General features: G+C 36.2%; 3 protein-coding genes, 3 long non-coding RNA genes, 1460 other non-coding genes and 606 pseudogenes across 1466 annotated transcripts; 932 read left to right on the top strand and 1140 right to left on the bottom strand.

Moving 5' to 3' along the window:
• Positions 1 to 218: 218 nt before the first annotated feature.
• On the bottom strand, positions 219 to 337 carry LOC149643611 (5S ribosomal RNA; annotated as a pseudogene).
• Positions 338 to 460: 123 nt separating this feature from the next.
• On the bottom strand, positions 461 to 563 carry LOC149643610 (5S ribosomal RNA; annotated as a pseudogene).
• A 137-nt stretch (positions 564 to 700) lies between these two features.
• On the bottom strand, positions 701 to 819 carry LOC149643609 (5S ribosomal RNA; annotated as a pseudogene).
• A 362-nt stretch (positions 820 to 1181) lies between these two features.
• Positions 1182 to 1300, bottom strand: LOC149643608 (5S ribosomal RNA; annotated as a pseudogene).
• A 357-nt stretch (positions 1301 to 1657) lies between these two features.
• Positions 1658 to 1776, bottom strand: LOC149643607 (5S ribosomal RNA; annotated as a pseudogene).
• A 362-nt stretch (positions 1777 to 2138) lies between these two features.
• LOC149643606 (5S ribosomal RNA) lies at positions 2139 to 2257 on the bottom strand (annotated as a pseudogene).
• A 122-nt stretch (positions 2258 to 2379) lies between these two features.
• Positions 2380 to 2482, bottom strand: LOC149643605 (5S ribosomal RNA; annotated as a pseudogene).
• A 136-nt stretch (positions 2483 to 2618) lies between these two features.
• Positions 2619 to 2737, bottom strand: LOC149643604 (5S ribosomal RNA; annotated as a pseudogene).
• A 362-nt stretch (positions 2738 to 3099) lies between these two features.
• Positions 3100 to 3218, bottom strand: LOC149643603 (5S ribosomal RNA; annotated as a pseudogene).
• Positions 3219 to 3578: 360 nt separating this feature from the next.
• LOC149643602 (5S ribosomal RNA) lies at positions 3579 to 3697 on the bottom strand (annotated as a pseudogene).
• A 362-nt stretch (positions 3698 to 4059) lies between these two features.
• On the bottom strand, positions 4060 to 4178 carry LOC149643601 (5S ribosomal RNA; annotated as a pseudogene).
• Positions 4179 to 4539: 361 nt separating this feature from the next.
• Positions 4540 to 4658, bottom strand: LOC149643600 (5S ribosomal RNA; annotated as a pseudogene).
• A 360-nt stretch (positions 4659 to 5018) lies between these two features.
• LOC149643599 (5S ribosomal RNA) lies at positions 5019 to 5137 on the bottom strand (annotated as a pseudogene).
• A 359-nt stretch (positions 5138 to 5496) lies between these two features.
• Positions 5497 to 5615, bottom strand: LOC149643598 (5S ribosomal RNA; annotated as a pseudogene).
• Positions 5616 to 5976: 361 nt separating this feature from the next.
• LOC149643597 (5S ribosomal RNA) lies at positions 5977 to 6095 on the bottom strand (annotated as a pseudogene).
• Positions 6096 to 6457: 362 nt separating this feature from the next.
• Positions 6458 to 6576, bottom strand: LOC149643596 (5S ribosomal RNA; annotated as a pseudogene).
• A 361-nt stretch (positions 6577 to 6937) lies between these two features.
• Positions 6938 to 7056, bottom strand: LOC149643595 (5S ribosomal RNA; annotated as a pseudogene).
• Positions 7057 to 7417: 361 nt separating this feature from the next.
• Positions 7418 to 7536, bottom strand: LOC149643594 (5S ribosomal RNA; annotated as a pseudogene).
• A 122-nt stretch (positions 7537 to 7658) lies between these two features.
• LOC149643593 (5S ribosomal RNA) lies at positions 7659 to 7761 on the bottom strand (annotated as a pseudogene).
• A 137-nt stretch (positions 7762 to 7898) lies between these two features.
• Positions 7899 to 8017, bottom strand: LOC149643592 (5S ribosomal RNA; annotated as a pseudogene).
• Positions 8018 to 8618: 601 nt separating this feature from the next.
• LOC149643591 (5S ribosomal RNA) lies at positions 8619 to 8737 on the bottom strand (annotated as a pseudogene).
• A 360-nt stretch (positions 8738 to 9097) lies between these two features.
• On the bottom strand, positions 9098 to 9216 carry LOC149643590 (5S ribosomal RNA). The gene has a single exon (XR_016372162.1). It is a non-coding gene; the product is annotated as a 5S ribosomal RNA (ribosomal RNA).
• Positions 9217 to 9334: 118 nt separating this feature from the next.
• On the bottom strand, positions 9335 to 9437 carry LOC149643589 (5S ribosomal RNA; annotated as a pseudogene).
• Positions 9438 to 10005: 568 nt separating this feature from the next.
• Positions 10006 to 10124, bottom strand: LOC149643588 (5S ribosomal RNA; annotated as a pseudogene).
• Positions 10125 to 10501: 377 nt separating this feature from the next.
• Positions 10502 to 10620, bottom strand: LOC149643587 (5S ribosomal RNA; annotated as a pseudogene).
• Positions 10621 to 10981: 361 nt separating this feature from the next.
• LOC149643586 (5S ribosomal RNA) lies at positions 10982 to 11100 on the bottom strand. The gene has a single exon (XR_016372160.1). It is a non-coding gene; the product is annotated as a 5S ribosomal RNA (ribosomal RNA).
• Positions 11101 to 11218: 118 nt separating this feature from the next.
• On the bottom strand, positions 11219 to 11321 carry LOC149643585 (5S ribosomal RNA; annotated as a pseudogene).
• Positions 11322 to 11889: 568 nt separating this feature from the next.
• On the bottom strand, positions 11890 to 12008 carry LOC149643584 (5S ribosomal RNA; annotated as a pseudogene).
• A 376-nt stretch (positions 12009 to 12384) lies between these two features.
• LOC149643583 (5S ribosomal RNA) lies at positions 12385 to 12503 on the bottom strand (annotated as a pseudogene).
• Positions 12504 to 12864: 361 nt separating this feature from the next.
• On the bottom strand, positions 12865 to 12983 carry LOC149643582 (5S ribosomal RNA). Its single transcript, XR_016372159.1, has one exon. It is a non-coding gene; the product is annotated as a 5S ribosomal RNA (ribosomal RNA).
• A 789-nt stretch (positions 12984 to 13772) lies between these two features.
• Positions 13773 to 13891, bottom strand: LOC149643581 (5S ribosomal RNA; annotated as a pseudogene).
• A 377-nt stretch (positions 13892 to 14268) lies between these two features.
• Positions 14269 to 14387, bottom strand: LOC149643580 (5S ribosomal RNA). Its single transcript, XR_016372139.1, has one exon. It is a non-coding gene; the product is annotated as a 5S ribosomal RNA (ribosomal RNA).
• A 5702-nt stretch (positions 14388 to 20089) lies between these two features.
• Positions 20090 to 20162, top strand: TRNAT-UGU (transfer RNA threonine (anticodon UGU)). Its single transcript has one exon. It is a non-coding gene; the product is annotated as a tRNA-Thr (tRNA).
• Positions 20163 to 21275: 1113 nt separating this feature from the next.
• TRNAT-AGU (transfer RNA threonine (anticodon AGU)) lies at positions 21276 to 21348 on the top strand. Its single transcript has one exon. It is a non-coding gene; the product is annotated as a tRNA-Thr (tRNA).
• A 133-nt stretch (positions 21349 to 21481) lies between these two features.
• Positions 21482 to 21554, top strand: TRNAT-UGU (transfer RNA threonine (anticodon UGU)). Its single transcript has one exon. It is a non-coding gene; the product is annotated as a tRNA-Thr (tRNA).
• Positions 21555 to 21720: 166 nt separating this feature from the next.
• TRNAT-AGU (transfer RNA threonine (anticodon AGU)) lies at positions 21721 to 21793 on the top strand. Its single transcript has one exon. It is a non-coding gene; the product is annotated as a tRNA-Thr (tRNA).
• Positions 21794 to 21926: 133 nt separating this feature from the next.
• Positions 21927 to 21999, top strand: TRNAT-AGU (transfer RNA threonine (anticodon AGU)). The gene has a single exon. It is a non-coding gene; the product is annotated as a tRNA-Thr (tRNA).
• A 133-nt stretch (positions 22000 to 22132) lies between these two features.
• Positions 22133 to 22205, top strand: TRNAT-UGU (transfer RNA threonine (anticodon UGU)). Its single transcript has one exon. It is a non-coding gene; the product is annotated as a tRNA-Thr (tRNA).
• Positions 22206 to 22371: 166 nt separating this feature from the next.
• Positions 22372 to 22444, top strand: TRNAT-AGU (transfer RNA threonine (anticodon AGU)). Its single transcript has one exon. It is a non-coding gene; the product is annotated as a tRNA-Thr (tRNA).
• A 133-nt stretch (positions 22445 to 22577) lies between these two features.
• On the top strand, positions 22578 to 22650 carry TRNAT-AGU (transfer RNA threonine (anticodon AGU)). Its single transcript has one exon. It is a non-coding gene; the product is annotated as a tRNA-Thr (tRNA).
• A 133-nt stretch (positions 22651 to 22783) lies between these two features.
• On the top strand, positions 22784 to 22856 carry TRNAT-AGU (transfer RNA threonine (anticodon AGU)). The gene has a single exon. It is a non-coding gene; the product is annotated as a tRNA-Thr (tRNA).
• A 371-nt stretch (positions 22857 to 23227) lies between these two features.
• Positions 23228 to 23300, top strand: TRNAT-AGU (transfer RNA threonine (anticodon AGU)). Its single transcript has one exon. It is a non-coding gene; the product is annotated as a tRNA-Thr (tRNA).
• Positions 23301 to 23433: 133 nt separating this feature from the next.
• TRNAT-AGU (transfer RNA threonine (anticodon AGU)) lies at positions 23434 to 23506 on the top strand. The gene has a single exon. It is a non-coding gene; the product is annotated as a tRNA-Thr (tRNA).
• Positions 23507 to 23639: 133 nt separating this feature from the next.
• Positions 23640 to 23712, top strand: TRNAT-UGU (transfer RNA threonine (anticodon UGU)). Its single transcript has one exon. It is a non-coding gene; the product is annotated as a tRNA-Thr (tRNA).
• A 372-nt stretch (positions 23713 to 24084) lies between these two features.
• On the top strand, positions 24085 to 24157 carry TRNAT-AGU (transfer RNA threonine (anticodon AGU)). Its single transcript has one exon. It is a non-coding gene; the product is annotated as a tRNA-Thr (tRNA).
• Positions 24158 to 24529: 372 nt separating this feature from the next.
• Positions 24530 to 24602, top strand: TRNAT-AGU (transfer RNA threonine (anticodon AGU)). The gene has a single exon. It is a non-coding gene; the product is annotated as a tRNA-Thr (tRNA).
• Positions 24603 to 24735: 133 nt separating this feature from the next.
• Positions 24736 to 24808, top strand: TRNAT-AGU (transfer RNA threonine (anticodon AGU)). Its single transcript has one exon. It is a non-coding gene; the product is annotated as a tRNA-Thr (tRNA).
• Positions 24809 to 24941: 133 nt separating this feature from the next.
• On the top strand, positions 24942 to 25014 carry TRNAT-AGU (transfer RNA threonine (anticodon AGU)). Its single transcript has one exon. It is a non-coding gene; the product is annotated as a tRNA-Thr (tRNA).
• A 166-nt stretch (positions 25015 to 25180) lies between these two features.
• TRNAT-AGU (transfer RNA threonine (anticodon AGU)) lies at positions 25181 to 25253 on the top strand. Its single transcript has one exon. It is a non-coding gene; the product is annotated as a tRNA-Thr (tRNA).
• Positions 25254 to 25386: 133 nt separating this feature from the next.
• TRNAT-AGU (transfer RNA threonine (anticodon AGU)) lies at positions 25387 to 25459 on the top strand. The gene has a single exon. It is a non-coding gene; the product is annotated as a tRNA-Thr (tRNA).
• A 133-nt stretch (positions 25460 to 25592) lies between these two features.
• On the top strand, positions 25593 to 25665 carry TRNAT-UGU (transfer RNA threonine (anticodon UGU)). Its single transcript has one exon. It is a non-coding gene; the product is annotated as a tRNA-Thr (tRNA).
• Positions 25666 to 25831: 166 nt separating this feature from the next.
• On the top strand, positions 25832 to 25904 carry TRNAT-AGU (transfer RNA threonine (anticodon AGU)). The gene has a single exon. It is a non-coding gene; the product is annotated as a tRNA-Thr (tRNA).
• A 133-nt stretch (positions 25905 to 26037) lies between these two features.
• TRNAT-AGU (transfer RNA threonine (anticodon AGU)) lies at positions 26038 to 26110 on the top strand. Its single transcript has one exon. It is a non-coding gene; the product is annotated as a tRNA-Thr (tRNA).
• Positions 26111 to 26276: 166 nt separating this feature from the next.
• On the top strand, positions 26277 to 26349 carry TRNAT-AGU (transfer RNA threonine (anticodon AGU)). The gene has a single exon. It is a non-coding gene; the product is annotated as a tRNA-Thr (tRNA).
• A 133-nt stretch (positions 26350 to 26482) lies between these two features.
• On the top strand, positions 26483 to 26555 carry TRNAT-AGU (transfer RNA threonine (anticodon AGU)). Its single transcript has one exon. It is a non-coding gene; the product is annotated as a tRNA-Thr (tRNA).
• Positions 26556 to 26687: 132 nt separating this feature from the next.
• Positions 26688 to 26761, top strand: TRNAT-UGU (transfer RNA threonine (anticodon UGU)). Its single transcript has one exon. It is a non-coding gene; the product is annotated as a tRNA-Thr (tRNA).
• A 133-nt stretch (positions 26762 to 26894) lies between these two features.
• On the top strand, positions 26895 to 26967 carry TRNAT-AGU (transfer RNA threonine (anticodon AGU)). The gene has a single exon. It is a non-coding gene; the product is annotated as a tRNA-Thr (tRNA).
• Positions 26968 to 27338: 371 nt separating this feature from the next.
• On the top strand, positions 27339 to 27411 carry TRNAT-AGU (transfer RNA threonine (anticodon AGU)). Its single transcript has one exon. It is a non-coding gene; the product is annotated as a tRNA-Thr (tRNA).
• Positions 27412 to 27544: 133 nt separating this feature from the next.
• On the top strand, positions 27545 to 27617 carry TRNAT-UGU (transfer RNA threonine (anticodon UGU)). The gene has a single exon. It is a non-coding gene; the product is annotated as a tRNA-Thr (tRNA).
• Positions 27618 to 27783: 166 nt separating this feature from the next.
• Positions 27784 to 27856, top strand: TRNAT-AGU (transfer RNA threonine (anticodon AGU)). Its single transcript has one exon. It is a non-coding gene; the product is annotated as a tRNA-Thr (tRNA).
• Positions 27857 to 27989: 133 nt separating this feature from the next.
• TRNAT-AGU (transfer RNA threonine (anticodon AGU)) lies at positions 27990 to 28062 on the top strand. Its single transcript has one exon. It is a non-coding gene; the product is annotated as a tRNA-Thr (tRNA).
• A 132-nt stretch (positions 28063 to 28194) lies between these two features.
• Positions 28195 to 28268, top strand: TRNAT-UGU (transfer RNA threonine (anticodon UGU)). Its single transcript has one exon. It is a non-coding gene; the product is annotated as a tRNA-Thr (tRNA).
• Positions 28269 to 28845: 577 nt separating this feature from the next.
• Positions 28846 to 28918, top strand: TRNAT-AGU (transfer RNA threonine (anticodon AGU)). The gene has a single exon. It is a non-coding gene; the product is annotated as a tRNA-Thr (tRNA).
• Positions 28919 to 29051: 133 nt separating this feature from the next.
• On the top strand, positions 29052 to 29124 carry TRNAT-AGU (transfer RNA threonine (anticodon AGU)). The gene has a single exon. It is a non-coding gene; the product is annotated as a tRNA-Thr (tRNA).
• A 133-nt stretch (positions 29125 to 29257) lies between these two features.
• On the top strand, positions 29258 to 29330 carry TRNAT-UGU (transfer RNA threonine (anticodon UGU)). The gene has a single exon. It is a non-coding gene; the product is annotated as a tRNA-Thr (tRNA).
• A 166-nt stretch (positions 29331 to 29496) lies between these two features.
• On the top strand, positions 29497 to 29569 carry TRNAT-AGU (transfer RNA threonine (anticodon AGU)). Its single transcript has one exon. It is a non-coding gene; the product is annotated as a tRNA-Thr (tRNA).
• Positions 29570 to 29702: 133 nt separating this feature from the next.
• TRNAT-AGU (transfer RNA threonine (anticodon AGU)) lies at positions 29703 to 29775 on the top strand. Its single transcript has one exon. It is a non-coding gene; the product is annotated as a tRNA-Thr (tRNA).
• Positions 29776 to 29908: 133 nt separating this feature from the next.
• TRNAT-AGU (transfer RNA threonine (anticodon AGU)) lies at positions 29909 to 29981 on the top strand. Its single transcript has one exon. It is a non-coding gene; the product is annotated as a tRNA-Thr (tRNA).
• Positions 29982 to 30114: 133 nt separating this feature from the next.
• TRNAT-UGU (transfer RNA threonine (anticodon UGU)) lies at positions 30115 to 30187 on the top strand. The gene has a single exon. It is a non-coding gene; the product is annotated as a tRNA-Thr (tRNA).
• A 166-nt stretch (positions 30188 to 30353) lies between these two features.
• On the top strand, positions 30354 to 30426 carry TRNAT-AGU (transfer RNA threonine (anticodon AGU)). The gene has a single exon. It is a non-coding gene; the product is annotated as a tRNA-Thr (tRNA).
• Positions 30427 to 30559: 133 nt separating this feature from the next.
• TRNAT-AGU (transfer RNA threonine (anticodon AGU)) lies at positions 30560 to 30632 on the top strand. The gene has a single exon. It is a non-coding gene; the product is annotated as a tRNA-Thr (tRNA).
• Positions 30633 to 31004: 372 nt separating this feature from the next.
• On the top strand, positions 31005 to 31077 carry TRNAT-AGU (transfer RNA threonine (anticodon AGU)). The gene has a single exon. It is a non-coding gene; the product is annotated as a tRNA-Thr (tRNA).
• Positions 31078 to 31210: 133 nt separating this feature from the next.
• On the top strand, positions 31211 to 31283 carry TRNAT-AGU (transfer RNA threonine (anticodon AGU)). The gene has a single exon. It is a non-coding gene; the product is annotated as a tRNA-Thr (tRNA).
• Positions 31284 to 31416: 133 nt separating this feature from the next.
• Positions 31417 to 31489, top strand: TRNAT-AGU (transfer RNA threonine (anticodon AGU)). The gene has a single exon. It is a non-coding gene; the product is annotated as a tRNA-Thr (tRNA).
• Positions 31490 to 31622: 133 nt separating this feature from the next.
• Positions 31623 to 31695, top strand: TRNAT-UGU (transfer RNA threonine (anticodon UGU)). Its single transcript has one exon. It is a non-coding gene; the product is annotated as a tRNA-Thr (tRNA).
• Positions 31696 to 31861: 166 nt separating this feature from the next.
• Positions 31862 to 31934, top strand: TRNAT-AGU (transfer RNA threonine (anticodon AGU)). The gene has a single exon. It is a non-coding gene; the product is annotated as a tRNA-Thr (tRNA).
• A 133-nt stretch (positions 31935 to 32067) lies between these two features.
• On the top strand, positions 32068 to 32140 carry TRNAT-AGU (transfer RNA threonine (anticodon AGU)). The gene has a single exon. It is a non-coding gene; the product is annotated as a tRNA-Thr (tRNA).
• Positions 32141 to 32512: 372 nt separating this feature from the next.
• Positions 32513 to 32585, top strand: TRNAT-AGU (transfer RNA threonine (anticodon AGU)). The gene has a single exon. It is a non-coding gene; the product is annotated as a tRNA-Thr (tRNA).
• Positions 32586 to 32718: 133 nt separating this feature from the next.
• Positions 32719 to 32791, top strand: TRNAT-AGU (transfer RNA threonine (anticodon AGU)). Its single transcript has one exon. It is a non-coding gene; the product is annotated as a tRNA-Thr (tRNA).
• Positions 32792 to 32924: 133 nt separating this feature from the next.
• On the top strand, positions 32925 to 32997 carry TRNAT-AGU (transfer RNA threonine (anticodon AGU)). Its single transcript has one exon. It is a non-coding gene; the product is annotated as a tRNA-Thr (tRNA).
• Positions 32998 to 33163: 166 nt separating this feature from the next.
• TRNAT-AGU (transfer RNA threonine (anticodon AGU)) lies at positions 33164 to 33236 on the top strand. Its single transcript has one exon. It is a non-coding gene; the product is annotated as a tRNA-Thr (tRNA).
• Positions 33237 to 33369: 133 nt separating this feature from the next.
• TRNAT-AGU (transfer RNA threonine (anticodon AGU)) lies at positions 33370 to 33442 on the top strand. Its single transcript has one exon. It is a non-coding gene; the product is annotated as a tRNA-Thr (tRNA).
• A 133-nt stretch (positions 33443 to 33575) lies between these two features.
• On the top strand, positions 33576 to 33648 carry TRNAT-UGU (transfer RNA threonine (anticodon UGU)). The gene has a single exon. It is a non-coding gene; the product is annotated as a tRNA-Thr (tRNA).
• Positions 33649 to 33814: 166 nt separating this feature from the next.
• On the top strand, positions 33815 to 33887 carry TRNAT-AGU (transfer RNA threonine (anticodon AGU)). Its single transcript has one exon. It is a non-coding gene; the product is annotated as a tRNA-Thr (tRNA).
• Positions 33888 to 34020: 133 nt separating this feature from the next.
• TRNAT-AGU (transfer RNA threonine (anticodon AGU)) lies at positions 34021 to 34093 on the top strand. The gene has a single exon. It is a non-coding gene; the product is annotated as a tRNA-Thr (tRNA).
• A 132-nt stretch (positions 34094 to 34225) lies between these two features.
• Positions 34226 to 34299, top strand: TRNAT-UGU (transfer RNA threonine (anticodon UGU)). The gene has a single exon. It is a non-coding gene; the product is annotated as a tRNA-Thr (tRNA).
• Positions 34300 to 34671: 372 nt separating this feature from the next.
• On the top strand, positions 34672 to 34744 carry TRNAT-AGU (transfer RNA threonine (anticodon AGU)). The gene has a single exon. It is a non-coding gene; the product is annotated as a tRNA-Thr (tRNA).
• A 133-nt stretch (positions 34745 to 34877) lies between these two features.
• TRNAT-AGU (transfer RNA threonine (anticodon AGU)) lies at positions 34878 to 34950 on the top strand. Its single transcript has one exon. It is a non-coding gene; the product is annotated as a tRNA-Thr (tRNA).
• A 132-nt stretch (positions 34951 to 35082) lies between these two features.
• TRNAT-UGU (transfer RNA threonine (anticodon UGU)) lies at positions 35083 to 35156 on the top strand. The gene has a single exon. It is a non-coding gene; the product is annotated as a tRNA-Thr (tRNA).
• A 166-nt stretch (positions 35157 to 35322) lies between these two features.
• On the top strand, positions 35323 to 35395 carry TRNAT-AGU (transfer RNA threonine (anticodon AGU)). The gene has a single exon. It is a non-coding gene; the product is annotated as a tRNA-Thr (tRNA).
• Positions 35396 to 35528: 133 nt separating this feature from the next.
• Positions 35529 to 35601, top strand: TRNAT-AGU (transfer RNA threonine (anticodon AGU)). Its single transcript has one exon. It is a non-coding gene; the product is annotated as a tRNA-Thr (tRNA).
• Positions 35602 to 35734: 133 nt separating this feature from the next.
• Positions 35735 to 35807, top strand: TRNAT-UGU (transfer RNA threonine (anticodon UGU)). The gene has a single exon. It is a non-coding gene; the product is annotated as a tRNA-Thr (tRNA).
• Positions 35808 to 36179: 372 nt separating this feature from the next.
• Positions 36180 to 36252, top strand: TRNAT-AGU (transfer RNA threonine (anticodon AGU)). Its single transcript has one exon. It is a non-coding gene; the product is annotated as a tRNA-Thr (tRNA).
• A 131-nt stretch (positions 36253 to 36383) lies between these two features.
• Positions 36384 to 36456, top strand: TRNAT-UGU (transfer RNA threonine (anticodon UGU)). Its single transcript has one exon. It is a non-coding gene; the product is annotated as a tRNA-Thr (tRNA).
• Positions 36457 to 36589: 133 nt separating this feature from the next.
• On the top strand, positions 36590 to 36662 carry TRNAT-AGU (transfer RNA threonine (anticodon AGU)). The gene has a single exon. It is a non-coding gene; the product is annotated as a tRNA-Thr (tRNA).
• Positions 36663 to 36794: 132 nt separating this feature from the next.
• TRNAT-UGU (transfer RNA threonine (anticodon UGU)) lies at positions 36795 to 36868 on the top strand. The gene has a single exon. It is a non-coding gene; the product is annotated as a tRNA-Thr (tRNA).
• Positions 36869 to 37001: 133 nt separating this feature from the next.
• TRNAT-AGU (transfer RNA threonine (anticodon AGU)) lies at positions 37002 to 37074 on the top strand. Its single transcript has one exon. It is a non-coding gene; the product is annotated as a tRNA-Thr (tRNA).
• A 166-nt stretch (positions 37075 to 37240) lies between these two features.
• TRNAT-AGU (transfer RNA threonine (anticodon AGU)) lies at positions 37241 to 37313 on the top strand. Its single transcript has one exon. It is a non-coding gene; the product is annotated as a tRNA-Thr (tRNA).
• A 339-nt stretch (positions 37314 to 37652) lies between these two features.
• Positions 37653 to 37725, top strand: TRNAT-AGU (transfer RNA threonine (anticodon AGU)). The gene has a single exon. It is a non-coding gene; the product is annotated as a tRNA-Thr (tRNA).
• A 405-nt stretch (positions 37726 to 38130) lies between these two features.
• On the top strand, positions 38131 to 38203 carry TRNAT-AGU (transfer RNA threonine (anticodon AGU)). The gene has a single exon. It is a non-coding gene; the product is annotated as a tRNA-Thr (tRNA).
• A 133-nt stretch (positions 38204 to 38336) lies between these two features.
• On the top strand, positions 38337 to 38409 carry TRNAT-AGU (transfer RNA threonine (anticodon AGU)). Its single transcript has one exon. It is a non-coding gene; the product is annotated as a tRNA-Thr (tRNA).
• Positions 38410 to 38542: 133 nt separating this feature from the next.
• TRNAT-UGU (transfer RNA threonine (anticodon UGU)) lies at positions 38543 to 38615 on the top strand. The gene has a single exon. It is a non-coding gene; the product is annotated as a tRNA-Thr (tRNA).
• A 166-nt stretch (positions 38616 to 38781) lies between these two features.
• TRNAT-AGU (transfer RNA threonine (anticodon AGU)) lies at positions 38782 to 38854 on the top strand. The gene has a single exon. It is a non-coding gene; the product is annotated as a tRNA-Thr (tRNA).
• A 133-nt stretch (positions 38855 to 38987) lies between these two features.
• On the top strand, positions 38988 to 39060 carry TRNAT-AGU (transfer RNA threonine (anticodon AGU)). Its single transcript has one exon. It is a non-coding gene; the product is annotated as a tRNA-Thr (tRNA).
• A 133-nt stretch (positions 39061 to 39193) lies between these two features.
• On the top strand, positions 39194 to 39266 carry TRNAT-AGU (transfer RNA threonine (anticodon AGU)). Its single transcript has one exon. It is a non-coding gene; the product is annotated as a tRNA-Thr (tRNA).
• Positions 39267 to 39638: 372 nt separating this feature from the next.
• Positions 39639 to 39711, top strand: TRNAT-AGU (transfer RNA threonine (anticodon AGU)). The gene has a single exon. It is a non-coding gene; the product is annotated as a tRNA-Thr (tRNA).
• A 133-nt stretch (positions 39712 to 39844) lies between these two features.
• Positions 39845 to 39917, top strand: TRNAT-AGU (transfer RNA threonine (anticodon AGU)). Its single transcript has one exon. It is a non-coding gene; the product is annotated as a tRNA-Thr (tRNA).
• Positions 39918 to 40050: 133 nt separating this feature from the next.
• On the top strand, positions 40051 to 40123 carry TRNAT-AGU (transfer RNA threonine (anticodon AGU)). Its single transcript has one exon. It is a non-coding gene; the product is annotated as a tRNA-Thr (tRNA).
• A 133-nt stretch (positions 40124 to 40256) lies between these two features.
• TRNAT-UGU (transfer RNA threonine (anticodon UGU)) lies at positions 40257 to 40329 on the top strand. Its single transcript has one exon. It is a non-coding gene; the product is annotated as a tRNA-Thr (tRNA).
• Positions 40330 to 40734: 405 nt separating this feature from the next.
• Positions 40735 to 40807, top strand: TRNAT-AGU (transfer RNA threonine (anticodon AGU)). Its single transcript has one exon. It is a non-coding gene; the product is annotated as a tRNA-Thr (tRNA).
• A 133-nt stretch (positions 40808 to 40940) lies between these two features.
• Positions 40941 to 41013, top strand: TRNAT-AGU (transfer RNA threonine (anticodon AGU)). The gene has a single exon. It is a non-coding gene; the product is annotated as a tRNA-Thr (tRNA).
• A 133-nt stretch (positions 41014 to 41146) lies between these two features.
• TRNAT-AGU (transfer RNA threonine (anticodon AGU)) lies at positions 41147 to 41219 on the top strand. Its single transcript has one exon. It is a non-coding gene; the product is annotated as a tRNA-Thr (tRNA).
• Positions 41220 to 41352: 133 nt separating this feature from the next.
• Positions 41353 to 41425, top strand: TRNAT-UGU (transfer RNA threonine (anticodon UGU)). Its single transcript has one exon. It is a non-coding gene; the product is annotated as a tRNA-Thr (tRNA).
• Positions 41426 to 41591: 166 nt separating this feature from the next.
• Positions 41592 to 41664, top strand: TRNAT-AGU (transfer RNA threonine (anticodon AGU)). The gene has a single exon. It is a non-coding gene; the product is annotated as a tRNA-Thr (tRNA).
• A 133-nt stretch (positions 41665 to 41797) lies between these two features.
• TRNAT-AGU (transfer RNA threonine (anticodon AGU)) lies at positions 41798 to 41870 on the top strand. Its single transcript has one exon. It is a non-coding gene; the product is annotated as a tRNA-Thr (tRNA).
• Positions 41871 to 42003: 133 nt separating this feature from the next.
• Positions 42004 to 42076, top strand: TRNAT-AGU (transfer RNA threonine (anticodon AGU)). Its single transcript has one exon. It is a non-coding gene; the product is annotated as a tRNA-Thr (tRNA).
• A 372-nt stretch (positions 42077 to 42448) lies between these two features.
• On the top strand, positions 42449 to 42521 carry TRNAT-AGU (transfer RNA threonine (anticodon AGU)). Its single transcript has one exon. It is a non-coding gene; the product is annotated as a tRNA-Thr (tRNA).
• Positions 42522 to 42654: 133 nt separating this feature from the next.
• TRNAT-AGU (transfer RNA threonine (anticodon AGU)) lies at positions 42655 to 42727 on the top strand. Its single transcript has one exon. It is a non-coding gene; the product is annotated as a tRNA-Thr (tRNA).
• A 133-nt stretch (positions 42728 to 42860) lies between these two features.
• TRNAT-AGU (transfer RNA threonine (anticodon AGU)) lies at positions 42861 to 42933 on the top strand. Its single transcript has one exon. It is a non-coding gene; the product is annotated as a tRNA-Thr (tRNA).
• Positions 42934 to 43066: 133 nt separating this feature from the next.
• TRNAT-UGU (transfer RNA threonine (anticodon UGU)) lies at positions 43067 to 43139 on the top strand. The gene has a single exon. It is a non-coding gene; the product is annotated as a tRNA-Thr (tRNA).
• Positions 43140 to 43305: 166 nt separating this feature from the next.
• Positions 43306 to 43378, top strand: TRNAT-AGU (transfer RNA threonine (anticodon AGU)). Its single transcript has one exon. It is a non-coding gene; the product is annotated as a tRNA-Thr (tRNA).
• A 133-nt stretch (positions 43379 to 43511) lies between these two features.
• On the top strand, positions 43512 to 43584 carry TRNAT-AGU (transfer RNA threonine (anticodon AGU)). The gene has a single exon. It is a non-coding gene; the product is annotated as a tRNA-Thr (tRNA).
• A 166-nt stretch (positions 43585 to 43750) lies between these two features.
• Positions 43751 to 43823, top strand: TRNAT-AGU (transfer RNA threonine (anticodon AGU)). The gene has a single exon. It is a non-coding gene; the product is annotated as a tRNA-Thr (tRNA).
• A 133-nt stretch (positions 43824 to 43956) lies between these two features.
• On the top strand, positions 43957 to 44029 carry TRNAT-AGU (transfer RNA threonine (anticodon AGU)). The gene has a single exon. It is a non-coding gene; the product is annotated as a tRNA-Thr (tRNA).
• Positions 44030 to 44162: 133 nt separating this feature from the next.
• TRNAT-AGU (transfer RNA threonine (anticodon AGU)) lies at positions 44163 to 44235 on the top strand. Its single transcript has one exon. It is a non-coding gene; the product is annotated as a tRNA-Thr (tRNA).
• Positions 44236 to 44368: 133 nt separating this feature from the next.
• TRNAT-UGU (transfer RNA threonine (anticodon UGU)) lies at positions 44369 to 44441 on the top strand. Its single transcript has one exon. It is a non-coding gene; the product is annotated as a tRNA-Thr (tRNA).
• A 372-nt stretch (positions 44442 to 44813) lies between these two features.
• On the top strand, positions 44814 to 44886 carry TRNAT-AGU (transfer RNA threonine (anticodon AGU)). Its single transcript has one exon. It is a non-coding gene; the product is annotated as a tRNA-Thr (tRNA).
• A 133-nt stretch (positions 44887 to 45019) lies between these two features.
• TRNAT-AGU (transfer RNA threonine (anticodon AGU)) lies at positions 45020 to 45092 on the top strand. The gene has a single exon. It is a non-coding gene; the product is annotated as a tRNA-Thr (tRNA).
• A 133-nt stretch (positions 45093 to 45225) lies between these two features.
• Positions 45226 to 45298, top strand: TRNAT-UGU (transfer RNA threonine (anticodon UGU)). The gene has a single exon. It is a non-coding gene; the product is annotated as a tRNA-Thr (tRNA).
• A 166-nt stretch (positions 45299 to 45464) lies between these two features.
• Positions 45465 to 45537, top strand: TRNAT-AGU (transfer RNA threonine (anticodon AGU)). The gene has a single exon. It is a non-coding gene; the product is annotated as a tRNA-Thr (tRNA).
• Positions 45538 to 45670: 133 nt separating this feature from the next.
• On the top strand, positions 45671 to 45743 carry TRNAT-AGU (transfer RNA threonine (anticodon AGU)). The gene has a single exon. It is a non-coding gene; the product is annotated as a tRNA-Thr (tRNA).
• A 133-nt stretch (positions 45744 to 45876) lies between these two features.
• TRNAT-AGU (transfer RNA threonine (anticodon AGU)) lies at positions 45877 to 45949 on the top strand. Its single transcript has one exon. It is a non-coding gene; the product is annotated as a tRNA-Thr (tRNA).
• A 133-nt stretch (positions 45950 to 46082) lies between these two features.
• On the top strand, positions 46083 to 46155 carry TRNAT-UGU (transfer RNA threonine (anticodon UGU)). Its single transcript has one exon. It is a non-coding gene; the product is annotated as a tRNA-Thr (tRNA).
• Positions 46156 to 46321: 166 nt separating this feature from the next.
• TRNAT-AGU (transfer RNA threonine (anticodon AGU)) lies at positions 46322 to 46394 on the top strand. The gene has a single exon. It is a non-coding gene; the product is annotated as a tRNA-Thr (tRNA).
• A 133-nt stretch (positions 46395 to 46527) lies between these two features.
• Positions 46528 to 46600, top strand: TRNAT-AGU (transfer RNA threonine (anticodon AGU)). Its single transcript has one exon. It is a non-coding gene; the product is annotated as a tRNA-Thr (tRNA).
• Positions 46601 to 46733: 133 nt separating this feature from the next.
• Positions 46734 to 46806, top strand: TRNAT-AGU (transfer RNA threonine (anticodon AGU)). The gene has a single exon. It is a non-coding gene; the product is annotated as a tRNA-Thr (tRNA).
• Positions 46807 to 46939: 133 nt separating this feature from the next.
• On the top strand, positions 46940 to 47012 carry TRNAT-UGU (transfer RNA threonine (anticodon UGU)). Its single transcript has one exon. It is a non-coding gene; the product is annotated as a tRNA-Thr (tRNA).
• A 166-nt stretch (positions 47013 to 47178) lies between these two features.
• On the top strand, positions 47179 to 47251 carry TRNAT-AGU (transfer RNA threonine (anticodon AGU)). Its single transcript has one exon. It is a non-coding gene; the product is annotated as a tRNA-Thr (tRNA).
• A 133-nt stretch (positions 47252 to 47384) lies between these two features.
• TRNAT-AGU (transfer RNA threonine (anticodon AGU)) lies at positions 47385 to 47457 on the top strand. The gene has a single exon. It is a non-coding gene; the product is annotated as a tRNA-Thr (tRNA).
• Positions 47458 to 47590: 133 nt separating this feature from the next.
• Positions 47591 to 47663, top strand: TRNAT-AGU (transfer RNA threonine (anticodon AGU)). Its single transcript has one exon. It is a non-coding gene; the product is annotated as a tRNA-Thr (tRNA).
• A 133-nt stretch (positions 47664 to 47796) lies between these two features.
• TRNAT-UGU (transfer RNA threonine (anticodon UGU)) lies at positions 47797 to 47869 on the top strand. Its single transcript has one exon. It is a non-coding gene; the product is annotated as a tRNA-Thr (tRNA).
• A 166-nt stretch (positions 47870 to 48035) lies between these two features.
• Positions 48036 to 48108, top strand: TRNAT-AGU (transfer RNA threonine (anticodon AGU)). Its single transcript has one exon. It is a non-coding gene; the product is annotated as a tRNA-Thr (tRNA).
• Positions 48109 to 48241: 133 nt separating this feature from the next.
• On the top strand, positions 48242 to 48314 carry TRNAT-AGU (transfer RNA threonine (anticodon AGU)). Its single transcript has one exon. It is a non-coding gene; the product is annotated as a tRNA-Thr (tRNA).
• A 133-nt stretch (positions 48315 to 48447) lies between these two features.
• Positions 48448 to 48520, top strand: TRNAT-UGU (transfer RNA threonine (anticodon UGU)). The gene has a single exon. It is a non-coding gene; the product is annotated as a tRNA-Thr (tRNA).
• A 133-nt stretch (positions 48521 to 48653) lies between these two features.
• Positions 48654 to 48726, top strand: TRNAT-AGU (transfer RNA threonine (anticodon AGU)). Its single transcript has one exon. It is a non-coding gene; the product is annotated as a tRNA-Thr (tRNA).
• Positions 48727 to 48892: 166 nt separating this feature from the next.
• TRNAT-AGU (transfer RNA threonine (anticodon AGU)) lies at positions 48893 to 48965 on the top strand. The gene has a single exon. It is a non-coding gene; the product is annotated as a tRNA-Thr (tRNA).
• Positions 48966 to 49131: 166 nt separating this feature from the next.
• TRNAT-AGU (transfer RNA threonine (anticodon AGU)) lies at positions 49132 to 49204 on the top strand. Its single transcript has one exon. It is a non-coding gene; the product is annotated as a tRNA-Thr (tRNA).
• A 133-nt stretch (positions 49205 to 49337) lies between these two features.
• On the top strand, positions 49338 to 49410 carry TRNAT-AGU (transfer RNA threonine (anticodon AGU)). The gene has a single exon. It is a non-coding gene; the product is annotated as a tRNA-Thr (tRNA).
• Positions 49411 to 49543: 133 nt separating this feature from the next.
• On the top strand, positions 49544 to 49616 carry TRNAT-AGU (transfer RNA threonine (anticodon AGU)). Its single transcript has one exon. It is a non-coding gene; the product is annotated as a tRNA-Thr (tRNA).
• A 133-nt stretch (positions 49617 to 49749) lies between these two features.
• Positions 49750 to 49822, top strand: TRNAT-UGU (transfer RNA threonine (anticodon UGU)). Its single transcript has one exon. It is a non-coding gene; the product is annotated as a tRNA-Thr (tRNA).
• A 166-nt stretch (positions 49823 to 49988) lies between these two features.
• On the top strand, positions 49989 to 50061 carry TRNAT-AGU (transfer RNA threonine (anticodon AGU)). The gene has a single exon. It is a non-coding gene; the product is annotated as a tRNA-Thr (tRNA).
• A 133-nt stretch (positions 50062 to 50194) lies between these two features.
• TRNAT-AGU (transfer RNA threonine (anticodon AGU)) lies at positions 50195 to 50267 on the top strand. Its single transcript has one exon. It is a non-coding gene; the product is annotated as a tRNA-Thr (tRNA).
• Positions 50268 to 50400: 133 nt separating this feature from the next.
• Positions 50401 to 50473, top strand: TRNAT-UGU (transfer RNA threonine (anticodon UGU)). The gene has a single exon. It is a non-coding gene; the product is annotated as a tRNA-Thr (tRNA).
• A 133-nt stretch (positions 50474 to 50606) lies between these two features.
• TRNAT-AGU (transfer RNA threonine (anticodon AGU)) lies at positions 50607 to 50679 on the top strand. Its single transcript has one exon. It is a non-coding gene; the product is annotated as a tRNA-Thr (tRNA).
• Positions 50680 to 50812: 133 nt separating this feature from the next.
• Positions 50813 to 50885, top strand: TRNAT-AGU (transfer RNA threonine (anticodon AGU)). The gene has a single exon. It is a non-coding gene; the product is annotated as a tRNA-Thr (tRNA).
• Positions 50886 to 51018: 133 nt separating this feature from the next.
• Positions 51019 to 51091, top strand: TRNAT-UGU (transfer RNA threonine (anticodon UGU)). The gene has a single exon. It is a non-coding gene; the product is annotated as a tRNA-Thr (tRNA).
• A 166-nt stretch (positions 51092 to 51257) lies between these two features.
• TRNAT-AGU (transfer RNA threonine (anticodon AGU)) lies at positions 51258 to 51330 on the top strand. Its single transcript has one exon. It is a non-coding gene; the product is annotated as a tRNA-Thr (tRNA).
• A 133-nt stretch (positions 51331 to 51463) lies between these two features.
• Positions 51464 to 51536, top strand: TRNAT-AGU (transfer RNA threonine (anticodon AGU)). Its single transcript has one exon. It is a non-coding gene; the product is annotated as a tRNA-Thr (tRNA).
• Positions 51537 to 51669: 133 nt separating this feature from the next.
• TRNAT-UGU (transfer RNA threonine (anticodon UGU)) lies at positions 51670 to 51742 on the top strand. Its single transcript has one exon. It is a non-coding gene; the product is annotated as a tRNA-Thr (tRNA).
• A 133-nt stretch (positions 51743 to 51875) lies between these two features.
• Positions 51876 to 51948, top strand: TRNAT-AGU (transfer RNA threonine (anticodon AGU)). The gene has a single exon. It is a non-coding gene; the product is annotated as a tRNA-Thr (tRNA).
• Positions 51949 to 52081: 133 nt separating this feature from the next.
• On the top strand, positions 52082 to 52154 carry TRNAT-UGU (transfer RNA threonine (anticodon UGU)). Its single transcript has one exon. It is a non-coding gene; the product is annotated as a tRNA-Thr (tRNA).
• A 133-nt stretch (positions 52155 to 52287) lies between these two features.
• TRNAT-AGU (transfer RNA threonine (anticodon AGU)) lies at positions 52288 to 52360 on the top strand. Its single transcript has one exon. It is a non-coding gene; the product is annotated as a tRNA-Thr (tRNA).
• Positions 52361 to 52493: 133 nt separating this feature from the next.
• Positions 52494 to 52566, top strand: TRNAT-AGU (transfer RNA threonine (anticodon AGU)). Its single transcript has one exon. It is a non-coding gene; the product is annotated as a tRNA-Thr (tRNA).
• A 133-nt stretch (positions 52567 to 52699) lies between these two features.
• On the top strand, positions 52700 to 52772 carry TRNAT-UGU (transfer RNA threonine (anticodon UGU)). The gene has a single exon. It is a non-coding gene; the product is annotated as a tRNA-Thr (tRNA).
• Positions 52773 to 52938: 166 nt separating this feature from the next.
• Positions 52939 to 53011, top strand: TRNAT-AGU (transfer RNA threonine (anticodon AGU)). The gene has a single exon. It is a non-coding gene; the product is annotated as a tRNA-Thr (tRNA).
• A 133-nt stretch (positions 53012 to 53144) lies between these two features.
• TRNAT-AGU (transfer RNA threonine (anticodon AGU)) lies at positions 53145 to 53217 on the top strand. The gene has a single exon. It is a non-coding gene; the product is annotated as a tRNA-Thr (tRNA).
• Positions 53218 to 53350: 133 nt separating this feature from the next.
• On the top strand, positions 53351 to 53423 carry TRNAT-UGU (transfer RNA threonine (anticodon UGU)). Its single transcript has one exon. It is a non-coding gene; the product is annotated as a tRNA-Thr (tRNA).
• Positions 53424 to 53589: 166 nt separating this feature from the next.
• Positions 53590 to 53662, top strand: TRNAT-AGU (transfer RNA threonine (anticodon AGU)). Its single transcript has one exon. It is a non-coding gene; the product is annotated as a tRNA-Thr (tRNA).
• A 133-nt stretch (positions 53663 to 53795) lies between these two features.
• TRNAT-AGU (transfer RNA threonine (anticodon AGU)) lies at positions 53796 to 53868 on the top strand. Its single transcript has one exon. It is a non-coding gene; the product is annotated as a tRNA-Thr (tRNA).
• A 133-nt stretch (positions 53869 to 54001) lies between these two features.
• On the top strand, positions 54002 to 54074 carry TRNAT-AGU (transfer RNA threonine (anticodon AGU)). Its single transcript has one exon. It is a non-coding gene; the product is annotated as a tRNA-Thr (tRNA).
• A 133-nt stretch (positions 54075 to 54207) lies between these two features.
• TRNAT-UGU (transfer RNA threonine (anticodon UGU)) lies at positions 54208 to 54280 on the top strand. The gene has a single exon. It is a non-coding gene; the product is annotated as a tRNA-Thr (tRNA).
• Positions 54281 to 54446: 166 nt separating this feature from the next.
• TRNAT-AGU (transfer RNA threonine (anticodon AGU)) lies at positions 54447 to 54519 on the top strand. The gene has a single exon. It is a non-coding gene; the product is annotated as a tRNA-Thr (tRNA).
• Positions 54520 to 54652: 133 nt separating this feature from the next.
• On the top strand, positions 54653 to 54725 carry TRNAT-AGU (transfer RNA threonine (anticodon AGU)). The gene has a single exon. It is a non-coding gene; the product is annotated as a tRNA-Thr (tRNA).
• Positions 54726 to 54891: 166 nt separating this feature from the next.
• TRNAT-AGU (transfer RNA threonine (anticodon AGU)) lies at positions 54892 to 54964 on the top strand. Its single transcript has one exon. It is a non-coding gene; the product is annotated as a tRNA-Thr (tRNA).
• A 133-nt stretch (positions 54965 to 55097) lies between these two features.
• Positions 55098 to 55170, top strand: TRNAT-AGU (transfer RNA threonine (anticodon AGU)). Its single transcript has one exon. It is a non-coding gene; the product is annotated as a tRNA-Thr (tRNA).
• A 133-nt stretch (positions 55171 to 55303) lies between these two features.
• TRNAT-UGU (transfer RNA threonine (anticodon UGU)) lies at positions 55304 to 55376 on the top strand. Its single transcript has one exon. It is a non-coding gene; the product is annotated as a tRNA-Thr (tRNA).
• Positions 55377 to 55542: 166 nt separating this feature from the next.
• On the top strand, positions 55543 to 55615 carry TRNAT-AGU (transfer RNA threonine (anticodon AGU)). The gene has a single exon. It is a non-coding gene; the product is annotated as a tRNA-Thr (tRNA).
• A 133-nt stretch (positions 55616 to 55748) lies between these two features.
• TRNAT-AGU (transfer RNA threonine (anticodon AGU)) lies at positions 55749 to 55821 on the top strand. The gene has a single exon. It is a non-coding gene; the product is annotated as a tRNA-Thr (tRNA).
• A 133-nt stretch (positions 55822 to 55954) lies between these two features.
• On the top strand, positions 55955 to 56027 carry TRNAT-UGU (transfer RNA threonine (anticodon UGU)). Its single transcript has one exon. It is a non-coding gene; the product is annotated as a tRNA-Thr (tRNA).
• A 133-nt stretch (positions 56028 to 56160) lies between these two features.
• On the top strand, positions 56161 to 56233 carry TRNAT-AGU (transfer RNA threonine (anticodon AGU)). The gene has a single exon. It is a non-coding gene; the product is annotated as a tRNA-Thr (tRNA).
• A 133-nt stretch (positions 56234 to 56366) lies between these two features.
• On the top strand, positions 56367 to 56439 carry TRNAT-UGU (transfer RNA threonine (anticodon UGU)). The gene has a single exon. It is a non-coding gene; the product is annotated as a tRNA-Thr (tRNA).
• A 166-nt stretch (positions 56440 to 56605) lies between these two features.
• Positions 56606 to 56678, top strand: TRNAT-AGU (transfer RNA threonine (anticodon AGU)). The gene has a single exon. It is a non-coding gene; the product is annotated as a tRNA-Thr (tRNA).
• Positions 56679 to 56811: 133 nt separating this feature from the next.
• Positions 56812 to 56884, top strand: TRNAT-AGU (transfer RNA threonine (anticodon AGU)). Its single transcript has one exon. It is a non-coding gene; the product is annotated as a tRNA-Thr (tRNA).
• Positions 56885 to 57017: 133 nt separating this feature from the next.
• Positions 57018 to 57090, top strand: TRNAT-AGU (transfer RNA threonine (anticodon AGU)). The gene has a single exon. It is a non-coding gene; the product is annotated as a tRNA-Thr (tRNA).
• A 166-nt stretch (positions 57091 to 57256) lies between these two features.
• On the top strand, positions 57257 to 57329 carry TRNAT-AGU (transfer RNA threonine (anticodon AGU)). Its single transcript has one exon. It is a non-coding gene; the product is annotated as a tRNA-Thr (tRNA).
• A 133-nt stretch (positions 57330 to 57462) lies between these two features.
• On the top strand, positions 57463 to 57535 carry TRNAT-AGU (transfer RNA threonine (anticodon AGU)). Its single transcript has one exon. It is a non-coding gene; the product is annotated as a tRNA-Thr (tRNA).
• Positions 57536 to 57668: 133 nt separating this feature from the next.
• TRNAT-UGU (transfer RNA threonine (anticodon UGU)) lies at positions 57669 to 57741 on the top strand. The gene has a single exon. It is a non-coding gene; the product is annotated as a tRNA-Thr (tRNA).
• Positions 57742 to 57907: 166 nt separating this feature from the next.
• Positions 57908 to 57980, top strand: TRNAT-AGU (transfer RNA threonine (anticodon AGU)). The gene has a single exon. It is a non-coding gene; the product is annotated as a tRNA-Thr (tRNA).
• Positions 57981 to 58113: 133 nt separating this feature from the next.
• TRNAT-AGU (transfer RNA threonine (anticodon AGU)) lies at positions 58114 to 58186 on the top strand. Its single transcript has one exon. It is a non-coding gene; the product is annotated as a tRNA-Thr (tRNA).
• Positions 58187 to 58319: 133 nt separating this feature from the next.
• On the top strand, positions 58320 to 58392 carry TRNAT-AGU (transfer RNA threonine (anticodon AGU)). The gene has a single exon. It is a non-coding gene; the product is annotated as a tRNA-Thr (tRNA).
• A 133-nt stretch (positions 58393 to 58525) lies between these two features.
• Positions 58526 to 58598, top strand: TRNAT-UGU (transfer RNA threonine (anticodon UGU)). Its single transcript has one exon. It is a non-coding gene; the product is annotated as a tRNA-Thr (tRNA).
• A 166-nt stretch (positions 58599 to 58764) lies between these two features.
• TRNAT-AGU (transfer RNA threonine (anticodon AGU)) lies at positions 58765 to 58837 on the top strand. Its single transcript has one exon. It is a non-coding gene; the product is annotated as a tRNA-Thr (tRNA).
• Positions 58838 to 58970: 133 nt separating this feature from the next.
• Positions 58971 to 59043, top strand: TRNAT-AGU (transfer RNA threonine (anticodon AGU)). The gene has a single exon. It is a non-coding gene; the product is annotated as a tRNA-Thr (tRNA).
• A 166-nt stretch (positions 59044 to 59209) lies between these two features.
• TRNAT-AGU (transfer RNA threonine (anticodon AGU)) lies at positions 59210 to 59282 on the top strand. Its single transcript has one exon. It is a non-coding gene; the product is annotated as a tRNA-Thr (tRNA).
• A 133-nt stretch (positions 59283 to 59415) lies between these two features.
• Positions 59416 to 59488, top strand: TRNAT-AGU (transfer RNA threonine (anticodon AGU)). Its single transcript has one exon. It is a non-coding gene; the product is annotated as a tRNA-Thr (tRNA).
• Positions 59489 to 59621: 133 nt separating this feature from the next.
• On the top strand, positions 59622 to 59694 carry TRNAT-UGU (transfer RNA threonine (anticodon UGU)). Its single transcript has one exon. It is a non-coding gene; the product is annotated as a tRNA-Thr (tRNA).
• Positions 59695 to 59860: 166 nt separating this feature from the next.
• On the top strand, positions 59861 to 59933 carry TRNAT-AGU (transfer RNA threonine (anticodon AGU)). Its single transcript has one exon. It is a non-coding gene; the product is annotated as a tRNA-Thr (tRNA).
• Positions 59934 to 60066: 133 nt separating this feature from the next.
• Positions 60067 to 60139, top strand: TRNAT-AGU (transfer RNA threonine (anticodon AGU)). Its single transcript has one exon. It is a non-coding gene; the product is annotated as a tRNA-Thr (tRNA).
• A 133-nt stretch (positions 60140 to 60272) lies between these two features.
• TRNAT-UGU (transfer RNA threonine (anticodon UGU)) lies at positions 60273 to 60345 on the top strand. Its single transcript has one exon. It is a non-coding gene; the product is annotated as a tRNA-Thr (tRNA).
• Positions 60346 to 60478: 133 nt separating this feature from the next.
• TRNAT-AGU (transfer RNA threonine (anticodon AGU)) lies at positions 60479 to 60551 on the top strand. The gene has a single exon. It is a non-coding gene; the product is annotated as a tRNA-Thr (tRNA).
• A 133-nt stretch (positions 60552 to 60684) lies between these two features.
• TRNAT-UGU (transfer RNA threonine (anticodon UGU)) lies at positions 60685 to 60757 on the top strand. Its single transcript has one exon. It is a non-coding gene; the product is annotated as a tRNA-Thr (tRNA).
• Positions 60758 to 60923: 166 nt separating this feature from the next.
• On the top strand, positions 60924 to 60996 carry TRNAT-AGU (transfer RNA threonine (anticodon AGU)). Its single transcript has one exon. It is a non-coding gene; the product is annotated as a tRNA-Thr (tRNA).
• A 166-nt stretch (positions 60997 to 61162) lies between these two features.
• TRNAT-AGU (transfer RNA threonine (anticodon AGU)) lies at positions 61163 to 61235 on the top strand. Its single transcript has one exon. It is a non-coding gene; the product is annotated as a tRNA-Thr (tRNA).
• A 133-nt stretch (positions 61236 to 61368) lies between these two features.
• TRNAT-AGU (transfer RNA threonine (anticodon AGU)) lies at positions 61369 to 61441 on the top strand. Its single transcript has one exon. It is a non-coding gene; the product is annotated as a tRNA-Thr (tRNA).
• Positions 61442 to 61574: 133 nt separating this feature from the next.
• Positions 61575 to 61647, top strand: TRNAT-UGU (transfer RNA threonine (anticodon UGU)). The gene has a single exon. It is a non-coding gene; the product is annotated as a tRNA-Thr (tRNA).
• A 166-nt stretch (positions 61648 to 61813) lies between these two features.
• On the top strand, positions 61814 to 61886 carry TRNAT-AGU (transfer RNA threonine (anticodon AGU)). Its single transcript has one exon. It is a non-coding gene; the product is annotated as a tRNA-Thr (tRNA).
• A 133-nt stretch (positions 61887 to 62019) lies between these two features.
• On the top strand, positions 62020 to 62092 carry TRNAT-AGU (transfer RNA threonine (anticodon AGU)). The gene has a single exon. It is a non-coding gene; the product is annotated as a tRNA-Thr (tRNA).
• Positions 62093 to 62225: 133 nt separating this feature from the next.
• On the top strand, positions 62226 to 62298 carry TRNAT-UGU (transfer RNA threonine (anticodon UGU)). Its single transcript has one exon. It is a non-coding gene; the product is annotated as a tRNA-Thr (tRNA).
• Positions 62299 to 62431: 133 nt separating this feature from the next.
• On the top strand, positions 62432 to 62504 carry TRNAT-AGU (transfer RNA threonine (anticodon AGU)). Its single transcript has one exon. It is a non-coding gene; the product is annotated as a tRNA-Thr (tRNA).
• A 133-nt stretch (positions 62505 to 62637) lies between these two features.
• On the top strand, positions 62638 to 62710 carry TRNAT-UGU (transfer RNA threonine (anticodon UGU)). Its single transcript has one exon. It is a non-coding gene; the product is annotated as a tRNA-Thr (tRNA).
• Positions 62711 to 62876: 166 nt separating this feature from the next.
• On the top strand, positions 62877 to 62949 carry TRNAT-AGU (transfer RNA threonine (anticodon AGU)). The gene has a single exon. It is a non-coding gene; the product is annotated as a tRNA-Thr (tRNA).
• A 133-nt stretch (positions 62950 to 63082) lies between these two features.
• On the top strand, positions 63083 to 63155 carry TRNAT-AGU (transfer RNA threonine (anticodon AGU)). The gene has a single exon. It is a non-coding gene; the product is annotated as a tRNA-Thr (tRNA).
• Positions 63156 to 63288: 133 nt separating this feature from the next.
• TRNAT-AGU (transfer RNA threonine (anticodon AGU)) lies at positions 63289 to 63361 on the top strand. The gene has a single exon. It is a non-coding gene; the product is annotated as a tRNA-Thr (tRNA).
• A 133-nt stretch (positions 63362 to 63494) lies between these two features.
• On the top strand, positions 63495 to 63567 carry TRNAT-UGU (transfer RNA threonine (anticodon UGU)). The gene has a single exon. It is a non-coding gene; the product is annotated as a tRNA-Thr (tRNA).
• A 133-nt stretch (positions 63568 to 63700) lies between these two features.
• On the top strand, positions 63701 to 63773 carry TRNAT-AGU (transfer RNA threonine (anticodon AGU)). The gene has a single exon. It is a non-coding gene; the product is annotated as a tRNA-Thr (tRNA).
• Positions 63774 to 63906: 133 nt separating this feature from the next.
• Positions 63907 to 63979, top strand: TRNAT-UGU (transfer RNA threonine (anticodon UGU)). The gene has a single exon. It is a non-coding gene; the product is annotated as a tRNA-Thr (tRNA).
• Positions 63980 to 64145: 166 nt separating this feature from the next.
• Positions 64146 to 64218, top strand: TRNAT-AGU (transfer RNA threonine (anticodon AGU)). The gene has a single exon. It is a non-coding gene; the product is annotated as a tRNA-Thr (tRNA).
• Positions 64219 to 64557: 339 nt separating this feature from the next.
• On the top strand, positions 64558 to 64630 carry TRNAT-AGU (transfer RNA threonine (anticodon AGU)). Its single transcript has one exon. It is a non-coding gene; the product is annotated as a tRNA-Thr (tRNA).
• Positions 64631 to 64796: 166 nt separating this feature from the next.
• TRNAT-AGU (transfer RNA threonine (anticodon AGU)) lies at positions 64797 to 64869 on the top strand. Its single transcript has one exon. It is a non-coding gene; the product is annotated as a tRNA-Thr (tRNA).
• A 133-nt stretch (positions 64870 to 65002) lies between these two features.
• On the top strand, positions 65003 to 65075 carry TRNAT-AGU (transfer RNA threonine (anticodon AGU)). Its single transcript has one exon. It is a non-coding gene; the product is annotated as a tRNA-Thr (tRNA).
• A 166-nt stretch (positions 65076 to 65241) lies between these two features.
• TRNAT-AGU (transfer RNA threonine (anticodon AGU)) lies at positions 65242 to 65314 on the top strand. The gene has a single exon. It is a non-coding gene; the product is annotated as a tRNA-Thr (tRNA).
• A 133-nt stretch (positions 65315 to 65447) lies between these two features.
• TRNAT-AGU (transfer RNA threonine (anticodon AGU)) lies at positions 65448 to 65520 on the top strand. The gene has a single exon. It is a non-coding gene; the product is annotated as a tRNA-Thr (tRNA).
• Positions 65521 to 65653: 133 nt separating this feature from the next.
• TRNAT-UGU (transfer RNA threonine (anticodon UGU)) lies at positions 65654 to 65726 on the top strand. The gene has a single exon. It is a non-coding gene; the product is annotated as a tRNA-Thr (tRNA).
• A 166-nt stretch (positions 65727 to 65892) lies between these two features.
• Positions 65893 to 65965, top strand: TRNAT-AGU (transfer RNA threonine (anticodon AGU)). Its single transcript has one exon. It is a non-coding gene; the product is annotated as a tRNA-Thr (tRNA).
• Positions 65966 to 66098: 133 nt separating this feature from the next.
• TRNAT-AGU (transfer RNA threonine (anticodon AGU)) lies at positions 66099 to 66171 on the top strand. The gene has a single exon. It is a non-coding gene; the product is annotated as a tRNA-Thr (tRNA).
• A 133-nt stretch (positions 66172 to 66304) lies between these two features.
• Positions 66305 to 66377, top strand: TRNAT-UGU (transfer RNA threonine (anticodon UGU)). The gene has a single exon. It is a non-coding gene; the product is annotated as a tRNA-Thr (tRNA).
• Positions 66378 to 66510: 133 nt separating this feature from the next.
• TRNAT-UGU (transfer RNA threonine (anticodon UGU)) lies at positions 66511 to 66583 on the top strand. The gene has a single exon. It is a non-coding gene; the product is annotated as a tRNA-Thr (tRNA).
• Positions 66584 to 66716: 133 nt separating this feature from the next.
• TRNAT-AGU (transfer RNA threonine (anticodon AGU)) lies at positions 66717 to 66789 on the top strand. Its single transcript has one exon. It is a non-coding gene; the product is annotated as a tRNA-Thr (tRNA).
• A 133-nt stretch (positions 66790 to 66922) lies between these two features.
• TRNAT-UGU (transfer RNA threonine (anticodon UGU)) lies at positions 66923 to 66995 on the top strand. Its single transcript has one exon. It is a non-coding gene; the product is annotated as a tRNA-Thr (tRNA).
• Positions 66996 to 67161: 166 nt separating this feature from the next.
• Positions 67162 to 67234, top strand: TRNAT-AGU (transfer RNA threonine (anticodon AGU)). Its single transcript has one exon. It is a non-coding gene; the product is annotated as a tRNA-Thr (tRNA).
• A 133-nt stretch (positions 67235 to 67367) lies between these two features.
• On the top strand, positions 67368 to 67440 carry TRNAT-AGU (transfer RNA threonine (anticodon AGU)). The gene has a single exon. It is a non-coding gene; the product is annotated as a tRNA-Thr (tRNA).
• Positions 67441 to 67573: 133 nt separating this feature from the next.
• TRNAT-AGU (transfer RNA threonine (anticodon AGU)) lies at positions 67574 to 67646 on the top strand. The gene has a single exon. It is a non-coding gene; the product is annotated as a tRNA-Thr (tRNA).
• A 133-nt stretch (positions 67647 to 67779) lies between these two features.
• TRNAT-UGU (transfer RNA threonine (anticodon UGU)) lies at positions 67780 to 67852 on the top strand. Its single transcript has one exon. It is a non-coding gene; the product is annotated as a tRNA-Thr (tRNA).
• Positions 67853 to 67985: 133 nt separating this feature from the next.
• On the top strand, positions 67986 to 68058 carry TRNAT-AGU (transfer RNA threonine (anticodon AGU)). The gene has a single exon. It is a non-coding gene; the product is annotated as a tRNA-Thr (tRNA).
• Positions 68059 to 68191: 133 nt separating this feature from the next.
• Positions 68192 to 68264, top strand: TRNAT-UGU (transfer RNA threonine (anticodon UGU)). Its single transcript has one exon. It is a non-coding gene; the product is annotated as a tRNA-Thr (tRNA).
• Positions 68265 to 68430: 166 nt separating this feature from the next.
• On the top strand, positions 68431 to 68503 carry TRNAT-AGU (transfer RNA threonine (anticodon AGU)). The gene has a single exon. It is a non-coding gene; the product is annotated as a tRNA-Thr (tRNA).
• Positions 68504 to 68636: 133 nt separating this feature from the next.
• TRNAT-AGU (transfer RNA threonine (anticodon AGU)) lies at positions 68637 to 68709 on the top strand. Its single transcript has one exon. It is a non-coding gene; the product is annotated as a tRNA-Thr (tRNA).
• Positions 68710 to 68842: 133 nt separating this feature from the next.
• Positions 68843 to 68915, top strand: TRNAT-AGU (transfer RNA threonine (anticodon AGU)). Its single transcript has one exon. It is a non-coding gene; the product is annotated as a tRNA-Thr (tRNA).
• A 166-nt stretch (positions 68916 to 69081) lies between these two features.
• TRNAT-AGU (transfer RNA threonine (anticodon AGU)) lies at positions 69082 to 69154 on the top strand. The gene has a single exon. It is a non-coding gene; the product is annotated as a tRNA-Thr (tRNA).
• Positions 69155 to 69287: 133 nt separating this feature from the next.
• TRNAT-AGU (transfer RNA threonine (anticodon AGU)) lies at positions 69288 to 69360 on the top strand. Its single transcript has one exon. It is a non-coding gene; the product is annotated as a tRNA-Thr (tRNA).
• A 372-nt stretch (positions 69361 to 69732) lies between these two features.
• On the top strand, positions 69733 to 69805 carry TRNAT-AGU (transfer RNA threonine (anticodon AGU)). The gene has a single exon. It is a non-coding gene; the product is annotated as a tRNA-Thr (tRNA).
• Positions 69806 to 69938: 133 nt separating this feature from the next.
• TRNAT-AGU (transfer RNA threonine (anticodon AGU)) lies at positions 69939 to 70011 on the top strand. Its single transcript has one exon. It is a non-coding gene; the product is annotated as a tRNA-Thr (tRNA).
• A 133-nt stretch (positions 70012 to 70144) lies between these two features.
• TRNAT-AGU (transfer RNA threonine (anticodon AGU)) lies at positions 70145 to 70217 on the top strand. Its single transcript has one exon. It is a non-coding gene; the product is annotated as a tRNA-Thr (tRNA).
• Positions 70218 to 70350: 133 nt separating this feature from the next.
• TRNAT-UGU (transfer RNA threonine (anticodon UGU)) lies at positions 70351 to 70423 on the top strand. The gene has a single exon. It is a non-coding gene; the product is annotated as a tRNA-Thr (tRNA).
• A 166-nt stretch (positions 70424 to 70589) lies between these two features.
• On the top strand, positions 70590 to 70662 carry TRNAT-AGU (transfer RNA threonine (anticodon AGU)). Its single transcript has one exon. It is a non-coding gene; the product is annotated as a tRNA-Thr (tRNA).
• Positions 70663 to 70795: 133 nt separating this feature from the next.
• Positions 70796 to 70868, top strand: TRNAT-AGU (transfer RNA threonine (anticodon AGU)). The gene has a single exon. It is a non-coding gene; the product is annotated as a tRNA-Thr (tRNA).
• Positions 70869 to 71034: 166 nt separating this feature from the next.
• Positions 71035 to 71107, top strand: TRNAT-AGU (transfer RNA threonine (anticodon AGU)). The gene has a single exon. It is a non-coding gene; the product is annotated as a tRNA-Thr (tRNA).
• A 133-nt stretch (positions 71108 to 71240) lies between these two features.
• On the top strand, positions 71241 to 71313 carry TRNAT-AGU (transfer RNA threonine (anticodon AGU)). Its single transcript has one exon. It is a non-coding gene; the product is annotated as a tRNA-Thr (tRNA).
• Positions 71314 to 71446: 133 nt separating this feature from the next.
• TRNAT-UGU (transfer RNA threonine (anticodon UGU)) lies at positions 71447 to 71519 on the top strand. Its single transcript has one exon. It is a non-coding gene; the product is annotated as a tRNA-Thr (tRNA).
• A 166-nt stretch (positions 71520 to 71685) lies between these two features.
• On the top strand, positions 71686 to 71758 carry TRNAT-AGU (transfer RNA threonine (anticodon AGU)). Its single transcript has one exon. It is a non-coding gene; the product is annotated as a tRNA-Thr (tRNA).
• A 133-nt stretch (positions 71759 to 71891) lies between these two features.
• TRNAT-AGU (transfer RNA threonine (anticodon AGU)) lies at positions 71892 to 71964 on the top strand. The gene has a single exon. It is a non-coding gene; the product is annotated as a tRNA-Thr (tRNA).
• A 133-nt stretch (positions 71965 to 72097) lies between these two features.
• TRNAT-UGU (transfer RNA threonine (anticodon UGU)) lies at positions 72098 to 72170 on the top strand. The gene has a single exon. It is a non-coding gene; the product is annotated as a tRNA-Thr (tRNA).
• A 133-nt stretch (positions 72171 to 72303) lies between these two features.
• On the top strand, positions 72304 to 72376 carry TRNAT-AGU (transfer RNA threonine (anticodon AGU)). The gene has a single exon. It is a non-coding gene; the product is annotated as a tRNA-Thr (tRNA).
• Positions 72377 to 72509: 133 nt separating this feature from the next.
• On the top strand, positions 72510 to 72582 carry TRNAT-UGU (transfer RNA threonine (anticodon UGU)). Its single transcript has one exon. It is a non-coding gene; the product is annotated as a tRNA-Thr (tRNA).
• A 166-nt stretch (positions 72583 to 72748) lies between these two features.
• TRNAT-AGU (transfer RNA threonine (anticodon AGU)) lies at positions 72749 to 72821 on the top strand. Its single transcript has one exon. It is a non-coding gene; the product is annotated as a tRNA-Thr (tRNA).
• A 133-nt stretch (positions 72822 to 72954) lies between these two features.
• Positions 72955 to 73027, top strand: TRNAT-AGU (transfer RNA threonine (anticodon AGU)). The gene has a single exon. It is a non-coding gene; the product is annotated as a tRNA-Thr (tRNA).
• A 133-nt stretch (positions 73028 to 73160) lies between these two features.
• TRNAT-AGU (transfer RNA threonine (anticodon AGU)) lies at positions 73161 to 73233 on the top strand. Its single transcript has one exon. It is a non-coding gene; the product is annotated as a tRNA-Thr (tRNA).
• Positions 73234 to 73399: 166 nt separating this feature from the next.
• On the top strand, positions 73400 to 73472 carry TRNAT-AGU (transfer RNA threonine (anticodon AGU)). The gene has a single exon. It is a non-coding gene; the product is annotated as a tRNA-Thr (tRNA).
• Positions 73473 to 73605: 133 nt separating this feature from the next.
• On the top strand, positions 73606 to 73678 carry TRNAT-AGU (transfer RNA threonine (anticodon AGU)). The gene has a single exon. It is a non-coding gene; the product is annotated as a tRNA-Thr (tRNA).
• A 133-nt stretch (positions 73679 to 73811) lies between these two features.
• Positions 73812 to 73884, top strand: TRNAT-UGU (transfer RNA threonine (anticodon UGU)). The gene has a single exon. It is a non-coding gene; the product is annotated as a tRNA-Thr (tRNA).
• A 166-nt stretch (positions 73885 to 74050) lies between these two features.
• TRNAT-AGU (transfer RNA threonine (anticodon AGU)) lies at positions 74051 to 74123 on the top strand. The gene has a single exon. It is a non-coding gene; the product is annotated as a tRNA-Thr (tRNA).
• A 339-nt stretch (positions 74124 to 74462) lies between these two features.
• On the top strand, positions 74463 to 74535 carry TRNAT-UGU (transfer RNA threonine (anticodon UGU)). The gene has a single exon. It is a non-coding gene; the product is annotated as a tRNA-Thr (tRNA).
• Positions 74536 to 74668: 133 nt separating this feature from the next.
• On the top strand, positions 74669 to 74741 carry TRNAT-AGU (transfer RNA threonine (anticodon AGU)). Its single transcript has one exon. It is a non-coding gene; the product is annotated as a tRNA-Thr (tRNA).
• Positions 74742 to 74874: 133 nt separating this feature from the next.
• On the top strand, positions 74875 to 74947 carry TRNAT-UGU (transfer RNA threonine (anticodon UGU)). The gene has a single exon. It is a non-coding gene; the product is annotated as a tRNA-Thr (tRNA).
• A 166-nt stretch (positions 74948 to 75113) lies between these two features.
• TRNAT-AGU (transfer RNA threonine (anticodon AGU)) lies at positions 75114 to 75186 on the top strand. Its single transcript has one exon. It is a non-coding gene; the product is annotated as a tRNA-Thr (tRNA).
• A 133-nt stretch (positions 75187 to 75319) lies between these two features.
• On the top strand, positions 75320 to 75392 carry TRNAT-AGU (transfer RNA threonine (anticodon AGU)). The gene has a single exon. It is a non-coding gene; the product is annotated as a tRNA-Thr (tRNA).
• Positions 75393 to 75525: 133 nt separating this feature from the next.
• Positions 75526 to 75598, top strand: TRNAT-AGU (transfer RNA threonine (anticodon AGU)). Its single transcript has one exon. It is a non-coding gene; the product is annotated as a tRNA-Thr (tRNA).
• Positions 75599 to 75731: 133 nt separating this feature from the next.
• Positions 75732 to 75804, top strand: TRNAT-AGU (transfer RNA threonine (anticodon AGU)). Its single transcript has one exon. It is a non-coding gene; the product is annotated as a tRNA-Thr (tRNA).
• A 133-nt stretch (positions 75805 to 75937) lies between these two features.
• Positions 75938 to 76010, top strand: TRNAT-UGU (transfer RNA threonine (anticodon UGU)). Its single transcript has one exon. It is a non-coding gene; the product is annotated as a tRNA-Thr (tRNA).
• Positions 76011 to 76143: 133 nt separating this feature from the next.
• On the top strand, positions 76144 to 76216 carry TRNAT-AGU (transfer RNA threonine (anticodon AGU)). The gene has a single exon. It is a non-coding gene; the product is annotated as a tRNA-Thr (tRNA).
• A 133-nt stretch (positions 76217 to 76349) lies between these two features.
• TRNAT-AGU (transfer RNA threonine (anticodon AGU)) lies at positions 76350 to 76422 on the top strand. The gene has a single exon. It is a non-coding gene; the product is annotated as a tRNA-Thr (tRNA).
• A 133-nt stretch (positions 76423 to 76555) lies between these two features.
• Positions 76556 to 76628, top strand: TRNAT-UGU (transfer RNA threonine (anticodon UGU)). The gene has a single exon. It is a non-coding gene; the product is annotated as a tRNA-Thr (tRNA).
• Positions 76629 to 76794: 166 nt separating this feature from the next.
• On the top strand, positions 76795 to 76867 carry TRNAT-AGU (transfer RNA threonine (anticodon AGU)). The gene has a single exon. It is a non-coding gene; the product is annotated as a tRNA-Thr (tRNA).
• A 133-nt stretch (positions 76868 to 77000) lies between these two features.
• Positions 77001 to 77073, top strand: TRNAT-AGU (transfer RNA threonine (anticodon AGU)). Its single transcript has one exon. It is a non-coding gene; the product is annotated as a tRNA-Thr (tRNA).
• A 133-nt stretch (positions 77074 to 77206) lies between these two features.
• TRNAT-UGU (transfer RNA threonine (anticodon UGU)) lies at positions 77207 to 77279 on the top strand. Its single transcript has one exon. It is a non-coding gene; the product is annotated as a tRNA-Thr (tRNA).
• A 133-nt stretch (positions 77280 to 77412) lies between these two features.
• On the top strand, positions 77413 to 77485 carry TRNAT-AGU (transfer RNA threonine (anticodon AGU)). Its single transcript has one exon. It is a non-coding gene; the product is annotated as a tRNA-Thr (tRNA).
• A 133-nt stretch (positions 77486 to 77618) lies between these two features.
• Positions 77619 to 77691, top strand: TRNAT-UGU (transfer RNA threonine (anticodon UGU)). The gene has a single exon. It is a non-coding gene; the product is annotated as a tRNA-Thr (tRNA).
• Positions 77692 to 77857: 166 nt separating this feature from the next.
• TRNAT-AGU (transfer RNA threonine (anticodon AGU)) lies at positions 77858 to 77930 on the top strand. Its single transcript has one exon. It is a non-coding gene; the product is annotated as a tRNA-Thr (tRNA).
• A 133-nt stretch (positions 77931 to 78063) lies between these two features.
• Positions 78064 to 78136, top strand: TRNAT-AGU (transfer RNA threonine (anticodon AGU)). The gene has a single exon. It is a non-coding gene; the product is annotated as a tRNA-Thr (tRNA).
• Positions 78137 to 78269: 133 nt separating this feature from the next.
• TRNAT-AGU (transfer RNA threonine (anticodon AGU)) lies at positions 78270 to 78342 on the top strand. Its single transcript has one exon. It is a non-coding gene; the product is annotated as a tRNA-Thr (tRNA).
• Positions 78343 to 78508: 166 nt separating this feature from the next.
• Positions 78509 to 78581, top strand: TRNAT-AGU (transfer RNA threonine (anticodon AGU)). Its single transcript has one exon. It is a non-coding gene; the product is annotated as a tRNA-Thr (tRNA).
• Positions 78582 to 78714: 133 nt separating this feature from the next.
• TRNAT-AGU (transfer RNA threonine (anticodon AGU)) lies at positions 78715 to 78787 on the top strand. Its single transcript has one exon. It is a non-coding gene; the product is annotated as a tRNA-Thr (tRNA).
• Positions 78788 to 78920: 133 nt separating this feature from the next.
• On the top strand, positions 78921 to 78993 carry TRNAT-UGU (transfer RNA threonine (anticodon UGU)). Its single transcript has one exon. It is a non-coding gene; the product is annotated as a tRNA-Thr (tRNA).
• Positions 78994 to 79159: 166 nt separating this feature from the next.
• TRNAT-AGU (transfer RNA threonine (anticodon AGU)) lies at positions 79160 to 79232 on the top strand. Its single transcript has one exon. It is a non-coding gene; the product is annotated as a tRNA-Thr (tRNA).
• A 133-nt stretch (positions 79233 to 79365) lies between these two features.
• Positions 79366 to 79438, top strand: TRNAT-UGU (transfer RNA threonine (anticodon UGU)). Its single transcript has one exon. It is a non-coding gene; the product is annotated as a tRNA-Thr (tRNA).
• A 166-nt stretch (positions 79439 to 79604) lies between these two features.
• TRNAT-AGU (transfer RNA threonine (anticodon AGU)) lies at positions 79605 to 79677 on the top strand. Its single transcript has one exon. It is a non-coding gene; the product is annotated as a tRNA-Thr (tRNA).
• A 133-nt stretch (positions 79678 to 79810) lies between these two features.
• Positions 79811 to 79883, top strand: TRNAT-AGU (transfer RNA threonine (anticodon AGU)). Its single transcript has one exon. It is a non-coding gene; the product is annotated as a tRNA-Thr (tRNA).
• Positions 79884 to 80016: 133 nt separating this feature from the next.
• TRNAT-AGU (transfer RNA threonine (anticodon AGU)) lies at positions 80017 to 80089 on the top strand. Its single transcript has one exon. It is a non-coding gene; the product is annotated as a tRNA-Thr (tRNA).
• Positions 80090 to 80222: 133 nt separating this feature from the next.
• Positions 80223 to 80295, top strand: TRNAT-UGU (transfer RNA threonine (anticodon UGU)). The gene has a single exon. It is a non-coding gene; the product is annotated as a tRNA-Thr (tRNA).
• Positions 80296 to 80461: 166 nt separating this feature from the next.
• TRNAT-AGU (transfer RNA threonine (anticodon AGU)) lies at positions 80462 to 80537 on the top strand. Its single transcript has one exon. It is a non-coding gene; the product is annotated as a tRNA-Thr (tRNA).
• A 133-nt stretch (positions 80538 to 80670) lies between these two features.
• TRNAT-UGU (transfer RNA threonine (anticodon UGU)) lies at positions 80671 to 80743 on the top strand. Its single transcript has one exon. It is a non-coding gene; the product is annotated as a tRNA-Thr (tRNA).
• Positions 80744 to 80909: 166 nt separating this feature from the next.
• Positions 80910 to 80982, top strand: TRNAT-AGU (transfer RNA threonine (anticodon AGU)). The gene has a single exon. It is a non-coding gene; the product is annotated as a tRNA-Thr (tRNA).
• A 133-nt stretch (positions 80983 to 81115) lies between these two features.
• On the top strand, positions 81116 to 81188 carry TRNAT-UGU (transfer RNA threonine (anticodon UGU)). Its single transcript has one exon. It is a non-coding gene; the product is annotated as a tRNA-Thr (tRNA).
• A 166-nt stretch (positions 81189 to 81354) lies between these two features.
• Positions 81355 to 81427, top strand: TRNAT-AGU (transfer RNA threonine (anticodon AGU)). The gene has a single exon. It is a non-coding gene; the product is annotated as a tRNA-Thr (tRNA).
• A 133-nt stretch (positions 81428 to 81560) lies between these two features.
• On the top strand, positions 81561 to 81633 carry TRNAT-AGU (transfer RNA threonine (anticodon AGU)). The gene has a single exon. It is a non-coding gene; the product is annotated as a tRNA-Thr (tRNA).
• Positions 81634 to 81766: 133 nt separating this feature from the next.
• TRNAT-AGU (transfer RNA threonine (anticodon AGU)) lies at positions 81767 to 81839 on the top strand. The gene has a single exon. It is a non-coding gene; the product is annotated as a tRNA-Thr (tRNA).
• A 133-nt stretch (positions 81840 to 81972) lies between these two features.
• On the top strand, positions 81973 to 82045 carry TRNAT-UGU (transfer RNA threonine (anticodon UGU)). The gene has a single exon. It is a non-coding gene; the product is annotated as a tRNA-Thr (tRNA).
• Positions 82046 to 82211: 166 nt separating this feature from the next.
• TRNAT-AGU (transfer RNA threonine (anticodon AGU)) lies at positions 82212 to 82284 on the top strand. Its single transcript has one exon. It is a non-coding gene; the product is annotated as a tRNA-Thr (tRNA).
• A 133-nt stretch (positions 82285 to 82417) lies between these two features.
• Positions 82418 to 82490, top strand: TRNAT-UGU (transfer RNA threonine (anticodon UGU)). Its single transcript has one exon. It is a non-coding gene; the product is annotated as a tRNA-Thr (tRNA).
• Positions 82491 to 82656: 166 nt separating this feature from the next.
• Positions 82657 to 82729, top strand: TRNAT-AGU (transfer RNA threonine (anticodon AGU)). The gene has a single exon. It is a non-coding gene; the product is annotated as a tRNA-Thr (tRNA).
• A 133-nt stretch (positions 82730 to 82862) lies between these two features.
• On the top strand, positions 82863 to 82935 carry TRNAT-AGU (transfer RNA threonine (anticodon AGU)). Its single transcript has one exon. It is a non-coding gene; the product is annotated as a tRNA-Thr (tRNA).
• Positions 82936 to 83068: 133 nt separating this feature from the next.
• TRNAT-AGU (transfer RNA threonine (anticodon AGU)) lies at positions 83069 to 83141 on the top strand. Its single transcript has one exon. It is a non-coding gene; the product is annotated as a tRNA-Thr (tRNA).
• Positions 83142 to 83274: 133 nt separating this feature from the next.
• TRNAT-UGU (transfer RNA threonine (anticodon UGU)) lies at positions 83275 to 83347 on the top strand. Its single transcript has one exon. It is a non-coding gene; the product is annotated as a tRNA-Thr (tRNA).
• A 166-nt stretch (positions 83348 to 83513) lies between these two features.
• On the top strand, positions 83514 to 83589 carry TRNAT-AGU (transfer RNA threonine (anticodon AGU)). The gene has a single exon. It is a non-coding gene; the product is annotated as a tRNA-Thr (tRNA).
• A 133-nt stretch (positions 83590 to 83722) lies between these two features.
• On the top strand, positions 83723 to 83795 carry TRNAT-UGU (transfer RNA threonine (anticodon UGU)). The gene has a single exon. It is a non-coding gene; the product is annotated as a tRNA-Thr (tRNA).
• A 166-nt stretch (positions 83796 to 83961) lies between these two features.
• Positions 83962 to 84034, top strand: TRNAT-AGU (transfer RNA threonine (anticodon AGU)). The gene has a single exon. It is a non-coding gene; the product is annotated as a tRNA-Thr (tRNA).
• A 133-nt stretch (positions 84035 to 84167) lies between these two features.
• Positions 84168 to 84240, top strand: TRNAT-AGU (transfer RNA threonine (anticodon AGU)). Its single transcript has one exon. It is a non-coding gene; the product is annotated as a tRNA-Thr (tRNA).
• A 133-nt stretch (positions 84241 to 84373) lies between these two features.
• TRNAT-AGU (transfer RNA threonine (anticodon AGU)) lies at positions 84374 to 84446 on the top strand. The gene has a single exon. It is a non-coding gene; the product is annotated as a tRNA-Thr (tRNA).
• Positions 84447 to 84579: 133 nt separating this feature from the next.
• On the top strand, positions 84580 to 84652 carry TRNAT-UGU (transfer RNA threonine (anticodon UGU)). The gene has a single exon. It is a non-coding gene; the product is annotated as a tRNA-Thr (tRNA).
• Positions 84653 to 84818: 166 nt separating this feature from the next.
• Positions 84819 to 84891, top strand: TRNAT-AGU (transfer RNA threonine (anticodon AGU)). The gene has a single exon. It is a non-coding gene; the product is annotated as a tRNA-Thr (tRNA).
• Positions 84892 to 85024: 133 nt separating this feature from the next.
• Positions 85025 to 85097, top strand: TRNAT-UGU (transfer RNA threonine (anticodon UGU)). The gene has a single exon. It is a non-coding gene; the product is annotated as a tRNA-Thr (tRNA).
• A 166-nt stretch (positions 85098 to 85263) lies between these two features.
• Positions 85264 to 85336, top strand: TRNAT-AGU (transfer RNA threonine (anticodon AGU)). The gene has a single exon. It is a non-coding gene; the product is annotated as a tRNA-Thr (tRNA).
• Positions 85337 to 85469: 133 nt separating this feature from the next.
• TRNAT-UGU (transfer RNA threonine (anticodon UGU)) lies at positions 85470 to 85542 on the top strand. Its single transcript has one exon. It is a non-coding gene; the product is annotated as a tRNA-Thr (tRNA).
• Positions 85543 to 85914: 372 nt separating this feature from the next.
• On the top strand, positions 85915 to 85987 carry TRNAT-UGU (transfer RNA threonine (anticodon UGU)). The gene has a single exon. It is a non-coding gene; the product is annotated as a tRNA-Thr (tRNA).
• Positions 85988 to 86153: 166 nt separating this feature from the next.
• On the top strand, positions 86154 to 86226 carry TRNAT-AGU (transfer RNA threonine (anticodon AGU)). Its single transcript has one exon. It is a non-coding gene; the product is annotated as a tRNA-Thr (tRNA).
• Positions 86227 to 86359: 133 nt separating this feature from the next.
• Positions 86360 to 86432, top strand: TRNAT-UGU (transfer RNA threonine (anticodon UGU)). Its single transcript has one exon. It is a non-coding gene; the product is annotated as a tRNA-Thr (tRNA).
• A 166-nt stretch (positions 86433 to 86598) lies between these two features.
• On the top strand, positions 86599 to 86671 carry TRNAT-AGU (transfer RNA threonine (anticodon AGU)). The gene has a single exon. It is a non-coding gene; the product is annotated as a tRNA-Thr (tRNA).
• Positions 86672 to 86804: 133 nt separating this feature from the next.
• Positions 86805 to 86877, top strand: TRNAT-UGU (transfer RNA threonine (anticodon UGU)). The gene has a single exon. It is a non-coding gene; the product is annotated as a tRNA-Thr (tRNA).
• A 372-nt stretch (positions 86878 to 87249) lies between these two features.
• On the top strand, positions 87250 to 87322 carry TRNAT-UGU (transfer RNA threonine (anticodon UGU)). Its single transcript has one exon. It is a non-coding gene; the product is annotated as a tRNA-Thr (tRNA).
• Positions 87323 to 87488: 166 nt separating this feature from the next.
• Positions 87489 to 87561, top strand: TRNAT-AGU (transfer RNA threonine (anticodon AGU)). Its single transcript has one exon. It is a non-coding gene; the product is annotated as a tRNA-Thr (tRNA).
• A 133-nt stretch (positions 87562 to 87694) lies between these two features.
• On the top strand, positions 87695 to 87767 carry TRNAT-UGU (transfer RNA threonine (anticodon UGU)). The gene has a single exon. It is a non-coding gene; the product is annotated as a tRNA-Thr (tRNA).
• A 166-nt stretch (positions 87768 to 87933) lies between these two features.
• TRNAT-AGU (transfer RNA threonine (anticodon AGU)) lies at positions 87934 to 88006 on the top strand. The gene has a single exon. It is a non-coding gene; the product is annotated as a tRNA-Thr (tRNA).
• Positions 88007 to 88139: 133 nt separating this feature from the next.
• On the top strand, positions 88140 to 88212 carry TRNAT-AGU (transfer RNA threonine (anticodon AGU)). The gene has a single exon. It is a non-coding gene; the product is annotated as a tRNA-Thr (tRNA).
• Positions 88213 to 88345: 133 nt separating this feature from the next.
• Positions 88346 to 88419, top strand: TRNAT-AGU (transfer RNA threonine (anticodon AGU)). The gene has a single exon. It is a non-coding gene; the product is annotated as a tRNA-Thr (tRNA).
• A 133-nt stretch (positions 88420 to 88552) lies between these two features.
• On the top strand, positions 88553 to 88625 carry TRNAT-UGU (transfer RNA threonine (anticodon UGU)). The gene has a single exon. It is a non-coding gene; the product is annotated as a tRNA-Thr (tRNA).
• A 166-nt stretch (positions 88626 to 88791) lies between these two features.
• Positions 88792 to 88864, top strand: TRNAT-AGU (transfer RNA threonine (anticodon AGU)). The gene has a single exon. It is a non-coding gene; the product is annotated as a tRNA-Thr (tRNA).
• A 133-nt stretch (positions 88865 to 88997) lies between these two features.
• TRNAT-AGU (transfer RNA threonine (anticodon AGU)) lies at positions 88998 to 89070 on the top strand. Its single transcript has one exon. It is a non-coding gene; the product is annotated as a tRNA-Thr (tRNA).
• Positions 89071 to 89203: 133 nt separating this feature from the next.
• TRNAT-AGU (transfer RNA threonine (anticodon AGU)) lies at positions 89204 to 89276 on the top strand. The gene has a single exon. It is a non-coding gene; the product is annotated as a tRNA-Thr (tRNA).
• Positions 89277 to 89442: 166 nt separating this feature from the next.
• On the top strand, positions 89443 to 89515 carry TRNAT-AGU (transfer RNA threonine (anticodon AGU)). Its single transcript has one exon. It is a non-coding gene; the product is annotated as a tRNA-Thr (tRNA).
• Positions 89516 to 89648: 133 nt separating this feature from the next.
• On the top strand, positions 89649 to 89721 carry TRNAT-AGU (transfer RNA threonine (anticodon AGU)). The gene has a single exon. It is a non-coding gene; the product is annotated as a tRNA-Thr (tRNA).
• A 133-nt stretch (positions 89722 to 89854) lies between these two features.
• Positions 89855 to 89927, top strand: TRNAT-AGU (transfer RNA threonine (anticodon AGU)). Its single transcript has one exon. It is a non-coding gene; the product is annotated as a tRNA-Thr (tRNA).
• Positions 89928 to 90093: 166 nt separating this feature from the next.
• Positions 90094 to 90166, top strand: TRNAT-AGU (transfer RNA threonine (anticodon AGU)). Its single transcript has one exon. It is a non-coding gene; the product is annotated as a tRNA-Thr (tRNA).
• A 339-nt stretch (positions 90167 to 90505) lies between these two features.
• Positions 90506 to 90578, top strand: TRNAT-UGU (transfer RNA threonine (anticodon UGU)). Its single transcript has one exon. It is a non-coding gene; the product is annotated as a tRNA-Thr (tRNA).
• A 166-nt stretch (positions 90579 to 90744) lies between these two features.
• On the top strand, positions 90745 to 90817 carry TRNAT-AGU (transfer RNA threonine (anticodon AGU)). The gene has a single exon. It is a non-coding gene; the product is annotated as a tRNA-Thr (tRNA).
• Positions 90818 to 90950: 133 nt separating this feature from the next.
• TRNAT-AGU (transfer RNA threonine (anticodon AGU)) lies at positions 90951 to 91023 on the top strand. Its single transcript has one exon. It is a non-coding gene; the product is annotated as a tRNA-Thr (tRNA).
• A 166-nt stretch (positions 91024 to 91189) lies between these two features.
• On the top strand, positions 91190 to 91262 carry TRNAT-AGU (transfer RNA threonine (anticodon AGU)). Its single transcript has one exon. It is a non-coding gene; the product is annotated as a tRNA-Thr (tRNA).
• Positions 91263 to 91395: 133 nt separating this feature from the next.
• Positions 91396 to 91468, top strand: TRNAT-AGU (transfer RNA threonine (anticodon AGU)). Its single transcript has one exon. It is a non-coding gene; the product is annotated as a tRNA-Thr (tRNA).
• Positions 91469 to 91807: 339 nt separating this feature from the next.
• On the top strand, positions 91808 to 91880 carry TRNAT-AGU (transfer RNA threonine (anticodon AGU)). The gene has a single exon. It is a non-coding gene; the product is annotated as a tRNA-Thr (tRNA).
• Positions 91881 to 92013: 133 nt separating this feature from the next.
• Positions 92014 to 92086, top strand: TRNAT-UGU (transfer RNA threonine (anticodon UGU)). Its single transcript has one exon. It is a non-coding gene; the product is annotated as a tRNA-Thr (tRNA).
• Positions 92087 to 92219: 133 nt separating this feature from the next.
• TRNAT-AGU (transfer RNA threonine (anticodon AGU)) lies at positions 92220 to 92292 on the top strand. Its single transcript has one exon. It is a non-coding gene; the product is annotated as a tRNA-Thr (tRNA).
• A 165-nt stretch (positions 92293 to 92457) lies between these two features.
• Positions 92458 to 92530, top strand: TRNAT-AGU (transfer RNA threonine (anticodon AGU)). Its single transcript has one exon. It is a non-coding gene; the product is annotated as a tRNA-Thr (tRNA).
• Positions 92531 to 92954: 424 nt separating this feature from the next.
• TRNAT-AGU (transfer RNA threonine (anticodon AGU)) lies at positions 92955 to 93027 on the bottom strand. Its single transcript has one exon. It is a non-coding gene; the product is annotated as a tRNA-Thr (tRNA).
• A 133-nt stretch (positions 93028 to 93160) lies between these two features.
• TRNAT-AGU (transfer RNA threonine (anticodon AGU)) lies at positions 93161 to 93233 on the bottom strand. The gene has a single exon. It is a non-coding gene; the product is annotated as a tRNA-Thr (tRNA).
• A 133-nt stretch (positions 93234 to 93366) lies between these two features.
• On the bottom strand, positions 93367 to 93439 carry TRNAT-AGU (transfer RNA threonine (anticodon AGU)). The gene has a single exon. It is a non-coding gene; the product is annotated as a tRNA-Thr (tRNA).
• Positions 93440 to 94701: 1262 nt separating this feature from the next.
• TRNAT-AGU (transfer RNA threonine (anticodon AGU)) lies at positions 94702 to 94774 on the bottom strand. The gene has a single exon. It is a non-coding gene; the product is annotated as a tRNA-Thr (tRNA).
• Positions 94775 to 94907: 133 nt separating this feature from the next.
• TRNAT-AGU (transfer RNA threonine (anticodon AGU)) lies at positions 94908 to 94980 on the bottom strand. Its single transcript has one exon. It is a non-coding gene; the product is annotated as a tRNA-Thr (tRNA).
• Positions 94981 to 95113: 133 nt separating this feature from the next.
• Positions 95114 to 95186, bottom strand: TRNAT-AGU (transfer RNA threonine (anticodon AGU)). The gene has a single exon. It is a non-coding gene; the product is annotated as a tRNA-Thr (tRNA).
• A 372-nt stretch (positions 95187 to 95558) lies between these two features.
• Positions 95559 to 95631, bottom strand: TRNAT-UGU (transfer RNA threonine (anticodon UGU)). Its single transcript has one exon. It is a non-coding gene; the product is annotated as a tRNA-Thr (tRNA).
• Positions 95632 to 95764: 133 nt separating this feature from the next.
• TRNAT-AGU (transfer RNA threonine (anticodon AGU)) lies at positions 95765 to 95837 on the bottom strand. Its single transcript has one exon. It is a non-coding gene; the product is annotated as a tRNA-Thr (tRNA).
• Positions 95838 to 96654: 817 nt separating this feature from the next.
• On the bottom strand, positions 96655 to 96727 carry TRNAT-UGU (transfer RNA threonine (anticodon UGU)). The gene has a single exon. It is a non-coding gene; the product is annotated as a tRNA-Thr (tRNA).
• Positions 96728 to 96860: 133 nt separating this feature from the next.
• TRNAT-AGU (transfer RNA threonine (anticodon AGU)) lies at positions 96861 to 96933 on the bottom strand. Its single transcript has one exon. It is a non-coding gene; the product is annotated as a tRNA-Thr (tRNA).
• A 578-nt stretch (positions 96934 to 97511) lies between these two features.
• Positions 97512 to 97584, bottom strand: TRNAT-AGU (transfer RNA threonine (anticodon AGU)). Its single transcript has one exon. It is a non-coding gene; the product is annotated as a tRNA-Thr (tRNA).
• Positions 97585 to 97750: 166 nt separating this feature from the next.
• On the bottom strand, positions 97751 to 97823 carry TRNAT-UGU (transfer RNA threonine (anticodon UGU)). The gene has a single exon. It is a non-coding gene; the product is annotated as a tRNA-Thr (tRNA).
• A 133-nt stretch (positions 97824 to 97956) lies between these two features.
• On the bottom strand, positions 97957 to 98029 carry TRNAT-AGU (transfer RNA threonine (anticodon AGU)). Its single transcript has one exon. It is a non-coding gene; the product is annotated as a tRNA-Thr (tRNA).
• A 786-nt stretch (positions 98030 to 98815) lies between these two features.
• TRNAT-AGU (transfer RNA threonine (anticodon AGU)) lies at positions 98816 to 98888 on the bottom strand. Its single transcript has one exon. It is a non-coding gene; the product is annotated as a tRNA-Thr (tRNA).
• Positions 98889 to 103677: 4789 nt separating this feature from the next.
• On the bottom strand, positions 103678 to 103750 carry TRNAT-AGU (transfer RNA threonine (anticodon AGU)). Its single transcript has one exon. It is a non-coding gene; the product is annotated as a tRNA-Thr (tRNA).
• Positions 103751 to 103883: 133 nt separating this feature from the next.
• TRNAT-AGU (transfer RNA threonine (anticodon AGU)) lies at positions 103884 to 103956 on the bottom strand. The gene has a single exon. It is a non-coding gene; the product is annotated as a tRNA-Thr (tRNA).
• A 372-nt stretch (positions 103957 to 104328) lies between these two features.
• On the bottom strand, positions 104329 to 104401 carry TRNAT-UGU (transfer RNA threonine (anticodon UGU)). Its single transcript has one exon. It is a non-coding gene; the product is annotated as a tRNA-Thr (tRNA).
• Positions 104402 to 104534: 133 nt separating this feature from the next.
• On the bottom strand, positions 104535 to 104607 carry TRNAT-AGU (transfer RNA threonine (anticodon AGU)). Its single transcript has one exon. It is a non-coding gene; the product is annotated as a tRNA-Thr (tRNA).
• Positions 104608 to 105869: 1262 nt separating this feature from the next.
• On the bottom strand, positions 105870 to 105942 carry TRNAT-AGU (transfer RNA threonine (anticodon AGU)). Its single transcript has one exon. It is a non-coding gene; the product is annotated as a tRNA-Thr (tRNA).
• A 133-nt stretch (positions 105943 to 106075) lies between these two features.
• Positions 106076 to 106148, bottom strand: TRNAT-AGU (transfer RNA threonine (anticodon AGU)). The gene has a single exon. It is a non-coding gene; the product is annotated as a tRNA-Thr (tRNA).
• Positions 106149 to 106281: 133 nt separating this feature from the next.
• Positions 106282 to 106354, bottom strand: TRNAT-AGU (transfer RNA threonine (anticodon AGU)). The gene has a single exon. It is a non-coding gene; the product is annotated as a tRNA-Thr (tRNA).
• Positions 106355 to 106726: 372 nt separating this feature from the next.
• TRNAT-UGU (transfer RNA threonine (anticodon UGU)) lies at positions 106727 to 106799 on the bottom strand. Its single transcript has one exon. It is a non-coding gene; the product is annotated as a tRNA-Thr (tRNA).
• A 133-nt stretch (positions 106800 to 106932) lies between these two features.
• Positions 106933 to 107005, bottom strand: TRNAT-AGU (transfer RNA threonine (anticodon AGU)). Its single transcript has one exon. It is a non-coding gene; the product is annotated as a tRNA-Thr (tRNA).
• A 372-nt stretch (positions 107006 to 107377) lies between these two features.
• Positions 107378 to 107450, bottom strand: TRNAT-UGU (transfer RNA threonine (anticodon UGU)). The gene has a single exon. It is a non-coding gene; the product is annotated as a tRNA-Thr (tRNA).
• A 133-nt stretch (positions 107451 to 107583) lies between these two features.
• TRNAT-AGU (transfer RNA threonine (anticodon AGU)) lies at positions 107584 to 107656 on the bottom strand. Its single transcript has one exon. It is a non-coding gene; the product is annotated as a tRNA-Thr (tRNA).
• Positions 107657 to 108028: 372 nt separating this feature from the next.
• Positions 108029 to 108101, bottom strand: TRNAT-UGU (transfer RNA threonine (anticodon UGU)). The gene has a single exon. It is a non-coding gene; the product is annotated as a tRNA-Thr (tRNA).
• Positions 108102 to 108234: 133 nt separating this feature from the next.
• On the bottom strand, positions 108235 to 108307 carry TRNAT-AGU (transfer RNA threonine (anticodon AGU)). Its single transcript has one exon. It is a non-coding gene; the product is annotated as a tRNA-Thr (tRNA).
• A 372-nt stretch (positions 108308 to 108679) lies between these two features.
• On the bottom strand, positions 108680 to 108752 carry TRNAT-UGU (transfer RNA threonine (anticodon UGU)). Its single transcript has one exon. It is a non-coding gene; the product is annotated as a tRNA-Thr (tRNA).
• Positions 108753 to 108885: 133 nt separating this feature from the next.
• On the bottom strand, positions 108886 to 108958 carry TRNAT-AGU (transfer RNA threonine (anticodon AGU)). Its single transcript has one exon. It is a non-coding gene; the product is annotated as a tRNA-Thr (tRNA).
• Positions 108959 to 109775: 817 nt separating this feature from the next.
• On the bottom strand, positions 109776 to 109848 carry TRNAT-UGU (transfer RNA threonine (anticodon UGU)). The gene has a single exon. It is a non-coding gene; the product is annotated as a tRNA-Thr (tRNA).
• Positions 109849 to 109981: 133 nt separating this feature from the next.
• Positions 109982 to 110054, bottom strand: TRNAT-AGU (transfer RNA threonine (anticodon AGU)). Its single transcript has one exon. It is a non-coding gene; the product is annotated as a tRNA-Thr (tRNA).
• A 578-nt stretch (positions 110055 to 110632) lies between these two features.
• On the bottom strand, positions 110633 to 110705 carry TRNAT-AGU (transfer RNA threonine (anticodon AGU)). The gene has a single exon. It is a non-coding gene; the product is annotated as a tRNA-Thr (tRNA).
• Positions 110706 to 110871: 166 nt separating this feature from the next.
• TRNAT-UGU (transfer RNA threonine (anticodon UGU)) lies at positions 110872 to 110944 on the bottom strand. Its single transcript has one exon. It is a non-coding gene; the product is annotated as a tRNA-Thr (tRNA).
• A 133-nt stretch (positions 110945 to 111077) lies between these two features.
• TRNAT-AGU (transfer RNA threonine (anticodon AGU)) lies at positions 111078 to 111150 on the bottom strand. Its single transcript has one exon. It is a non-coding gene; the product is annotated as a tRNA-Thr (tRNA).
• A 133-nt stretch (positions 111151 to 111283) lies between these two features.
• Positions 111284 to 111356, bottom strand: TRNAT-AGU (transfer RNA threonine (anticodon AGU)). Its single transcript has one exon. It is a non-coding gene; the product is annotated as a tRNA-Thr (tRNA).
• A 166-nt stretch (positions 111357 to 111522) lies between these two features.
• Positions 111523 to 111595, bottom strand: TRNAT-UGU (transfer RNA threonine (anticodon UGU)). The gene has a single exon. It is a non-coding gene; the product is annotated as a tRNA-Thr (tRNA).
• Positions 111596 to 111728: 133 nt separating this feature from the next.
• TRNAT-AGU (transfer RNA threonine (anticodon AGU)) lies at positions 111729 to 111801 on the bottom strand. The gene has a single exon. It is a non-coding gene; the product is annotated as a tRNA-Thr (tRNA).
• A 1655-nt stretch (positions 111802 to 113456) lies between these two features.
• TRNAT-UGU (transfer RNA threonine (anticodon UGU)) lies at positions 113457 to 113529 on the bottom strand. Its single transcript has one exon. It is a non-coding gene; the product is annotated as a tRNA-Thr (tRNA).
• Positions 113530 to 113662: 133 nt separating this feature from the next.
• TRNAT-AGU (transfer RNA threonine (anticodon AGU)) lies at positions 113663 to 113735 on the bottom strand. The gene has a single exon. It is a non-coding gene; the product is annotated as a tRNA-Thr (tRNA).
• A 405-nt stretch (positions 113736 to 114140) lies between these two features.
• TRNAT-UGU (transfer RNA threonine (anticodon UGU)) lies at positions 114141 to 114213 on the bottom strand. Its single transcript has one exon. It is a non-coding gene; the product is annotated as a tRNA-Thr (tRNA).
• A 545-nt stretch (positions 114214 to 114758) lies between these two features.
• On the bottom strand, positions 114759 to 114831 carry TRNAT-AGU (transfer RNA threonine (anticodon AGU)). Its single transcript has one exon. It is a non-coding gene; the product is annotated as a tRNA-Thr (tRNA).
• An 818-nt stretch (positions 114832 to 115649) lies between these two features.
• On the bottom strand, positions 115650 to 115722 carry TRNAT-UGU (transfer RNA threonine (anticodon UGU)). The gene has a single exon. It is a non-coding gene; the product is annotated as a tRNA-Thr (tRNA).
• A 133-nt stretch (positions 115723 to 115855) lies between these two features.
• On the bottom strand, positions 115856 to 115928 carry TRNAT-AGU (transfer RNA threonine (anticodon AGU)). The gene has a single exon. It is a non-coding gene; the product is annotated as a tRNA-Thr (tRNA).
• Positions 115929 to 116063: 135 nt separating this feature from the next.
• Positions 116064 to 116136, bottom strand: TRNAT-AGU (transfer RNA threonine (anticodon AGU)). Its single transcript has one exon. It is a non-coding gene; the product is annotated as a tRNA-Thr (tRNA).
• A 372-nt stretch (positions 116137 to 116508) lies between these two features.
• TRNAT-UGU (transfer RNA threonine (anticodon UGU)) lies at positions 116509 to 116581 on the bottom strand. The gene has a single exon. It is a non-coding gene; the product is annotated as a tRNA-Thr (tRNA).
• An 817-nt stretch (positions 116582 to 117398) lies between these two features.
• TRNAT-AGU (transfer RNA threonine (anticodon AGU)) lies at positions 117399 to 117471 on the bottom strand. Its single transcript has one exon. It is a non-coding gene; the product is annotated as a tRNA-Thr (tRNA).
• A 166-nt stretch (positions 117472 to 117637) lies between these two features.
• On the bottom strand, positions 117638 to 117710 carry TRNAT-UGU (transfer RNA threonine (anticodon UGU)). Its single transcript has one exon. It is a non-coding gene; the product is annotated as a tRNA-Thr (tRNA).
• Positions 117711 to 117843: 133 nt separating this feature from the next.
• TRNAT-AGU (transfer RNA threonine (anticodon AGU)) lies at positions 117844 to 117916 on the bottom strand. Its single transcript has one exon. It is a non-coding gene; the product is annotated as a tRNA-Thr (tRNA).
• A 166-nt stretch (positions 117917 to 118082) lies between these two features.
• Positions 118083 to 118155, bottom strand: TRNAT-AGU (transfer RNA threonine (anticodon AGU)). The gene has a single exon. It is a non-coding gene; the product is annotated as a tRNA-Thr (tRNA).
• A 372-nt stretch (positions 118156 to 118527) lies between these two features.
• Positions 118528 to 118600, bottom strand: TRNAT-UGU (transfer RNA threonine (anticodon UGU)). The gene has a single exon. It is a non-coding gene; the product is annotated as a tRNA-Thr (tRNA).
• A 1294-nt stretch (positions 118601 to 119894) lies between these two features.
• LOC149643220 (uncharacterized) lies at positions 119895 to 120386 on the bottom strand. The gene is made up of 2 exons (XR_016372106.1): positions 120228 to 120386; positions 119895 to 120137 (listed from the first exon to the last, which is right to left on the bottom strand). It is a non-coding gene; the product is annotated as an uncharacterized LOC149643220 (long non-coding RNA).
• A 1597-nt stretch (positions 120387 to 121983) lies between these two features.
• On the bottom strand, positions 121984 to 123510 carry LOC149643219 (uncharacterized). The gene is made up of 2 exons (XR_016372105.1): positions 123419 to 123510; positions 121984 to 123341 (listed from the first exon to the last, which is right to left on the bottom strand). It is a non-coding gene; the product is annotated as an uncharacterized LOC149643219 (long non-coding RNA).
• A 1171-nt stretch (positions 123511 to 124681) lies between these two features.
• TRNAT-UGU (transfer RNA threonine (anticodon UGU)) lies at positions 124682 to 124754 on the bottom strand. Its single transcript has one exon. It is a non-coding gene; the product is annotated as a tRNA-Thr (tRNA).
• Positions 124755 to 124887: 133 nt separating this feature from the next.
• On the bottom strand, positions 124888 to 124960 carry TRNAT-AGU (transfer RNA threonine (anticodon AGU)). Its single transcript has one exon. It is a non-coding gene; the product is annotated as a tRNA-Thr (tRNA).
• A 166-nt stretch (positions 124961 to 125126) lies between these two features.
• On the bottom strand, positions 125127 to 125199 carry TRNAT-AGU (transfer RNA threonine (anticodon AGU)). Its single transcript has one exon. It is a non-coding gene; the product is annotated as a tRNA-Thr (tRNA).
• Positions 125200 to 125571: 372 nt separating this feature from the next.
• On the bottom strand, positions 125572 to 125644 carry TRNAT-UGU (transfer RNA threonine (anticodon UGU)). Its single transcript has one exon. It is a non-coding gene; the product is annotated as a tRNA-Thr (tRNA).
• Positions 125645 to 125983: 339 nt separating this feature from the next.
• TRNAT-UGU (transfer RNA threonine (anticodon UGU)) lies at positions 125984 to 126056 on the bottom strand. The gene has a single exon. It is a non-coding gene; the product is annotated as a tRNA-Thr (tRNA).
• A 373-nt stretch (positions 126057 to 126429) lies between these two features.
• TRNAS-AGA (transfer RNA serine (anticodon AGA)) lies at positions 126430 to 126502 on the bottom strand. Its single transcript has one exon. It is a non-coding gene; the product is annotated as a tRNA-Ser (tRNA).
• Positions 126503 to 126875: 373 nt separating this feature from the next.
• TRNAT-UGU (transfer RNA threonine (anticodon UGU)) lies at positions 126876 to 126948 on the bottom strand. Its single transcript has one exon. It is a non-coding gene; the product is annotated as a tRNA-Thr (tRNA).
• Positions 126949 to 127081: 133 nt separating this feature from the next.
• Positions 127082 to 127154, bottom strand: TRNAT-AGU (transfer RNA threonine (anticodon AGU)). The gene has a single exon. It is a non-coding gene; the product is annotated as a tRNA-Thr (tRNA).
• Positions 127155 to 127732: 578 nt separating this feature from the next.
• TRNAT-UGU (transfer RNA threonine (anticodon UGU)) lies at positions 127733 to 127805 on the bottom strand. Its single transcript has one exon. It is a non-coding gene; the product is annotated as a tRNA-Thr (tRNA).
• Positions 127806 to 128178: 373 nt separating this feature from the next.
• Positions 128179 to 128251, bottom strand: TRNAS-AGA (transfer RNA serine (anticodon AGA)). The gene has a single exon. It is a non-coding gene; the product is annotated as a tRNA-Ser (tRNA).
• A 578-nt stretch (positions 128252 to 128829) lies between these two features.
• On the bottom strand, positions 128830 to 128902 carry TRNAT-AGU (transfer RNA threonine (anticodon AGU)). The gene has a single exon. It is a non-coding gene; the product is annotated as a tRNA-Thr (tRNA).
• Positions 128903 to 129068: 166 nt separating this feature from the next.
• Positions 129069 to 129141, bottom strand: TRNAT-UGU (transfer RNA threonine (anticodon UGU)). Its single transcript has one exon. It is a non-coding gene; the product is annotated as a tRNA-Thr (tRNA).
• Positions 129142 to 129274: 133 nt separating this feature from the next.
• On the bottom strand, positions 129275 to 129347 carry TRNAT-UGU (transfer RNA threonine (anticodon UGU)). Its single transcript has one exon. It is a non-coding gene; the product is annotated as a tRNA-Thr (tRNA).
• A 167-nt stretch (positions 129348 to 129514) lies between these two features.
• TRNAT-UGU (transfer RNA threonine (anticodon UGU)) lies at positions 129515 to 129587 on the bottom strand. Its single transcript has one exon. It is a non-coding gene; the product is annotated as a tRNA-Thr (tRNA).
• Positions 129588 to 129720: 133 nt separating this feature from the next.
• Positions 129721 to 129793, bottom strand: TRNAT-AGU (transfer RNA threonine (anticodon AGU)). Its single transcript has one exon. It is a non-coding gene; the product is annotated as a tRNA-Thr (tRNA).
• A 578-nt stretch (positions 129794 to 130371) lies between these two features.
• TRNAT-UGU (transfer RNA threonine (anticodon UGU)) lies at positions 130372 to 130444 on the bottom strand. Its single transcript has one exon. It is a non-coding gene; the product is annotated as a tRNA-Thr (tRNA).
• A 373-nt stretch (positions 130445 to 130817) lies between these two features.
• On the bottom strand, positions 130818 to 130890 carry TRNAS-AGA (transfer RNA serine (anticodon AGA)). The gene has a single exon. It is a non-coding gene; the product is annotated as a tRNA-Ser (tRNA).
• Positions 130891 to 131263: 373 nt separating this feature from the next.
• TRNAT-UGU (transfer RNA threonine (anticodon UGU)) lies at positions 131264 to 131336 on the bottom strand. Its single transcript has one exon. It is a non-coding gene; the product is annotated as a tRNA-Thr (tRNA).
• Positions 131337 to 131469: 133 nt separating this feature from the next.
• TRNAT-AGU (transfer RNA threonine (anticodon AGU)) lies at positions 131470 to 131542 on the bottom strand. Its single transcript has one exon. It is a non-coding gene; the product is annotated as a tRNA-Thr (tRNA).
• A 578-nt stretch (positions 131543 to 132120) lies between these two features.
• Positions 132121 to 132193, bottom strand: TRNAT-UGU (transfer RNA threonine (anticodon UGU)). Its single transcript has one exon. It is a non-coding gene; the product is annotated as a tRNA-Thr (tRNA).
• Positions 132194 to 132566: 373 nt separating this feature from the next.
• TRNAS-AGA (transfer RNA serine (anticodon AGA)) lies at positions 132567 to 132639 on the bottom strand. Its single transcript has one exon. It is a non-coding gene; the product is annotated as a tRNA-Ser (tRNA).
• Positions 132640 to 133217: 578 nt separating this feature from the next.
• TRNAT-AGU (transfer RNA threonine (anticodon AGU)) lies at positions 133218 to 133290 on the bottom strand. The gene has a single exon. It is a non-coding gene; the product is annotated as a tRNA-Thr (tRNA).
• Positions 133291 to 133456: 166 nt separating this feature from the next.
• TRNAT-UGU (transfer RNA threonine (anticodon UGU)) lies at positions 133457 to 133529 on the bottom strand. The gene has a single exon. It is a non-coding gene; the product is annotated as a tRNA-Thr (tRNA).
• A 133-nt stretch (positions 133530 to 133662) lies between these two features.
• TRNAT-UGU (transfer RNA threonine (anticodon UGU)) lies at positions 133663 to 133735 on the bottom strand. Its single transcript has one exon. It is a non-coding gene; the product is annotated as a tRNA-Thr (tRNA).
• Positions 133736 to 133902: 167 nt separating this feature from the next.
• Positions 133903 to 133975, bottom strand: TRNAT-UGU (transfer RNA threonine (anticodon UGU)). The gene has a single exon. It is a non-coding gene; the product is annotated as a tRNA-Thr (tRNA).
• A 133-nt stretch (positions 133976 to 134108) lies between these two features.
• TRNAT-AGU (transfer RNA threonine (anticodon AGU)) lies at positions 134109 to 134181 on the bottom strand. Its single transcript has one exon. It is a non-coding gene; the product is annotated as a tRNA-Thr (tRNA).
• A 578-nt stretch (positions 134182 to 134759) lies between these two features.
• TRNAT-AGU (transfer RNA threonine (anticodon AGU)) lies at positions 134760 to 134832 on the bottom strand. The gene has a single exon. It is a non-coding gene; the product is annotated as a tRNA-Thr (tRNA).
• Positions 134833 to 135410: 578 nt separating this feature from the next.
• TRNAT-UGU (transfer RNA threonine (anticodon UGU)) lies at positions 135411 to 135483 on the bottom strand. The gene has a single exon. It is a non-coding gene; the product is annotated as a tRNA-Thr (tRNA).
• A 405-nt stretch (positions 135484 to 135888) lies between these two features.
• On the bottom strand, positions 135889 to 135961 carry TRNAT-UGU (transfer RNA threonine (anticodon UGU)). Its single transcript has one exon. It is a non-coding gene; the product is annotated as a tRNA-Thr (tRNA).
• A 340-nt stretch (positions 135962 to 136301) lies between these two features.
• TRNAT-UGU (transfer RNA threonine (anticodon UGU)) lies at positions 136302 to 136374 on the bottom strand. The gene has a single exon. It is a non-coding gene; the product is annotated as a tRNA-Thr (tRNA).
• A 1057-nt stretch (positions 136375 to 137431) lies between these two features.
• Positions 137432 to 137504, bottom strand: TRNAT-AGU (transfer RNA threonine (anticodon AGU)). The gene has a single exon. It is a non-coding gene; the product is annotated as a tRNA-Thr (tRNA).
• Positions 137505 to 137876: 372 nt separating this feature from the next.
• Positions 137877 to 137949, bottom strand: TRNAT-AGU (transfer RNA threonine (anticodon AGU)). Its single transcript has one exon. It is a non-coding gene; the product is annotated as a tRNA-Thr (tRNA).
• A 340-nt stretch (positions 137950 to 138289) lies between these two features.
• TRNAT-UGU (transfer RNA threonine (anticodon UGU)) lies at positions 138290 to 138362 on the bottom strand. The gene has a single exon. It is a non-coding gene; the product is annotated as a tRNA-Thr (tRNA).
• Positions 138363 to 138735: 373 nt separating this feature from the next.
• On the bottom strand, positions 138736 to 138808 carry TRNAT-AGU (transfer RNA threonine (anticodon AGU)). The gene has a single exon. It is a non-coding gene; the product is annotated as a tRNA-Thr (tRNA).
• A 166-nt stretch (positions 138809 to 138974) lies between these two features.
• Positions 138975 to 139047, bottom strand: TRNAT-AGU (transfer RNA threonine (anticodon AGU)). The gene has a single exon. It is a non-coding gene; the product is annotated as a tRNA-Thr (tRNA).
• Positions 139048 to 139419: 372 nt separating this feature from the next.
• TRNAT-AGU (transfer RNA threonine (anticodon AGU)) lies at positions 139420 to 139492 on the bottom strand. Its single transcript has one exon. It is a non-coding gene; the product is annotated as a tRNA-Thr (tRNA).
• Positions 139493 to 139832: 340 nt separating this feature from the next.
• Positions 139833 to 139905, bottom strand: TRNAT-UGU (transfer RNA threonine (anticodon UGU)). Its single transcript has one exon. It is a non-coding gene; the product is annotated as a tRNA-Thr (tRNA).
• Positions 139906 to 140278: 373 nt separating this feature from the next.
• On the bottom strand, positions 140279 to 140351 carry TRNAT-AGU (transfer RNA threonine (anticodon AGU)). Its single transcript has one exon. It is a non-coding gene; the product is annotated as a tRNA-Thr (tRNA).
• Positions 140352 to 140517: 166 nt separating this feature from the next.
• Positions 140518 to 140590, bottom strand: TRNAT-AGU (transfer RNA threonine (anticodon AGU)). Its single transcript has one exon. It is a non-coding gene; the product is annotated as a tRNA-Thr (tRNA).
• A 339-nt stretch (positions 140591 to 140929) lies between these two features.
• Positions 140930 to 141002, bottom strand: TRNAT-AGU (transfer RNA threonine (anticodon AGU)). The gene has a single exon. It is a non-coding gene; the product is annotated as a tRNA-Thr (tRNA).
• Positions 141003 to 141374: 372 nt separating this feature from the next.
• TRNAT-AGU (transfer RNA threonine (anticodon AGU)) lies at positions 141375 to 141447 on the bottom strand. The gene has a single exon. It is a non-coding gene; the product is annotated as a tRNA-Thr (tRNA).
• Positions 141448 to 141786: 339 nt separating this feature from the next.
• On the bottom strand, positions 141787 to 141859 carry TRNAT-UGU (transfer RNA threonine (anticodon UGU)). Its single transcript has one exon. It is a non-coding gene; the product is annotated as a tRNA-Thr (tRNA).
• A 166-nt stretch (positions 141860 to 142025) lies between these two features.
• On the bottom strand, positions 142026 to 142098 carry TRNAT-UGU (transfer RNA threonine (anticodon UGU)). The gene has a single exon. It is a non-coding gene; the product is annotated as a tRNA-Thr (tRNA).
• Positions 142099 to 142643: 545 nt separating this feature from the next.
• Positions 142644 to 142716, bottom strand: TRNAT-UGU (transfer RNA threonine (anticodon UGU)). Its single transcript has one exon. It is a non-coding gene; the product is annotated as a tRNA-Thr (tRNA).
• A 166-nt stretch (positions 142717 to 142882) lies between these two features.
• TRNAT-AGU (transfer RNA threonine (anticodon AGU)) lies at positions 142883 to 142955 on the bottom strand. Its single transcript has one exon. It is a non-coding gene; the product is annotated as a tRNA-Thr (tRNA).
• A 133-nt stretch (positions 142956 to 143088) lies between these two features.
• On the bottom strand, positions 143089 to 143161 carry TRNAT-AGU (transfer RNA threonine (anticodon AGU)). Its single transcript has one exon. It is a non-coding gene; the product is annotated as a tRNA-Thr (tRNA).
• A 785-nt stretch (positions 143162 to 143946) lies between these two features.
• On the bottom strand, positions 143947 to 144019 carry TRNAT-UGU (transfer RNA threonine (anticodon UGU)). Its single transcript has one exon. It is a non-coding gene; the product is annotated as a tRNA-Thr (tRNA).
• Positions 144020 to 144358: 339 nt separating this feature from the next.
• On the bottom strand, positions 144359 to 144431 carry TRNAT-UGU (transfer RNA threonine (anticodon UGU)). The gene has a single exon. It is a non-coding gene; the product is annotated as a tRNA-Thr (tRNA).
• A 372-nt stretch (positions 144432 to 144803) lies between these two features.
• On the bottom strand, positions 144804 to 144876 carry TRNAT-AGU (transfer RNA threonine (anticodon AGU)). Its single transcript has one exon. It is a non-coding gene; the product is annotated as a tRNA-Thr (tRNA).
• Positions 144877 to 145217: 341 nt separating this feature from the next.
• On the bottom strand, positions 145218 to 145290 carry TRNAT-UGU (transfer RNA threonine (anticodon UGU)). The gene has a single exon. It is a non-coding gene; the product is annotated as a tRNA-Thr (tRNA).
• A 373-nt stretch (positions 145291 to 145663) lies between these two features.
• TRNAT-AGU (transfer RNA threonine (anticodon AGU)) lies at positions 145664 to 145736 on the bottom strand. The gene has a single exon. It is a non-coding gene; the product is annotated as a tRNA-Thr (tRNA).
• A 372-nt stretch (positions 145737 to 146108) lies between these two features.
• Positions 146109 to 146181, bottom strand: TRNAT-AGU (transfer RNA threonine (anticodon AGU)). The gene has a single exon. It is a non-coding gene; the product is annotated as a tRNA-Thr (tRNA).
• Positions 146182 to 146520: 339 nt separating this feature from the next.
• Positions 146521 to 146593, bottom strand: TRNAT-UGU (transfer RNA threonine (anticodon UGU)). Its single transcript has one exon. It is a non-coding gene; the product is annotated as a tRNA-Thr (tRNA).
• Positions 146594 to 146759: 166 nt separating this feature from the next.
• On the bottom strand, positions 146760 to 146832 carry TRNAT-AGU (transfer RNA threonine (anticodon AGU)). Its single transcript has one exon. It is a non-coding gene; the product is annotated as a tRNA-Thr (tRNA).
• A 133-nt stretch (positions 146833 to 146965) lies between these two features.
• On the bottom strand, positions 146966 to 147038 carry TRNAT-AGU (transfer RNA threonine (anticodon AGU)). The gene has a single exon. It is a non-coding gene; the product is annotated as a tRNA-Thr (tRNA).
• Positions 147039 to 147616: 578 nt separating this feature from the next.
• On the bottom strand, positions 147617 to 147689 carry TRNAT-AGU (transfer RNA threonine (anticodon AGU)). Its single transcript has one exon. It is a non-coding gene; the product is annotated as a tRNA-Thr (tRNA).
• A 340-nt stretch (positions 147690 to 148029) lies between these two features.
• On the bottom strand, positions 148030 to 148102 carry TRNAT-UGU (transfer RNA threonine (anticodon UGU)). The gene has a single exon. It is a non-coding gene; the product is annotated as a tRNA-Thr (tRNA).
• A 373-nt stretch (positions 148103 to 148475) lies between these two features.
• TRNAT-AGU (transfer RNA threonine (anticodon AGU)) lies at positions 148476 to 148548 on the bottom strand. The gene has a single exon. It is a non-coding gene; the product is annotated as a tRNA-Thr (tRNA).
• A 372-nt stretch (positions 148549 to 148920) lies between these two features.
• On the bottom strand, positions 148921 to 148993 carry TRNAT-UGU (transfer RNA threonine (anticodon UGU)). The gene has a single exon. It is a non-coding gene; the product is annotated as a tRNA-Thr (tRNA).
• Positions 148994 to 149366: 373 nt separating this feature from the next.
• On the bottom strand, positions 149367 to 149439 carry TRNAT-AGU (transfer RNA threonine (anticodon AGU)). Its single transcript has one exon. It is a non-coding gene; the product is annotated as a tRNA-Thr (tRNA).
• A 578-nt stretch (positions 149440 to 150017) lies between these two features.
• TRNAT-AGU (transfer RNA threonine (anticodon AGU)) lies at positions 150018 to 150090 on the bottom strand. Its single transcript has one exon. It is a non-coding gene; the product is annotated as a tRNA-Thr (tRNA).
• Positions 150091 to 150430: 340 nt separating this feature from the next.
• TRNAT-UGU (transfer RNA threonine (anticodon UGU)) lies at positions 150431 to 150503 on the bottom strand. The gene has a single exon. It is a non-coding gene; the product is annotated as a tRNA-Thr (tRNA).
• Positions 150504 to 150876: 373 nt separating this feature from the next.
• On the bottom strand, positions 150877 to 150949 carry TRNAT-AGU (transfer RNA threonine (anticodon AGU)). The gene has a single exon. It is a non-coding gene; the product is annotated as a tRNA-Thr (tRNA).
• A 372-nt stretch (positions 150950 to 151321) lies between these two features.
• Positions 151322 to 151394, bottom strand: TRNAT-UGU (transfer RNA threonine (anticodon UGU)). The gene has a single exon. It is a non-coding gene; the product is annotated as a tRNA-Thr (tRNA).
• Positions 151395 to 151767: 373 nt separating this feature from the next.
• TRNAT-AGU (transfer RNA threonine (anticodon AGU)) lies at positions 151768 to 151840 on the bottom strand. The gene has a single exon. It is a non-coding gene; the product is annotated as a tRNA-Thr (tRNA).
• A 372-nt stretch (positions 151841 to 152212) lies between these two features.
• TRNAT-AGU (transfer RNA threonine (anticodon AGU)) lies at positions 152213 to 152285 on the bottom strand. Its single transcript has one exon. It is a non-coding gene; the product is annotated as a tRNA-Thr (tRNA).
• A 340-nt stretch (positions 152286 to 152625) lies between these two features.
• Positions 152626 to 152698, bottom strand: TRNAT-UGU (transfer RNA threonine (anticodon UGU)). Its single transcript has one exon. It is a non-coding gene; the product is annotated as a tRNA-Thr (tRNA).
• A 373-nt stretch (positions 152699 to 153071) lies between these two features.
• On the bottom strand, positions 153072 to 153144 carry TRNAT-AGU (transfer RNA threonine (anticodon AGU)). Its single transcript has one exon. It is a non-coding gene; the product is annotated as a tRNA-Thr (tRNA).
• Positions 153145 to 153722: 578 nt separating this feature from the next.
• TRNAT-UGU (transfer RNA threonine (anticodon UGU)) lies at positions 153723 to 153795 on the bottom strand. Its single transcript has one exon. It is a non-coding gene; the product is annotated as a tRNA-Thr (tRNA).
• Positions 153796 to 153961: 166 nt separating this feature from the next.
• On the bottom strand, positions 153962 to 154034 carry TRNAT-AGU (transfer RNA threonine (anticodon AGU)). The gene has a single exon. It is a non-coding gene; the product is annotated as a tRNA-Thr (tRNA).
• Positions 154035 to 154167: 133 nt separating this feature from the next.
• On the bottom strand, positions 154168 to 154240 carry TRNAT-AGU (transfer RNA threonine (anticodon AGU)). Its single transcript has one exon. It is a non-coding gene; the product is annotated as a tRNA-Thr (tRNA).
• A 339-nt stretch (positions 154241 to 154579) lies between these two features.
• TRNAT-UGU (transfer RNA threonine (anticodon UGU)) lies at positions 154580 to 154652 on the bottom strand. The gene has a single exon. It is a non-coding gene; the product is annotated as a tRNA-Thr (tRNA).
• Positions 154653 to 155436: 784 nt separating this feature from the next.
• Positions 155437 to 155509, bottom strand: TRNAT-UGU (transfer RNA threonine (anticodon UGU)). Its single transcript has one exon. It is a non-coding gene; the product is annotated as a tRNA-Thr (tRNA).
• Positions 155510 to 155881: 372 nt separating this feature from the next.
• Positions 155882 to 155954, bottom strand: TRNAT-AGU (transfer RNA threonine (anticodon AGU)). Its single transcript has one exon. It is a non-coding gene; the product is annotated as a tRNA-Thr (tRNA).
• Positions 155955 to 156977: 1023 nt separating this feature from the next.
• Positions 156978 to 157050, bottom strand: TRNAT-UGU (transfer RNA threonine (anticodon UGU)). The gene has a single exon. It is a non-coding gene; the product is annotated as a tRNA-Thr (tRNA).
• A 373-nt stretch (positions 157051 to 157423) lies between these two features.
• TRNAT-AGU (transfer RNA threonine (anticodon AGU)) lies at positions 157424 to 157496 on the bottom strand. Its single transcript has one exon. It is a non-coding gene; the product is annotated as a tRNA-Thr (tRNA).
• Positions 157497 to 158074: 578 nt separating this feature from the next.
• TRNAT-UGU (transfer RNA threonine (anticodon UGU)) lies at positions 158075 to 158147 on the bottom strand. The gene has a single exon. It is a non-coding gene; the product is annotated as a tRNA-Thr (tRNA).
• Positions 158148 to 158313: 166 nt separating this feature from the next.
• Positions 158314 to 158386, bottom strand: TRNAT-AGU (transfer RNA threonine (anticodon AGU)). The gene has a single exon. It is a non-coding gene; the product is annotated as a tRNA-Thr (tRNA).
• Positions 158387 to 158519: 133 nt separating this feature from the next.
• Positions 158520 to 158592, bottom strand: TRNAT-AGU (transfer RNA threonine (anticodon AGU)). The gene has a single exon. It is a non-coding gene; the product is annotated as a tRNA-Thr (tRNA).
• Positions 158593 to 158931: 339 nt separating this feature from the next.
• On the bottom strand, positions 158932 to 159004 carry TRNAT-UGU (transfer RNA threonine (anticodon UGU)). Its single transcript has one exon. It is a non-coding gene; the product is annotated as a tRNA-Thr (tRNA).
• Positions 159005 to 159376: 372 nt separating this feature from the next.
• Positions 159377 to 159449, bottom strand: TRNAT-AGU (transfer RNA threonine (anticodon AGU)). Its single transcript has one exon. It is a non-coding gene; the product is annotated as a tRNA-Thr (tRNA).
• Positions 159450 to 159788: 339 nt separating this feature from the next.
• Positions 159789 to 159861, bottom strand: TRNAT-UGU (transfer RNA threonine (anticodon UGU)). Its single transcript has one exon. It is a non-coding gene; the product is annotated as a tRNA-Thr (tRNA).
• An 816-nt stretch (positions 159862 to 160677) lies between these two features.
• On the bottom strand, positions 160678 to 160750 carry TRNAT-UGU (transfer RNA threonine (anticodon UGU)). The gene has a single exon. It is a non-coding gene; the product is annotated as a tRNA-Thr (tRNA).
• A 579-nt stretch (positions 160751 to 161329) lies between these two features.
• On the bottom strand, positions 161330 to 161402 carry TRNAT-AGU (transfer RNA threonine (anticodon AGU)). Its single transcript has one exon. It is a non-coding gene; the product is annotated as a tRNA-Thr (tRNA).
• Positions 161403 to 161979: 577 nt separating this feature from the next.
• TRNAT-AGU (transfer RNA threonine (anticodon AGU)) lies at positions 161980 to 162052 on the bottom strand. Its single transcript has one exon. It is a non-coding gene; the product is annotated as a tRNA-Thr (tRNA).
• A 340-nt stretch (positions 162053 to 162392) lies between these two features.
• On the bottom strand, positions 162393 to 162465 carry TRNAT-AGU (transfer RNA threonine (anticodon AGU)). Its single transcript has one exon. It is a non-coding gene; the product is annotated as a tRNA-Thr (tRNA).
• A 372-nt stretch (positions 162466 to 162837) lies between these two features.
• TRNAT-AGU (transfer RNA threonine (anticodon AGU)) lies at positions 162838 to 162910 on the bottom strand. The gene has a single exon. It is a non-coding gene; the product is annotated as a tRNA-Thr (tRNA).
• Positions 162911 to 163902: 992 nt separating this feature from the next.
• On the bottom strand, positions 163903 to 163975 carry TRNAT-AGU (transfer RNA threonine (anticodon AGU)). The gene has a single exon. It is a non-coding gene; the product is annotated as a tRNA-Thr (tRNA).
• Positions 163976 to 164314: 339 nt separating this feature from the next.
• Positions 164315 to 164387, bottom strand: TRNAT-UGU (transfer RNA threonine (anticodon UGU)). Its single transcript has one exon. It is a non-coding gene; the product is annotated as a tRNA-Thr (tRNA).
• A 166-nt stretch (positions 164388 to 164553) lies between these two features.
• TRNAT-AGU (transfer RNA threonine (anticodon AGU)) lies at positions 164554 to 164626 on the bottom strand. Its single transcript has one exon. It is a non-coding gene; the product is annotated as a tRNA-Thr (tRNA).
• A 338-nt stretch (positions 164627 to 164964) lies between these two features.
• On the bottom strand, positions 164965 to 165037 carry TRNAT-UGU (transfer RNA threonine (anticodon UGU)). Its single transcript has one exon. It is a non-coding gene; the product is annotated as a tRNA-Thr (tRNA).
• A 1262-nt stretch (positions 165038 to 166299) lies between these two features.
• TRNAT-UGU (transfer RNA threonine (anticodon UGU)) lies at positions 166300 to 166372 on the bottom strand. Its single transcript has one exon. It is a non-coding gene; the product is annotated as a tRNA-Thr (tRNA).
• Positions 166373 to 166951: 579 nt separating this feature from the next.
• On the bottom strand, positions 166952 to 167024 carry TRNAT-AGU (transfer RNA threonine (anticodon AGU)). The gene has a single exon. It is a non-coding gene; the product is annotated as a tRNA-Thr (tRNA).
• A 577-nt stretch (positions 167025 to 167601) lies between these two features.
• Positions 167602 to 167674, bottom strand: TRNAT-AGU (transfer RNA threonine (anticodon AGU)). The gene has a single exon. It is a non-coding gene; the product is annotated as a tRNA-Thr (tRNA).
• Positions 167675 to 168014: 340 nt separating this feature from the next.
• On the bottom strand, positions 168015 to 168087 carry TRNAT-AGU (transfer RNA threonine (anticodon AGU)). The gene has a single exon. It is a non-coding gene; the product is annotated as a tRNA-Thr (tRNA).
• A 372-nt stretch (positions 168088 to 168459) lies between these two features.
• On the bottom strand, positions 168460 to 168532 carry TRNAT-AGU (transfer RNA threonine (anticodon AGU)). Its single transcript has one exon. It is a non-coding gene; the product is annotated as a tRNA-Thr (tRNA).
• A 992-nt stretch (positions 168533 to 169524) lies between these two features.
• On the bottom strand, positions 169525 to 169597 carry TRNAT-AGU (transfer RNA threonine (anticodon AGU)). Its single transcript has one exon. It is a non-coding gene; the product is annotated as a tRNA-Thr (tRNA).
• A 339-nt stretch (positions 169598 to 169936) lies between these two features.
• Positions 169937 to 170009, bottom strand: TRNAT-UGU (transfer RNA threonine (anticodon UGU)). The gene has a single exon. It is a non-coding gene; the product is annotated as a tRNA-Thr (tRNA).
• Positions 170010 to 170175: 166 nt separating this feature from the next.
• TRNAT-AGU (transfer RNA threonine (anticodon AGU)) lies at positions 170176 to 170248 on the bottom strand. The gene has a single exon. It is a non-coding gene; the product is annotated as a tRNA-Thr (tRNA).
• A 133-nt stretch (positions 170249 to 170381) lies between these two features.
• On the bottom strand, positions 170382 to 170454 carry TRNAS-ACU (transfer RNA serine (anticodon ACU)). The gene has a single exon. It is a non-coding gene; the product is annotated as a tRNA-Ser (tRNA).
• A 372-nt stretch (positions 170455 to 170826) lies between these two features.
• On the bottom strand, positions 170827 to 170899 carry TRNAT-AGU (transfer RNA threonine (anticodon AGU)). The gene has a single exon. It is a non-coding gene; the product is annotated as a tRNA-Thr (tRNA).
• Positions 170900 to 171238: 339 nt separating this feature from the next.
• TRNAT-UGU (transfer RNA threonine (anticodon UGU)) lies at positions 171239 to 171311 on the bottom strand. Its single transcript has one exon. It is a non-coding gene; the product is annotated as a tRNA-Thr (tRNA).
• Positions 171312 to 171683: 372 nt separating this feature from the next.
• TRNAT-AGU (transfer RNA threonine (anticodon AGU)) lies at positions 171684 to 171756 on the bottom strand. The gene has a single exon. It is a non-coding gene; the product is annotated as a tRNA-Thr (tRNA).
• A 339-nt stretch (positions 171757 to 172095) lies between these two features.
• Positions 172096 to 172168, bottom strand: TRNAT-UGU (transfer RNA threonine (anticodon UGU)). The gene has a single exon. It is a non-coding gene; the product is annotated as a tRNA-Thr (tRNA).
• A 372-nt stretch (positions 172169 to 172540) lies between these two features.
• Positions 172541 to 172613, bottom strand: TRNAT-AGU (transfer RNA threonine (anticodon AGU)). The gene has a single exon. It is a non-coding gene; the product is annotated as a tRNA-Thr (tRNA).
• Positions 172614 to 176339: 3726 nt separating this feature from the next.
• TRNAT-UGU (transfer RNA threonine (anticodon UGU)) lies at positions 176340 to 176412 on the bottom strand. The gene has a single exon. It is a non-coding gene; the product is annotated as a tRNA-Thr (tRNA).
• An 818-nt stretch (positions 176413 to 177230) lies between these two features.
• TRNAT-UGU (transfer RNA threonine (anticodon UGU)) lies at positions 177231 to 177303 on the bottom strand. The gene has a single exon. It is a non-coding gene; the product is annotated as a tRNA-Thr (tRNA).
• Positions 177304 to 177436: 133 nt separating this feature from the next.
• TRNAT-AGU (transfer RNA threonine (anticodon AGU)) lies at positions 177437 to 177509 on the bottom strand. The gene has a single exon. It is a non-coding gene; the product is annotated as a tRNA-Thr (tRNA).
• Positions 177510 to 177641: 132 nt separating this feature from the next.
• On the bottom strand, positions 177642 to 177714 carry TRNAT-AGU (transfer RNA threonine (anticodon AGU)). Its single transcript has one exon. It is a non-coding gene; the product is annotated as a tRNA-Thr (tRNA).
• Positions 177715 to 178532: 818 nt separating this feature from the next.
• TRNAT-AGU (transfer RNA threonine (anticodon AGU)) lies at positions 178533 to 178605 on the bottom strand. Its single transcript has one exon. It is a non-coding gene; the product is annotated as a tRNA-Thr (tRNA).
• Positions 178606 to 178738: 133 nt separating this feature from the next.
• On the bottom strand, positions 178739 to 178811 carry TRNAT-AGU (transfer RNA threonine (anticodon AGU)). Its single transcript has one exon. It is a non-coding gene; the product is annotated as a tRNA-Thr (tRNA).
• Positions 178812 to 178944: 133 nt separating this feature from the next.
• TRNAT-AGU (transfer RNA threonine (anticodon AGU)) lies at positions 178945 to 179017 on the bottom strand. Its single transcript has one exon. It is a non-coding gene; the product is annotated as a tRNA-Thr (tRNA).
• A 372-nt stretch (positions 179018 to 179389) lies between these two features.
• Positions 179390 to 179462, bottom strand: TRNAT-AGU (transfer RNA threonine (anticodon AGU)). The gene has a single exon. It is a non-coding gene; the product is annotated as a tRNA-Thr (tRNA).
• Positions 179463 to 180660: 1198 nt separating this feature from the next.
• On the bottom strand, positions 180661 to 180733 carry TRNAT-CGU (transfer RNA threonine (anticodon CGU)). The gene has a single exon. It is a non-coding gene; the product is annotated as a tRNA-Thr (tRNA).
• A 546-nt stretch (positions 180734 to 181279) lies between these two features.
• TRNAT-CGU (transfer RNA threonine (anticodon CGU)) lies at positions 181280 to 181352 on the bottom strand. The gene has a single exon. It is a non-coding gene; the product is annotated as a tRNA-Thr (tRNA).
• Positions 181353 to 182550: 1198 nt separating this feature from the next.
• On the bottom strand, positions 182551 to 182623 carry TRNAT-CGU (transfer RNA threonine (anticodon CGU)). The gene has a single exon. It is a non-coding gene; the product is annotated as a tRNA-Thr (tRNA).
• Positions 182624 to 183169: 546 nt separating this feature from the next.
• Positions 183170 to 183242, bottom strand: TRNAT-CGU (transfer RNA threonine (anticodon CGU)). Its single transcript has one exon. It is a non-coding gene; the product is annotated as a tRNA-Thr (tRNA).
• Positions 183243 to 183820: 578 nt separating this feature from the next.
• On the bottom strand, positions 183821 to 183893 carry TRNAT-UGU (transfer RNA threonine (anticodon UGU)). The gene has a single exon. It is a non-coding gene; the product is annotated as a tRNA-Thr (tRNA).
• Positions 183894 to 184026: 133 nt separating this feature from the next.
• On the bottom strand, positions 184027 to 184099 carry TRNAT-AGU (transfer RNA threonine (anticodon AGU)). The gene has a single exon. It is a non-coding gene; the product is annotated as a tRNA-Thr (tRNA).
• Positions 184100 to 184232: 133 nt separating this feature from the next.
• On the bottom strand, positions 184233 to 184305 carry TRNAT-AGU (transfer RNA threonine (anticodon AGU)). The gene has a single exon. It is a non-coding gene; the product is annotated as a tRNA-Thr (tRNA).
• Positions 184306 to 184438: 133 nt separating this feature from the next.
• Positions 184439 to 184511, bottom strand: TRNAT-AGU (transfer RNA threonine (anticodon AGU)). Its single transcript has one exon. It is a non-coding gene; the product is annotated as a tRNA-Thr (tRNA).
• Positions 184512 to 184883: 372 nt separating this feature from the next.
• On the bottom strand, positions 184884 to 184956 carry TRNAT-AGU (transfer RNA threonine (anticodon AGU)). The gene has a single exon. It is a non-coding gene; the product is annotated as a tRNA-Thr (tRNA).
• A 340-nt stretch (positions 184957 to 185296) lies between these two features.
• On the bottom strand, positions 185297 to 185369 carry TRNAT-AGU (transfer RNA threonine (anticodon AGU)). Its single transcript has one exon. It is a non-coding gene; the product is annotated as a tRNA-Thr (tRNA).
• A 166-nt stretch (positions 185370 to 185535) lies between these two features.
• TRNAT-AGU (transfer RNA threonine (anticodon AGU)) lies at positions 185536 to 185608 on the bottom strand. Its single transcript has one exon. It is a non-coding gene; the product is annotated as a tRNA-Thr (tRNA).
• Positions 185609 to 186806: 1198 nt separating this feature from the next.
• On the bottom strand, positions 186807 to 186879 carry TRNAT-CGU (transfer RNA threonine (anticodon CGU)). The gene has a single exon. It is a non-coding gene; the product is annotated as a tRNA-Thr (tRNA).
• A 546-nt stretch (positions 186880 to 187425) lies between these two features.
• On the bottom strand, positions 187426 to 187498 carry TRNAT-CGU (transfer RNA threonine (anticodon CGU)). The gene has a single exon. It is a non-coding gene; the product is annotated as a tRNA-Thr (tRNA).
• Positions 187499 to 188076: 578 nt separating this feature from the next.
• TRNAT-UGU (transfer RNA threonine (anticodon UGU)) lies at positions 188077 to 188149 on the bottom strand. The gene has a single exon. It is a non-coding gene; the product is annotated as a tRNA-Thr (tRNA).
• Positions 188150 to 188488: 339 nt separating this feature from the next.
• Positions 188489 to 188561, bottom strand: TRNAT-AGU (transfer RNA threonine (anticodon AGU)). The gene has a single exon. It is a non-coding gene; the product is annotated as a tRNA-Thr (tRNA).
• Positions 188562 to 188727: 166 nt separating this feature from the next.
• On the bottom strand, positions 188728 to 188800 carry TRNAT-UGU (transfer RNA threonine (anticodon UGU)). The gene has a single exon. It is a non-coding gene; the product is annotated as a tRNA-Thr (tRNA).
• A 372-nt stretch (positions 188801 to 189172) lies between these two features.
• Positions 189173 to 189245, bottom strand: TRNAT-AGU (transfer RNA threonine (anticodon AGU)). Its single transcript has one exon. It is a non-coding gene; the product is annotated as a tRNA-Thr (tRNA).
• Positions 189246 to 189617: 372 nt separating this feature from the next.
• Positions 189618 to 189690, bottom strand: TRNAT-AGU (transfer RNA threonine (anticodon AGU)). The gene has a single exon. It is a non-coding gene; the product is annotated as a tRNA-Thr (tRNA).
• Positions 189691 to 189823: 133 nt separating this feature from the next.
• On the bottom strand, positions 189824 to 189896 carry TRNAT-UGU (transfer RNA threonine (anticodon UGU)). Its single transcript has one exon. It is a non-coding gene; the product is annotated as a tRNA-Thr (tRNA).
• A 578-nt stretch (positions 189897 to 190474) lies between these two features.
• Positions 190475 to 190547, bottom strand: TRNAT-AGU (transfer RNA threonine (anticodon AGU)). The gene has a single exon. It is a non-coding gene; the product is annotated as a tRNA-Thr (tRNA).
• Positions 190548 to 190952: 405 nt separating this feature from the next.
• On the bottom strand, positions 190953 to 191025 carry TRNAT-AGU (transfer RNA threonine (anticodon AGU)). The gene has a single exon. It is a non-coding gene; the product is annotated as a tRNA-Thr (tRNA).
• Positions 191026 to 191637: 612 nt separating this feature from the next.
• Positions 191638 to 191710, bottom strand: TRNAT-AGU (transfer RNA threonine (anticodon AGU)). The gene has a single exon. It is a non-coding gene; the product is annotated as a tRNA-Thr (tRNA).
• Positions 191711 to 192288: 578 nt separating this feature from the next.
• On the bottom strand, positions 192289 to 192361 carry TRNAT-AGU (transfer RNA threonine (anticodon AGU)). Its single transcript has one exon. It is a non-coding gene; the product is annotated as a tRNA-Thr (tRNA).
• Positions 192362 to 192527: 166 nt separating this feature from the next.
• On the bottom strand, positions 192528 to 192601 carry TRNAT-AGU (transfer RNA threonine (anticodon AGU)). Its single transcript has one exon. It is a non-coding gene; the product is annotated as a tRNA-Thr (tRNA).
• A 1055-nt stretch (positions 192602 to 193656) lies between these two features.
• Positions 193657 to 193729, bottom strand: TRNAT-AGU (transfer RNA threonine (anticodon AGU)). The gene has a single exon. It is a non-coding gene; the product is annotated as a tRNA-Thr (tRNA).
• Positions 193730 to 194100: 371 nt separating this feature from the next.
• Positions 194101 to 194173, bottom strand: TRNAT-AGU (transfer RNA threonine (anticodon AGU)). Its single transcript has one exon. It is a non-coding gene; the product is annotated as a tRNA-Thr (tRNA).
• Positions 194174 to 194306: 133 nt separating this feature from the next.
• Positions 194307 to 194379, bottom strand: TRNAT-AGU (transfer RNA threonine (anticodon AGU)). Its single transcript has one exon. It is a non-coding gene; the product is annotated as a tRNA-Thr (tRNA).
• A 1305-nt stretch (positions 194380 to 195684) lies between these two features.
• TRNAT-AGU (transfer RNA threonine (anticodon AGU)) lies at positions 195685 to 195757 on the bottom strand. Its single transcript has one exon. It is a non-coding gene; the product is annotated as a tRNA-Thr (tRNA).
• Positions 195758 to 195890: 133 nt separating this feature from the next.
• TRNAT-UGU (transfer RNA threonine (anticodon UGU)) lies at positions 195891 to 195963 on the bottom strand. Its single transcript has one exon. It is a non-coding gene; the product is annotated as a tRNA-Thr (tRNA).
• Positions 195964 to 196096: 133 nt separating this feature from the next.
• On the bottom strand, positions 196097 to 196169 carry TRNAT-AGU (transfer RNA threonine (anticodon AGU)). The gene has a single exon. It is a non-coding gene; the product is annotated as a tRNA-Thr (tRNA).
• A 371-nt stretch (positions 196170 to 196540) lies between these two features.
• Positions 196541 to 196613, bottom strand: TRNAT-AGU (transfer RNA threonine (anticodon AGU)). Its single transcript has one exon. It is a non-coding gene; the product is annotated as a tRNA-Thr (tRNA).
• Positions 196614 to 196746: 133 nt separating this feature from the next.
• Positions 196747 to 196819, bottom strand: TRNAT-AGU (transfer RNA threonine (anticodon AGU)). The gene has a single exon. It is a non-coding gene; the product is annotated as a tRNA-Thr (tRNA).
• A 1326-nt stretch (positions 196820 to 198145) lies between these two features.
• Positions 198146 to 198218, bottom strand: TRNAT-AGU (transfer RNA threonine (anticodon AGU)). Its single transcript has one exon. It is a non-coding gene; the product is annotated as a tRNA-Thr (tRNA).
• Positions 198219 to 198351: 133 nt separating this feature from the next.
• On the bottom strand, positions 198352 to 198424 carry TRNAT-UGU (transfer RNA threonine (anticodon UGU)). The gene has a single exon. It is a non-coding gene; the product is annotated as a tRNA-Thr (tRNA).
• Positions 198425 to 198557: 133 nt separating this feature from the next.
• On the bottom strand, positions 198558 to 198630 carry TRNAT-AGU (transfer RNA threonine (anticodon AGU)). Its single transcript has one exon. It is a non-coding gene; the product is annotated as a tRNA-Thr (tRNA).
• A 611-nt stretch (positions 198631 to 199241) lies between these two features.
• TRNAT-AGU (transfer RNA threonine (anticodon AGU)) lies at positions 199242 to 199314 on the bottom strand. Its single transcript has one exon. It is a non-coding gene; the product is annotated as a tRNA-Thr (tRNA).
• A 339-nt stretch (positions 199315 to 199653) lies between these two features.
• Positions 199654 to 199726, bottom strand: TRNAT-UGU (transfer RNA threonine (anticodon UGU)). The gene has a single exon. It is a non-coding gene; the product is annotated as a tRNA-Thr (tRNA).
• Positions 199727 to 199893: 167 nt separating this feature from the next.
• On the bottom strand, positions 199894 to 199966 carry TRNAT-UGU (transfer RNA threonine (anticodon UGU)). Its single transcript has one exon. It is a non-coding gene; the product is annotated as a tRNA-Thr (tRNA).
• A 133-nt stretch (positions 199967 to 200099) lies between these two features.
• On the bottom strand, positions 200100 to 200172 carry TRNAT-AGU (transfer RNA threonine (anticodon AGU)). Its single transcript has one exon. It is a non-coding gene; the product is annotated as a tRNA-Thr (tRNA).
• Positions 200173 to 200380: 208 nt separating this feature from the next.
• TRNAI-AAU (transfer RNA isoleucine (anticodon AAU)) lies at positions 200381 to 200453 on the bottom strand. Its single transcript has one exon. It is a non-coding gene; the product is annotated as a tRNA-Ile (tRNA).
• Positions 200454 to 200586: 133 nt separating this feature from the next.
• TRNAT-UGU (transfer RNA threonine (anticodon UGU)) lies at positions 200587 to 200659 on the bottom strand. Its single transcript has one exon. It is a non-coding gene; the product is annotated as a tRNA-Thr (tRNA).
• Positions 200660 to 200792: 133 nt separating this feature from the next.
• On the bottom strand, positions 200793 to 200865 carry TRNAT-UGU (transfer RNA threonine (anticodon UGU)). Its single transcript has one exon. It is a non-coding gene; the product is annotated as a tRNA-Thr (tRNA).
• A 167-nt stretch (positions 200866 to 201032) lies between these two features.
• Positions 201033 to 201105, bottom strand: TRNAT-UGU (transfer RNA threonine (anticodon UGU)). Its single transcript has one exon. It is a non-coding gene; the product is annotated as a tRNA-Thr (tRNA).
• Positions 201106 to 201238: 133 nt separating this feature from the next.
• On the bottom strand, positions 201239 to 201311 carry TRNAT-AGU (transfer RNA threonine (anticodon AGU)). Its single transcript has one exon. It is a non-coding gene; the product is annotated as a tRNA-Thr (tRNA).
• A 187-nt stretch (positions 201312 to 201498) lies between these two features.
• On the bottom strand, positions 201499 to 201571 carry TRNAI-AAU (transfer RNA isoleucine (anticodon AAU)). The gene has a single exon. It is a non-coding gene; the product is annotated as a tRNA-Ile (tRNA).
• A 133-nt stretch (positions 201572 to 201704) lies between these two features.
• On the bottom strand, positions 201705 to 201777 carry TRNAT-UGU (transfer RNA threonine (anticodon UGU)). Its single transcript has one exon. It is a non-coding gene; the product is annotated as a tRNA-Thr (tRNA).
• Positions 201778 to 201910: 133 nt separating this feature from the next.
• On the bottom strand, positions 201911 to 201983 carry TRNAT-AGU (transfer RNA threonine (anticodon AGU)). Its single transcript has one exon. It is a non-coding gene; the product is annotated as a tRNA-Thr (tRNA).
• A 405-nt stretch (positions 201984 to 202388) lies between these two features.
• Positions 202389 to 202461, bottom strand: TRNAT-AGU (transfer RNA threonine (anticodon AGU)). Its single transcript has one exon. It is a non-coding gene; the product is annotated as a tRNA-Thr (tRNA).
• A 133-nt stretch (positions 202462 to 202594) lies between these two features.
• On the bottom strand, positions 202595 to 202667 carry TRNAT-AGU (transfer RNA threonine (anticodon AGU)). Its single transcript has one exon. It is a non-coding gene; the product is annotated as a tRNA-Thr (tRNA).
• A 133-nt stretch (positions 202668 to 202800) lies between these two features.
• On the bottom strand, positions 202801 to 202873 carry TRNAT-AGU (transfer RNA threonine (anticodon AGU)). Its single transcript has one exon. It is a non-coding gene; the product is annotated as a tRNA-Thr (tRNA).
• Positions 202874 to 203006: 133 nt separating this feature from the next.
• TRNAT-AGU (transfer RNA threonine (anticodon AGU)) lies at positions 203007 to 203079 on the bottom strand. The gene has a single exon. It is a non-coding gene; the product is annotated as a tRNA-Thr (tRNA).
• Positions 203080 to 203417: 338 nt separating this feature from the next.
• On the bottom strand, positions 203418 to 203490 carry TRNAT-UGU (transfer RNA threonine (anticodon UGU)). Its single transcript has one exon. It is a non-coding gene; the product is annotated as a tRNA-Thr (tRNA).
• Positions 203491 to 203655: 165 nt separating this feature from the next.
• TRNAT-UGU (transfer RNA threonine (anticodon UGU)) lies at positions 203656 to 203730 on the bottom strand. Its single transcript has one exon. It is a non-coding gene; the product is annotated as a tRNA-Thr (tRNA).
• A 133-nt stretch (positions 203731 to 203863) lies between these two features.
• Positions 203864 to 203936, bottom strand: TRNAT-AGU (transfer RNA threonine (anticodon AGU)). The gene has a single exon. It is a non-coding gene; the product is annotated as a tRNA-Thr (tRNA).
• Positions 203937 to 204068: 132 nt separating this feature from the next.
• Positions 204069 to 204141, bottom strand: TRNAT-UGU (transfer RNA threonine (anticodon UGU)). The gene has a single exon. It is a non-coding gene; the product is annotated as a tRNA-Thr (tRNA).
• A 405-nt stretch (positions 204142 to 204546) lies between these two features.
• On the bottom strand, positions 204547 to 204619 carry TRNAT-AGU (transfer RNA threonine (anticodon AGU)). Its single transcript has one exon. It is a non-coding gene; the product is annotated as a tRNA-Thr (tRNA).
• A 133-nt stretch (positions 204620 to 204752) lies between these two features.
• On the bottom strand, positions 204753 to 204825 carry TRNAT-AGU (transfer RNA threonine (anticodon AGU)). Its single transcript has one exon. It is a non-coding gene; the product is annotated as a tRNA-Thr (tRNA).
• A 133-nt stretch (positions 204826 to 204958) lies between these two features.
• On the bottom strand, positions 204959 to 205031 carry TRNAT-AGU (transfer RNA threonine (anticodon AGU)). The gene has a single exon. It is a non-coding gene; the product is annotated as a tRNA-Thr (tRNA).
• Positions 205032 to 205370: 339 nt separating this feature from the next.
• TRNAT-UGU (transfer RNA threonine (anticodon UGU)) lies at positions 205371 to 205443 on the bottom strand. Its single transcript has one exon. It is a non-coding gene; the product is annotated as a tRNA-Thr (tRNA).
• A 133-nt stretch (positions 205444 to 205576) lies between these two features.
• Positions 205577 to 205649, bottom strand: TRNAT-AGU (transfer RNA threonine (anticodon AGU)). Its single transcript has one exon. It is a non-coding gene; the product is annotated as a tRNA-Thr (tRNA).
• A 132-nt stretch (positions 205650 to 205781) lies between these two features.
• Positions 205782 to 205854, bottom strand: TRNAT-AGU (transfer RNA threonine (anticodon AGU)). The gene has a single exon. It is a non-coding gene; the product is annotated as a tRNA-Thr (tRNA).
• Positions 205855 to 205987: 133 nt separating this feature from the next.
• On the bottom strand, positions 205988 to 206060 carry TRNAS-AGA (transfer RNA serine (anticodon AGA)). The gene has a single exon. It is a non-coding gene; the product is annotated as a tRNA-Ser (tRNA).
• Positions 206061 to 207105: 1045 nt separating this feature from the next.
• Positions 207106 to 207178, bottom strand: TRNAT-AGU (transfer RNA threonine (anticodon AGU)). The gene has a single exon. It is a non-coding gene; the product is annotated as a tRNA-Thr (tRNA).
• A 339-nt stretch (positions 207179 to 207517) lies between these two features.
• On the bottom strand, positions 207518 to 207590 carry TRNAT-AGU (transfer RNA threonine (anticodon AGU)). Its single transcript has one exon. It is a non-coding gene; the product is annotated as a tRNA-Thr (tRNA).
• A 166-nt stretch (positions 207591 to 207756) lies between these two features.
• On the bottom strand, positions 207757 to 207829 carry TRNAT-UGU (transfer RNA threonine (anticodon UGU)). The gene has a single exon. It is a non-coding gene; the product is annotated as a tRNA-Thr (tRNA).
• Positions 207830 to 207962: 133 nt separating this feature from the next.
• TRNAT-AGU (transfer RNA threonine (anticodon AGU)) lies at positions 207963 to 208035 on the bottom strand. The gene has a single exon. It is a non-coding gene; the product is annotated as a tRNA-Thr (tRNA).
• Positions 208036 to 208819: 784 nt separating this feature from the next.
• TRNAT-AGU (transfer RNA threonine (anticodon AGU)) lies at positions 208820 to 208892 on the bottom strand. Its single transcript has one exon. It is a non-coding gene; the product is annotated as a tRNA-Thr (tRNA).
• Positions 208893 to 209025: 133 nt separating this feature from the next.
• TRNAN-AUU (transfer RNA asparagine (anticodon AUU)) lies at positions 209026 to 209105 on the bottom strand. Its single transcript has one exon. It is a non-coding gene; the product is annotated as a tRNA-Asn (tRNA).
• A 133-nt stretch (positions 209106 to 209238) lies between these two features.
• TRNAT-UGU (transfer RNA threonine (anticodon UGU)) lies at positions 209239 to 209311 on the bottom strand. Its single transcript has one exon. It is a non-coding gene; the product is annotated as a tRNA-Thr (tRNA).
• Positions 209312 to 209444: 133 nt separating this feature from the next.
• Positions 209445 to 209517, bottom strand: TRNAT-AGU (transfer RNA threonine (anticodon AGU)). The gene has a single exon. It is a non-coding gene; the product is annotated as a tRNA-Thr (tRNA).
• Positions 209518 to 210096: 579 nt separating this feature from the next.
• Positions 210097 to 210169, bottom strand: TRNAT-UGU (transfer RNA threonine (anticodon UGU)). Its single transcript has one exon. It is a non-coding gene; the product is annotated as a tRNA-Thr (tRNA).
• Positions 210170 to 210919: 750 nt separating this feature from the next.
• Positions 210920 to 210992, bottom strand: TRNAT-AGU (transfer RNA threonine (anticodon AGU)). Its single transcript has one exon. It is a non-coding gene; the product is annotated as a tRNA-Thr (tRNA).
• A 166-nt stretch (positions 210993 to 211158) lies between these two features.
• Positions 211159 to 211231, bottom strand: TRNAT-UGU (transfer RNA threonine (anticodon UGU)). Its single transcript has one exon. It is a non-coding gene; the product is annotated as a tRNA-Thr (tRNA).
• Positions 211232 to 211364: 133 nt separating this feature from the next.
• Positions 211365 to 211437, bottom strand: TRNAT-AGU (transfer RNA threonine (anticodon AGU)). The gene has a single exon. It is a non-coding gene; the product is annotated as a tRNA-Thr (tRNA).
• A 784-nt stretch (positions 211438 to 212221) lies between these two features.
• On the bottom strand, positions 212222 to 212294 carry TRNAT-AGU (transfer RNA threonine (anticodon AGU)). The gene has a single exon. It is a non-coding gene; the product is annotated as a tRNA-Thr (tRNA).
• A 133-nt stretch (positions 212295 to 212427) lies between these two features.
• On the bottom strand, positions 212428 to 212507 carry TRNAN-AUU (transfer RNA asparagine (anticodon AUU)). The gene has a single exon. It is a non-coding gene; the product is annotated as a tRNA-Asn (tRNA).
• A 133-nt stretch (positions 212508 to 212640) lies between these two features.
• TRNAT-UGU (transfer RNA threonine (anticodon UGU)) lies at positions 212641 to 212713 on the bottom strand. The gene has a single exon. It is a non-coding gene; the product is annotated as a tRNA-Thr (tRNA).
• A 1196-nt stretch (positions 212714 to 213909) lies between these two features.
• Positions 213910 to 213982, bottom strand: TRNAT-AGU (transfer RNA threonine (anticodon AGU)). Its single transcript has one exon. It is a non-coding gene; the product is annotated as a tRNA-Thr (tRNA).
• Positions 213983 to 214115: 133 nt separating this feature from the next.
• On the bottom strand, positions 214116 to 214195 carry TRNAN-AUU (transfer RNA asparagine (anticodon AUU)). Its single transcript has one exon. It is a non-coding gene; the product is annotated as a tRNA-Asn (tRNA).
• A 133-nt stretch (positions 214196 to 214328) lies between these two features.
• Positions 214329 to 214401, bottom strand: TRNAT-UGU (transfer RNA threonine (anticodon UGU)). The gene has a single exon. It is a non-coding gene; the product is annotated as a tRNA-Thr (tRNA).
• Positions 214402 to 218614: 4213 nt separating this feature from the next.
• Positions 218615 to 220016, bottom strand: LOC149643025 (uncharacterized). Its single transcript, XM_089850522.1, has one exon. It carries the CDS (start codon positions 219572 to 219574, stop codon positions 218801 to 218803), a length of 774 nt encoding a protein of 257 aa, XP_089706648.1. The 5' UTR covers positions 219575 to 220016; the 3' UTR covers positions 218615 to 218800.
• Positions 220017 to 220387: 371 nt separating this feature from the next.
• On the bottom strand, positions 220388 to 220460 carry TRNAT-AGU (transfer RNA threonine (anticodon AGU)). Its single transcript has one exon. It is a non-coding gene; the product is annotated as a tRNA-Thr (tRNA).
• Positions 220461 to 220593: 133 nt separating this feature from the next.
• Positions 220594 to 220666, bottom strand: TRNAN-AUU (transfer RNA asparagine (anticodon AUU)). The gene has a single exon. It is a non-coding gene; the product is annotated as a tRNA-Asn (tRNA).
• Positions 220667 to 221275: 609 nt separating this feature from the next.
• On the bottom strand, positions 221276 to 221348 carry TRNAT-UGU (transfer RNA threonine (anticodon UGU)). Its single transcript has one exon. It is a non-coding gene; the product is annotated as a tRNA-Thr (tRNA).
• A 133-nt stretch (positions 221349 to 221481) lies between these two features.
• On the bottom strand, positions 221482 to 221554 carry TRNAT-AGU (transfer RNA threonine (anticodon AGU)). Its single transcript has one exon. It is a non-coding gene; the product is annotated as a tRNA-Thr (tRNA).
• A 578-nt stretch (positions 221555 to 222132) lies between these two features.
• On the bottom strand, positions 222133 to 222205 carry TRNAT-AGU (transfer RNA threonine (anticodon AGU)). Its single transcript has one exon. It is a non-coding gene; the product is annotated as a tRNA-Thr (tRNA).
• Positions 222206 to 222782: 577 nt separating this feature from the next.
• TRNAT-AGU (transfer RNA threonine (anticodon AGU)) lies at positions 222783 to 222855 on the bottom strand. Its single transcript has one exon. It is a non-coding gene; the product is annotated as a tRNA-Thr (tRNA).
• A 1466-nt stretch (positions 222856 to 224321) lies between these two features.
• Positions 224322 to 224394, bottom strand: TRNAT-AGU (transfer RNA threonine (anticodon AGU)). The gene has a single exon. It is a non-coding gene; the product is annotated as a tRNA-Thr (tRNA).
• Positions 224395 to 224971: 577 nt separating this feature from the next.
• Positions 224972 to 225044, bottom strand: TRNAT-AGU (transfer RNA threonine (anticodon AGU)). Its single transcript has one exon. It is a non-coding gene; the product is annotated as a tRNA-Thr (tRNA).
• Positions 225045 to 226510: 1466 nt separating this feature from the next.
• Positions 226511 to 226583, bottom strand: TRNAT-AGU (transfer RNA threonine (anticodon AGU)). The gene has a single exon. It is a non-coding gene; the product is annotated as a tRNA-Thr (tRNA).
• Positions 226584 to 229112: 2529 nt separating this feature from the next.
• TRNAT-AGU (transfer RNA threonine (anticodon AGU)) lies at positions 229113 to 229185 on the bottom strand. Its single transcript has one exon. It is a non-coding gene; the product is annotated as a tRNA-Thr (tRNA).
• Positions 229186 to 232748: 3563 nt separating this feature from the next.
• TRNAT-AGU (transfer RNA threonine (anticodon AGU)) lies at positions 232749 to 232821 on the bottom strand. Its single transcript has one exon. It is a non-coding gene; the product is annotated as a tRNA-Thr (tRNA).
• Positions 232822 to 233704: 883 nt separating this feature from the next.
• Positions 233705 to 233777, bottom strand: TRNAT-UGU (transfer RNA threonine (anticodon UGU)). Its single transcript has one exon. It is a non-coding gene; the product is annotated as a tRNA-Thr (tRNA).
• A 133-nt stretch (positions 233778 to 233910) lies between these two features.
• On the bottom strand, positions 233911 to 233983 carry TRNAT-AGU (transfer RNA threonine (anticodon AGU)). The gene has a single exon. It is a non-coding gene; the product is annotated as a tRNA-Thr (tRNA).
• Positions 233984 to 235450: 1467 nt separating this feature from the next.
• Positions 235451 to 235523, bottom strand: TRNAT-AGU (transfer RNA threonine (anticodon AGU)). Its single transcript has one exon. It is a non-coding gene; the product is annotated as a tRNA-Thr (tRNA).
• Positions 235524 to 235895: 372 nt separating this feature from the next.
• On the bottom strand, positions 235896 to 235968 carry TRNAT-AGU (transfer RNA threonine (anticodon AGU)). Its single transcript has one exon. It is a non-coding gene; the product is annotated as a tRNA-Thr (tRNA).
• Positions 235969 to 236340: 372 nt separating this feature from the next.
• TRNAT-UGU (transfer RNA threonine (anticodon UGU)) lies at positions 236341 to 236413 on the bottom strand. The gene has a single exon. It is a non-coding gene; the product is annotated as a tRNA-Thr (tRNA).
• Positions 236414 to 236546: 133 nt separating this feature from the next.
• On the bottom strand, positions 236547 to 236619 carry TRNAT-AGU (transfer RNA threonine (anticodon AGU)). Its single transcript has one exon. It is a non-coding gene; the product is annotated as a tRNA-Thr (tRNA).
• A 372-nt stretch (positions 236620 to 236991) lies between these two features.
• On the bottom strand, positions 236992 to 237064 carry TRNAI-AAU (transfer RNA isoleucine (anticodon AAU)). The gene has a single exon. It is a non-coding gene; the product is annotated as a tRNA-Ile (tRNA).
• Positions 237065 to 237197: 133 nt separating this feature from the next.
• Positions 237198 to 237270, bottom strand: TRNAT-UGU (transfer RNA threonine (anticodon UGU)). Its single transcript has one exon. It is a non-coding gene; the product is annotated as a tRNA-Thr (tRNA).
• Positions 237271 to 237403: 133 nt separating this feature from the next.
• Positions 237404 to 237477, bottom strand: TRNAT-AGU (transfer RNA threonine (anticodon AGU)). Its single transcript has one exon. It is a non-coding gene; the product is annotated as a tRNA-Thr (tRNA).
• A 165-nt stretch (positions 237478 to 237642) lies between these two features.
• On the bottom strand, positions 237643 to 237715 carry TRNAT-UGU (transfer RNA threonine (anticodon UGU)). The gene has a single exon. It is a non-coding gene; the product is annotated as a tRNA-Thr (tRNA).
• Positions 237716 to 240938: 3223 nt separating this feature from the next.
• Positions 240939 to 241011, bottom strand: TRNAT-AGU (transfer RNA threonine (anticodon AGU)). Its single transcript has one exon. It is a non-coding gene; the product is annotated as a tRNA-Thr (tRNA).
• A 372-nt stretch (positions 241012 to 241383) lies between these two features.
• On the bottom strand, positions 241384 to 241456 carry TRNAT-AGU (transfer RNA threonine (anticodon AGU)). Its single transcript has one exon. It is a non-coding gene; the product is annotated as a tRNA-Thr (tRNA).
• Positions 241457 to 241795: 339 nt separating this feature from the next.
• TRNAT-AGU (transfer RNA threonine (anticodon AGU)) lies at positions 241796 to 241868 on the bottom strand. The gene has a single exon. It is a non-coding gene; the product is annotated as a tRNA-Thr (tRNA).
• Positions 241869 to 243130: 1262 nt separating this feature from the next.
• TRNAT-UGU (transfer RNA threonine (anticodon UGU)) lies at positions 243131 to 243203 on the bottom strand. Its single transcript has one exon. It is a non-coding gene; the product is annotated as a tRNA-Thr (tRNA).
• A 133-nt stretch (positions 243204 to 243336) lies between these two features.
• TRNAT-AGU (transfer RNA threonine (anticodon AGU)) lies at positions 243337 to 243409 on the bottom strand. Its single transcript has one exon. It is a non-coding gene; the product is annotated as a tRNA-Thr (tRNA).
• A 1262-nt stretch (positions 243410 to 244671) lies between these two features.
• On the bottom strand, positions 244672 to 244744 carry TRNAT-AGU (transfer RNA threonine (anticodon AGU)). Its single transcript has one exon. It is a non-coding gene; the product is annotated as a tRNA-Thr (tRNA).
• Positions 244745 to 245561: 817 nt separating this feature from the next.
• On the bottom strand, positions 245562 to 245634 carry TRNAT-AGU (transfer RNA threonine (anticodon AGU)). The gene has a single exon. It is a non-coding gene; the product is annotated as a tRNA-Thr (tRNA).
• A 1023-nt stretch (positions 245635 to 246657) lies between these two features.
• On the bottom strand, positions 246658 to 246730 carry TRNAT-UGU (transfer RNA threonine (anticodon UGU)). Its single transcript has one exon. It is a non-coding gene; the product is annotated as a tRNA-Thr (tRNA).
• A 166-nt stretch (positions 246731 to 246896) lies between these two features.
• TRNAT-UGU (transfer RNA threonine (anticodon UGU)) lies at positions 246897 to 246969 on the bottom strand. The gene has a single exon. It is a non-coding gene; the product is annotated as a tRNA-Thr (tRNA).
• Positions 246970 to 247547: 578 nt separating this feature from the next.
• On the bottom strand, positions 247548 to 247620 carry TRNAT-UGU (transfer RNA threonine (anticodon UGU)). The gene has a single exon. It is a non-coding gene; the product is annotated as a tRNA-Thr (tRNA).
• A 133-nt stretch (positions 247621 to 247753) lies between these two features.
• On the bottom strand, positions 247754 to 247826 carry TRNAT-AGU (transfer RNA threonine (anticodon AGU)). Its single transcript has one exon. It is a non-coding gene; the product is annotated as a tRNA-Thr (tRNA).
• Positions 247827 to 249088: 1262 nt separating this feature from the next.
• TRNAT-AGU (transfer RNA threonine (anticodon AGU)) lies at positions 249089 to 249161 on the bottom strand. The gene has a single exon. It is a non-coding gene; the product is annotated as a tRNA-Thr (tRNA).
• Positions 249162 to 250216: 1055 nt separating this feature from the next.
• Positions 250217 to 250289, bottom strand: TRNAT-UGU (transfer RNA threonine (anticodon UGU)). Its single transcript has one exon. It is a non-coding gene; the product is annotated as a tRNA-Thr (tRNA).
• An 816-nt stretch (positions 250290 to 251105) lies between these two features.
• TRNAT-UGU (transfer RNA threonine (anticodon UGU)) lies at positions 251106 to 251178 on the bottom strand. The gene has a single exon. It is a non-coding gene; the product is annotated as a tRNA-Thr (tRNA).
• A 133-nt stretch (positions 251179 to 251311) lies between these two features.
• TRNAT-AGU (transfer RNA threonine (anticodon AGU)) lies at positions 251312 to 251384 on the bottom strand. Its single transcript has one exon. It is a non-coding gene; the product is annotated as a tRNA-Thr (tRNA).
• Positions 251385 to 251517: 133 nt separating this feature from the next.
• On the bottom strand, positions 251518 to 251590 carry TRNAN-AUU (transfer RNA asparagine (anticodon AUU)). Its single transcript has one exon. It is a non-coding gene; the product is annotated as a tRNA-Asn (tRNA).
• A 166-nt stretch (positions 251591 to 251756) lies between these two features.
• On the bottom strand, positions 251757 to 251829 carry TRNAT-AGU (transfer RNA threonine (anticodon AGU)). The gene has a single exon. It is a non-coding gene; the product is annotated as a tRNA-Thr (tRNA).
• Positions 251830 to 252201: 372 nt separating this feature from the next.
• Positions 252202 to 252274, bottom strand: TRNAT-AGU (transfer RNA threonine (anticodon AGU)). Its single transcript has one exon. It is a non-coding gene; the product is annotated as a tRNA-Thr (tRNA).
• Positions 252275 to 252407: 133 nt separating this feature from the next.
• On the bottom strand, positions 252408 to 252480 carry TRNAT-UGU (transfer RNA threonine (anticodon UGU)). Its single transcript has one exon. It is a non-coding gene; the product is annotated as a tRNA-Thr (tRNA).
• Positions 252481 to 252613: 133 nt separating this feature from the next.
• On the bottom strand, positions 252614 to 252686 carry TRNAT-AGU (transfer RNA threonine (anticodon AGU)). Its single transcript has one exon. It is a non-coding gene; the product is annotated as a tRNA-Thr (tRNA).
• Positions 252687 to 253057: 371 nt separating this feature from the next.
• Positions 253058 to 253130, bottom strand: TRNAT-AGU (transfer RNA threonine (anticodon AGU)). The gene has a single exon. It is a non-coding gene; the product is annotated as a tRNA-Thr (tRNA).
• Positions 253131 to 253502: 372 nt separating this feature from the next.
• Positions 253503 to 253575, bottom strand: TRNAT-UGU (transfer RNA threonine (anticodon UGU)). The gene has a single exon. It is a non-coding gene; the product is annotated as a tRNA-Thr (tRNA).
• A 133-nt stretch (positions 253576 to 253708) lies between these two features.
• On the bottom strand, positions 253709 to 253781 carry TRNAT-AGU (transfer RNA threonine (anticodon AGU)). The gene has a single exon. It is a non-coding gene; the product is annotated as a tRNA-Thr (tRNA).
• A 133-nt stretch (positions 253782 to 253914) lies between these two features.
• Positions 253915 to 253987, bottom strand: TRNAT-AGU (transfer RNA threonine (anticodon AGU)). Its single transcript has one exon. It is a non-coding gene; the product is annotated as a tRNA-Thr (tRNA).
• Positions 253988 to 254565: 578 nt separating this feature from the next.
• On the bottom strand, positions 254566 to 254638 carry TRNAT-UGU (transfer RNA threonine (anticodon UGU)). Its single transcript has one exon. It is a non-coding gene; the product is annotated as a tRNA-Thr (tRNA).
• Positions 254639 to 254771: 133 nt separating this feature from the next.
• On the bottom strand, positions 254772 to 254844 carry TRNAT-AGU (transfer RNA threonine (anticodon AGU)). The gene has a single exon. It is a non-coding gene; the product is annotated as a tRNA-Thr (tRNA).
• A 372-nt stretch (positions 254845 to 255216) lies between these two features.
• On the bottom strand, positions 255217 to 255289 carry TRNAT-AGU (transfer RNA threonine (anticodon AGU)). The gene has a single exon. It is a non-coding gene; the product is annotated as a tRNA-Thr (tRNA).
• A 578-nt stretch (positions 255290 to 255867) lies between these two features.
• TRNAI-AAU (transfer RNA isoleucine (anticodon AAU)) lies at positions 255868 to 255940 on the bottom strand. The gene has a single exon. It is a non-coding gene; the product is annotated as a tRNA-Ile (tRNA).
• Positions 255941 to 256074: 134 nt separating this feature from the next.
• On the bottom strand, positions 256075 to 256147 carry TRNAT-UGU (transfer RNA threonine (anticodon UGU)). Its single transcript has one exon. It is a non-coding gene; the product is annotated as a tRNA-Thr (tRNA).
• A 133-nt stretch (positions 256148 to 256280) lies between these two features.
• TRNAT-AGU (transfer RNA threonine (anticodon AGU)) lies at positions 256281 to 256353 on the bottom strand. Its single transcript has one exon. It is a non-coding gene; the product is annotated as a tRNA-Thr (tRNA).
• An 817-nt stretch (positions 256354 to 257170) lies between these two features.
• Positions 257171 to 257243, bottom strand: TRNAT-UGU (transfer RNA threonine (anticodon UGU)). The gene has a single exon. It is a non-coding gene; the product is annotated as a tRNA-Thr (tRNA).
• Positions 257244 to 257376: 133 nt separating this feature from the next.
• TRNAT-AGU (transfer RNA threonine (anticodon AGU)) lies at positions 257377 to 257449 on the bottom strand. The gene has a single exon. It is a non-coding gene; the product is annotated as a tRNA-Thr (tRNA).
• Positions 257450 to 257582: 133 nt separating this feature from the next.
• Positions 257583 to 257655, bottom strand: TRNAT-AGU (transfer RNA threonine (anticodon AGU)). Its single transcript has one exon. It is a non-coding gene; the product is annotated as a tRNA-Thr (tRNA).
• A 578-nt stretch (positions 257656 to 258233) lies between these two features.
• Positions 258234 to 258306, bottom strand: TRNAT-UGU (transfer RNA threonine (anticodon UGU)). The gene has a single exon. It is a non-coding gene; the product is annotated as a tRNA-Thr (tRNA).
• Positions 258307 to 258439: 133 nt separating this feature from the next.
• On the bottom strand, positions 258440 to 258512 carry TRNAT-AGU (transfer RNA threonine (anticodon AGU)). Its single transcript has one exon. It is a non-coding gene; the product is annotated as a tRNA-Thr (tRNA).
• Positions 258513 to 258884: 372 nt separating this feature from the next.
• TRNAT-AGU (transfer RNA threonine (anticodon AGU)) lies at positions 258885 to 258957 on the bottom strand. The gene has a single exon. It is a non-coding gene; the product is annotated as a tRNA-Thr (tRNA).
• Positions 258958 to 259535: 578 nt separating this feature from the next.
• Positions 259536 to 259608, bottom strand: TRNAI-AAU (transfer RNA isoleucine (anticodon AAU)). Its single transcript has one exon. It is a non-coding gene; the product is annotated as a tRNA-Ile (tRNA).
• Positions 259609 to 259742: 134 nt separating this feature from the next.
• On the bottom strand, positions 259743 to 259815 carry TRNAT-UGU (transfer RNA threonine (anticodon UGU)). Its single transcript has one exon. It is a non-coding gene; the product is annotated as a tRNA-Thr (tRNA).
• Positions 259816 to 259948: 133 nt separating this feature from the next.
• Positions 259949 to 260021, bottom strand: TRNAT-AGU (transfer RNA threonine (anticodon AGU)). Its single transcript has one exon. It is a non-coding gene; the product is annotated as a tRNA-Thr (tRNA).
• Positions 260022 to 260188: 167 nt separating this feature from the next.
• On the bottom strand, positions 260189 to 260261 carry TRNAT-UGU (transfer RNA threonine (anticodon UGU)). Its single transcript has one exon. It is a non-coding gene; the product is annotated as a tRNA-Thr (tRNA).
• A 133-nt stretch (positions 260262 to 260394) lies between these two features.
• Positions 260395 to 260467, bottom strand: TRNAT-UGU (transfer RNA threonine (anticodon UGU)). The gene has a single exon. It is a non-coding gene; the product is annotated as a tRNA-Thr (tRNA).
• Positions 260468 to 261251: 784 nt separating this feature from the next.
• Positions 261252 to 261324, bottom strand: TRNAT-AGU (transfer RNA threonine (anticodon AGU)). The gene has a single exon. It is a non-coding gene; the product is annotated as a tRNA-Thr (tRNA).
• A 166-nt stretch (positions 261325 to 261490) lies between these two features.
• TRNAT-UGU (transfer RNA threonine (anticodon UGU)) lies at positions 261491 to 261563 on the bottom strand. Its single transcript has one exon. It is a non-coding gene; the product is annotated as a tRNA-Thr (tRNA).
• Positions 261564 to 261696: 133 nt separating this feature from the next.
• On the bottom strand, positions 261697 to 261769 carry TRNAT-UGU (transfer RNA threonine (anticodon UGU)). Its single transcript has one exon. It is a non-coding gene; the product is annotated as a tRNA-Thr (tRNA).
• A 4100-nt stretch (positions 261770 to 265869) lies between these two features.
• Positions 265870 to 265942, bottom strand: TRNAT-UGU (transfer RNA threonine (anticodon UGU)). Its single transcript has one exon. It is a non-coding gene; the product is annotated as a tRNA-Thr (tRNA).
• A 2148-nt stretch (positions 265943 to 268090) lies between these two features.
• On the bottom strand, positions 268091 to 268163 carry TRNAT-UGU (transfer RNA threonine (anticodon UGU)). Its single transcript has one exon. It is a non-coding gene; the product is annotated as a tRNA-Thr (tRNA).
• A 166-nt stretch (positions 268164 to 268329) lies between these two features.
• On the bottom strand, positions 268330 to 268402 carry TRNAT-UGU (transfer RNA threonine (anticodon UGU)). The gene has a single exon. It is a non-coding gene; the product is annotated as a tRNA-Thr (tRNA).
• An 816-nt stretch (positions 268403 to 269218) lies between these two features.
• Positions 269219 to 269291, bottom strand: TRNAS-AGA (transfer RNA serine (anticodon AGA)). Its single transcript has one exon. It is a non-coding gene; the product is annotated as a tRNA-Ser (tRNA).
• An 817-nt stretch (positions 269292 to 270108) lies between these two features.
• On the bottom strand, positions 270109 to 270181 carry TRNAT-UGU (transfer RNA threonine (anticodon UGU)). The gene has a single exon. It is a non-coding gene; the product is annotated as a tRNA-Thr (tRNA).
• Positions 270182 to 270553: 372 nt separating this feature from the next.
• TRNAR-UCU (transfer RNA arginine (anticodon UCU)) lies at positions 270554 to 270626 on the bottom strand. Its single transcript has one exon. It is a non-coding gene; the product is annotated as a tRNA-Arg (tRNA).
• Positions 270627 to 271682: 1056 nt separating this feature from the next.
• Positions 271683 to 271755, bottom strand: TRNAT-UGU (transfer RNA threonine (anticodon UGU)). Its single transcript has one exon. It is a non-coding gene; the product is annotated as a tRNA-Thr (tRNA).
• Positions 271756 to 272366: 611 nt separating this feature from the next.
• Positions 272367 to 272439, bottom strand: TRNAT-UGU (transfer RNA threonine (anticodon UGU)). Its single transcript has one exon. It is a non-coding gene; the product is annotated as a tRNA-Thr (tRNA).
• Positions 272440 to 272605: 166 nt separating this feature from the next.
• On the bottom strand, positions 272606 to 272678 carry TRNAT-UGU (transfer RNA threonine (anticodon UGU)). Its single transcript has one exon. It is a non-coding gene; the product is annotated as a tRNA-Thr (tRNA).
• Positions 272679 to 273050: 372 nt separating this feature from the next.
• On the bottom strand, positions 273051 to 273123 carry TRNAT-UGU (transfer RNA threonine (anticodon UGU)). Its single transcript has one exon. It is a non-coding gene; the product is annotated as a tRNA-Thr (tRNA).
• A 166-nt stretch (positions 273124 to 273289) lies between these two features.
• TRNAT-UGU (transfer RNA threonine (anticodon UGU)) lies at positions 273290 to 273362 on the bottom strand. The gene has a single exon. It is a non-coding gene; the product is annotated as a tRNA-Thr (tRNA).
• A 1260-nt stretch (positions 273363 to 274622) lies between these two features.
• TRNAT-UGU (transfer RNA threonine (anticodon UGU)) lies at positions 274623 to 274695 on the bottom strand. Its single transcript has one exon. It is a non-coding gene; the product is annotated as a tRNA-Thr (tRNA).
• A 166-nt stretch (positions 274696 to 274861) lies between these two features.
• Positions 274862 to 274934, bottom strand: TRNAT-UGU (transfer RNA threonine (anticodon UGU)). The gene has a single exon. It is a non-coding gene; the product is annotated as a tRNA-Thr (tRNA).
• A 166-nt stretch (positions 274935 to 275100) lies between these two features.
• On the bottom strand, positions 275101 to 275173 carry TRNAT-UGU (transfer RNA threonine (anticodon UGU)). The gene has a single exon. It is a non-coding gene; the product is annotated as a tRNA-Thr (tRNA).
• A 1260-nt stretch (positions 275174 to 276433) lies between these two features.
• Positions 276434 to 276506, bottom strand: TRNAT-UGU (transfer RNA threonine (anticodon UGU)). The gene has a single exon. It is a non-coding gene; the product is annotated as a tRNA-Thr (tRNA).
• Positions 276507 to 277117: 611 nt separating this feature from the next.
• Positions 277118 to 277190, bottom strand: TRNAT-UGU (transfer RNA threonine (anticodon UGU)). Its single transcript has one exon. It is a non-coding gene; the product is annotated as a tRNA-Thr (tRNA).
• A 166-nt stretch (positions 277191 to 277356) lies between these two features.
• TRNAT-UGU (transfer RNA threonine (anticodon UGU)) lies at positions 277357 to 277429 on the bottom strand. The gene has a single exon. It is a non-coding gene; the product is annotated as a tRNA-Thr (tRNA).
• An 816-nt stretch (positions 277430 to 278245) lies between these two features.
• On the bottom strand, positions 278246 to 278318 carry TRNAS-AGA (transfer RNA serine (anticodon AGA)). Its single transcript has one exon. It is a non-coding gene; the product is annotated as a tRNA-Ser (tRNA).
• Positions 278319 to 279135: 817 nt separating this feature from the next.
• TRNAT-UGU (transfer RNA threonine (anticodon UGU)) lies at positions 279136 to 279208 on the bottom strand. The gene has a single exon. It is a non-coding gene; the product is annotated as a tRNA-Thr (tRNA).
• Positions 279209 to 279580: 372 nt separating this feature from the next.
• TRNAR-UCU (transfer RNA arginine (anticodon UCU)) lies at positions 279581 to 279653 on the bottom strand. Its single transcript has one exon. It is a non-coding gene; the product is annotated as a tRNA-Arg (tRNA).
• Positions 279654 to 280264: 611 nt separating this feature from the next.
• TRNAT-UGU (transfer RNA threonine (anticodon UGU)) lies at positions 280265 to 280337 on the bottom strand. The gene has a single exon. It is a non-coding gene; the product is annotated as a tRNA-Thr (tRNA).
• A 133-nt stretch (positions 280338 to 280470) lies between these two features.
• Positions 280471 to 280543, bottom strand: TRNAT-AGU (transfer RNA threonine (anticodon AGU)). Its single transcript has one exon. It is a non-coding gene; the product is annotated as a tRNA-Thr (tRNA).
• Positions 280544 to 280676: 133 nt separating this feature from the next.
• TRNAT-AGU (transfer RNA threonine (anticodon AGU)) lies at positions 280677 to 280749 on the bottom strand. The gene has a single exon. It is a non-coding gene; the product is annotated as a tRNA-Thr (tRNA).
• A 133-nt stretch (positions 280750 to 280882) lies between these two features.
• On the bottom strand, positions 280883 to 280955 carry TRNAT-AGU (transfer RNA threonine (anticodon AGU)). The gene has a single exon. It is a non-coding gene; the product is annotated as a tRNA-Thr (tRNA).
• Positions 280956 to 281327: 372 nt separating this feature from the next.
• TRNAT-UGU (transfer RNA threonine (anticodon UGU)) lies at positions 281328 to 281400 on the bottom strand. The gene has a single exon. It is a non-coding gene; the product is annotated as a tRNA-Thr (tRNA).
• A 372-nt stretch (positions 281401 to 281772) lies between these two features.
• On the bottom strand, positions 281773 to 281845 carry TRNAR-UCU (transfer RNA arginine (anticodon UCU)). The gene has a single exon. It is a non-coding gene; the product is annotated as a tRNA-Arg (tRNA).
• An 826-nt stretch (positions 281846 to 282671) lies between these two features.
• TRNAT-AGU (transfer RNA threonine (anticodon AGU)) lies at positions 282672 to 282744 on the bottom strand. Its single transcript has one exon. It is a non-coding gene; the product is annotated as a tRNA-Thr (tRNA).
• A 133-nt stretch (positions 282745 to 282877) lies between these two features.
• Positions 282878 to 282950, bottom strand: TRNAT-AGU (transfer RNA threonine (anticodon AGU)). Its single transcript has one exon. It is a non-coding gene; the product is annotated as a tRNA-Thr (tRNA).
• Positions 282951 to 283289: 339 nt separating this feature from the next.
• On the bottom strand, positions 283290 to 283362 carry TRNAT-UGU (transfer RNA threonine (anticodon UGU)). The gene has a single exon. It is a non-coding gene; the product is annotated as a tRNA-Thr (tRNA).
• Positions 283363 to 283939: 577 nt separating this feature from the next.
• On the bottom strand, positions 283940 to 284012 carry TRNAT-UGU (transfer RNA threonine (anticodon UGU)). The gene has a single exon. It is a non-coding gene; the product is annotated as a tRNA-Thr (tRNA).
• A 1262-nt stretch (positions 284013 to 285274) lies between these two features.
• TRNAT-AGU (transfer RNA threonine (anticodon AGU)) lies at positions 285275 to 285347 on the bottom strand. The gene has a single exon. It is a non-coding gene; the product is annotated as a tRNA-Thr (tRNA).
• A 133-nt stretch (positions 285348 to 285480) lies between these two features.
• On the bottom strand, positions 285481 to 285553 carry TRNAT-AGU (transfer RNA threonine (anticodon AGU)). The gene has a single exon. It is a non-coding gene; the product is annotated as a tRNA-Thr (tRNA).
• A 133-nt stretch (positions 285554 to 285686) lies between these two features.
• On the bottom strand, positions 285687 to 285759 carry TRNAT-AGU (transfer RNA threonine (anticodon AGU)). The gene has a single exon. It is a non-coding gene; the product is annotated as a tRNA-Thr (tRNA).
• A 133-nt stretch (positions 285760 to 285892) lies between these two features.
• TRNAT-UGU (transfer RNA threonine (anticodon UGU)) lies at positions 285893 to 285965 on the bottom strand. The gene has a single exon. It is a non-coding gene; the product is annotated as a tRNA-Thr (tRNA).
• A 577-nt stretch (positions 285966 to 286542) lies between these two features.
• TRNAT-AGU (transfer RNA threonine (anticodon AGU)) lies at positions 286543 to 286615 on the bottom strand. Its single transcript has one exon. It is a non-coding gene; the product is annotated as a tRNA-Thr (tRNA).
• A 133-nt stretch (positions 286616 to 286748) lies between these two features.
• On the bottom strand, positions 286749 to 286821 carry TRNAT-UGU (transfer RNA threonine (anticodon UGU)). Its single transcript has one exon. It is a non-coding gene; the product is annotated as a tRNA-Thr (tRNA).
• A 577-nt stretch (positions 286822 to 287398) lies between these two features.
• On the bottom strand, positions 287399 to 287471 carry TRNAT-AGU (transfer RNA threonine (anticodon AGU)). The gene has a single exon. It is a non-coding gene; the product is annotated as a tRNA-Thr (tRNA).
• Positions 287472 to 287604: 133 nt separating this feature from the next.
• Positions 287605 to 287677, bottom strand: TRNAT-AGU (transfer RNA threonine (anticodon AGU)). Its single transcript has one exon. It is a non-coding gene; the product is annotated as a tRNA-Thr (tRNA).
• Positions 287678 to 287810: 133 nt separating this feature from the next.
• Positions 287811 to 287883, bottom strand: TRNAT-AGU (transfer RNA threonine (anticodon AGU)). Its single transcript has one exon. It is a non-coding gene; the product is annotated as a tRNA-Thr (tRNA).
• A 133-nt stretch (positions 287884 to 288016) lies between these two features.
• On the bottom strand, positions 288017 to 288089 carry TRNAT-UGU (transfer RNA threonine (anticodon UGU)). The gene has a single exon. It is a non-coding gene; the product is annotated as a tRNA-Thr (tRNA).
• Positions 288090 to 288461: 372 nt separating this feature from the next.
• Positions 288462 to 288534, bottom strand: TRNAT-UGU (transfer RNA threonine (anticodon UGU)). The gene has a single exon. It is a non-coding gene; the product is annotated as a tRNA-Thr (tRNA).
• Positions 288535 to 288906: 372 nt separating this feature from the next.
• TRNAR-UCU (transfer RNA arginine (anticodon UCU)) lies at positions 288907 to 288979 on the bottom strand. Its single transcript has one exon. It is a non-coding gene; the product is annotated as a tRNA-Arg (tRNA).
• A 1056-nt stretch (positions 288980 to 290035) lies between these two features.
• TRNAT-AGU (transfer RNA threonine (anticodon AGU)) lies at positions 290036 to 290108 on the bottom strand. The gene has a single exon. It is a non-coding gene; the product is annotated as a tRNA-Thr (tRNA).
• Positions 290109 to 290241: 133 nt separating this feature from the next.
• On the bottom strand, positions 290242 to 290314 carry TRNAT-AGU (transfer RNA threonine (anticodon AGU)). Its single transcript has one exon. It is a non-coding gene; the product is annotated as a tRNA-Thr (tRNA).
• A 133-nt stretch (positions 290315 to 290447) lies between these two features.
• Positions 290448 to 290520, bottom strand: TRNAT-AGU (transfer RNA threonine (anticodon AGU)). Its single transcript has one exon. It is a non-coding gene; the product is annotated as a tRNA-Thr (tRNA).
• Positions 290521 to 290653: 133 nt separating this feature from the next.
• TRNAT-UGU (transfer RNA threonine (anticodon UGU)) lies at positions 290654 to 290726 on the bottom strand. The gene has a single exon. It is a non-coding gene; the product is annotated as a tRNA-Thr (tRNA).
• Positions 290727 to 291303: 577 nt separating this feature from the next.
• TRNAT-UGU (transfer RNA threonine (anticodon UGU)) lies at positions 291304 to 291376 on the bottom strand. The gene has a single exon. It is a non-coding gene; the product is annotated as a tRNA-Thr (tRNA).
• A 372-nt stretch (positions 291377 to 291748) lies between these two features.
• Positions 291749 to 291821, bottom strand: TRNAR-UCU (transfer RNA arginine (anticodon UCU)). The gene has a single exon. It is a non-coding gene; the product is annotated as a tRNA-Arg (tRNA).
• Positions 291822 to 292193: 372 nt separating this feature from the next.
• On the bottom strand, positions 292194 to 292266 carry TRNAT-AGU (transfer RNA threonine (anticodon AGU)). The gene has a single exon. It is a non-coding gene; the product is annotated as a tRNA-Thr (tRNA).
• A 133-nt stretch (positions 292267 to 292399) lies between these two features.
• Positions 292400 to 292472, bottom strand: TRNAT-AGU (transfer RNA threonine (anticodon AGU)). The gene has a single exon. It is a non-coding gene; the product is annotated as a tRNA-Thr (tRNA).
• A 133-nt stretch (positions 292473 to 292605) lies between these two features.
• On the bottom strand, positions 292606 to 292678 carry TRNAT-AGU (transfer RNA threonine (anticodon AGU)). The gene has a single exon. It is a non-coding gene; the product is annotated as a tRNA-Thr (tRNA).
• A 133-nt stretch (positions 292679 to 292811) lies between these two features.
• TRNAT-AGU (transfer RNA threonine (anticodon AGU)) lies at positions 292812 to 292884 on the bottom strand. Its single transcript has one exon. It is a non-coding gene; the product is annotated as a tRNA-Thr (tRNA).
• A 133-nt stretch (positions 292885 to 293017) lies between these two features.
• Positions 293018 to 293090, bottom strand: TRNAT-UGU (transfer RNA threonine (anticodon UGU)). Its single transcript has one exon. It is a non-coding gene; the product is annotated as a tRNA-Thr (tRNA).
• Positions 293091 to 293223: 133 nt separating this feature from the next.
• On the bottom strand, positions 293224 to 293296 carry TRNAT-AGU (transfer RNA threonine (anticodon AGU)). The gene has a single exon. It is a non-coding gene; the product is annotated as a tRNA-Thr (tRNA).
• Positions 293297 to 293429: 133 nt separating this feature from the next.
• TRNAT-AGU (transfer RNA threonine (anticodon AGU)) lies at positions 293430 to 293502 on the bottom strand. Its single transcript has one exon. It is a non-coding gene; the product is annotated as a tRNA-Thr (tRNA).
• A 133-nt stretch (positions 293503 to 293635) lies between these two features.
• Positions 293636 to 293708, bottom strand: TRNAT-UGU (transfer RNA threonine (anticodon UGU)). Its single transcript has one exon. It is a non-coding gene; the product is annotated as a tRNA-Thr (tRNA).
• A 372-nt stretch (positions 293709 to 294080) lies between these two features.
• Positions 294081 to 294153, bottom strand: TRNAT-AGU (transfer RNA threonine (anticodon AGU)). The gene has a single exon. It is a non-coding gene; the product is annotated as a tRNA-Thr (tRNA).
• Positions 294154 to 294286: 133 nt separating this feature from the next.
• TRNAT-UGU (transfer RNA threonine (anticodon UGU)) lies at positions 294287 to 294359 on the bottom strand. The gene has a single exon. It is a non-coding gene; the product is annotated as a tRNA-Thr (tRNA).
• Positions 294360 to 294936: 577 nt separating this feature from the next.
• TRNAT-UGU (transfer RNA threonine (anticodon UGU)) lies at positions 294937 to 295009 on the bottom strand. Its single transcript has one exon. It is a non-coding gene; the product is annotated as a tRNA-Thr (tRNA).
• Positions 295010 to 295826: 817 nt separating this feature from the next.
• TRNAT-AGU (transfer RNA threonine (anticodon AGU)) lies at positions 295827 to 295899 on the bottom strand. Its single transcript has one exon. It is a non-coding gene; the product is annotated as a tRNA-Thr (tRNA).
• Positions 295900 to 296032: 133 nt separating this feature from the next.
• TRNAT-AGU (transfer RNA threonine (anticodon AGU)) lies at positions 296033 to 296105 on the bottom strand. Its single transcript has one exon. It is a non-coding gene; the product is annotated as a tRNA-Thr (tRNA).
• Positions 296106 to 296682: 577 nt separating this feature from the next.
• TRNAT-AGU (transfer RNA threonine (anticodon AGU)) lies at positions 296683 to 296755 on the bottom strand. Its single transcript has one exon. It is a non-coding gene; the product is annotated as a tRNA-Thr (tRNA).
• Positions 296756 to 296888: 133 nt separating this feature from the next.
• On the bottom strand, positions 296889 to 296961 carry TRNAT-AGU (transfer RNA threonine (anticodon AGU)). Its single transcript has one exon. It is a non-coding gene; the product is annotated as a tRNA-Thr (tRNA).
• Positions 296962 to 297094: 133 nt separating this feature from the next.
• On the bottom strand, positions 297095 to 297167 carry TRNAT-AGU (transfer RNA threonine (anticodon AGU)). Its single transcript has one exon. It is a non-coding gene; the product is annotated as a tRNA-Thr (tRNA).
• A 133-nt stretch (positions 297168 to 297300) lies between these two features.
• Positions 297301 to 297373, bottom strand: TRNAT-UGU (transfer RNA threonine (anticodon UGU)). The gene has a single exon. It is a non-coding gene; the product is annotated as a tRNA-Thr (tRNA).
• A 577-nt stretch (positions 297374 to 297950) lies between these two features.
• On the bottom strand, positions 297951 to 298023 carry TRNAT-UGU (transfer RNA threonine (anticodon UGU)). The gene has a single exon. It is a non-coding gene; the product is annotated as a tRNA-Thr (tRNA).
• A 166-nt stretch (positions 298024 to 298189) lies between these two features.
• On the bottom strand, positions 298190 to 298262 carry TRNAR-UCU (transfer RNA arginine (anticodon UCU)). Its single transcript has one exon. It is a non-coding gene; the product is annotated as a tRNA-Arg (tRNA).
• Positions 298263 to 299318: 1056 nt separating this feature from the next.
• On the bottom strand, positions 299319 to 299391 carry TRNAT-AGU (transfer RNA threonine (anticodon AGU)). The gene has a single exon. It is a non-coding gene; the product is annotated as a tRNA-Thr (tRNA).
• Positions 299392 to 299524: 133 nt separating this feature from the next.
• On the bottom strand, positions 299525 to 299597 carry TRNAT-AGU (transfer RNA threonine (anticodon AGU)). The gene has a single exon. It is a non-coding gene; the product is annotated as a tRNA-Thr (tRNA).
• Positions 299598 to 299730: 133 nt separating this feature from the next.
• Positions 299731 to 299803, bottom strand: TRNAT-AGU (transfer RNA threonine (anticodon AGU)). The gene has a single exon. It is a non-coding gene; the product is annotated as a tRNA-Thr (tRNA).
• A 133-nt stretch (positions 299804 to 299936) lies between these two features.
• On the bottom strand, positions 299937 to 300009 carry TRNAT-UGU (transfer RNA threonine (anticodon UGU)). The gene has a single exon. It is a non-coding gene; the product is annotated as a tRNA-Thr (tRNA).
• A 578-nt stretch (positions 300010 to 300587) lies between these two features.
• On the bottom strand, positions 300588 to 300660 carry TRNAT-UGU (transfer RNA threonine (anticodon UGU)). The gene has a single exon. It is a non-coding gene; the product is annotated as a tRNA-Thr (tRNA).
• Positions 300661 to 300793: 133 nt separating this feature from the next.
• TRNAT-AGU (transfer RNA threonine (anticodon AGU)) lies at positions 300794 to 300866 on the bottom strand. The gene has a single exon. It is a non-coding gene; the product is annotated as a tRNA-Thr (tRNA).
• A 132-nt stretch (positions 300867 to 300998) lies between these two features.
• Positions 300999 to 301071, bottom strand: TRNAT-AGU (transfer RNA threonine (anticodon AGU)). The gene has a single exon. It is a non-coding gene; the product is annotated as a tRNA-Thr (tRNA).
• A 133-nt stretch (positions 301072 to 301204) lies between these two features.
• On the bottom strand, positions 301205 to 301277 carry TRNAT-AGU (transfer RNA threonine (anticodon AGU)). The gene has a single exon. It is a non-coding gene; the product is annotated as a tRNA-Thr (tRNA).
• Positions 301278 to 301410: 133 nt separating this feature from the next.
• Positions 301411 to 301483, bottom strand: TRNAT-AGU (transfer RNA threonine (anticodon AGU)). Its single transcript has one exon. It is a non-coding gene; the product is annotated as a tRNA-Thr (tRNA).
• Positions 301484 to 302061: 578 nt separating this feature from the next.
• Positions 302062 to 302134, bottom strand: TRNAT-AGU (transfer RNA threonine (anticodon AGU)). Its single transcript has one exon. It is a non-coding gene; the product is annotated as a tRNA-Thr (tRNA).
• A 372-nt stretch (positions 302135 to 302506) lies between these two features.
• On the bottom strand, positions 302507 to 302579 carry TRNAT-UGU (transfer RNA threonine (anticodon UGU)). The gene has a single exon. It is a non-coding gene; the product is annotated as a tRNA-Thr (tRNA).
• A 133-nt stretch (positions 302580 to 302712) lies between these two features.
• On the bottom strand, positions 302713 to 302785 carry TRNAT-AGU (transfer RNA threonine (anticodon AGU)). Its single transcript has one exon. It is a non-coding gene; the product is annotated as a tRNA-Thr (tRNA).
• A 372-nt stretch (positions 302786 to 303157) lies between these two features.
• On the bottom strand, positions 303158 to 303230 carry TRNAT-AGU (transfer RNA threonine (anticodon AGU)). Its single transcript has one exon. It is a non-coding gene; the product is annotated as a tRNA-Thr (tRNA).
• Positions 303231 to 303363: 133 nt separating this feature from the next.
• On the bottom strand, positions 303364 to 303436 carry TRNAT-UGU (transfer RNA threonine (anticodon UGU)). Its single transcript has one exon. It is a non-coding gene; the product is annotated as a tRNA-Thr (tRNA).
• Positions 303437 to 303775: 339 nt separating this feature from the next.
• Positions 303776 to 303848, bottom strand: TRNAT-UGU (transfer RNA threonine (anticodon UGU)). The gene has a single exon. It is a non-coding gene; the product is annotated as a tRNA-Thr (tRNA).
• Positions 303849 to 304187: 339 nt separating this feature from the next.
• On the bottom strand, positions 304188 to 304260 carry TRNAT-AGU (transfer RNA threonine (anticodon AGU)). The gene has a single exon. It is a non-coding gene; the product is annotated as a tRNA-Thr (tRNA).
• Positions 304261 to 304632: 372 nt separating this feature from the next.
• On the bottom strand, positions 304633 to 304705 carry TRNAT-AGU (transfer RNA threonine (anticodon AGU)). The gene has a single exon. It is a non-coding gene; the product is annotated as a tRNA-Thr (tRNA).
• A 133-nt stretch (positions 304706 to 304838) lies between these two features.
• Positions 304839 to 304911, bottom strand: TRNAT-AGU (transfer RNA threonine (anticodon AGU)). Its single transcript has one exon. It is a non-coding gene; the product is annotated as a tRNA-Thr (tRNA).
• A 133-nt stretch (positions 304912 to 305044) lies between these two features.
• Positions 305045 to 305117, bottom strand: TRNAT-AGU (transfer RNA threonine (anticodon AGU)). Its single transcript has one exon. It is a non-coding gene; the product is annotated as a tRNA-Thr (tRNA).
• A 133-nt stretch (positions 305118 to 305250) lies between these two features.
• TRNAT-UGU (transfer RNA threonine (anticodon UGU)) lies at positions 305251 to 305323 on the bottom strand. Its single transcript has one exon. It is a non-coding gene; the product is annotated as a tRNA-Thr (tRNA).
• Positions 305324 to 305456: 133 nt separating this feature from the next.
• On the bottom strand, positions 305457 to 305529 carry TRNAT-AGU (transfer RNA threonine (anticodon AGU)). The gene has a single exon. It is a non-coding gene; the product is annotated as a tRNA-Thr (tRNA).
• A 372-nt stretch (positions 305530 to 305901) lies between these two features.
• Positions 305902 to 305974, bottom strand: TRNAT-UGU (transfer RNA threonine (anticodon UGU)). Its single transcript has one exon. It is a non-coding gene; the product is annotated as a tRNA-Thr (tRNA).
• A 133-nt stretch (positions 305975 to 306107) lies between these two features.
• TRNAT-AGU (transfer RNA threonine (anticodon AGU)) lies at positions 306108 to 306180 on the bottom strand. The gene has a single exon. It is a non-coding gene; the product is annotated as a tRNA-Thr (tRNA).
• Positions 306181 to 308299: 2119 nt separating this feature from the next.
• TRNAT-UGU (transfer RNA threonine (anticodon UGU)) lies at positions 308300 to 308372 on the bottom strand. Its single transcript has one exon. It is a non-coding gene; the product is annotated as a tRNA-Thr (tRNA).
• A 133-nt stretch (positions 308373 to 308505) lies between these two features.
• On the bottom strand, positions 308506 to 308578 carry TRNAT-AGU (transfer RNA threonine (anticodon AGU)). Its single transcript has one exon. It is a non-coding gene; the product is annotated as a tRNA-Thr (tRNA).
• A 577-nt stretch (positions 308579 to 309155) lies between these two features.
• TRNAT-AGU (transfer RNA threonine (anticodon AGU)) lies at positions 309156 to 309228 on the bottom strand. The gene has a single exon. It is a non-coding gene; the product is annotated as a tRNA-Thr (tRNA).
• Positions 309229 to 309600: 372 nt separating this feature from the next.
• TRNAT-UGU (transfer RNA threonine (anticodon UGU)) lies at positions 309601 to 309673 on the bottom strand. Its single transcript has one exon. It is a non-coding gene; the product is annotated as a tRNA-Thr (tRNA).
• Positions 309674 to 309806: 133 nt separating this feature from the next.
• TRNAT-AGU (transfer RNA threonine (anticodon AGU)) lies at positions 309807 to 309879 on the bottom strand. The gene has a single exon. It is a non-coding gene; the product is annotated as a tRNA-Thr (tRNA).
• A 133-nt stretch (positions 309880 to 310012) lies between these two features.
• On the bottom strand, positions 310013 to 310085 carry TRNAT-UGU (transfer RNA threonine (anticodon UGU)). Its single transcript has one exon. It is a non-coding gene; the product is annotated as a tRNA-Thr (tRNA).
• A 372-nt stretch (positions 310086 to 310457) lies between these two features.
• On the bottom strand, positions 310458 to 310530 carry TRNAT-UGU (transfer RNA threonine (anticodon UGU)). Its single transcript has one exon. It is a non-coding gene; the product is annotated as a tRNA-Thr (tRNA).
• A 1880-nt stretch (positions 310531 to 312410) lies between these two features.
• On the bottom strand, positions 312411 to 312483 carry TRNAT-AGU (transfer RNA threonine (anticodon AGU)). Its single transcript has one exon. It is a non-coding gene; the product is annotated as a tRNA-Thr (tRNA).
• A 339-nt stretch (positions 312484 to 312822) lies between these two features.
• TRNAT-AGU (transfer RNA threonine (anticodon AGU)) lies at positions 312823 to 312895 on the bottom strand. Its single transcript has one exon. It is a non-coding gene; the product is annotated as a tRNA-Thr (tRNA).
• Positions 312896 to 313061: 166 nt separating this feature from the next.
• On the bottom strand, positions 313062 to 313134 carry TRNAT-UGU (transfer RNA threonine (anticodon UGU)). Its single transcript has one exon. It is a non-coding gene; the product is annotated as a tRNA-Thr (tRNA).
• Positions 313135 to 313267: 133 nt separating this feature from the next.
• On the bottom strand, positions 313268 to 313340 carry TRNAT-AGU (transfer RNA threonine (anticodon AGU)). The gene has a single exon. It is a non-coding gene; the product is annotated as a tRNA-Thr (tRNA).
• A 577-nt stretch (positions 313341 to 313917) lies between these two features.
• On the bottom strand, positions 313918 to 313990 carry TRNAT-AGU (transfer RNA threonine (anticodon AGU)). Its single transcript has one exon. It is a non-coding gene; the product is annotated as a tRNA-Thr (tRNA).
• Positions 313991 to 314362: 372 nt separating this feature from the next.
• On the bottom strand, positions 314363 to 314435 carry TRNAT-UGU (transfer RNA threonine (anticodon UGU)). The gene has a single exon. It is a non-coding gene; the product is annotated as a tRNA-Thr (tRNA).
• Positions 314436 to 314568: 133 nt separating this feature from the next.
• Positions 314569 to 314641, bottom strand: TRNAT-AGU (transfer RNA threonine (anticodon AGU)). The gene has a single exon. It is a non-coding gene; the product is annotated as a tRNA-Thr (tRNA).
• A 577-nt stretch (positions 314642 to 315218) lies between these two features.
• Positions 315219 to 315291, bottom strand: TRNAT-AGU (transfer RNA threonine (anticodon AGU)). Its single transcript has one exon. It is a non-coding gene; the product is annotated as a tRNA-Thr (tRNA).
• Positions 315292 to 315663: 372 nt separating this feature from the next.
• On the bottom strand, positions 315664 to 315736 carry TRNAT-UGU (transfer RNA threonine (anticodon UGU)). The gene has a single exon. It is a non-coding gene; the product is annotated as a tRNA-Thr (tRNA).
• A 133-nt stretch (positions 315737 to 315869) lies between these two features.
• Positions 315870 to 315942, bottom strand: TRNAT-AGU (transfer RNA threonine (anticodon AGU)). Its single transcript has one exon. It is a non-coding gene; the product is annotated as a tRNA-Thr (tRNA).
• Positions 315943 to 316075: 133 nt separating this feature from the next.
• TRNAT-UGU (transfer RNA threonine (anticodon UGU)) lies at positions 316076 to 316148 on the bottom strand. The gene has a single exon. It is a non-coding gene; the product is annotated as a tRNA-Thr (tRNA).
• A 133-nt stretch (positions 316149 to 316281) lies between these two features.
• On the bottom strand, positions 316282 to 316354 carry TRNAT-AGU (transfer RNA threonine (anticodon AGU)). The gene has a single exon. It is a non-coding gene; the product is annotated as a tRNA-Thr (tRNA).
• A 166-nt stretch (positions 316355 to 316520) lies between these two features.
• TRNAT-UGU (transfer RNA threonine (anticodon UGU)) lies at positions 316521 to 316593 on the bottom strand. Its single transcript has one exon. It is a non-coding gene; the product is annotated as a tRNA-Thr (tRNA).
• Positions 316594 to 316965: 372 nt separating this feature from the next.
• Positions 316966 to 317038, bottom strand: TRNAT-UGU (transfer RNA threonine (anticodon UGU)). The gene has a single exon. It is a non-coding gene; the product is annotated as a tRNA-Thr (tRNA).
• Positions 317039 to 318918: 1880 nt separating this feature from the next.
• On the bottom strand, positions 318919 to 318991 carry TRNAT-AGU (transfer RNA threonine (anticodon AGU)). The gene has a single exon. It is a non-coding gene; the product is annotated as a tRNA-Thr (tRNA).
• Positions 318992 to 319330: 339 nt separating this feature from the next.
• TRNAT-AGU (transfer RNA threonine (anticodon AGU)) lies at positions 319331 to 319403 on the bottom strand. The gene has a single exon. It is a non-coding gene; the product is annotated as a tRNA-Thr (tRNA).
• A 1022-nt stretch (positions 319404 to 320425) lies between these two features.
• TRNAT-UGU (transfer RNA threonine (anticodon UGU)) lies at positions 320426 to 320498 on the bottom strand. Its single transcript has one exon. It is a non-coding gene; the product is annotated as a tRNA-Thr (tRNA).
• Positions 320499 to 320631: 133 nt separating this feature from the next.
• On the bottom strand, positions 320632 to 320704 carry TRNAT-AGU (transfer RNA threonine (anticodon AGU)). The gene has a single exon. It is a non-coding gene; the product is annotated as a tRNA-Thr (tRNA).
• A 577-nt stretch (positions 320705 to 321281) lies between these two features.
• On the bottom strand, positions 321282 to 321354 carry TRNAT-AGU (transfer RNA threonine (anticodon AGU)). Its single transcript has one exon. It is a non-coding gene; the product is annotated as a tRNA-Thr (tRNA).
• Positions 321355 to 321726: 372 nt separating this feature from the next.
• On the bottom strand, positions 321727 to 321799 carry TRNAT-UGU (transfer RNA threonine (anticodon UGU)). Its single transcript has one exon. It is a non-coding gene; the product is annotated as a tRNA-Thr (tRNA).
• A 133-nt stretch (positions 321800 to 321932) lies between these two features.
• Positions 321933 to 322005, bottom strand: TRNAT-AGU (transfer RNA threonine (anticodon AGU)). The gene has a single exon. It is a non-coding gene; the product is annotated as a tRNA-Thr (tRNA).
• A 133-nt stretch (positions 322006 to 322138) lies between these two features.
• TRNAT-UGU (transfer RNA threonine (anticodon UGU)) lies at positions 322139 to 322211 on the bottom strand. The gene has a single exon. It is a non-coding gene; the product is annotated as a tRNA-Thr (tRNA).
• Positions 322212 to 322344: 133 nt separating this feature from the next.
• On the bottom strand, positions 322345 to 322417 carry TRNAT-AGU (transfer RNA threonine (anticodon AGU)). The gene has a single exon. It is a non-coding gene; the product is annotated as a tRNA-Thr (tRNA).
• A 166-nt stretch (positions 322418 to 322583) lies between these two features.
• Positions 322584 to 322656, bottom strand: TRNAT-UGU (transfer RNA threonine (anticodon UGU)). The gene has a single exon. It is a non-coding gene; the product is annotated as a tRNA-Thr (tRNA).
• A 372-nt stretch (positions 322657 to 323028) lies between these two features.
• Positions 323029 to 323101, bottom strand: TRNAT-UGU (transfer RNA threonine (anticodon UGU)). The gene has a single exon. It is a non-coding gene; the product is annotated as a tRNA-Thr (tRNA).
• Positions 323102 to 323473: 372 nt separating this feature from the next.
• TRNAT-UGU (transfer RNA threonine (anticodon UGU)) lies at positions 323474 to 323546 on the bottom strand. The gene has a single exon. It is a non-coding gene; the product is annotated as a tRNA-Thr (tRNA).
• Positions 323547 to 323679: 133 nt separating this feature from the next.
• Positions 323680 to 323752, bottom strand: TRNAT-AGU (transfer RNA threonine (anticodon AGU)). Its single transcript has one exon. It is a non-coding gene; the product is annotated as a tRNA-Thr (tRNA).
• A 1435-nt stretch (positions 323753 to 325187) lies between these two features.
• TRNAT-AGU (transfer RNA threonine (anticodon AGU)) lies at positions 325188 to 325260 on the bottom strand. Its single transcript has one exon. It is a non-coding gene; the product is annotated as a tRNA-Thr (tRNA).
• Positions 325261 to 325426: 166 nt separating this feature from the next.
• TRNAS-ACU (transfer RNA serine (anticodon ACU)) lies at positions 325427 to 325499 on the bottom strand. Its single transcript has one exon. It is a non-coding gene; the product is annotated as a tRNA-Ser (tRNA).
• Positions 325500 to 325871: 372 nt separating this feature from the next.
• On the bottom strand, positions 325872 to 325944 carry TRNAT-UGU (transfer RNA threonine (anticodon UGU)). Its single transcript has one exon. It is a non-coding gene; the product is annotated as a tRNA-Thr (tRNA).
• Positions 325945 to 326077: 133 nt separating this feature from the next.
• Positions 326078 to 326150, bottom strand: TRNAT-AGU (transfer RNA threonine (anticodon AGU)). The gene has a single exon. It is a non-coding gene; the product is annotated as a tRNA-Thr (tRNA).
• An 817-nt stretch (positions 326151 to 326967) lies between these two features.
• TRNAP-AGG (transfer RNA proline (anticodon AGG)) lies at positions 326968 to 327040 on the bottom strand. The gene has a single exon. It is a non-coding gene; the product is annotated as a tRNA-Pro (tRNA).
• Positions 327041 to 327206: 166 nt separating this feature from the next.
• Positions 327207 to 327279, bottom strand: TRNAT-UGU (transfer RNA threonine (anticodon UGU)). Its single transcript has one exon. It is a non-coding gene; the product is annotated as a tRNA-Thr (tRNA).
• A 132-nt stretch (positions 327280 to 327411) lies between these two features.
• Positions 327412 to 327484, bottom strand: TRNAT-AGU (transfer RNA threonine (anticodon AGU)). Its single transcript has one exon. It is a non-coding gene; the product is annotated as a tRNA-Thr (tRNA).
• Positions 327485 to 327617: 133 nt separating this feature from the next.
• TRNAT-UGU (transfer RNA threonine (anticodon UGU)) lies at positions 327618 to 327690 on the bottom strand. Its single transcript has one exon. It is a non-coding gene; the product is annotated as a tRNA-Thr (tRNA).
• Positions 327691 to 327823: 133 nt separating this feature from the next.
• Positions 327824 to 327896, bottom strand: TRNAT-UGU (transfer RNA threonine (anticodon UGU)). Its single transcript has one exon. It is a non-coding gene; the product is annotated as a tRNA-Thr (tRNA).
• Positions 327897 to 328029: 133 nt separating this feature from the next.
• Positions 328030 to 328102, bottom strand: TRNAT-AGU (transfer RNA threonine (anticodon AGU)). Its single transcript has one exon. It is a non-coding gene; the product is annotated as a tRNA-Thr (tRNA).
• Positions 328103 to 328235: 133 nt separating this feature from the next.
• On the bottom strand, positions 328236 to 328308 carry TRNAT-UGU (transfer RNA threonine (anticodon UGU)). The gene has a single exon. It is a non-coding gene; the product is annotated as a tRNA-Thr (tRNA).
• A 372-nt stretch (positions 328309 to 328680) lies between these two features.
• TRNAT-AGU (transfer RNA threonine (anticodon AGU)) lies at positions 328681 to 328754 on the bottom strand. The gene has a single exon. It is a non-coding gene; the product is annotated as a tRNA-Thr (tRNA).
• A 371-nt stretch (positions 328755 to 329125) lies between these two features.
• On the bottom strand, positions 329126 to 329198 carry TRNAT-AGU (transfer RNA threonine (anticodon AGU)). The gene has a single exon. It is a non-coding gene; the product is annotated as a tRNA-Thr (tRNA).
• Positions 329199 to 329364: 166 nt separating this feature from the next.
• On the bottom strand, positions 329365 to 329437 carry TRNAT-UGU (transfer RNA threonine (anticodon UGU)). Its single transcript has one exon. It is a non-coding gene; the product is annotated as a tRNA-Thr (tRNA).
• A 372-nt stretch (positions 329438 to 329809) lies between these two features.
• TRNAT-UGU (transfer RNA threonine (anticodon UGU)) lies at positions 329810 to 329882 on the bottom strand. The gene has a single exon. It is a non-coding gene; the product is annotated as a tRNA-Thr (tRNA).
• Positions 329883 to 330015: 133 nt separating this feature from the next.
• TRNAT-AGU (transfer RNA threonine (anticodon AGU)) lies at positions 330016 to 330088 on the bottom strand. The gene has a single exon. It is a non-coding gene; the product is annotated as a tRNA-Thr (tRNA).
• A 133-nt stretch (positions 330089 to 330221) lies between these two features.
• On the bottom strand, positions 330222 to 330294 carry TRNAT-UGU (transfer RNA threonine (anticodon UGU)). The gene has a single exon. It is a non-coding gene; the product is annotated as a tRNA-Thr (tRNA).
• Positions 330295 to 330633: 339 nt separating this feature from the next.
• Positions 330634 to 330706, bottom strand: TRNAT-AGU (transfer RNA threonine (anticodon AGU)). The gene has a single exon. It is a non-coding gene; the product is annotated as a tRNA-Thr (tRNA).
• Positions 330707 to 330839: 133 nt separating this feature from the next.
• On the bottom strand, positions 330840 to 330912 carry TRNAT-UGU (transfer RNA threonine (anticodon UGU)). The gene has a single exon. It is a non-coding gene; the product is annotated as a tRNA-Thr (tRNA).
• Positions 330913 to 331284: 372 nt separating this feature from the next.
• TRNAT-AGU (transfer RNA threonine (anticodon AGU)) lies at positions 331285 to 331358 on the bottom strand. The gene has a single exon. It is a non-coding gene; the product is annotated as a tRNA-Thr (tRNA).
• A 371-nt stretch (positions 331359 to 331729) lies between these two features.
• On the bottom strand, positions 331730 to 331802 carry TRNAT-AGU (transfer RNA threonine (anticodon AGU)). Its single transcript has one exon. It is a non-coding gene; the product is annotated as a tRNA-Thr (tRNA).
• A 166-nt stretch (positions 331803 to 331968) lies between these two features.
• TRNAT-UGU (transfer RNA threonine (anticodon UGU)) lies at positions 331969 to 332041 on the bottom strand. Its single transcript has one exon. It is a non-coding gene; the product is annotated as a tRNA-Thr (tRNA).
• Positions 332042 to 332413: 372 nt separating this feature from the next.
• TRNAT-UGU (transfer RNA threonine (anticodon UGU)) lies at positions 332414 to 332486 on the bottom strand. The gene has a single exon. It is a non-coding gene; the product is annotated as a tRNA-Thr (tRNA).
• A 133-nt stretch (positions 332487 to 332619) lies between these two features.
• TRNAT-AGU (transfer RNA threonine (anticodon AGU)) lies at positions 332620 to 332693 on the bottom strand. Its single transcript has one exon. It is a non-coding gene; the product is annotated as a tRNA-Thr (tRNA).
• A 577-nt stretch (positions 332694 to 333270) lies between these two features.
• On the bottom strand, positions 333271 to 333343 carry TRNAT-AGU (transfer RNA threonine (anticodon AGU)). The gene has a single exon. It is a non-coding gene; the product is annotated as a tRNA-Thr (tRNA).
• Positions 333344 to 333476: 133 nt separating this feature from the next.
• On the bottom strand, positions 333477 to 333549 carry TRNAT-UGU (transfer RNA threonine (anticodon UGU)). The gene has a single exon. It is a non-coding gene; the product is annotated as a tRNA-Thr (tRNA).
• Positions 333550 to 333955: 406 nt separating this feature from the next.
• On the bottom strand, positions 333956 to 334028 carry TRNAT-UGU (transfer RNA threonine (anticodon UGU)). Its single transcript has one exon. It is a non-coding gene; the product is annotated as a tRNA-Thr (tRNA).
• A 372-nt stretch (positions 334029 to 334400) lies between these two features.
• On the bottom strand, positions 334401 to 334473 carry TRNAT-UGU (transfer RNA threonine (anticodon UGU)). The gene has a single exon. It is a non-coding gene; the product is annotated as a tRNA-Thr (tRNA).
• Positions 334474 to 334606: 133 nt separating this feature from the next.
• On the bottom strand, positions 334607 to 334680 carry TRNAT-AGU (transfer RNA threonine (anticodon AGU)). The gene has a single exon. It is a non-coding gene; the product is annotated as a tRNA-Thr (tRNA).
• An 817-nt stretch (positions 334681 to 335497) lies between these two features.
• On the bottom strand, positions 335498 to 335570 carry TRNAT-UGU (transfer RNA threonine (anticodon UGU)). The gene has a single exon. It is a non-coding gene; the product is annotated as a tRNA-Thr (tRNA).
• Positions 335571 to 335703: 133 nt separating this feature from the next.
• Positions 335704 to 335777, bottom strand: TRNAT-AGU (transfer RNA threonine (anticodon AGU)). Its single transcript has one exon. It is a non-coding gene; the product is annotated as a tRNA-Thr (tRNA).
• A 132-nt stretch (positions 335778 to 335909) lies between these two features.
• Positions 335910 to 335982, bottom strand: TRNAT-UGU (transfer RNA threonine (anticodon UGU)). The gene has a single exon. It is a non-coding gene; the product is annotated as a tRNA-Thr (tRNA).
• Positions 335983 to 336115: 133 nt separating this feature from the next.
• On the bottom strand, positions 336116 to 336188 carry TRNAT-AGU (transfer RNA threonine (anticodon AGU)). Its single transcript has one exon. It is a non-coding gene; the product is annotated as a tRNA-Thr (tRNA).
• Positions 336189 to 336354: 166 nt separating this feature from the next.
• TRNAT-AGU (transfer RNA threonine (anticodon AGU)) lies at positions 336355 to 336427 on the bottom strand. The gene has a single exon. It is a non-coding gene; the product is annotated as a tRNA-Thr (tRNA).
• Positions 336428 to 336560: 133 nt separating this feature from the next.
• On the bottom strand, positions 336561 to 336633 carry TRNAT-AGU (transfer RNA threonine (anticodon AGU)). The gene has a single exon. It is a non-coding gene; the product is annotated as a tRNA-Thr (tRNA).
• Positions 336634 to 337211: 578 nt separating this feature from the next.
• On the bottom strand, positions 337212 to 337284 carry TRNAT-AGU (transfer RNA threonine (anticodon AGU)). The gene has a single exon. It is a non-coding gene; the product is annotated as a tRNA-Thr (tRNA).
• A 133-nt stretch (positions 337285 to 337417) lies between these two features.
• TRNAT-AGU (transfer RNA threonine (anticodon AGU)) lies at positions 337418 to 337490 on the bottom strand. The gene has a single exon. It is a non-coding gene; the product is annotated as a tRNA-Thr (tRNA).
• Positions 337491 to 337623: 133 nt separating this feature from the next.
• Positions 337624 to 337696, bottom strand: TRNAT-UGU (transfer RNA threonine (anticodon UGU)). Its single transcript has one exon. It is a non-coding gene; the product is annotated as a tRNA-Thr (tRNA).
• Positions 337697 to 338069: 373 nt separating this feature from the next.
• Positions 338070 to 338142, bottom strand: TRNAT-AGU (transfer RNA threonine (anticodon AGU)). Its single transcript has one exon. It is a non-coding gene; the product is annotated as a tRNA-Thr (tRNA).
• Positions 338143 to 338275: 133 nt separating this feature from the next.
• TRNAT-UGU (transfer RNA threonine (anticodon UGU)) lies at positions 338276 to 338348 on the bottom strand. The gene has a single exon. It is a non-coding gene; the product is annotated as a tRNA-Thr (tRNA).
• A 612-nt stretch (positions 338349 to 338960) lies between these two features.
• On the bottom strand, positions 338961 to 339033 carry TRNAT-UGU (transfer RNA threonine (anticodon UGU)). Its single transcript has one exon. It is a non-coding gene; the product is annotated as a tRNA-Thr (tRNA).
• Positions 339034 to 339166: 133 nt separating this feature from the next.
• On the bottom strand, positions 339167 to 339240 carry TRNAT-AGU (transfer RNA threonine (anticodon AGU)). Its single transcript has one exon. It is a non-coding gene; the product is annotated as a tRNA-Thr (tRNA).
• Positions 339241 to 339372: 132 nt separating this feature from the next.
• On the bottom strand, positions 339373 to 339445 carry TRNAT-UGU (transfer RNA threonine (anticodon UGU)). The gene has a single exon. It is a non-coding gene; the product is annotated as a tRNA-Thr (tRNA).
• A 133-nt stretch (positions 339446 to 339578) lies between these two features.
• On the bottom strand, positions 339579 to 339651 carry TRNAT-AGU (transfer RNA threonine (anticodon AGU)). Its single transcript has one exon. It is a non-coding gene; the product is annotated as a tRNA-Thr (tRNA).
• A 166-nt stretch (positions 339652 to 339817) lies between these two features.
• TRNAT-AGU (transfer RNA threonine (anticodon AGU)) lies at positions 339818 to 339890 on the bottom strand. Its single transcript has one exon. It is a non-coding gene; the product is annotated as a tRNA-Thr (tRNA).
• Positions 339891 to 340262: 372 nt separating this feature from the next.
• Positions 340263 to 340335, bottom strand: TRNAT-UGU (transfer RNA threonine (anticodon UGU)). Its single transcript has one exon. It is a non-coding gene; the product is annotated as a tRNA-Thr (tRNA).
• An 818-nt stretch (positions 340336 to 341153) lies between these two features.
• On the bottom strand, positions 341154 to 341226 carry TRNAT-UGU (transfer RNA threonine (anticodon UGU)). The gene has a single exon. It is a non-coding gene; the product is annotated as a tRNA-Thr (tRNA).
• A 133-nt stretch (positions 341227 to 341359) lies between these two features.
• Positions 341360 to 341432, bottom strand: TRNAT-AGU (transfer RNA threonine (anticodon AGU)). Its single transcript has one exon. It is a non-coding gene; the product is annotated as a tRNA-Thr (tRNA).
• Positions 341433 to 341598: 166 nt separating this feature from the next.
• TRNAT-AGU (transfer RNA threonine (anticodon AGU)) lies at positions 341599 to 341671 on the bottom strand. Its single transcript has one exon. It is a non-coding gene; the product is annotated as a tRNA-Thr (tRNA).
• Positions 341672 to 341805: 134 nt separating this feature from the next.
• On the bottom strand, positions 341806 to 341878 carry TRNAT-AGU (transfer RNA threonine (anticodon AGU)). The gene has a single exon. It is a non-coding gene; the product is annotated as a tRNA-Thr (tRNA).
• A 166-nt stretch (positions 341879 to 342044) lies between these two features.
• On the bottom strand, positions 342045 to 342117 carry TRNAT-UGU (transfer RNA threonine (anticodon UGU)). The gene has a single exon. It is a non-coding gene; the product is annotated as a tRNA-Thr (tRNA).
• Positions 342118 to 342250: 133 nt separating this feature from the next.
• Positions 342251 to 342323, bottom strand: TRNAT-AGU (transfer RNA threonine (anticodon AGU)). The gene has a single exon. It is a non-coding gene; the product is annotated as a tRNA-Thr (tRNA).
• Positions 342324 to 342489: 166 nt separating this feature from the next.
• Positions 342490 to 342562, bottom strand: TRNAT-AGU (transfer RNA threonine (anticodon AGU)). Its single transcript has one exon. It is a non-coding gene; the product is annotated as a tRNA-Thr (tRNA).
• Positions 342563 to 342695: 133 nt separating this feature from the next.
• TRNAT-AGU (transfer RNA threonine (anticodon AGU)) lies at positions 342696 to 342768 on the bottom strand. Its single transcript has one exon. It is a non-coding gene; the product is annotated as a tRNA-Thr (tRNA).
• Positions 342769 to 342901: 133 nt separating this feature from the next.
• Positions 342902 to 342974, bottom strand: TRNAT-UGU (transfer RNA threonine (anticodon UGU)). The gene has a single exon. It is a non-coding gene; the product is annotated as a tRNA-Thr (tRNA).
• A 373-nt stretch (positions 342975 to 343347) lies between these two features.
• TRNAT-AGU (transfer RNA threonine (anticodon AGU)) lies at positions 343348 to 343420 on the bottom strand. The gene has a single exon. It is a non-coding gene; the product is annotated as a tRNA-Thr (tRNA).
• A 371-nt stretch (positions 343421 to 343791) lies between these two features.
• Positions 343792 to 343864, bottom strand: TRNAT-AGU (transfer RNA threonine (anticodon AGU)). The gene has a single exon. It is a non-coding gene; the product is annotated as a tRNA-Thr (tRNA).
• A 578-nt stretch (positions 343865 to 344442) lies between these two features.
• On the bottom strand, positions 344443 to 344515 carry TRNAT-AGU (transfer RNA threonine (anticodon AGU)). The gene has a single exon. It is a non-coding gene; the product is annotated as a tRNA-Thr (tRNA).
• An 804-nt stretch (positions 344516 to 345319) lies between these two features.
• On the bottom strand, positions 345320 to 345392 carry TRNAT-AGU (transfer RNA threonine (anticodon AGU)). The gene has a single exon. It is a non-coding gene; the product is annotated as a tRNA-Thr (tRNA).
• A 546-nt stretch (positions 345393 to 345938) lies between these two features.
• On the bottom strand, positions 345939 to 346011 carry TRNAT-AGU (transfer RNA threonine (anticodon AGU)). Its single transcript has one exon. It is a non-coding gene; the product is annotated as a tRNA-Thr (tRNA).
• A 578-nt stretch (positions 346012 to 346589) lies between these two features.
• Positions 346590 to 346662, bottom strand: TRNAT-AGU (transfer RNA threonine (anticodon AGU)). Its single transcript has one exon. It is a non-coding gene; the product is annotated as a tRNA-Thr (tRNA).
• Positions 346663 to 347238: 576 nt separating this feature from the next.
• TRNAT-UGU (transfer RNA threonine (anticodon UGU)) lies at positions 347239 to 347311 on the bottom strand. The gene has a single exon. It is a non-coding gene; the product is annotated as a tRNA-Thr (tRNA).
• Positions 347312 to 347683: 372 nt separating this feature from the next.
• On the bottom strand, positions 347684 to 347756 carry TRNAT-UGU (transfer RNA threonine (anticodon UGU)). The gene has a single exon. It is a non-coding gene; the product is annotated as a tRNA-Thr (tRNA).
• Positions 347757 to 347922: 166 nt separating this feature from the next.
• Positions 347923 to 347995, bottom strand: TRNAT-AGU (transfer RNA threonine (anticodon AGU)). The gene has a single exon. It is a non-coding gene; the product is annotated as a tRNA-Thr (tRNA).
• A 372-nt stretch (positions 347996 to 348367) lies between these two features.
• Positions 348368 to 348440, bottom strand: TRNAT-AGU (transfer RNA threonine (anticodon AGU)). Its single transcript has one exon. It is a non-coding gene; the product is annotated as a tRNA-Thr (tRNA).
• Positions 348441 to 348768: 328 nt separating this feature from the next.
• Positions 348769 to 348841, bottom strand: TRNAT-UGU (transfer RNA threonine (anticodon UGU)). Its single transcript has one exon. It is a non-coding gene; the product is annotated as a tRNA-Thr (tRNA).
• A 579-nt stretch (positions 348842 to 349420) lies between these two features.
• TRNAT-AGU (transfer RNA threonine (anticodon AGU)) lies at positions 349421 to 349493 on the bottom strand. Its single transcript has one exon. It is a non-coding gene; the product is annotated as a tRNA-Thr (tRNA).
• Positions 349494 to 349626: 133 nt separating this feature from the next.
• Positions 349627 to 349699, bottom strand: TRNAT-AGU (transfer RNA threonine (anticodon AGU)). The gene has a single exon. It is a non-coding gene; the product is annotated as a tRNA-Thr (tRNA).
• Positions 349700 to 350027: 328 nt separating this feature from the next.
• Positions 350028 to 350100, bottom strand: TRNAT-UGU (transfer RNA threonine (anticodon UGU)). Its single transcript has one exon. It is a non-coding gene; the product is annotated as a tRNA-Thr (tRNA).
• Positions 350101 to 350473: 373 nt separating this feature from the next.
• On the bottom strand, positions 350474 to 350546 carry TRNAT-UGU (transfer RNA threonine (anticodon UGU)). Its single transcript has one exon. It is a non-coding gene; the product is annotated as a tRNA-Thr (tRNA).
• A 133-nt stretch (positions 350547 to 350679) lies between these two features.
• On the bottom strand, positions 350680 to 350752 carry TRNAT-AGU (transfer RNA threonine (anticodon AGU)). The gene has a single exon. It is a non-coding gene; the product is annotated as a tRNA-Thr (tRNA).
• Positions 350753 to 351124: 372 nt separating this feature from the next.
• On the bottom strand, positions 351125 to 351197 carry TRNAT-AGU (transfer RNA threonine (anticodon AGU)). The gene has a single exon. It is a non-coding gene; the product is annotated as a tRNA-Thr (tRNA).
• A 545-nt stretch (positions 351198 to 351742) lies between these two features.
• Positions 351743 to 351815, bottom strand: TRNAT-AGU (transfer RNA threonine (anticodon AGU)). Its single transcript has one exon. It is a non-coding gene; the product is annotated as a tRNA-Thr (tRNA).
• A 339-nt stretch (positions 351816 to 352154) lies between these two features.
• TRNAT-AGU (transfer RNA threonine (anticodon AGU)) lies at positions 352155 to 352227 on the bottom strand. The gene has a single exon. It is a non-coding gene; the product is annotated as a tRNA-Thr (tRNA).
• Positions 352228 to 352360: 133 nt separating this feature from the next.
• On the bottom strand, positions 352361 to 352433 carry TRNAT-UGU (transfer RNA threonine (anticodon UGU)). Its single transcript has one exon. It is a non-coding gene; the product is annotated as a tRNA-Thr (tRNA).
• A 133-nt stretch (positions 352434 to 352566) lies between these two features.
• On the bottom strand, positions 352567 to 352639 carry TRNAT-AGU (transfer RNA threonine (anticodon AGU)). Its single transcript has one exon. It is a non-coding gene; the product is annotated as a tRNA-Thr (tRNA).
• A 372-nt stretch (positions 352640 to 353011) lies between these two features.
• Positions 353012 to 353084, bottom strand: TRNAT-AGU (transfer RNA threonine (anticodon AGU)). Its single transcript has one exon. It is a non-coding gene; the product is annotated as a tRNA-Thr (tRNA).
• Positions 353085 to 353629: 545 nt separating this feature from the next.
• On the bottom strand, positions 353630 to 353702 carry TRNAT-AGU (transfer RNA threonine (anticodon AGU)). Its single transcript has one exon. It is a non-coding gene; the product is annotated as a tRNA-Thr (tRNA).
• Positions 353703 to 354041: 339 nt separating this feature from the next.
• Positions 354042 to 354114, bottom strand: TRNAT-AGU (transfer RNA threonine (anticodon AGU)). Its single transcript has one exon. It is a non-coding gene; the product is annotated as a tRNA-Thr (tRNA).
• A 339-nt stretch (positions 354115 to 354453) lies between these two features.
• TRNAT-AGU (transfer RNA threonine (anticodon AGU)) lies at positions 354454 to 354526 on the bottom strand. Its single transcript has one exon. It is a non-coding gene; the product is annotated as a tRNA-Thr (tRNA).
• A 339-nt stretch (positions 354527 to 354865) lies between these two features.
• On the bottom strand, positions 354866 to 354938 carry TRNAT-UGU (transfer RNA threonine (anticodon UGU)). The gene has a single exon. It is a non-coding gene; the product is annotated as a tRNA-Thr (tRNA).
• A 166-nt stretch (positions 354939 to 355104) lies between these two features.
• Positions 355105 to 355177, bottom strand: TRNAT-AGU (transfer RNA threonine (anticodon AGU)). Its single transcript has one exon. It is a non-coding gene; the product is annotated as a tRNA-Thr (tRNA).
• Positions 355178 to 355310: 133 nt separating this feature from the next.
• On the bottom strand, positions 355311 to 355383 carry TRNAT-AGU (transfer RNA threonine (anticodon AGU)). Its single transcript has one exon. It is a non-coding gene; the product is annotated as a tRNA-Thr (tRNA).
• Positions 355384 to 355755: 372 nt separating this feature from the next.
• Positions 355756 to 355828, bottom strand: TRNAT-AGU (transfer RNA threonine (anticodon AGU)). The gene has a single exon. It is a non-coding gene; the product is annotated as a tRNA-Thr (tRNA).
• Positions 355829 to 356374: 546 nt separating this feature from the next.
• On the bottom strand, positions 356375 to 356447 carry TRNAT-AGU (transfer RNA threonine (anticodon AGU)). Its single transcript has one exon. It is a non-coding gene; the product is annotated as a tRNA-Thr (tRNA).
• A 339-nt stretch (positions 356448 to 356786) lies between these two features.
• TRNAT-UGU (transfer RNA threonine (anticodon UGU)) lies at positions 356787 to 356859 on the bottom strand. The gene has a single exon. It is a non-coding gene; the product is annotated as a tRNA-Thr (tRNA).
• A 166-nt stretch (positions 356860 to 357025) lies between these two features.
• Positions 357026 to 357098, bottom strand: TRNAT-UGU (transfer RNA threonine (anticodon UGU)). Its single transcript has one exon. It is a non-coding gene; the product is annotated as a tRNA-Thr (tRNA).
• Positions 357099 to 357264: 166 nt separating this feature from the next.
• TRNAT-AGU (transfer RNA threonine (anticodon AGU)) lies at positions 357265 to 357337 on the bottom strand. The gene has a single exon. It is a non-coding gene; the product is annotated as a tRNA-Thr (tRNA).
• A 372-nt stretch (positions 357338 to 357709) lies between these two features.
• Positions 357710 to 357782, bottom strand: TRNAT-AGU (transfer RNA threonine (anticodon AGU)). Its single transcript has one exon. It is a non-coding gene; the product is annotated as a tRNA-Thr (tRNA).
• Positions 357783 to 358122: 340 nt separating this feature from the next.
• TRNAT-UGU (transfer RNA threonine (anticodon UGU)) lies at positions 358123 to 358195 on the bottom strand. Its single transcript has one exon. It is a non-coding gene; the product is annotated as a tRNA-Thr (tRNA).
• A 373-nt stretch (positions 358196 to 358568) lies between these two features.
• TRNAT-AGU (transfer RNA threonine (anticodon AGU)) lies at positions 358569 to 358641 on the bottom strand. Its single transcript has one exon. It is a non-coding gene; the product is annotated as a tRNA-Thr (tRNA).
• Positions 358642 to 359221: 580 nt separating this feature from the next.
• TRNAT-AGU (transfer RNA threonine (anticodon AGU)) lies at positions 359222 to 359294 on the bottom strand. The gene has a single exon. It is a non-coding gene; the product is annotated as a tRNA-Thr (tRNA).
• A 340-nt stretch (positions 359295 to 359634) lies between these two features.
• TRNAT-UGU (transfer RNA threonine (anticodon UGU)) lies at positions 359635 to 359707 on the bottom strand. The gene has a single exon. It is a non-coding gene; the product is annotated as a tRNA-Thr (tRNA).
• Positions 359708 to 360080: 373 nt separating this feature from the next.
• TRNAT-AGU (transfer RNA threonine (anticodon AGU)) lies at positions 360081 to 360153 on the bottom strand. The gene has a single exon. It is a non-coding gene; the product is annotated as a tRNA-Thr (tRNA).
• Positions 360154 to 360525: 372 nt separating this feature from the next.
• TRNAT-AGU (transfer RNA threonine (anticodon AGU)) lies at positions 360526 to 360598 on the bottom strand. The gene has a single exon. It is a non-coding gene; the product is annotated as a tRNA-Thr (tRNA).
• Positions 360599 to 361177: 579 nt separating this feature from the next.
• Positions 361178 to 361250, bottom strand: TRNAT-AGU (transfer RNA threonine (anticodon AGU)). The gene has a single exon. It is a non-coding gene; the product is annotated as a tRNA-Thr (tRNA).
• Positions 361251 to 361590: 340 nt separating this feature from the next.
• TRNAT-UGU (transfer RNA threonine (anticodon UGU)) lies at positions 361591 to 361663 on the bottom strand. Its single transcript has one exon. It is a non-coding gene; the product is annotated as a tRNA-Thr (tRNA).
• A 373-nt stretch (positions 361664 to 362036) lies between these two features.
• Positions 362037 to 362109, bottom strand: TRNAT-AGU (transfer RNA threonine (anticodon AGU)). Its single transcript has one exon. It is a non-coding gene; the product is annotated as a tRNA-Thr (tRNA).
• Positions 362110 to 362687: 578 nt separating this feature from the next.
• Positions 362688 to 362760, bottom strand: TRNAT-UGU (transfer RNA threonine (anticodon UGU)). Its single transcript has one exon. It is a non-coding gene; the product is annotated as a tRNA-Thr (tRNA).
• A 166-nt stretch (positions 362761 to 362926) lies between these two features.
• Positions 362927 to 362999, bottom strand: TRNAT-AGU (transfer RNA threonine (anticodon AGU)). The gene has a single exon. It is a non-coding gene; the product is annotated as a tRNA-Thr (tRNA).
• A 133-nt stretch (positions 363000 to 363132) lies between these two features.
• Positions 363133 to 363205, bottom strand: TRNAT-AGU (transfer RNA threonine (anticodon AGU)). Its single transcript has one exon. It is a non-coding gene; the product is annotated as a tRNA-Thr (tRNA).
• A 372-nt stretch (positions 363206 to 363577) lies between these two features.
• On the bottom strand, positions 363578 to 363650 carry TRNAT-AGU (transfer RNA threonine (anticodon AGU)). The gene has a single exon. It is a non-coding gene; the product is annotated as a tRNA-Thr (tRNA).
• Positions 363651 to 363784: 134 nt separating this feature from the next.
• Positions 363785 to 363857, bottom strand: TRNAT-UGU (transfer RNA threonine (anticodon UGU)). Its single transcript has one exon. It is a non-coding gene; the product is annotated as a tRNA-Thr (tRNA).
• Positions 363858 to 364641: 784 nt separating this feature from the next.
• TRNAT-AGU (transfer RNA threonine (anticodon AGU)) lies at positions 364642 to 364714 on the bottom strand. Its single transcript has one exon. It is a non-coding gene; the product is annotated as a tRNA-Thr (tRNA).
• A 166-nt stretch (positions 364715 to 364880) lies between these two features.
• On the bottom strand, positions 364881 to 364953 carry TRNAT-AGU (transfer RNA threonine (anticodon AGU)). The gene has a single exon. It is a non-coding gene; the product is annotated as a tRNA-Thr (tRNA).
• A 166-nt stretch (positions 364954 to 365119) lies between these two features.
• On the bottom strand, positions 365120 to 365192 carry TRNAT-AGU (transfer RNA threonine (anticodon AGU)). The gene has a single exon. It is a non-coding gene; the product is annotated as a tRNA-Thr (tRNA).
• Positions 365193 to 365325: 133 nt separating this feature from the next.
• Positions 365326 to 365398, bottom strand: TRNAT-AGU (transfer RNA threonine (anticodon AGU)). Its single transcript has one exon. It is a non-coding gene; the product is annotated as a tRNA-Thr (tRNA).
• Positions 365399 to 365770: 372 nt separating this feature from the next.
• On the bottom strand, positions 365771 to 365843 carry TRNAT-AGU (transfer RNA threonine (anticodon AGU)). Its single transcript has one exon. It is a non-coding gene; the product is annotated as a tRNA-Thr (tRNA).
• Positions 365844 to 366182: 339 nt separating this feature from the next.
• TRNAT-UGU (transfer RNA threonine (anticodon UGU)) lies at positions 366183 to 366255 on the bottom strand. The gene has a single exon. It is a non-coding gene; the product is annotated as a tRNA-Thr (tRNA).
• Positions 366256 to 366421: 166 nt separating this feature from the next.
• TRNAT-AGU (transfer RNA threonine (anticodon AGU)) lies at positions 366422 to 366494 on the bottom strand. Its single transcript has one exon. It is a non-coding gene; the product is annotated as a tRNA-Thr (tRNA).
• Positions 366495 to 366627: 133 nt separating this feature from the next.
• Positions 366628 to 366700, bottom strand: TRNAT-AGU (transfer RNA threonine (anticodon AGU)). Its single transcript has one exon. It is a non-coding gene; the product is annotated as a tRNA-Thr (tRNA).
• Positions 366701 to 367073: 373 nt separating this feature from the next.
• TRNAT-UGU (transfer RNA threonine (anticodon UGU)) lies at positions 367074 to 367146 on the bottom strand. Its single transcript has one exon. It is a non-coding gene; the product is annotated as a tRNA-Thr (tRNA).
• Positions 367147 to 367930: 784 nt separating this feature from the next.
• On the bottom strand, positions 367931 to 368003 carry TRNAT-AGU (transfer RNA threonine (anticodon AGU)). The gene has a single exon. It is a non-coding gene; the product is annotated as a tRNA-Thr (tRNA).
• A 166-nt stretch (positions 368004 to 368169) lies between these two features.
• On the bottom strand, positions 368170 to 368242 carry TRNAT-AGU (transfer RNA threonine (anticodon AGU)). Its single transcript has one exon. It is a non-coding gene; the product is annotated as a tRNA-Thr (tRNA).
• A 166-nt stretch (positions 368243 to 368408) lies between these two features.
• On the bottom strand, positions 368409 to 368481 carry TRNAT-UGU (transfer RNA threonine (anticodon UGU)). The gene has a single exon. It is a non-coding gene; the product is annotated as a tRNA-Thr (tRNA).
• Positions 368482 to 368647: 166 nt separating this feature from the next.
• On the bottom strand, positions 368648 to 368720 carry TRNAT-AGU (transfer RNA threonine (anticodon AGU)). The gene has a single exon. It is a non-coding gene; the product is annotated as a tRNA-Thr (tRNA).
• Positions 368721 to 369264: 544 nt separating this feature from the next.
• Positions 369265 to 369337, bottom strand: TRNAT-AGU (transfer RNA threonine (anticodon AGU)). Its single transcript has one exon. It is a non-coding gene; the product is annotated as a tRNA-Thr (tRNA).
• A 166-nt stretch (positions 369338 to 369503) lies between these two features.
• TRNAT-UGU (transfer RNA threonine (anticodon UGU)) lies at positions 369504 to 369576 on the bottom strand. Its single transcript has one exon. It is a non-coding gene; the product is annotated as a tRNA-Thr (tRNA).
• A 166-nt stretch (positions 369577 to 369742) lies between these two features.
• Positions 369743 to 369815, bottom strand: TRNAT-AGU (transfer RNA threonine (anticodon AGU)). Its single transcript has one exon. It is a non-coding gene; the product is annotated as a tRNA-Thr (tRNA).
• A 544-nt stretch (positions 369816 to 370359) lies between these two features.
• TRNAT-AGU (transfer RNA threonine (anticodon AGU)) lies at positions 370360 to 370432 on the bottom strand. Its single transcript has one exon. It is a non-coding gene; the product is annotated as a tRNA-Thr (tRNA).
• A 166-nt stretch (positions 370433 to 370598) lies between these two features.
• On the bottom strand, positions 370599 to 370671 carry TRNAT-AGU (transfer RNA threonine (anticodon AGU)). The gene has a single exon. It is a non-coding gene; the product is annotated as a tRNA-Thr (tRNA).
• A 166-nt stretch (positions 370672 to 370837) lies between these two features.
• On the bottom strand, positions 370838 to 370910 carry TRNAT-UGU (transfer RNA threonine (anticodon UGU)). Its single transcript has one exon. It is a non-coding gene; the product is annotated as a tRNA-Thr (tRNA).
• Positions 370911 to 371076: 166 nt separating this feature from the next.
• Positions 371077 to 371149, bottom strand: TRNAT-AGU (transfer RNA threonine (anticodon AGU)). Its single transcript has one exon. It is a non-coding gene; the product is annotated as a tRNA-Thr (tRNA).
• Positions 371150 to 371282: 133 nt separating this feature from the next.
• On the bottom strand, positions 371283 to 371355 carry TRNAT-AGU (transfer RNA threonine (anticodon AGU)). Its single transcript has one exon. It is a non-coding gene; the product is annotated as a tRNA-Thr (tRNA).
• A 372-nt stretch (positions 371356 to 371727) lies between these two features.
• TRNAT-AGU (transfer RNA threonine (anticodon AGU)) lies at positions 371728 to 371800 on the bottom strand. Its single transcript has one exon. It is a non-coding gene; the product is annotated as a tRNA-Thr (tRNA).
• Positions 371801 to 371934: 134 nt separating this feature from the next.
• Positions 371935 to 372007, bottom strand: TRNAT-UGU (transfer RNA threonine (anticodon UGU)). The gene has a single exon. It is a non-coding gene; the product is annotated as a tRNA-Thr (tRNA).
• Positions 372008 to 372791: 784 nt separating this feature from the next.
• TRNAT-AGU (transfer RNA threonine (anticodon AGU)) lies at positions 372792 to 372864 on the bottom strand. Its single transcript has one exon. It is a non-coding gene; the product is annotated as a tRNA-Thr (tRNA).
• A 166-nt stretch (positions 372865 to 373030) lies between these two features.
• TRNAT-AGU (transfer RNA threonine (anticodon AGU)) lies at positions 373031 to 373103 on the bottom strand. The gene has a single exon. It is a non-coding gene; the product is annotated as a tRNA-Thr (tRNA).
• A 372-nt stretch (positions 373104 to 373475) lies between these two features.
• On the bottom strand, positions 373476 to 373548 carry TRNAT-CGU (transfer RNA threonine (anticodon CGU)). Its single transcript has one exon. It is a non-coding gene; the product is annotated as a tRNA-Thr (tRNA).
• A 339-nt stretch (positions 373549 to 373887) lies between these two features.
• Positions 373888 to 373960, bottom strand: TRNAT-AGU (transfer RNA threonine (anticodon AGU)). Its single transcript has one exon. It is a non-coding gene; the product is annotated as a tRNA-Thr (tRNA).
• Positions 373961 to 374126: 166 nt separating this feature from the next.
• Positions 374127 to 374199, bottom strand: TRNAT-UGU (transfer RNA threonine (anticodon UGU)). The gene has a single exon. It is a non-coding gene; the product is annotated as a tRNA-Thr (tRNA).
• A 339-nt stretch (positions 374200 to 374538) lies between these two features.
• On the bottom strand, positions 374539 to 374611 carry TRNAT-UGU (transfer RNA threonine (anticodon UGU)). The gene has a single exon. It is a non-coding gene; the product is annotated as a tRNA-Thr (tRNA).
• Positions 374612 to 375635: 1024 nt separating this feature from the next.
• TRNAT-UGU (transfer RNA threonine (anticodon UGU)) lies at positions 375636 to 375708 on the bottom strand. Its single transcript has one exon. It is a non-coding gene; the product is annotated as a tRNA-Thr (tRNA).
• A 133-nt stretch (positions 375709 to 375841) lies between these two features.
• Positions 375842 to 375914, bottom strand: TRNAT-UGU (transfer RNA threonine (anticodon UGU)). The gene has a single exon. It is a non-coding gene; the product is annotated as a tRNA-Thr (tRNA).
• Positions 375915 to 376938: 1024 nt separating this feature from the next.
• On the bottom strand, positions 376939 to 377011 carry TRNAT-UGU (transfer RNA threonine (anticodon UGU)). The gene has a single exon. It is a non-coding gene; the product is annotated as a tRNA-Thr (tRNA).
• A 578-nt stretch (positions 377012 to 377589) lies between these two features.
• TRNAT-AGU (transfer RNA threonine (anticodon AGU)) lies at positions 377590 to 377662 on the bottom strand. The gene has a single exon. It is a non-coding gene; the product is annotated as a tRNA-Thr (tRNA).
• Positions 377663 to 378479: 817 nt separating this feature from the next.
• Positions 378480 to 378552, bottom strand: TRNAT-AGU (transfer RNA threonine (anticodon AGU)). The gene has a single exon. It is a non-coding gene; the product is annotated as a tRNA-Thr (tRNA).
• A 1296-nt stretch (positions 378553 to 379848) lies between these two features.
• TRNAT-AGU (transfer RNA threonine (anticodon AGU)) lies at positions 379849 to 379921 on the bottom strand. Its single transcript has one exon. It is a non-coding gene; the product is annotated as a tRNA-Thr (tRNA).
• Positions 379922 to 380054: 133 nt separating this feature from the next.
• TRNAT-AGU (transfer RNA threonine (anticodon AGU)) lies at positions 380055 to 380127 on the bottom strand. Its single transcript has one exon. It is a non-coding gene; the product is annotated as a tRNA-Thr (tRNA).
• A 133-nt stretch (positions 380128 to 380260) lies between these two features.
• TRNAN-AUU (transfer RNA asparagine (anticodon AUU)) lies at positions 380261 to 380333 on the bottom strand. Its single transcript has one exon. It is a non-coding gene; the product is annotated as a tRNA-Asn (tRNA).
• Positions 380334 to 380466: 133 nt separating this feature from the next.
• TRNAT-AGU (transfer RNA threonine (anticodon AGU)) lies at positions 380467 to 380539 on the bottom strand. Its single transcript has one exon. It is a non-coding gene; the product is annotated as a tRNA-Thr (tRNA).
• A 373-nt stretch (positions 380540 to 380912) lies between these two features.
• Positions 380913 to 380985, bottom strand: TRNAT-AGU (transfer RNA threonine (anticodon AGU)). Its single transcript has one exon. It is a non-coding gene; the product is annotated as a tRNA-Thr (tRNA).
• A 1296-nt stretch (positions 380986 to 382281) lies between these two features.
• TRNAT-AGU (transfer RNA threonine (anticodon AGU)) lies at positions 382282 to 382354 on the bottom strand. Its single transcript has one exon. It is a non-coding gene; the product is annotated as a tRNA-Thr (tRNA).
• Positions 382355 to 382487: 133 nt separating this feature from the next.
• Positions 382488 to 382560, bottom strand: TRNAT-AGU (transfer RNA threonine (anticodon AGU)). Its single transcript has one exon. It is a non-coding gene; the product is annotated as a tRNA-Thr (tRNA).
• A 133-nt stretch (positions 382561 to 382693) lies between these two features.
• TRNAN-AUU (transfer RNA asparagine (anticodon AUU)) lies at positions 382694 to 382766 on the bottom strand. Its single transcript has one exon. It is a non-coding gene; the product is annotated as a tRNA-Asn (tRNA).
• A 133-nt stretch (positions 382767 to 382899) lies between these two features.
• Positions 382900 to 382972, bottom strand: TRNAT-AGU (transfer RNA threonine (anticodon AGU)). Its single transcript has one exon. It is a non-coding gene; the product is annotated as a tRNA-Thr (tRNA).
• A 373-nt stretch (positions 382973 to 383345) lies between these two features.
• TRNAT-AGU (transfer RNA threonine (anticodon AGU)) lies at positions 383346 to 383418 on the bottom strand. Its single transcript has one exon. It is a non-coding gene; the product is annotated as a tRNA-Thr (tRNA).
• A 339-nt stretch (positions 383419 to 383757) lies between these two features.
• Positions 383758 to 383830, bottom strand: TRNAT-AGU (transfer RNA threonine (anticodon AGU)). The gene has a single exon. It is a non-coding gene; the product is annotated as a tRNA-Thr (tRNA).
• An 883-nt stretch (positions 383831 to 384713) lies between these two features.
• On the bottom strand, positions 384714 to 384786 carry TRNAT-AGU (transfer RNA threonine (anticodon AGU)). The gene has a single exon. It is a non-coding gene; the product is annotated as a tRNA-Thr (tRNA).
• A 133-nt stretch (positions 384787 to 384919) lies between these two features.
• On the bottom strand, positions 384920 to 384992 carry TRNAT-AGU (transfer RNA threonine (anticodon AGU)). The gene has a single exon. It is a non-coding gene; the product is annotated as a tRNA-Thr (tRNA).
• Positions 384993 to 385158: 166 nt separating this feature from the next.
• TRNAT-AGU (transfer RNA threonine (anticodon AGU)) lies at positions 385159 to 385231 on the bottom strand. The gene has a single exon. It is a non-coding gene; the product is annotated as a tRNA-Thr (tRNA).
• A 404-nt stretch (positions 385232 to 385635) lies between these two features.
• TRNAT-AGU (transfer RNA threonine (anticodon AGU)) lies at positions 385636 to 385708 on the bottom strand. The gene has a single exon. It is a non-coding gene; the product is annotated as a tRNA-Thr (tRNA).
• Positions 385709 to 385841: 133 nt separating this feature from the next.
• Positions 385842 to 385914, bottom strand: TRNAT-AGU (transfer RNA threonine (anticodon AGU)). Its single transcript has one exon. It is a non-coding gene; the product is annotated as a tRNA-Thr (tRNA).
• A 166-nt stretch (positions 385915 to 386080) lies between these two features.
• On the bottom strand, positions 386081 to 386153 carry TRNAT-AGU (transfer RNA threonine (anticodon AGU)). Its single transcript has one exon. It is a non-coding gene; the product is annotated as a tRNA-Thr (tRNA).
• A 405-nt stretch (positions 386154 to 386558) lies between these two features.
• TRNAT-AGU (transfer RNA threonine (anticodon AGU)) lies at positions 386559 to 386631 on the bottom strand. Its single transcript has one exon. It is a non-coding gene; the product is annotated as a tRNA-Thr (tRNA).
• Positions 386632 to 386764: 133 nt separating this feature from the next.
• On the bottom strand, positions 386765 to 386837 carry TRNAT-AGU (transfer RNA threonine (anticodon AGU)). Its single transcript has one exon. It is a non-coding gene; the product is annotated as a tRNA-Thr (tRNA).
• A 133-nt stretch (positions 386838 to 386970) lies between these two features.
• TRNAT-AGU (transfer RNA threonine (anticodon AGU)) lies at positions 386971 to 387043 on the bottom strand. The gene has a single exon. It is a non-coding gene; the product is annotated as a tRNA-Thr (tRNA).
• Positions 387044 to 387448: 405 nt separating this feature from the next.
• TRNAT-AGU (transfer RNA threonine (anticodon AGU)) lies at positions 387449 to 387521 on the bottom strand. The gene has a single exon. It is a non-coding gene; the product is annotated as a tRNA-Thr (tRNA).
• A 133-nt stretch (positions 387522 to 387654) lies between these two features.
• TRNAT-AGU (transfer RNA threonine (anticodon AGU)) lies at positions 387655 to 387727 on the bottom strand. Its single transcript has one exon. It is a non-coding gene; the product is annotated as a tRNA-Thr (tRNA).
• Positions 387728 to 387860: 133 nt separating this feature from the next.
• TRNAT-AGU (transfer RNA threonine (anticodon AGU)) lies at positions 387861 to 387933 on the bottom strand. Its single transcript has one exon. It is a non-coding gene; the product is annotated as a tRNA-Thr (tRNA).
• Positions 387934 to 388577: 644 nt separating this feature from the next.
• TRNAT-AGU (transfer RNA threonine (anticodon AGU)) lies at positions 388578 to 388650 on the bottom strand. Its single transcript has one exon. It is a non-coding gene; the product is annotated as a tRNA-Thr (tRNA).
• Positions 388651 to 388989: 339 nt separating this feature from the next.
• Positions 388990 to 389062, bottom strand: TRNAN-AUU (transfer RNA asparagine (anticodon AUU)). The gene has a single exon. It is a non-coding gene; the product is annotated as a tRNA-Asn (tRNA).
• Positions 389063 to 389195: 133 nt separating this feature from the next.
• On the bottom strand, positions 389196 to 389268 carry TRNAT-AGU (transfer RNA threonine (anticodon AGU)). The gene has a single exon. It is a non-coding gene; the product is annotated as a tRNA-Thr (tRNA).
• Positions 389269 to 389401: 133 nt separating this feature from the next.
• On the bottom strand, positions 389402 to 389474 carry TRNAT-AGU (transfer RNA threonine (anticodon AGU)). The gene has a single exon. It is a non-coding gene; the product is annotated as a tRNA-Thr (tRNA).
• A 644-nt stretch (positions 389475 to 390118) lies between these two features.
• On the bottom strand, positions 390119 to 390191 carry TRNAT-AGU (transfer RNA threonine (anticodon AGU)). The gene has a single exon. It is a non-coding gene; the product is annotated as a tRNA-Thr (tRNA).
• A 339-nt stretch (positions 390192 to 390530) lies between these two features.
• TRNAN-AUU (transfer RNA asparagine (anticodon AUU)) lies at positions 390531 to 390603 on the bottom strand. Its single transcript has one exon. It is a non-coding gene; the product is annotated as a tRNA-Asn (tRNA).
• Positions 390604 to 390736: 133 nt separating this feature from the next.
• Positions 390737 to 390809, bottom strand: TRNAT-AGU (transfer RNA threonine (anticodon AGU)). The gene has a single exon. It is a non-coding gene; the product is annotated as a tRNA-Thr (tRNA).
• Positions 390810 to 391213: 404 nt separating this feature from the next.
• On the bottom strand, positions 391214 to 391286 carry TRNAT-AGU (transfer RNA threonine (anticodon AGU)). Its single transcript has one exon. It is a non-coding gene; the product is annotated as a tRNA-Thr (tRNA).
• Positions 391287 to 391419: 133 nt separating this feature from the next.
• TRNAT-AGU (transfer RNA threonine (anticodon AGU)) lies at positions 391420 to 391492 on the bottom strand. Its single transcript has one exon. It is a non-coding gene; the product is annotated as a tRNA-Thr (tRNA).
• A 166-nt stretch (positions 391493 to 391658) lies between these two features.
• Positions 391659 to 391731, bottom strand: TRNAT-AGU (transfer RNA threonine (anticodon AGU)). The gene has a single exon. It is a non-coding gene; the product is annotated as a tRNA-Thr (tRNA).
• Positions 391732 to 395169: 3438 nt separating this feature from the next.
• Positions 395170 to 395242, bottom strand: TRNAT-AGU (transfer RNA threonine (anticodon AGU)). Its single transcript has one exon. It is a non-coding gene; the product is annotated as a tRNA-Thr (tRNA).
• Positions 395243 to 395375: 133 nt separating this feature from the next.
• Positions 395376 to 395448, bottom strand: TRNAT-AGU (transfer RNA threonine (anticodon AGU)). Its single transcript has one exon. It is a non-coding gene; the product is annotated as a tRNA-Thr (tRNA).
• A 339-nt stretch (positions 395449 to 395787) lies between these two features.
• TRNAN-AUU (transfer RNA asparagine (anticodon AUU)) lies at positions 395788 to 395860 on the bottom strand. The gene has a single exon. It is a non-coding gene; the product is annotated as a tRNA-Asn (tRNA).
• Positions 395861 to 395993: 133 nt separating this feature from the next.
• Positions 395994 to 396066, bottom strand: TRNAT-AGU (transfer RNA threonine (anticodon AGU)). The gene has a single exon. It is a non-coding gene; the product is annotated as a tRNA-Thr (tRNA).
• A 405-nt stretch (positions 396067 to 396471) lies between these two features.
• TRNAT-UGU (transfer RNA threonine (anticodon UGU)) lies at positions 396472 to 396544 on the bottom strand. Its single transcript has one exon. It is a non-coding gene; the product is annotated as a tRNA-Thr (tRNA).
• Positions 396545 to 396676: 132 nt separating this feature from the next.
• Positions 396677 to 396749, bottom strand: TRNAT-AGU (transfer RNA threonine (anticodon AGU)). Its single transcript has one exon. It is a non-coding gene; the product is annotated as a tRNA-Thr (tRNA).
• Positions 396750 to 396881: 132 nt separating this feature from the next.
• TRNAT-AGU (transfer RNA threonine (anticodon AGU)) lies at positions 396882 to 396954 on the bottom strand. The gene has a single exon. It is a non-coding gene; the product is annotated as a tRNA-Thr (tRNA).
• A 405-nt stretch (positions 396955 to 397359) lies between these two features.
• Positions 397360 to 397432, bottom strand: TRNAT-AGU (transfer RNA threonine (anticodon AGU)). The gene has a single exon. It is a non-coding gene; the product is annotated as a tRNA-Thr (tRNA).
• A 133-nt stretch (positions 397433 to 397565) lies between these two features.
• Positions 397566 to 397638, bottom strand: TRNAT-AGU (transfer RNA threonine (anticodon AGU)). The gene has a single exon. It is a non-coding gene; the product is annotated as a tRNA-Thr (tRNA).
• Positions 397639 to 397977: 339 nt separating this feature from the next.
• On the bottom strand, positions 397978 to 398050 carry TRNAN-AUU (transfer RNA asparagine (anticodon AUU)). The gene has a single exon. It is a non-coding gene; the product is annotated as a tRNA-Asn (tRNA).
• Positions 398051 to 398183: 133 nt separating this feature from the next.
• TRNAT-AGU (transfer RNA threonine (anticodon AGU)) lies at positions 398184 to 398256 on the bottom strand. Its single transcript has one exon. It is a non-coding gene; the product is annotated as a tRNA-Thr (tRNA).
• Positions 398257 to 398900: 644 nt separating this feature from the next.
• On the bottom strand, positions 398901 to 398973 carry TRNAA-UGC (transfer RNA alanine (anticodon UGC)). The gene has a single exon. It is a non-coding gene; the product is annotated as a tRNA-Ala (tRNA).
• Positions 398974 to 399105: 132 nt separating this feature from the next.
• TRNAT-AGU (transfer RNA threonine (anticodon AGU)) lies at positions 399106 to 399178 on the bottom strand. The gene has a single exon. It is a non-coding gene; the product is annotated as a tRNA-Thr (tRNA).
• Positions 399179 to 399789: 611 nt separating this feature from the next.
• On the bottom strand, positions 399790 to 399862 carry TRNAT-AGU (transfer RNA threonine (anticodon AGU)). Its single transcript has one exon. It is a non-coding gene; the product is annotated as a tRNA-Thr (tRNA).
• A 133-nt stretch (positions 399863 to 399995) lies between these two features.
• On the bottom strand, positions 399996 to 400068 carry TRNAT-AGU (transfer RNA threonine (anticodon AGU)). The gene has a single exon. It is a non-coding gene; the product is annotated as a tRNA-Thr (tRNA).
• A 372-nt stretch (positions 400069 to 400440) lies between these two features.
• On the bottom strand, positions 400441 to 400513 carry TRNAT-AGU (transfer RNA threonine (anticodon AGU)). Its single transcript has one exon. It is a non-coding gene; the product is annotated as a tRNA-Thr (tRNA).
• Positions 400514 to 400646: 133 nt separating this feature from the next.
• TRNAT-UGU (transfer RNA threonine (anticodon UGU)) lies at positions 400647 to 400719 on the bottom strand. Its single transcript has one exon. It is a non-coding gene; the product is annotated as a tRNA-Thr (tRNA).
• A 782-nt stretch (positions 400720 to 401501) lies between these two features.
• Positions 401502 to 401574, bottom strand: TRNAT-AGU (transfer RNA threonine (anticodon AGU)). The gene has a single exon. It is a non-coding gene; the product is annotated as a tRNA-Thr (tRNA).
• Positions 401575 to 401979: 405 nt separating this feature from the next.
• On the bottom strand, positions 401980 to 402052 carry TRNAA-UGC (transfer RNA alanine (anticodon UGC)). The gene has a single exon. It is a non-coding gene; the product is annotated as a tRNA-Ala (tRNA).
• Positions 402053 to 402184: 132 nt separating this feature from the next.
• On the bottom strand, positions 402185 to 402257 carry TRNAT-AGU (transfer RNA threonine (anticodon AGU)). The gene has a single exon. It is a non-coding gene; the product is annotated as a tRNA-Thr (tRNA).
• Positions 402258 to 402868: 611 nt separating this feature from the next.
• On the bottom strand, positions 402869 to 402941 carry TRNAT-AGU (transfer RNA threonine (anticodon AGU)). Its single transcript has one exon. It is a non-coding gene; the product is annotated as a tRNA-Thr (tRNA).
• Positions 402942 to 403074: 133 nt separating this feature from the next.
• On the bottom strand, positions 403075 to 403147 carry TRNAT-AGU (transfer RNA threonine (anticodon AGU)). The gene has a single exon. It is a non-coding gene; the product is annotated as a tRNA-Thr (tRNA).
• Positions 403148 to 403519: 372 nt separating this feature from the next.
• Positions 403520 to 403592, bottom strand: TRNAT-AGU (transfer RNA threonine (anticodon AGU)). The gene has a single exon. It is a non-coding gene; the product is annotated as a tRNA-Thr (tRNA).
• Positions 403593 to 403725: 133 nt separating this feature from the next.
• Positions 403726 to 403798, bottom strand: TRNAT-UGU (transfer RNA threonine (anticodon UGU)). Its single transcript has one exon. It is a non-coding gene; the product is annotated as a tRNA-Thr (tRNA).
• A 782-nt stretch (positions 403799 to 404580) lies between these two features.
• TRNAT-AGU (transfer RNA threonine (anticodon AGU)) lies at positions 404581 to 404653 on the bottom strand. Its single transcript has one exon. It is a non-coding gene; the product is annotated as a tRNA-Thr (tRNA).
• A 371-nt stretch (positions 404654 to 405024) lies between these two features.
• On the bottom strand, positions 405025 to 405097 carry TRNAT-AGU (transfer RNA threonine (anticodon AGU)). The gene has a single exon. It is a non-coding gene; the product is annotated as a tRNA-Thr (tRNA).
• A 133-nt stretch (positions 405098 to 405230) lies between these two features.
• Positions 405231 to 405303, bottom strand: TRNAT-UGU (transfer RNA threonine (anticodon UGU)). Its single transcript has one exon. It is a non-coding gene; the product is annotated as a tRNA-Thr (tRNA).
• Positions 405304 to 405675: 372 nt separating this feature from the next.
• On the bottom strand, positions 405676 to 405748 carry TRNAT-AGU (transfer RNA threonine (anticodon AGU)). Its single transcript has one exon. It is a non-coding gene; the product is annotated as a tRNA-Thr (tRNA).
• A 339-nt stretch (positions 405749 to 406087) lies between these two features.
• Positions 406088 to 406160, bottom strand: TRNAT-UGU (transfer RNA threonine (anticodon UGU)). Its single transcript has one exon. It is a non-coding gene; the product is annotated as a tRNA-Thr (tRNA).
• A 168-nt stretch (positions 406161 to 406328) lies between these two features.
• On the bottom strand, positions 406329 to 406401 carry TRNAT-AGU (transfer RNA threonine (anticodon AGU)). The gene has a single exon. It is a non-coding gene; the product is annotated as a tRNA-Thr (tRNA).
• A 133-nt stretch (positions 406402 to 406534) lies between these two features.
• TRNAT-UGU (transfer RNA threonine (anticodon UGU)) lies at positions 406535 to 406607 on the bottom strand. Its single transcript has one exon. It is a non-coding gene; the product is annotated as a tRNA-Thr (tRNA).
• Positions 406608 to 406978: 371 nt separating this feature from the next.
• Positions 406979 to 407051, bottom strand: TRNAT-AGU (transfer RNA threonine (anticodon AGU)). The gene has a single exon. It is a non-coding gene; the product is annotated as a tRNA-Thr (tRNA).
• Positions 407052 to 407630: 579 nt separating this feature from the next.
• Positions 407631 to 407703, bottom strand: TRNAT-AGU (transfer RNA threonine (anticodon AGU)). Its single transcript has one exon. It is a non-coding gene; the product is annotated as a tRNA-Thr (tRNA).
• Positions 407704 to 407836: 133 nt separating this feature from the next.
• TRNAT-UGU (transfer RNA threonine (anticodon UGU)) lies at positions 407837 to 407909 on the bottom strand. The gene has a single exon. It is a non-coding gene; the product is annotated as a tRNA-Thr (tRNA).
• A 133-nt stretch (positions 407910 to 408042) lies between these two features.
• TRNAT-AGU (transfer RNA threonine (anticodon AGU)) lies at positions 408043 to 408115 on the bottom strand. The gene has a single exon. It is a non-coding gene; the product is annotated as a tRNA-Thr (tRNA).
• A 613-nt stretch (positions 408116 to 408728) lies between these two features.
• Positions 408729 to 408801, bottom strand: TRNAT-AGU (transfer RNA threonine (anticodon AGU)). The gene has a single exon. It is a non-coding gene; the product is annotated as a tRNA-Thr (tRNA).
• A 372-nt stretch (positions 408802 to 409173) lies between these two features.
• TRNAT-AGU (transfer RNA threonine (anticodon AGU)) lies at positions 409174 to 409246 on the bottom strand. The gene has a single exon. It is a non-coding gene; the product is annotated as a tRNA-Thr (tRNA).
• A 372-nt stretch (positions 409247 to 409618) lies between these two features.
• TRNAT-AGU (transfer RNA threonine (anticodon AGU)) lies at positions 409619 to 409691 on the bottom strand. Its single transcript has one exon. It is a non-coding gene; the product is annotated as a tRNA-Thr (tRNA).
• A 133-nt stretch (positions 409692 to 409824) lies between these two features.
• TRNAT-UGU (transfer RNA threonine (anticodon UGU)) lies at positions 409825 to 409897 on the bottom strand. Its single transcript has one exon. It is a non-coding gene; the product is annotated as a tRNA-Thr (tRNA).
• Positions 409898 to 410474: 577 nt separating this feature from the next.
• Positions 410475 to 410547, bottom strand: TRNAT-UGU (transfer RNA threonine (anticodon UGU)). The gene has a single exon. It is a non-coding gene; the product is annotated as a tRNA-Thr (tRNA).
• A 167-nt stretch (positions 410548 to 410714) lies between these two features.
• Positions 410715 to 410787, bottom strand: TRNAT-UGU (transfer RNA threonine (anticodon UGU)). The gene has a single exon. It is a non-coding gene; the product is annotated as a tRNA-Thr (tRNA).
• A 133-nt stretch (positions 410788 to 410920) lies between these two features.
• On the bottom strand, positions 410921 to 410993 carry TRNAT-AGU (transfer RNA threonine (anticodon AGU)). The gene has a single exon. It is a non-coding gene; the product is annotated as a tRNA-Thr (tRNA).
• Positions 410994 to 411593: 600 nt separating this feature from the next.
• TRNAT-AGU (transfer RNA threonine (anticodon AGU)) lies at positions 411594 to 411666 on the bottom strand. Its single transcript has one exon. It is a non-coding gene; the product is annotated as a tRNA-Thr (tRNA).
• Positions 411667 to 411799: 133 nt separating this feature from the next.
• TRNAT-UGU (transfer RNA threonine (anticodon UGU)) lies at positions 411800 to 411872 on the bottom strand. Its single transcript has one exon. It is a non-coding gene; the product is annotated as a tRNA-Thr (tRNA).
• Positions 411873 to 412450: 578 nt separating this feature from the next.
• On the bottom strand, positions 412451 to 412523 carry TRNAT-AGU (transfer RNA threonine (anticodon AGU)). The gene has a single exon. It is a non-coding gene; the product is annotated as a tRNA-Thr (tRNA).
• Positions 412524 to 413497: 974 nt separating this feature from the next.
• On the bottom strand, positions 413498 to 413570 carry TRNAT-UGU (transfer RNA threonine (anticodon UGU)). The gene has a single exon. It is a non-coding gene; the product is annotated as a tRNA-Thr (tRNA).
• A 372-nt stretch (positions 413571 to 413942) lies between these two features.
• TRNAT-UGU (transfer RNA threonine (anticodon UGU)) lies at positions 413943 to 414015 on the bottom strand. Its single transcript has one exon. It is a non-coding gene; the product is annotated as a tRNA-Thr (tRNA).
• Positions 414016 to 414148: 133 nt separating this feature from the next.
• Positions 414149 to 414221, bottom strand: TRNAT-AGU (transfer RNA threonine (anticodon AGU)). Its single transcript has one exon. It is a non-coding gene; the product is annotated as a tRNA-Thr (tRNA).
• A 133-nt stretch (positions 414222 to 414354) lies between these two features.
• Positions 414355 to 414427, bottom strand: TRNAT-UGU (transfer RNA threonine (anticodon UGU)). The gene has a single exon. It is a non-coding gene; the product is annotated as a tRNA-Thr (tRNA).
• A 133-nt stretch (positions 414428 to 414560) lies between these two features.
• TRNAT-AGU (transfer RNA threonine (anticodon AGU)) lies at positions 414561 to 414633 on the bottom strand. The gene has a single exon. It is a non-coding gene; the product is annotated as a tRNA-Thr (tRNA).
• A 133-nt stretch (positions 414634 to 414766) lies between these two features.
• On the bottom strand, positions 414767 to 414839 carry TRNAN-AUU (transfer RNA asparagine (anticodon AUU)). Its single transcript has one exon. It is a non-coding gene; the product is annotated as a tRNA-Asn (tRNA).
• A 340-nt stretch (positions 414840 to 415179) lies between these two features.
• TRNAT-UGU (transfer RNA threonine (anticodon UGU)) lies at positions 415180 to 415252 on the bottom strand. The gene has a single exon. It is a non-coding gene; the product is annotated as a tRNA-Thr (tRNA).
• A 372-nt stretch (positions 415253 to 415624) lies between these two features.
• Positions 415625 to 415697, bottom strand: TRNAT-UGU (transfer RNA threonine (anticodon UGU)). Its single transcript has one exon. It is a non-coding gene; the product is annotated as a tRNA-Thr (tRNA).
• A 133-nt stretch (positions 415698 to 415830) lies between these two features.
• On the bottom strand, positions 415831 to 415903 carry TRNAT-AGU (transfer RNA threonine (anticodon AGU)). The gene has a single exon. It is a non-coding gene; the product is annotated as a tRNA-Thr (tRNA).
• A 339-nt stretch (positions 415904 to 416242) lies between these two features.
• On the bottom strand, positions 416243 to 416315 carry TRNAT-AGU (transfer RNA threonine (anticodon AGU)). Its single transcript has one exon. It is a non-coding gene; the product is annotated as a tRNA-Thr (tRNA).
• A 133-nt stretch (positions 416316 to 416448) lies between these two features.
• On the bottom strand, positions 416449 to 416521 carry TRNAN-AUU (transfer RNA asparagine (anticodon AUU)). The gene has a single exon. It is a non-coding gene; the product is annotated as a tRNA-Asn (tRNA).
• A 339-nt stretch (positions 416522 to 416860) lies between these two features.
• TRNAT-UGU (transfer RNA threonine (anticodon UGU)) lies at positions 416861 to 416933 on the bottom strand. The gene has a single exon. It is a non-coding gene; the product is annotated as a tRNA-Thr (tRNA).
• A 133-nt stretch (positions 416934 to 417066) lies between these two features.
• Positions 417067 to 417139, bottom strand: TRNAT-AGU (transfer RNA threonine (anticodon AGU)). The gene has a single exon. It is a non-coding gene; the product is annotated as a tRNA-Thr (tRNA).
• Positions 417140 to 417478: 339 nt separating this feature from the next.
• Positions 417479 to 417551, bottom strand: TRNAT-AGU (transfer RNA threonine (anticodon AGU)). The gene has a single exon. It is a non-coding gene; the product is annotated as a tRNA-Thr (tRNA).
• Positions 417552 to 417922: 371 nt separating this feature from the next.
• TRNAT-UGU (transfer RNA threonine (anticodon UGU)) lies at positions 417923 to 417995 on the bottom strand. The gene has a single exon. It is a non-coding gene; the product is annotated as a tRNA-Thr (tRNA).
• A 133-nt stretch (positions 417996 to 418128) lies between these two features.
• Positions 418129 to 418201, bottom strand: TRNAT-AGU (transfer RNA threonine (anticodon AGU)). Its single transcript has one exon. It is a non-coding gene; the product is annotated as a tRNA-Thr (tRNA).
• A 371-nt stretch (positions 418202 to 418572) lies between these two features.
• On the bottom strand, positions 418573 to 418645 carry TRNAT-UGU (transfer RNA threonine (anticodon UGU)). The gene has a single exon. It is a non-coding gene; the product is annotated as a tRNA-Thr (tRNA).
• Positions 418646 to 418778: 133 nt separating this feature from the next.
• On the bottom strand, positions 418779 to 418851 carry TRNAT-AGU (transfer RNA threonine (anticodon AGU)). The gene has a single exon. It is a non-coding gene; the product is annotated as a tRNA-Thr (tRNA).
• Positions 418852 to 419190: 339 nt separating this feature from the next.
• On the bottom strand, positions 419191 to 419263 carry TRNAT-AGU (transfer RNA threonine (anticodon AGU)). The gene has a single exon. It is a non-coding gene; the product is annotated as a tRNA-Thr (tRNA).
• A 371-nt stretch (positions 419264 to 419634) lies between these two features.
• On the bottom strand, positions 419635 to 419707 carry TRNAT-UGU (transfer RNA threonine (anticodon UGU)). Its single transcript has one exon. It is a non-coding gene; the product is annotated as a tRNA-Thr (tRNA).
• Positions 419708 to 419840: 133 nt separating this feature from the next.
• TRNAT-AGU (transfer RNA threonine (anticodon AGU)) lies at positions 419841 to 419913 on the bottom strand. Its single transcript has one exon. It is a non-coding gene; the product is annotated as a tRNA-Thr (tRNA).
• A 339-nt stretch (positions 419914 to 420252) lies between these two features.
• TRNAT-AGU (transfer RNA threonine (anticodon AGU)) lies at positions 420253 to 420325 on the bottom strand. The gene has a single exon. It is a non-coding gene; the product is annotated as a tRNA-Thr (tRNA).
• Positions 420326 to 420458: 133 nt separating this feature from the next.
• On the bottom strand, positions 420459 to 420531 carry TRNAN-AUU (transfer RNA asparagine (anticodon AUU)). Its single transcript has one exon. It is a non-coding gene; the product is annotated as a tRNA-Asn (tRNA).
• Positions 420532 to 420870: 339 nt separating this feature from the next.
• TRNAT-AGU (transfer RNA threonine (anticodon AGU)) lies at positions 420871 to 420943 on the bottom strand. Its single transcript has one exon. It is a non-coding gene; the product is annotated as a tRNA-Thr (tRNA).
• A 339-nt stretch (positions 420944 to 421282) lies between these two features.
• On the bottom strand, positions 421283 to 421355 carry TRNAT-AGU (transfer RNA threonine (anticodon AGU)). The gene has a single exon. It is a non-coding gene; the product is annotated as a tRNA-Thr (tRNA).
• A 405-nt stretch (positions 421356 to 421760) lies between these two features.
• On the bottom strand, positions 421761 to 421833 carry TRNAA-UGC (transfer RNA alanine (anticodon UGC)). The gene has a single exon. It is a non-coding gene; the product is annotated as a tRNA-Ala (tRNA).
• A 133-nt stretch (positions 421834 to 421966) lies between these two features.
• On the bottom strand, positions 421967 to 422039 carry TRNAT-AGU (transfer RNA threonine (anticodon AGU)). Its single transcript has one exon. It is a non-coding gene; the product is annotated as a tRNA-Thr (tRNA).
• A 545-nt stretch (positions 422040 to 422584) lies between these two features.
• On the bottom strand, positions 422585 to 422657 carry TRNAT-AGU (transfer RNA threonine (anticodon AGU)). The gene has a single exon. It is a non-coding gene; the product is annotated as a tRNA-Thr (tRNA).
• A 405-nt stretch (positions 422658 to 423062) lies between these two features.
• TRNAA-UGC (transfer RNA alanine (anticodon UGC)) lies at positions 423063 to 423135 on the bottom strand. Its single transcript has one exon. It is a non-coding gene; the product is annotated as a tRNA-Ala (tRNA).
• Positions 423136 to 424158: 1023 nt separating this feature from the next.
• Positions 424159 to 424231, bottom strand: TRNAT-AGU (transfer RNA threonine (anticodon AGU)). The gene has a single exon. It is a non-coding gene; the product is annotated as a tRNA-Thr (tRNA).
• A 371-nt stretch (positions 424232 to 424602) lies between these two features.
• TRNAT-UGU (transfer RNA threonine (anticodon UGU)) lies at positions 424603 to 424675 on the bottom strand. Its single transcript has one exon. It is a non-coding gene; the product is annotated as a tRNA-Thr (tRNA).
• Positions 424676 to 424808: 133 nt separating this feature from the next.
• TRNAT-AGU (transfer RNA threonine (anticodon AGU)) lies at positions 424809 to 424881 on the bottom strand. The gene has a single exon. It is a non-coding gene; the product is annotated as a tRNA-Thr (tRNA).
• A 339-nt stretch (positions 424882 to 425220) lies between these two features.
• TRNAT-AGU (transfer RNA threonine (anticodon AGU)) lies at positions 425221 to 425293 on the bottom strand. The gene has a single exon. It is a non-coding gene; the product is annotated as a tRNA-Thr (tRNA).
• Positions 425294 to 425426: 133 nt separating this feature from the next.
• On the bottom strand, positions 425427 to 425499 carry TRNAN-AUU (transfer RNA asparagine (anticodon AUU)). The gene has a single exon. It is a non-coding gene; the product is annotated as a tRNA-Asn (tRNA).
• A 339-nt stretch (positions 425500 to 425838) lies between these two features.
• On the bottom strand, positions 425839 to 425911 carry TRNAT-AGU (transfer RNA threonine (anticodon AGU)). Its single transcript has one exon. It is a non-coding gene; the product is annotated as a tRNA-Thr (tRNA).
• A 339-nt stretch (positions 425912 to 426250) lies between these two features.
• On the bottom strand, positions 426251 to 426323 carry TRNAT-AGU (transfer RNA threonine (anticodon AGU)). Its single transcript has one exon. It is a non-coding gene; the product is annotated as a tRNA-Thr (tRNA).
• Positions 426324 to 426728: 405 nt separating this feature from the next.
• TRNAA-UGC (transfer RNA alanine (anticodon UGC)) lies at positions 426729 to 426801 on the bottom strand. Its single transcript has one exon. It is a non-coding gene; the product is annotated as a tRNA-Ala (tRNA).
• A 133-nt stretch (positions 426802 to 426934) lies between these two features.
• Positions 426935 to 427007, bottom strand: TRNAT-AGU (transfer RNA threonine (anticodon AGU)). The gene has a single exon. It is a non-coding gene; the product is annotated as a tRNA-Thr (tRNA).
• A 545-nt stretch (positions 427008 to 427552) lies between these two features.
• Positions 427553 to 427625, bottom strand: TRNAT-AGU (transfer RNA threonine (anticodon AGU)). Its single transcript has one exon. It is a non-coding gene; the product is annotated as a tRNA-Thr (tRNA).
• Positions 427626 to 428030: 405 nt separating this feature from the next.
• Positions 428031 to 428103, bottom strand: TRNAA-UGC (transfer RNA alanine (anticodon UGC)). Its single transcript has one exon. It is a non-coding gene; the product is annotated as a tRNA-Ala (tRNA).
• Positions 428104 to 428920: 817 nt separating this feature from the next.
• On the bottom strand, positions 428921 to 428993 carry TRNAT-AGU (transfer RNA threonine (anticodon AGU)). Its single transcript has one exon. It is a non-coding gene; the product is annotated as a tRNA-Thr (tRNA).
• Positions 428994 to 429365: 372 nt separating this feature from the next.
• On the bottom strand, positions 429366 to 429438 carry TRNAT-UGU (transfer RNA threonine (anticodon UGU)). Its single transcript has one exon. It is a non-coding gene; the product is annotated as a tRNA-Thr (tRNA).
• Positions 429439 to 429571: 133 nt separating this feature from the next.
• On the bottom strand, positions 429572 to 429644 carry TRNAT-AGU (transfer RNA threonine (anticodon AGU)). Its single transcript has one exon. It is a non-coding gene; the product is annotated as a tRNA-Thr (tRNA).
• Positions 429645 to 429777: 133 nt separating this feature from the next.
• TRNAT-UGU (transfer RNA threonine (anticodon UGU)) lies at positions 429778 to 429850 on the bottom strand. Its single transcript has one exon. It is a non-coding gene; the product is annotated as a tRNA-Thr (tRNA).
• Positions 429851 to 430701: 851 nt separating this feature from the next.
• TRNAT-CGU (transfer RNA threonine (anticodon CGU)) lies at positions 430702 to 430774 on the bottom strand. Its single transcript has one exon. It is a non-coding gene; the product is annotated as a tRNA-Thr (tRNA).
• A 132-nt stretch (positions 430775 to 430906) lies between these two features.
• On the bottom strand, positions 430907 to 430979 carry TRNAT-CGU (transfer RNA threonine (anticodon CGU)). Its single transcript has one exon. It is a non-coding gene; the product is annotated as a tRNA-Thr (tRNA).
• A 404-nt stretch (positions 430980 to 431383) lies between these two features.
• TRNAT-AGU (transfer RNA threonine (anticodon AGU)) lies at positions 431384 to 431456 on the bottom strand. Its single transcript has one exon. It is a non-coding gene; the product is annotated as a tRNA-Thr (tRNA).
• A 339-nt stretch (positions 431457 to 431795) lies between these two features.
• On the bottom strand, positions 431796 to 431868 carry TRNAT-AGU (transfer RNA threonine (anticodon AGU)). Its single transcript has one exon. It is a non-coding gene; the product is annotated as a tRNA-Thr (tRNA).
• Positions 431869 to 432034: 166 nt separating this feature from the next.
• Positions 432035 to 432107, bottom strand: TRNAT-AGU (transfer RNA threonine (anticodon AGU)). Its single transcript has one exon. It is a non-coding gene; the product is annotated as a tRNA-Thr (tRNA).
• A 372-nt stretch (positions 432108 to 432479) lies between these two features.
• Positions 432480 to 432552, bottom strand: TRNAT-UGU (transfer RNA threonine (anticodon UGU)). The gene has a single exon. It is a non-coding gene; the product is annotated as a tRNA-Thr (tRNA).
• A 167-nt stretch (positions 432553 to 432719) lies between these two features.
• On the bottom strand, positions 432720 to 432792 carry TRNAT-UGU (transfer RNA threonine (anticodon UGU)). The gene has a single exon. It is a non-coding gene; the product is annotated as a tRNA-Thr (tRNA).
• A 133-nt stretch (positions 432793 to 432925) lies between these two features.
• TRNAT-AGU (transfer RNA threonine (anticodon AGU)) lies at positions 432926 to 432998 on the bottom strand. Its single transcript has one exon. It is a non-coding gene; the product is annotated as a tRNA-Thr (tRNA).
• A 133-nt stretch (positions 432999 to 433131) lies between these two features.
• Positions 433132 to 433204, bottom strand: TRNAT-AGU (transfer RNA threonine (anticodon AGU)). The gene has a single exon. It is a non-coding gene; the product is annotated as a tRNA-Thr (tRNA).
• Positions 433205 to 433337: 133 nt separating this feature from the next.
• On the bottom strand, positions 433338 to 433410 carry TRNAT-AGU (transfer RNA threonine (anticodon AGU)). Its single transcript has one exon. It is a non-coding gene; the product is annotated as a tRNA-Thr (tRNA).
• A 133-nt stretch (positions 433411 to 433543) lies between these two features.
• TRNAT-AGU (transfer RNA threonine (anticodon AGU)) lies at positions 433544 to 433616 on the bottom strand. Its single transcript has one exon. It is a non-coding gene; the product is annotated as a tRNA-Thr (tRNA).
• A 373-nt stretch (positions 433617 to 433989) lies between these two features.
• TRNAT-AGU (transfer RNA threonine (anticodon AGU)) lies at positions 433990 to 434062 on the bottom strand. The gene has a single exon. It is a non-coding gene; the product is annotated as a tRNA-Thr (tRNA).
• A 579-nt stretch (positions 434063 to 434641) lies between these two features.
• Positions 434642 to 434714, bottom strand: TRNAT-AGU (transfer RNA threonine (anticodon AGU)). The gene has a single exon. It is a non-coding gene; the product is annotated as a tRNA-Thr (tRNA).
• Positions 434715 to 434847: 133 nt separating this feature from the next.
• Positions 434848 to 434920, bottom strand: TRNAT-UGU (transfer RNA threonine (anticodon UGU)). The gene has a single exon. It is a non-coding gene; the product is annotated as a tRNA-Thr (tRNA).
• A 133-nt stretch (positions 434921 to 435053) lies between these two features.
• TRNAT-AGU (transfer RNA threonine (anticodon AGU)) lies at positions 435054 to 435126 on the bottom strand. Its single transcript has one exon. It is a non-coding gene; the product is annotated as a tRNA-Thr (tRNA).
• A 610-nt stretch (positions 435127 to 435736) lies between these two features.
• On the bottom strand, positions 435737 to 435809 carry TRNAT-UGU (transfer RNA threonine (anticodon UGU)). Its single transcript has one exon. It is a non-coding gene; the product is annotated as a tRNA-Thr (tRNA).
• Positions 435810 to 436386: 577 nt separating this feature from the next.
• Positions 436387 to 436459, bottom strand: TRNAT-UGU (transfer RNA threonine (anticodon UGU)). Its single transcript has one exon. It is a non-coding gene; the product is annotated as a tRNA-Thr (tRNA).
• A 167-nt stretch (positions 436460 to 436626) lies between these two features.
• TRNAT-UGU (transfer RNA threonine (anticodon UGU)) lies at positions 436627 to 436699 on the bottom strand. Its single transcript has one exon. It is a non-coding gene; the product is annotated as a tRNA-Thr (tRNA).
• A 133-nt stretch (positions 436700 to 436832) lies between these two features.
• Positions 436833 to 436905, bottom strand: TRNAT-AGU (transfer RNA threonine (anticodon AGU)). The gene has a single exon. It is a non-coding gene; the product is annotated as a tRNA-Thr (tRNA).
• An 806-nt stretch (positions 436906 to 437711) lies between these two features.
• Positions 437712 to 437784, bottom strand: TRNAT-AGU (transfer RNA threonine (anticodon AGU)). The gene has a single exon. It is a non-coding gene; the product is annotated as a tRNA-Thr (tRNA).
• Positions 437785 to 437917: 133 nt separating this feature from the next.
• TRNAT-UGU (transfer RNA threonine (anticodon UGU)) lies at positions 437918 to 437990 on the bottom strand. The gene has a single exon. It is a non-coding gene; the product is annotated as a tRNA-Thr (tRNA).
• Positions 437991 to 438568: 578 nt separating this feature from the next.
• Positions 438569 to 438641, bottom strand: TRNAT-AGU (transfer RNA threonine (anticodon AGU)). The gene has a single exon. It is a non-coding gene; the product is annotated as a tRNA-Thr (tRNA).
• Positions 438642 to 439510: 869 nt separating this feature from the next.
• Positions 439511 to 439583, bottom strand: TRNAT-UGU (transfer RNA threonine (anticodon UGU)). The gene has a single exon. It is a non-coding gene; the product is annotated as a tRNA-Thr (tRNA).
• Positions 439584 to 439955: 372 nt separating this feature from the next.
• On the bottom strand, positions 439956 to 440028 carry TRNAT-UGU (transfer RNA threonine (anticodon UGU)). Its single transcript has one exon. It is a non-coding gene; the product is annotated as a tRNA-Thr (tRNA).
• Positions 440029 to 440161: 133 nt separating this feature from the next.
• TRNAT-AGU (transfer RNA threonine (anticodon AGU)) lies at positions 440162 to 440234 on the bottom strand. Its single transcript has one exon. It is a non-coding gene; the product is annotated as a tRNA-Thr (tRNA).
• Positions 440235 to 440573: 339 nt separating this feature from the next.
• TRNAT-AGU (transfer RNA threonine (anticodon AGU)) lies at positions 440574 to 440646 on the bottom strand. Its single transcript has one exon. It is a non-coding gene; the product is annotated as a tRNA-Thr (tRNA).
• Positions 440647 to 440779: 133 nt separating this feature from the next.
• TRNAN-AUU (transfer RNA asparagine (anticodon AUU)) lies at positions 440780 to 440852 on the bottom strand. The gene has a single exon. It is a non-coding gene; the product is annotated as a tRNA-Asn (tRNA).
• A 339-nt stretch (positions 440853 to 441191) lies between these two features.
• On the bottom strand, positions 441192 to 441264 carry TRNAT-UGU (transfer RNA threonine (anticodon UGU)). Its single transcript has one exon. It is a non-coding gene; the product is annotated as a tRNA-Thr (tRNA).
• Positions 441265 to 442115: 851 nt separating this feature from the next.
• TRNAT-CGU (transfer RNA threonine (anticodon CGU)) lies at positions 442116 to 442188 on the bottom strand. The gene has a single exon. It is a non-coding gene; the product is annotated as a tRNA-Thr (tRNA).
• A 132-nt stretch (positions 442189 to 442320) lies between these two features.
• TRNAT-CGU (transfer RNA threonine (anticodon CGU)) lies at positions 442321 to 442393 on the bottom strand. Its single transcript has one exon. It is a non-coding gene; the product is annotated as a tRNA-Thr (tRNA).
• Positions 442394 to 443687: 1294 nt separating this feature from the next.
• Positions 443688 to 443760, bottom strand: TRNAT-AGU (transfer RNA threonine (anticodon AGU)). Its single transcript has one exon. It is a non-coding gene; the product is annotated as a tRNA-Thr (tRNA).
• A 166-nt stretch (positions 443761 to 443926) lies between these two features.
• On the bottom strand, positions 443927 to 443999 carry TRNAP-AGG (transfer RNA proline (anticodon AGG)). The gene has a single exon. It is a non-coding gene; the product is annotated as a tRNA-Pro (tRNA).
• Positions 444000 to 444132: 133 nt separating this feature from the next.
• Positions 444133 to 444205, bottom strand: TRNAN-AUU (transfer RNA asparagine (anticodon AUU)). Its single transcript has one exon. It is a non-coding gene; the product is annotated as a tRNA-Asn (tRNA).
• Positions 444206 to 444371: 166 nt separating this feature from the next.
• On the bottom strand, positions 444372 to 444444 carry TRNAT-UGU (transfer RNA threonine (anticodon UGU)). The gene has a single exon. It is a non-coding gene; the product is annotated as a tRNA-Thr (tRNA).
• Positions 444445 to 449521: 5077 nt separating this feature from the next.
• On the bottom strand, positions 449522 to 449594 carry TRNAT-UGU (transfer RNA threonine (anticodon UGU)). Its single transcript has one exon. It is a non-coding gene; the product is annotated as a tRNA-Thr (tRNA).
• A 133-nt stretch (positions 449595 to 449727) lies between these two features.
• TRNAT-AGU (transfer RNA threonine (anticodon AGU)) lies at positions 449728 to 449800 on the bottom strand. Its single transcript has one exon. It is a non-coding gene; the product is annotated as a tRNA-Thr (tRNA).
• Positions 449801 to 454365: 4565 nt separating this feature from the next.
• On the top strand, positions 454366 to 454468 carry LOC149642540 (5S ribosomal RNA; annotated as a pseudogene).
• A 121-nt stretch (positions 454469 to 454589) lies between these two features.
• Positions 454590 to 454707, top strand: LOC149642539 (5S ribosomal RNA; annotated as a pseudogene).
• Positions 454708 to 454828: 121 nt separating this feature from the next.
• Positions 454829 to 454947, top strand: LOC149642538 (5S ribosomal RNA; annotated as a pseudogene).
• Positions 454948 to 455084: 137 nt separating this feature from the next.
• Positions 455085 to 455187, top strand: LOC149642537 (5S ribosomal RNA; annotated as a pseudogene).
• A 122-nt stretch (positions 455188 to 455309) lies between these two features.
• On the top strand, positions 455310 to 455428 carry LOC149642536 (5S ribosomal RNA). The gene has a single exon (XR_016372163.1). It is a non-coding gene; the product is annotated as a 5S ribosomal RNA (ribosomal RNA).
• A 448-nt stretch (positions 455429 to 455876) lies between these two features.
• LOC149642535 (5S ribosomal RNA) lies at positions 455877 to 455979 on the top strand (annotated as a pseudogene).
• A 122-nt stretch (positions 455980 to 456101) lies between these two features.
• LOC149642534 (5S ribosomal RNA) lies at positions 456102 to 456220 on the top strand (annotated as a pseudogene).
• A 137-nt stretch (positions 456221 to 456357) lies between these two features.
• LOC149642533 (5S ribosomal RNA) lies at positions 456358 to 456476 on the top strand. The gene has a single exon (XR_016372137.1). It is a non-coding gene; the product is annotated as a 5S ribosomal RNA (ribosomal RNA).
• Positions 456477 to 456838: 362 nt separating this feature from the next.
• On the top strand, positions 456839 to 456941 carry LOC149642532 (5S ribosomal RNA; annotated as a pseudogene).
• Positions 456942 to 457063: 122 nt separating this feature from the next.
• LOC149642531 (5S ribosomal RNA) lies at positions 457064 to 457182 on the top strand (annotated as a pseudogene).
• A 136-nt stretch (positions 457183 to 457318) lies between these two features.
• LOC149642530 (5S ribosomal RNA) lies at positions 457319 to 457437 on the top strand (annotated as a pseudogene).
• A 136-nt stretch (positions 457438 to 457573) lies between these two features.
• LOC149642529 (5S ribosomal RNA) lies at positions 457574 to 457676 on the top strand (annotated as a pseudogene).
• Positions 457677 to 457798: 122 nt separating this feature from the next.
• LOC149642528 (5S ribosomal RNA) lies at positions 457799 to 457917 on the top strand (annotated as a pseudogene).
• Positions 457918 to 458053: 136 nt separating this feature from the next.
• Positions 458054 to 458172, top strand: LOC149642527 (5S ribosomal RNA; annotated as a pseudogene).
• A 135-nt stretch (positions 458173 to 458307) lies between these two features.
• LOC149642526 (5S ribosomal RNA) lies at positions 458308 to 458410 on the top strand (annotated as a pseudogene).
• A 122-nt stretch (positions 458411 to 458532) lies between these two features.
• LOC149642525 (5S ribosomal RNA) lies at positions 458533 to 458635 on the top strand (annotated as a pseudogene).
• A 122-nt stretch (positions 458636 to 458757) lies between these two features.
• Positions 458758 to 458876, top strand: LOC149642524 (5S ribosomal RNA; annotated as a pseudogene).
• A 138-nt stretch (positions 458877 to 459014) lies between these two features.
• Positions 459015 to 459117, top strand: LOC149642523 (5S ribosomal RNA; annotated as a pseudogene).
• A 347-nt stretch (positions 459118 to 459464) lies between these two features.
• Positions 459465 to 459583, top strand: LOC149642522 (5S ribosomal RNA; annotated as a pseudogene).
• A 136-nt stretch (positions 459584 to 459719) lies between these two features.
• On the top strand, positions 459720 to 459838 carry LOC149642521 (5S ribosomal RNA; annotated as a pseudogene).
• Positions 459839 to 459975: 137 nt separating this feature from the next.
• On the top strand, positions 459976 to 460078 carry LOC149642520 (5S ribosomal RNA; annotated as a pseudogene).
• A 122-nt stretch (positions 460079 to 460200) lies between these two features.
• LOC149642519 (5S ribosomal RNA) lies at positions 460201 to 460303 on the top strand (annotated as a pseudogene).
• A 122-nt stretch (positions 460304 to 460425) lies between these two features.
• LOC149642518 (5S ribosomal RNA) lies at positions 460426 to 460544 on the top strand (annotated as a pseudogene).
• Positions 460545 to 460680: 136 nt separating this feature from the next.
• LOC149642517 (5S ribosomal RNA) lies at positions 460681 to 460799 on the top strand. The gene has a single exon (XR_016372113.1). It is a non-coding gene; the product is annotated as a 5S ribosomal RNA (ribosomal RNA).
• Positions 460800 to 460935: 136 nt separating this feature from the next.
• LOC149642516 (5S ribosomal RNA) lies at positions 460936 to 461038 on the top strand (annotated as a pseudogene).
• Positions 461039 to 461160: 122 nt separating this feature from the next.
• On the top strand, positions 461161 to 461263 carry LOC149642515 (5S ribosomal RNA; annotated as a pseudogene).
• A 348-nt stretch (positions 461264 to 461611) lies between these two features.
• On the top strand, positions 461612 to 461730 carry LOC149642514 (5S ribosomal RNA; annotated as a pseudogene).
• A 137-nt stretch (positions 461731 to 461867) lies between these two features.
• Positions 461868 to 461986, top strand: LOC149642513 (5S ribosomal RNA). Its single transcript, XR_016372136.1, has one exon. It is a non-coding gene; the product is annotated as a 5S ribosomal RNA (ribosomal RNA).
• A 137-nt stretch (positions 461987 to 462123) lies between these two features.
• Positions 462124 to 462226, top strand: LOC149642512 (5S ribosomal RNA; annotated as a pseudogene).
• A 122-nt stretch (positions 462227 to 462348) lies between these two features.
• Positions 462349 to 462451, top strand: LOC149642511 (5S ribosomal RNA; annotated as a pseudogene).
• A 122-nt stretch (positions 462452 to 462573) lies between these two features.
• Positions 462574 to 462692, top strand: LOC149642510 (5S ribosomal RNA; annotated as a pseudogene).
• Positions 462693 to 462827: 135 nt separating this feature from the next.
• On the top strand, positions 462828 to 462946 carry LOC149642509 (5S ribosomal RNA). Its single transcript, XR_016372112.1, has one exon. It is a non-coding gene; the product is annotated as a 5S ribosomal RNA (ribosomal RNA).
• Positions 462947 to 463307: 361 nt separating this feature from the next.
• LOC149642508 (5S ribosomal RNA) lies at positions 463308 to 463410 on the top strand (annotated as a pseudogene).
• Positions 463411 to 463532: 122 nt separating this feature from the next.
• LOC149642507 (5S ribosomal RNA) lies at positions 463533 to 463651 on the top strand (annotated as a pseudogene).
• A 137-nt stretch (positions 463652 to 463788) lies between these two features.
• LOC149642506 (5S ribosomal RNA) lies at positions 463789 to 463891 on the top strand (annotated as a pseudogene).
• Positions 463892 to 464238: 347 nt separating this feature from the next.
• LOC149642505 (5S ribosomal RNA) lies at positions 464239 to 464357 on the top strand (annotated as a pseudogene).
• Positions 464358 to 464493: 136 nt separating this feature from the next.
• Positions 464494 to 464612, top strand: LOC149642504 (5S ribosomal RNA; annotated as a pseudogene).
• Positions 464613 to 464749: 137 nt separating this feature from the next.
• Positions 464750 to 464852, top strand: LOC149642503 (5S ribosomal RNA; annotated as a pseudogene).
• Positions 464853 to 464974: 122 nt separating this feature from the next.
• Positions 464975 to 465077, top strand: LOC149642502 (5S ribosomal RNA; annotated as a pseudogene).
• A 122-nt stretch (positions 465078 to 465199) lies between these two features.
• Positions 465200 to 465318, top strand: LOC149642501 (5S ribosomal RNA; annotated as a pseudogene).
• Positions 465319 to 465454: 136 nt separating this feature from the next.
• Positions 465455 to 465573, top strand: LOC149642500 (5S ribosomal RNA). Its single transcript, XR_016372111.1, has one exon. It is a non-coding gene; the product is annotated as a 5S ribosomal RNA (ribosomal RNA).
• A 136-nt stretch (positions 465574 to 465709) lies between these two features.
• On the top strand, positions 465710 to 465812 carry LOC149642499 (5S ribosomal RNA; annotated as a pseudogene).
• A 122-nt stretch (positions 465813 to 465934) lies between these two features.
• On the top strand, positions 465935 to 466053 carry LOC149642498 (5S ribosomal RNA). The gene has a single exon (XR_016372140.1). It is a non-coding gene; the product is annotated as a 5S ribosomal RNA (ribosomal RNA).
• A 136-nt stretch (positions 466054 to 466189) lies between these two features.
• On the top strand, positions 466190 to 466292 carry LOC149642497 (5S ribosomal RNA; annotated as a pseudogene).
• A 122-nt stretch (positions 466293 to 466414) lies between these two features.
• Positions 466415 to 466517, top strand: LOC149642496 (5S ribosomal RNA; annotated as a pseudogene).
• Positions 466518 to 466639: 122 nt separating this feature from the next.
• On the top strand, positions 466640 to 466758 carry LOC149642495 (5S ribosomal RNA; annotated as a pseudogene).
• A 138-nt stretch (positions 466759 to 466896) lies between these two features.
• Positions 466897 to 466999, top strand: LOC149642494 (5S ribosomal RNA; annotated as a pseudogene).
• Positions 467000 to 467346: 347 nt separating this feature from the next.
• Positions 467347 to 467465, top strand: LOC149642493 (5S ribosomal RNA; annotated as a pseudogene).
• A 136-nt stretch (positions 467466 to 467601) lies between these two features.
• Positions 467602 to 467720, top strand: LOC149642492 (5S ribosomal RNA; annotated as a pseudogene).
• Positions 467721 to 467857: 137 nt separating this feature from the next.
• Positions 467858 to 467960, top strand: LOC149642491 (5S ribosomal RNA; annotated as a pseudogene).
• A 122-nt stretch (positions 467961 to 468082) lies between these two features.
• On the top strand, positions 468083 to 468185 carry LOC149642490 (5S ribosomal RNA; annotated as a pseudogene).
• Positions 468186 to 468307: 122 nt separating this feature from the next.
• Positions 468308 to 468426, top strand: LOC149642489 (5S ribosomal RNA; annotated as a pseudogene).
• Positions 468427 to 468562: 136 nt separating this feature from the next.
• Positions 468563 to 468681, top strand: LOC149642488 (5S ribosomal RNA). The gene has a single exon (XR_016372110.1). It is a non-coding gene; the product is annotated as a 5S ribosomal RNA (ribosomal RNA).
• Positions 468682 to 468817: 136 nt separating this feature from the next.
• Positions 468818 to 468920, top strand: LOC149642487 (5S ribosomal RNA; annotated as a pseudogene).
• Positions 468921 to 469042: 122 nt separating this feature from the next.
• Positions 469043 to 469145, top strand: LOC149642486 (5S ribosomal RNA; annotated as a pseudogene).
• Positions 469146 to 469267: 122 nt separating this feature from the next.
• On the top strand, positions 469268 to 469386 carry LOC149642485 (5S ribosomal RNA; annotated as a pseudogene).
• A 135-nt stretch (positions 469387 to 469521) lies between these two features.
• Positions 469522 to 469640, top strand: LOC149642484 (5S ribosomal RNA; annotated as a pseudogene).
• A 136-nt stretch (positions 469641 to 469776) lies between these two features.
• On the top strand, positions 469777 to 469879 carry LOC149642483 (5S ribosomal RNA; annotated as a pseudogene).
• A 122-nt stretch (positions 469880 to 470001) lies between these two features.
• On the top strand, positions 470002 to 470104 carry LOC149642482 (5S ribosomal RNA; annotated as a pseudogene).
• A 122-nt stretch (positions 470105 to 470226) lies between these two features.
• Positions 470227 to 470345, top strand: LOC149642481 (5S ribosomal RNA; annotated as a pseudogene).
• Positions 470346 to 470482: 137 nt separating this feature from the next.
• On the top strand, positions 470483 to 470601 carry LOC149642480 (5S ribosomal RNA; annotated as a pseudogene).
• A 137-nt stretch (positions 470602 to 470738) lies between these two features.
• Positions 470739 to 470841, top strand: LOC149642479 (5S ribosomal RNA; annotated as a pseudogene).
• A 122-nt stretch (positions 470842 to 470963) lies between these two features.
• On the top strand, positions 470964 to 471066 carry LOC149642478 (5S ribosomal RNA; annotated as a pseudogene).
• Positions 471067 to 471188: 122 nt separating this feature from the next.
• On the top strand, positions 471189 to 471307 carry LOC149642477 (5S ribosomal RNA; annotated as a pseudogene).
• Positions 471308 to 471442: 135 nt separating this feature from the next.
• LOC149642476 (5S ribosomal RNA) lies at positions 471443 to 471561 on the top strand. The gene has a single exon (XR_016372109.1). It is a non-coding gene; the product is annotated as a 5S ribosomal RNA (ribosomal RNA).
• A 136-nt stretch (positions 471562 to 471697) lies between these two features.
• On the top strand, positions 471698 to 471800 carry LOC149642475 (5S ribosomal RNA; annotated as a pseudogene).
• Positions 471801 to 471922: 122 nt separating this feature from the next.
• Positions 471923 to 472025, top strand: LOC149642474 (5S ribosomal RNA; annotated as a pseudogene).
• A 122-nt stretch (positions 472026 to 472147) lies between these two features.
• LOC149642473 (5S ribosomal RNA) lies at positions 472148 to 472266 on the top strand (annotated as a pseudogene).
• Positions 472267 to 472403: 137 nt separating this feature from the next.
• On the top strand, positions 472404 to 472522 carry LOC149642472 (5S ribosomal RNA; annotated as a pseudogene).
• Positions 472523 to 472659: 137 nt separating this feature from the next.
• Positions 472660 to 472762, top strand: LOC149642471 (5S ribosomal RNA; annotated as a pseudogene).
• A 122-nt stretch (positions 472763 to 472884) lies between these two features.
• Positions 472885 to 473003, top strand: LOC149642470 (5S ribosomal RNA; annotated as a pseudogene).
• Positions 473004 to 473140: 137 nt separating this feature from the next.
• On the top strand, positions 473141 to 473259 carry LOC149642469 (5S ribosomal RNA; annotated as a pseudogene).
• A 137-nt stretch (positions 473260 to 473396) lies between these two features.
• On the top strand, positions 473397 to 473499 carry LOC149642468 (5S ribosomal RNA; annotated as a pseudogene).
• A 122-nt stretch (positions 473500 to 473621) lies between these two features.
• LOC149642467 (5S ribosomal RNA) lies at positions 473622 to 473740 on the top strand (annotated as a pseudogene).
• Positions 473741 to 473875: 135 nt separating this feature from the next.
• On the top strand, positions 473876 to 473994 carry LOC149642466 (5S ribosomal RNA; annotated as a pseudogene).
• Positions 473995 to 474131: 137 nt separating this feature from the next.
• On the top strand, positions 474132 to 474234 carry LOC149642465 (5S ribosomal RNA; annotated as a pseudogene).
• Positions 474235 to 474356: 122 nt separating this feature from the next.
• Positions 474357 to 474459, top strand: LOC149642464 (5S ribosomal RNA; annotated as a pseudogene).
• Positions 474460 to 474581: 122 nt separating this feature from the next.
• Positions 474582 to 474700, top strand: LOC149642463 (5S ribosomal RNA; annotated as a pseudogene).
• A 135-nt stretch (positions 474701 to 474835) lies between these two features.
• On the top strand, positions 474836 to 474954 carry LOC149642462 (5S ribosomal RNA). The gene has a single exon (XR_016372172.1). It is a non-coding gene; the product is annotated as a 5S ribosomal RNA (ribosomal RNA).
• A 136-nt stretch (positions 474955 to 475090) lies between these two features.
• Positions 475091 to 475193, top strand: LOC149642461 (5S ribosomal RNA; annotated as a pseudogene).
• Positions 475194 to 475315: 122 nt separating this feature from the next.
• LOC149642460 (5S ribosomal RNA) lies at positions 475316 to 475418 on the top strand (annotated as a pseudogene).
• A 122-nt stretch (positions 475419 to 475540) lies between these two features.
• LOC149642459 (5S ribosomal RNA) lies at positions 475541 to 475659 on the top strand (annotated as a pseudogene).
• Positions 475660 to 475796: 137 nt separating this feature from the next.
• LOC149642458 (5S ribosomal RNA) lies at positions 475797 to 475915 on the top strand (annotated as a pseudogene).
• A 137-nt stretch (positions 475916 to 476052) lies between these two features.
• Positions 476053 to 476155, top strand: LOC149642457 (5S ribosomal RNA; annotated as a pseudogene).
• Positions 476156 to 476277: 122 nt separating this feature from the next.
• Positions 476278 to 476396, top strand: LOC149642456 (5S ribosomal RNA; annotated as a pseudogene).
• A 137-nt stretch (positions 476397 to 476533) lies between these two features.
• On the top strand, positions 476534 to 476652 carry LOC149642455 (5S ribosomal RNA; annotated as a pseudogene).
• A 137-nt stretch (positions 476653 to 476789) lies between these two features.
• Positions 476790 to 476892, top strand: LOC149642454 (5S ribosomal RNA; annotated as a pseudogene).
• Positions 476893 to 477014: 122 nt separating this feature from the next.
• On the top strand, positions 477015 to 477133 carry LOC149642453 (5S ribosomal RNA; annotated as a pseudogene).
• Positions 477134 to 477268: 135 nt separating this feature from the next.
• Positions 477269 to 477371, top strand: LOC149642452 (5S ribosomal RNA; annotated as a pseudogene).
• A 122-nt stretch (positions 477372 to 477493) lies between these two features.
• Positions 477494 to 477612, top strand: LOC149642451 (5S ribosomal RNA; annotated as a pseudogene).
• A 136-nt stretch (positions 477613 to 477748) lies between these two features.
• LOC149642450 (5S ribosomal RNA) lies at positions 477749 to 477867 on the top strand (annotated as a pseudogene).
• A 137-nt stretch (positions 477868 to 478004) lies between these two features.
• Positions 478005 to 478107, top strand: LOC149642449 (5S ribosomal RNA; annotated as a pseudogene).
• A 122-nt stretch (positions 478108 to 478229) lies between these two features.
• LOC149642448 (5S ribosomal RNA) lies at positions 478230 to 478348 on the top strand (annotated as a pseudogene).
• Positions 478349 to 478483: 135 nt separating this feature from the next.
• On the top strand, positions 478484 to 478602 carry LOC149642447 (5S ribosomal RNA). The gene has a single exon (XR_016372171.1). It is a non-coding gene; the product is annotated as a 5S ribosomal RNA (ribosomal RNA).
• Positions 478603 to 478738: 136 nt separating this feature from the next.
• Positions 478739 to 478841, top strand: LOC149642446 (5S ribosomal RNA; annotated as a pseudogene).
• A 122-nt stretch (positions 478842 to 478963) lies between these two features.
• LOC149642445 (5S ribosomal RNA) lies at positions 478964 to 479066 on the top strand (annotated as a pseudogene).
• A 122-nt stretch (positions 479067 to 479188) lies between these two features.
• LOC149642444 (5S ribosomal RNA) lies at positions 479189 to 479307 on the top strand (annotated as a pseudogene).
• Positions 479308 to 479444: 137 nt separating this feature from the next.
• LOC149642443 (5S ribosomal RNA) lies at positions 479445 to 479563 on the top strand. Its single transcript, XR_016372170.1, has one exon. It is a non-coding gene; the product is annotated as a 5S ribosomal RNA (ribosomal RNA).
• A 136-nt stretch (positions 479564 to 479699) lies between these two features.
• On the top strand, positions 479700 to 479802 carry LOC149642442 (5S ribosomal RNA; annotated as a pseudogene).
• A 122-nt stretch (positions 479803 to 479924) lies between these two features.
• Positions 479925 to 480027, top strand: LOC149642441 (5S ribosomal RNA; annotated as a pseudogene).
• Positions 480028 to 480149: 122 nt separating this feature from the next.
• On the top strand, positions 480150 to 480268 carry LOC149642440 (5S ribosomal RNA; annotated as a pseudogene).
• Positions 480269 to 480405: 137 nt separating this feature from the next.
• Positions 480406 to 480524, top strand: LOC149642439 (5S ribosomal RNA; annotated as a pseudogene).
• Positions 480525 to 480661: 137 nt separating this feature from the next.
• Positions 480662 to 480764, top strand: LOC149642438 (5S ribosomal RNA; annotated as a pseudogene).
• A 122-nt stretch (positions 480765 to 480886) lies between these two features.
• LOC149642437 (5S ribosomal RNA) lies at positions 480887 to 481005 on the top strand (annotated as a pseudogene).
• Positions 481006 to 481140: 135 nt separating this feature from the next.
• Positions 481141 to 481243, top strand: LOC149642436 (5S ribosomal RNA; annotated as a pseudogene).
• A 122-nt stretch (positions 481244 to 481365) lies between these two features.
• On the top strand, positions 481366 to 481484 carry LOC149642435 (5S ribosomal RNA; annotated as a pseudogene).
• Positions 481485 to 481620: 136 nt separating this feature from the next.
• Positions 481621 to 481739, top strand: LOC149642434 (5S ribosomal RNA; annotated as a pseudogene).
• A 137-nt stretch (positions 481740 to 481876) lies between these two features.
• On the top strand, positions 481877 to 481979 carry LOC149642433 (5S ribosomal RNA; annotated as a pseudogene).
• Positions 481980 to 482101: 122 nt separating this feature from the next.
• On the top strand, positions 482102 to 482220 carry LOC149642432 (5S ribosomal RNA; annotated as a pseudogene).
• A 135-nt stretch (positions 482221 to 482355) lies between these two features.
• On the top strand, positions 482356 to 482474 carry LOC149642431 (5S ribosomal RNA). Its single transcript, XR_016372169.1, has one exon. It is a non-coding gene; the product is annotated as a 5S ribosomal RNA (ribosomal RNA).
• Positions 482475 to 482610: 136 nt separating this feature from the next.
• Positions 482611 to 482713, top strand: LOC149642430 (5S ribosomal RNA; annotated as a pseudogene).
• A 122-nt stretch (positions 482714 to 482835) lies between these two features.
• LOC149642429 (5S ribosomal RNA) lies at positions 482836 to 482938 on the top strand (annotated as a pseudogene).
• A 122-nt stretch (positions 482939 to 483060) lies between these two features.
• Positions 483061 to 483179, top strand: LOC149642428 (5S ribosomal RNA; annotated as a pseudogene).
• Positions 483180 to 483316: 137 nt separating this feature from the next.
• Positions 483317 to 483435, top strand: LOC149642427 (5S ribosomal RNA). The gene has a single exon (XR_016372167.1). It is a non-coding gene; the product is annotated as a 5S ribosomal RNA (ribosomal RNA).
• A 136-nt stretch (positions 483436 to 483571) lies between these two features.
• LOC149642426 (5S ribosomal RNA) lies at positions 483572 to 483674 on the top strand (annotated as a pseudogene).
• A 122-nt stretch (positions 483675 to 483796) lies between these two features.
• LOC149642425 (5S ribosomal RNA) lies at positions 483797 to 483899 on the top strand (annotated as a pseudogene).
• A 122-nt stretch (positions 483900 to 484021) lies between these two features.
• On the top strand, positions 484022 to 484140 carry LOC149642424 (5S ribosomal RNA; annotated as a pseudogene).
• A 137-nt stretch (positions 484141 to 484277) lies between these two features.
• Positions 484278 to 484396, top strand: LOC149642423 (5S ribosomal RNA; annotated as a pseudogene).
• A 137-nt stretch (positions 484397 to 484533) lies between these two features.
• LOC149642422 (5S ribosomal RNA) lies at positions 484534 to 484636 on the top strand (annotated as a pseudogene).
• A 122-nt stretch (positions 484637 to 484758) lies between these two features.
• On the top strand, positions 484759 to 484861 carry LOC149642421 (5S ribosomal RNA; annotated as a pseudogene).
• Positions 484862 to 484983: 122 nt separating this feature from the next.
• LOC149642420 (5S ribosomal RNA) lies at positions 484984 to 485102 on the top strand (annotated as a pseudogene).
• Positions 485103 to 485237: 135 nt separating this feature from the next.
• On the top strand, positions 485238 to 485356 carry LOC149642419 (5S ribosomal RNA). Its single transcript, XR_016372135.1, has one exon. It is a non-coding gene; the product is annotated as a 5S ribosomal RNA (ribosomal RNA).
• A 136-nt stretch (positions 485357 to 485492) lies between these two features.
• LOC149642418 (5S ribosomal RNA) lies at positions 485493 to 485595 on the top strand (annotated as a pseudogene).
• A 122-nt stretch (positions 485596 to 485717) lies between these two features.
• Positions 485718 to 485836, top strand: LOC149642417 (5S ribosomal RNA; annotated as a pseudogene).
• A 137-nt stretch (positions 485837 to 485973) lies between these two features.
• Positions 485974 to 486092, top strand: LOC149642416 (5S ribosomal RNA; annotated as a pseudogene).
• A 137-nt stretch (positions 486093 to 486229) lies between these two features.
• On the top strand, positions 486230 to 486332 carry LOC149642415 (5S ribosomal RNA; annotated as a pseudogene).
• A 122-nt stretch (positions 486333 to 486454) lies between these two features.
• Positions 486455 to 486557, top strand: LOC149642414 (5S ribosomal RNA; annotated as a pseudogene).
• A 122-nt stretch (positions 486558 to 486679) lies between these two features.
• LOC149642413 (5S ribosomal RNA) lies at positions 486680 to 486782 on the top strand (annotated as a pseudogene).
• A 122-nt stretch (positions 486783 to 486904) lies between these two features.
• Positions 486905 to 487023, top strand: LOC149642412 (5S ribosomal RNA; annotated as a pseudogene).
• A 135-nt stretch (positions 487024 to 487158) lies between these two features.
• LOC149642411 (5S ribosomal RNA) lies at positions 487159 to 487277 on the top strand. The gene has a single exon (XR_016372165.1). It is a non-coding gene; the product is annotated as a 5S ribosomal RNA (ribosomal RNA).
• Positions 487278 to 487413: 136 nt separating this feature from the next.
• On the top strand, positions 487414 to 487516 carry LOC149642410 (5S ribosomal RNA; annotated as a pseudogene).
• Positions 487517 to 487638: 122 nt separating this feature from the next.
• LOC149642409 (5S ribosomal RNA) lies at positions 487639 to 487757 on the top strand (annotated as a pseudogene).
• Positions 487758 to 487894: 137 nt separating this feature from the next.
• LOC149642408 (5S ribosomal RNA) lies at positions 487895 to 488013 on the top strand (annotated as a pseudogene).
• Positions 488014 to 488150: 137 nt separating this feature from the next.
• On the top strand, positions 488151 to 488253 carry LOC149642407 (5S ribosomal RNA; annotated as a pseudogene).
• A 122-nt stretch (positions 488254 to 488375) lies between these two features.
• LOC149642406 (5S ribosomal RNA) lies at positions 488376 to 488478 on the top strand (annotated as a pseudogene).
• Positions 488479 to 488600: 122 nt separating this feature from the next.
• Positions 488601 to 488719, top strand: LOC149642405 (5S ribosomal RNA; annotated as a pseudogene).
• Positions 488720 to 488855: 136 nt separating this feature from the next.
• Positions 488856 to 488974, top strand: LOC149642404 (5S ribosomal RNA). Its single transcript, XR_016372164.1, has one exon. It is a non-coding gene; the product is annotated as a 5S ribosomal RNA (ribosomal RNA).
• Positions 488975 to 489110: 136 nt separating this feature from the next.
• On the top strand, positions 489111 to 489213 carry LOC149642403 (5S ribosomal RNA; annotated as a pseudogene).
• Positions 489214 to 489335: 122 nt separating this feature from the next.
• Positions 489336 to 489438, top strand: LOC149642402 (5S ribosomal RNA; annotated as a pseudogene).
• Positions 489439 to 489560: 122 nt separating this feature from the next.
• On the top strand, positions 489561 to 489679 carry LOC149642401 (5S ribosomal RNA; annotated as a pseudogene).
• Positions 489680 to 489814: 135 nt separating this feature from the next.
• On the top strand, positions 489815 to 489933 carry LOC149642400 (5S ribosomal RNA; annotated as a pseudogene).
• A 136-nt stretch (positions 489934 to 490069) lies between these two features.
• Positions 490070 to 490172, top strand: LOC149642399 (5S ribosomal RNA; annotated as a pseudogene).
• Positions 490173 to 490294: 122 nt separating this feature from the next.
• Positions 490295 to 490397, top strand: LOC149642398 (5S ribosomal RNA; annotated as a pseudogene).
• A 122-nt stretch (positions 490398 to 490519) lies between these two features.
• LOC149642397 (5S ribosomal RNA) lies at positions 490520 to 490638 on the top strand (annotated as a pseudogene).
• Positions 490639 to 491000: 362 nt separating this feature from the next.
• On the top strand, positions 491001 to 491119 carry LOC149642396 (5S ribosomal RNA; annotated as a pseudogene).
• Positions 491120 to 491706: 587 nt separating this feature from the next.
• On the top strand, positions 491707 to 491825 carry LOC149642395 (5S ribosomal RNA; annotated as a pseudogene).
• Positions 491826 to 491962: 137 nt separating this feature from the next.
• Positions 491963 to 492081, top strand: LOC149642394 (5S ribosomal RNA; annotated as a pseudogene).
• A 136-nt stretch (positions 492082 to 492217) lies between these two features.
• Positions 492218 to 492320, top strand: LOC149642393 (5S ribosomal RNA; annotated as a pseudogene).
• Positions 492321 to 492442: 122 nt separating this feature from the next.
• LOC149642392 (5S ribosomal RNA) lies at positions 492443 to 492545 on the top strand (annotated as a pseudogene).
• A 121-nt stretch (positions 492546 to 492666) lies between these two features.
• On the top strand, positions 492667 to 492769 carry LOC149642391 (5S ribosomal RNA; annotated as a pseudogene).
• A 122-nt stretch (positions 492770 to 492891) lies between these two features.
• On the top strand, positions 492892 to 493010 carry LOC149642390 (5S ribosomal RNA; annotated as a pseudogene).
• Positions 493011 to 493147: 137 nt separating this feature from the next.
• On the top strand, positions 493148 to 493266 carry LOC149642389 (5S ribosomal RNA). Its single transcript, XR_016372134.1, has one exon. It is a non-coding gene; the product is annotated as a 5S ribosomal RNA (ribosomal RNA).
• A 136-nt stretch (positions 493267 to 493402) lies between these two features.
• LOC149642388 (5S ribosomal RNA) lies at positions 493403 to 493505 on the top strand (annotated as a pseudogene).
• A 122-nt stretch (positions 493506 to 493627) lies between these two features.
• LOC149642387 (5S ribosomal RNA) lies at positions 493628 to 493730 on the top strand (annotated as a pseudogene).
• A 121-nt stretch (positions 493731 to 493851) lies between these two features.
• Positions 493852 to 493968, top strand: LOC149642386 (5S ribosomal RNA; annotated as a pseudogene).
• Positions 493969 to 494105: 137 nt separating this feature from the next.
• On the top strand, positions 494106 to 494208 carry LOC149642385 (5S ribosomal RNA; annotated as a pseudogene).
• A 122-nt stretch (positions 494209 to 494330) lies between these two features.
• LOC149642384 (5S ribosomal RNA) lies at positions 494331 to 494433 on the top strand (annotated as a pseudogene).
• Positions 494434 to 494555: 122 nt separating this feature from the next.
• Positions 494556 to 494674, top strand: LOC149642383 (5S ribosomal RNA; annotated as a pseudogene).
• Positions 494675 to 494811: 137 nt separating this feature from the next.
• LOC149642382 (5S ribosomal RNA) lies at positions 494812 to 494914 on the top strand (annotated as a pseudogene).
• Positions 494915 to 495036: 122 nt separating this feature from the next.
• LOC149642381 (5S ribosomal RNA) lies at positions 495037 to 495139 on the top strand (annotated as a pseudogene).
• A 121-nt stretch (positions 495140 to 495260) lies between these two features.
• Positions 495261 to 495363, top strand: LOC149642380 (5S ribosomal RNA; annotated as a pseudogene).
• Positions 495364 to 495710: 347 nt separating this feature from the next.
• LOC149642379 (5S ribosomal RNA) lies at positions 495711 to 495829 on the top strand (annotated as a pseudogene).
• A 136-nt stretch (positions 495830 to 495965) lies between these two features.
• On the top strand, positions 495966 to 496068 carry LOC149642378 (5S ribosomal RNA; annotated as a pseudogene).
• Positions 496069 to 496190: 122 nt separating this feature from the next.
• Positions 496191 to 496293, top strand: LOC149642377 (5S ribosomal RNA; annotated as a pseudogene).
• A 122-nt stretch (positions 496294 to 496415) lies between these two features.
• Positions 496416 to 496518, top strand: LOC149642376 (5S ribosomal RNA; annotated as a pseudogene).
• A 121-nt stretch (positions 496519 to 496639) lies between these two features.
• Positions 496640 to 496758, top strand: LOC149642375 (5S ribosomal RNA; annotated as a pseudogene).
• A 137-nt stretch (positions 496759 to 496895) lies between these two features.
• Positions 496896 to 496998, top strand: LOC149642374 (5S ribosomal RNA; annotated as a pseudogene).
• A 346-nt stretch (positions 496999 to 497344) lies between these two features.
• Positions 497345 to 497447, top strand: LOC149642373 (5S ribosomal RNA; annotated as a pseudogene).
• Positions 497448 to 497568: 121 nt separating this feature from the next.
• Positions 497569 to 497687, top strand: LOC149642372 (5S ribosomal RNA; annotated as a pseudogene).
• Positions 497688 to 497824: 137 nt separating this feature from the next.
• Positions 497825 to 497927, top strand: LOC149642371 (5S ribosomal RNA; annotated as a pseudogene).
• A 122-nt stretch (positions 497928 to 498049) lies between these two features.
• On the top strand, positions 498050 to 498166 carry LOC149642370 (5S ribosomal RNA; annotated as a pseudogene).
• A 137-nt stretch (positions 498167 to 498303) lies between these two features.
• Positions 498304 to 498422, top strand: LOC149642369 (5S ribosomal RNA). Its single transcript, XR_016372132.1, has one exon. It is a non-coding gene; the product is annotated as a 5S ribosomal RNA (ribosomal RNA).
• Positions 498423 to 498782: 360 nt separating this feature from the next.
• LOC149642368 (5S ribosomal RNA) lies at positions 498783 to 498885 on the top strand (annotated as a pseudogene).
• A 121-nt stretch (positions 498886 to 499006) lies between these two features.
• On the top strand, positions 499007 to 499123 carry LOC149642367 (5S ribosomal RNA; annotated as a pseudogene).
• Positions 499124 to 499260: 137 nt separating this feature from the next.
• Positions 499261 to 499379, top strand: LOC149642366 (5S ribosomal RNA; annotated as a pseudogene).
• A 137-nt stretch (positions 499380 to 499516) lies between these two features.
• LOC149642365 (5S ribosomal RNA) lies at positions 499517 to 499618 on the top strand (annotated as a pseudogene).
• Positions 499619 to 499740: 122 nt separating this feature from the next.
• On the top strand, positions 499741 to 499843 carry LOC149642364 (5S ribosomal RNA; annotated as a pseudogene).
• Positions 499844 to 499964: 121 nt separating this feature from the next.
• On the top strand, positions 499965 to 500067 carry LOC149642363 (5S ribosomal RNA; annotated as a pseudogene).
• A 122-nt stretch (positions 500068 to 500189) lies between these two features.
• LOC149642362 (5S ribosomal RNA) lies at positions 500190 to 500292 on the top strand (annotated as a pseudogene).
• Positions 500293 to 500414: 122 nt separating this feature from the next.
• LOC149642361 (5S ribosomal RNA) lies at positions 500415 to 500533 on the top strand (annotated as a pseudogene).
• A 137-nt stretch (positions 500534 to 500670) lies between these two features.
• Positions 500671 to 500789, top strand: LOC149642360 (5S ribosomal RNA). Its single transcript, XR_016372131.1, has one exon. It is a non-coding gene; the product is annotated as a 5S ribosomal RNA (ribosomal RNA).
• A 136-nt stretch (positions 500790 to 500925) lies between these two features.
• LOC149642359 (5S ribosomal RNA) lies at positions 500926 to 501028 on the top strand (annotated as a pseudogene).
• A 122-nt stretch (positions 501029 to 501150) lies between these two features.
• LOC149642358 (5S ribosomal RNA) lies at positions 501151 to 501253 on the top strand (annotated as a pseudogene).
• A 121-nt stretch (positions 501254 to 501374) lies between these two features.
• LOC149642357 (5S ribosomal RNA) lies at positions 501375 to 501491 on the top strand (annotated as a pseudogene).
• Positions 501492 to 501629: 138 nt separating this feature from the next.
• On the top strand, positions 501630 to 501748 carry LOC149642356 (5S ribosomal RNA). The gene has a single exon (XR_016372107.1). It is a non-coding gene; the product is annotated as a 5S ribosomal RNA (ribosomal RNA).
• Positions 501749 to 501884: 136 nt separating this feature from the next.
• Positions 501885 to 501987, top strand: LOC149642355 (5S ribosomal RNA; annotated as a pseudogene).
• A 122-nt stretch (positions 501988 to 502109) lies between these two features.
• LOC149642354 (5S ribosomal RNA) lies at positions 502110 to 502226 on the top strand (annotated as a pseudogene).
• Positions 502227 to 502363: 137 nt separating this feature from the next.
• LOC149642353 (5S ribosomal RNA) lies at positions 502364 to 502482 on the top strand. The gene has a single exon (XR_016372158.1). It is a non-coding gene; the product is annotated as a 5S ribosomal RNA (ribosomal RNA).
• Positions 502483 to 502619: 137 nt separating this feature from the next.
• LOC149642352 (5S ribosomal RNA) lies at positions 502620 to 502721 on the top strand (annotated as a pseudogene).
• Positions 502722 to 502843: 122 nt separating this feature from the next.
• On the top strand, positions 502844 to 502946 carry LOC149642351 (5S ribosomal RNA; annotated as a pseudogene).
• A 121-nt stretch (positions 502947 to 503067) lies between these two features.
• On the top strand, positions 503068 to 503186 carry LOC149642350 (5S ribosomal RNA; annotated as a pseudogene).
• A 137-nt stretch (positions 503187 to 503323) lies between these two features.
• On the top strand, positions 503324 to 503425 carry LOC149642349 (5S ribosomal RNA; annotated as a pseudogene).
• A 122-nt stretch (positions 503426 to 503547) lies between these two features.
• Positions 503548 to 503650, top strand: LOC149642348 (5S ribosomal RNA; annotated as a pseudogene).
• A 121-nt stretch (positions 503651 to 503771) lies between these two features.
• LOC149642347 (5S ribosomal RNA) lies at positions 503772 to 503888 on the top strand (annotated as a pseudogene).
• Positions 503889 to 504024: 136 nt separating this feature from the next.
• On the top strand, positions 504025 to 504143 carry LOC149642346 (5S ribosomal RNA). The gene has a single exon (XR_016372157.1). It is a non-coding gene; the product is annotated as a 5S ribosomal RNA (ribosomal RNA).
• A 137-nt stretch (positions 504144 to 504280) lies between these two features.
• Positions 504281 to 504382, top strand: LOC149642345 (5S ribosomal RNA; annotated as a pseudogene).
• A 122-nt stretch (positions 504383 to 504504) lies between these two features.
• Positions 504505 to 504607, top strand: LOC149642344 (5S ribosomal RNA; annotated as a pseudogene).
• Positions 504608 to 504728: 121 nt separating this feature from the next.
• On the top strand, positions 504729 to 504847 carry LOC149642343 (5S ribosomal RNA; annotated as a pseudogene).
• A 137-nt stretch (positions 504848 to 504984) lies between these two features.
• Positions 504985 to 505087, top strand: LOC149642342 (5S ribosomal RNA; annotated as a pseudogene).
• A 121-nt stretch (positions 505088 to 505208) lies between these two features.
• LOC149642341 (5S ribosomal RNA) lies at positions 505209 to 505310 on the top strand (annotated as a pseudogene).
• Positions 505311 to 505432: 122 nt separating this feature from the next.
• Positions 505433 to 505535, top strand: LOC149642340 (5S ribosomal RNA; annotated as a pseudogene).
• A 121-nt stretch (positions 505536 to 505656) lies between these two features.
• On the top strand, positions 505657 to 505775 carry LOC149642339 (5S ribosomal RNA; annotated as a pseudogene).
• A 137-nt stretch (positions 505776 to 505912) lies between these two features.
• Positions 505913 to 506015, top strand: LOC149642338 (5S ribosomal RNA; annotated as a pseudogene).
• A 121-nt stretch (positions 506016 to 506136) lies between these two features.
• On the top strand, positions 506137 to 506253 carry LOC149642337 (5S ribosomal RNA; annotated as a pseudogene).
• A 134-nt stretch (positions 506254 to 506387) lies between these two features.
• On the top strand, positions 506388 to 506506 carry LOC149642336 (5S ribosomal RNA). The gene has a single exon (XR_016372156.1). It is a non-coding gene; the product is annotated as a 5S ribosomal RNA (ribosomal RNA).
• Positions 506507 to 506643: 137 nt separating this feature from the next.
• Positions 506644 to 506745, top strand: LOC149642335 (5S ribosomal RNA; annotated as a pseudogene).
• Positions 506746 to 506867: 122 nt separating this feature from the next.
• Positions 506868 to 506970, top strand: LOC149642334 (5S ribosomal RNA; annotated as a pseudogene).
• Positions 506971 to 507091: 121 nt separating this feature from the next.
• On the top strand, positions 507092 to 507210 carry LOC149642333 (5S ribosomal RNA; annotated as a pseudogene).
• Positions 507211 to 507347: 137 nt separating this feature from the next.
• On the top strand, positions 507348 to 507450 carry LOC149642332 (5S ribosomal RNA; annotated as a pseudogene).
• A 121-nt stretch (positions 507451 to 507571) lies between these two features.
• On the top strand, positions 507572 to 507674 carry LOC149642331 (5S ribosomal RNA; annotated as a pseudogene).
• Positions 507675 to 507795: 121 nt separating this feature from the next.
• Positions 507796 to 507914, top strand: LOC149642330 (5S ribosomal RNA; annotated as a pseudogene).
• Positions 507915 to 508051: 137 nt separating this feature from the next.
• LOC149642329 (5S ribosomal RNA) lies at positions 508052 to 508154 on the top strand (annotated as a pseudogene).
• A 121-nt stretch (positions 508155 to 508275) lies between these two features.
• LOC149642328 (5S ribosomal RNA) lies at positions 508276 to 508392 on the top strand (annotated as a pseudogene).
• A 134-nt stretch (positions 508393 to 508526) lies between these two features.
• Positions 508527 to 508645, top strand: LOC149642327 (5S ribosomal RNA). The gene has a single exon (XR_016372154.1). It is a non-coding gene; the product is annotated as a 5S ribosomal RNA (ribosomal RNA).
• Positions 508646 to 508782: 137 nt separating this feature from the next.
• Positions 508783 to 508885, top strand: LOC149642326 (5S ribosomal RNA; annotated as a pseudogene).
• A 121-nt stretch (positions 508886 to 509006) lies between these two features.
• On the top strand, positions 509007 to 509123 carry LOC149642325 (5S ribosomal RNA; annotated as a pseudogene).
• Positions 509124 to 509257: 134 nt separating this feature from the next.
• LOC149642324 (5S ribosomal RNA) lies at positions 509258 to 509376 on the top strand. Its single transcript, XR_016372152.1, has one exon. It is a non-coding gene; the product is annotated as a 5S ribosomal RNA (ribosomal RNA).
• A 137-nt stretch (positions 509377 to 509513) lies between these two features.
• Positions 509514 to 509615, top strand: LOC149642323 (5S ribosomal RNA; annotated as a pseudogene).
• Positions 509616 to 509737: 122 nt separating this feature from the next.
• LOC149642322 (5S ribosomal RNA) lies at positions 509738 to 509840 on the top strand (annotated as a pseudogene).
• A 121-nt stretch (positions 509841 to 509961) lies between these two features.
• Positions 509962 to 510080, top strand: LOC149642321 (5S ribosomal RNA). The gene has a single exon (XR_016372151.1). It is a non-coding gene; the product is annotated as a 5S ribosomal RNA (ribosomal RNA).
• Positions 510081 to 510217: 137 nt separating this feature from the next.
• Positions 510218 to 510320, top strand: LOC149642320 (5S ribosomal RNA; annotated as a pseudogene).
• A 121-nt stretch (positions 510321 to 510441) lies between these two features.
• LOC149642319 (5S ribosomal RNA) lies at positions 510442 to 510558 on the top strand (annotated as a pseudogene).
• A 134-nt stretch (positions 510559 to 510692) lies between these two features.
• Positions 510693 to 510811, top strand: LOC149642318 (5S ribosomal RNA). Its single transcript, XR_016372150.1, has one exon. It is a non-coding gene; the product is annotated as a 5S ribosomal RNA (ribosomal RNA).
• Positions 510812 to 510948: 137 nt separating this feature from the next.
• Positions 510949 to 511050, top strand: LOC149642317 (5S ribosomal RNA; annotated as a pseudogene).
• A 122-nt stretch (positions 511051 to 511172) lies between these two features.
• LOC149642316 (5S ribosomal RNA) lies at positions 511173 to 511275 on the top strand (annotated as a pseudogene).
• Positions 511276 to 511396: 121 nt separating this feature from the next.
• On the top strand, positions 511397 to 511513 carry LOC149642315 (5S ribosomal RNA; annotated as a pseudogene).
• Positions 511514 to 511650: 137 nt separating this feature from the next.
• On the top strand, positions 511651 to 511769 carry LOC149642314 (5S ribosomal RNA). The gene has a single exon (XR_016372149.1). It is a non-coding gene; the product is annotated as a 5S ribosomal RNA (ribosomal RNA).
• A 137-nt stretch (positions 511770 to 511906) lies between these two features.
• Positions 511907 to 512009, top strand: LOC149642313 (5S ribosomal RNA; annotated as a pseudogene).
• A 122-nt stretch (positions 512010 to 512131) lies between these two features.
• Positions 512132 to 512234, top strand: LOC149642312 (5S ribosomal RNA; annotated as a pseudogene).
• Positions 512235 to 512355: 121 nt separating this feature from the next.
• Positions 512356 to 512474, top strand: LOC149642311 (5S ribosomal RNA; annotated as a pseudogene).
• Positions 512475 to 512610: 136 nt separating this feature from the next.
• Positions 512611 to 512713, top strand: LOC149642310 (5S ribosomal RNA; annotated as a pseudogene).
• Positions 512714 to 512835: 122 nt separating this feature from the next.
• LOC149642309 (5S ribosomal RNA) lies at positions 512836 to 512937 on the top strand (annotated as a pseudogene).
• A 122-nt stretch (positions 512938 to 513059) lies between these two features.
• On the top strand, positions 513060 to 513162 carry LOC149642308 (5S ribosomal RNA; annotated as a pseudogene).
• Positions 513163 to 513283: 121 nt separating this feature from the next.
• Positions 513284 to 513400, top strand: LOC149642307 (5S ribosomal RNA; annotated as a pseudogene).
• Positions 513401 to 513534: 134 nt separating this feature from the next.
• LOC149642306 (5S ribosomal RNA) lies at positions 513535 to 513653 on the top strand. Its single transcript, XR_016372148.1, has one exon. It is a non-coding gene; the product is annotated as a 5S ribosomal RNA (ribosomal RNA).
• Positions 513654 to 513790: 137 nt separating this feature from the next.
• Positions 513791 to 513892, top strand: LOC149642305 (5S ribosomal RNA; annotated as a pseudogene).
• Positions 513893 to 514014: 122 nt separating this feature from the next.
• LOC149642304 (5S ribosomal RNA) lies at positions 514015 to 514117 on the top strand (annotated as a pseudogene).
• Positions 514118 to 514238: 121 nt separating this feature from the next.
• On the top strand, positions 514239 to 514355 carry LOC149642303 (5S ribosomal RNA; annotated as a pseudogene).
• A 136-nt stretch (positions 514356 to 514491) lies between these two features.
• Positions 514492 to 514610, top strand: LOC149642302 (5S ribosomal RNA). The gene has a single exon (XR_016372147.1). It is a non-coding gene; the product is annotated as a 5S ribosomal RNA (ribosomal RNA).
• Positions 514611 to 514971: 361 nt separating this feature from the next.
• On the top strand, positions 514972 to 515074 carry LOC149642301 (5S ribosomal RNA; annotated as a pseudogene).
• Positions 515075 to 515195: 121 nt separating this feature from the next.
• LOC149642300 (5S ribosomal RNA) lies at positions 515196 to 515314 on the top strand (annotated as a pseudogene).
• A 122-nt stretch (positions 515315 to 515436) lies between these two features.
• LOC149642299 (5S ribosomal RNA) lies at positions 515437 to 515539 on the top strand (annotated as a pseudogene).
• A 121-nt stretch (positions 515540 to 515660) lies between these two features.
• LOC149642298 (5S ribosomal RNA) lies at positions 515661 to 515777 on the top strand (annotated as a pseudogene).
• A 137-nt stretch (positions 515778 to 515914) lies between these two features.
• LOC149642297 (5S ribosomal RNA) lies at positions 515915 to 516033 on the top strand. The gene has a single exon (XR_016372146.1). It is a non-coding gene; the product is annotated as a 5S ribosomal RNA (ribosomal RNA).
• A 137-nt stretch (positions 516034 to 516170) lies between these two features.
• On the top strand, positions 516171 to 516273 carry LOC149642296 (5S ribosomal RNA; annotated as a pseudogene).
• Positions 516274 to 516395: 122 nt separating this feature from the next.
• Positions 516396 to 516498, top strand: LOC149642295 (5S ribosomal RNA; annotated as a pseudogene).
• Positions 516499 to 516619: 121 nt separating this feature from the next.
• LOC149642294 (5S ribosomal RNA) lies at positions 516620 to 516738 on the top strand (annotated as a pseudogene).
• A 136-nt stretch (positions 516739 to 516874) lies between these two features.
• LOC149642293 (5S ribosomal RNA) lies at positions 516875 to 516977 on the top strand (annotated as a pseudogene).
• Positions 516978 to 517099: 122 nt separating this feature from the next.
• On the top strand, positions 517100 to 517201 carry LOC149642292 (5S ribosomal RNA; annotated as a pseudogene).
• A 121-nt stretch (positions 517202 to 517322) lies between these two features.
• Positions 517323 to 517424, top strand: LOC149642291 (5S ribosomal RNA; annotated as a pseudogene).
• Positions 517425 to 517545: 121 nt separating this feature from the next.
• LOC149642290 (5S ribosomal RNA) lies at positions 517546 to 517662 on the top strand (annotated as a pseudogene).
• Positions 517663 to 517799: 137 nt separating this feature from the next.
• LOC149642289 (5S ribosomal RNA) lies at positions 517800 to 517918 on the top strand. Its single transcript, XR_016372145.1, has one exon. It is a non-coding gene; the product is annotated as a 5S ribosomal RNA (ribosomal RNA).
• A 137-nt stretch (positions 517919 to 518055) lies between these two features.
• Positions 518056 to 518158, top strand: LOC149642288 (5S ribosomal RNA; annotated as a pseudogene).
• Positions 518159 to 518280: 122 nt separating this feature from the next.
• Positions 518281 to 518383, top strand: LOC149642287 (5S ribosomal RNA; annotated as a pseudogene).
• Positions 518384 to 518504: 121 nt separating this feature from the next.
• LOC149642286 (5S ribosomal RNA) lies at positions 518505 to 518623 on the top strand (annotated as a pseudogene).
• A 136-nt stretch (positions 518624 to 518759) lies between these two features.
• LOC149642285 (5S ribosomal RNA) lies at positions 518760 to 518862 on the top strand (annotated as a pseudogene).
• Positions 518863 to 518984: 122 nt separating this feature from the next.
• LOC149642284 (5S ribosomal RNA) lies at positions 518985 to 519087 on the top strand (annotated as a pseudogene).
• A 121-nt stretch (positions 519088 to 519208) lies between these two features.
• Positions 519209 to 519327, top strand: LOC149642283 (5S ribosomal RNA; annotated as a pseudogene).
• Positions 519328 to 519463: 136 nt separating this feature from the next.
• On the top strand, positions 519464 to 519566 carry LOC149642282 (5S ribosomal RNA; annotated as a pseudogene).
• Positions 519567 to 519688: 122 nt separating this feature from the next.
• Positions 519689 to 519790, top strand: LOC149642281 (5S ribosomal RNA; annotated as a pseudogene).
• A 122-nt stretch (positions 519791 to 519912) lies between these two features.
• Positions 519913 to 520015, top strand: LOC149642280 (5S ribosomal RNA; annotated as a pseudogene).
• Positions 520016 to 520137: 122 nt separating this feature from the next.
• On the top strand, positions 520138 to 520240 carry LOC149642279 (5S ribosomal RNA; annotated as a pseudogene).
• Positions 520241 to 520362: 122 nt separating this feature from the next.
• Positions 520363 to 520464, top strand: LOC149642278 (5S ribosomal RNA; annotated as a pseudogene).
• Positions 520465 to 520854: 390 nt separating this feature from the next.
• On the bottom strand, positions 520855 to 521401 carry LOC149642277 (uncharacterized). The gene is made up of 2 exons (XR_016372104.1): positions 520988 to 521401; positions 520855 to 520895 (listed from the first exon to the last, which is right to left on the bottom strand). It is a non-coding gene; the product is annotated as an uncharacterized LOC149642277 (long non-coding RNA).
• Positions 521402 to 521548: 147 nt separating this feature from the next.
• On the top strand, positions 521549 to 521667 carry LOC149642276 (5S ribosomal RNA; annotated as a pseudogene).
• A 137-nt stretch (positions 521668 to 521804) lies between these two features.
• LOC149642275 (5S ribosomal RNA) lies at positions 521805 to 521906 on the top strand (annotated as a pseudogene).
• Positions 521907 to 522028: 122 nt separating this feature from the next.
• Positions 522029 to 522131, top strand: LOC149642274 (5S ribosomal RNA; annotated as a pseudogene).
• A 121-nt stretch (positions 522132 to 522252) lies between these two features.
• LOC149642273 (5S ribosomal RNA) lies at positions 522253 to 522369 on the top strand (annotated as a pseudogene).
• A 137-nt stretch (positions 522370 to 522506) lies between these two features.
• Positions 522507 to 522609, top strand: LOC149642272 (5S ribosomal RNA; annotated as a pseudogene).
• Positions 522610 to 522730: 121 nt separating this feature from the next.
• Positions 522731 to 522847, top strand: LOC149642271 (5S ribosomal RNA; annotated as a pseudogene).
• A 137-nt stretch (positions 522848 to 522984) lies between these two features.
• LOC149642270 (5S ribosomal RNA) lies at positions 522985 to 523103 on the top strand. The gene has a single exon (XR_016372144.1). It is a non-coding gene; the product is annotated as a 5S ribosomal RNA (ribosomal RNA).
• Positions 523104 to 523240: 137 nt separating this feature from the next.
• LOC149642269 (5S ribosomal RNA) lies at positions 523241 to 523343 on the top strand (annotated as a pseudogene).
• A 122-nt stretch (positions 523344 to 523465) lies between these two features.
• On the top strand, positions 523466 to 523568 carry LOC149642268 (5S ribosomal RNA; annotated as a pseudogene).
• Positions 523569 to 523689: 121 nt separating this feature from the next.
• Positions 523690 to 523808, top strand: LOC149642267 (5S ribosomal RNA; annotated as a pseudogene).
• A 136-nt stretch (positions 523809 to 523944) lies between these two features.
• Positions 523945 to 524047, top strand: LOC149642266 (5S ribosomal RNA; annotated as a pseudogene).
• A 122-nt stretch (positions 524048 to 524169) lies between these two features.
• Positions 524170 to 524272, top strand: LOC149642265 (5S ribosomal RNA; annotated as a pseudogene).
• Positions 524273 to 524395: 123 nt separating this feature from the next.
• On the top strand, positions 524396 to 524498 carry LOC149642264 (5S ribosomal RNA; annotated as a pseudogene).
• Positions 524499 to 524619: 121 nt separating this feature from the next.
• On the top strand, positions 524620 to 524738 carry LOC149642263 (5S ribosomal RNA; annotated as a pseudogene).
• A 137-nt stretch (positions 524739 to 524875) lies between these two features.
• Positions 524876 to 524977, top strand: LOC149642262 (5S ribosomal RNA; annotated as a pseudogene).
• Positions 524978 to 525099: 122 nt separating this feature from the next.
• On the top strand, positions 525100 to 525202 carry LOC149642261 (5S ribosomal RNA; annotated as a pseudogene).
• Positions 525203 to 525323: 121 nt separating this feature from the next.
• On the top strand, positions 525324 to 525440 carry LOC149642260 (5S ribosomal RNA; annotated as a pseudogene).
• Positions 525441 to 525577: 137 nt separating this feature from the next.
• On the top strand, positions 525578 to 525696 carry LOC149642259 (5S ribosomal RNA). The gene has a single exon (XR_016372142.1). It is a non-coding gene; the product is annotated as a 5S ribosomal RNA (ribosomal RNA).
• Positions 525697 to 525833: 137 nt separating this feature from the next.
• On the top strand, positions 525834 to 525936 carry LOC149642258 (5S ribosomal RNA; annotated as a pseudogene).
• Positions 525937 to 526058: 122 nt separating this feature from the next.
• LOC149642257 (5S ribosomal RNA) lies at positions 526059 to 526161 on the top strand (annotated as a pseudogene).
• A 121-nt stretch (positions 526162 to 526282) lies between these two features.
• On the top strand, positions 526283 to 526401 carry LOC149642256 (5S ribosomal RNA; annotated as a pseudogene).
• Positions 526402 to 526761: 360 nt separating this feature from the next.
• LOC149642255 (5S ribosomal RNA) lies at positions 526762 to 526864 on the top strand (annotated as a pseudogene).
• Positions 526865 to 526987: 123 nt separating this feature from the next.
• LOC149642254 (5S ribosomal RNA) lies at positions 526988 to 527090 on the top strand (annotated as a pseudogene).
• Positions 527091 to 527211: 121 nt separating this feature from the next.
• Positions 527212 to 527330, top strand: LOC149642253 (5S ribosomal RNA). Its single transcript, XR_016372129.1, has one exon. It is a non-coding gene; the product is annotated as a 5S ribosomal RNA (ribosomal RNA).
• A 137-nt stretch (positions 527331 to 527467) lies between these two features.
• LOC149642252 (5S ribosomal RNA) lies at positions 527468 to 527570 on the top strand (annotated as a pseudogene).
• Positions 527571 to 527692: 122 nt separating this feature from the next.
• Positions 527693 to 527795, top strand: LOC149642251 (5S ribosomal RNA; annotated as a pseudogene).
• A 121-nt stretch (positions 527796 to 527916) lies between these two features.
• Positions 527917 to 528035, top strand: LOC149642250 (5S ribosomal RNA; annotated as a pseudogene).
• A 137-nt stretch (positions 528036 to 528172) lies between these two features.
• Positions 528173 to 528275, top strand: LOC149642249 (5S ribosomal RNA; annotated as a pseudogene).
• A 122-nt stretch (positions 528276 to 528397) lies between these two features.
• LOC149642248 (5S ribosomal RNA) lies at positions 528398 to 528500 on the top strand (annotated as a pseudogene).
• A 121-nt stretch (positions 528501 to 528621) lies between these two features.
• Positions 528622 to 528740, top strand: LOC149642247 (5S ribosomal RNA). Its single transcript, XR_016372127.1, has one exon. It is a non-coding gene; the product is annotated as a 5S ribosomal RNA (ribosomal RNA).
• Positions 528741 to 529100: 360 nt separating this feature from the next.
• LOC149642246 (5S ribosomal RNA) lies at positions 529101 to 529203 on the top strand (annotated as a pseudogene).
• A 122-nt stretch (positions 529204 to 529325) lies between these two features.
• On the top strand, positions 529326 to 529428 carry LOC149642245 (5S ribosomal RNA; annotated as a pseudogene).
• A 121-nt stretch (positions 529429 to 529549) lies between these two features.
• Positions 529550 to 529652, top strand: LOC149642244 (5S ribosomal RNA; annotated as a pseudogene).
• A 122-nt stretch (positions 529653 to 529774) lies between these two features.
• LOC149642243 (5S ribosomal RNA) lies at positions 529775 to 529877 on the top strand (annotated as a pseudogene).
• Positions 529878 to 529998: 121 nt separating this feature from the next.
• Positions 529999 to 530101, top strand: LOC149642242 (5S ribosomal RNA; annotated as a pseudogene).
• Positions 530102 to 530223: 122 nt separating this feature from the next.
• On the top strand, positions 530224 to 530326 carry LOC149642241 (5S ribosomal RNA; annotated as a pseudogene).
• Positions 530327 to 530447: 121 nt separating this feature from the next.
• On the top strand, positions 530448 to 530550 carry LOC149642240 (5S ribosomal RNA; annotated as a pseudogene).
• A 122-nt stretch (positions 530551 to 530672) lies between these two features.
• On the top strand, positions 530673 to 530775 carry LOC149642239 (5S ribosomal RNA; annotated as a pseudogene).
• Positions 530776 to 530896: 121 nt separating this feature from the next.
• Positions 530897 to 530999, top strand: LOC149642238 (5S ribosomal RNA; annotated as a pseudogene).
• Positions 531000 to 531121: 122 nt separating this feature from the next.
• Positions 531122 to 531240, top strand: LOC149642237 (5S ribosomal RNA; annotated as a pseudogene).
• Positions 531241 to 531377: 137 nt separating this feature from the next.
• Positions 531378 to 531480, top strand: LOC149642236 (5S ribosomal RNA; annotated as a pseudogene).
• Positions 531481 to 531602: 122 nt separating this feature from the next.
• On the top strand, positions 531603 to 531705 carry LOC149642235 (5S ribosomal RNA; annotated as a pseudogene).
• Positions 531706 to 531827: 122 nt separating this feature from the next.
• On the top strand, positions 531828 to 531930 carry LOC149642234 (5S ribosomal RNA; annotated as a pseudogene).
• A 121-nt stretch (positions 531931 to 532051) lies between these two features.
• Positions 532052 to 532170, top strand: LOC149642233 (5S ribosomal RNA; annotated as a pseudogene).
• A 362-nt stretch (positions 532171 to 532532) lies between these two features.
• LOC149642232 (5S ribosomal RNA) lies at positions 532533 to 532635 on the top strand (annotated as a pseudogene).
• Positions 532636 to 532757: 122 nt separating this feature from the next.
• On the top strand, positions 532758 to 532876 carry LOC149642231 (5S ribosomal RNA; annotated as a pseudogene).
• Positions 532877 to 533013: 137 nt separating this feature from the next.
• LOC149642230 (5S ribosomal RNA) lies at positions 533014 to 533116 on the top strand (annotated as a pseudogene).
• Positions 533117 to 533237: 121 nt separating this feature from the next.
• LOC149642229 (5S ribosomal RNA) lies at positions 533238 to 533340 on the top strand (annotated as a pseudogene).
• Positions 533341 to 533462: 122 nt separating this feature from the next.
• On the top strand, positions 533463 to 533565 carry LOC149642228 (5S ribosomal RNA; annotated as a pseudogene).
• A 121-nt stretch (positions 533566 to 533686) lies between these two features.
• Positions 533687 to 533789, top strand: LOC149642227 (5S ribosomal RNA; annotated as a pseudogene).
• A 121-nt stretch (positions 533790 to 533910) lies between these two features.
• Positions 533911 to 534029, top strand: LOC149642226 (5S ribosomal RNA; annotated as a pseudogene).
• A 362-nt stretch (positions 534030 to 534391) lies between these two features.
• Positions 534392 to 534494, top strand: LOC149642225 (5S ribosomal RNA; annotated as a pseudogene).
• A 122-nt stretch (positions 534495 to 534616) lies between these two features.
• LOC149642224 (5S ribosomal RNA) lies at positions 534617 to 534735 on the top strand (annotated as a pseudogene).
• Positions 534736 to 534872: 137 nt separating this feature from the next.
• Positions 534873 to 534975, top strand: LOC149642223 (5S ribosomal RNA; annotated as a pseudogene).
• Positions 534976 to 535096: 121 nt separating this feature from the next.
• Positions 535097 to 535199, top strand: LOC149642222 (5S ribosomal RNA; annotated as a pseudogene).
• A 122-nt stretch (positions 535200 to 535321) lies between these two features.
• On the top strand, positions 535322 to 535424 carry LOC149642221 (5S ribosomal RNA; annotated as a pseudogene).
• A 122-nt stretch (positions 535425 to 535546) lies between these two features.
• On the top strand, positions 535547 to 535649 carry LOC149642220 (5S ribosomal RNA; annotated as a pseudogene).
• Positions 535650 to 535771: 122 nt separating this feature from the next.
• On the top strand, positions 535772 to 535874 carry LOC149642219 (5S ribosomal RNA; annotated as a pseudogene).
• Positions 535875 to 535996: 122 nt separating this feature from the next.
• Positions 535997 to 536099, top strand: LOC149642218 (5S ribosomal RNA; annotated as a pseudogene).
• Positions 536100 to 536221: 122 nt separating this feature from the next.
• Positions 536222 to 536324, top strand: LOC149642217 (5S ribosomal RNA; annotated as a pseudogene).
• A 122-nt stretch (positions 536325 to 536446) lies between these two features.
• Positions 536447 to 536549, top strand: LOC149642216 (5S ribosomal RNA; annotated as a pseudogene).
• A 122-nt stretch (positions 536550 to 536671) lies between these two features.
• Positions 536672 to 536774, top strand: LOC149642215 (5S ribosomal RNA; annotated as a pseudogene).
• A 122-nt stretch (positions 536775 to 536896) lies between these two features.
• On the top strand, positions 536897 to 536999 carry LOC149642214 (5S ribosomal RNA; annotated as a pseudogene).
• Positions 537000 to 537121: 122 nt separating this feature from the next.
• LOC149642213 (5S ribosomal RNA) lies at positions 537122 to 537224 on the top strand (annotated as a pseudogene).
• A 122-nt stretch (positions 537225 to 537346) lies between these two features.
• Positions 537347 to 537449, top strand: LOC149642212 (5S ribosomal RNA; annotated as a pseudogene).
• A 123-nt stretch (positions 537450 to 537572) lies between these two features.
• On the top strand, positions 537573 to 537675 carry LOC149642211 (5S ribosomal RNA; annotated as a pseudogene).
• Positions 537676 to 537796: 121 nt separating this feature from the next.
• LOC149642210 (5S ribosomal RNA) lies at positions 537797 to 537899 on the top strand (annotated as a pseudogene).
• A 119-nt stretch (positions 537900 to 538018) lies between these two features.
• LOC149642209 (5S ribosomal RNA) lies at positions 538019 to 538121 on the top strand (annotated as a pseudogene).
• A 123-nt stretch (positions 538122 to 538244) lies between these two features.
• LOC149642208 (5S ribosomal RNA) lies at positions 538245 to 538347 on the top strand (annotated as a pseudogene).
• Positions 538348 to 538467: 120 nt separating this feature from the next.
• On the top strand, positions 538468 to 538570 carry LOC149642207 (5S ribosomal RNA; annotated as a pseudogene).
• Positions 538571 to 538692: 122 nt separating this feature from the next.
• Positions 538693 to 538795, top strand: LOC149642206 (5S ribosomal RNA; annotated as a pseudogene).
• A 121-nt stretch (positions 538796 to 538916) lies between these two features.
• On the top strand, positions 538917 to 539035 carry LOC149642205 (5S ribosomal RNA). The gene has a single exon (XR_016372125.1). It is a non-coding gene; the product is annotated as a 5S ribosomal RNA (ribosomal RNA).
• Positions 539036 to 539172: 137 nt separating this feature from the next.
• LOC149642204 (5S ribosomal RNA) lies at positions 539173 to 539275 on the top strand (annotated as a pseudogene).
• A 122-nt stretch (positions 539276 to 539397) lies between these two features.
• LOC149642203 (5S ribosomal RNA) lies at positions 539398 to 539500 on the top strand (annotated as a pseudogene).
• Positions 539501 to 539621: 121 nt separating this feature from the next.
• LOC149642202 (5S ribosomal RNA) lies at positions 539622 to 539740 on the top strand (annotated as a pseudogene).
• Positions 539741 to 539877: 137 nt separating this feature from the next.
• Positions 539878 to 539980, top strand: LOC149642201 (5S ribosomal RNA; annotated as a pseudogene).
• Positions 539981 to 540102: 122 nt separating this feature from the next.
• LOC149642200 (5S ribosomal RNA) lies at positions 540103 to 540205 on the top strand (annotated as a pseudogene).
• Positions 540206 to 540328: 123 nt separating this feature from the next.
• LOC149642199 (5S ribosomal RNA) lies at positions 540329 to 540431 on the top strand (annotated as a pseudogene).
• Positions 540432 to 540552: 121 nt separating this feature from the next.
• On the top strand, positions 540553 to 540671 carry LOC149642198 (5S ribosomal RNA). The gene has a single exon (XR_016372124.1). It is a non-coding gene; the product is annotated as a 5S ribosomal RNA (ribosomal RNA).
• Positions 540672 to 540808: 137 nt separating this feature from the next.
• Positions 540809 to 540911, top strand: LOC149642197 (5S ribosomal RNA; annotated as a pseudogene).
• Positions 540912 to 541033: 122 nt separating this feature from the next.
• On the top strand, positions 541034 to 541136 carry LOC149642196 (5S ribosomal RNA; annotated as a pseudogene).
• A 122-nt stretch (positions 541137 to 541258) lies between these two features.
• On the top strand, positions 541259 to 541361 carry LOC149642195 (5S ribosomal RNA; annotated as a pseudogene).
• A 137-nt stretch (positions 541362 to 541498) lies between these two features.
• LOC149642194 (5S ribosomal RNA) lies at positions 541499 to 541617 on the top strand. Its single transcript, XR_016372138.1, has one exon. It is a non-coding gene; the product is annotated as a 5S ribosomal RNA (ribosomal RNA).
• A 361-nt stretch (positions 541618 to 541978) lies between these two features.
• Positions 541979 to 542081, top strand: LOC149642193 (5S ribosomal RNA; annotated as a pseudogene).
• Positions 542082 to 542203: 122 nt separating this feature from the next.
• On the top strand, positions 542204 to 542306 carry LOC149642192 (5S ribosomal RNA; annotated as a pseudogene).
• A 122-nt stretch (positions 542307 to 542428) lies between these two features.
• Positions 542429 to 542531, top strand: LOC149642191 (5S ribosomal RNA; annotated as a pseudogene).
• Positions 542532 to 542652: 121 nt separating this feature from the next.
• On the top strand, positions 542653 to 542755 carry LOC149642190 (5S ribosomal RNA; annotated as a pseudogene).
• A 121-nt stretch (positions 542756 to 542876) lies between these two features.
• LOC149642189 (5S ribosomal RNA) lies at positions 542877 to 542979 on the top strand (annotated as a pseudogene).
• Positions 542980 to 543101: 122 nt separating this feature from the next.
• On the top strand, positions 543102 to 543204 carry LOC149642188 (5S ribosomal RNA; annotated as a pseudogene).
• Positions 543205 to 543325: 121 nt separating this feature from the next.
• On the top strand, positions 543326 to 543428 carry LOC149642187 (5S ribosomal RNA; annotated as a pseudogene).
• Positions 543429 to 543549: 121 nt separating this feature from the next.
• LOC149642186 (5S ribosomal RNA) lies at positions 543550 to 543668 on the top strand (annotated as a pseudogene).
• Positions 543669 to 544030: 362 nt separating this feature from the next.
• LOC149642185 (5S ribosomal RNA) lies at positions 544031 to 544133 on the top strand (annotated as a pseudogene).
• A 122-nt stretch (positions 544134 to 544255) lies between these two features.
• Positions 544256 to 544374, top strand: LOC149642184 (5S ribosomal RNA; annotated as a pseudogene).
• A 137-nt stretch (positions 544375 to 544511) lies between these two features.
• LOC149642183 (5S ribosomal RNA) lies at positions 544512 to 544614 on the top strand (annotated as a pseudogene).
• A 121-nt stretch (positions 544615 to 544735) lies between these two features.
• LOC149642182 (5S ribosomal RNA) lies at positions 544736 to 544838 on the top strand (annotated as a pseudogene).
• Positions 544839 to 544960: 122 nt separating this feature from the next.
• Positions 544961 to 545063, top strand: LOC149642181 (5S ribosomal RNA; annotated as a pseudogene).
• Positions 545064 to 545184: 121 nt separating this feature from the next.
• LOC149642180 (5S ribosomal RNA) lies at positions 545185 to 545287 on the top strand (annotated as a pseudogene).
• Positions 545288 to 545408: 121 nt separating this feature from the next.
• LOC149642179 (5S ribosomal RNA) lies at positions 545409 to 545527 on the top strand (annotated as a pseudogene).
• A 362-nt stretch (positions 545528 to 545889) lies between these two features.
• Positions 545890 to 545992, top strand: LOC149642178 (5S ribosomal RNA; annotated as a pseudogene).
• A 122-nt stretch (positions 545993 to 546114) lies between these two features.
• On the top strand, positions 546115 to 546233 carry LOC149642177 (5S ribosomal RNA; annotated as a pseudogene).
• A 137-nt stretch (positions 546234 to 546370) lies between these two features.
• On the top strand, positions 546371 to 546473 carry LOC149642176 (5S ribosomal RNA; annotated as a pseudogene).
• Positions 546474 to 546594: 121 nt separating this feature from the next.
• Positions 546595 to 546697, top strand: LOC149642175 (5S ribosomal RNA; annotated as a pseudogene).
• Positions 546698 to 546819: 122 nt separating this feature from the next.
• Positions 546820 to 546922, top strand: LOC149642174 (5S ribosomal RNA; annotated as a pseudogene).
• A 122-nt stretch (positions 546923 to 547044) lies between these two features.
• On the top strand, positions 547045 to 547147 carry LOC149642173 (5S ribosomal RNA; annotated as a pseudogene).
• Positions 547148 to 547269: 122 nt separating this feature from the next.
• Positions 547270 to 547372, top strand: LOC149642172 (5S ribosomal RNA; annotated as a pseudogene).
• A 122-nt stretch (positions 547373 to 547494) lies between these two features.
• Positions 547495 to 547597, top strand: LOC149642171 (5S ribosomal RNA; annotated as a pseudogene).
• A 122-nt stretch (positions 547598 to 547719) lies between these two features.
• LOC149642170 (5S ribosomal RNA) lies at positions 547720 to 547822 on the top strand (annotated as a pseudogene).
• A 122-nt stretch (positions 547823 to 547944) lies between these two features.
• LOC149642169 (5S ribosomal RNA) lies at positions 547945 to 548047 on the top strand (annotated as a pseudogene).
• A 121-nt stretch (positions 548048 to 548168) lies between these two features.
• On the top strand, positions 548169 to 548271 carry LOC149642168 (5S ribosomal RNA; annotated as a pseudogene).
• A 122-nt stretch (positions 548272 to 548393) lies between these two features.
• Positions 548394 to 548496, top strand: LOC149642167 (5S ribosomal RNA; annotated as a pseudogene).
• Positions 548497 to 548618: 122 nt separating this feature from the next.
• On the top strand, positions 548619 to 548721 carry LOC149642166 (5S ribosomal RNA; annotated as a pseudogene).
• A 122-nt stretch (positions 548722 to 548843) lies between these two features.
• LOC149642165 (5S ribosomal RNA) lies at positions 548844 to 548946 on the top strand (annotated as a pseudogene).
• Positions 548947 to 549069: 123 nt separating this feature from the next.
• On the top strand, positions 549070 to 549172 carry LOC149642164 (5S ribosomal RNA; annotated as a pseudogene).
• A 121-nt stretch (positions 549173 to 549293) lies between these two features.
• LOC149642163 (5S ribosomal RNA) lies at positions 549294 to 549396 on the top strand (annotated as a pseudogene).
• A 122-nt stretch (positions 549397 to 549518) lies between these two features.
• LOC149642162 (5S ribosomal RNA) lies at positions 549519 to 549621 on the top strand (annotated as a pseudogene).
• A 123-nt stretch (positions 549622 to 549744) lies between these two features.
• Positions 549745 to 549847, top strand: LOC149642161 (5S ribosomal RNA; annotated as a pseudogene).
• Positions 549848 to 549968: 121 nt separating this feature from the next.
• On the top strand, positions 549969 to 550071 carry LOC149642160 (5S ribosomal RNA; annotated as a pseudogene).
• A 122-nt stretch (positions 550072 to 550193) lies between these two features.
• LOC149642159 (5S ribosomal RNA) lies at positions 550194 to 550296 on the top strand (annotated as a pseudogene).
• Positions 550297 to 550418: 122 nt separating this feature from the next.
• On the top strand, positions 550419 to 550521 carry LOC149642158 (5S ribosomal RNA; annotated as a pseudogene).
• A 122-nt stretch (positions 550522 to 550643) lies between these two features.
• Positions 550644 to 550746, top strand: LOC149642157 (5S ribosomal RNA; annotated as a pseudogene).
• Positions 550747 to 550869: 123 nt separating this feature from the next.
• Positions 550870 to 550972, top strand: LOC149642156 (5S ribosomal RNA; annotated as a pseudogene).
• A 121-nt stretch (positions 550973 to 551093) lies between these two features.
• LOC149642155 (5S ribosomal RNA) lies at positions 551094 to 551196 on the top strand (annotated as a pseudogene).
• A 123-nt stretch (positions 551197 to 551319) lies between these two features.
• LOC149642154 (5S ribosomal RNA) lies at positions 551320 to 551422 on the top strand (annotated as a pseudogene).
• Positions 551423 to 551544: 122 nt separating this feature from the next.
• Positions 551545 to 551663, top strand: LOC149642153 (5S ribosomal RNA; annotated as a pseudogene).
• Positions 551664 to 551800: 137 nt separating this feature from the next.
• Positions 551801 to 551903, top strand: LOC149642152 (5S ribosomal RNA; annotated as a pseudogene).
• Positions 551904 to 552026: 123 nt separating this feature from the next.
• LOC149642151 (5S ribosomal RNA) lies at positions 552027 to 552129 on the top strand (annotated as a pseudogene).
• A 121-nt stretch (positions 552130 to 552250) lies between these two features.
• Positions 552251 to 552353, top strand: LOC149642150 (5S ribosomal RNA; annotated as a pseudogene).
• Positions 552354 to 552475: 122 nt separating this feature from the next.
• LOC149642149 (5S ribosomal RNA) lies at positions 552476 to 552578 on the top strand (annotated as a pseudogene).
• Positions 552579 to 552700: 122 nt separating this feature from the next.
• On the top strand, positions 552701 to 552819 carry LOC149642148 (5S ribosomal RNA; annotated as a pseudogene).
• A 363-nt stretch (positions 552820 to 553182) lies between these two features.
• On the top strand, positions 553183 to 553285 carry LOC149642147 (5S ribosomal RNA; annotated as a pseudogene).
• Positions 553286 to 553407: 122 nt separating this feature from the next.
• LOC149642146 (5S ribosomal RNA) lies at positions 553408 to 553526 on the top strand (annotated as a pseudogene).
• A 137-nt stretch (positions 553527 to 553663) lies between these two features.
• Positions 553664 to 553766, top strand: LOC149642145 (5S ribosomal RNA; annotated as a pseudogene).
• Positions 553767 to 554100: 334 nt separating this feature from the next.
• On the top strand, positions 554101 to 554219 carry LOC149642144 (5S ribosomal RNA; annotated as a pseudogene).
• A 136-nt stretch (positions 554220 to 554355) lies between these two features.
• Positions 554356 to 554458, top strand: LOC149642143 (5S ribosomal RNA; annotated as a pseudogene).
• A 122-nt stretch (positions 554459 to 554580) lies between these two features.
• LOC149642142 (5S ribosomal RNA) lies at positions 554581 to 554683 on the top strand (annotated as a pseudogene).
• A 122-nt stretch (positions 554684 to 554805) lies between these two features.
• LOC149642141 (5S ribosomal RNA) lies at positions 554806 to 554908 on the top strand (annotated as a pseudogene).
• A 334-nt stretch (positions 554909 to 555242) lies between these two features.
• On the top strand, positions 555243 to 555361 carry LOC149642140 (5S ribosomal RNA; annotated as a pseudogene).
• A 136-nt stretch (positions 555362 to 555497) lies between these two features.
• LOC149642139 (5S ribosomal RNA) lies at positions 555498 to 555600 on the top strand (annotated as a pseudogene).
• Positions 555601 to 555722: 122 nt separating this feature from the next.
• LOC149642138 (5S ribosomal RNA) lies at positions 555723 to 555831 on the top strand (annotated as a pseudogene).
• A 137-nt stretch (positions 555832 to 555968) lies between these two features.
• Positions 555969 to 556071, top strand: LOC149642137 (5S ribosomal RNA; annotated as a pseudogene).
• A 122-nt stretch (positions 556072 to 556193) lies between these two features.
• LOC149642136 (5S ribosomal RNA) lies at positions 556194 to 556296 on the top strand (annotated as a pseudogene).
• Positions 556297 to 556418: 122 nt separating this feature from the next.
• LOC149642135 (5S ribosomal RNA) lies at positions 556419 to 556521 on the top strand (annotated as a pseudogene).
• A 122-nt stretch (positions 556522 to 556643) lies between these two features.
• Positions 556644 to 556746, top strand: LOC149642134 (5S ribosomal RNA; annotated as a pseudogene).
• Positions 556747 to 556868: 122 nt separating this feature from the next.
• LOC149642133 (5S ribosomal RNA) lies at positions 556869 to 556987 on the top strand (annotated as a pseudogene).
• A 137-nt stretch (positions 556988 to 557124) lies between these two features.
• On the top strand, positions 557125 to 557227 carry LOC149642132 (5S ribosomal RNA; annotated as a pseudogene).
• A 334-nt stretch (positions 557228 to 557561) lies between these two features.
• Positions 557562 to 557680, top strand: LOC149642131 (5S ribosomal RNA; annotated as a pseudogene).
• A 136-nt stretch (positions 557681 to 557816) lies between these two features.
• Positions 557817 to 557919, top strand: LOC149642130 (5S ribosomal RNA; annotated as a pseudogene).
• Positions 557920 to 558041: 122 nt separating this feature from the next.
• LOC149642129 (5S ribosomal RNA) lies at positions 558042 to 558144 on the top strand (annotated as a pseudogene).
• Positions 558145 to 558266: 122 nt separating this feature from the next.
• Positions 558267 to 558369, top strand: LOC149642128 (5S ribosomal RNA; annotated as a pseudogene).
• Positions 558370 to 558491: 122 nt separating this feature from the next.
• Positions 558492 to 558610, top strand: LOC149642127 (5S ribosomal RNA; annotated as a pseudogene).
• Positions 558611 to 558746: 136 nt separating this feature from the next.
• LOC149642126 (5S ribosomal RNA) lies at positions 558747 to 558849 on the top strand (annotated as a pseudogene).
• A 334-nt stretch (positions 558850 to 559183) lies between these two features.
• On the top strand, positions 559184 to 559302 carry LOC149642125 (5S ribosomal RNA; annotated as a pseudogene).
• Positions 559303 to 559438: 136 nt separating this feature from the next.
• Positions 559439 to 559541, top strand: LOC149642124 (5S ribosomal RNA; annotated as a pseudogene).
• A 122-nt stretch (positions 559542 to 559663) lies between these two features.
• Positions 559664 to 559766, top strand: LOC149642123 (5S ribosomal RNA; annotated as a pseudogene).
• A 122-nt stretch (positions 559767 to 559888) lies between these two features.
• On the top strand, positions 559889 to 559991 carry LOC149642122 (5S ribosomal RNA; annotated as a pseudogene).
• Positions 559992 to 560113: 122 nt separating this feature from the next.
• On the top strand, positions 560114 to 560232 carry LOC149642121 (5S ribosomal RNA; annotated as a pseudogene).
• A 136-nt stretch (positions 560233 to 560368) lies between these two features.
• LOC149642120 (5S ribosomal RNA) lies at positions 560369 to 560471 on the top strand (annotated as a pseudogene).
• Positions 560472 to 560593: 122 nt separating this feature from the next.
• On the top strand, positions 560594 to 560696 carry LOC149642119 (5S ribosomal RNA; annotated as a pseudogene).
• A 122-nt stretch (positions 560697 to 560818) lies between these two features.
• Positions 560819 to 560921, top strand: LOC149642118 (5S ribosomal RNA; annotated as a pseudogene).
• Positions 560922 to 561043: 122 nt separating this feature from the next.
• Positions 561044 to 561146, top strand: LOC149642117 (5S ribosomal RNA; annotated as a pseudogene).
• Positions 561147 to 561268: 122 nt separating this feature from the next.
• Positions 561269 to 561371, top strand: LOC149642116 (5S ribosomal RNA; annotated as a pseudogene).
• A 122-nt stretch (positions 561372 to 561493) lies between these two features.
• On the top strand, positions 561494 to 561612 carry LOC149642115 (5S ribosomal RNA; annotated as a pseudogene).
• A 137-nt stretch (positions 561613 to 561749) lies between these two features.
• LOC149642114 (5S ribosomal RNA) lies at positions 561750 to 561852 on the top strand (annotated as a pseudogene).
• Positions 561853 to 562199: 347 nt separating this feature from the next.
• LOC149642113 (5S ribosomal RNA) lies at positions 562200 to 562302 on the top strand (annotated as a pseudogene).
• A 122-nt stretch (positions 562303 to 562424) lies between these two features.
• Positions 562425 to 562543, top strand: LOC149642112 (5S ribosomal RNA; annotated as a pseudogene).
• Positions 562544 to 562680: 137 nt separating this feature from the next.
• Positions 562681 to 562783, top strand: LOC149642111 (5S ribosomal RNA; annotated as a pseudogene).
• Positions 562784 to 562905: 122 nt separating this feature from the next.
• On the top strand, positions 562906 to 563008 carry LOC149642110 (5S ribosomal RNA; annotated as a pseudogene).
• A 122-nt stretch (positions 563009 to 563130) lies between these two features.
• On the top strand, positions 563131 to 563249 carry LOC149642109 (5S ribosomal RNA; annotated as a pseudogene).
• A 136-nt stretch (positions 563250 to 563385) lies between these two features.
• On the top strand, positions 563386 to 563488 carry LOC149642108 (5S ribosomal RNA; annotated as a pseudogene).
• Positions 563489 to 563610: 122 nt separating this feature from the next.
• On the top strand, positions 563611 to 563713 carry LOC149642107 (5S ribosomal RNA; annotated as a pseudogene).
• Positions 563714 to 563835: 122 nt separating this feature from the next.
• On the top strand, positions 563836 to 563938 carry LOC149642106 (5S ribosomal RNA; annotated as a pseudogene).
• A 122-nt stretch (positions 563939 to 564060) lies between these two features.
• On the top strand, positions 564061 to 564163 carry LOC149642105 (5S ribosomal RNA; annotated as a pseudogene).
• Positions 564164 to 564285: 122 nt separating this feature from the next.
• Positions 564286 to 564388, top strand: LOC149642104 (5S ribosomal RNA; annotated as a pseudogene).
• A 122-nt stretch (positions 564389 to 564510) lies between these two features.
• Positions 564511 to 564613, top strand: LOC149642103 (5S ribosomal RNA; annotated as a pseudogene).
• Positions 564614 to 564735: 122 nt separating this feature from the next.
• Positions 564736 to 564838, top strand: LOC149642102 (5S ribosomal RNA; annotated as a pseudogene).
• A 122-nt stretch (positions 564839 to 564960) lies between these two features.
• On the top strand, positions 564961 to 565063 carry LOC149642101 (5S ribosomal RNA; annotated as a pseudogene).
• A 122-nt stretch (positions 565064 to 565185) lies between these two features.
• LOC149642100 (5S ribosomal RNA) lies at positions 565186 to 565288 on the top strand (annotated as a pseudogene).
• A 122-nt stretch (positions 565289 to 565410) lies between these two features.
• LOC149642099 (5S ribosomal RNA) lies at positions 565411 to 565513 on the top strand (annotated as a pseudogene).
• Positions 565514 to 565635: 122 nt separating this feature from the next.
• On the top strand, positions 565636 to 565738 carry LOC149642098 (5S ribosomal RNA; annotated as a pseudogene).
• A 122-nt stretch (positions 565739 to 565860) lies between these two features.
• Positions 565861 to 565963, top strand: LOC149642097 (5S ribosomal RNA; annotated as a pseudogene).
• Positions 565964 to 566085: 122 nt separating this feature from the next.
• LOC149642096 (5S ribosomal RNA) lies at positions 566086 to 566188 on the top strand (annotated as a pseudogene).
• A 122-nt stretch (positions 566189 to 566310) lies between these two features.
• Positions 566311 to 566413, top strand: LOC149642095 (5S ribosomal RNA; annotated as a pseudogene).
• Positions 566414 to 566535: 122 nt separating this feature from the next.
• LOC149642094 (5S ribosomal RNA) lies at positions 566536 to 566638 on the top strand (annotated as a pseudogene).
• A 122-nt stretch (positions 566639 to 566760) lies between these two features.
• On the top strand, positions 566761 to 566863 carry LOC149642093 (5S ribosomal RNA; annotated as a pseudogene).
• A 122-nt stretch (positions 566864 to 566985) lies between these two features.
• Positions 566986 to 567088, top strand: LOC149642092 (5S ribosomal RNA; annotated as a pseudogene).
• Positions 567089 to 567210: 122 nt separating this feature from the next.
• On the top strand, positions 567211 to 567313 carry LOC149642091 (5S ribosomal RNA; annotated as a pseudogene).
• A 122-nt stretch (positions 567314 to 567435) lies between these two features.
• LOC149642090 (5S ribosomal RNA) lies at positions 567436 to 567538 on the top strand (annotated as a pseudogene).
• A 122-nt stretch (positions 567539 to 567660) lies between these two features.
• Positions 567661 to 567763, top strand: LOC149642089 (5S ribosomal RNA; annotated as a pseudogene).
• Positions 567764 to 567885: 122 nt separating this feature from the next.
• Positions 567886 to 567988, top strand: LOC149642088 (5S ribosomal RNA; annotated as a pseudogene).
• A 122-nt stretch (positions 567989 to 568110) lies between these two features.
• On the top strand, positions 568111 to 568213 carry LOC149642087 (5S ribosomal RNA; annotated as a pseudogene).
• A 122-nt stretch (positions 568214 to 568335) lies between these two features.
• On the top strand, positions 568336 to 568438 carry LOC149642086 (5S ribosomal RNA; annotated as a pseudogene).
• Positions 568439 to 568560: 122 nt separating this feature from the next.
• On the top strand, positions 568561 to 568663 carry LOC149642085 (5S ribosomal RNA; annotated as a pseudogene).
• Positions 568664 to 568785: 122 nt separating this feature from the next.
• LOC149642084 (5S ribosomal RNA) lies at positions 568786 to 568888 on the top strand (annotated as a pseudogene).
• A 122-nt stretch (positions 568889 to 569010) lies between these two features.
• On the top strand, positions 569011 to 569113 carry LOC149642083 (5S ribosomal RNA; annotated as a pseudogene).
• A 122-nt stretch (positions 569114 to 569235) lies between these two features.
• On the top strand, positions 569236 to 569338 carry LOC149642082 (5S ribosomal RNA; annotated as a pseudogene).
• Positions 569339 to 569460: 122 nt separating this feature from the next.
• On the top strand, positions 569461 to 569563 carry LOC149642081 (5S ribosomal RNA; annotated as a pseudogene).
• A 122-nt stretch (positions 569564 to 569685) lies between these two features.
• LOC149642080 (5S ribosomal RNA) lies at positions 569686 to 569788 on the top strand (annotated as a pseudogene).
• A 122-nt stretch (positions 569789 to 569910) lies between these two features.
• On the top strand, positions 569911 to 570013 carry LOC149642079 (5S ribosomal RNA; annotated as a pseudogene).
• Positions 570014 to 570134: 121 nt separating this feature from the next.
• LOC149642078 (5S ribosomal RNA) lies at positions 570135 to 570253 on the top strand (annotated as a pseudogene).
• A 137-nt stretch (positions 570254 to 570390) lies between these two features.
• Positions 570391 to 570493, top strand: LOC149642077 (5S ribosomal RNA; annotated as a pseudogene).
• A 122-nt stretch (positions 570494 to 570615) lies between these two features.
• LOC149642076 (5S ribosomal RNA) lies at positions 570616 to 570718 on the top strand (annotated as a pseudogene).
• A 122-nt stretch (positions 570719 to 570840) lies between these two features.
• Positions 570841 to 570943, top strand: LOC149642075 (5S ribosomal RNA; annotated as a pseudogene).
• Positions 570944 to 571065: 122 nt separating this feature from the next.
• Positions 571066 to 571184, top strand: LOC149642074 (5S ribosomal RNA; annotated as a pseudogene).
• A 137-nt stretch (positions 571185 to 571321) lies between these two features.
• Positions 571322 to 571424, top strand: LOC149642073 (5S ribosomal RNA; annotated as a pseudogene).
• Positions 571425 to 571546: 122 nt separating this feature from the next.
• On the top strand, positions 571547 to 571649 carry LOC149642072 (5S ribosomal RNA; annotated as a pseudogene).
• A 122-nt stretch (positions 571650 to 571771) lies between these two features.
• Positions 571772 to 571890, top strand: LOC149642071 (5S ribosomal RNA; annotated as a pseudogene).
• Positions 571891 to 572027: 137 nt separating this feature from the next.
• On the top strand, positions 572028 to 572130 carry LOC149642070 (5S ribosomal RNA; annotated as a pseudogene).
• A 122-nt stretch (positions 572131 to 572252) lies between these two features.
• LOC149642069 (5S ribosomal RNA) lies at positions 572253 to 572355 on the top strand (annotated as a pseudogene).
• A 121-nt stretch (positions 572356 to 572476) lies between these two features.
• On the top strand, positions 572477 to 572595 carry LOC149642068 (5S ribosomal RNA; annotated as a pseudogene).
• Positions 572596 to 572733: 138 nt separating this feature from the next.
• Positions 572734 to 572852, top strand: LOC149642067 (5S ribosomal RNA; annotated as a pseudogene).
• Positions 572853 to 572988: 136 nt separating this feature from the next.
• On the top strand, positions 572989 to 573091 carry LOC149642066 (5S ribosomal RNA; annotated as a pseudogene).
• Positions 573092 to 573212: 121 nt separating this feature from the next.
• Positions 573213 to 573331, top strand: LOC149642065 (5S ribosomal RNA). Its single transcript, XR_016372123.1, has one exon. It is a non-coding gene; the product is annotated as a 5S ribosomal RNA (ribosomal RNA).
• Positions 573332 to 573692: 361 nt separating this feature from the next.
• LOC149642064 (5S ribosomal RNA) lies at positions 573693 to 573811 on the top strand (annotated as a pseudogene).
• Positions 573812 to 573945: 134 nt separating this feature from the next.
• Positions 573946 to 574048, top strand: LOC149642063 (5S ribosomal RNA; annotated as a pseudogene).
• A 122-nt stretch (positions 574049 to 574170) lies between these two features.
• On the top strand, positions 574171 to 574273 carry LOC149642062 (5S ribosomal RNA; annotated as a pseudogene).
• Positions 574274 to 574395: 122 nt separating this feature from the next.
• On the top strand, positions 574396 to 574514 carry LOC149642061 (5S ribosomal RNA; annotated as a pseudogene).
• Positions 574515 to 574651: 137 nt separating this feature from the next.
• Positions 574652 to 574770, top strand: LOC149642060 (5S ribosomal RNA). The gene has a single exon (XR_016372122.1). It is a non-coding gene; the product is annotated as a 5S ribosomal RNA (ribosomal RNA).
• A 136-nt stretch (positions 574771 to 574906) lies between these two features.
• On the top strand, positions 574907 to 575009 carry LOC149642059 (5S ribosomal RNA; annotated as a pseudogene).
• Positions 575010 to 575356: 347 nt separating this feature from the next.
• On the top strand, positions 575357 to 575459 carry LOC149642058 (5S ribosomal RNA; annotated as a pseudogene).
• A 122-nt stretch (positions 575460 to 575581) lies between these two features.
• On the top strand, positions 575582 to 575700 carry LOC149642057 (5S ribosomal RNA; annotated as a pseudogene).
• Positions 575701 to 575838: 138 nt separating this feature from the next.
• On the top strand, positions 575839 to 575957 carry LOC149642056 (5S ribosomal RNA; annotated as a pseudogene).
• A 135-nt stretch (positions 575958 to 576092) lies between these two features.
• LOC149642055 (5S ribosomal RNA) lies at positions 576093 to 576195 on the top strand (annotated as a pseudogene).
• A 122-nt stretch (positions 576196 to 576317) lies between these two features.
• On the top strand, positions 576318 to 576420 carry LOC149642054 (5S ribosomal RNA; annotated as a pseudogene).
• A 122-nt stretch (positions 576421 to 576542) lies between these two features.
• On the top strand, positions 576543 to 576645 carry LOC149642053 (5S ribosomal RNA; annotated as a pseudogene).
• A 122-nt stretch (positions 576646 to 576767) lies between these two features.
• LOC149642052 (5S ribosomal RNA) lies at positions 576768 to 576886 on the top strand (annotated as a pseudogene).
• A 137-nt stretch (positions 576887 to 577023) lies between these two features.
• On the top strand, positions 577024 to 577142 carry LOC149642051 (5S ribosomal RNA). The gene has a single exon (XR_016372121.1). It is a non-coding gene; the product is annotated as a 5S ribosomal RNA (ribosomal RNA).
• Positions 577143 to 577278: 136 nt separating this feature from the next.
• On the top strand, positions 577279 to 577381 carry LOC149642050 (5S ribosomal RNA; annotated as a pseudogene).
• A 122-nt stretch (positions 577382 to 577503) lies between these two features.
• On the top strand, positions 577504 to 577606 carry LOC149642049 (5S ribosomal RNA; annotated as a pseudogene).
• A 122-nt stretch (positions 577607 to 577728) lies between these two features.
• On the top strand, positions 577729 to 577831 carry LOC149642048 (5S ribosomal RNA; annotated as a pseudogene).
• Positions 577832 to 577953: 122 nt separating this feature from the next.
• LOC149642047 (5S ribosomal RNA) lies at positions 577954 to 578072 on the top strand (annotated as a pseudogene).
• Positions 578073 to 578209: 137 nt separating this feature from the next.
• On the top strand, positions 578210 to 578328 carry LOC149642046 (5S ribosomal RNA). The gene has a single exon (XR_016372120.1). It is a non-coding gene; the product is annotated as a 5S ribosomal RNA (ribosomal RNA).
• A 136-nt stretch (positions 578329 to 578464) lies between these two features.
• On the top strand, positions 578465 to 578567 carry LOC149642045 (5S ribosomal RNA; annotated as a pseudogene).
• Positions 578568 to 578689: 122 nt separating this feature from the next.
• LOC149642044 (5S ribosomal RNA) lies at positions 578690 to 578792 on the top strand (annotated as a pseudogene).
• A 122-nt stretch (positions 578793 to 578914) lies between these two features.
• LOC149642043 (5S ribosomal RNA) lies at positions 578915 to 579017 on the top strand (annotated as a pseudogene).
• A 122-nt stretch (positions 579018 to 579139) lies between these two features.
• On the top strand, positions 579140 to 579258 carry LOC149642042 (5S ribosomal RNA; annotated as a pseudogene).
• A 137-nt stretch (positions 579259 to 579395) lies between these two features.
• On the top strand, positions 579396 to 579514 carry LOC149642041 (5S ribosomal RNA). Its single transcript, XR_016372119.1, has one exon. It is a non-coding gene; the product is annotated as a 5S ribosomal RNA (ribosomal RNA).
• A 136-nt stretch (positions 579515 to 579650) lies between these two features.
• LOC149642040 (5S ribosomal RNA) lies at positions 579651 to 579753 on the top strand (annotated as a pseudogene).
• A 122-nt stretch (positions 579754 to 579875) lies between these two features.
• LOC149642039 (5S ribosomal RNA) lies at positions 579876 to 579978 on the top strand (annotated as a pseudogene).
• Positions 579979 to 580100: 122 nt separating this feature from the next.
• Positions 580101 to 580203, top strand: LOC149642038 (5S ribosomal RNA; annotated as a pseudogene).
• Positions 580204 to 580325: 122 nt separating this feature from the next.
• On the top strand, positions 580326 to 580444 carry LOC149642037 (5S ribosomal RNA; annotated as a pseudogene).
• Positions 580445 to 580581: 137 nt separating this feature from the next.
• LOC149642036 (5S ribosomal RNA) lies at positions 580582 to 580700 on the top strand. The gene has a single exon (XR_016372117.1). It is a non-coding gene; the product is annotated as a 5S ribosomal RNA (ribosomal RNA).
• A 136-nt stretch (positions 580701 to 580836) lies between these two features.
• On the top strand, positions 580837 to 580939 carry LOC149642035 (5S ribosomal RNA; annotated as a pseudogene).
• A 122-nt stretch (positions 580940 to 581061) lies between these two features.
• On the top strand, positions 581062 to 581164 carry LOC149642034 (5S ribosomal RNA; annotated as a pseudogene).
• Positions 581165 to 581286: 122 nt separating this feature from the next.
• Positions 581287 to 581389, top strand: LOC149642033 (5S ribosomal RNA; annotated as a pseudogene).
• Positions 581390 to 581511: 122 nt separating this feature from the next.
• LOC149642032 (5S ribosomal RNA) lies at positions 581512 to 581630 on the top strand (annotated as a pseudogene).
• Positions 581631 to 581767: 137 nt separating this feature from the next.
• On the top strand, positions 581768 to 581886 carry LOC149642031 (5S ribosomal RNA). The gene has a single exon (XR_016372114.1). It is a non-coding gene; the product is annotated as a 5S ribosomal RNA (ribosomal RNA).
• A 136-nt stretch (positions 581887 to 582022) lies between these two features.
• Positions 582023 to 582125, top strand: LOC149642030 (5S ribosomal RNA; annotated as a pseudogene).
• A 345-nt stretch (positions 582126 to 582470) lies between these two features.
• On the top strand, positions 582471 to 582573 carry LOC149642029 (5S ribosomal RNA; annotated as a pseudogene).
• Positions 582574 to 582695: 122 nt separating this feature from the next.
• LOC149642028 (5S ribosomal RNA) lies at positions 582696 to 582814 on the top strand (annotated as a pseudogene).
• A 138-nt stretch (positions 582815 to 582952) lies between these two features.
• LOC149642027 (5S ribosomal RNA) lies at positions 582953 to 583071 on the top strand. The gene has a single exon (XR_016372166.1). It is a non-coding gene; the product is annotated as a 5S ribosomal RNA (ribosomal RNA).
• Positions 583072 to 583431: 360 nt separating this feature from the next.
• Positions 583432 to 583534, top strand: LOC149642026 (5S ribosomal RNA; annotated as a pseudogene).
• A 122-nt stretch (positions 583535 to 583656) lies between these two features.
• LOC149642025 (5S ribosomal RNA) lies at positions 583657 to 583775 on the top strand (annotated as a pseudogene).
• A 136-nt stretch (positions 583776 to 583911) lies between these two features.
• LOC149642024 (5S ribosomal RNA) lies at positions 583912 to 584014 on the top strand (annotated as a pseudogene).
• Positions 584015 to 584135: 121 nt separating this feature from the next.
• LOC149642023 (5S ribosomal RNA) lies at positions 584136 to 584238 on the top strand (annotated as a pseudogene).
• Positions 584239 to 584360: 122 nt separating this feature from the next.
• On the top strand, positions 584361 to 584463 carry LOC149642022 (5S ribosomal RNA; annotated as a pseudogene).
• A 122-nt stretch (positions 584464 to 584585) lies between these two features.
• LOC149642021 (5S ribosomal RNA) lies at positions 584586 to 584704 on the top strand (annotated as a pseudogene).
• Positions 584705 to 584841: 137 nt separating this feature from the next.
• On the top strand, positions 584842 to 584960 carry LOC149642020 (5S ribosomal RNA). Its single transcript, XR_016372153.1, has one exon. It is a non-coding gene; the product is annotated as a 5S ribosomal RNA (ribosomal RNA).
• A 360-nt stretch (positions 584961 to 585320) lies between these two features.
• On the top strand, positions 585321 to 585423 carry LOC149642019 (5S ribosomal RNA; annotated as a pseudogene).
• A 122-nt stretch (positions 585424 to 585545) lies between these two features.
• Positions 585546 to 585648, top strand: LOC149642018 (5S ribosomal RNA; annotated as a pseudogene).
• Positions 585649 to 585770: 122 nt separating this feature from the next.
• Positions 585771 to 585889, top strand: LOC149642017 (5S ribosomal RNA; annotated as a pseudogene).
• Positions 585890 to 588073: 2184 nt separating this feature from the next.
• Positions 588074 to 588604, top strand: LOC149642016 (uncharacterized). The gene is made up of 2 exons (XM_089850521.1): positions 588074 to 588114; positions 588181 to 588604. The coding sequence occupies exon 2, from the start codon at positions 588237 to 588239 to the stop codon at positions 588585 to 588587; it is 351 nt and encodes a 116-aa protein (XP_089706647.1). The 5' UTR covers positions 588074 to 588114; positions 588181 to 588236; the 3' UTR covers positions 588588 to 588604.
• A 416-nt stretch (positions 588605 to 589020) lies between these two features.
• LOC149642015 (5S ribosomal RNA) lies at positions 589021 to 589123 on the top strand (annotated as a pseudogene).
• A 121-nt stretch (positions 589124 to 589244) lies between these two features.
• LOC149642014 (5S ribosomal RNA) lies at positions 589245 to 589347 on the top strand (annotated as a pseudogene).
• Positions 589348 to 589468: 121 nt separating this feature from the next.
• On the top strand, positions 589469 to 589585 carry LOC149642013 (5S ribosomal RNA; annotated as a pseudogene).
• A 137-nt stretch (positions 589586 to 589722) lies between these two features.
• On the top strand, positions 589723 to 589841 carry LOC149642012 (5S ribosomal RNA; annotated as a pseudogene).
• Positions 589842 to 589977: 136 nt separating this feature from the next.
• On the top strand, positions 589978 to 590080 carry LOC149642011 (5S ribosomal RNA; annotated as a pseudogene).
• A 122-nt stretch (positions 590081 to 590202) lies between these two features.
• LOC149642010 (5S ribosomal RNA) lies at positions 590203 to 590305 on the top strand (annotated as a pseudogene).
• A 121-nt stretch (positions 590306 to 590426) lies between these two features.
• On the top strand, positions 590427 to 590529 carry LOC149642009 (5S ribosomal RNA; annotated as a pseudogene).
• A 121-nt stretch (positions 590530 to 590650) lies between these two features.
• Positions 590651 to 590767, top strand: LOC149642008 (5S ribosomal RNA; annotated as a pseudogene).
• A 136-nt stretch (positions 590768 to 590903) lies between these two features.
• On the top strand, positions 590904 to 591006 carry LOC149642007 (5S ribosomal RNA; annotated as a pseudogene).
• A 122-nt stretch (positions 591007 to 591128) lies between these two features.
• On the top strand, positions 591129 to 591231 carry LOC149642006 (5S ribosomal RNA; annotated as a pseudogene).
• Positions 591232 to 591352: 121 nt separating this feature from the next.
• Positions 591353 to 591471, top strand: LOC149642005 (5S ribosomal RNA; annotated as a pseudogene).
• Positions 591472 to 591608: 137 nt separating this feature from the next.
• LOC149642004 (5S ribosomal RNA) lies at positions 591609 to 591711 on the top strand (annotated as a pseudogene).
• Positions 591712 to 591833: 122 nt separating this feature from the next.
• LOC149642003 (5S ribosomal RNA) lies at positions 591834 to 591952 on the top strand (annotated as a pseudogene).
• A 361-nt stretch (positions 591953 to 592313) lies between these two features.
• LOC149642002 (5S ribosomal RNA) lies at positions 592314 to 592432 on the top strand (annotated as a pseudogene).
• A 137-nt stretch (positions 592433 to 592569) lies between these two features.
• On the top strand, positions 592570 to 592672 carry LOC149642001 (5S ribosomal RNA; annotated as a pseudogene).
• A 346-nt stretch (positions 592673 to 593018) lies between these two features.
• Positions 593019 to 593137, top strand: LOC149642000 (5S ribosomal RNA; annotated as a pseudogene).
• Positions 593138 to 593274: 137 nt separating this feature from the next.
• On the top strand, positions 593275 to 593377 carry LOC149641999 (5S ribosomal RNA; annotated as a pseudogene).
• Positions 593378 to 593499: 122 nt separating this feature from the next.
• Positions 593500 to 593602, top strand: LOC149641998 (5S ribosomal RNA; annotated as a pseudogene).
• Positions 593603 to 593724: 122 nt separating this feature from the next.
• LOC149641997 (5S ribosomal RNA) lies at positions 593725 to 593828 on the top strand (annotated as a pseudogene).
• Positions 593829 to 593948: 120 nt separating this feature from the next.
• Positions 593949 to 594067, top strand: LOC149641996 (5S ribosomal RNA; annotated as a pseudogene).
• A 137-nt stretch (positions 594068 to 594204) lies between these two features.
• Positions 594205 to 594307, top strand: LOC149641995 (5S ribosomal RNA; annotated as a pseudogene).
• Positions 594308 to 594653: 346 nt separating this feature from the next.
• On the top strand, positions 594654 to 594772 carry LOC149641994 (5S ribosomal RNA; annotated as a pseudogene).
• A 137-nt stretch (positions 594773 to 594909) lies between these two features.
• LOC149641993 (5S ribosomal RNA) lies at positions 594910 to 595012 on the top strand (annotated as a pseudogene).
• A 122-nt stretch (positions 595013 to 595134) lies between these two features.
• On the top strand, positions 595135 to 595237 carry LOC149641992 (5S ribosomal RNA; annotated as a pseudogene).
• Positions 595238 to 595359: 122 nt separating this feature from the next.
• On the top strand, positions 595360 to 595478 carry LOC149641991 (5S ribosomal RNA; annotated as a pseudogene).
• A 137-nt stretch (positions 595479 to 595615) lies between these two features.
• On the top strand, positions 595616 to 595718 carry LOC149641990 (5S ribosomal RNA; annotated as a pseudogene).
• Positions 595719 to 595840: 122 nt separating this feature from the next.
• On the top strand, positions 595841 to 595959 carry LOC149641989 (5S ribosomal RNA; annotated as a pseudogene).
• Positions 595960 to 596544: 585 nt separating this feature from the next.
• On the top strand, positions 596545 to 596647 carry LOC149641988 (5S ribosomal RNA; annotated as a pseudogene).
• Positions 596648 to 596769: 122 nt separating this feature from the next.
• LOC149641987 (5S ribosomal RNA) lies at positions 596770 to 596888 on the top strand (annotated as a pseudogene).
• A 361-nt stretch (positions 596889 to 597249) lies between these two features.
• Positions 597250 to 597352, top strand: LOC149641986 (5S ribosomal RNA; annotated as a pseudogene).
• Positions 597353 to 597473: 121 nt separating this feature from the next.
• LOC149641985 (5S ribosomal RNA) lies at positions 597474 to 597576 on the top strand (annotated as a pseudogene).
• A 345-nt stretch (positions 597577 to 597921) lies between these two features.
• Positions 597922 to 598024, top strand: LOC149641984 (5S ribosomal RNA; annotated as a pseudogene).
• A 121-nt stretch (positions 598025 to 598145) lies between these two features.
• LOC149641983 (5S ribosomal RNA) lies at positions 598146 to 598248 on the top strand (annotated as a pseudogene).
• A 121-nt stretch (positions 598249 to 598369) lies between these two features.
• LOC149641982 (5S ribosomal RNA) lies at positions 598370 to 598472 on the top strand (annotated as a pseudogene).
• A 122-nt stretch (positions 598473 to 598594) lies between these two features.
• On the top strand, positions 598595 to 598697 carry LOC149641981 (5S ribosomal RNA; annotated as a pseudogene).
• A 121-nt stretch (positions 598698 to 598818) lies between these two features.
• LOC149641980 (5S ribosomal RNA) lies at positions 598819 to 598921 on the top strand (annotated as a pseudogene).
• A 121-nt stretch (positions 598922 to 599042) lies between these two features.
• LOC149641979 (5S ribosomal RNA) lies at positions 599043 to 599161 on the top strand (annotated as a pseudogene).
• Positions 599162 to 599522: 361 nt separating this feature from the next.
• On the top strand, positions 599523 to 599625 carry LOC149641978 (5S ribosomal RNA; annotated as a pseudogene).
• Positions 599626 to 599746: 121 nt separating this feature from the next.
• Positions 599747 to 599865, top strand: LOC149641977 (5S ribosomal RNA; annotated as a pseudogene).
• A 361-nt stretch (positions 599866 to 600226) lies between these two features.
• LOC149641976 (5S ribosomal RNA) lies at positions 600227 to 600329 on the top strand (annotated as a pseudogene).
• A 122-nt stretch (positions 600330 to 600451) lies between these two features.
• Positions 600452 to 600554, top strand: LOC149641975 (5S ribosomal RNA; annotated as a pseudogene).
• A 121-nt stretch (positions 600555 to 600675) lies between these two features.
• LOC149641974 (5S ribosomal RNA) lies at positions 600676 to 600778 on the top strand (annotated as a pseudogene).
• A 121-nt stretch (positions 600779 to 600899) lies between these two features.
• On the top strand, positions 600900 to 601018 carry LOC149641973 (5S ribosomal RNA; annotated as a pseudogene).
• A 361-nt stretch (positions 601019 to 601379) lies between these two features.
• Positions 601380 to 601482, top strand: LOC149641972 (5S ribosomal RNA; annotated as a pseudogene).
• Positions 601483 to 601603: 121 nt separating this feature from the next.
• LOC149641971 (5S ribosomal RNA) lies at positions 601604 to 601706 on the top strand (annotated as a pseudogene).
• Positions 601707 to 601827: 121 nt separating this feature from the next.
• On the top strand, positions 601828 to 601946 carry LOC149641970 (5S ribosomal RNA; annotated as a pseudogene).
• Positions 601947 to 602530: 584 nt separating this feature from the next.
• Positions 602531 to 602633, top strand: LOC149641969 (5S ribosomal RNA; annotated as a pseudogene).
• Positions 602634 to 602755: 122 nt separating this feature from the next.
• LOC149641968 (5S ribosomal RNA) lies at positions 602756 to 602874 on the top strand (annotated as a pseudogene).
• A 135-nt stretch (positions 602875 to 603009) lies between these two features.
• LOC149641967 (5S ribosomal RNA) lies at positions 603010 to 603112 on the top strand (annotated as a pseudogene).
• Positions 603113 to 603234: 122 nt separating this feature from the next.
• On the top strand, positions 603235 to 603353 carry LOC149641966 (5S ribosomal RNA; annotated as a pseudogene).
• Positions 603354 to 603489: 136 nt separating this feature from the next.
• On the top strand, positions 603490 to 603592 carry LOC149641965 (5S ribosomal RNA; annotated as a pseudogene).
• Positions 603593 to 603714: 122 nt separating this feature from the next.
• Positions 603715 to 603833, top strand: LOC149641964 (5S ribosomal RNA). Its single transcript, XR_016372141.1, has one exon. It is a non-coding gene; the product is annotated as a 5S ribosomal RNA (ribosomal RNA).
• Positions 603834 to 604657: 824 nt separating this feature from the next.
• On the top strand, positions 604658 to 604760 carry LOC149641963 (5S ribosomal RNA; annotated as a pseudogene).
• Positions 604761 to 604882: 122 nt separating this feature from the next.
• LOC149641962 (5S ribosomal RNA) lies at positions 604883 to 605001 on the top strand (annotated as a pseudogene).
• A 135-nt stretch (positions 605002 to 605136) lies between these two features.
• On the top strand, positions 605137 to 605239 carry LOC149641961 (5S ribosomal RNA; annotated as a pseudogene).
• Positions 605240 to 605361: 122 nt separating this feature from the next.
• LOC149641960 (5S ribosomal RNA) lies at positions 605362 to 605464 on the top strand (annotated as a pseudogene).
• A 122-nt stretch (positions 605465 to 605586) lies between these two features.
• Positions 605587 to 605705, top strand: LOC149641959 (5S ribosomal RNA; annotated as a pseudogene).
• A 361-nt stretch (positions 605706 to 606066) lies between these two features.
• LOC149641958 (5S ribosomal RNA) lies at positions 606067 to 606169 on the top strand (annotated as a pseudogene).
• A 121-nt stretch (positions 606170 to 606290) lies between these two features.
• On the top strand, positions 606291 to 606393 carry LOC149641957 (5S ribosomal RNA; annotated as a pseudogene).
• Positions 606394 to 606738: 345 nt separating this feature from the next.
• On the top strand, positions 606739 to 606841 carry LOC149641956 (5S ribosomal RNA; annotated as a pseudogene).
• Positions 606842 to 606962: 121 nt separating this feature from the next.
• LOC149641955 (5S ribosomal RNA) lies at positions 606963 to 607065 on the top strand (annotated as a pseudogene).
• Positions 607066 to 607186: 121 nt separating this feature from the next.
• Positions 607187 to 607289, top strand: LOC149641954 (5S ribosomal RNA; annotated as a pseudogene).
• Positions 607290 to 607411: 122 nt separating this feature from the next.
• LOC149641953 (5S ribosomal RNA) lies at positions 607412 to 607514 on the top strand (annotated as a pseudogene).
• A 121-nt stretch (positions 607515 to 607635) lies between these two features.
• Positions 607636 to 607738, top strand: LOC149641952 (5S ribosomal RNA; annotated as a pseudogene).
• Positions 607739 to 607859: 121 nt separating this feature from the next.
• On the top strand, positions 607860 to 607978 carry LOC149641951 (5S ribosomal RNA; annotated as a pseudogene).
• A 361-nt stretch (positions 607979 to 608339) lies between these two features.
• On the top strand, positions 608340 to 608442 carry LOC149641950 (5S ribosomal RNA; annotated as a pseudogene).
• Positions 608443 to 608563: 121 nt separating this feature from the next.
• On the top strand, positions 608564 to 608682 carry LOC149641949 (5S ribosomal RNA; annotated as a pseudogene).
• Positions 608683 to 609043: 361 nt separating this feature from the next.
• Positions 609044 to 609146, top strand: LOC149641948 (5S ribosomal RNA; annotated as a pseudogene).
• Positions 609147 to 609268: 122 nt separating this feature from the next.
• LOC149641947 (5S ribosomal RNA) lies at positions 609269 to 609371 on the top strand (annotated as a pseudogene).
• A 121-nt stretch (positions 609372 to 609492) lies between these two features.
• LOC149641946 (5S ribosomal RNA) lies at positions 609493 to 609595 on the top strand (annotated as a pseudogene).
• A 121-nt stretch (positions 609596 to 609716) lies between these two features.
• LOC149641945 (5S ribosomal RNA) lies at positions 609717 to 609835 on the top strand (annotated as a pseudogene).
• A 361-nt stretch (positions 609836 to 610196) lies between these two features.
• LOC149641944 (5S ribosomal RNA) lies at positions 610197 to 610299 on the top strand (annotated as a pseudogene).
• A 121-nt stretch (positions 610300 to 610420) lies between these two features.
• Positions 610421 to 610523, top strand: LOC149641943 (5S ribosomal RNA; annotated as a pseudogene).
• Positions 610524 to 610644: 121 nt separating this feature from the next.
• LOC149641942 (5S ribosomal RNA) lies at positions 610645 to 610747 on the top strand (annotated as a pseudogene).
• Positions 610748 to 610869: 122 nt separating this feature from the next.
• Positions 610870 to 610972, top strand: LOC149641941 (5S ribosomal RNA; annotated as a pseudogene).
• Positions 610973 to 611093: 121 nt separating this feature from the next.
• Positions 611094 to 611212, top strand: LOC149641940 (5S ribosomal RNA; annotated as a pseudogene).
• A 361-nt stretch (positions 611213 to 611573) lies between these two features.
• On the top strand, positions 611574 to 611676 carry LOC149641939 (5S ribosomal RNA; annotated as a pseudogene).
• Positions 611677 to 611798: 122 nt separating this feature from the next.
• On the top strand, positions 611799 to 611901 carry LOC149641938 (5S ribosomal RNA; annotated as a pseudogene).
• Positions 611902 to 612022: 121 nt separating this feature from the next.
• On the top strand, positions 612023 to 612125 carry LOC149641937 (5S ribosomal RNA; annotated as a pseudogene).
• A 121-nt stretch (positions 612126 to 612246) lies between these two features.
• On the top strand, positions 612247 to 612365 carry LOC149641936 (5S ribosomal RNA; annotated as a pseudogene).
• A 361-nt stretch (positions 612366 to 612726) lies between these two features.
• Positions 612727 to 612829, top strand: LOC149641935 (5S ribosomal RNA; annotated as a pseudogene).
• Positions 612830 to 612950: 121 nt separating this feature from the next.
• Positions 612951 to 613053, top strand: LOC149641934 (5S ribosomal RNA; annotated as a pseudogene).
• A 121-nt stretch (positions 613054 to 613174) lies between these two features.
• On the top strand, positions 613175 to 613277 carry LOC149641933 (5S ribosomal RNA; annotated as a pseudogene).
• A 121-nt stretch (positions 613278 to 613398) lies between these two features.
• On the top strand, positions 613399 to 613517 carry LOC149641932 (5S ribosomal RNA; annotated as a pseudogene).
• A 584-nt stretch (positions 613518 to 614101) lies between these two features.
• On the top strand, positions 614102 to 614204 carry LOC149641931 (5S ribosomal RNA; annotated as a pseudogene).
• A 122-nt stretch (positions 614205 to 614326) lies between these two features.
• On the top strand, positions 614327 to 614445 carry LOC149641930 (5S ribosomal RNA; annotated as a pseudogene).
• A 135-nt stretch (positions 614446 to 614580) lies between these two features.
• On the top strand, positions 614581 to 614683 carry LOC149641929 (5S ribosomal RNA; annotated as a pseudogene).
• A 122-nt stretch (positions 614684 to 614805) lies between these two features.
• LOC149641928 (5S ribosomal RNA) lies at positions 614806 to 614924 on the top strand (annotated as a pseudogene).
• Positions 614925 to 615060: 136 nt separating this feature from the next.
• On the top strand, positions 615061 to 615163 carry LOC149641927 (5S ribosomal RNA; annotated as a pseudogene).
• Positions 615164 to 615285: 122 nt separating this feature from the next.
• LOC149641926 (5S ribosomal RNA) lies at positions 615286 to 615404 on the top strand. The gene has a single exon (XR_016372128.1). It is a non-coding gene; the product is annotated as a 5S ribosomal RNA (ribosomal RNA).
• Positions 615405 to 616228: 824 nt separating this feature from the next.
• LOC149641925 (5S ribosomal RNA) lies at positions 616229 to 616331 on the top strand (annotated as a pseudogene).
• A 122-nt stretch (positions 616332 to 616453) lies between these two features.
• Positions 616454 to 616572, top strand: LOC149641924 (5S ribosomal RNA; annotated as a pseudogene).
• A 135-nt stretch (positions 616573 to 616707) lies between these two features.
• LOC149641923 (5S ribosomal RNA) lies at positions 616708 to 616810 on the top strand (annotated as a pseudogene).
• A 122-nt stretch (positions 616811 to 616932) lies between these two features.
• LOC149641922 (5S ribosomal RNA) lies at positions 616933 to 617051 on the top strand (annotated as a pseudogene).
• Positions 617052 to 617188: 137 nt separating this feature from the next.
• On the top strand, positions 617189 to 617291 carry LOC149641921 (5S ribosomal RNA; annotated as a pseudogene).
• Positions 617292 to 617413: 122 nt separating this feature from the next.
• On the top strand, positions 617414 to 617516 carry LOC149641920 (5S ribosomal RNA; annotated as a pseudogene).
• A 569-nt stretch (positions 617517 to 618085) lies between these two features.
• LOC149641919 (5S ribosomal RNA) lies at positions 618086 to 618204 on the top strand (annotated as a pseudogene).
• Positions 618205 to 633442: 15238 nt separating this feature from the next.
• On the bottom strand, positions 633443 to 633561 carry LOC149641918 (5S ribosomal RNA; annotated as a pseudogene).
• Positions 633562 to 633697: 136 nt separating this feature from the next.
• On the bottom strand, positions 633698 to 633816 carry LOC149641917 (5S ribosomal RNA; annotated as a pseudogene).
• Positions 633817 to 633953: 137 nt separating this feature from the next.
• Positions 633954 to 634072, bottom strand: LOC149641916 (5S ribosomal RNA; annotated as a pseudogene).
• Positions 634073 to 637463: 3391 nt separating this feature from the next.
• Positions 637464 to 637582, bottom strand: LOC149641915 (5S ribosomal RNA; annotated as a pseudogene).
• An 804-nt stretch (positions 637583 to 638386) lies between these two features.
• Positions 638387 to 638505, bottom strand: LOC149641914 (5S ribosomal RNA; annotated as a pseudogene).
• A 359-nt stretch (positions 638506 to 638864) lies between these two features.
• On the bottom strand, positions 638865 to 638983 carry LOC149641913 (5S ribosomal RNA; annotated as a pseudogene).
• A 359-nt stretch (positions 638984 to 639342) lies between these two features.
• Positions 639343 to 639461, bottom strand: LOC149641912 (5S ribosomal RNA; annotated as a pseudogene).
• A 33453-nt stretch (positions 639462 to 672914) lies between these two features.
• LOC149641911 (5S ribosomal RNA) lies at positions 672915 to 673017 on the top strand (annotated as a pseudogene).
• Positions 673018 to 677534: 4517 nt separating this feature from the next.
• Positions 677535 to 677607, bottom strand: TRNAT-UGU (transfer RNA threonine (anticodon UGU)). The gene has a single exon. It is a non-coding gene; the product is annotated as a tRNA-Thr (tRNA).
• Positions 677608 to 677740: 133 nt separating this feature from the next.
• On the bottom strand, positions 677741 to 677813 carry TRNAT-AGU (transfer RNA threonine (anticodon AGU)). Its single transcript has one exon. It is a non-coding gene; the product is annotated as a tRNA-Thr (tRNA).
• Positions 677814 to 678391: 578 nt separating this feature from the next.
• TRNAT-UGU (transfer RNA threonine (anticodon UGU)) lies at positions 678392 to 678464 on the bottom strand. Its single transcript has one exon. It is a non-coding gene; the product is annotated as a tRNA-Thr (tRNA).
• A 133-nt stretch (positions 678465 to 678597) lies between these two features.
• Positions 678598 to 678670, bottom strand: TRNAT-AGU (transfer RNA threonine (anticodon AGU)). The gene has a single exon. It is a non-coding gene; the product is annotated as a tRNA-Thr (tRNA).
• Positions 678671 to 678803: 133 nt separating this feature from the next.
• On the bottom strand, positions 678804 to 678876 carry TRNAT-AGU (transfer RNA threonine (anticodon AGU)). The gene has a single exon. It is a non-coding gene; the product is annotated as a tRNA-Thr (tRNA).
• A 372-nt stretch (positions 678877 to 679248) lies between these two features.
• TRNAT-AGU (transfer RNA threonine (anticodon AGU)) lies at positions 679249 to 679321 on the bottom strand. Its single transcript has one exon. It is a non-coding gene; the product is annotated as a tRNA-Thr (tRNA).
• Positions 679322 to 679454: 133 nt separating this feature from the next.
• TRNAT-AGU (transfer RNA threonine (anticodon AGU)) lies at positions 679455 to 679527 on the bottom strand. Its single transcript has one exon. It is a non-coding gene; the product is annotated as a tRNA-Thr (tRNA).
• A 578-nt stretch (positions 679528 to 680105) lies between these two features.
• TRNAT-UGU (transfer RNA threonine (anticodon UGU)) lies at positions 680106 to 680178 on the bottom strand. Its single transcript has one exon. It is a non-coding gene; the product is annotated as a tRNA-Thr (tRNA).
• Positions 680179 to 680311: 133 nt separating this feature from the next.
• Positions 680312 to 680384, bottom strand: TRNAT-AGU (transfer RNA threonine (anticodon AGU)). The gene has a single exon. It is a non-coding gene; the product is annotated as a tRNA-Thr (tRNA).
• A 133-nt stretch (positions 680385 to 680517) lies between these two features.
• TRNAT-AGU (transfer RNA threonine (anticodon AGU)) lies at positions 680518 to 680590 on the bottom strand. Its single transcript has one exon. It is a non-coding gene; the product is annotated as a tRNA-Thr (tRNA).
• Positions 680591 to 680756: 166 nt separating this feature from the next.
• Positions 680757 to 680829, bottom strand: TRNAT-UGU (transfer RNA threonine (anticodon UGU)). The gene has a single exon. It is a non-coding gene; the product is annotated as a tRNA-Thr (tRNA).
• Positions 680830 to 680962: 133 nt separating this feature from the next.
• TRNAT-AGU (transfer RNA threonine (anticodon AGU)) lies at positions 680963 to 681035 on the bottom strand. The gene has a single exon. It is a non-coding gene; the product is annotated as a tRNA-Thr (tRNA).
• A 372-nt stretch (positions 681036 to 681407) lies between these two features.
• TRNAT-AGU (transfer RNA threonine (anticodon AGU)) lies at positions 681408 to 681480 on the bottom strand. Its single transcript has one exon. It is a non-coding gene; the product is annotated as a tRNA-Thr (tRNA).
• Positions 681481 to 681613: 133 nt separating this feature from the next.
• Positions 681614 to 681686, bottom strand: TRNAT-AGU (transfer RNA threonine (anticodon AGU)). The gene has a single exon. It is a non-coding gene; the product is annotated as a tRNA-Thr (tRNA).
• Positions 681687 to 682470: 784 nt separating this feature from the next.
• On the bottom strand, positions 682471 to 682543 carry TRNAT-AGU (transfer RNA threonine (anticodon AGU)). The gene has a single exon. It is a non-coding gene; the product is annotated as a tRNA-Thr (tRNA).
• Positions 682544 to 682676: 133 nt separating this feature from the next.
• Positions 682677 to 682749, bottom strand: TRNAT-AGU (transfer RNA threonine (anticodon AGU)). The gene has a single exon. It is a non-coding gene; the product is annotated as a tRNA-Thr (tRNA).
• A 166-nt stretch (positions 682750 to 682915) lies between these two features.
• TRNAT-UGU (transfer RNA threonine (anticodon UGU)) lies at positions 682916 to 682988 on the bottom strand. The gene has a single exon. It is a non-coding gene; the product is annotated as a tRNA-Thr (tRNA).
• A 133-nt stretch (positions 682989 to 683121) lies between these two features.
• Positions 683122 to 683194, bottom strand: TRNAT-AGU (transfer RNA threonine (anticodon AGU)). The gene has a single exon. It is a non-coding gene; the product is annotated as a tRNA-Thr (tRNA).
• A 133-nt stretch (positions 683195 to 683327) lies between these two features.
• TRNAT-AGU (transfer RNA threonine (anticodon AGU)) lies at positions 683328 to 683400 on the bottom strand. The gene has a single exon. It is a non-coding gene; the product is annotated as a tRNA-Thr (tRNA).
• A 166-nt stretch (positions 683401 to 683566) lies between these two features.
• Positions 683567 to 683639, bottom strand: TRNAT-UGU (transfer RNA threonine (anticodon UGU)). The gene has a single exon. It is a non-coding gene; the product is annotated as a tRNA-Thr (tRNA).
• Positions 683640 to 683772: 133 nt separating this feature from the next.
• Positions 683773 to 683845, bottom strand: TRNAT-AGU (transfer RNA threonine (anticodon AGU)). Its single transcript has one exon. It is a non-coding gene; the product is annotated as a tRNA-Thr (tRNA).
• Positions 683846 to 683978: 133 nt separating this feature from the next.
• On the bottom strand, positions 683979 to 684051 carry TRNAT-AGU (transfer RNA threonine (anticodon AGU)). The gene has a single exon. It is a non-coding gene; the product is annotated as a tRNA-Thr (tRNA).
• A 166-nt stretch (positions 684052 to 684217) lies between these two features.
• Positions 684218 to 684290, bottom strand: TRNAT-UGU (transfer RNA threonine (anticodon UGU)). The gene has a single exon. It is a non-coding gene; the product is annotated as a tRNA-Thr (tRNA).
• A 133-nt stretch (positions 684291 to 684423) lies between these two features.
• TRNAT-AGU (transfer RNA threonine (anticodon AGU)) lies at positions 684424 to 684496 on the bottom strand. The gene has a single exon. It is a non-coding gene; the product is annotated as a tRNA-Thr (tRNA).
• A 133-nt stretch (positions 684497 to 684629) lies between these two features.
• On the bottom strand, positions 684630 to 684702 carry TRNAT-AGU (transfer RNA threonine (anticodon AGU)). The gene has a single exon. It is a non-coding gene; the product is annotated as a tRNA-Thr (tRNA).
• A 372-nt stretch (positions 684703 to 685074) lies between these two features.
• On the bottom strand, positions 685075 to 685147 carry TRNAT-AGU (transfer RNA threonine (anticodon AGU)). Its single transcript has one exon. It is a non-coding gene; the product is annotated as a tRNA-Thr (tRNA).
• Positions 685148 to 685519: 372 nt separating this feature from the next.
• Positions 685520 to 685592, bottom strand: TRNAT-AGU (transfer RNA threonine (anticodon AGU)). Its single transcript has one exon. It is a non-coding gene; the product is annotated as a tRNA-Thr (tRNA).
• Positions 685593 to 685725: 133 nt separating this feature from the next.
• TRNAT-AGU (transfer RNA threonine (anticodon AGU)) lies at positions 685726 to 685798 on the bottom strand. Its single transcript has one exon. It is a non-coding gene; the product is annotated as a tRNA-Thr (tRNA).
• A 784-nt stretch (positions 685799 to 686582) lies between these two features.
• TRNAT-AGU (transfer RNA threonine (anticodon AGU)) lies at positions 686583 to 686655 on the bottom strand. The gene has a single exon. It is a non-coding gene; the product is annotated as a tRNA-Thr (tRNA).
• A 133-nt stretch (positions 686656 to 686788) lies between these two features.
• TRNAT-AGU (transfer RNA threonine (anticodon AGU)) lies at positions 686789 to 686861 on the bottom strand. Its single transcript has one exon. It is a non-coding gene; the product is annotated as a tRNA-Thr (tRNA).
• Positions 686862 to 687027: 166 nt separating this feature from the next.
• Positions 687028 to 687100, bottom strand: TRNAT-UGU (transfer RNA threonine (anticodon UGU)). The gene has a single exon. It is a non-coding gene; the product is annotated as a tRNA-Thr (tRNA).
• Positions 687101 to 687233: 133 nt separating this feature from the next.
• TRNAT-AGU (transfer RNA threonine (anticodon AGU)) lies at positions 687234 to 687306 on the bottom strand. The gene has a single exon. It is a non-coding gene; the product is annotated as a tRNA-Thr (tRNA).
• Positions 687307 to 687439: 133 nt separating this feature from the next.
• On the bottom strand, positions 687440 to 687512 carry TRNAT-AGU (transfer RNA threonine (anticodon AGU)). The gene has a single exon. It is a non-coding gene; the product is annotated as a tRNA-Thr (tRNA).
• Positions 687513 to 687678: 166 nt separating this feature from the next.
• Positions 687679 to 687751, bottom strand: TRNAT-UGU (transfer RNA threonine (anticodon UGU)). The gene has a single exon. It is a non-coding gene; the product is annotated as a tRNA-Thr (tRNA).
• Positions 687752 to 687884: 133 nt separating this feature from the next.
• On the bottom strand, positions 687885 to 687957 carry TRNAT-AGU (transfer RNA threonine (anticodon AGU)). Its single transcript has one exon. It is a non-coding gene; the product is annotated as a tRNA-Thr (tRNA).
• Positions 687958 to 688090: 133 nt separating this feature from the next.
• TRNAT-AGU (transfer RNA threonine (anticodon AGU)) lies at positions 688091 to 688163 on the bottom strand. The gene has a single exon. It is a non-coding gene; the product is annotated as a tRNA-Thr (tRNA).
• Positions 688164 to 688329: 166 nt separating this feature from the next.
• On the bottom strand, positions 688330 to 688402 carry TRNAT-UGU (transfer RNA threonine (anticodon UGU)). Its single transcript has one exon. It is a non-coding gene; the product is annotated as a tRNA-Thr (tRNA).
• Positions 688403 to 688535: 133 nt separating this feature from the next.
• TRNAT-AGU (transfer RNA threonine (anticodon AGU)) lies at positions 688536 to 688608 on the bottom strand. Its single transcript has one exon. It is a non-coding gene; the product is annotated as a tRNA-Thr (tRNA).
• A 133-nt stretch (positions 688609 to 688741) lies between these two features.
• TRNAT-AGU (transfer RNA threonine (anticodon AGU)) lies at positions 688742 to 688814 on the bottom strand. Its single transcript has one exon. It is a non-coding gene; the product is annotated as a tRNA-Thr (tRNA).
• Positions 688815 to 688980: 166 nt separating this feature from the next.
• TRNAT-UGU (transfer RNA threonine (anticodon UGU)) lies at positions 688981 to 689053 on the bottom strand. Its single transcript has one exon. It is a non-coding gene; the product is annotated as a tRNA-Thr (tRNA).
• Positions 689054 to 689186: 133 nt separating this feature from the next.
• Positions 689187 to 689259, bottom strand: TRNAT-AGU (transfer RNA threonine (anticodon AGU)). Its single transcript has one exon. It is a non-coding gene; the product is annotated as a tRNA-Thr (tRNA).
• A 784-nt stretch (positions 689260 to 690043) lies between these two features.
• Positions 690044 to 690116, bottom strand: TRNAT-UGU (transfer RNA threonine (anticodon UGU)). The gene has a single exon. It is a non-coding gene; the product is annotated as a tRNA-Thr (tRNA).
• A 133-nt stretch (positions 690117 to 690249) lies between these two features.
• TRNAT-AGU (transfer RNA threonine (anticodon AGU)) lies at positions 690250 to 690322 on the bottom strand. The gene has a single exon. It is a non-coding gene; the product is annotated as a tRNA-Thr (tRNA).
• A 114-nt stretch (positions 690323 to 690436) lies between these two features.
• On the bottom strand, positions 690437 to 690509 carry TRNAT-UGU (transfer RNA threonine (anticodon UGU)). Its single transcript has one exon. It is a non-coding gene; the product is annotated as a tRNA-Thr (tRNA).
• Positions 690510 to 690642: 133 nt separating this feature from the next.
• Positions 690643 to 690715, bottom strand: TRNAT-AGU (transfer RNA threonine (anticodon AGU)). Its single transcript has one exon. It is a non-coding gene; the product is annotated as a tRNA-Thr (tRNA).
• Positions 690716 to 690848: 133 nt separating this feature from the next.
• TRNAT-AGU (transfer RNA threonine (anticodon AGU)) lies at positions 690849 to 690921 on the bottom strand. Its single transcript has one exon. It is a non-coding gene; the product is annotated as a tRNA-Thr (tRNA).
• Positions 690922 to 691499: 578 nt separating this feature from the next.
• On the bottom strand, positions 691500 to 691572 carry TRNAT-UGU (transfer RNA threonine (anticodon UGU)). Its single transcript has one exon. It is a non-coding gene; the product is annotated as a tRNA-Thr (tRNA).
• A 133-nt stretch (positions 691573 to 691705) lies between these two features.
• Positions 691706 to 691778, bottom strand: TRNAT-AGU (transfer RNA threonine (anticodon AGU)). Its single transcript has one exon. It is a non-coding gene; the product is annotated as a tRNA-Thr (tRNA).
• Positions 691779 to 691892: 114 nt separating this feature from the next.
• TRNAT-UGU (transfer RNA threonine (anticodon UGU)) lies at positions 691893 to 691965 on the bottom strand. The gene has a single exon. It is a non-coding gene; the product is annotated as a tRNA-Thr (tRNA).
• A 133-nt stretch (positions 691966 to 692098) lies between these two features.
• TRNAT-AGU (transfer RNA threonine (anticodon AGU)) lies at positions 692099 to 692171 on the bottom strand. The gene has a single exon. It is a non-coding gene; the product is annotated as a tRNA-Thr (tRNA).
• A 133-nt stretch (positions 692172 to 692304) lies between these two features.
• Positions 692305 to 692377, bottom strand: TRNAT-AGU (transfer RNA threonine (anticodon AGU)). The gene has a single exon. It is a non-coding gene; the product is annotated as a tRNA-Thr (tRNA).
• Positions 692378 to 692955: 578 nt separating this feature from the next.
• TRNAT-UGU (transfer RNA threonine (anticodon UGU)) lies at positions 692956 to 693028 on the bottom strand. Its single transcript has one exon. It is a non-coding gene; the product is annotated as a tRNA-Thr (tRNA).
• A 337-nt stretch (positions 693029 to 693365) lies between these two features.
• On the bottom strand, positions 693366 to 693438 carry TRNAT-UGU (transfer RNA threonine (anticodon UGU)). The gene has a single exon. It is a non-coding gene; the product is annotated as a tRNA-Thr (tRNA).
• A 133-nt stretch (positions 693439 to 693571) lies between these two features.
• On the bottom strand, positions 693572 to 693644 carry TRNAT-AGU (transfer RNA threonine (anticodon AGU)). Its single transcript has one exon. It is a non-coding gene; the product is annotated as a tRNA-Thr (tRNA).
• A 133-nt stretch (positions 693645 to 693777) lies between these two features.
• Positions 693778 to 693850, bottom strand: TRNAT-AGU (transfer RNA threonine (anticodon AGU)). The gene has a single exon. It is a non-coding gene; the product is annotated as a tRNA-Thr (tRNA).
• Positions 693851 to 694428: 578 nt separating this feature from the next.
• Positions 694429 to 694501, bottom strand: TRNAT-UGU (transfer RNA threonine (anticodon UGU)). The gene has a single exon. It is a non-coding gene; the product is annotated as a tRNA-Thr (tRNA).
• A 133-nt stretch (positions 694502 to 694634) lies between these two features.
• TRNAT-AGU (transfer RNA threonine (anticodon AGU)) lies at positions 694635 to 694707 on the bottom strand. The gene has a single exon. It is a non-coding gene; the product is annotated as a tRNA-Thr (tRNA).
• A 114-nt stretch (positions 694708 to 694821) lies between these two features.
• Positions 694822 to 694894, bottom strand: TRNAT-UGU (transfer RNA threonine (anticodon UGU)). The gene has a single exon. It is a non-coding gene; the product is annotated as a tRNA-Thr (tRNA).
• A 133-nt stretch (positions 694895 to 695027) lies between these two features.
• On the bottom strand, positions 695028 to 695100 carry TRNAT-AGU (transfer RNA threonine (anticodon AGU)). Its single transcript has one exon. It is a non-coding gene; the product is annotated as a tRNA-Thr (tRNA).
• A 133-nt stretch (positions 695101 to 695233) lies between these two features.
• TRNAT-AGU (transfer RNA threonine (anticodon AGU)) lies at positions 695234 to 695306 on the bottom strand. Its single transcript has one exon. It is a non-coding gene; the product is annotated as a tRNA-Thr (tRNA).
• Positions 695307 to 695439: 133 nt separating this feature from the next.
• On the bottom strand, positions 695440 to 695512 carry TRNAT-AGU (transfer RNA threonine (anticodon AGU)). The gene has a single exon. It is a non-coding gene; the product is annotated as a tRNA-Thr (tRNA).
• Positions 695513 to 696090: 578 nt separating this feature from the next.
• On the bottom strand, positions 696091 to 696163 carry TRNAT-UGU (transfer RNA threonine (anticodon UGU)). Its single transcript has one exon. It is a non-coding gene; the product is annotated as a tRNA-Thr (tRNA).
• Positions 696164 to 696296: 133 nt separating this feature from the next.
• Positions 696297 to 696369, bottom strand: TRNAT-AGU (transfer RNA threonine (anticodon AGU)). The gene has a single exon. It is a non-coding gene; the product is annotated as a tRNA-Thr (tRNA).
• A 114-nt stretch (positions 696370 to 696483) lies between these two features.
• On the bottom strand, positions 696484 to 696556 carry TRNAT-AGU (transfer RNA threonine (anticodon AGU)). The gene has a single exon. It is a non-coding gene; the product is annotated as a tRNA-Thr (tRNA).
• Positions 696557 to 696722: 166 nt separating this feature from the next.
• Positions 696723 to 696795, bottom strand: TRNAT-UGU (transfer RNA threonine (anticodon UGU)). Its single transcript has one exon. It is a non-coding gene; the product is annotated as a tRNA-Thr (tRNA).
• Positions 696796 to 697132: 337 nt separating this feature from the next.
• TRNAT-AGU (transfer RNA threonine (anticodon AGU)) lies at positions 697133 to 697205 on the bottom strand. The gene has a single exon. It is a non-coding gene; the product is annotated as a tRNA-Thr (tRNA).
• A 611-nt stretch (positions 697206 to 697816) lies between these two features.
• TRNAT-AGU (transfer RNA threonine (anticodon AGU)) lies at positions 697817 to 697889 on the bottom strand. Its single transcript has one exon. It is a non-coding gene; the product is annotated as a tRNA-Thr (tRNA).
• Positions 697890 to 698022: 133 nt separating this feature from the next.
• Positions 698023 to 698095, bottom strand: TRNAT-UGU (transfer RNA threonine (anticodon UGU)). The gene has a single exon. It is a non-coding gene; the product is annotated as a tRNA-Thr (tRNA).
• A 132-nt stretch (positions 698096 to 698227) lies between these two features.
• TRNAT-AGU (transfer RNA threonine (anticodon AGU)) lies at positions 698228 to 698300 on the bottom strand. Its single transcript has one exon. It is a non-coding gene; the product is annotated as a tRNA-Thr (tRNA).
• Positions 698301 to 698433: 133 nt separating this feature from the next.
• Positions 698434 to 698506, bottom strand: TRNAT-AGU (transfer RNA threonine (anticodon AGU)). Its single transcript has one exon. It is a non-coding gene; the product is annotated as a tRNA-Thr (tRNA).
• Positions 698507 to 698878: 372 nt separating this feature from the next.
• Positions 698879 to 698951, bottom strand: TRNAT-AGU (transfer RNA threonine (anticodon AGU)). Its single transcript has one exon. It is a non-coding gene; the product is annotated as a tRNA-Thr (tRNA).
• A 133-nt stretch (positions 698952 to 699084) lies between these two features.
• TRNAT-AGU (transfer RNA threonine (anticodon AGU)) lies at positions 699085 to 699157 on the bottom strand. Its single transcript has one exon. It is a non-coding gene; the product is annotated as a tRNA-Thr (tRNA).
• A 578-nt stretch (positions 699158 to 699735) lies between these two features.
• Positions 699736 to 699808, bottom strand: TRNAT-UGU (transfer RNA threonine (anticodon UGU)). The gene has a single exon. It is a non-coding gene; the product is annotated as a tRNA-Thr (tRNA).
• Positions 699809 to 699941: 133 nt separating this feature from the next.
• On the bottom strand, positions 699942 to 700014 carry TRNAT-AGU (transfer RNA threonine (anticodon AGU)). Its single transcript has one exon. It is a non-coding gene; the product is annotated as a tRNA-Thr (tRNA).
• A 114-nt stretch (positions 700015 to 700128) lies between these two features.
• Positions 700129 to 700201, bottom strand: TRNAT-UGU (transfer RNA threonine (anticodon UGU)). The gene has a single exon. It is a non-coding gene; the product is annotated as a tRNA-Thr (tRNA).
• A 133-nt stretch (positions 700202 to 700334) lies between these two features.
• TRNAT-AGU (transfer RNA threonine (anticodon AGU)) lies at positions 700335 to 700407 on the bottom strand. The gene has a single exon. It is a non-coding gene; the product is annotated as a tRNA-Thr (tRNA).
• A 133-nt stretch (positions 700408 to 700540) lies between these two features.
• Positions 700541 to 700613, bottom strand: TRNAT-AGU (transfer RNA threonine (anticodon AGU)). Its single transcript has one exon. It is a non-coding gene; the product is annotated as a tRNA-Thr (tRNA).
• Positions 700614 to 700746: 133 nt separating this feature from the next.
• On the bottom strand, positions 700747 to 700819 carry TRNAT-AGU (transfer RNA threonine (anticodon AGU)). Its single transcript has one exon. It is a non-coding gene; the product is annotated as a tRNA-Thr (tRNA).
• A 578-nt stretch (positions 700820 to 701397) lies between these two features.
• TRNAT-UGU (transfer RNA threonine (anticodon UGU)) lies at positions 701398 to 701470 on the bottom strand. The gene has a single exon. It is a non-coding gene; the product is annotated as a tRNA-Thr (tRNA).
• Positions 701471 to 701603: 133 nt separating this feature from the next.
• Positions 701604 to 701676, bottom strand: TRNAT-AGU (transfer RNA threonine (anticodon AGU)). The gene has a single exon. It is a non-coding gene; the product is annotated as a tRNA-Thr (tRNA).
• A 114-nt stretch (positions 701677 to 701790) lies between these two features.
• On the bottom strand, positions 701791 to 701863 carry TRNAT-UGU (transfer RNA threonine (anticodon UGU)). Its single transcript has one exon. It is a non-coding gene; the product is annotated as a tRNA-Thr (tRNA).
• A 133-nt stretch (positions 701864 to 701996) lies between these two features.
• On the bottom strand, positions 701997 to 702069 carry TRNAT-AGU (transfer RNA threonine (anticodon AGU)). Its single transcript has one exon. It is a non-coding gene; the product is annotated as a tRNA-Thr (tRNA).
• A 133-nt stretch (positions 702070 to 702202) lies between these two features.
• Positions 702203 to 702275, bottom strand: TRNAT-AGU (transfer RNA threonine (anticodon AGU)). The gene has a single exon. It is a non-coding gene; the product is annotated as a tRNA-Thr (tRNA).
• Positions 702276 to 702441: 166 nt separating this feature from the next.
• Positions 702442 to 702514, bottom strand: TRNAT-UGU (transfer RNA threonine (anticodon UGU)). The gene has a single exon. It is a non-coding gene; the product is annotated as a tRNA-Thr (tRNA).
• A 337-nt stretch (positions 702515 to 702851) lies between these two features.
• TRNAT-AGU (transfer RNA threonine (anticodon AGU)) lies at positions 702852 to 702924 on the bottom strand. Its single transcript has one exon. It is a non-coding gene; the product is annotated as a tRNA-Thr (tRNA).
• A 372-nt stretch (positions 702925 to 703296) lies between these two features.
• On the bottom strand, positions 703297 to 703369 carry TRNAT-AGU (transfer RNA threonine (anticodon AGU)). The gene has a single exon. It is a non-coding gene; the product is annotated as a tRNA-Thr (tRNA).
• A 133-nt stretch (positions 703370 to 703502) lies between these two features.
• TRNAT-UGU (transfer RNA threonine (anticodon UGU)) lies at positions 703503 to 703575 on the bottom strand. The gene has a single exon. It is a non-coding gene; the product is annotated as a tRNA-Thr (tRNA).
• A 132-nt stretch (positions 703576 to 703707) lies between these two features.
• Positions 703708 to 703780, bottom strand: TRNAT-AGU (transfer RNA threonine (anticodon AGU)). The gene has a single exon. It is a non-coding gene; the product is annotated as a tRNA-Thr (tRNA).
• A 749-nt stretch (positions 703781 to 704529) lies between these two features.
• TRNAT-AGU (transfer RNA threonine (anticodon AGU)) lies at positions 704530 to 704602 on the bottom strand. The gene has a single exon. It is a non-coding gene; the product is annotated as a tRNA-Thr (tRNA).
• Positions 704603 to 704735: 133 nt separating this feature from the next.
• TRNAT-AGU (transfer RNA threonine (anticodon AGU)) lies at positions 704736 to 704808 on the bottom strand. Its single transcript has one exon. It is a non-coding gene; the product is annotated as a tRNA-Thr (tRNA).
• A 372-nt stretch (positions 704809 to 705180) lies between these two features.
• Positions 705181 to 705253, bottom strand: TRNAT-AGU (transfer RNA threonine (anticodon AGU)). The gene has a single exon. It is a non-coding gene; the product is annotated as a tRNA-Thr (tRNA).
• Positions 705254 to 705386: 133 nt separating this feature from the next.
• TRNAT-UGU (transfer RNA threonine (anticodon UGU)) lies at positions 705387 to 705459 on the bottom strand. Its single transcript has one exon. It is a non-coding gene; the product is annotated as a tRNA-Thr (tRNA).
• Positions 705460 to 705591: 132 nt separating this feature from the next.
• TRNAT-AGU (transfer RNA threonine (anticodon AGU)) lies at positions 705592 to 705664 on the bottom strand. The gene has a single exon. It is a non-coding gene; the product is annotated as a tRNA-Thr (tRNA).
• Positions 705665 to 706002: 338 nt separating this feature from the next.
• Positions 706003 to 706075, bottom strand: TRNAT-AGU (transfer RNA threonine (anticodon AGU)). Its single transcript has one exon. It is a non-coding gene; the product is annotated as a tRNA-Thr (tRNA).
• A 578-nt stretch (positions 706076 to 706653) lies between these two features.
• Positions 706654 to 706726, bottom strand: TRNAT-AGU (transfer RNA threonine (anticodon AGU)). The gene has a single exon. It is a non-coding gene; the product is annotated as a tRNA-Thr (tRNA).
• A 133-nt stretch (positions 706727 to 706859) lies between these two features.
• TRNAT-UGU (transfer RNA threonine (anticodon UGU)) lies at positions 706860 to 706932 on the bottom strand. Its single transcript has one exon. It is a non-coding gene; the product is annotated as a tRNA-Thr (tRNA).
• A 336-nt stretch (positions 706933 to 707268) lies between these two features.
• Positions 707269 to 707341, bottom strand: TRNAT-AGU (transfer RNA threonine (anticodon AGU)). Its single transcript has one exon. It is a non-coding gene; the product is annotated as a tRNA-Thr (tRNA).
• Positions 707342 to 707506: 165 nt separating this feature from the next.
• Positions 707507 to 707579, bottom strand: TRNAT-UGU (transfer RNA threonine (anticodon UGU)). The gene has a single exon. It is a non-coding gene; the product is annotated as a tRNA-Thr (tRNA).
• A 133-nt stretch (positions 707580 to 707712) lies between these two features.
• Positions 707713 to 707785, bottom strand: TRNAT-AGU (transfer RNA threonine (anticodon AGU)). Its single transcript has one exon. It is a non-coding gene; the product is annotated as a tRNA-Thr (tRNA).
• Positions 707786 to 707916: 131 nt separating this feature from the next.
• Positions 707917 to 707989, bottom strand: TRNAT-AGU (transfer RNA threonine (anticodon AGU)). The gene has a single exon. It is a non-coding gene; the product is annotated as a tRNA-Thr (tRNA).
• A 166-nt stretch (positions 707990 to 708155) lies between these two features.
• Positions 708156 to 708228, bottom strand: TRNAT-AGU (transfer RNA threonine (anticodon AGU)). Its single transcript has one exon. It is a non-coding gene; the product is annotated as a tRNA-Thr (tRNA).
• A 133-nt stretch (positions 708229 to 708361) lies between these two features.
• On the bottom strand, positions 708362 to 708434 carry TRNAT-UGU (transfer RNA threonine (anticodon UGU)). Its single transcript has one exon. It is a non-coding gene; the product is annotated as a tRNA-Thr (tRNA).
• Positions 708435 to 708770: 336 nt separating this feature from the next.
• TRNAT-AGU (transfer RNA threonine (anticodon AGU)) lies at positions 708771 to 708843 on the bottom strand. Its single transcript has one exon. It is a non-coding gene; the product is annotated as a tRNA-Thr (tRNA).
• Positions 708844 to 709008: 165 nt separating this feature from the next.
• TRNAT-AGU (transfer RNA threonine (anticodon AGU)) lies at positions 709009 to 709081 on the bottom strand. Its single transcript has one exon. It is a non-coding gene; the product is annotated as a tRNA-Thr (tRNA).
• A 133-nt stretch (positions 709082 to 709214) lies between these two features.
• TRNAT-AGU (transfer RNA threonine (anticodon AGU)) lies at positions 709215 to 709287 on the bottom strand. The gene has a single exon. It is a non-coding gene; the product is annotated as a tRNA-Thr (tRNA).
• Positions 709288 to 709453: 166 nt separating this feature from the next.
• Positions 709454 to 709526, bottom strand: TRNAT-AGU (transfer RNA threonine (anticodon AGU)). Its single transcript has one exon. It is a non-coding gene; the product is annotated as a tRNA-Thr (tRNA).
• Positions 709527 to 709898: 372 nt separating this feature from the next.
• On the bottom strand, positions 709899 to 709971 carry TRNAT-AGU (transfer RNA threonine (anticodon AGU)). The gene has a single exon. It is a non-coding gene; the product is annotated as a tRNA-Thr (tRNA).
• A 133-nt stretch (positions 709972 to 710104) lies between these two features.
• TRNAT-UGU (transfer RNA threonine (anticodon UGU)) lies at positions 710105 to 710177 on the bottom strand. Its single transcript has one exon. It is a non-coding gene; the product is annotated as a tRNA-Thr (tRNA).
• Positions 710178 to 710309: 132 nt separating this feature from the next.
• Positions 710310 to 710382, bottom strand: TRNAT-AGU (transfer RNA threonine (anticodon AGU)). Its single transcript has one exon. It is a non-coding gene; the product is annotated as a tRNA-Thr (tRNA).
• A 133-nt stretch (positions 710383 to 710515) lies between these two features.
• TRNAT-AGU (transfer RNA threonine (anticodon AGU)) lies at positions 710516 to 710588 on the bottom strand. Its single transcript has one exon. It is a non-coding gene; the product is annotated as a tRNA-Thr (tRNA).
• A 132-nt stretch (positions 710589 to 710720) lies between these two features.
• TRNAT-AGU (transfer RNA threonine (anticodon AGU)) lies at positions 710721 to 710793 on the bottom strand. The gene has a single exon. It is a non-coding gene; the product is annotated as a tRNA-Thr (tRNA).
• Positions 710794 to 710926: 133 nt separating this feature from the next.
• Positions 710927 to 710999, bottom strand: TRNAT-AGU (transfer RNA threonine (anticodon AGU)). Its single transcript has one exon. It is a non-coding gene; the product is annotated as a tRNA-Thr (tRNA).
• A 784-nt stretch (positions 711000 to 711783) lies between these two features.
• TRNAT-AGU (transfer RNA threonine (anticodon AGU)) lies at positions 711784 to 711856 on the bottom strand. The gene has a single exon. It is a non-coding gene; the product is annotated as a tRNA-Thr (tRNA).
• Positions 711857 to 711989: 133 nt separating this feature from the next.
• TRNAT-AGU (transfer RNA threonine (anticodon AGU)) lies at positions 711990 to 712062 on the bottom strand. Its single transcript has one exon. It is a non-coding gene; the product is annotated as a tRNA-Thr (tRNA).
• A 372-nt stretch (positions 712063 to 712434) lies between these two features.
• TRNAT-AGU (transfer RNA threonine (anticodon AGU)) lies at positions 712435 to 712507 on the bottom strand. Its single transcript has one exon. It is a non-coding gene; the product is annotated as a tRNA-Thr (tRNA).
• Positions 712508 to 712640: 133 nt separating this feature from the next.
• Positions 712641 to 712713, bottom strand: TRNAT-UGU (transfer RNA threonine (anticodon UGU)). Its single transcript has one exon. It is a non-coding gene; the product is annotated as a tRNA-Thr (tRNA).
• A 132-nt stretch (positions 712714 to 712845) lies between these two features.
• TRNAT-AGU (transfer RNA threonine (anticodon AGU)) lies at positions 712846 to 712918 on the bottom strand. The gene has a single exon. It is a non-coding gene; the product is annotated as a tRNA-Thr (tRNA).
• Positions 712919 to 713051: 133 nt separating this feature from the next.
• Positions 713052 to 713124, bottom strand: TRNAT-AGU (transfer RNA threonine (anticodon AGU)). The gene has a single exon. It is a non-coding gene; the product is annotated as a tRNA-Thr (tRNA).
• Positions 713125 to 713906: 782 nt separating this feature from the next.
• On the bottom strand, positions 713907 to 713979 carry TRNAT-AGU (transfer RNA threonine (anticodon AGU)). Its single transcript has one exon. It is a non-coding gene; the product is annotated as a tRNA-Thr (tRNA).
• A 372-nt stretch (positions 713980 to 714351) lies between these two features.
• TRNAT-AGU (transfer RNA threonine (anticodon AGU)) lies at positions 714352 to 714424 on the bottom strand. Its single transcript has one exon. It is a non-coding gene; the product is annotated as a tRNA-Thr (tRNA).
• A 133-nt stretch (positions 714425 to 714557) lies between these two features.
• TRNAT-UGU (transfer RNA threonine (anticodon UGU)) lies at positions 714558 to 714630 on the bottom strand. The gene has a single exon. It is a non-coding gene; the product is annotated as a tRNA-Thr (tRNA).
• A 132-nt stretch (positions 714631 to 714762) lies between these two features.
• Positions 714763 to 714835, bottom strand: TRNAT-AGU (transfer RNA threonine (anticodon AGU)). Its single transcript has one exon. It is a non-coding gene; the product is annotated as a tRNA-Thr (tRNA).
• A 133-nt stretch (positions 714836 to 714968) lies between these two features.
• On the bottom strand, positions 714969 to 715041 carry TRNAT-AGU (transfer RNA threonine (anticodon AGU)). The gene has a single exon. It is a non-coding gene; the product is annotated as a tRNA-Thr (tRNA).
• Positions 715042 to 715824: 783 nt separating this feature from the next.
• TRNAT-AGU (transfer RNA threonine (anticodon AGU)) lies at positions 715825 to 715897 on the bottom strand. Its single transcript has one exon. It is a non-coding gene; the product is annotated as a tRNA-Thr (tRNA).
• Positions 715898 to 716030: 133 nt separating this feature from the next.
• On the bottom strand, positions 716031 to 716103 carry TRNAT-AGU (transfer RNA threonine (anticodon AGU)). The gene has a single exon. It is a non-coding gene; the product is annotated as a tRNA-Thr (tRNA).
• A 372-nt stretch (positions 716104 to 716475) lies between these two features.
• Positions 716476 to 716548, bottom strand: TRNAT-AGU (transfer RNA threonine (anticodon AGU)). The gene has a single exon. It is a non-coding gene; the product is annotated as a tRNA-Thr (tRNA).
• Positions 716549 to 716681: 133 nt separating this feature from the next.
• TRNAT-UGU (transfer RNA threonine (anticodon UGU)) lies at positions 716682 to 716754 on the bottom strand. Its single transcript has one exon. It is a non-coding gene; the product is annotated as a tRNA-Thr (tRNA).
• Positions 716755 to 716886: 132 nt separating this feature from the next.
• On the bottom strand, positions 716887 to 716959 carry TRNAT-AGU (transfer RNA threonine (anticodon AGU)). Its single transcript has one exon. It is a non-coding gene; the product is annotated as a tRNA-Thr (tRNA).
• A 578-nt stretch (positions 716960 to 717537) lies between these two features.
• TRNAT-AGU (transfer RNA threonine (anticodon AGU)) lies at positions 717538 to 717610 on the bottom strand. The gene has a single exon. It is a non-coding gene; the product is annotated as a tRNA-Thr (tRNA).
• A 133-nt stretch (positions 717611 to 717743) lies between these two features.
• TRNAT-UGU (transfer RNA threonine (anticodon UGU)) lies at positions 717744 to 717816 on the bottom strand. Its single transcript has one exon. It is a non-coding gene; the product is annotated as a tRNA-Thr (tRNA).
• A 132-nt stretch (positions 717817 to 717948) lies between these two features.
• On the bottom strand, positions 717949 to 718021 carry TRNAT-AGU (transfer RNA threonine (anticodon AGU)). The gene has a single exon. It is a non-coding gene; the product is annotated as a tRNA-Thr (tRNA).
• A 372-nt stretch (positions 718022 to 718393) lies between these two features.
• TRNAT-UGU (transfer RNA threonine (anticodon UGU)) lies at positions 718394 to 718466 on the bottom strand. Its single transcript has one exon. It is a non-coding gene; the product is annotated as a tRNA-Thr (tRNA).
• A 133-nt stretch (positions 718467 to 718599) lies between these two features.
• On the bottom strand, positions 718600 to 718672 carry TRNAT-AGU (transfer RNA threonine (anticodon AGU)). Its single transcript has one exon. It is a non-coding gene; the product is annotated as a tRNA-Thr (tRNA).
• A 133-nt stretch (positions 718673 to 718805) lies between these two features.
• TRNAT-UGU (transfer RNA threonine (anticodon UGU)) lies at positions 718806 to 718878 on the bottom strand. The gene has a single exon. It is a non-coding gene; the product is annotated as a tRNA-Thr (tRNA).
• Positions 718879 to 719011: 133 nt separating this feature from the next.
• TRNAT-AGU (transfer RNA threonine (anticodon AGU)) lies at positions 719012 to 719084 on the bottom strand. The gene has a single exon. It is a non-coding gene; the product is annotated as a tRNA-Thr (tRNA).
• A 372-nt stretch (positions 719085 to 719456) lies between these two features.
• Positions 719457 to 719529, bottom strand: TRNAT-AGU (transfer RNA threonine (anticodon AGU)). The gene has a single exon. It is a non-coding gene; the product is annotated as a tRNA-Thr (tRNA).
• Positions 719530 to 719662: 133 nt separating this feature from the next.
• On the bottom strand, positions 719663 to 719735 carry TRNAT-UGU (transfer RNA threonine (anticodon UGU)). The gene has a single exon. It is a non-coding gene; the product is annotated as a tRNA-Thr (tRNA).
• A 132-nt stretch (positions 719736 to 719867) lies between these two features.
• TRNAT-AGU (transfer RNA threonine (anticodon AGU)) lies at positions 719868 to 719940 on the bottom strand. Its single transcript has one exon. It is a non-coding gene; the product is annotated as a tRNA-Thr (tRNA).
• Positions 719941 to 720312: 372 nt separating this feature from the next.
• TRNAT-UGU (transfer RNA threonine (anticodon UGU)) lies at positions 720313 to 720385 on the bottom strand. Its single transcript has one exon. It is a non-coding gene; the product is annotated as a tRNA-Thr (tRNA).
• Positions 720386 to 720518: 133 nt separating this feature from the next.
• On the bottom strand, positions 720519 to 720591 carry TRNAT-AGU (transfer RNA threonine (anticodon AGU)). The gene has a single exon. It is a non-coding gene; the product is annotated as a tRNA-Thr (tRNA).
• A 133-nt stretch (positions 720592 to 720724) lies between these two features.
• TRNAT-UGU (transfer RNA threonine (anticodon UGU)) lies at positions 720725 to 720797 on the bottom strand. Its single transcript has one exon. It is a non-coding gene; the product is annotated as a tRNA-Thr (tRNA).
• Positions 720798 to 720930: 133 nt separating this feature from the next.
• Positions 720931 to 721003, bottom strand: TRNAT-AGU (transfer RNA threonine (anticodon AGU)). The gene has a single exon. It is a non-coding gene; the product is annotated as a tRNA-Thr (tRNA).
• Positions 721004 to 721375: 372 nt separating this feature from the next.
• TRNAT-AGU (transfer RNA threonine (anticodon AGU)) lies at positions 721376 to 721448 on the bottom strand. The gene has a single exon. It is a non-coding gene; the product is annotated as a tRNA-Thr (tRNA).
• A 133-nt stretch (positions 721449 to 721581) lies between these two features.
• On the bottom strand, positions 721582 to 721654 carry TRNAT-UGU (transfer RNA threonine (anticodon UGU)). The gene has a single exon. It is a non-coding gene; the product is annotated as a tRNA-Thr (tRNA).
• Positions 721655 to 721786: 132 nt separating this feature from the next.
• TRNAT-AGU (transfer RNA threonine (anticodon AGU)) lies at positions 721787 to 721859 on the bottom strand. Its single transcript has one exon. It is a non-coding gene; the product is annotated as a tRNA-Thr (tRNA).
• A 372-nt stretch (positions 721860 to 722231) lies between these two features.
• TRNAT-UGU (transfer RNA threonine (anticodon UGU)) lies at positions 722232 to 722304 on the bottom strand. Its single transcript has one exon. It is a non-coding gene; the product is annotated as a tRNA-Thr (tRNA).
• A 133-nt stretch (positions 722305 to 722437) lies between these two features.
• On the bottom strand, positions 722438 to 722510 carry TRNAT-AGU (transfer RNA threonine (anticodon AGU)). The gene has a single exon. It is a non-coding gene; the product is annotated as a tRNA-Thr (tRNA).
• Positions 722511 to 722643: 133 nt separating this feature from the next.
• Positions 722644 to 722716, bottom strand: TRNAT-UGU (transfer RNA threonine (anticodon UGU)). Its single transcript has one exon. It is a non-coding gene; the product is annotated as a tRNA-Thr (tRNA).
• Positions 722717 to 722849: 133 nt separating this feature from the next.
• TRNAT-AGU (transfer RNA threonine (anticodon AGU)) lies at positions 722850 to 722922 on the bottom strand. The gene has a single exon. It is a non-coding gene; the product is annotated as a tRNA-Thr (tRNA).
• A 166-nt stretch (positions 722923 to 723088) lies between these two features.
• Positions 723089 to 723161, bottom strand: TRNAT-UGU (transfer RNA threonine (anticodon UGU)). The gene has a single exon. It is a non-coding gene; the product is annotated as a tRNA-Thr (tRNA).
• A 339-nt stretch (positions 723162 to 723500) lies between these two features.
• TRNAT-UGU (transfer RNA threonine (anticodon UGU)) lies at positions 723501 to 723573 on the bottom strand. The gene has a single exon. It is a non-coding gene; the product is annotated as a tRNA-Thr (tRNA).
• Positions 723574 to 723706: 133 nt separating this feature from the next.
• On the bottom strand, positions 723707 to 723779 carry TRNAT-AGU (transfer RNA threonine (anticodon AGU)). The gene has a single exon. It is a non-coding gene; the product is annotated as a tRNA-Thr (tRNA).
• A 166-nt stretch (positions 723780 to 723945) lies between these two features.
• On the bottom strand, positions 723946 to 724018 carry TRNAT-UGU (transfer RNA threonine (anticodon UGU)). Its single transcript has one exon. It is a non-coding gene; the product is annotated as a tRNA-Thr (tRNA).
• A 157-nt stretch (positions 724019 to 724175) lies between these two features.
• TRNAT-AGU (transfer RNA threonine (anticodon AGU)) lies at positions 724176 to 724248 on the bottom strand. Its single transcript has one exon. It is a non-coding gene; the product is annotated as a tRNA-Thr (tRNA).
• A 175-nt stretch (positions 724249 to 724423) lies between these two features.
• On the bottom strand, positions 724424 to 724496 carry TRNAT-UGU (transfer RNA threonine (anticodon UGU)). Its single transcript has one exon. It is a non-coding gene; the product is annotated as a tRNA-Thr (tRNA).
• A 166-nt stretch (positions 724497 to 724662) lies between these two features.
• TRNAT-UGU (transfer RNA threonine (anticodon UGU)) lies at positions 724663 to 724735 on the bottom strand. Its single transcript has one exon. It is a non-coding gene; the product is annotated as a tRNA-Thr (tRNA).
• A 123-nt stretch (positions 724736 to 724858) lies between these two features.
• Positions 724859 to 724931, bottom strand: TRNAT-AGU (transfer RNA threonine (anticodon AGU)). Its single transcript has one exon. It is a non-coding gene; the product is annotated as a tRNA-Thr (tRNA).
• A 166-nt stretch (positions 724932 to 725097) lies between these two features.
• Positions 725098 to 725170, bottom strand: TRNAT-UGU (transfer RNA threonine (anticodon UGU)). The gene has a single exon. It is a non-coding gene; the product is annotated as a tRNA-Thr (tRNA).
• Positions 725171 to 725739: 569 nt separating this feature from the next.
• Positions 725740 to 725812, bottom strand: TRNAT-AGU (transfer RNA threonine (anticodon AGU)). The gene has a single exon. It is a non-coding gene; the product is annotated as a tRNA-Thr (tRNA).
• A 611-nt stretch (positions 725813 to 726423) lies between these two features.
• TRNAT-UGU (transfer RNA threonine (anticodon UGU)) lies at positions 726424 to 726496 on the bottom strand. Its single transcript has one exon. It is a non-coding gene; the product is annotated as a tRNA-Thr (tRNA).
• A 133-nt stretch (positions 726497 to 726629) lies between these two features.
• On the bottom strand, positions 726630 to 726702 carry TRNAT-AGU (transfer RNA threonine (anticodon AGU)). The gene has a single exon. It is a non-coding gene; the product is annotated as a tRNA-Thr (tRNA).
• Positions 726703 to 726835: 133 nt separating this feature from the next.
• Positions 726836 to 726908, bottom strand: TRNAT-AGU (transfer RNA threonine (anticodon AGU)). The gene has a single exon. It is a non-coding gene; the product is annotated as a tRNA-Thr (tRNA).
• A 166-nt stretch (positions 726909 to 727074) lies between these two features.
• On the bottom strand, positions 727075 to 727147 carry TRNAT-UGU (transfer RNA threonine (anticodon UGU)). The gene has a single exon. It is a non-coding gene; the product is annotated as a tRNA-Thr (tRNA).
• A 569-nt stretch (positions 727148 to 727716) lies between these two features.
• On the bottom strand, positions 727717 to 727789 carry TRNAT-AGU (transfer RNA threonine (anticodon AGU)). The gene has a single exon. It is a non-coding gene; the product is annotated as a tRNA-Thr (tRNA).
• A 381-nt stretch (positions 727790 to 728170) lies between these two features.
• Positions 728171 to 728243, bottom strand: TRNAT-AGU (transfer RNA threonine (anticodon AGU)). The gene has a single exon. It is a non-coding gene; the product is annotated as a tRNA-Thr (tRNA).
• A 133-nt stretch (positions 728244 to 728376) lies between these two features.
• Positions 728377 to 728449, bottom strand: TRNAT-AGU (transfer RNA threonine (anticodon AGU)). Its single transcript has one exon. It is a non-coding gene; the product is annotated as a tRNA-Thr (tRNA).
• A 372-nt stretch (positions 728450 to 728821) lies between these two features.
• Positions 728822 to 728894, bottom strand: TRNAT-AGU (transfer RNA threonine (anticodon AGU)). The gene has a single exon. It is a non-coding gene; the product is annotated as a tRNA-Thr (tRNA).
• A 133-nt stretch (positions 728895 to 729027) lies between these two features.
• TRNAT-UGU (transfer RNA threonine (anticodon UGU)) lies at positions 729028 to 729100 on the bottom strand. Its single transcript has one exon. It is a non-coding gene; the product is annotated as a tRNA-Thr (tRNA).
• Positions 729101 to 729232: 132 nt separating this feature from the next.
• Positions 729233 to 729305, bottom strand: TRNAT-AGU (transfer RNA threonine (anticodon AGU)). Its single transcript has one exon. It is a non-coding gene; the product is annotated as a tRNA-Thr (tRNA).
• A 578-nt stretch (positions 729306 to 729883) lies between these two features.
• On the bottom strand, positions 729884 to 729956 carry TRNAT-AGU (transfer RNA threonine (anticodon AGU)). The gene has a single exon. It is a non-coding gene; the product is annotated as a tRNA-Thr (tRNA).
• A 133-nt stretch (positions 729957 to 730089) lies between these two features.
• On the bottom strand, positions 730090 to 730162 carry TRNAT-UGU (transfer RNA threonine (anticodon UGU)). The gene has a single exon. It is a non-coding gene; the product is annotated as a tRNA-Thr (tRNA).
• A 132-nt stretch (positions 730163 to 730294) lies between these two features.
• On the bottom strand, positions 730295 to 730367 carry TRNAT-AGU (transfer RNA threonine (anticodon AGU)). Its single transcript has one exon. It is a non-coding gene; the product is annotated as a tRNA-Thr (tRNA).
• A 166-nt stretch (positions 730368 to 730533) lies between these two features.
• On the bottom strand, positions 730534 to 730606 carry TRNAT-UGU (transfer RNA threonine (anticodon UGU)). The gene has a single exon. It is a non-coding gene; the product is annotated as a tRNA-Thr (tRNA).
• A 133-nt stretch (positions 730607 to 730739) lies between these two features.
• On the bottom strand, positions 730740 to 730812 carry TRNAT-AGU (transfer RNA threonine (anticodon AGU)). Its single transcript has one exon. It is a non-coding gene; the product is annotated as a tRNA-Thr (tRNA).
• A 133-nt stretch (positions 730813 to 730945) lies between these two features.
• TRNAT-UGU (transfer RNA threonine (anticodon UGU)) lies at positions 730946 to 731018 on the bottom strand. Its single transcript has one exon. It is a non-coding gene; the product is annotated as a tRNA-Thr (tRNA).
• Positions 731019 to 731151: 133 nt separating this feature from the next.
• TRNAT-AGU (transfer RNA threonine (anticodon AGU)) lies at positions 731152 to 731224 on the bottom strand. Its single transcript has one exon. It is a non-coding gene; the product is annotated as a tRNA-Thr (tRNA).
• A 578-nt stretch (positions 731225 to 731802) lies between these two features.
• Positions 731803 to 731875, bottom strand: TRNAT-UGU (transfer RNA threonine (anticodon UGU)). The gene has a single exon. It is a non-coding gene; the product is annotated as a tRNA-Thr (tRNA).
• Positions 731876 to 732007: 132 nt separating this feature from the next.
• TRNAT-AGU (transfer RNA threonine (anticodon AGU)) lies at positions 732008 to 732080 on the bottom strand. The gene has a single exon. It is a non-coding gene; the product is annotated as a tRNA-Thr (tRNA).
• A 372-nt stretch (positions 732081 to 732452) lies between these two features.
• On the bottom strand, positions 732453 to 732525 carry TRNAT-UGU (transfer RNA threonine (anticodon UGU)). Its single transcript has one exon. It is a non-coding gene; the product is annotated as a tRNA-Thr (tRNA).
• A 133-nt stretch (positions 732526 to 732658) lies between these two features.
• On the bottom strand, positions 732659 to 732731 carry TRNAT-AGU (transfer RNA threonine (anticodon AGU)). Its single transcript has one exon. It is a non-coding gene; the product is annotated as a tRNA-Thr (tRNA).
• A 133-nt stretch (positions 732732 to 732864) lies between these two features.
• TRNAT-UGU (transfer RNA threonine (anticodon UGU)) lies at positions 732865 to 732937 on the bottom strand. The gene has a single exon. It is a non-coding gene; the product is annotated as a tRNA-Thr (tRNA).
• A 133-nt stretch (positions 732938 to 733070) lies between these two features.
• TRNAT-AGU (transfer RNA threonine (anticodon AGU)) lies at positions 733071 to 733143 on the bottom strand. Its single transcript has one exon. It is a non-coding gene; the product is annotated as a tRNA-Thr (tRNA).
• A 578-nt stretch (positions 733144 to 733721) lies between these two features.
• Positions 733722 to 733794, bottom strand: TRNAT-UGU (transfer RNA threonine (anticodon UGU)). Its single transcript has one exon. It is a non-coding gene; the product is annotated as a tRNA-Thr (tRNA).
• A 132-nt stretch (positions 733795 to 733926) lies between these two features.
• On the bottom strand, positions 733927 to 733999 carry TRNAT-AGU (transfer RNA threonine (anticodon AGU)). Its single transcript has one exon. It is a non-coding gene; the product is annotated as a tRNA-Thr (tRNA).
• A 372-nt stretch (positions 734000 to 734371) lies between these two features.
• TRNAT-UGU (transfer RNA threonine (anticodon UGU)) lies at positions 734372 to 734444 on the bottom strand. Its single transcript has one exon. It is a non-coding gene; the product is annotated as a tRNA-Thr (tRNA).
• A 133-nt stretch (positions 734445 to 734577) lies between these two features.
• Positions 734578 to 734650, bottom strand: TRNAT-AGU (transfer RNA threonine (anticodon AGU)). Its single transcript has one exon. It is a non-coding gene; the product is annotated as a tRNA-Thr (tRNA).
• Positions 734651 to 734783: 133 nt separating this feature from the next.
• On the bottom strand, positions 734784 to 734856 carry TRNAT-UGU (transfer RNA threonine (anticodon UGU)). Its single transcript has one exon. It is a non-coding gene; the product is annotated as a tRNA-Thr (tRNA).
• Positions 734857 to 734989: 133 nt separating this feature from the next.
• Positions 734990 to 735062, bottom strand: TRNAT-AGU (transfer RNA threonine (anticodon AGU)). The gene has a single exon. It is a non-coding gene; the product is annotated as a tRNA-Thr (tRNA).
• Positions 735063 to 735228: 166 nt separating this feature from the next.
• TRNAT-UGU (transfer RNA threonine (anticodon UGU)) lies at positions 735229 to 735301 on the bottom strand. The gene has a single exon. It is a non-coding gene; the product is annotated as a tRNA-Thr (tRNA).
• A 133-nt stretch (positions 735302 to 735434) lies between these two features.
• Positions 735435 to 735507, bottom strand: TRNAT-AGU (transfer RNA threonine (anticodon AGU)). The gene has a single exon. It is a non-coding gene; the product is annotated as a tRNA-Thr (tRNA).
• Positions 735508 to 735640: 133 nt separating this feature from the next.
• On the bottom strand, positions 735641 to 735713 carry TRNAT-UGU (transfer RNA threonine (anticodon UGU)). Its single transcript has one exon. It is a non-coding gene; the product is annotated as a tRNA-Thr (tRNA).
• A 133-nt stretch (positions 735714 to 735846) lies between these two features.
• On the bottom strand, positions 735847 to 735919 carry TRNAT-AGU (transfer RNA threonine (anticodon AGU)). Its single transcript has one exon. It is a non-coding gene; the product is annotated as a tRNA-Thr (tRNA).
• Positions 735920 to 736052: 133 nt separating this feature from the next.
• Positions 736053 to 736125, bottom strand: TRNAT-AGU (transfer RNA threonine (anticodon AGU)). Its single transcript has one exon. It is a non-coding gene; the product is annotated as a tRNA-Thr (tRNA).
• Positions 736126 to 736291: 166 nt separating this feature from the next.
• TRNAT-UGU (transfer RNA threonine (anticodon UGU)) lies at positions 736292 to 736364 on the bottom strand. The gene has a single exon. It is a non-coding gene; the product is annotated as a tRNA-Thr (tRNA).
• Positions 736365 to 736521: 157 nt separating this feature from the next.
• TRNAT-AGU (transfer RNA threonine (anticodon AGU)) lies at positions 736522 to 736594 on the bottom strand. Its single transcript has one exon. It is a non-coding gene; the product is annotated as a tRNA-Thr (tRNA).
• A 175-nt stretch (positions 736595 to 736769) lies between these two features.
• On the bottom strand, positions 736770 to 736842 carry TRNAT-UGU (transfer RNA threonine (anticodon UGU)). Its single transcript has one exon. It is a non-coding gene; the product is annotated as a tRNA-Thr (tRNA).
• A 166-nt stretch (positions 736843 to 737008) lies between these two features.
• TRNAT-UGU (transfer RNA threonine (anticodon UGU)) lies at positions 737009 to 737081 on the bottom strand. The gene has a single exon. It is a non-coding gene; the product is annotated as a tRNA-Thr (tRNA).
• A 123-nt stretch (positions 737082 to 737204) lies between these two features.
• Positions 737205 to 737277, bottom strand: TRNAT-AGU (transfer RNA threonine (anticodon AGU)). The gene has a single exon. It is a non-coding gene; the product is annotated as a tRNA-Thr (tRNA).
• Positions 737278 to 737443: 166 nt separating this feature from the next.
• Positions 737444 to 737516, bottom strand: TRNAT-UGU (transfer RNA threonine (anticodon UGU)). Its single transcript has one exon. It is a non-coding gene; the product is annotated as a tRNA-Thr (tRNA).
• Positions 737517 to 738085: 569 nt separating this feature from the next.
• Positions 738086 to 738158, bottom strand: TRNAT-AGU (transfer RNA threonine (anticodon AGU)). Its single transcript has one exon. It is a non-coding gene; the product is annotated as a tRNA-Thr (tRNA).
• Positions 738159 to 738769: 611 nt separating this feature from the next.
• On the bottom strand, positions 738770 to 738842 carry TRNAT-UGU (transfer RNA threonine (anticodon UGU)). The gene has a single exon. It is a non-coding gene; the product is annotated as a tRNA-Thr (tRNA).
• Positions 738843 to 738975: 133 nt separating this feature from the next.
• Positions 738976 to 739048, bottom strand: TRNAT-AGU (transfer RNA threonine (anticodon AGU)). Its single transcript has one exon. It is a non-coding gene; the product is annotated as a tRNA-Thr (tRNA).
• Positions 739049 to 739181: 133 nt separating this feature from the next.
• Positions 739182 to 739254, bottom strand: TRNAT-AGU (transfer RNA threonine (anticodon AGU)). Its single transcript has one exon. It is a non-coding gene; the product is annotated as a tRNA-Thr (tRNA).
• A 166-nt stretch (positions 739255 to 739420) lies between these two features.
• Positions 739421 to 739493, bottom strand: TRNAT-UGU (transfer RNA threonine (anticodon UGU)). Its single transcript has one exon. It is a non-coding gene; the product is annotated as a tRNA-Thr (tRNA).
• Positions 739494 to 740062: 569 nt separating this feature from the next.
• Positions 740063 to 740135, bottom strand: TRNAT-AGU (transfer RNA threonine (anticodon AGU)). The gene has a single exon. It is a non-coding gene; the product is annotated as a tRNA-Thr (tRNA).
• Positions 740136 to 740746: 611 nt separating this feature from the next.
• TRNAT-UGU (transfer RNA threonine (anticodon UGU)) lies at positions 740747 to 740819 on the bottom strand. Its single transcript has one exon. It is a non-coding gene; the product is annotated as a tRNA-Thr (tRNA).
• Positions 740820 to 740952: 133 nt separating this feature from the next.
• Positions 740953 to 741025, bottom strand: TRNAT-AGU (transfer RNA threonine (anticodon AGU)). The gene has a single exon. It is a non-coding gene; the product is annotated as a tRNA-Thr (tRNA).
• A 133-nt stretch (positions 741026 to 741158) lies between these two features.
• On the bottom strand, positions 741159 to 741231 carry TRNAT-AGU (transfer RNA threonine (anticodon AGU)). Its single transcript has one exon. It is a non-coding gene; the product is annotated as a tRNA-Thr (tRNA).
• A 364-nt stretch (positions 741232 to 741595) lies between these two features.
• On the bottom strand, positions 741596 to 741668 carry TRNAT-AGU (transfer RNA threonine (anticodon AGU)). The gene has a single exon. It is a non-coding gene; the product is annotated as a tRNA-Thr (tRNA).
• A 133-nt stretch (positions 741669 to 741801) lies between these two features.
• TRNAT-UGU (transfer RNA threonine (anticodon UGU)) lies at positions 741802 to 741874 on the bottom strand. The gene has a single exon. It is a non-coding gene; the product is annotated as a tRNA-Thr (tRNA).
• A 339-nt stretch (positions 741875 to 742213) lies between these two features.
• TRNAT-UGU (transfer RNA threonine (anticodon UGU)) lies at positions 742214 to 742286 on the bottom strand. Its single transcript has one exon. It is a non-coding gene; the product is annotated as a tRNA-Thr (tRNA).
• Positions 742287 to 742625: 339 nt separating this feature from the next.
• TRNAT-UGU (transfer RNA threonine (anticodon UGU)) lies at positions 742626 to 742698 on the bottom strand. The gene has a single exon. It is a non-coding gene; the product is annotated as a tRNA-Thr (tRNA).
• A 569-nt stretch (positions 742699 to 743267) lies between these two features.
• TRNAT-AGU (transfer RNA threonine (anticodon AGU)) lies at positions 743268 to 743340 on the bottom strand. The gene has a single exon. It is a non-coding gene; the product is annotated as a tRNA-Thr (tRNA).
• Positions 743341 to 743473: 133 nt separating this feature from the next.
• Positions 743474 to 743546, bottom strand: TRNAI-UAU (transfer RNA isoleucine (anticodon UAU)). The gene has a single exon. It is a non-coding gene; the product is annotated as a tRNA-Ile (tRNA).
• An 817-nt stretch (positions 743547 to 744363) lies between these two features.
• Positions 744364 to 744436, bottom strand: TRNAT-UGU (transfer RNA threonine (anticodon UGU)). Its single transcript has one exon. It is a non-coding gene; the product is annotated as a tRNA-Thr (tRNA).
• Positions 744437 to 744559: 123 nt separating this feature from the next.
• On the bottom strand, positions 744560 to 744632 carry TRNAT-AGU (transfer RNA threonine (anticodon AGU)). Its single transcript has one exon. It is a non-coding gene; the product is annotated as a tRNA-Thr (tRNA).
• A 372-nt stretch (positions 744633 to 745004) lies between these two features.
• On the bottom strand, positions 745005 to 745077 carry TRNAT-AGU (transfer RNA threonine (anticodon AGU)). The gene has a single exon. It is a non-coding gene; the product is annotated as a tRNA-Thr (tRNA).
• A 133-nt stretch (positions 745078 to 745210) lies between these two features.
• TRNAT-AGU (transfer RNA threonine (anticodon AGU)) lies at positions 745211 to 745283 on the bottom strand. Its single transcript has one exon. It is a non-coding gene; the product is annotated as a tRNA-Thr (tRNA).
• A 364-nt stretch (positions 745284 to 745647) lies between these two features.
• On the bottom strand, positions 745648 to 745720 carry TRNAT-AGU (transfer RNA threonine (anticodon AGU)). Its single transcript has one exon. It is a non-coding gene; the product is annotated as a tRNA-Thr (tRNA).
• A 133-nt stretch (positions 745721 to 745853) lies between these two features.
• TRNAT-UGU (transfer RNA threonine (anticodon UGU)) lies at positions 745854 to 745926 on the bottom strand. Its single transcript has one exon. It is a non-coding gene; the product is annotated as a tRNA-Thr (tRNA).
• A 1516-nt stretch (positions 745927 to 747442) lies between these two features.
• On the bottom strand, positions 747443 to 747515 carry TRNAT-AGU (transfer RNA threonine (anticodon AGU)). Its single transcript has one exon. It is a non-coding gene; the product is annotated as a tRNA-Thr (tRNA).
• A 405-nt stretch (positions 747516 to 747920) lies between these two features.
• TRNAT-UGU (transfer RNA threonine (anticodon UGU)) lies at positions 747921 to 747993 on the bottom strand. The gene has a single exon. It is a non-coding gene; the product is annotated as a tRNA-Thr (tRNA).
• A 114-nt stretch (positions 747994 to 748107) lies between these two features.
• On the bottom strand, positions 748108 to 748180 carry TRNAT-UGU (transfer RNA threonine (anticodon UGU)). The gene has a single exon. It is a non-coding gene; the product is annotated as a tRNA-Thr (tRNA).
• A 583-nt stretch (positions 748181 to 748763) lies between these two features.
• On the bottom strand, positions 748764 to 748836 carry TRNAT-AGU (transfer RNA threonine (anticodon AGU)). Its single transcript has one exon. It is a non-coding gene; the product is annotated as a tRNA-Thr (tRNA).
• Positions 748837 to 749241: 405 nt separating this feature from the next.
• Positions 749242 to 749314, bottom strand: TRNAT-UGU (transfer RNA threonine (anticodon UGU)). Its single transcript has one exon. It is a non-coding gene; the product is annotated as a tRNA-Thr (tRNA).
• Positions 749315 to 749428: 114 nt separating this feature from the next.
• TRNAT-UGU (transfer RNA threonine (anticodon UGU)) lies at positions 749429 to 749501 on the bottom strand. Its single transcript has one exon. It is a non-coding gene; the product is annotated as a tRNA-Thr (tRNA).
• A 133-nt stretch (positions 749502 to 749634) lies between these two features.
• TRNAT-AGU (transfer RNA threonine (anticodon AGU)) lies at positions 749635 to 749707 on the bottom strand. Its single transcript has one exon. It is a non-coding gene; the product is annotated as a tRNA-Thr (tRNA).
• A 133-nt stretch (positions 749708 to 749840) lies between these two features.
• Positions 749841 to 749913, bottom strand: TRNAT-AGU (transfer RNA threonine (anticodon AGU)). Its single transcript has one exon. It is a non-coding gene; the product is annotated as a tRNA-Thr (tRNA).
• A 364-nt stretch (positions 749914 to 750277) lies between these two features.
• On the bottom strand, positions 750278 to 750350 carry TRNAT-AGU (transfer RNA threonine (anticodon AGU)). Its single transcript has one exon. It is a non-coding gene; the product is annotated as a tRNA-Thr (tRNA).
• Positions 750351 to 750483: 133 nt separating this feature from the next.
• Positions 750484 to 750556, bottom strand: TRNAT-UGU (transfer RNA threonine (anticodon UGU)). The gene has a single exon. It is a non-coding gene; the product is annotated as a tRNA-Thr (tRNA).
• A 569-nt stretch (positions 750557 to 751125) lies between these two features.
• Positions 751126 to 751198, bottom strand: TRNAT-AGU (transfer RNA threonine (anticodon AGU)). Its single transcript has one exon. It is a non-coding gene; the product is annotated as a tRNA-Thr (tRNA).
• An 817-nt stretch (positions 751199 to 752015) lies between these two features.
• Positions 752016 to 752088, bottom strand: TRNAT-AGU (transfer RNA threonine (anticodon AGU)). The gene has a single exon. It is a non-coding gene; the product is annotated as a tRNA-Thr (tRNA).
• A 569-nt stretch (positions 752089 to 752657) lies between these two features.
• TRNAT-AGU (transfer RNA threonine (anticodon AGU)) lies at positions 752658 to 752730 on the bottom strand. The gene has a single exon. It is a non-coding gene; the product is annotated as a tRNA-Thr (tRNA).
• A 175-nt stretch (positions 752731 to 752905) lies between these two features.
• TRNAT-AGU (transfer RNA threonine (anticodon AGU)) lies at positions 752906 to 752978 on the bottom strand. The gene has a single exon. It is a non-coding gene; the product is annotated as a tRNA-Thr (tRNA).
• Positions 752979 to 753383: 405 nt separating this feature from the next.
• Positions 753384 to 753456, bottom strand: TRNAT-UGU (transfer RNA threonine (anticodon UGU)). The gene has a single exon. It is a non-coding gene; the product is annotated as a tRNA-Thr (tRNA).
• Positions 753457 to 753570: 114 nt separating this feature from the next.
• Positions 753571 to 753643, bottom strand: TRNAT-AGU (transfer RNA threonine (anticodon AGU)). Its single transcript has one exon. It is a non-coding gene; the product is annotated as a tRNA-Thr (tRNA).
• A 133-nt stretch (positions 753644 to 753776) lies between these two features.
• TRNAT-UGU (transfer RNA threonine (anticodon UGU)) lies at positions 753777 to 753849 on the bottom strand. Its single transcript has one exon. It is a non-coding gene; the product is annotated as a tRNA-Thr (tRNA).
• Positions 753850 to 754938: 1089 nt separating this feature from the next.
• On the bottom strand, positions 754939 to 755011 carry TRNAT-AGU (transfer RNA threonine (anticodon AGU)). The gene has a single exon. It is a non-coding gene; the product is annotated as a tRNA-Thr (tRNA).
• Positions 755012 to 755186: 175 nt separating this feature from the next.
• On the bottom strand, positions 755187 to 755259 carry TRNAT-UGU (transfer RNA threonine (anticodon UGU)). Its single transcript has one exon. It is a non-coding gene; the product is annotated as a tRNA-Thr (tRNA).
• Positions 755260 to 756348: 1089 nt separating this feature from the next.
• On the bottom strand, positions 756349 to 756421 carry TRNAT-AGU (transfer RNA threonine (anticodon AGU)). Its single transcript has one exon. It is a non-coding gene; the product is annotated as a tRNA-Thr (tRNA).
• Positions 756422 to 758269: 1848 nt separating this feature from the next.
• Positions 758270 to 758342, bottom strand: TRNAT-AGU (transfer RNA threonine (anticodon AGU)). The gene has a single exon. It is a non-coding gene; the product is annotated as a tRNA-Thr (tRNA).
• Positions 758343 to 758756: 414 nt separating this feature from the next.
• TRNAT-AGU (transfer RNA threonine (anticodon AGU)) lies at positions 758757 to 758829 on the bottom strand. Its single transcript has one exon. It is a non-coding gene; the product is annotated as a tRNA-Thr (tRNA).
• A 405-nt stretch (positions 758830 to 759234) lies between these two features.
• Positions 759235 to 759307, bottom strand: TRNAT-AGU (transfer RNA threonine (anticodon AGU)). The gene has a single exon. It is a non-coding gene; the product is annotated as a tRNA-Thr (tRNA).
• A 746-nt stretch (positions 759308 to 760053) lies between these two features.
• On the bottom strand, positions 760054 to 760126 carry TRNAT-AGU (transfer RNA threonine (anticodon AGU)). The gene has a single exon. It is a non-coding gene; the product is annotated as a tRNA-Thr (tRNA).
• Positions 760127 to 761018: 892 nt separating this feature from the next.
• Positions 761019 to 761091, bottom strand: TRNAT-AGU (transfer RNA threonine (anticodon AGU)). The gene has a single exon. It is a non-coding gene; the product is annotated as a tRNA-Thr (tRNA).
• A 166-nt stretch (positions 761092 to 761257) lies between these two features.
• Positions 761258 to 761330, bottom strand: TRNAT-AGU (transfer RNA threonine (anticodon AGU)). Its single transcript has one exon. It is a non-coding gene; the product is annotated as a tRNA-Thr (tRNA).
• A 151-nt stretch (positions 761331 to 761481) lies between these two features.
• TRNAT-AGU (transfer RNA threonine (anticodon AGU)) lies at positions 761482 to 761554 on the bottom strand. The gene has a single exon. It is a non-coding gene; the product is annotated as a tRNA-Thr (tRNA).
• A 132-nt stretch (positions 761555 to 761686) lies between these two features.
• On the bottom strand, positions 761687 to 761759 carry TRNAT-AGU (transfer RNA threonine (anticodon AGU)). Its single transcript has one exon. It is a non-coding gene; the product is annotated as a tRNA-Thr (tRNA).
• Positions 761760 to 761925: 166 nt separating this feature from the next.
• On the bottom strand, positions 761926 to 761998 carry TRNAT-UGU (transfer RNA threonine (anticodon UGU)). The gene has a single exon. It is a non-coding gene; the product is annotated as a tRNA-Thr (tRNA).
• A 133-nt stretch (positions 761999 to 762131) lies between these two features.
• Positions 762132 to 762204, bottom strand: TRNAT-AGU (transfer RNA threonine (anticodon AGU)). Its single transcript has one exon. It is a non-coding gene; the product is annotated as a tRNA-Thr (tRNA).
• Positions 762205 to 763087: 883 nt separating this feature from the next.
• On the bottom strand, positions 763088 to 763160 carry TRNAT-AGU (transfer RNA threonine (anticodon AGU)). The gene has a single exon. It is a non-coding gene; the product is annotated as a tRNA-Thr (tRNA).
• Positions 763161 to 763906: 746 nt separating this feature from the next.
• Positions 763907 to 763979, bottom strand: TRNAT-AGU (transfer RNA threonine (anticodon AGU)). The gene has a single exon. It is a non-coding gene; the product is annotated as a tRNA-Thr (tRNA).
• Positions 763980 to 764871: 892 nt separating this feature from the next.
• Positions 764872 to 764944, bottom strand: TRNAT-AGU (transfer RNA threonine (anticodon AGU)). The gene has a single exon. It is a non-coding gene; the product is annotated as a tRNA-Thr (tRNA).
• Positions 764945 to 765110: 166 nt separating this feature from the next.
• TRNAT-AGU (transfer RNA threonine (anticodon AGU)) lies at positions 765111 to 765183 on the bottom strand. Its single transcript has one exon. It is a non-coding gene; the product is annotated as a tRNA-Thr (tRNA).
• A 151-nt stretch (positions 765184 to 765334) lies between these two features.
• On the bottom strand, positions 765335 to 765407 carry TRNAT-AGU (transfer RNA threonine (anticodon AGU)). The gene has a single exon. It is a non-coding gene; the product is annotated as a tRNA-Thr (tRNA).
• A 132-nt stretch (positions 765408 to 765539) lies between these two features.
• TRNAT-AGU (transfer RNA threonine (anticodon AGU)) lies at positions 765540 to 765612 on the bottom strand. Its single transcript has one exon. It is a non-coding gene; the product is annotated as a tRNA-Thr (tRNA).
• A 166-nt stretch (positions 765613 to 765778) lies between these two features.
• Positions 765779 to 765851, bottom strand: TRNAT-UGU (transfer RNA threonine (anticodon UGU)). The gene has a single exon. It is a non-coding gene; the product is annotated as a tRNA-Thr (tRNA).
• A 133-nt stretch (positions 765852 to 765984) lies between these two features.
• Positions 765985 to 766057, bottom strand: TRNAT-AGU (transfer RNA threonine (anticodon AGU)). Its single transcript has one exon. It is a non-coding gene; the product is annotated as a tRNA-Thr (tRNA).
• A 644-nt stretch (positions 766058 to 766701) lies between these two features.
• TRNAT-AGU (transfer RNA threonine (anticodon AGU)) lies at positions 766702 to 766774 on the bottom strand. The gene has a single exon. It is a non-coding gene; the product is annotated as a tRNA-Thr (tRNA).
• Positions 766775 to 767146: 372 nt separating this feature from the next.
• On the bottom strand, positions 767147 to 767219 carry TRNAT-AGU (transfer RNA threonine (anticodon AGU)). Its single transcript has one exon. It is a non-coding gene; the product is annotated as a tRNA-Thr (tRNA).
• Positions 767220 to 767352: 133 nt separating this feature from the next.
• Positions 767353 to 767425, bottom strand: TRNAT-AGU (transfer RNA threonine (anticodon AGU)). Its single transcript has one exon. It is a non-coding gene; the product is annotated as a tRNA-Thr (tRNA).
• Positions 767426 to 768003: 578 nt separating this feature from the next.
• On the bottom strand, positions 768004 to 768076 carry TRNAT-AGU (transfer RNA threonine (anticodon AGU)). The gene has a single exon. It is a non-coding gene; the product is annotated as a tRNA-Thr (tRNA).
• Positions 768077 to 768242: 166 nt separating this feature from the next.
• On the bottom strand, positions 768243 to 768315 carry TRNAT-UGU (transfer RNA threonine (anticodon UGU)). The gene has a single exon. It is a non-coding gene; the product is annotated as a tRNA-Thr (tRNA).
• A 339-nt stretch (positions 768316 to 768654) lies between these two features.
• Positions 768655 to 768727, bottom strand: TRNAT-AGU (transfer RNA threonine (anticodon AGU)). Its single transcript has one exon. It is a non-coding gene; the product is annotated as a tRNA-Thr (tRNA).
• Positions 768728 to 768893: 166 nt separating this feature from the next.
• TRNAT-UGU (transfer RNA threonine (anticodon UGU)) lies at positions 768894 to 768966 on the bottom strand. The gene has a single exon. It is a non-coding gene; the product is annotated as a tRNA-Thr (tRNA).
• A 133-nt stretch (positions 768967 to 769099) lies between these two features.
• On the bottom strand, positions 769100 to 769172 carry TRNAT-AGU (transfer RNA threonine (anticodon AGU)). Its single transcript has one exon. It is a non-coding gene; the product is annotated as a tRNA-Thr (tRNA).
• A 372-nt stretch (positions 769173 to 769544) lies between these two features.
• On the bottom strand, positions 769545 to 769617 carry TRNAT-UGU (transfer RNA threonine (anticodon UGU)). The gene has a single exon. It is a non-coding gene; the product is annotated as a tRNA-Thr (tRNA).
• A 133-nt stretch (positions 769618 to 769750) lies between these two features.
• On the bottom strand, positions 769751 to 769823 carry TRNAT-AGU (transfer RNA threonine (anticodon AGU)). Its single transcript has one exon. It is a non-coding gene; the product is annotated as a tRNA-Thr (tRNA).
• Positions 769824 to 769956: 133 nt separating this feature from the next.
• Positions 769957 to 770029, bottom strand: TRNAT-UGU (transfer RNA threonine (anticodon UGU)). The gene has a single exon. It is a non-coding gene; the product is annotated as a tRNA-Thr (tRNA).
• Positions 770030 to 770162: 133 nt separating this feature from the next.
• Positions 770163 to 770235, bottom strand: TRNAT-AGU (transfer RNA threonine (anticodon AGU)). Its single transcript has one exon. It is a non-coding gene; the product is annotated as a tRNA-Thr (tRNA).
• Positions 770236 to 770401: 166 nt separating this feature from the next.
• On the bottom strand, positions 770402 to 770474 carry TRNAT-AGU (transfer RNA threonine (anticodon AGU)). Its single transcript has one exon. It is a non-coding gene; the product is annotated as a tRNA-Thr (tRNA).
• A 166-nt stretch (positions 770475 to 770640) lies between these two features.
• Positions 770641 to 770713, bottom strand: TRNAT-UGU (transfer RNA threonine (anticodon UGU)). The gene has a single exon. It is a non-coding gene; the product is annotated as a tRNA-Thr (tRNA).
• A 339-nt stretch (positions 770714 to 771052) lies between these two features.
• Positions 771053 to 771125, bottom strand: TRNAT-AGU (transfer RNA threonine (anticodon AGU)). The gene has a single exon. It is a non-coding gene; the product is annotated as a tRNA-Thr (tRNA).
• A 166-nt stretch (positions 771126 to 771291) lies between these two features.
• TRNAT-UGU (transfer RNA threonine (anticodon UGU)) lies at positions 771292 to 771364 on the bottom strand. Its single transcript has one exon. It is a non-coding gene; the product is annotated as a tRNA-Thr (tRNA).
• Positions 771365 to 771497: 133 nt separating this feature from the next.
• On the bottom strand, positions 771498 to 771570 carry TRNAT-AGU (transfer RNA threonine (anticodon AGU)). The gene has a single exon. It is a non-coding gene; the product is annotated as a tRNA-Thr (tRNA).
• A 372-nt stretch (positions 771571 to 771942) lies between these two features.
• TRNAT-UGU (transfer RNA threonine (anticodon UGU)) lies at positions 771943 to 772015 on the bottom strand. The gene has a single exon. It is a non-coding gene; the product is annotated as a tRNA-Thr (tRNA).
• Positions 772016 to 772148: 133 nt separating this feature from the next.
• TRNAT-AGU (transfer RNA threonine (anticodon AGU)) lies at positions 772149 to 772221 on the bottom strand. The gene has a single exon. It is a non-coding gene; the product is annotated as a tRNA-Thr (tRNA).
• Positions 772222 to 772354: 133 nt separating this feature from the next.
• Positions 772355 to 772427, bottom strand: TRNAT-UGU (transfer RNA threonine (anticodon UGU)). Its single transcript has one exon. It is a non-coding gene; the product is annotated as a tRNA-Thr (tRNA).
• Positions 772428 to 772560: 133 nt separating this feature from the next.
• TRNAT-AGU (transfer RNA threonine (anticodon AGU)) lies at positions 772561 to 772633 on the bottom strand. The gene has a single exon. It is a non-coding gene; the product is annotated as a tRNA-Thr (tRNA).
• A 166-nt stretch (positions 772634 to 772799) lies between these two features.
• Positions 772800 to 772872, bottom strand: TRNAT-UGU (transfer RNA threonine (anticodon UGU)). The gene has a single exon. It is a non-coding gene; the product is annotated as a tRNA-Thr (tRNA).
• Positions 772873 to 773005: 133 nt separating this feature from the next.
• Positions 773006 to 773078, bottom strand: TRNAT-AGU (transfer RNA threonine (anticodon AGU)). The gene has a single exon. It is a non-coding gene; the product is annotated as a tRNA-Thr (tRNA).
• A 372-nt stretch (positions 773079 to 773450) lies between these two features.
• Positions 773451 to 773523, bottom strand: TRNAT-UGU (transfer RNA threonine (anticodon UGU)). Its single transcript has one exon. It is a non-coding gene; the product is annotated as a tRNA-Thr (tRNA).
• Positions 773524 to 773656: 133 nt separating this feature from the next.
• On the bottom strand, positions 773657 to 773729 carry TRNAT-AGU (transfer RNA threonine (anticodon AGU)). Its single transcript has one exon. It is a non-coding gene; the product is annotated as a tRNA-Thr (tRNA).
• A 133-nt stretch (positions 773730 to 773862) lies between these two features.
• Positions 773863 to 773935, bottom strand: TRNAT-UGU (transfer RNA threonine (anticodon UGU)). Its single transcript has one exon. It is a non-coding gene; the product is annotated as a tRNA-Thr (tRNA).
• Positions 773936 to 774068: 133 nt separating this feature from the next.
• Positions 774069 to 774141, bottom strand: TRNAT-AGU (transfer RNA threonine (anticodon AGU)). The gene has a single exon. It is a non-coding gene; the product is annotated as a tRNA-Thr (tRNA).
• A 133-nt stretch (positions 774142 to 774274) lies between these two features.
• On the bottom strand, positions 774275 to 774347 carry TRNAT-AGU (transfer RNA threonine (anticodon AGU)). Its single transcript has one exon. It is a non-coding gene; the product is annotated as a tRNA-Thr (tRNA).
• Positions 774348 to 774513: 166 nt separating this feature from the next.
• Positions 774514 to 774586, bottom strand: TRNAT-UGU (transfer RNA threonine (anticodon UGU)). Its single transcript has one exon. It is a non-coding gene; the product is annotated as a tRNA-Thr (tRNA).
• Positions 774587 to 774720: 134 nt separating this feature from the next.
• TRNAT-AGU (transfer RNA threonine (anticodon AGU)) lies at positions 774721 to 774793 on the bottom strand. Its single transcript has one exon. It is a non-coding gene; the product is annotated as a tRNA-Thr (tRNA).
• Positions 774794 to 774926: 133 nt separating this feature from the next.
• Positions 774927 to 774999, bottom strand: TRNAT-UGU (transfer RNA threonine (anticodon UGU)). The gene has a single exon. It is a non-coding gene; the product is annotated as a tRNA-Thr (tRNA).
• A 133-nt stretch (positions 775000 to 775132) lies between these two features.
• TRNAT-AGU (transfer RNA threonine (anticodon AGU)) lies at positions 775133 to 775205 on the bottom strand. Its single transcript has one exon. It is a non-coding gene; the product is annotated as a tRNA-Thr (tRNA).
• Positions 775206 to 775338: 133 nt separating this feature from the next.
• TRNAT-AGU (transfer RNA threonine (anticodon AGU)) lies at positions 775339 to 775411 on the bottom strand. The gene has a single exon. It is a non-coding gene; the product is annotated as a tRNA-Thr (tRNA).
• Positions 775412 to 775577: 166 nt separating this feature from the next.
• On the bottom strand, positions 775578 to 775650 carry TRNAT-UGU (transfer RNA threonine (anticodon UGU)). The gene has a single exon. It is a non-coding gene; the product is annotated as a tRNA-Thr (tRNA).
• A 133-nt stretch (positions 775651 to 775783) lies between these two features.
• On the bottom strand, positions 775784 to 775856 carry TRNAT-AGU (transfer RNA threonine (anticodon AGU)). The gene has a single exon. It is a non-coding gene; the product is annotated as a tRNA-Thr (tRNA).
• A 372-nt stretch (positions 775857 to 776228) lies between these two features.
• TRNAT-UGU (transfer RNA threonine (anticodon UGU)) lies at positions 776229 to 776301 on the bottom strand. Its single transcript has one exon. It is a non-coding gene; the product is annotated as a tRNA-Thr (tRNA).
• A 578-nt stretch (positions 776302 to 776879) lies between these two features.
• Positions 776880 to 776952, bottom strand: TRNAT-UGU (transfer RNA threonine (anticodon UGU)). Its single transcript has one exon. It is a non-coding gene; the product is annotated as a tRNA-Thr (tRNA).
• Positions 776953 to 777497: 545 nt separating this feature from the next.
• TRNAT-AGU (transfer RNA threonine (anticodon AGU)) lies at positions 777498 to 777570 on the bottom strand. The gene has a single exon. It is a non-coding gene; the product is annotated as a tRNA-Thr (tRNA).
• Positions 777571 to 777703: 133 nt separating this feature from the next.
• On the bottom strand, positions 777704 to 777776 carry TRNAT-AGU (transfer RNA threonine (anticodon AGU)). The gene has a single exon. It is a non-coding gene; the product is annotated as a tRNA-Thr (tRNA).
• A 166-nt stretch (positions 777777 to 777942) lies between these two features.
• Positions 777943 to 778016, bottom strand: TRNAT-UGU (transfer RNA threonine (anticodon UGU)). Its single transcript has one exon. It is a non-coding gene; the product is annotated as a tRNA-Thr (tRNA).
• Positions 778017 to 778148: 132 nt separating this feature from the next.
• On the bottom strand, positions 778149 to 778221 carry TRNAT-AGU (transfer RNA threonine (anticodon AGU)). Its single transcript has one exon. It is a non-coding gene; the product is annotated as a tRNA-Thr (tRNA).
• Positions 778222 to 778354: 133 nt separating this feature from the next.
• TRNAT-UGU (transfer RNA threonine (anticodon UGU)) lies at positions 778355 to 778427 on the bottom strand. The gene has a single exon. It is a non-coding gene; the product is annotated as a tRNA-Thr (tRNA).
• A 1286-nt stretch (positions 778428 to 779713) lies between these two features.
• TRNAT-AGU (transfer RNA threonine (anticodon AGU)) lies at positions 779714 to 779786 on the bottom strand. Its single transcript has one exon. It is a non-coding gene; the product is annotated as a tRNA-Thr (tRNA).
• Positions 779787 to 779961: 175 nt separating this feature from the next.
• Positions 779962 to 780034, bottom strand: TRNAT-AGU (transfer RNA threonine (anticodon AGU)). The gene has a single exon. It is a non-coding gene; the product is annotated as a tRNA-Thr (tRNA).
• Positions 780035 to 780200: 166 nt separating this feature from the next.
• Positions 780201 to 780273, bottom strand: TRNAT-AGU (transfer RNA threonine (anticodon AGU)). The gene has a single exon. It is a non-coding gene; the product is annotated as a tRNA-Thr (tRNA).
• Positions 780274 to 780929: 656 nt separating this feature from the next.
• On the top strand, positions 780930 to 786362 carry LOC149641607 (uncharacterized). The gene has a single exon (XM_089850553.1). The coding sequence runs from the start codon at positions 780930 to 780932 to the stop codon at positions 786360 to 786362; it is 5433 nt and encodes a 1810-aa protein (XP_089706679.1).
• Positions 786363 to 786805: 443 nt separating this feature from the next.
• TRNAT-AGU (transfer RNA threonine (anticodon AGU)) lies at positions 786806 to 786878 on the bottom strand. Its single transcript has one exon. It is a non-coding gene; the product is annotated as a tRNA-Thr (tRNA).
• Positions 786879 to 787283: 405 nt separating this feature from the next.
• On the bottom strand, positions 787284 to 787356 carry TRNAT-AGU (transfer RNA threonine (anticodon AGU)). The gene has a single exon. It is a non-coding gene; the product is annotated as a tRNA-Thr (tRNA).
• Positions 787357 to 788230: 874 nt separating this feature from the next.
• TRNAT-AGU (transfer RNA threonine (anticodon AGU)) lies at positions 788231 to 788303 on the bottom strand. The gene has a single exon. It is a non-coding gene; the product is annotated as a tRNA-Thr (tRNA).
• Positions 788304 to 788956: 653 nt separating this feature from the next.
• TRNAT-AGU (transfer RNA threonine (anticodon AGU)) lies at positions 788957 to 789029 on the bottom strand. Its single transcript has one exon. It is a non-coding gene; the product is annotated as a tRNA-Thr (tRNA).
• A 746-nt stretch (positions 789030 to 789775) lies between these two features.
• Positions 789776 to 789848, bottom strand: TRNAT-AGU (transfer RNA threonine (anticodon AGU)). The gene has a single exon. It is a non-coding gene; the product is annotated as a tRNA-Thr (tRNA).
• An 8845-nt stretch (positions 789849 to 798693) lies between these two features.
• On the bottom strand, positions 798694 to 798766 carry TRNAT-AGU (transfer RNA threonine (anticodon AGU)). The gene has a single exon. It is a non-coding gene; the product is annotated as a tRNA-Thr (tRNA).
• A 372-nt stretch (positions 798767 to 799138) lies between these two features.
• TRNAT-UGU (transfer RNA threonine (anticodon UGU)) lies at positions 799139 to 799211 on the bottom strand. Its single transcript has one exon. It is a non-coding gene; the product is annotated as a tRNA-Thr (tRNA).
• A 133-nt stretch (positions 799212 to 799344) lies between these two features.
• TRNAT-AGU (transfer RNA threonine (anticodon AGU)) lies at positions 799345 to 799417 on the bottom strand. The gene has a single exon. It is a non-coding gene; the product is annotated as a tRNA-Thr (tRNA).
• Positions 799418 to 799550: 133 nt separating this feature from the next.
• Positions 799551 to 799623, bottom strand: TRNAT-UGU (transfer RNA threonine (anticodon UGU)). The gene has a single exon. It is a non-coding gene; the product is annotated as a tRNA-Thr (tRNA).
• A 569-nt stretch (positions 799624 to 800192) lies between these two features.
• Positions 800193 to 800265, bottom strand: TRNAT-AGU (transfer RNA threonine (anticodon AGU)). Its single transcript has one exon. It is a non-coding gene; the product is annotated as a tRNA-Thr (tRNA).
• Positions 800266 to 800679: 414 nt separating this feature from the next.
• On the bottom strand, positions 800680 to 800752 carry TRNAT-AGU (transfer RNA threonine (anticodon AGU)). The gene has a single exon. It is a non-coding gene; the product is annotated as a tRNA-Thr (tRNA).
• A 166-nt stretch (positions 800753 to 800918) lies between these two features.
• On the bottom strand, positions 800919 to 800991 carry TRNAT-AGU (transfer RNA threonine (anticodon AGU)). Its single transcript has one exon. It is a non-coding gene; the product is annotated as a tRNA-Thr (tRNA).
• Positions 800992 to 801653: 662 nt separating this feature from the next.
• On the bottom strand, positions 801654 to 801726 carry TRNAT-AGU (transfer RNA threonine (anticodon AGU)). The gene has a single exon. It is a non-coding gene; the product is annotated as a tRNA-Thr (tRNA).
• A 175-nt stretch (positions 801727 to 801901) lies between these two features.
• TRNAT-AGU (transfer RNA threonine (anticodon AGU)) lies at positions 801902 to 801974 on the bottom strand. The gene has a single exon. It is a non-coding gene; the product is annotated as a tRNA-Thr (tRNA).
• Positions 801975 to 802857: 883 nt separating this feature from the next.
• TRNAT-AGU (transfer RNA threonine (anticodon AGU)) lies at positions 802858 to 802930 on the bottom strand. The gene has a single exon. It is a non-coding gene; the product is annotated as a tRNA-Thr (tRNA).
• Positions 802931 to 803326: 396 nt separating this feature from the next.
• Positions 803327 to 803399, bottom strand: TRNAT-AGU (transfer RNA threonine (anticodon AGU)). Its single transcript has one exon. It is a non-coding gene; the product is annotated as a tRNA-Thr (tRNA).
• A 166-nt stretch (positions 803400 to 803565) lies between these two features.
• TRNAT-AGU (transfer RNA threonine (anticodon AGU)) lies at positions 803566 to 803638 on the bottom strand. The gene has a single exon. It is a non-coding gene; the product is annotated as a tRNA-Thr (tRNA).
• A 414-nt stretch (positions 803639 to 804052) lies between these two features.
• On the bottom strand, positions 804053 to 804125 carry TRNAT-AGU (transfer RNA threonine (anticodon AGU)). The gene has a single exon. It is a non-coding gene; the product is annotated as a tRNA-Thr (tRNA).
• Positions 804126 to 804300: 175 nt separating this feature from the next.
• Positions 804301 to 804373, bottom strand: TRNAT-AGU (transfer RNA threonine (anticodon AGU)). The gene has a single exon. It is a non-coding gene; the product is annotated as a tRNA-Thr (tRNA).
• A 414-nt stretch (positions 804374 to 804787) lies between these two features.
• TRNAT-AGU (transfer RNA threonine (anticodon AGU)) lies at positions 804788 to 804860 on the bottom strand. Its single transcript has one exon. It is a non-coding gene; the product is annotated as a tRNA-Thr (tRNA).
• Positions 804861 to 805035: 175 nt separating this feature from the next.
• TRNAT-AGU (transfer RNA threonine (anticodon AGU)) lies at positions 805036 to 805108 on the bottom strand. Its single transcript has one exon. It is a non-coding gene; the product is annotated as a tRNA-Thr (tRNA).
• An 883-nt stretch (positions 805109 to 805991) lies between these two features.
• Positions 805992 to 806064, bottom strand: TRNAT-AGU (transfer RNA threonine (anticodon AGU)). The gene has a single exon. It is a non-coding gene; the product is annotated as a tRNA-Thr (tRNA).
• A 396-nt stretch (positions 806065 to 806460) lies between these two features.
• Positions 806461 to 806533, bottom strand: TRNAT-AGU (transfer RNA threonine (anticodon AGU)). Its single transcript has one exon. It is a non-coding gene; the product is annotated as a tRNA-Thr (tRNA).
• A 653-nt stretch (positions 806534 to 807186) lies between these two features.
• Positions 807187 to 807259, bottom strand: TRNAT-AGU (transfer RNA threonine (anticodon AGU)). Its single transcript has one exon. It is a non-coding gene; the product is annotated as a tRNA-Thr (tRNA).
• Positions 807260 to 807434: 175 nt separating this feature from the next.
• Positions 807435 to 807507, bottom strand: TRNAT-AGU (transfer RNA threonine (anticodon AGU)). The gene has a single exon. It is a non-coding gene; the product is annotated as a tRNA-Thr (tRNA).
• A 166-nt stretch (positions 807508 to 807673) lies between these two features.
• TRNAT-AGU (transfer RNA threonine (anticodon AGU)) lies at positions 807674 to 807746 on the bottom strand. Its single transcript has one exon. It is a non-coding gene; the product is annotated as a tRNA-Thr (tRNA).
• Positions 807747 to 808160: 414 nt separating this feature from the next.
• Positions 808161 to 808233, bottom strand: TRNAT-AGU (transfer RNA threonine (anticodon AGU)). The gene has a single exon. It is a non-coding gene; the product is annotated as a tRNA-Thr (tRNA).
• A 414-nt stretch (positions 808234 to 808647) lies between these two features.
• On the bottom strand, positions 808648 to 808720 carry TRNAT-AGU (transfer RNA threonine (anticodon AGU)). Its single transcript has one exon. It is a non-coding gene; the product is annotated as a tRNA-Thr (tRNA).
• Positions 808721 to 808895: 175 nt separating this feature from the next.
• TRNAT-AGU (transfer RNA threonine (anticodon AGU)) lies at positions 808896 to 808968 on the bottom strand. The gene has a single exon. It is a non-coding gene; the product is annotated as a tRNA-Thr (tRNA).
• Positions 808969 to 809074: 106 nt separating this feature from the next.
• On the bottom strand, positions 809075 to 809147 carry TRNAT-AGU (transfer RNA threonine (anticodon AGU)). The gene has a single exon. It is a non-coding gene; the product is annotated as a tRNA-Thr (tRNA).
• Positions 809148 to 809322: 175 nt separating this feature from the next.
• Positions 809323 to 809395, bottom strand: TRNAT-AGU (transfer RNA threonine (anticodon AGU)). Its single transcript has one exon. It is a non-coding gene; the product is annotated as a tRNA-Thr (tRNA).
• A 166-nt stretch (positions 809396 to 809561) lies between these two features.
• Positions 809562 to 809634, bottom strand: TRNAT-AGU (transfer RNA threonine (anticodon AGU)). Its single transcript has one exon. It is a non-coding gene; the product is annotated as a tRNA-Thr (tRNA).
• A 414-nt stretch (positions 809635 to 810048) lies between these two features.
• TRNAT-AGU (transfer RNA threonine (anticodon AGU)) lies at positions 810049 to 810121 on the bottom strand. The gene has a single exon. It is a non-coding gene; the product is annotated as a tRNA-Thr (tRNA).
• A 175-nt stretch (positions 810122 to 810296) lies between these two features.
• TRNAT-AGU (transfer RNA threonine (anticodon AGU)) lies at positions 810297 to 810369 on the bottom strand. The gene has a single exon. It is a non-coding gene; the product is annotated as a tRNA-Thr (tRNA).
• Positions 810370 to 810535: 166 nt separating this feature from the next.
• On the bottom strand, positions 810536 to 810608 carry TRNAT-AGU (transfer RNA threonine (anticodon AGU)). Its single transcript has one exon. It is a non-coding gene; the product is annotated as a tRNA-Thr (tRNA).
• Positions 810609 to 811270: 662 nt separating this feature from the next.
• TRNAT-AGU (transfer RNA threonine (anticodon AGU)) lies at positions 811271 to 811343 on the bottom strand. Its single transcript has one exon. It is a non-coding gene; the product is annotated as a tRNA-Thr (tRNA).
• A 166-nt stretch (positions 811344 to 811509) lies between these two features.
• TRNAT-AGU (transfer RNA threonine (anticodon AGU)) lies at positions 811510 to 811582 on the bottom strand. Its single transcript has one exon. It is a non-coding gene; the product is annotated as a tRNA-Thr (tRNA).
• Positions 811583 to 811996: 414 nt separating this feature from the next.
• Positions 811997 to 812069, bottom strand: TRNAT-AGU (transfer RNA threonine (anticodon AGU)). Its single transcript has one exon. It is a non-coding gene; the product is annotated as a tRNA-Thr (tRNA).
• A 175-nt stretch (positions 812070 to 812244) lies between these two features.
• TRNAT-AGU (transfer RNA threonine (anticodon AGU)) lies at positions 812245 to 812317 on the bottom strand. Its single transcript has one exon. It is a non-coding gene; the product is annotated as a tRNA-Thr (tRNA).
• A 166-nt stretch (positions 812318 to 812483) lies between these two features.
• On the bottom strand, positions 812484 to 812556 carry TRNAT-AGU (transfer RNA threonine (anticodon AGU)). The gene has a single exon. It is a non-coding gene; the product is annotated as a tRNA-Thr (tRNA).
• A 414-nt stretch (positions 812557 to 812970) lies between these two features.
• On the bottom strand, positions 812971 to 813043 carry TRNAT-AGU (transfer RNA threonine (anticodon AGU)). The gene has a single exon. It is a non-coding gene; the product is annotated as a tRNA-Thr (tRNA).
• A 175-nt stretch (positions 813044 to 813218) lies between these two features.
• TRNAT-AGU (transfer RNA threonine (anticodon AGU)) lies at positions 813219 to 813291 on the bottom strand. The gene has a single exon. It is a non-coding gene; the product is annotated as a tRNA-Thr (tRNA).
• Positions 813292 to 813457: 166 nt separating this feature from the next.
• TRNAT-AGU (transfer RNA threonine (anticodon AGU)) lies at positions 813458 to 813530 on the bottom strand. Its single transcript has one exon. It is a non-coding gene; the product is annotated as a tRNA-Thr (tRNA).
• A 662-nt stretch (positions 813531 to 814192) lies between these two features.
• TRNAT-AGU (transfer RNA threonine (anticodon AGU)) lies at positions 814193 to 814265 on the bottom strand. The gene has a single exon. It is a non-coding gene; the product is annotated as a tRNA-Thr (tRNA).
• A 901-nt stretch (positions 814266 to 815166) lies between these two features.
• TRNAT-AGU (transfer RNA threonine (anticodon AGU)) lies at positions 815167 to 815239 on the bottom strand. Its single transcript has one exon. It is a non-coding gene; the product is annotated as a tRNA-Thr (tRNA).
• A 166-nt stretch (positions 815240 to 815405) lies between these two features.
• Positions 815406 to 815478, bottom strand: TRNAT-AGU (transfer RNA threonine (anticodon AGU)). The gene has a single exon. It is a non-coding gene; the product is annotated as a tRNA-Thr (tRNA).
• A 1131-nt stretch (positions 815479 to 816609) lies between these two features.
• On the bottom strand, positions 816610 to 816682 carry TRNAT-AGU (transfer RNA threonine (anticodon AGU)). The gene has a single exon. It is a non-coding gene; the product is annotated as a tRNA-Thr (tRNA).
• A 387-nt stretch (positions 816683 to 817069) lies between these two features.
• TRNAT-AGU (transfer RNA threonine (anticodon AGU)) lies at positions 817070 to 817142 on the bottom strand. The gene has a single exon. It is a non-coding gene; the product is annotated as a tRNA-Thr (tRNA).
• A 175-nt stretch (positions 817143 to 817317) lies between these two features.
• Positions 817318 to 817390, bottom strand: TRNAT-AGU (transfer RNA threonine (anticodon AGU)). Its single transcript has one exon. It is a non-coding gene; the product is annotated as a tRNA-Thr (tRNA).
• Positions 817391 to 817556: 166 nt separating this feature from the next.
• Positions 817557 to 817629, bottom strand: TRNAT-AGU (transfer RNA threonine (anticodon AGU)). The gene has a single exon. It is a non-coding gene; the product is annotated as a tRNA-Thr (tRNA).
• Positions 817630 to 818291: 662 nt separating this feature from the next.
• Positions 818292 to 818364, bottom strand: TRNAT-AGU (transfer RNA threonine (anticodon AGU)). Its single transcript has one exon. It is a non-coding gene; the product is annotated as a tRNA-Thr (tRNA).
• Positions 818365 to 818530: 166 nt separating this feature from the next.
• TRNAT-AGU (transfer RNA threonine (anticodon AGU)) lies at positions 818531 to 818603 on the bottom strand. Its single transcript has one exon. It is a non-coding gene; the product is annotated as a tRNA-Thr (tRNA).
• Positions 818604 to 819265: 662 nt separating this feature from the next.
• TRNAT-AGU (transfer RNA threonine (anticodon AGU)) lies at positions 819266 to 819338 on the bottom strand. Its single transcript has one exon. It is a non-coding gene; the product is annotated as a tRNA-Thr (tRNA).
• A 166-nt stretch (positions 819339 to 819504) lies between these two features.
• On the bottom strand, positions 819505 to 819577 carry TRNAT-AGU (transfer RNA threonine (anticodon AGU)). The gene has a single exon. It is a non-coding gene; the product is annotated as a tRNA-Thr (tRNA).
• A 1131-nt stretch (positions 819578 to 820708) lies between these two features.
• TRNAT-AGU (transfer RNA threonine (anticodon AGU)) lies at positions 820709 to 820781 on the bottom strand. Its single transcript has one exon. It is a non-coding gene; the product is annotated as a tRNA-Thr (tRNA).
• Positions 820782 to 821416: 635 nt separating this feature from the next.
• TRNAP-AGG (transfer RNA proline (anticodon AGG)) lies at positions 821417 to 821489 on the bottom strand. Its single transcript has one exon. It is a non-coding gene; the product is annotated as a tRNA-Pro (tRNA).
• A 405-nt stretch (positions 821490 to 821894) lies between these two features.
• TRNAI-AAU (transfer RNA isoleucine (anticodon AAU)) lies at positions 821895 to 821967 on the bottom strand. The gene has a single exon. It is a non-coding gene; the product is annotated as a tRNA-Ile (tRNA).
• A 635-nt stretch (positions 821968 to 822602) lies between these two features.
• TRNAT-AGU (transfer RNA threonine (anticodon AGU)) lies at positions 822603 to 822675 on the bottom strand. The gene has a single exon. It is a non-coding gene; the product is annotated as a tRNA-Thr (tRNA).
• Positions 822676 to 824018: 1343 nt separating this feature from the next.
• TRNAT-AGU (transfer RNA threonine (anticodon AGU)) lies at positions 824019 to 824091 on the bottom strand. Its single transcript has one exon. It is a non-coding gene; the product is annotated as a tRNA-Thr (tRNA).
• Positions 824092 to 824726: 635 nt separating this feature from the next.
• Positions 824727 to 824799, bottom strand: TRNAP-AGG (transfer RNA proline (anticodon AGG)). Its single transcript has one exon. It is a non-coding gene; the product is annotated as a tRNA-Pro (tRNA).
• Positions 824800 to 825434: 635 nt separating this feature from the next.
• On the bottom strand, positions 825435 to 825507 carry TRNAT-AGU (transfer RNA threonine (anticodon AGU)). The gene has a single exon. It is a non-coding gene; the product is annotated as a tRNA-Thr (tRNA).
• Positions 825508 to 826851: 1344 nt separating this feature from the next.
• TRNAT-AGU (transfer RNA threonine (anticodon AGU)) lies at positions 826852 to 826924 on the bottom strand. Its single transcript has one exon. It is a non-coding gene; the product is annotated as a tRNA-Thr (tRNA).
• A 626-nt stretch (positions 826925 to 827550) lies between these two features.
• On the bottom strand, positions 827551 to 827623 carry TRNAT-AGU (transfer RNA threonine (anticodon AGU)). Its single transcript has one exon. It is a non-coding gene; the product is annotated as a tRNA-Thr (tRNA).
• Positions 827624 to 828497: 874 nt separating this feature from the next.
• TRNAT-AGU (transfer RNA threonine (anticodon AGU)) lies at positions 828498 to 828571 on the bottom strand. The gene has a single exon. It is a non-coding gene; the product is annotated as a tRNA-Thr (tRNA).
• A 156-nt stretch (positions 828572 to 828727) lies between these two features.
• Positions 828728 to 828800, bottom strand: TRNAT-UGU (transfer RNA threonine (anticodon UGU)). The gene has a single exon. It is a non-coding gene; the product is annotated as a tRNA-Thr (tRNA).
• A 166-nt stretch (positions 828801 to 828966) lies between these two features.
• TRNAT-AGU (transfer RNA threonine (anticodon AGU)) lies at positions 828967 to 829039 on the bottom strand. Its single transcript has one exon. It is a non-coding gene; the product is annotated as a tRNA-Thr (tRNA).
• Positions 829040 to 888357: 59318 nt separating this feature from the next.
• On the bottom strand, positions 888358 to 889119 carry LOC149641540 (uncharacterized; annotated as a pseudogene).
• Positions 889120 to 940163: the final 51044 nt, after the last annotated feature.

Below are 940163 nucleotides of genomic sequence, written 5' to 3'. Positions count from 1 at the left end.
CCAAGTACTGACTGCGCTCGACGCTGCTAACGTCGGCGATCGGACGAGAACCTGTGTTCTCAGCGTGATATGGCCGTTGTCGAGAGTGCTAGTTAATAATTCGAATTTAAATTAAGTGAGACAAATTAACCTTCATCATTTTAAAACAATAACAAAAAGAAAACATGTTTGCTTTTTTCATATCTATTAAAATTTAAAAGAGGAAAAAAAAGTGAAAAAGCCAACGGCACGCAGTGTTCCTAAGTGGTCTCCCTCCCAAGTAGTGACTGCGCTCGACGCTGCTTAACTTCGGTTATCGGACGAGAACCGGTGTATTCAGCGTGATATGGCCGTTGCCGAGAGTGCTAGTTAATAATTTGAATTTAATTAACTTTCATCTTTATAAAACAATAATAAAAAAGAAGATATGTTTGCTTTTTTCATATCTGGTGGAATTTGAAAGAGGAAACAAAAGTGAAAAAGCCAACGGCACGCAGTATTCCCAAGTACTGTATGCGCTCGACGCTGCTTAACTTCGGTGATCGGACGTGAACCGGTGTTTTCAGCGTGATATTGCCGTTGCCGAGAGTGCTAGTTAATAATTCGAATTTAAATTAAGTGAGACAAATTAACCTTCATCATTTTAAAACAATAACAAAAAGAAAACATGTTTGCTTTTTTCTTATCTATTAAAATTTAAAAGAGGAAAAAAAAGTGAAAAAGCCAACGGCACGCAGTGTTCCTAAGTGGTCTCCCTCCCAAGTAATGACTGCGCTCGACGCTGCTTAACTTCGGTTATCGGACGAGAAACGGTGTATTCAGCGTGATATGGCCGTTGCCGAGAGTGCTAGTTAATAATTTGAATTTAATTAACGTTCATCTTTATAAAACAATAACAAAAAGAAGATATGTTTGCTTTTTTCATATCTGGTGGAATTTAAAAGAAGAAACAAAAGTGAAAAAACAAACGGCACGCAGTATTTCCAAGTACTGTATGCGCTCGACGCTGCTTATTTTCGGTGATCGGACGTGAACCGGTGTTTTCAGCGTGATATTGCCGTTGCCGAGAGTGCTAGTTAATAATTCGAATTTAAATTAAGTGAGACAAATTAACCTTCATCATTTTAAAACAATAACAAAAAGAAAACATGTTTGCTTTTTTCTTATCTATTAAAATTTAAAAGAGGAAAAAAAAGTGAAAAAGCCAACGGCACGCAGTGTTCCTAAGTGGTCTCCCTCCCAAGTAGTGACTGCGCTCGACGCTGCTTAACTTCGGTTATCGGACGAGAACCGGTGTATTCAGCGTAATATGGCCGTTGACGAGAGTGCTAGTTAATAATTTTTATTTAATTAACTTTCATCTTTATAAAACAATAAAAAAAAGATATGTTTGCTTTTTTCATATCGGGTGGAATTTAAAAGAGGAAACAAAAGTGAAAAAGCCAACGGCACGCAGTATTCCCAAGTACTGACTGCGCTCGACGCTGCTAACGTCGGCGATCGGACGAGAACCTGTGTTCTCAGCGTGATATGGCCGTTGTCGAGAGTGCTAGTTAATAATTCGAATTTAAATTAAGTGAGACAAATTAACCTTCATCATTTTAAAACAATAACAAAAAGAAAACATGTTTGCTTTTTTCATATCTATTAAAATTTAAAAGAGGAAAAAAAGTGAAAAAGCCAACGGCACGCAGTGTTCCTAAGTGGTCTCCCTCCCAAGTAGTGACTGCGCTCGACGCTGCTTAACTTCGGTTATCGGACGAGAACCGGTGAATTCAGCGTGATATGGCCGTTGCCGAGAGTGCTAGTTAATAATTTGAATTTAATTAACTTTCATCTTTATAAAACAATAACAAAAAGAAGATATGTTTGCTTTTTTCATATCTGGTGGAATTTAAAAGAGGAAACAAAAGTGAAAAAACAAACGACACGCAGTATTCCCAAGTACTGTATGCGCTCGACGCTGCTTAACTTCGGTGATCGGACGTGAACCGGTGTTCTTTGCGTGATATGGCCGTTGCCGAAAGTGCTAGATAATAATTCGAATTTAAATTAAGTCAGACATATTAACCTTCATCTTTTTCAAACAATAACAAAAAGAAAACATGTTTGCTTTTTTCATATCTATTGGAATTTAAAAGAGGAAAAAAAAGTGAAAAAGCTAACGGCACGCAGTGTTCCTAAGTGGTCGCCCTCCCAAGTACTGACTGCGCTCGACGGTGCTTAACTTTGGTTATCGGACGAGAACCGGTGTATTCAGCGTAATATGGCCGTTGCCGAGAGTGCTAGTTAATAATTTTTATTTAATTAACTTTCATCTTTATAAAACAATAAAAAAAAGAAGATATGTTTGCTTTTTTCATATCGGGTGGAATTTAAAAGAGGAAACAAAAGTGAAAAAGCCAACGGCACGCAGTATTCCCAAGTACTGTATGCGCTCGACGCTGCTTAACTTCGGTGATCGGACGTGAACCGGTCTTTTCAGCGTGATATGGCCGTTGCCGAGAGTGCTAGTTAATAATTCGAATTTAAATTAAGTGAGACAAATTAACCTTCATCATTTTAAAACAATAACAAAAAGAAAACATGTTTGCTTTTTTCATATCTATTAAAATTTAAAAGAGGAAAAAAAGTGAAAAAGCCAACGGCACGCAGTGTTCCTAAGTGGTCTCCCTCCCAAGTAGTGACTGCGCTCGACGCTGCTTAACTTCGGTTATCGGACGAGAACCGGTGTATTCAGCGTGATATGGCCGTTGCCGAGAGTGCTAGTTAATAATTTGAATTTAATTAACCTTCATCTTTATAAAACAATAACAAAAAGAAGATATGTTTGCTCTTTTCATATCTGGTGGAATTTAAAAGAGGAAACAAAAGTGAAAAAACAAACGGCACGCAGTATTCCCAAGTACTGTATGCGCTCGACGCTGCTTAACTTCGGTGATCGGACGTGAACCGGTGTTTTCTGCGTGATATGGCCGTTGTCGAGAGTGCTAGTTAATAATTCGAATTTAAATTAAGTGAGACAAATTAACCTTCATCATTTTAAAACAATAACAAAAAGAAAACATGTTTGCTTTTTTCATATCTATTAAAATTTAAATGGGGTAAAAAAAGTGAAAAAGCCAACGGCACGCAGTGTTCCTAAGTGGTCTCCCTCCCAAGTAGTGACTGCGCTCGACGCTGCTTAACTTCGGTTATCGGACGAGAACCGGTGTATTCAGCGTGATATGGCCGTTGCCGAGAGTGCTAGTTAATAATTTGAATTTAATTAACTTTCATCATTATAAAACAATAACAAAAAGAAGATATGTTTGCTTTTTTCATATCTGGTGGAATTTGAAAGAGGAAACAAAAGTGAAAAAGCAAACGGCACGCAGTATTCCCAAGTACTGACTGCGCTCGACGCTGCTAACGTCGGCGATCGGACGAGAACCGGTGTTTTCAGCGTGATATGGCCGTTGCCGAGAGTGCAAGTTAATAATTCGAATTTAAATTGAGTGAGACAAATTAACCTTCATCATTTTAAAACAATAACAAAAAGAAAACATGTTTGCTTTTTTCATATCTATTAAAATTTAAAAGAGGAAAAAAAGTGAAAAAGCCAACGGCACGCAGTGTTCCTAAGTGCTCTCCGTCCCAAGTAGTGACTGCGCTCGACGCTGCTTAACTTCGGTTATCGGACGAGAACCGGTGAATTCAGCGTGATATGGCCGTTGCCGAGAGTGCTAGTTAATAATTTGAATTTTATTAACCTTCATCTTTATAAAACAATAACAAAAAGAAGATATGTTTGCTTTTTTCATATCTGGTGGAATTTAAAAGAGGAAACAAAAGTGAAAAAACAAACGGCACGCAGTATTCCCAAGTACTGTATGTGCTCGACGCTGCTTAACTTCGGTGATCGGACGTAAACCGGTGTTTTCAGCGTGATATGGCCGTTGCCGAGAGTGCTAGTTAATAATTCGAATTTAAATTAAGTGAGACAAATTAACCTTCATCATTTTAAAACAATAACAAAAAGAAAACATGTTTGCTTTTTTCATATCTATTAAAATTTAAATGGGGAAGAAAAATTGAAAAAGCCAACGGCACGCAGTGTTCCTAAGTGGTCTCTCTCCCAAGTAGTGACTGCGCTCGACGCTGCTTAACTTCGGTTATCGGACGAGAACCGGTGTATTCAGCGTGATATGGCCGTTGCCGAGAGTGCTAGTTAATAATTTGAATTTAATTAACTTTCATCATTATAAAACAATAACAAAAAGAAGATATGTTTGCTTTTTTCATATCTGGTAGAATTTGAAAGAGGAAACAAAAGTGAAAAAGCGAACGGCACGCAGTATTCCCAAGTACTGACTGCGCTCGACGCTGCTAACGTCGGCGATCGGACGAGAACCGGTGTTCTCAGCGTGATATGGCCGTTGCCGAGAGTGCTAGATAATAATTCGAATTTAAATTAAGTGAGACAAATTAACCTTCATCTTTTTCAAACAATAACAAAAAGAAAATATGTTTGCTTTTTTCATATCCATTGGAATTTAAAAGAGGAAAAAAAAGTGAAAAAGCTAACGGCACGCAGTGTTCCTAAGTGGTCGCCCTCCCAAGTACTGACTGCGCTCGACGCTTTTTAACTTTGGTTATCGGACGAGAACTGGTGTATTCAGCGTGATATGGCCGTTGCCGAGAGTGCTAGTTAATAATTTGAATTTAATTAACCTTCATCTTTATAAAACAATAACAAAAAGAAGATATGTTTGCTTTTTTCATATCTGGTGGAATTTAAAAGAGGAAACAAAAGTGAAAAAACAAACGGCACGCAGTATTCCCAAGTACTGTATGCGCTCGACGCTGCTTAACTTCGGTGATCGGACGTGAACCGGTCTTTTCAGCGTGATATGGCCGTTGCCGAGAGTGCTAATTAATAATTCGAATTTAAATTAAGTGAGACAAATTAACCTTCATCATTTTAAAACAATAACAAAAAGAAAACATGTTTGCTTTTTTCATATCTATTAAAATTTAAATGGGGAAAAAAGTGAAAAAGCCAACGGCACGCAGTGTTCCTAAGTGGTCTCCCTCCCAAGTTGTGACTGCGCTCGACGCTGCTTAACTTCGGTTATCGGACGAGAACCGGTGTATTCAGCGTGATATGGCCGTTGCCGAGAGTGCTAGTTAATAATTTGAATTTAATTAACTTTCATCATTATAAAACAATAACAAAAAGAAGATATGTTTGCTTTTTTCATATCTGGTGGAATTTGAAAGAGGAAACAAAAGTGAAAAAGCAAACGGCACGCAGTATTCCCAAGTACTGACTGCGCTCGACGCTGCTAACGTCGGCGATCGGACGAGAACCGGTGTTTTCAGCGTGATATGGCCGTTGCCGAGAATGCTAGTTAATAATTCGAATTTAAATTAAGTGAGACAAATTAACCTTCATCATTTTAAAACAATAACAAAAAGAAAACATGTTTGCTTTTTTCATATCTATTAAAATTTAAATGGGGAAAAAAGTGAAAAAGCCAACGGCACGCAGTGTTCCTAAGTGGTCTCCCTCCCAAGTTGTGACTGCGCTCGACGCTGCTTAACTTCGGTTATCGGACGAGAACCGGTGTATTCAGCGTGATATGGCCGTTGCCGAGAGTGCTAGTTAATAATTTGAATTTAATTAACTTTCATCATTATAAAACAATAACAAAAAGAAGATATGTTTGCTTTTTTCATATCTGGTGGAATTTGAAAGAGGAAACAAAAGTGAAAAAGCAAACGGCACGCAGTATTCCCAAGTACTGACTGCGCTCGACGCTGCTAACGTCGGCGATCGGACGAGAACCGGTGTTTTCAGCGTGATATGGCCGTTGCCGAGAATGCTAGTTAATAATTCGAATTTAAATTAAGTGAGACAAATTAACCTTCATCATTTTAAAACAATAACAAAAAGAAAACATGTTTGCTTTTTTCATATCTATTAAAATTTAAAAGAGGAAAAAAAAGTGAAAAAGCCAACGGCACGCAGTGTTCCTAAGTGGTCTCCCTCCCAAGTAGTGACTGCGCTCGACGCTGCTTAACTTCGGTTATCGGACGAGAACCGGTGTATTCAGCGTGATATGGCCGTTGCCGAGAGCGCTACTTAATAAATTGAATTTAATTAACCTTCATCTTTATAAAACAATAACAAAAAGAAGATATGTTTGCTTTTTTCATATCTGGTGGAATTTAAAAGAGGAAACAAAAGTGAAAAAACAAACGGCACGCAGTATTCCCAAGTTCTGTATGCGCTCGACGCTGCTTAACTTCGGTGATCGGACGTGAACCGGTGTTTTCTGCGTGATATGGCCGTTGTCGAGAGTGCTAGTTAATAATTCGAATTTAAATTAAGTGAGACAAATTAACCTTCATCATTTTAAAACAATAACAAAAAGAAAACATGTTTGCTTTTTTCATATCTATTAAAATTTAAATGGGGAAGAAAAATTGAAATAGCCAACGGCACGCAGTGTTCCTAAGTGGTCTCCCTCCCAAGTAGTGACTGCGCTCGACGCTGCTTAACTTCGGTTATCGGACGAGAACCGGTGAATTCAGCGTGATATGGCCGTTGCCGAGAGTGCTAGTTAATAATTTGAATTTAATTAACCTTCATCTTTATAAAACAATAACAAAAAGAAGATATGTTTGCTTTTTTCATATCTGGTGGAATTTAAAAGAGGAAACAAAAGTGAAAAAACAAACGGCACGCAGTATTCCCAAGTACTGTATGCGCTCGACGCTGCTTAACTTCGGTGATCGGACGTGAACCGGTGTTTTCAGCGTGATATGGCCGTTGCCGAGAGTGCTAGTTAATAATTCGAATTTAAATTAGTGAGACAAATTAACCTTCATCATTTTAAAACAATAACAAAAAGAAAACATGTTTGTTTTTTTCATATCTATTAAAATTTAAAAGAGGAAAAAAAAGTGAAAAAGCCAACGGCACGCAGTGTTCCTAAGTGGTCTCCCTCCCAAGTAATGACTGCGCTCGACGCTGCTTAACTTCGGTTATCGGACGAGAACCGGTGAATTCAGCGTGATATGGCCGTTGCCGAGAGTGCTAGTTAATAATTTGAATTTAATTAACCTTCATCTTTATAAAACAATAACAAAAAGAAGATATGTTTGCTTTTTTCATATCTGGTGGAATTTGAAAGAGGAAACAAAAGTGAAAAAGCAAACGGCACGCAGTATTCCCAAGTACTGACTGCGCTCGACGCTGCTAACGTCGGCGATCGGACGAGAACCGGTGTTCTCAGCGTGATATGGCCGTTGCCGAGAGTGCTAGATAATAATTCGAATTTAAATTAAGTGAGACAAATTAACCTTCATCTTTTTCAAACAATAACAAAAAGAAAATATGTTTGCTTTTTTCATATCTATTGGAATTTAAAAGAGGAAATAAAAGTGAAAAAGCTAACGGCACACAGTGTTCCTAAGTGATCGCCCTCCCAAGTACTGACTGCGCTCGACGCTGATTAACATCGGTTATCGGAGGAGAACCGGTGTATTCAGCGTGATATGGCCGTTGCCGAGAGTGCTAGTTAATAATTTGAATTTAATTAACTTTCATCTTTATAAAACAATAACAAAAAGAAGATATGTTTGCTTTTTTCATATCTTTTGGAATTTGAAAGAGGAGACAAATGTGAAAAAGCCAACGGCACGCAGTATTCCCAAGTACTGTATGCGCTCGACGCTGCTTAACTTCGGTGATCGGACGTGAACCAGTGTTTTCAGCGTGATATGGCCGTTGCCGAGAGTGCTAGTTAATAATTCGAATTTAAATTAAGTGAGACAAATTAACCTTCATCATTTTAAAACAATAACAAAAAGAAAACCTGTTTGCTTTTTACATATCTAATAAAATTTAAAAGAGGAAAAAAAAGTGAAAAAGCCAACGGCACGCAGTGTTCCTAAGTGGTCTCCCTCCCAAGTAGTGACTGCGCTCGACGCTGCTTAACTTCGGTTATCGGACGAGAACCGGTGTATCCAGCGTGATATGGCCGTTGCCGAGAGTGCTTGTTAATAATTTTAATTTAATTAACTTTCATCTTTATAAAACAATAACAAAAAGAAGATATGTTTGCTTTTTTCATATTTGGTGGAATTTGAAAGAGGAAACAAAAGTGAAAAAGCCAACGGCACGCAGTATTCCCAAGTACTGTATGCGCTCGACGCTGCTTAACTTCGGTTATCGGACGAGAACTGGTGTATTCAGCGTGATATGGCCGTTGCCGAGAGTGCTAGGTAATAATTCGAATTTAAATTAAGTGAGACAAATTAACCATCATCTTTTTAAAACAATAACAAAAAGAAAATAAGTTTGCTCTTTTCATATCGGGTTGAATTTAAAAGAGGAAACAAAAGTGAAAAAGCCAACGGCTTGCAGTATTCCCAAGTACTGACTGCGCTCGACGCTGCTAAAGTCGGCGATCGGACGAGAACCGGTGTTCTCAGCGTGATATGGCCGTTGCCGAGAGTGCTAGATAATAATTCGAATTTAAATTAAGTGAGACAAATTAACCTTCATCTTTTTAAAACAATAACAAAAAGAAAATTATTTTGCTTTTTTCATATCTATTGGAATTTAAAAGAGGAAAAAAAAGTGAAAAAGCTAACGGCACGCAGTGTTCCTAAGTGGTCGCCCTCCCAAATACTGACTGCGCTCGACGCTGCTTAATTTCGGTTATCGTACGAGAACCGGTGTATTCAGCGTGTTATGGCCGTTGCCGATAGTGCTAGTTAATAATTTGAATTAAATAACTTTCATCTTTATAAAACAATAACAAAAAGAAGATATGTGTGCTTTTTTCAAATCGGGTGGAATTTAAAAGAGGAAACAAAAGTGAAAAACCAACGGCACGCAGTATTCCCAAGTACTGACTGCGCTCGACGCTGCTAACGTCGGCGATCGGACGAGAACCGTTGTTCTCAGCGTGATATGGCCGTTGCCGAGAGTGCTAGATAATAATTCGAATTTAAATTAAGTGAGACAAATTAACCTTCATCTTTTTAAAACAATGACAAAAAGAAAATATGTTTGCTTTTTTCATATCTATTGGAATTTTAAAGAGGAAAAAAAAAGTGAAAAAGCTAACGGCACGCAGTGTTCCTAAGTGGTCGCCCTCCCAAGTACTGACTGCGCTCGACGCTGCTTAACTTCGGTGATCGGACGAGAACCGGTGTATTCAGCGTGATATGGCCGTTGCCGAGAGTGCTAGTTAATAATTTGAACTTAATTAACCTTCATCTTTAAAAAAAATAACAATAAGAAGATATGTTTGTTTTTTCATATCTGGTGGAATTTAAGAGGAAACAAAAGTGAAAAAGCCATCGGCATGCAGTGTTCCCAAGTACTGACTGCGCTCGACGCTGCTTAACTTCGGTGATCGGACGAGAACCGGTGTATTCAGCGTGATATGGCCGTTGCCGAGAGTGCTAGTTAATAATTTGAACTTAATTAACCTTCATCTTTATAAAAAATAACAATAAGAAGATATGTTTGTTTTTTCATATCTGGTGGAATTTAAGAGGAAACAAAAGTGAAAAAGCCATCGGCAAGCAGTGTTCCCAAGTACTGACTGCGCTCGACGCTGCTTAACTTCGGTTATCGGACGAGAACCGGTGTATTCAGCGTGATATGGCCGTTGCCGAGAGTGCTAGTTAATAATTTGAATTTAATTAACTTTCATCTTTATAAAACAATAACAAAAAGAAGATATGTTTGCTTCTTTCATATCGGGTGGAATTTAAAAGAGGAAACAAAAGTGAAAAACCAACGGAACGCAGTATTCCCAAGTACTGTATGCGCTCGACGCTGCTTAACTTCGGTGATCGGACGAAAACCGGTGCATTAAGCGTGATATGGCCGTTGCCGAGAGTGCTAGTTAATAATTTGAATTTAATTAACTTTCATCTTTATAAAACAATAACAAAAAAGAAGATATGTTTGCTTTTTTCATATCTATTAAAATTTAAAAGAGGAAAAAAAAGTGAAAAAGCCAACGGCACGCAGTGTTCCTAAGTGGTCTCCCTCCCAAGTACTGACTGCGCTCGACGCTGCTTAACTTCGGTAAACGGACGAGAACCGGTGTATTCAGCGTGATATGGCCGTTGCCGAGAGTGCTAGGTAATAATTCGAATTTAAATTAAGTGAGACAAATTAACCATCATCTTTTTAAAACAATAACAAAAAGAAAATAAGTTTGCTCTTTTCATATCGGGTTGAATTTAAAAGAGGAAACAAAAGTGAAAAAGCCAACGGCTTGCAGTATTCCCAAGTACTGACTGCGCTCGACGCTGCTAAAGTCGGCGATCGGACGAGAACCGGTGTTCTCAGCGTGATATGGCCGTTGCCGAGAGTGCTAGATAATAATTCGAATTTAAATTAAGTGAGACAAATTAGCCTTCATATTTTTAAAACAATAACAAAAAGAAAATAATTTTGCTTTTTTCATATCTATTGGAATTTAAAAGAGGAAATTAAAAGTGAAAAAGCTAACGGCACGCAGTGTTCCTAAGTGGTCGCCCTCCCAAATACTGACTGCGCTCGACGCTGCTTAATTTCGGTTATCGTACGAGAACCGGTGTATTCAGCGTGTTATGGCCGTTGCCGATAGTGCTAGTTAATAATTTGAATTAAATAACTTTCATCTTTATAAAACAATAACAAAAAGAAGATATGTGTGCTTTTTTCAAATCGGGTGGAATTTAAAAGAGGAAACAAAAGTGAAAAACCAACGGCACGCAGTATTCCCAAGTACTGACTGCGCTCGACGCTGCTAACGTCGGCGATCGGACGAGAACCGTTGTTCTCAGCGTGATATGGCCGTTGCCGAGAGTGCTAGATAATAATTCGAATTTAAATTAAGTGAGACAAATTAACCTTCATCTTTTTAAAACAATGACAAAAAGAAAATATGTTTGCTTTTTTCATATCTATTGGAATTTAAAAGAGGAAAAAAAAAAGTGAAAAAGCTAACGGCACGCAGTGTTCCTAAGTGGTCGCCCTCCCAAGTACTGACTGCGCTCGACGCTGCTTAACTTCGGTGATCGGACGAGAACCGGTGTATTCAGCGTGATATGGCCGTTGCCGAGAGTGCTAGTTAATAATTTGAACTTAATTAACCTTCATCTTTAAAAAAAATAACAATAAGAAGATATGTTTGTTTTTTCATATCTGGTGGAATTTAAGAGGAAACAAAAGTGAAAAAGCCATCGGCATGCAGTGTTCCCAAGTACTGACTGCGCTCGACGCTGCTTAACTTCGGTGATCGGACGAGAACCGGTGTATTCAGCGTGATATGGCCGTTGCCGAGAGTGCTAGTTAATAATTTGAACTTAATTAACCTTCATCTTTATAAAAAATAACAATAAGAAGATATGTTTGTTTTTTCATATCTGGTGGAATTTAAGAGGAAACAAAAGTGAAAAAGCCATCGGCAAGCAGTGTTCCCAAGTACTGACTGCGCTAGACGCTGCTTAACTTCGGTTATCGGACGAGAACCGGTGTATTCAGCGTGATATGGCCGTTGCCGAGAGTGCTAGTTAATAATTTGAATTTAATTAACTTTCATCTTTATAAAACAATAACAAAAAGAAGATATGTTTGCTTCTTTCATATCGGGTGGAATTTAAAAGAGGAAACAAAAGTGAAAAACCAACGGAACGCAGTATTCCCAAGTACTGTATGCGCTCGACGCTGCTTAACTTCGGTGATCGGACGAAAACCGGTGTATTAAGCGTGATATGGCCGTTGCCGAGAGTGCTAGTTAATAATTTGAATTTAATTAACTTTCATCTTTATAAAACAATAACAAAAAAGAAGATATGTTTGCTTTTTTCATATCTATTAAAATTTAAAAGAGGAAAAAAAAGTGAAAAAGCCAACGGCACGCAGTGTTCCTAAGTGGTCTCCCTCCCAAGTACTGACTGCGCTCGACGCTGCTTAACTTCGGTAAACGGACGAGAACCGGTGTATTCAGCGTGATATGGCCGTTGCCGAGAGTGCTAGGTAATAATTCGAATTTAAATTAAGTGAGACAAATTAACCATCATCTTTTTTAAACAATAACAAAAAGAAAATAAGTTTGCTCTTTTCATATCGGGTTGAATTTAAAAGAGGAAACAAAAGTGAAAAAGCCAACGGCTTGCAGTATTCCCAAGTACTGACTGCGCTCGACGCTGCTAAAGTCGGCGATCGGACGAGAACCGGTGTTCTCAGCGTGATATGGCCGTTGCCGAGAGTGCTAGATAATAATTCGAATTTAAATTAAGTGAGACAAATTAACCTTCATCTTTTTAAAACAATAACAAAAAGAAAATAATTTTGCTTTTTTCATATCTATTGGAATTTAAAAGAGGAAAAAAAAGTGAAAAAGCTAACGGCACGCAGTGTTCCTAAGTGGTCGCCCTCCCAAATACTGACTGCGCTCGACGCTGCTTAATTTCGGTTATCGTACGAGAACCGGTGTATTCAGCGTGTTATGGCCGTTGCCGATAGTGCTAGTTAATAATTTGAATTAAATAACTTTCATCTTTATAAAACAATAACAAAAAGAAGATATGTGTGCTTTTTTCAAATCGGGTGGAATTTAAAAGAGGAAACAAAAGTGAAAAACCAACGGCACGCAGTATTCCCAAGTACTGACTGCGCTCGACGCTGCTAACGTCGGCGATCGGACGAGAACCGTTGTTCTCAGCGTGATATGGCCGTTGCCGAGAGTGCTAGATAATAATTCGAATTTAAAAATAAGTGAGACAAATTAACCTTCATCTTTTTAAAACAATGACAAAAAGAAAATATGTTTGCTTTTTTCATATCTATTGGAATTTAAAAGAGGAAAAAAAAAGTGAAAAAGCTAACGGCACGCAGTGTTCCTAAGTGGTCGCCCTCCCAAGTACTGACTGCGCTCGACGCTGCTTAACTTCGGTGATCGGACGAGAACCGGTGTATTCAGCGTGATATGGCCGTTGCCGAGAGTGCTAGTTAATAATTTGAACTTAATTAACCTTCATCTTTAAAAAAAATAACAATAAGAAGATATGTTTGTTTTTTCATATCTGGTGGAATTTAAGAGGAAACAAAAGTGAAAAAGCCATCGGCATGCAGTGTTCCCAAGTACTGACTGCGCTCGACGCTGCTTAACTTCGGTGATCGGACGAGAACCGGTGTATTCAGCGTGATATGGCCGTTGCTGAGAGTGCTAGTTAATAATTTGAACTTAATTAACCTTCATCTTTATAAAAAATAACAATAAGAAGATATGTTTGTTTTTTCATATCTGGTGGAATTTAAGAGGAAACAAAAGTGAAAAAGCCATCGGCAAGCAGTGTTCCCAAGTACTGACTGCGCTCGACGCTGCTTAACTTCGGTTATCGGACGAGAACCGGTGTATTCAGCGTGATATGGCCGTTGCCGAGAGTGCTAGTTAATAATTTGAATTTAATTAACTTTCATCTTTATAAAACAATAACAAAAAGAAGATATGTTTGCTTCTTTCATATCGGGTGGAATTTAAAAGAGGAAACAAAAGTGAAAAACCAACGGAACGCAGTATTCCCAAGTACTGTATGCGCTCGACGCTGCTTAACTTCGGTGATCGGACGAAAACCGGTGTATTAAGCGTGATATGGCCGTTGCCGAGAGTGCTAGTTAATAATTTGAATTTAACTAACTTTCATCTTTATAAAACAATAACAAAAAAGAAGATATGTTTGCTTTTTTCATATCTATTAAAATTTAAAAGAGGAAAAAAAAGTGAAAAAGCCAACGGCACGCAGTGTTCCTAAGTGGTCTCCCTCCCAAGTACTGACTGCGCTCGACGCTGCTTAACTTCGGTAAACGGACGAGAACCGGTGTATTCAGCGTGATATGGTCGTTGCCGAGAGTGCTAGTTAATAATTCCAATTTAAATTAAGTGAGACAAATTAACCTTCATCATTTTAAAACAATAACAAAATGAAAATGAGTTTGCTTTTTTCATATCTATTGGAATTTAAAAGAGGAAAAAAAAGTGAAAGTGTTCCTAAGTGGTCTCCCTCCCAAGTACTGACTGCGCTCGACGGTGCTTAACTTCGGTGATAGGACTAGAACCGGTGTTTTCAGCGCGATATGGCCGTTGGCGAGAGTGCTAGTTAATAATTCGAATTTAAATTAAGTGAGACAAATTAACCTTCATCTTTTTAAAACAATAACAAAAAGAAAATAAGTTTGCTTTTTTCATATCTATTGGAATTTAAAAGAGGAAAAAAAAGTGAAAAAGCCAACGGCACGCACTGTTCCCAAGTGGTCTGCCTCCCAAGTACTGACTGCGCTCGACGCTGCTTAACTTCGGTGATCGGACGAGAACCGGTGTTTTCAGCGTGATATGGCCGTTGCCGAGAGTGCTATTTAATAATTTGAATTTAAAATTCAAATTCAAATTCAAATTCAAATTCAAAAAATGTTTATTTTTTACTTTTCATTACATATACAGTTTGCTACGGGGCTAAGTCACATTGTGACTTGTAAGCCCCGTGCCTATCTGCTTAATTTAATATAACAATTTAATTTAATCAAATAAAAAATAGATTTAACAATGGTGTCTTATAATAATTCGTGTTAAAGATTCATGAAAAAAGAATTAATGAATATATGTTATATCCACTTAAAATTGAACAGTGGCATGATATAATATAAAATATTTAACAATTGGTTATGCCAAAGGTGGCTTTATAAAAACAAATTAAATAAAAAAGTAAAGGTTTTATTATTTTTTTCTAATATTAGTGATTTTAAGGTCTTTTTAAATCTAGTTAAAGTCGGTTTTGCTTGAATTTCTGGTGATATTGTGTTATATAATTTTATTCCCGTATAAAAGATAGACGTGAATTTTTTTGAGGTGTTACATTTAGGTAAATCTAATAGCTCTAGTGATCTAGTATGTCTATTTTTCTGCTTCTGTTTTAGTAGGCTATTTTCCCGCCTAATGTTTGTGTATATGAAACATAAGCTATTATACTGTATACTCTCTTGTATGTTTAAAATTTTTGCCCTAGTAAAATACTCTTGGGTATGGTCTCTAAATGACAAATTATAAATTAATCTAATTGCCCTTTTTTGTAGGATATGTATCCTATTTTTATTAGCTTTTGTTGTGTTGCCCCAGAATTGTATTCCATAAGAGAACACCGAATTAAATAATGCGTGGTATATTTCAATTAGACTATTTCTGGGTACCATTTTTCTACAATGGTAAAGCAATCCATTCACTCGGGCTATTTTGAGCTGGTTATATTAACATGACTGTCCCAGGTTAGGTGTTTATCAAAGTATAGGCCTAGACATTTGTATTTATCTACTATTTTAATTTTTTCCTTATTAAGTTCGATACCATTTAGTACCCTACTGACATCTCTACCCCTATTATGGAATATTATGCATTCCGTCTTTTTTATATTAAGGAGAAGCCCATTATCTGTGATCCACTTAAATATCTTATCTAGGTAGTGGTTTGATTGATCTATTGCATTTATTGGGTTTGCGGATTTATATAAAAGGAGCGCGTCATCTGCGTACATGAACATGTGACCAGATGGTGCCTGTTTAATGAGGTCATTTATGAATAGATTAAATAAGAGTGGTGATATTATAGAGCCCTGCTGGACTCCAGATATTAATTGACTTGGCGCAGATAAATCCCTTCCCACTCTAGTGTAGCATTGTCTATTTTCTAGGTAGCTTTTTAGCCACGCACTTGCAGTTCCTCTGATCCCTTGTTTGTATAGTTTGTTTAGTAGATGTTCGTGATCTACACTATCGAAAGCTTTTCGTAGATCCAGAAAGACGCCCACACAGATTTCACTTTGATCAAGTGCCTCTAGTATATACTTGTATGCTCCCCCTAATGCTTCCATTGTACCATTCCCACTACGGAAACCAAATTGAAATTCCGATAATATGTTAAATTTCTCCACGAAGGAGTTGAGTCGCACGTGAAAGGCTTTATCAAATATTTTTGCTATAATAGATAGCAGTGAAATAGGGCGATAATTTGACGGAGTTTTTGGGTCGTCTTTTTTAAAAATTGGAACTATTATGGTTTTTTTTAGATTTTCTGGATAGATACCTAGATTGAAGGATAAGTTAATTAGGTATTTAAGAGGGGTTATTATGCTTTCGATCACTATTTTCAGCGGTTTAGCTTTTATGCCGTCAAAGCCAGGTGATGAGTTATTTTGTAGAGAATTAATTATGGTTACAAGTTCTGCTTCGTCGGTTTCGTACAGAGCCATTGTGTTGGGGTTTAGTTCGAGAAAGTTTAATGATTTAACATTAACTGGTTTAGATTCGTTGCTAGTAAAATATTCATTTAATTTATTAGGGTGTAATGTAATTTGTTCTGGGGTCATTTGACCTTTTCCCAATAGTTGATTTACAATTTGCCATTTTTCTTTATTTGTTTTTGAACCGTATAACTTACTCCTGAAAAACTCATTACGGCTATTTCTAATAATATTGTTTGCTCGGTTTCTAAGATGTAGGTATTGATCTTTGTTCATCTGTGAGGGCGATCTTCTAAACCTATTTTGTGCTTTATGTTTATTCCTCAAAATTTCTTTTATATCGTCTGTTATCCACGAGTCTTTTCCTAATTTTATTGTCTTGTATGCAAAACTCATATTATATTCGGCACTGATTTTTTCTTCGAAGAAATCGTAAGCAGTATTGATATCAGAGTTATTGTAAAGTTGTTCCCAATTTATATTGTTGATTCTTGATTTAAATTTTTGTAAATTGGTTTTACTGTAATCTCTTAATCTAACTGTATTGTCTTTTTTCAGAATTGTTGTAGAGGTAAGGTATAAGGGCATATGATCAGTTATATCCACGCTGGCTAGTACTTTGGTAATGCCCTCAAAATTTATAAAGATATTATCAATACAGGTGGCAGTGCTTATCGTTGTTCTAGTGGGAGTTTGGACAGTTTGTTTGAGACCATAGCTCAAACATAGTTCTATTAAGGCTTTCGAGCATGGGGTGGATTCTAGTAGGTTTATATTAAAATCACCTGCTAATATTTTCCTATTTTTATTAGTTCCCAGTCCCTCCAATATGAATTCCAGGGCATTTAAAAAATTCTGAAAGTTTGAGGAGTGGGGTCTATATATTATCGCATAGATTTCGTCAGTTTCTAAAACCTTTATAACATAACTCTCCACGTCTTGCGTACACATGCATAGGTTTGAAATTCTGATTATTTTTATATCTTGTTTACAGTAGAATCCCACCCCCCACCTAGTCTATTCCCTATTCCAAGAAAATTATAATTTTGCAAGTATAAAAATGTATTTTCTCTAAACCATGTTTCTGTTAAGGCTATTATATCCGGATCTATCTCTTTTGTCGCTAGCGTTGCAATCAGATTTGGTAAATTACATCTTGCGCTTCTGATGTTCGAGTAGATAAATTTCATTTTGGGTTATTATGGATAACAAATATAGAGTATTTTATTGGTATTTAATTTTAGTTCTTTACAAGAACTTTTTGTTCAAGTTCATTGTAATAATATTTTTCATCACCTTTTTGTAGCATGAAGTGGGAAATAAATTTAGTTTTCTCGTTTCCAGGGATTTTACAGAACTGTCTTAAAGGAAAAGTTCAGGGTACCTAACATTAGGCCTCAAATTAACGGCCTCGTTTAGAAGATATCGAAATGATTGATAAAAAAAATTATAATTTCCCTAATTACGATTAAAATCCAATTAATTGACCCAAAAATTGAAGAGAGCAGCCGCGCCATTTTTTAAAGTCACGTGAAAAACTCGCACACACGCCGTTATTGGCCAAATGGCTAGCGAATAGGAAGGTTAGATTTCTCTACTGCAGACGACGATATTTATTGCTATATTCAAGGTTGACTTTCAGCATAGCCCACTCGATCACGCGCATCACGACGTAAGCTGCTCGCGCTATAGAAGCCCGTTCAATCGGCCAAAAAGTGCAACTTTTGGATTCTTGGCGAGAAATTCGAAGTCAGCGAAAACTAACATTAAGTTCTATGTGATGAGGAAGGCTTTTTGGCCAGATCCTCTGTCCTATTGATCGAAATGACCTGAAATTTCAATGAGACGTGTCTTTTGACGTGTTGTATTAATCTTAAAAGGATTCAAGCTTCTAGAGTGGATAGAGTTTTTAAAAAAAATTATTTTCATAGCCAATATGATGGGTTCAGTGCTAAGACTGAATATATATATTCAGATCTACTGGTCCAAATGTCCTGAAATCTTAATGAGAGGTGTGTTACGATCGTTTCTATTATATTAAAAAGGATTCAAGCTTTTAGAGTGGATAATTATTTCAATAAAATTAATTTCCACTGTCATAATTGTAAATTAAGAACTTAATGCACTATATCTTCGGATCTACTGGCCCAAATGTCCTGAAAATTTAATGAGAGGTGTGTTAAAATAATTTAACTTTCACTCCCTTTCCAAGATTAAACGTATTGCTTAAACATTACGCTAAAAATCTTAGCATTAAACAAAATTATAGGCCCTAAAGCCTAAAACACACCTATTTTGGGGAAGTTCAGAAGAACCCCTGTTTTTCTGCCAAAAGCACTTTATTATGTAAACGCAATCTTAGTTCAAAAATGTATTTATTGCAAATATCACATATTTTACAAAAACCAAAAATTAAGCATAGAAAAATCATGATTAAGAAACGAACTGAAAAGTGTTGGTGAAAAGTATCATAATACCAGTTGCAGTTGGTAAAAAACAAAGATTTAGTGGAGAGATAGTTTTAAATTATAATTAATTGTCAAAGAGGTCCAAGAAGAAAAAGCTTCCTCGCAACGATCCTATGCTTGTTCAAAGACATTCTGAAGCTTCTTGAGTGGTGCTTGATCTTAGTTTTGAAGCTTTGTTTTAGCATTTGTCAACTTTTCTTATTTTGACGATATACTTTATATTTTAATCGATTAATCTTTTAAATGCCCCGCCCAACAAGTAAGGATAACAATTAAAAATCGCCAAGGGTTTTCGAGACATCTGCCCCTTTGCATGTTTACAAATCATAGAAAATTGGTTCAAGAGGTCTATGATTTATAATCTATTAATCCCCAAAAGGCAAGTTTTGGACAAGTAGAATGGGGCTGGTTTTTTTATCGCGGAAAAAGGTTGTCAGTACTTAATTTACAATTGTGACATGGGATATTATTTTTTTTTTAAATATAATCGATTGTAACATACCTCTAATTTAATTTTCGGGACATTTGGGCCATTAGATCCAAAGATATAGTGCATTAAGTACTTAGTTTAAAATTATGACATTGGAACTAAATTTTTATTAAAATAATTATCCACTATTAAAGCTTGAATCCTTTTTAATATAATATAATAGATTGTAACACACCTCTCATTAAAATTTCAGTACATTTGGACCAGTAGATCTAAAGATATAATCAGTCTTAGCACTGAACCCATCATTTTGGCTATGAAAATAATTTAAAAAAAAAACCTTTCCACTCTAGAAGCTTGAATCCCTTTTAGAATAATAAAACACGTCAAAAGACACGTCCAATTAAAATTTCAGGTCATCTCGATCAATAGGACAGAAGATCTGGCCAAAAAACCTACCTCATCCCATAGAACTTAATGTTAATTTTCGCTGACTTCGAATTTCTCGCCAAGAATCCAAAAGTTGCACTTTTTGGCCGATTGAACGGGCTTCTATAGCGCGAGCAGCTTACGTCGTGATGCGCGTGATCGAGAGGGCTATGCTGAAAGTCAACCTTGAATATAGCAATAAATATCGTCGTCTGCAGTAGAGGAATCTAACTTTCCTATTCGCTAGCCATTTGGCCAATAACGGCGTGTGTGCGAGTTTATCACGTGACTTTAAAAAATGGCGCGGCTGCTCTATTCAATTTTTGGTCAATTAATTGGATTTTAATCGTAATTAGGGAAATTATAATTTTTTATCAATCATTTCGATATCTTCTAAACGAGGCCGTTAATTTAAGGTCTAATGTTAGGTATCCTGAACTTTTCCTTTAATTTACTGAAATATTCTGCATTCATATCGCTTCAAAGCAAGGGCTCCGTGGCTTAGTGATTAAAGCGCCTGTCTTGTAAACAGGAGGTCATGAGTTCGATTCTCGTCGGAGCCTCGCTGTTATATTACTTGAACTAGATTTCGTAGCTATTAAACTTTGAAAAATTGAAAATAATTGTTGATTTAGATATGCATATATGCAGGGATAGATAGACTTTTTTAAGACGGAATAAACAATGTTTGGCCTTTACTTCAGTCCGACTCATAGACGAGTATATAGTCCCTTCCTTCAACACGTAACCAAAAAATTAAATTATCTTATTGGCTCACAAAAACTACGTATTGGTGACGTTGCTGACGGGGAGGGCCAAAAATACGTAATTCCTGTTTACCTCTGTCGCCATGACTACGACCCCTCTTGCGTTGTACCATAGCCCACTCGATCACGCGCGTCACGACGCAAGCTGCTCGCGCTATAGTTATAGAGCGCGGATCGAGTGAGCTTTGGTTGTACAGATAAGCGTCTTCAAAGGGGTTCAAAATGGAGCAGTCTAAATGCGAGGGTTCGGTAATTATTCGGGAATTGTTTGTAATTGCAATTAAGAAGGTAGTTAGTGAATTTGGTGCCGGTGTTTTGGATTTGGAGTACATCTGTAAGGGTGAAAAGTGTTCGCTAATTCTATCTTAAGCCAATCATGTCTACTATCATCATGATTTTGTAAACGAATTTGATGAAGTTAACCAAGGCTTAGTGAATGGTCAGGAGTTTTGTGAGCTTAGTGTTTGGTTAAAACCTGTTCGTGCTGTAATATCTATGAAGACTTTTACTCAATTCTAACTCACTTTTAATTTTCTTGGGTCTTCCCCGTTTTTTTTTTTCAGTTGCAAGCCCTATGTTTTGTGTAACTTCCATTTTTAAACAATGTTATTTCAAAAATTACAATCCGAGCCCATTCCAACTTGGCAGACGAAGGGGCAGACGACGTTTATTTGACCCGCCATTTGACAACGCCATAACAAAAATAAGACCCGCCTCTTCTTTCATAACCCCTCCGTCACGGGTAAGGGGGTCGTGGACTAGGACGCGCACCCGAATAACCCTGTTACCCATTCCGTCTTAAAAAAGTCTATCTATCCCTGATATATGCAAACAATAGTGTAAAAGTTCCGATGAGATAATTTAGTTAATTTACTGAAATATTCAGAATTCATATCACTTCAAAGCAAGGGCTCCGTGGCTTAGTGGTTTAAGCGCCTGTCTAGTAAACAGGAGATCATGAGTTCGATTCTCGTCGGAGCCTCGCTGTTAAGTTACTTGAACTAGACTTCGTAGCTATATAATTTTGAAAAATTAAAATAATAGGGCAAAAGTTCCGATGAGATAATTTAGTTAATTTACTGAAATATTCTGCATTCATATCGCTTCAATGCAAGGGCTCTGTGGCTTAGTGGTTAAAGCGCCTGTCTTGTAAACAGGAGATCATGAGTTCGATTCTCGTCGGAGCCTCGCTGTTATATTACTTGAACTAGATTTCGTAGCTATTAAATTTTGAAAAATTGAAAATAATTGTTGATTTAGATATGCATATATGCAAACAATAGTGTAGAAGTTCCGATGATATAATTTAGTTAATTTACTGAAATATTCAGAATTCATATCACTTCAAAGCAAGGGCTCCGTGGCTTAGTGGTTTAAGCGCCTGTCTAGTAAACAGGAGATCATGAGTTCGATTCTCGTCGGAGCCTCGCTGTTAAGTTAGTTGAACTAGACTTCGTAGCTATATAATTTTGAAAAATTAAAATAATAGGGCAAAAGTTCCGATGAGATAATTTAGTTAAATTACTGGAATATTCAGCATTCAAGTCGCTTCAAAGCAAGGGCTCCGTGGCTTAGTGGTTAAAGCGCCTGTCTAGTAAACAGGAAATCATGAGTTCGATTCTCGTCGGAGCCTCGCTGTTATGTTACTTGAACTAGATTTCGTAGCTATATAATATTGAAAAATTAAAATAATAGGGCAAAAGTTTCGATGAGATAATTTAGTTAATTTACTGAAATATTCTGCATTCATATCGCTTCAAAGCAAGGGCTCCGTGGCTTAGTGTTTAAAGCGCCTGTCTTGTAAACAGGAGGTCATGAGTTCGATTCTCGTCGGAGCCTCGCTGTTATATTACTTGAACTAGATTTCGTAGCTATTAAATTTTGAAAAATTGAAAATAATTGTTGATTTAGATATGCATATATGCAAACAATAGTGTAAAAGTTCCGATGAGATAATTTAGTTAATTTACTGAAATATTCAGAATTCATATCACTTCAAAGCAAGGGCTCCGTGGCTTAGTGGTTTAAGCGCCTGTCTAGTAAACAGGAGATCATGAGTTCGATTCTCGTCGGAGCCTCGCTGTTAAGTTACCTGAACTAGACTTCGTAGCTATATAATTTTGAAAAATTAAAATAATAGGGCAAAAGTTCCGATGAGATAATTTAGTTAAATTACTGGAATATTCAGCATTCATGTCGCTTCAAAGCAAGGGCTCCGTGGCTTAGTGGTTAAAGCGCCTGTCTAGTAAACAGGAGATCATGAGTTCGATTCTCGTCGGAGCCTCGCTGTTATGTTACTTGAACTAGATTTCGTAGCTATATAATTTTGAAAAATTAAAATAATAGGGCAAAAGTTCCGATGAGATAATTTAGTTAAATTACTGGAATATTCAGCATTCATGTCGCTTCAAAGCAAGGGTTCCGTGGCTTAGTGGTTAAAGCGCCTGTCTAGTAAACAGGAGATCATGAGTTCGATTCTCGTCGGAGCCTCGCTGTTATATTACTTGAACTAGTTTCGTAGCTATTAAATTTTGAAAAATTGAAAATAATTGTTGATTTAGATATGCATATATGCAAACAATAGTGTAAAAGTTCCGATGAGATAATTTAGTTAATTTACTGAAATATTCAGAATTCATATCACTTCAAAGCAAGGGCTCCGTGGGTTAGTGGTTTAAGCGCCTGTCTAGTAAACAGGAGATCATGAGTTCGATTCTCGTCGGAGCCTCGCTGTTAAGTTACTTGAACTAGACTTCGTAGCTATATAGTTTTGAAAAATTAAAATAATAGGGCAAAAGTTCCGATGAGATAATTTAGTTAAATTACTGGAATATTCAGCATTCAAGTCGCTTCAAAGCAAGGGCTCCGTGGCTTAGTGGTTAAAGCGCCTGTCTAGTAAACAGGAAATCATGAGTTCGATTCTCGTCGGAGCCACGCTGTTATGTTACTTGAACTAGATTTCGTAGCTATATAATATTGAAAAATTAAAATAATAGGGCAAAAGTTTCGATGAGATAAATTAGTTAATTTACTGAAATATTCTGCATTCAAGTCGCTTCAAAGCAAGGGCTCCGTGGCTTAGTGGTTAAAGCGCCTGTCTAGTAAACAGGAATTCATGAGTTCGATTCTCGTCGGAGCCTCGCTGTTATGTTACTTGAACTAGATTTCGTAGCTATATAATATTGAAAAATTAAAAAAATAGGGCAAAAGTTTCGATGAGATAAATTAGTTAATTTACTGAAATATTCTGCATTCATATCGCTTCAAAGCAAGGGCTCCGTGGCTTAGTGTTTAAAGCGCCTGTCTTGTAAACAGGAGGTCATGAGTTCGATTCTCGTCGGAGCCTCGCTGTTATATTACTTGAACTAGATTTCGTAGCTATTAAATTTTGAAAAATTGAAAATAATTGTTGATTTAGATATGCATATATGCAAACAATAGTGTAAATGTTCCGATGAGATAATTTAGTTAATTTACTGAAATATTCAGAATTCATATCACTTCAAAGCAAGGGCTCCGTGGCTTAGTGGTTTAAGCGCCTGTCTAGTAAACAGGAGATCATGAGCTCGATTCTCGTCGGAGCCTCGCTGTTAAGTTACCTGAACTAGACTTCGTAGCTATATAATTTTGAAAAATTAAAATAATAGGGCAAAAGTTCCGATGAGATAATTTAGTTAAATTACTGGAATATTCAGCATTCATGTCGCTTCAAAGCTAGGGCTCCGTGGCTTAGTGGTTAAAGCGCCTGTCTAGTAAACAGGAGATCATGAGTTCGATTCTCGTCGGAGCCTCGCTGTTATATTACTTGAACTAGATTTCGTAGCTATTAAATTTTGAAAAATTGAAAATAATTGTTGATTTAGATATGCATATATGCAAACAATAGTGTAAAAGTTCCGATGAGATAATTTAGTTAATTTACTGAAATATTCAGAATTCATATCACTTCAAAGCAAGGGCTCCGTGGCTTAGTGGTTTAAGCGCCTGTCTAGTAAACAGGAGATCATGAGTTCGATTATCGTCGGAGCCTCGCTGTTAAGTTACTTGAACTAGACTTCGTAGCTATATAATTTTGAAAAATTAAAATAATAGGGCAAAAGTTCCGATGAGACAATTTAGTTAAATTACTGGAATATTCAGCATTCAAGTCGCTTCAAAGCAAGGGCTCCGTGGCTTAGTGGTTAAAGCGCCTGTCTAGTAAACAGGAAATCATGAGTTCGATTCTCGTCGGAGCCTCGCTGTTAAGTTACTTGAACTAGACTTCGTAGCTATATAATTTTGAAAAATTAAAATAATAGGGCAAAAGTTCCGATGAGATAATTTAGTTAAATTACTGGAATATTCAGCATTCAAGTCGCTTCAAAGCAAGGGCTCCGTGGCTTAGTGGTTAAAGCGCCTGTCTAGTAAACAGGAGGTCATGAGTTCGATTCTCGTCGGAGCCTCGCTGTTATGTTACTTGAACTAGATTTCGTAGCTATATAATTTTGAAAAATTAAAATAATAGGGCAAAAGTTTCGATGAGATAAATTAGTTAATTTACTGAAATATTCTGCATTCAAGTCGCTTCAAAGCAAGGGTTCCGTGGCTTAGTGGTTAAAGCGCCTGTCTAGTAAACAGGAGATCATGAGTTCGATTCTCGTCGGAGCCTCGCTGTTATATTACTTGAACTAGATTTCGTAGCTATTAAATTTTGAAAAATTGAAAATAATTGTTGATTTAGATATGCATATATGCAAACAATAGTGTAAAAGTTCCGATGAGATAATTTAGTTAATTTACTGAAATATTCAGAATTCATATCACTTCAAAGCAAGGGCTCCGTGGCTTAGTGGTTCAAGCGCCTGTCTAGTAAACAGGAGATCATGAGTTCGATTCTCGTCGGAGCCTCGCTGTTAAGTTACTTGAACTAGACTTCGTAGCTATATAATTTTGAAAAATTAAAATAATAGGGCAAAAGTTCCGATGAGATAATTTAGTTAAATTACTGGAATATTCAGCATTCAAGTCGCTTCAAAGCAAGGGCTCCGTGGCTTAGTGGTTAAAGCGCCTGTCTAGTAAACAGGAAATCATGAGTTCGATTCTCGTCGGAGCCTCGCTGTTATGTTACTTGAACTAGATTTCGTAGCTATATAATATTGAAAAATTAAAATAATAGGGCAAAAGTTTCGATGAGATAATTTAGTTAATTTACTGAAATATTCTGCATTCATATCGCTTCAAAGCAAGGGCTCCGTGGCTTAGTGTTTAAAGCGCCTGTCTTGTAAACAGGAGGTCATGAGTTCGATTCTCGTCGGAGCCTCGCTGTTATATTACTTGAACTAGATTTCGTAGCTATTAAATTTTGAAAAATTGAAAATAATTGTTGATTTAGATATGCATATATGCAAACAATAGTGTAAAAGTTCCGATGAGATAATTTAGTTAATTTACTGAAATATTCAGAATTCATATCACTTCAAAGCAAGGGCTCCGTGGCTTAGTGGTTTAAGCGCCTGTCTAGTAAACAGGAGATCATGAGTTCGATTCTCGTCGGAGCCTCGCTGTTAAGTTACCTGAACTAGACTTCGTAGCTATATAATTTTGAAAAATTAAAATAATAGGGCAAAAGTTCCGATGAGATAATTTAGTTAAATTACTGGAATATTCAGCATTCATGTCGCTTCAAAGCTAGGGCTCCGTGGCTTAGTGGTTAAAGCGCCTGTCTAGTAAACAGGAGATCATGAGTTCGATTCTCGTCGGAGCCTCGCTGTTATATTACTTGAACTAGATTTCGTAGCTATTAAATTTTGAAAAATTGAAAATAATTGTTGATTTAGATATGCATATATGCAAACAATAGTGTAAAAGTTCCGATGAGATAATTTAGTTAATTTACTGAAATATTCAGAATTCATATCACTTCAAAGCAAGGGCTCCGTGGCTTAGTGGTTTAAGCGCCTGTCTAGTAAACAGGAGATCATGAGTTCGATTCTCGTCGGAGCCTCGCTGTTAAGTTACCTGAACTAGACTTCGTAGCTATATAATTTTGAAAAATTAAAATAATAGGACAAAAGTTCCGATGAGATAATTTAGTTAAATTACTGGAATATTCAGCATTCATGTCGCTTCAAAGCAAGGGCTCCGTGGCTTAGTGGTTAAAGCGCCTGTCTAGTAAACAGGAGATCATGAGTTCGATTCTCGTCGGAGCCTCGCTGTTATGTTACTTGAACTAGATTTCGTAGCTATATAATTTTGAAAAATTAAAATAATAGGGCAAAAGTTTCGATGAGATAATTTAGTTAATTTACTGAAATATTCTGCATTCATATCGCTTCAATGCAAGGACTCTGTGGCTTAGTGGTTAAAGCGCCTGTCTTGTAAACAGGAGATCATGAGTTCGATTCTCGTCGGAGCCTCGCTGTTATATTACTTGAACTAGATTTCGTAGCTATTAAATTTTGAAAAATTAAAATAATAGGGCAAAAGTTCCGATGAGATAATTTAGTTAAATTACTGGAATATTCAGCATTCATGTCGCTTCAAAGCAAGGGTTCCGTGGCTTAGTGGTTAAAGCGCCTGTCTAGTAAACAGGAGATCATGAGTTCGATTCTCGTCGGAGCCTCGCTGTTATATTACTTGAACTAGTTTCGTAGCTATTATATTTTGAAAAATTGAAAATAATTGTTGATTTAGATATGCATATATGCAAACAATAGTGTAAAAGTTCCGATGAGATAATTTAGTTAATTTACTGAAATATTCAGAATTCATATCACTTCAAAGCAAGGGCTCCGTGGGTTAGTGGTTTAAGCGCCTGTCTAGTAAACAGGAGATCATGAGTTCGATTCTCGTCGGAGCCTCGCTGTTAAGTTACTTGAACTAGACTTCGTAGCTATATAGTTTTGAAAAATTAAAATAATAGGGCAAAAGTTCCGATGAGATAATTTAGTTAAATTACCGGAATATTCAGCATTCAAGTCGCTTCAAAGCAAGGGCTCCGTGGCTTAGTGGTTAAAGCGCCTGTCTAGTAAACAGGAAATCATGAGTTCGATTCTCGTCGGAGCCTCGCTGTTTTGTTACTTGAACTAGATTTCGTAGCTATATAATATTGAAAAATTAAAATAATAGGGCAAAAGTTTCGATGAGATAATTTAGTTAATTTACTGAAATATTCTGCATTCATATCGCTTCAAAGCAAGGGCTCCGTGGCTTAGTGTTTAAAGCGCCTGTCTTGTAAACAGGAGGTCATGAGTTCGATTCTCGTCGGAGCCTCGCTGTTATATTACTTGAACTAGATTTCGTAGCTATTAAATTTTGAAAAATTGAAAATAATTGTTGATTTAGATATGCATATATGCAAACAATAGTGTAAAAGTTCCGATGAGATAATTTAGTTAATTTACTGAAATATTCAGAATTCATATCACTTCAAAGCAAGGGCTCCGTGGCTTAGTGGTTTAAGCGCCTGTCTAGTAAACAGGAGATCATGAGTTCGATTCTCGTCGGAGCCTCGCTGTTAAGTTACCTGAACTAGACTTCGTAGCTATATAATTTTGAAAAATTAAAATAATAGGACAAAAGTTCCGATGAGATAATTTAGTTAAATTACTGGAATATTCAGCATTCATGTCGCTTCAAAGCAAGGGCTCCGTGGCTTAGTGGTTAAAGCGCCTGTCTAGTAAACAGGAGATCATGAGTTCGATTCTCGTCGGAGCCTCGCTGTTATGTTACTTGAACTAGATTTCGTAGCTATATAATTTTGAAAAATTAAAATAATAGGGCAAAAGTTTCGATGAGATAATTTAGTTAATTTACTGAAATATTCTGCATTCATATCGCTTCAATGCAAGGACTCTGTGGCTTAGTGGTTAAAGCGCCTGTCTTGTAAACAGGAGATCATGAGTTCGATTCTCGTCGGAGCCTCGCTGTTATATTACTTGAACTAGATTTCGTAGCTATTAAATTTTGAAAAATTAAAATAATAGGGCAAAAGTTCCGATGAGATAATTTAGTTAAATTACTGGAATATTCAGCATTCATGTCGCTTCAAAGCAAGGGTTCCGTGGCTTAGTGGTTAAAGCGCCTGTCTAGTAAACAGGAAATCATGAGTTCGATTCTCGTCGGAGCCTCGCTGTTATATTACTTGAACTAGTTTCGTAGCTATTATATTTTGAAAAATTGAAAATAATTGTTGATTTAGATATGCATATATGCAAACAATAGTGTGAAAGTTCCCATGAGATAATTTAGTTAATTTACTGAAATATTCAGCATTCATATCGCTTCAAAGCAAGGGCTCCGTGGGTTAGTGGTTTAAGCGCCTGTCTAGTAAACAGGAGATCATGAGTTCGATTCTCGTCGGAGCCTCGCTGTTAAGTTACTTGAACTAGACTTCGTAGCTATATAGTTTTGAAAAATTAAAATAATAGGGCAAAAGTTCCGATGAGATAATTTAGTTAAATTACCGGAATATTCAGCATTCAAGTCGCTTCAAAGCAAGGGCTCCGTGGCTTAGTGGTTAAAGCGCCTGTCTAGTAAACAGGAAATCATGAGTTCGATTCTCGTCGGAGCCACGCTGTTATGTTACTTGAACTAGATTTCGTAGCTATATAATATTGAAAAATTAAAATAATAGGGCAAAAGTTTCGATGAGATAAATTAGTTAATTTACTGAAATATTCTGCATTCAAGTCGCTTCAAAGCAAGGGCTCCGTGGCTTAGTGGTTAAAGCGCCTGTCTAGTAAACAGGAATTCATGAGTTCGATTCTCGTCGGAGCCTCGCTGTTATGTTACTTGAACTAGATTTCGTAGCTATATAATATTGAAAAATTAAAAAAATAGGGCAAAAGTTTCGATGAGATAAATTAGTTAATTTACTGAAATATTCTGCATTCATATCGCTTCAAAGCAAGGGCTCCGTGGCTTAGTGTTTAAAGCGCCTGTCTTGTAAACAGGAGGTCATGAGTTCGATTCTCGTCGGAGCCTCGCTGTTATATTACTTGAACTAGATTTCGTAGCTATTAAATTTTGAAAAATTGAAAATAATTGTTGATTTAGATATGCATATATGCAAACAATAGTGTAAATGTTCCGATGAGATAATTTAGTTAATTTACTGAAATATTCAGAATTCATATCACTTCAAAGCAAGGGCTCCGTGGCTTAGTGGTTTAAGCGCCTGTCTAGTAAACAGGAGATCATGAGTTCGATTCTCGTCGGAGCCTCGCTGTTAAGTTACCTGAACTAGACTTCGTAGCTATATAATTTTGAAAAATTAAAATAATAGGGCAAAAGTTCCGATGAGATAATTTAGTTAAATTACTGGAATATTCAGCATTCATGTCGCTTCAAAGCAAGGGCTCCGTGGCTTAGTGGTTAAAGCGCCTGTCTAGTAAACAGGAGATCATGAGTTCGATTCTCGTCGGAGCCTCGCTGTTATGTTACTTGAACTAGATTTCGTAGCTATATAATTTTGAAAAATTAAAATAATAGGGCAAAAGTTTCGATGAGATAAATTAGTTAATTTACTGAAATATTCTGCATTCAAGTCGCTTCAAAGCAAGGGCTCCGTGGCTTAGTGGTTAAAGCGCCTGTCTAGTAAACAGGAAATCATGAGTTCGATTCTCGTCGGAGCCTCGCTGTTATGTTACTTGAACTAGATTTCGTAGCTATATAATATTGAAAAATTAAAATAATAGGGCAAAAGTTTCGATGAGATAAATTAGTTAATTTACTGAAATATTCTGCATTCATATCGCTTCAAAGCAAGGGCTCCGTGGCTTAGTGTTTAAAGCGCCTGTCTTGTAAACAGGAGGTCATGAGTTCGATTCTCGTCGGAGCCTCGCTGTTATATTACTTGAACTAGATTTCGTAGCTATTAAATTTTGAAAAATTGAAAATAATTGTTGATTTAGATATGCATATATGCAAACAATAGTGTAAAAGTTCCGATGAGATAATTTAGTTAATTTATTGAAATATTCAGAATTCATATCACTTCAAAGCAAGGGCTCCGTGGCTTAGTGGTTTAAGCGCCTGTCTAGTAAACAGGAGATCATGAGTTCGATTCTCGTCGGAGCCTCGCTGTTAAGTTACCTGAACTAGACTTCGTAGCTATATAATTTTGAAAAATTAAAATAATAGGGCAAAAGTTCCGATGAGATAATTTAGTTAAATTACTGGAATATTCAGCATTCATGTCGCTTCAAAGCTAGGGCTCCGTGGCTTAGTGGTTAAAGCGCCTGTCTAGTAAACAGGAGATCATGAGTTCGATTCTCGTCGGAGCCTCGCTGTTATATTACTTGAACTAGATTTCGTAGCTATTAAATTTTGAAAAATTGAAAATAATTGTTGATTTAGATATGCATATATGCAAACAATAGTGTAAAAGTTCCGATGAGATAATTTAGTTAATTTACTGAAATATTCAGAATTCATATCACTTCAAAGCAAGGGCTCCGTGGCTTAGTGGTTTAAGCGCCTGTCTAGTAAACAGGAGATCATGAGTTCGATTATCGTCGGAGCCTCGCTGTTAAGTTACTTGAACTAGACTTCGTAGCTATATAATTTTGAAAAATTAAAATAATAGGGCAAAAGTTCCGATGAGATAATTTAGTTAAATTACTGGAATATTCAGCATTCAAGTCGCTTCAAAGCAAGGGCTCCGTGGCTTAGTGGTTAAAGCGCCTGTCTAGTAAACAGGAAATCATGAGTTCGATTCTCGTCGGAGCCTCGCTGTTAAGTTACTTGAACTAGACTTCGTAGCTATATAATTTTGAAAAATTAAAATAATAGGGCAAAAGTTCCGATGAGATAATTTAGTTAAATTACTGGAATATTCAGCATTCAAGTCGCTTCAAAGCAAGGGCTCCGTGGCTTAGTGGTTAAAGCGCCTGTCTAGTAAACAGGAGGTCATGAGTTCGATTCTCGTCGGAGCCTCGCTGTTATGTTACTTGAACTAGATTTCGTAGCTATATAATTTTGAAAAATTAAAATAATAGGGCAAAAGTTTCGATGAGATAAATTAGTTAATTTACTGAAATATTCTGCATTCAAGTCGCTTCAAAGCAAGGGCTCCGTGGCTTAGTGGTTAAAGCGCCTGTCTAGTAAACAGGAAATCATGAGTTCGATTCTCGTCGGAGCCTCGCTGTTATGTTACTTGAACTAGATTTCGTAGCTATATAATATTGAAAAATTAAAATAATAGGGCAAAAGTTTCGATGAGATAAATTAGTTAATTTACTGAAATATTCTGCATTCATATCGCTTCAAAGCAAGGGCTCCGTGGCTTAGTGTTTAAAGCGCCTGTCTTGTAAACAGGAGGTCATGAGTTCGATTCTCGTCGGAGCCTCGCTGTTATATTACTTGAACTAGATTTCGTAGCTATTAAATTTTGAAAAATTGAAAATAATTGTTGATTTAGATATGCATATATGCAAACAATAGTGTAAAAGTTCCGATGAGATAATTTAGTTAATTTACTGAAATATTCAGAATTCATATCACTTCAAAGCAAGGGCTCCGTGGCTTAGTGGTTTAAGCGCCTGTCTAGTAAACAGGAGATCATGAGTTCGATTCTCGTCGGAGCCTCGCTGTTAAGTTACCTGAACTAGACTTCGTAGCTATATAATTTTGAAAAATTAAAATAATAGGGCAAAAGTTCCGATGAGATAATTTAGTTAAATTACTGGAATATTCAGCATTCATGTCGCTTCAAAGCTAGGGCTCCGTGGCTTAGTGGTTAAAGCGCCTGTCTAGTAAACAGGAGATCATGAGTTCGATTCTCGTCGGAGCCTCGCTGTTATATTACTTGAACTAGATTTCGTAGCTATTAAATTTTGAAAAATTGAAAATAATAGTTGATTTAGATATGCATATATGCAAACAATAGTGTAAATGTTCCGATGAGATAATTTAGTTAATTTACTGAAATATTCAGAATTCATATCACTTCAAAGCAAGGGCTCCGTGGCTTAGTGGTTTAAGCGCCTGTCTAGTAAACAGGAGATCATGAGTTCGATTATCGTCGGAGCCTCGCTGTTAAGTTACTTGAACTAGACTTCGTAGCTATATAATTTTGAAAAATTAAAATAATAGGGCAAAAGTTCCGATGAGATAATTTAGTTAAATTACTGGAATATTCAGCATTCAAGTCGCTTCAAAGCAAGGGCTCCGTGGCTTAGTGGTTAAAGCGCCTGTCTAGTAAACAGGAAATCATGAGTTCGATTCTCGTCGGAGCCTCGCTGTTAAGTTACTTGAACTAGACTTCGTAGCTATATAATTTTGAAAAATTAAAATAATAGGGCAAAAGTTCCGATGAGATAATTTAGATAAATTACTGGAATATTCAGCATTCAAGTCGCTTCAAAGCAAGGGCTCCGTGGCTTAGTGGTTAAAGCGCCTGTCTAGTAAACAGGAGATCATGAGTTCGTTTCTCGTCGGAGCCTCGCTGTTATGTTACTTGAACTAGATTTCGTAGCTATATAATTTTGAAAAATTAAAATAATAGGGCAAAAGTTTCGATGAGATAATTTAGTTAATTTACTGAAATATTCTGCATTCATATCGCTTCAATGCAAGGGCTCTGTGGCTTAGTGGTTAAAGCGCCTGTCTAGTAAACAGGAGATCATGAGTTCGATTCTCGTCGGAGCCTCGCTGTTATATTACTTGAACTAGATTTCGTAGCTATTAAATTTTGAAATATTGAAAATAATTGTTGATTTAGATATGCATATATGCAAACAATAGTGTAAAAGTTCCGATGATATAATTTAGTTAATTTACTGAAATATTCAGAATTCATATCACTTCAAAGCAAGGGCTCCGTGGCTTAGTGGTTTAAGCGCCTGTCTAGTAAACAGGAGATCATGAGTTCGATTCTCGTCGGAGCCTCGCTGTTAAGTTACTTGAACTAGACTTCGTAGCTATATAATTTTGAAAAATTAAAATAATAGGGCAAAAGTTCCGATGAGATAATTTAGTTAAATTACTGGAATATTCAGCATTCAAGTCGCTTCAAAGCAAGGGCTCCGTGGCTTAGTGGTTAAAGCGCCTGTCTAGTAAACAGGAAATCATGAGTTCGATTCTCGTCGGAGCCTCGCTGTTATGTTACTTGAACTAGATTTCGTAGCTATATAATATTGAAAAATTAAAATAATAGGGCAAAAGTTTCGATGAGATAATTTAGTTAATTTACTGAAATATTCTGCATTCATATCGCTTCAAAGCAAGGGCTCCGTGGCTTAGTGTTTAAAGCGCCTGTCTTGTAAACAGGAGGTCATGAGTTCGATTCTCGTCGGAGCCTCGCTGTTATATTACTTGAACTAGATTTCGTAGCTATTAAATTTTGAAAAATTGAAAATAATTGTTGATTTAGATATGCATATATGCAAACAATAGTGTAAAAGTTCCGATGAGATAATTTAGTTAATTTACTGAAATATTCAGAATTCATATCACTTCAAAGCAAGGGCTCCGTGGCTTAGTGGTTTAAGCGCCTGTCTAGTAAACAGGAGATCATGAGTTCGATTCTCGTCGGAGCCTCGCTGTTAAGTTACCTGAACTAGACTTCGTAGCTATATAATTTTGAAAAATTAAAATAATAGGGCAAAAGTTCCGATGAGATAATTTAGTTAAATTACTGGAATATTCAGCATTCATGTCGCTTCAAAGCAAGGGCTCCGTGGCTTAGTGGTTAAAGCGCCTGTCTAGTAAACAGGAGATCATGAGTTCGATTCTCGTCGGAGCCTCGCTGTTATGTTACTTGAACTAGATTTCGTAGCTATATAATTTTGAAAAATTAAAATAATAGGGCAAAAGTTTCGATGAGATAATTTAGTTAATTTACTGAAATATTCTGCATTCATATCGCTTTAATGCAAGGACTCTGTGGCTTAGTGGTTAAAGCGCCTGTCTTGTAAACAGGAGATCATGAGTTCGATTCTCGTCGGAGCCTCGCTGTTATATTACTTGAACTAGATTTCGTAGCTATTAAATTTTGAAAAATTAAAATAATAGGGAAAAAGTTCCGATGAGATAATTTAGTTAAATTACTGGAATATTCAGCATTCATGTCGCTTCAAAGCAAGGGTTCCGTGGCTTAGTGGTTAAAGCGCCTGACTAGTAAACAGGAGATCATGAGTTCGATTCTCGTCGGAGCCTCGCTGTTATATTACTTGAACTAGATTTCGTAGCTATTAAATTTTGAAAAATTGAAAATAATTGTTGATTTAGATATGCATATATGCAAACAATAGTGTAAAAGTTCCGATGAGATAATTTAGTTAATTTACTGAAATATTCAGAATTCATATCACTTCAAAGCAAGGGCTCCGTGGCTTAGTGGTTTAAGCGCCTGTCTAGTAAACAGGAGATCATGAGTTCGATTCTCGTCGGAGCCTCGCTGTTAAGTTACCTGAACTAGACTTCGTAGCTATATAATTTTGAAAAATTAAAATAATAGGGCAAAAGTTCCGATGAGATAATTTAGTTAAATTACTGGAATATTCAGCATTCATGTCGCTTCAAAGCAAGGGCTCCGTGGCTTAGTGGTTAAAGCGCCTGTCTAGTAAACAGGAGATCATGAGTTCGATTCTCGTCGGAGCCTCGCTGTTATGTTACTTGAACTAGATTTCGTAGCTATATAATTTTGAAAAATTAAAATAATAGGGCAAAAGTTTCGATGAGATAATTTAGTTAATTTACTGAAATATTCTGCATTCATATCGCTTTAATGCAAGGACTCTGTGGCTTAGTGGTTAAAGCGCCTGTCTTGTAAACAGGAGATCATGAGTTCGATTCTCGTCGGAGCCTCGCTGTTATATTACTTGAACTAGATTTCGTAGCTATTAAATTTTGAAAAATTGAAAATAATTGTTTATTTAGATATGCATATATGCAAACAATAGTGTAAAAGTTCCGATGATATAATTTAGTTAATTTACTGAAATATTCAGAATTCATATCACTTCAAAGCAAGGGCTCCGTGGCTTAGTGGTTTAAGCGCCTGTCTAGTAAACAGGAGATCATGAGTTCGATTCTCGTCGGAGCCTCGCTGTTAAGTTACTTGAACTAGACTTCGTAGGTATATAATTTTGAAAAATTAAAATAATAGGGCAAAAGTTCCGATGAGATAATTTAGTTAAATTACTGGAATATTCAGCATTCAAGTCGCTTCAAAGCAAGGGCTCCGTGGCTTAGTGGTTAAAGCGCCTGTCTAGTAAACAGGAAATCATGAGTTCGATTCTCGTCGGAGCCTCGCTGTTATGTTACTTGAACTAGATTTCGTAGCTATATAATATTGAAAAATTAAAATAATAGGGCGAAAGTTTCGATGAGATAATTTAGTTAATTTACTGAAATATTCTGCATTCATATCGCTTCAAAGCAAGGGCTCCGTGGCTTAGTGTTTAAAGCGCCTGTCTTGTAAACAGGAGGTCATGAGTTCGATTCTCGTCGGAGCCTCGCTGTTATATTACTTGAACTAGATTTCGTAGCTATTAAATTTTGAAAAATTGAAAATAATTGTTGATTTAGATATGCATATATGCAAACAATAGTGTAAAAGTTCCGATGAGATAATTTAGTTAATTTACTGAAATATTCAGAATTCATATCACTTCAAAGCAAGGGCTCCGTGGCTTAGTGGTTTAAGCGCCTGTCTAGTAAACAGGAGATCATGAGTTCGATTCTCGTCAGAGCCTCGCTGTTAAGTTACCTGAACTAGACTTCGTAGCTATATAATTTTGAAAAATTAAAATAATAGGGCAAAAGTTCCGATGAGATAATTTAGTTAAATTACTGGAATATTCAGCATTCATGTCGCTTCAAAGCAAGGGCTCCGTGGCTTAGTGGTTAAAGCGCCTGTCTAGTAAACAGGAGATCATGAGTTCGATTCTCGTCGGAGCCTCGCTGTTATGTTACTTGAACTAGATTTCGTAGCTATATAATTTTGAAAAATTAAAATAATAGGGCAAATTTTCGATGAGATAATTTAGTTAATTTACTGAAATATTCTGCATTCATATCGCTTCAATGCAAGATTCTGTGGCTTAGTGGTTAAAGCGCCTGTCTTGTAAACAGGAGATCATGAGTTCGATTCTCGTCGGAGCCTCGCTGTTATATTACTTGAACTAGATTTCGTAGCTATTAGATTTTGAAAAATTAAAATAATAGGGCAAAAGTTCCGATGAGATAATTTAGTTAAATTACTGGAATATTCAGCATTCATGTCGCTTCAAAGCAAGGGTTCCGTGGCTTAGTGGTTAAAGCGCCTGTCTAGTAAACAGGAGATCATGAGTTCGATTCTCGTCGGAGCCTCGCTGTTATGTTACTTGAACTAGATTTCGTAGCTATATAATTTTGAAAAATTAAAATAATAGGGCAAAAGTTTCGATGAGATAATTTAGTTAATTTACTGAAATATTCTGCATTCATATCGCTTCAATGCAAGGACTCTGTGGCTTAGTGGTTAAAGCGCCTGTCTTGTAAACAGGAGATCATGAGTTCGATTCTCGTCGGAGCCTCGCTGTTATATTACTTGAACTAGATTTCGTAGCTATTAAATTTTGAAAAATTAAAATAATAGGGCAAAAGTTCCGATGAGATAATTTAGTTAAATTACTGGAATATTCAGCATTCATGTCGCTTCAAAGCAAGGGTTCCGTGGCTTAGTGGTTAAAGCGCCTGTCTAGTAAACAGGAGATCATGAGTTCGATTCTCGTCGGAGCCTCGCTGTTATATTACTTGAACTAGATTTCGTAGCTATTAAATTTTGAAAAATTGAAAATAATTGTTGATTTAGATATGCATATATGCAAACAATAGTGTAAAAGTTCCGATGAGATAATTTAGTTAATTTACTGAAATATTCAGAATTCATATCACTTCAAAGCAAGGGCTCCGTGGCTTAGTGGTTTAAGCGCCTGTCTAGTAAACAGGAGATCATGAGTTCGATTCTCGTCGGAGCCTCGCTGTCAAGTTACTTGAACTAGACTTCGTAGCTATATAATTTTGAAAAATTAAAATAATAGGGCAAAAGTTCCGATGAGATAATTTAGTTAAATTACTGGAATGTTCAGCATTCAAGTCACTTCAAAGCAAGGGCTCCGTGGCTTAGTGGTTAAAGCGGCTGTCTAGTAAACAGGAAATCATGAGTTCGATTCTCGTCGGAGCCACGCTGTTATGTTACTTGAACTAGATTTCGTAGCTATATAATATTGAAAAATTAAAATAATAGGGCAAAAGTTTCGATGAGATAAATTAGTTAATTTACTGAAATATTCTGCATTCAAGTCGCTTCAAAGCAAGGGCTCCGTGGCTTAGTGGTTAAAGCGCCTGTCTAGTAAACAGGAAATCATGAGTTCGATTCTCGTCGGAGCCTCGCTGTTATATTACTTGAACTAGATTTCGTAGCTATTAAATTTTGAAAAATTGAAAATAATTGTTGATTTAGATATGCATATATGCAAACAATAGTGTAAAAGTTCCGATGAGATAAATTAGTTAATTTACTGAAATATTCTGCATTCATATCGCTTCAAAGCAAGGGCTCCGTGTATTAGTGTTTAAAGCGCCTGTCTTGTAAACAGGAGGTCATGAGTTCGATTCTCGTCGGAGCCTCGCTGTTATATTACTTGAACTAGATTTCGTAGCTATTAAATTTTGAAAAATTGAAAATAATTGTTGATTTAGATATGCATATATGCAAACAATAGTGTAAAAGTTCCGATGAGATAATTTAGTTAAATTACTGGAATATTCAGCATTCATGTCGCTTCAAAGCAAGGGCTCCGTGGCTTAGTGGTTAAAGCGCCTGTCTAGTAAACAGGAGATCATGAGTTCGATTCTCGTCGGAGCCTCGCTGTTATGTTACTTGAACTAGATTTCGTAGCTATATAATTTTGAAAAATTAAAATAATAGGGCAAAAGTTTCGATGAGATAAATTAGTTAATTTACTGAAATATTCTGCATTCAAGTCGCTTCAAAGCAAGGGCTCCGTGGCTTAGTGGTTAAAGCGCCTGTCTAGTAAACAGGAAATCATGAGTTCGATTCTCGTCGGAGCCTCGCTGTTATGTTACTTGAACTAGATTTCGTAGCTATATAATATTGAAAAATTAAAATAATAGGGCAAAAGTTTCGATGAGATAAATTAGTTAATTTACTGAAATATTCTGCATTCATATCGCTTCAAAGCAAGGGCTCCGTGGCTTAGTGTTTAAAGCGCCTGTCTTGTAAACAGGAGGTCATGAGTTCGATTCTCGTCGGAGCCTCGCTGTTATATTACTTGAACTAGATTTCGTAGCTATTAAATTTTGAAAAATTGAAAATAATTGTTGATTTAGATATGCATATATGCAAACAATAGTGTAAAAGTTCCGATGAGATAATTTAGTTAATTTACTGAAATATTCAGAATTCATATCACTTCAAAGCAAGGGCTCCGTGGCTTAATGGTTTAAGCGCCTGTCTAGTAAACAGGAGATCATGAGTTCGATTCTCGTCGGAGCCTCGCTGTTAAGTTACCTGAACTAGACTTCGTAGCTATATAATTTTGAAAAATTAAAATAATAGGGCAAAAGTTCCGATGAGATAATTTAGTTAAATTACTGGAATATTCAGCATTCATGTCGCTTCAAAGCAAGGGCTCCGTGGCTTAGTGGTTAAAGCGCCTGTCTAGTAAACAGGAGATCATGAGTTCGATTCTCGTCGGAGCCTCGCTGTTATGTTACTTGAACTAGATTTCGTAGCTATATAATATTGAAAAATTAAAATAATAGGGCAAAAGTTTCGATGAGATAAATTAGTTAATTTACTGAAATATTCTGCATTCAAGTCGCTTCAAAGCAAGGGCTCCGTGGCTTAGTGGTTAAAGCGCCTGTCTAGTAAACAGGAAATCATGAGTTCGATTCTCGTCGGAGCCTCGCTTTTATGTTACTTGAACTAGATTTCGTAGCTATATAATATTGAAAAATTAAAATAATAGGGCAAAAGTTTCGATGAGATAAATTAGTTAATTTACTGAAATATTCTGCATTCATATCGCTTCAAAGCAAGGGCTCCGTGTATTAGTGTTTAAAGCGCCTGTCTTGTAAACAGGAGGTCATGAGTTCGATTCTCGTCGGAGCTTCGCTGTTATATTACTTGAACTAGATTTCGTAGCTATTAAATTTTGAAAAATTGAAAATAATTGTTGATTTAGATATATATATATGCAAACAATAGTGTAAAAGTTCCGATGAGATAATTTAGTTAATTTACTGAAATATTCAGAATTCATATCACTTCAAAGCAAGGGCTCCGTGGCTTAGTGGTTTAAGCGCCTGTCTAGTAAACAGGAGATCATGAGTTCGATTCTCGTCGGAGCCTCGCTGTTAAGTTACCTGAACTAGACTTCGTAGCTATATAATTTTGAAAAATTAAAATAATAGGGCAAAAGTTCCGATGAGATAATTTAGTTAAATTACTGGAATATTCAGCATTCATGTCGCTTCAAAGCAAGGGCTCCGTGGCTTAGTGGTTAAAGCGCCTGTCTAGTAAACAGGAGATCATGAGTTCGATTCTCGTCGGAGCCTCGCTGTTATGTTACTTGAACTAGATTTCGTAGCTATATAATTTTGAAAAATTAAAATAATAGGGCAAAAGTTTCGATGAGATAAATTAGTTAATTTACTGAAATATTCTGCATTCAAGTCGCTTCAAAGCAAGGGCTCCGTGGCTTAGTGGTTAAAGCGCCTGTCTAGTAAACAGGAAATCATGAGTTCGATTCTCGTCGGAGCCTCGCTGTTATGTTACTTGAACTAGATTTCGTAGCTATATAATATTGAAAAATTAAAATAATAGGGCAAAAGTTTCGATGAGATAAATTAGTTAATTTACTGAAATATTCTGCATTCATATCGCTTCAAAGCAAGGGCTCCGTGGCTTAGTGTTAAAAGCGCCTGTCTTGTAAACAGGAGGTCATGAGTTCGATTCTCGTCGGAGCCTCGCTGTTATATTACTTGAACTAGATTTCGTAGCTATTAAATTTTGAAAAATTGAAAATAATTGTTGATTTAGATATGCATATATGCAAACAATAGTGTAAAAGTTCCGATGAGATAAATTAGTTAATTTACTGAAATATTCTGCATTCATATCGCTTCAAAGCAAGGGCTCCGTGTATTAGTGTTTAAAGCGCCTGTCTTGTAAACAGGAGGTCATGAGTTCGATTCTCGTCGGAGCCTCGCTGTTATATTACTTGAACTAGATTTCGTAGCTATTAAATTTTGAAAAATTGAAAATAATTGTTGATTTAGATATGCATATATGCAAACAATAGTGTAAAAGTTCCGATGAGATAATTTAGTTAATTTACTGAAATATTCAGAATTCATATCACTTCAAAGCAAGGGCTCCGTGGCTTAGTGGTTTAAGCGCCTGTCTAGTAAACAGGAGATCATGAGTTCGATTCTCGTCGGAGCCTCGCTGTTAAGTTACCTGAACTAGACTTCGTAGCTATATAATTTTGAAAAATTAAAATAATAGGGCAAAAGTTCCGATGAGATAATTTAGTTAAATTACTGGAATATTCAGCATTCATGTCGCTTCAAAGCAAGGGCTCCGTGGCTTAGTGGTTAAAGCGCCTGTCTAGTAAACAGGAGATCATGAGTTCGATTCTCGTCGGAGCCTCGCTGTTATGTTACTTGAACTAGATTTCGTAGCTATATAATTTTGAAAAATTAAAATAATAGGGCAAAAGTTTCGATGAGATAAATTAGTTAATTTACTGAAATATTCTGCATTCAAGTCGCTTCAAAGCAAGGGCTCCGTGGCTTAGTGGTTAAAGCGCCTGTCTAGTAAACAGGAAATCATGAGTTCGATTCTCGTCGGAGCCTCGCTGTTATGTTACTTGAACTAGATTTCGTAGCTATATAATATTGAAAAATTAAAATAATAGGGCAAAAGTTTCGATGAGATAAATTAGTTAATTTACTGAAATATTCTGCATTCATATCGCTTCAAAGCAAGGGCTCCGTGGCTTAGTGTTTAAAGCGCCTGTCTTGTAAACAGGAGGTCATGAGTTCGATTCTCGTCGGAGCCTCGCTGTTATATTACTTGAACTAGATTTCGTAGCTATTAAATTTTGAAAAATTGAAAATAATTGTTGATTTAGATATGCATATATGCAAACAATAGTGTAAAAGTTCCGATGAGATAATTTAGTTAATTTACTGAAATATTCAGAATTCAAATCACTTCAAAGCAAGGGCTCCGTGGCTTAATGGTTTAAGCGCCTGTCTAGTAAACAGGAGATCATGAGTTCGATTCTCGTCGGAGCCTCGCTGTTAAGTTACCTGAACTAGACTTCGTAGCTATATAATTTTGAAAAATTAAAATAATAGGGCAAAAGTTCCGATGAGATAATTTAGTTAAATTACTGGAATATTCAGCATTCATGTCGCTTCAAAGCAAGGGCTCCGTGGCTTAGTGGTTAAAGCGCCTGTCTAGTAAACAGGAGATCATGAGTTCGATTCTCGTCGGAGCCTCGCTGTTATGTTACTTGAACTAGATTTCGTAGCTATATAATATTGAAAAATTAAAATAATAGGGCAAAAGTTTCGATGAGATAAATTAGTTAATTTACTGAAATATTCTGCATTCAAGTCGCTTCAAAGCAAGGGCTCCGTGGCTTAGTGGTTAAAGCGCCTGTCTAGTAAACAGGAAATCATGAGTTCGATTCTCGTCGGAGCCTCGCTTTTATGTTACTTGAACTAGATTTCGTAGCTATATAATATTGAAAAATTAAAATAATAGGGCAAAAGTTTCGATGAGATAAATTAGTTAATTTACTGAAATATTCTGCATTCATATCGCTTCAAAGCAAGGGCTCCGTGTATTAGTGTTTAAAGCGCCTGTCTTGTAAACAGGAGGTCATGAGTTCGATTCTCGTCGGAGCTTCGCTGTTATATTACTTGAACTAGATTTCGTAGCTATTAAATTTTGAAAAATTGAAAATAATTGTTGATTTAGATATGCATATATGCAAACAATAGTGTAAAAGTTCCGATGAGATAATTTAGTTAATTTACTGAAATATTCAGAATTCATATCACTTCAAAGCAAGGGCTCCGTGGCTTAGTGGTTTAAGCGCCTGTCTAGTAAACAGGAGATCATGAGTTCGATTCTCGTCGGAGCCTCGCTGTTAAGTTACCTGAACTAGACTTCGTAGCTATATAATTTTGAAAAATTAAAATAATAGGGCAAAAGTTCCGATGAGATAATTTAGTTAAATTACTGGAATATTCAGCATTCATGTCGCTTCAAAGCAAGGGCTCCGTGGCTTAGTGGTTAAAGCGCCTGTCTAGTAAACAGGAGATCATGAGTTCGATTCTCGTCGGAGCCTCGCTGTTATGTTACTTGAACTAGATTTCGTAGCTATATAATTTTGAAAAATTAAAATAATAGGGCAAAAGTTTCGATGAGATAAATTAGTTAATTTACTGAAATATTCTGCATTCAAGTCGCTTCAAAGCAAGGGCTCCGTGGCTTAGTGGTTAAAGCGCCTGTCTAGTAAACAGGAAATCATGAGTTCGATTCTCGTCGGAGCCTCGCTGTTATGTTACTTGAACTAGATTTCGTAGCTATATAATATTGAAAAATTAAAATAATAGGGCAAAAGTTTCGATGAGATAAATTAGTTAATTTACTGAAATATTCTGCATTCATATCGCTTCAAAGCAAGGGCTCCGTGGCTTAGTGTTTAAAGCGCCTGTCTTGTAAACAGGAGGTCATGAGTTCGATTCTCGTCGGAGCCTCGCTGTTATATTACTTGAACTAGATTTCGTATCTATTAAATTTTGAAAAATTGAAAATAATTGTTGATTTAGATATGCATATATGCAAACAATAGTGTAAAAGTTCCGATGAGATAATTTAGTTAATTTACTGAAATATTCAGAATTCATATCACTTCAAAGCAAGGGCTCCGTGGCTTAGTGGTTTAAGCGCCTGTCTAGTAAACAGGAGATCATGAGTTCGATTCTCGTCGGAGCCTCGCTGTTAAGTTACCTGAACTAGACTTCGTAGCTATATAATTTTGAAAAATTAAAATAATAGGGCAAAAGTTCCGATGAGATAATTTAGTTAAATTACTGGAATATTCAGCATTCATGTCGCTCCAAAGCTAGGGCTCCGTGGCTTAGTGGTTAAAGCGCCTGTCTAGTAAACAGGAGATCATGAGTTCGATTCTCGTCGGAGCCTCGCTGTTATATTACTTGAACTAGATTTCGTAGCTATTAAATTTTGAAAAATTGAAAATAATTGTTGATTTAGATATGCATATATGCAAACAATAGTGTAAAAGTTCCGATGAGATAATTTAGTTAATTTACTGAAATATTCAGAATTCATATCACTTCAAAGCAAGGGCTCCGTGGCTTAGTGGTTTAAGCGCCTGTCTAGTAAACAGGAGATCATGAGTTCGATTCTCGTCGGAGCCTCGCTGTTAAGTTACTTGAACTAGACTTCGTAGCTATATAATTTTGAAAAATTAAAATAATAGGGCAAAAGTTCCGATGAGATAATTTAGTTAAATTACTGGAATATTCAGCATTCAAGTCGCTTCAAAGCAAGGGCTCCGTGGCTTAGTGGTTAAAGCGCCTGTCTAGTAAACAGGAAATCATGAGTTCGATTCTCGTCGGAGCCACGCTGTTATGTTACTTGAACTAGATTTCGTAGCTATATAATATTGAAAAATTAAAATAATAGGGCAAAAGTTTCGATGAGATAAATTAGTTAATTTACTGAAATATTCTGCATTCAAGTCGCTTCAAAGCAAGGGCTCCGTGGCTTAGTGGTTAAAGCGCCTGTCTAGTAAACAGGAGGTCATGAGTTCGATTCTCGTCGGATCCTCGCTGTTATGTTACTTGAACTAGATTTCGTAGCTATATAATATTGAAAAATTAAAATAATAGGGCAAAAGTTTCGATGAGATAAATTAGTTAATTTACTGAAATATTCTGCATTCATATCGCTTCAAAGCAAGGGCTCCGTGGCTTAGTGTTTAAAGCGCCTGTCTTGTAAACAGGAGGTCATGAGTTCGATTCTCGTCGGAGCCTCGCTGTTATATTACTTGAACTAGATTTCGTAGCTATTAAATTTTGAAAAATTGAAAATAATTGTTGATTTAGATATGCATATATGCAAACAATAGTGTAAAAGTTCCGATGAGATAATTTAGTTAATTTACTGAGATATTCAGAATTCATATCACTTCAAAGCAAGGGCTCCGTGGCTTAGTGATTTAAGCGCCTGTCTAGTAAACAGGAGATCATGAGTTCGATTCTCGTCGGAGCCTCGCTGTTAAGTTACCTGAACTAGACTTCGTAGCTATATAATTTTGAAAAATTAAAATAATAGGGCAAAAGTTCCGATGAGATAATTTAGTTAAATTACTGGAATATTCAGCATTCATGTCGCTTCAAAGCAAGGGCTCCGTGGCTTAGTGGTTAAAGCGCCTGTCTAGTAAACAGGAGATCATGAGTTCGATTCTCGTCGGAGCCTCGCTGTTATGTTACTTGAACTAGATTTCGTAGCTATATAATTTTGAAAAATTAAAATAATAGGGCAAAAGTTTCGATGAGATAAATTAGTTAATTTACTGAAATATTCTGCATTCAAGTCGCTTCTAAGCAAGGGCTCCGTGGCTTAGTGGTTAAAGCGCCTGTCTAGTAAACAGGAAATCATGAGTTCGATTCTCGTCGGAGCCTCGCTGTTATGTTACTTGAACTAGATTTCGTAGCTATATAATATTGAAAAATTAAAATAATAGGGCAAAAGTTTCGATGAGATAAATTAGTTAATTTACTGAAATATTCTGCATTCATATCGCTTCAAAGCAAGGGCTCCGTGGCTTAGTGTTTAAAGCGCCTGTCTTGTAAACAGGAGGTCATGAGTTCGATTCTCGTCGGAGCCTCGCTGTTATATTACTTGAACTAGATTTCGTAGCTATTAAATTTTGAAAAATTGAAAATAATTGTTGATTTAGATATGCATATATGCAAACAATAGTGTAAAAGTTCCGATGAGATAATTTAGTTAATTTACTGAAATATTCAGAATTCATATCACTTCAAAGCAAGGGCTCCGTGGCTTAATGGTTTAAGCGCCTGTCTAGTAAACAGGAGATCATGAGTTCGATTCTCGTCGGAGCCTCGCTGTTAAGTTACCTGAACTAGACTTCGTAGCTATATAATTTTGAAAAATTAAAATAATAGGGCAAAAGTTCCGATGAGATAATTTAGTTAAATTACTGGAATATTCAGCATTCATGTCGCTTCAAAGCAAGGGCTCCGTGGCTTAGTGGTTAAAGCGCCTGTCTAGTAAACAGGAGATCATGAGTTCGATTCTCGTCGGAGCCTCGCTGTTATGTTACTTGAACTAGATTTCGTAGCTATATATTTTTGAAAAATTAAAATAATAGGGCAAAAGTTTCGATGAGATAAATTAGTTAATTTACTGAAATATTCTGCATTCAAGTCGCTTCAAAGCAAGGGCTCCGTGGCTTAGTGGTTAAAGCGCCTGTCTAGTAAACAGGAAATCATGAGTTCGATTCTCGTCGGAGCCTCGCTGTTATGTTACTTGAACTAGATTTCGTAGCTATATAATATTGAAAAATTAAAATAATAGGGCAAAAGTTTCGATGAGATAAATTAGTTAATTTACTGAAATATTCTGCATTCATATCGCTTCAAAGCAAGGGCTCCGTGGCTTAGTGTTTAAAGCGCCTGTCTTGTAAACAGGAGGTCATGAGTTCGATTCTCGTCGGAGCCTCGCTGTTATATTACTTGAACTAGATTTCGTAGCTATTAAATTTTGAAAAATTGAAAATAATTGTTGATTTAGATATGCATATATGCAAACAATAGTGTAAAAGTTCCGATGAGATAATTTAGTTAATTTACTGAAATATTCAGAATTCATATCACTTCAAAGCAAGGGCTCCGTGGCTTAGTGGTTTAAGCGCCTGTCTAGTAAACAGGAGATCATGAGTTCGATTCTCGTCGGAGCCTCGCTGTTAAGTTACCTGAACTAGACTTCGTAGCTATATAATTTTGAAAAATTAAAATAATAGAGCAAAAGTTCCGATGAGATAATTTAGTTAAATTACTGGAATATTCAGCATTCAAGTCGCTTCAAAGCAAGGGCTCCGTGGCTTAGTGGTTAAAGCGCCTGTCTAGTAAACAGGAAATCATGAGTTCGATTCTCGTCGGAGCCACGCTGTTATGTTACTTGAACTAGATTTCGTAGCTATATAATATTGAAAAATTAAAATAATAGGGCAAAAGTTTCGATGAGATAAATTAGTTAATTTACTGAAATATTCTGCATTCAAGTCGCTTCAAAGCAAGGGCTCCGTGGCTTAGTGGTTAAAGCGCCTGTCTAGTAAACAGGAGGTCATGAGTTCGATTCTCGTCGGATCCTCGCTGTTATGTTACTTGAACTAGATTTCGTAGCTATATAATATTGAAAAATTAAAATAATAGGGCAAAAGTTTCGATGAGATAAATTAGTTAATTTACTGAAATATTCTGCATTCATATCGCTTCAAAGCAAGGGCTCCGTGGCTTAGTGTTTAAAGCGCCTGTCTTGTAAACAGGAGGTCATGAGTTCGATTCTCGTCGGAGCCTCGCTGTTATATTACTTGAACTAGATTTCGTAGCTATTAAATTTTGAAAAATTGAAAATAATTGTTGATTTAGATATGCATATATGCAAACAATAGTGTAAAAGTTCCGATGAGATAATTTAGTTAATTTACTGAGATATTCAGAATTCATATCACTTCAAAGCAAGGGCTCCGTGGCTTAGTGGTTTAAGCGCCTGTCTAGTAAACAGGAGATCATGAGTTCGATTCTCGTCGGAGCCTCGCTGTTAAGTTACCTGAACTAGACTTCGTAGCTATATAATTTTGAAAAATTAAAATAATAGGGCAAAAGTTCCGATGAGATAATTTAGTTAAATTACTGGAATATTCAGCATTCATGTCGCTTCAAAGCAAGGGCTCCGTGGCTTAGTGGTTAAAGCGCCTGTCTAGTAAACAGGAGATCATGAGTTCGATTCTCGTCGGAGCCTCGCTGTTATGTTACTTGAACTAGATTTCGTAGCTATATAATTTTGAAAAATTAAAATAATAGGGCAAAAGTTTCGATGAGATAAATTAGTTAATTTACTGAAATATTCTGCATTCAAGTCGCTTCTAAGCAAGGGCTCCGTGGCTTAGTGGTTAAAGCGCCTGTCTAGTAAACAGGAAATCATGAGTTCGATTCTCGTCGGAGCCTCGCTGTTATGTTACTTGAACTAGATTTCGTAGCTATATAATATTGAAAAATTAAAATAATAGGGCAAAAGTTTCGATGAGATAAATTAGTTAATTTACTGAAATATTCTGCATTCATATCGCTTCAAAGCAAGGGCTCCGTGGCTTAGTGTTTAAAGCGCCTGTCTTGTAAACAGGAGGTCGTGAGTTCGATTCTCGTCGGAGCCTCGCTGTTATATTACTTGAACTAGATTTCGTAGCTATTAAATTTTGAAAAATTGAAAATAATTGTTGATTTAGATATGCATATATGCAAACAATAGTGTAAAAGTTCCGATGAGATAATTTAGTTAATTTTCTGAAATATTCAGAATTCATATCACTTCAAAGCAAGGGCTCCGTGGCTTAATGGTTTAAGCGCCTGTCTAGTAAACAGGAGATCATGAGTTCGATTCTCGTCGGAGCCTCGCTGTTAAGTTACCTGAACTAGACTTCGTAGCTATATAATTTTGAAAAATTAAAATAATAGGGCAAAAGTTCCGATGAGATAATTTAGTTAAATTACTGGAATATTCAGCATTCATGTCGCTTCAAAGCAAGGGCTCCGTGGCTTAGTGGTTAAAGCGCCTGTCTAGTAAACAGGAGATCATGAGTTCGATTCTCGTCGGAGCCTCGCTGTTATGTTACTTGAACTAGATTTCGTAGCTATATAATTTTGAAAAATTAAAATAATAGGGCAAAAGTTTCGATGAGATAATTTAGTTAATTTACTGAAATATTCTGCATTCATATCGCTTCAATGCAAGGGCTCTGTGGCTTAGTGGTTAAAGCGCCTGTCTTGTAAACAGGAGATCATGAGTTCGATTCTCGTCGGAGCCTCGCTGTTATATTACTTGAACTAGATTTCGTAGCTATTAAATTTTGAAAAATTAAAATAATAGGGCAAAAGGTCCGATGAGATAATTTAGTTAAATTACTGGAATATTCAGCATTCATGTCGCTTCAAAGCAAGGGTTCCGTGGCTTAGTGGTTAAAGCGCCTGTCTAGTAAACAGGAGATCATGAGTTCGATTCTCATCGGAGCCTCGCTGTTATATTACTTGAACTAGATTTCGTAGCTATTAAATTTTGAAAAATTGAAAATAATTGTTGATTTAGATATGCATATATGCAAACAATAGTGTAAAAGTTCCGATGAGATAATTTAGTTAATTTACTGAGATATTCAGAATTCATATCACTTCAAAGCAAGGGCTCCGTGGCTTAGTGGTTTAAGCGCCTGTCTAGTAAACAGGAGAACATGAGTTCGATTCTCGTCGGAGCCTCGCTGTTATATTACTTGAACTAGATTTCGTAGCTATTAAATTTTGAAAAATTGAAAATAATTGTTGATTTAGATATGCATATATGCAAACAATAGTGTAAAAGTTCCGATGAGATAATTTAGTTAATTTACTGAGATATTCAGAATTCATATCACTTCAAAGCAAGGGCTCCGTGGCTTAGTGGTTTAAGCGCCTGTCTAGTAAACAGGAGATCATGAGTTCGATTCTCGTCGGAGCCTCGCTGTTAAGTTACCTGAACTAGACTTCGTAGCTATATAATTTTGAAAAATTAAAATAATAGGGCAAAAGTTCCGATGAGATAATTTAGTTAAATTACTGGAATATTCAGCATTCATGTCGCTTCAAAGCAAGGGCTCCGTGGCTTAGTGGTTAAAGCGCCTGTCTAGTAAACAGGAGATCATGAGTTCGATTCTCGTCGGAGCCTCGCTGTTATGTTACTTGAACTAGACTTCGTAGCTATATAATTTTGAAAAATTAAAATAATAGGGCAAAAGTTTCGATGAGATAAATTAGTTAATTTACTGAAATATTCTGCATTCAAGTCGCTTCAAAGCAAGGGCTCCGTGGCTTAGTGGTTAAAGCGCCTGTCTAGTAAACAGGAAATCATGAGTTCGATTCTCGTCGGAGCCTCGCTGTTATGTTACTTGAACTAGATTTCGTAGCTATATAATATTGAAAAATTAAAATAATAGGGCAAAAGTTTCGATGAGATAAATTAGTTAATTTACTGAAATATTCTGCATTCATATCGCTTCAAAGCAAGGGCTCCGTGGCTTAGTGTTTAAAGCGCCTGTCTTGTAAACAGGAGGTCATGAGTTCGATTCTCGTCGGAGCCTCGCTGTTATATTACTTGAACTAGATTTCGTAGCTATTAAATTTTGAAAAATTGAAAATAATTGTTGATTTAGATATGCATATATGCAAACAATAGTGTAAAAGTTCCGATGAGATAATTTAGTTAATTTACTGAAATATTCAGAATTCATATCACTTCAAAGCAAGGGCTCCGTGGCTTAATGGTTTAAGCGCCTGTCTAGTAAACAGGAGATCATGAGTTCGATTCTCGTCGGAGCCTCGCTGTTAAGTTACCTGAACTAGACTTCGTAGCTATATAATTTTGAAAAATTAAAATAATAGGGCAAAAGTTCCGATGAGATAATTTAGTTAAATTACTGGAATATTCAGCATTCATGTCGCTTCAAAGCAAGGGCTCCGTGGCTTAGTGGTTAAAGCGCCTGTCTAGTAAACAGGAGATCATGAGTTCGATTCTCGTCGGAGCCTCGCTGTTATGTTACTTGAACTAGATTTCGTAGCTATATAATTTTGAAAAATTAAAATAATAGGGCAAAAGTTTCGATGAGATAATTTAGTTAATTTACTGAAATATTCTGCATTCATATCGCTTCAATGCAAGGGCTCTGTGGCTTAGTGGTTAAAGCGCCTGTCTTGTAAACAGGAGATCATGAGTTCGATTCTCGTCGGAGCCTCGCTGTTATATTACTTGAACTAGATTTCGTAGCTATTAAATTTTGAAAAATTAAAATAATAGGGCAAAAGGTCCGATGAGATAATTTAGTTAAATTACTGGAATATTCAGCATTCATGTCGCTTCAAAGCAAGGGTTCCGTGGCTTAGTGGTTAAAGCGCCTGTCTAGTAAACAGGAGATCATGAGTTCGATTCTCATCGGAGCCTCGCTGTTATGTTACTTGAACTAGATTTCGTAGCTATATAATTTTGAAAAATTAAAATAATAGGGCAAAAGTTTCGATGAGATAAATTAGTTAATTTACTGAAATATTCTGCATTCAAGTCGCTTCAAAGCAAGGGCTCCGTGGCTTAGTGGTTAAAGCGCCTGTCTAGTAAACAGGAAGTCATGAGTTCGATTCTCGTCGGAGCCTCGCTGTTATGTTACTTGAACTAGATTTCGTAGCTATATAATATTGAAAAATTAAAATAATAGGGCAAAAGTTTCGATGAGATAAATTAGTTAATTTACTGAAATATTCTGCATTCATATCGCTTCAAAGCAAGGGCTCCGTGGCTTAGTGTTTAAAGCGCCTGTCTTGTAAACAGGAGGTCATGAGTTCGATTCTCGTCGGAGCCTCGCTGTTATATTACTTGAACTAGATTTCGTAGCTATTAAATTTTGAAAAATTGAAAATAATTGTTGATTTAGATATGCATATATGCAAACAATAGTGTAAAAGTTCCGATGAGATAATTTAGTTAATTTACTGAAATATTCAGAATTCATATCACTTCAAAGCAAGGGCTCCGTGGCTTAATGGTTTAAGCGCCTGTCTAGTAAACAGGAGATCATGAGTTCGATTCTCGTCGGAGCCTCGCTGTTAAGTTACCTGAACTAGACTTCGTAGCTATATAATTTTGAAAAATTAAAATAATAGGGCAAAAGTTCCGATGAGATAATTTAGTTAAATTACTGGAATATTCAGCATTCATGTCGCTTCAAAGCAAGGGCTCCGTGGCTTAGTGGTTAAAGCGCCTGTCTAGTAAACAGGAGATCATGAGTTCGATTCTCGTCGGAGCCTCGCTGTTATGTTACTTGAACTAGATTTCGTAGCTATATAATTTTGAAAAATTAAAATAATAGGGCAAAAGTTTCGATGAGATAATTTAGTTAATTTACTGAAATATTCTGCATTCATATCGCTTCAATGCAAGGGCTCTGTGGCTTAGTGGTTAAAGCGCCTGTCTTGTAAACAGGAGATCATGAGTTCGATTCTCGTCGGAGCCTCGCTGTTATATTACTTGAACTAGATTTCGTAGCTATTAAATTTTGAAAAATTAAAATAATAGGGCAAAAGGTCCGATGAGATAATTTAGTTAAATTACTGGAATATTCAGCATTCATGTCGCTTCAAAGCAAGGGTTCCGTGGCTTAGTGGTTAAAGCGCCTGTCTAGTAAACAGGAGATCATGAGTTCGATTCTCATCGGAGCCTCGCTGTTATGTTACTTGAACTAGATTTCGTAGATATATAATATTGAAAAATTAAAATAATAGGGCAAAAGTTTCGATGAGATAATTTAGTTAATTTACTGAAATATTCTGCATTAATATCGCTTCAAAGCAAGGGCTCCGTGGCTTAGTGATTAAAGCGCCTGTCTTGTAAACAGGAGGTCATGAGTTCGATTCTCGTCGGAGCCTCGCTGTTAAGTTACCTGAACTAGACTTCGTAGCTATATAATTTTGAAAAATTAAAATAATAGGGCAAGAGTTCCGATGAGATAATTTAGTTAAATTACTGGAATATTCAGCATTCATGTCGCTTCAAAGCAAGGGCTCCGTGGCTTAGTGGTTAAAGCGCCTGTCTAGTAAACAGGAGATCATGAGTTCGATTCTCGTCGGAGCCTCGCTGTTATGTTACTTGAACTAGATTTCGTAGCTATATAATTTTGAAAAATTAAAATAATAGGGCAAAAGTTTCGATGAGATAAATTAGTTAATTTACTGAAATATTCTGCATTCAAGTCGCTTCAAAGCAAGGGCTCCGTGGCTTAGTGGTTAAAGCGCCTGTCTAGTAAACAGGAAATCATGAGTTCGATTCTCGTCGGAGCCTCGCTGTTATGTTACTTGAACTAGATTTCGTAGCTATATAATATTGAAAAATTAAAATAATAGGGCAAAAGTTTCGATGAGATAAATTAGTTAATTTACTGAAATATTCTGCATTCATATCGCTTCAAAGCAAGGGCTCCGTGGCTTAGTGTTTAAAGCGCCTGTCTTGTAAACAGGAGGTCATGAGTTCGATTCTCGTCGGAGCCTCGCTGTTATATTACTTGAACTAGATTTCGTAGCTATTAAATTTTGAAAAATTGAAAATAATTGTTGATTTAGATATGCATATATGCAAACAATAGTGTAAAAGTTCCGATGAGATAATTTAGTTAATTTACTGAAATATTCAGAATTCATATCACTTCAAAGCAAGGGCTCCGTGGCTTAATGGTTTAAGCGCCTGTCTAGTAAACAGGAGATCATGAGTTCGATTCTCGTCGGAGCCTCGCTGTTAAGTTACCTGAACTAGACTTCGTAGCTATATAATTTTGAAAAATTAAAATAATAGGGCAAAAGTTCCGATGAGATAATTTAGTTAAATTACTGGAATATTCAGCATTCATGTCGCTTCAAAGCAAGGGCTCCGTGGTTTAGTGGTTAAAGCGCCTGTCTAGTAAACAGGAGATCATGAGTTCGATTCTCGTCGGAGCCTCGCTGTTATGTTACTTGAACTAGATTTCGTAGCTATATAATTTTGAAAAATTAAAATAATAGGGCAAAAGTTTCGATGAGATAATTTAGTTAATTTACTGAAATATTCTGCATTCATATCGCTTCAAAGCAAGGGCTCCGTGGCTTAGTGATTAAAGCGCCTGTCTTGTAAACAGGAGGTCATGAGTTCGATTCTCGTCGGAGCCTCGCTGTTATATTACTTGAACTAGATTTCGTAGCTATTAAATTTTGAAAAATTGAAAATAATTGTTGATTTAGATATGCATATATGCAAACAATAGTGTAAAAGTTCCGATGAGATAATTTAGTTAATTTACTGAAATATTCAGAATTCATATCACTTCAAAGCAAGGGCTCCGTGGCTTAGTGGTTTAAGCGCCTGTCTAGTAAACAGGAGATCATGAGTTCGATTCTCGTCGGAGCCTCTCTGTTAAGTTACCTGAACTAGACTTCGTAGCTATATAATTTTGAAAAATTAAAATAATAGGGCAAAAGTTCCGATGAGATAATTTAGTTAAATTACTGGAATATTCAGCATTCATGTCGCTTCAAAGCAAGGGCTCCGTGGCTTAGTGGTTAAAGCGCCTGTCTAGTAAACAGGAGATCATGAGTTCGATTCTCGTCGGAGCCTCGCTGTTATGTTACTTGAACTAGATTTCGTAGCTATATAATTTTGAAAAATTAAAATAATAGGGCAAAAGTTTCGATGAGATAAATTAGTTAATTTACTGAAATATTCTGCATTCAAGTCGCTTCAAAGCAAGGGCTCCGTGGCTTAGTGGTTAAAGCGCCTGTCTAGTAAACAGGAAATCATGAGTTCGATTCTCGTCGGAGCCTCGCTGTTATGTTACTTGAACTAGATTTCGTAGCTATATAATATTGAAAAATTAAAATAATAGGGCAAAAGTTTCGATGAGATAAATTAGTTAATTTACTGAAATATTCTGCATTCATATCGCTTCAAAGCAAGGGCTCCGTGGCTTAGTGTTTAAAGCGCCTGTCTTGTAAACAGGAGGTCATGAGTTCGATTCTCGTCGGAGCCTCGCTGTTATATTACTTGAACTAGATTTCGTAGCTATTAAATTTTGAAAAATTGAAAATAATTGTTGATTTAGATATGCATATATGCAAACAATAGTGTAAAAGTTCCGATGAGATAATTTAGTTAATTTACTGAAATATTCAGAATTCATATCACTTCAAAGCAAGGGCTCCGTGGCTTAGTGGTTTAAGCGCCTGTCTAGTAAACAGGAGATCATGAGTTCGATTCTCGTCGGAGCCTCGCTGTTAAGTTACCTGAACTAGACTTCGTAGCTATATAATTTTGAAAAATTAAAATAATAGGGCAAAAGTTCCGATGAGATAATTTAGTTAAATTACTGGAATATTCAGCATTCATGTCGCTTCAAAGCTAGGGCTCCGTGGCTTAGTGGTTAAAGCGCCTGTCTAGTAAACAGGAGATCATGAGTTCGATTCTCGTCGGAGCCTCGCTGTTATATTACTTGAACTAGATTTCGTAGCTATTAAATTTTGAAAAATTGAAAATAATTGTTGATTTAGATATGCATATATGCAAACAATAGTGTAAAAGTTCCGATGAGATAATTTAGTTAATTTACTGAAATATTCAGAATTCATATCACTTCAAAGCAAGGGCTCCGTGGCTTAGTGGTTTAAGCGCCTGTCTAGTAAACAGGAGATCATGAGTTCGATTCTCGTCGGAGCCTCGCTGTTAAGTTACTTGAACTAGACTTCGTAGCTATATAATTTTGAAAGATTAAAATAATAGGGCAAAAGTTTCGATGAGATAAATTAGTTAATTTACTGAAATATTCTGCATTACAGTCGCTTCAAAGCAAGGGCTCCGTGGCTTAGTGGTTAAAGCGCCTGTCTAGTAAACAGGAAATCATGAGTTCGATTCTCGTCGGAGCCTCGCTGTTATGTTACTTGAACTAGATTTCGTAGCTATATAATATTGAAAAATTAAAATAATAGGGCAAAAGTTTCGATGAGATAAATTAGTTAATTTACTGAAATATTCTGCATTCATATCGCTTCAAAGCAAGGGCTCCATGGCTTAGTGTTTAAAGCGCCTGTCTTGTAAACAGGAGGTCATGAGTTCGATTCTCGTCGGAGCCTCGCTGTTATATTACTTGAACTAGATTTCGTAGCTATTAAATTTTGAAAAATTGAAAATAATTGTTGATTTAGATATGCATATATGCAAACAATAGTGTAAAAGTTCCGATGAGATAATTTAGTTAATTTACTGAAATAGTCAGAATTCATATCACTTCAAAGCAAGGGCTCCGTGGCTTAGTGGTTTAAGCGCCTGTCTAGTAAACAGGAGATCATGAGTTCGATTCTCGTCGGAGCCTCGCTGTTAAGTAACCTGAACTAGACTTCGTAGCTATATAATTTTGAAAAATTAAAATAATAGGGCAAAAGTTCCGATGAGATAATTTAGTTAAATTACTGGAATATTCAGCATTCATGTCCCTTCAAAGCAAGGGCTCCGTGGCTTAGTGGTTAAAGCGCCTGTCTAGTAAACAGGAGATCATGAGTTCGATTCTCGTCGGAGCCTCGCTGTTATGTTACTTGAACTAGATTTCGTAGCTATATAATTTTGAAAAATTAAAATAATAGGGCAAAAGTTTCGATGAGATAATTTAGTTAATTTACTGAAATATTCTGCATTCATATCGCTTCAATGCAAGGGCTCTGTGGCTTAGTGGTTAAAGCGCCTGTCTTGTAAACAGGAGATCATGAGTTCGATTCTCGTCGGAGCCTCGCTGTTATATTACTTGAACTAGATTTCGTAGCTATTAAATTTTGAAAAATTAAAATAATAGGGCAAAAGTTCCGATGAGATAATTTAGTTAAATTACTGGAATATTCAGCATTCATGTCGCTTCAAAGCAAGGGTTCCGTGGCTTAGTGGTTAAAGCGCCTGTCTAGTAAACAGGAGATCATGAGTTCGATTCTCATCGGAGCCTCGCTGTTATGTTACTTGAACTAGATTTCGTAGATATATAATATTGAAAAATTAAAATAATAGGGCAAAAGTTTCGATGAGATAATTTAGTTAATTTACTGAAATATTCTGCATTCATATCGCTTCAAAGCAAGGGCTCCGTGGCTTAGTGATTAAAGCGCCTGTCTTGTAAACAGGAGGTCATGAGTTCGATTCTCGTCGGAGCCTCGCTGTTATATTACTTGAACTAGATTTCGTAGCTATTAAATTTTGAAAAATTGAAAATAATTGTTGATTTAGATATGCATATATGCAAACAATAGTGTAAAAGTTCCGATGAGATAATTTAGTTAATTTACTGAAATATTCAGAATTCATATCACTTCAAAGCAAGGGCTCCGTGGCTTAGTGGTTTAAGCGCCTGTCTAGTAAACAGGAGATCATGAGTTCGATTCTCGTCGGAGCCTCGCTGTTAAGTTACCTGAACTAGACTTCGTAGCTATATAATTTTGAAAAATTAAAATAATAGGGCAAAAGTTCCGATGAGATAATTTAGTTAAATTACTGGAATATTCAGCATTCATGTCGCTTCAAAGCAAGGGCTCCGTGGCTTAATGGTTTAAGCGCCTGTCTAGTAAACAGGAGATCATGAGTTCGATTCTCGTCGGAGCCTCGCTGTTAAGTTACCTGAACTAGACTTCGTAGCTATATAATTTTGAAAAATTAAAATAATAGGGCAAAAGTTCCGATGAGATAATTTAGTTAAATTACTGGAATATTCAGCATTCATGTCGCTTCAAAGCTAGGGCTCCGTGGCTTAGTGGTTAAAGCGCCTGTCTAGTAAACAGGAGATCATGAGTTCGATTCTCGTCGGAGCCTCGCTGTTATATTACTTGAACTAGATTTCGTAGCTATTAAATTTTGAAAAATTGAAAATAATTGTTGATTTAGATATGCATATATGCAAACAATAGTGTAAAAGTTCCGATGAGATAATTTAGTTAATTTACTGAAATATTCAGAATTCATATCACTTCAAAGCAAGGGCTCCGTGGCTTAGTGGTTTAAGCGCCTGTCTAGTAAACAGGAGATCATGAGTTCGATTCTCGTCGGAGCCTCGCTGTTAAGTTACTTGAACTAGACTTCGTAGCTATATAATTTTGAAAAATTAAAATAATAGGGCAAAAGTTTCGATGAGATAAATTAGTTAATTTACTGAAATATTCTGCATTCAAGTCGCTTCAAAGCAAGGGCTCCGTGGCTTAGTGGTTAAAGCGCCTGTCTAGTAAACAGGAAATCATGAGTTCGATTCTCGTCGGAGCCTCGCTGTTATGTTACTTGAACTAGATTTCGTAGCTATATAATATTGAAAAATTAAAATAATAGGGCAAAAGTTTCGATGAGATAAATTAGTTAATTTACTGAAATATTCTGCATTCATATCGCTTCAAAGCAAGGGCTCCATGGCTTAGTGTTTAAAGCGCCTGTCTTGTAAACAGGAGGTCATGAGTTCGATTCTCGTCGGAGCCTCGCTGTTATATTACTTGAACTAGATTTCGTAGCTATTAAATTTTGAAAAATTGAAAATAATTGTTGATTTAGATATGCATATATGCAAACAATAGTGTAAAAGTTCCGATGAGATAATTTAGTTAATTTACTGAAATATTCAGAATTCATATCACTTCAAAGCAAGGGCTCCGTGGCTTAGTGGTTTAAGCGCCTGTCTAGTAAACAGGAGATCATGAGTTCGATTCTCGTCGGAGCCTCGCTGTTAAGTTACCTGAACTAGACTTCGTAGCTATATAATTTTGAAAAATTAAAATAATAGGGCAAAAGTTCCGATGAGATAATTTAGTTAAATTACTGGAATATTCAGCATTCATGTCGCTTGAAAGCAAGGGCTCCGTGGCTTAGTGGTTAAAGCGCCTGTCTAGTAAACAGGAGATCATGAGTTCGATTCTCGTCGGAGCCTCGCTGTTATGTTACTTGAACTAGATTTCGTAGCTATATAATTTTGAAAAATTAAAATAATAGGGCAAAAGTTTCGATGAGATAAATTAGTTAATTTACTGAAATATTCTGCATTCAAGTCGCTTCAAAGCAAGGGCTCCGTGGCTTAGTGGTTAAAGCGCCTGTCTAGTAAACAGGAAATCATGAGTTCGATTCTCGTCGGAGCCTCGCTGTTATGTTACTTGAACTAGATTTCGTAGCTATATAATATTGAAAAATTAAAATAATAGGGCAAAAGTTTCGATGAGATAAATTAGTTAATTTACTGAAATATTCTGCATTCATATCGCTTCAAAGCAAGGGCTCCGTGGCTTAGTGTTTAAAGCGCCTGTCTTGTAAACAGGAGGTCATGAGTTCGATTCTCGTCGGAGCCTCGCTGTTATATTACTTGAACTAGATTTCGTAGCTATTAAATTTTGAAAAATTGAAAATAATTGTTGATTTAGATATGCATATATGCAAACAATAGTGTAAAAGTTCCGATGAGATAATTTAGTTAATTTACTGAAATATTCAGAATTCATATCACTTCAAAGCAAGGGCTCCGTGGCTTAGTGGTTTAAGCGCCTGTCTAGTAAACAGGAGATCATGAGTTCGATTCTCGTCGGAGCCTCGCTGTTAAGTTACCTGAACTAGACTTCGTAGCTATATAATTTTGAAAAATTAAAATAATAGGGCAAAAGTTCCGATGAGATAATTTAGTTAAATTACTGGAATATTCAGCATTCATGTCGCTTCAAAGCTAGGGCTCCGTGGCTTAGTGGTTAAAGCGCCTGTCTAGTAAACAGGAGATCATGAGTTCGATTCTCGTCGGAGCCTCGCTGTTATATTACTTGAACTAGATTTCGTAGCTATTAAATTTTGAAAAATTGAAAATAATTGTTGATTTAGATATGCATATATGCAAACAATAGTGTAAAAGTTCCGATGAGATAATTTAGTTAATTTACTGAAATATTCAGAATTCATATCACTTCAAAGCAAGGGCTCCGTGGCTTAGTGGTTTAAGCGCCTGTCTAGTAAACAGGAGATCATGAGTTCGATTCTCGTCGGAGCCTCGCTGTTAAGTTACTTGAACTAGACTTCGTAGCTATATAATTTTGAAAGATTAAAATAATAGGGCAAAAGTTTCGATGAGATAAATTAGTTAATTTACTGAAATATTCTGCATTACAGTCGCTTCAAAGCAAGGGCTCCGTGGCTTAGTGGTTAAAGCGCCTGTCTAGTAAACAGGAAATCATGAGTTCGATTCTCGTCGGAGCCTCGCTGTTATGTTACTTGAACTAGATTTCGTAGCTATATAATATTGAAAAATTAAAATAATAGGGCAAAAGTTTCGATGAGATAAATTAGTTAATTTACTGAAATATTCTGCATTCATATCGCTTCAAAGCAAGGGCTCCATGGCTTAGTGTTTTAAGCGCCTGTCTTGTAAACAGGAGGTCATGAGTTCGATTCTCGTCGGAGCCTCGCTGTTATATTACTTGAACTAGATTTCGTAGCTATTAAATTTTGAAAAATTGAAAATAATTGTTGATTTAGATATGCATATATGCAAACAATAGTGTAAAAGTTCCGATGAGATAATTTAGTTAATTTACTGAAATAGTCAGAATTCATATCACTTCAAAGCAAGGGCTCCGTGGCTTAGTGGTTTAAGCGCCTGTCTAGTAAACAGGAGATCATGAGTTCGATTCTCGTCGGAGCCTCGCTGTTAAGTTACCTGAACTAGACTTCGTAGCTATATAATTTTGAAAAATTAAAATAATAGGGCAAAAGTTCCGATGAGATAATTTAGTTAAATTACTGGAATATTCAGCATTCATGTCCCTTCAAAGCAAGGGCTCCGTGGCTTAGTGGTTAAAGCGCCTGTCTAGTAAACAGGAGATCATGAGTTCGATTCTCGTCGGAGCCTCGCTGTTATGTTACTTGAACTAGATTTCGTAGCTATATAATTTTGAAAAATTAAAATAATAGGGCAAAAGTTTCGATGAGATAATTTAGTTAATTTACTGAAATATTCTGCATTCATATCGCTTCAATGCAAGGGCTCTGTGGCTTAGTGGTTAAAGCGCCTGTCTTGTAAACAGGAGATCATGAGTTCGATTCTCGTCGGAGCCTCGCTGTTATATTACTTGAACTAGATTTCGTAGCTATTAAATTTTGAAAAATTAAAATAATAGGGCAAAAGTTCCGATGAGATAATTTAGTTAAATTACTGGAATATTCAGCATTCATGTCGCTTCAAAGCAAGGGTTCCGTGGCTTAGTGGTTAAAGCGCCTGTCTAGTAAACAGGAGATCATGAGTTCGATTCTCATCGGAGCCTCGCTGTTATGTTACTTGAACTAGATTTCGTAGATATATAATATTGAAAAATTAAAATAATAGGGCAAAAGTTTCGATGAGATAATTTAGTTAATTTACTGAAATATTCTGCATTCATATCGCTTCAAAGCAAGGGCTCCGTGGCTTAGTGATTAAAGCGCCTGTCTTGTAAACAGGAGGTCATGAGTTCGATTCTCGTCGGAGCCTCGCTGTTATATTACTTGAACTAGATTTCGTAGCTATTAAATTTTGAAAAATTGAAAATAATTGTTGATTTAGATATGCATATATGCAAACAATAGTGTAAAAGTTCCGATGAGATAATTTAGTTAATTTACTGAAATATTCAGAATTCATATCACTTCAAAGCAAGGGCTCCGTGGCTTAGTGGTTAAAGCGCCTGTCTAGTAAACAGGAGATCATGAGTTCGATTCTCGTCGGAGCCTCGCTGTTATATTACTTGAACTAGATTTCGTAGCTATTAAATTTTGAAAAATTGAAAATAATTGTTGATTTAGATATGCATATATGCAAACAATAGTGTAAAAGTTCCGATGAGATAATTTAGTTAATTTACTGAAATATTCAGAATTCATATCACTTCAAAGCAAGGGCTCCGTGGCTTAGTGGTTTAAGCGCCTGTCTAGTAAACAGGAGATCATGAGTTCGATTCTCGTCGGAGCCTCGCTGTTAAGTTACTTGAACTAGACTTCGTAGCTATATAATTTTGAAAGATTAAAATAATAGGGCAAAAGTTTCGATGAGATAAATTAGTTAATTTACTGAAATATTCTGCATTACAGTCGCTTCAAAGCAAGGGCTCCGTGGCTTAGTGGTTAAAGCGCCTGTCTAGTAAACAGGAAATCATGAGTTCGATTCTCGTCGGAGCCTCGCTGTTATGTTACTTGAACTAGATTTCGTAGCTATATAATATTGAAAAATTAAAATAATAGGGCAAAAGTTTCGATGAGATAAATTAGTTAATTTACTGAAATATTCTGCATTCATATCGCTTCAAAGCAAGGGCTCCATGGCTTAGTGTTTAAAGCGCCTGTCTTGTAAACAGGAGGTCATGAGTTCGATTCTCGTCGGAGCCTCGCTGTTATATTACTTGAACTAGATTTCGTAGCTATTAAATTTTGAAAAATTGAAAATAATTGTTGATTTAGATATGCATATATGCAAACAATAGTGTAAAAGTTCCGATGAGATAATTTAGTTAATTTACTGAAATAGTCAGAATTCATATCACTTCAAAGCAAGGGCTCCGTGGCTTAGTGGTTTAAGCGCCTGTCTAGTAAACAGGAGATCATGAGTTCGATTCTCGTCGGAGCCTCGCTGTTAAGTTACCTGAACTAGACTTCGTAGCTATATAATTTTGAAAAATTAAAATAATAGGGCAAAAGTTCCGATGAGATAATTTAGTTAAATTACTGGAATATTCAGCATTCATGTCCCTTCAAAGCAAGGGCTCCGTGGCTTAGTGGTTAAAGCGCCTGTCTAGTAAACAGGAGATCATGAGTTCGATTCTCGTCGGAGCCTCGCTGTTATGTTACTTGAACTAGATTTCGTAGCTATATAATTTTGAAAAATTAAAATAATAGGGCAAAAGTTTCGATGAGATAATTTAGTTAATTTACTGAAATATTCTGCATTCATATCGCTTCAATGCAAGGGCTCTGTGGCTTAGTGGTTAAAGCGCCTGTCTTGTAAACAGGAGATCATGAGTTCGATTCTCGTCGGAGCCTCGCTGTTATATTACTTGAACTAGATTTCGTAGCTATTAAATTTTGAAAAATTAAAATAATAGGGCAAAAGTTCCGATGAGATAATTTAGTTAAATTACTGGAATATTCAGCATTCATGTCGCTTCAAAGCAAGGGTTCCGTGGCTTAGTGGTTAAAGCGCCTGTCTAGTAAACAGGAGATCATGAGTTCGATTCTCATCGGAGCCTCGCTGTTATGTTACTTGAACTAGATTTCGTAGATATATAATATTGAAAAATTAAAATAATAGGGCAAAAGTTTCGATGAGATAATTTAGTTAATTTACTGAAATATTCTGCATTCATATCGCTTCAAAGCAAGGGCTCCGTGGCTTAGTGATTAAAGCGCCTGTCTTGTAAACAGGAGGTCATGAGTTCGATTCTCGTCGGAGCCTCGCTGTTATATTACTTGAACTAGATTTCGTAGCTATTAAATTTTGAAAAATTGAAAATAATTGTTGATTTAGATATGCATATATGCAAACAATAGTGTAAAAGTTCCGATGAGATAATTTAGTTAATTTACTGAAATATTCAGAATTCATATCACTTCAAAGCAAGGGCTCCGTGGCTTAGTGGTTTAAGCGCCTGTCTAGTAAACAGGAGATCATGAGTTCGATTCTCGTCGGAGCCTCGCTGTTAAGTTACCTGAACTAGACTTCGTAGCTATATAATTTTGAAAAATTAAAATAATAGGGCAAAAGTTCCGATGAGATAATTTAGTTAAATTACTGGAATATTCAGCATTCATGTCGCTTCAAAGCAAGGGCTCCGTGGCTTAATGGTTTAAGCGCCTGTCTAGTAAACAGGAGATCATGAGTTCGATTCTCGTCGGAGCCTCGCTGTTAAGTTACCTGAACTAGACTTCGTAGCTATATAATTTTGAAAAATTAAAATAATAGGGCAAAAGTTCCGATGAGATAATTTAGTTAAATTACTGGAATATTCAGCATTCATGTCCCTTCAAAGCAAGGGCTCCGTGGCTTAGTGGTTAAAGCGCCTGTCTAGTAAACAGGAGATCATGAGTTCGATTCTCGTCGGAGCCTCGCTGTTATGTTACTTGAACTAGATTTCGTAGCTATATAATTTTGAAAAATTAAAATAATAGGGCAAAAGTTTCGATGAGATAATTTAGTTAATTTACTGAAATATTCTGCATTCATATCGCTTCAATGCAAGGGCTCTGTGGCTTAGTGGTTAAAGCGCCTGTCTTGTAAACAGGAGATCATGAGTTCGATTCTCGTCGGAGCCTCGCTGTTATATTACTTGAACTAGATTTCGTAGCTATTAAATTTTGAAAAATTAAAATAATAGGGCAAAAGTTCCGATGAGATAATTTAGTTAAATTACTGGAATATTCAGCATTCATGTCGCTTCAAAGCAAGGGTTCCGTGGCTTAGTGGTTAAAGCGCCTGTCTAGTAAACAGGAGATCATGAGTTCGATTCTCATCGGAGCCTCGCTGTTATGTTACTTGAACTAGATTTCGTAGATATATAATATTGAAAAATTAAAATAATAGGGCAAAAGTTTCGATGAGATAATTTAGTTAATTTACTGAAATATTCTGCATTCATATCGCTTCAAAGCAAGGGCTCCGTGGCTTAGTGATTAAAGCGCCTGTCTTGTAAACAGGAGGTCATGAGTTCGATTCTCGTCGGAGCCTCGCTGTTATATTACTTGAACTAGATTTCGTAGCTATTAAATTTTGAAAAATTGAAAATAATTGTTGATTTAGATATGCATATATGCAAACAATAGTGTAAAAGTTCCGATGAGATAATTTAGTTAATTTACTGAAATATTCAGAATTCATATCACTTCAAAGCAAGGGCTCCGTGGCTTAGTGGTTTAAGCGCCTGTCTAGTAAACAGGAGATCATGAGTTCGATTCTCGTCGGAGCCTCGCTGTTAAGTTACCTGAACTAGACTTCGTAGCTGTATAATTTTGAAAAATTAAAATAATAGGGCAAAAGTTCCGATGAGATAATTTAGTTAAATTACTGGAATATTCAGCATTCATGTCGCTTCAAAGCAAGGGATCCGTGGCTTAATGGTTTAAGCGCCTGTCTAGTAAACAGGAGATCATGAGTTCGATTCTCGTCGGAGCCTCGCTGTTAAGTTACCTGAACTAGACTTCGTAGCTATATAATTTTGAAAAATTAAAATAATAGGGCAAAAGTTCCGATGAGATAATTTAGTTAAATTACTGGAATATTCAGCATTCATGTCGCTTCAAAGCTAGGGCTCCGTGGCTTAGTGGTTAAAGCGCCTGTCTAGTAAACAGGAGATCATGAGTTCGATTCTCGTCGGAGCCTCGCTGTTATATTACTTGAACTAGATTTCGTAGCTATTAAATTTTGAAAAATTGAAAATAATTGTTGATTTAGATATGCATATATGCAAACAATAGTGTAAAAGTTCCGATGAGATAATTTAGTTAATTTACTGAAATATTCAGAATTCATATCACTTCAAAGCAAGGGCTCCGTGGCTTAGTGGTTTAAGCGCCTGTCTAGTAAACAGGAGATCATGAGTTCGATTCTCGTCGGAGCCTCGCTGTTAAGTTACCTGAACTAGACTTCGTAGCTATATAATTTTGAAAAATTAAAATAATAGGGCAAAAGTTCCGATGAGATAATTTAGTTAAATTACTGGAATATTCAGCATTCATGTCGCTTCAAAGCTAGGGCTCCGTGGCTTAGTGGTTAAAGCGCCTGTCTAGTAAACAGGAGATCATGAGTTCGATTCTCGTCGGAGCCTCGCTGTTATATTACTTGAACTAGATTTCGTAGCTATTAAATTTTGAAAAATTGAAAATAATTGTTGATTTAGATATGCATATATGCAAACAATAGTGTAAAAGTTCCGATGAGATAATTTAGTTAATTTACTGAAATATTCAGAATTCATATCACTTCAAAGCAAGGGCTCCGTGGCTTAGTGGTTTAAGCGCCTGTCTAGTAAACAGGAGATCATGAGTTCGATTCTCGTCGGAGCCTCGCTGTTAAGTTACTTGAACTAGACTTCGTAGCTATATAATTTTGAAAAATTAAAATAATAGGGCAAAAGTTTCGATGAGATAAATTAGTTAATTTACTGAAATATTCTGCATTACAGTCGCTTCAAAGCAAGGGCTCCGTGGCTTAGTGGTTAAAGCGCCTGTCTAGTAAACAGGAAATCATGAGTTCGATTCTCGTCGGAGCCTCGCTGTTATGTTACTTGAACTATATTTCGTAGCTATATAATATTGAAAAATTAAAATAATAGGGCAAAAGTTTCGATGAGATAAATTAGTTAATTTACTGAAATATTCTGCATTCATATCGCTTCAAAGCAAGGGCTCCATGGCTTAGTGTTTAAAGCGCCTGTCTTGTAAACAGGAGGTCATGAGTTCGATTCTCGTCGGAGCCTCGCTGTTATATTACTTGAACTAGATTTCGTAGCTATTAAATTTTGAAAAATTGAAAATAATAGTTGATTTAGATATGCATATATGCAAACAATAGTGTAAAAGTTCCGATGAGATAATTTAGTTAATTTACTGAAATAGTCAGAATTCATATCACTTCAAAGCAAGGGCTCCGTGGCTTAGTGGTTTAAGCGCCTGTCTAGTAAACAGGAGATCATGAGTTCGATTCTCGTCGGAGCCTCGCTGTTAAGTTACCTGAACTAGACTTCGTAGCTATATAATTTTGAAAAATTAAAATAATAGGGCAAAAGTTCCGATGAGATAATTTAGTTAAATTACTGGAATATTCAGCATTCATGTCGCTTCAAAGCAAGGGCTCCGTGGCTTAGTGGTTAAAGCGCCTGTCTAGTAAACAGGAGATCATGAGTTCGATTCTCGTCGGAGCCTCGCTGTTATGTTACTTGAACTAGATTTCGTAGCTATATAATTTTGAAAAATTAAAATAATAGGGCAAAAGTTTCGATGAGATAATTTAGTTAATTTACTGAAATATTCTGCATTCATATCGCTTCAATGCAAGGGCTCTGTGGCTTAGTGGTTAAAGCGCCTGTCTTGTAAACAGGAGATCATGAGTTCGATTCTCGTCGGAGCCTCGCTGTTATGTTACTTGAACTAGATTTCGTAGCTATATAATTTTGAAAAATTAAAATAATAGGGCAAAAGTTTCGATGAGATAATTTAGTTAATTTACTGAAATATTCTGCATTCATATCGCTTCAATGCAAGGGCTCTGTGGCTTAGTGGTTAAAGCGCCTGTCTTGTAAACAGGAGATCATGAGTTCGATTCTCGTCGGAGCCTCGCTGTTATATTACTTGAACTAGATTTCGTAGCTATTAAATTTTGAAAAATTAAAATAATAGGGCAAAAGTTCCGATGAGATAATTTAGTTAAATTACTGGAATATTCAGCATTCATGTCGCTTCAAAGCAAGGGTTCCGTGGCTTAGTGGTTAAAGCGCCTGTCTAGTAAACAGGAGATCATGAGTTCGATTCTCATCGGAGCCTCGCTGTTATGTTACTTGAACTAGATTTCGTAGATATATAATATTGAAAAATTAAAATAATAGGGCAAAAGTTTCGATGAGATAATTTAGTTAATTTACTGAAATATTCTGCATTCATATCGCTTCAAAGCAAGGGCTCCGTGGCTTAGTGATTAAAGCGCCTGTCTTGTAAACAGGAGGTCATGAGTTCGATTCTCGTCGGAGCCTCGCTGTTATATTACTTGAACTAGATTTCGTAGCTATTAAATTTTGAAAAATTGAAAATAATTGTTGATTTAGATATGCATATATGCAAACAATAGTGTAAAAGTTCCGATGAGATAATTTAGTTAATTTACTGAAATATTCAGAATTCATATCACTTCAAAGCAAGGGCTCCGTGGCTTAGTGGTTTAAGCGCCTGTCTAGTAAACAGGAGATCATGAGTTCGATTCTCGTCGGAGCCTCGCTGTTAAGTTACCTGAACTAGACTTCGTAGCTATATAATTTTGAAAAATTAAAATAATAGGGCAAAAGTTCCGATGAGATAATTTAGTTAAATTACTGGAATATTCAGCATTCATGTCGCTTCAAAGCAAGGGCTCCGTGGCTTAATGGTTTAAGCGCCTGTCTAGTAAACAGGAGATCATGAGTTCGATTCTCGTCGGAGCCTCGCTGTTAAGTTACCTGAACTAGACTTCGTAGCTATATAATTTTGAAAAATTAAAATAATAGGGCAAAAGTTCCGATGAGATAATTTAGTTAAATTACTGGAATATTCAGCATTCATGTCCCTTCAAAGCAAGGGCTCCGTGGCTTAGTGGTTAAAGCGCCTGTCTAGTAAACAGGAGATCATGAGTTCGATTCTCGTCGGAGCCTCGCTGTTATGTTACTTGAACTAGATTTCGTAGCTATATAATTTTGAAAAATTAAAATAATAGGGCAAAAGTTTCGATGAGATAATTTAGTTAATTTACTGAAATATTCTGCATTCATATCGCTTCAATGCAAGGGCTCTGTGGCTTAGTGGTTAAAGCGCCTGTCTTGTAAACAGGAGATCATGAGTTCGATTCTCGTCGGAGCCTCGCTGTTATATTACTTGAACTAGATTTCGTAGCTATTAAATTTTGAAAAATTAAAATAATAGGGCAAAAGTTCCGATGAGATAATTTAGTTAAATTACTGGAATATTCAGCATTCATGTCGCTTCAAAGCAAGGGTTCCGTGGCTTAGTGGTTAAAGCGCCTGTCTAGTAAACAGGAGATCATGAGTTCGATTCTCATCGGAGCCTCGCTGTTATGTTACTTGAACTAGATTTCGTAGATATATAATATTGAAAAATTAAAATAATAGGGCAAAAGTTTCGATGAGATAATTTAGTTAATTTACTGAAATATTCTGCATTCATATCGCTTCAAAGCAAGGGCTCCGTGGCTTAGTGATTAAAGCGCCTGTCTTGTAAACAGGAGGTCATGAGTTCGATTCTCGTCGGAGCCTCGCTGTTATATTACTTGAACTAGATTTCGTAGCTATTAAATTTTGAAAAATTGAAAATAATTGTTGATTTAGATATGCATATATGCAAACAATAGTGTAAAAGTTCCGATGAGATAATTTAGTTAATTTACTGAAATATTCAGAATTCATATCACTTCAAAGCAAGGGCTCCGTGGCTTAGTGGTTTAAGCGCCTGTCTAGTAAACAGGAGATCATGAGTTCGATTCTCGTCGGAGCCTCGCTGTTAAGTTACCTGAACTAGACTTCGTAGCTATATAATTTTGAAAAATTAAAATAATAGGGCAAAAGTTCCGATGAGATAATTTAGTTAAATTACTGGAATATTCAGCATTCATGTCGCTTCAAAGCAAGGGCTCCGTGGCTTAATGGTTTAAGCGCCTGTCTAGTAAACAGGAGATCATGAGTTCGATTCTCGTCGGAGCCTCGCTGTTAAGTTACCTGAACTAGACTTCGTAGCTATATAATTTTGAAAAATTAAAATAATAGGGCAAAAGTTCCGATGAGATAATTTAGTTAAATTACTGGAATATTCAGCATTCATGTCGCTTCAAAGCTAGGGCTCCGTGGCTTAGTGGTTAAAGCGCCTGTCTAGTAAACAGGAGATCATGAGTTCGATTCTCGTCGGAGCCTCGCTGTTATATTACTTGAACTAGATTTCGTAGCTATTAAATTTTGAAAAATTGAAAATAATTGTTGATTTAGATATGCATATATGCAAACAATAGTGTAAAAGTTCCGATGAGATAATTTAGTTAATTTACTGAAATATTCAGAATTCATATCACTTCAAAGCAAGGGCTCCGTGGCTTAGTGGTTTAAGCGCCTGTCTAGTAAACAGGAGATCATGAGTTCGATTCTCGTCGGAGCCTCGCTGTTAAGTTACTTGAACTAGACTTCGTAGCTATATAATTTTGAAAAATTAAAATAATAGGGCAAAAGTTTCGATGAGATAAATTAGTTAATTTACTGAAATATTCTGCATTCAAGTCGCTTCAAAGCAAGGGCTCCGTGGCTTAGTGGTTAAAGCGCCTGTCTAGTAAACAGGAAATCATGAGTTCGATTCTCGTCGGAGCCTCGCTGTTATGTTACTTGAACTAGATTTCGTAGCTATATAATATTGAAAAATTAAAATAATAGGGCAAAAGTTTCGATGAGATAAATTAGTTAATTTACTGAAATATTCTGCATTCATATCGCTTCAAAGCAAGGGCTCCATGGCTTAGTGTTTAAAGCGGCTGTCTTGTAAACAGGAGGTCATGAGTTCGATTCTCGTCGGAGCCTCGCTGTTATATTACTTGAACTAGATTTCGTAGCTATTAAATTTTGAAAAATTGAAAATAATTGTTGATTTAGATATGCATATATGCAAACAATAGTGTAAAAGTTCCGATGAGATAATTTAGTTAATTTACTGAAATATTCAGAATTCATATCACTTCAAAGCAAGGGCTCCGTGGCTTAGTGGTTTAAGCGCCTGTCTAGTAAACAGGAGATCATGAGTTCGATTCTCGTCGGAGCCTCGCTGTTAAGTTACCTGAACTAGACTTCGTAGCTATATAATTTTGAAAAATTAAAATAATAGGGCAAAAGTTCCGATGAGATAATTTAGTTAAATTACTGGAATATTCAGCATTCATGTCGCTTGAAAGCAAGGGCTCCGTGGCTTAGTGGTTAAAGCGCCTGTCTAGTAAACAGGAGATCATGAGTTCGATTCTCGTCGGAGCCTCGCTGTTATGTTACTTGAACTAGATTTCGTAGCTATATAATTTTGAAAAATTAAAATAATAGGGCAAAAGTTTCGATGAGATAAATTAGTTAATTTACTGAAATATTCTGCATTCAAGTCGCTTCAAAGCAAGGGCTCCGTGGCTTAGTGGTTAAAGCGCCTGTCTAGTAAACAGGAAATCATGAGTTCGATTCTCGTCGGAGCCTCGCTGTTATGTTACTTGAACTAGATTTCGTAGCTATATAATATTGAAAAATTAAAATAATAGGGCAAAAGTTTCGATGAGATAAATTAGTTAATTTACTGAAATATTCTGCATTCATATCGCTTCAAAGCAAGGGCTCCGTGGCTTAGTGTTTAAAGCGCCTGTCTTGTAAACAGGAGGTCATGAGTTCGATTCTCGTCGGAGCCTCGCTGTTATATTACTTGAACTAGATTTCGTAGCTATTAAATTTTGAAAAATTGAAAATAATTGTTGATTTAGATATGCATATATGCAAACAATAGTGTAAAAGTTCCGATGAGATAATTTAGTTAATTTACTGAAATATTCAGAATTCATATCACTTCAAAGCAAGGGCTCCGTGGCTTAGTGGTTTAAGCGCCTGTCTAGTAAACAGGAGATCATGAGTTCGATTCTCGTCGGAGCCTCGCTGTTAAGTTACCTGAACTAGACTTCGTAGCTATATAATTTTGAAAAATTAAAATAATAGGGCAAAAGTTCCGATGAGATAATTTAGTTAAATTACTGGAATATTCAGCATTCATGTCGCTTCAAAGCTAGGGCTCCGTGGCTTAGTGGTTAAAGCGCCTGTCTAGTAAACAGGAGATCATGAGTTCGATTCTCGTCGGAGCCTCGCTGTTATATTACTTGAACTAGATTTCGTAGCTATTAAATTTTGAAAAATTGAAAATAATTGTTGATTTAGATATGCATATATGCAAACAATAGTGTAAAAGTTCCGATGAGATAATTTAGTTAATTTACTGAAATATTCAGAATTCATATCACTTCAAAGCAAGGGCTCCGTGGCTTAGTGGTTTAAGCGCCTGTCTAGTAAACAGGAGATCATGAGTTCGATTCTCGTCGGAGCCTCGCTGTTAAGTTACTTGAACTAGACTTCGTAGCTATATAATTTTGAAAAATTAAAATAATAGGGCAAAAGTTTCGATGAGATAAATTAGTTAATTTACTGAAATATTCTGCATTACAGTCGCTTCAAAGCAAGGGCTCCGTGGCTTAGTGGTTAAAGCGCCTGTCTAGTAAACAGGAAATCATGAGTTCGATTCTCGTCGGAGCCTCGCTGTTATGTTACTTGAACTATATTTCGTAGCTATATAATATTGAAAAATTAAAATAATAGGGCAAAAGTTTCGATGAGATAAATTAGTTAATTTACTGAAATATTCTGCATTCATATCGCTTCAAAGCAAGGGCTCCATGGCTTAGTGTTTAAAGCGCCTGTCTTGTAAACAGGAGGTCATGAGTTCGATTCTCGTCGGAGCCTCGCTGTTATATTACTTGAACTAGATTTCGTAGCTATTAAATTTTGAAAAATTGAAAATAATAGTTGATTTAGATATGCATATATGCAAACAATAGTGTAAAAGTTCCGATGAGATAATTTAGTTAATTTACTGAAATAGTCAGAATTCATATCACTTCAAAGCAAGGGCTCCGTGGCTTAGTGGTTTAAGCGCCTGTCTAGTAAACAGGAGATCATGAGTTCGATTCTCGTCGGAGCCTCGCTGTTAAGTTACCTGAACTAGACTTCGTAGCTATATAATTTTGAAAAATTAAAATAATAGGGCAAAAGTTCCGATGAGATAATTTAGTTAAATTACTGGAATATTCAGCATTCATGTCGCTTCAAAGCAAGGGCTCCGTGGCTTAGTGGTTAAAGCGCCTGTCTAGTAAACAGGAGATCATGAGTTCGATTCTCGTCGGAGCCTCGCTGTTATGTTACTTGAACTAGATTTCGTAGCTATATAATTTTGAAAAATTAAAATAATAGGGCAAAAGTTTCGATGAGATAATTTAGTTAATTTACTGAAATATTCTGCATTCATATCGCTTCAATGCAAGGGCTCTGTGGCTTAGTGGTTAAAGCGCCTGTCTTGTAAACAGGAGATCATGAGTTCGATTCTCGTCGGAGCCTCGCTGTTATATTACTTGAACTAGATTTCGTAGCTATTAAATTTTGAAAAATTAAAATAATAGGGCAAAAGTTCCGATGAGATAATTTAGTTAAATTACTGGAATATTCAGCATTCATGTCGCTTCAAAGCAAGGGTTCCGTGGCTTAGTGGTTAAAGCGCCTGTCTAGTAAACAGGAGATCATGAGTTCGATTCTCATCGGAGCCTCGCTGTTATGTTACTTGAACTAGATTTCGTAGATATATAATATTGAAAAATTAAAATAATAGGGCAAAAGTTTCGATGAGATAATTTAGTTAATTTACTGAAATATTCTGCATTCATATCGCTTCAAAGCAAGGGCTCCGTGGCTTAGTGATTAAAGCGCCTGGCTTGTAAACAGGAGGTCATGAGTTCGATTCTCGTCGGAGCCTCGCTGTTATATTACTTGAACTAGATTTCGTAGCTATTAAATTTTGAAAAATTGAAAATAATTGTTGATTTAGATATGCATATATGCAAACAATAGTGTAAAAGTTCCGATGAGATAATTTAGTTAATTTACTGAAATATTCAGAATTCATATCACTTCAAAGCAAGGGCTCCGTGGCTTAGTGGTTTAAGCGCCTGTCTAGTAAACAGGAGATCATGAGTTCGATTCTCGTCGGAGCCTCGCTGTTAAGTTACCTGAACTAGACTTCGTAGCTATATAATTTTGAAAAATTAAAATAATAGGGCAAAAGTTCCGATGAGATAATTTAGTTAAATTACTGGAATATTCAGCATTCATGTCGCTTCAAAGCAAGGGCTCCGTGGCTTAATGGTTTAAGCGCCTGTCTAGTAAACAGGAGATCATGAGTTCGATTCTCGTCGGAGCCTCGCTGTTAAGTTACCTGAACTAGACTTCGTAGCTATATAATTTAGAAAAATTTAAATAATAGGGCAAAAGTTCCGATGAGATAATTTAGTTAAATTACTGGAATATTCAGCATTCATGTCGCTTCAAAGCTAGGGCTCCGTGGCTTAGTGGTTAAAGCGCCTGTCTAGTAAACAGGAGATCATGAGTTCGATTCTCGTCGGAGCCTCGCTGTTATATTACTTGAACTAGATTTCGTAGCTATTAAATTTTGAAAAATTGAAAATAATTGTTGATTTAGATATGCATATATGCAAACAATAGTGTAAAAGTTCCGATGAGATAATTTAGTTAATTTACTGAAATATTCAGAATTCATATCACTTCAAAGCAAGGGCTCCGTGGCTTAGTGGTTTAAGCGCCTGTCTAGTAAACAGGAGATCATGAGTTCGATTCTCGTCGGAGCCTCGCTGTTAAGTTACTTGAACTAGACTTCGTAGCTATATAATTTTGAAAAATTAAAATAATAGGGCAAAAGTTTCGATGAGATAAATTAGTTAATTTACTGAAATATTCTGCATTCAAGTCGCTTCAAAGCAAGGGCTCCGTGGCTTAGTGGTTAAAGCGCCTGTCTAGTAAACAGGAAATCATGAGTTCGATTCTCGTCGGAGCCTCGCTGTTATGTTACTTGAACTAGATTTCGTAGCTATATAATATTGAAAAATTAAAATAATAGGGCAAAAGTTTCGATGAGATAAATTAGTTAATTTACTGAAATATTCTGCATTCATATCGCTTCAAAGCAAGGGCTCCATGGCTTAGTGTTTAAAGCGCCTGTCTTGTAAACAGGAGGTCATGAGTTCGATTCTCGTCGGAGCCTCGCTGTTATATTACTTGAACTAGATTTCGTAGCTATTAAATTTTGAAAAATTGAAAATAATTGTTGATTTAGATATGCATATATGCAAACAATAGTGTAAAAGTTCCGATGAGATAATTTAGTTAATTTACTGAAATATTCAGAATTCATATCACTTCAAAGCAAGGGCTCCGTGGCTTAGTGGTTTAAGCGCCTGTCTAGTAAACAGGAGATCATGAGTTCGATTCTCGTCGGAGCCTCGCTGTTAAGTTACCTGAACTAGACTTCGTAGCTATATAATTTTGAAAAATTAAAATAATAGGGCAAAAGTTCCGATGAGATAATTTAGTTAAATTACTGGAATATTCAGCATTCATGTCGCTTCAAAGCAAGGGCTCCGTGGCTTAGTGGTTAAAGCGCCTGTCTAGTAAACAGGAGATCATGAGTTCGATTGTCGTCGGAGCCTCGCTGTTATGTTACTTGAACTAGATTTCGTAGCTATATAATTTTGAAAAATTAAAATAATAGGGCAAAAGTTTCGATGAGATAATTTAGTTAATTTACTGAAATATTCTGCATTCATATCGCTTCAATGCAAGGGCTCTGTGGCTTAGTGGTTAAAGCGCCTGTCTTGTAAACAGGAGATCATGAGTTCGATTCTCGTCGGAGCCTCGCTGTTATATTACTTGAACTAGATTTCGTAGCTATTAAATTTTGAAAAATTAAAATAATAGGGCAAAAGTTCCGATGAGATAATTTAGTTAAATTACTGGAATATTCAGCATTCATGTCGCTTCAAAGCAAGGGTTCCGTGGCTTAGTGGTTAAAGCGCCTGTCTAGTAAACAGGAGATCATGAGTTCGATTCTCATCGGAGCCTCGCTGTTATGTTACTTGAACTAGATTTCGTAGATATATAATATTGAAAAATTAAAATAATAGGGCAAAAGTTTCGATGAGATAATTTAGTTAATTTACTGAAATATTCTGCATTCATATCGCTTCAAAGCAAGGGCTCCGTGGCTTAGTGATTAAAGCGCCTGTCTTGTAAACAGGAGGTCATGAGTTCGATTCTCGTCGGAGCCTCGCTGTTATATTACTTGAACTAGATTTCGTAGCTATTAAATTTTGAAAAATTGAAAATAATTGTTGATTTAGATATGCATATATGCAAACATTAGTGTAAAAGTTCCGATGAGATAATTTAGTTAATTTACTGAAATATTCAGAATTCATATCACTTCAAAGCAAGGGCTCCGTGGCTTAGTGGTTTAAGCGCCTGTCTAGTAAACAGGAGATCATGAGTTCGATTCTCGTCGGAGCCTCGCTGTTAAGTTACCTGAACTAGACTTCGTAGCTATACAATTTTGAAAAATTAAAATAATAGGGCAAAAGTTCCGATGAGATAATTTAGTTAAATTACTGGAATATTCAGCATTCATGTCGCTTCAAAGCAAGGGCTCCGTGGCTTAGTGGTTAAAGCGCCTGTCTAGTAAACAGGAGATCATGAGTTCGATTCTCGTCGGAGCCTCGCTGTTATGTTACTTGAACTAGATTTCGTAGCTATATAATTTTGAAAAATTAAAATAATAGGGCAAAAGTTTCGATGAGATAAATTAGTTAATTTACTGAAATATTCTGCATTCAAGTCGCTTCAAAGCAAGGGCTCCGTGGCTTAGTGGTTAAAGCGCCTGTCTAGTAAACAGGAAATCATGAGTTCGATTCTCGTCGGAGCCTCGCTGTTATGTTACTTGAACTAGATTTCGTAGCTATATAATTTTGAAAAATTAAAATAATAGGGCAAAAGTTTCGATGAGATAAATTAGTTAATTTACTGAAATATTCTGCATTCAAGTCGCTTCAAAGCAAGGGCTCCGTGGCTTAGTGGTTAAAGCGCCTGTCTAGTAAACAGGAAATCATGAGTTCGATTCTCGTCGGAGCCTCGCTGTTATGTTACTTGAACTAGATTTCGTAGCTATATAATATTGAAAAATTAAAATAATAGGGCAAAAGTTTCGATGAGATAAATTAGTTAATTTACTGAAATATTCTGCATTCATATCGCTTCAAAGCAAGGGCTCCGTGGCTTAGTGTTTAAAGCGCCTGTCTTGTAAACAGGAGGTCATGAGTTCGATTCTCGTCGGAGCCTCGCTGTTATGTTACTTGAACTAGATTTCGTAGCTATATAATATTGAAAAATTAAAATAATAGGGCAAAAGTTTCGATGAGATAATTTAGTTAATTTACTGAAATATTCAGAATTCATATCACTTCAAAGCAAGGGCTCCGTGGCTTAGTGGTTTAAGCGCCTGTCTAGTAAACAGGAGATCATGAGTTCGATTCTCGTCGGAGCCTCGCTGTTAAGTTACTTGAACTAGACTTCGTAGCTATATAATTTTGAAAAATTAAAATAATAGGGCAAAAGTTTCGATGAGATAAATTATTTAATTTACTGAAATATTCTGCATTACAGTCGCTTCAAAGCAAGGGCTCCGTGGCTTAGTGGTTAAAGCGCCTGTCTAGTAAACAGGAAATCATGAGTTCGATTCTCGTCGGAGCCTCGCTGTTATGTTACTTGAACTATATTTCGTAGCTATATAATATTGAAAAATTAAAATAATAGGGCAAAAGTTTCGATGAGATAAATTAGTTAATTTACTGAAATATTCTGCATTCATATCGCTTCAAAGCAAGGGCTCCATGGCTTAGTGTTTAAAGCGCCTGTCTTGTAAACAGGAGGTCATGAGTTCGATTCTCGTCGGAGCCTCGCTGTTATATTACTTGAACTAGATTTCGTAGCTATTAAATTTTGAAAAATTGAAAATAATAGTTGATTTAGATATGCATATATGCAAACAATAGTGTAAAAGTTCCAATGAGATAATTTAGTTAATTTACTGAAATAGTCAGAATTCATATCACTTCAAAGCAAGGGCTCCGTGGCTTAGTGGTTTAAGCGCCTGTCTAGTAAACAGGAGATCATGAGTTCGATTCTCGTCGGAGCCTCGCTGTTAAGTTACCTGAACTAGACTTCGTAGCTATATAATTTTGAAAAATTAAAATAATAGGGCAAAAGTTCCGATGAGATAATTTAGTTAAATTACTGGAATATTCAGCATTCATGTCGCTTCAAAGCAAGGGCTCCGTGGCTTAGTGGTTAAAGCGCCTGTCTAGTAAACAGGAGATCATGAGTTCGATTCTCGTCGGAGCCTCGCTGTTATGTTACTTGAACTAGATTTCGTAGCTATATAATTTTGAAAAATTAAAATAATAGGGCAAAAGTTTCGATGAGATAATTTAGTTAATTTACTGAAATATTCTGCATTCATATCGCTTCAATGCAAGGGCTCTGTGGCTTAGTGGTTAAAGCGCCTGTCTTGTAAACAGGAGATCATGAGTTCGATTCTCGTCGGAGCCTCGCTGTTATATTACTTGAACTAGATTTCGTAGCTATTAAATTTTGAAAAATTAAAATAATAGGGCAAAAGTTCCGATGAGATAATTTAGTTAAATTACTGGAATATTCAGCATTCATGTCGCTTCAAAGCAAGGGTTCCGTGGCTTAGTGGTTAAAGCGCCTGTCTAGTAAACAGGAGATCATGAGTTCGATTCTCATCGGAGCCTCGCTGTTATGTTACTTGAACTAGATTTCGTAGATATATAATATTGAAAAATTAAAATAATAGGGCAAAAGTTTCGATGAGATAATTTAGTTAATTTACTGAAATATTCTGCATTCATATCGCTTCAAAGCAAGGGCTCCGTGGCTTAGTGATTAAAGCGCCTGTCTTGTAAACAGGAGGTCATGAGTTCGATTCTCGTCGGAGCCTCGCTGTTATATTACTTGAACTAGATTTCGTAGCTATTAAATTTTGAAAAATTGAAAATAATTGTTGATTTAGATATGCATATATGCAAACAATAGTGTAAAAGTTCCGATGAGATAATTTAGTTAATTTACTGAAATATTCAGAATTCATATCACTTCAAAGCAAGGGCTCCGTGGCTTAGTGGTTTAAGCGCCTGTCTAGTAAACAGGAGATCATGAGTTCGATTCTCGTCGGAGCCTCGCTGTTAAGTTACCTGAACTAGACTTCGTAGCTATATAATTTTTAAAAATTAAAATAATAGGGCAAAAGTTCCGATGAGATAATTTAGTTAAATTACTGGAATATTCAGCATTCATGTCGCTTCAAAGCAAGGGCTCCGTGGCTTAATGGTTTAAGCGCCTGTCTAGTAAACAGGAGATCATGAGTTCGATTCTCGTCGGAGCCTCGCTGTTAAGTTACCTGAACTAGACTTCGTAGCTATATAATTTAGAAAAATTTAAATAATAGGGCAAAAGTTCCGATGAGATAATTTAGTTAAATTACTGGAATATTCAGCATTCATGTCGCTTCAAAGCTAGGGCTCCGTGGCTTAGTGGTTAAAGCGCCTGTCTAGTAAACAGGAGATCATGAGTTCGATTCTCGTCGGAGCCTCGCTGTTATATTACTTGAACTAGATTTCGTAGCTATTAAATTTTGAAAAATTGAAAATAATTGTTGATTTAGATATGCATATATGCAAACAATAGTGTAAAAGTTCCGATGAGATAATTTAGTTAATTTACTGAAATATTCAGAATTCATATCACTTCAAAGCAAGGGCTCCGTGGCTTAGTGGTTTAAGCGCCTGTCTAGTAAACAGGAGATCATGAGTTCGATTCTCGTCGGAGCCTCGCTGTTAAGTTACTTGAACTAGACTTCGTAGCTATATAATTTTGAAAAATTAAAATAATAGGGCAAAAGTTTCGATGAGATAAATTAGTTAATTTACTGAAATATTCTGCATTCAAGTCGCTTCAAAGCAAGGGCTCCGTGGCTTAGTGGTTAAAGCGCCTGTCTAGTAAACAGGAAATCATGAGTTCGATTCTCGTCGGAGCCTCGCTGTTATGTTACTTGAACTAGATTTCGTAGCTATATAATATTGAAAAATTAAAATAATAGGGCAAAAGTTTCGATGAGATAAATTAGTTAATTTACTGAAATATTCTGCATTCATATCGCTTCAAAGCAAGGGCTCCATGGCTTAGTGTTTAAAGCGCCTGTCTTGTAAACAGGAGGTCATGAGTTCGATTCTCGTCGGAGCCTCGCTGTTATATTACTTGAACTAGATTTCGTAGCTATTAAATTTTGAAAAATTGAAAATAATTGTTGATTTAGATATGCATATATGCAAACAATAGTGTAAAAGTTCCGATGAGATAATTTAGTTAATTTACTTAAATATTCAGAATTCATATCACTGCAAAGCAAGGGCTCCGTGGCTTAGTGGTTTAAGCGCCTGTCTAGTAAACAGGAGATCATGAGTTCGATTCTCGTCGGAGCCTCGCTGTTAAGTTACTTGAACTAGACTTCGTAGCTATATAATTTTGAAAAATTAAAATAATAGGGCAAAAGTTCCGATGAGATAATTTAGTTAAATTACTGGAGTATTCAGCATTCAAGTCGCTTCAAAGCAAGGGCTCTGTGGCTTAGTGTTTAAAGCGCCTGTCTTGTAAACAGGAGGTCATGAGTTCGATTCTCGTCGGAGCCTCGCTGTTATATTACTTGAACTAGATTTCGTAGCTATTAAATTTTGAAAAATTGAAAATAATTGTTGATTTAGATATGCATATATGCAAACAATAGTGTAAAAGTTCCGATGAGATAATTTAGTTAATTTACTGAAATATTCAGAATTCATATCACTTCAAAGCAAGGGCTCCGTGGCTTAGTGGTTTAAGCGCCTGTCTAGTAAACAGGAGATCATGAGTTCGATTCTCGTCGGAGCCTCGCTGTTATATTACTTGAACTAGATTTCGTAGCTATTAAATTTTGAAAAATTAAAATAATAGGGCAAAAGTTTCGATGAGATAATTTAGTTAAATTACTGGAATATTCAGCATTCATGTCGCTTCAAATCAAGGGTTCCGTGGCTTAGTGGTTAAAGCACCTGTCTAGTAAACAGGAGATCATGAGTTCGATTCTCGTCGGAGCCTCACTGTTATATTACTTGAACTAGATTTCGTAGCTATTAAATTTTGAAAAATTAAAATAATAGGGCAAAAGTTCCGATGAGATAATTTAGTTAAATTACTGGAATATTCAGCATTCATGTCGCTTCAAAGCAAGGGTTCCGTGGCTTAGTGGTTAAAGCGCCTGTCTAGTAAACAGGAGATCATGAGTTCGATTCTCATCGGAGCCTCGCTGTTATGTTACTTGAACTAGATTTCGTAGATATATAATATTGAAAAATTAAAATAATAGGGCAAAAGTTTCGATGAGATAATTTAGTTAATTTACTGAAATATTCTGCATTCATATCGCTTCAAAGCAAGGGCTCCGTGGCTTAGTGATTAAAGCGCCTGTCTTGTAAACAGGAGGTCATGAGTTCGATTCTCGTCGGAGCCTCGCTGTTATATTACTTGAACTAGATTTCGTAGCTATTAAATTTTGAAAAATTGAAAATAATTGTTGATTTAGATATGCATATATGCAAACATTAGTGTAAAAGTTCCGATGAGATAATTTAGTTAATTTACTGAAATATTCAGAATTCATATCACTTCAAAGCAAGGGCTCCGTGGCTTAGTGGTTTAAGCGCCTGTCTAGTAAACAGGAGATCATCATGAGTTCGATTCTCGTCGGAGCCTCGCTGTTAAGTTACCTGAACTAGACTTCGTAGCTATATAATTTTGAAAAATTAAAATAATAGGGCAAAAGTTCCGATGAGATAATTTAGTTAAATTACTGGAATATTCAGCATTCATGTCGCTTCAAAGCAAGGGCTCCGTGGCTTAGTGGTTAAAGCGCCTGTCTTGTAAACAGGAGATCATGAGTTCGATTCTCGTCGGAGCCTCGCTGTTATATTACTTGAACTAGATTTCGTAGCTATTAACTTTTGAAAAATTGAAAATAATTGTTGATTTAGATATGCATATATGCAAACAATAGTGTAAAAGTTCCGATGATATAATTTAGTTAATTTACTGAAATATTCAGAATTCATATCACTTCAAAGCAAGGGCTCCGTGGCTTAGTGGTTTAAGCGCCTGTCTAGTAAACAGGAGATCATGAGTTCGATTCTCGTCGGAGCCTCGCTGTTAAGTTACTTGAACTAGACTTCGTAGCTATATAATTTTGAAAAATTAAAATAATAGGGCAAATGTTCCGATGAGATAATTTAGTTAAATTACTGGAGTATTCAGCATTCAAGTCGCTTCAAAGCAAGGGCTCTGTGGCTTAGTGTTTAAAGCGCCTGTCTTGTAAACAGGAGGTCATGAGTTCGATTCTCGTCGGAGCCTCGCTGTTATATTACTTGAACTAGATTTCGTAGCTATTAAATTTTGAAAAATTGAAAATAATTGTTGATTTAGATATGCATATATGCAAACAATAGTGTAAAAGTTCCGATGAGATAATTTAGTTAATTTACTGAAATATTCAGAATTCATATCACTTCAAAGCAAGGGCTCCGTGGCTTAGTGGTTTAAGCGCCTGTCTAGTAAACAGGAGACCATGAGTTCGATTCTCGTCGGAGCCTCGCTGTTAAGTTACTTGAACTAGATTTCGTAGCTATATAATTTTGAAAAATTAAAATAATAGGGCAAAAGTTCCGATGAGATAATTTAGTTAAATTACTGGAATATTCAGCATTCAAGTCGCTTCAAAGCAAGGGCTCCGTGGCTTAGTGGTTAAAGCGCCTGTCTAGTAAACAGGAGATCATGAGTTCGATTCTCGTCGGAGCCTCGCTGTTATGTTACTTGAACTAGATTTCGTAGCTATATAATTTTGAAAAATTAAAATAATAGGGCAAAAGTTCCGATGAGATAATTTAGTTAAATTACTGGAATATTCAGCATTCATGTCGCTTCAAAGCAAGGGCTCCGTGGCTTAGTGGTTAAAGCGCCTGTCTAGTAAACAGGAGATCATGAGTTCGATTCTCGTCGGAGCCTCGCTGTTATGTTACTTGAACTAGATTTCGTAGCTATATAATATTGAAAAATTAAAATAATAGGGCAAAAGTTTCGATGAGATAATTTAGTTAATTTACTGAAATATTCTGCATTCATATCGCTTCAAAGCAAGGGCTCCATGGCTTAGTGTTTAAAGCGCCTGTCTTGTAAACAGGAGGTCATGAGTTCGATTCTCGTCGGAGCCTCGCTGTTATATTACTTGAACTAGATTTCGTAGCTATTAAATTTTGAAAAATTGAAAATAATTGTTGATTTAGATATGCATATATGCAAACAATAGTGTAAAAGTTCCGATGAGATAATTTAGTTAATTTACTTAAATATTCAGAATTCATATCACTTCAAAGCAAGGGCTCCGTGGCTTAGTGGTTTAAGCGCCTGTCTAGTAAACAGGAGATCATGAGTTCGATTCTCGTCGGAGCCTCGCTGTTAAGTTACTTGAACTAGACTTCGTAGCTATATAATTTTGAAAAATTAAAATAATAGGGCAAAAGTTCCGATGAGATAATTTAGTTAAATTACTGGAGTATTCAGCATTCAAGTCGCTTCAAAGCAAGGGCTCTGTGGCTTAGTGTTTAAAGCGCCTGTCTTGTAAACAGGAGGTCATGAGTTCGATTCTCGTCGGAGCCTCGCTGTTATATTACTTGAACTAGATTTCGTAGCTATTAAATTTTGAAAAATTGAAAATAATTGTTGATTTAGATATGCATATATGCAAACCATAGTGTAAAAGTTCCGATGAGATAATTTAGTTAATTTACTGAAATATTCAGAATTCATATCACTTCAAAGCAAGGGCTCCGTGGCTTAGTGGTTTAAGCGCCTGTCTAGTAAACAGGAGATCATGAGTTCGATTCTCGTCGGAGCCTCGCTGTTATATTACTTGAACTAGATTTCGTAGCTATTAAATTTTGAAAAATTAAAATAATAGGGCAAAAGTTTCGATGAGATAATTTAGTTAAATTACTGGAATATTCAGCATTCATGTCGCTTCAAATCAAGGGTTCCGTGGCTTAGTGGTTAAAGCACCTGTCTAGTAAACAGGAGATCATGAGTTCGATTCTCGTCGGAGCCTCACTGTTATATTACTTGAACTAGATTTCGTAGCTATTAAATTTTGAAAAATTAAAATAATAGGGCAAAAGTTCCGATGAGATAATTTAGTTAAATTACTGGAATATTCAGCATTCATGTCGCTTCAAAGCAAGGGTTCCGTGGCTTAGTGGTTAAAGCGCCTGTCTAGTAAACAGGAGATCATGAGTTCGATTCTCATCGGAGCCTCGCTGTTATGTTACTTGAACTAGATTTCGTAGATATATAATATTGAAAAATTAAAATAATAGGGCAAAAGTTTCGATGAGATAATTTAGTTAATTTACTGAAATATTCTGCATTCATATCGCTTCAAAGCAAGGGCTCCGTGGCTTAGTGATTAAAGCGCCTGTCTTGTAAACAGGAGGTCATGAGTTCGATTCTCGTCGGAGCCTCGCTGTTATATTACTTGAACTAGATTTCGTAGCTATTAAATTTTGAAAAATTGAAAATAATTGTTGATTTAGATATGCATATATGCAAACATTAGTGTAAAAGTTCCGATGAGATAATTTAGTTAATTTACTGAAATATTCAGAATTCATATCACTTCAAAGCAAGGGCTCCGTGGCTTAGTGGTTTAAGCGCCTGTCTAGTAAACAGGAGATCATCATGAGTTCGATTCTCGTCGGAGCCTCGCTGTTAAGTTACCTGAACTAGACTTCGTAGCTATATAATTTTGAAAAATTAAAATAATAGGGCAAAAGTTCCGATGAGATAATTTAGTTAAATTACTGGAGTATTCAGCATTCAAGTCGCTTCAAAGCAAGGGCTCTGTGGCTTAGTGTTTAAAGCGCCTGTCTTGTAAACAGGAGGTCATGAGTTCGATTCTCGTCGGAGCCTCGCTGTTATATTACTTGAACTAGATTTCGTAGCTATTAAATTTTGAAAAATTGAAAATAATTGTTGATTTAGATATGCATATATGCAAACAATAGTGTAAAAGTTCCGATGAGATAATTTAGTTAATTTACTGAAATATTCAGAATTCATATCACTTCAAAGCAAGGGCTCCGTGGCTTAGTGGTTTAAGCGCCTGTCTAGTAAACAGGAGACCATGAGTTCGATTCTCGTCGGAGCCTCGCTGTTAAGTTACTTGAACTAGATTTCGTAGCTATATAATTTTGAAAAATTAAAATAATAGGGCAAAAGTTCCGATGAGATAATTTAGTTAAATTACTGGAATATTCAGCATTCAAGTCGCTTCAAAGCAAGGGCTCCGTGGCTTAGTGGTTAAAGCGCCTGTCTAGTAAACAGGAGATCATGAGTTCGATTCTCGTCGGAGCCTCGCTGTTATGTTACTTGAACTAGATTTCGTAGCTATATAATTTTGAAAAATTAAAATAATAGGGCAAAAGTTCCGATGAGATAATTTAGTTAAATTACTGGAATATTCAGCATTCATGTCGCTTCAAAGCAAGGGCTCCGTGGCTTAGTGGTTAAAGCGCCTGTCTAGTAAACAGGAGATCATGAGTTCGATTCTCGTCGGAGCCTCGCTGTTATGTTACTTGAACTAGATTTCGTAGCTATATAATATTGAAAAATTAAAATAATAGGGCAAAAGTTTCGATGAGATAATTTAGTTAATTTACTGAAATATTCTGCATTCATATCGCTTCAAAGCAAGGGCTCCGTGGCTTAGTGTTTAAAGCGCCTGTCTTGTAAACAGGAGGTCATGAGTTCGATTCTCGTCAGAGCCTCGCTGTTATATTACTTGAACTAGATTTCGTAGCTATTAAATTTTGAAAAATTGAAAATAATTGTTGATTTAGATATGCATATATGCAAACAATAGTGTAAAAGTTCCGATGAGATAATTTAGTTAATTTACTGAAATATTCAGAATTCATATCACTTCAAAGCAAGGGCTCCGTGGCTTAGTGGTTTAAGCGCCTGTCTAGTAAACAGGAGATCATGAGTTCGATTCTCGTCGGAGCCTCGCTGTTAAGTTACCTGAACTAGACTTCGTAGCTATATAATTTTGAAAAATTAAAATAATAGGGCAAAAGTTCCGATGAGATAATTTAGTTAAATTACTGGAATATTCAGCATTCATGTCGCTTCAAAGCAAGGGCTCCGTGGCTTAGTGGTTAAAGCGCCTGTCTTGTAAACAAGAGATCATGAGTTCGATTCTCGTCGGAGCCTCGCTGTTATATTACTTGAACTAGATTTCGTAGCTATTAACTTTTGAAAAATTGAAAATAATTGTTGATTTAGATATGCATATATGCAAACAATAGTGTAAAAGTTCCGATGATATAATTTAGTTAATTTACTGAAATATTCAGAATTCATATCACTTCAAAGCAAGGGCTCCGTGGCTTAGTGGTTTAAGCGCCTGTCTAGTAAACAGGAGATCATGAGTTCGATTCTCGTCGGAGCCTCGCTGTTAAGTTACCTGAACTAGACTTCGTAGCTATATAATTTTGAAAAATTAAAATAATAGGGCAAAAGTTCCGATGAGATAATTTAGTTAAATTACTGGAATATTCAGCATTCATGTCGCTTCAAAGCAAGGGCTCCGTGGCTTAGTGGTTAAAGCGCCTGTCTTGTAAACAAGAGATCATGAGTTCGATTCTCGTCGGAGCCTCGCTGTTATATTACTTGAACTAGATTTCGTAGCTATTAACTTTTGAAAAATTGAAAATAATTGTTGATTTAGATATGCATATATGCAAACAATAGTGTAAAAGTTCCGATGATATAATTTAGTTAATTTACTGAAATATTCAGAATTCATATCACTTCAAAGCAAGGGCTCCGTGGCTTAGTGGTTTAAGCGCCTGTCTAGTAAACAGGAGATCATGAGTTCTATTCTCGTCGGAGCCTCGCTGTTAAGTTACTTGAACTAGACTTCGTAGCTATATAATTTTGAAAAATTAAAATAATAGGGCAAAAGTTCCGATGAGATAATTTAGTTAAATTACTGGAGTATTCAGCATTCAAGTCGCTTCAAAGCAAGGGCTCTGTGGCTTAGTGTTTAAAGCGCCTGTCTTGTAAACAGGAGGTCATGAGTTCGATTCTCGTCGGAGCCTCGCTGTTATATTACTTGAACTAGATTTCGTAGCTATTAAATTTTGAAAAATTGAAAATAATTGTTGATTTAGATATGCATATATGCAAACAATAGTGTAAAAGTTCCGATGAGATAATTTAGTTAATTTACTGAAATATTCAGAATTCATATCACTTCAAAGCAAGGGCTCCGTGGCTTAGTGGTTTAAGCGCCTGTCTAGTAAACAGGAGATCATGAGTTCGATTCTCGTCGGAGCCTCGCTGTTAAGTTACCTGAACTAGACTTCGTAGCTATATAATTTTGAAAAATTAAAATAATAGGGCAAAAGTTCCGATGAGATAATTTAGTTAAATTACTGGAATATTCAGCATTCATGTCGCTTCAAAGCAAGGGCTCCGTGGCTTAGTGGTTAAAGCGCCTGTCTTGTAAACAAGAGATCATGAGTTCGATTCTCGTCGGAGCCTCGCTGTTATATTACTTGAACTAGATTTCGTAGCTATTAACTTTTGAAAAATTGAAAATAATTGTTGATTTAGATATGCATATATGCAAACAATAGTGTAAAAGTTCCGATGATATAATTTAGTTAATTTACTGAAATATTCAGAATTCATATCACTTCAAAGCAAGGGCTCCGTGGCTTAGTGGTTTAAGCGCCTGTCTAGTAAACAGGAGATCATGAGTTCGATTCTCGTCGGAGCCTCGCTGTTAAGTTACCTGAACTAGACTTCGTAGCTATATAATTTTGAAAAATTAAAATAATAGGGCAAAAGTTCCGATGAGATAATTTAGTTAAATTACTGGAATATTCAGCATTCATGTCGCTTCAAAGCAAGGGCTCCGTGGCTTAGTGGTTAAAGCGCCTGTCTTGTAAACAAGAGATCATGAGTTCGATTCTCGTCGGAGCCTCGCTGTTATATTACTTGAACTAGATTTCGTAGCTATTAACTTTTGAAAAATTGAAAATAATTGTTGATTTAGATATGCATATATGCAAACAATAGTGTAAAAGTTCCGATGATATAATTTAGTTAATTTACTGAAATATTCAGAATTCATATCACTTCAAAGCAAGGGCTCCGTGGCTTAGTGGTTTAAGCGCCTGTCTAGTAAACAGGAGATCATGAGTTCTATTCTCGTCGGAGCCTCGCTGTTAAGTTACTTGAACTAGACTTCGTAGCTATATAATTTTGAAAAATTAAAATAATAGGGCAAAAGTTCCGATGAGATAATTTAGTTAAATTACTGGAGTATTCAGCATTCAAGTCGCTTCAAAGCAAGGGCTCTGTGGCTTAGTGTTTAAAGCGCCTGTCTTGTAAACAGGAGGTCATGAGTTCGATTCTCGTCGGAGCCTCGCTGTTATATTACTTGAACTAGATTTCGAAGCTATTAAATTTTGAAAAATTGAAAATAATTGTTGATTTAGATATGCATATATGCAAACAATAGTGTAAAAGTTCCGATGAGATAATTTAGTTAATTTACTGAAATATTCAGAATTCATATCACTTCAAAGCAAGGGCTCCGTGGCTTAGTGGTTTAAGCGCCTGTCTAGTAAACAGGAGATCATGAGTTCGATTCTCGTCGGAGCCTCGCTGTTAAGTTATCTGAACTAGACTTCGTAGCTATATAATTTTGAAAAATTAAAATAATAGGGCAAAAGTTCCGATGAGATAATTTAGTTAAATTACTGGAATATTCAGCATTCATGTCGCTTCAAAGCAAGGGCTCCGTGGCTTAGTGGTTAAAGCGCCTGTCTTGTAAACAGGAGATCATGAGTTCGATTCTCGTCGGAGCCTCGCTGTTATATTACTTGAACTAGATTTCGTAGCTATTAACTTTTGAAAAATTGAAAATAATTGTTGATTTAGATATGCATATATGCAAACAATAGTGTAAAAGTTCCGATGATATAATTTAGTTAATTTACTGAAATATTCAGAATTCATATCACTTCAAAGCAAGGGCTCCGTGGCTTAGTGGTTTAAGCGCCTGTCTAGTAAACAGGAGATCATGAGTTCGATTCTCGTCGGAGCCTCGCTGTTCAGTTACTTGAACTAGATTTCGTAGCTATATAATTTTGAAAAATTAAAATAATAGGGCAAAAGTTCCGATGAGATAATTTAGTTAAATTACTGGAATATTCAGCATTCAAGTCGCTTCAAAGCAAGGGCTCCGTGGCTTAGTGGTTAAAGCGCCTGTCTAGTAAACAGGAGATCATGAGTTCGATTCTCGTCGGAGCCTCGCTGTTATGTTACTTGAACTAGATTTCGTAGCTATATAATTTTGAAAAATTAAAATAATAGGGCAAAAGTTCCGATGAGATAATTTAGTTAAATTACTGGAATATTCAGCATTCATGTCGCTTCAAAGCAAGGGCTCCGTGGCTTAGTGGTTTAAAGCGCCTGTCTAGTAAACAGGAGATCATGAGTTCGATTCTCGTCGGAGCCTCGCTGTTATGTTACTTGAACTAGATTTCGTAGCTATATAATATTGAAAAATTAAAATAATAGGGCAAAAGTTTCGATGAGATAATTTAGTTAATTTACTGAAATATTCTGCATTCATATCGCTTCAAAGCAACGGCTCCGTGGCTTAGTGATTAAAGCGCCTGTCTTGTAAACAGGAGGTCATGAGTTCGATTCTCGTCGGAGCCTCGCTGTTATATTACTTGAACTAGATTTCGTAGCTATTAAACTTTGAAAAATTGAAAATAATTGTTGATTTAGATATGCATATATGCAAACAATAGTGTAAAAGTTCCGATGAGATAATTTAGTTAATTTACTGAAATATTCAGAATTCATATCACTTCAAAGCAAGGGCTCCGTGGCTTAGTGGTTTAAGCGCCTGTCTAGTAAACAGGAGACCATGAGTTCGATTCTCGTCGGAGCCTCGCTGTTAAGTTACTTGAACTAGATTTCGTAGCTATATAATTTTGAAAAATTAAAATAATAGGGCAAAAGTTCCGATGAGATAATTTAGTTAAATTACTGGAATATTCAGCATTCAAGTCGCTTCAAAGCAAGGGCTCCGTGGCTTAGTGGTTAAAGCGCCTGTCTAGTAAACAGGAGATCATGAGTTCGATTCTCGTCGGAGCCTCGCTGTTATGTTACTTGAACTAGATTTCGTAGCTATATAATTTTGAAAAATTAAAATAATAGGGCAAAAGTTCCGATGAGATAATTTAGTTAAATTACTGGAATATTCAGCATTCATGTCGCTTCAAAGCAAGGGCTCCGTGGCTTAGTGGTTAAAGCGCCTGTCTAGTAAACAGGAGATCATGAGTTCGATTCTCGTCGGAGCCTCGCTGTTATATTATTTGAACTAGATTTCGTAGCTATTAAATTTTGAAAAATTGAAAATAATTGTTGATTTAGATATGCATATATGCAAACAATAGTGTAAAAGTTCCGATGATATAATTTAGTTAATTTACTGAAATATTCAGAATTCATATCACTTCAAAGCAAGGGCTCCGTGGCTTAGTGGTTTAAGCGCCTGTCTAGTAAACAGGAGATCATGAGTTCGATTCTCGTCGGAGCCTCGCTGTTAAGTTACTTGAACTAGACTTCGTAGCTATATAATTTTGAAAAATTAAAATAATAGGGCAAAAGTTCCGATGAGATAATTTAGTTAAATTACTGGAATATTCAGAATTCAAGTCGCTTCAAAGCAAGGGCTCCGTGGCTTAGTGGTTAAAGCGCCTGTCTAGTAAACAGGAGATCATGAGTTCGATTCTCGTCGGAGCCTCGCTGTTATGTTACTTGAACTAGATTTCGTAGCTATATAATTTTGAAAAATTAAAATAATAGGGCAAAAGTTCCGATGAGATAATTAGGTTAAATTACTGGAATATTCAGCATTCAAGTCGCTTCAAAGCAAGGGCTCCGTGGCTTAGTGGTTAAAGCGCCTGTCTAGTAAACAGGAGGTCATGAGTTCGATTCTCGTCGGAGCCTCGCTGTTATAATACTTGAACTAGATTTCGTAGCTATTAAATTTTGAAAAATTGAAAATAATTGTTGATTTAGATATGCATATATGCAAACAATAGTGTAAAAGTTCCGATGATATAATTTAGTTAATTTACTGAAATATTCAGAATTCATATCACTTCAAAGCAAGGGCTCCGTGGCTTAGTGGTTTAAGCGCCTGTCTAGTAAACAGGAGATCATGAGTTCGATTCTCGTCGGAGCCTCGCTGTTAAGTTACTTGAACTAGACTTCGTAGCTATATAATTTTGAAGAATTAAAATAATAGGGCAAAAGTTCCGATGAGATAATTTAGTTAAATTACTGGAATATTCAGCATTCGTGTCGCTTCAAAGCAAGGGTTCCGTGGCTTAGTGGTTAAAGCGCCTGTCTAGTAAACAGGAGATCATGAGTTCGATTCTCATCGTAGCCTCGCTGTTATGTTACTTGAACTAGATTTCGTAGATATATCATATTGAAAAATTAAAATAATAGGGCAAAAGTTTCGATGAGATAATTTAGTTAATTTACTGAAATATTCTGCATTCATATCGCTTCAAAGCAAGGGCTCCGTGGCTTAGTGATTAAAGCGCCTGTCTTGTAAACAGGAGGTCATGAGTTCGATTCTCGTCGGAGCCTCGCTGTTATAATACTTGAACTAGATTTCGTAGCTATTAAATTTTGAAAAATTGAAAATAATTGTTGATTTAGATATGCATATATGCAAACAATAGTGTAAAAGTTCCGATGATATAATTTAGTTAATTTACTGAAATATTCAGAATTCATATCACTTCAAAGCAAGGGCTCCGTGGCTTAGTGGTTTAAGCGCCTGTCTAGTAAACAGGAGATCATGAGTTCGATTCTCGTCGGAGCCTCGCTGTTAAGTTACTTGAACTAGACTTCGTAGCTATATAATTTTGAAGAATTAAAATAATAGGGCAAAAGTTTCGATGAGATAATTTAGTTAATTTACTGGAATATTCAGCATTCATGTCGCTTCAAAGCAAGGGCTCAGTGGCTTAGTGGTTAAAGCGCCTGTCTAGTAAACAGGAGATCATGAGTTCGATTCTCGTCGGAGCCTCGCTGTTATATTACTTGAACTAGATTTCGTAGCTATTAAATTTTGAAAAATAGAAAATAATTGTTGATTTAGATATGCATATATGCAAACAATAGTGTAAAAGTTCCGATGATATAATTTAGTTAATTTACTGGAATATTCAGAATTCATAGCACTTCAAAGAAAGGGCTCCGTGGCTTAGTGGTTTAAGCGCCTGTCTAGTAAACAGGAGATCATGAGTTCGATTCTCGTCGGAGCCTCGCTGTTAAGTTACTTGAACTAGACTTCGTAGCTATATAATTTTGAAAAATTAAAATAATAGGGCAAAAGTTCCGATGAGATAATTTAGTTAAATTACTGGAATATTCAGCATTCAAGTCGCTTCAAAGCAAGGGCTCCGTGGCTTAGTGGTTAAAGCGCCTGTCTAGTAAACAGGAAATCATGAGTTCGATTCTCGTCGGGGCCTCGCTGTTATGTTACTTGAACTAGATTTCGTAGCTATATAATTTTGAAAAATTAAAATAATAGGGTAAAAGTTTCGATGAGATAATTTAGTTAATTTACTGAAATATTCTGCATTCATATCGCTTCAATGCAAGGGCTCTGTGGCTTAGTGGTTAAAGCGCCTGTCTTGTAAACAGGAGATCATGAGTTCGATTTTCGTCGGTGCCTCGCTGTTATATTACTTGAACTAGATTTCGTAGCTATTAAATTTTGAAAAATTAAAATAATAGGGCAAAAGTTCCGATGAGATAATTTAGTTAAATTAATGGAATATTCAGCATTCATGTCGCTTCAAAGCAAGGGTTCCGTGGCTTAGTGGTTAGAGTGCCTGTCTAGTAAACAGGAGATCATGAGTTCGATTCTCGTCGGGGCCTCGCTGTTATGTTACTTGAACTAGATTTCGTAGCTATATAATTTTGAAAAATTAAAATAATAGGGTAAAAGTTTCGATGAGATAATTTAGTTAATTTACTGAAATATTCTGCATTCATATCGCTTCAATGCAAGGGCTCTGTGGCTTAGTGGTTAAAGCGCCTGTCTTGTAAACAGGAGATCATGAGTTCGATTTTCGTCGGAGCCTCGCTGTTATATTACTTGAACTAGATTTCGTAGCTATATAATTTTGAAAAATTAAAATAATAGGGCAAAAGTTCCGATGAGATAATTTAGTTAAATTACTGGAATATTCAGCATTCATGTCGCTTCAAAGCAAGGGCTCCGTGGCTTAGTGGTTAAAGCGCCTGTCTAGTAAACAGGAGATCATGAGTTCGATTCTCGTCGGAGCCTCGCTGTTATATTACTTGAACTAGATTTCGTAGCTATTAAATTTTGAAAAATTAAAATAATTGTTGATTTAGATATGCATATATGCAAACAATAGTGTAAAAGTTCCGATGATATAATTTAGTTAATTTACTGAAATATTCAGAATTCATATCACTTCAAAGCAAGGGCTCCGTGGCTTAGTGGTTTAAGCGCCTGTCTAGTAAACAGGAGATCATGAGTTCGATTCTCGTCGGAGCCTCGCTGTTAAGTTACTTGAACTAGACTTCGTAGCTATTAAATTTTGAAAAATTAATATAATAGGGCAAAAGTTCCGATGAGATAATTTAGTTAAATTACTGGAATATTCAGCATTCGTGTCGCCCTATTGTTTTAATTTTTCAAAATTTAATAGCTACGAAATCTAGGTCAAGTAACATAACAGCCAGGCTCCGACGAGAATCGAACTCATGATCTCCTGTTTACTAGACAGGCGCATTAACCACTAAGCCACGGAGCCCTTGCTTTGAAGCGATATGAATGCTGAATATTTCAGTAAATTAACTAAATTATCACATCGGAGCTTTTACACTATTGTTTGCTTATATGCATATCTAAATCAACTATTATTTTTAATTTTTCAAAATTTAATAGCTTCGAAATCTAGTTCAAGTAACATAACAGCGAGGCTACGACGAGAATCGAACTCATGATCTCCTGTTTACTAGACAGGCGCTTTAACCACTAAGCCACGGAGCCCTTGGTTTGAAGCGATATGAATGCAGAATATTACAGTAAATTAACTAAATTATCTCATGGGAACTTTTGCCCTATTATTTTAATTTTTCAAAATTATATAGCTACGAAATCTAGTTCAAGAAACATAACAGCGTGGCTCCGACGAGAATCGAACTCATGATCTCCTGTTTACTAGACAGGCGCTTTAACCACTAAGCCACGGAGCCCTTGCTTTGAAGCGACATGAATGCAGAATATTACAGTAAATTAACTAAATTATCTCATGGGAACTTTTGCCCTATTATTTTAATTTTTCAAAATTATTAAGCTACGAAATCTAGATCAAGTAACATAACAGCGAGGCTCCGACGAGAATCGAACTCATGATCTCCTGTTTACTAGACAGGCGCTTTAACCACTAAGCCACGGAGCCCTTGCTTTGAAGCGATATGAATGCTGAATATTTCAGTAAATTAACTAAATTATCTCATGGGAACTTTTACACTATTGTTTGCATATATGCACATCTAAATCAACTATTATTTTTAATTTTTCAAAATTTAATAGCTTCGAAATCTAGTTCAAGTAATATAACAGCAAGGCTCCGACGAGAATCGAACACATGATCTCCTGTTTACAAGACTGGCGCTTTAACCACTAAGCCACGGAGCCCGTGCTTTGAAGCGATATGAATGCAGAATATTTCAGTAAATTTACTAAATTATCTCATGGGAACTTTTGCCCTATTATTTTAATTTTTCAAAATTATATAGCTACGAAATCTAATTCAAGTAACATAACAGCGAGGCTCCGACGAGAATAGAACTCATGATCTCCTGTTTACTAGACAGGCGCTTTAACCACTAAAACACGGAGCCCTTGCTTTGAAGCGACATGAATGCTGAATATTCCAGTAATTTAACTAAATTAACTCATCGGAATTTTTACCCTATTGTTTTAATTTTTCAAAATTTAATAGCTACGAAATCTAGGTCAAGTAACATAACAGCCAGGCTCCGACGAGAATCGAACTCATGATCTCCTGTTTACTAGACAGGCGCATTAACCCTTAAGCCACGGAGCCCTTGCTTTGAAGCGATATGAATGCTGAATATTTCAGTAAATTAACTAAATTATCACATCGGAACTTATACACTATTGTTTGCTTATTTGCATATCTAAATCAACTATTATTTTTAATTTTTCAAAATTTAATAGCTTCGAAATCTAGTTCAAGTAATATAACAGCAAGGCTCCGACGAGAATCGAACACATGATCTCCTGTTTACAAGACTGGCGCTTTAACCATTAAGCCACGGAGCCCTTGCTTTGAAGCGATATGAATGCAGGATATTTCAGTAAATTAACTAAATTATATCTTGGGAACCTTTGCCCTATTGTTTTAATTTTTCAAAATCTAATAGCTAAGAAATCTAGGTCAAGTAACATAACAGCCAGGCTCCGACGAGAATCGAACTCATGATCTCCTGTTTACTAGACAGGCGCATTAACCACTAAGCCACGGAGCCCTTGCTTTGAAGCGATATGAATGCTGAATATTTCAGTAAATTAACAAAATTATCACATCGGAGCTTTTACACTATTGTTTGCTTATATGCATATCTAAATCAACTATTATTTTTAATTTTTCAAAATTTAATAGCTTCGAAATCTAGTTCAAGTAACATAACAGCGAGGCTCCGACGAGAATCGAACTCATGATCTCCTGTTTACTAGACAGGCGCTTTAACCACTAAGCCACGGAGCCCTTGCTTAGAAGCGACATGAATGCTGAATATTCCAGTAATTTAACTAAATTAACACATCGGAATTTTTACCCTATTGTTTTAATTTTTCAAAATTTAATAGCTACGAAATCTAGGTCAAGTAACATAACAGCCAGGCTCCGACGAGAGTCGAACTCATGATCTCCTGTTTACTAGACAAGCGCTTTAACCACTAAGCCACGGAGCCCTTGGTTTGAAGCGATATGAATGCAGAATATTACAGTAAATTAACTAAATTATCTCATGGGAACTTTTGCCCTATTATTTTAATTTTTCAAAATTATATAGCTACGAAATCTAGTTCAAGTAACATAACAGCGAGGCTCCGACGAGAATCGAACTCATGATCTCCTGTTTACTAGACAGGCGCTTTAACCACTAAGCCACGGAGCCCTTGCTTTGAAGCGACATGAATGCTGAATATTCCAGTAATTTAACTAAATTAACTCATCGGAATTTTTACCCTATTGTTTTAATTTTTCAAAATTTAATCGCTACGAAATCTAGGTCAAGTAACATAACAGCCAGGCTCCGACGAGAATCGAACTCATGTTCTCCTGTTTACTAGACAGGCGCATTAACCACTAAGCCACGGAGCCCTTGCTTTGAAGCGATATGAATGCTGAATATTTCAGTAAATTAACAAAATTATCACATCGGAACTTTTACACTATTGTTTGCTTATATGCATATCTAAATCAACTATTATTTTTAATTTTTCAAAATTTAATAGCTTCGAAATCTAGTTCAAGTAATATAACAGCGAGGCTCCGACGAGAATCGAACTCATGATCTTCTGTTTACAAGACAGGCGCTTTAACCACTAAGCCACGGAGCCCTTGGTTTGAAGCGATATGAATGCAGAATATTACAGTAAATTAACTAAATTATCTCATGGGAACTTTTGCCCTATTATTTTAATTTTTCAAAATTATTAAGATACGAAATCTAGATCAAGTAACATAACAGCGAGGCTCCGACGAGAATCGAACTCATGATCTCCTGTTTACTAGACAGGCGCTTTAACCACTAAGCCACGGAGCCCTTGCTTTGAAGCGATATGAATGCTGAATATTTCAGTAAATTAACTAAATTATCTCATGGGAACTTTTACACTATTGTTTGCATATATGCACATCTAAATCAACTATTATTTTTAATTTTTCAAAATTTAATAGCTTCGAAATCTAGTTCAAGTAATATAACAGCAAGGCTCCGACGAGAATCGAACACATGATCTCCTGTTTACAAGACTGGCGCTTTAACCACTAAGCCACGGAGCCCTTGCTTTGAAGCGATATGAATGCAGAATATTTCAGTAAATTAACTAAATTATCTCATGGGAACTTTTGCCCTATTATTTTAATTTTTCAAAATTATATAGCTACGAAATCTAATTCAAGTAGCATAACAGCGAGGCTCCGACGAGAATAGAGCTCATGATCTCCTGTTTACTAGACAGGCGCTTTAACCACTAAAACACGGAGCCCTTGCTTTGAAGCGACATGAATGCTGAATATTCCAGTAATTTAACTAAATTAACTCATCGGAATTTTTACCCTATTGTTTTAATTTTTCAAAATTTAATAGCTACGAAATCTAGTTCAAGTAACATAACAGCGAGGCTCCGACGAGAATCGAACTCATGATCTCCTGTTTACTAGACAGGCACATTAATCACTAAGCCACGGAGCCCTTGCTTTGAAGCGATATGAATGCTGAATATTTCAGTAAATTAACTAAATTATCACATCGGAACTTCTACACTACTGTTTGCTTATATGCATATCTAAATCAACTATTATTTTTAATTTTTCAAAATTTAATAGCTTCGAAATCTAGTTCAAGTAATATAACAGCTAGGCTCCGACGAGAATCGAACTCATGATCTCCTGTTTACAAGACAGGCGCTTTAACCACTAAGCCACGGAGCCCTTGCTTTGAAGCGATATGAATGTAGAATATTTCAGTAAATTAACTAAATTATCTCATGGGAACTTTTGCCCTATTATTTTAATTTTTCAAAATTATATAGCTACGAAATCTAGTTCAAGTAACATACCAGCGAGGCTCCGACGAGAATCGAACTCATGATCTCCTGTTTACTAAACAGGCGCTTTAACCACTAAGCCACGGAGCCCTTGCATTGAAGCGATATGAATGCTGAATATTTCAGTAAATTAACTAAATTATCTCATGGGAACTTTTACACTATTTTTTGCATATATGCATATCTAAATCAACTATTATTTTTAATTTTTCAAAATTAAATAGCTTCGAAATCTAGTTCAAGTAATATAACAGCAAGGCTCCGACGAGAATCGAACACATGATCTCCTGTTTACAAGACTGGCGCTTTAACCACTATGCCACGGAGCCCTTGCTTTGAAGCGATATGAATGCAGGATATTTCAGTAAATTAACTAAATTATCTCTTAGGAACTTTTGCCCTATTATTTTAATTTTTCAAAATTATATAGCTACGAAATCTAGTTCAAGTAACATAACAGCGAGGCTCCGACGAGAATCGAACTGATGATCTCCTGTTTACTAGACAGGCGCTTTAACCACTAAGCCACGGAGCCCTTGCTTTGAAGCGACATGAATGCTGAATATTCCAGTAATTTAACTAAATTAACTCCTCGGAATTTTTACCCTATTGTTTTAATTTTTCAAAATTTAATAGCTACGAATTCTAGGTCAAGTAACATAACAGCGAGGCTCCGACGAGAATCGATCTCATGATCTCCTGTTTACTAGACAGGCGCTTTAACCACTAAGCCACGGAGCCCTTGCTTTGAAGCGACATGAATGCTGAATATTCCAGTAATTTAACTAAATTATCACATCGGAACTTTTACACTATTGTTTGCTTATATGCATATCTAAATCAACTATTATTTTTAATTTTTCAAAATTTAATAGCTTCGAAATCTTGTTAAAGTAATATAACAGCTAGGCTCCGACGAGAATCGAACTCATGATCTCCTGTTTACAAGACTGGCGCTTTAACCACTAAGCCACGGAGCCCTTGCTTTGAAGCGATATGAATGCAGGATATTTCAGTAAATTAACTAAATTATCTCTTGGGAACTTTTGCCCTATTATTTTAATTTTTCAAAATTATATAGCTACGAAATCTTGTTCAAGTAACATAACAGCGAGGCTCCGACGAGAATCGAACTCATGATCTCCTGTTTACTAGACAGGCGCTTTAACCACTAAGCCACGGAGCCCTTGCTTTGAAGCGACATGAATGCTGAATGTTCCAGTAATTTAACTTAATTAACTCCTCGGAATTTTTACCCTATAGTTTTAATTTTTCAAAATTTAATAGCTTCGAAATCTAGCTCAACTAATATAACAGCAAGGCTCCGACGAGAATCGAACACATGATCTCCTGTTTACAAGACTGGCGCTTTAACCACTAAGCCACGGAGCCCAATCTTTGAAGCGATATGAATGCAGAATATTTCAGTAAATTAACTAAATTATCTCATGGGAACTTTTACACTATTGTTTGCATATTTTCGCATATCTAAATCAACTATTATTTTTAATTTTTCAAAATTTAATAGCTTCGAAATCTAGCTCAACTAATATAACAGCAAGGCTCCGACGAGAATCGAACACATGATCTCCTGTTTACAAGACTGGCGCTTTAACCACTAAGCCACGGAGCCCATGGTTTGAAGCGATATGAATGCAGAATATTCCAGTAAATTAACTAAATTATCTCATCGGAATTTTTACCCTATTGTTTTAATTTTTCAAAATTTAATAGCTTCGAAATCTAGTTCAACTAATATAACAGCAAGGCTCCGACGAGAATCGAACACATGATCTCCTGTTTACAAGACTGGCGCTTTAACCACTAAGCCGCGGAACCCTTGCCTTGAAGCGATATGAATGCAGGATATTTCAGTAAATTAACTAAATTATCTCTTGGGAACTTTTGCCCTATTATTTTAATTTTTCAAAATTATATAGCTACGAAATCTAGTTCAAGTAACATAACAGCGAGGCTCCGACGAGAATCGAACTCATGATCTCCTGTTTACTAGACAGGAGCTTTAACCACTAAGCCATGGAGCCCTTGCTTTGAAGCGACATGAATGCTGAATATTCCAGTAATTTAACTAAATTAACTCATCGGAATTTTTACCCTATTGTTTTAATTTTTCAAAATTTAATAGCTACGAAATCTAGGTCAAGTAACATAACAGCCAGGCTCCGACGAGAATCGAACTCATGATCTCCTGTTTACTAGACAGGCGCATTAACCCTTAAGCCACGGAGCCCTTGCTTTGAAGCGATATGAATGCTGAATATTTCAGTAAATTAACTAAATTATCACATCGGAACTTATACACTATTGTTTGCTTATATGCATATCTAAATCAACTATTATTTTTAATTTTTCAAAATTTAATAGCTTCGAAATCTAGTTCAAGTAATATAACAGCAAGGCTCCGACGAGAATCGAACACATGATCTCCTGTTTACAAGAAAGGCGCTTTAACCATTAAGCCACGGAGCCCTTGCTTTGAAGCGATATGAATGCAGGATATTTCAGTAAATTAACTAAATTATATCTTGGGAACCTTTGCCCTATTGTTTTAATTTTTCAAAATTTAATAGCTACGAAATCTAGGTCAAGTAACATAACAGCCAGGCTCCGACGAGAATCGAACTCATGATCTCCTGTTTACTAGACAGGCGCATTAACCACTAAGCCACGGAGCCCTTGCTTTGAAGCGATATGAATGCTGAATATTTCAGTAAATTAACTAAATTATCACATCGGAGCTTTTACACTATTGTTTGCTTATATGCATATCTAAATCAACTATTATTTTTAATTTTTCAAAATTTAATAGCTTCGAAATCTAGTTCAAGTAACATAACAGCGAGGCTCCGACGAGAATCGAACTCATGATCTCCTGTTTACTAGACAGGCTCTTTAACCACTAAGCCACGGAGCCCTTGGTTTGAAGCGATATGAATGCAGAATATTACAGTAAATTAACTAAATTATCTCATGGGAACTTTTGCCCTATTATTTTAATTTTTCAAAATTATATAGCTACGAAATCTAGTTCAAGAAACATAACAGCGAGGCTCCGACGAGAATCGAACTCATGATCTCCTGTTTACTAGACAGGCGCTTTAACCACTAAGCCCCGGAGCCCTTGCTTTGAAGCGACATGAATGCTGAATATTCCAGTAATTTAACTAAATTAACTCATCGGAATTTTTACCCTATTGTTTTAATTTTTCAAAATTTAATCGCTACGAAATCTAGGTCAAGTAACATAACAGCCAGGCTCCGACGAGAATCGAACTCATGTTCTCCTGTTTACTAGACAGGCGCATTAACCACTAAGCCACGGAGCCCTTGCTTTGAAGCGATATGAATGCTGAATATTTCAGTAAATTAACTAAATTATCACATCGGAACTTATACACTATTGTTTGCTTATATGCATATCTAAATCAACTATTATTTTTAATTTTTCAAAATTTAATAGCTTCGAAATCTAGTTCAAGTAATATAACAGCAAGGCTCCGACGAGAATCGAACACATGATCTCCTGTTTACAAGAAAGGCGCTTTAACCATTAAGCCACGGAGCCCTTGCTTTGAAGCGATATGAATGCAGGATATTTCAGTAAATTAACTAAATTATATCTTGGGAACCTTTGCCCTATTGTTTTAATTTTTCAAAATTTAATAGCTACGAAATCTAGGTCAAGTAACATAACAGCCAGGCTCCGACGAGAATCGAACTCATGATCTCCTGTTTACTAGACAGGCGCATTAACCCTTAAGCCACGGAGCCCTTGCTTTGAAGCGATATGAATGCTGAATATTTCAGTAAATTAACTAAATTATCACATCGGAACTTATACACTATTGTTTGCTTATATGCATATCTAAATCAACTATTATTTTTAATTTTTCAAAATTTAATAGCTTCGAAATCTAGTTCAAGTAATATAACAGCAAGGCTCCGACGAGAATCGAACACATGATCTCCTGTTTACAAGAAAGGCGCTTTAACCATTAAGCCACGGAGCCCTTGCTTTGAAGCGATATGAATGCAGGATATTTCAGTAAATTAACTAAATTATATCTTGGGAACCTTTGCCCTATTGTTTTAATTTTTCAAAATTTAATAGCTACGAAATCTAGGTCAAGTAACATAACAGCCAGGCTCCGACGAGAATCGAACTCATGATCTCCTGTTTACTAGACAGGCGCATTAACCACTAAGCCACGGAGCCCTTGCTTTGAAGCGATATGAATGCTGAATATTTCAGTAAATTAACTAAATTATCACATCGGAGCTTTTACACTATTGTTTGCTTATATGCATATCTAAATCAACTATTATTTTTAATTTTTCAAAATTTAATAGCTTCGAAATCTAGTTCAAGTAACATAACAGCGAGGCTCCGACGAGAATCGAACTCATGATCTCCTGTTTACTAGACAGGCTCTTTAACCACTAAGCCACGGAGCCCTTGCTTTGAAGCGACATGAATGCTGAATATTCCAGTAATTTAACTAAATTAACTCATCGGAATTTTTACCCTATTGTTTTAATTTTTCAAAATTTAATCGCTACGAAATCTAGGTCAAGTAACATAACAGCCAGGCTCCGACGAGAATCGAACTCATGTTCTCCTGTTTACTAGACAGGCGCATTAACCACTAAGCCACGGAGCCCTTGCTTTGAAGCGATATGAATGCTGAATATTTCAGTAAATTAACTAAATTATCACATCGGAACTTATACACTATTGTTTGCTTATATGCATATCTAAATCAACTATTATTTTTAATTTTTCAAAATTTAATAGCTTCGAAATCTAGTTCAAGTAATATAACAGCAAGGCTCCGACGAGAATCGAACACATGATCTCCTGTTTACAAGAAAGGCGCTTTAACCATTAAGCCACGGAGCCCTTGCTTTGAAGCGATATGAATGCAGGATATTTCAGTAAATTAACTAAATTATATCTTGGGAACCTTTGCCCTATTGTTTTAATTTTTCAAAATTTAATAGCTACGAAATCTAGGTCAAGTAACATAACAGCCAGGCTCCGACGAGAATCGAACTCATGATCTCCTGTTTACTAGACAGGCGCATTAACCCTTAAGCCACGGAGCCCTTGCTTTGAAGCGATATGAATGCTGAATATTTCAGTAAATTAACTAAATTATCACATCGGAACTTATACACTATTGTTTGCTTATATGCATATCTAAATCAACTATTATTTTTAATTTTTCAAAATTTAATAGCTTCGAAATCTAGTTCAAGTAATATAACAGCAAGGCTCCGACGAGAATCGAACACACGATCTCCTGTTTACAAGAAAGGCGCTTAAACCATTAAGCCACGGTGCCCTTGCTTTGAAGCGATATGAATGCAGGATATTTCAGTAAATTAACTAAATTATATCTTGGGAACCTTTGCCCTATTGTTTTAATTTTTCAAAATTTAATAGCTACGAAATCTAGGTCAAGTAACATAACAGCCAGGCTCCGACGAGAATCGAACTCATGATCTCCTGTTTACTAGACAGGCGCATTAACCACTAAGCCACGGAGCCCTTGCTTTGAAGCGATATGAATGCTGAATATTTCAGTAAATTAACTAAATTATCACATCGGAGCTTTTACACTATTGTTTGCTTATATGCATATCTAAATCAACTATTATTTTTAATTTTTCAAAATTTAATAGCTTCGAAATCTAGTTCAAGTAACATAACAGCGAGGCTCCGACGAGAATCGAACTCATGATCTCCTGTTTACTAGACAGGCTCTTTAACCACTAAGCCACGGAGCCCTTGGTTTGAAGCGATATGAATGCAGAATATTACAGTAAATTAACTAAATTATCTCATGGGAACTTTTGCCCTATTATTTTAATTTTTCAAAATTATATAGCTACGAAATCTAGTTCAAGAAACATAACAGCGAGGCTCCGACGAGAATCGAACTCATGATCTCCTGTTTACTAGACAGGCGCTTTAACCACTAAGCCCCGGAGCCCTTGCTTTGAAGCGACATGAATGCTGAATATTCCAGTAATTTAACTAAATTAACTCATCGGAATTTTTACCCTATTGTTTTAATTTTTCAAAATTTAATCGCTACGAAATCTAGGTCAAGTAACATAACAGCCAGGCTCCGACGAGAATCGAACTCATGTTCTCCTGTTTACTAGACAGGCGCATTAACCACTAAGCCACGGAGCCCTTGCTTTGAAGCGATATGAATGCTGAATATTTCAGTAAATTAACTAAATTATCACATCGGAACTTATACACTATTGTTTGCTTATATGCATATCTAAATCAACTATTATTTTTAATTTTTCAAAATTTAATAGCTTCGAAATCTAGTTCAAGTAATATAACAGCAAGGCTCCGACGAGAATCGAACACATGATCTCCTGTTTACAAGAAAGGCGCTTTAACCATTAAGCCACGGAGCCCTTGCTTTGAAGCGATATGAATGCAGGATATTTCAGTAAATTAACTAAATTATATCTTGGGAACCTTTGCCCTATTGTTTTAATTTTTCAAAATTTAATAGCTACGAAATCTAGGTCAAGTAACATAACAGCCAGGCTCCGACGAGAATCGAACTCATGATCTCCTGTTTACTAGACAGGCGCATTAACTACTAAGCCACGGAGCCCTTGCTTTGAAGCGATATGAATGCTGAATATTTCAGTAAATTAACTAAATTATCACATCGGAGCTTTTACACTATTGTTTGCTTATATGCATATCTAAATCAACTATTATTTTTAATTTTTCAAAATTTAATAGCTTCGAAATCTAGTTCAAGTAACATAACAGCGAGGCTCCGACGAGAATCGAACTCATGATCTCCTGTTTACTAGACAGGCGCTTTAACCACTAAGCCACGGAGCCCTTGGTTTGAAGCGATATGAATGCAGAATATTACAGTAAATTAACTAAATTATCTCATGGGAACTTTTGCCCTATTATTTTAATTTTTCAAAATTATATAGCTACGAAATCTAGTTCAAGAAACATAACAGCGAGGCTCCGACGAGAACCGAACTCATGATCTCCTGTTTACTAGACAGGCGCTTTAACCACTAAGCCACGGAGCCCTTGCTTTGAAGCGACATGAATGCTGAATATTCCAGTAATTTAACTAAATTAACTCATCGGAATTTTTACCCTATTGTTTTAATTTTTCAAAATTTAATCGCTACGAAATCTAGGTCAAGTAACATAACAGCCAGGCTCCGACGAGAATCGAACTCATGTTCTCCTGTTTACTAGACAGGCGCATTAACCACTAAGCCACGGAGCCCTTGCTTTGAAGCGATATGAATGCTGAATATTTCAGTAAATTAACAAAATTATCACATCGGAACTTTTACACTATTGTTTGCTTATATGCATATCTAAATCAACTATTATTTTTAATTTTTCAAAATTTAATAGCTTCGAAATCTAGTTCAAGTAATATAACAGCAAGGCTCCGACGAGAATCGAACTCAAGATCTTCTGTTTACAAGACAGGCGCTTTAACCACTAAGCCACGGAGCCCTTGGTTTGAAGCGATATGAATGCAGAATATTACAGTAAATTAACTAAATTATCTCATGGGAACTTTTGCCCTATTATTTTAATTTTTCAAAATTATTAAGCTACGAAATCTAGATCAAGTAACATAACAGCGAGGCTCCGACGAGAATCGAACTCATGATCTCCTGTTTACTAGACAGGCGCTTTAACCACTAAGCCACGGAGCCCTTGCTTTGAAGCGATATGAATGCTGAATATTTCAGTAAATTAACTAAATTATCTCATGGGAACTTTTACACTATTGTTTGCATATATGCACATCTAAATCAACTATTATTTTTAATTTTTCAAAATTTAATAGCTTCGAAATCTAGTTCAAGTAATATAACAGCAAGGCTCCGACGAGAATCGAACACATGATCTCCTGTTTACAAGACTGGCGCTTTAACCACTAAGCCACGGAGCCATTGCTTTGAAGCGATATGAATGCAGAATATTTCAGTAAATTAACTAAATTATCTCATGGGAACTTTTGCCCTATTATTTTAATTTTTCAAAATTATATAGCTACGAAATCTAAATCAAGTAACATAACAGCGAGGCTCCGACGAGAATAGAACTCATGATCTCCTGTTTACTAGACAGGCGCTTTAACCACTAAAACACGGAGCCCTTGCTTTGAAGCGACATGAATGCTGAATATTCCAGTAATTTAACTAAATTAACTCATCGGAATTTTTACCCTATTGTTTTAATTTTTCAAAATTTAATAGCTACGAAATCTAGGTCAAGTAACATAACAGCCAGGCTCCGACGAGAATCGAACTCATGATCTCCTGTTTACTAGACAGGCGCATTAACCCTTAAGCCACGGAGCCCTTGCTTTGAAGCGATATGAATGCTGAATATTTCAGTAAATTAACTAAATTATCACATCGGAACTTATACACTATTGTTTGCTTATATGCATATCTAAATCAACTATTATTTTTAATTTTTCAAAATTTAATAGCTTCGAAATCTAGTTCAAGTAATATAACAGCAAGGCTCCGACGAGAATCGAACACATGATCTCCTGTTTACAAGACTGGCGCTTTAACCATTAAGCCACGGAGCCCTTGCTTTGAAGCGATATGAATGCAGGATATTTCAGTAAATTAACTAAATTATATCTTGGGAACCTTTGCCCTATTGTTTTAATTTTTCAAAATCTAATAGCTACGAAATCTAGGTCAAGTAACATAACAGCCAGGCTCCGACGAGAATCGAACTCATGATCTCTTGTTTACTAGACAGGCGCATTAACCACTAAGCCACGGAGCCCTTGCTTTGAAGCGATATGAATGCTGAATATTTCAGTAAATTAACTAAATTATCACATCGGAGCTTTTACACTATTGTTTGCTTATATGCATATCTAAATCAACTATTATTTTTAATTTTTCAAAATTTAATAGCTTCGAAATCTAGTTCAAGTAACATAACAGCGAGGCTCCGACGAGAATCGAACTCATGATCTCCTGTTTACTAGACAGGCGCTTTAACCACTAAGCCACGGAGCCCTTGCTTAGAAGCGACATGAATGCTGAATATTCCAGTAATTTAACTAAATTAACACATCGGAATTTTTACCCTATTGTTTTAATTTTTCAAAATTTAATAGCTACGAAATCTAGGTCAAGTAACATAACAGCCAGGCTCCGACGAGAGTCGAACTCATGATCTCCTGTTTACTAGACAAGCGCTTTAACCACTAAGCCACGGAGCCCTTGGTTTGAAGCGATATGAATGCAGAATATTACAGTAAATTAACTAAATTATCTCATGGGAACTTTTGCCCTATTATTTTAATTTTTCAAAATTATATAGCTACGAAATCTAGTTCAAGTAACATAACAGCGAGGCTCCGACGAGAATCGAACTCATGATCTCCTGTTTACTAGACAGGCGCTTTAACCACTAAGCCACGGAGCCCTTGCTTTGAAGCGACATGAATGCTGAATATTCCAGTAATTTAACTAAATTAACTCATCGGAATTTTTACCCTATTGTTTTAATTTTTCAAAATTTAATCGCTACGAAATCTAGGTCAAGTAACATAACAGCCAGGCTCCGACGAGAATCGAACTCATGTTCTCCTGTTTACTAGACAGGCGCATTAACCACTAAGCCACGGAGCCCTTGCTTTGAAGCGATATGAATGCTGAATATTTCAGTAAATTAACAAAATTATCACATCGGAACTTTTACACTATTGTTTGCTTATATGCATATCTAAATCAACTATTATTTTTAATTTTTCAAAATTTAATAGCTTCGAAATCTAGTTCAAGTAATATAACAGCGAGGCTCCGACGAGAATCGAACTCATGATCTTCTGTTTACAAGACAGGCGCTTTAACCACTAAGCCACGGAGCCCTTGGTTTGAAGCGATATGAATGCAGAATATTACAGTAAATTAACTAAATTATCTCATGGGAACTTTTGCCCTATTATTTTAATTTTTCAAAATTATTAAGATACGAAATCTAGATCAAGTAACATAACAGCGAGGCTCCGACGAGAATCGAACTCATGATCTCCTGTTTACTAGACAGGCGCTTTAACCACTAAGCCACGGAGCCCTTGCTTTGAAGCGATATGAATGCTGAATATTCCAGTAATTTAACTAAATTAACTCATCGGAATTTTTACCCTATTGTTTTAATTTTTCAAAATTTAATCGCTACGAAATCTAGGTCAAGTAACATAACAGCCAGGCTCCGACGAGAATCGAACTCATGTTCTCCTGTTTACTAGACAGGCGCATTAACCACTAAGCCACGGAGCCCTTGCTTTGAAGCGATATGAATGCTGAATATTTCAGTAAATTAACAAAATTATCACATCGGAACTTTTACACTATTGTTTGCTTATATGCATATCTAAATCAACTATTATTTTTAATTTTTCAAAATTTAATAGCTTCGAAATCTAGTTCAAGTAATATAACAGCGAGGCTCCGACGAGAATCGAACCCATGATCTTCTGTTTACAAGACAGGCGCTTTAACCACTAAGCCACGGAGCCCTTGGTTTGAAGCGATATGAATGCAGAATATTACAGTAAATTAACTAAATTATCTCATGGGAACTTTTGCCCTATTATTTTAATTTTTCAAAATTATTAAGATACGAAATCTAGATCAAGTAACATAACAGCGAGGCTCCGACGAGAATCGAACTCATGATCTCCTGTTTACTAGACAGGCGCTTTAACCACTAAGCCACGGAGCCCTTGCTTTGAAGCGATATGAATGCTGAATATTTCAGTAAATTAACTAAATTATCTCATGGGAACTTTTACACTATTGTTTTAATTTTTCAAAATTTAATCGCTACGAAATCTAGGTCAAGTAACATAACAGCCAGGCTCCGACGAGAATCGAACTCATGTTCTCCTGTTTACTAGACAGGCGCATTAACCACTAAGCCACGGAGCCCTTGCTTTGAAGCGATATGAATGCTGAATATTTCAGTAAATTAACAAAATTATCACATCGGAACTTTTACACTATTGTTTGCTTATATGCATATCTAAATCAACTATTATTTTTAATTTTTCAAAATTTAATAGCTTCGAAATCTAGTTCAAGTAATATAACAGCGAGGCTCCGACGAGAATCGAACTCATGATCTTCTGTTTACAAGACAGGCGCATTAACCACTAAGCCACGGAGCCCTTGGTTTGAAGCGATATGAATGCAGAATATTACAGTAAATTAACTAAATTATCTCATGGGAACTTTTGCCCTATTATTTTAATTTTTCAAAATTATTAAGATACGAAATCTAGATCAAGTAACATAACAGCGAGGCTCCGACGAGAATCGAACTCATGATCTCCTGTTTACTAGACAGGCGCTTTAACCACTAAGCCACGGAGCCCTTGCTTTGAAGCGATATGAATGCTGAATATTCCAGTAATTTAACTAAATTAACTCATCGGAATTTTTACCCTATTGTTTTAATTTTTCAAAATTTAATCGCTACGAAATCTAGGTCAAGTAACATAACAGCCAGGCTCCGACGAGAATCGAACTCATGTTCTCCTGTTTACTAGACAGGCGCATTAACCACTAAGCCACGGAGCCCTTGCTTTGAAGTGATATGAATGCTGAATATTTCAGTAAATTAACAAAATTATCACATCGGAACTTTTACACTATTGTTTGCTTATATGCATATCTAAATCAACTATTATTTTTAATTTTTCAAAATTTAATAGCTTCGAAATCTAGTTCAAGTAATATAACAGCGAGGCTCCGACGAGAATCGAACTCATGATCTTCTGTTTACAAGACAGGCGCTTTAACCACTAAGCCACGGAGCCCTTGGTTTGAAGCGATATGAATGCAGAATATTACAGTAAATTAACTAAATTATCTCATGGGAACTTTTGCCCTATTATTTTAATTTTTCAAAATTATTAAGATACGAAATCTAGATCAAGTAACATAACAGCGAGGCTCCGACGAGAATCGAACTCATGATCTCCTGTTTACTAGACAGGCGCTTTAACCACTAAGCCACGGAGCCCTTGCTTTGAAGCGATATGAATGCTGAATATTTCAGTAAATTAACTAAATTATCTCATGGGAACTTTTACACTATTGTTTGCATATATGCACATCTAAATCAACTATTATTTTTAATTTTTCAAAATTTAATAGCTTCGAAATCTAGTTCAAGTAATATAACAGCAAGGCTCCGACGAGAATCGAACACATGATCTCCTGTTTACAAGACTGGCGCTTTAACCACTAAGCCACGGAGCCCTTGCTTTGAAGCGATATGAATGCAGAATATTACAGTAAATTAACTAAATTATCTCATGGGAACTTTTGCCCTATTATTTTAATTTTTCAAAATTATATAGCTACGAAATCTAATTCAAGTAGCATAACAGCGAGGCTCCGACGAGAATAGAACTCATGATCTCCTGTTTACTAGACAGGCGCTTTAACCACTAAAACACGGAGCCCTTGCTTTGAAGCGACATGAATGCTGAATATTCCAGTAATTTAACTAAATTAACTCATCGGAATTTTTACCCTATTGTTTTAATTTTTCAAAATTTAATAGCTACGAAATCTAGTTCAAGTAACATAACAGCGAGGCTCCGACGAGAATCGAACTCATGATCTCCTGTTTACTAGACAGGCACATTAACCACTAAGCCACGGAGCCCTTGCTTTGAAGCGATATGAATGCTAAATATTTCAGTAAATTAACTAAATTATCACATCGGAACTTCTACACTATTGTTTGCTTATATGCATATCTAAATCAACTATTATTTTTAATTTTTCAAAATTTAATAGCTTCGAAATCTAGTTCAAGTAATATAACAGCTAGGCTCCGACGAGAATCGAACTCATGATCTCCTGTTTACAAGACAGGCGCTTTAACCACTAAGCCACGGAGCCCTTGCTTTGAAGCGATATGAATGTAGAATATTTCAGTAAATTAACTAAATTATCTCATGGGAACTTTTGCCCTATTATTTTAATTTTTCAAAATTATATAGCTACGAAATCTAGTTCAAGTAACATAACAGCGAGGCTCCGACGAGAATCGAACTCATGATCTCCTGTTTACTAAACAGGCGCTTTAACCACTAAGCCACGGAGCCCTTGCATTGAAGCGATATGAATGCTGAATATTTCAGTAAATTAACTAAATTATCTCATGGGAACTTTTACACTATTTTTTGCATATATGCATATCTAAATCAACTATTATTTTTAATTTTTCAAAATTAAATAGCTTCGAAATCTAGTTCAAGTAATATAACAGCAAGGCTCCGACGAGAATCGAACACATGATCTCCTGTTTACAAGACTGGCGCTTTAACCACTATGCCACGGAGCCCTTGCTTTGAAGCGATATGAATGCAGGATATTTCAGTAAATTAACTAAATTATCTCTTAGGAACTTTTGCCCTATTATTTTAATTTTTCAAAATTATATAGCTACGAAATCTAGTTCAAGTAACATAACAGCGAGGCTCCGACGAGAATCGAACTGATGATCTCCTGTTTACTAGACAGGCGCTTTAACCACTAAGCCACGGAGCCCTTGCTTTGAAGCGACATGAATGCTGAATATTCCAGTAATTTAACTAAATTAACTCCTCGGAATTTTTACCCTATTGTTTTAATTTTTCAAAATTTAATAGCTACGAATTCTAGGTCAAGTAACATAACAGCGAGGCTCCGACGAGAATCGATCTCATGATCTCCTGTTTACTAGACAGGCGCTTTAACCACTAAGCCACGGAGCCCTTGCTTTGAAGCGACATGAATGCTGGATATTCCAGTAATTTAACTAAATTATCACATCGGAACTTTTACACTATTGTTTGCTTATATGCATATCTAAATCAACTATTATTTTTAATTTTTCAAAATTTAATAGCTTCGAAATCTAGTTAAAGTAATATAACAGCTAGGCTCCGACGAGAATCGAACTCATGATCTCCTGTTTACAAGACTGGCGCTTTAACCACTAAGCCACGGAGCCCTTGCTTTGAAGCGATATGAATGCAGGATATTTCAGTAAATTAACTAAATTATCTCTTGGGAACTTTTGCCCTATTATTTTAATTTTTCAAAATTATATAGCTACGAAATCTTGTTCAAGTAACATAACAGCGAGGCTCCGACGAGAATCGAACTCATGATCTCCTGTTTACTAGACAGGCGCTTTAACCACTAAGCCACGGAGCCCTTGCTTTGAAGCGACATGAATGCTGAATGTTCCAGTAATTTAACTTAATTAACTCCTCGGAATTTTTACCCTATTGTTTTAATTTTTCAAAATTTAATAGCTACGAAATCTAGGTCAAGTAACATAACAGCCAGGCTCCGACGAGAATCGAACTCATGATCTCCTGTTTACTAGACAGGCGCTTTAACCACTAAGCCACGGAGCCCTTGCTTTGAAGCGATATGAATGCTGCATATTTCAGTAAATTAACTAAATTATCTCATGGGAACTTTAACACTATTGTTTGCATATATGCATATCTAAATCAACTATTATTTTTAATTTTTCAAAATTTAATAGCTTCGAAACCTAGTTCAAGAAATATAACAGCAAGGCTCCGACGAGAATCGAACTCATGATGTCCTGTTTACAAAACAGGCGCTTTAACCACTAAGCCACGGAGCCCTTGCTTTGAAGCGACATGAATGCTGAATATTCCAGTAATTTAACTTAATTAACTCCTCGGAATTTTTACCCTATTGTTTTAATTTTTCAAAATTTAATAGCTACGAAATCTAGGTCAAGTAACATAACAGCAAGGCTCCGACGAGAATCGAACTCATGATCTCCTGTTTACTAAACAGGCGCTTTAACCACTAAGCCACGGAGCCCTTGCTTTGAAGCGATATGAATGCTGCATATTTCAGTAAATTAACTAAATTATCTCATGGGAACTTTAACACTATTGTTTGCATATATGCATATCTAAATCAACTATTATTTTTAATTTTTCAAAATTTAATAGCTTCGAAATCTAGTTCAAGTAATATAACAGCAAGGCTCCGATGAGAATCGAACACATGATCTCCAGTTTACAAGACTGGCGCTTTAACCACTAAAGGCTCGTTTACATGTGCGCGAGAAATGGAAAAAGTCGAAGCGTAAAGCTGAGAGATGAGGCGTATTGGGGTTTGAGTTCCCTAGGCGTACCGTTTACAAACAAGCGAGAACTTTTCAAGTCGCGCTTGTTGCTCATAGATGAAGCGGGTGTTCCGAATAAGCTCCGATCTGCCGCAGTAGAATCTTCAGCTCGTGTTTGCTTCTCGCAAAGAGTCACGTGATTTTCCAAGCCAATAATATCCAAGGACCTAATATCGTTTGATATTTTTGCGTTTGTTTATCTCGCGAAATAGGCCTAGGCACCACCATTGAGAATGTCTTTAAAAGAACAAGATAAAATTTTTGAAATACGTGTAATCACATTGCCTCATCCTTTCAAGCTCGACAATTAAATCCAAATTATTCTCAAGCTCAAATAGAGAAAATATACGCTCCTTGACAAATTATAACAAGTAACGTTCCAAATGGCGAAAATAGCCATCTTTGTTTCTATTTCTCCATATAGGATGTACCCAAACAACGACGTTCCGTTCTAATTTTCTGTTGTTTTTTGTTATAAATGTCGAATGTTTTTCAAAAGCAATAGTTTCTTTTTAAGCAGAAGTAAACTAACGACAGTCGACGCCATTTTAGTTGTTTACTTTCGACTAAAAGACAACTCTGCAATCTAGGCTCATGATCCCGCCCAGCTCGTATGTAAACGAAGGAGCGGGTGGAGGAGCGGGAACAAACGCTTTTGGCAGACGCGATTTTTTTTAGGCGCGAGAAAAATATTCGACTTTCAACTTCTACTCTCCGCTTTAAGCTTTTTCTCGCTCACATGTAAACGAGCCTTAAGCCACGGAGCCCTTGCTTTGAAGCGATATGAATGCAGGATATTTCAGTAAATTAACTAAATTATCTCTTGGGAACTTTTGCCCTATTATTTTAATTTTTCAAAATTATATAGCTACGAAATCTAGTTCAAGTAACATAACAGCGAGGCTTCGACGAGAATCGAACTCATGATCTCCTGTTTACTAGACAGGCGCTTTAACCACTAAGCCAAGGAGCCCTTGCTTTGAAGCGACATGAATGCTGAATATTCCAGTAATTTAACTAAATTAACTCCTCGGAATTGTAACCCTATTGTTTTAATTTTTCAAAATTTAATAGCTACGAAATCTAGGTCAAGTAACATAACAGCCAGGCTCCGACGAGAATCGAACTCATGATCTCCTGTTTACTAGACAGGCGCATTAACCACTAAGCCACGGAGCCCTTGCTTTGAAGCGATATGAATGCTGAATATTTCAGTAAATTAACTAAATTATCACATCGGAACTTTTACACTATTGTTTGCTTATATGCATATCTAAATCAACTATTATTTTTAATTTTTCAATATTTAATAGCTTCGAAATCTAGTTCAAGTAATATAACAGCGAGGCTCCGACGAGAATCGAACTCATGATCTCCTGTTTACAAGACAGGCGCTTTAACCACTAAGCCACGGAGCCCTTGCTTTGAAGCGATATGAATGCTGAATATTCCAGAAATTTAACTATATTAACTCATCGGAATTTTTACCCTATTGTTTTAATTTTTCTAAATTTAATAGCTAAGAAATCTAGGTCAAGTAACATAACAGCAAGGCTCCGACGAGAATCGAACTCATGATCTCCTGTTTACTAGACAGGCGCTTTAACCACTAAGCCACGGAGCCCTTGCTTTGAAGCGATATGAATGCTGCATATTTCAGTAAATTAACTAAATTATCTCATGGGAACTTTAACACTATTGTTTGCATATATGCATATCTAAATCAACTATTATTTTTTATTTTTCAAAATTTAATAGCTTCGAAATCTAGTTCAAGTAATATAACAGCAAGGCTCCGACGAGAATCGAACTCATGATCTCCTGTTTACTAGACAGGCGCATTAACCACTAAGCCACGGAGCCCTTGCTTTGAAGCGATATGAATGCTGAATATTTCAGTAAATTAACTAAATTATCACATCGGAACTTTTACACTATTGTTTGCTTATATGCATATCTAAATCAACTATTATTTTTAATTTTTCAATATTTAATAGCTTCGAAATCTAGTTCAAGTAATATAACAGCGAGGCTCCGACGAGAATCGAACTCATGATCTCCTGTTTACAAGACAGGCGCTTTAACCACTAAGCCACGGAGCCCTTGCTTTGAAGCGATATGAATGCTGAATATTCCAGTAATTTAGCTATATTAACTCATCGGAATTTTTACCCTATTGTTTTAATTTTTCAAAATTTAATAGCTACGAAATCTAGGTCAAGTAACATAACAGCAAGGCTCCGACGAGAATCGAACTCATGATCTTCTTTTTACTAGACAGGCGCTTTAACCACTAAGCCACGGAGCCCTTGCCTTGAAGCGATATGAATGCAGGATATTTCAGTAAATTAACTAAATTATCTCTTGGGAACTTTTGCCCTATTATTTTAATTTTTCAAAATTATATAGCTACGAAATCTAGTTCAAGTAACATAACAGCGAGGCTCCGACGACAATCGAACTCATGATCTCCTGTTCACTAGACAGGCGCTTTAACCACTAAGCCAAGGAGCCCTTGCTTTGAAGCGACATGAATGCTGAATATTCCAGAAATTTAACTAAATTAACTCATCGGAATTTTTACCCTATTGTTTTAATTTTTCAAAATTTAATAGCTACGAAATCTAGGTCAAGTAACATAACAGCAAGGCTCCGACGAGAATCGAACTCATGATCTCCTGTTTACTAGACAGGCGCTTTAACCACTAAGCCACGGAGCCCTTGCTTTGAAGCGATATGAATGCTGCATATTTCAGTAAATTATCTAAATTATCTCATGGGAACTTTTACACTATTGTTTTCATATATGAATATCTAAATCAACTATTATTTTTAATTTTTCAAAAATTATATAGCTCCGAAATCTAGTTCAAGTAACATAACAGCGAGGCTCCGACGAGAATCGAAATCATGATCTCCTGTTTACTAGACAGGCGCTTTAACCACTAAGCCACGGAGCCCTTGCTTTGAAGCGACATGAATGCTGAATATTGCAGTAATTTAACTAAATTAACTCATCGGAATTTTTACCCTATTGTTTTAATTTTTCAAAATTTAATAGCTACGAAATCTAGGTCAAGTAACATAACAGCCAGGCTCCGACAAGAATCGAACTCATGATCTCCTGTTTACTAGAAAGGCGCATTAACCACTAAGCCACGGAGCCCTTGCTTTGAAGCGATATGAATGCTGAATATTTCAGTAAATTAACTAAATTATCTCTTGGGAACTTTTGCCCTATTATTTTAATTTTTCAAAATTATATAGCTACGAAATCTAGTTCAAGTAACATAACAGCGAGGCTCCGACGAGAATCGAACTCATGATCACGTGTTTACTAGACAGGCGCTTTAACCACTAAGCCACGGAGCCCTTGCTTTGAAGCGATATGAATGCTGAATATTTCAGTAAATTAACTAAATTATCACATCGGAAATTTTACACTATTGTTTGCTTATATGCATATCTAAATCAACTATTATTTTTAATTTTTCAATATTTAATAGCTTCGAAATCTAGTTCAAGTAATATAACAGCGAGGCTCCGACGAGAATCGAACTCATGATCTCCTGTTTACAAGACATGCGCTTTAACCACTAAGCCACGGAGCCCTTGCTTTGAAGCGACTTGAATGCTGAATATTGCAGTAATTTAACTAAATTAACTCATCGGAATTTTTACCCTATTGTTTTAATTTTTCAAAATTTAATAGCTACGAAATCTAGGTCAAGTAACATAACAGCAAGGCTCCGACGAGAATCGAACTCATGATCTCCTGTTTACTAGACAGGCGCTTTAACCACTAAGCCACGGAGCCCTTGCTTTGAAGCGATATGAATGCAGGACATTTCAGTAAATTAACTAAATTATCTCTTGGGAACTTTTTCCCTATTATTTTTAATTTTTCAAAAATTATATAGCTACGAAATCTAGTTCAAGTAACATAACAGCGAGGCTCCGACGAGAATCGAACTCATGATCTCCTGTTTACTAGACAGGCGCTTTAACCACTAAGCCACGGAGCCCTTGCTTTGAAGCGACATGAATGCTGAATATTCCAGTAATTTAACTAAATTAACTCATCGGAATTTTTACCCTATTGTTTTAATTTTTCAAAATTTTATAGCTACGAAATCTAGGTCAAGTAACATAACAGCCAGGCTCCGACGAGAATCGAACTCATGATCTCCTGTTTACTAGACAGGCGCATTAACCACTAAGCCACGGAGCCCTTGCTTTGAAGCGATATGAATGCTGAATATTTCAGTAAATTAACTAAATTATCACATCGGAACTTTTACACTATTGTTTGCATATATGCATATCTAAATCAACTATTATTTTTAATTTTTCAAAATTTAATAGCTTCGAAATCTAGTTCAAGTAATATAACAGCAAGGCTCCGACGAGAATCGAACACATGATCTCCTGTTTACAAGACAGGCGCTTTAACCACTAAGCCACGGAGCCCTTGGTTTGAAGCGATATGAATGCAGAATATTTCAGTAAATTAACTAAATTATCTCATGGGAACTTTTACACTATTGTTTTCATATATGAATATCTAAATCAACTATTATTTTTAATTTTTCAAAATTATATAGCTACGAAATCTAGTTCAAGTAACATAACAGCGAGGCTCCGACGAGAATCGAACTCATAATCTCCTGTTTACTAGACAGGCGCTTTAACCACTAAGCCACGGAGACCTTGCTTTGAAGCGATATGAATGCTGAATATTTCAGTAAATTAACTAAATTATCTCATGGGAACTTTTACACTATTGTTTGCATATATGCATATCTAAATCAACTATTATTTTTAATTGTTCAAAATTTAATAGCTTCGAAATCTAGTTCAAGTAATATAACAGCAAAGCTCCGACGAGAATCGAACACATGATCTCCTGTTTACAAGACTGGCGCCTTAACCACTAAGCCACGGAGCCCTTGCTTTGAAGCGATATGAATGCAGGATATTTCAGTAAATTAACTAAATTATCTCTTTTGAACTTTATCCCTATTATTTTAATTTTTCAAAATTATATAGCTACGAAATCTAGTTCAAGTAACATAACAGCGAGGCTCCGACGAGAATCGAACTCATGATCTCCTGTTTACTAGACAGGCGCTTTAACCACTAAGCCAAGGAGCCCTTGGTTTGAAGCGACATGAATGCTGAATATTCCAGTAATTTAACTAAATTAACTCATCGGAATTTTTACCCTATTGTTTTAATTTTTCAAAATTTAATAGCTACGAAATCTAGGTCAAGTAACATAACAGCAAGGCTCCGACGAGAATCGAACTCATGATCTCCTGTTTACTAGACAGGCGCTTTAACCACTAAGCCACGGAGCCCTTGCTTTGAAGCGATATGAATGCTGAATATTTCAGTAAATTAACTACATTATCTCATGGAAACTTTTACACTATTGTTTTCATATATGAATATCTAAATCAACTATTATTTTTAATTTTTCAAAATTTAATAGCTTCGAAATCTAGTTCAAGTAATATAACAGCGAGGCTCCGACGAGAATCGAACTCATGATCTCCTGTTTACAAGACAGGCGCTTTAACCACTAAGCCACGGAGCCCTTGCTTTGAAGCGATATGAATGCTGAATATACCAGTAATTTAACTAAATTAACTCATCGGAATTTTTACCCTATTGTTTTAATTTTTCAAAATTTAATAGATACGAAATCTAGGTCAAGTAACATAACAGCAAGGCTCCGACGAGAATCGAACTCATGATCTCCTGTTTACTAGACAGGCGCTTTAACCACTAAGCCACGGAGCCCTTGCTTTGAAGCGATATGAATGTTGAATATTTCAGTAAATTATCTAAATTATCTCATGGGAACTTTTACACTATTGTTTTCATATATCAATATCTAAATCAACTATTATTTTTAATTTTTCAAAATTATATAGCTACGAAATCTAGTTCAAGTAACATAACAGCGAGGCTCCGACGAGAATCGAACTCATGATCTCCTGTTTACTAGACAGGCGCTTTAACCACTAAGCCACGGAGCCCTTGCTTTGAAGCGACATGAATGCTGAATATTGCAGTAATTTAACTAAATTAACTCATCGGAATTTTTACCCTATTGTTTTAATTTTTCAAAATTTAATAGCTACGAAATCTAGGTCAAGTAACATAACAGCCAGGCTCCGACAAGAATCGAACTCATGATCTCCTGTTTACTAGACAGGCGCATTAACCACTAAGCCACGGAGCCCTTGCTTTGAAGCGATATGAATGCTGAATATTTCAGTAAATTAACTAAATTATCACATCGGAACTTTTACACTATTGTTTGCATATATGCATATCTAAATCAACAATTATTTTTAATTTTTCAAAATTTAATAGCTTCGAAATCTAGTTCAAGTAATATAACAGCAAGGCTCCGACGAGAATCGAACACATGATCTCCTGTTTACAAGACAGGCGCTTTAACCACTAAGCCACGGAGCCCTTGCTTTGAAGCGATATGAATGCTGAATATTTCAGTAAATTAACTAAATTATCTCATGGGAACTTTTACACTATTAATCAAAAATGTCTTGATTAGAATCAAGTCCTAAAAAGTATCGATAAGACTGAGGTTATCACTTGACTGAAGGATCAGATATTAACTTTTCTTTTTAATTGAAACTTAAAGGCATGCTTAAGAAAAAACAACGTTCCATTACCGTTTTCCGTTGAAATAACTTATTTTACAGGTAATCAATTTCAAAAATTTACTTATCTCGGGTTTTCGGGCACAATTCCATTCACCCAAAACATTTTATCATTACATTAATCACTTTTGAGAGAGTACGTGTATGACATTCCCTCATTTGTGCCCGGCATGCTTCGCAGTGGATACGTTTTAAAACAATGGCGGAAAATTAAGTAGGGACAGTTAGATTTTTACTCGTGGTTATGAAAAATGATGTAATGTCTAGTGTACTTCAGTCAACAGTCATACTGTTCATTCTCATAGCTCAGGACATGATTAATGCTGCTCACTATTTCTCTCTCTAGTTTCAAACAATGGTTAGAGACCATTCAGTGCCGCGGGTCGCACATGAATATATTTCAACTACAGTTTACATCAATTCTCCGTGGTCGTACTATTAGCGGGTTAAGCACTAATTTGTTCAGAACATGTCTCGAAAGTGTGCTTGTTGTAAGTTTTTAAAGCAGTGTTGCAAATGTGTGGGTAATTTCCCACATCGTGGGAGATTTAGGTTTGGTTTTAGGCTCTGTGGGAATTTTTAAAATGGAAGTGGGAAAATCCACTTTCTAACATTAGCAACACTGATTTGAAGGTTTTGGTCATGGCTAAACAGACCGCTCATTCAGTTTTCTATTGTTTTAAAGCTTATTTTGGCACGTTATCTCTCAAAAGTGATTAATGTAATGATAAAATGTTTTGGGGGAATGGAATTGTGCCCGAAAACCCGAGATAAGTAAATTTTTGAAATTGATTACCTGTAAAATAAGTTATTTCAACGGAAAACGGTAATGGAACGTTGTTTTTTCTTAAGCATGCCTTTAAGTTTCAATTAAAAAGAAAAGTTAATATCTGATCCTTCAGTCAAGTGATAACCTCAGTCTTATCGATACTTTTTAGGACTTGATTCTAATCAAGACATTTTTGATTAATATCTGCTCCTTCAGTCTTCATTTTAATTAAGATTGTTAAGAAACTGTTTTACATTTTCAAAATCTACACTAAGCAGAAACATATAAAAATGGGACCGTAACTTTTGCTCAATCAGTCATTTATTTATAATGATACTCCAAAAAATAAAAACGTAACTCATTGAAAGTTTGTATTCTTATTGTAATTAACATAATACAATTTTTTACAACCCTTTATTGAAACGCGAGGCGCTCCCCTAAAAATTCCACAAATAGGACCAAATTGACAGTTTTACACAATTTTTTAAAACGCTGATTTAGCCTATGTCTGTTTAACCTTTAGCTCAAACTTTTCATAAGCCCAATATGAAATTCGGATGTCCTTAAAACTTCTCAACGACGATCCGAGATTTTCAATTTCGAACTTTTTTGTAGCATTAACTAACGTCTGTTTGATATTAAGCTTATAAACCTTAAACACAATATAGTCAGGGCAATGCCGACTCAATTTTTAAGGGCTACCCTAAAAGTCCACAAAGGTGATCCAAGATTGTTAATAAATACGCCTAAAAAGTGCCCTCTTCAAAATATGTAGCCGGGGAAAAGAGAGCGTGATCGAGTGGGCTATGCTAGTGGGCTATGCTAGTGGGTATTTTGGTAGTAAGTAACGGGGGTTGGGACTCCAGGCATAGCCCGCTCCATCACGCACTCGACAACGCAAAGCAGCTCGTGCCAGCGTGGGAAATAAGGCGGTAACACAGGGCAAATGACGAGTTTAAAAATCGCCTGGTACAGTTCAAAAATTAAATCGGAGGGGGGGGGGTCAGTGGTCCACGAGACTACTAAAAAATTCAAGGGTAACCAGAGTCCACACATTAAAATTCTAATATTTTAATTATCCACTTCCTTAGCTTAGCAGACGACGTGCTCTGGCCAATGGTCACGGACCAGTTTATTTATTCCAAGTCAGGAGGGTCTCTGGTCTAATGTCCAGTTTAAAAAAATCCTTATTTCCCACCCTGACTCGCGCTATAGGGCAAGCAGCTTGCGACGTGTTGCGCGTGATCGAGTAGGCTATGGTCCGGTCAAAAGAAATCTTCAGTTCAGCCAAGAAGTTATATCAGTATCTCAGAGAGAAGATATAAGATGCCTTTGTATTCGCGCGCCATAGTCCCAGTCCCCCTTTCAAAATACAAGGGGGGACGTAAAAGGAGGCGCCGGGCTATTTCGCTCTAGTCAGTCGGAAATTTTCCTCACTCGCGTCGTCGCGCTGACGTGAGTTTTCAAGAACCAATGAGATGCTGGTTGTAATTTAGAGACGGGGATTGACTGCGGACCTACGTTAGGACTGGAAATAAAGCTGGAAATCTGGCGAATTTATATCTTCTCTCTGAGATACTGATATAACTTCTTGGTTCAGCGTTGTAAATAAGGCGGTGGCACAGGGAAAATGACCAGTTTAAAAATTAAATCGGAGGGGGAGCAGTGGACCACAGGACCACTAAGGAAATTCTAGGGTAACCAGGGTCCAGACATTATCTCAACTATTTTAATTACCCACTTCTTTAGTTTAGCAGACGCCGCGCCCTGGTCAATGGTCATGGACCAGTTCATTTATTCCTGGGCAGGGGGTCGCTGGCCCAATGTCTAGTTTTAAAAAAATCCCTATTTCCCACCCTGCTTCAGTTGGGAGTCTGACTCCTGGAGCTCCTAAAGTCCAGAGATGCATATGACAAGGATTCATTTCTCATAAGCGAGAATGGCCAACTCTGTTGTGTTAGAGACAGCCTGGCAGCCTGGTATTTTTTTACTTCTAAACAGCCTGGGAAATAAGGATATTTTTTAAACTAGTCCTTTGGACCAGTGACCCCCTAGTGTCTGAAATTATTTACTGGTCTCCGGACTGGTCCCAGCCTTTGCTCTCCAATAGATTTGCAATTAATAAACTGGTCCCGAGGACCAGTAACCCCCACTTCTTGAATTAAAAAACTAGTCCAAGCAATTAATAAACTGGTTTTGGACCAGAGGAAGTGTGCTATTTCCCAGCCTGCTTCTGAAGTTCTAAGTCAGCTGGGTTTTCACCTTTAAAAGTTAATACATCCCTTTAAAAATGTTATTAAATGAATGAATCTATACGGTTGCAGTTATGTCGAAATGAGAGCAATTAAATATGTGTCTTTGATATTTAGCTCTGATAATTTCAGAAACTTAGTAAAAAGTAGTGTTATGTATTTAACCAGAATTTATTTTATTGAAATTTATTAATAATTATTTAATTAAAAAAATTGTAATACTATTTTATGTTTTAAATTTCACAAATAAAATTCAAAACAGTAAACATAGGGCAAAGGTTATATTGTATTATAAATAGCCAGTGGGATTGATTTTAGCTATATCGCAATTAGAGCTCGACATTTTCTATCCATTATCCACAAATTAGTAATTAATTTGAATGAAAATAAGTGGATATCTTTTATTAATTGGGAAATAATGCACACACTTTACATTTAAATTTTAGAAGTTGAATTTATTATTTACTTTTTGTATGTAATATTCAGCATTAATTTGACTAAGACAATTAACTAATTACCTACGAGGAATTAACTAGTATATATGTTTAAAATTATAATTTAATCGTTTCAAAACTAATATGGTTTTGAACCGGTTTTAATAATTTAGTTATTAAAATTTGTGATTATCGATTGGTCAATATTGAAAATCAACCAATGGTGGAACTAATTTTTTTTAAACTCAATGAAACTGAAATATCAATGAATCATCTACTGAAAGAGGTATCAACCTATTATTTTTTTTCAAAAGAAGGTAAATAAGGATTAGATGGCTTGCTGCTTCAAACAAGATTTTTAACCATGAATAGAATATTTTGTTAATTTTAGTCAAATTTAGATATTCAGTAATAGAGTTGATATGAATAAAGCCGTTTTTGCTCATGTCCATTTTAAACTTTAATCACAGATTTCGCTATCCATTTCACAAGCATAATAAACACTACTGAAGGGCGCAAATCTATCTGTGATCGGTAATGGTGACCAAAATAGCAATTTGCCCAATTAATCAGTTTGAACTTCATTTGCACATTTCTACTCGTTAATTAGAAATGTTGCGAGAAATTTGAATGGAATATAAGTAGATATCTCTTTTAGTAGATAATTTTTGATGATTCATTGAGTTAAAAAATTGGTATCAGTATTTCAATTAAGCTTTGATATCAACAGCGGTTAATTTACGATATGGGCTTATGATAATAGTCTGTTTATAAGATAAAATCGTTACATCAAGTGTCACAAGACAGTATCTACCTCCAAAATCGAGTGTTAGTAACTTTAAAACCATCTCCTCGTCACAGGATATCCGAGGGTGAATTTATTATATCATTGATAGATTGACAAGATAATCTGACAAGGCGCAATAGCTCAGTCAAGTTTTGGCAAGGCCTAATACCGTTTTGCTTGACTGCATGGCGCGGTCAAATTCCTTTTAAAGCATAGATCATGTAGTATCCACCCTTGATTTTCATTTCGCAACACACGTTGGATTCGTAAACCTCGACGCGCACCACGATTTTCTAGAAGCATTAAAATGCAAACACAACAACACACTGAGCGCATACATTTTTAATAAATAACATTTCTAAATTCTCACTACAGCTGTTTTCGGGCTGAAGCGACCGAAAGACGGCGATAAATAAAAATTCTTCGGGGGGTAGTTTCGAGGGAACGAAATTCAAATGCAAGGCGCGTCCCATCAACAAACAAAATTGAATTCGTTTCATGCAATTATAATATTGAAATTTTATACAATTAAGTAATATTTAAGAAAACAAAGCACTACTTTCAAAGTCTAAACTTTAATTAAAAGTACGACGATACGAGAAGGCGAAGTAGTAAAGGGCAACGAGAGGTAAACATTTTTTTAAACGGCAAAAATGAACGTTAAGCCAAGGCTAAGCGCAATTTCACCGCCTTAAAAAAAGTGCCTAGTTTAGAAATAGATTGTGGGACAATCAAAAGGTGGAAAATTATGAAATTAGGCTTATATTAAAGCTTGAAACCTACTTTAAATTATATTTAAAATCCATCCATGAGCAAATCCTCAAAAAATATGAAAATGGCAACGAAAAAGGACCCACTCTCAAATTTTTTTCCCCTTAAAAAAATGGCGGCCACAAACGGGGTAATTTGTCACGGCGGCAATATTAAAGCAGTCTTATCTCACTATCGATAGGCCATTTCAACCAAAAGGCATTAAGAAAAAACAATCGGATTATTAAGACGCAACTATACGTAAAAAAGGCCAATATTGGTCTCGCTGATATTTACCAATAAAACAGCGTATCCATGCTAAAATATCGCAGATTGGGGTAGTTTTTAAAATTTAAAATTAAACATACTTAAAAATAATTTTTCTCAAAAACCTTAAAAATGGTCCTAGAAAAAGGTTTAAATTTTGATATAAAACCGTTCCCAAACGTAACAAACGAATATTTCATTTCAAAAGGGTTGCGACAAAATGGCTAAATTTGAAAAAAACTCCATGTTATTTCTATGGGAAAATTTAACTTTTTCACCAAAAGGGCTGAATCATTTTATGCAAATGAAAACCACCCTTAGCAACTTTATTTTTTATAAAATAAACTAATGAGTGGATCTTTTTGAAATTTTAACCACATATTGAGGGCCCGAATTGTAGTTCTGTGGAATTTTTTCAAAGCAGTTAATACGATACAAAAAAAGTTATAACCAATCAAAAAACCATCCTTATACATTAAAGTCGGTATGAGGTCTTATCTAAGAGAGCTATCGCTCTCCTAGAATTGTTTTCATATATGAATATCTAAATCAACTATTATTTTTAATTTTTCAAAATTTAATAGCTTCGAAATCTAGTTCAAGTGATATAACAGCGAGGCTCCGACGAGAATCGAACTCATGATCTCCTGTTTACAAGACAGGCGCTTTAACCACTAAGCCACGGAGCCCTTGCTTTGAAGCGATATGAATGCTGAATATACCAGTAATTTAACTAAATTAACTCATCGGAATTTTTACCCTATTGTTTTAATTTTTCAAAATTTAATAGCTACGAAATCTAGGTCAAGTAACATAACAGCAAGGCTCCGACGAGAATCGAACTCATGATCTCCTGTTTACTAGACAGGCGCTTTAACCACTAAGCCACGGAGCCCTTGCTTTGAAGCGATGTGAATGTTGAATATTTCAGTAAATTATCTAAATTATCTCATGGGAACTTTTACACTATTGTTTTCATATATCAATATCTAAATCAACTATTATTTTTAATTTTTCAAAATTATATAGCTACGAAATCTAGTTCAAGTAACATAACAGCGAGGCTCCGACGAGAATCGAACTCATGATCTCCTGTTTACTAGACAGGCGCTTTAACCACTAAGCCACGGAGCCCTTGCTTTGAAGCGACATGAATGCTGAATATTGCAGTAATTTAACTAAATTAACTCATCGGAATTTTTACCCTATTGTTTTAATTTTTCAAAATTTAATAGCTACGAAATCTAGGTCAAGTAACATTACAGCCAGGCTCCGACAAGAATCGAACTCATGATCTCCTGTTTACTAGACAGGCGCATTAACCACTAAGCCACGGAGCCCTTGCTTTGAAGCGATATGAATGCTGAATATTTCAGTAAATTAACTAAATTATCACATCGGAACTTTTACACTATTGTTTGCATATATGCATATCTAAATCAACTATTATTTTTAATTTTTCAAAATTTAATAGCTTCGAAATCTAGTTCAAGTAATATAACAGCAAGGCTCCGACGAGAATCGAACACATGATCTCCTGTTTACAAGACAGGCGCTTTAACCACTAAGCCACGGAGCCCTTGGTTTGAAGCGATATGAATGCAGAATATTTCAGTAAATTAACTAAATTATCTCATGGGATCTTTTGCCCTATTATTTTAATTTTCCGAAATTATATAGCTACGAAATCTAGTTCAAGTAACATAACAGCGAGGCTCCGACGAGAATCGAACTCATGATCTCCTGTTTACTAGACAGACGCTTTAACCACTAAGTCACGGAGCCCTTGCTTTGAAGCGACATGAATGCTGAATATTCCAGTAATTTAACTAAATTAACTCATCGGAATCTTTACCCTATTGTTTTAATTTTTCAAAATTTAATAGCTACGAAACCTAGGTCAAGTAACATAACAGCAAGGCTCCGACGAGAATCGAACTCATGATCTCCTGTTTACAAGACAGGCGCTTTAACCACTAAGCCACGGAGCCCTTGCTTTGAAGCGATATGAATGCTGAATATTTCAGTAAATTAACTAAATTATCACATCGGAACTTTTACACTATTGTTTGCTTATATGCATATCTAAATCAACTATTATTTTTTAATTTTTCAAAATTTAATAACTTCGAAATCTAGTTCAAGTAATATAACAGCTGGGCTCCGACGAGAATCGAACACATGATCTCCTGTTTACAAGACTGGCGCTTTAACCACTAAGCCACGGAGCCCTTGCTTTGAAGCGATATGAATGCAGGATATTTCAGTAAATTAACTAAATTATCTCTTGGGAACTTTTTCCCTATTATTTTAATTTTTCAAAATTATATAGCTACGAAATCTAGTTCAAGTAACATAACAGCGAGGCTCCGACGAGAATCGAACTCATGATCTCCTGTTTTCTAGACAGGCGCTTTAACCACTAAGCCACGGAGCCCTTGCTTTGAAGCGACATGAATGCTGAATATTCCAGTAATTTAACTAAATTAACTCATCGGAATTTTTACCCTATTGTTTTAATTTTTCAAAATTTAATATCTACGAAATCTAGGTCAAGTAACATAACAGCCAGGCTCCGACGAGAATCGAACTCATGATCACCTGTTTACTAGACAGGCGCATTAACCACTAAGCCACGGAGCCCTTGCTTTGAAGCGATATGAATGCTGAATGTTTCAGTAAATTAACTAAATTATCACATCGGAACTTTTACACTATTGTTTGCTTATATGCATATCTAAATCAACTATTATTTTTTAATTTTTCAAAATTTAATAGCTTCGAAATCTAGTTCAAGTAATATGACAGCGAGGCTCCGACGAGAATCGAACTCATGATCTCCTGTTTACAAGACAGGCGCTTTAACCACTAAGCCACGGAGCCCTTGGTTTGAAGCGATATGAATGCAGAATATTTCAGTAAATTAACGAAATTATCTCATGGGAACTTTTGCCCTATTATTTTAATTTTTCAAAATTATATAGCTACGAAATCTAGTTCAAGTAACATAACAGCGAGGCTCCGACGAGAATCGAACTCATGATCTCCTGTTTACTAGACAGGCGCTTTAACCACTAAGCCACGGAGCCCTTGCTATGATGCGACATGAACACTGAATTTTCCAGTAATTTAACTAAATTAACTCCTCGGAATTTTTACCCTATTGTTTTAATTTTTCAAAATTATATAGCTACGAAATCTAGTTCAAGTAACATAACAGCGAGGCTTCGACGAGAATCGAACTCATGATCTCCTGTTTACTAGACAGGCGCTTTAATCACTAAGCCACGGAGCCCTCGCTTTGAAGCGACATGAATGCTGAATATTTCAGTAAATTAACTAAATTATCTCGTGGGAACTTTAACACTATTGTTTGCATATATGCATATCTAAATCAACTATTATTTTTAATTTTTCAAAATTTAATAGCTTCGAAATCTAGTTCAATCAACATAACAGCGGGGCTCCGACGAGAATCGAACTCATGATCTCCTGTTTACTAGACAGACGCTTTAACATATAAGCCACGGAGCCCTTGCTTTGAAGCGACATGAATGCTGAATATTCCAGTAATTTAACTAAATTAACTCATCGGAATTTTTACCCTATTGTTTTAATTTTTCAAAATTTAATAGCTACGAAATCTAGGTCAAGTAACATAACAGCAAGGCTCCGACGAGAATCGAACTCATGATCTCCTGTTTACAAGACAGGCGCTTTAACCACTAAGCCACGGAGCCCTTGCTTTGAAGCGATATGAATGCTGAATATTTCAGTAAATTAACTAAATTATCACATCGGAACTTTTACACTATTGTTTGCTTATATGCATATCTAAATCAACTATTATTTTTTAATTTTTCAAAATTTAATAACTTCGAAATCTAGTTCAAGTAATATAACAGCAAGGCTCCGACGAGAATCGAACACATGATCTCCTGTTTACAAGACTGGCGCTTTAACCACTAAGCCACGGAGCCCTTGCTTTGAAGCGATATGAATGCAGGATATTTCAGTAAATTAACTAAATTATCTCTTGGGAACTTTTTCCCTATTATTTTAATTTTTCAAAATTATATAGCTACGAAATCTAGTTCAAGTAACATAACAGCGAGGCTCCGACGAGAATCGAACTCATGATCTCCTGTTTTCTAGACAGGCGCTTTAACCACTAAGCCACGGAGCCCTTGCTTTGAAGCGACATGAATGCTGAATATTCCAGTAATTTAACTAAATTAACTCCTCGGAATTTTTACCCTATTGTTTTAATTTTTCAAAATTATATAGCTACGAAATCTAGTTCAAGTAACATAACAGCGAGGCTTCGACGAGAATCGAACTCATGATCTCCAGTTTACTAGACAGGCGCTTTAATCACTAAGCCACGGAGCCCTCGCTTTGAAGCGACATGAATGCTGAATATTTCAGTAAATTAACTAAATTATCTCATGGGAACTTTAACACTATTGTTTGCATATATGCATATCTAAATCAACTATTATTTTTAATTTTTCAAAATTTAATAGCTTCGAAATCTAGTTCAATCAACATAACAGCGGGGCTCCGACGAGAATCGAACTCATGATCTCCTGTTTACTAGACAGACGCTTTAACCAATAAGCCACGGAGCCCTTGCTTTGAAGCGACATGAATGCTGAATATTCCAGTAATTTAACTAAATTAACTCATCGGAATTTTTACCCTATTGTTTTAATTTTTCAAAATTATATAGCTACGAAATCTAGGTCAAGTAACATAACAGCAAGGCTCCGACGAGAATCGAACTCATGATCTCCTGTTTACTAGACAGGCGCTTTAACCACTAAGCCACGGAGCCCTTGCTTTGAAGCGATATGAATGCTGAATATTTCAGTAAATTAACTAAATTATCTCATGGGAACTTTTTCACTATTGTTTGCATATATGCATATCTAAATCAACTATTATTTTTAATTTTTCAAAATTTAATAGCTTCGAAATCTAGTTCAAGTAATATAACAGCAAGGCTCCGACGAGAATCGAACACATGATCTCCTGTTTACAAGACAGGCGCTTTAACCACTAAGCCACGGAGCCCTTGGTTTGAAGCGATATGAATGCAGAATATTTCAGTAAATTAACTAAATTATCTCATGGGAACTTTTGCCCTATTATTTTAATTTTTCGAAATTATATAGCTACGAAATCTAGGTCAAGTAACATAACAGCAAGGCTCCGACGAGAATCGAACTCATGATCTCCTGTTTACAAGACAGGCGCTTTAACCACTAAGCCACGGAGCCCTTGCTTTGAAGCGATATGAATGCTGAATATTTCAGTAAATTAACTAAATTATCTCATGGGAACTTTTTCACTATTGTTTGCATATATGCATATCTAAATCAACTATTATTTTTTAATTTTTCAAAATTTAATAGCTTCGAAATCTAGTTCAAGTAATATGACAGCGAGGCTCCGACGAGAATCGAACTCATGATCTCCTGTTTACAAGACAGGCGCTTTAACCACTAAGCCACGGAGCCCTTGGTTTGAAGCGATATGAATGCAGAATATTTCAGTAAATTAACGAAATTATCTCATGGGAACTTTTGCCCTATTATTTTAATTTTTCAAAATTATATAGCTACGAAATCTAGTTCAAGTAACATAACAGCGAGGCTCCGACGAGAATCGAACTCATGATCTCCTGTTTACTAGACAGGCGCTTTAACCACTAAGCCACGGAGCCCTTGCTATGAAGCGACATGAACACTGAATTTTCCAGTAATTTAACTAAATTAACTCCTCGGAATTTTTACCCTATTGTTTTAATTTTTCAAAATTATATAGCTACGAAATCTAGTTCAAGTAACATAACAGCGAGGCTTCGACGAGAATCGAACTCATGATCTCCTGTTTACTAGACAGGCGCTTTAATCACTAAGCCACGGAGCCCTCGCTTTGAAGCGACATGAATGCTGAATATTTCAGTAAATTAACTAAATTATCTCATGGGAACTTTAACACTATTGTTTGCATATATGCATATCTAAATCAACTATTATTTTTAATTTTTCAAAATTTAATAGCTTCGAAATCTAGTTCAATCAACATAACAGCGGGGCTCCGACGAGAATCGAACTCATGATCTCCTGTTTACTAGACAGACGCTTTAACCAATAAGCCACGGAGCCCTTGCTTTGAAGCGACATGAATGCTGAATATTCCAGTAATTTAACTAAATTAACTCATCGGAATTTTTACCCTATTGTTTTAATTTTTCAAAATTATATAGCTACGAAACCTAGGTCAAGTAACATAACAGCAAGGCTCCGACGAGAATCGAACTCATGATCTCCTGTTTACAAGACAGGCGCTTTAACCACTAAGCCACGGAGCCCTTGCTTTGAAGCGATATGAATGCTGAATATTTCAGTAAATTAACTAAATTATCACATCGGAACTTTTACACTATTGTTTGCTTATATGCATATCTAAATCAACTATTATTTTTTAATTTTTCAAAATTTAATAACTTCGAAATCTAGTTCAAGTAATATAACAGCTGGGCTCCGACGAGAATCGAACACATGATCTCCTGTTTACAAGACTGGCGCTTTAACCACTAAGCCACGGAGCCCTTGCTTTGAAGCGATATGAATGCAGGATATTTCAGTAAATTAACTAAATTATCTCTTGGGAACTTTTTCACTATTATTTTAATTTTTCAAAATTATATAGCTACGAAATCTAGTTCAAGTAACATAACAGCGAGGCTCCGACGAGAATCGAACTCATGATCTCCTGTTTTCTAGACAGGCGCTTTAACCACTAAGCCACGGAGCCCTTGCTTTGAAGCGACATGAATGCTGAATATTCCAGTAATTTAACTAAATTAACTCATCGGAATTTTTACCCTATTGTTTTAATTTTTCAAAATTTAATATCTACGAAATCTAGGTCAAGTAACATAACAGCCAGGCTCCGACGAGAATCGAACTCATGATCACCTGTTTACTAGACAGGCGCATTAACCACTAAGCCACGGAGCCCTTGCTTTGAAGCGATATGAATGCTGAATGTTTCAGTAAATTAACTAAATTATCACATCGGAACTTTTACACTATTGTTTGCTTATATGCATATCTAAATCAACTATTATTTTTTAATTTTTCAAAATTTAATAGCTTCGAAATCTAGTTCAAGTAATATGACAGCGAGGCTCCGACGAGAATCGAACTCATGATCTCCTGTTTACAAGACAGGCGCTTTAACCACTAAGCCACGGAGCCCTTGGTTTGAAGCGATATGAATGCAGAATATTTCAGTAAATTAACGAAATTATCTCATGGGAACTTTTGCCCTATTATTTTAATTTTTCAAAATTATATAGCTACGAAATCTAGTTCAAGTAACATAACAGCGAGGCTCCGACGAGAATCGAACTCATGATCTCCTGTTTACTAGACAGGCGCTTTAACCACTAAGCCACGGAGCCCTTGCTATGAAGCGACATGAACACTGAATTTTCCAGTAATTTAACTAAATTAACTCCTCGGAATTTTTACCCTATTGTTTTAATTTTTCAAAATTATATAGCTACGAAATCTAGTTCAAGTAACATAACAGCGAGGCTTCGACGAGAATCGAACTCATGATCTCCTGTTTACTAGACAGGCGCTTTAATCACTAAGCCACGGAGCCCTCGCTTTGAAGCGACATGAATGCTGAATATTTCAGTAAATTAACTAAATTATCTCGTGGGAACTTTAACACTATTGTTTGCATATATGCATATCTAAATCAACTATTATTTTTAATTTTTCAAATTTTAATAGCTTCGAAATCTAGTTCAATCAACATAACAGCGGGGCTCCGACGAGAATCGAACTCATGATCTCCTGTTTACTAGACAGACGCTTTAACATATAAGCCACGGAGCCCTTGCTTTGAAGCGACATGAATGCTGAATATTCCAGTAATTTAACTAAATTAACTCATCGGAATTTTTACCCTATTGTTTTAATTTTTCAAAATTTAATAGCTACGAAATCTAGGTCAAGTAACATAACAGCAAGGCTCCGACGAGAATCGAACTCATGATCTCCTGTTTACAAGACAGGCGCTTTAACCACTAAGCCACGGAGCCCTTGCTTTGAAGCGATATGAATGCTGAATATTTCAGTAAATTAACTAAATTATCACATCGGAACTTTTACACTATTGTTTGCTTATATGCATATCTAAATCAACTATTATTTTTTAATTTTTCAAAATTTAATAACTTCGAAATCTAGTTCAAGTAATATAACAGCAAGGCTCCGACGAGAATCGAACACATGATCTCCTGTTTACAAGACTGGCGCTTTAACCACTAAGCCACGGAGCCCTTGCTTTGAAGCGATATGAATGCAGGATATTTCAGTAAATTAACTAAATTATCTCTTGGGAAATTTTTCCCTATTATTTTAATTTTTCAAAATTATATAGCTACGAAATCTAGTTCAAGTAACATAACAGCGAGGCTCCGACGAGAATCGAACTCATGATCTCCTGTTTTCTAGACAGGCGCTTTAACCACTAAGCCACGGAGCCCTTGCTTTGAAGCGACATGAATGCTGAATATTCCAGTAATTTAACTAAATTAACTCCTCGGAATTTTTACCCTATTGTTTTAATTTTTCAAAATTATATAGCTACGAAATCTAGTTCAAGTAACATAACAGCGAGGCTTCGACGAGAATCGAACTCATGATCTCCAGTTTACTAGACAGGCGCTTTAATCACTAAGCCACGGAGCCCTCGCTTTGAAGCGACATGAATGCTGAATATTTCAGTAAATTAACTAAATTATCTCATGGGAACTTTAACACTATTGTTTGCATATATGCATATCTAAATCAACTATTATTTTTAATTTTTCAAAATTTAATAGCTTCGAAATCTAGTTCAATCAACATAACAGCGGGGCTCCGACGAGAATCGAACTCATGATCTCCTGTTTACTAGACAGACGCTTTAACCAATAAGCCACGGAGCCCTTGCTTTGAAGCGACATGAATGCTGAATATTCCAGTAATTTAACTAAATTAACTCATCGGAATTTTTACCCTATTGTTTTAATTTTTCAAAATTATATAGCTACGAAATCTAGGTCAAGTAACATAACAGCAAGGCTCCGACGAGAATCGAACTCATGATCTCCTGTTTACTAGACAGGCGCTTTAACCACTAAGCCACGGAGCCCTTGCTTTGAAGCGATATGAATGCTGAATATTTCAGTAAATTAACTAAATTATCTCATGGGAACTTTTTCACTATTGTTTGCATATATGCATATCTAAATCAACTATTATTTTTAATTTTTCAAAATTTAATAGCTTCGAAATCTAGTTCAAGTAATATAACAGCAAGGCTCCGACGAGAATCGAACACATGATCTCCTGTTTACAAGACAGGCGCTTTAACCACTAAGCCACGGAGCCCTTGGTTTGAAGCGATATGAATGCAGAATATTTCAGTAAATTAACTAAATTATCTCATGGGAACTTTTGCCCTATTATTTTAATTTTTCGAAATTATATAGCTACGAAATCTAGGTCAAGTAACATAACAGCAAGGCTCCGACGAGAATCGAACTCATGATCTCCTGTTTACAAGACAGGCGCTTTAACCACTAAGCCACGGAGCCCTTGCTTTGAAGCGATATGAATGCTGAATATTTCAGTAAATTAACTAAATTATCTCATGGGAACTTTTTCACTATTGTTTGCATATATGCATATCTAAATCAACTATTATTTTTTAATTTTTCAAAATTTAATAGCTTCGAAATCTAGTTCAAGTAATATGACAGCGAGGCTCCGACGAGAATCGAACTCATGATCTCCTGTTTACAAGACAGGCGCTTTAACCACTAAGCCACGGAGCCCTTGGTTTGAAGCGATATGAATGCAGAATATTTCAGTAAATTAACGAAATTATCTCATGGGAACTTTTGCCCTATTATTTTAATTTTTCAAAATTATATAGCTACGAAATCTAGTTCAAGTAACATAACAGCGAGGCTCCGACGAGAATCGAACTCATGATCTCCTGTTTACTAGACAGGCGCTTTAACCACTAAGCCACGGAGCCCTTGCTATGAAGCGACATGAACACTGAATTTTCCAGTAATTTAACTAAATTAACTCCTCGGAATTTTTACCCTATTGTTTTAATTTTTCAAAATTATATAGCTACGAAATCTAGTTCAAGTAACATAACAGCGAGGCTTCGACGAGAATCGAACTCATGATCTCCTGTTTACTAGACAGGCGCTTTAATCACTAAGCCACGGAGCCCTCGCTTTGAAGCGACATGAATGCTGAATATTTCAGTAAATTAACTAAATTATCTCATGGGAACTTTAACACTATTGTTTGCATATATGCATATCTAAATCAACTATTATTTTTAATTTTTCAAAATTTAATAGCTTCGAAATCTAGTTCAATCAACATAACAGCGGGGCTCCGACGAGAATCGAACTCATGATCTACTGTTTACTAGACAGACGCTTTAACCAATAAGCCACGGAGCCCTTGCTTTGAAGCGACATGAATGCTGAATATTCCAGTAATTTAACTAAATTAACTCATCGGAATTTTTACCCTATTGTTTTAATTTTTCAAAATTTAATAGCTACGAAATCTAGGTCAAGTAACATAACAGCAAGGCTCCGACGAGAATCGAACTCATGATCTCCTGTTTACTAGACAGGCGCTTTAACCACTAAGCCACGGAGCCCTTGCTTTGAAGCGATATGAATGCTGAATATTTCAGTAAATTAACTAAATTATCTCATGGGAACTTTTTCACTATTGTTTGCATATATGCATATCTAAATCAACTATTATTTTTAATTTTTCAAAATTTAATAGCTTCGAAATCTAGTTCAAGTAATATAACAGCAAGGCTCCGACGAGAATCGAACACATGATCTCCTGTTTACAAGACTGGCGCTTTAACCGATAAGCCACGGAGCCCTTGCTTTGAAGCGATATGAATGCAGAATATTTCAGTAAATTAACTAAATTTTCTCATGGGAACTTTTGCCCTATTATTTTAATTTTTCAAAATTATATAGCTACGAAATCTAGTTCAAGAAACATAACAGCGAGGCTTCGACGAGAATCGAACTCATGATCTCCTGTTTACTAGACAGGCGCTTTAATCACTAAGCCACGGAGCCCTCGCTTTGAAGCGACATGAATGCTGAATATTCCAGTAATTTAACTAAATTAACTGATCGGAATTTTTACCCTATTGTTTTAATTTTTCAAAATTTAATAGCTACGAAATCTAGTTCAAGTAACATAACAGCGAGGCTCCGACGAGAATCGAACTCATGATCTTCTGTTTACAAGACAGGCGCTTTAACCACTAAGCCACGGAGCCCTTGCTTTGAAGCGACATGAATGCTGAATATTTCAGTAAATTAACTAAATTATCTCATGAGAACTTTAACACTATTGTTTGCATATATGCATATCTAAATCAATAATTATTTTTAATTTTTCAAAATTTAATAGCTTCGAAATCTAGTTCAATCAACATAACAGCGGGGCTCCGACGAGAATGGAACTCATGATCTCCTGTTTACTAGACAGGCGCTTTAACCACTAAGCCACGGAGCCCTTGCTTTGAAGCGATATGAATGCTGAATATTTCAGTAAATTAACTATATTATCTCATGGGAACTTTTTCACTATTGTTTGCAGATATGCATATCTAAATCAACTATTATTTTTAATTTTTCAAAATTTAATAGCTTCGAAATCTAGTTCAAGTAATATAACATCAAGGCTCCGACGAGAATCGAACACATGATCTCCAGTTTACAAGACTGGCGCTTTAACCACTAAGCCACGGAGCCCTTGCTTTGAAGCGATATGAATGCAGTATATTTCAGTAAATTAACTAAATTATCTCATGGGACCTTTTGCCCTATTATTTTTAATTTTTCAAAATTTAATAGCTTCGAAATCTAGTTCAAGTAATATAACAGCAAGGCTCCGACGAGAATCGAACACATGATCTCCTGTTTACAAGACTGGCGCTTTAACCACTAAGCCACGGAGCCCTTGCTTTGAAGCGATATGAATATAGAATATTTCAGTAAATTAACTAAATTATCTCATGGGACCTTTTGTTCTATTATTTTAATTTTTCAAAATTATATAGCTACGAAATCTAGTTCAAGTATCATAACAGCGAGGCTCCGACGAGAATCGAACTCATGATCTCCTGTTTACAAGACAGGCGCTTTAACCACTAAGCCACGGAGCCCTTGCTTTGAAGCGATATGAATGCTGAATATTTCAGTAAATTAACTAAATTATCACATCGGAACTTTTACACTATTGTTTGCTTATATGCATATCTAAATCAACTATTATTTTTTAATTTTTCAAAATTTAATAGCTTCGAAATCTAGTTCAATCAACATAACAGCGGGGCTCCGACGAGAATCGAACTCATGATCTCCTGTTTACTAGACAGGCGCTTTAACCACTAAGCCACGGCGCCCTTGCTTTGAAGCGAGATGAATGCTGAATATTCCAGTAATTTATCTAAATTAACTCATCGGAATTTTTACCCTATTGTTTTAATTTTTCAAAATTTAATAGCTACGAAATCTAGGTCAAGTAACATAACAGCAAGGCTCCGACGAGAATCGAACTCATGATCTCCTGTTTACTAGACAGGCGCTTTAACCACTAAGTCACGGAGCCCTTGCTTTGAAGCGATATGAATGCTGAATATTTCAGTAAATTAACTAAATTATCTCATGGGAACTTTTTCACTATTGTTTGCATATATGCATATCTAAATCAACTATTATTTTTAATTTTTCAAAATTTAATAGCTACGAAATCTAGGTCAAGTAATATAACAGCAAGGCTCCGACGAGAATCGAACACATGATCTCCTGTTTACAAGACTGGCGCTTTAACCACTAAGCCACGGAGCCCTTGCTTTGAAGCGATATGAATGCTGAATATTTCAGTAAATTAACTAAATTATCTCATGGGAACTTTTTCACTATTGTTTGCATATATGCATATCTAAATCAACCATTATTTTTAATTTTTCAAAATTTAATAGCTTCGAAATCTAGTTCAAGTAATATAACATCAAGGCTCCGACGAGAACCGAACACATGATCTCCTGTTTAAAAGACTGGCGCTTTAACCACTAAGCCACGGAGCCCTTGCTTTGAAGCGATATGAATGCAGAATATTTCAGTAAATTAACTAAATTATCTCATGGGACCTTTTGCCCTATTATTTTAATTTTTCAAAATTATATAGCTACGAAATCTAGTTCAAGTAACATAACAGCGAGGCTCCGACGAGTATCGAACTCATGATCTCCTGTTTACTAGACAGGCGCTTTAACCACTAAGCCACGGAGCCCTTGCTTTGAAGCGATATGAATGCTGAATATTTCAGTAAATTAACTAAATTATCTCATGGGAACTTTTTCACTATTGTTTGCATATATGCATATCTAAACCAACTATTATTTTTAATTTTTCAAAATTTAATAGCTACGAAATCTAGGTCAAGTAATATAACAGCAAGGCTCCGACGAGAATCGAACACATGATCTCCTGTTTACAAGACTGGCGCTTTAACCACTAAGCCACGGAGCCCTTGCTTTGCAGCGATATGAATGCAGAATATTTCAGTAAATTAACTAAATTATCTCATGGGAACTTTTGCCCTATTATTTTAATTTTTCAAAATTATATAGCTACGAAATCTAGTTCAAGTAACATAACAGCGAGGCTCCGACGAGAATCGAACTCATGATCTCCTGTTTACTAGACAGGCGCTTTAACCACTAAGCCACGGAGCCCTTGCTTTGAAGCGATATGAATGCAGAATATTTCAGTAAATTAACTAAATTATCTCATGGGAACTTTTGCCCTATTATTTTTAATTTTTCAAAATTTAATAGCTTCGAAATCTAGTTCAAGTAATATAACAGCAAGGCTCCGACGAGAATCGAACACATGATCTCCTGTTTACAAGACTGGCGCTTTAACCACTAAGCCACGGAGCCCTTGCTTTGAAGCGATATGAATATAGAATATTTCAGTAAATTAACTAAATTATCTCATGGGACCTTTTGTTCTATTATTTTAATTTTTCAAAATTATATAGCTACGAAATCTAGTTCAAGTAACATAACAGCGAGGCTCCGACGAGAATCGAACTCATGATCTCCTGTTTACAAGACAGGCGCTTTAACCACTAAGCCACGGAGCCCTTGCTTTGAAGCGATATGAATGCTGAATATTTCAGTAAATTAACTAAATTATCACATCGGAACTTTTACACTATTGTTTGCTTATATGCATATCTAAATCAACTATTATTTTTTAATTTTTCAAAATTTAATAGCTTCGAAATCTAGTTCAATCAACATAACAGCGGGGCTCCGACGAGAATCGAACTCGTGATCTCCTGTTTACTAGACAGGCGCTTTAACCACTAAGCCACGGCGCTCTTGCTTTGAAGCGACATGAATGCTGAATATTCCAGTAATTTATCTAAATTAACTCATCGGAATTTTTACCCTATTGTTTTAATTTTTCAAAATTTAATAGCTACGAAATCTAGGTCAAGTAACATAACAGCAAGGCTCCGACGAGAATCGAACTCATGATCTCCTGTTTACTAGACAGGCGCTTTAACCACTAAGCCACGGAGCCCTTGCTTTGAAGCGATATGAATGCTGAATATTTCAGTAAATTAACTAAATTATCTCATGGGAACTTTTTCACTATTGTTTGCATATATGCATATCTAAATCAACTATTATTTTTAATTTTTCAAAATTTAATAGCTTCGAAATCTAGTTCAAGTAACATAACAGCGAGGCTCCGACGAGAATCGAACTCATGATCTCCTGTTTACTAGACAGGCGCTTTAACCACTAAGCCACGGAGCCCTTGCTTTGAAGCGATATGAATGCTGAATATTTCAGTAAATTAACTAAATTATCTCATGGGAACTTTTTCACTATTGTTTGCATATATGCATATCTAAACCAACTATTATTTTTAATTTTTCAAAATTTAATAGCTACGAAATCTAGGTCAAGTAATATAACAGCAAGGCTCCGACGAGAATCGAACACATGATCTCCTGTTTACAAGACTGGCGCTTTAACCACTAAGCCACGGAGCCCTTGCTTTGCAGCGATATGAATGCAGAATATTTCAGTAAATTAACTAAATTATCTCATGGGAACTTTTGCCCTATTATTTTAATTTTTCAAAATTATATAGCTACGAAATCTAGTTCAAGTAACATAACAGCGAGGCTCCGACGAGAATCGAACTCATGATCTCCTGTTTACTAGACAGGCGCTTTAACCACTAAGCCACGGAGCCCTTGCTTTGAAGCGATATGAATGCAGAATATTTCAGTAAATTAACTAAATTATCTCATGGGAACTTTTGCCCTATTATTTTTAATTTTTCAAAATTTAATAGCTTCGAAATCTAGTTCAAGTAATATAACAGCAAGGCTCCGACGAGAATCGAACACATGATCTCCTGTTTACAAGACTGGCGCTTTAACCAGTAAGCCACGAAGCCCTTGCTTTGAAGCGATATGAATATAGAATATTTCAGTAAATTAACTAAATTATCTCATGGGACCTTTTGTTCTATTATTTTAATTTTTCAAAATTATATAGCTACGAAATCTAGTTCAAGTAACATAACAGCGAGGCTCCGACGAGAATCGAACTCATGATCTCCTGTTTACAAGACAGGCGCTTTAACCACTAAGCCACGGAGCCCTTGCTTTGAAGCGATATGAATGCTGAATATTTCAGTAAATTAACTAAATTATCACATCGGAACTTTTACACTATTGTTTGCTTATATGCATATCTAAATCAACTATTATTTTTTAATTTTTCAAAATTTAATAGCTTCGAAATCTAGTTCAATCAACATAACAGCGGGGCTCCGACGAGAATCGAACTCATGATCTCCTGTTTACTAGACAGGCGCTTTAACCACTAAGCCACGGCGCTCTTGCTTTGAAGCGACATGAATGCTGAATATTCCAGTAATTTATCTAAATTAACTCATCGGAATTTTTACCCTATTGTTTTAATTTTTCAAAATTTAATAGCTACGAAATCTAGGTCAAGTAACATAACAGCAAGGCTCCGACGAGAATCGAACTCATGATCTCCTGTTTACTAGACAGGCGCTTTAACCACTAAGCCACGGAGCCCTTGCTTTGAAGCGATATGAATGCTGAATATTTCAGTAAATTAACTAAATTATCTCATGGGAACTTTTTCACTATTGTTTGCATATATGCATATCTAAATCAACTATTATTTTTAATTTTTCAAAATTTAATAGCTTCGAAATCTAGTTCAAGTAACATAACAGCGAGGCTCCGACGAGAATCGAACTCATGATCTCCTGTTTACTAGACAGGCGCTTTAACCACTAAGCCACGGAGCCCTTGCTTTGAAGCGATATGAATGCAGAATATTTCAGTAAATTAACTTAATTTTCTCATGGGAACTTTTGCCCTATTATTTTAATTTTTCAAAATTATATAGCTACGAAATCTAGTTCAAGAAACATAACAGCGAGGCTTCGACGAGAATCGAACTCATGATCTCCTGTTTACTAGACAGGCGCTTTAATCACTAAGCCACGGAGCCCTCGCTTTGAAGCGACATGAATGCTGAATATTTTAGTAATTTAACTAAATTAACTCATCGGAATTTTTACCCTATTGTTTTAATTTTTCAAAATTTAATAGCTACGAAATCTAGGTCAAGTAACATAACAGCAAGGCTCCGACGAGATTCGAACTCATGATCTCCTGTTTACTAGACAGGCGCTTTAACCACTAAGCCACGGAGCCCTTGCTTTGAAGCGATATGAATGCTGAATATTTCAGTAAATTAACTAAATTATCTCATGGGAACTTTTTCACTATTGTTTGCATATATGCATATCTAAATCAACTATTATTTTTAATTTTTCAAAATTTAATAGCTTCGAAATCTAGTTCAAGTAATATAACAGCAAGGCTCCGACGAGAATCGAACACATGATCTCCTGTTTACAAGACTGGCGCTTTAACCACTAAGCCACGGAGCCCTTGCTTTGAAGCGATATGAATGCAGAATATTTCAGTAAATTAACTAAATTATCTCATGGGAACTTTTGCCCGATTATTTTAATTTTTCAAAATTATATAGCTACGAAATCTAGTTCAAGTAACATAACAGCGAGGCTCCGACGAGAATCGAACTCATGATCTCCTGTTAACTAGACAGGCGCTTTAACCACTAAGCCACGGAGCCCTTGCTTTGAAGCGATATGAATGCAGAATATTTCAGTAAATTAACTTAATTTTCTCATGGGAACTTTTGCCCTATTATTTTAATTTTTCAAAATTATATAGCTACGAAATCTAGTTCAAGAAACATAACAGCGAGGCTTCGACGAGAATCGAACTCATGACCTCCAGTTTACTAGACAGGCGCTTTAATCACTAAGCCACGGAGCCTTCGCTTTGAAGCCACATGAACGCTGAATATTCCAGTAATTTAACTAAATCAACTCATCGGAATTTTTACCCTATTGTTTTAATTTTTCAAAATTTAATAGCTACGAAATCTAGTTCAAGTAACATAACAGCGAGGCTCCGACGAGAATCGAACTCATGATCTCCTGTTTACAAGACAGGCGCTTTAACCACTAAGCCACGGAGCCCTTGCTTTGAAGCGACATGAATGCTGAATATTTCAGTAAATTAACTAAATTATCTCATGAGAACTTTAACACTATTGTTTGCATATATGCATATCTAAATCAACTATTATTTTTAATTTTTCAAAATTTAATAGCTTCGAAATCTAGTTCAAGTAATATAACAGCAAGGCTCCGACGAGAATCGAACACATGATCTCCTGTTTACAAGACTGGCGCTATAACCACTAAGCCACGGAGCCCTTGCTTTGAAGCGATATGAATGCAGAATATTTCAGTAAATTAACTAAATTAACTCATGGGAACTTTTGCCCTATTATTTTAATTTTTCAAAATTATATAGCTACGAAATCTAGTTCAAGTAACATAACAGCGAGGCTCCGACGAGAATCGAACTCATGATCTCCTGTTTACTAGACAGGCGCTTTAGACACTAAGCCACGGAGCCCTTGCTTTGAAGCGATATGAATGCAGAATATTTCAGTAAATTAACTTAATTTTCTCATGGGAACTTTTGCCCTATTATTTTAATTTTTCAAAATTATATAGCTACGAAATCTAGTTCAAGAAACATAACAGCGAGGCTTCGACGAGAATCGAACTCATGACCTCCTGTTTACTAGACAGGCGCTTTAATCACTAAGCCACGGAGCCCTCGCTTTGAAGCGACATGAATGCTGAATATTCCAGTAATTTAACTAAATTAACTCATCGGAATTTTTACCCTATTGTTTTAATTTTTCAAAATTTAATAGCTACGAAATCTAGTTCAAGTAACATAACAGCGAGGCTCCGACGAGAATCGAACTCATGATCTCCTGTTTACAAGACAGGCGCTTTAACCACTAAGCCACGGAGCCCTTGCTTTGAAGCGACATGAATGCTGAATATTTCAGTAAATTAACTAAATTATCTCATGAGAACTTTAACACTATTGTTTGCATATATGCATATCTAAATCAACTATTATTTTTAATTTTTCAAAATTTAATAGCTTCGAAATCTAGTTCAATCAACAAAACAGCGGGGCTCCGACGAGAATCGAACTCATGATCTCCTGTTTACTAGACAGGCGCTTTAACCACTAAGCCACGGAGCCCTTGCCTTGAAGCGACATGAATGCTGAATATTCCAGTAATTTAACTAAATTAACTCATCGGAATTTTTACCCTATTGTTTTAATTTTTCAAAATTTAATAGCTACGAAATCTAGGTCAAGTAACATAACAGCAAGGCTCCGACGAGATTCGAACTCATGATCTCCTGTTTACTAGACAGGCGCTTTAACCACTAAGCCACGGAGCCCTTGCTTTGAAGCGATATGAATGCTGAATATTTCAGTAAATTAACAAAATTATCTCATGGGAACTTTTTCACTATTGTTTGCATATATGCATATCTAAATCAACTATTATTTTTAATTTTTCAAAATTTAATAGCTACGAAATCTAGGTCAAGTAATATAACAGCAAGGCTCCGACGAGAATCGAACACATGATCTCCTGTTTACAAGACTGGCGCTTTAACCACTAAGCCACGGAGCCCTTGCTTTGCAGCGATATGAATGCAGAATATTTCAGTAAATTAACTAAATTATCTCATGGGAACTTTTGCCCTATTATTTTAATTTTTCAAAATTATATAGCTACGAAATCTAGTTCAAGTAACATAACAGCGAGGCTCCGACGAGAATCGAACTCATGATCTCCTTGTTACTAGACAGGCGCTTTAACCACTAAGCCACGGAGCCCTTGCTTTGAAGCGATATGAATGCAGAATATTTCAGTAAATTAACTAAATTATCTCATGGGAACTTTTGCCCTATTATTTTTTATTTTTCAAAATTTAATAGCTTCGAAATCTAGTTCAAGTAATATAACAGCAAGGCTCCGACGAGAATCGAACACATGATCTCCTGTTCACAAGGCTGGTGCTTTAACCACTAAGCCACGGAGCCCTTGCTTTGAAGCGATATGAATATAGAATATTTCAGTAAATTAACTAAATTATCTCATGGGACCTTTTGTTCTATTATTTTAATTTTTCAAAATTATATAGCTACGAAATCTAGTTCAAGTAACATAACAGCGAGGCTCCGACGAGAATCGAACTCATGATCTCCTGTTTACAAGACAGGCGCTTTAACCACTAAGCCACGGAGCCCTTGCTTTGAAGCGACATGAATGCTGAATATTCCAGTAATTTAACAAAATTAACTCATCGGAATTTTTACCCTATTGTTTTAATTTTTCAAAATTATATAGCTACGAAATCTAGTTCAAGAAACATAACAGCGAGGCTTCGACGAGAATCGAACTCATGACCTCCAGTTTACTAGACAGGCGCTTTAATCACTAAGCCACGGAGCCCTCGCTTTGAAGCCACATGAATGCTGAATATTCCAGTAATTTAACTAAATTAACTCATCGGAATTTTTACCCTATTGTTTTAATTTTTCAAAATTTAATAGCTACGAAATCTAGTTCAAGTAACATAACAGCGAGGCTCCGACGAGAATCGAACTCATGATCTCCTGTTTACAAGACAGGCGCTTTAACCACTAAGCCACGGAGCCCTTGCTTTGAAGCGATATGAATGCTGATTATTTCAGTAAATTAACTAAATTATCTCATGGGAACTTTTTCACTATTGTTTGCATATATGCATATCTAAATCAACTATTATTTTTAATTTTTCAAAATTTAATAGCTACGAAATCTAGGCCAAGTAATATAACAGCAAGGCTCCGACGAGAATCGAACACATGATCTCCTGTTTACAAGACTGGCGCTTTAACCACTAAGCCACGGAGCCCTTGCTTTGCAGCGATATGAATGCAGAATATTTCAGTAAATTAACTAAATTATCTCATGGGAACTTTTGCCCTATTATTTTAATTTTTCAAAATTATATAGCTACGAAATCTAGTTCAAGTAACATAACAGCGAGGCTCCGACGAGAATGGAACTCATGATCTCCTGTTTACTAGACAGGCGCTTTAACCACTAAGCCACGGAGCCCTTGCTTTGAAGCGATATGAATGCAGAATATTTCAGTAAATTAACTAAATTATCTCATGGGAACTTTTGCCCTATTATTTTTAATTTTTTCAAAATTTAATAGCTTCGAAATCTAGTTCAAGTAATATAACAGCAAGGCTCCGACGAGAATCGAACACATGATCTCCGGTTCACAAGACTGGCGCTTTAACCACTAAGCCACGGAGCCCTTGCTTTGAAGCGATATGAATATAGAATATTTCAGTAAATTAACTAAATTATCTCATGGGACCTTTTGTTCTATTATTTTAATTTTTCAAAATTATATAGCTACGAAATCTAGTTCAAGTAACATAACAGCGAGGCTCCGACGAGAATCGAACTCATGATCTCCTGTTTACAAGACAGGCGCTTTAACCACTAAGCCACGGAGCCCTTGCTTTGAAGCGATATGAATGCTGAATATTTCAGTAAATTAACTAAATTATCACATCGGAACTTTTACACTATTGTTTGCTTATATGCATATCTAAATCAACTATTATTTTTTAATTTTTCAAAATTTAATAGCTTCGAAATCTAGTTCAATCAACATAACAGTGGGGCTCCGACGAGAATCGAACTCATGATCTCCTGTTTACTAGACAGGCGCTTTAACCACTAAGCCACGGCGCCCTTGCTTTGAAGCGACATGAATGCTGAATATTCCAGTAATTTATCTAAATTAACTCATCGGAATTTTTACCCTTTTTTTTTAATTTTTCAAAATTTAATAGCTACGATATCTAGGTCAAGTAACATAACAGCAAGGCTCCGACGAGAATCGAACTCATGATCTCCTGTTTACTAGACAGGCGCTTTAACCACTAAGCCACGGAGCCCTTGCTTTGAAGCGATATGAATGCTGAATATTTCAGTAAATTAACTAAATTATCTCATGGGAACTTTTTCACTATTGTTTGCATATATGCATATCTAAATCAACTATTATTTTTAATTTTTCAAAATTTAATAGCTTCGAAATCTAGTTCAAGTAATATAACAGCAAGGCTCCGACGAGAATCGAACACATGATCTCCTGTTTACAAGCCTGGCGCTTTAACCACTAAGCCACGGAGCCCTTGCTTTACAGCGATATAAATGCAGAATATTTCAGTAAATTAACTAAATTATCTCATGGGAACTTTTGCCCTATTATTTTAATTTTTCAAAATTATATAGCTACGAAATCTAGTTCAAGTAACATAACAGCGAGGCTCCGACGAGAATCGAACTCATGATCTCCTGTTTACTAGACAGGCGCTTTAACCACTAAGCCACGGAGCCCTTGCTTTGAATCGATATGAATGCAGAATATTTCAGTAAATTAACTTAATTTTCTCATGGGAACTTTTGCCCTATTATTTTAATTTTTCAAAATTATATAGCTACGAAATCTAGTTCAAGAAACATAACAGCGAGGCCTCGACGAGAATCGAACTCATGATCTCCTGTTTACTAGACAGTCGCTTTAATCACTAAGCCACGGAGCCCTCGCTTTGAAGCGACATGAATGCTGAATATTCCAGTAATTTAACTAAATTAACTCATCGGAATTTTTACCCTATTGTTTTAATTTTTCAAAATTTAATAGCTACGAAATCTTGTTCAAGTAACATAACAGCGAGGCTCCGACGAGAATCGAACTCATGATCTCCTGTTTACAAGACAGGCGCTTTAACCACTAAGCCATGGTGCCCTTGCTTTGAAGCGGCATGAATGCTGAATATTTCAGTAAATTAACTAAATTATCTCATGAGAACTTTAACACTATTGTTTGCATATATGCATATCTAAATCAACTATTATTTTTAATTTTTCAAAATTTAATAGCTTCGAAATCTAGTTCAATCAACATAACAGCGGGGCTCCGACGAGAATCGAACTCATGATCTCCTGTTTACTAGACAGGCGCTTTAACCACTAAGCCACGGAGCCCTTGCTTTGAAGCGACATGAATGCTGAATATTCCAGTAATTTAACTAAATTAACTCATCGGAATTTTTACCCTATTGTTTTAATTTTTCAAAATTTAATAGCTACGAAATCTAGGTCAAGTAACATAACAGCAAGGCTCCGACGAGATTCGAACTCATGATCTCCTGTTTACTAGACAGGCGCTTTAACCACTAAGCCACGGAGCCCTTGCTTTGAAGCGATATGAATGCTGAATATTTCAGTAAATTAACTAAATTATCTCATGGGAACTTTTTCACTATTGTTTGCATATATGCATATCTAAATCAACTATTATTTTTAATTTTTCAAAATTTAATAGCTTCGAAATCTAGTTCAAGTAATATAACAGCAAGGCTCCGACGAGAATCGAACACATGATCTCCTGTTTACAAGACTGGCGCTTTAACCACTAAGCCACGGAGCCCTTGCTTTGAAGCGATATGAATGCAGAATATTTCAGTAAATTAACTAAATTATCTCATGGGAACTTTTGCCCTATTATTTTAATTTTTCAAAATTATATAGCTACGAAATCTAGGTCAAGTAATATAACAGCAAGGCTCCGACGAGAATCGAACACATGATCTCCTGTTTACAAGACTGGCGCTTTAACCACTAAGCCACGGAGCCCTTGCTTTGCAGCGATATGAATGCAGAATATTTCAGTAAATTAACTAAATTATCTCATGGGAACTTTTGCCCTATTATTTTAATTTTTCAAAATTATATAGCTACGAAATCTAGTTCAAGTAACATAACAGCGAGGCTCCGACGAGAATCGAACTCATGATCTCCTGTTTACTAGACAGGCGCTTTAACCACTAAGCCACGGAGCCCTTGCTTTGAAGCGATATGAATGCAGAATATTTCAGTAAATTAACTAAATTATCTCATGGAAACTTTTGCCCTATTATTTTTAATTTTTCAAAATTTAATAGCTTCGAAATCTAGTTCAAGTAATATAACAGCAAGGCTCCGACGAGAATCGAACACATGATCTCCTGTTTACAAGACTGGCGCTTTAACCACTAAGCCACGGAGCCCTTGCTTTGAAGCGATATGAATATAGAATATTTCAGTAAATTAACTAAATTATCTCATGGGACCTTTTGTTCTATTATTTTAATTTTTCAAAATTATATAGCTACGAAATCTAGTTCAAGTATCATAACAGCGAGGCTCCGACGAGAATCGAACTCATGATCTCCTGTTTACAAGACAGGCGCTTTAACCACTAAGCCACGGAGCCCTTGCTTTGAAGCGATATGAATGCTGAATATTTCAGTAAATTAACTAAATTATCACATCGGAACTTTTACACTATTGTTTGCTTATATGCATATCTAAATCAACTATTATTTTTTAATTTTTCAAAATTTAATAGCTTCGAAATCTAGTTCAATCAACATAACAGCGGGGCTCCGACGAGAATCGAACTCATGATCTCCTGTTTACTAGACAGGCGCTTTAACCACTAAGCCACGGCGCCCTTGCTTTGAAGCGACATGAATGCTGAATATTCCAGTAATTTATCTAAATTAACTCATCGGAATTTTTACCCTATTGTTTTAATTTTTCAAAATTTAATAGCTACGAAATCTAGGTCAGGTAACATAACAGCAAGGCTCCGACGAGAATCGAACTCATGATCTCCTGTTTACTAGACAGGCGCTTTAACCACTAAGCCACGGAGCCCTTGCTTTGAAGCGATATGAATGCTGAATATTTCAGTAAATTAACTAAATTATCTCATGGGAACTTTTTCACTATTGTTTGCATATATGCATATCTAAATCAACTATTATTTTTAATTTTTCAAAATTTAATAGCTTCGAAATCTAGTTCAAGTAATATAACAGCAAGGCTCCGACGAGAATCGAACACATGATCTCCTGTTTACAAGACTGGCGCTTTAACCACTAAGCCACGGAGCCCTTGCTTTGAAGCGATATGAATATAGAATATTTCAGTAAATTAACTAAATTATCTCATGGGACCTTTTGTTCTATTATTTTAATTTTTCAAAATTATATAGCTACGAAATCTAGTTCAAGTATCATAACAGCGAGGCTCCGACGAGAATCGAACTCATGATCTCCTGTTTACAAGACAGGCGCTTTAACCACTAAGCCACGGAGCCCTTGCTTTGAAGCGATATGAATGCTGAATATTTCAGTAAATTAACTAAATTATCACATCGGAACTTTTACACTATTGTTTGCTTATATGCATATCTAAATCAACTATTATTTTTTAATTTTTCAAAATTTAATAGCTTCGAAATCTAGTTCAATCAACATAACAGCGGGGCTCCGACGAGAATCGAACTCATGATCTCCTGTTTACTAGACAGGCGCTTTAACCACTAAGCCACGGCGCCCTTGCTTTGAAGCGACATGAATGCTGAATATTCCAGTAATTTATCTAAATTAACTCATCGGAATTTTTACCCTATTGTTTTAATTTTTCAAAATTTAATAGCTACGAAATCTAGGTCAGGTAACATAACAGCAAGGCTCCGACGAGAATCGAACTCATGATCTCCTGTTTACTAGACAGGCGCTTTAACCACTAAGCCACGGAGCCCTTGCTTTGAAGCGATATGAATGCTGAATATTTCAGTAAATTAACTAAATTATCTCATGGGAACTTTTTCACTATTGTTTGCATATATGCATATCTAAATCAACTATTATTTTTAATTTTTCAAAATTTAATAGCTTCGAAATCTAGTTCAAGTAATATAACAGCAAGGCTCCGACGAGAATCGAACACATGATCTCCTGTTTACAAGACTGGCGCTTTAACCACTAAGCCACGGAGCCCTTGCTTTGAAGCGATATGAATGCAGAATATTTCAGTAAATTAACTAAATTATCTCATGGGAACTTTTGCCCTATTATTTTAATTTTTCAAAATTATATAGCTACGAAATCTAGGTCAAGTAATATAACAGCAAGGCTCCGACGAGAATCGAACACATGATCTCCTGTTTACAAGACTGGCGCTTTAACCACTAAGCCACGGAGCCCTTGCTTTGCAGCGATATGAATGCAGAATATTTCAGTAAATTAACTAAATTATCTCATGGGAACTTTTGCCCTATTATTTTAATTTTTCAAAATTATATAGCTACGAAATCTAGTTCAAGTAACATAACAGCGAGGCTCCGACGAGAATCGAACTCATGATCTCCTGTTTACTAGACAGGCGCTTTAACCACTAAGCCACGGAGCCCTTGCTTTGAAGCGATATGAATGCAGAATATTTCAGTAAATTAACTAAATTATCTCATGGAAACTTTTGCCCTATTATTTTTAATTTTTCAAAATTTAATAGCTTCGAAATCTAGTTCAAGTAATATAACAGCAAGGCTCCGACGAGAATCGAACACATGATCTCCTGTTTACAAGACTGGCGCTTTAACCACTAAGCCACGGAGCCCTTGCTTTGAAGCGATATGAATATAGAATATTTCAGTAAATTAACTAAATTATCTCATGGGACCTTTTGTTCTATTATTTTAATTTTTCAAAATTATATAGCTACGAAATCTAGTTCAAGTATCATAACAGCGAGGCTCCGACGAGAATCGAACTCATGATCTCCTGTTTACAAGACAGGCGCTTTAACCACTAAGCCACGGAGCCCTTGCTTTGAAGCGATATGAATGCTGAATATTTCAGTAAATTAACTAAATTATCACATCGGAACTTTTACACTATTGTTTGCTTATATGCATATCTAAATCAACTATTATTTTTTAATTTTTCAAAATTTAATAGCTTCGAAATCTAGTTCAATCAACATAACAGCGGGGCTCCGACGAGAATCGAACTCATGATCTCCTGTTTACTAGACAGGCGCTTTAACCACTAAGCCACGGCGCCCTTGCTTTGAAGCGACATGAATGCTGAATATTCCAGTAATTTATCTAAATTAACTCATCGGAATTTTTACCCTATTGTTTTAATTTTTCAAAATTTAATAGCTACGAAATCTAGGTCAGGTAACATAACAGCAAGGCTCCGACGAGAATCGAACTCATGATCTCCTGTTTACTAGACAGGCGCTTTAACCACTAAGCCACGGAGCCCTTGCTTTGAAGCGATATGAATGCTGAATATTTCAGTAAATTAACTAAATTATCTCATGGGAACTTTTTCACTATTGTTTGCATATATGCATATCTAAATCAACTATTATTTTTAATTTTTCAAAATTTAATAGCTTCGAAATCTAGTTCAAGTAATATAACAGCAAGGCTCCGACGAGAATCGAACACATGATCTCCTGTTTACAAGACTGGCGCTTTAACCACTAAGCCACGGAGCCCTTGCTTTGAAGCGATATGAATATAGAATATTTCAGTAAATTAACTAAATTATCTCATGGGACCTTTTGTTCTATTATTTTAATTTTTCAAAATTATATAGCTACGAAATCTAGTTCAAGTATCATAACAGCGAGGCTCCGACGAGAATCGAACTCATGATCTCCTGTTTACAAGACAGGCGCTTTAACCACTAAGCCACGGAGCCCTTGCTTTGAAGCGATATGAATGCTGAATATTTCAGTAAATTAACTAAATTATCACATCGGAACTTTTACACTATTGTTTGCTTATATGCATATCTAAATCAACTATTATTTTTTAATTTTTCAAAATTTAATAGCTTCGAAATCTAGTTCAATCAACATAACAGCGGGGCTCCGACGAGAATCGAACTCATGATCTCCTGTTTACTAGACAGGCGCTTTAACCACTAAGCCACGGCGCCCTTGCTTTGAAGCGACATGAATGCTGAATATTCCAGTAATTTATCTAAATTAACTCATCGGAATTTTTACCCTATTGTTTTAATTTTTCAAAATTTAATAGCTACGAAATCTAGGTCAGGTAACATAACAGCAAGGCTCCGACGAGAATCGAACTCATGATCTCCTGTTTACTAGACAGGCGCTTTAACCACTAAGCCACGGAGCCCTTGCTTTGAAGCGATATGAATGCTGAATATTTCAGTAAATTAACTAAATTATCTCATGGGAACTTTTTCACTATTGTTTGCATATATGCATATCTAAATCAACTATTATTTTTAATTTTTCAAAATTTAATAGCTTCGAAATCTAGTTCAAGTAATATAACAGCAAGGCTCCGACGAGAATCGAACACATGATCTCCTGTTTACAAGACTGGCGCTTTAACCACTAAGCCACGGAGCCCTTGCTTTGAAGCGATATGAATGCAGAATATTTCAGTAAATTAACTAAATTATCTCATGGGAACTTTTGCCCTATTATTTTAATTTTTCAAAATTATATAGCTACGAAATCTAGTTCAAGTAACATAACAGCGAGGCTCCGACGAGAATCGAACTCATGATCTCCTGTTTACTAGACAGGCGCTTTAACCACTAAGCCACGGAGCCCTTGCTTTGAAGCGATATGAATGCAGAATATTTCAGTAAATTAACTAAATTATCTCATGGGAACTTTTGCCCTATTATTTTTAATTTTTCAAAATTTAATAGCTTCGAAATCTAGTTCAAGTAATATAACAGCAAGGCTCCGACGAGAATCGAACACATGATCTCCTGTTTACAAGACTGGCGCTTTAACCACTAAGCCACGGAGCCCTTGCTTTGAAGCGATATGAATATAGAATATTTCAGTAAATTAACTAAATTATCTCATGGGACCTTTTGTTCTATTATTTTAATTTTTCAAAATTATATAGCTACGAAATCTAGTTCAAGTATCATAACAGCGAGGCTCCGACGAGAATCGAACTCATGATCTCCTGTTTACAAGACAGGCGCTTTAACCACTAAGCCACGGAGCCCTTGCTTTGAAGCGATATGAATGCTGAATATTTCAGTAAATTAACTAAATTATCACATCGGAACTTTTACACTATTGTTTGCTTATATGCATATCTAAATCAACTATTATTTTTTAATTTTTCAAAATTTAATAGCTTCGAAATCTAGTTCAATCAACATAACAGCGGGGCTCCGACGAGAATCGAACTCATGATCTCCTGTTTACTAGACAGGCGCTTTAACCACTAAGCCACGGCGCCCTTGCTTTGAAGCGACATGAATGCTGAATATTCCAGTAATTTATCTAAATTAACTCATCGGAATTTTTACCCTATTGTTTTAATTTTTCAAAATTTAATAGCTACGAAATCTAGGTCAAGTAACATAACAGCAAGGCTCCGACGAGAATCGAACTCATGATCTCCTGTTTACTAGACAGGCGCTTTAACCACTAAGCCACGGAGCCCTTGCTTTGAAGCGATATGAATGCTGAATATTTCAGTAAATTAACTAAATTATCTCATGGGAACTTTTTCACTATTGTTTGCATATATGCATATCTAAATCAACTATTATTTTTAATTTTTTAAAATTTAATAGCTTCGAAATCTAGTTCAAGTAATATAACAGCAAGGCTCCGACGAGAATTGAACACATGATCTCCTGTTTACAAGACTGGCGCTTTAACCACTAAGCCACGGAGCCCTTGCTTTACAGCGATATAAATGCAGAATATTTCAGTAAATTAACTAAATTATCTCATGGGAACTTTTGCCCTATTATTTTAATTTTTCAAAATTATATAGCTACGAAATCTAGTTCAAGAAACATAACAGCGGGGCTTCGACGAGAATCGAACTCATGATCTTCTGTTTACTAGACAGGCGCTTTAATCACTAAGCCACGGAGCCCTCGCTTTGAAGCGACATGAATGCTGAATATTCCAGTAATTTAACTAAATTAACTCATCGGAATTTTTACCCTATTGTTTTAATTTTTCAAAATTTAATAGCTACGAAATCTAGTTCAAGTAACATAACAGCGAGGCTCCGACGAGAATCGAACTCATGATCTCCTGTTTACAAGACAGGCGCTTTAACCACTAAGCCACGGAGCCCTTGCTTTGAAGCGACATGAATGCTGAATATTTCAGTAAATTAACTAAATTATCTCATGAGAACTTTAACACTATTGTTTGCATATATGCATATCTAAATCAACTATTATTTTTAATTTTTCAAAATTTAATAGCTTCGAAATCTAGTTCAATCAACATAACAGCGGGGCTCCGACGAGAATCGAACTCATGATCTCCTGTTTACTAGACAGGCGCTTTAACCACTAAGCCACGGAGCCCTTGCTTTGAAGCGACATGAATGCTGAATATTCCAGTAATTTAACTAAATTAACTCATCGGAATTTTTACCCTATTGTTTTAATTTTTCAAAATTTAATAGCTACGAAATCTAGGTCAAGTAACATAACAGCAAGGCTCCGACGAGATTCGAACTCATGATCTCCTGTTTACTAGACAGGCGCTTTAACCACTAAGCCACGGAGCCCTTGCTTTGAAGCGATATGAATGCAGAATATTTCAGTAAATTAACTTAATTTTCTCATGGGAACTTTTGCCCTATTATTTTAATTTTTCAAAATTATATAGCTACGAAATCTAGTTCAAGAAACATAACAGCGAGGCTTCGACGAGAATCGAACTCATGACCTCCAGTTTACTAGACAGGCGCTTTAATCACTAAGCCACGGAGCCCTCGCTTTGAAGCGACATGAATGCTGAATATTCCAGTAATTTAACTAAATTAACTCATCAGAATTTTTACCCTATTGTTTTAATTTTTCAAAATTTAATAGCTACGAAATCTAGTTCAAGTAACATAACAGCGAGGCTCCGACGAGAATCGAACTCATGATCTCCTGTTTACAAGACAGGCGCTTTAACCACTAAGCCACGGAGCCCTTGCTTTGAAGCGACATGAATGCTGAATATTTCAGTAAATTAACTAAATTATCTCATGAGAACTTTAACACTATTGTTTGCATATATGCATATCTAAATCAACTATTATTTTTAATTTTTCAAAATTTAATAGCTTCGAAATCTAGTTCAAGTAATATAACAGCAAGGCTCCGACGAGAATCGAACACATGATCTTCTGTTTACAAGACTGGCGCTTTAACCACTAAGCCACGGAGCCCTTGCTTTGAAGCGATATGAATGCAGAATATTTCAGTAAATTAACTAAATTAACTCATGGGAACTTTTGCCCTATTATTTTAATTTTTCAAAATTATATAGCTACGAAATCTAGTTCAAGTAACATAACAGCGAGGCTCCGACGAGAATCGAACTCATGATCTCCTGTTTACTAGACAGGCACTTTAACCACTAAGCCACGGACCCCTTGCTTTGAAGCGATATGAATGCAGAATATTTCAGTAAATTAACTTAATTTTCTCATGGGAACTTTTGCCCTATTATTTTAATTTTTCAAAATTATATAGCTACGAAATCTAGTTCAAGAAACATAACAGCGAGGCTTCGACGAGAATCGAACTCATGACCTCCTGTTTACTAGACAGGCGCTTTAATCACTAAGCCACGGAGCCCTCGCTTTGAAGCGACATGAATGCTGAATATTCCAGTAATTTAACTAAATTAACTCATCGGAATTTTTACCCTATTGTTTTAATTTTTCAAAATTTAATAGCTACGAAATCTAGTTCAAGTAACATAACAGCGAGGCTCCGACGAGAATCGAACTCATGATCTCCTGTTTACAAGACAGGCGCTTTAACCACTAAGCCACGGAGCCCTTGCTTTGAAGCGACATGAATGCTGAATATTTCAGTAAATTAACTAAATTATCTCATGAGAACTTTAACACTATTGTTTGAATATATGCATATCTAAATCAACTATTATTTTTAATTTTTCAAAATTTAATAGCTTCGAAATCTAGTTCAATCAACATAACAGCGGGGCTCCGACTAGAATCGAACTCATGATCTCCTGTTTACTAGACAGGCGCTTTAACCACTAAGCCACGGAGCCCTTGCTTTGAAGCGACATGAATGCTGAATATTCCAGTAATTTAACTAAATTAACTCATCGGAATTTTTACCCTATTGTTTTAATTTTTCAAAATTTAATAGCTACGAAATCTAGGTCAAGTAACATAACAGCCAGGCTCCGACGAGATTCGAACTCATGATCTCCTGTTTACTAGACAGGCGCTTTAACCACTAAGCCACGGAGCCCTTGCTTGAAGCGATATGAATGCTGAATATTTCAGTAAATTAACTAAATTATCTCATGGGAACTTTTTCACTATTGTTTGCATATATGCATATCTAAATCAGCTATTATTTTTAATTTTTCAAAATTTAATAGCTTCGAAATCTAGTTCAAGTAATATAACAGCAAGGCTCCGACGAGAATCGAACACATGATCTCCTGTTTACAAGACTGGCGCTTTAACCACTAAGCCACGGAGCCCTTGCTTTGAAGCGATATGAATGCAGAATATTTCAGTAAATTAACTAAATTATCTCATGGGAACTTTTGCCCTATTATTTTTAATTTTTCAAAATTTAATAGCTTCGAAATCTAGTTCAAGTAATATAACAGCAAGGCTCCGACGAGAATCGAACACATGATCTCCTGTTTACAAGACTGGCGCTTTAACCACTAAGCCACGGAACCCTTGCTTTGAAGCGATATGAATGCTGAATATTTCAGTAAATTAACTAAATTATCTCATGGGAACTTTTTCACTATTGTTTGCATATATGCATATCTAAATCAACTATTATTTTTAATTTTTCAAAATTTAATAGCTTCGAAATCTAGTTCAAGTAATATAACAGCAAGGCTCGGACGAGAATCGAACACATGATCTCCTGTTTACAAGACTGGCGCTTTAACCACTAAGCCACGGAGCCCTTGCTTTGAAGCGATATGAATATAGAATATTTCAGTAAATTAACTAAATTATCTCATGGGACCTTTTGTTCTATTATTTTAATTTTTCAAAATTATATAGCTACGAAATCTAGTTCAAGAAACATAACAGCGGGGCTTCGACGAGAATCGAACTCATGATCTTCTGTTTACTAGACAGGCGCTTTAATCACTAAGCCACGGAGCCCTCGCTTTGAAGCGACATGAATGCTGAATATTCCAGTAATTTAACTAAATTAACTCATCGGAATTTTTACCCTATTGTTTTAATTTTTCAAAATTTAATAGCTACGAAATCTAGTTCAAGTAACATAACAGCGAGGCTCCGACGAGAATCGAACTCATGATCTCCTGTTTACAAGACAGGCGCTTTAACCACTAAGCCACGGAGCCCTTGCTTTGAAGCGATATGAATGCTGAATATTTCAGTAAATTAACTAAATTATCACATCGGAACTTTTACACTATTGTTTGCTTATATGCATATCTAAATCAACTATTATTTTTTAATTTTTCAAAATTTAATAGCTTCGAAATCTAGTTCAATCAACATAACAGCGGGGCTCCGACGAGAATCGAACTCATGATCTCCTGTTTACTAGACAGGCGCTTTAACCACTAAGCCACGGCGCCCTTGCTTTGAAGCGACATGAATGCTGAATATTCCAGTAATTTATCTAAATTAACTCATCGGAATTTTTACCCTATTGTTTTAATTTTTCAAAATTTAATAGCTACGAAATCTAGGTCAAGTAACATAACAGCAAGGCTCCGACGAGAATCGAACTCATGATCTCCTGTTTACTAGACAGGCGCTTTAACCACTAAGCCACGGAGCCCTTGATTTGAAGCGATATGAATGCTGAATATTTCAGTAAATTAACTAAATTATCTCATGGGAACTTTTTCACTATTGTTTGCATATATGCATATCTAAATCAACTATTATTTTTAATTTTTTAAAATTTAATAGCTTCGAAATCTAGTTCAAGTAATATAACAGCAAGGCTCCGACGAGAATCGAACACATGATCTCCTGTTTACAAGACTGGCGCTTTAACCACTAAGCCACGGAGCCCTTGCTTTACAGCGATATAAATGCAGAATATTTCAGTAAATTAACTAAATTATCTCATGGGAACTTTTGCCCTATTATTTTAATTTTTCAAAATTATATAGCTACGAAATCTAGTTCAAGAAACATAACAGCGGGGCTTCGACGAGAATCGAACTCATGATCTTCTGTTTACTAGACAGGCGCTTTAATCACTAAGCCACGGAGCCCTCGCTTTGAAGCGACATGAATGCTGAATATTCCAGTAATTTAACTAAATTAACTCATCGGAATTTTTACCCTATTGTTTTAATTTTTCAAAATTTAATAGCTACGAAATCTAGTTCAAGTAACATAACAGCGAGGCTCCGACGAGAATCGAACTCATGATCTCCTGTTTACAAGACAGGCGCTTTAACCACTAAGCCACGGAGCCCTTGCTTTGAAGCGACATGAATGCTGAATATTTCAGTAAATTAACTAAATTATCTCATGAGAACTTTAACACTATTGTTTGCATATATGCATATCTAAATCAACTATTATTTTTAATTTTTCAAAATTTAATAGCTTCGACATCTAGTTCAATCAACATAACAGCGGGGCTCCGACGAGAATCGAACTCATGATCTCCTGTTTACTAGACAGGCGCTTTAACCACTAAGCCACGGAGCCCTTGCTTTGAAGCGACATGAATGCTGAATATTCCAGTAATTTAACTAAATTAACTCATCGGAATTTTTACCCTATTGTTTTAATTTTTCAAAATTTAATAGCTACGAAATCTAGGTCAAGTAACATAACAGCAAGGCTCCGACGAGATTCGAACTCATGATCTCCTGTTTACTAGACAGGCGCTTTAACCACTAAGCCACGGAGCCCTTGCTTTGAAGCGATATGAATGCAGAATATTTCAGTAAATTAACTTAATTTTCTCATGGGAACTTTTGCCCTATTATTTTAATTTTTCAAAATTATATAGCTACGAAATCTAGTTCAAGAAACATAACAGCGAGGCTTCGACGAGAATCGAACTCATGACCTCCAGTTTACTAGACAGGCGCTTTAATCACTAAGCCACGGAGCCCTCGCTTTGAAGCGACATGAATGCTGAATATTCCAGTAATTTAACTAAATTAACTCATCAGAATTTTTACCCTATTGTTTTAATTTTTCAAAATTTAATAGCTACGAAATCTAGTTCAAGTAACATAACAGCGAGGCTCCGACGAGAATCGAACTCATGATCTCCTGTTTACAAGACAGGCGCTTTAACCACTAAGCCACGGAGCCCTTGCTTTGAAGCGACATGAATGCTGAATATTTCAGTAAATTAACTAAATTATCTCATGAGAACTTTAACACTATTGTTTGCATATATGCATATCTAAATCAACTATTATTTTTAATTTTTCAAAATTTAATAGCTTCGAAATCTAGTTCAAGTAATATAACAGCAAGGCTCCGACGAGAATCGAACACATGATCTTCTGTTTACAAGACTGGCGCTTTAACCACTAAGCCACGGAGCCCTTGCTTTGAAGCGATATGAATGCAGAATATTTCAGTAAATTAACTAAATTAACTCATGGGAACTTTTGCCCTATTATTTTAATTTTTCAAAATTATATAGCTACGAAATCTAGTTCAAGTAACATAACAGCGAGGCTCCGACGAGAATCGAACTCATGATCTCCTGTTTACTAGACAGGCGCTTTAACCACTAAGCCACGGAGCCCTTGCTTTGAAGCGATATGAATGCAGAATATTTCAGTAAATTAACTTAATTTTCTCATGGGAACTTTTGCCCTATTATTTTAATTTTTCAAAATTATATAGCTACGAAATCTAGTTCAAGAAACATAACAGCGAGGCTTCGACGAGAATCGAACTCATGACCTCCTGTTTACTAGACAGGCGCTTTAATCACTAAGCCACGGAGCCCTCGCTTTGAAGCGACATGAATGCTGAATATTCCAGTAATTTAACTAAATTAACTCATCGGAATTTTTACCCTATTGTTTTAATTTTTCAAAATTTAATAGCTACGAAATCTAGTTCAAGTAACATAACAGCGAGGCTCCGACGAGAATCGAACTCATGATCTCCTGTTTACAAGACAGGCGCTTTAACCACTAAGCCACGGAGCCCTTGCTTTGAAGCGACATGAATGCTGAATATTTCAGTAAATTAACTAAATTATCTCATGAGAACTTTAACACTATTGTTTGAATATATGCATATCTAAATCAACTATTATTTTTAATTTTTCAAAATTTAATAGCTTCGAAATCTAGTTCAATCAACATAACAGCGGGGCTCCGACTAGAATCGAACTCATGATCTCCTGTTTACTAGACAGGCGCTTTAACCACTAAGCCACGGAGCCCTTGCTTGAAGCGATATGAATGCTGAATATTTCAGTAAATTAACTAAATTATCTCATGGGAACTTTTTCACTATTGTTTGCGTATATGCATATCTAAATCAGCTATTATTTTTAATTTTTCAAAATTTAATAGCTTCGAAATCTAGTTCAAGTAATATAACAGCAAGGCTCCGACGAGAATCGAACACATGATCTCCTGTTTACAAGACTGGCGCTTTAACCACTAAGCCACGGAGCCCTTGCTTTGAAGCGATATGAATGCAGAATATTTCAGTAAATTAACTAAATTATCTCATGGGAACTTTTGCCCTATTATTTTTAATTTTTCAAAATTTAATAGCTTCGAAATCTAGTTCAAGTAATATAACAGCAAGGCTCCGACGAGAATCGAACACATGATCTCCTGTTTACAAGACTGGCGCTTTAACCACAAGCCACGGAACCCTTGCTTTGAAGCGATATGAATGCAGAATATTTCAGTAAATTAACTAAATTATCTCATGGGAACTTTTGCCCTATTATTTTAATTTTTCAAAATTATATAGCTACGAAATCTAGTTCATGTAACATAACAGCGAGGCTCCGACGAGAATCGAACTCATGATCTCCTGTTTACAAGACAGGCGCTTTAACCACTAAGCCACGGAGCCCTTGCTTTGAAGCGATATGAATGCTGAATATTTCAGTAAATTAACTAAATTATCACATCGGAACTTTTGCACTATTGTTTGCTTATATGCATATCTAAATCAACTATTATTTTTTAATTTTTCAAAATTTAATAGCTTCGAAATCTAGTTCTATCAACATAACAGCGGAACTCCGACGAGAATCGAACTCATGATCTCCTGTTTACTAGACAGGCGCTTTAACCACTAAGCCACGGCGCCCTTGCTTTGAAGCGACATGAATGCTGAATATTCCAGTAATTTAACTAAATTAACTCATCGGAATTTTTACCCTATTGTTTTAATTTTTCAAAATTTAATAGCTTCGATATCTAGTTCAAGTAATATAACAGCTAGGCTCCGACGAGAATCGAACACATGATCTCTTGTTTACAAGACAGGCGCTTTAACCACTAAGCCAAGGAGCCCTTGGTTTGCAGCGATATGAATGCAGAATATTTCAGTAAATTAACTAAATTATCTCATGGGAACTTTTGCCCTATTATTTTAATTTTTCAAAATTATATAGCTACGAAATCTAGTTCAAGTAACATAACAGCGAGGCTCCGACGAGAATCGAACTCATGATCTCCTGTTTACTAGACAGGCGCTTTAACCACTAAGCCACGGAGCCCTTGCTATGAAGCGACATGAACACTGAATATTTCAGTAATTTAACTAAATTAACTCCTCGGAATTTTTACCCTATTTTTTAATTTTTCAAAATTTAATAGCTACGAAATCTAGGTCAAGTAACATAACAGAAAGGCTCCGACGAAAATCGAACTCATGATCTCCTGTTTACTAGACAGGCGCTTTAACCACTAAGCCACGGAACCCTTGCTTTGAAGCGATATGAATGCTGAATATTTCAGTAAATTAACTAAATTATCTCATGGGAACTTTTTCACTATTGTTTGAATATATGCATATCTAAATCAACTATTATTTTTAATTTTTCAAAATTTAATAGCTTCGAAATCTAGTTCAAGTAATATAACAGCAAGGCTCCGACGAGAATCGAACACATGATCTCCTGTTTACAAGACTGGCGCTTTAACCACTAAGCCACGGAGTCCTTGCTTTGAAGCGATATGAATGCAGAATATTTCAGTAAATTAACTAAATTATCTCATGGGAACTTTTGCCCTATTATTTCAATTTTTCAAAATTATATAGCTACGAAATCTAGTTCAAGTAACATAACAGCGAGGCTCCGACGAGAATCGAACTCATGATCTCCTGTTTACTAGACAGGCGCTTTAACCACTAAGCCACGGAGCCCTTGCTTTGAAGCGATATGAATGCAGAATATTTCAGTAAATTAACTAAATTATCTCATGGGAACTTTGGCCCTATTATTTTTAATTTTTCAAAATTTAATAGCTTCGAAATCTAGTTCATGTAATATAACAGCAAGGCTCCGACGAGAATCGAACACATGATCTCCTGTTTACAAGACTGGCGCTTTAACCACTAACCCACGGAGCCCTTGCTTTGAAGCGATATGAATGCAGAATATTTCAGTAAATTAACTAAATTATCTCATGGGAACTTTTGCCCTATTATTTTAATTTTTCAAAATTATATAGCTACGAAATCTAGTTCAAGTAACATAACAGCAAGGCTCCGACGAGAATCGAACTCATGATCTCCTGTTTACTAGACAGGCGCTTTAACCACTAAGCCACGGAGCCCTTGCTTTGAAGCGATATGAATGCTGAATATTTCAGTAAATTAACTAAATTATCTCATGGGAACTTTTTCACTATTGTTTGCATATATGCATATCTAAATCAACTATTATTTTTAATTTTTCAAAATTTAATAGCTTCGAAATCTAGTTCAAGTAATATAACAGCAAGGCTCCGACGAGAATCGAACACATGATCTCCTGTTTACAAGACTGGCGCTTTAACCACTAAGCCACGGAGTCCTTGCTTTGAAGCGATATGAATGCAGAATATTTCAGTAAATTAACTAAATTATCTCATGGGAACTTTTGCCCTATTATTTCAATTTTTCAAAATTATATAGCTACGAAATCTAGTTCAAGTAACATAACAGCGAGGCTCCGACGAGAATCGAACTCATGATCTCCTGTTTACTAGACAGGCGCTTTAACCACTAAGCCACGGAGCCCTTGCTTTGAAGCGATATGAATGCAGAATATTTCAGTAAATTAACTAAATTATCTCATGGGAACTTTTGCCCTATTATTTTTAATTTTTCAAAATTTAATAGCTTCGAAATCTAGTTCATGTAATATAACAGCAAGGCTCCGACGAGAATCGAACACATGATCTCCTGTTTACAAGACTGGCGCTTTAACCACTAAGCCACGGAGCCCTTGCTTTGAAGCGATATGAATGCAGAATATTTCAGTAAATTAACTAAATTATCTCATGGGAACTTTTGCCCTATTATTTTTAATTTTTCAAAATTTAATAGCTTCGAAATCTAGTTCATGTAATATAACAGCAAGGCTCCGACGAGAATCGAACACATGATCTCCTGTTTACTAGACAGGCGCTTTAACCACTAAGCCACGGCGCCCTTGCTTTGAAGCGACATGAATGCTGAATATTCCAGTAATTTATCTAAATTAACTCATCGGAATTTTTACCCTATTGTTTTAATTTTTCAAAATTTAATAGCTACGAAATCTAGGTCAAGTAACATAACAGCAAGGCTCCGACGAGAATCGAACTCATGATCTCCTGTTTACTAGACAGGCGCTTTAACCACTAAGCCACGGAGCACTTGCTTTGAAGCGATATGAATGCTGAATATTTCAGTAAATTAACTAAATTATCTCATGGGAACTTTTTCACTATTGTTTGCATATATGCATATCTAAATCAACTATTATTTTTAATTTTTCAAAATTTAATAGCTTCGAAATCTAGTTCAAGTAATATAACAGCAAGGCTCCGACGAGAATCGAACACATGATCTCCTGTTTACAAGACTAGCGCTTTAACCACTAAGCCACGCAGCCCTTGCTTTACAAAGATATAAATGCAGAATATTTCAGTAAATTAACTAAATTATCTCATGGGAACTTTTGCCCTATTATTTTAATTTTTCAAAATTATATAGCTACGAAATCTAGTTCAAGTAACATAACAGCGCGGCTCCGACGAGAATCGAACTCATGATCTCCTGTTTACTAGACAGGCTCTTTAACCACTAAGCCACGGAGCCCTTGCTTTGAAGCGATATGAATGCAGAATATTTCAGTAAATTAACTTAATTTTCTCATGGGAACTTTTGCCCTATTATTTTAATTTTTCAAAATTATATAGCTACGAAATCTAGTTCAAGAAACATAACAGCGGGGCTTCGACGAGAATCGAACTCATGATCTTCTGTTTACTAGACAGGCGCTTTAATCACTAAGCCACGGAGCCCTCGCTTTGAAGCGACATGAATGCTGAATATTCCAGTAATTTAACTAAATTAACTCATCGGAATTTTTACCCTATTGTTTTAATTTTTCAAAATTTAATATCTACGAAATCTAGTTCAAGTAACATAACAGCGAGGCTCCGACGAGAATCGAACTCATGATCTCCTGTTTACAAGACAGGCGCTTTAACCACTAAGCCACGGAGCCCTTGCTTTGAAGCGACATGAATGCTGAATATTTCAGTAAATTAACTAAATTATCTCATGAGAACTTTAACACTATTGTTTGCATATATGCATATCTAAATCAACTATTATTTTTAATTTTTCAAAATTTAATAGCTTCGAAATCTAGTTCAATCAACATAACAGCGGGGCTCCGACGAGAATCGAACTCATGATCTCCTGTTTACTAGACAGGCGCTTTAACCACTAAGCCACGGAGCCCTTGCTTTGAAGCGATATGAATGCAGAATATTTCAGTAAATTAATTAATTTTCTCATGGGAACTTTTGCCCTATTATTTTAATTTTTCAAAATTATATAGCTACGAAATCTAGTTCAAGAAACATAACAGCGAGGCTTCGACGAGAATCGAACTCATGACCTCCTGTTTACTAGACAGGCGCTTTAATCACTAAGCCACGGAGCCCTCGCTTTGAAGCGACATGAATGCTGAATATTCCAGTAATTTAACTAAATTAACTCATCGGAATTTTTACCCTATTGTTTTAATTTTTCAAAATTTAATAGCTACGAAATCTAGTTCAAGTAACATAACAGCGAGGCTCCGACGAGAATCGAACTCATGATCTCCTGTTTACAAGACAGGCGCTTTAACCACTAAGCCACGGAGCCCTTGCTTTGAAGCGACATGAATGCTGAATATTTCAGTAAATTAACTAAATTATCTCATGAGAACTTTAACACTATTGTTTGAATATATGCATATCTAAATCAACTATTATTTTTAATTTTTCAAAATTTAATAGCTTCGAAATCTAGTTCAATCAACATAACAGCGGGGCTCCGACTAGAATCGAACTCATGATCTCCTGTTTACTAGACAGGCGCTTTAACCACTAAGCCACGGAGCCCTTGCTTGAAGCGATATGAATGCTGAATATTTCAGTAAATTAACTAAATTATCTCATGGGAACTTTTTCACTATTGTTTGCGTATATGCATATCTAAATCAGCTATTATTTTTAATTTTTCAAAATTTAATAGCTTCGAAATCTAGTTCAAGTAATATAACAGCAAGGCTCCGACGAGAATCGAACACATGATCTCCTGTTTACAAGACTGGCGCTTTAACCACTAAGCCACGGAGCCCTTGCTTTGAAGCGATATGAATGCAGAATATTTCAGTAAATTAACTAAATTATCTCATGGGAACTTTTGCCCTATTATTTTTAATTTTTCAAAATTTAATAGCTTCGAAATCTAGTTCAAGTAATATAACAGCAAGGCTCCGACGAGAATCGAACACATGATCTCCTGTTTACAAGACTGGCGCTTTAACCACTAAGCCACGGAACGCTTGCTTTGAAGCGATATGAATGCTGAATATTTCAGTAAATTAACTAAATTATCTCATGGGAACTTTTTCACTATTGTTTGCATATATGCATATCTAAATCAACTATTATTTTTAATTTTTCAAAATTTAATAGCTTCGAAATCTAGTTCAAGTAATATAACAGCAAGGCTCGGACGAGAATCGAACACATGATCTCCTGTTTACAAGACTGGCGCTTTAACCACTAAGCCACGGAGCCCTTGCTTTGAAGCGATATGAATGCAGAATATTTCAGTAAATTAACTAAATTATCTCATGGGAACTTTTGCCCTATTATTTTTAATTTTTCAAAATTTAATAGCTTCGAAATCTAGTTCAAGTAATATAACAGCAAGGCTCCGACGAGAATCGAACACATGATCTCCTGTTTACAAGACTGGCGCTTTAACCACAAGCCACGGAACCCTTGCTTTGAAGCGATATGAATGCAGAATATTTCAGTAAATTAACTAAATTATCTCATGGGAACTTTTGCCCTATTATTTTAATTTTTCAAAATTATATAGCTACGAAATCTAGTTCATGTAACATAACAGCGAGGCTCCGACGAGAATCGAACTCATGATCTCCTGTTTACAAGACAGGCGCTTTAACCACTAAGCCACGGAGCCCTTGCTTTGAAGCGATATGAATGCTGAATATTTCAGTAAATTAACTAAATTATCACATCGGAACTTTTGCACTATTGTTTGCTTATATGCATATCTAAATCAACTATTATTTTTTAATTTTTCAAAATTTAATAGCTTCGAAATCTAGTTCTATCAACATAACAGCGGAACTCCGACGAGAATCGAACTCATGATCTCCTGTTTACTAGACAGGCGCTTTAACCACTAAGCCACGGCGCCCTTGCTTTGAAGCGACATGAATGCTGAATATTCCAGTAATTTAACTAAATTAACTCATCGGAATTTTTACCCTATTGTTTTAATTTTTCAAAATTTAATAGCTTCGATATCTAGTTCAAGTAATATAACAGCTAGGCTCCGACGAGAATCGAACACATGATCTCTTGTTTACAAGACAGGCGCTTTAACCACTAAGCCAAGGAGCCCTTGGTTTGCAGCGATATGAATGCAGAATATTTCAGTAAATTAACTAAATTATCTCATGGGAACTTTTGCCCTATTATTTTAATTTTTCAAAATTATATAGCTACGAAATCTAGTTCAAGTAACATAACAGCGAGGCTCCGACGAGAATCGAACTCATGATCTCCTGTTTACTAGACAGGCGCTTTAACCACTAAGCCACGGAGCCCTTGCTATGAAGCGACATGAACACTGAATATTTCAGTAATTTAACTAAATTAACTCCTCGGAATTTTTACCCTATTTTTTAATTTTTCAAAATTTAATAGCTACGAAATCTAGGTCAAGTAACATAACAGAAAGGCTCCGACGAAAATCGAACTCATGATCTCCTGTTTACTAGACAGGCGCTTTAACCACTAAGCCACGGAACCCTTGCTTTGAAGCGATATGAATGCTGAATATTTCAGTAAATTAACTAAATTATCTCATGGGAACTTTTTCACTATTGTTTGAATATATGCATATCTAAATCAACTATTATTTTTAATTTTTCAAAATTTAATAGCTTCGAAATCTAGTTCAAGTAATATAACAGCAAGGCTCCGACGAGAATCGAACACATGATCTCCTGTTTACAAGACTGGCGCTTTAACCACTAAGCCACGGAGTCCTTGCTTTGAAGCGATATGAATGCAGAATATTTCAGTAAATTAACTAAATTATCTCATGGGAACTTTTGCCCTATTATTTCAATTTTTCAAAATTATATAGCTACGAAATCTAGTTCAAGTAACATAACAGCGAGGCTCCGACGAGAATCGAACTCATGATCTCCTGTTTACTAGACAGGCGCTTTAACCACTAAGCCACGGAGCCCTTGCTTTGAAGCGATATGAATGCAGAATATTTCAGTAAATTAACTAAATTATCTCATGGGAACTTTGGCCCTATTATTTTTAATTTTTCAAAATTTAATAGCTTCGAAATCTAGTTCATGTAATATAACAGCAAGGCTCCGACGAGAATCGAACACATGATCTCCTGTTTACAAGACTGGCGCTTTAACCACTAACCCACGGAGCCCTTGCTTTGAAGCGATATGAATGCAGAATATTTCAGTAAATTAACTAAATTATCTCATGGGAACTTTTGCCCTATTATTTTAATTTTTCAAAATTATATAGCTACGAAATCTAGTTCAAGTAACATAACAGCAAGGCTCCGACGAGAATCGAACTCATGATCTCCTGTTTACTAGACAGGCGCTTTAACCACTAAGCCACGGAGCCCTTGCTTTGAAGCGATATGAATGCTGAATATTTCAGTAAATTAACTAAATTATCTCATGGGAACTTTTTCACTATTGTTTGCATATATGCATATCTAAATCAACTATTATTTTTAATTTTTCAAAATTTAATAGCTTCGAAATCTAGTTCAAGTAATATAACAGCAAGGCTCCGACGAGAATCGAACACATGATCTCCTGTTTACAAGACTGGCGCTTTAACCACTAAGCCACGGAGTCCTTGCTTTGAAGCGATATGAATGCAGAATATTTCAGTAAATTAACTAAATTATCTCATGGGAACTTTTGCCCTATTATTTCAATTTTTCAAAATTATATAGCTACGAAATCTAGTTCAAGTAACATAACAGCGAGGCTCCGACGAGAATCGAACTCATGATCTCCTGTTTACTAGACAGGCGCTTTAACCACTAAGCCACGGAGCCCTTGCTTTGAAGCGATATGAATGCAGAATATTTCAGTAAATTAACTAAATTATCTCATGGGAACTTTTGCCCTATTATTTTTAATTTTTCAAAATTTAATAGCTTCGAAATCTAGTTCATGTAATATAACAGCAAGGCTCCGACGAGAATCGAACACATGATCTCCTGTTTACAAGACTGGCGCTTTAACCACTAAGCCACGGAGCCCTTGCTTTGAAGCGATATGAATGCAGAATATTTCAGTAAATTAACTAAATTATCTCATGGGAACTTTTGCCCTATTATTTTTAATTTTTCAAAATTTAATAGCTTCGAAATCTAGTTCATGTAATATAACAGCAAGGCTCCGACGAGAATCGAACACATGATCTCCTGTTTACTAGACAGGCGCTTTAACCACTAAGCCACGGCGCCCTTGCTTTGAAGCGACATGAATGCTGAATATTCCAGTAATTTATCTAAATTAACTCATCGGAATTTTTACCCTATTGTTTTAATTTTTCAAAATTTAATAGCTACGAAATCTAGGTCAAGTAACATAACAGCAAGGCTCCGACGAGAATCGAACTCATGATCTCCTGTTTACTAGACAGGCGCTTTAACCACTAAGCCACGGAGCACTTGCTTTGAAGCGATATGAATGCTGAATATTTCAGTAAATTAACTAAATTATCTCATGGGAACTTTTTCACTATTGTTTGCATATATGCATATCTAAATCAACTATTATTTTTAATTTTTCAAAATTTAATAGCTTCGAAATCTAGTTCAAGTAATATAACAGCAAGGCTCCGACGAGAATCGAACACATGATCTCCTGTTTACAAGACTAGCGCTTTAACCACTAAGCCACGCAGCCCTTGCTTTACAAAGATATAAATGCAGAATATTTCAGTAAATTAACTAAATTATCTCATGGGAACTTTTGCCCTATTATTTTAATTTTTCAAAATTATATAGCTACGAAATCTAGTTCAAGTAACATAACAGCGCGGCTCCGACGAGAATCGAACTCATGATCTCCTGTTTACTAGACAGGCTCTTTAACCACTAAGCCACGGAGCCCTTGCTTTGAAGCGATATGAATGCAGAATATTTCAGTAAATTAACTTAATTTTCTCATGGGAACTTTTGCCCTATTATTTTAATTTTTCAAAATTATATAGCTACGAAATCTAGTTCAAGAAACATAACAGCGGGGCTTCGACGAGAATCGAACTCATGATCTTCTGTTTACTAGACAGGCGCTTTAATCACTAAGCCACGGAGCCCTCGCTTTGAAGCGACATGAATGCTGAATATTCCAGTAATTTAACTAAATTAACTCATCGGAATTTTTACCCTATTGTTTTAATTTTTCAAAATTTAATATCTACGAAATCTAGTTCAAGTAACATAACAGCGAGGCTCCGACGAGAATCGAACTCATGATCTCCTGTTTACAAGACAGGCGCTTTAACCACTAAGCCACGGAGCCCTTGCTTTGAAGCGACATGAATGCTGAATATTTCAGTAAATTAACTAAATTATCTCATGAGAACTTTAACACTATTGTTTGCATATATGCATATCTAAATCAACTATTATTTTTAATTTTTCAAAATTTAATAGCTTCGAAATCTAGTTCAATCAACATAACAGCGGGGCTCCGACGAGAATCGAACTCATGATCTCCTGTTTACTAGACAGGCGCTTTAACCACTAAGCCACGGAGCCCTTGCTTTGAAGCGACATGAATGCTGAATATTCCAGTAATTTAACTAAATTAACTCATCGGAATTTTTACCCTATTGTTTTAATTTTTCAAAATTTAATAGCTACGAAATCTAGGTCAAGTAACATAACAGCAAGGCTCCGACGAGATTCGAACTCATGATCTCCTGTTTAGTAGACAGGCGCTTTAACCACTAAGCCACGGAGCCCTTGCTTTGAAGCGATATGAATGCTGAATATTTCAGTAAATTAACTAAATTATCTCATGGGAACTTTTTCACTATTGTTTGCATATATGCATATCTAAATCAACTATTATTTTTAATTTTTCAAAATTTAATAGCTTCGAAATCTAGTTCAAGTAATATAACAGCAAGGCTCCGACGAGAATCGAACACATGATCTCCTGTTTACAAGACTGGCGCTTTAACCACTAAGCCACGGCGCCCTTGCTTTGAAGCGATATGAATGCAGAATATTTCAGTAAATTAACTAAATTATCTCATGGGAACTTTTGCCCTATTATTTTAATTTTTCAAAATTATATAGCTACGAAATCTAGTTCAAGTAACATAACAGCGAGGCTCCGACGAGAATCGAACTCATGATCTCCTGTTTACTAGACAGGCGCTTTAACCACTAAGCCACGGAGCCCTTGCTTTGAAGCGATATGAATGCAGAATATTTCAGTAAATTAACTTAATTTTCTCATGGGAACTTTTGCCCTATTATTTTAATTTTTCAAAATTATATAGCTACGAAATCTAGTTCAAGAAACATAACAGCGAGGCTTCGACGAGAATCGAACTCATGACCTCCAGTTTACTAGACAGGCGCTTTAATCACTAAGCCACGGAGCCCTCGCTTTGAAGCGACATGAATGCTGAATATTCCAGTAATTTAACTAAATTAACTCATCGGAATTTTTACCCTATTGTTTTAATTTTTCAAAATTTAATAGCTACGAAATCTAGTTCAAGTAACATAACAGCGAGGCTCCGACGAGAATCGAACTCATGATCTCCTGTTTACAAGACAGGCGCTTTAACCACTAAGCCACGGAGCCCTTGCTTTGAAGCGACATGAATGCTGAATATTTCAGTAAATTAACTAAATTATCTCATGAGAACTTTAACACTATTGTTTGCATATATGCATATCTAAATCAACTATTATTTTTAATTTTTCAAAATTTAATAGCTTCGAAATCTAGTTCAAGTAATATAACAGCAAGGCTCCGACGAGAATCGAACACATGATCTTCTGTTTACAAGACTGGCGCTTTAACCACTAAGCCACGGAGCCCTTGCTTTGAAGCGATATGAATGCAGAATATTTCAGTAAATTAACTAAATTAACTCATGGGAACTTTTGCCCTATTATTTTAATTTTTCAAAATTATATAGCTACGAAATCTAGTTCAAGTAACATAACAGCGAGGCTCCGACGAGAATCGAACTCATGATCTCCTGTTTACTAGACAGGCGCTTTAACCACTAAGCCACGGAGCCCTTGCTTTGAAGCGATATGAATGCAGAATATTTCAGTAAATTAACTTAATTTTCTCATGGGAACTTTTGCCCTATTATTTTAATTTTTCAAAATTATATAGCTACGAAATCTAGTTCAAGAAACATAACAGCGAGGCTTCGACGAGAATCGAACTCATGACCTCCTGTTTACTAGACAGGCGCTTTAATCACTAAGCCACGGAGCCCTCGCTTTGAAGCGACATGAATGCTGAATATTCCAGTAATTTAACTAAATTAACTCATCGGAATTTTTACCCTATTGTTTTAATTTTTCAAAAGTTAATAGCTACGAAATCTAGTTCAAGTAACATAACAGCGAGGCTCCGACGAGAATCGAACTCATGATCTCCTGTTTACAAGACAGGCGCTTTAACCACTAAGCCACGGAGCCCTTGCTTTGAAGCGACATGAATGCTGAATATTTCAGTAAATTAACTAAATTATCTCATGAGAACTTTAACACTATTGTTTGAATATATGCATATCTAAATCAACTATTATTTTTAATTTTTCAAAATTTAATAGCTTCGAAATCTAGTTCAATCAACATAACAGCGGGGCTCCGACTAGAATCGAACTCATGATCTCCTGTTTACTAGACAGGCGCTTTAACCACTAAGCCACGGAGCCCTTGCTTTGAAGCGACATGAATGCTGAATATTCCAGTAATTTAACTAAATTAACTCATCGGAATTTTTACCCTATTGTTTTAATTTTTCAAAATTTAATAGCTACGAAATCTAGGTCAAGTAACATAACAGCCAGGCTCCGACGAGATTCGAACTCATGATCTCCTGTTTACTAGACAGGCGCTTTAACCACTAAGCCACGGAGCCCTTGCTTGAAGCGATATGAATGCTGAATATTTCAGTAAATTAACTAAATTATCTCATGGGAACTTTTTCACTATTGTTTGCATATATGCATATCTAAATCAGCTATTATTTTTAATTTTTCAAAATTTAATAGCTTCGAAATCTAGTTCAAGTAATATAACAGCAAGGCTCCGACGAGAATCGAACACATGATCTCCTGTTTACAAGACTGGCGCTTTAACCACTAAGCCACGGAGCCCTTGCTTTGAAGCGATATGAATGCAGAATATTTCAGTAAATTAACTAAATTATCTCATGGGAACTTTTGCCCTATTATTTTTAATTTTTCAAAATTTAATAGCTTCGAAATCTAGTTCAAGTAATATAACAGCAAGGCTCCGACGAGAATCGAACACATGATCTCCTGTTTACAAGACTGGCGCTTTAACCACTAAGCCACGGAACCCTTGCTTTGAAGCGATATGAATGCTGAATATTTCAGTAAATTAACTAAATTATCTCATGGGAACTTTTTCACTATTGTTTGCATATATGCATATCTAAATCAACTATTATTTTCAGGGCTGGATTAACAATATTTTGGGCCCTAGGCAAGGCGTTAGTTCCGGGCCCCCAGCCCCCCAACAGACCACAGTTTAAGAGAATCTATGAGACATACTGTTTTTGTATTTTTAATTGACTTAACACTGAACTGCATATTTAAATTTCTTTTTGAACTCAATAGTTCAATTCCTTTCTTTCTAATTCAAGAAATTTATCAATTATCTGTTCATAGTCTATGAAGTCTTTTAGCAAATCCTTTTCAATAAATATCAAAGATAAAGAACTTAATTTTTCATGGGCTAATGTGGTTCTTAAGTAGTTTTTCACTCTTTATAAAGCTGAAAAGTATCTCTCGCCTCTTGCATTGCAAACACAAGTAAATTCTCAAAACAATTTCTAAGTTTGGAAAAGTTGAAATGATATTATTGGTAAGAATGAAGGAATGAAAGAATTCTGGGTTTTTGCTTTCTTCATTCTTCACGAAATGCTTGAAATGTAGCAGTTCGTTTTCAAGCTCTTCAAAACTTAAATCATTGCAATACATTTCTGCCAATTCTTGGAAAGCTCCAGAGAAAGATTCATCGGGGGCATTAATGTTAAAAATAGGTTTGAACTTTTCATCAGTGTCCTTGTTAACTTTAGATTGTTTTTTTTTAGTTTTTGTCATTAGATTGTCACATACGAGGGGTCCGTCATTCGAAGAAAAAACGTACGGGATTTTTACGTATTTTTTTTTTAAATGGATTTGTCGATTTTTTTTAAAAATCCAAAATCCAGTAGGATTTTCAAAAAAACCGTTGTGTTTTTGAATTTTTTCATGGAATTTCGTAATTTGTTTTAGGAATATCGTTACTTGTTTTGGGATTTCGTATTTTTAACTGTAATTTGTATCGTCTTCTTTTTGGATTTTTTTTGTGGATTTTCACAAAATTTTGGATTTCTAAAAAAATACGAACAAACTCCCGGATTTAACATGTTATTTTGGATTTCTAAAAAAGTTTCGGAATTTTTGGATTTTTTGAGATTTTCGGTGGATTTTTGGATTTTTAACATAATTTTATATATTTTGAAACTTTTGAAAGATCTTCGGATTTTTCAAAAATTACAAAATCCTTTTTGTATATTCACTGGAATTTTGGATTTGTTTTTGGATTTTTCCCCGAGCGTACGGGATTTTTTGGCAATGACGGATCCCTCGTTCACATAAGACGTAAAACGCTTTTATTTTGAAAGCTTCCCTTCCACTCAGTGTGTTATCATCGTTTTTAGCCACATCGTATGATGTACATCTACGATGAGTCTCTTAGTTTGGCCTGCCCTGTTGTACTCGTTCTCTTAGTAGTACTAGTACCAGTAGACGTGAAAGAGTAGCGCGTTTGGTAGTATAGAATTTTTCGTTCGTCATTTAAGGGAGAGTGAATGGGAGAAATTTGTGGTGAGGTGATTTTTACGTTCGTGTATTTTAAGAGAATGGGGATTATAATAGTAACTTTAAGCATTGCATTTAATTGTACCAGTAAGGTTAAGCATTTTGAATTGTGTTTTACGATTGCTCGACATATTTAAAGCGAGATAGAGGATTATGGTGTTACCTTAATTAAAATGGAAAGTAAATACTGCCTTTAAAATTCCTGTCACCCGTCGACAATAAGGGTTTCACGCTTTCAATCCCGCTCCCCTATTTCAAAATCCAAAGAAATCGAGGAAAATTTTTAAAAAGCAAAAGAAAGTATATTCCGTTGTTATATTTAGAATGGTCTTGAGATGTTTATTATTAGAAGTTACGTGTATTTCTCCACTAGTCGAGAAGAATTTTAAAAGAAAGTACTAGCTTGTGGCCCTGCATATTACAATTATAACGTAAGTAAATTTATTGAAGTAAGGATTATGGGTTATTATTTTTGTAAGGAAATCGAGGGGTTATTCACTCTCATTTTCTGTACTTCTGTTAATGGGCATTTACGGGTATTTCGTTTAACCATTGTTAAAGGATGCTCATCATGGGGGTACTCACGTTTTCCGTTCGTGTTTCACTATTATAATTATAACAGAAGTAAAAAAATGAAGTAATCATTTTAAAACAGTAGGTAACGCATCAAGGGCTATTCACTCAAATTTTCTGTACACCTGTCAAGTACAGTACGATGTGGCTACTATTACGAGCCCAAACCTAGGGTCGCCTTGTTCTTTCCTGCGCCATCATCGAAGAACCTTTTACGTATTTTTCCCCTTTCTTCGTTACTTTTGTAAATTATCTATTTTGTGAGCTGAGCAATTATTTAAATTATTTCAAATTATGACGAACACCCTGAATAAAGCTTATCAAGGAATCATACAATGCAACTTCAGTGTTTAATGACGGGACGTCAGTAACAACACGAATTCAAAATGATATTTCTTTCTCCGAGGATTGCGACTTCTGAAAATACACTTCCATTGAATTTTTAAGTTTCTTTTTGTCTTTTTCTTTCTTTCTTTATAAATTGCCATAATGTTTTTGGGTAACGGGTTTTTCAACATTAGGCTGCCGTTACATCTCACCTGGCTTTTCCATGGTGTCAGTGACGTTATGTTTTGGTAGAGAAAGAGGGGGAAATATATTTTTGGGTTTTTCATTTTCTCAATTTTTGAAAACTAGCTGATTACGGGCCCCTCAGATATCCGGGCCCTAGGCAATTGCCTAACTTGCCTAGTGGTTAATCCGGCCCTGATTATTTTTAATTTTTCAAAATTTAATAGCTTCGAAATCTAGTTCAAGTAATATAACAGCAAGGCTCCGACGAGATTCGAACACATGATCTCCTGTTTACAAGACTGGCGCTTTAACCACTAAGCCACGGAGCCCTTGCTTTGAAGCGATATGAATGCAGAATATTTCAGTAAATTAACTAAATTATCTCATGGGAACTTTTGCCCTATTATTTTTAATTTTTCAAAATTTAATAGCTTCGAAATCTAGTTCAATTAATATAACAGCAAGGCTCCGACGAGAATCGAACACATGATCTCCTGTTTACAAGACTGGCGCTTTAACCACAAGCCACGGAACCCTTGCTTTGAAGCGATATGAATGCAGAATATTTCAGTAAATTAACTAAATTATCTCATGGGAACTTTTGCCCTATTATTTTAATTTTTCAAAATTATATAGCTACGAAATCTAGTTCAAGTAACATAACAGCGAGGCTCCGACGAGAATCGAACTCATGATCTCCTGTTTACAAGACAGGCGCTTTAACCACTAAGCCACGGAGCCCTTGCTTTGAAGCGATATGAATGCTGAATATTTCAGTAAATTAACTAAATTATCACATCGGAACTTTTGCACTATTGTTTGCTTATATGCATATCTAAATCAACTATTATTTTTTAATTTTTCAAAATTTAATAGCTTCGAAATCTAGTTCTATCAACATAACAGCGGAACTCCGACGAGAATCGAACTCATGATCTCCTGTTTACTAGACAGGCGCTTTAACCACTAAGCCACGGCGCCCTTGCTTTGAAGCGACATGAATGCTGAATATTCCAGTAATTTAACTAAATTAACTCATCGGAATTTTTACCCTATTGTTTTAATTTTTCAAAATTTAATAGCTTCGATATCTAGTTCAAGTAATATAACAGCTAGGCTCCGACGAGAATCGAACACATGATCTCCTGTTTACTAGACAGGCGCTTTAACCACTAAGCCACGGAGCCCTTGCTTTGAAGCGATATGAATGCTGAATATTTCAGTAAATTAACTAAATTATCTCATGGGAACTTTTACACTATTGTTTGAATATATGCATATCTAAATCAACTATTATTTTTAATTTTTCAAAATTTAATAGCTTCGAAATCTAGTTCAAGTAATATAACAGCAAGGCTCCGACGAGAATCGAACACATGATCTCCTGTTTACAAGACTGGCGCTTTAACCACTAAGCCACGGAGCCCTTGCTTTGAAGCGATATGAATGCAGAATATTTCAGTAAATTAACTAAATTATCTCATGGGAACTTTTGCCCTATTATTTTAATTTTTCAAAATTATATAGCTACGAAATCTAGTTCAAGTAACATAATAGCGAGGCTCCGACGAGAATCGAACTCATGATCTCTTGTTTACAAGACAGGCGCTTTAACCACTAAGCCAAGGAGCCCTTGGTTTGAAGCGATATGAATGCAGAATATTTCAGTAAATTAACTAAATTATCTCATGGGAACTTTTGCCCTATTATTTTAATTTTTCAAAATTATATAGCTACGAAATCTAGTTCAAGTAACATAACAGCGAGGCTCCGACGAGAATCGAACTCATGATCTCCTGTTTACTAGACAGGCGCTTTAACCACTAAGCCACGGAGCCCTTGCTATGAAGCGACATGAACACTGAATATTTCAGTAATTTAACTAAATTAACTCCTCGGAATTTTTACCCTATTTTTTAATTTTTCAAAATTTAATAGCTACGAAATCTAGGTCAACTAACATAACAGAAAGGCTCCGACGAAAATCGAACTCATGATCTCCTGTTTACTAGACAGGCGCTTTAACCACTAAGCCACGGAGCCCTTGCTTTGAAGCGATATGAATGCTGAATATTTCAGTAAATTAACTAAATTATCTCATGGGAACTTTTACACTATTGTTTGCTTATATGCATATCTAAATCAACTATTATTTTTTAATTTTTCAAAATTTAATAGCTTCGAAATCTAGTTCAATCAACATAACAGCGGGGCTCCGACGAGAATCGAACTCATGATCTCCTGTTTACTAGACAGGCGCTTTAACCACTAAGCCACGGCGCCCTTGCTTTGAAGTGACATGAATGCTGAATATTCCAGTAATTTAACTAAATTAACTCATCGGAATTTTTACCCTATTGTTATAATTTTTCAAAATTTAATAGCTTCGATATCTAGTTCAAGTAATATAACAGCTAGGCTCCGACGAGAATCGAACACATGATCTCTTGTTTACAAGACAGGCGATTTAACCACTAAGCCAAGGAGCCCTCGGTTTGAAGCGATATGAATGCAGAATATTTCAGTAAATTAACTAAATTATCTCATGGGAACTTTTACACTATTGTTTGCATATATGCATATCTAAATCAAGTATTATTTTTAATTTTTCAAAATTTAATAGCTTCGAAATCTAGTTCAAGTAATATAACAGCAAGGCTCCGACGAGAATCGAACACATGATCTCCTGTTTACAAGACTGGCGCTTTAACCACTAAGCCACGGAGCCCTTGCTTTGAAGCGATATGAATGCAGAATATTTCAGTAAATTAACTAAATTATCTCATGGGAACTTTTGCCCTATTATTTCAATTTTTCAAAATTATATAGCTACGAAATCTAGTTCAAGTAACATAACAGCGAGGCTCCGACGAGAATCGAACTCATGATCTCCTGTTTACTAGACAGGCGCTTTAACCACTAAGCCACGGAGCCCTTGCTTTGAAGCGATATGAATGCAGAATATTTCAGTAAATTAACTAAATTATCTCATGGGAACTTTTGCCCTATTATTTCAATTTTTCAAAATTATATAGCTACGAAATCTAGTTCAAGTAACATAACAGCGAGGCTCCGACGAGAATCGAACTCATGATCTCCTGTTTACTAGACAGGCGCTTTAACCACTAAGCCACGGAGCCCTTGCTTTGAAGCGATATGAATGCAGAATATTTCCGTAAATTAACTAAATTATCTCATGGGAACTTTTGCCCTATTATTTTAATTTTTCAAAATTATATAGCTACGAAATCTAGTTCAAGTAACATAACAGCGAGGCTCCGACGAGAATCGAACTCATGATCTCCTGTTTACTAGACAGGCGCTTTAACCACTAAGCCACGGAGCCCTTGCTATGAAGCGACATGAACACTGAATATTCCAGTAATTTAACTAAATTAACTCCTCGAAATTTTTACCCTATTGTTTTAATTTTTCAAAATTTAATAGCTACGAAATCTAGGTCAAGTAACATAACAGCAAGGCTCCGACGAAAATCGAACTCATTATCTCCTGTTTACTAGACAGGCGCTTTAACCACTAAGCCACGGAGCCCTTGCTTTGAAGCGATATGAATGCTGAATATTTCAGTAAATTAACTAGATTATCTCATGGGAACTTTTACACTATTGTTTGCATATATGCATATCTAAATCAACTATAATTTTTAATTTTTCAAAATTTAATAGCTACGAAATCTAGGTCAAGTAACATAACAGCAAGGCTCCGACGAGAACCGAACTCATGATCTCCTGTTTACTAGACAGGCGCTTTAACCACTAAGCCACGGAGCCCTTGCTTTGAAGCGATATGAATGCTGAATATTTCAGTAAATTAACTAAATTATCTCATGGGAACTTTTGCCCTATTATTTTAATTTTTCAAAATTATATAACTACGAAATCTAGTTCAAGTAACATAACAGCGAGGCTCCGACGAGAATCGAACTCATGATCTCCTTTTTACTAGACAGGCGCTTTAACCACTAAGCCACGGAGCCCTTGCTTTGAAGCGATATGAATGCAGAATATTTCAGTAAATTAACTAAATTATCTCATGGGAACTTTTGCCCTATTATTTTTAATTTTTCAAAATTTAATAGCTTCGAAATCTAGTTCAAGTAATATAACAGCAAGGCTCCGACGAGAATCGAACACATGATCTCCTGTTTACAAGACTGGCGCTTTAACCACTAAGCCACGGAGCCCTTGCTTTGAAGCGATATGAATGCTGATAATTTCAGTAAATTTACTAAATTATCTCATGGGAACTTTTTCACTATTGTTTGCATATATGCATATCTAAATCAACTATTATTTTTAATTTTTCAAAATTAAATAGCTTCAAAATCTAGTTCAAGTAACATAACAGCAAGGCTCCGACGAGAATCGAACACATGATCTCCTGTTTACAAGACTGGCGCTTTAACCACTAAGCCACGGAGCCCTTGCTTTGAAGCGATATGAATGCAGAATATTTCAGTAAATTAACTAAATTATCTCATGGGAACTTTTGCCCTATTATTTTAATTTTTCAAAACTATATAACTACGAAATCTAGTTCAAGTAACATAACAGCGAGGCTCCGACGAGAATCGAACTCATGATCTCCTTTTTACTAGACAGGCGCTTTAACCACTAAGCCACGGAGCCCTTGCTTTGAAGCGATATGAATGCAGAATATTTCAGTAAATTAACTAAATTATTTCATGGGAACTTTTGCCCTATTATTTTTAATTTTTCAAAATTTAATAGCTTCGAAATCTAGTTCAAGTAATATAACAGCAAGGCTCCGACGAGAATCGAACACATGATCTCCTGTTTACAAGACTGGCGCTTTAACCACTAAGCCACGGAGCCCTTGCTTTGAAGCGATATGAATGCAGAATATTTCAGTAAATTAACTAAATTATCTCATGGGAACTTTTGCCCTATTATTTTAATTTTTCAAAATTATATAGCTACGAAATCTAGTTCAAGTAACATAACAGCGAGGCTCCGACGAGAATCGAACTCATGATCTCCTGTTTACGAGACACGCGCTTTAACCACTAAGCCACGGAGCCCTTGCTTTGAAGCGATATGAATGCAGAATATTTCAGTAAATTAACTAAATTATCTCATGGGAACTTTTGCCCTATTATTTTAATTTTTCAAAATTATATAGCTACGAAATCTAGTTCAAGTAACATAACAGCGAGGCTCCGACGAGAATCGAACTCATGATCTCCTTTTTACTAGACAGGCGCTTTAACCACTAAGCCACGGAGCCCTTGCTTTGAAGCGATATGAATGCAGAATATTTCAGTAAATTAACTAAATTATCTCATGGGAACTTTTGCCCTATTATTTTTAATTTTTCAAAATTTAATAGCTTCGAAATCTAGTTCAAGTAATATAACAGCAAGGCTCCGACGAGAATCGAACACATGATCTCCTGTTTACAAGACTGGCGCTTTAACCACTAAGCCACGGAGCCCTTGCTTTGAAGCGATATGAATGCAGAATATTTCAGTAAATTAACTAAATTATCTCATGGGAACTTTTGCCCTATTATTTTAATTTTTCAAAATTATATAGCTACGAAATCTAGTTCAAGTAACATAACAGCGAGGCTCCGACGAGAATCGAACTCATGATCTCCTGTTTACGAGACACGCGCTTTAACCACTAAGCCACGGAGCCCTTGCTTTGAAGCGATATGAATGCAGAATATTTCAGTAAATTAACTAAATTATCTCATGGGAACTTTTGCCCTATTATTTTAATTTTTCAAAATTATATAGCTACGAAATCTAGTTCAAGTAACATAACAGCGAGGCTCCGACGAGAATCGAACTCATGATCTCCTTTTTACTAGACAGGCGCTTTAACCACTAAGCCACGGAGCCCTTGCTTTGAAGCGATATGAATGCAGAATATTTCAGTAAATTAACTAAATTATCTCATGGGAACTTTTGCCCTATTATTTTTAATTTTTCAAAATTTAATAGCTTCGAAATCTAGTTCAAGTAATATAACAGCAAGGCTCCGACGAGAATCGAACACATGATCTCCTGTTTACAAGACTGGCGCTTTAACCACTAAGCCACGGAGCCCTTGCTTTGAAGCGATATGAATGCTGATAATTTCAGTAAATTTACTAAATTATCTCATGGGAACTTTTTCACTATTGTTTGCATATATGCATATCTAAATCAACTATTATTTTTAATTTTTCAAAATTAAATAGCTTCAAAATCTAGTTCAAGTAACATAACAGCAAGGCTCCGACGAGAATCGAACACATGATCTCCTGTTTACAAGACTGGCGCTTTAACCACTAAGCCACGGAGCCCTTGCTTTGAAGCGATATGAATGCAGAATATTTCAGTAAATTAACTAAATTATCTCATGGGAACTTTTGCCCTATTATTTTAATTTTTCAAAACTATATAACTACGAAATCTAGTTCAAGTAACATAACAGCGAGGCTCCGACGAGAATCGAACTCATGATCTCCTTTTTACTAGACAGGCGCTTTAACCACTAAGCCACGGAGCCCTTGCTTTGAAGCGATATGAATGCAGAATATTTCAGTAAATTAACTAAATTATCTCATGGGAACTTTTGCCCTATTATTTTTAATTTTTCAAAATTTAATAGCTTCGAAATCTAGTTCAAGTAATATAACAGCAAGGCTCCGACGAGAATCGAACACATGATCTCCTGTTTACAAGACTGGCGCTTTAACCACTAAGCCACGGAGCCCTTGCTTTGAAGCGATATGAATGCAGAATATTTCAGTAAATTAACTAAATTATCTCATGGGAACTTTTGCCCTATTATTTTAATTTTTCAAAATTATATAGCTACGAAATCTAGTTCAAGTAACATAACAGCGAGGCTCCGACGAGAATCGAACTCATGATCTCCTGTTTACGAGACACGCGCTTTAACCACTAAGCCACGGAGCCCTTGCTTTGAAGCGATATGAATGCAGAATATTTCAGTAAATTAACTAAATTATCTCATGGGAACTTTTGCCCTATTATTTTAATTTTTCAAAATTATATAGCTACGAAATCTAGTTCAAGTAACATAACAGCGAGGCTCCGACGAGAATCGAACTCATGATCTCCTTTTTACTAGACAGGCGCTTTAACCACTAAGCCACGGAGCCCTTGCTTTGAAGCGATATGAATGCAGAATATTTCAGTAAATTAACTAAATTATCTCATGGGAACTTTTGCCCTATTATTTTTAATTTTTCAAAATTTAATAGCTTCGAAATCTAGTTCAAGTAATATAACAGCAAGGCTCCGACGAGAATCGAACACATGATCTCCTGTTTACAAGACTGGCGCTTTAACCACTAAGCCACGGAGCCCTTGCTTTGAAGCGATATGAATGCAGAATATTTCAGTAAATTAACTAAATTATCTCATGGGAACTTTTGCCCTATTATTTTAATTTTTCAAAATTATATAGCTACGAAATCTAGTTCAAGTAACATAACAGCGAGGCTCCGACGAGAATCGAACTCATGATCTCCTGTTTACGAGACACGCGCTTTAACCACTAAGCCACGGAGCCCTTGCTTTGAAGCGATATGAATGCAGAATATTTCAGTAAATTAACTAAATTATCTCATGGGAACTTTTGCCCTATTATTTTAATTTTTCAAAATTATATAGCTACGAAATCTAGTTCAAGTAACATAACAGCGAGGCTTCGACGAGAATCGAACTCATGATCTCCTGTTTACTAGACAGGCGCTTTAATCACTAAGCCACGGAGCCCTCGCTTTGAAGCGACATGAATGCTGAATATTCCAGTAATTTAACTAAATTAACTCGTCGGAATTTTTACCCTATTGTTTTAATTTTTCAAAATTTAATAGCTACGAAATCTAGTTCAAGTAACATAACAGCGAGGCTCCGACGAGAGTAGAACTCATGATCTCCTGTTTACTAGACAGGCGCTTTAACCACTAAGCCACGGAGCCCTTGCTTTGAAGCGATATGAATGCTGAATATTTCAGTAAATTAACTAAATTATCTCATGGGAACTTTTACACTATTGTTTGCATATATGCATATCTAAATCAACTATAATTTTTAATTTTTCAAAATTTAATAGCTACGAAATCTAGGTCAAGTAATATAACAGCTAGGCTCCGACGAGAATCGAACACATGATCTCCTGTTTACAAGACAGGCGCTTTAACCACTAAGCCACGGAGCCCTTGCTTTGAAGCGATATGAATGCAGAATATTTCAGTAAATTAACTAAATTATCTCATGGGAACTTTTGCCCTATTATTTTAATTTTTCAAAATTATATAGCTACGAAATCTAGTTCAAGTAACATAACAGCGAGGCTTCGACGAGAATCGAACTCATGATCTCCTGTTTACTAGACAGGCGCTTTAACCACTAAGCCACGGAGCCCTTGCTTTGAAGCGATATGAATGCAGAATATTTCAGTAAATTAACTAAATTATCTCATGGGAACTTTTGCCCTATTATTTCAATTTTTCAAAATTATATAGCTACGAAATCTAGTTCAAGTAACATAACAGCGAGGCTCCGACGAGAATCGAACTCATGATCTCCTGTTTACTAGACAGGCGCTTTAACCACTAAGCCACGGAGCCCTTGCTTTGAAGCGATATGAATGCAGAATATTTCAGTAAATTAACTAAATTATCTCATGGGAACTTTTGCCCTATTATTTTAATTTTTCAAAATTATATAGCTACGAAATCTAGTTCAAGTAACATAACAGCGAGGCTCCGACGAGAATCGAACTCATGATCTCCTGTTTACTAGACAGGCGCTTTAACCACTAAGCCACGGAGCCCTTGCTATGAAGCGACATGAACACTGAATATTCCAGTAATTTAACTAAATTAACTCCTCGAAATTTTTACCCTATTGTTTTAATTTTTCAAAATTTAATAGCTACGAAATCTAGGTCAAGTAACATAACAGCAAGGCTCCGACGAAAATCGAACTCATTATCTCCTGTTTACTAGACAGGCGCTTTAACCACTAAGCCACGGAGCCCTTGCTTTGAAGCGATATGAATGCTGAATATTTCAGTAAATTAACTAGATTATCTCATGGGAACTTTTACACTATTGTTTGCATATATGCATATCTAAATCAACTATAATTTTTAATTTTTCAAAATTTAATAGCTACGAAATCTAGGTCAAGTAACATAACAGCAAGGCTCCGACGAGAACCGAACTCATGATCTCCTGTTTACTAGACAGGCGCTTTAACCACTAAGCCACGGAGCCCTTGCTTTGAAGCGATATGAATGCTGAATATTTCAGTAAATTAACTAAATTATCTCATGGGAACTTTTGCCCTATTATTTTAATTTTTCAAAATTATATAACTACGAAATGTAGTTCAAGTAACATAACAGCGAGGCTCCGACGAGAATCGAACTCATGATCTCCTTTTTACTAGACAGGCGCTTTAACCACTAAGCCACGGAGCCCTTGCTTTGAAGCGATATGAATGCAGAATATTTCAGTAAATTAACTAAATTATCTCATGGGAACTTTTGCCCTATTATTTTTAATTTTTCAAAATTTAATAGCTTCGAAATCTAGTTCAAGTAATATAACAGCAAGGCTCCGACGAGAATCGAACTCATTATCTCCTGTTTACTAGACAGGCGCTTTAACCACTAAGCCACGGAGCCCTTGCTTTGAAGCGATATGAATGCTGAATATTTCAGTAAATTAACTAGATTATCTCATGGGAACTTTTACACTATTGTTTGCATATATGCATATCTAAATCAACTATAATTTTTAATTTTTCAAAATTTAATAGCTACGAAATCTAGGTCAAGTAACATAACAGCAAGGCTCCGACGAGAACCGAACTCATGATCTCCTGTTTACTAGACAGGCGCTTTAACCACTAAGCCACGGAGCCCTTGCTTTGAAGCGATATGAATGCTGAATATTTCAGTAAATTAACTAAATTATCTCATGGGAACTTTTGCCCTATTATTTTAATTTTTCAAAATTATATAACTACGAAATGTAGTTCAAGTAACATAACAGCGAGGCTCCGACGAGAATCGAACTCATGATCTCCTTTTTACTAGACAGGCGCTTTAACCACTAAGCCACGGAGCCCTTGCTTTGAAGCGATATGAATGCAGAATATTTCAGTAAATTAACTAAATTATCTCATGGGAACTTTTGCCCTATTATTTTTAATTTTTCAAAATTTAATAGCTTCGAAATCTAGTTCAAGTAATATAACAGCAAGGCTCCGACGAGAATCGAACACATGATCTCCTGTTTACAAGACTGGCGCTTTAACCACTAAGCCACGGAGCCCTTGCTTTGAAGCGATATGAATGCTGATAATTTCAGTAAATTTACTAAATTATCTCATGGGAACTTTTTCACTATTGTTTGCATATATGCATATCTAAATCAACTATTATTTTTAATTTTTCAAAATTAAATAGCTTCAAAATCTAGTTCAAGTAACATAACAGCAAGGCTCCGACGAGAATCGAACACATGATCTCCTGTTTACAAGACTGGCGCTTTAACCACTAAGCCACGGAGCCCTTGCTTTGAAGCGATATGAATGCAGAATATTTCAGTAAATTAACTAAATTATCTCATGGGAACTTTTGCCCTATTATTTTAATTTTTCAAAATTATATAACTACGAAATCTAGTTCAAGTAACATAACAGCGAGGCTCCGACGAGAATCGAACTCATGATCTCCTTTTTACTAGACAGGCGCTTTAACCACTAAGCCACGGAGCCCTTGCTTTGAAGCGATATGAATGCAGAATATTTCAGTAAATTAACTAAATTATCTCATGGGAACTTTTGCCCTATTATTTTTAATTTTTCAAAATTTAATAGCTTCGAAATCTAGTTCAAGTAATATAACAGCAAGGCTCCGACGAGAATCGAACACATGATCTCCTGTTTACAAGACTGGCGCTTTAACCACTAAGCCACGGAGCCCTTGCTTTGAAGCGATATGAATGCAGAATATTTCAGTAAATTAACTAAATTATCTCATGGGAACTTTTGCCCTATTATTTTAATTTTTCAAAATTATATAGCTACGAAATCTAGTTCAAGTAACATAACAGCGAGGCTCCGACGAGAATCGAAGTCATGATCTCCTGTTTACGAGACACGCGCTTTAACCACTAAGCCACGGAGCCCTTGCTTTGAAGCGATATGAATGCAGAATATTTCAGTAAATTAACTAAATTATCTCATGGGAACTTTTGCCCTATTATTTTAATTTTTCAAAATTATATAGCTACGAAATCTAGTTCAAGTAACATAACAGCGAGGCTCCGACGAGAATCGAACTCATGATCTCCTTTTTACTAGACAGGCGCTTTAACCACTAAGCCACGGAGCCCTTGCTTTGAAGCGATATGAATGCAGAATATTTCAGTAAATTAACTAAATTATCTCATGGGAACTTTTGCCCTATTATTTTTAATTTTTCAAAATTTAATAGCTTCGAAATCTAGTTCAAGTAATATAACAGCAAGGCTCCGACGAGAATCGAACACATGATCTCCTGTTTACAAGACTGGCGCTTTAACCACTAAGCCACGGAGCCCTTGCTTTGAAGCGATATGAATGCGGAATATTTCAGTAAATTAACTAAATTATCTCATGGGAACTTTTGCCCTATTATTTTAATTTTTCAAAATTATATAGCTACGAAATCTAGTTCAAGTAACATAACAGCGAGGCTCCGACGAGAATCGAACTCATGATCTCCTGTTTACGAGACACGCGCTTTAACCACTAAGCCACGGAGCCCTTGCTTTGAAGCGATATGAATGCAGAATATTTCAGTAAATTAACTAAATTATCTCATGGGAACTTTTGCCCTATTATTTTAATTTTTCAAAATTATATAGCTACGAAATCTAGTTCAAGTAACATAACAGCGAGGCTTCGACGAGAATCGAACTCATGATCTCCTGTTTACTAGACAGGCGCTTTAATCACTAAGCCACGGAGCCCTCGCTTTGAAGCGACATGAATGCTGAATATTCCAGTAATTTAACTAAATTAACTCGTCGGAATTTTTACCCTATTGTTTTAATTTTTCAAAATTTAATAGCTACGAAATCTAGTTCAAGTAACATAACAGCGAGGCTCCGACGAGAGTAGAACTCATGATCTCCTGTTTACTAGACAGGCGCTTTAACCACTAAGCCACGGAGCCCTTGCTTTGAAGCGATATGAATGCTGAATATTTCAGTAAATTAACTAAATTATCTCATGGGAACTTTTACACTATTGTTTGCATATATGCATATCTAAATCAACTATAATTTTTAATTTTTCAAAATTTAATAGCTACGAAATCTAGGTCAAGTAATATAACAGCTAGGCTCCGACGAGAATCGAACACATGATCTCCTGTTTACAAGACAGGCGCTTTAACCACTAAGCCACGGAGCCCTTGCTTTGAAGCGATATGAATGCAGAATATTTCAGTAAATTAACTAAATTATCTCATGGGAACTTTTGCCCTATTATTTTAATTTTTCAAAATTATATAGCTACGAAATCTAGTTCAAGTAACATAACAGCGAGGCTTCGACGAGAATCGAACTCATGATCTCCTGTTTACTAGACAGGCGCTTTAATCACTAAGCCACGGAGCCCTCGCTTTGAAGCGACATGAATGCTGAATATTCCAGTAATTTAACTAAATTAACTCGTCGGAATTTTTACCCTATTGTTTTAATTTTTCAAAATTTAATAGCTACGAAATCTAGTTCAAGTAACATAACAGCGAGGCTCCGACGAGAGTCGAACTCATGATCTCCTGTTTACTAGACAGGCGCTTTAACCACTAAGCCACGGAGCCCTTGCTTTGAAGCGATATGAATGCTGAATATTTCAGTAAATTAACTAAATTATCTCATGGGAACTTTTACACTATTGTTTGCATATATGCATATCTAAATCAACTATAATTTTTAATTTTTCAAAATTTAATAGCTACGAAATCTAGGTCAAGTAATATAACAGCTAGGCTCCGACGAGAATCGAACACATGATCTCCTGTTTACAAGACAGGCGCTTTAACCACTAAGCCACGGAGCCCTTGGTTTGAAGCGATATGAATGCAGAATATTTCAGTAAATTAACTTAATTATCTCATGGGAATTTTTACCCTATTGTTTTAATTTTTCAAAATTTAATAGCTACGAAATCTAGGTCAAGTAACATAACAGCAAGGCTCCGACGAGAATCGAACACATGATCTCCTGTTTACTAGACAGGCGCTTTAACCACTAAGCCACGGAGCCCTCGCTTTGAAGCGATATGAATGCTGAATATTTCAGTAAATTAACTAAATTATCTCATGGGAAATTTTACACTAATGTTTGCATATATGCATATCTAAATCAACTATAATTTTTAATTTTTCAAAATTATATAGCTACGAAATCTAGTTCAAGTAACATAACAGCGAGGCTCCGACGAGAATCGAACTCATGATCTCCTGTTTACTAGACAGGCGCTTTAACCACTAAGCCACGGAGCCCTTGCTTTGAAGCGATATGAATGCTGAATATTTCAGTAAATTAACTAAATTATCTCATGGGAACTTTTTCACTATTGTTTGCATATATGCATATCTAAATCAACTATTATTTTTAATTTTTAAAAATTTAATAGCTTCGAAATCTAGTTCAAGTAATATAACAGCAAGGCTCCGACGAGAATCGAACACATGATCTCCTGTTTACAAGACTGGCGCTTTAACCACTAAGCCACGGAGCCCTTGCTTTGCAGCGATATGAATACAGAATATTTCAGTAAATTAACTAAATTATCTCATGGTAACTTTTGCCCTATTATTTTAATTTTTCAAAATTATGTAGCTACGAAATCTAGTTCAAGTAACATAACAGCGAGGCTCCGACGAGAATCGAACTCATGATCTCCTGTTTACTAGACAGGCGCTTTAACCACTAAGCCACGGAGCCCTTGCTTTGAAGCGATATGAATGCAGAATATTTCAGTAAATTAACTAAATTATCTCATGGGAACTTTTGCCCTATTGTTTTAATTTTTCAAAATTTAATAGCTACGAAATCTAGATCAAGTAACATAACAGCGAGGCTCCGACGAGAATCGAACTCATGATCTCCTGTTTACAAGACAGGCGCTTTAACCACTAAGCCACGGAGCCCTTGCTTGGAAGCGACATGAATGCTGAATATTCCATTAATTTAACTAAATTAACTCATCGGAATTTTTACCCTATTGTTTCAATTTTTCAAAATTTAATAGCTACGAAATCTAGGTCAAGCAACATAACAGCAAGGCTCCGACGAGAATCGAACTCATGATCTCCTGTTTACTAGACAGGCGCTTTATACACTAAGCCACGGAGCCCTTGCTTTGAAGCGATATGAATGCTGAATATTTCAGTAAATTAACTAAATTATCTCATGGGAACTTTTACACTATTGTTTGCATATATGCATATCTAAATCATTTATAATTTTTAATTTTTCAAAATTTAATAGCTTCGAAATCTAGTTCAAGTAATATAACAGCTAGGCTCCGACGAGAATCGAACACATGATCTCCTGTTTACAAGACAGGCGCTTTAACCACTAAGCCAAGGAGCCCTTGGTTTGAAGCGATATGAATGCAGAATATTTCAGTAAATTAACTAAATTATCTCATGGGAACTTTTGCCCTATTATTTTAATTTTTCAAAATTATATAGCTACGAAATCTAGTTCAAGTAACATAACAGCGAGGCTCCGACGAGAATCGAACTCATGATCTCCTGTTTACTAGACAGGCGCTTTAACCACTAAGCCACGGAGCCCTTGCTTTGAAGCGATATGAATGCTGAATATTTCAGTAAATTAACTAAATTATCTCATGGGAACTTTTACACTATTGTTTGCATATATGCATATCTAAATCAACTATAATTTCTAATTTTTCAAAATTTAATAGCTTCGAAATCTAGTTCCAGTAATATAACAGCAAGGCTCCGACGAGAATCGAACACATGATCTCCTGTTTACAAGACTTTCGCTTTAACCACTAAGCCACGGAGCCCTTGCTTTGAAGCGATATGAATGCAGAATATTTCAGTAAATTAACTAAATTATCTCAACGTAACTTTTACACTATTGTTCGCATATATGCATATCTAAATCAACTATTATTTTTAATTTTTCAAAATTATATAGCTACTAAATCTAGTTCAATCAACATAACAGCGAGGCTCCGACGAGAATCGAACTCATGATCTCCTGTTTACTAGACAGGCGCTTTAACCACTAAGCCACGGAGCCCTTGCTTTGAAGCGACATGAATGCTGAATATTCCAGTAATTTAACTAAATTAACTCATCGGAATTTTTACCCTATTGTTTTAATTTTTCAAAATTTAATAGCTACGAAATCTAGGTCAAGTAACATAACAACCAGGCTTCCACGAGAATCGAACTCATGATCTCCTGTTTACTAGACAGGCGCATTAACCACTAAGCCACGGAGCCCTTGCTTTGAAGCGATATGAATGCTGAATATTTCAGTAAATTAACTAAATTATCACATCGGAACTTTTACACTATTGTTTGCTTATATGCATATCTAAATCAACTATTATTTTTTAATTTTTCAAAATTTAATAGCTTCGAAATCTAGTTCAAGTAATATAACAGCAAGGCTCCGACGAGAATCGAACACAAGATCTCCTGTTTACAAGACTTTCGCTTTAACCACTAACCCACGGAGCCCTTGCTTTGAAGCGATATGAATGCAGAATATTTCAGTAAATTAACTAAATTATCTCAACGTAACTTTTACACTATTGTTTGCATATATGCATATCTAAATGAACTATTATTTTTAATTTTTCAAAATTTAATAGCTACGAAATCTAGTTCAATCAACATAACAGCGAGGCTCCGACGAGAATCGAACTCATGATCTCCTGTTTACTAGACAGGCGCTTTAACCACTAAGCCACGGAGCCCTTGCTTTGAAGCGACATGAATGCTGAATATTCCAGTAATTTAACTAAATTAACTCATCGGAATTTTTACCCTATTGTTTTAATTTTTCAAAATTTAATAGCTACGAAATCTAGGTCAAGTAACATAACAACCAGGCTTCCACGAGAATCGAACTCATGATCTCCTGTTTACTAGACAGGCGCATTAACCACTAAGCCACGGAGCCCTTGCTTTGAAGCGACATGAATGCTGAATATTCCAGTAATTTAACTAAATTAACTCATCGGAATTTTTACCCTATTGTTTTAATTTTTCAAAATTTAATAGCTACGAAATCTAGGTCAAGTAACATAACAACCAGGCATCCACGAGAATCGAACTCATGATCTCCTGTTTACTAGACAGGCGCATTAACCACTAAGCCACGGAGCCCTTGCTTTGAAGCGATATGAATGCTGAATATTTCAGTAAATTATCTAAATTATCTCAACGTAACTTTTACACTATTGTTTGCATATATGCATATCTAAATCAACTATTATTTTTAATTTTTCAAAATTTAATAGCTACGAAATCTAGTTCAATCAACATAACAGCGAGGCTCCGACGAGAATCGAACTCATGATCTCCTGTTTACTAGACAGGCGCTTTAACCACTAAGCCACGGAGCCCTTGCTTTGAAGCGATATGAATGCAGAATATTTCAGTAAATTAACTAAATTATCTCAACGTAACTTTTACACTATTGTTTGCATATATGCATATCTAAATCAACTATTATTTTTAATTTTTCAAAATTTAATAGCTACGAAATCTAGTTCAATCAACATAACAGCGAGGCTCCGACGAGAATCGAACTCATGATCTCCTGTTTACTAGACAGGCGCTTTAACCACTAAGCCACGGAGTCCTTGCTTTGAAGCGACATGAATGCTGAATATTTCAGTAATTTAACTAAATTAACTCATCGGAGTTTTTACCCTATTGTTTTAATTTTTCAAAATTTAATAGCTACGAAATCTAGGTCAAGTAACCTAACAGCAAGGCTCCGACGAGAATCGAACTCATGATCTCCTGTTTACTAGAGAGGCGCTTTAACCACTAAGCCACGGAGCCCTTACTTTGAAGCGATATGAATGCTGAATATTTCAGTAAATTTACTAAATTATCTCATGGGAACTTTTACACTATTGTTGGCATATAGGCATATCTAAATCAACTATTATTTTTAATTTTTCAAAATTTAATAGCTTCGAAATCTAGTTCAAGTAATATAACAGCAAGGATCCGACGAGAATCGAACACATGATCTCCTGTTTACAAGACTGGCGCTTTAACCACTAAGCCACGGAGCCCTTGCTTTGACGCGATATGAATGCTGAATATTTCAGTAAATTAACTAAATTATCTCATGGGAACTTTTACACTATTGTTTGCATATATGCATATCTAAATCAACTATAATTTCTAATTTTTCAAAATTTAATAGCTTCGAAATCTAGTTCAAGTAATATAACAGCAAGGCTCCGACGAGAATCGAACACATGATCTCCTGTTTACAAGACTTTCGCTTTAACCACTAAGCCACGGAGCCGTTGCTTTGAAGCGATATGAATGCAGAATATTTCAGTAAATTAACTAAATTATCTCAACGTAACTTTTACACTATTGTTTGCATATATGCATATCTAAATCAACTATTATTTTTAATTTTTCAAAATTTAATAGCTACGAAATCTAGTTCAAGTAATATAACAGGGAGGCTCCGACGAGAATCGAACTCATGATCTCCTGTTTACAAGACAGCCACTTTAACCACTAATCCACGGAGCCCCTGCTTTGAAGCGATATGAATGCAGAATATTTCAGTAAATTAACTAAATTACCTCATCGGAACTTTTGCCCTATTATTTTAATTTTTCAAAATTATATAGCTACGAAATCTAGTTCAATCAACATAAAAGCGAGGCTCCGACGAGAATCGAACTCATGATCTCCTGTTTACTAGACAGGCGCTTTAACCACTAAGCCACGGAGCCCTTGCTTTGAAGCGACATGAATGCTGAATATTCCAGTAATTTAACTAAATTAACTCATCGGATATTTACCCTATTGTTTTAATTTTTCAAAATTTAATAGCTACGAAATCTAGGTCAAGTAACATAACAACCAGGCTTCCACGAGAATCGAACTCATGATCTCCTGTTTACTAGACAGGCGCATTAACCACTAAGCCACGGAGCCCTTGCTTTGAAGCGATATGAATGCTTAATATTTCAGTAAATTAACTAAATTATCACATCGGAACTTTTACACTATTGTTTGCATATATGCATATCTAAATCAACTATTATTTTTAATTTTTCAAAATTTAATAGCTACGAAATCTAGTTCAATCAACATAACAGCGAGGCTCCGACGAGAATCGAACTCATGATCTCCTGTTTACTAGACAGGCGCTTTAACCACTAAGCCACGGAGCCCTTGTTTTGAAGTGACATGAATGCTGAATATTCCAGTAATTTAACTAAATTAACTCATCGGAGTTTTTACCCTATTGTTTTAATTTTTCAAAATTTAATAGCTACGAAATCTAGGTCAAGTAATATAACAGCAAGGCTCCGACGAGAATTGAACTCATGATCTCCTGTTTACTAGACAGGCGCTTTAACCACTAAGCCACGGAGCCCTTACTTTGAAGCGATATGAATGCTGAATATTTCAGTAAATTTACTAAATTATCTCATGGGAACTTTGACACTATTGTTTGCATATATGCATATCTAAATCAACTATTATTTTTAATTTTTCAAAATTTAATAGCTTCGAAATCTAGTTCAAGTAATATAACAGCAAGGATCCGACGAGAATCGAACACATGATCTCCTGTTTACAAGACTGGCGCTTTAACCACTAAGCCACGGAGCCCTTGCCTTGAAGCGATATGAATGCTGAATATTTCAGTAAATTAACAAAATTATCTCATGGGAATTTTTACACTATTGTTTGCATATATGCATATCTAAATCAAATATTATTTTTAATTTTTCAAATATTATTTTTAATTTTTCAAATATTATTTTTAATTTTTCAAAATTTAATAGCTTCGAAATCTAGTTCAAGTAATATAACAGCAATGCTCCGACGAGAATCGAACACATGATCTCCTGTTTACAAGACTGGCGCTTTAACCACTAAGCCACTGAGCCCTTGCTTTGAAGCGATATGAATGCAGAATATTTCAGTAAATTAACTAAATTATCTCATGGGAACTTTTGCCCTATTATTTTAATTTTTTAAAATTATATAGCTACGAAATCTAGTTCATGTAACATAACAGCGAGGCTCCGACGAGAATCGAGTTCATGATCTCCTGTTTACTAGACAGGTGCTTTAACCACTAAGCCACGGAGCCCTTGCTTTGAAGCGACATGAATGCTGAATATTCCAGTAATTTAACTAAATTAACACCTCGGAATTTTTACCCTATTGTTTTAATTTTTCAAAATTTAATAGCTACGAAATCTAGGTCAAGTAATATAACAGCAAGGCTCCGACGAGAATCGAACTCATGATCTCCTGTTTACTAGACCTGGCGCTTTAACCACTAAGCCACGGAGCCCTTGCTTTGAAGCGATATGAATGCTGAATATTTCAGTAAATTAACTAAATTATCTCATGGGAACTTTCACACTATTGTTTGCATATATGCATATCTAAATCAACTATAATTTTTAATTTTTCAAAATTATATAGCTACGAAATCTAGTTCAATCAACATAACAGCAAGGCTCCGACGAGAATCGAACACATGATCTCCTGTTTACATGACTGGCGCTTTAACCACTAAGCCACGGAGCCCTTGCTTTGAAGCGATATGAATGCAGAATATTTCAGTAAATTAACTAAATTATCTCATGGGAACTTTTGCCCTATTATTTTAATTTTTCAAAATTATATAGCAACGAAATCTAGTTCAAGTAACATAACAGCGAGGCTCCGACGAGAATCGAACTCATGATCTCCTGTTTACTAGACAGGCGCTTTAACCACTAAGCCACGGAGCCCTTGCTTTGAAGCGACATGAATGCTGAATATTCCAGTAATTTAACTAAATAAACTCATCGGAATTTTTACCCTATTGTTTTAATTTTTCAAAATTTAATAGCTACGAAATCTAGTTCAAGTAACATAACAGCGAGGCTCCGACGAGAATCGAACTCATGATCTCCTGTTTACAAGACAGGCGCTTTAACCACTAAGCCACGGAGCCCTTGCTTTGAAGCGACATGAATGCTGAATATTCCAATAATTTAACTAAATTAACTCATCGGAATTTTTACCCTATTGTTTGAATTTTTCAACATTTAATAGCTTCGAAATCTAGTTCAATCAACATAAAAGCGAGGCTCCGACGAGAATCGAACTCATGATCTCCTGTTTACTAGACAGGCGCTTTAACCACTAAGCCACGGAGCCCTTGCTTTGAAGCGACATGAATGCTGAATATTCCAGTAATTTAACTAAATTAACTCATCGGATATTTACCCTATTGTTTTAATTTTTCAAAATTTAATAGCTACGAAATCTAGGTCAAGTAACATAACAACCAGGCTTCCACGAGAATCGAACTCTTGATCTCCTGTTTACTAGACAGGCGCATTAACCACTAAGCCACGGAGCCCTTGCTTTGAAGCGATATGAATGCTTAATATTTCAGTAAATTAACTAAATTATCACATCGGAACTTTTACACTATTGTTTGCATATATGCATATCTAAATCAACTATTATTTTTAATTTTTCAAAATTTAATAGCTACGAAATCTAGTTCAATCAACATAACAGCGAGGCTCCGACGAGAATCGAACTCATGATCTCCTGTTTACTAGACAGGCGCTTTAACCACTAAGCCACGGAGCCCTTGTTTTGAAGTGACATGAATGCTGAATATTCCAGTAATTTAACTAAATTAACTCATCGGAGTTTTTACCCTATTGTTTTAATTTTTCAAAATTTAATAGCTACGAAATCTAGGTCAAGTAATATAACAGCAAGGCTCCGACGAGAATTGAACTCATGATCTCCTGTTTACTAGACAGGCGCTTTAACCACTAAGCCACGGAGCCCTTACTTTGAAGCGATATGAATGCTGAATATTTCAGTAAATTTACTAAATTATCTCATGGGAACTTTGACACTATTGTTTGCATATATGCATATCTAAATCAACTATTATTTTTAATTTTTCAAAATTTAATAGCTTCGAAATCTAGTTCAAGTAATATAACAGCAAGGATCCGACGAGAATCGAACACATGATCTCCTGTTTACAAGACTGGCGCTTTAACCACTAAGCCACGGAGCCCTTGCCTTGAAGCGATATGAATGCTGAATATTTCAGTAAATTAACAAAATTATCTCATGGGAATTTTTACACTATTGTTTGCATATATGCATATCTAAATCAAATATTATTTTTAATTTTTCAAATATTATTTTTAATTTTTCAAATATTATTTTTAATTTTTCAAATATTATTTTTAATTTTTCAAAATTTAATAGCTTCGAAATCTAGTTCAAGTAATATAACAGCAATGCTCCGACGAGAATCGAACACATGATCTCCTGTTTACAAGACTGGCGCTTTAACCACTAAGCCACTGAGCCCTTGCTTTGAAGCGATATGAATGCAGAATATTTCAGTAAATTAACTAAATTATCTCATGGGAACTTTTGCCCTATTATTTTAATTTTTTAAAATTATATAGCTACGAAATCTAGTTCATGTAACATAACAGCGAGGCTCCGACGAGAATCGAGTTCATGATCTCCTGTTTACTAGACAGGTGCTTTAACCACTAAGCCACGGAGCCCTTGCTTTGAAGCGACATGAATGCTGAATATTCCAGTAATTTAACTAAATTAACACCTCGGAATTTTTACCCTATTGTTTTAATTTTTCAAAATTTAATAGCTACGAAATCTAGGTCAAGTAATATAACAGCAAGGCTCCGACGAGAATCGAACTCATGATCTCCTGTTTACTAGACCTGGCGCTTTAACCACTAAGCCACGGAGCCCTTGCTTTGAAGCGATATGAATGCTGAATATTTCAGTAAATTAACTAAATTATCTCATGGGAACTTTCACACTATTGTTTGCATATATGCATATCTAAATCAACTATAATTTTTAATTTTTCAAAATTATATAGCTACGAAATCTAGTTCAATCAACATAACAGCAAGGCTCCGACGAGAATCGAACACATGATCTCCTGTTTACATGACTGGCGCTTTAACCACTAAGCCACGGAGCCCTTGCTTTGAAGCGATATGAATGCAGAATATTTCAGTAAATTAACTAAATTATCTCATGGGAACTTTTGCCCTATTATTTTAATTTTTCAAAATTATATAGCAACGAAATCTAGTTCAAGTAACATAACAGCGAGGCTCCGACGAGAATCGAACTCATGATCTCCTGTTTACTAGACAGGCGCTTTAACCACTAAGCCACGGAGCCCTTGCTTTGAAGCGACATGAATGCTGAATATTCCAGTAATTTAACTAAATAAACTCATCGGAATTTTTACCCTATTGTTTTAATTTTTCAAAATTTAATAGCTACGAAATCTAGTTCAAGTAACATAACAGCGAGGCTCCGACGAGAATCGAACTCATGATCTCCTGTTTACAAGACAGGCGCTTTAACCACTAAGCCACGGAGCCCTTGCTTTGAAGCGACATGAATGCTGAATATTCCAATAATTTAACTAAATTAACTCATCGGAATTTTTACCCTATTGTTTGAATTTTTCAACATTTAATAGCTTCGAAATCTAGGTCAAGTAACATAACAGCAAGGCTCCGACGAGAATCGAACTCATGATCTCCTGTTTACTAGACAGGCGCTTTAACCACTAAGCCACAGAGCCCTTGCTTTGAAGCGATATGAATGCTGAATATTACAGTAAATTAACTAAATTATCTCATGGGAACTTTTACACTATTGTTTGCATATATGCATATCTAAATCAACTATAATTTTTAATTTTTCAAAATTTAATAGCTTCGAAATCTAGTTCAAGTAATATAACAGCTAGGCTCCGACGAGAATCGAACACATGATCTCCTGTTTACAAGACAGGCGCTTTAACCACTAACCCACGGAGCCCTTGGTTTGAAGCGATATGAATGCAGAATATTTCAGTAAATTAACTAAATTATCTCATGGGAACTTTTACACCATTGTTTGCATATATGCATATCTAAATCAACTATTATTTTTAATTTTTCAAAATTTAATAGCTACGAAATCTAGTTCAATCAACATAACAGCGAGGCTGCGACGAGAATCGAACTCATGATCTCCTGTTTACTAGACAGGCGCTTTAACCACTAAGCCACGGAGCCCTTGCTTTGAAGCGACATGAATGCTGAATATTCCAGTAATTTAACTAAATTAACTCATCGGAGTTTTTACCCTATTGTTTTAATTTTTCAAAATTTAATAGCTTTGAAATTTAGGTCAAGTAACATAACAGCGAGGCTCCGACGAGAATCGAACTCATGATCTCCTGTTTACTAGACAGGCGCTTTAACCACTAAGCCACGGAGCCGTTGCTTTGAAGCGATATGAATGCAGTATATTTCAGTAAATTAACTAAATTATCTCATCGGAATTTTTACCATATTGCTTTAATTTTTCAAAATTTAATAGCTACGAAATCTAGGTCAAGTAACATAACAGCAATGCTCCGACGAGAATCGAACTCATGATCTCCTGTTTACTAGACAGGCACTTTAACCACTAAGCCACGGAGCCCTCGCTTTCAAGCGACATGAATGCTGAATATTCCAGTAATTTAACTAAATTAACTCATCGGAATTTTTACCCTATTGTTTTAATTTTTCAAAATTTAATAGCTACGAAATCTAGTTCAAGTAACATAACAGCGAGGCTCCGACGAGAATCGAACTCATGATCTCCTGTTTACAAGACAGGCGCTTTAACCACTAAGCCACGGAGCCCTTGCTGTGAAGCGATATGAATGCTGAATATTTCAGTAAATTAACTAAATTATCACATCGGAACTTTTACACTATTGTTTGCTTATATGCATATCTAAATCAACTATTATTTTTTAATTTTTCAAAATTCAATAGCTTCGAAATCTAGTTTAAGTAATATAACAGCGAGGCTCCGACGAGAACCGAACTCATGATCTCCTGTTTACAAGACAGGCGCTTTAACCACTAAGCCACGGAGCCATTGCTTTGAAGCGACATGAATGCTGAATATTCCAGTAATTTAACTAAATTAACTAATCGGAATTTTTACCCTATTGTTTTAATTTTTCAAAATTTAATAGCTACGAAATCTAGGTCAAGTAACATAACAGCAAGGCTCCGACGAGAATCGAACTCATGATCTCCTGTTTACTAGACAGGCGCTTTAACCACTAAGCAACGGAGCCCTTGCCTTGAAGCGATATGAATGCTGAATATTTCAGTAAAATAACAAAATTATCTCATGGGAATTTTTACACTATTGTTTGCATATATGCATATCTAAATCAAATATTATTTTTAATTTTTCAAATATTATTTTTAATTTTTCAAATATTATTTTTAATTTTTCAAAATTTAATAGCTTCGAAATCTAGTTCAAGTAATATAACAGCAATGCTCCGACGAGAATCGAACACATGATCTCCTGTTTATTAGACAGGCGCTTTAACCACTAAGCCACGGAGCCCTTGCTTTGAAGCGACATGAATGCTGAATATTCCAGTAATTTAACTAAATAAACTCATCGGAATTTTTACCCTATTGTTTTAATTTTTCAAAATTTAATAGCTACGAAATCTAGTTCAAGTAACATAACAGCGAGGCTCCGACGAGAATCGAACTCATGATCTCCTGTTTACAAGACAGGCGCTTTAACCACTAAGCCACGGAGCCCTTGCTTTGAAGCGACATGAATGCTGAATATTCCAATAATTTAACTAAATTAACTCATCGGAATTTTTACCCTATTGTTTTAATTTTTCAAAATTTAATAGCTACGAAATCTAGTTCAAGTAACATAACAGCGAGGCTCCGACGAGAATCGAACTCATGATCTCCTGTTTACAAGACAGGCGCTTTAACCACTAAGCCACGGAGCCCTTGCTGTGAAGCGATATGAATGCTGAATATTTCAGTAAATTAACTAAATTATCACATCGGAACTTTTACACTATTGTTTGCTTATATGCATATCTAAATCAACTATTATTTTTTAATTTTTCAAAATTCAATAGCTTCGAAATCTAGTTTAAGTAATATAACAGCGAGGCTCCGACGAGAACCGAACTCATGATCTCCTGTTTACAAGACAGGCGCTTTAACCACTAAGCCACGGAGCCATTGCTTTGAAGCGACATGAATGCTGAATATTCCAGTAATTTAACTAAATTAACTAATCGGAATTTTTACCCTATTGTTTTAATTTTTCAAAATTTAATAGCTACGAAATCTAGGTCAAGTAACATAACAGCAAGGCTCCGACGAGAATCGAACTCATGATCTCCTGTTTACTAGACAGGCGCTTTAACCACTAAGCAACGGAGCCCTTGCCTTGAAGCGATATGAATGCTGAATATTTCAGTAAAATAACAAAATTATCTCATGGGAATTTTTACACTATTGTTTGCATATATGCATATCTAAATCAAATATTATTTTTAATTTTTCAAATATTATTTTTAATTTTTCAAAATTTAATAGCTTCGAAATCTAGTTCAAGTAATATAACAGCAATGCTCCGACGAGAATCGAACACATGATCTCCTGTTTATTAGACAGGCGCTTTAACCACTAAGCCACGGAGCCCTTGCTTTGAAGCGACATGAATGCTGAATATTCCAGTAATTTAACTAAATAAACTCATCGGAATTTTTACCCTATTGTTTTAATTTTTCAAAATTTAATAGCTACGAAATCTAGTTCAAGTAACATAACAGCGAGGCTCCGACGAGAATCGAACTCATGATCTCCTGTTTACAAGACAGGCGCTTTAACCACTAAGCCACGGAGCCCTTGCTTTGAAGCGACATGAATGCTGAATATTCCAATAATTTAACTAAATTAACTCATCGGAATTTTTACCCTATTGTTTGAATTTTTCAACATTTAATAGCTACGAAATCTAGGTCAAGTAACATAACAGCAAGGCTCCGACGAGAATCGAACTCATGATCTCCTGTTTACTAGACAGGCGCTTTAACCACTAAGCCACAGAGCCCTTGCTTTGAAGCGATATGAATGCTGAATATTACAGTAAATTAACTAAATTATCTCATGGGAACTTTTACACTATTGTTTGCATATATGCATATCTAAATCAACTATAATTTTTAATTTTTCAAAATTTAATAGCTTCGAAATCTAGTTCAAGTAATATAACAGCTAGGCTCCGACGAGAATCGAACACATGATCTCCTGTTTACAAGACAGGCGCTTTAACCACTAACCCACGGAGCCCTTGGTTTGAAGCGATATGAATGCAGAATATTTCAGTAAATTAACTAAATTATCTCATGGGAACTTTTACACTATTGTTTGCATATATGCATATCTAAATCAACTATTATTTTTAATTTTTCAAAATTTAATAGCTACGAAATCTAGTTCAATCAACATAACAGCGAGGCTCCGACGAGAATCGAACTCATGATCTCCTGTTTACTAGACAGGCGCTTTAACCACTAAGCCACGGAGCCCTTGCTTTGAAGCGACATGAATGCTGAATATTCCAGTAATTTAACTAAATTAACTCATCGGAGTTTTTACCCTATTGTTTTAATTTTTCAAAATTTAATAGCTTTGAAATCTAGGTCAAGTAACATAACAGCAAGGCTCCGACGAGAATCGAACTCATGATCTCCTGTTTACTAGACAGGCGCTTTAACCACTAAGCCACGGAGCCCTTGCTTTGAAGCGATATGAATGCAGAATATTTCAGTAAATTAACTAAATTATCTCATGGGAACTTTTGCCCTATTATTTTAATTTTTCAAAATTATATAGCTACGAAATCTAGTTCAAGTAACATAACAGCGAGGCTCCGACGAGAATCGAACTCATGATCTCCTGTTTACTAGACAGGCGCTTTAACCACTAAGCCACGGAGCCCTTGCTTTGAAGCGATATGAATGCAGAATATTTCAGTAAATTAACTAAATTATCTCATGGGAACTTTTGCCCTATTATTTTAATTTTTCAAAATTATATAGCTACGAAATCTAGTTCAAGTAACATAACAGCGAGGCTCCGACGAGAATCGAACTCATGATCTCCTGTTTACTAGACAGGCGCTTTAACCACTAAGCCACGGAGCCCTTGCTTTGAAGCGATATGAATGCAGAATATTTCAGTAAATTAACTAAATTATCTCATCGGAATTTTTACCCTATTGCTTTAATTTTTCAAAATTTAATAGCTACGAAATCTAGGTCAAGTAACATAACAGCAATGCTCCGACGAGAATCGAACTCATGACGTCCTGTTTACTAGACAGGCGCTTTAACCACTAAGCCACGGAGCCCTCGCTTTGAAGCGACATGAATGCTGAATATTCCAGTAATTTAACTAAATTAACTCATCGGAATTTTTACCCTATTGTTTTAATTTTTCAAAATTTAATAGCTACGAAATCTAGTTCAAGTAACATAACACGAGGCTCCGACGAGAATCGAACTCATGATCTCCTGTTTACAAGACAGGCGCTTTAACCACTAAGCCACGGAGCCCTTGCTTTGAAGCGATATGAATGCTGAATATTTCAGTAAATTAACTAAATTATCACATCGGAACTTTTACACTATTGTTTGCTTATATGCATATCTAAATCAACTATTATTTTTTAATTTTTCAAAATTTAATAGCTACGAAATCTAGTTCAAGTAACATAACAGCGACGCTCCGACGAGAATCGAACTCATGATCTCCTGTTTACAAGACAGGCGCTTTAACCACTAAGCCACGGAGCCCTTGTTTTGAAGCGACATGAATGCTGAATATTCCAGTAAATTAACTAAATTAACTCCTCGGAATTTTTACCCTATTGTTTTAATTTTTCAAAATTTAACAGCTACGAAATCTAGGGCAAGTAACACAACAGCAAGGCTCCGACGAGAATCGAACTCATGATCTCCTGTTTACTAGACAGGCGCTTTAACCACTAAGCCACGGAGCCCTTGCTTTGAAGCGACATGAATGCTGAATATTCCAGTAATTTAACTAAATTAACTCATCGGAATTTTTACCCTATTGTTTTAATTTTTCAAAATTTAATAGCTACGAAATCTAGTTCAAGTAACATAACACGAGGCTCCGACGAGAATCGAACTCATGATCTCCTGTTTACAAGACAGGCGCTTTAACCACTAAGCCACGGAGCCCTTGCTTTGAAGCGATATGAATGCTGAATATTTCAGTAAATTAACTAAATTATCTCATGGGAACCTTCACACTATTGTTTGCATATATGCATATCTAAATCAACTATAATTTTTAATTTTTCAAAATTTAATAGCTTCGAAATCTAGTTCAAGTAATATAACAGCTAGGCTCCGACGAGAATCGAACACATGATCTCCTGTTTACAAGACAGGCGCTTTAACCACTAACCCACGGAGCCCTTGGTTTGAAGCGATATGAATGCAGAATATTTCAGTAAATTAACTAAATTATCTCATGGGAACTTTTACACTATTGTTTGCATATATGCATATCTAAATCAACTATTATTTTTAATTTTTCAAAATTTAATAGCTACGAAATCTAGTTCAATCAACATAACAGCGAGGCTCCGACGAGAATCGAACTCATGATCTCCTGTTTACTAGACAGGCGCTTTAACCACTAAGCCACGGAGCCCTTGCTTTGAAGCGACATGAATGCTGAATATTCCAGTAATTTAACTAAATTAACTCATCGGAGTTTTTACCCTATTGTTTTAATTTTTCAAAATTTAATAGCTTTGAAATCTAGGTCAAGTAACATAACAGCAAGGCTCCGACGAGAATCGAACTCATGATCTCCTGTTTACTAGACAGGCGCTTTAACCACTAAGCCACGGAGCCCTTGCTTTGAAGCGATATGAATGCAGAATATTTCAGTAAATTAACTAAATTATCTCATGGGAACTTTTGCCCTATTATTTTAATTTTTCAAAATTATATAGCTACGAAATCTAGTTCAAGTAACATAACAGCGAGGCTCCGACGAGAATCGAACTCATGATCTCCTGTTTACTAGACAGGCGCTTTAACCACTAAGCCACGGAGCCCTTGCTTTGAAGCGATATGAATGCAGAATATTTCAGTAAATTAACTAAATTATCTCATGGGAACTTTTGCCCTATTATTTTAATTTTTCAAAATTATATAGCTACGAAATCTAGTTCAAGTAACATAACAGCTAGGCTCCGACGAGTATCGAACTCATGATCTCCTGTTTACTAGACAGGCGCTTTAACCACTAAGCCACGGAGACCTTGCTTTGAAGCGACATGAATGCTGAATATTCCAGTAATTTAACTAAATAAACTCATCGGAATTTTTACCCTATTGTTTTAATTTTTCAAAAATTAATAGCTACGAAATCTGGTTCAAGTAACATAACAGCGAGGCTCCGACGAGAATCGAACTCATGATCTCCTGTTTACAAGACAGGCGCTTTAACCACTAAGCCACGGAGCCCTTGCTTTGAAGCGACATGAATGCTGAATATTCCAGTAAATTAACTAAATTAACTCATCGGAATTTTTACCCTATTGTTTCAATTTTTCAACATTTAATAGCTACGAAATCTAGGTCAAGTAACATAACAGCAAGGCTCCGACGAGAATCGAACTCATGATCTCCTGTTTACTAGACAGGCGCTTTAACCACTAAGCAACGGAGCCCTTGCCTTGAAGCGATATGAATGCTGAATATTTCAGTAAATTAACTAAATTATCTCATGGGAACTTTTCCCTATTATTTTAATTTTTCAAAATTATATAGCTACGAAATCTAGTTCAAGTAACATAACAGCGAGGCTCCGACGAGAATCGAACTCATGATCTCCTGTTTACTAGACAGGCGCTTTAACCACTAAGCCACGGAGCCCTTGATTTGAAGCGACATGAATGCTGAATATTCCAGTAATTTAACTAAATTAACTCCTCGGAATTTTTACCCTATTGTTTTAATTTTTCAAAATTTAATAGCTACGAAATCTAGGTCAAGTAACATAACAGCAATGCTCCGACGAGAATCGAACTCATGATCTCCTGTTTTCTAGACAGGCGCTTTAACCACTAAGCAACGGAGCCCTTGCCTTGAAGCGATATGAATGCTGAATATTTCAGTAAATTAACTAAATTATCTCATGGGAACTTTTACACTATTGTTTGCATATATGCATATCTAAATCAAATATTATTTTTAATTTTTCAAATATTATTTTTAATTTTTCAAAATTTAATAGCTTCGAAATCTAGTTCAAGTAATATAACAGCAAGGCTCCGACGAGAATCGAACACATTATCTCCTGTTTACAAGACTGGCGCTTTAACCACTAAGCCACGGAGCCCTTGCTTTGAAGCGATATGAATGCAGAATATTTCAGTAAATTAACTAAATTATCTCATGGGAACTTTCGCCCTATTATTTTAATTTTTCAAAATTATATAGCTACGAAATCTAGTTCATGTAACATAACAGCGAGGCTCCGACGAGAATCGAGTTCATGATCTCCTGTTTACTAGACAGGCGCTTTAACCACTAAGCCACGGAGCCCATGCTTTGAAGCGACATGAATGCTGAATATTCCAGTAATTTAACTAAATTAACTCCTCAGAATTTTTACCCTATTGTTTTAATTTTTCAAAATTTAATAGCTACGAAATCTAGGTCAAGTAATATAACAGCAAGGCTTCGACGAGAATCGAACTCATAATCTCCTGTTTACTAGACCTGGCGCTTTAACCACTAAGCCACGGAGCCCTTGCTTTGAAGCGATATGAATGCTGAATATTTCAGTAAATTAACTAAATTATCTCATGGGAACTTTCACTCTATTGTTTGCATATATGCATATCTAAATCAACTATAATTTTTAATTTTTCAAAATTATATAGCTACGAAATCTAGTTCAATCAACATAACAGCAAGGCTCCGACGAGAATCGAGTTCATGATCTCCTGTTTACAAGACAGGCGCTTTAACCACTAACCCACGGAGCCCTTGGTTTGAAGCGATATGAATGCAGAATATTTCAGAAAATTAACTAAATTTTCTCATGGGAACTTTTGCCCTATTATTTTAATTTTTCAAAATTATATAGCTACGAAATCTAGTTCAAGTAACATAACAGCGAGGCTCCGACGAGAATCGAACTCATGATCTCCTGTTTACTAGACAGGCGCTTTAACCACTAAGCCACGGAGCCCTTGCTATGAAGCGACATGAACACTGAATATTCCAGTAGTTTAACTAAATTAACTCCTCGGAATTTTTACCCTAATGTTTTAATTTTTCAAAATTTAATAGCTACGAAATCTAGGTCAAGTAACATAACAGCAATGATCCGACGAGAATCGAACACATGATCTCCTTTTAACTAGACAGGCGCTTTAACCACTAAGCCACGGAGCCCTTGCTTTGAAGCGACATGAATGCTGAATATTCCAGTAATTTAATTAAATTAACTCATCGGAATTTTTACCCTATTGTTTTAATTTTTCAAAATTTAATAGCTACGAAATCTAGGTCAAGTAACATAACAGCAAGGCTCCGACGAGTATCGAACTCATGATCTCCTGTTTACTAGACAGGCGCTTTAACCACTAAGCCACGGAGCCCTTGCTTTGAAGCGATATGAATGCTGAATATTTCAGTAAATTAACTAAATTATCTCATGGGAACTTTTACACTATTGTTTGCATATATGCATATCTAATTCAACTATAATTTTTAATTTTTCAAAATTTAATAGCTTCGAAATCTAGTTCAAGTAATATAACAGCAAGGCTCCGACGAGAATCGAACTCATGATCTCCTGTTTACAAGACAGCCGCTTTAACCACTAAGCCACGGAGCCCTTGCTTTGAAGCGATATGAATGCAGAATATTTCAGTAAATTAACTAAATTATCTCATGGGAACTTTAGCCCTATTATTTTAATTTTTCAAAATTATATAGCTACGAAATCTAGTTCAAGTAACATAACAGCGAGGCTCCGACGAGAATCGAACTCATGATCTCCTGTTTACTAGACAGGCGCTTTAACCACTAAGCCACGGAGCCCTTGCTTTGAAGCGATATGAATGCAGAATATTTCAGTAAATTAACTAAATTATCTCATCGGAATTTTTACCCTATTATTTTAATTTTTCAAAATTATAGAGCTACGAAATCTAGTTCAAGTAACTTAACAGCGAGGCTCCGACGAGAATCGAACTCATGATCTCCTGTTTACTATACAGGCGCTTTAACCACTAAGCCACGGAGCTATTGCTTTGAAGTGACATGAATGCTGAATATTCCTGTAATTTAACTAAATTAAATCGTCGGAATTTTTACCCTATTGTTTTAATTTTTCAAAATTTAATAGCTACGAAATATAGATCAAGTAACATAACAGCAAGGCTCCGACGAGAATCGAACTCATGATCTCCTGTTTACTAGACTGGCGCTTTAACCACTAAGGCACGTAGCCCTTGCTTTGAAGCGATATGAATGCTGAATATTTCTGTAAATTAAATAAATTATCTCATGGGAACTTTTACACTATATTTTGCATATATGCATATCTAAATCAACTATATTTTTTAATTTTTCAAAATTTAATAGCTTCGAAATCTAGTTCAAGTAATATAACAGGGAGGCTCCGACGAGAATCGAACACATGATCTCCTATTTACAAGACTGGCGCTTTAACCACTAAGCCACGGAGCCCTTGCTTTGAAGCGATATGAATGCAGAATGTTTCAGTAAATTAACTAAATTATCTCGTGGGAACTTTTGCCCTATTATTTTAATTTTTCAAAATTATATAGCTACGAAATCTAGTTCAAGTAACATAACAGCGAGGCTCCGACGAGAATCGAACTCATGATCTCCTGTTTACTAGACAGGCGCTTTAACCACTAAGCCACGGAGCCCTTGCTTTGAAGCGACATGAATGCTGAATATTCCAGTAATTTAACTAAATTAACTCATCGGAATTTTTACCCTAATGTTTTAATTTTTCAAAATTTAATAGCTACGAAATCTAGTTCAAGTAACATAACAGCGAGGCTCCGACGAGACTCGAACTCATGATCTCCTGTTTAATAGACAGGCCACAGGCGCTTTAATCACTAAGCCACGGAGCCCTTGCTTTGAAGCGACATGAATGCTGAATATTCCAGTAATTTAATTAAATTAACTCATTGGAATTTTTACCCTATTGTTTTAATTTTTCAAAATTTAATAGCTACGAAATCTAGTTCAAGTAATATAACAGGGAGGCTCCGACGAGAATCGAACTCATGATCTCCTGTTTACAAGACAGCCGCTTTAACCACTAAGCCACGGAGCCCTTGCTTTGAAGCGATATGAATGCAGAATATTTCAGTAAATTAACTAAATTATCTCATGGGAACTTTTGCCCTATTATTTTAATTTTTCAAAATTATATAGCTACGAAAACTAGTTCAAGTAACATAACACCGAGGCTCCGACGAGAATCGAACTCATGATCTCCTGTTTACTAGACAGGCGCTTTAACCACTAAGCCACGGAGCCCATGCTTTGAAGCGACCTGAATGCTGAATATTCCAGTAATTTAACTAAATTAACTCCTCAGAATTTTTACCCTATTGTTTTAATTTTTCAAAATTTAATAGCTACGAAATCTAGGTCAAGTAATATAACAGCAAGGCTTCGACGAGAATCGAACTCATAATCTCCTGTTTACTAGACCTGGCGCTTTAACCACTAAGCCACGGAGCCCTTGCTTTGAAGCGATATGAATGCTGAATATTTCAGTAAATTAACTAAATTATCTCATGGGAACTTTCACTCTATTGTTTGCATATATGCATATCTAAATCAACTATAATTTTTAATTTTTAAAAATTATATAGCTACGAAATCTAGTTCAATCAACATAACAGCAAGGCTCCGACGAGAATCGAACACATTATCTCCTGTTTACATGACTGGCGCTTTAACCACTAAGCCACGGAGCCCTTGCTTTGAAGCGACATGAATGCTGAATATTCCAGTAATTTAACTAAATAAACTCATCGGAATTTTTACCCTATTGTTTTAATTTTTCAAAAATTAATAGCTACGAAATCTGGTTTAAGTAACATAACAGCGAGGCTCCGACGCGAATCGAACTCATGATCTCCTGTTTACAAGACAGGCACTTTAACCACTAAGCCACGGAGCCCTTGCTTTGAAGCGACATGAATGCTGAATATTCCAGTAATTTAACTAAATTATCTCATGGGAACTTTTGCCCTATTATTTTAATTTTTCAAAATTATATAGCTACGAAATCTAGTTCATGTAACATAACAGCGAGGCTCCGACGAGAATCGAGTTCATGATCTCCTGTTTACAAGACAGGCTCTTTAACCACTAACCCACGGAGCCCTTGGTTTGAAGCGATATGAATGCAGATATTTCAGAAAATTAACTAAATTTTCTCATGGGAACTTTTGCTCTATTATTTTAATTTTTCAAAATTATATAGCTACGAAATCTAGTTCAATCAACATAACAGCAAGGCTCCGACGAGAATCGAACACATTATCTCCTGTTTACATGACTGGCGCTTTAACCACTAAGCCACGGAGCCCTTGCTATGAAGCGACATGAACACTGAATATTCCAGTAGTTTAACTAAATTAACTCCTCGGAATTTTTACCCTAATGTTTTAATTTTTCAAAATTTAATAGCTACGAAATCTAGGTCAAGTAACATAACAGCAATGATCCGACGAGAATCGAACACATGATCTCCTTTTAACTAGACAGGCGCTTTAACCACTAAGCCACGGAGCCCTTGCTTTGAAGCGACATGAATGCTGAATATTCCAGTAATTTAATTAAATTAACTCATCGGAATTTTTACCCTATTGTTTTAATTTTTCAAAATTTAATAGCTACGAAATCTAGGTAAGGTAACATAACAGCAAGGCTCCGACGAGTATCGAACTCATGATCTCCTGTTTACTAGACAGGCGCTTTAACCACTAAGCCACGGAGCCCTTGCTTTGAAGCGATATGAATGCTGAATATTTCAGTAAATTAACTAAATTATCTCATGGGAACTTTTACACTATTGTTTGCATATATGCATATCTAATTCAACTATAATTTTTAATTTTTCAAAATTTAATAGCTTCGAAATCTAGTTCAAGTAATATAACAGCAAGGCTCCGACGAGAATCGAACTCATGATCTCCTGTTTACAAGACAGCCGCTTTAACCACTAAGCCACGGAGCCCTTGCTTTGAAGCGATATGAATGCAGTATATTTCAGTAAATTAACTAAATTATCTCATGGGAACTTTAGCCCTATTATTTTAATTTTTCAAAATTATATAGCTACGAAATCTAGTTCAAGTAACATAACAGCGAGGCTCCGACGAGAATCGAACTCATGATCTCCTGTTTACTAGACAGGCGCTTTAACCACTAAGCCACGGAGCCCTTGCTTTGAAGCGATATGAATGCAGAATATTTCAGTAAATTAACTAAATTATCTCATCGGAATTTTTACCCTATTATTTTAATTTTTCAAAATTATAGAGCTACGAAATCTAGTTCAAGTAACTTAACAGCGAGGCTCCGACGAGAATCGAACTCATGATCTCCTGTTTACTATACAGGCGCTTTAACCACTAAGCCACGGAGCTATTGCTTTGAAGTGACATGAATGCTGAATATTCCTGTAATTTAACTAAATTAAATCGTCGGAATTTTTACCCTATTGTTTTAATTTTTCAAAATTTAATAGCTACGAAATATAGATCAAGTAACATAACAGCAAGGCTCCGACGAGAATCGAACTCATGATCTCCTGTTTACTAGACTGGCGCTTTAACCACTAAGGCACGTAGCCCTTGCTTTGAAGCGATATGAATGCTGAATATTTCTGTAAATTAAATAAATTATCTCATGGGAACTTTTACACTATATTTTGCATATATGCATATCTAAATCAACTATATTTTTTAATTTTTCAAAATTTAATAGCTTCGAAATCTAGTTCAAGTAATATAACAGGAAGGCTCCGACGAGAATCGAACACATGATCTCCTATTTACAAGACTGGCGCTTTAACCACTAAGCCACGGAGCCCTTGCTTTGTAGCGATATGAATGCAGAATGTTTCAGTAAATTAACTAAATTATCTCATGGGAACTTTTGCCCTATTATTTTAATTTTTCAAAATTATATAGCTACGAAATCTAGTTCAAGTAACATAACAGCGAGGCTCCGACGAGAATCGAACTCATGATCTCCTGTTTACTAGACAGGCGCTTTAACCACTAAGCCACGGAGCCCTTGCTTTGAAGCGACATGAATGCTGAATATTCCAGTAATTTAACTAAATTAACTCATCGGAATTTTTACCCTAATGTTTTAATTTTTCAAAATTTAATAGCTACGAAATCTAGTTCAAGTAACATAACAGCGAGGCTCCGACGAGACTCGAACTCATGATCTCCTGTTTAATAGACAGGCCACAGGCGCTTTAATCACTAAGCCACGGAGCCCTTGCTTTGAAGCGACATGAATGCTGAATATTCCAGTAATTTAATTAAATTAACTCATTGGAATTTTTACCCTATTGTTTTAATTTTTCAAAATTTAATAGCTACGAAATCTAGTTCAAGTAATATAACAGGGAGGCTCCGACGAGAATCGAACTCATGATCTCCTGTTTACAAGACAGCCACTTTAACCACTAAGCCACGGAGCCCTTGCTTTGAAGCGATATGAATGCAGAATATTTCAGTAAATTAACTAAATTATCTCATGGGAACTTTTGCCCTATTATTTTAATTTTTCAAAATTATATAGCTACGAAAACTAGTTCAAGTAACATAACACCGAGGCTCCGACGAGAATCGAACTCATGATCTCCTGTTTACTAGACAGGCGTCTTAACCACTAAGCCACGGAGCCCTTGCTTTGAAGCGATATGAATGCAGAATATTTCAGAAAATTAACTAAATTATCTCATCGGAATTTTTACCCTATTGTTTTAATTTTTCAAAATTTAATAGCTACGAAATCTAGGTCAAGTAACATAACAGCAAGGCTCCGACTAGAATCGAACTCATGATCTCCTGTTTACTAGAGAGGCCCTTTAACCGCTAAGCCACGGAGCCCTTGCTTTGAAGCGATATGAATTCTGAATATTTCAGTAAATTAACTAAATTATCTCATCGGAACTTTTGCCCTATTATTTTAATTTTTCAAAATTATAGAGCTACAAAATCTAGTTCAAGTAACTTAACAGCGAGGCTCCGACGAGAATCGAACTCATGATCTCCTGTTTACTATACAGGCGCTTTAACCACTAAGCCACGGAGCTTTTGCTTTGAAGTGACATGAATGCTGAATATTCCTGTAATTTAACTAAATTAAATCGTCGGAATTTTTACCCTATTGTTTTAATTTTTCAAAATTTAATAGCTACGAAATATAGATCAAGTAACATAACAGCAAGGCTCCGACGAGAATCGAACTCATGATCTCCTGTTTACTAGACTGGCGCTTTAACCACTAAGGCACGTAGCCCTTGCTTTGAAGCGATATGAATGCTGAATATTTCTGTAAATTAAATAAATTATCTCATGGGAACTTTTACACTATATTTTGCATATATGCATATCTAAATCAACTATATTTTTTAATTTTTCAAAATTTAATAGCTTCGAAATCTAGTTCAAGTAATATAACAGGGAGGCTCCGACGAGAATCGAACACATGATCTCCTATTTACAAGACTGGCGCTTTAACCACTAAGCCACGGAGCCCTTGCTTTGAAGCGATATGAATGCAGAATGTTTCAGTAAATTAACTAAATTATCTCATGGGAACTTTTGCCGTATTATTTTAATTTTTCAAAATTATATAGCTACGAAATCTAGTTCAAGTAACATAACAGCGAGGCTCCGACGAGAATCGAACTCATGATCTCCTGTTTACTAGACAGGCGCTTTAACCACTAAGCCACGGAGCCCTTGCTTTGAAGCGACATGAATGCTGAATATTCCAGTCATTTAACTAAATTAACTCATCGGAATTTTTACCCTAATGTTTTAATTTTTCAAAATTTAATAGCTACGAAATCTAGTTCAAGTAACATAACAGCGAGGCTCCGACGAGACTCGAACTCATGATCTCCTGTTTAATAGACAGGCCACAGGCGCTTTAATCACTAAGCCACGGAGCCCTTGCTTTGAAGCGACATGAATGCTGAATATTCCAGTAATTTAATTAAATTAACTCATTGGAATTTTTACCCTATTGTTTTAATTTTTCAAAATTTAATAGCTACGAAATCTAGTTCAAGTAATATAACAGGGAGGCTCCGACGAGAATCGAACTCATGATCTCCTGTTTACAAGACAGCCGCTTTAACCACTAAGCCACGGAGCCCTTGCTTTGAAGCGATATGAATGCAGAATATTTCAGTAAATTAACTAAATTATCTCATGGGAACTTTTGCCCTATTATTTTAATTTTTCAAAATTATATAGCTACGAAAACTAGTTCAAGTAACATAACACCGAGGCTCCGACGAGAATCGAACTCATGATCTCCTGTTTACTAGAGAGGCGCTTTAACCACTAAGCCACGGAGCCCTTGCTTTGAAGCGATATGAATGCAGAATATTTCAGTAAATTAACTAAATTATCTCATCGGAATTTTTACCCTATTGTTTTAATTTTTCAAAATTTAATAGCTACGAAATTTAGGTCAAGTAACATAACAGCGAGGCTCCGACTAGAATCGAACTCATGATCTCCTGTTTACTAGAGAGGCCCTTTAACCACTAAGCCACGGAGCCCTTGCTTTGAAGCGATATGAATTCTGAATATTTCAGTAAATTAACTAAATTATCTCATCGGAACTTTTGCCCTATTATTTTAATTTTTCAAAATTATAGAGCTACGAAATCTAGTTCAAGTAACTTAACAGCGAGGCTCCGACGAGAATCGAACTCATGATCTCCTGTTTACTATACAGGCGCTTTAACCACTAAGCCACGGAGCTATTGCTTTGAAGTGACATGAATGCTGAATATTCCTGTAATTTAACTAAATTAACTCGTCGGAATTTTTACCCTATTGTTTTAATTTTTCAAAATTTAATAGCTACGAAATATAGATCAAGTAACATAACAGCAAGGCTCCGACGAGAATCGAACTCATGATCTCCTGTTTACTAGACTGGCGCTTTAACCCCTAAGGCACGTAGCCCTTGCTTTGAAGCGATATGAATGCTGAATATTTCTGTAAATTAACTAAATTATCTCATGGGAACTTTTACACTATATTTTAATAATAATAATAATAATAATATTATTTTTATTTCTTCTTGGTTATTTTTTACATTTATTAATTGTCGGCTAAGCCGTTATCGGCTTTTATGCCTGCGTTTGCTTAGAATGCATAATTTAGATGGTTGCCGTTAGAACAAATTAGTATAAATATTTATACATAATAAAAGATAGAACAATAATAAATAATAACAATGTATATAGTATATAATATAGTATACAATACACTAATTATTAATTAACAATAATTAATAACAGTATATATAGCATATAACATAGTACATAAAGTATAATAATATATTAAAAGATAGAACAATAATTAATGGTGTTACAGTATAATAAGCTAATTATTCAGTATCGAGGCTTTCGCTAAGGCTTTAAATTGCGCTAGACTAATAGAATTTGGGGGGTTTAGCATGTTATATAAGTTGGTACCTTTACAGAAGATTGAGTTCAATTTTATGGATGTACGGGCTTGGGGTACTTGTAGTATGTAATTGTTCCTTGTAAAGTACCGGGAGAGTTTGCTTTGTTCAAAGGGGTTGTAGATTAGTGTTCCCAGGGATCGAAAAATGTATACTAGCATACAATAGTCATAGGTGTGGAAGATTGTGAGAATATTGAGGTTTTTGAAAATTGGCGACGTATGGGCTAGGTATTCAGCATTTGTTATTGTTCTTATGGCCCTTTTCTGGATTAGTAGTAGCCTATTCAGATTGCTTTTAGAGGTGTTCCCCCAGACTGTCACGCAGTAGCTTAGGTGAGAGTGTATTAGTGCTGAATATACTTGTTTTTTTATCTTTGGGTTCAGGATTTTCCTGTTTCTATGAATTAAATATGAGCCGTATGTTATCTTTTTCGCTATGCTATCTATATGAATGTTCCATTTTAGGTGGGTGTCGAACCACAGACCAAGGTATTTGTACGTATCAACTTCCTTAATTGTTATGTTTCCGAGAGCGAGATGATTATAGGACAGCCGGGGTTTGTTGGGATTAGAAAAGGTCATGTATACCGTCTTGTCCCCATTGAGGTCCAGGAAGTTGTCTGTGAGCCAGAGTTTTATTTTGTCCAGGTATAGATTAGTCGTGCTTACTATATCCTCTAGGTTAGGTCCTCCGACCAAAAGAAAAGTGTCGTCGGCGTAGAGTGTTAGGACCTCATCGCCAACAAATTGTGGCAGATCGTTTACAAAGAGGTTAAAAAGTAGGGGGGAGAGAACTGATCCCTGGGGCACTCCTCTACATACTAATTGTGTTTGTGAGAGGGTATCGTTCAGCTTAGTTTTTGTGGTTCTATTAGTTAGATAAGATTTGATCCATTTATGGCTATTTCCCCTAATTCCCAGAATGTCTAACTTGTAGAGTAAACGTTCATGGTTGACCGTGTCAAATGCTTTACATAGGTCTAGAAAGACACCTATAGCGTAGTTGCTTGTGTCAATATAATCTAGTATTTTTTTATATACGCTGATAAGGGCTGTTTCGCAGTTGGAATTTTCCCTGAAGCCAAATTGTTTTGGTGATATTAGTTTGTATTTTTGACAGAAAGAACTGAGTCTTGTGAAATAGCACCTGTCGAATATCTTGGCTAAGGTAGAGAGTACTGAGATGGGTCTATAACTATTGGGATTATTTTTGTCGCCTTTTTTAAAGATTGGAGTTATTACAGCTTGCTTCAATGCGTCAGGATATGACCCGATATCAAAAGACATATTAATAAGGGTTGTTATTGGCGGGGCAAGCCACACCGCACACTCTTTAATTATCTTAGGGGATAAGCCATCATACCCTGCAGATGTGTCAGGTTTTAGCTGATTAAGTATGGACATGATTTCCCTTTCGTCTACTGCCAGAAGGGCCATTGAGTTTGGTAGCCGATTAATGAGGTGTAGGTTCGTATCCTTAGGCAAGGCATTATGGTTAGAGGTATTTGTAGGAGAGAAAAATCTATTGAAGTCCTCTACTGATGTAGTAGTGGAGATATAATTATCCTTTCTTTTGTTTTTCCCGATTAATTCATTGACTAATCTCCATGTTTTTTTGGGGTCATTGCTATGCTTGTCCAGTTCGTTTCGGTAGAAATTTACTCTCGCGTTTCGCACTAGTTTAGTACATTGGTTTCGTGCTTTTTTATAGTTATTTTTGTTTGTTTCATTTGGTCTACGCCTAGATAGTGTTTTTAATTTGTTCTTTTGTTTAATGGAGTCAATTATTGGTTTGGAGATCCATTTAAGCGAGTCCCCTTTGTGTACCTCATAATACGGAAAAGAGTCAATATAGCCTTTAGTGACGTGGTTGATGAATATGTTGTAGACTGTATTGAGATCTTTATTATTAAGTAGAAGGTCCCAGTTGGAATTTGTGAGGTGGTTTATAAATCTTGCCTTATTAACAGTGGAGTAGTTTCTTATTCTAAGTTTTGGTCTAATCGGCTGGGATATATCATACGTAATATAAAGTGGGAAGTGATCTGTGATCTCTATTGAGGTTAAGACGGCTGAGTTAATTTGGAAGTTACAGTAACAGTGGTCTATCAGTGATAGAGATTGCACCCCTATTCTAGTGGGTACATTGATATGTTGGGTTAGGCCATAGCTCTGGATTAGATCTAATAATTTTGTTACGCTTGCATTTGCTTCCGCCAAGTTGATGTTTATGTCTCCAAGAATAATTTTCCTGCCAGTTGGTCCCCCACTATTCGCGATAGCTCCCTCTAATATGGTAAAAAAGTTATCTAATTTGCCACTAGGTGGTCTATAGATCACAGTTAAGGAGGTGTTGTCAACTTTAATGGAAAACATTTCGCAATCATCGTTCCTGACACATAATTTTCCTATAACTTCATATCTAATATTATGTTTGAGGTAGAACCCCACCCCCCCTCCCCTTTTGTCCGTTCTTCCACAGCCAATGAATGTATAGTTGGGACATGGATTAACTAACGCTAGGGATTGTTCACTAACAGTGTTTCCCATGTATAAATATCGCCAGCTACATGTTCCGAATTATTCCTTGATTCCCCTCTTCATTCCCCCAATTTATTAGACCAAAACGGATGTAGATATAGCGCCATCTCTAGACAAAATAAATGGGTTTTGCGGATTTTAAAGATGGCGGCTTCTAATTTAGGCCGGATTTTAATTTTGACGTCATAGGACACGTGATATTTGGTCCAATTTTCTTAAAACTTCCTGTTAGGGAAAGTAGCTGCTGCTAGGGGGCGTTTGGAACATGTATACTTTATCTTTTAGGGGGAACGAACAATCCATAGCGTTAGTTAATCCATGGTTGGGAATCAAGTCTGCGTAAGTATCCCTGTACCATGTCTCAGCTAATGCGAAAATATCGATCTGCTCCCCATAGAGATCGATACAAGATGTCAATAAGTTTAGGAAATTGGCGTTTGCGCTTCTGATATTATTATAAATTATGTTAATCATTGATACTGAAGTTTTTACAAAACATTTGTGGACAATTTTTAATTGTAAATTAGTTAAATATCTATTTGGACAATTTTTTCAGAAGCAAAGTGGTACTTAAATGAGGCTCCATTTATCTCAATTGCGTTGGTTGCAATCCATTTATATCTATTTGGGGCTTTAGTTTTCGCAAACTGGCGTAGCTTGAATCTAGCTAATTGCTGATCTGAAGTAAAGTCGTGATCCAAGTAAATTCTTGTGCCTTTTAACAGGGTATTGTTCCTTAGTAGTCCTATTTTATCATCGTAAGTATCGGCTTTGAAAACAATATTTCGTATTTTTCCTGCGGTAAATGGCCCTTTCCGGAATACTTGATGCGGGACTACTCTTAGATTGGATTTTAAGTTATTGGAGAATAAGTCCTGGACTTTTTGCGCGAGGTCGTTTCGACTCTCAGTTTCCCTATCCTGTAGACCCCTAATGACTAGGTTGTTTCTTTTAATAGAGACTTCTAGGTTTTCTAGGCGTAACCGATTTGCCTCCGCGTTTGCCTTTGCTCGTTGGTCGACGATTTGGAGATTGTTCTCCAAATCGTCCACCTTCTCTTTAATAGGCCCTATTTCCTGAATAACCTCTTGGATTTCTAATAGCGAGTTTTCTATTGCTGTTTGTCTTTCGTCTATTCGGGAGACCGTACGGTTGGTCTCTTTAATATTATCATTCATTTCACTGATTTTCGAAAGTATTGAACGAATGTCCTTAACTATGTCGCTGTCTACAGTGGTTTTTACCATTGTGGAGTTGGCGGATTCAGAGTCTGAGTTGGACTGACTTCTCGTTTTCCCCATGTCAATGACTTATTTTGGCAAGCAGAACCCACGAGAGTAAGCTTAACAAGTAAGAAGTATAGAAAAACGTTATACTGACCTAAAAATACAGATATGATTATTCACTGACTCCAACTTTAACTCATGGGTTCTGCAAGCGCTGTGCGAGATTAGGTACACTGGTGATGTGAGGAAAGTTCGGATGCTTATCGCGCACTGGTGGGGGTCTTTATTTTTGCCAATTGTTTTTTAGGGATCCTTTTTCTTTTTTTTTTTTTTCCTTTGGTTGTCACTTGTCCTTTTTTATGCCGCTGTGTTGAGCAGTTTTTTTCTGGTTGGCGTTTGATATTCCGTACGAAGTGTCTCGTGACTGTATTTTCTTAGCGATTGAGCCGAGATTTTTGGTGCTGGTAGACGATTAAGGCGGCTAGCTTACGCAGGCTCAGCTGGACTGCTGGTCGCACATAAGTTGTGGATTTCTAAAAATACAGATATGATTATTCACTGACTCCAACTTTAACTCATGGGTTCTGCAAGCGCTGTCATATATAAATATCTAAATCAACTATATTTTTTAATTTTTCAAAATTTGATAGCTTCGAAATCTAGTTCAAGTAATATAACAGGGAGGCTCCGACGAGAATCGAACACATGATCTCCTATTTACAAGACTGGCGCTTTAACCACTAAGCCAAGGAGCCCTTGCTTTGAAGCGATATGAATGCAGAATGTTTCAGTAAATTAACTAAATTATCTCATGGGAACTTTTGCCCTATTATTTAAATTTTTCAAAATTATATAGCTACGAAATCTAGTTCAAGTAACATAACAGCGAGGCTCCGACGAGAATCGAACTCATGATCTCCTGTTTACTAGACCGGCGCTTTAACCACTAAGCCACGGAGCCCTTGCTTTGAAGCGACATGAATGCTGAATATTCCAGTAATTTAACTAAATTAACTCATCGGAATTTTTACCCTAATGTTTTAATTTTTCAAAATTTAATAGCTACGAAATCTAGTTCAAGTAACATAACAGCGAGGCTCCGACGAGACTCGAACTCATATTCTCCTGTTTAATAGACAGGCGCTTTAACCACTAAGCCACGGAGCCCTTGCTTTGAAGCGACATGAATGCTGAATATTCCAGTAATTTAATTAAATTAACTCATCGGAATTTTTACCCTATTGTTTAAATTTTTCAAAATTTAATAGCTACGAAATCTAGGTCAAGTAACATAACAGCAAGGCTCCGACGAGTATCGAACTCATGATCTCCTGTTTACTATATGCGCTTTAACCACTAAGCCACGGAGCCCTTGCTTTGAAGCGATATGAATGCTGAATATTTCAGTAAATTAACTAAATTATCTCATGGGAACTTTTACACTATTGTTTGCATATATGCGTATCTAATTCAACTATAATTTTTAATTTTTCAAAATTTAATAGCTTCGAAATCTAGTTCAAGTAATATAACAGCAAGGCTCCGACGAGAATCGAACACATGATCTCCTGTTTACAAAACTTTCGCTTTAACCACTAAGCCACGGAGCCCTTGCTTTGAAGCGATATGAATGCAGAATATTTCAGTAAATTAACTAAATTATCTCAACGTAACTTTTACACTATTGTTTGCATATATGCATATCTAATTCAACTATTATTTTTCATTTTTCAAAATTTAATAGCTACGAAATCTAGTTCAAGTAATATAACAGGGAGGCTCCGACGAGAATCGAACTCATGATCTCCTGTTTACAAGACAGCCGCTTTAACCACTAAGCCACGGAGCCCTTGCTTTGAAGCGATATGAATGCAGAATATTTCAGTAAATTAACTAAATTATCTCATGGGAACTTTTGCCCTATTATTTTAATTTTTCAAAATTATATAGCTACGAAATCTAGTTCAAGTAACATAACAGCGAGGCTCCGACGAGAATCGAACTCATGATCTCCTGTTTACTAGACAGGCGCTTTAACCACTAAGCCACGGAGCCCTTGGTTTGAAGCGATATGAATGCTGAATATTTCAGTAAATTAACTAAATTATTTCATGGGAACTTTTACACTATATTTTGCATATATGCATATCTAAATCAACTATATTTTTTAATTTTTCAAAATTTAATAGCTTCGAAATCTAGTTCAAGTAATATAACAGCAAGGCTCCGACGAGAATCGAACACATGATCTCCTGTTTACAAGACTGGCGCTTTAACCACTAAGCCACGGAGCCCTTGCTTTGAAGCGATATGAATGCAGGATATTTCAGTAAATTAACTAAATTATCTCTTGGGAACTTTTGCGCTATTATTTTAATTTTTCAAAATTATATAGCTACGAAATCTAGTTCAAGTAACATAACAGCGAGGCTCCGGCGATTATCGAACTCACGATATCCTGTTTACTAGACAGGCGCTTTAACCACTAAGCCACGGAGCCCTTGCTTTGAAGCGACATGAATGCTGAATATTCCAGTAATTTAACTAAATTAACTCCTCGGAATTTTTACCCTATTGTTTTAATTTTTCAAAATTTAATAGCTACGAAATCTAGGTCAAGTAACATAACAGCAAGGCTCCGACGAGAATCGAACTCATGATCTCCTGTTTACTAGACAGGCGCTTTAACCACTAAGCCACGGAGCCCTTGCTTTGAAGCGATATGAATGCTGAATATTTCAGTAAATTAACTAAATTATTTCATGGGAACTTTTACATTATTATTTGCATATATGCATATCTAAATCAACTATTATTTTTAATTTTTAAAATTTAATAGCTTCGAAATCTAGTTCAAGTAATATAACAGAAAGGTTCCGACGAGAATCGAACACATGATCTCCTGTTTACAAGACTGGCGCTTTAACCACTAAGCCACGGAGCCCTTGCTTTGAAGCGATATGAATGCAGGATATTTCAGTAAATTAACTAAATTATCTCTTGGGAACTTTTGCGCTATTATTTTAATTTTTCAAAATTATATAGCTACGAAATCTAGTTCAAGTAACATAACAGCGAGGCTCCGGCGATTATCGAACTCACGATATCCTGTTTACTAGACAGGCGCTTTAACCACTAAGCCACGGAGCCCTTGCTTTGAAGCGAAATGAATGCTGAATATTCCAGTAATTTAACTAAATTAACTCCTCGGAATTTTTACCCTATTGTTTTAATTTTTCAAAATTTAATAGCTACGAAATCTAGGTCAAGTAACATAACAGCAAGGCTCCGACGAGAATCGAACTCATGATCTCCTGTTTACTAGACAGGCGCTTTAACCACTAAGCCACGGAGCCCTTGCTTTGAAGCGATATGAATGCTGAATATTTCAGTAAATTAACTAAATTATTTCATGGGAACTTTTACACTATATTTTGCATATATGCATATCTAAATCAACTATTATTTTTAATTTTTAAAATTTAATAGCTTCGAAATCTAGTTCAAGTAATATAACAGAAAGGTTCCGACGAGAATCGAACACATGATCTCCTGTTTACAAGACTGGCGCTTTAACCACTAAGCCACGGAGCCCTTGCTTTGAAGCGATATGAATGCAGGATATTTCAGTAAATTAACTAAATTATCTCTTGGGAACTTTTGCGCTATTATTTTAATTTTTCAAAATTATATAGCTACGAAATCTAGTTCAAGTAACATAACAGCGAGGCTCCGGCGATTATCGAACTCACGATATCCTGTTTACTAGACAGGCGCTTTAACCACTAAGCCACGGAGCCCTTGCTTTGAAGCGACATGAATGCTGAATATTCCAGTAATTTAACTAAATTAACTCATCGGAATTTTTACCCTATTGGTTTAATTTTTCAAAATTTAATAGCTACGAAATCTAGGTCAAGTAACATAACAGCGAGGCTCCGACGAGAATCGAACTCATAATCTCCGGTTTAATACACAGGCGCTTTAACCACTAAGCCAAGGAGCCCTTGCTTTGAAGCGATATGAATGCTGAATATTTCTGTAAATTAACTAAATTATCTCATGGGAACTTTTACACTATATTTTGCATATATGCATATCTAAATCAACTATATTTTTTAATTTTTCAAAATTTAATAGCTTCGAAATCTAGTTCAAGTAATATAACAGCAAGGCTCCGACGAGAATCGAACACATGATCTCCTGTTTACAAGACTGGCGCTTTAACCACTAAGCCACCGAGCCCTTGCTTTGAAGCGATATGAATGCTGAATATTTCAGTAAATTAACTAAATTATCTCATGGGAACTTTAACACTATTGTTTTCATATATGCATATCTAAATCAACTATTATTTTTAATTTTTAAAATTTAATAGCTTCGAAATCTAGTTCAAGTAATATAACAGAAAGGTTCCGACGAGAATCGAACACATGATCTCCTGTTTACAAGACTGGCGCTTTAACCACTAAGCCACGGAGCCCTTGCTTTGAAGCGATATGAATGCAGGATATTTCAGTAAATTAACTAAATTATCTCTTGGGAACTTTTGCGCTATTATTTTAATTTTTCAAAATTATATAGCTACGAAATCTAGTTCAAGTAACATAACAGCGAGGCTCCGGCGATTATCGAACTCACGATATCCTGTTTACTAGACAGGCGCTTTAACCACTAAGCCACGGAGCCCTTGCTTTGAAGCGACATGAATGCTGAATATTCCAGTAATTTAACTAAATTAACTCCTCGGAATTTTTACCCTATTGTTTTAATTTTTCAAAATTTAATAGCTACGAAATCTAGGTCAAGTAACATAACAGCAAGGCTCCGACGAGAATCGAACTCATGATCTCCTGTTTACTAGACAGGCGCTTTAACCACTAAGCCACGGAGCCCTTGCTTTGAAGCGATATGAATGCTGAATATTTCAGTAAATTAACTAAATTATTTCATGGGAACTTTTACATTATTATTTGCATATATGCATATCTAAATCAACTATTATTTTTAATTTTTAAAATTTAATAGCTTCGAAATCTAGTTCAAGTAATATAACAGAAAGGTTCCGACGAGAATCGAACACATGATCTCCTGTTTACAAGACTGGCGCTTTAACCACTAAGCCACGGAGCCCTTGCTTTGAAGCGATATGAATGCAGGATATTTCAGTAAATTAACTAAATTATCTCTTGGGAACTTTTGCGCTATTATTTTAATTTTTCAAAATTATATAGCTACGAAATCTAGTTCAAGTAACATAACAGCGAGGCTCCGGCGATTATCGAACTCACGATATCCTGTTTACTAGACAGGCGCTTTAACCACTAAGCCACGGAGCCCTTGCTTTGAAGCGAAATGAATGCTGAATATTCCAGTAATTTAACTAAATTAACTCCTCGGAATTTTTACCCTATTGTTTTAATTTTTCAAAATTTAATAGCTACGAAATCTAGGTCAAGTAACATAACAGCAAGGCTCCGACGAGAATCGAACTCATGATCTCCTGTTTACTAGACAGGCGCTTTAACCACTAAGCCACGGAGCCCTTGCTTTGAAGCGATATGAATGCTGAATATTTCAGTAAATTAACTAAATTATTTCATGGGAACTTTTACACTATATTTTGCATATATGCATATCTAAATCAACTATTATTTTTAATTTTTAAAATTTAATAGCTTCGAAATCTAGTTCAAGTAATATAACAGAAAGGTTCCGACGAGAATCGAACACATGATCTCCTGTTTACAAGACTGGCGCTTTAACCACTAAGCCACGGAGCCCTTGCTTTGAAGCGATATGAATGCAGGATATTTCAGTAAATTAACTAAATTATCTCTTGGGAACTTTTGCGCTATTATTTTAATTTTTCAAAATTATATAGCTACGAAATCTAGTTCAAGTAACATAACAGCGAGGCTCCGGCGATTATCGAACTCACGATATCCTGTTTACTAGACAGGCGCTTTAACCACTAAGCCACGGAGCCCTTGCTTTGAAGCGACATGAATGCTGAATATTCCAGTAATTTAACTAAATTAACTCATCGGAATTTTTACCCTATTGGTTTAATTTTTCAAAATTTAATAGCTACGAAATCTAGGTCAAGTAACATAACAGCGAGGCTCCGACGAGAATCGAACTCATAATCTCCGGTTTAATACACAGGCGCTTTAACCACTAAGCCAAGGAGCCCTTGCTTTGAAGCGATATGAATGCTGAATATTTCTGTAAATTAACTAAATTATCTCATGGGAACTTTTACACTATATTTTGCATATATGCATATCTAAATCAACTATATTTTTTAATTTTTCAAAATTTAATAGCTTCGAAATCTAGTTCAAGTAATATAACAGCTAGGCTCCGACGAGAATCGAACACATGATCTCCTGTTTACAAGACTGGCGCTTTAACCACTAAGCCACCGAGCCCTTGCTTTGAAGCGATATGAATGCTGAATATTTCAGTAAATTAACTAAATTATCTCATGGGAACTTTAACACTATTGTTTTCATATATGCATATCTAAATCAACTATTATTTTTAATTTTTAAAATTTAATAGCTTCGAAATCTAGTTCAAGTAATATAACAGAAAGGTTCCGACGAGAATCGAACACATGATCTCCTGTTTACAAGACTGGCGCTTTAACCACTAAGCCACGGAGCCCTTGCTTTGAAGCGATATGAATGCAGGATATTTCAGTAAATTAACTAAATTATCTCTTGGGAACTTTTGCGCTATTATTTTAATTTTTCAAAATTATATAGCTACGAAATCTAGTTCAAGTAACATAACAGCGAGGCTCCGGCGATTATCGAACTCACGATATCCTGTTTACTAGACAGGCGCTTTAACCACTAAGCCACGGAGCCCTTGCTTTGAAGCGAAATGAATGCTGAATATTCCAGTAATTTAACTAAATTAACTCCTCGGAATTTTTACCCTATTGTTTTAATTTTTCAAAATTTAATAGCTACGAAATCTAGGTCAAGTAACATAACAGCAAGGCTCCGACGAGAATCGAACTCATGATCTCCTGTTTACTAGACAGGCGCTTTAACCACTAAGCCACGGAGCCCTTGCTTTGAAGCGATATGAATGCAGGATATTTCAGTAAATTAACTAAATTATCTCTTGGGAACTTTTGCGCTATTATTTTAATTTTTCAAAATTATATAGCTACGAAATCTAGTTCAAGTAACATAACAGCGAGGCTCCGGCGATTATCGAACTCACGATATCCTGTTTACTAGACAGGCGCTTTAACCACTAAGCCACGGAGCCCTTGCTTTGAAGCGACATGAATGCTGAATATTCCAGTAATTTAACTAAATTAACTCATCGGAATTTTTACCCTATTGGTTTAATTTTTCAAAATTTAATAGCTACGAAATCTAGGTCAAGTAACATAACAGCGAGGCTCCGACGAGAATCGAACTCATAATCTCCGGTTTAATACACAGGCGCTTTAACCACTAAGCCAAGGAGCCCTTGCTTTGAAGCGATATGAATGCTGAATATTTCTGTAAATTAACTAAATTATCTCATGGGAACTTTTACACTATATTTTGCATATATGCATATCTAAATCAACTATATTTTTTAATTTTTCAAAATTTAATAGCTTCGAAATCTAGTTCAAGTAATATAACAGCTAGGCTCCGACGAGAATCGAACACATGATCTCCTGTTTACAAGACTGGCGCTTTAACCACTAAGCCACCGAGCCCTTGCTTTGAAGCGATATGAATGCTGAATATTTCAGTAAATTAACTAAATTATCTCATGGGAACTTTAACACTATTGTTTTCATATATGCATATCTAAATCAACTATTATTTTTAATTTTTAAAATTTAATAGCTTCGAAATCTAGTTCAAGTAATATAACAGAAAGGTTCCGACGAGAATCGAACACATGATCTCCTGTTTACAAGACTGGCGCTTTAACCACTAAGCCACGGAGCCCTTGCTTTGAAGCGATATGAATGCAGGATATTTCAGTAAATTAACTAAATTATCTCTTGGGAACTTTTGCGCTATTATTTTAATTTTTCAAAATTATATAGCTACGAAATCTAGTTCAAGTAACATAACAGCGAGGCTCCGGCGATTATCGAACTCACGATATCCTGTTTACTAGACAGGCGCTTTAACCACTAAGCCACGGAGCCCTTGCTTTGAAGCGACATGAATGCTGAATATTCCAGTAATTTAACTAAATTAACTCCTCGGAATTTTTACCCTATTGTTTTAATTTTTCAAAATTTAATAGCTACGAAATCTAGGTCAAGTAATATAACAGAAAGGTTCCGACGAGAATCGAACACATGATCTCCTGTTTACAAGACTGGCGCTTTAACCACTAAGCCACGGAGCCCTTGCTTTGAAGCGATATGAATGCAGGATATTTCAGTAAATTAACTAAATTATCTCTTGGGAACTTTTGCGCTATTATTTTAATTTTTCAAAATTATATAGCTACGAAATCTAGTTCAAGTAACATAACAGCGAGGCTCCGGCGATTATCGAACTCACGATATCCTGTTTACTAGACAGGCGCTTTAACCACTAAGCCACGGAGCCCTTGCTTTGAAGCGACATGAATGCTGAATATTCCAGTAATTTAACTAAATTAACTCATCGGAATTTTTACCCTATTGGTTTAATTTTTCAAAATTTAATAGCTACGAAATCTAGGTCAAGTAACATAACAGCGAGGCTCCGACGAGAATCGAACTCATAATCTCCGGTTTAATACACAGGCGCTTTAACCACTAAGCCAAGGAGCCCTTGCTTTGAAGCGATATGAATGCTGAATATTTCTGTAAATTAACTAAATTATCTCATGGGAACTTTTACACTATATTTTGCATATATGCATATCTAAATCAACTATATTTTTTAATTTTTCAAAATTTAATAGCTTCGAAATCTAGTTCAAGTAATATAACAGCTAGGCTCCGACGAGAATCGAACACATGATCTCCTGTTTACAAGACTGGCGCTTTAACCACTAAGCCACCGAGCCCTTGCTTTGAAGCGATATGAATGCTGAATATTTCAGTAAATTAACTAAATTATCTCATGGGAACTTTAACACTATTGTTTTCATATATGCATATCTAAATCAACTATTATTTTTAATTTTTAAAATTTAATAGCTTCGAAATCTAGTTCAAGTAATATAACAGAAAGGTTCCGACGAGAATCGAACACATGATCTCCTGTTTACAAGACTGGCGCTTTAACCACTAAGCCACGGAGCCCTTGCTTTGAAGCGATATGAATGCAGGATATTTCAGTAAATTAACTAAATTATCTCTTGGGAACTTTTGCGCTATTATTTTAATTTTTCAAAATTATATAGCTACGAAATCTAGTTCAAGTAACATAACAGCGAGGCTCCGGCGATTATCGAACTCACGATATCCTGTTTACTAGACAGGCGCTTTAACCACTAAGCCACGGAGCCCTTGCTTTGAAGCGAAATGAATGCTGAATATTCCAGAAATTTAACTAAATTAACTCCTCGGAATTTTTACCCTATTGTTTTAATTTTTCAAAATTTAATAGCTACGAAATCTAGGTCAAGTAACATAACAGCAAGGCTCCGACGAGAATCGAACTCATGATCTCCTGTTTACTAGACAGGCGCTTTAACCACTAAGCCACGGAGCCCTTGCTTTGAAGCGATATGAATGCTGAATATTTCAGTAAATTAACTAAATTATTTCATGGGAACTTTTACACTATATTTTGCATATATGCATATCTAAATCAACTATTATTTTTAATTTTTAAAATTTAATAGCTTCGAAATCTAGTTCAAGTAATATAACAGAAAGGTTCCGACGAGAATCGAACACATGATCTCCTGTTTACAAGACTGGCGCTTTAACCACTAAGCCACGGAGCCCTTGCTTTGAAGCGATATGAATGCAGGATATTTCAGTAAATTAACTAAATTATCTCTTGGGAACTTTTGCGCTATTATTTTAATTTTTCAAAATTATATAGCTACGAAATCTAGTTCAAGTAACATAACAGCGAGGCTCCGGCGATTATCGAACTCACGATATCCTGTTTACTAGACAGGCGCTTTAACCACTAAGCCACGGAGCCCTTGCTTTGAAGCGACATGAATGCTGAATATTCCAGTAATTTAACTAAATTAACTCATCGGAATTTTTACCCTATTGGTTTAATTTTTCAAAATTTAATAGCTACGAAATCTAGGTCAAGTAACATAACAGCGAGGCTCCGACGAGAATCGAACTCATAATCTCCGGTTTAATACACAGGCGCTTTAACCACTAAGCCAAGGAGCCCTTGCTTTGAAGCGATATGAATGCTGAATATTTCTGTAAATTAACTAAATTATCTCATGGGAACTTTTACACTATATTTTGCATATATGCATATCTAAATCAACTATATTTTTTAATTTTTCAAAATTTAATAGCTTCGAAATCTAGTTCAAGTAATATAACAGCTAGGCTCCGACGAGAATCGAACACATGATCTCCTGTTTACAAGACTGGCGCTTTAACCACTAAGCCACCGAGCCCTTGCTTTGAAGCGATATGAATGCTGAATATTTCAGTAAATTAACTAAATTATCTCATGGGAACTTTAACACTATTGTTTTCATATATGCATATCTAAATCAACTATTATTTTTACCTCTCCGTGTGACGTAGTCCAGGAGAGGTTCTGTAACGGCCGTGTCTGTGTGTCTGTCTGTCTGTCTGTCTGTCTGTCTGTCTGTGTGTCTGTCTGTCTGTCTGTCCGTTGTTACACCCACGTGACCGCGTTCGCAGTTTGCGTATCGGAGCAAACGTGTTCGCCATTTCCGAACTGCTTTCACAGTCACGGAAATGGCTCCTCTACTTGAGTTCTCACACCACCATCTTTTTGTCTTTGTCCATCCCACACGGACACCAGTCTGTAAATACTGGCTTCTAATCACCACCATCTTCTGGTCTATGTCCATCCCACACGGACACCAGTCTGTACATACTGGCTTCTAATCACCACCATCTTCTGGTCTTCGTCCATTCGACTTGGACAGCAGTCTGTACATACTGGCTTCCAATCACCACCATCTTCTGTTCTTTGTCAATCCCACATTGACACCAGTCTGCACTTACACTGGCTTCTAATACCACCATCCACTGGTCTTCCGTCTATTCCACATAGACACCAATCTGTATCATTGGCTTCTACTCCATTATCATCGTTTGGTTTTAGGATATACGCGGCGATCAGCTAGGGTTACGAGAAACGTCTAGCCTCCCTAAGGTGGGATCGCCACCAAAGGTTTTCGCAATTGCGCTTTTTCCTTACTATTATAATGGAAACGAATCGTATATATACCCCAAAATTTGAATAAAGCGGGCAAGAGGGGTACCCTTCACTTTAAACGTCAATATTAGCAAAGTTTGAGATGATAATAGGTATAACTTTATTTTAAACGATTTAACTATTATTAATGTTAATTATTGAAGATTAAAATAATTAAAAATAATTATATTTATTTAAATATTAAAGATAAACCTCTCGTGCAAAGAGAGAGATTATCATTGCCTCCTATATCTACCAAGGCCCGTGCATGCGATATATTTCCTTCATTGCCTCCTATATCTATCAAGGCCCGTGCATTGTGATATATTTCATTCATTGCCTCCTATATCTATCAAGGCGCGTGCATTGTGATATATTTCATTCATTGCCTCCTATATCTATCAAGGCCCGTGCATTGCGATATATTTTTCAAAACAACAACAAAAATGGGAAGCTCCTCTCAGAAACATAATAATTTCTTTTCTCTGTATATGAAATGAAAATATGGATAATATTACGCTCCTTCTTTAATGGTATGAATCCTTGCCTGTCTATTAATAGTTTACGTAGGAGTAATACGTTTTTAGCGAAGTCTAGAGAGGATAAACATAAGCGATATTGTTTCGGAAAAAAAATACTGCTTCCACTAATGGGTTTATACTCCTTGCTACTGTTGTATAAAGTAATCATGATAAAAGCTTAAAAAATTACGAGAGGACAGACCTTTTTATCCTCTTGTTTTATTCTTAATAAAAATATAAAACATTTATTTTGTATCAAAAAATATTTTTTGGTGCTAAGATTGCTTTAAAAAAATCCAAACGGTTAGGCATTGGTAAAAAAGACAAATGATATTTTTCAAATCTAATGAGATAACACCCACCTAGTTGAAAATTGCCCTTTTTTATCCGCGGGAGCCATTCTTAATGAGAATTTCGATGCTAGTAGGTTGTCAATTAAACTACCGGTATATTATTGTTGTTGGAAATTGGACATTAAGTCAAATTTAGTGGTTGTATAGGGCCAGCAGGTTTTTGCCGCTTCTTTTTGTGAGTATTTAATTTTTGTATGTAAAATGGAGGAAGATAATGTTGAGAGTAAGGATGAAATGAGGAAGCGCAAAGCGCGGGAAAGGATGAGGGCAAAAAGGTCGACGTTTTCATTGGATACTTAAGTTTATATAATCTTCTCGACACGGAGAGGTAATATTTTGGTTTTCCCAACTTGTTAATTTTTAAAATTTAATAGCTTCGAAATCTAGTTCAAGTAATATAACAGAAAGGTTCCGACGAGAATCGAACACATGATCTCCTGTTTACAAGACTGGCGCTTTAACCACTAAGCCACGGAGCCCTTGCTTTGAAGCGATATGAATGCAGGATATTTCAGTAAATTAACTAAATTATCTCTTGGGAACTTTTGCGCTATTATTTTAATTTTTCAAAATTATATAGCTACGAAATCTAGTTCAAGTAACATAACAGCGAGGCTCCGGCGATTATCGAACTCACGATATCCTGTTTACTAGACAGGCGCTTTAACCACTAAGCCACGGAGCCCTTGCTTTGAAGCGACATGAATGCTGAATATTCCAGTAATTTAACTAAATTAACTCCTCGGAATTTTTACCCTATTGTTTTAATTTTTCAAAATTTAATAGCTACGAAATCTAGGTCAAGTAATATAACAGAAAGGTTCCGACGAGAATCGAACACATGATCTCCTGTTTACAAGACTGGCGCTTTAACCACTAAGCCACGGAGCCCTTGCTTTGAAGCGATATGAATGCAGGATATTTCAGTAAATTAACTAAATTATCTCTTGGGAACTTTTGCGCTATTATTTTAATTTTTCAAAATTATATAGCTACGAAATCTAGTTCAAGTAACATAACAGCAAGGCTCCGACGAGAATCGAACTCATGATCTCCTGTTTACTAGACAGGCGCTTTAACCACTAAGCCACGGAGCCCTTGCTTTGAAGCGATATGAATGCTGAATATTTCAGTAAATTAACTAAATTATTTCATGGGAACTTTTACATTATTATTTGCATATATGCATATCTAAATCAACTATTATTTTTAATTTTTCAAAATTTAATAGCTTCGAAATCTAGTTCAAGTAATATAACAGCAAGGCTCCGACGAGAATCGAACACATGATCTCCTGTTTACAAAACTTTCGCTTTAACCACTAAGCCACGGAGCCCTTGCTTTGAAGCGATATGAATGCAGAATATTTCAGTAAATTAACTAAATTATCTCAACGTAACTTTTACACTATTGTTTGCATATATGCATATCTAATTCAACTATTATTTTTAATTTTTCAAAATTTAATAGCTACGAAATCTAGGTCAAGTAACATAACAGCAAGGCTCCGACGAGAATCGAACTCATGATCTCCTGTTTACTAGACAGGCGCTTTAACCACTACGCCACGGAGCCCTTGCTTTGAAGCGATATGAATGCTGAATATTTCAGTAAATTAACTAAATTATTTCATGGGAACTTTTACATTATTATTTGCATATATGCATATCTAAATCAACTATTATTTTTAATTTTTCAAAATTTAATAGCTTCGAAATCTAGTTCAAGTAATATAACAGCAAGGCTCCGACGAGAATCGAACACATGATCTCCTGTTTACAAAACTTTCGCTTTAACCACTAAGCCACGGAGCCCTTGCTTTGAAGCGATATGAATGCAGAATATTTCAGTAAATTAACTAAATTATCTCAACGTAACTTTTACACTATTGTTTGCATATATGCATATCTAATTCAACTATTATTTTTAATTTTTCAAAATTTAATAGCTACGAAATCTAGTTCAAGTAATATAACAGGGAGGCTCCGACGAGAATCGAACTCATGATCTCCTGTTTACAAGACAGCCGCTTTAACCACTAAGCCACGGAGCCCTTGCTTTGAAGCGATATGAATGCAGAATATTTCAGTAAATTAACTAAATTATCTCATGGGAACTATTGCCCTATTATTTTAATTTTTCAAAATTATATAGCTACGAAATCTAGTTCAAGTAACATAACAGCGAGGCTCCGACGAGAATCGAACTCATGATCTCCTGTTTACTAGACAGGCGCTTTAACCACTAAGCCACGGAGCCCTTGCTTTGAAGCGATATGAATGCAGAATATTTCAGTAAATTAACTAAATTATCTCATCGGAATTTTTACCCTATTGTTTTAATTTTTCAAAATTTAATAGCTACGAAATCTAGGTCAAGTAACATAACAGCAAGGCTCCGACGAGAATCGAACTCATGATCTCCTGTTTACTAGAGAGGCGCTTTAATCACTAAGCCACGGAGCCCTTGCTTTGAAGCGATATGAATGCTGAATATTTCTGTAAATTAACTAAATTATCTCATGGGAACTTTTACACTATATTTTGCATATATGCATATCTAAATCAACTATATTTTTTAATTTTTCAAAATTTAATAGCTTCGAAATCTAGTTCAAGTAATATAACAGCAAGGCTCCGACGAGAATCGAACACATGATCTCCTGTTTACAAGACTGGCGCTTTAACCACTAAGCCACCGAGCCCTTGCTTTGAAGCGATATAAATGCTGAATATTTCAGTAAATTAACTAAATTATCTCATGGGAACTTTAACACTATTGTTTTCATATATGCATATCTAAATCAACTATTATTTTTAATTTTTAAAATTTAATAGCTTCGAAATCTAGTTCAAGTAATATAACAGAAAGGTTCCGACGAGAATCGAACACATGATCTCCTGTTTACAAGACTGGCGCTTTAACCACTAAGCCACGGAGCCCTTGCTTTGAAGCGATATGAATGCAGGATATTTCAGTAAATTAACTAAATTATCTCTTGGGAACTTTTGCCCTATTATTTTAATTTTTCAAAATTATATAGCTACGAAATCTAGTTCAAGTAACATAACAGCGAGGCTCCGGCGATTATCGAACTCACGATATCCTGTTTACTAGACAGGCGCTTTAACCACTAAGCCACGGAGCCCTTGCTTTGAAGCGACATGAATGCTGAATATTCCAGTAATTTAACTAAATTAACTCATCGGAATTTTTACCCTATTGGTTTAATTTTTCAAAATTTAATAGCTACGAAATCTAGGTCAAGTAACATAACAGCGAGGCTCCGACGAGAATCGAACTCATAATCTCCGGTTTAATACACAGGCGCTTTAACCACTAAGCCAAGGAGGCCTTGCTTTGAAGCGATATGAATGCTGAATATTTCAGTAAATTAACTAAATTATCACATCGGAACTTTTACACTATTGTTTGCTTATATGCATATCTAAATCAACTATTATTTTTAATTTTTCAAAATTTAATAGCTTCGAAATCTAGTTCAAGTAATATAACAGCGAGGCTCCGACTAGAATCGAGCTCATGATCTCCTGTTTACAAGACAGGCGCTTTAACCACTAAGCCACGGCGTCCTTGCTTTGAAGCGACATGAATGCTGAATATTCCAGTAATTTAACTAAATTAACTCCTCGGAATTTTTACCCTATTGTTTTAATTTTTCAAAATTTAATAGCTACGAAATCTAGGTCAAGTAACATAACAGCAAGGCTCCGACGAGAATCGAACTCATGATCTCCAGTTTACTAGACAGGCGCTTTAACCACTAAGCCACGGAGCCCTTGCTTTGAAGCGATATGAATGCTCAATATTTCAGTAAATTAACTAAATTATTTCATGGGAACTTTTACATTATTATTTGCATATATGCATATCTAAATCAACTATTATTTTTAATTTTTCAAAATTTAATAGCTTCGAAATCTAGTTCAAGTAATATAACAGCAAGGCTCCGACGAGAATCGAACACATGATCTCCTGTTTACAAGACTGGCGCTTTAACCACTAAGCCACGGAGCCCTTGCTTTGAAGCGATATGAATGCAGAATATTTCAGTAAATTAACTAAATTATCTCATGGGAACTTTTGCCCTATTATTTTAATTTTTCAAAATTATATAGCTACGAAATCTAGTTCAAGTAACATAACAGCGAGGCTCCGACGAGAATCGAACTCATGATCTCCTGTTTACTAGACAGGCGCTTTAACCACTAAGCCACGGAGCCCTTGCTTTGAAGCGATATGAATGCTGAATATTTCAGTAAATTAACTAAATTATTTCATGGGAACTTTTACACTATTGTTTGCATATATGTATGTCTAAATCAACTATTATTTTTAATTTTTCAAAATTTAATAGCTTCGAAATCTAGTTCAAGTAATATAACAGCATGGCTCCGACGAGAATCGAACACATGATCTCCTGTTTACACGACTGGCGCTTTAACCACTATGCCACGGAGCCCTTGCTTTGAAGCGACATGAATGCTGAATATTCCAGTAATTTAACTAAATTAACTCATCGGAATTTTTACCCTATTGTTTTAATTTTTCAAAATTTAATAGCTACGAAATCTAGTTCAAGTAACATAACAGCGAGGCTCCGACGAGAATCGAACTCATGATCTCCTGTTTACAAGACAGGCGCTTTAACCACTAAGCCACGGAGCCCTTGCTTTGAAGCGACATGAATGCTTAATATTCCAGTAATTTAACTAAATTAACTCCTCGGAATTTTTACCCTATTGTTTTAATTTTTCAAAATTTAATAGCTACGAAATCTAGGTCAAGTAACATAACAGCAAGGCTCCGACGAGAATCGAACTCATGATCTCCTGTTTACTAGACAGGCGCTTTAACCACTAAGCCACGGAGCCCTGGCTTTGAAGCGATATGAATGCTGAATATTTTAGTAAATTAACTAAATTATTTCATGGGAACTTTTACACTATTGTTTGCATATATGCATATCTAAATCAACTATTATTTTTAATTTTTCAAAATTTAATAGCTTCGAAATCTAGTTCAAGTAATATAACAGCATGGCTCCGACGAGAATCGAACACATGATCTCCTGTTTACACGACTGGCGCTTTAACCACTAAGCCACGGAGCCCTTGCTTTGAAGCGATATGAATGCAGAATATTTCAGTAAATTAACAAAATTATCTCATGGGAACTTTTGCCCTATTATTTTAATTTTTCAAAATTACATAGCTACGAAATCTAGTTCAAGTAACATAACAGCGAGGCTCCGACGAGAATCGAACTCATGATCTCCTGTTTATTAGACAGGCGCTTTAACCACTAAGCCACGGAGCCCTTGCTTTGAAGCGACATGAATGCTGAATATTCCAGTAATTTAACTAAATTAACTCATCGGAATTTTTACCCTATTGTTTTAATTTTTCAAAATTTAATAGCTACGAAATCTAGGTCAAGTAATATAACAGCGAGGCTCCGACTAGAATCGAACTCATGTTCTCCTGTTTACAAGACAGGCGCTTTAACCACTAAGCCACGGAGCCCTTGCTTTGAAGCGACATGAATGCTGAATATTCCAGTAATTTAACTAAATTAACTCCTCGGAATTTTTACCCTATTGTTTTAATTTTTCAAAATTTAATAGCTACGAAATCTAGGTCAAGTAACATAACAGCAAGGCTCCGACGAGAATCGAACTCATGATCTCCTGTTTACTAGACAGGCGCTTTAACCACTAAGCCACGGAGACCTGGCTTTGAAGCGATATGAATGCTGAATATTTCAGTAAATTAACTAAATTATTTCATGGGAACTTTTACACTATTGTTTGCATATATGCATATCTAAATCAACTATTATTTTTAAATTTTCAAAGTTTAATAGCTTCGAAATCTAGTTCAAGTAATATAACAGCAAGGCTCCGATGAGAATCGAACACATGATCTCCTGTTTACAAGACTGGCGCTTTAACCACTAAGCCACGGAGCCCTTGCTTTGAAGCGATATGAATGCAGAATATTTCAGTAAATTAACTAAATTATCTCATAGGAACTTTTGCCCTATTATTTTAATTTTTCAAAATTATACAGCTACGAAATCTAGTTCAAGTAACATAACAGCGAGGCTCCGACGAGAATCGAACTCATGATCTCCTGTTTACTATACAGGCGCTTTAACCACTAACCCACGGAGCCCTTGCTTTGAAGCGACATGAATGCTGAATATTCCAGTAATTTAACTAAATTAACTCCTCGGAATTTATACCTCTCCGAGTGACGTATGTCACGGAGAGGTATTACACCGGCCGTGTCTGTCTGTGTGTGTGTCTGTCTGTCTGTGTGTGTGTCTGTCTGTCAGACCCCACGTGACCGCGTTCGCAGTTTACAAATCGGAGCAAACAAATACCCGATTTCCGGAACGCGTTCGCGGTTCACGGAAATTTGGTCATTCATCTACCAACACCAGTCTTTACTAACTGGCTTCTAAGGACCACAATCTGCTAGTCTTTGTCCATCCCACATGGACACTAGTCTGTACGTGCTTGCTTCCAAGCACCACCAACTTCTGTTCTTCGTCAATTTCACCTTGACTCCAGCTTCTATGCACCACCATCTTCTGTTCTTCGTCAATTCCACATTGACATCAGCTTCTATGCACCACCATCTTCATCTTCTGTTTTTCGTCAATTCCACATTGACACCAGCTTCTATGCACCACCATCTTCTGTTCTTCGTCAATTCCACATTGACACCAGCTTCAATGCACCACCATCTTCAGGTCTTTTGTCCATTCCACAGGGACGCCAGTCAGTACATTCTGGCTTCTTTTCCTCCGTCATCGTTTGGTTTCAAGATATACGCGGCGATCGGCTAGGGTTACGAGAAACGTCTAGCCTCCCAATGGCAGGGCTTCCACCATCGGTTCACGCGAATGCGCTTTTATTTGGTTTTAAGATTTACGCGGCGAGCGGCTAGGGTTACGAGAAACGTCTAGCCTCCCAATGGCAGGGCTTCCACCATCGGTTCACGCGAATGCGTTTTTATCTATTATTATAATGGAAACAAAACGTATATATACCCCAAAATTTGAAAAAAGCGGGCAAGAGGGGTACCCTTCACTTTAACCGTCAATATTAGCAAAGTTTCGAAAGATAATAGGAACAACTTTATTTTAAAGATTTAACTATTTTTAAAGTTATTTACTGGCGATTAAAATAATTAAAAATAATTATATGTATTTAAATATTAAAGATAAACCCAAGTACCGAAGTCGTTAAATCATTGCCTCCTATATCTATCAAGGCCCGTGCATTGCGTTATATTTCCTACATTGCCTCCTGTATCTATCAAGGCCCATGCATTGAGATATATTTCCTTCATTGCCTCCAATATCTATCGAGGCCCGTGCATTGCGATATATTTTTGAGAACAACAACCAAAATGGGAAGCTCCTCTCAGAACCATAATAATTTGTTTTCTCAGTTATATGAAATGAAAATATGGATAATATTTTCGGCAATTCGATTTGAATGGCTCTTTCTGATGTATCATTCTCTCAGCACTGTTCATAATGGACAGGAACGTAGAGATTCGAGACACTAGGAATTACGATAGTGTTTCAAATCCTCTGTATTGAGGGCTTAAAGGCTTGGAGTGAGTCGAAAGATAAATACACATCCTATTTTGTAGTTGTACCATGCGTACCACAATGTTGCCAGGCGTTTATTGAAGGATGCTTGGGTACTTGGTACAGACTGTTACGTCTACCAAGTTTCCTAGCATCCAAGAATAAATAGGATTCATAGAAGCCAGTGTTAAGGGCATGTCATGGGTCAAGTCGTTAAATATATCGACGCAGTTAAATAGCTGATGGCATTATTTTATCCACTTTCCCATTGCCTTCGAGTGGAAGTTCAACTTTGGCACGGACGACAGATGGCGCTCTTAAACTTCTACCCCCAAAAATCGTTGTTGTCTGCTCGTTTTCCCCTTCCGCGTTTTTTCTTTATAAACTTATGATTTAACGAACTGTTAAAATAAAATTTCATATTTCCTAAGACAGATAAGCTTCTACTCCTTTCATATTACTCCCAGTTAGATTTAATGCTTAAAAAATATATTTTCAATAAAAACACCGCTTCCACTAGTGGATTTATACTCCTTGTTAGATTAGTGTAGGTGTAGAGAGTAATCATTACAAACGCTAAAAAATATATTTTCAAAAATGAAGAACATAGAACATTTATTCTATATCAAAAAATATTTTGGTGGTAAGATTGCTTTAGAAAAATCCAAACGGCTAGATATTGGTAAAAAAAGACATGTGTAAGCTATTTGTAGATGAGATAATTGTTTTACATGTTTTAAATGAGACTAAAACTTCCACTATTGTGTCTAAAAAAGTGTTGGCCATGTATATTTTTTAAATATGACGGAATTGCGGTTGATATGATAGCGCCCTATTTGCGAAAAAAACCTTTTTTTAAACAGTTGAATCATTCTTTGATAGAATTTCGAAGGAAGAAGTTAAGTGTTAGATTTGCTCGATTAATTTTGTTCGGCAAATAATATAATTAAGCCTTACGTATTACTGAAGGAGATTGATTTTGCCAACCTTTGTGAGTATTTAACTGTTTAATAATTATTTTGGTTAAGTGGGAGCCTAGCTTATGTGTGATTGGGTTGTGGCTTCCATGATTTGGGCACATTTGCTTTTTGTGTGGCGAGGTATGATTCAGCTTTGATATGGACAAATGTTACAAATCATACTGTTAGACTGATAGCGTTTTCCTTTGGGTCCTCGCGGAGCGCTCCCAAGGAGCAATAAAAATGGTAGTAGTAGTTTCCAGCTTAGTTAAAGACTGTTTTTGAAGAATAGGATCTCCTAGTTTTATTCCTCCATGGGAGCGCTCCGCGAGGACCCAAAGGAAAACGCTATAAGAATGCGGTTGAGGTATAGCGAGAGAGTAGAGTTTCCACAGCAATTGAGAGATATTGAAAAGGCTTGAACAATAGACTATTTTAAAATTCAATTCCTGCACTTGCAAAGAATTAAAAAAAGCGATAGATGCATATATTTAGGTTGTTTAAGGGGTAGTGATAGTCATCTCCACTCGGAGAGGTAATATTTTGGCTTTCCCAACTTGTTACCTTATTGTTTTAATTTTTCAAAATTTAATAGCTACGAAATCTAGGTCATCAACATAACAGCAAGGCTCCGACGAGAATCAAACTCATGATCTCCTGTTTACTAGACAGGCGCTTTAACCACTAAGCCACGGAGCCCTTGCTTTGAAGCGATATGAATGCTGAATATTTCAGTAAATTAACTAAATTATCTCATGGGAACTTTTACACTATTGTTTGCATATATGCATATCTAAATCAACTATTATTTTTAATTTTTCAAAATTTAATAGCTTCGAAATCTAGTTCAAGTAATATAACAGCATGGCTCCGACGAGAATCGAACACATGATCTCCTGTTTACACGACTGGCGCTTTAACCACTAAGCCACGGAGCCCTTGCTTTGAAGCGATATGAATGCAGAATATTTCAGTAAATTAACTAAATTATCTCATGGGAACTTTTGCCCTATTATTTTAATTTTTCAAAATTATATAGCTACGAAATCTAGTTCAAGTAACATAACAGCGAGGCTCCGACGAGAATCGAACTCATGATCTCCTGTTTACTAGACAGGCGCTTTAACCACTAAGCCACGGAGCCCTTGATTTGAAGCGACATGAATGCTGAATATTCCAGTAATTTAACTAAATTAACTCATCGGAATTTTTACCCTATTTTTTTAATTTTTCAAAATTTAATAGCTACGAAATCTAGTTCAAGTAACATAACAGCGAGGCTCCGACGAGAATCGAACTCATGATCTCCTTTTTACTAGACAGGCGCTTTAACCACTAAGCCACGGAGCCCTTGCTTTGAAGCGACATGAATGCTGAATATTCCAGTAATTTAATTAAATTAACTCATCGGAATTTTTACCCTATTGTTTTAATTTTTCAAAATTTAATAGCTACGAAATCTAGGTCAAGTAACATAACAGCAAGGCTCCGACGAGTATCGAACTCATGATCTCCTGTTTACTAGACAGGCGCTTTAACCACTAAGCCACGGAGCCCTTGCTTTGAAGCGATATGAATGCTGAATATTCCAGTAATTTAACTAAATTAACTCATCGGAATTTTTACCCTATTGTTTCAATTTTTCAAAATTTAATAGCTACGAAATCTAGGTCAAGTAACATAACAGCCAGGCTCCGACGAGAATCGAACTCATGATCTCCTGTTTACTAGACAGGCGCATTAACCCTTAAGCCACGGAGCCCTTGCTTTGAAGCGATATGAATGCTGAATATTTCAGTAAATTAACTAAATTATCACATCGGAACTTATACACTATTGTTTGCTTTTATGCATATCTAAATCAACTATTATTTTTAATTTTTCAAAATTTAATAGCTTCGAAATCTAGATCAAGTAATATAACAGCAAGGCTCCGTAGAGAATCGAACACATGATCTCCTGTTTACAAGACTGGCGCTTTAACCACTAAACCACGGAGCCCTTGCTTTGAAGCGATATGAATGCAGAATATTTCAGTAAATTAACTAAATTATCTCATGGGAACTTTTACACTATTGTTTGCATATATGCATATCTAAATCAACTATTATTTTTAATTTTTAAAAATTTAATAGCTTCGAAATCTAGTTCAACTAATATAACAGCAAGGCTCCGACGAGAATCGAACACATGATGTCCTGTTTACAAGACTGGCGCTTTAACCACTAAGCCACGGAGCCCTTGCTTTGAAGCGAAATGGATGCAGGATATTTCAGTAAATTAACTAAATTATCTCTTGGGAACTTTTGCCCTATTATTTTAATTTTTCAAAATTATATAGCTACGAAATCTAGTTCAAGTAACATAACAGCGAGGCTCCGACGAGAATCGAACACATGATCTCCTGTTTACTAGACAGGCGCTTTAACCACTAAGCCACGGAGCCCTTGCTTTGAAGCTACATGAATGCTGAATATTCCAGTAATTTAACTAAATTAACTAATCGGAATTTTTACCCTATTGTTTTAATTTTTCAAAATTTAATAACTAAGAAATCTAGGCAAAGTAACATAACAGCCAGGCTCCGACGAGAATCGAACTCATGATCTCCTGTTTACTAGACAGGCGCATTAACCACTAAGCCACGGAGCCCTTGCTTTGAAGCGATATGAATGCTGAATATTTCAGTAAATTAACTAAATTATCACATCGGAACTTTTACACTATTGTTTGCTTATATGCATATCTAAATCAACTATTATTTTTAATTTTTCAAAATTTAATAGCTTCGAAATCTAGTTCAGGTAATATAACAGCGAGGCTCCGACGAGAATCGAACTCATGATCTCCTGTTTACAAGAAAGGCGCTTTAACCTCTAAGCCACGGAGCCCTTGGTTTGAAGCGATATGAATGCAGAATATTTCAGTAAATTAACTAAATTATCTCATGGGAACTTTTGCCCTATTATTTTAATTTTTCAAAATTTTATAGCTACGAAATCTAGATCAGGTAACATAACAGCAAGGCTCCGACGAGAATCGAACTCATGATCTCCTGTTTACTAGACAGGCGCTTTAACCACTAAGCCACGGAGCCCTTGCTTTGAAGCGATATGAATGATGAATATTTCAGTAAATTAACTAAATTATCTCATGGGAACTTTTACACTATTGTTTGCATATATGCATATCTAAATCAACTAAAATTTTTAATTTTTTCAAAATTTAATAGCTTTGAAATCTAGTTCAAGTAATATAACAGCAAAGCTCCGACGAGAATCGAACACATGATCGCCTGTTTACAAGACTGGCGTTTTAACCACTAAGCCACGGAGCCCTTGCTTTGAAGCGATATGAATGCAGAATATTTCAGTAAATTAACTAAATTATCTCTTGGAACTTTTACACTATTGTTTGCATATATGCATATCTAAATCAACAATTATTTTTATTTTTTCAAAATTTCATAGCTTCGAAATCTAGTTCAACTAATATAACAGCAAGGCTCCGACGAGAATCGAACACATGATCTCCTGTTTACAAGACTGGCGCTTTAACCACTAAGCCACGGAACCCTTGCTTTGAAGCGATATGAATGCAAGATATTTCAGTAAATTAACTAAATTATCTCTTGGGAACTTTTGCCCTATTATTTTAATTTTTCAAAATTATATAGCTACGAAATCTAGTTCAAGTAACATAACAGCGAGGCTCCGACGAGAATCGAACACATGATCTCCTGTTTACTAGACAGGCGCATTAACCACTAAGCCACGGAGCCCTTGCTTTGAAGCTACATGAATGCTGAATATTCCAGTAATTTTACTAAATTAACTAATCGGAATTTTTACCCTATTGTTTTAATTTTTCAAAATTTAATAGCTAAGAAATCTAGGCAAAGTAACATAACAGCCAGGCTCCGACGAGAATCGAACTCATGATCTCCTGTTTACTAGACAGGCGCATTAACCACTAAGCCACGGAGCCCTTGCTTTGAAGCGATATGAATGCTGAATATTTCAGTAAATTAACTAAATTATCACATCGGAACTTTTACACTATTGTTTGCTTATATGCATATCTAAATCAACTATTATTTTTAATTTTTCAAAATTTAATAGCTTCGAAATCTAGTTCAAGTAATATAACAGCGAGGCTCCGACGAGAATCGAACTCATGATCTCCTGTTTACAAGAAAGGCGCCTTAACCTCTAAGCCACGGAGCCCTTGGTTTGAAGCGATATGAATGCAGAATATTTCAGTAAATTAACTAAATTATCTCATGGGAACTTTTGCCCTATTATTTTAATTTTTCAAAATTTTATAGCTACGAAATCTAGATCAGGTAACATAACAGCAAGGCTCCGACGAGAATCGAACTCATGATCTCCTGTTTACTAGACAGGCGCTTTAACCACTAAGCCACGGAGCCCTTGCTTTGAAGCGATATGAATGCTGAATATTTCAGTAAATTAACTAAATTATCTCATGGGAACTTTTACACTATTGTTTGCATATATGCATATCTAAATCAACTAAAATTTTTAATTTTTTCAAAATTTAATAGCTTTGAAATCTAGTTCAAGTAATATAACAGCAAAGCTCCGACGAGAATCGAACACATGATCTCCTGTTTACAAGACTGGCGTTTTAACCACTAAGCCACGGAGCCCTTGCTTTGAAGCGATATGAGTGCAGAATATTTCAGTAAATTAACTAAATTATCTCTTGGAACTTTTACACTATTGTTTGCATATATGCATATCTAAATCAACAATTATTTTTATTTTTTCAAAATTTCATAGCTTCGAAATCTAGTTCAACTAATATAACAGCAAGGCTCCGACGAGAATCGAACACATGATCTCCTGTTTACAAGACTGGCGCTTTAACCACTAAGCCACGGAACCCTTGCTTTGAAGCGATATGAATGCAGGATATTTCAGTAAATTAACTAAATTATCTCTTGGGAACTTTTGCCCTATTATTTTAATTTTTCAAAATTATATAGCTACGAAATCTAGTTCAAGTAACATAACAGCGAGGCTCCGACGAGAATCGAACTCATGATCTCCTTTTTACTAGACAGGCGCTTTAACCACTAAGCCACGGAGCCCTTGCTTTGAAGCGACATGAATGCTGAATATTCCAGTAATTTAATTAAATTAACTCATCGGAATTTTTACCCTATTGTTTTAATTTTTCAAAATTTAATAGCTACGAAATCTAGGTCAAGTAACATAACAGCAAGGCTCCGACGAGTATCGAACTCATGATCTCCTGTTTACTAGACAGGCGCTTTAACCACTAAGCCACGGAGCCCTTGCTTTGAAGCGATATGAATGCTGAATATTCCAGTAATTTAACTAAATTAACTCATCGGAATTTTTACCCTATTGTTTCAATTTTTCAAAATTTAATAGCTACGAAATCTAGGTCAAGTAACATAACAGCCAGGCTCCGACGAGAATCGAACTCATGATCTCCTGTTTACTAGACAGGCGCATTAACCCTTAAGCCACGGAGCCCTTGCTTTGAAGCGATATGAATGCTGAATATTTCAGTAAATTAACTAAATTATCACATCGGAACTTATACACTATTGTTTGCTTTTATGCATATCTAAATCAACTATTATTTTTAATTTTTCAAAATTTAATAGCTTCGAAATCTAGATCAAGTAATATAACAGCAAGGCTCCGTAGAGAATCGAACACATGATCTCCTGTTTACAAGACTGGCGCTTTAACCACTAAACCACGGAGCCCTTGCTTTGAAGCGATATGAATGCAGAATATTTCAGTAAATTAACTAAATTATCTCATGGGAACTTTTACACTATTGTTTGCATATATGCATATCTAAATCAACTATTATTTTTAATTTTTAAAAATTTAATAGCTTCGAAATCTAGTTCAACTAATATAACAGCAAGGCTCCGACGAGAATCGAACACATGATGTCCTGTTTACAAGACTGGCGCTTTAACCACTAAGCCACGGAGCCCTTGCTTTGAAGCGAAATGAATGCAGGATATTTCAGTAAATTAACTAAATTATCTCTTGGGAACTTTTGCCCTATTATTTTAATTTTTCAAAATTATATAGCTACGAAATCTAGTTCAAGTAACATAACAGCGAGGCTCCGACGAGAATCGAACACATGATCTCCTGTTTACTAGACAGGCGCTTTAACCACTAAGCCACGGAGCCCTTGCTTTGAAGCTACATGAATGCTGAATATTCCAGTAATTTAACTAAATTAACTAATCGGAATTTTTACCCTATTGTTTTAATTTTTCAAAATTTAATAGCTAAGAAATCTAGGTCAAGTAACATAACAGCCAGGCTCCGACGAGAATCGAACTCATGATCTCCTGTTTACAAGACAGGCGCATTAACCACTAAGCCACGGAGCCCTTGCTTTGAAGCGATATGAATGCTGAATATTTCCGTAAATTAACTAAATTATCACATCGGAACTTTTACACTATTGTTTGCTTATATGCATATCTAAATAAACTATTATTTTTAATTTTTCAAAATTTAATAGCTTCGAAATCTAGTTCAAGTAATATAACAGCGAGGCTCCGACGAGAATCGAACTCATGATCTCCTGTTTACAAGACAGGCGCTTTAACCACTAAGCCACGGAGCCCTTGGTTTGAAGCGATATGAATGCAGAATATTTCAGTAAATTAACTAAATTATCTCATGGGAACTTTTGCCCTATTATTTTAATTTTTCAAAATTATATAGCTACGAAATCTAGTTCAAGTAACATAACAGCGAGGCTCCGACGAGAATCGAACACATGATCTCCTGTTTACTAGACAGGCGCTTTAACCACTAAGCCACGGAGCCCTTGCTTTGAAGCTACATGAATGCTGAATATTCCAGTAAGTTAACTAAATTAACTAATCGGAATTTTTACCCTATTGTTTTAATTTTTCAAAATTTAATAACTAAGAAATCTAGGCAAAGTAACATAACAGCCAGGCTCCGACGAGAATCGAACTCATGATCTCCTGTTTACTAGACAGGCGCATTAACCACTAAGCCACGGAGCCCTTGCTTTGAAGCGATATGAATGCTGAATATTTCAGTAAATTAACTAAATTATCACATCGGAACTTTTACACTATTGTTTGCTTATATGCATATCTAAATCAACTATTATTTTTAATTTTTCAAAATTTAATAGCTTCGAAATCTAGTTCAGGTAATATAACAGCGAGGCTCCGACGAGAATCGAACTCATGATCTCCTGTTTACAAGAAAGGCGCTTTAACCTCTAAGCCACGGAGCCCTTGGTTTGAAGCGATATGAATGCAGAATATTTCAGTAAATTAACTAAATTATCTCATGGGAACTTTTGCCCTATTATTTTAATTTTTCAAAATTTTATAGCTACGAAATCTAGATCAGGTAACATAACAGCAAGGCTCCGACGAGAATCGAACTCATGATCTCCTGTTTACTAGACAGGCGCTTTAACCACTAAGCCACGGAGCCCTTGCTTTGAAGCGATATGAATGATGAATATTTCAGTAAATTAACTAAATTATCTCATGGGAACTTTTACACTATTGTTTGCATATATGCATATCTAAATCAACTAAAATTTTTAATTTTTTCAAAATTTAATAGCTTTGAAATCTAGTTCAAGTAATATAACAGCAAAGCTCCGACGAGAATCGAACACATGATCGCCTGTTTACAAGACTGGCGTTTTAACCACTAAGCCACGGAGCCCTTGCTTTGAAGCGATATGAATGCAGAATATTTCAGTAAAATAACTAAATTATCTCTTGGAACTTTTACACTATTGTTTGCATATATGCATATCTAAATCAACAATTATTTTTATTTTTTCAAAATTTCATAGCTTCGAAATCTAGTTCAACTAATATAACAGCAAGGCTCCGACGAGAATCGAACACATGATCTCCTGTTTACAAGACTGGCGCTTTAACCACTAAGCCACGGAACCCTTGCTTTGAAGCGATATGAATGCAAGATATTTCAGTAAATTAACTAAATTATCTCTTGGGAACTTTTGCCCTATTATTTTAATTTTTCAAAATTATATAGCTACGAAATCTAGTTCAAGTAACATAACAGCGAGGCTCCGACGAGAATCGAACACATGATCTCCTGTTTACTAGACAGGCGCATTAACCACTAAGCCACGGAGCCCTTGCTTTGAAGCTACATGAATGCTGAATATTCCAGTAATTTAACTAAATTAACTAATCGGAATTTTTACCCTATTGTTTTAATTTTTCAAAATTTAATAGCTAAGAAATCTAGGCAAAGTAACATAACAGCCAGGCTCCGACGAGAATCGAACTCATGATCTCCTGTTTACTAGACAGGCGCATTAACCACTAAGCCACGGAGCCCTTGCTTTGAAGCGATATGAATGCTGAATATTTCAGTAAATTAACTAAATTATCACATCGGAACTTTTACACTATTGTTTGCTTATATGCATATCTAAATCAACTATTATTTTTAATTTTTCAAAATTTAATAGCTTCGAAATCTAGTTCAAGTAATATAACAGCGAGGCTCCGACGAGAATCGAACTCATGATCTCCTGTTTACAAGAAAGGCGCCTTAACCTCTAAGCCACGGAGCCCTTGGTTTGAAGCGATATGAATGCAGAATATTTCAGTAAATTAACTAAATTATCTCATGGGAACTTTTGCCCTATTATTTTAATTTTTCAAAATTTTATAGCTACGAAATCTAGATCAGGTAACATAACAGCAAGGCTCCGACGAGAATCGAACTCATGATCTCCTGTTTACTAGACAGGCGCTTTAACCACTAAGCCACGGAGCCCTTGCTTTGAAGCGATATGAATGCTGAATATTTCAGTAAATTAACTAAATTATCTCATGGGAACTTTTACACTATTGTTTGCATATATGCATATCTAAATCAACTAAAATTTTTAATTTTTTCAAAATTTAATAGCTTTGAAATCTAGTTCAAGTAATATAACAGCAAAGCTCCGACGAGAATCGAACACATGATCTCCTGTTTACAAGACTGGCGTTTTAACCACTAAGCCACGGAGCCCTTGCTTTGAAGCGATATGAATGCAGAATATTTCAGTAAATTAACTAAATTATCTCTTGGAACTTTTACACTATTGTTTGCATATATGCATATCTAAATCAACAATTATTTTTATTTTTTCAAAATTTCATAGCTTCGAAATCTAGTTCAACTAATATAACAGCAAGGCTCCGACGAGAATCGAACACATGATCTCCTGTTTACAAGACTGGCGCTTTAACCACTAAGCCACGGAACCCTTGCTTTGAAGCGATATGAATGCAGGATATTTCAGTAAATTAACTAAATTATCTCTTGGGAACTTTTGCCCTATTATTTTAATTTTTCAAAATTATATAGCTACGAAATCTAGTTCAAGTAACAAAACAGCGAGGCTCCGACGAGAATCGAACTCATGATCTCCTGTTTACTAGACAGGAGCTTTAACCACTAAGCCATGGACCCTTGCTTTGAAGCGACATGAATGCTGAATATTCCAGTAATTTAACTAAATTAACTCATCGGAATTTTTACCCTATTGTTTTAATTTTTCAAAATTTAATAGCTACGAAATCTAGGTCAAGTAACATAACAGCCAGGCTCCGACGAGAATCGAACTCATGATCTCCTGTTTACTAGACAGGCGCATTAACCCTTAAGCCACGGAGCCCTTGCTTTGAAGCGATATGAATGCTGAATATTTCAGTAAATTAACTAAATTATCACATCGGAACTTATACACTATTGTTTGCTTATATGCATATCTAAATCAACTATTATTTTTAATTTTTCAAAATTTAATAGCTTCGAAATCTAGTTCAAGAAATATAACAGCGAGGCTCCGACGAGAATCGAACTCATGATCTCCTATTTACAAGACAGGCGCTTTAACCACTAAGCCACGGAGCCCTTGGTTTGAAGCGATATGAATGCAGAATATTTCAGTAAATTAACTAAATTATCTCATGGGAATTTTTACACTATTGTTTGCATATATGCATATCTAAATCAACTATTATTTTTAATTTTTAAAAATTTAATAGCTTCGAAATCTAGTTCAACTAATATAACAGCAAGGCTCCGACGAGAATCGAACACATGATGTCCTGTTTACAAGACTGGCGCTTTAACCACTAAGCCACGGAGCCCTTGCTTTGAAGCGAAATGAATGCAGGATATTTAGTAAATTAACTAAATTATCTCTTGGGAATTTTTGCCCTATTATTTTAATTTTTCAAAATTATATAGCTACGAAATCTAGTTCAAGTAACATAACAGCGAGGCTCCGACGAGAATCGAACACATGATCTCCTGTTTACTAGACAGGCGCTTTAACCACTAAGCCACGGAGCCCTTGCTTTGAAGCTACATGAATGCTGAATATTCCAGTAATTTAACTAAATTAACTAATCGGAATTTTTACCCTATTGTTTTAATTTTTCAAAATTTAATAGCTAAGAAATCTAGGTCAAGTAACATAACAGCCAGGCTCCGACGAGAATCGAACTCATGATCTCCTGTTTACTAGACAGGCGCATTAACCACTAAGCCACGGAGCCCTTGCTTTGAAGCGATATGAATGCTGAATATTTCCGTAAATTAACTAAATTATCACATCGGAACTTTTACACTATTGTTTGCTTATATGCATATCTAAATAAACTATTATTTTTAATTTTTCAAAATTTAATAGCTTCGAAATCTAGTTCAAGTAATATAACAGCGAGGCTCCGACGAGAATCGAACTCATGATCTCCTGTTTACAAGACAGGCGCTTTAACCACTAAGCCACGGAGCCCTTGGTTTGAAGCGATATGAATGCTGAATATTTCAGTAAATTAACTAAATTATCTCATGGGAACTTTTGCCCTATTATTTTAATTTTTCAAAATTTTATAGCTACGAAATCTAGATCAGGTAACATTACAGCAAGGCTCCGACGAGAATCGAACTCATGATCTCCTGTTTACTAGACAGGCGCTTTAACCACTAAGCCACGGAGCCCTTGCTTTGAAGCGACATGAATGCTGAATATTCCAGTAATTTAACTAAATTAACTCCTCGGAATTTTTACCCTATTGGTTTAATTTTTCAAAATTTAATAGCTACGAAATCTAGGTCAAGTAACATAACAGCGAGGCTCCGACGAGAATCGAACTCATGATCTCCGGTTTAATAGACAGGCGCTTTAACCACTAAGCCACGGAGCCCTTGCTTTGAAGCGATATGAATGCTGAATATTTCAGTAAATTAACTAAATTATCACATCGGAACTTTTAAACTATTGTTTGCTTATATGCATATCTAAATCAACTATTATTTTTAATTTTTCAAAATTTAATAGCTACGAAATCTAGGTCAAGTAACATAACAGCAAGGCTCCGACGAGAATCGAACTCATGATCTCCTGTTTACTAGACAGGCGCTTTAACCACTAAGCCACGGAGCCCTTGCTTTGAAGCGATATGAATGCTGAATATATCAGTAAATTAACTAAATTATTTCATGGGAACTTTTACATTATTATTTCCATATATGCATATCTAAATCAACTATTATTTTTAATTTTTCAAAATTTAATAGCTTCGAAATCTAGTTCAAGTAATATAACAGCAAGGCTCCGACGAGAATCGAACACATGATCTCCTGTTTACAAGACTGGCGCTTTAACCACTAAGCCACGGAGCCCTTGCTTTGAAGCGATATGAATGCAGAATATTTCAGTAAATTAACTAAATTATCTCATGGGAACTTTTGCCCTATTATTTTAATTTTTCAAAATTATATAGCTACGAAATCTAGTTCAAGTAACATAACAGCGAGGCTCCGACGAGAATCGAACTCATGTTCTCCTGTTTACTAGACAGGCGCTTAAACCACTAAGCCACGGAGCCCTTGCTTTGAAGCGACATGAATGCTGAATATTCCAGTAATTTAACTAAATTAACTCATCGGAATTTTTACCCTATTGGTTTGATTTTTCAAAATTTAATAGCTACGAAATCTAGGTCAAGTAACATAACAGCGTGGCTCCGACGAGAATCGAACTCATGATCTCCTGTTTACAAGGCAGGCGCTTTAACCACTAAGCCACAGAGCCCTTGCTTTGAAGCGACATGAATGCTGAATATTCCAGTAATTTAACTAAATTAACTCATCGGAATTTTTATCCTATTGTTTCAATTTTTCAACATTTAATAGCTACGAAATCTAGGTCAAGTAACATAACAGCAAGGCTCCGACGAGAATCGAACTCATGATCTCCTGTTTACTAGACAGGCGCTTTAACCACTAAGCCACGGAGCCCTTGCTTTAAAGCGATATGAATGCTGAATATTTCAGTAAATTAACTAAATTATCACATCGGAACTTTTACACTATTGTTTGCTTATATGCATATCTAAATCAACTATTATTTTTAATTTTTCAAAATTTAATAGCTTCGAAATCTAGTTCAAGTAATATAACAGCGAGGCTCCGACTAGAATCGAGCTCATGATCTCCTGTTTACAAGACAGGCCTTTAACCACTAAGCCACGGCGCCCTTGCTTTGAAGCGACATGAATGCTGAATATTCCAGTAATTTAACTAAATTAACTCCTCGGAATTTTTACCCTATTGTTTTAATTTTTCAAAATTTAATAGCTACGAAATCTAGGTCAAGTAACATACCAGCAAGGCTCCGACGAGAATCGAACTCATGATCTCCTGTTTACTAGACAGGCGCTTTAACCACTAAGCCACGGAGCCCTTGCTTTGAAGCGATATGAATGCTGAATATTTCAGTAAATTAACTAAATTATTTCATGGGAACTTTTACACTATTGTTTGCATATATGCATGTCTAAATCAACTATTATTTTTAATTTTTCAAAATTTAATAGCTTCGAAATCTAGTTCAAGTAATATAACAGCATGGCTCCGACGAGAATCGAACACATGATCTCCTGTTTACACGACTGGCGTTTTAACCACTAAGCCACGGAGCCCTTGCTTTGAAGCGACATGAATGCTGAATATTCCAGTAATTTAACTAAATTAACTCATCGGAATTTTTACCCTAATGTTTTAATTTTTCAAAATTTAATAGCTACGAAATCTAGTTCAAGTAACATAACAGCGAGGCTCCGACGAGAATCGAACTCATGATCTCCTGTTTACAAGACAGGCGCTTTAACCACTAAGCCACGGAGCCCTTGCTTTGAAGCGACATGAATGCTAAATATTCCAGTAATTTAACTAAATTAACTCCTCGGAATTTTTACCCTATTGTTTTAATTTTTCAAAATTTAATAGCTACGAAATCTAGGTCAAGTAACATAACAGCAAGGCTCCGACGAGAATCGAACTCATGATCTCCTGTTTACTAGACAGGCGCTTTAACCACTAAGCCACGGAGCCCTGGCTTTGAAGCGACATGAATGCTGAATATTCCAGTAATTTAACTAAATTAACTCCTCGGAATTTTTACCCTATTGTTTTAATTTTTCAAAATTTAATAGCTACGAAATCTAGGTCAAGTAACATAACAGCAAGGCTCCGACGAGAATCGAACTCATGATCTCCTGTTTACTAGACAGGCGCTTTTACCACTAAGCCACGGAGCCCTGGCTTTGAAGCGATATGAATGCTGAATATTTCAGTAAATTAACTAAATTATCTCATGGGAACTTTTGCCCTATTATTTTAATTTTTCAAAATTATATAGCTACGAAATCTAGTTCAAGTAACATAACAGCGATTCTCCGACGAGAATCGAACTCATAATCTCCTGTTTACTAGACAAGCGCTTTAACCACTAAGCCACGGAGCCCTTGCTTTGAAGCGATATGAATGCTGAATATTTCAGTAAATTAACTAAATTATTTCATGGGAACTTTTACACTATTGTTTGCATATATGCATGTCTAAATCAACTATTATTTTTAATTTTTCAAAATTTAATAGCTTCGAAATCTAGTTCAAGTAATATAACAGCATGGCTCCGACGAGAATCGAACACATGATCTCCTGTTTACACGACTGGCGCTTTAACCACTAAGCCACGGAGCCCTTGCTTTGAAGCGACATGAATGCTGAATATTCCAGTAATTTAACTAAATTAACTCATCGGAATTTTTACCCTAATGTTTTAATTTTTCAAAATTTAATAGCTACGAAATCTAGTTCAAGTAACATAACAGCGAGGCTCCGACGAGAATCGAACTCATGATCTCCTGTTTACAAGACAGGCGCTTTAACCACTAAGCCACGGAGCCCTTGCTTTGAAGCGACATGAATGCTAAATATTCCAGTAATTTAACTAAATTAACTCCTCGGAATTTTTACCCTATTGTTTTAATTTTTCAAAATTTAATAGCTACGAAATCTAGGTCAAGTAACATAACAGCAAGGCTCCGACGAGAATCGAACTCATGATCTCCTGTTTACTAGACAGGCGCTTTAACCACTAAGCCACGGAGCCCTGGCTTTGAAGCGATATGAATGCTGAATATTTTAGTAAATTAACTAAATTATTTCATGGGAACTTTTACACTATTGTTTGCATATATGCATATCTAAATCAACTATTATTTTTAAATTTTCAAAATTTAATAGCTTCGAAATCTAGTTCAAGTAATATAACAGCAAGGCTCCGACGAGAATCGAACACATGATCTCCTGTTTACAAGACTGGCGCTTTAACCACTAAGCCACGGAGCCCTTGCTTTGAAGCGATATGAATGCAGCATATTTCAGTAAATTAACAAAATTATCTCATTGGAACTTTTGCCCTATTATTTTAATTTTTCAAAATTATATAGCTACGAAATCTAGTTCAAGTAACATAACAGCGAGGCTCCGACGAGAATCGAACTCATGATCTCCTGTTTACTAGACAGGCGCTTTAACAACTAAGCCACGGAGCCCTTGCTTTGAAACGACATGAATGCTGAATATTCCAGTAATTTAACTAAATTAACTCCTCGGAATTTTTACCTTATTGTTTTAATTTTTCAAAATTTAATAGCTACGAAATCTAGGTCAAGTAACATAACAGCAAGGCTCCGACGAGAATAGAACTCATGATCTCCTGTTTACTAGACAGGCGCTTTAACCATTAAGCCACGGAGCCCTTGCTTTGAAGTGATATGAATGCTGAATATTTCAGTAAGAATACTAAATTATCTCATGGGAACTATTACACTATTGTTTGCATATATGCATATCTAAATCAACTATTATTTTTAATTTTTCAAAATTTAATAGCTTCGAAATCTAGTTCAAGTAATATAACAGCAAGGCTCCGACGAGAATCGAACACATGAACTCCTGTTTACAAGACTGGCGCTTTAACCACTAAGCCACGGAGCCCTTGCTTTGAAGCGATATGAATGCAGAATATTTCAGTAAATTAACAAAATTATCTCATGGGAACTTTTGCCCTATTATTTTAATTTTTCAAAATTACATAGCTACGAAATCTAGTTCAAGTAACATAACAGCGAGGCTCCGACGAGAATCGAACTCATGATCTCCTGTTTATTAGACAGGCGCTTTAACCACTAAGCCACGGAGCCCTTTGCTTTGAAGCGACATGAATGCTGAATATTCCAGTAATTTAACTAAATTAACTCATCGGAATTTTTACCCTATTGTTTTAATTTTTCAAAATTTAATAGCTACGAAATCTAGGTCAAGTAATATAACAGCGAGGCTCCGACTAGAATCGAACTCATGATCTCCTGTTTACAAGACAGGCGCTTTAACCACTAAGCCACGGAGCCCTTGCTTTGAAGCGACATGAATGCTGAATATTCCAGTAATTTAACTAAATTAACTCCTCGGAATTTTTACCCTATTGTTTTAATTTTTCAAAATTTAATAGCTACGAAATCTAGGTCAAGTAACATAACAGCAAGGCTCCGACGAGAATCGAACTCATGATCTCCTGTTTACTAGACAGGCGCTTTAACCACTAAGCCACGGAGCCCTGGCTTTGAAGCGATATGAATGCTGAATATTTCAGTAAATTAACTAAATTATTTCATGGGAACTTTTACATTATTATTTGCATATATGCATATCTAAATCAACTATTATTTTTAATTTTTCAAAATTTAATAGCTTCGAAATCTAGTTCAAGTAATATAACAGCAAGGCTCCGACGAGAATCGAACACATGATCTCCTGTTTACAAGACTGGCGCTTTAACCACTAAGCCACGGAGCCCTTGCTTTGAAGCGATATGAATGCAGAATATTTCAGTAAATTAACTAAATTATCTCATGGGAACTTTTGCCCTATTATTTTAATTTTTCAAAATTATATAGCTACGAAATCTAGTTCAAGTAACATAACAGCGATTCTCCGACGAGAATCGAACTCATAATCTCCTGTTTACTAGACAAGCGCTTTAACCACTAAGCCACGGAGCCCTTGCTTTGAAGCGATATGAATGCTGAATATTTCAGTAAATTAACTAAATTATTTCATGGGAACTTTTACACTATTGTTTGCATATATGCATGTCTAAATCAACTATTATTTTTAATTTTTCAAAATTTAATAGCTTCGAAATCTAGTTCAAGTAATATAACAGCATGGCTCCGACGAGAATCGAACACATGATCTCCTGTTTACACGACTGGCGTTTTAACCACTAAGCCACGGAGCCCTTGCTTTGAAGCGACATGAATGCTGAATATTCCAGTAATTTAACTAAATTAACTCATCGGAATTTTTACCCTAATGTTTTAATTTTTCAAAATTTAATAGCTACGAAATCTAGTTCAAGTAACATAACAGCGAGGCTCCGACGAGAATCGAACTCATGATCTCCTGTTTACAAGACAGGCGCTTTAACCACTAAGCCACGGAGCCCTTGCTTTGAAGCGACATGAATGCTAAATATTCCAGTAATTTAACTAAATTAACTCCTCGGAATTTTTACCCTATTGTTTTAATTTTTCAAAATTTAATAGCTACGAAATCTAGGTCAAGTAACATAACAGCAAGGCTCCGACGAGAATCGAACTCATGATCTCCTGTTTACTAGACAGGCGCTTTAACCACTAAGCCACGGAGCCCTGGCTTTGAAGCGACATGAATGCTGAATATTCCAGTAATTTAACTAAATTAACTCCTCGGAATTTTTACCCTATTGTTTTAATTTTTCAAAATTTAATAGCTACGAAATCTAGGTCAAGTAACATAACAGCAAGGCTCCGACGAGAATCGAACTCATGATCTCCTGTTTACTAGACAGGCGCTTTAACCACTAAGCCACGGAGCCCTGGCTTTGAAGCGATATGAATGCTGAATATTTCAGTAAATTAACTAAATTATCTCATGGGAACTTTTGCCCTATTATTTTAATTTTTCAAAATTATATAGCTACGAAATCTAGTTCAAGTAACATAACAGCGATTCTCCGACGAGAATCGAACTCATAATCTCCTGTTTACTAGACAAGCGCTTTAACCACTAAGCCACGGAGCCCTTGCTTTGAAGCGATATGAATGCTGAATATTTCAGTAAATTAACTAAATTATTTCATGGGAACTTTTACACTATTGTTTGCATATATGCATGTCTAAATCAACTATTATTTTTAATTTTTCAAAATTTAATAGCTTCGAAATCTAGTTCAAGTAATATAACAGCATGGCTCCGACGAGAATCGAACACATGATCTCCTGTTTACACGACTGGCGCTTTAACCACTAAGCAACGGAGCCCTTGCTTTGAAGCGACATGAATGCTGAATATTCCAGTAATTTAACTAAATTAACTCATCGGAATTTTTACCCTAATGTTTTAATTTTTCAAAATTTAATAGCTACGAAATCTAGTTCAAGTAACATAACAGCGAGGCTCCGACGAGAATCGAACTCATGATCTCCTGTTTACAAGACAGGCGCTTTAACCACTAAGCCACGGAGCCCTTGCTTTGAAGCGACATGAATGCTAAATATTCCAGTAATTTAACTAAATTAACTCCTCGGAATTTTTACCCTATTGTTTTAATTTTTCAAAATTTAATAGCTACGAAATCTAGGTCAAGTAACATAACAGCAAGGCTCCGACGAGAATCGAACTCATGATCTCCTGTTTACTAGACAGGCGCTTTAACCACTAAGCCACGGAGCCCTGGCTTTGAAGCGATATGAATGCTGAATATTTTAGTAAATTAACTAAATTATTTCATGGGAACTTTTACACTATTGTTTGCATATATGCATATCTAAATCAACTATTATTTTTAAATTTTCAAAATTTAATAGCTTCGAAATCTAGTTCAAGTAATATAACAGCAAGGCTCCGACGAGAATCGAACACATGATCTCCTGTTTACAAGACTGGCGCTTTAACCACTAAGCCACGGAGCCCTTGCTTTGAAGCGATATGAATGCAGCATATTTCAGTAAATTAACAAAATTATCTCATTGGAACTTTTGCCCTATTATTTTAATTTTTCAAAATTATATAGCTACGAAATCTAGTTCAAGTAACATAACAGCGAGGCTCCGACGAGAATCGAACTCATGATCTCCTGTTTACTAGACAGGCGCTTTAACAACTAAGCCACGGAGCCCTTGCTTTGAAACGACATGAATGCTGAATATTCCAGTAATTTAACTAAATTAACTCCTCGGAATTTTTACCTTATTGTTTTAATTTTTCAAAATTTAATAGCTACGAAATCTAGGTCAAGTAACATAACAGCAAGGCTCCGACGAGAATAGAACTCATGATCTCCTGTTTACTAGACAGGCGCTTTAACCATTAAGCCACGGAGCCCTTGCTTTGAAGTGATATGAATGCTGAATATTTCAGTAAGAATACTAAATTATCTCATGGGAACTATTACACTATTGTTTGCATATATGCATATCTAAATCAACTATTATTTTTAATTTTTCAAAATTTAATAGCTTCGAAATCTAGTTCAAGTAATATAACAGCAAGGCTCCGACGAGAATCGAACACATGAACTCCTGTTTACAAGACTGGCGCTTTAACCACTAAGCCACGGAGCCCTTGCTTTGAAGCGATATGAATGCAGAATATTTCAGTAAATTAACAAAATTATCTCATGGGAACTTTTGCCCTATTATTTTAATTTTTCAAAATTACATAGCTACGAAATCTAGTTCAAGTAACATAACAGCGAGGCTCCGACGAGAATCGAACTCATGATCTCCTGTTTATTAGACAGGCGCTTTACCCACTAAGCCACGGAGCCCTTTGCTTTGAAGCGACATGAATGCTGAATATTCCAGTAATTTAACTAAATTAACTCATCGGAATTTTTACCCTATTGTTTTAATTTTTCAAAATTTAATAGCTACGAAATCTAGGTCAAGTAATATAACAGCGAGGCTCCGACTAGAATCGAACTCATGATCTCCTGTTTACAAGACAGGCGCTTTCACCACTAAGCCACGGAGCCCTTGCTTTGAAGCGACATGAATGCTGAATATTCCAGTAATTTAACTAAATTAACTCCTCGGAATTTTTACCCTATTGTTTTAATTTTTCAAAATTTAATAGCTACGAAATCTAGGTCAAGTAACATAACAGCAAGGCTCCGACGAGAATCGAACTCATGATCTCCTGTTTACTAGACAGGCGCTTTAACCACTAAGCCACGGAGCCCTGGCTTTGAAGCGATATGAATGCTGAATATTTCAGTAAATTAACTAAATTATTTCATGGGAACTTTTACACTATTGTTTGCATATATGCATATCTAAATCAACTATTATTTTTAAATTTTCAAAAGTTTAATAGCTTCGAAATCTAGTTCAAGTAATATAACAGCAAGGCTCCGATGAGAATCGAACACATGATCTCCTGTTTACAAGACTGGCGCTTTAACCACTAAGCCACGGAGCCCTTGCTTTGAAGCGATATGAATGCAGAATATTTCAGTAAATTAACTAAATTATCTCATAGGAACTTTTGCCCTATTATTTTAATTTTTCAAAATTATATAGCTACGAAATCTAGTTCAAGTAACATAACAGCGAGGCTCCGACGAGAATCGAACTCATGATCTCCTGTTTACAAGACAGGCGCTTTAACCACTAAGCCACGGAGCCCTTGCTTTGAAGCGACATGAATGTTGAATATTCCAGTAATTTATCTAAATTAACTCATCGGAATTTTTACCCTATTGTTTCAATTTTACAAAATTTAATAGCTACGAAATCTAGGTCAAGTAACATAACAGCAAGGTTCCGACGAGAATCGAACTCATGATCTTCTGTTTACTAGACAGGCGCTTTAACCACTAAGCCACGGAGCCCTTGCTTTGAAGCGATATGAATGCTGAATATTTCAGTAAATTAACTAAATTATCTCATGGGAACTTTTACACTATTGTTTGCATATATGCATATCTAAATCAACTATAATTTTTAACTTTTCAAAATTTAATAGCTTCGAAATTTAGTTCAAGTAATATAAAAGCTAGGCTCCGACGAGAATCGAACACATGATCTCCTGTTTACATGACTGGCGCTTTAACCACTAAGCCACGGAGCCCTTGGTTTGAAGCGATATGAATGCAGAATATTTCAGTAAATTAACTAAATTATCTCATGGGAACTTTTGCCCTATTATTTTAATTTTTCAAAATTATATAGCTACGAAATCTAGTTCAAGTAACATAACAGCGAGGCTCCGACGAGAATCGAACTCATGATCTCCTGTTTACTTGACAGGCGCTTTAACCACTAAGCCACGGAGCCCTTGCTATGAAGCGACATGAACACTGAATATTCCAGTAATTTAACTAAATTAACTCCTCGGAATTTTTACCCTATTGTTTTAATTTTTCAAAATTTAATAGCTACGAAATCTAGGTCAAGTAACATAACAGCAAGGCTCCGACGAGAATCGAACTCATGATCTCCTGTTTACTAGACAGGCGCTTTAACCACTAAGCCACGGAGCCCTGGCTTTGAAGCGATATGAATGCTGAATATTTCAGTAAATTAACTAAATTATTTCATGGGAACTTTTACACTATTGTTTGCATATATGCATATCTAAATCAACTATTATTTTTAAATTTTCAAAGTTTAATAGCTTCGAAATCTAGTTCAAGTAATATAACAGCAAGGCTCCGATGAGAATCGAACACATGATCTCCTGTTTACAAGACTGGCGCTTTAACCACTAAGCCACGGAGCCCTTGCTTTGAAGCGATATGAATGCAGAATATTTCAGTAAATTAACTAAATTATCTCATAGGAACTTTTGCCCTATTATTTTAATTTTTCAAAATTATATAGCTACGAAATCTAGTTCAAGTAACATAACAGCGAGGCTCCGACGAGAATCGAACTCATGATCTCCTGTTTACAAGACAGGCGCTTTAACCACTAAGCCACGGAGCCCTTGCTTTGAAGCGACATGAATGTTGAATATTCCAGTAATTTATCTAAATTAACTCATCGGAATTTTTACCCTATTGTTTCAATTTTACAAAATTTAATAGCTACGAAATCTAGGTCAAGTAACATAACAGCAAGGTTCCGACGAGAATCGAACTCATGATCTTCTGTTTACTAGACAGGCGCTTTAACCACTAAGCCACGGAGCCCTTGCTTTGAAGCGATATGAATGCTGAATATTTCAGTAAATTAACTAAATTATCTCATGGGAACTTTTACACTATTGTTTGCATATATGCATATCTAAATCAACTATAATTTTTAACTTTTCAAAATTTAATAGCTTCGAAATTTAGATCAAGTAATATAAAAGCTAGGCTCCGACGAGAATCGAACACATGATCTCCTGTTTACATGACTGGCGCTTTAACCACTAAGCCACGGAGCCCTTGGTTTGAAGCGATATGAATGCAGAATATTTCAGTAAATTAACTAAATTATCTCATGGGAACTTTTGCCCTATTATTTTAATTTTTCAAAATTATATAGCTACGAAATCTAGTTCAAGTAACATAACAGCGAGGCTCCGACGAGAATCGAACTCATGATCTCCTGTTTACTTGACAGGCGCTTTAACCACTAAGCCACGGAGCCCTTGCTATGAAGCGACATGAACACTGAATATTCCAGTAATTTAACTAAATTAACTCCTCGGAATTTTTACCCTATTGTTTTAATTTTTCAAAATTTAATAGCTACGAAATCTAGGTCAAGTAACATAACAGCAATTTTCCGACGAGAATCGAACTCATGATCTCCTTTTTACTAGACAGGCGCTTTAACCACTAAGCCACGGAGCCCTTGCTTTGAAGCGACATGAATGCTGAATATTCCAGTAATTTAATTAAATTAACTCATCGGAATTTTTACCCTATTGTTTTAATTTTTCAAAATTTAATAGCTACGAAATCTAGGTCAAGTAACATAACAGCAAGGCTCCGACGAGTATCGAACTCATGATCTCCTGTTTACTATACAGGCGCTTTAACCACTAAGCCACGGAGCCCTTGCTTTGAAGCGATATGAATGCTGAATATTCCAGTAATTTAACTAAATTAACTCATCGGAATTTTTACCCTATTGTTTCAATTTTTCAAAATTTAATAGCTACGAAATCTAGGTCAAGTAACATAACAGCCAGGCTCCGACGAGAATCGAACTCATGATCTCCTGTTTACTAGACAGGCGCATTAACCCTTAAGCCACGGAGCCCTTGCTTTGAAGCGATATGAATGCTGAATATTTCAGTAAATTAACTAAATTATCACATCGGAACTTATACACTATTGTTTGCTTTTATGCATATCTAAATCAACTATTATTTTTAATTTTTCAAAATTTAATAGCTTCGAAATCTAGATCAAGTAATATAACAGCAAGGCTCCGTAGAGAATCGAACACATGATCTCCTGTTTACAAGACTGGCGCTTTAACCACTAAACCACGGAGCCCTTGCTTTGAAGCGATATGAATGCAGAATATTTCAGTAAATTAACTAAATTATCTCATGGGAACTTTTACACTATTGTTTGCATATATGCATATCTAAATCAACTATTATTTTTAATTTTTAAAAATTTAATAGCTTCGAAATCTAGTTCAACTAATATAACAGCAAGGCTCCGACGAGAATCGAACACATGATCTCCTGTTTACAAGACTGGCGCTTTAACCACTAAGCCACGGAACCCTTGCTTTGAAGCGATATGAATGCAAGATATTTCAGTAAATTAACTAAATTATCTCTTGGGAACTTTTGCCCTATTATTTTAATTTTTCAAAATTATATAGCGACGAAATCTAGTTCAAGTAACATAACAGCGAGGCTCCGACGAGAATCGAACTCATGATCTCGTGTTTACTAGACAGGAGCTTTAACCACTAAGCCATGGACCCTTGCTTTGAAGCGACATGAATGCTGAATATTCCAGTAATTTAACTAAATTAACTCATCGGAATTTTTACCCTATTGTTTTAATTTTTCAAAATTTAATAGCTACGAAATCTAGGTCAAGTAACATAACAGCCAGGCTCCGACGAGAATCGAACTCATGCTCTCTTGTTTACTAGACAGGCGCATTAACCACTAAGCCACGGAGCCCTTGCTTTGAAGCGATATGAATGCTGAATATTTCCGTAAATTAACTAAATTATCACATCGGAACTTTTACACTATTGTTTGCTTATATGCATATCTAAATCAACTATTATTTTTAATTTTTCAAAATTTAATAGCTTTGAAATCTAGTTCAAGTAATATAACAGCAAGGCTCCGACGAGAATCGAACACATGATCGCCTGTTTACAAGACTGGCGTTTTAACCACTAAGCCACGGAGCCCTTGCTTTGAAGCGATATGAATGCAGAATATTTCAGTAAATTAACTAAATTATCTCTTGGAACTTTTACACTATTGTTTGCATATATGCATATCTAAATCAACAATTATTTTTATTTTTTCAAAATTTAATAGCTTCGAAATCTAGTTCAACTAATATAACAGCAAGGCTCCGACGAGAATCGAACACATGATCTCCTGTTTACAAGACTGGCGCTTTAACCACTAAGCCACGGAACCCTTGCTTTGAAGCGATATGAATGCAGGATATTTCAGTAAATTAACTAAATTATCTCTTGGGAACTTTTGCCCTATTATTTTAATTTTTCAAAATTATATAGCTACGAAATCTAGTTCAAGTAACATAACAGCGAGGCTCCGACGAGAATCGAACTCATGATCTCCTGTTTACTAGACAGGAGCTTTAACCACTAAGCCATGGACCCTTGCTTTGAAGCGACATGAATGCTGAATATTCCAGTAATTTAACTAAATTAACTCATCGGAATTTGTACCCTATTGTTTTAATTTTTCAAAATTTAATAGCTACGAAATCTAGGTCAAGTAACATAACAGCCAGGCTCCGACGAGAATCGAACTCATGCTCTCTTGTTTACTAGACAGGCGCATTAACCACTAAGCCACGGAGCCCTTGCTTTGAAGCGATATGAATGCTGAATATTTCCGTAAATTAACTAAATTATCACATCGGAACTTTTACACTATTGTTTGCTTATATGCATATCTAAATCAACTAAAATTTTTAATTTTTCAAAATTTAATAGCTTTGAAATCTAGTTCAAGTAATATAACAGCAAGGCTCCGACGAGAATCGAACACATGATCGCCTGTTTACAAGACTGGCGTTTTAACCACTAAGCCACGGAGCCCTTGCTTTGAAGCGATATGAATGCAGAATATTTCAGTAAATTAACTAAATTATCTCTTGGAACTTTTACACTATTGTTTGCATATATGCATATCTAAATCAACAATTATTTTTATTTTTTCAAAATTTAATAGCTTCGAAATCTAGTTCAACTAATATAACAAAAAGGCTCCGACGAGAATCGAACACATGATCTCCTGTTTACAAGACTGGCGCTTTAACCACTAAGCCACGGAACCCTTGCTTTGAAGCTATATGAATGCAGGATATTTCAGTAAATTAACTAAATTATCTCTTGGGAACTTTTGCCCTATTATTTTAATTTTTCAAAATTATATAGCTACGAAATCTAGTTCAAGTAACATAACAGCGAGGCTCCGACGAGAATCGAACTCATGATCTCCTGTTTACTAGACAGGAGCTTTAACCACTAAGCCATGGACCCTTGCCTTGAAGCGACATGAATGCTGAATATTCCAGTAATTTAACTAAATTAACTCATCGGAATTTGTACCCTATTGTTTTAATTTTTCAAAATTTAATAGCTACGAAATCTAGGTCAAGTAACATAACAGCCAGGCTCCGACGAGAATCGAGCTCATGCTCTCTTGTTTACTAGACATTCGCATTAACCACTAAGCCACGGAGCCCTTGCTTTGAAGCGATATGAATGCTGAATATTTCCGTAAATTAACTAAATTATCACATCGGAACTTTTACACTATTGTTTGCTTATATGCATATCTAAATAAACTATTATTTTTAATTTTTCAAAATTTAATAGCTTCGAAATCTAGTTCAAGTAATATAACAGCGAGGCTCCGACGAGAATCGAACTCATGATCTCCTGTTTACAAGACAGGCGCTTTAACCACTAAGCCACGGAGCCCTTGGTTTGAAGCGATATGAATGCAGAATATTTCAGTAAATTAACTAAATTATCTCATGGGAACTTTTGCCCTATTATTTTAATTTTTCAAAATTTTATAGCTACGAAATCTAGATCTGGTAACATTACAGCAAGGCTCCGACGAGAATCGAACTCATGATCTCCTGTTTACTAGACAGCCGCATTAACCCTTAAGCCACGGAGCCCTTGCTTTGAAGCGATAAGAATGCTGAATATTTCCATAAATTAACTAAATTATCACATCGGAACTTTTACACTATTGTTTGCTTATATGCATATCTAAATCAACTAAAATTTTTAATTTTTCAAAATTTAATAGCTTTGAAATCTAGTTCAAGTAATATAACAGCAAGGCTCCGACGAGAATCGAACACATGATCGCCTGTTTACAAGACTGGCGTTTTAACCACTAAGCCACGGAGCCCTTGCTTTGAAGCGATATGAATGCAGAATATTTCAGTAAATTAACTAAATTATCTCTTGGAACTTTTACACTATTGTTTGCATATATGCATATCTAAATCAACAATTATTTTTATTTTTTCAAAATTTAATAGCTTCGAAATCTAGTTCAACTAATATAACAGCAAGGCTCCGACGAGAATCGAACACATGATCTCCTGTTTACAAGACTGGCGCTTTAACCACTAAGCCACGGAACCCTTGCTTTGAAGCGATATGAATGCAGGATATTTCAGTAAATTAACTAAATTATCTCTTGGGAACTTTTGCCCTATTATTTTAATTTTTCAAAATTATATAGCGACGAAATCTAGTTCAAGTAACATAACAGCGAGGCTCCGACGAGAATCGAACTCATGATCTCGTGTTTACTAGACAGGAGCTTTAACCACTAAGCCATGGACCCTTGCTTTGAAGCGACATGAATGCTGAATATTCCAGTAATTTAACTAAATTAACTCATCGGAATTTTTACCCTATTGTTTTAATTTTTCAAAATTTAATAGCTACGAAATCTAGGTCAAGTAACATAACAGCCAGGCTCCGACGAGAATCGAACTCATGCTCTCTTGTTTACTAGACAGGCGCATTAACCACTAAGCCACGGAGCCCTTGCTTTGAAGCGATATGAATGCTGAATATTTCCGTAAATTAACTAAATTATCACATCGGAACTTTTACACTATTGTTTGCTTATATGCATATCTAAATCAACTAAAATTTTTAATTTTTCAAAATTTAATAGCTTTGAAATCTAGTTCAAGTAATATAACAGCAAGGCTCCGACGAGAATCGAACACATGATCGCCTGTTTACAAGACTGGCGTTTTAACCACTAAGCCACGGAGCCCTTGCTTTGAAGCGATATGAATGCAGAATATTTCAGTAAATTAACTAAATTATCTCTTGGAACTTTTACACTATTGTTTGCATATATGCATATCTAAATCAACAATTATTTTTATTTTTTCAAAATTTAATAGCTTCGAAATCTAGTTCAACTAATATAACAGCAAGGCTCCGACGAGAATCGAACACATGATCTCCTGTTTACAAGACTGGCGCTTTAACCACTAAGCCACGGAACCCTTGCTTTGAAGCGATATGAATGCAGGATATTTCAGTAAATTAACTAAATTATCTCTTGGGAACTTTTGCCCTATTATTTTAATTTTTCAAAATTATATAGCTACGAAATCTAGTTCAAGTAACATAACAGCGAGGCTCCGACGAGAATCGAACTCATGATCTCCTGTTTACTAGACAGGAGCTTTAACCACTAAGCCATGGACCCTTGCTTTGAAGCGACATGAATGCTGAATATTCCAGTAATTTAACTAAATTAACTCATCGGAATTTGTACCCTATTGTTTTAATTTTTCAAAATTTAATAGCTACGAAATCTAGGTCAAGTAACATAACAGCCAGGCTCCGACGAGAATCGAACTCATGCTCTCTTGTTTACTAGACAGGCGCATTAACCACTAAGCCACGGAGCCCTTGCTTTGAAGCGATATGAATGCTGAATATTTCCGTAAATTAACTAAATTATCACATCGGAACTTTTACACTATTGTTTGCTTATATGCATATCTAAATAAACTATTATTTTTAATTTTTCAAAATTTAATAGCTTCGAAATCTAGTTCAAGTAATATAACAGCGAGGCTCCGACGAGAATCGAACTCATGATCTCCTGTTCACAAGACAGGCACTTTAACCACTAAGCCACGGAGCCCTTGCTTTGAAGCGATATGAATGCAGAATATTTCAGTAAATTAACTAAATTATCTCATGGAAACTTTTACACTATTGTTTGCATATATGCACATCTAAATAAACTATTATTTTTAATTTTTCAAAATTTAATAGCTTCGAAATCTAGTTCAAGTAATATAACAGCGAGGCTCCGACGAGAATCGAACTCATGATCTACTGTTTACAAGACAGGCGCTTTAACCACTAAGCCACGGAACCCTTGGTTTGAAGCGATATGAATGCAGAATATTTCAGTAAATTAACTAAATTATCTCATGTGAACTTTTGCCCTATTATTTTAATTTTTCAAAATTTTATAGCTACGAAATCTAGATCAGGTAACATAACAGCAAGGCTCCGACGAGAATAGGACTCATGATCTCCTGTTCACTAGACAGGCGCTTTAACCACTAAGCCACGGAGCCCTTGCTTTGAAGCGATATGAATGCTGAATATTTCAGTAAATTAACTAAATTATCTCATGGGAACTTTCACACTATTGTTTGCATATATGCATATCTAAATCAACTAAAATTTTTAATTTTTCAAAATTTAATAGCTTTGTAATCTAGTTCAAGTAATATAACAGCAAGGCTCCGACGAGAATCGAACACATGATCGCCTGTTTACAAGACTGGCGTTTTAACCACTAAGCCACGGAGCCCTTGCTTTGAAGCGATATGAATGCAGAATATTTCAGTAAATTAACTAAATTATCTCTTGGAAATTTTACACTATTTTTTGCATATATGCATATCTAAATCAACAATTATTTTTATTTTTTCAAAATTTAATAGCTTCGAAATCTAGTTCAACTAATATAACAGCAAGGCTCCGACGAGAATCGAACACATGATCTCCTGTTTACAAGACTGGCGCTTTAACCACTAAGCCACGGAACCCTTGCTTTGAAGCGATATGAATGCAGGATATTTCAGTAAATTAACTAAATTATATCTTGGGAACCTTTGCCCTATTGTTTTAATTTTTCAAAATTTAATAGCTACGAAATCTAGGTCAAGTAACATAACAGCCAGGCTCCGACGAGAATCGAACTCATGATCTCCTGTTTTCTAGACAGGCGCATTAACCACTAAGCCACGGAGCCCTTGCTTTGAAGCGATATGAATGCTGAATATTTCAGTAAATTAACTAAATTATCACATCGGAGCTTTTACACTATTGTTTGCTTATATGCATATCTAAATCAACTATTATTTTTAATTTTTTCAAAATTTAATAGCTTCGAAATCTAGTTCAACTAATATAACAGCAAGGCTCCGACGAGAATCGAACACATGATCTCCTGTTTACAAGACTGGCGCTTTAACCACTAAGCCACGGAGCCCTTGGTTTGAAGCGATATGAATGCAGAATATTTCAGTAAATTAACTAAATTATCTCTTGGGAACTTTTACCCTATTATTTTAATTTTTCAAAATTATATAGCTACGAAATCTAGTTCAAGTAACATAACAGCGAGGCTCCGACGAGAATCGAACTCATGATCTCCTGTTTACTAGAGAGGAGCTTTAACCACTAAGCCATGGACCCTTGCTTTGAAGCGACATAAATGCTGAATATTCCAGTAATTTAACTAAATTAACTCATCGGAATTTTTACCCTATTGTTTTAATTTTTCAAAATTTAATAGCTACGAAATCTAGGTCAAGTAACATAACAGCCAGGCTCCGACGAGAATCGAACTCATGATCTCCTGTTTACTGGACAGGCGAATTAACCCTTAAGCCACGGAGCCCTTGCTTTGAAGCGATATGAATGCTGAATATTTCAGTAAATTAACTAAATTATCACATCGGAACTTATACACTATTGTTTGCTTATATGCATATCTAAATCAACTATTATTTTTAATTTTTCAAAATTTAATAGCTTCGAAATCTAGTTCAAGAAATATAACAGCGAGGCTCCGACGAGAATCGAACTCATGATCTCCTGTTTACAAGACAGGCGCTTTAACCACTAAGCCACGGAGCCCTTGGTTTGAAGCGATATGAATGCAGAATATTTCAGTAAATTAACTAAATTATCTCTTGGGAACTTTTGCCCTATTATTTTAAGTTTTCAAAATTATATAGCTACGAAATCTAGTTCAAGTAACATAACAGCGAGGCGCCGACGAGAATCGAACTCATGATCGCCTGTTTACTAGACAGGCGCTTTAACCACTAAGCCATGGAGCCCTTGCTTTGAAGCGATATGAATGCTGAATATTTCAGTAAATTAACTAAATTATCTCATGGGAACTTTTACACTATTGTTTGCCTATATGCATATCTAAATCAACTATAATTTTTAATTTTTCAAAATTTAATAGCTTCGAAATCTAGTTCAAGTAATATAACAACAAGGCTCCGACGAGAATCGAACACATGATCTCCTGTTTAGAAGACTGGCACTTTAACCACTAAGCCACGGAGCCCTTGCTTTGAAGCGATATGAATGCAGAATATTTCAGTAAATTAACTAAATTATCTCATGGGAACTTTTACACTATTGTTTGCATATATGCATATCTAAATCAACTATTATTTTTAATTTTTCAAAATTTAATAGCTTCGAAATCTAGCTCAACTAATATAACAGCAAGGCTCCGACGAGAATCGAACACATGATCGCCTGTTTACAAGACTGGCGTTTTAACCACTAAGCCACGGAGCCCTTGCTTTAAAGCGATATGAATGCAGAATATTTCAGTAAATTAACTAAATTATCTCTTGGAACTTTTACACTATTGTTTGCATATATGCATATCTAAATCAACAATTATTTTTTTATTTTTTCAAAATTTAATAGCTTCGAAATCTAGTTCAACTAATATAACAGCAAGGCTCCGACGAGAATCGAACACATGATCTCCTGTTTACAAGACTGGCGCTTTAACCACTAAGCCACGGAACCCTTGCTTTGAAGCGATTTGAATGCAGGATATTTCAGTAAATTAACTAAATTATCTCTTGGGAACTTTTGCCCTATTATTTTAATTTTTCAAAATTATATAGCTACGAAATCTAGTTCAAGTAACATAACAGCAAGGCTCCGACGAGAATCGAACTCATGATCTCCTGTTTACTAGAGAGGAGCTTTAACCACTAAGCCATGGACCCTTGCTTTGAAGCGACATGAATGCTGAATATTCCAGTAATTTAACTAAATTAACTCATCGGAATTTTTACCCTATTGTTTTAATTTTTCAAAATTTAATAGCTACGAAATCTAGGTCAAGTAACATAACAGCCAGGCTCCGACGAGAATCGAACTCATGATCTCCTGTTTACTAGACAGGCGCATTAACTCTTAAGCCACGGAGCCCTTGCTTTGAAGCGATATGAATGCTGAATATTTCAGTAAATTAACTAAATTATCACATCGGAACTTATACACTATTGTTTGCTTATATGCATATCTAAATCAACTATTATTTTTAATTTTTCAAAATTTAATAGCTTCGAAATCTAGTTCAAGAAATATAACAGCGAGGCTCCGACGAGAATCGAACTCATGATCTCCTGTTTACAAGACAGGCGCTTTAACCACTAAGCCACGGAGCCCTTGGTTTGAAGCGATATGAATGCAGAATATTTCAGTAAATTAACTAAATTATCTCATGGGAACTTTTACACTATTGTTTGCATATATGCATATCTAAATCAACTATTATTTTTAATTTTTAAAAATTTAATAGCTTCGAAATCTAGTTCAACTAATATAACAGCAAGGCTCCGACGAGAATCGAACACATGATGTCCTGTTTACAAGACTGGCGCTTTAACCACTAAGCCACGGAGCCCTTGCTTTGAAGCGAAATGAATGCAGAATATTTCAGTAAATTAACTAAATTATCTCATGTGAACTTTTGCCCTATTATTTTAATTTTTCAAAATTTTATAGCTACGAAATCTAGATCAGGTAACATAACAGCAAGGCTCCGACGAGAATCGAACTCATGATCTCCTGTTTACTAGACAGGCGCATTAACCACTAAGCCACGGAGCCCTTGCTTTGAAGCGATATGAATGCTGAATATTTCAGTAAATTAACTAAATTATCACATCGGAACTTTTACACTATTGTTTGCTTATATGCATATCTAAATAAACTATTATTTTTAATTTTTCAAAATTTAATAGCTTCGAAATCTAGTTCAAGTAATATAACAGCGAGGCTCCGACGAGAATCGAACTCATGATCTCCTGTTCACAAGACAGGCACTTTAACCACTAAGCCACGGAGCCCTTGCTTTGAAGCGATATGAATGCAGAATATTTCAGTAAATTAACTAAATTATCTCATGGGAACTTTTACACTATTGTTTGCATATATGCACATCTAAATAAACTATTATTTTTAATTTTTCAAAATTTAATAGCTTCGAAATCTAGTTCAAGTAATATAACAGCGAGGCTCCGACGAGAATCGAACTCATGATCTCCTGTTTACAAGACAGGCGCTTTAACCACTAAGCCACGGAGCCCTTGCTTTGAAGCGAAATGAATGCAGAATATTTCAGTAAATTAACTAAATTATCTCATGTGAACTTTTGCCCTATTATTTTAATTTTTCAAAATTTTATAGCTACGAAATCTAGATCAGGTAACATAACAGCAAGGCTCCGACGAGAATCGAACTCATGATCTCCTGTTTACTAGACAGGCGCATTAACCACTAAGCCACGGAGCCCTTGCTTTGAAGCGATATGAATGCTGAATATTTCAGTAAATTAACTAAATTATCACATCGGAACTTTTACACTATTGTTTGCTTATATGCATATCTAAATAAACTATTATTTTTAATTTTTCAAAATTTAATAGCTTCGAAATCTAGTTCAAGTAATATAACAGCGAGGCTCCGACGAGAATCGAACTCATGATCTCCTGTTCACAAGACAGGCACTTTAACCACTAAGCCACGGAGCCCTTGCTTTGAAGCGATATGAATGCAGAATATTTCAGTAAATTAACTAAATTATCTCATGGGAACTTTTACACTATTGTTTGCATATATGCACATCTAAATAAACTATTATTTTTAATTTTTCAAAATTTAATAGCTTCGAAATCTAGTTCAAGTAATATAACAGCGAGGCTCCGACGAGAATCGAACTCATGATCTCCTGTTTACAAGACAGGCGCTTTAACCACTAAGCCACGGAACCCTTGGTTTTAAGCGTTATGAATGCAGAATATTTCAGTAAATTAACTAAATTATCTCATGTGAACTTTTGCCCTATTATTTTAATTTTTCAAAATTTTATAGCTACGAAATCTAGATCAGGTAACATAACAGCAAGGCTCCGACGAGAATAGAACTCATGATCTCCTGTTCACTAGACAGGCGCTTTAACCACTAAGCCACGGAGCCCTTGCTTTGAAGCGATATGAATGCTGAATATTTCAGTAAATTAACTAAATTATCTCATGGGAACTTTCACACTATTGTTTGCATATATGCATATCTAAATCAACTAAAATTTTTAATTTTTCAAAATTTAATAGCTTCGAAATCTAGCTCAACTAATATAACAGCAAGGCTCCGACGAGAATCGAACACATGATCGCCTGTTTACAAGACTGGCGTTTTAACCACTAAGCCACGGAGCCCTTGCTTTAAAGCGATATGAATGCAGAATATTTCAGTAAATTAACTAAATTATCTCTTGGAACTTTTACACTATTGTTTGCATATATGCATATCTAAATCAACAATTATTTTTATTTTTTCAAAATTTAATAGCTTCGAAATCTAGTTCAACTAATATAACAGCAAGGCTCCGACGAGAATCGAACACATGATCTCCTGTTTACAAGACTGGCGCTTTAACCACTAAGCCACGGAACCCTTGCTTTGAAGCGATTTGAATGCAGGATATTTCAGTAAATTAACTAAATTATCTCTTGGGAACTTTTGCCCTATTATTTTAATTTTTCAAAATTATATAGCTACGAAATCTAGTTCAAGTAACATAACAGCAAGGCTCCGACGAGAATCGAACTCATGATCTCCTGTTTACTAGAGAGGAGCTTTAACCACTAAGCCATGGACCCTTGCTTTGAAGCGACATGAATGCTGAATATTCCAGTAATTTAACTAAATTAACTCATCGGAATTTTTACCCTATTGTTTTAATTTTTCAAAATTTAATAGCTACGAAATCTAGGTCAAGTAACATAACAGCCAGGCTCCGACGAGAATCGAACTCATGATCTCCTGTTTACTAGACAGGCGCATTAACTCTTAAGCCACGGAGCCCTTGCTTTGAAGCGATATGAATGCTGAATATTTCAGTAAATTAACTAAATTATCACATCGGAACTTATACACTATTGTTTGCTTATATGCATATCTAAATCAACTATTATTTTTAATTTTTCAAAATTTAATAGCTTCGAAATCTAGTTCAAGAAATATAACAGCGAGGCTCCGACGAGAATCGAACTCATGATCTCCTGTTTACAAGACAGGCGCTTTAACCACTAAGCCACGGAGCCCTTGGTTTGAAGCGATATGAATGCAGAATATTTCAGTAAATTAACTAAATTATCTCATGGGAACTTTTACACTATTGTTTGCTTATATGCATATCTAAATAAACTATTATTTTTAATTTTTCAAAATTTAATAGCTTCGAAATCTAGTTCAAGTAATATAACAGCGAGGCTCCGACGAGAATCGAACTCATGATCTCCTGTTCACAAGACAGGCACTTTAACCACTAAGCCACGGAGCCCTTGCTTTGAAGCGATATGAATGCAGAATATTTCAGTAAATTAACTAAATTATCTCATGGGAACTTTTACACTATTGTTTGCATATATGCACATCTAAATAAACTATTATTTTTAATTTTTCAAAATTTAATAGCTTCGAAATCTAGTTCAAGTAATATAACAGCGAGGCTCCGACGAGAATCGAACTCATGATCTCCTGTTTACAAGACAGGCGCTTTAACCACTAAGCCACGGAACCCTTGGTTTTAAGCGATATGAATGCAGAATATTTCAGTAAATTAACTAAATTATCTCATGTGAACTTTTGCCCTATTATTTTAATTTTTCAAAATTTTATAGCTACGAAATCTAGATCAGGTAACATAACAGCAAGGCTCCGACGAGAATAGAACTCATGATCTCCTGTTCACTAGACAGGCGCTTTAACCACTAAGCCACGGAGCCCTTGCTTTGAAGCGATATGAATGCTGAATATTTCAGTAAATTAACTAAATTATCTCATGGGAACTTTCACACTATTGTTTGCATATATGCATATCTAAATCAACTAAAATTTTTAATTTTTCAAAATTTAATAGCTTCGAAATCTAGCTCAACTAATATAACAGCAAGGCTCCGACGAGAATCGAACACATGATCGCCTGTTTACAAGACTGGCGTTTTAACCACTAAGCCACGGAGCCCTTGCTTTAAAGCGATATGAATGCAGAATATTTCAGTAAATTAACTAAATTATCTCTTGGAACTTTTACACTATTGTTTGCATATATGCATATCTAAATCAACAATTATTTTTATTTTTTCAAAATTTAATAGCTTCGAAATCTAGTTCAACTAATATAACAGCAAGGCTCCGACGAGAATCGAACACATGATCTCCTGTTTACAAGACTGGCGCTTTAACCACTAAGCCACGGAACCCTTGCTTTGAAGCGATTTGAATGCAGGATATTTCAGTAAATTAACTAAATTATCTCTTGGGAACTTTCGCCCTATTATTTTAATTTTTCAAAATTATATAGCTACGAAATCTAGTTCAAGTAACATAACAGCAAGGCTCCGACGAGAATCGAACTCATGATCTCCTGTTTACTAGAGAGGAGCTTTAACCACTAAGCCATGGACCCTTGCTTTGAAGCGACATGAATGCTGAATATTCCAGTAATTTAACTAAATTAACTCATCGGAATTTTTACCCTATTGTTTTAATTTTTCAAAATTTAATAGCTACGAAATCTAGGTCAAGTAACATAACAGCCAGGCTCCGACGAGAATCGAACTCATGATCTCCTGTTTACTAGACAGGCGCATTAACTCTTAAGCCACGGAGCCCTTGCTTTGAAGCGATATGAATGCTGAATATTTCAGTAAATTAACTAAATTATCACATCGGAACTTATACACTATTGTTTGCTTATATGCATATCTAAATCAACTATTATTTTTAATTTTTCAAAATTTAATAGCTTCGAAATCTAGTTCAAGAAATATAACAGCGAGGCTCCGACGAGAATCGAACTCATGATCTCCTGTTTACAAGACAGGCGCTTTAACCACTAAGCCACGGAGCCCTTGGTTTGAAGCGATATGAATGCAGAATATTTCAGTAAATTAACTAAATTATCTCATGGGAACTTTTACACTATTGTTTGCATATATGCATATCTAAATCAACTATTATTTTTAATTTTTAAAAATTTAATAGCTTCGAAATCTAGTTCAACTAATATAACAGCAAGGCTCCGACGAGAATCGAACACATGATGTCCTGTTTACAAGACTGGCGCTTTAACCACTAAGCCACGGAGCCCTTGCTTTGAAGCGAAATGAATGCAGAATATTTCAGTAAATTAACTAAATTATCTCATGTGAACTTTTGCCCTATTATTTTAATTTTTCAAAATTTTATAGCTACGAAATCTAGATCAGGTAACATAACAGCAAGGCTCCGACGAGAATCGAACTCATGATCTCCTGTTTACTAGACAGGCGCATTAACCACTAAGCCACGGAGCCCTTGCTTTGAAGCGATATGAATGCTGAATATTTCAGTAAATTAACTAAATTATCACATCGGAACTTTTACACTATTGTTTGCTTATATGCATATCTAAATAAACTATTATTTTTAATTTTTCAAAATTTAATAGCTTCGAAATCTAGTTCAAGTAATATAACAGCGAGGCTCCGACGAGAATCGAACTCATGATCTCCTGTTCACAAGACAGGCACTTTAACCACTAAGCCACGGAGCCCTTGCTTTGAAGCGATATGAATGCAGAATATTTCAGTAAATTAACTAAATTATCTCATGGGAACTTTTACACTATTGTTTGCATATATGCACATCTAAATAAACTATTATTTTTAATTTTTCAAAATTTAATAGCTTCGAAATCTAGTTCAAGTAATATAACAGCGAGGCTCCGACGAGAATCGAACTCATGATCTCCTGTTTACAAGACAGGCGCTTTAACCACTAAGCCACGGAACCCTTGGTTTGAAGCGATATGAATGCAGAATATTTCAGTAAATTAACTAAATTATCTCATGTGAACTTTTGCCCTATTATTTTAATTTTTCAAAATTTTATAGCTACGAAATCTAGATCAGGTAACATAACAGCAAGGCTCCGACGAGAATAGAACTCATGATCTCCTGTTCACTAGACAGGCGCTTTAACCACTAAGCCACGGAGCCCTTGCTTTGAAGCGATATGAATGCTGAATATTTCAGTAAATTAACTAAATTATCTCATGGGAACTTTCACACTATTGTTTGCATATATGCATATCTAAATCAACTAAAATTTTTAATTTTTCAAAATTTAATAGCTTTGAAATCTAGTTCAAGTAATATAACAGCAAGGCTCCGACGAGAATCGAACACATGATCGCCTGTTTACAAGACTGGCGTTTTAACCACTAAGCCACGGAGCCCTTGCTTTGAAGCGATATGAATGCAGAATATTTCAGTAAATTAACTAAATTATCTCTTGGAAATTTTACACTATTTTTTGCATATATGCATATCTAAATCAACAATTATTTTTATTTTTTCAAAATTTAATAGCTTCGAAATCTAGTTCAACTAATATAACAGCAAGGCTCCGACGAGAATCGAACACATGATCTCCTGTTTACAAGACTGGCGCTTTAACCACTAAGCCACGGAACCCTTGCTTTGAAGCGATATGAATGCAGGATATTTCAGTAAATTAACTAAATTATATCTTGGGAACCTTTGCCCTATTGTTTTAATTTTTCAAAATTTAATAGCTACGAAATCTAGGTCAAGTAACATAACAGCCAGGCTCCGACGAGAATCGAACTCATGATCTCCTGTTTTCTAGACAGGCGCATTAACCACTAAGCCACGGAGCCCTTGCTTTGAAGCGATATGAATGCTGAATATTTCAGTAAATTAACTAAATTATCACATCGGAGCTTTTACACTATTGTTTGCTTATATGCATATCTAAATCAACTATTATTTTTAGTTTTTTCAAAATTTAATAGCTTCGAAATCTAGTTCAACTAATATAACAGCAAGGCTCCGACGAGAATCGAACACATGATCTCCTGTTTACAAGACTGGCGCTTTAACCACTAAGCCACGGAGCCCTTGGTTTGAAGCGATATGAATGCAGAATATTTCAGTAAATTAACTAAATTATCTCTTGGGAACTTTTGCCCTATTATTTTAATTTTTCAAAATTATATAGCTACGAAATCTAGTTCAAGTAACATAACAGCGAGGCTCCGACGAGAATCGAACTCATGATCTCCTGTTTACTAGAGAGGAGCTTTAACCACTAAGCCATGGACCCTTGCTTTGAAGCGACATAAATGCTGAATATTCCAGTAATTTAACTAAATTAACTCATCGGAATTTTTACCCTATTGTTTTAATTTTTCAAAATTTAATAGCTACGAAATCTAGGTCAAGTAACATAACAGCAAGGCTCCGACGAGAATCGAACTCATGATCTACTGTTTACTGGACAGGCGAATTAACCCTTAAGCCACGGAGCCCTTGCTTTGAAGCGATATGAATGCTGAATATTTCAGTAAATTAACTAAATTATCACATCGGAACTTATACACTATTGTTTGCTTATATGCATATCTAAATCAACTATTATTTTTAATTTTTCAAAATTTAATAGCTTCGAAATCTAGTTCAAGAAATATAACAGCGAGGCTCCGACGAGAATCGAACTCATGATCTCCTGTTTACAAGACAGGCGCTTTAACCACTAAGCCACGGAGCCCTTGGTTTGAAGCGATATGAATGCAGAATATTTCAGTAAATTAACTAAATTATCTCTTGGGAACTTTTGCCCTATTATTTTAAGTTTTCAAAATTATATAGCTACGAAATCTAGTTCAAGTAACATAACAGCGAGGCGCCGACGAGAATCGAACTCATGATCGCCTGTTTACTAGACAGGCGCTTTAACCACTAAGCCATGGAGCCCTTGCTTTGAAGCGATATGAATGCTGAATATTTCAGTAAATTAACTAAATTATCTCATGGGAACTTTTACACTATTGTTTGCCTATATGCATATCTAAATCAACTATAATTTTTAATTTTTCAAAATTTAATAGCTTCGAAATCTAGTTCAAGTAATATAACAACAAGGCTCCGACGAGAATCGAACACATGATCTCCTGTTTAGAAGACTGGCACTTTAACCACTAAGCCACGGAGCCCTTGCTTTGAAGCGATATGAATGCAGAATATTTCAGTAAATTAACTAAATTATCTCATGGGAACTTTTACACTATTGTTTGCATATATGCATATCTAAATCAACTATTATTTTTAATTTTTCAAAGTTTAATAGCTTCGAAATCTAGCTCAACTAATATAACAGCAAGGCTCCGACGAGAATCGAACACATGATCTCCTGTTTACAAGACTGGCGCTTTAACCACTAAGCCACGGAGCCCTTGGTTTGAAGCGATATGAATGCAGGATATTTCAGTAAATTAACTAAATTATATCTTGGGAACCTTTGCCCTATTGTTTTAATTTTTCAAAATTTAATAGTTACGAAATCTAGGTCAAGTAACATAACAGCCAGGCTCCGACGAGAATCGAACTCATGATCTCCTGTTTACTAGACAGGCGCATTAACCACTAATCCACGGAGCCCTTGCTTTGAAGCGATATGAATGCTGAATATTTCAGTAAATTAACTAAATTATCACATCGGAGCTTTTACACTATTGTTTGCTTATATGCATATCTAAATCAACTATTATTTTTAATTTTTCAAAATTTAATAGCTTCGAAATCTAGTTCAAGTAACATAACAGCAAGGCTCCGACGAGAATCGAACACATGATCTCCAGTTTACAAGACTGGCGCTTTAACCATTAAGCCACGGAGCCCTTGCTTTGAAGCGATATGAATGCAGGATATTTCAGTAAATTAACTAAATTATATCTTGGGAACCTTTGCCCTATTGTTTTAATTTTTCAAAATTTAATAGCTACGAAATCTAGGTCAAGTAACATAACAGCCAGGCTCCGACGAGAATCGAACTCATGATCTCCTGTTTACTAGACAGGCGCTTTAACCACTAAGCCACGGAGCCCTTGCTTTGAAGCGACATGAATGCTGAATATTCCAGTAATTTAACTAAATTAACACATCGGAATTTTTACCCTATTGTTTTAATTTTTCAAAATTTAATAACTACGAAATCTAGGTCAAGTAACATAACAGCCAGGCTCCGACGAGAGTCGAACTCATGATCTCCTGTTTACTAGACAGGCGCTTTAACCACTAAGCCACGGAGCCCTTGGTTTGAAGCGATATGAATGCAGAATATTACAGTAAATTAACTAAATTATCTCATGGGAACTTTTGCCCTATTATTTTAATTTTTCAAAATTATATAGCTACGAAATCTAGTTCAAGTAACATAACAGCGAGGCTCCGACGAGAATCGAACTCATGATCTCCTGTTTACTAGACAGGCGCTTTAACCACTAAGCCACGGAGCCCTTGCTTTGAAGCGACATGAATGCTGAATATTCCAGTAATTTAACTTAATTAACTCCTCGGAATTTTTACCCTATTGTTTTAATTTTTCAAAATTTAATAGCTTCGAAATCTAGTTCAAGTTATATAACAGCAAGGCTCCGACGAGAATCGAACACATGATCTCCTGTTTACTGGACAGGCGAATTAACCCTTAAGCCACGGAGCCCTTGCTTTGAAGCGATATGAATGCTGAATATTTCAGTAAATTAACTAAATTATCACATCGGAACTTGTACACTATTGTTTGCTTATATGCATATCTAAATCAACTATTATTTTTAATTTTTCAAAATTTAATAGCTTCGAAATCTAGTTCAAGAAATATAACAGCGAGGCTCCGACGAGAATCGAACTCATGATCTCCTGTTTACAAGACAGGCGCTTTAACCACTAAGCCACGGAGCCCTTGGTTTGAAGCGATATGAATGCAGAATATTTCAGTAAATTAACTAAATTATCTCTTGGGAACTTTTGCCCTATTATTTTAAGTTTTCAAAATTATATAGTTACGAAATCTAGTTCAAGTAACATAACAGCGAGGCGCCGACGAGAATCGAACTCATGATCGCCTGTTTACTAGACAGGCGCTTTAACCACTAAGCCACGGAGCCCTTGCTTTGAAGCGATATGAATGCTGAATATTTCAGTAAATTAACTAAATTATCTCATGGGAACTTTTACACTATTGTTTGCCTATATGCATATCTAAATCAACTACAATTTTTAATTTTTCAAAATTTAATAGCTTCGAAATCTAGTTCAAGTAATATAACAACAAGGCTCCGACGAGAATCGAACACATGATCTCCTGTTTAGAAGACTGGCACTTTAACCACTAAGCCACGGAGCCCTTGCTTTGAAGCGATATGAATGCAGAATATTTCAGTAAATTAACTAAATTATCTCATGGGAACTTTTACACTATTGTTTGCCTATATGCATATCTAAATCAACTATTATTTTTAATTTTTCAAAATTTAATAGCTTCGAAATCTAGCTCAACTAATATAACAGCAAGGCTCCGACGAGAATCGAACAAATGATCTCCTGTTTACAAGACTGGCGCTTTAACCACTAAGCCACGGAGCCCTTGGTTTGAAGCGATATGAATGCAGGATATTTCAGTAAATTAACTAAATTAACTAAATTATATCTTGGGAACCTTTGCCCTATTGTTTTAATTTTTCAAAATTTAATAGCTACGAAATGTAGGTCAAGTAACATAACAGCCATGCTCCGACGAGAATCGAACTCATGATCTCCTGTTTACTAGACAGGCGCATTAACCACTAAGCCACGGAGCCCTTGCTTTGAAGCGATATGAATGCTGAATATTTCAGTAAATTAACTAAATTATCACATCGGAGCTTTTACACTATTGTTTGCCTATATGCATATCTAAATCAACTATTATTTTTAATTTTTCAAAATTTAATAGCTTCGAAATCTAGTTCAAGTAACATAACAGCAAGGCTCCGACGAGAATCGAACACATGATCTCCTGTTTACAAGACTGGCGCTTTAACCATTAAGCCACGGAGCCCTTGCTTTGAAGCGATATGAATGCAGGATATTTCAGTAAATTAACTAAATTATATCTTAGGAACCTTTGCCCTATTGTTTTAATTTTTCAAAATTTAATAGCTACGAAATCTAGGTCAAGTAACATAACAGCCAGGCTCCGACGAGAATCGAACTCATGATCTCCTGTTTACTAGACAGGCGCTTTAACCACTAAGCCACGGAGCCCTTGCTTTGAAGCGACATGAATGCTGAATATTCCAGTAATTTAACTTAATTAACACATCGGAATTTTTACCCTATTGTTTTAATTTTTCAAAATTTAATAACTACGAAATCTAGGTCAAGTAACATAACAGCCAGGCTCCGACGAGAGTCGAACTCATGATCTCCTGTTTACTAGACAGGCGCTTTAACCACTAAGCCACGGAGCCCTTGGTTTGAAGCGATATGAATGCAGAATATTACAGTAAATTAACTAAATTATCTCATGGGAACTTTTGCCCTATTATTTTAATTTTTCAAAATTATATAGCTACGAAATCTAGTTCAAGTAACATAACAGCGAGGCTCCGACGAGAATCGAACTAATGATCTCCTGTTTACTAGACAGGCGCTTTAACCACTAAGCCACGGAGCCCTTGCTTTGAAGCGACATGAATGCTGAATATTCCAGTAATTTAACTTAATTAACTCCTCGGAATTTTTACCCTATTGTTTTAATTTTTCAAAATTTAATAGCTTCGAAATCTAGTTCAAGTAATATAACAGCAAGGCTCCGACGAGAATCGAACACATGATCTCCTGTTTACAAGACAGGCGCTTTAACCACTAAGCCACGGAGCCCTTGATTTGAAGCGATATGAATGCAGGATATTTCAGTAAATTAACTAAATTATCTCTTGGGAACTTTTGCCCTATTATTTTAATTTTTCAAAATTATTTAGCTACGAAATCTAGTTCAAGTAACATAACAGCGAGGCTCCGACGAGAATCGAACTCATGATCTCCTGTTTACTAGACAGGCGCTTTAACCACTAAGCCATGGACCCTTGCTTTGAAGCGACATGAATGCTGAATATTCCAGTAATTTAACTAAATTAACTCATCGGAATTTTTACCCTATTGTTTTAATTTTTCAAAATTTAATAGCTACGAAATCTAGGTCAAGTAACATAACAGCCAGGCTCCGACGAGAATCGAACTCATGATCTCCTGTTTACTGGACAGGCGAATTAACCCTTAAGCCACGGAGCCCTTGCTTTGAAGCGATATGAATGCTGAATATTTCAGTAAATTAACTAAATTATCACATCGGAACTTATACACTATTGTTTGCTCATATGCATATCTAAATCAACTATTATTTTTAATTTTTCAAAATTTAATAGCTTCGAAATCTAGTTCAAGAAATATAACAGCGAGGCTCCGACGAGAATCGAACTCATGATCTCCTGTTTACAAGACAGGCGCTTTAACCACTAAGCCACGGAGCCCTTGGTTTGAAGCGATATGAATGCAGAATATTTCAGTAAATTAACTAAATTATCTCTTGGGAACTTTTGCCCTATTATTTTAAGTTTTCAAAATTATATAGCTACGAAATCTAGTTCAAGTAACATAACAGCGAGGCGCCGACGAGAATCGAACTCATGATCGCCTGTTTACTAGACAGGCGCTTTAACCACTAAGCCACGGAGCCCTTGCTTTGAAGCGATATGAATGCTGAATATTTCAGTAAATTAACTAAATTATCTCATGGGAACTTTTACACTATTGTTTGCCTATATGCATATCTAAATCAACTATAATTTTTAATTTTTCAAAATTTAATAGCTTCGAAATCTAGTTCAAGTAATATAACAACAAGGCTCCGAAGAGAATCGAACACATGATCTCCTGTTTAGAAGACTGGCACTTTAACCACTAAGCCACGGACCCCTTGCTTTGAAGCGATATGAATGCAGAATATTTCAGTAAATTAACTAAATTATCTCATGGGAACTTTTACACTATTGTTTGCATATATGCATATCTAAATCAACTATTATTTTTAATTTTTCAAAATTTAATAGCTTCGAAATCTAGCTCAACTAATATAACAGCAAGGCTCCGACGAGAATCGAACACATGATCTCCTGTTTACAAGACTGGCGCTTTAACCACTAAGCCACGGAGCCCTTGGTTTGAAGCGATATGATTGCAGGATATTTCAGTAAATTAACTAAATTATATCTTGGGAACCTTTGCCCTATTGTTTTAATTTTTCAAAATTTAATAGCTACGAAATCTAGGTCAAGTAACATAACAGCCAGGCTCCGACGAGAATCGAACTCATGATCTCCTGTTTACTAGACAGGCGCATTAACCACTAAGCCACGGAGCCCTTGCTTTGAAGCGATATGAATGCTGAATATTTCAGTAAATGAACTAAATTATCACATCGGAGCTTTTACACTATTGTTTGCTTATATGCATATCTAAATCAACTATTATTTTTAATTTTTCAAAATTTAATAGCTTCGAAATCTAGTTCAAGTAACATAACAGCAAGGCTCCGACGAGAATCGAACACATGATCTCCTGTTTACAAGACTGGCGCTTTAACCATTAAGCCACGGAGCCCTTGCTTTGAAGCGATATGAATGCAGTATATTTCAGTAAATTAACTAAATTATATCTTGGGAACCTTTGCCCTATTGTTTTAATTTTTCAAAATTTAATAGCTACGAAATCTAGGTCAAGTAACATAACAGCCAGGCTCCGACGAGAATCGAACTCATGATCTCCTGTTTACTAGACAGGCGCTTTAACCACTAAGCCACGGAGCCCTTGCTTTGAAGCGACATGAATGCTGAATATTCCAGTAATTTAACTAAATTAACACATCGGAATTTTTACCCTATTGTTTTAATTTTTCAAAATTTAATAGCTACGAAATCTAGGTCAAGTAACATAACAGCCAGGCTCCGACGAGAGTCGAACTCATGATCTCCTGTTTACTAGACAGGCGCTTTAACCACTAAGCCACGGAGCCCTTGGTTTGAAGCGATATGAATGCAGAATATTACAGTAAATTAACTAAATTATCTCATGGGAACTTTTGCCCTATTATTTTAATTTTTCAAAATTATATAGATACGAAATCTAGTTCAAGTAACATAACAGCGAGGCTCCGACGAGAATCGAACTCATGATCTCCTGTTTACTAGACAGGCGCTTTAACCACTAAGCCACGGAGCCCTTGCTTTGAAGCGACATGAATGCTGAATATTCCAGTAATTTAACTTAATTAACTCCTCGGAATTTTTACCCTATTGTTTTAATTTTTCAAAATTTAATAGCTTCGAAATCTAGTTCAAGTAATATAACAGCAAGGCTCCGACGAGAATCGAACACATGATCTCCTGTTTACAAGACAGGCGCTTTAACCACTAAGCCACGGAGCCCTTGCTTTGAAGCGACATGAATGCTGAATATTCCAGTAATTTAACTAAATTAACTCATCGGAATTTTTACCCTATTGTTTTAATTTTTCAAAATTTAATCGCTACGAAATCTAGGTCAAGTAACATAACAGCCAGGCTCCGACGAGAATCGAACTCATGTTCTCCTGTTTACTAGACAGGCGCATTAACCACTAAGCCACGGAGCCCTTGCTTTGAAGCGATATGAATGCTGAATATTTCAGTAAATTAACAAAATTATCACATCGGAGCTTTACACTATTGTTTGCTTATATGCATATCTAAATCAACTATTATTTTTAATTTTTCAAAATTTAATAGCTTCGAAATCTAGTTCAAGTAACATAACAGCAAGGCTCCGACGAGAATCGAACACATGATCTCCTGTTTACAAGACTGGCGCTTTAACCATTAAGCCACGGAGCCCTTGCTTTGAAGCGATATGAATGCAGAATATTACAGTAAATTAACTAAATTATCTCATGGGAACTTTTGCCCTATTATTTTAATTTTTCAAAATTATATAGCTACGAAATCTAGTTCAAGTAACATAACAGCGAGGCTCCGACGAGAATCGAACTCATGATCTCCTGTTTACTAGACAGGCGCTTTAACCACTAAGCCACGGAGCCCTTGCTTTGAAGCGACATGAATGCTGAATATTCCAGTAATTTAACTTAATTAACTCCTCGGAATTTTTACCCTATTGTTTTAATTTTTCAAAATTTAATAGCTTCGAAATCTAGTTCAAGTAATATAACAGCAAGGCTCCGACGAGAATCGAACACATGATCTCCTGTTTACAAGACAGGCGCTTTAACCACTAAGCCACGGAGCCCTTGCTTTGAAGCGACATGAATGCTGAATATTCCAGTAATTTAACTAAATTAACTCATCGGAATTTTTACCCTATTGTTTTAATTTTTCAAAATTTAATCGCTACGAAATCTAGGTCAAGTAACATAACAGCCAGGCTCCGACGAGAATCGAACTCATGTTCTCCTGTTTACTAGACAGGCGCATTAACCACTAAGCCACGGAGCCCTTGCTTTGAAGCGATATGAATGCTGAATATTTCAGTAAATTAACAAAATTATCACATCGGAGCTTTACACTATTGTTTGCTTATATGCATATCTAAATCAACTATTATTTTTAATTTTTCAAAATTTAATAGCTTCGAAATCTAGTTCAAGTAACATAACAGCAAGGCTCCGACGAGAATCGAACACATGATCTCCTGTTTACAAGACTGGCGCTTTAACCATTAAGCCACGGAGCCCTTGCTTTGAAGCGATATGAATGCAGGATATTTCAGTAAATTAACTAAATTATATCTTGGGAACCTTTGCCCTATTGTTTTAATTTTTCAAAATTTAATAGCTACGAAATCTAGGTCAAGTAACATAACAGCCAGGCTCCGACGAGAATCGAACTCATGATCTCCTGTTTACTAGACAGGCGCTTTAACCACTAAGCCACGGAGCCCTTGCTTTGAAGCGACATGAATGCTGAATATTCCAGTAATTTAACTAAATTAACACATCGGAATTTTTACCCTATTGTTTTAATTTTTCAAAATTTAATAGCTACGAAATCTAGGTCAAGTAACATAACAGCCAGGCTCCGACGAGAGTCGAACTCATGATCTCCTGTTTACTAGACAGGCGCTTTAACCACTAAGCCACGGAGCCCTTGGTTCGAAGCGATATGAATGCAGAATATTACAGTAAATTAACTAAATTATCTCATGGGAACTTTTGCCCTATTATTTTAATTTTTCAAAATTATATAGCTACGAAATCTAGTTCAAGTAACATAACAGCGAGGCTCCGACGAGAATCGAACTCATGATCTCCTGTTTACTAGACAGGCGCTTTAACCACTAAGCCACGGAGCCCTTGCTTTGAAGCGACATGAATGCTGAATATTCCAGTAATTTAACTTAATTAACTCCTCGGAATTTTTACCCTATTGTTTTAATTTTTCAAAATTTAATAGCTTCGAAATCTAGTTCAAGTAATATAACAGCAAGGCTCCGACGAGAATCGAACACATGATCTCCTGTTTACAAGACAGGCGCTTTAACCACTAAGCCACGGAGCCCTTGATTTGAAGCGATATGAATGCAGGATATTTCAGTAAATTAACTAAATTATCTCTTGGGAACTTTTGCCCTATTATTTTAATTTTTCAAAATTATTTAGCTACGAAATCTAGTTCAAGTAACATAACAGCGAGGCTCCGACGAGAATCGAACTCATGATCTCCTGTTTACTGGACAGGCGAATTAACCCTTAAGCCACGGAGCCCTTGCTTTGAAGCGATATGAATGCTGAATATTCCAGTAAATTAACTAAATTATCACATCGGAACTTATACACTATTGTTTGCTCATATGCATATCTAAATCAACTATTATTTTTAATTTTTCAAAATTTAATAGCTTCGAAATCTAGTTCAAGAAATATAACAGCGAGGCTCCGACGAGAATCGAACTCATGATCTCCTGTTTACAAGACAGGCGCTTTAACCACTAAGCCACGGAGCCCTTGGTTTGAAGCGATATGAATGCAGAATATTTCAGTAAATTAACTAAATTATCTCTTGGGAACTTTTGCCCTATTATTTTAAGTTTTCAAAATTATATAGCTACGAAATCTAGTTCAAGTAACATAACAGCGAGGCGCCGACGAGAATCGAACTCATGATCGCCTGTTTACTAGACAGGCGCTTTAACCACTAAGCCACGGAGCCCTTGCTTTGAAGCGATATGAATGCTGAATATTTCAGTAAATTAACTAAATTATCTCATGGGAACTTTTACACTATTGTTTGCCTATATGCATATCTAAATCAACTATAATTTTTAATTTTTCAAAATTTAATAGCTTCGAAATCTAGTTCAAGTAATATAACAACAAGGCTCCGACGAGAATCGAACACATGATCTCCTGTTTAGAAGACTGGCACTTTAACCACTAAGCCACGGAGCCCTTGCTTTGAAGCGATATGAATGCAGAATATTTCAGTAAATTAACTAAATTATCTCATGGGAACTTTTACACTATTGTTTGCATATATGCATATCTAAATCAACTATTATTTTTAATTTTTCAAAATTTAATAGCTTCGAAATCTAGCTCAACTAATATAACAGCAAGGCTCCGACGAGAATCGAACACATGATCTCCTGTTTACAAGACTGGCGCTTTAACCACTAAGCCACGGAGCCCTTGGTTTGAAGCGATATGAATGCAGGATATTTCAGTAAATTAACTAAATTATATCTTGGGAACCTTTGCCCTATTGTTTTAATTTTTCAAAATTTAATAGCTACGAAATCTAGGTCAAGTAACATAACAGCCAGGCTCCGACGAGAATCGAACTCATGATCTCCTGTTTACTAGACAGGCGCATTAACCACTAAGCCACGGAGCCCTTGCTTTGAAGCGATATGAATGCTGAATATTTCAGTAAATTAACTAAATTATCACATCGGAGCTTTTACACTATTGTTTGCTTATATGCATATCTAAATCAACTATTATTTTTAATTTTTCAAAATTTAATAGCTTCGAAATCTAGTTGAAGTAACATAACAGCAAGGCTCCGACGAGAATCGAACACATGATCTCCTGTTTACAAGACTGGCGCTTTAACCACTAAGCCACGGAGCCCTTGCTTTGAAGCGATATGAATGCTGAATATTTCAGTAAATTAACTAAATTATCACATCGGAGCTTTTACACTATTGTTTGCTTATATGCATATCTAAATCAACTATTATTTTTAATTTTTCAAAATTTATTAGCTTCGAAATCTAGTTCAAGTAACATAACAGCAAGGCTCCGACGAGAATCGAACACATGATCTCCTGTTTACAAGACTGGCGCTTTAACCATTAAGCCACGGAGCCCTTGCTTTGAAGCGATATGAATGCAGGATATTTCAGTAAATTAACTAAATTATATCTTGGGAACCTTTGCCCTATTGTTTTAATTTTTCAAAATTTAATAGCTACGAAATCTAGGTCAAGTAACATAACAGCCAGGCTCCGACGAGAATCGAACTCATGATCTCCTGTTTACTAGACAGGCGCTTTAACCACTAAGCCACGGAGCCCTTGCTTTGAAGCGACATGAATGCTGAATATTCCAGTAATTTAACTAAATTAACACATCGGAATTTTTACCCTATTGTTTTAATTTTTCAAAATTTAATAGCTACGAAATCTAGGTCAAGTAACATAACAGCCAGGCTCCGACGAGAGTCGAACTCATGATCTCCTGTTTACTAGACAGGCGCTTTAACCACTAAGCCACGGAGCCCTTGGTTTGAAGCGATATGAATGCAGAATATTACAGTAAATTAACTAAATTATCTCATGGGAACTTTTGCCCTATTATTTTAATTTTTCAAAATTATATAGCTACGAAATCTAGTTCAAGTAACATAACAGCGAGGCTCCGACGAGAATCGAACTCATGATCTCCTGTTTACTAGACAGGCGCTTTAACCACTAAGCCACGGAGCCCTTGCTTTGAAGCGACATGAATGCTGAATATTCCAGTAATTTAACTTAATTAACTCCTCGGAATTTTTACCCTATTGTTTTAATTTTTCAAAATTTAATAGCTTCGAAATCTAGTTCAAGTAATATAACAGCAAGGCTCCGACGAGAATCGAACACATGATCTCCTGTTTACAAGACAGGCGCTTTAACCACTAAGCCACGGAGCCCTTGATTTGAAGCGATATGAATGCAGGATATTTCAGTAAATTAACTAAATTATCTCTTGGGAACTTTTGCCCTATTATTTTAATTTTTCAAAATTATTTAGCTACGAAATCTAGTTCAAGTAACATAACAGCGAGGCTCCGACGAGAATCGAACTCATGATCTCCTGTTTACTAGACAGGCGCTTTAACCACTAAGCCATGGACCCTTGCTTTGAAGCGACATGAATGCTGAATATTCCAGTAATTTAACTAAATTAACTCATCGGAATTTTTACCCTATTGTTTTAATTTTTCAAAATTTAATAGCTACGAAATCTAGGTCAAGTAACATAACAGCCAGGCTCCGACGAGAATCGAACTCATGATCTCCTGTTTACTGGACAGGCGAATTAACCCTTAAGCCACGGAGCCCTTGCTTTGAAGCGATATGAATGCTGAATATTTCAGTAAATTAACTAAATTATCACATCGGAACTTATACACTATTGTTTGCTCATATGCATATCTAAATCAACTATTATTTTTAATTTTTCAAAATTTAATAGCTTCGAAATCTAGTTCAAGAAATATAACAGCGAGGCTCCGACGAGAATCGAACTCATGATCTCCTGTTTACAAGACAGGCGCTTTAATCACTAAGCCACGGAGCCCTTGGTTTGAAGCGATATGAATGCAGAATATTTCAGTAAATTAACTAAATTATCTCTTGGGAACTTTTGCCCTATTATTTTAAGTTTTCAAAATTATATAGCTACGAAATCTAGTTCAAGTAACATAACAGCGAGGCGCCGACGAGAATCGAACTCATGATCGCCTGTTTACTAGACAGGCGCTTTAACCACTAAGCCACGGAGCCCTTGCTTTGAAGCGATATGAATGCTGAATATTTCAGTAAATTAACTAAATTATCTCATGGGAACTTTTACACTATTGTTTGCCTATATGCATATCTAAATCAACTATAATTTTTAATTTTTCAAAATTTAATAGCTTCGAAATCTAGTTCAAGTAATATAACAACAAGGCTCCGACGAGAATCGAACACATGATCTCCTGTTTAGAAGACTGGCACTTTAACCACTAAGCCACGGAGCCGTTGCTTTGAAGCGATATGAATGCAGAATATTTCAGTAAATTAACTAAATTATCTCATGGGAACTTTTACACTATTGTTTGCATATATGCATATCTAAATCAACTATTATTTTTAATTTTTCAAAATTTAATAGCTTCGAAATCTAGTTCAAGTAACATAACAGCAAGGCTCCGACGAGAATCGAACACATGATCTCCTGTTTACAAGACTGGCGCTTTAACCATTAAGCCACGGAGCCCTTGCTTTGAAGCGATATGAATGCAGGATATTTCAGTAAATTAACTAAATTATATCTTGGGAACCTTTGCCCTATTGTTTTAATTTTTCAAAATTTAATAGCTACGAAATCTAGGTCAAGTAACATAACAGCCAGGCTCCGACGAGAATCGAACTCATGATCTCCTGTTTACTAGACAGGCGCTTTAACCACTAAGCCACGGAGCCCTTGCTTTGAAGCGACATGAATGCTGAATATTCCAGTAATTTAACTAAATTAACTCATCGGAATTTTTACCCTATTGTTTTAATTTTTCAAAATTTAATAGCTACGAAATCTAGGTCAAGTAACATAACAGCCAGGCTCCGACGAGAGTCGAACTCATGATCTCCTGTTTACTAGACAGGCGCTTTAACCACTAAGCCACGGAGCCCTTGGTTTGAAGCGATATGAATGCAGAATATTACAGTAAATTAACTAAATTATCTCATGGGAACTTTTGCCCTATTATTTTAATTTTTCAAAATTATATAGCTACGAAATCTAGTTCAAGTAACATAACAGCGAGGCTCCGACGAGAATCGAACTCATGATCTCCTGTTTACTAGACAGGCGCTTTAACCACTAAGCCACGGAGCCCTTGCTTTGAAGCGACATGAATGCTGAATATTCCAGTAATTTAACTTAATTAACTCCTCGGAATTTTTACCCTATTGTTTTAATTTTTCAAAATTTAATAGCTACGAAATCTAGTTCAAGTAACATAACAGCGAGGCTCCGACGAGAATCGAACTCATGATCTCCTGTTAACTAGACAGGCGCTTTAACCACTAAGCCACGGAGCCCTTGCTTTGAAGCGACATGAATGCTGAATATTCCAGTAATTTAACTAAATTAACTCATCGGAATTTTTACCCTATTGTTTTAATTTTTCAAAATTTAATAGCTACGAAATCTAGGTCAAGTAACATAACAGCCAGGCTCCGACGAGAATCGAACTCATGATCTCCTGTTTACAAGACTGGCGCTTTAACCACTAAGCCACGGAACCCTTGCTTTGAAGCGATATGAATGCAGGATATTTCAGTAAATTAACTAAATTATCTCTTGGGAACTTTTGCCCTATTATTTTAATTTTTCAAAATTATATAGCTACGAAATCTAGTTCAAGTAACATAACAGCGAGGCTCCGACGAGAATCGAACTCATGATCTCCTGTTTACTAGACAGGCGCTTTAACCACTAAGCCACGGAGCCCTTGGTTTGAAGCGATATGAATGCAGAATATTACAGTAAATTAACTAAATTATCTCATGGGAACTTTTGCCCTATTATTTTAATTTTTCAAAATTATATAGCTACGAAATCTAGTTCAAGTAACATAACAGCGAGGCTCCGACGAGAATCGAACTCATGATCTCCTGTTTACTAGACAGGCGCTTTAACCACTAAGCCACGGAGCCCTTGCTTTGAAGCGACATGAATGCTGAATATTCCAGTAATTTAACTTAATTAACTCCTCGGAATTTTTACCCTATTGTTTTAATTTTTCAAAATTTAATAGCTTCGAAATCTAGTTCAAGTAATATAACAGCAAGGCTCCGACGAGAATCGAACACATGATCTCCTGTTTACAAGACAGGCGCTTTAACCACTAAGCCACGGAGCCCTTGCTTTGAAGCGACATGAATGCTGAATATTTCAGTAAATTAACTAAATTATCTCATGGGAACTTATACACTATTGTTTGCTTATATGCATATCTAAATCAACTATTATTTTTAATTTTTCAAAATTTAATAGCTTCGAAATCTAGTTCAAGTAATATAACAACAAGGCTCCGACGAGAATCGAGCACATGATCTCCTGTTTACAAGACTGGCACTTTAACCACTAAGCCACGGAGCCCGTGGTTTGAAGCGATATGAATGCAGAATATTACAGTAAATTAAATAAATTATCTCATGGGAACTTTCGCCCTATTATTTTAATTTTTCAAAGTTATATAGCTACGAAATCTAGTTCAAGTAACATAACAGCGAGGCTCCGACGAGAATCGAACTCATGATCTCCTGTTTACTAGACAGGCGCTTTAACCACTAAGCCACGGAGCCCTTGCTTTGAAGCGACATGAATGCTGAATATTCCAGTAATTTAACTTAATTAACTCCTCGGAATTTTTACCCTATTGTTTTAATTTTTCAAAATTTAATAGCTTCGAAATCTAGTTCAAGTAATATAACAGCAAGGCTCCGACGAGAATCGAACACATGATCTCCTGTTTACAAGACAGGCGCTTTAACCACTAAGCCACGGAGCCCTTGATTTGAAGCGATATGAATGCAGGATATTTCAGTAAATTAACTAAATTATCTCTTGGGAACTTTTGCCCTATTATTTTAATTTTTCAAAATTATTTAGCTACGAAATCTAGTTCAAGTAACATAACAGCGAGGCTCCGACGAGAATCGAACTCATGATCTCCTGTTTACTAGACAGGCGCTTTAACCACTAAGCCATGGACCCTTGCTTTGAAGCGACATGAATGCTGAATATTCCAGTAATTTAACTAAATTAACTCATCGGAATTTTTACCCTATTGTTTTAATTTTTCAAAATTTAATAGCTACGAAATCTAGGTCAAGTAACATAACAGCCAGGCTCCGACGAGAATCGAACTCATGATCTCCTGTTTACTGGACAGGCGAATTAACCCTTAAGCCACGGAGCCCTTGCTTTGAAGCGATATGAATGCTGAATATTTCAGTAAATTAACTAAATTATCACATCGGAACTTATACACTATTGTTTGCTCATATGCATATCTAAATCAACTATTATTTTTAATTTTTCAAAATTTAATAGCTTCGAAATCTAGTTCAAGAAATATAACAGCGAGGCTCCGACGAGAATCGAACTCATGATCTCCTGTTTACAAGACAGGCGCTTTAACCACTAAGCCTCGGAGCCCTTGGTTTGAAGCGATATGAATGCAGAATATTTCAGTAAATTAACTAAATTATCTCTTGGGAACTTTTGCCCTATTATTTTAAGTTTTCAAAATTATATAGCTACGAAATCTAGGTCAAGTAACATAACAGCCAGGCTCCGACGAGAATCGAACTCATGATCTCCTGTTTACTAGACAGGCGCATTAACCACTAAGCCACGGAGCCCTTGCTTTGAAGCGATATGAATGCTGAATATTTCAGTAAATTAACTAAATTATCACATCGGAGCTTTTACACTATTGTTTGCTTATATGCATATCTAAATCAACTATTATTTTTAATTTTTCAAAATTTAATAGCTTCGAAATCTAGTTGAAGTAACATAACAGCAAGGCTCCGACGAGAATCGAACACATGATCTCCTGTTTACAAGACTGGCGCTTTAACCACTAAGCCACGGAGCCCTTGCTTTGAAGCGATATGAATGCTGAATATTTCAGTAAATTAACTAAATTATCACATCGGAGCTTTTACACTATTGTTTGCTTATATGCATATCTAAATCAACTATTATTTTTAATTTTTCAAAATTTATTAGCTTCGAAATCTAGTTCAAGTAACATAACAGCAAGGCTCCGACGAGAATCGAACACATGATCTCCTGTTTACAAGACTGGCGCTTTAACCATTAAGCCACGGAGCCCTTGCTTTGAAGCGATATGAATGCAGGATATTTCAGTAAATTAACTAAATTATATCTTGGGAACCTTTGCCCTATTGTTTTAATTTTTCAAAATTTAATAGCTACGAAATCTAGGTCAAGTAACATAACAGCCAGGCTCCGACGAGAATCGAACTCATGATCTCCTGTTTACTAGACAGGCGCTTTAACCACTAAGCCACGGAGCCCTTGCTTTGAAGCGACATGAATGCTGAATATTCCAGTAATTTAACTAAATTAACACATCGGAATTTTTACCCTATTGTTTTAATTTTTCAAAATTTAATAGCTACGAAATCTAGGTCAAGTAACATAACAGCCAGGCTCCGACGAGAGTCGAACTCATGATCTCCTGTTTACTAGACAGGCGCTTTAACCACTAAGCCACGGAGCCCTTGGTTTGAAGCGATATGAATGCAGAATATTACAGTAAATTAACTAAATTATCTCATGGGAACTTTTGCCCTATTATTTTAATTTTTCAAAATTATATAGCTACGAAATCTAGTTCAAGTAACATAACAGCGAGGCTCCGACGAGAATCGAACTCATGATCTCCTTTTTACTAGACAGGCGCATTAACCCTTAAGCCACGGAGCCCTTGCTTTGAAGCGATATGAATGCTGAATATTTCAGTAAATTAACTAAATTATCACATCGGAACTTATACACTATTGTTTGCTTATATGCATATCTAAATCAACTATTATTTTTAATTTTTCAAAATTTAATAGCTTCGAAATCTAGTTCAAGTAATATAACAACAAGGCTCCGACGAGAATCGAGCACATGATCTCCTGTTTACAAGACTGGCACTTTAACCACTAAGCCACGGAGCCCGTGGTTTGAAGCGATATGAATGCAGAATATTCCAGTAAATTAACTAAATTATCTCTTGGTAATTTTTGCCCTATTATTTTAATTTTTAAAGTTATATAGCTACGAAATCTAGTTCAAGTAACATAACAGCGAGGCTCCGACGAGAATCGAACTCATGATCTCCTGTTTACTAGACAGGCGCTTTAACCACTAAGCCACGGAGCCCTTGCTTTGAAGCGACATGAATGCTGAATATTCCAGTACTTTAACTAAATTAACACATCGGAATTTTTACCCTATTGTTTTAATTTTTCAAAATTTAATAGCTACGAAATCTAGGTCAAGTAACATAACAGCCAGGCTCCGACGAGAGTCGAACTCATGATCTCCTGTTTACTAGACAGGCGCTTTAACCACTAAGCCACGGAGCCCTTGGTTTGAAGTGATATGAATGCAGAATATTACAGTAAATTAACTAAATTATCTCATGGGAACTTTCGCCCTATTATTTTAATTTTTCAAAATTATATAGCTACGAAATCTAGTTCAAGTAACATAACAGCGAGGCTCCGACGAGAATCGAACTCATGATCTCCTGTTTACTAGACAGGCGCTTTAACCACTAAGCCACGGAGCCCTTGCTTTGAAGCGACATGAATGCTGAATATTCCAGTAATTTAACTTAATTAACTCCTCGGAATTTTTACCCTATTGTTTTAATTTTTCAAAATTTAATAGCTTCGAAATCTAGTTCAAGTAATATAACAGCAAGGCTCCGACGAGAATCGAACACATGATCTCCTGTTTACAAGACAGGCGCTTTAACCACTAAGCCACGGAGCCCTTGATTTGAAGCGATATGAATGCAGGATATTTCAGTAAATTAACTAAATTATCTCTTGGGAACTTTTGCCCTATTATTTTAATTTTTCAAAATTATTTAGCTACGAAATCTAGTTCAAGTAACATAACAGCGAGGCTCCGACGAGAATCGAACTCATGATCTCCTGTTTACTAGACAGGCGCTTTAACCACTAAGCCATGGACCCTTGCTTTGAAGCGACATGAATGCTGAATATTCCAGTAATTTAACTAAATTAACTCATCGGAATTTTTACCCTATTGTTTTAATTTTTCAAAATTTAATAGCTACGAAATCTAGGTCAAGTAACATAACAGCCAGGCTCCGACGAGAATCGAACTCATGATCTCCTGTTTACTGGACAGGCGAATTAACCCTTAAGCCACGGAGCCCTTGCTTTGAAGCGATATGAATGCTGAATATTTCAGTAAATTAACTAAATTATCACATCGGAACTTATACACTATTGTTTGCTCATATGCATATCTAAATCAACTATTATTTTTAATTTTTCAAAATTTAATAGCTTCGAAATCTAGTTCAAGAAATATAACAGCGAGGCTCCGACGAGAATCGAACTCATGATCTCCTGTTTACAAGACAGGCGCTTTAACCACTAAGCCACGGAGCCCTTGGTTTGAAGCGATATGAATGCTGAATATTTCAGTAAATTAACTAAATTATCTCATGGGAACTTTTACACTATTGTTTGCCTATATGCATATCTAAATCAACTATAATTTTTAATTTTTCAAAATTTAATAGCTTCGAAATCTAGTTCAAGTAATATAACAACAAGGCTCCGACGAGAATCGAACACATGATCTCCTGTTTAGAAGACTGGCACTTTAACCACTAAGCCACGGAGCCCTTGCTTTGAAGCGATATGAATGCAGAATATTTCAGTAAATTAACTAAATTATCTCATGGGAACTTTTACACTATTGTTTGCATATATGCATATCTAAATCAACTATTATTTTTAATTTTTCAAAATTTAATAGCTTCGAAATCTAGCTCAACTAATATAACAGCAAGGCTCCGACGAGAATCGAACACATGATCTCCTGTTTACAAGACTGGCGCTTTAACCACTAAGCCACGGAGCCCTTGGTTTGAAGCGATATGAATGCAGGATATTTCAGTAAATTAACTAAATTATATCTTGGGAACCTTTGCCCTATTGTTTTAATTTTTCAAAATTTAATAGCTACGAAATCTAGGTCAAGTAACATAACAGCCAGGCTCCGACGAGAATTGAACTCATGATCTCCTGTTTACTAGACAGGCGCATTAACCACTAAGCCACGGAGCCCTTGCTTTGAAGCGATATGAATGCTGAATATTTCAGTAAATTAACTAAATTATCACATCGGAGCTTTTACACTATTGTTTGCTTATATGCATATCTAAATCAACTATTATTTTTAATTTTTCAAAATTTAATAGCTTCGAAATCTAGTTCAAGTAACATAACAGCAAGGCTCCGACGAGAATCGAACACATGATCTCCTGTTTACAAGACTGGCGCTTTAACCATTAAGCCACGGAGCCCTTGCTTTGAAGCGATATGAATGCAGGATATTTCAGTAAATTAACTAAATTATATCTTGGGAACCTTTGCCCTATTGTTTTAATTTTTCAAAATTTAATAGCTACGAAATCTAGGTCAAGTAACATAACAGCCAGGCTCCGACGAGAATCGAACTCATGATCTCCTGTTTACTAGACAGGCGCATTAACCACTAAGCCACGGAGCCCTTGCTTTGAAGCGATATGAATGCTGAATATTTCAGTAAATTAACTAAATTATCACATCGGAGCTTTTACACTATTGTTTGCTTATATGCATATCTAAATCAACTATTATTTTTAATTTTTCAAAATTTAATAGCTTCGAAATCTAGTTCAAGTAACATAACAGCCAGGCTCCGACGAGAATCGAACTCATGATCTCCTGTTTACTAGACAGGCGCTTTAACCACTAAGCCACGGAGCCCTTGCTTTGAAGCGACATGAATGCTGAATATTCCAGTAATTTAACTAAATTAACACATCGGAATTTTTACCCTATTGTTTTAATTTTTCAAAATTTAATAGCTACGAAATCTAGGTCAAGTAACATAACAGCCAGGCTCCGACGAGAGTCGAACTCATGATCTCCTGTTTACTAGACAGGCGCTTTAACCACTAAGCCACGGAGCCCTTGGTTTGAAGCGATATGAATGCAGAATATTACAGTAAATTAACTAAATTATCTCATGGGAACTTTTGCCCTATTATTTTAATTTTTCAAAATTATATAGCTACGAAATCTAGTTCAAGTAACATAACAGCGAGGCTCCGACGAGAATCGAACTCATGATCTCCTGTTTACTAGACAGGCGCTTTAACCACTAAGCCACGGAGCCCTTGCTTTGAAGCGACATGAATGCTGAATATTCCAGTAATTTAACTTAATTAACTCCTCGGAATTTTTACCCTATTGTTTTAATTTTTCAAAATTTAATAGCTTCGAAATCTAGTTCAAGTAATATAACAGCAAGGCTCCGACGAGAATCGAACACATGATCTCCTGTTTACAAGACAGGCGCTTTAACCACTAAGCCACGGAGCCCTTGCTTTGAAGCGACATGAATGCTGAATATTTCAGTAAATTAACTAAATTATCTCATCGGAACTTTTACACTATTGTTTGCTTATATGCATATCTAAATCAACTATTATTTTTAATTTTTCAAAATATAATAGCTTCGAAATCTAGTTCAAGTAATATAACAGCAAGGCTCCGACGAGAATCGAACACATGATCTCCTGTTTACAAGACTGGCGCTTTAACCACTAAGCCACGGAGCCCTTGCTTTGAAGCGATATGAATGCAGAATATTTCAGTAAATTAACTAAATTATCTCATGGGAACTTTTGCCCTATTATTTTAATTTTTCAAAATTATATAGCTACGAAATCTAATTCAAGTAACATAATAGCGAGGCTCCGACGAAAATAGAACTCATGATCTCCTGTTTACTAGACAGGCGCTTTAACCACTAAGCCACGGAGCCCTTGCTTTGAAGCGACACGAATGCTGAATATTCCAGTAATTTAACTAAATTAACTCATCGGAATTTTTACCCCATTGTCTTAATTTTTCAAAATTTAATAGCTACGAAATCTAGTTCAAGTAACATAACAGCGAGGCTCCGACGAGAATCGAACACATGATCTCCTGTTTACAAGACAGGCGCTTTAACCACTAAGCCACGGAGCCCTTGATTTGAAGCGATATGAATGCAGGATATTTCAGTAAATTAACTAAATTATCTCTTGGGAACTTTTGCCCTATTATTTTAATTTTTCAAAATTATATAGCTACGAAATCTAGTTCAAGTAACATAACAGCGAGGCTCCGACGAGAATCGAACTCATGATCTCCTGTTTACTAGACAGGCGCTTTAACCACTAAGCCACGGAGCCCTTGCTTTGAAGCGACATGAATGCTGAATATTCCAGTAATTTAACTAAATTAACTCATCGGAATTTTTACCCTATTGTTTTAATTTTTCAAAATTTAATAGCTACGAAATGTAGGTCATCAACATAACAGCAAGGCTCCGACGAGAATCGAACTCATGATCTCCTGTTTACTAGACAGGCGCTTTAACCACTAAGCCACGGAGCCCTTGCTTTGAAGCGATATGAATGCAGAATATTTCAATAAATTAACTAAATTATCTCATGGGAACTTTTGCCCTATTATTTTAATTTTTCAAAATTATATAGCTACGAAATCTAATTCAAGTAACATAATAGCGAGGCTCCGACGAGAATAGAACTCATGATCTCCTGTTTACTAGACAGGCGCTTTAACCACTAAGCCACGGAGCCCTTGATTTGAAGCGATATGAATGCAGGATATTTCAGTAAATTAACTAAATTATCTCTTGGGAACTTTTGCCCTATTATTTTAATTTTTCAAAATTTAATAGCTACGAAATCTGGGTCAAGTAAAATAACAGCCAGGCTCCGACGAGAATCGAACTCATGATCTCCTGTTTACTAGACAGGCGCTTTAACCACTAAGCCACGGAGCCCTTGCTTTGAAGCGATATGAATGCTAAATATTGCAGTAAAATAACTAAATTATCTCATGGGAACTTTTACACTATTGTTTGCATATATGCATATCTAAATCAACTATTATTTTTAATTTTTCAAAATTTAATAGCTTCGAAATCTAGTTCAAGTAATATAACAGCAAGGCTCCGACGAGAATCGAACAAATGATCTCCTGTTTACAAGACTGGCGCTTTAACCACTAAGCCACGGAGCCCTTGCCTTGAAGCGATATGAATGCAGAATATTTCAGTAAATTAACTAAATTATCTCATGGGAACTTTTGCCCTATTATTTTAATTTTTCAAAATTATATAGCTACGAAATCTAGTTCAAGTAACATAACAGCGAGGCTCCGACGAGAGTAGAACTCATGATCTCCTGTTTACTAGACAGGCGCTTTAACCACTAAGCCACGGAGCCCTTGCTTTGAAGCGACATGAATGCTGAATATTCCAGTAATTTAACTAAATTAACACATCGGAATTTTTACCCTATTGTTTTAATTTTTCAAAATTTAATAGCTACGAAATCTAGGTCAAGTAACATAACAGCCAGGCTCCGACGAGAGTCGAACTCATGATCTCCTGTTTACTAGACAGGCGCTTTAACCACTAAGCCACGGAGCCCTTGCTTTGAAGCGACATGAATGCTGAATATTCCAGTAATTTAACTAAATTAACTCATCGGAATTTTTACCCTATTGTTTTAATTTTTCAAAATTTAATCGCTACGAAATCTAGGTCAAGTAACATAACAGCCAGGCTCCGACGAGAATCGAACTCATGTTCTCCTGTTTACTAGACAGGCGCATTAACCACTAAGCCACGGAGCCCTTGCTTTGAAGCGATATGAATGCTGAATATTTCAGTAAATTAACAAAATTATCACATCGGAACTTTTACACTATTGTTTGCTTATATGCATATCTAAATCAACTATTATTTTTAATTTTTCAAAATTTAATAGCTTCGAAATCTAGTTCAAGTAATATAACAGCGAGGCTCCGACGAGAATCGAACTCATGATCTTCTGTTTACAAGACAGGCGCTTTAACCACTAAGCCACGGAGCCCTTGGTTTGAAGCGATATGAATGCAGAATATTACAGTAAATTAACTAAATTAACTCCTCGGAATTTTTACCCTATTGTTTTAATTTTTCAAAATTTAATAGCTACGAAATCTGGGTCAAGTAAAATAACAGCCAGGCTCCGACGAGAATCGAACTCATGATCTCCTGTTTACTAGACAGGCGCTTTAACCACTAAGCCACGGAGCCCTTGCTTTGAAGCGATATGAATGCTGAATATTTCAGTAAAATAACTAAATTATCTCATGGGAACTTTTACACTATTGTTTGCATATATGCATATCTAAATCAACTATTATTTTTAATTTTTCAAAATTTAATAGCTTCGAAATCTAGTTCAAGTAATATAACAGCAAGGCTCCGACGAGAATCGAACACATGATCTCCTGTTTACAAGACTGGCGCTTTAACCACTAAGCCACGGAGCCCTTGCCTTGAAGCGATATGAAAGCAGAATATTTCAGTAAATTAACTAAATTATCTCATGGGAACTTTTGCCCTATTATTTTAATTTTTCAAAATTATATAGCTACGAAATCTAGTTCAAGTAACATAACAGCGAGGCTCCGACGAGAATAGAACTCATGATCTCCTGTTTACTAGACAGGCGCTTTAACCACTAAGCCACGGAGCCCTTGCTTTGAAGCGACATGAATGCTGAATATTCCAGTAAATTAACTTAATTAACTCCTCGGAATTTTTACCCTATTGTTTTAATTTTTCAAAATTTAATAGCTTCGAAATCTAGTTCAAGTAATATAACAGCAAGGCTCCGACGAGAATCGAACACATGATCTCCTGTTTACAAGACAGGCGCTTTAACCACTAAGCCACGGAGCCCTTGATTTGAAGCGATATGAATGCAGAATATTTCAGTAAATTAACTAAATTATCTCATGGGAACTTTTGCCCTATTGTTTTAATTTTTCAAAATTTAATAGCTACGAAATCTAGGTCAAGTAACATAACAGCCAGGCTCCGACGAGAGTCGAACTCATGATCTCCTGTTTACTAGACAGGCGCTTTAACCACTAAGACACGGAGCCCTTGCTTTGAAGCGATATGAATGCAGAATATTACAGTAAATTAACTTAATTAACTCCTCGGAATTTTTACCCTATTGTTTTAATTTTTCAAAATTTAATAGCTTCGAAATCTAGTTCAAGTAATATAACAGCAAGGCTCCGACGAGAATCGAACACATGATCTCCTGTTTACAAGACAGGCGCTTTAACCACTAAGCCACGGAGCCCTTGATTTGAAGCGATATGAATGCAGGATATTTCAGTAAATTAACTAAATTATCTCTTGGGAACTTTTGCCCTATTATTTTAATTTTTCAAAATTATATAGCTACGAAATCTAGTTCAAGTAACATAACAGCGAGGCTCCGACCAGAATCGAACTCATGATCTCCTGTTTACTAGACAGGCGCTTTAACCACTAAGCCACGGAGCCCTTGCTTTGAAGCGATATGAATGCAGAATATTACAGTAAATTAACTAAATTAACTCCTCGGAATTTTTACCCTATTGTTTTAATTTTTCAAAATTTAATAGCTACGAAATCTGGGTCAAGTAAAATAACAGCCAGGCTCCGACGAGAATCGAACTCATGATCTCCTGTTTACTAGACAGGCGCTTTAACCACTAAGCCACGGAGCCCTTGCTTTGAAGCGATATGAATGCTGAATATTTCAGTAAAATAACTAAATTATCTCATGGGAACTTTTACACTATTGTTTGCATATATGCATATCTAAATCAACTATTATTTTTAATTTTTCAAAATTTAATAGCTTCGAAATCTAGTTCAAGTAATATAACAGCAAGGCTCCGACGAGAATCGAACACATGATCTCCTGTTTACAAGACTGGCGCTTTAACCACTAAGCCACGGAGCCCTTGCCTTGAAGCGATATGAATGCAGAATATTTCAGTAAATTAACTAAATTATCTCATGGGAACTTTTGCCCTATTATTTTAATTTTTCAAAATTATATAGCTACGAAATCTAGTTCAAGTAACATAACAGCGAGGCTCCGACGAGAATAGAACTCATGATCTCCTGTTTACTAGACAGGCGCTTTAACCACTAAGCCACGGAGCCCTTGCTTTGAAGCGACATGAATGCTGAATATTCCAGTAATTTAACTAAATTAACACATCGGAATTTTTACCCTATTGTTTTAATTTTTCAAAATTTAATAGCTACGAAATCTAGGTCAAGTAACATAACAGCCAGGCTCCGACGAGAGTCGAACTCATGATCTCCTGTTTACTAGACAGGCGCTTTAACCACTAAGCCACGGAGCCCTTGGTTTGAAGCGATATGAATGCAGAATATTACAGTAAATTAACTAAATTATCTCATGGGAACTTTTGCCCTATTATTTTAATTTTTCAAAATTATATAGCTACGAAATCTAGTTCAAGTAACATAACAGCGAGGCTCCGACGAGAATCGAACTCATGATCTCCTGTTTACTAGACAGGCGCTTTAACCACTAAGCCACGGAGCCCTTGCTTTGAAGCGACATGAATGCTGAATATTCCAGTAATTTAACTTAATTAACTCCTCGGAATTTTTACCCTATTGTTTTAATTTTTCAAAATTTAATAGCTTCGAAATCTAGTTCAAGTAATATAACAGCAAGGCTCCGACGAGAATCGAACACATGATCTCCTGTTTACAAGACAGGCGCTTTAACCACTAAGCCACGGAGCCCTTGATTTGAAGCGATATGAATGCAGGATATTTCAGTAAATTAACTAAATTATCTCTTGGGAACTTTTGCCCTATTATTTTAATTTTTCAAAATTATATTGCTACGAAATCTAGTTCAAGTAACATAACAGCGAGGCTCCGACGAGAATCGAACTCATGATCTCCTGTTTACTAGACAGGCGCTTTAACCACTAAGCCACGGAGCCCTTGCTTTGAAGCGACATGAATGCTGAATATTCCAGTAATATAACTAAATTAACTCATCGGAATTTTTACCCTATTGTTTTAATTTTTCAAAATTTAATCGCTACGAAATCTAGGTCAAGTAACATAACAGCCAGGCTCCGACGAGAATCGAACTCATGTTCTCCTGTTTACTAGACAGGCGCATTAACCACTAAGCCACGGAGCCCTTGCTTTGAAGCGATATGAATGCTGAATATTTCAGTAAATTAACAAAATTATCACATCGGAACTTTTACACTATTGTTTGCTTATATGCATATCTAAATCAACTATTATTTTTAATTTTTCAAAATTTAATAGCTTCGAAATCTAGTTCAAGTAATATAACAGCGAGGCTCCGACGAGAATCGAACTCATGATCTTCTGTTTACAAGACAGGCGCCTTAACCACTAAGCCACGGAGCCCTTGGTTTGAAGCGATATGAATGCAGAATATTACAGTAAATTAACTAAATTATCTCATGGGAACTTTTGCCCTATTATTTTAATTTTTCAAAATTATTAAGCTACGAATTCTAGATCAAGTAACATAACAGCGAGGCTCCGACGAGAATCGAACTCATGATCTCCTGTTTACTAGACAGGCGCTTTAACCACTAAGCCACGGAGCCCTTGCTTTGAAGCGATATGAATGCTGAATATTTCAGTAAATTAACTAATTTATCTCATGGGAACTTTTACACTATTGTTTGCATATATGCATATCTAAATCAACTATTATTTTTAATTTTTCAAAATTTAATAGCTTCGAAATCTAGTTCAAGTAATATAACAGCAAGGCTCCGACGAGAATCGAACACATGATCTCCTGTTTACAAGACTGGCGCTTTAACCACTAAGCCACGGAGCCCTTGCTTTGAAGCGATATGAATGCAGAATATTTCAGTAAATTAACTAAATTATCTCATTTGAACTTTTGCCCTATTATTTTAATTTTTCAAAATTATATAGCTACGAAATCTAATTCAAGTAACATAACAGCGAGGCTCCGACGAGAATAGAACTCATGATCTCCTGTTTACTAGACAGGCGCTTTAACCACTAAAACACGGAGCCCTTGCTTTGAAGCGACATGAATGCTGAATATTCCAGTAATTTAACTAAATTAACTCATCGGAATTTTTACCCTATTGTTTTAATTTTTCAAAATTTAATAGCTACGAAATCTAGGTCAAGTAACATAACAGCCAGGCTCCGACGAGAATCGAACTCATGATCTCCTGTTTACTAGACAGGCACATTAACCACTAAGCCACGGAGCCCTTGCTTTGAAGCGATATGAATGCTGAATATTTCAGTAAATTAACTAAATTATCACATCGGAACTTTTACACTATTGTTTGCTTATATGCATATCTAAATCAACTATTATTTTTAATTTTTCAAAATTTAATAGCTTCGAAATCTAGTTCAAGTAATATAACAGCAAGGCTCCGACGAGAATCGAACACATGATCTCCTGTTTACAAGACTGGCGCTTTAACCACTAAGCCACGGAGCCCTTGCTTTGAAGCGATATGATTGCAGAATATTTCAGTAAATTAACTAAATTATCTCATGGGAACTTTTGCCCTATTATTTTAATTTTTCAAAATTATATAGCTACGAAATCTAATTCAAGTAACATAACAGCGAGGCTCCGACGAGAATAGAACTCATGATCTCCTGTTTACTAGACAGGCGCTTTAACCACTAAAACACGGAGCCCTTGCTTTGAAGCGACATGAATGCTGAATATTCCAGTAATTTAACTAAATTAACTCATCGGAATTTTTACCCTATTGTTTTAATTTTTCAAAATTTAATAGCTACGAAATCTAGGTCAAGTAACATAACAGCCAGGCTCCGACGAGAATCGAACTCATGATCTCCTGTTTACTAGACAGGCACATTAACCACTAAGCCACGGAGCCCTTGCTTTGAAGCGATATGAATGCTGAATATTTCAGTAAATTAACTAAATTATCACATCGGAACTTTTACACTATTGTTTGCTTATATGCATATCTAAATCAACTATTATTTTTAATTTTTCAAAATTTAATAGCTTCGAAATCTAGTTCAAGTAATATAACAGCAAGGCTCCGACGAGAATCGAACACATGATCTCCTGTTTACAAGACTGGCGCTTTAACCACTAAGCCACGGAGCCCTTGCTTTGAAGCGATATGAATGCAGAATATTTCAGTAAATTAACTAAATTATCTCATGGGAACTTTTGCCCTATTATTTTAATTTTTCAAAATTATATAGCTACGAAATCTAATTCAAGTAACATAACAGCGAGGCTCCGACGAGAATAGAACTCATGATCTCCTGTTTACTAGACAGGCGCTTTAACCACTAAAACACGGAGCCCTTGCTTTGAAGCGACATGAATGCTGAATATTCCAGTAATTTAACTAAATTAACTCATCGGAATTTTTACCCTATTGTTTTAATTTTTCAAAATTTAATAGCTACGAAATCTAGGTCAAGTAACATTACAGCCAGGCTCCGACGAGAATCGAACTCATGATCTCCTGTTTACTAGACAGGCACATTAACCACTAAGCCACGGAGCCCTTGCTTTGAAGCGATATGAATGCTGAATATTTCAGTAAATTAACTAAATTATCACATCGGAACTTTTACACTATTGTTTGCTTATATGCATATCTAAATCAACTATTATTTTTAATTTTTCAAAATTTAATAGCTTCGAAATCTAGTTCAAGTAATATAACAGCGAGGCTCCGACGAGAATCGAACTCATGATCTTCTGTTTACAAGACAGGCGCTTTAACCACTAAGCCACGGAGCCCTTGGTTTGAAGCGATATGAATGCAGAATATTACAGTAAATTAACTAAATTATCTCATGGGAACTTTTGCCCTATTATTTTAATTTTTCAAAATTATTAAGCTACGAATTCCAGATCAAGTAACATAACAGCGAGGCTCCGACGAGAATCGAACTCATGATCTCCTGTTTACTAGACAGGCGCTTTAACCACTAAGCCACGGAGCCCTTGCTTTGAAGCGATATGAATGCTGAATATTTCAGTAAATTAACTAATTTATCTCATGGGAACTTTTACACTATTGTTTGCATATATGCATATCTAAATCAACTATTATTTTTAATTTTTCAAAATTTAATAGCTTCGAAATCTAGTTCAAGTAATATAACAGCAAGGCTCCGACGAGAATCGAACACATGATCTCCTGTTTACAAGACTGGCGCTTTAACCACTAAGCCACGGAGCCCTTGCTTTGAAGCGATATGAATGCAGAATATTTCAGTAAATTAACTAAATTATCTCATGGGAACTTTTGCCCTATTATTTTAATTTTTCAAAATTATATAGCTACGAAATCTAATTCAAGTAACATAACAGCGAGGCTCCGACGAGAATAGAACTCATGATCTCCTGTTTACTAGACAGGCGCTTTAACCACTAAAACACGGAGCCCTTGCTTTGAAGCGACATGAATGCTGAATATTCCAGTAATTTAACTAAATTAACTCATCGGAATTTTTACCCTATTGTTTTAATTTTTCAAAATTTAATAGCTACGAAACTAGTTCAAGTAACATAACAGCGAGGCTCCGACGAGAATCGAACTCATGATCTCCTGTTAACTAGACAGGCGCTTTAACCACTAAGCCACGGAGCCCTTGCTTTGAAGCGACATGAATGCTGAATATTCCAGTAATTTAACTAAATTAACTCATCGGAACTTTTACCCTATTGTTTTAATTTTTCAAAATTTAATAGCTACGAAATCTAGGTCAAGTAACATAACAGCCAGGCTCCGACGAGAATCGAACTCATGATCTCCTGTTTACTAGACAGGCACATTAACCACTAAGCCACGGAGCCCTTGCTTTGAAGCGATATGAATGCTGAATATTTCAGTAAATTAACTAAATTATCACATCGGAACTTTTACACTATTGTTTGCTTATATGCATATCTAAATCAACTATTATTTTTAATTTTTCAAAATTTAATAGCTTCGAAATCTAGTTCAAGTAATATAACAGCAAGGCTCCGACGAGAATCGAACTCATGATCTCCTGTTTACAAGACAGGCGCTTTAACCACTAAGCCACGGAGCCCTTGCTTTGAAGCGATATGAATGTAGAATATTTCAGTAAATTAACTAAATTATCTCATGGGAACTTTTGCCCTATTATTTTAATTTTTCAAAATTATATAGCTACGAAATCTAGTTCAAGTAACATAACAGCGAGGCTCCGACGAGAATCGAACTCATGATCTCCTGTTTACTAGACAGGCGCTTTAACCACTAAGCCACGGAGCCCTTGCTTTGAAGCGACATGAATGCTGAATATTCCAGTAATTTAACTTAATTAACTCCTCGGAATTTTTACCCTATTGTTTTAATTTTTCAAAATTTAATAGCTTCGAAATCTAGTTCAAGTAATATAACAGCAAGGCTCCGACGAGAATCGAACACATGATCTCCTGTTTACAAGACAGGCGCTTTAACCACTAAGCCACGGAGCCCTTGATTTGAAGCGATATGAATGCAGGATATTTCAGTAAATTAACTAAATTATCTCTTGGGAACTTTTGCCCTATTATTTTAATTTTTCAAAATTATATAGCTACGAAATCTAGTTCAAGTAACATAACAGCGAGGCTCCGACGAGAATCGAACTCATGATCTCGTGCTTACTAGACAGGCGCTTTAACCACTAAGCCACGGAGCCCTTGCTTTGAAGCGACATGAATGCTGAATATTCCAGTAAATTAACTAAATTATCTCATGGGAAATTTAACACTATTGTTTGCATATATGCATATCTAAATCAACTATTATTTTTAATTTTTCAAAATTTAATAGCTTCGAAACCTAGTTCAAGTAATATAACAGCAAGGCTCCGACGAGAATCGAACTCATGATGTCCTGTTTACAAGACAGGCACTTTAACCACTAAGCCACGGAGCCCTTGCTTTGAAGCGACATGAATGCTGAATATTCCAGTAATTTAACTTAATTAACTCCTCGGAATTTTTACCCTATTGTTTTAATTTTTCAAAATTTAATAGCTACGAAATCTAGGTCAAGTAACATAACAGCAAGGCTCCGACGAGAATCGAACTCATGATCTCCTGTTTACTAGACAGGCGCTTTAACCACTAAGCCACGGAGCACTTGCTTTGAAGCGATATGAATGCTGCATATTTCAGTAAATTAACTAAATTATCTCATGGGAACTTTAACACTATTGTTTGCATATATGCATATCTAAATCAACTATTATTTTTAATTTTTCAAAATTTAATAGCTTCGAAATCTAGTTCAAGTAATATAACAGCAAGGCTCCGATGAGAATCGAACACATAATCTTCTGTTTACAAGACTGGCGCTTTAACCACTAAGCCACGGAGCCCTTGCTTTGAAGCGATATGAATGCAGGATATTTCAGTAAATTAACTAAATTATCTCTTGGGAACTTTTGCCCTATTATTTTAATTTTTCAAAATTATATAGCTACGAAATCTAGTTCAAGTAACATAACAGCGAGGCTCCGACGAGAATCGAACTCATGATCTCCTGTTTACTAGACAGGCGCTTTAACCACTAAGCCAAGGAGCCCTTGCTTTGAAGCGATATGAATGCTGAATATTTCAGTAAATTAACTAAATTAACTCCTCGGAATTTTTACCCTATTGTTTTAATTTTTCAAAATTTAATAGCTACGAAATCTAGGTCAAGTAACATAACAGCAAGGCTCCGACGAGAATCGAACTCATGATCTCCTGTTTACTAGACAGGCGCTTTAACCACTAAGCCACGTAGCCCTTGCTTTGAAGCGATATGAATGCAGGATATTTCAGTAAATTAACTAAATTATCTCTTGGGAACTTTAACACTATTGTTTGCATATATGCATATCTAAATCAACTATTATTTTTAATTTTTCAAAATTTAATAGCTTCGAAATCTAGTTCAAGTAATATAACAGCAAGGCTCCGACTAGAATCGAACTCATGATCTCCTGTTTACTAGACAGGCGCTTTAACCACTAAGCCAAGTAGCCCTTGCTTTGAAGCGACATGAATGCTGAATATTCCAGTAATTTAACTAAATTAACTCCTCGGAATTTTTACCCTATTGTTTTAATTTTTCAAAATTTAATAGCTACGAAATCTAGGTCAAGTAACATAACAGCCAGGCTCCGACGAGAATCGAACTCATGATCTCCTGTTTACTAGACAGGCGCATTAACCACTAAGCCACGGAGCCCTTGCTTTGAAGCGATATGAATGCTGCATATTTCAGTAAATTAACTAAATTATCTCATGGGAACTTTAACACTATTGTTTGCATATATGCATATCTAAATCAACTATTATTTTTTATTTTTCAAAATTAAATAGCTTCGAAATCTAGTTCAAGTAATATAACTGCAAGGCTCCGACGAGAATCGAACACATGATCTCCTGTTTACAAGACTGGCGCTTTAACCACTAAGCCACGGAGCCCTTGCTTTGAAGCGATATGAATGCAGGATATTTCAGTAAATTAACTAAATTATCTCTTGGGAACTTTTGCCCTATTATTTTAATTTTTCAAAATTATATAGCCACGAAATCTAGTTCAAGTAACATAACAGCGAGGCTCCGACGAGAATCGAACTCATGATCTCCTGTTTACTAGACAGGCGCTTTAACCACTAAGCCAAGGAGCCCTTGCTTTGAAGCGATATGAATGCTGAATATTTCAGTAAATTAACTAAATTAACTCCTCGGAATTTTTACCCTATTGTTTTAATTTTTCAAAATTTAATAGCTACGAAATCTAGGTCAAGTAACATAACAGCAAGGCTCCGACGAGAATCGAACTCATGATCTCCTGTTTACTAGACAGGCGCTTTAACCACTAAGCCACGGAGCCCTTGCTTTGAAGCGATATGAATGCAGGATATTTCAGTAAATTAACTAAATTATCTCTTGGGAACTTTTGCCCTATTATTTTAATTTTTCAAAATTATATAGCTACGAACTCTAGTTCAAGTAACATAACAGCGAGGCTCCGACGAGAATCGAACTCATGATCTCCTGTTTACTGGACAGGCGCTTTAACCACTAAGCCAAGGAGCCCTTGCTTTGAAGCGACATCAATGCTGAATATTCCAGTAATTTAACTAAATTAACTCATCGGAATTTTTACCCTACTGTTTTAATTTTTCAAAATTTAATAGCTACGAAATCTAGGTCAAGTAACATAACAGCAAGGCTCCGACGAGAATCGAACTCATGATCTCCTGTTTACTAGACAGGCGCTTTAACCACTAAGCCACGGAGCCCTTGCTTTGAAGCGATATGAATGCTGAATATTTCAGTAAATTAACTAAATTATCACATCGAAACTGTTACACTATTGTTTGCTTATATGCATATCTAAATCAACTATTATTTTTAATTTTTCAAAATTTAATAGCTTCGAAATCTAGTTCAAGTAATATAACAGCGAGGCTCCGACGAGAATCGAACTCATGATCTTCTGTTTACAAGACAGGCGCTTTAACCACTAAGCCACGGAGCCCTTGGTTTGAAGCGATATGAATGCAGAATATTACAGTAAATTAACTAAATTATCTCATGGGAACTTTTGCCCTATTATTTTAATTTTTCAAAATTATTAAGCTACGAATTCTAGATCAAGTAACATAACAGCGAGGCTCCGACGAGAATCGAACTCATGATCTCCTGTTTACTAGACAGGCGCTTTAACCACTAAGCCACGGAGCCCTTGCTTTGAAGCGATATTAATGCTGAATATTTCAGTAAATTAACTAATTTATCTCATGGGAACTTTTACACTATTGTTTGCATATATGCATATCTAAATCAACTATTATTTTTAATTTTTCAAAATTTAATAGCTTCGAAATCTAGTTCAAGTAATATAACAGCAAGGCTCCGACGAGAATCGAACACATGATCTCCTGTTTACAAGACTGGCGCTTTAACCACTAAGCCACGGAGCCCTTGCTTTGAAGCGATATGAATGCAGAATATTTCAGTAAATTAACTAAATTATCTCATGGGAACTTTTGCCCTATTATTTTAATTTTTCAAAATTATATAGCTACGAAATCTAATTCAAGTAACATAACAGCGAGGCTCCGACGAGAATAGAACTCATGATCTCCTGTTTACTAGACAGGCGCTTTAACCACTAAAACACGGAGCCCTTGCTTTGAAGCGACATGAATGCTGAATATTCCAGTAATTTAACTAAATTAACTCATCGGAATTTTTACCCTATTGTTTTAATTTTTCAAAATTTAATAGCTACGAAACTAGTTCAAGTAACATAACAGCGAGGCTCCGACGAGAATCGAACTCATGATCTCCTGTTAACTAGACAGGCGCTTTAACCACTAAGCCACGGAGCCCTTGCTTTGAAGCGACATGAATGCTGAATATTCCAGTAATTTAACTAAATTAACTCATCGGAACTTTTACCCTATTGTTTTAATTTTTCAAAATTTAATAGCTACGAAATCTAGGTCAAGTAACATAACATCCAGGCTCCGACGAGAATCGAACTCATGATCTCCTGTTTACTAGACAGGCACATTAACCACTAAGCCACGGAGCCCTTGCTTTGAAGCGATATGAATGCTGAATATTTCAGTAAATTAACTAAATTATCACATCGGAACTTTTACACTATTGTTTGCTTATATGCATATCTAAATCAACTATTATTTTTAATTTTTCAAAATTTAATAGCTTCGAAATCTAGTTCAAGTAATATAACAGCGAGGCTCCGACGAGAATCGAACTCATGATCTTCTGTTTACAAGACAGGCGCTTTAACCACTAAGCCACGGAGCCCTTGGTTTGAAGCGATATGAATGCAGAATATTACAGTAAATTAACTAAATTATCTCATGGGAACTTTTGCCCTATTATTTTAATTTTTCAAAATTATTAAGCTACGAATTCTAGATCAAGTAACATAACAGCGAGGCTCCGACGAGAATCGAACTCATGAGCTCCTGTTTACTAGACAGGCGCTTTAACCACTAAGCCACGGAGCCCTTGCTTTGAAGCGATATGAATGCTGAATATTTCAGTAAATTAACTAATTTATCTCATGGGAACTTTTACACTATTGTTTGCATATATGCATATCTAAATCAACTATTATTTTTAATTTTTCAAAATTTAATAGCTTCGAAATCTAGTTCAAGTAATATAACAGCAAGGCTCCGACGAGAATCGAACACATGATCTCCTGTTTACAAGACTGGCGCTTTAACCACTAAGCCACGGAGCCCTTGCTTTGAAGCGATATGAATGCAGAATATTTCAGTAAATTAACTAAATTATCTCATGGGAACTTTTGCCCTATTATTTTAATTTTTCAAAATTATATAGCTACGAAATCTAATTCAAGTAACATAACAGCGAGGCTCCGACGAGAATAGAACTCATGATCTCCTGTTTACTAGACAGGCGCTTTAACCACTAAAACACGGAGCCCTTGCTTTGAAGCGACATGAATGCTGAATATTCCAGTAATTTAACTAAATTAACTCATCGGAATTTTTACCCTATTGTTTTAATTTTTCAAAATTTAATAGCTACGAAACTAGTTCAAGTAACATAACAGCGAGGCTCCGACGAGAATCGAACTCATGATCTCCTGTTAACTAGACAGGCGCTTTAACCACTAAGCCACGGAGCCCTTGCTTTGAAGCGACATGAATGCTGAATATTCCAGTAGTTTAACTAAATTAACTCATCGGAACTTTTACCCTATTGTTTTAATTTTTCAAAATTTAATAGCTACGAAATCTAGGTCAAGTAACATAACAGCCAGGCTCCGACGAGAATCGAACTCATGATCTCCTGTTTACTAGACAGGCACATTAACCACTAAGCCACGGAGCCCTTGCTTTGAAGCGATATGAATGCTGAATATTTCAGTAAATTAACTAAATTATCACATCGGAACTTTTACACTATTGTTTGCTTATATGCATATCTAAATCAACTATTATTTTTAATTTTTCAAAATTTAATAGCTTCGAAATCTAGTTCAAGTAATATAACAGCAAGGCTCCGACGAGAATCGAACTCATGATCTCCTGTTTACAAGACAGGCGCTTTAACCACTAAGCCACGGAGCCCTTGCTTTGAAGCGATATGAATGTAGAATATTTCAGTAAATTAACTAAATTATCTCATGGGAACTTTTGCCCTATTATTTTAATTTTTCAAAATTATATAGCTACGAAATCTAGTTCAAGTAACATAACAGCGAGGCTCCGACGAGAATCGAACTCATGATCTCCTGTTTACTAGACAGGCGCTTTAACCACTAAGCCACGGAGCCCTTGCTTTGAAGCGACATGAATGCTGAATATTCCAGTAATTTAACTTAATTAACTCCTCGGAATTTTTACCCTATTGTTTTAATTTTTCAAAATTTAATAGCTTCGAAATCTAGTTCAAGTAATATAACAGCAAGGCTCCGACGAGAATCGAACACATGATCTCCTGTTTACAAGACAGGCGCTTTAACCACTAAGCCACGGAGCCCTTGATTTGAAGCGATATGAATGCAGGATATTTCAGTAAATTAACTAAATTATCTCTTGGGAACTTTTGCCCTATTATTTTAATTTTTCAAAATTATATAGCTACGAAATCTAGTTCAAGTAACATAACAGCGAGGCTCCGACGAGAATCGAACTCATGATCTCCTGTTTACTAGACAGGCGCTTTAACCACTAAGCCACGGAGCCCTTGCTTTGAAGCGACATGAATGCTGAATATTCCAGTAAATTAACTAAATTATCTCATGGGAAATTTAACACTATTGTTTGCATATATGCATATCTAAATCAACTATTATTTTTAATTTTTCAAAATTTAATAGCTTCGAAACCTAGTTCAAGTAATATAACAGCAAGGCTCCGACGAGAATCGAACTCATGATGTCCTGTTTACAAGACAGGCACTTTAACCACTAAGCCACGGAGCCCTTGCTTTGAAGCGACATGAATGCTGAATATTCCAGTAATTTAACTTAATTAACTCCTCGGAATTTTTACCCTATTGTTTTAATTTTTCAAAATTTAATAGCTACGAAATCTAGGTCAAGTAACATAACAGCAAGGCTCCGACGAGAATCGAACTCATGATCTCCTGTTTACTAGACAGGCGCTTTAACCACTAAGCCACGGAGCACTTGCTTTGAAGCGATATGAATGCTGCATATTTCAGTAAATTAACTAAATTATCTCATGGGAACTTTAACACTATTGTTTGCATATATGCATATCTAAATCAACTATTATTTTTAATTTTTCAAAATTTAATAGCTTCGAAACCTAGTTCAAGTAATATAACAGCAAGGCTCCGACGAAAATCGAACTCATGATGTCCTGTTTACAAGACAGGCACTTTAACCACTAAGCCACGGAGCCCTTGCTTTGAAGCGACATGAATGCTGAATATTCCAGTAATTTAACTTAATTAACTCCTCGGAATTTTTACCCTATTGTTTTAATTTTTCAAAATTTAATAGCTACGAAATCTAGGTCAAGTAACATAACAGCAAGGCTCCGACGAGAATCGAACTCATGATCTCCTGTTTACTAGACAGGCGCTTTAACCACTAAGCCACGGAGCACTTGCTTTGAAGCGATATGAATGCTGCATATTTCAGTAAATTAACTAAATTATCTCATGGGAACTTTAACACTATTGTTTGCATATATGCATATCTAAATCAACTATTATTTTTAATTTTTCAAAATTTAATAGCTTCGAAATCTAGTTCAAGTAATATAACAGCAAGGCTCCGATGAGAATCGAACACATAATCTTCTGTTTACAAGACTGGCGCTTTAACCACTAAGCCACGGAGCCCTTGCTTTGAAGCGATATGAATGCAGGATATTTCAGTAAATTAACTAAATTATCTCTTGGGAACTTTTGCCCTATTATTTTAATTTTTCAAAATTATATACCTACGAAATCTAGTTCAAGTAACATAACAGCGAGGCTCCGACGAGAATCGAACTCATGATCTCCTGTTTACTAGACAGGCGCTTTAACCACTAAGCCAAGGAGCCCTTGCTTTGAAGCGATATGAATGCTGAATATTTCAGTAAATTAACTAAATTAACTCCTCGGAATTTTTACCCTATTGTTTTAATTTTTCAAAATTTAATAGCTACGAAATCTAGGTCAAGTAACATAACAGCAAGGCTCCGACGAGAATCGAACTCATGATCTCCTGTTTACTAGACAGGCGCTTTAACCACTAAGCCACGTAGCCCTTGCTTTGAAGCGATATGAATGCAGGATATTTCAGTAAATTAACTAAATTATCTCTTGGGAACTTTAACACTATTGTTTGCATATATGCATATCTAAATCAACTATTATTTTTAATTTTTCAAAATTTAATAGCTTCGAAATCTAGTTCAAGTAATATAACAGCAAGGCTCCGACGAGAATCGAACTCATGATCTCCTGTTTACTAGACAGGCGCTTTAACCACTAAGCCAAGGAGCCCTTGCTTTGAAGCGACATGAATGCTGAATATTCCAGTAATTTAACTAAATTAACTCCTCGGAATTTTTACCCTATTGTTTTAATTTTTCAAAATTTAATAGCTACGAAATCTAGGTCAAGTAACATAACAGCCAGGCTCCGACGAGAATCGAACTCATGATCTCCTGTTTACTAGACAGGCGCATTAACCACTAAGCCACGGAGCCCTTGCTTTGAAGCGATATGAATGCTGCATATTTCAGTAAATTAACTAAATTATCTCATGGGAACTTTAACACTATTGTTTGCATATATGCATATCTAAATCAACTATTATTTTTTATTTTTCAAAATTAAATAGCTTCGAAATCTAGTTCAAGTAATATAACAGCAAGGCTCCGACGAGAATCGAACACATGATCTCCTGTTTACAAGACTGGCGCTTTAACCACTAAGCCACGGAGCCCTTGCTTTGAAGCGATATGAATGCAGGATATTTCAGTAAATTAACTAAATTATCTCTTGGGAACTTTTGCCCTATTATTTTAATTTTTCAAAATTATATAGCTACGAAATCTAGTTCAAGTAACATAACAGCGAGGCTCCGACGAGAATCGAACTCATGATCTCCTGTTTACTAGACAGGCGCTTTAACCACTAAGCCAAGGAGCCCTTGCTTTGAAGCGATATGAATGCTGAATATTTCAGTAAATTAACTAAATTAACTCCTCGGAATTTTTACCCTATTGTTTTAATTTTTCAAAATTTAATAGCTACGAAATCTAGGTCAAGTAACATAACAGCAAGGCTCCGACGAGAATCGAACTCATGATCTCCTGTTTACTAGACAGGCGCTTTAACCACTAAGCCACGGAGCCCTTGCTTTGAAGCGATATGAATGCAGGATATTTCAGTAAATTAACTAAATTATCTCTTGGGAACTTTTGCCCTATTATTTTAATTTTTCAAAATTATATAGCTACGAACTCTAGTTCAAGTAACATAACAGCGAGGCTCCGACGAGAATCGAACTCATGATCTCCTGTTTACTGGACAGGCGCTTTAACCACTAAGCCAAGGAGCCCTTGCTTTGAAGCGACATCAATGCTGAATATTCCAGTAATTTAACTAAATTAACTCATCGGAATTTTTACCCTACTGTTTTAATTTTTCAAAATTTAATAGCTACGAAATCTAGGTCAAGTAACATAACAGCAAGGCTCCGACGAGAATCGAACTCATGATCTCCTGTTTACTAGACAGGCGCTTTAACCACTAAGCCACGGAGCCCTTGCTTTGAAGCGATATGAATGCTGAATATTTCAGTAAATTAACTAATTTATCTCATGGGAACTTTTACACTATTGTTTGCATATATGCATATCTAAATCAACTATTATTTTTAATTTTTCAAAATTTAATAGCTTCGAAATCTAGTTCAAGTAATATAACAGCAAGGCTCCGACGAGAATCGAACACATGATCTCCTGTTTACAAGACTGGCGCTTTAACCACTAAGCCACGGAGCCCTTGCTTTGAAGCGATATGAATGCAGAATATTTCAGTAAATTAACTAAATTATCTCATGGGAACTTTTGCCCAATTATTTTAATTTTTCAAAATTATATAGCTACGAAATCTAATTCAAGTAACATAACAGCGAGGCTCCGACGAGAATAGAACTCATGATCTCCTGTTTACTAGACAGGCGCTTTAACCACTAAAACACGGAGCCCTTGCTTTGAAGCGACATGAATGCTGAATATTCCAGTAATTTAACTAAATTAACTCATCGGAATTTTTACCCTATTGTTTTAATTTTTCAAAATTTAATAGCTACGAAACTAGTTCAAGTAACATAACAGCGAGGCTCCGACGAGAATCGAAATCATGATCTCCTGTTAACTAGACAGGCGCTTTAACCACTAAGCCACGGAGCCCTTGCTTTGAAGCGACATGAATGCTGAATATTCCAGTAATTTAACTAAATTAACTCATCGGAACTTTTACCCTATTGTTTTAATTTTTCAAAATTTAATAGCTACGAAATCTAGGTCAAGTAACATAACATCCTGGCTCCGACGAGAATCGAACTCATGATCTCCTGTTTACTAGACAGGCACATTAACCACTAAGCCACGGAGCCCTTGCTTTGAAGCGATATGAATGCTGAATATTTCAGTAAATTAACTAAATTATCACATCGGAACTTTTACACTATTGTTTGCTTATATGCATATCTAAATCAACTATTATTTTTAATTTTTCAAAATTTAATAGCTTCGAAATCTAGTTCAAGTAATATAACAGCGAGGCTCCGACGAGAATCGAACTCATGATCTTCTGTTTACAAGACAGGCGCTTTAACCACTAAGCCACGGAGCCCTTGGTTTGAAGCGATATGAATGCAGAATATTACAGTAAATTAACTAAATTATCTCATGGGAACTTTTGCCCTATTATTTTAATTTTTCAAAATTATTAAGCTACGAATTCTAGATCAAGTAACATAACAGCGAGGCTCCGACGAGAATCGAACTCATGATCTCCTGTTTACTAGACAGGCGCTTTAACCACTAAGCCACGGAGCCCTTGCTTTGAAGCGATATGAATGCTGAATATTTCAGTAAATTAACTAATTTATCTCATGGGAACTTTTACACTATTGTTTGCATATATGCATATCTAAATCAACTATTATTTTTAATTTTTCAAAATTTAATAGCTTCGAAATCTAGTTCAAGTAATATAACAGCAAGGCTCCGACGAGAATCGAACACATGATCTCCTGTTTACAAGACTGGCGCTTTAACCACTAAGCCACGGAGCCCTTGCTTTGAAGCGATATGAATGCAGAATATTTCAGTAAATTAACTAAATTATCTCATGGGAACTTTTGCCCTATTATTTTAATTTTTCAAAATTATATAGCTACGAAATCTAATTCAAGTAACATAACAGCGAGGCTCCGACGAGAATAGAACTCATGATCTCCTGTTTACTAGACAGGCGCTTTAACCACTAAAACACGGAGCCCTTGCTTTGAAGCGACATGAATGCTGAATATTCCAGTAATTTAACTAAATTAACTCATCGGAATTTTTACCCTATTGTTTTAATTTTTCAAAATTTAATAGCTACGAAACTAGTTCAAGTAACATAACAGCGAGGCTCCGACGAGAATCGAACTCATGATCTCCTGTTAACTAGACAGGCGCTTTAACCACTAAGCCACGGAGCCCTTGCTTTGAAGCGACATGAATGCTGAATATTCCAGTAGTTTAACTAAATTAACTCATCGGAACTTTTACCCTATTGTTTTAATTTTTCAAAATTTAATAGCTACGAAATCTAGGTCAAGTAACATAACAGCCAGGCTCCGACGAGAATCGAACTCATGATCTCCTGTTTACTAGACAGGCACATTAACCACTAAGCCACGGAGCCCTTGCTTTGAAGCGATATGAATGCTGAATATTTCAGTAAATTAACTAAATTATCACATCGGAACTTTTACACTATTGTTTGCTTATATGCATATCTAAATCAACTATTATTTTTAATTTTTCAAAATTTAATAGCTTCGAAATCTAGTTCAAGTAATATAACAGCAAGGCTCCGACGAGAATCGAACTCATGATCTCCTGTTTACAAGACAGGCGCTTTAACCACTAAGCCACGGAGCCCTTGCTTTGAAGCGATATGAATGTAGAATATTTCAGTAAATTAACTAAATTATCTCATGGGAACTTTTGCCCTATTATTTTAATTTTTCAAAATTATATAGCTACGAAATCTAGTTCAAGTAACATAACAGCGAGGCTCCGACGAGAATCGAACTCATGATCTCCTGTTTACTAGACAGGCGCTTTAACCACTAAGCCACGGAGCCCTTGCTTTGAAGCGACATGAATGCTGAATATTCCAGTAATTTAACTTAATTAACTCCTCGGAATTTTTACCCTATTGTTTTAATTTTTCAAAATTTAATAGCTTCGAAATCTAGTTCAAGTAATATAACAGCAAGGCTCCGACGAGAATCGAACACATGATCTCCTGTTTACAAGACAGGCGCTTTAACCACTAAGCCACGGAGCCCTTGATTTGAAGCGATATGAATGCAGGATATTTCAGTAAATTAACTAAATTATCTCTTGGGAACTTTTGCCCTATTATTTTAATTTTTCAAAATTATATAGCTACGAAATCTAGTTCAAGTAACATAACAGCGAGGCTCCGACGAGAATCGAACTCATGATCTCCTGTTTACTAGACAGGCGCTTTAACCACTAAGCCACGGAGCCCTTGCTTTGAAGCGACATGAATGCTGAATATTCCAGTAAATTAACTAAATTATCTCATGGGAAATTTAACACTATTGTTTGCATATATGCATATCTAAATCAACTATTATTTTTAATTTTTCAAAATTTAATAGCTTCGAAACCTAGTTCAAGTAATATAACAGCAAGGCTCCGACGAGAATCGAACTCATGATGTCCTGTTTACAAGACAGGCACTTTAACCACTAAGCCACGGAGCCCTTGCTTTGAAGCGACATGAATGCTGAATATTCCAGTAATTTAACTTAATTAACTCCTCGGAATTTTTACCCTATTGTTTTAATTTTTCAAAATTTAATAGCTACGAAATCTAGGTCTAGTAACATAACAGCAAGGCTCCGACGAGAATCGAACTCATGATCTCCTGTTTACTAGACAGGCGCTTTAACCACTAAGCCACGGAGCACTTGCTTTGAAGCGATATGAATGCTGCATATTTCAGTAAATTAACTAAATTATCTCATGGGAACTTTAACACTATTGTTTGCATATATGCATATCTAAATCAACTATTATTTTTAATTTTTCAAAATTTAATAGCTTCGAAACCTAGTTCAAGTAATATAACAGCAAGGCTCCGACGAAAATCGAACTCATGATGTCCTGTTTACAAGACAGGCACTTTAACCACTAAGCCACGGAGCCCTTGCTTTGAAGCGACATGAATGCTGAATATTCCAGTAATTTAACTTAATTAACTCCTCGGAATTTTTACCCTATTGTTTTAATTTTTCAAAATTTAATAGCTACGAAATCTAGGTCAAGTAACATAACATCCAGGCTCCGACGAGAATCGAACTCATGATCTCCTGTTTACTAGACAGGCACATTAACCACTAAGCCACGGAGCCCTTGCTTTGAAGCGATATGAATGCTGAATATTTCAGTAAATTAACTAAATTATCACATCGGAACTTTTACACTATTGTTTGCTTATATGCATATCTAAATCAACTATTATTTTTAATTTTTCAAAATTTAATAGCTTCGAAATCTAGTTCAAGTAATATAACAGCGAGGCTCCGACGAGAATCGAACTCATGATCTTCTGTTTACAAGACAGGCGCTTTAACCACTAAGCCACGGAGCCCTTGGTTTGAAGCGATATGAATGCAGAATATTACAGTAAATTAACTAAATTATCTCATGGGAACTTTTGCCCTATTATTTTAATTTTTCAAAATTATTAAGCTACGAATTCTAGATCAAGTAACATAACAGCGAGGCTCCGACGAGAATCGAACTCATGATCTCCTGTTTACTAGACAGGCGCTTTAACCACTAAGCCACGGAGCCCTTGCTTTGAAGCGATATGAATGCTGAATATTTCAGTAAATTAACTAATTTATCTCATGGGAACTTTTACACTATTGTTTTAATTTTTCAAAATTTAATAGCTACGAAATCTAGGTCAAGTAACATAACAGCAAGGCTCCGACGAGAATCGAACTCATGATCTCCTGTTTACTAGACAGGCGCTTTAACCACTAAGCCACGTAGCCCTTGCTTTGAAGCGATATGAATGCAGGATATTTCAGTAAATTAACTAAATTATCTCTTGGGAACTTTAACACTATTGTTTGCATATATGCATATCTAAATCAACTATTATTTTTAATTTTTCAAAATTTAATAGCTTCGAAATCTAGTTCAAGTAATATAACAGCAAGGCTCCGACGAGAATCGAACTCATGATCTCCTGTTTACTAGACAGGCGCTTTAACCACTAAGCCAAGGAGCCCTTGCTTTGAAGCGACATGAATGCTGAATATTCCAGTAATTTAACTAAATTAACTCCTCGGAATTTTTACCCTATTGTTTTAATTTTTCAAAATTTAATAGCTACGAAATCTAGGTCAAGTAACATAACAGCCAGGCTCCGACGAGAATCGAACTCATGATCTCCTGTTTACTAGACAGGCGCATTAACCACTAAGCCACGGAGCCCTTGCTTTGAAGCGATATGAATGCTGCATATTTCAGTAAATTAACTAAATTATCTCATGGGAACTTTAACACTATTGTTTGCATATATGCATATCTAAATCAACTATTATTTTTTATTTTTCAAAATTAAATAGCTTCGAAATCTAGTTCAAGTAATATAACAGCAAGGCTCCGACGAGAATCGAACACATGATCTCCTGTTTACAAGACTGGCGCTTTAACCACTAAGCCACGGAGCCCTTGCTTTGAAGCGATATGAATGCAGGATATTTCAGTAAATTAACTAAATTATCTCTTGGGAACTTTTGCCCTATTATTTTAATTTTTCAAAATTATATAGCTACGAAATCTAGTTCAAGTAACATAACAGCGAGGCTCCGACGAGAATCGAACTCATGATCTCCTGTTTACTAGACAGGCGCTTTAACCACTAAGCCAAGGAGCCCTTGCTTTGAAGCGATATGAATGCTGAATATTTCAGTAAATTAACTAAATTAACTCCTCGGAATTTTTACCCTATTGTTTTAATTTTTCAAAATTTAATAGCTACGAAATCTAGGTCAAGTAACATAACAGCAAGGCTCCGACGAGAATCGAACTCATGATCTCCTGTTTACTGGACAGGCGCTTTAACCACTAAGCCAAGGAGCCCTTGCTTTGAAGCGACATCAATGCTGAATATTCCAGTAATTTAACTAAATTAACTCATCGGAATTTTTACCCTACTGTTTTAATTTTTCAAAATTTAATAGCTACGAAATCTAGGTCAAGTAACATAACAGCAAGGCTCCGACGAGAATCGAACTCATGATCTCCTGTTTACTAGACAGGCGCTTTAACCACTAAGCCACGGAGCCCTTGCTTTGAAGCGATATGAATGCTGCATATTTCAGTAAATTAACTAAATTATCTCATGGGAACTTTAACACTATTGTTTGCATATATGCATATCTAAATCAACTATTATTTTTAATTTTTCAAAATTTAATAGCTTCGAAATCTAGTTCAAGTAATATAACAGCAAGGCTCCGACGAGAATCGAACTCATGATCTCCTGTTTAGTAGACAGGCGCTTTAACCACTAAGCCAAGGAGCCCTTGCTTTGAAGCGACATGAATGCTGAATATTCCAGTAATTTAACTAAATTAACTCCTCGGAATTTTTACCCTATTGTTTTAATTTTTCAAAATTTAATAGCTACGAAATCTAGGTCAAGTAACATAACAGCCAGGCTCCGACGAGAATCGAACTCATGATCTCCTGTTTACTAGACAGGCGCATTAACCACTAAGCCACGGAGCCCTTGCTTTGAAGCGATATGAATGCTGAATTTTTCAGTAAATTAACTAAATTATCACATCGGAACTTTTACACTATTGTTTGCTTATATGCATATCTAAATCAACTATTATTTTTAACTTTTCAATATTTAATAGCTTCGAAATCTAGTTCAAGTAATATAACAGCGAGGCTCCGACGAGAATCGAACTCATGATCTCCTGTTTACAAGACAGGCGCTTTAACCACTAAGCCACGGAGCCCTTGCTTTGAAGCGATATGAATGCTGAATATTCCAGTAATTTAACTATATTAACTCATCGGAATTTTTACCCTATTGTTTTAATTTTTCTAAATTTAATAGCTAAGAAATCTAGGTCAAGTAACATAACAGCAAGGCTCCGACGAGAATCGAACTCATGATCTCCTGTTTACTAGACAGGTGCTTTAACCACTAAGCCACGGAGCCATTGCTTTTAAGCGATATTAATGCTGCATATTTCAGTAAATTAACTAAATTATCTCATGGGAACTTTAACACTATTGTTTGCATATATGCATATCTAAATCAACTATTATTTTTCATTTTTCAAAATTTAATAGCTTCGAAATCTAGTTCAAGTAATATAACAGCAAGGCTCCGACGAGAATCGAACACATGATCTCCTGTTTACAAGACTGGCGCTTTAACCACTAAGCCACGGAGCCCTTGCTTTGAAGCGATATGAATGCAGGATATTTCAGTAAATTAACTAAATTATCTCTTGGGAACTTTTGCCCTATTATTTTAATTTTTCAAAATTATATAGCTACGAAATCTAGTTCAAGTAACATAACAGCGAGGCTCCGACGAGAATCGAACTCATGATCTCCTGTTTACTAGACAGGCGCTTTAACCACTAAGCCAAGGAGCCCTTGCTGTGAAGCGACATGAATGCTGAATATTCCAGTAATTTAACTAAATTAACTCCTCGGAATTTTTACCCTATTGTTTTAATTTTTCAAAATTTAATAGCTACGAAATCTAGGTCAAGTAACATAACAGCCAGGCTTCGACGAGAATCGAACTCATGATCTCCTGTTTACTAGACAGGCGCATTAACCACTAAGCCACGGAGCCCTTGCTTTGAAGCGATATGAATGCTGAATATTTCAGTAAATTAACTTAATTATCTCATCGGAACTTTTACACAATTGTTTGCATATATGCATATCTAAATCAACTATTATTTTTAATTTTTCAAAATTTAATAGCTACGAAATCTAGTTCAAGTAACATTACAGCGAGGCTTCGACGAGAATCGAACTCATGATCCCCTGTTTCCTTGACAGGCGCTTTAACCACTAAGCCACGGAGCCCTTGCTTTGAAGCGATATGAATGCTGAATATTTCAGTAAATTAAGTAAATTATCTCATGGGAACTTTTACAGTATTGTTTTCATATATGAATATCTAAATCAACTCTTATTTTTAATTTTTCAAAATTTAATAGCTTCGAAATCTAGTTCAAGTAATATAACAGCGAGGCTCCGACGAGAATCGAACTCATGATCTCCTGTTTACAAGACAGGCGCTTTAACCACTAAGCCACGGAGCCCTTGCTTTGAAGCGATATGAATGCTGAATATAGCAGTAATTTAACTAAATTAACCATCCGAATTTTTACCCTATTGTTTTAATTTTTCAAAATTTAATAGCTACGAAATCTAGTTCAAGTAACATAACAGCGAGGCTCCGACGAGAATCGAACTCATGATCTCCTGTTTACTAGACAGGCGCTTTAACCACTAAGCCACGGAGCCCTTGCTTTGAAGCGACATGAATGCTGAATATTGCAGTAATTTAACTAAATTAACTCATAGGAATTTTTACCCTATTGTTTTAATTTTTCAATATTTAATAGCTTCGAAATCTAGTTCAAGTAATATAACAGCGAGGCTCCGACGACAATCGAACTCATGATCTCCTGTTTACAAGACAGGCGCTTTAACCACTAAGCCACGGAGCCCTTGCTTTGAAGCGATATGAATGGTGAATATTCCAGTAATTTAACTATATTAACTCATCGGAATTTTTACCCTATTGTTTTAGTTTTTCAAAATTTAGTAGCTTCGAAATCTAGTTCAAGTAATATAACAGCAAGGCTCCGACGAGAATCGAACACATGATCTCCTGTTTACAAGACAGGCGCTTTAACCACTAAGCCACGGAGCCCTTGGTTTGAAGCGATATGAATGCAGAATATTTCAGTAAATTAACTAAATTATCTCTTGGGAACTTTTGCCCTATTATTTTAATTTTTCAAAATTATATAGCTACGAAATCTAGTTCAAGTAACATAACAGCGAGGCTCCGACGAGAATCGAACTCATGATCTCCTGTTTACTAGACAGGCGCTTTAACCACTAAGCCACGGAGCCCTTGCTTTGAAGCGACATGAATGCTGAATATTCCAGTAATTTAACTAAATTAACTCATCGGAATTTTTACCCTATTGTTTTAATTTTTCAAAATTTAATACCTACGAAATCTAGGTCAAGTAACATAACAGCAAGGCTCCGACGAGAATCGAACTCATGATCTCCTGTTTACAAGACAGGCGCTTTAACCACTAAGCCACGGAGCCCTTGGTTTGAAGCGATATGAATGCAGAATATTTCAGTAAATTAACTAAATTATCTCATGGGAACTTTTACACTATTGTTTTCATATATGAATATCTAAATCAACTATTATTTTTAATTTTTCAAAATTATATAGCTACGAAATCTAGGTCAAGTAACATAACAGCAAGGCTCCGACGAGAATCGAACACATGATCTCCTGTTTACAAGACTGGCGCTTTAACCACTAAGCCACGGAGCCCTTGCTTTGAAGCGATATGAATGCAGTATATTTCAGTAAATTAACTAAATTATCTCTTGGGAACTTTTGCCCTATTATTTTAATTTTTCAAAATTATATAGCTACGAAATCTAGTTCAAGTAACATAACAGCGAGGCTCCGACGAGAATCGAACTCATGATCTCCTGTTTACTAGACAGGCGCTTTAACCACTAAGCCACGGAGTCCTTGCTTTGAAGCGATATGAATGCTGAATATTTCAGTAAATTAACTAAATTATCTCATGGGAACTTTTACACTATTGTTTGCATATATGCATATCTAAATCAACTATTATTTTTAATTGTTCAAAATTTAATAGCTTCGAAATCTAGGTCAAGTAACATAACAGCCAGGCTCCGACAAGAATCGAACTCATGATCTCCTGTTTACTAGACAGGCGCTTTAACCACTAAGCCAAGGAGCCCTTGCTTTGAAGCGACATGAATGCTGAATATTCCAGTAATTTAACTAAATTAACTCATCGGAATTTTTACCCTATTGTTTTAATTTTTCAAAATTTAATAGCTACGAAATCTAGGTCAAGTAACATAACAGCAAGGCTCCGACGAGAATCGAACTCATGATCTCCTGTTTACTAGACAGGCGCTTTAACCACTAAGCCACGGAGCCCTTGCTTTGAAGCGATATGAATGCTGAATATTTCAGTAAATTAACTAAATTTTCTCATGGGAACTTTTACACTATTGTTTTCATATATGAATATCTAAATCAACTATTTTTTTTAATTTTTCAAAATTTAATAGCTTCGAAATCTAGTTCAAGTAATATAACAGCGAGGCTCCGACGAGAATCGAACTTATGATCTCCTGTTTACAAGACAGGCGCTTTAACCACTAAGCCACGGAGCCCTTGCTTCTAAGCGACATGAATGCTGAATATTGCAGTAATTTAACTAAATTAACTCATCGGAATTTTTACCCTATTGTTTTAATTTTTCAAAATTTAATAGCTACGAAATCTAGGTCAAGTAACATAACAGCCAGGCTCCGACAAGAATCGAACTCATGATCTCCTGTTTACTAGACAGGCGCATTAACCACTAAGCCACGGAGCCCTTGCTTTGAAGCGATATGAATGCTGAATATTTCAGTAAATTAACTAAATTATCACATCGGAACTTTTACACTATTGTTTGCATATATGCATATCTAAATCAACTATTATTTTTAATTTTTCAAAATTTAGTAGCTTCGAAATCTAGTTCAAGTAATATAACAGCAAGGCTCCGACGAGAATCGAACACATGATCTCCTGTTTACAAGACAGGCGCTTTAACCACTAAGCCACGGAGCCCTTGGTTTGAAGCGATATGAATGCAGAATATTTCAGTAAATTAACTAAATTATCTCTTGGGAACTTTTGCCCTATTATTTTAATTTTTCAAAATTATATAGCTACGAAATCTAGTTGAAGTAACATAACAGCGAGGCTCCGACGAGAATCGAACTCATGATCTCCTGTTTACTAGACAGGCGCTTTAACCACTAAGCCACGGAGCCCTTGCTTTGAAGCGACATGAATGCTGAATATTGCAGTAATTTAACTAAATTAACTCATAGGAATTTTTACCCTATTGTTTTAATTTTTCAATATTTAATAGCTTCGAAATCTAGTTCAAGTAATATAACAGCGAGGCTCCGACGACAATCGAACTCATGATCTCCTGTTTACAAGACAGGCGCTTTAACCACTAAGCCACGGAGCCCTTGCTTTGAAGCGATATGAATGGTGAATATTCCAGTAATTTAACTATATTAACTCATCGGAATTTTTACCCTATTGTTTTAGTTTTTCAAAATTTAGTAGCTTCGAAATCTAGTTCAAGTAATATAACAGCAAGGCTCCGACGAGAATCGAACACATGATCTCCTGTTTACAAGACCGGCGCTTTAACCACTAAGCCACGGAGCCCTTGGTTTGAAGCGATATGAATGCAGAATATTTCAGTAAATTAACTAAATTATCTCTTGGGAACTTTTGCCCTATTATTTTAATTTTTCAAAATTATATAGCTACGAAATCTAGTTCAAGTAACATAACAGCGAGGCTCCGACGAGAATCGAACTCATGATCTCCTGTTTACTAGACAGGCGCTTTAACCACTAAGCCACGGAGCCCTTGCTTTGAAGCGACATGAATGCTGAATATTCCAGTAATTTAACTAAATTAACTCATCGGAATTTTTACCCTATTGTTTTAATTTTTCAAAATTTAATACCTACGAAATCTAGGTCAAGTAACATAACAGCAAGGCTCCGACGAGAATCGAACTCATGATCTCCTGTTTACAAGACAGGCGCTTTAACCACTAAGCCACGGAGCCCTTGGTTTGAAGCGATATGAATGCAGAATATTTCAGTAAATTAACTAAATTATCTCATGGGAACTTTTACACTATTGTTTTCATATATGAATATCTAAATCAACTATTATTTTTAATTTTTCAAAATTATATAGCTACGAAATCTAGGTCAAGTAACATAACAGCAAGGCTCCGACGAGAATCGAACACATGATCTCCTGTTTACAAGACTGGCGCTTTAACCACTAAGCCACGGAGCCCTTGCTTTGAAGCGATATGAATGCAGTATATTTCAGTAAATTAACTAAATTATCTCTTGGGAACTTTTGCCCTATTATTTTAATTTTTCAAAATTATATAGCTACGAAATCTAGTTCAAGTAACATAACAGCGAGGCTCCGACGAGAATCGAACTCATGATCTCCTGTTTACTAGACAGGCGCTTTAACCACTAAGCCACGGAGTCCTTGCTTTGAAGCGATATGAATGCTGAATATTTCAGTAAATTAACTAAATTATCTCATGGGAACTTTTACACTATTGTTTGCATATATGCATATCTAAATCAACTATTATTTTTAATTGTTCAAAATTTAATAGCTTCGAAATCTAGGTCAAGTAACATAACAGCCAGGCTCCGACAAGAATCGAACTCATGATCTCCTGTTTACTAGACAGGCGCTTTAACCACTAAGCCAAGGAGCCCTTGCTTTGAAGCGACATGAATGCTGAATATTCCAGTAATTTAACTAAATTAACTCATCGGAATTTTTACCCTATTGTTTTAATTTTTCAAAATTTAATAGCTACGAAATCTAGGTCAAGTAACATAACAGCAAGGCTCCGACGAGAATCGAACTCATGATCTCCTGTTTACTAGACAGGCGCTTTAACCACTAAGCCACGGAGCCCTTGCTTTGAAGCGATATGAATGCTGAATATTTCAGTAAATTAACTAAATTTTCTCATGGGAACTTTTACACTATTGTTTTCATATATGAATATCTAAATCAACTATTTTTTTTAATTTTTCAAAATTTAATAGCTTCGAAATCTAGTTCAAGTAATATAACAGCGAGGCTCCGACGAGAATCGAACTTATGATCTCCTGTTTACAAGACAGGCGCTTTAACCACTAAGCCACGGAGCCCTTGCTTCTAAGCGACATGAATGCTGAATATTGCAGTAATTTAACTAAATTAACTCATCGGAATTTTTACCCTATTGTTTTAATTTTTCAAAATTTAATAGCTACGAAATCTAGGTCAAGTAACATAACAGCCAGGCTCCGACAAGAATCGAACTCATGATCTCCTGTTTACTAGACAGGCGCATTAACCACTAAGCCACGGAGCCCTTGCTTTGAAGCGATATGAATGCTGAATATTTCAGTAAATTAACTAAATTATCACATCGGAACTTTTACACTATTGTTTGCATATATGCATATCTAAATCAACTATTATTTTTAATTTTTCAAAATTTAGTAGCTTCGAAATCTAGTTCAAGTAATATAACAGCAAGGCTCCGACGAGAATCGAACACATGATCTCCTGTTTACAAGACAGGCGCTTTAACCACTAAGCCACGGAGCCCTTGGTTTGAAGCGATATGAATGCAGAATATTTCAGTAAATTAACTAAATTATCTCTTGGGAACTTTTGCCCTATTATTTTAATTTTTCAAAATTATATAGCTACGAAATCTAGTTGAAGTAACATAACAGCGAGGCTCCGACGAGAATCGAACTCATGATCTCCTGTTTACTAGACAGGCGCTTTAACCACTAAGCCACGGAGACCTTGCTTTGAAGCGATATGAATGCTGAATATTTCAGTAATTTAACTAAATTAACTCATCGGAATTTTTACCCTATTGTTTTAATTTTTCAAAATTTAATAGCTACGAAATCTAGGTCAAGTAACATAACAGCCAGGCTCCGACAAGAATCGAACTCATGATCTCCTGTTTACTAGACAGGCGCATTAACCACTAACCCACGGAGCCCTTGCTTTGAAGCGATATGAATGCTGAATATTTCAGTAAATTAACTAAATTATCACATCGGAACTTTTACACTATTGTTTGCATATATGCATATCTAAATCAACTATTATTTTTAATTTTTCAAAATTTAATAGCTTCGAAATCTAGTTCAAGTAATATAACAGCAACGCTCCAACGAGAATCGAACACATGATCTCCTGTTTACAAGACAGGCGCTTTAACCACTAAGCCACGGAGCCCTTGGTTTGAAGCGATATGAATGCAGAATATTTCAGTAAATTAACTAAATTATCTCATGGGAACTTTTGCCCTATTATTTTAATTTTTCGAAATTATATAGCTACGAAATCTAGTTCAAGTAACATAACAGCGAGGCTCCAACGAGAATCGAACTCATGATCTCCTGTTTACTAGACAGACGCTTTAACCACTAAGCCACGGAGCCCTTGCTTTGAAGCGACATGAATGCTGAATATTCCAGTAATTTAACTAAATTAACTCATCGGAATCTTTACCCTATTGTTTTAATTTTTCAAAATTTAATAGCTACGAAATCTAGGTCAAGTAACATAACAGCAAGGCTCCGACGAGAATCGAACTCATGATCTCCTGTTTACAAGACAGGCGCTTTAACCACTAAGCCACGGAGCCCTTGCTTTGAAGCGATATGAATGCTGAATATTTCAGTAAATTAACTAAATTATCACATCGGAACTTTTACACTATTGTTTGCTTATATGCATATCTAAATCAACTATTATTTTTTAATTTTTCAAAATATAATAACTTCGAAATCTAGTTCAAGTAATATAACAGCAAGGCTCCGACGAGAATCGAACACATGATCTCCTGTTTACTAGACAGGCGCTTTAACCACTAAGCCACGGAGCCCTTGCTTTGAAGCGATATGAATGCTGAATATTTCAGTAAATTAACTAAATTTTCTCATGGGAACTTTTACACTATTGTTTTCATATATGAATATCTAAATCAACTATTTTTTTTAATTTTTCAAAATTTAATAGCTTCGAAATCTAGTTCAAGTAATATAACAGCGAGGCTCCGACGAGAATCGAACTTATGATCTCCTGTTTACAAGACAGGCGCTTTAACCACTAAGCCACGGAGCCCTTGCTTCTAAGCGACATGAATGCTGAATATTGCAGTAATTTAACTAAATTAACTCATCGGAATTTTTACCCTATTGTTTTAATTTTTCAAAATTTAATAGCTACGAAATCTAGGTCAAGTAACATAACAGCCAGGCTCCGACAAGAATCGAACTCATGATCTCCTGTTTACTAGACAGGCGCATTAACCACTAAGCCACGGAGCCCTTGCTTTGAAGCGATATGAATGCTGAATATTTCAGTAAATTAACTAAATTATCACATCGGAACTTTTACACTATTGTTTGCATATATGCATATCTAAATCAACTATTATTTTTAATTTTTCAAAATTTAGTAGCTTCGAAATCTAGTTCAAGTAATATAACAGCAAGGCTCCGACGAGAATCGAACACATGATCTCCTGTTTACAAGACAGGCGCTTTAACCACTAAGCCACGGAGCCCTTGGTTTGAAGCGATATGAATGCAGAATATTTCAGTAAATTAACTAAATTATCTCTTGGGAACTTTTGCCCTATTATTTTAATTTTTCAAAATTATATAGCTACGAAATCTAGTTGAAGTAACATAACAGTGAGGCTCCGACGAGAATCGAACTCATGATCTCCTGTTTACTAGACAGGCGCTTTAACCACTAAGCCACGGAGACCTTGCTTTGAAGCGATATGAATGCTGAATATTTCAGTAATTTAACTAAATTAACTCATCGGAATTTTTACCCTATTGTTTTAATTTTTCAAAATTTAATAGCTACGAAATCTAGGTCAAGTAACATAACAGCCAGGCTCCGACAAGAATCGAACTCATGATCTCCTGTTTACTAGACAGGCGCATTAACCACTAACCCACGGAGCCCTTGCTTTGAAGCGATATGAATGCTGAATATTTCAGTAAATTAACTAAATTATCACATCGGAACTTTTACACTATTGTTTGCTTATATGCATATCTAAATCAACTATTATTTTTTAATTTTTCAAAATATAATAACTTCGAAATCTAGTTCAAGTAATATAACAGCAAGGCTCCGACGAGAATCGAACACATGATCTCCTGTTTACAAGACTGGCGCTTTAACCACTAAGCCACGGAGCCCTTGCTTTGAAGCGACATGAATGCTGAATATTGCAGTAATTTAACTAAATTAACTCATCGGAATTTTTACCCTATTGTTTTAATTTTTCAAAATTTAATAGCTACGAAATCTAGGTCAAGTAACATAACAGCCAGGCTCCGACAAGAATCGAACTCATGATCTCCTGTTTACTAGACAGGCGCATTAACCACTAAGCCACGGAGCCCTTGCTTTGAAGCGATATGAATGCTGAATATTTCAGTAAATTAACTAAATTATCACATCGGAACTTTTACACTATTGTTTGCATATATGCATATCTAAATCAACTATTATTTTTAATTTTTCAAAGTTTAATAGCTTCGAAATCTAGTTCAAGTAGTATAACAGCAAGGCTCCGACGAGAATCGAACACATGATCTCCTGTTTACAAGACAGGCGCTTTAACCACTAAGCCACGGAGCCCTTGGTTTGAAGCGATATGAATGCAGAATATTTCTGTAAATTAACTAAATTATCTCATGGGAACTTTTGCCCTATTATTTTAATTTTTCGAAATTATATAGCTACGAAATCTAGTTCAAGTAACATAACAGCGAGGCTCCGACGAGAATCGAACTCATGATCTCCTGTTTACTAGACAGGCGCTTTAACCACTAAGCCACGGAGACCTTGCTTTGAAGCGATATGAATGCTGAATATTTCAGTAAATTAACTAAATTATCTCTCGGGAACTTTTGCCCTATTATTTTAATTTTTCAAAATTATATAGCTACGAAATCTAGTTCAAGTAACATAACAGCGAGGCTCCGACGTGAATCGAACTCATGATCTCCTGTTTACAAGACAGGCGCTTTAACCACTAAGCCACGGAGCCCTTGCTTTGAAGCGATATGAATGCTGAATATACCAGTAATTTAACTAAATTAACTCATCGGAATTTTTACCCTATTGTTTTAATTTTTCAAAATTTAATAGCTACGAAATCTAGGTCAAGTAACATAACAGCAAGGCTCCGACGAGAATCGAACTCATGATCTCCTGTTTACTAGACAGGCGCTTTAACCACTAAGCCACGGAGCCCTTGCTTTGAAGCGATATGAATGCTGAATATTTCAGTAAATTATCTAAATTATCTCATGGGAACTTTTACACTATTGTTTTCATATATCAATATCTAAATCAACTATTATTTTTAATTTTTCAAAATTATATAGCTACGAAATCTAGTTCAAGTAACATAACAGCGAGGCTCCGACGAGAATCGAACTCATGATCTCCTGTTTACTAGACAGGCGCTTTAACCACTAAGCCACGGAGCCCTTGCTTTGAAACGACATGAATGCTGAAAATTGCAGTAATTTAACTAAATTAACTCATCGGAATTTTTACCCTATTGTTTTAATTTTTCAAAATTTAATAGCTACGAAATCTAGTTCAAGTAACATAACAGCGAGGCTCCGACGAGAATCGAACTCATGATCTCCTGTTTACTAGACAGGCGCCTTAACCACTAAGCCACGGAGCCCTTGCTTTTAAGCGACATGAATGCTGAATATTGCAGTAATTTAACTAAATTAACTCATCGGAATTTTTACCCTATTGTTTTAATTTTTCAAAATTTAATAGCTACGAAATCTAGGTCAAGTAACATAACAGCCAGGCTCCGACAAGAATCGAACTCATGATCTCCTGTTTACTAGACAGGCGCATTAACCACTAACCCACGGAGCCCTTGCTTTGAAGCGATATGAATGCTGAATATTTCAGTAAATTAACTAAATTATCACATCGGAACTTTTACACTATTGTTTGCATATATGCATATCTAAATCAACTATTATTTTTAATTTTTCAAAATTTAATAGCTTCGAAATCTAGTTCAAGTAATATAACAGCAACGCTCCAACGAGAATCGAACACATGATCTCCTGTTTACAAGACAGGCGCTTTAACCACTAAGCCACGGAGCCCTTGGTTTGAAGCGATATGAATGCAGAATATTTCAGTAAATTAACTAAATTATCTCATGGGAACTTTTGCCCTATTATTTTAATTTTTCGAAATTATATAGCTACGAAATCTAGTTCAAGTAACATAACAGCGAGGCTCCAACGAGAATCGAACTCATGATCTCCTGTTTACTAGACAGACGCTTTAACCACTAAGCCACGGAGCCCTTGGTTTGAAGCGATATGAATGCAGAATATTTCAGTAAATTAACTAAATTATCTCATGGGAACTTTTGCCCTATTATTTTAATTTTTCGAAATTATATAGCTACGAAATCTAGTTCAAGTAACATAACAGCGAGGCTCCAACGAGAATCGAACTCATGATCTCCTGATTACTAGACAGACGCTTTAACCACTAAGCCACGGAGCCCTTGCTTTGAAGCGACATGAATGCTGAATATTCCAGTAATTTAACTAAATTAACTCATCGGAATCTTTACCCTATTGTTTTAATTTTTCAAAATTTAATAGCTACGAAATCTAGGTCAAGTAACATAACAGCAAGGCTCCGACGAGAATCGAACTCATGATCTCCTGTTTACAAGACAGGCGCTTTAACCACTAAGCCACGGAGCCCTTGCTTTGAAGCGATATGAATGCTGAATATTTCAGTAAATTAACTAAATTATCACATCGGAACTTTTACACTATTGTTTGCTTATATGCATATCTAAATCAACTATTATTTTTTAATTTTTCAAAATATAATAACTTCGAAATCTAGTTCAAGTAATATAACAGCAACGCTCCAACGAGAATCGAACACATGATCTCCTGTTTACAAGACAGGCGCTTTAACCACTAAGCCACGGAGCCCTTGGTTTGAAGCGATATGAATGCAGAATATTTCAGTAAATTAACTAAATTATCTCATGGGAACTTTTGCCCTATTATTTTAATTTTTCGAAATTATATAGCTACGAAATCTAGTTCAAGTAACATAACAGCGAGGCTCCAACGAGAATCGAACTCATGATCTCCTGTTTACTAGACAGACGCTTTAACCACTAAGCCACGGAGCCCTTGCTTTGAAGCGACATGAATGCTGAATATTCCAGTAATTTAACTAAATTAACTCATCGGAATCTTTACCCTATTGTTTTAATTTTTCAAAATTTAATAGCTACGAAATCTAGGTCAAGTAACATAACAGCAAGGCTCCGACGAGAATCGAACTCATGATCTCCTGTTTACAAGACAGGCGCTTTAACCACTAAGCCACGGAGCCCTTGCTTTGAAGCGATATGAATGCTGAATATTTCAGTAAATTAACTAAATTATCACATCGGAACTTTTACACTATTGTTTGCTTATATGCATATCTAAATCAACTATTATTTTTTAATTTTTCAAAATATAATAACTTCGAAATCTAGTTCAAGTAATATAACAGCAAGGCTCCGACGAGAATCGAACACATGATCTCCTGTTTACAAGACTGGCGCTTTAACCACTAAGCCACGGAGCCCTTGCTTTGAAGCGACATGAATGCTGAATATTGCAGTAATTTAACTAAATTAACTCATCGGAATTTTTACCCTATTGTTTTAATTTTTCAAAATTTAATAGCTACGAAATCTAGGTCAAGTAACATAACAGCCAGGCTCCGACAAGAATCGAACTTATGATCTCCTGTTTACTAGACAGGCGCATTAACCACTAAGCCACGGAGCCCTTGCTTTGAAGCGATATGAATGCTGAATATTTCAGTAAATTAACTAAATTATCACATCGGAACTTTTACACTATTGTTTGCATATATGCATATCTAAATCAACTATTATTTTTAATTTTTCAAAGTTTAATAGCTTCGAAATCTAGTTCAAGTAGTATAACAGCAAGGCTCCGACGAGAATCGAACACATGATCTCCTGTTTACAAGACAGGCGCTTTAACCACTAAGCCACGGAGCCCTTGGTTTGAAGCGATATGAATGCAGAATATTTCAGTAAATTAACTAAATTATCTCATGGGAACTTTTGCCCTATTATTTTAATTTTTCGAAATTATATAGCTACGAAATCTAGTTCAAGTAACATAACAGCGAGGCTCCGACGAGAATCGAACTCATGATCTCCTGTTTACTAGACAGGCGCTTTAACCACTAAGCCACGGAGACCTTGCTTTGAAGCGATATGAATGCTGAATATTTCAGTAAATTAACTAAATTATCTCTCGGGAACTTTTGCCCTATTATTTTAATTTTTCAAAATTATATAGCTACGAAATCTAGTTCAAGTAACATAACAGCGAGGCTCCGACGAGAATCGAACTCATGATCTCCTGTTTACAAGACAGGCGCTTTAACCACTAAGCCACGGAGCCCTTGCTTTGAAGCGATATGAATGCTGAATATACCAGTAATTAAACTAAATTAACTCATCGGAATTTTTACCCTATTGTTTTAATTTTTCAAAATTTAATAGCTACGAAATCTAGGTCAAGTAACATAACAGCAAGGCTCCGACGAGAATCGAACTCATGATCTCCTGTTTACTAGACAGGCGCTTTAACCACTAAGCCACGGAGCCCTTGCTTTGAAGCGATATGAATGCTGAATATTTCAGTAAATTATCTAAATTATCTCATGGGAACTTTTACACTATTGTTTTCATATATCAATATCTAAATCAACTATTATTTTTAATTTTTCAAAATTATATAGCTACGAAATCTAGTTCAAGTAACATAACAGCGAGGCTCCGACGAGAATCGAACTCATGATCTCCTGTTTACTAGACAGGCGCTTTAACCACTAAGCCACGGAGCCCTTGCTTTGAAGCGACATGAATGCTGAATATTGCAGTAATTTAACTAAATTAACTCATCGGAATTTTTACCCTATTGTTTTAATTTTTCAAAATTTAATAGCTACGAAATCTAGGTCAAGTAACATAACAGCCAGGCTCCGACAAGAATCGAACTCATGATCTCCTGTTTACTAGACAGGCGCATTAACCACTAAGCCACGGAGCCCTTGCTTTGAAGCGATATGAATGCTGAATATTTCAGTAAATTAACTAAATTATCACATTGGAACTTTTACACTATTGTTTGCATATATGCATATCTAAATCAACTATTATTTTTAATTTTTCAAAATTTAATAGCTTCGAAATCTAGTTCAAGTAATATAACAGCAAGGCTCCGACGAGAATCGAACACATGATCTCCTGTTTACAAGACAGGCGCTTTAACCACTAAGCCACGGAGCCCTTGGTTTGAAGCGATATGAATGCTGAATATTTCAGTAAATTAACTAAATTATCACATCGGAACTTTTACACTATTGTTTGCTTATATGCATATCTAAATCAACTATTATTTTTTAATTTTTCAAAATTTAATAACTTCGAAATCTAGTTCAAGTAACATAACAGCAAGGCTCCGACGAGAATCGAACACATGATCTCCTGTTTACAAGACTGGCACTTTAACCACTAAGCCACGGAGCCCTTGCTTTGAAGCGATATGAATGCAGGATATTTCAGTAAATTAACTAAATTATCTCTTGGGAACTTTTTCCCTATTATTTTAATTTTTCAAAATTATATAGCTACGAAATCTAATTCAAGTAACATAACAGCGAAGCTCCGACGAGAATCGAACTCATGATCTCCTGTTTACTAGACAGGCGCTTTAACCACTAAGCCAAGGAGCCCTTGCTGTGAAGCGACATGAATGCTGAATATTCCAGTAATTTAACTAAATTAACTCATCGGAATTTTTACCCTATTGTTTTAATTTTTCAAAATTTAATAGCTACGAAATCTAGGTCAAGTAACATAACAGCCAGGCTCCGACGAGAATCGAACTCATGATCTCCTGTTTACTAGACAGGCGCATTAACCACTAAGCCACGGAGCCCTTGCTTTGAAGCGATATGAATGCTGAATGTTTCAGTAAATTAACTAAATTATCTCATGGGAACTTTTACACTATTGTTTTCATATATGAATATCTAAATCAACTATTATTTTTAATTTTTCAAAATTTAATAGCTTCGAAATCTAGTTCAAGTAATATAACAGCGAGGCTCCGACGAGAATCGAACTCATGATCTCCTGTTTACAAGACAGGCGCTTTAACCACTAAGCCACGGAGCCCTTGCTTTGAAGCGATATGAATGCTGAATATACCAGTAATTTAACTAAATTAACTCATCGGAATTTTTACCCTATTGTTTTCATTTTTCAAAATTTAATAGCTACGAAATCTAGGTCAAGTAACATAACAGCAAGGCTCCGACGAGAATCGAACTCATGATCTCCTGTTTACTAGACAGGCGCTTTAACCACTAAGCCACGGAGCCCTTCCTTTGAAGCGATATGAATGCTGAATATTTCAGTAAATTATCTAAATTATCTCATGGGAACTTTTACACTATTGTTTTCATATATCAATATCTAAATCAACTATTATTTTTAATTTTTCAAAATTATATAGCTACGAAATCTAGTTCAAGTAACATAACAGCGAGGCTCCGACGAGAATCGAACTCATGATCTCCTGTTTACTAGACAGGCGCTTTAACCACTAAGCCACGGAGCCCTTGCTTTGAAGCGACATGAATGCTGAATATTGCAGTAATTTAACTAAATTAACCCATCGGAATTTTTACCCTATTGTTTTAATTTTTTCAAAATTTAATAGCTACGAAATCTAGGTCAAGTAACATAACAGCCAGGCTCCGACGAGAATCGAACTCATGATCTCCTGTTTACTAGACAGGCGCTTTAACCACTAAGCCACGGAGCCCTTGCTTTGAAGCGATATGAATGCTGAATATTTCAGTAAATTATCTAAATTATCTCATGGGAACTTTTACACTATTGTTTTCATATATGAATATCTAAATCAACTATTATTTTTAATTTTTCAAAATTTAATAGCTTCGAAATCTAGTTCAAGTAATATAACAGCGAGGCTCCGACGAGAATCGAACTCATGATCTCCTGTTTACAAGACAGGCGCTTTAACCACTAAGCCACGGAGCCCTTGCTTTGAAGCGATATGAATGCTGAATATACCAGTAATTTAACTAAATTAACTCATCGGAATTTTTACCCTATTGTTTTCATTTTTCAAAATTTAATAGCTACGAAATCTAGGTCAAGTAACATAACAGCAAGGCTCCGACGAGAATCGAACTCATGATCTCCTGTTTACTAGACAGGCGCTTTAACCACTAAGCCACGGAGCCCTTGCTTTGAAGCGATATGAATGCTGAATATTTCAGTAAATTATCTAAATTATCTCATGGGAACTTTTACACTATTGTTTTCATATATCAATATCTAAATCAACTATTATTTTTAATTTTTCAAAATTATATAGCTACGAAATCTAGTTCAAGTAACATAACAGCGAGGCTCCGACGAGAATCGAACTCATGATCTCCTGTTTACTAGACAGGCGCTTTAACCACTAAGCCACGGAGCCCTTGCTTTGAAGCGACATGAATGCTGAATATTTCAGTAAATTAACTAAATTATCTCTTGGGAACTTTTGCCCTATTATTTTAATTTTTCGAAATTATATAGCTACGAAATCTAGTTCAAGTAACATAACAGCGAGGCTCCGACGAGAATCGAACTCATGATCTCCTGTTTACTAGACAGACGCTTTAACCACTAAGCCACGGAGCCCTTGCTTTGAAGCGACATGAATGCTGAATATTCCAGTAATTTAACTAAATTAACTCATCGGAATCTTTACCCTATTGTTTTAATTTTTCAAAATTTAATAGCTACGTAATCTAGGTCAAGTAACATAACAGCAAGGCTCCGACGAGAATCGAACTCATGATCTCCTGTTTACAAGACAGGCGCTTTAACCACTAAGCCACGGAGCCCTTGCTTTGAAGCGATATGAATGCTGAATATTTCAGTAAATTAACTAAATTATCACATCGGAACTTTTACACTATTGTTTGCTTATATGCATATCTAAATCAACTATTATTTTTTAATTTTTCAAAATTTAATAGCTTCGAAATCTAGTTCAATCAACATAACAGCGGGGCTCCGACGAGAATCGAACTCATGATCTCCTGTTTACTAGACAGGCGCTTTAACCACTAAGCCACGGCGCCCTTGCTTTGAAGCGGCATGAATGCTGAATATTCCAGTAATTTATCTAAATTAACTCATCGGAATTTTTACCCTATTGTTTTAATTTTTCAAAATTTAATAGCTACGAAATCTAGGTCAAGTTACATAACAGCAAGGCTCCGACGAGAATCGAACTCATGATCTCCTGTTTACTAGACAGGCGCTTTAACCACTAAGCCACGGAGCCCTTGCTTTGAAGCGATATGAATGCTGAATATTTCAGTAAATTAACTAAATTATCTCATGGGAACTTTTTCACTATTGTTTGCATATATGCATAACTAAATCAACTATTATTTTTAATTTTTCAAAATTTAATAGCTTCGAAATCTAGTTCAAGTAATATAACAGCAAGGCTCCGACGAGAATCGAACACATGATCTCCTGTTTACAAGACTGGCGCTTTAACCACTAAGCCACGGAGCCCTTGCTTTGCAGCGATATGAATGCAGAATATTTCAGTAAATTAACTAAATTATCTCATGGGAACTTTTGCCCTATTATTTTATTTTTCAAAGTTATATAGCTACGAAATCTAGTTCAAGTAACATAACAGCGAGGCTCCGATGAGAATCGAACTCTTGATCTCCTGTTTACTAGACAGGCGCTTTAACCACTAAGCCACGGAGCCCTTGCTTTGAAGCGATATGAATGCAGAATATTTCAGTAAATTAACTAAATTTTCTCATGGGAACTTTTGCCCTATTATTTTAATTTTTCAAAATTATATAGCTACGAAATCTAGTTCAAGAAACATAACAGCGAGGCTTCGACGAGAATCGAACTCATGATCTCCTGTTTACTAGACAGGCGCTTTAATCACTAAGCCACGGAGCCCTCGCTTTGAAGCGACATGAATGCTGAATATTCCATTATTTTAACTAAATTAACTCATCGGAATTTTTACCCTATTGTTGGCATATATGCATATCTAAATCAACTATTATTTTTAATTTTTCAAAATTTAATAGCTTCGAAATCTAGTTCAATCAACATAACAGCGGGGCTACGACGAGAATCGAACTCATGATCTCCTGTTTACTAGACAGGCGCTTTAACCACTAAGCCACGGCGCCCTTGCTTTGAAGCGACATGAATGCTGAATATTCCAGTAATTTATCTAAATTAACTCATCGGAATTTTTACCCTATTGTTTTAATTTTTCAAAATTTAATAGCTACGAAATCTAGGTCAAGTAACATAACAGCAAGGCTCCGACGAGAATCGAACTCATGATCTCCTGTTTACTAGACAGGCGCTTTAACCACTAAGCCACGGAGCCCTTGCTTTGAAGCGATATGAATGCTGAATATTTCAGTAAATTAACTAAATTATCTCATGGGAACTTTTTCACTATTGTTGGCATATATGCATATCTAAATCAACTATTATTTTTAATTTTTCAAAATTTAATAGCTTCGAAATCTAGTTCAAGTAATATAACATCAAGGCTCCGACGAGAATCGAACACATGATCTCCTGTTTACAAGACTGGCGCTTTAACCACTAAGCCACGGAGCCCTTGCTTTGAAGCGATATGAATGCAGAATATTTCAGTAAATTAACTAAATTATCTCATGGGACCTTTTGCCCTATTATTTTAATTTTTCAAAATTATATAGCTACGAAATCTAGTTCAAGTAACATAACAGCGAGGCTCCGACGAGAATCGAACTCATGATCTCCTGGCTTTAACCACTAAGCCACGGAACCCTTGCTTTGAAGCGATATGAATGCTGAATATTTCAGTAAATTAACTAAATTATCACATCGGAACTTTTACACTATTGTTTGCTTATATGCATATCTAAATCAACTATTATTTTTTAATTTTTCAGAATTTAATAGCTTCGAAATCTAGTTCAATCAACATAACAGCGGGGCTCCGACGAGAATCGAACTCATGATCTCCTGTTTACTAGACAGGCGCTTTAACCACTAAGCCACGGCGCCCTTGCTTTGAAGCGACATGAATGCTGAATATTCCAGTAATTTATCTAAATTAACTCATCGGAATTTTTACCCTATTGTTTTAATTTTTCAAAATTTAATAGCTACGAAATCTAGGTCAAGTAACATAACAGCAAGGCTCCGACGAGAATCGAACTCATGATCTCCTGTTTACTAGACAGGCGCTTTAACCACTAAGCCACGGAGCCCTTGCTTTGAAGCGATATGAATGCTGAATATTTCAGTAAATTAACTAAATTATCTCATGGGAACTTTTGCCCTATTATTTTAATTTTTCAAAATTATATAGCTACGAAATCTAGTTCAAGTAACATAACAGCGAGGCTCCGACGAGAATCGAACTCATGATCTACTGTTTACTAGACAGGCGCTTTAACCACTAAGCCACGGAGCCCTTGCTTTGAAGCGATATGAATGCAGAATATTTCAGTAAATTAACTAAATTATCTCATGGGAACTTTTGCCCTATTATTTTTAATTTTTCAAAATTTAATAGCTTCGAAATCTAGTTCAAGTAATATAACAGCAAGGCTCCGACGAGAATCGAACACATGATCTCCTGTTTACAAGACTGGCGCTTTAACCACTAAGCCACGGAGCCCTTGCTTTGAAGCGATATGAATGCAGAATATTTCAGTAAATTAACTAAATTATCTCATGGGAACTTTTGCCCTATTATTTTAATTTTTCAAAATTATATAGCTACGAAATCTAGTTCAAGTAACATAACAGCGAGGCTCCGACGAGAATCGAACTCATGATCTCCTGTTTACTAGACAGGCGCTTTAACCACTAAGCCACGGAGCCCTTGCTTTGAAGCGATATGAATGCTGAATATTTCAGTAAATTAACTAAATTATCTCATGGGAACTTTTTCACTATTGTTTGCATATATGCATATATAAATCAACTATTATTTTTAATTTTTCAAAATTTAATAGCTTCGAAATCTAGTTCAAGTAATATAACAGCAAGGCTCCGACGAGAATCGAACACATGATCTCCTGTTTACAAGACTGGCGCTTTAACCACTAAGCCACGGAGCCCTTGCTTTGCAGCGATATGAATGCAGAATATTTCAGTAAATTAACTAAATTATCTCATGGGAACTTTTGCCCTATTATTTTAATTTTTCAAAATTATATAGCTACGAAATCTAGTTCAAGAAACATAACAGCGAGGCTTCGACGAGAATCGAACTCATGATCTCCTGTTTACTAGACAGGCGCTTTAGTCACTAAGCCACGGAGCCCTCGCTTTGAAGCGACATGAATGCTGAATATTCCAGTAATTTAACTAAATTAACTCATCGGAATTTTTACCCTATTGTTTTAATTTTTCAAAATTTAATAGCTACGAAATCTAGGTCAAGTAACATAACAGCAAGGCTCCGACGAGAATCGAACTCATGATCTCCTGTTTACTAGACAGGCGCTTTAACCACTAAGCCACGGAGCCCTTGCTTTGAAGCGATATGAATGCTGAATATTTCAGTAAATTAACTAAATTATCTCATGGGAACTTTTTCACTATTGTTTGCATATATGCATATCTAAATCAACTATTATTTTTAATTTTTCAAAATGTAATAGCTTCGAAATCTAGTTCAAGTAATATAACAGCAAGGCTCCGACGAGAATCGAACACATGATCTCCTGTTTACAAGACTGGCGCTTTAACCACTAAGCCACGGAGCCCTTGCTTTGCAGCGATATGAATGCAGAATATTTCAGTAAATTAACTAAATTATCTCATGGGAACTTTTGCCCTATTTTTAATTTTTCAAAATTATATAGCTACGAAATCTAGTTCAAGAAACATAACAGCGAGGCTTCGACGAGAATCGAACTCATGATCTCCTGTTTACTAGACAGGCGCTTTAATCACTAAGCCACGGAGCCCTCGCTTTGAAGCGACATGAATGCTGAATATTCCAGTAATTTAACTAAATTAACTCATCGGAATTTTTACCCTATTGTTTTAATTTTTCAAAATTTAATAGCTACGAAATCTAGTTCAAGTAACATAACAGCGAGGCTCCGACGAGAATCGAACTCATGATCTCCTGTTTACAAGACAGGCGCTTTAACCACTAAGCCACGGAGCCCTTGCTTTGAAGCGACATGAATGCTGAATATTTCAGTAAATTAACTAAATTATCTCATGAGAACTTTAACACTATTGTTTGCATATATGCATATCTAAATCAACTATTATTTTTAATTTTTCAAAATTTAATAGGTTCGAAATCTAGTTCAATCAACATAACAGCGGGGCTCCGACGAGAATCGAACTCATGATCTCCTGTTTACTAGACAGGCGCTTTAACCACTAAGCCACGGCGCCCTTGCTTTGAAGCGACATGAATGCTGAATATTCCAGTAATTTAACTAAATTAACTCATCGGAATTTTTACCCTATTGTTTTAATTTTTCAAAATTTAATAGCTACGAAATCTAGGTCAAGTAACATAACAGCGAGGCTCCGACGAGAATCGAACTCATGATCTCCTGTTTACAAGACAGGCGCTTTAACCACTAAGCCACGGAGCCCTTGCTTTGAAGCGACATGAATGCTGAATATTTCAGTAAATTAACTAAATTATCTCATGAGAACTTTAACACTATTGTTTGCATATATGCATATCTAAATCAACTATTATTTTTAATTTTTCAAAATTTAATAGGTTCGAAATCTAGTTCAATCAACATAACAGCAAGGCTCCGACGAGAATCGAACTCATGATCTCCTGTTTACTAGACAGGCGCTTTAACCACTAAGCCACGGAGCCCTTGCTTTGAAGCGATATGAATGCTGAATATTTCAGTAAATTAACTAAATTATCTCATGGGAACTTTTTCACTATTGTTTGCATATATGCATATCTAAATCAACTATTATTTTTAATTTTTCAAAATTTAATAGATTCGAAATCTAGTTCAAGTAATATAACAGCAAGGCTCCGACGAAAATCGAACACATGATCTCCTGTTTACAAGACTGGCGCTTTAACCACTAAGCCACGGAGCCCTTGCTTTGAAGCGATATGAATGCAGAATATTTCAGTAAATTAACTAAATTATCTCATGGGAACTTTTGCCCTATTATTTTAATTTTTCAAAATTATATAGCTACGAAATCTAGTTCAAGTAACATAACAGCGAGGCTCCGACGAGAATCGAACTCATGATCTCCTGTTTACTAGACAGGCGCTTTAACCACTAAGCCACGGAGCCCTTGCTTTGAAGCGATATGAATGCAGAATATTTCAGTAAATTAACTAAATTATCTCATGGGAACTTTTGCCCTATTATTTTTAATTTTTCAAAATTTATTAGCTTCGAAATCTAGTTCAAGTAATATAACAGCAAGGCTCCGACGAGAATCGAACACATGATCTCCTGTTTACAAGACTGGCGCTTTAACCACTAAGCCACGGAGCCCTTGCTTTGAAGCGATATGAATGCAGAATATTTCAGTAAATAAACTAAATTATCTCATGGGAACTTTTGCCCTATATAAAATTATATAGCTACGAAATCTAGTTCAAGTAACATAACAGCGAGGCTCCGACGAGAATCGAACTCATGATTTCCTGTTTACAAGACAGGCGCTTTAACCACTAAGCCACGGAGCCCTTGCTTTGAAGCGATATGAATGCTGAATATTTCAGTAAATTAACTAAATTATCACATCGGAACTTTTACACTATTGTTTGCTTATATGCATATCTAAATCAACTATTATTTTTTAATTTTTCAAAATTTAATAGCTTCGAAATCTAGTTCAATCAACATAACAGCGGGGCTCCGACGAGAATCGAACTCATGATCTCCTGTTTACTAGACAGGCGCTTTGACCACTAAGCCACGGCGCCCTTGCTTTGAAGCGACATGAATGCTGAATATTCCAGTAATTTAACTAAATTAACTCATCGGAATTTTTACCCTATTGTTTTAATTTTTCAAAATTTAATAGCTACGAAATCTAGGTCAAGTAACATAACAGCAAGGCTCCGACGAGAATCGAACTTATGATCTCCTGTTTACTAGACAGGCGCTTTAACCACTAAGCCACGGCGCCCTTGCTTTGAAGCGACATGAATGCTGAATATTCCAGTAATTTATCTAAATTAACTCATCGGAATTTTTACCCTATTGTTTTAATTTTTCAAAATTTAATAGCTACGAAATCTAGGTCAAGTAACATAACAGCAAGGCTCCGACGAGAATCGAACTCATGATCTCCTGTTTACTAGACAGGCGCTTTAACCACTAAGCCACGGAGCCCTTGCTTTGAAGCGATATGAATGCAGAATATTTCAGTAAATTAACTAAATTATCTCATGGGAACTTTTGCCCTATTATTTTAATTTTTCAAAATTATATAGCTACGAAATCTAGTTCAAGTAACATAACAGCGAGGCTCCGACGAGAATCGAACTCATGATCTCCTGTTTACTAGACAGGCGCTTTAACCACTAAGCCACGGAGCCCTTGCTTTGAAGCGATATGAATGCAGAATATTTCAGTAAATTAACTAAATTATCTCATGGGAACTTTTGCCCTATTATTTTTAATTTTTCAAAATTTATTAGCTTCGAAATCTAGTTCAAGTAATATAACAGCAAGGCTCCGACGAGAATCGAACACATGATCTCCTGTTTACAAGACTGGCGCTTTAACCACTAAGCCACGGAGCCCTTGCTTTGAAGCGATATGAATGCAGAATATTTCAGTAAATAAACTAAATTATCTCATGGGAACTTTTGCCCTATATAAAATTATATAGCTACGAAATCTAGTTCAAGTAACATAACAGCGAGGCTCCGACGAGAATCGAACTCATGATTTCCTGTTTACAAGACAGGCGCTTTAACCACTAAGCCACGGAGCCCTTGCTTTGAAGCGATATGAATGCTGAATATTTCAGTAAATTAACTAAATTATCACATCGGAACTTTTACACTATTGTTTGCTTATATGCATATCTAAATCAACTATTATTTTTTAATTTTTCAAAATTTAATAGCTTCGAAATCTAGTTCAATCAACATAACAGCGGGGCTCCGACGAGAATCGAACTCATGATCTCCTGTTTACTAGACAGGCGCTTTGACCACTAAGCCACGGCGCCCTTGCTTTGAAGCGACATGAATGCTGAATATTCCAGTAATTTAACTAAATTAACTCATCGGAATTTTTACCCTATTGTTTTAATTTTTCAAAATTTAATAGCTACGAAATCTAGGTCAAGTAACATAACAGCAAGGCTCCGACGAGAATCGAACTTATGATCTCCTGTTTACAAGACAGGCGCTTTAACCACTAAGCCACGGCGCCCTTGCTTTGAAGCGACATGAATGCTGAATATTCCAGTAATTTATCTAAATTAACTCATCGGAATTTTTACCCTATTGTTTTAATTTTTCAAAATTTAATAGCTACGAAATCTAGGTCAAGTAACATAACAGCAAGGCTCCGACGAGAATCGAACTCATGATCTCCTGTTTACTAGACAGGCGCTTTAACCACTAAGCCACGGAGCCCTTGCTTTGAAGCGATATGAATGCTGAATATTTCAGTAAATTAACTAAATTATCTCATGGGAACTTTTTCACTATTGTTTGCATATATGCATATCTAAATCAACTGTTATTTTTAATTTTTCAAAATTTAATAGCTTCGAAATCTAGTTCAAGTAATATAACAGCAAGGCTCCGACGAGAATCGAACACATGATCTCCTGTTTACAAGACTGGCGCATTAACCACTAAGCCACGGAGCCCTTGCTTTGCAGCGATATGAATGCAGAATATTTCAGTAAATTAACTAAATTATCTCATGGGAACTTTTGCCCTATTATTTTAATTTTTCAAAATTATATAGCTACGAAATCTAGTTCAAGTAACATAACAGCGAGGCTCCGACGAGAATCGAACTCATGATCTCCTGTTTACTAGACAGGCGCTTTAACCACTAAGCCACGGAGCCCTTGCTTTGAAGCGATATGAATGCAGAATATTTCAGTAAATTAACTAAATTATCTCATGGGAACTTTTGCCCTATTATTTTAATTTTTCAAAATTATATAGCAACGAAATCTAGTTCAAGTAACATAACAGCGAGGCTTCGACGAGAATCGAACTCATGATCTCCTGTTTACTAGACAGGCGCTTTAATCACTAAGCCACGGAGCCCTCGCCTTGAAGCGACATGAATGCTGAATATTCCAGTAATTTAACTAAATTAACTCATCGGAATTTTTACCCTATTGTTTTAATTTTTCAAAATTTAATAGCTACGAAATCTAGTTCAAGTAACATAACAGCGAGGCTTCGACGAGAATCGAACTCATGATCTCCTGTTTACTAGGCAGGCGCTTTAATCACTAAGCCACTGAGCCCTCGCTTTGAAGCGACATGAATGCTGAATATTCCAGTAATTTAACTAAATTAACTCATCGGAATTTTTACCCTATTGTTTTAATTTTTCAAAATTTAATAGCTACGAAATCTAGTTCAAGTAACATAACAGCGAGGCTCCGACGAGAATCGAACCCATGATCTCCTGTTTACTAGACAGGCGCTTTAACCACTAAGCCACGGAGCCCTTGCTTTGAAGCGATATGAATGCTGAATATTCCAGTAATTTAACTAAATTAACTCATCGGAAGTTTTACCCTATTGTTTTAATTTTTCAAAATTTAATAGCTTCGATATCTAGTTCAAGTAATATAACAGCTAGGCTCCGACGAGAATCGAACACATGATCTCTTGTTTACAAGACAGGCGCTTTAACCACTAAGCCAAGGAGCCCTTGGTTTGAAGCGATATTAATGCAGAATATTTCAGTAAATTAACTAAATTATCTCATGGGAACTTTTGCCCTATTATTTTAATTTTTCAAAATTATATAGCTACGAAATCTAGTTCAAGTAACATAACAGCGAGGCTCCGACGAGAATCGAACTCATGATCTCCTGTTTACTAGACAGGCGCTTTAACCACTAAGCCACGGGGCCCTTGCTATGAAGCGACATGAACACTGAATATTCCAGTAATTTAACTAAATTAACTCATCGGAATTTTTACCCTATTGTTTTAATTTTTCAAAATTTAATAGCTACGAAATCTAGGTCAAGTAACATAACAGCAAGGCTCCGACGAGAATCGAACTTATGATCTCCTGTTTACAAGACAGGCGCTTTAACCACTAAGCCACGGCGCCCTTGCTTTGAAGCGACATGAATGCTGAATATTCCAGTAATTTATCTAAATTAACTCATCGGAATTTTTACCCTATTGTTTTAATTTTTCAAAATTTAATAGCTACGAAATCTAGGTCAAGTAACATAACAGCAAGGCTCCGACGAGAATCGAACTCATGATCTCCTGTTTACTAGACAGGCGCTTTAACCACTAAGCCACGGAGCCCTTGCTTTGAAGCGATATGAATGCTGAATATTTCAGTAAATTAACTAAATTATCTCATGGGAACTTTTTCACTATTGTTTGCATATATGCATATCTAAATCAACTGTTATTTTTAATTTTTCAAAATTTAATAGCTTCGAAATCTAGTTCAAGTAATATAACAGCAAGGCTCCGACGAGAATCGAACACATGATCTCCTGTTTACAAGACTGGCGCATTAACCACTAAGCCACGGAGCCCTTGCTTTGCAGCGATATGAATGCAGAATATTTCAGTAAATTAACTAAATTATCTCATGGGAACTTTTGCCCTATTATTTTAATTTTTCAAAATTATATAGCTACGAAATCTAGTTCAAGTAACATAACAGCGAGGCTCCGACGAGAATCGAACTCATGATCTCCTGTTTACTAGACAGGCGCTTTAACCACTAAGCCACGGAGCCCTTGCTTTGAAGCGATATGAATGCAGAATATTTCAGTAAATTAACTAAATTATCTCATGGGAACTTTTGCCCTATTATTTTAATTTTTCAAAATTATATAGCTACGAAATCTAGTTCAAGTAACATAACAGCGAGGCTTCGACGAGAATCGAACTCATGATCTCCTGTTTACTAGACAGGCGCTTTAATCACTAAGCCACGGAGCCCTCGCCTTGAAGCGACATGAATGCTGAATATTCCAGTAATTTAACTAAATTAACTCATCGGAATTTTTACCCTATTGTTTTAATTTTTCAAAATTTAATAGCTACGAAATCTAGTTCAAGTAACATAACAGCGAGGCTTCGACGAGAATCGAACTCATGATCTCCTGTTTACTAGGCAGGCGCTTTAATCACTAAGCCACTGAGCCCTCGCTTTGAAGCGACATGAATGCTGAATATTCCAGTAATTTAACTAAATTAACTCATCGGAATTTTTACCCTATTGTTTTAATTTTTCAAAATTTAATAGCTACGAAATCTAGTTCAAGTAACATAACAGCGAGGCTCCGACGAGAATCGAACCCATGATCTCCTGTTTACTAGACAGGCGCTTTAACCACTAAGCCACGGAGCCCTTGCTTTGAAGCGATATGAATGCTGAATATTCCAGTAATTTAACTAAATTAACTCATCGGAAGTTTTACCCTATTGTTTTAATTTTTCAAAATTTAATAGCTTCGATATCTAGTTCAAGTAATATAACAGCTAGGCTCCGACGAGAATCGAACACATGATCTCTTGTTTACAAGACAGGCGCTTTAACCACTAAGCCAAGGAGCCCTTGGTTTGAAGCGATATTAATGCAGAATATTTCAGTAAATTAACTAAATTATCTCATGGGAACTTTTGCCCTATTATTTTAATTTTTCAAAATTATATAGCTACGAAATCTAGTTCAAGTAACATAACAGCGAGGCTCCGACGAGAATCGAACTCATGATCTCCTGTTTACTAGACAGGCGCTTTAACCACTAAGCCACGGGGCCCTTGCTATGAAGCGACATGAACACTGAATATTCCAGTAATTTAACTAAATTAACTCCTCGGAATTTTTACCCTATTGTTTTAATTTTTCAAAATTTAATAGCTACGAAATCTAGGTCAAGTAACATAAAAGCAAGGCTCCGACGAGAATCGAACACATGATCTCCTGTTTACAAGACTGGCGCTTTAACCACTAAGCCACGGAGCCCTTGCTTTGCAGCGATATGAATGCAGAATATTTCAGTAAATTAACTAAATTATCTCATGGGAACTTTTGCCCTATTATTTTAATTTTTCAAAATTATATAGCTACGAAATCTAGTTCAAGTAACATAACAGCGAGGCTCCGACGAGAATCGAACTCATGATCTCCTGTTTACTAGACAGGCGCTTTAACCACTAAGCCACGGAGCCCTTGCTTTGAAGCGATATGAATGCAGAATATTTCAGTAAATTAACTAAATTTTCTCATGGGAACTTTTGCCCTATTATTTTAATTTTTCAAAATTATATAGCTACGAAATCTAGTTCAAGAAACATAACAGCGAGGCTTCGACGAGAATCGAACTCATGATCTCCTGTTTACTAGACAGGCGCTTTAATCACTAAGCCACGGAGCCCTCGCTTTGAAGCGACATGAATGCTGAATATTCCAGTAATTTAACTAAATTAACTCATCGGAATTTTTACCCTATTGTTTTAATTTTTCAAAATTTAATAGCTACGAAATCTAGTTCAAGTAACATAACAGCGAGGCTCCGACGAGAATCGAACTCATGATCTCCTGTTTACAAGACAGGCGCTTTAACCACTAAGCCACGGAGCCCTTGCTTTGAAGCGACATGAATGCTGAATATTTCAGTAAATTAACTAAATTATCTCATGAGAACTTTAACACTATTATTTGCATATATGCATATCTAAATCAACTATTAGTTTTAATTTTTCAAAATTTAATAGCTTCGAAATCTAGTTCAATCAACATAACAGCGGGGCTCCGACGAGAATCGAACTCATGATCTCCTGTTTACTAGACAGGCGCTTTAACCACTAAGCCACGGAGCCCTTGCTTTGAAGCGACATGAATGCTGAATATTCCAGTAATTTAACTAAATTAACTCGTCGGAATTTTTACCCTATTGTTTTAATTTTTCAAAATTTAATAGCTACGAAATCTAGGTCAAGTAACATAACAGCAAGGCTCCGACGAGATTCGAACTCATGATCTCCTGTTTACTAGACAGGCGCTTTAACCACTAAGCCACGGAGCCCTTGCTTTGAAGCGATATGAATGCTGAATATTTCAGTAAATTAACAAAATTATCTCATGGGAACTTTTTCACTATTGTTTGCATATATGCATATCTAAATCAACTATTATTTTTAATTTTTCAAAATTTAATAGCTTCGAAATCTAGTTCAAGTAATATAACAGCAAGGCTCCGACGAGAATCGAACACATGATCTCCTGTTTACAAGACTGGCGCTTTAACCACTAAGCCACGGAGCCCTTGCTTTGAAGCGATATGAATGCAGAATATTTCAGTACATTAACAACATTATCTCATGGGAACTTTTGCCCTATTATTTTAATTTTTCAAAATTATATAGCTACGAAATCTAGTTCAAGTAACATAACAGCGAGGTTCCGACGAGAATCGAACTCATGATCTCCTGTTTACTAGACAGGCGCTTTAACCACTAAGCCACGGAGCCCTTGCTTTGAAGCGATATGAATGCAGAATATTTCAGTAAATTAACTAAATTATCTCATGGGAACTTTTGCCCTATTATTTTTAATTTTTCAAAATTTAATAGCTTCGAAATCTAGTTCAAGTAATATAACAGCAAGGCTCCGACGAGAATCGAACACATGATCTCCTGTTTACAAGACTGGCGCTTTAACCACTAAGCCACGGAGCCCTTGCTTTGAAGCGATATGAGTGCAGAATATTTCAGTAAATTAACTAAATTTTCTCATGGGAACTTTTGCCCTATTATTTTAATTTTTCAAAATTATATAGCTACGAAATCTAGTTCAAGAAACATAACAGCGAGGCTTCGACGAGAATCGAACTCATGATCTCCTGTTTACTAGACAGGCGCTTTAATCACTAAGCCACGGAGCCCTCGCTTTGAAGCGACATGAATGCTGAATATTCCAGTAATTTAACTAAATTAACTCATCGGAAATTTTACCCTATTGTTTTAATTTTTCAAAATTTAATAGCTACGAAATCTAGTTCAAGTAACATAACAGCGAGGCTCCGACGAGAATCGAACTCATGATCTCCTGTTTACTAGACAGGCGCTTTAACCACTAAGCCACGGAGCCCTTGCTTTGAAGCGATATGAATGCAGAATATTTCAGTAAATTAACTAAATTTTCTCATGGGAACTTTTGCCCTATTATTTTAATTTTTCAAAATTATATAGCTACGAAATCTAGTTCAAGAAACATAACAGCGAGGCTTCGACGAGAATCGAACTCATGATCTCCTGTTTACTAGACAGGCGCTTTAATCACTAAGCCACGGAGCCCTCGCTTTGAAGCGACATGAATGCTGAATATTCCAGTAATTTAACTAAATTAACTCATCGGAATTTTTACCCTATTGTTTTAATTTTTCAAAATTTAATAGCTACGAAATCTAGTTCAAGTAACATAACAGCGAGGCTCCGACGAGAATCGAACTCATGATCTCCTGTTTACAAGACAGGCGCTTTAACCACTAAGCCACGGAGCCCTTGCTTTGAAGCGACATGAATGCTGAATATTTCAGTAAATTAACTAAATTATCTCATGAGAACTTTAACACTATTGTTTGCATATATGCATATCTAAATCAACTATTAGTTTTAATTTTTCAAAATTTAATAGCTTCGAAATCTAGTTCAATCAACATAACAGAGGGGCTCCGACGAGAATCGAACTCATGATCTCCTGTTTACAAGACAGGCGCTTTAACCACTAAGCCACGGAGCCCTTGCTTTGAAGCGACATGAATGCTGAATATTTCAGTAAATTAACTAAATTATCTCATGAGAACTTTAACACTATTGTTTGCATATATGCATATCTAAATCAACTATTAGTTTTAATTTTTCAAAATTTAATAGCTACGAAATCTAGGTCAAGTAACATAACAGCAAGGCTCCGACGAGATTCGAACTCATGATCTCCTGTTTACTAGACAGGCGCTTTAACCACTAAGCCACGGAGCCCTTGCTTTGAAGCGATATGAATGCTGAATATTTCAGTAAATTAACAAAATTATCTCATGGGAACTTTTTCACTATTGTTTGCATATATGCATATCTAAATCAACTATTATTTTTAATTTTTCAAAATTTAATAGCTTCGAAATCTAGTTCAAGTTGTATAACAGCAAGGCTCCGACGAGAATCGAACACATGATCTCCTGTTTACAAGACTGGCGCTTTAACCACTAAGCCACGGAGCCCTTGCTTTGAAGCGATATGAATGCAGAATATTTCAGTACATTAACTATATTATCTCATGGGAACTTTTGCCCTATTATTTTAATTTTTCAAAATTATATAGCTACGAAATCTAGTTCAAGTAACATAACAGCGAGGCTCCGACGAGAATCGAACTCATGATCTCCTGTTTACTAGACAGGCGCTTTAACCACTAAGCCACGGAGCCCTTGCTTTGAAGCGATATGAATGCAGAATATTTCAGTAAATTAACTAAATTATCTCATGGGAACGTTTGCCCTATTATTTTTAATTTTTCAAAATTTAATAGCTTCGAAATCTAGTTCAAGTAATATAACAGCAAGGCTCCGACGAGAATCGAACACATGATCTCCTGTTTACAAGACTGGCGCTTTAACCACTAATCCACGGAGCCCTTGCTTTGAAGCGATATGAATGCAGAATATTTCAGTAAATTAACTAAATTATCTCATGGGAACTTTTGCCCTATTATTTTAATTTTTCAAAATTATATAGCTACGAAATCTAGTTCAAGTAACATAACAGCGAGGCTCCGACGAGAATCGAACTCATGATCTCCTGTTTACAAGACAGGCGCTTTAACCACTAAGCCACGGAGCCCTTGCTTTGAAGCGATATGAATGCTGAATATTTCAGTAAATTAACTAAATTATCACATCGGAACTTTTACACTATTGTTTGCTTATATGCATATCCAAATCAACTATTATTTTTTAATTTTTCAAAATTTAATAGCTTCGAAATCTAGTTCAAGTAACATAACAGCGGGGCTCCGACGAGAATCGAACTCATGATCTCCTGTTTACTAGACAGGCGCTTTAACCACTAAGCCACGGCGCCCTTGCTTTGAAGCGACATGAATGCAGAATATTCCAGTAATTTATCTAAATTAACTCATCGGAATTTTTACCCTATTGTTTTAATTTTTCAAAATTTAATAGCTACGAAATCTAGGTCAAGTAACATAACAGCAAGGCTCCGACGAGAATCGAACTCATGATCTCCTGTTTACTAGACAGGCGCTTTAACCACTAAGCCACGGAGCCCTTGCTTTGAAGCGATATGAATGCTGAATATTTCTGTAAATTAACTAAATTATCTCATGGGAACTTTTGCCCTATTATTTTTAATTTTTCAAAATTTAATAGCTTCGAAATCTAGTTCAAGTAATATAACAGCAAGGCTCCGACGAGAATCGAACACATGATCTCCTGTTTACAAGACTGGCGCTTTAACCACTAATCCACGGAGCCCTTGCTTTGAAGCGATATGAATGCTGAATATTTCAGTAAATTAACTAAATTATCACATCGGAACTTTTACACTATTGTTTGCTTATATGCATATCCAAATCAACTATTATTTTTTAATTTTTCAAAATTTAATAGCTTCGAAATCTAGTTCAATCAACATAACAGCGGGGCTCCGACGAGAATCGAACTCATGATCTCCTGTTTACTAGACAGGCGCTTTAACCACTAAGCCACGGCGCCCTTGCTTTGAAGCGACATGAATGCAGAATATTCCAGTAATTTATCTAAATTAACTCATCGGAATTTTTACCCTATTGTTTTAATTTTTCAAAATTTAATAGCTACGAAATCTAGGTCAAGTAACATAACAGCAAGGCTCCGACGAGAATCGAACTCATGATCTCCTGTTTACTAGACAGGCGCTTTAACCACTAAGCCACGGAGCCCTTGCTTTGAAGCGATATGAATGCTGAATATTTCTGTAAATTAACTAAATTATCTCATGGGAACTTTTGCCCTATTATTTTTAATTTTTCAAAATTTAATAGCTTCGAAATCTAGTTCAAGTAATATAACAGCAAGGCTCCGACGAGAATCGAACACATGATCTCCTGTTTACAAGACTGGCGCTTTAACCACTAATCCACGGAGCCCTTGCTTTGAAGCGATATGAATGCAGAATATTTCAGTAAATTAACTAAATTATCTCATGGGAACTTTTGCCCTATTATTTTAATTTTTCAAAATTATATAGCTACGAAATCTAGTTCAAGTAACATAACAGCGAGGCTCCGACGAGAATCGAACTCATGATCTCCTGTTTACAAGACAGGCGCTTTAACCACTAAGCCACGGAGCCCTTGCTTTGAAGCGATATGAATGCTGAATATTTCAGTAAATTAACTAAATTATCACATCGGAACTTTTACACTATTGTTTGCTTATATGCATATCCAAATCAACTATTATTTTTTAATTTTTCCAAATTTAATAGCTTCGAAATCTAGTTCAATCAACATAACAGCGGGGCTCCGACGAGAATCGAACTCATGATCTCCTGTTTACTAGACAGGCGCTTTAACCACTAAGCCACGGCGCCCTTGCTTTGAAGCGACATGAATGCAGAATATTCCAGTAATTTATCTAAATTAACTCATCGGAATTTTTACCCTATTGTTTTAATTTTTCAAAATTTAATAGCTACGAAATCTAGGTCAAGTAACATAACAGCAAGGCTCCGACGAGAATCGAACTCATGATCTCCTGTTTACTAGACAGGCGCTTTAACCACTAAGCCACGGAGCCCTTGCTTTGAAGCGATATGAATGCTGAATATTTCTGTAAATTAACTAAATTATCTCATGGGAACTTTTTCACTATTGTTTGCATATATGCATATCTAAATCAACTATTATTTTTAATTTTTCAAAATTTAATAGCTTCGAAATCTAGTTCAAGTAATATAACAGCAAGGCTCCGACGAGAATCGAACACACGATCTCCTGTTTACAAGACTGGCGCTTTAACCACTAAGCCACGGAGCCCTTGCTTTGCAGCGATATGAATGGAGAATATTTCAGTAAATTAACTAAATTATCTCATGGGAACTTTTGCCCTATTATTTTAATTTTTCAAAATTATATAGCTACGAAATCTAGTTCAAGTAACATAACAGCGAGGCTCCGACGAGAATCGAACTCATGATCTCCTGTTTACTAGACAGGCGCTTTAACCACTAAGCCACGGAGCCCTTGCTTTGAAGCGATATGAATGCAGAATATTTCAGTAAATTAACTAAATTATCTCATGGAAACTTTTGCCCTATTATTTTAATTTTTCAAAATTATATAGCTACGAAATCTAGTTCAAGTAATATAACAGCAAGGCTCCGACGAGAATCGAACACATTATCTCCTGTTTACAAGACTGGCGCTTTAACCACTAATCCACGGAGCCCTTGCTTTGAAGCGATATGAATGCTGAATATTTCAGTAAATTAACTAAATTATCACATCGGAACTTTTACACTATTGTTTGCTTATATGCATATCCAAATCAACTATTATTTTTTAATTTTTCAAAATTTAATAGCTTCGAAATCTAGTTCAATCAACATAACAGCGGGGCTCCGACGAGAATCGAACTCATGATCTCCTGTTTACTAGACAGGCGCTTTAACCACTAAGCCACGGCGCCCTTGCTTTGAAGCGACATGAATGCAGAATATTCCAGTAATTTATCTAAATTAACTCATCGGAATTTTTACCCTATTGTTTTAATTTTTCAAAATTTAATAGCTACGAAATCTAGGTCAAGTAACATAACTGCAAGGCTCCGACGAGAATCGAACTCATGATCTCCTGTTTACTAGACAGGCGCTTTAACCACTAAGCCACGGAGCCCTTGCTTTGAAGCGATATGAATGCTGAATATTTCTGTAAATTAACTAAATTATCTCATGGGAACTTTTGCCCTATTATTTTTAATTTTTCAAAATTTAATAGCTTCGAAATCTAGTTCAAGTAATATAACAGCAAGGCTCCGACGAGAATCGAACACATGATCTCCTGTTTACAAGACTGGCGCTTTAACCACTAATCCACGGAGCCCTTGCTTTGAAGCGATATGAATGCAGAATATTTCAGTAAATTAACTAAATTATCTCATGGGAACTTCTGCCCTATTATTTTAATTTTTCAAAATTATATAGCTACGAAATCTAGTTCAAGTAACATAACAGCGAGGCTCCGACGAGAATCGAACTCATGATCTCCTGTTTACAAGACAGGCGCTTTAACCACTAAGCCACGGAGCCCTTGCTTTGAAGCGATATGAATGCTGAATATTTCAGTAAATTAACTAAATTATCACATCGGAACTTTTACACTATTGTTTGCTTATATGCATATCCAAATCAACTATTATTTTTTAATTTTTCCAAATTTAATAGCTTCGAAATCTAGTTCAATCAACATAACAGCGGGGCTCCGACGAGAATCGAACTCATGATCTCCTGTTTACTAGACAGGCGCTTTAACCACTAAGCCACGGCGCCCTTGCTTTGAAGCGACATGAATGCAGAATATTCCAGTAATTTATCTAAATTAACTCATCGGAATTTTTACCCTATTGTTTTAATTTTTCAAAATTTAATAGCTACGAAATCTAGGTCAAGTAACATAACAGCAAGGCTCCGACGAGAATCGAACTCATGATCTCCTGTTTACTAGACAGGCGCTTTAACCACTAAGCCACGGAGCCCTTGCTTTGAAGCGATATGAATGCTGAATATTTCTGTAAATTAACTAAATTATCTCATGGGAACTTTTTCACTATTGTTTGCATATATGCATATCTAAATCAACTATTATTTTTAATTTTTCAAAATTTAATAGCTTCGAAATCTAGTTCAAGTAATATAACAGCAAGGCTCCGACGAGAATCGAACACACGATCTCCTGTTTACAAGACTGGCGCTTTAACCACTAAGCCACGGAGCCCTTGCTTTGCAGCGATATGAATGGAGAATATTTCAGTAAATTAACTAAATTATCTCATGGGAACTTTTGCCCTATTATTTTAATTTTTCAAAATTATATAGCTACGAAATCTAGTTCAAGTAACATAACAGCGAGGCTTCGACGAGAATCGAACTCATGATCTCCTGTTTACTAGACAGGCGCTTTAATCACTAAGCCACGGAGCCCTTGCTTTGAAGCGACATGAATGCTGAATATTCCAGTAATTTAACTAAATTAACTCATCGGAATTTTTACCCTATTGTTTTAATTTTTCAAAATTTAATAGCTACGAAATCTAGTTCAAGTAACATAACAGCGAGGCTCCGACGAGAATCGAACTCATGATCTCCTGTTTACAAGACAGGCGCTTTAACCACTAAGCCACGGAGCCCTTGCTTTGAAGCGACATGAATGCTGAATATTTCAGTAAATTAACTAAATTATCTCATGAGAACTTTAACACTATTGTTTGCATATATGCATATCTAAATCAACTATTATTTTTAATTTTTCAAAATTTAATAGCTTCGAAATCTAGTTCAATCAACATAACAGCGGGGCTCCGACGAGAATCGAACTCATGATCTTCTGTTTACTAGACAGGCGCTTTAACCACTAAGCCACGGAGCCCTTGCTTTGAAGCGACATGAATGCTGAATATTCCAGTAATTTAACTAAATTTACTCATCGGAATTTTTACCCTATTGTTTTAATTTTTCAAAATGTAATAGCTACGAAATCTAGGTCAAGTAACATAACAGCAAGGCTCCGACGAGAATCGAACTCATGATCTCCTGTTTACTAGACAGGCGCTTTAACCACTAAGCCACGGAGCCCTTGCTTTGAAGCGATATGAATGCTGAATATTTCATTAAATTAACTAAATTATCTCATGGGAACTTTTTCACTATTGTTTGCATATATGCATATCTAAATCAACTATTATTTTTAATTTTTCAAAATTTAATAGCTTCGAAATCTAGTTCAAGTAATATAACAGCAAGGCTACGACGAGAATCGAACACATGATCTCCTGTTTACAAGACTGGCGCTTTAACCACTAAGCCACGGAGCCCTTGCTTTGAAGCGATATGAATGCAGAATATTTCAGTAAATTAACTAAATTATCTCATGGGAACTTTTGCCCTATTATTTTAATTTTTCAAAATTATATAGCTACGAAATCTAGTTCAAGTAACATAACAGCGAGGCTCCGACGAGAATCAAACTCATGATCTCCTGTTTACTAGACAGGCGCTTTAACCACTAAGCCACGGAGCCCTTGGTTTGAAGCGATATGAATGCAGAATATTTCAGTAAATTAACTAAATTATCTCATGGGAACTCTTGCCCTATTATTTTTAATTTTTCAAAATTATATAGCTACGAAATCTAGTTCAAGTAACATAACAGCGAGGCTCCGACGAGAATCGAACTCATGATCTCCTGTTTACAAGACAGGCGCTTTAACCACTAAGCCACGGCGCCCTTGTTGTGAAGCGATATGAATGCTGAATATTTCAGTAAATTAACTAAATTATCACATCGGAACTTTTACACTATTGTTTGCTTATATGCATATCTAAATCAACTATTATTTTTTAATTTTTCAAAATTTAATAGCTTCAAAATCTAGTTCAATCAACATAACAGCGGGGCTCCGACGAGAATCGAACTCATGATCTCCTGTTTACTAGACAGGCGCTTTAACCACAAAGCCACGGCGCCCTTGCTTTGAAGCGACATGAATGCTGAATATTCCAGTAATTTAACTAAATTAACTCATCGGAATTTTTACCCTATTGTTTTAATTTTTCAAAATTTAATGGCTTCGATATCTAGTTCAAGTAATATAACAGCTAGGCTCCGACGAGAATCGAACACATGATCTCTTGTTTACAAGACAGGCGCTTTAACCACTAAGCCAAGGAGCCCATGGTTTGAAGCGATATGAATGCAGAATATTTCAGTAAATTAACTAAATTATCTCATGGGAACTTTTGCCCTATTATTTTAATTTTTCAAAATTATATAGCTACGAAATCTAGTTCAAGTAACATAACAGCGAGGCTCCGACGAGAATCGAACTCATGATCTCCTGTTCCTAGACAGGCGCTTTAACCACTAAGCCACGGAGCCCTTGCTATGAAGCGACATGAACACTGAATATTCCAGTAATTTAACTAAATTAACTCCTCGGAATTTTTACCCTATTGTTTTAATTTTTCAAAATTTAATAGCTACGAAATCTAGGTCAAGTAACATAACAGCAAGGCTCCGACGAGAATCGAACTCATGATCTCCTGTTTACTAGACAGGCGCTTTAACCACTAAGCCACGGAGCCCTTGCTTTGAAGCGATATGAATGCTGAATATTTCAGTAAATTAACTAAATTATCTCATGGGAACTTTTACACTATTGTTTGCATATATGCATATCTAAATCAACTATAATTTTTAATTTTTCAAAATTTAATAGCTACGAAATCTTGGTCAAGTAACATAACAGCAAGGCTCCGACGAGAATCGAACTCATGATCTCCTGTTTACTAGACAGACGCTTTAACCACTAAGCCACGGAGCCCATGTTTTGAAGCGATATGAATGCTGAATATTTCAGTAAATTAACTAAATTATCTCATGGGAACTTTTTCACTATTGTTTGCATATATGCATATCTAAATCAACTATTATTTTTAATTTTTCAAAATTTAATAGCTTCGAAATCTAGTTCAAGTAACATAACAGCGAGGCTCCGACGAGAATCGAACTCATGATCTCCTGTTTACTAGACAGGCGCTTTAACCACTAAGCCACGGCGCCCTTGCTTTGAAGCGACATGAATGCAGAATATTCCAGTAATTTATCTAAATTAACTCATCGGAATTTTTACCCTATTGTTTTAATTTTTCAAAATTTAATAGCTACGAAATCTAGGTCAAGTAACATAACAGCAAGGCTCCGACGAGAATCGAACTCATGATCTCCTGTTTACTAGACAGGCGCTTTAACCACTAAGCCACGGAGCCCTTGCTTTGAAGCGATATGAATGCTGAATATTTCTGTAAATTAACTAAATTATCTCATGGGAACTTTTTCACTATTGTTTGCATATATGCATATCTAAATCAACTATTATTTTTAATTTTTCAAAATTTAATAGCTTCGAAATCTAGTTCAAGTAATATAACAGCAAGGCTCCGACGAGAATCGAACACACGATCTCCTGTTTACAAGACTGGCGCTTTAACCACTAAGCCACGGAGCCCTTGCTTTGCAGCGATATGAATGGAGAATATTTCAGTAAATTAACTAAATTATCTCATGGGAACTTTTGCCCTATTATTTTAATTTTTCAAAATTATATAGCTACGAAATCTAGTTCAAGTAACATAACAGCGAGGCTCCGACGAGAATCGAACTCATGATCTCCTGTTTACTAGACAGGCGCTTTAACCACTAAGCCACGGAGCCCTTGCTTTGAAGCGATATGAATGCAGAATATTTCAGTAAATTAACTAAATTATCTCATGGAAACTTTTGCCCTATTATTTTAATTTTTCAAAATTATATAGCTACGAAATCTAGTTCAAGTAACATAACAGCGAGGCTTCGACGAGAATCGAACTCATGATCTCCTGTTTACTAGACAGGCGCTTTAATCACTAAGCCACGGAGCCCTTGCTTTGAAGCGACATGAATGCTGAATATTCCAGTAATTTAACTAAATTAACTCATCGGAATTTTTACCCTATTGTTTTAATTTTTCAAAATTTAATAGCTACGAAATCTAGTTCAAGTAACATAACAGCGAGGCTCCGACGAGAATCGAACTCATGATCTCCTGTTTACAAGACAGGCGCTTTAACCACTAAGCCACGGAGCCCTTGCTTTGAAGCGACATGAATGCTGAATATTTCAGTAAATTAACTAAATTATCTCATGAGAACTTTAACACTATTGTTTGCATATATGCATATCTAAATCAACTATTATTTTTAATTTTTCAAAATTTAATAGCTTCGAAATCTAGTTCAATCAACATAACAGCGGGGCTCCGACGAGAATCGAACTCATGATCTTCTGTTTACTAGACAGGCGCTTTAACCACTAAGCCACGGAGCCCTTGCTTTGAAGCGACATGAATGCTGAATATTCCAGTAATTTAACTAAATTTACTCATCGGAATTTTTACCCTATTGTTTTAATTTTTCAAAATGTAATAGCTACGAAATCTAGGTCAAGTAACATAACAGCAAGGCTCCGACGAGAATCGAACTCATGATCTCCTGTTTACTAGACAGGCGCTTTAACCACTAAGCCACGGAGCCCTTGCTTTGAAGCGATATGAATGCTGAATATTTCATTAAATTAACTAAATTATCTCATGGGAACTTTTTCACTATTGTTTGCATATATGCATATCTAAATCAACTATTATTTTTAATTTTTCAAAATTTAATAGCTTCGAAATCTAGTTCAAGTAATATAACAGCAAGGCTACGACGAGAATCGAACACATGATCTCCTGTTTACTAGACAGGCGCTTTAACCACTAAGCCACGGAGCCCTTGGTTTGAAGCGATATGAATGCAGAATATTTCAGTAAATTAACTAAATTATCTCATGGGAACTCTTGCCCTATTATTTTTAATTTTTCAAAATTATATAGCTACGAAATCTAGTTCAAGTAACATAACAGCGAGGCTCCGACGAGAATCGAACTCATGATCTCCTGTTTACAAGACAGGCGCTTTAACCACTAAGCCACGGCGCCCTTGTTGTGAAGCGATATGAATGCTGAATATTTCAGTAAATTAACTAAATTATCACATCGGAACTTTTACACTATTGTTTGCTTATATGCATATCTAAATCAACTATTATTTTTTAATTTTTCAAAATTTAATAGCTTCAAAATCTAGTTCAATCAACATAACAGCGGGGCTCCGACGAGAATCGAACTCATGATCTCCTGTTTACTAGACAGGCGCTTTAACCACAAAGCCACGGCGCCCTTGCTTTGAAGCGACATGAATGCTGAATATTCCAGTAATTTAACTAAATTAACTCATCGGAATTTTTACCCTATTGTTTTAATTTTTCAAAATTTAATGGCTTCGATATCTAGTTCAAGTAATATAACAGCTAGGCTCCGACGAGAATCGAACATATGATCTCTTGTTTACAAGACAGGCGCTTTAACCACTAAGCCAAGGAGCCCATGGTTTGAAGCGATATGAATGCAGAATATTTCAGTAAATTAACTAAATTATCTCATGGGAACTTTTGCCCTATTATTTTAATTTTTCAAAATTATATAGCTACGAAATCTAGTTCAAGTAACATAACAGCGAGGCTCCGACGAGAATCGAACTCATGATCTCCTGTTCCTAGACAGGCGCTTTAACCACTAAGCCACGGAGCCCTTGCTATGAAGCGACATGAACACTGAATATTCCAGTAATTTAACTAAATTAACTCCTCGGAATTTTTACCCTATTGTTTTAATTTTTCAAAATTTAATAGCTACGAAATCTAGGTCAAGTAACATAACAGCAAGGCTCCGACGAGAATCGAACTCATGATCTCCTGTTTACTAGACAGGCGCTTTAACCACTAAGCCACGGAGCCCTTGCTTTGAAGCGATATGAATGCTGAATATTTCAGTAAATTAACTAAATTTTCTCATGGGAACTTTTACACTATTGTTTGCATATATGCATATCTAAATCAACTATAATTTTTAATTTTTCAAAATTTAATAGCTACGAAATCTTGGTCAAGTAACATAACAGCAAGGCTCCGACGAGAATCGAACTCATGATCTCCTGTTTACTAGACAGACGCTTTAACCACTAAGCCACGGAGCCCTTGTTTTGAAGCGATATGAATGCTGAATATTTCAGTAAATTAACTAAATTATCTCATGGGAACTTTTTCACTATTGTTTGCATATATGCATATCTAAATCAACTATTATTTTTAATTTTTCAAAATTTAATAGCTTCGAAATCTAGTTCAAGTAACATAACAGCGAGGCTCCGACGAGAATCGAACTCATGATCTCCTGTTTACAAGACAGGCGCTTTAACCACTAAGCCACGGAGCCCTTGCTTTGAAGCGATATGAATGCTGAATATTTCAGTAAATTAACTAAATTATCTCATGAGAACTTTAACACTATTGTTTGCATATATGCATATCTAAATCAACTATTATTTTTAATTTTTCAAAATTTAATAGCTTCGAAATCTAGTTCAATCAACATAACAGCGGGGCTCCGACGAGAATCGAACTCATGATCTCCTGTTTACTAGACAGGCGCTTTAACCACTAAGCCACGGAGCCCTTGCTTTGAAGCGACATGAATGCTGAATATTCCAGTAATTTAACTAAATTAACTCATCGGAATTTTTACCCTATTGTTTTAATTTTTCAAAATTTAATAGCTTCGATATCTAGTTCAAGTAATATAACAGCTAGGCTCCGACGAGAATCGAACACATGATCTCTTGTTTACAAGACAGGCGCTTTAACCACTAAGCCAAGGAGCCCATGGTTTGAAGCGATATGAATGCAGAATATTTCAGTAAATTAACTAAATTATCTCATGGGAACTTTTGCCCTATTATTTTAATTTTTCAAAATTATATAGCTACGAAATCTAGTTCAAGTAACATAACAGCGAGGCTCCGACGAGAATCGAACTCATGATCTCCTGTTCCTAGACAGGCGCTTTAACCACTAAGCCACGGAGCCCTTGCTATGAAGCGACATGAACACTGAATATTCCAGTAATTTAACTAAATTAACTCCTCGGAATTTTTACCCTATTGTTTTAATTTTTCAAAATTTAATAGCTACGAAATCTAGGTCAAGTAACATAACAGCAAGGCTCCGACGAGAATCGAACTCATGATCTCCTGTTTACTAGACAGGCGCTTTAACCACTAAGCCACGGAGCCCTTGCTTTGAAGCGATATGAATGCTGAATATTTCAGTAAATTAACTAAATTATCTCATGGGAACTTTTTCACTATTGTTTGCATATATGCATATCTAAATCAACTATTATTTTTAATTTTTCAAAATTTAATAGCTTCGAAATCTAGTTCAAGTAACATAACAGCGAGGCTCCGACGAGAATCGAACTCATGATCTCCTGTTTACAAGACAGGCGCTTTAACCACTAAGCCACGGAGCCCTTGCTTTGAAGCGATATGAATGCTGAATATTTCAGTAAATTAACTAAATTATCTCATGAGAACTTTAACACTATTGTTTGCATATATGCATATCTAAATCAACTATTATTTTTAATTTTTCAAAATTTAATAGCTTCGAAATCTAGTTCAATCAACATAACAGCGGGGCTCCGACGAGAATCGAACTCATGATCTCCTGTTTACTAGACAGGCGCTTTAACCACTAAGCCATGGAGCCCTTGCTTTGAAGCGACATGAATGCTGAATATTCCAGTAATTTAACTAAATTAACTCATCGGAATTTTTACCCTATTGTTTTAATTTTTCAAAATTTAATAGCTTCGATATCTAGTTCAAGTAATATAACAGCTAGGCTCCGACGAGAATCGAACACATGATCTCTTGTTTACAAGACAGGCGCTTTAACCACTAAGCCAAGGAGCCCATGGTTTGAAGCGATATGAATGCAGAATATTTCAGTAAATTAACTAAATTATCTCATGGGAACTTTTGCCCTATTATTTTAATTTTTCAAAATTATATAGCTACGAAATCTAGTTCAAGTAACATAACAGCGAGGCTCCGACGAGAATCGAACTCATGATCTCCTGTTCCTAGACAGGCGCTTTAACCACTAAGCCACGGAGCCCTTGCTATGAAGCGACATGAACACTGAATATTCCAGTAATTTAACTAAATTAACTCCTCGGAATTTTTACCCTATTGTTTTAATTTTTCAAAATTTAATAGCTACGAAATCTAGGTCAAGTAACATAACAGCAAGGCTCCGACGAGAATCGAACTCATGATCTCCTGTTTACTAGACAGGCGCTTTAACCACTAAGCCACGGAGCCCTTGCTTTGAAGCGATATGAATGCTGAATATTTCAGTAAATTAACTAAATTATCTCATGGGAACTTTTACACTATTGTTTGCATATATGCATATCTAAATCAACTATAATTTTTAATTTTTCAAAATTTAATAGCTACGAAATCTTGGTCAAGTAACATAACAGCAAGGCTCCGACGAGAATCGAACTCATGATCTCCTGTTTACTAGACAGACGCTTTAACCACTAAGCCACGGAGCCCTTGTTTTGAAGCGATATGAATGCTGAATATTTCAGTAAATTAACTAAATTATCTCATGGGAACTTTTTCACTATTGTTTGCATATATGCATATCTAAATCAACTATTATTTTTAATTTTTCAAAATTTAATAGCTTCGAAATCTAGTTCAAGTAACATAACAGCGAGGCTCCGACGAGAATCGAACTCATGATCTCCTGTTTACAAGACAGGCGCTTTAACCACTAAGCCACGGAGCCCTTGCTTTGAAGCGATATGAATGCTGAATATTTCAGTAAATTAACTAAATTATCTCATGAGAACTTTAACACTATTGTTTGCATATATGCATATCTAAATCAACTATTATTTTTAATTTTTCAAAATTTAATAGCTTCGAAATCTAGTTCAATCAACATAACAGCGGGGCTCCGACGAGAATCGAACTCATGATCTCCTGTTTACTAGACAGGCGCTTTAACCACTAAGCCACGGAGCCCTTGCTTTGAAGCGACATGAATGCTGAATATTCCAGTAATTTAACTAAATTAACTCATCGGAATTTTTACCCTATTGTTTTAATTTTTCAAAATGTAATAGCTACGAAATCTAGGTCAAGTAACATAACAGCAAGGCTCCGACGAGAATCGAACTCATGATCTCCTGTTTACTAGACAGGCGCTTTAACCACTAAGCCACGGAGCCCTTGCTTTGAAGCGATATGAATGCTGAATATTTCATTAAATTAACTAAATTATCTCATGGGAACTTTTTCACTATTGTTTGCATATATGCTTATCTAAATCAACTATTATTTTTAATTTTTCAAAATTTAATAGCTTCGAAATCTAGTTCAAGTAATATAACAGCAAGGCTACGACGAGAATCGAACACATGATCTCCTGTTTACAAGACTGGCGCTTTAACCACTAAGCCACGGAGCCCTTGCTTTGAAGCGATATGAATGCAGAATATTTCAGTAAATTAACTAAATTATCTCATGGGAACTTTTGCCCTATTATTTTAATTTTTCAAAATTATATAGCTACGAAATCTAGTTCAAGTAACATAACAGCGAGGCTCCGACGAGAATCAAACTCATGATCTCCTGTTTACTAGACAGGCGCTTTAACCACTAAGCCACGGAGCCCTTGGTTTGAAGCGATATGAATGCAGAATATTTCAGTAAATTAACTAAATTATCTCATGGGAACTCTTGCCCTATTATTTTTAATTTTTCAAAATTATATAGCTACGAAATCTAGTTCAAGTAACATAACAGCGAGGCTCCGACGAGAATCGAACTCATGATCTCCTGTTTACAAGACAGGCGCTTTAACCACTAAGCCACGGCGCCCTTGCTGTGAAGCGATATGAATGCTGAATATTTCAGTAAATTAACTAAATTATCACATCGGAACTTTTACACTATTGTTTGCTTATATGCATATCTAAATCAACTATTATTTTTTAATTTTTCAAAATTTAATAGCTTCAAAATCTAGTTCAATCAACATAACAGCGGGGCTCCGACGAGAATCGAACTCATGATCTCCTGTTTACTAGACAGGCGCTTTAACCACTAAGCCACGGCGCCCTTGCTTTGAAGCGACATGAATGCTGAATATTCCAGTAATTTAACTAAATTAACTCATCGGAATTTTTACCCTATTGTTTTAATTTTTCAAAATTTAATAGCTTCGATATCTAGTTCAAGTAATATAACAGCTAGGCTCCGACGAGAATCGAACACATGATCTCTTGTTTACAAGACAGGCGCTTTAACCACTAAGCCAAGGAGCCCATGGTTTGAAGCGATATGAATGCAGAATATTTCAGTAAATTAACTAAATTATCTCATGGGAACTTTTGCCCTATTATTTTAATTTTTCAAAATTATATAGCTACGAAATCTAGTTCAAGTAACATAACAGCGAGGCTCCGACGAGAATCGAACTCATGATCTCCTGTTCCTAGACAGGCGCTTTAACCACTAAGCCACGGAGCCCTTGCTATGAAGCGACATGAACACTGAATATTCCAGTAAGTTAACTAAATTAACTCCTCGGAATTTTTACCCTATTGTTTTAATTTTTCAAAATTTAATAGCTACGAAATCTAGGTCAAGTAACATAACAGCAAGGCTCCGACGAGAATCGAACTCATGATCTCCTGTTTACTAGACAGGCGCTTTAACCACTAAGCCACGGAGCCCTTGCTTTGAAGCGATATGAATGCTGAATATTTCAGTAAATTAACTAAATTATCTCATGGGAACTTTTACACTATTGTTTGCATATATGCATATCTAAATCAACTATAATTTTTAATTTTTCAAAATTTAATAGCTACGAAATCTTGGTCAAGTAACATAACAGCAAGGCTCCGACGAGAATCGAACTCATGATCTCCTGTTTACTAGACAGACGCTTTAACCACTAAGCCACGGAGCCCTTGTTTTGAAGCGATATGAATGCTGAATATTTCAGTAAATTAACTAAATTATCTCATGGGAACTTTTTCACTATTGTTTGCATATATGCATATCTAAATCAACTATTATTTTTAATTTTTCAAAATTTAATAGCTTCGAAATCTAGTTCAAGTAATATAACAGCAAGGCTCCGACGAGAATCGAACACATGATCTCCTGTTTACAAGACTGGCGCTTTAACCACTAAGCCACGGAGCCCTTGCTTTGCAGCGATATGAATGCAGAATATTTCAGTAAATTAACTAAATTATCTCATGGGAACTTTTGCCCTATTATTTTAATTTTTCAAAATTATATAGCTACGAAATCTAGTTCAAGTAACATAACAGCGAGGCTCCGACGAGAATCGAACTCATGATCTCCTGTTTACGAGACAGGCGCTTTAACCACTAAGCCACGGAGCCCTTGCTTTGAAGCGATATGAATGCAGAATATTTCAGTAAATTAACTAAATTATTTCATGGGAACTTTTGCCCTATTATTTTAATTTTTCAAAATTATATAGCTACGAAATCTAGTTCAAGTAGCATAACAGCGAGGCTTCGACGAGAATCGAACTCATGATCTCCTGTTTACTAGACAGGCGCTTTAATCACTAAGCCACGGAGCCCTCGCTTTGAAGCGACATGAATGCTGAATATTCCAGTAATTTAACTAAATTAACTCCTCGGAATTTTTACCCTATTGTTTTAATTTTTCAAAATTTAATAGCTACCAAATCTAGTTCAAGTAACATAACAGTGAGGCTCCGACGAGAATCGAACTCATGATCTCCTGTTTACTAGACAGGCGCTTTAACCACTAAGCCACGGAGCCCTTGCTTTGAAGCGATATGAATGCTGAATATTTCAGTAAATTAACTAAATTATCTCATGGGAACTTTTACACTATTGTTTGCATATATGCATATCTAAATCAACTATTATTTTTAATTTTTCAAAATTTAATAGCTTCGAAATCTAGTTCAAGTAATATAACAGCGAGGCTCCGACGAGAATCGAACTCATGATCTCCTGTTTACAAGACAGGCGCTTTAACCTCCAAGCCACGGAGCCCTTGGTTTGAAGCGATATGAATGCAGAATATTTCAGTAAATTAACTAAATTATCTCATGGGAACTTTTGCCCTATAATTTTAATTTTTCAAAATTATATAGCTACGAAATCTAGTTCAAGTAACATGACAGCGAGGCTTCGACGAGAATCGAACTCATGATCTCCTGTTTACTAGACAGGCGCTTTAATCACTAAGCCACGGAGCCCTCGCTTTGAAGCGACATGAATGCTGAATATTCCAGTAATTTAACTAAATTAACTCATCGGAATTTTTACCCTATTGTTTTAATTTTTCAAAATTTAATAGCTACGAAATCTAGTTCAAGTAACATAACAGCGAGGCTCCGACGAGAATCGAACTCATGATCTCCTGTTTACAAGACAGGCGCTTTAACCACTATGCCACGGAGCTCTTGCTTTAAGCGACATGAATGCTGAATATTCCAGTAATTTAACTAAATTAACTCATCGGAATTTTTACCCTATTGTTTCAATTTTTCAAAATTTAATAAATACGAAATTTAGGTCAAGTAACATAACAACCAGGCTTCCACGAGAATCGAACTCATGATCTCCTGTTTACTAGACAGGCGCATTAACCACTAAGCCACGGAGCCCTTGCTTTGAAGCGATATGAATGCTGAATGTTTCAGTAAATTAACTAAATTATCACATCGGAACTTTTACACTATTGTTTGCTTATATGCATATCTAAATCAACTATTATTTTTTTAATTTTTCAAAATTTAATAGCTTCGAAATCTAGTTCAAGTAATATAACAGCAAGGCTCCGACGAGAATCGAACACATGATCTCCTGTTTACAAGACTTTTGCTTTAACCACTAAGCCACGGAGCCCTTGCTTTGAAGCGATATGAATGCAGAATATTTCAGTAAATTAACTAAATTATCTCATGAGAACTTTTACACTATTGTTTGCATATATGCATATCTAAACCAACTATAATTTCTAATTTTTCAAAATTTAATAGCTTCGAAATCTAGTTCAAGTAATATAACAGCAAGGCTCCGACGAGAATCGAACACATGATCTCCTGTTTACAAGACTTTCGCTTTAACCACTAAGCCACGGAGCCCTTGCTTTGAAGCGATATGAATGCAGAATATTTCAGTAAATTAACTAAATTATCTCATGGGAACTTTTGCCCTATTATTTTAATTTTTCAAAATTATATAGCTACGAAATCTAGTTCAAGTAACATAACAGCGAGGGTTCGACGAGAATCGAACTCATGATCTCCTGTTTACTAGACAGGCGCTTTAATCACTAAGCCACGGAGCCCTCGCTTTGAAGCGACATGAATGCTGAATATTCCAGTAATTTAACTAAATTAACTCATCGGAATTTTTACCCTATTGTTTTAATTTTTCAAAATTTAATAGCTACGAAATCTAGTTCAAGTAACATAACAGCGAGGCTCCGACGAGAATCGAACTCATGATCTCCTGTTTACAAGACAGGCGCTTTAACCACTTTGCCACGGAGCCCTTGCTATGAAGCGCCATGAACACTGAATATTCCAGTAATTTAACTAAATTAACTCATCGGAATTTTTACCCTATTGTTTCAATTTTTCAAAATTTAATAGCTTCGAAATCTAGTTCAAGTAATATAACAGCTAGGCTCCGACGAGAATCGAACACATGATCTCCTGTTTACAAGACAGGCGCTTTAACCACTAAGCCACGGAGCCCTTGCTTTGAAGCGACATGAATGCTGAATATTCCAGTAATTTAACTAAATTAACTCATCGGAATTTTTACCCTATTGTTTTAATTTTTCAAAATTTAATAGCTACGAAATTTAGGTCAAGTAACATAACAACCAGGCTTCCTCGAGAATCGAACTCATGATCTCCTGTTTACTAGACAGGCGCATTAACCACTAAGCCAGGGAGCCCTTGCTTTGAAGCGATATGAATGCTGAATGTTTCAGTAAATTAACTAAATTATCACATCGGAACTTTTACACTATTGTTTGCTTATATGCATATCTAAATCAACTATTATTTTTTAATTTTTCAAAATTTAATAGCTTCGAAATCTAGTTTAAGTAATATAACAGCAAGGCTCCGACGAGAATCGAACACATGATCTCCTGTTTACAAGACTTTTGCTTTAACCACTAAGCCACGGAGCCCTTGCTTTGAAGCGATATGAATGCAGAATATTTCAGTAAATTAACTAAATTATCTCATGAGAACTTTTACACTATTGTTTGCATATATGCATATCTAAATCAACTATAATTTCTAATTTTTCAAAATTTAATAGCTTCGAAATCTAGTTCAAGTAATATAACAGCAAGGCTCCGACGAGAATCGAACACATGATCTCCTGTTTACAAGACTTTCGCTTTAACCACTAAGCCACGGAGCCCTTGCTTTGAAGCGATATGAATGCAGAATATTTCAGTAAATTAACTAAATTATCTCATGGGAACTTTTGCCCTATTATTTTAATTTTTCAAAATTATATAGCTACGAAATCTAGTTCAAGTAACATAACAGCGAGGGTTCGACGAGAATCGAACTCATGATCTCCTGTTTACTAGACAGGCGCTTTAATCACTAAGCCACGGAGCCCTCGCTTTGAAGCGACATGAATGCTGAATATTCCAGTAATTTAACTAAATTAACTCATCGGAATTTTTACTCTATTGTTTTAATTTTTCAAAATTTAATAGCTACGAAATCTAGTTCAAGTAACATAACAGCGAGGCTCCGACGAGAATCGAACTCATGATCTCCTGTTTACAAGACAGGCGCTTTAACCACTTTGCCACGGAGCCCTTGCTATGAAGCGCCATGAACACTGAATATTCCAGTAATTTAACTAAATTAACTCCTCGGAATTTTTACCCTATTGTTTTAATTTTTCAAAATTTAATAGCTACGAAATCTAGGTCAAGTAATATAACAGCAAGGCTCCGACGAGAATCGAACACATGATCTCCTGTTTACAAGACTTTCGCTTTAACCACTAAGCCACGGAGCCCTTGCTTTGAAGCGATATGAATGCAGAATATTTCAGTAAATTAACTAAATTATCTCAACGTAACTTTTACACTATTGTTTGCATATATGCATATCTAAATCAACTATTATTTTTAATTTTTCAAAATTTAATAGCTACGAAATCTAGTTCAAGTAATATAACAGGGAGGCTCCGACGAGAATCGAACACATGATCTCCTGTTTTCAAGACAGCCGCTTTAAATACTAAGCCACGGAGCCCCAGCTTTGAAGCGATATGAATGCAGAATATTTCAGTAAATTAACTAAATTAACTCATCGGAACTTTTGCCCTATTATTTTAATTTTTCAAAATTATATAGCTACGAAATCTAGTTCAATCAACATAACAGCGAGGCTCCGACGAGAATCGAACTCATGATCTCCTGTTTACTAGACAGGCGCTTTAACCACTAAGCCACGGAGCCCTTGCTTTGAAGCGACATGAATGCTGAATATTCCAGTAATTTAACTAAATTAACTCATCGGAATTTTTACCCTATTGTTTTAATTTTTCAAAATTTAATAGCTACGAAATTTAGGTCAAGTAACATAACAACCAGGCTTCCACGAGAATCGAACTCATGATCTCCTGTTTACTAGACAGGCGCATTAACCACTAAGCCACGGAGCCCTTGCTTTGAAGCGATATGAATGCAGAATATTTCAGTAATTTAACTAAATTATCTCAACGTAACTTTTACACTATTGTTTGCATATATGCATATCTAAATCAACTATTATTTTTCATTTTTCAAAATTTAATAGCTTCGAAATCTAGTTCAAGTAATACAACAGCAAGGCTCCGACGAGAATCGAACACATGATCTCCTGTTTACAAGACTTTCGCTTTAACCACTAAGCCACGGAGCCCTTGCTTTGAAGCGATATGAATGCAGAATATTTCAGTAATTTAACTAAATTATCTCAACGTAACTTTTACACTATTGTTTGCATATATGCATATCTAAATCAACTATTATTTTTAATTTTTCAAAATTTAATAGCTACGAAATCTAGTTCAAGTAATATAACAGGGAGGCTCCGACGAGAATCGAACACATGATCTCCTGTTTACAAGACAGCCGCTTTAACCACTAAGCCACGGAGCCCCTGCTTTGAAGCGATATGAATGCAGAATATTTCAGTAAATTAACTAAATTAACTCATCGGAACTTTTGCCCTATTATTTTAATTTTTCAAAATTATATAGCTACGAAATCTAGTTCAATCAACATAACAGCGAGGCTCCGACGAGAATCGAACTCATGATCTCCTGTTTACTAGACAGGCGCTTTAACCACTAAGCCACGGAGCCCTTGCTTTGAAGCGATATGAATGCTGAATATTTCAGTAAATTAACTAAATTATCTCATGAGAACTTTTACACTATTGTTTGCACATATGCATATCTAAATCAACTATAATTTCTAATTTTTCAAAATTTAATAGCTTCGAAATCTAGTTCAAGTAATATAACAGCAAGGCTCCGACGAGAATCGAACACATGATCTCCTGTTTACAAGACTTTCGCTTTAACCACTAAGCCACGGAGCCCTTGCTTTGAAGCGATATGAATGCAGAATATTTCAGTAAATTAACTAAATTATCTCAACGTAACTTTTACACTATTGTTTACATATATGCATATCTAAATCAACTATTATTTTTAATTTTTCAAAATTTAATAGCTACGAAATCTAGTTCAAGTAATATAACAGGGAGGCTCCGACGAGAATCGAACACATGATCTCCTGTTTACAAGACAGCCGCTTTAACCACTAAGCCACGGAGCCCCTGCTTTGAAGCGATATGAATGCAGAATATTTCAGTAAATTAACTAAATTAACTCATCGGAACTTTTGCCCTATTATTTTAATTTTTCAAAATTATATAGCTACGAAATCTAGTTCAATCAACATAACAGCGAGGCTCCGACGAGAATAGAACTCATGATCTCCTGTTTACTAGACAGGCACTTTAACCACTAAGCCACGGAGCCCTTGCTTTGAAGCGACATGAATGCTGAATATTCCAGTAATTTAACTAAATTAACTCATCGGAATTTTTACCCTATTGTTTTAATTTTTCAAAATTTAATAGCTACGAAATCTAGGTCAAGTAACATAACAACCAGGCTTCCACGAGAATCGAACTCATGATCTCCTGTTTACTAGACAGGCGAATTAACCACTAAGCCACGGAGCCCTTGCTTTGAAGCGGTATGAATGCTGAATATTTCAGTAAATTAACTAAATTATCACATCGGAACTTTTACACTATTGTTTGCTTATATGCATATCTAAATCAAGTATTATTTTTTAATTTTTCAAAATTTAATAGCTTCGAAATCTAGTTCAAGTAATATAACAGCAAGGCTCCGACGAGAATCGAACACATGATCTCCTGTTTACAAGACTTTCGCTTTAACCACTAAGCCACGGAGCCCTTGCTTTGAAGCGATATGAATGCAGAATATTTCAGTAAATTAACTAATTTATCTCAACGTAACTTTTACACTATTGTTTGCATATATGCATATCTAAATCAACTATTATTTTTAATTTTTCAAAATTTAATAGCTACGAAATCTAGTTCAATCAACATAACAGCGAGGCTCCGACGAGAATCGAACTCATGATCTCCTGTTTACTAGACAGGCGCTTTAACCACTAAGCCACGGAGCCCTTGCTTTGAAGCGACATGAATGCTGAATATTCCAGTAATTTAACTAAATTAACTCATCGGAATTTTTACCCTATTGTTTCAATTTTTCAAAATTTAATAGCTACGAAATCTAGGTCAAGCAACATAACAGCAAGGCTCCGACGAGAATCGAACTCATGATCTCCTGTTTACTAGACAGGCGCTTTAACCACTAAGCCACGGAGCCCTTGCTTTGAAGCGATATGAATGCTAAATATTTCAGTAAATTAACTAAATTATCTCATGGGAACTTTTGCCCTATTATTTTAATTTTTCAAAATTGTATAGCTACGAAATCTAGTTCAAGTAACATAACAGCGAGGCTCCGACGGGACTCGAACTCATGATCTCCTGTTTAATAGACAGGCGCTTTAACCACTAAGCCACGGAGCCCTTGCTTTGAAGCGACATGAATGCTGAATATTCCAGTAATTTAATTAAATTAACTCATCGGAATTTTTACCCTATTGTTTTAATTTTTCAGAAATTAATAGCTACGAAATCTAGGTCAAGTAACATAACAGCAAGGCTCCGACGAGAATCGAACTCATGATCTCCTGTTTACTAGACAGGCGCTTTAACCACTAAGCCACGGAGCCCTTGCTTTGAAGCGATATGAATGCTGAATATTTCAGTAAATTAACTAAATTATCTCATGGGAACTTTTACACTATTGTTTGCATATATGCATATCTAAATCAACTATAATTTCTAATTTTTCAAAATTTAATAGCTTCGAAATCTAGTTCAAGTAATATAACAGCAAGGCTCCGACGAGAATCGAACACATGATCTCCTGTTTACAAGACTTTCGCTTTAACCACTAAGCCACGGAGCCCTTGCTTTGAAGCGACATGAATGCTGAATATTCCAGTAATTTAACTAAATTAACTCATCGGAGTTTTTACCCTATTGTTTTAATTTTTTCAAAATTTAATAGCTACGAAATCTAGGTCAAGTAACATAACAGCAAGGCTCCGACGAGAATCGAACTCATGATCTCCTGTTTACTAGACAGGCGCTTTAACCACTAAGCCACGGAGCCCTTGCTTTGAAGCGATATGAATGCTGAATATATCAGTAAATTAACTAAATTATCTCATGAGAACTTTTACACTATTGTTTGCATATATGCATATCTAAATCAACTATAATTTCTAATTTTTCAAAATTTAATAGCTTCGAAATCTAGTTCAAGTAATATAACAGCAAGGCTCCGACGAGAATCGAACACATGATCTCCTGTTTACAAGACTTTCGCTTTAACCACTAAGCCACGGAGCCCTTGCTTTGAAGCGATATGAATGCAGAATATTTCAGTAAATTAACTAAATTATCTCAACGTAACTTTTACACTATTGTTTACATATATGCATATCTAAATCAACTATTATTTTTAATTTTTCAAAATTTAATAGCTACGAAATCTAGTTCAAGTAATATAACAGGGAGGCTCCGACGAGAATCGAACACATGATCTCCTGTTTACAAGACAGCCGCTTTAACCACTAAGCCACGGAGCCCCTGCTTTGAAGCGATATGAATGCAGAATATTTCAGTAAATTAACTAAATTAACTCATCGGAACTTTTGCCCTATTATTTTAATTTTTCAAAATTATATAGCTACGAAATCTAGTTCAATCAACATAACAGCGAGGCTCCGACGAGAATAGAACTCATGATCTCCTGTTTACTAGACAGGCACTTTAACCACTAAGCCACGGAGCCCTTGCTTTGAAGCGACATGAATGCTGAATATTCCAGTAATTTAACTAAATTAACTCATCGGAATTTTTACCCTATTGTTTTAATTTTTCAAAATTTAATAGCTACGAAATCTAGGTCAAGTAACATAACAACCAGGCTTCCACGAGAATCGAACTCATGATCTCCTGTTTACTAGACAGGCGAATTAACCACTAAGCCACGGAGCCCTTGCTTTGAAGCGATATGAATGCTGAATATTTCAGTAAATTAACTAAATTATCACATCGGAACTTTTACACTATTGTTTGCTTATATGCATATCTAAATCAAGTATTATTTTTTAATTTTTCAAAATTTAATAGCTTCGAAATCTAGTTCAAGTAATATAACAGCAAGGCTCCGACGAGAATCGAACACATGATCTCCTGTTTACAAGACTTTCGCTTTAACCACTAAGCCACGGAGCCCTTGCTTTGAAGCGATATGAATGCAGAATATTTCAGTAAATTAACTAATTTATCTCAACGTAACTTTTACACTATTGTTTGCATATATGCATATCTAAATCAACTATTATTTTTAATTTTTCAAAATTTAATAGCTACGAAATCTAGTTCAATCAACATAACAGCGAGGCTCCGACGAGAATCGAACTCATGATCTCCTGTTTACTAGACAGGCGCTTTAACCACTAAGCCACGGAGCCCTTGCTTTGAAGCGACATGAATGCTGAATATTCCAGTAATTTAACTAAATTAACTCATCGGAATTTTTACCCTATTGTTTCAATTTTTCAAAATTTAATAGCTACGAAATCTAGGTCAAGCAACATAACAGCAAGGCTCCGACGAGAATCGAACTCATGATCTCCTGTTTACTAGACAGGCGCTTTAACCACTAAGCCACGGAGCCCTTGCTTTGAAGCGATATGAATGCTAAATATTTCAGTAAATTAACTAAATTATCTCATGGGAACTTTTGCCCTATTATTTTAATTTTTCAAAATTGTATAGCTACGAAATCTAGTTCAAGTAACATAACAGCGAGGCTCCGACGGGACTCGAACTCATGATCTCCTGTTTAATAGACAGGCGCTTTAACCACTAAGCCACGGAGCCCTTGCTTTGAAGCGACATGAATGCTGAATATTCCAGTAATTTAATTAAATTAACTCATCGGAATTTTTACCCTATTGTTTTAATTTTTCAGAAATTAATAGCTACGAAATCTAGGTCAAGTAACATAACAGCAAGGCTCCGACGAGAATCGAACTCATGATCTCCTGTTTACTAGACAGGCGCTTTAACCACTAAGCCACGGAGCCCTTGCTTTGAAGCGATATGAATGCTGAATATTTCAGTAAATTAACTAAATTATCTCATGGGAACTTTTACACTATTGTTTGCATATATGCATATCTAAATCAACTATAATTTCTAATTTTTCAAAATTTAATAGCTTCGAAATCTAGTTCAAGTAATATAACAGCAAGGCTCCGACGAGAATCGAACACATGATCTCCTGTTTACAAGACTTTCGCTTTAACCACTAAGCCACGGAGCCCTTGCTTTGAAGCGACATGAATGCTGAATATTCCAGTAATTTAACTAAATTAACTCATCGGAGTTTTTACCCTATTGTTTTAATTTTTTCAAAATTTAATAGCTACGAAATCTAGGTCAAGTAACATAACAGCAAGGCTCCGACGAGGATCGAACTCAAGATCTCCTGTTTACTAGACAGGCGCTTTAACCACTAAGCCACGGAGCCCTTGCTATGAAGCGACATGAACACTGAATATTCCAGTAATTTAACTAAATTAACTCCTCGGAATTTTTACCCTATTGTTTTAATTTTTCAAAATTTAATAGCTACGAAATCTAGGTCAAGTAATATAACAGCAAGGCTCCGACGAGAATCGAACACATGATCTCCTGTTTACAAGACTGGCGCTTTAACCACTAAGCCACGGAGCCCTTGCTTTGAAGCGACATGAATGCTGAATATTCCAGTAATTTAATTAAATTAACTCATCGGAATTTTTACCCTATTGTTTTAATTTTTCAAAATTTAATAGCTACGAAATCTAGGTCAAGTAACATAACAGCAAGGCTCCGACGAGAATCGAACTCATGATCTCCTGTTTACTAGACAGGCGCTTTAACCACTAAGCCACGGAGCCCTTGCTTTGAAGCGATATGAATGCTGAATATTTCAGTAAATTAACTAAATTATCTCATGGGAACTTTTACACTATTGTTTGCCTATATGCATATCTAAATCAACTATAATTTCTAATTTTTCAAAATTTAATAGCTTCGAAATCTAGTTCAAGTAATATAACAGCAAGGCTCCGACGAGAATCGAACACATGATCTCCTGTTTTCAAGACTTTCGCTTTAACCACTAAGCCACGGAGCCCTTGCTTTGAAGCGATATGAATGCTGAATATTTCAGTAAATTAACTAAATTATCTCATGGGAACTTTTACACTATTGTTTGCATATATGCATATCTAAATCAACTATTATTTTTAATTTTTCAAAATTTAATAGCTTCGAAATCTAGTTCAAGTAATATAACAGCAAGGATCCGACGAGAATCGAACACATGATCTCCTGTTTACAAGACTGGCGCTTTAACCACTAAGCCACGGAGCCCTTGGTTTGAAGCGATATGAATGCTGAATATTTCAGTAAATTAACTAAATTATCTCATGGGAACTTTTACACTATTGTTTGCATATATGCATATCTAAATCAACTATAATTTCTAATTTTTCAAAATTTAATAGCTTCGAAATCTAGTTCAAGTAATATAACAGCAAGGCTCCGACGAGAATCGAACACATGATCTCCTGTTTACAAGACTTTCGCTTTAACCACCAAGCCACGGAGCCCTTGCTTTGAAGCGATATGAATGCAGAATATTTCAGTAAATTAACTAAATTATCTCAACGTAACTTTTACACTATTGTTTGCATATATGCATATCTAAATCAACTATTATTTTTAATTTTTCAAAATTTAATAGCTACGAAATCTAGTTCAATCAACATAACAGCGAGGCTCCGACGAGAATCGAACTCATGATCTCCTGTTTACTAGACAGGCGCTTTAACCACTAAGCCACGGAGCCCTTGCTTTGAAGCGACATGAATGCTGAATATTCCAGTAATTTAACTAAATTAACTCATCGGAGTTTTTACCCTATTGTTTTAATTTTTCAAAATTTAATAGCTACGAAATCTAGGTCAAGTAACATAACAGCAAGGCTCCGACGAGAATCGAACTCATGATCTCCTGTTTACTAGACAGGCGCTTTAACCACTAAGCCACGGAGCCCTTACTTTGAAGCGATATGAATGCTGAATATTTCAGTAAATTTACTAAATTATCTCATGGGAACTTTTACACTATTGTTGGCATATATGCATATCTAAATCAACTATTATTTTCAATTTTTCAAAATTTAATAGCTACGAAATCTAGGTCAAGTAACACAACAGCAAGGCTCCGACGAGAATCGAACTCATGATCTCCTGTTTACTAGACAGGCGCTTTAACCACTAAGCCACGGAGCCCTTGCTTTGAAGCGATATGAATGCTGAATATTTCAGTAAATTAACTAAATTATCTCATGGGAGCTTTTACACTATTGTTTGCATATATGCATATCTAAATCAACTATAATTTCTAATTTTCAAAATTTAATAGCTTCGAAATCTAGTTCAAGTAATATAACAGCAAGGCTCCGACGAGAATCGAACACATGATCTCCTGTTTACAAGACTTTCGCTTTAACCACCAAACCACGGAGCCCTTGCTTTGAAGCGATATGAATGCAGAATATTTCAGTAAATTAACTAAATTATCTCAACGTAACTTTTACACTATTGTTTGCATATATGCATATCTAAATCAACTATTATTTTTAATTTTTCAAAATTTAATAGCTACGAAATCTAGTTCAATCAACATAACAGCGAGGCTCCGACGAGAATCGAACTCATGATCTCCTGTTTACTAGACAGGCGCTTTAACCACTAAGCCACGGAGCCCTTGCTTTGAAGCGACATGAATGCTGAATATTCCAGTAATTTAACTAAATTAACTCATCGGAGTTTTTACCCTATTGTTTTAATTTTTCAAAATTTAATAGCTACGAAATCTAGGTCAAGTAACATAACAGCAAGGCTCCGACGAGAATCGAACTCATGATCTCCTGTTTACTAGACAGGCGCTTTAACCACTAAGCCACGGAGCCCTTACTTTGAAGCGATATGAATGCTGAATATTTCAGTAAATTTACTAAATTATCTCATGGGAACTTTTACACTATTGTTGGCATATATGCATATCTAAATCAACTATTATTTTCAATTTTTCAAAATTTAATAGCTACGAAATCTAGGTCAAGTAACACAACAGCAAGGCTCCGACGAGAATCGAACTCATGATCTCCTGTTTACTAGACAGGCGCTTTAACCACTAAGCCACGGAGCCCTTGCTTTGAAGCGATATGAATGCTGAATATTTCAGTAAATTAACTAAATTATCTCATGGGAACTTTTACACTATTGTTTGCATATATGCATATCTAAATCAACTATAATTTCTAATTTTTCAAAATTTAATAGCTTCGAAATCTAGTTCAAGTAATATAACATCAAGGCTCCGACGAGAATCGAACACATGATCTCCTGTTTACAAGACTTTCGCTTTAACCACCAAACCACGGAGCCCTTGCTTTGAAGCGATATGAATGCAGAATATTTCAGTAAATTAACTAAATTATCTCAACGTAACTTTTACACTATTGTTTGCATATATGCATATCTAAATCAACTATTATTTTTAATTTTTCAAAATTTAATAGCTACGAAATCTAGTTCAATCAACATAACAGCGAGGCTCCGACGAGAATCGAACTCATGATCTCCTGTTTACTAGACAGGCGCTTTAACCACTAAGCCACGGAGCCCTTGCTTTGAAGCGACATGAATGCTGAATATTCCAGTAATTTAACTAAATTAACTCATCGGAGTTTTTACCCTATTGTTTTAATTTTTCAAAATTTAATAGCTACGAAATCTAGGTCAAGTAACATAACAGCAAGGCTCCGACGAGAATCGAACTCATGATCTCCTGTTTACTAGACAGGCGCTTTAACCACTAAGCCACGGAGCCCTTGCTTTGAAGCGACATGAATGCTGAATATTCCAGTAATTTAACTAAATTAACTCATCGGAGTTTTTACCCTATTGTTTTAATTTTTCAAAATTTAATAGCTAGGAAATCTAGGTCAAGTAACATAACAGCAAGGCTCCGACGAGAATCGAACTCATGATCTCCTGTTTACTAGACAGGCGCTTTAACCACTAAGCCACGGAGCCCTTACTTTGAAGCGATATGAATGCTGAATATTTCAGTAAATTTACTAAATTATCTCATGGGAACTTTTACACTATTGTTGGCATATATGCATATCTAAATCAACTATTATTTTTAATTTTTCAAAATTTAATAGCTTCGAAATCTAGTTCAAGTAATATAACAGCAAGGATCCGACGAGAATCGAACACATGATCTCCTGTTTACAAGACTTTCGCTTTAACCACCAAACCACGGAGCCCTTGCTTTGAAGCGATATGAATGCAGAATATTTCAGTAATTTAACTAAATTATCTCAACGTAACTTTTACACTATTGTTTGCATATATGCATATCTAAATCAACTATTATTTTTAATTTTTCAAAATTTAATAGCTACGAAATCTAGTTCAATCAACATAACAGCGAGGCTCCGACGAGAATCGAACTCATGATCTCCTGTTTACTAGACAGGCGCTTTAACCACTAAGCCACGGAGCCCTTGCTTTGAAGCGACATGAATGCTGAATATTCCAGTAATTTAACTAAATTAACTCATCGGAGTTTTTACCCTATTGTTTTAATTTTTCAAAATTTAATAGCTACGAAATCTAGGTCAAGTAACATAACAGCAAGGCTCCGACGAGAATCGAACTCATGATCTCCTGTTTACTAGACAGGCGCTTTAACCACTAAGCCACGGAGCCCTTGCTTTGAAGCGACATGAATGCTGAATATTCCAGTAATTTAACTAAATTAACTCATCGGAGTTTTTACCCTATTGTTTTAATTTTTCAAAATTTAATAGCTACGAAATCTAGGTCAAGTAACATAACAGCAAGGCTCCGACGAGAATCGAACTCATGATCTCCTGTTTACTAGACAGGCGCTTTAACCACTAAGCCACGGAGCCCTTACTTTGAAGCGATATGAATGCTGAATATTTCAGTAAATTTACTAAATTATCTCATGGGAACTTTTACACTATTGTTGGCATATATGCATATCTAAATCAACTATTATTTTTAATTTTTCAAAATTTAATAGCTTCGAAATCTAGTTCAAGTAATATAACAGCAAGGATCCGACGAGAATCGAACACATGATCTCCTGTTTACAAGACTGGCGCTTTAACCACTAAGCCACGGAGCCCTTGGTTTGAAGCGATATGAATGCTGAATATTTCAGTAAATTAACTAAATTATCTCATGGGAACTTTTACACTATTGTTTGCATATATGCATATCTAAATCAACTATAATTTCTAATTTTTCAAAATTTAATAGCTTCGAAATCTAGTTCAAGTAATATAACAGCAAGGCTCCGACGAGAATCGAACACATGATCTCCTGTTTACAAGACTTTCGCTTTAACCACCAAGCCACGGAGCCCTTGCTTTGAAGCGATATGAATGCAGAATATTTCAGTAAATTAACTAAATTATCTCAACGTAACTTTTACACTATTGTTTGCATATATGCATATCTAAATCAACTATTATTTTTAATTTTTCAAAATTTAATAGCTACGAAATCTAGTTCAATCAACATAACAGCGAGGCTCCGACGAGAATCGAACTCATGATCTCCTGTTTACTAGACAGGCGCTTTAACCACTAAGCCACGGAGCCCTTGCTTTGAAGCGACATGAATGCTGAATATTCCAGTAATTTAACTAAATTAACTCCTCGGAATTTTTACCCTATTGTTTTAATTTTTCAAAATTTAATAGCTACGAAATCTAGGTCAAGTAATATAACAGCAAGGCTCCGACGAGAATCGAACACATGATCTCCTGTTTACAAGACTGGCGCTTTAACCACTAAGCCACGGAGCCCTTGCTTTGAAGCAATATGAATGCAGAATATTTCAGTAAATTAACTAAATTATCTCATGGGAACTTTTGCCCTATTATTTTAATTTTTCAAAATTGTATAGCTACGAAATCTAGTTCAAGTAACATAACAGCGAGGCTCCGACGAGACTCGAACTCATGATCTCCTGTTTAATAGACAGGCGCTTTAACCACTAAGCCACGGAGCCCTTGCTTTGAAGCGACATGAATGCTGAATATTCCAGCAATTTAATTAAATTAACTCATCGGAATTTTTACCCTATTGTTTTAATTTTTCAAAATTTAATAGCTACGAAATCTAGGTCAAGTAACATAACAGCAAGGCTCCGACGAGAATCGAACTCATGATCTCCTGTTTACTAGACAGGCGCTTTAACCACTAAGCCACGGAGCCCTTGCTTTGAAGCGACATGAATGCTGAATATTCCAGTAATTTAACTAAATTAACTCATCGGAGTTTTTACCCTATTGTTTTAATTTTTCAAAATTTAATAGCTACGAAATCTAGGTCAAGTAACATAACAGCAAGGCTCCGACGAGAATCGAACTCATGATCTCCTGTTTACTAGACAGGCGCTTTAACCACTAAGCCACGGAGCCCTTACTTTGAAGCGATATGAATGCTGAATATTTCAGTAAATTTACTAAATTATCTCATGGGAACTTTTACACTATTGTTGGCATATATGCATATCTAAATCAACTATTATTTTTAATTTTTCAAAATTTAATAGCTTCGAAATCTAGTTCAAGTAATATAACAGCAAGGATCCGACGAGAATCGAACACATGATCTCCTGTTTACAAGACTGGCGCTTTAACCACTAAGCCACGGAGCCCTTGGTTTGAAGCGATATGAATGCTGAATATTTCAGTAAATTAACTAAATTATCTCATGGGAACTTTTACACTATTGTTTGCATATATGCATATCTAAATCAACTATAATTTCTAATTTTTCAAAATTTAATAGCTTCGAAATCTAGTTCAAGTAATATAACAGCAAGGCTCCGACGAGAATCGAACACATGATCTCCTGTTTACAAGACTTTCGCTTTAACCACCAAGCCACGGAGCCCTTGCTTTGAAGCGATATGAATGCAGAATATTTCAGTAAATTAACTAAATTATCTCAACGTAACTTTTACACTATTGTTTGCATATATGCATATCTAAATCAACTATTATTTTTAATTTTTCAAAATTTAATAGCTACGAAATCTAGTTCAATCAACATAACAGCGAGGCTCCGACGAGAATCGAACTCATGATCTCCTGTTTACTAGACAGGCGCTTTAACCACTAAGCCACGGAGCCCTTGCTTTGAAGCGACATGAATGCTGAATATTCCAGTAATTTAACTAAATTAACTCCTCGGAATTTTTACCCTATTGTTTTAATTTTTCAAAATTTAATAGCTACGAAATCTAGGTCAAGTAATATAACAGCAAGGCTCCGACGAGAATCGAACACATGATCTCCTGTTTACAAGACTGGCGCTTTAACCACTAAGCCACGGAGCCCTTGCTTTGAAGCAATATGAATGCAGAATATTTCAGTAAATTAACTAAATTATCTCATGGGAACTTTTGCCCTATTATTTTAATTTTTCAAAATTGTATAGCTACGAAATCTAGTTCAAGTAACATAACAGCGAGGCTCCGACGAGACTCGAACTCATGATCTCCTGTTTAATAGACAGGCGCTTTAACCACTAAGCCACGGAGCCCTTGCTTTGAAGCGACATGAATGCTGAATATTCCAGCAATTTAATTAAATTAACTCATCGGAATTTTTACCCTATTGTTTTAATTTTTCAAAATTTAATAGCTACGAAATCTAGGTCAAGTAACATAACAGCAAGGCTCCGACGAGAATCGAACTCATGATCTCCTGTTTACTAGACAGGCGCTTTAACCACTAAGCCACGGAGCCCTTGCTTTGAAGCGATATGAATGCTGAATATTTCAGTAAATTAACTAAATTATCTCATGGGAACTTTTACACTATTGTTTGCATATATGCATATCTAAATCAACTATTATTTTTAATTTTTCAAAATTTAATAGCTTCGAAATCTAGTTCAAGTAATATAACAGCAAGGATCCGACGAGAATGAACACATGATCTCCTGTTTACAAGACTTTCGCTTTAACCACCAAGCCACGGAGCCCTTGCTTTGAAGCGATATGAATGCAGAATATTTCAGTAAATTAACTAAATTATCTCAACGTAACTTTTACACTATTGTTTGCATATATGCATATCTAAATCAACTATTATTTTTAATTTTTCAAAATTTAATAGCTACGAAATCTAGTTCAATCAACATAACAGCGAGGCTCCGACGAGAATCGAACTCATGATCTCCTGTTTACTAGACAGGCGCTTTAACCACTAAGCCACGGAGCCCTTGCTTTGAAGCGACATGAATGCTGAATATTCCAGTAATTTAACTAAATTAACTCATCGGAGTTTTTACCCTATTGTTTTAATTTTTCAAAATTTAATAGCTACGAAATCTAGGTCAAGTAACATAACAGCAAGGCTCCGACGAGAATCGAACTCATGATCTCCTGTTTACTAGACAGGCGCTTTAACCACTAAGCCACGGAGCCCTTACTTTGAAGCGATATGAATGCCGAATATTTCAGTAAATTTACTAAATTATCTCATGGGAACTTTTACACTATTGTTGGCATATATGCATATCTAAATCAACTATTATTTTCAATTTTTCAAAATTTAATAGCTACGAAATCTAGGTCAAGTAACACAACAGCAAGGCTCCGACGAGAATCGAACTCATGATCTCCTGTTTACTAGACAGGCGCTTTAACCACTAAGCCACGGAGCCCTTGCTTTGAAGCGATATGAATGCTGAATATTTCAGTAAATTAACTAAATTATCTCATGGGAACTTTTACACTATTGTTTGCATATATGCATATCTAAATCAACTATAATTTCTAATTTTTCAAAATTTAATAGCTTCGAAATCTAGTTCAAGTAATATAACAGCAAGGCTCCGACGAGAATCGAACACATGATCTCCTGTTTACAAGACTTTCGCTTTAACCACTAAGCCACGGAGCCCTTGCTTTGAAGCGATATGAATGCAGAATATTTCAGTAAATTAACTAAATTATCTCAACGTAACTTTTACACTATTGTTTGCATATATGCATATCTAAATCAACTATTATTTTTAATTTTTACCTCTCCGAGTGACGTATGTCACGGAGAGGTATTACACCGGCCGTGTCTGTCTGTCTGTGTGTCTGTCTGTCTGTCTGTCTGTCAGACCCCACGTGACCGCGTTCGCAGTTTACAAATCGGAGCAAACAAATACCCGATTTCCGGAACGCGTTCGCGGTTCACGGAAATTTGGTCATTCATCTACCAACACCAGTCTTTACTAACTGGCTTCTAAGAACCACAATCTGCTAGTCTTTGTCCATCCCACATGGACACTAGTCTGTACGTGCTTGCTTCCAAGCACCACCAACTTCTGTTCTTCGTCAATTTCACTTTGACTCCAGCTTCTATGCACCACCATCTTCTGTTCTTCGTCAATTCCACATTGACACCAGCTTCTATACACTACCATCTTCTGTTCTTCGTCAATTCCACATTGACACCAGCTTCTATGCACCACCATCTTCTGTTCTTCGTCAATTCCACATTGACACCAGCTTCTACGCACCACCATCTTCAGGTCTTTTGTCCATTCCACATGGACGCCGGTCAGTACATTCTGGCTTCTTTTCCACCGTCATCGTTTGGTTTCAAGATATACGCGGCGAGCGGCTAGGGTTACGAGAAACGTCTAGCCTCCCAATGGCAGGGCTTCCACCATCGGTTCACGCGAATGCGTTTTTATCTATTATTTGGTTTTAAGATATACGCGGCGATCAGCTAGGGTTACGAGAAACGTCTAGCCTCCCAATGGCAGGGCTTCCACCAAAGGTTCACGCGAATGCGTTTTTATCTATTATTATAATGGAAACGGATCGTATATATACCCCAAAATTTGAAGAAAGCGGGCAAGAAGGGTACCCTTCACTTTAAACGTCAATATTAGCAAAGTTTCGAAAGATATTATGAACAACTTTATTTTAAACGATTTAACTATTTTTAAAGTTATTTACTGGCGATTAAAATAATTAAAAATAATTATATTTATTTAAATATTAAAGATAAACCCAAGTACCGAAGTCGTTAAATCATTGCCTCCTATATCTATCAAGGCCCATGCATTGCGTTATATTTCGTACATTGTCTCTTATATCTTTTTAGGCCCGTGCATTGCGTTATATTTCCTACATTGCCTCCTGTATCTATCTAGGCCCGTGCATTGCGATATATTTTTGAGAACAACAACCAAAATGGGAAGCTCCTCTCAGAACCATAATAATTTGTTTTCTCTGTTATATGAAATGAAAATATGGATAATATTTTCGGCAATTCGATTTGAATGGCTCTTTCTGATGTATCTTTCTCTCAGCACTGTTCATAATGGACAGGAACGTAGAGATTCGAGACACTTGGAATTACGATAGTGTTTCAAATCCTCTGTAATGAGGGCTTAACGACTTGGAGTGACTGGAAAGATAGATACACGTCCTATTTTTTAGTTGTACCATGCGTACCACAATGTTGCCAGGCGTTTATTGAAGGATGCTTGGGTACTTGGTACAGACTGTTACGTCTACCAAGTTTCCTAGCATCCAAGAATAAATAGGATTCATAGAAGCCAGTGTTATGGGCATGTCATGGGTCAAGTCGTTAAATATATCGACGCAGTTAAATAGCTGATGGCATTATTTTATCCACTTTCTCATTGCGTTTCGAGTGGAAGTTCAACTTTGGCACGGACGACAGATGGCGCTCTTAACCTTCTACCACCAAAAATCGCTGTTGTCTGCTCGTTTTCCCCTTCCGCGTTTTTTCGTTATAAACTTATGATTTAACGAACTGTTAAGATAAAATTTCATATTTCCTTAGACAGATAAGCTTCTACTCCTTTCATCTTACTCCCAGTCAGATGTAACCTTGTTAAAACATAATCAGATGAATTTGAGTTATAATGTCTAGGAGTGATAGACACATTTTTACCGATGTCTAGAGATGTTAAGCTTAAGCGAAATTGTTTTACGTTTGAATAAAAATACCGCTTCCAGTAGTGGGTTTATAGTACTCCTTGTTTGTGTAAGATTAGTGTAGCTGTAGAGCGTTGTTGCTGTTTAGTTTATACGCCCCCTAGGCCTATTTGTGAAAGACCTTTTTTACGCACTTTTATCATTCTTTATTTGAAAAAAGTGTTGGCAATGTATATTTTTTAAATATGACGGAATTGCTGTTGGTATGATAGCGCCCTATTCGCGAAAAAAACCTTTTTTTAAACAGTTGATTCATTCTTTGATAGAATTTCGAAGGAAGAAGTTAAGTGTTAAATTTGCTCGACTAATTTTGTTCGGCAAATAATATAATTAAGCCTTACGTATTACTGAAGGAGATTGATTTTGCCAACCTGTGTGAGTATTTAAGGAGATTGATTTTGCCAACCTTTGTGAGTATTTAACTGATTAATAAGTAAATGGAGGAAGATAATAATTTAAGTAAAGATGAAATCAGAAAACGAAAGGCAAGGGAAAGAATGAGGGCAAAAAGGTCAGATCCTGAATTTAGGAAGCGAGAAAATGAAAGGAGAAGGCTGTTTCTGGAACAGGTTCTAGCACGCAAAATGTTGGTCCTACCACGAGGCCAGTTGGCCATGATCGTACGAAAGATAATGCATTAAATAAATGTTCTATTGAAAGTACTGTAGGCGTAGGCATATCTATTAATAAGGAACCCAATAATGTACAAAATGTTAATGCTAATATTAGTGAAATCATCGAAAGCGATGAACAAGTACGAGCCTAGCTTATGTGTGATTGGGTTGTGGCTTCCATGTTTTGGGGACATTTGCTTTTTGTGTGGCGATGTATGTATCAGCTTTGATATGGACAAATGTTACAAGTCATACTGGTAGACTAAGAATACGGTTGAGGTATAGCAAGAGAGTAGAGTTTCCCCAGCAATTGAGAGATATTGAAAAGGCTTGAACAATTGACTATTTTAAAATTGAATTCCTGCACTTGCAAAGAATTAAAAAAAGCGATAGATGCATATATTTAGGTTGTTTAAGGGGTAGTGATAGTCATCTCCACTCGGAGAGGTAATATTTTGGCTTTCCCAACTTGTTCAAAATTTAATAGCTACGAAATCTAGTTCAATCAACATAACAGCGAGGCTCCGACGAGAATCGAACTCATGATCTCCTGTTTACTAGACAGGCGCTTTAACCACTAAGCCACGGAGCCCTTGCTTTGAAGCGACATGAATGCTGAATATTCCAGTAATTTAACTAAATTAACTCATCGGAGTTTTTACCCTATTGTTTTAATTTTTCAAAATTTAATAGCTACGAAATCTAGGTCAAGTAACATAACAGCAAGGCTCCGACGAGAATCGAACTCATGATCTCCTGTTTACTAGACAGGCGCTTTAACCACTAAGCCACGGAGCCCTTGCTATGAAGCGACATGAACACTGAATATTCCAGTAATTTAACTAAATTAACTCCTCGGAATTTTTACCGTATTGTTTTAATTTTTCAAAATTTAATAGCTACGAAATCTAGGTCAAGTAATATAACAGCAAGGCTCCGACGAGAATCGAACACATGATCTCCTGTTTACAAGACTGGCGCTTTAACCACTAAGCCACGGAGCCCTTGCTTTGAAGCAATATGAATGCAGAATATTTCAGTAAATTAACTAAATTATCTCATGGGAACTTTTGCCCTATTATTTTAATTTTTCAAAATTGTATAGCTACGAAATCTAGTTCAAGTAACATAACAGCGAGGATCCGACGAGACTCGAACTCATGATCTCCTGTTTAATAGACAGGCGCTTTAACCACTAAGCCACGGAGCCCTTGCTTTGAAGCGACATGAATGCTGAATATTTCAGTAATTTAATTAAATTAACTCATCGGAATTTTTACCCTATTGTTTTAATTTTTCAAAATTTAATAGCTACGAAATCTAGGTCAAGTAACATAACAGCAAGGCTCCGACGAGAATCGAACTCATGATCTCCTGTTTACTAGACAGGCGCTTTAACCACTAAGCCACGGAGCCCTTGCTTTGAAGCGATATGAATGCTGAATATTTCAGTAAATTAACTAAATTATCTCATGGGAACTTTTTCACTATTGTTTGCATATATGCATATCTAAATCAACTATAATTTCTAATTTTTCAAAATTTAATAGCTTCGAAATCTAGTTCAAGTAATATAACAGCAAGGCTCCGACGAGAATCGAACACATGATCTCCTGTTTACAAGACTTTCGCTTTAACCACTAAGCCACGGAGCCCTTGCTTTGAAGCGATATGAATGCAGAATATTTCAGTAAATTAACTAAATTATCTCAACGTAACTTTTACACTATTGTTTGCATATATGCATATCTAAATCAACTATTATTTTTAATTTTTCAAAATTTAATAGCTACGAAATCTAGTTCAAGTAATATAACAGGGAGGCTCCGACGAGAATCGAACTCATGATCTCCTGTTTACAAGACAGCCGCTTTAACCACTAAGCCACGGAGCCCCTGCTTTGAAGCGATATGAATGCAGAATATTTCAGTAAATTAACTAAATTAACTCATCGGAACTTTTGCCCTATTATTTTAATTTTTCAAAATTATATAGCTACGAAACTAGTTCAATCAACATAACAGCGAGGCTCCGACGAGAATCGAACTCATGATCTCCTGTTTACTAGACAGGCGCTTTAACCACTAAGCCACGGAGCCCTTGCTTTGAAGCTACATGAATGCTGAATATTCCAGTAATTTAACTAAATTAACTCATCGGATATTTACCCTATTGTTTTAATTTTTCAAAATTTAATAGCTACGAAATCTAGGTCAAGTAACATAACAGCAAGGCTCCGACGAGAATCGAACTCATGATCTCCTGTTTACTAGACAGGCGCTTTAACCACTAAGCCACGGAGCCCTTGCTTTGAAGCGATATGAATGCTGAATATTTCAGTAAATTAACTAAATTATCTCATGGGAACTTTTTCACTATTGTTTGCATATATGCATATCTAAATCAACTATAATTTCTAATTTTTCAAAATTTAATAGCTTCGAAATCTAGTTCAAGTAATATAACAGCAAGGCTCCGACGAGAATCGAACACATGATCTCCTGTTTACAAGACTTTCGCTTTAACCACTAAGCCACGGAGCCCTTGCTTTGAAGCGATATGAATGCAGAATATTTCAGTAAATTAACTAAATTATCTCAACGTAACTTTTACACTATTGTTTGCATATATGCATATCTAAATCAACTATTATTTTTAATTTTTCAAAATTTAATAGCTACGAAATCTAGTTCAATCAACATAACAGTGAGGCTCCGACGAGAATCGAACTCATGATCTCCTGTTTACTAGACAGGCGCTTTAACCACTAAGCCACGGAGCCCTTGCTTTGAAGCGACATGAATGCTGAATATTCCAGTAATTTAACTAAATTAACTCATCGGAGTTTTTACCCTATTGTTTTAATTTTTCAAAATTTAATAGCTACGAAATCTAGGTCAAGTAACATAACAGCAAGGCTCCGACGAGAATCGAACTCATGATCTCCTGTTTACTAGACAGGCGCTTTAACCACTAAGCCACGGAGCCCTTGCTATGAAGCGACATGAACACTGAATATTCCAGTAATTTAACTAAATTAACTCCTCGGAATTTTTACCCTATTGTTTTAATTTTTCAAAATTTAATAGCTACGAAATCTAGGTCAAGTAATATAACAGCAAGGCTCCGACGAGAATCGAACACATGATCTCCTGTTTACAAAACTGGCGCTTTAACCACTAAGCCACGGAGCCCTTGCTTTGAAGCAATATGAATGCAGAATATTTCAGTAAATTAACTAAATTATCTCATGGGAACTTTTGCCCTATTATTTTAATTTTTCAAAATTGTATAGCTACGAAATCTAGTTCAAGTAACATAACAGCGAGGCTCCGACGAGACTCGAACTCATGATCTCCTGTTTAATAGACAGGCGCTTTAACCACTAAGCCACGGAGCCCTTGCTTTATAGCGACATGAATGCTGAATATTCCAGTAATTTAATTAAATTAACTCATCGGAATTTTTACCCTATTGTTTTAATTTTTCAAAATTTAATAGCTACGAAATCTAGGTCAAGTAACATAACAGCAAGGCTCCGACGAGAATCGAACTCATGATCTCCTGTTTACTAGACAGGCGCTTTAACCACTAAGCCACGGAGCCCTTGCTTTGAAGCGATATGAATGCTGAATATTTCAGTAAATTTACTAAAGTATCTCATGGGAACTTTTACACTATTGTTGGCATATATGCATATCTAAATCAACTATTATTTTTAATTTTTCAAAATTTAATAGCTTCGAAATCTATTTCAAGTAATATAACAGCAAGGATCCGACGAGAATCGAACGCATGATCTCCTGTTTACAAGACTGGCGCTTTAACCACTAAGCCACGGAGCCCTTGCTTTGAAGCGATATGAATGCTGAATATTTCAGTAAATTAACTAAATTATCTCATGGGAACTTTTACACTATTGTTTGCATATATGCATATCTAAATCAACTATAATTTCTAATTTTTCAAAATTTAATAGCTTCGAAATCTAGTTCAAGTAATATAACAGCAAGGCTCCGACGAGAATCGAACACATGATCTCCTGTTTACAAGACTTTCGCTTTAACCACCAAGCCACGGAGCCCTTGCTTTGAAGCGATATGAATGCAGAATATTTCAGTAAATTAACTAAATTATCTCAACGTAACTTTTACACTATTGTTTGCATATATGCATATCTAAATCAACTATTATTTTTAATTTTTCAAAATTTAATAGCTACGAAATCTAGTTCAAGTAATATAACAGGGAGGCTCCGACGAGAATCGAACTCATGATCTCCTGTTTGCAAGACAGCCGCTTTAACCACTAAGCCACGGAGCCCCTGCTTTGAAGCGATATGAATGCAGAATATTTCAGTAAATTAACTAAATTAACTCATCGGAACTTTTGCCCTATTATTTTAATTTTTCAAAATTATATAGCTACGAAACTAGTTCAATCAACATAACAGCGAGGCTCCGACGAGAATCGAACTCATGATCTCCTGTTTACTAGACAGGCGCTTTAACCACTAAGCCACGGAGCCCTTGCTTTGAAGCTACATGAATGCTGAATATTCCAGTAATTTAACTAAATTAACTCATCGGATATTTACCCTATTGTTTTAATTTTTCAAAATTTAATAGCTACGAAATCTAGGTCAAGTAACATAACAACCAGGCTTCCACGAGAATCGAACTCATGATCTCCTGTTTACTAGACAGGCGCATTAACCACTAAGCCACGGAGCCCTTGCTTTGAAGCGATATGAATGCTGAATATTTCAGTAAACTAACTAAATTATCACATCGGAACTTTTACACTATTGTTTGCTTATATGCATATCTAAATCAACTATTATTTTTTAATTTTTCAAAATTTAATAGCTTCGAAATCTAGTTCAAGTAATATAACAGCAAGGCTCCGACGAGAATCGAACACATGATCTCCTGTTTACAAGACTTTCGCTTTAACCACCAAGCCACGGATCCCTTGCTTTGAAGCGATATGAATGCAGAATATTTCAGTAAATTAACTAAATTATCTCAACGTAACTTTTACACTATTGTTTGCATATATGCATATCTAAATCAACTATTATTTTTAATTTTTCAAAATTTAATAGCTACGAAATCTAGTTCAATCAACATAACAGCGAGGCTCCGACGAGAATCGAACTCATGATCTCCTGTTTACTAGACAGGCGCTTTAACCACTAAGCCACGGAGCCCTTGCTTTGAAGCGACATGAATGCTGAATATTCCAGTAATTTAACTAAATTAACTCATCGGAGTTTTTACCCTATTGTTTTAATTTTTCAAAATTTAATAGCTACGAAATCTAGGTCAAGTAACATAACAGCAAGGCTCCGACGAGAATCGAACTCATGATCTCCTGTTTACTAGACAGGCGCTTTAACCACTAAGCCACGGAGCCCTTACTTTGAAGCGATATGAATGCTGAATATTTCAGTAAATTTACTAAATTATCTCATGGGAACTTTTACACTATTGTTTGCATATATGCATATCTAAATCAACTATTATTTTTAATTTTTCAAAATTTAATAGCTTCGAAATCTAGTTCAAGTAATATAACAGCAAGGATCCGACGAGAATCGAACACATGATCTCCTGTTTACAAGACTGGCGCTTTAACCACTAAGCCACGGAGCCCTTGCTTTGAAGCGATATGAATGCAGAATATTTCAGTAAATTAACTAAATTATCTCCTGGGAACTTTTGCCCTAGTATTTTAATTTTTCAAAATTTTATAGCTACGAAATCTAGTTCAAGTAACATAACAGCGAGGCTCCGACGAGAATCGAACTCATGATCTCCTGTTTACTAGACAGGCGCTTTAACCACTAAGCCACGGAGCCCTCGCTTTCAAGCGACATGAATGCTGAATATTCCAGTAATTTAACTAAATTAACTCATCGGAATTTTTACCCTATTGTTTTAATTTTTCAAAATTTAATAGCTACGAAATCTAGTTCAAGTAACATAACAGCGAGGCTCCGACGAGAATCGAACTCATGATCTCCTGTTTACAAGACAGGCGCTTTAACCACTAAGCCACGGAGCCCTTACTTTGAAGCGATATGAATGCTGAATATTTCAGTAAATTTACTAAATTATCTCATGGGAACTTTTACACTTGTTTGCATATATGCATATCTAAATCAACTATTATTTTTAATTTTTCAAAATTTAATAGCTTCGAAATCTAGTTCAAGTAATATAACAGCAAGGATCCGACGAGAATCGAACACATGATCTCCTGTTTACAAGACTGGCGCTTTAACCACTAAGCCACGGAGCCCTTGCTTTGAAGCGATATGAATGCAGAATATTTCAGTAAATTAACTAAATTATCTCATGGGAACTTTTGCCCTATTATTTTAATTTTTCAAAATTATATAGCTACGAAATCTAGTTCAAGTAACATAACAGCGAGGCTCCGACGAGAATCGAACTCATGATCTCCTGTTTACTAGACTGGCGCTTTAACCACTAAGCCATGGAGCCGTTGCTTTGAAGCGATATGAATGCAGAATATTTCAGTAAATTAACTAAATTATCTCATCGGAATTTTTAACCTATTGCTTTAATTTTTCAAAATTTAATAGCTACGAAATCTAGGTCAAGTAACATAACAGCAATGCTCCGACGAGAATCGAACTCATGATCTCCTGTTTACTAGACAGGCGCTTTAACCACTAAGCCACGGAGCCCTCGCTTTCAAGCGACATGAATGCTGAATATTCCAGTAATTTAACTAAATTAACTCATCGGAATTTTTACCCTATTGTTTTAATTTTTCAAAATTTAATAGCTACGAAATCTAGTTCAAGTAACATAACAGCGAGGCTCCGACGAGAATCGAACTCATGATCTCCTGTTTACTAGACAGGCGCTTTAACCACTAAGCCACGGAGCCCTTACTTTGAAGCGATATGAATGCTGAATATTTCAGTAAATTTACTAAATTATCTCATGGGAACTTTTACACTATTGTTTGCATATATGCATATCTAAATCAACTATTATTTTTAATTTTTCAAAATTTAATAGCTTCGAAATCTAGTTCAAGTAATATAACAGCAAGGCTCCGACGAGAATCGAACACATGATCTCCTGTTTACAAGACTTTCGCTTTAACCACCAAGCCACGGAGCCCTTGCTTTGAAGCGATATGAATGCAGAATATTTCAGTAAATTAACTAAATTATCTCAACGTAACTTTTACACTATTGTTTGCATATATGCATATCTAAATCAACTATTATTTTTAATTTTTCAAAATTTAATAGCTACGAAATCTAGTTCAAGTAATATAACAGGGAGGCTCCGACGAGAATCGAACTCATGATCTCCTGTTTGCAAGACAGCCGCTTTAACCACTAAGCCACGGAGCCCCTGCTTTGAAGCGATATGAATGCAGAATATTTCAGTAAATTAACTAAATTAACTCATCGGAACTTTTGCCCTATTATTTTAATTTTTCAAAATTATATAGCTACGAAACTAGTTCAATCAACATAACAGCGAGGCTCCGACGAGAATCGAACTCATGATCTCCTGTTTACTAGACAGGCGCTTTAACCACTAAGCCACGGAGCCCTTGCTTTGAAGCTACATGAATGCTGAATATTCCAGTAATTTAACTAAATTAACTCATCGGATATTTACCCTATTGTTTTAATTTTTCAAAATTTAATAGCTACGAAATCTAGGTCAAGTAACATAACAACCAGGCTTCCACGAGAATCGAACTCATGATCTCCTGTTTACTAGACAGGCGCATTAACCACTAAGCCACGGAGCCCTTGCTTTGAAGCGATATGAATGCTGAATATTTCAGTAAACTAACTAAATTATCACATCGGAACTTTTACACTATTGTTTGCTTATATGCATATCTAAATCAACTATTATTTTTTAATTTTTCAAAATTTAATAGCTTCGAAATCTAGTTCAAGTAATATAACAGCAAGGCTCCGACGAGAATCGAACACATGATCTCCTGTTTACAAGACTTTCGCTTTAACCACCAAGCCACGGATCCCTTGCTTTGAAGCGATATGTATGCAGAATATTTCAGTAAATTAACTAAATTATCTCAACGTAACTTTTACACTATTGTTTGCATATATGCATATCTAAATCAACTATTATTTTTAATTTTTCAAAATTTAATAGCTACGAAATCTAGTTCAATCAACATAACAGCGAGGCTCCGACGAGAATCGAACTCATGATCTCCTGTTTACTAGACAGGCGCTTTAACCACTAAGCCACGGAGCCCTTGCTTTGAAGCGACATGAATGCTGAATATTCCAGTAATTTAACTAAATTAACTCATCGGAGTTTTTACCCTATTGTTTTAATTTTTCAAAATTTAATAGCTACGAAATCTAGGTCAAGTAACATAACAGCAAGGCTCCGACGAGAATCGAACTCATGATCTCCTGTTTACTAGACAGGCGCTTTAACCACTAAGCCACGGAGCCCTTACTTTGAAGCGATATGAATGCTGAATATTTCAGTAAATTTACTAAATTATCTCATGGGAACTTTTACACTATTGTTTGCATATATGCATATCTAAATCAACTATTATTTTTAATTTTTCAAAATTTAATAGCTTCGAAATCTAGTTCAAGTAATATAACAGCAAGGATCCGACGAGAATCGAACACATGATCTCCTGTTTACAAGACTGGCGCTTTAACCACTAAGCCACGGAGCCCTTGCTTTGAAGCGATATGAATGCAGAATATTTCAGTAAATTAACTAAATTATCTCCTGGGAACTTTTGCCCTAGTATTTTAATTTTTCAAAATTTTATAGCTACGAAATCTAGTTCAAGTAACATAACAGCGAGGCTCCGACGAGAATCGAACTCATGATCTCCTGTTTACTAGACAGGCGCTTTAACCACTAAGCCACGGAGCCCTCGCTTTCAAGCGACATGAATGCTGAATATTCCAGTAATTTAACTAAATTAACTCATCGGAATTTTTACCCTATTGTTTTAATTTTTCAAAATTTAATAGCTACGAAATCTAGTTCAAGTAACATAACAGCGAGGCTCCGACGAGAATCGAACTCATGATCTCCTGTTTACAAGACAGGCGCTTTAACCACTAAGCCACGGAGCCCTTACTTTGAAGCGATATGAATGCTGAATATTTCAGTAAATTTACTAAATTATCTCATGGGAACTTTTACACTTGTTTGCATATATGCATATCTAAATCAACTATTATTTTTAATTTTTCAAAATTTAATAGCTTCGAAATCTAGTTCAAGTAATATAACAGCAAGGATCCGACGAGAATCGAACACATGATCTCCTGTTTACAAGACTGGCGCTTTAACCACTAAGCCACGGAGCCCTTGCTTTGAAGCGATATGAATGCAGAATATTTCAGTAAATTAACTAAATTATCTCATGGGAACTTTTGCCCTATTATTTTAATTTTTCAAAATTATATAGCTACGAAATCTAGTTCAAGTAACATAACAGCGAGGCTCCGACGAGAATCGAACTCATGATCTCCTGTTTACTAGACTGGCGCTTTAACCACTAAGCCATGGAGCCGTTGCTTTGAAGCGATATGAATGCAGAATATTTCAGTAAATTAACTAAATTATCTCATCGGAATTTTTAACCTATTGCTTTAATTTTTCAAAATTTAATAGCTACGAAATCTAGGTCAAGTAACATAACAGCAATGCTCCGACGAGAATCGAACTCATGATCTCCTGTTTACTAGACAGGCGCTTTAACCACTAAGCCACGGAGCCCTCGCTTTCAAGCGACATGAATGCTGAATATTCCAGTAATTTAACTAAATTAACTCATCGGAATTTTTACCCTATTGTTTTAATTTTTCAAAATTTAATAGCTACGAAATCTAGTTCAAGTAACATAACAGCGAGGCTCCGACGAGAATCGAACTCATGATCTCCTGTTTACTAGACAGGCGCTTTAACCACTAAGCCACGGAGCCCTTACTTTGAAGCGATATGAATGCTGAATATTTCAGTAAATTTACTAAATTATCTCATGGGAACTTTTACACTATTGTTTGCATATATGCATATCTAAATCAACTATTATTTTTAATTTTTCAAAATTTAATAGCTTCGAAATCTAGTTCAAGTAATATAACAGCAAGGATCCGACGAGAATCGAACACATGATCTCCTGTTTACAAGACTGGCGCTTTAACCACTAAGCCACGGAGCCCTTGCTTTGAAGCGATATGAATGCAGAATATTTCAGTAAATTAACTAAATTATCTCATGGGAACTTTTGCCCTATTATTTTAATTTTTCAAAATTATATAGCTACGAAATCTAGGTCAAGTAACATAACTCAAGGCTCCGACGAGAATCGAACTCATGATCTCCTGTTTACTAGACTGGCGCTTTAACCACTAAGCCACGGAGCCGTTGCTTTGAAGCGATATGAATGCAGAATATTTCAGTAAATTAACTAAATTATCTCATCGGAATGTTTACCCTATTGCTTTAATTTTTCAAAATTTAATAGCTACGAAATCTAGTTCAAGTAACATAACAGCGAGGCTCCGACGAGAATCGAACTCATGATCTCCTGTTTACAAGACAGGCGCTTTAACCACTAAGCCACGGAGCCCTTGCTTTGAAGCGATATGAATGCTGAATATTTCAGTAAATTAACTAAATTATCACATCGGAACTTATACACTATTGTGTGCTTATATGCATATCTAAATCAACTATTATTTTTAATTTTTCAAAATTTAATAGCTTCGAAATCTAGTTCAAGTAATATAACAGCAAGGATCCGACGAGAATCGAACACATGATCTCCTGTTTACAAGACTGGCGCTTTAACCACTAAGCCACGGAGCCCTTGCTTTGAAGCGATATGAATGCAGAATATTTCAGTAAATTAACTAAATTATCTCATGGGAACTTTTGCCCTATTATTTTAATTTTTCAAAATTATATAGCTACGAAATCTAGTTCAAGTAACATAACAGCGAGGCTCCGACGAGAATCGAACTCATGATCTCCTGTTTACTAGACTGGCGCTTTAACCACTAAGCCACGGAGCCGTTGCTTTGAAGCGATATGAATGCAGAATATTTCAGTAAATTAACTAAATTATCTCATCGGAATTTTTACCCTATTGCTTTAATTTTTCAAAATTTAATAGCTACGAAATCTAGGTCAAGTAACATAACAGCAATGCTCCGACGAGAATCGAACTCATGATCTCCTTTTTACTAGACAGGCGCTTTAACCACTAAGCCACGGAGCCCTCGCTTTCAAGCGACATGAATGCTGAATATTCCAGTAATTTAACTAAATTAACTCATCGGAATTTTTACCCTATTGTTTTAATTTTTCAAAATTTAATAGCTACGAAATCTAGTTCAAGTAACATAACAGCGAGGCTCCGACGAGAATCGAACTCATGATCTTCTGTTTACAAGACAGGCGCTTTAACCACTAAGCCACGGAGCCCTTGCTTTGAAGCGATATGAATGCTGAATATTTCAGTAAATTAACTAAATTATCACATCGGAACTTTTACACTATTGTTTGCATATATGCATATCTAAATCAACTATTATTTTTATAATTTTTCAAAATTTAATAGCTACGAAATCTAGTTCAATCAACATAACAGCGAGGCTCCGACGAGAATCGAACTCATGATCTCCTGTTTACTAGACAGGCGCTTTAACCACTAAGCCACGGAGCCCTTGCTTTGAAGCGACATGAATGCTGAATATTCCAGTAATTTAACTAAATTAACTCATCGGAGTTTTTACCCTATTGTTTTAATTTTTCAAAATTTAATAGCTTTGAAATCTAGGTCAAGTAACATAACAGCAAGGCTCCGACGAGAATCGAACTCATGATCTCCTGTTTACAAGACAGGCGCTTTAACCACTAAGCCACGGAGCTCTTGCTTTGAAGCGATATGAATGCTGAATATTTCAGTAAATTTACTAAATTATCTCATGGGAACTTTTACACTATTGTTTGCATATATGCATATCTAAATCAACTATAATTTTATTTTTTCAAAATTTAATAGCTTCGAAATCTAGTTCAAGTAATATAACAGCAAGGCTCCGACGAAAATCGAACACATGATCTCCTGTTTACAAGACTGGCGCTTTAACCACTAAGCCACGGAGCCCTTGCTTTGAAGCGATATGAATGCGGAATATTTCAGTAAATTAACTAAATTATCTCATGGGAACTTTTGCCCTATTATTTTAATTTTTCAAAATTATATAGCTACGAAATCTAGTTCAAGTAACATAACAGCGAGGCTCCGACGAGAATCGAACTCATGATCTCCTGTTTACTAGACAGGCGCTTTAACCACTAAGCCACGGAGCCCTTGCTTTGAAGCGACATGAATGCTGAATATTCCAGTAATTTAACTAAATAAACTCATCGGAATTTTTACCCTATTGTTTTAATTTTACAAAATTTAATAGCTACGAAATCTAGGTCAAGTAATATAACAGCAAGGCTCCGACGAGAATCGAACTCATGATCTCCTGTTTACTAGACCTGGCGCTTTAACCACTAAGCCACGGAGCCCTTGCTTTGAAGCGATATGAATGCTGAATATTTCAGTAAATTAACTAAATTATCTCATGGGAACTTTCACACTATTGTTTGCATATATGCATATCTAAATCAACTATAATTTTTAATTTTTCAAAATTATATAGCTACGAAATCTAGTTCAATCAACATAACAGCAAGGCTCCGACGAGAATCGAACACATGATCTCCTTTTTACATGACTGGCGCTTTAACCACTAAGCCACGGAGCCCTTGCCTTGAAGCGATATGAATGCAGAATATTTCAGTAAATTAACTAAATTATCTCATGGGAACTTTTGCCCTATTATTTTAATTTTTCAAAATTATACAGCTACGAAATCTAGTTCGAGTAACATAACAGCGAGGCTCCGACGAGAATCGAACTCATGATCTCCTGTTTACTAGTCAGGCGCTTTAACCACTAAGCCACGGAGCCCTTGCTTTGAAGCGACATGAATGCTGAATATTCCAGTAATTTAACTAAATAAACTCATCGGAATTTTTACCCTATTGTTTTAATTTTACAAAATTTATTAGCTACGAAATCTAGTTCAAGTAACATAACAGCGAGGCTCCGACGAGAATCGAACTCATGATCTCCTGTTTACAAGACAGGCGCTTTAACCACTAAGCCACGGAGCCCTTGCTTTGAAGCGACATGAATGCTGAATGTTCCAATAATTTAACTAAATTAACTCATCGGAATTTTTACCCTATTGTTTGAATTTTTCAACATTTAATAGCTACGAAATCTAGGTCAAGTAACATAACAGCAAGGCTCCGACGAGAATCGAACTCATGATCTCCTGTTTACTAGACAGGCGCTTTAACCACTAAGCCACGGAGCCCTTGCTTTGAAGCGATATGAATGCTGAATATTACAGTAAATTAACTAAATTATCTCATGGGAACTTTTACACTATTGTTTGCATATATGCATATCTAAATCAACTATAATTTTTAATTTTTCAAAATTTAATAGCTTCGAAATCTAGTTCAAGTAATATAACAGCTAGGCTCCGACGAGAATCGAACACATGATCTCCTGTTTACAAGACAGGCGCTTTAACCACTAACCCACGGAGCCCTTGGTTTGAAGCGATATGAATGCAGAATATTTCAGTAAATTAACTAAATTATCTCATGGGAACTTTTACACTATTGTTTGCATATATGCATATCTAAATCAACTATTATTTTTATAATTTTTCAAAATTTAATAGCTACGAAATCTAGTTCAATCAACATAACAGCGAGGCTCCGACGAGAATCGAACTCATGATCTCCTGTTTACTAGACAGGCGCATTAACCACTAAGCCACGGAGCCCTTGCTTTGAAGCGACATGAATGCTGAATATTCCAGTAATTTAACTAAATTAACTCATCGGAGTTTTTACCCTATTGTTTTAATTTTTCAAAATTTAATAGCTTTGAAATCTAGGTCAAGTAACATAACAGCAAGGCTCCGACGAGAATCGAACTCATGATCTCCTGTTTACTAGACAGGCGCTTTAACCACTAAGCCACGGAGCTCTTGCTTTGAAGCGATATGAATGCTGAATATTTCAGTAAATTTACTAAATTATCTCATGGGAACTTTTACACTATTGTTTGCATATATGCATATCTAAATCAACTATAATTTTAATTTTTCAAAATTTAATAGCTTCGAAATCTAGTTCAAGTAATATAACAGCAAGGCTCCGACGAAAATCGAACACATGATCTCCTGTTTACAAGACTGGCGCTTTAACCACTAAGCCACGGAGCCCTTGCTTTGAAGCGATATGAATGCAGAATATTTCAGTAAATTAACTAAATTATCTCATGGGAACTTTTTGCCCTATTATTTTAATTTTTCAAAATTATATAGCTACGAAATCTAGTTCAAGTAACATAACAGCGAGGCTCCGACGAGAATCGAACTCATGATCTCCTGTTTACTAGACAGGCGCTTTAACCACTAAGCCACGGAGCCCTTGCTTTGAAGCGATATGAATGCAGAATATTTCAGTAAATTAACTAAATTATCTCATCGGAATTTTTACCCTATTGCTTTAATTTTTCAAAATTTAATAGCTACGAAATCTAGGTCAAGTAACATAACAGCAATGCTCCGACGAGAATCGAACTCATGATCTCCTGTTTACTAGACAGGCGCTTTAACCACTAAGCCACGGAGCCCTTGCTTTGAAGCGACATGAATGCTGAATATTCCAGTAATTTAACTAAATTATCTCATGGGAACTTTTACACTATTGTTTGCATATATGCATATCTAAATCAACTATTATTTTTAATTTTTCAAAATTTAATAGCTACGAAATCTAGTTCAATCAACATAACAGCGAGGCTCCGACGAGAATCGAACTCATGATCTCCTGTTTACTAGACAGGCGCTTTAACCACTAAGCCACGGAGCCCTTGCTTTGAAGCGACATGAATGCTGAATATTCCAGTAATTTAACTAAATTAACTCAGCGGAGTTTTTACCCTATTGTTTTAATTTTTCAAAATTTTATAGCTTTGAAATCTAGGTCAAGTAACATAACAGCAAGCCTCCGACGAGAATCGAACTCATGATCTCCTGTTTACAAGACAGGCGCTTTAACCACTAAGCCACGGAGCCCTTGCTTTGAAGCGATATGAATGCTGAATATTTCAGTAAATTTACTAAATTATCTCATGGGAACTTTTACACTATTGTTTGCATATATGCATATCTAAATCAACTATAATTTTAATTTTTCAAAATTTAATAGCTTCGAAATCTAGTTCAAGTAATATAACAGCAAGGCTCCGACGAAAATCGAACACATGATCTCCTGTTTACAAGACTGGCGCTTTAACCACTAAGCCACGGAGCCCTTGCTTTGAAGCGATATGAATGCAGAATATTTCAGTAAATTAACTAAATTATCTCATGGGAACTTTTGCCCTATTATTTTAATTTTTCAAAATTATATAGCTACGAAATCTAGGTCAAGTAACATAACAGCAATGCTCCGACGAGAATCGAACTCATGATCTCCTGTTTACTAGTCAGGCGCTTTAACCACTAAGCCACGGAGCCCTCGCTTTGAAACGACATGAATGCTGAATATTCCAGTAATTTAACTAAATTAACTCATCGGAATTTTTACCCTATTGTTTTAATTTTTCAAAATTTAATAGCTACGAAATCTAGTTCAAGTAACATAACAGCGAGGCTCCGACGAGAATCGAACTCATGATCTCCTGTTTACAAGACAGGCGCTTTAACCACTAAGCCACGGAGCCCTTGCTTTGAAGCGATATGAATGCTGAATATTTCAGTAAATTAACTAAATTATCACATCGGAACTTTTACACTATTGTTTGCTTATATGCATATCTAAATCAACTATTATTTTTTAATTTTTCAAAATTTAATAGCTACGAAATCTAGTTCAAGTAACATAACAGCGAGGCTCCGACGAGAATCGAACTCATGATCTCCTGCTTACAAGACAGGCGCTTTAACCACTAAGCCACGGAGCCCTTGCTTTGAAGCGACATGAATGCTGAATATTCCAGTAATTTAACTAAATTAACTCCTCGGAATTTTTACCCTATTGTTTTAATTTTACAAAATTTAATAGCTACGAAATCTAGGGCAAGTAACATAACAGCAAGGCTCCGACGAGAATCGAACTCATGATCTCCTGTTTACTAGACAGGCGCTTTAACCACTAAGCAACGGAGCCCTTGCTTTGAAGCGATATGAATGCTGAATATTTCAGTAAATTAACTAAATTATCTCATGGGAACTTTTACACTATTGTTTGCATATATGCATATTTAAATCAAATATTATTTTTAATTTTTCAAATATTATTTTAAATTTTTCAAAAATTAATAGCTTCGAAATCTAGTTCATGTAACATAACAGCGAGGCTCCGACGAGAATCGAGTTCATGATCTCCTGTTTACTAGACAGGCGCTTTAACCACTAAGCCACGGAGTCCTTGCTTTGAAGCGACATGAATGCTGAATATTCCAGTAATTTAACTAAATTAACTCCTCAGAATTTTTACCCTATTGTTTTAATTTTTCAAAATTTAATAGCTACGAAATCTAGGTCAAGTAATATAACAGCAAGGCTTCGACGAGAATCGAACTCATGATCTCCTGTTTACTAGACCTGGCGCTTTAACCACTAAGCCACGGAGCCCTTGCTTTGAAGCGAAATGAATGCAGAATATTTCAGTAAATTAACTAAATTATCTCATGGGAACTTTTGCCCTATTATTTTAATTTTTCAAAATTATATAGCTACGAAATCTAGTTCAAGTAACATAACAGCGAGGCTCCGACGAGTATCGAACTCATGATCTCCTGTTTACTAGACAGGCGCTTTAACCACTAAGCCACGGAGCCCTTGCTTTGAAGCGACATGAATGCTGAATATTCCAGTAATTTAACTAAATAAACTCATCGGAATTTTTACCCTATTGTTTTAATTTTTCAAAAATTAATAGCTACGAAATCTGGTTCAAGTAACATAACAGCGAGGCTCCGACGAGAATCGAACTCATGATCTCCTGTTTACAAGACAGGCGCTTTAACCACTAAGCCACGGAGCCCTTGCTTTGAAGCGACATGAATGCTGAATATTCCAGTAATTTAACTAAATTAACTCATCGGAATTTTTACCCTATTGTTTCAATTTTTCAACATTTAATAGCTACGAAATCTTGGTCAAGTAACATAACAGCAAGGCTCCGACGAGAATCGAACTCATGATCTCCTGTTTACTAGACACGCGATTTAACCACTAAGCCACGGAGCCCTTGCTTTGAAGCGATATGAATGCTGAATATTTCAGTAAATTAACTAAATTATCTCATGGGAACTTTTACACTATTGTTTGCATATATGCATATCTAAATCAACTATAATTTTTAATTTTTCAAAATTTAATAGCTTCGAAATCTAGTTCAAGTAATATAACAGCTAGGCTCCGACGAGAATAGAACACATGATCTCCTGTTTACAAGACAGGCGCTTTAACCACTAACCCACGGAGCCCTTGGTTTGAAGCGATATGAATGCAGAATATTTCAGAAAATTAACTAAATTATCTCATGGGAACTTTTGCCCTATTATTTTAATTTTTCAAAATTATATAGCTACGAAATCTAGGTCAAGTAACATAACAGCAAGGCTCCGACGAGAATCGAACTCATGATCTCCTGTTTACTAGACAGGCGCTTTAACCACTAAGCAACGGAGCCCTTGCCTTGAAGCGATATGAATGCTGAATATTTCAGTAAATTAACTAAATTATCTCATGGGAACTTTCACACTATTGTTTGCATATATGCATATCTAAATCAAATATTATTTTTAATTTTTCAAATATTATTTTTAATTTTTCAAATATTATTTTTAATTTTTCAAATATTATTTTTAATTTTTCAAATATTATTTTTAATTTTTCAAATATTATTTTTAATTTTTCAAATATTATTTTTAATTTTTCAAATATTATTTTTAATTTTTCAAATATTATTTTTAATTTTTCAAATATTATTTTTAATTTTTCAAAATTTAATAGCTTCGAAATCTAGTTCAAGTAATATAACAGCAAGGCTCCGACGAGAATCGAACACATTATCTCCTGTTTACAAGACTGGCGCTTTAACCACTAAGCCACGGAGCCCTTGCTTTGAAGCGATATGAATGCAGAATATTTCAGTAAATAAACTAAATTATCTCATGGGAACTTTTGCCCTATTATTTTAATTTTTCAAAATTATATAGCTACGAAATCTAGTTCATGTAACATAACAGCGAGGCTCCGACGAGAATCGAGTTCATGATCTCCTGTTTACTAGACAGGCGCTTTAACCACTAAGCCACGGAGCCCTTGCTTTGAAGCGACATGAATGCTGAATATTCCAGTAATTTAACTAAATTAACTCCTCAGAATTTTTACCCTATTGTTTTAATTTTTCAAAATTTAATAGCTACGAAATCTAGGTCAAGTAATATAACAGCAAGGCTTCGACGAGAATCGAACTCATGATCTCCTGTTTACTAGACCTGGCGCTTTAACCACTAAGCCAAGGAGCCCTTGCTTTGAAGCGATATGAATGCTGAATATTTCAGTAAATTAACTAAATAAACTCATCGGAATTTTTACCCTATTGTTTTAATTTTTCAAAAATTAATAGCTACGAAATCTGGTTCAAGTAACATAACAGCGAGGCTCCGACGCGAATCGAACTCATGATCTCCTGTTTACAAGACAGGCGCTTTAACCACTAAGCCACGGAGCCCTTGCTTTGAAGCGACATGAATGCTGAATATTCCAGTAATTTAACTAAATTAACACATCGGAATTTTTACCCTATTGTTTCAATTTTTCAACATTTAATAGTTACGAAATCTAGGTCAAGTAACATAACAGCAAGGCTCCGACGAGAATCGAACTCATGATCTCCTGTTTACTAGACAGGCGATTTAACCACTAAGCCACGGAGCCCTTGCTTTGAAGCGATATGAATGCTGAATATTTCAGTAAATTAACTAAATTATCTCAACGTAACTTTTACACTATTGTTTGCATATATGCATATCTAATTCAACTATTATTTTTAATTTTTCAAAATTTAATAGCTACGAAATCTAGTTCAAGTAATATAACAGGGAGGCTCCGACGAGAATCGAACTCATGATCTCCTGTTTACAAGACAGCCGCTTTAACCACTAAGCCACGGAGCCCTTGCTTTGAAGCGATATGAATGCAGAATATTTCAGTAAATTAACTAAATTATCTCATGGGAACTTTTGCCCTATTATTTTAATTTTTCAAAATTATATAGCTACGAAATCTAGTTCAAGTAACATAACAGCGAGGCTCCGACGAGAATCGAACTCATGATCTCCTGTTTACTAGACAGGCGCTTTAACCACTAAGCCACGGAGCTATTGCTTTGAAGTGACATGAATGCTGAATATTCCTGTAATTTAACTAAATTAACTCGTCGGAATTTTTACCCTATTGTTTTAATTTTTCAAAATTTAATAGCTACGAAATATAGACCAAGTAACATAACAGCAAGGCTCCGACGAGAATCGAACTCATGATCTCCTGTTTACAAGACAGCCGCTTTAACCACTAAGCCACGGAGCCCTTGCTTTGAGGCGATATGAATGCAGAATATTTCAGTAAATTAACTAAATTATCTCATGGGAACTTTTGCCCTATTATTTTAATTTTTCAAAATTATATAGCTACGAAATCTAGTTCAAGTAACATATTAGCGAGGCTCCGACGAGAATCGAACTCATGATCTCCTGTTTACTAGACAGGCGCTTTAACCACTAAGCCACGGAGCCCTTGCTTTGAAGCGACATGAATGCTGAATATTCCAGTAATTTAACTAAATTAACTCATCGGAATTTTTACCCTAATGTTTTAATTTTTCAAAATTTAATAGCTACGAAATCTAGTTCAAGTAACATAACAGCGAGGCTCCGACGAGACTCGAACTCATGATCTCCTGTTTAATAGACAGGCGCTTTAACCACTAAGCCACGGAGCCCTTGCTTTGAAGCGACATGAATGCTGAATATTCCAGTAATTTAATTAAATTAACTCATTGGAATTTTTACCCTATTGTTTTAATTTTTCAAAATTTAATAGCTACGAAATCTAGGTCAAGTAATATAACAGCAAGGCTTCGACGAGAATCGAACTCATGATCTCCTGTTTACTAGACCTGGCGCTTTAACCACTAAGCCAAGGAGCCCTTGCTTTGAAGCGATATGAATGCTGAATATTTCAGTAAATTAACTAAATAAACTCATCGGAATTTTTACCCTATTGTTTTAATTTTTCAAAAATTAATAGCTACGAAATCTGGTTCAAGTAACATAACAGCGAGGCTCCGACGCGAATCGAACTCATCATCTCCTGTTTACAAGACAGGCGCTTTAACCACTAAGCCACGGAGCCCTTGCTTTGAAGCGACATGAATGCTGAATATTCCAGTAATTTAACTAAATTAACACATCGGAATTTTTACCCTATTTTTTCAATTTTTCAACATTTAATAGTTACGAAATCTAGGTCAAGTAACATAATAGCAAGGCTCCGACGAGAATCGAACTCATGATCTCCTGTTTACTAGACAGGCGATTTAACCACTAAGCCACGGAGCCCTTGCTTTGAAGCGATATGAATGCTGAATATTTCAGTAAATTAACTAAATTATCTCAACGTAACTTTTACACTATTGTTTGCATATATGCATATCTAATTCAACTATTATTTTTAATTTTTCAAAATTTAATAGCTACGAAATCTAGTTCAAGTAATATAACAGGGAGGCTCCGACGAGAATCGAACTCATGATCTCCTGTTTACAAGACAGCCGCTTTAACCACTAAGCCACGGAGCCCTTGCTTTGAAGCGATATGAATGCAGAATATTTCAGTAAATTAACTAAATTATCTCATGGGAACTTTTGCCCTATTATTTTAATTTTTCAAAATTATATAGCTACGAAATCTAGTTCAAGTAACATAACAGCGAGGCTCCGACGAGAATCGAACTCATGATCTCCTGTTTACTAGACAGGCGCTTTAACCACTAAGCCACGGAGCTATTGCTTTGAAGTGACATGAATGCTGAATATTCCTGTAATTTAACTAAATTAACTCTTCGGAATTTTTACCCTATTGTTTTAATTTTTCAAAATTTAATAGCTACGAAATATAGACCAAGTAACATAACAGCAAGGCTCCGACGAGAATCGAACTCATGATCTCCTGTTTACTAGACTGGCGCTTTAACCACTAAGGCACGTAGCCCTTGCTTTGAAGCGATATGAATGCTGAATATTTCTGTAAATTAACTAAATTATCTCAAGGGAACTTTTGCCCTATTATTTTAATTTTTCAAAATTATATAGCTACGAAATCTAGTTCCAGTAACATATTAGCGAGGCTCCGACGAGAATCGAACTCATGATCTCCTGTTTACTAGACAGGCGCTTTAACCACTAAGCCACGGAGCCCTTGCTTTGAAGCGACATGAATGCTGAATATTCCAGTAATTTAACTAAATTAACTCATCGGAATTTTTACCCTAATGTTTTAATTTTTCAAAATTTAATAGCTACGAAATCTAGTTCAAGTAACATAACAGCGAGGCTCCGACGAGACTCGAACTCATGATCTCCTGTTTAATAGACAGGCGCTTTAACCACTAAGCCACGGAGCCCTTGCTTTGAAGCGACATGAATGCTGAATATTCCAGTAATTTAATTAAATTAACTCATTGGAATTTTTACCCTATTGTTTTAATTTTTCAAAATTTAATAGCTACGAAATCTAGTTCAAGTAATATAACAGGGAGGCTCCGACGAGAATCGAACTCATGATCTCCTGTTTACAAGACAGCCGCTTTAACCACTAACCCACGGATCCCTTGCTTTGAAGCGATATGAATGCAGAATATTTCAGTAAATTAACTAAATTATCTCATGGGAACTTTTGCCCTATTATTTTAATTTTTCAAAATTATATAGCTACGAAATCTAGTTCAAGTAACATAACAGCGAGGCTCCGACGAGAATCGAACTCATGATCTCCTGTTTACAAGACAGCCGCTTTAACCACTAAGCCACGGAGCCCTTGCTTTGAAGCGATATGAATGCAGAATATTTCAGTAAATTAACTAAATTATCTCATGGGAACTTTTGCCCTATTATTTTAATTTTTCAAAATTATATAGCTACGAAATCTAGTTCAAGTAACATAACAGCGAGGCTCCGACGAGAATCGAACTCATGATCTCCTGTTTACTAGACAGGCGCTTTAACCACTAAGCCACGGAGCTATTGCTTTGAAGTGACATGAATGCTGAATATTCCTGTAATTTAACTAAATTAACTCGTCGGAATATTTACCCTATTGTTTTAATTTTTCAAAATTTAATAGCTACGAAATATAGACCAAGTAACATAACAGCAAGGCTCCGACGAGAATCGAACTCATGATCTCCTGTTTACTAGACTGGCGCTTTAACCACTAAGGCACGTAGCCCTTGCTTTGAAGCGATATGAATGCTGAATATTTCTGTAAATTAACTAAATTATCTCATGGGAACTTTTGCCCTATTATTTTAATTTTTCAAAATTATATAGCTACGAAATCTAGTTCAAGTAACATATTAGCGAGGCTCCGACGAGAATCGAACTCATGATCTCCTGTCTACTAGACAGGCGCTTTAACCACTAAGCCACGGAGCCCTTGCTTTGAAGCGACATGAATGCTGAATATTCCAGTAATTTAACTAAATTAACTCATCGGAATTTTTACCCTAATGTTTTAATTTTTCAACATTTAATAGTTACGAAATCTAGGTCAAGTAACATAACAGCAAGGCTCCGACGAGAATCGAACTCATGATCTCCTGTTTACTAGACAGGCGATTTAACCACTAAGCCACGGAGCCCTTGCTTTGAAGCGATATGAATGCTGAATATTTCAGTAAATTAACTAAATTATCTCAACGTAACTTTTACACTATTGTTTGCATATATGCATATCTAATTCAACTATTATTTTTAATTTTTCAAAAATAATAGCTACGAAATCTAGTTCAAGTAATATAACAGGGAGGCTCCGACGAGAATCGAACTCATGATCTCCTGTTTACAAGACAGCCGCTTTAACCACTAAGCCACGGAGCCCTTGCTTTGAAGCGATATGAATGCAGAATATTTCTGTAAATTAACTAAATTATCTCATGGGAACTTTTGCCCTATTATTTTAATTTTTCAAAATTATATAGCTACGAAATCTAGTTCAAGTAACATATTAGCGAGGCTCCGACGAGAATCGAACTCATGATCTCCTGTCTACTAGACAGGCGCTTTAACCACTAAGCCACGGAGCCCTTGCTTTGAAGCGACATGAATGCTGAATATTCCAGTAATTTAACTAAATTAACTCATCGGAATTTTTACCCTAATGTTTTAATTTTTCAACATTTAATAGTTACGAAATCTAGGTCAAGTAACATAACAGCAAGGCTCAGACGAGAATCGAACTCATGATCTCCTGTTTACTAGACAGGCGATTTAACCACTAAGCCACGGAGCCCTTGCTTTGAAGCGATATGAATGCTGAATATTTCAGTAAATTAACTAAATTATCTCAACGTAACTTTTACACTATTGTTTGCATATATGCATATCTAATTCAACTATTATTTTTAATTTTTCAAAAATAATAGCTACGAAATCTAGTTCAAGTAATATAACAGGGAGGCTCCGACGAGAATCGAACTCATGATCTCCTGTTTACAAGACAGCCGCTTTAACCACTAAGCCACGGAGCCCTTGCTTTGAAGCGATATGAATGCAGAATATTTCAGTAAATTAACTAAATTATCTCATGGGAACTTTTGCCCTATTATTTTAATTTTTCAAAATTATATAGCTACGAAATCTAGTTCAAGTAACATAACAGCGAGGCTCCGACGAGAATCGAACTCATGATCTCCTGTTTACTAGACAGGCGCTTTAACCACTAAGCCACGGAGCTATTGCTTTGAAGTGACATGAATGCTGAATATTCCTGTAATTTAACTAAATTAACTCTTCGGAATTTTTACCCTATTGTTTTAATTTTTCAAAATTTAATAGCTACGAAATATAGACCAAGTAACATAACAGCAAGGCTCCGACGAGAATCGAACTCATGATCTCCTGTTTACTAGACTGGCGCTTTAACCACTAAGGCACGTAGCCCTTGCTTTGAAGCGATATGAATGCTGAATATTTCTGTAAATTAACTAAATTATCTCATGGGAACTTTTGCCCTATTATTTTAATTTTTCAAAATTATATAGCTACGAAATCTAGTTCAAGTAACATTTTAGCGAGGCTCCGACGAGAATCGAACTCATGATCTCCTGTCTACTAGACAGGCGCTTTAACCACTAAGCCACGGAGCCCTTGCTTTGAAGCGACATGAATGCTGAATATTCCAGTAATTTAACTAAATTAACTCATCGGAATTTTTACCCTAATGTTTTAATTTTTCAACATTTAATAGTTACGAAATCTAGGTCAAGTAACATAACAGCAAGGCTCCGACGAGAATCGAACTCATGATCTCCTGTTTACTAGACAGGCGATTTAACCACTAAGCCACGGAGCCCTTGCTTTGAAGCGATATGAATGCTGAATATTTCAGTAAATTAACTAAATTATCTCAACGTAACTTTTACACTATTGTTTGCATATATGCATATCTAATTCAACTATTATTTTTAATTTTTCAAAAATAATAGCTACGAAATCTAGTTCAAGTAATATAACAGGGAGGCTCCGACGAGAATCGAACTCATGATCTCCTGTTTACAAGACAGCCGCTTTAACCACTAAGCCACGGAGCCCTTGCTTTGAAGCGATATGAATGCAGAATATTTCAGTAAATTAACTAAATTATCTCATGGGAACTTTTGCCCTATTATTTTAATTTTTCAAAATTATATAGCTACGAAATCTAGTTCAAGTAACATAACAGCGAGGCTCCGACGAGAATCGAACTCATGATCTCCTGTTTACTAGACAGGCGCTTTAACCACTAAGCCACGGAGCTATTGCTTTGAAGTGACATGAATGCTGAATATTCCTGTAATTTAACTAAATTAACTCTTCGGAATTTTTACCCTATTGTTTTAATTTTTCAAAATTTAATAGCTACGAAATATAGACCAAGTAACATAACAGCAAGGCTCCGACGAGAATCGAACTCATGATCTCCTGTTTACTAGACTGGCGCTTTAACCACTAAGGCACGTAGCCCTTGCTTTGAAGCGATATGAATGCTGAATATTTCTGTAAATTAACTAAATTATCTCATGGGAACTTTTGCCCTATTATTTTAATTTTTCAAAATTATATAGCTACGAAATCTAGTTCAAGTAACATATTAGCGAGGCTCCGACGAGAATCGAACTCATGATCTCCTGTTTACTAGACAGGCGCTTTAACCACTAAGCCACGAAGCCCTTGCTTTGAAGCGACATGAATGCTGAATATTCCAGTAATTTAACTAAATTAACTCATCGGAATTTTTACCCTAATGTTTTAATTTTTCAAAATTTAATAGCTACGAAATCTAGTTCAAGTAACATAACAGCGAGGCTCCGACGAGACTCGAACTCATGATCTCCTGTTTAATAGACAGGCGCTTTAACCACTAAGCCACGGAGCCCTTGCTTTGAAGCGACATGAATGCTGAATATTCCAGTAATTTAATTAAATTAACTCATTGGAATTTTTACCCTATTGTTTTAATTTTTCAAAATTTAATAGCTACGAAATCTAGTTCAAGTAATATAACAGGGAGGCTCCGACGAGAATCGAACTCATGATCTCCTGTTTACAAGACAGCCGCTTTAACCACTAACCCACGGAGCCCTTGGTTTGAAGCGATATGAATGCAGAATATTACAGAAAATTAACTAAATTATCTCATGGGAACTTTTGCCCTATTATTTTAATTTTTCAAAATTATATAGCTACGAAATCTAGTTCAAGTAACATAACAGCGAGGCTCCGACGAGAATCGAACTCATGATCTCCTGTTTACTAGACAGGCGCTTTAACCACTAAGCCACGGAGCCCTTGCTATGAAGCGACATGAACACTGAATATTCCAGTAGTTTAACTAAATTAACTCCTCGCAATTTTTACCCTATTGATTTAATTTTTCAAAATTTAATAGCTACGAAATCTAGGTCAAGTAACATAACAGCAATGATCCGACGAGAATCGAACACATGATCTCCTTTTTACTAGACAGGCGCTTTAACGACTAAGCCACGGAGCCCTTGCTTTGAAGCGACATGAATGCTGAATATTCCAGTAATTTAATTAAATTAACTCATCGGAATTTTTACCCTATTGTTTTAATTTTTCAAAATTTAATAGCTACGAAATCTAGGTCAAGTAACATAACAGCAAGGCTCCGACGAGTATCGAACTCATGATCTCCTGTTTACTAGACAGGCGCTTTAACCACTAAGCCACGGAGCCCTTGCTTTGAAGCGATATGAATGCTGAATATTTCACTAAATTAACTAAATTATCTCATTTGAACTTTTACACTATTGTTTGCATATATGCATATCTAATTCAACTATAATTTTTAATTTTTCAAAATTTAATAGCTTCGAAATCTAGTTCAAGTAATATAACAGCAAGGCTCCGACGAGAATCGAACACATGATCTCCTGTTTACAAGACTTTCGCTTTAACCACTAAGCCAAGGAGCCCTTGCTTTGAAGCGATATGAATGCAGAATATTTCAGTAAATTAACTAAATTATCTCAACGTAACTTTTACACTATTGTTTGCATATATGCATATCTAATTCAACTATTATTTTTAATTTTTCAAAATTTAATAGCTACGAAATCTAGTTCAAGTAATATAACAGGGAGGCTCCGACGAGAATCGAACTCATGATCTCCTGTTTGCAAGACAGCCGCTTTAACCACTAAGCCACGGAGCCCTTGCTTTGAAGCGATATGAATGCAGAGTATTTCAGTAAATTAACTAAATTATCTCATGGGAACTTTTGCCCTATTATTTTAATTTTTCAAAATTATATAGCTACGAAATCTAGTTCAAGTAACATAACAGCGAGGCTCCGACGAGGATCGAACTCATGATCTCCTGTTTACTAGACAGGCGCTTTAACCACTAAGCCACGGAGCCCTTGCTTTGAAGCGATATGAATGCAGAATATTTCAGTAAATTAACTAAATTATCTCATCGGAGTTTTTACCCTATTATTTTAATTTTTCAAAATTATAGAGCTACGAAATCTAGTTCAAGTAACTTAACAGCGAGGCTCCGACGAGAATCGAACTCATGATCTCCTGTTTACTATACAGGCGCTTTAACCACTAAGCCACGGAGCTATTGCTTTGAAGTGACATGAATGCTGAATATTCCTGTAATTTAACTAAATTAACTCGTCGGAATTTTTACCCTATTGTTTTAATTTTTGAAAATTTAATAGCTACGAAATATAGATCAAGTAACATAACAGCAATGATCCGACGAGAATCGAACACATGATCTCCTTTTTACTAGACAGGCGCTTTAACGACTAAGCCACGGAGCCCTTGCTTTGAAGCGACATGAATGCTGAATATTCCAGTAATTTAATTAAATTAACTCATCGGAATTTTTACCCTATTGTTTTAATTTTTCAAAATTTAATAGCTACGAAATCTAGGTCAAGTAACATAACAGCAAGGCTCCGACGAGTATCGAACTCATGATCTCCTGTTTACTAGACAGGCGCTTTAACCACTAAGCCACGGAGCCCTTGCTTTGAAGCGATATGAATGCTGAATATTTCAGTAAATTAACTAAATTATCTCATGGGAACTTTTACACTATTGTTTGCATATATGCATATCTAATTCAACTATAATTTTTAATTTTTCAAAATTTAATAGCTTCGAAATCTAGTTCAAGTAATATAACAGCAAGGCTCCGACGAGAATCGAACACATGATCTCCTGTTTACAAGACTTTCGCTTTAACCACTAAGCCAAGGAGCCCTTGCTTTGAAGCGATATGAATGCAGAATATTTCAGTAAATTAACTAAATTATCTCAACGTAACTTTTACACTATTGTTTGCATATATGCATATCTAATTCAACTATTATTTTTAATTTTTCAAAATTTAATAGCTACGAAATCTAGTTCAAGTAATATAACAGGGAGGCTCCGACGAGAATCGAACTCATGATCTCCTGTTTGCAAGACAGCCGCTTTAACCACTAAGCCACGGAGCCCTTGCTTTGAAGCGATATGAATGCAGAGTATTTCAGTAAATTAACTAAATTATCTCATGGGAACTTTTGCCCTATTATTTTAATTTTTCAAAATTATATAGCTACGAAATCTAGTTCAAGTAACATAACAGCGAGGCTCCGACGAGGATCGAACTCATGATCTCCTGTTTACTATACAGGCGCTTTAACCACTAAGCCACGGAGCTATTGCTTTGAAGTGACATGAATGCTGAATATTCCTGTAATTTAACTAAATTAACTCGTCGGAATTTTTACCCTATTGTTTTAATTTTTCAAAATTTAATAGCTACGAAATATAGATCAAGTAACATAACAGCAAGGCTCCGACGAGAATCGAACTCATGATCTCCTGTTTACTAGACTGGCGCTTTAACCACTAAGGCACGTAGCCCTTGCTTTGAAGCGATATGAATGCTGAATATTTCTGTAAATTAACTAAATTATCTCATGGGAACTTTTACACTATATTTTGCATATATGCATATCTAAATCAACTATATTTTTTAATTTTTCAAAATTTAATAGCTTCGAAATCTAGTTCAAGTAATATAACAGGGAGGCTCCGACGAGAAACGAACACATGATTTCCTATTTACAAGACTGGCGCTTTAACCACTAAGCCACGGAGCCCTTGCTTTGAAGCGATATGAATGCAGAATGTTTCAGTAAATTAACTAAATTATCTCATGGGAACTTTTACACTATATTTTGCATATATGCATATCTAAATCAACTATATTTTTTAATTTTTCAAAATTTAATAGCTTCGAAATCTAGTTCAAGTAACATATTAGCGAGGCTTCGACGAGAATCGAACTCATGATCTCCTGTTTACTAGACAGGCGCTTTAACCACTAAGGCACGTAGCCCTTGCTTTGAAGCGATATGAATGCTGAATATTTCTGTAAATTAACTAAATTATCTCATGGGAACTTTTGCCCTATTATTTTAATTTTTCAAAATTATATAGCTACGAAATCTAGTTCAAGTAACATTTTAGCGAGGCTCCGACGAGAATCGAACTCATGATCTCCTGTCTACTAGACAGGCGCTTTAACCACTAAGCCACGGAGCCCTTGCTTTGAAGCGACATGAATGCTGAATATTCCAGTAATTTAACTAAATTAACTCATCGGAATTTTTACCCTAATGTTTTAATTTTTCAACATTTAATAGTTACGAAATCTAGGTCAAGTAACATAACAGCAAGGCTCCGACGAGAATCGAACTCATGATCTCCTGTTTACTAGACAGGCGATTTAACCACTAAGCCACGGAGCCCTTGCTTTGAAGCGATATGAATGCTGAATATTTCAGTAAATTAACTAAATTATCTCAACGTAACTTTTACACTATTGTTTGCATATATGCATATCTAATTCAACTATTATTTTTAATTTTTCAAAAATAATAGCTACGAAATCTAGTTCAAGTAATATAACAGGGAGGCTCCGACGAGAATCGAACTCATGATCTCCTGTTTACAAGACAGCCGCTTTAACCACTAAGCCACGGAGCCCTTGCTTTGAAGCGATATGAATGCAGAATATTTCAGTAAATTAACTAAATTATCTCATGGGAACTTTTGCCCTATTATTTTAATTTTTCAAAATTATATAGCTACGAAATCTAGTTCAAGTAACATAACAGCGAGGCTCCGACGAGAATCGAACTCATGATCTCCTGTTTACTAGACAGGCGCTTTAACCACTAAGCCACGGAGCTATTGCTTTGAAGTGACATGAATGCTGAATATTCCTGTAATTTAACTAAATTAACTCTTCGGAATTTTTACCCTATTGTTTTAATTTTTCAAAATTTAATAGCTACGAAATATAGACCAAGTAACATAACAGCAAGGCTCCGACGAGAATCGAACTCATGATCTCCTGTTTACTAGACTGGCGCTTTAACCACTAAGGCACGTAGCCCTTGCTTTGAAGCGATATGAATGCTGAATATTTCTGTAAATTAACTAAATTATCTCATGGGAACTTTTGCCCTATTATTTTAATTTTTCAAAATTATATAGCTACGAAATCTAGTTCAAGTAACATATTAGCGAGGCTCCGACGAGAATCGAACTCATGATCTCCTGTTTACTAGACAGGCGCTTTAACCACTAAGCCACGAAGCCCTTGCTTTGAAGCGACATGAATGCTGAATATTCCAGTAATTTAACTAAATTAACTCATCGGAATTTTTACCCTAATGTTTTAATTTTTCAAAATTTAATAGCTACGAAATCTAGTTCAAGTAACATAACAGCGAGGCTCCGACGAGACTCGAACTCATGATCTCCTGTTTAATAGACAGGCGCTTTAACCACTAAGCCACGGAGCCCTTGCTTTGAAGCGACATGAATGCTGAATATTCCAGTAATTTAATTAAATTAACTCATTGGAATTTTTACCCTATTGTTTTAATTTTTCAAAATTTAATAGCTACGAAATCTAGTTCAAGTAATATAACAGGGAGGCTCCGACGAGAATCGAACTCATGATCTCCTGTTTACAAGACAGCCGCTTTAACCACTAACCCACGGAGCCCTTGGTTTGAAGCGATATGAATGCAGAATATTACAGAAAATTAACTAAATTATCTCATGGGAACTTTTGCCCTATTATTTTAATTTTTCAAAATTATATAGCTACGAAATCTAGTTCAAGTAACATAACAGCGAGGCTCCGACGAGAATCGAACTCATGATCTCCTGTTTACTAGACAGGCGCTTTAACCACTAAGCCACGGAGCCCTTGCTATGAAGCGACATGAACACTGAATATTCCAGTAGTTTAACTAAATTAACTCCTCGCAATTTTTACCCTATTGATTTAATTTTTCAAAATTTAATAGCTACGAAATCTAGGTCAAGTAACATAACAGCAATGATCCGACGAGAATCGAACACATGATCTCCTTTTTACTAGACAGGCGCTTTAACGACTAAGCCACGGAGCCCTTGCTTTGAAGCGACATGAATGCTGAATATTCCAGTAATTTAATTAAATTAACTCATCGGAATTTTTACCCTATTGTTTTAATTTTTCAAAATTTAATAGCTACGAAATCTAGGTCAAGTAACATAACAGCAAGGCTCCGACGAGTATCGAACTCATGATCTCCTGTTTACTAGACAGGCGCTTTAACCACTAAGCCACGGAGCCCTTGCTTTGAAGCGATATGAATGCTGAATATTTCACTAAATTAACTAAATTATCTCATGGGAACTTTTACACTATTGTTTGCATATATGCATATCTAATTCAACTATAATTTTTAATTTTTCAAAATTTAATAGCTTCGAAATCTAGTTCAAGTAATATAACAGCAAGGCTCCGACGAGAATCGAACACATGATCTCCTGTTTACAAGACTTTCGCTTTAACCACTAAGCCAAGGAGCCCTTGCTTTGAAGCGATATGAATGCAGAATATTTCAGTAAATTAACTAAATTATCTCAACGTAACTTTTACACTATTGTTTGCATATATGCATATCTAATTCAACTATTATTTTTAATTTTTCAAAATTTAATAGCTACGAAATCTAGTTCAAGTAATATAACAGGGAGGCTCCGACGAGAATCGAACTCATGATCTCCTGTTTGCAAGACAGCCGCTTTAACCACTAAGCCACGGAGCCCTTGCTTTGAAGCGATATGAATGCAGAGTATTTCAGTAAATTAACTAAATTATCTCATGGGAACTTTTGCCCTATTATTTTAATTTTTCAAAATTATATAGCTACGAAATCTAGTTCAAGTAACATAACAGCGAGGCTCCGACGAGGATCGAACTCATGATCTCCTGTTTACTAGACAGGCGCTTTAACCACTAAGCCACGGAGCCCTTGCTTTGAAGCGATATGAATGCAGAATATTTCAGTAAATTAACTAAATTATCTCATCGGAGTTTTTACCCTATTATTTTAATTTTTCAAAATTATAGAGCTACGAAATCTAGTTCAAGTAACTTAACAGCGAGGCTCCGACGAGAATCGAACTCATGATCTCCTGTTTACTATACAGGCGCTTTAACCACTAAGCCACGGAGCTATTGCTTTGAAGTGACATGAATGCTGAATATTCCTGTAATTTAACTAAATTAACTCGTCGGAATTTTTACCCTATTGTTTTAATTTTTGAAAATTTAATAGCTACGAAATATAGATCAAGTAACATAACAGCAATGATCCGACGAGAATCGAACACATGATCTCCTTTTTACTAGACAGGCGCTTTAACGACTAAGCCACGGAGCCCTTGCTTTGAAGCGACATGAATGCTGAATATTCCAGTAATTTAATTAAATTAACTCATCGGAATTTTTACCCTATTGTTTTAATTTTTCAAAATTTAATAGCTACGAAATCTAGGTCAAGTAACATAACAGCAAGGCTCCGACGAGTATCGAACTCATGATCTCCTGTTTACTAGACAGGCGCTTTAACCACTAAGCCACGGAGCCCTTGCTTTGAAGCGATATGAATGCTGAATATTTCAGTAAATTAACTAAATTATCTCATGGGAACTTTTACACTATTGTTTGCATATATGCATATCTAATTCAACTATAATTTTTAATTTTTCAAAATTTAATAGCTTCGAAATCTAGTTCAAGTAATATAACAGCAAGGCTCCGACGAGAATCGAACACATGATCTCCTGTTTACAAGACTTTCGCTTTAACCACTAAGCCAAGGAGCCCTTGCTTTGAAGCGATATGAATGCAGAATATTTCAGTAAATTAACTAAATTATCTCAACGTAACTTTTACACTATTGTTTGCATATATGCATATCTAATTCAACTATTATTTTTAATTTTTCAAAATTTAATAGCTACGAAATCTAGTTCAAGTAATATAACAGGGAGGCTCCGACGAGAATCGAACTCATGATCTCCTGTTTGCAAGACAGCCGCTTTAACCACTAAGCCACGGAGCCCTTGCTTTGAAGCGATATGAATGCAGAGTATTTCAGTAAATTAACTAAATTATCTCATGGGAACTTTTGCCCTATTATTTTAATTTTTCAAAATTATATAGCTACGAAATCTAGTTCAAGTAACATAACAGCGAGGCTCCGACGAGGATCGAACTCATGATCTCCTGTTTACTATACAGGCGCTTTAACCACTAAGCCACGGAGCTATTGCTTTGAAGTGACATGAATGCTGAATATTCCTGTAATTTAACTAAATTAACTCGTCGGAATTTTTACCCTATTGTTTTAATTTTTCAAAATTTAATAGCTACGAAATATAGATCAAGTAACATAACAGCAAGGCTCCGACGAGAATCGAACTCATGATCTCCTGTTTACTAGACTGGCGCTTTAACCACTAAGGCACGTAGCCCTTGCTTTGAAGCGATATGAATGCTGAATATTTCTGTAAATTAACTAAATTATCTCATGGGAACTTTTACACTATATTTTGCATATATGCATATCTAAATCAACTATATTTTTTAATTTTTCAAAATTTAATAGCTTCGAAATCTAGTTCAAGTAATATAACAGGGAGGCTCCGACGAGAAACGAACACATGATTTCCTATTTACAAGACTGGCGCTTTAACCACTAAGCCACGGAGCCCTTGCTTTGAAGCGATATGAATGCAGAATGTTTCAGTAAATTAACTAAATTATCTCATGGGAACTTTTACACTATATTTTGCATATATGCATATCTAAATCAACTATATTTTTTAATTTTTCAAAATTTAATAGCTTCGAAATCTAGTTCAAGTAACATATTAGCGAGGCTTCGACGAGAATCGAACTCATGATCTCCTGTTTACTAGACAGGCGCTTTAACCACTAAGCCACGGAGCCCTTGCTTTGAAGCGACATGAATGCTGAATATTCCAGTAATTTAACTAAATTAACTCATCGGAATTTTTACCCTAATGTTTTATTTTTTCAAAATTTAATAGCTACGAAATCTAGTTCAAGTAACATAACAGCGAGGCTCCGACGAGACTCGAACACATGATCTCCTGTTTAAGGGACTTTCGCTTTAACCACTAAGCCACGGAGCCCTTGCTTTGAAGCGATATGAATGCAGAATATTTCAGTAAATTAACTAAATTATCTCAACGTAACTTTTACACTATTGTTTGCATATATGCATATCTAATTCAACTATTATTTTTAATTTTTCAAAATTTAATAGCTACGAAATCTAGTTCAAGTAATATAACAGGGAGGCTCCGACGAGAATCGAACTCATGATCTCCTGTTTACAAGACAGCCGCTTTAACCACTAAGCCACGGAGCCCTTGCTTTGAAGCGATATGAATGCAGAATATTTCAGTAAATTAACTAAATTATCTCATGGGAACTTTTGCCCTATTATTTTAATTTTTCAAAATTATATAGCTACGAAATCTAGTTCAAGTAACATAACAGCGAGGCTCCGACGAGAATCGAACTCATGATCTCCTGTTTACTAGACAGGCGCTTTAACCACTAAGCCACAGAGCCCTTGCTTTGAAGCGATATGAATGCAGAATATTTCAGTAAATTAACTAAATTATCTCATCGGAATTTTTACCCTATTATTTTAATTTTTCAAAATTTAATAGCTTCGAAATCTAGTTCAATTGATATAACAGCGAGGCTCCGACGAGAATCGAACTCTTGATCTCCTGTTTACAAGACAGGCGCTTTTACCACTTAGCCACGGAGCCCTTGCTTTGAAGCGACATGAATGCTGAATTTTTCAGTAAATTAAATAAATTATCTCATCGGAGCTGTTACCCTATTGTTTGCATATATGCATATCTAAATCAACTATTATTTTTAATTTTTCAAAATTTAATAGCTACGAAATCTAGTTCAAGTAACTTAACAGCAGGGCTCCGACGAGAATCGATCTTATGATCTCCTGTTTACGAGACAGGCGGTTTAACCACTAAGCCACGGAGCCCTTGCTTTGAAGCGACATGAATGCTGAATATTCCAGTAATTTAACTAAACTAACTCATCGGAATTTTTACACTATTGTTTTAACTTTTCATATTTTAATAGCTACGAAATCTAGATCAAGTAATATAACAGCGAGGCTCCGACGAGAATCGAACTCATGCTCTCCTGTTTACTACACAGTCGCTTTAACCACAACGCCACGGAGCCCTTGCTTTGAAGCGATATGAATTCTTAATATTCCAGTAAATTAAATGAATTATCTCATCGGAACTTTTACCCTATTGTTTGCATAAATGAATATCTAAATCAACTATTATTTTTAATTTTTTCAAAATTTGATAGCTACGAAATCTAGTTCAAGTAACATAACAGCAAGGCGCCAACGAGAATCGAACTCATAATCTCCTGTTTACTAGACAGGCGCTTTAACTACTAAGCCACGGAGCCCTCGCTTTGAAGCGATATGAATGCTGAATATTTCAGTAAATTAACTAAATTATCTCATCGGAACTGTTACCCTATTGTTTGCATATATGCATATCTAAATCAACTATTATTTTTAATTTTTCAAAATTTAATAGCTACGAAATCTAGTTCAAGTAACATAACAGCAGGGCTCCGACGAGAATCGATCTCGTGATCTCCTGTTTACGAGACAGGCGCTTTAACCACTAAGCCACGGAGCCCTTGCATTGAAGTGACATGAAAGCGAATATTCCAGTAATTTAACTAAATTAACTCATCGGAATTTTTACCCTATTGTTATATTTTTTCAAAATTTAATAGCTACGAAATCTCGTTCAAGTAACATAACAGCGAGGCTCCGACGAGAATCGATCTCATGATCTCCTGGTTACGAGACAGGCGCTTTAACCACTAAGCCACGGAGCCCTTGCTTTGAAGCGATATGAATGCTGAATATTTCAGTAAATTCACTAAATTATCTCATGGGAACTTTTACACTATTGTTATATATATGCATATCTAAATCAACTATAATTTTTAATTTTTCAAAATTTAATAGCTTCGAAATCTAGTTCAAGTAATATAACAGCAAGGCTCCGACGAGAATCGAACACATGATCTCCTGTTTACAAGATTGGCACTTTAACCACTAAGCCACGGAGCCCTTGCTTTGAAGCGATATGAATGCAGAATATTTCAGTAAATTAACTAAATTATCTCAACGTAACTTTTACACTATTGTTTGCATATATGCATATCTAAATCAACTATTATTTTTAATTTTTCAAAATTTAATAGCTTCGAAATCTAGTTCAAGTAACATAACAGCGAGGCTCCGACGAGAATCGAACTCATGATCTCCTGTTTACTAGACTGGCGCTTTAACCACTAAGCCACGGAGCCGTTGCTTTGAAGCGATATGAATGCAGAATATTTCAGTAAATTAACTAAATTATCTCATCGGAATTTTTACCCTATTGCTTTAATTTTTCAAAATTTAATAGCTACGAAATCTAGGTCAAGTAACATAACAGCAATGCTCCGACGAGAATCGAACTCATGATCTCCTGTTTACTAGACAGGCGCTTTAACCACTAAGCCACGGAGCCCTCGCTTTCAAGCGACATGAATGCTGAATATTCCAGTAATTTAACTAAATTAACTCATCGGAATTTTTACCCTATTGTTTTAATTTTTCAAAATTTAATAGCTACGAAATCTAGTTCAAGTAACATAACAGCGAGGCTCCGACGAGAATCGAACTCATGATCTCCTGTTTACTAGACAGGCGCTTTAACCACTAAGCCACGGAGCCCTTACTTTGAAGCGATATGAATGCTGAATATTTCAGTAAATTTACTAAATTATCTCATGGGAACTTTTACACTATTGTTTGCATATATGCATATCTAAATCAACTATTATTTTTAATTTTTCAAAATTTAATAGCTACGAAATCTAGTTCAAGTAACATAAGAGCGAGGCTCCGACGAGAATCGAACTCATGATCTCCTGTTTACTAGACAGGCGCTTTAACCACTAAGCCACGGAGCCCTTACTTTGAAGCGATATGAATGCTGAATATTTCAGTAAATTTACTAAATTATCTCATGGGAACTTTTACACTATTGTTTGCATATATGCATATCTAAATCAACTATTATTTTTAATTTTTCAAAATTTAATAGCTTCGAAATCTAGTTCAAGTAATATAACAGCAAGGCTCCGACGAGAATCGAACACATGATCTCCTGTTTACAAGACTGGCGCTTTAACCACTAAGCCACGGAGCCCTTGCTTTGAAGCGATATGAATGCAGAATATTTCAGTAAATTAACTAAATTATCTCATGGGAACTTTTGCCCTATTATTTTAATTTTTCAAAATTATATAGCTATGAAATCTAGTTCAAGTAACATAACAGCGAGGCTCCGACGAGAATCGAACTCATGATCTCCTGTTTACAAGACAGGCGCTTTAACCACTAAGCCACGGAGCCCTTGCTTTGAAGCGATATGAATGCTGAATATTTCAGTAAATTAACTAAATTATCACATCGGAACTTTTACACTATTGTGTGCTTATATGCATATCTAAATCAACTATTATTTTTTAATTTTTCAAAATTTAATAGCTTCGAAATCTAGTTCAAGTAATATAACAGCGAGGCTCCGACGAGAACCGAACTCATGATCTCCTGTTTACAAGACAGGCGCTTTAACCACTAAGCCACGGAGCCCTTGCTTTGAAGCGACATGAATGCTGAATATTCCAGTAATTTAACTAAATTAACTAATCGGAATTTTTACCCTATTGTTTTAATTTTTCAAAATTTAATAGCTACGAAATCTAGGTCAAGTAACATAACAGCAAGGCTCCGACGAGAATCGAACTCATGATCTCCTGTTTACTAGACAGGCGCTTTAACCACTAAGCAACGGAGCCCTTGCCTTGAAGCGATATGAATGCTGAATATTTCAGTAAATTAACTAAATTATCTCATGGGAACTTTTGCCCTATTATTTTAATTTTTCAAAATTATATAGCTACGAAATCTAGTTCATGTAACATAACAGCGAGGCTCCGACGAGAATCGAACTCATGATCTCCTGTTTACTAGACAGGCGCTTTAACCACTAAGCCACTGAGCCCTTGCTTTGAAGCGACATGAATGCTGAATATTCCAGTAATTTAACTAAATTAACTAATCGGAATTTTTACCCTATTGTTTTAATTTTTCAAAATTTAATAGCTACGAAATCTAGGTCAAGTAACATAACAGCAAGGCTCCGACGAGAATCGAACTCATGATCTCCTGTTTACTAGACAGGCGCTTTAACCACTAAGCAACGGAGCCCTTGCCTTGAAGCGATATGAATGCTGAATATTTCAGTAAATTAACTAAATTATCTCATGGGAACTTTTGCCCTATTATTTTAATTTTTCAAAATTATATAGCTACGAAATCTAGTTCATGTAACATAACAGCGAGGCTCCGACGAGAATCGAACTCATGATCTCCTGTTTACTAGACAGGCGCTTTAACCACTAAGCCACTGAGCCCTTGCTTTGAAGCGACATGAATGCTGAATATTCCAGTAATTTAACTAAATAAACTCATCGGAATTTTTACCCTATTGTTTTAATTTTACAAAATTTAATAGCTACGAAATCTACGTCAAGTAATATAACAGCAAGGCTCCGACGAGAATCGAACTCATGATCTCCTGTTTACTAGACCTGGCGCTTTAACCACTAAGCCACGGAGCCCTTGCTTTGAAGCGATATGAATGCTGAATATTTCAGTAAATTAACTAAATTATCTCATGGAAACTTTCACACTATTGTTTGCATATATGCATATCTAAATCAACTATAATTTTTAATTTTTCAAAATTTAATAGCTACGAAATCTAGTTCAATCAACATAACAGCGAGGCTCCGACGAGAATCGAACTCATGATCTCCTGTTTACTAGACAGGTGCTTTAACCACTAAGCCACGGAGCCCTTGCTTTGAAGCGACATTAATGCTGAATATTCCAGTAATTTAACTAAATTAACACCTCGGAATTTTTACCCTATTGTTTTAATTTTTCAAAATTTAATAGCTACGAAATCTAGTTCAAGTAATATAACAGCAAGGCTCCGACGAGAATCGAACTCATGATCTTCTGTTTACTAGACCTGGCGCTTTAACCACTAAGCCACTTAGCCCTTGCTTTAAAGCGATATGAATGCTGAATATTTCAGTAAATTAACTAAATTATCTCATGGGAACTTTCACACTATTGTTTGCATATATGCATATCTAAATCAACTATAATTTTTAATTTTTCAAAATTATATAGCTACGAAATCTAGTTCAATCAACATAACAGCAAGGCTCCGACGAGAATCGAACACATGATCTCCTGTTTACATGACTGGCGCTTTAACCACTAAGCCACGGAGCCCTTGCCTTGAAGCGATATGAATGCAGAATATTTCAGTAAATTAACTAAATTATCTCATGGGAACTTTTGCCCTATTATTTTAATTTTTCAAAATTATACAGCTACGAAATCTAGTTCAAGTAACATAACAGCGAGGCTCCGACGAGAATCGAACTCATGATCTCCTGTTTACTAGACAGGCGCTTTAACCACTAAGCCACGGAGCCCTTGCTTTGAAGCGACATGAATGCTGAATATTCCAGTAATTTAACTAAATAAACTCATCGGAATTTTTACCCTATTGTTTTAATTTTACAAAATTTAATAGCTACGAAATCTAGTTCAAGTAACATAACAGCGAGGCTCCGACGAGAATCGAACTCATGATCTCCTGTTTACAAGACAGGCGCTTTAACCACTAAGCCACGGAGCCCTTGCTTTGAAGCGACATGAATGCTGAATGTTCCAATATTTTAACTAAATTAACTCATCGGAATTTTTACCCTATTGTTTGAATTTTTCAACATTTAATAGCTACGAAATCTAGGTCAAGTAACATAACAGCAAGGCTCCGACGAGAATCGAACTCATGATCTCCTGTTTACTAGACAGGCGCTTTAACCACTAAGCCACGGAGCCCTTGCTTTGAAGCGATATGAATGCTGAATATTACAGTAAATTAACTAAATTATCTCATGGGAACTTTTACACTATTGTTTGCATATATGCATATCTAAATCAACTATAATTTTTAATTTTTCAAAATTTAATAGCTTCGAAATCTAGTTCAAGTAATATAACAGCTAGGCTCCGACGAGAATCGAACACATGATCTCCTGTTTACAAGACAGGCGCTTTAACCACTAACCCACGGAGCCCTTGGTTTGAAGCGATATGAATGCAGAATATTTCAGTAAATTAACTAAATTATCTCATGGGAACTTTTACACTATTGTTTGCATATATGCATATCTAAATCAACTATAATTTTAATTTTTCAAAATTTAATAGCTACGAAATCTAGTTCAATCAACATAACAGCGAGGCTCCGACGAGAATCGAACTCATGATCTCCTTTTTACTAGACAGGCGCTTTAACCACTAAGCCACGGAGCCCTTGCTTTGAAGCGACATGAATGCTGAATATTCCAGTAATTTAACTAAATTAACTCAGCGGAGTTTTTACCCTATTGTTTTAATTTTTCAAAATTTAATAGCTTTGAAATCTAGGTCAAGTAACATAACAGCAAGCCTCCGACGAGAATCGAACTCATGATCTCCTGTTTACAAGACAGGCGCTTTAACCACTAAGCCACGGAGCCCTTGCTTTGAAGCGATATGAATGCTGAATATTTCAGTAAATTTACTAAATTATCTCATGGGAACTTTTACACTATTGTTTGCATATATGCATATCTAAATCAACTATAATTTTAATTTTTCAAAATTTAATAGCTTCGAAATCTAGTTCAAGTAATATAACAGCAAGGCTCCGACGAAAATCGAACACATGATCTCCTGTTTACAAGACTGGCGCTTTAACCACTAAGCCACGGAGCCCTTGCTTTGAAGCGATATGAATGCAGAATATTTCAGTAAATTAACTAAATTATCTCATGGGAACTTTTGCCCTATTATTTTAATTTTTCAAAATTATATAGCTACGAAATCTAGGTCAAGTAACATAACAGCAATGCTCCGACGAGAATCGAACTCATGATCTCCTGTTTACTAGTCAGGCGCTTTAACCACTAAGCCACGGAGCCCTCGCTTTGAAACGACATGAATGCTGAATATTCCAGTAATTTAACTAAATTAACTCATCGGAATTTTTACCCTATTGTTTTAATTTTTCAAAATTTAATAGCTACGAAATCTAGTTCAAGTAACATAACAGCGAGGCTCCGACGAGAATCGAACTCATGATCTCCTGTTCACAAGACAGGCGCTTTAACCACTAAGCCACGGAGCCCTTGCTTTGAAGCGATATGAATGCTGAATATTTCAGTAAATTAACTAAATTATCACATCGGAACTTTTACACTATTGTTTGCTTATATGCATATCTAAATCAACTATTATTTTTTAATTTTTCAAAATTTAATAGCTACGAAATCTAGTTCAAGTAACATAACAGCGAGGCTCCGACGAGAATCGAACTCATGATCTCCTGCTTACAAGACAGGCGCTTTAACCACTAAGCCACGGAGCCCTTGCTTTGAAGCGACATGAATGCTGAATATTCCAGTAATTTAACTAAATTAACTCCTCGGAATTTTTACCCTATTGTTTTAATTTTTCAAAATTTAATAGCTACGAAATCTAGGGCAAGTAACATAACAGCAAGGCTCCGACGAGAATCGAACTCATGATCTCCTGTTTACTAGACAGGCGCTTTAACCACTAAGCAACGGAGCCCTTGCCTTGAAGCGATATGAATGCTGAATATTTCAGTAAATTAACTAAATTATCTCATGGGAACTTTTACACTATTGTTTGCATATATGCATATTTAAATCAAATATTATTTTTAATTTTTCAAATATTATTTTAAATTTTTCAAAAATTAATAGCTTCGAAATCTAGTTCAAGTAATATAACAGCAAGGCTCCGACGAGAATCGAACACATGATCTCCTGTTTACAAGACTGGCGCTTTAACCACTAAGCCACGGAGCCCTTGCTTTGAAGCGATATGAATGCAGAATATTTCAGTAAATTAACTAAATTATCTCATGGGAACTTTTGCCCTATTATTTTAATTTTTCAAAATTATATAGCTACGCAATCTAGTTCATGTAACATAACAGCGAGGCTCCGACGAGAATCGAGTTCATAACCTCCTGTTTACTAGACAGGCGCTTTAACCACTAAGCCACGGAGTCCTTGCTTTGAAGCGACATGAATGCTGAATATTCCAGTAATTTAACTAAATTAACTCCTCAGAATTTTTACCCTATTGTTTTAATTTTTCAAAATTTAATAGCTACGAAATCTAGGTCAAGTAATATAACAGCAAGGCTTCGACGAGAATCGATATCATGATCTCCTGTTTACTAGACCTGGCGCTTTAACCACTAAGCCACGGAGCCCTTGCTTTGAAGCGAAATGAATGCAGAATATTTCAGTAAATTAACTAAATTATCTCATGGGAACTTTTGCCCTATTATTTTAATTTTTCAAAATTATATAGCTACGAAATCTAGTTCAAGTAACATAACAGCGAGGCTCCGACGAGTATCGAACTCATGATCTCCTGTTTACTAGACAGGCGCTTTAACCACTAAGCCACGGAGCCCTTGCTTTGAAGCGACATGAATGCTGAATATTCCAGTAATTTAACTAAATAAACTCATCGGAATTTTTACCCTATTGTTTTAATTTTTCAAAAATTAATAGCTACGAAATCTGGTTCAAGTAACATAACAGCGAGGCTCCGACGAGAATCGAACTCATGATCTCCTGTTTACAAGACAGGCGCTTTAACCACTAAGCCACGGAGCCCTTGCTTTGAAGCGACATGAATGCTGAATATTCCAGTAATTTAACTAAATTAACTCATCGGAATTTTTACCCTATTGTTTCAATTTTTCAACATTTAATAGCTACGAAATCTTGGTCAAGTAACATAACAGCAAGGCTCCGACGAGAATCGAACTCATGATCTCCTTTTTACTAGACAGGCGATTTAACCACTAAGCCACGGAGCCCTTGCTTTGAAGCGATATGAATGCTGAATATTTCAGTAAATTAACTAAATTATCTCATGGGAACTTTTACACTATTGTTTGCATATATGCATATCTAAATCAACTATAATTTTTAATTTTTCAAAATTTAATAGCTTCGAAATCTAGTTCAAGTAATATAACAGCTAGGCTCCGACGAGAATCGAACACATGATCTCCTGTTTACAAGACAGGCGCTTTAACCACTAACCCACGGAGCCCTTGGTTTGAAGCGATATGAATGCAGAATATTTCAGAAAATTAACTAAATTATCTCATGGGAACTTTTGCCCTATTATTTTAATTTTTCAAAATTATATAGCTACGAAATCTAGGTCAAGTAACATAACAGCAAGGCTCCGACGAGAATCGAACTCATGATCTCCTGTTTACTAGACAGGCGCTTTAACCACTAAGCAACGGAGCCCTTGCCTTGAAGCGATATGAATGCTGAATATTTCAGTAAATTAACTAAATTATCTCATGGGAACTTTTACACTATTGTTTGCATATTTGCATATCTAAAACAAATATTATTTTTAATTTTTCAAATATTATTTTTAATTTTTCAAATATTATTTTTAATTTTTCAAATATTATTTTTAATTTTTCAAATATTATTTTTAATTTTTCAAAATTTAATAGCTTCGAAATCTAGTTCAAGTAATATAACAGCAAGGCTCCGACGAGAATCGAACACATTATCTCCTGTTTACAAGACTGGCGCTTTAACCACTAAGCCACGGAGCCCTTGCTTTGAAGCGATATGAATGCAGAATATTTCAGTAAATTAACTAAATTATCTCATGGGAACTTTTGCCCTATTATTTTAATTTTTCAAAATTATATAGCTACGAAATCTAGTTCATGTAACATAACAGCGAGGCTCCGACGAGAATCGAGTTCATGATCTCCTGTTTACTAGACAGGCGCTTTAACCACTAAGCCACGGAGCCCTTGCTTTGAAGCGACATGAATGCTGAATATTCCAGTAATTTAACTAAATTAACTCCTCAGAATTTTTACCCTATTGTTTTAATTTTTCAAAATTTAATAGCTACGAAATCTAGGTCAAGTAATATAACAGCAAGGCTTCGACGAGAATCGAACTCATGATCTCCTGTTTACTAGACCTGGCGCTTTAACCACTAAGCCAAGGAGCCCTTGCTTTGAAGCGATATGAATGGTGAATATTTCAGTAAATTAACTAAATAAACTCATCGGAATTTTTACCCTATTGTTTTAATTTTTCAAAAATTAATAGCTACGAAATCTGGTTCAAGTAACATAACAGCGAGGCTCCGACGCGAATCGAACTCATGATCTCCTGTTTACAAGACAGGCGCTTTAACCACTAAGCCACGGAGCCCTTGCTTTGAAGCGACATGAATGCTGAATATTCCAGTAATTTAACTAAATTAACACATCGGAATTTTTACCCTATTGTTTCAATTTTTCAACATTTAATAGTTACGAAATCTAGGTCAAGTAACATAACAGCAAGGCTCCGACGAGAATCGAACTCATGATCTCCTGTTTACTAGACAGGCGATTTAACCACTAAGCCACGGAGCCCTTGCTTTGAAGCGATATGAATGCTGAATATTTCAGTAAATTAACTAAATTATCTCAACGTAACTTTTACACTATTGTTTGCATATATGCATATCTAATTCAACTATTATTTTTAATTTTTCAAAATTTAATAGCTACGAAATCTAGTTCAAGTAATATAACAGGGAGGCTCCGACGAGAATCGAACTCATGATCTCCTGTTTACAAGACAGCCGCTTTAACCACTAAGCCACGGAGCCCTTGCTTTGAAGCGATATGAATGCAGAATATTTCAGTAAATTAACTAAATTATCTCATGGGAACTTTTGCCCTATTATTTTAATTTTTCAAAATTATATAGCTACGAAATCTAGTTCAAGTAACATAACAGCGAGGCTCCGACGAGAATCGAACTCATGATCTCCTGTTTACTAGACAGGCGCTTTAACCACTAAGCCACGGAGCTATTGCTTTGAAGTGACATGAATGCTGAATATTCCTGTAATTTAACTAAATTAACTCGTCGGAATTTTTACCCTATTGTTTTAATTTTTCAAAATTTAATAGCTACGAAATATAGACCAAGTAACATAACAGCAAGGCTCCGACGAGAATCGAACTCATGATCTCCTGTTTACTAGACTGGCGCTTTAACCACTAAGGCACGTAGCCCTTGCTTTGAAGCGATATGAATGCTGAATATTTCTGTAAATTAACTAAATTATCTCATGGGAACTTTTGCCCTATTATTTTAATTTTTCAAAATTATATAGCTACGAAATCTAGTTCAAGTAACATATTAGCGAGGCTCCGACGAGAATCGAACTCATGATCTCCTGTTTACTAGACAGGCGCTTTAACCACTAAGCCACGGAGCCCTTGCTTTGAAGCGACATGAATGCTGAATATTCCAGTAATTTAACTAAATTAACTCATCGGAATTTTTACCCTAATGTTTTAATTTTTCAAAATTTAATAGCTACGAAATCTAGTTCAAGTAACATAACAGCGAGGCTCCGACGAGACTCGAACTCATGATCTCCTGTTTAATAGACAGGCGCTTTAACCACTAAGCCACGGAGCCCTTGCTTTGAAGCGACATGAATGCTGAATATTCCAGTAATTTAATTAAATTAACTCATTGGAATTTTTACCCTATTGTTTTAATTTTTCAAAATTTAATAGCTACGAAATCTAGTTCAAGTAATATAACAGGGAGGCTCCGACGAGAATCGAACTCATGATCTCCTGTTTACTATACAGGCGCTTTAACCACTAAGCCACGGAGCTATTGCTTTGAAGTGACATGAATGCTGAATATTCCTGTAATTTAACTAAATTAACTCGTCGGAATTTTTACCCTATTGTTTTAATTTTTCAAAATTTAATAGCTTCGAAATCTAGTTCAATTGATATAACAGCGAGGCTCCGACGAGAATCGAACTCTTGATCTCCTGTTTACAAGACAGGCGCTTTTACCACTTAGCCACGGAGCCCTTGCTTTGAAGCGACATGAATGCTGAATTTTTCAGTAAATTAAATAAATTATCTCATCGGAGCTGTTACCCTATTGTTTGCATATATGCATATCTAAATCAACTATTATTTTTAATTTTTCAAAATTTAATAGCTACGAAATCTAGTTCAAGTAACTTAACAGCAGGGCTCCGACGAGAATCGATCTTATGATCTCCTGTTTACGAGACAGGCGGTTTAACCACTAAGCCACGGAGCCCTTGCTTTGAAGCGACATGAATGCTGAATATTCCAGTAATTTAACTAAACTAACTCATCGGAATTTTTACACTATTGTTTTAACTTTTCATATTTTAATAGCTACGAAATCTAGATCAAGTAATATAACAGCGAGGCTCCGACGAGAATCGAACTCATGCTCTCCTGTTTACTACACAGTCGCTTTAACCACAACGCCACGGAGCCCTTGCTTTGAAGCGATATGAATTCTTAATATTCCAGTAAATTAAATGAATTATCTCATCGGAACTTTTACCCTATTGTTTGCATAAATGAATATCTAAATCAACTATTATTTTTAATTTTTTCAAAATTTGATAGCTACGAAATCTAGTTCAAGTAACATAACAGCAAGGCTCCAACGAGAATCGAACTCATAATCTCCTGTTTACTAGACAGGCGCTTTAACTACTAAGCCACGGAGCCCTCGCTTTGAAGCGATATGAATGCTGAATATTTCAGTAAATTAACTAAATTATCTCATCGGAACTGTTACCCTATTGTTTGCATATATGCATATCTAAATCAACTATAATTTTTAATTTTTCAAAATTTAATAGCTACGAAATCTAGTTCAAGTAACATAACAGCAGGGCTCCGACGAGAATCGATCTCGTGATCTCCTGTTTACGAGACAGGCGCTTTAACCACTAAGCCACGGAGCCCTTGCATTGAAGTGACATGAAAGCGAATATTCCAGTAATTTAACTAAATTAACTCATCGGAATTTTTACCCTATTGTTTTATTTTTTCAAAACTTAATAGCTACGAAATCTCGTTCAAGTAACATAACAGCGAGGCTCCGACGAGAATCGATCTCATGATCTCCTGGTTACGAGACAGGCGCTTTAACCACTAAGCCACGGAGCCCTTGCTTTGAAGCGATATGAATGCTGAATATTTCAGTAAATTCACTAAATTATCTCATGGGAACTTTTACACTATTGTTATATATATGCATATCTAAATCAACTATAATTTTTAATTTTTCAAAATTTAATAGCTTCGAAATCTAGTTCAAGTAATATAACAGCAAGGCTCCGACGAGAATCGAACACATGATCTCCTGTTTACAAGATTGGCACTTTAACCACTAAGCCACGGAGCCCTTGCTTTGAAGCGATATGAATGCAGAATATTTCAGTAAATTAACTAAATTATCTCAACGTAACTTTTACACTATTGTTTGCATAAATGCATATCTAAATCAACTATTATTTTTAATTTTTAAAAATTTAATAGCTACGAAATCTAGTACAAGTAATATAACAGGGAGGCTCCGACGAGCATCGAACTCATGATCTCCTGTTTACTAGACAGGCGCTTTAACCAATAAGCCACGGAGCCCTTGCTTTGAAGCGATATGAATGCAGAATATTTCAGTAAATTAACTAAATTATCTCATGGGAACTTTTACACCATTGTTTGCATATATGCATATCTAAATCAACTATTATTTTTAATTTTTCAAAATTTAATAGCTTCGAAATCTAGTTCAAGTAATAAAACAGCAAGGCTCCGACGAGAATCGAACACATGATATCCTGTTTACAAGACTGGCGCTTTAACCACTAAGCCACGGAGCCCTTGCTTTGAAGCGATATGAATGCAGGATATTTCAGTAAATTAACTAAATTATCTCTTGGGAACTTTTGCCCTATTATTTTAATTTTTCAAAATTATATAGCTACGAAATCTAGTTCAAGTAACATAACAGCGAGGCTCCGGCGATTATCGAACTCATGATCTCCTGTTTACTAGACAAGCGCTTTAACCACTAAGCCACGGAGCCCTTGCTTTGAAGCGACATGAATGCTGAATATTCCAGTAATTTAACTAAATTAACTCATCGGAATTTTTACCCTATTGGTTTAATTTTTCAAAATTTAATAGCTACGAAATCTAGGTCAAGTAACATAACAGCGAGGCTCCGACGAGAATCGAACTCATGATCTCCGGTTTAATGGAAGGGCGCTTTAACCACTAAGCCACGGAGCCCTTGCTCTGAAGCGAAATGAATGCTGAATATTTCAGTAAATTAACTAAATTATCACATCGGAACTTTTACACTATTGTTTGCTTATATGCATATCTAAATCAACTATTATTTTTAATTTTTCAAAATTTAATAGCTACGAAATCTAGTTCAAGTAACATAACAGCGAGGCTCCGACGAGAATCGAACTCATGATCTTCTGTTTACTAGACAGGCGCTTTAACCACTAAGCCACGGAGCCCTTGCTTTGAAGCGATATGAATGCTGAATATTTCAGTAAATTCTCTAAATTATCTCATGGGAACTTTTACACTATTGTTTGCATATATGCATATCTAAATCAACTATAATTTTTAATTTTTCAAAATTTAATAGCTTCGAAATCTAGTTCAAGTAATATAACAGCAAGGCTCCGACGAGAATCGAACTCATGATCTCCTGTTTCCTAGACAGGCGCTTTAACCACTAAGCCACGGAGCCCTTTCTTTGAAGCGATATGAATGCTGAATATTTCAGTAAATTAACTAAATTATGTCATCGGAATTTTTACCCTATTGGTTTAATTTTTCAAAATTTAATAGCTACGAAATCAAGGTCAAGTAACATAACAGCGAGGCTCCGACGAGAATCGAACTCATGCTCTCCGGTTTAATAGACAGGCGCTTTAACCACTAAGCCACGGAGCCCTTGCTTTGAAGCGATATGAATGCTGAATATTTCAGTAAATTAACTAAATTATCACATCGGAACTTTTACACAATTGTTTGCTTATATGCATATCTAAATCAACTATTATTTTTAATTTTTCAAAATTTAATAGCTTCGAAATCTAGTTCAAGTAATATAACAGCGAGGCTCCGACGAGAATCGAACTCATGATCTCCTGTATACAAGACAGGCGCTTTAACCACTAAGCCACGGAGCCCTTTCTTTGAAGCGATATGAATGCAGAATATTTCAGTAAATTAACTAAATTATCTCATGGGAACTTTTGCCCTATTATTTTAATTTTTCAAAACTATATAGCTACGAAATCTAGTTCAAGTAACATAACAGCGATGCTCCGACGAGAATCGAACTCATGAATTCCTGTTTACTAGACAGGCGCTTTAACCACTAAGCCAAGGAGCCCTTGCTTTGAAGCGACATGAATGCTGAATATTCCATTAATTTAACTAAATTAACTCCTCGGAATTTTTACCTTATTGTTTTAATTTTTCAAAATTTAATAGCTTCGAAATCTAGTTCAAGAAATAAAACAGCAGGGCTCCGACGAGAATCGAACACATGATATCTTGTTTACAAGACTGACGCTTTAACCACTAAGCCACGGAGCCCATGCTTTGAAGCGATATGAATGCAGAATATTTCAGTAAATTAACTAAATTATCTCATGGGAACTTTTGCCCTATTATTTTATTTTTTCAAAATTATATAGCTACGAAATCTAGTTCAAGTAACATAACAGCGAGGCTCCGACGAGAATCGAACTCATGATCTCCTTTTTACTAGACAGTTGCTTTAACCACTAAGCCACGGAGCCCTTGCTTTGAAGCGACATGAATGCTGAATATTCCAGTAATTTAACTAAATTAATTCATCGGAATTTTTACCCTATTGTTTTAATTTTTGAAAATTTAATAGCTACGAAATCTAGGTCAAGTAACATAACAGCAAGGCAACGACGAGAATCGAACTCATGATCTTCTGTTTACTAGACAGGCGCTTTAACCACTAAGCCACGGAGCCCTTGCTTTGAAGCGATATGAATGCTGAATATTTCAGTAAATTATCTAAATTATCTCATGGGAACTTTTACACTATTGTTTGCATATATGCATATCTAAATCAACTATAATTTTTAATTTTTCAAAATTTAATAGCTTCGAAATCTAGTTCAAGTAATATAACAGCAAGGCTCCGACGAGAATCGAACACATGATCTCCTGTTTACAAGATTGGCACTTTAACCACTAAGCCACGGAGCCCTTGCTTTGAAGCGATATGAATGCAGAATATTTCAGTAAATTAACTAAATTATCTCAACGTAACTTTTACACTATTGTTTGCATAAATGCATATCTAAATCAACTACTATTTTTAATTTTTCAAAATTTAATAGCTACGAAATCTAGTACAAGTAATATAACAGGGAGGCTCCGACGAGCATTGAACTCATGATCTCCTGTTTACTAGACAGGCGCTTTAACCAATAAGCCACGGAGCCCTTGCTTTGAAGCGATATGAATGCAGAATATTTCAGTAAATTAACTAAATTATCTCATGGGAACTTTTACACCATTGTTTGCATATATGCATATCTAAATCAACTATTATTTTTAATTTTTCAAAATTTAATAGCTTCGAAATCTAGTTCAAGTAATAAAACAGCAAGGCTCCGACGAGAATCGAACACATGATATCCTGTTTACAAGACTGGCGCTTTAACCACTAAGCCACGGAGCCCATGCTTTGAAGCGATATGAATGCAGAATATTTCAGTAAATTAACTAAATTATCTCATGGGAACTTTTGCCCTATTATTTTATTTTTTCAAAATTATATAGCTACGAAATCTAGTTCAAGTAACATAACAGCGAGGCTCCGACGAGAATCGAACTCATTATCTCCTGTTTACTAGACAGGCGCTTTAACCACTAAGCCACGAAGCCCTTGCTTTGAAGCGACATGAATGCTGAATATTCCAGTAATTTAACTAAATTAACTCATCGGAATTTTTACCCTATTGTTTTAATTTTTCAAAATTTAATAGCTACGAAATCTAGGTCAAGTAACATAACAGCAAGGCTCCGACGAGAATCGAACTCATGATCTCCTGTTTACTAGACAGGCGCTTTAACCACTAACCCACGGAGCCCCTGCTTTCAAGCGATATTAATGCTGAATATTTCAGTTAAATAACTAAATTATCTCATGGGAACTTTTACACTATTGTTTGCATATATGCATATCTAAATCAACTATAATTTTTAATTTTTCAAAATTTAATAGCTTCGAAATCTAGTTCAAGTAATATAACAGCAAGGCTCCGACGAGAATCGAACACATGATCTCCTGTTTACAAGATTGGCACTTTAACCACTAAGCCACGGAGCCCTTGCTTTGAAGCGATATGAATGCAGAATATTTCAGTAAATTAACTAAATTATCTCAACGTAACTTTTACACTATTGTTTGCATAAATGCATATCTAAATCAACTACTATTTTTAATTTTTCAAAATTTAATAGCTACGAAATCTAGTACAAGTAATATAACAGGGAGGCTCCGACGAGCATTGAACTCATGATCTCCTGTTTACTAGACAGGCGCTTTAACCAATAAGCCACGGAGCCCTTGCTTTGAAGCGATATGAATGCAGAATATTTCAGTAAATTAACTAAATTATCTCATGGGAACTTTTACACCATTGTTTGCATATATGCATATCTAAATCAACTATTATTTTTAATTTTTCAAAATTTAATAGCTTCGAAATCTAGTTCAAGTAATAAAACAGCAAGGCTCCGACGAGAATCGAACACATGATATCCTGTTTACAAGACTGGCGCTTTAACCACTAAGCCACGGAGCCCATGCTTTGAAGCGATATGAATGCAGAATATTTCAGTAAATTAACTAAATTATCTCATGGGAACTTTTGCCCTATTATTTTATTTTTTCAAAATTATATAGCTACGAAATCTAGTTCAAGTAACATAACAGCGAGGCTCCGACGAGAATCGAACTCATTATCTCCTGTTTACTAGACAGGCGCTTTAACCACTAAGCCACGAAGCCCTTGCTTTGAAGCGACATGAATGCTGAATATTCCAGTAATTTAACTAAATTAACTCATCGGAATTTTTACCCTATTGTTTTAATTTTTCAAAATTTAATAGCTACGAAATCTAGGTCAAGTAACATAACAGCAAGGCTCCGACGAGAATCGAACTCATGATCTCCTGTTTACTAGACAGGCGCTTTAACCACTAACCCACGGAGCCCCTGCTTTCAAGCGATATTAATGCTGAATATTTCAGTTAAATAACTAAATTATCTCATGGGAACTTTTACACTATTGTTTGCATATATGCATATCTAAATCAACTATAATTTTTAATTTTTCAAAATTTAATAGCTTCGAAATCTAGTTCAAGTAATATAACAGCAAGGCTCCGACGAGAATCGAACACATGATCTCCTTTTTACAAGACTGGCGCTTTAACCACTAAGCCACGGAGCCCTTGCTTTGAAGCGATATGAATGCAGAATATTTCAGTAAATTAACTAAATTATCTCAGCGTAACTTTTACACTATTGTTTGCATATATGCGTATCTAAATCAACTACTATTTTTAATTTTTCAAAATTTAATTCTACAGGGCCGGTAGGCCCTTGTAGATATGACTTGATACCGTTTTGTAACGTTAAAGTAATATTCACCCGCTTTTGCTAATTTCCTATGGAGATTAACATGGGTTTTTCGTGATTTTTCCCCACCGATAACTTAAAAACTACAGCGAAGATACTTTTCGGAATTATCTTAAATTAACAATTAAGTATTCAGGGTGTGCTATCGGCCAGCTTGATCAAAACAATTAAGTCTAAGTATGTTAATTTTACTTAATTACAGAAATACGGCTTTGACCATCGTGATTGGACATAATAATTAGCTAGATCTCTTGGAAAACTCAGTGTCACTACGTATCTGTTGTGTGGTGGTTATCACGTACGCTTCACACGCGGAAGGTCCCAGGTTCGAGCCCTGGTAGATACATGTATTGACCATCGTGATTGGACATAAGAATTAGCTAGATCTCTTGGAAAACTCAGTGCTACCACGTATCTATGGTGCAGTGGTTATCACGTCCGCTTCACACGCGGAAAGTCACAGGTTCGAGCCCAGGTAGATACATGTTTTAACCATCTTGATTGGACATAATAATTAGTTAGATCTCTTGGAAAACTAAGACTCACCACGTGTCTGTGGTGTAGTGGTTATAATATATATTTAACAATTATTTCACTTCACTTGGTTTAATAAGGTTACATAGGTAGCGTACTTTTTCCCTACTTTTAAAACCATTAAACTAAGTAATATTAGAAGTTCAATAGATAGTCTAAAAAAGATGTTAAAAGCCACTGTAAATGGTGCATAAATGCTTAATATTTCCTTAATACTTGCAAATAATATTAGTAAATGGTGTGAATTGATCATAGAAATGGGGTTAAAGTACACCCTAAATGATGTCTTTTATGGCACTGGAAAAAACAGCATATATGGTGTTTGAATGCACCATTATATTTTAGAGTGCAAATGTATGACGGTAAAGCAAACATAATTATTCAAAATTTAATTACATTAAGACTGAAGTGACAGATATTATATAAAAACGTCTTGGTTTGGACCAAGGCCGAAAAAACAAACGATATGTGTGAGGTTTATCAATTGACTGAAGTTCAGATATTGAAATTTTTATCTAGTTCTTTTTATCCACTCAATCCTTAATCAATATTTAATTCAATCAACTGATTTTACTGTTAATCGATCTAGTCCCTCTAAATTAATTGAAAAAATTACATATCTACGCTTTTTCAAGAACAATTAATTTCATGATAAAATGTTTTCGAAAATGTAATTGTTCTTGAAAAAGCGTAGATATTTAATTTTTTCAATTAATTTAGAGGGACTAGATCGATTTACAGTAAAATCAGTTGATTGAATTAAATATTGATTAAGGATTGAGTGGATAAAAAGAACTAGAAAAAAATTTCAATATCTGAACTTCAGTCAATTGATAAACCTCACACATATCGTTTGTTTTTTCGGCCTTGGTCCAAACCAAGACGTTTTTATATAATAACCCTTGCTTTGAAGCGACATGAATGCTGAATATTCCAGTAATTTAACTAAATTAACTCATCGGAATTTTTACCCTATTGTTTTAATTTTTCAAAATTTAATAGCTGTGAAATCTAGTTCAGGTAACATAACAGCGAGGCTCCGACGAGAATCGAACTCATGATCTCCTGTTTACAAGACAGCCGCTTTAACCACTAAGCCACGGAGCCCTTGCTTTGAAGCGATATGAATGCAGAATATTTCAGTAAATTAAATAAATTAACTCATCGGAACTTTTGCTCTATTATTTTAATTTTTCAAAATTATATAGCTACGAAATCTAGTTCAAGTAACATAACAGCGAGGCTCCGACGAGAATCGAACTCATGATCTCCTGTTTACTATACAGGCGCTTTAACCACTAAGCCACGGAGCCCTTGCTTTGAAGCGACATGAATGCTGAATATTCCTGTAATTTAACTAAATTAACTCGTCGGAATTTTTACCCTATTGTTTAAATTTTTCAAAATTTAATAGCTTCGAAATATAGATCAAGTAACATAACAGCAAGGCTCCGACGAGAATCGAACTCATGATCTCCTGTTTACTAGACTGGCGCTTTAACCACTAAGGCACGGAGCCCTTGCTTTGAAGCGATATGAATGCTGAATATTTCAGTAAATTAACTAAATTATCTCATGGGAACTTTTACACTATTGTTTGCATATATGCATATCTAAATCAACTATATTTTTTAATTTTTACCTCTCCGTGTGACGTTGTCCAGGAGAGGTTCTGTAACGGCCGTGTCTGTGTGTGGGTCGGGGTGTGTGTGTGTGTCAGGCACTTTCACCCCAGGGGACCGCGTTCGCAGTTTCCGAATCGAAGCAAATGTGTTCGCCATTTCCGGACCGCATTCACAGTTCCCGGAAAATTCAAAACTCGAGGCTATCCACAATTCGCCTGGCCACTATTTTACTTCATCTGACTAGTCAAATATACATTCCACATGAATACCAATCTGTATACATTGGCTTCTAACACCACCATCTTCTGGTCTTTGCTTTTGTCCATCCCACATGGACACCAGTCTGTACACCTGGCTTCTACACCACCATCTTCTGGTCTTTGTTTTTGTCCATCCCACATGGAGACCAGTCTGTACACCTGGCTTCTACACCACCATCTTCTGGTCTTTGTTTTTGTCCATCCCAAATGGACACCAGTCTGTACACCTGGCTTCTACATCACCATCTTCTGGTCTTTGTTTTTGTCCATCCCACATGGACACCAGTCTGCACACCTGGCTTCTACTCCATCGTCATCGTTGGGTTTAAGACATTCGCGTTGATCAGCTAGGGTTACGAGAAACGTCTAGCCTACCTAAGGTGGGATCGTCCACCGAAGGTTTTCGCAATTGCGGTTGTTCTTGCTTTTAGATGTAGTTCGACACCCTTATATACTACCTATTTGAGTATGGTGAGGCAACCGGCGTATGCTTCATTTTAAACGCCAATATTAGTCAAGTCTCTCAAGAATGTTTAATTGTTCTTTATCAAGACGATGTAACGCTCAATAAGGCGAACAACTAACGAAGAAAATATTTAATATTAATTGTATTTATTTTAATATTTAAGATAATCTTGTTTCTCAACTCAAAATTAAAACGGAAAGAGTTAAAAAGCAGTCTATTTTTTTGTCTGTGTGTGTCTGTCCGTTGTCACACTAGTGCGCCGAGTTAGCAGTTCGCTTTGTTTTGACGTGTTAAGAAATCCTACAGAACCTTAATATTCACTTTTTCCATAATATAAAGTGAATATGTGGAAATCTTTTTCGTAATTACGATGCATTTAGTACTTTTGTAGCTTTAAAGCTCTGTTTCATTTTGACATTCCAAGGGTGATTTTTAATATTGTTATTTGAAATGGATGTTTATATATTACTTAAGCTATACAACATCTGTTTATAGCATAATCCTTTCTATAGTGATTTCAAGAAGAACGCAACGATATAGGTCTATTGAACTTTTATTTGTCAATAGGCCTAGTGAACCAAAAAGTAAACGCTTGGGTTTGGTTTTCGTTTCTGTAATGCAGAGACATAAACGGTTCAGAGTGAGCCGAAAGTTAATACACTGTTAAATAATTAGGCTTAGATTTTATAATCATGGTGGAAATCTGGGTCGCGTTCAGCAGAGCTCAGCGCTGTTAGCAGTGTCCTACAGGACGGGATTTTGTTTTTGAATTGGACGTAACGGACGGTTCTTAGCGCTGAGCCAGCGCGGTCTTCAAAGAAAATCGTCGGGTTTTTCGAAAACGTGACGTAAAACGCGTAGTTCTCAGCTTGGCGAAAGAAGATGGAGGAATTAATACAAATAGCTCTTGCTGATTCTGATCGGATTATAGCTATTTAATTGGCGTGAAACCAGTTGATCACGCGAGAATTTTAAGAGACATGTTACTTTCTAATTTTAATTATAAAAGTTGTTGTTATCTATCTCTTTAAATATGTTATCATACAATTTTTGTTAAGCCTTGGTATCTTGCACGCTTTATTGCGCTAGCGTCATTTTTACCTCTCTGTGTGACGTAGTCCAGGAGAGGTTCTGTAACGGCCGTGTCTGTCTGTCTGTGTGTCTGTCTGTCAGTCTGTCTGTCTGTCCGTTGTTACACCCACGTGACCGCGTTCGCAGTTTGCGTATCGGAGCAAACGTGTTCGCCATTTCCGAACTGCTTTCACAGTCACGGAAACGGCTCCTCTACTTGAGTTCTCACACCACCATCTTCTGGTCTTTGTCCATCCCACACGGCCACCAGTCTGTACATTCTGACTTCTAATCACCACCATCTTCTGTTCTTTGTCAATCCCACATTGACACCAGTCTGCACTTAAACTGGCTTCTAACACCACCATCCACTGGTCTTCCGTCTATTCCACATAGACACCAATCTGTATCATTGGCTTCTACTCCATTATCATCGTTTTTTTAGGATATACGCGGCGATCAGCTAGGGTTACGAGAAACGTCTAGCCACCCTAAGGTGGGATCGCCACCAGAGGTTTTCGCAATTGCGCTTTATCCTTACTATTATAATGGAAACGTATCGTATATATACCCCAAAATTTGAAGAAAGCGGGCAAGAGCGGTACCCTTCACTTTAAACGATTTAACTATTATTAATGTTAATTATTGAAGATTAAAATAATTAAAAATAATTATATTTATTTAAATATTAAAGATAAACCTCACGTGCAAAGAGAGAGATTATCATTAACTCCTATATCTACCAAGGCCCGTGCATGCGATATATTTCCTTCATTGCCTCCTATATCTATCAAGGCCCGTGCATTGTGATATATTTCATTCATTGCCTCCTATATCTATCAAGGCGCGTGCATTGTGATATATTTCGTTCATTGCCTCCTATATCTATCAAGGCCCGTGCATTGCGATATATTTTTCAAAACAATAACCATAATGGGAAGCTCCTCTCAGAAACATAATAATTTCTTTTCTGTGTATATGAAATGAAAATATGGATAATATTGCGCTCCTTCTTTAATGGTATGAATCCTTGCCTGTCTATTAATATTTTACGTAGGAGTAATACGTTTTTAGCGAAGTCTAGAGAAGATAAACATAAGCGAGATTGTTTCGGAAAAAAATACTGCTTCCACTAATGGGTGTATACTCCTTGTTACTGTTGTATAGAGTAATCATGATAAAAGCTTAAAAAATTACGAGAGGACAGACCTTTTTATCCTCTTGTTTTATTCTTAATATGAATGTAAAACGTTTATTTTGTATCAAAAAATATTTTTTGGTGCTAAGATTGCTTTAAAAAAATCCAAACGGTTAGGCATTGGTAAAAAGACAAATGATATTTTTAAATTCTAATGAGATAACGCTCACCTAGTTGAAAAGTGCCCTTTTTTATCCGCGGGAGCCATTCTTAATGAGAATTTCGATGCTAGTAGGTTGTCATTTAAACTACCGGTATATTTTTGTTGTTGGAAATTGGATATTAAGTCAAATTAAGTGGTTGAAAAGAGCCAGCAGGTTTTTGCCGCTTCTTTTTGTGAGTATTTGATTTTTGTATGTAAAATGGAGGAAGATAATGTTGAGAGTAAGGATGAAATGCGGAAGCGCGGGAAAGGACGAGGGCAAAAAGGTCGACGTGTTCAATGGATACTCAAGGTTATATAATCTTCTCGACACGGAGAGGTAATATTTTGGTTTTCCCAACTTGTTAAAACACCGATGACCGGAGAAAAGCTATGACGACAGATCTCACCGGTAAACGTTTTCCAAAATCCGCTGTCATTTTGGGGAGCTCTGCTGGACGCAGCCCAGACCAGTGAAAGGTCTGATCGTAATCGGTTTATAGCTTGGTGTTTTCATGCTTTTTATGGTGCGCATTTACTTTCAGTGTGTGTAGCCACAAATAAGCTTTGGTGTTATGTAACGTTAACAGTCATGTTGACAAACTAAGAAAATCGTTGAGGTGAAACGAGAGGATAGTGTTTACATGGCAACCCTGTTGTGAATATGGCTTTGAACATAGAGGTAGAGGGTATACAGTTGAGGAGTAGAAAATTGGGCCTTTACAAAAACGTAAAGGTAATATCCCTCCAAAGTTTTAGCTCTTCATTTCCCGTTTTTCCCCCCATCGGATGATTTTAATGTGTACAAGTATATCCCTATTGGATGTAAAATGTCGTCTGATTTACAGTATATTTGCTATGCTTTGTATACTGATTTAACATTTCATAAATTTTAACTTCAGTATTTGTTCTTAAAAAAATAAACATTTCCATATCTGGGTAAGTAAGTTTGTAAGTAGTCCTCCTCGGAGAGGAAATATTTTGGTTTTCCCAACTTGTTCCTTTATGTTTCCTCTTTAAATTCCACCAGATATGAAAAAACAAACATATCTTCTTTTTGTTATTGTTTTATAAAGATGAAGGTTAATTAAATTCAAATTATTAAATAGCACTCTCGGCAACGGCCATATCACGCTGAATACACCGGTTCTCGTCCGATCACCGAAGTTAAGCAGCGTCGAGCGCAGTCAGTACTTGGGAACACTGCGTGCCGTTGGCTTTTTCCTTTGTGTTTCCTCTTTTAATTTCCACCAGATATGAAAAAAGCAAACATATCTTCTTTTTGTTATTGATTTATAAAGATGAGATGAATTAAATTCAAATTATTAACTAGCACTCTCGACAACGGCCATATCATGCTGAAAACACCGGTTCTCGTCCGATCACCGAAGTTAAGCAGCGTCGAGCGCAGTCAGTACTTGGGAGGGAGACCACTTAGGAACACTGCGGCGGTTGGCTTTTTCACTTTTTTTTCTTCTTTAAATTCCAATAGATATGAAAAAAGCAAACATATTTTCTTTTTGTTATTGTTTTATAAAGATGAAGGTTAATTAAATTCAAATTATTAACTAGCACTCTCGGCAACGGCCATATCACGCTGAATACACCGGTTCTCGTCCGATCACCGACGTTAAGCAGCGTCGAGCGCAGTCACTACTTGGGAGGGATACCACTTAGGAACACTGCTTGCCGTTAGCTTTTTCACTTTTTTTTTGTCTTTTAAATTCCAATAGATATGAAAAAAGCAAACTAATTTTCTTTTTGTTATTGTTTTAAAAAGATGAAGGTTAATTTGTCTCACTTAATTTAAATTCGAATTATTAACTAGCACTCTCGGCAACGGCCATATCACGCTGAAAACGACGGTTCTCGTCCGATCACCGAAGTTAAGCAGCGTCGAGCGCAGTCAGTACTTGGGAACACTGCGTGCCGTTAGCTTTTTCCTTTTTGTTTCCTGTTTTAAATTCCACCAGATATGAAAAAAGCAAACATATCTTCTGTTTGTTATTGTTTTATAAAAATGAAGGTTAATTAAATTCAAATTATTAACTAGCTTTCTCGGCAACGGCCATATCACGCTGAATACACCGGTTCTCGTCCGATCACCGAAGTTAAGCAGCGTCGTGCGAAGTCAGTACTTGGGAGGGACACCACTTAGGAACACTGCGTGCCGTTGGCTTTTTCACTTTTTTTTCCTCTTTTAAATTCCAATAGATATGAAAAAAGCAAACATTTTTTCATTTTGTTATTGTTTTAAAAAGATGAAGGTTAATTTGTCTCACTTAATTTAAATTCGAATTATTAACTAGCACTCTCGGCAACGGCCATATCATGCTGAAAACACCAGTTCTCGTCCGATCACCGAAGTTTAGCAGCGTCGAGCGCAGTCAGTACTTGGGAACACTGCGTGCCGTTACCTTTTTCCTTTTTGTTTCCTCTTTTAATTTCCACCAGATATGAAAAAAGCAAACATATCTTCTTTTTGTTATTGTTTTATAAAGATGAAGGTGAATTAAATTCAAATTATTAACTACCACCAGATATGAAAAAAGCAAACATATCTTCTTTTTGTTATTGTTTTATAAAGATGAAGGTTAATTAAATTCAAATTATTAACTAGCACTCTTGGCAACGGCCATATCACGCTGAATACACCGGTTCACGTCCGATCACCGAAGTTAAGCAGCGTCGAGCGCAGTCAGTACTTGGGAACACTGCGTGCCGTTGGCTTTTTCCTTTTTGTTTCCTCTTTTAATTTCCACCAGATATGAAAAAAGCAAACATATCTTCTTTTTGTTATTGTTTTATAAAGATGAAGGTGAATTAAATTCAAATTATTAACTAGCACTCTCGGCAACGGCCATATCACGCTGAATACACCGGTTCTCGTCCGATCACTGAAGTTAAGCAGCGTTGAGTGCAGTCAGTACTAGGGAGGGAGACCACTTAGGAACACTGCGTGCCGTTGGCTTTGTCACTTGTTTTCCTCTTTTAAAATCCAATAGATATGAAAAAAGCAAACATATTTTCATTTTTTTTATTGCTTTAAAAAGATGAAGGTTAATTTGTCTCACTAAATTTAAATTCGAATTATTAACTAGCACTCCCGGCAACGGCCATATCATGCTGAAACCACCGGTTCTCGTCCGATCACCGAAGTTAAGCAGCGTCGAGCGCAGTCAGTACTTGGGAGGGAGACCACTTAGGAACACTGCGTGCCGTTGGCTTTTTCCTTTTTGTTTCCTCTTTTAAAATCCAATAGATATGAAAAAAGCAAACATATTTTCATTTTGTTATTGCTTTAAAAAGATGAAGGTTAATTTGTCTCACTTAATTTAAATTCGAATTTTTAACTTGCACTCTCGGCAACGGCCATATCATGCTGAAAACACCGGTTCTCGTCCGATCACCGAAGTTCAGCAGCGTCGAGCGCAGTCAGTACGTGGGAACACTGCGTGGCGTTAGCTTTTTCTTTTCTGTTTCCTCTTTTAAATTCCACCAGATATGAAAAAAGCAAACATATCTTCTTTTTGTTATTGTTTTATAGAGATGAAGGTTAATTAAATTCAAATTATTAACTAGCACTCTCGGCAACGGCCATATCATGCTGAAAACACCGGTTCTCGTCCGATCACCGAAGTTAAGCAGCGTCGAGCGCAGTCAGTACTTGGGAACACTGCGTGCCGTTGGGTTTTTCCTTTTTGTTTCCTATTTTAAATTCCACCAGATATGAAAAAAGCAAACATATCTTCTTTTTGTTATTGTTTTATAAAGATGAAGGTGAATTAAATTCAAATTTTTAACTAGCACTCGCGGCAACGGCCATATCACGCTGAATACACCGGTTCTCGACCGATCACCGAAGTTAAGCAGCGTTGAGTGCAGTCAGTACTTGGGAGGGAGACCACTTAGGAACACTGCGTGTCGTTGGCTTTTTCACTTTTTTTCCTCTTTTAAAATCCAATATTTATGAAAAAAGCAAACATATTTTCATTTTGTTATTGTTCTAAAAAGATGAAGGTTAATTTGTCTCACTTAATTTAAATTCGAATTATTAACTATCACTCTCGTTAACGGCCATATCATGCTGAAAACACCGGTTCTCGTCCGATCTCCGAAGTTAAGCAGCGTCGAGCGCAGTCAGTACTTGGGAGGGAGACCACTTAGGAACACTGCGTGTCGTTGGCTTTGTCACTTTTTTTCCTCTTTTAAAATCCAATAGATATGAAAAAAGCAAACATATATTCATTTTGTTATTGCTTTAAAAAGATGAAGGTTAATTTGTCTCACTTAATTTAAATTCGAATTATTAACTAGCACTCTCGGCAACGGCCATATCATGCTGAAAACACCGGTTCTTGTCCGATCACCGAAGTTAAGCAGCGTCGAGCGCAGTCAGTACTTGGGAACACTGCGTGCCGTTGGGTTTTTCCTTTTTGTTTCCTATTTTAAATTCCACCAGATATGAAAAAAGCAAACATATCTTCTTTTTGTTATTGTTTTATAAAGATGAAGGTGAATTAAATTCAAGTTATTAACTAGCGCTCTCGGCAACGGCCATATCACGCTGAATACACCGGTTCTCGTCCGATCACCGAAGTTAAGCAGCGTTGAGTGCAGTCAGTACTTGGGAGGGAGACCACTTAGGAACACTGCGTGTCGTTGGCTTTTTCACTTTTTTTCCTCTTTTAAAATCCAATATTTATGAAAAAAGCAAACATATTTTCATTTTGTTATTGTTTTAAAAAGATGAAGGTTAATTTGTCTCACTTAATTTAAATTCGAATTATTAACTAGCACTCTCGGCAACGGCCATATCATGCTGAAAACACCGGTTCTCGTCCGATCTCCGAAGTTAAGCAGCGTCGAGCGCAGTCAGTACTTGGGAGGGAGACCACTTAGGAACACTGCGTGCCGTTGACTTTGTCACTTTTTTCCTCTTTTAAAATCCAATAGATATGAAAAAAGCAAACATATTTTCATTTTGTTATTGCTTTAAAAAGATGAAGGTTAATTTGTCTCACTTAATTTAAATTCGAATTATTAACTAGCACTCTCGGCAACGGCCATATCATGCTGAAAACACCGGTTCTCGTCCGATCACCGAAGTTAAGCAGCGTCGAGCGCAGTCAGTACGTGGGAACACTGCGTGCCGTTAGCTTTTTCCTTTTTGTTTCCTCTTTTAAATTCCACCAGATATGAAAAAAGCAAACATATCTTCTTTTTGTTATTGTTTTATAGAGATGAAGGATAATTAAATTCAAATTATTAACTAGCACTCTCGGCAACGGCCATATCATGCTGAAAACACCGGTTCTCGTCCGATCACCGAAGTTAAGCAGCGTCGAGCGCAGTCAGTACTTGGGAACACTGCGTGCCGTTGGGTTTTTCCTTTTTGTTTCCTATTTTAAATTCCACCAGATATGAAAAAAGCAAACATATCTTCTTTTTGTTATTGTTTTATAAAGATGAAGGTGAATTAAATTCAAGTTATTAACTAGCACTCTCGGCAACGGCCATATAACGCTGAATACACCGGTTCTCGTCCGATCACCGAAGTTAAGCAGCGTTGAGTGCAATCAGTACTTGGGAGGGAGACCACTTAGGAACACTGCATGTCGTTGGCTTTTTCACTTTTTTTTTCCTCTTTTAAAATCCAATAGATATGAAAAAAGCAAATATATTTTCATTTTGTTATTGTTTTAAAAAGATGAAGGTTAATTTGTCTCACTTAATTTAAATTCGAATTATTAACTAGCACTCTCGGCAACGGCCATATCACGCTGAATACACCGGTTCTCGTCCGATCACCGAGGTTAAGCAGCGTCGAGCGCAGTCAGTACTTGGGAACACTGCGTGCCGTTGGCTTTTTCTTTTTGTTTCCTCTTTTAATTTCCACCAGATATGAAAAAAGCAAACTTATCTTCTTTTTGTTATTGTTTTATAAAGATGAAGGTGAAATAAATTCAAATTATTAACTAGCACTCTCGGCAACGGCCTTATCATGCTGAAAACACCGGTTCTCGTCCGATCACCGAAGTTAAGCAGCGTCGAGCGCAGTCAGTACTTGGGAACACTGCGTGCCGTAGGGTTTTTCCTTTTTGTTTCCTATTTTAAATTCCACCAGATATGAAAAAAAGCAAACATATCTTCTTTTTGTTATTGTTTTATAAAGATGAAGGTGAATTAAATTCAAATTATTAACTAGCACTCTCGGCAACGGCCATATCACGCTGAATACACCGGTTCTCGTCCGATCACTGAAGTTAAGCAGCGTTGAGTGCAGTCAGTACTAGGGAGGGAGACCACTTAGGAACACTGCGTGCCGTTGGCTTTGTCACTTGTTTTCCTCTTTTAAAATCCAATAGATATGAAAAAAGCAAACATATTTTCATTTTTTTATTGCTTTAAAAAGATGAAGGTTAATTTGTCTCACTAAATTTAAATTCGAATTATTAACTAGCACTCCTTGCAACGGCCATATCATGCTGAAACCACCGGTTCTCGTCCGATCACCGAAGTTAAGCAGCGTCGAGCGCAGTCAGTACTTGGGAGGGAGACCACTTAGGAACACTGCGTGCCGTTGGCTTTGTCCTTTTTGTTTCCTCTTTTAAAATCCAATAGATATGAAAAAAGCAAACATATTTTCATTTTGTTATTGCTTTAAAAAGATGAAGGTTAATTTGTCTCACTTAATTTATATTCGAATTTTTAACTTGCACTCTCGGCAACGGCCATATCATGCTGAAAACACCGGTTCTCGTCCGATCACCGAAGTTAAGCAGCGTCGAGCGCAGTCAGTACGTGGGAACACTGCGTGCCGTTAGCTTTTTCCTTTTTGTTTCCTCTTTTAAATTCCACCAGATATGAAAAAAGCAAACATATCTTCTTTTTGTTATTGTTTTATAGAGATGAAGGTTAATTAAATTCAAATTATTAACTAGCACTCTCGGCAACGGCCATATCATGCTGAAAACACCGGTTCTCGTCCGATCACCGAAGTTAAGCAGCGTCGAGCGCAGTCAGTACTTGGGAACACTGCGTGCCGTTGGGTTTTTCCTTTTTGTTTCCTATTTTAAATTCCACCAGATATGAAAAAAGCAAACATATCTTCTTTTTGTTATTGTTTTATAAAGATGAAGGTGAATTAAATTCAAATTATTAACTAGCACTCGCGGCAACGGCAATATCACGCTGAATACACCGGTTCTCGTCCGATCACCGAAGTTAAGCAGCGTTGAGTGCAGTCAGTACTTGGGAGGGAGACCACTTAGGAACACTGCGTGTCGTTGGCTTTTTCACTTTTTTTCCTCTTTTAAAATCCAATATATATGAAAAAAGCAAACATATTTTCATTTTGTTATTGTTTTAAAAAGATGAAGGTTAATTTGTCTCACTTAATTTAAATTCGAATTATTAACTATCACTCTCGTTAACGGCCATATCATGCTGAAAACACCGGTTCTCGTCCGATCTCCGAAGTTAAGCAGCGTCGAGCGCAGTCAGTACTTGGGAGGGAGACCACTTAGGAACACTGCGTGCCGTTGGCTTTGTCACTTTTTTTCCTCTTTTAAAATCCAATAGATATGAAAAAAGCCAACATATTTTCATTTTGTTATTGCTTTAAAAAGATGAAGGTTAATTTGTCTCACTTAATTTAAATTCGAATTATTAACTATCACTCTCGGCAACGGCCATATCATGCTGAAAACACCGGTTCTCGTCCGATCACCGAAGTTAAGCAGCGTCGAGCGCAGTCAGTACGTGGGAACACTGCGTGCCGTTAGCTTTTTCCTTTTTGTTTCCTCTTTTAAATTCCACCAGATATGAAAAAAGCAAACATATCTTCTTTTTGTTATTGTTTTATAGAGATGAAGGATAATTAAATTCAAATTATTAACTAGCACTCTCGGCAACGGCCATATCATGCTGAAAACACCGGTTCTCGTCCGATCACCGAAGTTAAGCAGCGTCGAGCGCAGTCAGTACTTGGGAACACTGCATGCCGTTGGGTTTTTCCTTTTTGTTTCCTATTTTAAATTCCACCAGATATGAAAAAAGCAAACATATCTTCTTTTTGTTATTGTTTTATAATGATGAAGGTGAAATAAATTCAAATTATTAACTAGCACTCTCGGCAACGGCCTTATAATGCTGAAAACACCGGTTCTCGTCCGATCACCGAAGTTAAGCAGCGTCGAGCGCAGTCAGTACTTGGGAACACTGCGTGCCGTAGGGTTTTTCCTTTTTGTTTCCTATTTTAAATTCCACCAGATATGAAAAAAAGCAAACATATCTTCTTTTTGTTATTGTTTTATAAAGATGAAGGTGAATTAAATTCAAATTATTAACTAGCACTCTCGGCAACGGCCATATCACGCTGAATACACCGGTTCTCGTCCGATCACTGAAGTTAAGCAGCGTTGAGTGCAGTCAGTACTAGGGAGGGAGACCACTTAGGAACACTGCGTGCCGTTGGCTTTGTCACTTGTTTTCCTCTTTTAAAATCCAATAGATATGAAAAAAGCAAACATATTTTCATTTTTTTTATTGCTTTAAAAAGATGAAGGTTAATTTGTCTCACTAAATTTAAATTCGAATTATTAACTAGCACTCCCGGCAACGGCCATATCATGCTGAAACCACCGGTTCTCGTCCGATCACCGAAGTTAAGCAGCGTCGAGCGCAGTCAGTACTTGGGAGGGAGACCACTTAGGAACACTGCGTGCCGTTGGCTTTTTCCTTTTTGTTTCCTCTTTTAAAATCCAATAGATATGAAAAAAGCAAACATATTTTCATTTTGTTATTGCTTTAAAAAGATGAAGGTTAATTTGTCTCACTTAATTTAAATTCGAATTTTTAACTTGCACTCTCGGCAACGGCCATATCATGCTGAAAACACCGGTTCTCGTCCGATCACCGAAGTTAAGCAGCGTCGAGCGCAGTCAGTACGTGGGAACACTGCGTGCCGTTAGCTTTTTCCTTTTTGTTTCCTCTTTTAAATTCCACCAGATATGAAAAAAGCAAACATATCTTCTTTTTGTTATTGTTTTATAGAGATGAAGGTTAATTAAATTCAAATTATTAACTAGCACTCTCGGCAACGGCCATATCATGCTGAAAACACCGGTTCTCGTCCGATCACCGAAGTTAAGCAGCGTCGAGCGCAGTCAGTACTTGGGAACACTGCGTGCCGTTGGGTTTTTCCTTTTTGTTTCCTATTTTAAATTCCACCAGATATGAAAAAAGCAAACATATCTTCTTTTTGTTATTGTTTTATAAAGATGAAGGTGAATTAAATTCAAATTTTTAACTAGCACTCGCGGCAACGGCCATATCACGCTGAATACACCGGTTCTCGTCCGATCACCGAAGTTAAGCAGCGTTGAGTGCAGTCAGTACTTGGGAGGGAGACCACTTAGGAACACTGCGTGTCGTTGGCTTTTCACTATTTTTCCTCTTTTACAATCCAATATATATGAAAAAAGCAAACATATTTTCATTTTGTTATTGTTTTAAAAAGATGAAGGTTAATTTGTCTCACTTAATTTAAATTCGAATTATTAACTATCACTCTCGTTAACGGCCATATCATGCTGAAAACACCGGTTCTCGTCCGATCTCCGAAGTTAAGCAGCGTCGAGCGCAGTCAGTACTTGGGAGGGAGACCACTTAGGAACACTGCGTGCCGTTGGCTTTGTCACTTTTTTTCCTCTTTTAAAATCCAATAGATATGAAAAAAGCAAACATATTTTCATTTTGTTATTGCTTTAAAAAGATGAAGGTTAATTTGTCTCACTTAATTTAAATTCGAATTATTAACTAGCACTCTCGGCAACGGCCAAATCATGCTGAAAACACCGGTTCTCGTCCGATCACCGAAGTTAAGCAGCGTCGAGCGCAGTCAGTACGTGGGAACACTGCGTGCCGTTAGCTTTTTCCTTTTTGTTTCCTCTTTTAAATTCCACCAGATATGAAAAAAGCAAACATATCTTCTTTTTGTTATTGTTTTATAGAGATGAAGGATAATTAAATTCAAATTATTAACTAGCACTCTCGGCAACGGCCATATCATGCTGAAAACACCGGTTCTCGTCCGATCACCGAAGTTAAGCAGCGTCGAGCGCAGTCAGTACTTGGGAACACTGCGTGCCGTTGGGTTTTTCCTTTTTGTTTCCTATTTTAAATTCCACCAGATATGAAAAAAGCAAACATATCTTCTTTTTGTTATTGTTTTATAAAGATGAAGGTGAATTAAATTCAAGTTATTAACTAGCACTCTCGGCAACGGCCATATAACGCTGAATACACCGGTTCTCGTCCGATCACCGAAGTTAAGCAGCGTTGAGTGCAATCAGTACTTGGGAGGGAGACCACTTAGGAACACTGCGTGTCGTTGGCTTTTTCACTTTTTTTTCCTCTTTTAAAATCCAATAGATATGAAAAAAGCAAATATATTTTCATTTTGTTATTGTTTTAAAAAGATGAAGGTTAATTTGTCTCACTTAATTTAAATTCGAATTATTAACTAGCACTCTCGGCAACGGCCATATCACGCTGAATACACCGGTTCTCGTCCGATCACCGAGGTTAAGCAGCGTCGAGCGCAGTCAGTACTTGGGAACACTGCGTGCCGTTGGCTTTTTCTTTTTGTTTCCTCTTTTAATTTCCACCAGATATAAAAAAAGCAAACTTATCTTCTTTTTGTTATTGTTTTATAAAGATGAAGGTGAAATAAATTCAAATTATTAACTAGCACTCTCGGCAACGGCCTTATCATGCTGAAAACACCGGTTCTCGTCCGATCACCGAAGTTAAGCAGCGTCGAGCGCAGTCAGTACTTGGGAACACTGCGTGCCGTAGGGTTTTTCCTTTTTGTTTCCTATTTTAAATTCCACCAGATATGAAAAAAAGCAAACATATCTTCTTTTTGTTATTGTTTTATAAAGATGAAGGTGAATAAAATTCAAATTATTAACTAGCACTCTCGGCAACGGCCATATCACGCTGAATACACCGGTTCTCGTCCGATCACTGATGTTAAGCAGCAATGAGTGCAGTCAGTACTAGGGAGGGAGACCACTTAGGAACACTGCGTGCCGTTGGCTTTGTCACTTGTTTTCCTCTTTTAAAATCCAATAGATATGAAAAAAGCAAACATATTTTCATTTTTTTATTGCTTTAAAAAGATGAAGGTTAATTTGTCTCACTAAATTTAAATTCGAATTATTAACTAGCACTCCTTGCAACGGCCATATCATGCTGAAACCACCGGTTCTCGTCCGATCACCGAAGTTAAGCAGCGTCGAGCGCAGTCAGTACTTGGGAGGGAGACCACTTAGGAACACTGCGTGCCGTTGGCTTTGTCCTTTTTGTTTCCTCTTTTAAAATCCAATAGATATGAAAAAAGCAAACATATTTTCATTTTGTTATTGCTTTAAAAAGATGAAGGTTAATTTGTCTCACTTAATTTATATTCGAATTTTTAACTTGCACTCTCGGCAACGGCCATATCATGCTGAAAACACCGGTTCTCGTCCGATCACCGAAGTTAAGCAGCGTCGAGCGCAGTCAGTACGTGGGAACACTGCGTGCCGTTAGCTTTTTCCTTTTTGTTTCCTCTTTTAAATTCCACCAGATATGAAAAAAGCAAACATATCTTCTTTTTGTTATTGTTTTATAGAGATGAAGGTTAATTAAATTCAAATTATTAACTAGCACTCTCGGCAACGGCCATATCATGCTGAAAACACCGGTTCTCGTCCGATCACCGAAGTTAAGCAGCGTCGAGCGCAGTCAGTACTTGGGAACACTGCGTGCCGTTGGGTTTTTCCTTTTTGTTTCCTATTTTAAATTCCACCAGATATGAAAAAAGCAAACATATCTTCTTTTTGTTATTGTTTTATAAAGATGAAGGTGAATTAAATTCAAATTTTTAACTAGCACTCGCGGCAACGGCCATATCACGCTGAATACACCGGTTCTCGTCCGATCACCGAAGTTAAGCAGCGTTGAGTGCAGTCAGTACTTGGGAGGGAGACCACTTAGGAACACTGCGTGTCGTTGGCTTTTTCACTTTTTTTCCTCTTTTAAAATCCAATATTTATGAAAAAAGCAAACATATTTTCATTTTGTTATTGTTTTAAAAAGATGAAGGTTAATTTGTCTCACTTAATTTAAATTCGAATTATTAACTATCACTCTCGTTAACGGCCATATCATGCTGAAAACACCGGTTCTCGTCCGATCTCCGAAGTTAAGCAGCGTCGAGCGCAGTCAGTACTTGGGAGGGAGACCACTTAGGAACACTGCGTGCCGTTGGCTTTGTCACTTTTTTTCCTCTTTTAAAATCCAATAGATATGAAAAAAGCAAACATATTTTCATTTTGTTATTGCTTTAAAAAGATGAAGGTTAATTTGTCTCACTTAATTTAAATTCGAATTATTAACTAGCACTCTCAGCAACGGCCATATCATGCTGAAAACACCGGTTCTCGTCCGATCACCGAAGTTAAGCAGCGTCGAGCGCAGTCAGTACTTGGGAACACTGCGTGCCGTTGGGTTTTTCCTTTTTGTTTCCTATTTTAAATTCCACCAGATATGAAAAAAGCAAACATATCTTCTTTTTGTTATTGTTTTATAAAGATGAAGGTGAATTAAATTCAAGTTATTAACTAGCACTCTCGGCAACGGCCATATCACGCTGAATACACCGGTTCTCGTCCGATCTCCGAAGTTAAGCAGCGTCGAGCGCAGTCAGTACTTGGGAGGGAGACCACTTAGGAACACTGCGTGCCGTTGGCTTTGTCACTTTTTTTCCTCTTTTAAAATCCAATAGATATGAAAAAAGCAAACATATTTTCATTTTGCTATTGTTTTAAAAAGATGAAGGTTAATTTGTCTCACTTAATTTAAATTCGAATTATTAACTAGCACTCTCGGCAACGGCCATATCATGCTGAAAACACCGGTTCTCGTCCGATCACCGAAGTTAAGCAGCGTCGAGCGCAGTCAGTACGTGGGAACACTGCGTGCCGTTAGCTTTTTCCTTTTTGTTTCCTCTTTTAAATTCCACCAGATATGAAAAAAGCAAACATATCTTCTTTTTGTTATTGTTTTATAGAGATGAAGGATAATTAAATTCAAATTATTAACTAGCACTCTCGGCAACGGCCATATCATGCTGAAAACACCGGTTCGCGTCCGATCACCGAAGTTAAGCAGCGTCGAGCGCAGTCAGTACTTGGGAACACTGCGTGCCGTTGGGTTTTTCCTTTTTGTTTCCTATTTTAAATTCCACCAGATATGAAAAAAGCAAACATATCTTCTTTTTGTTATTGTTTTATAAAGATGAAGGTGAATTAAATTCAAGTTATTAACTAGCACTCTCGGCAACGGCCATATAACGCTGAATACACCGGTTCTCGTCCGATCACCGAAGTTAAGCAGCGTTGAGTGCAATCAGTACTTGGGAGGGAGACCACTTAGGAACACTGCGTGTCGTTGGCTTTTTCACTTTTTTTTTCCTCTTTTAAAATCCAATAGATATGAAAAAAGCAAATATATTTTCATTTTGTTTTTGTTTTAAAAAGATGAAGGTTAATTTGTCTCACTTAATTTAAATTCGAATTATTAACTAGCACTCTCGGCAACGGCCATATCACGCTGAATACACCGGTTCTCGTCCGATCACCGAGGTTAAGCAGCGTCGAGCGCAGTCAGTACTTGGGAACACTGCGTGCCGTTGGCTTTTTCTTTTTGTTTCCTCTTTTAATTTCCACCAGATATGAAAAAAGAAAACTTATCTTCTTTTTGTTATTGTTTTATAAAGATGAAGGTGAAATAAATTCAAATTATTAACTAGCACTCTCGGCAACGGCCTTATCATGCTGAAAACACCGGTTCTCGTCCGATCACCGAAGTTAAGCAGCGTCGAGCGCAGTCAGTACTTGGGAACACTGCGTGCCGTAGGGTTTTTCCATTTTGTTTCCTATTTTAAATTCCACCAGATATGAAAAAAAGCAAACATATCTTCTTTTTGTTATTGTTTTATAAAGATGAAGGTGAATTAAATTCAAATTATTAACTAGCACTCTCGGCAACGGCCATATCACGCTGAATACACCGGTTCTCGTCCGATCACTGAAGTTAAGCAGCGTTGAGTGCAGTCAGTACTAGGGAGGGAGACCACTTAGGAACACTGCGTGCCGTTGGCTTTGTCACTTGTTTTCCTCTTTTAAAATCCAATAGATATGAAAAAAGCAAACATATTTTCATTTTTTTATTGCTTTAAAAAGATGAAGGTTAATTTGTCTCACTAAATTTAAATTCGAATTATTAACTAGCACTCTTTGCAACGGCCATATCATGCTGAAACCACCGGTTCTCGTCCGATCACCGAAGTTAAGCAGCGTCGAGCGCAGTCAGTACTTGGGAGGGAGACCACTTATTAACACTGCGTGCCGTTGGCTTTGTCCTTTTTGTTTCCTCTTTTAAAATCCAATAGATATGAAAAAAGCAAACATATTTTCATTTTGTTATTGCTTTAAAAAGATGAAGGTTAATTTGTCTCACTTAATTTATATTCGAATTTTTAACTTGCACTCTCGGCAACGGCCATATCATGCTGAAAACACCGGTTCTCGTCCGATCACCGAAGTTAAGCAGCGTCGAGCGCAGTCAGTACGTGGGAACACTGCGTGCCGTTAGCTTTTTCCTTTTTGTTTCCTCTTTTAAATTCCACCAGATATGAAAAAAGCAAACATATCTTCTTTTTGTTATTGTTTTATAGAGATGAAGGTTAATTAAATTCAAATTATTAACTAGCACTCTCGGCAACGGCCATATCATGCTGAAAACACCGGTTCTCGTCCGATCACCGAAGTTAAGCAGCGTCGAGCGCAGTCAGTACTTGGGAACACTGCGTGCCGTTGGGTTTTTCCTTTTTGTTTCCTATTTTAAATTCCACCAGATATGAAAAAAGCAAACATATCTTCTTTTTGTTATTGTTTTATAAAGATGAAGGTGAATTAAATTCAAATTATTAACTAGCACTCGCGGCAACGGCCATATCACGCTGAATACACCGGTTCTCGTCCGATCACCGAAGTTAAGCAGCGTTGAGTGCAGTCAGTACTTGGGAGGGAGACCACTTAGGAACACTGCGTGTCGTTGGCTTTTTCACTTTTTTTCCTCTTTTAAAATCCAATATATATGAAAAAAGCAAACATATTTTCATTTTGTTATTGTTTTAAAAAGATGAAGGTTAATTTGTCTCACTTAATTTAAATTCGAATTATTAACTATCACTCTCGTTAACGGCCATATCATGCTGAAAACACCGGTTCTCGTCCGATCTCCGAAGTTAAGCAGCGTCGAGCGCAGTCAGTACTTGGGAGGGAGACCACTTAGGAACACTGCGTGCCGTTGGCTTTGTCACTTTTTTTCCTCTTTTAATATCCAATAGATATGAAAAAAGCCAACATATTTTCATTTTGTTATTGCTTTAAAAAGATGAAGGTTAATTTGTCTCACTTAATTTAAATTCGAATTATTAACTATCACTCTCGGCAACGGCCATATCATGCTGAAAACACCGGTTCTCGTCCGATCACCGAAGTTAAGCAGCGTCGAGCGCAGTCAGTACGTGGGAACACTGCGTGCCGTTAGCTTTTTCCTTTTTGTTTCCTCTTTTAAATTCCACCAGATATGAAAAAAGCAAACATATCTTCTTTTTGTTATTGTTTTATAGAGATGAAGGTTAATTAAATTCAAATTATTAACTAGCACTCTCGGCAACGGCCATATCATGCTGAAAACACCGGTTCTCGTCCGATCACCGAAGTTAAGCAGTGTCGAGCGCAGTCAGTACTTGGGAACACTGCGTGCCGTTGGGTTTTTCCTTTTTGTTTCCTATTTTAAATTCCACCAGATATGAAAAAAGCAAACATATCGTCTTTTTGTTATTGTTTTATAAAGATGAAGTTGAATTAAATTCAAATTATTAACTAGCACTCGCGGCAACGGCCATATCACGCTGAATACACCGGTTCTCGTCCGATCTCCGAAGTTAAGCAGCGTTGAGTGCAGTCAGTACTTGGGAGGGAGACCACTTAGGAACACTGCGTGTCGTTGGCTTTTTCACTTTTTTCCTCTTTTAAAATCCAATATATATGAAAAAAGCAAACATATTTTCATTTTGTTATTGTTTTAAAAAGATGAAGGTTAATTTGTCTCACTTAATTTAAATTCGAATTATTAACTATCACTCTCGTTAACAGCCATATCATGCTGAAAACACCGGTTCTCGTCCGATCTCCGAAGTTAAGCAGCGTCGAGCGCAGTCAGTACTTGGGAGGGAGACCACTTAGGAACACTGCGTGCCGTTGGCTTTGTCACTTTTTTTCCTCTTTTAAAATCCAATAGATATGAAAAAAGCCAACATATTTTCATTTTGTTATTGCTTTAAAAAGATGAAGGTTAATTTGTCTCACTTAATTTAAATTCGAATTATTAACTATCACTCTCGGCAACGGCCATATCATGCTGAAAACACCGGTTCTCGTCCGATCACCGAAGTTAAGCAGCGTCGAGCGCAGTCAGTACGTGGGAACACTGCGTGCCGTTAGCTTTTTCCTTTTTGTTTCCTCTTTTAAATTCCACCAGATATGAAAAAAGCAAACATATCTTCTTTTTGTTATTGTTTTATAGAGATGAAGGATAATTAAATTCAAATTATTAACTAGCACTCTCGGCAACGGCCATATCATGCTGAAAACACCGGTTCTCGTCCGATCACCGAAGTTAAGCAGCGTCGAGCGCAGTCAGTACTTGGGAACACTGCATGCCGTTGGGTTTTTCCTTTTTGTTTCCTATTTTAAATTCCACCAGATATGAAAAAAGCAAACATATCTTCTTTTTGTTATTGTTTTATAAAGATGAAGGTGAATTAAATTCAAGTTATTAACTAGCACTCTCGACAACGGCCATATCACGCTGAATACACCGGTTCTCGTCCGACCACCGAAATTAAGCAGCGTTGAGTGCAGTCAGTACTAGGGAGGGAGACCACTTAGGAACACTGCGTGTCGTTGGCTTTTTCACTTTTATTTCCTCTTTTAAAATCCAATAGATATGAAAAAAGCAAATATATTTTCATTTTGCTATTGTTTTAAAAAGATGAAGGTTAATTTGTCTCACTTAATTTAAATTCGAATTATTAACTAGCACTCTCGGCAACGGCCATATCATGCTGAAACCACCGGTTCTCGTCCGATCACCGAAGTTAAGCAGCGTCGAGCGCAGTCAGTACTTGGGAGGGAGACCACTTATTAACACTGCGTGCCGTTGGCTTTGTCCTTTTTGTTTCCTCTTTTAAAATCCAATAGATATGAAAAAAGCAAACATATTTTCATTTTGTTATTGCTTTAAAAAGATGAAGGTTAATTTGTCTCACTTAATTTATATTCGAATTTTTAACTTGCACTCTCGGCAACGGCCATATCATGCTGAAAACACCGGTTCTCGTCCGATCACCGAAGTTAAGCAGCGTCGAGCGCAGTCAGTACGTGGGAACACTGCGTGCCGTTAGCTTTTTCCTTTTTGTTTCCTCTTTTAAATTCCACCAGATATGAAAAAAGCAAACATATCTTCTTTTTGTTATTGTTTTATAGAGATGAAGGTTAATTAAATTCAAATTATTAACTAGCACTCTCGGCAACGGCCATATCATGCTGAAAACACCGGTTCTCGTCCGATCACCGAAGTTAAGCAGCGTCGAGCGCAGTCAGTACTTGGGAACACTGCGTGCCGTTGGGTTTTTCCTTTTTGTTTCCTATTTTAAATTCCACCAGATATGAAAAAAGCAAACATATCTTCTTTTTGTTATTGTTTTATAAAGATGAAGGTGAATTAAATTCAAATTATTAACTAGCACTCGCGGCAACGGCCATATCACGCTGAATACACCGGTTCTCGTCCGATCACCGAAGTTAAGCAGCGTTGAGTGCAGTCAGTACTTGGGAGGGAGACCACTTAGGAACACTGCGTGTCGTTGGCTTTTTCACTTTTTTCCTCTTTTAAAATCCAATATATATGAAAAAAGCAAACATATTTTCATTTTGTTATTGTTTTAAAAAGATGAAGGTTAATTTGTCTCACTTAATTTAAATTCGAATTATTTACTATCACTCTCGTTAACGGCCATATCATGCTGAAAACACCGGTTCTCGTCCGATCTCCGAAGTTAAGCAGCGTCGAGCGCAGTCAGTACTTGGGAGGGAGACCACTTAGGAACACTGCGTGCCGTTGGCTTTGTCACTTTTTTTCCTCTTTTAAAATCCAATAGATATGAAAAAAGCCAACATATTTTCATTTTGTTATTGCTTTAAAAAGATGAAGGTTAATTTGTCTCACTTAATTTAAATTCGAATTATTAACTATCACTCTCGGCAACGGCCATATCATGCTGAAAACACCGGTTCTCGTCCGATCACCGAAGTTAAGCAGCGTCGAGCGCAGTCAGTACGTGGGAACACTGCGTGCCGTTAGCTTTTTCCTTTTTGTTTCCTCTTTTAAATTCCACCAGATATGAAAAAAGCAAACATATCTTCTTTTTGTTATTGTTTTATAGAGATGAAGGATAATTAAATTCAAATTATTAACTAGCACTCTCGGCAACGGCCATATCATGCTGAAAACACCGGTTCTCGTCCGATCACCGAAGTTAAGCAGCGTCGAGCGCAGTCAGTACTTGGGAACACTGCATGCCGTTGGGTTTTTCCTTTTTGTTTCCTATTTTAAATTCCACCAGATATGAAAAAAGCAAACATATCTTCTTTTTGTTATTGTTTTATAAAGATGAAGGTGAATTAAATTCAAGTTATTAACTAGCACTCTCGACAACGGCCATATCACGCTGAATACACCGGTTCTCGTCCGACCACCGAAATTAAGCAGCGTTGAGTGCAGTCAGTACTTGGGAGGGAGACCACTTAGGAACACTGCGTGTCGTTGGCTTTTTCACTTTTATTTCCTCTTTTAAAATCCAATAGATATGAAAAAAGCAAATATATTTTCATTTTGCTATTGTTTTAAAAAGATGAAGGTTAATTTGTCTCACTTAATTTAAATTCGAATTATTAACTAGCACTCTCGGCAACGGCCATATCATGCTGAAACCACCGGTTCTCGTCCGATCACCGAAGTTAAGCAGCGTCGAGCGCAGTCAGTACTTGGGAGGGAGACCACTTATTAACACTGCGTGTCGTTGGCTTTTTCACTTTTATTTCCTCTTTTAAATTCCAATAGATATGAAAAAAGCAAACATATTTTCTTTTTGTTATTGTTTTAAGAAGATGAAGGTTAATTTGTCTCACTTAATTTTAATTCGAATTATTAACTACCACTCTCGGCAACGGCCATATCATGCTGAAAACACCGGTTCTCGTCCGATCACCGAAGTTAAGCAGCGTCGAGCGCAGTCAGTACTTGGGAACACTGCATGCCGTTGGGTTTTTCCTTTTTGTTTCCTATTTTAAATTCCACCAGATATGAAAAAAGCAAACATATCTTCTTTTTGTTATTGTTTTATAAAGATGAAGGTGAATTAAATTCAAGTTATTAACTAGCACTCTCGACAACGGCCATATCACGCTGAATACACCGGTTCTCGTCCGACCACCGAAATTAAGCAGCGTTGAGTGCAGTCAGTACTTGGGAGGGAGACCACTTAGGAACACTGCGTGTCGTTGGCTTTTTCACTTTTATTTCCTCTTTTAAAATCCAATAGATATGAAAAAAGCAAATATATTTTCATTTTGCTATTGTTTTAAAAAGATGAAGGTTAATTTGTCTCACTTAATTTAAATTCGAATTATTAACTAGCACTCTCGGCAACGGCCATATCATGCTGAAACCACCGGTTCTCGTCCGATCACCGAAGTTAAGCAGCGTCGAGCGCAGTCAGTACTTGGGAGGGAGACCACTTATTAACACTGCGTGTCGTTGGCTTTTTCACTTTTATTTCCTCTTTTAAATTCCAATAGATATGAAAAAAGCAAACATATTTTCTTTTTGTTATTGTTTTAAAAAGATGAAGGTTAATTTGTCTCACTTAATTTTAATTCGAATTATTAACTACCACTCTCGGCAACGGCCATATCATGCTGAAAACACCGGTTCTCGTCCGATCACCGAAGTTAAGCAGCGTCGAGCGCAGTCAGTACGTGGGAACACTGCGTGCCGTTAGCTTTTTCCTTTTTGTTTCCTCTTTTAAATTCCACCAGATATGAAAAAAGCAAACATATCTTCTTTTTGTTATTGTTTTATAGAGATGAAGGTTAATTAAATTCAAATTATTAACTAGCACTCTCGGCAACGGCCATATCATGCTGAAAACACCGGTTCTCGTCCGATCACCGAAGTTAAGCAGCGTTGAGTGCAGTCAGTACTTGGGAGGGAGACCACTTAGGAACACTGCGTGTCGTTGGCTTTTTCACTTTTTTCCTCTTTTAAAATCCAATATATATGAAAAAAGCAAACATATTTTCATTTTGCTATTGTTTTAAAAAGATGAAGGTTAATTTGTCTCACTTAATTTAAATTCGAATTATTAACTAGCACTCTCGGCAACGGCCATATCATGCTGAAACCACCGGTTCTCGTCCGATCACCGAAGTTAAGCAGCGTCGAGCGCAGTCAGTACTTGGGAGGGAGACCACTTATTAACACTGCGTGCCGTTGGCTTTGTCCTTTTTGTTTCCTCTTTTAAAATCCAATAGATATGAAAAAAGCAAACATATTTTCATTTTGTTATTGCTTTAAAAAGATGAAGGTTAATTTGTCTCACTTAATTTATATTCGAATTTTTAACTTGCACTCTCGGCAACGGCCATATCATGCTGAAAACACCGGTTCTCGTCCGATCACCGAAGTTAAGCAGCGTCGAGCGCAGTCAGTACGTGGGAACACTGCGTGCCGTTAGCTTTTTCCTTTTTGTTTCCTCTTTTAAATTCCACCAGATATGAAAAAAGCAAACATATCTTCTTTTTGTTATTGTTTTATAGAGATGAAGGTTAATTAAATTCAAATTATTAACTAGCACTCTCGGCAACGGCCATATCATGCTGAAAACACCGGTTCTCGTCCGATCACCGAAGTTAAGCAGCGTCGAGCGCAGTCAGTACTTGGGAACACTGCGTGCCGTTGGGTTTTTCCTTTTTGTTTCCTATTTTAAATTCCACCAGATATGAAAAAAGCAAACATATCTTCTTTTTGTTATTGTTTTATAAAGATGAAGGTGAATTAAATTCAAATTATTAACTAGCACTCGCGGCAACGGCCATATCACGCTGAATACACCGGTTCTCGTCCGATCACCGAAGTTAAGCAGCGTTGAGTGCAGTCAGTACTTGGGAGGGAGACCACTTAGGAACACTGCGTGTCGTTGGCTTTTTCACTTTTTTCCTCTTTTAAAATCCAATATATATGAAAAAAGCAAACATATTTTCATTTTGTTATTGTTTTAAAAAGATGAAGGTTAATTTGTCTCACTTAATTTAAATTCGAATTATTTACTATCACTCTCGTTAACGGCCATATCATGCTGAAAACACCGGTTCTCGTCCGATCTCCGAAGTTAAGCAGCGTCGAGCGCAGTCAGTACTTGGGAGGGAGACCACTTAGGAACACTGCGTGCCGTTGGCTTTGTCACTTTTTTTCCTCTTTTAAAATCCAATAGATATGAAAAAAGCCAACATATTTTCATTTTGTTATTGCTTTAAAAAGATGAAGGTTAATTTGTCTCACTTAATTTAAATTCGAATTATTAACTATCACTCTCGGCAACGGCCATATCATGCTGAAAACACCGGTTCTCGTCCGATCACCGAAGTTAAGCAGCGTCGAGCGCAGTCAGTACGTGGGAACACTGCGTGCCGTTAGCTTTTTCCTTTTTGTTTCCTCTTTTAAATTCCACCAGATATGAAAAAAGCAAACATATCTTCTTTTTGTTATTGTTTTATAGAGATGAAGGATAATTAAATTCAAATTATTAACTAGCACTCTCGGCAACGGCCATATCATGCTGAAAACACCGGTTCTCGTCCGATCACCGAAGTTAAGCAGCGTCGAGCGCAGTCAGTACTTGGGAACACTGCATGCCGTTGGGTTTTTCCTTTTTGTTTCCTATTTTAAATTCCACCAGATATGAAAAAAGCAAACATATCTTCTTTTTGTTATTGTTTTATAAAGATGAAGGTGAATTAAATTCAAGTTATTAACTAGCACTCTCGACAACGGCCATATCACGCTGAATACACCGGTTCTCGTCCGACCACCGAAATTAAGCAGCGTTGAGTGCAGTCAGTACTTGGGAGGGAGACCACTTAGGAACACTGCGTGTCGTTGGCTTTTTCACTTTTATTTCCTCTTTTAAAATCCAATAGATATGAAAAAAGCAAATATATTTTCATTTTGCTATTGTTTTAAAAAGATGAAGGTTAATTTGTCTCACTTAATTTAAATTCGAATTATTAACTAGCACTCTCGGCAACGGCCATATCATGCTGAAACCACCGGTTCTCGTCCGATCACCGAAGTTAAGCAGCGTCGAGCGCAGTCAGTACTTGGGAGGGAGACCACTTATTAACACTGCGTGTCGTTGGCTTTTTCACTTTTATTTCCTCTTTTAAATTCCAATAGATATGAAAAAAGCAAACATATTTTCTTTTTGTTATTGTTTTAAAAAGATGAAGGTTAATTTGTCTCACTTAATTTTAATTCGAATTATTAACTACCACTCTCGGCAACGGCCATATCATGCTGAAAACACCGGTTCTCGTCCGATCACCGAAGTTAAGCAGCGTCGAGCGCAGTCAGTACTTGGGAACACTGCATGCCGTTGGGTTTTTCCTTTTTGTTTCCTATTTTAAATTCCACCAGATATGAAAAAAGCAAACATATCTTCTTTTTGTTATTGTTTTATAAAGATGAAGGTGAATTAAATTCAAGTTATTAACTAGCACTCTCGACAACGGCCATATCACGCTGAATACACCGGTTCTCGTCCGACCACCGAAATTAAGCAGCGTTGAGTGCAGTCAGTACTTGGGAGGGAGACCACTTAGGAACACTGCGTGTCGTTGGCTTTTTCACTTTTATTTCCTCTTTTAAAATCCAATAGATATGAAAAAAGCAAATATATTTTCATTTTGCTATTGTTTTAAAAAGATGAAGGTTAATTTGTCTCACTTAATTTAAATTCGAATTATTAACTAGCACTCTCGGCAACGGCCATATCATGCTGAAACCACCGGTTCTCGTCCGATCACCGAAGTTAAGCAGCGTCGAGCGCAGTCAGTACTTGGGAGGGAGACCACTTATTAACACTGCGTGTCGTTGGCTTTTTCACTTTTATTTCCTCTTTTAAATTCCAATAGATATGAAAAAAGCAAACATATTTTCTTTTTGTTATTGTTTTAAAAAGATGAAGGTTAATTTGTCTCACTTAATTTTAATTCGAATTATTAACTACCACTCTCGGCAACGGCCATATCATGCTGAAAACACCGGTTCTCGTCCGATCACCGAAGTTAAGCAGCGTCGAGCGCAGTCAGTACGTGGGAACACTGCGTGCCGTTAGCTTTTTCCTTTTTGTTTCCTCTTTTAAATTCCACCAGATATGAAAAAAGCAAACATATCTTCTTTTTGTTATTGTTTTATAGAGATGAAGGTTAATTAAATTCAAATTATTAACTAGCACTCTCGGCAACGGCCATATCATGCTGAAAACACCGGTTCTCGTCCGATCACCGAAGTTAAGCAGCGTTGAGTGCAGTCAGTACTTGGGAGGGAGACCACTTAGGAACACTGCGTGTCGTTGGCTTTTTCACTTTTTTCCTCTTTTAAAATCCAATATATATGAAAAAAGCAAACATATTTTCATTTTGTTATTGTTTTAAAAAGATGAAGGTTAATTTGTCTCACTTAATTTAAATTCGAATTATTAACTACCACTCTCGGCAACGGCCATATCATGCTGAAAACACCGGTTCTCGTCCGATCACCGAAGTTAAGCAGCGTCGAGCGCAGTCAGTACTTGGGAACACTGCATGCCGTTGGGTTTTTCCTTTTTGTTTCCTATTTTAAATTCCACCAGATATGAAAAAAGCAAACATATCTTCTTTTTGTTATTGTTTTATAAAGATGAAGGTGAATTAAATTCAAGTTATTAACTAGCACTCTCGACAACGGCCATATCACGCTGAATACACCGGTTCTCGTCCGACCACCGAAATTAAGCAGCGTTGAGTGCAGTCAGTACTTGGGAGGGAGACCACTTAGGAACACTGCGTGTCGTTGGCTTTTTCACTTTTATTTCCTCTTTTAAAATCCAATAGATATGAAAAAAGCAAATATATTTTCATTTTGCTATTGTTTACAAAGATGAAGGTTAATTTGTCTCACTTAATTTAAATTCGAATTATTAACTAGCACTCTCGGCAACGGCCATATCATGCTGAAACCACCGGTTCTCGTCCGATCACCGAAGTTAAGCAGCGTCGAGCGCAGTCAGTACTTGGGAGGGAGACCACTTATTAACACTGCGTGTCGTTGGCTTTTTCACTTTTATTTCCTCTTTTAAATTCCAATAGATATGAAAAAAGCAAACATATTTTCTTTTTGTTATTGTTTTAAAAAGATGAAGGTTAATTTGTCTCACTTAATTTTAATTCGAATTATTAACTACCACTCTCGGCAACGGCCATATCATGCTGAAAACACCGGTTCTCGTCCGATCACCGAAGTTAAGCAGCGTCGAGCGCAGTCAGTACGTGGGAACACTGCGTGCCGTTAGCTTTTTCCTTTTTGTTTCCTCTTTTAAATTCCACCAGATATGAAAAAAGCAAACATATCTTCTTTTTGTTATTGTTTTATAGAGATGAAGGTTAATTAAATTCAAATTATTAACTAGCACTCTCGGCAACGGCCATATCATGCTGAAAACACCGGTTCTCGTCCGATCACCGAAGTTAAGCAGCGTTGAGTGCAGTCAGTACTTGGGAGGGAGACCACTTAGGAACACTGCGTGTCGTTGGCTTTTTCACTTTTTTCCTCTTTTAAAATCCAATATATATGAAAAAAGCAAACATATTTTCATTTTGTTATTGTTTTAAAAAGATGAAGGTTAATTTGTCTCACTTAATTTAAATTCGAATTATTTACTATCACTCTCGTTAACGGCCATATCATGCTGAAAACACCGGTTCTCGTCCGATCTCCGAAGTTAAGCAGCGTCGAGCGCAGTCAGTACTTGGGAGGGAGACCACTTAGGAACACTGCGTGCCGTTGGCTTTGTCACTTTTTTTCCTCTTTTAAAATCCAATAGATATGAAAAAAGCCAACATATTTTCATTTTGTTATTGCTTTAAAAAGATGAAGGTTAATTTGTCTCACTTAATTTAAATTCGAATTATTAACTATCACTCTCGGCAACGGCCATATCATGCTGAAAACACCGGTTCTCGTCCGATCACCGAAGTTAAGCAGCGTCGAGCGCAGTCAGTACGTGGGAACACTGCGTGCCGTTAGCTTTTTCCTTTTTGTTTCCTCTTTTAAATTCCACCAGATATGAAAAAAGCAAACATATCTTCTTTTTGTTATTGTTTTATAGAGATGAAGGATAATTAAATTCAAATTATTAACTAGCACTCTCGGCAACGGCCATATCATGCTGAAAACACCGGTTCTCGTCCGATCACCGAAGTTAAGCAGCGTCGAGCGCAGTCAGTACTTGGGAACACTGCATGCCGTTGGGTTTTTCCTTTTTGTTTCCTATTTTAAATTCCACCAGATATGAAAAAAGCAAACATATCTTCTTTTTGTTATTGTTTTATAAAGATGAAGGTGAATTAAATTCAAGTTATTAACTAGCACTCTCGACAACGGCCATATCACGCTGAATACACCGGTTCTCGTCCGACCACCGAAATTAAGCAGCGTTGAGTGCAGTCAGTACTTGGGAGGGAGACCACTTAGGAACACTGCGTGTCGTTGGCTTTTTCACTTTTATTTCCTCTTTTAAAATCCAATATATATGAAAAAAGCAAACATATTTTCATTTTGTTATTGTTTTAAAAAGATGAAGGTTAATTTGTCTCACTTAATTTAAATTCGAATTATTAACTATCACTCTCGTTAACGGCCATATCATGCTGAAAACACCGGTTCTCGTCCGATCTCCGAAGTTAAGCAGCGTCGAGCGCAGTCAGTACTTGGGAGGGAGACCACTTAGGAACACTGCGTGCCGTTGGCTTTGTCACTTTTTTTCCTCTTTTAAAATCCAATAGATATGAAAAAAGCCAACATATTTTCATTTTGTTATTGCTTTAAAAAGATGAAGGTTAATTTGTCTCACTTAATTTAAATTCGAATTATTAACTATCACTCTCGGCAACGGCCATATCATGCTGAAAACACCGGTTCTCGTCCGATCACCGAAGTTAAGCAGCGTCGAGCGCAGTCAGTACGTGGGAACACTGCGTGCCGTTAGCTTTTTCCTTTTTGTTTCCTCTTTTAAATTCCACCAGATATGAAAAAAGCAAACATATCTTCTTTTTGTTATTGTTTTATAGAGATGAAGGACAATTAAATTCAAATTATTAACTAGCACTCTCGGCAACGGCCATATCATGCTGAAAACACCGGTTCTCGTCCGATCACCGAAGTTAAGCAGCGTCGAGCGCAGTCAGTACTTGGGAACACTGCATGCCGTTGGGTTTTTCCTTTTTGTTTCCTATTTTAAATTCCACCAGATATGAAAAAAGCAAACATATCTTCTTTTTGTTATTGTTTTATAAAGATGAAGGTGAATTAAATTCAAGTTATTAACTAGCACTCTCGACAACGGCCATATCACGCTGAATACACCGGTTCTCGTCCGACCACCGAAATTAAGCAGCGTTGAGTGCAGTCAGTACTTGGGAGGGAGACCACTTAGGAACACTGCGTGTCGTTGGCTTTTTCACTTTTATTTCCTCTTTTAAAATCCAATAGATATGAAAAAAGCAAATATATTTTCATTTTGCTATTGTTTTAAAAAGATGAAGGTTAATTTGTCTCACTTAATTTAAATTCGAATTATTAACTAGCACTCTCGGCAACGGCCATATCATGCTGAAACCACCGGTTCTCGTCCGATCACCGAAGTTAAGCAGCGTCGAGCGCAGTCAGTACTTGGGAGGGAGACCACTTATTAACACTGCGTGTCGTTGGCTTTTTCACTTTTATTTCCTCTTTTAAATTCCAATAGATATGAAAAAAGCAAACATATTTTCTTTTTGTTATTGTTTTAAAAAGATGAAGGTTAATTTGTCTCACTTAATTTTAATTCGAATTATTAACTACCACTCTCGGCAACGGCCATATCATGCTGAAAACACCGGTTCTCGTCCGATCACCGAAGTTAAGCAGCGTCGAGCGCAGTCAGTACGTGGGAACACTGCGTGCCGTTAGCTTTTTCCTTTTTGTTTCCTCTTTTAAATTCCACCAGATATGAAAAAAGCAAACATATCTTCTTTTTGTTATTGTTTTATAGAGATGAAGGTTAATTAAATTCAAATTATTAACTAGCACTCTCGGCAACGGCCATATCATGCTGAAAACACCGGTTCTCGTCCGATCACCGAAGTTAAGCAGCGTTGAGTGCAGTCAGTACTTGGGAGGGAGACCACTTAGGAACACTGCGTGTCGTTGGCTTTTTCACTTTTTTCCTCTTTTAAAATCCAATATATATGAAAAAAGCAAACATATTTTCATTTTGTTATTGTTTTAAAAAGATGAAGGTTAATTTGTCTCACTTAATTTAAATTCGAATTATTAACTACCACTCTCGGCAACGGCCATATCATGCTGAAAACACCGGTTCTCGTCCGATCACCGAAGTTAAGCAGCGTCGAGCGCAGTCAGTACTTGGGAACACTGCATGCCGTTGGGTTTTTCCTTTTTGTTTCCTATTTTAAATTCCACCAGATATGAAAAAAGCAAACATATCTTCTTTTTGTTATTGTTTTATAAAGATGAAGGTGAATTAAATTCAAGTTATTAACTAGCACTCTCGACAACGGCCATATCACGCTGAATACACCGGTTCTCGTCCGACCACCGAAATTAAGCAGCGTTGAGTGCAGTCAGTACTTGGGAGGGAGACCACTTAGGAACACTGCGTGTCGTTGGCTTTTTCACTTTTATTTCCTCTTTTAAAATCCAATAGATATGAAAAAAGCAAATATATTTTCATTTTGCTATTGTTTACAAAGATGAAGGTTAATTTGTCTCACTTAATTTAAATTCGAATTATTAACTAGCACTCTCGGCAACGGCCATATCATGCTGAAACCACCGGTTCTCGTCCGATCACCGAAGTTAAGCAGCGTCGAGCGCAGTCAGTACTTGGGAGGGAGACCACTTATTAACACTGCGTGTCGTTGGCTTTTTCACTTTTATTTCCTCTTTTAAATTCCAATAGATATGAAAAAAGCAAACATATTTTCTTTTTGTTATTGTTTTAAAAAGATGAAGGTTAATTTGTCTCACTTAATTTTAATTCGAATTATTAACTACCACTCTCGGCAACGGCCATATCATGCTGAAAACACCGGTTCTCGTCCGATCACCGAAGTTAAGCAGCGTCGAGCGCAGTCAGTACGTGGGAACACTGCGTGCCGTTAGCTTTTTCCTTTTTGTTTCCTCTTTTAAATTCCACCAGATATGAAAAAAGCAAACATATCTTCTTTTTGTTATTGTTTTATAGAGATGAAGGTTAATTAAATTCAAATTATTAACTAGCACTCTCGGCAACGGCCATATCATGCTGAAAACACCGGTTCTCGTCCGATCACCGAAGTTAAGCAGCGTTGAGTGCAGTCAGTACTTGGGAGGGAGACCACTTAGGAACACTGCGTGTCGTTGGCTTTTTCACTTTTTTCCTCTTTTAAAATCCAATATATATGAAAAAAGCAAACATATTTTCATTTTGTTATTGTTTTAAAAAGATGAAGGTTAATTTGTCTCACTTAATTTAAATTCGAATTATTTACTATCACTCTCGTTAACGGCCATATCATGCTGAAAACACCGGTTCTCGTCCGATCTCCGAAGTTAAGCAGCGTCGAGCGCAGTCAGTACTTGGGAGGGAGACCACTTAGGAACACTGCGTGCCGTTGGCTTTGTCACTTTTTTTCCTCTTTTAAAATCCAATAGATATGAAAAAAGCCAACATATTTTCATTTTGTTATTGCTTTAAAAAGATGAAGGTTAATTTGTCTCACTTAATTTAAATTCGAATTATTAACTATCACTCTCGGCAACGGCCATATCATGCTGAAAACACCGGTTCTCGTCCGATCACCGAAGTTAAGCAGCGTCGAGCGCAGTCAGTACGTGGGAACACTGCGTGCCGTTAGCTTTTTCCTTTTTGTTTCCTCTTTTAAATTCCACCAGATATGAAAAAAGCAAACATATCTTCTTTTTGTTATTGTTTTATAGAGATGAAGGATAATTAAATTCAAATTATTAACTAGCACTCTCGGCAACGGCCATATCATGCTGAAAACACCGGTTCTCGTCCGATCACCGAAGTTAAGCAGCGTCGAGCGCAGTCAGTACTTGGGAACACTGCATGCCGTTGGGTTTTTCCTTTTTGTTTCCTATTTTAAATTCCACCAGATATGAAAAAAGCAAACATATCTTCTTTTTGTTATTGTTTTATAAAGATGAAGGTGAATTAAATTCAAGTTATTAACTAGCACTCTCGACAACGGCCATATCACGCTGAATACACCGGTTCTCGTCCGACCACCGAAATTAAGCAGCGTTGAGTGCAGTCAGTACTTGGGAGGGAGACCACTTAGGAACACTGCGTGTCGTTGGCTTTTTCACTTTTATTTCCTCTTTTAAAATCCAATATATATGAAAAAAGCAAACATATTTTCATTTTGTTATTGTTTTAAAAAGATGAAGGTTAATTTGTCTCACTTAATTTAAATTCGAATTATTAACTATCACTCTCGTTAACGGCCATATCATGCTGAAAACACCGGTTCTCGTCCGATCTCCGAAGTTAAGCAGCGTCGAGCGCAGTCAGTACTTGGGAGGGAGACCACTTAGGAACACTGCGTGCCGTTGGCTTTGTCACTTTTTTTCCTCTTTTAAAATCCAATAGATATGAAAAAAGCCAACATATTTTCATTTTGTTATTGCTTTAAAAAGATGAAGGTTAATTTGTCTCACTTAATTTAAATTCGAATTATTAACTATCACTCTCGGCAACGGCCATATCATGCTGAAAACACCGGTTCTCGTCCGATCACCGAAGTTAAGCAGCGTCGAGCGCAGTCAGTACGTGGGAACACTGCGTGCCGTTAGCTTTTTCCTTTTTGTTTCCTCTTTTAAATTCCACCAGATATGAAAAAAGCAAACATATCTTCTTTTTGTTATTGTTTTATAGAGATGAAGGACAATTAAATTCAAATTATTAACTAGCACTCTCGGCAACGGCCATATCATGCTGAAAACACCGGTTCTCGTCCGATCACCGAAGTTAAGCAGCGTCGAGCGCAGTCAGTACTTGGGAACACTGCATGCCGTTGGGTTTTTCCTTTTTGTTTCCTATTTTAAATTCCACCAGATATGAAAAAAGCAAACATATCTTCTTTTTGTTATTGTTTTATAAAGATGAAGGTGAATTAAATTCAAGTTATTAACTAGCACTCTCGACAACGGCCATATCACGCTGAATACACCGGTTCTCGTCCGACCACCGAAATTAAGCAGCGTTGAGTGCAGTCAGTACTTGGGAGGGAGACCACTTAGGAACACTGCGTGTCGTTGGCTTTTTCACTTTTATTTCCTCTTTTAAAATCCAATAGATATGAAAAAAGCAAATATATTTTCATTTTGCTATTGTTTTAAAAAGATGAAGGTTAATTTGTCTCACTTAATTTAAATTCGAATTATTAACTAGCACTCTCGGCAACGGCCATATCATGCTGAAACCACCGGTTCTCGTCCGATCACCGAAGTTAAGCAGCGTCGAGCGCAGTCAGTATTTGGGAGGGAGACCACTTATTAACACTGCGTGCCGTTGGCTTTGTCCTTTTTGTTTCCTCTTTTAAAATCCAATAGATATGAAAAAAGCAAACATATTTTCATTTTGTTATTGCTTTAAAAAGATGAAGGTTATTTTGTCTCACTTAATTTATATTCGAATTTTTAACTTGCACTCTCGGCAACGGCCATATCATGCTGAAAACACCGGTTCTCGTCCGATCACCGAAGTTAAGCAGCGTCGAGCGCAGTCAGTACGTGGGAACACTGCGTGCCGTTAGCTTTTTCCTTTTTGTTTCCTCTTTTAAATTCCACCAGATATGAAAAAAGCAAACATATCTTCTTTTTGTTATTGTTTTATAGAGATGAAGGTTAATTAAATTCAAATTATTAACTAGCACTCTCGGCAACGGCCATATCATGCTGAAAACACCGGTTCTCGTCCGATCACCGAAGTTAAGCAGCGTCGAGCGCAGTCAGTACTTGGGAACACTGCGTGCCGTTGGGTTTTTCCTTTTTGTTTCCTATTTTAAATTCCACCAGATATGAAAAAAGCAAACATATCTTCTTTTTGTTATTGTTTTATAAAGATGAAGGTGAATTAAATTCAAATTATTAACTAGCACTCGCGGCAACGGCCATATCACGCTGAATACACCGGTTCTCGTCCGATCACCGAAGTTAAGCAGCGTTGAGTGCAGTCAGTACTTGGGAGGGAGACCACTTAGGAACACTGCGTGTCGTTGGCTTTTTCACTTTTTTCCTCTTTTAAAATCCAATATATATGAAAAAAGCAAACATATTTTCATTTTGTTATTGCTTTAAAAAGATGAAGGTTAATTTGTCTCACTTAATTTAAATTCGAATTATTAACTATCACTCTCGGCAACGGCCATATCATGCTGAAAACACCGGTTCTCGTCCGATCACCGAAGTTAAGCAGCGTCGAGCGCAGTCAGTACTTGGGAGGGAGACCACTTAGGAACACTGCGTGCCGTTGGCTTTGTCACTTTTTTTCCTCTTTTAAAATCCAATAGATATGAAAAAAGCCAACATATTTTCATTTTGTTATTGCTTTAAAAAGATGAAGGTTAATTTGTCTCACTTAATTTAAATTCGAATTATTAACTATCACTCTCGGCAACGGCCATATCATGCTGAAAACACCGGTTCTCGTCCGATCACCGAAGTTAAGCAGCGTCGAGCGCAGTCAGTACGTGGGAACACTGCGTGCCGTTAGCTTTTTCCTTTTTGTTTCCTCTTTTAAATTCCACCAGATATGAAAAAAGCAAACATATCTTCTTTTTGTTATTGTTTTATAGAGATGAAGGATAATTAAATTCAAATTATTAACTAGCACTCTCGGCAACGGCCATATCACGCTGAATACACCGGTTCTCGTCCGACCACCGAAATTAAGCAGCGTTGAGTGCAGTCAGTACTTGGGAGGGAGACCACTTAGGAACACTGCGTGTCGTTGGCTTTTTCACTTTTATTTCCTCTTTTAAAATCCAATAGATATGAAAAAAGCAAATATATTTTCATTTTGCTATTGTTTTAAAAAGATGAAGGTTAATTTGTCTCACTTAATTTAAATTCGAATTATTAACTAGCACTCTCGGCAACGGCCATATCATGCTGAAACCACCGGTTCTCGTCCGATCACCGAAGTTAAGCAGCGTCGAGCGCAGTCAGTACTTGGGAGGGAGACCACTTATTAACACTGCGTGCCGTTGGCTTTGTCCTTTTTGTTTCCTCTTTTAAAATCCAATAGATATGAAAAAAGCAAGCATATTTTCATTTTGTTATTGCTTTAAAAAGATGAAGGTTAATTTGTCTCACTTAATTTATATTCGAATTTTTAACTTGCACTCTCGGCAACGGCCATATCATGCTGAAAACACCGGTTCTCGTCCGATCACCGAAGTTAAGCAGCGTCGAGCGCAGTCAGTACGTGGGAACACTGCGTGCCGTTAGCTTTTTCCTTTTTGTTTCCTCTTTTAAATTCCACCAGATATGAAAAAAGCAAACATATCTTCTTTTTGTTATTGTTTTATAGAGATGAAGGTTAATTAAATTCAAATTATTAACTAGCACTCTCGGCAACGGCCATATCATGCTGAAAACACCGGTTCTCGTCCGATCACCGAAGTTAAGCAGCGTCGAGCGCAGTCAGTACGTGGGAACACTGCGTGCCGTTAGCTTTTTCCTTTTTGTTTCCTCTTTTAAATTCCACCAGATATGAAAAAAGCAAACATATCTTCTTTTTGTTATTGTTTTATAGAGATGAAGGTTAATTAAATTCAAATTATTAACTAGCACTCTCGGCAACGGCCATATCATGCTGAAAACACCGGTTCTCGTCCGATCACCGAAGTTAAGCAGCGTCGAGCGCAGTCAGTACTTGGGAACACTGCGTGCCGTTGGGTTTTTCCTTTTTGTTTCCTATTTTAAATTCCACCAGATATGAAAAAAGCAAACATATCTTCTTTTTGTTATTGTTTTATAAAGATGAAGGTGAATTAAATTCAAATTATTAACTAGCACTCGCGGCAACGGCCATATCACGCTGAATACACCGGTTCTCGTCCGATCACCGAAGTTAAGCAGCGTTGAGTGCAGTCAGTACTTGGGAGGGAGACCACTTAGGAACACTGCGTGTCGTTGGCTTTTTCACTTTTTTCCTCTTTTAAAATCCAATATATATGAAAAAAGCAAACATATTTTCATTTTGTTATTGTTTTAAAAAGATGAAGGTTAATTTGTCTCACTTAATTTAAATTCGAATTATTTACTATCACTCTCGTTAACGGCCATATCATGCTGAAAACACCGGTTCTCGTCCGATCTCCGAAGTTAAGCAGCGTCGAGCGCAGTCAGTACTTGGGAGGGAGACCACTTAGGAACACTGCGTGCCGTTGGCTTTGTCACTTTTTTTCCTCTTTTAAAATCCAATAGATATGAAAAAAGCCAACATATTTTCATTTTGTTATTGCTTTAAAAAGATGAAGGTTAATTTGTCTCACTTAATTTAAATTCGAATTATTAACTATCACTCTCGGCAACGGCCATATCATGCTGAAAACACCGGTTCTCGTCCGATCACCGAAGTTAAGCAGCGTCGAGCGCAGTCAGTACGTGGGAACACTGCGTGCCGTTAGCTTTTTCCTTTTTGTTTCCTCTTTTAAATTCCACCAGATATGAAAAAAGCAAACATATCTTCTTTTTGTTATTGTTTTATAGAGATGAAGGATAATTAAATTCAAATTATTAACTAGCACTCTCGGCAACGGCCATATCACGCTGAATACACCGGTTCTCGTCCGACCACCGAAATTAAGCAGCGTTGAGTGCAGTCAGTACTTGGGAGGGAGACCACTTAGGAACACTGCGTGTCGTTGGCTTTTTCACTTTTATTTCCTCTTTTAAAATCCAATAGATATGAAAAAAGCAAATATATTTTCATTTTGCTATTGTTTTAAAAAGATGAAGGTTAATTTGTCTCACTTAATTTAAATTCGAATTATTAACTAGCACTCTCGGCAACGGCCATATCATGCTGAAACCACCGGTTCTCGTCCGATCACCGAAGTTAAGCAGCGTCGAGCGCAGTCAGTACTTGGGAGGGAGACCACTTATTAACACTGCGTGCCGTTGGCTTTGTCCTTTTTGTTTCCTCTTTTAAAATCCAATAGATATGAAAAAAGCAAACATATTTTCATTTTGTTATTGCTTTAAAAAGATGAAGGTTAATTTGTCTCACTTAATTTATATTCGAATTTTTAACTTGCACTCTCGGCAACGGCCATATCATGCTGAAAACACCGGTTCTCGTCCGATCACCGAAGTTAAGCAGCGTCGAGCGCAGTCAGTACGTGGGAACACTGCGTGCCGTTAGCTTTTTCCTTTTTGTTTCCTCTTTTAAATTCCACCAGATATGAAAAAAGCAAACATATCTTCTTTTTGTTATTGTTTTATAGAGATGAAGGTTAATTAAATTCAAATTATTAACTAGCACTCTCGGCAACGGCCATATCATGCTGAAAACACCGGTTCTCGTCCGATCACCGAAGTTAAGCAGCGTCGAGCGCAGTCAGTACTTGGGAACACTGCGTGCCGTTGGGTTTTTCCTTTTTGTTTCCTATTTTAAATTCCACCAGATATGAAAAAAGCAAACATATCTTCTTTTTGTTATTGTTTTATAAAGATGAAGGTGAATTAAATTCAAATTATTAACTAGCACTCGCGGCAACGGCCATATCACGCTGAATACACCGGTTCTCGTCCGATCACCGAAGTTAAGCAGCGTTGAGTGCAGTCAGTACTTGGGAGGGAGACCACTTAGGAACACTGCGTGTCGTTGGCTTTTTCACTTTTTTTCCTCTTTTAAAATCCAATATATATGAAAAAAGCAAACATATTTTCATTTTGTTATTGTTTTAAAAAGATGAAGGTTAATTTGTCTCACTTAATTTAAATTCGAATTATTAACTATCACTCTCGTTAACGGCCATATCATGCTGAAAACACCGGTTCTCGTCCGATCTCCGAAGTTAAGCAGCGTCGAGCGCAGTCAGTACTTGGGAGGGAGACCACTTAGGAACACTGCGTGCCGTTGGCTTTGTCACTTTTTTTCCTCTTTTAAAATCCAATAGATATGAAAAAAGCCAACATATTTTCATTTTGTTATTGCTTTAAAAAGATGAAGGTTAATTTGTCTCACTTAATTTAAATTCGAATTATTAACTATCACTCTCGGCAACGGCCATATCATGCTGAAAACACCGGTTCTCGTCCGATCACCGAAGTTAAGCAGCGTCGAGCGCAGTCAGTACGTGGGAACACTGCGTGCCGTTAGCTTTTTCCTTTTTGTTTCCTCTTTTAAATTCCACCAGATATGAAAAAAGCAAACATATCTTCTTTTTGTTATTGTTTTATAGAGATGAAGGTTAATTAAATTCAAATTATTAACTAGCACTCTCGGCAACGGCCATATCATGCTGAAAACACCGGTTCTCGTCCGATCACCGAAGTTAAGCAGCGTCGAGCGCAGTCAGTACTTGGGAACACTGCGTGCCGTTGGGTTTTTCCTTTTTGTTTCCTATTTTAAATTCCACCAGATATGAAAAAAGCAAACATATCTTCTTTTTGTTATTGTTTTATAAAGATGAAGGTGAATTAAATTCAAATTATTAACTAGCACTCGCGGCAACGGCCATATCACGCTGAATACACCGGTTCTCGTCCGATCACCGAAGTTAAGCAGCGTTGAGTGCAGTCAGTACTTGGGAGGGAGACCACTTAGGAACACTGCGTGTCGTTGGCTTTTTCACTTTTTTCCTCTTTTAAAATCCAATATATATGAAAAAAGCAAACATATTTTCATTTTGTTATTGTTTTAAAAAGATGAAGGTTAATTTGTCTCACTTAATTTAAATTCGAATTATTAACTATCACTCTCGTTAACGGCCATATCATGCTGAAAACACCGGTTCTCGTCCGATCTCCGAAGTTAAGTAGCGTCGAGCGCAGTCAGTACTTGGGAGGGAGACCACTTAGGAACACTGCGTGCCGTTGGCTTTGTCACTTTTTTTCCTCTTTTAAAATCCAATAGATATGAAAAAAGCCAACATATTTTCATTTTGTTATTGCTTTAAAAAGATGAAGGTTAATTTGTCTCACTTAATTTAAATTCGAATTATTAACTATCACTCTCGGCAACGGCCATATCATGCTGAAAACACCGGTTCTCGTCCGATCACCGAAGTTAAGCAGCGTCGAGCGCAGTCAGTACGTGGGAACACTGCGTGCCGTTAGCTTTTTCCTTTTTGTTTCCTCTTTTAAATTCCACCAGATATGAAAAAAGCAAACATATCTTCTTTTTGTTATTGTTTTATAGAGATGAAGGATAATTAAATTCAAATTATTAACTAGCACTCTCGGCAACGGCCATATCATGCTGAAAACACCGGTTCTCGTCCGATCACCGAAGTTAAGCAGCGTCGAGCGCAGTCAGTACTTGGGAACACTGCATGCCGTTGGGTTTTTCCTTTTTGTTTCCTATTTTAAATTCCACCAGATATGAAAAAAGCAAACATATCTTCTTTTTGTTATTGTTTTATAAAGATGAAGGTGAATTAAATTCAAGTTATTAACTAGCACTCTCGACAACGGCCATATCACGCTGAATACACCGGTTCTCGTCCGACCACCGAAATTAAGCAGCGTTGAGTGCAGTCAGTACTTGGGAGGGAGACCACTTAGGAACACTGCGTGTCGTTGGCTTTTTCACTTTTATTTCCTCTTTTAAAATCCAATAGATATGAAAAAAGCAAATATATTTTCATTTTGCTATTGTTTTAAAAAGATGAAGGTTAATTTGTCTCACTTAATTTAAATTCGAATTATTAACTAGCACTCTCGGCAACGGCCATATCATGCTGAAAACACCGGTTCTCGTCCGATCACCGAAGTTAAGCAGCGTCGAGGGCAGTCAGTACTTGGGAACACTGCGTGCCGTTGGGTTTTTCCTTTTTGTTTCCTATTTTAAATTCCACCAGATATGAAAAAAGCAAACATATCTTCTTTTTGTTATTGTTTTATAAAGATGAAGGTGAATTAAATTCAAGTTATTAACTAGCACTCTCGGCAACGGCCATATCACGCTGAATACACCGGTTCTCGTCCGATCACCGAAGTTAAGCAGCGTTGAGTGCAGTCAGTACTTGGGAGGGAGACCACTTAGGAACACTGCGTGTCGTTGGCTTTTTCACTTTTTTTTCCTCTTTTAAAATCCAATAGATATGAAAAAAGCAAATATATTTTCATTTTGTTATTGTTTTAAAAAGATGAAGGTTAATTTGTCTCACTTAATTTAAATTCGAATTATTAACTAGCACTCTCGGCAACGGCCATATCATGCTGAAAACACCGGTTCTCGTCATATCACCGAAGTTAAGCAGCGTCGAGCGCAGTCAGTACTTGAGAACACTGCGTGCCGTTGGGTTTTTCCTTTTTGTTTCCTATTTTAAATTCCACCAGATATGAAAAAAGCAAACATATCTTCTTTTTGTTATTGTTTTATAGAGATGAAGGTTAATTAAATTCAAATCATTAACTAGCACTCTTGGCAACGGCCATATCACGCTGAATACACCGGTTCTCGTCCGATCACCGAAGTTAAGCAGCGTCGAGCACAGTCAGTACTTGGGAACACAGCGTGCCGTTGGGTTTTTCCTTTTTGTTTCCTATTTTAAATTCCACCAGATATGAAAAAAGCAAACATATCTTCTTTTTGTTATTGTTTTATAAAGATGAAGGTGAATTAAATTCAAATTATTAACTAGCACCCTCGGCAACGGCCATATCACGCTGAATACACCGGTTCTCGTCCGATCACCGAAGTTAAGCAGCGTTGACTGCAGTCAGTACTTGTGAGGGAGACCACTTAGGAACACTGCGTGTCGTTGGCTTTTTCACTTTTTTTTCCTCTTTTAAAATCCAATAGATATGAAAAAAGCAAACATATTTTCATTTTGTTATTGTTTTAAAAAGATGAAGGTTAATTTGTCTCACTTAATTTAAATTCGAATTATTAACTATCACTCTCGTTAACGGCCATATCATGCTGAAAACACCGGTTTTCGTCCGATCTCCGAAGTTAAGCAGCGTCGAGCGCAGTCAGTACTTGGGAGGGAGACCAATTAGGAACACTGCGTGCCGTTGGCTTTGTCACTTTTTTTCCTCTTTTAAAATCCAATAGATATGAAAAAAGCAAACATATTTTCATTTTGTTATTGCTTTAAAAAGATGAAGGTTAATTTGTCTCACTTAATTTAAATTCGAATTATTAACTAGCACTCTCGGCAACGGCCATATCATGCTGAAAACACCGGTTCTCGTCCGATCACCGAAGTTAAGCAGCGTCGAGCGCAGTCAGTACGTGGGAACACTGCGTGCCGTTAGCATTTTCCTTTTTGTTTCCTCTTTTAAATTCCACCAGATATGAAAAAAGCAAACATATCTTCTTTTTGTTATTGTTTTATAGAGATGAAGGTTAATTAAATTCAAATTATTAACTAGCACTCTCGGCAACGGCCATATCACGCTGAATACACCGGTTCTCGTCCGATCACCGAAGTTAAGCAGCGTCGAGCGCAGTCAGTACTTGGGAACACTGCGTGCCGTTGGCTTTTTCCTTCGTGTTTCCTCTTTTAATTTCCACCAGATATGAAAAAAGCAAACATATCTTCTTTTTGTTATTGTTTTATAAAGATGAGATGAAATAAATTCAAATTATTAACTAGCACTCTCGGCAACGGCCATATCATGCTGAAAACACCGGTTCTCGTCCGATCACCGAAGTTAAGCAGCGTCGAGCGCAGTCAGTACTTGGGAACACTGCGTGCCGTTGGGTTTTTCCTTTTTGTTTCCTATTTTAAATTCCACCAGATATGAAAAAAGCAAACATATTTTCTTTTTGTTATTGTTTTATAAAGATGAAGGTGAATTAAATTCAAATTATTAACTAGCACCCTCGGCAACGGCCATATCACGCTGAATACACCGGTTCTCGTCCGATCACCGAAGTTAAGCAGCGTTGAGTGCAGTCAGTACTTGTGAGGGAGACCACTTAGGAACACTGCTTGTCGTTGGCTTTTTCACTTTTTTTTCCTCTTTTAAAATCCAATAGATATGAAAAAAGCAAACATATTTTCATTTTGTTATTGTTTTAAAAAGATGAAGGTTAATTTGTCTCACTTAATTTAAATTCGAATTATTAACTAGCACTCTCGGCAACGGCCATATCATGCTGAAAACACCGGTTCTCGTCCGATCACCGAAGTTAAGCAGCGTCGAGCGCAGTCAGTACTTGGGAGGGAGACCACTTAGGAACACTGCGTGCCGTTGGCTTTGTCACTTTTTTTCCTCTTTTAAAATCCAATAGATATGAAAAAAGCAAACATATTTTCATTTTGTTATTGCTTTAAAAAGATGAAGGTTAATTTGTCTCACTTAATTTAAATTCGAATTATTAACTAGCACTCTCGGCAACGGCCATATCATGCTGAAAACACCGGTTCTCGTCCGATCACCGAAGTTAAGCAGCGTCGAGCGCAGTCAGTACGTGGGAACACTGCGTGCCGTTAGCATTTTCCTTTTTGTTTCCTCTTTTAAATTCCACCAGATATGAAAAAAGCAAACATATCTTCTTTTTGTTATTGTTTTATAGAGATGAAGGTTAATTAAATTCAAATTATTAACTAGCACTCTCGGCAACGGCCATATCACGCTGAATACACCGGTTCTCGTCCGATCACCGAAGTTAAGCAGCGTCGAGCGCAGTCAGTACTTGGGAACACTGCGTGCCGTTGGCTTTTTCCTTTGTGTTTCCTCTTTTAATTTCCACCAGATATGAAAAAAGCAAACATATCTTCTTTTTGTTATTGTTTTATAAAGATGAGATGAATTAAATTCAAATTATTAACTAGCACTCTCGGCAACGGCCATATCATGCTGAAAACACCGGTTCTCGTCCGATCACCGAAGTTAAGCAGCGTCGAGCGCAGTCAATATGGGAGGGAGACCACTTAGGAACACTGCGTGCCGTTGGTTTTTTCACTTTTTTTTCTTCTTTTAAATTCCAATAGATATGAAAAAAGCAAACATATTTTCTTTTTGTTATTGTTTTAAAAAGATGAAGGTTAATTTGTCTCACTTAATTTTAATTCGAATTATTAACTACCACTCTCGGCAACGGCCATATCATGCTGAAAACACCGGTTCTCGTCCGATCACCGAAGTTAAGCAGCGTCGAGCGCAGTCAGTACTTGGGAACACTGCGTGCCGTTAGCTTTTTCCTTTTTGTTTCCTCTTTTAAATTCCACCAGATATGAAAAAAGCAAACTTATCTTCTTTTTGTTATTGTTTTATAGAGATGAAGGTTAATTAAATTCAAATTATTAACTAGCACTCTTGGCAACGGCCATATCACGCTGAATACACCGGTTCTCGTCCGATCACCGAAGTTAAGCAGCGTCGAGCGCAGTCAGTACTTGGGAACACTGCGTGCCGTTGGGTTTTTCCTTTTTGTTTCCTATTTTAAATTCCACCAGATATGAAAAAAGCAAACTTATCTTCTTTTTGTTATTGTTTTATAAAGATGAAGGTGAATTAAATTCCAATTATTAACTAGCACCCTCGGCAACGGCCATATCACGCTGAATACACCGGTTCTCGTCCGACCACCGACGTTAAGCAGCGTTGAGTGCAGTCAGTACTTGTGAGGGAGACCACTTAGGAACACTGCGTGTCGTTGGCTTTTTCACTTTTTTTTCCTCTTTTAAAATCCAATAGATATGAAAAAAGCAAACATATTTTCATTTTGTTATTGTTTTAAAAAGATGAAGGTTAATTTGTCTCACTTAATTTAAATTCGAATTATTAACTAGCACTCTCGGCAACGGCCATATCATGCTGAAAACACCGGTTCTCGTCCGATCACCGAAGTTAAGCAGCGTCGAGCGCAGTCAGTACGTGGGAACACTGCGTGCCGTTAGCATTTTCCTTTTTGTTTCCTCTTTTAAATTCCACCAGATATGAAAAAAGCAAACATATCTTCTTTTTGTTATTGTTTTATAGAGATGAAGGTTAATTAAATTCAAATTATTAACTAGCACTCTCGGCAACGGCCATATCACGCTGAATACACCGGTTCTCGTCCGATCACCGAAGTTAAGCAGCGTCGAGCGCAGTCAGTACTTGGGAACACTGCGTGCCGTTGGCTTTTTCCTTTGTGTTTCCTCTTTTAATTTCCACCAGATATGAAAAAAGCAAACATATCTTCTTTTTGTTATTGTTTTATAAAGATGAGATGAATTAAATTCAAATTATTAACTAGCACTCTCGGCAACGGCCATATCATGCTGAAAACACCGGTTCTCGTCTGATCACCGAAGTTAAGCAGCGTCGAGCGCAGTCAGTACTTGGGAACACTGCGTGCCGTTAGCTTTTTCCTTTTTGTTTCCTCTTTTAAATTCCACCAGATATGAAAAAAGCAAACATGTCTTCTTTTTGTTATTGTTTTATAGAGATGAATTTTAATTATATTCAAATTATTAACTAGCACTCTCGGCAACGGCCATATCACGCTGAATACAGCGGTTCTCGTCCGATCACCGAAGTTAAGCAGCGTCAATCGCAGTCAGTACTTGGGAACACTGCGTGCCGTTGGCTTTTTCCTTTGCGTTTCCTATTTTAAATTCCACCAGATATGAAAAAAGCAAACATATCTTCTTTTTGTTATTGTTTTATAAAGATGAAGGTGAATTAAATTCAAATTATTAACTAGCACTCTCGGCAACGGCCATATCACGCTGAATACACCGGTTCTCGTCCGATCACCGAAGTTAAGCAGCGTTGAGTGCAGTCAGTACTTGGGAGGGAGACCACTTAGGAACACTGCGTGTCGTTGGCTTTTTCACTTTTTTTCCCCTTTTAAAATCCAATAGATATGAAAAAAGCAAATATATTTTCATTTTGTTATTGTTTTAAAAAGATGAAGGTTAATTTGTCTCACTTAATTTAAATTCGAATTATTAACTAGCACTCTCGGCAACGGCCATATCATGCTGAAAACACCGGTTCTCGTCCGATCACCGAAGTTAAGCAGCATCGAGCGCAGTCAGTACTTGGGAACACTGCGTGCCGTTAGCTTTTTCCTTTTTGTTTCCTCTTTTAAATTCCACCAGATATGAAAAAAGCAAACATATCTTCTTTTTGTTATTGTTTTATAGAGATGAAGGTTAATTAAATTCAAATTATTAACTAGCACTCTTGGCAACGGCCATATCACGCTGAATACACCGGTTCTCGTCCGATCACCGAAGTTAAGCAGCGTCGAGCGCAGTCAGTACTTGGGAACACTGCGTGCCGTTGGCTTTTTCCTTTGTGTTTCCTCTTTTAATTTCCACCAGATATGAAAAAAGCAAACATATCTTCTTTTTGTTATTGTTTTATAAAGATGAAGGTGAAATAAATTCAAATTATTAACTAGCACTCTCGGCATCGGCCATATCATGCTGAAAACACCGGTTCTCGTCCGATCACCGAAGTTAAGCAGCGTCGAGCGCAGTCAGTACTTGGGAACACTGCGTGCCGTTGGGTTTTTCCTTTTGTTTCCTATTTTAAATTCCACCAGATATGAAAAAAGGAAACATATCTTCTTTTTGTTATTGTTTTATAAAGATGAAGGTGAATTAAATTCCAATTATTAACTAGCACCCTCGGCAACGGCCATATCACGCTGAATACACCGGTTCTCGTCCGACCACCGAAGTTAAGCAGCGTTGAGTGCAGTCAGTACTTGTGAGGGAGACCACTTAGGAACACTGCGTGTCGTTGGCTTTTTCACTTTTTTTTCCTCTTTTAAAATCCAATAGATATGAAAAAAGCAAACATATTTTCATTTTGCTATTGTTTTAAAAAGATGAAGGTTAATTTGTCTCACTTAATTTAAATTCGAATTATTAACTAGCACTCTCGGCAACGGCCATATCATGCTGAAAACACCGGTTCTCGTCCGATCACCGAAGTTAAGCAGCGTCGAGCGCAGTCAGTACTTGGGAACACTGCGTGCCGTTGGCTTTTTCCTTTGTGTTTCCTCTTTTAATTTCCACCAGATCTGAAAAAAGCAAACATATCTTCTTTTTGTTATTGTTTTATAAAGATGAAGGTGAAATAAATTCAAATTATTAACTAGCACTCTCGGCATCGGCCATATCATGCTGAAAACACCGGTTCTCGTCCGATCACCGAAGTTAAGCAGCGTCAAGCGCAGTCAGTACTTGGGAACACTGCGTGCCGTTGGGTTTTTCCTTTTGTTTCCTATTTTAAATTCCACCAGATATGAAAAAAGCAAACATATCTTCTTTTTGTTATTGTTTTATAAAGATGAAGGTGAATTAAATTCAAATTATTAACTAGCACTCTCGGCATCGGCCATATCATGCTGAAAACACCGGTTCTCGTCCGATCACCGAAGTTAAGCAGCGTCGAGCGCAGTCAGTACTTGGGAACACTGCGTGCCGTTGGGTTTTTCCTTTTGTTTCCTATTTTAAATTCCACCAGATATGAAAAAAGCAAACATATCTTCTTTTTGTTATTGTTTTATAAAGATGAAGGTGAATTAAATTCCAATTATTAACTAGCACCCTCGGCAACGGCCATATCACGCTGAATACACCGGTTCTCGTCCGACCACCGAAGTTAAGCAGCGTTGAGTGCAGTCAGTACTTGTGAGGGAGACCACTTAGGAACACTGCGTGTCGTTGGCTTTTTCACTTTTTTTTCCTCTTTTAAAATCCAATAGATATGAAAAAAGCAAACATATTTTCATTTTGTTATTGTTTTAAAAAGATGAAGGTTAATTTGTCTCACTTAATTTAAATTCGAATTATTAACTAGCACTCTCGGCAACGGCCATATCATGCTGAAAACACCGGTTCTCGTCCGATCACCGAAGTTAAGCAGCGTCGAGCGCAGTCAGTACTTGGGAACACTGCGTGCCGTTGGCTTTTTCCTTTGTGTTTCCTCTTTTAATTTCCACCAGATATGAAAAAAGCAAACATATCTTCTTTTTGTTATTGTTTTATAAAGATGAAGGTGAAATAAATTCAAATTATTAACTAGCACTCTCGGCAACGGCAGTATCATGCTGAAAACACCGGTTCTCGTCCGATCACCGAAGTTAAGCTGGGTCGAGCGCAGTCAGTATGGGAGGGAGACCCCTTAGGAACACTGCGTGCCGTTGGTTTTTTCACTTTTTTTTCTTCTTTTAAATTCCAATAGATATGAAAAAAGCAAACATATTTTCTTTTTGTTATTGTTTTAAAAAGATGAAGGTTAATTTGTCTCACTTAATTTAAATTCGAATTATTAACTATCACTCTCGGCAACGGCCATATCATGCTGAAAACACCGGTTCTCGTCCGATCACCGAAGTTAAGCAGCGTCGAGCGCAGTCAGTACTTGGGAGGGAGACCACTTAGGAACACTGCGTGCCGTTGGCTTTGTCATTTTTTTCCTCTTTTAAAATCCAATAGATATGAAAAAAGCAAACATATTTTCATTTTGTTATTGCTTTAAAAAGATGAAGGTTAATTTGTCTCACTTAATTTAAATTCGAATTATTAACTAGCACTCTCGGCAACGGCCATATCATGCTGAAAACACCGGTTCTCGTCCGATCACCGAAGTTAAGCAGCGTCGAGCGCAGTCAGCACGTGGGAACACTGCGTGCCGTTAGCATTTTCCTTTTTGTTTCCTCTTTTAAATTCCACCAGATATGAAAAAAGCAAACATATCTTCTTTTTGTTATTGTTTTATAGAGATGAAGGTTAATTAAATTCAAATTATTAACTAGCACTCTCTGCAACGGCCATATCACGCTGAATACACCGGTTCTCGTCCGATCACCGAAGTTAAGCAGCGTCGAGCGCAGTCAGTACTTGGGAACACTGCGTGCCGTTGGCTTTTTCCATTGTGTTTCCTCTTTTCATTTCCACCAGATATGAAAAAAGCAAACATATCTTCTTTTTGTTATTGTTTTATAAAGATGAGATGAATTAAATTCAAATTATTAACTAGCACTCTCGGCAACGGCCATATCATGCTGAAAACACCGGTTCTCGTCCGATCACCGAAGTTAAGCAGGGTCGAGCGCACTCAGTATGGGAGGGAGACCACTTAGGAACACTGCGTGCCGTTGGTTTTTTCACTTTTTTTTCTTCTTTTAAATTCCAATAGATATGAAAAAAGCAAACATATTTTCTTTTTGTTATTGTTTTAAAAAGATGAAGGTTAATTTGTCTCGTTTAATTTAAATTCGAATTATTAACTAGCACACTCGGCAACGGCCATATCATGCTGAAAACACTGGTTCTCGTCCGATCACCGAAGTTAAGCAGCGTCGAGCGCAGTCAGTACTTGGGAGGGAGACCACTTAGGAACACTGCGTTCCGTTGGCTTTGTCACTTTTTTTCCTCTTTTAAAATCCAATAGATATGAAAAAAGCAAACATATTTTCATTTTGTTATTGCTTTAGAAAAGATGAAGGTTAATTTGTCTCACTTAATTTAAATTCGAATTATTAACTAGCACTCTCGGCAACGGCCATATCATGCTGAAAACACCGGTTCTCGTCCGATCACCGAAGTTAAGCAGCGTCGAGCGCAGTCAGTCCTGGGAACACTGCGTGCCGTTAGCTTTTGCCTTTTTGTTTCCTCTTTTAAATTCCACCAGATATGAAAAAAGCAAACATATCTTCTTTTTGTTATTGTTTTATAGAGATGAAGGTTAATTAAATTCAAATTATTAACTAGCACTCTCGGCAACGGCCATATCACGCTGAATACACCGGTTCTCGTCCGATCACCGAAGTTAAGCAGCGTCGAGCGCAGTCAGTACTTGGGAACACTGCGTGCCGTTGGCTTTTTCCTTCGTGTTTCCTCTTTTAATTTCCACCAGATATGAAAAAAGCAAACATATCTTCTTTTTGTTATTGTTTTATAAAGATGAGATGAATTAAATTCAAATTATTAACTAGCATTCTTGGCAACGGCCATATCACGCTGAATACACCGGTTCTCGTCCGATTACCGAAGTTAAGCAGCGTCGAGCGCAGTCAGTACTTGGGAACACTGCGTGCCGTTGGCTTTTTCCTTTGTGTTTCCTCTTTTAATTTCCACCAGATATGAAAAAAGCAAACATATCTTCTTTTTGTTATTGTTTTATAAAGATGAAGGTGAAATAAATTCAAATTATTAACTAGCACTCTCGGCATCGGCCATATCATGCTGAAAACACCGGTTCTCGTCCGATCACCGAAGTTAAGCAGCGTCGAGCGCAGTCAGTACTTGGGAACACTGCGTGCCGTTGGGTTTTTCCTTTTTGTTTCCTATTTTAGATTCCACCAGATATGAAAAAAGCAAACATATCTTCTTTTTGATATTGTTTTATAAAGATGAAGGTGAATTAAATTCCAATTATTAACTAGCACCCTCGGCAACGGCCATATCACGCTGAATACACCGGTTCTCGTCCGACCACCGAAGTTAAGCAGCGTTGAGTGCAGTCAGTACTTGTGAGGGAGACCACTTAGGAACACTGCGTGTCGTTGGCTTTTTCACTTTTTTTTCCTCTTTTAAAATCCAATAGATATGAAAAAAGCAAACATATTTTCATTTTGTTATTGTTTTAAAAAGATGAAGGTTAATTTGTCTCACTTAATTTAAATTCGAATTATTAACTAGCACTCTCGGCAACGGCCATATCATGCTGAAAACACCGGTTCTCGTCCGATCACCGAAGTTAAGCAGCGTCGAGCGCAGTCAGTACTTGGGAGGGAGACCACTTAGGAACACTGCGTGCCGTTGGCTTTGTCACTTTTTTTCCTCTTTTAAAATCCAATAGATATGAAAAAAGCAAACATATTTTCATTTTGTTATTGCTTTAAAAAGATGAAGGTTAATTTGTCTCACTTAATTTAAATTCGAATTATTAACTAGCACTCTCGGCAACGGCCATATCATGCTGAAAACACCGGTTCTCGTCCGATCACCGAAGTTAAGCAGCGTCGAGCGCAGTCAGTACGTGGGAACACTGCGTGCCGTTAGCATTTTCCTTTTTGTTTCCTCTTTTAAATTCCACCAGATATGAAAAAAGCAAACATATCTTCTTTTTGTTATTTTTTTATAGAGATGAAGGTTAATTAAATTCAAATTATTAACTAGCACTCTCGGCAACGGCCATATCACGCTGAATACACCGGTTCTCGTCCGATCACCGAAGTTAAGCAGCGTCGAGCGCAGTCAGTACTTGGGAACACTGCGTGCCGTTGGCTTTTTCCTTTGTGTTTCCTCTTTTAATTTCCACCAGATATGAAAAAAGCAAACATATCTTCTTTTTGTTATTGTTTTATAAAGATGAGATGAATTAAATTCAAATTATTAACTAGCACTCTCGGCAACGGCAATATCATGCTGAAAACACCGGTTCTCGTCCGATCACCGAAGTTAAGCAGGGTCGAGCGCAGTCAGTATGGGAGGGAGACCACTTAGGAACACTGCGTGCCGTTGGTTTTTTCACTTTTTTTTTCTTCTTTTAAATTCCAATAGATATGAAAAAAGCAAACATATTTTCTTTTTGTTATTGTTTTAAAAAGATGAAGGTTAATTTGTCTCACTTAATTTAAATTCGAATTATTAACTAGCACTCTCGGCAACGGCCATATCATGCTGAAAACACCGGTTCCCGTCCGATCACCGAAGTTAAGCAGCGTCGAGCGCAGTCAGTACTTGGGAGGGAGACCACTTAGGAACACTGCGTGCCGTTGGCTTTGTCACTTTTTTTCCTCTTTTAAAATCCAATAGATATGAAAAAAGCAAACATATTTTCATTTTGTTATTGCTTTAAAAAGATGAAGGTTAATTTGTCTCACTTAATTTAAATTCGAATTATTAACTAGCACTCTCGGCAACGGCCATATCATGCTGAAAACACCGGTTCTCGTCCGATCACCGAAGTTAAGCAGCGTCGAGCGCAGTCAGTACGTGGGAACACTGCGTGCCGTTAGCATTTTCCTTTTTGTTTCCTCTTTTAAATTCCACCAGATATGAAAAAAGCAAACATATCTTCTTTTTGTTATTGTTTTATAGAGATGAAGGTTAATTAAATTCAAATTATTAACTAGCACTCTCGGCAACGGCCATATCATGCTGAAAACACCGGTTCTCGTCCGATCACCGAAGTTAAGCAGGGTCGAGCGCAGTCAGTATGGGAGGGAGACCACTTAGGAACACTGCGTGCCGTTGGTTTTTTCACTTTTTTTTCTTCTTTTAAATTCCAATAGATATGAAAAAAGCAAACATATTTTCTTTTTGTTATTGTTTTAAAAAGATGAAGGTTAATTTGTCTCACTTAATTTAAATTCGAATTATTAACTAGCACTCTCGGCAACGGCCATATCATGCTGAAAACACTGGTTCTCGTCCGATCACCGAAGTTAAGCAGCGTCGAGCGCAGTCAGTACTTGGGAGGGAGACCACTTAGGAACACTGCGTGCCGTTGGCTTTGTCACTTTTTTTCCTCTTTTAAAATCCAATAGATATGAAAGAAGCAAACATATTTTCATTTTGTTATTGCTTTAGAAAAGATGAAGGTTAACTTGTCTCACTTAATTTAAATTCGAATTATTAACTAGCACTCTCGGCAACGGCCATATCATGCTGAAAACACCGGTTCTCGTCCGATCACCGAAGTTAAGCAGCGTCGAGCGCAGTCAGTCCTGGGAACACTGCGTGCCGTTAGCTTTTGCCTTTTTGTTTCCTCTTTTAAATTCCACCAGATATGAAAAAAGCAAACATATCTTCTTTTTGTTATTGTTTTATAGAGATGAAGGTTAATTAAATTCAAATTATTAACTAGCACTCTCGGCAACGGCCATATCACGCTGAATACACCGGTTCTCGTCCGATCACCGAAGTTAAGCAGCGTCGAGCGCAGTCAGTACTTGGGAACACTGCGTGCCGTTGGCTTTTTCCTTCGTGTTTCCTCTTTTAATTTCCACCAGATATGAAAAAAGCAAACATATCTTCTTTTTGTTATTGTTTTATAAAGATGAGATGAATTAAATTCAAATTATTAACTAGCACTCTCGGCAACGGCCATATCATGCTGAAAACACCGGTTCTCGTCCAATCACCGAAGTTAAGCAGCGTCGAGCGCAGTCAGTACTTGGGAGGGAGACCACTTAGGAACACTGCGTGCCGTTGGCTTTGTCACTTTTTTTCCTCTTTTAAAATCCAATAGATATGAAAAAAGCAAACATATTTTCATTTTGTTATTGCTTTAGAAAAGATGAAGGTTAATTTGTCTCACTTAATTTAAATTCGAATTATTAACTAGCACTCTCGGCAACGGCCATATCATGCTGAAAACACCGGTTCTCGTCCGATCACCGAAGTTAAGCAGCGTCGAGCGCAGTCAGTCCTGGGAACACTGCGTGCCGTTAGCCTTTGCCTTTTTGTTTCCTCTTTTAAATTCCACCAGATATGAAAAAAGCAAACATATCTTCTTTTTGTTATTGTTTTATAGAGATGAAGGTTAATTAAATTCAAATTATTAACTAGCACTCTCGGCAACGGCCATATCACGCTGAATACACCGGTTCTCGTCCGATCACCGAAGTTAAGCAGCGTCGAGCGCAGTCAGTACTTGGGAACACTGCGTGCCGTTGGCTTTTTCCTTCGTGTTTCCTCTTTTAATTTCCACCAGATATGAAAAAAGCAAACATATCTTCTTTTTGTTATTGTTTTATAAAGATGAGATGAATTAAATTCAAATTATTAACTAGCACTCTCGGCAACGGCCATATCATGCTGAAAACACCGGTTCTCGTCCGATCACCGAAGTTAAGCAGGGTCGAGCGCAGTCAGTATGGGAGGGAGACCACTTAGGAACACTGCGTGCCGTTGGTTTTTTCACTTTTTTTCTTCTTTTAAATTCCAATAGATATGAAAAAAGCAAACATATTTTCTTTTTGTTATTGTTTTAAAAAGATGAAGGTTAATTTGTCTCACTTAATTTAAATTCGAATTATTAACTAGCACTCTCGGCAACGGCCATATCATGCTGAAAACACTGGTTCTCGTCCGATCACCGAAGTTAAGCAGCGTCGAGCGCAGTCAGTACTTGGGAGGGAGACCACTTAGGAACACTGCGTGCCGTTGGCTTTGTCACTTTTTTTCCTCTTTTAAAATCCAATAGATATGAAAAAAGCAAACATATTTTCATTTTGTTATTGCTTTAGAAAAGATGAAGGTTAATTTGTCTCACTTAATTTAAATTCGAATTATTAACTAGCACTCTCGGCAACGGCCATATCATGCTGAAAACACCGGTTCTCGTCCGATCACCGAAGTTAAGCAGCGTCGAGCGCAGTCAGTCCTGGGAACACTGCGTGCCGTTAGCTTTTGCCTTTTTGTTTCCTCTTTTAAATTCCACCAGATATGAAAAAAGCAAACATATCTTCTTTTTGTTATTGTTTTATAGAGATGAAGGTTAATTAAATTCAAATTATTAACTAGCACTCTCGGCAACGGCCATATCACGCTGAATACACCGGTTCTCGTCCGATCACCGAAGTTAAGCAGCGTCGAGCGCAGTCAGTACTTGGGAACACTGCGTGCCGTTGGCTTTTTCCTTCGTGTTTCCTCTTTTAATTTCCACCAGATATGAAAAAAGCAAACATATCTTCTTTTTGTTATTGTTTTATAAAGATGAGATGAATTAAATTCAAATTATTAACTAGCACTCTCGGCAACGGCCATATCATGCTGAAAACACCGGTTCTCGTCCAATCACCGAAGTTAAGCAGCGTCGAGCGCAGTCAGTACTTGGGAGGGAGACCACTTAGGAACACTGCGTGCCGTTGGCTTTGTCACTTTTTTTCCTCTTTTAAAATCCAATAGATATGAAAAAAGCAAACATATTTTCATTTTGTTATTGCTTTAGAAAAGATGAAGGTTAATTTGTCTCACTTAATTTAAATTCGAATTATTAACTAGCACTCTCGGCAACGGCCATATCATGCTGAAAACACCGGTTCTCGTCCGATCACCGAAGTTAAGCAGCGTCGAGCGCAGTCAGTACTTGGGAACACTGCGTGCCGTTGGCTTTTTCCTTTGTGTTTCCTCTTTTAATTTCCACCAGATATGAAAAAAGCAAACATATCTTCTTTTTGTTATTGTTTTATAAAGATGAGATGAATTAAATTCAAATTATTAACTAGCACTCTCGGCAACGGCCATATCATGCTGAAAACACCGGTTCTCGTCCGATCACCGAAGTTAAGCAGCGTCGAGCGCAGTCAGTCCTGGGAACACTGCGTGCCGTTAGCTTTTGCCTTTTTGTTTCCTCTTTTAAATTCCACCAGATATGAAAAAAGCAAACATATCTTCTTTTTGTTATTGTTTTATAGAGATGAAGGTTAATTAAATTCAAATTATTAACTAGCACTCTCGGCAACGGCCATATCACGCTGAATACACCGGTTCTCGTCCGATCACCGAAGTTAAGCAGCGTCGAGCGCAGTCAGTACTTGGGAACACTGCGTGCCGTTGGCTTTTTCCTTCGTGTTTCCTCTTTTAATTTCCACCAGATATGAAAAAAGCAAACATATCTTCTTTTTGTTATTGTTTTATAAAGATGAGATGAATTAAATTCAAATTATTAACTAGCACTCTCGGCAACGGCAATATCATGCTGAAAACACCGGTTCTCGTCCAATCACCGAAGTTAAGCAGCGTCGAGCGCAGTCAGTACTTGGGAGGGAGACCACTTAGGAACACTGCGTGCCGTTGGCTTTGTCACTTTTTTTCCTCTTTTAAAATCCAATAGATATGAAAAAAGCAAACATATTTTCATTTTGTTATTGCTTTAGAAAAGATGAAGGTTAATTTGTCTCACTTAATTTAAATTCGAATTATTAACTAGCACTCTCGGCAACGGCCATATCATGCTGAAAACACCGGTTCTCGTCCGATCACCGAAGTTAAGCAGCGTCGAGCGCAGTCAGTACTTGGGAACACTGCGTGCCGTTGGCTTTTTCCTTTGTGTTTCCTCTTTTAATTTCCACCAGATATGAAAAAAGCAAACATATCTTCTTTTTGTTATTGTTTTATAAAGATGAGATGAATTAAATTCAAATTATTAACTAGCACTCTCGGCAACGGCCATATCATGCTGAAAACACCGGTTCTCGTCCGATCACCGAAGTTAAGCAGGGTCGAGCGCAGTCAGTATGGGAGGGAGACCACTTAGGAACACTGCGTGCCGTTGGTTTTTTCACTTTTTTTTCTTCTTTTAAATTCCAATAGATATGAAAAAAGCAAACATATTTTCTTTTTGTTATTGTTTTAAAAAGATGGTTAATTTGTCTCACTTAATTTAAATTCGAATTATTAACTAGCACTCTCGGCAACGGCCATATCATGCTGAAAACACTGGTTCTCGTCCGATCACCGAAGTTAAGCAGCGTCGAGCGCAGTCAGTACTTGGGAGGGAGACCACTTAGGAACACTGCGTGCCGTTGGCTTTGTCACTTTTTTTCCTCTTTTAAAATCCAATAGATATGAAAAAAGCAAACATATTTTCATTTTGTTATTGCTTTAGAAAAGATGAAGGTTAATTTGTCTCACTTAATTTAAATTCGAATTATTAACTAGCACTCTCGGCAACGGCCATATCATGCTGAAAACACCGGTTCTCGTCCGATCACCGAAGTTAAGCAGCGTCGAGCGCAGTCAGTCCTGGGAAAACTGCGTGCCGTTAGCTTTTGCCTTTTTGTTTCCTCTTTTAAATTCCACCAGATATGAAAAAAACAAACATATCTTCTTTTTGTTATTGTTTTATAGAGATGAAGGTTAATTAAATTCAAATTATTAACTAGCACTCTCGGCAACGGCCATATCACGCTGAATACACCGGTTCTCGTCCGATCACCGAAGTTAAGCAGCGTCGAGCGCAGTCAGTACTTGGGAACACTGCGTGCCGTTGGCTTTTTCCTTCGTGTTTCCTCTTTTAATTTCCACCAGATATGAAAAATGCAAACATATCTTCTTTTTGTTATTGTTTTATAAAGATGAGATGAATTAAATTCAAATTATTAACTAGCACTCTCGGCAACGGCCATATCATGCTGAAAACACCGGTTCTCGTCCAATCACCGAAGTTAAGCAGCGTCGAGCGCAGTCAGTACTTGGGAGGGAGACCACTTAGGAACACTGCGTGCCGTTGGCTTTGTCACTTTTTTTCCTCTTTTAAAATCCAATAGATATGAAAAAAGCAAACATATTTTCATTTTGTTATTGCTTTAGAAAAGATGAAGGTTAATTTGTCTCACTTAATTTAAATTCGAATTATTAACTAGCACTCTCGGCAACGGCCATATCATGCTGAAAACACCGGTTCTCGTCCGATCACCGAAGTTAAGCAGCGTCGAGCGCAGTCAGTACTTGGGAACACTGCGTGCCGTTGGCTTTTTCCTTTGTGTTTCCTCTTTTAATTTCCACCAGATATGAAAAAAGCAAACATATCTTCTTTTTGTTATTGTTTTATAAAGATGAGATGAATTAAATTCAAATTATTAACTAGCACTCTCGGCAACGGCCATATCATGCTGAAAACACCGGTTCTCGTCCGATCACCGAAGTTAAGCAGCGTCGAGCGCAGTCAGTACTTGGGAACACTGCGTGCCGTTGGCTTTTTCCTTCGTGTTTCCTCTTTTAATTTCCACCAGATATGAAAAATGCAAACATATCTTCTTTTTGTTATTGTTTTATAAAGATGAGATGAATTAAATTCAAATTATTAACTAGCACTCTCGGCAACGGCCATATCATGCTGAAAACACCGGTTCTCGTCCAATCACCGAAGTTAAGCAGCGTCGAGCGCAGTCAGTACTTGGGAGGGAGACCACTTAGGAACACTGCGTGCCGTTGGCTTTGTCACTTTTTTTCCTCTTTTAAAATCCAATAGATATGAAAAAAGCAAACATATTTTCATTTTGTTATTGCTTTAGAAAAGATGAAGGTTAATTTGTCTCACTTAATTTAAATTCGAATTATTAACTAGCACTCTCGGCAACGGCCATATCATGCTGAAAACACCGGTTCTCGTCCGATCACCGAAGTTAAGCAGCGTCGAGCGCAGTCAGTACTTGGGAACACTGCGTGCCGTTGGCTTTTTCCTTTGTGTTTCCTCTTTTAATTTCCACCAGATATGAAAAAAGCAAACATATCTTCTTTTTGTTATTGTTTTATAAAGATGAGATGAATTAAATTCAAATTATTAACTAGCACTCTCGGCAACGGCCATATCATGCTGAAAACACCGGTTCTCGTCCGATCACCGAAGTTAAGCAGGGTCGAGCGCAGTCAGTATGGGAGGGAGACCACTTAGGAACACTGCGTGCCGTTGGTTTTTTCACTTTTTTTTCTTCTTTTAAATTCCAATAGATATGAAAAAAGCAAACATATTTTCTTTTTGTTATTGTTTTAAAAAGATGGTTAATTTGTCTCACTTAATTTAAATTCGAATTATTAACTAGCACTCTCGGCAACGGCCATATCATGCTGAAAACACTGGTTCTCGTCCGATCACCGAAGTTAAGCAGCGTCGAGCGCAGTCAGTACTTGGGAGGGAGACCACTTAGGAACACTGCGTGCCGTTGGCTTTGTCACTTTTTTTCCTCTTTTAAAATCCAATAGATATGAAAAAAGCAAACATATTTTCATTTTGTTATTGCTTTAGAAAAGATGAAGGTTAATTTGTCTCACTTAATTTAAATTCGAATTATTAACTAGCACTCTCGGCAACGGCCATATCATGCTGAAAACACCGGTTCTCGTCCGATCACCGAAGTTAAGCAGCGTCGAGCGCAGTCAGTACTTGGGAACACTGCGTGCCGTTGGCTTTTTCCTTTGTGTTTCCTCTTTTAATTTCCACCAGATATGAAAAAAGCAAACATATCTTCTTTTCGTTATTGTTTTATAAAGATGAGATGAATTAAATTCAAATTATTAACTAGCACTCTCGGCAACGGCCATATCATGCTGAAAACACCGGTTCTCGTCCGATCACCGAAGTTAAGCAGGGTCGAGCGCAGTCAGTATGGGAGGGAGACCACTTAGGAACACTGCGTGCCGTTGGTTTTTTCACTTTTTTTTCTTCTTTTAAATTCCAATAGATATGAAAAAAGCAAACATATTTTCTTTTTGTTATTGTTTTAAAAAGATGGTTAATTTGTCTCACTTAATTTAAATTCGAATTATTAACTAGCACTCTCGGCAACGGCCATATCATGCTGAAAACACTGGTTCTCGTCCGATCACCGAAGTTAAGCAGCGTCGAGCGCAGTCAGTACTTGGGAGGGAGACCACTTAGGAACACTGCGTGCCGTTGGCTTTGTCACTTTTTTTCCTCTTTTAAAATCCAATAGATATGAAAAAAGCAAACATATTTTCATTTTGTTATTGCTTTAGAAAAGATGAAGGTTAATTTGTCTCACTTAATTTAAATTCGAATTATTAACTAGCACTCTCGGCAACGGCCATATCATGCTGAAAACACCGGTTCTCGTCCGATCACCGAAGTTAAGCAGCGTCGAGCGCAGTCAGTCCTGGGAACACTGCGTGCCGTTAGCTTTTGCCTTTTTGTTTCCTCTTTTAAATTCCACCAGATATGAAAAAAGCAAACATATCTTCTTTTTGTTATTGTTTTATAGAGATGAAGGTTAATTAAATTCAAATTATTAACTAGCACTCTCGGCAACGGCCATATCACGCTGAATACACCGGTTCTCGTCCGATCACCGAAGTTAAGCAGCGTCGAGCGCAGTCAGTACTTGGGAACACTGCGTGCCGTTGGCTTTTTCCTTCGTGTTTCCTCTTTTAATTTCCACCAGATATGAAAAAAGCAAACATATCTTCTTTTTGTTATTGTTTTATAAAGATGAGATGAATTAAATTCAAATTATTTACTAGCACTCTCGGCAACGGCCATATCATGCTGAAAACACTGGTTCTCGTCCGATCACCGAAGTTAAGCAGCGTCGAGCGCAGTCAGTACTTGGGAGGGAGACCACTTAGGAACACTGCGTGCCGTTGGCTTTGTCACTTTTTTTCCTCTTTTAAAATCCAATAGATATGAAAAAAGCAAACATATTTTCATTTTGTTATTGCTTTAGAAAAGATGAAGGTTAATTTGTCTCACTTAATTTAAATTCGAATTATTAACTAGCACTCTCGGCAACGGCCATATCATGCTGAAAACACCGGTTCTCGTCCGATCACCGAAGTTAAGCAGCGTCGAGCGCAGTCAGTACTTGGGAACACTGCGTGCCGTTGGCTTTTTCCTTTGTGTTTCGTCTTTTAATTTCCACCAGATATGAAAAAAGCAAACATATCTTCTTTTTGTTATTGTTTTATAAAGATGAGATGAATTAAATTCAAATTATTAACTAGCACTCTCGGCAACGGCCATATCATGCTGAAAACACCGGTTCTCGTCCGATCACCGAAGTTAAGCAGGGTCGAGCGCAGTCAGTATGGGAGGGAGACCACTTAGGAACACTGCGTGCCGTTGGTTTTTTCACTTTTTTTTCTTCTTTTAAATTCCAATAGATATGAAAAAAGCAAACATATTTTCTTTTTGTTATTGTTTTAAAAAGATGGTTAATTTGTCTCACTTAATTTAAATTCGAATTATTAACTAGCACTCTCGGCAACGGCCATATCATGCTGAAAACACTGGTTCTCGTCCGATCACCGAAGTTAAGCAGCGTCGAGCGCAGTCAGTACTTGGGAGGGAGACCACTTAGGAACACTGCGTGCCGTTGGCTTTGTCACTTTTTTTCCTCTTTTAAAATCCAATAGATATGAAAAAAGCAAACATATTTTCATTTTGTTATTGCTTTAGAAAAGATGAAGGTTAATTTGTCTCACTTAATTTAAATTCGAATTATTAACTAGCACTCTCGGCAACGGCCATATCATGCTGAAAACACCGGTTCTCGTCCGATCACCGAAGTTAAGCAGCGTCGAGCGCAGTCAGTCCTGGGAACACTGCGTGCCGTTAGCTTTTGCCTTTTTGTTTCCTCTTTTAAATTCCACCAGATATGAAAAAAGCAAACATATCTTCTTTTTGTTATTGTTTTATAGAGATGAAGGTTAATTAAATTCAAATTATTAACTAGCACTCTCGGCAACGGCCATATCACGCTGAATAAACCGGTTCTCGTCCGATCACCGAAGTTAAGCAGCGTCGAGCGCAGTCAGTACTTGGGAACACTGCGTGCCGTTGGCTTTTTCCTTCGTGTTTCCTCTTTCAATTTCCACCAGATATGAAAAAAGCAAACATATCTTCTTTTTGTTATTGTTTTATAAAGATGAGATGAATTAAATTCAAATTATTATCTAGCACTCTCGGCAACGGCCATATCATGCTGAAAACACCGGTTCTCGTCCGATCACCGAAGTTAAGCAGGGTCGAGCGCAGTCAGTATGGGAGGGAGACCACTTAGGAACACTGCGTGCCGTTGGTTTTTTCACTTTTTTTTCTTCTTTTAAATTCCAATAGATATGAAAAAAGCAAACATATTTTCTTTTTGTTATTGTTTTAAAAAGATGAAGGTTAATTTGTCTCACTTAATTTAAATTCGAATTACTAACTAGCACTCTCGGCAACGGCCATATCATGCTGAAAACACTGGTTCTCGTCCGATCACCGAAGTTAAGCAGCGTCGAGCGCAGTCAGTACTTGGGAGGGAGACCACTTAGGAACACTGCGTGCCGTTGGCTTTGTCACTTTTTTTCCTCTTTTAAAATCCAATAGATATGAAAAAAGCAAACATATTTTCATTTTGTTATTGCTTTAGAAAAGATGAAGGTTAATTTGTCTCACTTAATTTAAATTCGAATTATTAACTAGCACTCTCGGCAACGGCCATATCATGCTGAAAACACCGGTTCTCGTCCGATCACCGAAGTTAAGCAGCGTCGAGCGCAGTCAGTACGTGGGAACACTGCGTGCCGTTAGCTTTTGCCTTTTTGTTTCCTCTTTTAAATTCCACCAGATATGAAAAAAGCAAACATATCTTCTTTTTGTTATTGTTTTATAGAGATGAAGGTTAATTAAATTCAAATTATTAACTAGCACTCTCGGCAACGGCCATATCACGCTGAATACACCGGTTCTCGTCCGATCACCGAAGTTAAGCAGCGTCGAGCGCAGTCAGTACTTGGGAACACTGCGTGCCGTTGGCTTTTTCCTTCGTGTTTCCTCTTTTAATTTCCACCAGATATGAAAAAAGCAAACATATCATCTTTTTGTTATTGTTTTATAAAGATGAGATGAATTAAAATCAAATTATTAACTAGTACTCTCGGCAACGGCCATATCATGCTGAAAACACCGGTTCTCGTCTGATCACCGAAGTTAAGCAGCGTCGAGCGCAGCCAGTATTTGGGAGGGAGACCACTTAGGAACACTGCGTGCCGTTGGCTTTGTCACTTTTTTTCCTCTTTTAAAATCCAATTGATATGAAAAAAGCAAACATATTTTCATTTTGTTATTGCTTTAAAAAGATGAAGGTTAATTTGTCTCACTTAATTTAAATTCGAATTATTAACTAGCACTCTCGGCAACGGCCATATCATGCTGAAAACACCGGTTCTCGTCCGATCACCGAAGTTAAGCAGCGTCGAGCGCAGTCAGTACGTGGGAACACTTCGTGCCGTTAGCTTTTTCCTTTTTGTTTCCTCTTTTAAATTCCACCAGATATGAAAAAAGCAAACATATCTTCTTTTTGTTATTGTTTTATAAAGATGAAGGTTAATTAAATTCAAATTATTAACTAGCACTCTCGGCAACGGCCATATCACGCTGAATACACCGGTTCTCGTCCGATCACCGAAGTTAAGCAGCGTCGAGCGCAGTCAGTCCTGGGAACACTGCGTGCCGTTAGCTTTTGCCTTTTTGTTTCCTCTTTTAAATTCCACCAGATATGAAAAAACCAAACATATCTTCTTTTTGTTATTGTTTTATAGAGATGAAGGTTAATTAAATTCAAATTATTAACTAGCACTCTCGGCAACGGCCATATCACGCTGAATACACCGGTTCTCGTCCGATCACCGAAGTTAAGCAGCGTCGAGCGCAGTCAGTACTTGGGAACACTGCGTGCCGTTGGCTTTTTCCTTCGTGTTTCCTCTTTTAATTTCCACCAGATATGAAAAAAGCAAACATATCTTCTTTTTGTTATTGTTTTATAAAGATGAGATGAATTAAATTCAAATTATTAACTAGCACTCTCGGCAACGGCCATATCATGCTGAAAACACCGGTTCTCGTCCGATCACCGAAGTTAAGCAGGGTCGAGCGCAGTCAGTATGGGAGGGAGACCACTTAGGAACACTGCGTGCCGTTGGTTTTTTCACTTTTTTTTCTTCTTTTAAATTCCAATAGATATGAAAAAAGCAAACATATTTTCTTTTTGTTATTGTTTTAAAAAGATGGTTAATTTGTCTCACTTAATTTAAATTCGAATTATTAACTAGCACTCTCGGCAACGGCCATATCATGCTGAAAACACTGGTTCTCGTCCGATCACCGAAGTTAAGCAGCGTCGAGCGCAGTCAGTACTTGGGAGGGAGACCACTTAGGAACACTGCGTGCCGTTGGCTTTGTCACTTTTTTTCCTCTTTTAAAATCCAATAGATATGAAAAAAGCAAACATATTTTCATTTTGTTATTGCTTTAGAAAAGATGAAGGTTAATTTGTCTCACTTAATTTAAATTCGAATTATTAACTAGCACTCTCGGCAACGGCCATATCATGCTGAAAACACCGGTTCTCGTCCGATCACCGAAGTTAAGCAGCGTCGAGCGCAGTCAGTCCTGGGAACACTGCGTGCCGTTAGCTTTTGCCTTTTTGTTTCCTCTTTTAAATTCCACCAGATATGAAAAAAGCAAACATATCTTCTTTTTGTTATTGTTTTATAGAGATGAAGGTTAATTAAATTCAAATTATTAACTAGCACTCTCGGCAACGGCCATATCACGCTGAATACACCGGTTCTCGTCCGATCACCGAAGTTAAGCAGCGTCGAGCGCAGTCAGTACTTGGGAACACTGCGTGCCGTTGGCTTTTTCCTTCGTGTTTCCTCTTTTAATTTCCACCAGATATGAAAAAAGCAAACATATCTTCTTTTTGTTATTGTTTTATAAAGATGAGATGAATTAAATTCAAATTATTTACTAGCACTCTCGGCAACGGCCATATCATGCTGAAAACACCGGTTCTCGTCCGATCACCGAAGTTAAGCAGGGTCGAGCGCAGTCAGTATGGGAGGGAGACCACTTAGGAACACTGCGTGCCGTTGGTTTTTTCACTTTTTTTCTTCTTTTAAATTCCAATAGATATGAAAAAAGCAAACATATTTTCTTTTTGTTATTGTTTTAAAAAGATGAAGGTTAATTTGTCTCACTTAATTTAAATTCGAATTATTAACTAGCACTCTCGGCAACGGCCATATCATGCTGAAAACACTGGTTCTCGTCCGATCACCGAAGTTAAGCAGCGTCGAGCGCAGTCAGTACTTGGGAGGGAGACCACTTAGGAACACTGCGTGCCGTTGGCTTTGTCACTTTTTTTCCTGTTTTAAAATCCAATAGATATGAAAAAAGCAAACATATTTTCATTTTGTTATTGCTTTAGAAAAGATGAAGGTTAATTTGTCTCACTTAATTTAAATTCGAATTATTAACTAGCACTCTCGGCAACGGCCATATCATGCTGATAACACCGGTTCTCGTCCGATCACCGAAGTTAAGCAGCGTCGAGCGCAGTCAGTCCTGGGAACACTGCGTGCCGTTAGCTTTTGCCTTTTTGTTTCCTCTTTTAAATTCCACCAGATATGAAAAAAGCAAACATATCTTCTTTTTGTTAATGTTTTATAGAGATGAAGGTTAATTAAATTCAAATTATTAACTAGCACTCTCGGCAACGGCCATATCACGCTGAATACACCGGTTCTCGTCCGATCACCGAAGTTAAGCAGCGTCGAGCGCAGTCAGTACTTGGGAACACTGCGTGCCGTTGGCTTTTTCCTTCGTGTTTCCTCTTTTAATTTCCACCAGATATGAAAAAAGCAAACATATCTTCTTTTTGTTATTGTTTTATAAAGATGAGATGAATTAAATTCAAATTATTAACTAGCACTCTCGGCAACGGCCATATCATGCTGAAAACACCGGTTCTCGTCCAATCACCGAAGTTAAGCAGCGTCGAGCGCAGTCAGTACTTGGGAGGGAGACCACTTAGGAACACTGCGTGCCGTTAGCTTTTGCCTTTTTGTTTCCTCTTTTAAATTCCACCAGATATGAAAAAAGCAAACATATCTTCTTTTTGTTATTGTTTTATAGAGATGAAGGTTAATTAAATTCCAATTATTAACTAGCACTCTCGGCAACGGCCATATCACGCTGAATAAACCGGTTCTCGTCCGATCACCGAAGTTAAGCAGCGTCGAGCGCAGTCAGTACTTGGGAACACTGCGTGCCGTTGGCTTTTTCCTTCGTGTTTCCTCTTTCAATTTCCACCAGATATGAAAAAAGCAAACATATCTTCTTTTTGTTATTGTTTTATAAAGATGAGATGAATTAAATTCAAATTATTATCTAGCACTCTCGGCAACGGCCATATCATGCTGAAAACACCGGTTCTCGTCCGATCACCGAAGTTAAGCAGGGTCGAGCGCAGTCAGTATGGGAGGGAGACCACTTAGGAACACTGCGTGCCGTTGGTTTTTTCACTTTTTTTTCTTCTTTTAAATTCCAATAGATATGAAAAAAGCAAACATATTTTCTTTTTGTTATTGTTTTAAAAAGATGAAGGTTAATTTGTCTCACTTAATTTAAATTCGAATTACTAACTAGCACTCTCGGCAACGGCCATATCATGCTGAAAACACTGGTTCTCGTCCGATCACCGAAGTTAAGCAGCGTCGAGCGCAGTCAGTACTTGGGAGGGAGACCACTTAGGAACACTGCGTGCCGTTGGCTTTGTCACTTTTTTTCCTCTTTTAAAATCCAATTGATATGAAAAAAGCAAACATATTTTCATTTTGTTATTGCTTTAGAAAAGATGAAGGTTAATTTGTCTCACTTAATTTAAATTCGAATTATTAACTAGCACTCTCGGCAACGGCCATATCATGCTGAAAACACCGGTTCTCGTCCGATCACCGAAGTTAAGCAGCGTCGAGCGCAGTCAGTACGTGGGAACACTGCGTGCCGTTAGCTTTTGCCTTTTTGTTTCCTCTTTTAAATTCCACCAGATATGAAAAAAGCAAACATATCTTCTTTTTGTTATTGTTTTATAGAGATGAAGGTTAATTAAATTCAAATTATTAACTAGCACTCTCGGCAACGGCCATATCACGCTGAATACACCGGTTCTCGTCCGATCACCGAAGTTAAGCAGCGTCGAGCGCAGTCAGTACTTGGGAACACTGCGTGCCGTTGGCTTTTTCCTTCGTGTTTCCTCTTTTAATTTCCACCAGATATGAAAAAAGCAAACATATCATCTTTTTGTTATTGTTTTATAAAGATGAGATGAATTAAAATCAAATTATTAACTAGTACTCTCGGCAACGGCCATATCATGCTGAAAACACCGGTTCTCGTCTGATCACCGAAGTTAAGCAGCGTCGAGCGCAGCCAGTATTTGGGAGGGAGACCACTTAGGAACACTGCGTGCCGTTGGCTTTGTCACTTTTTTTCCTCTTTTAAAATCCAATTGATATGAAAAAAGCAAACATATTTTCATTTTGTTATTGCTTTAAAAAGATGAAGGTTAATTTGTCTCACTTAATTTAAATTCGAATTATTAACTAGCACTCTCGGCAACGGCCATATCATGCTGAAAACACCGGTTCTCGTCCGATCACCGAAGTTAAGCAGCGTCGAGCGCAGTCAGTACGTGGGAACACTTCGTGCCGTTAGCTTTTTCCTTTTTGTTTCCTCTTTTAAATTCCACCAGATATGAAAAAAGCAAACATATCTTCTTTTTGTTATTGTTTTATAAAGATGAAGGTTAATTAAATTCAAATTATTAACTAGCACTCTCGGCAACGGCCATATCACGCTGAATACACCGGTTCTCGTCCGATCACCGAAGTTAAGCAGCGTCGAGCGCAGTCAGTCCTGGGAACACTGCGTGCCGTTAGCTTTTGCCTTTTTGTTTCCTCTTTTAAATTCCACCAGATATGAAAAAAGCAAACATATCTTCTTTTTGTTATTGTTTTATAAAGATGAGATGAATTAAATTCAAATTATTATCTAGCACTCTCGGCAACGGCCATATCACGCTGAATACACCGGTTCTCGTCCGATCACCGAAGTTAAGCAGCGTCGAGCGCAGTCAGTCCTGGGAACACTGCGTGCCGTTAGCTTTTGCCTTTTTGTTTCCTCTTTTAAATTCCACCAGATATGAAAAAAGCAAACATATCTTCTTTTTGTTATTGTTTTATAAAGATGAGATGAATTAAATTCAAATTATTATCTAGCACTCTCGGCAACGGCCATATCATGCTGAAAACACCGGTTCTCGTCCGATCACCGAAGTTAAGCAGGGTCGAGCGCAGTCAGTATGGGAGGGAGACCACTTAGGAACACTGCGTGCCGTTGGTTTTTTCACTTTTTTTTCTTCTTTTAAATTCCAATAGATATGAAAAAAGCAAACATATTTTCTTTTTGTTATTGTTTTAAAAAGATGAAGGTTAATTTGTCTCACTTAATTTAAATTCGAATTACTAACTAGCACTCTCGGCAACGGCCATATCATGCTGAAAACACTGGTTCTCGTCCGATCACCGAAGTTAAGCAGCGTCGAGCGCAGTCAGTACTTGGGAGGGAGACCACTTAGGAACACTGCGTGCCGTTGGCTTTGTCACTTTTTTTCCTCTTTTAAAATCCAATAGATATGAAAAAAGCAAACATATTTTCATTTTGTTATTGCTTTAGAAAAGATGAAGGTTAATTTGTCTCACTTAATTTAAATTCGAATTATTAACTAGCACTCTCGGCAACGGCCATATCATGCTGAAAACACCGGTTCTCGTCCGATCACCGAAGTTAAGCAGCGTCGAGCGCAGTCAGTACGTGGGAACACTGCGTGCCGTTAGCTTTTGCCTTTTTGTTTCCTCTTTTAAATTCCACCAGATATGAAAAAAGCAAACATATCTTCTTTTTGTTATTGTTTTATAGAGATGAAGGTTAAAAAAATTCAAATTATTAACTAGCACTCTCGGCAACGGCCATATCACGCTGAATACACCGGTTCTCGTCCGATCACCGAAGTTAAGCAGCGTCGAGCGCAGTCAGTACTTGGGAACACTGCGTGCCGTTGGCTTTTTCCTTCGTGTTTCCTCTTTTAATTTCCACCAGATATGAAAAAAGCAAACATATCATCTTTTTGTTATTGTTTTATAAAGATGAGATGAATTAAAATCAAATTATTAACTAGTACTCTCGGCAACGGCCATATCATGCTGAAAACACCGGTTCTCCTCTGATCACCGAAGTTAAGCAGCGTCGAGCGCAGCCAGTATTTGGGAGGGAGACCACTTAGGAACACTGCGTGCCGTTGGCTTTGTCACTTTTTTTCCTCTTTTAAAATCCAATTGATATGAAAAAAGCAAACATATTTTCATTTTGTTATTGCTTTAAAAAGATGAAGGTTAATTTGTCTCACTTAATTTAAATTCGAATTATTAACTAGCACTCTCGGCAACGGCCATATCATGCTGAAAACACCGGTTCTCGTCCGATCACCGAAGTTAAGCAGCGTCGAGCGCAGTCAGTACGTGGGAACACTTCGTGCCGTTAGCTTTTTCCTTTTTGTTTCCTCTTTTAAATTCCACCAGATATGAAAAAAGCAAACATATCTTCTTTTTGTTATTGTTTTATAGAGATGAAGGTTAATTAAATTCAAATTATTAACTAGCACTCTCGGCAACGGCCATATCACGCTGAATACACCGGTTCTCGTCCGATCACCGAAGTTAAGCAGCGTCGAGCGCAGTCAGTACTTGGGAACACTGCGTGCCGTTGGCTTTTTCCTTCGTGTTTCCTCTTTTAATTTCCACCAGATATGAAAAAAGCAAACATATCATCTTTTTGTTATTGTTTTATAAAGATGAGATGAATTAAAATCAAATTATTAACTAGTACTCTCGGCAACGGCCATATCATGCTGAAAACACCGGTTCTCCTCTGATCACCGAAGTTAAGCAGCGTCGAGCGCAGCCAGTATTTGGGAGGGAGACCACTTAGGAACACTGCGTGCCGTTGGCTTTGTCACTTTTTTTCCTCTTTTAAAATCCAATTGATATGAAAAAAGCAAACATATTTTCATTTTGTTATTGCTTTAAAAAGATGAAGGTTAATTTGTCTCACTTAATTTAAATTCGAATTATTAACTAGCACTCTCGGCAACGGCCATATCATGCTGAAAACACCGGTTCTCGTCCGATCACCGAAGTTAAGCAGCGTCGAGCGCAGTCAGTACGTGGGAACACTTCGTGCCGTTAGCTTTTTCCTTTTTGTTTCCTCTTTTAAATTCCACCAGATATGAAAAAAGCAAACATATCTTCTTTTTGTTATTGTTTTATAAAGATGAAGGTTAATTAAACTCAAATTATTAACTAGCACTCTCGGCAACGGCCATATCACGCTGAATACACCGGTTCTCGTCCGATCACCGAAGTTAAGCAGCGTCGAGCGCAGTCAGTCCTGGGAACACTGCGTGCCGTTAGCTTTTGCCTTTTTGTTTCCTCTTTTAAATTCCACCAGATATGAAAAAAGCAAACATATCTTCTTTTTGTTATTGTTTTATAGAGATGAAGGTTAATTAAATTCAAATTATTAACTAGCACTCTCGGCAACGGCCATATCACGCTGAATACACCGGTTCTCGTCCGATCACCGAAGTTAAGCAGCGTCGAGCGCAGTCAGTACGTGGGAACACTTCGTGCCGTTAGCTTTTTCCTTTTTGTTTCCTCTTTTAAATTCCACCAGATATGAAAAAAGCAAACATATCTTCTTTTTGTTATTGTTTTATAAAGATGAAGGTTAATTAAATTCAAATTATTAACTAGCACTCTCGGCAACGGCCATATCATGCTGAAAACACCGGTTCTCGTCCGATCACCGAAGTTAAGCAGCGTCGAGCGCAGTCAGTACGTGGGAACACTTCGTGCCGTTAGCTTTTTCCTTTTTGTTTCCTCTTTTAAATTCCACCAGATATGAAAAAAGCAAACATATCTTCTTTTTGTTATTGTTTTATAAAGATGAAGGTTAATTAAATTCAAATTATTAACTAGCACTCTCGGCAACGGCCATATCACGCTGAATACACCGGTTCTCGTCCGATCACCGAAGTTAAGCAGCGTCGAGCGCAGTCAGTCCTGGGAACACTGCGTGCCGTTAGCTTTTGCCTTTTTGTTTCCTCTTTTAAATTCCACCAGATATGAAAAAAGCAAACATATCTTCTTTTTGTTATTGTTTTATAGAGATGAAGGTTAATTAAATTCAAATTATTAACTAGCACTCTCGGCAACGGCCATATCACGCTGAATACACCGGTTCTCGTCCGATCACCGAAGTTAAGCAGCGTCGAGCGCAGTCAGTACTTGGGAACACCACGGAGCTTCTATTAACAGGGAGAGGAAACTTCCTTCCCCTCAAGTACTGTAAAGGCCCTTAGGAAACGTAGACACTATTTGTCCATAAAAAGGGGCACATTTTTAATCCCCCCCTCGGTTTTCACTGGTAAAAAATTGGAGCCTAGGTAAACAACAAAGATGGCCGCCTTCACTCGTTCGTAGAAAGACATAAGCCTCGGACTTTTTAATGTTTAATTCCTATAATAATTGGTACAATTTTAAAAATTAAAATGGATTGCGATTACAATCAGTTAGTTTGTAAAAAGGGGAAGAAGAATAAATGTGTTTACGGAAGCTGTAGAAGCGATTCACGATATAAATCGTCCTTTTATGGCCAGGAATTAAAGTTTATAGTCCGTACCTTTTTAGTCTTAGCAGGGAGAGAGGCTTTTGTCTCCATTTGTATAGTCACAAAACCTTTATTTTCAACATAATCACGGAGCTTAATATAATCTGGATTTGTTCAGAGCACAACGGAGCTACACGACCACGTTCAACGTCTTCAAACTTTCAACGGCGGTCGGTAAGCCTTGTCTACAAGCAGGGGTCGCGTTCCTCCAACTTCCTTACGACAAGAAAATGACGTCAGACTTTGTTTACTTCGGCTCAGTGTGCGCGCGAGGAATGAAAACGGTGCGCAGAACCGAGGTACGCTAAGAGCGAGGGGGAAGAGACCGAGTTTCCTCTCCCTGTAATAGAAGCTCCGTGGGAACACTGCGTGCCGTTGGCTTTTTCCTTCGTGTTTCCTCTTTTAATTTCCACCAGATATGAAAAAAGCAAACATATCTTCTTTTTGTTATTGTTTTATAAAGATGAGATGAATTAAATTCAAATTATTAACTAGCACTCTCGGCAACGGCCATATCATGCTGAAAACACCGGTTCTCGTCCTATCACCGAAGTTAAGCAGCGTCGAGCGCAGTCAGTACTTGGGAGGGAGACCACTTAGGAACACTGCGTGCCGTTGGCTTTGTCACTTTTTTTCCTCTTTTAAAATCCAATAGATATGAAAAAAGCAAACATATTTTCATTTTGTTATTGCTTTAGAAAAGATGGAGGTTAATTTGTCTCACTTAATTTAAATTCGAATTATTAACTAGCACTCTCGGCAACGGCCATATCATGCTGAAAACACCGGTTCTCGTCCGATCACCGAAGTTAAGCAGCGTCGAGCGCAGTCAGTCCTGGGAACACTGCGTGCCGTTAGCTTTTGCCTTTTTGTTTCCTCTTTTAAATTCCACCAGATATGAAAAAAGCAAACATATCTTCTTTTTGTTATTGTTTTATAGAGATGAAGGTTAATTAAATTCCAATTATTAACTAGCACTCTCGGCAACGGCCATATCACGCTGAATAAACCGGTTCTCGTCCGATCACCGAAGTTAAGCAGCGTCGAGCGCAGTCAGTACTTGGGAACACTGCGTGCCGTTGGCTTTTTCCTTCGTGTTTCCTCTTTCAATTTCCACCAGATATGAAAAAAGCAAACATATCTTCTTTTTGTTATTGTTTTATAAAGATGAGATGAATTAAATTCAAATTATTATCTAGCACTCTCGGCAACGGCCATATCATGCTGAAAACTCCGGTTCTCGTCCGATCACCGAAGTTAAGCAGGGTCGAGCGCAGTCAGTATGGGAGGGAGACCACTTAGGAACACTGCGTGCCGTTGGTTTTTTCACTTTTTTTTCTTCTTTTAAATTCCAATAGATATGAAAAAAGCAAACATATTTTCTTTTTGTTATTGTTTTAAAAAGATGAAGGTTAATTTGTCTCACTTAATTTAAATTCGAATTATTAACTAGCACTCTCGGCAACGGCCATATCATGCTGAAAACACTGGTTCTCGTCCGATCACCGAAGTTAAGCAGCGTCGAGCGCAGTCAGTACTTGGGAACACTGCGTGCCGTTGGCTTTTTCCTTCGTGTTTCGTCTTTCAATTTCCACCAGATATGAAAAAAGCAAACATATCTTCTTTTTGTTATTGTTTTATAAAGATGAGATGAATTAAATTCAAATTATTATCTAGCACTCTCGGCAACGGCCATATCATGCTGAAAACTCCGGTTCTCGTCCGATCACCGAAGTTAAGCAGGGTCGAGCGCAGTCAGTATGGGAGGGAGACCACTTAGGAACACTGCGTGCCGTTGGTTTTTTCACTTTTTTTTCTTCTTTTAAATTCCAATAGATATGAAAAAAGCAAACATATTTTCTTTTTGTTATTGTTTTAAAAAGATGAAGGTTAATTTGTCTCACTTAATTTAAATTCGAATTATTAACTAGCACTCTCGGCAACGGCCATATCATGCTGAAAACACTGGTTCTCGTCCGATCACCGAAGTTAAGCAGCGTCGAGCGCAGTCAGTACTTGGGAGGGAGACCACTTAGGAACACTGCGTGCCGTTGGCTTTGTCACTTTTTTTCCTCTTTTAAAATCCAATAGATATGAAAAAAGCAAACATATTTTCATTTTGTTATTGCTTTAGAAAAGATGAAGGTTAATTTGTCTCACTTAATTTAAATTCGAATTATTAACTAGCACTCTCGGCAACGGCCATATCATGCTGAAAACACCGGTTCTCGTCCGATCACCGAAGTTAAGCAGCGTCGAGCGCAGTCAGTACGTGGGAACACTGCGTGCCGTTAGCTTTTGCCTTTTTGTTTCCTCTTTTAAATTCCACCAGATATGAAAAAAGCAAACATATCTTCTTTTTGTTATTGTTTTATAGAGATGAAGGTTAATTAAATTCAAATTATTAACTAGCACTCTCGGCAACGGCCATATCACGCTGAATACACCGGTTCTCGTCCGATCACCGAAGTTAAGCAGCGTCGAGCGCAGTCAGTACTTGGGAACACTGCGTGCCGTTGGCTTTTTCCTTCGTGTTTCCTCTTTTAATTTCCACCAGATATGAAAAAAGCAAACATATCATCTTTTTGTTATTGTTTTATAAAGATGAGATGAATTAAAATCAAATTATTAACTAGTACTCTCGGCAACGGCCATATCATGCTGAAAACACCGGTTCTCGTCTGATCACCGAAGTTAAGCAGCGTCGAGCGCAGTCAGTATTTGGGAGGGAGACCACTTAGGAACACTGCGTGCCGTTGGCTTTGTCACTTTTTTTCCTCTTTTAAAATCCAATTGATATGAAAAAAGCAAACATATTTTCATTTTGTTATTGCTTTAAAAAGATGAAGGTTAATTTGTCTCACTTAATTTAAATTCGAATTATTAACTAGCACTCTCGGCAACGGCCATATCATGCTGAAAACACCGGTTCTCGTCCGATCACCGAAGTTAAGCAGCGTCGAGCGCAGTCAGTACGTGGGAACACTTCGTGCCGTTAGCTTTTTCCTTTTTGTTTCCTCTTTTAAATTCCACCAGATATGAAAAAAGCAAACATATCTTCTTTTTGTTATTGTTTTATAAAGATGAAGGTTAATTAAATTCAAATTATTAACTAGCACTCTCGGCAACGGCCATATCACGCTGAATACACCGGTTCTCGTCCGATCACCGAAGTTAAGCAGCGTCGAGCGCAGTCAGTACTTGGGAACACTGCGTGTTGTTAGCTTTTTCCTTTTTGTTTCTTCTTTTAAATTCCACCCGATATGAAAAAAGCAAACATATCTTCCTTTTTGTTATGGTTTTATAAAGATGAAGGTGAATTAAATTCAAATTATTAACTAGCACTCTCGGCAACGGCCATATCACGCTGAATACACCGGTTCTCGTCCGATCACCGAAGTTAAGCAGCGTCGAGCGCAGTCAGTACTTGGGAACACTGCGTGCCGTTGGCTTTTTCCTTCGTGTTTCTTCTTTTAATTTCCACCAGATATGAAAAAAGCAAACATATCTTCTTTTTGTTATTGTTTTATAAAGATGAGATGAATTAAATTCAAATTATTAACTAGCACTCTCGGCAACGGCCATATCATGCTGAAAACACCGGTTCTCGTCCAATCACCGAAGTTAAGCAGCGTCGAGCGCAGTCAGTACTTGGGAGGGAGACCACTTAGGAACACTGCGTGCCGTTGGCTTTGTCACTTTTTTTCCTCTTTTAAAATCCAATAGATATGAAAAAAGCAAACATATTTTCATTTTGTTATTGCTTTAGAAAAGATGAAGGTTAATTTGTCTCACTTAATTTAAATTCGAATTATTAACTAGCACTCTCGGCAACGGCCATATCATGCTGAAAACACCGGTTCTCGTCCGATCACCGAAGTTAAGCAGCGTCGAGCGCAGTCAGTCCTGGGAACACTGCGTGCCGTTAGCTTTTGCCTTTTTGTTTCCTCTTTTAAATTCCACCAGATATGAAAAAAGCAAACATATCTTCTTTTTGTTATTGTTTTATAGAGATGAAGGTTAATTAAATTCCAATTATTAACTAGCACTCTCGGCAACGGCCATATCACGCTGAATAAACCGGTTCTCGTCCGATCACCGAAGTTAAGCAGCGTCGAGCGCAGTCAGTACTTGGGAACACTGCGTGCCGTTGGCTTTTTCCTTCGTGTTTCCTCTTTCAATTTCCACCAGATATGAAAAAAGCAAACATATCTTCTTTTTGTTATTGTTTTATAAAGATGAGATGAATTAAATTCAAATTATTATCTAGCACTCTCGGCAACGGCCATATCATGCTGAAAACACCGGTTCTCGTCCGATCACCGAAGTTAAGCAGGGTCGAGCGCAGTCAGTATGGGAGGGAGACCACTTAGGAACACTGCGTGCCGTTGGTTTTTTCACTTTTTTTTCTTCTTTTAAATTCCAATAGATATGAAAAAAGCAAACATATTTTCTTTTTGTTATTGTTTTAAAAAGATGAAGGTTAATTTGTCTCACTTAATTTAAATTCGAATTATTAACTAGCACTCTCGGCAACGGCCATATCATGCTGAAAACACTGGTTCTCGTCCGATCACCGAAGTTAAGCAGCGTCGAGCGCAGTCAGTACTTGGGAGGGAGACCACTTAGGAACACTGCGTGCCGTTGGCTTTGTCACTTTTTTTCCTCTTTTAAAATCCAATAGATATGAAAAAAGCAAACATATTTTCATTTTGTTATTGCTTTAGAAAAGATGAAGGTTAATTTGTCTCACTTAATTTAAATTCGAATTATTAACTAGCACTCTCGGCAACGGCCATATCATGCTGAAAACACCGGTTCTCGTCCGATCACCGAAGTTAAGCAGCGTCGAGCGCAGTCAGTACGTGGGAACACTGCGTGCCGTTAGCTTTTGCCTTTTTGTTTCCTCTTTTAAATTCCACCAGATATGAAAAAAGCAAACATATCTTCTTTTTGTTATTGTTTTATAGAGATGAAGGTTAATTAAATTCAAATTATTAACTAGCACTCTCGGCAACGGCCATATCACGCTGAATACACCGGTTCTCGTCCGATCACCGAAGTTAAGCAGCGTCGAGCGCAGTCAGTACTTGGGAACACTGCGTGCCGTTGGCTTTTTCCTTCGTGTTTCCTCTTTTAATTTCCACCAGATATGAAAAAAGCAAACATATCATCTTTTTGTTATTGTTTTATAAAGATGAGATGAATTAAAATCAAATTATTAACTAGTACTCTCGGCAACGGCCATATCATGCTGAAAACACCGGTTCTCGTCTGATCACCGAAGTTAAGCAGCGTCGAGCGCAGTCAGTATTTGGGAGGGAGACCACTTAGGAACACTGCGTGCCGTTGGCTTTGTCACTTTTTTTCCTCTTTTAAAATCCAATTGATATGAAAAAAGCAAACATATTTTCATTTTGTTATTGCTTTAAAAAGATGAAGGTTAATTTGTCTCACTTAATTTAAATTCGAATTATTAACTAGCACTCTCGGCAACGGCCATATCATGCTGAAAACACCGGTTCTCGTCCGATCACCGAAGTTAAGCAGCGTCGAGCGCAGTCAGTACGTGGGAACACTTCATGCCGTTAGCTTTTTCCTTTTTGTTTCCTCTTTTAAATTCACCAGATATGAAAAACGCAAACATATCTTCTTTTTGTTATTGTTTTATAAAGATGAAGGTTAATTAAATTCAAATTATTAACTAGCACTCTCGGCAACGGCCATATCACGCTGAATACACCGGTTCTCGTCCGATCACCGAAGTTAAGCAGCGTCGAGCGCAGTCAGTACTTGGGAACACTGCGTGTTGTTAGCTTTTTCCTTTTTGTTTCTTCTTTTAAATTCCACCCGATATGAAAAAAGCAAACATATCTTCCTTTTTGTTATGGTTTTATAAAGATGAAGGTGAATTAAATTCAAATTATTAACTAGCACTCTCGGCAACGGCCATATCACGCTGAATACACCGGTTCTCGTCCGATCACCGAAGTTAAGCAGCGTCGAGCGCAGTCAGTACTTGGGAACACTGCGTGCCGTTGGCTTTTTCCTTCGTGTTTCTTCTTTTAATTTCCACCAGATATGAAAAAAGCAAACATATCTTCTTTTTGTTATTGTTTTATAAAGATGAGATGAATTAAATTCAAATTATTAACTAGCACTCTCGGCAACGGCCATATCATGCTGAAAACACCGGTTCTCGTCCGATCACCGAAGTTAAGCAGCGTCGAGCGCAGTCAGTACTTGGGAGGGAGACCACTTAGGAACACTGCGTGCCGTTGGCTTTGTCACTTTTTTTCCTCTTTTAATATCCAATAGATATGAAAAAAAGCAAACATATTTTCATTTTGTTATTGCTTTAGAAAGATGAAGGTTAATTTGTCTCACTTAATTTAAATTCGAATTATTAACTAGCACTCTCGGCAACGGCCATATCATGCTGAAAACACCGGTTCTCGTCCGATCACCGAAGTTAAGCAGCGTCGAGCGCAGTCAGTACGTGGGAACACTGCGTGCCGTTAGCTTTTTCCTTTTTGTTTCCTCTTTTAAATTCCACCAGATATGAAAAAAGCAAACATATCTTCTTTTTGTTATTGTTTTATAGAGATGAAGGTTAATTAAATTCAAATTATTAACTAGCGATCTCGGCAACGGCCATATCACGCTGAATACACCGGTTCTCGTCCAATCACCGAAGTTAAGCAGCGTCGAGCGCAGTCAGTACTTGGGAACACTGCGTGCCGTTGGCTTTTTCCTTTGCGTTTCCTCTTTTAATTTCAACCAGATATGAAAAAAGCAAACATATCTTCTTTTTGTTATTGTTTTATAAAGATGAGATGAATTAAATTCAAATTATTAACTTACACTCTCGGCAACGGCCATATCATGCTGAAAACGCCGGTTCTCGTCCGATCACCGAAGTTAAGCAGCTTTAAGCGCAGTCAGTACTTGGGAGGGAGACCACTTAGGAACACTGCGTGCCGTTGGCTTTTTCACTTTTTTTCCTCTTTTAAAATCCAATAGATATGAAAAAAGCAAATATATTTTCATTTTGTTATTGCGTTAGAAAAGATGAAGGTTAATTTGTCTCACTTAATTTAAATTCGAATTATTAACTAGCACTCTCGGCAACGGCCATATCATGCTGAAAACACCGGTTCTCGTCCGATCACCGAAGTTAAGCAGCGTCGAGCGCAGTCAGTACGTGGGAACACTTCGTGCCGTTAGCTTTTTCCTTTTTGTTTCCTCTTTTAAATTCCACCAGATATGAAAAAAGCAAACATATCTTCTTTTTGTTATTGTTTTATAAAGATGAAGGTTAATTAAATTCAAATTATTAACTAGCACTCTCGGCAACGGCCATATCACGCTGAATACACCGGTTCTCGTCCGATCACCGAAGTTAAGCAGCGTCGAGCGCAGTCAGTACTTGGGAACACTGCGTGCCGTTGGCTTTTTCCTTCGTGTTTCTTCTTTTAATTTCCACCAGATATGAAAAAAGCAAACATATCTTCTTTTTGTTATTGTTTTATAAAGATGAGATGAATTAAATTCAAATTATTAACTAGCACTCTCGGCAACGGCCATATCATGCTGAAAACACCGGTTCTCGTCCGATCACCGAAGTTAAGCAGCGTCGAGCGCAGTCAGTACTTGGGAGGGAGACCACTTAGGAACACTGCGTGCCGTTGGCTTTTTCACTTTTATTTCCTCTTTTAAAATCCAATAGATATGAAAAAAGCAAACATTTTCATTGTGTTATTGCTTTAGAAAGATGAAGGTTAATTTGTCTCACTTAATTTAAATTCGAATTATTAACTAGCACTCTCGGCAACGGCCATATCATGCTGAAAACACCGGTTCTCGTCCGATCACCGAAGTTAAGCAGCGTCGAGCGCAGTCAGTACGTGGGAACACTGCGTGTTGTTAGCTTTATCCTTTTTGTTTCCTCTTTTAAATTCCACCAGATATGAAAAAAGCAAACATATCTTCTTTTTGTTATTGTTTTATAGAGATGAAGGTTAATTAAATTCAAATTATTAACTAGCGATCTCGGCAACGGCCATATCACGCTGAATACACCGGTTCTCGTCCGATCACCGAAGTTAAGCAGCGTGGAGCGCAGGAAGTACTTGGGAACACTGCGTGCCGTTGGCTTTTTCCTTTTTGTTTCCTCTTTTAAATTCCACCAGATATGAAAAAAGCAAACATATCTTCTTTTTGTTATTGTTTTATAAAGATGCAGGTGAATTAAATTCAAATTATTAACTTACACTCTCGGCAACGGCCATATCATGCTGAAAACACCGGTTCTCGTCCGATCACCGCAGTTAAGCAGCGTCGAGCGCAGTCAGTACTTGGGAACACTGCGTGCCGTTGGCTTTTTCCTTTGCGTTTCCTCTTTTAATTTCCACCAGATATGAAAAAAGCAAGCCTATCTTCTTTTTGTTATTGTTTTATAAAGATGAGATGAATTAAATTCAAATTATTAACTTACACTCTCGGCAACGGCCATATCATGCTGAAAACACCGGTTCTCGTCCGATCACCGCAGTTAAGCAACGTCGAGCGCAGTCAGTACTAGGGAACACTGCGTGCCGTTGGCTTTTTCCTTTTTGTTTCCTCTTTTAAATTCCACCAGATATGAAAAAAGCAAACATATCTTCTTTTTGTTATTGTTTTATAAAGATGAAGGTGAATTAAATTCAAATTATTAACTAGCAGTCTCGGCAACGGCCATATCACGCTGAATACACCGGTTCTCGTCCGATCACCGAAGTTAAGCAGCGTCGAGCGCAGTCAGTACTTGGGAACACTGCGTGCCGTTGGCTTTTTCCTTTTTGTTTCCTCTTTTAATTCCACCAGATATGAAAAAAGCAAACATATCTTCTTTTTGTTATTGTTTTATAGAGATGAAGGTTAATTAAATTCAAATTATTAACTAGCGATCTCGGCAACGGCCATATCACGCTGAATACACCGGTTCTCGTCCGATCACCGAAGTTAAGCAGCGTGGAGCGCAGGAAGTACTTGGGAACACTGCGTGCCGTTGGCTTTTTCCTTTTTGTTTCCTCTTTTAAATTCCACCAGATATGAAAAAAGCAAACATATCTTCTTTTTGTTATTGTTTTATAAAGATGCAGGTGAATTAAATTCAAATTATTAACTTACACTCTCGGCAACGGCCATATCATGCTGAAAACACCGGTTCTCGTCCGATCACCGCAGTTAAGCAGCGTCGAGCGCAGTCAGTACTTGGGAACACTGCGTGCCGTTGGCTTTTTCCTTTGCGTTTCCTCTTTTAATTTCCACCAGATATGAAAAAAGCAAGCCTATCTTCTTTTTGTTATTGTTTTATAAAGATGAGATGAATTAAATTCAAATTATTAACTTACACTCTCGGCAACGGCCATATCATGCTGAAAACACCGGTTCTCGTCCGATCACCGCAGTTAAGCAACGTCGAGCGCAGTCAGTACTAGGGAACACTGCGTGCCGTTGGCTTTTTCCTTTTTGTTTCCTCTTTTAAATTCCACCAGATATGAAAAAAGCAAACATATCTTCTTTTTGTTATTGTTTTATAAAGATGAAGGTGAATTAAATTCAAATTATTAACTAGCAGTCTCGGCAACGGCCATATCACGCTGAATACACCGGTTCTCGTCCGATCACCGAAGTTAAGCAGCGTCGAGCGCAGTCAGTACTTGGGAACACTGCGTGCCGTTGGCTTTTTCCTTTTTGTTTCCTCTTTTAATTCCACCAGATATGAAAAAAGCAAACATATCTTCTTTTTGTTATTGTTTTATAAAGAGGAAGGTTAATTAAATTCAAATTATTAACTAGCACTCTCGGCAACGGCCATATCACGCTGAATACACCGGTTCTCGTCCGATCACCGAAGTTAAGCAGCGTCGAGCGCAGTCAGTACTTGGGAACACTGCGTGCCGTTGGCTTTTTCCTTTTTGTTTCCTCTTTTAAATTCCACCAGATATGAAAAAAGCAAACATATCTTCTTTTTGTTATTGTTTTATAAAGATGAAGGTGAATTAAATTCAAATTATAAACTAGCACTCTCGGCAACGGCCATATCACGCTGAATACACCGGTTCTCGTCCGATCACCGAAGTTAAGCAGCGTTGAGTGCAGTCAGTACTTGGGAGGGAGACCACTTAGGAACACTGCGTGTCGTTGGCTTTTTCACTTTTTTTTCCTCTTTTAAAATCCAATAGATATGAAAAAAGCAAACATATTTTCATTTTGTTATTGTTTTAAAAAGATGAAGGTTAATTTGTCACACTTAATTTAAATTCGTATTATTAACTAGCACTCTCGGCAACGGCCATATCATGCTGAAAACACCGGTTCTCGTCCGATCACCGAAGTTAAGCAGCATCAAGCGCAGTCAGTACTTGGGAACACTGCGTGCCGTTAGCTTTTTCCTTTATGCTTCCTCTTTTAAATTCCACCAGATATGAAAAAAGCAAACATATCTTCATTTTGTTATTGTTTTATAAAGATGAAGGTTATTTAAATTCAAATTATTAACTAGCACTCTCGGCAACGGCCATATCACGCTGAATACACCGGTTCTCGTCCGATCACCGAAGTTAAGCAGCGTCGAGCGCAGTCAGTACTTGGGAACACTGCGTGCCGTTGGCTTTTTCCTTTTTGTTTCCTCTTTTAATTTCCACCAGATATGAATAAAGCAAACATATCTTCTTTTTGTTATTGTTTTATAAAGATGAAGGTGAATTAAATTCAAATTATTAACTAGCACTCTCGGCAACGGCCATATCACGCTGAATACACCGGTTCTCGTCCGATCCCCGAAGTTAAGCAGCGTCGAGCGCAGGCAGTACTTGGGAACACTGCGTGCCGTTGGCTTTTTCCTTTGCGTTTCCTCTTTTAATTTCCACCAGATATGAAAAAAGCAAACCTATCTTCTTTTTGTTATTGTTTTATAAAGATGAGATGAATTAAATTCAAATTATTAACTTACACTCTCGGCAACGGCCATATCATGCTGAAAACGCCGGTTCTTGTCCGATCACCGAAGTTAAGCAGCTTCAAGCGCAGTCAGTACTTGGGAGGGAGACCACTTAGGAACACTGCGTGCCGTTGGCTTTTTCACTTTTTTTCCTCTTTTAAAATCCAATAGATATGAAAAAAGCAAACATATTTTCATTTTGTTATTGTTTTAAAAAGATGAAGGTTAATTTGTCTCACTTAATTTAAATTCGAATTATTAACTAGCACTCTCGGCAAGGGCCATATCATGCTGAAAACACCGGTTCTCGTCCGATCACCGAAGTTAAGCAGCGTCGAGCGCAGTCAGTACTTGGGAACACTGCGTGTTGTTAGCTTTTTCCTTTTTGTTTCTTCATTTAAATTCCACCAGATATGAAAAAAGCAAACATATCTTCCTTTTTGTTATGGTTTTATAAAGATGAAGGTGAATTAAATTCAAATTATTAACTAGCACTCTCGGCAACGGCCATATCACGCTGAATACACCGGTTCTCGTCCGATCACCGAAGTTAAGCAGCGTCGAGCGCAGGCAGTACTTGGGAACACTGCGTGCCGTTGGCTTTTTCCTTTTTGTTTCCTCTTTTAAATTCCACCAGATATGAAAAAAGCAAACATATCTTCTTTTTGTTATTGTTTTATAAAGATGCAGGTGAATTAAATTCAAATTATTAACTAGCACTCTCGGCAACGGCCATATCACGCTGAATACACTGGTTCTCGTCCGATCACTGAAGTTAAGCAGCGTTGAGTGCAGTCAGTACTTGGGAGGGAGACCACTTAGGAACACTGCGTGTCGTTGGCTTTTTCACTTTTTTTTCCTCTTATAAAATCCAATAGATATGAAAAAAGCAAACATATTTTCATTTTGTTATTGTTTTAAAAAGATGAAGGTTAATTTGTCTCACTTAATTTTAATTCGAATTATTAACTAGCACTCTCGGCAACGGCCATATCATGCTGAAAACACCGGTTCTCGTCCGATCACCGAAGTTAAGCAGCGTCGAGCGCAGTCAGTACTTGGGAACACTGCGTGCCGTTGGCTTTTTCCTTTTTGTTTCCTCTTTTAATTCCACCAGATATGAAAAAATCAAACATATCTTCTTTTTGTTATGGTTTTATAAAGAGGAAGGTTAATTAAATTCAAATTATTAACTAGCACTCTCGGCAACGGCCATATCACGCTGAATACACCGGTTCTCGTCCGATCACCGAAGTTAAGCAGCGTCGAGCGCAGTCAGTACTTGGGAACACTGCGTGCCGTTGGCTTTTTCCTTTTTGCTTCCTCTTTTAAATTCCACCAGATATGAAAAAATCAAACATATCTTCTTTTTGTTATTGTTTTATAAAGAGGAAGGTTAATTAAATTCAAATTATTAACTAGCACTCTCGGCAACGGCCATATCACGCTGAATACACCGGTTCTCGTCCGATCACCGAAGTTAAGCAGCGTCGAGCGCAGTCAGTACTTGGGAACACTGCGTGCCGTTGGCTTTTTCCTTTTTGTTTCCTCTTTTAATTCCACCAGATATGAAAAAAGCAAACATATCTTCTTTTTGTTATTGTTTTATAAAGAGGAAGGTTAATTAAATTCAAATTATTAACTAGCACTCTCGGCAACGGCCATATCACGCTGAATACACCGGTTCTCGTCCGATCACCGAAGTTAAGCAGCGTCGAGCGCAGTCAGTACTTGGGAACACTGCGTGCCGTTGGCTTTTTCCTTTGCGTTTCCTCTTTTAATTTCCACCAGATATGAAAAAAGCAAACCTATCTTCTTTTTGTTATTGTTTTATAAAGATGAGATGAATTAAATTCAAATTATTAACTTACACTCTCGGCAACGGCCATATCATGCTGAAAACGCCGGTTCTTGTCCGATCACCGAAGTTAAGCAGCTTCAAGCGCAGTCAGTACTTGGGAGGGAGACCACTTAGGAACACTGCGTGCCGTTGGCTTTTTCACTTTTTTTCCTCTTTTAAAATCCAATAGATATGAAAAAAGCAAACATATTTTCATTTTGTTATTGTTTTAAAAAGATGAAGGTTAATTTGTCTCACTTAATTTAAATTCGAATTATTAACTAGCACTCTCGGTAAGGGCCATATCATGCTGAAAACACCGGTTCTCGTCCGATCACCGAAGTTAAGCAGCGTCGAGCGCAGTCAGTACTTGGGAACACTGCGTGTTGTTAGCTTTTTCCTTTTTGTTTCTTCATTTAAATTCCACCAGATATGAAAAAAGCAAACATATCTTCCTTTTTGTTATGGTTTTATAAAGATGAAGGTGAATTAAATTCAAATTATTAACTAGCACTCTCGGCAACGGCCATATCACGCTGAATACACCGGTTCTCGTCCGATCACCGAAGTTAAGCAGCGTCGAGCGCAGGCAGTACTTGGGAACACTGCGTGCCGTTGGCTTTTTCCTTTTTGTTTCCTCTTTTAAATTCCACCAGATATGAAAAAAGCAAACATATCTTCTTTTTGTTATTGTTTTATAAAGATGCAGGTGAATTAAATTCAAATTATTAACTAGCACTCTCGGCAACGGCCATATCACGCTGAATACACTGGTTCTCGTCCGATCACCGAAGTTAAGCAGCGTTGAGTGCAGTCAGTACTTGGGAGGGAGACCACTTAGGAACACTGCGTGTCGTTGGCTTTTTCACTTTTTTTTCCTCTTATAAAATCCAATAGATATGAAAAAAGCAAACATATTTTCATTTTGTTATTGTTTTAAAAAGATGAAGGTTAATTTGTCTCACTTAATTTTAATTCGAATTATTAACTAGCACTCTCGGCAACGGCCATATCATGCTGAAAACACCGGTTCTCGTCCGATCACCGAAGTAAAGCTGCGTCGAGCGCAGTCAGTACTTGGGAACACTGCGTGCCGTTGGCTTTTTCCTTTTTGTTTCCTCATTTAATTCCACCAGATATGAAAAAATCAAACATATCTTCTTTTTGTTATGGTTTTATAAAGAGGAAGGTTAATTAAATTCAAATTATTAACTAGCACTCTCGGCAACGGCCATATCACGCTGAATACACCGGTTCTCGTCCGATCACCGAAGTTAAGCAGCGTCGAGCGCAGTCAGTACTTGGGAACACTGCGTGCCGTTGGCTTTTTCCTTTTTGCTTCCTCTTTTAAATTCCACCAGATATGAAAAAATCAAACATATCTTCTTTTTGTTATTGTTTTATAAAGAGGAAGGTTAATTAAATTCAAATTATTAACTAGCACTCTCGGCAACGGCCATATCACGCTGAATACACCGGTTCTCGTCCGATCACCGAAGTTAAGCAGCGTCGAGCGCAGTCAGTACTTGAGAACACTGCGTGCCGTTGGCTTTTTCCTTTTTGCTTCCTCTTTTAAATTCCACCAGATATGAAAAAATCAAACATATCTTCTTTTTGTTATTGTTTTATAAAGAGGAAGGTTAATTAAATTCAAATTATTAACTAGCACTCTCGGCAACGGCCATATCACGCTGAATACACCGGTTCTCGTCCGATCACCGAAGTTAAGCAGCGTCGAGCGCAGTCAGTACTTGGGAACACTGCGTGCCGTTGGCTTTTTCCTTTTTGCTTCCTCTTTTAAATTCCACCAGATATGAAAAAATCAAACATATCTTCTTTTTGTTATTGTTTTATAAAGATGAAGGTTAATTACATTCAAATTATTAACTAGCACTCTCGGCAACGGCCATATCACGCTGAATACACCGGTTCTCGTCCGATCACCGAAGTTAAGCAGCGTCGAGCGCAGTCAGTACTTGGGAACACTGCGTGCCGTTGGCTTTTTCCTTTTTGTTTCCTCTTTTAATTTCCACCAGATATGAAAAAAGCAAACATATCTTCTTTTTGTTATTGTTTTATAAAGATCAAGGTGAATTAAATTCAAATTATTAACTAGCACTCTCGGCAACGGCCATATCACGCTGAATACACCGGTTCTCGTCCGATCACCGAAGTTAAGCAGCGTCGAGCGCAGTCAGTACTTGGGAACACTGCGTGCCGTTGGCTTTTTCCTTTTTGTTTCCTCTTTTAATTTCCACCAAATATGAAAAAAGCAAACATATCTTCTTTTTGTTATTGTTTTATATAGATGAAGGTGAATTAAATTCGAATTATTAACTAGCACTCTCGGCAACGGCCATATCATGCTGAAAACACCGGTTCTCGTCCGATCACCGAAGTTAAGCAGCGTCGAGCGCAGTCAGTACTTTGGAACACTGCGTGCCGTTGGCTTTTTCCTTTTTGTTTCCTCTTTTAATTTCCACCAGATATGAAAAAGCAAACATATCTTCCTTTTTGTTATGGTTTTATAAAGATGAAGGTGAATTAAATTCAAATTATTAACTAGCACTCTCGGCAACGGCCATATCACGCTGAATACACCGGTTCTCGTCCGATCACCGAAGTTAAGCAGCGTCGAGCGCAGTCAGTACTTGGGAACACTGCGTGCCGTTGGCTTTTTCCTTTTTGCTTCCTCTTTTAAATTCCACCAGATATGAAAAAATCAAACATATCTTCTTTTTGTTTTTTTTTTATAAAGAGGAAGGTTAATTAAATTCAAATTATTAACTAGCACTCTCGGCAACGGCCATATCACGCTGAATACACCGGTTCTCGTCCGATCACCGAAGTTAAGCAGCGTCGAGCGCAATCAGTACTTGGGAACACTGCGTGCCGTTGGCTTTTTCCTTTTTGCTTCCTCTTTTAAATTCCACCAGATATGAAAAAATCAAACATATCTTCTTTTTGTTATTGTTTTATAAAGATGAAGGTTAATTACATTCAAATTATTAACTAGCACTCTCGGCAACGGCCATATCACGCTGAATACACCGGTTCTCGTCCGATCACCGAAGTTAAGCAGCGTCGAGCGCAGTCAGTACTTGGGAACACTGCGTGCCGTTGGCTTTTTCCTTTTTGTTTCCTCTTTTAATTTCCACCAGATATGAAAAAAGCCAACATATCTTCTTTTTGTTATTGTTTTATAAAGATCAAGGTGAATTAAATTCAAATTATTAACTAGCACTCTCGGCAACGGCCATATCACGCTGAATACACCGGTTCTCGTCCGATCACCGAAGTTAAGCAGCGTCGAGCGCAGTCAGTACTTGGGAACACTGCGTGCCGTTGGCTTTTTCCTTTTTGTTTCCTCTTTTAATTTCCACCAAATATGAAAAAAGCAAACATATCTTCTTTTTGTTATTGTTTTATATAGATGAAGGTGAATTAAATTCGAATTATTAACTAGCACTCTCGGCAACAGCCATATCATGCTGAAAACACCGGTTCTCGTCCGATCACCGAAGTTAAGCAGCGTCGAGCGCAGTCAGTACTTTGGAACACTGCGTGCCGTTGGCTTTTTCCTTTTTGTTTCCTCTTTTAATTTCCACCAGATATGAAAAAAGCAAACATATCTTCCTTTTTGTTATGGTTTTATAAAGATGAAGGTGAATTAAATTCAAATTATTAACTAGCACTCTCGGCAACGGCCATATCACGCAAAATACACCGGTTCTCGTCCGATCACCGAAGTTAAGCAGCGTCGAGCGCAGGCAGTACTTGGGAACACTGCGTGCCGTTGGCTTTTTCCCTTTTGTTTCCTCTTTTAATTCCACCAGATATGAAAAAAGCAAACATATCTTCTTTTTGTTATTGTTTTATAAAGAGGAAGGTTAATTAAATTCAAATTATTAACTAGCACTCTCGGCAACGGACATATCACGCTGAATACACCGGTTCTCGTCCGATCACCGAAGTTAAGCAGCGTCGAGCGCAGTCAGTACTTGGGAACACTGCGTGCCGTTGGCTTTTTCCTTTTTGCTTCCTCTTTTAAATTCCACCAGATATGAAAAAATCAAACATATCTTTTTGTTATTGTTTTATAAAGATGAAGGTTAATTAAATTCAAATTATTAACTAGCACTCTCGGCAACGGCCATATCACGCTGAATACACCGGTTCTCGTCCGATCACCGAAGTTAAGCAGCGTCGAGCGCAGTCAGTACTTTGGAACACTGCGTGCCGTTGGCTTTTTCCTTTTTGTTTCCTCTTTTAATTTCCACCAGATATGAAAAAAGCAAACATATCTTCCTTTTTGTTATGGTTTTATAAAGATGAAGGTGAATTAAATTCAAATTATTAACTAGCACTCTCGGCAACGGCCATATCACGCTGAATACACCGGTTCTCGTCCGATCACCGAAGTTAAGCAGCGTCGAGCGCAGGCAGTACTTGGGAACACTGCGTGCCGTTGGCTTTTTCCCTTTTGTTTCCTCTTTTAATTCCACCAGATATGAAAAAATCAAACATATCTTCTTTTTGTTTTTTTTTATAAAGAGGAAGGTTAATTAAATTCAAATTATTAACTAGCACTCTCGGCAACGGCCATATCACGCTGAATACACCGGTTCTCGTCCGATCACCGAAGTTAAGCAGCGTCGAGCGCAGTCAGTACTTGGGAACACTGCGTGCCGTTGGCTTTTTCCTTTTTGCTTCCTCTTTTAAATTCCACCAGATATGAAAAAATCAAACATATCTTCTTTTTGTTATTGTTTTATAAAGATGAAGGTTAATTACATTCAAATTATTAACTAGCACTCTCGGCAACGGCCATATCACGCTGAATACATCGGTTCTCGTCCGATCACCGAAGTTAAGCAGCGTCGAGCGCAGTCAGTACTTGGGAACACTGCGTGCCGTTGGCTTTTTCCTTCGTGTTTCTTCTTTTAATTTCCACCAGATATGAAAAAAGCAAACATATCTTCTTTTTGTTATTGTTTTATAAAGATGAGATGAATTAAATTCAAATTATTAACTAGCACTCTCGGCAACGGCCATATCATGCTGAAAACACCGGTTCTCGTCCGATCACCGAAGTTAAGCAGCGTCGAGCGCAGTCAGTACTTGGGAGGGAGACCACTTAGGAACACTGCGTGCCGTTGGCTTTGTCACTTTTTTTCCTCTTTTAATATCCAATAGATATGAAAAAAAGCAAACATATTTTCATTTTGTTATTGCTTTAGAAAGATGAAGGTTAATTTGTCTCACTTAATTTAAATTCGAATTATTAACTAGCACTCTCGGCAACGGCCATATCATGCTGAAAACACCGGTTCTCGTCCGATCACCGAAGTTAAGCAGCGTCGAGCGCAGTCAGTACGTGGGAACACTGCGTGCCGTTAGCTTTTTCCTTTTTGTTTCCTCTTTTAAATTCCACCAGATATGAAAAAAGCAAACATATCTTCTTTTTGTTATTGTTTTATAGAGATGAAGGTTAATTAAATTCAAATTATTAACTAGCGATCTCGGCAACGGCCATATCACGCTGAATACACCGGTTCTCGTCCAATCACCGAAGTTAAGCAGCGTCGAGCGCAGTCAGTACTTGGGAACACTGCGTGCCGTTGGCTTTTTCCTTTGCGTTTCCTCTTTTAATTTCAACCAGATATGAAAAAAGCAAACATATCTTCTTTTTGTTATTGTTTTATAAAGATGAGATGAATTAAATTCAAATTATTAACTTACACTCTCGGCAACGGCCATATCATGCTGAAAACGCCGGTTCTCGTCCGATCACCGAAGTTAAGCAGCTTTAAGCGCAGTCAGTACTTGGGAGGGAGACCACTTAGGAACACTGCGTGCCGTTGGCTTTTTCACTTTTTTTCCTCTTTTAAAATCCAATAGATATGAAAAAAGCAAATATATTTTCATTTTGTTATTGCGTTAGAAAAGATGAAGGTTAATTTGTCTCACTTAATTTAAATTCGAATTATTAACTAGCACTCTCGGCAACGGCCATATCATGCTGAAAACACCGGTTCTCGTCCGATCACCGAAGTTAAGCAGCGTCGAGCGCAGTCAGTACGTGGGAACACTTCGTGCCGTTAGCTTTTTCCTTTTTGTTTCCTCTTTTAAATTCCACCAGATATGAAAAAAGCAAACATATCTTCTTTTTGTTATTGTTTTATAAAGATGAAGGTTAATTAAATTCAAATTATTAACTAGCACTCTCGGCAACGGCCATATCACGCTGAATACACCGGTTCTCGTCCGATCACCGAAGTTAAGCAGCGTCGAGCGCAGTCAGTACTTGGGAACACTGCGTGTTGTTAGCTTTTTCCTTTTTGTTTCTTCTTTTAAATTCCACCCGATATGAAAAAAGCAAACATATCTTCCTTTTTGTTATGGTTTTATAAAGATGAAGGTGAATTAAATTCAAATTATTAACTAGCACTCTCGGCAACGGCCATATCACGCTGAATACACCGGTTCTCGTCCGATCACCGAAGTTAAGCAGCGTCGAGCGCAGTCAGTACTTGGGAACACTGCGTGCCGTTGGCTTTTTCCTTCGTGTTTCTTCTTTTAATTTCCACCAGATATGAAAAAAGCAAACATATCTTCTTTTTGTTATTGTTTTATAAAGATGAGATGAATTAAATTCAAATTATTAACTAGCACTCTCGGCAACGGCCATATCATGCTGAAAACACCGGTTCTCGTCCGATCACCGAAGTTAAGCAGCGTCGAGCGCAGTCAGTACTTGGGAGGGAGACCACTTAGGAACACTGCGTGCCGTTGGCTTTGTCACTTTTTTTCCTCTTTTAATATCCAATAGATATGAAAAAAAGCAAACATATTTTCATTTTGTTATTGCTTTAGAAAGATGAAGGTTAATTTGTCTCACTTAATTTAAATTCGAATTATTAACTAGCACTCTCGGCAACGGCCATATCATGCTGAAAACACCGGTTCTCGTCCGATCACCGAAGTTAAGCAGCGTCGAGCGCAGTCAGTACGTGGGAACACTGCGTGCCGTTAGCTTTTTCCTTTTTGTTTCCTCTTTTAAATTCCACCAGATATGAAAAAAGCAAACATATCTTCTTTTTGTTATTGTTTTATAGAGATGAAGGTTAATTAAATTCAAATTATTAACTAGCGATCTCGGCAACGGCCATATCACGCTGAATACACCGGTTCTCGTCCGATCACCGAAGTTAAGCAGCGTCGAGCGCAGGCAGTACTTGGGAACACTGCGTGCCGTTGGCTTTTTCCTTTTTGTTTCCTCTTTTAAATTCCACCAGATATGAAAAAAGCAAACATATCTTCTTTTTGTTATTGTTTTATAAAGATGCAGGTGAATTAAATTCAAATTATTAACTTACACTCTCGGCAACGGCCATATCATGCTGAAAACACCGGTTCTCGTCCGATCACCGCAGTTAAGCAGCGTCGAGCGCAGTCAGTACTAGGGAACACTGCGTGCCGTTGGCTTTTTCCTTTTTGTTTCCTCTTTTAAATTCCACCAGATATGAAAAAAGCAAACATATTTTCATTTTGTTATTGCTTTAAAAAGATGAAGGTTAATTTGTCTCACTTAATTTAAATTCGAATTATTAACTAGCACTATCGGCAGCGGCCATATCATGCTGAAAACACCGGTTCTCGTCCGATCACCGAAGTTAAGCAGCGTCGAGCGCAGTCAGTACTTGGGAGGGAGACCACTTAGGAACACTGCGTGCCGTTGGCTTTTTCACTTTTATTTCCTCTTTTAAAATCCAATAGATATGAAAAAAGCAAACATTTTCATTGTGTTATTGTTTTAAAAATATGAAGGTTAATTTGTCTCACTTAATTTAAATTCGAATTATTAACTAGCACTCTCGGCAAGGGCCATATCATGCTGAAAACACCGGTTCTCGTCCGATCACCGAAGTTAAGCAGCGTCGAGCGCAGTCAGTACTTGGGAACACTGCGTGTTGTTAGCTTTATCCTTTTTGTTTCCTCTTTTAAATTCCACCAGATATGAAAAAAGCAAACATATCTTCCTTTTTGTTATGGTTTTATAAAGATGAAGGTGAATTAAATTCAAATTATTAACTAGTACTCTCGGCAACGGCCATATCACGCTGAATACACCGGTTCTCGTCCGATCACCGAAGTTAAGCAGCGTCGAGCGCAGGCAGTACTTGGGAACACTGCGTGCCGTTGGCTTTTTCCTTTTTGTTTCCTCTTTTAAATTCCACCAGATATGAAAAAAGCAAACATATCTTCTTTTTGTTATTGTTTTATAAAGATGCAGGTTAATTAAATTCAAATTATTAACTTACACTCTCGGCAACGGCCATATCATGCTGAAAACACCGGTTCTCGTCCGATCACCGCAGTTAAGCAGCGTCGAGCGCAGTCAGTACTAGGGAACACTGCGTGCCGTTGGCTTTTTCCTTTTTGTTTCCTCTTTTAAATTCCACCAGATATGAAAAAAGCAAACATATCTTCTTTTTGTTATTGTTTTATAAAGATGAAGGTGAATTAAATTCAAATTATTAACTAGCAGTCTCGGCAACGGCCATATCACGCTGAATACACCGGTTCTCGTCCGATCACCGAAGTTAAGCAGCGTCGAGCGCAGTCAGTACTTGGGAACACTGCGTGCCGTTGGCTTTTTCCTTTTTGTTTCCTCTTTTAATTCCACCAGATATGAAAAAAGCAAACATATCTTCTTTTTGTTATTGTTTTATAAAGAGGAAGGTTAATTAAATTCAAATTATTAACTAGCACTCTCGGCAACGGCCATATCACGCTGAATACACCGGTTCTCGTCCGATCACCGAAGTTAAGCAGCGTCGAGCGCAGTCAGTACTTGGGAACACTGCGTGCCGTTGGCTTTTTCCTTTGCGTTTCCTCTTTTAATTTCCACCAGATATGAAAAAAGCAAGCCTATCTTCTTTTTGTTATTGTTTTATAAAGATGAGATGAATTAAATTCAAATTATTAACTTACACTCTCGGCAACGGCCATATCATGCTGAAAACACCGGTTCTCGTCCGATCACCGCAGTTAAGCAACGTCGAGCGCAGTCAGTACTAGGGAACACTGCGTGCCGTTGGCTTTTTCCTTTTTGTTTCCTCTTTTAAATTCCACCAGATATGAAAAAAGCAAACATATCTTCTTTTTGTTATTGTTTTATAAAGATGAAGGTGAATTAAATTCAAATTATTAACTAGCAGTCTCGGCAACGGCCATATCACGCTGAATACACCGGTTCTCGTCCGATCACCGAAGTTAAGCAGCGTCGAGCGCAGTCAGTACTTGGGAACACTGCGTGCCGTTGGCTTTTTCCTTTTTGTTTCCTCTTTTAATTCCACCAGATATGAAAAAAGCAAACATATCTTCTTTTTGTTATTGTTTTATAAAGAGGAAGGTTAATTAAATTCAAATTATTAACTAGCACTCTCGGCAACGGCCATATCACGCTGAATACACCGGTTCTCGTCCGATCACCGAAGTTAAGCAGCGTCGAGCGCAGTCAGTACTTGGGAACACTGCGTGCCGTTGGCTTTTTCCTTTGCGTTTCCTCTTTTAATTTCCACCAGATATGAAAAAAGCAAACCTATCTTCTTTTTGTTATTGTTTTATAAAGATGAGATGAATTAAATTCAAATTATTAACTTACACTCTCGGCAACGGCCATATCATGCTGAAAACGCCGGTTCTTGTCCGATCACCGAAGTTAAGCAGCTTCAAGCGCAGTCAGTACTTGGGAGGGAGACCACTTAGGAACACTGCGTGCCGTTGGCTTTTTCACTTTTTTTCCTCTTTTAAAATCCAATAGATATGAAAAAAGCAAACATATTTTCATTTTGTTATTGTTTTAAAAAGATGAAGGTTAATTTGTCTCACTTAATTTAAATTCGAATTATTAACTAGCACTCTCGGCAAGGGCCATATCATGCTGAAAACACCGGTTCTCGTCCGATCACCGAAGTTAAGCAGCGTCGAGCGCAGTCAGTACTTGGGAACACTGCGTGTTGTTAGCTTTTTCCTTTTTGTTTCTTCATTTAAATTCCACCAGATATGAAAAAAGCAAACATATCTTCCTTTTTGTTATGGTTTTATAAAGATGAAGGTGAATTAAATTCAAATTATTAACTAGCACTCTCGGCAACGGCCATATCACGCTGAATACACCGGTTCTCGTCCGATCACCGAAGTTAAGCAGCGTCGAGCGCAGGCAGTACTTGGGAACACTGCGTGCCGTTGGCTTTTTCCTTTTTGTTTCCTCTTTTAAATTCCACCAGATATGAAAAAAGCAAACATATCTTCTTTTTGTTATTGTTTTATAAAGATGCAGGTGAATTAAATTCAAATTATTAACTAGCACTCTCGGCAACGGCCATATCACGCTGAATACACTGGTTCTCGTCCGATCACTGAAGTTAAGCAGCGTTGAGTGCAGTCAGTACTTGGGAGGGAGACCACTTAGGAACACTGCGTGTCGTTGGCTTTTTCACTTTTTTTTCCTCTTATAAAATCCAATAGATATGAAAAAAGCAAACATATTTTCATTTTGTTATTGTTTTAAAAAGATGAAGGTTAATTTGTCTCACTTAATTTTAATTCGAATTATTAACTAGCACTCTCGGCAACGGCCATATCATGCTGAAAACACCGGTTCTCGTCCGATCACCGAAGTTAAGCAGCGTCGAGCGCAGTCAGTACTTGGGAACACTGCGTGCCGTTGGCTTTTTCCTTTTTGTTTCCTCTTTTAATTCCACCAGATATGAAAAAATCAAACATATCTTCTTTTTGTTATGGTTTTATAAAGAGGAAGGTTAATTAAATTCAAATTATTAACTAGCACTCTCAGCAACGGCCATATCACGCTGAATACACCGGTTCTCGTCCGATCACCGAAGTTAAGCAGCGTCGAGCGCAGTCAGTACTTGGGAACACTGCGTGCCGTTGGCTTTTTCCTTTTTGCTTCCTCTTTTAAATTCCACCAGATATGAAAAAATCAAACATATCTTCTTTTTGTTATTGTTTTATAAAGAGGAAGGTTAATTAAATTCAAATTATTAACTAGCACTCTCGGCAACGGCCATATCACGCTGAATACACCGGTTCTCGTCCGATCACCGAAGTTAAGCAGCGTCGAGCGCAGTCAGTACTTGGGAACACTGCGTGCCGTTGGCTTTTTCCTTTTTGTTTCCTCTTTTAATTCCACCAGATATGAAAAAAGCAAACATATCTTCTTTTTGTTATTGTTTTATAAAGAGGAAGGTTAATTAAATTCAAATTATTAACTAGCACTCTCGGCAACGGCCATATCACGCTGAATACACCGGTTCTCGTCCGATCACCGAAGTTAAGCAGCGTCGAGCGCAGTCAGTACTTGGGAACACTGCGTGCCGTTGGCTTTTTCCTTTGCGTTTCCTCTTTTAATTTCCACCAGATATGAAAAAAGCAAACCTATCTTCTTTTTGTTATTGTTTTATAAAGATGAGATGAATTAAATTCAAATTATTAACTTACACTCTCGGCAACGGCCATATCATGCTGAAAACGCCGGTTCTTGTCCGATCACCGAAGTTAAGCAGCTTCAAGCGCAGTCAGTACTTGGGAGGGAGACCACTTAGGAACACTGCGTGCCGTTGGCTTTTTCACTTTTTTTCCTCTTTTAAAATCCAATAGATATGAAAAAAGCAAACATATTTTCATTTTGTTATTGTTTTAAAAAGATGAAGGTTAATTTGTCTCACTTAATTTAAATTCGAATTATTAACTAGCACTCTCGGCAAGGGCCATATCATGCTGAAAACACCGGTTCTCGTCCGATCACCGAAGTTAAGCAGCGTCGAGCGCAGTCAGTACTTGGGAACACTGCGTGTTGTTAGCTTTTTCCTTTTTGTTTCTTCATTTAAATTCCACCAGATATGAAAAAAGCAAACATATCTTCCTTTTTGTTATGGTTTTATAAAGATGAAGGTGAATTAAATTCAAATTATTAACTAGCACTCTCGGCAACGGCCATATCACGCTGAATACACCGGTTCTCGTCCGATCACCGAAGTTAAGCAGCGTCGAGCGCAGGCAGTACTTGGGAACACTGCGTGCCGTTGGCTTTTTCCTTTTTGTTTCCTCTTTTAAATTCCACCAGATATGAAAAAAGCAAACATATCTTCTTTTTGTTATTGTTTTATAAAGATGCAGGTGAATTAAATTCAAATTATTAACTAGCACTCTCGGCAACGGCCATATCACGCTGAATACACTGGTTCTCGTCCGATCACCGAAGTTAAGCAGCGTTGAGTGCAGTCAGTACTTGGGAGGGAGACCACTTAGGAACACTGCGTGTCGTTGGCTTTTTCACTTTTTTTTCCTCTTATAAAATCCAATAGATATGAAAAAAGCAAACATATTTTCATTTTGTTATTGTTTTAAAAAGATGAAGGTTAATTTGTCTCACTTAATTTTAATTCGAATTATTAACTAGCACTCTCGGCAACGGCCATATCATGCTGAAAACACCGGTTCTCGTCCGATCACCGAAGTTAAGCAGCGTCGAGCGCAGTCAGTACTCGGGAACACTGCGTGCCGTTGGCTTTTTCCTTTTTGTTTCCTCTTTTAATTCCACCAGATATGAAAAAATCAAACATATCTTCTTTTTGTTATGGTTTTATAAAGAGGAAGGTTAATTAAATTCAAATTATTAACTAGCACTCTCGGCAACGGCCATATCACGCTGAATACACCGGTTCTCGTCCGATCACCGAAGTTAAGCAGCGTCGAGCGCAGTCAGTACTTGGGAACACTGCGTGCCGTTGGCTTTTTCCTTTTTGCTTCCTCTTTTAAATTCCACCAGATATGAAAAAATCAAACATATCTTCTTTTTGTTATTGTTTTATAAAGAGGAAGGTTAATTAAATTCAAATTATTAACTAGCACTCTCGGCAACGGCCATATCACGCTGAATACACCGGTTCTCGTCCGATCACCGAAGTTAAGCAGCGTCGAGCGCAGTCAGTACTTGGGAACACTGCGTGCCGTTGGCTTTTTCCTTTTTGCTTCCTCTTTTAAATTCCACCAGATATGAAAAAATCAAACATATCTTCTTTTTGTTATTGTTTTATAAAGAGGAAGGTTAATTAAATTCAAATTATTAACTAGCACTCTCGGCAACGGCCATATCACGCTGAATACACCGGTTCTCGTCCGATCACCGAAGTTAAGCAGCGTCGAGCGCAGTCAGTACTTGGGAACACTGCGTGCCGTTGGCTTTTTCCTTTTTGCTTCCTCTTTTAAATTCCACCAGATATGAAAAAATCAAACATATCTTCTTTTTGTTATTGTTTTATAAAGATGAAGGTTAATTACATTCAAATTATTAACTAGCACTCTCGGCAACGGCCATATCACGCTGAATACACCGGTTCTCGTCCGATCACCGAAGTTAAGCAGCGTCGAGCGCAGTCAGTACTTGGGAACACTGCGTGCCGTTGGCTTTTTCCTTTTTGTTTCCTCTTTTAATTTCCACCAGATATGAAAAAAGCAAACATATCTTCTTTTTGTTATTGTTTTATAAAGATCAAGGTGAATTAAATTCAAATTATTAACTAGCACTCTCGGCAACGGCCATATCACGCTGAATACACCGGTTCTCGTCCGATCACCGAAGTTAAGCAGCGTCGAGCGCAGTCAGTACTTGGGAACACTGCGTGCCGTTGGCTTTTTCCTTTTTGTTTCCTCTTTTAATTTCCACCAAATATGAAAAAAGCAAACATATCTTCTTTTTGTTATTGTTTTATATAGATGAAGGTGAATTAAATTCGAATTATTAACTAGCACTCTCGGCAACGGCCATATCATGCTGAAAACACCGGTTCTCGTCCGATCACCGAAGTTAAGCAGCGTCGAGCGCAGTCAGTACTTTGGAACACTGCGTGCCGTTGGCTTTTTCCTTTTTGTTTCCTCTTATAATTTCCACCAGATATGAAAAAGCAAACATATCTTCCTTTTTGTTATGGTTTTATAAAGATGAAGGTGAATTAAATTCAAATTATTAACTAGCACTCTCGGCAACGGCCATATCACGCTGAATACACCGGTTCTCGTCCGATCACCGAAGTTAAGCAGCGTCGAGCGCAGTCAGTACTTGGGAACACTGCGTGCCGTTGGCTTTTTCCTTTTTGCTTCCTCTTTTAAATTCCACCAGATATGAAAAAATCAAACATATCTTCTTTTTGTTTTTTTTTATAAAGAGGAAGGTTAATTAAATTCAAATTATTAACTAGCACTCTCGGCAACGGCCATATCACGCTGAATACACCGGTTCTCGTCCGATCACCGAAGTTAAGCAGCGTCGAGCGCAGTCAGTACTTGGGAACACTGCGTGCCGTTGGCTTTTTCCTTTTTGCTTCCTCTTTTAAATTCCACCAGATATGAAAAAATCAAACATATCTTCTTTTTGTTATTGTTTTATAAAGATGAAGGTTAATTACATTCAAATTATTAACTAGCACTCTCGGCAACGGCCATATCACGCTGAATACACCGGTTCTCGTCCGATCACCGAAGTTAAGCAGCGTCGAGCGCAGTCAGTACTTGGGAACACTGCGTGCCGTTGGCTTTTTCCTTTTTGTTTCCTCTTTTAATTTCCACCAGATATGAAAAAAGCCAACATATCTTCTTTTTGTTATTGTTTTATAAAGATCAAGGTGAATTAAATTCAAATTATTAACTAGCACTCTCGGCAACGGCCATATCACGCTGAATACACCGGTTCTCGTCCGATCACCGAAGTTAAGCAGCGTCGAGCGCAGTCAGTACTTGGGAACACTGCGTGCCGTTGGCTTTTTCCTTTTTGTTTCCTCTTTTAATTTCCACCAAATATGAAAAAAGCAAACATATCTTCTTTTTGTTATTGTTTTATATAGATGAAGGTGAATTAAATTCGAATTATTAACTAGCACTCTCGGCAACAGCCATATCATGCTGAAAACACCGGTTCTCGTCCGATCACCGAAGTTAAGCAGCGTCGAGCGCAGTCAGTACTTTGGAACACTGCGTGCCGTTGGCTTTTTCCTTTTTGTTTCCTCTTTTAATTTCCACCAGATATGAAAAAAGCAAACATATCTTCCTTTTTGTTATGGTTTTATAAAGATGAAGGTGAATTAAATTCAAATTATTAACTAGCACTCTCGGCAACGGCAATATCACGCAAAATACACCGGTTCTCGTCCGATCACCGAAGTTAAGCAGCGTCGAGCGCAGGCAGTACTTGGGAACACTGCGTGCCGTTGGCTTTTTCCCTTTTGTTTCCTCTTTTAATTCCACCAGATATGAAAAAAGCAAACATATCTTCTTTTTGTTATTGTTTTATAAAGAGGAAGGTTAATTAAATTCAAATTATTAACTAGCACTCTCGGCAACGGACATATCACGCTGAATACACCGGTTCTCGTCCGATCACCGAAGTTAAGCAGCGTCGAGCGCAGTCAGTACTTGGGAACACTGCGTGCCGTTGGCTTTTTCCTTTTTGCTTCCTCTTTTAAATTCCACCAGATATGAAAAAATCAAACATATCTTCTTTTTGTTATTGTTTTATAAAGATGAAGGTTAATTAAATTCAAATTATTAACTAGCACTCTCGGCAACGGCCATATCACGCTGAATACACCGGTTCTCGTCCGATCACCGAAGTTAAGCAGCGTCGAGCGCAGTCAGTACTTTGGAACACTGCGTGCCGTTGGCTTTTTCCTTTTTGTTTCCTCTTTTAATTTCCACCAGATATGAAAAAAGCAAACATATCTTCCTTTTTGTTATGGTTTTATAAAGATGAAGGTGAATTAAATTCAAATTATTAACTAGCACTCTCGGCAACGGCCATATCACGCAAAATACACCGGTTCTCGTCCGATCACCGAAGTTAAGCAGCGTCGAGCGCAGGCAGTACTTGGGAACACTGCGTGCCGTTGGCTTTTTCCCTTTTGTTTCCTCTTTTAATTCCACCAGATATGAAAAAAGCAAACATATCTTCTTTTTGTTATTGTTTTATAAAGAGGAAGGTTAATTAAATTCAAATTATTAACTAGCACTCTCGGCAACGGACATATCACGCTGAATACACCGGTTCTCGTCCGATCACCGAAGTTAAGCAGCGTCGAGCGCAGTCAGTACTTGGGAACACTGCGTGCCGTTGGCTTTTTCCTTTTTGCTTCCTCTTTTAAATTCCACCAGATATGAAAAAATCAAACATATCTTCTTTTTGTTATTGTTTTATAAAGATGAAGGTTAATTACATTCAAATTATTAACTAGCACTCTCGGCAACGGCCATATCACGCTGAATACACCGGTTCTCGTCCGATCACCGAAGTTAAGCAGCGTCGAGCGCAGTCAGTACTTGGGAACACTGCGTGCCGTTGGCTTTTTCCTTTTTGTTTCCTCTTTTAATTTCCACCAGATATGAAAAAAGCAAACATATCTTCTTTTTGTTATTGTTTTATAAAGATCAAGGTGAATTAAATTCAAATTATTAACTAGCACTCTCGGCAACGGCCATATCACGCTGAATACACCGGTTCTCGTCCGATCACCGAAGTTAAGCAGCGTCGAGCGCAGTCAGTACTTGGGAACACTGCGTGCCGTTGGCTTTTTCCTTTTTGTTTCCTCTTTTAATTTCCACCAAATATGAAAAAAGCAAACATATCTTCTTTTTGTTATTGTTTTATATAGATGAAGGTGAATTAAATTCGAATTATTAACTAGCACTCTCGGCAACAGCCATATCATGCTGAAAACACCGGTTCTCGTCCGATCACCGAAGTTAAGCAGCGTCGAGCGCAGTCAGTACTTTGGAACACTGCGTGCCGTTGGCTTTTTCCTTTTTGTTTCCTCTTTTAATTTCCACCAGATATGAAAAAAGCAAACATATCTTCCTTTTTGTTATGGTTTTATAAAGATGAAGGTGAATTAAATTCAAATTATTAACTAGCACTCTCGGCAACGGCCATATCACGCAAAATACACCGGTTCTCGTCCGATCACCGAAGTTAAGCAGCGTCGAGCGCAGGCAGTACTTGGGAACACTGCGTGCCGTTGGCTTTTTCCCTTTTGTTTCCTCTTTTAATTCCACCAGATATGAAAAAAGCAAACATATCTTCTTTTTGTTATTGTTTTATAAAGAGGAAGGTTAATTAAATTCAAATTATTAACTAGCACTCTCGGCAACGGACATATCACGCTGAATACACCGGTTCTCGTCCGATCACCGAAGTTAAGCAGCGTCGAGCGCAGTCAGTACTTGGGAACACTGCGTGCCGTTAGCTTTTTCCTTTTTGTTTCTTCTTTTAAATTCCACCAGATATGAAAAAAGCAAACATATCTTCCTTTTTGTTATGGTTTTATAAAGATGAAGGTGAATTAAATTCAAATTATTAACTAGCACTCTCGGCAACGGCCATATCACGCTGAATACACCGGTTCTCGTCCGATCACCGAAGTTAAGCAGCGTCGAGCGCAGGCAGTACTTGGGACAACTGCGTGCCGTTGGCTTTTTCCTTTTTGTTTCCTCTTTTAAATTCCACCAGATATGAAAAAAGCAAACATATCTTCTTTTTGTTATTGTTTCATAAAGATGAAGGTGAATTAAATTCAAATTATTAACTAGCTCTCTCGGCAACGGCCATATCATGCTGAATACACTGGTTCTCGTCCGATCACCGAAGTTAAGCAGCGTTGAGTGCAGTCAGTATTTGGGAGGGAGACCACTTAGGAACACTGCGTGTCGTTGGCTTTTTCACTTTTTTTTCCTCTTATAAAATCCAATAGATATGAAAAAAGCAAACATATTTTCATTTTGTTATTGTTTTAAAAAGATGAAGGTTAATTTGTCTCACTTAATTTAAATTCGAATTATTAACTAGCGCTCTCGGCAACGGCCATATCATGCTGAAAACACCAGTTCTCGTCCGATCACCGAAGTTAAGCAGCGTCGAGCGCAGTCAGTACTTGGGAACACTGCGTGCCGTTGGCTTTTTCCATTTTGTTTCCTCTTTTAATTTCCACCAGATATGAAAAAAGCAAACATATCTTCCTTTTTGTTATGGTTTTATAAAGATGAAGGTGAATTAAATTCAAATTATTAACTAGCACTCTCGGCAACGGCCATATCACGCTGAATACACCGGTTCTCGTCCGATCACCGAAGTTAAGCAGCGTCGAGCGCAGGCAGTACTTGGGAACACTGCGTGCCGTTGGCTTTTTCCCTTTTGTTTCCTCTTTTAATTCCACCAGATATGAAAAAAGCAAACATATCTTCTTTTTGTTATTGTTTTATAAAGAGGAAGGTTAATTAAATTCAAATTATTAACTAGCACTCTCGGCAACGGACATATCACGCTGAATACACCGGTTCTCGTCCGATCACCTAAGTTAAGCAGCGTCGAGCGCAGTCAGTACTTGGGAACACTGCGTGCCGTTGGCTTTTTCCTTTTTGCTTCCTCTTTTAAATTCCACCAGATATGAAAAAATCAAACATATCTTCTTTTTGTTATTGTTTTATGAAGATTAAGGTTAATTAAATTCAAATTATTAACTAGCACTCTCGGCAACGGCCATATCACGCTGAATACACCGGTTCTCGTCCGATCACCGAATTTAAGCAGCGTCGAGCGCAGTCAGTACTTGGGAACACTGCGTGCCGTTGGCTTTTTCCTTTTTGTTTCCTCTTTTAATTTCCACCAGATATGAAAAAAGCAAACATATCTTCTTTTTGTTATTGTTTTATAAAGATCAAGGTGAATTAAATTCAAATTATTAACTAGCACTCTCGGCAACGGCCATATCACGCTGAATACACCGGTTCTCGTCCGATCACCGAAGTTAAGCAGCTTCAAGCGCAGTCAGTACTTGGGAGGGAGACCACTTAGGAACACTGCGTGCCGTTGGCTTTTTCACTTTTTTTTCCTCTTTTAAAATCCAATAGATATGAAAAAAGCAAACATATTTTCATTTTGTTATTGTTTTAAAAAGATGAAGGTTAATTTGTCTCACTTAATTTAAATTCGAATTATTAACTAGCACTCTCGGCAAGGACCATATCATGCTGAAAACACCGGTTCTCGTCCGATCACCGAAGTTAAGCAGCGTCGAGCGCAGTCAGTACTTGGGAACACTGCGTGTTGTTAGCTTTTTCCTTTTTGTTTCTTCTTTTAAATTCCACCAGATATGAAAAAAGCAAACATATCTTCCTTTTTGTTATGGTTTTATAAAGATGAAGGTGAATTAAATTCAAATTATTAACTAGCACTCTCGGCAACGGCCATATCACGCTGAATACACCGGTTCTCGTCCGATCACCGAAGTTAAGCAGCGTCGAGCGCAGGCAGTACTTGGGACAACTGCGTGCCGTTGGCTTTTTCCTTTTTGTTTCCTCTTTTAAATTCCACCAGATATGAAAAAAGCAAACATATCTTCTTTTTGTTATTGTTTCATAAAGATGAAGGTGAATTAAATTCAAATTATTAACTAGCTCTCTCGGCAACGGCCATATCATGCTGAATACACTGGTTCTCGTCCGATCACCGAAGTTAAGCAGCGTTGAGTGCAGTCAGTATTTGGGAGGGAGACCACTTAGGAACACTGCGTGTCGTTGGCTTTTTCACTTTTTTTTCCTCTTATAAAATCCAATAGATATGAAAAAAGCAAACATATTTTCATTTTGTTATTGTTTTAAAAAGATGAAGGTTAATTTGTCTCACTTAATTTAAATTCGAATTATTAACTAGCGCTCTCGGCAACGGCCATATCATGCTGAAAAAACCAGTTCTCGTCCGATCACCGAAGTTAAGCAGCGTCGAGCGCAGTCAGTACTTGGGAACACTGCGTGCCGTTGGCTTTTTCCTTTTTGTTTCCTCTTTTAAATTCCACCAGATATGAAAAAATCAAACATATCTTCTTTTTGTTATTGTTTTATAAAGATGAAGGTTAATTAAATTAAAATTATTAACTAGCACTCTCGGCAACGGCCATATCACGCTGAGTACACCGGTTCTCGTCCGATCACCGAAGTTAAGCAGCGTCGAACGCAGTCAGTACTTGCCGTTGGCTTTTTCCTTTTTGTTTCCTCTTTTAAATTCCACCAGATATGAAAAAAGCAAACATATCTTCTTTTTGTTATTGTTTTATAAAGATGAAGGTGAATTAAATTCAAATTATTAACTAGAACTCTCGGCAACGGCCATATCGCGCTTAATACACCGGTTCTCGTCAAATCACCGAAGTTAAGCAGCGTCGAGCGCAGTCAGTACTTGGCAGGGAGACCACTTAGGAACACTGCGTGCCGTTGGCTTTTTCACTTTTTTTCCTCTTTTAAAATCCAATAGATATGAAAAAAGCAAACATATTTTCATTATTTTATTGTTTTAAAAAGATGAAGGTTAATTTGTCTCACTTAATTTAAATTCGAATTATTAACTAGCACTCTCGGCAACGGCCTTATCATGCTGAAAACACCGGTTCTCGTCCGATCACCGAAGTTAAGCAGCGTCGAGCGCAGTCAGTACTTGGGAACACTGCGTGCCGTTGGCTTTTTCCTTTTTGTTTCCTCTTTTAATTTCCACCAGATATGAAAAAAGCAAACATATCTTCTTTTTGTTATTGTTTTATAAAGATGAAGGTGAATCAAATTCAAATTATTAACTAGCACTCTCGGCAACGGCCATATCACGCTGAATACACCGGTTCTCGTCCGATCACCGAAGTTAAGCAGCGTCGAGCGCAGTCAGTACTTGGGAACACTGCGTGCCGTTGGCTTTTTCCTTTTTGTTTCCTCTTTTAAATTCCACTAGATATGAAAAAAGCAAACATATCTTCTTTTTGTTATTGTTTTATAAAGATGAAGGTGAATTAAATTCGAATTATTAACTAGCACTCTCGGCAACGGCCATATCACGCTGAATACACCGGTTCTCGTCCGATCACCGAAGTTAAGCAGCGTCGAGCGCAGTCAGTACTTATGAACACTGCGTGCAGTTGGCTTTTTCCTTTTTGTTTCCTCTTTTAATTTCCACCAGATATGAAAAAAGCAAACATATCTTCTTTTTGTTATTGTTTTATAAAGATGAAGGTGAATTAAATCCAAATTATTAACTAGCACTCTCGGCAACGGCCATATCACGCTGAATACACCGGTTCTCGTCCCATCACCGAAGTTAAGCAGCGTCGAACGCAGTCAGTACTTGCCGTTGGCTTTTTCCTTTTTGTTTCCTCTTTTAAATTCCACCAGATATGATAAAAGCAAACATATCTTCTTTTTGTTATTGTTTTATAAAGATGAAGGTGAATTAAATTCAAATTATTAAATAGAACTCCTGGCAACGGCCATATCACGCTTAATACACCGGTTCTCGTCAAATCACCGAAGTTAAGCAGCGTCGAGCGCAGTCAGTACTTGGGAGGGAGACCACTTAGGAACACTGCGTGCCGTTGGCTTTTTCACTTTTTTTCCTCTTTTAAAATCCAATAGATATGAAAAAAGCAAACAAATTTTCATTTTTTTATTGTTTTAAAAAGATGAAGGTTAATTTGTCTCACTTAATTTAAATTCGAATTATTAACTAGCACTCTCGGCAACGGCCATATCATGCTGAAAACACCGGTTCTCGTCCGATCACCGAAGTTAAGCAGCGTCGAGCGCAGTCAGTACTTGGGAACAATGCGTGCCGTTATCTTTTTCCTTTATGTTTCCTCTTTTAAATTCCACCAGATATGAAAAAAGCAAACATATCTTCATTTTGTTATTGTTTTATAAAGATGAAGGTGAATTAAATTCGAATTATTAACTAGCACTCTCGGCAACGGCCATATCATGCTGAAAACACCGGTTCTCGTCCGATCACCGAAGTTAAGCAGCGTTGAGTGCAGTCAGTACTTGGGAGGGGGAACACTGCGTGTCGTTGGCTTTTTCACTTTTTTTTCCTCTTTTAAAATCCAATAGATATGAAAAAAGCAAACATATTTTCATTTTTTTATTGTTTTAAAAAGATGAAGGTTAATTTGTCTCACTTAATTTAAATTCGAATTATTAACTAGCATTCTCGGCAACGGCCATATCATGCTGAAAACACCGGTTCTCGTCCGATCACCGAAGTTAAGCAGCGTCGAGCGCAGTCAGTACTTGGGAACAATGCGTGCCGTTATCTTTTTCCTTTATGTTTCCTCTTTTAAATTCCACCAGATATGAAAAAAGAAAACATATCTTCATTTTGTTATTGTTTTATAAAGATGAAGGTTAATTAAATTCAAATTATTAACTAGCACTCTCGGCAACGGCCATATCACGCTGAATACACCGGTTCTCGTCCGATCACCGAAGTTAAGCAGCGTCGAGCGCAGTCAGTACTTGGGAACACTGCGTGCCGTTGGCTTTTTCCTTTTTGTTTCCTCTTTTAATTTCCACCAGATATGAAAAAAGCAAACATATCTTCTTTTTGTTATTGTTTTATAAAGAGGAAGGTTAATTAAATTCAAATTATTAACTAGCACTCTCGGCAACGGCCATGTCACGCTGAATACACCGGTTCTCGTCCGATCACCGAAGTTAAGCAGCGTCGAGCGCAGTCAGTACTTGGGAACACTGCGTGCCGTTGGCTTTTTCCTTTTTGTTTCCTCTTTTAATTTCCACCAGATATGAAAAAATTAAACATATCTTCCTTTTGTTATTGTTTTATAAAGATGAAGGTTAATTAAATTCAAATTATTAACTAGCACTCTCGGCAACGGCCATATCACGCTGAATACACCGGTTCTCGTCCGATCACCGAAGTTAAGCAGCGTCGAGCACAGTCAGTACTTGGGAACACTGCGTGCCGTTGGCTTTTTCCTTTTTGTTTCCTCTTTTAATTTCCACCAGATATGAAAAAAGCAAACATATCTTCTTTTTGTTATTGTTTTATAAAGATGAAGGTTAATTAAATTCAAATTATTAACTAGCACTCTCGGCAACGGCCATGTCACGCTGAAAACACCGGTTCTCGTCAAATCACCGAAATTAAGCAGCGTCGAGCGCAGTCAGTACTTGGGAGGGAGACCACTTAGGAACACTGAGTGCCGTTGGCTTTTTCACTTTTTTTTCCTCTTTTAAAATCCAATAGATATGAAAAAACCAAACATATTTTCATTTTTTTATTGTTTTAAAAAGATGAAGGTTAATTTGTCTCACTTAATTAAAATTCGAATTATTAACTAGCACTCTCGGCAACGGCCATATCATGCTGAAAACACCGGTTCTCGTCCGATCACCGAAGTTAAGCAGCGTCGAGCGCAGTCAGTACATGGGAACACTGCGTGCCGTTAGCTTTTTCCTTTATGTTTCCTCTTTTAAATTCCACCAGATATGAAAAAAGCAAACTTATCTTCATTTTGTTATTGTTTTATAAAGATGAAGGTTAATTAAATTCAAATTATTAACTAGCACTCTCGGCAACGGCCATATCACGCTGAATACACCGGTTCTCGTCCGATCACCGAAGTTAAGCAGCGTCGAACGCAGCCAGTACTTGCCGTTGGCTTTTTCCTTTTTGTTTCCTCTTTTAAATTCCACCAGATATGAAAAAAGCAAACATATCTTCTTTTTGTTATTGTTTTATAAAGATGAAGGTGAATTAAATTCAAATTATTAACTAGAACTCTCGGCAACGGCCATATCACGTTTAATACACCGGTTCTCGTCAAATCACCGAAGTTAAGCAGCGTCGAGCGCAGTCAGTACTTGGGAGGGAGACCACTTAGGAACACTGCGTGCCGTTGGCTTTTTCACTTTTTTTCCTCTTTTAAAATCCAATAGATATGAAAAAAGCAAACATATTTTCATTTTTTTATTGTTTAAAAAAGATGAAGGTTAATTTGTCTCACTTAATTTAAATTCGAATTATTAACTAGCACTCTCGGCAGCGGCCATATCATGCTGAAAACACCGGTTCTCGTCCGATCACCGAAGTTAAGCAGCGTCGAGCGCAGTCAGTACTTGGGAACACTGCGTGCCGTTGGCTTTTTCCTTTTTGTTTCCTCTTTTAATTTCCACCAGATATGAAAAAAGCAAACATATCTTCTTTTTGTTATTGTTTTATAAAGATGAAGGTGAATTAAATTCAAATTATTAACTAGCACTCTCGGCAACGGCCATATCACGCTGAATACACCGGTTCTCGTCCGATCACCGAAGTTAAGCAGCGTCGAGCGCAGTCAGTACTTGGGAACACTGCGTGCCGTTGGCTTTTTCCTTTTTGTTTCCTCTTTTAATTTCCACCAGATATGAAAAAAGCAAACATATCTTCTTTTTGTTATTGTTTTATAAAGAGGAAGGTTAATTAAATTCAAATTATTAACTAGCACTCTCGGCAACGGCCATGTCACGCTGAATACACCGGTTCTCGTCCGATCACCGAAGTTAAGCAGCGTCGAGCGCAGTCAGTACTTGGGAACACTGCGTGCCGTTGGCTTTTTCCTTTTTGTTTCCTCTTTTAATTTCCACCAGATATGAAAAAAGCAAACATATCTTCTTTTTGTTATTGTTTTATAAAGATGAAGGTTAATTAAATTCAAATTATTAACTAGCACTCTTGGCAACGGCCATGTCACGCTGAATACACCGGTTCTCGTCAAATCACCGAAGTTAAGCAGCGTCGAGCGCAGTCAGTACTTGGGAGGGAGACCACTTAGGAACACTGCGTGCCGTTGGCTTTTTCACTTTTTTTCCTCTTTTAAAATCCAATAGATATGAAAAAAGCAAACATATTTTCATTTTTTTATTGTTTTAAAAAGATGAAGGTTAATTTGTCTCACTTAATTTAAATTCGAATTATTAACTAGCACTCTCGGCAACGGCCATATCATGCTGAAAACACCGGTTCTCGTCCGATCACCGAAGTTAAGCAGCGTCGAGCGCAGTCAGTACTTGGGAACAATGCGTGCCGTTATCTTTTTCCTTTATGTTTCCTCTTTTAAATTCCACCAGATATGAAAAAAGCAAACATATCTTCATTTTGTTATTGTTTTATAAAGATGAAGGTTAATTAAATTCAAATTATTAACTAGCACTCTCGGCAACGGCCATATCACGCTGAATACACCGGTTCTCGTCCGATCACCGAAGTTAAGCAGCGTCGAACGCAGCCAGTACTTGCCGTTGGCTTTTTCCTTTTTGTTTCCTCTTTTAAATTCCACCAGATATGAAAAAAGCAAACATATCTTCTTTTTGTTATTGTTTTATAAAGATGAAGGTGAATTAAATTCAAATTATTAACTAGAACTCTCGGCAACGGCCATATCACGCTTAATACACCGGTTCTCGTCAAATCACCGAAGTTAAGCAGCGTCGAGCGCAGTCAGTACTTGGGAGGGAGACCACTTAGGAACACTGCGTGCCGTTGGCTTTTTCACTTTTTTTCCTCTTTTAAAATCCAATAGATATGAAAAAAGCAAACATATTTTCATTTTTTTATTGTTTTAAAAAGATGAAGGTTAATTTGTCTCACTTAATTTAAATTCGAATTATTAACTAGCACTCTCGGCAGCGGCCATATCATGCTGAAAACACCGGTTCTCGTCCGATCACCGAAGTTAAGCAGCGTCGAGCGCAGTCAGTACTTGGGAACACTGCGTGCCGTTGGCTTTTTCCTTTTTGTTTCCTCTTTTAATTTCCACCAGATATGAAAAAAGCAAACATATCTTCTTTTTGTTATTGTTTTATAAAGATGAAGGTGAATTAAATTCAAATTATTAACTAGCACTCTCGGCAACGGCCATATCACGCTGAATACACCGGTTCTCGTCCGATCACCGAAGTTAAGCAGCGTCGAGCGCAGTCAGTACTTGGGAACACTGCGTGCCGTTGGCTTTTTCCTTTTTGTTTCCTCTTTTAATTTCCACCAGATATGAAAAAAGCAAACATATCTTCTTTTTGTTATTGTTTTATAAAGAGGAAGGTTAATTAAATTCAAATTATTAACTAGCACTCTCGGCAACGGCCATGTCACGCTGAATACACCGGTTCTCGTCCGATCACCGAAGTTAAGCAGCGTCGAGCGCAGTCAGTACTTGGGAACACTGCGTGCCGTTGGCTTTTTCCTTTTTGTTTCCTCTTTTAATTTCCACCAGATATGAAAAAAGCAAACATATCTTCTTTTTGTTATTGTTTTATAAAGATGAAGGTTAATTAAATTCAAATTATTAACTAGCACTCTTGGCAACGGCCATGTCACGCTGAATACACCGGTTCTCGTCAAATCACCGAAGTTAAGCAGCGTCGAGCGCAGTCAGTACTTGGGAGGGAGACCACTTAGGAACACTGCGTGCCGTTGGCTTTTTCACTTTTTTTCCTCTTTTAAAATCCAATAGATATGAAAAAAGCAAACATATTTTCATTTTTTTATTGTTTTAAAAAGATGAAGGTTAATTTGTCTCACTTAATTTAAATTCGAATTATTAACTAGCACTCTCGGCAACGGCCATATCATGCTGAAAACACCGGTTCTCGTCCGATCACCGAAGTTAAGCAGCGTCGAGCGCAGTCAGTACTTGGAAACAATGCGTGCCGTTATCTTTTTCCTTTATGTTTCCTCTTTTAAATTCCACCAGATATGAAAAAAGCAAACATATCTTCATTTTGTTATTGTTTTATAAAGATGAAGGTTAATTAAATTCAAATTATTAACAAGCACTCTCGGCAACGGCCATATCACGCTGAATACACCGGTTCTAGTCCGATCACCGAAGTTAAGCAGCGTCGAGCGCAGTCAGTACTTGGGAACACTGCGTGCCGTTGGCTTTTTCCTTTTTGTTTCCTCTTTTAATTTCCACCAGATATGAAAAAGGCAAACATATCTTCTTTTTGTTATTGTTTTATAAAGAGGAAGGTTAATTAAATTCGAATTATTAACTAGCACTCTCGGCAACGGCCATGTCACGCTGAATACACCGGTTCTCGTCCGATCACCGAAGTTAAGCAGCGTCGAGCGCAGTCAGTACTTGGGAACACTGCGTGCCGTTGGCTTTTTCCTTTTTGTTTCCTCTTTTAATTTCCACCAGATATGAAAAAATTAAACATATCTTCCTTTTGTTATTGTTTTATAAAGATGAAGGTTAATTAAATTCAAATTATTAACTAGCACTCTCGGCAACGGCCATATCACGCTGAATACACCGGTTCTCGTCCGATCACCGAAGTTAAGCAGCGTCGAGCGCAGTCAGTACTTGGGAACACTGCGTGCCGTTGGCTTTTTCCTTTTTGTTTCCTCTTTTAATTTCCACCAGATATGAAAAAAGCAAACATATCTTCTTTTTGTTATTGTTTTATAAAGATGAAGGTGAATTAAATTCGAATTATTAACAAGCACTCTCGGCAACGGCCATATCATGCTGAAAACACCGGTTCTCGTCCGATCACCGAAGTTAATCAGCGTCGAGCGCAGTCAGTACTTGGGAACACTGCGTGCCGTTGGCTTTTTCCTTTTTGTTTCCTCTTTTAAATTCCACCAGATATGAAAAAAGCAAACATATCTTCTTTTTGTTATTGTTTTATAAAGATGAAGGTGAATTAAATTCAAATTATAAACTAGCACTCTCGGCAACGGCCATATCACGCTTATTACACCGGTTCTCGTCAAATCACCGAAGTTAAGCAGCGTCGAGCGCAGTCAGTACTTGGGAGGGAGACCACATAGGAACACTGCGTGCCGTTGGCTTTTTCACTTTTTTTTCCTCTTTTAAAATCCAATAGATATGATAAAAGCAAACATATTTTCATTTTTTTATTGTTTTAAAAAGATGAAGGTTAATTTGTCTCACTTAATTTAAATTCGAATTATTAACTAGCACTCTCGGCAACGGCCATATCATGCTGAAAACACCGGTTCTCGTCCGATCACCGAAGTTAAGCAGCGTCGAGCGCAGTCAGTACTTGGGAACACTGCGTGCCGTTAGCTTTTTCCTTTATGTTTCCTCTTTTAAATTCCACCAGATATGAAAAAAGCAAACATATCCTCATTTTGTTATTGTTTTATAAAGATGAAGGTTAATTAAATTCAAATTATTAACCAACACTCTCGGCCACGGCCATATCACGCTGAATACAAAGGTTCTTGTCCGATCACCGAAGTTAAGCAGCGTCGAGCGCAGTCAGTACTTGGGAACACTGCGTGCCGTTGGCTTTTTCCTTTTTGTTTCCTCTTTTAAATTCCACTAGATATGAAAAAAGCAAACATATCTTCTTTTTGTTATTGTTTTATAAAGATGAAGGTGAATTAAATTCGAATTATTAACAAGCACTCTCGGCAACGGCCATATCATGCTGAAAACACCGGTTCTCGTCCGATCACCGAAGTTAAGCAGCGTCGAGCGCAGTCAGTACTTGGGAACACTGCGTGCCGTTGGCTTTTTCCTTTTTGTTTCCTCTTTTAAATTCCACCAGATATGAAAAAAGCAAACATATCTTCTTTTTGTTATTGTTTTATAAAGATGAAGGTGAATTAAATTCAAATTATAAACTAGCACTCTCGGCAACGGCCATATCACGCTGAATACACCGGTTCTCGTCCGATCACCGAAGTTAAGCAGCGTTGAGTGCAGTCAGTACTTGGGAGGGAGACCACTTAGGAACACTGCGTGTCGTTGGCTTTTTCACTTTTTTTTCCTCTTTTAAAATCCAATAGATATGAAAAAAGCAAACATATTTTCATTTTGTTATTGTTTTAAAAAGATGAAGGTTAATTTGTCACACTTAATTTAAATTCGTATTATTAACTAGCACTCTCGGCAACGGCCATATCATGCTGAAAACACCGGTTCTCGTCCGATCACCGAAGTTAAGCAGCATCAAGCGCAGTCAGTACTTGGGAACACTGCGTGCCGTTAGCTTTTTCCTTTATGCTTCCTCTTTTAAATTCCACCAGATATGAAAAAAGCAAACATATCTTCATTTTGTTATTGTTTTATAAAGATGAAGGTTATTTAAATTCAAATTATTAACTAGCACTCTCGGCAACGGCCATATCACGCTGAATACACCGGTTCTCGTCCGATCACCGAAGTTAAGCAGCGTCGAGCGCAGTCAGTACTTGGGAACACTGCGTGCCGTTGGCTTTTTCCTTTTTGTTTCCTCTTTTAATTTCCACCAGATATGAATAAAGCAAACATATCTTCTTTTTGTTATTGTTTTATAAAGATGAAGGTGAATTAAATTCAAATTATTAACTAGCACTCTCGGCAACGGCCATATCACGCTGAATACACCGGTTCTCGTCCGATCCCCGAAGTTAAGCAGCGTCGAGCGCAGTCAGTACTTGGGAGGGAGACTACTTAGGAACACTGCGTGCCGTTGGCTTTTTCACTTTTTTTTCCTCTTTTAAAATCCAATAGATATGAAAAAAGCAAACATATTTTCATTTTTTTTTGTTTTAAAAACATGAAGGTTAATTTGTCTCACTTAATTTAAATTCGAATTATTAACTAGCACTCTCGGCAACGGCCATATCATGCTGAAAACACCGGTTCTTGTCCGATCACCGAAGTTAAGCAGCATCGAGCGCAGTCAGTACTTGGGAACACTGCGTGCCGTTAGCTTTTTCCTTTATGCTTCCTCTTTGAAATTCCACCAGATATGAAAAAAGCAAACATATCTTCATTTTGTTATTGTTTTATAAAGATGAAGGTTAATTAAATTCAAATTATTAACTAGCACTCTCGGCAACGGCCATATCACGCTGAATACACCGGTTCTCGTCCGATCACCGAAGTTAAGCAGCGTCGAGCGCAGTCAGTACTTGGGAACACTGCGTGCCGTTGGCTTTTTCCTTTTTGTTTCCTCTTTTAAATTCCACCAGATATGAAAAAAGCAAACATATCTTCTTTTTGCTATTGTTTTATAAAGATGAAGGTGAATTAAATTCAAATTATTAACTAGCACTCTCGGAAACGGCCATATCACGCTGAATACACCGGTTCTCGTCCGATCACCGAAGTTAAGCAGCGTCGAGCGCAGTCAGTACTTGGGAACACTGCGTGCCGTTGGCTTTTTCCTTTTTGTTTCCTCTTTTAAATTCCACTAGATATAAAAAAAGCAAACATATCTTCTTTTTGTTATTGTTTCATAAAGATGAAGGTGAATTAAATTCGAATTATTAACTAGCACTCTCGGCAACGGCCATATCATGCTGAAAACACCGGTTCTCGTCCGATCACCGAAGTTAAGCAGCGTCGAGCGCAGTCAGTACTTGGGAACACTGCGTGCCGTTGGCTTTTTCCTTTTTGTTTCCTCTTTTAAATTCCACCAGATATGAAAAAAGCAAACATATATTCATTTTGTTATTGTTTTATAAAGATGAAGGTTAATTAAATTCAAATTATTAACTAGCACTCTCGGCAACGGCCATATCACGCTGAATACACCGGTTCTCGTCCGATCACCGAAGTTAAGCAGCGTCGAGCGCAGTCAGTACTTGGGAACACTGCGTGCCGTTGGCTTTTTCCTTTTTGTTTCCTCTTTTAAATTCCACCAGATATGAAAAAAGCAAACATATATTCATTTTGTTATTGTTTTATAAAGATGAAGGTTAATTAAATTCAAATTATTAACTAGCACTCTCGGCAACGGCCATATCACGCTGAATACACCGGTTCTCGTCCGATCACCGAAGTTAAGCAGCGTCGAGCGCAGTCAGTACTTGGGAACACTGCGTGCCGTTGGCTTTTTCCTTTTTGTTTCCTCTTTTAAATTCCACTAGATATAAAAAAAGCAAACATATCTTCTTTTTGTTATTGTTTCATAAAGATGAAGGTGAATTAAATTCGAATTATTAACTAGCACTCTCGGCAACGGCCATATCATGCTGAAAACACCGGTTCTCGTCCGATCACCGAAGTTAAGCAGCGTCGAGCGCAGTCAGTACTTGGGAACACTGCGTGCCGTTGGCTTTTTCCTTTTTGTTTCCTCTTTTAAATTCCACTAGATATAAAAAAAGCAAACATATCTTCTTTTTGTTATTGTTTCATAAAGATGAAGGTGAATTAAATTCGAATTATTAACTAGCACTCTCGGCAACGGCCATATCATGCTGAAAACACCGGTTCTCGTCCGATCACCGAAGTTAAGCAGCGTCGAGCGCAGTCAGTACTTGGGAACACTGCGTGCCGTTGGCTTTTTCCTTTTTGTTTCCTCTTTTAAATTCCACCAGATATGAAAAAAGCAAACATATATTCATTTTGTTATTGTTTTATAAAGATGAAGGTTAATTAAATTCAAATTATTAACTAGCACTCTCGGCAACGGCCATATCACGCTGAATACACCGGTTCTCGTCCGATCACCGAAGTTAAGCAGCGTCGAGCGCAGTCAGTACTTGGGAACACTGCGTGCCGTTGGCTTTTTCCTTTTTGTTTCCTCTTTTAAATTCCACCAGATATGAAAAAAGCAAACATATCTTCTTTTTGCTATTGTTTTATAAAGATGAAGGTGAATTAAATTCAAATTATTAACTAGCACTCTCGGCAACGGCCATATCACGCTGAATACACCGGTTCTCGTCCGATCACCGAAGTTAAGCAGCGTCGAGCGCAGTCAGTACTTGGGAACACTGCGTGCCGTTGGCTTTTTCCTTTTTGTTTCCTCTTTTAAATTCCACTAGATATAAAAAAAGCAAACATATCTTCTTTTTGTTATTGTTTCATAAAGATGAAGGTGAATTAAATTCGAATTATTAACTAGCACTCTCGGCAACGGCCATATCATGCTGAAAACACCGGTTCTCGTCCGATCACCGAAGTTAAGCAGCGTCGAGCGCAGTCAGTACTTGGGAACACTGCGTGCCGTTGGCTTTTTCCTTTTTGTTTCCTCTTTTAAATTCCACCAGATATGAAAAAAGCAAACATATCTTCTTTTTGTTATTGTTTTATAAAGATGAAGGTGAATTAAATTCAAATTATTAACTAGCACTCTCGGCAACGGCCATATCACGCTGAAAACACCGGTTCTCGTCCGATCACCGAAGTTAAGCAGCGTCGAGCGCAGTCAGTACTTGGGAACACTGCGTGCCGTTGGCTTTTTCCTTTTTGTTTCCTCTTTTAAATTCCACCAGATATGAAAAAAGCAAACATATCTTCTTTTTGCTATTGTTTTATAAAGATGAAGGTGAATTAAATTCAAATTATTAACTAGCACTCTCGGCAACGGCCATATCACGCTGAATACACCGGTTCTCGTCCGATCACCGAAGTTAAGCAGCGTCGAGCGCAGTCAGTACTTGGGAACACTGCGTGCCGTTGGCTTTTTCCTTTTTGTTTCCTCTTTTAAATTCCACTAGATATAAAAAAAGCAAACATATCTTCTTTTTGTTATTGTTTCATAAAGATGAAGGTGAATTAAATTCGAATTATTAACTAGCACTCTCGGCAACGGCCATATCATGCTGAAAACACCGGTTCTCGTCCGATCACCGAAGTTAAGCAGCGTCGAGCGCAGTCAGTACTTGGGAAGACTGCGTGCCGTTGGCTTTTTCCTTTTTGTTTCCTCTTTTAAATTCCACCAGATATGAAAAAAGCAAACATATCTTCTTTTTGTTATTGTTTTATAAAGATGAAGGTGAATTAAATTCAAATTATTAACTAGCACTCTCGGCAACGGCCATATCACGCTGAAAACACCGGTTCTCGTCCGATCACCGAAGTTAAGCAGCATCGAGCGCAGTCAGTACTTGGGAACACTGCGTGCCGTTAGCTTTTTCCTTTATGCTTCCTCTTTTAAATTCCACCAGATATGAAAAAAGCAAACATATCTTCATTTTGTTATTGTTTTATAAAGATGAAGGTTAATTAAATTCAAATTATTAACTAGCACTCTCGGCAACGGCCATATCACGCTGAATACACCGGTTCTCGTCCGATCACCGAAGTTAAGCAGCGTCGAGCGCAGTCAGTACTTGGGAACACTGCGTGCCGTTGGCTTTTTCCTTTTTGTTTCCTCTTTTAAATTCCACCAGATATGAAAAAAGCAAACATATCTTCTTTTTGCTATTGTTTTATAAAGATGAAGGTGAATTAAATTCAAATTATTAACTAGCACTCTCGGCAACGGCCATATCACGCTGAATACACCGGTTCTCGTCCGATCACCGAAGTTAAGCAGCGTCGAGCGCAGTCAGTACTTGGGAACACTGCGTGCCGTTGGCTTTTTCCTTTTTGTTTCCTCTTTTAAATTCCACTAGATATAAAAAAAGCAAACATATCTTCTTTTTGTTATTGTTTCATAAAGATGAAGGTGAATTAAATTCGAATTATTAACTAGCACTCTCGGCAACGGCCATATCATGCTGAAAACACCGGTTCTCGTCCGATCACCGAAGTTAAGCAGCGTCGAGCGCAGTCAGTACTTGGGAACACTGCGTGCCGTTGGCTTTTTCCTTTTTGTTTCCTCTTTTAAATTCCACCAGATATGAAAAAAGCAAACATATCTTCATTTTGTTATTGTTTTATAAAGATGAAGGTGAATTAAATTCGAATTATTAACTAGCACTCTCGGCAACGGCCATATCATGCTGAAAACACCGGTTCTCGTCCGATCACCGAAGTTAAGCAGCGTCGAGCGCAGTCAGTACTTGGGAACACTGCGTGCCGTTGGCTTTTTCCTTTTTGTTTCCTCTTTTAAATTCCACCAGATATGAAAAAAGCAAACATATCTTCTTTTTGTTATTGTTTTATAAAGATGAAGGTGAATTAAATTCAAATTATTAACTAGCACTCTCGGCAACGGCCATATCACGCTGAAAACACCGGTTCTCGTCCGATCACCGAAGTTAAGCAGCGTCGAGCGCAGTCAGTACTTGGGAACACTGCGTGCCGTTGGCTTTTTCCTTTTTGTTTCCTCTTTTAAATTCCACCAGATATGAAAAAAGCAAACATATCTTCTTTTTGCTATTGTTTTATAAAGATGAAGGTGAATTAAATTCAAATTATTAACTAGCACTCTCGGCAACGGCCATATCACGCTGAATACACCGGTTCTCGTCCGATCACCGAAGTTAAGCAGCGTCGAGCGCAGTCAGTACTTGGGAACACTGCGTGCCGTTGGCTTTTTCCTTTTTGTTTCCTCTTTTAAATTCCACTAGATATAAAAAAAGCAAACATATCTTCTTTTTGTTATTGTTTCATAAAGATGAAGGTGAATTAAATTCGAATTATTAACTAGCACTCTCGGCAACGGCCATATCATGCTGAAAACACCGGTTCTCGTCCGATCACCGAAGTTAAGCAGCGTCGAGCGCAGTCAGTACTTGGGAAGACTGCGTGCCGTTGGCTTTTTCCTTTTTGTTTCCTCTTTTAAATTCCACCAGATATGAAAAAAGCAAACATATCTTCTTTTTGTTATTGTTTTATAAAGATGAAGGTGAATTAAATTCAAATTATTAACTAGCACTCTCGGCAACGGCCATATCACGCTGAAAACACCGGTTCTCGTCCGATCACCGAAGTTAAGCAGCATCGAGCGCAGTCAGTACTTGGGAACACTGCGTGCCGTTAGCTTTTTCCTTTATGCTTCCTCTTTTAAATTCCACCAGATATGAAAAAAGCAAACATATCTTCATTTTGTTATTGTTTTATAAAGATGAAGGTTAATTAAATTCAAATTATTAACTAGCACTCTCGGCAACGGCCATATCACGCTGAATACACCGGTTCTCGTCCGATCACCGAAGTTAAGCAGCGTCGAGCGCAGTCAGTACTTGGGAACACTGCGTGCCGTTGGCTTTTTCCTTTTTGTTTCCTCTTTTAAATTCCACCAGATATGAAAAAAGCAAACATATCTTCTTTTTGCTATTGTTTTATAAAGATGAAGGTGAATTAAATTCAAATTATTAACTAGCACTCTCGGCAACGGCCATATCACGCTGAATACACCGGTTCTCGTCCGATCACCGAAGTTAAGCAGCGTCGAGCGCAGTCAGTACTTGGGAACACTGCGTGCCGTTGGCTTTTTCCTTTTTGTTTCCTCTTTTAAATTCCACTAGATATAAAAAAAGCAAACATATCTTCTTTTTGTTATTGTTTCATAAAGATGAAGGTGAATTAAATTCGAATTATTAACTAGCACTCTCGGCAACGGCCATATCATGCTGAAAACACCGGTTCTCGTCCGATCACCGAAGTTAAGCAGCGTCGAGCGCAGTCAGTACTTGGGAACACTGCGTGCCGTTGGCTTTTTCCTTTTTGTTTCCTCTTTTAAATTCCACCAGATATGAAAAAAGCAAACATATCTTCATTTTGTTATTGTTTTATAAAGATGAAGGTGAATTAAATTCAAATTATTAACTAGCACTCTCGGCAACGGCCATATCACGCTGAATACACCGGTTCTCGTCCGATCACCGAAGTTAAGCAGCGTCGAGCGCAGTCAGTACTTGGGAACACTGCGTGCCGTTGGCTTTTTCCTTTTTGTTTCCTCTTTTAAATTCCACTAGATATAAAAAAAGCAAACATATCTTCTTTTTGTTATTGTTTCATAAAGATGAAGGTGAATTAAATTCGAATTATTAACTAGCACTCTCGGCAACGGCCATATCATGCTGAAAACACCGGTTCTCGTCCGATCACCGAAGTTAAGCAGCGTCGAGCGCAGTCAGTACTTGGGAACACTGCGTGCCGTTGGCTTTTTCCTTTTTGTTTCCTCTTTTAAATTCCACTAGATATGAAAAAAGCAAACATATCTTCTTTTTGTTATTGTTTTATAAAGATGAAGGTGAATTAAATTCGAATTATTAACTAGCACTCTCGGCAACGGCCATATCATGCTGAAAACACCGGTTCTCGTCCGATCACCGCAGTTAAGCAGCGTCGAGCGCAGTCAGTACTAGGGAACACTGCGTGCCGTTGGCTTTTTCCTTTTTGTTTCCTCTTTTAAATTCCACCAGATATGAAAAAAGCAAACATATCTTCTTTTTGTTATTGTTTTATAAAGATGAAGGTGAATTAAATTCAAATTATTAACTCGCACTCTCGGCAACGGCCATATCACGCTGAATACACCGGTTCTCGTCCGATCACCGAAGTTAAGCAGCGTCGAGCGCAGTCAGTACTTGGGAACAATGCGTGCCGTTGGCTTTTTCCTTTTTGTTTCCTCTTTAAATTCCACCAGATATGAAAAAAGCAAACATATCTTCTTTTTGTTATGGTTTTATAAAGATGAAGGTGAATTAAATTCAAATTATTAACTAGAACTCTCGGCAACGACCATATCACGCTTAATACACCGGTTCTCGTCAAATCACCGATGTTAAGCAGCGTCGAGCGCAGTCAGTACTTGGGAGGGAGACCACTTAGGAACACTGCGTGCTGTTGGCTTTTTCACTTTTTTTTCCTCTTTTAAAATCCAATAGATATGAAAAAAGCAAACATATTTTCATTTTTTTATTGTTTTAAAAAGATGAAGGTTAATTTGTCTCACTTAATTTAAATTCGAATTATTAACTAGCACTCTCGGCAACGGCCATATCATGCTGAAAACACCGGTTCTCGTCCGATCACCGAAGTTAAGCAGCGTCGAGCGCAGTCAGTACTTGGGAACACTGCGTGCCGTTGGCTTTTTCCATTTTGTTTCCTCTTTTAATTTCCACCAGATATGAAAAAAACAAACATATCTTCTTTTTGATATTGTTTTATAAAGATGAAGGTGAATTAAATTCAAATTATTAACTAGCACTCTCGGCAACGGCCATATCACGCTGAATACACCGGTTCTCGTCCGATCACCAAAGTTAAGCAGCGTCGAGCGCAGTCAGTACTTGGGAACACTGCGTGCCGTTGGCTTTTTCCTTTTTGTTTCCTCTTTTAAATTCCACTAGATATGAAAAAAGCAAACATATCTTCTTTTTGTTATTGTTTCATAAAGATGAAGGTAAATTAAATTCGAATTATTAACTAGCACTCTCGGCAACGGCAATATCATGCTGAAAACACCGGTTCTCGTCCGATCACCGAAGTTAAGCAGCGTCGAGCGCAGTCAGTACTTGGGAACACTGCGTGCCGTTGGCTTTTTCCTTTTTGTTTCCTCTTTTAAATTCCACCAGATATGAAAAAAGCAAACATATCTTCTTTTTGTTATTGTTTTATAAAGATGAAGGTGAATTAAATTCAAATTATTAACTAGCACTCTCGGCAACGGCCATATCACGCTGAATACACCGGTTCTCGTCCGATCACCGAAGTTAAGCAGCGTTGAGTGCAGTCAGTACCTGGGAGGGAGACCACTTAGGAACACTTCGTGTCGTTTTCTTTTTCACTTTTTTTTCCTCTTTTAAAATCCAATAGATATGAAAAAAGCAAACATATTTTCATTTTGTTATTGTTTTAAAAAGATGAAGGTTAATTTGTCACACTTAATTTAAATTCGAATTATTAACTAGCACTCTCGGCAACGGCCATATCATGCTGAAAACACCGGTTCTCGTCCGATCACCGAAGTTAAGCAGCATCGAGCGCAGTCAGTACTTGGGAACACTGCGTGCCGTTAGCTTTTTCCTTTATGTTTCCTCTTTTAAATTCCACCAGATATGAAAAAAGCAAACATATCTTCATTTTGTTATTGTTTTATAAAGATGAAGGTTAATTAAATTCAAATTATTAACTAGCACTCTCGGCAACGGCCATATCACGCTGAATACACCGGTTCTCGTCCGATCACCAAAGTTAAGCAGCGTCGAGCGCAGTCAGTACTTGGGAACACAGCGTGCCGTTGGCTTTTTCCTTTTTGTTTCCTCTTTTAATTTCCACCAGATATGAATAAATCAAACATATCTTCTTTTTGTTATTGTTTTATAAAGATGAAGGTGAATTAAATTCAAATTATTAACTAGCACCCTCGGCAACGGCCATATCACGCTGAATACACCGGTTCTCGTCCGATCACCGAAGTTAAGCAGCGTTGAGTGCAGTCATTACTTGAGAGGGAGACCACTTAGGAACACTGCGTGTCGTTGGCTTTTTCTCATTTTTTTCCTCTTTTAAAATCCAATAGATATGAAAAAAGCAAACATATTTTCATTTTGTTATTGTTTTAAAAAGATGAAGGTTAATTTGTCACACTTAATTTAAATTCGAATTATTAACTAGCACTCTCGGCAACGGCCACATCATGCTGAAAACACCGGTTCTCGTCCGATCACCGAAGTTAAGCAGCATCGAGCGCAGTCAGTACTTGGGAACACTGCGTGCCGTTAGCTTTTTCCTTTATGTTTCCTCTTTTAAATTCCACCAGATATGAAAAAAGCAAGCATATCTTCATTTTGTTATTGTTTTATAAAGATGAAGGTTACTTAAATTCAAATTATTAACTAGCACTCTCGGCAACGGCCATATCACGCTGAAAACGACGGTTCTCGTCCGATCACCGAAGTTAAGCAGCGTCGAGCGCAGTCAGTACTTCGGAACACTGCGTGCCGTTGGCTTTTTCCTTTTTGTTTCCTCTTTTAATTTCCACCAGATATGAATAAATCAAACATATCTTCTTTTTGTTATTGTTTTATAAAGATGAGATGAATTAAATTCGAATTATTAACTAGCACTCTCGGCAACGGCCATATCATGCTGAAAACACCGGTTCTCGTCCGATCACCGAAGTTAAGCAGCGTCGAGCGCAGTCAGTACTTGGGAGGGAGACCACTTAGGAACACTGCGTGTCGTTGGGCTTTTCCACATTTTTTTCCTCTTTTAAAATCCAATAGATATGAAAAAAGCAAACATATTTTCATTTTGTTATTGTTTTAAAAAGATGAAGGTCAATTTTTCTCACTTCATTTAAATTCGAATTATAAACTAGCACTCTCGGCAACGGCCATATCATGCTGAAAACACCGGTTCTCGTCCGATCACCGAAGTTAAGCAGCGTCGAGCGCAGTCAGTACTTGGGAGGGTGACCACTTAGGAACAATGCTTGCCGTTAGCTTTTTGACTTTTTTTTGTCTTTTAAATTCCAATAGATATGAAAAAAGCAAACTAATTTTCTTTTTGATATTGTTTTAAAAAGATGAAGGTTAATTTGTCTCACTTAATTTAAATTCGAATTATTAACTAGCACTCTCGGCAACGGCCATATCACGCTGAAAACGACGGTTCTCGTCCGATCACCGAAGTTAAGCAGCGTCGAGCGCAGTCAGTACTTCGGAACACTGCGTGCCGTTGGCTTTTTCCTTTTTGTTTCCTCTTTTAATTTCCACCAGATATGAAAAAAGCAAACATATCTTCTTTTTGTTATTGTTTTATAAAGATGAGATGAATTAAATTCGAATTATTAACTAGCACTCTCGGCAACGGCCATATCATGCTGAAAACACCGGTTCTCGTCCGATCACCGAAGTTAAGCAGCGTCGAGCGCAGTCAGTACTTGGGAGGGAGACCACTTAGGAACACTGCGTGCCGTTGGCTTTTTCACTTTTTTTCCTCTTTTAAATTCCAATAGATATGAAAAAAGCAAACATATTTTCTTTTTGTTATTGTTTTAAAAAGATGAAGGTTAATTTGTCTCACTTAATTTAAATTCGAATTATTAACTAGCATTCTCGGCTACGGCCATATCATGCTGAAAACACCGGTTCTTGTCCGATCACCGAAGTTAAGCAGCGTCGAGCGCAGTCAGTACGTGGGATCACTGCGTGCCGTTAGCTTTTTCGTTTTTGTTTCCTCTTTTAAATTCCACCATATATGAAAAAAGCAAACATATCTTCTTTCTGTTATTGTTTTATATTGATGAAGGTTAATTAAATTCAAATTATTAACTAGCACTCTCGGAAACGGCCATATCACGCTGATAACACCGGTTCTCGTCCGATCAACGACGTTAAGCAGCGTCGAGCGCAGTCAGTACTTGGGAGGGAGACCACTAAGGAACACTGCTTGCCGTTAGCTTTTTCACTTTTTTTGTCTTTTAAATTCCAATAGATATGAAAAAAGCAAACTAATTTTCTTTTTGTTATTGTTTTAAAAAGATGAAGGTTAATTTGTCTCACTTATTTAAATTCAAATTATTAACTAGCACTCTCGGCAACGGCCATATCATGCTGAAAACACCGGTTCTCGTCCGATCACCGAAGTTAAGCAGCGTCGAGCGCAGTCAGTACTTGGGAACACTGCGTGCCGTTAGCTTTTTCCTTTTTGTTTCCTCTTTTAAATTCCACCAGATATGAAAAAAGCAAACATATCTTCTTTTTGTTATTGTTTTATAAAGATGAAAGTTAATTAAATTCAAATTATTAAATAGCACTCTCGGCAACGGCCATATCACGCTGAATACACCGGTTCACGTCCGATCACCGAAGTTAAGCAGCGTCGAGCGCAGTCAGTACTTGGGAACACTGCGTGCCGTTGGCTTTTTCCATTTTGTTTCCTCTTTTAATTTCCACCCGATATGAAAAAAGCAAACATATCTTCTTTTTGTTATTGTTTTATAAAGATGAATGTGACTTAATTTCAAATTATTAACTAGCACTCTCGGCAACGGCCATATCACGCTGAATACACCGGTTCTCGTCCGATCACCGAAGTTAAGCAGCGTTGAGTGCAGTCAGTACTTGGGAGGGAGATCACTTAGGAACACTGCGTGTCGTTGGCTTTTTCGCTTTTTTTTCCTCTTTTAAAATCCAATAGATATGAAAAAAGCAAACATATTTTCATTTTGTTATTGTTTTAAAAAGATGAAGGTTAATTTGTCTCACTTAATTTAAATTCGAATTATTAACTAGCACTCTCGGCAACGGCCATATCATGCTGAAAACACCGGTTCTCGTCCGATCACCGAAGTTAAGCAGCGTCGAGCGCAGTCAGTACTTGGGAGGGAGACCACTTAGGAACACTGCGTGCCGTTGGCTTTGTCACTTTTTTTCCTCTTTTAAAATCCAATAGATATGAAGAAAGCAAACATATTTTCATTTTGTTATTGCTTTAAAAAGGTGAAGGTTAATTTGTCTCACTTAATTTAAATTCGAATTATTAACTAGCACTCTCGGCAACGGCCATATCATGCTGAAAACACCGGTTCTCGTCCGATCACCGAAGTTAAGCAGCGTCGAGCGCAGTCAGTACGTGGGAACACTGCGTGCCGTTAGCTTTTTCCTTTTTGTTTCCTCTTTTAAATTCCACCAGATATGAAAAAAGCAAACATATCTTCTTTTTGTTATTGTTTTATAGAGATGAAGGTTAATTAAATTCAAATTATTAACTAGCACTCTCGGCAACGGCCATATCACGCTAAATAAACCGGTTCACGTCCGATCACCGAAGTTAAGCAGCGTCGAGCGCAGTCAGTACTTGGGAACACTGCGTGCCGTTAGCTTTTTCCTTTTTGTTTCCTCTTTTAAATTCCACCAGATATGAAAAAAGCAAAAATATCTTCTTTTTGTTATTGTTTTATAAAAATGAAGGTTAATTAAATTCAAATCATTAACTAGCACTCTCGGCAACGGCAATATCACGCTGAATACACCGGTTCACGTCCGATCACCGAAGTTAAGCAGCGTCGAGCGCAGTCAGTACTTGGGAACACTGCGTGCCGTTGGCTTTTTCCATTTTGTTTCCTCTTTTAATTTCCACCCGATATGAAAAAAGCAAACATATCTTCTTTTAGTTATTGTTTTATAAAGATGAAGGTGAATTAATTTCAAATTATTAACTAGCACTCTCGGCAACGGCCATATCACGCTGAATACACCGGTTCTCGTCCGATCACCGAAGTTAAGCAGCGTTGAGTGCAGTCAGTACTTGGGAGGGAGACCACTTAGGAACACTGCGTGTCGTTGGCTTTTTCGCCTTTTTTTTCCTCTTTTAAAATCCAATAGATATGAAAAAAGCAAACATATTTTCATTTTGTTATTGTTTTAAAAAGATGAAGGTTAATTTGTCTCACTTAATTTAAATTCGAATTATTAACTAGCACTCTCGGCAACGGCCATATCATGCTGAAAACACCGGTTCTCGTCCGATCACCGAAGTTAAGCAGCGTCGAGCGCAGTCAGTGCTTGGGAGGGAGACCACTTAGGAACACTGCGTGCCGTTGGCTTTGTCACTTTTTTCCTCTTTTAAAATCCAATAGATATGAAAAAAGCAAACATATTTTCATTTTGTTATTGCTTTAAAAAGGTGAAGGTTAATATGTCTCACTTAATTTAAATTCGAATTATTAACTAGCACTCTCGGCAACGGCCATATCATGCTGAAAACACCGGTTCTCGTCCGATCACCGAAGTTAAGCAGCGTCGAGCGCAGTCAGTACGTGGGAACACTGCGTGCCGTTAGCTTTTTCCTTTTTGTTTCCTCTTTTAAATTACACCAGATATGAAAAAAGCAAACATATCTTCTTTTTGTTATTGTTTTATAGAGATGAAGGTTAATTAAATTCAAATTATTAACTAGCACTCTCGGCAACGGCCATATCACGCTAAATACACCGGTTCACGTCCGATCACCGAAGTTAAGCAGCGTCGAGCGCAGTCAGTACTTGGGAACACTGCGTGCCGTTAGCTTTTTCCTTTTTGTTTCCTCTTTTAAATTCCACCAGATATGAAAAAAGCAAAAATATCTTCTTTTTGTTATTGTTTTATAAAAATGAAGGTTAATTAAATTCAAATCATTAACTAGCACTCTCGGCAACGGCAATAACACGCTGAATACACCGGTTCACGTCCGATCACCGAAGTTAAGCAGCGTCGAGCGCAGTCAGTACTTGGGAACACTGCGTGCCGTTGGCTTTTTCCATTTTGTTTCCTCTTTTAATTTCCACCCGATATGAAAAAAGCAAACATATCTTCTTTTAGTTATTGTTTTATAAAGATGAAGGTGAATTAATTTCAAATTATTAACTAGCACTCTCGGCAACGGCCATATCACGCTGAATACACCGGTTCTCGTCCGATCACCGAAGTTAAGCAGCGTTGAGTGCAGTCAGTATTTGGGAGGGAGACCACTTAGGAACACTGCGTGTCGTTGGCTTTTTTGCTTTTTTTTCCTCTTTTAAAATCCAATAGATATGAAAAAAGCAAACATATTTTCATTTTGTTATTGTTTTAAAAAGATGAAGGTTAATTTGTCTCACTTAATTTAAATTCGAATTATTAACTAGCACTCTCGGCAACGGCCATATCATGCTGAAAACACCGGTTCTCGTCCGATCACCGAAGTTAAGCAGCGTCGAGCGCAGTCAGTACTTGGGAGGGAGACCACTTAGGAACACTGCGTGCCGTTGGCTTTGTCACTTTTTTTCCTCTTTTAAAATCCAATAGATATGAAAAAAGCAAACATATTTTCATTTTGTTATTGCTTTAAAAAGGTGAAGGTTAATTTGTCTCACTTAATTTAAATTCGAATTATTAACTAGCACTCTCGGCAACGGCCATATCATGCTGAAAACACCGGTTCTCGTCCGATCACCGAAGTTAAGCAGCGTCGAGCGCAGTCAGTACGTGGGAACACTGCGTGCCGTTAGCTTTTTCCTTTTTGTTTCCTCTTTTAAATTACACCAGATATGAAAAAAGCAAACATATCTTCTTTTTGTTATTGTTTTATAGAGATGAAGGTTAATTAAATTCAAATTATTAACTAGCACTCTCGGCAACGGCCATATCACGCTAAATACACCGGTTCACGTCCGATCACCGAAGTTAAGCAGCGTCGAGCGCAGTCAGTACTTGGGAACACTGCGTGCCGTTAGCTTTTTCCTTTTTGTTTCCTCTTTTAAATTCCACCAGATATGAAAAAAGCAAAAATATCTTCTTTTTGTTATTGTTTTATAAAAATGAAGGTTAATTAAATTCAAATCATTAACTAGCACTCTCGGCAACGGCAATATCACGCTGAATACACCGGTTCACGTCCGATCACCGAAGTTAAGCAGCGTCGAGCGCAGTCAGTACTTGGGAACACTGCGTGCCGTTGGCTTTTTCCATTTTGTTTCCTCTTTTAATTTCCACCCGATATGAAAAAAGCAAACATATCTTCTTTTAGTTATTGTTTTATAAAGATGAAGGTGAATTAATTTCAAATTATTAACTAGCACTCTCGGCAACGGCCATATCACGCTGAATACACCGGTTCTCGTCCGATCACCGAAGTTAAGCAGCGTTGAGTGCAGTCAGTACTTGGGAGGGAGACCACTTAGGAACACTGCGTGTCGTTGGCTTTTTTGCTTTTTTTTCCTCTTTTAAAATCCAATAGATATGAAAAAAGCAAACATATTTTCATTTTGTTATTGTTTTAAAAAGATGAAGGTTAATTTGTCTCACTTAATTTAAATTCGAATTATTAACTAGCACTCTCGGCAACGGCCATATCATGCTGAAAACACCGGTTCTCGTCCGATCACCGAAGTTAAGCAGCGTCGAGCGCAGTCAGTACTTGGGAGGGAGACCACTTAGGAACACTGCGTGCCGTTGGCTTTGTCACTTTTTTTCCTCTTTTAAAATCCAATAGATATGAAAAAAGCAAACATATTTTCATTTTGTTATTGCTTTAAAAAGGTGAAGGTTAATTTGTCTCACTTAATTTAAATTCGAATTATTAACTAGCACTCTCGGCAACGGCCATATCATGCTGAAAACACCGGTTCTCGTCCGATCACCGAAGTTAAGCAGCGTCGAGCGCAGTCAGTACGTGGGAACACTGCGTGCCGTTAGCTTTTTCCTTTTTGTTTCCTCTTTTAAATTACACCAGATATGAAAAAAGCAAACATATCTTCTTTTTGTTATTGTTTTATAGAGATGAAGGTTAATTAAATTCAAATTATTAACTAGCACTCTCGGCAACGGCCATATCACGCTAAATACACCGGTTCACGTCCGATCACCGAAGTTAAGCAGCGTCGAGCGCAGTCAGTACTTGGGAACACTGCGTGCCGTTAGCTTTTTCCTTTTTGTTTCCTCTTTTAAATTCCACCAGATATGAAAAAAGCAAAAATATCTTCTTTTTGTTATTGTTTTATAAAAATGAAGGTTAATTAAATTCAAATCATTAACTAGCACTCTCGGCAACGGCAATATCACGCTGAATACACCGGTTCACGTCCGATCACCGAAGTTAAGCAGCGTCGAGCGCAGTCAGTACTTGGGAACACTGCGTGCCGTTGGCTTTTTCCATTTTGTTTCCTCTTTTAATTTCCACCCGATATGAAAAAAGCAAACATATCTTCTTTTAGTTATTGTTTTATAAAGATGAAGGTGAATTAATTTCAAATTATTAACTAGCACTCTCGGCAACGGCCATATCACGCTGAATACACCGGTTCTCGTCCGATCACCGAAGTTAAGCAGCGTTGAGTGCAGTCAGTACTTGGGAGGGAGACCACTTAGGAACACTGCGTGTCGTTGGCTTTTTTGCTTTTTTTTCCTCTTTTAAAATCCAATAGATATGAAAAAAGCAAACATATTTTCATTTTGTTATTGTTTTAAAAAGATGAAGGTTAATTTGTCTCACTTAATTTAAATTCGAATTATTAACTAGCACTCTCGGCAACGGCCATATCATGCTGAAAACACCGGTTCTCGTCCGATCACCGAAGTTAAGCAGCGTCGAGCGCAGTCAGTACTTGGGAGGGAGACCACTTAGGAACACTGCGTGCCGTTGGCTTTGTCACTTTTTTTCCTCTTTTAAAATCCAATAGATATGAAAAAAGCAAACATATTTTCATTTTGTTATTGCTTTAAAAAGGTGAAGGTTAATTTGTCTCACTTAATTTAAATTCGAATTATTAACTAGCACTCTCGGCAACGGCCATATCATGCTGAAAACACCGGTTCTCGTCCGATCACCGAAGTTAAGCAGCGTCGAGCGCAGTCAGTACGTGGGAACACTGCGTGCCGTTAGCTTTTTCCTTTTTGTTTCCTCTTTTAAATTACACCAGATATGAAAAAAGCAAACATATCTTCTTTTTGTTATTGTTTTATAGAGATGAAGGTTAATTAAATTCAAATTATTAACTAGCACTCTCGGCAACGGCCATATCACGCTAAATACACCGGTTCACGTCCGATCACCGAAGTTAAGCAGCGTCGAGCGCAGTCAGTACTTGGGAACACTGCGTGCCGTTAGCTTTTTCCTTTTTGTTTCCTCTTTTAAATTCCACCAGATATGAAAAAAGCAAAAATATCTTCTTTTTGTTATTGTTTTATAAAAATGAAGGTTAATTAAATTCAAATCATTAACTAGCACTCTCGGCAACGGCAATATCACGCTGAATACACCGGTTCACGTCCGATCACCGAAGTTAAGCAGCGTCGAGCGCAGTCAGTACTTGGGAACACTGCGTGCCGTTGGCTTTTTCCATTTTGTTTCCTCTTTTAATTTCCACCCGATATGAAAAAAGCAAACATATCTTCTTTTAGTTATTGTTTTATAAAGATGAAGGTGAATTAATTTCAAATTATTAACTAGCACTCTCGGCAACGGCCATATCACGCTGAATACACCGGTTCTCGTCCGATCACCGAAGTTAAGCAGCGTTGAGTGCAGTCAGTACTTGGGAGGGAGACCACTTAGGAACACTGCGTGTCGTTGGCTTTTTTGCTTTTTTTTCCTCTTTTAAAATCCAATAGATATGAAAAAAGCAAACATATTTTCATTTTGTTATTGTTTTAAAAAGATGAAGGTTAATTTGTCTCACTTAATTTAAATTCGAATTATTAACTAGCACTCTCGGCAACGGCCATATCATGCTGAAAACACCGGTTCTCGTCCGATCACCGAAGTTAAGCAGCGTCGAGCGCAGTCAGTACTTGGGAGGGAGACCACTTAGGAACACTGCGTGCCGTTGGCTTTGTCACTTTTTTTCCTCTTTTAAAATCCAATAGATATGAAAAAAGCAAACATATTTTCATTTTGTTATTGCTTTAAAAAGGTGAAGGTTAATTTGTCTCACTTAATTTAAATTCGAATTATTAACTAGCACTCTCGGCAACGGCCATATCATGCTGAAAACACCGGTTCTCGTCCGATCACCGAAGTTAAGCAGCGTCGAGCGCAGTCAGTACGTGGGAACACTGCGTGCCGTTAGCTTTTTCCTTTTTGTTTCCTCTTTTAAATTACACCAGATATGAAAAAAGCAAACATATCTTCTTTTTGTTATTGTTTTATAGAGATCAAGGTTAATTAAATTCAAATTATTAACTAGCACTCTCGGCAACGGCCATATCACGCTAAATACACCGGTTCACGTCCGATCACCGAAGTTAAGCAGCGTCGAGCGCAGTCAGTACTTGGGAACACTGCGTGCCGTTAGCTTTTTCCTTTTTGTTTCCTCTTTTAAATTCCACCAGATATGAAAAAAGCAAAAATATCTTCTTTTTGTTATTGTTTTATAAAAATGAAGGTTAATTAAATTCAAATCATTAACTAGCACTCTCGGCAACGGCAATATCACGCTGAATACTCCGGTTCACGTCCGATCACCGAAGTTAAGCAGCGTCGAGCGCAGTCAGTACTTGGGAACACTGCGTGCCGTTGGCTTTTTCCATTTTGTTTCCTCTTTTAATTTCCACCCGATATGAAAAAAGCAAACATATCTTCTTTTAGTTATTGTTTTATAAAGATGAAGGTGAATTAATTTCAAATTATTAACTAGCACTCTCGGCAACGGCCATATCACGCTGAATACACCGGTTCTCGTCCGATCACCGAAGTTAAGCAGCGTTGAGTGCAGTCAGTACTTGGGAGGGAGACCACTTAGGAACACTGCGTGTCGTTGGCTTTTTTGCTTTTTTTTCCTCTTTTAAAATCCAATAGATATGAAAAAAGCAAACATATTTTCATTTTGTTATTGTTTTAAAAAGATGAAGGTTAATTTGTCTCACTTAATTTAAATTCGAAATATTAACTAGCACTCTCGGCAACGGCCATATCATGCTGAAAACACCGGTTCTCGTCCGATCACCGAAGTTAAGCAGCGTCGAGCGCAGTCAGTACTTGGGAGGGAGACCACTTAGGAACACTGCGTGCCGTTGGCTTTGTCACTTTTTTTCCTCTTTTAAAATCCAATAGATATGAAAAAAGCAAACATATTTTCATTTTGTTATTGCTTTAAAAAGGTGAAGGTTAATTTGTCTCACTTAATTTAAATTCGAATTATTAACTAGCACTCTCGGCAACGGCCATATCATGCTGAAAACACCGGTTCTCGTCCGATCACCGAAGTTAAGCAGCGTCGAGCGCAGTCAGTACGTGGGAACACTGCGTGCCGTTAGCTTTTTCCTTTTTGTTTCCTCTTTTAAATTACACCAGATATGAAAAAACAAACATATCTTCTTTTTGTTATTGTTTTATAGAGATGAAGGTTAATTAAATTCAAATTATTAACTAGCACTCTCGGCAACGGCCATATCACGCTAAATACACCGGTTCACGTCCGATCACCGAGTTAAGCAGCGTCGAGCGCAGTCAGTACTTGGGAACACTGCGTGCCGTTAGCTTTTTCCTTTTTGTTTCCTCTTTTAAATTCCACCAGATATGAAAAAAGCAAAAATATCTTCTTTTTGTTATTGTTTTATAAAAATGAAGGTTAATTAAATTCAAATCATTAACTAGCACTCTCGGCAACGGCAATATCACGCTGAATACACCGGTTCACGTCCGATCACCGAAGTTAAGCAGCGTCGAGCGCAGTCAGTACTTGGGAACACTGCGTGCCGTTGGCTTTTTCCATTTTGTTTCCTCTTTTAATTTCCACCCGATATGAAAAAAGCAAACATATCTTCTTTTAGTTATTGTTTTATAAAGATGAAGGTGAATTAATTTCAAATTATTAACTAGCACTCTCGGCAACGGCCATATCACGCTGAATACACCGGTTCTCGTCCGATCACCGAAGTTAAGCAGCGTTGAGTGCAGTCAGTACTTGGGAGGGAGACCACTTAGGAACACTGCGTGTCGTTGGCTTTTTTGCTTTTTTTTTCCTCTTTTAAAATCCAATAGATATGAAAAAAGCAAACATATTTTCATTTTGTTATTGTTTTAAAAAGATGAAGGTTAATTTGTCTCACTTAATTTAAATTCGAATTATTAACTAGCACTCTCGGCAACGGCCATATCATGCTGAAAACACCGGTTCTCGTCCGATCACCGAAGTTAAGCAGCGTCGAGCGCAGTCAGTACTTGGGAGGGAGACCACTTAGGAACACTGCGTGCCGTTGGCTTTGTCACTTTTTTTCCTCTTTTAAAATCCAATAGATATGAAAAAAGCAAACATATTTTCATTTTGTTATTGCTTTAAAAAGGTGAAGGTTAATTTGTCTCACTTAATTTAAATTCGAATTATTAACTAGCACTCTCGGCAACGGCCATATCATGCTGAAAACACCGGTTCTCGTCCGATCACCGAAGATAAGCAGCGTCGAGCGCAGTCAGTACGTGGGAACACTGCGTGCCGTTAGCTTTTTCCTTTTTGTTTCCTCTTTTAAATTACACCAGATATGAAAAAACAAACATATCTTCTTTTTGTTATTGTTTTATAGAGATGAAGGTTAATTAAATTCAAATTATTAACTAGCACTCTCGGCAACGGCCATATCACGCTAAATACACCGGTTCACGTCCGATCACCGAAGTTAAGCAGCGTCGAGCGCAGTCAGTACTTGGGAACACTGCGTGCCGTTGGCTTTTTCCTTTTTGTTTCCTCTTTCAATTTCCACCCGATATGAAAAAAGCAAACATATCTTCTTTTTGTTATTGTTTTATAAAGATGAAGGTGAATTAAATTCAAATTATTAACTACCACTCTCGGCAACGGCCATATCACGCTGAATACACCGGTTCTCGTCCAATCACCGAAGTTAAGCAGCGTCGAGCGCAGTCAGTACTTGGGAGGGAGACCACTTAGGAACACTGCGTGCCGTTGGCTTTGTCACTTTTTTTCCTCTTTTAAAATCCAATAGATATGAAAAAAGCAAACATATTTTCATTTTGTTATTGCTTTAAAAAGGTGAAGGTTAATTTGTCTCACTTAATTTAAATTCGAATTATTAACTAGCACTCTCGGCAACGGCCATATCATGCTGAAAACACCGGTTCTCGTCCGATCACCGAAGTTAAGCAGCGTCGGGCGCAGTCAGTACGTGGGAACACTGCGTGCCGTTAGCTTTTTCCTTTTTGTTTCCTCTTTTAAATTACACCAGATATGAAAAAACAAACATATCTTCTTTTTGTTATTGTTTTATAGAGATGAAGGTTAATTAAATTCAAATTATTAACTAGCACTCTCGGCAACGGCCATATCACGCTAAATACACCGGTTCACGTCCGATCACCGAAGTTAAGCAGCGTCGAGCGCAGTCAGTACTTGGGAACACTGCGTGCCGTTAGCTTTTTCCTTTTTGTTTCCTCTTTTAAATTCCACCAGATATGAAAAAAGCAAAAATATCTTCTTTTTGTTATTGTTTTATAAAAATGAAGGTTAATTAAATTCAAATCATTAACTAGCACTCTCGGCAACGGCAATATCACGCTGAATACACCGGTTCACGTCCGATCACCGAAGTTAAGCAGCGTCGAGCGCAGTCAGTACTTGGGAACACTGCGTGCCGTTGGCTTTTTCCATTTTGTTTCCTCTTTTAATTTCCACCCGATATGAAAAAAGCAAACATATCTTCTTTTAGTTATTGTTTTATAAAGATGAAGGTGAATTAATTTCAAATTATTAACTAGCACTCTCGGCAACGGCCATATCACGCTGAATACACCGGTTCTCGTCCGATCACCGAAGTTAAGCAGCGTTGAGTGCAGTCAGTACTTGGGAGGGAGACCACTTAGGAACACTGCGTGTCGTTGGCTTTTTTGCTTTTTTTTCCTCTTTTAAAATCCAATAGATATGAAAAAAGCAAACATATTTTCATTTTGTTATTGTTTTAAAAAGATGAAGGTTAATTTGTCTCACTTAATTTAAATTCGAATTATTAACTAGCACTCTCGGCAACGGCCATATCATGCTGAAAACACCGGTTCTCGTCCGATCACCGAAGTTAAGCAGCGTCGAGCGCAGTCAGTACTTGGGAGGGAGACCACTTAGGAACACTGCGTGCCGTTGGCTTTGTCACTTTTTTTCCTCTTTTAAAATCCAATAGATATGAAAAAAGCAAACATATTTTCATTTTGTTATTGCTTTAAAAAGGTGAAGGTTAATTTGTCTCACTTAATTTAAATTCGAATTATTAACTAGCACTCTCGGCAACGGCCATATCATGCTGAAAACAACGGTTCTCGTCCGATCACCGAAGTTAAGCAGCGTCGAGCGCAGTCAGTACGTGGGAACACTGCGTGCCGTTAGCTTTTTCCTTTTTGTTTCCTCTTTTAAATTACACCAGATATGAAAAAACAAACATATCTTCTTTTTGTTATTGTTTTATAGAGATGAAGGTTAATTAAATTCAAATTATTAACTAGCACTCTCGGCAACGGCCATATCACGCTAAATACACCGGTTCACGTCCGATCACCGAAGTTAAGCAGCGTCGAGCGCAGTCAGTACTTGGGAACACTGCGTGCCGTTAGCTTTTTCCTTTTTGTTTCCTCTTTTAAATTCCACCAGATATGAAAAAAGCAAAAATATCTTCTTTTTGTTATTGTTTTATAAAAATGAAGGTTAATTAAATTCAAATCATTAACTAGCACTCTCGGCAACGGCAATATCACGCTGAATACACCGGTTCACGTCCGATCACCGAAGTTAAGCAGCGTCGAGCGCAGTCAGTACTTGGGAACACTGCGTGCCGTTGGCTTTTTCCTTTTTGTTTCCTCTTTTAATTTCCACCCGATATGAAAAAAGCAAACATATCTTCTTTTTGTTATTGTTTTATAAAGATGAAGGTGAATTAAATTCAAATTATTAACTACCACTCTCGGCAACGGCCATATCACGCTAAATACACCGGTTCTCGTCCGATCACCGAAGTTAAGCAGCGTCGAGCGCAGTCAGTACATGGGAGGGAGAACACTTAGGAACACTGCGTGCCGTTGACTTTTTCACTTTTTTTTCCTCTTTTAAAATCCAATAGATATGAAAAAAGCAAACATATTTTCATTTTGTTATTGTTTTAAAAAGATGAAGGTTATTTTGACTCACTTAATTTAAATTCGAATTATTAACCAGCACTCTCGGCAACGGCCATATAATGCTGAAAACACCGGTTCTCGTCCGATCACCGAAGTTAAGCAGCGTCGAGCGCAGTCAGTACTTGGGAACACTGCGTGCCGTTAGCTTTTTCCTTTTTACCTCTCCGAGTGACGTATGTCACGGAGAGGTATTACACCGGCCGTGTCTGTCTGTGTGTCTGTCTGTCAGACCCCACGTGACCGCGTTCGCAGTTTACAAATCGGAGCAAACAAATACCCGATTTCCGGAACGCGTTCGCGGTTCACGGAAATTTGGTCATTCATCTACCAACACCAGTCTTTACTAACTGGCTTCTAAGGACCACAATCTGCTAGTCTTTGTCCATCCCACATGGACACTAGTCTGTACGTGCTTGCTTCCAAGCACCACCAACTTCTGTTCTTCGTCAATTTCACCTTGACTCCAGCTTCTATGCACCACCATCTTCTGCTCGTCGTCAATTCCACATTGACACCAGCTTCTATACACTACCATCTTCTGCTCGTCGTCAATTCCACATTGACACCAGCTTCTATACACTACCATCTTCTGTTCTTCGTCAATTCCACATTCACACCAGCTTCTATGCACCACCATCTTCTGTTCTTCGTCAATTCCACATTGACACCAGCTTCTATGCACCTCCATCTTCAGGTCTTTTGTCCATTCCACATGGACGCCGGTCAGTACATTCTGGCTTCTTTTCCACCGTCATCGTTTGGTTTCAAGATATACGCGGCGAGCGGCTAGGGTTACGAGAAACGTCTAGCCTCCCAATGGCAGGGCTTCCACCATCGGTTCACGCGAATGCGTTTTTATCTATTATTTGGTTTTAAGATATACGCGGCGATCAGCTAGGGTTACGAGAAACGTCTAGCCTCCCAATGGCAGGGCTTCCACCAAAGGTTCACGCGAATGCGTTTTTATCTATTATTATAATGGAAACGGATCGTATATATACCCCAAAATTTGAAGAAAGCGGGCAAGAAGGGTACCCTTCACTTTAAACGTCAATATTAGCAAAGTTTCGAAAGATATTATGAACAACTTTATTTTAAACGATTTAACTATTTTTAAAGTTATTTACTGGCGATTAAAATAATTAAAAATAATTATATTTATTTAAATATTAAAGATAAACCCAAGTACCGAAGTCGTTAAATCATTGCCTCCTATATCTATCAAGGCCCGTGCATTGCGTTATATTTCCTACATTGCCTCCTCTATCTATCAAGGCGCGTGCATTGCGATATATTTTTGAAAATAACAACCAAAATGGGAAGCTCCTCTCAAAACCATAATAATTTATTTTCTTTGTTATATGAAATGAAAATATGGATAATATTTTCAGCAATTCAATTTGAATGGCTCTTTCTGATGTATCATTCTCTCAGCACTGTTCATAATGGACTGAACGTAGAGATTCGAGACACTATGAATTATGGTAGTGTTTCAAATCCTCTGTAATGAGGGCTTCACGACTTGGAGTGAGTCGAAAGATAAATACACATCCTATTTTTTAGTTGTACCATGCGTACCACAATGTTGCCAGACGTTTATTGAAGGATGCTTGGGTACTTGGTACAGACTGTTACGTCTACCAAGTTTCCTAGTATCCAAGAATAAATAGGATTCATAGAAGCCAGTGTTAAGGGCATGTCATGGGTCAAGTCGTTAATTATATCGACGCAGTTAAATAGCTGATGGCATTATTTTATCCACTTTCTCATTGCGTTTCGAGTGGAAGTTCAACTTTGGCACGGACGACAGATGGTGCTCTTAACCTTCTACCCCCAAAAATCGCTGTTGTCTGTTCGTTTTCCCCTTCCACGTTTTTTCGTTATAAACTTATGATTTAACGAACTGTTAAGATAAAATTTCATATTTCCTAAGACAGATAAGCTTCTACTCCTTTCATCTTACTCCCAGTTAGATTACAAGCTGGTGTTAAAAAAAATTCAATGGCGAAAAAAGTATTTGACAATCTAAGAATATTTTTTAAATATAAAAAAATGCTGTTTATTTTATACGCCCCCTATTTGTGAAAGACCTTTTTTACGCACTTTTATCATTCTTTATTTGAATTTCAAAGGTAGTACTTCATAATTCAATCTTCTGTAATAACTTTCTTCGGAAAATAATATTTTAAACGTTACAGAGTCTTGCAAGGGGATTGCTTTTGCGGATTTTGTGAGTATTTAACTGAATAATAAAATGGAGGAGGATAATAATTTAAGTAAAGAGGAAATCAGGAAACGTAAAGCAAGGGAAAGAATGAGGGCAAAAAGGTCAGATCCTGAATTTAGGAAACGAGAAAATGAAAGGAGAAGAGTGTTAGCAGCTGAAAAAAAGGCTGTTTCGGGAACAGGTTCTAGCACACCCAATGTTGGTCCTACCGCGAGGCCAGTTGGCCATGATTCTGCGAAAGATGACGCATTAAATAAAAGCTCTATTGAAAGTACCGTAAGCGTAGGCATATCTATTAATGAGGAACCCAATAATGTACAAAATGATAATGCTAATATTAGTGAAATAATCGAAGGCGATGAACAAGTACGAGCCTAGCTTATGTGTGATTGGGTTGTGGCTTCCATGTTTTAGGGACATTTGCTTTTTGTGTGGCGAGGTATGATTCAGCTTTGATATGGACAAATGTTACAAATCATACTGGTAGACTAAGAATACGGTTGAGGTATAGCGAGAGAGTAGAGTTTCCACAGCAATTGAGAGATATTGAAAAGGCTTGAACAATTGACTATTTTAAAATTGAATTCCTGCACTTGCAAAGAATTAAAAAAAGCGATAGATGCATATATTTAGGTTGTTTAAGGGGTAGTGATAGTCATCTCCACTCGGAGAGGTAATATTTTGGCTTTCCCAACTTGTTGTTTCCTGTTTTAAATTCCACCAGATATGGAAAAAGCAAACATATCTTCTTTTTGTTATTGTTTTATAAAGATGAAGGTTAATTAAATTCAAATTATTAACTAGCACTCTCGGCAACGGCCATATCACGCTGAATACACCGGTTCTCGTCCGATCACCGAAGTTAAGCAGCGTCGAGCGCAGTCAGTACTTGGGAACACTGCGTGCCGTTGGCTTTTTCTTTTTGTTTCCTCTTTTAATTTCCACCAGATATGAAAAAAGCAAACATATCTTCTTTTAGTTATTGTTTTATAAAGATGAAGGTGAAATAAATTCAAATTATTAACTAGCACTCTCGGCAACGGCCATATCATGCTGAAAACACCGGTTCTCGTCCGATCACCGAAGTTAAGCAGCGTCGAGCGCAGTCAGTACTTGAAAACACTGCGTGCCGTTGGGTTTTTCCTTTTTGTTTCCTCTTTTAAATTCCACCGTATATGAAAAAAGCAAACATATCTTCTTTTTGTTATTGTTTTATAAAGATGAGATGAATTAAATTCAAATTATTAACTAGCACTCTCGGCAACGGCCATATCATGCTGAAAACACCGGTTCTCGTCCGATCATCGAAGTTAAGCAGCGTCGCGCGCAGTCAGTATGGGAGGGAGACCACTTGGGAACACTGCGTGCCGTTGGCTTTTTCACTTTTTTTTCCTCTTTTAAATTCCAATAGATATGAAAAAAGCAAACATATTTTCTTTTTGTTATTGTTTTAAAAAGATGAAGGTTAATTTGTCTCACTTAATTTAAATTCAAATTATTAACTAGCACTCTCGGCAACGGCCATATCATGCTGAAAACACCGGTTCTCGTCCGATCAACGAAGTTAAGCAGCGTCGAGCGCAGTCAGTACTTGGGAGGGTAACCACTTAGGAACACTGCGTGCTGTTGGCTTTGTCACTATTTTTCCTCTTTTAAAATCCAATAGATATGAAAAAAGCAAACATATTTTCACTTTGTTATAGCTTTAAAAAGATGAAGGTTAATTTGTCTCACTTAATTTAAATTCGAATTATTAACTAGCACTCTCGGCAACGGCCATATCATGCTGAAAACACCGGTTCTCGTCCGATCACCGAAGTTAAGCAGCCTCGAGCGCAGTCAGTACGTGGGAACACTGCGTGCCGTTAGCTTTTTCCTTTTTGTTTCCTCTTTTAAATTCCACCAGATATGAAAAAAGCAAACATATCTTCTTTTTGTTATTGTTTTATAGAGATGAAGGTTAATTAAATTCAAATTTTTAACTAGCACTCTCGGCAACGGCCATATCACGCTGAATACACCGGTTCTCGTCCGATCACCGAAGTTAAGCAGCGTCGAGCGCAGTCAGTACTTGGGAACACTGCGTGCCGTTGGCTTTTTCCTTTGTGTTTCCTCTTTTAATTTCCACCAGATATGAAAAAAGCAAACATATCTTCTTTTTGAAATTGTTTTATAAAGATGAGATGAATTAAATTCAAATTATTAACTAGCACTCTCGGCAACGGCCATATCATGCTGAAAACACCGGTTCTCGTCCGATCACCGAAGTTAAGCAGCGTCGAGCGCAGTCAGTACTTGAAAACACTGCGTGCCGTTGGGTTTTTCCTTTTTGTTTCCTCTTTTAAATTCCACCGTATATGAAAAAAGCAAACATATCTTCTTTTTTTTATTGTTTTATAAAGATGAGATGAATTAAATTCAAATTATTAACTAGCACTCTCGGCAACGGCCATATCATGCTGAAAACACCGGTTCTCGTCCGATCATCGAAGTTAAGCAGCGTCGAGCGCAGTCAGTATGGGAGGGAGACCACTTAAAAACACTGCGTGCCGTTGGCTTTTTCACTTTTTTTCCTCTTTTAAATTCCAATAGATATGAAAAAAGCAAACATATTTTCTTTTTGTTATTGTTTTAAAAAGATGAAGGTTAAATTGTCTCACTTAGTTTAAATTCGAATTATTAACTAGCACTCTCGGCAACGGCCATATCATGCTGAAAACACCGGTTCTCGTCCGATCACCGAAGTTAAGCAGCGTCGAGCGCAGTCAGTACTTGGGAACGCTGCGTGCCGTTAGCTTTTTCCTTTTTGTTTCCTGTTTTAAATTCCACCAGATATGAAAAAAGCAAACATATCTTCTTTTTGTTATTGTTTTATAAAAATGAAGGGTAATTAAATTCAAATTATTAACTAGCACTCTCGGCAACGGCCATATCACGCTGAATACACCGGTTCACGTCCGATCACCGAAGTTAAGCAGCGTCGAGCGCAGTCAGTACTTGGGAACACTGCGTGCCGTTTGCTTCTTCCTTTCTGTTTCCTCTTTTAATTTCCACCAGATATGAAAAAAGCAAACATATATTCTTTTTGAAATTGTTTTATAAAGATGAGATGAATTAAATTCAAATTATTAACTAGCACTCTCGGCATCGGCCATATCATGCTGAAAACACCGGTTCACGTCCGATCACCGAAGTTAAGCAGCGTCGAGCGCAGTCAGTACTTTGGAGGGAGACCACTTAGGAACACTGCGTGCCGTTGGCTTTTTCACTTTTTTTTCCTCTTTTAAATTCCAATAGATATGAAAAAAGCAAACATATTTTCTTTTTGTTATTGTTTTAAAAAGATGAAGGTTAAATTGTCTCACTTAGTTTAAATTCGAATTATTAACTAGCACTCTCGGCAACGGCCATATCACGCTGAATACACCGGTTCACGTCCGATCACCGAAGTTAAGAAGCGTCGAGCGCAGTCAGTACTTCGGAACACTGCGTGCCGTTGGCTTTTTCCTTTTTGTTTCCTCTTTTAATTTCCACCAGATATGAAAAAAGCAAACATATCTTCTTTTTGTTATTGTTTTATAAAAATGAAGGTTAATTAAATTCAAATTATTAACTAGCACTCTCGGCAACGGCCATATCACGCTGAATACACCGGTTCACGTCCGATCACCGAAGTTAAGCAGCGTCGAGCGCAGTCAGTACTTGGGAGGGAGAACACTTAGGAACACTGCGTGCCGTTGGCTTTTTCACTTTTTTTTCCTCTTTTAAAATCCAATAGATATGAAGAAAGCAAACATATTTTCATTTTGTTATTGTTTTAAAAAGATGAAGGTTAATTTGTCTCACTTAACTTAAATTCGAATTATTAACTAGCACTCTCGGCAACGGCCATATCACGCTGAATACACCGGTTCACGTCCGATCACCGAAGTTAAGAAGCGTCGAGCGCAGTCAGTACTTGGGAACACTGCGTGCCGTTTGCTTTTTCCTTTGTGTTTCCTCTTTTAATTTCTACCAGAAATGAAAAAAGCAAACATATCTTCATTTTGAAATTGTTTTATAAAGATGAGATGAATTAAATTCAAATTATTAACTAGCACTCTCGGCATCGGCCATATCATGCTGAAAACACCGGTTCTCGTCCGATCACCGAAGTTAAGCAGCGTCGAGCGCAGTCAGTACTTGGGAGGGAGACCACTTAGGAACACTGCGTGCCGTTGGCTTTTTCACTTTTTATTCCTCTTTTAAATTCCAATAGATATGAAAAAAGCAAACATATTTTCATTTTGTTATTGTTTTAAAAAGATGAAGGTTAATTTGTCTCACTTAATTTAAATTCGAATTATTAACTAGCACTCTCGGCAACGGCCATATCATGCTGAAAACACCGGTTCTCGTCCGATCACCGAAGTTAAGCAGCGTCGAGCGCAGTCAGTACTTGGGAACACTGCGTGCCGTTGGCTTTTTCCTTTGTGTTTCCTCTTTTAATTTCCACCAGATATGAAAAAAGCAAACATATCTTCATTTTGAAATTGTTTTATAAAGATTAGATGAATTAAATTCAAATTATTAACTAGCACTCTCGGCATCGGCCATATCATGCTGAAAACACCGGTTCTCGTCCGATCACCGAAGTTAAGCAGCGTCGAGCGCAGTCAGTACTTGGGAACACTGCCTGCCGTTGGCTTTTTCCTTTTTGTTTCCTCTTTTAATTTCCACCAGATATGAAAAAAGCAAACATATCTTCTTTTTGTTATTGTTTTATAAAGATGAAGGTGAATTAAATTCAAATTATTAACTACCACTCTCAGCAACGGCCTTATCACGCTGAATACACCGGTTCTCGTCCGATCACCGAAGTTAAGCAGCGTTGAGCGCAGTCAGTACTTGGGAGGGAGAACACTTAGGAACACTGCGTGCCGTTGGCTTTTTCACTTTTTTTTCCTCTTTTAAAATCCAATAGATATGAAAAAAGCAAACATATTTTCATTTTGTTATTGTTTTAAAAAGATGAAGGTTAATTTGTCTCACTTAATTTAAATTCGAATTATTAACTAGCACTCTCGGCAACGGCCATATCATGCTGAAAACACCGGTTCTCGTCCGATCACCGAAGTTAAGCAGCGTCGAGCGCAGTCAGTACTTGGGAACACTGCGTGCCGTTAGCTTTTTCCTTTTTGTTTCCTGTTTTAAATTCCACCAGATATGAAAAAAGCAAACATATCTTCTTTTTGTTATTGTTTTATAAAAATGAAGGTTAATTAAATTCAAATTATTAACTAGCACTCTCGGCAACGGTCATATCACGCTGAATACACCGGTTCACGTCCGATCACCGAAGTTAAGCAGCGTCGAGCGCAGTCAGTACTTGGGAACACTGCGTGCCGTTGGCTTTTTCCTTTTTGTTTCCTCTTTTAATTCCCACCAGATATGAAAAAAGCAAACATATCTTCTTTTTGTTATTATTTTATAAAGATGAAGGTGAATTAAATTCAAATTATTAACTACCACTCTCAGCAACGGCCATATCACGCTGAATACACCGGTTCTCGTCTGGTCACCGAAGTTAAGCAGCGTCGAGCGCAGTCAGTACTTGGGAACACTGCGTGCCGTTTGCTTTTTCCTTTGTGTTTCCTCTTTTAATTTCTACCAGAAATGAAAAAAGCAAACATATCTTCATTTTGAAATTGTTTTATAAAGATGAGATGAATTAAATTCAAATTATTAACTAGCACTCTCGGCATCGGCCATATCATGCTGAAAACACCGGTTCTCGTCCGATCACCGAAGTTAAGCAGCGTCGAGCGCAGTCAGTACTTGGGAGGGAGACCACTTAGGAACACTGCGTGCCGTTGGCTTTTTCACTTTTTTTTCCTCTTTTAAATTCCAATAGATATGAAAAAAGCAAACATATTTTCATTTTGTTATTGTTTTAAAAAGATGAAGGTTAATTTGTCTCACTTAATTTAAATTCGAATTATTAACTAGCACTCTCGGCAACGGCCATATCATGCTGAAAACACCGGTTCTCGTCCGATCACCGAAGTTAAGCAGCGTCGAGCGCAGTCAGTACTTGGGAACACTGCGTGCCGTTGGCTTTTTCCTTTGTGTTTCCTCTTTTAATTTCCACCAGATATGAAAAAAGCAAACATATCTTCATTTTGAAATTGTTTTATAAAGATGAGATGAATTAAATTCAAATTATTAACTAGCACTCTCGGCATCGGCCATATCATGCTGAAAACACCGGTTCTCGTCCGATCACCGAAGTTAAGCAGCGTCGAGCGCAGTCAGTACTTGGGAACACTGCCTGCCGTTGGCTTTTTCCTTTTTGTTTCCTCTTTTAATTTCCACCAGATATGAAAAAAGCAAACATATCTTCTTTTTGTTATTGTTTTATAAAGATGAAGGTGAATAAAATTCAAATTATTAACTACCACTCTCAGCAACGGCCATATCACGCTGAATACACCGGTTCTCGTCCGATCACCGAAGTTAAGCAGCGTTGAGCGCAGTCAGTACTTGGGAGGGAGAACACTTAGGAACACTGCGTCCCGTTGGCTTTTTCACTTTTTTTTCCTCTTTTAAAATCCAATAGATATGAAAAAAGCAAACATATTTTCATTTTGTTATTGTTTTAAAAAGATGAAGGTTAATTTGTCTCACTTAATTTAAATTCGAATTATTAACTAGCACTCTCGGCAACGGCCATATCATGCTGAAAACACCGGTTCTCGTCCGATCACCGAAGTTAAGCAGCGTCAAGCGCAGTCAGTACTTGGGAACACTGCGTGCCGTTAGCTTTTTCCTTTTTGTTTCCTGTTTTAAATTCCACCAGATATGAAAAAAGCAAACATATCTTCTTTTTGTTATTGTTTTATAAAAATGAAGGTTAATTAAATTCAAATTATTAACTAGCACTCTCGGCAACGGCCATATCACGCTGAATACACCGGTTCACGTCCGATCACCGAAGTTAAGCAGCGTCGAGCGCAGTCAGTACTTGGGAACACTGCGTGCCGTTGGCTTTTTCCTTTTTGTTTCCTCTTTTAATTTCCACCAGATATGAAAAAAGCAAACATATCTTCTTTTTGTTATTATTTTATAAAGATGAAGGTGAATTAAATTCAAATTATTAACTACCACTCTCAGCAACGGCCATATCACGCTGAATACACCGGTTCTCGTCTGGTCACCGAAGTTAAGCAGCGTCGAGCGCAGTCAGTACTTGGGAGGGAGAAAACTTAGGAACACTGCGTGCCGTTGGCTTTTTCACTTTTTTTTCCTCTTTTAAAATCCAATAGATATGAAAAAAGCAAACATATTTTCATTTTGTTATTGTTTTAAAAAGATGAAGGTTAATTTGTCTCACTTAATTTAAATTCGAATTATTAACTAGCACTCTCGGCAACGGCCATATCATACTGAAAACACCGGTTCTCGTCCGATCACCGAAGTTAAGCAGCGTCGAGCGCAGTCAGTACTTGGGAACACTGCGTGCCGTTAGCTTTTTCCTTTTTGTTTCCTGTTTTAAATTCCACCAGATATGAAAAAAGCAAACATATCTTCTTTTTGTTAGTGTTTTATAAAGATGAAGGTGAATTAAATTCAAATTATTAACTACCACTCTCAGCAACGGCCATATCACGCTGAATACACCGGTTCTCGTCCGATCACCGAAGTTAAGCAGCGTCGAGCGCAGTCAGTACTTGGGAGGGAGAACACTTAGGAACTCTGCGTGCCGTTGGCTTTTTCACTTTTTTTTCCTCTTTTAAAATCCAATAGATATGAAAAAAGCAAACATATTTTCATTTTGTTATTGTTTTAAAAAGATGAAGGTTAATTTGTCTCACTTAATTTAAATTCGAATTATTAACTAGCACTCTCGGCAACGGCCATATCATGCTGAAAACCCGGTTCTCGTCCGATCACCGAAGTTCAGCAGCGTCGAGCGCAGTCAGTACTTGGGAACACTGCGTGCCGTTGGCTTTTTCTTTTTGTTTCCTCTTTTAATTTCCACCAGATATGAAAAAAGCAAACATATCTTCTTTTTGTTATTGTTTTATAAAGATGAAGGTGAATTAAATTCAAATTATTAACTAGCACTCTCGGCAACGGCCATATCACGCTGAATACACCGGTTCACGTCCGATCACCCAAGTTAAGCAGCGTCGAGCGCAGTCAGTACTTGGGAACACTGCGTGCCGTTAGCTTTTTCCTTTTTGTTTCCTCTTTTAAATTCCACCAGATATGAAAAAAGCAAACATATCTTCTTTTTGTTATTGTTTTATAAAGATAAAGGTTAATTAAATTCAAATTATTAACTAGAACTCTCGGCAACGGCCATATCACGCTGAATACACCGGTTCACGTCCGATCACCGAAGTTAAGCAGCGTCGAGCGCAGTCAGTACTTGGGAACACTGCGTGCCGTTGGCTTTTTCCTTTTTGTTTCCTCTTTTAATTTCCACCAGATATGAAAAAAGCAAACATATCTTCGTTTTGTTATTGTTTTATAAAGATGAAGGTGAATTAAATTCAAATTATTAACTTCCACTCTCAGCAACGGGCATATCACGCTGAATACACCGGTTCTCGTCCGATCACCGAAGTTAAGCAGCGTCGTGCGCAGTCAGTACTTGGGAGGGAGAACACTTAGGAACACTGCGTGCCGTTGGCTTTTTCACTTTTTTTTCCTCTTTTAAAATCCAATAGATATGAAAAAAGCAAACATATTTTCATTTTGTTATTGTTTTCAAAAGATGAAGGTTAATTTGTCTTACTTAATTTAAATTCGAATTATTAACTAGCACTCTCGGCAACGGCAATATCATGCTGAAAACCCGGTTCTCGTCCGATCACCGAAGTTAAGCAGCGTCGAGCGCAGTCAGTACTTGGGAACACTGCGTGCCGTTAGCTTTTTCCTTTTTGTTTCCTGTTTCAAATTCCACCAGATATGAAAAAAGCAAGCATATCTTCTTTTTGTTATTGTTTTATAAAGATGAAGGTTAATTAAATTCAAATTATTAACTAGCACTCTCGGCAACGGCCATATCACGCTGAATACACCGGTTCTCGTCCGATCACCGAAGTTAAGCAGCGTCGAGCGCAGTCAGTACTTGGGAACACTGCGTGCCTTTGGCTTTTTCTTTTTGTTTCCTCTTTTAATTTCCACCAGATATGAAAAAAGCAAACATATTTTCTTTTTGTTATTGTTTTATAAAGATGAAGGTGAATTAAATTCAAATTATTAACTAGCACTCTCGGCAACGGCCATATCACGCTGAATACACCGGTTGCCGTCCGATCACCGAAGTTAAGCAGCGTCGAGCGCAGTCAGTACTTGGGAACACTGCGTGCCGTTGGCTTTTTCTTTTTGTTTCCTCTTTTAATTTCCACCAGATATGAAAAAAGCAAACATATTTTCTTTTTGTTATTGTTTTATAAAGATGAAGGTGAATTAAATTCAAATTATTAACTAGCACTCTCGGCAACGGCAATATCATGCTGAAAATCCGGTTCTCGTCCGATCACCGAAGTTAAGCAGCGTCGAGCGCAGTCAGTACTTGGGAACACTGCGTGCCGTTAGCTTTTTCCTTTTTGTTTCCTGTTTCAAATTCCACCAGATATGAAAAAAGCAAGCATATCTTCTTTTTGTTATTGTTTTATAAAGATGAAGGTTAATTAAATTCAAATTATTAACTAGCACTCTCGGCAACGGCCATATCACGCTGAATACACCGGTTCTCGTCCGATCACCGAAGTTAAGCAGCGTCGAGCGCAGTCAGTACTTGGGAACACTGCGTGCCTTTGGCTTTTTCTTTTTGTTTCCTCTTTTAATTTCCACCAGATATGAAAAAAGCAAACATATTTTCTTTTTGTTATTGTTTTATAAAGATGAAGGTGAATTAAATTCAAATTATTAACTAGCACTCTCGGCAACGGCCATATCACGCTGAATACACCGGTTCTCGTCCGATCACCGAAGTTAAGCAGCGTCGAGCGCAGTCAGTACTTGGGAACACTGCGTGCCGTTGGCTTTTTCTTTTTGTTTCCTCTTTTAATTTCCACCAGATATGAAAAAAGCAAACATATCTTCTTTTTGTTATTGTTTTATAAAAATGAAGGTGAATTAAATTCAAATTATTAACTAGCACTCTCGGCAACGGCCATATCACGCTGAATACACCGGTTCACGTCCGATCACCGAAGTTAAGCAGCGTCGAGCGCAGTCAGTACTTGGGAACACTGCGTGCCGTTAGCTTTTTCCTTTTTGTTTCCTGTTTTAAATTCCACCAGATATGAAAAAAGCAAACATATCTTCTTTTGGTTATTGTTTTATAAAGATGAAGGTTAAATAAATTCAAATTATTAACTAGCACTCACGGCAACGGCCATATCACGCTGAATACACCGGTTCTCGTCCGATCACCGAAGTTAAGCAGCGTCGAGCGCAGTCAGTACTCGGGAACACTGCGTGCCGTTGGCTTTTTCTTTTTGTTTCCTCTTTTAATTTCCACCAGATATGAAAAAAGCAAACATATCTTCTTTTTGTTATTTTTTTATAAAAATGAAGGTGAATTAAATTCAAATTATTAACTAGCACTCTCGGCAACGGCCATATCACGCTGAATACACCGGTTCTCGTCCGATCACCGAAGTTAAGCAGCGTCGAGCGCAGTCAGTACTTGGGAACACTGCGTGCCGTTGGCTTTTTCTTTTTGTTTCCGCTTTTAATTTCCACCAGATATGAAAAAAGCAAACATATCTTCGTTTTGATATTGTTTTATAAAGATGAAGGTGAATTAAATTCAAATTATTAACTACCACTCTCAGCAACGGGCATATCACGCTGAATACACCGGTTCTCGTCCGATCACCGAAGTTAAGCAGCGTCGTGCGCAGTCAGTACTTGGGAGGGAGAACACTTAGGAACACTGCGTGCCGTTGGCTTTTTCACTTTTTTTTCCTCTTTTAAAATCCAATAGATATGAAAAAAGCAAACATATTTTCATTTTGTTATTGTTTTAAAAAGATGAAGGTTAATTTGTCTCACTTAATTTAAATTCGAATTATTAACTAGCACTCTCGGCAACGGCAATATCATGCTGAAAACCCGGTTCTCGTCCGATCACCGAAGTTAAGCAGCGTCGAGCGCAGTCAGTACTTGGGAACACTGCGTGCCGTTAGCTTTTTCCTTTCTGTTTCCTGTTTCAAATTCCACCAGATATGAAAAAAGCAAGCATATCTTCTTTTTGTTATTGTTTTATAAAGATGAAGGTTAATTAAATTCAAATTATTAACTAGCACTCTCGGCAACGGCCATATCACGCTGAATACACCGGTTCTCGTCCGATCACCGAAGTTAAGCAGCGTCGAGCGCAGTCAGTACTTGGGAACACTGCGTGCCGTTGGCTTTTTCTTTTTGTTTCCGCTTTTAATTTCCACCAGATATGAAAAAAGCAAACATATCTTAGTTTTGATATTGTTTTATAAAGATGAAGGTGAATTAAATTCAAATTATTAACTACCACTCTCAGCAACGGGCATATCACGCTGAATACACCGGTTCTCGTCCGATCACCGAAGTTAAGCAGCGTCGTGCGCAGTCAGTACTTGGGAGGGAGAACACTTAGGAACACTGCGTGCCGTTGGCTTTTTCACTTTTTTTTCCTCTTTTAAAATCCAATAGATATGAAAAAAGCAAACATATTTTCATTTTGTTATTGTTTTAAAAAGATGAAGGTTAATTTGTCTCACTTAATTTAAATTCGAATTATTAACTAGCACTCTCGGCAACGGCAATATCATGCTGAAAACCCGGTTCTCGTCCGATCACCGAAGTTAAGCAGCGTCGAGCGCAGTCAGTACTTGGGAACACTGCGTGCCGTTAGCTTTTTCCTTTCTGTTTCCTGTTTCAAATTCCACCAGATATGAAAAAAGCAAGCATATCTTCTTTTTGTTATTGTTTTATAAAGATGAAGGTGAATTAAATTCAAATTATTAACTCGCACTCTCGGCAACGGCCATATCACGCTGAATACACCGGTTCACGTCCGATCACCGAAGTTAAGCAGCGTCGAGCGCAGTCAGTACTTGGGAACACTGCGTGCCGTTAGCTTTTTCCTTTTTGTTTCCTGTTTTAAATTCCACCAGATATGAAAAAAGCAAACATATCTTCTTTTGGTTATTGTTTTATAAAGATGAAGGTTAAATAAATTCAAATTATTAACTAGCACTCACGGCAACGGCCATATCACGCTGAATACACCGGTTCTCGTCCGATCACCGAAGTTAAGCAGCGTCGAGCGCAGTCAGTACTCGGGAACACTGCGTGCCGTTGGCTTTTTCTTTTTGTTTCCTCTTTTAATTTCCACCAGATATGAAAAAAGCAAACATATTTTCTTTTTGTTATTGTTTTATAAAGATGAAGGTGAATTAAATTCAAATTATTAACTAGCACTCTCGGCAACGGCCATATCACGCTGAATACACCGGTTCTCGTCCGATCACCGAAGTTAAGCAGCGTCGAGCGCAGTCAGTACTTGGGAACACTGCGTGCCGTTGGCTTTTTCTTTTTGTTTCCGCTTTTAATTTCCACCAGATATGAAAAAAGCAAACATATCTTCGTTTTGATATTGTTTTATAAAGATGAAGGTGAATTAAATTCAAATTATTAACTACCACTCTCAGCAACGGGCATATCACGCTGAATACACCGGTTCTCGTCCGATCACCGAAGTTAAGCAGCGTCGTGCGCAGTCAGTACTTGGGAGGGAGAACACTTAGGAACACTGCGTGCCGTTGGCTTTTTCACTTTTTTTTCCTCTTTTAAAATCCAATAGATATGAAAAAAGCAAACATATTTTCATTTTGTTATTGTTTTAAAAAGATGAAGGTTAATTTGTCTCACTTAATTTAAATTCGAATTATTAACTAGCACTCTCGGCAACGGCAATATCATGCTGAAAACCCGGTTCTCGTCCGATCACCGAAGTTAAGCAGCGTCGAGCGCAGTCAGTACTTGGGAACACTGCGTGCCGTTAGCTTTTTCCTTTTTGTTTCCTGTTTCAAATTCCACCAGATATGAAAAAAGCAAGCATATCTTCTTTTTGTTATTGTTTTATAAAGATGAAGGTTAATTAAATTCAAATTATTAACTAGCACTCTCGGCAACGGCCATATCACGCTGAATACACCGGTTCTCGTCCGATCACCGAAGTTAAGCAGCGTCGAGCGCAGTCAGTACTTGGGAACACTGCGTGCCTTTGGCTTTTTCTTTTTGTTTCCTCTTTTAATTTCCACCAGATATGAAAAAAGCAAACATATTTTCTTTTTGTTATTGTTTTATAAAGATGAAGGTGAATTAAATTCAAATTATTAACTAGCACTCTCGGCAACGGCCATATCACGCTGAATACACCGGTTCTCGTCCGATCACCGAAGTTAAGCAGCGTCGAGCGCAGTCAGTACTTGGGAACACTGCGTGCCGATGGCTTTTTCTTTTTGTTTCCTCTTTTAATTTCCACCAGATATGAAAAAAGCAAACATATCTTCTTTTTGTTATTGTTTTATAAAAATGAAGGTGAATTAAATTCAAATTATTAACTAGCACTCTCGGCAACGGCCATATCACGCTGAATACACCGGTTCACGTCCGATCACCGAAGTTAAGCAGCGTCAAGGGCAGTCAGTACTTGGGAGGGAGAACACTTAGGAACACTGCGTGCCGTTGGCTTTTTCACTTTTTTTTCCTCTTTTAAATTCCAATAGATATGAAAAAAGCAAACATATTTTCTTTTTGTTATTGTTTGAAAAAGATGAAGGATAATTTGTCTCACTTAATTTAAATTCGAATTATTAACTAGCACTCTCGGCAACGGCCATATCACGCTGAAAACGACGGTTCTCTTCCAATCACCGAAGTTAAGCAGCGTCGAGCGCAGTCAGTACTTGGGAACACTGCGTGCCGTTGGCTTTTTCCTTTTTGTTTCCTCTTTTAATTTCCACCGAAATGAAAAAAGCAAACATATCTTCTTTTTGTTATTGTTTTATAAAGATGAGATGAATTAAATTCGAATTATTAACTAGCACTCTCGGCAACGGCCATATCACGCTGAAAACGACGGTTCTCGTCCGATCACCGAAGTTAAGCAGCGTCGAGCGCAGTCAGCACTTGGGAACACTGCGTGCCCTTAGCTTTTTCCTTTTTGTTTCCTCTTTTAATTTCCACCAGATATGAAAAAAGCAAACATATCTTCTTTTTGTTATTGTTTTATAAAGATGAGATGAATTAAATTCGAATTATTAACTAGCATTCTCGGCAACCGCCATATCACGCTGAATACACCGGTTCACGTCCGATCACCGAAGTTAAGCAGCGTCGAGCGCAGTCAGTACTTGGGAATACTGCGTGCCGTTTTCTTTTTACTTTTTGTTTCCTCTTTTAATTTCCACCAGATATGAAAAAAGCAAACATATCTTCTTTTTGTTAGTGTTCTATAAAGATGAAGGTGAATTAAATTCAAATTATTAACTAGCACTCTCGGCAACGGCCATATCACGCTGAATACACCGGTTCTCGTCCGATCACCGAAGTTAAGCAGCGTGGAGCGCAGTCAGAACTTGGGAGGGAGACCACTTAGGAACACTGCTTGCCGTTAGCTTTTTCACTTTTTTTGTCTTTTAAATTCCAATAGATATGAAAAAAGCAAACATATTTTCATTTTGTTATTGTTTTAAAAAGATGAAGGTTAATTTGTCTCACTTAATTTAAATTCGAATTATTAACTAGCACCCTCGGCAACGGCCATATCATGCTGAAAACACCGGTTCTCGTCCGATCACCGAAGTTAAGCAGCGTCGAGCGCAGTCAGTACTTGGGAAAACTGCGTGCCGTTAGCTTTTTCCTTTTTGTTTCCTCTTTTAAATTCCACCAGATATGAAAAAAGCAAACATATCTTCTTTTTGTTATTGTTTTATAAAGATGAAGGTTAATTAAATTCAAATTATTAACTAGCACTCTCGGCAACGGCCATATCACGCTGAATACACCGGTTCACGTCCGATCACCGAAGTTAAGCAGCGTCGAGCGCAGTCAGTACTTGGGAGGGAGAACACTTAGGAACACTGCGTGCCGTTGGCTTTTTCACTTTTTTTCCTCTTTTAAAATCCAATAGATATGAAAAAAGCAAACATATTTTCATTTTGTTATTGTTTTAAAAAGATGAAGGTTAATTTGTCTCACTTAATTTAAATTCGAATTATTAACTAGCACTCTCGGCAACGGCCATATCATGCTGAAAACACCGGTTCTCGTCCGATCACCGAAGTTAAGCAGCGTCGAGCGCAGTCAGTACTTGGGAACACTGCGTGCCGTTAGCTTTTTCCTTTTTGTTTCCTGTTTCAAATTCCACCAGATATGAAAAGAGCAAGCATATCTTCTTTTTGTTATTTTTTTATAAAGATGAAGGTTAATTAAATTCAAATTATTAACTAGCACTCTCGGCAACGGCCATATCACGCTGAATACACCGGTTCTCGTCCGATCACCGAAGTTAAGCAGCGTCGAGCGCAGGCAGTACTTGGGAGGGAGACCACTTAGGAACACTGCGTGCCGTTGGCTTTTTCACTTTTTTTTCCTCTTTTAAATTCCAATAGATATGAAAAAAGCAAACATATTTTCTTTTTGTTATTGTTTTAAAAAGATGAAGGATAATTTGTCTCGCTTAATTTAAATTCGAATTATTAACTAGCACTCTCGGCAACGGCCATATCACGCTGAAAACGACGGTTCTCTTCCAATCACCGAAGTTAAGCAGCGTCGAGCGCAGTCAGTACTTGGGAACACTGCGTGCCGTTGGCTTTTTCCTTTTTGTTTCCTCTTTTAAATTCCGCCCGATATGAAAAAAGCAAACATATTTTCTTTTTGTTATTGTTTTAAAAAGATGAAGGATAATTTTTCTCACTTAATTTAAATTCGAATTATTAACTAGCACTCTCGGCAACGGCCATATCACGCTGAAAACGACGGTTCTCTTCCAATCACCGAAGTTAAGCAGCGTCGAGCGCAGTCAGTACTTGGGAACACTGCGTGCCGTTGGCTTTTTCCTTTTTGTTTCCTCTTTTAATTTCCACCGAAATGAAAAAAGCAAACATATCTTCTTTTTGTTATTGTTTTATAAAGATGAGATGAATTAAATTCGAATTAGTAACTAGCACTCTCGGCAACGGCCATATCACGCTGAAAACGACGGTTCTCGTCCGATCACCGAAGTTAAGCAGCGTCGAGCGCAGTCAGCACTTGGGAACACTGCGTGCCCTTAGCTTTTTCCTTTTTGTTTCCTCTTTTAATTTCCACCAGATATGAAAAAAGCAAACATATCTTCTTTTTGTTATTGTTTTATAAAGATGAGATGAATTAAATTCGAATTATTAACTAGCACTCTCGGCAACCGCCATATCACGCTGAATACACCGGTTCACGTCCGATCACCGAAGTTAAGCAGCGTCGAGCGCAGTCAGTACTTGGGAACACTGCGTGCCGTTTTCTTTTTCCTTTTTGTTTCCTCTTTTAATTTCCACCAGATATGAAAAAAGCAAACATATCTTCTTTTTGTTAGTGTTCTATAAAGATGAAGGTGAATTAAATTCAAATTATTAACTAGCACTCTCGGCAACGGCCATATCACGCTGAGTACACCGGTTCTCGTCCGATCACCGAAGTTAAGCAGCGTGGAGCGCAGTCAGAACTTGGGAGGGAGACCACTTAGGAACACTGCTTGCCGTTAGCTTTTTCACTTTTTTTGTCTTTTAAATTCCAATAGATATGAAAAAAGCAAACATATTTTCTTTTTGTTATTGTTTTAAAAAGATGAAGGTTAATTTGTCTCACTTAATTTAAATTCGAATTATTAACTAGCACCCTCGGCAACGGCCATATCATGCTGAAAACACCGGTTCTCGTCCGATCACCGAAGTTAAGCAGCGTCGAGCGCAGTCAGTACTTGGGAAAACTGCGTGCCGTTAGCTTTTTCCTTTTTGTTTCCTCTTTTAAATTCCACCAGATATGAAAAAAGCAAACATATCTTCTTTTTGTTATTGTTTTATAAAGATAAAGGTTAATTAAATTCAAATTATTAACTAGAACTCTCGGCAACGGCCATATCACGCTGAATACACCGGTTCACGTCCGATCACCGAAGTTAAGCAGCGTCGAGCGCAGTCAGTACTTGGGAACACTGCGTGCCGTTGGCTTTTTCCTTTTTGTTTCCTCTTTTAATTTCCACCAGATATGAAAAAAGCAAACATATCTTCGTTTTGTTATTGTTTTATAAAGATGAAGGTGAATTAAATTCAAATTATTAACTTCCACTCTCAGCAACGGGCATATCACGCTGAATACACCGGTTCTCGTCCGATCACCGAAGTTAAGCAGCGTCGTGCGCAGTCAGTACTTGGGAGGGAGAACACTTAGGAACACTGCGTGCCGTTGGCTTTTTCACTTTTTTTTCCTCTTTTAAAATCCAATAGATATGAAAAAAGCAAACATATTTTCATTTTGTTATTGTTTTCAAAAGATGAAGGTTAATTTGTCTTACTTAATTTAAATTCGAATTATTAACTAGCACTCTCGGCAACGGCAATATCATGCTGAAAACCCGGTTCTCGTCCGATCACCGAAGTTAAGCAGCGTCGAGCGCAGTCAGTACTTGGGAACACTGCGTGCCGTTAGCTTTTTCCTTTTTGTTTCCTGTTTCAAATTCCACCAGATATGAAAAAAGCAAGCATATCTTCTTTTTGTTATTGTTTTATAAAGATGAAGGTTAATTAAATTCAAATTATTAACTAGCACTCTCGGCAACGGCCATATCACGCTGAATACACCGGTTCTCGTCCGATCACCGAAGTTAAGCAGCGTCGAGCGCAGTCAGTACTTGGGAACACTGCGTGCCTTTGGCTTTTTCTTTTTGTTTCCTCTTTTAATTTCCACCAGATATGAAAAAAGCAAACATATTTTCTTTTTGTTATTGTTTTATAAAGATGAAGGTGAATTAAATTCAAATTATTAACTAGCACTCTCGGCAACGGCCATATCACGCTGAATACACCGGTTGCCGTCCGATCACCGAAGTTAAGCAGCGTCGAGCGCAGTCAGTACTTGGGAACACTGCGTGCCGTTGGCTTTTTCTTTTTGTTTCCTCTTTTAATTTCCACCAGATATGAAAAAAGCAAACATATTTTCTTTTTGTTATTGTTTTATAAAGATGAAGGTGAATTAAATTCAAATTATTAACTAGCACTCTCGGCAACGGCAATATCATGCTGAAAATCCGGTTCTCGTCCGATCACCGAAGTTAAGCAGCGTCGAGCGCAGTCAGTACTTGGGAACACTGCGTGCCGTTAGCTTTTTCCTTTTTGTTTCCTGTTTCAAATTCCACCAGATATGAAAAAAGCAAGCATATCTTCTTTTTGTTATTGTTTTATAAAGATGAAGGTTAATTAAATTCAAATTATTAACTAGCACTCTCGGCAACGGCCATATCACGCTGAATACACCGGTTCTCGTCCGATCACCGAAGTTAAGCAGCGTCGAGCGCAGTCAGTACTTGGGAACACTGCGTGCCTTTGGCTTTTTCTTTTTGTTTCCTCTTTTAATTTCCACCAGATATGAAAAAAGCAAACATATTTTCTTTTTGTTATTGTTTTATAAAGATGAAGGTGAATTAAATTCAAATTATTAACTAGCACTCTCGGCAACGGCCATATCACGCTGAATACACCGGTTCTCGTCCGATCACCGAAGTTAAGCAGCGTCGAGCGCAGTCAGTACTTGGGAACACTGCGTGCCGTTGGCTTTTTCTTTTTGTTTCCTCTTTTAATTTCCACCAGATATGAAAAAAGCAAACATATCTTCTTTTTGTTATTGTTTTATAAAAATGAAGGTGAATTAAATTCAAATTATTAACTAGCACTCTCGGCAACGGCCATATCACGCTGAATACACCGGTTCACGTCCGATCACCGAAGTTAAGCAGCGTCGAGCGCAGTCAGTACTTGGGAACACTGCGTGCCGTTAGCTTTTTCCTTTTTGTTTCCTGTTTTAAATTCCACCAGATATGAAAAAAGCAAACATATCTTCTTTTGGTTATTGTTTTATAAAGATGAAGGTTAAATAAATTCAAATTATTAACTAGCACTCACGGCAACGGCCATATCACGCTGAATACACCGGTTCTCGTCCGATCACCGAAGTTAAGCAGCGTCGAGCGCAGTCAGTACTCGGGAACACTGCGTGCCGTTGGCTTTTTCTTTTTGTTTCCTCTTTTAATTTCCACCAGATATGAAAAAAGCAAACATATCTTCTTTTTGTTATTTTTTTATAAAAATGAAGGTGAATTAAATTCAAATTATTAACTAGCACTCTCGGCAACGGCCATATCACGCTGAATACACCGGTTCTCGTCCGATCACCGAAGTTAAGCAGCGTCGAGCGCAGTCAGTACTTGGGAACACTGCGTGCCGTTGGCTTTTTCTTTTTGTTTCCGCTTTTAATTTCCACCAGATATGAAAAAAGCAAACATATCTTCGTTTTGATATTGTTTTATAAAGATGAAGGTGAATTAAATTCAAATTATTAACTACCACTCTCAGCAACGGGCATATCACGCTGAATACACCGGTTCTCGTCCGATCACCGAAGTTAAGCAGCGTCGTGCGCAGTCAGTACTTGGGAGGGAGAACACTTAGGAACACTGCGTGCCGTTGGCTTTTTCACTTTTTTTTCCTCTTTTAAAATCCAATAGATATGAAAAAAGCAAACATATTTTCATTTTGTTATTGTTTTAAAAAGATGAAGGTTAATTTGTCTCACTTAATTTAAATTCGAATTATTAACTAGCACTCTCGGCAACGGCAATATCATGCTGAAAACCCGGTTCTCGTCCGATCACCGAAGTTAAGCAGCGTCGAGCGCAGTCAGTACTTGGGAACACTGCGTGCCGTTAGCTTTTTCCTTTCTGTTTCCTGTTTCAAATTCCACCAGATATGAAAAAAGCAAGCATATCTTCTTTTTGTTATTGTTTTATAAAGATGAAGGTTAATTAAATTCAAATTATTAACTAGCACTCTCGGCAACGGCCATATCACGCTGAATACACCGGTTCTCGTCCGATCACCGAAGTTAAGCAGCGTCGAGCGCAGTCAGTACTTGGGAACACTGCGTGCCGTTGGCTTTTTCTTTTTGTTTCCGCTTTTAATTTCCACCAGATATGAAAAAAGCAAACATATCTTAGTTTTGATATTGTTTTATAAAGATGAAGGTGAATTAAATTCAAATTATTAACTACCACTCTCAGCAACGGGCATATCACGCTGAATACACCGGTTCTCGTCCGATCACCGAAGTTAAGCAGCGTCGTGCGCAGTCAGTACTTGGGAGGGAGAACACTTAGGAACACTGCGTGCCGTTGGCTTTTTCACTTTTTTTTCCTCTTTTAAAATCCAATAGATATGAAAAAAGCAAACATATTTTCATTTTGTTATTGTTTTAAAAAGATGAAGGTTAATTTGTCTCACTTAATTTAAATTCGAATTATTAACTAGCACTCTCGGCAACGGCAATATCATGCTGAAAACCCGGTTCTCGTCCGATCACCGAAGTTAAGCAGCGTCGAGCGCAGTCAGTACTTGGGAACACTGCGTGCCGTTAGCTTTTTCCTTTCTGTTTCCTGTTTCAAATTCCACCAGATATGAAAAAAGCAAGCATATCTTCTTTTTGTTATTGTTTTATAAAGATGAAGGTGAATTAAATTCAAATTATTAACTCGCACTCTCGGCAACGGCCATATCACGCTGAATACACCGGTTCACGTCCGATCACCGAAGTTAAGCAGCGTCGAGCGCAGTCAGTACTTGGGAACACTGCGTGCCGTTAGCTTTTTCCTTTTTGTTTCCTGTTTTAAATTCCACCAGATATGAAAAAAGCAAACATATCTTCTTTTGGTTATTGTTTTATAAAGATGAAGGTTAAATAAATTCAAATTATTAACTAGCACTCACGGCAACGGCCATATCACGCTGAATACACCGGTTCTCGTCCGATCACCGAAGTTAAGCAGCGTCGAGCGCAGTCAGTACTCGGGAACACTGCGTGCCGTTGGCTTTTTCTTTTTGTTTCCTCTTTTAATTTCCACCAGATATGAAAAAAGCAAACATATTTTCTTTTTGTTATTGTTTTATAAAGATGAAGGTGAATTAAATTCAAATTATTAACTAGCACTCTCGGCAACGGCCATATCACGCTGAATACACCGGTTCTCGTCCGATCACCGAAGTTAAGCAGCGTCGAGCGCAGTCAGTACTTGGGAACACTGCGTGCCGTTGGCTTTTTCTTTTTGTTTCCGCTTTTAATTTCCACCAGATATGAAAAAAGCAAACATATCTTCGTTTTGATATTGTTTTATAAAGATGAAGGTGAATTAAATTCAAATTATTAACTACCACTCTCAGCAACGGGCATATCACGCTGAATACACCGGTTCTCGTCCGATCACCGAAGTTAAGCAGCGTCGTGCGCAGTCAGTACTTGGGAGGGAGAACACTTAGGAACACTGCGTGCCGTTGGCTTTTTCACTTTTTTTTCCTCTTTTAAAATCCAATAGATATGAAAAAAGCAAACATATTTTCATTTTGTTATTGTTTTAAAAAGATGAAGGTTAATTTGTCTCACTTAATTTAAATTCGAATTATTAACTAGCACTCTCGGCAACGGCAATATCATGCTGAAAACCCGGTTCTCGTCCGATCACCGAAGTTAAGCAGCGTCGAGCGCAGTCAGTACTTGGGAACACTGCGTGCCGTTAGCTTTTTCCTTTTTGTTTCCTGTTTCAAATTCCACCAGATATGAAAAAAGCAAGCATATCTTCTTTTTGTTATTGTTTTATAAAGATGAAGGTTAATTAAATTCAAATTATTAACTAGCACTCTCGGCAACGGCCATATCACGCTGAATACACCGGTTCTCGTCCGATCACCGAAGTTAAGCAGCGTCGAGCGCAGTCAGTACTTGGGAACACTGCGTGCCTTTGGCTTTTTCTTTTTGTTTCCTCTTTTAATTTCCACCAGATATGAAAAAAGCAAACATATTTTCTTTTTGTTATTGTTTTATAAAGATGAAGGTGAATTAAATTCAAATTATTAACTAGCACTCTCGGCAACGGCCATATCACGCTGAATACACCGGTTCTCGTCCGATCACCGAAGTTAAGCAGCGTCGAGCGCAGTCAGTACTTGGGAACACTGCGTGCCTTTGGCTTTTTCTTTTTGTTTCCTCTTTTAATTTCCACCAGATATGAAAAAAGCAAACATATCTTCTTTTTGTTATTGTTTTATAAAGATGAAGGTGAATTAAATTCAAATTATTAACTAGCACTCTCGGCAACGGCCATATCACGCTGAATACACCGGTTCTCGTCCGATCACCGAAGTTAAGCAGCGTCGAGCGCAGTCAGTACTTGGGAACACTGCGTGCCGTTAGCTTTTTCCTTTCTGTTTCCTGTTTCAAATTCCACCAGATATGAAAAAAGCAAGCATATCTTCTTTTTGTTATTGTTTTATAAAGATGAAGGTTAATTAAATTCAAATTATTAACTAGCACTCTCGGCAACGGCCATATCACGCTGAATACACCGGTTCTCGTCCGATCACCGAAGTTAAGCAGCGTCGAGCGCAGTCAGTACTTGGGAACACTGCGTGCCGTTGGCTTTTTCTTTTTGTTTCCGCTTTTAATTTCCACCAGATATGAAAAAAGCAAACATATCTTAGTTTTGATATTGTTTTATAAAGATGAAGGTGAATTAAATTCAAATTATTAACTACCACTCTCAGCAACGGGCATATCACGCTGAATACACCGGTTCTCGTCCGATCACCGAAGTTAAGCAGCGTCGTGCGCAGTCAGTACTTGGGAGGGAGAACACTTAGGAACACTGCGTGCCGTTGGCTTTTTCACTTTTTTTTCCTCTTTTAAAATCCAATAGATATGAAAAAAGCAAACATATTTTCATTTTGTTATTGTTTTAAAAAGATGAAGGTTAATTTGTCTCACTTAATTTAAATTCGAATTATTAACTAGCACTCTCGGCAACGGCAATATCATGCTGAAAACCCGGTTCTCGTCCGATCACCGAAGTTAAGCAGCGTCGAGCGCAGTCAGTACTTGGGAACACTGCGTGCCGTTAGCTTTTTCCTTTCTGTTTCCTGTTTCAAATTCCACCAGATATGAAAAAAGCAAGCATATCTTCTTTTTGTTATTGTTTTATAAAGATGAAGGTGAATTAAATTCAAATTATTAACTCGCACTCTCGGCAACGGCCATATCACGCTGAATACACCGGTTCACGTCCGATCACCGAAGTTAAGCAGCGTCGAGCGCAGTCAGTACTTGGGAACACTGCGTGCCGTTAGCTTTTTCCTTTTTGTTTCCTGTTTTAAATTCCACCAGATATGAAAAAAGCAAACATATCTTCTTTTGGTTATTGTTTTATAAAGATGAAGGTTAAATAAATTCAAATTATTAACTAGCACTCACGGCAACGGCCATATCACGCTGAATACACCGGTTCTCGTCCGATCACCGAAGTTAAGCAGCGTCGAGCGCAGTCAGTACTCGGGAACACTGCGTGCCGTTGGCTTTTTCTTTTTGTTTCCTCTTTTAATTTCCACCAGATATGAAAAAAGCAAACATATTTTCTTTTTGTTATTGTTTTATAAAGATGAAGGTGAATTAAATTCAAATTATTAACTAGCACTCTCGGCAACGGCCATATCACGCTGAATACACCGGTTCTCGTCCGATCACCGAAGTTAAGCAGCGTCGAGCGCAGTCAGTACTTGGGAACACTGCGTGCCGTTGGCTTTTTCTTTTTGTTTCCGCTTTTAATTTCCACCAGATATGAAAAAAGCAAACATATCTTCGTTTTGATATTGTTTTATAAAGATGAAGGTGAATTAAATTCAAATTATTAACTACCACTCTCAGCAACGGGCATATCACGCTGAATACACCGGTTCTCGTCCGATCACCGAAGTTAAGCAGCGTCGTGCGCAGTCAGTACTTGGGAGGGAGAACACTTAGGAACACTGCGTGCCGTTGGCTTTTTCACTTTTTTTTCCTCTTTTAAAATCCAATAGATATGAAAAAAGCAAACATATTTTCATTTTGTTATTGTTTTAAAAAGATGAAGGTTAATTTGTCTCACTTAATTTAAATTCGAATTATTAACTAGCACTCTCGGCAACGGCAATATCATGCTGAAAACCCGGTTCTCGTCCGATCACCGAAGTTAAGCAGCGTCGAGCGCAGTCAGTACTTGGGAACACTGCGTGCCGTTAGCTTTTTCCTTTTTGTTTCCTGTTTCAAATTCCACCAGATATGAAAAAAGCAAGCATATCTTCTTTTTGTTATTGTTTTATAAAGATGAAGGTTAATTAAATTCAAATTATTAACTAGCACTCTCGGCAACGGCCATATCACGCTGAATACACCGGTTCTCGTCCGATCACCGAAGTTAAGCAGCGTCGAGCGCAGTCAGTACTTGGGAACACTGCGTGCCTTTGGCTTTTTCTTTTTGTTTCCTCTTTTAATTTCCACCAGATATGAAAAAAGCAAACATATTTTCTTTTTGTTATTGTTTTATAAAGATGAAGGTGAATTAAATTCAAATTATTAACTAGCACTCTCGGCAACGGCCATATCACGCTGAATACACCGGTTCTCGTCCGATCACCGAAGTTAAGCAGCGTCGAGCGCAGTCAGTACTTGGGAACACTGCGTGCCTTTGGCTTTTTCTTTTTGTTTCCTCTTTTAATTTCCACCAGATATGAAAAAAGCAAACATATCTTCTTTTTGTTATTGTTTTATAAAGATGAAGGTGAATTAAATTCAAATTATTAACTAGCACTCTCGGCAACGGCCATATCACGCTGAATACACCGGTTCTCGTCCGATCACCGAAGTTAAGCAGCGTCGAGCGCAGTCAGTACTTGGGAACACTGCGTGCCGATGGCTTTTTCTTTTTGTTTCCTCTTTTAATTTCCACCAGATATGAAAAAAGCAAACATATCTTCTTTTTGTTATTGTTTTATAAAAATGAAGGTGAATTAAATTCAAATTATTAACTAGCACTCTCGGCAACGGCCATATCACGCTGAATACACCGGTTCACGTCCGATCACCGAAGTTAAGCAGCGTCAAGGGCAGTCAGTACTTGGGAGGGAGAACACTTAGGAACACTGCGTGCCGTTGGCTTTTTCACTTTTTTTTCCTCTTTTAAATTCCAATAGATATGAAAAAAGCAAACATATTTTCTTTTTGTTATTGTTTGAAAAAGATGAAGGATAATTTGTCTCACTTAATTTAAATTCGAATTATTAACTAGCACTCTCGGCAACGGCCATATCACGCTGAAAACGACGGTTCTCTTCCAATCACCGAAGTTAAGCAGCGTCGAGCGCAGTCAGTACTTGGGAACACTGCGTGCCGTTGGCTTTTTCCTTTTTGTTTCCTCTTTTAATTTCCACCGAAATGAAAAAAGCAAACATATCTTCTTTTTGTTATTGTTTTATAAAGATGAGATGAATTAAATTCGAATTATTAACTAGCACTCTCGGCAACGGCCATATCACGCTGAAAACGACGGTTCTCGTCCGATCACCGAAGTTAAGCAGCGTCGAGCGCAGTCAGCACTTGGGAACACTGCGTGCCCTTAGCTTTTTCCTTTTTGTTTCCTCTTTTAATTTCCACCAGATATGAAAAAAGCAAACATATCTTCTTTTTGTTATTGTTTTATAAAGATGAGATGAATTAAATTCGAATTATTAACTAGCATTCTCGGCAACCGCCATATCACGCTGAATACACCGGTTCACGTCCGATCACCGAAGTTAAGCAGCGTCGAGCGCAGTCAGTACTTGGGAATACTGCGTGCCGTTTTCTTTTTACTTTTTGTTTCCTCTTTTAATTTCCACCAGATATGAAAAAAGCAAACATATCTTCTTTTTGTTAGTGTTCTATAAAGATGAAGGTGAATTAAATTCAAATTATTAACTAGCACTCTCGGCAACGGCCATATCACGCTGAATACACCGGTTCTCGTCCGATCACCGAAGTTAAGCAGCGTGGAGCGCAGTCAGAACTTGGGAGGGAGACCACTTAGGAACACTGCTTGCCGTTAGCTTTTTCACTTTTTTTGTCTTTTAAATTCCAATAGATATGAAAAAAGCAAACATATTTTCATTTTGTTATTGTTTTAAAAAGATGAAGGTTAATTTGTCTCACTTAATTTAAATTCGAATTATTAACTAGCACCCTCGGCAACGGCCATATCATGCTGAAAACACCGGTTCTCGTCCGATCACCGAAGTTAAGCAGCGTCGAGCGCAGTCAGTACTTGGGAAAACTGCGTGCCGTTAGCTTTTTCCTTTTTGTTTCCTCTTTTAAATTCCACCAGATATGAAAAAAGCAAACATATCTTCTTTTTGTTATTGTTTTATAAAGATGAAGGTTAATTAAATTCAAATTATTAACTAGCACTCTCGGCAACGGCCATATCACGCTGAATACACCGGTTCACGTCCGATCACCGAAGTTAAGCAGCGTCGAGCGCAGTCAGTACTTGGGAGGGAGAACACTTAGGAACACTGCGTGCCGTTGGCTTTTTCACTTTTTTTCCTCTTTTAAAATCCAATAGATATGAAAAAAGCAAACATATTTTCATTTTGTTATTGTTTTAAAAAGATGAAGGTTAATTTGTCTCACTTAATTTAAATTCGAATTATTAACTAGCACTCTCGGCAACGGCCATATCATGCTGAAAACACCGGTTCTCGTCCGATCACCGAAGTTAAGCAGCGTCGAGCGCAGTCAGTACTTGGGAACACTGCGTGCCGTTAGCTTTTTCCTTTTTGTTTCCTGTTTCAAATTCCACCAGATATGAAAAGAGCAAGCATATCTTCTTTTTGTTATTTTTTTATAAAGATGAAGGTTAATTAAATTCAAATTATTAACTAGCACTCTCGGCAACGGCCATATCACGCTGAATACACCGGTTCTCGTCCGATCACCGAAGTTAAGCAGCGTCGAGCGCAGGCAGTACTTGGGAGGGAGACCACTTAGGAACACTGCGTGCCGTTGGCTTTTTCACTTTTTTTTCCTCTTTTAAATTCCAATAGATATGAAAAAAGCAAACATATTTTCTTTTTGTTATTGTTTTAAAAAGATGAAGGATAATTTGTCTCGCTTAATTTAAATTCGAATTATTAACTAGCACTCTCGGCAACGGCCATATCACGCTGAAAACGACGGTTCTCTTCCAATCACCGAAGTTAAGCAGCGTCGAGCGCAGTCAGTACTTGGGAACACTGCGTGCCGTTGGCTTTTTCCTTTTTGTTTCCTCTTTTAAATTCCGCCCGATATGAAAAAAGCAAACATATTTTCTTTTTGTTATTGTTTTAAAAAGATGAAGGATAATTTTTCTCACTTAATTTAAATTCGAATTATTAACTAGCACTCTCGGCAACGGCCATATCACGCTGAAAACGACGGTTCTCTTCCAATCACCGAAGTTAAGCAGCGTCGAGCGCAGTCAGTACTTGGGAACACTGCGTGCCGTTGGCTTTTTCCTTTTTGTTTCCTCTTTTAATTTCCACCGAAATGAAAAAAGCAAACATATCTTCTTTTTGTTATTGTTTTATAAAGATGAGATGAATTAAATTCGAATTATTAACTAGCACTCTCGGCAACGGCCATATCACGCTGAAAACGACGGTTCTCGTCCGATCACCGAAGTTAAGCAGCGTCGAGCGCAGTCAGCACTTGGGAACACTGCGTGCCCTTAGCTTTTTCCTTTTTGTTTCCTCTTTTAATTTCCACCAGATATGAAAAAAGCAAACATATCTTCTTTTTGTTATTGTTTTATAAAGATGAGATGAATTAAATTCGAATTATTAACTAGCACTCTCGGCAACCGCCATATCACGCTGAATACACCGGTTCACGTCCGATCACCGAAGTTAAGCAGCGTCGAGCGCAGTCAGTACTTGGGAACACTGCGTGCCGTTTTCTTTTTCCTTTTTGTTTCCTCTTTTAATTTCCACCAGATATGAAAAAAGCAAACATATCTTCTTTTTGTTAGTGTTCTATAAAGATGAAGGTGAATTAAATTCAAATTATTAACTAGCACTCTCGGCAACGGCCATATCACGCTGAGTACACCGGTTCTCGTCCGATCACCGAAGTTAAGCAGCGTGGAGCGCAGTCAGAACTTGGGAGGGAGACCACTTAGGAACACTGCTTGCCGTTAGCTTTTTCACTTTTTTTGTCTTTTAAATTCCAATAGATATGAAAAAAGCAAACATATTTTCTTTTTGTTATTGTTTTAAAAAGATGAAGGTTAATTTGTCTCACTTAATTTAAATTCGAATTATTAACTAGCACCCTCGGCAACGGCCATATCATGCTGAAAACACCGGTTCTCGTCCGATCACCGAAGTTAAGCAGCGTCGAGCGCAGTCAGTACTTGGGAAAACTGCGTGCCGTTAGCTTTTTCCTTTTTGTTTCCTCTTTTAAATTCCACCAGATATGAAAAAAGCAAACATATCTTCTTTTTGTTATTGTTTTATAAAGATGAAGGTTAATTAAATTCAAATTATTAACTAGCACTCTCGGCAACGGCCATATCACGCTGAATACACCGGTTCACGTCCGATCACCGAAGTTAAGCAGCGTCGAGCGCAGTCAGTACTTGGGAGGGAGAACACTTAGGAACACTGCGTGCCGTTGGCTTTTTCACTTTTTTTTCCTCTTTTAAAATCCAATAGATATGAAAAAAGCAAACATATTTTCATTTTGTTATTGTTTTAAAAAGATGAAGGTTAATTTGTCTCACTTAATTTAAATTCGAATTATTAACTAGCACTCTCGGCAACCGCCATATCACGCTGAATACACCGGTTCACGTCCGATCACCGAAGTTAAGCAGCGTCGAGCGCAGTCAGTACTTGGGAACACTGCGTGCCGTTTTCTTTTTCCTTTTTGTTTCCTCTTTTAATTTCCACCAGATATGAAAAAAGCAAACATATCTTCTTTTTGTTAGTGTTCTATAAAGATGAAGGTGAATTAAATTCAAATTATTAACTAGCACTCTCGGCAACGGCCATATCACGCTGAATACACCGGTTCTCGTCCGATCACCGAAGTTAAGCAGCGTGGAGCGCAGTCAGTACTTGGGAACACTGCGTGCCGTTGGCTTTTTCCTTTTTGTTTCCTCTTTTAATTTCCACCGAAATGAAAAAAGCAAACATATCTTCTTTTTGTTATTGTTTTATAAAGATGAGATGAATTAAATTCGAATTATTAACTAGCACTCTCGGCAACGGCCATATCACGCTGAAAACGACGGTTCTCGTCCGATCACCGAAGTTAAGCAGCGTCGAGCGCAGTCAGCACTTGGGAACACTGCGTGCCCTTAGCTTTTTCCTTTTTGTTTCCTCTTTTAATTTCCACCAGATATGAAAAAAGCAAACATATCTTCTTTTTGTTATTGTTTTATAAAGATGAGATGAATTAAATTCGAATTATTAACTAGCACTCTCGGCAACCGCCATATCACGCTGAATACACCGGTTCACGTCCGATCACCGATGTTAAGCAGCGTCGAGCGCAGTCAGTACTTGGGAACACTGCGTGCCGTTTTCTTTTTCCTTTTTGTTTCCTCTTTTAATTTCCACCAGATATGAAAAAAGCAAACATATCTTCTTTTTGTTAGTGTTCTATAAAGATGAAGGTGAATTAAATTCAAATTATTAACTAGCACTCTCGGCAACGGCCATATCACGCTGAATACACCGGTTCTCGTCCGATCACCGAAGTTAAGCAGCGTCGAGCGCAGTCAGAACTTGGGAGGGCGACCACTTAGGAACACTGCGTGCCGTTGGCTTTTTCACTTTTTTTTCCTCTTTTAAATTTTAATAGATATGAAAAAAGCAAACATGTTTTTTGTTATTGTTTTAAAATGATGAAGGTTAATTTGTCTCACTTAATTTAAATTCGAATTTTTAACTAGCACTCTCGGCAACAGCCATATCACGCTGAGAACACCGGTTCTCGTCCGATCGCCGACGTTAGCAGCGTCGAGCGCAGTCAGTACTTGGGAATACTGCGTGCCGTTGGTTTTTCACTTTTGTTTCCTCTTTTAAATTCCACCCGAATTGAAAAAAGCACACATATCTTCTTTTTGTTATTGTTTTATAAAGATGAAAGTTAATTTAATTCAAATTATTAACTAGCACTCTCGGCACGGGCCATATCACGCTGAATACACCGGTTCTCGTCCGATAACCGAAGTTAAGCAGCGTCGAGCGCATACAGTACTTGGGAATACTGCGTGCCGTCGGCTTTTTCACTTTTGTTTCCTCTTTCAAATTCCACCAAATATGAAAAAAACAAACATATCTTCTTTTTGTTATTGTTTTATAAAGATGAAAGTTAATTTAATTCAAATTATTAACTAGCACTCTCGAGAAACGGCCATAACACGCTGAATACACCGGTTCTCGTCCGATAACCGAAGTTAAGAAGCGTCGAGCGCTGTCAGTACTTTGGAGGGAGACCACTTTGAGTATTTCTTCACTATTTTCAAATATGATCACTGAAACCATTATTTTTATACTTTTTGCTTTAATTCAAGCAAATGTAACGATATTCAATAAAAAAACTGTTAAAATTAAATTTTTCAATAAGAAATCGTTGTCACGGATTTTGTATCTTGAAGAAGAAAAACATGCGATTTTTTCGGTACACTTTTGAATGCATTTTTTTCTGGAGAAATGTTTGACCGAATTCAGCTTAATTCCCTAAAAGACACTCATTGAAAGTTATTTCATCTCGATTGAACAATAGTTAAAAATTTACCTCGATTTTTAATAACATTTTCAAAATCGACGTTTCACGGCCAAAGAAGCATATTTTGAGTAGTTCTTCACTATTTTCAAATATAACCACTGAAACCATTATTTTTATACTTTTTGCTTTAATTCAAGCAAATGTAACGATATTCATTCAAAAAACTGTTAAAATTCAATTTTTCAATAAGAAATCGTTGTCACGGATTTTGTATCTTGAAGAAGAAAAACAAGCGATTTTTTCGGTACCCTTTTGAATGCATTTTTTTCAGGAGAAATGTTTGACCGAATTCAGCTTAATTCCCTATAAAACACTCATTGAAAGCGATTTCATCTCGATTGAACAATAATTAAAAATTTACCTCGATTTTTAATAACATTTTCAAAATCGACGTTTCACGGCCAAAGAAGCATACTTTGAGTATTTCTTCACTATTTTCAAATATGATCACTGTAACCATTATTTTTATACTTTTAGAAAAAACTGTTAAAATTCAATTTTTCAATAAGAAATCGTTGTCACGGATTTTGTATCTTGAAGAAGAAAAACATGCGATTTTTTTCGGTACGCTTTTGAATGTATTTTTTTCTGGAGAAATGTTTGACCGAATTCAGCTTAATTCCCTATAAAACACTCATTGAAAGTGATTTCATCTCGATTGAACAATAATTAAAAATTTACCTCGATTTTTAATAACATTTTCAAAATCGACGTTTCACGGCCAAAGAAGCATACTTTGAGTATTTCTTCACAATTTTCAAATATGATCACTGAAACCATTATTTTTATACTTTTTGCTTTAATTCAAGCAAATGTAACGATATTCAATCAAAAAACTGTTAAAATTAAATTTTTCAATAAGAAATCGTTGTCACGGATTTTGTATCTTGAAGATGAAAAACATGCGATTTTTTCGGTACTTTTTTGAATGCATTTTTTTCTGGAGAAATTTTTGACCGAATTCAGCTTAATTCCCAGTAAAACACTAATTAAAAGTGATTTCATCTCGATTGAACAATAAATAAAAATGTACCTCGATTTTTAATAACATTTTCAAAATCGACGTTTCACGGCCAAAGAAGCATATTTTGAGTAGTTCTTCACTATTTTCAAATATAACCACTGAAACCATTATTTTTATACCTTTTGCTTTAATTCAAGCAAATGTAACGATATTCATTCAAAAAACTGTTAAAATTAAATTTTTCAATAAGAAATCGTTGTCACGGATTTTGTATCTTGAAGAAGAAAAACAAGCGATTTTTTCGGTACACTTTTGAATGCATTTTTTTCTGGAGAAATGTTTGACCGAATTCAGCAAAATTCCCTATAAGACGCTCATTGAAAGTGATTTCATCTCGATTGAACAATAGTTAAAAATTTACCTCGATTTTTAATAACATTTTCAAAATCGACGTTTCACGGCCAAAGAAGCATATTTTGAGTAGTTCTTCACTATTTTCAAATATAACCACTGAAACCATTATTTTTATACTTTTTGCTTTTAATTCAAGCAAATGTAACGATATTCATTCAAAAAAATGTTAAAATTCAATTTTTCAATAAGAAATCGTTGTCACGGATTTTGTATCTTGAAGAAGAAAAACAAGCGATTTTTTCGGTACACTTTTGAATGCATTTTTTTCAGGAGAAATGTTTGACCGAATTCAGCTTAATTCCCTATAAAACACTCATTGAAAGTGATTTCATCTCGATTGAACAATAATTAAAAATTTACCTCGATTTTTAATAACATTTTCAAAATCGACGTTTCACGGCGAAAGAAGCATACTTTGAGTATTTCTTCACAATTTTCAAATATGATCACTGAAACCATTATTTTTATACTTTTTGCTTTAATTCAAGCAAATGTAACGATATTCAATCAAAAAACTGTTAAAATTAAATTTTTCAATAAGAAATCGTTGTCACGGATTTTGTATCTTGAAGAAGAAAAACATGCGATTTTTTCGGTACTTTTTTGAATGCATTTTTTTCTGGAGAAATTTTTGACCGAATTCAGCTTAATTCCCAGTAAAACACTCATTAAAAGTGATTTCATCTCGATTGAACAATAAATAAAAATGTACCTCGATTTTTAATAACATTTTCATAATCGACGTTTCACGGCCAAAGAAGCATATTTTTAGTTGTTCTTCACTATTTTCAAATATAACCACTGAAACCATTATTTTTATACTTTTTGCTTTAATTCAAGCAAATGTAACGATATTCATTCAAAAAACTGTTAAAATTCAATTTTTCAATAAGAAATCGTTGTCACGGATTTTGTATCTTGAAGAAGAAAAACAAGCGATTTTTTCGGTACACTTTTGAATGCATTTTTTTCAGGAGAAATGTTTGACCGAATTCAGCTTAATTCCCTATAAAACACTCATTGAAAGTGATTTCATCTCGATTGAACAATAATTAAAAATTTACCTCGATTTTTAATAACATTTTCAAAATCGACGTTTCACGGCCAAAGAAGCATACTTTGAGTATTTCTTCACAATTTTCAAATATGATCACTGAAACCATTATTTTTATACTTTTTGCTTTAATTCAAGCAAATGTAACGATATTCAATCAAAAAACTGTTAAAATTAAATTTTTCAATAAGAAATCGTTGTCACGGATTTTGTATCTTGAAGAAGAAAAATATGAGATTTTTTCGGTACTTTTTTGAATGCATTTTTTTCTGGAGAAATTTTTGACCGAATTCAGCTTAATTCCCAGTAAAACACTCATTAAAAGTGATTTCATCTCGATTGAACAATAAATAAAAATGTACCTCGATTTTTAATAACATTTTCAAAATCGACGTTTCACGGCCAAAGAAGCATATTTTGAGTAGTTCTTCACTATTTTCAAATATAACCACTGAAACCATTATTTTTATACTTTTTGCTTTAATTCAAGCAAATGTAACGATATTCATTCAAAAAACTGTTAAAATTCAATTTTTCAATAAGAAATCGTTGTCACGGATTTTGTATCTTGAAGAAGAAAAACAAGCGATTTTTTCGGTACACTTTTGAATGCATTTTTTTCAGGAGAAATGTTTGACCGAATTCAGCTTAATTCCCTATAAAACACTCATTGAAAGTGATTTCATCTCGATTGAACAATAATTAAAAATTTACCTCGATTTTTAATAACATTTTCAAAATCGACGTTTCACGGCCAAAGAAGCATACTTTGAGTATTTCTTCACAATTTTCAAATATGATCACTGAAACCATTATTTTTATACTTTTTGCTTTAATTCAAGCAAATGTAACGATATTCAATCAAAAAACTGTTAAAATTAAATTTTTCAATAAGAAATCGTTGTCACGGATTTTGTATCTTGAAGAAGAAAAATATGCGATTTTTTCGGTACTTTTTTGAATGCATTTTTTTCTGGAGAAATTTTTGACCGAATTCAGCTTAATTCCCAGTAAAACACTCATTAAAAGTGATTTCATCTCGATTGAACAATAAATAAAAATGTACCTCGATTTTTAATAACATTTTCAAAATCGACGTTTCACGGCCAAAGAAGCATATTTTGAGTAGTTCTTCACTATTTTCAAATATAATCACTGAAACCATTATTTTTATACCTTTTGCTTTAATTCAAGCAAATGTAACGATATTCAATCAAAAAACTGTAAAAATTAAATTTTTCAATAAGAAATCGTTGTCACGGAATTTGTATCTTGAAGAAGAAAAATATGCGATTTTTTCGGTACTTTATTGAATGCATTTTTTTCTGGAGAAATTTTTGACCGAATTCAGCTTAATTCCTTATAAAACACTCATTGAAAGTGATTTCATCTCGATTGAACAATAATTAAAAATTTACCTCGATTTTTAATAACATTTTCAAAATCGACGTTTCACGGCCAAAGAAGCATACTTTGAGTATTTCTTCACTATTTTCAAATATATTCATTGAAACCATTATTTTTATACTTTTTGCTTTAATTCAAGCAAATGTAACGATATTCAATCAAAAAACTGTTAAAATTAAATTTTCCTTAAGAAATCGTTGTCACGGATTTTGTATCTTGAAGAAGAAAAACATGCGATTTTTTCGGTACTTTTTTGAATGCATTTTTTTCTGGAGAAATTTTTGACCGAATTCAGCTTAATTCCCTATAAAACACTCATTAAAAGTGATTTCATCTCGATTGAACAATAAATAAAAATGTACCTCGATTTTTAATAACATTTTCAAAATCGACGTAACTCGGCCTAAGAAAAACATTTTGAGTATTTGTTCACTATTTTCAAATATAACCACTGAAACCATTATTTTTGTAATTTTTGCTTTAATTCAAGCAATGTAACGATATTCATTCAAAAAACTGTTAAAATTCAATTTTCAATAAGAAATCGTATTCACGGATTTTGTGTCTTAAAGGAGAAAAACATGCGATTTTTTCGGTACTTTTTTGAATGCATTTTTTTCTGGAGAAATTTTTGACCGAATTCAGCTTAATTCCCTATAAAACACTCATTAAAAGTGATTTCATCTCGATTGATGGGCTCGAACCATCAACCTATTGGTCAACAGCCGAACGTGCTAACCATTGCGCCACGGAAGCCCAAAAATTAAATGGTCGTTAGGTATTGTGGAAAAACTTTGGCTTTCTACGTTACATTTGAGATCACACAACACCGCTCCCGGGTGGGCTCGAACCACCAACCTATTGGTTAACAGCCGAACGCGCTAACCATTGCGCCAAGGAAGCCCAAAATTTAAATGCTCGTCAGGTATTGTGTAAAAACCTTGACTTTTTACGTCACATCTGAGACCTCACAACACCGCTCCCGGATGGGCTCGAACCACCAACCTATTGCTTAACAGCCGAACGCGCTAACCATTGCGCCACGGAAGCCCAAAACCTAAATGCTCGTCAGGTATTGTGCAAAAAACTTGACTTTTTACGTCACATCTGAGACCTCACAACACCGCTCCCGGATGGGCTCGAACCACCAGCCTATTGGTTAACAGCCGAACGCGCTAACCATTGCGCCACGGAAGCCCAAAAGTTAAATACTCGTCAGGTATTGTGTAAAAACCTTGACTTCTTACGTCACATCTGAGACCTCACAACACCGCTCCCGGATGGGCTCGAACCACCAACCTATTGGTTAACAGCCGAACGCGCTAACCATTGCGCCACGGAAGCCCAAAATTGAAATGCTCGTCAGGTATTGTGTAAAAACCTTGACTTTTTACGTCACATCTGAGACCTCACAACACCGCTCCCGGATGGGCTCGAACCACCAACCTATTGGTTAACAGCCGAACGCGCTAACCATTGAGCCACGGAAGCTCAGAAATTAAATGGTTGTCAGGTGTTGTGGAAAACTTTGGCTTTCTACGTTACATTTGAGACCCCACAACACCGCTCCCGGGTGGGCTCGAACCAACAACCTATTGGTTAACAGACGAACGCGCTAACCATTGAGCCACGGAAGCTCAGAAATTAAATGGTTGTCAGGTAATGTGGAAATCCTTGACTTTTTACGTCACATCTGAGACCTCACAACACCGCTCCGGGATGGGCTCGAACCACCAACCTATTGGTTAACAGCCGAACGTGCTAACCATTGCGCCACGGAAGCCCAAAAATTAAATGGTCGTCAGGTATTGTGGAAAAACTTTGGCTTTCTACGTTACATTTGAGATCACACAACACCGCTCCCGGATGGGCTCGAACCACCAACCTATTGGTTAAAGCCGAACGCGCTAACCATTGATCCACGGAAGCTCAGAAATTAAATGGTTGTCAGGTATTGTGGAAAAACTTTGGCTTTCTCCGTTACATTTGAGACCCCACAACACCTTTCCCGGGTGGGCTCGAACCACCAACCTTTCGATTAACAGCTGAACTCGCTAACCATTGCGCCACGGAAGCCCAAAAATTAAATGCTCGTCAGGTATTGTGTATAAACCTTGACTTTTTACGTCACATCTGAGACCTCACAACACCGCTCCCGGATGGGCTCGAACCACCAACCTATTGGTTAACAGCCGAACGCGCTAACCATTGCGCCACGGAAGCCCAAAAGTTAAATGCTCGTCAGGTATTGTGTAAAAAGATTGACTTTTTACGTCAAATCTGAGACCTCACAACACCGCTCCCGGATGGGGTCGAACCACCAACCTATTGGTTAACAGCCGAACGCGCTAACCATTGCGCCACGGAAGCCCAAAAGTTAAATGCTCGTCAGGTATTGTGTAAAAACCTTGACTTTTTACGTCACATCTGAGACCTCACAACACCGCTCCCGGATGGGTTCGAACCACCAACCTATTGGTTAACAGCCGAACGCGCTAACCATTACGCCACGGAAGCCCAAAAGTTAAATGCTCGTTAGGTATTGTGTAAAAACCTTGACTTTTTACGTCACATCTGAGACCTCACAGCACCGCTCCCGGATGGGGTCGAACCACCAACCTATTGGTTAACAGCCGAACGCGCTAACCATTGCGCCACTCAAGCCCAAAAATTAAATGGTCGTCATTTATTGTGCAAAAACTTTGGCTTTCTACGTTACATTTCAGATCCCACAACACCGCTCCCGGGTGGGCTCGAACCACCAACCTATTGGTTAACAGACGAACGCGCTAACCATTGAGCCACGGAAGCTCAGAAATTAAATGGTTGACAGGTTTTGTGGAAATCCTTGACTTTTTACGTCACATCTGAGAACTCACAACACCGCTCCGGGATGGGCTCGAACCACCAACCTATTGGTTAACAGCCGAACGTGCTAACCATTGCGCCACGGAAGCCCAAAAATGAAATGGTCGTCAGGTATTGTGGAAAAACTTTGGCTTTCTACGTTACATTTGAGATCACACAACACCGCTCCCGGATGGGCTCGAACCACCAACCTATTGGTTAAAGCCGAACGCGCTAACCATTGATCCACGGAAGCTCAGAAATTAAATGGTTGTCAGGTATTGTGGAAAAACTTTGGCTTTCTACGTTACATTTGAGACCCCACAACACCTTTCCCGGGTGGGCTCGAACCACCAACCTTTCGATTAACAGTTGAACTCGCTAACCATTGCGCCACGGAAGCCCAAAAATTAAATGCTCGTCAGGTATTGTGTATAAACCTTGACTTTTTACGTCACATCTGAGACCTCACAACACCGCTCCCGGATGGGCTCGAACCACCAACCTATTGGTTAACAGCCGAACGCGCTAAACATTGCGCCACGGAAGCCCAAAAGTTAAATGCTCGTCAGGTATTGTGTAAAAACCTTGACTTTTTACGTCACATCTGAGACCTCACAACACCGCTCCCGGATGGGGTCGAACCACCAACCTATTGGTTAACAGCCGAACGCGCTAACCATTGCGCCACGGAAGCCCAAAAATTAAATGGTCGTCATTTATTGTGCAAAAACTTTGGCTTTCTACGTTACATTTGAGATCACACAACACCGCTTCCGGGTGGTCTCGAACCACCAACCTATTGGTTAACAGCCGAACGCGCTAACCATTGCGCCACGGAAGCCCAGAAATTAAAAGGTTGTCAGGTATCGTGGAAAAGTTTTGACTTTTCACGCTACGTCTGAGACCCCACAACACCTCTCTCGGGTGGGCTCGAACCACCAACCTTTTGAATAACAGAGTAGCGCGCTAACCATTGCGCCACGGAAGCCCAAAAATTAAATGTTCGTAAAAAACTCTGATATTTTACGTTACATCTGAGACGTCACAACACCGCTCCCGGGAGGGCTCAACGATTTTGAAAATTTTAACAGTTTTTTGAATGAATATCGTTACATTTGCTTGAATTAAAGCAAAAAGTATAAAAATAATGGTTTCAGTGGTTATATTTGAAAATAGTGAAGAAATACTCAAAATATGCTTCTTTGGCCGTGAAACGTCGATTTTGAAAATGTTATTAAAAATCGAGGTACATTTTTATTTATTGTTCAATCGAGATGAAATCACTTTTAATGAGTGTTTTATAGGGAATTTAGCTGAATTCGGTCAAAAATTTCTCCAGAAAATAATGCATTCAAAATAGTACCGAAAAAATCGCATGTTTTTCTTCTTCAAGATACAAAATCCGTGACAACGATTTCTTATTGAAAAATTTAATTTTAACAGTTTTTTGATTGAATATCGTTACATTTGCTTGAATTAAAGCAAAAAGTATAAAAATAATGGTTTCAGTGAACATATTTGAAAATAGTGAAGAAATACTCAAAGTATGCTTCTTTGGCCGTGAAACGTCGATTTTGAAAATGTTATTAAAAATCGAGGTAAATTTTTAATTATTGTTCAATCGAGATGAAATCACTTTCAATGAGTGTTTTATAGGGAATTAAGCTGAATTCGGTCAAACATTTCTCCAGAAAAAAATACATTCAAAAGCGTACCGAAAAAAATCGCATGTTTTTCTTCTTCAAGATACAAAATCCGTGACAACGATTTCTTATTGAAAAATTGAATTTTAACAGTTTTTTCTAAAAGTATAAAAATAATGGTTACAGTGATCATATTTGAAAATAGTGAAGAAATACTCAAAGTATGCTTCTTTGGCCGTGAAACGTCGATTTTGAAAATGTTATAAAAAATCGAGGTAAATTTTTAATTATTGTTCAATCGAGATGAAATCACTTTCAATGAGTGTTTTATAGGGAATTAAGCTGAATTCGGTCAAACATTTCTCCAGAAAAAAATGCATTCAAAAGTGTACCGAAAAAATCGCTTGTTTTTCTTCTTCAAGATACAAAATCCGTGACAACGATTTCTTATTGAAAAATTGAATTTTAACAGTTTTTTGAATGAATATCGTTACATTTGCTTGAATTAAAGCAAAAAGTATAAAAATAATGGTTTCAGTGGTTATATTTGAAAATAGTGAAGAAATACTCAAAATATGCTTCTTTGGCCGTGAAACGTCGATTTTGAAAATGTTATTAAAAATCGAGGTACATTTTTATTTATTGTTCAACCGAGATGAAATCACTTTTAATGAGTGTTTTATAGGGAATTAAGCTGAATTCGGTCAAAAATTTCTCCAGAAAAAAAATGCATTCAAAAAAGTACCGAAAAAATCGCATGTTTTTCTTCTTCAAGATACAAAATCCGTGACAACGATTTCTTATTGAAAAATTTAATTTTAACAGTTTTTTGAAAGAATATCGTTACATTGCTTGAATTAAAGCGAAAAATACAAAAATAATGGTTTCAGTGGTTATATTTGAAAATAGTGAACAAATACTCAAAATGTTTTTCTTAGGCCGAGTTACGTCGATTTTGAAAATGTTATTAAAAATCGAGGTACATTTTTATTTATTGTTCAATCGAGATGAAATCACTTTTAATGAGTGTTTTATAGGGAATTAAGCTGAATTCGGTCAAACATTTCTCCAGAAAAAAATGCATTCGAAAGTGTACCGAAAAAATCGCATGTTTTTCTTCTTCAAGATACAAAATCCGTGACAACGATTTCTTATTGAAAAATTTAATTTTAACAGTTTTTTGAATGAATATCGTTACATTTGCTTGAATTAAAGCAAAAGGTATAAAAATAATGGTTTCAGTGGTTATATTTGAAAAAAGTGAAGAAATACTCAAAATATGCTTCTTTGTCCGTGAAACGTCGATCTTGAAAATGTTATTAAAAATCGAGGTACATTTTTATTTATTGTTCAATCGAGATGAAATCACTTTTAATGAGTGTTTTATTGGGAATTAAGCTGAATTCGGTCAAAAATTTCTCCAGAAAAAAATGCATTCAAAAAAGTACCGAAAAAATCGCATGTTTTTCTTCTTCAAGATACAAAATCCGTGACAACGATTTCTTATTGAAAAATTTAATTTTAACAGTTTTTTGATTGAATATCGTTACATTTGCTTGAATTAAAGCAAAAAGTATAAAAATAATGGTTACAGTGATCATATTTGAAAATAGTGAAGAAATACTCAAAGTATGCTTCTTTGGCCGTGAAACGTCGATTTTGAAAATGTTATTAAAAATCGAGGTAAATTTTTAATTATTCTTCAATCGAGATGAAATCACTTTCAATGAGTGTTTTATAGGGAATTAAGCTGAATTCGGTCAAACATTTCTCCAGAAAAAAATGCATTCAAAAGTGTACCGAAAAAATCGCTTGTTTTTCTTCTTCAAGATACAAAATCCGTGACAACGATTTCTTATTGAAAAATTGAATTTTAACAGTTTTTTGAATGAATATCGTTACATTTGCTTGAATTAAAGCAAAAAGTATAAAAATAATGGTTTCAGTGGTTATATTTGAAAATAGTGAAGAAATACTCAAAATATGCTTCTTTGGCCGTGAAAAGTCGATTTTGAAAATGTTATTAAAAATCGAGGTACATTTTTATTTATGGTTCAACCGAGATGAAATCACTTTTAATGAGTGTTTTATAGGGAATTAAGCTGAATTCGGTCAAAAATTTCTCCAGAAAAAAAATGCATTCAAAAAAGTACCGAAAAAATCGCATGTTTTTCTTCTTCAAGATACAAAATCCGTGACAACGATTTCTTATTGAAAAATTTAATTTTAACAGTTTTTTGAAAGAATATCGTTACATTTGCTTGAATTAAAGCAAAAAGTATAAAAATAATGGTTACAGTGATCATATTTGAAAATAGTGAAGAAATACTCAAAGTATGCTTCTTTGGCCGTGAAACGTCGATTTTGAAAATGTTATTAAAAATCGAGGTAAATTTTTAATTATTGTTCAATCGAGATGAAATCACTTTCAATGAGTGTTTTATAGGGAATTAAGCTGAATTCGGTCAAACATTTCTCCAGAAAAAAATGCATTCAAAAGTGTACCGAAAAAATCGCTTGTTTTTCTTCTTCAAGATACAAAATCCGTGACAACGATTTCTTATTGAAAAATTGAATTTTAACAGTTTTTTGAATGAATATCGTTACATTTGCTTGAATTAAAGCAAAAAGTATAAAAATAATGGTTTCAGTGGTTATATTTGAAAATAGTGAAGAAATACTCAAAATATGCTTCTTTGGCCGTGAAAAGTCGATTTTGAAAATGTTATTAAAAATCGAGGTACATTTTTATTTATGGTTCAACCGAGATGAAATCACTTTTAATGAGTGTTTTATAGGGAATTAAGCTGAATTCGGTCAAAAATTTCTCCAGAAAAAAAATGCATTCAAAAAAGTACCGAAAAAATCGCATGTTTTTCTTCTTCAAGATACAAAATCCGTGACAACGATTTCTTATTGAAAAATTTAATTTTAACAGTTTTTTGAAAGAATATCGTTACATTGCTTGAATTAAAGCGAAAAATACAAAAATAATGGTTTCAGTGGTTATATTTGAAAATAGTGAACAAATACTCAAAATGTTTTTCTTAGGCCGAGTTACGTCGATTTTGAAAATGTTATTAAAAATCGAGGTACATTTTTATTTATTGTTCAATCGAGATGAAATCACTTTTAATGAGTGTTTTATAGGGAATTAAGCTGAATTCGGTCAAACATTTCTCCAGAAAAAAATGCATTCGAAAGTGTACCGAAAAAATCGCATGTTTTTCTTCTTCAAGATACAAAATCCGTGACAACGATTTCTTATTGAAAAATTTAATTTTAACAGTTTTTTGAATGAATATCGTTACATTTGCTTGAATTAAAGCAAAAGGTATAAAAATAATGGTTTCAGTGGTTATATTTGAAAAAAGTGAAGAAATACTCAAAATATGCTTCTTTGCCCGTGAAACGTCGATCTTGAAAATGTTATTAAAAATCGAGGTACATTTTTATTTATTGTTCAATCGAGATGAAATCACTTTTAATGAGTGTTTTATTGGGAATTAAGCTGAATTCGGTCAAAAATTTCTCCAGAAAAAAATGCATTCAAAAAAGTACCGAAAAAATCGCATGTTTTTCTTCTTCAAGATACAAAATCCGTGACAACGATTTCTTATTGAAAAATTTAATTTTAACAGTTTTTTGATTGAATATCGTTACATTTGCTTGAATTAAAGCAAAAAGTATAAAAATAATGGTTACAGTGATCATATTTGAAAATAGTGAAGAAATACTCAAAGTATGCTTCTTTGGCCGTGAAACGTCGATTTTGAAAATGTTATTAAAAATCGAGGTAAATTTTTAATTATTGTTCAATCGAGATGAAATCACTTTCAATGAGTGTTTTATAGGGAATTAAGCTGAATTCGGTCAAACATTTCTCCAGAAAAAAATGCATTCAAAAGTGTACCGAAAAAATCGCTTGTTTTTCTTCTTCAAGATACAAAATCCGTGACAACGATTTCTTATTGAAAAATTGAATTTTAACAGTTTTTTGAATGAATATCGTTACATTTGCTTGAATTAAAGCAAAAAGTATAAAAATAATGGTTTCAGTGGTTATATTTGAAAATAGTGAAGAAATACTCAAAATATGCTTCTTTGGCCGTGAAAAGTCGATTTTGAAAATGTTATTAAAAATCGAGGTACATTTTTATTTATGGTTCAACCGAGATGAAATCACTTTTAATGAGTGTTTTATAGGGAATTAAGCTGAATTCGGTCAAAAATTTCTCCAGAAAAAAAATGCATTCAAAAAAGTACCGAAAAAATCGCATGTTTTTCTTCTTCAAGATACAAAATCCGTGACAACGATTTCTTATTGAAAAATTTAATTTTAACAGTTTTTTGAAAGAATATCGTTACATTGCTTGAATTAAAGCGAAAAATACAAAAATAATGGTTTCAGTGGTTATATTTGAAAATAGTGAACAAATACTCAAAATGTTTTTCTTAGGCCGAGTTACGTCGATTTTGAAAATGTTATTAAAAATCGAGGTACATTTTTATTTATTGTTCAATCGAGATGAAATCACTTTTAATGAGTGTTTTATAGGGAATTAAGCTGAATTCGGTCAAACATTTCTCCAGAAAAAAATGCATTCGAAAGTGTACCGAAAAAATCGCATGTTTTTCTTCTTCAAGATACAAAATCCGTGACAACGATTTCTTATTGAAAAATTTAATTTTAACAGTTTTTTGAATGAATATCGTTACATTTGCTTGAATTAAAGCAAAAGGTATAAAAATAATGGTTTCAGTGGTTATATTTGAAAATAGTGAAGAAATACTCAAAATATGCTTCTTTGCCCGTGAAACGTCGATCTTGAAAATGTTATTAAAAATCGAGGTACATTTTTATTTATTGTTCAATCGAGATGAAATCACTTTTAATGAGTGTTTTATTGGGAATTAAGCTGAATTCGGTCAAAAATTTCTCCAGAAAAAAATGCATTCAAAAAAGTACCGAAAAAATCGCATGTTTTTCTTCTTCAAGATACAAAATCCGTGACAACGATTTCTTATTGAAAAATTTAATTTTAACAGTTTTTTGATTGAATATCGTTACATTTGCTTGAATTAAAGCAAAAAGTATAAAAATAATGGTTTCAGTGAACATATTTGAAAATAGTGAAGAAATACTCAAAGTATGCTTCTTTGGCCGTGAAACGTCGATTTTGAAAATGTTATTAAAAATCGAGGTAAATTTTCAATTATTGTTCAATCGAGATGAAATCACTTTCAATGAGTGTTTTATAGGGAATTAAGCTGAATTCGGTCAAACATTTCTCCAGAAAAAAATGCATTCAAAAGTGTACCGAAAAAATCGCATGTTTTTCTTCTTCAAGATACAAAGTCCGTGACAACGATTTCTTATTGAAAAATTTAATTTTAACAGTTTTTTGATTGAATATCGTTACATTTGCTTGAATTAAAGCAAAAAGTATAAAAATAATGGTTTCAGTGATCATATTTGAAAATAGTGAAGAAATACTCAAAGTGGTCTCCCTCCAAAGTACTGACTGCGCTCGACGTTTCTTAACTTCGGTTATCGGACGAGAACCGGTGTATTCAGCGTGTTATGGCCGTTGCCGAGAGTGCTAGTTAATAATTTGAATTTAATTAACTTTCATCTTTATAAAACAATAACAAAATGAAGATATGTGTGCTTTTTTCAAATCGAGTGGAATTTAAAAGAGGAAACAAAAGTGAAAAACCAACGGCACGCAAAATTCCCAAGTACTGACTGCGCTCGACGCTGCTAACGTCGGCGATCGGACGAGAACCGGTGTTCTCAGCGTGATATGGCCGTTGCCGAGAGTGCTAGTTAATAATTTGAATTAAATTAACTTTCATCTTTATAAAACAATAACAAAAAGATGATATGTTTGCTTTTTTCATGTCTGGTGGAATTTGAAAGAGGAAATAAAAGTGAAAAAGCCAACGGCACGCAGTGTTCCTAAGTGGTCTCCATCCCAAGTACTGACTGCGCTCGACGCTGCTTAACTTCGGTGATCGGACGAAAACCGGTGTTTTCAGCGTTATATGGCCGTTGCCGAGAGTGCTAGATAATAATTCGAATTTAAATTAAGTGAGACAAATTAACCTTCATCTTTTTAAAACAATAACAAAAAGAAAATATGTTTGCTTTTTTATATCTATTGGAATTTAAAAGAGGAAAAAAAAGTGAAAAAGCTAACGGCACGCAGTGTTCCTAAGTGGTCGCCCTCCCAAGTACTGACTGCGCTCGACGCTGCTTAACTTCGGTGATCGGACGAGAACCGCTGTATTCAGCGTGATATGGTCGTTGCCGAGAGTGCTAGTTAATAATTCGAATTTAAATTAAGTGAGACAAATTAACCTTTATCATTTTAAAACAATAACAAAATGAAAACATGTTTGCTTTTTTCATATCTATTAAAATTTAAAAGAGGAAAAAAAAGTGAAAAAGCCAACGGCACGCAGTGTTCCTAAGTGGTCTCCCTCCCAAGTAGTGACTGCGCTCGACGCTGCTTAACTTCAGTTATCGGACGAGAACCGGTGTATTCAGCGTGATATGGCCATTGCCGAGAGTGCTAGTTAATAATTTTAATTTAATTAAGTTTCATCTTTATAAAACAATAACAAAAAGAAGATATGTGTGCTTTTTTCAAATCGGGTGGAATTTAAAAGAGGAAACAAAAGTGAAAAACCAACGGCACGCAGTATTTCCAAGTACTGACTGCGCTCGACGCTGCTAACGTCGGCGATCGGACGAGAACCGGTGTTCTCAGCGTGATATGGCCGTTGCCGAGAGTGCTAGTTAAAAATTCGAATTTAAATTAAGTGAGACAAATAAACCTTCATCTTTATAAAACAATAACAAAAAGAAGATATGTTTGCTTTTTCATATCAGGTGGAATTTAAAAGAGGAAACAAAAGTGAAAAAGCCAACGGCACGCAGTATTCCCAAGTACTGACTGCGCTCGACGCTGCTAACGTCGGCGATCGGACGAGAACCGGTGTTCTCAGCGTGATATGGCCGTTGCCGAGAGTGCTAGATAATAATTCGAATTTAAATTAAGTGAGACAAATTAACCTTCATCTTTTTACCTCTCCGAGTGACGTATGTCACGGAGAGGTTCTAAAATCGACAGCATGTCTGTGTGTGTGTGTGTGTGGGTGTGTGTGTGTGTGTCAGGCTGTTGTTATTGACTTACACCCCAGGGGACCGCGTTCGCAGTTTCCGAATCGAAGCAAATGTGTTCGCCATTTCCGGACCGCATTCACAGTTCCCGGAAAATTCAAAACTTGAGGTTATCCACAATTCAACTGGCCACTACTATTTCATCTGACTAGTCAATTGTCCATTCCACATGAACACCAATCTGTATTCACTGGCTTCTAACACCACCACCTTCTGGTCGTTGCTTTTGTCCATCCCACAAAGACACCAGTCTGTACTTACTGGCTTCTAACACCACCATCTTCTGGTCTTTGTTTTTGTCCATCCCACATGGACACCAGTCTGTACACCTGCCTTCTAAACCACCATCTTCTCGTCTTTATTTTTGTCCATCCCACATGGACACCAGTCTGTACACCTGGCTTCTACACCACCATCTTCTGGTCATTGTTTTTGTCCATCCCACATGGACACCAGTCTGTACACCTGGCTTCTACACCACCATCTTCTGGTCATTGTTTTTGTCCATCCCACATGGACACCAGTCTGTACACCTGGCTTCTACACCACCATCTTCTGGTCATTGTTTTTGTCCATCCCTCATGGACACCAGTCTGTACACCTGGCTTCTACACCACCATCTTCTGGTCATTGTTTTAGTCCATCCCACATGGACACCAGTCTGTACACCTGGCCTCTACACCACCATCTTCTGGTCATTGTTTTTGTCCATCCCTCATGGACACCAGTCTGTACACCTGGCTTCTACACCACCATCTTCTGGTCATAGTTTTTTTCCATCCCACATGGACACCAATCTGCACACCTGGCTTCTACTCAATCATCATCCTCAAGGTTAAAACATACGCGGCGATCGGCCAGGGTTACGAGAAACGTCCGGCCTCCCAATGGCGGGGCTTCCACCAAAGTTTCACGCAATTGCGCTGTTCTTATCCATAGCTGCGATTCGAAATCCTTATATACTACCTATTAGAATAAGGTGAAGCAACCGGCGTATGCTTCATTTTAAACGCCAATATTAGTCAAGTCTCTCAAGAATGTTTAACTGTTCTTTATCAAGACGATGTAACGCTCAATAAGGCGAACAACTAACGAAGAAAATATTTAATATTAATTAAATTTATTTTAATATTTAAGATAATCTTGTTTCTAAACTCAAAATTAAAACGGAAAGAGTTAAAAAGCAGTCTATTTTTTTTGTCTGTGTGTGTCTGTCCGTTGTCACACTAATGCGCCGAGTTAGCAGTTCGCTTTGTTTTGATGTGTTAAGAAATCCTACAGAACCTTAATATTCACTTTTTCATAATATAAAGTGAATATGTGGAAATCTTTTTCGTAATTACGATGCATTTAGTACTTTCGTAGCTTTAAAGCTCTGTTTCATTTTGATATTCCAAGAATGTTTTTTAATATTGTTATTTGAAATGGATGTTTATATATTACTTAAGCTATACTACATCTGTTTATAGCATAATCCTTTCTATAGTGATTTCAAAACGAACGCAACGATATTGGTCAAATGTACTTTTATTTGTCAATAGGCCTAGTGAACCAAAAAGTAAACGCTTGGGTTTGGTTTTCGTTTCTGTAATGCAGAGACATTAACGGTTCAGAGTGAGCCGAAAGTTAAATCCACTGTTAAATAATTAGGCTTAGATTTTATAATCATGGTTGATATCTGGGCCGCGTTCAGCAGAGCTCAGCGCTGTTAGCAGTGTCGTACAGGACGGGATTTTGCTTTTGAATTTGACGTCACGGTGCTCAGCGCTGAGCCAGCGCGGTCTTCAAAGAAAATAGTCGGGTTTTGGGAAAACGTGACGTAAAACGCGTAGTTCTCAGCTTGGCGAAAAAACATGGAGGAATTAATACAAATAGCTCTTGCTGATTCTGATGGGACTATAGCTATTTAATTGGCGTGAAACCATTTCATGACGCGAGAATTTTAAGAGACATGTTACTTTCTAATTTTAATTATAAAAGACGTTGTTATCTATCTCTTTAAATATGTTATCTTACAATTTTTGTTAAGCCTTGGTACCTTGCACGCTTTATTGCGCTAGCGTCATTTTTAAAACACCGATGACCGGAAAAAAGCTCTGACGACAGATCTCACCGGTAACCGTTTTCCAAAATCCGCTGTCATTTTGGGGAGCTCTGCTGGACGCAGCCCAGACCAGTGAAAGGTCTGATCGTAATCGGATTATAGCTTCGTGTTTTCATGCTATTTATGGTGCGCATTTACTTCCAGTGTATGTAGCCACAAATAAGCTTTGGTGTTATGTAACGTTAACAGTCATGTTGACAAACTAAGAAAATGGTTGAGGTGAAACGAGAGGATAGTGTTTACATGGCAACCCTGTTGTGAATACGGCTTTGAACATAGAGGGTTTACAGCTGAGGAGTAGAAAATTCGGCCTTTACAAAAACGTAAAGGTAATATCCCTCCAAAGGTTTAGCTCTTCATTTCCCGTTTTTCCCCCATCGGATGATTTTAATGTGTACAAGTATATCCTTATTGGATGTAAAATGTCGTCTGATTTACAGTATATTTGCTATGCTTTGTATACTGCTTTAATATTTCATAAATTTCAACTTCATTATTTGTTCTTAAAAAAAGAAACATTTCCATATCTGGGTAAGTAAGTTTGTAAGTAGTCCTCCTCGGAGAGGTAATATTTTTGTTTTCCCAACTTGTTAAAACAATAACAAAAAGAAAATATGTTTGCTTTTTTCATATCTATTGGAATTTAAAAGAGGATAAAAAAAGTGAAAAAGCAAACGGCACGCAGTGTTCCTAAGTGGTCGCCCTCCCAAGTACTGACTGCGCTCGACGCTGCTTAACTTTGGTGATCGGACGAGAACCGGTGTATTCAGCGTGATATGGTCGTTGCCGAGAGTGCTTGTTAATAATTTGAACTTAATTAACCTTCATCTTTATAAAAAATAGCAATAAGAAGATATGTTTGTTTTTTCATATCTGGTGGAATTTAAGAGGAAACAAAAGTGAAAAAGCCATCGGCATGCAGTGTTCCCAAGTACTGACTGCGCTCGACGCTGCTTAACTTCGGTTATCGGACGAGAACCGGTGTATTCAGCGTGATATGGCCGTTGCCGAGAGTGCTAGTTAATAATTTGAATTTAATTAACTTTCATCTTTATAAAACAATAACAAAAAGAAGATATGTTTGCTTCTTTCTTATCGGGTGGAATTTAAAAGAGGAAACAAAAGTGAAAAACCAACGGAACGCAGTATTCCCAAGTACTGTATGCGCTCGACGCTGCTTAACTTCGGTGATCGGACGAGAACCGGTGTATTCAGCGTGATATGGCCGTTGCCGAGAGTGCTAGTTAATAATTTGAATTTAATTAACTTTCATCTTTATAAAACAATAACAAAAAGAAGATATGTTTGCTTCTTTCTTATCGGGTGGAATTTAAAAGAGGAAACAAAAGTGAAAAACCAACGGAACGCAGTATTCCCAAGTACTGTATGCGCTCGACGCTGCTTAACTTCGGTGATCGGACGAAAACCCGTGTTTTCAGCGTGATATGGCCGTTGCCGAGAGTACTTGTTAATAATTCGAATTTAAATTAAGTGAGACAAATTAACCTTCATCATTTTAAAACAATAACAAAAAAAACATGTTTGCTTTTTTCATATCTATTAAAATTTATAAGAGGAAAAAAAAGTGAAAAAATCAACGGCACGCAGTGTTCCTAAGTGGTCTCCCTCCCAAGTACTGACTGCGCTCGACGCTGCTTAACTTCGGTTGTCGGACGAGAACCGGTGTATTCAGCGTGATATGGCCGTTGCCGAGAGTGCTAGTTAATAATTTGAATTTAATTAACTTTCATCTTTATAAAACAATAACAAAAAGAAGATATGTTTGCTTCTTTCTTATCGGGTGGAATTTAAAAGAGGAAACAAAAGTGAAAAACCAACGGAACGCAGTATTCCCAAGTACTGTATGCGCTCGACGCTGCTTAACTTCGGTGATCGGACGAAAACCCGTGTTTTCAGCGTGATATGGCCGTTGCCGAGAGTGCTTGTTAATAATTCGAATTTAAATTATGTGAGACAAATTAACCTTCATCATTTTAAAACAATAACAAAAAAAACATGTTTGCTTTTTTCATATCTATTAAAATTTATAAGAGGAAAAAAAAGTGAAAAAATCAACGGCACGCAGTGTTCCTAAGTGGTCTCCCTCCCAAGTACTGACTGCGCTCGACGCTGCTTAACTTCGGTTATCGGACGAGAACCGGTGTATTCAGCGTGATATGGCCGTTGCCGAGAGTGCTAGTTAATAATTTGAATTTAATTAACTTTCATCTTTATAAAACAATAACAAAAAGAAGATATGTTTGCTTCTTTCTTATCGGGTGGAATTTAAAAGAGGAAACAAAAGTGAAAAACCAACGGAACGCAGTATTCCCAAGTACTGTATGCGCTCGACGCTGCTTAACTTCGGTGATCGGACGAAAACCCGTGTTTTCAGCGTGATATGGCCGTTGCCGAGAGTGCTTGTTAATAATTCGAATTTAAATTAAGTGAGACAAATTAACCTTCATCATTTTAAAACAATAACAAAAAAAACATGTTTGCTTTTTTCATATCTATTAAAATTTATAAGAGGAAAAAAAAGTGAAAAAATCAACGGCACGCAGTGTTCCTAAGTGGTCTCCCTCCCAAGTACTGACTGCGCTCGACGCTGCTTAACTTCGGTTATCGGACGAGAACCGGTGTTCTCAGCGTGATATGGCCGTTGCCGAGAGTGCTAGTTAAAAATTCGAATTTAAATTAAGTGAGACAAATTAACCTTCATCTTTATAACCTTGACTTTTTACGTCACATCTGAGACCTCACAACACCGCTCCCGGATGGGGTCGAACCACCAACCTATTGGTTAACAGCCGAACGCGCTAACCATTGCGCCACGGAGGCCCAAAAGTTAAATTCTCGTTAGGTATTGTGTAAAAACCTTGACCTTTTACGTCACATCTGAGACCTCACAACACCGCTCCCGGATGGGCTCGAACCACCAACCTATTGGTTAACAGCCGAACGCGCTAACCATTGAGCCACGGAAGCTCAGAAATTAAATGGTTGTCAGGTGTTGTGGAAAAACTTTGGCTTTCTACGTTACATTTGAGACCCCACAACACCTCTCCCGGGTGGGCTCGAACCACCAACCTTTCGATTAACAGCTGAACGCGCTAACCATTGCGCCACGGAATCCCAAAAATTAAATGCTCGTCAGGTATTGTGTAAAAACCTTGACTTTTTACGTCACATCTGAGACCTCACAACACCGCTCCCGGATGGGCTCGAACCACCAACCTATTGGTTAACAGCCGAACGCGCTAACCATTGCGCCACGGAAGCCCAAAAGTTAAATACTCGTCAGGTATTGTGTAAAAACCTTGACTTCTTACGTCACATCTGAGACCTCACAACACCGCTCCCGGATGGGCTCGAACCACCAACCTATTGGTTAACAGCCGAACGCGCTAACCATTGCGCCACGGAAGCCCAAAAGTTAAATGCTCGTCAGGTATTGTGTAAAAACCTTGACTTTTTACGTCACATCTGAGACCTCACAACACCGCTCCCGGATGGGCTCGAACCACCAACCTATTGGTTAACAGCCGAACGCGCTAACCATTGCGCCACGGAAGCCCAAAAGTTAAATGCTCGTCAGGTATTATGTAAAAACCTTGACTTTTTACGTCACATCTGAGACCTCACAACACCGCTCCCGGATGGGGTCGAACCACCAACCTAATGGTTAACAGCCGAACGCGCTAACCATTGAGCCACGGAAGCTCAGAAATTAAAGGGTTGTCAGGTATTGTGGAAAACCTTGACTTTTTACGTCACATCTGAGACCTCACAACACCGCTCCCGGATGGGCTCGAACCACCAACCTATTGGTTAACAGCCGAACGTGCTAACCATTGCGCCACGGAAGCCCAAAAATTAAATGGTCGTCAGGTATTGTGGAAAAACTTTGGCTTTCTACGTTACATTTGAGACCCCACAACACCTTTCCCGGGTGGGCTCGAACCACCAACCTTTCGATTAACAGCTGAACGCGCTAACCATTGCGCCACCGAAGCCCAAAAATTAAATGCTCGTCAGGTATTGTGTAAAAACCTTGACTTTTTACGACACATCTGAGACCTCACAACACCGCTCCCGGATGGGCTCGAACCACCAACCTATTGGTTAACAGCCGAACGCGCTAAACATTGCGCCACGGAAGCCCAAAAGTTAAATGCTCGTCAGGTATTGTGTAAAAACCTTGACTTTTTACGTCACATCTGAGACCTCACAACACCGCTCTCGGATGGGCTCGAACCACCAACCTATTGGTTAACAGCCGAACGCGCTAACCACTGCGCCACGGAAGCCCAAAAATTAAATGGTCGTCATTTATTGTGCAAAAACTTTGGCTTTCTACATTACATTTGAGATCCCACAACACCGCTCCCGGGTGGGCTCGAACCACCAACCTATTGGTTAACAGCCGAACGCGATAACCATTGTGCCACGGAAGCCCAAAAGCTAAATGCTCGTCAGGTATTGTGCAAAAACCTTGACTTTTTACGTCACATCTGAGACCTCACAACACCGCTCCCGGATGGGCTCGAACCACCAACCTATTGGTTAACAGCCGAACGCGCTAACCATTGGGCCACGGAAGCTCAGAAATTAAATGGTTATCAGGTATTGTGGAAAACCTTGACTTTTTACGTCACATCTGAGACCTCACAACACCGCTCCCGGATGGGCTCGAACCACCAACCTATTGGTTAACAGCCGAACGCGCTAACCATTGGGCCACGGAAGCTCAGAAATTAAATGGTTATCAGGTATTGTGGAAAACCTTGACTTTTTACGTCACATCTGAGACCTCACAACACCGCTCCCGGATGGGCTCGAACCACCAACCTATTGGTTAACAGCCGAACGTGCTAACCATTGCGCCACGGAAGCCCAAAAATTAAATGGTCGTCAGGTATTGTGGAAAAACTTTGGCTATCTACGTTACATTTGAGATCACACAGCACCGCTCCCGGATGGGCTCGAACCACCAACCTATTGGTTAACAGCCGAACGCGCTAACCATTGAGCCACGGAATCTCAGAAATTAAATGGTTGTCAGGTATTGTGGAAAAACTTTGGCTTTCTACGTTACATTTAGACCCCACAACACCTTTCCCGGGTGGGCTCGAACCACCAACCTTTCGATTAACAGCTGAACACGCTAACCATTGCGCCACGGAATCCCAAAAATTAAATGCTCGTCAGGTATTGTGTAAAAACCTTGACTTTTTACGTCACATCTGAGACCTCACAACACCGCTCCCGGATGGGCTCGAACCACCAACCTATTGGTTAACAGCCGATCGCGCTAACCATTGCGCCACGGAAGCCCAAAAGTTAAATGCTCTTCAGGTATTATGTAAAAACCTTGACTTTTTACGTCACATCTGAGACCTCACAACACCGCACCCGGATGGGGTCGAACCACCAACCTATTGGTTAACAGCCGAACGCGCTAACCATTGCGCCACGGAAGCCCAAAAATTAATTGGTCGTCTTTTATTGTGCAAAAACTTTGGCTTTCTACGTTACATTTCAGATCCCACAACACCTTTCCCGGGTGGGCTCGAACCACCAACCTTTCGATTAACAGCTGAACACGCTAACCATTGCGCCACGGAAGCTCAGAAATTAAATGGTTGTCAGGTATTGTGGAAAACCTTGACTTTTTACGTCACATCTGAGACCTCACAACACCGCTCCCGGATGGGCTCGAACCACCAACCTATTGGTTAACAGCCGATCGCGCTAACCATTGCGCCACGGAAGCCCAAAAGTTAAATGCTCTTCAGGTATTATGTAAAAACCTTGACTTTTTACGTCACATCTGAGACCTCACAACACCGCACCCGGATGGGGTCGAACCACCAACCTATTGGTTAACAGCCGAACGCGCTAACCATTGCGCCACGGAAGCCCAAAAATTAAATGGTCGTCTTTTATTGTGCAAAAACTTTGGCTTTCTACGTTACATTTCAGATCCCACAACACCGCTCCCGGGTGGGCTCGAACCACCAACCTATTGGTTAACAGCCGAACGCGCTAACCATTGAGCCACGGAAGCTCAGAAATTAAATGGTAGTCAGGTATTGTGGAAAACCTTGACTTTTTGGGCTTCCGTGGCGCAATGTTTAGCGCGTTCGGCTGTTAACCAATAGGTTGGTGGTTCGAGCCCATCCGGGAGCGGTGTTGTGAGGTCTCAGATGTGACGTAAAAAGTCAAGGTTTTTACACAATACCTGACGAGCATTTAATTTTTGGGCTTCCGTGGCGCAATGGTTAGCGCGTTCAGCTGTTAATCGAAAGGTTGGTGGTTCGAGCCCACCCGGGAAAGGTGTTGTGGGGTCTCAAATGTAACGTAGAAAGCCAAAGTTTTTCCACAATACCTGACAACAATTTAGTTTCTGAGCTTCCGTGGCTCAATGGTTAGCGCGTTCGGCTGTTAACCAATAGGTTGGTGGTTCGAGCCCATCCGGGAGCGGTGCTGTGTGATCTCAAATGTAACGTAGAAAGCCAAAGTTTTTCCACAATACCTGACGACCATTTAATTTTTGGGCTTCCGTGGCGCAATGGTTAGCACGTTCGGCTGTTAACCAATAGGTTGGTGGTTCGAGCCCATCCGGGAGCGGTGTTGTGAGGTCTCAGATGTGACGTAAAAAGTCAAGGTTTTCCACAATACCTGACAACCATTTAATTTCTGAGCTTCCGTGGCTCAATGGTTAGCGCGTTCGGCTGTTAACCAATAGGTTGGTGGTTCGAGCCCATCCGGGAGCGGTGTTGTGAGGTCTCAGATGTGACGTAAAAAGTCAAGGTTTTTACACAATACCTGACGAGCATTTAACTTTTGGGCTTCCGTGGCGCAATGGTTAGCGCGTTCGGCTGTTAACCAATAGGTTGGTGGTTCGAGCCCATCCGGGAGCGGTGTTGTGAGGTCTCAGATGTGACGTAAAAAGTCAAGGTTTTTGCACAATACCTGACGAGCATTTAGCTTTTGGGCTTCCGTGGCGAAATGGTTAGCGCGTTCGGCTGTTAACCAATAGGTTGGTGGTTCGAGCCCACCCGGGAGCGGTGTTGTGTGATCTCAAATGTAACGTAGAAAGCCAAAGTTTTTCCACAATACCTGACGACCATTTAATTTTTGGGCTTCCGTGGCGCAATGGTTAGCATGTTCGGCTGTTAACCAATAGGTTGGTGGTTCGAGCCCATCCGGGAGCGGTGTTGTGAGGTCTCAGATGTGACGTAAAAAGTCAAGGTTTTTACACAATACCTGACGAGCATTTAACTTTTGGGCTTCCGTGGCGCAATGTTTAGCGCGTTCGGCTGTTAACCAATAGGTTGGTGGTTCGAGCCCATCCGGGAGCGGTGTTGTGAGGTCTCAGATGTGACGTAAAAAGTCAAGGTTTTTACACAATACCTGACGAGCATTTAACTTTTGGGCTTCCGTGGCGCAATGGTTAGCGCGTTCGGCTGTTAACCAATAGGTTGGTGGTTCGAGCCCATCCGGGAGCGGTGTTGTGAGGTCTCAGATGTGACGTAAAAAGTCAAGGTTTTTACACAATACCTGACGAGCATTTAACTTTTGGGCTTCCGTGGCGCAATGGTTAGCGCGTTCGGCTGTTAACCAATAGGTTGGTGGTTCGAGCCCATCCGGGAGCGGTGTTGTGAGGTCTCAGATGTGACGTAAGAAGTCAAGGTTTTTACACAATACCTGACGAGTATTTAACTTTTGGGCTTCCGTGGCGCAATGGTTAGCGCGTTCGGCTGTTAACCAATAGGGTGGTGGTTCGAGCCCATCCGGGAGCGGTGTTGTGAGGTCTCAGATGTGACGTAAAAAGTCAAGGTTTTTGCACAATACCTGACGAGCATTTAGCTTTTGGGCTTCCGTGGCGCAATGGTTAGCGCGTTCGGCTGTTAACCAATAGGTTGGTGGTTCGAGCCCACCCGGGAGCGGTGTTGTGTGATCTCAAATGTAACGTAGAAAGCCAAAGTTTTTCCACAATACCTGACGACCATTTAATTTTTGGGCTTCCGTGGCGCAATGGTTAGCATGTTCGGCTGTTAACCAATAGGTTGGTGGTTCGAGCCCATCCGGGAGCGGTGTTGTGAGGTCTCAGATGTGACGAAAAAAGTCAAGGTTTTTACACAATACCTGACGAGCATTTAATTTTTGGGATTCCGTGGCGCAATGGTTAGCGTGTTCAGCTGTTAATCGAAAGGTTGGTGGTTCGAGCCCACCCGGGAGAGGTGTTGTGGGGTCTCAAATGTAACGTAGAAAGCCAAAGTTTTCCACAACACCTGACAACCATTTAATTTCTGAGCTTCCGTGGCTCAATGGTTAGCGCGTTCGGCTGTTAACCAATAGGTTGGTGGTTCGAGCCCATCCGGGAGCGGTGTTGTGAGGTCTCAGATGTGACGTAAAAAGTCAAGGTTTTTACACAATACCTGACGAGCATTTAACTTTTGGGCTTCCGTGGCGCAATGGTTAGCGCGTTCGGCTGTTAACCAATAGGTTGGTGGTTCGAGCCCATCCGGGAGCGGTGTTGTGAGGTCTCAGATGTGACGTAAGAAGTCAAGGTTTTTACACAATACCTGACGAGTATTTAACTTTTGGGCTTCCGTGGCGCAATGGTTAGCGCGTTCGGCTGTTAACCAATAGGTTGGTGGTTCGAGCCCATCCGGGAGCGGTGTTGTGAGGTCTCAGATGTGACGTAAAAAGTCAAGTTTTTTGCACAATACCTGACGAGCATTTAGGTTTTGGGCTTCCGTGGCGCAATGGTTAGCGCGTTCGGCTGTTAAGCAATAGGTTGGTGGTTCGAGCCCATCCGGGAGCGGTGTTGTGAGGTCTCAGATGTGACGTAAAAAGTCAAGTTTTTTGCACAATACCTGACGAGCATTTAAATTTTGGGCTTCCTTGGCGCAATGGTTAGCGCGTTCGGCTGTTAACCAATAGGTTGGTGGTTCGAGCCCACCCGGGAGCGGAGTTGTGTGATCTCAAATGTAACGTAGAAAGCCAAAGTTTTTCCACAATACCTGACGACCATTTAATTTTTGGGCTTCCGTGGCGCAATGGTTAGCACGTTCGGCTGTTGACCAATAGGTTGGTGGTTCGAGCCCATCAATCGAGATGAAATCACTTTTAATGAGTGTTTTATAGGGAATTAAGCTGAATTCGGTCAAAAATTTCTCCAGAAAAAAATGCATTCAAAAAAGTACCGAAAAAATCGCATGTTTTACTTCTTCAAGACACAAAATCCGTGAATACGATTTCTTATTGAAAATTGAATTTTAACAGTTTTTTCAATGAATATCGTTACATTGCTTGAAATAAAGCAAAAAGTATAAAAATAATGGTTTCAATGAATATATTTGAAAATAGAGAAGAACTACTCAAAATATGCTTCTTTGGCCGTGAAACGTCGATTTTGAAAATGTTATTAAAAATCGAGGTACATTTTTATTTATTGTTCAATCGAGATGAAAACACTTTTAATGAGTGTTTTATTGGGAATTAAGCTGAATTCGGTCAAAAATTTCTCCAGAAAAAAATGCATTCAAAAAAGTTCCGAAAAAATCGCATGTTTTTCTTCTTCAAGATACAAAATCCGTGACAACGATTTCTTATTGAAAAATTTAATTTAAACAGTTTTTTGATTGAATATCGTTACATTTGCTTGAATTAAAGCAAAAAGTATAAAAATAATGGTTTCAGTGAACATATTTGAAAATAGTGAAGAAATACTCAAAGTATGCTTCTTTGGCCGTGAAACGTCGATTTTGAAAATGTTATTAAAAATCGAGGTACATTTTTATTTATTGTTCAATCGAGATGAAATCACTTTTAATGAGTGTTTTATAGGGAATTAAGCTGAATTCGGTCAAAAATTTCTCCAGAAAAAAATGCATTCAAAAAAGTACCGAAAAAATCGCATGTTTTTCTTCTACAAGACACAAAATCCGTGAATACGATTTCTTATTGAAAATTGAATTTTAACAGTTTTTTGAATGAATATCGTTACATTGCTTGAATTAAAGCAAAAAGTATAAAAATAATGGTTTCAATGAATATATTTGAAAATAGAGAAGAACTACTCAAAATATGCTTCTTTGGCCGTGAAACGTCGATTTTGAAAATGTTATTAAAAATCGAGGTACATTTGTATTTATTGTTCAATCGAGATGAAATCACTTTTAATGAGTGTTTTATAGGGAATTAAGCTGAATTCGGTCAAAAATTTCTCCAGAAAAAAATGCATTCAAAAAAGTACCGAAAAAATCGCATGTTTTTCTTCTTCAAGACACAAAATCCGTGAATACGATTTCTTATTGAAAATTGAATTTTAACAGTTTTTTGAATGAATATCGTTACATTTGCTTGAATTAAAGCAAAAAGTATAAAAATAATGGTTTCAGTGGTTATATTTGAAAATAGTGAAGAAATACTCAAAATATGCTTCTTTGGCCGTGAAACGTTGATTTTGAAAATGTTATTAAAAACCGAGGTACATTTTTATTTATTGTTCAATCGAGATGAAATCACTTTTAATGAGTGTTTTATAGGGAATTAAGCTGAATTCGGTCAAAAATTTCTACAGAAAAAAATGCATTCAAAAATGTACCGAAAAAATCGCATGTTTTTCTTCTTCAAGATACAAAATCCGTGACAACGATTTCTTATTGAAAAATTTAATTTTAACAGTTTTTTGATTGAATATCGTTACATTTGCTTGAATTAAAGCAAAAAGTATAAAAATAATGGTTTCAGTGAATATATTTGTAAATAGTGAAGAAATACTCAAAATATGCTTCTTTGGCCGTGAAACGTCGATTTTGAAAATGTTATTAAAAATCGAGGTACATTTTTATTTATTGTTCAATCGAGATGAAAACACTTTTAATGAGTGTTTTATTGGGAATTAAGCTGAATTCGGTCAAAAATTTCTCCAGAAAAAAATGCATTCAAAAAAGTTCCGAAAAAATCGCATGTTTTTCTTCTTCAAGATACAAAATCCGTGACAACGATTTCTTATTGAAAAATTTAATTTTAACAGTTTTTTGATTGAATATCGTTACATTTGCTTGAATTAAAGCAAAAAGTATAAAAATAATGGTTTCAGTGAACATATTTGAAAATAGTGAAGAAATACTCAAAGTATGCTTCTTTGGCCGTGAAACGTCGATTTTGAAAGTGTTATTAAAAATCGAGGTACATTTTTATTTATTGTTCAATCGAGATGAAATCACTTTTAATGAGTGTTTTATAGGGAATTAAGCTGAATTCGGTCAAAAATTTCTCCAGAAAAAAATGCATTCAAAAAAGTACCGAAAAAATCGCATGTTTTTCTTCTTCAAGACACAAAATCCGTGAATACGATTTCTTATTGAAAATTGAATTTTAACAGTTTTTTGAATGAATATCGTTACATTGCTTGAATTAAAGCAAAAAGTATAAAAATAATGGTTTCAATGAATATATTTGAAAATAGAGAAGAACTACTCAAAATATGCTTCTTTGGCCGTGAAACGTCGATTTTGAAAATGTTATTAAAAATCGAGGTACATTTTTATTTATTGTTCAATCGAGATGAAATCACTTTTAATGAGTGTTTTATTGGGAATTAAGCTGAATTCGGTCAAAAATTTCTCCAGAAAAAAATGCATTCAAAAAAGTACCGAAAAAATCGCATGTTTTTCTTCTTCAAGATACAAAATCCGTGACAACGATTTCTTATTGAAAAATTTAATTTTAACAGTTTTTTGATTGAATATCGTTACATTTGCTTGAATTAAAGCAAAAAGTATAAAAATAATGGTTTCAGTGAAAATATTTGAAAATAGTGAAGAAATACTCAAAGTATGCTTCTTTGGCCGTGAAACGTCGATTTTGAAAATGTTATTTAAAATCGAGGTACATTTGTATTTATTGTTCAATCGAGATGAAATCACTTTTAATGAGTGTTTTATAGGGAATTAAGCTGAATTCGGTCAAAAATTTCTCCAGAAAAAAATGCATTCAAAAAAGTACCGAAAAAATCGCATGTTTTTCTTCTTCAAGACACAAAATCCGTGAATACGATTTCTTATTGAAAATTGAATTTTAACAGTTTTTTGAATGAATATCGTTACATTTGCTTGAATTAAAGCAAAAAGTATAAAAATAATGGTTTCAGTGGTTATATTTGAAAATAGTGAAGAAATACTCAAAATATGCTTCTTTGGCCGTGAAAAGTTGATTTTGAAAATGTTATTAAAAACCGAGGTACATTTTTATTTATTGTTCAATCGAGATGAAATCACTTTTAATGAGTGTTTTATAGGGAATTAAGCTGAATTCGGTCAAAAATTTCTCCACAAAAAAAATGCATTCAAAAGTGTACCGAAAAAATCGCATGTTTTTCTTCTTCAAGATACAAAATCCGTGACAACGATTTCTTATTGAAAAATTAAATTTTAACAGTTTTTTGAATGAATATCGTTACATTTGCTTGAATTAAAGCAAAAGGATAAAAATAATGGTTTCAGTGGTTATATTTGAAAATAGTGAAGAAATACTCAAAATTTGCTTCTTTGGCCGTGAAACGTCGATTTTGAAAATGTTATTAAAAATCGAGGTACATTTTTATTTATTGTTCAATCGAGATGAAATCACTTTTAATGAGTGTTTTATAGGGAATTAAGCTGAATTCGGTCAAAAATTTCTCCAGAAAAAAATGCATTCAAAAATGTACCGAAAAAATCGCATGTTTTTCTTCTTCAAGATACAAAATCCGTGACAACGATTTCTTATTGAAAAATTTAATTTTAACAGTTTTTTGATTGAATATCGTTACATTTGCTTGAATTAAAGCAAAAAGTATAAAAATAATGGTTTCAGTGAATATATTTGTAAATAGTGAAGAAATACTCAAAATATGCTTCTTTGGCCGTGAAACGTCGATTTTGAAAATGTTATTAAAAATCGAGGTACATTTTTATTTATTGTTCAATCGAGATGAAAACACTTTTAATGAGTGTTTTATTGGGAATTAAGCTGAATTCGGTCAAAAATTTCTCCAGAAAAAAATGCATTCAAAAAAGTTCCGAAAAAATCGCATGTTTTTCTTCTTCAAGATACAAAATCCGTGACAACGATTTCTTATTGAAAAATTTAATTTTAACAGTTTTTTGATTGAATATCGTTACATTTGCTTGAATTAAAGCAAAAAGTATAAAAATAATGGTTTCAGTGAACATATTTGAAAATAGTGAAGAAATACTCAAAGTATGCTTCTTTGGCCGTGAAACGTCGATTTTGAAAATGTTATTAAAAATCGAGGTACATTTTTATTTATTGTTCAATCGAGATGAAATCACTTTTAATGAGTGTTTTATAGGGAATTAAGCTGAATTCGGTCAAAAATTTCTCCAGAAAAAAATGCATTCAAAAAAGTACCGAAAAAATCGCATGTTTTTCTTCTTCAAGACACAAAATCCGTGAATACGATTTCTTATTGAAAATTGAATTTTAACAGTTTTTTGAATGAATATCGTTACATTGCTTGAATTAAAGCAAAAAGTATAAAAATAATGGTTTCAATGAATATATTTGAAAATAGAGAAGAACTACTCAAAATATGCTTCTTTGGCCGTGAAACGTCGATTTTGAAAATGTTATTAAAAATCGAGGTACATTTTTATTTATTGTTCAATCGAGATGAAATCACTTTTAATGAGTGTTTTATTGGGAATTAAGCTGAATTCGGTCAAAAATTTCTCCAGAAAAAAATGCATTCAAAAAAGTACCGAAAAAATCGCATGTTTTTCTTCTTCAAGATACAAAATCCGTGACAACGATTTCTTATTGAAAAATTTAATTTTAACAGTTTTTTGATTGAATATCGTTACATTTGCTTGAATTAAAGCAAAAAGTATAAAAATAATGGTTTCAGTGAAAATATTTGAAAATAGTGAAGAAATACTCAAAGTATGCTTCTTTGGCCGTGAAACGTCGATTTTGAAAATGTTATTTAAAATCGAGGTACATTTTTATTTATTGTTCAATCGAGATGAAATCACTTTTAATGAGTGTTTTATTGGGAATTAAGCTGAATTCGGTCAAAAATTTCTCCAGAAAAAAATGCATTCAAAAAAGTACCGAAAAAATCGCATGTTTTTCTTCTTCAAGATACAAAATCCGTGACAACGATTTCTTATTGAAAAATTTAATTTTAACAGTTTTTTGATTGAATATCGTTACATTTGCTTGAATTAAAGCAAAAAGTATAAAAATAATGGTTTCAGTGAAAATATTTGAAAATAGTGAAGAAATACTCAAAGTATGCTTCTTTGGCCGTGAAACGTCGATTTTGAAAATGTTATTTAAAATCGAGGTACATTTGTATTTATTGTTCAATCGAGATGAAATCACTTTTAATGAGTGTTTTATAGGGAATTAAGCTGAATTCGGTCAAAAATTTCTCCAGAAAAAAATGCATTCAAAAAAGTACCGAAAAAATCGCATGTTTTTCTTCTTCAAGACACAAAATCCGTGACAACGATTTGTTATTGAAAAATTGAATTTTTACAGTTTTTTGAATGAATATCGTTACATTTGCTTGAATTAAAGCAAAAAGTATAAAAATAATGGTTTCAGTGGTTATATTTGAAAATAGTGAAGAAATACTCAAAATATGCTTCTTTGGCCGTGAAACGTTGATTTTGAAAATGTTATTAAAAACCGAGGTACATTTTTATTTATTGTTCAATCGAGATGAAATCACTTTTAATGAGTGTTTTATAGGGAATTAAGCTGAATTCGGTCAAAAATTTCTCCACAAAAAAAATGCATTCAAAAGTGTACCGAAAAAATCGCATGTTTTTCTTCTTCAAGATACAAAATCCGTGACAACGATTTCTTATTGAAAAATTTAATTTTAACAGTTTTTTGATTGAATATCGTTACATTTGCTTGAATTAAAGCAAAAAGTATAAAAATAATGGTTTCAGTGAACATATTTGAAAATAGTGAAGAAATACTCAAAGTATGCTTCTTTGGCCGTGAAACGTCGATTTTGAAAATGTTATTAAAAATCGAGGTACATTTTTATTTATTGTTCAATCGAGATGAAATCACTTTTAATGAGTGTTTTATAGGGAATTAAGCTGAATTCGGTCAAAAATTTCTCCAGAAAAAAATGCATTCAAAAAAGTACCGAAAAAATCGCATGTTTTTCTTCTTCAAGACACAAAATCCGTGAATACGATTTCTTATTGAAAATTGAATTTTAACAGTTTTTTGAATGAATATCGTTACATTGCTTGAATTAAAGCAAAAAGTATAAAAATAATGGTTTCAATGAATATATTTGAAAATAGAGAAGAACTACTCAAAATATGCTTCTTTGGCCGTGAAACGTCGATTTTGAAAATGTTATTAAAAATCGAGGTACATTTTTATTTATTGTTCAATCGAGATGAAATCAATTTAATGAGTGTTTTATTGGGAATTAAGCTGAATTCGGTCAAAAATTTCTCCAGAAAAAAATGCATTCAAAAAAGTACCGAAAAAATCGCATGTTTTTCTTCTTCAAGATACAAAATCCGTGACAACGATTTCTTATTGAAAAATTTAATTTTAACAGTTTTTTGATTGAATATCGTTACATTTGCTTGAATTAAAGCAAAAAGTATAAAAATAATGGTTTCAGTGAAAATATTTGAAAATAGTGAAGAAATACTCAAAGTATGCTTCTTTGGCCGTGAAACGTCGATTTTGAAAATGTTATTTAAAATCGAGGTACATTTGTATTTATTGTTCAATCGAGATGAAATCACTTTTAATGAGTGTTTTATAGGGAATTAAGCTGAATTCGGTCAAAAATTTCTCCAGAAAAAAATGCATTCAAAAAAGTACCGAAAAAATCGCATGTTTTTCTTCTTCAAGACACAAAATCCGTGAATACGATTTCTTAATGAAAATTGAATTTTAACAGTTTTTTGAATGAATATCGTTACATTTGCTTGAATTAAAGCAAAAAGTATAAAAATAATGGTTTCAGTGGTTATATTTGAAAATAGTGAAGAAATACTCAAAATATGCTTCTTTGGCCGTGAAACGTTGATTTTGAAAATGTTATTAAAAACCGAGGTACATTTTTATTTATTGTTCAATCGAGATGAAATCACTTTTAATGAGTGTTTTATAGGGAATTAAGCTGAATTCGGTCAAAAATTTCTCCACAAAAAAAATGCATTCAAAAGTGTACCGAAAAAATCGCATGTTTTTCTTCTTCAAGATACAAAATCCGTGACAACGATTTCTTATTGAAAAATTAAATTTTAACAGTTTTTTGAATGAATATCGTTACATTTGCTTGAATTAAAGCAAAAGGATAAAAATAATGGTTTCAGTGGTTATATTTGAAAATAGTGAAGAAATACTCAAAATTTGCTTCTTTGGCCGTGAAACGTCGATTTTGAAAATGTTATTAAAAATCGAGGTACATTTTTATTTATTGTTCAATCGAGATGAAATCACTTTTAATGAGTGTTTTATAGGGAATTAAGCTGAATTCGGTCAAAAATTTCTCCAGAAAAAAATGCATTCAAAAATGTACCGAAAAAATCGCATGTTTTTCTTCTTCAAGATACAAAATCCGTGACAACGATTTCTTATTGAAAAATTTAATTTTAACAGTTTTTTGATTGAATATCGTTACATTTGCTTGAATTAAAGCAAAAAGTATAAAAATAATGGTTTCAGTGAACATATTTGAAAATAGTGAAGAAATACTCAAAGTATGCTTCTTTGGCCGTGAAACGTCGATTTTGAAAATGTTATTAAAAATCGAGGTACATTTTTATTTATTGTTCAATCGAGATGAAATCACTTTTAATGAGTGTTTTATAGGGAATTAAGCTGAATTCGGTCAAAAATTTCTCCAGAAAAAAATGCATTCAAAAAAGTACCGAAAAAATCGCATGTTTTTCTTCTTCAAGACACAAAATCCGTGAATACGATTTCTTATTGAAAATTGAATTTTAACAGTTTTTTGAATGAATATCGTTACATTGCTTGAATTAAAGCAAAAAGTATAAAAATAATGGTTTCAATGAATATATTTGAAAATAGAGAAGAACTACTCAAAATATGCTTCTTTGGCCGTGAAACGTCGATTTTGAAAATGTTATTAAAAATCGAGGTACATTTTTATTTATTGTTCAATCGAGATGAAATCAATTTAATGAGTGTTTTATTGGGAATTAAGCTGAATTCGGTCAAAAATTTCTCCAGAAAAAAATGCATTCAAAAAAGTACCGAAAAAATCGCATGTTTTTCTTCTTCAAGATACAAAATCCGTGACAACGATTTCTTATTGAAAAATTTAATTTTAACAGTTTTTTGATTGAATATCGTTACATTTGCTTGAATTAAAGCAAAAAGTATAAAAATAATGGTTTCAGTGAAAATATTTGAAAATAGTGAAGAAATACTCAAAGTATGCTTCTTTGGCCGTGAAACGTCGATTTTGAAAATGTTATTTAAAATCGAGGTACATTTGTATTTATTGTTCAATCGAGATGAAATCACTTTTAATGAGTGTTTTATAGGGAATTAAGCTGAATTCGGTCAAAAATTTCTCCAGAAAAAAATGCATTCAAAAAAGTACCGAAAAAATCGCATGTTTTTCTTCTTCAAGACACAAAATCCGTGAATACGATTTCTTAATGAAAATTGAATTTTAACAGTTTTTTGAATGAATATCGTTACATTTGCTTGAATTAAAGCAAAAAGTATAAAAATAATGGTTTCAGTGGTTATATTTGAAAATAGTGAAGAAATACTCAAAATATGCTTCTTTGGCCGTGAAACGTTGATTTTGAAAATGTTATTAAAAACCGAGGTACATTTTTATTTATTGTTCAATCGAGATGAAATCACTTTTAATGAGTGTTTTATAGGGAATTAAGCTGAATTCGGTCAAAAATTTCTCCACAAAAAAAATGCATTCAAAAGTGTACCGAAAAAATCGCATGTTTTTCTTCTTCAAGATACAAAATCCGTGACAACGATTTCTTATTGAAAAATTAAATTTTAACAGTTTTTTGAATGAATATCGTTACATTTGCTTGAATTAAAGCAAAAGGATAAAAATAATGGTTTCAGTGGTTATATTTGAAAATAGTGAAGAAATACTCAAAATTTGCTTCTTTGGCCGTGAAACGTCGATTTTGAAAATGTTATTAAAAATCGAGGTACATTTTTATTTATTGTTCAATCGAGATGAAATCACTTTTAATGAGTGTTTTATAGGGAATTAAGCTGAATTCGGTCAAAAATTTCTCCAGAAAAAAATGCATTCAAAAATGTACCGAAAAAATCGCATGTTTTTCTTCTTCAAGATACAAAATCCGTGACAACGATTTCTTATTGAAAAATTTAATTTTAACAGTTTTTTGATTGAATATCGTTACATTTGCTTGAATTAAAGCAAAAAGTATAAAAATAATGGTTTCAGTGAATATATTTGTAAATAGTGAAGAAATACTCAAAATATGCTTCTTTGGCCGTGAAACGTCGATTTTGAAAATGTTATTAAAAATCGAGGTACATTTTTATTTATTGTTCAATCGAGATGAAAACACTTTTAATGAGTGTTTTATTGGGAATTAAGCTGAATTCGGTCAAAAATTTCTCCAGAAAAAAATGCATTCAAAAAAGTTCCGAAAAAATCGCATGTTTTTCTTCTTCAAGATACAAAATCCGTGACAACGATTTCTTATTGAAAAATTTAATTTTAACAGTTTTTTGATTGAATATCGTTACATTTGCTTGAATTAAAGCAAAAAGTATAAAAATAATGGTTTCAGTGAACATATTTGAAAATAGTGAAGAAATACTCAAAGTATGCTTCTTTGGCCGTGAAACGTCGATTTTGAAAATGTTATTAAAAATCGAGGTACATTTTTATTTATTGTTCAATCGAGATGAAATCACTTTTAATGAGTGTTTTATAGGGAATTAAGCTGAATTCGGTCAAAAATTTCTCCAGAAAAAAATGCATTCAAAAAAGTACCGAAAAAATCGCATGTTTTTCTTCTTCAAGACACAAAATCCGTGAATACGATTTCTTATTGAAAATTGAATTTTAACAGTTTTTTGAATGAATATCGTTACATTGCTTGAATTAAAGCAAAAAGTATAAAAATAATGGTTTCAATGAATATATTTGAAAATAGAGAAGAACTACTCAAAATATGCTTCTTTGGCCGTGAAACGTCGATTTTGAAAATGTTATTAAAAATCGAGGTACATTTTTATTTATTGTTCAATCGAGATGAAATCACTTTTAATGAGTGTTTTATTGGGAATTAAGCTGAATTCGGTCAAAAATTTCTCCAGAAAAAAATGCATTCAAAAAAGTACCGAAAAAATCGCATGTTTTTCTTCTTCAAGATACAAAATCCGTGACAACGATTTCTTATTGAAAAATTTAATTTTAACAGTTTTTTGATTGAATATCGTTACATTTGCTTGAATTAAAGCAAAAAGTATAAAAATAATGGTTTCAGTGAAAATATTTGAAAATAGTGAAGAAATACTCAAAGTATGCTTCTTTGGCCGTGAAACGTCGATTTTGAAAATGTTATTTAAAATCGAGGTAAATTTTTAATTATTGTTCATTCGAGATGAAATCACTTTCAATGAGTGTTTTATAGGGAATTAAGTTGAATTCGGTCAAAAATTTCTCCAAAAAAAAATGCATTCAAAAAAGTACCGAAAAAATCGCACGTTTTTCTTCTTCAAGATACAAAATCCGTGACAACGATTTCTTAAGGAAAAATTTAATTTTAACAGTTTTTTGATTGAATATCGTTACATTTGCTTGAATTAAAGCAAAAAGTATAAAAATAATGGTTTCAGTGAACATATTTGAAAATAGTGAAGAAATACTCAAAGTATGCTTCTTTGGCCGTGAAACGTCGATTTTGAAAATGTTATTAAAAATCGAGGTATATTTTTAATTATTGTTCAATCGAGATGAAATCACTTTCAATGAGTGTTTTATAGGGAATTAAGCTGAATTCGGTCAAAAATTTCTCCAGAAAAAAATGCATTCAAAAAAGTGCCGAAAAAATCGCATGTTTTTCTTCTTCAAGATACAAAATCCGTGACAACGATTTCTTAAGGAAAAATTTAATTTTAACAGTTTTTTGATTGAATATCGTTACATTTGCTTGAATTAAAGCAAAAAGTATAAAAATAATGGTTTCAATGAATATATTTGAAAATAGTGAAGAAATACTCAAAGTATGCTTCTTTGGCCGTGAAACGTAAATTTTGAAAATGTTATGAAAAATCGAGGTAAATTTTTAATTATTGTTCAATCGAGATGAAATCAATTTCAATGAGTGTTTTATAGGAAATTAAGCTGAATTCGGTCAAAAATTTCTCCAGAAAAAAATGCATTCAAAAAAGTACCGAAAAAATCGCATGTTTTTCTTCTTCAAGACACAAAATCCGTGAATACGATTTCTTATTGAAAATTGAATTTTAACAGTTTTTTGAATGAATATCGTTACATTTGCTTGAATTAAAGCAAAAAGTATAAAAATAATGGTTTCAGTGGTTATATTTGAAAATAGTGAAGAAATACTCAAAATATGCTTCTTTGGCCGTGAAACGTTGATTTTGAAAATGTTATTAAAAACCGAGGTACATTTTTATTTATTGTTCAATCGAGATGAAATCACTTTTAATGAGTGTTTTATAGGGAATTAAGCTGAATTCGGTCAAAAATTTCTCCACAAAAAAATGCATTCAAAAGTGTACCGAAAAAATCGCATGTTTTTCTTCTTCAAGATACAAAATCCGTGACAACGATTTCTTATTGAAAAATTAAATTTTAACAGTTTTTTGAATGAATATCGTTACATTTGCTTGAATTAAAGCAAAAGGATAAAAATAATGGTTTCAGTGGTTATATTTGAAAATAGTGAAGAAATACTCAAAATTTGCTTCTTTGGCCGTGAAACGTCGATTTTGAAAATGTTATTAAAAATCGAGGTACATTTTTATTTATTGTTCAATCGAGATGAAATCACTTTTAATGAGTGTTTTATAGGGAATTAAGCTGAATTCGGTCAAAAATTTCTCCAGAAAAAAATGCATTCAAAAATGTACCGAAAAAATCGCATGTTTTTCTTCTTCAAGATACAAAATCCGTGACAACGATTTCTTATTGAAAAATTTAATTTTAACAGTTTTTTGATTGAATATCGTTACAATTGCTTGAATTAAAGCAAAAAGTATAAAAATAATGGTTTCAGTGAATATATTTGTAAATAGTGAAGAAATACTCAAAATATGCTTCTTTGGCCGTGAAACGTCGATTTTGAAAATGTTATTAAAAATCGAGGTACATTTTTATTTATTGTTCAATCGAGATGAAATCACTTTTAATGAGTGTTTTATAGGGAATTAAGCTGAATTCGGTCAAAAATTTCTCCACAAAAAAATGCATTCAAAAGTGTACCGAAAAAATCGCATGTTTTTCTTCTTCAAGATACAAAATCCGTGACAACGATTTCTTATTTAAAATTGAATTTTAACAGTTTATTCAATGAATATCGTTACATTTGCTTGAATTAACGCAAAAATTACAAAAATAATGGTTTCAGTGGTTATATTTGAAAATAGAGAACAAATACTCAAAATGTTTTTCTTAGGTCGAGTTACGTCGATTTTGAAAATGTTATTAAAAATCGAGGTACATTTTTATTCATTGTTCAATCGAGATGAAATCACTTTTAATGAGTGTTTTATAGGGAATTAAGCTGAATTCGGTCAAACATTTCTCCAGAAAAAAATGCATTCAAAAAAGTACCGAAAAAATCGCATGTTTTTCTTCTTCAAGACACAAAATCCGTGAATACGATTTCTTATTGAAAATTGAATTTTAACAGTTTTTTGAATGAATATCGTTACATTGCTTGAATTAAAGCAAAAAGTATAAAAATAATGGTTTCAGTGAATATATTTGAAAATAGTGAAGAAATACTCAAAATATGCTTCTTTGGCCGTGAAACGTCGATTTTGAAAATGTTATTAAAAATCGAGGTACATTTTTATTTATTGTTCAATCGAGATGAAATCACTTTTAATGAGTGTTTTATAGGGAATTAAGCTGAATTCGGTCAAAAATTTCTCCAGAAAAAAATGCATTCAAAAGTGTACCGAAAAAATCGCATGTTTTTCTTCTTCAAGATACAAAATCCGTGACAACGATTTCTTATTGAAAAATTAAATTTTAACAGTTTTTTGAATGAATATCGTTACATTTGCTTGAATTAAAGCAAAAAGTATAAAAATAATGGTTTCAGTGGTTATATTTGAAAATAGTGAAGAAATACTCAAAATATGCTTCTTTGGCCGTGAAACGTCGATTTTGAAAATGTTATTAAAAATCGAGGTACATTTGTATTTATTGTTCAATCGAGATGAAATCACTTTTAATGAGTGTTTTATAGGGAACTAAGCTGAATTCGGTCAAAAATTTCTCCAGAAAAAAATGCATTAAAAAAAAACCGAAAAAATCGCATGTTTTTCTTCTTCAAGACACAAAATCCGTCAATACGATTTCTTATTGAAAATTGAATTTTAACAGTTTTTTGAATGAATATCGTTACATTTGCTTGAATTAAAGCAAAAAGTATAAAAATAATGGTTTCAGTGGTTATATTTGAAAATAGTGAAGAAATACTCAAAATATGCTTCTTTGGCCGTGAAACGTCGATTTTGAAAATGTTATTAAAAACCGAGGTACATTTTTATTTATTGTTCAATCGAGATGAAATTACTTTTAATGAGTGTTTTATAGGGAATTAAGCTGATTTCGGTCAAAAATTTGTCCAGAAAAAAATGCATTCAAAAGTGTACCGAAAAAATCGCATGTTTTTTTCTTCAAGATACAAAATCCGTGACAACGATTTCTTATTTAAAATTGAATTTTAACAGTTTATTGAATGAATATCGTTACATTTGCTTGAATTAACGCAAAAATTATAAAAATAATGGTTTCAGTGGTTATATTTGAAAATAGTGAACAAATACTCAAAATGTTTTTCTCAGGCCGACTTACGTCGATTTTGAGAATGTTATTAAAAATCGAGGTACATTTTTATTTATTGTTCAATCGAGATGAAATCACTTTTAATGAGTGTTTTATAGGGAATTAAGCTGAATTCGGTCAAACATTTCTCCAGAAAAAAATGCATTCAAAAGTGTACCGAAAAAATCGCATGTTTTTCTTCTTCAAGATACAAAATCCGTGAGTACGATTTCTTATTGAAAATTGAATTTTAACAGTTTTTTGAATGAATATCGTTACATTGCTTGAATTAAAGCAAAAAGTATAAAAATAATGGTTTCAGTGAATATATTTGAAAATAGTGAAGAAATACTCAAAATATGCTTCTTTGGCCGTGAAACGTCGATTTTGAAAATGTTATTAAATATCGAGGTACATTTTTATTTATTGTTCAATCGAGATGAAATCACTTTTAATGAGTGTTTTATAGGGAATTAAGCTGAATTCGGTCAAAAATGTCTCCAGAAAAAAATGCATTCAAAAAAGTACCGAAAAAATCGCATGTTTTTCTTCTTCAAGATACAAAATCCGTGACAACGATTTCTTATTGAAAAATTGAATTTTTACAGTTTTTTGAATGAATATCGTTACATTTGCTTGAATTAAAGCAAAAAGTATAAAAATAATGGTTTCAGTGGTTATATTTGAAAATAGTGAAGAAATACTCAAAATATGCTTCTTTGGCCGTGAAACGTCGATTTTGAAAATGTTATTAAGAACCGAGGTATATTTTTATTTATTGTTCAATCGAGATGAAATCACTTTTAATAAGTGTTTTACAGGGAGTTAAGCTGATTTCGGTCAAAAATTTGTCCACAAAAAATGCATTCAAAAGTGTACCGAAAAAATCGCATGTTTTTTTCTTCAAGATACAAAATCCGTGACAACGATTTCGTATTTAAAATTGAATTTTAACAGTTTATTTGAATGAATATCGTTACATTGCTTGAATTGAAGCAAAAAGTATAAAAATAATGGTTTCAGTGTAAATATTTGAAAATAGTGAAGAAATACTCAAAATATGCTTCTTTGGCCGTGAAACGTCGATTTTGAAAATGTTATTAAAAATCGAGGTACATTTTTAATTATTGTTCAATCGAGATGAAATCACTTTTAATGAGTGTTTTATAGGGAATTAAGCTGAATTCGGTCAAAAATTTGTCCAGAAAAAAATTCATTAAAAAGTGTAGAGAAAAAATCGCATGTTTTTTTCTTCAAGATACAAAATCCGTGACAACGATTTCTTATTGGAAATTGAATTTTAACAGTTTTTTGGATGAATATCGTTATATTTGCTTGTATTAAAGCAAAAAGTACAAAAATAATGGTTTCAGTGGTTATATTTTAAAATAGTGAACAAATACTCAAAATGTTTTTCTCAGGCCGAGTTACGTCGAATTTGAAGAATGTTATTAAAAATCGAGGAACATTTTTATTTATTGTTCAATCGAGATGAAATCACTTTTAATGAGTGTTTTATAGGGAATTAAGCTGAATTCGGTCAAACATTTCTCCAGAAAAAAATGCATTCAAAAGTGTACCGAAAAAATCGCATGTTTTTCTTCTTCAAGATACAAAATCCGTGAGTACGATTTCTTATTGAAAATTGAATTTTAACAGTTTTTTGAATGAATATCGTTACATTGCTTGAATTAAAGCAAAAAGTATAAAAATAATGGTTTCAGTGAATATATTTGAAAATAGTGAAGAAATACTCAAAATATGCTTCTTTGGCCGTGAAACAACGTCGATTTTGAAAATGTTATTAAAAATCGAGGTACATTTTTAATTATTGTTCAATCGAGATGAAATCACTTTTAATGAGTGTTTTATAGGGAATTAAGCTGAATTCGTTCAAACATTTCTCCAGAAAAAAATGCATTCAAAAAAGTACCGAAAAAATCGCATGTTTTTCTTCTTCAAGACACAAAATCCGTGAATACGATTTCTTATTGAAAATTGAATTTTAACAGTTTTTTGAATGAATATCGTTAGATTGCTTGAATTAAAGCAAAAAGTATAAAAATAATGGTTTCAGTGAATATATTTGAAAATAGTGAAGAAATACTCAAAATATGCTTCTTTGGCCGTGAACGTCGATTTTGAAAATGTTATTAAAAATCGAGGTACATTTTTAATTATTGTTCAATCGAGATGGAATCACTTTTAATGAGTGTTTTATAGGGAATTAAGCTGAACTCGGTCAAAAATTTGTCCAGAAAAAAATTCATTAAAAAGTGTACCGAAAAAATCGCATGTTTTTTTTCTTCAAGATACAAAATCCGTGACAACGATTTCTTATTGGAAATTGAATTTTAACAGTTTTTTGTATGAATATCGTTATATTTGCTTGAATTAAAGAAAAAAGTACAAAAATAATGGTTTCAGTGGTTATATTTTAAAACAGTGAAAAAATTCTCAAAATGTGCTTCTCTGGCCGAGAAACATCGATTTTGAAAATGTTATTAAAACTCGAGGTACATTTTTATTTTTTGATCAATCGATATGAAATCACTTTTAATGAGTATTTTATAGGTAAATAAGCTGAATTCGGTCAAACATTTGTGCAGAAATAAATGCATTAAAAAGTGTACCGAAAAAATCGCATGTTTTTTTTTCTTCAAGATACAAAATCCGTGACAACTATTTCTTATTGGAAATTGAATTTTAACAGTTTTTTGTATGAATATCGTTATATTTGCTTGAATTAAAGCAAAAATTACAAAAATAGTGGTTTCAATGGTTATATTTTAAAATAGTGAAAAAATTCTCAAAATGTGCTTCTCTGGCCGAGAAACGTCGATTTTGAAAATGTTATTAAAAATCGAGGTTCAATTTTATTTATTGATCAATCGAGATGAAATCACTTTTAATGAGTATTTTATAGGTAATAAAGCTGAATTCGGTCAAAAATTTGTCCAGAAAAAAATGCATTCAAAAGTGTACCGAAAAAATCGCTTGTTTTTTTCTTCAAGATACAAAATCCGTGACAACGATTTCTTATTGGAAATTGAATTTTAACAGTTTTTTGGATGAATATCGTTATATTTGCTTGAATTAAAGCAAAAAGTACAAAAAAATGGTTTCAGTGGTTATATTTGAAAATAGTGAAAAAATTCTCAAAATGTGCTTCTCTGGCCGAGAGACGTCGATTTTGAAAATGTTATTAAAAATCGAGGTTCATTTTTATTTATTTATCAATCGAGATGAAACCACTTTTAATGAGTATTTTATAGGTAATTTATTTGAATTCGGTCAAACATTTGTCCAGAAATAAATGCATTAAAAAGTGTACCGAAAAAATCGCATGTTTTTTTTCTTCAAGATACAAAATCCGTGACAACTATTTCTTATTGGAAATTGAATTTTAACAGTTTTTTGGATATATATCGTTATATTTGCTTGAACTAAAGCAAAAAGTACGAAAATAATGTTTTCAATGGTTATATTTGAAAATAGTGAAAAAATTCTCAAAATGTTTTTCACTGGCCGAGAAACGTCGATTTTGAAAATGTTATTAAAAATCGAGGTTCATTTTTATTTATTGATCAATCGAAATGAAATCACTTTTAATGAGTATTTTATAGGTAATTAATTTGAATTCGGTCAAACATTTGTCCAGAAAAAAATGCATTCAAAAGTGTACCGAAAAAATCGCATGTTTTTTTCTTCAAGATACAAAATCCGTGACAACTATTTCTTATTGGAAATTGAATTTTAACAGTTTTTTGGATATATATCGTTATATTTGCTTGAATTAAAGCAAAAAGAACAAAAATAATGGTTTCAATGGTTATATTTTAAAATAGTGAAAAAATTCTCAAAATGTGCTTCTCTGGCCGAGAAACATCGATTTTGAAAATGTTATTAAAACTCGAGGTACATTTTTATTTTTTGATCAATCGATATGAAATCACTTTTAATGAGTATTTTATAGGTAAATAAGCTGAATTCGGTCAAACATTTGTGCAGAAATAAATGCATTAAAAAGTGTACCGAAAAAATTGCATGTTTTTTTTCCTTCAAGATACAAAATCCGTGACCACTATTTCTTATTGGAAATTGAATTTTAACAGTTTTTTGTATGAATATCGTTATATTTGCTTGAATTAAAGCAAAAAGTACAAAAATAGTGGTTTCAATGGTTATATTTTAAAATAGTGAAAAAATTCTCAAAATGTGCTTCTCTGGCCGAGAAACGTCGATTTTGAAAATGTTATTAAAAATCGAGGTTCAATTTTATTTATTGATCAATCGAGATGAAATCACTTTTAATGAGTATTTTATAGGTAATAAAGCTGAATTCGGTCAAAAATTTGTCCAGAAAAAAATGCATTCAAAAGTGTACCGAAAAAATCGCTTGTTTTTTTCTTCAAGATACAAAATCCGTGACAACGATTTGTTATTGGAAATTGAATTTTAACAGTTTTTTGGATGAATATCGTTATATTTGCTTGAATTAAAGCAAAAAGAACAAAAAAAATGGTTTCAGTGGTTATATTTGAAAATAGTGAAAAAATTCTCAAAATGTGCTTCTCTGGCCGAGAGACGTCGATTTTGAAAATGTTATTAAAAATCGAGGTTCATTTTTATTTATTGATCAATCGAGATGAAATCACTTTTAATGAGTATTTTATAGGTAATTTATTTGAATTCGGTCAAACATTTGTCCAGAAATAAATGCATTAAAAAGTGTACCGAAAAAATTGCATGTTTTTTTTCTTCAAGATACAAAATCCGTGACAACTATTTCTTATTGGAAATTGAATTTTAACAGTTTTTTGGATATATATCGTTATATTTGCTTGAACTAAAGCAAAAAGTACGAAAATAATGTTTTCAATGGTTATATTTGAAAATAGTGAAAAAATTCTCAAAATGTTTTTCTCTGGCCGAGAAACGTCGATTTTGAAAATGTTATTAAAAATCGAGGTTCATTTTTATTTATTGATCAATCGAAATGAAATCACTTTTAATGAGTATTTTATAGGTAATTAATTTGAATTCGGTCAAACATTTGTCCAGAAAAAAATGCATTCAAAAGTGTACCGAAAAAATGCATTCAAAAGTGTACCGAAAAAATCGCATGTTTTTTTTCTTCAAGATACAAAATCCGTGACAACTATTTCTTATTGGAAATTGAATTTTAACAGTTTTTTGGATATATATCGTTATATTGTCTTGAATTATAGCAAAAAGAACAAAAATAATGGTTTCAATGGTTATATTTTAAAATAGCGAAAAAATTCTCAAAATGTTTTTCTCTGGCCGAGAAACGTCGATTTTGAAAATGTTATTAAAAATCGAGGTTCATTTTTATTTATTGATCAATCGAGATGAAATCACTTTTAATGAGTATTTTATAGGTAATTTATTTGAATTCGGTCAAACATTTGTCCAGAAATAAATGCATTAAAAAGTGTACCGAAAAAATCGCATGTTTTTTTTCTTCAAGATACAAAATCCGTGACAACTATTTCTTATTGGAAATTGAATTTTAACAGTTTTTTGGATATATATCGTTATATTTGCTTGAACTAATAGTAGATAAATACAAATATCTAGGCCTATACTTTGATAAACACCTGACCTGGGACAGCCATGTTAATATAATTAGCTCAAAATTAGCCCGAGTGAATGGATTACTTTACCATTGTAGTAAAATGGTACCCAGAAATATTCTAATTGAAATATACCACGCATTATTTAATTCGGTGCTATCTTATGGAATACAATTCTGGGGCAACACAACAAAAGCTAATCAAAACAGGATACATATCCTACAAAAAAGGGCAATTAGATCAATATATAACTTATCATTTAGAGACCATACCCAAGAGTACTTTACTAGGGCAAAAATTCTAAACATACAAGAGAGTATACAGTATAATAGCTTATCTTTCATACACACAAACATTAAGCGTGAAAATAGCCTAGTAAAGATAAACCAGAAAAATAGACATACAAGATCATTAGATCTATTAGATTTACCTAAATGTAACACTTCAAAAAAATTCACGTCTATCTTTTATTCGGGAATAAAACTATATAACACAATATCACCAGAAATTCAAGCCAAACCGAATTTATTTAGATTTAAAAAGACTATAAAATCACTAATATTGGAAAAAAATAACAAAACCTTTACTTTTTTATTTAATTTGTTTTTATAAAGCCACCTTTGGCATAACCCATTGTTAAATTTTTTATGTTATACCATGCCATTGTTTAATTTCAAGTGGATATAACATATATACATTAAGTTTTTTCATGAATCTTTAACATTATTTATTATAAGACACCATTGTTAAATCTATTTTTATTTGATTAAATTAAAATTGTTATATTAAATTAAACAGATAGGCACGGGGCTTACAAGTCACAATGTGACTTAGCCCCGTGGTATACTGTATCTGTAATGCAAATAAAATAAACATTTTGAATTGAATTGAATTGAAAGTACAAAAATAATGTTTTCAATGGTTATATTTGAAAATAGTGAAAAAATTCTCAAAATGTTTTTCTCTGGCCGAGAAACGTCGATTTTGAAAATGTTATTAAAAATCGAGGTTCATTTTTATTTATTGATCAATCGAAATGAAATCACTTTTAATGAGTATTTTATAGGTAATTAATTTGAATTCGGTCAAACATTTGTCCAGAAAAAAATGCATTCAAAAGTGTACCGAAAAAATGCATTCAAAAGTGTACCGAAAAAATCGCATGTTTTTTTTCTTCAAGATACAAAATCCGTGACAACTATTTCTTATTGGAAATTGAATTTTAACAGTTTTTTGGATATATATCGTTATATTGTCTTGAATTAAAGCAAAAAGAACAAAAATAATGGTTTCAATGGTTATATTTTAAAATAGTGAAAAAATTCTCAAAATGTTTTTCTCTGGCCGAGAAACGTCGATTTTGAAAATGTTATTAAAAATCGAGGTTCATTTTTATTTATTGATCAATCGAAATGAAATCACTTTTAAGGAGTATTTTATAGGTAATTAATTTGAATTCGGTCAAACATTTGTCCAGAAAAAAATGCATTCAAAAGTGTACCGAAAAAATCGCATGTTTTTTTTCTTCAAGATACAAAATCCGTGACAACTATTTCTTATTGGAAATTGAATTTTAACAGTTTTTTGGATGAATATCGTTATATTTGCTTGAATTAATGCAAAAAGTACAAAAATAATGGTTTCATTGGTTATATTTTAAAACAGTGAAAAAATTCTCAAAATGTGCTTCTCTGGCCGAGAAACATCGATTTTGAAAATGTTATTAAAACTCGAGGTACATTTTTATTTTTTGATCAATCGATATGAAATCACTTTTAATGAGTATTTTATAGGTAAATAAGCTGAATTCGGTCAAACATTTGTGCAGAAATAAATGCATTAAAAAGTGTACCGAAAAAATTGCATTTTTTTTTCCTTCAAGATACAAAATCCGTGACAACTATTTCTTATTGGAAATTGAATTTTAACAGTTTTTTGTATGAATATCGTTATATTTGCTTGAATTAAAGCAAAAAGTACAAAAATAGTGGTTTCAATGGTTATATTTTAAAATAGTGAAAAAATTCTCAAAATGTGCTTCTCTGGCCGAGAAACGTCGATTTTGAAAATGTTATTAATAATCGAGGTTCAATTTTTTTTATTGATCAATCGAGATGAAATCACTTTTAATGAGTATTTTATAGGTAATAAAGCTGAATTCGGTCAAAAATTTGTCCAGAAAAAAATGCATTCAAAAGTGTACCGAAAAAATCGCTTGTTTTTTTCTTCAAGATACAAAATCCGTGACAACGATTTCTTATTGGAAATTGAATTTTAACATTTTTTTGGATGAATATCGTTATATTTGCTTGAATTAAAGCAAAAAGTACAAAAAAAATGGTTTCATTGGTTATATTTGAAAATAGTGAAAAAATTCTCAAAATGTGCTTCTCTGGCCGAGAGACGTCGATTTTGAAAATGTTATTAAAAATCGAGGTTCATTTTTATTTATTGATCAATCGAGATGAAATCACTTTTAATGAGTATTTTATAGGTAATTTATTTGAATTCGGTCAAACATTTCTCCAGAAAAAAATGCATTCAAAAGTGTACCGAAAAAATCGCATGTTTTTTTTCTTCAAGATACAAAATCCGTGACAACGATTTCTTATTTAAAATTGAATTTTAACAGTTTATTGAATGAATATCGTTTCATTTGCTTGAATTAACGGAAAAATTATAAAAGTAATGGTTTCAGTGGTTATATTTGAAAATAGTGAACAAATACTCAAAATGTTTTTCTCAGACCGAGTTACGTCGATTTTGAGAATGTTATTAAAAATCGAGGTACATTTTTATTTATTCTTCAATCGAGATGAAATCACTTTTAATGAGTGTTTTATAGGGAATTAAGCTGAATTCGGTCAAACATTTCTCCAGAAAAAAATGCATTCAAAAAAGTACCGAAAAAATCGCATGTTTTCCTTCTTCAAGACACAAAATCCGTGAATACGATTTCTTATTGAAAATTGAATTTTAACAGTTTTTTGAATGAATATCGTTACATTGCTTGAATTAAAGCAAAAAGTATAAAAATAATGGTTTCAGTGAATATATTTGAAAATAGTGAAGAAATACTCAAAATATGCTTCTTTGGCCGTGAAACGTCGATTTTGAAAATGTTATTAAAAATCGAGGTTCATTTTTATTTATTGATCAATCGAAATGAAATCACTTTTAAGGAGTATTTTATAGGTAATTAATTTGAATTCGGTCAAACATTTGTCCAGAAAAAAATGCATTCAAAAGTGTACCGAAAAAATCGCATGTTTTTTTTCTTCAAGATACAAAATCCGTGACAACGATTTCTTATTTAAAATTGAATTTTAACAGTTTATTGAATGAATATCGTTACATTTGCTTGAATTAACGCAAAAATTATAAAAGTAATGGTTTCAGTGGTTATATTTGAAAATAGTGAACAAATACTCAAAATGTTTTTCTCAGGCCGAGTTACGTCGATTTTGAGAATGTTATTAAAAATCGAGGTACATTTTTATTTATTCTTCAATCGAGATGAAATCACTTTTAATGAGTGTTTTATAGGGAATTAAGCTGAATTCGGTCAAACATTTCTCCAGAAAAAAATGCATTCAAAAAAGTACCGAAAAAATCGCATGTTTTCCTTCTTCAAGACACAAAATCCGTGAATACGATTTCTTATTGAAAATTGAATTTTAACAGTTTTTTGAATGAATATCGTTACATTGCTTGAATTAAAGCAAAAAGTATAAAAATAATGGTTTCAGTGAATATATTTGAAAATAGTGAAGAAATACTCAAAATATGCTTCTTTGGCCGTGAAACGTCGATTTTGAAAATGTTATTAAAAATCGAGGTTCATTTTTATTTATTGATCAATCGAAATGAAATCACTTTTAAGGAGTATTTTATAGGTAATTAATTTGAATTCGGTCAAACATTTGTCCAGAAAAAAATGCATTCAAAAGTGTACCGAAAAAATCGCATGTTTTTTTTCTTCAAGATACAAAATCCGTGACAACGATTTCTTATTTAAAATTGAATTTTAACAGTTTATTGAATGAATATCGTTACATTTGCTTGAATTAACGCAAAAATTATAAAAGTAATGGTTTCAGTGGTTATATTTGAAAATAGTGAACAAATACTCAAAATGTTTTTCTCAGGCCGAGTTACGTCGATTTTGAGAATGTTATTAAAAATCGAGGTACATTTTTATTTATTCTTCAATCGAGATGAAATCACTTTTAATGAGTGTTTTATAGGGAATTAAGCTGAATTCGGTCAAACATTTCTCCAGAAAAAAATGCATTCAAAAAAGTACCGAAAAAATCGCATGTTTTCCTTCTTCAAGACACAAAATCCCTGAATACGATTTCTTATTGAAAATTGAATTTTAACAGTTTTTTGAATGAATATCGTTACATTGCTTGAATTAAAGCAAAAAGTATAAAAATAATGGTTTCAGTGAATATATTTGAAAATAGTGAAGAAATACTCAAAATATGCTTCTTTGGCCGTGAAACGTCGATTTTGAAAATGTTATTAAAAATCGAGGTACATTTTTAATTATTGTTCAATCGAGATGAAATCACTTTAATGAGTGTTTTATAGGGAATTAAGCTGAATTCGGTCAAAAATTTGTCCAGAAAAAAATTCATTAAAAAGTGTACCGAAAAAATCGCATGTTTTTTTCTTCAAGATACAAAATCCGTGACAACGATTTCTTATTGGAAATTGAATTTTAACAGTTTTTTGGATGAATATCGTTATATTTGCTTGAATTAAAGCAAAAAGTACAAAAATAATGGATTCAGTGGTTATATTTTAAAATAGTGATAAAATTCTCAAAATGTTTTTCTCTGGCCGAGAAACGTCGATTTTGAAAATGTTATTAAAAATCGAGGTTCATTTTTATTTATTGATCAATCGAAATGAAATCACTTTTAAGGAGTATTTTATAGGGAATTAAGCTGAATTCGGTCAAAAATTTGTCCAGAAAAAAATTCATTAAAAAGTGTACCGAAAAAATCGCATGTTTTTTTCTTCAAGATACAAAATCCGTGACAACGATTTCTTATTGGAAATTGAATTTTAACAGTTTTTTGGATGAATATCGTTATATTTGCTTGAATTAAAGCAAAAAGTACAAAAATAATGGATTCAGTGGTTATATTTTAAAATAGTGATAAAATTCTCAAAATGTTTTTCTCTGGCCGAGAAACGTCGATTTTGAAAATGTTATTAAAAATCGAGGTTCATTTTTATTTATTGATCAATCGAAATGAAATCACTTTTAAGGAGTATTTTATAGGTAATTAATTTGAATTCGGTCAAACATTTGTCCAGAAAAAAATGCATTCAAAAGTGTACCGAAAAAATCGCATGTTTTTTTCTTCAAGATACAAAATCCGTGACAAAGATTTCTTATTGGAAATTGAATTTTAACAGTTTTTTGGATATATATCGTTATATTTGCTTGAATTAAAGCAAAAAGAACAAAAATAATGGTTTCAATGGTTATATTTTAAAATAGTGAAAAAATTCTCAAAATGTGCTTCTCTGGCCGAGAGACGTCGATTTTGAAAATGTTATTAAAAATCGAGGTTCATTTTTATTTATTGATCAATCGAGATGAAATCACTTTTAATGAGTATTTTATAGGTAATTAAGCTGAATTCGGTCAAAAATTTGTCCAGAAAAAAATTCCTTAAAAAGTGTACCGAAAAAATCGCATGTTTTTTTCTTCAAGATACAAAATCCGTGACAACGATTTCTTATTGGAAATTGAATTTTAACAGTTTTTTGTATGAATATCGTTATATTTGCTTGAATTAAAGCAAAAAGTACAAAAATAGTGGTTTCAATGGTTATATTTTAAAATAGTGAAAAAATTCTCAAAATGTGCTTCTCTGGCCGAGAAACGTCGATTTTGAAAATGTTATTAAAACTCGAGGTACATTTTTATTTATTGATCAATCGATATGAAATCACTTTTAATGAGTATTTTATAGGTAAATAAGCTGAATTCGGTTAAAAATTGTCCTGAAAAAAATTCATTAAAAAGTGTACCGAAAAAATCGCATGTTTTTTTCTTCAAGGTACAAAATCCGTGACGATTTCTTATTGGAAATTGAATTTTAACAGTTTTTTGTATGAATATCGTTATACTTTCTTGAATTAAAGCAAAAAGTACAAAAATAATGGTTTCAATGGTTATATTTTAAAATAGTGAAAAAATTCTCAAAATGTTTTTCTCTGGCCGAGAAACGTCGATTTTGAAAATGTTATTAAAAATCGAGGTACATTTTTATTTATTGATCAATCGAAATGAAATCACTTTTAATAAGTATTTTATAGGTAATTTATTTGAATTCGGTCAAACATTTGTCCAGAAAAAAATGCATTAAAAAGTGTACCGAAAAAATCGCATGTTTTTTTTCTTCAAGATACAAAATCCGTGACAACTATTTCTTATTGGAAATTGAATTTTAACAGTTTTTAGAATGAATATCGTTATATTTGCTTGAATTAAAGCAAAAAGTACAAAAATAATGGTTTCAATGGTTATATTTTAAAATAGTGAAAAAATTCTCAAAATGTTTTTCTCTGGTCGAGAAACGTCGATTTTGAAAATGTTATTAAAATCGAGGTTCATTTTTATTTATTGATCAATCCAGATGAAATCACTTTTAATGAGTATTTTATAGGTAATTAATTTGAATTCGGTCAAACATTTGTCCAGAAAAAAATGCATTCAAAAGTGTACCGAAAAAATCGCATGTTTTTTTTCTTCAAGATACAAAATCCGTGACAACTATTTCTTATTGGAAATTGAATTTTAACAGTTTTTGGGATATATATCGTTATATTTGCTTGAATTAAAGCAAAAAGTACAAAAATAATGGTTTCAGTGGTTATATTTTAAAACAGTGAAAAAATTCTCAAAATGTACTTCTCTGGCCGAGAAACGTCGATTTTGAAAATGTTATTAAAAATCGAGGTTCATTTTTATTTATTGATCAATCCAGATGAAATCACTTTTAATGAGTATTTTATAGGTAATTAATTTGAATTCGGTCAAACATTTGTCCAGAAAAAAATGCATTCAAAAGTGTACCGAAAAAATCGCATGTTTTTTTTCTTCAAGATACAAAATCCGTGACAACTATTTCTTATTGGAAATTGAATTTTAACAGTTTTTGGGATATATATCGTTATATTTGCTTGAATTAAAGCAAAAAGTACAAAAATAATGGTTTCAGTGGTTATATTTTAAAACAGTGAAAAAATTCTCAAAATGTACTTCTCTGGCCGAGAAACGTCGATTTTGAAAATGTTATTAAAAATCGAGGTTCAATTTTATTTATTGATCAATCGAGATGAAATCACTTTTAATGAGTATATAGTACTTAATTTAAATTCGAATTATTAACTAGCACTCTCGGCAACGGCCATATCACGCTGAAAACACCGGTTCACGTCCGATCACCGAAGTTAAGCAGCGTCGAGCGCATACAGTACTTGGGAATACTGCGTGCCGTTGGCTTTTTCACTTTTGTTTCCTCTTTTAAATTCCACCAGATATAAAAAAGCAAACATATCTTCTTTTTGTTATTGTTTTATAAAGATGAAGGTTAAGTGCGGAGAGTCAACAGTAATTTGCGGCGTGCTACTATCAAGAATGTCGGCTTAAACCAGCTACGGACACGACTATACGCCAGGACTTCGGATCAAAAGGGATAATCAAACGGATCGGATGTGTCTCCTCTGACTACCCCAACAAAGGTACCGCAACACCGCCGGAAATAAACGCCACCATCATTTCAAGTAACACAGAAAGACGTAATTATCTACAGAACTGCGGAACGTGTTCGGTTTTTTTACGGCATTATAGACTCAATGACTCTCGATTCTCATTTTTTATGAACATAACGCGTACGGTTCTCTCAAGCCGTGGAAACGAGATAAAAAATTACATTGAAACGTACAATTAGCCTACCGTATAAAAACGCTTTCGAAACCGGTAAAAATAAACTGACAAAAAACATCATCTAAACTATCGTCGAACAAAAAATCGCTTATCTTGAACTTAAACTGTGATTAACGAAATCCGAAGATCGCCAGATAGCCAAGGAAACAGGAACCGAACTAATCAAACTGCTCTCTTCTATTCATAGATATATCTCTACTGACTGGCAAAAGTGGGATATCAGGTGGATAGAAGGTGACACGACTTCCGGCACACGTAATCAAGTAGACAGTCTTCCTTGAAATGTCGTTAAGTGCGGAGAGTCAACAGTAATTTGCGGCGTGCTACTATCAAGAATGTCGGCTTAAACCAGCTACGGACACGACTATACGCCAGGACTTCGGATCAAAAGGGATAATCGAACGGATCGGATGTGTCTCCTCTGACTACCCCAACAAAGGTACCGCAACACCGCCGGAAATAAACGCCACCATCATTTCAAGTAACACAGAAAGACGTAATTATCTACAGAACTGCGGAACGTGTTCGGTTTTTTTACGGCATTATAGACTCAATGACTCTCGATTCTCATTTTTTATGAACATAACGCGTACGGTTCTCTCAAGCGGTGGAAACGAGATAAAAAATTACATTGAAACGTACAATTAGCCTACCGTATAAAAACGCTTTCGAAACCGGTAAAAATAAACTGACAAAAAACATCATCTAAACTATCGTCGAACAAAAAATCGCTTATCTTGAACTTAAACTGTGATTAACGAAATCCGAAGATCGCCAGATAGCCAAGGAAACAGGAACCAAACTAATCAAACTGCTCTCTTCTATTCATAGGTAGTTATAACGATTTATTTCTTCTTAATTTCAATTCGTATTGGTACTACCAAACAATATCCACCCAAACGACCGCGCTCACTGACAATAAACACTAAAATGGAAGCCTCACTAAGTGATATACTTAGAGAAATGAAGGATATGAGGGCAACGATAAAAACTGATGTAGATAAGATGGGGACTAAGATTAGGTCAGAAGTACAAACTATAGCGTTGAAGGTTGATGACATAAAAACGGCGATGAAAGAGACAAATGGAAAAATTGATAAGATATGTAGAAAAGCTAATGAACATGAAACTAGAATAGAGAAACTTGAAAAGCAAAGCGAAATGGTAGATGATATAAGATTTGATTATGATAGTTTTGTAATTGAAATTAACAACAAGCTAGAATTAAAAAACAAAGAGATTAATGAGCTAAAACATAAGCAGGAACTTATAGAACTGGACAAACGAAGAAATAATTTAGTTATAACCGGTATACCTGAAAAACCAGGTGAAACCAGAGAGCAGCTAGCAGATATCGTGAACGATATCTTTAAGGGATTAATGGGCATAGCAACTAGAATACGACCCACACAAGTATATAGACGTGGTGAAATCCGTAGGATAGTTTTAAGTGTAGGAGACGCTGATACTAAAAGAGAGATCTTAAAAAAGGCTTACCAATTAAAAGGATCAAATATATTCATATCACATGATTTCACGCCGAAACAAGAATTTGCTCGATTCCACTTAAAGGAAAAGTTCAGGATACCTAACATTAGACCTTAAATTAACGGCCTCGTTTAGAAGATATCGAAATGATTGATAAAAAAATTATAATTTCCCTAATTACGATTAAAATCCAATTAATTGACCCAAAAATTGAATAGAGCAGCCGCGCCATTTTTTAAAGTCACGTGATAAACTCGCACACACGCCGTTATTGGCCAAATGGCTAGCGAATAGGAAAGTTAGATTCCTCTACTGCAGACGACGATATTTATTGCTATATTCAAGGTTGACTTTCAGCATAGCCCTCTCGATCACGCGCATCACGACGTAAGCTGCTCGCGCTATAGAAGCCCGTTCAATCGGCCAAAAAGTGCAACTTTTGGATTCTTGGCGAGAAATTCGAAGTCAGCGAAAATTAACATTAAGTTCTATGGGATGAGGTAGGTTTTTTGGCCAGATCTTCTGTCCTATTGATCGAGATGACCTGAAATTTTAATTGGACGTGTCTTTTGACGTGTTTTATTATTCTAAAAGGGATTCAAGCTTCTAGAGTGGAAAGGTTTTTTTTTTAAAATTATTTTCATAGCCAAAATGATGGGTTCAGTGCTAAGACTGATTATATCTTTAGATCTACTGGTCCAAATGTACTGAAATTTTAATGAGAGGTGTGTTACAATCTATTATATTATATTAAAAAGGATTCAAGCTTTAATAGTGGATAATTATTTTAATAAAAATTTAGTTCCAATGTCATAATTTTAAACTAAGTACTTAATGCACTATATCTTTGGATCTAATGGCCCAAATGTCCCGAAAATTAAATTAGAGGTATGTTACAATCGATTATATTTAAAAAAAAAATAATATCCCATGTCACAATTGTAAATTAAGTACTGACAACCTTTTACCGCGATAAAAAAACCAGCCCCATTCTACTTGTCCAAAACTTGCCTTTTGGGGATTAATAGATTATAAATCATAGACCTCTTGAACCAATTTTCTATGATTTGTAAACATGCAAAGGGGCAGATGTCTCGAAAACCCTTGGCGATTTTTAATTGTTATCCTTACTTGTTGGGCGGGGCATTTAAAAGATTAATCGATTAAAATATAAAGTATATCGTCAAAATAAGAAAAGTTGACAAATGCTAAAACAAAGCTTCAAAACTAAGATCAAGCACCACTCAAGAAGCTTCAGAATGTCTTTGAACAAGCATAGGATCGTTGCGAGGAAGCTTTTTCTTCTTGGACCTCTTTGACAATTAATTATAATTTAAAACTATCTCTCCACTAAATCTTTGTTTTTTACCAACTGCAACTGGTATTATGATACTTTTCACCAACACTTTTCAGTTCGTTTCTTAATCATGATTTTTCTATGCTTAATTTTTGGTTTTTGTAAAATATGTGATATTTGCAGTAAATACATTTTTGAACTAAGATTGCGTTTACATAATAAAGTGCTTTTGGCAGAAAAACAGGGGTTCTTCTGAACTTCCCCAAAATAGGTGTGTTTTAGGCTTTAGGGCCTATAATTTTGTTTAATGCTAAGATTTTTAGCGTAATGTTTAAGCAATACGTTCAATCTTGGAAAGGGAGTGAAAGTTAAATTATTTTAACACACCTCTCATTAAATTTTCAGGACATTTGGGCCAGTAGATCCGAAGATATAGTGCATTAAGTTCTTAATTTACAATTATGACAGTGGAAATTAATTTTATTGAAATAATTATCCACTCTAAAAGCTTGAATCCTTTTTAATATAATAGAAACGATCGTAACACACCTCTCATTAAGATTTCAGGACATTTGGACCAGTAGATCTGAATATATATATTCAGTCTTAGCACTGAACCCATCATATTGGCTATGAAAATAATTTTTTTTTAAAACTCTATCCACTCTAGAAGCTTGAATCCTTTTAAGATTAATACAACACGTCAAAAGACACGTCTCATTGAAATTTCAGGTCATTTCGATCAATAGGACAGAGGATCTGGCCAAAAAGCCTTCCTCATCACATAGAACTTAATGTTAGTTTTCGCTGACTTCGAATTTCTCGCCAAGAATCCAAAAGTTGCACTTTTTGGCCGATTGAACGGGCTTCTATAGCGCGAGCAGCTTACGTCGTGATGCGCGTGATCGAGTGGGCTATGCTGAAAGTCAACCTTGAATATAGCAATAAATATCGTCGTCTGCAGTAGAGAAATCTAACCTTCCTATTCGCTAGCCATTTGGCCAATAACGGCGTGTGTGCGAGTTTTTCACGTGACTTTAAAAAATGGCGCGGCTGCTCTCTTCAATTTTTGGGTCAATTAATTGGATTTTAATCGTAATTAGGGAAATTATAATTTTTTTTATCAATCATTTCGATATCTTCTAAACGAGGCCGTTAATTTGAGGCCTAATGTTAGGTACCCTGAACTTTTCCTTTAACTAAATTATCTCATCGAAACTTTTGCCCTATTATTTTAATTTTTCAATATTATATAGCTACGAAATCTAGTTCAAGTAATATAACAGCGAGGCTCCGACGAGAATCGAACTCATGACCTCCTGTTTACAAGACAGGCGCTTTTATCACTAAGCCACGGAGCCGTTGCTTTGAAGCGATATGAATGCAGAATATTTCAGTAAATAAACTAAATTATCTCATCGAAACTTTTGCCCTATTATTTTAATTTTTCAATATTATATAGCTACGAAATCTAGTTCAAGTAACATAACAGCGAGGCTCCGACGAGAATCGAACTCATGATCTCCTGTTTACTAGACAGGCGCTTAAACCACTAAGCCACGGAGCCCTTGCTTTGAAGTGATTTGAATTCTGAATATTTCAGTAAATTAACTAAATTATCTCATCGGAACTTTTACACTATTGTCTGCATATATGCATATCTAAATCAACAATTATTTTCAATTTTTCAAAATTTAATAGCTACGAAATCTAGTTCAAGTAATATAACAGCGAGGCTCCGACGAGAATCGAACTCATGACCTCCTGTTTACAAGACAGGCGCTTTAATCACTAAGCCTCGGAACCCTTGCTTTGAAGCGATATGAATGCAGAATATTTCAGTAAATTAACTAAATTATCTCATCGGAACTTTTGCCCTATTATTTTAATTTTTCAATATTATATAGCTACGAAATCTAGTTCAAGTAACATAACAGCGAGGCTCCGACGAGAATAGAACTCATGATCTCCTGTTTACTAGACAGGCGCTTTAACCACTAAGCCACGGAACCCTTGCTTTCAAGCGACATGAATGCTGAATATTCCATTAATTTAACTAAATTATCTCATCGGAACTTTTGCTCTATTATTTTAATTTTTCAAAATTTAATAGCTACGAAACCTTGTTCAAGTAATATAACAGCGAGGCTCCGACGAAAATCGAACTCATGATCTCCTGTTTACAAGACAGGCGCTTTAACCACTAAGCCACAGAGCCCTTGCATTGAAGCGATATGAATGCAGAATATTTCAGTAAATTAACTAAATTATCTCATCGAAACTTTTGCCCTATTATTTTAATTTTTCAAAATTATATAGCTACGAAATCTAGTTCAAGTAACATAACAGCGAGGCTCCGACGAGAATCGAACTCATGATCTCCTGTTTACTAGACAGGCGCTTTAACCACTAAGCCACGGAGCCCTTGCTTTGAAGCGACATGAATTCTGAATATTCCAGTAATTTAACTAAATTATCTCATCGGAACTTTTGCCCTATTATTTTAATTTTTCAAAATTATATAGCTACGAAGTCTAGTTCAAGTAACTTAACAGCGAGGCTCCGACGAGAATCGAACTCATGATCTCCTGTTTACTAGACAGGCGCTTAAACCACTAAGCCACGGAGCCCTTGCTTTGAAGTGATATGAATTCTGAATATTTCAGTAAATTAACTAAATTATCTCATCGGAACTTTTACACTATTGTTTGCATATATGCAAATCTAAATCAACAATTATTTTCAATTTTTCAAAATTTAATAGCTACGAAATCTAGTTCAAGTAATATAACAGCGAGGCTACGACGAGAATCGAACTCATGACCTCCTGTTTACAAGACAGGCGCTTTAATCACTAAGCCATGGAGCTGTTGCTTTGAAGCGATTTGAATGCAGAATATTTCAGTAAATTAACTAAATTATCTCATCGAAACTTTTGCCCTATTATTTTAATTTTTCAATATTATATAGCTACGAAATCTTGTTCAAGTAACATAACAGCGAGGCTCCGACGAGAATCGAACTCATGATCTCCTGTTTACTAGACAGGCGCTTTAACCACTAAGCCACGGAGCCCTTGCTTTGAAGCGACATGAATGCTGAATATTCCAGTAATTTAACCAAATTATCTCATCGGAACTTTTGCCCTATTATTTTAATTTTTCAAAATTATATAGCTACGAAGTCTAGTTCAAGTAACTTAACAGCGAGGCTCCGACGAGAATCGAACTCATGATCTCCTGTTTACTAGACAGGCGCTTAAACCACTAAGCCACGGAGCCCTTGCTTTGAAGTGATATGAATTCTGAATATTTCAGTAAATTAACTAAATTATCTCATCGGAACTTTTACACTATTGTTTGCATATATGCAAATCTAAATCAACAATTATTTTCAATTTTTCAAAATTTAATAGCTACGAAATATAGTTCAAGTAATATAACAGCGAGGCTCCGACGAGAATCGAACTCATGACCTCCTCTTTACAAGACAGGCGCTTTTATCACTAAGCCTCGGAACCCTTGCTTTGAAGCGATATGAATGCAGAATATTTCAGTAAATTAACTAAATTATCTCATCGGAACTTTTGCCCTATTATTTTAATTTTTCAATATTATATAGCTACGAAATCTAGTTCAAGTAACATAACAGCGAGGCTCCGATGAGAATAGAACTCATGATCTCCTGTTTACTAGACAGGCGCTTTAACCACTAAGCCACGGAACCCTTGCTTTCAAGCGACATGAATGCTGAATATTCCATTAATTTAACTAAATTATCTCATCGGAACTTTTGCTCTATTATTTTAATTTTTCAAAATTTAATAGCTACGAAACATTGTTCAAGTAATATAACAGCGAGGCTCCGACGAAAATCGAACTCATGATCTCCTGTTTACAAGACAGGCGCTTTAACCACTAAGCCACAGAGCCCTTGCATTGAAGCGATATGAATGCAGAATATTTCAGTAAATTAACTAAATTATCTCATCGAAACTTTTGCCCTATTATTTTAATTTTTCAAAATTATATAGCTACGAAATCTAGTTCAAGTAACATAACAGCGAGGCTCCGACGAGAATCGAACTCATGATCTCCTGTTTACTAGACAGGCGCTTTAACCACTAAGCCACGGAGCCCTTGCTTTGAAGCGACATGAATTCTGAATATTCCAGTAATTTAACTAAATTATCTCATCGGAACTTTTGCCCTATTATTTTAATTTTTCAAAATTATATAGCTACGAAGTCTAGTTCAAGTAACATAACAGCGAGGCTCCGACGAGAATCGAACTCATGATCTCCTGTTTACTAGACAGGCGCTTAAACCACTAAGCCACGGAGCCCTTGCTTTGAAGTGATATGAATTCTGAATATTTCAGTAAATTAAATAAATTATCTCATCGGAACTTTTACACTATTGTTTGCATATATGCAAATCTAAATCAACAATTATTTTCAATTTTTCAAAATTTAATAGCTACGAAATCTAGTTCAAGTAATATAACAGCGAGGCTCCGACGAGAATCGAACTCATGACCTCCTGTTTACAAGACAGGCGCTTTAATCACTAAGCCATGGAGCTGTTGCTTTGAAGCGATTTGAATGCAGAATATTTCAGTAAATTAACTAAATTATCTCATCGAAACTTTTGCCCTATTATTTTAATTTTTCAATATTATATAGCTACGAAATCTAGTTCAAGTAACATAACAGCGAGGCTCCGACGAGAATCGAACTCATGATCTCCTGTTTACTAGACAGGCGCTTAAACCACTAAGCCACGGAGCCCTTGCTTTGAAGTGATATGAATTCTGAATATTTCAGTAAATTAACTAAATTATCTCATCGGAACTTTTACACTATTGTTTGCATATATGCAAATCTAAATCAACAATTATTTTCAATTTTTCAAAATTTAATAGCTACGAAATCTAGTTCAAGTAATATAACAGCGAGGCTACGACGAGAATCGAACTCATGACCTCCTGTTTACAAGACAGGCGCTTTAATCACTAAGCCATGGAGCTGTTGCTTTGAAGCGATTTGAATGCAGAATATTTCAGTAAATTAACTAAATTATCTCATCGAAACTTTTGCCCTATTATTTTAATTTTTCAATATTATATAGCTACGAAATCTTGTTCAAGTAACATAACAGCGAGGCTCCGACGAGAATCGAACTCATGATCTCCTGTTTACTAGACAGGCGCTTTAACCACTAAGCCACGGAGCCCTTGCTTTGAAGCGACATGAATGCTGAATATTCCAGTAATTTAACCAAATTATCTCATCGGAACTTTTGCCCTATTATTTTAATTTTTCAAAATTATATAGCTACGAAGTCTAGTTCAAGTAACTTAACAGCGAGGCTCCGACGAGAATCGAACTCATGATCTCCTGTTTACTAGACAGGCGCTTAAACCACTTAGCCACGGAGCCCTTGCTTTGAAGTGATATGAATTCTGAATATTTCAGTAAATTAACTAAATTATCTCATCGGAACTTTTACACTATTGTTTGCATATATGCAAATCTAAATCAACAATTATTTTCAATTTTTCAAAATTTAATAGCTACGAAATATAGTTCAAGTAATATAACAGCGAGGCTCCGACGAGAATCGAACTCATGACCTCCTGTTTACAAGACAGGCGCTTTAATCACTAAGCCTCGGAACCCTTGCTTTAAAGCGATATGAATGCAGAATATTTCAGTAAATTAACTAAATTATCTCATCGGAACTTTTGCCCTATTATTTTAATTTTTCAATATTATATAGCTACGAAATCTAGTTCAAGTAACATAACAGCGAGGCTCCGACGAGAATAGAACTCATGATCTCCTGTTTACTAGACAGGCGCTTTAACCACTAAGCCACGGAACCCTTGCTTTCAAGCGACATGAATGCTGAATATTCCATTAATTTAACTAAAGTATCTCATCGGAACTTTTGCTCTATTATTTTAATTTTTCAAAATTTAATAGCTACGAAACCTTGTTCAAGTAATATAACAGCGAGGCTCCGACGAAAATCGAACTCATGATCTCCTGTTTAAAAGACAGGCGCTTTAACCACTAAGCCACAGAGCCCTTGCATTGAAGCGATATGAATGCAGAATATTTCAGTAAATTAACTAAATTATCTCATCGAAACTTTTGCCCTATTATTTTAATTTTTCAAAATTATATAGCTACGAAATCTAGTTCAAGTAACATAACAGCGAGGCTCCGACGAGAATCGAACTCATGATCTCCTGTTTACTAGACAGGCGCTTTAACCACTAAGCCACGGAGCCCTTGCTTTGAAGCGACATGAATTCTGAATATTCCAGTAATTTAACTAAATTATCTCATCGGAACTTTTGCCCTATTATTTTAATTTTTCAAAATTATATAGCTACGAAGTCTAGTTCAAGTAACTTAACAGCGAGGCTCCGACGAGAATCGAACTCATGATCTCCTGTTTACTAGACAGGCGCTTAAACCACTAAGCCACGGAGCCCTTGCTTTGAAGTGATATGAATTCTGAATATTTCAGTAAATTAAATAAATTATCTCATCGGAACTTTTACACTATTGTTTGCATATATGCAAATCTAAATCAACAATTATTTTCAATTTTTCAAAATTTAATAGCTACGAAATCTAGTTCAAGTAATATAACAGCGAGGCTCCGACGAGAATCGAACTCATGACCTCCTGTTTACAAGACAGGCGCTTTAATCACTAAGCCATGGAGCTGTTGCTTTGAAGCGATTTGAATGCAGAATATTTCAGTAAATTAACTAAATTATCTCATCGAAACTTTTGCCCTATTATTTTAATTTTTCAATATTATATAGCTACGAAATCTTGTTCAAGTAACATAACAGCGAGGCTCCGACGAGAATCGAACTCATGATCTCCTGTTTACTAGACAGGCGCTTTAACCACTAAGCCACGGAGCCCTTGCTTTGAAGCGACATGAATGCTGAATATTCCAGTAATTTAACCAAATTATCTCATCGGAACTTTTGCCCTATTATTTTAATTTTTCAAAATTATATAGCTACGAAGTCTAGTTCAAGTAACTTAACAGCGAGGCTCCGACGAGAATCGAACTCATGATCTCCTGTTTACTAGACAGGCGCTTAAACCACTAAGCCACGGAGCCCTTGCTTTGAAGTGATATGAATTCTGAATATTTCAGTAAATTAACTAAATTATCTCATCGGAACTTTTACACTATTGTTTGCATATATGCAAATCTAAATCAACAATTATTTTCAATTTTTCAAAATTTAATAGCTACGAAATATAGTTCAAGTAATATAACAGCGAGGCTCCGACGAGAATCGAACTCATGACCTCCTGTTTACAAGACAGGCGCTTTAATCACTAAGCCACGGAGCCGTTGCTTTGAAGCGATATGAATGCAGAATATTTCAGTAAATAAACTAAATTATCTCATCGAAACTTTTGCCCTATTATTTTAATTTTTCAATATTATATAGCTACGAAATCTAGTTCAAGTAACATAACAGCGAGGCTCCGACGAGAATCGAACTCATGATCTCCTGTTTACTAGACAGGCGCTTTAACCACTAAGCCACGGAGCCCTTGCTTTGAAGCGACATGAATTCTGAATATTCCAGTAATTTAACTAAATTATCTCATCGGAACTTTTGCCCTATTATTTTAATTTTTCAAAATTATATAGCTACGAAGTCTAGTTCAAGTAACTTAACAGCGAGGCTCCGACGAGAATCGAACTCATGATCTCCTGTTTACTAGACAGGCGCTTAAACCACTAAGCCACGGAGCCCTTGCTTTGAAGTGATATGAATTCTGAATATTTCAGTAAATTAAATAAATTATCTCATCGGAACTTTTACACTATTGTTTGCATATATGCAAATCTAAATCAACAATTATTTTCAATTTTTCAAAATTTAATAGCTACGAAATCTAGTTCAAGTAATATAACAGCGAGGCTCCGACGAGAATCGAACTCATGACCTCCTGTTTACAAGACAGGCGCTTTAATCACTAAGCCATGGAGCTGTTGCTTTGAAGCGATTTGAATGCAGAATATTTCAGTAAATTAACTAAATTATCTCATCGAAACTTTTGCCCTATTATTTTAATTTTTCAATATTATATAGCTACGAAATCTTGTTCAAGTAACATAACAGCGAGGCTCCGACGAGAATCGAACTCATGATCTCCTGTTTACTAGACAGGCGCTTTAACCACTAAGCCACGGAGCCCTTGCTTTGAAGCGACATGAATGCTGAATATTCCAGTAATTTAACCAAATTATCTCATCGGAACTTTTGCCCTATTATTTTAATTTTTCAAAATTATATAGCTACGAAGTCTAGTTCAAGTAACTTAACAGCGAGGCTCCGACGAGAATCGAACTCATGATCTCCTGTTTACTAGACAGGCGCTTAAACCACTAAGCCACGGAGCCCTTGCTTTGAAGTGATATGAATTCTGAATATTTCAGTAAATTAACTAAATTATCTCATCGGAACTTTTACACTATTGTTTGCATATATGCAAATCTAAATCAACAATTATTTTCAATTTTTCAAAATTTAATAGCTACGAAATATAGTTCAAGTAATATAACAGCGAGGCTCCGACGAGAATCGAACTCATGACCTCCTGTTTACAAGACAGGCGCTTTAATCACTAAGCCTCGGAACCCTTGCTTTGAAGCGATATGAATGCAGAATATTTCAGTAAATTAACTAAATTATCTCATCGAAACTTTTGCCCTATTATTTTAATTTTTCAATATTATATAGCTACGAAATCTAGTTCAAGTAACATAACAGCGAGGCTCCGACGAGAATCGAACTCATGATCTCCTGTTTACTAGACAGGCGCTTAAACCACTAAGCCACGGAGCCCTTGCTTTGAAGTGATATGAATTCTGAATATTTCAGTAAATTAACTAAATTATCTCATCGGAACTTTTACACTATTGTTTGCATATATGCAAATCTAAATCAACAATTATTTTCAATTTTTCAAAATTTAATAGCTACGAAATCTAGTTCAAGTAATATAACAGCGAGGCTACGACGAGAATCGAACTCATGACCTCCTGTTTACAAGACAGGCGCTTTAATCACTAAGCCATGGAGCTGTTGCTTTGAAGCGATTTGAATGCAGAATATTTCAGTAAATTAACTAAATTATCTCATCGAAACTTTTGCCCTATTATTTTAATTTTTCAATATTATATAGCTACGAAATCTTGTTCAAGTAACATAACAGCGAGGCTCCGACGAGAATCGAACTCATGATCTCCTGTTTACTAGACAGGCGCTTTAACCACTAAGCCACGGAGCCCTTGCTTTGAAGCGACATGAATGCTGAATATTCCAGTAATTTAACCAAATTATCTCATCGGAACTTTTGCCCTATTATTTTAATTTTTCAAAATTATATAGCTACGAAGTCTAGTTCAAGTAACTTAACAGCGAGGCTCCGACGAGAATCGAACTCATGATCTCCTGTTTACTAGACAGGCGCTTAAACCACTAAGCCACGGAGCCCTTGCTTTGAAGTGATATGAATTCTGAATATTTCAGTAAATTAACTAAATTATCTCATCGGAACTTTTACACTATTGTTTGCATATATGCAAATCTAAATCAACAATTATTTTCAATTTTTCAAAATTTAATAGCTACGAAATATAGTTCAAGTAATATAACAGCGAGGCTCCGACGAGAATCGAACTCATGACCTCCTGTTTACAAGACAGGCGCTTTAATCACTAAGCCTCGGAACCCTTGCTTTAAAGCGATATGAATGCAGAATATTTCAGTAAATTAACTAAATTATCTCATCGGAACTTTTGCCCTATTATTTTAATTTTTCAATATTATATAGCTACGAAATCTAGTTCAAGTAACATAACAGCGAGGCTCCGACGAGAATAGAACTCATGATCTCCTGTTTACTAGACAGGCGCTTTAACCACTAAGCCACGGAACCCTTGCTTTCAAGCGACATGAATGCTGAATATTCCATTAATTTAACTAAAGTATCTCATCGGAACTTTTGCTCTATTATTTTAATTTTTCAAAATTTAATAGCTACGAAACCTTGTTCAAGTAATATAACAGCGAGGCTCCGACGAAAATCGAACTCATGATCTCCTGTTTACAAGACAGGCGCTTTAATCACTAAGCCATGGAGCTGTTGCTTTGAAGCGATTTGAATGCAGAATATTTCAGTAAATTAACTAAATTATCTCATCGAAACTTTTGCCCTATTATTTTAATTTTTCAATATTATATAGCTACGAAATCTTGTTCAAGTAACATAACAGCGAGGCTCCGACGAGAATCGAACTCATGATCTCCTGTTTACTAGACAGGCGCTTTAACCACTAAGCCACGGAGCCCTTGCTTTGAAGCGACATGAATGCTGAATATTCCAGTAATTTAACCAAATTATCTCATCGGAACTTTTGCCCTATTATTTTAATTTTTCAAAATTATATAGCTACGAAGTCTAGTTCAAGTAACTTAACAGCGAGGCTCCGACGAGAATCGAACTCATGATCTCCTGTTTACTAGACAGGCGCTTAAACCACTAAGCCACGGAGCCCTTGCTTTGAAGTGATATGAATTCTGAATATTTCAGTAAATTAACTAAATTATCTCATCGGAACTTTTACACTATTGTTTGCATATATGCAAATCTAAATCAACAATTATTTTCAATTTTTCAAAATTTAATAGCTACGAAATATAGTTCAAGTAATATAACAGCGAGGCTCCGACGAGAATCGAACTCATGACCTCCTGTTTACAAGACAGGCGCTTTAATCACTAAGCCACGGAGCCGTTGCTTTGAAGCGATATGAATGCAGAATATTTCAGTAAATAAACTAAATTATCTCATCGAAACTTTTGCCCTATTATTTTAATTTTTCAATATTATATAGCTACGAAATCTAGTTCAAGTAACATAACAGCGAGGCTCCGACGAGAATCGAACTCATGATCTCCTGTTTACTAGACAGGCGCTTTAACCACTAAGCCACGGAGCCCTTGCTTTGAAGCGACATGAATTCTGAATATTCCAGTAATTTAACTAAATTATCTCATCGGAACTTTTGCCCTATTATTTTAATTTTTCAAAATTATATAGCTACGAAGTCTAGTTCAAGTAACTTAACAGCGAGGCTCCGACGAGAATCGAACTCATGATCTCCTGTTTACTAGACAGGCGCTTAAACCACTAAGCCACGGAGCCCTTGCTTTGAAGTGATATGAATTCTGAATATTTCAGTAAATTAAATAAATTATCTCATCGGAACTTTTACACTATTGTTTGCATATATGCAAATCTAAATCAACAATTATTTTCAATTTTTCAAAATTTAATAGCTACGAAATCTAGTTCAAGTAATATAACAGCGAGGCTCCGACGAGAATCGAACTCATGACCTCCTGTTTACAAGACAGGCGCTTTAATCACTAAGCCATGGAGCTGTTGCTTTGAAGCGATTTGAATGCAGAATATTTCAGTAAATTAACTAAATTATCTCATCGAAACTTTTGCCCTATTATTTTAATTTTTCAATATTATATAGCTACGAAATCTTGTTCAAGTAACATAACAGCGAGGCTCCGACGAGAATCGAACTCATGATCTCCTGTTTACTAGACAGGCGCTTTAACCACTAAGCCACGGAGCCCTTGCTTTGAAGCGACATGAATGCTGAATATTCCAGTAATTTAACCAAATTATCTCATCGGAACTTTTGCCCTATTATTTTAATTTTTCAAAATTATATAGCTACGAAGTCTAGTTCAAGTAACTTAACAGCGAGGCTCCGACGAGAATCGAACTCATGATCTCCTGTTTACTAGACAGGCGCTTAAACCACTAAGCCACGGAGCCCTTGCTTTGAAGTGATATGAATTCTGAATATTTCAGTAAATTAACTAAATTATCTCATCGGAACTTTTACACTATTGTTTGCATATATGCAAATCTAAATCAACAATTATTTTCAATTTTTCAAAATTTAATAGCTACGAAATATAGTTCAAGTAATATAACAGCGAGGCTCCGACGAGAATCGAACTCATGACCTCCTGTTTACAAGACAGGCGCTTTAATCACTAAGCCACGGAGCCGTTGCTTTGAAGCGATATGAATGCAGAATATTTCAGTAAATAAACTAAATTATCTCATCGAAACTTTTGCCCTATTATTTTAATTTTTCAATATTATATAGCTACGAAATCTAGTTCAAGTAACATAACAGCGAGGCTCCGACGAGAATCGAACTCATGATCTCCTGTTTACTAGACAGGCGCTTTAACCACTAAGCCACGGAGCCCTTGCTTTGAAGCGACATGAATTCTGAATATTCCAGTAATTTAACTAAATTATCTCATCGGAACTTTTGCCCTATTATTTTAATTTTTCAAAATTATATAGCTACGAAGTCTAGTTCAAGTAACTTAACAGCGAGGCTCCGACGAGAATCGAACTCATGATCTCCTGTTTACTAGACAGGCGCTTAAACCACTAAGCCACGGAGCCCTTGCTTTGAAGTGATATGAATTCTGAATATTTCAGTAAATTAACTAAATTATCTCATCGGAACTTTTACACTATTGTTTGCATATATGCAAATCTAAATCAACAATTATTTTCAATTTTTCAAAATTTAATAGCTACGAAATATAGTTCAAGTAATATAACAGCGAGGCTCCGACGAGAATCGAACTCATGACCTCCTGTTTACAAGACAGGCGCTTTAATCACTAATCCACGGAGCCGTTGCTTTGAAGCGATATGAATGCAGAATATTTCAGTAAATAAACTAAATTATCTCATCGAAACTTTTGCCCTATTATTTTAATTTTTCAATATTATATAGCTACGAAATCTAGTTCAAGTAACATAACAGCGAGGCTCCGACGAGAATCGAACTCATGATCTCCTGTTTACTAGACAGGCGCTTTAACCACTAAGCCACGGAGCCCTTGCTTTGAAGCGACATGAATGCTGAATATTCCAGTAATTTAACTAAAATATCTCATCGGAACTTCTGCCCTATTATTTTAATTTTTCAAAATTATATAGCTACGAAATCTTGTTCAAGTAACATAACAGCGAGGCTCCGACGAGAATCAAACTCATGATCTCCTGTTTACTAGACAGGCGCTTAAACCACTAAGCCACGGAGCCCTTGCTTTGAAGTGATATGAATTCTGAATATTTCAGTAAATTAACTAAATTATCTCATCGGAACTTTTACACTATTGTCTGCATATATGCATATCTAAATCAACAATTATTTTCAATTTTTCAAAATTTAATAGCTACGAAATCTAGTTCAAGTAATATAACAGCGAGGCTCCGACGAGAATCGAACTCATGACCTCCTGTTTACAAGACAGGCGCTTTAATCACTAAGCCTCGGAACCCTTGCTTTGAAGCGATATGAATGCAGAATATTTCAGTAAATTAACTAAATTATCTCATCGAAACTTTTGCCCTATTATTTTAATTTTTCAATATTATATAGCTACGAAATCTAGTTCAAGTAACATAACAGCGAGGCTCCGACGAGAATAGAACTCATGATCTCCTGTTTACTAGACAGGCGCTTTAACCACTAAGCCACGGAACCCTTGCTTTGAAGCGACATGAATGCTGAATATTCCATTAATTTAACTAAATTATCTCATCGGAACTTTTGCCCTATTATTTTAATTTTTCAAAATTTAATAGCTACGAAACCTAGTTCAAGTAATATAACAGCGAGGCTCCGACGAAAATCGAACTCATGATCTCCTGTTTACAAGACAGGCGCTTTAACCACTAAGCCACAGAGCCCTTGCATTGAAGCGATATGAATGCAGAATATTTCAGTAAATTAACTAAATTATCTCATCGAAACTTTTGCCCTGTTATTTTAATTTTTCAAAATTATATAGCTACGAAATCTAGTTCAAGTAACATAACAGCGAGGCTCCGACGAGAATCGAACTCATGATCTCCTGTTTACTAGACAGGCGCTTTAACCACTAAGCCACGGAGCCCTTGCTGAATATTCCAGTAATTTAACTAAATTATCTCATCGGAACTTTTGCCCTATTATTTTAATTTTTCAAAATTATATAGCTACGAAGTCTAGTTCAAGTAACTAAACAGCGAGGCTCCGACGAGAATCGAACTCATGATCTCCTGTTTACAAGACAGGCGCTTTAATCACTAAGCCACGGAGCCGTTGCTTTGAAGCGATATGAATGCAGAATATTTCAGTAAATTAACTAAATTATCTCATCGAAACTTTTGCCCTATTATTTTAATTTTTCAATATTATATAGCTACGAAATCTAGTTCAAGTAACATAACAGCGAGGCTCCGACGAGAATCAAACTCATGATCTCCTGTTTACTAGACAGGCGCTTTAACCACTAAGCCACGGAGCCCTTGCTTTGAAGCGACATGAATGCTGAATATTCCAGTAATTTAACCAAATTATCTCATCGGAACTTTTGCCCTATTATTTTAATTTTTCAAAATTATATAGCTACGAAGTCTAGTTCAAGTAACTTAACAGCGAGGCTCCGACGAGAATCGAACTCATGATCTCCTGTTTACTAGACAGGCGCTTAAACCACTAAGCCACGGAGCCCTTGCTTTGAAGTGATATGAATTCTGAATATTTCAGTAAATTAACTAAATTATCTCATCGGAACTTTTACACTATTGTCTGCATATATGCATATCTAAATCAACAATTATTTTCAATTTTTCAAAATTTAATAGCTACGAAGTCTAGTTCAAGTAATATAACAGCGAGGCTCCGACGAGAATCGAACTCATGACCTCCTGTTTACAAGACAGGCGCTTTAATCACTAAGCCTCGGAACCCTTGCTTTGAAGCGATATGAATGCAGAATATTTCAGTAAATTAACTAAATTATCTCATCGAAACTTTTGCCCTATTATTTTAATTTTTCAATATTATATAGCTACGAAATCTAGTTCAAGTAACATAACAGCGAGGCTCCGACGAGAATAGAACTCATGATCTCCTGTTTACTAGACAGGCGCTTTAACCACTAAGCCACGGAACCCTTGCTTTGAAGCGACATGAATGCTGAATATTCCATTAATTTAACTAAATTATCTCATCGGAACTTTTGCCCTATTATTTTAATTTTTCAAAATTTAATAGCTACGAAACCTAGTTCAAGTAATATAACAGCGAGGCTCCGACGAAAATCGAACTCATGATCTCCTGTTTACAAGACAGGCGCTTTAACCACTAAGCCACAGAGCCCTTGCATTGAAGCGATATGAATGCAGAATATTTCAGTAAATTAACTAAATTATCTCATCGAAACTTTTGCCCTGTTATTTTAATTTTTCAAAATTATATAGCTACGAAATCTAGTTCAAGTAACATAACAGCGAGGCTCCGACGAGAATCGAACTCATGATCTCCTGTTTACTAGACAGGCGCTTTAACCACTAAGCCACGGAGCCCTTGCTGAATATTCCAGTAATTTAACTAAATTATCTCATCGGAACTTTTGCCCTATTATTTTAATTTTTCAAAATTATATAGCTACGAAGTCTAGTTCAAGTAACTAAACAGCGAGGCTCCGACGAGAATCGAACTCATGATCTCCTGTTTACAAGACAGGCGCTTTAATCACTAAGCCACGGAGCCGTTGCTTTGAAGCGATATGAATGCAGAATATTTCAGTAAATTAACTAAATTATCTCATCGAAACTTTTGCCCTATTATTTTAATTTTTCAATATTATATAGCTACGAAATCTAGTTCAAGTAACATAACAGCGAGGCTCCGACGAGAATCAAACTCATGATCTCCTGTTTACTAGACAGGCGCTTTAACCACTAAGCCACGGAGCCCTTGCTTTGAAGCGACATGAATGCTGAATATTCCAGTAATTTAACCAAATTATCTCATCGGAACTTTTGCCCTATTATTTTAATTTTTCAAAATTATATAGCTACGAAGTCTAGTTCAAGTAACTTAACAGCGAGGCTCCGACGAGAATCGAACTCATGATCTCCTGTTTACTAGACAGGCGCTTAAACCACTAAGCCACGGAGCCCTTGCTTTGAAGTGATATGAATTCTGAATATTTCAGTAAATTAACTAAATTATCTCATCGGAACTTTTACACTATTGTCTGCATATATGCATATCTAAATCAACAATTATTTTCAATTTTTCAAAATTTAATAGCTACGAAGTCTAGTTCAAGTAATATAACAGCGAGGCTCCGACGAGAATCGAACTCATGACCTCCTGTTTACAAGACAGGCGCTTTAATCACTAAGCCTCGGAACCCTTGCTTTGAAGCGATATGAATGCAGAATATTTCAGTAAATTAACTAAATTATCTCATCGAAACTTTTGCCCTATTATTTTAATTTTTCAATATTATATAGCTACGAAATCTAGTTCAAGTAACATAACAGCGAGGCTCCGACGAGAATAGAACTCATGATCTCCTGTTTACTAGACAGGCGCTTTAACCACTAAGCCACGGAACCCTTGCTTTGAAGCGACATGAATGCTGAATATTCCATTAATTTAACTAAATTATCTCATCGGAACTTTTGCCCTATTATTTTAATTTTTCAAAATTTAATAGCTACGAAACCTAGTTCAAGTAATATAACAGCGAGGCTCCGACGAAAATCGAACTCATGATCTCCTGTTTACAAGACAGGCGCTTTAACCACTAAGCCACAGAGCCCTTGCATTGAAGCGATATGAATGCAGAATATTTCAGTAAATTAACTAAATTATCTCATCGAAACTTTTGCCCTGTTATTTTAATTTTTCAAAATTATATAGCTACGAAATCTAGTTCAAGTAACATAACAGCGAGGCTCCGACGAGAATCGAACTCATGATCTCCTGTTTACTAGACAGGCGCTTTAACCACAGCCACGGAGCCCTTGCTTTGAAGCGACTTGAATGCTGAATATTCCAGTAATTTAACTAAATTATCTCATCGGAACTTTTGCCCTATTATTTTAATTTTTCAAAATTATATAGCTACGAAGTCTAGTTCAAGTAACTAAACAGCGAGGCTCCGACGAGAATCGAACTCATGATCTCCTGTTTACAAGACAGGCGCTTTAATCACTAAGCCACGGAGCCGTTGCTTTGAAGCGATATGAATGCAGAATATTTCAGTAAATTAACTAAATTATCTCATCGAAACTTTAGCCCTATTATTTTAATTTTTCAATATTATATAGCTACGAAATCTAGTTCAAGTAACATAACAGCGAGGCTCCGACGAGAATCAAACTCATGATCTCCTGTTTACTAGACAGGCGCTTTAACCACTAAGCCACGGAGCCCTTGCTTTGAAGCGACATGAATGCTGAATATTCCAGTAATTTAACCAAATTATCTCATCGGAACTTTTGCCCTATTATTTTAATTTTTCAAAATTATATAGCTACGAAGTCTAGTTCAAGTAACTTAACAGCGAGGCTCCGACGAGAATCGAACTCATGATCTCCTGTTTACTAGACAGGCGCTTAAACCACTAAGCCACGGAGCCCTTGCTTTGAAGTGATATGAATTCTGAATATTTCAGTAAATTAACTAAATTATCTCATCGGAACTTTTACACTATTGTCTGCATATATGCATATCTAAATCAACAATTATTTTCAATTTTTCAAAATTTAATAGCTACGAAGTCTAGTTCAAGTAATATAACAGCGAGGCTCCGACGAGAATCGAACTCATGACCTCCTGTTTACAAGACAGGCGCTTTAATCACTAAGCCTCGGAACCCTTGCTTTGAAGCGATATGAATGCAGAATATTTCAGTAAATTAACTAAATTATCTCATCGAAACTTTTGCCCTATTATTTTAATTTTTCAATATTATATAGCTACGAAATCTAGTTCAAGTAACATAACAGCGAGGCTCCGACGAGAATAGAACTCATGATCTCCTGTTTACTAGACAGGCGCTTTAACCACTAAGCCACGGAACCCTTGCTTTGAAGCGACATGAATGCTGAATATTCCATTAATTTAACTAAATTATCTCATCGGAACTTTTGCCCTATTATTTTAATTTTTCAAAATTTAATAGCTACGAAACCTAGTTCAAGTAATATAACAGCGAGGCTCCGACGAAAATCGAACTCATGATCTCCTGTTTACAAGACAGGCGCTTTAACCACTAAGCCACAGAGCCCTTGCATTGAAGCGATATGAATGCAGAATATTTCAGTAAATTAACTAAATTATCTCATCGAAACTTTTGCCCTGTTATTTTAATTTTTCAAAATTATATAGCTACGAAATCTAGTTCAAGTAACATAACAGCGAGGCTCCGACGAGAATCGAACTCATGATCTCCTGTTTACTAGACAGGCGCTTTAACCACTAAGCCACGGAGCCCTTGCTGAATATTCCAGTAATTTAACTAAATTATCTCATCGGAACTTTTGCCCTATTATTTTAATTTTTCAAAATTATATAGCTACGAAGTCTAGTTCAAGTAACTTAACAGCGAGGCTCCGACGAGAATCGAACTCATGATCTCCTGTTTACAAGACAGGCGCTTTAATCACTAAGCCACGGAGCCGTTGCTTTGAAGCGATATGAATGCAGAATATTTCAGTAAATTAACTAAATTATCTCATCGAAACTTTTGCCCTATTATTTTAATTTTTCAATATTATATAGCTACGAAATCTAGTTCAAGTAACATAACAGCGAGGCTCCGACGAGAATCGAACTCATGATCTCCTGTTTACTAGACAGGCGCTTTAACCACTAAGCCACGGAGCCCTTGCTTTGAAGCGACATGAATGCTGAATATTCCAGTAATTTAACCAAATTATCTCATCGGAACTTTTGCCCTATTATTTTAATTTTTCAAAATTATATAGCTACGAAGTCTAGTTCAAGTAACTTAACAGCGAGGCTCCGACGAGAATCGAACTCATGATCTCCTGTTTACTAGACAGGCGCTTTAACCACTAAGCCACGGAGCCCTTGCTTTGAAGCGACATGAATGCTGAATATTCCAGTAATTTAACTAAATTATCTCATCGGAACTTCTGCCCTATTATTTTAATTTTTCAAAATTATATAGCTACGAAATCTTGTTCAAGTAACATAACAGCGAGGCTCCGACGAGAATCGAACTCATGATCTCCTGTTTACTAGACAGGCGCTTAAACCACTAAGCCACGGAGCCCTTGCTTTGAAGTGATATGAATTCTGAATATTTCAGTAAATTAACTAAATTATCTCATCGGAACTTTTACACTATTGTCTGCATATATGCATATCTAAATCAACAATTATTTTCAATTTTTCAAAATTTAATAGCTACGAAATCTAGTTCAAGTAATATAACAGCGAGGCTCCGACGAGAATCGAACTCATGACCTCCTGTTTACAAGACAGGCGCTTTAATCACTAAGCCTCGGAACCCTTGCTTTGAAGCGATATGAATGCAGAATATTTCAGTAAATTAACTAAATTATCTCATCGAAACTTTTGCCCTATTATTTTAATTTTTCAATATTATATAGCTACGAAATCTAGTTCAAGTAACATAACAGCGAGGCTCCGACGAGAATAGAACTCATGATCTCCTGTTTACTAGACAGGCGCTTTAACCACTAAGCCACGGAACCCTTGCTTTGAAGCGACATGAATGCTGAATATTCCATTAATTTAACTAAATTATCTCATCGGAACTTTTGCCCTATTATTTTAATTTTTCAAAATTTAAAAGCTACGAAACCTAGTTCAAGTAATATAACAGCGAGGCTCCGACGAAAATCGAACTCATGATCTCCTGTTTACAAGACAGGCGCTTTAACCACTAAGCCACAGAGCCCTTGCATTGAAGCGATATGAATGCAGAATATTTCAGTAAATTAACTAAATTATCTCATCGAAACTTTTGCCCTGTTATTTTAATTTTTCAAAATTATATAGCTACGAAATCTTGTTCAAGTAACATAACAGCGAGGCTCCGACGAGAATCGAACTCATGATCTCCTGTTTACTAGACAGGCGCTTTAACCACTAAGCCACGGAGCCCTTGCTGAATATTCCAGTAATTTAACTAAATTATCTCATCGGAACTTTTGCCCTATTATTTTAATTTTTCAAAATTATATAGCTACGAAGTCTAGTTCAAGTAACTTAACAGCGAGGCTCCGACGAGAATCGAACTCATGATCTCCTGTTTACTAGACAGGCGCTTAAACCACTAAGCCACGGAGCCCTTGCTTTGAAGTGATATGAATTCTGAATATTTCAGTAAATTAACTAAATTATCTCATCGGAACTTTTACACTATTGTCTGCATATATGCATATCTAAATCAACAATTATTTTCAATTTTTCAAAATTTAATAGCTACGAAATCTAGTTCAAGTAATATAACAGCGAGGCTCCGACGAGAATCGAACTCATGACCTCCTGTTTACAAGACAGGCGCTTTAATCACTAAGCCACGGAACCCTTGCTTTGAAGCGATATGAATGCAGAATATTTCAGTAAATTAACTAAATTATCTCATCGAAACTTTTGCCCTATTATTTTAATTTTTCAAAATTATATAGCTACGAAATCTAGTTCAAGTAACATAACAGCGAGGCTCCGACGAGAATCGAACTCATGATCTCCTGTTTACTAGACAGGCGCTTTAACCACAGCCACGGAGCCCTTGCTTTGAAGCGACTTGAATGCTGAATATTCCAGTAATTTAACTAAATTATCTCATCGGAACTTTTGCCCTATTATTTTAATTTTTCAAAATTATATAGCTACGAAGTCTAGTTCAAGTAACTTAACAGCGAGGCTCCGACGAGAATCGAACTCATGATCTCCTGTTTACTAGACAGGCGCTTAAACCACTAAGCCACGGAGCCCTTGCTTTGAAGTGATATGAATTCTGAATATTTCAGTAAATTAACTAAATTATCTCATCGGAACTTTTACACTATTGTTTGCATATATGCAAATCTAAATCAACAATTATTTTCAATTTTTCAAAATTTAATAGCTACGAAGTCTAGTTCAAGTAACTTAACAGCGAGGCTCCGACGAGAATCGAACTCATGATCTCCTGTTTACTAGACAGGCGCTTAAACCACTAAACCACGGAGCCCTTGCTTTGAAGTGATATGAATTCTGAATATTTCAGTAAATTAACTAAATTATATCATCGGAACTTTTACACTATTGTTTGCATATATGCATATCTAAATCAACAATTATTTTCAATTTTTCAAAATTTAATAGCTACGAAATCTAGTTCAAGTAATATAACAGCGAGGCTCCGACGAGAATCGAACTCATGACCTCCTGTTTACAAGACAGGCGCTTTAATCACTAAGCCTCGGAACCCTTGCTTTGAAGCGATATGAATGCAGTATATTTCAGTAAATTAACTAAATTATCTCATAGAAACTTTTGCCCTATTATTTTAATTTTTCAATATTATATAGCTACGAAATCTAGTTCAAGTAACATAACAGCGAGGCTCCGACGAGAATCGAACTCATGATCTCCTGTTTACTAGACAGGCGCTTTAACCACTAAGCCACGGAACCCTTGCTTTGAAGCGACATGAATGCTGAATATTCCATTAATTTAACTAAATTATCTCATCGGAACTTTTGCCCTATTATTTTAATTTTTCAAAATTTAATAGCTACGAAATCTAGTTCAAGTAATATAACAGCGAGGCTCCGACGAAAATCGAACTCATGATCTCCTGTTTACAAGACAGGCGCTTTAACCACTAAGCCACAGAGCCCTTGCATTGAAGCGATATGAATGCAGAATATTTCAGTAAATTAACTAAATTATCTCATCGAAACTTTTGCCCTATTATTTTAATTTTCAAAATTATACAGCTACGAAATCTAGTTCAAGTAACATAACAGCGAGGCTCCGACGAGAATCGAACTCATGATCTCCTGTTTACTAGACAGGCGCTTTAACCACTAAGCCACGGAGCCCTTGCTTTGAAGCGACTTGAATGCTGAATATTCCAGTAATTTAACTAAATTATCTCATCGGAACTTTCGACCTATTATTTTAATTTTTCAAAATTATATAGCTACGAAGTCTAGTTCAAGTAACTTAACAGCGAGGCTCCGACGAGAATCGAACTCATGATCTCCTGTTTACTAGACAGGCGCTTAAACCACTAAGCCACGGAGCCCTTGCTTTGAAGTGATATGAATTCTGAATATTTCAGTAAATTAACTAAATTATCTCATCGGAACTTTTACACTATTGTCTGCATATATGCATATCTAAATCAACAATTATTTTCAATTTTTCAAAATTTAATAGCTACGAAATCTAGTTCAAGTAATATAACAGCGAGGCTCCGACGAGAATCGAACTCATTATCTCCTGTTTACATGACAGGCGATTTAACCACTAAGCCACAGAGCCCTTGCATTGAAGCGATATGAATGCAGAATATTTCAGTAATTTAACTAAATTAACTCATTGGAATTTTTACCTTATTGTTTTAATTTTTCAAACTTTAATAGCTACGAAATCTAGATCAATTAACATAACAGCAAGGCTCCGACGAGAATCAAACTCATGATCTCCTGTTTACTAGACAGGCGCTTTAACCACTAAGCCACGGAGCCCTTGCTTTGAAGCGACATGAATGCTGAATATTCCAGTAATTTAACCAAATTATCTCATCGGAACTTTTGCCCTATTATTTTAATTTTTCAAAATTATATAGCTACGAAGTCTAGTTCAAGTAACTTAACAGCGAGGCTCCGACGAGAATCGAACTCATGATCTCCTGTTTACTAGACAGGCGCTTAAACCACTAAGCCACGGAGCCCTTGCTTTGAAGTGATATGAATTCTGAATATTTCAGTAAATTAACTAAATTATCTCATCGGAACTTTTACACTATTGTCTGCATATATGCATATCTAAATCAACAATTATTTTCAATTTTTCAAAATTTAATAGCTACGAAGTCTAGTTCAAGTAATATAACAGCGAGGCTCCGACGAGAATCGAACTCATGACCTCCTGTTTACAAGACAGGCGCTTTAATCACTAAGCCTCGGAACCCTTGCTTTGAAGCGATATGAATGCAGAATATTTCAGTAAATTAACTAAATTATCTCATCGAAACTTTTGCCCTATTATTTTAATTTTTCAATATTATATAGCTACGAAATCTAGTTCAAGTAACATAACAGCGAGGCTCCGACGAGAATAGAACTCATGATCTCCTGTTTACTAGACAGGCGCTTTAACCACTAAGCCACGGAACCCTTGCTTTGAAGCGACATGAATGCTGAATATTCCATTAATTTAACTAAATTATCTCATCGGAACTTTTGCCCTATTATTTTAATTTTTCAAAATTTAATAGCTACGAAACCTAGTTCAAGTAATATAACAGCGAGGCTCCGACGAAAATCGAACTCATGATCTCCTGTTTACAAGACAGGCGCTTTAACCACTAAGCCACAGAGCCCTTGCATTGAAGCGATATGAATGCAGAATATTTCAGTAAATTAACTAAATTATCTCATCGAAACTTTTGCCCTGTTATTTTAATTTTTCAAAATTATATAGCTACGAAATCTAGTTCAAGTAACATAACAGCGAGGCTCCGACGAGAATCGAACTCATGATCTCCTGTTTACTAGACAGGCGCTTTAACCACTAAGCCACGGAGCCCTTGCTGAATATTCCAGTAATTTAACTAAATTATCTCATCGGAACTTTTGCCCTATTATTTTAATTTTTCAAAATTATATAGCTACGAAGTCTAGTTCAAGTAACTTAACAGCGAGGCTCCGACGAGAATCGAACTCATGATCTCCTGTTTACAAGACAGGCGCTTTAATCACTAAGCCACGGAGCCGTTGCTTTGAAGCGATATGAATGCAGAATATTTCAGTAAATTAACTAAATTATCTCATCGAAACTTTTGCCCTATTATTTTAATTTTTCAATATTATATAGCTACGAAATCTAGTTCAAGTAACATAACAGCGAGGCTCCGACGAGAATCGAACTCATGATCTCCTGTTTACTAGACAGGCGCTTTAACCACTAAGCCACGGAGCCCTTGCTTTGAAGCGACATGAATGCTGAATATTCCAGTAATTTAACCAAATTATCTCATCGGAACTTTTGCCCTATTATTTTAATTTTTCAAAATTATATAGCTACGAAGTCTAGTTCAAGTAACTTAACAGCGAGGCTCCGACGAGAATCGAACTCATGATCTCCTGTTTACTAGACAGGCGCTTTAACCACTAAGCCACGGAGCCCTTGCTTTGAAGCGACATGAATGCTGAATATTCCAGTAATTTAACTAAATTATCTCATCGGAACTTCTGCCCTATTATTTTAATTTTTCAAAATTATATAGCTACGAAATCTTGTTCAAGTAACATAACAGCGAGGCTCCGACGAGAATCGAACTCATGATCTCCTGTTTACTAGACAGGCGCTTAAACCACTAAGCCACGGAGCCCTTGCTTTGAAGTGATATGAATTCTGAATATTTCAGTAAATTAACTAAATTATCTCATCGGAACTTTTACACTATTGTCTGCATATATGCATATCTAAATCAACAATTATTTTCAATTTTTCAAAATTTAATAGCTACGAAATCTAGTTCAAGTAATATAACAGCGAGGCTCCGACGAGAATCGAACTCATGACCTCCTGTTTACAAGACAGGCGCTTTAATCACTAAGCCTCGGAACCCTTGCTTTGAAGCGATATGAATGCAGAATATTTCAGTAAATTAACTAAATTATCTCATCGAAACTTTTGCCCTATTATTTTAATTTTTCAATATTATATAGCTACGAAATCTAGTTCAAGTAACATAACAGCGAGGCTCCGACGAGAATAGAACTCATGATCTCCTGTTTACTAGACAGGCGCTTTAACCACTAAGCCACGGAACCCTTGCTTTGAAGCGACATGAATGCTGAATATTCCATTAATTTAACTAAATTATCTCATCGGAACTTTTGCCCTATTATTTTAATTTTTCAAAATTTAAAAGCTACGAAACCTAGTTCAAGTAATATAACAGCGAGGCTCCGACGAAAATCGAACTCATGATCTCCTGTTTACAAGACAGGCGCTTTAACCACTAAGCCACAGAGCCCTTGCATTGAAGCGATATGAATGCAGAATATTTCAGTAAATTAACTAAATTATCTCATCGAAACTTTTGCCCTGTTATTTTAATTTTTCAAAATTATATAGCTACGAAATCTTGTTCAAGTAACATAACAGCGAGGCTCCGACGAGAATCGAACTCATGATCTCCTGTTTACTAGACAGGCGCTTTAACCACTAAGCCACGGAGCCCTTGCTGAATATTCCAGTAATTTAACTAAATTATCTCATCGGAACTTTTGCCCTATTATTTTAATTTTTCAAAATTATATAGCTACGAAGTCTAGTTCAAGTAACTTAACAGCGAGGCTCCGACGAGAATCGAACTCATGATCTCCTGTTTACAAGACAGGCGCTTTAATCACTAAGCCACGGAGCCGTTGCTTTGAAGCGATATGAATGCAGAATATTTCAGTAAATTAACTAAATTATCTCATCGAAACTTTTGCCCTATTATTTTAATTTTTCAATATTATATAGCTACGAAATCTAGTTCAAGTAACATAACAGCGAGGCTCCGACGAGAATCGAACTCATGATCTCCTGTTTACTAGACAGGCGCTTTAACCACTAAGCCACGGAGCCCTTGCTTTGAAGCGACATGAATGCTGAATATTCCAGTAATTTAACCAAATTATCTCATCGGAACTTTTGCCCTATTATTTTAATTTTTCAAAATTATATAGCTACGAAGTCTAGTTCAAGTAACTTAACAGCGAGGCTCCGACGAGAATCGAACTCATGATCTCCTGTTTACTAGACAGGCGCTTAAACCACTAAGCCACGGAGCCCTTGCTTTGAAGTGATATGAATTCTGAATATTTCAGTAAATTAACTAAATTATCTCATCGGAACTTTTACACTATTGTCTGCATATATGCATATCTAAATCAACAATTATTTTCAATTTTTCAAAATTTAATAGCTACGAAATCTAGTTCAAGTAATATAACAGCGAGGCTCCGACGAGAATCGAACTCATGACCTCCTGTTTACAAGACAGGCGCTTTAATCACTAAGCCACGGAACCCTTGCTTTGAAGCGATATGAATGCAGAATATTTCAGTAAATTAACTAAATTATCTCATCGAAACTTTTGCCCTATTATTTTAATTTTTCAAAATTATATAGCTACGAAATCTAGTTCAAGTAACATAACAGCGAGGCTCCGACGAGAATCGAACTCATGATCTCCTGTTTACTAGACAGGCGCTTTAACCACAGCCACGGAGCCCTTGCTTTGAAGCGACTTGAATGCTGAATATTCCAGTAATTTAACTAAATTATCTCATCGGAACTTTTGCCCTATTATTTTAATTTTTCAAAATTATATAGCTACGAAGTCTAGTTCAAGTAACTTAACAGCGAGGCTCCGACGAGAATCGAACTCATGATCTCCTGTTTACTAGACAGGCGCTTAAACCACTAAGCCACGGAGCCCTTGCTTTGAAGTGATATGAATTCTGAATATTTCAGTAAATTAACTAAATTATATCATCGGAACTTTTACACTATTGTTTGCATATATGCATATCTAAATCAACAATTATTTTCAATTTTTCAAAATTTAATAGCTACGAAATCTAGTTCAAGTAATATAACAGCGAGGCTCCGACGAGAATCGAACTCATGACCTCCTGTTTACAAGACAGGCGCTTTAATCACTAAGCCTCGGAACCCTTGCTTTGAAGCGATATGAATGCAGTATATTTCAGTAAATTAACTAAATTATCTCATAGAAACTTTTGCCCTATTATTTTAATTTTTCAATATTATATAGCTACGAAATCTAGTTCAAGTAACATAACAGCGAGGCTCCGACGAGAATCGAACTCATGATCTCCTGTTTACTAGACAGGCGCTTTAACCACTAAGCCACGGAACCCTTGCTTTGAAGCGACATGAATGCTGAATATTCCATTAATTTAACTAAATTATCTCATCGGAACTTTTGCCCTATTATTTTAATTTTTCAAAATTTAATAGCTACGAAATCTAGTTCAAGTAATATAACAGCGAGGCTCCGACGAAAATCGAACTCATGATCTCCTGTTTACAAGACAGGCGCTTTAACCACTAAGCCACAGAGCCCTTGCATTGAAGCGATATGAATGCAGAATATTTCAGTAAATTAACTAAATTATCTCATCGAAACTTTTGCCCTATTATTTTAATTTTCAAAATTATACAGCTACGAAATCTAGTTCAAGTAACATAACAGCGAGGCTCCGACGAGAATCGAACTCATGATCTCCTGTTTACTAGACAGGCGCTTTAACCACTAAGCCACGGAACCCTTGCTTTGAAGCGACATGAATGCTGAATATTCCATTAATTTAACTAAATTATCTCATCGGAACTTTTGCCCTATTATTTTAATTTTTCAAAATTTAATAGCTACGAAATCTAGTTCAAGTAATATAACAGCGAGGCTCCGACGAAAATCGAACTCATGATCTCCTGTTTACATGACAGGCGATTTAACCACTAAGCCACAGAGCCCTTGCATTGAAGCGATATGAATGCAGAATATTTCAGTAATTTAACTAAATTAACTCATTGGAATTTTTACCTTATTGTTTTAATTTTTCAAACTTTAATAGCTACGAAATCTAGATCAATTAACATAACAGCAAGGCTCCGACGAGAATCGAACTCATGCTCTCCTGTTGACTAGACAGTCGCTTTAACCACTAAGCCACGGAGCCCTTGCTTTGAAGCGACATGAATGCTGAATAGTCCAGTAATTTAACTAAATTAACTCATCGGAATTTTAACCCTATTGTTTTTTTTTCAAAATTTAATAGCTACGAAATCTAGTTCAAGTAACACAACAGCGAGGCTCCGACGAGAATCGAACTCATGATCTCCTGTTTACTAGACAGGCGCTTTAACCACTAAGCCACGAAGGCCTTGCATTGAAGCGATATGAATGCAGAATATTTCAGTAAATTAACTAAATTATCTCATCGAAACTTTTGCCCTATTATTTTAATTTTTCAAAATTATATAGCTACGAAATCTAGTTCAAGTAACATAACAGCGAGGCTCCGACGAGAATCGAACTCATGATCTCCTGTTTACTAGACAGGCGCTTTAACCACTAAGCCACGGAGCCCTTGCTTTGAAGCGACTTGAATGCTGAATATTCCAGTAATTTAACTAAATTATCTCATCGGAACTTTTGCCCTATTATTTTAATTTTTCAAAATTATATAGCTACGAAGTCTAGTTCAAGTAACTTAACAGCGAGGCTCCGACGAGAATCGAACTCATGATCTCCTGTTTACTAGACAGGCGCTTAAACCACTAAGCCACGGAGCCCTTGCTTTGAAGTGATATGAATTCTGAATATTTCAGTAAATTAACTAAATTATATCATCGGAACTTTTACACTATTGTTTGCATATATGCATATCTAAATCAACAATTATTTTCAATTTTTCAAAATTTAATAGCTACGAAATCTAGTTCAAGTAATATAACAGCGAGGCTCCGACGAGAATCGAACTCATGACCTCCTGTTTACAAGACAGGCGCTTTAATCACTAAGCCTTGGAACCCTTGCTTTGAAGCGATATGAATGCAGAATATTTCAGTAAATTAACTAAATTATCTCATCGAAACTTTTGCCCTATTATTTTAATTTTTCAATATTATATAGCTACGAAATCTAGTTCAAGTAACATAACAGCGAGGCTCCGACGAGAATCGAACTCATGATCTCCTGTTTACTAGACAGGCGCTTTAACCACTAAGCCACGGAACCCTTGCTTTGAAGCGACATGAATGCTGAATATTCCATTAATTTAACTAAATTATCTCATCGGAACTTTTGCCCTATTATTTTAATTTTTCAAAATTTAATAGCTACGAAATCTAGTTCAAGTAATATAACAGCGAGGCTCCGACGAAAATCGAACTCATGATCTCCTATTTACAAGACAGGCGCTTTAACCACTAAGCCACAGAGCCCTTGCATTGAAGCGATATGAATGCAGAATATTTCAGTAAATTAACTAAATTATCTCATCGAAACTTTTGCCCTATTATTTTAATTTTCAAAATTATACAGCTACGAAATCTAGTTCAAGTAACATAACAGCGAGGCTCCGACGAGAATCGAACTCATGATCTCCTGTTTACTAGACAGGCGCTTTAACCACTAAGCCACGGAACCCTTGCTTTGAAGCGACATGAATGCTGAATATTCCATTAATTTAACTAAATTATCTCATCGGAACTTTTGCCCTATTATTTTAATTTTTCAAAATTTAATAGCTACGAAATCTAGTTCAAGTAATATAACAGCAAGGCTCCGACGAACATCGAACTCATGATCTCCTGTTTACAAGACAGGCGCTTTAACCACTAAGCCACAGAGCCCTTGCATTGAAGCGATATGAATGCAGAATATTTCAGTAAATTAACTAAATTATCTCATCGAAACTTCTGCCCTATTATTTTAATTTTCAAAATTATACAGCTACGAAATCTAGTTCAAGTAACATAACAGCGAGGCTCCGACGAGAATCGAACTCATGATCTCCTGTTTACTAGACAGGCGCTTTAACCACTAAGCCACGGAGCCCTTGCTTTGAAGCGACTTGAATGCTGAATATTCCAGTAATTTAACTAAATTATCTCATCGGAACTTTTGCCCTATTATTTTAATTTTTCAAAATTATATAGCTACGAAGTCTAGTTCAAGTAACTTAACGGCGAGGCTCCGACGAGAATCGAACTCATGATCTCCTGTTTACTAGACAGGCGCTTAAACCACTAAGCCACGGAGGCCTTGCTTTGAAGTGATATGAATTCTGAACATTTCAGTAAATTAACTAAATTATATCATCGGAACTTTTACACTATTGTTTGCATATATGCATATCTAAATCAACAATTATTTTCAATTTTTCAAAATTTAATAGCTACGAAATCTAGTTCAAGTAATATAACAGCGAGGCTCCGACGAGAATCGAACTCATGACCTCCTGTTTACAAGACAGGCGCTTTAATCACTAAGCCTCGGAACCCTTGCTTTGAAGCGATATGAATGCAGAATATTTCAGTAAATTAACTAAATTATCTCATCGAAACTTTTGCCCTATTATTTTAATTTTTCAATATTATATAGCTACGAAATCTAGTTCAAGTAACATAACAGCGAGGCTCCGACGAGAATCGAACTCATGATCTCCTGTTTACTAGACAGGCGCTTTAACCACTAAGCCACGGAACCCTTGCTTTGAAGCGACATGAATGCTGAATATTCCATTAATTTAACTAAATTATCTCATCGGAACTTTTGCCCTATTATTTTAAATTTTCAAAATTTAATAGCTACGAAATCTAGTTCAAGTAATATAACAGCGAGGCTCCGACGAAAATCGAACTCATGATCTCCTGTTTACAAGACAGGCGCTTTAACCACTAAGCCACAGAGCCCTTGCATTGAAGCGATATGAATGCAGAATATTTCAGTAAATTAACTAAATTATCTCATCGAAACTTTTGCCCTATTATTTTAATTTTCAAAATTATACAGCTACGAAATCTAGTTCAAGTAACATAACAGCGAGGCTCCGACGAGAATCGAACTCATGATCTCCTGTTTACTAGACAGGCGCTTTAACCACAGCCACGGAGCCCTTGCTTTGAAGCGACTTGAATGCTGAATATTCCAGTAATTTAACTAAATTATCTCATCGGAACTTTTGCCCTATTATTTTAATTTTTCAAAATTATATAGCTACGAAGTCTAGTTCAAGTAACTTAACAGCGAGGCTCCGACGAGAATCGAACTCATGATCTCCTGTTTACTAGACAGGCGCTTAAACCACTAAGCCACGGAGCCCTTGCTTTGAAGTGATATGAATTCTGAATATTTCAGTAAATTAACTAAATTATATCATCGGAACTTTACACTATTGTTTGCATATATGCATATCTAAATCAACAATTATTTTCAATTTTTCAAAATTTAATAGCTACGAAATCTAGTTCAAGTAATATAACAGCGAGGCTCCGACGAGAATCGAACTCATGACCTCCTGTTTACAAGACAGGCGCTTTAATCACTAAGCCACGGAACCCTTGCTTTGAAGCGATATGAATGCAGAATATTTCAGTAAATTAACTAAATTATCTCATCGAAACTTTTGCCCTATTATTTTAATTTTTCAATATTATATAGCTACGAAATCTAGTTCAAGTAACATAACAGCGAGGCTCCGACGAGAATCGAACTCATGATCTCCTGTTTACTAGACAGGCGCTTTAACCACTAAGCCACGGAGCCCTTGCTTTGAAGCGACATGAATGCTGAATAGTCCAGTAATTTAACTAAATTAACTCATCGGAATTTTAACCCTATTGTTTTTTTTTCAAAATTTAATAGCTACGAAATCTAGTTCAAGTAACTTAACAGCGAGGCTCCGACGAGAATCGAACTCATGATCTCCTGTTTACTAGACAGGCGCTTAAACCACTAAGCCACGGAGCCCTTGCTTTGAAGTGATATGAATTCTGAATATTTCAGTAAATTAACTAAATTATCTCATCGGAACTTTTACACTATTGTTTGCATATATGCAAATCTAAATCAACAATTATTTTCAATTTTTCAAAATTTAATAGCTACGAAGTCTAGTTCAAGTAACATAACAGCGAGGCTCCGACGAGAATCGAACTCATGATCTCCTGTTTACTAGACAGGCGCTTTAACCACTAAGCCACGGAACCCTTGCTTTGAAGCGACATGAATGCTGAATATTCCATTAATTTAACTAAATTATCTCATCGGAACTTTTGCCCTATTATTTTAAATTTTCAAAATTTAATAGCTACGAAATCTAGTTCAAGTAATATAACAGCGAGGCTCCGACGAAAATCGAACTCATGATCTCCTGTTTACAAGACAGGCGCTTTAACCACTAAGCCACAGAGCCCTTGCATTGAAGCGATATGAATGCAGAATATTTCAGTAAATTAACTAAATTATCTCATCGAAACTTTTGCCCTATTATTTTAATTTTCAAAATTATACAGCTACGAAATCTAGTTCAAGTAACATAACAGCGAGGCTCCGACGAGAATCGAACTCATGATCTCCTGTTTACTAGACAGGCGCTTTAACCACAGCCACGGAGCCCTTGCTTTGAAGCAACTTGAATGCTGAATATTCCAGTAATTTAACTAAATTATCTCATCGGAACTTTTGCCCTATTATTTTAATTTTTCAAAATTATATAGCTACGAAGTCTAGTTCAAGTAACTTAACAGCGAGGCTCCGACGAGAATCGAACTCATGATCTCCTGTTTACTAGACAGGCGCTTAAACCACTAAGCCACGGAGCCCTTGCTTTGAAGTGATATGAATTCTGAATATTTCAGTAAATTAACTAAATTATATCATCGGAACTTTACACTATTGTTTGCATATATGCATATCTAAATCAACAATTATTTTCAATTTTTCAAAATTTAATAGCTACGAAATCTAGTTCAAGTAATATAACAGCGAGGCTCCGACGAGAATCGAACTCATGATCTCCTGTTTACTAGACAGGCGCTTTAACCACTAAGCCACGGAGCCCTTGCTTTGAAGCGACATGAATGCTGAATAGTCCAGTAATTTAACTAAATTAACTCATCGGAATTTTAACCCTATTGTTTTTTTTTTTCAAAATTTAATAGCTACGAAATCTAGTTCAAGTAACTTAACAGCGAGGCTCCGACGAGAATCGAACTCATGATCTCCTGTTTACTAGACAGGCGCTTAAACCACTAAGCCACGGAGCCCTTGCTTTGAAGTGATATGAATTCTGAATATTTCAGTAAATTAACTAAATTATCTCATCGGAACTTTTACACTATTGTTTGCATATATGCAAATCTAAATCAACAATTATTTTCAATTTTTCAAAATTTAATAGCTACGAAGTCTAGTTCAAGTAACTTAACAGCGAGGCTCCGACGAGAATCGAACTCATGATCTCCTGTTTACTAGACAGGCGCTTAAACCACTAAGCCACGGAGCCCTTGCTTTGAAGTGATATGAATTCTGAATATTTCAGTAAATTAACTAAATTATATCATCGGAACTTTTACACTATTGTTTGCATATATGCATATCTAAATCAACAATTATTTTCAATTTTTCAAAATTTAATAGCTACGAAATCTAGTTCAAGTAATATAACAGCGAGGCTCCGACGAGAATCGAACTCATGACCTCCTGTTTACAAGACAGGCGCTTTAATCACTAAGCCTCGGAACCCTTGCTTTGAAGCGATATGAATGCAGTATATTTCAGTAAATTAACTAAATTATCTCATCGAAACTTTTGCCCTATTATTTTAATTTTTCAATATTATATAGCTACGAAATCTAGTTCAAGTAACATAACAGCGAGGCTCCGACGAGAATCGAACTCATGATCTCCTGTTTACTAGACAGGCGCTTTAACCACTAAGCCACGGAACCCTTGCTTTGAAGCGACATGAATGCTGAATATTCCATTAATTTAACTAAATTATCTCATCGAAACTTTTGCCCTATTATTTTAATTTTTCAAAATTTAATAGCTACGAAATCTAGTTCAAGTAATATAACAGCGAGGCTCCGACGAAAATCGAACTCATGATCTCCTGTTTACAAGACAGGCGCTTTAACCACTAAGCCACAGAGCCCTTGCATTGAAGCGATATGAATGCAGAATATTTCAGTAAATTAACTAAATTATCTCATCGAAACTTTTGCCCTATTATTTTAATTTTCAAAATTATACAGCTACGAAATCTAGTTCAAGTAACATAACAGCGAGGTTCCGACGAGAATCGAACTCATGATCTCCTGTTTACTAGACAGGCGCTTTAACCACTAAGCCACGGAGCCCTTGCTTTGAAGCGACTTGAATGCTGAATATTCCAGTAATTTAACTAAATTATCTCATCGGAACTTTTGACCTATTATTTTAATTTTTCAAAATTATATAGCTACGAAGTCTAGTTCAAGTAACTTAACAGCGAGGCTCCGACGAGAATCGAACTCATGATCTCCTGTTTACTAGACAGGCGCTTAAACCACTAAGCCACAGAGCCCTTGCATTGAAGCGATATGAATGCAGAATATTTGAGTAAATTAACTAAATTATCTCATCGAAACTTTTGCCCTATTATTTTAATTTTCAAAATTATACAGCTACGAAATCTAGTTCAAGTAACATAACAGCGAGGCTCCGACGAGAATCGAACTCATGATCTCCTGTTTACTAGACAGGCGCTTTAACCACTAAGCCACGGAGCCCTTGCTTTGAAGCGACTTGAATGCTGAATATTCCAGTAATTTAACTAAATTATCTCATCGGAACTTTTGACCTATTATTTTAATTTTTCAAAATTATATAGCTACGAAGTCTAGTTCAAGTAACTTAACAGCGAGGCTCCGACGAGAATCGAACTCATGATCTCCTGTTTACTAGACAGGCGCTTAAACCACTAAGCCACGGAGCCCTTGCTTTGAAGTGATATGAATTCTGAATATTTCAGTAAATTAACTAAATTATCTCATCGGAACTTTTACACTATTGTCTGCATATATGCATATCTAAATCAACAATTATTTTCAATTTTTCAAAATTTAATAGCTACGAAATCTAGTTCAAGTAATATAACAGCGAGGCTCCGACGAGAATCGAACTCATTATCTCCTGTTTACATGACAGGCGATTTAACCACTAAGCCACAGAGCCCTTGCATTGAAGCGATATGAATGCAGAATATTTCAGTAATTTAACTAAATTAACTCATTGGAATTTTTACCTTATTGTTTTTTATTTTTCAAACTTTAATAGCTACGAAATCTAGATCAATTAACATAACAGCAAGGCTCCGACGAGAATCGAACTCATGCTCTCCTGTTGACTAGACAGTCGCTTTAACCACTAAGCCACGGAGCCCTTGCTTTGAAGCGACATGAATGCTGAATAGTCCAGTAATTTAACTAAATTAACTCATCGGAATTTTAACCCTATTGTTTTTTTTTTCAAAATTTAATAGCTACGAAATCTAGTTCAAGTTACACAACAGCGAGGCTCCGACGAGAATCGAACTCATGATCTCCTGTTTACTAGACAGGCGCTTTAACCACTAAGCCACGAAGGCCTTGCATTGAAGCGATATGAATGCAGAATATTTCAGTAAATTAACTAAATTATCTCATCGAAACTTTTACCCTATTATTTTAATTTTTCAAAATTATATAGCTACGAAATCTAGTTCAAGTAACATAACAGCGAGGCTCCGACGAGAATCGAACTCATGATCTCCTGTTTACTAGACAGGCGCTTTAACCACTAAGCCACGGAGCCCTTGCTTTGAAGCGACTTGAATGCTGAATATTCCAGTAATTTAACTAAATTATCTCATCGGAACTTTTGCCCTATTATTTTAATTTTTCAAAATTATATAGCTACGAAGTCTAGTTCAAGTAACTTAACAGCGAGGCTCCGACGAGAATCGAACTCATGATCTCCTGTTTACTAGACAGGCGCTTAAACCACTAAGCCACGGAGCCCTTGCTTTGAAGTGATATGAATTCTGAACATTTCAGTAAATTAACTAAATTATATCATCGGAACTTTTACACTATTGTTTGCATATATGCATATCTAAATCAACAATTATTTTCAATTTTTCAAAATTTAATAGCTACGAAATCTAGTTCAAGTAATATAACAGCGAGGCTCCGACGAGAATCGAACTCATGACCTCCTGTTTACAAGACAGGCGCTTTAATCACTAAGCCTCGGTACCCTTGCTTTGAAGCGATATGAATGCAGAATATTTCAGTAAATTAACTAAATTATCTCATCGAAACTTTTGCCCTATTATTTTAATTTTTCAATATTATATAGCTACGAAATCTAGTTCAAGTAACATAACAGCGAGGCTCCGACGAGAATCGAACTCATGATCTCCTGTTTACTAGACAGGCGCTTTAACCACTAAGCCACGGAACCCTTGCTTTGAAGCGACATGAATGCTGAATATTCCATTAATTTAACTAAATTATCTCATCGGAACTTTTGCCCTATTATTTTAATTTTTCAAAATTTAATAGCTACGAAATCTAGTTCAAGTAATATAACAGCGAGGCTCCGACGAAAATCGAACTCATGATCTCCTGTTTACAAGACAGGCGCTTTAACCACTAAGCCACAGAGCCCTTGCATTGAAGCGATATGAATGCAGAATATTTCAGTAAATTAACTAAATTATCTCATCGAAACTTTTGCCCTATTATTTTAATTTTCAAAATTATACAGCTACGAAATCTAGTTCAAGTAACATAACAGCGAGGCTCCGACGAGAATCGAACTCATGATCTCCTGTTTACTAGACAGGCGCTTTAACCACTAAGCCACGGAGCCCTTGCTTTGAAGCGACTTGAATGCTGAATATTCCAGTAATTTAACTAAATTATCTCATCGGAACTTTTGACCTATTATTTTAATTTTTCAAAATTATATAGCTACGAAGTCTAGTTCAAGTAACTTAACAGCGAGGCTCCGACGAGAATCGAACTCATGATCTCCTGTTTACTAGACAGGCGCTTAAACCACTAAGCCACGGAGCCCTTGCTTTGAAGTGATATGAATTCTGAATATTTCAGTAAATTAACTAAATTATCTCATCGGAACTTTTACACTATTGTCTGCATATATGCATATCTAAATCAACAATTATTTTCAATTTTTCAAAATTTAATAGCTACGAAATCTAGTTCAAGTAATATAACAGCGAGGCTCCGACGAGAATCGAACTCATTATCTCCTGTTTACATGACAGGCGATTTAACCACTAAGCCACAGAGCCCTTGCATTGAAGCGATATGAATGCAGAATATTTCAGTAATTTAACTAAATTAACTCATTGGAATTTTTACCTTATTGTTTTAATTTTTCAAACTTTAATAGCTACGAAATCTAGATCAATTAACATAACAGCAAGGCTCCGACGAGAATCGAACTCATGCTCTCCTGTTGACTAGACAGTCGCTTTAACCACTAAGCCACGGAGCCCTTGCTTTGAAGCGACATGAATGCTGAATAGTCCAGTAATTTAACTAAATTAACTCATCGGAATTTTAACCCTATTGTTTTTTTTTCAAAATTTAATAGCTACGAAATCTAGTTCAAGTAACACAACAGCGAGGCTCCGACGAGAATCGAACTCATGATCTCCTGTTTACTAGACAGGCGCTTTAACCACTAAGCCACGAAGGCCTTGCATTGAAGCGATATGAATGCAGAATATTTCAGTAAATTAACTAAATTATCTCATCGGAACTTTTGCCCTATTATTTTAATTTTTCAAAATTATATAGCTACGAAGTCTAGTTCAAGTAACTTAACAGCGAGGCTCCGACGAGAATCGAACTCATGATCTCCTGTTTACTAGACAGGCGCTTAAACCACTAAGCCACGGAGCCCTTGCTTTGAAGTGATATGAATTCTGAACATTTCAGTAAATTAACTAAATTATATCATCGGAACTTTTACACTATTGTTTGCATATATGCATATCTAAATCAACAATTATTTTCAATTTTTCAAAATTTAATAGCTACGAAATCTAGTTCAAGTAATATAACAGCGAGGCTCCGACGAGAATCGAACTCATGACCTCCTGTTTACAAGACAGGCGCTTTAATCACTAAGCCTCGGTACCCTTGCTTTGAAGCGATATGAATGCAGAATATTTCAGTAAATTAACTAAATTATCTCATCGAAACTTTTGCCCTATTATTTTAATTTTTCAATATTATATAGCTACGAAATCTAGTTCAAGTAACATAACAGCGAGGCTCCGACGAGAATCGAACTCATGATCTCCTGTTTACTAGACAGGCGCTTTAACCACTAAGCCACGGAACCCTTGCTTTGAAGCGACATGAATGCTGAATATTCCATTAATTTAACTAAATTATCTCATCGGAACTTTTGCCCTATTATTTTCATTTTTCAAAATTTAATAGCTACGAAATCTAGTTCAAGTAATATAACAGCGAGGCTCCGACGAAAATCGAACTCATGATCTCCTGTTTACAAGACAGGCGCTTTAACCACTAAGCCACAGAGCCCTTGCATTGAAGCGATATGAATGCAGAATATTTCAGTAAATTAACTAAATTATCTCATCGAAACTTTTGCCCTATTATTTTAATTTTCAAAATTATACAGCTACGAAATCTAGTTCAAGTAACATAACAGCGAGGCTCCGACGAGAATCGAACTCATGATCTCCTGTTTACTAGACAGGCGCTTTAACCACTAAGCCACGGAGCCCTTGCTTTGAAGCGACTTGAATGCTGAATATTCCAGTAATTTAACTAAATTATCTCATCGGAACTTTTGACCTATTATTTTAATTTTTCAAAATTATATAGCTACGAAGTCTAGTTCAAGTAACTTAACAGCGAGGCTCCGACGAGAATCGAACTCATGATCTCCTGTTTACTAGACAGGCGCTTAAACCACTAAGCCACGGAGCCCTTGCTTTGAAGTGATATGAATTCTGAATATTTCAGTAAATTAACTAAATTATCTCATCGGAACTTTCACACTATTGTCTGTATATATGCATATCTAAATCAACAATTATTTTCAATTTTTCAAAATTTAATAGCTACGAAATCTAGTTCAAGTAATATAACAGCGAGGCTCCGACGAGAATCGAACTCATTATCTCCTGTTTACATGACAGGCGATTTAACCACTAAGCCACAGAGCCCTTGCATTGAAGCGATATGAATGCAGAATATTTCAGTAATTTAACTAAATTAACTCATTGGAATTTTTACCTTATTGTTTTAATTTTTCAAACTTTAATAGCTACGAAATCTAGATCAATTAACATAACAGCAAGGCTCCGACGAGAATCGAACTCATGCTCTCCTGTTGACTAGACAGTCGCTTTAACCACTAAGCCACGGAGCCCTTGCTTTGAAGCGACATGAATGCTGAATAGTCCAGTAATTTAACTAAATTAACTCTTCGGAATTTTAACCCTATTGTTTTTTTTTTCAAAATTTAATAGCTACGAAATCTAGTTCAAGTAACACAACAGCGAGGCTCCGACGAGAATCGAACTCATGATCTCCTGTTTACTAGACAGGCGCTTTAACCACTAAGCCACGAAGGCCTTGCATTGAAGCGATATGAATGCAGAATATTTCAGTAAATTAACTAAATTATCTCATCGAAACTTTTACCCTATTATTTTAATTTTTCAAAATTATATAGCTACGAAATCTAGTTCAAGTAACATAACAGCGAGGCTCCGACGAGAATCGAACTCATGATCTCCTGTTTACTAGACAGGCGCTTTAACCACTAAGCCACGGAGCCCTTGCTTTGAAGCGACTTGAATGCTGAATATTCCAGTAATTTAACTAAATTATCTCATCGGAACTTTTGCCCTATTATTTTAATTTTTCAAAATTATATAGCTACGAAGTCTAGTTCAAGTAACTTAACAGCGAGGCTCCGACGAGAATCGAACTCATGATCTCCTGTTTACTAGACAGGCGCTTAAACCACTAAGCCACGGAGCCCTTGCTTTGAAGTGATATGAATTCTGAACATTTCAGTAAATTAACTAAATTATATCATCGGAACTTTTACACTATTGTTTGCATATATGCATATCTAAATCAACAATTATTTTCAATTTTTCAAAATTTAATAGCTACGAAATCTAGTTCAAGTAATATAACAGCGAGGCTCCGACGAGAATCGAACTCATGACCTCCTGTTTACAAGACAGGCGCTTTAATCACTAAGCCTCGGTACCCTTGCTTTGAAGCGATATGAATGCAGAATATTTCAGTAAATTAACTAAATTATCTCATCGAAACTTTTGCCCTATTATTTTAATTTTTCAATATTATATAGCTACGAAATCTAGTTCAAGTAACATAACAGCGAGGCTCCGACGAGAATCGAACTCATGATCTCCTGTTTACTAGACAGGCGCTTTAACCACTAAGCCACGGAACCCTTGCTTTGAAGCGACATGAATGCTGAATATTCCATTAATTTAACTAAATTATCTCATCGGAACTTTTGCCCTATTATTTTAATTTTTCAAAATTTAATAGCTACGAAATCTAGTTCAAGTAATATAACAGCGAGGCTCCGACGAAAATCGAACTCATGATCTCCTGTTTACAAGACAGGCGCTTTAACCACTAAGCCACAGAGCCCTTGCATTGAAGCGATATGAATGCAGAATATTTCAGTAAATTAACTAAATTATCTCATCGAAACTTTTGCCCTATTATTTTAATTTTCAAAATTATACAGCTACGAAATCTAGTTCAAGTAACATAACAGCGAGGCTCCGACGAGAATCGAACTCATGATCTCCTGTTTACTAGACAGGCGCTTTAACCACTAAGCCACGGAGCCCTTGCTTTGAAGCGACTTGAATGCTGAATATTCCAGTAATTTAACTAAATTATCTCATCGGAACTTTTGCCCTATTTTTTTAATTTTTCAAAATTATATAGCTACGAAGTCTAGTTCAAGTAACTTAACAGCGAGGCTCCGACGAGAATCGAACTCATGATCTCCTGTTTACTAGACAGGCGCTTAAACCACAAAGCCACGGAGCCCTTGCTTTGAAGTGATATGAATTCTGAACATTTCAGTAAATTAACTAAATTATATCATCGGAACTTTTACACTATTGTTTGCATATATGCATATCTAAATCAACAATTATTTTCAATTTTTCAAAATTTAATAGCTACGAAATCTAGTTCAAGTAATATAACAGCGAGGCTCCGACGAGAATCGAACTCATGACCTCCTGTTTACAAGACAGGCGCTTTAATCACTAAGCCTCGGTACCCTTGCTTTGAAGCGATATGAATGCAGAATATTTCAGTAAGTTAACTAAATTATCTCATCGAAACTTTTGCCCTATTATTTTAATTTTTCAATATTATATAGCTACGAAATCTAGTTCAAGTAACATAACAGCGAGGCTCCGACGAGAATCGAACTCATGATCTCCTGTTTACTAGACAGGCGCTTTAACCACTAAGCCACGGAACCCTTGCTTTGAAGCGACATGAATGCTGAATATTCCATTAATTTAACTAAATTATCTCATCGGAACTTTTGCCCTATTATTTTAATTTTTCAAAATTTAATAGCTACGAAATCTAGTTCAAGTAGTATAACAGCGAGGCTCCGACGAAAATCGAACTCATGATCTCCTGTTTACAAGACAGGCGCTTTAACCACTAAGCCACAGAGCCCTTGCATTGAAGCGATATGAATGCAGAATATTTCAGTAAATTAACTAAATTATCTCATCGAAACTTTTGCCCTATTATTTTAATTTTCAAAATTATACAGCTACGAAATCTAGTTCAAGTAACATAACAGCGAGGCTCCGACGAGAATCGAACTCATGATCTCCTGTTTACTAGACAGGCGCTTTAACCACTAAGCCACGGAGCCCTTGCTTTGAAGCGACTTGAATGCTGAATATTCCAGTAATTTAACTAAATTATCTCATCGGAACTTTTGCCCTATTTTTTTAATTTTTCAAAATTATATAGCTACGAAGTCTAGTTCAAGTAACTTAACAGCGAGGCTCCGACGAGAATCGAACTCATGATCTCCTGTTTACTAGACAGGCGCTTAAACAACTAAGCCACGGAGCCCTTGCTTTGAAGTGATATGAATTCTGAATATTTCAGTAAATTAACTAAATTATATCATCGGAACTTTTACACTATTGTTTGCATATATGCATATCTAAATCAACAATTATTTTCAATTTTTCAAAATTTAATAGCTACGAAATCTAGTTCAAGTAATATAACAGCGAGGCTCCGACGAGAATCGAACTCATGACCTCCTGTTTACAAGACAGGCGCTTTAATCACTAAGCCACGGAGCCCTTGCTTTGAAGCGATATGAATGCAGAATATTTCAGTAAATTAACTAAATTATCTCATCGAAACTTTTGCCCTATTATTTTAATTTTTTAATATTATATAGCTACGAAATCTAGTTCAAGTAACATAACAGCGAGGCTCCGACGAGAATCGAACTCATGATCTCCTGTTTACTAGACAGGCGCTTTAACCACTAAGCCACGGAACCCTTGCTTTGAAGCGACATGAATGCTGAATATTCCATTAATTTAACTAAATTATCTCATCGGAACTTTTGCCCTATTATTTTAATTTTTCAAAATTTAATAGCTACGAAATCTAGTTCAAGTAATATAACAGCGAGGCTCCGACGAAAATCGAACTCATGATCTCCTGTTTACAAGACAGGCGCTTTAACCACTAAGCCACAGAGCCCTTGCATTGAAGCGATATGAATGCAGAATATTTCAGTAAATTAACTAAATTATCTCATCGAAACTTTTGCCCTATTATTTTAATTTTTCAAAATTATATAGCTACGAAGTCTAGTTCAAGTAACTTAACAGCGAGGCTCCGACGAGAATCGAACTCATGATCTCCTGTTTACTAGACAGGCGCTTAAACCACTAAGCCACGGAGCCCTTGCTTTGAAGTGATATGAATTCTGAACATTTCAGTAAATTAACTAAATTATATCATCGGAACTTTTACGCTATTGTTTGCATATATGCATATCTAAATCAACAATTATTTTCAATTTTTCAAAATTTAATAGCTACGAAATCTAGTTCAAGTAATATAACAGCGAGGCTCCGACGAGAATCGAACTCATGACCTCCTGTTTACAAGACAGGCGCTTTAATCACTAAGCCTCGGTACCCTTGCTTTGAAGCGATATGAATGCAGAATATTTCAGTAAATTAACTAAATTATCTCATCGAAACTTTTGCCCTATTATTTTAATTTTTCAATATTATATAGCTACGAAATCTAGTTCAAGTAACATAACAGCGAGGCTCCGACGAGAATCGAACTCATGATCTCCTGTTTACTAGACAGGCGCTTTAACCACTAAGCCACGGAACCCTTGCTTTGAAGCGACATGAATGCTGAATATTCCATTAATTTAACTAAATTATCTCATCGGAACTTTTGCCCTATTATTTTAATTTTTCAAAATTTAATAGCTACGAAATCTAGTTCAAGTAATATAACAGCGAGGCTCCGACGAAAATCGAACTCATGATCTCCTGTTTACAAGACAGGCGCTTTAACCACTAAGCCACAGAGCCCTTGCATTGAAGCGATATGAATGCAGAATATTTCAGTAAATTAACTAAATTATCTCATCGAAACTTTTGCCCTATTATTTTAATTTTCAAAATTATACAGCTACGAAATCTAGTTCAAGTAACATAACAGCGAGGCTCCGACGAGAATCGAACTCATGATCTCCTGTTTACTAGACAGGCGCTTTAACCACTAAGCCACGGAGCCCTTGCTTTGAAGCGACTTGAATGCTGAATATTCCAGTAATTTAACTAAATTATCTCATCGGAACTTTTGCCCTATTTTTTTAATTTTTCAAAATTATATAGCTACGAAGTCTAGTTCAAGTAACTTAACAGCGAGGCTCCGACGAGAATCGAACTCATGATCTCCTGTTTACTAGACAGGCGCTTAAACAACTAAGCCACGGAGCCCTTGCTTTGAAGTGATATGAATTCTGAATATTTCAGTAAATTAACTAAATTATATCATCGGAACTTTTACACTATTGTTTGCATATATGCATATCTAAATCAACAATTATTTTCAATTTTTCAAAATTTAATAGCTACGAAATCTAGTTCAAGTAATATAACAGCGAGGCTCCGACGAGAATCGAACTCATGACCTCCTGTTTACAAGACAGGCGCTTTAATCACTAAGCCACGGAGCCCTTGCTTTGAAGCGATATGAATGCAGAATATTTCAGTAAATTAACTAAATTATCTCATCGAAACTTTTGCCCTATTATTTTAATTTTTTAATATTATATAGCTACGAAATCTAGTTCAAGTAACATAACAGCGAGGCTCCGACGAGAATCGAACTCATGATCTCCTGTTTACTAGACAGGCGCTTTAACCACTAAGCCACGGAACCCTTGCTTTGAAGCGACATGAATGCTGAATATTCCATTAATTTAACTAAATTATCTCATCGGAACTTTTGCCCTATTATTTTAATTTTTCAAAATTTAATAGCTACGAAATCTAGTTCAAGTAATATAACAGCGAGGCTCCGACGAAAATCGAACTCATGATCTCCTGTTTACAAGACAGGCGCTTTAACCACTAAGCCACAGAGCCCTTGCATTGAAGCGATATGAATGCAGAATATTTCAGTAAATTAACTAAATTATCTCATCGAAACTTTTGCCCTATTATTTTAATTTTTCAAAATTATATAGCTACGAAGTCTAGTTCAAGTAACTTAACAGCGAGGCTCCGACGAGAATCGAACTCATGATCTCCTGTTTACTAGACAGGCGCTTAAACCACTAAGCCACGGAGCCCTTGCTTTGAAGTGATATGAATTCTGAACATTTCAGTAAATTAACTAAATTATATCATCGGAACTTTTACGCTATTGTTTGCATATATGCATATCTAAATCAACAATTATTTTCAATTTTTCAAAATTTAATAGCTACGAAATCTAGTTCAAGTAATATAACAGCGAGGCTCCGACGAGAATCGAACTCATGACCTCCTGTTTACAAGACAGGCGCTTTAATCACTAAGCCTCGGTACCCTTGCTTTGAAGCGATATGAATGCAGAATATTTCAGTAAATTAACTAAATTATCTCATCGAAACTTTTGCCCTATTATTTTAATTTTTCAATATTATATAGCTACGAAATCTAGTTCAAGTAACATAACAGCGAGGCTCCGACGAGAATCGAACTCATGATCTCCTGTTTACTAGACAGGCGCTTTAACCACTAAGCCACGGAACCCTTGCTTTGAAGCGACATGAATGCTGAATATTCCATTAATTTAACTAAATTATCTCATCGGAACTTTTGCCCTATTATTTTAATTTTTCAAAATTTAATAGCTACGAAATCTAGTTCAAGTAATATAACAGCGAGGCTCCGACGAAAATCGAACTCATGATCTCCTGTTTACAAGACAGGCGCTTTAACCACTAAGCCACAGAGCCCTTGCATTGAAGCGATATGAATGCAGAATATTTCAGTAAATTAACTAAATTATCTCATCGAAACTTTTGCCCTATTATTTTAATTTTCAAAATTATACAGCTACGAAATCTAGTTCAAGTAACATAACAGCGAGGCTCCGACGAGAATCGAACTCATGATCTCCTGTTTACTAGACAGGCGCTTTAACCACTAAGCCACGGAGCCCTTGCTTTGAAGCGACTTGAATGCTGAATATTCCAGTAATTTAACTAAATTATCTCATCGGAACTTTTGCCCTATTTTTTTAATTTTTCAAAATTATATAGCTACGAAGTCTAGTTCAAGTAACTTAACAGCGAGGCTCCGACGAGAATCGAACTCATGATCTCCTGTTTACTAGACAGGCGCTTAAACAACTAAGCCACGGAGCCCTTGCTTTGAAGTGATATGAATTCTGAATATTTCAGTAAATTAACTAAATTATATCATCGGAACTTTTACACTATTGTTTGCATATATGCATATCTAAATCAACAATTATTTTCAATTTTTCAAAATTTAATAGCTACGAAATCTAGTTCAAGTAATATAACAGCGAGGCTCCGACGAGAATCGAACTCATGACCTCCTGTTTACAAGACAGGCGCTTTAATCACTAAGCCACGGAGCCCTTGCTTTGAAGCGATATGAATGCAGAATATTTCAGTAAATTAACTAAATTATCTCATCGAAACTTTTGCCCTATTATTTTAATTTTTTAATATTATATAGCTACGAAATCTAGTTCAAGTAACATAACAGCGAGGCTCCGACGAGAATCGAACTCATGATCTCCTGTTTACTAGACAGGCGCTTTAACCACTAAGCCACGGAACCCTTGCTTTGAAGCGACATGAATGCTGAATATTCCATTAATTTAACTAAATTATCTCATCGGAACTTTTGCCCTATTATTTTAATTTTTCAAAATTTAATAGCTACGAAATCTAGTTCAAGTAATATAACAGCGAGGCTCCGACGAAAATCGAACTCATGATCTCCTGTTTACAAGACAGGCGCTTTAACCACTAAGCCACAGAGCCCTTGTATTGAAGCGATATGAATGCAGAATATTTCAGTAAATTAACTAAATTATCTCATCGAAACTTTTGCCCTATTATTTTAATTTTTCAAAATTATATAGCTACGAAGTCTAGTTCAAGTAACTTAACAGCGGGGCTCCGACGAGAATCGAACTCATGATCTCCTGTTTACTAGACAGGCGCTTAAACCACTAAGCCACGGAGCCCTTGCTTTGAAGTGATATGAATTCTGAATATTTCAGTAAATTAACTAAATTATATCATCGGAACTTTTACACTTTTGTTTGCATATATGCATATCTAAATCAACAATTATTTTCAATTTTTCAAATTTTAATAGCTACGAAATCTAGTTCAAGTAATATAACAGCGAGGCTCCGACGAGAATCGAACTCATGACCTCCTGTTTACAAGACAGGCGCTTTAATCACTAAGCCACGGAGCCCTTGCTTTGAAGCGATATGAATGCAGAATATTTCAGTAAATTAACTAAATTATCTCATCGAAACTATTGCCCTATTATTTTAATTTTTCAATATTATATAGCTACGAAATCTAGTTCAAGTAACATAACAGCGAGGCTCCGACGAGAATCGAACTCATGATCTGCTGTTTACTAGACAGGCGCTTTAACCACTAAGCCACGGAACCCTTGCTTTGAAGCGACATGAATGCTGAATATTCCATTAATTTAACTAAATTATCTCATCGGAACTTTTGCCCTATTATTTTAATTTTTCAAAATTTAATAGCTACGAAATCTAGTTCAAGTAATATAACAGCGAGGCTCCGACGAAAATCGAACTCATGATCTCCTGTTTACAAGACAGGCGCTTTAACCACTAAGCCACAGAGCCCTTGCATTGAAGCGATATGAATGCAGAATATTTCAGTAAATTAACTAAATTATCTCATCGAAACTTTTGCCCTATTATTTTAATTTTTCAAAATTATATAGCTACGAAATCTAGTTCAGGTAACATAACAGCGAGGCTCCGACGAGAATCGAACTCATGATCTCCTGTTTACTAGACAGGCGCTTTAACTACTAAGCCACGGAGCCCTTGCTTTGAAGTGATATGAATTCTGAATATTTCAGTAAATTAACTAAATTATATCATCGGAACTTTTACACTTTTGTTTGCATATATGCATATCTAAATCAACAATTATTTTCAATTTTTCAAATTTTAATAGCTACGAAATCTAGTTCAAGTAATATAACAGCGAGGCTCCGACGAGAATCGAACTCATGACCTCCTGTTTACAAGACAGTCGCTTTAACCACTAAGCCACGGAGCCCTTGCTTTGAAGCGACATGAATGCTGAATATTTCAGTAAATTATCTCATCGGAACTTTTACACTATTGTTTGCATAAATGCTCATCTAAATCAACTATTATTTTTAATTTTTCAAAATTTAACAGCTACGAAATCTAGTTCAAGTAACATAAAAGTGAGGCTCCGACGAGAATCGAACTCATGATCTCCTGTTTACTAGACAGGTGCTATAACCACTAAGCTACGCAGCCTTTGCTGTGAAGCGATATGAATGCAAAATATTTCAGTAATTTCAGTAATTTAATTAAATTATCTCATCGGAACTTTTACTCTATTGTTTGCAAAAATGCATATCTAAATCAACTATTATTTTTAATTTTTCAAAGTTTAACACCTACGAAATCTAGTTCAAGTAACATAACAGCGAGGCTCCGACGAGAATCGAACTCATGATCTCCTGTTTACAAGACTGGCGCTTAAACCACTAAGCCACGGAGCCCTTGCTTTGAAGTGATATGAATTCTGAATATTTCAGTAAATTAACTAAATTATATCATCGGAACTTTTACACTATTGTTTGCATATATGCATATCTAAATCAACAATTATTTTCAATTTTTCAAAATTTAATAGCTACGAAATCTAGTTCAAGTAATATAACAGCGAGGCTCCGACTAGAATCGAACTCATGACCTCCTGTTTACAAGACAGGGGCTTTAACCACTAAGCCACAGAGCCCTTGCATTGAATCGATATGACTGCAGAATATTTCAGTAATTTAACTAAATTAACTCATTGGAATTTTTACCCTACTGTTTTAATTTTTCAAACTTTAATAGCTACGAAATCTACATAACAGCGAGGCTCCGACGAGAATCGAACTCATGATCTCCTGTTTACTAGACAGGCGCTTAAACCACTAAGCCACGGAGCCCTTGCTTTGAAGTGATATGAATTCTGAATATTTCAGTAAATTAACTAAATTATATCATCGGAACTTTTACACTATTGTTTGCATATATGCATATCTAAATCAACAATTATTTTCAATTTTTCAAAATTTAATAGCTACGAAATCTAGTTCAAGTAATATAACAGCGAGGCTCCGACTAGAATCGAACTCATGACCTCCTGTTTACAAGACAGGGGCTTTAACCACTAAGCCACAGAGCCCTTGCATTGAATCGATATGACTGCAGAATATTTCAGTAATTTAACTAAATTAACTCATTGGAATTTTTACCCTATTGTTTTAATTTTTCAAACTTTAATAGCTACGAAATCTAGATCAATTAACATAACAGCAAGGCTTCGACGAGAATCGAACTCATGCTCTCCTGTTGACTAGACAGTCGCTTTAACCACTAAGCCACGGAGCCCTTGCTTTGAAGCGACATGAATGCTGAATAGTCCAGTAATTTAACTAAATTAACTCATCGGAATTTTTACCCTATTGTTTTTATTTTTCAAAATTTAATAGCTACGAAATCTAGTTCAAGTAACATAACAGCGAGGCTCCGACGAGAATCGAACTCATGATCTCCTGATTACTAGACAGGCGCTGTAACCACTAAGCCACGAAGGCCTTGCTTTGAGGCGATATGAATTCTGAATATTTCAGTAAATTATCTCATCGGAACTTTTACACTATTGTTTGCATAAATGCTCATCTAAATCAACTATTATTTTTAATTTTTCAAAATTTAACAGCTACGAAATCTAGTTCAAGTAACATAAAAGTGAGGCTCCGACGAGAATCGAACTCATGATCTCCTGTTTACTAGACAGGTGCTATAACCACTAAGCTACGCAGCCTTTGCTGTGAAGCGATATGAATGCAAAATATTTCAGTAATTTCAGTAATTTAATTAAATTATCTCATCGGAACTTTTACTCAATTGTTTGCAAAAATGCATATCTAAATCAACTATTATTTTTAATTTTTCAAAGTTTAACACCTACGAAATCTAGTTCAAGTAACATAACAGCGAGGCTCCGACGAGAATCGAACTCATGATCCCCTGTTTACTAGACAGGCGCTTTAACCAATAAGCCACGAAGGCCTTGCTTTGAAGCGATATGAATTCTGAATATTTCAGTAAATTATCTCATCGGAACTTTTACACTATTGTTTGCATAAATGCTCATCTAAATCAACTATGATTTTTAATTTTTCAAAATTTAACAGCTACGAAATCTAGTTCAAGTAACATAACAGCGAGGCTCCGACGAGAATCGAACTCATTATCTCCTGTTTACTAGACAGGCGCTTTAACCACTAAGCCACGGAACCCTTGCTTTGAAGCGACATGAATGCTGAATATTCCATTAATTTAACTAAATTATCTCATCGGAACTTTTGCCCTATTATTTTAATTTTTCAAAATTTAATAGCTACGAAATCTAGTTCAAGTAATATAACAGCGAGGCTCCGACGAAAATCGAACTCATGATCTCCTGTTTACAAGACAGGCGCTTTAACCACTAAGCCACAGAGCCCTTGCATTGAAGCGATATGAATGCAGAATATTTCAGTAAATTAACTAAATTATCTCATCGAAACTTTTGCCCTATTACTTTAATTTTTCAAAATTATATAGCTACGAAATCTAGTTCAATTAACATAACAGCGAGGCTCCGACGAGAATCGAACTCATGATCTCCTGTTTACTAGACAGGCGCTTTAACCACTAAGCCACGGAGCCCTTGCTTTGAAGCGACTTGAATGCTGAATATTCCAGTAATTTAACTAAATTATCTCATCGGAACTTTTGCCCTATTATTTTAATTTTTCAAAATTATATAGCTACGAAGTCTAGTTCAAGTAACTTAACAGCGAGGCTCCGACGAGAATCGAACTCATGATCTCCTGTTTACTAGACAGGCGCTTAAACCACTAAGCCACGGAGCCCTTGCTTTGAAGTGATATGAATTCTGAATATTTCAGTAAATTAACTAAATTATATCATCGGAACTTTTACACTATTGTTTGCATATATGCATATCTAAATCAACAATTATTTTCAATTTTTCAAAATTTAATAGCTACGAAATCTAGTTCAAGTAATATAACAGCGAGGCTCCGACTAGAATCGAACTCATGACCTCCTGTTTACAAGACAGGGGCTTTAACCACTAAGCCACAGAGCCCTTGCATTGAATCGATATGACTGCAGAATATTTCAGTAATTTAACTAAATTAACTCATTGGAATTTTTACCCTATTGTTTTAATTTTTCAAACTTTAATAGCTACGAAATCTAGATCAATTAACATAACAGCAAGGCTTCGACGAGAATCGAACTCATGCTCTCCTGTTGACTAGACAGTCGCTTTAACCACTAAGCCACGGAGCCCTTGCTTTGAAGCGACATGAATGCTGAATAGTCCAGTAATTTAACTAAATTAACTCATCGGAATTTTTACCCTATTGTTTTTATTTTTCAAAATTTAATAGCTACGAAATCTAGTTCAAGTAACATAACAGCGAGGCTCCGACGAGAATCGAACTCATGATCTCCTGATTACTAGACAGGCGCTGTAACCACTAAGCCACGAAGGCCTTGCTTTGAGGCGATATGAATTCTGAATATTTCAGTAAATTATCTCATCGGAACTTTTACACTATTGTTTGCATAAATGCTCATCTAAATCAACTATTATTTTTAATTTTTCAAAATTTAACAGCTACGAAATCTAGTTCAAGTAACATAAAAGTGAGGCTCCGACGAGAATCGAACTCATGATCTCCTGTTTACTAGACAGGTGCTATAACCACTAAGCTACGCAGCCTTTGCTGTGAAGCGATATGAATGCAAAATATTTCAGTAATTTCAGTAATTTAATTAAATTATCTCATCGGAACTTTTACTCAATTGTTTGCAAAAATGCATATCTAAATCAACTATTATTTTTAATTTTTCAAAGTTTAACACCTACGAAATCTAGTTCAAGTAACATAACAGCGAGGCTCCGACGAGAATCGAACTCATGATCCCCTGTTTACTAGACAGGCGCTTTAACCAATAAGCCACGAAGGCCTTGCATTGAAGCGATATGAATGCAGAATATTTCAGTAAATTAACTAAATTATCTCATCGAAACTTTTACCCTATTATTTTAATTTTTCAAAATTATATAGCTACGAAATCTAGTTCAAGTAACATAACAGCGAGGCTCCGACGAGAATCGAACTCATGATCTCCTGTTTACTAGACAGGCGCTTTAACCACTAAGCCACGGAGCCCTTGCTTTGAAGCGACTTGAATGCTGAATATTCCAGTAATTTAACTAAATTATCTCATCGGAACTTTTGCCCTATTATTTTAATTTTTCAAAATTATATAGCTACGAAGTCTAGTTCAAGTAACTTAACAGCGAGGCTCCGACGAGAATCGAACTCATGATCTCCTGTTTACTAGACAGGCGCTTAAACCACTAAGCCACGGAGCCCTTGCTTTGAAGTGATATGAATTCTGAACATTTCAGTAAATTAACTAAATTATATCATCGGAACTTTTACACTATTGTTTGCATATATGCATATCTAAATCAACAATTATTTTCAATTTTTCAAAATTTAATAGCTACGAAATCTAGTTCAAGTAATATAACAGCGAGGCTCCGACGAGAATCGAACTCATGACCTCCTGTTTACAAGACAGGCGCTTTAATCACTAAGCCTCGGTACCCTTGCTTTGAAGCGATATGAATGCAGAATATTTCAGTAAATTAACTAAATTATCTCATCGAAACTTTTGCCCTATTATTTTAATTTTTCAATATTATATAGCTACGAAATCTAGTTCAAGTAACATAACAGCGAGGCTCCGACGAGAATCGAACTCATGATCTCCTGTTTACTAGACAGGCGCTTTAACCACTAAGCCACGGAACCCTTGCTTTGAAGCGACATGAATGCTGAATATTCCATTAATTTAACTAAATTATCTCATCGGAACTTTTGCCCTATTATTTTAATTTTTCAAAATTTAATAGCTACGAAATCTAGTTCAAGTAATATAACAGCGAGGCTCCGACGAAAATCGAACTCATGATCTCCTGTTTACAAGACAGGCGCTTTAACCACTAAGCCACAGAGCCCTTGCATTGAAGCGATATGAATGCAGAATATTTCAGTAAATTAACTAAATTATCTCATCGAAACTTTTGCCCTATTATTTTAATTTTCAAAATTATACAGCTACGAAATCTAGTTCAAGTAACATAACAGCGAGGCTCCGACGAGAATCGAACTCATGATCTCCTGTTTACTAGACAGGCGCTTTAACCACTAAGCCACGGAGCCCTTGCTTTGAAGCGACTTGAATGCTGAATATTCCAGTAATTTAACTAAATTATCTCATCGGAACTTTTGCCCTATTTTTTTAATTTTTCAAAATTATATAGCTACGAAGTCTAGTTCAAGTAACTTAACAGCGAGGCTCCGACGAGAATCGAACTCATGATCTCCTGTTTACTAGACAGGCGCTTAAACCACAAAGCCACGGAGCCCTTGCTTTGAAGTGATATGAATTCTGAACATTTCAGTAAATTAACTAAATTATATCATCGGAACTTTTACACTATTGTTTGCATATATGCATATCTAAATCAACAATTATTTTCAATTTTTCAAAATTTAATAGCTACGAAATCTAGTTCAAGTAATATAACAGCGAGGCTCCGACGAGAATCGAACTCATGACCTCCTGTTTACAAGACAGGCGCTTTAATCACTAAGCCTCGGTACCCTTGCTTTGAAGCGATATGAATGCAGAATATTTCAGTAAATTAACTAAATTATCTCATCGAAACTTTTGCCCTATTATTTTAATTTTTCAATATTATATAGCTACGAAATCTAGTTCAAGTAACATAACAGCGAGGCTCCGACGAGAATCGAACTCATGATCTCCTGTTTACTAGACAGGCGCTTTAACCACTAAGCCACGGAACCCTTGCTTTGAAGCGACATGAATGCTGAATATTCCATTAATTTAACTAAATTATCTCATCGGAACTTCTGCCCTATTATTTTAATTTTTCAAAATTTAATAGCTACGAAATCTAGTTCAAGTAATATAACAGCGAGGCTCCGACGAAAATCGAACTCATGATCTCCTGTTTACAAGACAGGCGCTTTAACCACTAAGCCACAGAGCCCTTGCATTGAAGCGATATGAATGCAGAATATTTCAGTAAATTAACTAAATTATCTCATCGAAACTTTTGCCCTATTATTTTAATTTTCAAAATTATACAGCTACGAAATCTAGTTCAAGTAACATAACAGCGAGGCTCCGACGAGAATCGAACTCATGATCTCCTGTTTACTAGACAGGCGCTTTAACCACTAAGCCACGGAGCCCTTGCTTTGAAGTGATATGAATTCTGAATATTTCAGTAAATTAACTAAATTATATCATCGGAACTTTTACACTATTGTTTGCATATATGCATATCTAAATCAACAATTATTTTCAATTTTTCAAAATTTAATAGCTACGAAATCTAGTTCAAGTAATATAACAGCGAGGCTCCGACGAGAATCGAACTCATGACCTCCTGTTTACAAGACAGGCGCTTTAATCACTAAGCCACGGAGCCCTTGCTTTGAAGCGATATGAATGCAGAATATTTCAGTAAATTAACTAAATTATCTCATCGAAACTTTTGCCCTATTATTTTAATTTTTTAATATTATATAGCTACGAAATCTAGTTCAAGTAACATAACAGCGAGGCTCCGACGAGAATCGAACTCATGATCTCCTGTTTACTAGACAGGCGCTTTAACCACTAAGCCACGGAACCCTTGCTTTGAAGCGACATGAATGCTGAATATTCCATTAATTTAACTAAATTATCTCATCGGAACTTTTGCCCTATTATTTTAATTTTTCAAAATTTAATAGCTACGAAATCTAGTTCAAGTAATATAACAGCGAGGCTCCGACGAAAATCGAACTCATGATCTCCTGTTTACAAGACAGGCGCTTTAACCACTAAGCCACAGAGCCCTTGCATTGAAGCGATATGAATGCAGAATATTTCAGTAAATTAACTAAATTATCTCATCGAAACTTTTGCCCTATTATTTTAATTTTTCAAAATTATATAGCTACGAAGTCTAGTTCAAGTAACTTAACAGCGAGGCTCCGACGAGAATCGAACTCATGATCTCCTGTTTACTAGACAGGCGCTTAAACCACTAAGCCACGGAGCCCTTGCTTTGAAGTGATATGAATTCTGAACATTTCAGTAAATTAACTAAATTATATCATCGGAACTTTTACGCTATTGTTTGCATATATGCATATCTAAATCAACAATTATTTTCAATTTTTCAAAATTTAATAGCTACGAAATCTAGTTCAAGTAATATAACAGCGAGGCTCCGACGAGAATCGAACTCATGACCTCCTGTTTACAAGACAGGCGCTTTAATCACTAAGCCTCGGTACCCTTGCTTTGAAGCGATATGAATGCAGAATATTTCAGTAAATTAACTAAATTATCTCATCGAAACTTTTGCCCTATTATTTTAATTTTTCAATATTATATAGCTACGAAATCTAGTTCAAGTAACATAACAGCGAGGCTCCGACGAGAATCGAACTCATGATCTCCTGTTTACTAGACAGGCGCTTTAACCACTACGCCACGGAACCCTTGCTTTGAAGCGACATGAATGCTGAATATTCCATTAATTTAACTAAATTATCTCATCGGAACTTTTGCCCTATTATTTTAATTTTTCAAAATTTAATAGCTACGAAATCTAGTTCAAGTAATATAACAGCGAGGCTCCGACGAAAATCGAACTCATGATCTCCTGTTTACAAGACAGGCGCTTTAACCACTAAGCCACAGAGCCCTTGCATTGAAGCGATATGAATGCAGAATATTTCAGTAAATTAACTAAATTATCTCATCGAAACTTTTGCCCTATTATTTTAATTTTCAAAATTATACAGCTACGAAATCTAGTTCAAGTAACATAACAGCGAGGCTCCGACGAGAATCGAACTCATGATCTCCTGTTTACTAGACAGGCGCTTTAACCACTAAGCCACGGAGCCCTTGCTTTGAAGCGACTTGAATGCTGAATATTCCAGTAATTTAACTAAATTATCTCATCGGAACTTTTGCCCTATTTTTTTAATTTTTCAAAATTATATAGCTACGAAGTCTAGTTCAAGTAACTTAACAGCGAGGCTCCGACGAGAATCGAACTCATGATCTCCTGTTTACTAGACAGGCGCTTAAACAACTAAGCCACGGAGCCCTTGCTTTGAAGTGATATGAATTCTGAATATTTCAGTAAATTAACTAAATTATATCATCGGAACTTTTACACTATTGTTTGCATATATGCATATCTAAATCAACAATTATTTTCAATTTTTCAAAATTTAATAGCTACGAAATCTAGTTCAAGTAATATAACAGCGAGGCTCCGACGAGAATCGAACTCATGACCTCCTGTTTACAAGACAGGCGCTTTAATCACTAAGCCACGGAGCCCTTGCTTTGAAGCGATATGAATGCAGAATATTTCAGTAAATTAACTAAATTATCTCATCGAAACTTTTGCCCTATTATTTTAATTTTTTAATATTATATAGCTACGAAATCTAGTTCAAGTAACATAACAGCGAGGCTCCGACGAGAATCGAACTCATGATCTCCTGTTTACTAGACAGGCGCTTTAACCACTAAGCCACGGAACCCTTGCTTTGAAGCGACATGAATGCTGAATATTCCATTAATTTAACTAAATTATCTCATCGGAACTTTTGCCCTATTATTTTAATTTTTCAAAATTTAATAGCTACGAAATCTAGTTCAAGTAATATAACAGCGAGGCTCCGACGAAAATCGAACTCATGATCTCCTGTTTACAAGACAGGCGCTTTAACCACTAAGCCACAGAGCCCTTGCATTGAAGCGATATGAATGCAGAATATTTCAGTAAATTAACTAAATTATCTCATCGAAACTTTTGCCCTATTATTTTAATTTTTCAAAATTATATAGCTACGAAGTCTAGTTCAAGTAACTTAACAGCGAGGCTCCGACGAGAATCGAACTCATGATCTCCTGTTTACTAGACAGGCGCTTAAACCACTAAGCCACGGAGCCCTTGCTTTGAAGTGATATGAATTCTGAACATTTCAGTAAATTAACTAAATTATATCATCGGAACTTTTACGCTATTGTTTGCATATATGCATATCTAAATCAACAATTATTTTCAATTTTTCAAAATTTAATAGCTACGAAATCTAGTTCAAGTAATATAACAGCGAGGCTCCGACGAGAATCGAACTCATGACCTCCTGTTTACAAGACAGGCGCTTTAATCACTAAGCCTCGGTACCCTTGCTTTGAAGCGATATGAATGCAGAATATTTCAGTAAATTAACTAAATTATCTCATCGAAACTTTTGCCCTATTATTTTAATTTTTCAATATTATATAGCTACGAAATCTAGTTCAAGTAACATAACAGCGAGGCTCCGACGAGAATAGAACTCATGATCTCCTGTTTACTAGACAGGCGCTTTAACCACTAAGCCACGGAACCCTTGCTTTGAAGCGACATGAATGCTGAATATTCCATTAATTTAACTAAATTATCTCATCGGAACTTTTGCCCTATTATTTTAATTTTTCAAAATTTAATAGCTACGAAATCTAGTTCAAGTAATATAACAGCGAGGCTCCGACGAAAATCGAACTCATGATCTCCTGTTTACAAGACAGGCGCTTTAACCACTAAGCCACAGAGCCCTTGCATTGAAGCGATATGAATGCAGAATATTTCAGTAAATTAACTAAATTATCTCATCGAAACTTTTGCCCTATTATTTTAATTTTCAAAATTATACAGCTACGAAATCTAGTTCAAGTAACATAACAGCGAGGCTCCGACGAGAATCGAACTCATGATCTCCTGTTTACTAGACAGGCGCTTTAACCACTAAGCCACGGAGCCCTTGCTTTGAAGCGACTTGAATGCTGAATATTCCAGTAATTTAACTAAATTATCTCATCGGAACTTTTGCCCTATTTTTTTAATTTTTCAAAATTATATAGCTACGAAGTCTAGTTCAAGTAACTTAACAGCGAGGCTCCGACGAGAATCGAACTCATGATCTCCTGTTTACTAGACAGGCGCTTAAACAACTAAGCCACGGAGCCCTTGCTTTGAAGTGATATGAATTCTGAATATTTCAGTAAATTAACTAAATTATATCATCGGAACTTTTACACTATTGTTTGCATATATGCATATCTAAATCAACAATTATTTTCAATTTTTCAAAATTTAATAGCTACGAAATCTAGTTCAAGTAATATAACAGCGAGGCTCCGACGAGAATCGAACTCATGACCTCCTGTTTACAAGACAGGCGCTTTAATCACTAAGCCACGGAGCCCTTGCTTTGAAGCGATATGAATGCAGAATATTTCAGTAAATTAACTAAATTATCTCATCGAAACTTTTGCCCTATTATTTTAATTTTTTAATATTATATAGCTACGAAATCTAGTTCAAGTAACATAACAGCGAGGCTCCGACGAGAATCGAACTCATGATCTCCTGTTTACTAGACAGGCGCTTTAACCACTAAGCCACGGAACCCTTGCTTTGAAGCGACATGAATGCTGAATATTCCATTAATTTAACTAAATTATCTCATCGGAACTTTTGCCCTATTATTTTAATTTTTCAAAATTTAATAGCTACGAAATCTAGTTCAAGTAATATAACAGCGAGGCTCCGACGAAAATCGAACTCATGATCTCCTGTTTACAAGACAGGCGCTTTAACCACTAAGCCACAGAGCCCTTGTATTGAAGCGATATGAATGCAGAATATTTCAGTAAATTAACTAAATTATCTCATCGAAACTTTTGCCCTATTATTTTAATTTTTCAAAATTATATAGCTACGAAGTCTAGTTCAAGTAACTTAACAGCGAGGCTCCGACGAGAATCGAACTCATGATCTCCTGTTTACTAGACAGGCGCTTAAACCACTAAGCCACGGAGCCCTTGCTTTGAAGTGATATGAATTCTGAATATTTCAGTAAATTAACTAAATTATATCATCGGAACTTTTACACTTTTGTTTGCATATATGCATATCTAAATCAACAATTATTTTCAATTTTTCAAATTTTAATAGCTACGAAATCTAGTTCAAGTAATATAACAGCGAGGCTCCGACGAGAATCGAACTCATGACCTCCTGTTTACAAGACAGGCGCTTTAATCACTAAGCCACGGAGCCCTTGCTTTGAAGCGATATGAATGCAGAATATTTCAGTAAATTAACTAAATTATCTCATCGAAACTATTGCCCTATTATTTTAATTTTTCAATATTATATAGCTACGAAATCTAGTTCAAGTAACATAACAGCGAGGCTCCGACGAGAATCGAACTCATGATCTCCTGTTTACTAGACAGGCGCTTTAACCACTAAGCCACGGAACCCTTGCTTTGAAGCGACATGAATGCTGAATATTCCATTAATTTAACTAAATTATCTCATCGGAACTTTTGCCCTATTATTTTAATTTTTCAAAATTTAATAGCTACGAAATCTAGTTCAAGTAATATAACAGCGAGGCTCCGACGAAAATCGAACTCATGATCTCCTGTTTACAAGACAGGCGCTTTAACCACTAAGCCACAGAGCCCTTGCATTGAAGCGATATGAATGCAGAATATTTCAGTAAATTAACTAAATTATCTCATCGAAACTTTTGCCCTATTATTTTAATTTTTCAAAATTATATAGCTACGAAATCTAGTTCAGGTAACATAACAGCGAGGCTCCGACGAGAATCGAACTCATGATCTCCTGTTTACTAGACAGGCGCTTTAACTACTAAGCCACGGAGCCCTTGCTTTGAAGCGACTTGAATGCTGAATATTCCAGTAATTTAACTAAATTATCTCATCGGAACTTTTGCCCTATTATTTTAATTTTTCAAAATTATATAGCTACGAAGTCTAGTTCAAGTAACTTAACAGCGAGGCTCCGACGAGAATCGAACTCATGATCTCCTGTTTACTAGACAGGCGCTTAAACCACTAAGCCACGGAGCCCTTGCTTTGAAGTGATATGAATTCTGAATATTTCAGTAAATTAACTAAATTATATCATCGGAACTTTTACACTTTTGTTTGCATATATGCATATCTAAATCAACAATTATTTTCAATTTTTCAAATTTTAATAGCTACGAAATCTAGTTCAAGTAATATAACAGCGAGGCTCCGACGAGAATCGAACTCATGACCTCCTGTTTACAAGACAGTCGCTTTAACCACTAAGCCACGGAGCCCTTGCTATGAAGCGACATGAATGCTGAATATTTCAGTAAATTATCTCATCGGAACTTTTACACTATTGTTTGCATAAATGCTCATCTAAATCAACTATTATTTTTAATTTTTCAAAATTTAACAGCTACGAAATCTAGTTCAAGTAACATAAAAGTGAGGCTCCGACGAGAATCGAACTCATGATCTCCTGTTTACTAGACAGGTGCTATAACCACTAAGCTACGCAGCCTTTGCTGTGAAGCGATATGAATGCAAAATATTTCAGTAATTTCAGTAATTTAATTAAATTATCTCATCGGAACTTTTACTCTATTGTTTGCAAAAATGCATATCTAAATCAACTATTATTTTTAATTTTTCAAAGTTTAACACCTACGAAATCTAGTTCAAGTAACATAACAGCGAGGCTCCGACGAGAATCGAACTCATGATCTCCTGTTTACAAGACTGGCGCTTAAACCACTAAGCCACGGAGCCCTTGCTTTGAAGTGATATGAATTCTGAATATTTCAGTAAATTAACTAAATTATATCATCGGAACTTTTACACTATTGTTTGCATATATGCATATCTAAATCAACAATTATTTTCAATTTTTCAAAATTTAATAGCTACGAAATCTAGTTCAAGTAATATAACAGCGAGGCTCCGACTAGAATCGAACTCATGACCTCCTGTTTACAAGACAGGGGCTTTAACCACTAAGCCACAGAGCCCTTGCATTGAATCGATATGACTGCAGAATATTTCAGTAATTTAACTAAATTAACTCATTGGAATTTTTACCCTACTGTTTTAATTTTTCAAACTTTAATAGCTACGAAATCTACATAACAGCGAGGCTCCGACGAGAATCGAACTCATGATCTCCTGTTTACTAGACAGGCGCTTAAACCACTAAGCCACGGAGCCCTTGCTTTGAAGTGATATGAATTCTGAATATTTCAGTAAATTAACTAAATTATATCATCGGAACTTTTACACTATTGTTTGCATATATGCATATCTAAATCAACAATTATTTTCAATTTTTCAAAATTTAATAGCTACGAAATCTAGTTCAAGTAATATAACAGCGAGGCTCCGACTAGAATCGAACTCATGACCTCCTGTTTACAAGACAGGGGCTTTAACCACTAAGCCACAGAGCCCTTGCATTGAATCGATATGACTGCAGAATATTTCAGTAATTTAACTAAATTAACTCATTGGAATTTTTACCCTATTGTTTTAATTTTTCAAACTTTAATAGCTACGAAATCTAGATCAATTAACATAACAGCAAGGCTTCGACGAGAATCGAACTCATGCTCTCCTGTTGACTAGACAGTCGCTTTAACCACTAAGCCACGGAGCCCTTGCTTTGAAGCGACATGAATGCTGAATAGTCCAGTAATTTAACTAAGTTAACTCATCGGAATTTTTACCCTATTGTTTTTATTTTTCAAAATTTAATAGCTACGAAATCTAGTTCAAGTAACATAACAGCGAGGCTCCGACGAGAATCGAACTCATGATCTCCTGATTACTAGACAGGCGCTGTAACCACTAAGCCACGAAGGCCTTGCTTTGAGGCGATATGAATTCTGAATATTTCAGTAAATTATCTCATCGGAACTTTTACACTATTGTTTGCATAAATGCTCATCTAAATCAACTATTATTTTTAATTTTTCAAAATTTAACAGCTACGAAATCTAGTTCAAGTAACATAAAAGTGAGGCTCCGACGAGAATCGAACTCATGATCTCCTGTTTACTAGACAGGTGCTATAACCACTAAGCTACGCAGCCTTTGCTGTGAAGCGATATGAATGCAAAATATTTCAGTAATTTCAGTAATTTAATTAAATTATCTCATCGGAACTTTTACTCAATTGTTTGCAAAAATGCATATCTAAATCAACTATTATTTTTAATTTTTCAAAGTTTAACACCTACGAAATCTAGTTCAAGTAACATAACAGCGAGGCTCCGACGAGAATCGAACTCATGATCCCCTGTTTACTAGACAGGCGCTTTAACCAATAAGCCACGAAGGCCTTGCTTTGAAGCGATATGAATTCTGAATATTTCAGTAAATTATCTCATCGGAACTTTTACACTATTGTTTGCATAAATGCTCATCTAAATCAACTATGATTTTTAATTTTTCAAAATTTAACAGCTACGAAATCTAGTTCAAGTAACATAACAGCGAGGCTCCGACGAGAATCGAACTCATTATCTCCTGTTTACTAGACAGGCGCTTTAACCACTAAGCCACGGAACCCTTGCTTTGAAGCGACATGAATGCTGAATATTCCATTAATTTAACTAAATTATCTCATCGGAACTTTTGCCCTATTATTTTAATTTTTCAAAATTTAATAGCTACGAAATCTAGTTCAAGTAATATAACAGCGAGGCTCCGACGAAAATCGAACTCATGATCTCCTGTTTACAAGACAGGCGCTTTAACCACTAAGCCACAGAGCCCTTGCATTGAAGCGATATGAATGCAGAATATTTCAGTAAATTAACTAAATTATCTCATCGAAACTTTTGCCCTATTACTTTAATTTTTCAAAATTATATAGCTACGAAATCTAGTTCAATTAACATAACAGCGAGGCTCCGACGAGAATCGAACTCATGATCTCCTGTTTACTAGACAGGCGCTTTAACCACTAAGCCACGGAGCCCTTGCTTTGAAGCGACTTGAATGCTGAATATTCCAGTAATTTAACTAAATTATCTCATCGGAACTTTTGCCCTATTATTTTAATTTTTCAAAATTATATAGCTACGAAGTCTAGTTCAAGTAACTTAACAGCGAGGCTCCGACGAGAATCGAACTCATGATCTCCTGTTTACTAGACAGGCGCTTAAACCACTAAGCCACGGAGCCCTTGCTTTGAAGTGATATGAATTCTGAATATTTCAGTAAATTAACTAAATTATATCATCGGAACTTTTACACTATTGTTTGCATATATGCATATCTAAATCAACAATTATTTTCAATTTTTCAAAATTTAATAGCTACGAAATCTAGTTCAAGTAATATAACAGCGAGGCTCCGACTAGAATCGAACTCATGACCTCCTGTTTACAAGACAGGGGCTTTAACCACTAAGCCACAGAGCCCTTGCATTGAATCGATATGACTGCAGAATATTTCAGTAATTTAACTAAATTAACTCATTGGAATTTTTACCCTATTGTTTTAATTTTTCAAACTTTAATAGCTACGAAATCTAGATCAATTAACATAACAGCAAGGCTTCGACGAGAATCGAACTCATGCTCTCCTGTTGACTAGACAGTCGCTTTAACCACTAAGCCACGGAGCCCTTGCTTTGAAGCGACATGAATGCTGAATAGTCCAGTAATTTAACTAAATTAACTCATCGGAATTTTTACCCTATTGTTTTTATTTTTCAAAATTTAATAGCTACGAAATCTAGTTCAAGTAACATAACAGCGAGGCTCCGACGAGAATCGAACTCATGATCTCCTGATTACTAGACAGGCGCTGTAACCACTAAGCCACGAAGGCCTTGCTTTGAGGCGATATGAATTCTGAATATTTCAGTAAATTATCTCATCGGAACTTTTACACTATTGTTTGCATAAATGCTCATCTAAATCAACTATTATTTTTAATTTTTCAAAATTTAACAGCTACGAAATCTAGTTCAAGTAACATAAAAGTGAGGCTCCGACGAGAATCGAACTCATGATCTCCTGTTTACTAGACAGGTGCTATAACCACTAAGCTACGCAGCCTTTGCTGTGAAGCGATATGAATGCAAAATATTTCAGTAATTTCAGTAATTTAATTAAATTATCTCATCGGAACTTTTACTCAATTGTTTGCAAAAATGCATATCTAAATCAACTATTATTTTTAATTTTTCAAAGTTTAACACCTACGAAATCTAGTTCAAGTAACATAACAGCGAGGCTCCGACGAGAATCGAACTCATGATCCCCTGTTTACTAGACAGGCGCTTTAACCAATAAGCCACGAAGGCCTTGCTTTGAAGCGATATGAATTCTGAATATTTCAGTAAATTATCTCATCGGAACTTTTACACTATTGTTTGCATAAATGCTCATCTAAATCAACTATGATTTTTAATTTTTCAAAATTTAACAGCTACGAAATCTAGTTCAAGTAACATAACAGCGAGGCTCCGACGAGAATCGAACTCATTATCTCCTGTTTACTAGACAGGCGCTTTAACCACTAAGCCACGGAACCCTTGCTTTGAAGCGACATGAATGCTGAATATTCCATTAATTTAACTAAATTATCTCATCGGAACTTTTGCCCTATTATTTTAATTTTTCAAAATTTAATAGCTACGAAATCTAGTTCAAGTAATATAACAGCGAGGCTCCGACGAAAATCGAACTCATGATCTCCTGTTTACAAGACAGGCGCTTTAACCACTAAGCCACAGAGCCCTTGCATTGAAGCGATATGAATGCAGAATATTTCAGTAAATTAACTAAATTATCTCATCGAAACTTTTGCCCTATTACTTTAATTTTTCAAAATTATATAGCTACGAAATCTAGTTCAATTAACATAACAGCGAGGCTCCGACGAGAATCGAACTCATGATCTCCTGTTTACTAGACAGGCGCTTTAACCACTAAGCCACGGAGCCCTTGCTTTGAAGCGACTTGAATGCTGAATATTCCAGTAATTTAACTAAATTATCTCATCGGAACTTTTGCCCTATTATTTTAATTTTTCAAAATTATATAGCTACGAAGTCTAGTTCAAATAACTTAACAGCGAGGCTCCGACGAGAATCGAACTCATGATCTCCTGTTTACTAGACAGGCGCTTAAACCACTAAGCCACGGAGCCCTTGCTTTGAAGTGATATGAATTCTGAATATTTCAGTAAATTAACTAAATTATATCATCGGAACTTTTACACTATTGTTTGCATATATGCATATCTAAATCAACAATTATTTTCAATTTTTCAAAATTTAATAGCTACGAAATCTAGTTCAAGTAATATAACAGCGAGGCTCCGACGAGAATCGAACTCATGACCTCCTGTTTACAAGACAGGCGCTTTAATCACTAAGCCCTTGCTTTGAAGCGATATGAATGCAGAATATTTCAGTAAATTAACTAAATTATCTCATCGAAACTTTTGCCCTATTATTTTAATTTTTCAATATTATATAGCTACGAAATCTAGTTCAAGTAACATAACAGCGAGGCTCCGACGAGAATCGAACTCATGATCTCCTGTTTACTAGACAGGCGCTTTAACCACTAAGCCACGGAACCCTTGCTTTGAAGCGACATGAATGCTGAATATTCCAGTAATTTAACTAAATTATCTCATCGGAACTTTTGACCTATTATTTTAATTTTTCAAAATTTAATAGCTACGAAATCTAGTTCAAGTAATATAACAGCGAGGCTCCGACGAGAATCGAACTCATTATCTCCTGTTTACAAGACAGGCGCTTTAACCACTAAGCCACAGAGCCCTTGCATTGAAGCGATATGAATGCAGAATATTTCAGTAATTTAACTAAATTAACTCATTGGAATTTTTACCCTATTGTTTTAATTTTTCAAACTTTAATAAATACGAAATCTAGATAAATTAACATAACAGCAAGGCTCCGACGAGAATCGAACTCATGCTCTCCTGTTGACTAGACAGTCGCTTTAACCACTAAGCCACGGAACCCTTGCTTTGAAGCGACATGAATGCTGAATATTCCAGTAATTTAACTAAATTATCTCATCGGAACTTTTGACCTATTATTTTAATTTTTCAAAATTTAATAGCTTCGAAATCTAGTTCAAGTAATATAACAGCGAGGCTCCGACGAGAATCAAACTCATTATCTCCTGTTTACAAGACAGGCGCTTTAACCACTAAGCCACAGAGCCCTTGCATTGAAGCGATATGAATGCAGAATATTTCAGTAATTTAACTAAATTAACTCATTGGAATTTTTACCCTATTGTTTTAATTTTTCAAACTTTAATAAATACGAAATCTAGATAAATTAACATAACAGCAAGGCTCCGACGAGAATCGAACTCATGCTCTCCTGTTGACTAGACAGTCGCTTTAACCACTAAGCCACGGAACCCTTGCTTTGAAGCGACATGAATGCTGAATATTCCAGTAATTTAACTAAATTATCTCATCGGAACTTTTGACCTATTATTTTAATTTTTCAAAATTTAATAGCTACGAAATCTAGTTCAAGTAATATAACAGCGAGGCTCCGACGAGAATCGAACTCATTATCTCCTGTTTACAAGACAGGCGCTTTAACCACTAAGCCACAGAGCCCTTGCATTGAAGCGATATGAATGCAGAATATTTCAGTAATTTAACTAAATTAACTCATTGGAATTTTTACCCTATTGTTTTAATTTTTCAAACTTTAATAAATACGAAATCTAGATAAATTAACATAACAGCAAGGCTCCGACGAGAATCGAACTCATGCTCTCCTGTTGACTAGACAGTCGCTTTAACCACTAAGCCACGGAGCCCTTGCTTTGAAGCGACATGAATGCTGATTAGTCCAGTAATTTAACTAAATTAACTCATCGGAATTTTTACCCTATTGTTTTTATTTTTAAAAATTTAATAGCTACGAAATCTAGTTCAAGTAACATAACAGCGAGGCTCCGACGAGAATCGAACTCATGATCCCCTGTTTACTAGACAGGCGCTTTAACCAATAAGCCACGAAGGCCTTGCTTTGAAGCGATATGAATTCTGAATATTTCAGTAAATTATCTCATCGGAACTTTTACACTATTGTTTGCATAAATGCTCATCTAAATCAACTATTATTTTTAATTTTTCAAAATTTAACAGCTACGAAATCTAGTTCAAGTAACATAACAGCGAGGCTCCGACGAGAATCGAACTCATGATCTCCTGTTTACTAGACAGGCGCTTTAACCACTAAGCCACGGAACCCTTGCTTTGAAGCGACATGAATGCTGAATATTCCATTAATTTAACTAAATTATCTCATCGGAACTTTTGCCCTATTATTTTAATTTTTCAAAATTTAATAGCTACGAAATCTAGTTCAAGGAATATAACAGCGAGGCTCCGACGAAAATAGAACTCATGATCTCCTGTTTATAAGACAGGCGCTTTAACCACTAAGCCACAGAGCCCTTGCATTGAAGCGATATGAATGCAGAATATTTCTGTAAATTAACTAAATTATCTCATCGAAACTTTTGCCCTATTATTTTAATTTTTCAAAATTATATAGCTACGAAATCTAGTTCAAGTAACATAACAGCGAGGCTCCGACGAGAATCGAACTCATGATCTTCTGTTTACTAGACAGGCGCTTTAACCACTAAGCCACGAAGGCCTTGCTTTGAAGGGATATGAATTCTGAATATTTCAGTAAATTATCTCATCGGAACTTTTACACTATTGTTTGCGTAAATGCTCATCTAAACCAACTATTATTTTTAATTTTTCAAAATTTAACAGCTACGAAATCTAGTTCAAGTAACATAAAAGTGAGGCTCCGACGTGAATCGAACTCATGATCTCCTGTTTACTAGACAGGTGCTATAACCACTAAGCTACGCAGCCTTTGCTGTGAAGCGATATGAATGCAAAATATTTCAGTAATTTCAGTAATTTAATTAAATTATCTCATCGGAACTTTTACACTATTGTTTGCATAAATGCTCATCTAAATCAACTATTATTTTTAATTTTTCAAAATTTAACAGCTACGAAATCTAGTTCAAGTAACATAACAGCGAGGCTCCGACGAAAATCGAACTCATGATCTCCTGTTTACTAGACAGGCGCTTTAACCACTAAGCCACGGAACCCTTACTTTGAAGCGACATGAATGCTGAATATTCCAGTAATTTAACTAAATTATCTCATCGGAACTTTTGACCTATTATTTTCATTTTTCAAAATTTAATAGCTACGAAATCTAGTTCAAGTAATATAACAGCGAGGCTCCGACGAGAATCGAACTCATTATCTCCTGTTTACAAGACAGGCGCTTTAACCACTAAGCCACAGAGCCCTTGCATTGAAGCGATATGAATGCTGAATAGTCCAGTAATTTAACTAAATTAACTCATCGGAATTTTTACCCTATTGTTTTTATTTTTCAAACTTTAATAGCTACGAAATCTACATAACAGCGAGGCTCCGACGAGAATCGAACTCATGATATCCTGTTTACTAGACAGGCGCTTAAACCACTAAGCCACGGAGCCCTTGCTTTGAAGTGATATGAATTCTGAATATTTCAGTAAATTAACTAAATTATATCATCGGAACTTTTACACTATTGTTTGCATATATGCATATCTAAATCAACAATTATTTTCAATTTTTCAAAATTTAATAGCTACGAAATCTAGTTCAAGTAATATAACAGCGAGGCTCCGACTAGAATCGAACTCATGACCTCCTGTTTACAAGACAGGGGCTTTAACCACTAAGCCACAAAGCCCTTGCATTGAATCGATATGACTGCAGAATATTTCAGTAATTTAACTAAATTATCTCATCGAAACTTTTGCCCTATTACTTTAATTTTTCAAAATTATATAGCTACGAAATCTAGTTCAATTAACATAACAGCGAGGCTCCGACGAGAATCGAACTCATGATCTCCTGTTTACTAGACAGGCGCTTTAACCACTAAGCCACGGAGCCCTTCCTTTGAAGCGACTTGAATGCTGAATATTCCAGTAATTTAACTAAATTATCTCATCGGAACTTTTGCCCTATTATTTTAATTTTTCAAAATTATATAGCTACGAAGTCTAGTTCAAGTAACTTAACAGCGAGGCTCCGACGAGAATCGAACTCATGATCTCCTGTTTACTAGACAGGCGCTTAAACCACTAAGCCACGGAGCCCTTGCTTTGAAGTGATATGAATTCTGAATATTTCAGGAAATTAACTAAATTATATCATCGGAACTTTTACACTATTGTTTGCATATATGCATATCTAAATCAACAATTATTTTCAATTTTTCGAAATTTAATAGCTACGAAATCTAGTTCAAGTAATATAACAGCGAGGCTCCGACGAGAATCGAACTCTGGACCTCCTGTTTACAAGACAGGCGCTTTAATCACTAAGCCCTTGCTTTGAAGCGATATGAATGCAGAATATTTCAGTAAATTAACTAAATTATCTCATCGAAACTTTTGCCCTATTATTTTAATTTTTCAATATTATATAGCTACGAAATCTAGTTCAAGTAACATAACAGCGAGGCTCCGACGAGAATCGAACTCATGATCTCCTGTTTACTAGACAGGCGCTTTAACCACTAAGCCACGGAACCCTTGCTTTGAAGCGACATGAATGCTGAATATTCCAGTAATTTAACTAAATTATCTCATCGGAACTTTTGACCTATTATTTTAATTTTTCAAAATTTAATAGCTACGAAATCTAGTTCAAGTAATATAACAGCGAGGCTCCGACGAGAATCGAACTCATTATCTCCTGTTTACAAGACAGGCGCTTTAACCACTAAGCCACAGAGCCCTTGCATTGAAGCGATATGAATGCAGAATATTTCAGTAATTTAACTAAATTAACTCATTGGAATTTTTACCCTATTGTTTTAATTTTTCAAACTTTAATAAATACGAAATCTAGATCAATTAACATAACAGCAAGGCTTCGACGAGAATCGAACTCATGCTCTCCTGTTGACTAGACAGTCGCTTTAACCACTAAGCCACGGAGCCCTTGCTTTGAAGCGACATGAATGCTGAATAGTCCAGTAATTTAACTAAATTAACTCATCGGAATTTTTACCCTATTGTTTTTATTTTTCAAAATTTAATAGCTACGAAATCTAGTTCAAGTAACATAACAGCGAGGCTCCGACGAGAATCGAACTCATGATCCCCTGTTTACTAGACAGGCGCTGTAACCACTAAGCCACGAAGGCCTTGCTTTGAAGCGATATGAATTCTGAATATTTCAGTAAATTATCTCATCGGAACTTTTACACTATTGTTTGCATAAATGCTCATCTAAATCAACTATTATTTTTAATTTTTCAAAATTTAACAGCTACGAAATCTAGTTCAAGTAACATAAAAGTGAGGCTCCGACGAGAATCGAACTCATGATCTCCTGTTTACTAGACAGGCGCTGTAACCACTAAGCCACGAAGGCCTTGCTTTGAAGCGATATGAATTCTGAATATTTCAGTAAATTATCTCATCGGAACTTTTACACTATTGTTTGCATAAATGCTCATCTAAATCAACTATTATTTTTAATTTTTCAAAATTTAACAGCTACGAAATCTAGTTCATCTTTCTAAGGTCCCTATCCCTTAAGAATTAATGTTTCTTTCTAAGGTCCCTATCCCTTTAGAGATTAATGTTTCTTTCTAAGGTCCCTATCCCTTAAGAATTAATGTTTCTTTCTAAGGTCCCTATCCCTTAAGAATTAATGTTTCTTTCTAAGGTCCCTATCCCTTTAGAGATTAATGTTTCTTTCTAAGGTCCCTATCCCTTTAGAGATTGTTTCTTTCTAAGGTCCCTATCCCTTTAGAGATTGGTTTCTTTCTAAGGTCAGCTCCGACGAGAATCGAACTCATGATCCCCTGTTTACTAGACAGGCGCTTTAACCAATAAGCCACGAAGGCCTTGCTTTGAAGCGATATGAATTCTGAATATTTCAGTAAATTATCTCATCGGAACTTTTACACTATTGTTTGCATAAATGCTCATCTAAATCAACTATGATTTTTAATTTTTCAAAATTTAACAGCTACGAAATCTAGTTCAAGTAACATAACAGCGAGGCTCCGACGAGAATCGAACTCATTATCTCCTGTTTACTAGACAGGCGCTTTAACCACTAAGCCACGGAACCCTTGCTTTGAAGCGACATGAATGCTGAATATTCCATTAATTTAACTAAATTATCTCATCGGAACTTTTACTCTATTGTTTGCAAAAATGCATATCTAAATCAACTATTATTTTTAATTTTTCAAAATTTAACAGCTACGAAATCTAGTTCAAGTAACATAACAGCGAGGCTCCGACGAGAATCGATCTCATGATCTCCTGTTTACTAAACAGGCGCTTTAACCACTAAGCCACGGAGCCATAGCTGTAAAGCGATATGAATGCAGAATATTTCAGTAAATTAACTAAATTTTCTCATCGGAACTTTTACACTATTGATTGCATATATGCATATCTAAATCAACTATTATTTTTAATTTTTATAAATTTAACAGCTACGAAATCTAGTTCAAGTAACATAACAGCGAGGCTCCGACGAGAATCGAACTCATTATTCCCTGTTTACTAGACAGGCGCTTTAACCAATAAGCCACGGAGCCATTGCTTTGAAGCGATATGAATTCTGAATATTCCAGTAATTTAACTAAATTATCTCATCGGAACTTTTACACTATTGTTTGCATATATGCATATCTAAATCAACTATTATTATTAATTTTTCAAAATTTAACACCTACGAAATCTAGTTCAAGTAACATAACAGCGAGGCTCCGACGAGAATCGAACTCATGACCTCCTGTTTACAAGACAGGCGCTTTAATCACTAAGCCACGGAGCCCTTTCTTTGAAGCGATATGAATGCAGAATATTTCAGTAAATTAACTAAATTATCTCATCGAAACTTTTGCCCTATTATATAGCTACGAAATCTAGTTCAAGTAACATAACAGCGAGGCTCCGACGAGAATCGAACTCATGACCTCCTGTTTACAAGACAGGCGCTTTAATCACTAAGCCACGGAGCCCTTTCTTTGAAGCGATATGAATGCAGAATATTTCAGTAAATTAACTAAATTATCTCATCGAAACTTTTGCCCTATTATATAGCTACGAAATCTAGTTCAAGTAACATAACAGCGAGGCTCCGACGAGAATCGAACTCATGATCCCCTGTTTACTAGACAGGCGCTTTAACCAATAAGCCACGAAGGCCTTGCTTTGAAGCGATATGAATTCTGAATATTTCAGTAAATTATCTCATCGGAACTTTTACACTATTGTTTGCATAAATGCTCATCTAAATCAACTATGATTTTTAATTTTTCAAAATTTAACAGCTACGAAATCTAGTTCAAGTAACATAACAGCGAGGCTCCGACGAGAATCGAACTCATTATCTCCTGTTTACTAGACAGGCGCTTTAACCACTAAGCCACGGAACCCTTGCTTTGAAGCGACATGAATGCTGAATATTCCATTAATTTAACTAAATTATCTCATCGGAACTTTTACTCTATTGTTTGCAAAAATGCATATCTAAATCAACTATTATTTTTAATTTTTCAAAATTTAACAGCTACGAAATCTAGTTCAAGTAACATAACAGCGAGGCTCCGACGAGAATCGATCTCATGATCTCCTGTTTACTAAACAGGCGCTTTAACCACTAAGCCACGGAGCCATAGCTGTAAAGCGATATGAATGCAGAATATTTCAGTAAATTAACTAAATTTTCTCATCGGAACTTTTACACTATTGATTGCATATATGCATATCTAAATCAACTATTATTTTTAATTTTTATAAATTTAACAGCTACGAAATCTAGTTCAAGTAACATAACAGCGAGGCTCCGACGAGAATCGAACTCATTATTCCCTGTTTACTAGACAGGCGCTTTAACCAATAAGCCACGGAGCCATTGCTTTGAAGCGATATGAATTCTGAATATTCCAGTAATTTAACTAAATTATCTCATCGGAACTTTTACACTATTGTTTGCATATATGCATATCTAAATCAACTATTATTATTAATTTTTCAAAATTTAGCACCTACGAAATCTAGTTCAAGTAACATAACAGCGAGGCTCCGACGAGAATCGAACTCATGACCTCCTGTTTACAAGACAGGCGCTTTAATCACTAAGCCACGGAGCCCTTTCTTTGAAGCGATATGAATGCAGAATATTTCAGTAAATTAACTAAATTATCTCATCGAAACTTTTGCCCTATTATATAGCTACGAAATCTAGTTCAAGTAACATAACAGCGAGGCTCCGACGAGAATCGAACTCATGATCTCCTGTTTACAAGACAGGCGCTTTAACCACTAAGCCACAGAGCCCTTGCATTGAAGCGATATGAATGCAGAATATTTCAGTAAATTAACTAAATTATCTCATCGAAACTTTTGCCCTATTATTTTAATTTTTCAAAATTATATAGCTACGAAATCTAGTTCAAGTAACATAACAGCGAGGCTCCGACGAGAATCGAACTCATGATCTCCTGTTTACTAGACAGGCGCTTTAACCACTAAGCCACGGAGCCCTTGCTTTGAAGCGACTTGAATGCTGAATATTCCAGTAATTTAACTAAATTATCTCATCGGAACTTTTGCCCTATTATTTTAATTTTTCAAAATTATATAGCTACGAAGTCTAGTTCAAGTAACTTAACAGCGAGGCTCCGACGAGAATCGAACTCATGATCTCCTGTTTACTAGACAGGCGCTTAAACCACTAAGCCACAGAGCCCTTGCTTTGAAGTGATATGAATTCTGAATATTTCAGTAAATTAACTAAATTATATCATCGGAACTTTTACACTATTGTTTGCATATATGCATATCTAAATCAACAATTATTTTCAATTTTTCAAAATTTAATAGCTACGAAATCTAGTTCAAGTAATATAACAGCGAGGCTCCGACGAGAATCGAACTCATGACCTCCTGTTTACAAGACAGGCGCTTTTATCACTAAGCCCTTGCTTTGAAGCGATATGAATGCAGAATATTTCAGTAAATTAACTAAATTATCTCATCGAAACTTTTGCCCTATTATTTTAATTTTTCAAAATTATATAGCTACGAAATCTAGTTCAAGTAACATAACAGCGAGGCTCCGACGAGAATCGAACTCATGATCTCCTGTTTACTAGACAGGCGCTTTAACCACTAAGCCACGGAACCCTTGCTTTGAAGCGACATGAATGCTGAATATTCCAGTAATTTAACTAAATTATCTCATCGGAACTTTTGACCTATTATTTTAATTTTTCAAAATTTAATAGCTACGAAATCTAGTTCAAGTAATATAACAGCGAGGCTCCGACGAGAATCGAACTCATTATCTCCTGTTTACAAGACAGGCGCTTTAACCACTAAGCCACAGAGCCCTTGCATTGAAGCGATATGAATGCAGAATATTTCAGTAATTTAACTAAATTAACTCATTGGAATTTTTACCCTATTGTTTTAATTTTTCAAACTTTAATAAATACGAAATCTAGATCAATTAACATAACAGCAAGGCTCCGACGAGAATCGAACTCATGCTCTCCTGTTGACTAGACAGTCGCTTTAACCACTAAGCCACGGAGCCCTTGCTTTGAAGCGACATGAATGCTGAATAGTCCAGTAATTTAACTAAATTAACTCATCGGAATTTTTACCCTATTGTTTTTATTTTTAAAAATTTAATAGCTACGAAATCTAGTTCAAGTAACATAACAGCGAGGCTCCGACGAGTATCGAACTCATGATCCCCTGTTTACTAGACAGGCGCTTTAACCAATAAGCCACGAAGGCCTTGCTTTGAAGCGATATGAATTCTGAATATTTCAGTAAATTATCTCATCGGAACTTTTACACTATTGTTTGCATAAATGCTCATCTAAATCAACTATTATTTTTAATTTTTCAAAATTTAACAGCTACGAAATCTAGTTCAAGTAACATAACAGCGAGGCTCCGACGAGAATCGAACTCATGATCTCCTGTTTACTAGACAGGCGCTTTAACCACTAAGCCACGGAACCCTTGCTTTGAAGCGACATGAATGCTGAATATTCCATTAATTTAACTAAATTATCTCATCGGAACTTTTGCCCTATTATTTTAATTTTTCAAAATTTAATAGCTACGAAATCTAGTTCAAGGAATATAACAGCGAGGCTCCGACGAAAATAGAACTCATGATCTCCTGTTTACAAGACAGGCGCTTTAACCACTAAGCCACAGAGCCCTTGCATTGAAGCGATATGAATGCAGAATATTTCTGTAAATTAACTAAATTATCTCATCGAAACTTTTGCCCTATTATTTTAATTTTTCAAAATTATATAGCTACGAAATCTAGTTCAAGTAACATAACAGCGAGGCTCCGACGAGAATCGAACTCATGATCTCCTGTTTACTAGACAGGCGCTTTAACCACTAAGCCACGAAGGCCTTGCTTTGAAGGGATATGAATTCTGAATATTTCAGTAAATTATCTCATCGGAACTTTTACACTATTGTTTGCGTAAATGCTCATCTAAACCAACTATTATTTTTAATTTTTCAAAATTTAACAGCTACGAAATCTAGTTCAAGTAACATAAAAGTGAGGCTCCGACGTGAATCGAACTCATGATCTCCTGTTTACTAGACAGGTGCTATAACCACTAAGCTACGCAGCCTTTGCTGTGAAGCGATATGAATGCAAAATATTTCAGTAATTTCAGTAATTTAATTAAATTATCTCATCGGAACTTTTACACTATTGTTTGCATAAATGCTCATCTAAATCAACTATTATTTTTAATTTTTCAAAATTTAACAGCTACGAAATCTAGTTCAAGTAACATAACAGCGAGGCTCCGACGAGAATCGAACTCATGATCTCCTGTTTACTAGACAGGCGCTTTAACCACTAAGCCACGGAACCCTTACTTTGAAGCGACATGAATGCTGAATATTCCAGTAATTTAACTAAATTATCTCATCGGAACTTTTGACCTATTATTTTCATTTTTCAAAATTTAATAGCTACGAAATCTAGTTCAAGTAATATAACAGCGAGGCTCCGACGAGAATCGAACTCATTATCTCCTGTTTACAAGACAGGCGCTTTAACCAGTAAGCCACAGAGCCCTTGCATTGAAGCGATATGAATGCTGAATAGTCCAGTAATTTAACTAAATTAACTCATCGGAATTTTTACCCTATGGTTTTTATTTTTCAAAATTTAATAGCTACGAAATCTAGTTCAAGTAACATAACAGCGAGGCTCCGACGAGAATCGAACTCATGATCTCCTGTTTACTAGACAGGCGCTTTAACCACTAAGCCACGAAGGCCTTGCTTTGAAGCGATATGAATTCTGAATATTTCAGTAAATTATCTCATCGGAACTTTTACACTATTGTTTGCATAAATGCTCATCTAAATCAACTATTATTTTTAATTTTTATAAATTTAACAGCAACGAAATCTAGTTCAAGTAACATAACAGCGAGGCTCCGACGAGAATCGAACTCATGATTCCCTGTTTACTAGACAGGTGCTATAACCACTAAGCTACGGAGCCTTTGCTGTGAAGCAATATGAATGCAGAATATTTCAATAATTTTCGTAATTTAACTAAATTATCTCATCGGAACTTTTACTCTATTGTTTGCAAAAATGCATATCTAAATCAACTATTATTTTTAATTTTTCAAAATTTAACAGCTACGAAATCTAGTTCAAGTAACATAACAGCGAGGCTCCGACGAGAATCGATCTCATGATCTCCTGTTTACTAAACAGGCGCTTTAACCACTAAGCCACGGAGCCTTTGCTGTAAAGCGATATGAATGCAGAATATTTCAGTAAATTAACTAAATTTTCTCATCGGAACTTTTACACTATTGATTGCATATATGCATATCTAAATCAACTATTATTTTTAATTTTTATAAATTTAACAGCTACGAAATCTAGTTCAAGTAACATAACAGCGAGGCTCCGACGAGAATCGAACTCATTATTCCCTGTTTACTAGACAGGCGCTTTAACCAATAAGCCACGGAGCCATTGCTTTGAAGCGATATGAATTCTGAATATTCCAGTAATTTAACTAAATTATCTCATCGGAACTTTTACACTATTGTTTGCATATATGCATATCTAAATCAACTATTATTATTAATTTTTCAAAATTTAACACCTACGAAATCTAGTTCAAGTAACATAACAGCGAGGCTCCGACGAGAATCGAACTCATGACCTCCTGTTTACAAGACAGGCGCTTTAATCACTAAGCCACGGAGCCCTTTCTTTGAAGCGATATGAATGCAGAATATTTCAGTAAATTAACTAAATTATCTCATCGAAACTTTTGCCCTATTATATAGCTACGAAATCTAGTTCAAGTAACATAACAGCGAGGCTCCGACGAGAATCGAACTCATGATCTCCTGTTTACTAGACAGGCGCTTTAACCACTAAGCCACGGAACCCTTGCTTTGAAGCGACATGAATGCTGAATATTCCAGTAATTTAACTAAATTATCTCATCGGAACTTTTGACCTATTATTTTCATTTTTCAAAATTTAATAGCTACGAAATCTAGTTCAAGTAATATAACAGCGAGGCTCCGACGAGAATCGAACTCATTATCTCCTGTTTACAAGACAGGCGCTTTAACCACTAAGCCACAGAGCCCTTGCATTGAAACGATATGAATTCTGAATAGTCCAGTAATTTAACTAAATTAACTCATCGGAATTTTTACCCTATTGTTTTTATTTTTCAAAATTTAATAGCTACGAAATCTAGTTCAAGTAACATAACAGCGAGGCTCCGACGAGAATCGAACTCATGATCTCCTGTTTACTAGACAGGCGCTTTAACCACTAAGCCACGAAGGCCTTGCTTTGAAGCGATATGAATGCAAAATATTTCAGTGATTTCAGTAATTTAATTAAATTATCTCATCGGAACTTTTACTCTATTGTTTGCAAAAATGCATATCTAAATCAACTATTATTTTTAATTTTTCAAAGTTTAACACCTACGAAATCTAGTTCAAGTAACATAACAGCGAGGCTCCGACGAGAATCGAACTCATGATCCCCTGTTTACTAGACAGGCGCTTTAACCAATAAGCCACGGAGCCATTGCTTCGAAGCGATATGAATTCTGAATATTCCAGTAAATTAACTAAATTATCTCATCGGAGCTTTTTCTCTATTGTTTGCATAAATGCATATCTAAATCAACTATTATTTTTAATTTTTATAAATTTAACAGCTTCGAAATCTAGTTCAAGTAACATAACAGCGAGGCTCCGACGAGAACCGAACTCATGATCTCCTGTTTACTAGACAGGCGCTTTAACCAATAAGCCACGGAGCCATTGCTTTGAAGCGATATGAATTCTGAATATTCCAGTAATTGTACTAAATTATCTCATCGGAACTTTTACTCTATTGTTTGCATAAATGCGAATTTAAATCAACAATTATTTTTAATTTTTCAAAATTTAACAGCTACGAAATCTAGTTCAAGTAACATAACAGCGAGGCTCCGACGAGAAACGAGCTCATGATCTCCTGTTTACTAGACAGGCGCATTAACCACTAAGCCACGAAGGCCTTGCTTTGAAGCGATATGAATTCTGAATTTTTCAGTAAATTATCTCATCGGAACTTTTACACTATTGTTTGCATAAATGCGAATTTAAATCAACAATTATTTTTAATTTTTCAAAATTTAACAGCAACGAAATCTAGTTCAAGTAACATTACAGCGAGGCTCCGACGAGAATCGAACTCATGATTCCCTGTTTACTAGACAGGTGCTATAACCACTAAGCTACGGAGCCTTTGCTGTGAAGCAATATGAATGCAGAATATTTCAGTAATTTTCGTAATTTAACTAAATTATCTCATCGGAACTTTTACTCTATTGTTTGCAAAAATACATATCTAAATCAACTATTATTTTTAATTTTTCAAAATTTAACAGCTACGAAATCTAGTTCAAGTAATATAACAGCGAGGCTCCGACGAGAATCGAACTCATTATCTCCTGTTTACAAGACAGGCGCTTTAACCACTAAGCCACAGAGCCCTTGCATTGAAGCGATATGAATTCTGAATAGTCCAGTAATTTAACTAAATTAACTCATCGGAATTTTTACCCTATTGTTTTTATTTTTCAAAATTTAATAGCTACGAAATCTAGTTCAAGTAACATAACAGCGAGGCTCCGACGAGAATCGAACTCATGATCTCCTGTTTACTAGACAGGCGCTTTAACCACTAAGCCACGAAGGCCTTGCTTTGAAGCGATATGAATGCAAAATATTTCATTGATTTCAGTAATTTAATTAAATTATCTCATCGGAACTTTTACTCTATTGTTTGCAAAAATGCATATCTAAATCAACTATTATTTTTAATTTTTCAAAGTTTAACACCTACGAAATCTAGTTCAAGTAACATAACAGCGAGGCTCCGACGAGAATCGAACTCATGATCCCCTGTTTACTAGACAGGCGCTTTAACCAATAAGCCACGGAGCCATTGCTTCGAAGCGATATGAATTCTGAATATTCCAGTAAATTAACTAAATTATCTCATCGGAACTTTTTCTCTATTGTTTGCATAAATGCATATCTAAATCAACTATTATTTTTAATTTTTATAAATTTAACAGCTTCGAAATCTAGTTCAAGTAACATAACAGCGAGGCTCCGACGAGAACCGAACTCATGATCTCCTGTTCACTAGACAGGCGCTTTAACCAATAAGCCACGGAGCCATTGCTTTGAAGCGATATGAATTCTGAATATTCCAGTAATTGTACTAAATTATCTCATCGGAACTTTTACTCTATTGTTTGCATAAATGCGAATTTAAATCAACAATTATTTTTAATTTTTCAAAATTTAACAGCTACGAAATCTAGTTCAAGTAACATAACAGCGAGGCTCCGACGAGAAACGAGCTCATGATCTCCTGTTTACTAGACAGGCGCATTAACCACTAAGCCACGAAGGCCTTGCTTTGAAGCGATATGAATTCTGAATATTTCAGTAAATTATCTCATCGGAACTTTTACACTATTGTTTGCATAAATGCTCATCTAAATCAACTATTATTTTTAATTTTTATAAATTTAACAGCAACGAAATCTAGTTCAAGTAACATAACAGCGAGGCTCCGACGAGAATCGAACTCATGATTCCCTGTTTACTAGACAGGTGCTATAACCACTAAGCTACGGAGCCTTTGCTGTGAAGCAATATGAATGCAGAATATTTCAGTAATTTTCGTAATTTAACTAAATTATCTCATCGGAACTTTTACTCTATTGTTTGCAAAAATGCATATCTAAATCAACTATTATTTTTAATTTTTCAAAATTTAACAGCTACGAAATCTAGTTCAAGTAACATAACAGCGAGGCTCCGACGAGAATCGATCTCATGATCTCTTGTTTACTAAACAGGCGCTTTAACCACTAAGCCACGGAGCCTTTGCTGTAAAGCGATATGAACACAGAATATTTCAGTAAATTAACTAAATTTTCTCATCGGAACTTTTACACTATTGATTGCATATATGCATATCTAAATCAACTATTATTTTTAATTTTTATAAATTTAACAGCTACGAAATCTAGTTCAAGTAACATAACAGCGAGGCTCCGACGAGAATCGAACTCATTATTCCCTGTTTACTAGACAGGCGCTTTAACCAATAAGCCACGGAGCCATTGCTTTGAAGCGATATGAATTCTGAATATTCCAGTAATTTAACTAAATTATCTCATCGGAACTTTTACACTATTGTTTGCATATATGCATATCTAAATCAACTATTATTATTAATTTTTCAAAATTTAACACCTACGAAATCTAGTTCAAGTAACATAACAGCGAGGCTCTGACGAGAATCGAACTCATGTTCCCCTGTTTACTAGACAGGCGCTTTAACCAATAAGCCACGGAGCCATTGCTTTGAAGCGATATGAATTCTGAATATTCCAGTAAATTAACTAAATTATCTCATCGGAACTTTTTCTCTATTGTTTGCATAAATGCATATCTAAAACAACTATTATTTTTAATTTTTATAAATTTAACAGCTTCGAAATCTAGTTCAAGTAACATAACAGCGAGGCTCCAACGAGAACCGAACTCATGATCTCCTGTTTACTAGACAGGCGCTTTAACCAATAAGCCACGGAGCCATTGCTTTGAAGCGATATGAATTCTGAATATTCCAGTAACTGTACTAAATTATCTCATCGGAACTTTTACTCTATTGTTTGCATAAATGCGAATTTAAATCAACAATTATTTTTAATTTTTCAAAATTTAACAGCTACGAAATCTAGTTCAAGTAACATAACAGCGAGGCTCCGACGAGAAACGAGCTCATGATCTCCTGTTTACTAGACAGGCGCTTTAACCACTAAGCCACGAAGGCCTTGCTTTGAAGCGATATGAATTCTGAATATTTCAGTAAATTATCTCATCGGAACTTTTACACTATTGTTTGCATAAATGCTCATCTAAATCAACTATTATTTTTAATTTTTCAAAATTTAACAGCTACGAAATCTAGTTCAAGTAACATAACAGCGAGGCTCCGACGACAATCGATCTCATGATCTCCTGTTTACTAAACAGGCGCTTTAACCACTAAGCCACGGAGCCTTTGCTGTGATGCGATATGAATGCAGAATATTTCAGTAAATTAACTAAATTTTCTCATCGGAACTTTTACACTATTGATTGCATATATGCATATCTAAATCAACTATTATTTCTAATTTTTATAAATTTAACAGCTACGAAATCTAGTTCAAGTAACATAACAGCGAGGCTCCGACGAGAATCGAACTCATGATTTCCTGTTTACTAGACAGGTGCTATAACTACTAAGCTACGGAGCCTTTGCTGTGAAGCAATATGAATGCAGAATATTTCAGTAATTTTCGTAATTTAACTAAATTATCTCATCGGAACTTTTACTCTATTGTTTGCAAAAATGCATATCTAAATCAACTATTATTTTTAATTTTTCAAAATTTAACAGCTACGAAATCTAGTTCAAGTAACATAACAGCGAGGCTCCGACGAGAATCGATCTCATGATCTCCTGTTTACTAAACAGGCGCTTTAACCACTTAGCCACGGAGCCTTTGCTGTGAAGCGATATGAATGCAGAATATTTCAGTAAATTAACTAAATTTTCTCATCGGAACTTTTACACTATTGATTGCATATATGCATATCTAACTCAACTATTATTTTTAATTTTTATAAATTTAACAGCAACGAAATCTAGTTCAAGTAACATAACAGCGAGGCTCCGACGAGAATCGAACTCATGATTCCCTTTTTACTAGACAGGTGCTATAACCACTAAGCTACGGAGCCTTTGCTGTGAAGCAATATGAATGCAGAATATTTCAGTAATTTTCGTAATTTAACTAAATTATCTCATCGGAACTTTTACTCTATTGTTTGCAAAAATGCATATCTAAATCAACTATTATTTTTAATTTTTCAAAATTTAACAGCTACGAAATCTAGTTCAAGTAACATAACAGCGAGGCTCCGACGAGAATCGATCTCATGATCTCCTGTTTACTAAACAGGCGCTTTAACCACTAAGCCACGGAGCCTTTGCTGTAAAGCGATATGAATGCAGAATATTTCAGTAAATTAACTAAATTTTCTCATCGGAACTTTTACACTATTGATTGCATATATGCATATCTAAATCAACTATTATTTTTAATTTTTATAAATTTAACAGCTACGAAATCTAGTTCAAGTAACATAACAGCGAGGCTCCGACGAGAATCGAACTCATTATTCCCTGTTTACTAGACAGGCGCTTTAACCAATAAGCCACGGAGCCATTGCTTTGAAGCGATATGAATTCTGAATATTCCAGTAATTTAACTAAATTATCTCATCGGAACTTTTACACTATTGTTTGCATATATGCATATCTAAATCAACTATTATTATTAATTTTTCAAAATTTAATAGCTACGAAATCTAGTTCAAGTAACATAACAGCGAGGCTCCGACGAGAATCGAACTCATGATCTCCTGTTTACTAGACAGGCGCTTTAACCACTAAGCCACGAAGCCCTTGCTTTGAAGCGATTTGAATGCTGAATATTTCAGTAAATTATCTAAATTATCTCATCGGAACTTTTACACTATTGATTGCATATATGCATATCTAAATCAACTATTATTTTAAATTTTTCAAAATTTAATAGCTACGAACTCTAGTTCAAGTAACATAACCGCGAGACTCCGACGAGAATCGAACTCATGATCTCCTGTTTACAAGACAGGCGCTTTAACCAAAAAGCCACGGAGCCATTGCTTTGAAGCGATATGAATTCTGAATATTCCAGTAATTTAACTAAATTATCTCATCGGAACTTTTTCTCTATTGTTTGCATAAATGCATATCTAAATCAACTATTATTTTTAATTTTTCAAAATTTAACAGCTACGAAATCTAGTTCAAGTAACATAAGGTGGGGTGTCGTAGCGGTTAGCGCTTTCGCCTCGCAGCAAGAGGATCCCGGGTTCGATCCCGGACTGTAGCACCGGGTGAAAAATCTGGGAAGAAATCCTTCTGCGTAGAGTTTGCAAGTTCTCTCCCCGCTTGTTAATGGAGTTTTCCTCCACGGTCTAACCCGGTTTCTCCTTTCCATCAAAACTTGCAGAGGTTAACGGTAATAGTTAGTATAGGGCGCTGTCGGTTAGCTGTGGCATAGGGGCTAGCCACCACCCCTCTATGCATTGTAAAGGCGTTAGATAAGGGGCAATAAGTCGCAAGATGACTTGGTCCAATTAGCTAGCTGAACTTTTTAAAAGTGAGGCTCCGACGAGAATCGAACTCATGATCTCCTGTTTACTAGACAGGTGCTATAACCACTAAGCTACGCAGCCTTTGCTGTGAAGCGATATGAATGCAGAATATTTCAGTATTTTCAGTAATTTAATTAAATAATCTCATCGGAACTTTTACTCTATTGTTTGCAAAAATGCATATCTAAATCAACTATTATTTTTAATTTTTCAAAGTTTAACACATACGAAATCTAGTTCAAGTAACATAACAGCGAGGCTCCGACGAGAATCGAACTCATGATCCCCTGTTTACTAGACAGGCGCTTTAACCAATAAGCCACGGAGCCATTGCTTTGAAGCGATATGAATTCTGAATATGCCAGTAAATTAACTAAATTATCTCATCGGAACTTTTACACTATTGTTTGCATATATGCATATCTAAATGAACTATTATTTTTAATTTTTCAAAATTTAATGGCTACGAACTCTAGTTCAAGTAACACAACAGCGAGGCTCCGACGAGAACCGAACTCATGATCTCCTGTTTACAAGACAGGCGCTTTAACCAATAAGCCACGGAGCCATGGCTTTGAAGCGATATGAATTCTGAATATTCCAGTAAATTAACTAAATTATCTTATCGGAACTTTTTCTCTATTGTTTGCATAAATGCATATCTAAATCAACTATTATTTTTAATTCTTATAAATTTAACAGCTACGAAATCTAGTTAAAGTAACATAACAGCGAGGCTCCGACGAGAACCGAACTCATGATTTCCTGTTTACTAGACAGGCGCTTTAACCAATCAGCCACGGAGCCATTGCTTTGAAGCGATATGAATTCTGAATATTCCAGTAATTGTACTAAATTATCTCATCGGAACTTTTACTCTATTGTTTGCATAAATCCGTATTTAAATCAACTATTATTTTTAATTTTTCAAAATTTAACAGCTACGAAATCTAGTTCAAGTAACATAACAGCGAGGCTCCGACGAGAATCGAACTCATGATCTCCTGTTTACTAGACAGGCGCTTTAACCACTAAGCCACGAAGCCCTTGCTTTGAAGCGATATGAATGCTGGATATTTCAGTAAATTATCTAAATTATCTCATCGGAACTTTTACACTATTGTTTGCATAAATGCATATCTAAATCAACTATTATTTTTAATTTTTATAAATTTAACGGCTACGAAATCTAGTTCAAGTAACATAACAGCGAGGCTCCGACGAGAATCGAACTCATGATCTCCTGTTTACTAGACAGGTGCTATAACCACTAAGCTACGCAGCCTTTGCTGTGAAGCGATATGAATGCAGAATATTTCAGTAATTTCAGTAATTTCAGTAATTTAACTAAATTATCTCATCGGAACTTTTGCCCTATTATTTTAATTTTTCAATATTATATAGCTACGAAATCTAGTTCAAGTAACATAACAGCGAGAATCCGACGAGAATCGAACTCATGATCTCCTGTTTACTAGACAGGCGCTTTAACCACTAAGCCACGGAACCCTTGCTTTGAAGCGACATGAATGCTGAATATTCCAGTAATTTAACCAATTATCTCATCGGAACTTTTGCCCTATTATTTTAATTTTTCAAAATTATATAGCTACGAAGTCTAGTTCAAGTAACTTAACAGCGAGGCTCCGACGAGAATCGAACTCATAATCTCCTGTTTACTAGACAGGCGCTTAAACCACTAAGCCACGGAGCCCTTGCTTTGAAGTGATATGAATTCTGAATATTTCAGTAAATTAACTAAATTATCTCATCGGAACGTTTACACTATTGTTTGCATATATGCAAATCTAAATCAACAATTATTTTCAATTTTTCAAAATTTAATAGCTACGAAATATAGTTCAAGTAATATAACAGCGAGGCTCCGACGAGAATCGAACTCATGACCTCCTGTTTACAAGACAGGCGCTTTAATCACTAAGCCACGGAGCCGTTGCTTTGAAGCGATATGAATGCAGAATATTTCAGTAAATTAACTAAATTATCTCATCGAAACTTTTGCCCTATTATTTTAATTTTTCAATATTATATAGCTACGAAATCTAGTTCAAGTAACATAACAGCGAGGCTCCGACGAGAATCGAACTCATGATCTCCTGTTTACTAGACAGGCGCTTTAACCAATAAGCCACGGAGCCATTGCTTTGAAGCGATATGAATTCTGAATATGCCAGTAAATTAACTAAATTATCTCATCGGAACTTTTACACTATTGTTTGCATATATGCATATCTAAATGAACTATTATTTTTAATTTTTCAAAATTTAATGGCTACGAGCTCTAGTTCAAGTAACACAACAGCGAGGCTCCGACGAGAACCGAACTCATGATTTCCTGTTTACAAGACAGGCGCTTTAACCAATAAGCCACGGAGCCATGGCTTTGAAGCGATATGAATTCTGAATATTCCTGTAAATTAACTAAATTATCTTATCGGAACTTTTTCTCTATTGTTTGCATAAATGCATATCTAAATCAACTATTATTTTTAATTCTTATTAATTTAACAGCTACGAAATCTAGTTCAAGTAACATAACAGCGAGGCTCCGACGAGAACCGAACTCATGATCTCCTGTTTACTAAACAGGCGCTTTAACCACTAAGCCACGGAGCCTTTGCTGTAAAGCGATATGAATGCAGAATATTTCAGTAAATTAACTAAATTTTCTCATCGGAACTTTTACACTATTGATTGCATATATGCATATCTAAATCAACTATTATTTTTAATTTTTATAAATTTAACAGCTACGAAATCTAGTTCAAGTAACATAACAGCGAGGCTCCGACGAGAATCGAACTCATTATTCCCTGTTTACTAGACAGGCGCTTTAACCAATAAGCCACGGAGCCATTGCTTTGAAGCGATATGAATTCTGAATATTCCAGTAATTTAACTAAATTATCTCATCGGAACTTTTACACTATTGTTTGCATATATGCATATCTAAATCAACTATTATTATTAATTTTTCAAAATTTAATAGCTACGAAATCTAGTTCAAGTAACATAACAGCGAGGCTCCGACGAGAATCGAACTCATGATCTCCTGTTTACTAGACAGGCGCTTTAACCACTAAGCCACGAAGCCCTTGCTTTGAAGCGATTTGAATGCTGAATATTTCAGTAAATTATCTAAATTATCTCATCGGAACTTTTACACTATTGATTGCATATATGCATATCTAAATCAACTATTATTTTAAATTTTTCAAAATTTAATAGCTACGAACTCTAGTTCAAGTAACATAACCGCGAGACTCCGACGAGAATCGAACTCATGATCTCCTGTTTACAAGACAGGCGCTTTAACCAAAAAGCCACGGAGCCATTGCTTTGAAGCGATATGAATTCTGAATATTCCAGTAATTTAACTAAATTATCTCATCGGAACTTTTTCTCTATTGTTTGCATAAATGCATATCTAAATCAACTATTATTTTTAATTTTTCAAAATTTAACAGCTACGAAATCTAGTTCAAGTAACATAAGGTGGGGTGTCGTAGCGGTTAGCGCTTTCGCCTCGCAGCAAGAGGATCCCGGGTTCGATCCCGGACTGTAGCACCGGGTGAAAAATCTGGGAAGAAATCCTTCTGCGTAGAGTTTGCAAGTTCTCTCCCCGCTTGTTAATGGAGTTTTCCTCCACGGTCTAACCCGGTTTCTCCTTTCCATCAAAACTTGCAGAGGTTAACGGTAATAGTTAGTATAGGGCGCTGTCGGTTAGCTGTGGCATAGGGGCTAGCCACCACCCCTCTATGCATTGTAAAGGCGTTAGATAAGGGGCAATAAGTCGCAAGATGACTTGGTCCAATTAGCTAGCTGAACTTTTTAAAAGTGAGGCTCCGACGAGAATCGAACTCATGATCTCCTGTTTACTAGACAGGTGCTATAACCACTAAGCTACGCAGCCTTTGCTGTGAAGCGATATGAATGCAGAATATTTCAGTATTTTCAGTAATTTAATTAAATAATCTCATCGGAACTTTTACTCTATTGTTTGCAAAAATGCATATCTAAATCAACTATTATTTTTAATTTTTCAAAGTTTAACACCTACGAAATCTAGTTCAAGTAACATAACAGCGAGGCTCCGACGAGAATCGAACTCATGATCCCCTGTTTACTAGACAGGCGCTTTAACCAATAAGCCACGGAGCCATTGCTTTGAAGCGATATGAATTCTGAATATGCCAGTAAATTAACTAAATTATCTCATCGGAACTTTTACACTATTGTTTGCATATATGCATATCTAAATGAACTATTATTTTTAATTTTTCAAAATTTAATGGCTACGAACTCTAGTTCAAGTAACACAACAGCGAGGCTCCGACGAGAACCGAACTCATGATCTCCTGTTTACAAGACAGGCGCTTTAACCAATAAGCCACGGAGCCATGGCTTTGAAGCGATATGAATTCTGAATATTCCAGTAAATTAACTAAATTATCTTATCGGAACTTTTTCTCTATTGTTTGCATAAATGCATATCTAAATCAACTATTATTTTTAATTCTTATAAATTTAACAGCTACGAAATCTAGTTAAAGTAACATAACAGCGAGGCTCCGACGAGAACCGAACTCATGATTTCCTGTTTACTAGACAGGCGCTTTAACCAATCAGCCACGGAGCCATTGCTTTGAAGCGATATGAATTCTGAATATTCCAGTAATTGTACTAAATTATCTCATCGGAACTTTTACTCTATTGTTTGCATAAATCCGTATTTAAATCAACTATTATTTTTAATTTTTCAAAATTTAACAGCTACGAAATCTAGTTCAAGTAACATAACAGCGAGGCTCCGACGAGAATCGAACTCATGATCTCCTGTTTACTAGACAGGCGCTTTAACCACTAAGCCACGAAGCCCTTGCTTTGAAGCGATATGAATGCTGGATATTTCAGTAAATTATCTAAATTATCTCATCGGAACTTTTACACTATTGTTTGCATAAATGCATATCTAAATCAACTATTATTTTTAATTTTTATAAATTTAACGGCTACGAAATCTAGTTCAAGTAACATAACAGCGAGGCTCCGACGAGAATCGAACTCATGATCTCCTGTTTACTAGACAGGTGCTATAACCACTAAGCTACGCAGCCTTTGCTGTGAAGCGATATGAATGCAGAATATTTCAGTAATTTCAGTAATTTCAGTAATTTAACTAAATTATCTCATCGGAACTTTTGCCCTATTATTTTAATTTTTCAATATTATATAGCTACGAAATCTAGTTCAAGTAACATAACAGCGAGAATCCGACGAGAATCGAACTCATGATCTCCTGTTTACTAGACAGGCGCTTTAACCACTAAGCCACGGAACCCTTGCATTGAAGCGACATGAATGCTGAATATTCCAGTAATTTAACCAATTATCTCATCGGAACTTTTGCCCTATTATTTTAATTTTTCAAAATTATATAGCTACGAAGTCTAGTTCAAGTAACTTAACAGCGAGGCTCCGACGAGAATCGAACTCATGATCTCCTGTTTACTAGACAGGCGCTTAAACCACTAAGCCACGGAGCCCTTGCTTTGAAGTGATATGAATTCTGAATATTTCAGTAAATTAACTAAATTATCTCATCGGAACGTTTACACTATTTTTTGCATATATGCAAATCTAAATCAACAATTATTTTCAATTTTTCAAAATTTAATAGCTACGAAATATAGTTCAAGTAATATAACAGCGAGGCTCCGACGAGAATCGAACTCATGACCTCCTGTTTACAAGACAGGCGCTTTAATCACTAAGCCACGGAGCCGTTGCTTTGAAGCGATATGAATGCAGAATATTTCAGTAAATTAACTAAATTATCTCATCGAAACTTTTGCCCTATTATTTTAATTTTTCAATATTATATAGCTACGAAATCTAGTTCAAGTAACATAACAGCGAGGCTCCGACGAGAATCGAACTCATGATCTCCTGTTTACTAGACAGGCGCTTTAACCAATAAGCCACGGAGCCATTGCTTTGAAGCGATATGAATTCTGAATATGCCAGTAAATTAACTAAATTATCTCATCGGAACTTTTACACTATTGTTTGCATATATGCATATCTAAATGAACTATTATTTTTAATTTTTCAAAATTTAATGGCTACGAACTCTAGTTCAAGTAACACAACAGCGAGGCTCCGACGAGAACCGAACTCATGATTTCCTGTTTACAAAACAGGCGCTTTAACCAATAAGCCACGGAGCCATGGCTTTGAAGCGATATGAATTCTGAATATTCCTGTAAATTAACTAAATTATCTTATCGGAACTTTTTCTCTATTGTTTGCATAAATGCATATCTAAATCAACTATTATTTTTAATTCTTATTAATTTAACAGCTACGAAATCTAGTTCAAGTAACATAACAGCGAGGCTCCGACGAGAACCGAACTCATGATTTCCTGTTTACTAGACAGGCGCTTTAACCAATCAGCCACGGAGCCATTGCTTTGAAGCGATATGAATTCTGAATATTCCAGTAATTGTACTAAACTATCTCATCGAAACATTTACTCTATTGTTTGCATAAATCCGTATTTAAATCAACTATTATTTTTAATTTTTCAAAATTTAACAGCTACGAAATCTAGTTCAAGTAACATAACAGCGAGGCTCCGACGAGAATCGAACTCATGATCTCCTGTTTACTAGACAGGCGCTTTAACCACTAAGCCACGAAGCCCTTGCTTTGAAGCCATATGAATGCTGAATATTTCAGTAAATTATCTAAATTATCTCATCGGAACTTTTACACTATTGTTTGCATAAATGCATATCTAAATCAACTATTATTTTTAATTTTTATAAATTTAACGGCTACGAAATCTAGTTCAAGTAACATAACTGCGAGGCTCCGACAAAAATCGATCTCATGATCTCCTGTTTACTAGACAGGCGCTTTAACCACTAAGCCACGGAGCCTTTGCTGTGAAGCGATATGAATGCAGAATATTTCAGTAAATTAACTAAATTATCTCATCGAAACTTTTGCCCTATTATTTTAATTTTTCAATATTATATAGCTACGAAATCTAGTTCAAGTAACATAACAGCGAGGCTCCGACGAGAATCGAACTCATGATCTCCTGTTTACTAGACAGGCGCTTTAACCACTAAGCCACGGAACCCTTGCTTTGAAGCGACATGAATGCTGAATATTCCAGTAATTTAACTAAATTATCTCATCGGAACTTTTGCCCTATTATTTTAATTTTTCAAAATTTAATAGCTACGAAATCTAGTTCAAGTAATATAACAGCGAGGCTCCGACGAGAATCGAACTCATGATCTCCTGTTTACTAGACAGGCGCTTTAACCACTAAGCCACGGAGCCCTTGCTTTGAAGCGACATGAATGCTGAATATTCAAGTAATTTAACTAAATTATCTCATCGGAACTTTTGCCCTATTATTTTAATTTTTCAAAATTATATAGCTACGAAGTCTAGTTCAAGTAACTTAACAGCGAGGCTCCGACGAGAAACGAACTCATGATCTCCTGTTTACTAGACAGGCGCTTAAACCACTAAGCCACGGAGCCCTTGCTTTGAAAAGACATGAATTCTGAATATTTCAGTAAATTAACTAAATTATCTCATCGGAACTTTTACACTATTGTTTGCATATATGCAAATCTAAATCAACAATTATTTTCAATTTTTCAATATTATATAGCTACGAAATCTAGTTCAAGTAACATAACAGCGAATCTCCGACGAGAATCGAACTCATGATCTCCTGTTTACTAGACAGGCGCTTTAACCACTAAGCCACGGAGCCCTTGCTTTGAAGCGACATGAATGCTGAATATTCCAGTAATTTAACTAAATTATCTCATCGGAACTTTTGCCCAATTATTTTAATTTTTCAAAATTATATAGCTACGAAGTCTAGTTCAAGTAACTTAACAGCGAGGCTCCGACGAGAATCGAACTCATGATCTCCTGTTTACTAGACAGGCGCTTAAACCACTAAGCCACGGAGCCTTTGCTTTGAAGTGATATGTATTCTGAATATTTCAGTAAATTAACTAAATTATCTCATCGGAACTTTTACACTATTGTTTGCATATATGCAAATCTCAATCAACAATTATTTTCAATTTTTCAAAATTTAATAGCTACGAAATCTAGTTCAAGTAATATAACAGCGAGGCTCCGACGAGAATCGAACTCATGACCTCCTGTTTACAAGACAGGCGCTTTAATCACTAAGCCACGGAGCCGTTGCTTTGAAGCGATATGAATGCAGAATATTTCAGTAAATTAACTAAATTATCTCATCGAAACTTTTGCCCTATTATTTTAATTTTTCAATATTATATAGCTACGAAATCTAGTTCAAGTAACATAACAGCGAGGCTCCGACGAGAATCAGACTCATGATCTCCTGTTTACTAGACAGGCGCTTTAACCACTAAGCCACGGAGCCCTTGCTTTGAAGCGACATAAATGCTGAATATTCCAGTAATTTAACTTAATTATCTCATCGGAACTTTTGCCCTATTATTTTAATTTTTCAAAATTATATAGCTACGAAGTCTAGTTCAAGTAACTTAACAGCGAGGCTCCGACGAGAATCGAACTCATGATCTCCTGTTTACTAGACAGGCGCTTAAACCACTAAGCCACGGAGCCTTTGCTTTGAAATGATATGAATTCTGAATATTTCAGTAAATTAACTAAATTATCTCATCGGAACTTTTACACTATTGTCTGCATATATGCATATCTAAATCAACAATTATTTTCAATTTTTCAAAATTTAATAGCTACGAAATCTAGTTCAAGTAATATAACAGCGAGGCTCCGACGAGAATCGAACTCATGACCTCCTGTTTACAAGACAGGCGCTTTAATCACTAAGCCACGGAACCCTTGCTTTGAAGCGATATGAATGCAGAATATTTCAGTAAATTAACTAAATTATCTCATCGAAACTTTTGCCCTATTATTTTAATTTTTCAATATTATATAGCTACGAAATCTAGTTCAAGTAACATAACAGCGAGGCTCCGACGAGAATCGAACTCATGATCTCCTGTTTACTAGACAGGCGCTTTAACCACTAAGCCACGGAGCCCTTGCATTGAAGCGACATGAATGCTGAATATTTCAGTAAATTAACTAAATTATCTCATCGAAACTTTTGCCCTATTATTTTAATTTTTCAATATTATATAGCTACGAAGTCTAGTTCAAGTAACTTAACAGCGAGGCTCCGACGAGAATCGAACTCATGATCTCCTGTTTACTAGTCAGGCGCTTAAACCACCAAGCCACGGAGCCCTTGCTTTGAAGTGATATGAATTCTGAATATTTCAGTAAATTAACTAAATTATCTCATCGGAACTTTTACACTATTGTTTGCATATATGCAAATCTAAATCAACAATTTTTTTCAATTTTTCAAAATTTAATAGCTACGAAATCTAGTTCAAGTAATATAACAGCGAGGCTCCGACGAGAATCGAACTCATGACCTCCTGTTTACAAGACAGGCGCTTTAATCACTAAGCCACAGAACCCTTGCTTTGAAGCGATATGAATGCAGAATATTTCAGTAAATTAACTAAATTATCTCATCGAAACTTTTGCCCTATTATTTTAATTTTTCAATATTATATAGCTACGAAATCTAGTTCAAGTAACATAACACCGAGGCTCCGACGAGAATCGAACTCATGATCTCCTGTTTACTAGACAGGCGCTTTAACCACTAAGCCACGGAACCCTTGCTTTGAAGCGACATGAATGCTGAATATTCCATTAATTTAACTAAATTATCTCATCGGAACTTTTGCCCTATTATTTTAATTTTTCAAAATTTAATAGCTACGAAATCTAGTTCAAGTAATATAACAGCGAGGCTCCGACGAGAATCGAACTCATGACCGCCTGTTTACAAGACAGGCGCTTTAATCACTAAGCCACGGAGCCGTTGCTTTGAAGCGATAGGAATGCAGCATATTTCAGTAAATTAACTAAATTATCTCATCGAAACTTTTGCCCTATTATTTTAATTTTTCAATATTATATAGCTACGAAATCTAGTTCAAGTAACATAACAGCGCGGCTCCGACGAGAATCGAACTCATGATCTCCTGTTTACTAGACAGGCGCTTTAACCACTAAGCCACGGAGCCCTTGCTTTGAAGCGACATGAATGCTGAATATTTCAGTAAATTAACTAAATTATCTCATCGGAACTTTTACACTATTGTTTGCATATATGCAAATCTAAATCAACAATTATTTTCAATTTTTCAAAATTTAATAGCTACGAAATCTAGTTCAAGTAATATAACAGCGAGGCTCCGACGAGAATCGAACTCATGATCTCCTGTTTACTAGACAGGCGCTTAAACCACTAAGCCACGGAGCCTTTGCTTTGAAGTGATATGTATTCTGAATATTTCAGTAAATTAACTAAATTATCTCATCGGAACTTTTACACTATTGTTTGCATATATGCAAATCTCAATCAACAATTATTTTCAATTTTTCAAAATTTAATAGCTACGAAATCTAGTTCAAGTAATATAACAGCGAGGCTCCGACGAGAATCGAACTCATGACCTCCTGTTTACAAGACAGGCGCTTTAATCACTAAGCCACGGAGCCGTTGCTTTGAAGCGATATGAATGCAGAATATTTCAGTAAATTAACTAAATTATCTCATCGAAACTTTTGCCCTATTATTTTAATTTTTCAATATTATATAGCTACGAAATCTAGTTCAAGTAACATAACAGCGAGGCTCCGACGAGAATCAGACTCATGATCTCCTGTTTACTAGACAGGCGCTTTAACCACTAAGCCACGGAGCCCTTGCTTTGAAGCGACATAAATGCTGAATATTCCAGTAATTTAACTTAATTATCTCATCGGAACTTTTGCCCTATTATTTTAATTTTTCAAAATTATATAGCTACGAAGTCTAGTTCAAGTAACTTAACAGCGAGGCTCCGACGAGAATCGAACTCATGATCTCCTGTTTACTAGACAGGCGCTTAAACCACTAAGCCACGGAGCCTTTGCTTTGAAATGATATGAATTCTGAATATTTCAGTAAATTAACTAAATTATCTCATCGGAACTTTTACACTATTGTCTGCATATATGCATATCTAAATCAATAATTATTTTCAATTTTTCAAAATTTAATAGCTACGAAATCTAGTTCAAGTAATATAACAGCGAGGCTCCGACGAGAATCGAACTCATGACCTCCTGTTTACAAGACAGGCGCTTTAATCACTAAGCCACGGAACCCTTGCTTTGAAGCGATATGAATGCAGAATATTTCAGTAAATTAACTAAATTATCTCATCGAAACTTTTGCCCTATTATTTTAATTTTTCAATATTATATAGCTACGAAATCTAGTTCAAGTAACATAACAGCGAGGCTCCGACGAGAATCGAACTCATGATCTCCTGTTTACTAGACAGGCGCTTTAACCACTAAGCCACGGAGCCCTTGCATTGAAGCGACATGAATGCTGAATATTTCAGTAAATTAACTAAATTATCTCATCGAAACTTTTGCCCTATTATTTTAATTTTTCAATATTATATAGCTACGAAGTCTAGTTCAAGTAACTTAACAGCGAGGCTCCGACGAGAATCGAACTCATGATCTCCTGTTTACTAGTCAGGCGCTTAAACCACCAAGCCACGGAGCCCTTGCTTTGAAGTGATATGAATTCTGAATATTTCAGTAAATTAACTAAATTATCTCATCGGAACTTTTACACTATTGTTTGCATATATGCAAATCTAAATCAACAATTTTTTTCAATTTTTCAAAATTTAATAGCTACGAAATCTAGTTCAAGTAATATAACAGCGAGGCTCCGACGAGAATCGAACTCATGACCTCCTGTTTACAAGACAGGCGCTTTAATCACTAAGCCACAGAACCCTTGCTTTGAAGCGATATGAATGCAGAATATTTCAGTAAATTAACTAAATTATCTCATCGAAACTTTTGCCCTATTATTTTAATTTTTCAATATTATATAGCTACGAAATCTAGTTCAAGTAACATAACACCGAGGCTCCGACGAGAATCGAACTCATGATCTCCTGTTTACTAGACAGGCGCTTTAACCACTAAGCCACGGAACCCTTGCTTTGAAGCGACATGAATGCTGAATATTCCATTAATTTAACTAAATTATCTCATCGGAACTTTTGCCCTATTATTTTAATTTTTCAAAATTTAATAGCTACGAAATCTAGTTCAAGTAATATAACAGCGAGGCTCCGACGAGAATCGAACTCATGACCGCCTGTTTACAAGACAGGCGCTTTAATCACTAAGCCACGGAGCCGTTGCTTTGAAGCGATAGGAATGCAGCATATTTCAGTAAATTAACTAAATTATCTCATCGAAACTTTTGCCCTATTATTTTAATTTTTCAATATTATATAGCTACGAAATCTAGTTCAAGTAACATAACAGCGCGGCTCCGACGAGAATCGAACTCATGATCTCCTGTTTACTAGACAGGCGCTTTAACCACTAAGCCACGGAGCCCTTGCTTTGAAGCGACATGAATGCTGAATATTTCAGTAAATTAACTAAATTATCTCATCGGAACTTTTACACTATTGTTTGCATATATGCAAATCTAAATCAACAATTATTTTCAATTTTTCAAAATTTAATAGCTACGAAATCTAGTTCAAGTAATATAACAGCGAGGCTCCGACGAGAATAGAACTCATGACCTCCTGTTTACAAGACAGGCGCTTTAATCACTAAGCCACGGAGCCGTTGCTTCGAAGCGATATGAATGCAGAATATTTCAGTAAATTAACTAAATTATCTCATCGAAACTTTTGCCCTATTATTTTAATTTTTCAATATTATATAGCTACGAAATCTAGTTCAAGTAACATAACAGCGAGGCTCCGACGAGAATCGAACTCATGATCTCCTGTTTACTAGACAGGCGCTTTAACCACTAAGCCACGGAGCCCTTGCTTTGAAGCGACATGAATGCTGAATATTCCAGTAATTTAACTAAATTATCTCATCGGAACTTTTGACCTATTATTTTAATTTTTCAAAATTATATAGCTACGAAGTCTAGTTCAAGTAACTTAACAGCGAGGCTCCGACGAGAATCGAACTCATGATCTCCTGTTTACTAGACAGGCGCTTAAACCACTAAGCAACGGAGCCCTTGCTTTGAAGTGATATGAATTCTGAATATTTCAGTAAATTAACTAAATTATCTCATCGGAACTTTTACACTATTGTTTGCATATATGCAAATCTAAATCAACAATTATTTTCAATTTTTCAAAATTTAATAGCTACGAAATCTAGTTCAAGTAATATAACAGCGAGGCTCCGACGAGAATCGAACTCATGACCTCCTGTTTACAAGACAGGCGCTTTAATCACTAAGCCACAGAACCCTTGCTTTGAAGCGATATGAATGCAGAATATTTCAGTAAATTAACTAAATTATCTCATCGAAACTTTTGCCCTATTATTTTAATTTTTCAATATTATATAGCTACGAAATCTAGTTCAATTAACATAACAGCGAGGCTCCGACGAGAATCGAACTCATGATCTCCTGTTTACTAGACAGGCGCTTTAACCACTAAGCCACGGAACCCTTGCTTTGAAGCGACATGAATGCTGAATATTCCATTGATTTAACTAAATTATCTCATCGGAACTTTTGCCCTATTATTTTAATTTTTCAAAATTTAATAGCTACGAAATCTAGTTCAAGTAATATAACAGCGAGGCTCCGACGAGAATCGAACTCATGACCTCCTGTTTACAAGACAGGCGCTTTAATCACTAAGCCACGGAGCCGTTGCTTTGAAGCGATATGAATGCAGCATATTTCAGTAAATTAACTAAATTATCTCATCGAAACTTTTGCCCTATTATTTTAATTTTTCAATATTATATAGCTACGAAATATAGTTCAAGTAACATAACAGCGAGGCTCCGACGAGAATCGAACTCATGATCTCCTGTTTACTAGACAGGCGCTTTTACCACTAAGCCACGGAGCCCTTGCTTTGAAGCGACATGAATGCTGAATATTCCAGTAATTTAACCAAATTATCTCATCGGAACTTTTGCCCTATTATTTTAATTTTTCAAAATAATATAGCTACGAAGTCTAGTTCAAGTAACTTAACAGCGAGGCTCCGACGAGAATCGAACTCATGATCTCCTGTTTACTAGACAGGCGCTTAAACCACTAAGCCACGGAGCCCTTGCTTTGAAGTGATATGAATTCTGAATATTTCAGTAAATTAACTAAATTATCTCATCGGAACTTTTACACTATTGTTTGCATATATGCAAATCTAAATCAACAATTATTTTCAATTTTTCAAAATTTAATAGCTACGAAATCTAGTTCAAGTAATATAACAGCGAGGCTCCGACGAGAATCGAACTCATGACCTCCTGTTTACAAGACAGGCGCTTTAATCACTAAGCCACGGAGCCGTTGCTTCGAAGCGATATGAATGCAGAATATTTCAGTAAATTAACTAAATTATCTCATCGAAACTTTTGCCCTATTATTTTAAATTTTTCAATATTATATAGCTACGAAATCTAGTTCAAGTAACATAACAGCGAGGCTCCGACGAGAATCGAACTCATGATCTCCTGTTTACTAGACAGGCGCTTTAACCACTAAGCCACGGAACCCTTGCTTTGAAGCGACATGAATGCTGAATATTCCATTAATTTAACTAAATTATCTCATCGGAACTTTTGCCCTATTATTTTAATTTTTCAAAATTTAATAGCTACGAAATCTAGTTCAAGTAATATGACAGCGAGGCTCCGACGAGAATCGAACTCATGACCTCCTGTTTACAAGACAGGCGCTTTAATCACTAAGCCACGAAGCCGTTGCTTTGAAGCGATATGAATGCAGCATATTTCAGTAAATTAACTAAATTATCTCATCGAAACTTTTTCCCTATTATTTTAATTTTTCAATATTATATAGCTACGAAATCTAGTTCAAGTAACATAACAGCGAGGCTCCGACGAGAATCGAACTCATGATCTCCTGTTTACTAGACAGGCGCTTTTACCACTAAGCCACGGAGCCCTTGCTTTGAAGCGACATGAATGCTGAATATTCCAGTAATTTAACCAAATTATCTCATCGGAACTTTTGCCCTATTATTTTAATTTTTCAAAATTATATAGCTACGAAGTCTAGTTCAAGTAACTTAACAGCGAGGCTCCGACGAGAATCGAACTCATGATCTCCTGTTTACTAGACAGGCGCTTAAACCACTAAGCCACGGAGCCCTTGCTTTGAAGTGATATGAATTCTGAATATTTCAGTAAATTAACTAAATTATCTCATCGGAACTTTTACACTATTGTTTGCATATATGCAAATCTAAATCAACAATTATTTTCAATTTTTCAAAATTTAATAGCTACGAAATCTAGTTCAAGTAATATAACAGCGAGGCTCCGACGAGAATCGAACTCATGACCTCCTGTTTACAAGACAGGCGCTTTAATCACTAAGCCACGGAGCCGTTGCTTCGAAGCGATATGAATGCAGAATATTTCAGTAAATTAACTAAATTATCTCATCGAAACTTTTGCCCTATTATTTTAATTTTTCAATATTATATAGCTACGAAATCTAGTTCAAGTAACATAACAGCGAGGCTCCGACGAGAATCGAACTCATGATCTCCTGTTTACTAGACAGGCGCTTTAACCACTAAGCCACGGAGCCCTTGCTTTGAAGCGACATGAATGCTGAATATTCCAGTAATTTAACTAAATTATCTCATCGGAACTTTTGACCTATTATTTTAATTTTTCAAAATTATATAGCTACGAAGTCTAGTTCAAGTAACTTAACAGCGAGGCTCCGACGAGAATCGAACTCATGATCTCCTGTTTACTAGACAGGCGCTTAAACCACTAAGCAACGGAGCCCTTGCTTTGAAGTGATATGAATTCTGAATATTTCAGTAAATTAACTAAATTATCTCATCGGAACTTTTACACTATTGTCTGCATATATGCATATCTAAATCAACAATTATTTTCAATTTTTCAAAATTTAATAGCTACGAAATCTAGTTCAAGTAATATAACAGCGAGGCTCCGACGAGAATCGAACTCATTATCTCCTGTTTACAAGACAGGCGCTTTAACCACTAAGCCACAGAGCCCTTGCATTGAAGCGATATGAATGCAGAATATTTCAGTAATTTAACTAAATTAACTCATTGGAATTTTTACCCTATTGTTTTAATTTTTCAAACTTTAATAGCTACGAAATCTAGATCAATTAACATAACAGCAAGGCTCCGACGAGAATCGAACTCATGCTCTCCTGTTGACTAGACAGTCGCTTTAACCACTAAGCCACGGAGCCCTTGCTTTGAAGCGACATGAATGCTGAATATTCCAGTAATTTAACTAAATTATCTCATCGGAACTTTTGACCTATTATTTTAATTTTTCAAAATTATATAGCTACGAAGTCTAGTTCAAGTAACTTAACAGCGAGGCTCCGACGAGAATCGAACTCATGATCTCCTGTTTACTAGACAGGCGCTTAAACCACTAAGCAACGGAGCCCTTGCTTTGAAGTGATATGAATTCTGAATATTTCAGTAAATTAACTAAATTATCTCATCGGAACTTTTACACTATTGTCTGCATATATGCATATCTAAATCAACAATTATTTTCAATTTTTCAAAATTTAATAGCTACGAAATCTAGTTCAAGTAATATAACAGCGAGGCTCCGACGAGAATCGAACTCATTATCTCCTGTTTACAAGACAGGCGCTTTAACCACTAAGCCACAGAGCCCTTGCATTGAAGCGATATGAATGCAGAATATTTCAGTAATTTAACTAAATTAACTCATTGGAATTTTTACCCTATTGTTTTAATTTTTCAAACTTTAATAGCTACGAAATCTAGATCAATTAACATAACAGCAAGGCTCCGACGAGAATCGAACTCATGCTCTCCTGTTGACTAGACAGTCGCTTTAACCACTAAGCCACGGAGCCCTTGCTTTGAAGCGACATGAATGCTGAATAGTCCAGTAATTTAACTAAATTAACCCTTCGGAATTTTTACCCTATTGTTTTTATTTTTCAAAATTTAATAGCTACGAAATCTAGTTCAAGTAACATAACAGCGAGGCTCCGACGAGAATCGAACTCATGATCTCCTGTTTACTAGACAGGCGCTTTAACCACTAAGCCACGAAGGCCTTGCATTGAAGCGATATGAATGCAGAATATTTCAGTAAATTAACTAAATTATCTCATCGAAACTTTTGCCCTATTATTTTAATTTTTCGAAATTATATAGCTACGAAATCTAGTTCAAGTAACATAACAGCGAGGCTCCGACGAGAATCGAACTCATGATCTCCTGTTTACTAGACAGGCGCTTTAACCACTAAGCCACGGAGCCCTTGCTTTGAAGCGACTTGAATGCTGAATATTCCAGTAATTTAACTAAATTATCTCATCGGAACTTTTGCCCTATTATTTTAATTTTTCAAAATTATATAGCTACGAAGTTTAGTTCAAGTAACTTAACAGCGAGGCTCCGACGAGAATCGAACTCATGATCTCCTGTTTACTAGACAGGCGCTTAAACCACTAAGCCACGGAGCCCTTGCTTTGAAGTGATATGAATTCTGAATATTTCAGTAAATTAACTAAATTATATCATCGGAACTTTTACACTATTGTTTGCATATATGCATATCTAAATCAACAATTATTTTCAATTTTTCAAAATTTAATAGCTACGAAATCTAGTTCAAGTAATATAACAGCGAGGCTCCGACGAGAATCGAACTCATGACCTCCTGTTTACAAGACAGGCGCTTTAATCACTAAGCCACGGAGTCCTTGCTTTGAAGCGATATGAATGCAGAATATTTCAGTAAATTAACTAAATTATCTCATCGAAACTTTTGCCCTATTATTTTAATTTTTCAATATTATATAGCTACGAAATCTAGTTCAAGTAACATAACAGCGAGGCTCCGACGAGAATCGAACTCATGATCTCCTGTTTACTAGACAGGCGCTTTAACCACTAAGCCACGGAACCCTTGCTTTGAAGCGACATGAATGCTGAATATTCCAGTAATTTAACTAAATTATCTCATCGGAACTTTTGACCTATTATTTTAATTTTTCAAAATTTAATAGCTACGAAATCTAGTTCAAGTAATATAACAGCGAGGCTCCGACGAGAATCGAACTCATTATCTCCTGTTTACAAGACAGGCGCTTTAACCACTAAGCCACAGAGCCCTTGCATTGAAGCGATATGAATGCAGAATATTTCAGTAATTTAACTAAATTAACTCATTGGAATTTTTACCCTATTGTTTTAATTTTTCAAACTTTAATAGCTACGAAATCTAGATCAATTAACATAACAGCAAGGCTCCGACGAGAATCGAACTCATGCTCTCCTGTTGACTAGACGGTCGCTTTAACCACTAAGCCACGGAGCCCTTGCTTTGAAGCGACATGAATGCTGAATAGTCCAGTAATTTAACTAAATTAACTCATCAGAATTTTTACCCTATTGTTTTTATTTTTCAAAATTTAATAGCTACGAAATCTAGTTCAAGTAACATAACAGCGAGGCTCCGACGAGAATCGAACTCATGATCCCCTGTTTACTAGACAGTCGCTTTAACCAATAAGCCACGGAGCCATTGCTTTGAAGCGATATGAATTCTGAATATTCCAGTAAATTAACTAAATTATCTCATCGGAACTTTTTCTCTATTGTTTGCATAAATGCATATCTAAATCAACTATTATTTTTAATTTTTATAAATTTAACAGCTTCGAAATCTAGTTCAAGTAACATAACAGCGAGGCTCCGACGAGAACCGAACTCATTATCTCCTGTTTACTAGACAGGCGCTTTAACCAATAAGCCACGGAGCCATTGCTTTGAAGCGATATGAATTCTGAATATTCCAGTAATTGTACTAAAATATCTCATCGGAACTTTTACTCTATTGTTTGCATAAATGCGAATTTAAATCAACAATTATTTTTAATTTTTCAAAATTTAACAGCTACGAAATCTAGTTCAAGTAACATAACAGCGAGGCTCCGACGAGAAACGAGCTCATGATCTCCTGTTTACTAGACAGGCGCTTTAACCACTAAGCCACGAAGGCCTTGCTTTGAAGCGATATGAATTCTGAATATTTCAGTAAATTATCTCATCGGAACTTTTACACTATTGTTTGCATAAATGCTCATCTAAATCAACTATTATTTTTAATTTTTCAAAATTTAACAGCTACGAAATCTAGTTCAAGTAACATAACAGCGAGGCTCCGACGACAATCGATCTCATGATCTCCTGTTTACTAAACAGGCGCTTTAACCACTAAGCCACGGAGCCTTTGCTGTGATGCGATATGAATGCAGAATATTTCAGTAAATTAACTAAATTTTCTCATCGGAACTTTTACACTATTGATTGCATATATGCATATCTAAATCAACTATTATTTCTAATTTTTATAAATTTAACAGCTACGAAATCTAGTTCAAGTAACATAACAGCGAGGCTCCGACGAGAATCGAACTCATGATTCCCTGTTTACTAGACAGGTGCTATAACCACTAAGCTACGGAGCCTTTGCTTTGAAGCAATATGAATGCAGAATATTTCAGTAATTTTCGTAATTTAACTAAATTATCTCATCGGAACTTTTACTCTATTGTTTGCAAAAATGCATATCTAAATCAACTATTATTTTTAATTTTTCAAAATTTAACAGCTACGAAATCTAGTTCAAGTAACATAACAGCGAGGCTCCGACGAGAATCGATCTCATGATCTCCTGTTTACTAAACAGGCGCTTTAACCACTAAGCCACGGAGCCTTTGCTGTGAAGCGATATGAATGCAGAATATTTCAGTAAATTAACTAAATTTTCTCATCGGAACTTTTACACTATTGATTGCATATATGCATATCTAAATCAACTATTATTTTTAATTTTTATAAATTTAACAGCAACGAAATCTAGTTCAAGTAACATAACAGCGAGGCTCCGACGAGAATCGAACTCATGATTCCCTGTTTACTAGACAGGTGCTATAACCACTAAGCTACGGAGCCTTTGCTGTGAAGCAATATGAATGCAGAATATTTCAGTAATTTTCGTAATTTAACTAAATTATCTCATCGGAACTTTTACTCTATTGTTTGCAAAAATGCATATCTAAATCAACTATTATTTTTAATTTTTCAAAATTTAACAGCTACGAAATCTAGTTCAAGTAACATATGTGGGAAATATTGGTGGAGGTATAAATATTGGTGGAGGTAATTTTAAATTCCTAAAAATATTCATGTATAAAATGTTCAACATTCATAAAAAAGCGACTTATGTTGGAGACAGCCAGGGGAAATTTTGGAGGGACCACCTCTAAGAATGAGAGAGTACCAGTTTTGGGGGAGCGAAAAAAAGAGTTAAAAGGGGGAGAGCCCCTGGTCGGTCCACGGAAATTTCTAGTAGTCATGTTTGTAAATCGCGAGCGGAATGACGAACTTTTTTGTATTTTTTTAAAATAAAGTGTTAGCGATGTTGTTTTCGTAAATATTATATCTAAGTCTATTTTATTAGCGCCTCCCACACAAGTTTATTCTGTGAGAGTTTATTTCATGGTGCCGAAACCCGGGACTTTAGATAGATTAGCGTAACGCGAAAACAACGAAAACTTAGCGCAGCGTAGAAGAGTTTAGCGAACAAAGAAAAGTGTTTGATTTACAAAATGTCTGCCGAAGAGATAGAAAATATGGACCGACTGAAAGTCAAAAGAAACTTTTTGTGCACAGCGTTGGACAAATTAGAGAAAGAAACGGATAGAGAACTTTCACGGACGCCAGTCAACCTAATTAAACTTGAATCAATTTTGGCGATTTTAAATCAGAAGCGTAAAGCATTGAAGGAGCTGAATGAAGATATGGAGCCGTTGATACCCCTAGAGAATTTATCAGCCGAAATTGAGCATGTACAAAACTTTGAAGATCAAATAACTATGCACCAAGTACTACTTGAGAATTCAATAACGGACCTAAAAGGACAAAGCAGCAGATCGAGCACTGTAGCGGGAGCAAGTGGGGGCCACACCCAAACGCATGAGATACAAGTACAACCACCCCAACTTCAGATAGAGAGGTTTGATGGTGATAGCGCAAAATGGCTGAAATTTTGGACGCAATTTGACTCCGCGATTCATTCGCGAACGAACTTATCCAAGGTAAACAAATTTAATTACCTCAAGAGTTATCTCGGGGGCAGAGCTGCCTTGGAACTAAAAGGCTTCACCCCAACGGAAGCAAATTATGACGCGGCAATAGACATTTTGAAAGAGAATTTTGGACAAGAAGACGAATTAATCAACTTACATATTGACAACTTATTGTCAATTAACGCCGTAAGCGATGCTGAAGATTTAAACGGGTTACGAAAATTATATTCTGCCTGTGACGTGGAAATTAGATGTTTGGAAAATATGGGTGTCGATCCCAATACATTTCAGAATTTCTTATGTCCAATGCTTTTGAGATTATTACCCAATTCAATCAGATTAGAGTATACGAAAACAAACAAGGCGACGAAAAATTGGGACATAAAGAATGTATTGGCCTTCATTAAAGTAGAGTTACAAAGTCGTGAACGGTGTGAAGCACTATCAAAGTTACGATTCGATGACGTAGCGCCTAAGCGAAAAGAGCGGGAAACCCAACGGGTAAAATTACCCGAGCGAGAGCGTTTCAAAGAAGTTCGTGCCAAACCTTCTTCAGCTGCAGCGTTGACCACCATGGTGGTTGAAAAACACTTTTGTATTTTTTGTGATCGGGAGGGGCACAAGCCCGTAACTTGTACCAAGTATAACCTATCGGAAAAGAAAGACATTCTAAGAAAAAAGCGAAGATGTTTCAGGTGCCTAAAAGAGCGTCATACATCGAGAGAGTGTTGGTCCAAGATTGTATGCAGCGAGTGTAAAGGCCGCCACCATGTTGCCATATGTGAAAAACAGCGGGAGAGCGAAAGCGAAAAAGAACCCAACAAACAAAAAGAAGGGGTTCAGGCTATGGAGAGGACCCAGGTCGAAAATATAACCCATACCGTTCCAGAAACCATGGCACTGGGACGAAGGAAGGAGAGTAAGGGCATTCTTCTCCAAACAGCTAGGGTTTTAGCGAAGGGAAAAAATGGGTGGGTAAAGGCCAGAATTTTACTTGACGGGGGGAGCGAAGCGAGTTTTGTCGAAGAGGATTTAGCAAAAAGGCTTGAGCTTGAGGAAATGGGGAAGGAAGAAATAAAGGTAAATACTTTTGGAAATAGCGACCCAACCCTTTTGAAATCTAAAAGGGTGAAAATAGAGTTAAAAAGTCTACATAATGAAGGGAAAAGTATTACCGTAGAAGCGATCACCTCACCCATAATTAGCGCTGCAAAAATTAGAGTTCCAGATTCAGCGATAACAGAGAAATTAAACGAAAAGAATTTGAAACTAGCGGACAGCGATAGCGAAGGAATAGATGATAACCAGATATCCATAATGATCGGTTCGGATCACTATTGGAGAATAATTTATACGCAGAATGAGCGTATAGGTCCATCCTTAGTGGCAACCAATAGCATGTTTGGCTGGGTAATTCAGGGACCCCAAAGTACTCTAGCGAATATGACAATTCTTGATAATAACTATAGTAGCGAGTCCCTTCAGGTTATGAAAGTGACCTTAGTTGACCCTGAGCGGGAACTAGATGCACGGATGAAGGCGTTTTGGGATCTTGAAAGCCTGGGAATTATGGAGCTCAAGGGTAAAAGTGAGGACCCCCTCGATCAAATAGCAAAGAGAAAGTTTGAAGATAGCGTAAGGTTAGTAGAGGGACGATACGAGGTTGGCCTCCCGTGGAGCGAAGATAATCCAGAGTTGGGCTCAAATTTGAATATGGCAAGAAAGCGATTAGAAGGAGTTCTCAGGCGGTTTGAGAAGGATCCCGAACTCTTCCTTCGATATCATGACGTTTTGAACGATTATGAGCGAAAGGGGATGATAGAGAAAGTAAATCAAGAGGAACTTGAAAAGGATGATTCTAAATTAATTTATTACGCGCCACACCAGCCGGTCGTAAATGAAGTAAAGACTACTACCAAAGTTAGAATGGTAGTCGATGCGTCCTCTTGCGAGAAAGGAAAGAAATCTTTGAACGATTGTTTAATACCGGGCCCTAATTTGAACCCAGAGCTGTTAGACGTGTTGATTAGGTTCCGATTTAAGACGATCGCAGTGGTAGCAGATATCGAGCAGGCTTTCCTTCAAATTTCTTTGGCACCAGCGGATAGAGACTCGGTCAGGTTTTTGTGGCCTAGCGAACAATCAAATTACTGCAAAAACCCTGAAGTAACCGTTTATCGTTGGACACGAGTATCCTTTGGTGTTACGTGTAGTCCTTACCACCTGGCTGCTACTCTTAGATACCATTTGAACAAATATAAAGAAATCTACCCAGAAACGTGTGAGAAGTTAAACTACGAATTATACGTAGACGATTTAACATCGGGGGCTGACAACGACCAAGCGGCTTTGAAATTAGCGAAAGAAGCGAAATTTATTCTGAGTGAAGCAAAGATGAACCTCAGAAATTGGCAAAGCAATTCAGAGGTCCTCAATGAGATGTTCAGAAAAGAAGGTTGGGACGCTAGCGAGAAAAATGAGAAAATCATCATGTCAAGCGAAAATAAAAGTTTGAAGATTCTCGGGATGAGATGGGTTCCCGCAAGCGACGTGTTTTCTTTTGATCTAGAACAGATAACACGAGATATTCCAACAATACCAAATACAAAGCGCGGCGTGTTAAAGTTATCTAGTCGTATTTACGACCCTCTCGGGCTAATAACGCCGTATACCGTGCGCGTGAAAATTCTTTACCAAATGATTTGGCTGAGCGGAAAGGACTGGGATGAGGAGTTGAGCACTGAACTTATTGACATTTGGAAGAATTGGTGTAATGAGATGAAAGAGCTTGAAGAAATCGCGGCTCCGCGTAATAGTGTCGGATCCCTCGAAAAAGGGGAAATTCTCGAGAAAGAATTGCATTGCTATTGTGATGCTAGCGAGCGAGCGTACGGGGCCGTATTGTACGTGCGTGTAGTCGCGAAAAATGGTACCATCTCAAGTACCATGTTAGTCTCAAAAGTAAGAGCAGCACCAATAAACAAGAGATCTATTCCAGAGTTGGAGTTAATGGCGGGGTTGTTAGGAGCTAGGTTGGTCCACCGTATTAAAGAGGTAGAGAAATTTGATCTTGAAAAGATTTATATGTGGACAGATTCACTAGTAACAGTTTATTGGATTCGCGACATCGCGAGAAAGAGAAAACCCTTTGTGGCCAATAGGCTACAGGAAATTCAACAATTAACCGAACCAAAATGGTGGAGACATTGTCTGGGGAAGGACAATCCAGCGGACCTTTTAACTCGAGGCATATCGGTAGAGAAACTAATTGTAAGCGATATTTGGTGGTCAGGACCCTGGTGGTTGGCATGTGAAAAAGAAAATTGGCCTCAAAAGTTTGATCGAGAGTTAACAGCAGTAGAAAAAGAGACGGTCAAGGCAGCCACTAGGAAAACCCAATTAGAGTTAAATCAAATGGCGTGCGCGATAACTAAAACAGAGCCAATTTTACAGTTAGAGGAGCATAGCTCATTGCACCGCGTGTTGAGAATAACCGCGTGGGTGTTGAGGTTTATAACAAATGCAAAAACGAAAGTAAAAAAAGAGAGGGTAATCACGCCTTTAACAGCGTCTGAACTGAACGAAGCTAAAACTTTCTGGATAAAGCGAGTCCAAACTGAAGAATTTTCGAGTGAAATCCAAGATCTGAAAAAAGCGGGAAAAATTGAACAATCTTCTAAATTAGCTAATGTTAAGCCATTTCTCGATGAAAACAATGTTCTGAGATTGGGAGGTAGATTGCAAAAATCAAAATTTTCTAGAGAGGGAAAACATCCCGCAATTTTACCACGTCATAGGTTTACTGAATTGTTAATTGATGAAGTACATAGCAGACTGTTTCATTCGGGATTAGGTAATACTATGGCAGAAATTCGTTCAGAATATTGGTTTATAGGCGGTCGACCATTTATTAAAAAACGATTACGTGATTGTATAATATGTAAGAAATGGAGCTCTAAACCTTTTAAAGAAGTAACTGCCCCCTTACCGGAAGATAGGGTCGTGGAATCACCCCCCTTTGAAATAACGGGGGTTGATTTCGCGGGTCCCTTGTACGTACGTTGGGAAAATGGAGGAGGAGAACGGGGTCCAAAGGCCTACATATGTTTGTTTACATGCACAGTTACTAGGGCTGTTCACCTGGAATTGGTTTCTACAATTAGTACAGACTCCTTTCTTCTGGCGTTAAGGCGTTTCACAGCGAGAAGAGGCTTATGTCGAATCATTTATTCCGACAATGCCAAAAGTTTTAAAAAAGCGAGTAGGGATTTAGAGAAACTATGGAAAGGAATTAATAGAGATACAGTTCATGCATTTTTTGGAAACCATGGTATAACCTGGAAATTCATAGTCGAGCGGGCCCCCTGGTGGGGGGCTTTTTACGAAAGGATGGTGCGCACTGTTAAGTTAGCCCTAAAAAAGAGTTTAGGAAACGCCTTATTACGCTTCGAGGAGTTAACCACAATTTTATCCGAAGTGGAAGCGCAAATCAATTCCAGGCCTCTGACGTACCAGAGCAGTGACCCTTTGGAGCCGGTACCCTTGACCCCTGCCCACTTGTTAGTGGGAAAGCGTTTAACCACGCTACCACCAATGTCTGGGTTAAAATCTATGGAAATAAAAGCGAGAGATGTTGTGCTAAAGAGGTATTTATATTCAGAAAAATTAAAGAATAGCTTCTGGAAAAGATGGACTTCTGAATATCTAATGGAGCTTAGATCGGCTCATAAAGTTCCTCAGGATAGAAATTACGACATCGAGCAAATGATTAAACCTAAAAAGGTTGTCATTTTAAGCGACTCAAATATGCCCAGACAGCGGTGGAAATTAGCGATAGTGGAAGAGATTTTCCAAGGTAGGGACGGTAAAATCCGTTCTTGTACGTTAAGGGTGGCAGGTGGAGGAATAGTTAGAAGAGCGATTAATCTAATACACCCCCTCGAAATCAACTGAATTAAAAATTAAATGAGTGGACTTGTGATGAACGTAAACGTTCATGGGGGGAGTGTGGGAAATATTGGTGGAGGTATAAATATTGGTGGAGGTAATTTTAAATTCCTAAAAATATTCATGTATAAAATGTTCAACATTCATAAAAAAGCGACTTATGTTGGAGACAGCCAGGGGAAATTTTGGAGGGACCACCTCTAAGAAAGAGAGAGTACCAGTTTTGGGGGAGCGAAAAAAAGAGTTAAAAGGGGGAGAGCCCCTGGTCGGTCCACGGAAATTTCTAGTAGTCATGTTTGTAAATCGCGAGCGGAATGACGAACTTTTTTTGTATTTTTTTAAAATAAAGTGTTAGCGATGTTGTTTTCGTAAATATTATATCTAAGTCTATTTTATTAGCGCCTCCCACACAAGTTTATTCTGTGAGAGTTTATTTCAACATAACAGCGAGGCTCCGACGAGAATCGATCTCATGATCTCCTGTTTACTAAACAGGCGCTTTAACCACTAAGCCACGGAGCCTTTGCTGTGAAGCGATATGAATGCAGAATATTTCAGTAAATTATCTAAATTTTCTCATCGGAACTTTTACACTATTGATTGCATATATGCATATCTAAATCAACTATTATTTTTAATTTTTATAAATTTAACAGCTACGAAATCTAGTTCAAGTAACATAACAGCGAGGCTCCGACGAGAATCGAACTCATGATTCCCTGTTTACTAGACAGGCGCTTTAACCAATAAGCCACGGAGCCATTGCTTTGAAGCGATATGAATTCTGAATATTCCAGTAATTTAACTAAATTATCTCATCGGAACTTTTACACTATTGTTTGCATATATGCATATCTAAATCAACTATTATTATTAATTTTTCAAAATTTAATAGCTACGAAATCTAGTTCAAGTAACATAACAGCGAGGCTCCGACGAGAATCGAACTCATGATCTCCTGTTTACTAGACAGGCGCTTTAACCACTAAGCCACGAAGCCCTTGCTTTGAAGCGATATGAATGCTGAATATTTCAGTAAATTATCTAAATTATCTCATCGGAACTTTTACACTATTGATTGCATATATGCATATCTAAATCAACTATTATTTTAAATTTTTCAAAATTTAATAGCTACGAACTCTAGTTCAAGTAACATAACCGCGAGACTCCGACGAGAATCGAACTCATGATCTCCTGTTTACAAGACAGGCGCTTTAACCAAAAAGCCACGGAGCCATTGCTTTGAAGCGATATGAATTCTGAATATTCCAGTAATTTAACTAAATTATCTCATCGGAACTTTTTCTCTATTGTTTGCATAAATGCATATCTAAATCAACTATTATTTTTAATTTTTCAAAGTTTAACAGCTACGAAATCTAGTTCAAGTAACATAACAGCGAGGCTCCGACGAGAAACGAGCTCATGATCTCCTGTTTACTAGACAGGCGCTTTAACCACAAAGCCACGAAGGCCTTGCTTTGAAGCGATATGAATTCTGAATATTTCAGTAAATTATCTCATCGGAACTTTTACACTATTGTTTGCATAAATGCTCATCTAAATCAACTATTATTTTTAGTTTTTCAAAATTTAACAGCTACGAAATCTAGTTCAAGTAACATAACAGCGAGGCTCCGACGACAATCGATCTCATGATCTCCTGTTTACTAAACAGGCGCTTTAACCACTAAGCCACGGAGCCTTTGCTGTGATGCGATATGAATGCAGAATATTTCAGTAAATTAACTAAATTTTCTCATCGGAACTTTTACACTATTGATTGCATATATGCATATCTAAATCAACTATTATTTCTAATTTTTATAAATTTAACAGCTACGAAATCTAGTTCAAGTAAAATAACAGCGAGGCTCCGACGAGAATCGAACTCATGATTCCCTGTTTACTAGACAGGTGCTATAACCACTAAGCTACGGAGCCTTTGCTGTGAAGCAATATGAATGCAGAATATTTCAGTAATTTTCGTAATTTAACTAAATTATCTCATCGGAACTTTTACTCTATTGTTTGCAAAAATGCATATCTAAATCAACTATTATTTTTAATTTTTCAAAATTTAACAGCTACGAAATCTAGTTCAAGTAACATAACAGCGAGGCTCCGACAAGAATCGATCTCATGATCTCCTGTTTACTAAACAGGCGCTTTAACCACTAAGCCACGGAGCCTTTGCTGTGAAGCGATATGAATGCAGAATATTTCAGTAAATTATCTAAATTTTCTCATCGGAACTTTTACACTATTGATTGCATATATGCATATCTAAATCAACTATTATTTTTAATTTTTATAAATTTAACAGCTACCAAATCTAGTTCAAGTAACATAACAGCGAGGCTCCGACGAGAATCGAACTCATGATTCCCTGTTTACTAGACAGGCGCTTTAACCAATAAACCACGGAGCCATTGCTTTGAAGCGATATGAATTCTGAATATTCCAGTAATTTAACTAAATTATCTCATCGGAACTTTTACACTATTGTTTGCATATATGCATATCTAAATCAACTATTATTATTAATTTTTCAAAATTTAATAGCTACGAAATCTAGTTCAAGTAACATAACAGCGAGGCTCCGACGAGAATCGAACTCATGATCTCCTGTTTACTAGACAGGCGCTTTAACCACTAAGCCACGAAGCCCTTGCTTTGAAGCGATATGAATGCTGAATATTTCAGTAAATTATCTAAATTATCTCATCGGAACTTTTACACTATTGATTGCATATATGCATATCTAAATCAACTATTATTTTAAATTTTTCAAAATTTAATAGCTACGAACTCTAGTTCAAGTAACATAACCGCGAGACTCCGACGAGAATCGAACTCATGATCTCCTGTTTACAAGATAGGCGCTTTAACCAAAAAGCCACGGAGCCATTGCTTTGAAGCGATATGAATTCTGAATATTCCAGTAATTTAACTAAATTATCTCATCGGAACTTTTTCTCTATTGTTTGCAAAAATGCATATCTAAATCAACTATTATTTTTAATTTTTCAAAATTTAACAGCTACGAAATCTAGTTTAAGTAACATAAGGTGGGGTGGCGTAGCGGTTAGCGCTTTCGCCTCGCAGCAAGAGGATCCCGGGTTCGATCCCGGGTTGTGGCACCGGGTGAAAAATCTGGGAAGAAATCCTTCTGCGTAGAGTATGCAAGTTCTCTCCCCGCTTGTTAAAGGAGTTTTCCTCCGCGGTCTAACCCGGTTTCTCCTTTCCATCAAAACTTGCAGAGGTTAACGGTAATAGTTAGTATAGGGCACTGTCGGTTAGCTGTGGCATAGGGGCTAGCCACCACCCCTCTATGCATTGTAAAGGCGTTAGATAAGGGGCAATAAGTCGCAAGATGACTTGGTCCAATTAGCTAGCTGAACTTTTTAAAAGTGAGGCTCCGACGAGAATCGAACTCATGATCTCCTGTTTACTAGACAGGTGCTATAACCACTAAGCTACGCAGCCTTTGCTGTGAAGCGATATGAATGCAGAATATTTCAGTAATTTCAGTAATTTAATTAAATTATCTCATCGGAACTTTTACTTTATTGTTTGCAAAAATGCATATCTAAATCAACTATTATTTTTAATTTTTCAAAGTTTAACACCTACGAAATCTAGTTCAAGTAACATAACAGCGAGGCTCCGACGAGAATCGAACTCATGATCCCCTGTTTACTAGACAGGCGCTTTAACCAATAAGCCACGGAGCCATTGCTTTGAAGCGATTTGAATTCTGAATATGCCAGTAAATTAACTAAATTATCTCATCGGAACTTTTACACTATTGTTTGCATATATGCATATCTAAATGAACTATTATTTTTAATTTTTCAAAATTAAATGGCTACGAACTCTAGTTCAAGTAACACAACAGCGAGGCTCCGACGAGAACCGAACTCATGATCTCCTGTTTACAAGACAGGCGCTTTAACCAATAAGCCACGGAGCCATTGCTTTGAAGCGATATGAATTCTGAATATTCCAGTAAATTAACTAAATTATCTTATCGGAACTTTTTCTCTATTGTTTGCATAAATGCATATCTAAATCAACTATTATTTTTAATTCTTATAAATTTAACAGCTACGAAATCTAGTTCAAGTAACATAACAGCGAGGCTCCGACGAGAACCGAACTCATGATTTCCTGTTTATTAGACAGGCGCTTTAACCAATCAGCCACGGAGCGGTAGCTCCCTTAGATAAGGCCTGATGACGGCTTTAATGTATAAGGAAGGTTTTTGGATTGGTTTTAACATTTTTCGTATTAAGTTTATTCAGAAGAAAATAGGGGAAGTGGGTAGCTTGGGCAACTTCGCGAGGCGTCCCGTTTACGGATTTTTCGCGCCATTTCCCTCCCCGTGGGGGTGAAGAGAGATAGGATTTTTACGCGCATTAACACACGAGTGACGAAATTCTGTGGACAGTACGGTCCTACGCCTTCCAACTGACTAGAGGCGTCTGCTAGAGGCAGTGAGGCACTCAGGCAGAATGGCAGAGGCTGGAATCGAGTGGTAAGTACTAAATTCATAACTTATTTTAAAATATGTCTTTATTTTTAAATACAATGGTATTTCTAAGTTCCAGGGAAAAAATTAACTTGTCCGAAGTTTTAAACTGTGATAGGGAAGAGTTCAAAGTAATAAAGTTGTATCCAAGTTGTTGTAGTTTGATTTTTAACATTGGGATTGGTTTGGGTAGATCTTGCTTTTCCTTTCAACACAGCCTGAGTTTTCTTATCGGTAGTTTCCTTGTACGTTAAATCACACTGCGTACTCTTAACGACATTCATTTTATTAAATAACCCAATTTTCGTCCTTAATTAAACCAATATCCGCATTAACCCGTTGCCTGACGTAACCCTAACTCAAACTGAAGCACAGCAGAAATATAAGCAGACTACACAAGTTAGTTCCACAGTTCGCTACATGGTGGTGTTCGCAATGAAATCTGGTACTATTTTATGCTTCGCGCCGATTGGCCAGATTCAAATTTTAAGGGTGGTAGGGGAATCGACCATTGTAAGTGAGAATCACTGGACGACTTGTATGGATCAAGGCTACGGCTACCCACTTCCCCTATTTTCTTCTGGTTTATTGTTTCGAAATTTTTCTACTGAACTAAAATCCGGGCCCTTAGTATGTGGTAAAAATTTCAAGACGATCCACCTAATAGTTTATTTTATAAAGCATAAAGTTGCTAAGGGTGGTTTTCATTTCCATAAAATTAATCACAGATTTTGGCGAAAAACTAGAGAATCTCCATAGAAATAACATGGGAAATTTTCCAAACTTACCCATTTTGTAACTACCCTTACAAAAATAACTATACGTTTGATAGATTTGAAAACGGTCTTAAATGAAAGCCCCATTTTTAAAGTGGGCGCCAATTTTTGTTTCATTAAGAAAAACAAAGTTTAAGTATTTTTTTTAATAGTTTTAAGTACCTGCTCCGAATTACGTGGTTTACCTTTAAACTGTGGAACTTAAGACTGTTTTGCTTGGGTTAAGTAATAAAGAAAGTCATTTTAGGACTTACGTCGTTTTACTGCGGATAATCAAATTGGTAGGGCAATTAGCTAGCTTAATTGTCATTATAACTATTGCGCGTCCAACTAATTTAGTTGCGAAGTACGGATTAAACTTAATTAAACAAAATAAGCAATTAAAGATAATTAAACAAAATAAGCAATTAAAGATAATTAAACAAAATAAGCAATTAAAGATAATTAAACAAAATAAGCAATTAAAGATAATTAAACAAAATAAGCAATTAAAGATAATTAAACAAAATAAGCAATTAAAGATAATTACCAATTATAGGTAATTAAATTTTTACACGAGTCTAAACTATAACATCTGTTTGTGTACAAGTCTACGGAATCTGTTCAAGCGCAGACCTACAGAATATTTTTGTGCAAAGGAGTATAAAATCTCTTTGTGCAGAGGCCTATGCAATCATTTCGTGCACAGGCCTATGGAATATTGTTTTACACAGGCCTCTGGAATATTGTTTTACACAGGTCTACGGAATGTTTTTGTGCAAATCTGCATGGAATCCTTTTGAGTATAGGAGTATAGAATCTTCTGTGCACAGGTCTATGGAATTTTTTGTTCATGGGTCTATGGTATATTTATGTGCACAAGTTTCAAGAATCTTTATTTGCACAAGTTTGAAGAATCTTTATGTGCACACAAGTCTGAAGAATCTTTATGTGCACACAAGTCTGAAGAATCTTTATGTGCACACAAGTCTGAAGAATCATTATGTGCACACAGTCTGAAGAATCTTTAGTTGCACACAAGTCTGAAGAATCAATATGTGCACACAAGTCTGAAGAATCTTTATGTGCACACAAGTCTGAAGAATCTTTATGTGCACATAAGTCTGAAGAATTTTTATGTGCACACAAGTCTGAAGAATCATTATGTTCACACACAAGTCTGAAGAATCTTTATTTGTCCAAGTGAAAAATCTTTATTTGCACAGGTCTACGACTTCTGTTTGTGCACAGGTCTATGGAATCTGATTTGCTCATTTCTATGACATCTCTTTTTGCGCAAGTCAATAACATTTGTTTATGCTCAAGTCTAAAACATCTGTTTGTACACAAGCCTAAAACATCTGTTTGTGCACAAGTCTAAAACATCTGTTTGTACACAAGACTAAAACATCTGTTTGTACACAAGACTAAAACATCTGTTTGTGCACAAGACTAAAACATCTGTTTGTGCACAAGTCTAAAGCATCTGTTTGTGCACAAGTCTAAATCATCTGTTTGTGAACAAGTCTATAACACCTGTTTGTGATAAATTCTATAACACCTGCTTGTGATCAATTCTATAACACCTGCTTGTGAACAAGTCTATAACATCTCTTTGTGCACAAGTCTATGACGTCTGTTTGTGCACACGCGAGTGACTTCTGTCTGAGCAAAGGTCTACGGAATATTTTTGAGCACGGGCCTACGTATCATTTTTGTGCAAATGGATATGGAATCTTTTTGAGCATAAGGGTTTGAAATCTGTTTGAGCATAGGGGCATTGAAAATGTTTGTGCATAACTCTATGGAATCTGATGTGCACATGTCTATAACATCTCTTTTTGCGCGAGTCTCCGACATTTCTTTGTGCACAAGCCTGTGATTCTATTTGTGCACAAGCCTGTGATTCTATTTGTGCACAAGTGTACGAAATATTTTTATGCATTGGTGTACGAAATATTTTTATGCATTGGTGTACGGAATATTTTTATGCACAATTGTACGGAATATTTTTGTGCACAGGTGTACGGAATATTTTTGTGTATAGGTGTATGGAATATTATTGTGAAAATGGATACCGAATATTTTTGTGCACAGGTGTACGTGATAGTTTTGTGCACAGGTGAACGTGATATTTTTGTGCAAATGGGTAAGGAACATTTTTGAGCATAGGGATATGGAATGTTTTTGTGCATAGGGATTTGGAATGTTTTTGTGCAGAGGTCAATGGATTATTTTTGTGTACAGGTATATGGAATGTTTTTGTGCAGAAGTCCGTGGAAAAGTTTTGTGTACAGGTATATGACTCATGTTTGTGCACAAATCTATAGAATGTTTTGTACACCGGTCTAGGACATATGATTGTGCACAAGTCTATGGCATCAGTTTGTGCAAAAGTCTAAGGTACGTGTTTTTGCACAAATATTTGACATCTATTTTTGCACAAGTCTATGGTATCTGTGTGTACAGGTCTACAAAATATGTTTGTGCACAAGTCTGAAGAATCTTTATATGCACAAGTCTGAAGAATCTTTATATGCACAAGTCTGAAGAATCTTTATATGCACAAGTCTACGGAATATCTTGTGCAAATGTCGATGACATCTCTTTTTGAGGAAGTCTATGAAATCAGTTTTTTACACAAGCATTTGACATCTGTTTGTGCACAAGTCTATAACATCGGATTGTGCAAAACTGTGTGCCTTCTGTTTGTGTACAAGTCTGTGGAATCTATTTGTGCACGAGTCTACGTAATATATTTGTGCGCAAATCTATGGAATCTGTTTATGCGCTAGTCTACGGCATCTGTTTGTGCACGGGTCTACGGAAAATGTTTGTGCAAATGGGTGTGGAATATTTTTGAGCATATAGGGGTATGGAATGTTTCTGAACAGGTCCAAGGCATGTTTTTGTGCACTGGTCCATGGAATATTTTTGTACACAGGTCTATGTCACATGTTTATACAAAAGCCAATAGAATATTTTGTGCATAGGTCAATGGAATCTTTTTTTGCACAGCACAGTTTTATGAAATGTTTTGTGCGCAGGTCTAGGAAATATTTCTGTGCAAATGGTTATGGAATAGTTTTGTGCTATGGGTATGAAATCTTTATGTACACAGGTCTATGGAATCTTTAGCGCGCAGGTCTATGGAATCTTTATGTGCACAAGCATATATAATGTTTTGTGCACAGTTCCATGAAATATTTTGTGCACATCTTCATGAAATCTTTTGTGCACAGGTCTATGGAAACTTGATGTGCACAAGTCTATAGAATGTTTTTTGTGCACATGTCTATGACTTCTGTTTGTGCACAAAACTATGGAATCTGGTTTGAACATGTCTATGACATCTGTTGTGCACAAGCCTGTGACTTCCACAAGTCTACGCAATTTGTTTGTGCACATGGCTACGGAATCTGTGCACAGATCTCCGGAATCTGTTTGTACACAGGCCTACGGCATCTGTTTGTGCACAGGTTTACGGAATCTGTTTCCTTACAGGTCTACGGCATCTGTTTGTGCACAGGCCTACGGCATATTTTTTTGAGCACAGGTCTAGGGAATCTTTTGTGCACAGTTTTATGGAATCTCTTTGGGCACAGGTCTATGGAATCGTTTTGTGCAAATGGGTATGGAATCGTTTCGTGCAAATGGGTATGAAATTGTTTTGTGCAAATGGGTATGGAATCTTTATGGAAACAGGTCTATGACTTCTGTTTGTTAACAAGTCTAAGACTTCTGTTTGTGCACTAGTCCGTGGAATCTGATGTGCACATATCCTTGACATCTCTTATTGCGCAAGTCTATGATGTATTTTTTGTGCAAGTCTATGACATCTGTTTGTGCACAACCCTGTGACTTCCGTTTGTGTCCAAGTATCCGGAATCTGTTTGTGCACATGTCTACGGTATCTGTTTGTGCACATGTCTACGGTATCTGTTTGTGCACAGGTCTACAGAATATTTTTGTGCACAGGTCTACGGAATATTTTTGTGCACAGGTCTACGGAATATTTTTGTGCACAAGCCTACTGAATCGGTTTGTGCAGAGGTCTAAGGAATCTGTCTTTGCAAAGGCCACTGCATCTGTTTGTGCACAGGTCTAAAGAACATTTTTCTGCAAATGGATACGGGATATTTTTGTGCAAATGGATATGCAGTATTTTTGTGCACTGGTGTACGAGATATTCTTGAGCATATTTTTGAGCATAGGGGTATGGAATGTTTTTGTGCAGAGGTCCATGGAATCTTTTTGTGTACAGGTATATAACATCTCTTTTTGCACAAGTTTATGACATCTGTTTGTGCGTAAGTCTATGACATCATTTTGTGCGCAAGTCTATGACATCAGTTTGTGTTCAATTCTAAGGGATCTGTTTGTGCACAATTCCAAGGGATCTGTTTGTGCACAATTCTAACGGATCTGTTTGTGCACAAGTCTACGGGATCTGTTTGTACACAATTATATGACATGTGTTTTCATAAGTCTATGTTATCTACGAAATATGTTTGTGCACTCAGGGTGACCACAAATAACCTTGTAATAGTTATAGGAAAATAGGAAATTTACAATTGATTTACAGGAAATTATGGGAGACTAGCTGTTACCCGCGGCATCGCTTGAGTGCAGTAAGAACTTCCATCAAGTATGGGTACATTTTACTGATTCGACTAATATTTTTGTAGCATCCTAGGAGCGAAGGCACTCGGCGTCGCCCATCAGCTCGTCGGGACATTTTTTATTACTTTACACGCAGACATTCTATAAAGAAAGGTTTTTAAATATCTGGCCGCCATTTAAAATGATGGCAACAAATCGATCCCGAAAGACCATATAGCCCGTCTATAGGTTAAAGGAATCCAGTGTACTAAATATTTGTGAAATCGGTTGAAACTCACGGACTTTCTTACAAAGAGAAAATTTGTTACATTTCTGGGCGCCATTTATGAAGATGGCGGCGGATTGGAAAAATCTTTCTTAGTACGCGCCTACTACTTACGAGTAACGTTCCTCCAAATTTTCAGCCTTCTGTGGCCAGCGGTTTGGGCTGGGCGATGATTATCAGTCAGTCTGTCAGTCGGTCAGGACTTTGATTTATATAGATATAGATGTATAATTAAAAAAACAGGAAAAGACAAGAGAACTACTCTTGAAAAATAGCAAAATATAGGTTGCAAATGCTTTGAAAGTAATAAGACAAGATTTACAAAGGAGCTTTGGTTTAATTATAACCATAAGTTCGTAAGATATGTTACATAAATTTGTCACTGGAAACTGAGAGCTTGTCTCGAAGTGACGTAAATGAAACGTCATAGCTTCTCGTAAAGTGACGCCTGATGAGGCCCTGTCAAAGGCTTAGTACAGACTAAATAGGAAGATGGAGTAGAAAATCGCGTGTAGTCAATTCTCGCGTCGTTCTCGAACTAGCTCTCATTAAGTCTCTAGCATTTTTAAATATAGGAAGTGTCATACTTATGGAACGTAATCTTAGAAACATATGCTATAACTTTAAAACATCACAGACTTCCCTGACAAATATTTTTAGAGGCTTCCATAGCTTTGGTGATATATAACAAAACCAAAAGTGAGAGCGCACAAAATATCTACAATTTCAAAAATCGGAAAATATAGGAAAATTATCGAAATTATAGGAACTAATAGGAAGACATCCGAAAATAGGAAAAATTATAAAATTTAGGAAATGTGGTCACCCAGCGCAGGTCTACGGAATATGTTTGTGCACAGGTGTATAAATTGTTTTTGTACACAGGTCTACGTAATAATTTTTTAGCCTAAGTCTTCGGAATCTATTTGTATTATTGCATCCACTGTGCTTTGAACGTGAAAACGACGGGAAGGCAATTTGAGTTGGACTGGGCGTTGAAGCAATCAAGATTAATACTTCTATAATAGATGGTTAGGGCCTTGTTAGTTCAAACGTGGTAACTAATATACGCGCAACACCACAAGACTTAAATGGAGCGCCTGCTTTTCAGTTTACGTTTTAAAATACTAGTTTCTAAACAGTTTTAATTCATATTAAGACTGAAGTGACAGATATTTATCAAAACTGTCTTTGTACACAAAGACGCGAAAAAGTAAGAGATAAGTGTAGAAAATTAATTGTTTGAAGTTAGAGATATTCAAATTTTCATTTTTGAAGACGTGATTATAAAACATCAATTATTTGAAAAAATTTCTTATCTTAGTTTATTTTCACAAAAATTCCAGAGAAACTACCTTGATACTACTGTTTATTTTCGAGAAACATTGGCTTCGAGGAAGTTCAAATACTCGGATATCTGAAAAATAGAGCTAGTATTTATTTTTATATTTCAAAATTGAAAATATTGCGAACCGAAAATTACATTCGCCCTTTGACTGTGATGTAGTTATTAGAGTCAAAAGGATCTGTAGCTTTGAGAGATATACAACACGTCAATTTTTGAAACCTCGAAATCTTTAAAATAAACGAACACGTTTGGTTAAGTTTTCATGCTTGTTTTGTTTTGTCTGCTATCAACAATTTTCTGCCCATTTTATTCTCCTTATAGGCCCGAATACTCAAACTAACTCTAAATTTTAAAAAGAAAATAAAATGCATACGTTTTCTATTTTTAAAATGATGCACATGATAAGGATAAAATATTTTACTTAAGGAATTTTGGTCAAAAAAACTAAGATAAGAAATTTTTTCAAATAATTGATGTTTTATAATCACGTCTTCAAAAATGAAAATTTGAATATCTGTTACTTCAAACAATTAATTTTCTACACTTATCTCTTACTTTTTCGCGTCTTTGTGTACAAAGACAGTTTTGATAAATATAACAGCGAGGCTCCGACGAAAATCGAACTCATGATCTCCTGTTTACAAGACAGGCGCTTTAACCACTACGCCACAGAGCCCTTGCATTGAAGCGATATGAATGCAGAATATTTCAGTAAATTAACTAAATTATCTCATAGAAACTTTTGCCCTATTATTTTAATTTTTCAAAATTATATAGCTACGAAATCTAGTTCAAGTAACATAACAGCGAGGCTCCGACGAGAATCGAACTCATGATCTCCTGTTTACTAGACAGGCGCTTTGACCACTAAGCCACGGAGCCCTTGCTTTGAAGCGACTTGAATGCTGAATATTCCAGTAATTTAACTAAATTATCTCATCGGAACTTTTGCCCTATTATTTTAATTTTTCAAAGTTATATAGCTACGAAGTCTAGTTCAAGTAACTTAACAGCGAGGCTCCGACGAGAATCGAACTCATGATCTCCTGTTTACTAGACATGCGCTTAAACCACTAAGCCACGGAGCCCTTGCTTTGAAGTGATATGAATTCTGAATATTTCAGTAAATTAACTAAATTATATCATCGGAACTTTTACACTATTGTTTGCATATATGCATATCTAAATCAACAATTATTTTCAATTTTTCAAAATTTAATAGCTACGAAATCTAGTTCAAGTAATATAACAGCGAGGCTCCGACGAGAATCGAACTCATGACCTCCTGTTTACAAGACAGGCGCTTTAATCACTAAGCCACGGAGCCCTTGCTTTGAAGCGATATGAATGCAGAATATTTCAGTAAATTAACTAAATTATCTCATCGAAACTTTTGCCCTATTATTTTAATTTTTCAATATTATATAGCTACGAAATCTAGTTCAAGTAACATAACAGCGAGGCTCCGACGAGAATCGAACTCATGATCTCCTGTTTACTAGACAGGCGCTTTAACCACTAAGCCACGGAACCCTTGCTTTGAAGCGACATGAATGCTGAATATTCCAGTAATTTAACTAAATTATCTCATCGGAACTTTTGCCCTATTATTTTAATTTTTCAAAATTTAATAGCTACGAAATCTAGTTCTAGTAATATAACAGCGAGGCTCTGACGAGAATCGAACTCATTATCTCCTGTTTACAAGACAGGCGCTTTAACCACTAAGCCACAGAGCCCTTGCATTGAAGCGATATGAATGCAGAATATTTCAGTAATTTAACTAAATTAACTCATTGGAATTTTTACCCTATTGTTTTAATTTTTCAAACTTTAATAGCTACGAAATCTAGATCAATTAACATAACAGCAAGGTTCCGACGAGAATCGAACTCATGCTCTCCTGTTGACTAGACAGTCGCTTTAACCACTAAGCCACGGAGCCCTTGCTTTGAAGCGACATGAATGCTGAATAGTCCAGTAATTTAACTAAATTAACTCATCGGAATTTTTACCCTATTGTTTTTATTTTTCAAAATTTAATAGCTACGAAATCTAGTTCAAGTAACAGAACAGCGAGGCTCCGACGAGAATCGAACTCATGATCTCCTGTTTACTAGACAGGCGCTTTAACCACTAAGCCACGAAGGCCTTGCTTTGAAGCGATATGAATTCTGAATATTTCAGTAAACTATCTCATCGGAACTTTTACACTATTGTTTGCATAAATGCTCATCTAAATCAACTATTATTTTTAATTTTTCAAAATTTAACAGCTACGAAATCTAGTTCAAGTAACATAAAAGTGAGGCTCCGACGAGAATCGAACTCATGATCTCCTGTTTACTAGACAGGTGCTATAACCACTAAGCTACGCAGCCTTTGCTGTGAAGCGATATGAATGCAAAATATTTCAGTAATTTCAGTAATTTAATTAAATTATCTCATCGGAACTTTTACTCTATTGTTTGCAAAAATGCATATCTAAATCAACTATTATTTTTAATTTTTCAAAGTTTAACACCTACGAAATCTAGTTCAAGTAACATAACAGCGAGGCTCCGACGAGAATCGAACTCATGATCCCCTGTTTACTAGACAGGCGCTTTAACCAATAAGCCACGGAGCCTTTGCTGTGAAGCGATATGAATGCAGAATATTTCAGTAAATTAACTAAATTTTCTCATCGGAACTTTTACACTATTGATTGCATATATGCATATCTAAATCAACTATTATTTTTAATTTTTATAAATTTAACAGCTACGAAATCTAGTTCAAGTAACATAACAGCGAGGCTCCGACGAGAATCGATCTCATGATCTCCTGTTTACTAAACAGGCGCTTTAACCACTAAGCCACGGAGCCTTTGCTGTGAAGCGATATGAATGCAGAATATTTCAGTAAATTAACTAAATTTTCTCATCGGAACTTTTACACTATTGATTGCATATATGCATATCTAAATCAACTATTATTTTTAATTTTTATAAATTTAACAGCTACGAAATCTAGTTCAAGTAACATAACAGCGAGGCTCCGACGAGAATCGAACTCATGATCTCCTGTTTACTAGACAGGTGCTATAACCACTAAGCTACGCAGCCTTTGCTGTGAAGCGATATGAATGCAGAATATTTCAGTAATTTCAGTAATTTAACTAAATTATCTCATCGGAACTTTTACTCTATTGTTTGCAAAAATGCATATCTAAAACAACTATTATTTTTAATTTTTCAAAATTTATTAGCTAGGAAATCTAGATCAAGTAACATAACAGCGAGGCTCCGACGAGAATCGATCTCATGATCTCCTCTTTACTAAACAGGCGCTTTAATCACTAAGCCACGGAGCCTTTGCTGTGAAGCAAAATGAATGCAGAATATTTCAGTAATTTTCGTAATTTAACTAAATTATCTCATCGGAACTTTTACACTATTGTTTGCATATATGCATATCTAAATCAACTATTATTATTAATTTTTCAAAATTTAATAGCTACGAAATCTAGTTCAAGTAACATAACAGCGAGGCTCCGACGAGAACCGAACTCATGATTTCCTGTTTACTAGACAGGCGCTTTAACCAATCAGCCACGGAGCCATTGCTTTGAAGCGATATGAATTCTGAATATTCCAGTAATTGTACTAAATTATCTCATCGGAACTTTTACTCCATTGTTTGCATAAATCCGTATTTAAATCAACTATTATTTTTAATTTTTCAAAATTTAACAGCTACGAAATCTAGTTCAAGTAACATAACAGCGAGGCTCCGACGAGAATCGAACTCATGATTCCCTGTTTACTAGACAGGTGCTATAACCACTAAGCTACGGAGCCTTTGCTGTGAAGCAATATGAATGCAGAATATTTCAGTAATTTTCGTAATTTAACTAAATTATCTCATCGGAACTTTTACTCTATTGTTTGCAAAAATGCATATCTAAACCAACTATTATTTTTAATTTTTCAAAATTTAACAGCTACGAAATCTAGTTCAAGTAACATAACAGCGAGGCTCCGACGAGAATCGATCTCACGATCTCCTGTTTACTAAACAGGCGCTTTAACCACTAAGCCACGGAGCCTTTGCTGTGAAGCGATATGAATGCAGAATATTTCAGTAAATTAACTAAATTTTCTCATCGGAACTTTTACACTATTGATTGCATATATGCATATCTAAATCAACTATTATTTTTAATTTTTATAAATTTAACAGCAACGAAATCTAGTTCAAGTAACATAACAGCGAGGGTCCGACGAGAATCGAACTCATGATTCCCTGTTTACTAGACAGGTGCTATAACCACTAAGCTACGGAGCCTTTGCTGTGAAGCAATATGAATGCAGAATATTTCAGTAATTTTCGTAATTTAACTAAATTATCTCATCGGAACTTTTACACTATTGTTTGCATATATGCATATCTAAATCAACTATTATTATTAATTTTTCAAAATTTAATAGCTACGAAATCTAGTTCAAGTAACATAACAGCGAGGCTCCGACGAGAACCGAACTCATGATTTCCTGTTTACTAGACAGGCGCTTTAACCAATCAGCCACGGAGCCATTGCGTTGAAGCGATATGAATTCTGAATATTCCAGTAATTGTACTAAATTATCTCATCGGAACTTTTACTCTATTGTTTGCATAAATCCGAATTTAAATCAACTATTATTTTTAATTTTTCAAAATTTAACAGCTACGAAATCTAGTTCAAGTAACATAACAGCGAGGCTCCGACGAGAATCGAACTCATGATCTCCTGTTTACTAGACAGGCGCTTTAACCACTAAGCCACGAAGGCCTTGCTTTGAAGCGATATGAATTCTGAATATTTCAGTAAATTATCTCATCGGAACTTTTACACTATTGTTTGCATAAATGCTCATCTAAATCAACAATTATTTTTAATTTTTCAAAATTTAACAGCTACGAAATCTAGTTCAAGTAACATAAAAGTGAGGCTCCGACGAGAATCGAACTCATGATCTCCTGTTTACTAGACAGGTGCTATAACCACTAAGCTACGCAGCCTTTGCTGTGAAGCGATATGAATTCTGAATATTTCAGTAAATTATCTCATCGGAACTTTTACACTATTGTTTGCATAAATGCATATCTAAATCAACTATTATTTTTAATTCTTATAAATTTAACAGCTACGAAATCTAGTTCAAGTAACATAACAGCGAGGCTCCGACGAGAACCGAACTCATGATCTCCTGTTTACTAGACAGGCGCTTTAACCAATAAGCCACGGAGCCATTGCTTTGGAGCGATATGAATTCTGAATATTCCAGTAATTGTACTAAATTATCTCATCGGAACTTTTACTCTATTGTTTGCATAAATCCGTATTTAAATCAACTATTATTTTTAATTTTTCAAAATTTAATAGCTACGAACTCTAGTTCAAGTAACATAACAGCGAGGCTCCGACGAGAATCGATCTCATGATCTCCTGTTTACTAAACAGGCGCTTTAACCACTAAGCCACGGAGCCTTTGCTGTGAAGCGATATGAATGCAGAATATTTCAGTAAATTAACTAAATTTTCTCATCGGAACTTTTACACTATTGATTGCATATATGCATATCTAAATCAACTATTATTTTTAATTTTTATAAATTTAACAGCAACGAAATCTAGTTCAAGTAACATAACAGCGAGGCTCCGACGAGAATCGAACTCATGATTCCCTGTTTACTAGACAGGTGCTATAACCACTAAGCTACGGAGCCTTTGCTGTGAGGCAATATGAATGCAGAATATTTCAGTAATTTTCGTAATTTAACTAAATTATCTCATCGGAACTTTTACTCTATTGTTTGCAAAAATGCATATCTAAATCAACTATTATTTTTAATTTTTCAAAATTTAACAGCTACGAAATCTAGATCAAGTAACATAACAGCGAGGCTCCTACGAGAATCGATCTCATGATCTCCTCTTTACTAAACAGGCGCTTTAATCACTAAGCCACGGAGCCTTTGCTGTGAAGCGATATGAATGCAGAATATTTCAGTAAATTAACTAAATTTTCTCATCGGAACTTTTACACTATTGATTGCATATATGCATATCTAAATCAACTATTATTTTTAATTTTTATAAATTTAACAGCAACGAAATCTAGTTCAAGTAACATAACAGCGAGGCTCCGACGAGAATCGAACTCATGATTCCCTGTTTACTAGACAGGTGCTATAACCACTAAGCTACGGAGCCTTTGCTGTGAGGCAATATGAATGCAGAATATTTCAGTAATTTTCGTAATTTAACTAAATTATCTCATCGGAACTTTTACTCTATTGTTTGCAAAAATGCATATCTAAATCAACTATTATTTTTAATTTTTCAAAATTTAACAGCTACGAAATCTAGTTCAAGTAACATAACAGCGAGGCTCCGACGAGAATCGAACTCATGATTCCCTGTTTACTAGACAGGTGCTATAACCACTAAGCTACGGAGCCTTTGCTGTGAAGCAATATGAATGCAGAATATTTCAGTAATTTTCGTAATTTAACTAAATTATCTCATCGGAACTTTTACACTATTGTTTGCATATATGCATATCTAAATCAACTATTATTATTAATTTTTCAAAATTTAATAGCTACGAAATCTAGTTCAAGTAACATAACAGCGAGGCTCCGACGAGAACCGAACTCATGATTTCCTGTTTACTAGACAGGCGCTTTAACCAATCAGCCACGGAGCCATTGCTTTGAAGCGATATGAATTCTGAATATTCCAGTAATTGTACTAAATTATCTCATCGGAACTTTTACTCTATTGTTTGCATAAATCCGTATTTAAATCAACTATTATTTTTAATTTTTCAAAATTTAACAGCTACGAAATCTAGTTCAAGTAACATAACAGCGAGGCTCCGACGAGAATCGAACTCATGATTCCCTGTTTACTAGACAGGTGCTATAACCACTAAGCTACGGAGCCTTTGCTGTGAAGCAATATGAATGCAGAATATTTCAGTAATTTTCGTAATTTAACTAAATTATCTCATCGGAACTTTTACTCTATTGTTTGCAAAAATGCATATCTAAACCAACTATTATTTTTAATTTTTCAAAATTTAACAGCTACGAAATCTAGTTCAAGTAACATAACAGCGAGGCTCCGACGAGAATCGATCTCACGATCTCCTGTTTACTAAACAGGCGCTTTAACCACTAAGCCACGGAGCCTTTGCTGTGAAGCGATATGAATGCAGAATATTTCAGTAAATTAACTAAATTTTCTCATCGGAACTTTTACACTATTGATTGCATATATGCTTATCTAAATCAACTATTATTTTTAATTTTTATAAATTTAACAGCAACGAAATCTAGTTCAAGTAACATAACAGCGAGGGTCCGACGAGAACCGAACTCATGATTCCCTGTTTACTAGACAGGTGCTATAACCACTAAGCTACGGAGCCTTTGCTGTGAAGCAATATGAATGCAGAATATTTCAGTAATTTTCGTAATTTAACTAAATTATCTCATCGGAACTTTTACACTATTGTTTGCATATATGCATATCTAAATCAACTATTATTATTAATTTTTCAAAATTTAATAGCTACGAAATCTAGTTCAAGTAACATAACAGCGAGGCTCCGACGAGAACCGAACTCATGATTTCCTGTTTACTAGACAGGCGCTTTAACCAATCAGCCACGGAGCCATTGCTTTGAAGCGATATGAATTCTGAATATTCCAGTAATTGTACTAAATTATCTCATCGGAACTTTTACTCTATTGTTTGCATAAATCCGTATTTAAATCAACTATTATTTTTAATTTTTCAAAATTTAACAGCTACGAAATCTAGTTCAAGTAACATAACAGCGAGGCTCCGACGAGAATCGAACTCATGATCTCCTGTTTACTAGACAGGCGCTTTAACCACTAAGCCACGAAGGCCTTGCTTTGAAGCGATATGAATTCTGAATATTTCAGTAAATTATCTCATCGGAACTTTTACACTATTGTTTGCATAAATGCTCATCTAAATCAACTATTATTTTTAATTTTTCAAAATTTAACAGCTACGAAATCTAGTTCAAGTAACATAAAAGTGAGGCTCCGACGAGAATCGAACTCATGATCTCCTGTTTACTAGACAGGTGCTATAACCACTAAGCTACGCAGCCTTTGCTGTGAAGCGATATGAATTCTGAATATTTCAGTAAATTATCTCATCGGAACTTTTACACTATTGTTTGCATAAATGCATATCTAAATCAACTATTATTTTTAATTCTTATAAATTTAACAGCTACGAAATCTAGTTCAAGTAACATAACAGCGAGGCTCCGACGAGAACCGAACTCATGATCTCCTGTTTACTAGACAGGCGCTTTAACCAATAAGCCACGGAGCCATTGCTTTGAAGCGATATGAATTCTGAATATTCCAGTAATTGTACTAAATTATCTCATCGGAACTTTTACTCTATTGTTTGCATAAATCCGTATTTAAATCAACTATTATTTTTAATTTTTCAAAATTTAATAGCTACGAACTCTAGTTCAAGTAACATAACAGCGAGGCTCCGACGAGAATCGATCTCATGATCTCCTGTTTACTAAACAGGCGCTTTAACCACTAAGCCACGGAGCCTTTGCTGTGAAGCGATATGAATGCAGAATATTTCAGTAAATTAACTAAATTTTCTCATCGGAACTTTTACACTATTGATTGCATATATGCATATCTAAATCAACTATTATTTTTAATTTTTATAAATTTAACAGCTACGAAATCTAGTTCAAGTAACATAACAGCGAGGCTCCGACGAGAATCGAACTCATGATTCCCTGTTTACTAGACAAGTGCTATAACCACTAAGCTACGGAGCCTTTGCTGTGAAGCGATATGAATGCAGAATATTTCAGTAATTTCAGTAATTTAACTAAATTATCTCATCGGAACTTTTACTCTATTGTTTGCAAAAATGCGTATCTAAATCAACTATTATTTTTAATTTTTCAAAATTTAACAGCTAGGAAATCTAGTTCAAGTAACATAACAGCGAGGCTCCGACGAGAATCGATCTCATGATCTCCTCTTTACTAAACAGGCGCTTTAATCACTAAGCCACGGAGCCTTTGCTGTGAAGCGATATGAATGCAGAATATTTCAGTAAATTAACTAAATTTTCTCATCGGAACTTTTACACTATTGATTGCATATATGCATATCTAAATCAACTATTATTTTTAATTTTTATAAATTTAACAGCAACGAAATCTAGTTCAAGTAACATAACAGCGAGGCTCCGACGAGAATCGAACTCATGATTCCCTGTTTACTAGACAGGTGCTATAACCACTAAGCTACGGAGCCTTTGCTGTGAAGCAATATGAATGCAGAATATTTCAGTAATTTTCGTAATTTAACTAAATTATCTCATCGGAACTTTTACTCTATTGTTTGCAAAAATGCATATCTAAATCAACTATTATTTTTAATTTTTCAAAATTTAACAGCTACGAAATCTAGTTCAAGTAACATAACAGCGAGGCTCCGACGAGAATCGATCTCACGATCTCCTGTTTACTAAACAGGCGCTTTAACCACTAAGCCACGGAGCCTTTGCTGTGAAGCGATATGAATGCAGAATATTTCAGTAAATTAACTAAATTTTCTCATCGGAACTTTTACACTATTGATTGCATATATGCATATCTAAATCAACTATTATTTTTAATTTTTATAAATTTAACAGCAACGAAATCTAGTTCAAGTAACATAACAGCGAGGCTCCGACGAGAATCGAACTCATGATTCCCTGTTTACTAGACAGGTGCTATAACCACTAAGCTACGGAGCCTTTGCTGTGAAGCAATATGAATGCAGAATATTTCAGTAATTTTCGTAATTTAACTAAATTATCTCATCGGAACTTTTACACTATTGTTTGCATATATGCATATCTAAATCAACTATTATTATTAATTTTTCAAAATTTAATAGCTACGAAATCTAGTTCAAGTAACATAACAGCGAGGCTCCGACGAGAACCGAACTCATGATTTCCTGTTTACTAGACAGGCGCTTTAACCAATCAGCCACGGAGCCATTGCTTTGAAGCGATATGAATTCTGAATATTCCAGTAATTGTACTAAATTATCTCATCGGAACTTTTACTCTATTGTTTGCATAAATCCGTATTTAAATCAACTATTATTATTAATTTTTCAAAATTTAACAGCAACGAAATCTAGTTCAAGTAACATAACAGCGAGGCTCCGACGAGAATCGAACTCATGATTCCCTGTTTACTAGACAGGTGCTATAACCACTAAGCTACGGAGCCTTTGCTGTGAAGAATTATGAATGCAGAATATTTCAGTAATTTTCGTAATTTAACTAAATTATCTCATCGGAACTTTTACTCTATTGTTTGCAAAAATGCATATCTAAATCAACTATTATTTTTAATTTTTCAAAATTTAACAGCTAGGAAATCTAGTTCAAGTAACATAACAGCGAGGCTCCGACGAGAATCGATCTCATGATCTCCTCTTTACTAAACAGGCGCTTTAATCACTAAGCCACGGAGCCTTTGCTGTGAAGCGATATGAATGCAGAATATTTCAGTAAATTAACTAAATTTTCTCATCGGAACTTTTACACTATTGATTGCATATATGCATATCTAAATCAACTATTATTTTTAATTTTTATAAATTTAACAGCAACGAAATCTAGTTCAAGTAACATAACAGCGAGGCTCCGACGAGAATCGAACTCATGATTCCCTGTTTACTAGACAGGTGCTATAACCACTAAGCTACGGAGCCTTTGCTGTGAAGCAATATGAATGCAGAATATTTCAGTAATTTTCGTAATTTAACTAAATTATCTCATCGGAACTTTTACTCTATTGTTTGCAAAAATGCATATCTAAATCAACTATTATTTTTAATTTTTCAAAATTTAACAGCTACGAAATCTAGTTCAAGTAACATAACAGCGAGGCTCCGACGAGAATCGATCTCACGATCTCCTGTTTACTAAACAGGCGCTTTAACCACTAAGCCACGGAGCCTTTGCTGTGAAGCGATATGAATGCAGAATATTTCAGTAAATTAACTAAATTTTCTCATCGGAACTTTTACACTATTGATTGCATATATGCAAGTAACATAACAGCGAGGCTCCGACGAGAATCGAACTCATGATTCCCTGTTTACTAGACAGGTGCTATAACCACTAAGCTACGGAGCCTTTGCTGTGAAGCAATATGAATGCAGAATATTTCAGTAATTTTCGTAATTTAACTAAATTATCTCATCGGAACTTTTACTCTATTGTTTGCAAAAATGCATATCTAAATCAACTATTATTTTTAATTTTTCAAAATTTAACAGCTACGAAATCTAGTTCAAGTAACATAACAGCGAGGCTCCGACGAGAATCGATCTCACGATCTCCTGTTTACTAAACAGGCGCTTTAACCACTAAGCCACGGAGCCTTTGCTGTGAAGCGATATGAATGCAGAATATTTCAGTAAATTAACTAAATTTTCTCATCGGAACTTTTACACTATTGGTTGCATATATGCATATCTAAATCAACTATTATTTTTAATTTTTATAAATTTAACAGCAACGAAATCTAGTTCAAGTAACATAACAGCGAGGCTCCGACGAGAATCGAACTCATGATTCCCTGTTTACTAGACAGGTGCTATAACCACTAAGCTACGGAGCCTTTGCTGTGAAGCAATATGAATGCAGAATATTTCAGTAATTTTCGTAATTTAACTAAATTATCTCATCGGAACTTTTACACTATTGTTTGCATATATGCATATCTAAATCAACTATTATTATTAATTTTTCAAAATTTAATAGCTACGAAATCTAGTTCAAGTAACATAACAGCGAGGCTCCGACGAGAACCGATCTCATGATTTCCTGTTTACTAGACAGGCACTTTAACCAATCTGCCACGGAGCCATTGCTTTGAAGCGATATGAATTCTGAATATTCCAGTAATTGTACTAAATTATCTCATCGGAACTTTTACTCTATTGTTTGCATAAATCCGTATTTAAATCAACTATTATTTTTAATTTTTCAAAATTTAACAGCTACGAAATCTAGTTCAAGTAACATAACAGCGAGGCTCCGACGAGAATCGAACTCATGATTCCCTGTTTACTAGACAGGTGCTATAACCACTAAGCTACGGAGCCTTTGCTGTGAAGCAATATGAATGCAGAATATTTCAGTAATTTTCGTAATTTAACTAAATTATCTCATCGGAACTTTTACTCTATTGTTTGCAAAAATGCATATCTAAATCAACTATTATTTTTAATTTTTCAAAATTTAACAGCTACGAAATCTAGTTCAAGTAACATAACAGCGAGGCTCCGACGAGAATCGATCTCACGATCTCCTGTTTACTAAACAGGCGCTTTAACCACTAAGCCACGGAGCCTTTGCTGTGAAGCGATATGAATGCAGAATATTTCAGTAAATTAACTAAATTTTCTCATCGGAACTTTTACACTATTGATTGCATATATGCATATCTAAATCAACTATTATTTTTAATTTTTATAAATTTTACAGCAACGAAATCTAGTTCAAGTAACATAACAGCGAGGCTCCGACGAGAATCGAACTCATGATTCCCTGTTTACTAGACAGGTGCTATAACCACTAAGCTACGGAGCCTTTGCTGTGAAGCAATATGAATGCAGAATATTTCAGTAATTTTCGTAATTTAACTAAATTATCTCATCGGAACTTTTACACTATTGTTTGCATATATGCATATCTAAATCAACTATTATTATTAATTTTTCAAAATTTAATAGCTACGAAATCTAGTTCAAGTAACATAACAGCGAGGCTCCGACGAGAACCGAACTCATGATTTCCTGTTTACTAGACAGGCGCTTTAACCAATCAGCCACGGAGCCATTGCTTTGAAGCGATATGAATTCTGAATATTCCAGTAATTGTACTAAATTATCTCATCGGAACTTTTACTCTATTGTTTGCATAAATCCGTATTTAAATCAACTATTATTTTTAATTTTTCAAAATTTAACAGCTACGAAATCTAGTTCAAGTAACATAACAGCGAGGCTCCGACGAGAATATAACTCATGATTCCCTGTTTACTAGACAGGTGCTATAACCACTAAGCTACGGAGCCTTTGCTGTGAAGCAATATGAATGCAGAATATTTCAGTAATTTTCGTAATTTAACTAAATTATCTCATCGGAACTTTTACTCTATTGTTTGCAAAAATGCATATCTAAATCAACTATTATTTTTAATTTTTCAAAATTTAACAGCTACAAAATCTAGTTCAAGTAACATAACAGCGAGGCTCCGACGAGAATCGATCTCACGATCTCCTGTTTACTAAACAGGCGCTTTAACCACTAAGCCACGGAGCCTTTGCTGTGAAGCGATATGAATGCAGAATATTTCAGTAAATTAACTAAATTTTCTCATCGGAACTTTTACACTATTGATTGCATATATGCATATCTAAATCAACTATTATTTTTAATTTTTATAAATTTAACAGCAACGAAATCTAGTTCAAGTAACATAACAGCGAGGCTCCGACGAGAATCGAACTCATGATTCCCTGTTTACTAGACAGGTGCTATAACCACTAAGCTACGGAGCCTTTGCTGTGAAGCAATATGAATGCAGAATATTTCAGTAATTTTCGTAATTTAACTAAATTATCTCATCGGAACTTTTACACTATTGTTTGCATATATGCATATCTAAATCAACTATTATTATTAACTTTTCAAAATTTAATAGCTACGAAATCTAGTTCAAGTAACATAACAGCGAGGCTCCGACGAGAACCGATCTCATGATTTCCTGTTTACTAGACAGGCACTTTAACCAATCAGCCACGGAGCCATTGCTTTGAAGCGATATGAATTCTGAATATTCCAGTAATTGTACTAAATTATCTCATCGGAACTTTTACTCTATTGTTTGCATAAATCCGTATTTAAATCAACTATTATTTTTAATTTTTCAAAATTTAACAGCTACGAAATCTAGTTCAAGTAACATAACAGCGAGGCTCCGACGAGAATCGAACTCATGATTCCCTGTTTACTAGACAGGTGCTATAACCACTAAGCTACGGAGCCTTTGCTGTGAAGCAATATGAATGCAGAATATTTCAGTAATTTTCGTAATTTAACTAAATTATCTCATCGGAACTTTTACTCTATTGTTTGCAAAAATGCATATCTAAATCAACTATTATTTTTAATTTTTCAAAATTTAACAGCTACGAAATCTAGTTCAAGTAACATAACAGCGAGGCTCCGACGAGAATCGATCTCACGATCTCCTGTTTACTAAACAGGCGCTTTAACCACTAAGCCACGGAGCCTTTGCTGTGAAGCGATATGAATGCAGAATATTTCAGTAAATTAACTAAATTTTCTCATCGGAACTTTTACACTATTGATTGCATATATGCATATCTAAATCAACTATTATTTTTAATTTTTATAAATTTAACAGCAACGAAATCTAGTTCAAGTAACATAACAGCGAGGCTCCGACGAGAATCGAACTCATGATTCCCTGTTTACTAGACAGGTGCTATAACCACTAAGCTACGGAGCCTTTGCTGTGAAGCAATATGAATGCAGAATATTTCAGTAATTTTCGTAATTTAACTAAATTATCTCATCGGAACTTTTACACTATTGTTTGCATATATGCATATCTAAATCAACTATTATTATTAATTTTTCAAAATTTAATAGCTACGAAATCTAGTTCAAGTAACATAACAGCGAGGCTCCGACGAGAACCGATCTCATGATTTCCTGTTTACTAGACAGGCACTTTAACCAATCTGCCACGGAGCCATTGCTTTGAAGCGATATGAATTCTGAATATTCCAGTAATTGTACTAAATTATCTCATCGGAACTTTTACTCTATTGTTTGCATAAATCCGTATTTAAATCAACTATTATTTTTAATTTTTCAAAATTTAACAGCTACGAAATCTAGTTCAAGTAACATAACAGCGAGGCTCCGACGAGAATCGAACTCATGATTCCCTGTTTACTAGACAGGTGCTATAACCACTAAGCTACGGAGCCTTTGCTGTGAAGCAATATGAATGCAGAATATTTCAGTAATTTTCGTAATTTAACTAAATTATCTCATCGGAACTTTTACTCTATTGTTTGCAAAAATGCATATCTAAATCAACTATTATTTTTAATTTTTCAAAATTTAACAGCTACGAAATCTAGTTCAAGTAACATAACAGCGAGGCTCCGACGAGAATCGATCTCACGATCTCCTGTTTACTAAACAGGCGCTTTAACCACTAAGCCACGGAGCCTTTGCTGTGAAGCGATATGAATGCAGAATATTTCAGTAAATTAACTAAATTTTCTCATCGGAACTTTTACACTATTGATTGCATATATGCATATCTAAATCAACTATTATTTTTAATTTTTATAAATTTTACAGCAACGAAATCTAGTTCAAGTAACATAACAGAGAGGCTCCGACGAGAATCGAACTCATGATTCCCTGTTTACTAGACAGGTGCTATAACCACTAAGCTACGGAGCCTTTGCTGTGAAGCAATATGAATGCAGAATATTTCAGTAATTTTCGTAATTTAACTAAATTATCTCATCGGAACTTTTACACTATTGTTTGCATATATGCATATCTAAATCAACTATTATTATTAATTTTTCAAAATTTAATAGCTACGAAATCTAGTTCAAGTAACATAACAGCGAGGCTCCGACGAGAACCGAACTCATGATTTCCTGTTTACTAGACAGGCGCTTTAACCAATCAGCCACGGAGCCATTGCTTTGAAGCGATATGAATTCTGAATATTCCAGTAATTGTACTAAATTATCTCATCGGAACTTTTACTCTATTGTTTGCATAAATCCGAATTTAAATCAACTATTATTTTTAATTTTTCAAAATTTAACAGCTACGAAATCTAGTTCAAGTAACATAACAGCGAGGCTCCGACGAGAATATAACTCATGATTCCCTGTTTACTAGACAGGTGCTATAACCACTAAGCTACGGAGCCTTTGCTGTGAAGCAATATGAATGCAGAATATTTCAGTAATTTTCGTAATTTAACTAAATTATCTCATCGGAACTTTTACTCTATTGTTTGCAAAAATGCATATCTAAATCAACTATTATTTTTAATTTTTCAAAATTTAACAGCTACAAAATCTAGTTCAAGTAACATAACAGCGAGGCTCCGACGAGAATCGATCTCACGATCTCCTGTTTACTAAACAGGCGCTTTAACCACTAAGCCACGGAGCCTTTGCTGTGAAGCGATATGAATGCAGAATATTTCAGTAAATTAACTAAATTTTCTCATCGGAACTTTTACACTATTGATTGCATATATGCATATCTAAATCAACTATTATTTTTAATTTTTATAAATTTAACAGCAACGAAATCTAGTTCAAGTAACATAACAGCGAGGCTCCGACGAGAATCGAACTCATTATTCCCTGTTTACTAGACAGGTGCTATAACCACTAAGCTACGGAGCCTTTGCTGTGAAGCAATATGAATGCAGAATATTTCAGTAATTTTCGTAATTTAACTAAATTATCTCATCGGAACTTTTACACTATTGTTTGCATATATGCATATCTAAATCAACTATTATTATTAACTTTTCAAAATTTAATAGCTACGAAATCTAGTTCAAGTAACATAACAGCGAGGCTCCGACGAGAACCGATCTCATGATTTCCTGTTTACTAGACAGGCACTTTAACCAATCAGCCACGGAGCCATTGCTTTGAAGCGATATGAATTCTGAATATTCCAGTAATTGTACTAAATTATCTCATCGGAACTTTTACTCTATTGTTTGCATAAATCCGTATTTAAATCAACTATTATTTTTAATTTTTCAAAATTTAACAGCTACGAAATCTAGTTCAAGTAACATAACAGCGAGGCTCCGACGAGAATATAACTAATGATTCCCTGTTTACTAGACAGGTGCTATAACCACTAAGCTACGGAGCCTTTGCTGTGAAGCAATATGAATGCAGAATATTTCAGTAATTTTCGTAATTTAACTAAATTATCTCATCGGAACTTTTACTCTATTGTTTGCAAAAATGCATATCTAAATCAACTATTATTTTTAATTTTTCAAAATTTAACAGCTACAAAATCTAGTTCAAGTAACATAACAGCGAGGCTCCGACGAGAATCGATCTCACGATCTCCTGTTTACTAAACAGGCGCTTTAACCACTAAGCCACGGAGCCTTTGCTGTGAAGCGATATGAATGCAGAATATTTCAGTAAATTAACTAAATTTTCTCATCGGAACTTTTACACTATTGATTGCATATATGCATATCTAAATCAACTATTATTTTTAATTTTTATAAATTTAACAGCAACGAAATCTAGTTCAAGTAACATAACAGGGAGGCTCCGACGAGAATCGAACTCATGATTCCCTGTTTACTAGACAGGTGCTATAACCACTAAGCTACGGAGCCTTTGCTGTGAAGCAATATGAATGCAGAATATTTCAGTAATTTTCGTAATTTAACTAAATTATCTCATCGGAACTTTTACACTATTGTTTGCATATATGCATATCTAAATCAACTATTATTATTAACTTTTCAAAATTTAATAGCTACGAAATCTAGTTCAAGTAACATAACAGCGAGGCTCCGACGAGAACCGATCTCATGATTTCCTGTTTACTAGACAGGCACTTTAACCAATCAGCCACGGAGCCATTGCTTTGAAGCGATATGAATTCTGAATATTCCAGTAATTGTACTAAATTATCTCATCGGAACTTTTACTCTATTGTTTGCATAAATCCGTATTTAAATCAACTATTATTTTTAATTTTTCAAAATTTAACAGCTACGAAATCTAGTTCAAGTAACATAACAGCGAGGCTCCGACGAGAATCGAATTCATGATTCCCTGTTTACTAGACAGGTGCTATAACCACTAAGCTACGGAGCCTTTGCTGTGAAGCAATATGAATGCAGAATATTTCAGTAATTTTCGTAATTTAACTAAATTATCTCATCGGAACTTTTACACTATTGTTTGCATATATGCATATCTAAATCAACTATTATTATTAATTTTTCAAAATTTAATAGCTACGAAATCTAGTTCAAGTAACATAACAGCGAGGCTCCGACGAGAACCGAACTCATGATTTCCTGTTTACTAGACAGGCGCTTTAACCAATCAGCCACGGAGCCATTGCTTTGAAGCGATATGAATTCTGAATATTCCAGTAATTGTACTAAATTATCTCATCGGAACTTTTACTCTATTGTTTGCATAAATCCGTATTTAAATCAACTATTATTTTTAATTTTTCAAAATTTAACAGCTACGAAATCTAGTTCAAGTAACATAACAGCGAGGCTCCGACGAGAATCGAACTCATGATCTCCTGTTTACTAGACAGGCGCTTTAACCACTAAGCCACGAAGGCCTTGCTTTGAAGCGATATGAATTCTGAATATTTCAGTAAATTATCTCATCGGAACTTTTACACTATTGTTTGCATAAATGCTCATCTAAATCAACTATTATTTTTAATTTTTCAAAATTTAACAGCTACGAAATCTAGTTCAAGTAACATAAAAGTGAGGCTCCGACGAGAATCGAACTCATGATCTCCTGTTTACTAGACAGGTGCTATAACCACTAAGCTACGCAGCCTTTGCTGTGAAGCGATATGAATTCTGAATATTTCAGTAAATTATCTCATCGGAACTTTTACACTATTGTTTGCATAAATGCATATCTAAATCAACTATTATTTTTAATTTTTATAAATTTAACGGCTACGAAATCTAGTTCAAGTAACATAACAGCGAGGCTCCGACGAGAATCGAACTCATGTTCTCCTGTTTACTAGACAGGTGCTATAACCACTAAGCCACGAAGGCCTTGCTTTGAAGCGATATGAATTCTGAATATTTCAGTAAATTATCTCATCGGAACTTTTACACTATTGTTTGCATTTATGCTCATCTAAATCAACTATTATTTTTAATTTTTCAAAATTTAACAGCTACGAAATCTAGTTCAAGTAACATAACAGCGAGGCTCCGACGAGAATCGAACTCATGATTCCCTGTTTACTAGACAGGTGCTATAACCACTAAGCTACGGAGCCTTTGCTGTGAAGCAATATGAATGCAGAATATTTCAGTAATTTTCGTAATTTAACTAAATTATCTCATCGGAACTTTTACTCTATTGTTTGCAAAAATGCATATCTAAATCAACTATTATTTTTAATTTTTCAAAATTTAACAGCTACGAAATCTAGTTCAAGTAACATAACAGCGAGGCTCCGACGAGAATCGATCTCACGATCTCCTGTTTACTAAACAGGCGCTTTAACCACTAAGCCACGGAGCCTTTGCTGTGAAGCGATATGAATGCAGAATATTTCAGTAAATTAACTAAATTTTCTCATCGGAACTTTTACACTATTGATTGCATATATGCATATCTAAATCAACTATTATTTTTAATTTTTATAAATTTTACAGCAACGAAATCTAGTTCAAGTAACATAACAGAGAGGCTCCGACGAGAATCGAACTCATGATTCCCTGTTTACTAGACAGGTGCTATAACCACTAAGCTACGGAGCCTTTGCTGTGAAGCAATATGAATGCAGAATATTTCAGTAATTTTCGTAATTTAACTAAATTATCTCATCGGAACTTTTACACTATTGTTTGCATATATGCATATCTAAATCAACTATTATTATTAATTTTTCAAAATTTAATAGCTACGAAATCTAGTTCAAGTAACATAACAGCGAGGCTCCGACGAGAACCGAACTCATGATTTCCTGTTTACTAGACAGGCGCTTTAACCAATCAGCCACGGAGCCATTGCTTTGAAGCGATATGAATTCTGAATATTCCAGTAATTGTACTAAATTATCTCATCGGAACTTTTACTCTATTGTTTGCATAAATCCGAATTTAAATCAACTATTATTTTTAATTTTTCAAAATTTAACAGCTACGAAATCTAGTTCAAGTAACATAACAGCGAGGCTCCGACGAGAATATAACTCATGATTCCCTGTTTACTAGACAGGTGCTATAACCACTAAGCTACGGAGCCTTTGCTGTGAAGCAATATGAATGCAGAATATTTCAGTAATTTTCGTAATTTAACTAAATTATCTCATCGGAACTTTTACTCTATTGTTTGCAAAAATGCATATCTAAATCAACTATTATTTTTAATTTTTCAAAATTTAACAGCTACAAAATCTAGTTCAAGTAACATAACAGCGAGGCTCCGACGAGAATCGATCTCACGATCTCCTGTTTACTAAACAGGCGCTTTAACCACTAAGCCACGGAGCCTTTGCTGTGAAGCGATATGAATGCAGAATATTTCAGTAAATTAACTAAATTTTCTCATCGGAACTTTTACACTATTGATTGCATATATGCATATCTAAATCAACTATTATTTTTAATTTTTATAAATTTAACAGCAACGAAATCTAGTTCAAGTAACATAACAGCGAGGCTCCGACGAGAATCGAACTCATGATTCCCTGTTTACTAGACAGGTGCTATAACCACTAAGCTACGGAGCCTTTGCTGTGAAGCAATATGAATGCAGAATATTTCAGTAATTTTCGTAATTTAACTAAATTATCTCATCGGAACTTTTACACTATTGTTTGCATATATGCATATCTAAATCAACTATTATTATTAACTTTTCAAAATTTAATAGCTACGAAATCTAGTTCAAGTAACATAACAGCGAGGCTCCGACGAGAACCGATCTCATGATTTCCTGTTTACTAGACAGGCACTTTAACCAATCAGCCACGGAGCCATTGCTTTGAAGCGATATGAATTCTGAATATTCCAGTAATTGTACTAAATTATCTCATCGGAACTTTTACTCTATTGTTTGCATAAATCCGTATTTAAATCAACTATTATTTTTAATTTTTCAAAATTTAACAGCTACGAAATCTAGTTCAAGTAACATAACAGCGAGGCTCCGACGAGAATATAACTAATGATTCCCTGTTTACTAGACAGGTGCTATAACCACTAAGCTACGGAGCCTTTGCTGTGAAGCAATATGAATGCAGAATATTTCAGTAATTTTCGTAATTTAACTAAATTATCTCATCGGAACTTTTACTCTATTGTTTGCAAAAATGCATATCTAAATCAACTATTATTTTTAATTTTTCAAAATTTAACAGCTACAAAATCTAGTTCAAGTAACATAACAGCGAGGCTCCGACGAGAATCGATCTCACGATCTCCTGTTTACTAAACAGGCGCTTTAACCACTAAGCCACGGAGCCTTTGCTGTGAAGCGATATGAATGCAGAATATTTCAGTAAATTAACTAAATTTTCTCATCGGAACTTTTACACTATTGATTGCATATATGCATATCTAAATCAACTATTATTTTTAATTTTTATAAATTTAACAGCAACGAAATCTAGTTCAAGTAACATAACAGGGAGGCTCCGACGAGAATCGAACTCATGATTCCCTGTTTACTAGACAGGTGCTATAACCACTAAGCTACGGAGCCTTTGCTGTGAAGCAATATGAATGCAGAATATTTCAGTAATTTTCGTAATTTAACTAAATTATCTCATCGGAACTTTTACACTATTGTTTGCATATATGCATATCTAAATCAACTATTATTATTAACTTTTCAAAATTTAATAGCTACGAAATCTAGTTCAAGTAACATAACAGCGAGGCTCCGACGAGAACCGATCTCATGATTTCCTGTTTACTAGACAGGCACTTTAACCAATCAGCCACGGAGCCATTGCTTTGAAGCGATATGAATTCTGAATATTCCAGTAATTGTACTAAATTATCTCATCGGAACTTTTACTCTATTGTTTGCATAAATCCGTATTTAAATCAACTATTATTTTTAATTTTTCAAAATTTAACAGCTACGAAATCTAGTTCAAGTAACATAACAGCGAGGCTCCGACGAGAATCGAATTCATGATTCCCTGTTTACTAGACAGGTGCTATAACCACTAAGCTACGGAGCCTTTGCTGTGAAGCAATATGAATGCAGAATATTTCAGTAATTTTCGTAATTTAACTAAATTATCTCATCGGAACTTTTACACTATTGTTTGCATATATGCATATCTAAATCAACTATTATTATTAATTTTTCAAAATTTAATAGCTACGAAATCTAGTTCAAGTAACATAACAGCGAGGCTCCGACGAGAACCGAACTCATGATTTCCTGTTTACTAGACAGGCGCTTTAACCAATCAGCCACGGAGCCATTGCTTTGAAGCGATATGAATTCTGAATATTCCAGTAATTGTACTAAATTATCTCATCGGAACTTTTACTCTATTGTTTGCATAAATCCGTATTTAAATCAACTATTATTTTTAATTTTTCAAAATTTAACAGCTACGAAATCTAGTTCAAGTAACATAACAGCGAGGCTCCGACGAGAATCGAACTCATGATCTCCTGTTTACTAGACAGGCGCTTTAACCACTAAGCCACGAAGGCCTTGCTTTGAAGCGATATGAATTCTGAATATTTCAGTAAATTATCTCATCGGAACTTTTACACTATTGTTTGCATAAATGCTCATCTAAATCAACTATTATTTTTAATTTTTCAAAATTTAACAGCTACGAAATCTAGTTCAAGTAACATAAAAGTGAGGCTCCGACGAGAATCGAACTCATGATCTCCTGTTTACTAGACAGGTGCTATAACCACTAAGCTACGCAGCCTTTGCTGTGAAGCGATATGAATTCTGAATATTTCAGTAAATTATCTCATCGGAACTTTTACACTATTGTTTGCATAAATGCATATCTAAATCAACTATTATTTTTAATTTTTATAAATTTAACGGCTACGAAATCTAGTTCAAGTAACATAACAGCGAGGCTCCGACGAGAATCGAACTCATGTTCTCCTGTTTACTAGACAGGTGCTATAACCACTAAGCCACGAAGGCCTTGCTTTGAAGCGATATGAATTCTGAATATTTCAGTAAATTATCTCATCGGAACTTTTACACTATTGTTTGCATTTATGCTCATCTAAATCAACTATTATTTTTAATTTTTCAAAATTTAACAGCTACGAAATCTAGTTCAAGTAACATAAAAGTGAGGCTCCGACGAGAATCGAACTCATGGTTTCCTGTTTACTAGACAGGTGCTATAACCACTAAGCTACGCAGCCTTTGCTGTGAAGCGATATGAATGCAGAATATTTCAGTAATTTCAGTAATTTAATTAAATTATCTCATCGGAACTTTTACTCTATTGTTTGCAAAAATGCATATCTAAATCAACTATTATTTTTAATTTTTCAAAGTTTAACACCTACGAAATCTAGTTCAAGTAACATAACAGCGAGGCTCCGACGAGAATCGAACTCATGATCTCCTGTTTCCTAGAAAGGCGCTTTAACCACTAAGCCACGAAGCCCTTGCTTTGAAGCGATATGAATGCTGAATATTCCAGTAATTTAACTAAATTATCTCATCGGAACTTTTTCTCTATTGTTTGCATAAATGCATATCTTAATCAACTATTATTTTTAATTTTTATAAATTTAACGGCTACGAAATCTAGTTCAAGTAACATAACAGCGAGGCTCCGACGAGAATCGAACTCATGATCTCCTGTTTACTAGACAGGCCCTTTAACCAATAAGCCACGGAGCCATTGCTTTGAAGCGATATGAATTCTGAATATTCCAGTAATTTAACTAAATTATCTCATCGGAACTTTTACTCTATTGTTTGCATAAGTGCGTATCTAAATCAACAATTATTTTTAATTTTTCAAAATTTAACAGCTACGAAATCTAGTTCCAGTAACATAACAGCGAGGCTCCGACGAGAATCGAACTCATGATCTCCTGTTTATTAGACAGGCGCTTTAACCACTAAGCCACGGAGCCTTTGCTGTGAAGCGATATGAATGCAGAATATTTCAGTAAACTAACTAAATTATCTCATCGGAACTTTTACACTATTGATTGCATATTTGCATATCTAAATCAACTATTATTTTTAATTTTTCAAAATTTAATAGCTACGAACTCTAGTTCAAGTAGCATAACAGCGAGGCTCCGACGAGAACCGAACTCATGATCTCCTGTTTACAAGACAGGCGCTTTAACCAATAAGCCACGGAGCCATTGCTTTGAAGCGATATGAATTCTGAATATTCCAGTAAATTAACTAAATTATCTCATCGGAACTTTTTCTCTATTGTTTGCATAAATGCATATCTAAATCAACTATTATTTTTAATTTTTATAAATTTAACAGCTACGAAATCTAGTTCAAGTAACATAACAGCGAGGCTCCGACGAGAATCGAACTCATGATCTCCTGTTTACTAGACAGGCGCTTTAACCACTAAGCCACGAAGGCCTTGCTTTGAAGCGATATGAATTCTGAATATTTCAGTAAATTATCTCATCGGAACTTTTACACTATTGTTTGCATAAATGCTCATCTAAATCAACTATTATTTTTAATTTTTCAAAATTTAACAGCTACGAAATCTAGTTCAAGTAACATAAAAGTGAGGCTCCGACGAGAATCGAACTCATGATCTCCTGTTTACTAGACAGGTGCTATAACCACTAAGCTACGCAGCCTTTGCTGGGAAGCGATATGAATTCTGAATATTTCAGTAAATTATCTCATCGGAACTTTTACACTATTGTTTGCATAAATGCATATTTAAATCAACTATTATTTTTAATTCTTATAAATTTAACAGCTACGAAATCTAGTTCAAGTAACATAACAGCGAGGCTCCGACGAGAACCGAACTCATGATCTCCTGTTTACTAGACAGGCGCTTTAACCAATAAGCCACGGAGCCATTGCTTTGAAGCGATATGAATTCTGAATATTCCAGTAATTGTACTAAATTATCTCATCGGAACTTTTACTCTATTGTTTGCATAAATCCGTATTTAAATCAACTATTATTTTTAATTTTTCAAAATTTAATAGCTACGAACTCTAGTTCAAGTAACATAACAGCGAGGCTCCGACGAGAATCGAACTCATGATCTCCTGTTTACAAGACAGGCGCTTTAACCAAAAAGCCACGGAGCCCTTGCTTTGATGCGATATGAATTCTGAATATTCCAGTAATTTAACTAAATTATCTCATCGGAACTTTTACTCTATTGTTTGTATAAATGCATATCTAAATCAACTATTATTTTTAATTTTTATAAATTTAACGGCTACGAAATCTAGTTCAAGTAACATAACAGCGAGGCTCCGACGAGAATCGAACTCATGTTCTCCTGTTTACTAGACAGGTGCTATAACCACTAAGCCACGAAGGCCTTGCTTTGAAGCGATATGAATTCTGAATATTTCAGTAAATTATCTCATCGGAACTTTTACACTATTGTTTGCATTTATGCTCATCTAAATCAACTATTATTTTTAATTTTTCAAAATTTAACAGCTACGAAATCTAGTTCAAGTAACATAAAAGTGAGGCTCCGACGAGAATCGAACTCATGATTTCCTGTTTACTAGACAGGTGCTATAACCACTAAGCTACGCAGCCTTTGCTGTGAAGCGATATGAATGCAGAATATTTCAGTAATTTCAGTATTTTAATTAAATTATCTCATCGGAACTTTTACTCTATTGTTTGCAAAAATGCATATCTAAATCAACTATTATTTTTAATTTTTCAAAGTTTAACACCTACGAAATCTAGTTCAAGTAACATAACAGCGAGGCTCCGACGAGAATCGAACTCATGATCTCCTGTTTACTAGACAGGCGCTTTAACCACTAAGCCACGAAGGCCTTGCTTTGAAGCGATATGAATTCTGAATATTTCAGTAAATTATCTCATCGGAAATTTTACACTATTGTTTGCATAAATGCTCATCTAAATCAACTATTATTTTTAATTTTTCAAAATTTAACAGCTACGAAATCTAGTTCAAGTAACATGAAAGTGAGGCTCCGACGAGAATCGAACTCATGATCTCCTGTTTACTAGACAGGTGCTATAACCACTAAGCTACGCAGCCTTTGCTGTGAAGCGATATGAATTCTGAATATTTCAGTAAATTATCTCATCGGAACTTTTACACTATTGTTTGCATAAATGCATATCTAAATCAACTATTATTTTTAATTTTTATAAATTTAACGGCTACGAAATCTAGTTCAAGTAACATAACAGCGAGGCTCCGACGAGAATCGAACTCATGTTCTCCTGTTTACTAGACAGGTGCTATAACCACTAAGCCACGAAGGCCTTGCTTTGAAGCGATATGAATTCTGAATATTTCAGTAAATTATCTCATCGGAACTTTTACACTATTGTTTGCATTTATGCTCATCTAAATCAACTATTATTTTTAATTTTTCAAAATTTAACAGCTACGAAATCTAGTTCAAGTAACATAAAAGTGAGGCTCCGACGAGAATCGAACTCATGGTTTCCTGTTTACTAGACAGGTGCTATAACCACTAAGCTACGCAGCCTTTGCTGTGAAGCGATATGAATGCAGAATATTTCAGTAATTTCAGTAATTTAATTAAATTATCTCATCGGAACTTTTACTCTATTGTTTGCAAAAATGCATATCTAAATCAACTATTATTTTTAATTTTTCAAAGTTTAACACCTACGAAATCTAGTTCAAGTAACATAACAGCGAGGCTCCGACGAGAATCGAACTCATGATCTCCTGTTTCCTAGAAAGGCGCTTTAACCACTAAGCCACGAAGCCCTTGCTTTGAAGCGATATGAATGCTGAATATTCCAGTAATTTAACTAAATTATCTCATCGGAACTTTTTCTCTGTTGTTTGCATAAATGCATATCTTAATCAACTATTATTTTTAATTTTTCAAAATTTAATAGCTACGAACTCTAGTTCAAGTAGCATAACAGCGAGGCTCCGACGAGAACCGAACTCATGATCTCCTGTTTACAAGACAGGCGCTTTAACCAATAAGCCACGGAGCCATTGCTTTGAAGCGATATGAATTCTGAATATTCCAGTAAATTAACTAAATTATCTCATCGGAACTTTTTCTCTATTGTTTGCATAAATGCATATCTAAATCAACTATTATTTTTAATTTTTATAAATTTAACAGCTACGAAATCTAGTTCAAGTAACATAACAGCGAGGCTCCGACGAGAATCGAACTCATGATCTCCTGTTTACTAGACAGGCGCTTTAACCACTAAGCCACGAAGGCCTTGCTTTGAAGCGATGTGAATTCTGAATATTTCAGTAAATTATCTCATCGGAACTTTTACACTATTGTTTGCATAAATGCTCATCTAAATCAACTATTATTTTTAATTTTTCAAAATTTAACAGCTACGAAATCTAGTTCAAGTAACATAAAAGTGAGGCTCCGACGAGAATCGAACTCATGATCTCCTGTTTACTAGACAGGTGCTATAACCACTAAGCTACGCAGCCTTTGCTGTGAAGCGATATGAATTCTGAATATTTCAGTAAATTATCTCATCGGAACTTTTACACTATTGTTTGCATAAATGCATATCTAAACCAACTATTATTTTTAATTCTTATAAATTTAACAGCTACGAAATCTAGTTCAAGTAACATAACAGCGAGGCTCCGACGAGAACCGAACTCATGATCTCCTGTTTACTAGACAGGCGCTTTAACCAATAAGCCACGGAGCCATTGCTTTGAAGCGATATGAATTCTGAATATTCCAGTAATTGTACTAAATTATCTCATCGGAACTTTTACTCTATTGTTTGCATAAATCCGTATTTAAATCAACTATTATTTTTAATTTTTCAAAATTTAATAGCTACGAACTCTAGTTCAAGTAACATAACAGCGAGGCTCCGACGAGAATCGAACTCATGATCTCCTGTTTACAAGACAGGCGCTTTAACCAAAAAGCCACGGAGGCCTTGCTTTGATGCGATATGAATTCTGAATATTCCAGTAATTTAACTAAATTATCTCATCGGAACTTTTACTCTATTGTTTGTATAAATGCATATCTAAATCAACTATTATTTTTAATTTTTATAAATTTAACGGCTACGAAATCTAGTTCAAGTAACATAACAGCGAGGCTCCGACGAGAATCGAACTCATGTTCTCCTGTTTACTAGACAGGTGCTATAACCACTAAGCCACGAAGGCCTTGCTTTGAAGCGATATGAATTCTGAATATTTCAGTAAATTATCTCATCGGAACTTTTACACTATTGTTTGCATTTATGCTCATCTAAATCAACTATTATTTTTAATTTTTCAAAATGTAACAGCTACGAAATCTAGTTCAAGTAACATAAAAGTGAGGCTCCGACGAGAATCGAACTCATGATTTCCTGTTTACTAGACAGGTGCTATAAACACTAAGCTACGCAGCCTTTGCTGTGAAGCGATATGAATGCAGAATATTTTAGTAATTTCAGTATTTTAATTAAATTATCTCATCGGAACTTTTACTCTATTTATTTGCAAAAATGCATATCTAAATCAACTATTATTTTTAATTTTTCAAAGTTTAACACCTACGAAATCTAGTTCAAGTAACATAACAGCGAGGCTCCGACGAGAATCGAACTCATGATCTCCTGTTTACTAGACAGGCGCTTTAACCACTAAGCCACGAAGGCCTTGCTTTGAAGCGATATGAATTCTGAATATTTCAGTAAATTATCTCATCGGAAATTTTACACTATTGTTTGCATAAATGCTCATCTAAATCAACTATTATTTTTAATTTTTCAAAATTTAACAGCTACGAAATCTAGTTCAAGTAACATAAAAGTGAGGCTCCGACGAGAATCGAACTCATGATCTCCTGTTTACTAGACAGGTGCTATAACCACTAAGCTACGCAGCCTTTGCTGTGAAGCGATATGAATTCTGAATATTTCAGTAAATTATCTCATCGGAACTTTCACACTATAGTTTGCATAAATGCATATCTAAATCAACTATTATTTTTAATTTTTATAAATTTAACGGCTACGAAATCTAGTTCAAGTAACATAACAGCGAGGCTCCGACGAGAATCGAACTCATGTTCTCCTGTTTACTAGACAGGTGCTATAACCACTAAGCCACGAAGGCCTTGCTTTGAAGCGATATGAATTCTGAATATTTCAGTAAATTAACTAAATTATCTCATCGGAACTTTTTCTCTATTGTTTGCATAAATGCATATCTAAATCAACTATTATTTTTAATTTTTATAAATTTAACAGCTTCGAAATCTAGTTCAAGTAACATAACAGCGAGGCTCCGACGAGAACCGAACTCATGATCTCCTGTTTACTAGACAGGCGCTTTAACCAATAAGCCACGGAGCCATTGCTTTGAAGCGATATGAATTCTGAATATTCCAGTAAATTATCTCATCGGAAATTTTACACTATTGTTTGCATAAATGCTCATCTAAATCAACTATTATTTTTAATTTTTCAAAATTTAACAGCTACGAAATCTAGTTCAAGTAACATAAAAGTGAGGCTCCGACGAGAATCGAACTCATGATCTCCTGTTTACTAGACAGGTGCTATAACCACTAAGCTACGCAGCCTTTGCTGTGAAGCGATATGAATTCTGAATATTTCAGTAAATTATCTCATCGGAACTTTTACACTATTGTTTGCATAAATGCATATCTAAATCAACTATTATTTTTAATTTTTATAAATTTAACGGCTACGAAATCTAGTTCAAGTAACATAACAGCGAGGCTCCGACGAGAATCGAACTCATGTTCTCCTGTTTACTAGACTGGTGCTATAACCACTAAGCCACGAAGGCCTTGCTTTGAAGCGATATGAATTCTGAATATTTCAGTAAATTATCTCATCGGAACTTTTACACTATTGATTGCATATATGCATATCTAAATCAACTATTATTTTTAATTTTTCAAAATTTAACAGCTACGAAATCTAGTTCAAGTAACATAAAAGTGAGGCTCCGACGAGAATCGAACTCATGATCTCCTGTTTACTAGACAGGTGCTATAACCACTTAGCTACGCAGCCTTTGCTGTGAAGCGATATGAATGCAGAATATTTCAGTAATTTCAGTAATTTAATTAAATTATCTCATCGGAACTTTTACTCTATTGTTTGCAAAAATGCATATCTAAATCAACTATTATTTTTAATTTTTCAAAGTTTAACACCTACGAAATCTAGTTCAAGTAACATAACAGCGAGGCTCCGACGAGTATCGAAATCATGATCCCCTGTTTACTAGACAGGCGCTTTAACCAATAAGCCACGGAGCCATTGCTCTGAAGCGATATGAATTCTGAATATTCCAGTAATTTAACTAAATTATCTCATCGGAACTTTTAGTCTATTGTTTGCATAAATGCATATCTAAATCAACTATTATTTTAAATTTTTATAAATTTAACAGCTACGAAATCTAGTTCAAGTAACATAACAGCGAGGCTCCGACGAGAATCGAACTCATGATCTCCTGTTTACTAGACAGGCGCTTTAACCACTAAGCCACGAAAGCCTTGCTTTGAAGCGATATGAATTCTGAATATTTCAGTAAATTATCTCATCGGAACTTTTACACTATTGTTTGCATAGATGCATATCTAAATCAACTATTATTTTTAATTTTTCAAAATTTGATAGCTTTGAAATCTAGATCACGTAACATAACAGCGAGGCTCCGACGAGAATCGAACTCATGATCTCCTGTTTACAAGACAGGCGCTTTAACCAATAAGCCACGGAGCCATTGCTTTGAAGCGATATAAATTCTGAATATTCCAGAAATTTAACTAAATTATCTCATCGGAACTTTTACTCTATTTTTTGCATAAATGCATATCTAAATCAAATATTATTTTTAATTTTTATAAATTTAACAGCTACGAAATCTAGTTCAAGTAACATAACAGCGAGGCTCCGACGAGAATCGAACTCATGATCTCCTGTTTACTAGACAGGCGCTTTAACCACTAAGCCACGGAGCCTTTGCTGTGAAGCGATATGAATGCAGAATATTTCAGTAAATTAACTAAATTATCTCATCGGAACTTTTACACTATTGATTGCATATATGCATATCTAAATCAACTATTATTTTTAATTTTTCAAAATTTAATAGCTACGAACTCTAGTTCAAGTAACATAACAGCGAAGCTCCGGCGAGAATCGAACTCATATACTCTTCTGATGGGCTTGTATCCATTCGCTCTATTAATATAATCGGTTTATTGTCATTTAGTTTCATCAGACCAATATTGTATGTTTTGTTAGCTCCAATAACCGTAAATGTGACAAATTTGTTACATGGGTAAATTATATATTAAAAACTTGTTTATAAAAAGAAGTGCTACTTCATGACTTTATATTTTACTTTATTTTAAATTATTTTAAAATAAAGTAAAATATAAAATCCATGAAATATCATTTCTTTTTATAAACAGGTTTTTAATAGCTCCAAGGAGCACTAAGGTTTTTTAGCCGTAGTACTTTAATAGAAACAACAAAGAAATTAATTATAAAAACGATTTCAATCCCCTTAGGGGTCTATTGTTAACACTTTAATCCCACAGCACATTGTGGATCTGTAATTGAATATAACAACTCCACACTTTAATCCTACCTTACTTCAAAACTTCTTTTCTGCTACATTTCTTAAATGATGGTTTGAGTGGAGTACTACAGGTTTTAAAAAAACCAAATTTCCAAATACAAAAGTCTGTTATCCTCATACCTCATCCAAAAATGACAAACGCATATTTTATTTTACTGGTCTGATTTTCAGTATTTTATTGAGGATTCTGTGCTACAGGACAAAATATTTACGCGGCGAAACTGTATGTTCAGGTTTTCGGATATATGTTTCGCAATTCTTCAATTTATTTAACATTTTCCTAGGATTCCAACGTGCTAAAGAGTGATGACGCTCTAGCTTTCATGACTAAACCGGAAAACTTCTTCGATGTATTGTACAGATGTATGTTCAGAGACCGTAACTTGAAGATTAAAAATGATACTTCTATGCCAATTGACCGTTGTAGAAGGTAAGTCATCTCATAGACTAAGCTAAGCAGGAATTTAATTTCACGTTTCAGGTTATTGATCTTATATATATATTTGAGAAAGTGATTTGTTGTTTGTTTGTTTTTTCTTTATGCACAGTCACAACTCGTTGCCTAATCTGAAAAACTGCATTGTTATTATAGTAGCACTGGGGGATTCAGGTTTTAGAATATTTTTTTTGAGTTCCTCAAGGCTGGGTCCGCGAGGCTCTAGCTTATTATTACTGGTTGTGGTCTAGATGGCGGGATGTGGACTAGATAGCAGGTTGTGGTCTACATGGCAGGTTGTAGTCTAGATAACGGGTTGTGGTCTAGATGGTAGGTTGCCCAGAACGTTTTGAAAGAGCAAGTTTAGTTATAGTGATTATCCCCTCGATGAGTTACCTTTAGCAATGCTAAAATTATCAAACGCATAACGCTCAATTAACTTTACAACATAAACTTATGCCGACACATACATATCGCATTTTATAAATTTAAACATGAACTTGTGCCCAGAAGCGTTTGAAAGAGGAAGAATTCGGTAAAACACCCAACTGGAGTTCTTTCTTTGTGTAAAACCCGTACTTTTTATTGTAAAGAAATTTCGGATTCTTAGAAAAGTCATGGCTTAAAGCGTGAGAAATTTTATAGAGAGAATGAAATTTTCGTTTTTTGTAGGGCAATATGATTAATTTGTGTGTTCATAAAAGACTACAGAGATTAGTATTTGCGAGGTATTTGTTCATTAATATTTTCACAGTGCATCCGCGTTGTACTGTTAGAGATAGATCATAAGCCTTTCCCTTTAAAATCACCAATTAATTAAAAATATCGCCTTAACATAATTTATCCCTTTTCACTCTAAATGCAATCATTAACATGTGTGTTGTATCATTGTACTGTTATAGACAAATCATAATCCCCACCCTTTGAAAAATCAAAAATCCCTTTTTCACTCTTCCTTTAAAAAAAACGAACGATACTTCTTCAGACCAAGCCAAAGTAATACCCCCATCGTTTGATGTACATCAAACGAGGTGGCTAAAAATACTGAAAAATTAGCCAGCTTCACAAATTCTAGAGATGGGCCGATACCGATGCCATATCGGTATCGGTACCGATATTTGGCCTTAACCGATATATCGGTATCGGTTAAAAATGAACCGATATTTCTACCCGATATTTTTTGAAGAAAATAAATACTTATGTTGAGAGTAGATGACGCCATAAGACCTAAACTCTGAGACAGCACAGTTTTTCATCTATTTTTGGATAACGTAACTAGTGTCTAAAATGGGTTTTTCGTATGATAAGCCAGTTTTATAGTTTCAAGTACCGAAATTGGATCGAGAATCATGGGCCGATACCGATGCCATATCGGAATCGGTTTGATATCGGTTTAATCGAAGGATCGGGTAAAATATCGGTATCGGTACATATCGGTTTCCCAAGTATCGGATCTTATCGGTATCGGTTTAAACTGGTATCGGCTCATCTCTAGCAAATTCTTAGAAAGTTCTGTATCCGTTATGCTTAAAATCTGAAATTTCCCTTTATACTTTATTTTTCAATTCCGGTAAAATTCTATTAAACTGTTATGAAATCGTTAATTAATCAGAATAGTTTAGATTCTTGACTGAAATTTACTATTCAACTTGAAATCATGATAACTTTGATTTTATCGACCAAGGGCACTTTAGAAAAAAACTCAATTTCAATTATAAAAAGATGATTTTTCTAATTCCGTATCAAAACTAAAATTAAATGAAAATATTATACAAGGACACAACAGTTTTGAAAGAATTTGAAGCCAAGAAAGAAATTTGTTTTTAAAACCTTTTGGAGGTGTCACCATCAATAGGAGGGGTAAAGATTTCAGGCAAGGGGTTAACCACATACGTCATTTGATATACAATATCGACAATACCAAAAAGCTGCATTCCAAATCATACATAATGAAAAACTTGGTGGGTTCATAATATAATAGTGCCCAATAAATTATCTGATGGTGTTCTCTTTAAATAAAGACTGAAGTGAACATCCTCTTAGTAGCTTTATGTTCCTTTCACGAGGTCATTTTTAAAATACTTCAAATGGAATCGCTTTAGAATTTGTGTATCGTTCTTTCCTTATTAATTATGTTCTAATTAAGTAGAGAATTGTTGCATTTTTTATGCGAATGTTATAGGCTCATGGGAGTCTTAGAGACATAAGCGAATCTAACAGACCTATACGAATAGTATAGACTTATGTTAATGACGGGTTGTGGTCTAGATGGACTTCGTTTTTTATCTTTGGAAAATGTTATACCTCAGATTTGAGCAACTTTAGTTTAGGAACCTAATATAAAGACAAAGCCCTTCTTAAAAATCCCCAAAGACAGCCAAAGAATATTAATTTTAATTAATGTTGGGTAATATTAACTTTTGGTTATGTAATTCAGCTCAAAACATTCATCAACCCAATTATAGTCAGGCCTTCCCATCCATTTAAATTAGTTAGCTCTAAAAGCTGGTAATAGCTATTTTTTTCCGTCGCGAGTTGCCAAACATTCCTGTTATTCTGCTAATTTTAACAAATTTTTGATATGATTGACATTTGTTTGTTAAATATTCAGCACCGATAACTTCGGAAACTTAAAATAATTTGGACTTGAATGATTAATTTAAGTCTGAAAGCAAGTTATAGCTTTTTTCCGTAGCGATTTTGCAAATTTCGATCTCCCCTGTTATTCTTCCAAATTGAAGCTAGTTTAGAGGATCCAAGATTGTCAATTTTATGAAAATCTTTGTAAGATTGAGCCTTGACATACGTTTCTTTGATATCCAGTTTCGATAATTTCAGAAACTTAAAGAGACTTTTTTTAAAAAAGGCTCTCGACTTCTCTCCCACAATTATTGACGTGAGCAACTGATGCAAAACGCGTCAAAGAGGAATTAATTTGTGGTTTTAAAGCGGTTTTTCACAATTTGGATAATATCTCTTGTGATTGGTTGAGAGCCGCCCCGCTCCGACGTTTCCTGTGTCACCATGCACTCCCGAGAGCCAGATAGCCCGCCTGTGTTTGCTAGAACCGACGACCATAATAAACTAGTATTAAAAATTGTAGTAATTTTCACTTTCCTAGGTTATAAAAGATTCTTTCTGACATGCAACTATAAATACATTTTGAAAAAGACCAACTCTTTTGAGCTATCCACTTCAAGGCTTAGTTACGTGGCCTAGGTGCGCGTGCCAAAACCCTACAAATTATGGGGTTTGACAACCTTCACAAAAAAGTGTGTTAGGAAATTGAAGTTATTGAACACAATCTCTGAATACCTTCATGCTACACTCTCCTATACATGTTTAAAAATAAGAACATGTTCAATTAAAAATGTGTTATTTTTCTAATGTATTCAAGCCATTTTATGTTCAGGTTTTGAACGTGTTACTAGTTCAGTGTTCAGCCTCTGAACAGGTTAATTACACAGAAAATGTGTTGGGAAGCTGAACACAAACCCTGAACACCTTTATGCGACGCTCTCCTATACATGTTCAAAAATGAGCACATGTTCGAGTAAAAATATGTTCACTCTCTAATGTGTTCAAGACGACTGTCTCGGTTTAGAACGTCTTTATGCACATATTAAGTAACTCTCTCATTCCACATTCCGAGAGGGATATGTACGGGAGTTTCTCACTGGCAGTCTTGGAAATAGCACAGGTCCACAGGTCCAAAACCAGTTTATTAATTGCTCGGACCTGTTTTTTTATTCAAACTCCGGGGGTACTGGTCCTTGGGACCAATTTATTAATTGAGAACTTTTATGAAGATTGAGGAGGGACCAGTTTAAAAATTCTAGTCATTATAAATTTCTACTCCACTGATATAGACTGCTTCCTATTCTTGCCTTCATTGCCGCAACCACAGCCTACTCGATCACGCTTTGGCTTCACACGCCATAGAAGCCCCTCCACAAAATTGTCTTTCCTATGTAAGAGCGCGTGTTGGTAATTTTGGGCTTTTCGCTTGAAAAATCCAAGGAGTCAGCTTTTAACTTGGTCGGCTATGGGAGGAACACAGTTTAGCCCTAATTTAGAAACTACTGGTTCAAATCTCTTAAAATTTTGAAGAGATGTGAAAAAAACGTTTGCTATTTTTAGGAAATGTTCAAAAGTTTCCCTTTTATAGTTTTTGTATAAATATTAGAAAGAAAATTAGCCCTAATTAAATGGCTTGGTCTTCGGACGGTTTAATAAGTTTCTTCTGTTTCACTTGATCGAATCTCTTGAAATTTTAGTGAGAGGCATATTGAAGGGTTTTTAAATTATGATGCAAAGTTTCAAAGTTTTCAAACGAACAATTCATTTCAAAAAAAATTCTTTAAAGTTTTGTTTGTGCATAATACTACAACCTAATTAGTCCCTTAGGGAAATTTTAGAAAAAGAACTATTCGTTTTAAAATTTGGAAATTTTGCATGATAATTTAAAACTTTTCTATATGCCTCTCACTAAAATTTCGAGAAACTCGAACCATTGAATCTGAAGGTAACAAATTTAAACTGTTTGAGACTAAGTCATTAAATTTTGGTTAGTTTTCGTTATGTTCTTACAAAAGGCTATGCAAGAGATAAATTTTAAACTTTGCACAAAAATGCCAAACATTATTTTCCAAATCCCATTAAAATTATGAAGAGATTTCAACCAGTATTTTCAAAATTAGGACCAAGAAACGGTGTTCCTCCCATCGACGGCAATGTTTAGAGTTAACTCTGATTTTTTACATAATTTTGTGTATTTCGCGTTTTGAGGCCAGACTTCTATAGCCCGTGAAGCCAAAGCATTATCGAATGGGCTGTTGCGTCAACAAAATACTCCCTTAATTTTTTACTAGGATTAGTAAAAAATAAATTAGGGATAGGGTCACTGGTCCCAAAAACGAGTTCAATATTGTAGACGGTGGGGGTCACTGGTCCCGAGGACTAATTTAAAAAAGTCCTTATTTAATAATTATTATGTATTTTTGTACTGAGTTAAAAGTTATATCATGAGTAAATAATATATTAGCTCCCTATAAGTTACTCAGGCAATTCATGTTTATACTCCAGCGTTTTCTCCCGCACCCCCGGTTTCCCAATTATATGCGACGCTCTGCGGCCGCCACGCGATCGAAAATCTTATTTACTCTTCTTTCCGGTTTTTCCCCGGAAGCGCGTGTAGTGGAAGCTAGCCCATGATATAGGAGCTATTTAAGCAGCCGAATATTTCGCTCAGTAGCCTCGGTTAAGAAAAAAGTTAAGAGATCAGTGGATTGGATTTAGCTCAGTTGTATAATTTTCTGCTTTCAAGTCACAATAACAACTCATATCTTTAGCATTCTTTATCAATATCGGCAAATTGCATTGAGTTACTGCATTTTTTGTCTCATTACTGACACAAACGCCATGATATAATGTTAAATTGTTAAAACATAAACAAACATTCACGACTAAAACACTCCCTTGGTGAAAAAGCAGCCGACGACTCGAGGCCGAGGAGCCGTACGAGCGGGATTTTTTTTTCGACAAGAGAGAGCGCAACATTCGGATTTTTTTCCTGCGCGGGCGAAATGAGAAGAAATCGCTGGATACATTACGCCTATGGAGCCTAAGTAACTTATTGGGAGCTAACATATTATTATCTCATGGTTATATTGCTAGCAAAAGCACTATTAAGTATTTAAATATATATTTATCGCGCAATAGTTACTTAAAACTTACCCACAAAAAAGATTACACCTTTAATCTCCTGTAGCTCCGGTATACTCCTATTGGATAGGAATCCCGTTGGACCGAATTCAAATTTCTACAAATGTTGCCAAATTTAAAACAATTTATAGCCCAAGGAGCGATTTTCTGCTGAATGGGAATATTTATATGGAAGAGCTTTCGACTGAATGGGATGGGTTAACACATATAAAATCATAGCGTTTTCCTTGATTTGCCAAGCTCCAGTAGCGCAATGGATTAAGTGATTTGGATGATCGAAGAAGTTAAGCAGCATCGAGTGCCGTCAGTACTTGGGAGGGAGATCTTGTTACGTTAGGTAAGGTTAGGTTAGGGTTAGACAATTTCAAAAATGAAAGTTATTTACTGAAATTTATTGAAAGATGTTATTGGTGAACATATATATTATTTGCTCTAATATAGAAGTTTAATAAGAATATCAATTTTATTGTCTGGTTAGGTTGGGTTAGGCTAGGTTAGGTTTGGTTAGTAATGTTTTATAATTCATTTAACAATGTTACGCCTTTTCCAAAATATAAATGTTTAGCTTCATTGACTTCTTAAATAATTTGCCTTTTCCGAAACATTACTGTTATGTTAGGTTTGGTTTGGTTTGGTTAGGTTAGGTTAGTAATATTTTATAATTCATTTAACAATGTTACGCCTTTTCCAAAATATTGATGTTTAGCTTCATTGACTTCTCAAATAATTTGCCTTTTTCAAAAATTACTGTTATGTTATGTAATGTTAGGTTAGGTTTGGTTTGGTTAGGTTAGGTTAGGTTAGGTTAGGTTAGGTTAGGATAGGTTAGGTTAGGTTAGGATAGGTTAGGTTAGGTTTGGTTAGGTTAGGTTTGGTTAGGTTAGGTTAGGTTAGGTTAGGTGAGGTTAGGTTAGTAATATTTATAGTTCATTTAATAATGTTACGCCTTTTCCAAAATATTAATGTTTAGCTTCATTGATTTCTTAAATAATTTGCCTTTTCCAAAATATTAATGTTTAGCTTCATTGACTTCTTAAATAATTTGCCTTTTCCGAAACATTACTGTTATGTTAGGTTTGGTTTGGTTTGGTTAGGTTAGGTTTGGTTAGGTTAGGTTAGGTTAGGTTAGTAATATTTTATAATTCATTTAACAATGTTACGCCTTTTCCAAAATATTGATGTTTAGCTTCATTGACATCTCAAATAATTTGCCTTTTCCAAAACATTACTGTTATGTTATGTTAGGTTAGGTTTGGTTTGGTTAGGTTTGGTTAGGTTAGGTTAGGTTAGGTTAGACAATTTCCAACAATGAAAATTAACTACTAAAATTTATTGAAGAATGTTATTGGTGAACATAAATATTATTTGCTGCAATATCAAGAAGTTTAATTAGAAAATCAATTGAAAAAAAGGAATGAAAGGAAAATTCATGATTGGAAAACCGCCCAAATTGCGGTATTCGGTCTAATGGGTTTCGGTCGAACAAGACATACGATCCAATGGGATTCGACCCAATGGTAGACAATCGAATCGTAGCTCCTACAAGGCTTAAAAATCCGGCCCAAACTTACGGGCTGATACTTTCGGGATCGGTTTTCTTATTGGCAATTTAGCAGCAGTAAAGGTTGCAGACGAATTTTAAGGAATATTGAAATTTACCAAACATAAATAAAAGGTATTGCAAAAATGCTTCGTAGGAGAGACTGGAGAGTTCATCTCATAGTCGGCGCTTTGCCAAGAAACGTTTTCAAGGCATATCGGTTAAGTAAATTCACATTCCAAATATATATTAATTATAAATATGCTTACCAGGTTTTTAGTCGAATTGATACATTCGAATTCATTGCAGTAGCGTCGCTAGGGTTTGAAATGGGGGGCGGACGAGGTGTCTGGGCAATCAATTTTAAAGTTATTATATGAAATTAATAGCAAAATTTTGCATTAGTGGTTCATTGAAACTTAACTAATCTATCAATATACTTTTTACCTCTCCGTGTGACGTAGTCCAGGAGAGGTTCTGTAACGGCCGTGTCTGTGTGTCTGTCTGTCAGTCCGTTGTTAAACAAATAGGGCTCGGGGATCGGTTAACTATTATTCAAACATATTGACATACCAAATTTTGTAAAACGAAGATTATATAAAAGTATTCCGTCTCGATTTTTTTAGAAAATTGTACATTGATCCAATTATTAATCGTAAGTACTTTTTCCGAAAAACTAAAATTTTCAACATAATCTTTACTGAAAAAAGTTTTTTTGCGATACGTTTCATACGATTTCCAATAAAAAAAATATGATCCATACGTTTCCTGATACAAACGTGGTTTTGGTTTCAATTTCAATTAGTATTTGGATTTTGGACGAGTAACTGCCACTATTATTTTCTACGATAAGCTTTGATCTTTTTTAAATTGTTTTAGCACTATGTTAACAAAAAAGAAACGCAAAGTTCAAATCATTGACAAATAATTGTATTAAAAAACCTGATAATAGTATGAACTATCAATAAAAACATTGTGATTGTCAATATTATCAGAAGTATAAAATACTTCTCTTCGAGAGAAGTGTAACACAAAGCGTGGTAACATGAGAAAATTAAAAGCAACGAAGATTGGACACATATCATAGTTTATATAAAGCGAGAAATTAAGACTTTACTCCTCTGTACCGTGAAACTCTTTCCGTAGTTAATATAGGGTGACCTTTGACCTCTTTAGTTAATAAAAACGGAATAGAGAACACTTTTTGAAGTACATGATCAAAAGATGACTCTCTGAAAAAATAGTAGCCGGTAGGGACGAGTGGGCTTTGTACCTAACGTGTCTGTCTGTGTTTTGTTTTAACTTCTGCAATTGCTTATTAATAATGAGAAATGATTGCATGTCTAGGTAATCGTCAAATACTATTTCACTTCCCCTGTTTACCTTAACCCTTTTATATTCCACAAAGCAAAAGTAGTTTTCAAGCCCGGAAATCAAGGACGTTAAGTTCATACACACTTAATGCAATTTGCCCACTAAAACCTGTGTAATTTTGCTACTAGTTTAAGGTGGTATCGCGAGATGCCAAAGGCGAATATATATATATATATATATATATATATATATATATATATATATATATATACTTTTTAGGTGTTTGGACTCTTTTGAGGAAAGTATTATGCTATACAGTTTAGTCCACTAACGTAATAACTATGGCTTTTTGGAATTGTGTTTTATCGAACGGATTGTAACAATAACTGAGTTAAGCGATCTGATCATAAATAACCGATACGGAGTAAGACGTATACATGTTAAATTCTACCAAAAAATTATAGTGACAATATTACAGATCAATTTATTGGTAAAAAATTAATTTCAATATTTTTTACAAAGCTTAAGTTTCAAAATATTTCGCTAAAAGTTAGACTTCAAAGCAAGTGAATTTTTCAATAGAAGACAGTTTTAATTTAACCGAACAAAGAGTACGACCCTTTTTTCTGAATAATTTTTTTCCGAAAATTTTGCCGATTGAATACATTTGTCGATTAAAATCTTACTAAGATTATTCAATCTCAAAAAATATCATCTAAAAATGTTGTTTTGTTTAAATGAATAAACTTCTGAATAGTTTTCGATTATTTGTAGTTAACCGTATTTTTCGAAAAAAACGATGAAAAAACCCCGAGCCCTATAAACAAACGTGACCGCGTTCGCAGTTTGCGTATCGGAGCAAACGTGTTCCCTATTTCCGGACCGCATTGACAGTTCACAGAAATTTGGAAAATTGTTTTTTATCTCCGTTGGCTACTCTATACTTGAGTTCTCACACCACCATGATTGATCTTCGTCCATCCCACATGAACACCAGTCTGGTACTTTTCTGGCTTCAAACACCACCATCTTCTGTTCTTTGTCAATCCCACATTGACACCAGTCTGCACTTACACTGGTTTCTAACACCACCATCCACTGGTCTTCCGTCTATTCCACATAGACACCAATCTGTACCAATGGCTTCTACTCCATTATCATCGTTTGGTTTTAGGATAAACGCGGCGATCAGCTAGGGTTACGAGAAACGTCTAGCCTCCCTAGGATGGGATCGGCCACCAAAGGTTTTCGCAATTAAGCTTTTTCCTTACTATTATAAAGGAAACAATTTCCATATATATACCAAAATTTAAAAAAAATCGGTTAAGAGGGGTACGCTTCAATTTAAACGTCAATATTAGCAAACTTTGAGAAGATAATAGGTATAACTTTATTTTGAACGATTTAACTATTATTAATGTTAATTATTGAAGATTAAAATAATTATATTTATTTAAATATTAAAGATAAACCTCTCGTGCAAAGAGAGAAATTAAATCATTGCTTCCTATATCTACAAGGCCCGTGCATGCGATATACTTCCTTCATTGCTCCTATATCTATCAAGGCCCTTGCATTGTGATATATTTCATTCATTGCCTCCTATATCTATCAAGGCCCGTGCATTGTGATATATTTCATTCATTGCCTCCTATATCTATCAAGACCCGTGCATTGTGATATATTTCATTCATTGCCTCCTATATCTATCAAGGCCCGTGCATTGCCATATATTTTTCAGAACAACAACCAAAATGGGAAGCTCCTCTCAGAAACATAATAATTTCTTTTCTCTGCATATGAAATGAAAATATGGATAATATTGCGCTTTTTCTTTAATGGTATGAATCCTTGCCTGTCTATTAATATTTTACGTAGGAGTAATTCGTTTTAGCGAAGTCTAGAGAGGATAAACATAAGCGAGATTGTTTCTGAAAAAAAAATACTATTTCCACCAATGGATTTATACTCCTTGTTACTGTTGTATAGAGTAACCATTATAAAAGCTTAAAAAACTACGAGAGGACAGACCTTTTTTATCCTCTTGTTTCATTCTTAATAACATAAGGAGAGAGAGAGATAATCTCCTTATGTTAATAAGAATATAAAAGATTTATTTTGTATCAAAAAATATTTTTGGTGCTAAGATTGCTTTAGAAAAATCCAAACGGTTAGGCATTGGTAAGAAAGACATGTGTAAGCTATTTGCAGAGATGATAATTGTTTTACATGTTTTAAATAAGACTGAAGCTTCCACTATTGTGTTTATGCTCCTTGTTTGTTTGACTGAAAACCATCTAGGTGTAGATAACAGCCAGACCAAAAATTTCAAAAATATATATTTTGAATCTAATCAGATACGCCCACCTAGTTGAAAATAGACCTTTTAAATTTGCGGGAGCCATTCTTGAGAATTTTTCTTTGCTTGTAGGCTGTCAATTTATCTACCAGTAAATATTTGTGTTTTGAAATTGGATATTAAGTCAAATTAAGTGGTTGTAAAGAGCCAGCAGGTTTTTGCCGCTTCTTTTTGTGAGTATTTGATTTTTATTTTGCACACGACATCTAGATGGCGTTTGCAAAATATTACTCCATACGGAAAATTTGACGAGGGAGAAGCCACTCTGTAATAAAGTCTTTCTGAGGGTGTAAGATGGGATGCGTATAACGACGTTTAACACGGAAATACACTCGAGACTACTTTTACAGTTTTTATTTCAATATTAGAACGGATTAAAGGCATATCTCCCGAATTTACGGTATTAAAACCACCAAAGAGGTAATACCGGGGGAATAAGCCAGTGGCTGATCCCTCGGGCGTGGTTCGTTTCTATTTGACGAGGGGAAAGCCGCTCCGTAATAAAGTCTTTCTGAGGGTGTACGATGGGAAGCGTATTACGCTAGTTGCCTGATCCCTCGAATGCGGAGCGACGAGCGCGACGTGCCGGTTAGGAACCTCGTATTTTAAGCTTAAGATGATACTGAGAATAAACTAAGGGGAGATTGACGCGGCTCTAGAGCCCGCCCGCGTTATCAGGGGTATCGTAAATTATGTACGTAGGAAACCTCGTATTTTTAGCTTAAGATGATACTGAGAATAAACGAAGGAGAGATCTCTGGTCTAAACGCGCAAGATTTTACGGTAGACGGTAGACCGGGAGTCTTATATTGCGTACGCAGGAATCTTGTGGACTGCCGACGGCAATGCTCTAAGCCTTTGCTTAACTGAATTTTCTACTTTGATTTAAATATTAATTTATCAAGCTAAGTATAATTTTTGTGATCTGCTGTCTTGTGACACTTGAAGTTCCGATTTAATGTTATAAACAGATTCCCGATTAGTAAAATAAATTGTCAGTAAGTGTATACAAATTTCCAATTGATTTAAGTTCCTATATAGAAACTAGTTCAAATAAAACGAAAATTATCAAATCTTAACTGAATTTCCTACTTAGATTTAAATATCAATTTTTCACGCTAAGTATAATTTTTGTAAACACTGCGATTAATTGTATTATTTACTCCATCCCCCATTTTGCTCTCACACCTTAACCTTTTAGTGCCAGAAAATCTACGTCACTGTGCCCTATTCTATAACTCAAGAAATAGAAGAAATCCGATTATAAGAATGCAGCAGTCCTGCAATCTCCTCAATGATAGATTTGACATATTTTCTGATAACTTAAATACAATACGTTGATTTCTATTATGTTTCAATCTCTTACTTTCCCAATATAAATCTCTAGTCATGTATAAATTATTAATCGGTTGTACATAATATTTATGTAAATGTGTACTTTCTCGTGAACCATCACGGTTCTTTTTATGCACAATAAACAAGCTATTCATTCATTCATTCATTGTGATTAATGTTTAGAGCTCGGCATTATCTATCCATTATCCACAAATTGGTGGATAACCGATTATTTATAAACAAAGTTATGGATTTAATACGATTTAGCATATGAGTTATGTGGATAATTTTCGAGTATGGATGAAGATAAAATAACTTGGATAATGGATAGATAATGCCGGGCTCTAAACATTGTGATTAATGTAACATTAGTAAATAAATCATTAATAATGATTTATTTACTAAACATTGTTATTAAGGCTTTAGAGCTGAATATCAAATCTTAACTGAATCTCCAACTTAGATTTAAATATCAATTTTTCAAGCTAAGTATAAGCCCTGAAAATTTAATGACAAGTGTGTTACAATCGATTATATCCAAAAATGGTTAAAAATGTTCATAATTAATTAGTTTTATAAAAAAATTATTTCAGTACTTTCACTCCCTTTTCAAGATTAAACGTATTGCTTAAGCACTACGCTAAAAATCTTAAAATTAAACAAAATATTAGTCCCTAAAGCCTAAAACACACCTATTTTGGGAAAGTTCAGAAGAACCCTTTGAGCCGCTTCGTCACATTATCTTATCACATATAATGATAAGTTTAACCACGGATATCCTGTTGAGATTGTTTCAAAGTTCCTAACTCTCGATTTTGAAGTTATATACTGTCTAGTGACACTTGAAGTTCCGATTTAATGTTATAAACAGACTAGGATCGTTAGCCGATATCGTAAATTAACCGATGTCAAAATCAATGCTTAACTGAAACACGGACACCAATTTTTTTAACTCATTAATCTTAAATAAAAATATAATCTTTCATATTTAAAAAAACATTCAGGTAGTATTTATAAAATATTAATTAAAAGACGTAGTAATTGTCTAGATTAGTAAAATCCATTATCGGTAAGTGTCCTCATACAAATGGCCATTTGATTAAAGTTCCTTTACAGAAACTAGTTAAAGCAACGAAAATTTTATTTATATTTCTCCTTTAATATCACAAAACGTTAACGTTTCTATTTTGGAATAGAAAAACTTCGGGAATTATGCAAAGAAGCTGCCCATTTTGGTGTCAGAAAGTAATAAAACTCATCTTCTTTTGAAACTTAACCTGAGAAATTTAAATTAAAGAATAGCTTGATATCTTTTCCAGTGGATAATTGATTGATATTGATATTTTCGTTTCATTGATTTTAAATAAATTGTTATTGACATCGGTTAATTTACGCTATTGGCCAATTGATCATCGCTAATAGTTTAAATAATTTCAATTAAACGGTTCAAAACCTTCAGGAAAAGCTTAGTTTTATAATGAATAAAATTCTAATTTTAAAGTAACAAATTAATTTATCGTAGGTAATTAATTTACTGCCTTAGTGTAATTTATGCTGAAATAAAATTATGCAATGAAAGAGGTAGTGACGTACATTTGGGTAAGTGTTTCGCGGGAGATTCAAATGTCGATTTGGGTTAAAGAAATAAGAGAATAATTTGAGATGGTGAAATGTTTGGCGGGAGATTCAAATGTCGATTTGGATTTGCGTTAGAGAATAGGGTTTTAAGCTCTCTCTCCTTATGGAACCAACCCTAATGTTTACATTTGGATTTGGGTATTTAATCATTGAAATTTTTAGAGAATAGTGTCCCTGGATACATTTCAAGTTTTCTGCTCATTTCCGCTCTCGCGAATTTCCAGGAGGTTTAAAGTATTTGAGTTATATCCGCCCCAATTCAACCTTTTCTAGCTGTGATTTATTTCGTCGGTTATATTTTAAGCAGGGACGGAAATAAGATAACTTTGAGACACTTATAGGGATCACTGCCTCACTGGACCAATGTCCTATAAATTGATTAGGTGTGCAAAATGTTCAGGTTGCTGGACCAGCTTGTTGTATGTAAAAGGGAGGAAAATAAGGATGAAATGCGGAAGCGCAAAGCGCGGGAAAGGATGAGGGCAAAAAGGTCGACGTTTTCATTGGATACTTAAGTTTATATAATCTTCTCGACACGAAGAGGTAAAATTTTGGTTTTCCCAACTTGTTATATATTGCTACAGAACTTTAGGGGGCTACGAGCAATTTTTGGTAGGGTTTACGGATTATTTTGAGGGTGTATAAGTTTCAAATTTGGGGGGGGGCTATTCCCCCCCCCCCCCCAAAAAAAAGGGCCTAGCGACACCACTGATTCATTGAATTGTTTTAATACTTAAACTTTAAATTCACTCTCGGGCGACAAAGAAAAACTGTGGATATAAAGAATGCGCGTGAGGAAATAGGTACTCACGCTATAAGATAAGGAACGTCCTATCTCCGACGGGAGCTTATTCGGTTGTCAGCACGCAAAAAGCTACGTTACATAGAGCGTGCTGAGAACCAAAGCTGGAACAGAGTATATATCGAATAAGCTCCCGTCGGAGATAGGAAGTTTACTATCCTGAAGCAAGAATACAAATTTCCTCACGCTCATTCTTTATCCATGGAACCGTGTCTACGTGCGAAATACAACTAAGCTATGCTTAAAATTTGAAAACATTCCTCGAAGTACTCCTTCTATGGTTACAGAACAAGAAAACAAATGATCGCGTTCGCTGTTCCTAAATTTTGAACGCGTTCATTGTGAAAATGTTCAGATTTAGTGCTCAACGGTTACAATTTTTTAAAATCAAACAAAAATTAGAAGTTGAACACCAAAATTAAGCGAAGTGTTGAATTAATTGCACTTTTTCTTCACTTAAACATATCAAGAAACCAAAATTTGATTTTTGAACAGTAAAATGTGTTCAAAAAACCCAATTTTTTCTGTGTTTGTGTTTGCGCTTCCAAGCCGTAAAGGTATGAATGCCATATGGGGAAAGATATGCTAATAGAAAGATACCCAATACCAGGCATACCGAGTTGCAGTTCTAATATGTTAAAAGTCATACTTAAAAGACAATATTTCCGACAGAATTTTCAAAACGTTGAACTCGCGTCCATGAAATTCTGAATGCACATCTTTCGTCGGAAATCTGAACGAAGGTGTCTTGAAAATAAAGCGTTTAAAAAAAAGTTTCAGATGTACGTCAATTATATTTCCAAAAGTGGTCTGAAGTTTATTTATGGAAATCGCGCTAACTGTTCTTTAACAAACTTGGAAGGGTCTCAAACTTTAGGTAAAACTGGTTTCTGAAATGTCCCTTCCAAGATTGTGAACGAGTGCATAATATACATGGTCTTGAGACCAAGGCAATTTTTGAAATTCAATGAACTTGAAGGGAACAAATTTCCTTAGCGTTAACAGAAGTAAGGTAAAGGACTAGAAGTATCGAGCTAACCAAATTCTTTACTTGGTAGCGGTTTCTGAATTTTCACTCCAAAACGTGAGACGCTCGCGGCGGAAGAATGCCGAACTAGATTCAAGCTCCCGCGTCCGTGTTCCGCGGCTTTAGGTTGTGGGGAAAGGAGTAGGAATTTGTTTTGGAACTCGACCAATATTTTCTCTCTAATGTAGGCGCGATGGAAGCGACACAAATTCCTCAAATGTGTTCACAAGTGCCAGGAACTATTACCAATGCTAGAGCACTTTACTTCTAGTCCTTTATTTTACTTCTGGTGTTAATAATTATGCTCTTACATCCAAAGCGGCCACGGTTAGGGTTTGATTCTCACACATCATGAATCTTTCGATAGCCTTTCTCAAGTAACTTTCGAAATTTGAAATGTAGCAACGAGAAGCACGGGTTTTAATGTCAGTGCAGGTTATTGTCGTTTATTAGAACGCTTTGCTGATTATATTTTCGGAGTAAATATAACTCGGCCGAAGGACTCGGTGAAATTGCCACTCATTACTTCATACTACTCGAAGTAAGGGAATTTTTGTAGATGTGTTAACGTAAGAAATATGAAATATGTTTACTCACTTAATTGGAAAAATATATGTACGAGAAAGTACAACGAAAATGAAACGGGATATTTTGCGTGACTAAATAATTAAATATCTTATGTATCCACACGTGAGCTAGATAAATATTATCACGATAATCACTAAGGAAAAAAGGTATTGAATTACTAATTCAATGAATATTAAATGATAGTGCATTGAAGCGTTCAAACACGTCGATGAAATTTGTATTAGAATATTAAAAGCGCAAGTAAAACCTGAATCTCTACGCTACTTTTTTTACTGACCCGGAACTATGATGGAGTGTTTCGCAATGCGTCTCAAATTAAATCCTTCAGCGTTGTGCTTTCTTAATAATTTTTAAAGCAGTATTTTCTGAACGCCTAAAATAATTTCAAATCCAATTTTAATATCGAGACACATTTTGGAATATTGAATTGTAACAACTACGCCTTTTCTCGAATCTTCAAACTACTCAAACATATATCCCTCATTTTCATTTTATTTGGAGCAAAAGGCGAAAATTAAGGTTTTCAATTATCTTCTTACATACCGGTACAAGCTAAAAAGCGGCAGGGAGTATGAGCGAGGGGTGGAAGCTGGAGATTCATTAGGAGATATAAAATGATTCGCAGTACTACAGGCCGTTAAAAATATTCTATTACTCGTTAATGAGTATATGAAAATATGTATTTATATGTATATTCGAATGTTTCCCTTTGAGGAGTAAAGTTCAGAGAAATTAAGGTACACGACGGTTGTTTGGTTTTTGACTTCTTTCAATTAAAGAAATATAGTCTTAAGAACTTCAAACAGCTCTTACTGAATATCGAAAGACTGCAGCAAAGGCATCCGGAGTTGCTCGTCAACCCGTCGGGACATTTTTCGTATACTTTCCTTGACACCATTTTAAACAAGTCACTAAAGAAAATTTACGTATAAGCTAGGTGTGGTTGGGGGTGGGGAGGGCGTGTTGGTTTTGCATGTACTAATGTAGTACAGTATTCATGTTTTCTAACTCGCTAAGGTAATATTCGAGATGGCCCAACGGTTGGGGTACATTAAGGTCTTACCACACCTAGCTAAAAAGGTATTTTCGTCTATCCAGCCTCGCAGTCGTCAATCAAATTAAAATTACACTTGAGGGTAGCCGTATTAGGTTAACCGGGTGAATTGTTTGACGATGCCAATGTTGATTATTTCCCAATACTTCCAAGAGCCGAAAAAGGTTCTTTTCTTAACAAGCGCCCCGACAAACTTGTTTTACGTCCATCTCAAGTCGTAAAACAGCTGTTAACTCATACCATAGCGCTGATATTTTTCATTTGCAATTTCTTTCACATTAAGAGCTCCAAGGTGATCGTGGATCTTGCTTTACTCGATTACTATCAGCGCTTGTTTTTCGTGTGTCCAGGGACCACACACACACACAAAACACCATCGCAAAGCCAGGGGTGATTACGTTACCACACCTAGCAAAAAATGGCTGCAAATCAAACCCCTAAATCATATAGACCTTCTATAGAGTATAACAAACCAGTATAAAAGTAACAGCGAAATTGGTTGGAAAACGAAGACGTTATTAAATAAAAGATGTTTATTACATTTCTGGCCGCCCTTTTTCAAGATGACCACGGATTAAAAAAACCTTTCTTAGTGCCCACATACTACATACACAATTTAGGTCTTCTACGAAAAGCGGTTTGAGCTGGGCGATGATTATCAGTAAGGCAGTCTGTAAGTTTCAACCTGTTTCACTTCAATTGTTCGTCGCTGTATGTTCACATTCTGGATTCAAAGGCCTGTCATTTACGTATTTAACAAGTATTTTACGGAAAATTTAAATGTGAATAATTTGTTTTAAATGCCAATGTCACTTTAATGTGAAATCAAACATATTCCACTTCAACGTCCCTTCAATTTTAAATGTTTGTTAGATAATTTCAATTGAGCTTTAAATCCCATTTATTTAACAGTAATAAAATGGAAGTTAATCTTATACCGATTAATTTTAAGTTTTTGTTTATTTTTAATTCCATAGTTTCATAACTGTCACAGAATCTTGTATTTTTCGGTGGTTTAATCGTCCTAAGTTTTTACAGGGCTGTCGATTATCGGTGGGAGAAAGTAGTTTAAATTTTCCTAAGTTACCTCCTACAATTTAATCGGTCCTTCTATTTTTGGAGAGCTTCTATAGTGTTAAATTGCTATCAATCATACTGAAACAATTGATAGAGGTAAAATAACTAGCTAAAGTTTCTTCGGGATTAATTTCAATAGCTAAGTTTTTACGTCGACAAAGTATAAAGACTTGGTTTTATAACTAAAACATATAGTCACAATTTTGGGGCACAACCATTCAGTAGCCCATATTATTTCGTTCTGACCTGGGTTCCTGACTCCCTCTCTCATATACCCTTTTGATGTATTATGAGAAACATCTGTTATTAGGACAAGCCCACCTCGTAGCACAGGTTTTCCTCTGCGTCATAGGTCCCCGTTTAAAAACCACAATTTTTGGTTCCATACATTTTAAGACCAGTGCACCATGTTTCTTTTACTTTTAATGCTTCCGAATTACCTTTAAAAGTATATTTTCGAACCTTTTTTCTCGTGCGGGGGAGAATCCCCCCTCGCACGATTATTGTAACGGCTTTTCAAGGTCTATAGTCTCTACTCTCTACCCTAGCTTTGGTAATGGATGGACACAGGAATACCGTGTGTTCGGGGCTTTTCATCCCCATCATTCCGATTTCGATTTTTTTTAAAGTAAACACTTATCTGGTGACTCCACCAGAACGAAATCTAGTTGAAGCCACAAAAAAGGGTAAATACTAAATAGACTGCCTCCGCCGAGGATCGCGCTGTCTGCTGCGAGTTCTACTGTTAAGTTAATATTTAGTCTCGCTCAGAGTCAGAACTGGAGGTATGACGTCTAGTAAAGAATGAAAAAATTTTCATCTATTTAACTTTGCCATAATAAATTTCCATCATCCACCATAAAACTGTAAAGGTTTTAGTAGAGATGGGCCGATATATCGGTATCGGTTAAAAATGAACCGCTATTTCTACCCGATATTTTTTGAAGAAAATAAATACTTAAGTAATAAGACCTAAACTCTGAGACAGCACAGTTTTTCATCTATTTTTGGATAACGTAACTAGTGTCTAAAATGGGTTTTTCGTATGATAAGCCAGTTTTATAGTTTCAAGTACCGAAATTGGATCGAGAATCATCTATAGAGATGGGCCGATACAGATACCATATCGGTATCGGTTTGATATCGGTTTAATCGAAGGATCGGGTAAAATATCGGTATCGGTACGTATCGGTTTCCCGAGTATCGGATCATATCGGTATCGGTTTAAACTGGTATCGGCCCATCTCTAGTTTTTAGTCTATATAATTGTTTCTTGTAATATCAATGTGTTAAAAGTCGGCTTTAATGGTTCGACCAAATTATTCCTCTTGTATTTTTACCTCATGCTCGCTTTTTTAGCCCCTATTGTTTCACTTTTTTAATATCTTACATATCCCGCACGAGTGTCCTTTCTGCTGGGGCACCTTGTTGGGTTTAAACAGGTATACCCACATCGGTAATAAGGAGTAGGGTACCTTTCCAAATTTCAAAGTATAATTCTGACCTTTTTTGGGTTGTAATTGATACCCATTTCGGTAATACAAAATACCTTGTACTCCTCAAAAAATACCTTCTATAAGAGGTAGTTTAGAGTACCTTTATTTTGTAGTACTTTGAAAAGAAAAATACCATAGTAGATATTTGATGGTACAAGTGTTTTTTTTTTAATTTTTTTTTACAGTATAGTGTTCCATATAAATGAAAATTATGATAAATATTATGAGTAGATGGTGTTGTTGTTGTTGAACGTCTGTATTCTTAAGTGTTTGGAAAACAGATGGACGATTCAACTTGTACCGTGGAAAATGTTATGAAAACTTATGTTCCACCTACATCGTAGTTTTGTTAATACTTATTCGCGAATCGCGGTTAACTCATAACAGACTAGAGGAGCAAAATGTAAGTAAAATTTACGTTAAAATGAAATATTTCTACCCATTTTAATGTGGTTATTTTAAAAATCAATCGTTTGTATCTTTACATTTGGTGAATACAGCCCAAAGCAAATTGAAATATCAGCTACTGATGCATAGACGAGAACGAACAAAACCTACTGATTTCGTGTTATTAGTAGGAAACTCCCAAATAAACACTAGCGTGAACACCCAGGCACACCCAAATACGACTTCTTTTACCATCAAGTGGGCTGTGAAACTTTTATAATTATAAGTACTATTTTTACTAATTATTTTTTATACTCGCTAGCTAAAACGTTAATTCTAAAGTTTTCTTAATTCCAGATGTATTCAACGCGACACATATCTCTTATTGACTCTTTGTTATTTGTCTGTGCAATCGATTTTCTTCTTCAAGAACAATTTTACTGGAATGATTTCTTTGAATCCAGCTTCAAATTATGGCAACTATTTCATTTTAATTTTGAGCAATATCGGTGTTATTCATAGACTTTTCGTGGTAATCTTTGGCATAGCTGGTTTAATATTTTACGATTGCTTCCCGGGACCAGTTGAAATCAAAGCGAGCTTAGAGAAATTACCGCGAATTTCATTCAGAGTCGTGACACGGGGCGATTATCCTAACCTAGTCAGCAAAAACGCCAACTTGATTAAAAATATTTGTAAAGATTTAGGACTGCAGAAATTTGTTATTGAAATAGTAACGGAGAAAGAGATGGAATTACCATCAGACGTATTTAAAATTATTGTCCTGCAATCTTATGAAACGAAAAATGGAACATTGTTCAAAGGTAATTCTATTTTTATCTATGATCAAAAGTGTATGTGTTTTAACAAAATGTCTTCGGTTTCCAACTTTTTTTGTGAGTGCCACCTTATTAACGTAACAGTCAATGCAAGCCTGCTTTCGCCCAATTACAGGCAGTTTTAGCTAAGCAATAGTTTTTTTGGCCTTGTTGACCTATTAACTACAGGTTTTACTCATATAGTTCATTTCATTGGGTAGAGTGAGTGACAGTGTAATCTAGGCAAAATTAATTATTTTAAGTATAACGCTTTTTAGGGAATTTCAAGTATTTTACAAAGGTTCACAACTCTAATGCGGCAAAAACGAAACGTAACCCATGTTCAAAATCAACTAACTCTTAATTAAATGAAACACGGTGATTATTAGCAGAAGATAATAGGGGAAGTGGGTAGCCGTAGCCTTGAGCCATACAAGTCGTCCAGTGATTCTCACTTACAATGGTCGATTCCCCTACCACCCTTAAAATTTGAATCTGGCCAATCGGCGCGAAGCATAAAATAGTACCAGATTTCATTGCGAACGCCACCATGTAGCGAACTGTGGAACTAACTTGTGTAGTCTGCTTATATTTCTGCTGTGCTTCAGTTTGAGTTAGGGTTACGTCAGGCAACGGGTTAATGCGGATATTGGTTTAATTAAGGACGAAAATTCGGTTATTTAATAAAATGAATGTCGTTAAGAGTACGCAGTGTGATTTAACGTACAAGGAAACTACCGATAAGAAAACTCAGGCTGTGTTGAAAGGAAAAGCAAGATCTACCCAAACCAATCCCAATGTTAAAAATCAAACTACAACAACTTGGATACAACTTTATTACTTTGAACTCTTCCCTATCACAGTTTAAAACTTCGGACAAGTTAATTTTTTCCCTGGAACTTAGAAATACCATTGTATTTAAAAATAAAGACATATTTTAAAATAAGTCATGAATTTAGTACTTACCACTCGATTCCAGCCTCTGCCATTCTGCCTGAGTGCCTCACTGCCTCTAGCAGACGCCTCTAGTCAGTTGGAAGGCGTAGGACCATACTGTCCACAGAATTACGTCACTCGTGTGTTAATGCGCGTAAAAATCCTATCTCTCTTCACCCCCACGGGGAGGGAAATGGCGCGAAAAATCCGTAAACGGGACGCCTCGCGAAGTTGCCCAAGCTACCCACTTCCCCTATTTTCTTCTGTTATTAGGTTTAAACCTCGTAAATATTAGGTAAAGTTTTTCGCTCGGTCTTTCTCTACATATTGGCGAAATATTTTACCACTTGCGTCATCAGAATGAGCAAAATACGAGATACCGCAGGCACAGTAACTAGGCCTAAGCTGCAAACCAGGGCTGCGTTCAGCAGAGCTCACAAAGAAAAACAGCGAATTTTGGAAAACTTTGACCGGTGAGCTATGTCGTCATCTCGGTCGTCATAGCTTTGCTGAACACTTTTCTCCAGTCATCGGTGTTTTAAAAATGACGGTAGCGTGCAACATACGAGGGCTTAACAAAACTTGTATGAAAACATATTTATAGAGATAAATAAGAACAACATTAATAATTAAAATTTGAAACACTAACATATCTCTCAAAATTCTCGCCTGATCAACTGGGTTCATGGCAATTAAATAGGTAGTCCCATCAGATTCAGCAAGAGCTATTTGTAATAATTCCTCCATGATCTTTTTTTTCGCCAAGCTGTGAACTAAGCGTTTTACGTCACGTGATCCCAAAACCGACCCTTTCTTGGTGACTGCGCTGGCTCACCGCTGAGCTGCGTGACGTCAAAATCCAAAACAAAATCCCGTTCAGTAGGACATGGCTAACAGCGTTGACACAACGCTGAACTCTGCTGAACGCGGCCCAGGAGAGTCGACTCTGGCAAATTCCATTACCGTGCGGTAGAGGCTAGTGCTTCTAGCGACCTCTAGTTTTCTTACGGAACATAATTAGATGTACGGGGCAAGGGTCTAGCTTCCCCAATCTCAATATCCGCCCCCCCGGTTTTCCTTACGAAAATATGGGGCGCCACGGTCGACTTCGAAAATTGGTGAACATAGGCCAAAGCATTAAATCAACTATCCTGGTTTTACCCATGGCGTAGCACTCTAGCGATTCGAAGTAGGACGACTTAAAAGGGGTAGGAAATGAGAGGAAACGTTTATGATCTGGCACCCGTCCTTGATCTAGACCTTTTGTTTTAATATACATTATTTTGATAAAATTCAAAGATATTATTTTATCTAAATCTAGGCCGGAATCTTCAATCCTGCTTAGAAGAAGGTGTCAGTTGTCTTACGGACGAAGACTGGATTGTGCATTTGGATGAAGACAGTATTCTAACTTCCGAAGCTCTGAAAGTAATCGTCAATTTCATTCACGACGGGAATTATTTCGTTGGAGAAGGGGCTATATTGTACGATCCGGACAATTTAAGCAAAACTTTAACGCAAACGCTCGTAGCTAATAGGGTGATATGGGATATAGGTCATGCTAGAATATTTTCTAAAATTTTAAACGTGCTACCTTCTGCGGGTAAGGGTTCGTTCGTTGTATGTAACAATGGCGTTGAAAAAGAAATTTCCTTCGATGGTGGACCATCTTCTTCCATTATAGAATTCATATATTTTATTTTTAACGCTCACACTAAGGGTTACCGAAAAGGTTGGGTTGAAGGTACAATTCTCGAAAAAGGTACTCTTACTGTCAAAGACTTTCAAAATCAAAAGGTCAGAGCAAGTATGGGGTTCACTTGCTTGGAGAAGAATCACATTTTTCGCGGAAAGTACTGGATAATGTTTCAATTATCTCGAACATTCTCTCAAGGGCATGTGCTTTATCTTTTATCATTATTTATTACCTTATTTGTTGATTTTAAATTTCAAGGGGAAATGTTTTTAATTTTAATGGGCGTTATTATAGCATACGATCTTTACGCTGGGATATTTTCATTGTATCTGAAGTATGACTATTTTTCATTGGCGAAAATCGTCATCTTCTTTGTTGTGAATTTGATTATGGGGCCATTTTACTATAACATAGTGTTAACAGTTGGAAATTTTGCATCTTGTTTTCAGAAGAAATCACATTTCACAGTTTCTAAAAAATCTGATTAATCACGGATTTATTTTAATTATGATTTACGGGATAAAGTAAGATTAAATAAAATTAATTATATAGCAACAGAAAAAAATTTAAAAACAACTTTTACATGTCCACTACACTTGTGTAAAATGTTACTAAATTTTGAATCGGTACCTAAGACGAAGTGCTGAAAATATATTATTATATTAATTTCAAGGGTGAAAATTGTCTTTTTCTTGCGTGTGAATCTGGTATCTTGGCTTTTCTACAGTATGGTGGTAACAATATTTCATCAATGTTTTATTTTTGATTACACTTATTAGGATTTTGAAAAATAAATTATTGCCTGGCTAGATCTATTCCATGGAAGTAGAAAGCTCATTGCTAAAAACCCGTTAAGGCTTTTTGCATATTTTTTAATTTACCATCAATTTACAATAAGTTATTACCATAGTCTGTCAAACGAAAGAAGAGCAATGAGAAATTTGTCCAAATTGGTGTCGCCACCATCGACCCCATAGTACTTTATCAACTTGTTTTGTTTTGTCAATAGTCGGCTGTAATATAGTCTGCTATTATGTCATTAAAATATATTGCAATGCTAGTTCAACAAAGATAAAACTGGTGTCTTGTCGTTAATTTTGTTTTATATTCTTTAATACTCGATGATCGTAAAAAACCATGAAACATAAACATATTAAATATTTCTCAGGGCTCTTCTTTCGTTTGACAGACTATTCTACAGGGCCGGTAGGCCCTTGTAGATATGACATGACACCCTTCCGTAATGTTAAAGGAAAATTCACAGTTTTTAGGGTTAGCGTCCCGTAGAAAAAGCATTTAAGGCAATTGAAGCCGGCCATACGGACAAACTATAGCGAAGTTAGTTTTCGGAATACTTCTAAATTAACAAGCATTTCTTAAATGAGAAACTTACCTGTTTCGATTTTTAATTAATGAATTCTAATTTTTGTAATTTAACTAATTAAGATAGTACGTCAAAAAATTACTTTTGGGTCAGATGTCAGCCTAACCTTATAGCGCGCTTAAACCTATTTCTTCATTTCGTTCTCGTTGACAACTAGAAGGGCCTAGGTTTGTGGTTGCTAACAAGTTACGTTGACAAATTTCAAATGTTGGGTTTCTTGCAGATTTTCCTAATTTCTTAGCAGTAGACGCTGGTATTTCATCCGAGCTTGAGCACCTTTATATGTATTTTCTAATTAACTGTAGCACCCTTAATAAGAAATACGTCGTTATCAGGTCGAATTTTCGTCTAGAAAAGTAATTCAGGTAAATAATTACAGTTAATAGAGGTTTTTATATCTTTTGAAGTAAGCTTTTCGACGTTCTTTACGGCCAAGGCTTAAGTTTTAGTTTGTCTATGTAATATAGTGTTTATAGTGTCTTTCCTTTTAAAGAGTATAAGAAGGCTTATTTCCAGCACTGTTTTGGATTGGAATTACAAAAATACGCAGTCTGCTTCGATTCATGCTACAAATCCTAACCCTAGGGCCTAGGTTTTACGCTACGTAACCCGTAACTTAATACTGTATTCATCATGACTGTTTGTTGGCGCTTCTAAGTAAAAAATGGCATATCTATCCAAATAATTATGGTTTACAAATCAACGGTAGTGTTTTCACCCTGTGAAGAATTCAACTTCAAAATATTACAGGAAAGATGACAAAATGCTCAATGTGTTTTCCCTACGGCAGTTAAAAGAGTGTTGTTTACGTTAGCGCATATAATTCAACATTCTCATTTGAGGACAGGTATACACGGTTTCATTATTTGTTAATCTCACTAAAATGCTACTAATTGTGAAGGTGTGTGATATAATTCCTGAAACTAAACCAATGTAGAGGACCAGATTATTCGTTAAAACAATTTTGATCATATTGAATCAGTCATACTGTGATGTTACGTTATCATTTGTTACCAACAGTGGATTGTTTAATTCATAAGTAACAGTGGTACTGGTTAATGCAGTAGGACAGTGTCGTTATATAATTTAATTAGTGAAATAATTTTCAGGTTTACATCACAGATTCTCTCAACATAACCACGTTAGAAACGGAGTGTTACGTTGTTTGCTATTTCCACAGTCCACATTGCCGTTTGTTTATTGGTTTAAATTGCTATGAATTGTATAGGTATTTGATTTAATTACTGGTATTCAAGCTAAACTATAGAATAACATCATTCATTAACATATTGTATAGATAATCTTTATGTTACCACAAACCTAGCACAGGATATGATAAAAATTGAACGCAATTTGTTGGAAATAATCAAAAACTCCTCTAAACATTAGAATTAAGGTGAACTAATTGTTGAAAGTCATTTTATAAGCTTAATGAGCACTGACGACAAGTCAATTTCAACGTAATTAAGTATAATTAACGTGAAATTAAACCCCAAATATACATTTTTTTAATGAAAACTCAGATAACTCTTAAATGATGTTCTTGATTAAGATTGTATCTACCCAAGCCGTTAGTAAAGCCCCATGTTTTCTCTTTCACACTTAAGCTAATTTAAATTATCTCCAAAGTACCTTAATAGGCGCAAAATTCAAAAGTTTAGCGTAAAATGAGAATCGAGAACTCCACTAACAATTGTAATTAAGGTGATGCATACATTTAAACTCTTTTTATAACCTAAATGTACACTGCCAAAACACAATACTACGTTAAAAACTGCACTAAACATGGCAATTAGGGTAAAAAATTCAAATAAATTTTAAGCTTAATCCACTCTCACGAAGCACGCTCAAATTAAGATTAAAACCTTACAAGTTTTTCGTACAGCCACAGTAGTTTCCTATTTCACTTTCAAATTAATTTAAATGATCATTAAAATATATCAAAAGTGCATATAACTGCATACATTAAAATTTTAGGGTAATTACAATTTAGGTTAATATTTTATTGAAACTTGTATTATAAACTAAATCCACACTAGATAAACAAGATAAGCCGTTAAATTAAACTTAATCAAGTATAATTAATGTGAAAGATTCGTGTTTTGGGTAAATTCATGGATACCTTATAATTAAACTAACAAATTAAAATTAAAACTACACTTATCTTTCACCCAGCCTCCACTTTCCTGTTTAATTCTTACGATTAATTAAATTGTCATTTAAAAGCATTTTTCCCCATTTTGAAAAGAGAGCCATTGAAAAGGAGCGATATTTAAAAGTTTTGGGGCAAAATAGTGATTGTTCAGCAAGAGTCAAACAGTCACGCCTCTAAAGTTTGCAGTTAGGGAGAATTTCTTGTTCAAACTCGTTTAATAAACTGAAATAACACTAGTAAAAGAAGATAAGCCGTTAATTTAAACTTAATAACCATATTTAACGTGAAATTAATCGAAAACAATAGGTTTTTTGGGTAACTATAGATAATTCTGAACTGAAATTTTAAAATAAGATCAAACTACGCGAGTTGTTCTTTCAGCCTAAATGTTTTCCTATTAAACACTAAAATAAAATACATTATCACTATAATTCATTAATAGGCTCCAAATACAAAACTTTAGGGTAAGGAATGTGTCAAAATGAAACTTTTCCATTTAAATTTTAATATATCATTAACATAGTTCGCAAAATCACCAGCAACAATTTAATCTGGCAACATTCAATGTAATAATGTTGCCAATGAAACAAGGGCGTCTAGCCCATAACTAAGCCACATCGCTAGCCATCTCTCGCTATCCCTAATTCAATAAATTTTCTTCTACTGAAATATCCCCTAGCATACCAGTCAAGTGGGGGGGGGAGCAACAGAAAATTTTAAAGCACAGTCTTGCGATTAGTCTTGGAATTTGGGCCTCAAATTACAACCTCTAATCTGTTTGGTACACATCAACTTCAACGTAAATGTTCAATGTGATTACCATTGTGGTGCAGGCACTCTTCATCTGCCCATGTCTTGCAATAACTTTTCAAGCAACGAACTCATGACGCAGGAAGTCCAATTAAATGCCTTCAGAGATTTTCTTATCAAGAAAAAGGGTCCGATAATTTGGTTTCCAAGAATGCCCTCCTGAAAATGCACGTTATGAAGGTTGAGTTGTTTACCAAACAGTTTAGAGGTTGCAATTTGAGACCCAGGTTCTAAGAGACTAAGACTAATCGTAGGACTGTGCTTTAATATATTTTGTTGCATTCAGGCATACAGTAAAACATGAATTCTAAACATTAATTTACACCCTGTATAATTTAGTATGACATCTCCCGTTGGCAGTATTGGGGGTTTTACATAAAGGAAGCTGTTGGTCTGATCTCGACAACACTGTATATGTATACAGTGTACAAACAAATATTTTTCTTCCATATTTCAAATACCGTCGTTTTTAAACTTCTTTCATAAATAAAGTACAACATTATTTGCTTATCGAAATCAATGTTTTTGAATATAAGTTAAATGTAATTAACGATACTTAAGTACTTCTTTAAGCAATTAGAAATAGATCAACCCCAAATGTATGACGGTGGAGCAAAAATAAAATTATTCAAATTTTAATTACAATAAGACTGAAGTGACAGATATTATAAAAAAACGGCTTGGTTTGGACCAAGGCCGAAAAAACAAACGATATGTGTGAGGTTTATCATTTGACTGAAGTTTCAGATATTGCAATTGTTTTAGTTAATTTTAACCATTTAATCCTTAATCAATATTAAATTCAATCAAATGATTTTACTGTTAATCGATCCATTCCCTCTAAATTAATTGAAAAAATTACATATCTACGCTTTTTCAAGAACAATTTCATTTTCCGAAAACATTTTATCATGAAATTAATTATTTTGAAGGGATTTCGTATCGTTGCTCACTAACTTGTAAGCACCTTGACGGACACAGTTTTAATTGTTGCTGGCTTAACAAATTTTCAAGTTTGCACCAAAAAAGTTTAAATCTGTAGTAAGTTTCTGAGAAGACTGATGTTAGAGAAAATATGATAAAGAACTTTTTTTCTCAAACTAATTTATAAACTAATGTCGTCTTCTTGAGACAAAGCAACAATGTTTATCCTTTGTGGTTTCGTTTAGTAGGTGGCTCTCTGTAGCACAAGAAAAATATGATATCGGTATAAATATAACCAGCAGTAAGATAAGGGACAAGAATTAAAGTGCCCTAGCATTAGTAATAGAGCCTAGCACTAGTGAACAAATTTGACGATTTTATGCCGCTTCCATCGCCAAGTGAAGAGTTTGGTTACCTCGTTAATTCTAGTCCCTTATCTTACTTCTGATATAACCAAAGGGTAAAGATTACATGAAAAGAAATACTTCTCAGTACCAATGACTTGTTATATTCATTTCATGCGGAAATAATATGGGTATACACATTATTCATTACCAGTTATGCGAAGGTCACACTTTACTCCGACCCCCCTTCCTCAATTTTCCCAATATAAAAAATTTTAAAAGCACCAGTGGTTCAAGTGTATGGGTCATCTGAGCCGTCGCAACACACTCAGCCAATAATACCATATAGTTCGAAACCTTTTCACATTAGTGCCTCTCCGGACTTGCCCGCCAACCTTAATAACCTAAAACTATAAAACATTCGTGTACATGAATGATTGTGATTATGGTTGTGGCTTGTCACTCGCTAGCGCCTGAAGGACCGATCACTCAGTGTAATTTGTGAACATTTGTAAGTGAGTAGACCATTTTAGAAATTACATACAGAGAAACTAAAACACAAGGGTGATGCCGCCATTGGGGCCTTCTCTCTCTCTCGCCTAGAAGCACCGCTTTAGGCAGAGCGAGTTGACTAGCCTCCTGCCTCTTGTGAACTTTGGCACCGTCTGGCGGTGACCCTTGGTGCGAGGGAGAATACCCCAATGGTGGCCTCGCCCCTGTGTGTTTTCCGAAATGGTCTTTTAGCGTGCTAACATGATTACGCGTAATACTTAACCGGTGTACAAGTAGCGCCAACAATGTAGAAAGGGGTGGTGACGTTTCAAATGAAGACTGAGTTATGACTAGGGTTCTAAATCGTTAAATTACCATCGTAATTTACACGGTAATTTACCAGGGTAACTGTAATTTACGATTTTCCCAGGTAAATTACGAAAACGGTAATTACCCTGGTAATTACCGTGGTAATTTACCGTCGTAAATTACCACGATGGTAATTTACCACCGAATTCTCATGTCTTTCTCTTGGAAAATGGTCTAAAAGCTCCATATTTTGCTCTAGCCGCGCATGCACACTTATTTCTTTTCATGAGACATGAGTAAGTCATAGAAATCGAACAGTAAGCGTGGAAAAAATTTGATTAAGGAAATGAAATTTTATTTTCTGGTCTATTCTTGTTGTCGAGTTCCTTTGCGTCAGCTGGAAACCCTGTAGTTGTTAGAATTTTGTAGAGATGGGCCGATACCAATATCTGTATCGGTACCGATATGGGTTTGAATTGGTATCGGCCCATATCTAGAATTTTGTTCTAAAAACGTGAAATAGCAATAATTCACAAAATGGGTAAGAAGAAGAAAGTGGATGTTGCTGTTCAAAAGTATTATGTGAACTGCAAACATAAAAACTCGGTATTTAAATAATGTACGACACTATGCTTTGAAAGGTATAGCTATATTCAAGTGGTATTTTTCAATATTTAGCTTAGAAAGGATCAATATAATTTATTTTAGAATTTTCGTAAATTACCATGAACGGTAATTTACGCGGTAAATTACCGCGTAATTTACCATTTTCCAAAATTACCGTAATTTTCGAACCCTAGTTATGACCAAGAAATTCTAAAGCACGGAGAGGGAAATTGCAGTGCAATCCTTTCTTCATAGAGGCGACAATAGAAATGTAGCATTTCGTTTAAATTTTTACATTTTCCTTTCGAATTATGTCAAAGTTCGCTTGCTCTTTTTAGAAAGTCAATAGAATATTTCAAATATTCTATGTTGATATCTCAACACGTACTCCCTTCAAAATAATTAATTTCATGATAAAATGTTTTCGGAAAATGTAATTGTTCTTGAAAAAGCGTAGATATATAATTTTTTCAATTAATTTAGAGGGAATGGATCGATTAACAGTAAAATCATTTGATTGAATTTGATATTGATTAAGGATTAAATGGTTAAAATTAACTAAAACAATTGCAATATCTGAAACTTCAGTCAAATGATAAACCTCACACATATCGTTTGTTTTTTCGGCCTTGGTCCAAACCAAGCCGTTTTTTATAATAGTTTCTGTCGTTACGTGAGACGATCCTACAAAACTTGGTTTTAAATAAAACTTAAAATAGTCTGTTCTATATATCCTGTGTTACAGATATAAATGACCAAAAATAAATTTTTAATGTCGATATTCATATTGTTAGGTTACCTTAATGTTTATTAATAAAAACTGTCTTTGTAGACAAAGACGGGAAAAAGTAAGAGATAAGTGTAAAAAATTGAATGCCTGAGTGACAGATATTAAATTTTCACTTTTGAACACATGATTATAAAACATCAATTATTTTAAAAAAATCTTATCTTAGTTTTTTTCACCAAAATTACTTTAGTAAAAATATTTTAATATGACACTTATATATCATTTTAAAAATAATACGTGTTTTCCATTTTTTCTCTCAAATATTCCAATCAGGTTGAGCCCTATAAGGAGAATAAAGTGGACAGAAAAACGTTAATAGCTGATAAATTAAAAACCGTATCAAAACAAGAAGTGTTCGTTAATTTCAAAATTTCAAAAATTGACGTAATGTATAGCTCTCTAAAGATCACGATCAATCTACAGATCTTTTCGACACTAATATCAACATCACAATAAAACTGCCTATGTTACTTTCCGCTTCAGATATGCAAGTATTTGAACCATCTTAAAGACAATGTCAGTCTCTCCTCCCTGGTAAAACGTAGTATCAAGCTAGTATCCTTTAAAAAATTCTTGAAGAAGCCTTTTTCTAGAGCTAATATTGGGAGCAAAATACTAGGTTAATAATGTTAAAAAATCTTTCCGCAAATGAAATTTTGGTGAAAAAAACTGAGATAAGAATTTTTTCATATAATTGATGTTTTATAATCATGTGTTCAAAAGTGAAAATTTAATATCTGTCGCTTCAGGCATTTAATTTTTTACACTTTTCTCTTACTTTTTCCCGTCTTTGTCTACAAAGACAGTTTTTATTAATATCTGTTACTTCAGTCTTAATATTAATAAAAATAGTTTAGAAACCTTAGGAGAGAAAAAGTTTTAGGGCGTTGCACTTACATTAGTTAAAGCTTTTGAAACGACCAAGCATCTATTACATAACTTCAAACCTCACTGCTTGACTTGACAATCAACGTCCAGTCAAACTGAAATTGCTTTCCCGTCATTTTCACATGCAAATCACAGAGCAAGCGGTAGTTATACCACAAAAAGATTAAGTAGACCTGAGCATTTCATAGATCTGAGCACCAACAGATGTCAAAGAATTGTGCACCAACACAAGTCATATGCTTATCGGCAGTCTAGCTTAATTACCCGCCATCGGTAATCTAACTTAATTACCCGCCATCGGTAATCAAGCTTAATTACCCGCCATCGGTAATCTAGCTTAATTACCCGCCATCGGTAATCTACCTTAATTAACCGCCATTGGTAATCTAGCTTAATTACCCGCCATCGGTAATCTAGCTTAATTACCCGCCATCGGTAATCTAGCTTAAGTACCCGCCATCGGTAATCTAGCTTAATTACCCGCCATCGGTAATCTAGCTTAATTACCCGCCATCGCTAATCTAGCTTAATTACCCGCAATCGGTAATCTAGCTTCATTACCCGCAATCGGTAATCTAGCTTAATTACCCGCCATCGGTAATCTAGCTTGATTACCCGCCATCGGTAATCTAGCTTGATTACCCGCCATCGGTAATCTATCTTAATTACCCGCCATCGGTAATCTAGCTTAATTACCCGCCATCGGTAATCTAGCTTAATTACCCGCCATCGGTAATCTAGCTTAATTACCCGCCACCGGTAATCTAGCTTAATTACCCGTAATCGTTAACCTAGCTTAATTACCCGTAATCGTTAACCTAGCTTAATTACCCGTAATCGTTAACCTAGCTTAATTACCCGTAATCGTTAATCTAGCTTAATTACGTGTAATCGTTAATCTAGCTTAAATACGCGTAATCGTTAATCTAGCTTAATTACGCGTAATCGTTAATCTAGCTTAATTACCCGTAATCGTTAATCTAGCTTAATTACCCGTAATCGTTAATCTAGCTTAATTACCCGTAATCGTTAATCTAGCTTAATTACCCGTAATCGTTAATCTAGCTTAATTACCCGTAATCGTTAATCTAGCTTAATTACCTGTAATCGTTAGTCTAGCTTAATTACCTAAAATCATTTAGTTTTTGCAACGAAAGAGAGTAAAATCAGATAAAAGCCCGCGGTAAAACAGCGTATGTGCAAGAGTGGCTTTCTCCTCGGTAAAACGCCGTAAGTCCAACAGTATGACATAAAGGGTGCAACAACGTAAGTCAAAGCATGATTAAAAAACATGAAATTTAGCACTTAAACTTAATTTTTCTCAAAAACTTTAACAATGGTCCTAGAAAAAGGTTTATATTTTGATATGAAACCGTTCCCAAACGTAACAAACGAATATTTCATTTCAAAAGGGTGGCCACAAAATGGCTAAATTGGAGAAAAACTACATATTTCTATGGGAAAATTTAACTTTTTCACCAAAAACACTGACTAATTTTATTGAAATGAAAACCACCCTTAGCAACTTTATTTTTTATAAAATTAACTAATGGGTGGATCTTTTTGAAATTTTAACCACATATTGAGGGCCCGAATTGTAGTTCTGTGGAATATTTTCAAAACAGTTGAAACCATACAAAAAAAGTTACATCCAAACAAAAAACCCTCCTTATACATTAAGAGCAGTATGAAGTCTTATCTAAGAGAGCTATCGCTCTCCTAGAATGATAACATTTCTCTTCGAATTCTGTTTGAGAATACCTGAATTGTTGGATCAAAAACATTTTGTTACTTTTACCATGAATTTATTTATTAAATGAATAAATTCATGCTTTTACTTTATTGACATTTCAGATGTATATTTTATAGTGGGATTTCATGATAATGTTAATGTTGAAAGGGTGACGCGTCACCATGTCAAGCACCGATACCAAAGGTATATTGTGCACCTCGAGCTGGCTAGACTGCGCTGAGTCCTGTCGTCTCGATGAAACGGATAATCCGATTGGCCGAGACAGTATGAAACTGGTTCCATAGAATAGTGGGAATTAGAAGCTTCAGTTACCACAAAATTGGGAATATAGGCGCCCGGTATAATTCGTATGAAGTAGCGGTAATATTGGAATAGAGTGTCGGTGTATCATTAATTTGCACAGAGTTTGGTTTAATTGGTTAGGTTATTAATTTATTGATACTAGTAACAGGCAGCAATGACTGTAATAAAACAGATCCTAGCTTCAAGATATCGGGCTTTTTGTGTTAAACTTAAACTTTCATGATCGACTGACATGCGATCCTTCATTTGAAAGGTCTGAGCCATGATATCCAATCTTACGCTCTATTATTTATACATTCTTGGTTAAGTAAAAAGACCCAATTATGATTAGCATTTATAATAGACTATTGTGAAACATATGCTCTATGATTTCTTTGTACCATGCCTAGAAATGACAGCTTTTTTCAAGATTGAAATCTGGGAGCACGGCAGTGCTCCCTGCCAAGTCGAGCACTGACATCCTTTTCTCGAAGCAACTCACGGTACTTTTAAGACCGCTGTATCTTCGTGATGGGTATAGGTAAAAGTCTGAAATTTCGCTTGCCGCGAGGACTGTTCAACCTAGCTATAGTTTCCAAATTTCAAGTTCCTACCGTATATACTTTTCGAAAAATCGCCGGTGAAATTTACCTTATTTTGTCATTCACTCACTCACTCACCGATCATCAAAATTCTAAGCTACTTCTAAGGGAGATAGAAACTTCAAATTCGGGATTTAGTATTCATTAATTTTATAAAGCACAGAAAAATTAAAACATTCCGAAATTTTTATAAAATTGTTCTTTAGTTCTTGATTTTTAAACTAGATGGCGCTGCTAGAAATTGTGTGAGTTCTTGATGAAAGCATGGACGAACCATTACTGAAGGACGGATGACAGCCCTTAGAGCCCCATACTAAGCGGTTAAACAACCAATGTTAAGCTAACTTCCCCTTTTCAGCCCCAAAATAGAGGGGGGTTAAACTTATGAAAAATAGTGAGTCAAATCCCGGAAAAAGCTAGCGCCATCTAGACAAAATAAGACGTTAGCTGCTTCCCTCTTTAGAACGTTAATTCCCCCACCAACTTTCTCCCCCCCCAAAATAGAGGGGGGTTAAACTTATGAAAAATACTTAGTCAAATCCCGGAAAAAACTAGCGCCATCTAGACAAAATAAGACGTTAATTCACCCATATGCCCCCCCACTAACTTTCTCCCTCTGCCATACGTCTTTCAGTATTATTTCGTCCAACCGAAAGTTAAATGCATATTAACGCTAACAGCAGTAGTAGTTTAAAAGAAATGTGTCATAACTGATGCCACATTTTATTAGTATATAGTGTACTAATCTTTTCTGCATATTCTCTGGGGGTCGAAAGGAGTAATTCAGCGTAAATATGGATAAACGTTAGCAATTATATTGGCTAAAACGAAGTTAACGGGAGGGCCTAGTTTTCATTTAACTACTTTTTTACCAACCGTTTGTCTCGAAATAAATGTTTTTTTTTAACTACCGAAGTATAACGAGAGGGTCTTGTCAACTATTTTTTACCTATACCGTTTGTCTTGAAATAAATGTTTCATTTTATAAAGAATGGGACAATTAAAAAACTGGAAATTTTTAGATGATTTTCAATTCAATATTTCGCTGTAGTTTGCTAGTGATTTAAACGTTGCTTGCTTTGCTTGGACGTGGTTTCTTTGCTTGCTCGTTGATTTCGTTGCTTGGACGTGGTTTCTTTGCTTGCACGTTTATTGCATTGCTTGCACGTTCATTGGATTATTCAACGACAGTGTAAGCTACCATAGTTTCAATGGATTCTTTCTTTCTTATCATGAAATAGCGTTTAAAATGGGTTTTTATTTACGAACTATTCTGATTTGTTTGCTAGTGATTTGGTCGTTGATTGCGTATTTTTCACGTTGTTTGAATTGAAGCTATAGAAAAGCCGTAATATTAGTTTGCTAGTGATTTGAACGTTGGTTGCTTTGTTTGCACGTTTATTGCATTGCTTGCACGTTCATTGGATTATTCAAGGACAGTGTAAGTTACCATAGTTTCAATCAGGAATGTATGGAGGGGTTGGAATGGCTAAGGTCAAATCCTAATCGGCGTGAAATGATCTTGGAAACAACTGGCGTGGCTTAATTTACGCTAGTGACGTCATAGCGTGACGTAAAAATCGTATTTACCACTTAAATTATTTTCATTCATTCATTGGCTGCCAAAAAACTTGTTTGCTATAATTCTCCACCCTCTACCCTAGGTCCTCTGCCTAGGCTGAGAGAATCGAATATGAACGCGAACGGCGGCGAATCAGCGCATTTAACTTTAAAAAATCTAAAAGGTCACTTCTGCCATGCCTTTCTTAACGAGTCATTACATTTTTCGCCTTTGGTAGACAGCTAAATAGACGTAGGGGGAGGAGCTACAATTGCCTTATGTTTCCACTATCAGGGGTACAACGAGAGCCCCCATAGCCATTCCAACCCCTCCATACATTCCTGTTTCAATGGATTCTTTCTTTCTTACCATGAAATGGCGTTTAAAATGGGTTTTTATTTACGGACTATTCTGATTTGTTTGCTAGTGATTTGGACGTTGATTGCGTATTTTTCACGTTGTTTGAATTGAAGCTATAGAAAAGCCGTAATATTAGTTTGCTAGTGATTTGAACGTTGGTTGCTTTGCTTGCACGTTTATTGCATTGCTTGCACGTTCATTCAATTATTCAACGACAGTGTAAGTTACCATAGTTTCAATGGATTATTTCTTTCTTATCATGAAACTGCTTTTAAAATGTGTTTTTATTTACGGACTATTCTGATTTGTTCGATAGTGATTTGGACGCTGATTGCGTTGTTTTCACGTTGTTTGGATTGAAGATATAGAAAAGTCATAGTATTAGTTTGCTGGTGATTTGAACTTTGGTTGCTTTGCTTGCACGTTGGTTGCTTTGCTTGGACGTTCATTGGATTGCTATCTATATTCTATTGTTTGTTCTTTACATACCGACGGACATAAAAATGAATAGAGCTATAGAAACTGAAACTATATTCCTGAATAATGATGATCCCACTCCACACCGAGTGGTTCCTATGCCTGGAGATGGTTCATGTCGCTTTCATTCAATATTATTTTCTGTGTTTGCGAACCTTGAGTCGTCGTATGACATTAGGCGTGCGATAGTGAACTATGTGTTTGAGCATTGGGATCAGATGCACCTTTATACGTGTGACAAGCATGGAGACCCTTACAATAACGCTGATCTTTACGCGACGGCAATGCTGCAAGCTTCCACGTACGGATCTGTATCTGAACTTATGGCGGCCGCTGCTTTGTATCCCTACACTTTCGAGGTGTATCAAAATGGCCATTTGAGAGGACATTTTGGTGATAATCGTGGGAACCCAGTGAAACGTTTACGTTTCTCTGGCAATTTTTTAAGAGGTCATTTGGAAGTGCTCATCCCTCTCCCTAGTTCTTCTCTAACGACTAATGAAGATTTCACGCCAGTTGATAAGTCTTCCAAACATATTGGGATTGGGAGACCCAAAAAGATTAAAAGAGGAAGGCCTAAAACCTCAGAAATGACACGTTCTCAACAACTTAAACAAGCAGCTTACCACTATCGGCAAAACAACTCTGAAAAACGAAAAGATACACTAGCTCGTTATACTTCTTCACACCCGGAAGTTAACAAGGCAGCAGTAGCGCGCTACACTGCTTCGCATCCGCAAGTCAATCGTCAAGCCGTAGCTCGCTACACTGTTTCACATCCGGAAGTCAATCGCCAAAATGTAAGGCGCTACACTGCTTCGCATCCGGAAGTTAATCGTGAAGCTGTGGCGCGTTACAACGACTCACACCCTGAAGTTAATGTTGAGTCAGTCCGAAGAAAAAGATCAAGCAACAAACTACAGTTGCAATTGAAAAATTTGGAAAAATATACTCAAGCTCTAACTATAAAAATTAAGGACAGGTTGAAAGCAGAAAAATTAATAAAATGGACGGTTCACACTAGAAAATTGGCTCTGGGGAACTTTACCAAAACAGTTGAAAAATTAAGACAAAAACTAAAAATATCATTAGAAAAACTGACCGCATGTCCTGCAGATAGTACTTTAAGTGGCAAATTAGAAGCTTTTCTTGGAAAATCGGAGCACCGGGATAACCAGGAGCCATATTATGCACACGAATCATACAAAGTCTATGAAGCTAAAGATAAAGCTATTGAAATTGATAATGCGGGCAAAGCGGTCTTTGGACACGTCAAAAAAGATTCCAAAGGTCTAGTCTGGGCTTGTTGTGATGATTTGTGCGCGTTAGATGAAAACGTTATTGTACAATTAAAAAAGTGTTTCGCAAACTGGGTGAACAAAACCACAGTTCAGTATTACTCATCAATACAAAAAGGACAACTGCTTAAATCTATAGCTTATGTCAAAGGTGTAAAATCGCATTTCCCACGCCTCAGAACAATAATAAGAGAAATGTATGAAGTACAGAGCATTTGTAAGCTTTTGAAGAATATAGATGAATCGTTACAAGCGACAGACGTCGAAAAATTGAAGGAATATGGAAAGCAAAAAACAGTTGGAAGTACGGTTATGGAAAATATAAATTCCAATGAAATTATGGAAGATGATATCATAGAGAAGCATAGAAACGCTTTCAAATCCTTTAAACTCAAGTGTCTTGATACTCCAAAGCTTGAGTGCATGTCATGTATCAAACTTTGTTGTTCAAGAGATTTTTCATCTATAGAACGTTTACGAAAACCTATAGACACTAGTGTTTGGAGCTATCTACTTGACTACTACAAAAAAAATAAACTAAATTACAGTCTGCACATTTGTCATTCGTGTTTACGAAAAATTCGAGCAAATCAACTGCCATCAACCTGTGTTTTGAATGATTTGTACGTTAGTGCTATCCCACCACAGATAAGCGTGTTAAATGACTATGAGAAGATTTTAATCCAGCGCGCCAAAGCATTTCAGGTCGTAATGTCAATGAATCCTGTCGCAAACAAACATTTGCCTAATCAACATTTGGTGAAAAAAGTAAAAGGCAGAACTTTCCACCTTCCATTGCCACTTGAAGAAACGCTTAAAAAGATCTGCCTGCCAGAAGATCCGATTAACATCAACCCTGAGCTCTATATCGTGGTTCGTGGTGTGCCAACAAAGTCAAAAATTGTGTGGGAAGATATTGTAGATATCAACAAGGTTTATGCTGCGTTAGAATACCTCAAAAGTGTAAACGCTCACTATTCTCAGATAAAACTTCCACGATCGCCTCATCAATTCATTAGCTCTATAAATGAAAATGTCCAACATATTGTGGACCGGCCAGAACTTCAGGTAGATGACGTTGTTGTGGGGGATGGTGCACTCCTAACCCAAATTACCATTGATAAAGAGAGGGATTATGACCAATACACCATTTACCCTTTGCATGAGAGGAGAAGAAACGTTCCAATTTCAGAGCTCTACCTAATGCTTAAGGTTAATGCTACTCCCATTGATTCAAGAGATAAAGATTTAGATGTAAAGTGCTTCCCCGACCTTTATGTAGAAGGTAAATATGGCCAGTTTCAAGTTCGTCAGCAAAGATTAACATCAAGTGAATTTATAAAAGCTAGATTAATGTCAAAACAGTCAGTTTCGCTTAAATCAACAATATCTCTTCTTTTTACTAAATGATGCTAATCTGCGTCAAATAAATTCTGGCATTTTCTATAAAATGAACTGTGTCAATCAAAAGGAACAAATTACAGCTCAACAATACTTTGAGATGCTTAATAAAGATGAGTTGGAAGGCGACCTAACTGCGATATTTGGTAGATTGAGGAACACCGAGCAGTAGTGGAAAAAACCTCGAAACGATGTTAACTGTATGACGCAAAATTATGGGCCAGCAACGTGGTTCCTTACCATAAGTCCTTCTGAATGGATGTGGGATGACTTACGTGAATACATTATGGAAGTCAACGGTCCTGAAATGGCAAACAAAAGCGTTTCTCAGTTAGTTGCGCTTGACCCTGTTTCCACTTCCCGCTTCATTGAAAACAAGTTTAAAGCTATGTTGGATTTTATTACATCATCAGATGCCCCGCTCGGTAATGTTGTACATTACTTTTGGAGACGCGAATATCAATCGCGTGGGGCGCAACATTTCCATTTAATGTTGTGGGTTAAAGACGCCCCTATCCTTCACGAGTCTTCACTTGCAGAGGTTTCGTAATTTATCTCTAAGTACGTAACTTGCGTTATACCCAACAAAAACCTTTCGCCAACTCTTCATCAGCGAGTCACGTCATACCAAACCCACAAACATAACAGCTATTGCATTCGAAAAAAGAAAACCAGAAAAGGTTTTGTATCAGTTTGTCGATTTGGATTCCCACGCCCAGTCACTGAACTCCTTACCATAAGAGATATCGTTGAATCAATTGCTGCGAGAAAAACGTTATCTTCCAACAGTCGACTCTACAGTATTGTTCGAAAAGAGGAATGCGTGATGGTTAATGACTACGATGCAGCAGTTTTGCTTGCGTGGAATGGAAATATGGACATTCAATATGTTGGTGAAAAAACCGCCATTTTAAATTATTACGTAACAAAATATACAACCAAAAGTGAGAAAACTCATGCAACTGATATGTTTGAGGACATAAACTCTACAAAAACGTTAAGAAGTCGTTTATTTAACATCGGTCTTAGAGTGTTGTCTAGCAGAGAGTGTGGAGCCCTGGAAGCTAGTGACACTCTGCTCGGAATTTCTCTCTATGGCACTGACCCCACTTCAACGATTAGATGGCTTGATGTCAACATTTATCGAAATCGCCGCGTTAAGTCTAAAGCTGATATGATGATGCTTGAACCAGAGTCTACTGATATTTATTACGAGTCTTGGATTGACGACTATTATCCTAATAGGCCGAAAGAATTAGAAAACAATAACTTGTATAGTTTCGCTGAAAACTATGATATAGTTAAATCGCGCCCAGTTTCTACCAAAGTCCAGTATTATGTTCTTGATGAGAGTAAAAGATTCTTACTCATACTTACCTCATTAACCATTATTTTTACGACGTAGAGCAAGTACCCGAAAAGTATTTCTTCTCATTGCTTCTTTTATTCAAACCATGGCGCTCCTTGGAACAACTGAAGATGGGTTGCGATACTTACACGGAGGCCTTTAATATAGCAAAAGATAATTTAAAGGAAGGTGTTGCTTATGGAAATTCACGGATGGAATTGAGGTACAAGATTCAAAACGCATTTGACATGATAGAGATGAAAGTGGCTGAAATTAACGAAGAGAGAGAAAACGTTCATGATGAGGGCCCCGAAAACCCCTTGGATTTCGAAGCTTTGGAGGCTGCAAATGCGATGAACGACTTTCAGGGAATCAATTTCGCGGAGGTTGAAAATTCTGATATTGATCTCCAAGGGATGATAGAAAAGCTTAATAGTGATCAAAAAAGGGTGTTTGATATGATCAAAAAAAATGGATAATATTAATGATATTGGTGTATTACGTTGCTTTATAAGTGGAACTGGTGGCACGGGAAAAAGCTTTTTAATCAAAACCTTTCAAGTCTGGGTTCAATTACATTTAAAAAAGAAGGTGGCGATCAGTGCACCAACAGGCATAGCTGCGTTTAATGTTAATGGGTTGACAATACATAGACTTTTGCAGCTACCTGTAGAACATAAACAAACGCCGAAATACAAGCCACTCTCGGATGAAGTCCTTCAAGTATTGAGATCCGATTTGAAAGATGTGGTACTGTTTATCATAGACGAAGTGTCGATGATATCCAATATTACTCTAACACACATTCATTTACGCTTGTCCGAGATATTCGATACTGCCGAAGACCAAGATGGATGGTTCGGTAAAAAACACATTCTTCTATTCGGAGATCTTTTACAGCTTCCACCCGTAAGAGAGAAATCACCTTTTGAGAAACTGTCGACCGCTGAAACTAACAAGCTGTTAGGTTCTTTAAGTATGCCCAATCTTTGGGCTGAATTATTCATCTATGATGAACTCACCATAAATATGAGACAGCTCGATGACTCTGTCTTTATTGAATTGTTAAATAGAGTAAGATTAGGCGTAACTACACGCAAAGACCGCGATATACTCTCAAAAAAATTGATTACTTTAAATTCTAATTCCAATCAAAGCAATTTATTTGAAATTAGTGAATATCTCTCTAAACTTCCCGATGATACAGTTTGCCTATTACCGACCAAAAACATGTGCCAACAGTTAAACAGTGCCATCCTCAAATCTCTTCCTCACCCAGAAATAAAAATTTGCTGCTGTAGATAGCATAGATTGCCCCAAGTATTTGTCAAAAAGGGCACGTGAATGCATAAAAAAATATCAAGATGATGCTTCCATGACAGCGGGGTTAGAAGAAAGCATAGTCATTAAAATTGGGGCGAAAGTGATGTTAAGAAGAAATATTGACGTCACTCTTGGCTTAGTGAACGGTTCAATAGGTTTAGTTCAAGGCGTAAAAGTTGACTCTGAAGATGCAAATAAAATTCATAAAATACAAATTAAATTCAATAACGATCATCTATACGAGCTAGCTCCAGTTAAAACTAAGTTTGAAATTATTCCAAGGGCTTATGTTCATCGCGAACAATTTCCAATATGTATAGCCTATGCGATAACCATTCACAAAAGCCAAGGCTTAATTTTAAAGACAACCCTACTAGACATTGGTTCTTCTATGTTCACGTCCGGTCAAGCGTACGTTGCACTGTCAAGGGTGACAAGTCTGGACGGATTGCACCTAATCAACGTTGACTTTGGTAGTATCAAAGCTCAGGAGGCCGCAATTGCTGAATATAATCGATTAAGGAGCATTTATCGCCCAGACTTATCAAAGATTGCTACACCAAAACCGCTGAGAAAAACCTACAGAGATAGGGAGTGGGCTTTGAAAAAATCCGTTGCCGACGTGCAAGAGACAGTACCGGAAAAGAAAAAACGGAGGATTGCCTCCAAAAAAACCAAAAAAAAAGCGACTTCAACATGTAAATTACAAAATAATAATAAAATGTAAATAAATTACATTTCATAGTTAATAACCAATATTTTCTGACTCTATCGATAATATACATCTTTGTTTATATGAATAATATGTTAACCTGCCTATCACACAATACGTGCAGAACGAATAAACAATCTTTCTTTATGCATTCAAGCTAAAATTGGTGTATATTCATGGACCTCGAGAGAATTCTTAGAATCCAAATTTTGCAACACGAGGAAACAGTCCCAATTCCTTCCCATATCATTTTCAGATGCACACCCGCGCGAATACCACACCGTCAGATTTTGTGGCAGTGGGAACCCTAACCACTTTCCACACCTCGAAACAACCATATCTTTTACCGCCTCTACCACCCCCATCGTAGACATACATCATACGATGTCGCCAAAAAAAGGGCTTCCTACAAAAAGAAGTGAGATCCCATCAAAAACATTTAACATGTACAAAAATGGGCCACGTCTCGCTTCGTGCCCTCTCCACCGTAAAACGTTCTGAGATCCCATGTACAGCCAAGTCTGTCATTTTCTTCTCATTCAATCGCCAATTGAACAATTATGTTATAAATTAAGTCCTTTTCCTAATTAATAACTAATATTCTTTGACTCTATCATTATTATACATCTTTGTTCGTATCAAAAATATCGTGACTTGGCAATCGCAGGTAATTACCTTATAAACGTGTACATAGGGTTATGCGTTACTCACCTTATAAACTTGTACATAGGGTTATGCATTACTCACCTTATAAACTTGTACATAGGGTTATACATTACTCACCTTATAAACTTGTAAATAGGGTTATGCATTACTCACCTTATAAACTTGTACATAGGGTTATACATTACTCACCTTATAAACTTGTAAATAGGGTTATGCCTAACTCACCATATAAACTTGTATACATAGGGTTATGTCTGACTCATCTTATAAACTTGTACATAGGGTTATGTCTGACTCATTAACTTGTATATATCCCCTCGACCATAAACGATTTATTTTAAAATCGGCAACGATTTAGTGACTATCCCCTCGATTTCCTTTTAATATTACTTACCTGCGATTGCCAAGTCACGATATTTTTGATACGAACAAAGATGTATAATAATGATAGAGTCAAAGAATATTAGTTATTAATTAGGAAAAGGACTTAATTTATAACATAATTGTTCAATTGGCGATTGAATGAGAAGAAAATGACAGACTTGGCTGTACATGGGATCTCAGAACGTTTTACGGTGGAGAGGGCACGAAGCGAGACTTGGCCCATTTTTGTACATGTTAAATGTTTTTGATGGGATCTATTTATGACAGCTTTCCACAAGATTATTATTATTTATTTCGCACCCAAAGTTACTGGCAACCACAGAGGTAGAAGAGCCTATTTAACTTGGTTACCCGGACGTACAATACAAATATAGAAAACAATAAATATCAAGTATACAAAAATGTAAAAAAAAAGGAAATTTTAACAATTTTTAGAAAGCCAAGTTTCAAAGAAACATTTTGAGATATTAGTCTTAAATACGGGTAGAGAAAGGTCGTTTGCTATTTCCCTAAGACATACTGGAAGATTATTCCACAACCGTACAGACCGAAAGAAAAATGACTACTTTAACGCGAGGCATCTGGCGTAGTGTAAGGAATACGTTAGTACGGAGTGTCTGGGATTCTAAGTCAGTATATCGTCCAATTGAAAGTAATGGCATTCGCGTAGTCGTAATAGGGTGAGGACATCAGACACAGCTCGACGAACACAGAGCGGTTGAGACCCCAAGGCCTGTAGGCGCAAATCATAGGAAATATATCCAGCAGGGTTGTAGATTTTTTTGATTTTTTCAAAAAAAATAAAAAAATCGACTTTTTTGATTTAAATCGGATTTTTTTGATTTTAATTGATTTATTTTATTTTATTGATTTTTAATGAACTACTAGATAGTTGATTACTACCATAAAAACCTTTGAGTCAAAATTAACCAAAAGCAAAATAATCATGACATTTAAGCAGCTATTGGATATTATTCAAATGCTTGTTAAAAAAGACTAGCTTGACCTGCTTGACCGCTATTTCATTTCCTAGCCTTTCCAGCAAGACAAACTGGAGTTCTGGGAAAATCTTACAATGAAATATGCCAAAACCATGATTATTTTTAATTTTAAGTCTTTTCTAGTTAAGTTTCTTCTCGAGTTTCTTAAACTACTTCTTGGAATCTTAGAAAACATTTTTTAAAAATAAAAATATATTCTTGATTTTAATCAAATGATTTTTTTAAAAAAATCGCTTGATTTCAATCATGATTTAAATCAGTGATTTAAATCAAACTGATTTAAATCAAACAACCCTGATGTCCATAGAAATGTGGGCGTAAACCCCATCTGTACCGACTCCAGCTTGTCAACACCTTTGGTAAAGTTAGGGTTTCAAACCGGAGAAGCATATTCGAGTATAGGTAGACACAGAGACCGGTACAGGGTCAACGAACCACGGGTATGTTTTGTCGTACGACGAATCAAACCACAAATGCCCTTAGCCTTGTTAGTGACCGTTCTAACCTGCGAGGTCCAAGTCAGATCGCACGCAAAAATGACTCCTAGTAGGCGCATAGTGTATATCCTGGTTAAAGGTGTTGTGTGTAAGTGGTAGAAGGTGTCATCAGTACCTCTACGGCGAGACAGCACCATGAAGTTGCATTTCTTGACGTTGAGGGCGATGTTGTTATTAACTCGTCATTCGAAAACACGGGTTATATTGGCTTGTAGTGAAGATCGATCAGAAGCAGACCGTATAGGCTGGGAGATATAGGAATCATCCGAGTATTGATATACTTAACAGTCACCAGTAATCACAGTTGGAAGGTCAGCAACGAAAATATTAAATAACAAAGGGCCCAAAATTGAACCTTGGGGTACTCCGGACCGTACAGGAAGATAACTGCTACACTCTCCACGGTAAAGAACTCGTTGGTAGCGATTTGCTAAGAAAGCTTTCATGCCATAGCAGGATGGTCACAGAAATTCCAGATCTTCTTAATTTGTAAAGTAGTCTCTTGTGGCAGACAGAATCAAATGTCTTAGATCAATCAAAGCTGACTACATGGATATCTGGTGGATTGCGTTCATCAAGAACGCGCGCCCAATTGTTAAAGGATCGCAGAAGTTTGTGGGTGCGAGAACGGTTGCGTCGGAAACCGAATTGGGATGGCGGTATTATGTCGTTATCTTCAAAGAAAGTGGTTAGCTTCTCAGAAATGATGGACTCTAATAGTTTCCCAACAACAAAATTAAGGGAAATTGGACGATAGTTAGATATGTCGTTCCTCTTTCCACCATTCTTATAAATAGGTACGACGTTCCCCAGTTTCCAAGCCGACGGTACAGTCGATATAGAGAGCGAAATGTTTAATAGCCGAACTAAAGGACCTATTATTGCCAGCGCCATCGTCAAAAGTAATCTAGGTGTAATACCGTCTGGTCCACACGCCGACCCAGGCTTTAGACGCTTCAAAGCAGCTGCTACATCCGAAGGTGTGATGGACTCCAAAACGAATTCAGGTCCAGACGTCGCCATAGTTGGTAGAGTCAAATTAATTAGGATCAGGGAGGCTGAAGCTCTTGTGGAAGAAATCCCCAAACGTACGTGTCACTGCTAATGGATCGGATATCTCCCCAAAATCACCCATGAACGAAGAAGGTGGCGGCAATTTACTCTTAGAACTCTTAGCAAAGGTTTCGTGGTGGATCCAAAGTACCACACACAACCAAATGATCATACCCAGGAATATTATCTCGGAGAGAAGTCACACTCATGTAACGAAGATCGTTAACGAAGACCAAATCAAGATGACTCGAACCTCGAGTAGGTGACAACACAGTCTCGTGAAGCCCCAAACCAGCGACGGTGTCAAAGAAAACCTGGTCTTCTGCCGATGTCGGTGACGGGTGTTGCCAATCTATAGCCATATTGAAGTCCCCCATCAATATAAAGAGATCGTGAGGAGGAAGAGTTTCATGAAGGTGACCAAGTAATTCACAAATCGTGATGGTATTTGCCATTGAAGATCTAGGAGGTCTATAAACACAACCAACAACAGCAGAACGACTACCAAACGTGAAAGATGCGAAAACGGCTTCTGTTGGAGTACCATCGGACGATACTAGGAATTCCTCGGGAACTTCAACAGGAAGCGGACAAAGCGAATCGTGTAAAGCGAGTTGGACGCCACCACCCCTTGAAGGTCGGTCACGACGAAAGGTAATGTAGGCTTCAGAAAACATTTCCGAGTCCGAAACCGAATCATCCAGCCAAGTCTCAGTGAGACCATAAATGTCAGTTGGAGCAGAGCAAAACAGCGAGATATTCACAAGCTTGTTACGAACACTTCGTACATTTGAAATGCATTTACGACAGCTTTTCACAAGATTATACGAAATAATAAAAAACAATATTAGAAATTTTATAAATTAATTTAAAAGATGTTATATTTTTACTATCTTCATTTTTGGAACTAGACAACCGTTAGGTCAACACTTTCAGCAAAGCGAAGCTTACGTTTATATCAATATTCAAATCTCGTATAGCTTAACCACTTGGTTCGATGGAAGTAACAGGCAGCTTAAAATTTTCTGTTTTGGGGATAAACCAAATTCTTTACCACTCTCTAAACTAATATGAAAAGTTCAGCAAACAGTTTAAAGAACAGCCTCATTCTAAATGTAAATGGAATAATATTGAAAAAATAAGTGATCTCTTTTTGCAAAATAGCTAGCATTTAATTAGTCTAAAAAACGATGACTACTGTGCCGCCATTGGTTTAGTGGCATCTGCTAGCCAGAACCTCTTACCCCCATAGTATCCTTACCTCTCTTAGGCTGTGAGAATTAAACCAATGCAGTAGGGGTGTGTCGCATACGGGCGCGAAAATAGCTTTTGGGAGAGCTGAGTTCATTAAGTAGCCGATCGCGTTAGCGGACTGAAACACTAACGCGATTAATGTTGGAAATTTTGACTACTCATGCGTTGGCGCGTTTTTCACTCGCAAATAAGAAGGTGGTTTTTTTTTGGTTGAATTAATAAAAGAACGAAAAATTACTTTATTTTTACTTGAAATATTGTTATTAATTGTGACTCGCACATTGAATCTTTTTCTACCAAAATTATGACTCGCACATTGAATCTTTTTCTACCAAATTTATGACTCGCACATTGAATCTTTTTCTACCAAAATTATGACTCGCACATTGAGTTCCCTATTAAATTTTCACTTAAAAATTACTTTTGTGGCGCACTTTGGCTCTCAAAAAAACTAACTTTTGTTGTTATTCCCTCGCTTTGGGGTCTCACATAAAGGGTTATTCGTTATTTACTCGTGCCTTGAGTAGCTCTTATTTTTCTCCCGTTGGTGGTCTCTATATGCACGGATAGACCTTCTCGTTTCAAAAGTTCTAAAGGGAGTCTCTGTTCAAGCCCTGTTTTTATAGAAATAGCGTGCTTGAAACGCTCAAATTCTGACCAATGACCGTTCTGCTTTTTTAGGGTAAAGGTCCCAACCTAAACCAATGATAATCCATTTTTCGCCTTTACGTTCAAAATATATACTTTTAACTTTCTTATTTGTTTGCTTCCAAAAAAATACCCAAGCGAGGAGTTCGTCAACAACAATATAAAAAAAAACCTAGTGCGTCACTAACCTAACAAATACCTTTACAAAAAAATCAGGTGTCGAACTCAAAAAAATAAGGTGGTTTACCAAAGTTCTATATAAATTTAACAAAACAATTTTACAAATTTAAATTTAACAATTTACAAAAAATATTACTTGATTAATTAATTAAATTGATTATGAATTAAAACTAAATATTAACCATTAAAAATCAGATTTTTAATACCCTTTCCACCTTGAACAGCGTTCAACATTAAATTCCAAGGGGATAGAGGAACATTTTGAATTACTGAAACTCCTTTCAAGCTATTTTTCTCCTCAGCGAAATTCTCTTCTTGCGCTTTTATTCTAATTTACCAACTAAATTTGCTCTTTGTGGGGTCCTTCTTTAAAACTTATGTTCTCTTCAAAATTGCCCAACATGATCTCACTCTCTCGTTTGACCCTTTTTCTACCTGAACTTTAATTCCCAACGATTCTTAATTCAAAAAAGCGCTTGGTTTGTCTACAACTAAATTTTCTTCCTTTTCTATTGCCACGTGGTTGACCGCTATTGTTTTCACCTCTAGACTCTTCCCTTCCGTTCTACCCTGTACTGTCCAGCCTAAAATCGTGTTAATGGCCATCAAATCTGGAGAGAGACGTTCAAATTGCCCATTGGCCACTCTCCAAAAATAATCAGCGCCTACTAGGACCTCTATTGGGGAGCTATTTTTCTCATTTTCTTGGCCAACTATATCTGACGATTGTAAATTCCTTTCCGTCGTTTGTTCTCTAACACTTTTCCCCTGAACTGCAATAATTGTGCCTTCTTTCCCTGTATATATGTTTTTTAACCGAACTTTCACTTTCCTGCGGTTTAACCTGATGGGAACTTGACTCTCAAAAGGGAAAAGGCTCATAATTTCATTGTCTTTAACTTCTAGATTTAGATTGGTGGAAACGTCCTCTTTTATAAAGCTAAAGCGACTGGCCCCTTCTCCTAAATTTTGCCCAAAACTATCTGTTATATCGGCCCTTGCGGTTTGTGATAGAATCACGCTGGATTCACCTGGCCCTGTGTTTAACGTGACTGAATTTTCACCTTCAGAGCGCGCATTGCTCCGTTCACTTTGTACCGGTGTGTTGCTAACCGTTTTATCACAAATAATTCGGGGATATCTTTTTTGGCTAGCTATAGCTCTGCTCTCAGGGATTGAAATTTCCTTACAACAGTTATGATATGGGTTCTCAGTACTTTCACAGAGAATACACTTTCTTAAATCGCTAACATAGTTATTGTTTATGTCCGTGTTTTAAACTGTCGCCGAATTCCTAACTTCAGTTAAACAAGACTAATGCAATTTTCTTAGACCTAAACTGTCCGTGGACTTAAGTACGGGGTCCATTTTTAAAAAACTTCCAGGCCTAGCGCTCAATGGCATCTCTTTAGTACTAAATATATTTGTTAAATGTTCCATAGCACCCTCATAATTGTCCTCAATAAAAGTTAAACCATCTATTGACGTCTCTGCGTCATCCTTCAAATTTGATTTTAAATAATTAGACTTATCTGCGCTGCTCAGATGGGCGTTGTCATGATTGGTTCCTTTAACCTGGGTCGAGAAGGCTTGCCACTTGTCCGGGTTCCCGTCGTACATCCCAATTTCTAGCTTGGTAGGCTTACTGTTGCCGTAATTTCTGGTCCCATGGTGGATGCTCTGTTGGATGCTACTTCTTAGTTATCCACGTCCTTGTTGCGGCCGTGTCTGACGCTCGATGCCGGCAATTTCTTCCCCGATAGCCATCTCTGGGCTCGTCCTCTCCAGTGTACTAGGTGCTCGTTGTATTTTTCGCTCTCTTCCAGTTCTTTGTCCTGTTCTTCGTCTTTTAGAAGAACCAGGATCTTATTGTTTATCGCCTCTAGCTTTGGTTCCTTTGCATCAAGCTGGTTGATACAGTCACTTAAAGTTTCTTCGGAAGTTACCGTGGCTTTTTCTAATTCGTCCTTTATAATGTTACATGCCCGTGTAACACCGGCGCGCAGAGCCGTTCTCTGTTTTTCTAATAATTTTAAATCTACCGCCATTGTTCCGTTTAATTCTTATCTAATGCCTTATCGCGAGCTAATTCCCGCGCTTCGAATGCACCAAAATAATGTAGCATACGGGTTCGAAAATAGCTTTTGGCAGAGCTGAGTTCATTGAGTAGCCGATCGCGTTAGCGGACTGAAACACTAACGCGATTAATGTTGGAAATTTAGACTACTCACGCGTTGGCACGTTTTTCACTCGCATATAAGATGGCGGTTTTTTTTGTTGAATTATTAAAAGAACGAAAAATTGCTTTATTTTTACTTAAAAAATTGTTATTAATTACGACTCGCACATTGAATCTTTTTCGAATGTAGGACATAATCCCCCGGACATAATCCCCCCATAAATGAAGAAAAGGACATAATTCCCTCAGGTAGGAGACAAAATCCCCCGGACAATTTCCCCCCGAATGGATGCCGAAGACAAAATACCCCCAGCCCTAGGACAAATTCCCCCCCAGCCCCAGGACAAATTCACCCCAATAAATGTAAAAAATAATATTTTGGAAAAGGCGTACCTTTGTTGGTCGCTATAATTTCCATAGTTTAATGAGCAAGTGCTAAAATATGCATTGTCTTTTATGGAAATCTTAAAAAATATTAAGCCTATAAACTATAGGCCTAAAGGGAGGGAAATCTCAATATTTTAAAATGTAATGTTACTTCGGAAGAAAATAAATGTTAAAAATAATATTTTGGAAAAGGCGTACCATTGTTACAATATTTCCAAAATATTTCTAACCGAACCCAACCCAAACCAACCTAACCCCTTGTGTCCCATTCGACCGAATCCCATTCGACCGAACGTGCTTCCCATTCAACCGAAAACAGCCCAAATGTGCGGTTTTGGGAAAATATATATAAAAAATTAAAAAGCAAACGTTTTCACTTTTTTAAAGGATTTTTTTTACCCCACAGTTTTCGTTGTATATATATATTAATGTTTGAAATGCAAAATTTAATTTTAAGAGTGATTGATAATGGAGAGAATTGCATTGTTTTGGAAAAGGTGGCAGCTAACTATTAGGAGAATATTTTGGAAAAGAAGGCAGCTAATTAGTAGGAGAATGTTTTGGATAAGGTGGCAGCTAACTATTAGGAGAATATTTTGAAAAGGTGGCAGCTAATTAGTAGGAGAATGTTTTGGAAAAGGTGGCAGCCAATTAATAGGAGAATATTTAGTAAAAGGTGGCAACTAATTAATTGGAGAATATTTTGGAAAAGGTGGCAGCTAATTATGGAACCATTGTTTTGGAAAAGGTGGCAGCTAACTATTAGGAGAGTATTTTGGAAAAGGTGGCAGTAACTATTAGGAGAATATTTTGGAAAAGGTGGCAGCTAATTAGTAGGAGAATGTTTTGGAAAAGGTGGCAGCTAATTAATAGGAGAATATTTTGGAAAAGGTGGCAACTAATTAATAGGAGAATATTTTGGAAAAGGTGGCAACGAATTATTGGAACCATTGTTTTGGAAAAGGTGGCAGCTAACTATTAGGAGAATATTTTGGAAAAGGTAGCAGCTAATTAGTAGGAGAATATTTTGGAAAAGGTGGGAGCTAATTAGTAGGAGAATGTTTTGGAAAAGGTGGCAGCTAATTAATAGGAGAATATTTAGGAAAAGGTGGCAACTAATTAATAGGAGAATATGTTGGAAAAGGTGGCAACTAATTAACAGGAGAATATTTTGGAAAAGGAAGCAACGAATTATTGGAACCATTCTTTTGGAAAAGGTGGCAGCTAACTATTAGGAGAAAATTTTGGAAAAGGTAGCAGCTAATTACTTGGAGAATGTTTTGCAAAAGGTGACAGCTAACTATTAGGAGAATATTTTGGAAAAGGTAGCAGCTAATTACTAGGAGAATGTTTTGGAAAAGGTGGCAGCTAATTAATAGGATTATAACCTAACCTAACCAAACTTACAATTTCCTTGTCTGGGTTTGAACCCGAGCCTCTGAATTAAAAGCCTGATATTCTACCATGCTGTTGCGGTGAATCGAAATCCTCACAGACATTTAATTAACAAATACTTTCAAATAAATTCCCATTCAGCAGAAACCCGCTATTGGGCTGGAAATTTAAATATATTCTCCATAAAAAACCAAAAAGCGGTTTCGGTCCAATTGGACTATACCACCAAACCTACCCTAACCTAACTTAACCTACCCTAACCTAATCTAACCTAACCCAACGCAACCCAACCCAACCCAACCCAACCTATCCCAACCTAACCTAACAAAACCCAACCTAACCTATACTAACCTAACCTAACCAAACCTAACAAAATCTAACCAAACCTAACCTAACCTAACCTAACCCAACTAAACCCAACTGAACCCGAATAAAATCGAAAAATTGTCAAGCTGAATGTCATTATTGAATGTCAGTGACACAACCAATTAACAATTCGAAATCAAAAATTGTTTCGTATTTACAATTTTTCTCCATTATTCACGCTAATAACTAAATATTAATACGCAAACCTATTTGTACCCTAGAAATGAATCAAACTGAACGAAATAATTAGAAGTAATTCAAATTATATATTGATAATACTCACGTACCTTCGGGGAATCGAACCCACCATTCTCCTCTCCGCTGTTCAACGCCTTATCCACTACGCCACCAGATCGCTGAGGCTTCCAGTGTTTTAGATAATATTGATATTGTATTTTTTATTGTCGCCAATTATGACCGGGGAATTTTGTCCAGAGGGTGGGGGAAATTTTGACTAGAGAGTGGAGAGATTTTGTCTACAGAGTGGGGGGATTTTGTCTTGAGAGTGGGGGGGATTTTGTACTCTTAACTAGGATGGGGGGGAAATGACGGCGCAAAATACTTATTTCAAAAGCCTCTCGCCAAGCAACTAGTTTAAACCAATCATACGCTTCCTAAACTTGTGTTAACCAATAAGAGCGTTATAAACAAATACTGTACGCCAAAGAGAATTACGCGATAGCAGTCGATCTCGAAGCACATCCAGTCAGCAAACCGGTTCGAAAAGCGCTTAACCTTGACTACAGTTATTTCTAAACGTACAGTAAAGATGGGTATACGGACTAAATACCCTCAAGACAAAAGACCCCCGGTCATAATCCCACCATTTTTAAAAACGTACATAATCCCCTCTCTCTCAAGACAAAATTTCCCGGTCATTTTCCCCCATCCTAGTTAAGAGTACAAAATCCCCCCACTCTGCAGACAAAATCCCCCGGTCCTAATCCCCCGACAATAAAAAATACAATATCAATATTATCTAAAACACTGGAAGCCTCAGTGATCTGGTGGCGTTGTGGATAAGGCGTTGAACAGCGGAGAGAAGAATGGTGGGTTCGAGTCACCGAAGGTATGTGAGTGTTATCAAGATATAATTTGAATTATTTATAATTATTTCGTTCAGTTTCATTTATTTTTAGGGTGGAAATAGGTTTACGTATTAATAACTAGTTATTAGCGTGAATAATGGAGAAAAATTGGAAATACGAAACAATTTTTGCTTTCGAATTGTTAATTGGTTGTGTCACTGACATTCAATATTGACATTCAGTTTGACAATTTTTTTGATTTTATTCGGGTTCAGTTGGGTTCGGTTAGTAATATCTTGGAAATATTGTGACAATGGTACGCCTTTTCCAAATTATTATTTTTTACATTTTTTTTTCTTCCGAAGTAGCATTACTTTTTAAAATATTGAGATTTCCATCCCTTTAGAGACTGGCCTATAGTTATAGGCTTAATATTTTTTAAGATTTCTATAAAATACAATGCATATTTTAGCACTTGCTCATTAAACCATGGAAATTATAGCGACCAACAAAGGTACGCCTTTTCCAAAATATTACTTTTTACATTTTTGGGGGGAATTTGTCCTGGGGCTGGGGCGAATTTGTCTTCGTTATCCATTCGGGGGGAAATTGTCCGGGGGATTTTGTCTCCTACCTGAGGGGATTATGTCCTTTTCTTCTCTAATGGGGGGATTATGTCCAGGGGGATTATGTCCTGCATTCGTAAAGATGACAGTAAAAAGTTTAGTGTTCTTTTTTCTGTTGGTTAAAGTAATTATTTCACCTATTTTTGCAAAAAATAAATCACTTAAACCATAACTTCATAAGATATGTACCATTAGTTTGTCACTTGTTATTGAGGGCTTGACATGAAGTGACGTAGGTCAAAGATTCTCGTAAAGCGACGCCTGGCGAGGCGCTGTCAAAGGCTTACTAATGCAGACAAAATAGGAAGAGAGACTGTAAAACCGAGTGTAGTGAATCCTCGCGTCGTTCGTTCACAAACTAGCTAGACTAATAAGTCTCTAGCATTACGAATAATAATAATAATGAAGCATTATAATTTATTGAAATTCACAATACTCCATACAATGATCTTCAAAATCTCAAATCTATACATACATAATTATCTTAAAAAACAATTCATCGCCATTTTACATTTTCCCGGGCTGCTTTTCTTTTTTACTCTAAGTAATAGTGTAATCGATTCTTGCTCTCATTAAACCTCTAGTATAACAAAGTATAAATAAAGTCATACCTATGGAACACATCTTATAAACTTATGCATAAAGTTTTAAAAAAGAAATAAAATTCTAAATTTCTTGCTACATTTATTATTTACATGAAGGTTTTAACGTTGATGTCTACTTTCTTTTTACCTCTTCGAGTGACGTATGTTACGGAGGAGTTCTAATTTAGACGTATCTATGTGTGTCTGTCTGTCTGTTGTTATACTCCAGGGGAGAAAATCGGATTGTCTGTCTTAGACTAGAATCTAGGCTTTGGTCCCATTGAACCGAATTCCCATTCGACAGAAGGGGGTTTTTTTTGGGGTCCTATTCGACCGAACGTAGCCAAAGGTGCGATTTTATTATAGTCCCATTGGACCAAAATTCTATTGAACTGGAAGAAGACATACCGTGTGGTTTGCATTAAATATATTTTTAATTTCACAACTTATTATTGTTAAAAAAATGTGAGTTGAAAATGTATTACTGCACTTATTTTAACTACGTTTTAATTACGGCGAACCCCACCTCACCTACCCTAGCCTAACTTAACCTAACCTAACCCAACGTAACCTAACCTAACCTAACCTAACCCAACCCAACCTTGTTTGGAAGTAAAAAGATTATTTATATGAGTATTAAAAGCCCGCCTCTTACCACGAACAATTTATTAGCAATAATAGAAATATTTTGGAAAAGATGTCAGATAATTAATTGGAGAATATTTTGGAAAAGGTTGCAGCTAATTAATAGGAGAATATTTAGGAAAAGGTGGCAGCTAATTAATAGGAAAATCTTTTGGAAAAGGTGGCAGCTAATTAATAGGAGAATATTTTAGAAAAGGTGGTAGCTAATTAAAAGGAGAATATTTTGGAAAATGTGGCAGCTAATTAGTAGGAGAATGTTTTGGAAAAGGTTGCAGCTAATTAATAGGAGAATATTTTGGAAAAGGTTGCAGCTAATTAATAGGAGAATATTTTGGAAAAGGTGGCAGCTAATTAATAGGAGAATGTTTTGGAAAAGGTGGTAGCGAATTAGTAGGAGAATGTTTTGGAAAAGGTTGCAGCTAATTAATAGGAGAATATTTCGAAAAAGGTGGCAGCTAATTAATAGGAAAATCTTTTGGAAAAGGTGGTAGCTAATTAATAGGAGAATGTTTTGGAAAAGGAGGTAGCTATTTAAAGGGAGAATATTTTGGAAAAGGTGGTAGCTAATTAAAAGGAGCATATTTTGGAAAAGGTGTCAACGAATTATTGGAACCAAACCAAAACTAACCTAAGCTAAACTAACCTAACCTAACCTAAGCTAACCTAAGCTGAACTAACCTAACCTAACCTAACCTAACCTAAGCTAACCTAACCTAACCTAAGCTAAGCTAAGCTAACCTAACCCACCCGAAACCAAAATATTAAAATTTTAATTTAAAGACATGGATGGAACTACCATTAAGACTGTACTTCATTTTAAGCACAATTTGATTTCTAATTCTATATATCTCTTGCCTTGAAAGGAATGAAAGTGAGCGTTTTAATTAGTATCACGAAACATTTACTTTTAATATTATTAACATACCTTTCGGAGATCCGAACCAACAACCTATCGCTTCGCAGTCCAACATCGTATCCACTACACCACCGAATTGCTGACGGCTACAGTGTTTCAAGTTATATTCATGTATTTTTTAAGGGCATATTCGGACGATTGGGATTTCGGTCCATCGGGAATATAGCCATTGGGCTGGAAATCTAAAATCATTGCGGGATATTGGGTCGAATGGGATTTCGGTGCATTGGGAATTCGGTTGAAAGGAACGATACCGAATCTAGGGCCCTGCGAATCGGCATGATTCGCAAAACTAGAATATCGAATCGGATATTCGAATCGTGAAGGACATTAGCCGAATCGAATATATTAGTATTCGTTAAGGTCGAATCCAAATCAAAGAATCGGAAAGCGTAACGCAACTTCCACCGATATGAATATCGAACCGGACGTGGCCCTCGAATCCCAAATCAAATCATTTTTATTATTCGGTTAAATATTACGTCGAATTGTAACGTCAAGTGGTACACATATTATATTAAAAAATAAATGTTCTCTACGTTTAGTAGACTATTAGTTTTTTAGCTTTCATGCCCTACCAACTATATCTACAACTAAAACATGTTAGAATTATCGGCTAAGAAAAGACACAACCCATCTTTATGACAGCAAAAGAGAACTAGAACATATTTATTATATACAAGAGAAGCAAAACAATATAAAGACTACAAAAATAAGGAGGACGTGTTGCCATCTTTCGGTAAATGTTATTGGTGGCATGTTTGAATATCGTAGGCCTATGTCTTGAACGAGTATTCGCGACTGTTAATCCAATAACATTCTCCCTCGATTCTACGTTTAAGTGCTGTTTAATCTTACACATGAACTGTGCTGTTTCATCTTCTTACCGGTTGAGGCTTTCGTCATCATATCTGACGGATTGTCAGTTGTCTTCAAATACTGGAAAATTACTCTCCCTTTTTCCACGATGTCTCGCAAAAAGAATTTCTTCAAATCAATGTGTTTATTTCTTTCCGATGTAACTTGATTGTTGGTTAAGTGTATAGCTCCTTGATTATCTGCGTAAATCGTAAGGGGTTCTTTTACTAGCTGAATGTGACCTATTTCGGTCAAGAAATTTTTCATCCATAATGCTTCTTTCGATGCGTGACACATAGCAATGTACTCTGCCTCTACTGTTGACAACGCGACCATGGTTTGTTTCTTCGAACTCCAGCTAACGGAATTTTTGCCTAGTGTGAAAATATACCCGCTAAACGATTTACAGTCGATACTATTTGAGCCCCAATCGGCATCGGTATATCCTTCTATTTGGGAATCGCTTCCCGATTTGTAAACCAGTTTATAGTCTCTAGTCCCTTTGACGTATCTGAGCATGTGCTTTATCCCAGAAACGTGCTCTTCATTTGGATTTTCGTTGAACTGACTCATGAAAGCTGTTGCGTATGAAAGGTCTGGTCTTGTTCCTCCAGCTAAATACAACAGTTGGCCTATAGCCTGACGGTAAGGGAACTTCACCTTTGCGTCGATCCGGGTATCTCCTTTCTTATACTTCACGCCAGGATCTAAAGGACTAACTGTCTTTTTAGCTTCAGACATTCCGTAGCTCTTTAAGATCGTGTCAATAAAGGCATGTTGGTCGAGACTAATAGATCCGTCTTCGTGGTGAGCTACTCCGAAGGACAATATGAAGTTGATCTCTCCCAAATTTCTCACCTCATATTGTGATATGTTGTTTTTCAAAGTTATCCAATGTTTCTTCCTTTTCCGCGATTGTTGGGAGATCGTCGACGTATACACCAACTATGATCTTTTCCTTTGTATTATAGTAAATACAGGGGTCTGCTTTTGAGCGAGTGAATCCCATCGACTTGAGAAATCCGTCCAAAGCAATATTCCATTCACGTCCAGACTGGTGTAAGCCATACATTGCTTTCTTTAACTTACAAACGTAGGATTCTTTTCCACGTACGATGAATGGATAAGGTACATCGTGTTTCAGAGTTCCATTCAAGCAAGCCGCTACGATGTCAAAATGTCGATCTTTCCACTTCAGAACGGTCTTTAAAGCTAAAAGTATTCTGATTGTTTTTACTTTTATGACTGGGCTGAACGTTTCTTCATAATCGAAGCCAGGTATTTGGGTATATCCCATTGCTACTAGTCTTGCTCGGTAACGAGTAAGTTTCCCATTTTGATCGAATTTTCTTCTAAAAACCCATCTTGTGCTTACTATGTTGACTCCATCCGGTTTTATGGTTAGATCCCACGTGTCCTTCCTCTTTACATTTTGAAGTTCTTCGACCATCGCTTTTCTCCATTCATCGCTTAAAGCTTCGCTCACACTTTGTGGATCGTCGTGTATATTGGAGCTGGAGCCCTCACCAAAAACTGCTCGTAGCTGATATTCTCTCTTCTCTAGCTGTCTCTGAGAGGTCCTTATCCTTAGCTCTTGTTCTGCTTGAGGAAGTGGCAGTAGCGTTCTGTCCTCGTCGTACCTTACGAATGCGTCGTCAAAGAGTTCTGTAAAACAGTCTTCATTCTCTGTTCTTGGCTCTTCTTCTCTGTGTTCTCCTGACTCAACTTCGGTGTTGTCGCTTGTTATCCTTTGTTCTTTATTCTCTTCTTCCTTTTCTTCAACTACTGAGAATGTTAACGGTACTTCTTCTTTGGTAGCGTGGTCTTCGGTTTGTTCATCTTTCTTTACGCAAAAAGGAAATATATCTTCTTCAAAAGTGAAGTCTCGGCATATGAAGAAAATGTCCTTTTCTGCATTCCAAAGTTTATAGCCCTTTGTTACAGTGGAATATCCAACTCAATGGCTTTAGCGTCTAACTTCGTTCTAAGTGATTCATAAACTCTAGCCCATGCCCGGCATCCAAAAACCCTCAAATGACGGAGGTTTACTTTGTTAGTACTCCATAGTTCTGCTGGGACATTTCCCGCTCGACTCTGAGACGGACATTTGTTTCGGATGTAGGCTGCAGTTGATATGGTATCTGCCCATAGATTATTTGGTAGTCCAGATTCGAGTAGTAGACATCGAGTCATATCCATAAGCGTCTGGTTCATACGCTCCGCAACACCATTCTGTTGTGGGGTTCTTGGGACGGTTAATTGTCGAAGAGAGTAAGGATGTCCCTATAACACCAAAAATTTTACCCCCCTTTTTGGTGTTATAGAGACATCACTGGGGTGGGGGGAGATGGGGGGGGGGTAAAATGTTTTGGGTTTATAAAGCCATCCCTTGGGTGGGGAGGGGGGATTAATGACGTCACGTGATGGTGTTGGGGGGAGGAGATGGGGGGGAATTGATGACGTCACGTGATGGTTTTGGCGGGAAATTTGCATTGTTGAGCCACCTGGTGGTGGTTTTCTTGATGACGTCACGGCTAATTTTTTTATGACGTCACGTGGCTGGTACTTGTAGGGATAGGCTTATGCTAGGCTTATGGTATTGTAGATCCTGGTAGGCTTATGCTAGGTTATTCTAGGCTTATTATTATTAAGAATCGAATTTTAGTCAAAAACTTTTAATGAACACAATCAATTCCAATTAATTCGCGAATGTACGCGTCGTTATTTAAGCAAATGTAGAATAAATTATATAATTGTAGCTTACGCGTCCAGTTTTTGTCACGAACCAAGTTACAAAAATCTTCGAAAATGCTCGAAGGAACTATACACGCTGCTAGGAAATTTTTTACACGGCCGTAATCATTGTGAGTCATAGTACCACGACTTACATAATATTTTTGATATATATCATTCATGCGTTTTACAATAGCTTCGTACATGCATTTAATAACTTCGGCTTGATCATTTAAAAGCTTGAAGTGAAATCTCAGAAAACTAAATTTCTCGTTCAGTTTCCCTGCTTCGGCCTTTGTTAGAGTGAATACGCTACCATCGTCGAATACTAAACTCCCCTCCATAACGGTTATTTTTATTTTCAAGTTCAAGTAACGATAATTACCCCAGTCGCCAGTTTCCAAAGCTGAATATATCTCCGTCCACTCCTCCATAAATTCCTTCAAAACGTCTTCCGAGATTGTAACAATAGTCCCGTCCTTTTTTGTCAAAAGCAGGCTTGGCTCGTACCCAGTAACCCCAAACACCGCCGAGCAATCAGCCCCTAGTCTTACACGGGCGTTCACGCGGTAATCTCTGATCTTGGTAGGCATTCTTACGGCAGGTCTTTACGGTTTAAAAGCTGAGGACTGAATGATCTTTATTGCGAGATTTTCTTGAGAGTGCGGGGTTGATAATTACCCTGAGGGTATATTGACTGATGCTTTTCTTTTTTTATTGCCCTTTATTGGCTACATACACGATGGTTTAGGACCTTAAAATGGGGGCGAGGGTACACCATTTGTATTGTTGTCAATGGAATCTGAGTGATTTATGACTCACACAAACGTGTTAAGACATTCCATCGGCTTTTTATTTATACGTAATATTTACACGTAACATCGTTCAGACTGGTCTATGGCCATAAAAAGGGACAAAATTTGAACAAAAGAATTTATCCCCATCCGTTTTTATTTTTACTATAAAGACGTGCTTTAATGGGTTTAGGGGGGTATGGTCGAATCAGTTGTATTGTTATGAATGGAATCTATTTTCGAATTTATTGCTTTGTTAGTCGGTGACTCTTCCTACCACGAAACATTTAATTGTTTCCAGGTGTTTCCCCCGAAGGCCTTATCCTGACAAGTCTCAACATGTTATGTCTTTGTTGCGTTACCCGAAATTAATGTAATATTTTTAAAATACCAAAATGCAAATTCAACTAGGAATACAGTTACGAGGATGAAAGTAACGGCCACTATTTTCCCTGGCTTTGAAAGAGCTTCGCGAATTAACGTCTGCTTAGTAACAGCATCCATTACAATCTAACCTTTCATCCCCTTATTTGGGATATAAATAGCGTCTGATTTGGTCCGGACCTCATTTGATTGTTAGACACCGCCAGGATAAGATGAATCGAGAAATGACACGTCTAGAAACGTTTGGTGCATTTGCGAGTACGTTTGTAAAACCGTCAGAACTAGCCCGTCATGGGTTTTACTATTTAAGTTCGGGGACGGAGGCTGTTAAATGCCATTTTTGTGACTTAACGCTACGAGGATGGGAACCTAACGACAATGTTTTCGAAGAGCATCAGAAATTCAAGGCAGACTGTCCATTACTTCAAGGATTTCCAAAAAATAACATGCCTATATTCATCCAAAACCCATTGACTAAAGACATGCCACCAAACAGAAAGTACAGAGATGTCCCTCAAGAAGAGTGGGAGAAAGAAAAAGTCATTCCGCCAACCCAACCCATACCAACAACACTTACTCCGAATGACGATATTGTACTAAGAATTAAACGCGTTAATCTCGAGAAAGCTATAATTGAAATGTTTATTCAAGAACTTTTGCGACATGAAAGTTAGATCCTATTATTGTAATATATTCCATACCTTATTACGTTTCTAAATTATAAAAGAACCAATCAAAAAACTTGAAATGTAACTCGAAATAAATATAATTTTTTCCTTAATTTGTTCTTTGTATTGCTATTATACCTACTACAGTCTTGACAAAACCTTTTCAGTGGTGATAGTGTATGATGTTACTTAGCTTTTATCAACACATTTCGTGTTAAAAGTAAAACGTTTTTGAACATTTACATTGCCAAAGACCAAAGCGAAACGCGTCATTTAAAATTTCTAAAATCCCATAGGAATACATGGGGAATTGAATAATCCACCGACACGAAATCAGTCGTATACATTACATTTTAACAACACGAAACGCGTCATTTGAAAAAAAACCATTTCAAATGTTTAAAGCGTTGAAATAAATTCTAACTAAATTTATGCAAATCATTCCTATTTTCAGTCTTGAGAGTTCCTCAAAATTATTTATGGCTTTTATGGATGGGGGGAATGACCTCGGGTCCCTGAGATGCATTGGAATTTATTTTTCTTTAATTGGGCCACCCCACAGGTTGGTTTATGACCTTGAAAAGGGGGGCTGAACTTGAACAAAAGCATCTATTCCCTTTGTCTTTTTGGGTCATTCCAAGAGATCTATGGCCATAAAAGATGGCTGAACTTGAACAAAAGAATTTATTTTGTCAATTCTTTAATTGGACCCCACACCAGATGGTTTAGTACCTTAAAAGGGGGCGTAGCTAAACCAGTTGTATTGTTATCAATGGAATTTATAGTTAAAGTGTTTTATGACTAGCCCAAACGTGTTAAGACATGTTTATGACATTGAGGGGGATCTAATTTTCTAATTGTATCACGAAAGTATAAAAGGGCGGATCACTCTAGGCTACTTATCAGTTTACTTCTGACCGCTGTTGATGCAAGCCAAGAAATCTTCTGCTCCCAAACAAAACTTGTGAGTTATTCCGTGCCCATATCCTAGTGCTTTAGTATTTTTAACTTAGTTTTTATACGTGTTTTAGTATTTTAACTTAGTTTTCACAAGTGTTTTAAATTTAACTTAAATTTTTTACAAGTATTTTCAATTTAACTTAGTTTTTACAAGTGTTTTAGTATTTTTAACTTAGTTTTTTTACAAGTGTTTTAGTATTTTCATTTAGTTTTACAAGTATTTTCAATTTTTTACAAGTGTTTTAGTATTTTTAACTTAGTATTTTACAAGTACTTCAATTTTTATACGTACTTCAATTTTTTCAAAGTACTTTAAATTTTTTTAAAAGTACATTACTATTTTATTGTTTTAGCATTAGTGTTTTAGTATATTTTTGTGTTTTAGTATATTTTTGTGTTTTAGTATTATTATTTAGGCCTATTCAGATTTATAATTAGTAGTTTGTTGTATTTGTATTTTTAAATTATCGCAATGGCCAACTCTAATGTAGAAATTGAACTCCCTATTGAAGTTGATAGTTTTTTAGTCGACTTTCCAGACTCGTTAGAAATAGCCTTTTTAAATGCCGATGACACGTTTATGGCAAACTATTCTAAACCCCCGTCTAATAATAGATCTCCGTCTCCCACCCTGTCTATGGCAAACAATAGCGCTCTTCCTCCTTTATCGCCTCTTGAAGAGGCGTTTCAAAACGACGATGTTTCTTTCTTAGACGGTTATACTAACCCCCCCTATAGCTCCAGCTCAGAATGAGTCAATGGATCAAGGGGAAGGACAGATAGGGGTGGGGTTCTTACTCCTCCACCTCCACCCCCATCTCCGCTAGTTGCACCACCTGGTGTAAACGTACTTTCTAGCGGGGTAGTGTCCTTCCCCAATTTTAATCTTGATGGATGGGAAATGGAGGTACAATTCGTCAATAACATCGTCGAATCTGTAAGCGACTTCCTAGAATACGTTTTGGACGACTGTTTACCCGATGACATGATTGCAATTTCAATGACAAGCATTAGTAATCCAGGCATTCAAACCGCGGACTTTAGTTTTAGAAGAAGAGACCAAATAGATATTGGATTTATATTAGAAGTAGTCGCGGATAAGGCGTATAATTCTGAAGGAGGATCCAAGTTTTTTCTCGGTCCTATAGGAATAAACATACAGCGTGTGAGGTTGCCCCAAGGCGCCAAGCGTTGCAAGTCCATTGGTATCTGTACCTTCGAGACTTTTGCCAGGGAGAAAAAATGCATTGTTCAGATCAAAAACAACGATCGGCTATGCCTCCCTTATGCTCTAATTTTTGCTAGAATACATAGGGATCATACAATGCATCCTCTTGACAAAAGCCTCGAGGCAGATTTCAAAACCTTATGTCGTACTGATATTAGGAAAAAAGCAGGAGAGAGGCTTAGGAAGATGGCGGAGGAATTAGCCGTGGCGGCGGAAATACCTTTGGACGAATGCTCGGGGGCGGGTGCTCTACCTCGATTTCAATCGTACTTGGTTGAATACCAGATAAAAATTATTTACAGTTAGAGCAAACGTCCCCTACCATATTTTCGGGGAACCAGATTTTATCCCCGGTGCCGATGGTAATCCAAAGCCTCGGCTATACCTTTTCAACTATCAAAATCATTTTGACGTCATCACTAAACCTAGCCCTCTCTTCCGTTTTAATTTTTTCTGCGAAAGGTGCCTTGTGGAGTACAACAACTTAGATTTTAACCACGCTTGCAATAAGTATTGTTATTCCTGTCAAAGGGCCGAGGAATGCGAGGGGGGGAAATTAGATGCGGGACCTGCCATCGCGACTTTAGGGGGCAAGAATGCTTTGACGCCCATAAGGCTAGTGGAAGCAAAACTTTATCCGTATGCCAAAGGGTTTTTAATTGCCCCGTTGCGCAAAAACAATAGATATGGGGAAACGCAAGTCACCTCACAACTGCGGTGAAGTCTATTGCGTCATCTGCAATAAAGTCAACCCACACCCCCACTATTGTTTCATGCAGGTTACCGACTCTAAAGCCCACCCTGCGGCTAAAAAAGCTAAGACCCATCCTTCGGTTACTATCTTTTATGATCTCCAATGTGTTCAAAATACCCCAGACCCTTCAAACCCTAATGCTTTCCTACACACTCCTATCTTATGTTTTTCTCAAAAAATCTGTGATCAATGCATTCTCGAGAAATCTGTGATCAATGCATTCTCGAGAAATCTGATCAATTTACTTGCGCCACCTGCGGCCCTCGAGAACGGGTGTTTCTCGGGAATGATCCTGTTCTGGATTTTTTAAATTATCTTCAAGAATTCCACAACTCTCCCAAAATAACAGTTATCGCACATAATGCGAAGGGCTACGATTTACAATTTCTGTACAAAGCCATGTTAGCAATCAAAGCGTGGCGCCCTCAAGTGATAATGACGGGAACGAAGATTATGCAAATTCGATATGAGAATTTGACATTTATAGATAGTTTAAATTTCATCCCCTCCCCCTTATCTAGCTTTGTTTCTACTTTTGGCTTAGACCCTAATTTAAATAAGGGACATTTCCCGCACTTGCTCTTTAACTTTGTTCCCGAACACGTGTTTGATCCAAAAGATACTACGAGTACAAATTATGTCTTGAGGGAAAGCATGCCTCTTTTAGAATCTTACGCGCCAGACAGGCTAACCGAAAAACAACGTTCGGTTTTAATTTCATGGTACAACGAGCAAGTTGAAGCCAAAAAAGGTTTCAACTATGTTGAAGAATTGATACATTATTGCCGTTTGGACGTTAGGATTTTAAGAGAAGGGTGCTTAAAGTACAGGGAGATTTTTGAGAAGATTGCGGACGTTAACCCTTTTAACACTGCCGTGACAATTGCCGGGCTTTGCAACGCCGTTTTCAGGAAGGACCACCTAGCGCCAAATTCAATTGGAATTGTTCCACCTCACGGCTATAGAATGAAAGACCCTCAGTCTAAAGTAGCCATCGAGTGGTTGAGGTGGGAAGCCCATAAGCGCGGGGTCATTATTAAGTCGGCTTTTAACGGTTCCGAACCTAAAAATTTGAACATTAAAGTCGACGGGCTTCTAGTAGACGATCTTGGCGCAGATCAAAAGGTCGTCTACCAATTTCAAGGTTGTTTTTGGCACGGGTGTAGAACCTGTTTCCCGGTAAACAGAGACCTGGTTTTGCACGGTGACGTCACCCAAACTTTACACTCCCGCTATACTGATACTTTAAACTGTAATAAGAAGCTTAGGGAGCTGGGGTATAAGGTAATCGAAATGTGGGAATGCGTATTCCACAAATTGAGGGAGCAAAAGCCCGAAATTAACACCTTTCTCTCTTCAATTCATGTCCAAATCGATGCGTGGGAACCACTTAATCCCCGTAACGCATTTTTCGGGGGACGTACTTCCGCTCTATGTCTTCATCACAAGGTTAAGCCGGGAGAGGAGATTCGATATGTCGACGTCACTAGTCTATATCCATGGTGTAACAAATACGGCAAACTACCTTACGGCCACCCTACGATCTTGACAGACAACTTCCCACCCATTAACGAGATTGAAAGTTTTATTAAACTGGATATCCTGCCCCCTCGTAACCTCTTTCACCCAGTTTTACCCCAAAAGATCGGGGGGAAATTGTGCTTTGCCCTGTGTCAGCTGTGCGCTGAAAACAAATATCAAGGGGATTGCACACATTCCGACGAGGAAAGAGTTATTAGGGGGACGTTTGTGGCGGATGAAGTCCATTTAGCGGTTAGAAAGGGTTACGTGGTTGTTAAAATCCACGAGGCCTGGTCGTACAAAATATCTCAGTACGACCCCTTAACAAAAAGTGGCGGGCTTTTTAACAATTACGACAACTGCTTTCTGAAGCTAAAACAGGAAAGTAGCGGCTGGCGTTCTAACGTAGTAACCCAAGCGCAGAAAGATCAATACGTAGCCGAGTACTACGAAAAGGAAGGGGTAAAACTTGATCCTAGCTGTATCGAGAAGAACGCTGGCAAGCGTACCATCGCCAAACTGTGTTTGAATTCGTTTTGGGGCAAATTTGGTGAGAGGACTCGGCTTGACAAGGTTGAAGTCTTTGATGATCCACAGAAGTTCTTTAACTTGTTCTATGACCCAGCAATTGAGGTCAAGACGTTGATACCAGTTAGCGACGACATTTGCGTTGCTAAGTGGTGTTATATCAACGAGATTGACCCAATTAATAAAAATGTCAGTGTTCCGATCGCAGCGTAAACCACGGCCATGGCTCGGATTAAGCTTTATTCCTACCTCGAACGCTTGGGTGAGTCTGTTTTACAGACACTGATTCGATACTGTACGTTTACACACCAGGGGGCGTCGAAATCGAAACTGGGAATTTCCTAGGTGAAATGACCAATGAACTTGAAAAGTACGGACCCCAGGCCTACATCGAAGAATATGCGAGTGGTGGATGTAAGAACTACGCTTACAGAGTTATGAACCCTGATACCGGATCGACAGCCGTCGAGATGAAGGTTAAGGGGTTCCGACTTAACCTTACCACCAAAGATTTGGTTAACATGGATAGGTTAATGGGGCTTATAGGCATTTACGAACCGCCGGCGGAACCAATCCAAGTACCAATCCCCAAGCAAATACGCCGAAAAGCTGATCACACTGTTATAAGTGTCGACCAGTCCAAGGTTTACAGAACTGTGGTGGATAAGGTCAGATTGATTGAAGATTTCCGCACGCTACCTTACGGTTATCGAGTTTGAGCACATTCGACAGTATCTGTTTCTGTGAGGGGTCTCTTCTTTTTTTATTTATTTATTTATTTATTTTTTATCTAGTCAGTCCCTGTGATATTTATTTATATATTTATTTATCTAGTCGGCATGTATATAAAGTCTAGCCATATTGTTTTTTGATCAATATTATCAATTAGTCATTTTCGTCTCGGTGAAATGTCCTGTGATTAACTAATTTTTTCGTCAATGCTTCCTTAAATATCCCATGTATTTTCGAAATTGCAATTGTTCATTTTCGTGTCGATCTCTTCTATATATATATATACAAACACTTTACAATCTTTATCTCATTAGTTCGTTGAAAGTCAAAGTGTAAGGTCATGTATCCTTTCTACCATCCTTTTAACATGGTGATAGCAGGCCCGTCTCAAAGCGGGAAAACTCAATTAGTTTTAAAAATATTAGAGAACAGGGAAGCCATGTTTTCCCCTAATATAAGCGAAATACATTGGTTCTACGGTGAATGGCAACCTTTTTTCGAAAGTTTGAGAAAATTTGTGGTTTTCAAACAAGGTATGCCAGATTTATCAGAATATACCGGCGGTAAGCCTTGCCTTTTAATCATCGATGACTTCATGACCGAGAACAAAGGAGAAGTTGGGTCTCTTTTTACCAAGGGAACGCATCATCGCAACTTGAGCGTGATTTATATCGTCCAAAACGTATTCCATCGATCCAAAGACTCTAGAGATATTTCTTTGAACGCTCATTATCTTATACTTATGAAATCTCCTAGAGACAAATTGCAAAGTTCAATAATAGCTAGACAAATGATTGCCGATAAATGGCGTTTCGCTGTCGACGCCCACCGTGACGCTACTAGTTTACCTTTCGGATATTTATTATTCGATCTACACCAAAGATGCCCCGAGAATCATAGACTTAGGACAGGAATATTTCCCGACAACCCTTGCGAAGTTTACATCCCCAAATAATTATAATAGTAGATGGGTGTTTAGCCATCTCTTCATTTAGTCACTATGCCTTATGCCGTTCGGTCACAAAGAAATTTGCTCTCCGTTATTGCAAAATCCCCTCGAAAACAACGTAGAATCATTTTACGTAACGCCAAGAAGCCCTTAATTGACGCAATCGCAGAGTGTGTTGAAAATACTTTACACGGTAACGTTAAATTAAATAAAAGTCAAAAAGCTAGATTAGCTAGGCATTCCGCAAAACTTAGAAAAATTGCTAATAAGAGAATATCTTGGAAAACAAAACGTGATATATTAGTTCAGGAAGGTGGTAGTTTCTTTTCTTTCCTTTTCCCTCTAGTTTCCTCTATAATCGGCGCTATAACAGGAGGTAGTCAGTAAAATATGCAGTACGCTCAGAAAATGCTCCTTGTCCCTAGCTCTACCTTTAAAAGCGACCCCTTTCCACACCCCCAACAACAAGTAGTTTCGGAATTGGACAATGAAATGAATGTTATTTTAGCTCGTAAAGATTTAGACGAAGCTTCAAAATGGCGCTTATACGAACAGACTGTACAGAGATATAATAATTTACATAATATCGCTAGGCAACCTATACCCACGGTCCCCCAACCAACATCCAACTATTTTACCTTGGCTTGGTTAGACGATATCCCCCTTAAATATATAGGGCATGTACATAGTATCGTTGATCAGATTTCAACTAACCCTGAAAAGCTTAGGTGGACAGATAGTGGGGAAGTTATAGTTAATGATTCATTAATACCCGGCTCGAATATTAGAGATATAGCTTTAGAATTTGTCAAGCCTTCCTCTAACAAAGACCCAAAACCTAGAGGTTTTTACGCATTTACAAACCTACTTTCTAGTTTTTCCCCTCTAACTTCGTATACAATACCCCAACAAATTAAAATCAAAAGAACTAGAGCTCCCAAAGTTAGTGTCAAGGTAGCAGCTAAAAAACTTAAATCAGAGAATAGTCTTGAGGTATCAGCTAAAAAACTTAAATCTGAGAAAAGTCTTAAGACAGCAGCTAAAAAACTTAAAAATGAGTCTCCGAAATGGGTAGCGTACGTAAAATCTCCAAAATTTTAGAAGGTATCTACTTTAACCCTTCCCACCCTGCCAGTTTCGGGGGTGCTGAAAAATTATATTTAGCAGTGAAATTAAAGGGTATTAGTAAGAAACAGGTACTAGATTGGTTAAAGGGAAAAGACGCGTACACTCTACATAAGAGAGTTTTTAGAAAGTTTAAAAGAAACAAGGTGGTTGTAACTAACATAGGAGATCAATATCAGGCGGATTTGAACGACACGCGTTCTTTGAGTCAGTACAACGACGGGTACAAATACATATTAACCGTAATAGATTGCTTTAGCAGAAAAGCCTGGGCCGTACCTTTAAAATCCAAAAGCGGTGTTGAAACGGTTGAGGCTTTTAAGTCTGTCTTTAGAGAGAGGGTTCCTAGGAAACTACAAACGGATAAGGGTACTGAATTTAGAAATTCCCAATTACAAGGATACTTGAAAAAGAAAGGGGTTATATTTTTTACAACTGAGAATGACGATATAAAAGCGTGTATGGTAGAAAGATTAAATCAAACTTTAAAGTCACGCATGTACAGGTATTTTACAGAAAAGAATACCAATAGATATATAGATGTTCTAGATGACCTGGTTAAGGCTTACAATAACTCGGTGCATTCCGCGATAAAAATGACTCCTTTGGAAGTTACTGGCACCAATGTCCTTCAGGTTTTTAAAAATGTATACGGAAAGTACTTTAGCGAAAAGAAAGTTTACGGGAAAAAATGAAAGGTGGGCGAATACGTCCGAGTAAGTAGGAATAAGATGATTTTTGAAAAAGGGTACGAGCGAACTTACACAATAGAGGTTTTTAAAATAGTGGGGAAAATTGACAGACGCCCTCCGGTATTCAAACTAGAAGATTTAAACGGGGAACCAATAAAGGGGGTGTTTTACGGGATGGAACTTCAGTCGGTAGTTAGACCCGAGACGTGCAAGATCGAGAAAGTAATTCGCAAGCGCACTAGTAGAGGACAAAAGGAGCTCTTTGTAAAGTGGCTAGGCTATCCCCCTTCTATGAATTCTTGGATTCCGGCTAAAGATGCAGTCTCCCTTTTACCTAACGCTACCGAGCAACGCTAGCATGAAAATTTATGACAACAACAAGACCTCCTCTTACACTACCAAGTTGCCCCAGGCTATAGAGCTGATCGGGGATGACTGGGAGGTTGCTCTTGTAGAAGTTTTGTACCCAATGTCCTTTTTTAACATACCCAGTGAGGAAGGTCACGTGCAGGTGGTCTCGCATGAAAATAAAAAAGGTCGGGACGGAAAATCACAGCCTATTGTTAAAGCCGAGGCCTTTATAGTTCCCGGGGGTTATTACAAATCATTAGAAGCCCTCCTTAAACAAATAGCTTCCGGATTAAGCGGCTTTCAATACGGTTCAAAGTATAAATTTGATTGGGATCCCCTCTCTGATTACATTTCTTTAACTATTCAACCTAACGGTATCTTGGCTCTTTCTCCCACTTTGAAAAGGATATTAGGATTTAAAACCCCAAAAGGCCAAAGTACGTCTTTCTCTTGCCCTTCAGATAAAACCAGCCAATCGTATAGAAGCTCTGTTCCCGCTAATTTAAATTATTATATTCCCGACCAATTGTTTATTTATTCCGATATAGTAGCTAATGAATTTATAGGCGATACGGTAGCCCCTCTACTTCGTATAGTAGGCGTAGACAGCGAAAAACCTCACGGTTCGATTATAACTAAATCATTCAACTCTCCCCATTACGTTAAAGTTGCTAAACGTTACTTTGATACTATAGACATTGATATAAGGAATAGTTTAGGCCAAGCCGAGTCATTCGAGTTTGGAACGTCGACCTGTAAACTACACTTTAGACCATGCCAAAACCCCAAACATTAGAGTCTCGTTGCAAGTATAGGAGGTATTATTTTGATCAGGTAGGGGGTTGAGGGGTGTCAAAAGTATTTGTCGGGACCCCCCACCAAAAGGTCACGGGATAGGGAGCGCCCTGAATGGGTTATTTAGATGGGCACGCCCCTTATTAATTAGAGGTGCAAAGTATTTGGCACCTAGAGCCATTAGTACGGGACAAAAGATTCTTGGTGATGTAATGCAAGGTCAGAATGTGAAAAGTGTAGCAAAAAAGAGATTGCCGGAAACTTATGAGAACATGACTGCTGCTCAGCAAGGTTCAGGATTAAAGATAAGGAGACGCAAAGTTAAACGCCTATCAGTTTATCACCGTCATTCAAAGCAGACGCCACGCGATATTTTTAGCTCCTGAAAAAATTATGTTTTCTCTCCAAGCTCTTAAGAGTGAATTGGACATTTTTGCCCCTGTGCCGATTCAAACTAGTGTCGAACATGCTCAAGGTGTATGGGCCAAACCCTTGGCGGCCATTGGTGATACCTCTACCCTCGAATACCTCATCTCGGGCAATGGAGATAGCTACATCGATGTAGCCCACACCATGCATTACAACAAAGTCAAAATCACCAACGATGAAGCCGTGGTAGCTTTCGTGAACAACGCTGGCCACGCATTGTGGATAACTGGCGATGTTTTCTTGAACAATACCCGAGTTTCTTCAGCCGCTCAAAACTACGCCTTCACTTCTTTTATCGAAACTGTCTCAAATTACGGACCCGCGGCCAAAAAATCTCACCTCATGATGGCTGAATGGGAAAAGGACGAAGCCGGAAAGTTCGACGACTTTTCAAATAAAGGTTTCGTCGCTCGAATGGCTAAAACTGCTAAATCGGCCGTGATTGAATTTTTTACACCCGTGTTTAGTGACGTGTTTAATATTCCAGAATATCTCTTAAACGGGGTGGACCTTAAAGTCGTGTTTACTCGCAACAAGGACGAGTTTGCCTTAATGTGTGAAGAAACAGCCACTCTCAAAAACTGTAAAGTCAAGATACTAGACGCTGCACTCGCGGTACGCAAAGTTAAACTCAGTCCTAAAATATTGTTAGCGCATGAAGCAGCGCTTAATAACGGTACTGCCAAGTATAATTTTACGCGCACCGAACTTAAAACTAAAACTATCTCTACCGGAAGTAGCACCGAGAGTTTTAACAATATATATCTAGGCCCTCAGCCTAATCGCGTCATTATTGGAATAGTCTCCAATGCGGCGTTCAAGGGCAGTTACGCTCTGAATCCCTTTAACTTTAAAACTTTTGATTTAAATTTTTTGTCCCTGTATCTCGATAACGAACAAATACCTTCGAAACCGTTGACTCCTGATTTTGCTAAAAACTTGTATATACAAGCTTAGCAAACATTGTTCGCGGGCACGGGTATTCATTATAAAGACGACGGTAACGATATTACTCCCAACGAGTTTGCCAACGGCTTAACTCTGTACGCTTTTGATCTGACACCGGACCTATCGGCTAGCGAAACAAACCACTGGAACCCCGTTAAGCAAGGACAATTAAGATTGGACATGGGATTCGCTAAACCTTTGCCCGAAGCCGCAGTCTGCATTGTATACGCCGAATTTCAAAGCATCATTCAAATCGATAAAAATAGAAACGTAATTGTAGATTATTAAAAATGTCAGCAACTACCACCGTAGACTTGATTCTCGCTTTATCAGATACGCCCAACTTTTTGGGTGTTTTCGCGTCAAATAAGTTACCTAAGGTTACCAAATATCCCGCATCGTTAATTATAAATTTAGATCAGCACTATGAAAAGGGGTCTCACTGGGTATCGGTCTTTATAGACGGAGCTCGTGTAGGGTATTATTTCGATAGCTACGGTTTGACACCATTTCTGCCTAGTATAAGAAGATTTTTATCTTTAAACTGCAGAAAATGGACTTTTGGTAAACGACATCTTCAGAGGCTAGAAAGTAGCGTATGTGGGCAGTATAGCGCCCTCTATCTTTCCTAAAAGCTTTTACCGCAAATCGAAAAATTAACGATATGAAAATTGCTAAACAGTATCAAAATCATATACGGCGACTAAAAAAGTGTAAAAGGAGCTTATTAACAAACCGTGTGGTTGCCTGGTGGTAATGCGTCCAGCTCTGCGTTGTTTCAAAACATTTGAGTTTCCATTCCAGGGTTCGACTTCCTACCAACGGCGCTTTATTAGTCCGGTATAGAAAAAAACATCTTCAGATACGGCTTGAATCAAGTTTAAGGAGGAGGTTTTTTAAATATTTAACTAATTTATTATTAATTTAACTTAATTATGTATGTTATTATCACGCTAATTAAATGCTTTTTGATTTAAAATCCGATTCATAATAATAAAAAGCCTAGAGTAACCTAGCATAAGCCTATCCTTTTCAGGATCTACAATAGCATAAGCCTATCCCTACAGGTACCAGCCACGTGACGTCATAAAAAATCAGCCATGACGTCATCAAGAAGACCACCACCAGTTGGCTCAGCAATTCAAATTTCCCGCCAACACCATTACGTGACGTCATCAATTCCCCACCATCTCCCCCCCCCCACCCCAGGGATGTCTCTATAACACCAAAAATTTTACCCCCTCCCCCTGAAAGGGGGGAAAGAAGGGGGGTAAAATTTTTGGTGTTATAGGGACATCCTTACTCTCTTGTCGAGTTATACCAAGTTGGCGAAGATAGTCGTCGAACGCATTGCTGCAGTACTCGCCTCCATTAACGGTTCGAAGAACCTTTATTTTTGTTCCGTACAGCCTTTCAACCTCTTCTTTGTATTCCTTGAATTTTTCAAGCGCTTCTCCTTTGCGTTTCATAGGATAAACTCTCACGAATCTCGAAAAATCGTCTATGAACGTAATAAGATATCGGGAACCTCCCTTGGACATGGGACTAATAGGTCCAACTACGTCTGAATGGACAAGTTCAATAACCTTTTCCGTTTTTTGTGTCTCAGTTGATGTGAAAGGTTTGCGTTTCATTTTGCCTCGCATGCAAACAGAGCATAATTCATGACTGTCTGGGTCTGACTCGTGCGATTCGTCTTCTTCTGGCTCAACTATGATTTCCTTCACTGTTGGTAAACCTTCTACGGCCCGTAAATGAAGATGTCACATTCGCCTATGCCACAGCTTTACGTCGTCTCGTTTTGCTTTGTAGGCTGCAGGGAACAGATCTTTCTCGCTGACATCTTCTCTCTCTTGACAAGTAAATAATGAACCTTGCATATGTGCGATCAGAAAGGGTTTATCGTCCCCTTCATCAGTTATTTTTGCTAATGCACCCTCAAATGTTACGTGCATGCCCTTTTCAAGAATTCTTCCGACTGACAGAAGGTTACAGTCGAGCTCTGGGACTAGTAAAACTCGGTCCAAAGTAATGGAAGCCCCTCCTTTTTCGTCATGAAGCGTCATTGCGAGTTTACCTTCTCCAATTACTAGTAATTTTTTGCTATTGGCCATTTCAACAAAAGAAGTAACTATCTTCACTTCTACTAGCTTCTCTCTGTACGGTGCCATATGATTTGTGGCCCCGCTATCCAAAATCCATACGTTCCATCCATATGTTCATTACGTTTCTTCTCTTTTGCACAAAGTGCCTTCCGAATATGTACGTGCTCTACTTCTTGTGCAACTTTGGCTTTGGAAACGTTCTCGGCGTTTTCCTTTTCTTCTTTCAATTGCGCCTTTACGTTTTCACAATCTCTAGCAATATGACCTAACTTTCCGCAAGAATAGCAGATAACCTTCCTTTCTTGTTGGCTTTGGTTACGTTGATTGTGATATGTCGGAGCAAAGGACCTTGGGTTAGTATAAACCCCTTTTCGATCTTCTTGATCTCTGCCAAGTGGTTTGGTTCTAGCTGTGTATTTTTTGTTCTTCGTATATAAAGCTTGTTGTACTTCTTTCGCGTCTTCTTCTTTCAGGTGTGATTGGTGAACTTTTCTCTTCTCTTCAACAAGTAGTTTTGATTTCACTTTCTTTGAGTCTATCGCGTTGGGATAATGTTCTAAACTTTGTATGAGTGCTTCGTACGCTTCCGGCAAACCAAGTAGCATAATAATCGCTAGCTCTCTATCAGTGAAACCAGGAGCAGATGACAAAGGAGTCTCGGACGCTAGCTTCCACAATATAGAGGGCAATGGGACCCGCGTACGTCAGAGCTGTAGCGGTATCGTTTGCCATAGAGGCGCTATCAGACATAATAGCAGACGATGCTTTTGGTGGATTATATCTGGCACCAAAGTCTGCTGGGAGTTTTCTTGTAATAACAAAATAAGCCCAAACTAGCAGAGAAACCCAGGTAAGCCTAGGCTTAAATAACAATTTGTGCCCACTGGAATGATTGGGCTCGGGTTTTCAAAAGATAAAAGCAAGGTTTCAAAAGATGCCGAAACACAATGTTATATATGTGTTTAGGGCCAAAATATTCCGTATTTCTTTTAAATTAATTGACTGCTACAAGAGGTTGGAAACGAAATCACTGTCTCTTACTTTTTGGGTTTTAAAAGATCGTGAGTGATTTCTTTTCCCAACCTCTTGTAGCTATCATTTAATTCAAGAAGAAATTTAGAAAAAAATTCGCACTGAAACACATTTTAGTTTTTTATTAGTGTACATACGTTACTCGCTGGGTTTTCATTATCAATTTTAGTCTAAAAAAAGTTTAAAAAGCCGTTGAAACTTGAAATCCATTTTTTAGCTCTAATACTCGTTAAGCCTAGGCTAATTATAATCAGACGATACGTATTTTTAAAGAGAGGCTCCAGACGCGATTTCCCAGATCTCCTTTTGAGACTATGCAGCAACGCTATTGGTTGGAAAATAAAGCTCATATTTCCTATGAGAGGTGGCACTGGCGTAATGATTTTGGTTAATAACCGTGACGTTCGCGGATCCCATTGCCGTCTACATTATGGAAGCTAGTGTCCGAGACTCCTTTGTCATCTGGTCCTGGCAACAATTAAATTATAATAATTTCAAATTCATCATGACATTATTTTCGTCAAGGTCACGATTTAAATTTTTACATCATCTAAGAGAAATGTTGCAAAGTTGCGACGGATTTTGTGTTTATCATTTGTTTTGTGCAACTTGATATGTTAACGAATAGAAAGTAAAACTTACATTGGATATTAGCAAATCATTCTTGAATTTTATAGTAATGTGTCCAGTTAGCAGTCCAACGACGAAACAGCTCAAATGCATTGATGGATAGAAATAATAGAAGATATTATCGATGAAAGTACTATAATTTCAAAAAAAAAGGGGGAAATGAATTGAAATAGATATCCGTTTGACTTAACGTACGTGCTATCGAAGGCGGTAACAGATGTAACTGGTTCAACATCGTACTTGTAAGTTAGTCCAGCCGTAGTTAAAATGCTAAGAAATATAAGAAAAACAGCAAAGGCAACTGCAGCATCCGGTTTTCTCAAACGAAATATTCATGAGATATTAATGTATGGCAATATGAAAATGTGACTTGGCTATTCTTAGTTGAAATATATGTAGAAGAATATCATGGCAACAGGCTTCTCATGTGTTGTTCAGAATTTACGTAACACAAAAAAGGCAATTTTTCGACAAACACCTCCCTTGTAACAAAAGTGTCAATCAGAAAGATCTTATATACGTAACAGTCACATCTGACTCCTTGTATACTATCATTTTGTGTCTGCGAACATTTTCTATGCTCCTCTAAAGCTAGGAAAAATATCCCAAACAATACTGGTAATCAGTTTTCGTTTTGGGCCAAGCAAACGGAATTGCTTATCATAATAAATTTTGCCAATCTTAAATTATACTAAGAGGTTGTTGGGTCAAAATATGATTTGGTAATAAACATTATCCATGATCCACCCCCAGAAGACGAAAACGTACAACAGGATTGATAAGTTTAAGTAAACAAAATCAGGTCGGTTTGTTGTACGTTATAGACCAAATATTTTAAAAACAAAACTGTTGCAATGATAAAGTAAAAATGTCCAAAAGCAATGTTCTAAAATGGTTAACTGATCCCACGGAAACACATTCCATGTGATAAAAGTACGAACAAAAATCATATAGCTTAAAAGTAGAAATAGGAATTTGAGACCTAATAGCGCAAAACCATCGAAAATAACAGACGGAAACATACTACCGCGTTAAAAGTATTCTATATGCAATTCCACTTTATCTGTATGCCACATTTCATCCAAATCCGATCACCCGTTAAAGCGGGATTTAAAAACAACATCCAAACTCACAAACTTTCACATTGGGCAAGATAACTAAGAGGGAAAGACACGGGGTAAATCATCACAACCTATCTCGATCATCGGCACCTGCGCTCTAGTAGCTTTGGGTTCAGAGGGTGCGCGGAGATGGCTATGAGTCAAAACCCTTGTATATCTTGACACTGAGGTTTGCCAATCCCCTTTTTATACATCAAAGAGGCTTATTAGTCGGAAGTAAGAATAGGATAAGACCGCAAGCTTATTTTAGCTCCCTGTGACGAAAAGGCTATATGTGTAAACCCATCGCATTCAGTCGAAAGCTCTTCCATATAAATATTCCCATTGAGCAGAAAATCGCTCTTTGGGCTATAAATTGTTTTAAATTTGGCTACAAATGTACAACTCTGAATTCGGTCCAATGGGATTCTATCCACTAGGAGTATACCGTAGAGACTGGTAATTTACAGTTTACGATTCTGGGTTGCGTTACCATCGACAAGAGTTTTGTGTGTAGTATATTCGGTGGCGCAGTGTCGTACTTTATGTTCGTGCTGTCAATTGTGCCCAAGATCGAAAAAAATTCAATTTGTGACTTTAATTCAACATATTCGTGTAATTGTACTAAATTTTAAAATGATTCGGAAGTATTTCTTGAACGTTTCACTATGCAGACTGGTCTTATAATTAGTAGAAGAATCGATAAAAAATCACTTGATTTTGTACTTCACCCTACCCTTAAATCTTAATATTGAATGGAAAAGATAAAAAGATTCTTTATTATGGATTATTTAGTTAACATATACGACTTTGAAAAATCTCAAACAGTCTTATTTCGATGCAATTCCAATTTGCGGCTCGTCAACAGTTTAGTACATTCAGAGTTCAACACGAAGTTCTTCGCCGTCGTTCTTTCTGGATTTCTTTATCAAATCAGCAGCTTTTTCCGCAATCATGATTGTTGGAGCATTTGTATTTCCAGACACAATTTTCGGCATAACGGAAGCGTCTACTACCCGAAGACCCTTTACTTTATAAACTCTGTAATTATAATTGAAAAAAATTATTTCCTATTTCAGTTTTAAATCAATATGAGTCTAAAATTTGCTAGTAGTTCATGTTTCTAAACTAATTTTTGTTAATTGTAAAAACCAAATTCAAAATTTAGTAGTATAAGGCGCACTTGCGGTTTCTTTTTTTTTTGAAAACTGTGTGTGATGTTAACTCAAAACTTTAATTACGAATCAACCGCACTTTTATTTTTAAGTAGTCCAATTTGTTGTTTCTGCCAAAGGCAAGTAAAAAACAGAACGTAAGAAGAGCACACTACGGATACTGATGGATTCACGTTGTCTTTGAGCCGAGCACGATTTACTTGGGGATCAACAAGAAGCAAAAATATTCTAACTATATGAATTTCTCAATTGAGCTAGAGAGGAAAATGACATTGTCATAAAGTCGATTTTTACCTTTTCGACCAGAAAGCTAGAGAGAAGGCGTACTATAAACTACGAAATATCTTCTACACAGCTGTGCTTCACATTCCGAAATTTATATTTGCCCTTGGTAGCACATTCGAAAATTACTTGAGTTCATGATTAACGACAGCGTATTCGTCCTTTTTAATATCGCCTATTTTGCAAGTGCATGTCGGATGGTAAATCGGTTGGCTGGCCACTTTAGCGATGCATTCAAGATGTTCCACACTTTCTTTCTCGTAATCACAGCCTTCAAACTGTACATCAGGCCAATACGCTCCTAGCCTTTGTAAAGGTTCCGTTTTAACTAAATCCAGACTAAATTTCATACCTGTAACGGATTTGAGCAACAAATATAATTATGTATTAGAATTTTCTTTCGATATTATCTTCTGATTTTAGATCAAATGACACAGCCTTTAGAAACGAAGAAAGCCTGAATAATTTCTTAGACACTCTTGGTATGTACAACCATAGTTAATGACATTATTAGGGCACTTCCTATTACCAGATAGCTAATCTTTATCGTTTGGTTTTTGCGTAAAGACGGAACAACCACACTGCTTCTTTGTGTTTCCCGAGGTGTTTCTACCTAATTGTTCAGCCTAACCAGGGATCGAGTCTATAAATGTTTCCATAATTAACTTGTCGATTTTACGAAGAAACAGTGCCGTATTTCAGTACTGAATAATGAGACAGGCCGAATTCTTCCTTTATTTTCTTGGACTCAAATGATTGTACCCTAAAAATTACAACTTGGACAACAATATCTCAAAAACTCTTTGTGATGCAGCTATGAAAGGTACGTTTTGAGATAATTCTCAACTATGGTGATGTAAATAGCAACACGGTTTGTAAACATTTTAAATTATCGATAAAAATTCAAATTTAGTGCGTGATTCCAAACATTTTACGAGGCCACTTTTTACTGTATCACCCTGTCATAAGCTGACAACGATGTTTTAGGAAGTTCACGGAGAACTAAATAAGTCGGGCGTTTAATATTAGTTTGCTCAGAAATTATGGTTGCCTTACTGGAGCGTTTTCATTTGCGCAATTTGCATAATTTGAAAACCACAAAAACCAAAAGTCAAGTTTCTTAGAATCAGGGACTTTAGAAACTGTTAGAACTTAAGATTGTGAAATTACATGCTCGTTCATCTTTTTTAGCGACGTTGTTGCGTGAGTTCACAAAAATATCTTAGTGCCGTCGTCAGAAAAAGTAAGCCCTTAATAAAACTAGAATTTTTTCCTCAAAAAACTTAAGAGCACCTGTTTAATTATTATCGCTTTTTCTAGTACAAAATCAAGTTTCATAAACACCTGAAACAACTCGGCGTAAGTCATCGTCATGACCAAAAAACTTCGGATCAATCAATGGCGCGTCATACGGATTTGCAGATGCTAAAGTAAGAGTACCGTAGCTCTTAGGATGCATAAGCGATACGGTAATAACAAACCCATCTCCAGTACCATATGAGCGGTAGGTTTTTAATAACTGAAACGAAAATTGATTCAAATAAATATCTGATGCGGCCCCTTAGAGAATTGTCGGTAATTTATATGCTGGTCTGCCATAATAGTGTAGTCTTTGGATCAAAGTTTCGAAGGACAGAGATTCTACAACATAACATTACGGAGATATGGGCTCGCAAAAAAAATGGCCCCTAAAACATAAGTATAGTCACAAGTGTGGATTTTTTAGCTTCAACAGCGTACGCACACTTCTACCCATTTTATATTACACTTAATTCTGCCAGAAAAATATTCTGCGACGTTCTTATATTGAAGACTATTGGAGGTTGACATATCTAACTTCATGTGTTTGACTATTTCCTTGTTGTTTAAGTGACACATTTTAGGGACCCATATCTACGTAACGAATTGTGGTAGACCCCAAGTAATTCGATGGTTTCCACTCAGTGTGACCCAAAGAACACACCCCATTTATTTATGGCAGACCTATCAGAAACAACCTCGATTGTCTAAGTATGATTAGATTAATTGGAATTTTAATGTTATTTAATTCATCGTGTTTCTAAGGTTAGGTTAAACATATTGAAATAAAGTGTTAGTACATGTACCACAACAACAATAAATATGACAAACTTTAATTGAGTTTGTTATTTTTCTTATGTAAATTGAGGGTGACAATTGTACTCACAAAAGGTCTGATGCGAAGAAAAAATTACTAAAATAACAGTCAAATTTAGTACAATAGTAAAATAGAAGTTATCTATGAATCGGTAATTTACAGCAAGGACTGCAAATTGGTATCGTTCCTTTCAACCGAATGCCCAATGGACCGAAATCCCATTCGACCGAATATCCCGCAATGATTTTAGATTTCCAGCCCAATGGCTATATTCCCGATAGACCGAAATCCCAATCGTCCGAATATGCCCCTAAAAAATACATGAATATAACTTGAAACACTGTAGCCGTCAGCGATTCGGTGGTGTAGTGGATACGAAGTTGGACTGCGAAGCGATAGGTTGTTGGTTCGAATCTCCGAAAGGTATGTTAATAATATTAAAAGTAAATGTTTCGTGATACTAATTAAAACGCTCTTTTTCATTCCTTTCAAGGCAAGAGATATATAGAATTAATAAACAAATTGTGCTTAAAATGAAGTGCAGTCTTAATGGTAGTACCTTCAATGTCTTTAAATTTTAAATTAAAATTTTAATATTTTGGTTTCGGGTGGGTTAGGTTAGGTTAGGTTAGGTTAGGTTAGGTTAGGTTAGCTTAGCTTAGCTTAGGTTAGGTTAGGTTAGGTTAGCTTAGCTTAGGTTAGGTTGGGTTAGGTTAGGTTAGGTTAGCTTAGGTTAGCTTAGGTTAGGTTAGGTTAGGTTAGGTTAGCTTAGGTTAGGTTAGGTTAGCTTAGGTTAGGTTAGGTTAGTTTAGGTTTGGTTTGGTTTGGTTCCAATAAAACGTTGACACCTTTTCCAAAATATGCTCCTTTTAATTAGCTACCACCTTTTCCAAAATATTCTCCCATTAAATAGCTACCACCTTTTCCAAAACACTCTCCTATTAATTAGCTGCCACCTTTTCCAAAAGATTTTCCTGTTAATTAGCTCCCAACTTTTTCAAAATATTCTCCAATTAATTAGCTACCACCTTTTCCAAAACATTCTCCTATTAATTAGCTGCAACCTTTTCCAAAACATTCTCCTACTAATTAGCTGCCACATTTTCCAAAATATTCTCCTTTTAATTAGCTATCACCTTTTCTAAAATATTCTCCTATTAATTAGCTGCCACCTTTTCCAAAATATTCTCCTATTAATTAGCTGCCACCTTTTCCAAAATATTCTCCTATTAATTAGCTGCCACCTTTTCCAAAATATTCTCCAATTAATTATCTGACATCTTTTCCAAAATATTTCTATTATTGCTAATAAATTGTTTTAATACTCATATGAATAATCTTTTTACCTCCAAACAAGGTTGGGTTGGGTTAGGTTAGGTTGGGTTAGGTTAGGTTAGGTTAGGCTAGGGTAGGTGAGGTGAGGAGTGCAGTAATACATTTTCAACTCACATTTATTTTAACAATAATAAGTTGTGAAATTAAAAATATATTTAATGCAAAACCACACAGTATGTCTTCTTCCAGTTCAATAGAATTTCGGTCCAATGGGACTATAATAAAATCGCACCTTTGGCTACGTTCGGTCGAATGGGACCCCAAAAAAACCCCCTTCTGTAGGGCTGTGCGAATAGTACTTTTTAAGGTATTCGTCGAATACCAAATAGCAGTGTTTTTGGGAGCCATCTCTCGGCTCGGAATAGGAAAATGACCAAATAATTTGACCAAATAGTGTGAAGTTCAAAAATTCGACCAAATTAAAATTTCTATAAAACTATTCTACCAAATTTCAAATTTATAAATAATGGGACACGGAACGGTACTTTTGAACGGCTGAAAACTTATTTTTGAACGAATCATAAGTTTTATTTTAATCAAAATTAGGTTAGTTGTCAATATATCCCTATTCGCTTTGCAATGTATGACCTCTTCCATGATACTATATTTTTTAATAGGTATACTATATTATTAGTATACTATATATTATTAGGAAGTTCAATAGTTAGCTCTGCAGCGAGAAGTTGATAATAACCAGTACCCTTTAAGTTAAAACCTTTAATGATTTATTCTTGTCTATGAACTTCTAAAGACTGAGTGGCTGGTTCCAGCTATAGCCTCCTAGATCACGCGACTAGGTGAACGCGGGTAATACTTTTAATAACAGTAGCCACGTCAGAATTTTAAGGCTGTGTCTGCCGAGTCGCGTCATCTATGAGGCCACGGTCCAGCGGACACTATCACAGCGCCCATAGGGATAGGAGCATAACATTTATGTTTCTATCTCTATGACAGCGCCCTCAAATTCACAAAATCAACAGAAAAATTCAAAAACTGGTTGCGAATACCAAATAATTTGGTCAATAGACTGTTAAAAACATTCATTTTCTCGTGGTTTTATCCGCTATAGAATAGTCGGTTTTTCGAAGCCCATTATTTGGTATTCTAGAATTTTGAAAATCATTATTCGATTCGTCGGTGCGAATAGTAAACGTCAATTTTGACCAAATTATTTGGTCCGACCAAATAGTAACGAATACTCTGCACGGCCCTACCCTTCTGTCGAATGGGAATTCGGTTCAATGGGACCAAAGCTGTAAATTACCCACTCAAATCTCAAATAGATGGATACTTCAATAAATTTTCTATCAAAGTTTCAAGTAGGAGTAAGGATCTTACGCGAGGACAGGAGATGCAGGTTCGCGGCAGAATAGACCACTAATTTATCTTTGTGCTTCTGAAGAACGCGTCGTCTGCTACTCATTCGGGAGTAAGATATTGACGAAGTTACGAAAACCTTGAAATATGTAAACTTCAAGAACAAGACTTAAGTCGTGCGACCATGTTAGCGGAAATACGTGTTGGACACCCGAATGCATTAGTTACACACACACGAAGAAATGGCTATTTATGCCTTTGGCAGTATAAAAGTTTTCGTTCGTCATTGAAGGGAGAGTGAATGTGAGAGAACTGTGGTGAGGTGATATTTTTCGTTCGTGTATTTTTTAAAAGGATGGGGATTTTAAAAGTAAGTTTAAGCATTGCATTTAATTGTACAGGTAAGGTTAAGCTTTGTGAATTGTGGTTTACGTTTGCTCGATATATTTAAAGCTAGAGAGAGGATTTTAGTATTGCCTTAATTTAAATTCCGGTCATCCGTGGGCAATAAGGGTTTCACGCTTCAATCACGCTCCCATATTTCAAAATTTAAAGAAATCGAGGGGAATTTTTAAAAAGCAAAAGCAAGTATTTACCGACGTTATATTAAGCCAGGACAGATAGGCTAAAGAAGTGCTTGATCTAGAAGATTTGAATATAAAGATGAAAATTGCAACATGAGTTGTTTTTGACCCAACAAAAACGATACTAAAAGTCCCCTGCTGTAGAGCGAGAGCTTTTGCGCCATCTTGGAAAATGGCCGCCGGGAATGCCAGCTGCAATGTATTCCACAATCTTCTCCAAAAATTTTAAAAATTGGTGCACATTATGAATGGAACCACATGAACATCATAGTAAAATTTTACAGCTCTGTGTTCGATTGTTTGGTCACCATATTGGAAAATGGCCGCCCTGAATGCTAGGTATAGTATATTTCACCTTGAAGATGAAAAATTATGAAAATTGTTAGATATTATACTGAGAGCAGTGTGAACATCATAGTAAAATATTGAAACCTTTCATCGGATATTTTCGCCGCCATGTTGGAAAATGGCCGCCAGGAATATCATTTCTATACAGTATATTATTCAAAAATTATGAAAATTGGTAAATATTATGTTTAAGAGAGTCAGAACATCATACTAATATATTGAACACGTGCTAACTATAGTTTGGGCGCCATCATGGAAAATGACTGCGGCAAATGCTAAATACATTTCTAATATATATATATATATATATATATATATAAATAACCACTCGAAAATGATAATCCTAATTTCTGAAAGAAAGAAAAGGTACTCAAAGCCATATTACTCAACATATAGGGAATTTGGTTTGATATAAGGTTTATACATTCGAATGTCTTTAAGGATTAGATAGGAGTAAAAGTTTTAACACTTGGTTAATATTTATCGTCATCCTGAAGATCTTTTATTACAGCTAATACTGTGACAATATCGCACATTGCTGAGAAAACTAATCCGGATCGTCTACATTCACAGTTCTTTACACAAGATGTTCTGCACATACTGGTAACGAGTGTTAAAAATTCATCTGATTCAGGAGGGAGAGTGGTATGAATGGGTCTTCGACTTTCGCGATTGTTCGGTGATTAAGTCGTTTCTTAGCCATTGTTGGACTTGAAGATACACTCGAAAAGAATGTAGATTTGCGGCGTCGGTTATTGGAGAAAGTTTAGCAAGGTCAAACGAGGACTTGGCAATATGTGTGGCAACGATTCTATTATACTTATAATATCTATACAGGGTGTTTCTGAAAAGTCCATCACAAATTAAGGGGCATGTTTATGGGACCAAACTGAGCGGAAAGTACCAAAGAACATGGGGTGTACAACATTTTGTTACGGAGATATGGCCTTCCAAACATTCGCCCCTAAAACAAGGAAATATCCAAAAATGAGGAGTAACACTTAAAACCGACTAACCAGCTTGTTTAAAATTACTAGACAATTTCAATAGCCTTTAATCGAACAATTGATTTCTACCTTTACTAATCAGAAGCGTATAAATGAGTAGAAGTATGCCTACGGTGGTAATGTAAAATTAATCCCAAGTGACATGATGTTTCAAGATCTTCCCAGCACCAAGTAAAATGGTTCTGATTGAAGGGACTTTTATTAGCACAGCGTAAACAACGTTATTTTCAGGAATTAGTCCAAATGTCCACGGGCGGCATTACAAAAACGAGGCAGTCTTTCGAATGATACTTGGACATGTTGGAAGATCCCTGGCTTGTTCCTGTTATCTCAAACCGTAAAAAGCTACGCAAATCTTCATCATCACGGACAACACTCTTGTACGTTAGGTATGACCTTGAGAAAACCTAAAAGGACATCTCGAATGTATTTGAAAAACCCATCTCCAATTAAGGGGCGTGTTGTTTGTTTCCAACAGAGTAAACTCGCCCAGAGAACAATTACAATGCAGAGCCACGTTTCGGCGTTAATGGCCCACAAAGGTGGTCCCAAACAAAAGAACAAACTTTAATTTGTTTCGTTCAGTAAGTATTTCATGTGTCATAGATAAAACGCCATGATTAATGCACAAAGAAAATGTTATTGACAAGTTTTCGGACCGCGATGCTGAAATGTGGTGGTGCACCATCGTGCATGAACCACATTCTGTTTATTAAACCTAAGGGTACGTCTTCGAGTAGTTCTGGTAAATCGTCCCGTAAGAACTACAAGTAAGCCACACCGTTTAACCTGGGCTCTAGGAAATATGGCCCAATTAAATTGTCACCCACAATACTACACCACACGTTTAAGCTGAATTGTACTTTGTGAATTCTAACGCAAGTTGCGTGTGGTTTTTTCTTAATCAGCAAACCAATTGGCGGCTGCTTGTTTTTGGATCGTCCTCGAAAATAGTGAGAACTTCGCCTATTCTTAAAAAACAGAGCACTAAAACAGAGCACTATGTTTTTTAAGAAAGGAATAAAAGAGGTTTCACGTACATGTGTTTGTTTTATTAAACTCATAATTCAACGAAGTCTGTTACAATGCCTTTCTTCACAAATGCCGAATATGCGGATATGCACCTAATGTATGGACTAGCCGAGGGGAATGCCGCTGCAGCTGTACGCTTGTATCAGGAAAGATTTCCGCAGAGGCGACTACCAAATCGACTGACGTTCGAGGCTGTGGACAGACGTTTGAGGCAAGATGGACGAATCCAACCGGCTGGACCTCAACCTAGAGCGAGAGCCATCCCAGAGGCCGTAGAAGACGAAGTTCTCACCATTTTCGAGGACGAGCCTGAATCAAGTACCCGCCAAGTTGGTCGCCGATTAGGCGTAAACCACACGCTCGTGTGGAAAATCCTCAGAAGCCACCGGTTTCATCCTTTCCATGTTCAAAAAGTTCAAGGTTTGAATCCAGCGGACTACCCACGACGCACGGCGTTTTGTCAGTGGTTTCTGGCTAAAGTAAAAGATATCGATTTCCCACGGGATTTGTTGGTTACTGACGAAGCTAACTTTTCACGGGATGGTATTATTAACTTACATAATAAACATCAATGGTCCCAGCTAAACCCCCACGCAACTTGCGTTAGAAGTCACCAAGTACAATTCAGTTTAAACGTGTGGTGTGGTATTGTGGGTGACAATTTAATTGGGCCAAATTTCCTAGAGCCCAGGTTAAACGGTGTGGCTTACTTGCAGTTCTTACGGGACGATTTACCGGAACTACTCGAAGACGTACCCTTAGGTTTGGTAAACAGAATGTGGTTCATGCACGATGGTGCACCACCACATTTCAGCATCGCGGTCCGAAATTATCTTAACGCGACCTTCCCTTTGCGGTGGTTAGGTCGAGGTGGACCTGTGGAGTGGCCTGCTCGATCACCCGATCTGAACCCTTGTGATTTCTTTCTTTGGGGCCACCTGAAAGACTTAGTTTATCAGACTGAAGTGCCCGATGTTGAAGAGCTACGTCGAAAAATAATTCACGGCTGTCAAACAATTCGCGAAACTCCAGGCATTTTTCAACGTGTAAGGGAATCATTTGTAAGACGTGCTAATGTGTGCCTTAACGCGGGTGGTGAACACTTTGAACAATTTTTGTAACTAGTTGCAATTAAATGTTAAAACTTGTCAATAAATTCATTTTCTTCGTGCATTAATCATGGCGTTTTATCTATGACACATGAAACACTTACTGAACGAAACAAATTAAAGTTTGTTCTTTTGTTTGGGACCACCTTTGTGGGCCATTAACGCCGAAACGTGGCTCTGCATTGTAATTGTTCTCTGGGCGAGTTTACTCTGTTGGAAACAAACAACACGCCCCTTAATTGGAGATGGGTTTTTCAAATACATTCGAGATGTCCTTTTAGGTTTTCTCAAGGTCATACCTAACGTACAAGAGTGTTGTCCGTGATGATGAAGATTTGCGTAGCTTTTTACGGTTTGAGATAACAGGAACAAGCCAGGGATCTTCCAACATGTCCAAGTATCATTCGAAAGACTGCCTCGTTTTTGTAATGCCGCCCGTGGACATTTGGACTAATTCCTGAAAATAACGTTGTTTACGCTGTGCTAATAAAAGTCCCTTCAATCAGAACCATTTTACTTGGTGCTGGGAAGATCTTGAAACATCATGTCACTTGGGATTAATTTTACATTACCACCGTAGGCATACTTCTACTCATTTATACGCTTCTGATTAGTAAAGGTAGAAATCAATTGTTCGATTAAAGGCTATTGAAATTGTCTAGTAATTTTAAACAAGCTGGTTAGTCGGTCTTAAGTGTTACTCCTCATTTTTGGATATTTCCTTGTTTTAGGGGCGAATGTTTGGAAGGCCATATCTCCGTAACAAAATGTTGTACACCCCATGTTCTTTGGTACTTTCCGCTCAGTTTGGTCCCATAAACACGCCCCTTAATTTGTGATGGACTTTTCAGAAACACCCTGTATAGTTAAGAGTAACGTGTGCATTACCACCCTAAAAAGCGACAAGAAATCTCTCTCCGCTAGCAGCTGTTGCATTCTTATGCAATATGGCCATTAAAAACGCTCATTTTATTTCTAAGATGTTGATTATCTTTCGATAGTTTAAACACCGCCTTATCATAACCACACCCAGTTACAGCATGTAGATGAAAAAAGTGTTCTCTTAATCATTTTTCTCAAATGGCTCGATTTGCAATTCTCTGCTTTGTGTCGTTTTGATTTCAGGTTTAAGAATGAAGACGTTCCAATTCGAATGTGACAATCTTAGCAAAAGAACCAAGATATTCGATGACTAGAATGCCTAGGAAACGATTTAAAACGCGAAGAATGGGGATGGGTTTGCGATCACCAAAGTCAAAAACCCATTCACACCACTCTCTCTCCAGCACCAGGACAACTTTTAATACTTATTAACTGTAACTGCGGAACCTCTTGTGTAAAGAACTGTGAATGCAGACCATCTTTATTCGTTTGCGTGGACATTGTCGGTGTACTAGCTATAATTATTGTAAAAGGATCTTGAACGAAGATGAATATGAACGAAATGTTAGAGATTTGTCTTAAATATAATCTTTAACAACACAACAATGTACAAACTGCATATTAAATTATATTCTCTAATCAACAAGTTGAGAATAACAGCTTTGAATGAATTTTCTTTCTTTCAGAATGTAGAGTAATCATTTTCGTGTGGCCATTTTAAAGATGGCGTCGATAATTAAGACTTTTAAATAGCTATTTTTTGTTGTTTATTACGTTCATGAAAATCATCTACTCAATGTAGAAATTTCGAAAAGATTTATATATTTGAAATATATTTGGAATTTTCCGCAGACATTTTCCAAGATGACGCCCAACTATCATTAGCACGTCTTCAATATTTTAGAATGATGTTCAGACGGACTTAAACATCATACTTACCATTTTTCATAACAGTATTTAAATGACATTACCAGGAGCAGATGACAAAGGAGTCTCGGACGCCAGCTTCCACAATATAGAGGGCAATGGGACCCGCGTACGTCACAGCTGTAGCGGTATCTTTTGCCATAGAGGCGCTATCAGGCATTATAGCAGACGATGCCTTTGGTGGATTATATCTGGCACCAAAGTCTGCTGGGAATTTTTTTTTGTAATAACGGACTAACGATGGCTACTGAGGTTCGTCTTATCCGATCGCGACATAAATATACACATTATAATTACTTTATTCAAACAGCTGTAACCGTTGGTATTAAGATAAAAGATAAGACTACATTTTGTGACTTTAAACCTACTAAATATTCAAATTAAGTCCAAGCTAGCAGTGAAACCCAGGTAAACCAAGGCTTATTTAACAATTTGTGCCACTGGAATGATTGGGCTCGGGTTTTCAAAAGATAAAAGCAAGGTTTCAAAAGATGCCGAAACACAATGTTATATATGTGTTTTAGGGCCGTATTTCTTTTGAATTAATTGACTGCTACAAGAGGTTGGAAACGAAATCACTGTCTCGTACTTTTTGGGTTTTAAAAGATCGTGAGTGATTTCTTTTCCCAACCTCTTGTAGCTATCATTTAATTCAAGAAGAAATTTAGGAAAAATTGGCACTGAAACACATTTTAGTTTTTTAATAGTGTACATACGTTACTCGCTGGGCTTGTCATTATCAATTTTAGTCTAAGAAAAGAATAAAAAGCCGTTGAAATCCATTTTATAACTCTAATTTTCGTTAAGTCTGGGCTAATTATAAGCAGACGAGACGAATTTTTAAAGAGAGGCTCCAGACGCGATTTCCCAGATCTCCTTTCGAGACTTTGCAGCCACGCTATTGGTTGGAAAATAAAGCTCAAATATCCTACGAGAGGTGGCACTGGCGTAATGATTTTGGTCAATAACCGTGACGTTCGCGGATCCCATTGCCCTCTACATTATGGAAGCTAGCGTCCGAGACTCCTTTGAAATCTGCTCCTGACATTACCGGCAGCCTTTTCCAATATAGCGGCCAAAATTTTTAACTATGAGGTTGACACAGCTCCCGTAATATTATCTATCAATTTTGATAATTTTCCAACTACATGGTGAAATATACTATACCTAGCATTCAAGGGCGGCCATTTTCCAATATGACGACCAAAATATCGAACATAGAACAGTCAAATTTTACTATGATGTTCATGTGGTTCCAGCCATAATGTGCACCAATTTTGAAAGTATTTGAAGAAGAGCGTGGAATACATTGTAGCTGGCATTCCCGGCGGCCATTTTCCAAGATGGCGGCAAAAGCTCGCGCTCTACAGCAGGGGACTTTTAGTATATTTTTTGATGAGTCAAAAAACACCCATGTACCAATTTTCATCTGTATGTTCAAATGTTCTACGTCAAACCCTAAAAGTCCTCGGCTATATTTTGAATAGTATTAAGACGGTGTTTATTATTAGAATTTACGTGTATTTCTCCTCAAATCGAGAGGAATTTTAAAGGAAAAGTTAAGGGTTCCTAACATTAGACCTTAAATTAACGGCCTCGTTTAGTAGATATCGAAATCATTTTTTAAATAAATTACTCTTTCCCTAATTACGATTAAAATCCAATTAATTGACCCTAAAATTGAAGAGAGCAGCAGCGCCATTTCTTAAAGTCACGTGAAAAACTCGCACACACGCCGTTATTGGCCAAATGGCAAGCGAATAGGAAAGTTACGATTCTCTACTGCAGAGGACGGTATTTATTGATAGATTGAAGGTTGACTTTCAGCTTTGAATTCAAAAATATGCCTATTTGTATTATTGACGGCTGTAAAAGCAAATCAAGATATAAAAATGAAAGCTTATTCGTGATTCCAGGTTTATTAAAATATCCTGAGCTGACAAGGAAATGGATAACTCACGCCCCTGAAGATATAAGGGACATTTACGAAAGAGCCTTGGCTAAAATTGACGCGTTGGGTGCTGACTTAAAGAATGATGTTGAAGTTAAAACTCTCGCATCAAGTCATAAATACAGAGTTTGTGAAAATCATTTCACACCTGAAAGCTTACTGGTAAAGAATTAGGCGAAATTGTTAAATTATTCTCGAAGTATGTCGAATTTTTTGGTTTTGTAGTTGAGTTTTTAAGTACATTTACGCGTCAATTAAGCACATTTGACTCATCTATTCTAGAGGGCCGGTAGGCCCTTCTAGATAAGAACCCATCCCCTCCCGTAATGTTAAAGAAATTATTCACAGATTTTAGGCTTAGCGTCCCATAGAAAAAGCATGGGATTTTTGGTGGTCCACTCCATCGAATAACTCAGAAAGTACTGCGAAGTTAAGGTTCGTAACACTTTTGAATTATCAAGCAACTATTGAATGTTGAACTTCTGAAGTTTTATTAAGAACAATTAAGTCTAAGTATTCTATTTTAATTAATTTATAAATCATGGTAAAACCGTTACGTATATTACACTGTTTGCATAGCATTTTGTTCAGCCTCCATCGGGTTTGTGGCGCATAGGATAACGCGTCTGCCTATGGAGCAGAAGGTTGCAGGTTCGAGTCCTGGCAAGCTCGGTGTTTATTCTTACAGATACTTTATTCAACATAAATGAAATAATCCTATAAATACAATGTTTGGATAATTTTTTGTTACGAAGTACGGGTTTGTGGCGTAATGGATAACGCGTTTGCATTCGAGGCAAAACATTGCAGGTTCGAGTCTTGGAAAGCTCGTTGACTATTTTTGATGAAGAATCTTAGTATATATAAGGGAAAATTCTTAAATAACAAACTTTCAATGAAATGTGCGCGTGCTGGCGCGTGGTTTAGAAATAACTTTTTTTTAAATCTATACAAAAAGGTCAACTAAACTTAATAGAGTCACCAACCGCCTTTTCACATGAAATAAGTTACCACCCGCCTATCTATGGTGAATTAATTTACCACCCGCCTACCAATTGTGAATTAATTTACCACGCCCTTACCAAATTATTTAAACTTTCCCATAAAATAATGAGAGACACTTGGAGTGAGCCAATATGCTCACGAACATCTTACTGGAACATCGAGTTGATGACGTTTGACAAGCATTTTATTATTTTTAATACAAATTAAGGCTGAAGGAACAGATATTATATAAAAAAGACTTGGTTAGCCCAAGCCTTAAAAACAAAACGATAAGAGTTTTTCCAGTTGTATGAAGCGCGGATATTATTTTTTTTCTATTGAATTTTAAAGACAATCCGTATTTTACTACTCTTTAGAATTTAATTCAATCACCTGAATTTACTGCTAATGGATTAGTTTCCTATAAATTAATTGAAATAAAAAATTACTTATCTCAGATTTTTCAAAAACAATTCCATTTTCCTGAAACATTTTATCATGCATTTATTATTTTGAGAGATATCGTGTAAATATAATCAAATTTACTCTTTCTTTTTTTAATTTCCGAGAATTTTCCTTTCAAAAGGTTTTAAACACATAAAGTTTTCTTAATGTTGTCAACTAAATAGCAACTCAACCAACACTTCTAAAATCTTCCCCACAAGTACTGATATACACAGTTCAATAATTGTGACTGTTCTTAAAGAAGAAACGAACCCCTTTATCAAATATAAGAAAGGTGATAACCGCCCCCTTTTGTATTCGAAAAGACCGCATATAATACATTATTAATGAGAGTATTATTTGAAAATTAATGTACGTTCTCAATTGAAAAGAAAAAATTTTATGATAAAATGTTTCAGGAAAATGGAATTGTTCTTGAAAAATCTGAGATAAGTAATTTTTTATTTCAATTAATTTAAAGGAAACTAATCCATTAGCAGTAAAATCAGGTGATTGAATTAAATTCTAAAGAGTAGTAAAATACGGATTGTCTTTAAAATTCAATAGAAAAAAAATAATATCCGCGCTTCAGACAACTGGAAAAACTATTATCGTTTTGTTTTTTAGGCTTGGGCAAACCAAGTCTTTTTTATATAATATGAATAGAAACTAAGCAGAAAAGCCTCCTATGCTAAAGGTCTAGCTTTCCTATTCGCTAGCCATTAGGCCAATAACGGTGTGTGTGCGAGTTTTTCACGTGACTTTAAAAAATGGCGCGGCTGCTCTCTTCAATTTTACGGTCAATTAATTTGATTTTAAACGTAATTAGGGAAAGTGTAATTTTTTAATCAATGATTTCCATATCTTCTAAACGAGGCCGTTAATTTAAGGTCTAATGTTAGGTACCCTGAACTATTCCTTTAAAAGAAAGAAACATAAGTAAATTTATTGAAGTAAGGATTAGGGGGTTATAATTTTTTATTAGGGCATCGAGGGGCTATTCACTGTGATTATCTGTACTTCTTTTAATGGGTATTTCGTTTTACCACTATTAAAGGATGCACATCCTCGGGATACTCACTCACGTTTTCCGTACGTGTCACACTATAATTATTAAAAGACAGACAAGAAATTTTCTATCAAAGTTTCTTCTCATCTCTCGTGTCGGGGGGAGGGGGGAAACCACGAAGAGAAAAATTTAGTGAAAGAGCTATTATGGGCAACTTTAAAGTCATCGAGTTTTAGGGAAATAGTTACCAGTTTACCTGAACATGACTAAAGTATATACTTTCTGTCAAGTACCTTTTCATCTGGAGTCAACAGGCTTTCAGCAGAACTTCCTTCGGACAAATTTGGAGCATTTAAAAGATATATTTGAATATCTGGCCAAGCGGTTTCAGCTTCTTTGGGATCAGAAAAAATAAAACCATGCGCCTCAACGCCCATTGAACTAAAATCACCTGAAATTATAAAATACAACCATAGAATTGTCTCTATTTAAAATAGATAGCGTTGTTCGATTGAATGCTTTTAAAAGTGTGCAGTAATTCTAAACAAGTTGATGAGGCTGAATGCTCTTTCCTCTACATTTTTAAATATTTCCTTTTTTTAGGGGCCAATCTTTGGGGGGCCATATCATCGATGCTAATTGTTGCAGACCCCATATTCTTTCACGCTTTCCACTCCGTTTGACCCCAAAACAAGCCCTCTAATTTATGGCAGACGTTTCAAAAACACCCTTTATATCATTAAAATACTAGGAAAATAATATATCATTTGATTCTTAAATACAAGGAAATGCAATATCAACTTCGAGTAAATGAGTTAAGAAAAACACTCAATTTAGAGCCCCCATGTAAATAACGGGTCTTCAAATTTCACGAACCTTATGATATTTAACATAAATAATTTTTAGTAGCACTTTTGAAAGACTACCGTATTTGATAATACCATAAGAAAATAATATATAGCTCCCTATAAGTATGAAACTCTCCATTTAAGCCATGAAAACAGCATTTTCTTCCATTGAATTTTGTAAAAAGTTTCAAATGCCACCTATTGAGAGTTTTTGGCGAAATCTTTGTTTACAATTTTTTTTTATTTTGTAATTAAATAGTTAAAGTTCTAGTAGTTTTTATTATGATAATTATAACTGATTAAGTGCAAGTCAAAATTATCATAATAAATTAATAGATGGCGCGAGATTTTGAAAATTGAGGCTAGCGCCTACACTGGTACGAGGTAAGGAGTATCTTGGTCGTATTTCCCGGTCCATTGTGCTTTTCGCGGACATCTTAGGCGGCGGCGGCGGTTTCGCCCCCCTTTTACTCGTAGTACCAAAACTTCTCCTACGTCTCAAATTTTGAAGCAAATGCTGTAGTATGAAAATATGCTGCTTTTCATACTTATAGGGAGCTATATACTATTTTCTTATGATAATACTTATTCCCAATTTCGTTGCGTGCGAGTCCTTGATGTTTAGGTGTAATTCAATGCATGTTTAATCTTACCCTTTCCGGTCTTTAAAAAGGCTTCAAGTTTTCCAGGGTCATTGGCTACTTCTTCATAATGGGTGGCGACATTGGAAGTATTGATTTTAAACTCAAAAGCTACGACCATTATATGATCCTGAAGGTTCTTTCCTACACCAGGTAAATCTACCACGACAGGAATCTGAAAAAAATAAAAACAAACACCAAAAACATTTAGAGGAATGGAAATTACAAACCGTTGATCTTACCCACCCACTTTAATATCAAGCTTAAATCAATAAGTGCTACATTCAACAAAGTTCGATTTATGGATGGGCGAAATTTTGCTCCTCCGGTTTCACCGCCACGTTGCTAAGCGGTCGGTTGCAGCGATTGTCTACCATTGGGTCGAATCCCATTGGATCGAATGTCTCGTTCGACCGAATCCCATTAGACCTAATACCGCAATTTGGGCGGTTTTCCAATCATGAATTTTCCTTTCAATCCTATTTTTCTATTGATTTTCCTATTAAACTTCTTGTTATTGCAGAAAATACTAAACCAAACGGAACCTAATATAACAGTAATGTTTTGGAAAAGGCATATTTTTGGAGAAGTCAATGAAGCTAAATTTCAATATTTTGGAAAAGGCGTAACATTGTTAAATTATTTATAAATTATTACTAACCTAATTTAACCAAACCTAACCTAACATAGAAGTAATGTTTTGGAAAAGGCATATTATTTGAGAAGTCAATGAAGCTAAACATCAATATTTTGGAAAAGGCGTAACATTGTTAAATAAATTATAAAATATTACTAACCTAACCTAACCTAACCAAACCAAACCAAACCTAACCTAACATAACAGTAATGTTTTGGAAAAGGCATATTATTTGAGAAGTCAATGAAGCTAAATTTCAATATTTTGGAAAAGGCGTAACATCGTTAAATGATTTATAAAATATTACTAACCTAACCTAACCTAACCTAACCTAACCTAACCAAACCTAACCAAACCTAACCAAACCTAACCTAACCAAACCTAACCTAACCAAACCAAACCAAACCAAACCTAACCTAACCAAACCAAACCTAACCAAACCAAACCAAACCAAACCAAACCTATTCTAACCTAACCTGACCTAACCTAACCTAACCTAACCTTACCTAACCTAACCAAACCTAACCTAACCTAACCTAACCTAACCTAACCTAACCTAACCAAACCTAACCTAAACTAACCTAACCTAACCTAACCTAACCTAACCTGACCAAACCTAACCTAACCTGACCTAACCAAACCTAACCAAACCTAACCTAACCAAACCTAACCTAAACTAAACTAACCTAACCTAACCTAACCTAACCTAACCTAACCTGACCAAACCTAACCTAACCTAACCTAACTTAAAAATAAAATTAATTTTCTTATTAAACTTCTTGATACTGCAGCAAATAATATGTGTTCACAAATAACATTCTTCAATAAATTTCAGAAAATAACTTCCATTTTTGGAAATTGTCTAACCCTAACCTAACCATACCTAACGTAATCTAACCTTACCATTAAGAGATCTCCCTCCCAAGTACTGACGGCGATCGATGCTGCTTAACTTCTGCGATCATCCAAATCACTTTATCCATTGCGCTACTGGAGCCCGGCAACTCAAGGAAAACGCTATGATTTTATATGTGTAAACCCATCCCATTCAGTCGAAAGCTTTTCCATTTAAATATTCCCATTCAGTAGAAAATCGCTCTTTGGGCTATAAATTGTTTTAAATTTGGCTTCAATTTTAGAAATTTGAATTCGATCCAACGGGATTCTATCCAATAGGATATTACCGTTGCAGCAGTATGTTTTATCTTGGCTGATAATTTTCGTTGAAATATAGAAGCTACCTATTATTGACTAATATTTTGCCCGGAAACTTTAGAACAGAAATGTTTGGCGCATATTTCAGGATATATTAGAAAAATTCAATTTGAGCCCAATTGTGTGATAAATTATTTCGTAAGAGTTTAAGCCCAAAACCCTCTGAGACTAGTTAAATTTTTGAACGTGCTTCGTACTTCACGAGCAGAAACATTTTTGCACATATGTAAAATTCTCTCTGTTCACGAGCTCCAGCAGACGCCATTTTCATCGAGACGTACAAAAAATTCGTCAACCGCCATATTTTTCAAAAACGAGCGTTGGCCTCAGCATCATAACTTTCGAAGCTAAGAACAACATCTTTGGTTATTTTTGTTAATGCTTTAGATGTTATTTTATCAAGTGGAATCTATTAAAAATTGTCTCTGTTCATTTCTTTCCCTTGTATAATGACAAAGAACGGCAATTGTGAACTTCTACTTACATTGAGCGCCTCCAGTTCCTCCTTGGGTCCAATTCCGGAGAGCATGAGCAGTTGAGGGGTGTTAATGGCACCGGCACTTAATATTATTTCCCGCTTGACGTTGACAATATATCTCTTTCCCTTGTAGTCAAATTCAACACCCGTGGCTCGTTGTTCCGAGTCAAGAACAATCTTAGTTACGTGAGTGTTTGTCAGAACATCGAAATTCTTCCTTTGACTCGCTGGAACCAAATATGCAGCGGAAGTGCTTCACCGCAGTCCATTTCTGATAGTCATTTCGCTTCGAGCAAAGCCTGAAAAATTGATTTTGAAAAACCTTAAATGAAATTGAGATAAACCTAATTCTAGAGGGCCGGTAAGCCCTTCTAGATAAGAACCCACACCCTCGCGTAATGTTAAATGAAAATTCACAGATTTTCTCATAGGAATAACATAGGGTTTTTGGTGCTCCAGCACATCGAATCATTTGAAACTAAAGCGAAGTTACGTTTCGGAATACTTTCAAATTAACAAGTAACTACTAAATGTGTGCCTTTTTCAAGTTTCATCAAAATGAAATAAGTCTAAGTATGTTAATTTAATTAAAAATGTAAGTACCTCAAAATATAGTTCTACAGCAGACGACGCTAATTTTTCATTACTCTACTGTAGACGACACTAAATTGCCATTTCACCCCCTTGAAATTTTCAAAAATGTTAAATGATATTAGCATCTACTTAATAAAGATAAATAATGCTGATAAGTATGAGGCTACTGAAGGTAATTATGCTATCGGCATTGTCTGTGCAAGACCCCACGAGAAAGTCGTCGCCCAGAAACACCCCTCTACTCTTTCATGAAGTATGCAAGTTTTTATAAAGCCATTAAGCAGATGTCGCGTTTTCTTTTTCCTTATCCATCTGGTACGCCAAGTTTTTGGGTGACAAAGATTTCGAGAACACGACACATGCCGGAGATCCTATCCTAAATGTGTTCAGTGTCCGCTGGAGGTGACTTGACCCAAACACCCATTCCTTCACTTCAAAAGTAAATCTCATTTCATTCACCAAAACTTAACAGCATACTATAGACTGATTGATCGCTTTGCCTTCCAGGTCTTTAATCCGCTGAAGCGTATACGCAAATCACAGAAACCACACTGACTGTGGCGAAAAATGTAGTTTTAATCTCCATTTGTCGTGATCAATAAGATGCGATGTTCAATGGGGATACGATCAACTATGCTAACCAATGATTTTTGGTATTGCGGCTTCAGATAATCGCAACTTTATTAATAAAAAATCTGCAGATCTGTTCAACCGATGGCGGGCATTTTTGTTGTGAGAAGCATGCGGTAAATAGAAGGCTTCGAAGATATATCTTTTCCTTCAGACGATTAAATCGTCTCAAGTAGGGAGATGGCAATAACAACTATGTGGAAATCCAGCCATTAATGAAAACTAGTGATGGCACAAACCGATATAATATTAGTGACCGATTTTGCATTTTAATCGATATATCGGTTCCAACTTAATTTACAGATTGATTTTTTCGCTATTAACGGACATATCCACATCGGCTAATTTACGATGTCGACCATAAGTAAGGAATACCGTTCATGAATGTGGCATACGTTTTTAATACGATAAGGAACTGATAGCATTATTGAATTTCAATATTAAAAGTAATTACTTCCCATTACTTTGGTAAATACCTGTTTGGTTTCGGCCGTTAATGTCCAACTTTTCGTAACCTAGAATGGATCCGGCTTCGAAAAATGCATCACCTAGAGCACTCTTAACCGGCGAATCGATGACGGTCAATGGACCATCGCGTCCGCGATAATCTTCATCAATAGTTCCATGTTCCGCTTGATTCCCTTCAGATTTGATGAAATATGGTAAAACGTCTTTCCAGGCCCAACCTTTAGCGCCAAGTTCCGCCCAGTAGTCGTAATCTTTACTATTCCCTCGAACGTATTGCATATAATTTATCCCTGAAGATCCACCCAACATTTTGCCTCTTGGATAGAAACATCTCTGCGGATTTGAGAAGAACAAATATTATTAATCTGCCCTTTGAGTCTAATGGTCTGATATTCAGTCCGGACTTGGAGTCCGTTCAGTTTCATGGAAGGAAATAGAAAAAAGAGAGAGTGAAGGTTGGATGAAAGTGATTATGCCTATTCTCAATTTCTCTCTCTAGCATCCATGGTCTGCTTTACGACAGAATGTTGAATTCTGCACCTGATGGGCCCCACTTATCATGATGTCTAATCTTCTACACACCAATTTTACCTATCCAAAGGTAGGAACCAATCAGAGCTTGTTTACGAGGGCTTAGATAAAATATATCCCTGTTATGCTTCAAGCGTTAGTGACATAATTTTCGTCATCCACAAACTTAAAATGCGAAAAAAATCCTTGTAAAATCTAGTTTATTATAATATGTTTACTTTATTATTTGGTTTAGTAGCAATTTTTAAAATTGCAATCAAAGTATTGTGTTTGGAAAAGCCTAGTTAAAATTATTTTTCGTTTGATGACGTTGTAAGGAGAAATTTTCTCTCTAGATTTCGTTCACGTGACGCCTGTTAGTGTCTCCGCGCCGAGTTAAGCCTACTTTATTCAGATTCGCGCGGCAATAGTACACTTGGGAGTATTGGGCGCTCGTGCTTGGTTTTTCCGCGAGATGCCGTAAGTGACGTATCAAGGAGAAAAACCCGTCAAAAAACTTCTCCGCAAATTTGCTTTTGCCCCCCAAAATTCAAGTTTTCAAGGTCTTTTTTCTGTGTTTCCCCTCAAATTTAAATATTTATCAAGCATATTTTTGGAATCAGAAGAGTTTAAACTCTCCAAAAAGTAAGGTTTTCTTTAGATTTGAGATAATTTTTAAACCACGTCGCTATTCCTTTGATGGTCCAGGTAACTCCCTCCCCCTCGACTATGAGATCATTTAGTGGCGTTTGTTCGTACTAAACCACAGACGAGACTCGCTTTAAACCGAAATAGTTAACTTTTGTCACATTTTCGGTTTTTATGTTTGTTCACTAAGGAATTAGCGTTTGAGTTTCTTCTAGTAACATGGCAAATTTCTTTTTTCTAGTTGTCTCAGACAATATGAACGGACCATAAATAGTTTTTATTGCATTATAAATTTGTTTCCACCCGTACCGATGACCAACCTGAAGGGGAGATTGGGCAGACCACCGGAGGACTGATTACTCAGCTAGTACCATTCTGACTAAAAATGTTCTAAAATAATCTAAATCAGTGCTTCTTAAACTGCAGTCTGCGAGACATTCGTTGATATGAATTTTGCCATAAACATAGAAATCATAGACTTTAACAAAGTGTCTGAAGTTTATCTTAAGAACTGATATTATTGAACTAATATATTATTCAGATGATATTGCATGATATTTTAGCCACAAAATTGACTTTTCCATAAACAAAAGTTCTAAAGTTTTTCATGAAATTGGCTTAGGACAGTCAAATAATTCCATGAAAAGTCAGGGAATTTTGCAATGGAAAATATGTCGCAGTAGTCTGTATAAAAGTTTCAAAACCACCGGTCTACATTATCTTTTCAATAACTCACCTTTTCTTTTTGTCCAAGACAACCGTTTTCTTGGGGAACGCTGTTGTAACTCCAGTCTACGTTGGAACGTAGATTTGCCAAGGTGAACAATGGTATCTCCGATAGGACGTTAGGTTGTCCTCCGGCTTCAACTAGAAGAACTTTAACATCATGGTCTTCGGATAATCTGCTGGCCACAGTAGCACCGGCTGATCCTGCACCAACTTAAATTAAAAAGTTACAGTTAAGTTTTATGAATTATTATACATGTAGAAGTATTATGTTAACAATAGGTATGACATTTGTCATTGTTTGATGTTAAATGAATAAAGGTGGCTTTTTCCGACATAAAACTTTGTGAAAAAGATGAGATGAACAATCTGTGATTCAATTCACCATCGTGAGGTCGGAAAAATAATAGATATAATAATTTACCCCCTATAAATCTGCGATTAAAGAATGACGAATCATATTTAAAGAGAAGCTATTTTGCTCTGTTAAAATTTGTAAAGCCCAAATCTGGAATCCTTCATCTTTTTCAAGGCAAATGACTTAGGAGGCTGCACTGGTTTGACAAATATTTTCCTTTCTATCTTTAGTACTCGTTACCATTATAAAGTATTAAGATCTGCCGAACGTACCATACCAAAAGTGTCTCAATTTGGCGGTTCGAGGATGCGTCTCGTGTTTTAACATTATGTCCCCTTGTATACTTCCAACCTGTAGGCAGGTCCTTGTATTATTTCCATTTAGATGTATTTCCGAAACTGAATCACGGAACCAATGAGTTAAGTAATTGTCCAATGAGATGATATAATTTAGACTATCTTAGATATTCGCCCCATCAAACTAAGCGATTTCAATTTAAAAAGCCTGTTGACATGACCGTGTTCCCTAAACTTTTCTTGTGCACTGATACCCAGTTATGCACGCCAAAAGACTGTGCTTTCGATTCCATGGATAATTCTATCGTAAAAGGAAACTAGTAAGAGTGACAGCTTTGATAGTTGAAAAATCATGGCACAAGGTTGGTTTTGAAGTTCAGCTTAAAGCTCGTGTTCTAAACGTAGTTGTGAAACGTATCTTATAAGAGTTTGCAGCGCACAATCATTAATAAGCTCGTCCTGGAAATAAGGAATTTCCCATTTTATGATAGTCCCGTAAGAGTATATATCGTTCCTGATATAAACATCGTGTAATAGATAGTTTTAACACATGGAGGATTCATACCATTTACAACAGGAGGCCGGGCTATCTGGAGGACAAAAACCCGTCAGCTTTTGTCCTCCAGATAGCCGGGCTTCCTGGTGTAAATGGTATGAATCCTCCATGTGTAAAACCATCTATATTGTATAATGCTTCTTGCCAAGGTTTAAAGGTAGGGTGAAGAAGAAAATTAAACGATTTTTTTATCGATTTTTCTACTAAATATAAGACCATTCTGCATTGTGAAACATCCAAGAAATGTCTCCGAACGATTATAAAATTCAAATTAGTTTCCGATTTTTATGAATAATTTGAAACAAGGACTTCTAACCAATCGCATAACGCCCTGCCTTCCTGTTCACAAAATTTCCGTTGCACGCTCAACATCTCGCGCACGATTGTCACATCGCGAGCTACTTTTATCAAATCTCGCACTAAATTTCATTCGGGATGGAGCGTGCCACGAGAATTATGCTAACAAAAAGGCAGGGCGTTATGCTATTGGTCCACGGTCCTTATTTCAAATTATCCATAAAATATCAACCTGAATATATTTAAAATCATTCTGAAATATTTCCTGGATGTCTGACTATGCTGAATGGTCTTATAGTTAGTAGAGGAATCGATTAAAAATCACTTGATTTTCCTATTCACCCTCCTTTGAATTGATTAATTTTTTCCCCATTACTTAACTATTATGACATCAAACCAAAACCACAATTGCAATATAGGGTAAAATCTTAAGAAGTGAGCCACACATTCGCAATTTGTTTAGTATCCTTTGTTCCTTCTGGTTTGGCTCCATTGCGAACAGTCGTAAATACATGTACGAACTTTACAGATCATGAACTTATTTTCATAACAGTAAACATAAGTTACATCCAATCAGAAACCATCCTTATACATTAAAGCCAGTACGAAGTCTTATCTAAGAGAGCTACCGCTAAAGTTGGACTCAAAACGGGAAAGATTAGCCCCTCAGAATTAGAAGAGTAACCCATCGAAAATCCTCGAACTTTAGGACATAGTCGCTCGGGATTCGATTATAGAGAATTTGTGTATGGGTGCCCATTCTTAAAATTCAACCATAATTACTTACCAACAATGTAGTCGTAGTATTTCTCAAAATTATCTACTACCCTTGGTGTAATATGTCGTTCTTTCCTTACATTGTAATATGAAATAGCTGAAATGATCGCTCCTACTAAAAGAATAGAAGTTGATGGCAAAAGCATCCTTATAGTTGGATTCTCAACCCGTTGTTAGGAACCTTTTCTAAACGACTGCCAATCTGTATGCGAGTTTACCTTTTGTATCATTATTTTTTCAAGGTTAGATAACTTTGAATTTCATATATAACTATCTCGATTCTATTTTTTAAAAGTTTATTGTACGTAATCATAAGTAACTAATCAAACAAAAAGTATGGCACTTAATGAAAAAGTTTAATGGTGTGTTCTCATTGAAACAAACCTTGATTGAAGCGACCCTTTGTGAGTCAGTAGATAAAACCCCCGAGAAGTGACATGGTTTTACAGCTACACGAGAACAAACTCTTCGTTAAGAAATGCAGCGTCATGTCAGTGTTAAGTGTCATACTTATTGCTTCTATGTTATTTTTTAAACATCAAGATTAAGAGAAAAATTGTGCGATAAGTACAATCGTCTGTGTCAATATTTTTATCTTAATTTGTCTCCATCCAACATACAAGAACTATAGCCTTTGCCTGACAAGTTGGTTGAGCTATGAAAATAGTCGCTCGTGACTCACCGAATACCGAATGTATCACCTTTCATTGATTACAGGCAGATTCCTTGATTTTCCATTATGTTAGTTTGTTCACTCTAATAAAATACACTGCTGTACCTTTCTACACGTAATTGCTGATAGTTGGTAAAACCAACTTGGATGTATAATACAATTGCAGTATTGAACGACTTGTTGGAAACGTGCTAAACGTCGCTATCTTAAAAGAATGACTTGTATTAGAGCTGGGTTGTTTATAAACGTTCTAGTTGCTTAAAACAACTTCAGAGGCCTCTCCATGGATTTCCATATTCAAACGTTAAATAATTTTATTTCCATTTTTGTTACAATAAATTAACACTCTTATTATGCGCGTATCCCACTGTATGATAGGGGAAATCTTGTGTCGGAATATAAGCCCGAATATTTAGATAAACCAAAACATTTTATCTAGGTTTCCAACAAAGAACGAAAAATATTCAAACGAGAGAAGGCCAGATTTAGCATTTTACTAGGTATAATACCACTAAAATCTTAATCTTTGTGTCTCACTTTATATTATCCTTATTTTCCTTTTATGTTACTTCAGATAATCTGCAAATGATTTAGCACAATTTGTACGTTACGCCTTCTCAAATTAAGCATAATATATCTCGCCGATATAGTAATCTATAAACATTAAATTTTTATCTCACCTTATATTGAACTTTGTAGGAGGAAGGATTGATTCTGGAGTAGAGTAGTTGGGAGTCATCCTTAGCTGTTTAAAATACCCTACACGCTTTTCATGGTTGGAAATATATTAATAGAGAAGGCACGTCTTATACAATTTTTTGGTGCTATCCAGGAAGCACTTAAAGCTCAATCTGGCCAACCAAAATCCCGGGGTACTAAGGGTAAATTTTACGTCCATGCTTGCGAACGACCTTGTGTGCTACAGAGTTCGCTACTCCAGAATCAAACTTTAATCTTCCGAGATTGAACAGGCTTTTTTCACTTTTCCTAACCAGAGACATTGAATGTTTTGAGATGTCTATTTCAGGACTGGCGGCGTTTTCGTTCTGTGGGCGTTGTAGACTCGCGGTCCCAAAAATGGCTCAAACAACCCCAATAATGGCGCTGTAGCCAAGGATGTTTGGGTGATCGTTTGTCAATGCTTTTCAATTACCGGGACCCCGATTGACAATCCAATTTGAAATACTAATTTCTTACGTATTTTAATTCTAAGTTTAGATATTAGTGCAAAGGAAAAACCGAGCATGGTTTAGTTAAATGGAGATGATTTTACCACATACTCGTTAAAATTTATCTTTCAATAATCTTTAGTTTGGAAAAGGCTCTTTCGCAACTAAAGCATACGATAGCAACATATAAGGTTCCACTACAATTAACTTTGGAGCATGAAGCTGCCGAGTTACTCGGCTAACTCTTCTGTTTGGCATCGAAACATGAATGTATGCTAGTTCGTACAGGTAAAAGTTCGTCTTCATGGCTTAGATTGCTTACCACGGAACTAGTATCGCTGTCGCACAACTCTTCGATATACGTTTTGAATTATGGTTCCTGCCAAATCTTTATAAATTTTAGACCAATCCATAAATTACATCCAGAGAAACGAAAACACAATGGAAAGGTTTCTTATCTCTAGGCAAGAAGCACCGTTTGAAGCAGTGTGAGTTGGCTAGCCTCCAGCGTGTTGTGAACTGGGGTCCGTCTGTTTTTGCTTCTTAGCGCGAGATAAAGAAAACCTTCCGCTTCTGTGTGTTTGCTTCTCTGGAGGAATTTATGGATTTGTCTATTGAAGAGCATGGTAAAAAACGGTTCTGTTAGGCTCTGAGTCGTCAAAGTTTATTCCTATTAGGCAAGTATGTTCTATTTTCACCTTTTCTCATTATCTCTGATCTAATTTTAAGGAATTTATTGGCAAGCAGGACCGGCCACTCCCTCCGTGGCTTGCGGCCCCGAAAGTTAAATTTGCTAACGGCCCCGTGGGATTTTGCCCAGCTGGTTATATGTCCTCCTAAAACTTATATGTGAAACATGATTTTCAGTGTGCAGATTTCATTTTATGAGTTAAACAGGCTCAATTCTTGTCCGCTGCGTCTCTTTTAGGGAATAAAAATAGATAAGTTATACAAAAACTAGTTTTTCTTCGCAATTCTGAAGAAAAATATGTATTCACTAGAACAATTTTACAGAAAATTTGATGATTTTGTATTTTAATATGCATACTAAATACATTGACTACCTCCATTCCATCCAAATAAATTTCCCCATGCCGATTATAGAAACTTCATTTCATTAAAATAAGCTTCCCAGTTACCGATTCCCCCAAACCTCATTTCATCCAGTTTCCGATTCTCGGATTCAGGATCGTCGAGTTATCATTGTTCCCACGTCTGCATATTAAGCGGAAAGGCAACCTACAGTATGAACTTAACATGGGTAAGATACTACTGATATGTTTATGAACTATCTTTAGTTCTTTTCAGTTTCGTTGGCGCGCTCATTAGCAACCTTTGGTGTTTTGTGGTGCACAGTCTAGCAGGGTTGGCAAAAATTAAGTTTTTTTTTTAAAAAAACAAAAGTTGTGTTTTTTATTGTTTAAAACACGATTTTTTGTTTTAAACTGTTTTTTAAACAAGTAGAAAAAAACAGTAAAAAAACACACAAAAAAAACTAGTTTTAAACATGTTTAAATCACTCTTCCAGATCTAATTGTCTATATCGCCGGTCTCCATTTAAGCTACTACTCCCGCTAGCGCAAGGCGCTTATTTTCACAACCTACTTGATTAAAAAAAGGTCTTGCTTTGGACCAAGACAGAAAAAAAACGAAAAGAGTGACGTTTATAAATTGACTGAAGTCCCGATATTGCAATTTTTCTTTATTTATATTAATTTAATCCTTAATCAATATTTAATTCAATCAACTGATTTAACATTTAGTCGATTTATTCCCTCCAAATTGATTGAAAAAACTACAAATTTACGCATTTTCAAGAACAAATTAGATTTTCCGAAATTATTTTATGATATTAATTATTTTGAGCGTTCAATATTGAATAAATTTAGAATTTCAAGTTGTAAGAAATTGTCCGTGTGGAATTAGAACCAGGGACCACTTGAACCCAAAGCAAGTATTATACACCTAGACCAACGAACCACGAAACGTACAGAGAAGTAAAACACGAAAATAAAAATACTCCTAAATTTATAATATGAAGCTCTAAGACGCGACATTCCGGGATTTAACCTGGTACCACTCGCAACCAGCGCGAGTATCATACCCCTAGACCAACGTACAACGAACATGTACTGCAAATTTTGTGTTTTTATTGTTTATAACACGATTTAAAGTTAGATTTTCGGAAAACATTTTATCATGAAATTAATTATTTAAAAGGGAGTACGTGTTGAGGATACAATATTTAATATTTGAAAAATTCTACTGACTGTTTAAAAAAGAGCAAACGATCTTTTCAAAAGGAAAATATAATTTTTTTAATACCGGATACAAAATGAGTGTGATGCTTAAATTTGTACATTTAACCCCTAATGTCTAAATGCCTGATTTCTTTTGTGGCCACTATTCAGTCATTTCCGCTTCCGTACTTCCGAGTTTCTTGGTCAGAACTCATCATACATTTGAAACTTCACCACCCCTTACTTATTCGTAGGAGCTCATGTTTTCCGTTATCGGATTAGGCGTATTAATTTTAGCACTGTCAAAGGCCTGGCTTTATAGATTACGCGTAATCTTTTTAGAACAGTAAAATGTACCAACAGTGTAGAGAAACCACATAGGAAAAATGTTATTGCTTTGCTTTAAGTAGATGACAAAATAAGTTATCCTTAATCATATTTTTGAATATCAGTCTTCAATACAGATTGGTAATGGATAAAACAACTGGTAGGGTCTCCAAACAATTAAACACACATTTGAAACAGTCGAATAATTGGAAGGTTTCGACTGGAGCTTATTATTTCTATTATTTAATCTTTTCGCTCATTTTCAAATAAAAAAAGAGTTAAAAATATTCGAAATTTTCTCCATAAAAAAACATGTTTTAAACTTTTTGTTTAAAACGTTTTAAACAAATTAAAGTTTTTTTTCATGGCTGTTTAAAACAAGTTTTAAACCAAAGTTTAAAACAATTTGTTTAAAACTTGCCAACCCTGCAGTCTAGGGTTAAGCCTAAAACAAATGTAAGAAACCTAGCGGTCAAAAAATGTCCGCTTACCAGCATTAGAGTCAACTTTTTATTTAATATCGCTATTAGGAAGATTATACCTACTCTTATTTAAATTTGCATTAAAAACAAGAAGGATATTAATATATATATATATATATATATATATATATATATATATATATATATATATATATATATTTCGCCTTCTTAAATCTCAATATTAAATGGAAAAGGTAAATAAATGCTTTATTTTGGATTAATTAGTCAACAGATGTGACCGTGTAACATCTCAAA

This window comes from Phalangium opilio, unplaced genomic scaffold, assembly GCF_054372755.1.
Source record: "Phalangium opilio isolate 3A_F unplaced genomic scaffold, DU_Popi_V2 ptg000092l_1, whole genome shotgun sequence".
In the NCBI taxonomy this organism is placed as follows: Eukaryota; Metazoa; Arthropoda; class Arachnida; order Opiliones; family Phalangiidae; genus Phalangium; species Phalangium opilio.
This window is presented reverse-complemented; position numbering and strand designations above follow the sequence as displayed.

What these genes read in the sequence shown, in the direction of transcription:
- LOC149643025 (XM_089850522.1), bottom strand. Translation starts at nt 219,574, where the DNA reads ATGGGGAAAACGAGAAGTCAGTCCAACTCAGACTCTGAATCCGCCAAC.
- LOC149642016 (XM_089850521.1), top strand. Translation starts at nt 588,237, where the DNA reads ATGGAGGAGGATAATAATTTAAGTAAAGAGGAAATCAGGAAACGTAAA.
- LOC149641607 (XM_089850553.1), top strand. Translation starts at nt 780,930, where the DNA reads ATGTCTGCCGAAGAGATAGAAAATATGGACCGACTGAAAGTCAAAAGA.